Source organism: Schistocerca gregaria, chromosome 6 (genome assembly GCF_023897955.1).
Source record: "Schistocerca gregaria isolate iqSchGreg1 chromosome 6, iqSchGreg1.2, whole genome shotgun sequence".
Lineage (NCBI taxonomy): Eukaryota > Metazoa > Arthropoda > Insecta > Orthoptera > Acrididae > Schistocerca > Schistocerca gregaria.
Window position 1 is genome coordinate 294,744,738 of NC_064925.1, and position 1,153,433 is coordinate 295,898,170.

At 43.3% G+C, this 1,153,433-nt stretch overlaps 3 protein-coding genes, 2 non-coding genes and 2 pseudogenes across 6 annotated transcripts; 3 read left to right on the top strand and 4 right to left on the bottom strand.

Annotated features, from left to right (window-relative positions):
* Positions 1 to 14,623: 14,623 nt before the first annotated feature.
* Positions 14,624 to 35,685, top strand: LOC126278101 (uncharacterized). The gene is made up of 3 exons (XM_049977952.1): positions 14,624 to 14,817; positions 27,511 to 27,556; positions 29,191 to 35,685. Exon 3 carries the CDS (start codon positions 32,779 to 32,781, stop codon positions 33,730 to 33,732), a length of 954 nt encoding a protein of 317 aa, XP_049833909.1. The 5' UTR covers positions 14,624 to 14,817; positions 27,511 to 27,556; positions 29,191 to 32,778; the 3' UTR covers positions 33,733 to 35,685.
* An 88-nt stretch (positions 35,686 to 35,773) lies between these two features.
* On the bottom strand, positions 35,774 to 111,403 carry LOC126278100 (L-2-hydroxyglutarate dehydrogenase, mitochondrial). Its single transcript, XM_049977951.1, has 7 exons — positions 110,587 to 111,403; positions 99,737 to 100,151; positions 99,413 to 99,607; positions 81,686 to 81,847; positions 53,225 to 53,334; positions 52,649 to 52,828; positions 35,774 to 36,290 (listed from the first exon to the last, which is right to left on the bottom strand). Exons 1-7 carry the CDS (start codon positions 110,703 to 110,705, stop codon positions 36,092 to 36,094), a joined length of 1,380 nt encoding a protein of 459 aa, XP_049833908.1. The 5' UTR covers positions 110,706 to 111,403; the 3' UTR covers positions 35,774 to 36,091.
* A 127,772-nt stretch (positions 111,404 to 239,175) lies between these two features.
* Positions 239,176 to 951,355, top strand: LOC126278455 (E3 ubiquitin-protein ligase TRIM9). 2 transcript variants are annotated; one of them, XM_049978580.1, is made up of 10 exons: positions 239,176 to 240,051; positions 810,240 to 810,335; positions 812,173 to 812,406; positions 839,918 to 840,074; positions 867,196 to 867,228; positions 872,938 to 873,077; positions 889,908 to 890,046; positions 938,402 to 938,626; positions 946,314 to 946,486; positions 948,418 to 951,355. In XM_049978580.1, exons 1-10 carry the CDS (start codon positions 239,194 to 239,196, stop codon positions 948,535 to 948,537), a joined length of 2,175 nt encoding a protein of 724 aa, XP_049834537.1. In that variant the 5' UTR covers positions 239,176 to 239,193; the 3' UTR covers positions 948,538 to 951,355. The 2 variants fall into 2 exon arrangements, with proteins under 2 accessions (XP_049834537.1, XP_049834538.1); XM_049978581.1 differs by lacking the exon at positions 867,196 to 867,228 and having other exon boundaries at positions 239,178 to 240,051; positions 948,418 to 951,245.
* Positions 483,523 to 483,597, bottom strand: Trnas-cga (transfer RNA serine (anticodon CGA)). Its single transcript has one exon. It is a non-coding gene; the product is annotated as a tRNA-Ser (tRNA).
* Positions 656,472 to 656,590, bottom strand: LOC126279179 (5S ribosomal RNA; annotated as a pseudogene).
* LOC126279240 (5S ribosomal RNA) lies at positions 755,572 to 755,689 on the bottom strand (annotated as a pseudogene).
* Trnaa-cgc (transfer RNA alanine (anticodon CGC)) lies at positions 946,588 to 946,660 on the top strand. The gene has a single exon. It is a non-coding gene; the product is annotated as a tRNA-Ala (tRNA).
* Positions 951,356 to 1,153,433: the final 202,078 nt, after the last annotated feature.

The window sequence follows — 1,153,433 nt, forward strand, 5'->3', positions numbered from 1 at the left end:
ACAGCCCACACCATCTTCTAAAATTCTGGTGATCGGACATATCTTTGGCGGGAACGCTGGACGGTTCTCTGTTGCGTGAACAACCCCTCTTTCGCAAGTTGGTATCCACGAAGATAAACTTCTCCTGGTATCCACTCCTTCCGTTTAGGATGACGGCCGTTAGAAACTATTGTCTCTACATACTTGCTGCTTTCCGGGCACTATATCCTGCCGCACCGTACATTTAATGCATGCCTGCCAACTCTCGGCCAGAATAACGTTCCATCTTTGACTACGAGTCATGCACTGTACACAGTAATACTCCTCATTATGGTCACATCACAAATCTGATGCAATGGACAACTGACACCAGGGATAATGCTCCTGTGTGGTGAATGTGGTCGTCACATGATACACGTGTTATGAGGTAAGTTGTGTAGGCTATCATTATGTCTTTTGGAGGTCAACGGCATATGGTATCTGATGCAGGTTTTTTGTTTCTTTTCTAACAGAATGGAGTGTTTTACGATACTGATGTTACTGTAGTTTCATATTCTCATCGCAGCCTGTCCTGTGAACTAAGTTTAGTCCCCTTCTGCGTACTGATACTTTATCCTTAGGTGCTTTCCATCCGTTATGCACAGTGTCTCTGTCAGCGTCCATGAACTGCGGATATCGACAAAATAGCTGGAATCAGAAACCTATTCCTTGACTCCTCGCTGACTGCGCGAAGACATATGTTGGCCTGTTGCCAAGGTTAACGTAAGACCACAAAAGGAGACCACACCAGCAATCAGACAGTCAGTGTTCAGCTGATGAAGCAAATCATGAAAACTGGTACTCTTTTTCCTAATCTAATATGGGTGCAGCTGATGAAGCAAATCTCGAAAGCCAGTCTCCTTCCCCAATCTAATACAGCACGAAGACCTAGAATATTTCATAGCTGCAGTATCTTGAAACAGTTTTGTCTAACTCTCGATTTACCGTTCCATGAAACAAGAAAATTCTCAGCACTCCATTAACGTTTCCACACGACTACTTGTTTCGGGGCTGGGACATTGTTCCTGCAGGCCTCTAGCTTCCCGGAAAGTGCCCCGAAAACACACAACTCATGGTCACGTTGTCGGCACCGCAGTGCAACAAGTGGCCAGTATTTAACTTCTGCACGGAGCTAAATCCACAGTCGGGAGTTACGACCCAACAGGCGCACTAAATCATTCCCGCAGTTTCAGGAACAATGTGTGGCGTCAGTGACTGCCGTACGTTTTATATAGCAGACAAAGTTCTCCATTCCGGCGGGCAATTTGTTGTGAGTTGCATAAAACTACTAAAAAGGGAAGTGCGTGTCTCCAAACACCCAGAACCGTACGACAATGTGGTTAGAATACAAATCGCCCACTCGTGAACAGCGGCACGACCCACTCACACGCAAAACTGCGCCTCTGACCCGAGAGACATTTTAATGATCACCTGTTCAAGGTCTAAAATGGGAACTCTGGTAACGAAATAAAACCAAAATATCGATATAATAGGACTAAAACCACACATATTTTAATGTCGTGACATTTTCTGTATTGCGCTCTGCCTAAAACAATAGGCTGGTACATAAGTTCGTAGCCTTTTTCCATACGTTTAATAAACACAGCAGATAAATGTTACACCAGTAAAATATTTTCCTTCACTATTTACAACAGTTACTTGGGGTAGCTTCCGAATCCCGCAACTGGAGAAATCACATAGTTTTGAGGCGAAGAACTCATCGAACCATGTTCGAAGCGCATTTTACTCTGGAAAGGAAATTCCTTGAACGCTTTTCGATAGACAGCAGAAAAGGTGAAAATCTGAGGGAGTAAGATCAGGTGAATAAGATGATGGTTCAAATGGCTCTGAGCACTATGGGACTTAGCATCTGAGGTCATCAGTCCCCTAGAACTTAGAACTAATTAAACCAAACTACCTAAGGACATCACACACATCCATGCCCGATGCAGGATTCGAACCTGCGACCGTGGCGGTCGCGCGGTTCCCAACTGTAGCGCCTAGAACCGCTCGGTCACTCCGGCCGGCAGGAATGCTGCTCGAACGCGATTCACATTTTTTTCCGATACAGAAGGGTGACAGGTCTTTTGCCTTACGAATGCAACCCTTCTCTTCAAACTTTTTATACCTGGTACACGGTCCTGTCACGTTGATGTGTCCACTTGCAACAGCCATTGACAGACGGCTTACGGCAAGACTAGTATTCGACGGTATATAAAACGTATCAGGGGGACGTATCAAATATTCCAATCGTTGTCGTAATGAGGAAACAGAGTGATTTATCTGACGTCCAAAAGAGCATTATCATGAGCTTTCGGGACAAGCATTCGCGCAGTTCCGGACTGAAGCGCCTAGAACCGCTTGGCCACACGGCCGGCGAGTAAGATGAGCGCGGAATGACTTAGCAACCTAACTCCTGTACAGTGTTTTTTGTCTAGCAGAATGCAGGAGCGTGTTATCGCTGAGTAGCACCGCTTCAAACAGTTTTCATGGTGGTTGTTTGTGCTCTATTGCTGTTGGATACGCACCATCAAATCCATCTGAGAAGGAAAGGGGACATAAAAGTTATCTTCTTTCCACCAAACTTGACATCACTTATCCACTCAATGAATCAGGTGGCGATAAAATGGCTAAAGAGGCGGTACCGCAGAAAGTACGTCAGTTCAATTTCAGAAACGTCCCAAGAAGATTGTAGCGTGCTTGAAGGTATGAAATCCCTCAACGTCAAAGATGCTATCTATAAGATTGCTGAGACGTGGGAGGAACTCAACACCTGACATGCTGTGAAAATCTTGGCGTAAGCTTTAAGCACAAGCTTTGACTGAAAGTGACCAAATCAAAGGCGAGCAAAACAACGACATGCAGGAAATCGTTAAAGATCTACACGCTGTACAGTCGAATGTCCCTGCTAGTGGAGGTGAGGAGTGGATTGCCCAATGTGACAAAGACTTGTGAAACCAGCGAAGAGTTCAGTGACAACCAGACAACTGCCGCTGTTTTGAGGGGAAAAAATAGTGAATAAACTGTGAGCGAGGACTTGGACGGTGATTATGACAAGTCCAACTACCCAGACTTCACACACTGAGTCCAAAAATGATTTTAATATTGGCCTTCAGTACATCGAGCAGAACTCCACCGCAACACCTACGGACATTTTGTGGATCAGGAAATGGAGAGACACTGCAGCTAAGGCTAGAATTCCACCTGCTACATAAAACTCTGTAATTGACTTTCTTCCTAAGTAATTTTGCACTGGTGTATAGCCTACCTTCAATTCTTACAGTACTGTACATACATACTGTATGTACAGGGCATTACAACAAATACAAACTGTACAGTATTGCTCTTTGTGTTATAATAATAACAGATTTTGCGCGGTTTATTGCAATGCCTTTACTGGGGATAATACTATACATATGTACAGTAGTCATGTCATAGAGAATGTTCGTTTTAATATGAATCCGTACAATCACACGTTTTGCGTTTCGACTCATACTGCAGTCCCATGTGTGACGGATCACAGGGGTTGTGCTGCAGAAGAGTCTGACGCAGCTGGACGTTTTCGCTGCGAATTTTTCAAATGGGGATGAGCAGTCGCGGGACTAAGCGCACAGAAGCTTATTTCATGTTCAAAATATCGTGCAAGGTGTGACCAACCGATCCACGGCTGATTTTCCCTTTTTCCACTGTCGTCTCAATTATGATAAAGTTGTTCGTCGAGCACCACTTCTGTCGCGATTCCCTGTTCTTCATGTTGACAAGGTTGTCTCACACATAGCGTTGCATGTTGCGTATCCTGTATCGACGATGCAAGCGCCTTGTAGATCTAGCACCGTCATTCGGGAAAATACCAGACTTCTCCAGTAATACGGGACTAGAACTATTTAAGGAGAGCCATGCGGAAGAATCTGGTAGTTTCCATTTGAATACCGATCCGATAAGACGATATTTTATAAACATAATACGAACAACGAGTGCAAGTTAGTAATGTTTGAAGTGGTTACTGCGGATACAGAGGACGTGAAGAGTATAGAGACGTGTGCTTCGATGTCTAAAGTGTTATGGTCGATTGTTTACCATCTAATGAATTTATCAGAGCATGCCTATGAATGCCTAAAAATGAAAAGAAAACGGCTAAGGATGGAAAGAAAAACGTGCCACTTTTCGGATGACTACGCAAAAGAGTGGTCTTTTATCTAGAGAGGACGTTCAAAATGGTTCAAACGGCTCTGAGCACTATAGGACTTAACTTCGGAGGTCATCAGGCCCCTAGAACGTAGAACTACTTAAACATAACTAACCTAAGGACATCACCCACATCCATGCCCGAGGCAGGATTCGAACCTGCGACCGAAGCGCTCGCGCGGTTCGAAACTGTAGCGCCTAGAACCGCTCGGATACCGCGGCCGACAGGGAGGACGTGCGGATCAACAAGTGTTGTATGAGATTTGTCGTTGTTTCATCTCACTAACGCAAGGGAATAATGCAGACATGAGTCAGCACATTTCTACGAAGACTCATACAAATAGATTCGTGATAGCATCGACATCCAAGTCTATTTCTAGAATTCATGATTAAAGAAGATACCCAAGAAGTAATTCTCGTAGCTGCTGAAGAAGTAACAGCCCCTTATAAAGTGATCAAACCTCCTCAGTCCTTCAGTTCTCTTGACCACAATGTGCAGTCTGTGGAAGAAAAGTGAATTTTCTTTCTCAAGGAAACCAAAAATCCTGAATGCAAATGCTAACTGCTAAAATTATGCGAGTATTTGTTTTCTATTGGTGCAGAAAACACCACTGTAGAAAGAGTATTTTCGTTGATGTCGGCCCAGTGGAGTGACGAAAGAAATCGACTGGTGTCAGAGACTGTGGAGCCAATCTCACAGTGCCACTTTAACTACAAGCTGACTTGCATGGAGTTTTATAAATACGCAAAAGGAGAAAAGACTTGCTGAAAAAGGTGAAATCTTCCGAAAAATATGGTGCACCAACTACTTACGCCACAAGTTCCATGTAATTTTGTGTATAAATAAAAAGGAATTATATCAATTAAATTTTTTACTTCATTTCTACAGCCTCATCTCAGAGTGTCCAGACGAGATCCAAGTTACATATGGCAACCCTACGTGCACTTACACCAGCTCAACACACATTGTTGCAGCGTTGTTCTCCTCCAAACACTGAAAACAAATTACCGCGTGACACTTCTCTTCATTAGTTGGTTGCGTCGTTCTGTTTTGCCTGCTCTAGCGCTATGCAATAGTGAGAGGAATTCAATGTCTAGCAGGACTGCCGTCACTTACCTGAAAACAAACAATGAAATTAATTACGTAACCTTATTTTTTCGAGGTGGCAGTTAAAAATTTATGACTATCTTTCACATGTCAATATTAAAAAATGCTTGTATGTATGTATGTTCCACGTTTCCTCCTAAACCACTGGACCGATTTCAACCAAATGTGGTACACTTACTTCTTATTACATGGAAAGAAATACTTTAGGGGTAAGAACCAGCTACCTCCTACTGGGATAGGGGTGATAAAGTGGAGAGAAAAGGGAGTTGGAAGATATGGATAGACAGAGTGGGGGCAGGAGGAGAGGGTCAGTTACAGGGGCGGGGGGGGAGGGGAGAGGAGGAGATAGAGTGAGAAGAAGAACGGGAAAATGGACAGAAAGGGAAAAGGTAGCCTTATTGAGGGGAGATGAGGAGATGGAGACAGAGAGGGGAGGGGAAGATGGATAGAGAAAGAAAAGAGGAGGACATGGACAGAGAGAGGGAGGAGGAAGAGGTGGACAGAGAGAGGCACAAGAAAGAGATGAACAGAAAGGGGGGCACAAGAATGTTGACGAAGAGGGGGGCAGGAGAGTGAGGGAGGGAGGAGATGGACTAATAGAAGGTCGGAATAAATACGTACCTGGGTAATACCGGATACTCAGCTAGTTCCAAGTAATAAAATAAGAGCTCATACAGAAGGGCACTGACAATCTTTCACCCTACTTAGCATCAACGAATCGAATAGCAAGGGCAGCAACTGGGACTAAGTCACTACTTACCTCCGGTCACATACCATTTGCGGAGTACAACACAGATTTTGAATACACATTTGACCAATTTTATGGATTACGTCACTAACACTTCCATGACTTCACATTTTGGGGATCGTACTCTGTATGGTAGGGCTTGGAAAGCACGAGGGTGGATCAAATATAAAGTGGGATTTTTGTTTTAAACGTTTGTCTGTAAACGGTGAGCGGCGTGATCTCAGCTCTTCTTGCTTTTGTTTCCAGTTATTGTTCTCCACAGCCAGAACGTTGTCGTACCATTTCTTTAGTCAGAATCCCAATGTCAGAGAAAGAGGTCCCATCATGTGTTGCACATCGCGTTAGTCAAGTTTCTCACAACAGAGGCTGTAACACCATCCGAAATTTTGGAAAGACTTGCGGCGTAGTTCGGTGAAAACATTCTGAGAAAGTCTCAAGTGTACGCATGACACAAACAGTTTTTACCGGAACGAGAAACAGTTGACAATGCAGTTCATCAACGTCGCCCGACGATCAGTATGACTCAGGAGAATATTCACGTTGTTAGCCATCTTCCTGGATTTCGGAAAGTGTCTACAGTGTGGGTGTCTCGTCTTCTCACCGCAGGGCACAAATTTCATCGTCTCTGAGATGTGCAGACGGCTACTGACCACAACCACTTCTCAGAAGGGAAACATTCTTTTGCACAGGGTTGTGACCTGTGACGAAACGTGGGTGCACCACAACATCCCGGCATGGGAAAAAGTATCATGGAATGGCGCAGAAAGGACGAACATATACCCGTCAAATACAAAAACCATGCTGTCATGGACTGTGCGGCTGGTCCCGGCGGAGGTTCGAGTCCTCCCTAGGGCATGGGTGTGTGTGTTCAGCCTTAGGATAATTTAGGTTAAGTAGTGTGTAAGCTTAGGGACTAATTACCTTAGCAGCTATGTCCCATAAGATTTCACGCATATTTCAACATTTTTTTACAAAAACCATCTCTCCGAGTGGAAGGTTCTTGAAACAGTCTTCTTTTTTATTTTAAACGGGTTCTCGTCGATATTCTGCACCAACGTCGTGCTATGAACCCTGCATACTGTTGCTAACTTTTGGACCAAACAAAGTGTGTACATCATCAGAAACGGCGTGTTTTTCCGACCCGGAATGTGATCGTGTTTCATGACAATGCTCGACCCGAGGCACCTACCCGAACTCAACAAAACATCAGAAGTTTTCTGGACCACTCTAGAAAAACCTCCCTAAAGTCTGGATTTATCGCCCTTCGATTTGCATTTGTTTGGACCACTAAAGGAAGCAGTCGGAGAACACAGATTTGACGACGATGGTGCTGCCGAAGTGTTCGTGAGCAAATGCCTGCTGTCACAATCACGTTCATTTTACGATAACGGGATCAAACACCTGCCTATCCGTTGGAAAAAATGTATTTCCCACTCAGGAGACTCCGTATAAAAATACATAAATTCGTCTGTATGAGTTTTCCTGAAGCTTAAATCAACTTATAAAAAACAAAATCCAGTTTGTATTTGATTCGCCGTCGTCTTTGGCGACTCTCTCTGTCTCAAAATTAGTTTCCCTCCCCATTTCAATGCCTATGTTTATCTTACACGTTGCCAGTAACAAGTGCAGAGCCTGTTTCTTTAGTTCCGCCACCAGCTCGTGCTCTGTAAGAGGAAACGTCTGCGTTGCTACTGCTTCTCACGCCGCGGCATCCCTTCCGAAATACTGCCATCCAGTACGTGTCCGCAGGCCCTACTTTCCGTCCTACGGAAACCGATATGAGCCGCGCACTCGGTAAACACAGAGACGCGATCCGCTGGCAAAGCACGCCTTCCCGCAGGCCACCGCTGCTGCCGCCAAGTGGGGGCTGGTTAAAACTCTCTGTGTTAGTAAATAGATCGCCAGCTCCTTCATTCGACTTGTAAGGTCGACGCCCTATCGACTGGGGATGCGTCCATTAAATGCGCGGCATTTGTTCAGTTTTAATAGGGCCGAAGAAAGCCAGGGCAAGGTCGTAGCGCAGGAAAACATACAGTAATTCGTCTCGAACTACTTTCCGAGATGCGCTCTGTGTATCACATTCTACATTTGCGTCTATATTTTATGCGTCACTATAAAGTGTGTGCTGGCGGATACTTTCTCTATCAAACTTTGACTCCTTCAAAGTAATCCTCCTCAGATACAATACAGTTGCGCCAGCGTTTTTTCCAAACTAGGAAACATTTCTGGAACTCACTTTCCGTTATCAGTCCCTTCAACAACCCTGTTTTTATCTCATCAGTGGTGACAAAACGACGTTCTTTCGTGGTTCTCTTCAAACTAGACAGAAATCTCAGGGGCGCATGTCCGGCGAATACGGTGTCTGAGGCAACATAACGATTTTGTTTTTTACCAAAAAATCACAAACAAGCACTGAGGTGTGAGCGGGAGCATTGTGTAATTTCCATGATTAGTTTTTTAACAATTCTAGTCGTTTTCTTCGGACTGCTTCACGCAAACGGCGCATAACCTCTAGATAGTATTCCTCATTGACCGTTCCAGGCAGGAAATCATGATACACTAGCCCATTGTAGTCGAAGAAAGCAGTGAGAAGAATCTTCAGGTGTGATTGAACTTGTCGATTTTTTTTTTTTTTTTTTTTTTTCGTTCTTGGCTCTTCAGGCAGTTTCCACTGGGGCAGTTGGGCGTTGGTTTCGATGCCATAGCTGTATACTCATGTTTCGTCAACTGTTATAACCTTCTTCACAAGTTCTGGAGCACTGTCGACTTCAATCAGCAATTCCCGCGCGATGTCTAAGCGACGCCGTTTTCGGTCGAAATTCAACAATTCTGTAACAGACTTTGCTGCTACACATCTCATGCCCCAAACATCCGAAACAATTGCTTGGTACGAACCAAAGGATATGCAGACATCATCAGCATGGTGATTCGGTGATTTTTCAGAATCATTTTCTCTACTTCCTCCACAATGTCGTGAGTAATTAATGTGCTAGGGCGGTCGTCATCTTCAACGTCTTCTCGACGCTCTTTGAAAGGTTTATACCATCCGTAGACTCCTGTCTTACTCGTAGCAAACCGAGCGAGGTGGCGCAGTCGTTAGCATACTGGACTCGCATTCGGGAGGACGACGGTTCAATCCCGTCTCCAGCCATCCTGATTTAGGTTTTCCGTGATTTCCCTAAATCGTTTCAGGCAAATGCCGGGATGGTTCCTTTGAAAGGGCACGGCCGATTTCCTACCCAATCCTTCCCTAACCCGAGCTTGCGCTCCGTCTCTAATGACCTCGTTGTCGACGGGACGTTAACCACCACCACCACTCGTAGCAGACTCGCCGAAAGTCACACTCAACTTGCGGTGCTGCACTTTATTTCATTTTTTAAGTAATATTTAATGTAAATTCTTTGATCCGTCTTTTCCAAAAGTAAAAATTCGCTTAACATTCGGAAACACTTAAAACCTTTTCGACTGTTAACAATAAGCTAAATATTGAAAACTGCTGAAAAGCATACATCAGAAACATTTGTACCAACAAGATATAAAAAAATAGAGACTCGGATGTATAAAGCATGCGAAATTAAAAAATTCCCTTTACCTTTTGGTCACACCTCATATGTGCGTGCTCTTATTTTATACAGGGTGAACCTGAACTCCAGCGACCAAATACCAGAGGCTGCTCAGAGATATTTCCAGAATATTTTGGTACAAGGAACCAGCATTCTCCAGTGGCTCATTCCAGTGTGACAACGTAATTATGAATTATTCAGTTTGTTACTTCAATAATCTTTGTCACTGCGAAAATAGCTTCATAATATAGGAATAATCTATAATACGCAACCACTACAATGTACAAACGTACCATAACAACAAATGGAAAAGTACTGTGATGTCACTGCTGGACCATTACAGCACAATGCTGCAGTGATGTTCTTCTATTGCCCATGATGAATACGTGCATGAGGTGCATATTGGTCAACTATTATTAATCGGTTAACTTTTCAAACTGCTACTTATCACTGTTAACATACAACACTGACGAAAAAACAAACCCGAGAGAGAACCAGCCAGTACTGATTGCAAGATTGACGGCGAAGAGTTAGGTGTGCGTAACTGTGGTCAACAGTGAGTTAATGAATGGAACAAGTTCGCTTCCACGAAAGACGTGCAGAGCATACTGTCGACATTTGCTCTGTTGTACACATATTTTGAGTTAAGTACAAATATAAAATTAAATGAGAGTGAGAAATTCCGTAGAGTGCAATTACTCTGTAGCGGGCCACCAATGACCACATGTCCCTTACACCAAAATATTCGGAAAACATTCCTGAACAACCCCTGCGACTTTGGTCACTTGTATATGCAGTCTACACCCGAGTGATTTTTATTGAGCAGCAGGGTATCAAGAAACTGTTCAAATGGCTCTGAGCACTATGTGACTCAACATCTGTGGTCATAAGTCCCCTAGAACTTAGAACTACTTAAACCTAACTAACCTAAGGACATCACACACATCCATGCCCGAGGCAGGATTCGAACCTGCGACCGCAGCAGTCGCGCGGTTCCTGACTGAGCGCGTAGAACCGCTAGACTACCGCGGCCGGCTATCAAGAGACTGTGATCACTAGAGCCTGGATTTTTTGTGTAATCACATAATGTTCTTTCCCATCGTTACTACACATGTGAAAGTTGCAATTGTTTACGAGTTATGTTGTCAGTGTTGATATATTTCATTTTATCGTTATATATTTTTACATATTTCACTAAAATTACAAGTTTTTTTTAAAAAAAAAGTTTTAGCTACATGATACATAAAATTACTTGATATATCTGTTTTACCTTCTGCTTTAATGCGTCACACTTTCAGTAGGTCGCTCCCTTAGCAAAATATCAGAATCTGATCTACCACGAAAGCTGAAGACAGGGCGTAAATTATCTCTAAAAATAGTATTCTAGTGCAATAAAACGTAGTTAATGACATTTTGAGATGGATTGTGTGTGGCTGTGCGGTTCTAGGCGCTTCAGTCTGGAACCGCGCGACCGCTACGGTCGCAGTTTCGAATCCTGCCTCGGGCATGGATGTGTGTGGTGTCCTTAGGTTAGTTAGGTTTAAGTAGTTCTAAGTTCTAGGAGACTTATGACCTCAGATGTTAAGTCCCATAGTGCTCAGAGCCATTTGAACCATTTGATGGATTACGAAGGCCATTTTTCTGATAAATTTTCTAATATTAGGAATTTCGGTTCTCGAAAGCAAAGCAGATACAATAACAATACTGTATATGGCATAGTAGCAGCCTTATTGGTGTAGTAAAGGGTTTTGTTTACTGTCGAGATTGGCAGTGTGGCAAATGAAAGAGTAGTGGCCCGAAGTTTTTCGACTACTAGCGACTTCTACAGATTCTCGGGAGTGCTTACGCCAAGAAAAATCTTAAGAGTTCACGACTGTTTGTGAGTCCATGATGTTTCTTATTTAATCTAAATTTCTGAGTTGTAGAAGTACGAAACCAAAATTTGGTTGGAATAATTACACGTCTGTTTTTTGAAACTAATAAACAATATTTCATCCAAAACTATCTACATTGCTATTTATAGATTTCACCCACCTCTCCGGCTGGTTATGAATGCTACGCAAAAAAAAGAAAAAAACAGTTCCTCTTAAAGCAAACCAGTCAGCGAGCCATTTTCGTACATTTTAATACGAACTGAGGCGCTGGTCAGCGAAAGCGTGTCCCAGTGATGCAAATAGATGATAGTCGGCCAGAGCGAAGTCTGGAAAATATCCAGAATGAGATTTTCACTTTGCAGCGGAGTGTGCGCTGATATGAAACTTCCTGGCAGATTAAAACTGTGCGCCTGACCGAGACTCAAACTCGGGGCCTTTGCCTTTCGCGGGCAAAGTTAAAGTTTGGAAGGTAGGAGACGGATACTGGCAGAAGTAAAGCTGTGATTACCGGGCGTGAGTCGTGCTTCGTTAGCTCAGATGGTAGAGCACTTGCCCGCGAAGGGCAATGGTCCCGAGTTCGAGTCTCGGTCGGGCACACAGTTTTAATCTGCCAGGAAGTTTCATATCAGCGCACACTCCGCCGCAGACTGAAAATCTCATTCTGGAAACATCCCCCAGGCTGTGGCTAAGCCATGTCTCCGCAATATCCTTTCTTTCAGGAGTGCTAGTTCTGCAAGATTCGCAGGAGAGCTTCTGTAAATTTTGGAAGGTAGGAGACAGATACTGGCAGAAGTAAAGCTGTGAGTACCGGGCGTGAGTCGTGCTTCGGTAGCTCAGATGGTAGAGCACTTCCCCGCGAAAGGCAAAGGTCCCGAGTTCGAGTCTCGGTCGGGCACACAGTTTTAATCTGCCAGGAAGTCTGGAAAATACGTCGCATGCCCTAGTATTTCCGAGCTGAACACCTCGATCGTTTCCCTGAGCCGTTTAGCTATGTGTGATGGGGCATTATCATAGAGCAATACGAATCTGTGTTGACTTCTTCCATATTCCTGTCGTTTTTCACGTAATGCTCGATTTAAATTGATCATTTCCTGTACGAGCGTACGACATTGTGGGCCGGGAGTCCCCCATTCGGGGAAGTTAGGCCGCCGAGGACAAGTACTTACTGCATTCGACGCGTCGGAAATGGAGATGAAATGATGATGAGGACAACACTCAGTCCCTGAGGTGAGAAAATCTCCTGCCCCAGTCGGGAATCGAACCCGGGCTTCTTGGCGTGGCATTCCGCTGCGCACTCAGCTAACGGGGGCGGACTGCTGTTGGTAACGATCAGTGTTAGCGGTTTCACCAGGTTTTAGCAGCTCGTAGTAGATAAGACCCTTATCATCCCACCAAACACAGAGCACTGTGTTATTTCCAGAGCGATTTGGTCTTGCAGTGGATGTCGATGGTTTGCCTGGATTCGCCCTTGATTTACGATGCTAAGGATTCCCAAAATATATTCATTTGTCGTCACCCTTCGCTATTCGATGGAGAAACGACTTTTCTGTACTTGGTGAGCAGCATTTCACAAGCGATCTTTCGATTTAGTTGCTGTCTTTCATTTAGTTCATGCAGAACCCATTTTCCCACTTTCTGCATCTTCCCTATACCTTTCAATCGGAGAGAAACGGCTTTCTGCGTCACATTCAATTGCTCCTCGAGTTCTTGTTGAGTATCATCTTCATCCAATAAAGGCTGCAATTCGTTGTCTTCGAACTTTTTCGGAGGTTTCCCGCGCTCGTCGTTTCTCACGTCCGAATCACCATTTTTGAATTTTTCTGAATCACTCTTAACAATGTGTTTTCTCTAGAGCACGTTCGCCGAAAACTACGACAAGCATTCGATGCGATTCTGCAGTAGTTTTCTTCAAATGATAACAGAAAACCAATGCTATCCGCAAATCATAGTTCGTAGGCACAAAACTCGACATGTTTCCAGATTTGTAACAGATGCCGATGTTTGAAACTTGGGTTACTGCGTGTTGACCAGATGGCGCTACAGACGAGGTCTCACGGGCCCTACACTGACGGCTAGCACCATCTATAGCGATATTCCGGTTCATAATTCTACACTTGTTATATCTTACGATTCAATGAACGACATTTTCATTACTGATGGAGATATTGTTCTATGTCGGGCACGCAATGAAGTCCCTACTTCCACACAAAGAACAAGGAAGTGCTATCGTCTAATAATAAGAAGCAAATGTTTTCGACTCGGAAGAAAAAGACTCCAAAGTCCTCAAATGAATTTTTCCATTATATTTGATCGGCTAAAGAACAAATTTCAAATGACTGAATACTACACGTTCCTACAAAAATACTACGGACAATAGGTACCTGATGAATAGACATTGAGGAAAACACTACTTAGATTTTTGTTAAGAGGAGGCTCTGAAAAGTATATGCCACATTAAAGATACCAGCACATATGGATAGCCGTCGACGAAACAACGAACGTATGTGGACATTTCATTGGCAATCTCATCGTTGGCAAACTCGATGGAGAAGAACGTGCAAAGTAATTATTGATTTCCTGCAAAGTGTTGGAATGCATAAGGCAAAAAATGGTTCAAATGGCTCCGAGCACTATGGGACTTGACATCTGAGGTCATCAGTCCTCTAGAACTTTGAACTACTTAAACCTAACTAACCTGAGGACATCACACACACCCATGCCCGAGGCAGGATTCGAACCTGCGACCGTAGCGGTCGCGTGGTTTCAGACTGAAGCGCCTAGAACCGCTCGGCCACATGGCCAGCCGCATAAGGCAAAGGCGTGCATTCCGGGTATGGTAGGTAAGCGCCAATTACCCATACGAATTTTCGGTATTGAAAATAACTCAATTTTTTCTGTTATCAGTCCTCTGTGTTCTGGAAATATAAATGTTCCTTCCGCAACTCGTGTTTCTGCAATGGAAAAGCTGCAACACTTACCGCTGAGCTAAGAGCTGTTGTTGATGGTGGAGCGCATGTGTGTGTGCGTGCGCACAAGCGAGATTTTGAGCGACTCGGGTAAGCTGTGAGCCGTAAGGCTTCCGCTGCCCTGTTAGCTCACGTGTGGCATGCGCATGCAAACTCCGAGCCTTCCACTGCCCAGTCAGCCAGCTAACGCATCGCGACAGTTTTTTTTAAAGTGAAAGTCAAGTTATTGTTTGTGGACATTCAAAGTTCAGAAACTATATATATACATATATTTATATTGGCGAGTGAAACAGCAGTTTTAATTAGAACTGTTGCGTGAAGACGTTCGAAGTTTAGAACATAATATAAGTAAAATGTAAGTACGGTATTCGTTTATTTATTTTACGTTTCATTGTGGCGGTTTGTTGATTACGATACGATGAACAATTACAGTCTTAAATGTATGAGACTGATACGACAAAGTACTATTTACATATAGCTTCCGAGCATATGTTCTTTCGAGGATGGGAAGGAGTAATGGACTGGGTGTGTGGCTCGTAATTTGAAGACGCGGTTTCGAATCTTGGCATCAGGAAAAGTTTTATTTTTTTGCGGTCTCATACGTATATCACTGATATATAACACTGTGAAAGGGTCTCAAGGATCGTAAAAAATTCATTTATTAATTATGGTTTTTATTCTCTCTAATTACAGTATGGTAGAGGCGGAGTGTATAATACAACAGTTGTTGCTGAAGATGAACCTCCTACTAAACGGAAGCTTGTACATCCCTCCATTTTAAGAAGGTTCCTCTATTCTGATATTGTTGACAATGTAGTTGTGCAAATTGAAGAAAGGTTTGAATTATTGCATCAACTTGAATTCATATCTTTGTTGGTCCCAAAGACGTATGAAACGTACAGAAGAAATATCCCTACATCTGCATTTGAAAAATGAGACAGACTCCGAGAGATGTGTTTGATTTTGTTCGACTGACAAATGAACTATCCGTGTTATATGCATATGAAAACTTTAGTAATGATCACCCACATGAACTTATGAGATCACTAAAGGGCAGACAATTAGATACAGCTCTGCCTGAACTGTATATACTAGGTTTACTTTCTGTTACTGTCTCAAGCACAACTGCATCTGTAGAAAGATCTTTTTCTGCATTGAGAAAATTAAATTGTACCAAAGGTGCACACAGAGTCAACAGCGTCTTTCTAGTTTGGCACTTCTACCCATAGAAGCGGATGTTCTTCACAATCTAAGAAGTAGGCATACCTTCTATGATAATGTGATCACTGAGTTCACCAGACAAGAAAGAAGAATGGAATTTACATACAAATAAAAATTAATAATAATTTAGTTACGTAGATAATTGTAAAATCTAAGTTTATTAATCGAAATTTGTCAAGTGTTAAGTGTAATAGAATCTCATTTCCGATCCTTCCCGTACATTGACCTAAAGCTCAAAGTCGTTAAGTTTTGTGGGCTGAAGGACTTCATGAAGAAGTAGCCGTTGTTATGCATTCAGATGTTTTGCCTAGGTCCTGAACGCAGAAAATACCCTACGCTTGTTCTACCCACATTTGATTCGTTTCTCCGAACTGGCCCATGCAGTGCAACGTACCACAAAAGAAGTAAAAAAAAAATAGTTTCATGCACCAAGGAAAAAGCCATACATCATCATGTGCCGCTCGATGAAGAACTGCTGCTGAACCTAGCGTTGCTATCTGAGCCTGTTCTAACGAGGTGGGTTCCATGGATTGAAACTGTAGGTTTTTATAATGAACATTTTCAAACCATTGAAATCTGTGATTTGATTCAGTTCAGAGAAAATCTTTAATTCAATACGAGGAAAAAAGGAAGGAAGATTAATTTAATGTCATTAGAGTCGGAGCACTATAATCCAGATGGCATAAGGAGTTCCCCAACAGCTCGCAGCACTGTTGCCAACCTTCATTGTGAAGCAGTAAGGGTTGCAGTAGAAAACAGTAGGTAGCCGTCAATAGTGCTGTGACGACAGTGAGGCACTGCCATAGAGACGTTTACAAAATCGTGTTACGTTAGGGCGGTAATCATATTTCTTTGTCAAAGTTGATATGTCAAATAAATTTGATAGTGCAATAGGGAACTTTGTGAAATCTCGCCTTTTGTCAAAGAAATAGGATCAAATCCGGTACCCCGCACTAGCCATAACAATAAACAAACGTATATCTTCTGGTGTCTTCCCAGACTTCCTTAAACTGGCGCGCACAGTACCAATATATAAGATGGTTGGTTGTTTGGGGGAAGAGACCAAACAGTGAGGTCATCGGTCTCATCGGATTAGGAAAGGATGGGGAAGAAAGTCAGCCGTGCCCTTTCAAAGGAACCATCCCAGCATTTGCCTGCAGCGATTTAGGGAAATCACGGAAAACCTATATCAGGATGGCCGGACGTAGGATTGAGCCGTCGTCCTCCCGAATGCGATTCCAGTGTGTTACCACTGGGCCACCTAGCTCGGTCCAATATATATGAAGGGGGATCAAGTGTGTCCAGTGTCTAGCTTCAGACCAATCTCAGTGGTACCAGTACTAGCCAAAGTTACTGAGCCTGTGATGCACTGCCACTGCCCGGTACTGAATTACTTAGAGGAAAACAACTTATTCCAAAACACACAGCACGGATTCCGCAAAGTGAGATCAACAGTGACATCCACACTGGACTTCTTAAAAACGATTCGACAGTGCTTTGAAGACAGTGGGGGGAGGGGGGGAGGGAGGGAGGGAGGGAGGGAGGGAGGGAGGGAGGGAGGGAGGGAGGGAGGGAGGGAGGGAGGGAGGGAGGGAGGTAGGGAGGGAGGTAGGGAGGTAGGAGAGAGAGAGAGAGAGAGAGAGAGAGAGAGAGAGAGAGAGAGAGAGAGACTGGCACTCTGTGACCTCAGCAAAGCCTTTGACTGCATCTCACACGCAACACTAATAGCCAAGTTAAGATGCTATGGTGTTGTTCTATCAACACTCCAATCTTATTTGGAAAACTGAAAGCCGGTAGTATCAGTACACGGAGCAACTTCTCTTGAACAAAAACTGGAACATGGAGTGCCCCAAGGATCAGTCTTAGGACCTCTCCTATTCCTCATATATGTCAATTATATGAGCTGTAATAGTCAAATGTTGCAGTTTGCAGATGACACTACCCTTATTGACAAAGGTCATACAGCTGCAGAAGCTCTTGGTGCATCAAATTTGACGTTTGAAGAAATAAAAGAATGGTTCATCATAGATAAAATGAAGATCAATGATGAAAAAAAGCCAACATTTGATATGCAGTCTAATCAACATTGAAGAGCAAGAAAACATGGAGACTGTCAGACTACTGGGCTTCAAGATTGACGCAAACTCTCCATGAATGATCACACTGCATATGTATGCACCAAACTTTCTCGTGTGATATACCTTCTGAGGAAGCTGAAGAGGGTAATAACAGACCAGTTTCTCATTATAGTCTACCATGCACTCTTCCACAGCCACATTAGCTATGGACTGTTGTTGTGGGGACGTTCCTCAGGCTGCAAAGATGTGTTGCTATTACAAAAAAAAAGCCATCAGGACCATATCCTCTAGCAAAAGACTGGACCACTGTAAGCCTGTTTTCATCAGGCTAGGCATAATGACTGTTTTTAGCCAGTACGTGTTTTTCTGCCTCATTTATATAAAAGAAAACCAAAGGAATTGTAGCATAAGACAAGAAATACATAATCATGAGGAACATTGAAGTGCCAAGGTGTCGCCTATCAAGTACACAAGACAGCTATCCAACAGTCATGCTAAAAATGTACAATCAACTGCCTCCATCTACATCTACATCTGAAATCCCTGCCACCTGAATTATTTCAGGAAAAAATTGCTCAGGACTTGAAACAACATCCACTATATTCCCTGGAAGAGTTTCTCAACAGTGGCTCTAGTGAATGGACAAAATAATAAATATTGTTATGTTTTATATGTAATTTTGCCTAAATTTAATCTTCTTTTTATGTTCTCAGTTAACTGCAAATTTAATTTTGTTTTACTTAAAGAACATATTTTGCCGAAATGAAACTTTGTATGTGTGATCTACATGGTTTTGTAAACATTTTGCTTCATGGTATTTTCATTTGCTGCTACGAAACTTTCCTGTTTAGTTACATTTCATGTTCTCAGTGTTCTATGTGTTTTTGTGCACTACATAAATATTTTCTTTTATTTGTAATATAAATTTTGTATATGGTGTATAAATGTTAGTTGATAAACATTGTATTTGTGACGCACTGTGCCCAGCCATGGCTAGTTAACGACGAAGATAAAGCATTTGATCAAAAAATAATGTGACTGCTTAGAGCGCTGACATTGTGACAGGACAGCTTTTTGACGTCCGTAGTGTGTGTGTGTGTGTGTGTGTGTGTGTGTGTGTGTGTGTGTGTGTGTGTGTGTGTGTACAAAGACGATGCAAAATGCAAAATTTAGTTGATGCCCCCCCCCCCCCCTCTCCATCTGCCCCCTTCCCATCTGATCGTTGCTAGTGTTCGTGTGTGCCTTCGTGATAGTGGTTCAGTGTTTCTGTCGTTTGTGCTCAATCGTTCACGTGTGTCATTTCTGTCGTCTATGATCATCTCCGAGTGCTGACTTTTTTTTTTTTTTTTTTTAAATTCACTACGCCTGTGAACGGTTACATGTTTGTTACTTTGTTTGTCTACTGTCTTTTATCCACAGTTTTGTTTGGTTTTTCTGTGCCTTCGTGTGTCCTGTCCTGCTTGGAATATCTGTGGCCGAAGAGCGGCGTAGTTTGCCACTGCTGGCATATCTGTATCAAGTTTCAAAATAACAATAAAGAAAAAGAATCGGTATGTTTCTTCTACTCTTTCTATTCAAGGCATAACTTTAAGAGTAGCTCTTACATTTTTGGAAAACGCCACTTGACGTCCGATGTTCCAAAAAACATTGAGTGTCGTTACAAAATATCATCATTTAAAATTGATTATGTCTTTCAGCGTTCAGTCTGGAGCATAGCCCCCTTATAAAATTCCTCCATGATCCCCTATTCAGTGCTAACATTGGTGCCTGTTCTGGTGTTAAACCTATTACTTCAAAATCATTCCTAACCGAATCCAGGTACCTTCTCCTTGGTCTGCCCCGACTCCTCCTACCCTCTACTGCTGAACCCATGAGTCTCTTGGGTAACCTTGCTTCTCCCATGCGTGTAACATGACCCCACCATCTAAGCCTGTTTGCCCTGACTGCTACATCTATAGAGTTCATTCCCAGTTTTTCTTTGATTTCCTCATTGTGGACACCCTCCTGCCATTGTTCCCATCTGCTAGTACCTGCAATCATCCTAGCTACTTTCATATCCGTAACCTCAACCTTGTTGATAAGGTAACCTGAATCCATCCAGCTCTCGCTCCCATATGACAAAGTTCGTCGAAAGATTGAACGGTGCACAGATAACTTAGTCTTGGTAATGACTTCCTTCTTGCAGAAGAGAGTAGATGGTAGCCGAGTGCTCACTGCATTAGCTTTGCTACACCTCGCTTCCAGTTCTTTCACTATGTTGCCATCCTGTGAGAATATGCATCCTAAGTACTTGAAACTGTCCACCTGTTCTAACTTTGTTCCTCCTATTTGGCACTCAATCCGTTTATATTTCTTTCCCACTGACATTACTTTCGTTTTGGAGATGCTAATCTTCATACCATAGTCCTTACATTTCTGATCTAGCTCTGAAATATTACTTTGCAAACTTTCAATCGAATCTACCATCACAACTAAGTCATCCGCATATGCAAGACTGCATATTTTGTGTTCACATATCTTAATCTCACCCAGCCAGTCTATTGTTTTCAACATATGATCCATAAATAATATGAACAACAGTGGAGACAGGTTGCAGCCTTGTCTTACCCCTGAAACTACTCTGAACCATGAACTCAATTTACCGTCAACTCTAACTGCTGCCAGACTATCCATGTAGAGACATTTAATTGCTTGCAAAAGTTTGCCTCCTATTCCATAATCTCGTAGAACAAACAATAACTTCCTCCTAGGGACCCGGTCATATGCCTTTTCTAGATCTATAAAGCATAGATACAGTTCCCTGTTCCACTCATATCACTTCTCCATTATTTGCCGTAAAGTAAAGATCTGGTCCTGACAACCTCTAAGAGGCCTAAACCCACACTGATTTTCATCCAATTGGTCCTCAACTAATACTAGCACTTTCCTTTCAACAATACCTGAGAAGATTTTACCCACAACGGTGATTAAAGAGATACCTCTGTAGTTGTTACAATCTTTTCTGTTTCCATGTTTAAAGATTGGTGTGATTACTGCTTTTGTCCAGTCTGATGGAACCTGTCCCGACTCCCAGGCCATTTCAATTATCCTGTGTAGCCATTTAACACCTGACGTTCCACTGTATTTGATGAGTTCCAACTTAATTTCATCCACCCCAGCTGCTTTATTGCACTGATGCTATTTCCATCAACATTGCTATCCAATTCTACCTCGAAATCTGAAACATTGCTGATCGTATTTTCACCTACATTGAGCAACTGTTCAAAATATTCCCTCCATCTGCCCAAGGCATCCACAGGATTCACCAGCAGTTTTCCTGACCTGTCCAAAATACTTGTCATTTCCTTCTTACCTCCCTTTCAAAGACTGCTAATTACACTCCAGAATGGTTTTCCAGCAGCTTGAGCCATAGTCTCCAACCTGTTTCCAAAGTCTTCCCAAAATTTCTTCTTGGATGCTGCAATTATCTGTTTGGCTTTGTTTCTTTCTTCAACGTAACTTTCTCTGTATACCTGAGTTCTAGTATGTAGCCATTTTTGATACGCCTTCTTTTTCCTTTTACAGGCTGCCTTGACTGTGTCATTCCACCAAGCTGTTTGCTTCATCCTACATTTACACACTACTGTTCCCAGACATTCTTTAGCCACTTCTAGTACTCTGTCCATGTCCCTGTGCCTTGTCCATTCCTTTTCCAATAACTGTAATTGATTACATTCAACTAACTGGTACCTTTCTGAGATCGCTGTTATGTACTTGTGCCTGATTTCCTTATCCTGAAGTTGCTCCACTCTTACCCTCCTACATATGGACCTGACCTCCTGCACTTTCGGCCTCACAATCCCAATTTCACTGCAGATTAAATAATGATCAGTGTCATCGAAGAATCCCCTGAATACACGTGTGTCCCTCACAGCCTTCCTGAATTCCTGATCTGTTATTATATAGTCAATGACAGATCTGGTTCCCCTGCCTTCCCAAGTATACCGGTGAATGTTCTTATGTTTAAAAAAGGAGTTTGTGATTACTAAGTGCATATTGGCACAGAAATCCAAGACTTGTTTCCCGTTCCTGTTGGCCTCCATATCCTCTCCAAATTTACCCATAACCTTTTCATACCCTTCTGTTCGATTTCCAATCCTGGCATTAAAATCACCCATGAGCAGAACACTGTCCTTGTCCTTTACTCTAACAACTACATCACTGAGTGCCTCATAAAAACTATCCATCTTATCTTGATCTGTCCCTTCACAATGTGAATATACTGACACAATCCTAATTGTCTTGCCAGACATTGTCAAATCTATCCACATCAATCGTTCGTTTACATACCTTACTGCAACTACGCTGGGTTCCATTTCTTTCCTGATGTAAAGCCCTACACCCCATTGTGCTATTCCTGCTTTTACTCCTGACAGGTAGACCTTGTATTCTCCCATTTCCTCTTCTTTCTCACCCCTTACCCGAATGTCACTAACAGCTAAAACGTCCAGCCCCATCTTACTTGCAGCCTCTGCCAGCTCTACCTTCTTCCCAGGGTAGCCCCCATTGATATTAATAGCTCCCCATCTCATTACCATTTGTTTGCCAAGTCGTGTCTTAGGAGTCCCTGGTTTGTCAGTTAGAGGTGGGACTCCGTCACCTCCAAAGGTCCGAGGCATTTTGCTCTGATTGTTACCAGCATCATATTTAAAGTATCATGGAAGCAGGTTGCTAGCCTTACTTGCCCCGAGTCCCATTGAGTTTTACCCCTAACGGTTGAGGGACTAACCGGTGAATTTGGTGGTCTTTGCCGTATACACACAAAGGTGACCACGACTCAGAATATGCCCGAGATGCCCAGACTTATTCCAAAGCAACTGGTATCCCGACTGTTGGGACCACTTACTTGGCCACTCATACGTTGCCTGTGGTTCATGAACTAGGACATGACTACAGGAACCCACACCATGAATTATGGGAAATATTTGGCACATGTCCTTATACTTTAAATTTCTGTAATCCGTGACTGAGAAATATATTTTAATATAATTTTTGGTTCTGCCTCAGTGCCTTTAAATATGAGCTGTGCCTTCTGATAAATTTGTACATATTTCGTGCACTGATATTACATAAAAATTCAGGCTCTACTGATCACATGTTCATGAAATTTCTGAGTGGATTTTAGTGGCATATTAGGTGTCTTTCTTTGACTGTCAGCTAGTTGAGGTTTTGCAACATTTCTGTCACACTGGCTAACAGGTCAAACAATATTATGACACTTCCTAGTGATAAAATGTATGCCAGACTGGGACTCAAAAGACTAAACCTTGCTTTTTGTGACTAAATGCTTTTACCTACTGAACTATCCAGGCATGTGCAACTGTCTTCATAGTGACAGTTGTGTCACTACCTCTCCCCTATTTCCAAATTTTATAGGCTCTGACCTGCACACTTTTCTAGACTAGCACTTTGAGAAGAAAGAATGTAAAGGGGAAATAGCTTAGCCACAACCTAGGGCTTGCTTCCATAACTGATCTTTTCCTCTTCAGTAGAATGTGTGCTGTTTTGAATCATCACTGCAGAATATATGCTGCAGTGAGACTCAAATTCTGAACCTTACCTTTCATAGTCAATGCTTGGAAAAGTGGGGAAGTAGGTGCTAGCATAACTGAAGCTATGACAATGTATTGTGAGTTGTGCAAGGATAGGTGAATCAGAAAGAGCCTTGCCTGTTTAAGACAATTAAAATTCCGCTTCTACTTGCACTAATTAATATTCAATGTATTACATGGCAATTTCATTAATAGAAGAATAAGTGTGGGAATTGTTGATCACCATATTGATTTTGAAATTTAACCTTTTAAATAACTTGCATTACTTTCTGTTAAAATACTCTTTGGAGGTCCTGCACATTTTGAAAGGATATTGGACCATTCATTTAAGTATTTGCTGTATAGGCTGCCAGAACAAAATGGAAACATTATCAGCTCTGAAAGGACAGAAGGTGATGTAAGATAATAAGATCATCATTATTTGTAACTGAAAATGTGTGCTTAATTGGATTCATATCAAAAATTAGTAGTTACATATTTTTTTCCAGCAGTTTCTATCAGATATCACATACAAATTGTGGACTAAATGATCTGCACAATTGGCATGGTACCATTATTCACAGATGGTTCTTTTCAACCACCTTTCACCTTGTACATCATCAAAGAATTTTCCTAAGCAATAGGCACATGTTGGATCTTGAGCCATTTTATCACCATTGTGGACATACAGGTAGTTGACACACCACTGTTTGCGTTATCTGTAGTGAGTTCCCTTATTAATGGATTCTTATTGAACCTTCTGGGCTTTTGGGTCTGCCACGTTTGGATGCTACAGTTTTCAAAGTAGGGACTGGTGATATGTCTTCAACAGCGATACAACTTTTCCAAGTGCCTGGAACTTCGCGTTGGGCTTTATTCACAGGGATATGGTTGTTACAAGAAATGAAGTTGAATGCTGAATGGAATCAGATGAAGAGACATTCAAGTTACTTGTTTTTGAGGGAGGGATGGATCCTGACCTAGATGCACTGCTTCGGATGTAGCTGGAGAATCAGAATTTACAATTGTAGTAATTGGTTCAGCATACTGCAGAGCTGGGATACTTTCTTCCTCTCCTTTGATCGAATCAGGATCAAAATCCTGGAAAATTATTCATTTACATGATTTAGTTCCATAGCCTTGAACCCATTCATAGCTATCTGACCTGTCTGAACCTTCAAATATGCTCTACCAAACAGCTCAGAAAACTCACAATATGTTACCACATTTTTATTTTGCAGTTGCCAATCCCCAATTTCCTCACTGCAGTAATGTCTTAATGGCATGGGGCTGGAGCTTGTGAGTGATATGTTGTGGTAGGTAAATATGCTGACACGAGATTTATGAGCTCCATTCATCAGATTAAGATTTCTTGTAGGGCTGAAGCGGCCATCCAAAATGAGGAGAACTGAAGGTTATGCAATGAAAGTGAAGTGATCAAATTAGTCCAAAAAAGCTTCAGAACTAATCCACCCAGACTACTGGCATCAGGAAATATATCCTAAATAAGCCCGTCTTGCCAGATGATGACTGAAATCCTTGCATGGTAATATCATAAGAGGAAGGATAAAAATTCCACAGTTGTAATTAAGAAGCCCCTCTCAGGAGATGTCATTGACCCTATTTGTCACATATCATTCAAAGCAAGGATTATAGGTTGCTTGCCTTGGACTACAGATAATTCCACTTCGTCCCAGTTAAAAATATGTGAAGGAGGGCAGTTATGAGCTTCTAATGCTCCTTCTTAGAGATCAAAGAATTTCACTCCCTTTCTCCATTGAAGCCCTTGACAGCAGCAACAGATGTACCAGTCAGAGTACAAAGAAATAATTTGTGACCATGTCTTTGCATGAAGTGTTTGAATGTCTTTATCTGTGACTTCTTTCATGATAAAAAACAGACTTGAAATAATATTCAGTTCACCCAGCTGACATTCAAGCCTCTTAACATCATTCCTTGTGCAAACAAAATATTTCTTCTCCATCATTAGCAAATTTTCAATTAGATTTTTTTTTAGTTCATCTGGTAATACTGGTTTCCATCAAAGTTTAGACAGTACAGCTTCAGAGAGACAGTACAGCGTCAGTGGGTTAAGTGTGTGATCACACATAATCAAGTAGCTTTGCATCACTTACATCGAATCTCATGGAAGAGATGGAAAGAGGGAAGTGCATGATCACAATCTGGCAGCGTACCTTCCCTCATGCTTCTACACTTTGCTCCCTTCCCATCCACCCTGTTACACCCCGCAACACAAATTATCCCTTAGAGTTAGACGTGGTACACACATTTAACATTTGTTCCTAACCTACTTCATTTAACAGTAAACATTAATTTTATACTATTAAAATACTATTTTTAATAATATGTGATTTTTCCACCTCCTGCAATGTAGAAGCTATTAGTCCTAAAGAAAAAATGAATAGGACCTTTTTTGTAGTAATGAAATGTAGTTTAATGTTATATAGGGAAACATTATAGACATTGCAGTTGTTGACATTTCAAATGCCACTCCAGTCAGGATTTTTAGTATATTGCACACAACACTTCCTCCAACTACTGCACAAAAATTTCTCCTGCTTGGTCTTCATTGAGTGGTCTAACTCTTAATAGCACAAATTGCATTTCTTAATTAGGTAAGCTTTTATTAGATCACAAACAATGCCTCTGATCCCATTTCTGATAGCTTCTCTAGGAGTGTTATACAGACACAGTCAAATGCCTTTTAAAGATCAAACAATATGTCTAACACATTCCTTGTTCTTGATGGCAGTAATTACATCATCAATAAACTGAACAGCAGTTATCACACTTGATTTGTCTTTAATGAAACAACTGTTCCTCAAATATTAGATTATGTTTATTTAACATCTTGACCACTGTGATGTCAGACGCAGCCACTGCAGGCGCCTCTGCTGCATGGTCGCTGGCCTCATGGAAGTCAACGTGTTAAAAATGTGGCATTTCTATTGGATATTACCTTTTCTTTGCTCTTTTAGAAGAGGGAGCAAGATAGAGAGTGGTCTATAGTTATCTACTTTCAATATGTTTCCTTTCTTGAAAACTGGGGTTATTTGGGCTATTTTCAAAGGGTCAAGAAAACTTTGATGTTAAAGTGCTATTAATTGCAGTGGAAAGGGGTCCAGATATGTTTGCCGTATAATATAATTTTCTTATTTAGCCCATCATATTTCACAGAATTAAAGAGTTTTGTGATGCCTTTACTGTGGTTTTTGTATCATTGGTGAGGTAAAGAGAGTATTTATCTGTCTTTACATGTAGTTGATAGAAATTAGTTAGAAAAATATCTGTATTTGCACATGGAGGTCTATATATACAATACCCACAATTATAATATATTATCTTTCCCACCTATAGTTTATAACAGGCAGTTCAATGACACAACACTTACATTTATAGCACAGCAATTACTACAACTTTCTGCAAATACTGAAACACCACCACCAAGCTTGATCTTCCAGATGAAAGATGAGCAAGGATTCATTGTTAATGGGTGCATAGTGAGAATTTTTTTCTTCAGGACACCAGTGCTCAGTGATAACTAATACATCTGATTTATTAAAACCTGCTACGGTTTCCTAATCATTGTGCTTATTTTTTAGACTTCTAAAGTTCTGTTCAATAAACTTCAAATTGAATGTTTCTTTACCTGAAGTTTTCTTGTGTAGTATTTTGTAACACAGAGGTGTCACCATTGCATCAGCATGTAAATTATTAATTATGTCACTTGAAGTATTATTTTTAGACATATTACTCGTCTCTTGATCCCCTTTCCTTCTGCCTGCAACTTAAAAAAATGCGAACTGGCATGCAGCATTATTTTTTGCCTGTGCACAGTGTTTGACCCTATTTCTTCTAAAACGAATGTCTTCTATACTTTTTCTGGTACTGCTGTAAGTGATGGTGAATATGTAGCTTTTGTAGTTACTGCTCATGCCTGGTCTGGTATTTCTGATGTTGATGGCTGCTCAGTTGTTTGTTGAGACTGGAACTGATGCTGCTCCTGTTGGAAGTACACCTACTGCTTTTACCTGTTTTTGTTTCTGTTGTCATGTCAGCTGAGGTCGTATTTTCTATACCACTGCGAGGTTGTATTTTCTATACCACTGCTTTCAGAATGGTAGTTCACTAATACTGATGGCTGCTCTACTGTTTCAGGATACACCACTGGAAGGCTGGTTTGTACAGATTATTACCTTGCAGGGTGAGTTTTTCTAATGTTTCAGTGATTTTTCCACTGAGTAGTCTCTTGGAACTTTGTTCAGATGCATTCTACTATTCATATACTTTTGCATAATGTCCACACTAATAAAATGGGCATTTGAATACAATTTGCAGATCATATGGGACCATCTGTTTGCCTTTCTAATTTCAAACTTTACATAGGAAGTAGGAATGAGAATGTGTCTGCATGTATCCCTGTTACAATTACGATGTCCTTTCTTGAAGAATGAAGAACTTGCCTTAGGTTACAGACTGCAGTCACCAGTTCATTATTGTAGTCATTGTTTCCACCCCCAATCAACACAATAAACTGTCCTGCACAATGTTTTTGATAACTTCATGTATGGGTGCCCCAGGTTTAACACTGCCACATGAATTCACATTGAACTCATTATGCAAGAATCCTGCAAGACTGCATCGATAGCTGCCAGAATACACAGCTGTTTCTGTAGTTTACATTATTGAGAAGGTTCTTACTTGTGTTTAAAAATTTGTGCAAAATTCTTCACTTCACATTTTTCCACAGTTGTAGCATTTACACCTGTATGTAGGTTCCCACAACTGGTACTACTACTACAATTTAAGCTGTCTCTAAAATCAAGCATTTATAGACACTTCAGTGCAGAAATGTTTCCCACATTAACTGTATTTCTTCTCTAGTTCATCAAATCTACAGCTTAACATGCACATTTTACTTAAAAGCACCACAATTACGCCGTCTTTACAGTATTTTTCATTTTGTTTGTGAGCGAGCCGCCACTGATACATCATGAACAAATCAATATCTTCTAATTTGAAGTGCTAAAATGATACACAGTTCCGCACTTCACACAAATTATTCCTTTTACTGCATGCTTTTTCCAGTGGCAAAAATCTGAGTTACTTTTTTTTTGGCGGATCTTCCTAAAATGACATACTAGGTACACACACAATTTTTGTGTCGCACTTTTCTGTTTCACCTGTGCTTGTTTCAAAGACTTTTATGACAATATACATCACACACAGCTGGTCAGAATACAAACCAAAATATCTGCATAACTAACAGTTCTGGTCTTCTTTCATCTCATAAGCCACAGAACTGCATTTTATCGAAGAAACACACTGTATGTGGGACTGAGGCTTGCCAATACTTTACCAAGTCGAGTCACATCACTCGCCACCATGAAATTTAAAACAAGACCAAAAAGAATATTGATTGCTAATCCACACTGCTCATCTAGTGAGTATCTTTGTTTTGTGCAGAATAAAGGCAATTTTAAGTAGGCTTCATGTGTGTTTAGATTCATTTAATATAAACTCCTTATCACCCAGCTTTGTTCCATCATTTCTTAAATAGCAAATCTCAAATAATTCTTAGTTCCTTACAGGAAATGCTCTCTACCTTCAAATCAAGGCTCACCTATAACTAAATTACTTATAAACCTATCTTGCCATGTCACTGTTTGTTGCAAAAATTTTAAAAAAATGTAAATACACATATGTATTTTTTAGAATGTATGCAAGAAATTCTCTTGTGTAATATACCTCCTAAAGGTTAAAAAAGTGATTACAGACCACTTTCTGATGATTGTCTACTATGCTTTGTTCCATAGCCTCATTTTGTATGGATTACAGCTATGGGGTCATTCGGCAGGCTGCAAGGACATGCTGCTATTGCAAAAGAAGGCAATAAGAATTATTACATCGGGCAGCAGCCAGGGACACTGCAGACTGTTATTCAGAACATTGGGAATAATGACTGTTTATAGCCACTATGTATTATCATGTCTCATCCACATAAAGGAAAACCTAGACACCTACAGCAAGAGGCATAACAAATCAATAAACATAACACTCACAGCAAAGAAGACATACATTTACCAATCTGCCGACTGTCCTAAACAAGAGACAGTTTTCCAGTGATTGCTGTGAAGATGTTCAACAAACTACCTGTTGAATTGCAGACCCTGCTGCTGGACAACTTCAAGAAACAAATTGCTGAAGGCCCAGAACAATGCCCACTATACTCGGACCAAGAATTCTTTGACTGTGAAGAAATCGAATGGACACAGTGAACATAACATATCTATATACATTACCTGTATAAAGTTTAGATGTTATTCTGTAATTCATTATATTATAAATCACTTGATTGTAACTTTGACACAGTCTGTCCAGCCATGGATGGTGAATGACAAAGACCAGTTAATAAATTGTATGAACTGACAAATTCAGAAAAATAATCAATGCATCATCTGATACTGAGTAAAAAAAAATATTATTATTATTATTATTATTATTATTATTATTATCAATATATTGTTACCACATATGATACAGACAGTCTGTTAGAGCTTATCTGTTTAAATAGGGGCTGGTCCTTGTTGCATATGAAATGACTGTTTGATTTTGTACATTACAAATGGTTTTGTGAAAGCCTGTAACTTTGAAAAGAATAGGTTTGTTTATAAATAACTTTTCGTCTAATAGTCATGGTTTTCTTTTATTCATATTTTACATGACACTTTTTTTGGAAAATGATTTCCATTTTCAAGTGTGTTCTCTCTTTGTGCTATGCCATTTTTACTTAAAGATGGCATAGTACAAAGAGAAAAACCACTTGAAAATGGGAATCGTTTCCCAAAATGCATCGAGTAAAATATGAATAAAAGAAAAGCATGTTTGGTAGCAGAGAAATAAGTGTAATGGATGTTTCTTTTATTAATTTATGTACTCTGGATCTATATGTGATTGGTATATGACAAGTTAGTTGGCAACCATTCCCTAATATTTAATTGGTGAACGAGGAACAAATGTTTCACATGAAATTTTACCACATAAACCAACAATACATTTAATTTGCAGTTAGTGTCCTCATATTGAAAGGGAAAAAATGAACCATACATAGCTTTGAAGTTGTCTTGCTTCCACAATATTCCAACAATCAGCAGAAATTGCGAATGCATCTATTTACGAGTTCCATTATACCTCTGAATACCTCATTATCAGACGGAAAATTGTGTGATGTAGAAGTTTTCTAGCTTAGTAGACCTTCCTTGGTACCTGTGGTCTAGGGGTAGCGTCTTTGATTCATAATCAAAACGTCTTCGGTCCCGGGTTCTATCCCCGCCATTGCCTAAATTTTGATAAACAATCAGCACTGGCGGCCGAAGACTTCCGGCATAAGAAGTCAGCCTCATTCTGCCAACGGCCTTGTCAAAGAGGGCTGAGAAGCGGATAGCGGTTCAGGGCACTCTCTTGTCCTAGGGGTGGGAAATTGCCCCTAAAGGCGGAAGAATCAGCAATGATCAACGACATGAGGATGCAGAAGGCAATGGAAACCAGTAACGTGTATCCACAGGACATGTGGCCTGTAGTTGAAGAAGTTTCATGATGATCTCTCCATTGGCAAAAGATTCCGGAATAGTCCCCTATTCGGATCTCCAAGAGGGGACTGCCAACGGGGAGGTTACCATGAGAAAAAGATTGAATAATCAACAAAAGGATAATGTTCTACGAGTCGGGGTGTGGAATGTCAGAAGCTGTAACATAGTAGGGAAACTAGAAAATCTGAAATGGGAAATGCAAAGGCTCAATCTAGATATAGTAGGGGTCAGTGAAGTGAAGTGGAAGGAAGACAAGGATTTCTGGTCAGATGAGTATCGGGTAATATCAACAGCAGCAGAAAATGGTATAACAGGTGTAGGATTCGTTATCAATAGGAAGGTAGGGCAGAGGGTGTGTTACTGTGAACAGTTCAGTGACCGGGTTGTTCTAATCAGAATCGACAGCAGACCAACACCGACAATGATAGTTCAGGTATACATGCCGACGTCGCAAGCTGAAGATGAACAGATAGAGAAAGTGTATGAGGATATTGAAAGGGTAATGCAGTATGTAAAGGGGGACGAAAATCTAATAGTCATGCGCGACTGGAATGCAGTTGTAGGGGAAGGAATAGAAGAAAAGATTACAGTAGAATATGGGCTTGGGACAAGGAATTAAAGAGGAGAAAGACTAATTGAGTTCTGTAACAAGTTTCAGCTAGTAATAGCGAATACCCTGGGCGCAACCAGGAGCAGATATAGACTCAGATCACAATATGGTAGTGATGAAGAGTACGGAAGTTCTAAGGAATGATGAGATACGTTTGAAGTTCTCTAATGCTATAGATACAGCAATAAGGAATAGCACAGTAGGCAACACAGTTGAAGAGGAATGGACGTCTCTAAAAAGGGCCATCACAGAAATTGGGAAGGAAAACATAGGTACAAAGAAGGTAGCTGCGAAGAAACCATGGGTAACAAAAGAAATACTTCAGTTGATTGATGAAAGGAGGAAGTACAAACATGTTCCGGGAAAATCAGGAATACAGAAATACAAGACGCTGAGGAATGAAATAGATAGGAAGTGCAGGGAAGCTAAGACGAAATGGCTGCAGAAAAAATGTGAAGACATCGAAAAAGATATGATTCTCGGAAGGACAGACTCAGCATACAGGAAACTCAAAACAACCTTTGGTGACATTAAAAGCAACGGTGGTAACATTAAGAGTGCAACGGGAATTCCACTGTTAAATGCAGAGGAGAGAGCAGATAGCTGGAAAGAATACATTGAAAGCCTCTATGAGGGTGAAGATTTGTCTGATGTGATAGAAGAAGAAACAGGAAACGATTTAGAAGAGATAGGGGATCCAGTATTAGAATCTGAATTTAAAAGAGCTTTGGAGGACTTACGGTCAAATAAGGCAGAAGGGATAGATAACATTCCATCAGAATTACTAAAATCATTAGGGGAAGTGGCAACAAAACGACTATTCATGTTCGTGTGTAGAATATATGAGTCTGGCGACATACCATCTGACTATCGGAAAAGCATTATCCACACAATTCCGAAGACGGCATGAGCTGCGAGTGCGAGAATTATCGCACAATCAGCTTAACAGCTCATGCATCAAAGCTGCTTACAAGAATAATATACAGAAGAATGGAAAAGAAAATTGAGCTAGGTGACGATCAGTTTGGCTTTAGGAAAAGTAAAGGCACGAGAGAGGCAATTCTGACGTTATGGCTAATAATGGAAGCAAGGCTAAAGAAAAATCAAGACACATTCATAGGATTTGTCGACCTGGAAAAAGCATTTTACAATATAAAATGATGCAAGCTGTTCAAGATTCTGAAAAAAGTAGGGGTAAGCTATAGGGAGAGACGGGTCATATACAATATGTACAACAACCAAGAGGGAATAATAAGAGTGGACGATCAAGAACAAAGTGCTCGCATTAAGAAGGGTGTAAGACAAGGATGTAGCCTTTCGCCCCTACTCTTCAATCTATACATCGAGGAAGCAATGATGGAAATAAAAGAAAGGGTCAGGAGTGGAATTAAAATACAAGGCGAAAGGATATCAATGATACGATTCGCTGATGACATTGCTATCCTGAGTGAAAGTGAAGAAGAATTAAATTATCTGCTGAACGGAATGAACAGTCTAATGAGTACACAGTATGGTTTGAGAGTAAATCGGAGAAAGACGAAGGTAATGAGAAGTAGCAGAAATGAGAACAGCGAGAAACTTAACATCAGGATTGATGGTCACAAAGTCAATGAATTCTGCTACCTAGGCAGTAAAATAATCAATGACGGACGGAGCAAGGAGGACATCAAAAGCAGACTCGCTATGGCAAAAAAGGCATTTCTGGCCAAGAGAAGTCTACTAATATCAAATACTGGCCTTAATTTGAGGAAGAAATTTCTGAGGATGTACGTCTGGAGTACAGCATTGTATGATAGTGAAACATGGACTGTGGGAAAACTGGAACAGAAGAGAATCGAAGCATTTGAGATGTGGTGCTATAGACGAATGTTGAAAATTAGGTGGACTGATAAGGTAAGGAATGAGGAGGTTCTACGCAGAATCGGAGAGGAAAGGAATATGTGGAAAACACTGATAAGGAGAAGGGATAGGATGATAGGACATTTGCTAAGAAATGAGGGAATGACTTCCATGGTACTAGAGGGAGCTGTAGAGGGCAAAAAATATAGAGGAAGACAGAGATTGGAATACATCAAGCAAATAATTGAGGACATAGGTTGCAAGTGCTACTCTGAGATGAAGAGGTTAGCACAGGAAAGGAATTCGTGGTGGGCCGCATCAAACCAGTCAGTAGACAGATGACCAAAAAAAGTAGACCTTTATGTGCAACTCAGGCCTTTCTGGATGCATTTTTTCTTACATTGAGGTGATGAGTCGTGGGATACAGCCCAAAGCCCAATACTGTGCCAGACCACCATCTGTCCACTGTAGTGCACCAACTAGATGTGACATGGACTCAGCAAGTCACTGGAAGTCCCCTGCATAAATATCGAGCCAGGCTGCCTCTATATTTGTCCATAATTGTAAAACAGTTGCACGGTTTTGTGCATAAATTGTCCTCTCAATTGAGTCTCATAAATCTTCAATGGAATTCATACTGGACTATCTGTGTGGCCAAACCATTTGCTTGAACTGCCCAGAATGTTCTTCAAAGCAATCGCGACCAGATGTTGCCTGCTGATGTGACGCACGGTCATCCATAAAAATTCCATTGTTGTCTGGGAACCTGACGTCCACGACGCTACCATCAGCTCTTTCCAACTGAAATTTGGACTCGTCTGACCACACCATGGTTTTCCAGTCATCTACGGGCCAACCAATATAGTCACGAGCCCAGGACAGTAGCTGCAGGCAATGTTGTGCTCTCAGCAAAGGTACTTGCGTTAGTCATCTTCTGCCACAGCTTATTAATGCTAAATATTGCCGCACTGTCTAGTGGATACATTTGTCATATGTCCCACATTTATTCTGTAGTTATTTCACATAGTGCTGCTTGTCTGTTAGCCCTGGCAACTCTATGCAAACGACACTGATCTTGGTCATTAAGTGAAAGCTGTTGACCACAGTGTTGAGCATGGTGAGAGGTAACACCTGCAACGTGGTATTCTCAGCACACACTTGTGAGTGTGGATCACGGAATGTGGATCATGGAGTATTTCCACTGTGCGGCCATAACTTTTTGCATGAATCACCTGAATACAAATGACAGCTCCACCAATGCACTACCCTTTTATACCTTGTGTACACAATACTACCGCCATCTGTATCTATATCATATCCCACAAGTTTTATGCCCTAAGTGTGGAAAACAAGATGAATGCTTCAATTATAGCATTTATTCAAACTGCACATACACTTGTTTGCTTCTTCGGGCAACAAGCTCTCATCATCAATCTCATTTCAACAAATTATTGATGATACTCATACACACAACCTGAGCCATTTCACATTCATAACGTTTATGAGTAGCGATCAGTTACTTACGGACAATTTTTTGTCACAACAGATACCTGAATCCTAATCATGTAAGCAACTCAAGCTGAGCGAGTGAAATATGGAGATCACCTTTAACAAACAAATGATGTGAAGAGACTAATCCTTTCCCTACAGCAGCACTATTTTATCCAGTATTGGTAGTATCATTAAAAAATATGAAGGTAAATGCACTTTTCATCCTTTCATATGTGTCTGACCTTTCCTGGGCTCTGCAAAGGACAAAATGGCCTCATATGACACAGTATTCTTGGAATCTCTGAGTGTTTGGAAAATCTCAACATCGGTCAAAGTTTTTACACTATTTCGGACTGGGAGCAATGATAAAAAATAAAACACTGTTGACACCACATGTAGTTAGGGCAGAGAAAGTGTTTGCATTTTTGCAACTGATAATTTAAGTTAGAGAAAGGAATAATACAATGGCAAGGCATGGGATGTGTGCTGAGTATTCTACAATTGTATCAAATACAGAGTGTGATGTAACAGGAGGAATAAGGAGGTGACCACGTGCATTTAAAAATTTGATGGTCTATCCAATGGCCAAATTTAATCATGTGCTGTATCCAAGTGCCAGCACTAGGGGCTGTAGATTGGCACCTGCATACTTTGATTTATCATGATACTTTGCACCCATCTCAAGGACTGCAGCAACATCAGCTAATGATGTTGAGGGAGTACTCAATTAAAATTTTTTGAAGTTTCAGTGACTATCTGACACAGTGTCGGGACCCGCAGCAACAAGAATAATGTTCATCCAAAAATGCATAACTACAAATTTTAAACAAGGATATTTGCTTTAGTATAATTACTGTGTAGACTATCTAGTTATTAGCAATGTAGGATAACATAACACTCAAGAACAAATTTTTAATATCAAAATACTTTGAATAAACATGTGATTAAATGCATATGTCTCAATATGTAAAACATAGAGCAGTCAACAAATAAGTTCATGAGAGAGGCACTGTAGGTACGAAGTACATACTCGTCAATAGTGCTTAACAAATCAACAGCACAATTGCAACAAATGTAACACAGTCAGATGAATAAATATTGTAGTCTTCAACATATAAATATAAAAATACTTGCATACAATAATATTAACAAATAACCATTTGTGCAGGCTTAAAAAGACTGTACTAAAGGAAATGCTGCCCAGTGGTCATCACAGATCAAAAACAGCTTTGGCTTTGTCTGCTATCATCATGGCAATGGCTAGACTTGATGTAGCTCCAGGTGAAGGAGCATTCCGGCAATGGAGAATACGTTCACCAAACTCCCCTATTGCTCCAGTGTCAAAGACAAAGTCATCAACAAGCTGCCCTGAAGTATCCATGGCTTGAGCTCGAACTCCAGCAGGCCCTCTGAAAGACATGTACTTTCATTACTCAATGAACATATCATTTACTTCAAGATTACCATACAAAAAAGCAGGTTCAAATGAAATTACATATAATAAATTTATGTTGTAGCACAGGCATGTAAAAGCATGGAAAGCAGTAATGTTGACTGACTGACTAATCTTGCATTTCTTCAGATGGGGAAGGGAAGACAGAAGTTCAAATTTTGCATAGATCACAATTTAATCCAGACTTAAGAAAAATCGTAGAAAGGTAAGGAACTTTAGTAAGCTGAAAGAGCCAGAAGAGTGAGCATTTTAAAGGGGGGCATTGGGCAAAAATTAACTGAAACCAGGGAAAAGAATACAATAGATGACAAATGGGTAGGTTTGAGGGATGAAACAGTGAAGGCAACAGATAATCAAACATGCAAAAAGATGAGGCCCAGAAGATACACTGAATTTAATAGATAAACAAGTAAATATAAAAAATGTGGCAACTGAAAACAGACACCTAAAAAGTTAGAATGGCAGAAAGTGAAAACTGGCAAAGCAGGAATATGTAGAGGAGAAATGTGTAGAGAAGAAATGTGTAGAGAAGAAATGCAAAGTGTTGTATGGCCCTGAGAAAGGAACAGTGAGATCGTTAGCTCCCTTACCCTACTAATTAGAGACAAATATGGTGTATGCAGTGGAAAGTATGCACCAAAAGGTAAACTATAAAATGTAATACTCAGCCACCCTGTTACACTCTCTATTGCCTCACAGTCACACTTTCAGGTAGCAGACCAAAGTCAGTTTATGATTAAAATATACAGGCAGTAACAACACAGAAGCTAACATAATGTAACAGGGAACTATGCCCAGTTAATAAATGGGAAAATACAAGGTGAAGCAATCTCCTTGGAAAAACATTAAAACTGTCTACCTAATAAACTACTGAAACAATCAATTTTTGACAATATAATGCAATTGGATAGGTAAAAAAAATACTCACCAAGCAGCAGCAGGAGAACATGCACAAAAATGTTTAATTTATGCAAGCTTTTAAAGCCAATGGCTCCATCTTCTGGCAGAAGAGGAGAGAAGGAAAAGGACTTGAGAGGTTTAGGAAAAAGGATACAGTTGAGATAAGTCACCCAGAATCCTGGGCCAGAGGAGACTTACCAGACAGGATGAAAAGGAAAGAGTGATTGTTAGGAACTACACCAGATGATATTTGAAAACCTGAGATCTTAAAGATGGAAGAAAGGTACTTCCCAAGACAGAGATTACTGCTAAAACATCTCGCACGAGTTAATAAGAGTAAAAAGCTAAGAGCATTGTATGTAACGGTTGTGCACCATGGTCTACAGCATGATATTTGTATTGCTGGTATACACCCTCTGCCTATGCCCATTCATCCTGACTGATACCTGGGTGGTAGTCATGTCGATGTAAAAGGCTTTTAAGTGTTTACATAACAGCTGCTATATGACATGTCATTTCACAGGTGGGTCTCCCTTTGATGGTATTTGTTTTGACAGCTATAGGGCTGGTATAGGTGGTGGTAAGAGGGTGCATAGGCCAAGGCTTGCTGTGGGGATGGTCACAGGGGTAGGAGCAACTGGGTAGGGAGATGGGTACAGAAGGATAATGGGGTCTGATAAGGATATTGCGGAGATTGGCAGGGTGACATAAAGCTATTCTAGGTGTGATGGGCAAAATCTCAAGACGCAAAGGATCTCATTTCAGGCATAATTTTAGGAAGTCACGGCCTTGCTGAAATAGCTGGTTAATACATGCAAGAGCATGACAATACTGAGTGTCAAGAAGTGTCTCCCGAAGTTCTTTTTGAAGGGATCAGCAGTACCAGGATTGGATGTGATGGCCTGGGAAATGTGCTTTTGAACTGGGCTGGTGGGGTAATTATGTTCAGTGAAGGCTGAGGTGAAAATGGTGGCGTATTGCTGTAAAGAGTCTGCATCTGAACAAATAAGTTTGTCTCAAATGCCAAGGCCGTATGGGAGGGAATGTTTGACATGGAAAGGATGGCAATTGTCAAAACGTAAGTACTGTTGTTTGTTAGTAGGTTTAATGTGGACTGAAGTGTGTAGCTGGCCTTCGGTGAGGATAAGGTCAACACCAATAAAAGCGGCATGGAATTTGGAATAGGACCATGTGGAATTTAATAGGGAGAATGTATTTAGAGATTCCTGGAATTTTAACAGGTCAACCTCACCATGAATCCATATGGCAAAGACGTCACCAATGTATCTAAACCAAACTAGGGGCTGAAAGCTTATCGATCCCAAGAAAGCCCCCTTCAAGCGACCCATGAAAAGTTTGGCACAGCTGCTATATGACGTGTCATTTCACAGGTGGCTCTCCCTTTGATGGTATATGTTTTGACAGCTATAGGGCTGGTATAGGTGGTGGTAGGAGGATGCATAGGGCAAGGCTTGCAGTGGGGATGGTCACAGGGGTAGGAGCAACTTAGCTGCTACATCTCCTGCTTCATTACCCTGAATTCCCTCTTGCCCTGGTAATCAGCAGAATGATACCTCCTCCTACAGCCTCTGTAAGTGAAAAAGTATACCACTGATCAACTGCATATACTTTTTTGTTGGGTATGTGTGACAAATAGCCTGAAGGGCACTTAGGGAGTTGTTGCAGTTGTTGCATCCTGGTTTCCACCGCCATACCCCTGATCCATTTGTATGTCTGCCCCTCAAAGATGAAGTAATTGTTGGCAAATATAAAGTTGATTATGGTGAACATGAAGGAGGTCTTAGGTTTGGAATCAGTGAGCACTGACTGAGGAAATGTTTAGCAGCAGACAGACCATGAATGTGGGAGATGTTGGTACAGAGGGCGATGGCATCAATGGTGACAAGAAAGATTCATGGAGGGAAATTAACAGGCACAGATTTCAGATGATCTAGGAAATGGTTAGTATCTTTAATACAGGAAGGAGTCTTTGTACTATGCATTGTAGGTGTTAATCATCTAAGGCAGATATAAGTTTGAGGTGTGTCCTATGCTCTTTTTACATCCATCACAGTACCATATGGCTCCTACAACTGTGACCATCCCCACTGCAAGACTTGACCTATGCATCCTCCTACCACCACCCATACCAGCTCTATAACTGGCAAAACATATACTATCAAAGGGAGAACCACCTGTGAAATGACACATCATAAACTAGCTGTAATGTAAACACTGTTCAGCTTTTTAAATCAGCATGACTATCATACAGGTATGAGTTAGGATGAATGGGCATAGACAGAGGATGTATACTGGCCATACCAATATACTGTTGCAGAGTATGCTCTACAACATGACAGTCGCAACCCCGGTGCCCATCTCACCACACACACTATCTGGATTCTTCCCCCAGACACAAGTTTCTCCAAATTCCATAGGTGGGAACTAGTGTTACATCATATTCTTGGTTCTCACCACCCACATGGCCTTAATTTACATTAATTCCTCCGGTCTCAGCATTTCTTCACAGTAACTACTCCTTTCATCACTCCGTTTTAGCTTTCCACTTCTTTCATTCTCTGACCCACCTATTTTAAGCCATCCCCCCTCCCACCGCTGTCACATTCAATGCACTTTCCTTTTCACTCTTATGAACTCATGCACAATGTTTTAGCAGTAATCTCTGTCTTGTGTATTACCCTGTCTTCCACCTTTAAGCTCTCAGGTTTTCAAATCTCATCTGGTACAGTCCCCAAAAATCAGGCTTTCCTTTTCATCCCGTCTGGTAAGACTCCGATGATCTGGGATTCTGGGTGACTTTTCTGAACTGTATCCCTTTTCCTAAACCTCTCCAGTTCTTTCCTTCCACCCTTCTTCCTTCCCCTTCAACTATTATGCCGGAAGGAGGAGACTCGGGCTCCAAAAGCTTGCATAAGTTAAACCTTTTTGTGTGTATCTTTTCCTGCCACCACTTGGTGACTACATTTCTTTACATATCCAATCATATTATATAATAAACTATTGTGAAGTTCAGACATCAAACACCAACAACATTCAATTCATCATCTCCTAAAATAGATGGCAGGTCTGCTGGTAAGCTAGATGCAGCGCTTATAGTTTGATATACAGCACACACTGTTAAAATGTGATGTACAGACACCTACACACCACAAGCCAAAAGCTAGCGTATTCTGCCTCCTGCTGGAGGAGAAATCCATACGTCAGAGGACATTGCCCTATCTGGAGGACTGTTAACTGTACGTCCTCTCACTGCAGTGGCCAGAAAGAGGAACACCACAGACATGTTGTTTGTTTCACTGACCGCAGCATGTTGTTCCCCAACCCTAACTACTACTCCTCCCACAGACGCAGGATCCTATGCCTCAGGTGAAGTAACTGCACAGACATGGGCAGCATGCTCAGAAATTGTATTTTCCACACACGTATTCTTAGCTGCTACATCTGCTGCTTCATTACCCTGAATTCCCTCTTGCCCTGGTAATCAGCAGAATGATACCTCCTTCTACTGTCTCTGTAAGTGAAAAAGTATACTACTGATCAACTGCATATACACTTTTGCTGGGTACATGTGACAAGTAGCCTGAAAGGCACTTAGGGAGTTGTTGCAATTGAGGAATTTGGTAGCATGATAACACTGGATCTGCTACAATCCCCCACACCACAAAAAAGCACGTATATAATTATCATACACAGTGATTGCATGAGGCAAGCAAGCCTTGAGAACATATTTTGGAAATGACGCAACACAGGCAGTGGAATTCCCTGTCTTAGACCCAACAGTGCAAACCAGAATACATTCACAGTGCCCAGATAAAATTTTGTAAAACATTGATTTAAAAACATAGCCCTGTGTATAATTCCTTTTGTTTGCTGACATATCAAAAAAAACTCTGGGAATCTTTATTAACCAAGGAATTGAACAACTCCAACCTCGTAGTACAGAAACATGGTCCACATTAAGAGCTGCTAGATCCTGCCGCACACGAATCCCAAATGGCATCATTGCTCGTGGTCTGTGTCTGAATAGTTGGTCCATTAGAGGACAAACAATGGTATGGAATGCTGGTGGCTGTGGGGTTGATAGTAGGACACATATATAGTGCATCAGAAGCATTCTGCCACTGGAAGATGAACAGTGGCTCACCAGCCTCAACAAAAGAGGCTGAGAATCAGATTGGTTCTGTATGTTCCTCGCACAAACACCTCGTAATACTGGAGCAGACATGTTTGGTCTGCTTCCCATCATCCTTGGCTGACGCATTTCAAAATAATTCAATGTTTTAGGCCTGTAGCCTTTTATTCTTCAGATATGGTAACCATGTCAGCTTTCAATCAAATGTGAGACAAAGAAACTTTACCAAATTTTTAAAATCGAGAACACTATCCCTCATTTTAAGAATAGGCAGGTTAAGAGGGCAACAAGAACAGCTAACTCATTCTCCAAAACAATGACTTAACTGAAATCCAAATTAGTCAGTAATTCTTAAATATTCATATATTCTGAAATCACAATATTCAGTTTATGTTTGACTCAAATTTAGTCCACATACGAGGGTTTCAAAAAGATTAAAAAAAAACTATTTAAAATGTTTGATGGTCTGTATCTCAATCTCAATATATTTCAGTTAAGTCACATTTCTCTGAGGAAAATTTAAAACATAAGCTATCTGCTCACTCCTCCAAGCACCTTATCTAATTGCAGTGATGAATGAGGAGCAGAATATGGTAAAGTCATCCACAAACAATGAACATCAGATGGAAGACTTAACCATTGACATAATATCATTTATGGCAATAGTAAATAGACTCACACTTAAAACAGATCACTGAGGGACACCATTTTCTTGATCAAACTGCTCGGAAAGAGTAACACTGACATGATACCCAAGACATAATGTGGAAAGGAAGGACCGAATGAATATTGGTGGTCATTCACTGAAGTCACATTTGTGAAGCTGTCCTAGGTTGCGATGTTTCCAAGTAGTGTTGTAGGTACTCTCTAGTTGAAAAAAATATATATGAGGTACTGTCTGGGTAGGGAAGATAGTTATATTTCCACCTCCAGCAGGATGAGGTTGTCAAGAGTAGAACGATACCTCCACGTATGTCAACTAAGTAATTCCCATGATTCTGGGACCTAAGTCAGATTATGGTTGACCTTGTGTTCTAATGTCTTTCCTACGCAGCTTGTGAGGGTCACACTTATGTTACTATTGTGCAATGTGAGATCCTTTCCTGGTTTCAGAAGGGGTACTAAAATTGTCTTCTTCCATGATTCAGGATTATTACGAGTTAACCGAATTGATTAAAAATATACTTTTAATCCTGTGTCGGGTACTGTAATATGCTGTAGGGGATTTAAACCTGGTGCAAACTCCTAAGTTTTCGCATAGGAAAGGGACAGCTGTAGTCCTCGATTTTGTTGGAATGGAAATTCCAACCACTCCTCTCCATTAATTGCTGAAAGTGGCAGAAAGCTAGATCCTGGTTTTTGGTGGCAACGATCAAACTGAAGTACTCTGTCATTGTCTGTGCTGTTTCCAGATACAGACTGGAGACATCCTAGCTTCAGTATAGTACTTATAGGTGCTCACACAAATTCAGCAAATATCCTCTTTATGGTGTCCAATACCTTTGAAGAACTAGTGGAATGATTTATTAAGCCCAGAAATGCTCTTCATAGCCTCTTCTTGCTCTTTTTGACTGTCCTTCATGCTTTTTCCCTTGTAAATGAAAAGGCTGCAAGGTTGATAGCAGATGGGTGGCATTTGAAGTATTGCAAAGCCATCTGTCTAGCCCTAATTAAGGAGACACACTTGATATTCCACCATGGGATGTGTTGCCTCTGAAACTGGCCTGAGGACTTTGTGATAAATGCATCAGCGGCATGGTGGAATATACTGGTAATGTGATGCACTCAGTCTTGGATGCTGTATTGGTGTTCAAAAATAGCTAGCTGTTTCTGTAGCATCCACTCTGCTCTGCTAAGCATCTACTGTGGTGGATTTCTTTCAGGATCAGCTCTATCTGAGAGATGTAACAAGACAGGGATGTGGTCAGTCGAATGCAAGTCATCAAGCAATTACCACTGAGGAGCATCTATATGGGCTGTGGTGGAGAATAACCCCATAGCAGGATGATGTGTGCTATTAATAGAAATAAGAAGGCAAAATTCTTCTGACACAAGGAGGATTTCAAGAATTCAACCCCTGCCACACCCACACAGCACATTATGTGCATTAAAATCTCCTACAACCAAGAATGGTTGTGAAATCAGGTCAGAAAGAACCTCTATATTTGAAACTTCATTAGATGACAGATACACATTACATAGTATAACTTCAAATGAAATGTGCAGTGTGATAGCAACTGCCTGAATAGCTTTTGCAAGAAGAACAGAAGCGGAGTGGAGAGTGTCATCCACAAAGACAGACAGCCCACCTTTAGTACTGTCCTGACTGAGGTCATCTGTTCGATGGAGGCTGATCACTCAAGCACAGGGACATCAATATGTTTAAAATGTGTTTTCCTGTAGACACACACACACACACACACACACACACACACACACACACACACACACACAGGGATCTCCCCCATGCCAACAGCTTTGGTTCCTCCACTTGTTCTGAGCCCATTCATTTTCCACTGGAGCACAGGAGCCATCCATAAAGCAAAATGTAATAATTCTAGCATTACTTTTCGTCAATAGCAGTTGTCAATATCACTATTATTTTTTGTGAATTTTGGACAGGTCAATATTATGTCAGTTGCTTTTCTAAAAACTTCCATATAATTTTATACACAATATGTTATACTTTAAGCTAAAATTTTGAAAAGGAATTACTTTATTTTCGATGTTACAATCGATAAGTACTAGCTCTCAATGCACAGTTAAAATTATTTTTTTTACAAACATTTGAAATTATGAATTATTTGGCACACTTAAAATTTCTATTACTATTTACACAATTTAGTACTGTTTACTACATTTATTTCTGGGTTCATTTATGAAATAGTAAATGAACTTAACAGAAATTCATTTTTCAAGAAAAATTGTAATGCATTTTGTGTTGCTTCTGTAACAAGTGACGTTAAATAAAATATGGCGTTTCAGTCTTCGATCGGTCTTCTTTATTTTCAATTACCGGTTTGAGGCTAGCTGCCCATCTTCAGGTCATATATTGCAGTTACAGAGTAACTTGTCGGTACAGAACACTCAGTTCGCTGTCATAAGTAAAGTAAATTAATGGGATTACTTGTAACTGGGAGAACAAGAACTCTTCAGAAAATCTGCAAACTTTATTGCCTGTTAGCCAATAACTTGCTGTTTTGTGTGACATAAAATTAAACATAGGATACAGAAAAACCAGTACAGACAAGAGACAAGCAAGACAGTACACAATTCTTCAATCCTCAAGTCCAAGCAAATTTTTCTCCCTGATCTTGCTACAGGTTTACATGGCGTGCTTTCCCTTCTGTGAAAGAACTATTACTTCATCGAAGTTCGTCAAATGTTTTGCTACATGAAAATGCAAAATGTCGTCGTCTAATACTGATAAAGCTGTTAATACAAATAGTACCCAAGACTGCTGTGTTTACTCGATCTGATTACGTCTATTTTGTCACTGTGTGCTAGATAAAACAAAATAGGCCTTTCTAATATTACAACAATTGTACCACACACCACATGAGCGAGTCTGTTTTGGCAATAATGATCATTTTTATAGTATGACAATATAATTCACGAAGTGCCAATACAAAATACCTATTTGGCCTACTACAATGAAAAAGCTTTATGTTAGGAAATAGTTTCACATTCATTCATACGCTCCAGTTTCACATGCACGAGACCGAAAAGTAGTAGAACAAAATTTTTGTATAAATTTGGAATCGTCATATTCTGCCATAATTTGTGTGACGTCCCAATTTCTTCTCCTTCTTTGTTCTAACAAACAATCATGTCATCACTAATTCTGTAACTATTCCTACTACTGTCAAAAGTCATTCTCCGATTAACTTTACTAACCCTGCCACAATCACCGGTTTAGTTATCCAGCAATTACTCTCTGGTTAGGCCTTATTATGTGTTTGTACAATGCGTTTTCCGCGCTACTCCCAGAATGGAACTTAAGCAGCTGCCAGCCGGGGACTACAACTGGCCCTGTCTCATGTAGCGACCTGGAAAAAAAAATTTTGGCAGAATTTCACGTTCTTGGATACACCGTGAAGATAATACATAATCTGTCTTGCCTGTTATTCCTGTTGTTATTTATTTCCACTCTGGTAGTCTGAATCTATGGATTTCACTGGTAATTATAACAATGCTAAACATTTGCAATGCTAAACAAGCAGCAGTTGGCATTCACCAGTTCGGCTTTGTTCCGCTCAGCTTGTATATGCCCGTACCGTTTTGTCTGCATGAAAGTTCATTTCTAGATGCGCAGAGACACCACGTACACATGCAAGCATTCAAAAATCAGCTTCTAATTCATTCAGAAATCAACTTATACGGTGTTCAAAAATTTCCAAAAACCAGCAGAAGTGCGTTTCAAAATCATGTGAATAATCGATAGACCGACGTGTGCTGGATGCTGGGTGCATTGTGAAACAAGGGTTTTTTTTTTCCTCAAGAATATGAATTTGCCCCTCCCCCCACAATTGCCGCCCGATTCAGATATCCCAGTTTGCCAGCCCCTACTAGATCTGGGCCTGCTGCACTTGTGTGAATCTGGCATCTTGGGTACGCCAGTAAAATTTTTCCGGGTACCATGTGGCTGATTGCTGCTACTGCTGCTTACACAGCCAACAGCCACACTTATTTAGCCAGAAGTGGGAGAAGTTATTACTCATATGCGACTCAACTGCGCGTGTGCATGAGCCCATTCGTAACTGCTTAAATGAATCCAATGTAAACAGTTATGATGTCACGCTCAACGGAGGCAATTTGTTGTTATGAAGCATTGCATAGTCTTCCTAAAGCCTTTGGCACATTTTGCTGTTGGCAGACGCTTGTATGTGCACTGTGTTATTTTATATGATGTATTTCCTTTGCAATTTAAGTTCTATTTCCATTTTTTCTCTCGTTCATGTTTTAATGCTCCAGTATTACTCTGCAGTAGCAGGATACAGTAATATCCTTTGTTAGAGTATTGGTTATTAGCAGTGAAAATTACAAAAAATTAACTGAAAACTGAAACAACGAAAAATTCCCAGAATACTAAAAAATTCCCAGGTTCTTCCCAGTTTTCTCCCGGATGAAAAAATTTCCACGTTTTTCCTGGATCTCCCGGTTGTCCCGGATTGTATACACCCTGTCTATTATTCGTACCATATGATTGAACTTACTGATATATGATTATGAACTTTATTCATTTTGTTGTGACAAAACATTTCTACTGGTGTGTACCCAGTGTGGTTTGGTTCATGGCTCAGTCCCCACATCGTAAGCATAGGCCCTAATATTTTTAATTACTTTCTCCCTTGATGAGTCAACATATCCATTAATATTCTGGTCTATGTGGCTGATTGATTTTGTGCTATATTCCTACTTTTGATTGAGTTTATTCTTCTGGTCTGTAGCCATCATTGTGAGTTTTTTGAATTGGCTCACTCATCCTACACTTACACTCTAAATATTTTTTCTTCTCTTTTTATGATTTTGAAGGTGTGACTTTACAGACGTAAACTTGCAATTTGTAATTCCAGTAATTTACACTGCCTCTGCACTTATTTCTATAGTTTAGTGTTGTAATATTGTAGTTTTGACTTTGTATCAACTGTCCTGAGACAGAATGTTCCACAGATCCAAAAATCTGAATGCCATGTTCTCATATATGTATAGGTTATGACTTGTATAGTAGATATTTTTCTTACATTTTCTGTAATATGTGATGTATCAGATACTTCTATACAACTGTATTCTACTTTCTGGCATGATTTTGTTCACTGTTTGGCAAACTTTATAGTAGGCCACAAAATACTGTAAATACATTGTTTCCATATTATGTGAGGGGGATATTGTAACAGGATATCCCCCTCTACCATTACTGTTCCTCAACAGTAGTAGTTATTATTTTTAGAATTTTGATCAGGTCAATATTATCTCAGTTGCTTTTCTCAAAACTTTCATATGATTTTATACACAACATGTTATACTTCAAGCTAAAATTTATGAAAAGGAATTACTTTTTTTTAATGTTATAGTTGATAAGTACTAGCTCTCAATGAACAGTTAAAATTATTTTTTTAAAAAAATTGAAATTACGAGTTACTTGCCACACTTAGAATTTCTATTACTAATTATGCAATCTAGTACTGTTTATTACATTTACTTCTGGATTCATTTATGAAATAATAATAAAAATTAATAGAAATTCATTTGTTAAGAAAAATTGTAAACCCTTTGGATTATGGTTATTACAGCAGAGTGAAGTAGTAGTAAACACATCTCTGATGTTATCAGATGTATTTTTGTATTTTGGGTGAACAATGTAAGTTCAGTTTTGTTAATGTGAAATTCAAAAGGCTGTACGATATAATAAAATGTGACAAAATATATTAACGTAACAACAAAAATTCTGCAAAAACTATCTTCAGATTTATTTAGATAAATTCAACCATGAGGACCTAAAATGTGGGAATTTCAGCTTCAACAATCAGACACCTAGACAAGAATAACTGGAGCCAACTCTACACAAAAAGCTATGTAAACTAGAAAGTTTATTGTAATCTTCACTCCTCTCAAATTTTTCATAAAATACTTTGCTCATTGTGAACAATAACTGGAATTAAGAAAGGAAGGGGAAGATTACATATATCAACAGCCATTACATTGATATTGTTTTATTAGGCAACCAGTTTCAATGTTCCCAATCACATCATCTTCAGGCCTGCTGCATGAATGGCACCAGGTACCATTTGTATATGTTTTACACGTGGCACCAATACTCTTGGTTTCTTAGATATCTGAACTTCATGAGTATGTGTGCTCTTCACACACATGACAGGAGTGAGTAGGAGTTGTTGCCACATGTGTAAAGAGCACACAATGCTCAAGTAGTTCAGATATCTATGGAACTAGATACATATGCTGGTGCCTTATCTTATACATGCATGAGTGGTGCTTGGTGTCATACATGTGACAGGCCTGAAGGTGATGTGATTGAAAAATGAAAATTGGTTGCCTAATAAAACAATATATTAATATAATGGCTGTTGGTATATTATAATTACATTTCATTGACCAGTCACTGTCTCAAACTCCTGAACCCAGGACAAAATTGTATTTATTTATAAGGCAGGTTTAGGTCTTCCCCTATCTCTTCTGTGTGTAGAAGAAGCCATTTCACAAATGGTACAATGGAGAGGCCTGGTGAGTTCATTTAAGCAATTCTCAAAGGAAACAGTCATATTGTCATCTGGGTGTTTTTATATCTTATGGTCATCTTGCTTTGATTGAGCCTTCCTAACAGTATGCTTCATCTTAGTCTTCTCCTTCAGAGTTGGTAACCAAGGCACAATGTTCTTCTGCAGTTGCCTTCCAGTGTGATGTCTATGGCATGGGCTAAGTGTTGCTTATGACTGGAATTTGTGATGAGATGGCAACAGTTTCTTTCAAATTTCTTTCTCCAAGGTGCATTTGCAAGACCAGTTTTTTCTATCAGAAACCATTGTGACCTCTATGTGGAAACACTTTTTCAGGTTTATTTGTGAGAGGTGCAGTAAACAAAACTGTAGATGCTGGTTGTTGAAGATATTTGTACACTTTCTTCATTCCAGCATACAGTACATGCTTAGTCACCTCCAATTTCTCGATTTTCTTTTATTCCTTAAACATTGTACACTCTCTGCTCCAAGCTGTATGTGAACCTGAATAATTGACATATGACAAGACTTCAGATGAGGTACAAATAGCTCCTTCAACAATGTCAGCCATAGCAGTCTTACCACACATAGCTTGATTTTTATACCCCACAGTGGTTTGCCTGAATTTATGGTATGTGAAACACCTCATGGGGTTGGGGAAGTATGGTCTGACTTTTAGTCTTATGAAGCCTGCTTTAATGTAATCTGGCAAAATCAGCCAACTGGACAGCAATGTAAAAAATTCTGATTTTGACAGTGTTCCAATCTGATGATGCATTACTTTTCACACTTCAATGACCCCTTTGTTATCTGTCCGCTCCTCCTTAAGCTCTGTAGTGTCCATATGCAAGCTGTCACTGTATGTTACTACTGCCTGACTGTAACAAAGGATGCAGTGCAATGCACACTTACTTGAAAGTTTTGACTTGAGGAAGCAAGTGGCTTGCTGTGATATAGCTGTTTTGGCCAGTAATGTTCCATTATACAACCACTTAGTACCTTCAAGGGTTCCAGAAGGTAGTTACAGAAAAAGCACTTCACCCAGACAGAGCATTGTGTATCTGTGTAAGCCTTTGCCAAAGATGTGCAGCAGGATCCACAGAGGGTGCCCACTAGCAACTGTTCCACTCCACTGGCAAATAGCACTCCCGTAAGATTGGGGAATTTTTTTTATAGAGGTTTGTAATGTCCTCCTGATCGCCCTTGCCTGTGATACACAACATTCCACCACCACGCCGCACCGTGGTCACTGAAAAATGCCCATAGCTTACAACGACAGCAGAATGGCGGCACCTGCCACTTACTACTTCATTAGGAAATCCATACCCATTAAACGATTGCTGAGCTCCCTGAGGTGCTTGACATTTAGAACGACACAGGGGAGCATGTGTGGCTTTACCGGAATACTGAGGATAAGACGAGCATTGCCCCCCCCCCCCCCCCCCTCAAATCCAAAATCCTGAAAGGTGGAATTAAACAAATTTGAACACAATATTATGGAAAGATAAGAGGAAGTAAATGAAGATGGGATGGGAAATATGATACTGTAAGAAGAATTAGACAGGGCCCTGAAAGAATTAAGTCAAAATGAGGCCTCTGGAATAGATAACATTCCGCCAGAGTTGTTGAGATCCTTGAGAGGTCCATCCATTATAATAAAATTCCACTTGGTATACAAGATATACCAAATGAGGAAAATACTTCAAGAAGAATGTAACAGTTCCAAGAAAGGCAGGAGCTGATCAGTGTGAATATTACCAAAGTATCAGTTCAACGAGTCATGGTTAGAAAGCTTTTGACAATACTGATTTGACAAACTACAAGGAGTAAATTGTTATCTACAAACTGTAAAGCAACCAGGCTGAAGTCACAAGGCTCAGAGGACACGAAAGAGCCAGTAGTTGAGAGAAAATGGGACAGGGTTGTGATCTGTCCCAAGGATTATTCAATCTGTACCTTAAGCAAGCTGTGAAGAACATGAAGGAAAAATCTGGAAAGGGAATTAAAGCTCATGAAGAAGAAATAAAATCTTTGAAGTTGGCCAATGTTGGAGTAATTCTGTTGGAGACAGTAGTAAAGGACTTAGAAGAACTATTCAATGGAGTGGACAGTTTCTTGAAACGAGATTACAAGATCAACATCAACAAAAGTTGACTGAAGGGAAACTGGATGTAGTCAAGTTAAATCAGGTGATTCTGAGGGAATTAGATTAAGAAATGAGACACCAAAAGAGGTAGATGTGTTTTTATTATTTAGGATGAAAAATAAGTGATTATGTCCAAAGCAGAGGAGATATAAAATGTAGACTGCCAATAGCAAGGAGTGTATTATTGAAAAAGAGAAATTTCTTAACATCAAATACAAATATAAATGTTTGTAAATCTTTTTTAAATATTTGTGAAAATTTATGATTTTCACAACAACTGTTACTTTTTTATAAACAACCAGTTTCAGTCAGACAACTAAACATTCTCAGGTATAACACAACTTCAATTGCATGAAAGGTGACCTATCATGAGAACTCGTATATACATAAGACCCAACTGCATTAAAGCCACAGCATGTTGTAAAGCATCAAACACAACTAACGCAATAAGTTGATGTGGGCGAAGCACATGGACAGGATATGAAAAAATGTGCCTCGATTGTAGCCTTTTACAGGAGTGAAACATGGGTGATAAAACAATACAGACAAAAAAAGGGACGACACTTTTGAAACGTGGTGTTACAGAAGAATGCTGAAAGTTATACTGAATTGAATTGGTGGAGAAAATAAATTTATTTCAGAGCTCAGTTAAAAGAAGGGTCCAATCGATAGGACATATCCTGAAATGTCACAGAATTGTCGGTTTGGTAACATGCAGAACAGACTAGCATAGAGAGCTGTATCATACCAGTTTTTGGGCTCTAGACAACAACAACAACAACAACAACAACAACATTACCAACAACAACAACAACAACAACAAGTGCCACAGTGACATGAAAACTACTTGGGCACTTTCAAAAAGTGTTAAATGTTTACACACTTATGATTGTTAGAATCACAAGATCTGAGTTTAACATATTTTTCTGAACTGAATTTCCCATTTTATATAATCACCTATCTACTCTGATGAAACATGAAACGTGTATGGAGAGACTACACACGTTACTTCAAACATATCTACATTGTGATGAGAAACCAGAAAAAAGTGAATGCTACTGCCTAATAGAATGCAAAGTTATGGTTAAATTTTTAAGGTCAAGACACTTACAGAAATAATCAGTGTAACTACCTTACAGATGAGCAATATTATTTGCTTTAATGACTTTCTGTGATTTACTTTTAGTTGTAGCCCTCCTGTCAATACCCACAGTTCAGAAGATGAGATGGTATGACAACTGGATTTGCAGCAATTCTTAGATTCCATACATTCCAGGACAACCTATCAATTTGCATACTCACAGTGATATCCTTGACCAATCATAACACAAGCAGATGGTAGTCCGAAACACCTGGTTGGTGAATAAATGAATAAGTATGATGGGGGATGGGGGTAACTAAACAATAGGATTAAGATTCATTGCATAATGGAATATTTTCTCAGTGGGGGACTGCAGACTGGAATGAAATTTACACAAATTAGAACAGTTTGTCACAGAGAACTAAAATCTGGATTGCATTTCTATTTAAGTGGACGTTTGGGTTTGAATACTGATGCCATACACAATTTTCAACTGTATAGAGTTTTGTTTTAGTTTCATTTAGACAACTAGCAAGAAATGGACATGAAGTGATATCAGATTACTAACACTGCACACCACTGCTCAAAGCTCTGTTTTAAAATACATAAATCTCACTGTACAGTGACTGTATTGAGCTCTTTGTCTTCTCCTGCTTCTTCTTTTTTACTTTTATGATAATAGTCCATTCAGGACGATTTGTTTTATTTTAAAAGTTGAAAATTACTCAAGATTTTAACAAAATTCCAAAATTAGTCAATTTTTGTTTTCTAAGAATATATTTTAATACGACATACATACCTTTCAACATCAGAAAATTTAATTTCTGGTATGTACTTCTGCAGCTCTTTCACTTGGAGGAAAGGGAATGCCGACTTTAGCATCTCTTTGCTACCAAACCCAAGATATTTAAATGCCAGTTTTCGAAATCCGGGATATGCTAAAACCTCTTTTAACTCCTTCCAGTCAAAATCTTTCCACCTTGAAAAATAAATATGAATCATTTAAATGTTTAATGTAATTGTAACAATACTTTCCTTAGTTCTCTCTCTCTCTCTCTCTCTCTCTCTCTCTCTCACTCACACACACACACACACACACACATACACACACACACACACACTCCAATTACAGCAGCAATGAAATACATCATTGACACTAGTCTTAAAAAATGAAATAGCACTGATGAAGGTCTATCATTACCTGTGGGATGCATAACTCACCTTGAATCAATGCAATTTATCTCCCCGATATTAAATTTACCATATGCAACATCTCAGAATTAATCTAATGATCTTACGCCACTGAGGACACAAGTATAATATTTAATTATATCAAACATAGAATACTATTTCTATACTCTGACATATTGTGTACCTGTAGCCTTCCCGTTTAAATGCAAGGATAGCATTTGGTCCAAGCCATACACTGCCATCCATTCGGGGTGTAAAGTGGACTCCCAAAAATGGATACCTCGGATCTGGAACCTTCAGAAAAAAGGGAAAATCATTTCAACTGAATCACAGATAAACTATTGTGATCTACATCTACATCAATACTCCACAAACCACCGCATGTGCATGGCAGAGAGTAACCCATACCACTACTAGTCGTTTCTTTTCCCGTTCCACTTGCAAATAGAGTAATGGAAAAATAACTGCGTATATGGCTCTGTATGAGCCCTAATTTCTCATATCTTATCTTCATGGTCCTTACTCATAATGTATGTTGGCTGCAGCAGAATTGTTTGGCAGTCAGCTCCAAATGTCGGTTCTCTAAATTATCTCAATAGTGTTTCTTGAAAATAACATTGCCTTTCCTCTATGGATTCCCATCTGAGTTCCCAAAGCATCTCCGTATCACTTACATGTTGTCTAAACCTACCAGCAACAAATCTCACAGCCAGCCTCTGAATTTCTTTAATGTCTTCCTTCAATCCATCCTGGTATGGATCCCCACACTTGGGTAGTGCTCACGAATAGGTTGCACCAGTGTCCTACATGCGGTCTCCTTTACAGATGAACCACTCTTTTCTAAAATTCTCCCAATAAACCAAAGTCAACCATTCACCTTCCCTACCACAGTTCTCATATGCTGATTCCAGTTTATATAGCTTTGCAACATTATGCCCAGATATTTTAACACTTGACTGTGTCAACCAGGTCACTAGTAATACTGTATCTGAAAGCTGCAAGTTTGTTCTACCTACTCCTGCACATTAACTTATATTTATCCACATTTAGAAGTAGCTGTCATCACACCAACTTGATATTTTGTCTAAATTGTCTTGTATCTTCCTACAGTCACTCAGCTTCGACACCTTACCATACACCATAGCACCATCAGCAAACAACTGCAGATTGCTGCCCATCTTGTTTGCCAAATCATTTATGTATATAGGGAGCAATAGCAGTCCTATCACACTTCTCTAGGGCACTCCTGATGATACACTTGACTCTGATGAACACTTGCTGTCGAGGACAACATAATGGGTTCTATTGCTTAAGAAGTCTTTGAGCCACTCACATGACTGTGAACTTATTCCGTATGTTTGTACCTTTGTTAACAGCTTGCAATGATGCACCATGTTAAATGCCTTTCGGAAATCTAGAAATATGGCATCTGCCTGTTGCTCTTCACTCATAGTTCAGAGGATTTCACTTGAGAAAATTGCAAGTCGAGTACTGCAGAAGTGATGCTTTCTAAAGCTATGCTGATTTGTGGACATAAAGTTCTCAAACTCAAGGAAGTTTATTATATTCGAACTGAGGATATTTTCAAGGATTCTGCAGGAAACCAAAACCAGGGATACTCGTCTGTAATTTTGCTGGTCTATTCTTTTACTCTTCTTATACAATGGAATCACCTGCACTTTTTTCTAGTCGATTGGGACTTTGTGCTGGGTGAGAGATTCACAAAAATGCAGGCTAGGTTTGGGGCCAAGGCCATAGAGTATTCTTTGTAAAAGTGAATTGGGATTCCATCTGGACCTGGTGATCTATTAGCTTCAAATCTTTCAGTTGTTTCTCTATGCCAGGGATGCTTATTACTATGTCATCCATATGAGAATCTGTCTGATGATCATATGAAGTATGTTTGTATGATTTTCCTGCATGAATGATTTGTTGAAAGTGAAATTTGAAACTTCAGCTTTTGTTCTGTTGTCTTCAATTGCCACTCCAGACTGGACAACAAGGGACTGAATGAAAGCCTTAGACCCACCCAGTGATTTTACATAGGAACAGAATTTTCTCAGATTCTCTGCCAGATCTTTTGGTAAGGTGTGACGCTGGTAGTAGTTGTATGCTCCACGCAAAGATCTTTTCAAAGATGCACAAATCTCTACCAATCTTTGCTTGTCATCATTTATGCATTCTCTTTTTAACTGAGAGTGCAAACAGCCTCTGCTTCCTCAGCATCTTTCACATTTCATTATTAAACCATGGTGAGTCTTATTCATCCATTACCTGCTTTCTAGGCACATAACTCTCTAGACCATGATTTAAAATCTGCTTAAATTTAGCCCATAATTCTTCTATATCCATCTTACTGGAACTAAGTGATTTTAGTTCACTATCTAGCAGAAACACTCTCCTAGACCATTTGACTAATTTATTAACTTTTGTAATCATAGCTGCTATGATCATATCATGATTGCTAATCCTTGTTTCTATATTGACGTTGTTGATAAGGTCTGGAATATCTAAGATATTTCCATTGCACGTGGGCAGCCAAGCTAGCTGCTCAAGACAGTTTCCAGAAAAGTGTTCAAAAGTATTTTGTATGACTGTCTTGTCTGTACCCCCTGCAATGAATCCACAGACATCTCAGTCTATACTCGGTAGGTTAAAGTTGCCTCCAACAAGTATTGCATGATATGGGTATTTACGCACTACTGACCATAGACCTCCTTTCAATGATTCTAGAACTGTCCCAGTGGAGTCAGGTGGCCAGTAAAATCACCCAACAATTAACTTGGTTTCATTTACACCTATTATATGCAACCAAATAACTTCACTGCCACACTCAACTTCGACCTCAATAGAAAGAACATTTTTGTCAACTGTAATGAACACCCCCTGCTGATGTCTTTGCAATATACATTCCACGCCTCGCTAAGTATCTCAGAGCTTTTCGCTTCGGATTTCAGCCGGCTCTTGGTCCCAAGAATAATTTGAGTGCGAGAACTTTCCTCTAGGGCAGTAAATTTGGGAACTTTATTACACATACTTCAACAGTTTACTGGCACAGTTTTGACTGTTGAAGTGTCTATACTCTGAATGGAGTCTGGTCTGACTTCCCCTGCTGCGTATCAACTGGTGAGTGTTCATCAGAGCACCCTGAAGAACCCTCACATGCACTCCACAAGTACTCTGTGACCTGAGTAGTTGCTTCCTTTGTGTAGTGCATTCCTGACCTATCAAGGTGAATCCTATAAATCCCCAAACCATAACAGAGGTCTAGAAATCCACTGCCAAGACCAGCACAGAGTCAACGAAGCCTTTGGTTGAGACCCTCCACTCAGCTCCAATCAAAGGGTCCCAACCAATTCTGAGAACGCTGCTTCAAATTGCAAGCTCTGCTTGCACCCCACACACAAAGCCACCTCTGCCAGCAGCCTGTGTGAACTGAGGATGGCCTCAGAACCCATGTGACAGGTATCATTGGTGCCGATGTGAGTCACAAGTTGCAGACGACTGCACCCTGCATGCTCAATAACCGCAGGCAAGGCTACCTCCACATCTTGGATAAGGGCCCCCGGCAGACATACTGTGTGCCTGCGTGCACATTGGCTTTCTTTCCAGCAGCCCTAAATGCTATCTGCCTAAGAGACTCCATAACACGCCTAACATTGGAGCTCTCGATAGGCAATAACACCTCCCCCCCCCCCCCCCCTCCCTGCCCCAATGTGCCTGCTCAGACCCTGCTGAAGGAGCAGCCACCTGTCCACTCACAGGGTGAATCGGCAAGGCCAGGTGCCTAGTATCCACATCGATCCTCTGCCTCAATCAACACGAAAGCCTTACCATTGGCACTCACCCTGCTGTGAGAGAGGATCCACTGTATCAGGTACGCTAGGAGGTGCCTCAGAAGCAGAGCCCTTGGGCAAAACAAGCGACACCTGAATGTTCCATATGATGAGCTAGATTCTCCACCACCTCTACACAGCCCAAGGCAATCCTGAAATTGACTGACCATAGACAAAAGCGCATTCAGCTGTTCGCAAACTGCGGCTAGTTCCTCCTGTATCCGCACTCAACATGCACAGATCTTAACCATCCTGACAAGACTAACTGAAGGAGTATACTACAAAAGCAGACAACCTCCCAGATATGCAACTTGCTACCCTTCTGATGTGTCACCAAAGCACACTGATGTGTTAATGAGCTATGTAGCTGGCTGTCCAGTGCACAACTATTGCACTACAGACTGAATCAATTCACTCTTACAAAAACATGAGATTGAATCTCGACAGAAAAAGAAAGAAAAATTTTAATAAACATACTACAAGAAAAATAGAGAAAAAGATAAACTCTTAACTTGCCACTACTAATACTAAATATAAATATTATTCATGAAGAAAGAAAACTCAAGTTTCTTTAAAGAGAACGGAGCAATGGACAAAGACAGAGTTTGAAGTTGTCTAAATTTGAAGACCTTATTTCAATAGTGGTACACTAATTTTGTTCATTTCAAGACACTGAGGATAAAACGTAACTGACTGATGATATTGCAACAAGGTATGAACTGCAATATTTCAGGTATCTCAGTCAAAGGACTGCCATCAGTCAATTATGTTTAGGTATCAGTATCTCAAAAATGAATACAGCTGAAGGTATACCACTACAGAAGTAAGGTCTTGATTTCTTATTATGGAATACATTTTACAAACATGAGACAAAATTATAGAGTAAAAACAGGAAAATTCCACAATATATACATAAGGTCATACTATGGAAGTCATTAGATGCTTACAAAACAACTCTAGATCTGTGACATTTGGAACTAGTGATCATTTCTTTAGGCACAGAGTAAATCTTGATACAAAAAGGAACTCTGGATTTCATGTCTTGTTTCTCTCTAATTCTGGTAGGGTTTGGTAGTTGGGACTTATTAACAGCAGGATTTGTACACTGATAGTTTACATCCCCTTGAAGTGAAATACTAACTCCCATCTATTATAGTCTTGATATAAATGTTGTCATATTCTTAGAGACTGTTTCACTACATGAGCACACATCCATACTCAAAATGGTCCCATGATAGACTAATCACATGGTTTTCATATTTCTGGTGCCTTGGAATTACTGACTCTTCTCTACGGCAAAAGCAAAATGTACCTCCCATCGTGCAACATTGTCCTCAGCTGAAACGTGTCAACCTAGCTGTTCATTAGAGCCATGATTGTCCTTTAGTCAGGCACTGAGTTTAAATTTATCTAGATTCATCTCACATTATTGGATTCAGCTTCTTACAGATCCTGATAAGTTCGGCCCTACACTCACCCTCACCAGCATCATTATATTATAAGTTTATTTAAGACTCTTAAAGTTCAAAAAATATTAAAACCCCTCAGTGATAGGGAAAAAAGGACAAGCAGAATATAAAATGTAAACCAAGCATAATTTATCATCTGTGACTTAGTACTTCTTTCACATCTTTCAATGATTTGTTGACATGAAAATGCCGAGTTGCACTGTAGTGGATTGTATCTGCTACCTTTTGTGGATATGTGAAAGCTGTGATTTTTTTCTAATCACTGTGCACAGCCTTTTATTGATGGAATCTATAGTATATATTGGTTATAGAAGGGCATAACACTGCGGTAATTATTGCATTAAATTTGAATGGGATTCTGTCAGGTTCAGGGACCTTGTTCAGTTTTAGTTATTTCAGCTGTTTTGCAACAACACTGACTTTAATACCTATATCACTCATCTCTGCAGTTGTGTGACACACAAACCAGAGAAGTACTCACACACACTTGTAAGAATGATCTTCAGCTTTTTCTGTCATAGCTCTGCTATCCTCAGTTACAATTCCTGTATCATCCATATTGTGAGGTAACGGACAAATTGTGGCGTCCTGAAAATATTCTAAGTTCGGAATTGACATGGTCGCACGGGACACTCAGCACGTGGGCCGCTCGGCAGGCCAACTACGTGGTGCCGGACGTTGGCCGAAGCAAGAGGAGTCCAGCCCGATCGCACTGGAGGTCAAAGTGGCCGATTACTATTGATTGCGTCAGGCCATAAGTACTCCACAGTGACAAGAAAAAATGGTAGCAGCATGCTTATAAATATATTTATTCATCTATGTCTTTGTTTATATCTGATATATACTATTCATGAAGAAATTGGTTAAATATTTACTATGTTTTAGAAAGCTCAGAGACATTAGGCTACTGGCCTACCTTTTGTTGCTATTCCTTTGATATATGTTGTTTTAATTTGTTTAAAATAATGTGTGTTAGAGCCTGGTTATGGTCCACCCGTAGAAATATTTACTTAATTTGAAGCTATTTAAATGTAAATCCAGTATTTCACATGTGTTTCAATATGTTTGTGAGTGTATGTTGGCTTGTAGACGTGGAGCCAATCACAGTGCTCGTTACTAAGAGAGACGTATGGAGGTTGGGGAGAAGCATCATTTCCGGAGAGGACACGGGTAGTTCTGAAAAGGGCAGCTGCAAGGGAGAGTCACACAGGCCACGGGGAGTGCTGGATGTGAAGGTGCGCAGACGCACAGTTGCTGGAAAGACTTGAGGAGTGGAGCAGTTTGTGCGTGATCGTGATAGGTAGAAATACTTCGCAGTTCCGACTTGTGTACTTGTGAAATTTCCATGGCTTCTGCAGTGAAGACGTAGTAAGCGTTTGGAAGTTTAATCTCATGAGCTATGTTGTTGTTCATAACTAATTATGTGAAGTAGGAATCTACTGTTTCCCTGTTATTCAACTTATATTTTATTTAACTGCTAGACCATCGACACCAATAAGTGTTTTGCAGAAATATACTGCATTCTCAAAAGTACTTCTACTATTGTACTCATAATTTAAAGTCATTAAGATAGTACCTGCAGATTTTATTTAATTGCAATCTTTCATTTATAAATTTCCTTATTACATCCAAAACTTTGTTGTGAATGCTTCAACAGTTAACCAAGAGGATTTTAATACTCTCAAATGTGAAGGAGAATTTCTTTGGACCCCGCACTGATACTTCCAGCTATCCTACAGCTATCAATATCTGGGATGGAAGCAGAGTCGCTTAATATAAAAAATCTTGTATGCACCTCACACACAGTCATCTCTCTGGGTAGCAGACTGCGATGTGTAGTGCATATCTGACCCATTTAGGGGGTACCCTACAGTTCTCAAATCCATGGCTTAAGTCCAGGAAGCCACAGTCCAGCTTGTCACCGAACCTCCATAGTTTCTGGTTCAAGCCTTCCCCTCGACAGATTGTAAGCTTTGTTGAAACTCCATGAGCAAGACTGGTATTTTCAACCTTCTCTGCCAGTCACTGGAAAATCAAAGAATGACCTTAGAGCCAAGATGACAGGCATCATTGGTCTCATTATACCCTGTTCCTCAATGACAGCAAGAATTGTATCTTCAGCATGCTAAATGAGCCTCCAGTCTTACACATTGGTTGCACATGGTGTTCTTTTCCATCCTTTGCTGCCACTTCACTTAGGGATAACTATTCACCATTCATTTGAACTACTAATGATTAACAGACGCCTTCCCTTTTGTGTCTGCCCCCTTGACACACAATCAGCATATCTGCCAACAAATGAAGTGGTTTTTATTGACTCAGTATCAGTTTCAGTGGAAGACAGCACCTTAATCTTGTGTTGGTTGTAGCATCCTGAGCTCTCCCTGGTCCCTTTCTTCTCTGTACAGGAAGCCCCCTATCACTGACACACCACTCACAGTCAAGTGGACAAGTAATGACAGATCCCACATTTCCTGCAGAAGACACACGGTCCACATGAGAGGATAGTGCCTGGGGTACATTTGGTATCTCAGGTGCATGACTCTCACTAGCCCTTTCAACAAACCCTTTCACAGCAGCTCCCAGTTGTTTGACAACAGTGAGAGCAACTTTCAGCTGCTTATGAACAGCAACTGATTCGTCCTATGGTGGAGAACAGCAAACACAGTGAGACTGCACTGTGTTCGGTGTAATACATTACAGAACAGTAAATTAAAGTCCATGTAATGTAGGAAGGAAGCCCACCATTAGCCGCTGGCAGCCAATAGTATTCACTCTCTTTCCTTAGCGGCTAACAGTGAGTTACAGCAAGACAGCGAAAATCCCGCTCCTGCCTCAACTCTGTTGCCATACTTCACAACAATAGAATTATTCATTCAACTGTCAGTGTTTCTCATGTAGCAGTATAGCTGTGAATGTGTACCTGCAAATGATTTAGTACGATTAAAAAAAAGTCAGGTGATGGCAATGCACATGAAGTCAATGCACATGAAGTGCTTCACAAGCAGGCAAGGTGGATTATTTACCGCATTTATAACTTTCTCAAACATGAATTTGAAAGTAAGTCTACCTATGCCTGAAGACACAAGAACAGACTGCAGAGGCATGTGGTGTCAGCAAGAGCTGTACAAACCATAGAAAAAATTGATTTCATGTCACCGGGAAACAATCGAAATTGTAAGAAATCTGCAACACAAATGGACGGTTTTAAGAATGATGTTTTATAGTGCTCCATGCGAATGGTGAATGCCTGACATCACAAAAACTTGTTACGGTTATGCACGAGAAAGCTGGCTTCATAGGTAATCGCTCTGTAAATGTAAAAAATTTAGAAAAGATTGGTTCTAAATATGTTAGGATGAGAGTTTTCATTTCAAAGAAGTGACACACTTGCACCACGAGCTACATCCCATATAAAGATACACAAGAAGGAGATAGTTTAGCAGGGTACTACCTTGATGAAACATGGGTCAATCGGGATCATTCTAGGAAGATCTGTTGGAAAATGAGTGATGATACTGATGGTTTTAATGTTCTCATAGGAATAGTTTCTCAGATAATTATTCTGTATGCTGGCTCTTCTGGTTTTGTTCCTGACTATAAACTTGTATTTAGGTGTAAGAAAAACAGGAGTGACTACCATTTGGAAAACAACGTTGTCAATTTCATGACGTGGTTCAAAATTCTTGTCATACCTTGCTTTGAAGTGGGTCATTGACAGTTGTAATTCAACTGCTACAGAGAAACACCAAGTACAAACACCAGAATGTGGATTTTTTCCTTGGCTTAAAAAATAGAAATACTTCGCATAGTGTAAAACAGACTTGTGTGGTCATCTGCAGCTCATTAATTTATAAAATTCACGCGACAGAATGTACAAACTTGATGTCGTTGTAAGGGAATGGGGTCACACAGTTTTGCATTTACCCATGTGTCACTGTCAGTATAGCCCCATGGAATTGATTTGAGCAAAGGGTAAAGGCTATGTGGGAGAAAAAAATAAAACATTCAAGATAGCTGAAACGCCTGTGCATGAGGCGATGGACAACACACCCCTTCAGTGTGGGCACAGTCTATGCAACACGCTGAAAAGTTTCAGAAAGAATAATTTGATAGAGAAGTGATGATGGATATAAGCCTTGAACCTGTCGTCATAAATTTACAATCAGACAGTTCGGAAACAGAATCAAATACCAGTGATAATGGTATTGCGGTGTAGACTTTGGAACCAAGTAAAGTAATAATATTTTTTAGTTTTAAAATCTGGTGGTTTAAAAAATGTGTTTGTCAACACGTCACTTACATACATAGTAAACAGAGCATCCTAGCTTTATTTATTATGACTTTGCATCCTATGAACTATGCAGACTATAATTAAACATACTGTCCAAGGAGAAGTTGAGCATCTCCCAGCATGTTGTATGCTCTAATAACATGCGAGAATGTGGCTGGATAAAAAAGTCTAGTATTTCCACATGTAAACCACTGACATTTTCAAGGCACGAGCTGGAAAATGCCTTAAAATGACTGTAACTGTCAGTTGTCAAGATATCGATGGTTTTTTATGTTATTGGTTGGCATTCCATGGATATATTTGTAGCTGATGGTTAATTGTTTGCTTGTTCAATGTATTATAAATGCAATCTCTCACTGTAATGTCAAACGAGTTAGTTTACACTCAGAATGCCTGTTGACAGCGGTAAATATGATAACTTACTGACCAATTTTACAATAGCCTCTTCTACCAGTAAACTTACACACATTTTTAAAAATTCTACTGAATGCAAGCAGTTATCAAGCAAATATAATGATTTTGGTTTGTCCTTGAAGTTAATTTTGTTGTGTATTAAGTATTTACCTGTAATACAGTTCAAATCACAGTAAATGATAATTATTGCATACAGTTTCAATGATCTTGTTGCTCGACAATTGTCATTTTGAGGAAAATCGTACTTCATGTCTTCACAAAGCTGTGTCAGCTGTTCTCACCTCCCAACATTATGCAGACTAAATCTATGGAGCAGTGGATGCTACTACATCTTCAAGACACAAAGTAATATTTCTCTCATGATGATTAACTGAAATCGGCTTTAAGATTTATTATTCCCCTCATAGATTTGAATGTATAATGCAAAGGACCATAGCAGAATGAACCAGATTCTCGTCTGCAGAAGCACTGGCAACACGGACTTCGTTTGCCAGGTCTCTGCTGCCGCATGTGTGCAATTCTCATCCCTCCAAGCTTCCTTACAACTCTCCCTTTATGCACGAAAGTGCCATCATACGTGATGCGGGCTATATAACTTTAAACTACGCTTGTTGATTCTTCATTTATGGGTCTGGTTACCTTTTAGAACTGAAACACTTAACAGCCACAACATCTATTATGAGAACAGAAAACTGTAGCACAAATTTACTGTTTCTCTGAAACATTTTTCAGGTCATGTTCACGAACAAATTAGAAAACAGTATTAATTTACAATAAATATAGACAATATACACTCTTGTTAAAAGAGGACACGAATGTTATTTACAGTGACAATAAATCACAAATGCCAGTTTACTACAAAAGAGGTTATGCACAACTCAAATTACAAAAGTTCTAGAAAATGCACTTTTTCTCACATAAATATATGATGAAATTAGAGAATAATTGGTTTTGAATGAGCATTATGTGGCCAAAAGTTTATAAAAAGCACAAATTAAGTTTACAATTTAAGATATAGTGTCAGCATTCTGCACCACTCGCAGGAATTCTAAATAACACAATATATCATGATACACATGTGTATTAACACACCATGCACTTCATGAAAGAACTGTCCAACTGTCGTAGCCTTATTTGTTCATTTGTAAAATTATACTACGATTTTATAGGCAATTTGTGTCTACTGGGTAAACCTCTATACTCAAGACACCACAAAAAATTCAATATCTTACCAAATGAAGAGATTACAAGAATTTTTCTATAACTGGAGGCTTATAACTAATTTTTCTTCTCATACACTGAGTAGACTATACACAATTGTGGTACTTTTCCCCCATAATGCATCAATTAATACTATATTTAAGTGGTTTTAAGATTTCTTTTAAACACATATGCTATCCCAACCAGATTGTTTTGTAACACACATACTGCCTTTAATACTTCCTGTTCACATGGTTCCACAAATTTAAAATTAGCATGTAGTGGGAGGTGATCTGGTGTCTTCACATGTCAATCTTTAATACTAGTAAACTGGCCAACAGTAAACTAGTAACAACAAAGGGAGAGTGCCTGTATGTGCAAAAAATAAAAACTGGACCAGTGTGAGTAGGACTGGTGCTCCGAGGATCCTGTACAAACTTAATTAAGTATATTATTATAATAACAATAATAATAATAATAATAATAGTAAAAAATGAAATGATCGTATGGCATTGTTGGTCGGGAGGCTCCATTTGGGGTAGTTTGGCCACGTATTGCGAAAGGGACAGTAAACCTTAGGACCTGGTATAAATTTCAACTGGTTTCCTTTATCTGTTCCTGAGAGAAATGGGTCTTAACAGTCAGACAGACAGACAACCAGAGATCCTCTAAGAGTTCCATTTATATGAGACCTTAAAAATGGAGATATGTCTAAGGTCCTTAATACTGTTGAAGCATGACCCAGCCTTCAGCTGGAAAATTATTAGTTGGTTGGTTTTGGGGAAGGAGACCAGACAGCGAGGTCATCGGTCTCATCGGATTAGGGAAGGACGGGGTAGGAAGTCGGCCGTGCCCTTTGAATGGAACCATCCTGGCATTTGCCTGGAGAGATTTAGGGAAATCACAGAAAACCTAAATCAGGATGTCCGGACGCGTGATTGAACCGTCGTCCTCCCGAATGCGAGTCCAGTGTTTAACCACTGCGCCACCTCACTCGGTAAAATTATTAGTCTTTAACAAAAATAAGGAAAAGTGGAATAGAGCACTGCATTAACATATGCAGGTCAGTAGCCAAAAGTGTGGTAACATGCGGGTCACAATAACAGACAAGTCAGCAGATTGTGCAGCAAAGATACCTGTGCTCAGTAATAAACCGTGCTGTACTGCCGTAACAGTGTACCAAGAATGGTGGTGTCACCACACCATGACTAGTATCTTGTTTTGGCAATCTGACTAGGCATTATTGAAACAAATAGGGTCTGGCGGCACATAAATAAGTACGGATTTTAAGGCAGAGAACATTTGTCATCACTGGAAACCAGCAGTACCACCATAACACCAGAGTGACACTAGTCAGTGAGTCGACTGGGCTAAACCAGCAACAGCCATGGGCTTGAGTCTGGATTATGCCTGCCACCTGCACTTGGTGTCTCAGCACTACTGATGTGCTGTCTGTGCGTGCCACATGGTCCCTGAGTTCCTAGTGGGGCTTGGCACCACAATGCCAGCTGTCAGCTGACTACTGTCCGAGAGCACTGCCGTCTTCAGGTGGTGATGCAAGCAAAGTGAGGGACCACCGGGCCTACACAATGCTGAGGGAATCAGTGCATGTGAGTCTCCTCATGCTGCCAATGCAGCTGCATGCAAAGCCGAGAGGCCATCTACTGAGAGAGGTGCCACTGCAGCATGACATGACACATTGCTGATGTCAATATCTGTGGGCTACAGAGGTTGCCAGCCTCAGCAGTGCATGATGCCAGCCCAACAGCACCTGGTGGACACTGTTCCCCATTCATCAGCTCCAGGTCAGGTCAGAGAGGTGAGGCATCCAAGCCTACCTCATTACGACATGTACCAAAACAATAGTCCTTGGTGACTGTTAACAGTATTTGCCGTGGATGCCCTCCAATCTGTCACTACCATTCTGAAATTACCGATTAGTGTCAAGAGGGACGATGTCATTACAGTCAATAGTGGAGGGGTGCCACTCTGACAGCATATCATCAGAGCCACAGCCCACAGTATTGTCATTAGGGTGACTGACAACAGCTTTTGCTCTTGTCTGGTGATAGTTTAAGGGACACAGTTATACGAGGGTTACCTTTACAAGACCAGCTGACTTATTACAGTTTAAGTGGAATTCTAAAGATGAGTGTTTGTGCATAAGCATTGTACTCAGTGTAATTTGCTTGGCCACTCTGCCCCATGTGCTGACTTGGTTGCAGTGAATTGCTTTATGTTTAATCATTCTGATGCACAGGTAGACAGAGTGATGAGTCCAGGTGCTTCACAATTAGATATAAGAATAGGTTGATGAAGTACTCTGCAACACATGTTCTATCTAAATTATTTATGTTAACTATGCACAAAAAGGTAGATTGCCACTTACCGTAGAGAAGACATGTTAAGTTGCAGACAAATACAATTAAAAGACACTCATGTATAGCTTTCAGCCAAAGTGTTCAACAGTAAAACACACACACACACACACACACACACACACACACACACACACACCATTCAAACATGCAAACAAGCATGCACACCTCACGCACACAGAACTGTTAAGTCCAGTATCTCACTCGGGAATGCAGCTATCACATGGAATGCAAGCGGCAAGCACACTTGATAATGTGATTGTAAATAATGTATTAATGAAGAAGAATCGAGAAACATACAGATCACAAAATAGAACTGCCAATGTCTTAGATTCTTGGGGTGAATACGGCTACTGGGTCATTCCATGTCAATTCAACCAAGGGCTCCAGCTCATAATCTCAGATTTGACTGAAATTCAGTACACTAATTCTACCATGTGTGGAACACTCATGTACAAAGTATTAGTTTCCCCTGCTAATTAGTTCCAGAATTACGACTTACGAAAGAAGGTGGCCTGACCCACAAATTGCAACCTGCATCTGGCAATCTATCTTCAGATTCAACTTCAGGTCTTAATAACTTTGGAAGTATTCTACACAGTCCAGTGAAATTTTTACAACCCAGTAACATCCATTTAGAGAACACATTCCATGAATCAAAACACGAACAACATATTTCTGAGGGAAAATAAAAAATTCCAAAATGTGATTAAAAAATGTAATACGTTAAAAGGTACATATTGTAGGTACCCTCTATGCCAAATATAATTCACTCAAAAAGGGCATAAATTTTTCATGGTAAGCTTAATGTGGCCTAAACACAGACACGAAACTCATCATGCCCATATCAGTCAAAAAAACTGAGTTACATGCACACGAAAATATAAAAATCTCCAAAATTACCTGAAAAACATGGATTTTCGAAGTGTGGTAGCACAAAAGGGGCAAGTGGTATCCAAGCCAAATTTCACAAATTGCATAAGTAGACCATAATGATATATATCTCAAAATTTCAGCATGTTATTGCAAGGCATCTGTGTACAATGGAAGTAGACAGGTGTATTTGGTGATGTGGCCATTGTTCCACAACACAGTTTTGTAAAAACATATCTTAAACTGTTCTGCCTCTTCTTATCCTCTGCCATAACTGTTCAATCACTAAGCAACAACATATAGACAGATTAACACAACCCATCATTAATGTTCACTGCACCTTAACTGCTAAAATCCAGTCGATTGTGCTTTGAACAGAAGTTCTCCCACACTTTAGCTACTGTGCATTCTGTACATTGAGTGGCAAATTGCACCGTCTTCCTGACACTGTGGTATGAACTGGAACTGTCGTAAGAATATGTTCAAAAGGAATCCAACACCTGTCTGCCAAACGTAGCCAATGAAATGATCTTGCTGCTCCTGCTGGTGCCATGAAGTTCACAAATACATCACCTTCTGCTTCACAGCACTCTGCAACACACCCTAAGTACCATTTGTCATCATAAACAGCAATAACATAGCAACCAGGTTGTATGTTGCTGCTTTTTTTGCTTCTGAATCCTGAGTCAGACACATTGTGAAGACACATGTTGTGCATGAACATACAGTTATAACTGGACAGTCTGCTTATCTGCACATTGTCAAGAGTCTGCTGGAGAGAAGTGATGATTTCTCTTTGTGCCTGCAACAGTTTTAACGTGTTCTAGTCTGCTTTTTAGCAACTCTTTGACTGATTTCAACTCATCTTTCAAAACATAGAATGATTGTAAGACAGAGATATTTTTCTGTACCCAGGTAGATAATTGAAGAGGTGTTAGAATTTGACCTTCTGTAGGGTGCTGCAGACTAACTCGTGATGCCATGTGCTTAATGATAGCACCAATACCATCACACACATTTTTATCATGACTTGTTGCGAAAAAATTCCATTCTGTGTGAATCTGAAAATATGGTAATGCATGCATAAATTTTTGAGACTTTTACAGTTTTTGTACTGGCTACCTGCCCCATCACTGTAGTATTTTGCAAAATGTATGTGAGGCAACTTGTTATCCACATTTTAATATTTTTGTGGGATTTAAAATTTAAAAACCTCTCACACACTGGCCTGATTTAGCTTCACTGATCAGGATAGTAAAAACCATGAATATATTAAAGGAATTTTCATTCACAAAGCAAGCTTATCACATTCACACAGTTCAATACTGTTCTATCCTGATTAAATTGAACTTAACTTAAATTCCATAAGGCAGTGAAGCAATTTCGAAGTCTTGGTGCGACGAAAATTGTCAGTCAATCTCCTGAAAACATTTGTAATAATTATTAACTTTTTGTGATCACATGGGGAAGACCGGAGATCTGCTGGTAAGGCCGTGTTAGCCTATTTATTGAAAGTGATAAGCTGGATATCTTGAGCATACAAAACGGCAGGTTCATTCAGTGTAAATCAGACGTTCCCCACTGATCCCGTGCAACACAGCATAGTAAGCAGACACTGTCAATAACAATCAGTTAAATAATACGCAAACACACTTACTTTAGTTTAGTTCATGTATTAAATTCCTTCTCATACAGAATCTCATCAAGATGGCGACTAGCTCAACAATACATACATACACATCTTCGTTCTCTCCCGGCTAATTGGCAAGATCTGAATCCCTCTTTTCATAAGAGAAAACATAGATAGCAGAGAAGCTATTCCATGGAGTAAATGGACGCTCCAAGGGATAATAGGGCTTGAAACTACTCTGCATTGATAATCATCGTATATTAAAGTTTAGGAATCGGTAAGATAAGAAGAGATAGTTTGAGATATGTACTGAGTTATATAATTTATAAAAAAAATTCTGGAGAGTTGCTTGAATGTTGTCCCAATGATATCCTTGGATGGCATCTTGAACTATAAATGCACAATTTTCAGAAAAGTCTAATATTACTACAATGTCATCTTGTTTCAAATTATCCTTACAAAACTGGAGATAAACTTATTGTGCTGTTGCTGTGAAGCTGTGTGTGGTCAATTTGTAAGTTTTTTGGCAACATATTTCAACAAAATCTTCCACTGTACTTTGCTTTGTTTCAAGACTTGTGCGATCTATGTGTGTCCATTGTTTATAAGAAACTCAATTTCTTACCCTGAGCATGCTGAAGTTGTGGACTCACTCCTTGGGTTGCTTTTATTTTCCTACCTTGCTTTACCATGTATGTAGAAACATTGTATTCCTTTGCAGTGTAGTCAATAGACCAGCTGGAAGGTGCAAGGGTAGGAATAGCTACTTTTTTCTGGCGTGTGAATATGGCACATTTTTCTTTCAAATCATGCACAATTTTGTCCAAATCAGAGCATTTCTGCCATGATTTCAGTTCCTTTGGAGCAGATAGTTCTTCCTCTTCCACCATTAGTGTGTCAGCTATTTTGTGTTGTAATTCCATTTGAGCTTCTTGTAGTTTTCTTCTACCATAGCTGGGCCTGTCTCTTTTTCCCAACTTTGTGTGTCTTCATGGGAGACAAAACCAAGAGCAGTCACTGAAGTATTTAATTGCTCATCCACTGTGGTCGTAGATGGCTGATACTCTTTGTCACTGTCATGTAAATTATGAGAATATTCTTCATTTTTTAGCAGTGTAACACATGCGGAGCATAACTTTTGTCCTGGTTTCATGTTAAGTCACATGCACTGATCCACTTTCAATACTGCTCTTATATCAATTTCTCTGAGACTACACTTCACTGTCTTCTTATGAATCCGAAATAGATCAAAACAACTTCTTTGTAGAAAAGAATACTTATCCAGAAACACTTTCATATGATGATAACAAACACTAAAGTTTCCTGTAACTGTACTTTTTTGTGCTCACAGGATGTATCCCGGATCTCCATAGCAACAAATCCAGGTCTGATTCATCCAGATCATACAGTACAAAGCGAATGCCACATTTTGTTCCATATGTTGTTTTATGAAATTCAGATGCTTGTGCTCTACCAATACTGCAACTTGTTTGAACAAAAGCACCACTATTACACTCTTCTGCCTCCATACCAACTTTCCACAACAGTACTGACCAGTGTGAACTAGAATCTTAAAAACATGAGTAACCTGTAATTGCTGCTTGTTTCCTTTGTTGTTCCTGCCTAATAACGACTCATTCTGTCCCTGAAAACTACCATTGTTTAACTTTCTGTTGCCTAATGGTTCCCAACAATTGCTGCAGCTTTATCTGAAACAAGCTGTCTGCATCATCACTATTACTTGCTAAATCGTGTTAAAAGAAATGTAACCAAATGCATCTCTGTCAGCTTTAATTGTACACAAATGCCTTGCAATAACAAGTTGAAATTTTGCCACATATTATATTATGGTCTACGCATGCAGTGTTTGAAATTTGGCTTGGATATCACTTGTCCCTTTTGTGCTACCCCACTAAGAAAATCCATGTTTTTCAGGTAATTTTTCAAATTTTCTGTGTGTATTTAGGCCACATTAAGCTTACCACAAAAAAATTTATACCCTGTTTGAGTGAATTATATTTGGCATAGAGGGCACCTACAATATGTACCTTTTAACGTATTACATTTTTTTAATCACATTTTGGAATTTTCTATTTTCCCTCAGAAATATGTTGTTGGTGTTTTGATTCATAGAGTGTGTTCTCTAAGTGGATGTTACTGGATTGTAAAAATTTCACTGGACTGTGCAGAATAGTTCCAAAGTTATTAAGACCTGAAGTTGGGTCTGAAGATAGATTTCCAGATGCAGGTTGCAATTTCCGGGTCACACCACCTTCTTTTACAAGCCATAATTCTGGAACTAATTGGCAGGGGAACTTAAAATTTTGTACATGAGTGTTCCGCACTTAGTAGCATTGGTGTGCTAAATTTCAGCCAAATCTGAGACTATCAGCTGGAATATTCTCTCAAATTGGTTGAACTGACATGGAGTGACTCTACTGCTAATCTTGTTTTTTCCCTTCTCTGCTTGGGTGTCAGAGGATGTGGTAGTATTTGTGGAAGATCTCAAGTCATCGGCATTGGTTTTTTGAGGTAAGCAGATTGTAGTTTGTGAGGTTACATTTGACAGTAGAAGTTAAGTTGTTTGTCAGATGCACAGAAACATTACATAATAAAGACAGTTTTGATCAACTAAGACACAGGTTAAAACAATGGTACAGAAAGCAGAATTGTCGAGGATATAGGGGTGGTAATACAGATGGGGGACTCCGTGGATTATTAGGAAGTTGAATGTTCACACCTATGGTTTATCGCAGAAGAACAAGACACACAAAGCTGTGCTGCACGAGGCCCAGCACTGAGCACTCAATGCTTTTCTGAGATGTCTGGTATCAGAAATGTCTGTGAGAAATAGCTGTGTATTTTTACACAGTACAATCTAGCCACTGTTACAAATGTTGTTGTTGATGATGATGATGATGATGAGGAGGAGGAGGAGGAGGAGGAGGAGGACAACACAAACACCCAGTCCCCAAGCAGAGAAAATCCCCAATCCAGTCGGGAATCAAACCTGGGACACGGTGTTCAAAGGCAACAATGCCAGCCACTAGACCATGAGCTGCCGATGTATGTGCAGGGGTGCCTAAAGATTTCCATACTGGAATACAGTACTGGAGATCGAGAGGGGAGGGATTGAAGACTTGTATTTCTTTGAATATAAAGTGTTTTGAATGTAGATCAGTGGGTCATATGTAAATATAGTGCTACCAGCCATGAAAAATTGATGGGCTTAATAGAGGTGGCCAGAATGGTGGCAGGGGAGGTGTAGTTCACAGACAAGGATACAGGAATGGTAATAGAGGTGGTCCAAAGAGAAGTGAAGGTCTGTCAAACTTAGGATGGAACTCCAGGGTTGCCTACTTGAGTACACAGTAAAAATAAATACAGTGAGAATGAATGCAGAGGCAGAATATGCCATTATGAGTGTGACAGATGGTAGGAAATAAAAGGTTTTAGCCGCAGTGACGCGTGTGTCAGTGGCCTCAAGAGAGATAGTGGGAAAGAGGCAATGGAACCCACCATGCTATTTTATAATTTGCATGGGACAGGGGACAGTGATATACGACTGTTTCTACATAGATATTACGCAAGCCGCTGTATAGCACTTGTAATTTCCTCTCCTCCTCCACTAGCAAACAGAGACTACCTCTATGCTTCCATATGTGCCATAAGTTCTTGTATTTTATCTTCGTGGTCCTTACGTGCAATGTAAGTTGGTGGCAGCAGAATTGTTCAGCAGCCAGTTTCAAATACTGGTTCTCTAAATTTTCTCAATAGTGTTCTCAAAAAGAATTTTGCCTTTCCTCCAGGGATTCCCATTTGAGTTCCTGAAGCATCCCTGTAACACTTACTTGTTGTTGGAACCTACTGGTAACTAATCCAGCAGCCCACTTCTGAAATATGGATCCCAAATACTCAGGCAGTACTTAAGAATAGGTTCCACCAACATCCTACAAGCAGTATCCTTTACAGATGAACCATCGACCATGCACCTTCCTTACCACTCCTCACATGCTCATTCCATTTCTTATCGCTTAGAACTTTACACTCAGATATTTAAATGATGTGACTGCATTAAGAAGGACACTACGAATGCTGTATCTGAACAAGAAAGATTTGTTTTTCCTATTCATCCACATTATTTTGTTACTTTTCTACATTTAGAGATAGCTGTCAATCATCACATCAACTAGAAATTTTGACAAAGTCGTCTTGTATGCTCCTACAGGTATTCAACTTTGACACCTTATACACCACAGCATAATCAGCAACAATCACAGATTGCTGTCCATCCTGACTGCCAAAGTATTTATGAATACAGAGAACAACAGCGGTACTATCACACTTTCCTGAGGCAGTACTGATGATATCCTTGTCTCTGATGAAGACTCACCATGTGGGACAACATACAGTTCGCATAACTTAAAAAGTCTTTAAGCCACTCACTTATCTGTGAACCTATTCCATATGCCCATGCCTTCGTTAACAGCCTGAAATGGGGCACCTATCAAGTCTTTAATAGGTCCATTGTGGTCAGTAGTGGTGAGTTTTCTGTTCGAACCAACCACGTTTAAGAAATGAGTAGAATTGGTGTTACATGCAAATGAGAACTACAGCAATATCATAGCACTGGAGTTTGTGCATCACCATTAGGCCATAACTGACCTTGTGTAGCGAAACTTCATGGGAAGACATTGTGACTACGGGAAACTGTTGTCAATTTTGATCTGCCGAGAGCACTGTTTAATGTAGAAAACTATCCATTTAAAGCATTAGCTATGACATTACGGCTTAATTCACATGAAACAAATACTAACAAAGAGATAGACGGGCTGGCCAGTACTTATCTCAGCTCAGTAGAGCAGATAGATACACAAAAAATAGAACCGAAACTTCACGTTCCTAGCTTTCGGAACAAATGTTTCTTCATCAGGGAGGAAGGAACATTTGTTCGGAAAGCTAGGAACATGAAGTTTCGGTTCTATTTTTTGTGTATCTATCGGCTCTACTGAGCTGAGGTAAGTACTGACCAGCCCCTTTATCTCTTTGTTAGTATTTGTTTCAAATCTTTATATGACATTTTCCATTAATCATTTAGATCTCTTAATTGACATGACTGTGTCAGGAGGCATCGGGAAGACACTATGGGTGAATGTGGAGCCTGAATTACCAGTTGATATATTAAGTGGAACAGAAACACTTGAGGGTAGTGAAATATTGGATGCAGCATGTTGTTTGGTAAAATGTGATGTTGTACACATACAAGAGAGAGATGGCAAAGTAGTACCTATCAATGTGAATAAGTTTGGCATCGAGGAAGTTAACTTCTTAAAGGGAACATTTTTGGTTACATTAGAAATTCTGGATGATGAAGGTTGTCACAAAGGAGGTGTTAGCTATGATGAGGCATAGGACACTCCGAGGACTATATTTTGTGAAAAACTGAAGCATTTAAAGGGAATGGCTAGGGTGCAGATGGAGGATCTGTTGCTAGAATTGCAAGATTTCCCCCCAATAAGAACCACTACCTGATACACAAGTAACACAACACAAGATTCTGAGAGTAAATGAAGCACCAGTGTATTGGAGGCTGTACAGAATCCCACAATCACCGCAACCAGTTTTTGAGGAATTTATAAATCAACAGGCAGCTGATGTGATTGTAGAAGAAAGTACTAGTCCCCAGGGGGAAGGTGGTGGTGGTGGTGGTGGTGGTGGTGGTGGTGGTGGTGGTGCAGAAACTGTGACTGTGCTGTCAATACTTTCCTAGTATCAATGTGCATCAACAGGTTTGTCCGCGCTGACTAAGAAACAGACCGTGTTGATAACATCTGTGAATGGCACAAGCAGTAGTTGCTTGGTGACAGGCAGTGGAAGCAGTTTCATGAGTGAGTGACAAGAGGAAGGACCCACTGATTTGAAGTACAACATGCTTTCGATTGGAACCTGCTGTGCAAAGCGACAAAGCAGAAGTAGTGGTGGTCATCACAGTCATGAAGTGCAATTTGATTGATGTGGAAGGACCCTAGGTCAACCTGTTATGAGCTGATGGCAGCAGATGATATACTAAGTTCTGCATCTTTCACTGTCCAGTTGAAAACTGGTAACAAGGTTCGGAGGCTTTCCATGGTTCTTCATTGGTTTGTCCCTTTATTTTAGTTTAGTAACTGTCACAGTGTTTAGTGTTCAAAAATTTTATTTCAACAACCTGTACAAAATTGTATTGGTTTATGAGCAAGTGCAACACTGTGTAAGCGCACATAAATGTACTCGAACATTCCTTGCAAGTTAAAGGATAGTCAGTGTGTGTTAGTGGCAGAAAATTTCATTTGAACAGCCAGTATAATGCTGTATCTAATTTGAGGGCAACTGCCACAGTGAGTTTGCACACTTAACTGTATTTCAACATTTCTTGCAAATCAAAGAAAAGTTGTCGCTGTGAGTTAGTGGCTGAAAATTTCATTTAAATAGTCAGTATAAGGCTGTATCTATCCTGAGCATAACTGCCTCAGTGTATTAGCATACGTAAATATATCTGAACATTTCTTGAAAATGAAAGCAGCCAAAAATATAATTTGAACAGCCAGTATAAAAATGCCTGTTCTGAAAGTAACTGTAACAGTGAGTTAGCACATGTCAATGCATCTGACCATTTCTTTCAAGTTAAAGTATAAATGTCACAGTGTGTTAAAGGATGAAAAGTTCATTGGAACAGCTAGGATAAACTGTTTCTAACTGGTGGTAGTTGTCACTGGGTGTTAGCCCCCCACAAATGCATTTGAATTTGTATCTCTGGTTAGAGCATATGTGCTACTATCTGTTAGTAGTGGTTAATTCATTTGATAAAGACTGTACAAAACTGTTACTACATTGGTAGTAACTGTCCCAGGCTGCAGCATTCGTAAGTGGAGTTGAATTTTGCTTCTTTTCAAAGTATGTCATACACTGTTAACGATCGAACAGTTTGCATGGGCTGTTCACATTGGTTCGTTCTTTGAAGGCAACTGTTCCAAGTGAACTGCTACCTGCATGACTGTTTAAAGTCCAATACATTACCTTCATGGAAGAGTAATTGCTGCTGTGGGCCAGTGCCTGTAAATAGCATCTTGTGGGAAGCCTTAATATTTTAAAGTGTTTAATATTCAGCATATGTTGTTTAACAAAGAGTAATTGCTGTAGTGCGGCAGCGGCATAGTTCTTAGCTGAAAATGATAGTTTGTGGCCTAGTGCCTGTAAGTTTATTTATTATTTGGTATATGTTAATTTTAACAAAAGTAACTGCTGCAGAGGGGTAGTCTTTACAAATTTCACTTTGGGGGAAATTTTTTAAAATAACTGTTGCTCAGTGACAAATTCTTTGTAACTTTGTTTGTTAATAAATTATTGTTCTAAAAGTCCAGTGGCTTTCACTCTAGGACCCTGTGTCCTAGCTAACCAGCTCTAAGGTACTTCTGTCTTTTCACCCTGCATGCAAAGGTGGTATCACTTACCAACCAATGCTCAACTCTAATTTGGAATATATCTATCAGTTGAGTAGTGACAAGGATGCCCGTTTGTTGACTTGTAGGGTTAATGGCTTATCCATCAGATGCACTTCAATGAAAGTTTGTTCTGGCCTGCAGGCAGTGTATGTGGCTTCCTCCTCTTCTCCTCCGCATGCTACGTCCCACACACTGGTGCTGCATGCTGTAAACAGTAGTAACACAACTCCATGCCTGTAATTGGCAGTCCACAGTGTGGGAGACTTCAAATAACTGTGCAATATTCAAGACCTCTTCTAACGTAGGGTCCTCAAATTGAAAGGCACATTGCTGCACCTCCTTATCCTACACCTGAATGAATAATTGTGTCCCCTAGAGTTCATATAAGATTTAGTCATAAGGAACAGACACTTATGACTGAGACCATGAAGCTCAGCCACCTAAACTCGAAACGACTGCTGCAGCTGTTTGCGACATTGATAGAATTCAACATGTGCGGCAAACACTTGCATATGCCTGTGATGATAGGGAAACAGCAAACTACACATAGTGTCAAAAGAAAGTGACACTGGTTCTTGTAGAGGAGTAAATAATACATATGAGGGGGTCACCATAGTAAGAAAAGAGCTCTGGCAGCCTCCGTGTCAACCTCCTGGAATGGTACGTTACGTTATTGTGTGCTTGTGAATCTATATTTATTTCTTGAAGGATGCTCATGATTGCATAATATGGAGGATTTCCAGTGTTTTGCTTATGGATTTATGAATATCCCACAAGAAATAGAGATATATTAAGATGTACAAAACGTGAAATAATACGCGCACACTTGTAAGCCATGTGCAGTAGCAGTGTGTTGTCATCTGTGACAGTACGCCATGAAAGAGCAATAATGTGAACTTCCAATAGAGCCCAACATGGACGAGTGCCTATTCAAACCCTGCCATGTTACACTCAGAATCAGTCATCTGTTATTACTGCTTGCACACATTTGCCTTATCTTGTTGTGTTCAGTGTATGTTTGGTGATTGGCATACATGCATAAATGTCCAAGTTGTGAGACAAGTGATGAAACGTGTGGAATTTTTCTCTGCATGGGTTTCAATCTCTGGCTGGTCCTCCATCGCTTCTACGATGTCTGACTGTGCAACTGATGAGTTTTTATGTCGGCTCGTTAATCAGCAAGGGTGTTACAGCATCTCAGTCAACAGCAGGAGGGAGGTGTTCGCCACAGCACATCACAATCAAACCCAGGTACTGCAAACAATTGCCTCTCTTTTGGCCAGTTGGCCAGTCTGGGTCAATCTCACTCTACATCACCTGCCATGTCACCCCTTGCATCTCCTGTTTTGCCTGTTGCTACCTTGGTCATTTATCCCCCACTGTTTCTGGCTTACGAAGAGTCTGCTGAAAAATGGAAAGCTTACAAAATATGGTTGCACCAACATTTTCATGCATTTGAATTGACTGATGTTACCTTGTGCCATGCTTTCTTTTTGTCTTGGTTGTCACCCCACAGGTATCAACTCCTTCGCCAACTGGCCCCCTGTGTAGGGTCAGCGTTTACTCTGCTTTGATAACATATGTGCCCTCATTTCAAAATACTACTGTCAATGGACGCACATCATTGCTGCTGAAGTTGAGTGCTATCAGTCTCACAAGAAACCAGAACATTCCTATGAGACTTGAGCAGTCAAGCTTCATGGTTTAAGCCATCATTGCCACTTTGTCACTGATGTACATAAGGAGTTGTACGCCGACCAAATGGTTCACAATGCAATCATTTGGTTGGTCCCCAATTATGAGGGGACCCCTCAATGTGAAAACCTCTCCCTCTCGGGCATTCTGATTATTGCACAATCGTTTGAGGTTTCTAGGACTGCCGGTACTCAAATTGAATCATGATGTGAAGTTGCAGAAGCTCAACCCACTTCCCCCTACCGTTTTTCAGACAGTTTACAGGGGAATGATATGATGGCAGTAAGTCTGGTAATGAACAGCAACGTAACTGCTCCACGCTTCCCTCTTGTCCATCGTGTTTTGTCACTCATGATAGGTCAGACTGTTCTACGCAGTGGGCCGTTTGCCACCAGTGTGGCAAAATGGACCACATTGCTCCTATTGCAGTCACTGACATTGATGTCAATTTTGTACCAGCAATTTCCGTTGCAATCCAATACGCTTTTTATTGATGACAAGGTTTATCAGGTTTTACACATGCCAAGTCAACACTGGTGCTGCTGTGTCACTACTCAACTTGCAAATGTACATGGACTTGAGTCCTCTTCCTTTAGCCCAATTGTCATGTACATTAGCTACAATAAACAAAACATTCTGATATTAGGTAGTTTCTCAGTCCCAGTCATATAAATCAGTGGTTTGACCACTGACTATTCTGGTGGTGAACAGTGTATGCACCAAAAATTTGTTTGGTTCGGACGCCTTTAATCTTTTCGGGTTTACTATTTCCAATTACATTAATCTCATCACTCATCATGTGCCTTATACACATTACACTATGAATTTTCCGCCTTGTTTTTTGTGGGTTTCTGTTGTGCCAGTAATTTCAAAGCCAACATCATCATGAAGCCTTTGGCCAGAAACCGTTTCTTTTGGGTTCACCCAGTGCTGATAGCACTCTGTGACCAAGTCAAGGCAGAGCTCGACCACCTCACGACCTCCTGGGTCATCCTAACAATTGCATCCAGTGTTCGGGCTACACCCTTAGCCATTTTCGAGAAGCCACTAGGACGGCAACGCCTTTACGACAATTTCAAAGGTTCCCTCAATGCTCAGTCTATCATGGACACATGTCCCTTTTCGCAACCTTACAAACCTTTAGCTAAGCTCGCTTGGTGACCAGTATGTTTCAAGATCGACCTCTCAGATGTATATTTGCAGCTTCCCTTTGATACTTACTCTCAATGGCTCTTGGTCATTAATACAAGATTGCCTTGTATCAATAGCATTTGGCGTGGCCAGCAACCAAGCAATTTTACAACAGTTTCTCGAACAACTTACGAAGTCTGTGCCTGGCTGGCGTAAACGATCTTGATGATATTGTGGTCTCCGGCTCCTCCACTGCTTAACATTTCAACAACTTATGTATGCTCTTATTGGTGTTACAGGCCGCCAAGTTAAAATACAATTTGGAGAAGTGCCACTTGTTTCAGCCTTCTATTGTCTATCTCGAATTTGATATCTCTAGCGCTGATAACAGCCCTAAGTTTGTGTCGCAAGAGTTTGTCTTCTTCTCCAGCACCTGCAGAATTCACCACATTTTCACCCCGTCCTTCCACCCACAATACAACAGGTGAGGCTGAAAGGTTAGTTGTTAGAACATTCAAAATGCAAATGAAAAGTACATCAATTGGTCCCCGACCAACTTTGCCTTGCCAATTTCTGTCTTCCTATTGGTTCACGCCATTTGGCAACGACAATCCCACCAAACTTCTCCACGTGCATCAACCCCCAACATTCCTGCACCACCTGCGTGCCAGCCATGGACACCGACCCATGCAGCTGTTGCCCCATTTCCGGCCTGAAGTGGTTGTATGGGCATACGGATTTGGTTATTGCCAGTTTCCGCAACATCTGCAAGAACAAGGGCCTTTGTGCACGTCATTACAATCAGATGTGCCTGCACATGGCTGACTGGACAACACCGTCCAGAACACCGATGTCGTCACATCTGTCTGTGTCACTCGACATATCACCCATAGCCAGGTCCCTGCCACAACATACGAGCAGGACCCCATCACCGGTGGACAAAACTGGTGCAGCTTCTCCAATATTGCTACAAGCACTGATGCAGCCGTCATCCACAATGGAGCCATCTTCTCCACCTCAGACGTGAACTGTGGGGGCACCACCACAACCGGGCCATGGACACGTGGACACGAAGCTTGTGCCGATGTCATCCAACTTACTGTACAGGTTAACACAAGAAGGCAGACTGTGATGCTGTCCACACCCAAGTACTTCTGACTGTATGCTCCAGTATCAGCACAGCACCTCAGTAAGTGCCTCATGAAGGAAGACGCCATAGACATCTCATGACTCCTAGCTGTTCCCCAAGTGAAGACGAATGAAGTAATGCTCACACACTTGAAAGTACTGTACTTTAGCAGTGTGTTGTCATCAGTGAGAATGCGTCACGAAATAGCAATACTGTGAACTTCGACAGAGCCCGCCATGAGCAAATGTCTATGTAAATCCTGCCACACTAGGAACACACTCAGTTATCATGTTATTACTGTTTGCATGCATTTGCCTTGTCTTATTGTGTTCAGCATATGCAACAATCTAATAAAGTTGTACTAACATTCTTGGTTGTGTTGTGTATCCAAGTTTCAACACAATGACCTTCTAAATTTACTGAATGAACAAACTGACATCAAGCATAAAAAATATATTGGAAACTTTATTGATACTATAAAACAGGAAGATGGATAAAATAAACAAACCAGTCACACTAAGTAACACACATTCACCGTTTTAGTGTAAACACTGCACAACAAATATGTCAAACATATCATGGGGAATTTTCTGAAATACCAAGGGACAAGAATACAAATGGTAAAACACATCAAAAGTGTAAAATTCAATATGGTTTGTTTGAAGAAGATACAAATCCTGCCCTTTGTCAAAATCCAGATTACAGCAGAAAAAGGCTGGTTCCTCACATCAGACAATATAGAGCAAAGTTATGCCTACTGTTATGTTCAGATTTTAAAGCAGATGAGTTACAGTAAAAAAAAAAAAAATCATAGTTGTATGTGTGTAAATATCAGCTGATTAAGAACTTATAAGCAAATGCTTTTTGCTCCTTTTGCTGGTGTAAAACCTGAGTCTAGTGCTAATGTTAATACAACAATGATAGGCTATGTGCTATTAATCACTGGAAGCATAACATTTAGATACCTTTATGTACTTATGAAACAAAGAGAAACTATGTTTTAGAAGCTGAAGGGAATGATGACTAAAAAAGAGTATTGTTTCATGTATTTTGAGCATTTAGAATATATGATATTCTCAAAACATGGATAAATGCATAATATGTATAAAACTTACAGGATAAATGTTCCCATTCACTAGATGGCACTTATTTTTCTTCAGAAGTAGATATTCCCCTCTGAAAGGAATTATTCGTGGGTCTCCACTACAACCACTCATTTTTGCCAGTACATCAGAGTGCAGCCCAGAACACACAATAACATAAGCTGCATTCACTGCCTGAAATAAATACAACTATAAGTAAGATGTAAATGTTATGATATACTTTATAAGAAAGTGTTACTGAATTTTTTTAAAATCACAGATTACAGTTAGAGTGTATTTACAGCATTGGCAGTTCTTGAATTGTATGCTGAAGTTGGTAATTCAGTGATGCTCTTTTTTTTGTAGTCAATTCAATGATGCTTTTTGTAGTCAGTCAGGCAATAGAACGCTGCAGCCAATAATAATCTCTGAATCAAATGATCCCTTTTGGCAGAAGATGTGAACTGATTCCATTTTTTTGATGTAGAGAGAACCATAATTACTTTTACTGGTCTGGTTATTACAAATTTTAAAGTTGGTTACTGGTTTCTGTACTTATTTGCAAAGTGAAAAAAAATAAAATAAAATAAAAATTGATGTGCTGACTGACTGACTCGTAGCAAATCCCGAGATGTAGGTTATGTTGGAATGTAACAATCTACTTGTAGGTTGTAACTCTTCAGGCTTTCCCGGCGATCTAATGACATCTTGGGTTGTCGGGTGTTCTGCCAGATACCAGCGTCGTACTTGCACGATGCTGATATCCGGCAGAACACCTGACAGCCCAAGATGTTACTTGTAGGTTGGTAAAACCAATTAATCTAAGAAAAAAAAAGAAGAATATATACATTCATTACTGCAGTAATTGACTTGTACATCTCATCTCTGACTTTGTAGAAAACTGCTATAATGTGATTAAATTTAAACTTAACAAAACAAGATACCAGGTAACATTATTGACAAGCCACAGGAAATTATGAACGAGCATTCCGATTTGCTACCAGCAACAGAGTCAGGATTCACTATATTCATTTCCCATCATTCACACACGGTTGTTACTTACATCAGCAAACTATGCAACGCCCATTGATACTATTAGTGCACTTTTATCAAGATTTACAGAATACGTATACACATAGAAAAGTTTCCATCTAATATCAAAACATTTTCTCTCTTCCTCGTGCTTATTGGATACTCATTCCGTATCTCTCCTCCTCTTCTCAGAATCACCATCTCAATATCTAAATGGAAAATAACAACAGAAATATTCATGAAAAGTAATTTAAAAATCCTCCCCCCATGAACCATGGACCTCACCGTTGGTGGGGAGGCTTGCGTGCCTCAGCGATACAGATAGCTGTACCGTAAGTGCAACCACAATGGAGAGGTATCTGTTGAGAGGCCACACAAATGTGTGGTTCCTGAAGAGGGGTAGCAGCCTATTCAGTAGTGGCAGGGGCAACGGTTTGGATGATTGACTGATCTGGCCTTGTAACACTAACCAAAACGGCCTTGCTGTGCTGGTACTGCGAACCGCTGAAAGCAAGGGGAAACTAAGGCTGTAATTTTTCCCGAGGGCATGCAGCTTGGTGTCCTCTTGGGTAAAATATTCCAGAGGTAAAATAGTCCCCCATTCGGATCTCCAGGCAGGGACTACTCAAGAGGACATTGTTATCAGGAGAAAGAAAACTGGCGTTCTATGGATTGGAGCATGGAATGTCGGATCCCTTAATTGGGCAGGTAGGTTAGAAAATTCAAAAAGGGAAATGGATTTTAAAGGTAGATATAGTGGAAATTAGTGCAGTTCGGTGGCAGGAGGAACAGGACTTCTGGTCAGGTGAATACAGGGTTATAAATAAAAAATCAAATAGGGGTAATGCAGGAGTAGGTTTAATAATGAATAAAAAAATAGGAATGTGGATAAGCTACTACCAACAGCATAGTGAACGCATTACTGTGGCCAAGATAGATACGAAGCCTACGCCTACCACAGTAGTACAAGTTTATATGCCAACTAGCTCCTCAGATGATGAAGAAACTGATGAAATGTATGACGAGATGAAAGAAATTATTCAGATAGTGAAGGGAAACGAAAATTTAATAGTCATGGGTGACTGGAACTCGACAGTAGGAAAATGAAGAGAAGGAAACATAGTAGGTGAATATGGACTGGGGGAAGAAATGAAAGAGGAAGCCGTCTGGTAGAATTTTGCACAGAGCATAACTTAATCATACCTAACACTTGGTTCAAGAATCATAAAAGAAGGCTGTATACATGGAAGAACCCTGGAGATACTAAAAGGCATCAGATAGATTATATAATGGTAAGACAGAGATTTAGGAACCAGGTTTTAAATTGTAAGACATTTCCAGGGGCAGATGTGGGCTCTGACCTCAATCTATTGGTTATGAACTGTAGATTAAAATTGAAGAAACTGCAAAAAGGTGGAAATTTAAGGAGATGGGACCTGGATAAACTGACTAAACTGTACCGAGTTTCAGGTAGAGCCTAAGGGAACAACTGACAAGAATGGGGGAAAGAAAAATGCAGTAGTAGAAGAAGAAGAATGGATAGCTTTGAAGGATGAAGTAGTGAAGGCAACAGAGGATCAAGTAGGTAAAAAGATGAGGGCTAGTAGAAATCCTTGGGTGACAAAAGAAATATTGACATTAATTGAAGAAAGGAGAAAATATAAAAATGCAGTAAATGAAGAAGGCAAAAAGGAATACAAACGTCTCAAAAATGAGATGGACAGGAAGTGCAAAATGGCTAAGCAGGCATGGCTAGAGGACAAATGTTTAGGATGTAGAGGCTTATCTCACTAGGGGTAAGATAGATACTGCCTACAGTAAAATTAAAGAGACCTTTGGAGAAAAGAGAACCACTTGTATGAATATCAAGAGCTCAGATGGAAACCCAGTTCTAAGCAAAGAATGGAAAGCAGAAAGGTGGAAGGAGTATATAGAGGGTCTATACAAGGGTGATGTTCTTGAGGACAGTATTATAGAAATCGAAGAGAATGTAGATGAAGATGAAATAGGAAATATGTTACTGTGTGAAGAGTCTGAAAGAGCACTGAAAGACCTGAGTCGAAACAAGGCCCCGGGAGTAGACAACATTCCATTAGAATTACTGACGTCCTAGAGAGAGCCAGTCCTGACAAGACTCTACCATATGGTGAGCAAGATGTACGAGACAGGCAAAATACCCTCAGACTTCAAGAAGAATATAATAATTACAATCCCAAAGTAAGCAGGTGTTGACAGATGTGAAAATTACCGAACTGTCAGTTTAATAAGCCATTGCTGCAAAATACTAACACGAATTCTTTACAGATGAATGGAAAAACTGGTAGAAGCCGACCTCAGGGAAGATCAGTTTCGATTCCATAGAAATGTTAGAACTTGTGAGGCAATACTGACCCTACGACTTATCTTAGAAAATAGATTAAGGAAAGGAAAACCTACATTTCTAGCATTTGTAGACTTAGAGAAAGCTTTTGACAATGTTGGCTGGAATACTCTCTTTCAAAATTCTGAAGGTAGCAGGGGTAAAATTCAGGGAGTGAAAGGCTATTTACAATTTGTACAGAAACCAAATGGCAGTTATAAGAGTCGAGGGGCATGAAAGGGAAGCAGTGGTTGGGAAGGGAGTGAAACAGGGTTGTAACCTATCCCCGATGTTATTCCATCTGTATATTGAGCAAGCAGTAAAGGAAAAAAAAAAAGAAAAATTCGGGTCAGGAATTAAAATTCATGGAGAAGAAATAAAAACTTTGAGGTTTGCCGATGATATTGTAATTCTGTCAGAGACAGCAAAGGACCTGGAAGAGCGGCTGATTGGAATGGACGGTGTCTTGAAAGGAGGATATAAGATGAACATCAACATAAGCAAAACGAGGATAATGGAATGTAGTCAAATTAAATCGGGTGATGCTGCAGGAATAAGATTAGGAAATGAAAGGCTTAAAGTAGTAAAGGAGTTTTGCTATTTGGGGAGCAAAATAACTGATGATGGTCGAAGTAGAGAGGATATAAAACGTAGACTGGCAGTGGCAAGGAAAGCATTTCTGAAGAAGAGAAATTTGTTAACATCGAGTACACATTTAAGTGCCAGGAAGTTGTTTCTGAAAGTATTTGTATGGTGTGTAGCCATGTATGGAAGTGAAACGTGGACAATAAATAGTTAGAACAAGAAGAGAATAGAAGGTTTCGAAATGTGGTGCTGCAGAAGAATGCTGAAGATTACATAGGTAGATCACATAACTAATGAGGAAGTATTGAATAGAATTGGAGAGAAGAGGAGTTTGTGGCACAACTGACTAGAAGAAGGCATCAGTTGGTGGGGCATATTGTGAGGCATCAAGGGATCACCAATTTAGTACTGGAGGGCAGCATGGAGGGTAAAAATCGTAGAGGGAGACCAAGAGATGAATACACTAAGCAGATTCAGAAGGATGTAGGTTGCAGTAGTTACTGGGAGATGAAGCAGCTTGCACAGGATATAGTAGCACGGAGAGCTGCATCAAGCGAGTCTCTGGAATGAAGACCACAACAACAACAATAACAACAATTTAAAAATGACAGTCTGTGATGAAAACAAAGTTTCAGTGCTAATTAACAAAGGGTTTCTTTGCCTCTAGCTCTTTTGGCTTGCATAGGCACAAAGAAGGAGACTTTAAGCAAGTACATTACTTGCCATGAGTGTTGTTTATTTGGGGCACCTGTAACTTTGACTGCAATTGTCTTCATGTTTACATTTTTACATATATCCATTTCAAAATTTATCAGCTAATTTACAGAGAACAATGCAACAGGAAAACAAAGAATTTCAAAAACGACAAAGAATTCTAGAAATTTATGAACTACGTTTAACAGAGAATATTTTTCAGTTTCCTAGCCAGTGAAACAGCTTGTGGCCTGACGCCTGTAGGAAACATACTGGCCAGGAAAACATGGTCATTCACAGGATGACCACACAAGATGTCAACGAAAAGTCTGACATGGTTCACGGGTTCAAGTACACGGGTAGCACTGATAAACCACAGGAACTTGAGAGAACCTAAGACCAAAAGATAAAAGAACCCTCCCAACCTTACTAAAAACACAAGTAACAGAAAGACTGGCTTTCTATAGTAGAAAGGAGTAAAAAAAGAAAACCACATTCCCCTCATTTACATACATACATAGGTATATTGTACAGACCTGTGTTCACAATCATAGTTCTACGTGGAGTACTTATAATAGCAAATACTCTACTCGAATTTATACTGTGTAAATTTGGATGTTGTCAATGTTGTGCCCCCTTGTCACTAATACAGTTCTTATATGATCCAGATGGGCTGTCTAATTCTAATAGCAGGTCAGGTCACCTGGTAAGAGGTGAGAGGAAGCTAATTAGTCAGCAATATGCGAGAGGAGGTGAAGAATATCAGGGGATTCTGAGGAGATGAAGATATTAATCTCAACGGCAAAGAAGGTGGATGAGTCATTTTCTCCTGACAGTTATACCTCAACAGTAATAAAGGCGGAGAGAGTGGATCTCAGTACAGCAGATCCAGTGAAAGAGACAATCTATCAGGGAAAACAAAATCCACGCCATGTCAGACAAGCAGCTACAAGATGTGTGCCTGTCTGCATGTTGATGGTGGCTCCAAAAATCAATAGGGTTTGTTACCAGACTGGTAGGCTAAAGGCACCTGTTCCACTATTGGAGAGCCTGATAAAACCCATCTGGCAATTTTCTCAGAGATGTACCTGTCTTTAAGGGATTAACACCCGTTCCACCTCTTCACAATTTACTTGTAACCAGGATATGATGGTAAACACTGAATACGAAAGCATTCCAGGAGGCGAACAATCCTTAATCACAGGAAACAGTGATGCAACTGGACCATCAGATTCTGCAGAGCTCAGAACACCACATAAGGAAGAATCAGAACTTCCTAGAACTTCTCGCATAAGGCCTAAACAAAAACATTTGCTAGATACACTTTACTAAAGACCTGGAAACTTAAACAACTGATGGGGAACAAATTTCACAGCCAAAAGGAATCTAACAAAGTCCATAGCAAATTTTACATCCAATCCGAGCAAACATCACTTCTCTCATTGGGATCAGCAGACAACATCTGTACTATCATAAATGCACATGTATCTACCAAGAAAGGCAACAGAAAAATCCAGAAAAAGTAGAACAATTGTGAGAAACATTAGAAAAAGAGATGTCAAAAATACCAAAGCACCACATAAAACTACTCACAGGAGGCCTCAATGCGCAGACCAGCAAAAAGAGACATACAAGGCTAGTAGGAAATTTTCCTGCGCACAAACACGTCAATAACAATGGAAAATGGCTCATCAACTTCTGCAGACAATTTAACACTAATGTCATGCTTTTTCAGAAAATTAGCAAAGAGAAAGAAGACCTGGTCTTCTCCTAAAACAAAATTTGACTCATATCCGCTGAGTCACGTGGCAGTAACCAAACAAACCATAGAGAAAACCTGAATGTGTGGGTCAGAAAAGGACTAGGCAAAGACTCAGACCACTACTAGACAGAAATCAAAGCCAAATTTCTACAAAATGACTGAAACACGAAATTACAATAGTCCATGTAATTGACACAAAATTCACACAAAGAAGATGGGAAACTGGCCTGACATCAGAGAAGCAATGACAGACATGGTGACAGAATGATAACAACCACCAAGAAGAAGGAAACATAGATTGTGGAAGATTCAACAGGAAAACTCATTACCAACAACAAAGACAACTGCGAGTTACTAGCAAGTTCGAGAGTCTTCTAAACTGTGAGGAATGGACACACAACAACTAATTTTCAGTCACAAAAGGATAATCCACCTTCAGAACCACCATTCTGAATCACACTGGATAATACATTAGCCTATTGAAAAACAACAGTTGGCCAGTTGAAGCAGCAATATTAGATGAGACGTGGAAACTGGAAAGGAAGCAGGCAGCTGAAACCATTTATGAAACTATTAAAGACTGCTAGCAGAAGGGAAGAATACCAGATGAATGGAAACAAGTCTTAATCCATCCACTACATAAAAAAGGAGGCAGACAGATACTAATTACCAAGGCATATCTCTACTTCCAGTCACTGACAAAATTGTATCTAAAGAACTAATAAAAAATACAGAAAACCAAGCACAATACCCAATTGACAAGTACCAAGTGGGGTTCAGAAAAAGTAAATAATGCCCAGAGCAAATGTTTAACTTGAAAACAAGCCTCATGATCAGAAAAATATCAAACCTTAACACAGTCTTTACTTTCACTGACCTAAAAAAGCCTACAACCCCACAGACTGACAGTTGCCAATCAGCTGGAAGAAGCAAGCATCAGAAAACTCATCAGTGAGTGAGTTGAACAGACACTCACACACAAAAATTTAGATGTTAAATTCCTAGGAGAAGTTTCTGAATCCTTCAGAACTAGCACAGGAATTTGGCACGTTCTTGCTGATTCTCTTCAATCTGGTATTTGGCAAGATCATTTGAGTGTGAGATACAGAACTACAAGAGAAAAACACTGATGGAATTCATCTGAGACAGAGAAGAGGACGATTCAAGCTGAAATATCTCACTTTTTCTGGTGATGTTGCAATACTTTCTGAGGACAAAACAGATCATAATACAATGACAGAAACAGTTCACAAAATTGCAGGTAAAACTGGATTACAAATATCACATGAGAAAATACATTGAACATAAGCACAACAGAGAACAATATACAAAAACACAACACAAAACATCAAAAGAGCTATTAAGTTTAAGGATTTAGGAGAATGTATACAAACAAACAGATTAGATAACACCACTAATGTAGGAAAGACTCAAGAAAATTGAACTAGCAATGTCACCTAAAAACATTATAATAAAAGATCATTATTGCTCCATGCAGAAATTAAACATTCTGTAAACTTAATTAAATCAGAAGCACTGTACGGATCTGAATGGCTTACACTGAATAAAAGAAGTGAACAAATTCAACTCGAAAATGCAGAAAGAAAAACACAGAAAAAATTTTAGGACCACAAAAGAACAAAGATAACAACTGCACAAGAAGAGCAATGAAGATTTATACAAAAACACAGAAACAATCACATACACTATAAGGAAGAGGAGATTAAAGTTTTATGGCCATCTGCACAGAATAAATGACAACAGGCTAACCAAGAAAATTTTCAATTTCATTTCCAAATTAAAGAATTCCACTTTTTGGCTGGGAGAGACAATAACGGATCTGAGTAGAAATAACGTCAAGGAGGCACCATAGAGAGCAGGGAAAATTTCCAGCTTCTGATCAATACTAAAAAAATTTCCTATTCTAACAACAAGAACCACAACATGGGACAGTGGTGTCAAATGAACAGGAGAAGCTGATAAGGCAATGCACGAAGAAGTTCTGGAAGATAAGATGAAAAAGATTGTAACATAGTCTTAGGATCTAAGAGTTGTAGAATTGGCCAAACTCTGTAATAATAATAATAATAATAATAATAATAATAATAATAACAAAAGAAAATATTTCTTAAATCAATTGCATGCCACTTGCATTTCCCAAATTTTCACAAGAATATTTCTGAAATGCTCTATTCCTCTGAAATTCAGTTGCTTTTAAATTATGCTAAAGGGATGTACTAACCAATGATGGAAACACATTACTATTACTATACTAAAAATTTTATCTATTTGATTTTTATTATTATTATTATTATTATTATTATTATTATTAACATCTAGGGTTGTGCCTCTGCAGTTAACAACCATAGTTGTTAATTGGAGCTCACTCCATCCAAGGTTCACTACCTTCGAAAGTCAACCATGGAAAGGTCTTTTAGGAAAAACTTTCCACTGTCCTTCCAAGAAAGCTGGAGAAGGCTACATTGGATTCGGTGGGTAGCCACCTAGAAGGCTTCAATGAGTCAGAGCATTGGCAACCACCCATTCTTATGCCAGTTCATAAGAACAGGATCAAACAAGATCAGATCAACTACATTGCAACTCATAATATAAATTCTCTAATTAAAGCTGGAAAACTAAAAAATTTGACGCATGAATTAGATAAACAGAAAATTTTAGTAGCAGTACTCCATGAAATGAGAAATACTACAGAAGAACCATTCGAATCACAAGGTTACACAATTTACAATGGAATAAGGGTTATTAAAGAATGTCCCCAATTTGGAACTGTTTTTATAGTCAATGTGAAAATAACAGATTCGATTATAGATTTTCAAGCCATCTCCCCTAGAATTGCAACTTTGCGTTGAAAAGCATCCAACAAAATTTATACCATCATTAATGCCCATGCCCCTACTAATGAGAAGAATTCTCTAACAAAGACTAGGAACGAAGTAGAAAAGTTTTGGGATCTCCTTGACCAAACATTAAACCAAGTAAAAATTAACAATGTTAAGATCCTGTTAGGGGACTTCAATGCCCAACTCGGAAGAGAAAAGAAATACCAAGATATCATTGGGAACTGGGCTCCACATAAACAAACAAATAAGAATGGTCGAATACTTGTTGAACTCTGTAAGGAACACACACTGATCTCAAAGTAGACATACTTCAAAGGAGGCCAAAAAAACTTAAAACTTAGAAACATCCTGATTGGAGAAAAGAAGTATGGCAGCTGGATCGTGTATTTACGGACAAATTCTTACACAGAGAAATCTACAATGTTAAAGTATTAAGAGGGGTAGATACAGGTTCAGATCATTACATTGTCAAAATCAAAATTAAGTCCACACCACTAAAAAAGAAACCAAAGTGCAATGAACGAAAGAGGAACTTTGATCCCCACCAATTAATTAGAAATGATGTAGAGAAGTCACACAAAACATAAAACTGACAGATACTTTAGAAGAACTGGTCCAAATTCTGCTTGTTGCAGAAAATTTAGCCCCATTGAACCCACATAAAAAGACAAACTCAGAATGTGACAAAATTCAAAAAGAAAGACATCATGCATGGTTAAAATTTCAAACACACAAGACAGAAGAAAATGCAACCAAACTAAAAAATATCAGGAAAAAGTTCACACAAATTATCAGGCAAACCAAGAGACAATTACAGAAAGATCTAATCCATTCAATAGAAGAAAATTATCACAAAACCAATTCCAGAGACTTTTACAAAGTGTTAGGAAGACAATTACAAAAATTTGCCCCTCCCACATTAATGCTGAAAAGGGAAGAGGGAATAATGGCACACAATGACAAGTAAAATGTCAAAATCATAGAAAAAGCATTTAGTAAACGTCTGAATTGTGAAGAACCCCAGGAACTTTTAGCAATTAACACAGGCACACCCATCAAGACTCTACTCGATCTCATAAATCCTCCAACAATCCAAGAGGTGGAAACAGCACTCAGAGGGATGAAAAATTATAAAGCATGCAGAGAAGACCAAGTTTTTGCACAAATGTGGAAATATGCCAGTGATACAGTTCAAACATACTTACACATAGCCGTAACAAAAATCTGGATAGCAGAAAAGTTCCCCGAACATTGCACCACAGCCATAATCCACCCACTCCACAAAAAGGGAGATAAAAGCAACCCAGATAATTACAGAGGTATCTCTCTCTTAGACTGCACATACAAGATTTTCTCCAGAATCCTATACAAGAGGATCAAAGAACAACTAGAGGAAGAATTAGGTGAATACCAAGGAGGATTCAGACCTTGGAGATGCTGTGCAGAACAGATCATCACTTTAAAATTAGCCACAGCATATTACAAGAAATGAAATAAACCTCTTGTGATAACCTTTGTGGACTTTAAAAAAGCATATGACTGTATCTATAGATCTTCAATGTTAAAAATCTCAAGAAATTTTGGGATTCATACAAAATTAACCAGTTTGATAGAACGCACCTTAACCAACACTGTATAAAGTCAAGTTCAGGGGAGAACTCTCTCGTCATAAAAACAGGTTTAAGACAAGGACATTGCTTGACACCCCAGCTGTTCAACTGTGCTTTAGAATACATAATGAGGGAACGGTACAAGTCTAATCCAAAGAACATCCAAACTGAAAGACCCAAAGACAACATAAGTTTCAATTGTCTAGGATTTGCTGATGATCTTGCTCTCTTGTCCAACAGTATTCAGGAAACCAAACAACAAGTTATCTCACAACAGGAAATAGCACAGAAAATTGGTCTTGGAATATCCTTTGTAAAAACAGTCATCCTGTTAGCTGACCCACCACTCATAAACAAAAATGTCATGAGAAACCAAGAAATCAAAATTGTAGATAAATTTAAATATCTGAGAGAAATCGTAACATGTAACCTCAATGAAAAGCCAACATGGCATAACAGAATAAACAAATTGACTAGAGCAAAATATATCACCAAGTACCCCTACAACAAAAAGAGCCTGTCAATAGCAACAAAATTAAAACACTACAAAACAGCCGCTCAACCAAAAATAACATATGCAAGTGAAACCATCTTCAAAACAACTAACGCTGCACAAATAGACAAAATACTCAAAACAGAGAGAAGAATCATCAGAAAGTACATCAACAAATCATACCGAAAGAGTAGCTACAAATGAAACAGTCTACAAGGAAAAAGAACTGGTAATGAGTACATTTCATTTTTCGGACATCTGATCAGAACACCAGAGAACAGAATCACCAGGAGAATAATAGAAAAATTGTGGAATAGTAAGTGCAACATTAAGTGGATTACAGAAATCAAGATTACACTGGAAGACCTAAGAAACAAAAGTGACAAAATCAGGAAACTCACAGACAAACAAACCAAACTGCAAACAAGAATCAACAAACAGACAATAGGAAGGGTGATTTCTGATGAAAGAAGGATGAGATCCGAGAGAATGAAGTATTATTATTATTATTATTATTATTATTATTATTGCACACATCTGTGAAATACTATGTGGTGTATGATGGGTACCACTCATTTGCTCTACATGTCAATCCTTGTTTTAACGTTTAGACAGCTTGCAAACTGATCCCATTTCTCTAGATGGGGAAGCCAACCATTAACTGTTCCTGTTTGAGACTCATTTTGCCCTTTTATCAAATATTACATAGCGTAAGTAATTAAAATTGGGATATTTAATTTGAAGTCACATTACATAATACCGTAGTGTGTTGCACATAACATGACAGGTGACAGAAAGCGGCTCAGTAAAATAAATGACCAGACATTTGATTTGTTCGCAAATAAGTAACAGTCAGTGGATGAGTCATCCCAAGTGTAGTTTGCATTACAATTTTTGCATTTGCAATTGGTCTGTACTGATCCTTTTGCGTATTTGTTTCTTGTTTCAGTACATTCCCAATGAAAAACAATAATGCTAACTATGGAAAATGAAGAAACTTCACAAGCCAAGATAACTAAAAAAGCATTTTATTGGATAACTGATTTCAAGAGAGCTAAGCTGTCATCACTGACCTTATGTTTTAAAAAGTTTACAACATATTGTCCATCAATGTTACAAGTTGTTTCACTTTGCATATGCACTTCCCACTACTCGAAGATCACAACACATCAGCATGTCAAATATAAAAGTATTATGTACAAACATAAACATAACTATATTGTGTCGACTACACGTGTTCATGTTCACCCCCAGCTAGTATATCAGTTGTCAGCATGTGGTGAACACAAACACTTGCAACTGGTGCAATATAGTTATGTTTATGTCTGTACATAATATTTTATGTTTTACATGTGGACATGCAGTGATCTAGATGGTAATGGGAAGTATATATGCAATATGAAAGAAATTGCTACATTGATGGGCAGTATGTTCCCCAAGTGAAATTCCTTGATTTACAGACAAGTCTTAGAATTATTCCCTGACAAATTTTAAGATCTCAAGGATAAGTTGAGACATAAGTTGATAATCTATCTTTGCAGCTACGGTTCAAAGAAACAATAGCGCAATGAGGAAATATATAAAAAAAAAAACTTTCAAGCAGATGGGGTTTCCTGATGTGAGCAAAAATCTGAAGTACTAACATCAACATCATTTGTAATGAACTGTTTTTAGATGGAGAAAATAAGCCAAATGGTACAGATGTTTCCTTAAGATCACTGATACTATTTTATTTCAATAAAACAGAACACATTTGGTGACAAAAATACACATTTCCTTGGAGTTACAAAGTGATTTAAAATACCGCCACTGATTTCAAAAATAACCTCAGAAAAAGTAGGCCTCTTGAAACAACTGTATAAGGTTAGGAAGAATTGTGTAAACCAATGCTGCAGTTGACCACCAATAAAATGTTGGTTCTACTATGTTCATTATTGTTGGCTATTACCCACTGTGTTATATCTATTATTTTACAGGATTTTGTGATTTTTTGTTCTGAAAAATATATGAGTACATAGCGTACAAACTCTCAGCAACTGACAATTTTCTTCTTATTATTGTCCATACTTTCTAACATATAAACCACCTTTTAACTGACAAAATGTCTATAAAATGCCACACTCTACAACATACTTGTGGTGAGACAGTTGCAATTCCCGAAGTCCATCGCCCATGGCCTCTAGCCTGCTGAGGAACACTGCAGTCCTGGGCCCATTGATAAACTATGAAAATCTGCTGCATTACGCCACACACAAACACACCCGACCTGTGGGCAATTTGATGAGACTAGATCCAACGAGCAGGACCTACATATTAGTGGGAACCGAATGGCTTCAGATAGCCAGATCCAATCCATTTCAGATGCCCGCAGAAATGGCCTGTGGTTCTGGCCTGTCATGGAAATCCACTTGTGTGGCCAGCTATTCATGAGCCATGGATAGTATGTTGATGAAATGAGATGATGGTGATCAATCCATGCAACACATAACTTGTTCAAATACTCTGAGAATCAATAATAATGAGGATACATAGCAAATCACCTTAAAGATAATTGCTGAGCTGCAAATAGGCGCATAAAAAAAGACAATCACACTCTCTCAACTAAATTTTCAGCCACAGCTTTTGTCAGAAAATGAGAGAGAGAGAGAGAGAGAGAGAGAGAGAGAGAGAGAGAGAGAGAGCGGTCACATACACACACACATCACTCAGACAGAACTCAGGTACATGACTGCTGTCTCCGGCAGCTGCATCTACAGCCTCTGAGAATCAGATCCAAACAAACCACTCCTACCTCCCTGTCTCTCGTCAGCAGCTGATAGGCTAGCAGCAAGAAGTGGTGGCAGCACTGACTGCAAGCTGAGGGAGTGCTAGGAAGGGGAGAAGCAGTAGTAATGAAGGAGTAGGGAAGCAGCACACTCAGCCAACTGCAATGCATGACACCTCAGTAAACAAACCATTTCATCTATTGAGACAAAAATGAGATTTTTCCAGTCTCCCCCCCCCCCCCCCCCCCCCCAGTTATTTCCCTGATGTGTTAGAAATTCTATGATTTCCAGAACCCGTGGCAATCCTGGTTGTATACATTTTAAAGCATAAGATCTAATGATTACGGCATAGCTCTGTCAAAATCAGTCATCCAATAAAATGCTTGTTTAGTGGTCTTGGCTTTTGAAGTTCTCCTCTGCCATCATACATCGCAGATCGCTCCCAAACTGACAGTGCCTGGAATATATAGGGTATCCCACCTAACCTTTCACTGACAATATCTCTGGAACCACAACAGATCTTGACAAATGGCTTTCATGGGTATGAATGTACATTACATTCTCACAAAAGTAAATACTATGAGCCACACTAAACCATGTGCGAATATTGGTTTCAACACAAACTTCCTGTTTTTTTTTTTTTTTTTTTTTTTTTTTTTTTTTTTTTTTTAATTGACACTCCATATTACTCCACATGCAATCAATCAAAAGAGAAATCACAATAATAATGATGTTAGTTGCATTGCAATACATCAATTACACCCTGATAAATTGGAATGCAAAGTTGGCACATGAAATGTACTGCTGTTGCACTTCCTGCGTGGCAAGTGTGATCCACATGTTGCTCACCACTGCGCTGTGATTGACATACTATGATGCAACAAATGCTGCACTTACATATTGCTATGTACGCTGTTAGTAAACTGGGAAACATACAAATGTCAAGTCACCCAAAATGAAAACCAGGACACAGTTTACTCATACGTGCTTTATTGAAATTTTTGACAGTACTACAATCCACATAACAGTAATGAAATACTGATAACCACCAGCCAGAGTAAACAAAATTAATGACTGTCAAAGGGTCGCACAAAGGGACACAGGCTATTTGTACATCAATTACAGAATGGTACATGCCATGTAAGGGACATGTCAGTGAATATCTTTAATGACTGTGACACTACTGAATCATTGCAGGTGGTGCAATGCACACACAAACATACAGTAGTACCAACAAAACAAACATATGTCTTCTCCGTAATACACAAAAAGTATGTTGGTGTGCAAAAGGCTACAGCAGTTTGAAGAGATCGCCATTTGTTTGGCAACACTGCTGTGTGCACTTCATGGTGGATCCACTCACAGCTGTTGGAGTTTGTGGTGTTACTGCAGTGCATGCTGCGGTAATGTGGGCTTTCATGTTGGCCACTGTTGCTGGGACATGGAGATATACCACATCTTTCACATGTCCCTGGAGAAAGATGTCTACAGGGGTGAGGTCCAGCAACTGAGCTGGAAATCCCTGAATGGGACTGCCCCGTCTGATCCACTGATGTAGGAATTGTTAGTTTAGTGTCTGCAATGCCACAAAGCCATTATGTGAAAGGCATCCATCACTCTGATACTACATCATTTGACGCAAATGAAGGGGTATGTCTCTCATCAGTCCAGGTAAGGAACATCTCAGGAACTGCTCATACACTCATCCATTATAAGTGCAATCAATGAAATACTAGCCAATGATGTGGTGTTCTACAATACCACACCATGCTCTGACACTCCACTGACACTGATGTTCAACCCGGCGAATTGAGTGTGGGTTTTCTGGAGGCCAGTAGTGCATATTGTGTAAGTTGGCATTCCCATGGTTTGTAAGAGTGGCCTCATCAGTAAACAGAACTCTATGCATAAAGTAATGGCCTTGCCACAGAACCCACTGATAGTATTCCACCCGATTGTAAATGTCGTCATCATGGGGGCCCTGATGTAGCACCATATGTATGGTTGATATCTATGCCTGAGCAGAATACAGCATCACACTTGTTTGAATGATTCCCATCTGTCTCTCCATTTCACGAATAATTGCTGCCAAAACAGCTACCTCTGCTGCTTCATGTGTTACATCTCTACTCTGGATCCGTGTTCTTAGAGACAACCATTCAGTTGTGCGAAACCTTCTAACAATATTCATGAAGGTAAAGCAGATCGTATGACGCCTATTAGGGTACCACTGGGCATACACCTGTGCCACACATGTATAATTTTAGTGACATTCTCCAGATAGTAATACCATGTCAACCATTTCTTCATTTTTGCCATTTGTGAATATCATGTCGAATGCCTAGAATGAATGGTCAGGTAAATTAATATCATGGTTACAACAGTGACACCAATTACAGTGGTACAGTACACCACTGCCACATACCTGTGTGTACTTCTACACACAACAACCTGCTTCATAGTGAGCTATTCCCACATACAGCACCAATTGTGTCGCACTCCTCTACACAACTGCAGAGGCAAAGGGTTGACTGTGGCGGTGTAACGGGGTGGCGTACACCAACCGGTACTGTTGCATAATCTGTATATGGATAAATACAACGTGCTCGATGAACATCATTATGCACATATCAATGTTTGTGGGAGAAATCCCTATTATTACTTTTGTTCCTCATTATAAAAGTGGAAGTAAGAATACATACGTCAATCACATCTCAATTACAAGCAGCATGAGGATCACACTTGCATCACGGGAAGTGCAATAGCAGCCGGTTTCATTTATTTCATGCATCAACTTTATGTTCCAATTTCCCATGATGTAATTGAATGTTGTGATGTGATCAATGCTATTATTATTCTGATTTCTCTCGTTACTTATTGCATATGGAATAATATGTTGTGTTCATTAAAAAAAAAGTTTGTGTTGAAACCAATAGTTGCACACAGTCTAGAATGTCTCATAGTATTTACTTTCATGAGCCCCTGCTGTACATTCACACCCATGAAAGCCATTTCTCAATACCTTTTGAAGTTCCAGCATTAGTGGCAGTGAAAAGAGCAGGTGAGACAACTTGTAAAATGCTACCTACTACGAAAGCAACAGAAATAATATTTAGAAGGAATGAGTTTTGGTCATTGGAGAATGTGACTAATGAAATTGTTAACACTTTACTCTCATTTAACACAATCACAAAATGCTTTAAAATGTTAATTAGTATCAGCCTGTACTGGCCATTCTCATAACCATTTATTTTACATGTCTCATGATTGCCAGAGCAGATCAGAATTGGTTAATGTTTTGAAGTATGTTCTGATTGTGTCAAATTAAAATAAAGTGTTGACAAAATAGCATTTGATAGATACATTTTCTTCAACAATACAGTGACGTAATTAACAGAAGCCCAAAATGTTGTGTTCTGGTATTCTCCAGTACAAGGAATAGTGATTTTAGTGTGCCAACAGACAAATGCCGACTGGCTACATAAAATTCACTAACTATGCCTTGTTCTCATTTCTGCCTACCATCTTAAATGCAATTAACTATAGCAAGTGTTTATCAATAAGTAGAAACTTCATCTTACTAAATATCAAATACCTTACATTGTTTTCAGATGTGATATTCACAGGATATGTCATTGAACCCTTTGAAACAGGTTTCCTCTGTTCTTTAAATCCTGTAACTTTGAAATTGAGATATATTTTTCCTCCGGCATCCTCAAAGTCTTTGCCATAATGTTCTGTAACCAAACCCCAGTCAACGATTCCTGTATGTGGAGAGTGTATTGCTTTAACACCCTAAAACAAAAAAAATATATGCCAATACACTATCTATAACTGTGTTATTTATAACATATCTACACACATGTAACAGTCTTACTTGTATACAAATAATGATAGTTTTACTGTTGAAGATCGAGTACTTACATGGCAGTGAGGCTCGATTTCTTGGATCTCATGACCAGAAATCATTCTAATATCACGAACATTATTTTGCAGCCCTCTTTGATAAAGCTCTTCTAATGCTGGTATTTCAACTGGATCAGTGGCAACTATAATTTTACCACATTTCTTGTACGGAATATTCTTTTTATCAAAGTATTTGTATGACAAATAGCAACCTTGCACACACAATTTTGCCTTAAGTGACCCTGGCTTATAATATATACCAGCGTGAACGACACCACTGTTGTTACCACTTTGGTGAGCAGCAAGCTTATCTTCTTTCTCTAGGACTGCCATTTTGAAAACTGGATACCTCAGCTTAAGTTCTCGAGCTGTGGCCATTCCCACAACGCCGCCACCAATGATGACGATATCATAGATTTTATCATCGGGACAGCTGTATGACAGAATACCTTTTAATATAAACAAACTATAAAGACCACACAAACATATTTTTTTAGGTATCATGTTTAACAATATGGGTTATATATCATGGAAGAATTTTTTTCCCCAAGCTCGCCAAGCACTCTGTGTAGTGCAGTGGCTCCCAACCTTTCTGAGACAATTACCCCTCAGTGTAATCAGATGTTAGCTAGTAACCTCCTACTCCCACCACGACCCCCATCCCCCTTACCCCAACACCTACCATCATAGTGAATGTTTTGAATGAAAAATAAATTTCTTTGAACACTTTCATATTTAAAATGATGAAAGGTAAGTTGTCTTACTAAACCATTAACTAATGAGACAATAGGTACTGTTTATTTCTAACAATCTTTACTTATGAATTGGTGATGCAATTCCCAGGGCAGTGCAGATGCTATCTACAACTCCTCAAAAATGGAAAGCTATGCACACTGAGGGTAGATGCTTCTAACAGAACAAGTGGTAGACTTCAGTTTGTGGTGGAACACTGGGGGCATGCAATGAATCTCCAAAGGAGATTGCTTACAAGTCACTTGGGTAAGCCATTCTAGAATATTGCTCAGATGTGTGGGACTAGTACCAAATAAAATGAATGAGGGGTATTGAACTATACACAGGAGGACAGCATGAATGGTCACTGGTTTGTTTGACTCATGAGAGAGTGTCATACAGGAGCTGATGAAACTGAACTGGTACACTACTGAAGGCAGACAAACTATCACAAGAAAGATTACTAACAAAGTTTCAAGAATTGGTTTTAAATTGTAACTCTAGGAATATACTACAGCCCCATATGTATCGCTCACATAGGGATCGTGAGGACAAGATTAGAATAATCACAGCATGCACAGAAACATCCAATCAATTATTCTTCTGTGCACCATACATGAAAGGAACAGGAACAAACCCCAGTAACTGGTACAATGGGACATACTCTCCTTGGTTGTTTACAGTTTATGGATATAGATGTAGAAAATGCTACCTCTGCATCACTTTTCCCCCTACTGACATTTGTTTCATCCACATCTTGCATCCCATTTAAAGAGAACCAAACTAAAACATGTGCACAATAATTAGGCCTACTGTCTGTAAATCACTTAATTGCTATACTTCTTACTTGCGAATGGACAGAAATTGTAAGACTGAAAAGTTATGAAGAAATCGTCAAGTTTGGCATTCCACTGTTCCTAATGTAAAAGAGATAGACTCTTGTTTCTGGGTAACTTTGTGTGCTCTACACACAAATGTTGCAAGCAGAGTTCAAAAAGCAATGTATTTGGCATAATCTCAGTTCAAAGTGGGCAACAAATCATGTCACGAGAAATTTGCCCCATAGTTTAATGAGGCATAAGTAGTAGAGAAAGTGCACAATGGACCTGGTCTTTTGCCAAACTAGTGTCTGCCTGGGTGTTTAGCATATCACAAATTTTGGTCTGGCTTGTGTGTTTTATTACTGTGCTACCATTCTGTAAATTTTCAAAAAACATGAATGTATTAAAATATACCCGTGTTCAAAGTTATGTATCTCAAAATGGACACATACCACATTAAAATCATTAACACCATTCAACAAAGTACATTTCATTCTATTAGAAAAACTTATTTTCATTTTGGTGTCTCTTTGGGTAAGGTGCAAAAAATTTGCCTGAACTATTGACTTTTTTGGTAATTCGGAAAATCCTTGCGTTGGGCCATGCTGGCTATGCCACTACCATTCTCATGACTGGTGACCCCATCGCCAAGGGGTCATGCCCAATAGCTATGCAAGGTCATCCATGGGTGGCTTTCTTTACTGCAGGTTCCCATAAAAATGTTCTGACTCTTGCTTTCACATCCTCAGAAAGCACTTTCCCACATTTACCTTTGGGCTGTGCCAATATTCCCTGTTCAGCTTTTAACTTTCTAGCCTTCCTTATCATTCTTTCTGAAACACAAAATTCTTCCATAGTCTTTTTGATAGACCAGCTTTGGCAAACTAAGGTCAAAATTTGAATTTTCTCGTTATTATTTGATATATGTAATTTTTCTTTCAATTCTTGGATCAGCTCAATGTAATCTGAACAAGTCAAGCAATGCTTGCTTGTGGATGGTTGCTCCAATTCACTGGGATCAAGTCCTCCCACTTATGCAATTTTCTTAATAATTGCACCTTCAACTTGATGTATTTTGTGCTTTGCATATCCTTTTGTATCCCTTGCACCAATTCGAAGAAACTTTAATAGTGATATTCCAACAGATGTTAAGCTAGTACTCAAATTGTGACCAACATTAGTCTCATCATCTTCATCTGACTGATATGTAACGTCCACTTGTGAATATTTCAGTACATCAAATTCTTTTCTACAGGAGGGGCACATTTTTTGGGCTGGTTTAATATCAGACATGGTTATCCTTTTTAGTAGGTCAGCTATTTCTATGGTGATTGAGTGCAAGCTTTTTCGTGCTGTGAGGTATTTCTTGCCAAATGGGTTGCAGCATGATCTTTGCAAAAATTCAAAACTTTTTAGGAGTAAAGCTTTACGATGGAAGCATAGTTGAGTATTTTCAGTAGAGTGTAAACCACTCTGCCTAGTAAGTAATTCTTGTTCTTCTAAGGAAAGTTGCTTTACAACTTTCAGTCCTTTTAAGGCACTGTATGTTGTTAAATGGCATGGGGAATCAGTATTTCCAAAACTGCATACATTAACTTGATCTTGTTCTTCCATTTTAGCAACAACTTGATATGCTTCAGACACTAAAATCAAACTGTCAAGTCCTAAATAAAGAAAAGAAATAAAATTAATAAACAGTCAGCTTCCCAAAAATTATGTAGCACTCTCCAGTACAGTTAAATGGTTAAATTTAGCAATGAACCTGTCACAAACAGGTTTAAAATCACTGAATAAACAGGAAAAATGAATATTTAAACAATGAAGACATAATCAACAAAACTCCCAATTTTAGGTGACATTTTTGCACCTTACCCAAAGAGAGACCAAAATGAAAATAAGTTTTTCTAATGGAATGAAATGTGCTCCGCTGAATGGTGTTATGAATGTAATGTGGTAGGCATCCATTTGGAGATACATGACTTCGAACACGGATATATTTTGATACATTCATGTTTTATAGCAAATTTACAGGATGGTAGTACAGTAATTAAACACGCAAGCCAGGCCAGGATTTGTGATATACTAAGCACCCAGACAGACAGTAGTTTGGCAAAAGATCAGGTCCATAGCGCACTTTCTCCACTACTTATGCCTTGCTGAACTATGGGGCACATGTCTCGTGACGTGATTTGTTGCCCACTTTGAACTGAGATTATGCCAAATGCATTGCTTTCTGAATTCTATTTGCAACATTTGTGTACAGAGCACACAAAGTTGAACCACTATACCCAGCTCTTTTGCATCAGGAACAGTGGAATGCCAAACTTGATGATTTCTTTATGAATTTTCGGTCTCTGTAAAAGTGGTCTTCACGAAAATGGCTCTAGCACCTCAACCAAGTTAAAGGTGAGCCTGAAACTTTGCATAAGTATGGCCCTCAGGTACATCCTGTACAAATATCATCAAAATTGAAGACGGTCGAGCTGGGAGCCCTAGGACACTTCACGTGGAGTGACCCTTATGCAAGTTGATGGATAAATCTTCCACAGCACACAAGAATAAGAGAGAATATTTGTATAATAAAGAGTGCCCAGTCATGATGATTAAAATCCTTCTGGGTGTCATATCACATCATTGTGTAAAATATTTTAATCATAAACTTAAAACCAACATTATGATTGTATTACAAAACGCTTGCTCAGGGTAATACTGGTTTAGGTGGAGAAAAGGTGGCTCTATGTACTGCAGACAACTGGTGTCAATATGTCATACTTTTGAAAATTTATGAGCCCTAACATATAATAGACTAGTCATGATGGATAGGGGAAGGTAGGAAAGAAGCTACACATGGGTTAGCCATCTTGCCTGTGACTGGCGATAGTCTGTAAATATGCTCTTCACTTCTGGTGGACGCGTTTATCTCCTAGTGTGAGCAGAACTGCACTGACAAATCCTCTGTAACTGTTTGTTTAGAATGTCACATCCATGCCCAGTGAGGCTTCTGCTTTGTGACTCTTTGTGGCCTGTTGGACTGAGATAGCTGGCACCCAGGATTTGTAGGTGTCCTCTCTACTGATGTTGTCAGGCTGCTTAATAATTTCGATCACCTCTCAAATCTTGCACTGCCACATCCACACCTATTTCGCCAGCACACAGATGAGTGAAACTATTAAGCAGCCTGACAACATCACTAGAGAGAAAGGCTACAAACTTAAAGCAACCTGGGTGCCAGCAATCACACCATGAGCAGTCAAGGGGAAGTAGCCTCACTGGGCACAGACATGGCAGTCTAAACAAACAGCTATAGGGGAACTTTCACTGTTTTTACACACACACACACACACACACACACACACACACACACACAAAGAAAACATGCCCACCAGAAGCTATGTGCTGATCAGCAGCCTGTTTCACTGACAAACTGGCTAGCCCATGAATAGCTTCTTTCCTACCCTCCCCCTTTCTGGCATGTCTAGCCTATTATATTTTTGATTCAATAAAGTTTCAAAAATATGACATATTATCACCAATTGTCTGAAATAAATATAGCCATCTTTGCTCCACCAACATCAGTCTTGCCCTGAGGACGGCCATTGTAACACAGTCAAAATGTTGATTTTAAGTTAATAATTAAAATATTTTATGCAATGACGTGGTATTACACCCAGAAGAATTTTAATCTTCATGACACTGGCCACAGAAACCTATGTAGGTTTTGAACATGCTTATAAACAATGTAGGAGACGATGGATTGCTACATACCATAAAGAAGACTCTTCAAGTTGGAGACAGGCATGATTAAAAGACACTCACATGTAGCTTTCAGCCACAGCCTTCATCAACCGCATGCACACATGAGTGCCAACTCCAGTACCTTGGGCCTGAATGGTATTTTGGCCTAAGATGCTGGAGTTGGCAGTCATGTGTGTGTGAGGTGTGGTGTGCTTGCTTGCTTTTGTGTGTGTGTGTGTCCTCTCTTTACTGATGAAGGCTGTGGCTGAAAGCAACATGAGAGTGTCTTTTAATCACGCCTGTCTGCAACTTGATGCGTCTTCTTTACGGTAAGTAGCAATCTATGTTTTCCTACGTTGTTGATATTCCTACCTGGAGTTTCCATTATTTGATTTGAATGTTTTTACATTGAGAAGACAAGCTGCCCTAATAAAGGAGCTGCAATATAGGATAGACCACAAAGAAATGGGAAAACTATTTAGTTTACTGGAACTGCATAGGAAAAATTTAACGGCTTTTTTCAGTTAACACAACGTTAGTGTCAGTGTGGATGCAACAGTATAAACATTATTTTAACTCAAACCTTGCTGTAAAATGGACGAACGATTTTTGGGCAAATGTTTGAATGAAGTGTAAACATGACTTCCTAGAAATTACACAATGAGTTTTTGTCCAAATTTTAAGAGCGAAACAAAAAATGGAAAATCAGCAAATAGAGTATAAAACTAACCAGCCTGAGGCCTATGTTTGCAAAAAATATTTAATTGCTTGAAAGTAATCTAACTTAATTAATGAATTGAGGGAGAATTGAAATATTTCTTAAATAGCTTCTACTAACCGTGTAAATGAAGTGTTAAAAAGGTCATCTCTTCACAAACACTAGTTATTTTGTGCACAAGGAAAGTTACATTGGTGACGTATTTAGTTGCCAGATTGGCTTCCTTCAAAGAAAGTACTAAATTTAGCACTTTTTGAGAACAGCAGATATCACAAAGACAAATTAGGTATCAAAAAGTTTATCTTTCCATGGCAGAGGTATTTTGCACATAAAAAATTATATTGGTGTGATATTTAACTGTCAAAAATAGTTCCTACAAATAAAGTACTAAGTTAATAGTATTTTGAAAACAGCAGATGCTAGGAAAGGACGTGAGATGTCAATAAGATCATGCTTTGTGAACAAAACTTGAAAATAAGGGAAACAATGGTCAAAAATATTCTGAAATGACTTGTCTAAAAGTAAGAAGTAATAAGAAGGAAAACAGATTACAGAAATATGCTTGAAATCATAAAAAGTGTGTGAGGTGTATCAATTGTTTCTCTAAATACTTTTGGATTCAAGGAGACAAGTCACAGATGTGTTGTGTTGGAAGCATTTTGGTCAAGGCAGTGTGAAAAAGGGTTCACTGGAAGAAATCCAGAGAGGTTACAAGTAGACTGCACTTAGAAGGACAAGTTCTAGGTTTTACATTTACATTTCCAGTAATATATTTATGTCATATTTTGGTATGATTTACTCTACAATGTTGTGTTTTGAAAGGAAACAATCATATGCTGTATTTCATATTCTGTTACAGAATTTAGTGATTAACAAATACTCATCAGGACTCTTTCTGTCTGCACATACTGTGTCACTTGATTTAAAATCCTCATTGTGAAAGAGCTGGTGTAACTATTAGAACAGCTTGTCTGTGTTTCTAGTGATGTATTTGTGTTCCTTGTGATATACACAGGGAAGAAGTGGGGAGGGGGGGGGGGGAGTGGTAGGAGTGGAGCACTTCGACAATCATTCTTCTGTTTGCCATAAGATATATAGCTGTGGTGAACTGATTTATTAACCACTATAATGAATGATAGCTGGATGTTATTTGTGTTTGTGATGTTCTATTAATTTTCTTCAATCAGTGCAAATTACGGTCTTATATTATTATTACACAATTTACTACTTTGAAAAAATTGTGGCTAACCCATTCATAGTCCATCCAGTGCCACATATTTCACAATATGCAAGTACACAAACTGATTCTGAAGGATAGTGTCTAAGGTTACTGTAACTGGAGCCATATTTAAAAAGAAAATTTTTCTCACCACAGTAATGCAAATGTATTTTTAGTTTCTGAATATTCTTACTATCCTACTTTATGACTAAGGCTAGCGTGTCAAAAATGATTTACATGTGAAAAAGTTTCACTTCAGGTTTTTGAAAAGGACACAAACTCAATACAGAAATTAATTTTGTGAGACTGCAGAGAATGTTTATCTTTACGCTTTCCCTGTTAATAGTTTAAGATGATTGGATACACAATATTACACTTGGAGCTGATCTTTATTATGTATCTTGAACAAACTTTACACAGCATTAAACCCTAATCTTCCTTCCATGGAAAGTAATGAAGAGTAAATGTACTTGAGCAAATATGACAGCACTCCCAAGAAGTCTTTCTAACAGTAAGTCAGCAACTCTTGTTACAGAAAACCTTTACTGATGATGGTTCCATTGTCTCAGCAGAATATTTCACAAAATGGCAGGAAATAAATCTATGCTGAATATAGAATCAATTCTGACTAGAGTTCAAGATAGTGAGAGAGCCTTCCCAGCACAAAGTATGATCTAATGAGTATCTTTATCACTGATCAATAAGTTGTCTCCATTGTAATTTGGTGCTCTTATGAACATAAAAGATTTTTGATGCAGTAAGTAACTAATTTTTTAGGGTTTTTGTTCGAACACAAGGTAAATCACTTGCCAGGGAGCTTGTTCAAATATTGGTTTCCCTGTGGGTGGTATGGGTAACTTCTGGTTTTTTATTAGTACATTTGCAGCATTGTCAAACTTTATACAACTTAAGAGGCTCATTAACAGCTTTAGTTGGTTATTTATGTAGCTTAAAAACCGGAGTCTACATAGTAAGCTGCTAGCGTTACGGTATGTATTATTTGACTCCCCTCGCCAACTACCCCTTTAAGTTAAGTTTTACCACAGTAGAGAGCCAAATAATTGCATTTCCTGTTAAGAAGATATACCAATACAGGATGCCAGTGAAAAGCTTTTTTCCCCATTACTACATTATTTTCTTAAAAAGATCTCAGACAATGTAATTTTATTTATTTATTTATTTATTTTCGAAACTTCATTCCAGATTTCAAACATAAATTTATTTATGTTAGTGAGAAGAAGTTACTTATACATAAGTTCTGCAAATCATATTAGAACATGATTATTTGCATCTCATTTGTAAGTGCAACATGTAACGATTTGCTGTCCACAAGAGTACTGTATGTATGATACAATAACCAAGTTTCATTACATGGGGTCAAATAATCAGAAGTGTTCAATTCTTACTTATGCAGTTCCTAATAGAAAAATCCATACACATTTTGGATGAATATCCAAACCAATAGTATCAATTTCTTCCAGTTGTTAAATCTGAAGATTTGTATCATCTGCAGTAACATGATTCTTATTACCTATTTTTTTCTGTTTTGGGACAATTACTGCACTCACAAACAAAGTTGATACTTGGCACAATGGCTGATGGGAGTGATCACAAAGCCATTTACCGTAATTCCCATCAACCAACGTGCCAATTTTGCTTGCATGCATATTAGTGTCATCAATAATAAGCACTTTCATCTTTAACCCACACAGTAATTTATACAACATAATGTAACATTACTCATTAGAAATTATTAATTTTCCATCAACTATTTACACTCGCCAACGGGTTCTTCACTTTCACAAGATCTCTTTTTTACCTTTTAAATGTCTGTCAACCTGTCTTATTTGTTCACGATTGACTCATTATTTTAACAGCATTGTGTCAATTTTCTTCTGTATTGTACAGTAGTGACTGAACAGTTCCATACTTTGAAATCCTCTTGTTCCGTGCTCCTCATAATAGTATTTGAAATAATCTTTGTAGAACGTATTTTTTGACTCATCCAACATCAAAGTGACTCACATATTAACTGTAGGCTATATTCAGGATTTGAAATGAATAAATGAGTAATATATGACCCATTAGTATGTGTAATATTTACTGCTAGCTAGCACTGAAATTTTCACTTATTTCAGTCCATTACTTAGCATTTAAACTAGACATGATAAAACTTACAGGCAGATTAAATTGTGTGCCAGACCAGGACTTGGACACTCTGGCTTTTGCATGCAAGTGCTCCACTGACTGAGTTAGTCAAGCACAACTCAGGAGCTAGGCCTCCTGCTTACCTTGCAAGATTCACTCCCGGAATATGGGATATTGCGGAGACATGGCTTAGACATGTCGATCAGTGCACACTTTGCTGCATTTGAAAACTCATTCAGGAAACAATCTCCCAGAACACAACTCTGCAATATCCCTTCTTCCAGGAATGGCAATGCCACTAGGTACTTAAAAAGGCAGAGAACCCAGTGTTGCAGTCTGGTACGCAGTTTTAATCTGCTAGGAAATTTCATATCAGTGCACACTCCACTATAAGGTGAAAATTTATTCTGGGCATGATGTTTCCCAGATGGTGGTCACTGTAGCACCAGACATCACTTTTGTGGTGACCGGTAATTAAGGTACAATAAAAATTTGAAATACATCTAGTAAGTAATCCAAGATTATTAGAAGATGCAAATATGTGTAAGTATGTCTCTAAGTAACAAAACGTAAACATATTATCAAAATAAAACTACTGAGAAATAATGACAAAGAAGGAAAAATTTATTAATGGGCTATATGCAGAAGTAGTACTGATTTCATGGTAATTTCAGCATAATAGCTTTAATTGTGATTCTGGGAACTGTTTCTGTCATAAATGGGCTTGGGTATCAGTAGCTATAGCAATATTTAATTTGTTTGTTTATTTATCTGCCTAGTCATCATGTACAGTATCAAATCCTTTATGCAATCAGACATCTTATGCATATTGTGATAATGTATTTCTAACAGCTCTCCTTTGTATTGTGAAAGTACTCTGAGCCACCAGTTGCCTCAGAATATTATTCCATATTTTAGGAGTGAATCAAAATATGCATAACAAACACTTTCCAATATCCTCAACACCTAACAACAGTTACTAAAATGAGTTGATATGAATTAAATGCCTTCCTTATTTCTCATCACTCTGCATAAGTCGACAAATTTAGTCTCCTTGCTATGTGCCTCTATGTACCTTGAGATGGTTATTAATTGTGATTATTGGATAAGCAACATTTTTATTTTGTGAGTTATGGAGACTTCTTATTTTCAATGAGCTGAGTACAGAGAGACTAGTCACAGGTGTTAATGTGTCGGTGTGCGTTGTTCTTTGTATAATTTATCATGTCAATGGTAAGAATAACTTGTTACTTAAACCTTACAATTACTGGAGGGTGGCGAAGAACAAAGTGGCTTTGGGCACGTTCAACACAACACTATGATAGTTGCCTCTTTAACTGTTATGCGACTTATTATAACGGCAGTAGTTACTGATTACGAAATACCTGACAAGAGCATTCAGTGTTTCATGTCTAAAAACAGCACAAATTTGTTATCAAGATAATTAATCTATTGCTACAATAAAGTTTTATGATCCACTGTGTCTTTTCTTTACCTGGCAATTTTAACTGAGTGCCGACGATTTAAGCTAGGTGGTCTGTCGAAGCTTAATGCAAATAGGCACCGTGAACGTGAAGCAAACTGCAAGTTACGCCCACAACAAATGGATACCATTGTCCGAAGCCTTCGCAAAGCCACACTAATGTTATAGTTTATTCAGTGCAGCATTCCAGGGCGCGAAAAGACGCGTTAATTTGTGTTCCGTGCACCTTTACATAGCTAGTACTCTTATATTTACATTTAGCTGCCGGCGTTAACGCAGTTTACGCAATAGCTTTGGATCAGAATCAGACGAAGATGTTTCACAAACAACGCTCGAGTTCAGATTTCTGTTTCTACGAAAACGAGCTCTATGAGATAAAGCATAATCTTCAGAGTGCTTAGTCCATCTGCAGTGCCACTTACGTAACATTATATAATTTGTAGGAGAAACTATGATGCCAAACTGAATGTTACATTTTATTTCAAACAGTGGAAAAAAATTTTCAATATCTACAAGTTGTCAATACTGATCTTTCTCATACAACGCATTGACAACCGCCTTCGCTTTGGTACGTCGCTCCTCGCATATATTGCAACATTCCAGAGACTTTCGACTAGTGGTAGTGGGTCATGAGTCCATTGGACTCTCTTCAATACAGTTGTGTCGCACCACAGGTATGCTGTGTGTTAAGCCCGGTCCACATACACAATTATCTGTCTGCGCAGACATTGGCGCAGATGTCTGTACATGCAAAAGATCGCTGCAAATGTAGTGTGTTCACACGACACAAACCCCAATCAACTACTCGCCCGCCATCTGCCGGCGTAGAAAAGAAATATCAGTGGCAAACGACTACGCTCCCCGTAAACGTCAAAAATTTAATTCAGTTATTTTGAAATATAGAAATGGAGGAAGTTCTGCTGTGTTCTGTGTTCGCAACTTGTGTTGCAAAAAACATTCAGACCAACCGCAGGAAACAGAGAAAGTGGTCAAAATGGTGTAGACAGTGGCTGCTAAAGCGAAAGCAGTTTTCTCACGTACATTTACTGCGAGAGTTGCAGGGCGAACCCGTTTTGTTTTACATTACCTCGTGTTCCATTACCTGGCACATTGAACCAGCAATTTCATCTTCAATTGTACTCCTCCTTGGTCTTGGCGTTTCTTGACCACTAAGAAAGCCAATCACATCAAAATACCATAAAGTTGGCTGGTATACTTGATCTACTCTTACACCAGATCTTCTAGATTTCTGAACTTTGGATAACTCTTTTCGGTAAACAGTTCGCTGACAAGACTTCATTTACTTGACTTGCCTTCATGAACTCATCCTTCAGGACAGCGTAAATAGCTTCACATGTGTTGGGTATTGTTTAACTCAACGCTTGTTTCGATATTGCAGTTGAAAATTCCAAATCCTTGTAGCTCCTTACTGTTGCTATGAATCTTAATGTTACCACCAGCCGTTCATGTGGAGAAATTGCCCTTTTCATACAAGTATTTTTTCTCATAATATGAGGGGTTACCAGCTTTAAGAGATAATTATGTTTCGACATCCATCCGCAAATAATTTCGCCAGTTCGCAACGAATTTTTTTATTACCGTTTCTCTGTTAGCCGACACGTCAACTGCCCACGATTTTTCAATTAGAGCATTGTATGCTGCTGTCTTTTCGTCTCGGTCACTATATTCTTTACCTTTAATCTTCCACAAACATGTGTGGTTTCTATATATTTCAATGAATTCACTTACAAACTCTCGAAAACACTGACGAGTATCAGCCATTTTAATGCCCTATGCGCACCAATACAAACACTAGACTGAGCGAACAGCTGTTTCGCGCCAGATTTGCGGTGATCTCCTGTCCACACGCTCTAACTTGTCTGTGCAGATGTGGTTTGAACCTACAGATTTGAGAGGTTTCGCTCAAACCTCCAACTCCAACTTCCAGGTTTGCACACACCTCAGGTTGGTGCAAATCTTCTGTCCACACGCAACGATCTGTCTGCGCAGAAGTGATGTGCGCAGACATTTGCGCAGACAGATTGTTGCGTGTTGACTGTGTATATATCTAATTAATAACACAACAACCTCCACTGTTCATGGCTTAACATGACTGTGGAAAGCATAGGTTCAAGAACAATTGTTCAAATGGCTCTGAGCACTATGGAACTAAACATCTGAGGTCATCGGTCCCCTAGAACTTAGAACTACTTAAACCTAACTAGCGTAAGGACATCACACACATCCATGCACCAGGCAGGATACGAACCTGCGACCGTAGCAGTCGCGCAGTTCCAGACTGAAGCGCCTAGAACCACTTAGCCACACCGGCCGGCGGTTCAAGAACATAACAGACTTCTCATTTGGCAACTTCATCCCGCTACCCCCACCCCCCAATCTCTGTGACCCCTCTTTCCTTGTGCACTTTAACCCACATCAGCTGACGTGCTGATTGTGGCATGTGCTGAATAAAACTACTGTATTTGGCCATCCCTTTCAGCTACGCACCTCATCATGCAGTTTGCGTCACTTGGACCTTACACTGGCTCTTAGTCCAGCATAGAGAGAGTAAAATCATGTAGGCATAAATATATTAACCGAAATCTGTTGACATGAAGATGCTAGTAGACAATGAGAACAAATTCATAAGGAAAATCAAAACTCTGTTGCTCATATCATTCACCCAATCTCTTTGTGCTATAGGTTTGTGTGTGTCTAGTGTCTAATTTGTAGCTATTTATGGGAACAGAGTCAGCTCATATCTTTATTATCATTTTTTAAAAGTAAATCATCTTTATAAACAATTAGCATCAACAGTAAGATAACAACAATGTGATCTACAGATTTTAAAAATAACTAACAAATATTTCACATACAACTGATACTAAATAAAATTTATTCCCCACTAGTATTACATTCATGTAGGATATTTACAGAGCCCCTTACATGTTTCAAGTTAGAATTGTGTTACTTAGAGGTCTTTAATAACCCACTATCTTAGTAAGGAAAATTGCATTAACTTGAATACACTGATAATGTGCAATGTCTAACAAGCAAGGATCAAATAACGATACATGCTGTTCTCTAAATTTAAAGATTGTATACTGTTGTATATTATCCTTTAAATGAATAAGTGAAGTTGTCCACAACGAAATGCTGGTTTGGATCCTACAGTGCCTTACTCATGCTAAGCATGGTTCTATAGGATGCCACATGCCCTTGCATTCCTCTAACTTTTACAGTCTGTTATTGGGGTAACTACCATTTAATGCTATCTTTGAACATTGGTGAGACTATGCATTTTTTTCACATTTCCAGTGATGAAAGAAGCAATAACTGCTATAAAATCTATCATTTTCTAGTGTGACTGGTTATTAGGCAGTAGAGGAGAGTGGTAAAAACAAAAAACTATTTTTTATTATGAAAATGCCAGTTTTTAGCATAATTTAAATTTCTGCTGCAATTTTAAATGTCTATAGTTAACAGTCGAAAAGTTTCAACATTATCATATCACTATTATTTGCTTTATCATTTATGCAGTTAATTTGTTTAGTTAATTTCTGACTCATCCACAAGGAGACTTCACAAATGCCACAGCGAGACAAATATTTTAAAAAATCAATACAAATTCACATATTTTGCAAACTGGTCTATTTATTCAAATAAATTTTTACAATACTCAGAAAGGATTACTAGTGATCAGTGATTCATTTAATATCCCATTGATGAAAATTAACTTGAAATAAAAGACTGGAATTCTGTGATTTTGTTTTCCCACATGGTATTGGTGAAAGGAAAATCATTCTAGCATCATTGTTTTTCAATGTAGTAATGCTGGTACATCAGAAAAATACATTTTATTTAAAAGAAGTCAAAATTCACAGCTAAGAACTGATAATAAATACCATGGGACTGATGACCTCAGATGTTAAGCCCCATAGTACTTAGAGCCCTTTGAATAAATAATATACTTCTTTATTATGACCACATTTAAGTCCTAAGATCATCATCAAAAAGATTTTAGAACAGATTACATTGTGATTTAAAACCTGTGGTTTCAGTTGTCATAAAATACATCATCTGTGACTACTGTCAAGTAGTAAAACACGTTAAACTCTCCAAAATAAAGCGTATCAGACACTGCCTATCTTTCTTCTTATGATGTATTTTATGATAATTGACACCATAGCTTTTATATCACAATTTAAACAGTTTTAAATTGCTTATGATACCTGATGGTAGTTTGAGGACTGAAACTGGTTCAGATTCAGTTTTAGATCCATAGACCAAAAAAATGAAGTGATTCTCGTGGGTGTGGAACATGTCAGAAAATATAATATAAATACAAAAAACATTTGAATATAATACTTACTACCCTGATCATTTGTCAGGAGATTGTCGAAATAGGTTAATACAATGTGATACACTGGAACAGCTAATATTTACGAAATTAAAATGCTGTCAGAATGAAACACTGTTATGCACTATTAATAAATTTATCATACACAAAATACCTAATCTTGACTGTTGTGATCAAAGTGCTGTCAAAACAGAAATATATCAGATATTTTTACTAAAGCTAGCTTAACAGTCTCTGTTAAGATATTCATCTATGGAAGTCTTTCTAACTATGTTTAAACCTTGCTTTATCTGAAACCAAGATTTTAATGGTTGTTGGAAATTTATTGAAAATGGATGTCCCTGAATATTGGGCCCCTTTTTGGACCAAGGGAAGTGGTTTTAGGTCTTTATGTAGATTTTTCTTATTCTTAGTATTGATGCTATGTATTGAGCTATTGGTTGCAAATAGAAATGTATTAATTGCAACAAATTTCATGAAGGAATAAATATACTGAGAAGCAGTGGTTAGAATATAAAGTTCCTTGAACAAGTTTCTACATGATATTCTTGAATTTGCACTACAAATTACTCTTATCACACATTTTTGCACCCTAAAACTTCTGCTCGGTTTGATGAGTTGCCCCAGAATATAATCCCATATGACATACTAGAATGAAAGTAAGCAAAGTATACAAGTTTTTTTTTACATTTGTATCTCCTACATCTGACATCATTCTTATGGCAGACACAGACTCATTTACGTGCTTAAGCAACTCTGTGGTATGCCCTTCCTAACTGAATTTATTATCGAGTTGTAATCCCAGAAATTAAACACTCTCAACCTCTTCGATCTGCATGTCTTCATATGTTATACACGTGCTAGAAGGAAATGTTCAAAGACAGTGAATTAGCCTTAAACCACTTATTAGTGACAGTGAACATTTGATTAGCAGCCATTTCTAAATCTGTACTTGACTTGCTAGTTATTACAATGGTTGTATCATCCGCAAACAAAATAAACTTAGCATCTGGCAATATAACAGATGAAAGGTCATTAATGTACATAAGAAAAAGCAATGAACCCAAGGGTGAACCTTAAGGAACGCTACATGTAATTAATTCCCAGTCAGATGACGACTGACTGCTTACTGCAACAGGTATTCCGCAACAACACCCTTTCTTCCCTGTTAGATAGATAAGAATCAAACCATTTTGCGGTATTTCTTAAGAGAATGCTGTGGTTCACACAGTCATAGGCTTCTGGCAGGTCACAGAAAATGCCATTAACCTCTAATTTATTATCTAATAAATTAAGCACATTCTCACTGTAAGTGTAAATAGCTTTCTCTATATCAAACGCTTAAGAAATACAAACTGTAACTTGGACAATATATTATTTGCAGTCAGATTCTGATGGAGACACTTGTACACAACCTTTTCACATATTTTTGAGAAAGCTGGAAAAAGTGAAATTTGTCAATAGTTTGATGATATCTCTTTATCCCCCTTCTTGTAAAGAGGCTTATCTTCAGCATATTTTAGCCAGTCTACAAATGTTCTGTTGATAAGGGATTGATTACACAAATAATCTAAGATAGAACTCAACTCCCTTTCCTGTTGAGGTGAAGGCCATGCCTAGTATAGTCCCACCTGCTGATAGAGTCAACATGAAACACACTGATATGAGACCCCGTATCTGATTCAAGCAGCCATTCAATCTCTAAATTAATTCTCCAAACAGAAGAGTTCAAATGAGGGCAGTCAGCGTGTGTCAGAACAGACACAAGCCCAACACTAGTATGTCTCGTTGCTGAAGCTATCCTTAACAGGTCACTCTCAGTTGAATAATTAGGATTCCTATCTATGCTGTTACCCACCCCACCCACTATTCCCATGGTGTCCTTCTTTGTGAATTCTTTACAAAGTGAATCTACATCCTCTATACCTGACCCAGACTTGCACTATGTTTAAAAAAGGTTATTACCTGATAACCTGACCCTAGTTCATCCTGCAACACTTGGCTAACACTTCTGCTATGTGAAGTACCTAACAACAAAACTTTCTTCTTCATCACACCTTTTTCTGACTTCTTACTTTTTAAACACTTTTTTAAAGTTTGTTGTATCCTGTCTACTACATCTATTTGTGGCTCATCAGTTTCCAACTCTGACAACAGATTAAACCTGTTTTCCACATTCACAGCCACACTGTCTGAGTATGTCCTATACCTATTTCTTCTATAACCTGTTATCACTTCCCACCTCTCTTTTACATTATCCTCCCATAACATTTCCAGATCTAGTTTCGCCTTATCTAGTTCCGCCTGAGGGGGAACAATCTTCTCCTCTTTTGCACTATCTTCCCATCGCTACAGCAGATCCTACACAACTGGTGAGCCTTGTTCATTGCCCCAATTCCCACGCCGCTACAGTCATCCACATGGAAGAAACTACAACAACCCTCACACCACACCCCAGAACTAATAATTCTGTGGCAAGTCATACACTTCTCACTCGTGGCAATCAAATTTTATCTTTAGTTTAAGTTAAAGCAAGAACAACTTTGTAGACTACTCAGTTAATATATTAAATTTCTTAGAAAGTTTAGGCCTAAATTTTATATAATAATTCAAAACTTCTGGAGAAACAAAAACCATATAACATGTATTGTTTATGTGACTAAACAAAAAGTAAACAAGGAACTGAGCCTGCACTATATAAACTTTTCACTTATTTCAAAGCTTTTCACATTGACTATCTCGCATTACACAGACAATGTCATTAAATGAGAGGAAATATAATAAAATATTTCTTTTTATTTTGTTGTCATAACGTGGTGGGCTTTTCTCAAAGGAATTGATAATTTGGTTTTTGGTTTTGATTTTTAAATTTAAATCACACAGCTTTTTGGAAAATTGGTTGTTTAGTAAAAGTTAATCCTGAACAAAATTATTAATCAAGTTAATAACGGTACAACACTGATATTGAAACACATTACATATGAGTTGAAAAATGAAATAAGCTTTTGTTTTCTATTTTTCTTTGGCTAAACTTTTCTGCCCAAGCATGAGATCTCTAATTATAATTTGTATTTGCCAACACACGTACTAGATAATTATTTTTTACCGTTGAAATGGAAATGCAAATTTTAAAACTACATCTTCTGCTGCCTCGTTTGTCGTCTGTGGAAAAACTGCTTATTATAATTTACGTGGGTGAATTCTTCGCTTCTGCTAATTTTATAAATTAAAATTTTCACATAATGGCGTCTACGGGTGCAGTCGTGACTGCAATTACTTGAAATACAGGTATTTTAAAGGAAATGGACTTGAGATAGGTCTCACCTCTTACAAATAAAAATGAATATTAACATGAAACTAAAATATTATCAAGTTAAGATTACATTTGATCTTACATTCAACATCACTCGCCAATATGTCCGACTTCTCGCACTGAAGACAAGAGAGAGAGTGAACAGATAAAAGAAGATAACTGAACAGTCCTTTTTCATCTACATTGTCCATTATTCTCAGAGTGCAGCCTTTTTTTCTTTGCACTTGAAAGTCCTTAACAGAATTTTTTACAATAATAATAATAATGATAATAATACATGAGAAAAATTATCTATCACCTAAGCAGTCAATATTCGTGCACAATATAAAATTTAATATGGAGATAAAATCTCTCATCCATTTTTGTTAAATATCACGTAATATTTCCACTGTCGGTGGCACAGCTACTTTCTATAGAAACAAATGTTATAGTAAAGAAGTATTGATTATCACCTGACAGTGAATTATGACTTTTTTAATGTAAAAACGACTAACTATATGTCATCTGACTTTTCACTTCATCTTATGAAACCTTTTCAATCAAAACCATATCTATATAAAAGAAATTGTGTTTCCTTGAAGTTCCACAGGTATTTTAACAGAGGGTGAGTTCAGCTGATGAAAAGTCTACAGACTGAAATCCTGTGAGAGACGAGATTTCACTCTTTAGACATAAATGGTTTGGCATCTTATTTTCCCGACTGTATAAGTTTGGAATATCTTAAGTGCGTCAATATTATTTGCACTGGGCAATCAGACTTTGTTAATTAAGTGACAAGTGTGTTCTAAATACTTACTATAATTCATAGTTATATCGGTGAGAGGGACGCAATTGCTACTAAGTAGATTTCGCCCAAGCCAATTCTTTCTTTTCGCACAGTAAGACTTACACACACCTTGGCTGTAAAACCTGTCAGTAATATACCAAAGAATAACTGAACTATGGATGAAGGGCATCAGGCTGATTCTATATTTCTATATATCAGGAAATCATCTGACACAGTGCCCACTGCAGGCTGTTCACGAAGGTACAAGAGTTCTTGAATAATAGAAACCAGTTTGTCATACTCGATGGCAGGTATTCACCAGAGACAAAGCCACCGTCAGGAGTGCCTCTGCGAAGTGTGATAGGCCCGCTGTTGTTCCCTATATAGATAAATGATTTGGCAGACAGGGTGTGCAGCAATCTGCAGGTGTTTGCTTGTGATGCGATGGTTTATGGCGAGTTGTCGAAATTGTGTGACTGTAGGAAGATACAACTTAGAAAAAATTTGCAGTTGGTGTGATGAATGGCAGCTGGCTGTAAATGTGGAAAGATGTAAATTAATGGCGATGAGTAGGAAGAGTAAACCTGTAATTTCGGATACAGTACTATTAGTGTCCTGCTTAAGACAGTCACATCGTTTAAATATCTGGGTGTAACATTACAAAGCAATATGAGATGGAACGAGCATGTGTGAACTATATTTTTAAGTGAAACAAGAAAGGATACCAGGGAACCATCCACCAGGCACCGCATGGTGGCTTTTAGAGTATCTACATAGATGTAGATGAATTACAGAACATGACACGACTTCTGAAGCAAAATGAGTGATTATCCTCACTTTAAGAAACTTACATTATCACATGCATCTTACCAGATCGTGGCTAGGACGACAAAAAGTAAAGATGGCGGTTATAAGGGAATCATGTCAGACAAATGATGGATACTGCTTTACAAAGATAACTTAGTTACTAAACTTATTCCTCCAAACATTAAGTGTTATGTCTCTATGTTCATATACACTCATGGAAATGGAAAAAAGAACACATTGACACCGGTGTGTCAGACCCACCATACTTGCTCCGGACACTGCGAGAGGGCTGTACAAGCAATGATCACACACACGGCACAGCAGACACACCAGGAACCGCGGTGTTGGCCGTCGAATGGCGCTAGCTGCGCAGCATTTGTGCACCGTCGCCGTCAGTGTCAGCCAGTTTGCCGTGGCATACGGAGCTCCATCGCAGTCTTTAACACTGGTAGCATGCCGCGACAGCGTGGACGTGAACCGTATGCGCAGTTGACGGACTTTGAGCGAGGGCGTATAGTGGGCATGCGGGAGGCCGGGTGGACGTACCGCCGAATTGCTCAACACGTGGGGCGTGAGGTCTCCACAGTACATCGATGATGTCGCCAGTGGTCGGCGGAAGGTGCACGTGCCCGTCGACCTGGGACCGGACCGCAGCGACGCACGGATGCACGCCAAGACCGTAGTTTCCTACGCAGTGCCGTAGGGGACCGCACCGCCACTTCCCAGCAAATTAGGGACACTGGGGTATCGGCGAGGACCATTCGCAACCGTCTCCATGAAGCTGGGCTACGGTCCCGCACACCGTTAGGCCGTCTTCCGCTCACGCCCCAACATCGTGCAGCCCGCCTCCAGTGGTGTCGCGACAGGCGTGAATGGAGGGACGAATGGAGACGTGTCGTCTTCAGCGATGAGAGTCGCTTCTGGCTTGGTGCCAATGATGGTCGTATGCGTGTTTGGCGCCGTGCAGGTGAGCGCCACAATCAGGACTGCATACGACCGAGGCACACAGGGCCAACACCTGGCATCATGGTGTGGGGAGCGATCTCCTACACTGGCCGTACACCTCTGGTGATCGTCGAGGGGACACTGAATAGTGCTTGGTACATCCAAACCGTCATCGAACCCATCGTTCTACCATTCCTAGACCGGCAAGGGAACTTGCTGTTCCAACAGGACAATGCACGTCCGCATGTATCTCGTGCCACCCAACGTGCTCTAGAAGGTGTAAGTCAACTACCCTGGCCAGCAAGATCTCCGGATCTGTCCCCCATTGAGCATGTTTGGGACTGGATGAAGCGTCGTCTCACGCGGTCTGCACGTCCAGCACGAACGCTGGTCCAACTGAGGCGCCAGGTGGAAATGGCATGGCAAGCCGTTCCACAGGACTACATCCAGCATCTCTACGATCGTCTCCATGGGAGAATAGCAGCCTGCATTGCTGCGAAAGGTGGATATACACTGTACTAGTGCCGACATTGTGCATGCTCTGTTGCCTGTGTCTATGTGCCTGTGGTTCTGTCAGTGTGATCATGTGATGTATCTGACCCCAGGAATGTGTCAATAAAGTTTCCCCTTCCTGGGACAATGAATTCACGGTGTTCTTATTTCAATTTCCAGGAGTGTACATGAGCCTTTTCTTCAACATAAATAACACACTTCATAGGTAGTGTATCACACTTTCTCTTGAAAAAAAAACAAATGCAATGTCTTTGTCTGACCTTCGACATTTTCAATGATAAATGGGCAACCAGTAGCTGACATCTTTAGAATTGCCCCACATTTGGATTTCTTTTTCAGAACTTCTACCTTTAAATAGACCTAAGTATGTCTTCACTAGTTTTTCATCTTTTGCGTAATTTTCTTCATTGTGATTTTTCATCTTTCCTGGAGGTTCCTCTTACTCTAGAGTATCTGTGATAATGCAACTTTGACATTTATGTCTATTATTTGTTACATTATATCTGTTTTTGTCATATGGCTCCTTTTTGTCATTTAGGCTAGAGGCTAATAGTGCATATGACCAGGTAGAAGTAATCGTTGGTTCATTAAAACAGCTTCCCTCATGGCACAATGAGTGAAACTGCCAGTATTTGTTTTACTTTGGTTTCTAATCATTTTGAATCAGGAAAACGATAACGTTTCTTGTTAAAACGCGAATTTTCTTACACAACACCATGTAGTAATTTTGTAAGCGTGTGTATGAAAAACTGTAATAGGCACACTGAGACACTACCTTACTCTGCCCTAAGGGCTGTATTTTTAAGACAGTAAAAGCAATCTAACCATTATGTGTTATCATCATCGGACTACATAAATATATAGCTTGAAGTATTTGGATTGCAATCATATTTCGACTTCTGACTGATTTGTATTAATGCTGAGATATTTTAGTTTCAGATCTTCCACAAAAAGTTTACTTTTTGTGACTTAAAAGAGATGGTATAATTTTACTGAAAGGAATCAACACTAACCATTCTGATCAAGGTAACTATAGACCTACGTTCTTCCTCCTACTACCATTGAGGAATCAATATTGTAGAGATAATACATGCAGAGGATATTGAAGTGTCTTGATGTGACCTGTATCTCATGACACATCTCTCTGTGACCCATGACTCACTGTGATCCACTTTCCCCTATTTTTTTATCACAAGTATTATAGATCATTTTGAATGTGTTGCGTAAGTTGTAGATTTTGGTTTATAGGAACGTATCACATGTGAATTATTGTAGTTGTAATATGATTTGCAAATATGAACAACATATAAGTATTTATCTTTGCATCGTATACTAGGCCTTATAATATTAAATAAATTTGTATGTAGTTGCTTGCAGAGGTAAAAATTTTCAGATTATTTGTTCGACACACGTGAAAATACTTATACACGAAAGATAAAAAAGACCCACCATGAAGAAATTATCTGAATGAGGTGAAAATCAGTAGATGTAAGGTACATGTACAGACAAGCAAATTATTACAATTTCACTAATCTGCTAAAGACACTGCCTACGCTACACTTGTTCATCCTGTTTTAGAGTACAGTTGAGCAGTGTTGGATCCTCACTAGATAGGACTGATGGAGTACATCAAAAAAGTTCAGAGAAGGGCAGCACTTTTTGTATTATCACGAAATGGGGAGAGAGTGTCACGGAAACAATAAAGGATTTGGCATGGACATCATTAAAACAAAGGTGTTTTTCACTGTGGAGGAATCTTATCACTTAATTCCAATCACCAACTTTATCCTCCAATGCGAAAATATTTTGTTGACGTCTACCTATACAGGAAGAAACGATGATAAAATAAGGGAAGTCAGAGCTCGTACAGAAAGATACAGGTGTTCGTTCTTTCTGCAAACTATACAATATTCGAATGATAGAGAATTGTGAAGGTGGTTTGATGAACTCTCTGCCAGGCACTTAAATGTGATTTGCAGAGTACCCATTTAGATGAAAAGTTGAATGATTCATTTTTGAGAAAGAGCTTCACGAATTGAGAAGTCAGTGATACAGCAGTCGACCTCTGATCCTTATGCATACACTCTTCCTGAGGTAGATTCTGTCCAATTGGCACCTTTGATCGTCAAAATTACAATCTGGTTGGAGGACCCTGCATGTAATTCTCAAAACGTCCTCAACTGAAGAGAAATCCAGCAACATTTTTGGCCAAGATAGGGTTTGGCTAGCATGAAGACAAAAAGGAGAAACTCTCACCATGTGTGGGCAGGCATTATCTTGCTGTAATGTAACCTCAGGATAGCTTGCCATGAAAGACAACAAGCTGGGGCATAGAATATCGTTGATGTACCACTGTGCAGTAAGGATACCTCAGATGACAACCAAATGGGTTCTGCTATGAAAGCAAATGACACCCAAACCATCAGTCCTGGTCATAGGACAATATGGCTGGTGACAGTCACATTAGTATCCCACCACTGTCTGGGGCATCTTCAGACATGTCTTCAGCCTCATCTCGTTGACTGGAGCAGTAATGTCTTCAGTAATGGGTCCCTTTTCGAACTGAGCCTTGATGATCAGCAAACACATATCTTGAGAGGCCCCGGACAGTGGTGAGAAACCAACCTTTTCGAGAATTGCAACATCTCGTAAATAAACTTAATGATCTAACATATTATCAATTAAATCATAACGAATTTTATGTTATTGACGAAATGAGTAATATCACTAATGAACATAAAATGTGAATAAGAATTAATATATTCTTTTTAAAAAGTTGAATAATTTAAAATCCATTTTATATGGAGGTAAATTAAAGCTTTAATTACTATTTCATCAAAATACACTCCTGGAAATGGAAAAAAGAACACATTGACACCGGTGTGTCAGACCCACCATACTTGCTCCAGACACTGCGAGAGGGCTGTACAAGCAATGATCACACGCACGGCACAGCAGACACACCAGAAACCGCGGTGTTGGCCGTCGAATGGCGCTAGCTGCGCAGCATTTGTGCACCGCCGCCGTCAGTGTCAGCCAGTTTACCGTGGCATACGGAGCTCCATCGAAGTCTTTAACACTGGTAGCATGCCGCGACAGCGTGGACGTGAACCGTATGCGCAGTTGACGGACTTTGAGCGAGGGCGTATAGTGGGCATGCGAGAGGCCTGGTGGACGTACCGCCGAATTGCTCAACACGTGGGGCGTGAGGTCTCCACAGTACATCGATGTTGTCGCCAGTGGTCGGCGGAAGGTGCACGTGCCCGTCGACCTGGGACCGGACCGCAGCGACGCACGGATGCACGCCAAGACCGTAGTTTCCTACGCAGTGCCGTAGGGGACCGCACCGCCACTTCCCAGCAAATTAGGGACACTGGGGTATCGGCGAGGACCATTCGCAACCGTCTCCATGAAGCTGGGCTATGGTCCCGCACACCGTTAGGCCGTCTTCCGCTCACGCCCCAACATCGTGCAGCCCGCCTCCAGTGGTGTCGCGACAGGCGTGAATGGAGGGACGAATGGAGACGTGTCGTCTTCAGCGATGAGAGTCGCTTCTGGCTTGGTGCCAATGATGGTCGTATGCGTGTTTGGCGCCGTGCAGGTGAGCGCCACAATCAGGACTGCATACGACCGAGGCACACAGGGCCAACACCTGGCATCATGGTGTGGGGAGTGATCTCCTACACTGGCCGTACACCTCTGGTGATCGTCGAGGGGACACTGAATAGTGCTTGGTACATCCAAACCGTCATCGAACCCATCGTTCTACCATTCCTAGACCGGCAAGGGAACTTGCTGTTCCAACAGGACAATGCACGTCCGCATGTATCTCGTGCCACCCAACGTGCTCTAGAAGGTGTAAGTCAACTACCCTGGCCAGCAAGATCTCCGGATCTGTCCCCCATTGAGCATGTTTGGGACTGGATGAAGCGTCGTCTCACGCGGTCTGCACGTCCAGCACGAACGCTGGTCCAACTGAGGCGCCAGGTGGAAATGGCATGGCAAGCCGTTCCACAGGACTACATCCAGCATCTCTACGATCGTCTCCATGGGAGAATAGCAGCCTGCATTGCTGCGAAAGGTGGATATACACTGTACTAGTGCCGACATTGTGCATGCTCTGTTGCCTGTGTCTATGTGCCTGTGGTTCTGTCAGTGTGATCATGTGATGTATCTGACCCCAGGAATGTGTCAATAAAGTTTCCCCTTCCTGGGACAATGAATTCACGATGTTCTTATTTCAATTTCCAGGAGTGTACATGAGCCTTTTCTTCAACATAAATAACACACTTCATAGGTAGAGTATCATACTTTCTCTTGAAAAAAAAACAAATGCAATGTCTTTGTCTGACCTTCGACATTTTCAATGATAAATGGGCAACCAGTAGCTGACATCTTTAGAATTGCCCCACATTTGGATTTCTTTTTCTTTTTCAGAACTTCTACCTTTAAATAGACCTAAGTATGTCTTCACTAGTTTTTCATCTTTTGCGTAATTTTCTTCATTGTGATTTTTCATCTTTCCTGGAGGTTCCTCTTACTCTAGAGTATCTGTGATAATGCAACTTTGACATTTATGTCTATTATTTGTTACATTATATCTGTTTTTGTCATATGGCTCCTTTTTGTCATTTAGGCTAGAGGCTAATAGTGCATATGACCAGGTAGAAGTAATCGTTGGTTCATTAAAACAGCTTCCCTCATGGCACAATGAGTGAAACTGCCAGTATTTGTTTTACTTTGGTTTCTAATCATTTTGAATCAGGAAAACGATAACGTTTCTTGTTAAAACGCGAATTTTCTTACACAACACCATGTAGTAATTTTGTAAGCGTGTGTATGAAAAACTGTAATAGGCACACTGAGACACTACCTTACTCTGCCCTAAGGGCTGTATTTTTAAGACAGTAAAAGCAATCTAACCATTATGTGTTATCATCATCGGACTACATAAATATATAGCTTGAAGTATTTGGATTGCAATCATATTTCGACTTCTGACTGATTTGTATTAATGCTGAGATATTTTAGTTTCAGATCTTCCACAAAAAGTTTACTTTTTGTGACTTAAAAGAGATGGTATAATTTTACTGAAAGGAATCAACACTAACCATTCTGATCAAGGTAACTATAGACCTACGTTCTTCCTCCTACTACCATTGAGGAATCAATATTGTAGAGATAATACATGCAGAGGATATTGAAGTGTCTTGATGTGACCTGTATCTCATGACACATCTCTCTGTGACCCATGACTCACTGTGATCCACTTTCCCCTATTTTTTTATCACAAGTATTATAGATCATTTTGAATGTGTTGCGTAAGTTGTAGATTTTGGTTTATAGGAACGTATCACATGTGAATTATTGTAGTTGTAATATGATTTGCAAATATGAACAACATATAAGTATTTATCTTTGCATCGTATACTAGGCCTTATAATATTAAATAAATTTGTATGTAGTTGCTTGCAGAGGTAAAAATTTTCAGATTATTTGTTCGACACACGTGAAAATACTTATACACTAAAGATAAAAAAGACCCACCATGAAGAAATTATCTGAATGAGGTGAAAATCAGTAGATGTAAGGTACATGTACAGACAAGCAAATTATTACAATTTCACTAATCTGCTAAAGACACTGCCTACGCTACACTTGTTCATCCTGTTTTAGAGTACAGTTGAGCAGTGTTGGATCCTCACTAGATAGGACTGATGGAGTACATCAAAAAAGTTCAGAGAAGGGCAGCACTTTTTGTATTATCACGAAATGGGGAGAGAGTGTCACGGAAACAATAAAGGATTTGGCATGGACATCATTAAAACAAAGGTGTTTTTCACTGTGGAGGAATCTTATCACTTAATTCCAATCACCAACTTTATCCTCCAATGCGAAAATATTTTGTTGACGTCTACCTATACAGGAAGAAACGATGATAAAATAAGGGAAGTCAGAGCTCGTACAGAAAGATACAGGTGTTCGTTCTTTCTGCAAACTATACAATATTCGAATGATAGAGAATTGTGAAGGTGGTTTGATGAACTCTCTGCCAGGCACTTAAATGTGATTTGCAGAGTACCCATTTAGATGAAAAGTTGAATGATTCATTTTTGAGAAAGAGCTTCACGAATTGAGAAGTCAGTGATACAGCAGTCGACCTCTGATCCTTATGCATACACTCTTCCTGAGGTAGATTCTGTCCAATTGGCACCTTTGATCGTCAAAATTACAATCTGGTTGGAGGACCCTGCATGTAATTCTCAAAACGTCCTCAACTGAAGAGAAATCCAGCAACATTTTTGGCCAAGATAGGGTTTGGCTAGCATGAAGACAAAAAGGAGAAACTCTCACCATGTGTGGGCAGGCATTATCTTGCTGTAATGTAACCTCAGGATAGCTTGCCATGAAAGACAACAAGCTGGGGCATAGAATATCGTTGATGTACCACTGTGCAGTAAGGATACCTCAGATGACAACCAAATGGGTTCTGCTATGAAAGCAAATGACACCCAAACCATCAGTCCTGGTCATAGGACAATGTGGCTGGTGACAGTCACATTAGTATCCCACCACTGTCTGGGGCATCTTCAGACATGTCTTCAGCCTCATCTCGTTGACTGGAGCAGTAATGTCTTCAGTAATGGGTCCCTTTTCGAACTGAGCCTTGATGATCAGCAAACACATATCTTGAGAGGCCCCGGACAGTGGTGAGAAACCAACCTTTTCGAGAATTGCAACATCTCGTAAATAAACTTAATGATCTAACATATTATCAATTAAATCATAACGAATTTTATGTTATTGACGAAATGAGTAATATCACTAATGAACATAAAATGTGAATAAGAATTAATATATTCTTTTTAAAAAGTTGAATAATTTAAAATCCATTTTATATGGAGGTAAATTAAAGCTTTAATTACTATTTCATCAAAATACACTCCTGGAAATGGAAAAAAGAACACATTGACACCGGTGTGTCAGACCCACCATACTTGCTCCAGACACTGCGAGAGGGCTGTACAAGCAATGATCACACGCACGGCACAGCAGACACACCAGAAACCGCGGTGTTGGCCGTCGAATGGCGCTAGCTGCGCAGCATTTGTGCACCGCCGCCGTCAGTGTCAGCCAGTTTGCCGTGGCATACGGAGCTCCATCGCAGTCTTTAACACTGGTAGCATGCCGCGACAGCGTGGACGTGAACCGTATGCGCAGTTGACGGACTTTGAGCGAGGGCGTATAGTGGGCATGCGAGAGGCCTGGTGGACGTACCGCCGAATTGCTCAACACGTGGGGCGTGAGGTCTCCACAGTACATCGATGTTGTCGCCAGTGGTCGGCGGAAGGTGCACGTGCCCGTCGACCTGGGACCGGACCGCAGCGACGCACGGATGCACGCCAAGACCGTAGTTTCCTACGCAGTGCCGTAGGGGACCGCACCGCCACTTCCCAGCAAATTAGGGACACTGGGGTATCGGCGAGGACCATTCGCAACCGTCTCCATGAAGCTGGGCTACGGTCCCGCACACCGTTAGGCCGTCTTCCGCTCACGCCCCAACATCGTGCAGCCCGCCTCCAGTGGTGTCGCGACAGGCGTGAATGGAGGGACGAATGGAGACGTGTCGTCTTCAGCGATGAGAGTCGCTTCTGGCTTGGTGCCAATGATGGTCGTATGCGTGTTTGGCGCCGTGCAGGTGAGCGCCACAATCAGGACTGCATACGACCGAGGCACACAGGGCCAACACCTGGCATCATGGTGTGGGGAGTGATCTCCTACACTGGCCGTACACCTCTGGTGATCGTCGAGGGGACACTGAATAGTGCTTGGTACATCCAAACCGTCATCGAACCCATCGTTCTACCATTCCTAGACCGGCAAGGGAACTTGCTGTTCCAACAGGACAATGCACGTCCGCATGTATCTCGTGCCACCCAACGTGTTCTAGAAGGTGTAAGTCAACTACCCTGGCCAGCAAGATCTCCGGATCTGTCCCCCATTGAGCATGTTTGGGACTGGATGAAGCGTCGTCTCACGCGGTCTGCACGTCCAGCACGAACGCTGGTCCAACTGAGGCGCCAGGTGGAAATGGCATGGCAAGCCGTTCCACAGGACTACATCCAGCATCTCTACGATCGTCTCCATGGGAGAATAGCAGCCTGCATTGCTGCGAAAGGTGGATATACACTGTACTAGTGCCGACATTGTGCATGCTCTGTTGCCTGTGTCTATGTGCCTGTGGTTCTGTCAGTGTGATCCTGTAATGTATCTGACCCCAGGAATGTGTCAATAAAGTTTCCCCTTCCTGGGACAATGAATTCACGGTGTTCTTATTTCAATTTCCAGGAGTGTACATGAGCCTTTTCTTCAACATAAATAACACACTTCATAGGTAGTGTATCATACTTTCTCTTGAAAAAAAAACAAATGCAATGTCTTTGTCTGACCTTCGACATTTTCAATGATAAATGGGCAACCAGTAGCTGACATCTTTAGAATTGCCCCACATTTGGATTTCTTTTTCTTTTTCAGAACTTCTACCTTTAAATAGACCTAAGTATGTCTTCACTAGTTTTTCATCTTTTGCATAATTTTCTTCATTGTGATTTTTCATCTTTCCTGGAGGTTCCTCTTACTCTAGAGTATCTGTGATAATGCAACTTTGACATTTATGTCTATTATTTGTTACATTATATCTGTTTTTGTCATATGGCTCCTTTTTGTCATTTAGGCTAGAGGCTAATAGTGCATATGACCAGGTAGAAGAAATCGTTGGTTCATTAAAACAGCTTCCCTCATGGCACAATGAGTGAAACTGCCAGTATTTGTTTTACTTTGGTTTCTAATCATTTTGAATCAGGAAAACGATAACGTTTCATGTTAAAACGCGAATTTTCTTACACAACACCATGTAGTAATTTTGTAAGCGTGTGTATGAAAAACTGTAATAGGCACACTGAGACACTACCTTACTCTGCCCTAAGGGCTGTATTTTTAAGACAGTAAAAGCAATCTAACCATTATGTGTTATCATCATCGGACTACATAAATATATAGCTTGAAGTATTTGGATTGCAATCATATTTCGACTTCTGACTGATTTGTATTAATGCTGAGATATTTTAGTTTCAGATCTTCCACAAAAAGTTTACTTTTTGTGACTTAAAAGAGATGGTATAATTTTACTGAAAGGAATCAACACTAACCATTCTGATCAAGGTAACTATAGACCTACGTTCTTCCTCCTACTACCATTGAGGAATCAATATTGTAGAGATAATACATGCAGAGGATATTGAAGTGTCTTGATGTGACCTGTATCTCATGACACATCTCTCTGTGACCCATGACTCACTGTGATCCACTTTCCCCTATTTTTTTATCACAAGTATTATAGATCATTTTGAATGTGTTGCGTAAGTTGTAGATTTTGGTTTATAGGAACGTATCACATGTGAATTATTGTAGTTGTAATATGATTTGCAAATATGAACAACATATAAGTATTTATCTTTGCATCGTATACTAGGCCTTATAATATTAAATAAATTTGTATGTAGTTGCTTGCAGAGGTAAAAATTTTCAGATTATTTGTTCGACACACGTGAAAATACTTATACACTAAAGATAAAAAAGACCCACCATGAAGAAATTATCTGAATGAGGTGAAAATCAGTAGATGTAAGGTACATGTACAGACAAGCAAATTATTACAATTTCACTAATCTGCTAAAGACACTGCCTACGCTACACTTGTTCATCCTGTTTTAGAGTACAGTTGAGCAGTGTTGGATCCTCACTAGATAGGACTGATGGAGTACATCAAAAAAGTTCAGAGAAGGGCAGCACTTTTTGTATTATCACGAAATGGGGAGAGAGTGTCACGGAAACAATAAAGGATTTGGCATGGACATCATTAAAACAAAGGTGTTTTTCACTGTGGAGGAATCTTATCACTTAATTCCAATCACCAACTTTATCCTCCAATGCGAAAATATTTTGTTGACGTCTACCTATACAGGAAGAAACGATGATAAAATAAGGGAAGTCAGAGCTCGTACAGAAAGATACAGGTGTTCGTTCTTTCTGCAAACTATACAATATTCGAATGATAGAGAATTGTGAAGGTGGTTTGATGAACTCTCTGCCAGGCACTTAAATGTGATTTGCAGAGTACCCATTTAGATGAAAAGTTGAATGATTCATTTTTGAGAAAGAGCTTCACGAATTGAGAAGTCAGTGATACAGCAGTCGACCTCTGATCCTTATGCATACACTCTTCCTGAGGTAGATTCTGTCCAATTGGCACCTTTGATCGTCAAAATTACAATCTGGTTGGAGGACCCTGCATGTAATTCTCAAAACGTCCTCAACTGAAGAGAAATCCAGCAACATTTTTGGCCAAGATAGGGTTTGGCTAGCATGAAGACAAAAAGGAGAAACTCTCACCATGTGTGGGCAGGCATTATCTTGCTGTAATGTAACCTCAGGATAGCTTGCCATGAAAGACAACAAGCTGGGGCATAGAATATCGTTGATGTACCACTGTGCAGTAAGGATACCTCAGATGACAACCAAATGGGTTCTGCTATGAAAGCAAATGACACCCAAACCATCAGTCCTGGTCATAGGACAATATGGCTGGTGACAGTCACATTAGTATCCCACCACTGTCTGGGGCATCTTCAGACATGTCTTCAGCCTCATCTCGTTGACTGGAGCAGTAATGTCTTCAGTAATGGGTCCCTTTTCGAACTGAGCCTTGATGATCAGCAAACACATATCTTGAGAGGCCCCGGACAGTGGTGAGAAACCAACCTTTTCGAGAATTGCAACATCTCGTAAATAAACTTAATGATCTAACATATTATCAATTAAATCATAACGAATTTTATGTTATTGACGAAATGAGTAATATCACTAATGAACATAAAATGTGAATAAGAATTAATATATTCTTTTTAAAAAGTTGAATAATTTAAAATCCATTTTATATGGAGGTAAATTAAACCTTTAATTACTATTTCATCAAAATACACTCCTGGAAATGGAAAAAAGAACACATTGACACCGGTGTGTCAGACCCACCATACTTGCTCCAGACACTGCGAGAGGGCTGTACAAGCAATGATCACACGCACGGCACAGCAGACACACCAGAAACCGCGGTGTTGGCCGTCGAATGGCGCTAGCTGCGCAGCATTTGTGCACCGCCGCCGTCAGTGTCAGCCAGTTTACCGTGGCATACGGAGCTCCATCGAAGTCTTTAACACTGGTAGCATGCCGCGACAGCGTGGACGTGAACCGTATGCGCAGTTGACGGACTTTGAGCGAGGGCGTATAGTGGGCATGCGAGAGGCCTGGTGGACGTACCGCCGAATTGCTCAACACGTGGGGCGTGAGGTCTCCACAGTACATCGATGTTGTCGCCAGTGGTCGGCGGAAGGTGCACGTGCCCGTCGACCTGGGACCGGACCGCAGCGACGCACGGATGCACGCCAAGACCGTAGTTTCCTACGCAGTGCCGTAGGGGACCGCACCGCCACTTCCCAGCAAATTAGGGACACTGGGGTATCGGCGAGGACCATTCGCAACCGTCTCCATGAAGCTGGGCTACGGTCCCGCACACCGTTAGGCCGTCTTCCGCTCACGCCCCAACATCGTGCAGCCCGCCTCCAGTGGTGTCGCGACAGGCGTGAATGGAGGGACGAATGGAGACGTGTCGTCTTCAGCGATGAGAGTCGCTTCTGGCTTGGTGCCAATGATGGTCGTATGCGTGTTTGGCGCCGTGCAGGTGAGCGCCACAATCAGGACTGCATACGACCGAGGCACACAGGGCCAACACCTGGCATCATGGTGTGGGGAGCGATCTCCTACACTGGCCGTACACCTCTGGTGATCGTCGAGGGGACACTGAATAGTGCTTGGTACATCCAAACCGTCATCGAACCCATCGTTCTACCATTCCTAGACCGGCAAGGGAACTTGCTGTTCCAACAGGACAATGCACGTCCGCATGTATCTCGTGCCACCCAACGTGCTCTAGAAGGTGTAAGTCAACTACCCTGGCCAGCAAGATCTCCGGATCTGTCCCCCATTGAGCATGTTTGGGACTGGATGAAGCGTCGTCTCACGCGGTCTGCACGTCCAGCACGAACGCTGGTCCAACTGAGGCGCCAGGTGGAAATGGCATGGCAAGCCGTTCCACAGGACTACATCCAGCATCTCTACGATCGTCTCCATGGGAGAATAGCAGCCTGCATTGCTGCGAAAGGTGGATATACACTGTACTAGTGCCGACATTGTGCATGCTCTGTTGCCTGTGTCTATGTGCCTGTGGTTCTGTCAGTGTGATCATGTGATGTATCTGACCCCAGGAATGTGTCAATAAAGTTTCCCCTTCCTGGGACAATGAATTCACGGTGTTCTTATTTCAATTTCCAGGAGTGTACATGAGCCTTTTCTTCAACATAAATAACACACTTCATAGGTAGTGTATCATACTTTCTCTTGAAAAAAAACAAATGCAATGTCTTTGTCTGACCTTCGACATTTTCAATGATAAATGGGCAACCAGTAGCTGACATCTTTAGAATTGCCCCACATTTGGATTTCTTTTTCTTTTTCAGAACTTCTACCTTTAAATAGACCTAAGTATGTCTTCACTAGTTTTTCATCTTTTGCATAATTTTCTTCATTGTGATTTTTCATCTTTCCTGGAGGTTCCTCTTACTCTAGAGTATCTGTGATAATGCAACTTTGACATTTATGTCTATTATTTGTTACATTATATCTGTTTTTGTCATATGGCTCCTTTTTGTCATTTAGGCTAGAGGCTAATAGTGCATATGACCAGGTAGAAGAAATCGTTGGTTCATTAAAACAGCTTCCCTCATGGCACAATGAGTGAAACTGCCAGTATTTGTTTTACTTTGGTTTCTAATCATTTTGAATCAGGAAAACGATAACGTTTCATGTTAAAACGCGAATTTTCTTACACAACACCATGTAGTAATTTTGTAAGCGTGTGTATGAAAAACTGTAATAGGCACACTGAGACACTACCTTACTCTGCCCTAAGGGCTGTATTTTTAAGACAGTAAAAGCAATCTAACCATTATGTGTTATCATCATCGGACTACATAAATATATAGCTTGAAGTATTTGGATTGCAATCATATTTCGACTTCTGACTGATTTGTATTAATGCTGAGATATTTTAGTTTCAGATCTTCCACAAAAAGTTTACTTTTTGTGACTTAAAAGAGATGGTATAATTTTACTGAAAGGAATCAACACTAACCATTCTGATCAAGGTAACTATAGACCTACGTTCTTCCTCCTACTACCATTGAGGAATCAATATTGTAGAGATAATACATGCAGAGGATATTGAAGTGTCTTGATGTGACCTGTATCTCATGACACATCTCTCTGTGACCCATGACTCACTGTGATCCACTTTCCCCTATTTTTTTATCACAAGTATTATAGATCATTTTGAATGTGTTGCGTAAGTTGTAGATTTTGGTTTATAGGAACGTATCACATGTGAATTATTGTAGTTGTAATATGATTTGCAAATATGAACAACATATAAGTATTTATCTTTGCATCGTATACTAGGCCTTATAATATTAAATAAATTTGTATGTAGTTGCTTGCAGAGGTAAAAATTTTCAGATTATTTGTTCGACACACGTGAAAATACTTATACACTAAAGATAAAAAAGACCCACCATGAAGAAATTATCTGAATGAGGTGAAAATCAGTAGATGTAAGGTACATGTACAGACAAGCAAATTATTACAATTTCACTAATCTGCTAAAGACACTGCCTACGCTACACTTGTTCATCCTGTTTTAGAGTACAGTTGAGCAGTGTTGGATCCTCACTAGATAGGACTGATGGAGTACATCAAAAAAGTTCAGAGAAGGGCAGCACTTTTTGTATTATCACGAAATGGGGAGAGAGTGTCACGGAAACAATAAAGGATTTGGCATGGACATCATTAAAACAAAGGTGTTTTTCACTGTGGAGGAATCTTATCACTTAATTCCAATCACCAACTTTATCCTCCAATGCGAAAATATTTTGTTGACGTCTACCTATACAGGAAGAAACGATGATAAAATAAGGGAAGTCAGAGCTCGTACAGAAAGATACAGGTGTTCGTTCTTTCTGCAAACTATACAATATTCGAATGATAGAGAATTGTGAAGGTGGTTTGATGAACTCTCTGCCAGGCACTTAAATGTGATTTGCAGAGTACCCATTTAGATGAAAAGTTGAATGATTCATTTTTGAGAAAGAGCTTCACGAATTGAGAAGTCAGTGATACAGCAGTCGACCTCTGATCCTTATGCATACACTCTTCCTGAGGTAGATTCTGTCCAATTGGCACCTTTGATCGTCAAAATTACAATCTGGTTGGAGGACCCTGCATGTAATTCTCAAAACGTCCTCAACTGAAGAGAAATCCAGCAACATTTTTGGCCAAGATAGGGTTTGGCTAGCATGAAGACAAAAAGGAGAAACTCTCACCATGTGTGGGCAGGCATTATCTTGCTGTAATGTAACCTCAGGATAGCTTGCCATGAAAGACAACAAGCTGGGGCATAGAATATCGTTGATGTACCACTGTGCAGTAAGGATACCTCAGATGACAACCAAATGGGTTCTGCTATGAAAGCAAATGACACCCAAACCATCAGTCCTGGTCATAGGACAATATGGCTGGTGACAGTCACATTAGTATCCCACCACTGTCTGGGGCATCTTCAGACATGTCTTCAGCCTCATCTCGTTGACTGGAGCAGTAATGTCTTCAGTAATGGGTCCCTTTTCGAACTGAGCCTTGATGATCAGCAAACACATATCTTGAGAGGCCCCGGACAGTGGTGAGAAACCAACCTTTTCGAGAATTGCAACATCTCGTAAATAAACTTAATGATCTAACATATTATCAATTAAATCATAACGAATTTTATGTTATTGACGAAATGAGTAATATCACTAATGAACATAAAATGTGAATAAGAATTAATATATTCTTTTTAAAAAGTTGAATAATTTAAAATCCATTTTATATGGAGGTAAATTAAACCTTTAATTACTATTTCATCAAAATACACTCCTGGAAATGGAAAAAAGAACACATTGACACCGGTGTGTCAGACCCACCATACTTGCTCCAGGCACTGCGAGAGGGCTGTACAAGCAATGATCACACGCACGGCACAGCAGACACACCAGAAACCGCGGTGTTGGCCGTCGAATGGCGCTAGCTGCGCAGCATTTGTGCACCGCCGCCGTCAGTGTCAGCCAGTTTACCGTGGCATACGGAGCTCCATCGAAGTCTTTAACACTGGTAGCATGCCGCGACAGCGTGGACGTGAACCGTATGCGCAGTTGACGGACTTTGAGCGAGGGCGTATAGTGGGCATGCGAGAGGCCTGGTGGACGTACCGCCGAATTGCTCAACACGTGGGGCGTGAGGTCTCCACAGTACATCGATGTTGTCGCCAGTGGTCGGCGGAAGGTGCACGTGCCCGTCGACCTGGGACCGGACCGCAGCGACGCACGGATGCACGCCAAGACCGTAGTTTCCTACGCAGTGCCGTAGGGGACCGCACCGCCACTTCCCAGCAAATTAGGGACACTGGGGTATCGGCGAGGACCATTCGCAACCGTCTCCATGAAGCTGGGCTACGGTCCCGCACACCGTTAGGCCGTCTTCCGCTCACGCCCCAACATCGTGCAGCCCGCCTCCAGTGGTGTCGCGACAGGCGTGAATGGAGGGACGAATGGAGACGTGTCGTCTTCAGCGATGAGAGTCGCTTCTGGCTTGGTGCCAATGATGGTCGTATGCGTGTTTGGCGCCGTGCAGGTGAGCGCCACAATCAGGACTGCATACGACCGAGGCACACAGGGCCAACACCTGGCATCATGGTGTGGGGAGCGATCTCCTACACTGGCTGTACACCTCTGGTGATCGTCGAGGGGACACTGAATAGTGCTTGGTACATCCAAACCGTCATCGAACCCATCGTTCTACCATTCCTAGACCGGCAAGGGAACTTGCTGTTCCAACAGGACAATGCACGTCCGCATGTATCTCGTGCCACCCAACGTGCTCTAGAAGGTGTAAGTCAACTACCCTGGCCAGCAAGATCTCCGGATCTGTCCCCCATTGAGCATGTTTGGGACTGGATGAAGCGTCGTCTCACGCGGTCTGCACGTCCAGCACGAACGCTGGTCCAACTGAGGCGCCAGGTGGAAATGGCATGGCAAGCCGTTCCACAGGACTACATCCAGCATCTCTACGATCGTCTCCATGGGAGAATAGCAGCCTGCATTGCTGCGAAAGGTGGATATACACTGTACTAGTGCCGACATTGTGCATGCTCTGTTGCCTGTGTCTATGTGCCTGTGGTTCTGTCAGTGTGATCATGTGATGTATCTGACCCCAGGAATGTGTCAATAAAGTTTCCCCTTCCGTGGACAATGAATTCACGGTGTTCTTATTTCAATTTCCAGGAGTGTACATGAGCCTTTTCTTCAACATAAATAACACACTTCATAGGTAGTGTATCATACTTTCTCTTGAAAAAAAAAACAAATGCAATGTCTTTGTCTGACCTTCGACATTTTCAATGATAAATGGGCAACCAGTAGCTGACATCTTTAGAATTGCCCCACATTTGGATTTCTTTTTCAGAACTTCTACCTTTAAATAGACCTAAGTATGTCTTCACTAGTTTTTCATCTTTTGCATAATTTTCTTCATTGTGATTTTTCATCTTTCCTGGAGGTTCCTCTTACTCTAGAGTATCTGTGATAATGCAACTTTGACATTTATGTCTATTATTTGTTACATTATATCTGTTTTTGTCATATGGCTCCTTTTTGTCATTTAGGCTAGAGGCTAATAGTGCATATGACCAGGTAGAAGAAATCGTTGGTTCATTAAAACAGCTTCCCTCATGGCACAATGAGTGAAACTGCCAGTATTTGTTTTACTTTGGTTTCTAATCATTTTGAATCAGGAAAACGATAACGTTTCATGTTAAAACGCGAATTTTCTTACACAACACCATGTAGTAATTTTGTAAGCGTGTGTATGAAAAACTGTAATAGGCACACTGAGACACTACCTTACTCTGCCCTAAGGGCTGTATTTTTAAGACAGTAAAAGCAATCTAACCATTATGTGTTATCATCATCGGACTACATAAATATATAGCTTGAAGTATTTGGATTGCAATCATATTTCGACTTCTGACTGATTTGTATTAATGCTGAGATATTTTAGTTTCAGATCTTCCACAAAAAGTTTACTTTTTGTGACTTAAAAGAGATGGTATAATTTTACTGAAAGGAATCAACACTAACCATTCTGATCAAGGTAACTATAGACCTACGTTCTTCCTCCTACTACCATTGAGGAATCAATATTGTAGAGATAATACATGCAGAGGATATTGAAGTGTCTTGATGTGACCTGTATCTCATGACACATCTCTCTGTGACCCATGACTCACTGTGATCCACTTTCCCCTATTTTTTTATCACAAGTATTATAGATCATTTTGAATGTGTTGCGTAAGTTGTAGATTTTGGTTTATAGGAACGTATCACATGTGAATTATTGTAGTTGTAATATGATTTGCAAATATGAACAACATATAAGTATTTATCTTTGCATCGTATACTAGGCCTTATAATATTAAATAAATTTGTATGTAGTTGCTTGCAGAGGTAAAAATTTTCAGATTATTTGTTCGACACACGTGAAAATACTTATACACTAAAGATAAAAAAGACCCACCATGAAGAAATTATCTGAATGAGGTGAAAATCAGTAGATGTAAGGTACATGTACAGACAAGCAAATTATTACAATTTCACTAATCTGCTAAAGACACTGCCTACGCTACACTTGTTCATCCTGTTTTAGAGTACAGTTGAGCAGTGTTGGATCCTCACTAGATAGGACTGATGGAGTACATCAAAAAAGTTCAGAGAAGGGCAGCACTTTTTGTATTATCACGAAATGGGGAGAGAGTGTCACGGAAACAATAAAGGATTTGGCATGGACATCATTAAAACAAAGGTGTTTTTCACTGTGGAGGAATCTTATCACTTAATTCCAATCACCAACTTTATCCTCCAATGCGAAAATATTTTGTTGACGTCTACCTATACAGGAAGAAACGATGATAAAATAAGGGAAGTCAGAGCTCGTACAGAAAGATACAGGTGTTCGTTCTTTCTGCAAACTATACAATATTCGAATGATAGAGAATTGTGAAGGTGGTTTGATGAACTCTCTGCCAGGCACTTAAATGTGATTTGCAGAGTACCCATTTAGATGAAAAGTTGAATGATTCATTTTTGAGAAAGAGCTTCACGAATTGAGAAGTCAGTGATACAGCAGTCGACCTCTGATCCTTATGCATACACTCTTCCTGAGGTAGATTCTGTCCAATTGGCACCTTTGATCGTCAAAATTACAATCTGGTTGGAGGACCCTGCATGTAATTCTCAAAACGTCCTCAACTGAAGAGAAATCCAGCAACATTTTTGGCCAAGATAGGGTTTGGCTAGCATGAAGACAAAAAGGAGAAACTCTCACCATGTGTGGGCAGGCATTATCTTGCTGTAATGTAACCTCAGGATAGCTTGCCATGAAAGACAACAAGCTGGGGCATAGAATATCGTTGATGTACCACTGTGCAGTAAGGATACCTCAGATGACAACCAAATGGGTTCTGCTATGAAAGCAAATGACACCCAAACCATCAGTCCTGGTCATAGGACAATATGGCTGGTGACAGTCACATTAGTATCCCACCACTGTCTGGGGCATCTTCAGACATGTCTTCAGCCTCATCTCGTTGACTGGAGCAGTAATGTCTTCAGTAATGGGTCCCTTTTCGAACTGAGCCTTGATGATCAGCAAACACATATCTTGAGAGGCCCCGGACAGTGGTGAGAAACCAACCTTTTCGAGAATTGCAACATCTCGTAAATAAACTTAATGATCTAACATATTATCAATTAAATCATAACGAATTTTATGTTATTGACGAAATGAGTAATATCACTAATGAACATAAAATGTGAATAAGAATTAATATATTCTTTTTAAAAAGTTGAATAATTTAAAATCCATTTTATATGGAGGTAAATTAAAGCTTTAATTACTATTTCATCAAAATACACTCCTGGAAATGGAAAAAAGAACACATTGACACCGGTGTGTCAGACCCACCATACTTGCTCCAGACACTGCGAGAGGGCTGTACAAGCAATGATCACACGCACGGCACAGCAGACACACCAGAAACCGCGGTGTTGGCCGTCGAATGGCGCTAGCTGCGCAGCATTTGTGCACCGCCGCCGTCAGTGTCAGCCAGTTTGCCGTGGCATACGGAGCTCCATCGCAGTCTTTAACACTGGTAGCATGCCGCGACAGCGTGGACGTGAACCGTATGCGCAGTTGACGGACTTTGAGCGAGGGCGTATAGTGGGCATGCGGGAGGCCTGGTGGACGTACCGCCGAATTGCTCAACACGTGGGGCGTGAGGTCTCCACAGTACATCGATGTTGTCGCCAGTGGTCGGCGGAAGGTGCACGTGCCCGTCGACCTGGGACCGGACCGCAGCGACGCACGGATGCACGCCAAGACCGTAGTTTCCTACGCAGTGCCGTAGGGGACCGCACCGCCACTTCCCAGCAAATTAGGGACACTGGGGTATCGGCGAGGACCATTCGCAACCGTCTCCATGAAGCTGGGCTACGGTCCCGCACACCGTTAGGCCGTCTTCCGCTCACGCCCCAACATCGTGCAGCCCGCCTCCAGTGGTGTCGCGACAGGCGTGAATGGAGGGACGAATGGAGACGTGTCGTCTTCAGCGATGAGAGTCGCTTCTGGCTTGGTGCCAATGATGGTCGTATGCGTGTTTGGCGCCGTGCAGGTGAGCGCCACAATCAGGACTGCATACGACCGAGGCACACAGGGCCAACACCTGGCATCATGGTGTGGGGAGCGATCTCCTACACTGGCCGTACACCTCTGGTGATCGTCGAGGGGACACTGAATAGTGCTTGGTACATCCAAACCGTCATCGAACCCATCGTTCTACCATTCCTAGACCGGCAAGGGAACTTGCTGTTCCAACAGGACAATGCACGTCCGCATGTATCTCGTGCCACCCAACGTGCTCTAGAAGGTGTAAGTCAACTACCCTGGCCAGCAAGATCTCCGGATCTGTCCCCCATTGAGCATGTTTGGGACTGGATGAAGCGTCGTCTCACGCGGTCTGCACGTCCAGCACGAACGCTGGTCCAACTGAGGCGCCAGGTGGAAATGGCATGGCAAGCCGTTCCACAGGACTACATCCAGCATCTCTACGATCGTCTCCATGGGAGAATAGCAGCCTGCATTGCTGCGAAAGGTGGATATACACTGTACTAGTGCCGACATTGTGCATGCTCTGTTGCCTGTGTCTATGTGCCTGTGGTTCTGTCAGTGTGATCATGTGATGTATCTGACCCCAGGAATGTGTCAATAAAGTTTCCCCTTCCGTGGACAATGAATTCACGGTGTTCTTATTTCAATTTCCAGGAGTGTACATGAGCCTTTTCTTCAACATAAATAACACACTTCATAGGTAGTGTATCATACTTTCTCTTGAAAAAAAAAAACAAATGCAATGTCTTTGTCTGACCTTCGACATTTTCAATGATAAATGGGCAACCAGTAGCTGACATCTTTAGAATTGCCCCACATTTGGATTTCTTTTTCAGAACTTCTACCTTTAAATAGACCTAAGTATGTCTTCACTAGTTTTTCACCTTTTGCATAATTTTCTTCATTGTGATTTTTCATCTTTCCTGGAGGTTCCTCTTACTCTAGAGTATCTGTGATAATGCAACTTTGACATTTATGTCTATTATTTGTTACATTATATCTGTTTTTGTCATATGGCTCCTTTTTGTCATTTAGGCTAGAGGCTAATAGTGCATATGACCAGGTAGAAGAAATCGTTGGTTCATTAAAACAGCTTCCCTCATGGCACAATGAGTGAAACTGCCAGTATTTGTTTTACTTTGGTTTCTAATCATTTTGAATCAGGAAAACGATAACGTTTCATGTTAAAACGCGAATTTTCTTACACAACACCATGTAGTAATTTTGTAAGCGTGTGTATGAAAAACTGTAATAGGCACACTGAGACACTACCTTACTCTGCCCTAAGGGCTGTATTTTTAAGACAGTAAAAGCAATCTAACCATTATGTGTTATCATCATCGGACTACATAAATATATAGCTTGAAGTATTTGGATTGCAATCATATTTCGACTTCTGACTGATTTGTATTAATGCTGAGATATTTTAGTTTCAGATCTTCCACAAAAAGTTTACTTTTTGTGACTTAAAAGAGATGGTATAATTTTACTGAAAGGAATCAACACTAACCATTCTGATCAAGGTAACTATAGACCTACGTTCTTCCTCCTACTACCATTGAGGAATCAATATTGTAGAGATAATACATGCAGAGGATATTGAAGTGTCTTGATGTGACCTGTATCTCATGACACATCTCTCTGTGACCCATGACTCACTGTGATCCACTTTCCCCTATTTTTTTATCACAAGTATTATAGATCATTTTGAATGTGTTGCGTAAGTTGTAGATTTTGGTTTATAGGAACGTATCACATGTGAATTATTGTAGTTGTAATATGATTTGCAAATATGAACAACATATAAGTATTTATCTTTGCATCGTATACTAGGCCTTATAATATTAAATAAATTTGTATGTAGTTGCTTGCAGAGGTAAAAATTTTCAGATTATTTGTTCGACACACGTGAAAATACTTATACACTAAAGATAAAAAAGACCCACCATGAAGAAATTATCTGAATGAGGTGAAAATCAGTAGATGTAAGGTACATGTACAGACAAGCAAATTATTACAATTTCACTAATCTGCTAAAGACACTGCCTACGCTACACTTGTTCATCCTGTTTTAGAGTACAGTTGAGCAGTGTTGGATCCTCACTAGATAGGACTGATGGAGTACATCAAAAAAGTTCAGAGAAGGGCAGCACTTTTTGTATTATCACGAAATGGGGAGAGAGTGTCACGGAAACAATAAAGGATTTGGCATGGACATCATTAAAACAAAGGTGTTTTTCACTGTGGAGGAATCTTATCACTTAATTCCAATCACCAACTTTATCCTCCAATGCGAAAATATTTTGTTGACGTCTACCTATACAGGAAGAAACGATGATAAAATAAGGGAAGTCAGAGCTCGTACAGAAAGATACAGGTGTTCGTTCTTTCTGCAAACTATACAATATTCGAATGATAGAGAATTGTGAAGGTGGTTTGATGAACTCTCTGCCAGGCACTTAAATGTGATTTGCAGAGTACCCATTTAGATGAAAAGTTGAATGATTCATTTTTGAGAAAGAGCTTCACGAATTGAGAAGTCAGTGATACAGCAGTCGACCTCTGATCCTTATGCATACACTCTTCCTGAGGTAGATTCTGTCCAATTGGCACCTTTGATCGTCAAAATTACAATCTGGTTGGAGGACCCTGCATGTAATTCTCAAAACGTCCTCAACTGAAGAGAAATCCAGCAACATTTTTGGCCAAGATAGGGTTTGGCTAGCATGAAGACAAAAAGGAGAAACTCTCACCATGTGTGGGCAGGCATTATCTTGCTGTAATGTAACCTCAGGATAGCTTGCCATGAAAGACAACAAGCTGGGGCATAGAATATCGTTGATGTACCACTGTGCAGTAAGGATACCTCAGATGACAACCAAATGGGTTCTGCTATGAAAGCAAATGACACCCAAACCATCAGTCCTGGTCATAGGACAATATGGCTGGTGACAGTCACATTAGTATCCCACCACTGTCTGGGGCATCTTCAGACATGTCTTCAGCCTCATCTCGTTGACTGGAGCAGTAATGTCTTCAGTAATGGGTCCCTTTTCGAACTGAGCCTTGATGATCAGCAAACACATATCTTGAGAGGCCCCGGACAGTGGTGAGAAACCAACCTTTTCGAGAATTGCAACATCTCGTAAATAAACTTAATGATCTAACATATTATCAATTAAATCATAACGAATTTTATGTTATTGACGAAATGAGTAATATCACTAATGAACATAAAATGTGAATAAGAATTAATATATTCTTTTTAAAAAGTTGAATAATTTAAAATCCATTTTATATGGAGGTAAATTAAAGCTTTAATTACTATTTCATCAAAATACACTCCTGGAAATGGAAAAAAGAACACATTGACACCGGTGTGTCAGACCCACCATACTTGCTCCAGACACTGCGAGAGGGCTGTACAAGCAATGATCACACGCACGGCACAGCAGACACACCAGAAACCGCGGTGTTGGCCGTCGAATGGCGCTAGCTGCGCAGCATTTGTGCACCGCCGCCGTCAGTGTCAGCCAGTTTGCCGTGGCATACGGAGCTCCATCGCAGTCTTTAACACTGGTAGCATGCCGCGACAGCGTGGACGTGAACCGTATGCGCAGTTGACGGACTTTGAGCGAGGGCGTATAGTGGGCATGCGGGAGGCCTGGTGGACGTACCGCCGAATTGCTCAACACGTGGGGCGTGAGGTCTCCACAGTACATCGATGTTGTCGCCAGTGGTCGGCGGAAGGTGCACGTGCCCGTCGACCTGGGACCGGACCGCAGCGACGCACGGATGCACGCCAAGACCGTAGTTTCCTACGCAGTGCCGTAGGGGACCGCACCGCCACTTCCCAGCAAATTAGGGACACTGGGGTATCGGCGAGGACCATTCGCAACCGTCTCCATGAAGCTGGGCTACGGTCCCGCACACCGTTAGGCCGTCTTCCGCTCACGCCCCAACATCGTGCAGCCCGCCTCCAGTGGTGTCGCGACAGGCGTGAATGGAGGGACGAATGGAGACGTGTCGTCTTCAGCGATGAGAGTCGCTTCTGGCTTGGTGCCAATGATGGTCGTATGCGTGTTTGGCGCCGTGCAGGTGAGCGCCACAATCAGGACTGCATACGACCGAGGCACACAGGGCCAACACCTGGCATCATGGTGTGGGGAGCGATCTCCTACACTGGCCGTACACCTCTGGTGATCGTCGAGGGGACACTGAATAGTGCTTGGTACATCCAAACCGTCATCGAACCCATCGTTCTACCATTCCTAGACCGGCAAGGGAACTTGCTGTTCCAACAGGACAATGCACGTCCGCATGTATCTCGTGCCACCCAACGTGCTCTAGAAGGTGTAAGTCAACTACCCTGGCCAGCAAGATCTCCGGATCTGTCCCCCATTGAGCATGTTTGGGACTGGATGAAGCGTCGTCTCACGCGGTCTGCACGTCCAGCACGAACGCTGGTCCAACTGAGGCGCCAGGTGGAAATGGCATGGCAAGCCGTTCCACAGGACTACATCCAGCATCTCTACGATCGTCTCCATGGGAGAATAGCAGCCTGCATTGCTGCGAAAGGTGGATATACACTGTACTAGTGCCGACATTGTGCATGCTCTGTTGCCTGTGTCTATGTGCCTGTGGTTCTGTCAGTGTGATCATGTGATGTATCTGACCCCAGGAATGTGTCAATAAAGTTTCCCCTTTCTGGGACAATGAATTCATGGTGTTCTTATTTCAATTTCCAGGAGTGTATTATGACTTATTTGACGATGTTATAAGCTTTTCAGAGGCTATAAAGATTCGTTGTAAATTTGAGGTACTGGTTTATATGTGGTAGACAGAGCATAGCTCTTGCCCTATTGCACATACAAATAGGCAGATGGTCAGGAATCGTGGAACTAATCGACCAATGGTCCTGTCCTGATACAGTATGATATATACAGTTGTACTAGTCGTCTAGAAACTTAAACAATGTGCCAGGTCATTCTTGACAATTACAGAGATTGGAGCATCCTATAATGTAAAATAGTGTGAAATTTTTAAAATGCAGTATTGTGAATTAATACTGTCTGTTAATGTAGATGTTGAGAAAGTATCAAAACCTGCTGATGACATTAGTCAAGATTAACAATGAAATGTCGAAGGTAAGTTAAAAAGTGCAGTCATTTACTATGAAAACTTGCTCACTGAAACCAATGTGATTATATTTAAATCTTCAAGGTCAATTGCTTATGAAGCAGTTTTGATGAGTGAAGAAATTTACAAATGTATTATGGACACATTGGCTAAAAAGATGCTTGTGACTTATGATGAACTTGCTCATGTAAATGAAAACTGTTATGATGCACATTCTTGAAAATGCCAAAGACCATAGTTCATTATATGAATATGAACCATCTTTCTTTGGATTACAAAATTAAAGCTGTTAACATTTGAAAGGCGCACCCTACATTGAAATTACAAACGTTACCAAAAAGGATGCAGCCAGTTAAGGCAGAAGCAATATTTATCACAGTGAGAAAAAGAAAAAGGAGGTAATGAATTTGATAAGTACACAACAATCAATCCCTAGCCATATGATCGTTTTGTTGAAGCCAAGAGAGTGGACCTTAGCAGGAGCACAACAATTTACAGATTTAGAATTTAAAGCTTCTGACATCTGGGTTCATAAATTCAAAAATAACCATGGAATTTGTCAGCAAAAGGCGACAAAATTTGTTAAAAAAAAAGAAAAAATAAAGAAATACCTATAATCGAAGAAAAATTTGGCTTCTACAGACACATTTCAGACTTAGACATTCAAATTAGCATCGTACTTCAAAACAGATTTTGCTACCAACAGTGAGCAGACAGGTAGCTAAGTGCACAGTATTTGGAAATTCATTTTGTCTATATTTTTATGATTTCATAACAAAATACTTCAATTTCGATTGTTTTCTGTTTCCAGGATGTCAACATCAGTCTGTGGACAACAGGATTATGGCTGACAAAGGAAGCGAAACTACTTTTGACATGAGTATAGTGACACATACATATACCTCTGAATGTGCTCTCACACACTCTGGAGAAGTCCTACCTAAAGTATTTGTCTGTTACAAGCCGCAACCGCTAACATTGGACCTGAGATTAAAAAAAAAAATGTAAAAATATAAAAAGTCATAATAAGCCTCAAATTCTGGGAAGCTAATGGCAGTATCATGTATTGGCTTTCTCAACTGCTGTTTAAAGCGAGAAAAGAACAGTTTCTATTAATTATTGACTCTTGGGGTAGACAAGAAAAACCTTAATTATGGGACTAAATCCTTCAGAATGAGTAGATATCGTTAACATATTCAACTTATGAGCTCATCCTTCAAAAATCTGCAAGATGTCAAAATATGTTTTGTTTTCCGTTTTTATGATAATTATCATTCTGTTCCTTGTACATAAAATACTAAATTGGAAATAAAGATGCTTTTTTAAAAAGTGATATATAAAGAAAACCCTGACCAAAATTTTGTTACAGTGGTAATTAAAGATTTAATATTCCTCCATTAAAATGCATTTGAAATTACTAAATTTTTAAAAAGAAAATATTAATTTAACTGAAATTTTAAGTTATTTGAATTACAAATTTTAAGTTATTTGGCTACAACAGTCATTTCATAAATAAAATTGTTTATAATTTGTCTGATAATATTTTAGATCATTAGCTTTATTTAAAGTTGTTCTAATTTCTAAAGCAATTAACACATAATGAAAAGTTACTCTAAGGTAGTATCAGACCTGGATCTCCTATGTCACAAGCAGTACCACCACAGGCTCACCCATTACAATGTGCTCCTATACTGTATAATTTGAGTGGTATATGAGTTGTGTGTAACATTTAGTGCCCTTTTATTCGGAATCTTCCAGCTAGTGCGCCCTACGGCTTTTACACATGCTCATCCTTTAGGTATACTACTAATCAGTTAAGTTCCCTCCACAACAGAACTTTTGAGACCGTGAGATCCACTCATAAGACACTCCTACAGTGAGTCAACTTAAGGACATCCCTGACACCTGTCAGCGCTTTTGACAGCTTTCAACTGGAAAACACAAATGGCTCTAGGGGAGAAGAAAAGCCATCTATAGAGATAATAGTTATCATAGAGAAATTTACAAATTCGCTTTATCGACCTATGAAGCAGTTGTACTTACAGGTCTGTACATTATACATATTTCTTTGTGTGACTGCTTAATAATTCAAAAGTATTTTCACAAATACATGGAATTTTTTTCGATATTGCACTATAGAGTTAATTTTTTGTTGTCATTGCTAATAGGCAACTGGCAGAATGAATACCTAGGTAATGTCAAATTTGTCATGTAGTGTATAATAAATAAAAGAACCCAACAATAAAGTATTGTGATGCATTATTTTTACCTGGTAGCCAAATAAACTTTCTTTTCATTTACTTGCACTAATACTTACTACTGCTGAAGTTGATGATTTGTCTGGTATTTCACAAAATGAAGCTTTCTGTATGACATGAATGTATAGACAGCTTTTCCTGAAGCAATGAACAGACTACTGGCTTGCACATGCAGCTATCACACAGAACATGTCTACAGATTTGAGATTATAATGGATGAATCTGAGTGTGTATTGTGTGGAAATGAATGACTTATTATTTTTAAAACAGGGTTTCATGTTCCAGTATATAAGACAGCAGACACCATGAAGGTCGTTATTATTATGCACCTAACCCTTGAAAAGGCTGTGTAATATAGCATCATTTTACGCTATGTTGAGTTTGACTCATGTTCCGTATATAACAGTTGGGAAATTCTGTGCCAAAACGTAACTGATGACAGAATGTGAATCACAAAGTTTTTGACTGAATGTAAAAAAAGGCATTTGGCAATTATAAATAAGAACAGAATAGTAAATTTATCATCGATCCCATGAACATTTTTAATTTCTTACCCCCATTTTAGATAATAACTCAGGAAGTCTAAATTCAAAATACTTTCATGGTTTGGTCTCCTGATCCATAATGCTATATGAAATGTGAGATCAGGTTTAAGAAATCAAGTGTGTTTTTCTGTCCCCCGTGAGGATCTTGAGTACTGTTTGGCGCAGTCTATTGAAGTAAATAAATATAACTTAATGTTTTCTGTTTCCTTTGTCGTGGGATCTAGTTTTCTGTTCTGTGAAACCGTTCTGATCCAAAAGTGTGTACTATTTGCATTTCATAAGCTTTGGCGCTGTGAGTGTGTCACTTATTTGTCTCTGTCTAATAGTACTGAAGTGCACCATTCAGAAATTTCTTGTGTTCTATTACTACTACAAATTATGAGTTTTAATTGTGGTAAAAATGAACTGATCGTTCAACATTGTTGGCCAGGAGGCCCCATTCAGGGAAGTTCGGTCGCCAAGTGCAAGTCTTTTTCCAGTCGACACTACATTGGGCGACATGCGTGCTGATGACAAGGATGAAATGATGATGAGGATAACACAACACCCAGTCAAAGAGTGGAGACAATCTACAACCCAGCTAGGAATCGAACCTGGACCCACTGCATGAGAGGCAAGCACCTTACACTCAGCTAAGCAAGTGGACTTAATTGTGGTATTCCACAAGGACAAGCTGAACCAGTTGATAGCAAATTCCCAACTCTCTTGAAATCATCCACACTGGAATAGGCTTTTCTTAGCCACCTCTGTACTTGTTTACTGTAATGTCACCGCGTATTTCCGATAACGTCCATGGGAGACAAGTGCAGATATTTCAGATATGAACGTTCTAGGTTGAGAGGCTTGTGGTACTACTTCACTGGACTCCTTTTTCGCTTAATTGGGGTATTCGTAAGTTGGCAGTATTGTGGAATGTGCCCGACACAAGGCTTCAGTAGAACGATGACACTAGTCATACAAATATTCACAGGTTGTCAAGTGAAGATCAGTGGGAAACATGGAAATGGCAGATTCAACTTTGTTTAAAGGAACATTCTCTTTATTGAATTGTGGATGGTATACGTCAGTGTCCATCATTAGTGGAAGGAGAAGAATTGCATGACACATTTCGATGCTAACAAAAAACAACACATGGGCAGTTCATACTATTAGACCAGCACTTGAGGAGGTACCTGCTATTCATGAACAAAAGAAGACATATTCGGAGGAAGTCTGGCACTCCCTTGAATCAGTGTTTGAACGATTTTTGTTAGAGTGGTTACATAAACTGTTCCACTGATTTGTTTCAAACGACATCTGTAATAAAACACACATCATTACTTGTAAACATTTTCGATGATTTCTGCAGTGATCTGAGAAAATTTTATCCAAATGTAACCTTGCCCCTTTTGTTGCTTTTTCAAAGTATTTTCAAAATATTAGGTCCTGAATAGTGGTTTTACAGGCGATCTGGTGTTGTGTTTCTGAATCTGAGCAGACAACAAAGCTTCTGATTGAGAATTCGCTTTTGATTGAGAATTCACTAGCTATGCATAGAAAGACTCATTGTCTATGTAAACTCAAAATTGGATGAGCAACAATGAAAACAAAAGAAGTTCAGAACAGGTCAGGATATGTCAAACAAAAAATAAACTAGCTTGTGTCTACAAGATGCATTCATGTTATAATTTTTTTTATTTTTTTCCTCACTAGTTAATCAAGTGGAAACAATGAAACTTGTGTCACTTCTGGATGTAATCTCTTGGTAATGTACTCATTTTTAGGAATGTCACGGTATGATTCCATTGCCACTGCGAAAGCTTCTTTAGACGTCTGCTTTAACCACTGGAAAATAGCATCCACATCTCACCCATTGTCACAATCAGTGAAAAGGAATTACTAGTCATACTGTCATCATGCCTCAACATTCAACATTGCTGAAAACGTGCCATGTGTACAGCTTCTTCTCGTCTGTCATCATTCGTTGGACCCATCTGAAGGACACTTTTCGCCATTTCAAGTATGAGAGATGGTTCTCACTCTCGCCACTGCTGCTATATGTCTGTGACGCATACAGTGCTGCCATCTCTGTCAAGCTTTCACAACAGGTGCACGCGTATTTTAAAATAAACTACATGTTTCTAGCCTTTTGCAGACCTAAGTGGAAAAAAACGTAGATGTAATAACTTGAATGTACCTTGTACATTTCAACAAGATTGGACATAATAGTGCAGACTGCTGAAATTGCATGGCCACAGTAGAGATATAGGTGGCAGCTAGCAATAATAGTGCTAATTCCAGTTTAAAAGTGAACAGAAAATCAACTACATCTTTCACCACTGGTTTGTTAGTTCATACTAATTTTGGTACAACTGGAACTTGGATTTCTGACTCTGGCATGCCACATTACATTTCACAAAACGAATGGCATTTAGCTATGTGTGAAACGTCTATGATTCCATAATGTGTTGCAAATCAGACTGGCAGTATTAATAGTGAAGTATGCATAAACATCAAGTTGAGACCTGCTTTACTCAATAATGTCTGTTATGTACCTGATACCAAACACCAACTTTTCTCTATGTGTCAAGCTGCCCATCAAGGATATAATGTGACTTAGGACAACAAAGGTGTTATTCAGCTACAAAATAAGACAGTAAAAACAGGAAAATCTTTCAGTGTACCTTACGAACATGAGTCGTTTTTTTTATCAAGATTCAAAAATAAACATTATCTTAGAATCTTCAGAAGAAGTTACATTGTTGGCATGAGAGACTTGGTCATTTGATAAACAACATAAAAGAGATGTTCTCTCTAGCTGTGATATATCAGTTAAGCTTTGTTATACCAACCATTTTGTGATGGATGTTTTCTTGGCAAATCCTCCTATAAACCATTCAGTCCTCTCTGAGATCATCCACACGCTGTCTGTAAGTTGGTTGATGTTTATGATAATGGACGAATGTCTGTTGCAATGATTTTCGTTACTATATTATCTTTAAAAATGATTATTCTAGTTTTCCTCTGACATACTTCAGGAGAAAAATCTGAAGTACCTGATAATTTAAAACATCTTAGAAGTAGTTTGATGCTGCTGGTCATAAGATAAAAGTGTGTCTGTCTCACAGTGAAGGAGCATTTAATTGTAACATGATAGCTAGTGTGCTACAAGACCATCCTATTGAGTTTCCTTTTACATGTTTAGAAGTAGCAATTAGTGTTGCTGAACAAGCAAGTGGAGAGATAGTGGAATTAGTTCGCTCCATTTTATCATCTAGCAAGTTAGCTCAATCATTTTGGACTCATGCATGTGCTACATCCATTTTTGTACTGAACTGTACTGGGAAGTCAAGTGTCCAAGTCAAACACAATTCATGTTATGGACTGACAGAGTGCTCGACAGTATTAGCTGTTTATGCATTTTTGTTTCAAAATATTATATTTATTACCAAAGAAATTTTGTTTCAAGTTCAATGACAAATTTATACCTGGTCATTTTACTGTTTATGTGAATGACAAAGATGGTTGCAAAGTATGGATACTATCGAAACATCTTGCAATGAATTCATGGAGTGTTGATTTTGTTGTATTTTTTGCTTTTATATTGAGTAAAGCTATTAATTAAAGCAATCACTGTTGGAAGAAACAGTACAAAAAGGCACACATAATATTCAGAACAATGAAAAACATACATGGAAAATAAATGGCGAAGGGCATACGTAATAGTAGAGGCATAGATTCTCATTGCCAATACTCTCACTAGAATCAAAACAAAACAGAAAAAATTTGTACCACCAGTCCACATTTCTTAATCATTCTTGCGAAAGACTTAGTTAATGTGTCAGTGAGCATTTGCTATTTTGGGATTTGTTCTGCTATCACTGCGTCTATTTGTTCTGTAGCAGAATGTGTGTTTTAACTTTAAATGCGAACATTTTAGGTTAGGGTTTACCGTGACTGTTACTGACATTAAATGAAAGAACACGTTTACTGCTACCAGTCACTGTTTATTTATCTCTATGATGCATTTCCAAGGTTTAAACCTCCATCATCAGGTGGATTTATATTAGTATGCCATTCATGTGTGTGTTGTGTTATGACTCTTTGGAGGAGCTTGTAGCACTGTCTAGTGGAGAAAACAAAACACTATTTCAGAACATGGTTTTGGATTACTTTCGACAACAAATTAAATGTATATCTAACAGTAAACACAAAATAAGTAAAATAGAGTACCTCCGGTGGTCACAGGTTCCTTTCGCTGTTGTAACACATCACATGTATACTGTCATAATTTTATAAACAAATATGGCATCTGGAAACTATTGAGTGCAAGGACTGTATAGCAGAAGAGAAAACATTACTGCAAAGTACAGAGAATATACATCATAACAACATTATTACAGGATAAATTTTTAAAGGGATTTGGAGGTGCTTATTTTGAGGTGTCGAATACACTCGTTGGAATAAAAACTTTAGGTGTTATATAAATCCGATTTTGACAAGTTAAAATAGCTTAAACTTCATACTCATTCATACAATCAAGTGAAATATCAAAACAGCTTAAACTTCATACTTGTTTATACAATCAGGTGAAATGTTACAAACTTTAAGTACAATAATCGTATTGGCTACAGAGGTAAAAATATACATAAATAACAACTTTGATTTACATGGCTGCCAAGGAAGGGAAGGAAGCCAGTGTGCACTCTGTGTGCATACTGGGGGGCTGTCATTCCAGATGTGGAAAGGGTGCTTCTGGATGATATGAAGAGTACAGGGCGCAACCAACCGCAGGTGGTGGCTCATGTCGGCACCAATGATGTGTGTCACTTTGAATCGGAGGAGATTCTCTCTGGTTCTGGGTAGCTTGCAGATATTGTAAAAATTGCCAGTCTTGCTTGTGAGATTAAGGCAGAAATCACCATTTGCAGCATCGTCGATAGAGCTGATTGTGTGCCTAATGTTGGAACTCCCAACTACCAGCACACCCACCCTCTGTGAATGCCCACGCCTTGCAGGCCGAGAAGCTTCTCCTGGCACAAGTGGACGACTGCATCCTACTTAAGGACTTCGTTAGCCATAATAAAGCCCAAAATCTGTTAAAAAAAAATTGCCGACGCTCTTTGATTGGTCCCTCAGTAAGTCTTTTGCTGACTGCCAGACTTTGGAATGATCTCCCACTCAACGACAGATGAGGGGTCAGCCTCAGTGTAGGCATTACTCGGGGTGGCCACAGCAGTGAATCGATTGGGAGACAAATGGGACGTGCTCGACGTCCCTCGCATCCCTGCATCCAACCCCCCACAGTGACAGCCCTTGGCAGCACTCTCAAACTATGTGACGGAATCTAATACCGCCTGGAGCTTTGAGCAAAGGGCCACCAACTCAGCTCGCATCTGTACACAGCGATCACAGTTGCTATCCATGATAGAAATAGCCTCTGTTCGAAGCTCGTAAAAATATGTGACAAACGATCGATGTACTCGCCTTATTAGCAGCAGGAACTCGAGGTGCTCTCTCACTGACGGTCTAACCAATACTGAGCTATACAATCCAAAACAAAGAAAAGCCTGTACGCTATGAGGGATGGTACAGGTGTCGATAACAACGGTGGTATTGTACGCTTCACAGTTATTAAAATAAAAGGTTGCGCCCAGTAAGCACTAAGACACGCAATAAATTACAAAAATAATCTAGTAACTACACAGATAACTGAAAATATGTCGTTTCTGTTTGAAGATCGTAAAAATATATAACAAACAAACATTGTACTCGCCTTACTCTCACTGACAGCTTTGTCTTCTGCCTACTCTACGTCACTATATCCTGTGATAACTTGATTTTCTTCTTTAAAAAATTGCAACCTGAAGTCCTTAGCCCATTTCAAATATCTCATGATTCTTTATATGCCTGTCAGTGAGACGTTTCTGGATAATTGTGGAAGTGACTTACAACTGCAACTGCAAATGCAAGACCAGATATGGTTCCTAGCTGTAAACACATCAACCTACCTATAGCTTCCCTGTATGGAATATTTTCATAGCTTTTATCTCTTTACCTAACTTTGGGCTTGTATCATATGTAGGTACTTGATTGTTGTCCAAAGTTTTGACACTGGATTACAGTCCTTCATGTTGTATTTATTTAATACTTATTCTACACAATGAGACTGATCCATCGATAACAGCTCCGTTTTACGATCTCTTGTTATTCATATGCCCAAGAAATCTGTCGCTTCTCCCAGCTCTTTCAGTTAAAATTATTCTTTGAGCTTCTGTTTGAAGCTGTCCTTCTCTTGTGGGTTATAACTAATAGTTAACACGTCATTAACATTAATTGCAACAGGTAGTATTTTATTAAGTACAGCAAAAAACCAAACCAAAGCTGCAAATTTTAATTTTTTTATTCACTCGATGACTAGTTTCAGGCTGCAGCCCATTTTCAAATCATCGTAACATGGTCAAAAATGGAATTTCCAAAGACGTAAAAACCAAGTCAAAAATGTTCAATGAACAGTTGCAGTGCACACAGATGACTCCGTTACTTTTCTGATAAACATATGGATATGCTATACGTCTTGTAAAGTTTAAGATTGCTTTATTTAGCTCAATAGTCAAGTTGAGACTAACTTGTTTTAACCCACAAACTACTTTTTTAAGCCTCTCAGTGGATTTGTCATTAACAGTTCTAGTGTTAGAATCAATTTCTGGGCCTCTTTTAAATCATCTTGCAGGAATGCTGTAACAACGCCTAAGTGATTTACGCTTAGGTCTGAGCGAATTATAATGCACCACAGGGGCATACGTTCTTCATAGATTACACCTTGTGTCTGCACTCATGCTGTAACAACTAGCCGTGCTGATACGTGAAAGTATGTCCTTGCAGATTCCTTTTAGTCTTAAAAATTTGGTTTCTATTGGTTTTATATCTGAAGGAAAAATTGCCTTTCCCCACGTCTGATTATCAGCATGTGACTGCAATTCTCCTTTATTGTTTAAACTCATTTGTGTGATTCTTTGCTTTGTAATGTTTCTTCTAGTGATGATGCTCTGTCTCTGTAGAGTAGTAGATGACATAACCTTCTATTTTTATTGGTTTATGAATACATGAACATCTTTGACTTCGATATGAAGAAACAGAGTTTTCGTTTGCATCTGATGAAATTGAATCTGCTTTCATCAGGTAAAATACACCTTGAGGCATCATTATCCTCATCTGCAATGGGCTTTGATTCAACTGTTCCTATTTATCTTGCTTAACTGTGGGAATAATTATCAGCTCTCAAAACTTTTTAGACGCATTGTCATAATTCTTCTGAACAGTATTTTCTTTAAGCATCCCAACTCTTGCTTTTATTAATTTTTGTTGATAGGGCTGAAGCAGACGATGTGCTTCACTCTGTTCACAATATCTGGTGAGTATGCATTCAGTACTCTTCTTATACCATTTACATCTGCTTGCTTTAGGTATGTGAATGAAGGCCATACTGCCAAATATTTTTAAGTGCCGAAGGTTTGGTTTTCTTCCAGTAAATACCCCTTCTGGTGTCATACCCTTTAAAGGTTTGTAGGTGATCTATTAATGAGGTAAGCAGCTGTAGAGACTACTTCCCTCCAATATTCTTTTGGTAAGCCTACATCAAATAATAAGCAACTGGCTTTTTCTACTAATGTTCTATGATACCTTTCTCGTAATTTGGTCCACCATGAAGGTAATTGTTGTTTGGTAAATTATTCCTTTGTTCTGTAAGAAGTTTGCTTTTTCATAGTTCATGTATTCCTTTCCATTATCTGTGCACCAGACACCAATGTTGCAACCAGTTTGTTTTTCCACTAGCTTCTTAAAATTTCTAATGGCTAGTGGTACTTGAGTGTCACTTATCAGATACAAAAATATCTTCCTCCAATAATCATCTGTTAGATATAGGAAATACCTGGCACCTCCAGCTGATTTAACTTCTATTGGACAACACAAGTATGAATGTATTAATTCAAGGATATCGTGTGCTCTTAACTCAGAATGTTGGAAGGTTAATCATGTCTGTTTAGCGTCTAAGCATATAACACAAGGAGAATCGATAGTTATAACCAATGCCACTGGCCATACTTTCTGCAAAACTTCCATTTCATTAGTACTTAAATATCCTGATATCCTATGTGACAAGTTCATGTCATTTAATAGTGATACTGATTTGGATTTAATGAAACAATTATCTGATAGGTCCAAGTAGTACACACATTTATCTAATGTTTCTTTTACAAGTAGATTGATTTTGTTATTGTAAATGCAACAGCGTAATTTATAGAAGGTGATGATGTGTTCCTTTTCCACTATCTCAGTTACAGAAAGTAAATCCTTACTTATCTTTAGCACATAAGGAACATCAGTTACTCTAATTTTTGTATTCTTTCTACCAACTCGCTTGCTGTTGTGTGTGTCAGCTGTCCATTCAACGGCTAAATTCTCACTTTTTGCCATTGCACTTGTGTAGACAATATTGACCTACATGAATTCATTTCACAAGAAAGTTTAGACACATGTGCTGAAGCACCAGAATCAGTATATCGGTCATTATATCGTTTTACCTTCTGTATTGAAGACTGTATTGTAATTTGTAGTCCATTCTGATGACTCGCTACTTCCCTTGGTTTTACTGTGACAATTTCTTGTGATATGACTTTTTTTATTACAATGATAACATCTTGGTCACTTGGATCAATTGTTCGTAAAATTTCTGTTGTTTTTCTTGTTCATGTGAAGAGATGCATCACTAATTATGGAGTGGCAATGCTTATCATTCTTCACTTCTTGCAGTAATTTAGTTTTAATGGAGTATCCAGTTATTGGTATTGGAATTTTCTAGACTCACTCACTGGTTTGTAATCATCCAGTAATCCAGCCAATAAAATGCACCCTACCCACTCATCTTTCACTTCTAATTTCAAAGTATTTAACCTATTGAAAGTGAAAATTATCTTGGATAACCGTGCTGATGTACAATTCTCCAGTCAAGTTGTAAGGAGTGTAGTCCTCAAACCAGTTCTTCTGTCAAGTTCAGAGTCTTCATACACCTGTTTTAATTTGCCCCAGTCTTATTTTACGGTTGTTGTGTTCTTCAGTGCACGAATATTGTTGGATGAACTGAAAATATCATTTTTTCTCTAGCATTGCGCGCTTTTGATTCATCCTTTACTTCACCTGAGACACTCTCCCATAGCTTCTCATGTTGAAGATATGTTTTGATATCAAACTGCCACATATCCTAATTCTCTTTTCCTTTCAGTATCTCTGTAAACTGTAATTAATTCAGTGTCATAATTCCAGCTTCAAATAGATCCCTAAGGTTAGTTTTGTTTCATGAATTTTAGCAAACTGCATCTCGTATGTGCACTCGTATGTGCACCTGGTGTGTTTTTTGCTTTGGTATTCAGTAAGGTGATTAATTAAATCGAGAACAGTTTTAAGAAAAACGAAAGAAGCGTTTTGTTGTATAAAAACTTGCACACAATATGCAGGACAAACATATAACAAATTATAAAAAGTATACATGGAAAATAATCAACAAAAAGCATATATAACAGCAGTAGCTTTGATTCTCATTTCCAACAACTTTCAGTCAGAGGAGCGATACACATGCAGAATCTCAATTGAGCTGAAATTTTACCCCATACCTGTAGAAATAGAAAACGAAAGTAACTTGATTGGTAATTTTCGATAAAATGAATGAAAAAATACAACATATATCATATTGAGACTTAATCTAGAATATTCAGCTGAATTATGAAATCTCCCTCACATCAGTAAAATGCACCCACAAGTGAGGTTTAGTGATCATGAATTAAGTTATAGGGTCATCAGGACCGGTTGTACAATCTGAGGATAAATGCAGAAATATCTACCTGAAGAACGGGTAATCCATTCTATAATGCAGTGTGTGCACTGTATGACATCATTTTACTCCCTCGTTATTTATTCCTGTTACAGGATGCCTGCTGAGTTAAGTTGGCAACAACAGTGGAGCACATTTGGTATCTTCATGCACAACATTCATATTTTTTAGTTGTTGTCTGCAGAAATGTGAGTTTAGCATGAGTGAAACCTGCTCTAGATCTCCATTTTATTCCGAATAATTTGAAGCTGGGTGATGCTCTAAAGGAATTCAAGGGTATAGTACAAAACACAAAAACTGATGTGGTCTCAAACAATGATAAGATAAGTGCAAAACAATTAACAAAGCTTGAAAGGTGCTTGTGTACATAAGATAACGATTCATCTAGAAATTAATGAACGGATCAGGTGTTTGTTGTTTGATCAGTAAGACATCTATCTAATTTTAAGGAAAAAATCACAGGCAAAAACATAAAACACCCTGAATTCACTAAGAACTTCATGTAGATCGATAGAGAAGACCCAACAGAAGTAAGATTCCTTAAAAAAAAAGAAACATGTAAATATTATATCCAGAAAAGGTAGCAGAGACGATAGACTCATGGTAGTTCCCATGTGGAACTTAGGTTCCAAGCTGCATACATCAAAATATGTGATTCAATTTAGTTGTCAACAGAAGGATTCCACAGTCAGTTTGATACAGATGCAATGCTTCTATTTAAGGTAACAGTCCATTAAATGTAACTGTATGGTAGATGATGAATTGTTAGTTGTCAATTTATATAGAACCAATTTTCAAGTGTAGTCTGCTTTTTGATATAATGACTGCACATTCTTCATTGCATCTTTTTCTTGTTCTTTTCAGAGTCTCCAAAAAACTGTTACAACATAGACATCATGGATAGTAATTTGACTGACACTCCTGGGGTTTCTTGGTCACTGGCTGCCTTGTTGTTGTATTTCTATCTTAGAATGATTAATTCACTACAGCAGCAAAGGGTGTTCTACAGAAAGCACATTTTCTGAAATGTTGAACCAATTTGTGGACTGATTTATACAATTCTGAGGCTTATACAAGTCATGTTTCCATTATATGATGGTTATTAATATTTATATTGGAGGCACATATGGAGAAATAAGTTGCCAACTTCTACAAGGAATAACCATAGTACACTTTATATTGCTGCCATAAACAAGTACCTGTGGCATATGTCCAAACTGAAAGCAGCCAATTTTTTTTCAGCATAAACATACCTTTTCTCAAATGTGAAAGAATTAGCAGAGTTGCAGATGGTGGTGCTTCAAAATTAACATGACAAAAACCAGAGGGAGGAATAACTGCACCAGCTAAAAACAAAGAATAGATATCAAAACTAAGATTATAAAACGGAAAATTGAAACAAATATTTTCGGGATGTTAAGACATAAACATCTGTCTGTTTTATTTTCATTTAATTCGAACAGGGAATTGAACAAGTAAGAAATTGTCTCTTGCACATGTTGTCCATTGTTAAATACATCCTTTTAATAATCCTGCTGGCTGTTCTGTTGTCCTTACCAATGAAGTATCAAGTGGACAGAATGAAATCACCAGGGGAGACGTATCTGAGTGTCAGTAGTAGGTGGTTCATTTCTACAAAAGACTCATTTCTGAAAGAAAGAAAAGAATGACATGTGACAGTTAGTGTGACAGTTCAAGAGAAATTTAGAGACATAGCTTTCCAGCCAGTCCTTCAGATGTTATAGTTATGCAAAATCAATAACTATTGATTCTTGTTAACTCAATGACAAGTACCAATTCTCTTATAACACATATATAACTATTATTTTATGATAAACATGGATGTGCTTGCGCAGATAGTATTACCAATTAAGAAACACAACAGCTACATTCTACAGCTGAGCAATCATCATGTTTTTGTTCTTTTTTAAAAAGAAAAGAAAAACTTCTGACTTTCCTCTTAATTTTTTGTCTTAAACTTAGCATAAATAGTTTACATGTTTATGGAAATAACGCTGGGCGAAACACAACTTTATGCCTCTGAGGCATTAATAAGACTGTGGTACAAACATTTTCAATAAAAGATTGAAATTTTTTCTGACACAGCTGTGGTGTTTACACACAGGAGCATTCATAATGAGAGATAGAGAGAAAATTATTTTCTACTGAAAAATGTACATTGGCTGAATGACCTAAGGACAAAAGTGTTCGATCAAACTTTTGTAACATGAAAAATCATAATGCCTTTTAACAGTTTAGCACTGTCTTCTAAATAAAAGGAATTAATTATTTCTAATACTGCAACAGTTGTGACACATGCTAGTTAAATGAGACTATTTTTGGTTGAATTGCCACTTTTATGCATCTAGTTTATATGAGTAACACAACAGTTTATCATTCACGAAATACTGATATCAAATGCATAGTACTACAAATAGACATAATATATTAGGAAACGCAGAAATAGTCTTACCTGTCAGTCATATGGTCCAGTTTCTCACTTACAAGATCTTAAAGACAACGTACGGCCTCCTTTGACAGATGAAATCAAGATTTAAATTTGGGATCATTGTATTCCTCATAATGATTGAGATGCCTCACTTTCGTCTTGTTTTTCATACCAACAAACAATTCCGCCAAAATCTCGTCATCACTGTCTGATTCTGCAACTATTCTTGACATCGTCAGAACTTTTTTCCCAGGTAAACTCTCTAAAATGACCTTAACTCCCTGAGTAGGCTGTACCGAGATTAGACTCCAGTTAGGCGTTACTCCATGTTGGTACAGCACATTTCCTCGCTATTCCGAGAAAAGAGTTTAACTGCTTGTTAACTGGAGTTTGTATAGCTGGAAATCTGAAGAAATTTATTAGTTTGCCTGAAAAAGCAATTCATGAAAAGCCTGCGCCATCAAATTTCAACAAAGCTATAGAAAGTCGTGATTCTGATAAATGGCGTAATTTAATGAAAGGAGGAAGAAATTGATACCTGGGAGCTGGTAGAATTGTCTATTAAATGCAAACATATTACAAAGAATTGATGGCTACTTCGCGTCAAATATAAACCTGTTGGGTCGATTGATCAGTGCCATGCTTGGTTGGTTGTTTGCAATCTGTTTCAATGTGCAGTACTTGATTATGATAGAACTTTTAGCCCAGTTGCTTATTACGACGTTATTTATAATTTAATAGTGATCGTGGCTGAATAAAACTTCACACACACACACACACACACACATATATATATATATATATATATATATATATATATATATATATATATATATATATATATATATCAGTGTCCAAGTCGCCATGTAAAAATACAGTTTTAATGTCGAACTAACCAAGCCTTAAGTTTTCCTTGGCTACAATCACTATTAAGTTACAAATAGTGTCATACCTATCAACTGGATTAAAAGTTCCATCATAATGGAGTACTGTACACTGAAACAGATTGCAAACAACCAAGCAGCTATTACACTGATGAAGTAGCCATCAGTTCATAGTAACATGTTTGCATTTAAGAGGCAGTTCTACCAGCTACATGTTTATTATATGACTCAACTGGAGTGATGATGGTTAAGGTTATGCTTATCATCTGAAGAAATCATTATGTGGTCTTAAGCAATCACCTCATTACTGGAATAATAAGTTTGACTCATTCATGAAGACAGATGGATTTCTTTGTTTAACAGGAGACACTTTCAATGTCCATTCAACAGAACAAAAGAGAAAAATTGTTTATTGTTATTTACATTGATGGTGGTCTCATTGCAGGCTCAACTCAAAGTGCAGTAATATTGTTTTTTGATTTCTTAATGTCAGAATTCAAAATAACACTAGGCTCTTTAGCTACATTTATAGGGATGCAAAATATAATAGTAGGAATGTGGCTTTTTTTCACAGTGTGCATGCAAAGAGAAGATTCTGCATCAGTTTACATGGCTGATTATAAACCATTAAAGACTCCATGTGGTAATGAACAACTAGATAATAAATCAAGAAACACTTTCTGTAGTACCATTCAATATAGTTCAACTGTTAATTTATCTGACATGTTCTACTTGTTCAGGCGTCAATTATGGGGTTTCAAATGTTGTTTGATCGATAGGTAAACCTCTTCTTCAAATTGGAACACCATAAAATGGATTTTCAGATAGCTTTATGGTACTTTAGATTTCATCCTCTACTGCACTTTGTCTGGTGATATATTTTGTGCCTATGCTAAGGCGTCAATTTTATTTTTATTAAAAAAGGGAACCATTTTAAAAAGTTCAGAAAGATACATGGGAATGTTAAGGAAAATTAAGGGGTCACAAACTGTACTGCCAAATTTAATGGACTTAGAAGTTTACTTTTGCTATATATAATTAAGAAACTTATATATTCTTTCAAAGAGTACAGCTCATCTGATTTTGATGGTTTTACCAATAGAATACTAAGTATTTATGCACATCTAATAACCAGAGTCTTATTTGAAATATATAATGCATCACTAACACAAGGCAGTTTTTCAGAGAGACTGAAATATTCAATTGTCAAACTCCTATTTAAGAAAGGTGATAGAAAACTGCTGACCTGTTTCACTGCTGATATAATTTTAAAAATTTTTTGATAAAATGATGTGTTCTGGAATGCTATCTCACTGAACCACAATTACATCCACAATAAATGACATTTACATGATCACTCACCAAATTTGAGAAGCATTAAGTAATAAAATAGCGCCAGATGACATTTTCTGCCACCTATCTAAGATTAAAACTGAATAAACTGCAAAAAGGTGGGAATTTAAGGAGATGGGACCTGGATAAACTGAATAAACCAGAGGTCATGGAGAGTTTTTAGGGAGAACATAAGGGAACAATTGACAAGAATGGGGGAAAGAAATACAGTAGAAGAAGAATGGGTACCTTTGGGGGATGAAGTGGTGAAGGCAGCAGAGGATCAAGTAGGTAAAAAGACGAGGATTAGTAGAAATCCTTGGGTAACAGAAGAAATATTGAATTTAATTGATGATAGGAGAAAATATAAAAATGCAGTAAATGAAGTAAGCAAATAGGAATACAAACGTCTCAAAAATAAGATCAACAGGAAGTGCAAACTGGCTAAGCAGGGATGGATAGGGGCCAAATGTAAGGATGTAGAAGCTTATCTCACTAGGGGTAAGATAGATACTGCCTACAGGAAAATTAAAGAGGCTGTTGGAGAAAAGAGAGACACTTGTATGAATATCAAGATGGAAACCCAGTTCAGCAGAAAGGTGGAAGGAGTATATAGAGAGTCTATACAAGGGCGATGTTCTTGAGGACAATATTATGGAAATGGAAGAGGATGTAGATGAAGATGAAATGGGAGATACGATACTGCATGAAGAGTTTGACAAAGCACTGAAAGACCTGAGTCGCAACAAAGCTCCGGGAGTAGACAACATTCCATCAGAACTAATGACAGTCTTGGGAGAGCCAGTCCTGACAAAACTCTACCATCTGGTGAGCAAGATGTATGAGACAGGCGAAATATCCTCAGACTTCAAGAAGAATATAATAATTCCAATCCCCAAGAAAGCAGGTGTTGACAGATGTGAAAATTCCGAACTATCAGTTTAATAAGTCACGGCTGCAAAATACTAACGTGAATTCTTTACATTAAAAAATGGTTGAAGCTGACCTTGGGAAAGATCAGTTTGGATTCAGTAGAAATGTTAGAACATGTGAGGCAATACTGACCCTATGACTTATCTTAGAAAATAGATTAAGGAAAGGCAAACCTACATTTCTAGCATTTGTAGACTTAGAGAAATCTTTTGACAATGGTGACTGGAATACTCTCTTTCAAATTCTAAAGGTGGCAGGGGTAAAATACAGGGAGCGAAAGGGTATTTACAATTTGTAAAGAAACGTGATGGTAGTTATGAGAGTCGAGGGACATGAAAGGGAAGCAGTAGTTGGGATGGGAGTGAGACAGGGTTGTAGCCTATCCCTGATGTTATTCAATCTGTATATTGAGCAAGCAATAAAGGAAACAAAAGAAAAATTCGGAGTAGATATTAAAATCCATGGATAGAAATAAAAACTTTAAGGTTCGCCGATGACATTTTCATTCTCTCAGAGACAGCAAAGAACTTAGAAGAGAAGTTGAACGGAATGGATAGTGTCTTTAAAGGAGGATATAAGATGAACATCAACAAAAGGAAAACGAGGATAATGGAATATAGTCGAATTGGATGATGCTGAGGGAATTAGATTAGGAAATGAGACACTTAATGTAGTGAAGGAGTTCTGCTATTTGGGGAGCGAAATAACTGATGATTTTCGAAGTAGAGAGGATATAAAATGTAGACTGGCAAATGGCAAGGAAAGCATTTCTGAAGAAGAGAAATTTGTTAACATCGAGTATAGCTTTAAGTGTGAGGAAGTCGTTTCTGAAAGTATTTGTATGGAGTGTAGCCATGTATGGAAATATGTATAAATAGTTTGGACAAGAAGAGAATAGAAGCTTTTGAAATGTGATGCTACAGAAGAATGCTGAAGATTAGATAGGTAGATCACATAACTAATGAGGAAGTATTGAATAGGATTGGGGGAGAAGAGAAGTTTGTGGCACAACTTGAATAGAGGAAGGGATCGGTTGGTAGGACATGTTCTGAGGCATCAAGGGATCACCAATTTAGAATTGGAGGGCAGCCTAGAGGGTAAAAATCGTAGAGGGAGACCAAGAGATGAATACACTCAGCAGATTCAGAAGGATGTAGGTTGCAGTAGGTACTGGGAGATGAAGAAGCCTGCACAGGATAGAGTAGCATGGAGAGTTGCATCAAACCAGTCTCAGGACTGAAGACTACAACAACAACAACATCTAAGATATTTGACTATATGAATCACAGTATTTCCTTAGATAAATTGAAGTCTGATGGGATTGATGGTACATCTAAACAGTGGTGAATGTCATATCAAACTAAAAGGAAGCAGAAAGTTATACCAGTATACCAATATAGCCATGGGACATTATTCTGACTCAGGAGAAACCACATGTGGGGTTCCCCAGAGCTCAGTCTTAGGTTCACTATTGTTCCTCATTTATGTAAATGAACGTCTGCCTAATACACAACAAGCAGAATTAGTCCTTCTGGTAGAGATGGCTTCACTATAACCAGTCCAAGCACATATCTAGAATTGGAAGAAATGGGAAACAATATTATTAAAAGTATCATTGGGTGGTTTTCCTGTGAATGGTCTCACTCTTAATTTTAAAAAGACACAACATATGAGTACTACACCAGTGTAACACTTGGTGAGTATAAAATCAATAGGATCGAAACTTCCAAAATTTTATTTGTCCAGTAAACTGGGAAAAGCATATTTTAGAACTCCTAAAACAACATAATTCAGCCCCATTTGCATGTAGAACCATTGCGGATGTTGAGAAGAGACAAATTACTAAGTTTACATATTTTGCATATTTCCACTCAACAATGTCACACAGAATAAAGTTCTGAGGTACCTCATGTTTTAAAAAGAGCCTTCATAACTCAAAAACGTGCTGTAAATGTAACATGTAGTTCTCACCTATGATCATCTTGTAGACATCTATTTGAAGAGTTTGGCATTTTGACTATTGTTTCACAATATATTTACACCCTCATGAAGTTTGTCATAAAGAATCCTCTGCAGTTCAAAAGGAATGATGATGTACACAATTACAGTATCAGAAGGAAAATAACCAATTTTAGTTACTCCACATTGAGGTTGTCTTTAACACAAAAAGGGGTACATAATGCTGCATCAAAAATTTTTGATTTCTTACTGGGGATATAAAATGCCTGACAGACAGCAAAGTAAAATTTGAAAACAAATTGAAAAAGTTTCCCCTTGACAACTCCTACTATAATGAATAAGAATTTCTATTATAGTGCTGTGTAAATGTGGTCAACAGGAATTACTGACTCATATCTGAATGATTAAAACACTTAAAAATGTTCAGCATGTAGTCATATTTACAAATTAACTTGTCATGTGAATGTAAAATGACTCATTCGACATTATTATCATTTATTGTGTAAAATGATGCGTGGAACAGGAATCTAACCACCTCAGATGAACCCAAAAGATTTTTCTAATTATTCAGGCACACTGTCACCATATTATTCATTTTAATATATTTATCAAGAAGTATATTTTCTTTTGGCATTATGTTCAAAAAATCAGCATGTGATAGACTACTCCATTAACATGTTTTGACAGTGGGCAAAGTGTTTACTGTTTCAACTCCATTCTGTTTTTTTCACTTGATCACAAAGAGTTCACTGTGGGGAACATACATTCCACAGCAGGATTGACACAGAAATTGCTAGAAGAAACTCTATCAAATAAATCATGTTTTTCATGTTAATCTTTTCGCTATTGAACTAGGCAAACATTTTGTACCTCTTTTCTCGTACACTTTCATTGTCTCCTCCTTCCGTTTTTGTGGAGTTATGGGCAACTGAAAATTCATTAATCAATTCATCAACTGAAAATTTTGGTATAATAATTTAGACAACAGCATAACAGAACTAAATCTTCTTCCAATGCAGCTGCTCCATTTCAAAGATCGCTTTGTCAAATGCTTTTAAACGTTTGGAAACTGATAAATGTCGTTTTTAATATACTCTGTGCAAGAGTCGTAGAAGATGTCAGCATAATTATGAAATTCTTCTATAGAAATTTCACTCTCTGGTACCAGCTTCCTTAGATGATAATGTACAGCAAATGTGAGAAATCTTTCCGGCTTTCTATGTTGTTATTTGCCCAACGATGTGTTATTTCTTGATAGACTTCCACTGCCGTGATTTCGTGTTTCTCAACAATTTAGTTGCTGTGAGGTAAGGGGTTAGCTGTATGAGAAGAAAATACAGAGGAACAATAGGCAACAAGTTTTTAAAAAAAACGTGTTTAACGATAACAGGACACTTATAAAGGGAAATGAATCGGGATTTGAAAGTGGGAAATAGCTCTATAATTATTTCCAATGATGGTAACAGGGATAACCATCTCGTTTTCCTGTGCTTGAGTATGATTTTGTACTGAGCTTCAGTAAACTTACAGAACTGCGTGAGAGCTTCAGCCATTAATGCATGTATGTGGAAATGCTGATATACATTGTTTGCAGTTAACTGGCTGTCGGAGGATAAGCAATCTGAGCCAGTTTGAAAAGAACTGTGCACCACATCCGCTGGGCAGCAAACTACTGTAGATTATTCATGGTCTACGTTTGTAATTTATAGAATAAACTGTTTTTTTTTTCATTTTTCCTGTGTACCACCAAAATTGATTTTCCTAATTCTGCAGAAACTGCAGTGACTTTCCCTCAGGTTCATATTTCCTTGAAATCTCCAGCATGTAATGTTGAAGTAAATCTGAGATTTCCTCAGATAAATGAACAAATTTGAGCACTTTCACCATTACATAACTCTCAGGAGGAAAATACCTGACAAGGAGAGGAACTAACTTCAGATACAGATGATACGATGTGTCGTCCATTGCTTTTATACCCACATCTAAATGATTGTTCTGTAATTCACAATTAAGTGCCAGGCAGATGTTTCATCGGACCATCATCAAGATGTATCTGTACCCTTCGAATTTGAGAAAGTGCACGGGAAAAACAGACACTTAAATCCTTCTGTGAGAGCTCTGATTACTCCTGTTTCATAATGATGGTTCTTTCTCCCTAATTAAGTGGGTGCCAATAAAATATTTTCACACTCTGAGGAGAAATTTGGTGATTCAGATTTCATGGGAAAATCGTGCCACAGCGAAAAACTCCTTTGTTTTAATGATTGTCACAAGTCACATATCGTATCTGGGGCACTGTCTTCCCTGTTTCGTGGTAATACAAAATGAGGTGCCTTTCTTTGAACTTTTTGTGTGTCCTCCATCGATCCTATCTAATGTGGATCCCACACTGCACAGCAATACTCCAGAAGGTGGTGAACAAGCGTAATGTAAGCAGGCTCTTTTGTAGACCAGTTGCATTTTCCAAACGTTCTGCCATAAATCGAAGTTTTTGGTTTGCTTTCCGCATATCTCTGCGATATTCCCAATTAACGTATATGTTTAATTGTAATTCCTCAATATTTAGTTGAATCTGTAGTCTTTAGATCTGTGTGAAATTTAGCGGATTCCTTTTAGTACCCATGTGAATGACTTTTTTCGTTACTTAGAATCAGTTGCCACTTTTTGCACCTTACAGATAACTCGTCAAGATCATTCTGTTATTTGTTTTGATCGTCTGATGAGTTCACTCGATGGTAAATGACAGTATAATTTGCAAACAACCTACGAGAGCAGTTGAAATTGTCATATAAATCGTTAATATAGATCAGTAACAGTAGAGAGACTATAACACTTGCTTGGAGATATCACTTCTGATTTATTCGGTGACTGTTCGTCAGTTATTACGAACTGAGATGTTTCTGACAGAAAATCACGAATCCAGTTGCAAAACTGAGACCATACTCCACAGGCACGCAACTTTATTATAAGCCACTTTTGAGGAATAGTGTCAAAAATCTTCTGGGAGTCTAGAAACAGCGAACGTATTTGAGATCCCTGTCGATGGCACTCATTACTCTGTGAGAGTAAAGAGCTAGACGTCTTTCACAATAACGATATTTTCTGAAACGGTGTTGGATGTTTGTCAATAAATCCTTTTCTTTGAGGTAATTTATGATTTTCGTACACTGTATATGTTCCATCATTGATGTTAGTGATATGGGCCTGTAACTCAGCGTATTACACACATTTCCTCTCTTGTGTATTGGTGTGACCTGCACAAATTTCCAGTACTTACATATCGATCTTACGATGAGCGAGCAGTTGTATACTGTTGCTAAGCGTGCAGCTATTGTATCCTTGCACTCTTAAAGGAATCTGGCTGTTATACCAACCGGACACTTTGTGTTTATTAAGTGAGTTGAGCTGCTTCACTACATCAAGGATTTCTACTTCTAAGTTAGTGATGTAGGCAGAGGTTTTTGATCCCAATTTTGGATTGTTGACTGCATCTTCTTTGGTGATGGAGTTTCGGAAAACCATGTTTAATAACTCTATTTTAGTGGCAGTTTCATTAATATCCTCATTGTTACTGTGCAGTCAAGGTATTGATTGTATCTTGCCGTTAGTGCACTAACATAAGACCAGAATCTCAGCTAGGTTTCGAGACTGATTTTCGTTGTGGAAACTATTAAAAACATCTCCCAGTGAAGTTCCAGCGTCTTTAAAACTTCACCAATATTGGGGATTTTATGTTCTTTTGCATTTTGAATGCTTTTTAATTGCTTCTTCAACAGTATTTTGACCTATTTTGCGTACCATTTGTTATCAGTACCATCTCTCATTAATTTATTTTGTACATATCTCTCAACTACTGTCCATACTATTTCTTTGAATTCAATCTGTATCTTGTCTACACTTACATAGGCAGATATGTAGGAGTAGAGACTGTTTATTACGAAGGTCAAAAATGGCTCTGAGCACTATGAGACTTAACCTCTGAGGTCATCAGTCCCCTAGAACTTAGAACTACTTAAACCTAACTGACCTAAGGACATCACACATCCATACCAGAGGCAGGATTTGAACCCGCAACTGTAGCAGTCGCGCGGTTCCAGACTGTAGAGCCTAGAACCGCTTGGCCACAATGGCCGGCTAAAATCGTCGTATTTTGTGTTTATTTTGTAAATGAATCGAGCACATTTCAGTTCATGTATAACCTGCTGAGTTGGACATGTTGTAGCAACATCTGAAATGACTGCATTATATTTTGTGTTTGTTGGCAAGTGCTGTAGTGCGATCTATTGTTCTAAAGCTATGGCTGTGCGTTGTCTCACAAAATGCGATCAACCTTTCTTGTGCCGCCACCTACCTATCCATCTGAGTTGCTGTTTTTATGTTTACATAGCAGTCATTCAGACTTTTGCTTCCACTTTTGGTTTGAACACTCATGTAACATTTCTGCATCTTAGCATGATTCACAATGTCAGACCCTTACTATGTTCAGCGCTAAATTTTGATTAGCTCAACATGAAATTTACAATTTCTCCACTTCCAGTGATAAACGGAAAATCACTTTTTATATTGCTGTTAAAATTACACTTACGTTTTGGCATACTTACATAGTGATTGCATGGATTTGAAACTGTTATGTATCCACTTCAATGCTTTCAGACTGCTGATCACAATAGAAACAGAAATTCTTACAATCTAAACTGTCGAAAATTCAATGTAACGTAAGATGTCTCACCAGCAATTCGTCACTACCGGCACAATAACGTCACAGTGGAGTCAGGTAGTATGTCATCCCTCAGGGTTCATTATTGAGTCCTATAGACTTTTCATTATATGTCAATGATGTGTCATCAGTTTTGTCCTATTGCCAATACCACACGTACGCTTCTGACCTCCGCCTGTATCTAAGTGTAAACCCATTAAACCTGAAAACAATTATCGAGAATCTTATCAGACCTGTGTACACTATCAAAATGGAGGCAGGATATAGGGTTAAAGGTAAACCTAGTTAATGAACCCAAATTGTTGGGAATCCCTACCATCTTTAACTGTAAATGAGACAATTGTCAACTTATCTCATCAAGCAAAGAGTCTAGGAGTAATAATAGATGAAAGTCTAAACTAGACAGAGCACATATCTGCAATGTGCAGGAAGGCATCAGCATCTTCCTATACCCTACAAAAATATAAAGGCTTTTCCCTTCTGACCAGAAAAAGAAGCTTGTGCAAACATATGTACTTCGAATTATTGATTACAGCCATGTTATACTGCAAATCCTTTCTCAAGAAAGCTCATGGCACCTGTAACTTGTTATGAGGGCGTGTGTCGTTATATCTATGGTGTTTGACTCTTTGAATATATTTCAACATCATCTGCACAGCTATCCTTGCTGCGTGCTGACAAATGCAGAGATTTCCATACCTTTGCCCTTCTACTGACTCGTCTATGTACGCTGTACATCAATCTCTCGTCGACCTTAAAGCTGCAGCCTGAACAACATGGAAGAAAAGCCCATTCCTATCACAGCAAAAACCTTTCTGTCCCACTCTATCGGTCAGCCACTTTATCGAAGTCCTTCTCAGTAGCAGAAGCCTGACTCTGGAATAACCTTTCACATTATTTTAGAGAACTAAACATCATCTCCAGATTCAGAAGACAGTTAAAGGTGCATCTACCAAAGCAACAATAATGATTACCAATGTCCCTGTATGCACTCATTATCCTTGTACATCCATATCTTCCTAATTTCCCAGGATTCTTAACTTCCCTTTCTCCAGAAGTCGCTGTATCAGAAAACATCTATATACATCTGGCTCCATCAGTATTATTAGTATTGTCAGTATATTATTATTGTTGTTATTTATTACTACTGTCACTGCAGTGGCAGCAGCAGTAATACAAGTACTACATTGGTACATAATCGATAGTATTTACTCACACTGTTACTATAAAAACTCAAATCATTGTAATACTATTTGTCATATTGAATCTGTTATTTATTATGTAACTATGACATAAAAAAGGTATTGTATGTATGAAACCCTAGTCCAATATAAGAGAGAGCCTGATAGCCCTAATCTCATCAGGTTAAATAAATAAAGAAGGGAATTACCGACAGTGTAAAACATTGAGAACAAGTAAACAAATAAGTTGTGCAAGTAGTGCTTCCTATACTTGTGCAGTAAGCATCAAAGCAAACATCTGTTAGAGTAAAATACATTAGGTAAGTGGAGTCACAAAAAAGTGAAACATTTGAGCTCTTATATGAATTTGTGGTGTCTCATATTTTGGGCATGTACGAAAGAACAAACACCACACGCTTATATAATTGTTCTGCCTCCATGGGCTATGAATCTACAACATTCGGTGCAGATGCATACGTACATTCAACCTCCAGTGGGAATCTAAAATTAGCAAGCACAGAGGACCTGGATGGGGACAGAGGCAAAGGTGGGAGCGTGGATCATCTGAGGAGCGAACCAAGACAGGCGGCGCATTTGTGAGAAACGCTGTGTCCAGGTGGCGCCAGCAGTCAACGCAGCTGCCTAGTAAGCAGGAGATTCTGCTTGGAATCCCAATGCAGCACACATTTTCACCAGTCGTCACCAATTTCGCATAAAGTCTCGTTGCAACTGATGTCATCAGTTCCTTTCCTTTCCTTTCCATTATTCCCCCCTCCACCTTCAATTTACATAGCATTTAAGCGTCCCAAAAAGAACTTTCGGAGCAGCAGAACATTTTGGAAAAGAAGGGAAATGTCTCAAGAAAAAGGGAACGAATGAACATCCTAACTTAGCACCCATCAACTGATGGGAAAGCCCTTAGTCTACTTCATCTGCTGTGCCAGCCTCCCACCCTGGTGGTGTACAGCTCAAATCTGCAACTGTGCAGCTGCTCAGCTGCCATTACCTGTGTGGGCATCCTTCCTGCTCACTTCTGCTTGTGTGGGCAGACATTTCAGCTGTGAGAGATCTTATCCATGCTGGGTCCATCTTGTGTTTCTGCATGTCTAAGTGTGCCCTCTCCTGAGTAGTTAGTCATCTAGTTAGTTAGTTACGTGTTCCATTGTTCAATCTCTTGGTAACTGTTATGATGTGGGACATATCCAGTGCATAAAAAATAAGCACATGAATCAAGGTTTATTTTTAAAAGAGCTTAAAATTTTTATTACCTACCCCTCTCCCTTAAATGGCACAAAATGCACATATTATTGCCATAGATTTATTTATTCTTATTCAAGAATTCATCTGTGGTATAGAAGGAGTTGTCAAGTAGATGTGATTTCAATTTACTTTTAAAACTATTACTGCTGTCTGTCAGACAGTTTACTTCATTTGGTAATTTATCGAAACGTTTTACAGCAGAATGTCTTACTCCTTTCTGTGCCAAAGATAGGTTAAGTAAAGGATAATGTAAGACTTTCTTTCTTCTTGTATTGTTGTTGTTGTCTTCAGTCCTGAGACTGGTTTGATGCAGCTCTCCATGCTACTCTATCCTGTGCAAGCTGCTTCATCTCCCAGTACCTACTGCAACCTACATCCTTCTGAATCTGCTTAGTGTAGTCATCTCTTGGTCTCCCTCTACGATTTTTACCCTCCACACTAACCTCCAATGCTAAATTTGTGATCCCTTGATGCCTCAACACATGTCCTACCAACCAATCCATTCTTCTAGTCAAGTTGTGCCACAAACTTCTCTTCTCCCCAATCCTATTCAATACCTCCTCATTAGTTACGTGATCTACCCATCTAATCTTCAGCATTCTTCTGTAGCACCACATTTCGAAAGCTTCTATTCTCTTCTTGTCCAAACTAGTTATCGTCCATGTTTCACTTCCATACATGGCTACACTCCAAACAAATACTTTCATAAACGACTTCCTGATACATAAATCTATATTCGATGTTAACAAATTCTCTTCTTGAGAAACGCTTTCCTTGCCATTGCCAGTCTACATTTTATATCCTCTCTACTTCGACCATCATCAGTTATTTTACTTCCTAAATAGCAAAACTCCTTTACTACTTTAAGTGTCTCATTTCTTAATCTAATTCCCTCAGTATCACCCGATTTAATTTGACTACATTCCATTATCCTCGTTTTGCTTTTGTTGATGTTCATCTTATATCCTCTTTTCAAGACACTGTCCATTCCGTTCAACTGCTCTTCCAAGTCCTTTGCTGTCTCTGACAGAATTGCAATGTCATCGGCGAACCTCAAAGTTTTTATTTCTTCTCCATGAATTTTAATACCTACTCCAAATTTTCCTTTTGTTTCCTTTACTGCTTGCTCAATATACAGATTGAATAACATCGGGGAGAGGCTACAACCCTGTCTCACTCCTTTCCCAACCACTGCTTCCCTTTCATGCCCCTCGACTCTTATGACTGCCATCTGGTTTCTGTACAAACTGTAAATAGCCTTTCGCTCCTTTTATTTTCCCCCTGCCACCTTCAGAATTTGAAAGAGAGAAAGAGAGTATTCCAGTCAGCATTGTCAAAAGCTTTCTCTAAGTCTACAAATGCTAGAAACGTAGGTTTGCCTTTTCTTAATCTTTCTTCTAAGATAAGTCGTAAGGTCAGTATTGCCTCACGTGTTCCAACATTCCTACGGAATCCAAACTGATCCTCCCCGAGGTCCGCATCTACCAGTTTTTCCATTCGTCTGTAAAGAATTCACGTTAGTAATTTGCAGCTGTGGCTTATTAAACTGATAGTTCGGTAATTTTCACATCTGTCAGCACCTGCTTTCTTTGGGATTGGAATTATTATATTCTTCTTGAAGTCTGAGGGTATTTCACCTGTCTCATACATCTTGCTCACCAGCTGGTAGAGTTTTGTCATGACTGGCTCTCCCAAGGCCGTCAGTAGTTCTAATGGAATGTTGTCTACTCCAGGGGCCTTGTTTCGACTCAGGTCTTTCAGTACTCTGTCAAACTCTTCACGCAGTATCTTACCTCCCATTCCGTCTTCATGTACATCCTCTTCCATTTCCATAATATTGTACTCAGTACATCGCCATTGTATAAACCTTCTATGTCACTCTTACTTTTAAACCGGTCCTTGTTGTTGAGAACAAACTTCATTACTGAGTAAATGTACTGTGAGGCTGTTGTAAGAATTCCTAACCTTTCAAACAGATGCCTATAAGATGTGTGACTATGAGCCCCATAAATTATTCTAGTCACTTTTTTTTTGAGCAGTGAATACTTTTTGGCTAAATATTATTCTGTATGATATCAAAAAGTGAAACTATGCAAAGTATGTTAGCTTACTAATTTCTGTATCCTCAAAATTAGCTATTATTCTGAATGCAAAAGTTGCATAACCTAGTCATTTTATGAGATCCAAAATATGAATTTTGCAACTAAGATTCTCATTATATGTACCCTCAAAAACTTATTATGCTCTATCCTGACTATGACTTCTGTTGATGTGTTATATTTATCAAAGGAACTGTACTCCTTGCAGCAGAAAATTGAATGTACTGTGTTTTTTTCAAAGTTCAGAGCAAGCCCATTTGCAGAAAATCAATTACTAACTTTCCCAGAGACATTATTTGCATAATTTTCTATTGGAATTTCTTTTACTGGCTTACTAATGAAGCTTGTATCATCAGCAAACAGTCAGTTTAGCTTCTTGTTTCAGTTAAGAAGGGAGGTCATTCACACATATCAAGAACAGAAGGGAATCTATGTTCGAACCCTGTCGAACACCTAACGTAATTTCACCCCAGTTAGATAAAGTGGTAAACTTCCTTAAATCACTTAAACCATATAAAAAACTTTTTGCTTCCTGTTCTGAAGATATGGATTAAGCCATTCACAAGCTGTTCCATTTGTACCATAGAATTGTAATTTCTGTAACATAATGTCATGGTTCACACAATCAAATGCTTTGGATAAGTTACAGAAATTCCTGTTGGTCTCACTTTACTACTTAAAAACTCTATTATGTGAGCAGTGAAACTGTATATTGCTGTCTCAGTGGAACAACATTTTTGAAATCTGAACTGTGATTTACTAAGTATTGCATCACTACTGAGATGGCTAACCACTCTTGAGTACATTACTCTCTCCACGATTTTTGAAAATTCTGTAAGCAAGAATACTGGTCAGTAATTATTTATGTCTGTGACATTCTCTTTTTATAGAGAGGCCTGATAATAGAATATTTTCACCTTTCTGGGAAAATACCTTGAGTTGTTGATGCATTACATATGTGACTCAGAACATCAGCTGTAACTGCTACACATTGTTTTAATATCTTGTTATAGATGTCATCTACTCCATGAGAACATTTATTTTTCAAAGATTTAATGATTTTCCTTAGTTCACAAGAGGTTGGTAGGTGAAAATTAATATAAGATTTCTCAAGAATGGCTTTTCCATGTACTGCTTGGCTTTTTATTTTGAACTATTCTCACCAATTTTTTCATCTACACTTAAGAAATATTTGTTAAATACATTACTTATTTACTGTTGGTTAAAATAGCCTCTTTATCTTTAATAGTAATACTATTTACCCCAGTGGTTACTTTTCCTATCTCCCTTCTAACAACATTCCATACTGATTTGATTTTATTGCCTGATTTTCTGACAACTTTTCTCAGTATGTTACAATAATTTTTACTGTGTAAAATTACTTCTGGGTCTTTTCTAATTATTGCTGTCTCATACAGTTTTCTTTTTCTTTCTGAAGACACTTTAATACCTGTAGTAGTCCAAGGTTTCTTTGAATATTGTTTGGTGTTACAATGGGCAACAATGTTCAAAAATGGATATAAATTTATCAAGAAATTTGCTGCATTTATCATTGGCATTTGGCTCATTATATAAATATCCCCAATTAAGATTTATTAAACTTTCTCTGGAGTGCTCTACAGGTACAAGGTTGAGCAAACTTACACTTTTACTTAATGGCTTCTGAACTGTACACATTGCTAAGTTTTGTAAGTTAATCAATTGTGCATCACGGTCCTATAATCTATTTATCACAAGGAAAACATCCTTTTGTTGTACAAACAGGCATACATTATTTATTAGAGTGCTACTGTCTTGAGCTACACATATAGGGACACTGATCGCTGATTCTAAGTTATATGTCATTAAAACCGCTTCTAGTTCACTTTTCCTATAAGAATTGTTTAGGAAGTTACATTGAAATCACCACAGATTAATAAATTCTAGTTTTTTTCTGACAGACAGCATAATAGGGAATCATACTTCTTATGAATAGCTCCCAATCTCCTAATGGGGGCCTATACACTGTTGCTAACATAAGCACTACATTATCTACCTGTAGCTTACATGCACAAACTTCAAAGTGCTGATCGACACAAAGTTTGCTTACTTCTACAGCTTTGTGTTTATATCCTTGTTTTCTGTAAATGGTAACCCATCCTTTATCCATGCTAGATCTGCAAGTGTAAGATGCTAAATTATACTCATTTATACCGACACTTTCCAACCCCACAGTGACATGGCTTTCAGACAGACAAAGTATATCAATCTCATTCTTATTTCTGAGGTCATCTAAGCACACTAACAGCTCATCTACTTTATTTTTAATTCCCCTAATATTCTGATCAAGTAAGTTGATACTACCCTTAGCCTTATCCCTGTCTATTGTACATCAGGCTTCTTTTATTCTATTTTTCTTGATTTTTGTCTGTCTTGACTTTTGCTTTAACCTAAAAAACTTGTCTGTCTGGAACCATTAACCACAGGGATCATCCCTTGTGTGATTGTGCCCCCCTTAAAGTATTTGCTAAGAGAGAAGCTCAATTATCTTCCACATTCCTATTTAGGTGCAGGCCATGTGCAGTGTGTACCCATCTACCAATAGCAGCAACTCGAACAACACCTAGGTTGTCTAGACTGTGTAACGGCCACTCTGGGCTGTCGCTCTCTGCTAGAGTCAGCGACCCTGCCAAGTTGTTGCTGTCACCGTTTCAGTGGCTGTGCGACGCCACAAGCTGATGGGCCACCTGTTGGCGGACGCAGCACTTTGCAGGCCACACAGAGCTTAAGTTCTGCGGACGTTTGCGTCTTCGTGCATCGTCACGACTGCTATAGTTTACTGAAAAATAAATGAATGTTTTACCAATGATGTTTTCCTGGCGGTATGCCATATACTATCAGGCCCCTACTCACTGCTTCACCGGTACCCTGTATTTGACACGGTGCCCCACTGTATGCTGTTAATGGAGGTACGTGCATACCAGACAGGTTCTCAGATATGTGAGCGGTTCGAAGACTTCTGAAGTAATAGCACCCAGTATGTTGTCTTCAACAGAGACCGCTCATCAGAGACAAGGATATCGACAGGAATACCCCAGGGTAACGTGACAGGACTGCTATTAGTACACAAGGACCACAAAGATACGATAAATTATGGCTTATATGGAGGCATATAGAGTGTCGTCCTTCCTTTCGCTCTATTTGCAAGTGGAACAGGTAGGGATGAGAGTAGTAGTGGTAGAGGATACCCTCCCCCATGCACTGTACGGTGTTTTGCGGAGTATGTGTGTAGATGCAGGTGTACATGCCAAGGATGGTGAACTACTGGCCTAGTGACCTCTGTGGAGCCACTTCCATACGCACCATAGAGGTCCTCTATCACAACCCACCATGGTTTATTTCAGAGATTCGATTAAAGTTGTCTCTCCTCTAGGCTATCTTTTTGCGAAGTTTCATAAATTCTTATCTATGAGTGCTCTTCAAAAAGTAAGTTACACATTCCAGAATGAGATTTTCACTCTGCAGCGGAGTGTGCGCTGATATGAAACTTCCTGGCAGATTAAAACTGTGTGCTGGACCGAGACCCGAACTCGGGACCTTTGCCTTTCGCGGGCAAGTGTTCTACCAACTGTGCTACCCAAGCACGACTCACGCCCCGTCCTCACAGCTTTACTCCTGCCAGTACCTCGTCTCCTACCTTCCAAACTTTACAGAAGCTCTCCTGCAAACCTTCAGAACTAGCACTCCTGAAAGAAAGGATATTGCGGAGACATGGCTTAGCCACAGCCTGGGGGATGTTTCCAGAATGAGATTTTCTCTTTGCAGCGGAGTGTTCTGTAGATTCGCAGGAGAGCTTCTGTAAAGTTTGGAAGGTAGGAGTCGAGGTACTGGCAGGAGTAAAGCTGTGAGGGTGGGGCGTGAGTCGTGGTTGGGTAGCTCAGTTGATAGAGCACTTGCCCGTGAAAGGCAAAGGACCCGAGTTCGAGTCTCGGTCCAGCACACAGTTTTAATCTGCCAGGAAGTTTCAAGTTACACATTGTTAAGGTAGACCAAGTATCTTGTATTAAATGTTGCACTACTAAGTGTTACAGATAAAAGACACTGTTGTTTAACGTTAAGTCAGCAAGTCTCTATAAACTGCGATCGGAACTTAGTGCCAATAGTTCAATTCCTTGACGATAGAAATGCGGTCCTTTGTCGCGGAGTCATCTGAGGAGTGTTATGTGAGCATGCTCATAGTCAGAAAATCTGCGACGGCTTCGAATCAGTCTGTAGATTGCTTGGACATTGTCGTCTGTAGCCATTGTCGATGGCTTTCCTTCCTGATAGGCATCAACACATCTGTGAGGCCTTGATCAAATTGTCGGCACCATTTCACTACAACTGGACGCGACGTTGCATTTGGTCCACATACAGCCAGAATTTCTTGGTGAATACATGTGTAATTTAGACGTGTTGCCCGTAAGAATCGTACTATGATGCGACTGCTAATTATACAGGAGCAGAACTGCAGCTGTGGGAAACCGATAACATACACTGAGGTGACAAAAGTCGTGGGATACCTCCTAAAATGGTGTCGGACCGCCTTTTGCCCGGCGTAGTGAATCATCTCGACGTGGTACGAACTCAAGTAGTCGTTGGAAGTACACTACTAAAATATTGAGCCATGCTGCCCCTACAGCCGAACATAATTGCGAAAGTGTTGCAGGTGCAGAATTTTATACACGAACTGGCCTCTCGATTATGTCCCATAAATGTTCGATGAGATTCGTTACGGGGAATCTGGGTGACCAACGCATTCACTCGAATTCTCCAGAATGTTCTTCAAATCAATCACGAGCAATTCAGGCCCAGTGACATGGCGCACTGTCATCCATAAGAAATCTGTCATTGTTTAGAAACGTGAAGTCCACGAATGGTTGCAAACGGTCTCCAGGTAGCCGAACATAACCATTTCCAGTCAGTGATCGGTTCAGTTGGACCTGAGGGTCCGGTCCACACTATTATGGAGCCAGCACCAGCTTGCACAGTACTTCGTTGACAACGTGGGTCCATGGTTTCGTGGGTCTGCGCCACACTCGAACCCTGCTACCAGCTTTTAATAACTGAAATCGGGACTCGTCTGACGAAGGCACGGTTTTCCAGTCGTCTAGAATCGAACCGATGTGATGACGAGCCCAGAGAGGCGCTACAGGCGATATTGTGCTATTATCAAAGGTATTTGTGTCGGACGTCTGCTGCTAAAGCCCATTAGCGCTACATGTCGCCGCTCTGTCCTAACGGAAACCTTCGTCACACGACCCACATTGATTCCTGCGATTCTTTCACGAAATGTTGCTTGCCTGTTAACACTGATAACCCTACGGAAATGCCGCTGCTCCGGGTCGTTAAATGAAGGCCGTTCGCCACTACGTTTTCCGTGATGAGAAGTAACGCCTGAAAATTGGTATTCTCGGCACGCTCTTGACACTGTGGATCTCGGAATATTGGATTCCCTAACGATTTTCGAAACATAATAGACCATGCGTCTAGCTCCAACTACGTTCCGCTTGAAAAATCTGTAATTCCCGTCATGCGGCCATAATAACTTTAGAAACGTTTTCACGTGAATCACCTAAGTGCAAATGACAGCACCGTCAATGCACTGTCTTTTTATACCTTGTGTACCGCCATCTGTATATATACATATCGCTGTCCCTTGACTTTTGTCACCTCATTTTGTATTCTCTTCCGACAATGCGCCACACTTGTTTTGCAATGGTCGTAGCGTAAGACAACATGTGTAACTTACGTTTTGAGGTCCCCTTGTCTTATAGAGTCAGAACCAGTTTGTTATAAACTATGCGTGTCATAATACTGCATTTTTCTCAAGAAATTTTTACTTGAGCAAAATATCGTGCAAAACTTAAACTCCTTAGGGATAATAACCATGCAGTGTGTAGTCTTCTATGTACAGCTGTATCACTCAAGCATGAAGCACTTACAAAATTCTTGTTTGATAGCTACCAACCCACACACGCATATAACAACAAATTAATACCTGAGTTTTGTAAGTCTCATTGTATTTATGTCATGAACTTTCTGCAAAAACAACAAACGTTTTTTCACGAATATAATATACCCAGTATTTGTGATTATAGTTTCTTCGTCTAGCAATTAAACAATTGTATAACACACTGGTCTTTTCTTTTTTTTTTAAAAAAAAAAAAAAAGAGCAAACCTTGCTTGTCTGATTATATTTTCACGCTTCTTATTATTTGTTTATCTTTTTTAATTTATTTTTTACGATGAATACGACAAACAGTTTCAGAAGGATGTAGATTGCGGTAGGTACTGGGAGATGAAGAAGCTTGCACAGGATAGAGTAGCATGGAGAGCTGCATCAAACCAGTCTCTGGACTGAAGACCACAACAACAACAACGATACACTAAGCACAAGTAGCTGTCCTCTAACGAGACGTGAAAAAGCTCTAGGATGAGGAGCTGGTCGAGTTTTGTAGCGTCACAGTGAGGAATAACCCGTTCCACAGCATTCCGAAGCATGAACGACTGAACAAGACCTGTCAGATTTTTGGTTCGAGGGGAGGAACGTGGCCAATGATATGCAAGATTGCGTTCTACGTCACAAGCAGATCTTAGAAGATTATAGTATTTGCAGTTGAAGTGAGTATTTCGTGGGTTTTACATTATAACTAAAGTGTTATAAATATATGATCCATTTGGGAAACTCGAAAACGCGTCATTCTAAAACTACGTGTTGTAATAAAATGACAGGAAAATGTCATATTTGTGGTTGAATAATTTTCATGTTATAATTTGTGTGATATAAAAGCATGCAATTCCAAGCATTGGCATATTGAAGCTCTGTCGAAATTAATTGTCAGTAAAGGATGTACATGAAAGTTACAGATGTACATCATACCAGGCTACCATAGTGAAGTGAATAGAGGCATGGAGCTGTAAAGTCGAATGTAGGCAGTTTGCGTTTTTTCTCAGGAGTGAGTTTGTTCGAGTTTAGCATCATACCAGGGAACATAGGCAAACGAGTTGAAAGGTTTCTCTCTATGTCACTGCCATATTCAATCGTAATTAAGTTTTTATTTATTTATTAACCCAAAAAAATATCCATATTGTGAGATATAGAATTCTGTTATACATATTGTCTATGTTACACAATCAGCACACAGATACGTACATTAGCACATAGGCGCGCGCGCGCACACACACACACACACACACACACACACACACATACACAAACACATACTCTCGCACATGTGCACACTTTTACATGAAGTACAGAAAATTCAATGGTAATATTGCACCAACTCTTCCATCTGGTGAGCAAGATGTATGAAACATGCGAAATACCCTCAGACTTAAGGAGAATATAATAATTCCAATCCCAAAAAAAGCAGGTATTGACATATATGAAAATTACCGAACAATCAGTTTAATAAGTCACGGCTACAAAATACTAACGCGAATTCCTTACAGATGAATGGAAAAACTGGTAGAAGCCAACCTCGGGGAAGATCAGTTTGGATTCTGTAGAAATGTTAGAACGCGCGAGGCAATACTGACCCTACGACTTGACTTAAAAGATAGATTAAGGAATGGCAAACCTACGTTTCTAGCATTTGTAGACCTAGAAAAAGCTTTTGACAGTGTTGACTGGAATACTCCCTTTCAAATTCCGGAGGTAGCAGGGGGAAATACAGGGAGCGAAAGGCTATTTACAATTTGTACAGAAAGCAGATGGCAGTTATAAGAGTCGAGAAGCATGAAAGTGAAGCAGTGGTTGGGAAGGGAGTGAGACAGGGTTGTAGCCTCTCCCCTATGATATTCAATCTGTGTATTGAGCAAGCAGAAAAAGACACAAAAGAAAAATTCGGAGTAGGAATTAAAATACATGGAGAAGAAATAAAAACTTTGAGGTTCGCCGATGACATTGTAATTCCGTCAGAGACAGCAAAGGACTTGGAATAGCAGTTGAACGGAATGGACAGTGTCTTGAAAGGAGGATGTGAGATGAACATCAACAAAAGCAAAACGAGGATAATGGAATGTAGTCGCATTAAGTCAGGTGATGATGAGGAAATTAGATTAGGATATGAGACACTAAAGTAGTAAAGGAGTTTTGCTATTTGGGGAGCAAAATAACTGAGGATGGTCGAAGTAGAGAGGATATAAACAGTCAGTGGCAAGGAAAGCGTTTCTGAAGAAGAGAAATTTGTTAACATGGAGTATAGATTTAAGTATCAGGAAGTCGTTTCTGAAAGTATTTGTATGAAGTGTAGCCATTTATGGAAGTGAAACATGGACGATAAATAGTTTAGAGAAGAAGAGAATTGAAACTTTTGAAATGTGGTGCTACAGAAGAATGCTGAAGATTAGATGGGTAGATCACATAACTTATGAGGAGGTATTGAATAGAATTGGGGAGAATTTGGCACAACTTGACTAGAAGAAGGGACCGGTTGGTAGGACAAGTTCTGAGGCATCAAGGGATCACCAATTTAGTATTGGAGGGCAGCGTGGAGGGTAAAAATCGTAGAGGGAGACCAAGAGATGAATACACTAAGCAGATTCAGAAGGATGTAGGTTGCAGTAGGTACTGGAAGATGAAGAAGTTCGCACAGGATAGAGTAGCATGGAGAACTGCATCAAACCAGTCTCAGGACTGAAGACCACAACAACAACAACAAATGATTTATTGGGCTTTAGCAAACAAAAGAACTTGCACAACTTGCAGTAAGAGATTTTGTACCTTCTTATTTAAATTTTTGTATTTCACAAATCTAAAAATTTTTCTACTGAATAGGCGAACTTCTTCTTTTGCCTTTTCCTCCACACACACAGAGTCAGCATAGTAATGAACGGATTTGGCATGGTTAAATAAGAGGTAGTGGAAGCCCTTCCTGTTGCTACCCTGTACCCCAGATGGGATGCAATATGTGTTAGCTATATGTAAGTGTCTGAATGTAGAATTTTTTATGAACCATGTAATTGAGATGGGACCTGGGTACCAGCCCAGTATTCATATAGCCCGAAGTGGGAAACCGGCTAAATATCACATCCAGGCTTGCTGCCTAACCAACCCTCATCATTAATGAATGCATCAGGCGGATTCGATGTAGGGTCAAGGCAGCTACCTACAGCCAGGACACATTTTGCTCACATGCACAGTTACTGAATGATGAAATAAAAACAGTCTTAGGGTTTTACTAAAGATAGTGAGAATAATGAAATAATTTTTCACAAATGGCACATTATCGTAAAAGTGTTTTACAACGTTTGTAAAGGCAGCATTAAAAGCTGATGACCTTTCCAACTGGATATGTAACTTTCCTTTTTGCCTTGTATCTGGTTCATGGGTAATGAAATGTGTTTTGATGTATACTACAGACAGAGCGATATGGTTAGCACACTCACGAGAGAGGTAATATGCATGTTAATAGAGCTAATGTAGATTAGTTTTACACAGGTTAATTTTCCTAAACAAACTGTGAGGTCTGAGTGCCAGATACAACCGAGAACTGCATCTGGAGAGCGTTGCGGTCGCAAACCAGAGTAAGGAGCGTTATTCATGTGATGTGCCAGCTCGTTTTTAGGCATGCATCAACCATGATGGAAATCATCTATTGTACTTCACGATGAGACGCATGTCTTGCGTGAGGACAGCTAAACGAATGGTGAAAGCAAGCAGCAAACGTCAATAATTTAATCTTAACTGTGAAACATAATGAAGCAATACACAGCTGGTTTTTACATGACAGTTTGAATCATATGCAAACAAATAAAAAGCAGCACACAAAGGAATTAAAGACATTAGCTGTCAGTGAGCATTGATTTATATCAATGAGGTAAGTTGAAAATTTGCCCCACACTGATTTGAACCTGAGACTCTGGCATACTAGGCAGACACACAGATTACTACACCATCCAGACACAGTAGTCACAACAAGAGCATGGACTACGCTAGCATGCTTCCCGTCAGACCTAAAGTCTCAACTCCTATCACACACTTCTGATGTACTGCCCTTGCTCATTAGCCTCATTACTTGAGGGATCTCACAGATTCCCCTAAGTGTTCGATATTGTTGTGAATCTTCATTGAAGGAATCATAGGCCATCACCTTAATTATATATGTGGTGTCTGCTCTTTCAGATAGTTAAAGCGAAACGGAAAATGACCCCTTCGGTGCAGATGCACAACCTGCTTTAACTGTTACGGGAATCGGCTAGATGATGTGAGTAATGAGGCTAATAAGTAGGGACACTGCATCAGTAGTGTGTTGAATGAGTTGAGAGTTTGGATCTGACAGGTGTGTGCTAGAGTAGTCTGTGCAGTTGTGGTGACCACTTTGTCTGGATGGCGTACTGGGCAGTGAATCTGTCTTCGTGGGTTCGAACCACGGCCTGGCACAAAATTTCAGCTTGCACCATTGGTATAAATCGGTGCCCATTGATAGCTAATATCTTTAATTCCCTTTGTGTCTTGGTGTGTTTTTTTACATGCCCAAAAGAACAGACATCCACCCATATAGATAAAAAAGAAATTAACTTCACATCAATATACAGCAACTCTGATAATGAAATCGTTCAAGTTAAAACACTGCTGATGTTTATTACATGATATAAACGTCGGTGAATGTAATAGCCGATGATAATTTACAATAATGCATAAAATTCCTGCTGCATCTATCTTTAGGCGGGAGTCTTACGAAGTTTCCCTCCCCTCTGATCTCGAGCAGTGCAGTCCGAGCACAGCCCTGTGGCTTCATTTCAGTGGCAACATCTGAAAATTCGAATCACTTCCTGCGGTACCAACGTATCAGAAGGGTCTACCGTAGTAGAAGTGTCCCGTGAGGCGACTTCAAGCCAATCACGAACCGTAGTCGGTGGCAAGCGCAGGGGATACATGACCGCACCTTCCCAGTACAGAGCTTTACTCCAGTCATTTTCACATGAAATATTGACTTCACCTCTCTGAGCATGTCGTGAGAATCGTCTTCTCTGTGCTCATTCGATGCCTCATGACAAAAGAATAGACTCCCGCTATACTCACTGATTTAAACATGGGAAAAAGTCGGTCATAATCACGCCATCCCGTAGGAATTTGCGTTAAGACTCTTAGCTGCCTGCTAATTTAAATTATCGAAATATCGAATGTAGAACTGTTGCGGAGTTGTACCTTCCATTCGACGTTCTTATTTGTAAACTAACGGTATGTTGTCTGTGCTTATTTTAGTCGTTTGGGTTTAGGATTTCCCGTTGTATAAGGATTTTGAGCTGACTTGTTACTTGCCGAGTATCGCTCCATTTCGACGACACCACCCGGCTGAGTACCCCAGAACATTTCAAAATCGCTATTTTAGTTAATCACGTCCATGTCTCAAGGAATAAACTGACATAGCATCTTACTCAGAAGGTAATTGTCGACTCTCATTGACTGTCAATAACGATTTTCCTGCTAAACATCGGAAAAAGATATAACGTACTGCAAAAATACTGGGTGATCAAACAGTCAGTATAAATTTGAAAACTGAATAAATCACGGAATAATATAGATAGAGAGGTACAAATTAACAAACATGCTTGCAATGACTTGGGGTTTTATTAGAACCAAAAAAATACAAACGTTCAGAAAATGTCTGACAGAGGGTGCTTCATCGGTTCAGAATAGCAATAATTAGCATAACAAAGTAAGACAAAGCAAGATGATGTTCTTCACAGGAAATGCTCAATATTTCCACCATCATTCCTCAAAAATAGCTGTAGTCGAGGAATAATGTTGTGAACAGCACTGTGAAGCATGTCCGGAGTTATGGTGAGGCATTAGCGTCGGATGTTATCTCTCAGCATCTACATCTACATCTACATCTACATCCGTACTCCGCAAGCCACCTGACGGTGTGTGGCGGAGGGTACCCTGAGTACCTCTATCGGTTCTCCCTTCTATTCCAGTCTCGTATTGTACGTGGAAAGAAGGACTGTCGGTATGCTTCTGTGTGGGCTCTAATCTCTCTGATTTTATCCTCATGGTCTCTTCGCGAGATATACGTAGGAGGGAGCAATATACTGCTTGACTCTTCGGTGAAGGTATGTTCTCGAAACTTCAACAAAAGCCCGTACCGAGCTACTGAGCGTCTCTCCTGCAGAGTCTTCCACTGGAGTTTATCTATCATCTCCGTAACGCTTTCGCAATTACTAAATGATCCTGTAACGAAGCGCGCCGCTCTCCGTTGGATCCTCTCTATCTCTTCTATCAACCCTACCTGGTGCGGATCCCACACTGCTGAGCAGTATTCAAGCATTGGGCGAACAAGCGTACTGTAACCTACTTCCTTTGTTGTCGGATTGCATTTCCTTAGGATTCTTCCAATGAATCTCAGTCTGGCATCTGCTTTACCGACGATCAACTTTATATGACCATTCCATTTTAAATCACTCCTAATGCGTACTCCCAGATAATTTATGGAATTAACTGCTTCCAGTTGCTGACCTGCTATTTTGTAGCTAAATGATAAGGGACCTATCTTTCTATGTATTCGCATCACATTACACTTCGCTACATTGAGATTCAATTGCCATTCCGTGCACCATGCGTCAATTCGCTGCAGATCCTCCTGCATTTCAGTACAATTTTCCATTGTTGCAACCTCTCGATACACCACAGCATCATCTGCAAAAAGCCTCAGTGAACTTCCGATGTCATCCACCAGGTCATTTATGTATATTGTGAATAGCAACGGTCCTATGACACTCCCCTGCGGCACACCTGAAATCACTCTTACTTCGGAAGACTTCTCTCCATTGAGAATGACGTGCTGCGTTCTGTTATCTAGGAACTCCTCAATCCAATCACACAATTGATCTGATAGTCCGTATGCTCTTACTTTGTTCATTAAACGACTATGGGGAACAGTGTCAAACGCCTTGCGGAAGTCAAGAAACACGGCATCTACCTGTGAACCCGTGTCTAAGGCCCTCTGAGTCTCGTGGACGTATAGCGCGAGCTGGGTTTCACACGATCGTCTTTTTCGAAACCCATGCTGATTCCTACAGAGTAGATTTCTAGTCTCCAGAAAAGACATTATACTCGAACATAATACGTGTTCCAAAATTCTACAACTGATCGACGTTAGAGATATAGGTCTATAGTTCTGCACATCTGTTCGACGTCCCTTCTTGAGAACGGGGATGACCTGTGCCCTTTTCCAATCCTTTGGAACGCTTCGCTCTTCTAGAGACCTACGGTACACCGCTGCAAGAAGGGGGGCAAGTTCCTTCGCGTACTCTGTGTAAAATCGAACTGGTATCCCATCAGGACCAGCGGCCTTTCCTCTTTTGAGCGATTTTAATTGTTTCTCTATCCCTCTGTCGTCTACTTCGATATCTACCATTTTGTCAACTATGCGACAATCTAGAGAAGGAAGCACAGTGCAGTCTTCCTCTGTGAAACAGAGATGTCGGTCGATCATGATACACTTGCGACTTCAGGTAACCCCAAAGCTAATAATCGCACGGACTGAGGTCTGGGGACCTAGGAGGCCAAGCATGACGGAAGTGGGGGCTGAGCACACGATCATCAGCAAACGGCGAGCGCAAGAGATCTTTCACGCGTCTACGAATACTTTTTTTTTTTTTTTTTTGTTCTAATAAACCCCATGTCATTCCAAGCATGTGTGTCAATTTTTACCTCTCTATCCACATTATTCCGTGGTTTATTGTTTTCAAATTTATACTAACTTTTTGATCACCCGGTATATTCCAAAAGATGTTACAAGAAAATATTTAGCTATTTGTAAAGCCATTTTAACTAAAAAAGGTATGTTTAGAAAAACTATTAAACTGACTGGACATGGTTGTTAGCAAGAGGTTTCAGTTAAGGATAGAAACAAACAGAGAAAATAATGTGGTAGTGTAGCAACTTCGGGAGCTGGGGTCATACTGCGAACAGGAGGCTACGCATGGTGTGTGGATGAGTGGTCCAGTTCACACCTGGAGACGTCAGTGACAAAGTCATATCTGTAATAACATTTTTTTATCGTGTAAAGTGTATAGGGTCATGTTTTCAGAGTAGTGGCCAGAGGCCGGGTAAATTTGTGTGCCACGCAGAAGTGATGATGCTTTGTCAGCGAGTCTTGACGTCACCTCACAGGTCGGTACCATGACCACGTGCTGTACTGGTGGCAGTATAGGGACGAGAAGGTGCCACCTGCTAAACTTCCCACGATACAGTTCGGCTCCCACCACACCACTCTCGAAGGGAGCCTGTTGTGTGTTTAAGTGGAAACTGTCGACTGTGGTCCAGTATGTCGACTGTCATGACGACTAGGACCTGGTCATCCACTATAGAATGACCAAGGTATATAGATGCAGATCGGGGGAACAGCGCCTGGAATAGAGTATTCAATGGGAGTGAAAGAAGGACTACGAGGTGCATTCAAGCTCTAAGGCCTCCGATGTTTTTCTCCGGACTGGAAAGAGATAGAAACATGCACATTGTTTTAAAATGAGGCCGCATTCATTGTCAATACGTTCCAGAGATGGCAGCACCGTACGACAGATGGAATTTTACCGCCAGCGCCGAGAATGAGAACTGTTTTAAATACTTAACATGGCGACGTTTTCCTTACTTGAACAGCGTGCAATCATTCGTTTTCTGAATTTGCGTGTTGTGAAACCAATTTAAATTCATCGACAGTTCAAGGAGACATGCGGTGATGGAGTTATGGATGTGTCGAAAGTGCGTTCGTGGGTGCGACAGTTTAATGAAGGCAGAACACCGTGTGACAACAAACCGAAACAACCTCGGGCTCGCACAAGCCGGTCTGACGACATGATCGAGAAGGTGGAGAAAATTGTTTTGGGGGATCGCCGAATGACTGTTGAACAGATCGCCTCCAGAGTTGGCATTTCTGTGGGTTCTGTGCACACAATCCTGCATGACGACCTGAAAATGCGAAAAGTGTCATCCAGGTGGGTGCCACGAATGCCGACGGACGACCAAATGGCTGCCCTTGTGGCATGTTGTCAAGCAATGTTGACGCGCAACGACAGCATGAATGGGACTTTATTTTCGTCGGTTGTGACAATGGATGAGACGTGGATGCCGTTTTTCAATCCAGAAACAAAGCGCCAGTCAGCTCAATGGAAGCACACAGATTCACCGCCACCAAAAAAATTTCGGGTAACCATCAGTGCTGATAAAATGATGGTGTCCATGTTCTGGGACAGCGAGGGCGTAATCCTTACCCATTGCATTCCAAAGGGCACTGCGGTAACAGGTGCATCCTACGAAAATGTTTTGAAGAACAAATTCCTTCCTGCACTGCAACAAAAACGTCCGGGAAGGGCTGCGCGTGTGCTGTTTCACCAAGACAACGCACCCGCACATAGCTAATGTTACGCAACGGTTTCTTCGTGATAACAACTTTGAAGTGATTCCTCATGCTCCCTACTCACCTGACCTGGCTCCTAGTGACTTTTGGTTTTTTCCAACAAAGAAAGACACTCTCCGTGGCCGCACATTCACCAGCCGTGCTGCTATTGCCTCAGCGATTTTCCAGTGGTCAAAACAGACTCCTGAAGAAGCCTTCGCCACTGCCATGGAATCATGAAGTCAGCGTTGTGAAAAATGTGTAAGTCTGCAGGGCGATTACGTCGAGAAGAAACGCCAGTTTCATCGATTTCGGGTGAGTAGTTAATTAGAAAAAAAATCGGAGGCCTTGGAACTTGAATGCACCTCATATAATAAAAATAAAGAACGAACTGGAAACGCATGAAGCCTAGTGATACAGAAGGGTATTAAAAATTAAGAAGTCAGCATGTTGGTTCACTGCTTATTGCAGAACTGAAGTCTAGCTAAACATCTAGGATAGCAGAGTAGGTGTGTTACCCTGCTACATAGTTATGGCTCTATACGCTTGTGTTGGTGAAATGGCACACACTTACAGGTAATCCTGCTAACAAACTCGATTACTGCAGTAAGTTTACTTACTTGTCTGTACTCTTAGGTTCTTTGGTGACAAAAAATCGTTCAAATGGCTCTGAGCGCTATGGGACTTAACATCTGAGGTCATCAGTCCCCTATAACTTAGAACTACTTAAACCTAACTAACCCAAGGACATCACACACATCCATGTCTGAGGCAGGATTCGAACCTGCGATCGTTGCAATCGCACGGTTCCGGACTGAAGGGCCTAGAGCCGGCCGCGATGGTCTCGCGGTTCTAGGCGCGCAGTCCGGAACCGTGCGACTGCTACGGTCGCAGGTTCGACTCCTGCCTCGGGCATGGATGTGTGTGATGTCCTTAGGTTAGTTAGGTTTAAGTAGTTCTAAGTTCTAGGGGACTAATGACCACAGCAGTTGAGTCCCATTGTGCTCAGAGCCATTTGCACCATTTTTGAAGCGCCTAGAACCGTTCGGCCACTGCGGGGACAGGCACAGAACTACAGTCTCATAATCGACGTAGGCTGGAACTTAAATTGTAGCAACTATTTATTCACAACCGATACAAAACTGTTACTTGTTTGCGCTTGTTACTGTCCTTCAGAGTAGTCACCAGCGTTGTGTAGAACCCGTTGCCAGCGGTGTGGAAGGCGTAGTATATTGTTATCAGAGCTAATGCCCTGAAGTGGTTCCTTCATCTTCGGAATCAAATCAAAGTCACAAAGACTTAAGTCCTTGGAGTGTGGTGGATGGTACAATGCTTCCCAGTCCTATCGACTGAACAGAGCAGCCATAGCTTGCGTTGAATGCGCTCGCCCATTGTAGTGCAAAATGGTGGGCAGGTTGTGCAGAAACTGTCCCAAAGCTGGTCGTTTTTGGAGCATGACCTGTGACCAGCTTTGCGAAAGAACTGTTCCACAGATTGGACAGGCAGTAGACCGCTCCATTCGCACCATCAATAGAACAGGCTCTGCTAACAGTATACTACACCTTTCACATCGCTTGCAATGGTTTCTACACAATGCTAGTGACTACTCTGAAGGACAGTAACAGGTACAAACATGTAACTCTTTTGTATCGGTTGTTAATAAATAGTTGTCACTATTTAAGTTCCAACCCTAGTAAAATTGCTTTTCCTGGTAATCATATAGTTCGATAACGAACACAACATTCTAGCAGTGGAATAATGTTCGCCCTGGTGCAGTCTACATTGTTGCCAAATGTATTCAGGATTGCGGCTCTCCCTGAGTGGTCCCTGACCTCCTTTCCCTGGGGGGGCTAGATGTGGCAATGTCACTATTCCCACTCCCGCACATCCCCTGCTCCTCCTCCCCTCCACTCATTTCCCCCTCCCACCACTTCCCCCTTTCCCCACTTGCCCCTCCCCCCACTTACTCCCTTCCGCTATCCTCCCCCAGTTGTGAATTGGTTGGAATCGACTCACTCTGTGCTGAGCTACTGAAGAGGAGAGACATAAGGTACTGTCTTGGGTCCAAATGGTTCAAATGTCTCTGAGCACTATGGGACTTATCATCTATGGTCATCAGTCCCCTAGAACTTAGAACTACTTAAACCTAACTAACCTAATGACATCACACAACACCCAGTCAACAAGAGGCAGAGAAAATCCTTGACCCCGCCGGGAAACGAACCTGGGAACCCGGGCACGGGAAGCGAGAACGATTCTCTTGGGGATTGTGTTCATTTACTTATGTGTGTATTACCCTGCTAGAAGAAATTCCTAAATTTTGGCAGGAAAACTGAACTGACAGTTGTCCTACAGGCCTGGTGCTTGAGATTCAAATAAACACAACTTTTTAAAATTGTCGGCCCAATGCAAAAATGCTTTGTGAAAAAAAACTTGTCCACACATAGAAAAACACTCGAAAATCGACAACTGAGACAAAACCATAATACCTCCTATACATCGAAAAAACACCTTCTAAATGGTCTGATCATAGCTTACCAGATACCATGAAAAACTTTGAGCTGCACTTAGCACAGCTTTATCGAAACAATTCTTCTAGTAATACACAGCTTGGTACAGATATAAAAACTTCGCTTACACAGGTATAAAAGCACACACAGAAAAGCTGCTCGAAATTCTCACTTGTATCCTAAAGCAATATACAAAGTTAAAAACGAAACTAAATATCACAGAACTCGTCCTCTTGTTCTTACCACATGCACAGAAAAGTCATACTCATCTCTAAATTTCCGCCCATGTCTTCATGCACTACACAGTGTTAAAAACGAAACTAAATATCACTAAACTTTCCTTCTTCTTCCAATTGCGTGCACAACAAACCATACTTAATGTGATACACAGTGGTAAATATCCTGAAACCTTGGCTAAACTCACATACAGATCATATAAGGACTCGAAAACGTACAGCAAAAAATCGCAATTAACGAGCGAGCTGACAGACCATGCACTCAGCGTACAAGTCCTCCCTACCTCCGCTATGTGCCACAGCTATCGGTAGTTAACATGGCACACTGGCCAGTGCACACTGCTGCCACTGGCAGCGCCGCCACATTGCGGCTTGCGAAACTACTGTCACACATCAATGGAGGCCACTCAGAGCCAAATACCTACTCCACAGTAGACCGGTTTTTGTTGCCCTGCAAGAGCCATCCTGCCAGCCTGCCCATGTACTGTTCACTTCGTTCATTGTCCATAATCCCAGGGTTGTCATGCTAACAGTCCTGCAAGCCTCCCTGGAGATGGGATGTTTTCTGCAGATGTGCTTCTAGAAATGCCTCTCCTTTGTATGTTTGTGGGTGGAAAACAAGCGTATTTTACTGGAAATGTGGGACAATATAACAGGGCTACTTATCTTGTTGTCATAGATGATAGAGATCTACTGGCTCCTTCTAAGGAGGAGTATGCTCATAAAGACTTCCAGAGCACCCACTAAAAAGCAGAAGATCATCTTGATATACTAGGAAAACAGCGACTGTAACATTCTCAAAAAAAAAAAAAAATAACTGTCAAAGATGATACCAACTCCTTCCAGGAAGGGGTTCTCCCTCCCCTCCCTCCCTCACCTAACAAGGGAGTCTGGACCATCCCAGGAGAAGAAGACAATTACTTCTTCTGCGAGAATTTGCAATTTTGCCTAAAACATAGCAATTTATCTCGCTAGTGATTTACCAGCTTCTTCTGAGGAGACGACCCATCAGAAGCCAGCAGGTGTTTGTTGAAGATAATGAGAACACAGGCAGGTAGACCAGGGGACTTGCTCCAGCTTGCTGGTCAGAGTTCCCGCAATCCCATTCAATACCTTGAGGTTATATAAACCCTACCCCCTCCACAGTAACCTTCATTCTGCTGTAGTCTGCAGCTGTGGTTGTTTGCCTCTCTGTGATAACCATGAAGTGTCCCTCATCCACTGGTACTGCGAGCGCCAAAAGCCTGAGACTGGATGATGAAGAATGGCTGCATAAGTAATATTTCGTCTTCAGCAGTTCAGATTTGGTTAAAACTTTGCAGCTGTGTGTCTGTGTACAAGTTCCTCAGAAGCTATGCACTTGTAGGTAGGTATGGGGCTACTCTTTCTACACTTCAGTGATAGTATGCTGCCCTATATCTTTTGATTATGTATGTATTGTGTACACAAGTTCCTCAGCAGCTGTAAACTTGTTGATCAGTACGAGGCTATTCTTCCTTACTGATAGTTTGCTGTCCTGTCCAATGATAATATATATATATATATATATATATATATATATATATATATATATATATATGTGTGTGTGTGTGTGTGTGTGTGTGTGTGTGTGTGAGAGAGAGAGAGAGAGAGAGAGAGAGAGAGAGAGAGAGAGAGAGAGAGATCAGATTTCGTATTATATTTTTGTAGTTAATATTCAAATTCTATTGTATATTTTCACAACAAAAAATCTCTTTGTAGTTATTACAGTATTCATTCATCAGTTTCATGAGAAATTAATTCTAGAGTTGGAGGCTGAAAGACGGCTGGTTGATGAGAGTATTCTGTGAAGGCGACCCTACAACCTCACTTACATTCTTCACAGAAAAACATATGCAGCAGCATATTAATTCATATGTGTGTATGTTACGAGTGTTAACTATCACAAATCATATTTCAGGGATAATCCTAGGATTTGGTTGCTCAAAGAGCTCGAGAAACTTTCACAGGAGGTTGATAAGCTTTATGGCATCAAAATTCCAATCACCAACTCAAAGGAGAATAATGATCTGTACACAAGGGGTGTTGAGTGTCGTATTTGTGGCCGAAACTCCTCGCAGGGGCCGCTGTCATCTTGCAGGGAAGTTCCGTGGTGCTATCCATAACACATGGAGTCTGAAGTATCAATGAGAGATACCTGACTTTTTCCACAATATAAGCGGGTATGGTGCTCATGTTGTCATTGAGCATTTGGCTAAGTTCGTTATGGAGAAGGATCAGGTAAGTGTCCTGCCTGAATGTGTCGAGAAATATATCTCATTCGTAAAACGAATGGCTCCAAGAATTGTTCTCCTCTTCCTACACTCGCTATGGTTTATGCAGGCAATAGTCCAGAAACTTGTTGAAACTGTGCCTCAGAAGAATATGCACTTCATAAGAGGTGCACATTCCTATGACGCCAAGTTTCAGCTTGTGACAAGGAAGGGGGTATTCCCATATGCATATCTGGACTGTATGGAGAAACTCAATGGAACCAGACTACCCGACATATCTTCATGCTCCAGTAACCTTACAGGTGATGCCATAATAGATGCACAGTATGAGCATACTGTGAATGTTGGATAGGAGTTTAACATCCAAAATTTGGGAGAGTATGCAAGACTTTTAGGACACAGAATGGCGTTTGCTAGATGATGTTTTCGAGAAATTCTGGCAAGTCTGCATGATCACAAGTTATACAAATCCAGACCTTTATTACACAGCACCAGTGTTATCTTGGAACGCCATGCTCAATAAAACGTAAGTCAACATGCTTTTGACTGATACTGACAAGCTTCTTTTCTTTGAGCGATGGATCCCTGGGGGACTTGATGATACTGGTGTCCTGCATGTTGTGGAGACAGACGTTGCATATCCTAACAGTTTGAATGACGTGTAAAGCGAGTTTCCATTATGTGCAAGCAATTAGTTCCATGGAGCGGGACCTCCCAGGTTATGACAATGCTGGGGAATAAGCAGAGACATGTCATAGATATGTCATGCATTACATAAACCTCCAGCAACATCTCAGTTTAAGGACAGAGCTAACTGCAGTTAGCCACCTTGTCTTCCTCAAGCAGTCAGCCTGGTTGAAGGAATATGTTGATTTGAATAGCGAAAAGACGATATTTACAAAGAACGATTCCGAAAAAGACTTTTATAACTGATGAATAATGCAGTTTTCGGCAACACGATGGAAATGTGAGAAAATATCGGAAATTCTTATCAGGTCTTGCTGGTATGGGCTTTGGGGCATAAGGAAGTGTACTGCCAGACCAAATTTCAAACAGGTCTCTATCTTCAACGAGAACTTGTTTGCTGTGTAAAGTTTGAAGACTGCAGTAGAGTTCATGGAACCTGTCTACGTTGGGATGTGCATATTAGACCAGCTCAAATCCCACATGTACAGATTCCATTATGAGTTTGCAAACCTCATTTTGATGATCGTATGTTACTTTATATGGATGCAGATATAAGCTAATGACGTGCCGTGGTGAAGAATTCGAGACATCTTAATACAAAGTCGAAATCCTTATGCTATTTTCCCATGGAAAATAACGGTTGTCGGTTTAATGAAAGACAAGGCGAATGGGTCAGCGACTGTGGAGTTTGTGTGCCTAAGATCCAAGATATATGCATGTCACACATTGGAGAGTGCCACTGAGAGATGGGCAAGGGGTGTGCATCATGTGGCATCAAGAGTCCTCAAGGCTGAAAATTATTTGCAGTGTCTGTACAGAGGTGTTCGCGCTACTCCAGTACAGCTGCTGCACATTGTGCAGTGAACTAGTCGGTCACAGGTTCTAGGCGTCCGGCCATCCTGATTTAGGTTTTCTGTGATTTCCCTAAATCAGTCCAGGCAAATGCCGGGATGGTTCCTTTGAAAGGACATGTCTGACTTCCTTTCCCGTCCTTCCCTAATCCGATGAGACTGATAACCTCGGTGTTTGATCTCTTCCTGCGAACAATCAAATCTATTCCGTCAACATCTTATAACATGCTCTACGAAAAACATATATGGTTCCAAGCTCTTCTGCAATTCCTCTGTGTAAAAGTATCCTGAAATTACAGTAGAAATGTTTCCTTTAAGATATAAATTCTGGAATTTGTTCTCTGCACTCTGGGAACTGTGAATACCTTACCGTACCAGTTTGGGAGATAGGTCTTCTCAAATGCTGTCTGGTATTTTGAAATACACAGCACATCATCCACATTAAATTTCTGTTTACGTGGATCCAACATTTTAACATTGTGGTATATGTTATCCACGAGTCCATTATCATGAACATCCACTGGTCTCACTTTTATTATGCTTTGTTTGTTTTGGTTACACTATGCAAATACTTCTGGAAGAACATCCATGTATCTGTATGAATCACAAAGATTAAAATGCATCCACATTTGAGCTTTTATTATTTTGTTTGGACTTTCCATAACACTCGCCTTCGGTTGGGTGAATGTTGAGTAGTGATGCATTTCATACCGCTGCATCACGTCCTTAAAATAGCTATTGTTAAACTCTTCACTGTGATCGTTTTGGAGGTTGTCTGGGCATCGATTTAGCCCTGTCTGCAACCAATGATCAAACACCTCTGCAACATCTCTCCCATTTTTGTTTTTGTTTTAATGGGTAATGCCGAAGTGAATTTAGAATACACATTAATGACCATTAAAATATGTTTTTCATCCATTGCTTCCTACACTATACCTGTCTCTCTAAGCATGGATATTACTGAAACAACCTCATTCGATTGAGCAGTATGACCAGCAGCAGCTGACGCCATGGGCAGTCGTAGTCGATCTCTTAGCGCACTGGGCTCTTTGTATTACGTATACTGTGGAGATGGCTTGATGGCACTTTTATGCTGATTGTCAATATCGTCACCATCATATCAAGCACTAATATAGTTTTTATAATGGTTTGATATTTCGCCATACAACACTTTCTCACCAGTGAATTACAATATTTCACCAAACACCTCCAGATGTTTGGGTAAAGAATTTACAGGTTTTGTGGGACTTAGAAAAATGAGGTTCATTAGATCAGTTATTCTTTGAAACTCCTTATCATCTATTAGTACTGCTTTTTTAAACTTATAGGCTGTGTGCCCTACAGATATGGTTTTTCACCACTGCCACCAAATTTTTTGTCTAGTATTGTTTTGATAGTTAATGAAATAAGCAGTGGCATGATCATTGTGAGAGTTCATCGAGAGATACACTAACTGGCTTAAAGGTTTCTCTCAGTGTCTGCTCTCTATCCAATGTCCTAACCTTAGTAGTTGCAACTTCTCTCGAACAGCCTTTCATGCTGTAAGACCTTATACTTGGTTGACATTATACTCCTTCACAAGCTGCACATCCCATAGAATTCTCACAACCTTTACAGTTAATTTTTTTTGTTGTGTTAGCAGAAAGGCCAACACCTTGTTACGAGTGGAGGCCGAAATGCACGTGTTTTAGCTCACGCAGGATGGCGTGAGGAGGGAAGAACTATACTGACGTGAGGTCTGGAACATAACAAGGAATGAGAAAGCGGACGTAATTAGTTTGATACTTAACTTTAATCCATTAATGATGAACGTCGCTCTTGACGGTACGTGGGTCACAATATTATCTGTTCAGAATAAATTCTTGAAGTAATTATAGTAACTGAATATGGTGCCTTGCTAGGTCGTAGCAAATGACGCAGCTGAAGGCTATGCTAAACTGTCGTCTTTGTAAATGAGAGCTTATGTAGACAGTGAACCATCGCTAGCAGAGTCGGCTGTACAACTGGGGCGAGTGCTAGGGAGTCTCTCTACACTAGACCTGCCATGTGGCGGCGCTCGGTCTGCAATCACTGATAGTGGCGACACGCGGGTCCGACGTATATTAACGGACCGCGGGCGATTTAAAGGCTACCACCTAGCAAGTCTGGTGTCTGGCGGTGACACCACAGCATTTTTTTTTCCAAGCAGAGTAACCCTAGCAACAATTCATTGATCAGTCTCAGAAGCGCCTGCACATACGTTTCTAAATCCTTAGCTTTACATTAGAGAGGCTGAAATTTTCCATCTATGATAGACGCTGTCTACTCATCCTCCTGGGTGAAGTACATTGGATGTGTCCAAACTTGTTGATGGACCAGTGTATGCTAATGGAACCACCTCTTTTGCAGCTATACATATATAGAAACTACTGTAAGTTGTATCTATATCTAATGCCATTCAGTTTTCTTATTTTATCAATAACAAGAAATCTGTACTGTGTGTGATTCCAACAATCTTGTACGTGGGCTATAATGAAGTTTCATTATCCCTTCCCAACTGTTTCGAGATTCTGTAATATGTCTGACTCAAAATAGTAGGGTTGGAAATTAAATAGTGGAAACTATTTATTCACAACCAATAAAAAGAGTTATACGTTTGCACCTGTTACTGTCCTTCAAAGTAGTCACCAGCGTTGTGTAGAACCCGTTGCCAGTGATGTGGAAGGTGTAGTATACCATTAGTAGAGTCAGTTCTGTTGATGATGCAAATGGAGCGGTCTACTGCCTGTCGAATCTCTGGAACAGTTCTGAAGTGAATGCCACAAAGTAGTTCCTTCATCTTCAGTGTCAAATCAAAGTCACAAGTATGGTGGATGGTACACAACTTCCCAGTTGCATCGACCGAACAAAGCAGCCGCAGCTTGTGCTGTATTGTAGTGCAAAATGATGGGTGGGTTGTGAAGAAAGAGTCACCGCTTCTTTCGAAAAGGTGGTTGCAGCTGATGCTAAAAAAACGGACAAATACAACTTAGTCCTTGTGACTTTGATTTGATTCTGAAGATGAAGTAACTACTTCGTGGCATTCACTTCAGAACTGTTCCAGAGATTCGAAGGCTGTAGACAGCTCCATTCGCACCATCAACAGAACTGACTGTACTAATGGTATACTACACCTTCCACATCACTGGCAACGGGTTCTACACAACGCTGGTGACTACTTTGTACGACAGTAACAGGTACAAACATGTAACTCTTTTGTATCGGTTATGAATAAATGGTTGCCACTATTTAAGTTCCAACCATCGTACATCAACACCCATATGAAGAGCAAAACAGAAATATCACAGAATTTGATCCTGGTTTTCTGCAGCAACATTATCAAATATGAACAGAGTGTTTAGCTTTACTTTTTTTGGCAGGGCGATTTCATTGCTTTGACCGAATGTTGGTATGTTACAACATCGATACCTTGCAATACCTTTTGCAGCAACTGGTATATCGGCTGAGAGAGGATACACACACATGCTGAAAGTGGACAACATCTGGGTATGTTAGCAGTGACATGAGAGTATCTGTCATGCTGCAGCTGGATGGACCTACAATTATAGCCCGTATTATTGGGTAAGCGTATCATATTATTCTTCTTCTGGTCTTCTTCTGTACCATCAAAGGACCAGTTTCTTACAACAAAATCTTTGTGTCGAGGATGCTTCACCCACCCCACCATGATACTGACTACATCAGGTGGGTTTGCATATATATATATATATATATATCTGTGTGTGTGTGTGTGTGTGTGAAAGGTAGTCTGTCATCCAGATTAACAATGACTGAAGGCACTGACTGTGGTGATGAGATGATCCAGACAGCTTGGTGCTAGTGGGGTATTGTAGACATTGCAGTAAAACACTAGTAGCACTAACATTAATATAAAAGGTATGAACAAAATAAAGAATAGTTTTCAGTAATATATGTATTTTTACTCAACAGCCATTCACGGGATGCACTATATCAAAAAAGTCAATTGGTTCTTTTTTTTGTCTTCACATCTATATGGAATTTAGCATGTAAATCTTTCTTATACACAGAGAATTCAACATGTATTTCCTTCAAACTGATAGGTGTCCCTTTAGCTTCTTCTTTTATCATCCTGTTGATGTAGTGTTCTAAACTGTCTACATGCATACACAGAGTACTTGCGCCCCAACTTGCCCCCCTTCTTGCAGCGGTGTACCGTAGGTCTCTAGAAGAGCAGAGCGTTCCAAAGGATTGGAAAAGGGCACAGGTCATCAATGTTTTCAAGAAGGGATGTCGAACAGATGTGCAGAACTATAGACCTATATCTCTAACATCGATCAGTTGTAGCATTTTGGAACACATATAATGTTCGAATATAATGACTTTTCTGGAGACTAGAAATCTACTCTGTAGGAATCAGCATGGGTTTCGAAAAAGACTGTCATGTGAAACCCAGCTCGCGCTATTCGTCCACGGGCCTCAGAGGGCCATAGACACGAGTTCACAGGTAGATGCTGTGTTTCTTGACTTCTGCAAGGCGTTCGATACAGTTCCTCACAGTCCTTTAATGAGCAAAGTAAGAGCATATGGTCTATCAGACCAATTGTGTGATTGGATTGAGGAGTTCCTAGATCACAGAACGCAGCATGCCATTCTCAATGGAGAGAAGTCTTCCGTAGTAAGAGTGATTTCAGGTGTGCCACAGGGGAGTGTCATAGGACCATTGCTATTCACAATATACATAAATGACCTGGTGGATGACATCAGAAGTTCATTGAGGATTTTTGCAGATGATGCTGTGGTGTATCGAGAGGTTGTAACAATGGAAAATTGTTCCGAAATGCAGGAGGATCTGCAACGAATTGACGCATGGTGCAGGGAATGGCAATTGAATCTCAATGCAGACAAGTGTAATGTGCTGCGAATACATAGAAAGAAAGATCCCTTATTATTTAGCTACAATATAGCAGGTCAGCAACTGGAAGCACTTAATTCCACAAATTATCTGGGAGTACGCATTAGGGGTGATTTAAAATGGAATGATCATATAAAGTTGATCGTCGGTAAAGCAGATGCCAGACTGAGATTCATTGGAAGAATTCTAAGGAAATGCAATCCGAAAACAAAGGAAATAGGTTACAGTACGCTTGTTCGCCCACTGCTTGAATACTGCTCAGCAGTGTGGGATCCGTACCAGATAGCGTTGATAGAAGAGATAGAGAAGATCCAACAGAGAGAAGCGCGCTTCGTTACAGGATCATTTAGTAATCACGAAAGCGTTATGGAGATGACAGATAAACTCCAGTGGAAGACTCTGCAGGACAGACGCTCAGTAGCTCGGTACGGGCTTTTGTTGAAGTTTCGAGAACATACCTTCACTGAGGAGTCAAGCAGTATATTGCTCCCTCCTAGGTATATCACGCGAAGAGACCATGAGGATAAAATCAGATAGATTGGGTACTCAGGGTGCTGTCCGCCACATACCGTCAGGTGGCTTGCGGAGTATGGATGTAGATGTAGATGTAGATATACAGACATAGTTCACAATGTCTTGATACATGGTTTCAACACAAGACAGCCATCTATTCAGTCTTTCCAACACAAGACATAGCACTATATGTAGGCCAAACAAGTTTGCAAAGGTGGAGTGTTTCAGATGAATGGATTGACCTCCAGACCTCAGCATGACTCAGGCCATCACAGTGTATGTCCAGGGGTGAACAAGATGGATAATACTCAGAGGTCATCTGTTGATCGATGTTGGGTTACCCATTTCCAGCTCTGTAAACTGCACCTTAACTCTTCTCCATGCATTTTCAATCTCTAATACAACACACTATCCACTCTCCACTATCCACTGAGGATTCTAAACCAACTGCTAGCTATTAAATTATTTTGAAGTGAAAACCAGTAGAGCACTGGGTGGAAACAGCATCTTCTCATCCACAACATCAACATTCTGTCCTTGCACTAACACTGGAATATTCTGGGATGGTATGTATTACAGAGACCAGTACTGACATGCACCATGTGGTGTAGGATCCCCAGCACAATTCTTCTGATAGCTGGGAACTGTCTGGGTGTGTCCATTACATAAATCAATGAGTGGGTTGGTTTTCCTGCTCCAATATGCTGGTCAAATGTGCTATAGGATCCTATTGTGCTCCTGCTGCTGTTGCTTCTGGGAGACCAGAGGTCACTGCAGGTACTAACAAGCCAGTAGTGGCTGCTGCTGGCCCAGACATGCCAGCGATCACTGTAGGTCCTGAGAAGACAGAGACTGCTGCCAGTCTGGACATAGTGGAGGTCGCTGAGCAGAGAAGGAGAAACAATATCAACAGACAAAGTCAAGGTGTTAAACAAAGACATGGAACTAATTCACATGTGCTTACTTTTACACCATTTCTGCAAGGCAGTGGCAGATGACAATCTCAGTTACTGTTGATGGCTCATGGTTCAAAAATGGTTCAAATGGCTCTGAGCACTATAGGACTTAACATCTTAGGTTATCAGTCCCCTAGAACTTAGAACTACTTAAACCTAACTAACCTAAGGACATCACACACATCCATGCCCGAGGCAGGATTCAAACCTGCGACCATAGCAGTTGCGCGGCTCTGGACTGAGCGCCTAGAACTGCGAGAATGGCTCATGGTCCTTCCACTTACTAACTGAGGCTAGTGAAGTGCCACACTCGTCTTATATCCCAGACATTGTGATCACATGACTTCATGCAGCATTGCCATTAGTTTCTACCAGTTTTTCACTCATGACATCACAATTTTGAGCACCCTCTGGTGGTGTACTTATCAACTAGGCCAGCTGGTCTCGGGCTATGGAAGATGACAGACTGCTGCAGACCTGTCTGTATGGCTATAGGGGGAACCATTATTAGATCAGTTTATTACTAATGTTGGAGTGCTGTCAACTGCAAAAAAAAGTAGCACATAGGAATAATATCAAATACATGCTGGGTTGGAGGCAATTGCCTCTTGCATGGTGGAAGAGGAGGGTTGACTAGCTATCCCCAAGAAGGAGGAGAAGAGTTCGAGCACCAGCAACTGTCTGTATGAGTTGTTACATGCATCTCCACCACATCTGACTGCAACCCCATTATTCAGCTAGAAGTATTCTTTTTACACTTTTCCTAGCAATTCATAAGTTGGGGAGGTGAGAGGGAAGTGGGGAGAGGGAAGGAGCAGTAGTGGTTGTGATGTCTTAAGTGCATCATTGCCATGTCTATTGCTCACTGAGAGGAGGTGGGAGACCAACGAGGAATAGCTGCCGGGAATAAATTCGGCAACAATGCAGGCTGAGCCAGAACGAACTTTGCCCCACTACTCAGTCTTGAGTTAAATTTTTCGCAATTCCATATTTATTGAAGTTATTCAACGCTCGACGGAAGCTTGTGTACACAGGACGCACTTGTTGCCTGCAGTATACTAAATTCACCTGCATATAACACTACTTTACAGTCCACTGAATTCACTGTCAGCACAGCAATTGTAATATTCTACTAACACATACATCTATGTCTACATTCCACAAGCCACCTTATGGGTTGATGTAAGATGGCACCTTATGGCTTGATATAACGTGGCAAGCCTTATGGTGTTTGGCATAGATTACTTTGTGTACTAGTGTTACTTCTCACTTTTCTCTCCCAGTCACATTTGGTTTGCAGGAAGAACAATATTGCTGGTAAGCCTCTGTATAGGCTCGAATCCCTCTATTTTTATTTTCATTGTCTTTTTACGAGGTATATGTAGGAGTAAGCAATATATTGGCTGACTCTCCTAGCAATGTAGGCTCTCGGAACTTTAACAGTAAACCACACCGTGATTCAGAACCATCTCATGCAGCATCTGATACTGGATTTGGTTAAGTGTAACGCTTTCATACTTACTATATGAACCTGTAAAGAAATGTGCCTCTGTTCTTTGGATCTTCTCTGTTTCCTCTATCAAATCTGGCACGGATCCCAGACTGACGAGCAATATTGAAGTAATGGTCGAACGAGTGTTTTGTAAGCTATTTTCTTTGGTGCTGGACTATATTTACTGAGGATCCTCCAATGATTTTTGTACTGGCATCTGCCTTACACGAAATTAGTTTTATGTGTGTGTTCCACTTTAAATTGGCGCATATGAGTCGTTCTAGATCTTTTATGGAAGTAACTGTTTCCAGTGGGTGTTCTGCAATTCTGTAATTATACGACAAAGAGCCTTTCTCTCTGTTTATGCTTAATACGTTAGATTTGTTTATGTTGAGGGTCAATTGCTACTACCTGCACAAAGCGTCGATCATCTACACATCTTCCTGCATTTCTATCGTTGAGACTTCTCTGAACACAATTGCATCATCGGCGAAAAGTCTCACGGAACTTTCGACGTTATGTAGGAGGTAATTTATAGTTATACTGAGAGAAGTAATGGTCCTACGGGATTCCCATGAGGCACGTCCGGAATTACTTTTACATCTGAAGACTTCTGTCCATTGAGAATGAAGAGCTGTGTTCTGGTTGCTAGAAACACTTCGATCCAATCATGCAGTTGCTCTGATATTCCGTACACTCGCATTTTGTTGAATAGGTGGCAGTACGTAGCTGTGTCGAACATCTTCTGGAAGTCAGGGGACACGGCATTTACCTGGACCCCTGTATCTATTGCTTTTTGGGTCTCGTTGACGAACAGAACGCGCTGAGTTTCACGTTGTTTTGGAGCCAGTGTTGATTCCTATAGATGAGATTTTCGGTCTCCATAAAAAAACGTGCACATAAAACGTATTCAAAAATTCTACAACAGATCGACATCAGAGAGAGAGTCTACAGTTTTGTGCGCCCGTCATACAACCCTTTTCTGAAAACGGAAATGACCTGTGCTTTTTTCCAGTCATTAGGAACGCTGTGTTCCTCCAGGGACCTACGGTACACTGCTGCTAAAGAAGGTGCAAGCTCTTTCGCATCCTCTACGTAGAATCGAATCGATATCCCATCAGGCCCAGTGGCTTTTCCTCTGTTGATCGATTTCCCTGGCTTCTCCATCCATTTATCATTAATTTTGAGATCCGTCGTTTTGTCGCTCGTCCGGCTATTTAAATGTGGAACTACAGAGCGGTCTTCCTCTGTGAAACAGTTTTGGATAAAAAAACCTTTAGTGTTTCGGTCTTTTCTGTGTCATCTTCCCTTTCAAAGTCATTACATTTACAGGGTGTCTGGACAGATAGCTTCGATCCGTTTAGTAATTTAACGTAAGACCCAAACTTCTTGAGATTTTACGTCAAGTCGGTATACATAAATTTACTTTCGTATTCATTGAACGCTTCACTGGCAACACTCTTTTACGCGCTTTTGGCTTAGTTTAGTTTCTCATTGTCTGTGAGGCTTTGGTTACGTTTACATTTACAGTGAAGCTCTTTGTGCTTTCGTAGGAGCTTTCTAACATCGTTGTCTAACCAAGATAATTCTTTTCCATCCCTTCCAACTTTTGTTCGGCACATACCTGTCTAAAGCATGTTGTGCTATACTCTTTAACTGTGTCTATTGCTGCTCGACGCTGTAAGTACTGGAGATGAAATTTTCGTATTGACCTGTCAATTAATATGAAACATGCTTCTTGTCGCTCTTGCTAAACAGAAAGATATTATTCTTTGTATCCATATTTACAGTCATATTCAGTGATGCTATATCACAAGTTCAATATTTAGTGATAGGTTTCAAATCACAGTTCACCAAAATCAATACAGCAAACGAGTCCTGCTATTCACATTATAAATGTTAATAAAACACTAGCCATATGCAGGCTGTAATAAACATTACAGTGTACAATGAGTCACTGACTTTTCATTAATACAAATGCCAAATAATATTAATATGAACAAATCGTCAACTCACTTCCATCGACATGTTAGTTTGACAATAGCGGTATGCAGACTCCCATTAGATGTTGACTGTGTGGGACCGCAGCGGACAATTTATGCATAGGTCTTATCGTGTCGAATGCTAGCCGCAGACGCGTTATGCATAGAGATTACTCGTATGATTGCCAGGCAGAGACTGAGGATATTTGGGGGGGAGGGTTTCTTATATATTAATGTAATGATGATTTGTGATTTGAGAATTACATTATGGTTTATAAAACCGTAGGGCGAAAAAAACGCTCTAGGTTTCAACAAGAACTTGCTTTAATCAAAATATAGTAAGTTAATAATGTGAAAGTGGACTGTAGAACTGTTTTGCATACCTCCGCTGTGAATTACCGATTTAGAAGTAAAGCTGCCATGATTCAGAGTGTGTTAACTTCTACAAATGTTTAATTAATAACTAAACTGCATGATGAAGGGTGTCATTTGGTTCACAAAAATTAAGACAACAAAAGTGTTAAATTAAAGCCTGGACTCTAAGAGGCATAATGGTTCAAAAGCCAACAGTAATTCTGGGTGTGAGCGATCTTTAACTACGATTATCTTTCAAGTTCATTAGTTTTCAGAAAACTGAAACAGGTTATCGGAAAGAATGAAATAAGGACTTTCTAATGGATGGTGTCAATTCTCTCAGAACTACTAACTGTTTCAAACTAATTTTGTCGTTACACGCTTGTAGTGATGATTTCAGTTCTCCGTTACTATTCTTTAAAGTTGATTTCAATGAAACTAAGTATACCTTTCGATAGAAAACTCTCTCCTGGAGGATAATTTAATGGAAATATTGTATGCAAAACATTTTGGCAACTTCGAGTGTATGTTGCTTCCACACAGAACATTTTGTTAGACACAGTTGAAAAATAAAGAAAAAAGTTAATTATTCGACAATAGAACATAGCAGTTGGAAGAGATCCACTGCGACATGAGCAGTACTCAAAACAATGAGTAAACAAAGTTCATTTGATCAGTATAAATGAATAAAATCTCTTAGGCGCAAGATACCAAAGAATTTTAAACAGCTCCAACTAAACTACATCGTTTGGAAAAAATGAAACTTACTCAATAATTCAGCACTTCAAAATGGAATTGAAAGGCTACCTCAAAAAATCAGTTTGTTACAACAACTGTGTTGGGGTGGTAAAATCGAAGTTCATCTATTTTAACTCAGCACAAAAACAAACACCTATGTGCAGTAACAAATGGGTACTATTCGATAAAATATTCAAGAGACGGCACCGTTCCTAAAATCTAACAAAGTCATCAACATGAACCATAAATTCCAGAAAGACTTTACACGCTAATTCTACCATGTACTGGGAATGCTTGGCCGCTTCGCCATCAACAGTGTAATTCTGAAAGTCAAAGGTACAGCTACAATAAATATGGCATATTAAGTCCTCAGTCGCCTGTATAATAGTTCACCTGGGACTCAGTATACGACGGTTCGTTCCACTATTATTTGCAGGAAGTATTGTCAGTTAACTGGAGGTACCATATAATACTAAATAAGGCTTCATGATACTATTATATAATCTGTTGTATATAGGGTTTAAAACATCTACGTCTACATGACTGCCCTACAATTCACAGTTACGGGTCTGGACAAGGGTTAATCGAACCACTTTCACACACTTTATCTTCCCTTCCACTCTCTAACAGCTCGCGAGAAAAACCACCTAAGCTTTGATTTTTCTTACTATATTGCAAAGATTATTCCTCCCTGTGTAGGATGCCGTCAACAAAATATTTTCGCATTCGGAGGAGAACGTTGGAGATTGAAATTTGGGGGAAAAGATCTCGAAGCATCATTAAATATCTTTCTTTTAATGACTGCCACCTGAACTCGTGTATCATATTTGAAGCAGTCTGTCCACTATTTTGCAATAAAAATAAACCTTGAACCTTTTCGGTGTCCTCTGTCAATCCAACCTGGGAAGTATTTCATCTGCACAGCAGTACTCAAGCAGAGAATGAAGAACCGAAGTGTAGACAGTCTCTGTTGCACTTTCTAAATGTTCTGCAAAAAAACGCAGTCTATTGTTTGCTTCGCCCACAACATTAGCCATGTGATCGTTCCAGTTCAGGTTGTTCTTAATTGTAATTCCTAGGTATTCAGTCGAATTAACAGCTTTCACATGTGAGTGGTTTATCGTATAACCGAAATTAAGTGCTTCTATATTCCGACATAATTATCGTGAAGGAGTGTGACTATATGTTTAATGTTTATTTGAGCCTGCCGGTGTGGCCGAGCGGTTCTAGGCGCATCAGTCTGGAACTGCGCGACCGCCACGGTCGCAGGTTCGAATCCTGCCTCGGGCATGCATGTGCGTGATGTCCTTAGGTTGGTTATGTTTAAGTAGGTCTAACTTCTATGGGACTGATGACCTCAGATGTTAAGTCCCATAGTGCTCAGAGCCATTTGAACATTTTTTTTGTTTACTTGACACTACAATAGTGAAGCCATAGTCACAGTACATAAACCAGAATGAGATTTTCACTCTGCATCGGAGTGTGCGCTGATATGAAACTTCCTGGCAGATTAAAACTGTGTGCCCGACCGAGACTCCAACTCGGGACCTTTGGCTTTCGCGGGCAAGTGCTCTACCATCTGAGCTACCGAAGCACGACTCACGCCCGGTACTCACAGCTTTACTTCTGCCAGTATCTCGTCTCCTACCTTCCAAACTTTACAGAAGCTCTTCTGCGAACCTTGCAGAACTAGCACTCCTGAAAGAAAGGATATAGCGGAGACATGGCTTAGCCACAGCCTGGGGGATGTTTCCAGAATGAGATTTTCACTCTGCAGCGGAGTGTGCGCTGATATGAAACTTCCTGGCAGATTAAAACTGTGTGCCCGACCGAGACTCCAACTCGGGACCTTTGCCTTTCGCGGGCAAGTGCTCTACCATCTCAGCTACCGAAGCACGACTCACGCCCGGTACTCACAGCTTTACTTCTGCCATGTCTCCGCTATATCCTTTCTTTCAGGAGTGCTAGTTCTGCAAGGTTCGCAGAACAGCTTCTGTTAAGTTTCGAAGGTAGGAGACGAGATACTGGCAGAAGTAAAGCTGTGAGTACCGGGCGTGAGACGTGCTTCGGTAGCTCAGATGGTAGAGCACTTGCCCGCGAAAGGCAAAGGTCCCGAGTACGAATCTCGGTCGGGCACAAAGTTTTAATCTGCCAGGAAGTTTCACAGTACATAAAGTTTTTCTTTAAAAACAAAGGGGTTACTTTACCAGTTTCGATGAACTACGTCATTTTCAGATGTAAAACACCAATTGGAGGATATACAATGGAAATTGTGACCATACGTCTGACGACAATTACGAAAAATAATGACACCAGGTAACTGAGGCAGTGGTGGCACAATCAAGTCACTACATGTTATACCCATGCTTGCCCAACCGTTCATTCCATGTCATAATGTAGAATAGATAAAAATTTCACCAGGTTAAAAATTGACAAAGATTCTTGCAATGTGTCTTGCTGTGACACAACAATCATATGGCTGACATAAATTCACAAGTCGTAAGTGTATCAAGCACAGGAAGCTCCCATATGCAACGCAGCACATAATCTTACTATTTTCCGAAAAAAGAATCTCAAATCACGCTGTACTCTCAGGTCCTACATGAGAATGCAGCGTGTTTTGAGATTCTTTTTTCGGAACATAGTAAAATTATGTGCTGCATTCCATATATAAACTTGCTATGCTTGATACACTCACGACTCGTGTCATACCAGGATACAACACGCTGTACTCTCATGTGGAGCCGATGTAACTACGCATGCGTCACCAGTTTAGGCAGCAACACATGATGTCAAACCATCTACACAGACAAGTTCACATCCATTACAATGCCCTAGCACCGAATCAGTGCTGGGTATGATGTTACGCTATCCGTTACAGCCAAAAAAACAAACAAGACATTTGTCATAATGCGCTGTGGTTATACTATATGATCAACCATTCTCCCATTGGTGCTTACTGTCCACTTCTATCCACTGGTTCCACTCATGAATCAATTTTGCATCATGTCCAGTACGAGCCAAAACGTCATGACATGACAAATCCATTTCCCGGCGATTGTCCCGCTTGAACTCGCTGGTATGCTGATACTACAACACTGGGCGACAATAACAGTACCAATACTTTACGTTTTCACTTCCCCTGACTGCTGATCATTGGACGAACTTGGCAAAACACTCACTTCTCCGGGGTCGGTATTGCTTGTCGCCGTCGAGGTATCCTGTAAGCTACCGATTCTCTAGAACTCGTGACAAATGAAGAACACCTCAGCGAAGTTGGCCAATATTGACTGGAAAGCGGCGTGACTTACCTGGGGTTCTCAAGCCCTGGCTGGTCAGCTGCGCCAGTCCTCTATAACAGTAACGACCACCGTAATGTAACGTTCTGTGCCACGGAGCGATCTCAGCTCAACGGCACGGATCGGGAGGTTGTTCGAAACCAAAATAAAAAAAATAGTTGATGAAAGACATTTTTATTTGTACCAGCCGCGGGGGTTAGCCGAGCGGACTGAGGCGCTGCAGTCATGGACTGTGCGGCTGGTTCCGGCGGATGATCGAGTCCTCCCTCGGGCATGGGTGTGTGTGTTTGTCCTTAGGATAATTTAGGTTAAGTAGTGTGTAAGCTTAGGGACTGATGACCTTAGCAAGTCCCGTAAGACTCCACTCACATTTGAACATTTGTACCTATAGAGTACTCTAACGAAACGTTTACAAAGTGATATTGCATATCGGGCATACAACAAGGATCAGTAGCCACATAGGAACCAGGGGTCGCAAAGGCCTTCCGAGGCTACTAAATGGGGTTGCAGTTACTTATTCACATTCTACAAATGGACGCTCACTACAGGAGGTGCCCAAAAGTTTTTCCCAGGTGCATCAGGGCACGGCTGACATCGACGCTGCATTGAACGGCATATCCTATCAAAGACATCTGGTGCATCTCGAAAACATCCTGTGCCGCAGCAAACCTGTCCACTAGGTCCTCCGGCAATGTAACAGGTGTTTCATACACAAGGCCCTTCGAATACCCTCACAAGAAAAAGTCGATTGGGGACAGTACTTGTGATGGTGTGGCCATGCGACTGGGCCACCGTGACCAATCTAGTCTGGGAAATGTTCCCTGCAGGCGTGCCCTCACTTGTCTGCTGAAATGTGTGGGGGCTCTGTCATGCTGAAATCGAATGCTGCGACGAAGAAGCAGGGGAATTCCATTCAGAATGGCCGGCAGAACGTCTCGCAAGGACACCAGATACTTGCGACCATCAAGTCTGTCAGGGAGAATGTACGGCCCAATTAAACAGTCTCCGATGTTGGAGTCCCACACGTTAAGGGTAAATCTGCATTGTGAGGCATCCGTGGTTGGAGCATGTGCGTTCATATCCGTCCAAGTATGCAGGTTGTGAATGTTCATCACACTCACGAGTGAGAATGCAGCCTCATCGGTGAAATGATACGTTGGAAATGAAACAGATACACTCCTTCGACGTATATAAAGTGCCGGAGGGAGGTTTGGGGGATATCAGTGGAGCGGGATACACCTCGTGTACTTGTTGACAGCATACGCTGCAACTTTTTGATCACGGTGTCTTCCGCCGTATCTATCCAGGTTGTTCGTTGGCAACCAGTATTTGGCTTGTGCACATGGAACGAGCTGGTTTCGCACAATGGGCGATGCAAGGTGATGAATAACATGTGGCATAGCACCTTTCTTTCGGAGTATTTCGCACGATACGATCAGACGGCTTCACCTCCATTGCAGTTGGTCACCCCACACATCAAATGCACTTCACGCTGTACCTGTAGCTGGCCATGTTACTCCCAACGCTTCCGTGGCCTAAGTGGCGATAGCCTCCTTGCACTTCGCCTCCCGAGATCGTACTGCCTTCTCGTGACGTTTGCGATTCACGGTTCCTATGTCATTACTGATCCTTTATGTACGCCCGATGTGCCATGTCAGCTTACAAAAGCTGTTTGGATCACGCCGTATAATAACAAGACCGCTTGGTTTTTATATTTTTTAATTTACCAGACCAGTATAGATCACATGTTCAGCTTTAGAGGTCTTATGCTTTACTTTTAAGCCTTTATAGAATTTTTAAGATCTTCCCTCCCCCTATTTTTTTCTTTTCCTCGCCAACCCCGTTTTTCTCCTCCTCATCGGCCCGGGTTTCCCCCGCCCCCAGCTGCGGCCGTGCCACTTCTACAGTGCTGTTTTAAGTGAATGTACAGTTTTGTGCGTCCCCTGTCAGAGTTGCAAGCAGCCAACATATTGTTGCTAGTTGTGTTTTTTTATCGAGTGCGAATAGGAGCGAGACTGTCACCGTGTTTTTTTAATTATGCCTGTCTACTTACTGCGTGTCTTCATCCGCATCGTCAACGCCGTGTTTTTGTATTTTAAATTCCACAACTTCCTGCCATTTTACAGTTTTTTTACTATGTCACAGTTTTATCGCCTGTTTTTATTGTTTGTTTATATTCTCATCATGTTTTTAAGTTTTCTGTAGGCTGTAGAGCGGCCTATTACGCTGCTGCCTGCCCCTCCACCCCTCCTCTCCTCGGTGAGAGGGGGGCGGGAGGGGGGGGGGGATGGAAATGCAATAAAGAAAAAAATTTCAGATCTTCTATTGCTTTTGTATACTTTTTAGCACACTCTCGTATGATTATAAATGAGGCAGATCATGCTTTTCAAATGCCACTGACATATTTTGTAGCCAAAGATCACGAAGATCCGAAAAAATAACTCATTCACAATGTGTGGATGCAGTGAGTGGATGTTGATAATAAATAGTCCTTTGCGTGATACGTTTGGGTCACCTACTGCATCTGAATTACACGTGGCTTACCGGAATTTTGGTCCTGCTGTTACGCAAAAACTTCTTTTTTAAGGTCCTGATATGTTTCAGCACTTTCGTGCTATCATCAGTGGGTACTTTAATCTAGCTAATATTTTCTATACTATTAGATTCTGCAGGACCACCTTCAAATAACTACTGCCGCATTTATTTTCTAAAAAAAGGAAGAAAGATTAAAGTTTAACGTCCATTCGACACCATGGGCAGTACAAAGTCTCCTTTTCGAAGCAACCATCCCGGAATTTATCTGGAATGATTTAAGGAAATCGTGGAAAACCTAAATCTGGATGACTGGAAGGGGATTTGAATCGTCGCCGTCCCAAATGCGACTCCGGTGTGATGACCAGTGCGCCACCTCGACGGTATTATTTTTTTGAGTATCATCATTCGTACGTTGATCTGTTGAGGAAATACACGTAAAAACAAGATACATGGTTTCGAAGCACTACATTCGCAAGTTACTACAGCCAAACCTCGATATAACGAATTTCATGGGACCATGAAAATTAAATTGTTGTTCAAATGGTTCAAAGCACTATGGGACTTAACTTCTGAGGTCATCAGTCCCCTAAAACTTCGAAGTACTCAAACCTAACTAACCTAAGGACATCACACACATCCATGCCCGAGGCAGGATTCGAACCTGCCACCGTAGCGGGCGCGTGGTTCCAGACTGTAGCGTAGTATTCAACTACTGAAGCATCTGTGGTTTTACCATTAACTGCTGAATAAATCCCCAGATCCCTTTGAATATCATCCTGAGTCATTTCATCCACCACAACATTCTCACCAACATTTTCACTTTCGGAAATTCTTTCATTTTTCCAGCAGTTCACAATCACATTCGGCTGTACACTATTCCAGGAACTAGCAATCATGTCACAAGCCTGCTTCACGTTGAAACTGTAGCGATTGCTCATCTTTCTTTCAGTGTTTGCGATCACATGTTGAACTAAGCGCGAACGGTACTCATATATAATGGCTGAAGAACTGAAGTACAGTTCCAGGGGGGGGGGGGGGGGGGGGGGGGAGTAGCACAGTTCAACGTTCTTCAACGGCGGCATGTTGTTGCGTGTACTACAATTATCCACCAACAACCAACAATACAATTTTCTTATTCTTTATTGACATCTATTTATCAAGCGAAAGCAGCCACTCACTAAAAGAGTAGACGACATCCATGCTTTTCAATTTGCCTTGTAATTGACTGCAATAAAAGAAATCACATTTATAATACGGCTGTAGTAAAACATTGCAGCTGAAGCTATACTGTACGGAATTAACTTTTAAAACAAAGGAAGGGAAAATAAAATGTATGTACCCTGTTACCTGGTAAACGTCTTTGAAGCACCGTGGGTTTGTTGATCGTGCGACCACAAGTGTTATCAATTTATGTGCCCCTGACGCGCTGCGGCAGAGAAGAACAGTTGGGCGTATTTTAGACTGCTTCCCTCTCTTACACTTTTCTCATCTAGAGGCAATCGTCTTCTCTGGCATCAGTTGATAAAACAATCGCGTCTCATAAGCGTTGCACAAGTTTTTAGGACTGTATTTTTCGAATAGTTTACACATGGTGCTTTTCCTCCAAAATTCTGCCTCACCTAAAGGTGCTGATTTTTCTTCTCCTGAAATCACTTTAAAAATGATCTCTTGTCTATTCTTAAATCTTTGCAACCATCCGTTACTTGCCTTAAAATTAGAATCGCCAAACACCTTAACGAAATCTAAGGCTTTTTGTACTTATGTATTTTTTTTTTTTTGTTCTAATAAAATCCCATGTCATTCCAAGCATGTGTGGCAATTTGTACCTCTCTATCTACATTATTCCGTGATTTAGTCAGTTTTCAAATTTATACTGACTTTTTGATCACCCGGTACTTTACATCGGTACATACAATACAAGCCTTTTGCTCCCATTATTAGATGTAAGCTGAGTAGCTACACGGTTATACGAACAGCGCTGAAATTAGTTTTTCTTCTTTCTGCTTTTTTTAAACTGCACATATTTTCAAAGTAAGTAATTCGTTTGCCAACGACATAATGATGCTCACTCGTTACACACAGGCATTGTCGGACCAGTAATGTGCGCGGGAAAACTACAACGATCGTCACACGAGAAAAACTAGTTTACGAAGGCAGTTGGTTGTCGTAGCGTGGTGCCTTATAAGAGAATCAGAAACGCGGGCTGCGTATACGCGATGTAGGTACTGCTAGGGTCGTTAAACCGGAACGGAAACCGGTTGTTTTCTTCCCTTATCGGAGGGAACGCCGACTGGTGCCTTAACTGCTACGTCTGTCGCCTGTCGTCGCAGAGCTGTGTCTGGGCGTTACACCAGTCGTGTTTCCCGCGCAACCACAATTCACCGCCTCCCGTTGCACCTTCATCTATGGCATTACACAGCCTTTGTCGCTTTATTGATTAGCGACACATTTTGTGTGTCGGTTTATTTATAATAGCTAATTCCTAATGAAAACAGTGACATTCTAAAAGTAATGCGAAATCTACGTCTACATCTACATTTATACTCCGCAAGCCACCCACCGGTGTGTGACGGAGGGCACTTTGCGTGCCACTGTCATTACCTCCCTTTCCTGTTACGGTTGTGTATGGTTTGGGGGAAGAACGACTGCCGGAAAGCCTCCGTGCGCGCTCGAATCTCTCTGATTTTACATTCGTGATCTCCTCGGGAGCTATAAGTAGTGGGAAGCAATATATTCGATACCTCATCCAAAAACGCACCCTCTCGAAACCTGGGCAGCAAGCTACATCGCGATGCAGAGCGCCTCTCTTGCAGAGTCTGCCACTTACGTTTGCTAAACATCTCCGTAACACTATCACACTTACCAAATAACCCTGTGACGAAACGCGCCGCTCTTCTTTCGATATTCTCTGTTTCCTCCGTCAACCCGACCTGGTACGGATCCCACACTGATGAGCAATACTCAAGTATAGATCGAACGAGTGTTTTGTAAGCCACCTCCTTTGTTGATGGACTACATTTTCTAAGGACTCTCCCAATGAATCTAAACCTGGTACCCGCCTTACCAACAATTAATTTTATGTGATCATTCCATTTCAAATCGTTCCGCACGCATACTCCCAGATATTTAACAGAAGTAACTGCTACCAGTGTTTGTTCCGCTATCATATAATCATACAATAAAGAATCCTTCTTTCTATGTATTCGCAATACGTCACATTTGTCTATGTTAAGCGTCAGTTGTCACTCCCTGCACCAAGTGCCTATCCGCTGCAGGTCTTCCTGCATTTCGCTGCCATTTTCTAATACTGCAACTTTCCTGTATACTACAGCATCATCCGCGAAAAGCCGCATGGAACTACCGACACTATCAACTAGGTCATTTAATATATTGTGAAAAGCAATGGTCCCATAACACTCCCCTGTGGCACGCCGGAGGTTACTTTAACATCTGTAGACGTCTCTCCATTGAGAACAGCATGCTGCGTTCTGTTTGCTAAAAACTCTTCAATCCAGCCACACAGCTGGTCTGATATTCCGTAGGCTCTTACTTTGTTTATCAGGCGACAGTGCGGAATTGTATCGAACGCCTTCCGGAATCAAGGAAAATAGCATCTACCTAGGAGCCTGTATCTAATATTTTCTGGGTCTCGTGAACAAATAAAGCGAGTTGTGTCTCACACGATCGCTGTTTCCGGAATCCATGTCGATTCCTACAGAGTAGATTCTGGGCTTCCAGAAATGACATGATACGCGAGCAAAAAACATATTGTAAAATTCTACAACACATCGATGTCAGCGATATAGGCCTATAGTTTTGCGCATCTGCTCGACGACCCTTCTTGAAAACTGGGACTACCTGTGCTCTTTTCCAATCATTCTGAACCTTCCGTTCCTCTAGTGACTTGCGGTACACGGCTGTTAGAAGGGGGGCAAGTTCTTTCGCGTACTATGTGTAGAATCCAATTGGTATCCCGTCAGGTCCAGTGGACTTTCCTCTGTTGAGTGATTTCAGTTGCTTTTCTATTCCTTGGACACTTATTTCGATGTCAGCCATTTTTTCGTTCGTGCGGTGATTTAGAGAAGGAACTGTAGTGCGGTCTTCCTCTGTGAAACAACTTTGAAAAAAGGTGTTTAGTATTTTAGTTTTACACGTGTCATCCTCTGTTTCAGTGCCATCATCATCCCAGAGTGTCTGAATATGCTGTTTCGATCCACTTACTGATTTAACGTAAGACCAGAACTTTCAAGGATTTTCTGTCAAGTTGGTACATAGATTTTTACTTTTGAATTCACTGAACTCTTCACGCATAGCCCTCCTTACGCTAACTTTGACATCGTTTAGCTTCAGTTTGTCTGTTTTGACTGCGTTTAAACTTGCAGTCGTATAAAACCCTTCAAGGAACGAAGAAGTGAACGGCACTTTGAGAAATGGATAAAAGTGAGGAAAACGTGTTACAAAGAAGGACTTGAAAAATTGTTTACAAGTTGCCTTGAAAAGAAGACAATTTCTCAAAGTAGGAACTCTATGGTTCAAATGGCTCTGAGCATTATGGGATTTAACTGCTGAGGTCATCAGCCCCCTAGAACTTAGAACTACTTAAACCTAACTAACCTAAGGACATTACGCACATCCATGCCCGCGGAAGGATTCGAACCTGTGACTGTAGCAGTCGTGTAGTTCCAGACTGAAGCGCCTAGAACGGCTCTGCCACTCCGGCTGGCAACGAACTCTGTATCGATATTTCGGCAGATAAACTTTTAGCCATCCTCAGGGTGCGACTTTTGCAAGAATTATGGTACTGTACACTCTGGAGTAAACGCACATGTGTGAAAGATAATTCTGTTTGTAAGAAAAGCATCAGTCATAGGTAAAACTTTACGCCTCTAACAGTAAAGCACATGGAGTTGGAGTTGTAAAACTACCGTCGGCTACCATTTTCCCTCATAAGAAAGAGTAAATTACAGTAGTTTTCCTTGTAGCCTTGGTCAGTTACGATCGTAACCGCGTTACCTGTACGTTAGGTGTCTTGCATACATATCGGACGTTACCTCACTTTCGATCGCTTTGTCTGCTTATGCGAACAGTGTAGTACCACGTTCCCCTAGATACTCGAAGCACTGAACCGTCTCGAAACTGAGTAAGGATATACATAGGGCCACGTAACTTACAGAACAGGTTTGTTCTACATAGTTATCCTCCTATTTGTAGGCTTAAAAACAAACGGTGTTTAGAGCAAAATTGAAATTGTCAATGTTTAATTCAGGTTTTATTCGAAAATTGTTGATTTTTAACGAGAAACAGAGGGATGTTGTACGGATAAAAATACCGGTTTATCATACAGCGGGAGGAAACTTAATTTCCTCAAAAAAAGGTAAAATTTAAAAGAAACGCAAAAAGAAAACTATCAAAAATCGCTTCAATACTTCATTGAGCTCGTATAAAACTCATCTTTGTTATTCATAATCAACTTTCGCACTTATAAATAATAACAGGATACTCTTAGCTTTGATCATGATGAAGAAGATTCTTATGGAGTACAAAACAGCTAAAAAATAAATACATGTCGTGTGACTAGGGCTTCTCGCCGGGTAGACAGTTCGCCGGGTGCAAGTCTTTCGATTTGACGCCACTTTGGCGACTTGCGCATCAATGGGGATGGAATGATGATGATTAGGAAAACACAACACCCGGTCCCTGAGCGGAAAAAATCTCCAACCCAGCCAGTATTCGAACCTGGGTCCTGAGGATTGACATTCTGTCGCGCTGATCACTCAGCTACGAGGGGGCGGAAAGCTATAATACTGATGAAGATTTTTTATGTTCGTGCACGTAAAATGTACTTACATCAAAAGTAATTATTTTGTTTACATTAAAGCACAGAAGTAGCGCGATCAATTAATTTTTATTATTTATAAAAAGCAATTTATATAATGTAAGCATATAAAATACACAGTGGTCTAACAATGAACGATGTGCAGTTCTAGTTAAGTGCAAAACAAACAAACAGAAAAACAAGAAACAGAGGGAAGTCGTCGGCTTCCAGTTTCCCCTCTCACACTCTCATTTATGTTTCTACCGAACCGTAGTCTTGGTAGAGCGTTACCCTACGTGGAGGTATAGTAAGGGCAGATGCCGCTGCGGCCTTACACGGTACATTCCTCTGAAGCCGGCGCCCCATGTTAGTTGCCATAAAACGTTAGCAGTCTACTGCATACAATTGCTTCTTGTTCGTAATTTATGTCGTGTGCACGGAACAGTTGGTTTAAAGAGAAAACGTCACGGCGGTTTAGTGAATAACACAGTGTCAGGAAGGCATCCTGTAATACGGCTATTTTTGCCTCGTCGGTGTAACTAAGCCTCGAATAAGACGAAAAGGCAAATTAGTAATCCAGCATTTTTCTTACTACGGACTGAGGAAACTGATGTTCGGTCTATGTTCTCTTCCCGAAGATGCTTGAAACGTCCCCTTAGAAAAATAGTACATTTGTAATTATGAAAAATTTATTCAAATCTGTATTGGCCACTGCCCAAAGCAATTTGTAAAATTTTTTGTGGGGAGCATGGGGGCTATGTAAGTAGTCTGACTAGGTTTTCTTATTGGTAACGCCACGTAGCGCTCTGTATGAAAATCACTGGCTGTACTGTGTGCAGTCTGTGGCTAGCTTGCATTGTTGTCTGCCATTGTAGTGTTGGGCAGCTGAATGTTAACAGCGCGTAGCGTTGCGCAGTTGGAGGTGAGCCGCCAGCAGTGGTGGATGTGTGGAGAGAGATAGCGGAGTTTTGAAATTTGTAAGACGGGATGCCATGAACTGCTATATACATTATGACTTTTGAACACTATTGAGGTAAATACATTGTTTATTCTCTATCAAAATCTTTCATTTGCTAACTATGCCTATCAGTAGTTAGTGCCTTCAATAGTTTGAATCTTTTATTTAGCTGGCAGTAGTGGCGCTCGCTGTATAGCAGTAGTTCGAGTAACGAAGATTTTTGTGAGGTAAGTGATTTGTGAAAGGTATAGGGCCATTCTTTTGTAGGGATTATTCAAAGTCAGATTGCTTTGCGCTAAAAAATATTGTGTCAGCTTAAGCACAGTCTTGCACAATTTTTCTAAGGGGACGTTTCATGCTAAGAACATATTTAGATATGTTTGTATGGTTTCCAGTAACTCCCTCTCTGAGAGAGTTTTTCTAGTTGGATAGATAGGACATCTAAAGTAAAATCGCATAAATAATATAGTAAAAGTAATCTGCACTACTAAAGCTCATATGTAGAAAAAAATTGCTTGATCGAGTTCTCTTACGTTTGAAATACACTGAGGCGACAAAAGTCATGGGACAATGCATACGTAATATCGTGTCGAACCTCGTTTTGCCCAGCGTAGTGCAGCAACGCGACGTGGCACGGACTCATCACTTCGTTTGAAGCCCCCTGCAGAGATATTGAGCCATGCTGCCTCTATAGCGGTCCATAATTGCCAAAGTGTTGCCAGTGCGGAATTTTGTACACAAACTAAGCTCTCGATTATGTCCAATAAATGTTCGATGGGATTCATATCGGGCCATCTGGGTGTCCAAATCATACGCTGAAGTCCAGAACATTCTTCAAACCTACCGCAGTTGGGGCCCAGTGACATGCGGAATCGTTGCTTGCGAACATGAAGTTTATGAATGGCTGCAAATGGTCTCCAAGTATCCGAAATAGCCATTTCCAGTCAATGATGGAATCACTTGGACCAGAGGACCCAGACTCTTCCGTGTAAACACAGCCCACACCATTATGCCGCCACTACCAGCTTGCAAAGAGCCTTGTTGCTAACTTGGTCCATGGCTTCGTGGGGTCTGCACCACGCTCGAACCCTACCACGAGCTCTTACCACCTGAAATCGGGACTTATCTGACCAGGCCACAGTTTTCCAGTCGTCAAGGATTCAACAGATATGGCCACAAGCCCAGGAAAGGTTATGCAGGCGATGTCGTACTCTTAACAAAGGAGCTTGCGTCGATCGTTTGTTCTCATAACCCATTAACGCCAAGTTTCGCAGCACTGTCCAAATCGATAAGTTCATCGTACGTTCCATATTGATTTCTGCGATTGTTTCACGTAGTGTTGCTTGTATGTTAGCTCTGAAACTCTACACTTACGCCGCTGCTCTCGGTCGTTAAGTGAAGACCGTCAATCTCTGCTTTGACCGTGGTGAGAGGTAATGTCTGATATCTGGTATTCTCGACACGATCTTGACACCATGGATCTCTGAATACTGAATTCCCCAACGATTTCCGAAATGGAATGTCTCACGCGTCTAGCTCGAACCATCATTTTCGTAGTGCGGCCACAATCAGTAGAGATGACAGCTCCGCCAATGTTCTGCCCTTTCATTGTGTACACAATACTATCAACATTCGTATATGTGCAAATGACCTTTGTCATCTCAGTGTATGTTTACAATTTAGATTATAATCAGAATTGTTATCAGACACATAAATGATGCAAGCTGACTTTTTTACCAAAACAGTTCCACCAGTTAAAATGTTTGGATCAGCTAACATGGCGGAAGTAGGCTTGTAGTTTGTGATGGTATGACAATTTCCCTTATTAAAGGTCCATGGAAAAACAAAGCAATTGCCGAGTCAACGAATGCAGAGTGCTTACGAAGAGTTGCGTTGATTATTATGGATGGCATAAATTGGAATGCCATGCAGTGAAGACCTAGAACACTATCTCCTTTGAGACCTCAGACGCGGAATGAAGGGTTTCCATGATTTGTTGACCTGGAAACCCTCGTCTCGATTGAACAAGTTGTCTGTTAAATTTATTTCCGACTGGGATGCAGTGCTCGAGGAAGCTGTGAAAATAAAATCAGCAGACAATCTGCTCTACCGAGACGAGAGTTTCCAGCTCGACAAATCATGGAAACTCCTCATTTCACGCCTGCGCTCTCAAAGTGTTGCTCTAGGTCTTCACTGCCTGGCACTCCAGCATATGCCGTCGTCATTAATCAACCAAACACTTCGTAAGCACTGTGAAAAGTGGTATGACTGACGCCCTTTTTACCAACAGTGATAGCTTTGATCCTAGCGCATTTACTCTAGGATGTAAAGTGCTATAAATTTTGCAAGCCACTCATCTAGAGAATGGGAGAAAGTTTGTCAGTCGAATTATCAGTACAACGTGTAATAATACTATCACGGATACACTCCCGAAAAATGATGGAATATTCTATCCGCAGGGGAAAACTTCAAGACACAAGTCTTATAATTGCTCTGCTTCAACAGAAAATGGATACTCAACACGTACAAGAACAATAGATCTTTTCCCAAACTGTCTCTAATGTTCAATATTGCACTAAAATCATTGCCAACTGCATAAAAGTATCACTAGATTTTAGGTAGGAAAAGGAAGAAGCTGACTAGTGTAGTCTATACAGCACAAATTACCACCTAATCTTTTTAAAACTTTAATACGTTTCATGCCCCAACGCCCCAAACCCGCCCACGCACCAACCATGGACCTAGACGAGTGAGGGTGGCTTCTGTGCTTCTGCGATGCCGACAATCATAACGTAAATGCAACCACAACGGAACTTTACCCTTATTACGCATGGTATTTTGCGAACCATTGATGAAGGTGAACAGGCAGGTTCCATATTTGTAGATTTTCGGAAAGCGTTTGACACAGTGACATACTGCTTACAGTTAACAAAAGCCCAGGCATACAGAACAAGCTCTCTGACACGTGATTGGCTAGACGTCTTTTTGAGTAACAGAACCTTGTATATTTTCCACATTGCCTTGACAACCATGAAACAACCTGGTGAGCAAGATTTATGAGACAGGGTGCATAGCCTAAGTTTCAAGAAGACTGTAATAATTCCAATTCCGAAGATGGAAGGCGCTGATAGATTTGAATTTCACCGAACCACCAGTTTAATAAGTCGTGGTTGCAAAATACTGACAGAAATCAAGAATGGAAAATCTTGTAGAAGCCAGATCATTTGGGGTTCCCGAGAAACGTGGGAACAGCTGATGCAATTCCAGCCCAAACACTTATCTTAGAAAGTAGGTTAATGAAAAGTAAACTAGCGTTTTTATAAGAGGCGCTACAGAGTTTTTTTCTATAACCATACAGTCCAGAATCAATATGCCAATCAGGCAAAATCGCCTGAGCGTTGAGGTCACCATCCCACCGACTAACTATGCTGAAGATACTCGTTTGGTAATACACCGTGTGAAGAAGTCCGTAACTACTTGCTCCTCGTTCGGCAGGAATCTTCGACTCTTCACGGCCCTCTTTAAGGGACCGAAAGCGTGACAAAGACACGGGAAGAGATCAGGGCTATATGGCGCGTGCTCGAGGGTCTCCCACTGAAGTAGGCTAACTTTCGCGTTACATTTGCGATATGGGGACGTGTGTTATATCAGTTTCGCTACGCGTTTCGCCTTAACTGCAAGCCGTAATTTCTTCAGCGTCGTGCAATACTGTTGCCCATCGATGGAGACAGCATGCTGGTTGAAGCTGGCTTCTCTGATCCCCTGATCGACCCGCGTCTAGAGTCGAATCGCGACCATCATGGAACAAGGCGTACCATTCCACAACACTGGTTTTCGACCGACATGTTGCCCCACACACATTCTTCATTCTCCGGTGGATGTCTACCGGTGTTCGTCCTTTGAGAGCCAAGAAAAGAATAACAGCACGTTGGTCCTGTTTTGATGCATTTAATAATAACTTCGCCATAATTTACGTATTCGCACTTGCTCGGCATTTACCGGGCACAAGCGTACCACTGTAATCTCTTGCCTATGTTGCGTATACGCTGCAGCGACGCCTGCGCGCGGAAATTTTTTGACGGCCCCTTATATAATAGGATATGCACATTCACAGAAATATTTTGACAGTTGCTTGAAATATGGTCTTCGAAATTATGAAGCTAGTAGGGGCAAAATACAGGAAGTGACACAACATGCTCAGAAACCACACTGCAATTATAACCGAAGGAGGGCACGAAAAGAAAGTTTATATTTAGTGTGATGAGCTGCAGCTTGTTATAAATGTGGAAAAATGTAAGTTAAGACAGATGAGTCGGAAAAGTAACTGTGTAATGTTCGAAGACGGCATTACTGCTGTGAAGATTGACACAGTCGGGTCGAATGGTTATCTCAGCGCATCGTTGCAAGGCGACATGAAATGGAAGAGCACGTAAAGTTGGTTGTAGAGCAGGAGAACTGTTGACTTCGGATTACTGTGAGAATTACAGGCAACTGTAGCTTACTTGTAACGAGGGTCGTGTACGGAACACTTCGACGCTTTCTCGAATATACCCCTTCAGTGTTTTGGATCCCAACAGCTCCTGTCAATGGAAGACGTCGATGTCATTCGCAGGTGTGATGCTAGATTTGTTACAAACAAGTTTGATCGACGCGCGAATATTACAGAAATGCTCTGTGAACCGAAATGGAATTTTCTGCAGGAAAGAAGTCGTTCTATTGAGAATATTCAGAGCATCGGTATTTCGAGTAAGATTCACGAAGACAAGGATTATCAAGGCTCGCTGCGCCAGCTAGCCGCACGGTCTACAGCGCCCTGTCACGGTCCGTGCGGCTCCCCCCCCCCCCCCCCCCCTCCCTCCGTCGGAGCGGAGATTCGAGTCCTCCCTCGGGCATGGCTGTGTGTGTTGTCCTTAGCGCAAGTTAGATTAAGTAGTGCGTAAGCTTAGCGACTGATGACCTCAGCAGTTTGGTCCCATAAGACCTTACCACAATTTTCCAAATTTCCTAATCAAAGCTCGTACGGCAGCAAACAGCCGCTTCTCACTTGTTTCATTTGTGAGTAGAACAGGAAACGAAATGGCTGACAGTGACACAAGGTAACCTCTGCTATGCGCCGTACATTGGCATGTGGAGTATGTATGTAAATGTAGATGATCGATCTGGGCTTGTAACACTTGCTATGTTGGTGTTGCACACGGCTGAAAACAAAGGGTCGCTACATTTGCCCATTGCATGAAGCTCTACTGTATGGTTAACGGTCGTGGAAAGCTGAAGACCGCAACTACAGCACACTTTCTCTACCCCTACAGTTATAGCTTTCTGTCCGATTTATGATCCATAATTTCTGTGACGACGTATGTTAAAAGTGGGTGAAACATGGTAATCCGATGTTTTTACAGAGAATCAGCGTCAGCAGAGGTAAAACATTTAAGGTACAACTTTGAGAATGTTGCTCATAAATTCGGTGGTCATATCATAGTATCAGAGGAAAATTTCAACTCGTCGTCTATAGACTTAGAATCACAAGTGATTAGACGGGTAGGTCGAATAGGGATTCATGTGTAATTGTTTTAATTTCCTTATAAAATATTTACATTGAGCAGTTAATTAGAGAACAGACTTGTGAAGGTAACCTCTCAGATGTCTTAGTTACAAACAGGCTCGAGCTTTTCGACTCCATTAACACAGAACAAGGAATCAGTGATCATAATGCGTTTGTAGCATCACTGATGCAAATATGAATGGGCAGAAAAGCAGAAACATTTTTTTTTTTGCTTAACGAGTACGACAACGGTAAAAAAACAAACATTTATTACTGAGACTAAAAAGGTTGTTTAACAGTAATGTACAGCACGCTATAGACATATATGCCCCGAGCAAAGCTATGCATGAAGGGTATGATCCGAAGCAGTTTGACAGCCATGTTAGAATGCTGTTCCGAAAGTAATGAGAGCTTCACTCCAGATTTAGACACAGGTAAAGCCTGATAGACAAACCGAAATTTCAGAGAAAACCTCAGTTCACTTGATCGTTAGTTCCCCAATCATACTGTAATCACCAGTGGAGACTTCAATCATACAACAGTTAATTGGGAAAAGTACAGCTTTCTTAGTGGTGGGCATGATAAGACATCCTGTGAAGCTTTGCTAAATTCTTTCTCTGAAAACTACCTGGAACTGATAGTCAGGAACACAACTCACGATGGAAATGTATTGCATCTAATAGCAACAAATAGACCTGATCTGTTTGAGGATGTCCACATCGAAACTGGTATCAGTGACCATGACGCGGTTGTGGCAACAATGATAAACAAAGTGCAAAGGACAAGAAGCAGAAAGATGTATATGTTCTGTAAACTAGATAAAAATCAGTAACGTCATATCTCAATGGGGGAACTTGAAACTTTCAGTACAGGTCAGGAGCATGTAGAGGAACTCTTGCTCAAGTCTAAAAGAATAGTTGACCACGCACTGGATAGGTATGTATCCAGTTGAGCAGTTTATAATGCGAGGGAATCTCCATAATATGCACTCTAAAGAAACAAAGATTATTTCATAATAGGTGTAAAATAAAGCGTAGGGCTATAGAAGATAGAGAGATGTCGAATCAAACGAGTGTGGCTGTCAAGAGAGCAATGAGTGATGCCTTCAATGGATACCGTAGCAGACTGTTATCAAGTGACATTTCACAAAATCCAACGAAATTCTGGTCGTATGTAAAGACTGTTAGTGGCATCAAAGTTAGTGCTCAGTCTATAGCGTCTGCAACAGCAACTGAAACTGAGGATAGCAAACCAAAAGCTTAAATGTTGACACCGTGTTCAAACGCTCCTTTACAAAGGAAAACCCGGGAGAATTGCCCAAGTTTAATCGTTCTACCACTGAAAAGATGAATTAAATAAGTATTAGTGTCAATGGTGTTGCGAAACAGCTGAAATTGTTAAAACTGAACAAAGTTCCACGCCCCGATGGAATCCCTGTTAGATTCTATAGTGAATTTACTTCTCACTACAATCTGTCGTAGCTCTCACGAACAAAAATCCATGCCCAGTTCTTGGAAAAAGCACAGATTACACCCGTCTACGAGAAGGATAGTACAAGTGATCCACAAAACTACCTTCTAGTATCCTTGAAACCAGTTTGTTATAGAATCTGAGCTCGAACATAATAAGGTATCTTCAACAGAATGACCTATGACCTTCTCAGTGCCAACCAGCACGGTTTTCGAAAATCATGGGTCATGTGAAACACAACTCGCACTTTTCACACATGGCATATTGAAAACTTTGGATCAAGGCAGCCAGCCGCTGTGGTCGAGAGGTTCTAGACGCTTCAGTCCGGAACCACGCGGCTGCTACGGTCGCAGGTTCGAATCCTGCCTCGGGCATGGATGTTTGTGATGTCCTTAGGTTAGTTAGGTTTACGTAGTTCTAAGTCTAGGGGACTGATGACCTCAGATGTTAAGTCCCATAGTGCTTAGGGGCATTTGAACCACTTTTTGGATCAAGGCAACCAGCAGATGCAGTGTTCCTTGATTTCCGAAAAGCATTTGATTCAGTACCGCACCTATGCTTTTTGTCAAAAGTAAGGGGTATCAAGTGAAATTTGTGACTAGATTGAGGACTTTTTGGTAAGGAGGTCACAGCATGTTATCTTGGATGGAGAGTCACGGTCAGTTGTAGAAGCAGCTTCGGGTGTGCCCCAGGGTAGTGTGTTGGGACCCTCGCTTTTTATGCTGTGTATTAATGACCTTGCAGACAATATTAATAGTAAAATCAGGCATTCCGCTGATAGTGCAGTTGTCTATAATGATGTACTTTGTGAGAGAAGCTGCATAAAAATTCAGGCAGATCTTCATAAGAATTCAAAATGGTGCAAAGATTGGCAACTTTCTCTAAATGTTCAGGAACGTAAAATTGTGAACTTCACGAAACGATAAAACGTTGTATCCTATGAATATATTACTATTGAATCACTGTTGGAGTCGACCAACTTATTCAAATATCTGGGTGCATCTCTTTGTAGGGATATGAAATGGAATGATCACAAAATTTCAGTCGTAGGTAAAGCAGGTGGCAGACTTCGGTTTATTAGTAGAATAGTGGGGAAGTGCAATCAGTTTACTAAAGATATTGTTTACGAATCACTCGTGCGATCAGTTCTAGAATATTCATCATGTGTGTGTGTGATCCATACCAGATAGGACTGACAGAGGATATTAAATGTATATAGAGAAGGACAGCATGAATGGTAACAGGTTTGTTCAAACCACGAGAGAGTGTCACAGAGATACTGAAGAAATTAAGATGGTAGACTCTTGAAGACAGGCGCAAACTATCCCCAGAAAGCCTATTAACAAAGTTTCAAAAACCTGCTTCAAATGATTACTCTAGGGATATACTACAAACCCCTATGCATCGCTCACAAAGGGATCGTGAGGATAAGATTAGAATAATTACTGCACGTACGGAGGAATTCAGACTGTCTTTCTTCCCGCGCTCCATACGTGAATGGAATGGGAAGAAACCCTAATAACTGGCGTAACGGAACGTATCCTCTGGCATGCACCTCAAGGTGGTTTGCAGAGTGTGGATGTGGGCGTATATATGGAGTATACGAATGATATTTATCTTCTTTTAACTGCAGTCTACCGAAAGTCGCTGGAGGAACGAGGAGTTCCGAGTGGTTGGAAAAATGAGCACATTCCCATTTTCAGTAGGACTCGTAAAACAGACGCACCAAACTATAGGTCTATACAGCTGATGTCATGATTGCAATTTATATTTCTGGAGACCGCAATTCTCCTTTGGAGGGATCGACACATGTTCCGCAAGCAACAGTGAAAGTCAGCTCACAGTTCGTCCACGAGATTCAAAACGCAGTAGATACCGGCGTCCAGTTTGATGTCGCGTTCCTTGACTTTCGCAAGACGTTCGCTACACTTCTGTACTGTTGCCCAAGGAACAAAACAAGGGTAGGGAATATCAGACCAGCTACATCACTGTACTGAAGAGTTCCTAGCAGACAGAACAATTCTTAACACAGAGAAATCTTCACAAGTGAATATAACTTCGGGCGTACCCGAAGGGAGAGTTACAGTACAATTACTCTTAGCCCGCTCGGTTAGCCGATCGGTGTAAAGCACGGCTTTCCGGAGTGGGAAGGAGCGCCTGGTCCCCGGCACGAATCCGCCCGGCGGACTTGTGTCGAGGTCCGGTCAGCCGGCCAGTCTGTGGATGGTTTTTAGGCGGTTTTCCATCTGCCTAGGCGAATGCGGGCTGTTACCCTTATTCTGCCTCAGCTACACTACGTCGGCGATTGCTGCGCAAACAAGTTCTCCACGTACGCGTACATTACAATTACTCTACCACGCAAACTTAGGAGTTACACTGGTCTGGTGTGAGACGTTCCCTTGGGGGGGTGGGGGGGGGGGGGGGGGGAATCTACCGGGGAGCGAATCGCACAATAACACTGGGCTCGGTGTGGCCCGGCGGAGGGGTGAAGTCTTTACAACTAACTGCTCTCTCTGTAGAAACGGAAGAGCTCTAGCGACTGTTCTCTGCAACAGTCGTGAAGCAATTTCCCCTCTCCCTCTTACTCAAAACATTCCAAAAAACAGCCGTCCCCCCCTCCCCCGATGTTCTTGAATAAATATATCATGGCCCAGCAGTGGTTACTGTGCCAATCATATTTTCTCGACAGGGCACCCGATTTTCCTCAACCACTCACAGCAGTGCAGTACACATTCTGTTCTCCGAGAAAACAGCACACAATGCCTGGAGGTCCTGCAGCCATCCCCTGGCGCATTTCAACCACAGTAGCCAGTCCCTTTTACATGTAAATTCCAGTTAGGTTCCCTAAGTCTGTTGCCAACCAACCTGAGTTCGTGTTAATGAAATGTTACACAGTTGAAGTTCCTGTTTATATGTTTGTCCTCTCTTGACCTTGATAGTAGTTAATAAATCCCTTTGTGATACTGTAGGCCCTTGTTATTAATTTTTCAATGACATCCATTCTCATTCTCTACGATGTCATTTATTGTTGTGGGCTTGAAGTAATTAAATTAATTTTATGTCCAGTACTCCAAATCAGGGGTGATACACAGAGAGGCCACTGCTTAATGTCAGATTTCCTTGCGCTATCGATAATTGTGACACCTCTTGGGTATGGTGGAGACGACCTTTTAGTCATTTGGCATACGGAGAACTGCCACCACGATAGGCTAGTTTGCACTGCGGTAGTCGTCGTGGGGTTGTAGATCACTGCGGCTGGGGTGGGGACGGAGCCTCTCCGCCGTTTCCGGGTCCCCAGTTAATACAATGCAATACAATTACTCTTCACAATATATGTACACCGTACAATCGCATTAATGTGACAACCTGTCAAAAACATGAACAAACATCTTTTACAGCGGGGACTGCTGCGAGGCGTGCAAGAAGAGAGTCAGCGAGGTTTTGAAAGGCACCGACAGGGATGAGGCGCCACGGCCAGCTGTGCTAGGTCCCTCGTCTGAGGATTCATAGCGCGGACAGTCCACAGATCCTCGATTACGTTTAAATTACAGGAGTTTTGCGATCAGGGTAGTACGGTAAACTCGCCCTGATGTTCTTCGAATCACAATCACAGACGTACACCACGAGCTGTGTGACACATTGTATAGCCCTGCTGGTGGATGCCATCGTGCCAAGGAAAAACAGACTGCATCTGGGGGTGGACACGGCCAACAGCGACAGAAACTTACTTGCGTTGATCCATTATGCCATCCAGAATGACGAGATCACCCAGGAAGTGTCACGAAAACATTCCCCAGACCATAACGCTCCCTCCTCTGGTCTGGACCCTTCCGATGATTGTTGTTTTCAGGCGTTTCAAAATTTCAAAAGTGCCGAAGTGATAAGGAATACCACTCAACCCATGATAAGAAGATTGCAGCACTGCATTGAGACCAATGGTTATCACTTCGAACACCTTCTGTAAATGGACGCTCATGCTAACTTTGTGACCTTCGTTGACCTTCAAAGACCTTACTGTTACACATCATTAGATTTGTCTCGATAGCCGCTATCAGAAAATAAGAACCAAACTACAGCATACCATTTAAAAAGAAAACAAAGTTGACCTTCATATCTCTGACGCGACGGCCGGCCGCTCTAGCCGATGGGTTCTAGGCGGTTCAGTCCGCAACCGCGCTGCTGCTACGGTCGCAGGTTCGAATCCTGCCTCGGGCATGGATGTGTGTGATGTCCTTAAGTTAATTAGGTTTAAGTAGTTCTAAGTCTAGGAGACTGATGACCTCATATGTTAAGTTCCATATTGCTTAGCGCCACTTGAATCATTTTTTTCTGACGCGACCCCACCTAGCAACAAAGAAACCAACGTCATATTATTGTCCCCGTTGTCCCATGCAACATTTGTTCCACAAACTTTTCAGCTCCTATCATACTTTCGGAGTAATTCTTGGTGGCAATAGTTAGTGACTCACTCTGTATATCTGCACAACAGGCGGAATAGTTTTGTCGTTGCTGGCTCTCCGAAGACTATTAGTAGTTTTGACGGAATGTTGTGTACCCCGGAGGCCTGGTTTCGACTTAGGTCTTTCAGTGCTCTGTCAAAGACTCCTCTCAGTATCATTTCTCCAATTTCATCATCTATGTCCTTCTCTCTTTGTATGACAGTGTCTTCAATTTCATCTCCCTCGTGTAGATACTCTGTATACTGCTTGCACCTATCAGCTTAGTACCGGTTTTCAGTCTATGCTCTTGATATTCATGTATCTGTTTCTCTTTCTTCAAACGCCTGTTTAATTTTCCTGTAGGTGGTAGAGATCTTTCCCCTAGTGAAATATTCTTCTAAATCCTTACATTTCTCCTCCAGCTTTTCCTACTTAGCCTTGAACTTCCTGTCAATCTAATTTTTTGGATGCTTGTATTCTCTTTCGCCTGCTTCCTTTGTTACGTTTTTATGTCTTCTCTTTTCACCTGAAACAGTGAGTTTATCAGGTGTTATTCAAGGATTTCTACTAGGTCTTGTCTTTTCACCTGTTCGATCCTCTGCTGTTTTCACTGTTTCCTCTCTCAAAGCTACCCATTCCTCTTCTACTGTATTCCTTTCACCTGTTCTAGTCATATGTTGCCTAATGACCCGCTGAAACTCTCAACAACCTTTCGTTCTTTCACCTTATCCAGATCCGTTCTCCTTAACTTCTTACTTTATTGCAAGTTCTTCAGTTTTAACCTACAGTTCTAACCAATAAATTGTGGTCAGAGTCCACATCTGCTACTGGAAATGTATTACAGTTTCAAATCTGATTCCGATACCTCTGTCTTACCATTATATAATCAGTCTGAAACCTCGCCCTGTCTACAGGTGTCTTCCACGTGTACAACCTTCTATCACGATTCTTAAACGAAGTGATTAAATTATGCCCTGTATTTTTAGAAATTCTACCCGGTGACTTCCTCCTTCATTCGCTCTTTTCTTCCTCTTATTATCGAATTCCAGTCCCCTATCACAATTAAATTTTTGTCTCTCTTACTTATCTGCATAATTTCTTTTATCTCATCGAACATTTCTTCAATCTCTCCATCATCTGCGTGGTGGGTGTGGACTTTGTCTTGGCTACGATAATGCGTTCACTATGCTTTTCATAGTAGCTTACATGCATTCCTATTTTCTTATTCATTATTAAACCTATTCTTACATTATCCCTATTTGACTTTGTATTTACAACGTCGTACTCACCTGGCCAGAAGTCCTCTTCCTCCTGCCACGGAACCTCACTAATTCCCACTATATCTAACTTCAACCTATCCATTTTCTAACTTACTTGTCCGATTAAGTGATCTAACATTCTAAGCTCCGATCCGCTGAACGCCACTTTTGTTTCTGCTGTTGACACCCTCCTGAGTAGTTCCCGTCCGGAGATTCGAATGGGGACCATTTTCCCTCCGGAACATTTTACCCAAGAGGTTACTGTCTTCATTTAACCATAAAGCAGAGTTGAGTTCCGTCGGGAAAAATTCGGGCTGTAGTTTCCTCTTGCTTTCAGACGTTCGCACTACCAGCACAGCAAGGCGGTTTTGATTGATGTTACGAGGCTATATCAGTCAACCATCAAGACTGTTGGCCCTGAATCTACTGAAAAGACTGCTGCTCCTCTTCAGGAATCACACGTTTGTCTGACATCTCAACAGATACCCTTCTTTTGCGGCTGCACCTGCGTTACGGCTATCTGTGCAGCTGAAGCATTGATACCACCACGCCAACATGAAGGTCTGTGATTCATGTGGCGGTATACGTGATGTATACGTTTCAGTTTTACTGACTTGGATGCATGACACAGTGTATGTGTGTATTCGATGAACTATGTACGGAAGACATACTTCATACATTCCTTTCACAAGTTGTAACCTGTACCACATTGTGTCACCTGTTAAGGCTAGTATTTGAAGGAAAAAAGAATGTTGCTATTGGTATCTTTCGTAATCAGTATTATAATCTTATGAAATAGTGTCAATAATAATGGTCTTTTAGAGGTAATTTAGTTTCGTGACCGAAATACAGCGAAACCGTTTTTTTTTTAACCTGCCATGAAAATATATTTTATCCCTCAGGGGATAATTACCCCCTGGTTAGGAACGCCTGATTTAGAACTTAACAGTTTCATTGCTTACACACAAAATTAAGACAAAACTTGACTGTTCACAATGATATGAGGCGTAATAAAGAATCTACGTTAAAAACAATAAGAACATTCGAAGGGATATGGTGTTTGCAGAAGCTTCTGACACTATTTCAAACCTTGGGCTAAACCCATTATGAACTTGAAATTGTGTATATCTGAGTAGAAATGTATATATTTGTTGTGAGTCATTGTCCAGTATTTTCTCCTGTCATCAAATGACGAATAAATAGTTGAAATTTACACGTACGAATGGCAATGACATTATGCTATATATGCTTTTACTGATCAAATACGAAATGCACTGAATAACCAAACATCACCCACTGAGATATTTTGTGATCTCTCAAAGGCGTTTGACTGTGTGAATCATGAAATTCTTCTAGATAAGCTTTAGTATTGTGGTAGCAGTGGGACAGTGCACAAATGCTTTAATTCATATTTAACTGGAAGAAAGCAAAAGGTTGAAATTAACAGTACACATAGTCTGCAAAAGACAGCACAGTCCTCTAACTGAAGAGGTATCAAGAATTATGTCCCACAGAATTCAGTCTTTTGTCACTTATACTTGTTAATATATATTAATGAATTGCCACTCTGTATTCATGAAGATGCAACGCTACTTCGTTTTGATGATGATGCAAGTATAGTAATCACACACAACAAACAAGAATGAGCTGAGGAAATTGTAAATAAAGTCTTTTACAAAATTATTAAGAGGTTCTCTGCAAATGGACTCTCATTAAACTTTGAGAAAAATCAGTTTATACAATTATCTATAGTAAATGCCATAACACAATTGACAAATACAGACTATGAAGAGAAGTATGTTGCTAAGGCAGAATATTCAAAATTTCTGGGTGTGTGCATTGACGCTAAATTGAATTGGAAGAAAAACATTAATAATTTGCTGAAATGGTTAGGTTCAGCTACTTATGTTATTAGGGTTATGTCAAATTTTGGTGATAAACGTGTCGGTAAATTAGCTACTTTGCCTACTTTCATTCACTGCTTTCATATGGCATCGTATTTTGGGGTAATTCATTATTATGAGAAAAAATATTCATTGGACAAAACCGCATAGTCATAATAGTAGCTGATGGTCAGGCTAGGTCGCCTTGCAGAGATTTATTTAAGGCGCTCAGGATATTCACAGTTTATTCGCAATACATATATGCACTTTTGAAATCTGTTATTAATAACCCATCCCAATTCAAATATAACAGCGGAAAGCTTGTCTTCAGTCCAGAGACTGGTTTGATGCAGCTTTCCATGCTACTCTATCCTGTGCAAGCTTCTTCATCTCCCAGTACGTACTGCAACCTACATCCTTCTGAATCTAGTGTATTCATCTCTTGGTCTCCCTCTACGATTTTTACCCTCCACGCTGCCCTCCAATACTAAATTGGTGATCCCTTGATGCCTCAGAAAATGTCCGACCAACCGATCCCTTCTTCTAGTCAAGTTGTGCCACAAATTTGTTTCCAATTCTATTCAGAACCTCCTCATTAGTTATGTGATCTGTCCATCTAATCTTCAGCATTCTTCTGTAGCACCACGATTCGAAAGCTTCTATTCTCTTCTTGTCTAAGCTATTTATCGTCCACGTTTCACTTCCATACATGGCTACACTCCATATAAATACTTTCAGAAACGACTTCCTGACAATTAAACCTATACTCGATGTTAACAAAATTCTCTTCTTCAGAAACGCTTTCCTTGCCATTGCCAGTCTACATTTTATATCCTCTCTACTTCGACCCTCATCATTTATTTTACTCCCCATGAAGCATTTTTTTCCCTTTATTGTTATTTCAACACCTTGTACAAAAGGTGGGCCGGCAGCGGCAATAGTACGCAGCTCTTCGGCCACAGCCAGTACAAATAGAGACAATGAAGACACAGAAAAACAGATCATAACGGTGGACAAAAAAACAGTAGACACATGCGTAAAAAAAACACGGAGCCGTTCACAGGTGTAGTAAAAAGTTAAAAAAACGGTCAGCACTGTACACGAACACTGAAGACTTAGATAACACACGTGAACGATGGAGCATGGTGCGGTGAAAACACTTAAGCACTAACAAGACGGCACACACGCAGAACCGATGGCAATTATCTCCGGCGCGCAAAGGATATAAAATCTGTTAAATCTGAGCTCAAGAGGGTAATCAATAAGCCAAAAATTGGTTACTTTAGGACACTTCTCAGAGACATTCATTGGACTGATGTTTACAGTGCTCATGGCATGAACGAAAAATATAACACTTTTGCTAATAAAGGCGTTATCTTATTCAAACTCTGTTTTTCCCCAAAACTTACCAAGGTTAGAGCAAAGTCTACAAAGAAGCCATGAATTACTCATGGAATAGGGGTATCTTGTAAAACAAAAAGGAAACTGTATCTTTCAATCCGAAACAGTTCCGATGTTGATACTATAGCACATTACAAGAAATACTGCAAAATATTGAAGACAGTAATACGGACGTCAAAGCAAATATATTACAAGGAAAAGATATCAGATAACAAAATAAAGACAATATGGGATATAGTGAAGGAGGAGACCGGTAGAACCAGACATGGAGAGGAACAAATAGCATTAAGCGTAAATGATACATTGGTGACAGATGTGTGTAGTGTTGCAGAACTTTTTAACAAACATTTTATAACTGTTACTGAAAAGATAGGTTTGTCAGGTTCGGCGGATGCTGCTATGGAATACCTCAGACCAGACATTTCTATTAACTTCCATAATTTGAATTTGACCCTCACTACCCCAACAGAAATAATGTCCATCATAAAATCTTTAAAATCAAAAACATCTAGTGGGTATGATGAAATATCAACAAAGTTAATTAAAGAATGTGATTCCGATCTGAGTAACATATTAAGCTATCTGTGTAACCAATCGTTTATCAGTGGAATATTTCTTAAATTGTTGAAATATGCTGAAGATAAGCCCCTGTTTAAGAAAGGAGATAAAGAAATAGCATCAAATTTCAGTTAAATTTCCCTGTAGCCAGCATTCTCAAAAATTTTAGAAAAAGTAATGTACAGTCGGCTTTATAACAATCTTATCTCACATAACATACTGTCAACATCACAGTTTGGACTTCTAAAAGGTTCTGATATTGAGAAGGCTATCTACACTTATAGTGAAAATGTGCTTAATTCATTAGACAAAAAATTGCAGGCAACTGGTATATTTTGTGATTTGTCAAAGGCATTTGACTGTGTAAATCACAATATCCTTTTCAATAAATTAGAATATTATTTTGTAACAGGAAGTGCTGCAAAATGGTTCAAATCTTATATCTTTGGCAGGAAACAGAGGGTGTTATTAGGAAAGAGACATGTATCAAGCTATCAGGTAGCATCCAACTGGGAACTAATTACATATGGGGTCCCACAAGGTTCCATTTTGGGGCCCTTACTTTTTCTTGTGTATATCAATGACCTTTCATCAGTAACATTACCAGATGCCAAGTTCGCTTTGTTTGCCGATGATACAAACATTTTATAGTAGTTGTATTACATGTTTATTATCTTATAAATAGATAAAAAACTTTTTATTTCAAATTCAGTGCACTAGTATTTGTAAAATGACTCTTTCATATAGTGTTCATTAAAAAATGACGATCATTGCACTTGGGACCTGTGGATTGGTACATTAGCTTATTTGTGTTAGTTGTAAATATTTGTCATGTATTGTTATTTTCTGACGTGTTCCACATCCTGGAGGACCTCCTGACTATGGATCAATTGGAGTAAAAGAAAAAGATAGCAAAACTCATTTACTACTTTAAGCGTCTCCTTTGGTAATCTAATTCCCGCAGCGTCACCCGATTTATTTCATTTTGTGTAAAGAAAACTGATGTTAAAATGACACGTTCCATATCATAAGGAAATGTCGTATTCATGATCTGTGGAACATGTATTAATGTATGTGTGTGTATGTATGTAGAATATGTTGTAATTATGGCTGTATCCCATCGAGTTAATGAAGAGGTGGTAGTTGCGTCAACACTGAACAGATGGCGGAGAGGTGGAAAGGAGGATCGAGTTCGCGTAGCGGACGGTAGATGGCAGCAGCACGGCCGCGGCGCGGACGGAGCCGCCGGCAGCGTGGCGGCGAGCGGCCGGCAGTCAGTAGTGTACGAGCGGCCCGCGATGGAGGAGGAGCTGCGGTGCCCCGCGTGCAAGCAGCTCTTCTGCAACCCGGTGCTGCTGCCGTGCTACCACGCGCTGTGCCTCAACTGCGCCGTGCACCTGCAGCAGCCGGCGTCTCTGGGGGGAGGGGGCGTCGCCGCCGGCGGGGTCGCGGCCGCGGGGCCCGTCGTCGCGGTCGGACAGGCGCCGCCGTCGTCGTCCGCGTCGACGGCGTCCTCGTCGGGGGGCACGGCGGCGGGCGACGAGGCGGGGGCGGCGGCCGGATGCGACTACCAGGAGGTGGACAAGCTGTCCATCCTGAGCGAGACGGACAGCGGCGTCGTGTGCACCAGCCGGCCCAACAGCTACGTGGGCACGCCCAACCTGCTGTCGGCGGGCGGCGCGCCGTGTGTGCTGACGCTGTCGTGCCCGGCGCCGGCGTGCCGCAAGCCCGTCTACTTCGACGAGGGCGGCGCGCACAACCTGCCCAAGTACCGCGCCATGCAGGCCATCGTGGACAAGGTGCTGGAGACGCGGCACGTGGCGGCGCGCTGCCAGCTGTGCGAGACGGAGCCGGCGGCGCCCGCGGCCGTGCTGTGCGAGCAGTGCGAGGTGCTGTACTGCGAGCAGTGCCGCGACGCCTGCCACCCGGCGCGCGGACCGCTCGCGCGACACACGCTGCTCGAGCCGGCCGCCGGCCGCGCCGCGCTCAGGGCCCGGCACCGCGCGCGCGACGCGCTCTGCGCGCAACACGACGACGAGCCGCTCTCGCTCTACTGCCTCGTCTGCAAGGCCGCCGTCTGCGCCTCCTGCGTGCACGACTCGCGACACGCCAGCCACGACGTCCAGCCCATCAACACCATGTGCAAGGCCCAGAAGGTGAGTCTCCCGCGGTGCGAATCTCCCCCATCCCTAGTGGTTACCACCTGCCAGTGGCAGCCAACAAGTGCTTCGCATTCTACGCTCCTTCGCTTCTACGTCTCTATCAGTGACAGTGAACGTGATCCATCCGTGGCTAGAGTGCTCCTACTGCCCCTTTAAATCTTGCTTTTTGTGAGAAACTGATTTCTACCGTAGCCCGAGGTCGACGATAGGCTGAAACGCGTCAATTTAAATGAAACTTACTTCGGACCTTCCTCGCCCTCCCCCTCCTGTTCCCTGAAGAGTGATTGTTTGAAGTGTGGAAGTGGAAAAAATTACCAGTGTCATCTCACATTTTTCAGGACAACTGAACGGGAATACTGAGAAATCCCACATGTACAAGAACCTAAACTTTCGAGGAGATACAAAAAACATTTCAATTCTTAAAGTTACGCTACTTTCAAATGCTGTTTTATTCCTGTCTCTGAATGTCAATTCGACGATGACTGGTTTCAGTCCGTAATTACCATCATCAGATCTTTCTTACACCATGTCCTAAAGTGATACGGCCATGATGGCATCATCAAAACATATAAATATACACTACCTTGCCGAAAACTGACATTCTGAGCCTGTGGCTGTGTACAAAAATGCGCTTTCACTCTTACAGAGAAGATAGCGGCAACCTCCACGTTTTATAATGCTATTTATTTATTTAAATAGCGCTGTTACCGGTTTCGAGCCGACAGCTTCATCATCAGACGGCTTATTAAGATATATGTTTGTTACTTTACATTATCCTAAGGATAATGCCCGTGGGAGGACTCGAACCTCCGCCGGGACCAGCCGCACACTAAGTCTCCAGCGCCCGAGACCGCTCGGCTAATACCGCGTGGCAATACCATTATAAAAGTTGACTGGTTGCTGTTATCTTCTCTGCAAGATTCAACCTCTATCCTAAAATTATGTTGAAATTCCGTTTCTATCCTCATTTTTCGGTAAAACGAATGTAAACGGAAGAATGCCAATGAACTCTAGATACGCGTGATACGCTTTCTCGACGTTAATTTAAAATTTATTTAGTGGAAACGTGGGCGTTCTCGATATTTTGTAATAGAGAAATATAAATCTAACCATAACTCACGCTTTGCTCCTAATGCGGACAAAAATAAAATAAATTAACCTATGTCTCTTTCCCATTCTCTTTTGGGTTATACTCGACATGTAGTTCATTCTTTCAGACATCTTGGCTTATTGTGAATGTCAGTGTAGAAGTTCTGGATGATTTCATCTTTTAGTAGGAATGCTAGAAATAGCCTTAGGCCAAGCATTTTCATTTCATTCATAGCCGGGGATCGAATTTTCCCTCCGTTTAAAACAGTGCCGACAACATTTTGAGGAAGCCATGTACATGTGGGTATTTCTCTTCCTTTCAAGCGATACAGTGGTTCCATCACAACACAGAAAATGCCAGAACATAATTGGGGTTTCTCTCTTTCACGATCGGGCTGTACGTTTAAAGTACAAAATCATACGTAACGCAGTTTTGTTAAGAGATGGGCTTGTGAGCTTCCTCACTATTCATGTTCGGTTAAAAACAGTGTACTTTATTTCGTTCATTTAGGCCTGAAGCACAGAACGATCGACTGTGACGTTCTGATAAAGAAGGTCCAGAATACGTGCAATGTTATTATCAGTATTTATTTCACGACACCTCTGTTTCGGCTTTCACTACCATTTTCAAGCAACCAGCAAATACAATGTTCCTGAGATAATTTGCGTAGGCTACGTAATACGCCTTGTACGTTTGATGATTACATATTGGCACTTAATGTCTGGGTGAAACTGACGTCCATATTACATAGACAGTAAATTGTCACGTAAGTGCCATTGCTGAATTGTTGGTGCATTACGTAATTGCAATATTACTTATCGTTGAATATTTAATAAGAACGCCAGGTTCGCCTAGACGTTAAGTACCAGTGTGTTATCAATCAAATGTACTAGAAATATGTACGTACATTATTTCACCAACACTGTATTCAAAGGTTACTTGAAAATGGCAATGAAAGCCGAAACATCTCTGTATGAAACAAATACCGATAATTACAATGCAGCTATTCCGGACCTTCTTTATAACAATGTAACTCCATCTGTACATAACTGGTATGCATAAAAAAATTGCGTAGGTTTTCTGATTCTACAGACTTACGCTACAGTCCGCACCACCGCAAAAGAAGACACAAGTTAGAAAATAAATACTTTATTAAGAACATTGGAATTTCCATAACTGGAATTTGATTGTTTCTGTGCGCCAGTGAGGAAGTTTTTACAAGTTAATTTTTGCAAAGACGAAAACGCCAACCAGCCACTGTTAAAAATGATATTTATTTACACATACTGCGCCGTTACCGATTTCGAACCGACAGGTTCATCTGCGGACGGCTGTTTATGTTTATATTACGTTCGCTGTTGTTTACATTAGTTGTTGGCTGTTTTTTTAACAACTAATGTAAACAACAAGAAATGTGATATACACGGAAACTACCGCCCGAAGATGAAACTCTCGGCTCGAAACCGACAACACGCTATTTGTATAAATAAATGTCATTTTTAACAGTGGCTGGTTGGTGTTTTCTTTTTTCCAAGAGTCAGTTTCTGTTCGCACACAGCCCCAAAAATATCAGTTTTCGAGAAAATAACAAAAAGAAAGCTTTTGTTGTAAGTACCATTAATACTCAGGTACTACGTTTTATTTGTGATAATACAAATACGTAAATACAGCATTCAGTTTTAACGAGTAGGACTGTAGTAAACAAAAATCACTTCACACACCTTTTAAATTTTGGAACTCCAGAGAGAAGTCCCGCTTGGATAATGGCCATGCACTATCTACTATAACGCTTGTTTGAACTACTTTTTCCCTGGTTTCGCACCTGGGTTGGGTCTAGGGACATGTAACAGCGTAGCAAGAACACAATATCACTGAAAACTTGTTTCTGAAGAAGAACAGGCACTTGGAACTTTTCCGATTACCACTCTTCACTTATCTGTGCTACCAGACGACTGATAAAAATGAGACATAAATGATTACGTTGTAAGCGAAAATTAAAATAATATCTGAAAAAATCTCACAAAGATGCACGTGCGTGCTTATAATTAAATGAATAATCAGAGAGTGAGCGTTCAACATGTCAGTTGGTTTTACAGTCAGACACACACACAAGGATTACACCATACTACTAGACATGAAATATTTTTAACGATATCACGTGAATGAGGCTAATGAAATACTACAAATATTACTTAAATTATTACTGCAATCCATATTGCAATACGGCGTACAGAGAAGACATCAGCCATAAACAGATCCAGCCTCCCTAACCGTCCAACACAAAATTTATCTCTTCTCAGATGAAATTTGCTTTTGTATTTGTGAGGGATAAAAGGAGGCTGTTGACATATTTGGATTATTACGGTCGATGCAACAGCGATTTTTACTGTGGCAAGATCCGTAGATTGTTCCCCCCTTTCTGCCGACACCCTCGCCCTCCCCCCCCCCCCCCCTCCTGCATTTTTTTAGGGAGTAAAGGACAACTCTGAGACTTTATTATCTAATACAGGCAAAGTTTTCTCAAATAACGGCGCAGTTTTAGTTTTACGAACGAGGCAAGTGCCTCATTTATGGCGTGAACTAGACATCAGGCGACCCTTCAGATTAGTCTTTTGCTACAAACCTAACCTTTATTCCACCTTCAGATTTATTGGCTTCACTAACTTACAACCAAATTGTCGGTTAGAGCGCGACTGAAGTGTCCACCCTCAAAGTACTGATTAGAGGGACAGATTGATCGTAACGTATCCCGAGTTCTGCGATATGTAACAATTTGGTTGTGCCGGCGAAGACAACGAATATGTTTGCCAAATAGACATAGTGTTAACATGCAAAGTAACCCGAGGTCTACTTTACACTCGCACTGACTGCACTTTCCTTCATAAATAAGTAAAACTGCAATGATGAATCCGAAATCTGTATTGTATATGCAAAAACAAATACCTAATGATTATCTGGGTGCATACCACGTAAATAAAGGATATTTCACAATTTAAAGTAAAGGGTTCCTAAGGTTGTAAAGTTTTCAGAGGGAACCCATGTCAGAAGATGTGCCATTCGGATGTAAAATAAGTTTAAAGATCGGATCAGTTTCAAATCTCCCGACTCGCGGTAAGCATACAGGGAAGACATGATCTCTGAGCTGTGTGGTATACAGCAGCCCATGGCATGGGCAATGTTTAGAGTACTCGTTGTCGGGTTGTCTTCTAAGAGACGATGGACGCCCTCTTATAAAGTCGAGAGTGCTGCGCGTCAGCCCATCAAGTTTCCGACGTACACGTTTCTCGCAGCCGTTGTAGGCAGGCGAAAATGGTACGTGCTGTCATAATGACGACAAGACGGCGCCCTCTTCTAAGCTTGTGTGTCTAGTGCGAAGAGGGAAATTTGAAAGATTTCCTTCTTCAAATTTATTTGCCATCCAATCGGTAAATTCCCGAACATGGATTTCCTCTCAAGACCAAATCCTCTCTACAACTTTGGAGTCCTGTAATGGGAGATGTGTAACAACCTGTATATCGTAAATTAGCTGCTATTAAAAATGCAAGCAGTGAGCAGTATATAACTCCTCAATAAATATCACGTTTCAGACTTTGTCTTGGTTGTGACAGTCGCCTCGCAGCAAGTGCCTGTATACTGTCCATTTCAAGTACCATGATTCTGTCGGTGACAGTGAACGTGATGTGAATCCGTGTTGTGTTTGTAGCAACCATCGCTCGCTGCAAACTAACTTTAATTTTACTGTGGCAGGAAGTTTTAGGAAGGGATTTACTCTACATCATGCATTACCGTGCCGCTCACTGACTTGTACAGAGATTCTATGTCTTGTCGACATTCGTGTGAGTTGTTTTCGTCTTCTGAAAGTGGAAAACACATTTCACTCGTTTCGGTTCGAGACTGATGGTGCACCGCTCGAAATCATGGTTGTGGTGAATGATTTACAGTACAGCCCGAGGTATATGTTGGAGTTGAGGTGACGGTTTGCTTATGAATTGTTGAAGCCAACAAATGTGAATTCGAATAAAGGTTGTAGTAACATTGTTATATAGCTTAGTGCAATCAGTGTTCGCTCACTAGTAATAGCCATTTTTATTATAAATATGTGAACTGGAAGAGAAATTCAGAAACACTGTATTGCACAGTAAACAAGTGTACAGTAAGCTTTTGGTAGACGTTATGTACATACACTCCTCGCCATTAAAATTGATACACCACGAAGATGACGTGCTAGAGACACGAAATGTAACCAACAGGAAGAAGATGCTGTGATATGCAAATGATTAGCTTTTCAGAGCATTCACACAAGGTTGGTGAACAGTGCTAGAGACACGAAATGTAACCAACAGGAAGAAGATGCTGTGATATGCAAATGATTAGCTTTACAGAGCATTCACACAAGGTTGGCGCCGGTGGCGACACCTACAACGTGCTGACATGAGGAAAGTTTCCAACCTGTTTCTCATACACAAACAGCAATTGACCGGCATTGCCTGGTGAAACGTTGTTGTGATGCCTCGTGTAAGGAGGAGATATGCGTACCAACACGTTTCCGACGTTGATAAAGGTCGGATTGCAGCCTATCGGGATTGCGGTTTATGGTATCGCGACATTGCTGCTCGCGTTGGTCGAGATCCAAAGACTGTTAGCAGAATATGGAATCGGTGGGTAATACGGAACTCCGTGCTGGATCCCAACGGCCTCGTATCTCTAGGAGTCGAGATGACAGGCATCGTACCCGCATGGCTGTAACGGATCATGCAGCCACGTCTCGATCCCTGAGTCAACAGATGGAGACGTTTGCAAGACAACAACCATCTGCACGAACAGTTCGACGACGTTTGCAACAGCATGGACTATCAGCTCGGAGACCATGGCTGCGGTTACCCTTGACGCTGCATCACAGACAGGAGCGCCTGCGATGGTGTACTCAACGACGAACCTGGGTGCACGAATGATAAAACGTCATTTATTAGGGTGAAACCAGGTTCTGTTAGAGCATCATGATGGTCGCGTCCGTGTTTGGTGACATCGCGGTGAACGCACATTGGAAGCGTGTATTCGTCATCGCCATACTGGCGTATCACCCGACGTGGTGATATGGGGTGCCATTGGTTACACGTCTCGGTCACGTCTTGTTCGCATTGACGGCACTTTGAACAGTGGACGTTACATTTCAGATGTGTTACAACCCATGGCTCTATCCTTCATTGGATCCCTGCGAAACCCTACATTTCAGCAGGATATTGCACGACCGCATGTCAGGTCCTGTACAGGCCTTTCTGGATAGAGAAAATGTTCGACTACTGCCCTGGCCAGCACATTCTCCAGATCTCCCACCAATTGAAAACGTTTGGTCAATGGTTGCCGAGCAACTGGCTCGTCACAATACGCCAGTAACTACTCTTGATGAACTGTGGTATCGTGCTGAAGCTGCAGGGGCAGCTGTACCTGTACACGCCATCCAACCTCTGTTCGACTCAATGCCCAGGCGTATCAAGGCCGTTATTACGGCTAGAGGTGGTTGTTCTGGGTACTGATTTCTCAGCATCTATGCACCCAAATTGCGCGAAAATGTAATCACATGTCAGTTCTAGTATAATATATTTGTCCAATTAATACCCGTTTATCATCTACATTTGTTCTTGGTGTAGCAATTTTAATGGCCAGTCGTGTACATCTAAATTAAACGCCGTCCTAACGGGTCTCGGAAGGCCCAACGGTACTGTCGGACCTCCGCATCATCCACAGCCGGTAGGCATCACAGGTTGCTGATATAAAGGGGTGTGTGGTCAGCACGCAGCTCTCCTGGTCGTTCTCAGGTTTCTTGACCGGAGCCGCTACTTCTCAGTCAAGCTGCTCCTCAGTTATTGGGCTCACAAGGGCTGAGTTCACCTCTGTTGTCAACGGCGGACGGCACACCCTGACGGTTACCCATCTAAATACTGTCCAAGCCTAACAGTGATGTGATAGGAACCAGTGCTACCACTGCGGCATGGCCGTTGCCATTAGCATATGCAAAGACGGGATGTCAAATCTTATCCGGTTTTTAATTATCTGTAGTGACTTTCACGTTTCAAACTCCACTGTCAAATGAAACTCGCCTCTCAGAAAGCACTTTAAGTATGATGTTTCTGCCAATTAGAATGAACGTGGCTGAAATGGATCAAATGGCACTGAGCACTATGGGACTTAACTGCTGAGGTCATCAGTCCCCTAGAACTTAGACCAACTTAAACCTAACGAACCTAAGGACATCCCACACATCCATGCCCGAGGCAGGATTCGAACCTGCGATAGTAGCGGTCGCGCTTTTCAAGACTAAAGCGCCTAGAACCGCTCGGCCACCCCGGCCGGCCGTGGTTGAAATAATGGCCACTTCTGTGTGCTGCATATTCTCTGACGACGCGTAGTTCCAGTTTTCGAGGATGGGTATTACTTCGAATATTGCTTGGGTGGGTAGTGTGTTCCGTTTCGTGACGCCAATTGAAATAATATTGGAACAAGTTTTTTATTGATTATTCATTGTCGTAATTCTCGTGTAAGTAATGCTCTGTCTTTATCTACTTCCTATTGCTTGTCGACATTTTGATTACTTATTCTCATGCTCTTCTAAAAGTGTAAAGCATGTATTTATTCAGGTCTGCAATTTAATTTTGTCGCTATAGTAGACGCAAGCCATGACGCATTTGAAACCCTTATCGGCATTGGCGGTCTGTTTAACTCGATGATACACGTTCTTTCTGAACATGCAGGTGTTGGCGTTTAGGTCTAAGATTGAATGCGCGAGTAACGTCTGTCTCCGCCTCCTCCCGGCGCAACTCTCCCTTCCACGCCCCCCCCCCCCCCTCTCTCTCTCTCTCTGCCTTCCTACCCATTCGTGAGCAAATTATAAAAACAGCGATTAATTATAGCGTAGTATCTGCTCACCACTATCACTTCAGTATATATGAAAAACTAAATGGGTTGTTTCTGTTGCGATTCGTAATTAATGTTAAACGCTATGTCCTCGACATGCATAGTCGGTTAACCGATCCACACATCGAAAGCATATTTTTATTGTTGTACGTCCTGTTCCTAATAAGGGTGAGAGAGATCTAGCAGTAGATCGGACTGAACAAAGTAAGGGACAAAATTGGTCCTGACACTGAAGAAATCATCGCAGCACCAGGTTTATGTTCTTGTAGGAAACCACGGAGGATGTATAAAGATCCCTGGATGAAAATCATAATTTCAGTTCTTCCGAATACGTATCCAATGTCTGCTCCACTCTTAAAGGTGATGTAGCCATGAGTTAGTTCTCAGCATGAAGAAAGACAATGTACCATCTAGTATAGCCCTGTGGTGTTCAAAACGATACTTTGCGTCGATGGGCGATCTCATTCCCTTCTACCTTTTGCGCTTTACCCATAAATTCACGCGGTCACACATCTGCACATGGTGACGTAACTGTCTTGAAAGTACCGAAAAGTCTATGCCTGTGGGTACTTTTCATTGTACTTTATTTTAAATGTCCTTTACGCAGCAAATATCGTAGCGAGTCACTGTTTAAAGCTGCGTTTCCAGACTTATTTTCGGAAATTAAACTGCGAATTACGTCGCCGTTGCTCGTCTTTAAACTTTCTCTTATTGTGCAGAACGACTCAAATACATGCAAACAGATCTCAAAACTAACTTTTGGCCTGCAAAGTTTTTCTTCCGTTATCGGTTTAGAGTAACAGTTTTTTGAGATTTTTTTTGGGAGGCAGCGTTATCTTGCACATGCTGAAAAGAAATCCTGTAGGATGAACTGCTGACGACTTGCATGCGTGAAAGAACTGCGAGCTTAGAGATATCTGTAGGAAATAAGCTGATCAGAACTAAGAACACGAACTCCCACCTTGTAGACTCTGAAAGCCTGTTTTGTGCGAATTACAACTTTTGCGTTCTGATGTTTTTTTGAGAAGTGCTTCGGAACGAGACTGCAGAATCACGCTGACGAAAGTTTGCTGTAGAACTAAAGAAAACGTTTAATGCCTGTATGTGGTAGCCTACAACAGTACAACGCTGCTACAGGTAGAAGGGTGGATTCACCCACGCAGAAAGATATTGTGACAAAATTCTTTTATTAAATATAGCAGGCTGTGATTAACAGCACTACAACAGTTTTTTGACTGTGGACTAGCATTCGGGAGGATGACTGTTCAAACCTCCGGTTCTCGGCCATTCAGATTTAGGTTTTTCGTGATTTCCCTAAATCGCTCCAGCAATTGCCGGGATGGTTCCTTCCCCATCCTTGACACAATTCGAACTTGTACTTCGTCTCTAATGACTTCGATATTGACTGGATTTAAACCGTATCTTCCTTACAGCTTTTTGACTTCCGCAAGGGATTTGATAAATTTCCACTTTGTCGATCAGTAAAAGCTAAACTTTACGGTGTATATGTATGTGGACAAATGAAGAAGAAACGCCAATGGGAAAAGCAGTGTTGTACATGTACCAGAAAGGTGACGACTGGACAGTTATTACTAGAGATCTATAAAAATGAATTTATTAAAGCAACGGCAAATCCATGCAACTAACAGTGAACGACGCTGTTATTGGCAGAGAAACATTTGGAAAAGCACAGGACACTGCAAATGGTTAGCACTCTGGATAAATAATAATAATAATAATAATAATAATAATAAGCGTGAGTCAGAGATGTCAGTCGTTAATAGCTGCCTGAAGTTAGAGTGATGCATTTCACAGCAGTTTTGTAGAACTGCGACTTCTGAGCTCTCAGCTGCTTGCAGTACGATGGACTGCCAGGAGCAAATATAGATTTATGCGGTAAACCATAGAAGTGTGGCTAACTGGTGCGGATAAAACCAAAACCGCCACGGAGGCCGATAAATTGACACTAGAATGTTGGTCGACACATTACCCATGGACTATACAAACAGTGCTGTGAGGCCTTTATTTACGTAGGTTACTCCAGCCTGAAAGGGATTCTCCCTGTAGAATTTTTTAGACGAAATTTCTCATTATACGGGATGGTTTTTTCCATCATGTACAAACTCTAGGGACTGATCGATGACAGGTCACTGGATAAAAAAGGTCCAACGAACTTATTTCCGGGAATGGATAGTTTCCACGCCAGAGACCATATTTATTCAGTTATGAAGTGAGTCGTGGAGCGATTTATCGTCTGCTGCGGGAACTATGTACAACTCCGAGAAGGCGTCTTCGTCAGATAGTTAAGCATTTGTACTGAATATGTCTCATTTTTACTGTAATTGATGCATAGTGCAAAATATGTCTGTAGTGGGCGTAATTTGTGAGGAAGATTTTGTTCCTATATTCGTTTCACAAGCTATAACCTCCATCACACTGTGACAGACGTTAATGCTAGCAGATATTTGAAAAAAAAATTAATTGTTGGTAACTTATGTAAGCAAAGCCAATGGTCTTGCCGCAGTGGTAATACCGCCAGATTACCGAAGTTAAGCGCTGTTGAGCGTGGCTTGCTCTTGGATGGGTGACCAATCAGATATGCCGAACGATGTTGGCAAGCGGGATTTACTCAGCCATTGTGAGGCCAAGTGAGGAGTTCCTTGACTAAGAAGTAGTAGCGGCTCGGGTCAGGAAAACTGACAACGGCTGGTAGAGCGCTGTGCTGACCACGTGCCCCTCCAACGTCTCCAAGCGGCTGAAAGTGACACGGTGGTCAGTCGGTATCGTTGGGTCTTCCAGGGCTGTTCATACGGAATTTAGACAGTAATTAACTTGCGTAATCAGTATTACACTCTTACGAAATAGTGGCCATAACAATGATCTCATAAGAACAGTTTAGTTTCGTGACCAAAGCGCTATTAAACTGTTTTGTTTTAATCCTTCAGGAAAGAACATTTTATCTCTCAGGGGGTAATTACTACCAGGTTGGGAACTACTGCTGTAATACGTCACAGCTGAGCACATTGTGTGCAAACACAGTGATGGCCAACGACCATGTTCTTTTGGCTATCTATAAGAATGGTTTTTTTTTTTAATGCACACATATCTTTCAGTATGCCAACATACACTTCACTAGTGAGATTGGCACCTTAGTGCGTAATTCCAAAAACTGGCGTCAAAGTAAACTTAATCCGATCGTTCAGGTTATGGTATCAGATCTCCCATAAACTCTTTTACTACATATCTGCTCATTATTTTCCTTATGCATATCATTCTATGATTTACGTTCGTGATATCGAATGCCTGTACATTTCCCGTACAACGAAGCCTTGTGGTGGTAACACACAATTCCGTGCTGTTGAGACACTACCACTCTTTTGAGAACGCCATCTTATTAATTATAATTTTCATTTTGTCTTCACCTACGTTAATATTTTGTAAATTTTCTAAATATGTAGGATTGTGGATACTTGCCACTTCCCGTTACAATCTCGAGTGTAGCGTAAGAATAATGGCCGCTCTAGTTCGTGTCTACAATCTGTAAAGAACGTTAGTGGCCCGTACCAGAGCAGTGTGTAACAGCAACATCTCTGGTACTCTCTGATTAATAACGGCCACGGACAGTTCATAGATGGTTAAGCTAATCATTCTTCCCTATTTCGAGTATAGGTTTTAAGGACAATCTGTTTCCTAGATGAACTGTCGTCCCCTGACATCCCACGATGTCTTCAGCTGGCTTCACTCACAGCTGAACATATCTGATCGTTCGTTTCCCGTCAGTTCCAGCCGCGTTTCCATTCTATTGTGTGTTCCTGTGCGCTCGATCCAGCCTCCATCATTTTCACTAAAAAATAAACAGGAACGCTTAAAGAGGAGTTGTGTGGAGGGCAGGGGGTGCGTCAGCGATACCCTGGCACAGCAGCCCATGCTGCGTAAACAATCGCGTGGCCCCAAGTATCACTCGCGGTCGCTTATCGAATCCAGCTCAGCTGCACGGAAAACGCAGTGGTCTGTGTCCGGGAACGCCCATCATATTGTGTCTCCCCTCAACGTCCCACACTCTCTCCTCCCGCTCAGAACTGCCCCCCCCCCCCCCCCCCCGTTTTCCTCTTGGCCTAATCCGTTCACGAGGTGTTGGTTTCGTGTAGCAGATACTGTTATAAAATGCCTTCTGAAACGACTCGTTTGTAGTTGTCAAAGGGAAGCGGCGTTGCTATCACACCTACAACTACGTCTACTTCCATATTTCACACTTTCATAAAACGGGACGAAATTCAGTGACTGAACTCTTCAGGGTTTTCTGCCATAGCCTTTTTCGCCCTTGGGGTTGTCACGCAAATGATAGTTGCAGATTGCTTGACAGTGACATCTATATTAATACTTCACAATCCAGTACACAGTGCGTGCCAATGCGTACATCGTATCAGGTACTTGAAGAACTACAGCAACCAGCCACTTGATTATACAGCTTTATTTATGCCAAGATGCGTTTCGGTCTTTTACCTATCTTCAGTTTACGTAATATAATGCATGGTTTTTGCAAATGAGGACGAACTGCAGGATATCTGAGAGATCCTATGGACATGTTTTCCAATTGCATGGGAGGTACACTCACGTGAACGAGGAGATAAAAGACCTTTGACAGTGACTAAGGTATCAGCAACAGACTGTTGGTCCGCCAGCTGCCACTATCCGTATAACTTACAATACGTAATGTCTTTTTAGCTATGTCTTTTTAGCTATGGACTTCTCTCTACGGCTACGGTTTGGTCACTGGTTCGTCGCAGAGGCCACCACGGCTCTGGAATTACTTTCATTACCTTTAAGACCGATGGTGTCGTCAAACTTCACAACACTCACCTGTGATCTGCGGAGAGTCCCCATGGTATAAACGTATCGAACCATCAATATCAATCCATCCTCAATTTGTGGAAGGTGATTTTTGGGACTGTCTTGTGGGACCAGTCATCCTTCCAGTACAGCTTACAGGCGAGACATATCTGCATATTCTTCTTCCCCTGCTGAAAGACGTGCCTGCGGTACGAAGAGTAATGTGGTTAACTACATGAAGGAACTTCTGCTCACAGCTCTCTTGAGTGTGGAGCTAAAATACTAGCCGGCTGCTGTGACCGAACGGTTCTAGGCGCTCAGTCTGGAACCGCGCGACCGCTACACTCGCAGATTCGAATCCTGCCTCGGGCATGGATATGTGTGATGTCCTTAGGTTTGTTAGGTTTAAGTGGTTCTAAGTTCTAGGGAACTGACGACCTCAGATGTTAAGTCCCATAGTGCTCAGAGCCATTTGAACTAAAATACTAGTACAGAAAGAACATAATCACTTGCCTGGTATGTTCTCATGTGTGTTTTTAATTACTGAAATGTACGCCGTCAAAGATCTTTTATCTCCACCCTCAAATAGGTGTACCTCCGTTGGAACACATTTCCGTGTGACCTCTTTTGGTTCTCACAAATCGATTCTTGTAGTTTGTCCGCATTTAGTAAACTGATATTGTATTTATATCTTCATCAATACTATGTTTCTGTCGAATACGTTTTGAATGCTGCAGCTTTCATCTGCGGGCCGCTGTGGCCGAGCGGTTCTAGGCGCCTCAGTCCGGAACCGCGCTGCTTCTACGATCGTAGGTTCGAATCCTGCCTCGGGCATGGATGTGTGTTATGTCCTTAGGTTAGTTACGTTTAAGTAGTTCTAAGTCTAGGGGACTGATGACGTCAGATGTGAACTCCCATAGTGGTTAGAACCATTTGACTGCCTTGTCCAAAATAAGAATTCGTTGACCACCCACCTTTCTCGAGTTGTGTGTTTACGTTAGATTAATAGTTCAACGCACTTATTGTTATTCTGTAAGCTGTAGCTCCTTTATCGGTGTTTATATGCATATCAACACACTTTTAGCCACGCTGACGCACCTCAGCATTCGCTATATGTTTGTGTACAGCAAAAAATACATCTGAAATAAAGTTGGAACTTACTTGTACACTCACAAGCTACTTCTGAGGTCAGTTACTCTTATCGAGTTGGCACTGCCTCCCTTAAAAGTTGACGCGTGCCCCTGTGTGACTGAAAACATGAATGTAATCATATTCCATGCTTAATACACACTGAGGTGACTAAAATCATGGGATAGCGATACGCACATATACAAATTGCGTAGTGTCACGGGCAAAAGGTATAAAAGGGCAAAGCACTGGCGGAGCTGTCGTTTGTATATAGGTGATTCGTGTGAAAAGGTTTTCGAACTGATTATGGCCGCACGACGGGAATTAACATACTTCGAATGCGGAATCGTTGCCGCACGACGGGAATTAATATACTTCGAATGCGGAATCGTTTTTGGAGCTAGACGCATGGGACATTCCTTTTCGAAAATGGTTAGGGAATTCAGTATCCCGAAATCCATAGTGTCGATAGTGTGCCGTAAATATCAAATTTCAGGCATTACCTCTCATTGCACACAACAAAGTGGCCGACGGCCTCCACTTAACGACGGAGAGTAGTCGCGGATGCGTAGTGTTGTCTGTGCTAACATACAAGCAACAATGCGTGAAATAACCGCAGAAATCAATGTGGGATGTACGACGGACGTATCTGGCAGGACAGTACGGCGAAATTCGGCGTTAATCGGCTGTGGCAGCAGACGACCAACGCGATGCATTTCCTAACAGCACGACATCGCCTCCAGTGCCTCTCCTGGACTCGAGACCATGTCAGGTGGATCCTAGACGACTCGAAAACCACAGCCTGGCCAGATGAGTTCAGATTACAGTAGGTAAGAGGTGGTGGTAGGGCTCGAGTCTGGCGTAGACCCCACGAAGCCGTCGATCCAAGTTGTCAACGAGGCCCTGTGGAAGCTGGTGGTGGCTCCGTAATGGTGTGGGCTATGTTTGCATGGACTGGACTGGGTCCTCTGGTCTAACTGAACCGATCATTGACCGCAGGTGGTACTGTTCAGTTACTTGGAGACCATTTGCAATCACACAACGACGGAATTTTTATGGATCACCATGCGCCACTTCATTGGGCCCCAATTGTTCGCGATTGGCTCGATGAAGTCGTAACGCAGAAGTTAGGCTGTAAAGTGGGAGAGACTCGACCTCCCGCTCTATAGTCTTGATCACTCCCCATACGATTACCACGCCTTCGGTCCCTTAAAGAAGGCCTTGAAGGATTGACAATTCCTATCACACGAGGATGTGCAGCAGGCAGTTATTGACTTTTTATGCAGCAGGTCATGGTGTTTTACCAAACGGATAACCTCAACCTGGTAGTCGATGGGATTGTTGCCTCAATGGTCAGGGCGATTTCGCCTGATTTTCATACCGATTCTGGGTTATCGGCCCCTATATGTAGTAACGCAGGAATCTTGATTTTGTGAGGACTGGAAGATAATGGTTCTAGAACACATGAGTCTTGCTTTCTCAATAACGACTTCAATTTGTTGCGAGTTATATCACTGGTTGTTAATGATGATTCCTAGATAGGTGTATATGTTCACTTGCTCAGTAAGTTTACCTCTAATGTTTCAATGTCAGCTTGGTATGTCTTTCTTGCTGGTGACCATTAATTTGTTTTATTTATGTTGATTCCTAGGCAATAACGCTCATTGTTGTAGTTGATTCGGGACACAAGATGGTGAAGAATATTTAAGCTGTCAGCAAATATTACAGTAGCCGGCTGATGTGGCCGAGCGGTTCTAGGCGCTTCAGTCTGGAACCGCGCGACCGCTACGGTCGCAGGTTCGAATCCTGCCTTGGGCATGGGTGTGTGTGATGTCCTTAGGTTAGTTAGGTTTAAGTAGTTCTAAGTTCTGGGGGACTGATGACCTCGGATGTTAAGTTCCATAGTGCTCACAGCCATTTGAACCATTTGAACCAATATTACAGTATCATCAGTGTTGCAAAAATAGTTCAGCTTCTCTCCGTTCAAGACTATTCCTTCTTCGATATTTTTAAGGGCTTCTTTTCTTTAAATATATATTCGAAATAAAGATTACATAGCAATCTCAAAAAATAGCCATGTTTCAAATGGCTCTGAGCACTATGGGACTCAACATCTTAGGTCATCAGTCCCCTAGAACTTAGAACTACTTAAACCTAACTAACCTAAGGACATCACACACACCCATGCCCGAGGCAGGATTCGAACCTGCGACCGTAGCAACCCCGCGGTTCCGGACTGCAGCGCCAGAACCGCACGGCCACCGCTGCCGGCAGCCATGTTTCACTCCTTTCCTTCTAGTACACTTTTATCCAAAGGCTTTGTATTCCCTCTAATGGGGAATGACAATCGCTAAAACACCGAAAACACGTCCAGGAGGAACAGAGTTCAAATCCCATTCCTATATCGGTATTCCGTGTTTCTATGTGAAACACTTCATGCAGCTCCCGGAGTGCTTTCGTGCGCGAGGCCATTCCCTAGCTTTTGACCGACTGACAGACTGCTCCGTCTCTATAGTGACCTCAATGCGGGCATTACGTTAATATCAAGCCTGCGTCCCATCTTTCGAATCGAAATATCGTATCGCCAGAGATGAAATATTGCAATGGTTCTTTGTGTCCCGCAGAACTTGAGCGGTAATATTAACGACTCTGGCATCGACAGTGCACTGTTACTCAAGCATGTTAAGGATTTCAGATATAAACGTGAGTGAACGCGATCATTTATACTTAAAAAGGGCATTTAAAGTGCTTTCCGGTTCTTTGAGGCACACCGGAAGCATCGTCGATAACTGCTGACGCATTTATCTTTGACTTCACCGTTTGTAGTAGAGTTTATGATTGTGAGCTTGCCTCCAATATAAGAACCTTACATGTTATTACTAGCTTGTACCTTGTGGAGACTACTGAAAGGGAATATGTTAAAGATGAATGACACTGCAGTAGATTTTCTCTTCCTGAAAAGAAGAGTTGTAGAGCGGTTGTAAAGAACAGTCCTTTGCTCATTTGTGAGCTGGGACGAGCATAAATAAGACTGTATGATGAATACCACCTCTGAATATGCAGAGGCAAGCGTAGATAAAGCAGATTTTTTTCGTACGTAAATAAAATAGAAATCAGTGGGACTGTACTCAGCTAATCCCCTTATCAAGAAAAGAGTGCAACGGTGTTGTCGTCACAAATCTTTGACGAACATTGTTAAATCCTAGGGAACTAATTCAGTCATCAATTATACGTGCCTCATTCGTGTTTCTAGTTCTGTCGAAAGCGGCGTAGAATTTATTTTTTTGAACTTAGAAAGGGACAGTAGAAAGAATCAAATGTGTGATTGGAAGATTATGAAGTCATACCACATTACGAATCAGAACTCACCACTGTATTAAGCAGCACTGCAGAAACTGTGGTTTCACCGTCAGACAACAGACGTAAATATAAAATGAATACACGCGCAAGTACTCTGTCCGATCGAAAGTATTAAGTAATTATGACATTAATATGAGGTGTGTCAGTTTTCACCTGTATGACCGCTTGAAGTATGCTGGGGACACTTTCAGTACAGTGTCTGCCTGTATACCATTTTTCCTAAAGAGCCTAAACGAGAGCAAGTAATTGATATCGGATACCAGGGTCTGGAATGAAGTTGGGACTTTGTACAGTCAATCATCGTCTCCGAACAGTTCCTCTACTGTTCGCTGTATGCTGTGAAATGTTGTAATTACAAATGACTGTTTTAAGGGGTGCGACTACCGTAAATGTGAGATTTTTCAAATTTATTTGACTTAAGCACAGTAGTCACGTCATGGTCGCAGTAAATTACAGAAATTTTAAATGACTTAGTTTCGGTGAAGCTGTCACCATTATCGAATGTAACAAGTATAAGTAATAGCACACTTATTTCATTCTTGTTACATTTGATAATGGTGACTGAGTTTCGCCGAAACTATTTTATGTAAACTTTCTATAATTTACATTGACTAAGGCTTGACTACTGTACTGAAGTCAATTAAGTATGAAAAAAGCTATAAAATGTGTTCTTATTCTTACATATATAGTGTTTTCTTAAGTGCAGTAAGTGGACCGCATCCTAACCACAGGAAATTTTTGCGTTGTTGTATACGTGAATGAAAAAGGACCAGGGGTGACTAACATTGGTACTGAAACTACCGCCATGCAATTTACCGTGATTTTCAGAGTACACAGGTTGTATCAAAATGTATGTTACAAGGCTTGGTGGTTGGTACTCAGGCAACATGTGAGCATATTGTACTAACAAACTAATGTTTGAAAACGCTTCGTTCTCGTGCTAGAGTCTCTGAAATGTAGAGACGAAGGCCAGCAGTTTCGATCACACAAGTTAGGCAAGGAGTAAAAGAAGCAATGCACACACATAAAAAAATGTTTTGCATCACCCCAGTTCCCAGAACTCCTGAAGATAGACGTTGACTGTGGATATTTTATCACAGACATAGCCCCTTTGACTGTTCAGAGATGTCATTAAACCCGCCCAAAGATGTAAACACCATGCATGAGCAGTGCCTATTAGACGGAGCGGGTCCGACAGCCGATCAGTTCCACTCATTCCACCGCGAAGGAGGTACACGGCTCGTGTTGTCTGTAGTTCAACCACGCTTAAATGATCAATAGCGCGGTTCGATCGAGTCTGCATTGTTTCTTCTAGCCTGGACGTGCTCAAAACAAGTGTACAGGCGTCTCGGCGTGAACAAAAGCGGTGTTTTTCGGACATGGAGGAGATACAGAGAGGAAGTAACTGTCGATGCAATGCCTTGTTCAGGCCGCCCAAGGGCCACTACTGTAGTGGATGACCGCTACCTACGGATTATGGCTTGGAGGAACCCTGACAGCAACGCCACCATGTTGAATAAATGCTTTTCGTGCAGCCACCGGGCGTCGTGTTTCGACTCAAACTGTTGGCAAGAGGTTGCATGATGCACCACATCACTCCCGACGTCCATGGTAAGGTCCATATGCCTGCAACCAGACAATCATCCCTGGTCAGGCTGGTGCATGCAGCAAGGTGCATGTTCCCCGCTGTTTTGAGGTGGCATTATGTGGGGCCAACTTACGCCGCTGGTGGTCATGGCTGTACGATACGTGAATACCATCCTCCGACCGATAGTGCAACCATATCGGCAGCATATTGGCGAGGCATTCGTCTTCATGGACGACAATTTGCGCCCCCATCGTGCACATCTTGAGAATGACTTCCTTCAGGATAACGACTAGAGTGGCCAGCATGTTCTCCAGACATGAACCTTATCGAACATGCCTTGGATAGACTAAAAAAGGGCTGTTTATCAAAGACGTCATCCACCGACCACTCTGAGGTTCAAAAATGGCTCTGAGCACTATGGGACTTAACTTCTGAGGTCATCAGTCCCCGAGAACTTAGAACTACTTAAACCTAACTAACCTAAGGACACCACACACATCCATGCCCGAGGCAGAATTCGAACCTGCGACAGTAGCGGTCGCGCGGTTCCAGAATGTAGCGCCTGGAACCGCTCGACCACCCAGGCCAGCCCACTCTGAGGGATCTACCCCAAATCGCCGTTGAGGAGTGGGATAATCTGGACCAACAATGCTGGATGAACTTGTGGATAGTATGCCACGACGAATACATGCATACATCAATGTAAGAGGACATGCTACTGGGTATTAGAGGTACCGGTGTGTACAGCAGTCAGGACCACCTCCTCTGAAAGTCTCGCTGTATGGTGGTACAACATGCAATGTATGCTTTTCATGAGCAATACAAATGGCGGAAATAATGTTCATGTTGATCTGTATTACAATTTTCTGTACAAGTTCCGGAACTCTCGGAAGCGAGGTGATGCGATACTTTTTTTATGTGTGTACATTACTGTCAAGAAACACAAGTTTCATTCACTTTCAGAAGTTGCTCAATATGCCCGCCAAAAGCTTCCATACATTATAGGCGTCGCCTTATGATGCTTTTTAGAACTCATGGAAAGATTCCCGGCATAATAGAATGATCCCAGCAGCTTCTTGAATCCGTGCCACAAGACCTTGTGTTGACTCTAAGGTGTCCCGTACGCCAGGGTTTCCTTGTACCCCCCAGAAATGAAAATCCGGTTGTGTCAGGTCCGGTGAGCAAGGGCCTCTTCCTCCATTCCATCTGTTGCCGAAGGTGCCATTGAAGTTGCCCTATCCCACGCTGTAGCAGTGTGCTGGAGCGCCATACTGGTGGAACAGCATGGCACGACGGATGTCAGAGGACCCCTAGTCCAACCACCCGGGTAAGACCTCTCGCAGAAATACAGTTTAATTGGGACCATCTTCACACATGGGCCTGAGGTAGGAACTTATGACTCAGAACGATCGCAATTTATATTGTCTCCTTTACGCATTGCCTACATTGAATGATCCAACCTGCCTACGTCCCCCTCCATATTTCAGAGACGTTAGCATACAAACGAAACATTTTCGAACACAATTTTATTAGGAAAATGTGCTCAAATCTCTCAACGATGACGCCTTGTAACATAGTTTGATGTACCCTGTATACAGGGTGTTACAAAAAGGTACGGCCAAACTTTCAGGAAACATTCCTCACACACAAATAAAGAAAAGCTGTTATGTGGACATGTGTCCGGAAACGCTTAATTTCCATGTTAGAGCTCATTTTAGTTTCGTCAGTATGTACTGTACTTCCTCGATTCACCGCCAGTTGGCCCAATTGAAGGAAGGTAATGTTGACTTCGGTGCTTGTGTTGACATGAGACTCATTGCTCTACAGTACTAGCATCAAGGACATCAGTACGTAGCATCAACAGGTTAGTGTTCATCACGAACGTGGTTTTGCAGTCAGTGCAATGTTTACAAATGCGGAGTAGCAAATGCCCATTCGATGTATAGATTAGCACGGGGCAATAGCCATGGCGCGGTACGTTTGTATCGAGACAGATTTCCAGAACGAAGGTGTCCCGCAGGAAGACGTTCGAAGCAATTGATCTGCGTCTTAGGGAGCACGGAACATTCCAGCCTATGAATCGCGACTGGGGAAGAGCTAGAACGACGAGGACACCTGCAATGGACGAGGCAATTCTTCGTGCAGTTTACGATAACCCTAATGTCGGTGTGAGAGAAGTTGCTGCTGTACAAGGTAACGTTGATCACGTCACTGTATGGAGAGAACCAGTTGTACGGGAGAACCAGTTGTTTCCGTACCATGTACAGCGTGTGCAGGCACTATCAGCAGCTGATTGGCCTCCACGAGTATACTTCTGCGAATGGTTCATCCAACATTGTGTCAACCTCATTTCAATGCAAATGTTCTCTTTACGGATGAGACTTCATTCCAACGTGATCAAATTGTAAATTTTCACAATCAACATGTGTGGGCTGATGAGAATCCGCACGCAATTGTGCAATCACGTCATCAACACAGATTTTCTCTTGATTGGGCCCCATGTTCTTCCACCTACGCTCAATGGAGCACGTTATGATGATTTCATACGGGATACTCTACCTGTGCTGCTAGAACATGTGCCTTTACAAGTACGACACAACATGTGGTTCATGCACGACGAAGCTCCTGCACATTTCAGTCGAAGTGTTCGTACGATTCTCAACAACAGATTCGGTGACCGATGGATTGGTAGAGGCGGACCAATTCCATGGCCTCCACGCTCTCCTCACCTCAACCCTCTTGACTTTCATTTATGGGGGCATTTGGAAGCTCTTGTCTACGCAACCCCGGTACGAAATGTAGAGACTCTTCGTGCTCGTATTGTGGACGGCTGTGATACAATACGCCATTCTCCAGGGCTGCATCAGGGATTTCATGCGACGGATGGTGGATGCATGTATCCTCGCTAACGGAGGACATTTCGAACATTTCCTGTAACAAAGTGTTTGAAGTCACGCTGGTACGTTCTGTTGCTGTGTGTTTCCATTCCATGATTAATGTGATTTGAAGAGAAGTAAAAAAAATGAGCTCTAACATGGAAAGTAAGCGTTTCCGGCCACATGTCCACATAACATATTTTCTTTCTTTGTGTGTGAAGAATGTTTCCTGAAAGTTTGGCCGTACCTTTTTGTAACACCCTGTATAACGGTGTAGAGGTGGGTTCTTAAACAAGCCCTGTGGAGGCCTGTTGGCAGGTGTAATACAATCAGAGCGCGCTCGCAGGTAGTCCCACGCTACGACGAGGCCTTCCTACGGCGGCGGGTATGTAGGACACGCCTGGCGATAAGCGTAATGAGGGGTTGGCGCGCAAAGCAGCTGTCCTTGTGCGCCGCCGAGACCGTAGCAGCGTGATAGCAGCTGCCGGCACATGCCGACTCGACAGAGGTCTGCCACAGGTGCCAGGTCCTACGGGTAGAGGAAACCAGGCTGTTTCTGGATGTCTAGATTGTCTAAAAGCTTTCGATTTAGTAACATAGTACTTTTTTAAGTAATACAACTCAGTACGTAGTGTTCATCAGAGACATAGGTAATGTCAGGTGTGCCACAGGGAGGGATGACAGGACCTCTTTTGCTCTCTCTCTCTCTCTCTCTCTCTCTCTCTCTCTCTCTCTCTCTCTCTCTCTCTCTCTACATTGGTGTGCAAAACTAAAGGACGAAATCTGCTATATCGGAGATGTATGAAAAAGGAAACGGCAACCGCTCGGGCACGCATACAGTCTACATGACCCCTTCACGCTTTAACATCGCGAACTTCCGTGTCGCAGTCACGAGTGTACACTAAGCGGCTATACCGGCGCTGGCTGAGCCGCCGCTTTCGAGGTACCTATTCGCGTCCGCACAACACCCTTGTGTAGAATAACGTCAGGAATGAAGTGGGAAACAAAAAATATCTCACCAATGAAATGTTTTGAAATAAAGCAAAACGTGTATTGTGTAAATACGGCTTTTATTACAATCATAAAAGAGGTAATAATCTATTTTATTGGAATAATATTATGTAACATATAAACTTTTGACCGTTTAGGTAAGTCTTAAGACACATTCAATCCCTGCCTTTGATTGTCATTATCAATTCAGCTTGGTACTACAATCTTACATATATTTTTTTGAATATCAAAACACGTTTTCTGCAAAACATGGAAAAGGAACAAGTACATACTCCTTCTAATGGCAAATAGAATGAGACTTTAACTCTGCAGCGGATTGTGCGCTGATATGAAACTTCCTGGCAGATTAAAACTGGGTGCCACACCGAGACACGAACTTGGGACCTTTGCCTTTTGTCGGGCAAGTGTTCTACCAACTGAGCTACCCAAGCATGACTCACGACCCGTCATCACAACTTCAATTCCGCCAGTACCCCATCTCCTACCTTCCAAACTTCACAGAAGCTCTTCTGCGAACCTTGCAGAATTAACGCTCCTGGAAGAAAGGATATTGCGGAGACATGGCTTAGCCACAGCCTGTGGGATGTTTGCAGAATGAGATTTCACTCTGCAGCGGAGTGTGCGCTGATATGAAACTTCCTGGCAGATTAAAACTGTGTGCCGGAACGAGATACGAACTCGGCAGAGGTCCCGAGTTCGTGTCTCGGTCCAGCACAGTTTTAATCTGCCAGGAAGTTAAATATGTCATACTTTTCGTGCCGCGATATTTGATGGAGATGCGGTTGTCAATCTGAGTCCCAACTATTTGGTTTGTGTATTTAACTCTTATTCGGCAGCAGACTGCTTGCTGTTGCATTAATATGCGCATCAAGAGGCAGAACTACAACCCACACTTTGCAGTGCGGCAGTTTATGCTGCACCGAAAGCACGCTAGCTAGCAATGGTGTGGGACTCCACGTTGCCCTCGCATTGCGGATGGCGTTTCTTTCTCCAGCTGTAGTTTGTGCGGCCCATTAAAGATGCGCTGAAGCTTCGTTGTGTCCGCACACAACAGCAACTGCGAGGTTTCTCGCACTGCCCTCTACGTTTGTGGGAGAGCATCTTGTAACAGTGATGCTCCGAGCCGTTGTGGTCCGTCGCACAGCTGGCGCCGCGAGTAATTGCTTTAACACGACACGCCACGCTGCACGGAAGCTGCTTGACCAAGCTTAACCGGTGTAAGCGATACCGCGACACGTCACCGGTCGACCCTAGGGGTGCTTCCGTCAGCTGGTCGAGATATAGGCTGTGTGTGTGTGTGTGTGTGTGTGTGTGTGTGTGTGTGTGTGTGTGTGTGTGTGTTCGCTGGGTGGGTGGGTGGTTGTCTGTGTGTTTACATTACAAAAACGGAAGATAGGTCATTATAGACGGAGCAAAGGTCTTGCTAGACATGACTGGGCTGAGAAAGATACGAAAGAAAATCGGTCGTGTCGGTTTCAAAGGGTCCATCCAGGGCATTTGCATGGAAACCACGGAAAATCTAAACCTGGGTGACCGGATAGGGAACTCCCACACGAAAGGGATTCTTATGTCTTAACCTGTGCAGACAGCATGTAAGGTGCCAGGATTTGGGCACTCACACGTTAGCTTACCAACATTAATATTGACAATAAAGGGACTGGCAAGAACATCAGATCATGACTTTATTGAATTATGATGAATATGAGGCCCTCTCGAGTAGTATTCCCTGCATGTCTGCATGATTAAGTCACTAACTTAAAGCGTTGGTGAAAAGTGTCGGAAGCTGAGAATTGTGGAATACGAAGTCTGCAGCTGGCTGTAGCTCGCCGGGCCGCCGGGACAATACGGCGCTTTTGGGGATGGCCCGGCAACCGGAGCCACCTGTGATGGGCAACAAGTGGCGAAGACGGGAATTTCGTTTGCCTAGGGGCGATATGACCTACCCGATCATTGGGTAGAATCTCAGAAATGGCGTTGGAGGGATTTCGGCTATGTTAGAGCGTTCGACATTGGTCGAAACTGAGTATTCTTCGCCGCGTTTTCGTAGGCGTGGAAGACGGGAGAATCGCGGAAAGAGAGAACTTCGGCTTCAGCCATCGAGCGACACGGACTTGGCGTCTTGGCCATCGTGTTCGAAGGGAGATATACGGTCTGCGTCGCAGCATTGCACCAACGCGTGTTCCATATAGAATTTTGCGCTTAGAGCTCTTAACCACTTCCAACAACTTTTATGTAGTATATTTATCTTGTAGTTATCCTTGCGTGGTACCGAGTATTCATCAACGTAGCTCCAGGTAATTGGGCGCGTAATTGCAAATTAGTCGATGTGCCATTCTCAGGAGTGTGTGGGTGGTCAAAGAAAATTCACATTTTTGTAATTTCTGGCAATTATGGGAAACATCAAAATTAAATGCCAGTATTACACTCGAACTGTCGACTTCATTATAGCTAGCATTTAACTTGTCCCTGCAAGCTTTACATGTACACTAGTTACAGCACAGCTTGCCCATACGGGAAAGAAAGAAGGTTTGCGATCTTCTACGTCTGCGAACGCGATTCAAAATCATGTCGCGAATAGAACATACAATGAGAGTTTCGAATCAGTGTTTAGAAATTCGTAGTGGCAGCTCTGAAAACAATCCGACGTCTCCGCTCCTGGATGGAAACATCTGCAAGATTAGCTAAAAAGATACATCTTTTATATAACATTAAAGATGCAGACGTGTTGGGAAGCAGTCAAGATGCAAGCGGGTAATGATTGACCAAAGATTCGCAGCTAACGAGTTCCTGTTTTATTTTTATGATTTCACATCTCAAAGTGTAAAAACGAAACCCTCATGGGATTACTTGGTTGTCCGTCTGTTTTTGTCTGATTGCCAAGAACCCTTTTTCCCAGGAACGGAAAGCCGTATCAAGTGGAAATTTATGTCACATACAAAGGTCCATGTTATGTTCCCGTGCCGATGTGAACGTTTAAGCATCTACGTCAGTGCAGCCAAAAGACACGGCCGTTAATGTCACATTTTGATCCCTGCAAACTTACCCATAAAAACCTGTATGGTGCTACTTCCTGGTGACCTAGAATCACGAAATTTGCCAGGAATCATTGTTTCACAATACACGCTAGAGAAAAAATCCGCAAATTGTTAATTTGTAATTATCGCACGAAAAAATATTTTTTGTTATGTGTTGTCCGACGGTCTGCCCGTCTGTTAAGACCCCTATTCTGTGAAACGGACAGACGTATCAAGTGTAAATTTACGTCACATACTGAGGTGCATGATCCCTTGGCGATGTGAAGATTTAAGCATCTACGTCAATGCAATCAAAAGATACAGCCATATATGCCATATGTTTTGATATCTTGCCAATATCGATGTCGATAACAGGTAAAAATAGTCGAAATTCTTGATTCCCGGGATGGATAAACTATATATAATAGATAATTAAGTTTGTACGGAACTCTCGGTGCAGAAGTCCTATTAGCACGTATCCGGATTTTTTTTAAATGGTGACTTTATTGATGGTGGCAGCTGTTTAAGGCGTTAATACATGCAGGTTAGGTAAATGTTATGTTTCAGCATGGTTCACTTCTTCGTTGGTAAGGATGATCGGCTTAGGTTTTACATTTATTTGTTTTCGTTTATGGAAGGTTATCTATATTTCTTTGTCTGGTGGAAATTCACATCGCGGTATTTACCTTACAATTGAGCGAAATCGCTAGCGAAAATCTCCGTCGGGATGGATGTTTGCTGGCTATTGATTTGCTTCATTGGTTTGCGCCTACTTAAGATAATTATTTAACTAGCCTACGTATCATTTGTTGCGAAGAATTATTCCTGTGCTAGATCGTGTAGATATTCACACGCGAGAAGGGTGGGGACTTTATTTACTATTTAGCTATGCTAACTAATTGTATTAACGTCGATGTACTACATTACATTGTCCGAAATCTATGCGTATTCTATGGCATTATACTATGTAAATAGGGAGTGGAGGGAGAGGGGGGGGGGGGGGCGTGCAAGCCCTCTCAGGTTGGTGGCGTAGTGCCCTCATACTGAACGGAGATTGTATCGAAAAATAGGGTTTTGTAGCCAATAGAGTGGGGAATAATATGGCGTATTGAAATCCTGAGTAAAACCAACCTCCTTTCAGAAAAGGAGGTGTTGCATTGTGTGAGGTACACATGTTGTGCTGCGGGGTGATCGATATGGTTGAAAATGAACACACTTCGTCCGGCACGATCGCAGTGTAGACACTTTTATTTTCCAAAATGATCGGTTTCAACAGTCATATGCTGCCATCATCTGATCTTGTGGAACTGCTGTAAAACTGCTACGTTACATGGCAGTTATATGCAAAGTTCTGTTAAGATCAGATGATGGCAGCATAAAACTGTCGAAAGCGGTCATCTTGGAACAATAAAAGTATCTACACTGCTCTCGTGGCGTACTAAATGTGTTCACTACTACTACTTACTGATCGCCCCATGTACCTTCTATACTTTAACCAGTGTCAGTTTTCTCTGTTAATTATAATACATGTTTACAAGAGCGTATAAATCATGATTTGTTTCTAGAATTATCTTTCAGTCTGCAGTGAAGTGCAACCTGGTTTGAAACTTTCTGGCAGATTAAAAATATTGGTCGACCTCTACTCGAACATGGGGTCTTGCATAAGCGGGGACCCATAATTTAACATGGATCCCGAGCCACATCTCGTATTTTTTCACATCAGCAACCAGGGCCGGTGGTCAAAGAAGTGATAAGAGAGACATAAAAATCCCAGGACCTAGAATCGATCCCGAGATCTTAGATCCATAGTCTGTCGCTTTATCGCTGAGCCATGAAGCGACATAACTTCTAATAAAACTTGATCACTACGCTATGCTCCATGCTCCACCGAGATACCCGACTTCCTGCACTACTTCTACGTGTGAAACCCCTCTAAGCTGCGTAAACGAACGAACTCAAATATCGTTACTAGCGAGATACCGACAGCAGCGTCCGAGCATAGCCAGCTAACAAAAGGTCATTTCTGATCGGTTTGCACTGATGTCATTGCATCTTCATTGATTTTATTCCCGTTGTGTCGATTCATTTTATTTCAGCACTTTTAAGTGGCGGATTCGATGGAAGGGAGTACTAATCCACAAGAGGATATTTTAAATTGTTGCTTATTATACAGGATGCTCTAAAGTTCCCATTACGGACTCCTATGACTGAGTAGATGATATTTTGAATTGGAACTCATGTTCGGAAACGTACCATTTCCATGGTACGAAAACATGTTGGTAACAATATGTTGGAGGTGGTATGGATATAGTTGCTTGTCATCCACGACATACCAGTCGGTGCTGGGAGCAGCATCCATTGTACACACAACTGTTCTTGTACTCGTTGACAAGTTGTCTTCAACGCGATGCAGTACGGCCTCTTCCAGTTCGGATGTGCGGCGTCTACTTGGGGCACGAGAGTCACACCTGCCGACGGTGAAGATACCCCTTTTACGAAGCCGTTGCGTACTTTTGACGAAAAACGTATGCGATGAAGTCGAACTTTGTGGACAACAAGCTTGTTGAAGGCGATGAGCAGCGTAGGCTTCGCCAATCGGAAGGATCATATCGGAGTGTTATGCAAACTTGTATGTTTTTCTAACACTCACAGACACATGAATAAGGATCGAACCAAGTCAGAGAGGTAGGATAGAGGATAGACGTCAAATGACATCAGCCGACCTGACGTTACCATTCCCCCCTTACCACAATGAGTACCCTGTTGCATATTACCCAACAAACATGTTTTCAAACGGCTGCAGCACGGGAACAGTACGTTTTGGGACATGGATTACAATACAACATATTGTTACTTAGTGCCCTCTACAAGTCTTAAAAGTTTGTAGGGGGAACTTTAGACCACTCTGTATGCCATGTTAAATTCGTAGACAAGAACATGAATAGAATAAGACAAGACCATTTGTACAGAAGTCAGTACTTTCTAGTGTTACATGTGGAATTACTCGTTACAAGCTTACTGTGCATTCGAATACGAAATACAGGATGTTCAATAAGTAACTATGCAGTTCGCAACTAGCCGTATCAAAGTCATCGAAGTTAAAAGAGATGCTGGAAGTGATCCCCTTCAACTTGAAGACACAGTTGCACACATTTCTGCATGTCGTTGAGGAAGTTGTGCAGAACATCGGGACTGATGTTTCGAATGTGATGTGTCAGTGCAGCTTGGAGTTCTTGTATGGTGTGCAAATTGCCTTCGTAGTCCTTTCCCTTCAACGTACCCCTGAGAAAGTAATCCGGTGGAGGCAGGACGGGTCAAAGCGGAGGTTCAAATGGCTCTGAGCACTATGGGACTTAACAGCTATGGTCATCAGTCCCCTAGAACTTAGAACTACTTAAACCTAACTAACCTAAGGACATCACACAACACCCAGCCATCACGAGGTAGAGAAAATCCCTGACCCCGCCGGGAATTGAACCCGGGAACCTGGGCGTGGGAAGCGAGAACACTACCGCACGACCACGAGATGCGGGCTCAAAGCGGACGCCAGAATCCTCGAGAGATGATGCGGTGACCGAAGATGTCCTTTAAGAAGTTCATTGCCTTATGGTCGGTATGTGCCGTCGCCCCATCCTATTGGAACCAGACATTCTCAATTTCGTCCTCATTCAGTTCACCCACGAAGGACTCCAGAATGCAGGTGCAGTACTCTGCATTTATGGTGTCCTGAAAGAAGACCGGTTCAGTGATGCGTTTACGAGTCACAGCGCACCAAACACCAAACTCTTGATCATGCAGTGGGGACACCTTACATTCATGCTGATTCTCCGTAGTCCACACAAGACTATTCTGGCAATTCACGTAGCCAGAAAGGTGAAACCACGCCTCATCTTTGAAAAACGTTGTGTCAAGAATCCCCTCACCATTGTCCTGCAGGAAGGACAGAGACCTGTTGCAAAACTTCACACGTGCTGGGCGACTGCGGTCAGCTCATGCACGACCGACATTTTATATGGATACATGTACAGCGTCGTCTAAAGAATCTTGTGAGTGGAACCCACAGATACGTGAGCCTGCTGATTTAGTCAACCGATTTCTTTGCACTTTGCAGCATCATGTCTTGCACTTCCGTCACCTTCTCTTCAGATGTGGATGACCTGCCTGATTTTGGAGCTTTATTAACGCTTCCGGTCTTTCGAAATATGATGATGAGGTTCCGTACAACATTGCGGTTGGCCATTTTCATTCCTGGGAATTTTGGTGCAAATACAGTTTCTACTGCCGAGGTAAACTTGTCTCCATTGCGCCGGCCCCTGTTGTCGAACGGTTCTAGGCGCTTCAGTCCGGAACCGCGCAACCGCCAAGTTCGCAGATTCGAATCCTGCCTCGAGCATGGATGTACGTGATGTCCTTAGGTTAGTTAGGTTTAAGTAGTTCTTAGTTCTAGGGGACTGATGACCTCAGATGTTAAGTCCCATAGTGCTCAGACCCATTTGAACCATTGTCTCCATTGCGAAACAAATTCCCCACAAGAAACACTATTTGTTCAATCGTCAGCATGACGATCTGGGTCACAATGATGTCACACAAGACGTTGGTCCTCAGTCAATGGTGAAATATGGTTCAAATATGGAAAAGTTGTATTAATAATTGACAATCATATCATTCGTTACTGAGCACACCACAAGAAGGCACTGCATAGTTACTTTCCGAACACCCGGTAGAAAACGTAATCAGACTAATCCTTACTAAGCTAAGGTTTGCACTTTCTCCCGCCGACTCTTCAAGTTGATGCAGGAAGAAACTTCGCACACGCATCTGAGGCGATTACGTGAGCCGGAGAAGTATGCATGCGGAGTTAAAGAACCCCGTTATGTGCCTTCCAGATGCTTTGAGCGGCCGGTAATGGACCAGACGCAGAGCGAAGCAGCACGCAAGGGCATACATCTTCCTAAACCATAAATTTGGGCGCCGCGACCCCGCCCTCGCAGAGGAAGTACTGAAGCGCTTGTTACACGAGCCATTGCTCTCGCGGGCCTGACAGATTAATGACGGCACCAGTTCGCTCTGCTGCGCGCGGCCGGAAACGAAACCAGCTGCACCCTTCAAATGAGACTTGACACACACTCCTTCATACCCGTCCACATTGCACCCTTGTGACATAGCCACGCCGTTCGTAACGTGTATTGGCAGCGATGCCTCAGTTCTGCAACTTTAGACTTTTCTTACTGTGCTGTGAAAGGCCGTGATCTTATTTAACGATGCGTTGGCAGTCCATACGTGACATACGAAACGAACATGATCTGCTTCTATTGAAAGAAATACACTGTAAGGCAAAAATAAACTACTCGACAAGAAGGAATTATCTGAATGGGACAGAGATCGGTAGATGTGATGTACATGCACAGACAAATAAAAGATTACAACTACAGAAAATTTGGATGATTTATTCAAGAGAAAGAACTTCACAAATTGGTCCACCAGTTGCCCTTACGCAAGTAATTATTTGGATTGGCATTGTGGATGGAGTTGTAGGATGTGTTCCTGAAGGTTATCGTGCCTGACTCTGTCCAATTGGCACGTCAGATCATCAAAATCCCGAGCTGGTTGGAGGACCCCTCCTATAATGCTCCAAACGTTCTCAACTGGGGAGAGCTCCGGCGACCTTCCTAGGTAGGGTCTGGCAAGCAAAAAGACAAGCAGGGTCTGGGCGAACATTATCTTGCTGAAATAAAGGCCCAGGAAGGCTTTCCCTGAAGGGTAACAAAATGGGGCAAAGAATATCTTCGACGTACCGCTGAGCTGTAATGGTGCCGCGTATGCCAACGAGAGGGGCCCTGCAACGTTGTTACGCCGAATCGCGGGAGACAGTGAAGGTGGTACACACCGCTGTCTGGGGAGTCTCAAGACACATCTTCGCTGGACATCGGGGCTCATTTCGAAGCGGGACTAATCACTGAAGACAACCCTTCTTCAGTCAATGAAATTCCAGGCCGAACACGTGCTTTTAAAGAGTGTTTGTTACATAAAGGAAAACATGGTCACTGGGGAGCTGCAGTAAGACTTCAACGACCGATTTCGTCCCAGATCAGCGTAGCTGCACATACTGGCTAACTATGGTGAACCATAAATGCGTAAACATATATTGCATAGGTAGTCGTGTAAGTGATATAGTTTAAGAAGTTCACAAAATAGAACAGAAAAATCGAGATACATTCATAATCTGCAGCATACATGCAGTTACTATGTGTTTGGCGACACACAAAAACTGCCATATAACAGGATATCCCTCCTAAGAGTCATCAGACTCATTTTCTATGGTGTTCCAGAAGATAACTGCAATTTAATTTTTTCAAGGTGTAGCTGGAGCCAGCCCAAACAAATACTGGTTAGCATGTCTTTCATGCGACGCCCTGTGTCAACAGAAAACATTGGTTTGCTTCCCATTACAAATAAAATGATTTTTAAATCGGAATTATGTAGAGTGGTCCCACATTAGTCTAGTTCGATATTCGTTTTGTTGATATGTAATAAATGCATAAATAAATAACAGGGATCGTAGAACCCTAAGAATAACCAGTCGCCCGGCAGCAACTGAGCAGCAGTGCTGCAAGGAGGTAGCAGTTAGCGCGGGCCAGGACCGCGTTGTCGATGCTGGAGTAGTGGCTATTCTTGGTGTTTTACTGTCGGGAGACAAACCGACGCTTTCCGTTGACACTAGGCAACACATGAAACATGTGATGAGCAGTATTTATTGGCGCAACGAGAGCGAAAATGTGCCTGCTGACCCCTGGGTTCCACACACAGGGTGGTCAGGAAGAGTCTGGAATGCTTGTAATAGTGTTGCAGGGTAGGTTACGCTGAGAAAAAAATGTGTGAGGAAAAAATCTATATGTTGTGCCGTTTCCGAGTTAATTAGCGTTGAAGTTAACCAATGAGGCCGTTCGCTCTAGTATTAAAGCGCACGATTAGTGTCACTTGTTCTCGTAGCGTAGATGGCAGCGCATGAAACTGCTGAGCCATTGGTTCGGGTTCACTCCTTAACACAACCTACTCTGCAAACAGCCTTACAAGCTTGTCAGACTGTTTCTGATCACCCTGTATACTGATTAGTGGTAAGAAGTTGTTATGGAGCGAGTTCTAGTGCGAATCAGTGCATAAAGCGAAAAGAATATTGGACGCCTGGAGCAATTTCGAACAATTTTCTCACACATATGACTGCCTATCTCGGAAAAAAGGTGATGCTGGATTAAGACACTCACAGCATATTTAGAACCGGGAACGCGGTGTGTGTGTGTGTGTGTGTGTGTGTGTGTGTAGAAGGGGGGGGGGGGGGGGGCGTGACATGTAACATTAATGGAAAAACAACTATTTCACTGTCGAATCGACATTTTTCTGGGTTGCTTGGCTTACTGGTGACAGTCCCACTGACGTTTTAAGCGTGGGAGCTTCAGTAGGTTTGAGAAGGTAGTGACATGTAAACAAGCGAAGTTTATTTTACGCTATAGACAACATGCAGAGTATTGGAATCGGAAAAATTAGTAACCGAGCAACACCTAAGACTTAAGTAATAGTAACAATACTGCACATATAGAAAAAAGAACTTTGGCAGACAAAACTAATTGTGAAAATGGAATTAAGTATTCGGATAGTATGGTTAAAATACCTCGTTGTGTTTCATAGAAGGCGTAGTTTTCTAAAAACCATAGTTGGTGTATATATCTGTAAATATGATATTACAGTAATAAGGATGCCCTGGTGATCCCACTCCCTAAGAGCCTAGAATTTGTCGATTCGAGTCAGGAGAAAGTCAGTCGAGCGAGGTATCGCGGTGCCTACATCACTGTACGTATTTTCGCTAAGAGTAGCCTTCGGAAACATGTCTGACCGACCTGATTAAGGTGCTCTGTGATTTCCCTAAATAACTGTATATGGATGCCGTGAACAGTCCATCCAGCATACTGGTGCCGATTCTGTAGCCCATCCTTGTTTAGTCGGTCTCCAGTGACCGCGACATCGACGAAACATTACCCTCTTTCCCGGAAACCATTTTCTGCCATGAGAAATTCGCCAATGACTGATCAAGCTGTCATTTTAACGGAGCGCTATACGGAGACCTATATCATCGGAATACCCGGCGTGCCTCGTAACTGTACGATTCGGTTACCACACACCGATAATGCCCTCTGTTTTATTTTCCTGTGAAATTCTGTGCTCTTTCCTCAGTGTGCTGACACACTGTTTACGCCCACCATCACTATCAGGCCCGGATACATAATCATGCGGTACCACCACTAGACTGGCAGTTCTAGCCGGTACACAACGTAGCTGTTCTAGTTATTCATTAGTGGATCACAGATTATTGCACCTGAAAGTAATGGCTCTTCGGTCGGCTTATCGTGATTATTTTTATCTCGTTACTAGCTGTACCCGGCCACGCGTTGGTGTGGCTCAGTATGGTTCAATGGAAAACAAAGAGACATGTTTATAATATGTATGGGAATTAGATGTATGTTCTTCTCCCCCCTGTCCCTCCCCATTTACTCTCCCGCCTCTTCTCAATTTCTTCCTTCTTCCCCATCTCCTCGGACACCCTCTCCCCTTTCATCTCCTCCTATTGGCTCTGTATGTCAGTTTTCTCACACCCCTCTGTCCATCCTCTCCCCCCCCCCCCCTCCCTCTTTGGTCTTGAGCCTTGTTTGTTATTGTTGCAAATTCAGATTGTATGGTAGCATTCCGATCGTAAAGCTATAAGTCAAAAATATAAATTTCCTGTTTGCTGTGAAAACCGTCCGTGACGAAGAAAATAAAACAGCACATTGTTGTGTATACAATTCGTGTTTATATATATATATATATATATATATATATATATATATATATATATATATATATATATATAACGAGAAACTCTACATATGGAAGAAAGAATTTGTGTAATGGTTTAAATGTCCGGCTATCGTAGTCGAAACTGCCTGCGACAAAGGAAACAAAACCACACCTTTTTACAACAGAGTATTTTCTTTAACAGAAAATCTGTACATTATGGTTAAGAACCTATACAGTCCTCTTTGTTTGAATGTTTAAGAAAATACAGTTTACAATAAGAAGTAAATCATTCAATAACTTGTCGAGACTTTTCCTTATAGAGTTTCACTATTAGTTATGTTACGTATATATTTGTATATTATTCGAATTTAAAACCATATGTTCTACATTCGTCCCCTCGTTTATTTGAGTAACACGTAAAAATTTGAACTAAATCGATCAAGTACTTTTTGAGATTTTTGATGGGATGAATGTAGAACATATTGTTTTAAATGTGCATAATATACAAATATAAATTTAATATATCTAATTGTGAAACGCTGTATGGAAAAATCTCGATAGGTTATTTACAAACGTATCCAGGCTGAATTTCTATATATATATATAGGTTTCAGGAGGACACACCGAACTACTTGATAGTACATGCGAAACTGTCTTGAATTCATTCACCGTGAGATGGGTTTTCCTTTGTCAGTACTGTACCTGATGTGACGTTTCATGCTTTCTCGACGGATCTGTTGCAAATATGCTTCTCGGGTTTGCCGCCGGATCGTATTGTGTAAATCGCAAAATATTTCATCGATGCAACAGCTCGACATCAGGTAGAGGTAGCTGCTGCTGTCAGTGTTACAGGGCGTGACTGATGATAATCGCGAGGCGGCATCGAAATTTGATGCCGGGAACAGGCAATACGCGTGCGCGGGAAGACGCTCGTAGTTGGAGAAGAGCGGCGCTCCTGGTGCCCCCTGCTGGGAGCTGTACTTGTTTACTGTAATGTCTCTGCATGTTTACGATGAGCTTGGCTAGTTCTGCGAATAATGAAAAGGATATCCAAGTATCTGCTGTCCGGTTGTGGTAAAATTGATCTTCTGGGACATCCTTCCACCCAGCAGAATTGAATGGTGGCTTAATGTTTAACGTCTTGTCGGCGTCAAGGTCATCGGCGACGTAACAACAGCCCGGTTGGTTAAGATCTGCTGCCGCCTTTAAATTTAAGCAACAGTGTCATTCCCCTGACTTTATTTTAGTACATCTAAATCAGAAAGAAGACACGAAAACTAACACGAATGAAGTCCCTACTCCACTGTACGAGCTAAAAGAAACTAACATCCAGGCACCTGAAATGAGATTTCTTAGAGCTGTGAAAGGCTGTACCAGAGTCGTCAGATTAAGAAACAGTGCCATTAGGAGGGAGTTACACATACACTGCCCATCACGTTAATGTGACCACCTGTCAGCAGCCTGAATAATCATCTTTTGCTGCCCAGACCGCAAGCCTCCTAACACAGTTCCCCGATCCTTGCTTCGCCATTTTGAGTGGATACGACACGATAACTTCCTGGATCATCGTATGATTGTATGATGAGAGCAAGAATTCAGCACTACTGCATTTGTGGAAAGAAGAAAAGCCCAGGGCGACGAAGGACATAGCGGACTGCTACCAAGTGGAGGAGGCGAGTGAAGTACTGATCTTATGTCTTCAACGTTGGCAGTAACAATGTCACATCGTTTCCTGAAGTGCGTCATAAACTGCGCTTCCGTCCGTAGAAATTGCAGGTCGTATGGAAACTAAACGAACAAGATGAAGGCCGCGCGGGCTTAGCCGAGCGGTCTGAGGCGCTGCAGTCATGGACTGTGCGGCTGGTCCCGGCGGAGGTTCGAGTCCTCCCTCGGGCACGGGTGTGTGTGTTTCTCCTTAGGATAATTTAGGTTAAGTAGTGTGTAAGCTTGGGGACTAATGACCTTAGCAGTTAAGTCCCATACGATTTCACACACACATTTGAACAAGATGAAGTTGCCCAAAGTACCTTCGCCTTGCGCTCTCTGAAACTTCTAGCAGCTGGCACGAAGAAGCGTGAGAACTTAGTGAGGTCTGATGAGAAGCATTTTCATCAAGACGTATTAATATGTAATCGCATATACATTTCTTTGTTTTTAGTGTGCGTTTCAATAAATTTGTCAGTCTTTTTCGAAGTTCTCTCTTTTTTCTATCCTACTACTACCTAAGTACCCGGCGCTGCCCAGATATGTTTTTATGTATGTATGTATTTATTCCAATAGGTGACCACCTTCGCCGTTTCAGTGGTTCTCGTTTCCAGCCTCAGCTCTACAACAATGTGCCCTTTGTCAAAACTGCTTATATCAGCGGATTTCAATTTCAGCAGTTGCGGCCCATATCTTTGCTATAATGACTGCCCATTCGTCTCTCTACCGCTTACATTCTTTCCTTACTGCGTCACGTGCCCACAACACCACCAAGAGGCATTGAACCTCGTAGTGGGCAGTGGTTCAAATGGCTCGGAGCACTATGGGACTTAACATCTGAGGTCATCAGTCCCCCTAGAACTTAGAACTACTTAAGCCTAACAAACCTAAGGACATCACACACATCCTTGCCCGAGGCAGCATTCGAACCTGCGACCGAAGCGGTCGCGCGGTTCCAGACTGTAGCGCCTAGAACCGCTCGGCCACACCGGCCAGCGTGGGCATTGCTCATAATGTTAGGCTCATCAGTGTATTTGAACACATAGCTCATCTGTATCTCTAGCGTATTTCACCCTGCGATTTCATTTTCCGGCTGCTCAGCGTTCATGACGTCATATCTACTAAACTATGTGTCTTACAGTGATATAAGGTTGCGGGTATCTTCAGTGGTATATGTGAATACTGTTTGCAAATTATACCAAGAATACAGGTAATAATAAATACGTAAAAAATTAAAACGTCTATCCTGATGCGGCAGTTTCACTTCATGAACAGAGAAAAGGAATTAAGTGATGAAGTTTTTTACTTTCATCATTTGGTGGGAGTTGTTGGCAGGTAAAGGTTTCGCAAAGGTTTGAAACCGTGTAAAGTTTGTTACAAATCAGTAAGTGCTCTCATTCTCAAATACTGGATGAATAAATTTTCGCTATTTTCACGCCCTGGGCTGCACCACTTTTTCTCTCCTTTGATAGGTAGGTGGTTTCTAATCCCATAGTTGGTTGGAATACGTCTGGTGGTTTAGGCGGAGATGTGGATCATACAAATGTGTACATTGGTATATACGTACATCCATTTTTATAACATCTATGTATTCATTCTGCCTTGAACCTGTCTCTATCGTAGCCGGCCGCGGTGGTCTCGCGGTTCTGGGCGCTCAGTCCGGAACCGCGCGACTGCTACGGTCGCAGGTTCGAATCCTGCGTCGGGCATGGATGTGTGTGATGTCCTTAGGTTAGTTAGGTTTAAGTAGTTCTAAGTTCTAGGGGGCTGATGACCACATATGTTAAGTCCCATAGTGCTCAGAGCCATTTGAACCTTTTTTTTTTGTTCTGTATCGTAGTGTAAAAGAAGAAGATTCTAGTGTAGGCCCAGAAAAAGTAGGCTAGGTTGTTCGGTGTGTTCTTTTAGGTGGAAAATAAAAAATGCAGTGCATAGTGGAGTTATTGTTTACTGTTGTGCATTATTCTTGTCCACTGCAATCCTATCCACACACCGGCGTTACTGTCTAATAACTTATTGGTAGGTTCTTCGTGCCCATAGATACGGAATGTCCGTTCCAGTAGTTATCTGTTTTAGAAAGATATTTTATAAAAATTTATCTACCTTTTCAGGCTCCCGGTTTTATATTTGTGATTACGCTCCACTCAATGTTTACTTTTTGACTAGTGCGGTTTACTCTGTGTAAGGCAAGTGCCTTTAATAAGTCACTTAAGTCAATAGTTACTTAGCATGGGTTGGATACGCTCGGGTCACAACTTTATGTAATACATGTTATTGTTATTTTACGGAAATTCTGAAGATGCGCCACGGCCGCGAAACGTGTCAGTTGTGATGTTAATACCTGCAACAGAGACTGCCTTTTAAAAATGAAATGTGTGTGAAATCTAATGGGACTCAACTGCTAAGATCATCAGTCCCTAAGCTTCCACACTACTTAACCTAAATTATCCTAAGGACATACTCACACACCCATGACCGATGGAAGACTCGAACCTCCGCCGGGACCAGCCGCAGAATCCATGACTGCAGCGCTTTCGACCGTTCGGCTAATCCTGCGCGGCAGACTGCCTTTTAATTGGGTAAAAAAAAAGAAAAAAAAACCTCCACTACTGCATTATTGCGGAAAATCAGGCCTGGTTAACTATATTTGAAACACACTCTTATTCGCGTATATTTTATTTACTTCTGCCGTTGTAAAGCTCTTGATTCTGGGGTGTTGGAACCACTCTTTGCCCTGCGCGGCGGGAAGTAGTACCCACTTCACTAATCTGAGAACGTATACTCGGAATTTTGGACACAACTCTTTCTTGTAGCATCTCCCACTGGGGAGTGGTGAACGTCTTTACGGCGCTCCCACGAAGTCTGAACAAATCACCAACAAATGGCGCTGACTGGTAAACAGTGAACCGAGAGAAGAGAAGACAAATGTATTACTGTATCCGACCTCCTTAAGCTTTTCGGTATCCTTCCCACTAATCTCTTTTGTATTTCACGCGAGAAATGCCGCTGCAGGCTGGCGCTCAGTACTGCACGTAGCGGGGCGATCTCATTGTCTGCTCGATCGCATCGCAGCGCGCAGCGGAGGTCGCTGCGGCTGCAGCAACCGGTTTTGTCTCGAACCGGCCTCGCGGGCTCGTCCCAGGATGCCGGGCCTGTGCTGCTCGGTTAACGACACAATGGCGCGTCCGGTCGGCCAGCACGAGTCGCTCGCGAGTACTACATCCCGGGCTGCCCGCTCATTGACTGCCGTGGGCGTCCGAGGGGATTCCCCGCCGTGTTCACTGGCGAGATAACGCTCGCACAGCGGCGAAAGTCTCTGTCTTGGGTTTCCTTTTTGTCTCACTTTTTCGAGGTTTACTATTCCCGTAGCAATGCCTGTGAGCGTACTTTGGTATTCTAGTGAGTACTAGTCTTTTTCTCGCGGCTGCGCCTACCTATGCACTCGACGCATACAGTGTGTTTCAAAGCTCGAGGGAAGACTTCAGGAATGGATTCCTCATGTAAGAAGAAGAAAAGTAGTCTGGTAAACATGGGGTGTAGAATGCATATCTTATGTATGAGACAGGCGAAATACCCTCAGACTTCAAGAAGAATATAATAATTCCAATCCCAAAGAAAGCAGGTGTTGACAGATGTGAAAATTACCGCACTATCAGTTTAATAAGTCACAGCTGCAAAATACTAACGCGAATTCCTTACAGACGAATGGGAAAACTGAAAGAAGCCGACCTCGGGGAAGATCAGTTTGGATTCCGTAGAAATATTGAAACACATAAGGCAACACTGGCCTTACGACTTATCTTAGAAGACAGATTAAGGAAAGGGAAACCTACGTTTCTAGCATTTGAAGAGTTAGAGAAAGCTTTTGACAATATTGACTGGAATACTCTTTCAAATTCTGAAGGTGGTAGAGGTAAAATACAGGGAGCGAAAGGCTATTTACAATTTGTACAGAAATCAGATGGCAGTTATAAGAGTCGAGGGGGCATGAAAGGGAAGAAGTGGTTGGGAAGGGAGTGAGACAGGGTTGTAGCCTATCCCCGATGTTATTCATCAATCTGTATATTGAGCAAGCAATAAAGGAAACAAAAGAAAAGTTCAGTAGGTATTAAAATCCATGGAGAAGAAATAAAAACTTTGAGGTTCGCCGATGACTTTGTAATTCTGTCAGAGACAGCAAAGGACTTGGAAGAGCAGTTGAACGGAATGGACAGTGTCTTGAAAGGAGGGTATAAGATGAACATCAACAAAAGTAAAACGAGGATAATGGAATGTAGTCGAATTAAGTCGGGTGATGCTGAGGGAATTAGATTTGAGAATGAGACACTTAAAGTAGTAAATGAGTTTTGCTATTTGGGGAGCAAAATAACTGACGATGGTCGAAGTAGAGAGGATATAAAATGTAGACTGGCAATGGCAAGGAAAGCGTTTCTGAAGAAGAGAAATTTGTTAGCATCGAGTATAGATTTAAGTGTCGGGAAGTCGTTTCTGAAAGTATTTGTATGGAGTGTAGCCATGTATGGAAGTGAAACATGGATGATAAATAGTTCGGACAAGAAGAGAATAGAAGCTGTCGAAATGTGGTGCTACAGAAGAATGCTGAAGATTAGATGGGTAGATTACATAACTAATGAGGATGTATTGAATAGAATTTGGGAGAAGAGGAGTTTGTGGCACAACTTGACAAGAAGAAGGGACCGGTTGGTAGGACATGTTCTGTGGCATCAAGGGATCATAAATTTAGCATTGGAGGGCAGCGTGGAGGGTAAAAATCGTAGAGGGAGACCAAGAGATGAATACACTAAGCAGATTCAGAAGGATGTAGGTTGTAGTAAGTACTGGGAGATTAATAAGCTTGCCCAGTATAGAGTAGTATGGAGAACTGCATCAAACCAGTCTCAGGACTGAAGACCACAACAACTGCAAGAGCTTTGAGCGCTTGTTCAATGGAAGACATGTGTTTCACAGTAGCGAAAATCAATAAGTGCTCATAGCTCTTAAGATATACACTACAGACTCCGAGTTTACAAGGCTTTTTCTTTGTTTTGGTCCTTACTACCACCTTTGAAAGTATGAAAAGTGAAGAGATTGCAGTGAGGGAGATTTGTTTCTCAGTATCCTGATGATGTAATCCTGCGTTTTGGAACCAATGTTTACTAGACTTTATTGTCATTGTCATCTGAGGCATCCCTTCTTGAAGCTTTGCCATTGAGTTTTGAAACATTCTATTACTAAGCACACCTTCTACTCCTTCTCTCTGTGCCCGTCTCTTCCTACCTATGTCTGTCCACCTCATAATCCTATCTGCCTATCTCGCCCACTGTTTCTGTCTCATCATCTCCTTCTATCCCTCCGTTTGGTCATTTTCTCCACCCCTCTAACCGACCATAACTTCCTCCTTTGCTTTCTACGACCATATCCTCGTTCTCCTCTATCTATCCACCTGTCCTCTTCCTTTTCCACCTGCTCACTATCCCGCTACATGCTACACATGGCTCATGTATCTCCATCTCGTCCTCTCTCTTTGCCCATTTCCTCCTCCTCCTCGCTCTATCTATCCACCTCAACCTGTTACCGGCCATGCACATCAGCACATGTATCCTCTGCAGTACTGTTCAATAAAGTAGGTCAATGCTACTCCCACAACACGTCTGTCATGCAGGGCAAGGACCCATCAGGGGCTTGAAAATCATTTATTGTCCTTTTGGAGCTTGGAGTTATGAAGCACACATTGCTCATACTCGTAAGGCCTGCTCCTTCTGTGCCAGTTTTGGTTGAAATCTATCCAGGGGTTGGGAAGGAGATCCCAGACGTGCATACATACAATCTGCCTTGCACATATACAACGAAAGACTAAGCATCACTCAGGACTTAATGCTCGATTTAAGCAACGTAACAACACTGTGGATCCACTTGTCACAAGGCAGACACTTCCGTCAGAACTGATCACTTACGAGTTGATAATAGCTACATTATCTCTGGATGGCATGCTTTGTAGAACATAAATGGCTGTTGATATGAACTTGGCGAGTATCAGCTTCCTCTGCTTGGGACTCTGTGCGACAGCCTGTATGTTGTGTACGAATAGGTGTGGTCACACCCTCTGGCAGCCTAGTTACCCAGACTTCCGCGTCCTCTGCTGCAGCCATTGTGGCAGCGCGGGTGACACAACGGCTCGTAAGGTGTGGCGCCACGTCGCTGCGATAGCAGCACTCTATATGTAAACGTAGCGTGCCCTAGGCACGCCCAGCTGTACTGGGTCAACTCCTGGGCTGCCACTTCCTTATGGCGCGGCTGTAGACGATGAGTTTCATTTTCAGAACATTACCTGTGTATCACTGGCACTTCTTGTTATAGTGTAGGGATTACTGTAGCAGTGGGGAACAAAGAAACATTTTTCATTTTAGGCTAGCTGAGAAACGGCGTTGCTAAGGTATTAATTTGTTCCAATCTTTTATTAGTCCATTTCCTCCTTTCACCTGTCTCTGTCATCTCCTCCTTCACTTACTCCTTCTCCATCTCCTCCTCCCGATCCTTCATTCCCCTGTCCATCTCCTACTGCCTGTCTCTCTTTTCAACTGCTCTTGCTCCCCCTCTCTCTGTGCATCTTCCCCTCCCCTCTCTGTCCATCTACTCCTTCCCCATTTGTCCATCTCCTCTCCTTTTAATTCCACCTCACTCTCCCACCTCTCTGTCTCCTCCTACCCCTATTTGTCCATCTCCTCCTCCCCCTCTCCATGTTCATCTCGCTCTCTTTCCTTTCTCCGTCCATCTTCTCCTTTCCCATCACTCTGTTCACCTAATCTTACCTTACCGGATGCCGTGTTTCCGTAGGAGTCTACAGATCTTTGCGGATACTGGGCCAGCATAAGCTAATTAAGCGATACTTGGTTTCTCTTTCTCAGTCTCAGCATGTTTCAGAGTCGGTTTTGGTTTTGACTGCAATGCCTGCTCCGTCTGAAGAACTGAGTGCCCATTCCTCCAGAATACTATTCGCTGCTTTTGTAATTGCTCAGCTAGTTCCTCCTAGCTCAGAAGTATTAGTTTTCTGTGGATCAGAGTATTTAGCCTCGAATTTCTTCGTGTCGGATGGTGATGGTTCGAGGCTGGGAGATAGAGGTCAGCGTGCGTTAGTATTCTATACAGACTGTTACCCAGGGGTAGGTCTTAACTAAGACGTCGAGGAAAGGTGATATGCGGTACCAACAATAGTGCGCAGTCTGGATGGAGTGCAGGCAGCGAGTACACATGACAGCAAAACTCTGCAGCATTTCAGACAGACATTTGGGTCGGGCATCGAACTGTTGTATTATTATTCCGACTTCGTAACGTCCCGGACTCGTTGGTACTTCCTCCGCTTCCTGAACTCTGTCTACTGCGGACTTACAGGAACGTATATTCTTTTCCTTATGGTTCGGTGTACTCGCCGGAGCAAGAGAAGGTAAACAGTTCCTACCTACGCCACGTAGGGTAGAAAAAGGTCCATGCTTATTTTCGGTTCAAAATGGACATCTGAAAATGCAGTTTGGCGATACTGTATCACATGCAGTACAACAAATGTACTGATTAAGTACTATACGAACGAAAAATGCCCCTATCACAGCACAAAAAAGGCGAATAAACTCTTGTTTAAAACACGGAAACAATAACTGGGCCCCGTACCTGAAAAAACACCATTAGGAAAAACAACCGGTGGTGGAGGAAAGAGAGAGAATATAAAATAAAGGATGGGAATTTCAAGAAAAACATTTCTGATAAAGAGAAATTTTTAAACATCTTGTGGTATTTTCCAAAGATCGTGATGCCACGTGAAAGTTGACAACGTGCATTGATACCACAGACATTAGCGATGTCTCGCTTCAATCCACAGCGACGAATGGGAGACACTCCAGAAGACACGTCTTCTCTTTCAGCGCAGCAGCGCCCTCACACGGAAGTCAATATAGAGCCGAGCATGGACTGACTCAGCTCGTGAACTCCGCTGAAGCAGTCAGCGTCAACTAGTTAGGAGGCCAATGCTGTCCAAGTCTCAGATGAAACTGTACTGTTGTAAATGTTGAACTTGTACTTCGAGAAAAGAGTTTGTGATTGTGCACATCGAGTGATGCCTTGCTATTCAAAGATAATTGTTAGTATTCGGCTCATTCATGTGGCAATGTACTGTATAAAGTTGAGTAAATCTTTTTACCATTCTTGAAATAAAGTTAATATATAGTCGGTCATATATTGCAGTTCCAGTCAGTCGTCTCCCTGCGCAATCAAAAAATCCACAGCTATGACCAGACACTTGTAGTTTTTCAAAGTCATGACAGACAGAATATAAATTTAAGTGGTAGGAAGTGTTTTCTGTAGGTGTTTCTGTGGAATGTAGGGTTGTACAGAAGTGAAGTGTGCACAATAAGAAATTCAGAGAAGAAGAAAAAAATGTTCAGATGTGTTTGAAATCTTATGGGACTTAACTGCTAAGGTCATCAGTCCCTAAGCTTACACATTACTTAACCTAAATTATCCTAAAGACGAACACACACACACCCATGCCCGAGGGAGGACTCGAACTTCTGCCGGGACCAGCCGCACAGACAGAAAAGAGAATCCAGGTTTGTGAAATGTGGTGTTACAGAAGAAGTCCGAAGCCTAGTTAGGTATATCGACTATCTAGTGAGGAAGTAATGATGGATTTTCTCTGCCTCGTGATGGCTGGGTGTTGTGTGATGTCCTTAGGTTAGTTAGGTTAAAGTAGTTCTAAGTTCTAGGGGACTGATGACCTTAGATGTTAAGTCCCATAGTGCTCAGAGCCATTTGAACCATTTTTGAAGTAATGATCCGAATTGGGGGGAAAAGGAGATTAATGGCACAACTTGACTGAAAGAGTAGTTTGGTTGGTTGGACATAATCTGAGGCATCAAGGAATTGTCAGTTTGGTACTGAAGTGACGTCTAGGTGTGTGTGTGTGTCTTCAAATGGTTCAAATGGCTTAGCACTATGGGACTTAACATCTGAGGTCATCATCAGTCCTCTAGACTTAGAACTACTTAAACCTAAGGACATCACACCTATCCATGCCCGAGGCAGGATTCGAAACTGCGATCGTAGCGGGCGCGCGGTTCCAGACTGTAGCGCCTAGAACCGCTCGGCCACCCCGGCCGGCGCAGACGTGGACATGAATACAGTAAGCAAAAGTGCAAATGGTTGTTGGTTGCAGTAGTTATGCAGAGATGAAGACGCATGCAGAGGATATTTCAAAATGGGGCACTGCATGAAAACAACAACATGAGGAAGTGTTGCTACAGGTGTGTAACTCGGGGTCGTGTCCGCTCTGTAATGTAGTTGACGCCTCGCATTCTGAATAAGGGGCACAGATAGTGGTTGTTGTCGGGCGCTGGTGGCTGAAAGTGCGGCCCCGACGCCAGGGCGGTGGATTCTCACGTCCGCGGCTGCCTGAGCAGCTGCGGTCAGAGCTCGGGACTCCACGCCGACCGCGGCAGGGCCGGCACCGGCACGTAGCGGAGGAGCGCGACCGGTTCTGCCGGGAAGCGAACAAAGCGGGCAGCGGCGTGGCCAGCTGCCATCAGCCGGCGGCCGCTACACAGCTGCGCCCACCCCAAACACGTGGACTGCCGCCGTCTCACGCTGCAACCTGTAGTATCGCCCGTACACTGTATGTACAGGGTGAGCCGAAGTTCGCGCATTCAGACGCAACAGCGCGATTCCTTACTGGCAGCACAAGACCGTCTACCAAAACTTCTTTCTTTTGTGTCCGACAGTGATTCGGTTTCCCCGCCTACCACGGACGTGAAAATATCATACTAGCGCTGCGAGCGGCGTTTGTGGGCCGCAGTCGTAATGGGGGCCACCACCGAGAAATGCACGTCACGCGGCTACGCCACACGTCGGCGTCTGTTTACTGCTGAGCTCGTTGCTCGCTGTACTACGTAGCTGTTCGTACGCCACTGCACAGCCAAGTTGACTTAATTTGTTTCCCGTGTCGAGTGATTATTGATTTGGGACTGTTGTATTGTTACGCCGACTTCGCTACGTCCCGGACTTGCTGGTTCTTCGTCCACTTCGCGAACTCAGTCTATTACGGACTTACAGGAACGTGTATTCCTTTGGTTCAAATGGCTCTAAACACTATGGGACTTAACATCTGAACTAACCTAAGGACATCACACACATCCATGCCCGAGGCAAGATTCGAACGTGTGACCGTAGCAGCCGCGTGGTTCCGGACTGAAGCGTCTAGGACCGCTCGTCCACAGCGGCCGGTATTCGTTTCGTCCTGGTTCGGTGTACTCACCGGAGCAAGTGACGATAAACAATTCCTATCTACGCCACGTACGATAGAAAAAGGCCGGCGCTTATTTTCGTTCCAAAATGGACGTCAGAAATTGTATTTTGGAGACATGCAATACAACAAGTGTCGTGATTAAGTACTACACCAACGGAAAGATGCTTCTATCGGACCACAGAAAAGGCTAATGTACTCTTGTAAAAGACTCCGACTGAAAAGTAGTGTACCAGTTGTCTCATTCTGCCTTCCTCACCATCTTTAAAAATGTTCGCAAATATATTGCCATGAGAACATACTCGCGCTCTTTTTAACATGCAACAAGTTCCCCAGACTGTATCTCGCTTACATCCACTAGTCCATCGCTGCAAGCCGCTCGTACTCATCTACTTTCAATTGCACATTCTCACTTGCTCGTCCAGCCCAACTCATTGTCATTATCTCTTTGTGTCTCTGTAAGTGTCAGGGTCTCCTGTCCCACAGCCCTAGTCGCCTTCAGTCTGTTTTGGATGGATTGGATTGGGTGTTAACCAGGACACCCAGAAACGACGGAGAGGCTCCGTCCCCGCCGCAGCCGCAGTGGTCCACAACCCCACGACGACTACCGCAGTACACTTCACTCCTCCGCCGCCCCCACACCGAACCCAGGGTTATTGTGCTGTTCGGCCCCCTGTGGACCCCCCCCCCCCCCCCCCTCTGGGAACGTCTCATTCCAGACGAGTGTAACCCCTATGTTTGCGTGGTAGAGTAATGATTGTGTACGCGTACGTGGAGAAGTTGTTTGCGCAACAATCGCCGACATAGTGTAAATGAGGCAGAATAAGGGGAACCAGCCCGCATTCGCCGAGGCAGATGGAAAACCGCCTAAAACCATCCACAGACTGGCCTGGCCGGTTCACCGGACCTCGAAACAAATACGCCGGGCGGATTCGTCCCGGGGACCAGGCGCTCCTTCCCGCCCGGAAAGCCGTGCGTTTGACCACACGGCCAACCGGGCTTGCGTCAGTCTGTCTAACTAATACTGTCTCCTTTCACTACCACTGTTTGTTTCTTGCTCTCTCTTACTGCTAATATCTCATTCGTTCCTTCCCACTGCTGCTCTCTCTTCTTACTGTCACGGTCATAGACTCTGTCGCTTATTATCACTGGTTCCCACCCACTTACCACTTTCTCCTTATCTTCACTCCTGTCCCACTAGCACTGTCTCGTTCACTCTTTTCCTAGCACTGCTTCACACTGTCAACTATATTCCACTGCCACTGTGTACCTCTCTTTCCCTCACATTGTCATTATCTTCTTCGCTCTTTCTATACCACAATCAGTGTCTACTAACGTCCAGCATTTATTACATTTCCCTCTGTTCCCCACTTCACTGTCTCCTCTCCTAGCATGAAAAGCGGCCAATATGTTCGCATGCCAAAATCTTTGGAGGAAATTTGTAAGATACAAAGGAAAGTAGAAAGAGGCAGCTGGTACTCCACTTTTCAGCCAGAATATTTTAATAAACGGAAAGATATTCGCATTTTAGTGCAGAAATAGTAGCATGTTTCCACTGGTTCCCTTATTTTCCCTGCTGCAGCAGATGTGTCACTCATATGAAAAGAACCTTACGCGCAAGTAAAATTTTTGTAGTGTGCTTATGTGAAATTGAAATAATGCATATTTGTCCGTGCTAAGTCACTTTATAAACTAAGTTTTCGCCTGAAACAGGAATTTACTTCATTTTTTACGTGTACAAGTAGCGTAATTTTGAACCTCTGTATGTCGGAAGCGGATAAAGATATCAAGAAAATTTTCAAGGTTGTTCGAGACCGGCATTTTAGGAATACATCGCAAAAAATACAGCAGTTTTCTGTCCATAGCCGTTTTGGAATCCGAGGCCTCTTCATCTCAGAATAACCGCTCCAACCTATATCCATTTGAACCTGCTTACTGCATTCACCTCTTGATCTCCCTCTTCAGTTTTCAGTTCCCAATGCTAAATTGACGCTTCCCTGGTGTTTCAGTAATGTCCCATCAACCGATCCCTGTTAGTCAAACTGTGCCACAAATGTCTTCTCTCTCCAGTTCGATTTAATTTTTAACTACTGCTACTAACTACTCCGTCCGAGCAGGTCTTGGAAGTCCCTAACAGTACTGACCGATCGCCGTGTCATCCTCAGACTTCACTGAATGTGGATTTGGAGGGGCGTGTGGTCAAAACGTCGCTTTCCCGGCCGTTGTAAGTTTTCGTGACCGGAGCCGCCGCTACTCAGTCAAGTAGCTCCTTAGTTTGTCTTACAAGGCTGAGAGCACCCCGCCCGCCAACAGCGCTCGGCAAACTGGACCGTCACACATCCAAGTGTTAACCAAGCCCAATATACTTAATTTTGGTGATCTGACGGGGACCGCCGTTACCACTGCGACAAGGCCGTTGGCAACTCGATTTCGTACCTCCTCATGAATCACATAATATACAAATCGAATCTTTAGCATTCTTCTCTAACACAGTCCTTCCATGTCCTCTATTCTCTTCTTGTCTTAATTGTTCATCAGCCTCGTTCACTTCCATACAAGGTTACTCTTCAGACGAATACTTTCAGAAAAGACTCCCTAACACCTATATTTACATTTTGTATTAAAAAACTCCTCTTTTCTTGTCATTTATATCCTCTCTACCTCGAGCGTCATCAGTTATTTTACTGTCCAAATAGCAAAACCCATCTACTACTTTTAATGTCTTGTTTCCTAATCTAATTCTCTCAATATCGCCTCATATCATTCAACTTAAATTCCATTACCCTTGTTTTTCTTTGGCTGATGTTCATCTTATATCCTCCCTTCTACGCACCATTCATTCCGTTCAGCTATTCTTCCAAGTCCTTTGCTGTCTGTGACAGAATTACAGCGTCATTGGTAAACTTCAAGATTTTTATTTTTTCTCCCTGAACTGTAATTATTTCTCCAGATTTTTCCTTGATTTCCTTTACTGCTTGCTCAACGTACAGACTGAATAACAGCTGCAGAGCGCTACTACTCTGTCTCACTACCTTCTTAGCTGCTGCTTCCCTTTCATGCCCCTCCATTCATAACTGTCATCTCGTTTCAGTACAAGTTGTATGTAATCTTTCGTTCCTTGTATATTACTCCCCCTATCTTCAGAATTTCCAAGAATATTCCAGTGGATATCGTCAAAAGCTTTCTCCAAACTCACACTCAAACAGGCATTAAAGGGCCGTCGATTTGTCTCGGACGAAGCGGTGAAAGAAGCGGTACATTTATGGTTCGCAGCTCAACCGAGAACCTTCTTTTATGTGGGCATCATTACAGTCGACATCGTCAAAAGCTTTCTCCAAATCTACAAAAGTACCAATATAGAAGTGAAAGTACTATCGTTTTGATTGCTCAGCTTTTGTATTTTTGCTTGAACTGTTTACTGTTTTCTTCCAATCACTGCATCCGTTCATACTTTCCTGTCCATAGTCAGCATTGTCTTCCTTCTTGTTGAGTTACACCCTCCCTCCTCCCCCGCGCGCAAAAAGAGAGAAGTAGGGGAGCACCGTACTTACCCCATGATGGAATCAAAGATTCCATATAACTCATGTTGTAGTGCCCACGGCGTCCACAGATCATATTGACACCAATGATGAAACGTCACTCGTAGAGTTATATCTGTATGGTCTAATTCTTCGACGACAGTTACTTTGCTGAAAATGAAAATGGCTCATATTGTCGAAAACTCAGATTTTCTTAGAGAATTAACGCGAAAAGTACACAGAGAGCAGTTATCACAGCTACCCGCCACGAAAGACTTCTCGGTTTTGACAAAATAGCGTTAAACTATTTCTTGTGAATTTTTTCGTATTTTACAAACATTTTTAATTCATACGTTAGTTGGTAACTGCAGTGGTTACATTATGAGCGGAAACCGTACTGCGATAAACATCGAAATGGGCCAAAGAGCGCTGTCGATAGAGTGATACCAACAGTATGTGTAACTGTCCGTCCTGTGCAGGCTGTCCGTGATAAATTGTTATTACAACATGAGAGATAAATTATTACTACACGCAAAAGACAGTCTAACAATTATTTTTGCGTTTCTGTAGCCACATATATCATTTAATGGGATGGAATATGCATTACAACCCACTGTGACGTTCAGAGCAATCTTTCATTTCATGATTGGTTTACTTTTAATACACCGTTAATGTACCTGATCAGTCCCAGTAGACGTCGGAACAGTTACCAAATAAGGGTGCAAAAGACCAGAATCATGACTGAACTCGATGGAATGACGGTTTGTAAATTGTTGATGACAGCATATGTGACGGTGAACTTCACTGAACCGCAACGGAAAAAATTTGCACTGCAATTGACTATCCATCAACAATTAGCTATCAGTTTCAGCCCGATTTAGGTTGTAGATCTTTTTCACACGCTCAGCAATGAAAATGGTGGTACACAGGCGTCAAAAATAACACATTAACCGACGTGATCTACATTTTCTTGTGTCTCTTCTCCCCGAGACTTAAACGCTTATATTTGTACCCTTTCTCCAAGTAATTGCTCTTATACTTAAGCTTCACGCCGATTAAAATTGTATGCCGGAACAAGATTCAAACCTGGGACTTATGGCTTTCGCGGGAAAGTGGTCGACCGACTGAGCTACTCATGACCTAGTCTCCTAGCTTTGCTTCCGCCAGCATATGATTTCGTACCTTTCAAACTTTACAGAAGTTCTGCTGCATATCTCGCGGGAGAGATTCCTGCAAGAAAGGATTCTCAGAAGATGTGGATTAGCCACAGTCTGGAGGACTTTTTTCCAGAATGAAATTATCATCCTGTAGCTGAGTGTGCTTTGATTTGAGTCGACGAAGTACTACCGTGGGGAGTATTTGCCCACCAAAAGCAAAGATCCCATGTTCGGGTCCAGTTTTGGCAGACAGTTGGTTAATAACTTAGCTTTTTATGCCTATTGAAAAATCAATCGTCAATAATTTGTTCGGTGTAATTCAGAAAATTTTGATGAGCTGCAACCAATGATTTTTGTACTTTGTTTATAAAAGTGTATTTCATCACATGCTTTTGTCAGTGAGACTTTCTAAAATTGCGTTTCTTCTTTACAGGTTAGTGGCACAAGGAATTCTTTGAAACACATCACTCCAGCAGACAAAAGGCTGTAAGTTTCCAACAACTAGTTATTATAGGTGTCTAGTTACTACCGTTCTAACCCATTTTGCTAAAACCCTTTTCCTTTGACTGTGAATCTTTCTTATGTCTGATACATCTTCATACTTCATTCACTTTGACTTGCGTAACCACAGAGAACAGCAGAATTAAGGAGACTTGTAGGTTTCTGTAAGTGATTCTGTGCATACATTTATTTTCCTGGTAACACTTTAATGCAAGTGAGCTGTTATTGTTGTGTTTAGATGTTTGAGGCAGTGTCTTCAATATTACCAAGCTTTCTTCATAATTTGAATATAAACTGAGTACCACACTATTTCACTCCTCACAACAAATTACAGAAATAACGATTTGATAGAGGACGGGGAAATAAGTATTATTATTATTATTATTGGTAGTGGTAGTAGTAGTAGTAGTTGTTGTTGATGTTGTTATTGTTGTTGTTGTAGTGTGCTAATAATGATTCACAATTTGTTCTAGAGTTGAAGAAAAATTGTGATAACGTTATAAAAAGATTTTTTAGAGATGTTAAGACCAGTAGGTTAACCGTAACGTGTTGTTAAATTCCGAAATTTATATTTATTTACACTAACAAAGGTGGCAGTAAAGCCTCTCAAGACAGGTGAACATCCTTATTTAATTCCTCCTCTTTTGATACTTAAATCGCAATGGAAAAACATCATCTGTACTTGAATGGTATTCTGAAATCGATGGTGTTTTGTCAGTCACATGGTATTGTCTGGAGTCGAGAATAAGTTGCTTTTAAGAAAACATTGTAGAAAAATTCAGTACGCTTGTACTTCTGTAGTTCACGATTTAAAACTTCTGTCACTTTATTTTTAAAAACTGGGTATCAGTTTAGTTACACGCCATGCCCCGTACGTTGAACCAAAATAGAACATTGACAATTACAGGGATCTGACAAGGCTGACTGAGCCAAAATAGTTTGAAATGTATGTAAGTTCCGAATACGAGATTTCTAGGCAATAGAACAGTGGTTCTCCCCTTTTGAGACTATTACGCCTTAGTGCAGTCAGATATTATCTAGTATCCTTTCCTCTCCAACATCATTAATATTAACGCCTAGTTAAACTATAGAATGAAAAAGAATTTTCTTTGAATGCTTTCATTTTCAGAATGACGAAAGGTAAATGACATTCAATTTTCAAGTGTTTTAATAAACAACAAACTAATGAGTCAATGAGAGAACTTACACTGCTTATTGCTAACAAGCATTTTTTATGGAATGATGAAACTATCAATGCATCGTGAGTGATATCTGAAACTCCTTCTCAGGAAAGAAAGGTAACTGTCCACATTGAGGGTAAACATTTGTTACAAAACATGCTTCCTCGTAGCACACTGAGTAAGCTGGCGCAGTGGTTAGCAGACTCTCGTTTGGGAGAAGGACGGGTCAAATCGGTGTTCAGGCAAATACCAATATGATTCCTTTGAAAGGGCACAACCGATTTCCTTTCCCATCCATGAAACAATCCCGGCTTCTGAACCGTCTCTAATGACTTCGAAGTCAATCTTAATCTTAGTTCTTTCCTTCCCTAGCGACCCTTGCTTCACTCACAACTCGCAACATTTAAAGTCAACCAAGTTAAAAAGTGTGCACTCTGCTTACTGTTTGTAAATCACATTATTGCTGGACTCAGTACCTCTGAACTGACAGAAATTGGAAGACTTAATGCTGCCAACACTTTGTGCCTGACTACTGCCATTAAGAATAATAAAAATGCTATTGAGGCTCTACAGTAATATTGTAGCCATTGCACAGTTACTGTTGCTTTGCACTGTCAGTTAGTTCGATCATCTGTTACGAAATGAAAAATGAACCGCCGGCCGCGGTTGCCGAGCGGTTCTAGGCGCTTCAGTCCGGAACAGCGCGACTGCATGGTCGAATCCTGCCTCGGGCATGGATGTGTGTGATGCCCTTAGGTTAGTTAGGTTTAAATAGTTCTAAATTGTAGGGGACTGATGACGTCAGATGTTAAGTCCAATAGTGCTCAGAGCCATTTGAACCATTTGAAAAATGAAGCAATTTCTGGTCCATTGGGAGGACCACCAGTACCTGCAACTCGGAGAAGGCATTTTCAGTAGATATTTAAACATATTTGACGTATATGTCTTAATTTTACAGTCATAGATGCGTGGTACAAGGGGTGCGTATGTTCCGTGGACTATTTGAGGATGGTGTCCTTCATACCTTTGGTTTTACATTGTGTCATGCATTAATGAAAGTATTTAAAAAATTAATTATTTGTAATTTATGATGTCAATATTACAGTGTTATGAAATTTACTGTACAGTTACATTGTGACCACTTGTCAAAGGCCTCAATAACCACCCTTTTCAGTGCCAACCGTTGCGAGACGTGCAGGAAGACAGTCAATGAGGTTATGGAAGGTACCGACAGGGATGTAGAGCCATGCCGACTGCAGTGCTATGTCCAGCTGAGCTAGGTTTTGTCGGTTGAGTGTCCATGTTGCGCACATTCTGGTCGTGGCCAGACAGATTCTCGATTGGGATAAAATTCGGGGAGTCTGGTAGTCATGGAAGTTCGTTAAACTGATCTTGGTGCTTTTCAAGCCGCACACGTACACCGTCAACTGTATGGCATGTTGCATTGTCCTGCTGATAGATGCCATCATATCGAGGAGAGACAAACTGCATGTAGGGATGGACGTGGTACCCAATGAAAGCTGCATATTTATGTTGATCTACTTTGCGTTCCGTACTGACGACGTCACCCAGCGAATGACACGATAACATTTCCCAGACCATAAAGCTCCCACCTCCGGCCTGGATCCTTTGCTTTCAGGTATTTCACGCCATACGCATCAACGCCTATCTGCCGAGGTAGCAACGTGATTCATCTGAAAAAGCCACCTGTAGTCACTCACTGGCGTCTAGTTTCGATATTAGCCCGCAAATTCCAGCCTTTGAACAGCAATCAGCATGAGTGCACGAACCAGGCGCCTGCTGCGGAGGCAGGCATGTAGCAACGTTGACTGAATGGTAGTTGAGGACAGACTGTCAGTAGCCCCTTGGTTCATCTGGGCTATCAGCTGTTGAACAGTTGTAAGTCTGTTCCGCAGCCGTAGTACACCGGCTGCTCATCTATGGCCCGTAGTGCATCTCACAAGGAGACGGCACGATTGTGGGGTCAAGGATTTGTCCTGAATTTCGTGTGGTGAAAGAGGGCCCCTAACACCTCACGTGGGCAAAATATTAGGACGCACTATTCGGAAAACTTTGAGAAAAATCAATACAAAGTATCTTAGGTGCCTTATGAGTATAAAATGTTAGCCCACTGCCGAGCCGCCGTCTGGCCTACATGGTTAGCGGTCGGACCCTTACGCCAGAGGGCTCGGGTTCGATTCCTCCTCCGGCACCTTTTTTTTTCTTCTGTTGCTTGCAAAATTGCAGCGCATTGTTACAGGAGAATCGTGAAATTAATTCCCGGAAAGACTGTATAAAAATTCATTCTATAATTCACCATTAGTTATCGTCACCAATGTTCCGAGACATGATTCAATATGCCTGATTTGCCTCAAAATTATCAGAAACTCAAAACATTTTCGTAAGTATTAATGGGGCATATTTTTGTACAGATTTATTGCAAACGCTCTGCGATTGTAAAAAATCCGCTTTTATATGTTGCGCAAGATGTCGCAAAAATTATTGCTTTGTTTGTTTTTACGATAATTACCACTACGGTTCTTGTTTATACACTACTGGAAATTGAAATAAGAACACCGTGAATTCATTGTCCCAGGAAGGGGAAACTTTATTGACACATTCCTGGGGTCAGATACATCACATGATCACACTGACAGAACCACAGGCACATAGACACAGGCAACAGAGCATGCACAATGTCGGCACTAGTACAGTGTATATCCACCTTTCGCAGCAATGCAGGCTGCTATTCTCCCATGGAGACGATCGTAGAGATTCTGGATGTAGTCCTGTGGAACGGCTTGCCATGTCATTTCCACCTGGCGCCTCAGTTGGACCATCCAGTCCCAAACATGCTCAATGGGGGACAGATCCGGAGATCTTGCTGGCCAGGGTAGTTGACTTAAACCTTCTAGAGCACGTTGGGTGGCACGGGATACATGAGGACGTGCATTGTCCTGTTGGAACAGCAAGTTCCCTTGCCGGTCTAGGAATGGTAGAACGATGGGTTCGATGACGTTTTGGATGTACCGTGCACTATTCAGTGTCCCCCTCGACGATCACCAGAGGTGTACGGCCAGTATAGGAGATCGCTCCCCACACCATGATGCCGGGTGTTGGCCCTGTGTGCCTTGGTCGTATGCAGTCCGTGGCGCTCACCTGCACGGCGCCAAACACGCATACGACCATCATTGGCACCAAGGCAGAAGCGACTCTCATCGCTGAAGACGACACGTCTCCATTCGTCCCTCCATTCACGCCTGTCGCGACACCACTGGAGGCGGCCTGCACGATGTTGGGGCGTGAGCGGAAGACGGCCTAACGGTGTGCGGGACCGTAGCCCAGCTTCATGGAGACGGTTGCGAATGGTCCTCGCCGATACCCCAGGAGCAACAGTGTCCCTAATTTGCTGGGAAGTGGCGGTGCGGTCCCCTACGGCACTGCGTAGGATCGTACGGTCTTGGCGTGCATCCGTGCGTCGCTGCGGTCCGGTCCCAGGTCGACGGGCACGTGCACCTTCCGCCGACCACTGGCGACAACATCGATGTACTGTGGAGACCTTACGCCCCACGTGTTGAGCAAAACGGCGGTACGTCCACCCGGCCTCCCGCATGCCCACTATACGCTCTCGCTCGAAGTCCGTCAACTGCACATACGGTTCACGTCCACGCTGTCGCGGCATGCTACCAGTGTTAAAGACTGCGATGGAGCTCCGTATGACACGGCAAACTGGCTTACACTGACGGCGGCGGTGCACAAATGCTGCGCAGCTAGCGCCATTCGACGGCCAACACCGCGGTTCCTGGTGTGTCCGCTGTGCCGTGCGTGTGTTCATTGCTTGTACAGCCCTCTCGCAGTGTCCGGAGCAAGTATGGTGGGTCTGACACACCGGTGTCAATGTGTTCTTTTTTCCATTTCCAGGAGTGTAGTTATAATATGTATAAAAATTGAATGTTTCCCAATCGAATTTGTTATTCTGATTGAAAACCCAATGATTCTCCTTATATACTTTACAATGAAAAATGGAAAACCCACCGCCGTGAATTGTGTTGTTGGACAAAAAGAAAATAATTTTTATTCAATAATGTAACTAATTTGTTAAAGATAATGTAGGTTTGGGAAACTTTCTGAATAATTGGTGGAATAACAAAAGAAAATAAAACAGAAGAAAAAAAGTGCCAGAGGAGGAATAGAACCAGAGACATCTGACTTTTTTTTTTGTAATCTCATTTTGTTCGGGTGTTTCTTTTTTTTTGTATCTGCTCGGGGCGGACGTCGGAAGACACCCGATTCGGTGTGTGGTTGATCCATTAACTAAGTTTTTTTATTACAGAGGGCAGCTAACACTCTGACCGAACACGATGACTTACGGTGCCGGCTGATATAAGAGTCCGAACCCAGACGGCGGCTCGGCAATGGACAAACATTTTATACTCATAAGGCACCTAAGAAACTTTGGATCGATTTTTTCCGGCATTTTCCGGGTAGTGCGTCCTAATATTTTACCCACGTGAGGTGTCAGGGGTCCTCTTTCACCACACAAAATTTCGGACAAATCCCCGACCCCACGCTCGTGCCGTCTCCTTGTCAGGTGCGTTGGCGATGGTTTTGGATAGCGACACTTTACCAAGCGCTGTATATATTTCATCTTGGGGTTGAAGCTCTTTTTTCCGTGTTTGCTTTAACAATACGAATATTTTTGGAAATGATCCGCCTTTAGCAAAACATTTTCTTTTTTTAAACCCAAACGTGTTTCGCTGCAGTTGCAGCATCTTCAGTGAGCTTTTATTTTTCGTCTATTGAAGATAGAGAATGTTCTTTACTGTTTGTGTACATGTAACTATTAGTTTTTAAGTCGTAATTACAGATATTTGAAAAACACATAAATTATCAATTCATACCTTTTTACCACATGGTGTCGTTTTTCTGATGTGTTGTGTTTCTACAGTGACTGTTTTGTTTCACAGTTTGTCATCTGCAACCACGTACACCTTAAAGTAGATAAATAGTTTAAACCAAAATTATGATCTGAAAATTGTTATTTCTATGCCTGAAATTAATTAATTCTCTCTCTCTCTCTCTCTCTCTCTCTCTCTCTCTCTCTCTCTCTCTCTCTGTGTGTGTGTGTATGTGTGTGTGTGTGTGTGTGTGTGTGTGTGTGTGTGTGAGTCTATTTACATAATGCTTCACTTACATTTTCTTTTTCGTCATCTTCATCACTGTCAAACACTATATACTGAGTTGCCACTGTCACTGTTTAACTGTTTCCCAGCTGACAGTGATGAAGATGAGCAAAATGAAAATGTAACAATGTAACATTAGGTAAAGTGACACACACACACACACACACACACACACACACACATAGAATTTATTGATTTCAGGAATAGAAATTGTTGTGGTTGGCAGGACAGCCAACACCGTGTTACTAAAGGAGGCCGAAATGCACGCGTTTTAGCTCACGCAGGCTGGCGTGAGGTCTGGAACATGGCAAGGGAATTAGAATTAAGAAAAACGGACATAGCTGGTGGAATACTTAACTTCAATTCTTTAATGACGAACGTCGCTCGTGACAGTACATGATTCACAATATCAATTGTAACTGAATATGGCGCCTTTCTAGGTCGTAGCAAATGATGTAGTTGAAGGCTATGCTAACTATCGTTTCGGCAAATGAGAGCGTAGAAGTCAGTGAACCAACGCTAGCAAAGTCGGCTGTACAACTGGGGCAAGTGCTATGAAGTGTCTCTAGACCTGCCGTGAGGCGGCGTTCGGTCTGCAATCACTGATAGTGTCGCCACGCGGATCTGACGTATACTACCGGACCGTGGCCGATTTAAAGGCTACCACCTAGCAAGTGTGGTGTCTGGCGGTGACACCACAGAAATAACAATTTTCAAATCGTAATTTTGGCTTAAACAGTTTATCTACCCTAAGGTGTAAGTGGTCGAAGATGACAAAGTGTAGAACAAAACAGTCACTGTAGAAACACAACACATCAGAAAAACCACACCTTGTAGTAAAAAGGTATGAATTCATAATTTATGTATTTTTTCAAATATCTGTATTATTACTTAAAAACTAATAGTTACATTTATACAAACAGTAAAGAACATTCCTTATCTTTAACAGATGAAAAAAATGGCTCTTGGCTCTGAGCACTATGGGACTTAGCATCTATGGTCATCAGTCCCCTAGAACTTAGAACTACTTAAACCTAACTAACCTAAGGACATCACACAACAGCCAGTCATCACGAGGCAGAGAAAATCCCTGACCCCGCCGGGAATCGAACCCGGGAACCCGGGCGTGGGAAGCGAGAACGCTACCGCACGACCACGAGCTGCGGACTAATAGATGAAAGCCCACTGAAGATGCTACAAGTGCAGTGAAACATGTTTGGGTTAAAAACAAAATTGTGTTTTGCTAAAGGCGGACCCTGTCTAAAAAAATAAGTGCTGTATATACTTTATCCATGGTGGCCCACAAACAGTTTACAAAGTTAGCCGTCTCGGAAACGCTTCCACCAATGGCCCGAAAGTCAATTCTCAGTCCCTCTGGACGCCAAAGAAATCGCTCTATCTCCGCATAACGACAAAGACCGCACTGTTTTCAGCGTCCCGCTGACACGCTTTATATACCCTCCAGCGCTCGTGCTGCCACCTACCATCTGTGAGCAGTTATTGCACATTGACTTTGAACATTGGCGGTGTTCACATTGTGACTAGACCTATAGTAATGAACTTTTAATGATCATGCCGTTTCGTTAGCGAAACACACTCAAACCTTTCCGCTTTTACCATTCATAAACTTTAATTTGATCTCTCAGGGGGTAATTACTCCCAGTTTGCGAACCACTGCCATAGATATTCAAAATACGTAGAAACAGTCGACTGTGAATATAAGTTTTTCGCTTTTAGTCAAGATACAAACTATTTAGCAAAAAACTCTATGGAAATGTAACTTAAGACTATTAACAGTTGATGCAAGAAGGGAATAGAACCTTCTAACATGTGGTGCTACAAGAGGATGCTGAAATTTAGACGGGTAGTTTGAATAACCTATTAGGAGATACTGAATCGAAATGGAGAAAAAAGTAATTTCTAGCGCAACTTCTCTGAAAGAAGGGTGCGATTGATAGGACACATCCAGAGGCACCAACGAACGGTTCATTTGGTAATGGAGTGAAGTGGTTGAGGGAGGGGGTTCGTTAAATTGTTGAGGGAGACAGGACTTACTGTAGTAATGTAGAGACGAAGAGACAGGATAGATACAACACCCGATTCTCACGCGCCTCCCGCAGTGAGAGAGAGAAAGACAGAAGGGAGAGAGAGAGAGAGTAGTAGAAAGTCAGTTGATTTGTGCCAACCAATCCTGCAGACGAAGTAAAGTATTTATTTGCCCCTTTAACCCGTACCGGTATCGTGATTGAAAGCCAGAAATATGCCGTGCAATGAAATAAAAGACCGCCAGCTTTATGGCTGGCCGTCCAATACGGACGTATTATATTCCGGGTAGCAATCACGCCCCGCTGCCATAACTGTATATCGCCCGGGACACAATAGTCCTGACCTGACCTCGGCTCTGCGGCGACCCCTCGAGTGCTGGCTGCAAGCCACTGGTGGGTGGCGATACGGCCACATGGGTCGTGAAAACGACCGTGGACGTGGAGCTGAACGAGTTTTGTGACGTCGCAGAGTGTAATTTCACGATACGGAGCATTTCCAAACATGAAAGGCAGAATAAGACGCATCAGTTTTTTGCTCTGGAACGTAGTCAGCGATCTGCAGGATCGCTTCCTACGTCACAAAAAGAACTTACGAGGTGCCATACTCGATGACGTTGTTTGCAATTTGAAGCCCGTATGTAGTGGAATTTATATTGTGTCTAAGGTCCTACGAGTTATGTTATTTCCAAGCAGTGGGATATTGGGGATATCTCGATAACGTGTTGCTTTTCGTACGATTTGTGACAGTAAAATTACGGGAATGACGCATCGATAGTAAATGGTCACTCATGTTGTATTTTATATGCTATGAAAGTACGCCGTTTGCGGGCACCTACGCATTGGAGATTTACCAAAAGTGCATCATTGTTGGTACTATTTTTTGTAATTAAATGGCAGGTATTGACACGCCTGTGGTTAAAGCCTTTAGGACATACACTGTCCAATCACATTACTGTGAGCGCCTGTCAGAAACCTGAATAACCAGCTTTTGCAGCACAGAGCGTTGCAAGACGTGCAGGATCAGAGAAAAAAATGAGATTCTGGAAGGTACCGACAGGGATGTGGAGCCATACTGGCTCCAGCGCCATGAGCAGCTGCGCTAGCAACACTGTGGAATTTATAACCTCCTAGCTCCAACGGGAGCAGAGACATAGGCATAAACATGTTTGTCCAGTCCCTAAAGTAGAGGGTACCGTTCACAACACGCTCGTTGTTTAGGAACAACATTGGTCTTCCAAATCAGCCTGCTCTGCAGGGCAGCCTACATGTCAGGGGCAAGAAACAGTTTTTTTGGGCCCTGACATGTAGGCTGCCCTGCATGTTAAGCATTTTGTGTTAATGTAGTATCGGCCTATTTTATAGATCTGCTTTGAATGGTGTCCTGTATGTCAGTGGCAAATAAATGGTTTTTAGGGGGCTGGTGTGTGGCCTGCCATGCATGACAGGTATGTTGCAGGAGTTGATGGTGACATGCTTAACTGAAATGTATTGAAGGTGGTGGTGGTGGTTAGTGTTTAACGTCCCGTCGACAACGAGGTCATTAGAGACGGAGCGGAAGCTCGGGTTAGGGAAGGATTGGGAAGGAAATCGGCCATACCCTTTCAAAGGAACCATCCAGGCATTTGCCTGAAACGATTTAGGGAAATCACAGAAAACCTAAATCAGAATGGCCGGAGATGGGATTGAACCGTCGTCCTCCCGAATGCGAGAAATGTATTGAAGTGCTCATGTACTGATGAGTATGGTTGGTGACTGTTTGAGATCGATAGATGAGGGGATGGACAGAGTGTGGGGAAGAGGAGATACATGAGTCAGGTGGACGGTGTAGAGGGATAGTGGGCAAGTGGGAAAAGAAGGATATGATGAGAGGGGTGGGAAGGTAGATATGGTCAGAGAGAGGGGTTGGAGGAAAAGGATAAAGAGTTGGGGAGGAGATGGGGAGAGAGAGAGAGAGAGAGAGAGAGAGAGAGAGAGAGAGAGGAGGGGGGGGGGTAGGTAGGAGGATGAGGTGGGCACAGAGAGGAGATGCAGGAGGAGATGGTTACACATGCGAAGCTGTGGGGAAAGAGATAGTAGCAAATAAAAACTGTTTCACATACAACTATTTGTCAAATTTCGTGAACGGTTCACATACAAAAGATTGTTCGAAATTTCTCGAAATTAGAGATAAGGACCAATCTGTAACTGCTTGGAAGAAAATGTAACAGCCGATATTGCTTTCAATGCTATTTATTCCTGATGACTGCTTTCAACTGCAAAAACTGTCATCTTCTAATCTGTGAAGTGATACATTTACTTAGAGTGTTGTACAGTCATTATTTATATTTGCCATTACAAATGAGGAAATGGGATTTCTCAGTTTTCATACCTTTAAGAAACTTTTCGTGGCACGCCCTGCTCCATTACGGATCTAATACACATGGCCTGTAGACATTACAGTAGAGAGTATGTAGCACAGTCTGCTCAGGTTGCCACAGATAGAAACAAGTTTAACAAATAAAGACAATTCAGTTAAACAGCACCTTGTGCAACTAGGGATGTCTAACATATAACATTCCACTGACTCATGTTGAATGTTATTTTGCGTAACAGTGCACATTTGTGCAAGTTTTTGCGTTTACATGACGAGTTAAATACATCATGGATCCGTATTGTTTGAAGCTCACAGTTCAAAAGAGTTGAAGATGCAACTGCTTTTCAACAGAGGTGAACTATGTACCTTAAAGACTGCGGCTCCATTATGTAAATAAGTCTTCATGTAAACGTAAACAAGTGTACAAAAGTGCACTACTACGCAGTTCTGTATGTAACAAGCGTCACTGAAATGTTGTGTACGTGGACATCCCTAGTTGCAAGAGGTGTTTTCTGACTGTATTGTTTTTATTTTTTACAAACCTGTGTGGAATGTGCTACGCACTAATCACTGTAATGTTAACGTGGCTTTGTGATACAGTCATACTGGAACCGAACTATTTGCAATGGCATATATAAAGAACGGCTTTACTTTACGTAAATGCATCACTTTACAGATCAGAAGACGACAGTGTTGTAGCCTGTCATCAGGAATAATCAGTATTGAATGCGATCTTGGCTATTAAATTTTCTTCCAAAAAAGTTTTGTGTGTCTATGTTGAAGGCACCGTGAGACCGGAGGCCTATAATTGAATACTCAGCCGGGCGCTCGCACAACTGGTCCCACTTAATACAGTTCCCAGTGTGAGGAAGGGTTTTTGATAGGCGACTGCGTGTTCAGGGTGGACGGAACGGCGACAAAAAAAGTCGTCAAGAAAAATGAGAAGGCGGCCGGCTCTCACCTGTGAGTCGCTTCCGCATAAAAGAGCACGCACCGATTTGTATCTATTGTGTGCCAAAGCCTCTCGCGCCCGGCTCGTCTGAAAGGGAATAAAAAGCCAGGCCCTTTATGCCGGATAGGCCCGACTGCCGTTCAGGGACTGATTGTTCGGCCCTCGCCCCAGTAGCGTTCCCAGGTGAGGGGGGAAGTCTGATTTCTGGACGATGATTACTTTTCTCAGTGCCTCTTGTCTACTGGTCTGACGCGATGTAGGTTTCAGGCAAGCAGACACTCTGTAAAAAGTGAAAGTTATACGTGAAGGATGCTTGAAAGACTGTTTCTCTGCCCATTTCTTCCTATGTATATAATAATATAATGTCCGCTTCATAGCTTCTGCGTGCTCAGAGAAGTTACGGGACCGCAGCCAGCTAAAGTGCTCAACCTCAGTCGATATTCTGACAGGTGAATGTGTACTAGTATACCTGTATAGCTCTCCAACTGAGATCAGTTATACAGTTCCGAGTGCGCCTGTTTAGTTAGCTGAATAAATGCGTATATAAAGTAAACCACTGGACCGATTTGAACCAAACTTGGAATACATGTCCCTTACCCCAAGGTAAAAACCGCAGTGGGGTACGAACCTCATCATAGTTCAGCAGATACAACCTCATAAACAATGGGATGGGTGAAAAACTGGCGCATCATGCGTGACGTTTAAATTTAGTACTTCAGTGCTACTAACTCTGTTCGCAACATATTTCGTAGACAGTAGTCACTTATGCCGCTGAATGTACCTGCCCAATTTTATCATTGTACGACACTATAGTTAAAGAGATAGCAGGCCGGTGTGGCCGAGCGGTTCTAGGCACTTCAGTCTGGAACCGCGCGACCGCTACGGTCACTGGTTCGAATTCTGCCTCGGGCATGGATGTGTGTGATGTCCTTCGGTTAGCTAGGTTTAACTAGTTCTAAGTTCCAGGGGACTGATGACCTCCCATAGTGCTTAGAGCCATTTGAACAATTTGAACCTATTGCTTGGCAGCGATTTTGGCAGTTTTCAACTGCGAAGCGCAAATGGCTGTGGGTGGAAAGAATAGCCGTCTATATACCCTATGAGATCAAAAGTATCCGGACACCCCTAAAACATACATTTTTCATATTAGGTACATTATGCTTCCACCTACTGCCAGGTACTCATTAGACATCGAGAGAGAGCACAATGGGGCGCTCCGCGGAACTCACGGACTTCAGGTGATTGGATGTCAATTGTGTCATACGTCTGTACGCGAGATTTTCACACTCCTAAACATCCCTAAGTCCACTGTTTCCTATGAGACAAAGCACAAACGTGAAGCACAAAAGCGTACAAGCTGACCTCGTCTGTTGACTGACGGTCGTGCGGTAGCGTTCTCACTTCCCGCCGCCGGGTTCCCGGGTACGATTCCCGGCGGGGTCAAGGATTTTCTCTGCCTCGTGGTGACTGGGTGTTGTGTGATGTCCTTAGGTTAGTTAGGTTTAAGTAGTCCTAAGTTATAGGGGACTGATGAGCATAGATGTTAAGTACCATAGTGCTCAGAGCCATTTGAACCGTTTTTTGTTGACTGACAGTGACCGCCGACAGTAGAAGAGGGTCGTAATGTTAATAGGCAGACATCTATCCAGACCATCACACAGGAATTCCAAACTGCATCAGTATCCACTGCAAGTACACTACTGGCCATTAAAATCGCTACACCAAGAAGAAATGCAGATGATAAACGGGTATTCATTGGACAAATATGTTATACTAGAACTGACATGTGATTACATTTTCACGCAATTTGGGTGCATAGATCCTGAGAAATCAGTACCCGGAACAACCACCTCTGGCCGTAATAAAGGCCTTGATACGCCTGGGCATTGAGTCAAACAGAGCTTGGATGGCGTGTACAGGTACAGCTGCCCATGCAGCTTCAACACGATACAGCAGTTCATCAGGAGTAGTGACTGGCGTATTGTGACAAGCCACTTGCTTGGCCATCATTGACCAGACGTTTTCAGTTGGTGAGAGATCTGGAGAATGTGCTGGCTAGGGCAGCAGTCGAACATTTTCTGTATCCGGAAAAGCCCGTACAGGACCTACAACATGCGGTCGTGAATTATCCTGCTGAAACGTAGGGTTTCTCAGGGATCAAATGAAGGGTAGAGCCACGGGTCGTAACACATCTGAAATGTAACGTCCAATGTTAAAATCGCCGTCAATGCAAACAAGAGGTGACCGAGACGTGTAACCAATGGCACCCCATACCATCACGCCGGGTGATACGCCAGTATGGCGATGCCGGATACACGCTTCCAATATGGGTTCACCGCGATCTCGTCAAACACGGATGCGACCATCAAGAGACTGTAAACAGAACTTGAATTCATCCGAAAAAATGACGTTTTGCCATTCGTGCACCCAGGTTCGTCGTTGAGTATACCATCGCAGGAGCTCCTGTCTGTGATGCAGCGTCAAGGTTAACCGCAGCCATGGTCTCTGAGCTGATAGTTCATGCTGCTGCAAACATCGTCGAACTGTTCGTGCAGATGGTTGTTGTCTTGCAAAGGTCTCCATCTGTTGACTCAGGGATGGAGACGCGACTGCACTATCCGTTACAGTCATGCGGAAAAGATGCCTGTCATCTCGACTGAAAGTGATACGAGGCCGTTGGAATCCAGCACGGCGTTCCGTATTACCGTCCTGAACCCACGGATTCCATATTCTGCTAACAGTCATTGGATCTCGACCAACGCGAGCAGCAATGTCACGATACGATAAACCGCAATCGCGATAGGCTACTATCCGACGTTTATGAAAGTCGGAAACGTGATGGTACGCATTTCTCCTCCTTACACGAGGCATCACAACAACGTTTCACCAGGCAACGTCAGTCGACTGCTGTTTGTGTATGAGAAATCGGTTGGAAACTTTTCTCCTGTCAGAACGTTGTAGGTGTCACTACAGGCGCCAACCTTGTGTGAATCCTCTGAAAAGCTAATCATTTGCATATCACAGCATTTTATTTCTGTCGGTTAAATTTCGCGTCTGTAGCACGTCATCTTCGTGGTGTAGCACTATGAGACTTAACTCTTGAAGTCATCAGTCCGCTAGAACTTAGAACTACTTAAACCTAACTAACCTAAGTACATCACACACATCCATGCCCGAAACAGGATTCGAACCTGCGACCGTAGCGATTCCAGACTGTAGCGCCTAGATCCGATTTACATGGAGGTGTCCCAATACAGAAGCGGTACGTCATGAGCTTTGGTCTACTCTTTTTTTCAATTTATTGGCTTTCGAGCCCTGTCCAGTTAGCCATCTGAGTAGTAGGGTCAATTATGACCATAAGAATGTAAAGGCAATACAACACTCAGTCCCCGAGCGGAGAAAATCTTCGAACCGAACCGGAATCGAACCCAGGCCCCTTCGCTTAGCAATTCGTCGTACGAACCTAAAAGCTATCGAGGTGGAGAGTTGTACTCTTAGGCAGTATCCTTAGCAGTTGGTCGTACTAGAGCGAACAACGTAGTGTTAAAACAGAGAATTTTCCGCTTTATAGTGGTCGTCAAACTGCCGCTCGCAGGTCGCGTGTAGCCCCAATAGAGTTCTCGTTCGTCTCGCTGTTCTCAGCTGTATTTTATAATTATACACGTCAGCCGGATCCAAAAAGGTCGACTAACGTTAAGAGCTACTGTGTAGTTTTATACAGAACAAACGTAAGTACTTGCACAGAGAGCAATATTTGAGGATGTGCTTAATTTTAATTGATACTGGTGGATTTGGCCGTGAGCTAACAAAAGTACGTTGCTCACCTCTCCGACAGAGGGCTAATGGGTGTATGAGAGGAAATGTTTTGTTGCTTGTCTTTCAGTACTGATAACTCATGGGCGTGCACGACTGGTACTGATCAGCTGCTGTGGAATAAATTTTTACCTGGATTCGAGAATGTGGATTACAGAGATGGTCATCTCCAACTGCGGGACTTGTTTGTAGCAAAGGACACGATGTTTCATCAAGGCTGATGTAATATCGAAAAGAATAGAAGAAAAATGACATTAAAAACAATGAGTAAATATTTGTAATCGTGTCTCATAATTTACACTGAGGTGAGATAAATCATGGGATAGCGATATGCACGGGTACATGTGGCGGTAGTATCGTGTACACGATGTATAAAATGGCAGTGCATTGACGGAGCTGTCATTTGCACTCAGTTGATTCATGCGAAAAGGTTTCCGACGTGATTATGGCCTCACAACGGTAATTAACAAGCTTTGAATTCGGAAAGGTAGTTGGTGCTACACGCATGGGAAATTCCATTTTGGTAGTCGCTGGGGACTTCAATATTCCGAGATCCACAGTGTCAAACATGTGCCGAGTATTGCAATTTCACCATGGGCAAAGCAGTGGCCGACGACCTCAACTTAACGACCGAGAACAGCGGCGTTCGAGTACAGTTGTCAGTGGTACCCCAGAAATCAATGTGGGACGTACAACAAACGTAACCGTTAGATCACTGCGGCGAAATGCGGGATTAATGGGCTATGGCACCAGACGATTGACGCGAGTGCCTTTGCTAACAGCACGGTACTGCCTGAAGCGCATCTCCTGGGCCCTTGAGCATATTGGTTGCACGTTGGATGACCGGGAAACCGTGGCCTGGTCTGACGAGTCCCGATTTCGACTGTTAGGAGGTGGTGGTAGGACTCGAATGCGGCGCGCACCCAACGAAGCCATAGACCGAAATTGTCAACAAGACACTGTGCAAGTTGGGAGTGGGACCATAATGGTGCGGGCTGTGTGTACATGGTATGCAAGGGGTCTCCTGGTCCAGCTGAACCCACCGTTGATTGGAAATCGAGAGGTCTGTTCGTGCACAATATCTGGCCTCGGCAGCACTTCCGCAGTGACGGTCCGCTATAGAGGCAGCACAGCTCAGTATTTCTGCAGCGGACTTCAATGACAAGTTCCGTCCAGGCCACATCGAGTTGCTGCACTGCGCCGGACGGAAAGGGGTTGCTTCAAATGGCTCTGAGCACTATGGGACTTAACATCTGTGGTCAGCAGTCCCCTAGAACTTAGAACTACTTAAACCTAACTAACCTAAGAACATCACACAACACCCAGTCATCACGAGGCAGAGGAAATCCCTGACCCCGCCGGGAATCGAACCCGGGAAGCCGGGCGTGGGAAGCCAGAACGCTACCACACGACCACGAGCTGCGGACATCGAAAAGGGGGTCGGACACAATATTGGGAGATATCGCATGACTTTCGTTACCTGGGTGTTTATCGCATTCAAATATAAGTAGAACTGATGTTATTACATTATTAATAATCTGCTCGCATAAAAAACAGGATAACATTTCGTCAGACGATTACGTTGTGACAGCTCTGGGGTCGCTGAGGGTGGCAGCAGTCTGAAACAGCGAACAGCCGACACGATGTGTTCCGAACCGAGACGAGTCTTTATGAACATTTCACATACACTCTTCACACCTTGGGGTCCGGCGGCCGACGATCACGCCCTCACTATAGCGAGTCTGTTGCGAGTTCATAAAATACTGATTTATGGAGATTGCCAATTAGCAGTAAGATTGGCATATATGCAGCCCGAAGTGTTTTCCCATAATGTCAGCGGGTCTTGAGCAAAATAGTAATACGACAGCTGCGTTAGAAAATGAAACAAAAAGGCCTAAGGACATGGGAGAGAAGGTACACACGGAGAGAGAAAACAGGGGGTGCATGGAGAGTGGAGGGGTGACGGTGACCCTAAAAATCCGGTATCTATAGCAGCGCCGCGGCATGTGCGTGCGTTTGGCGGCGGCGTCTGCGACAAAGGACTGCGAGGACTAAGCGGGGTGCGTAAATCTCCCACCCCCACCCCCACCGCGCGCCCCTCCCACGCAGGCTGACAGCACGGCGCCGCACGCAATGCGAGGAGCGCGTGTGCGTGCATACATTGCGTATGCAAATGGCGGGCTAGACGACGGCGCCCTTATCTGGCCGCGTCGCTTACGCCTTCATTAGTTCTACTTTAAGCTCTCGGTGGCCCGGGAGTCGGCGATAGCGGGACGCGACAGCCCTCGGGGGTCAGCTCGCCGCCGAACCCTTCCACTTGAGGGGTTTCTTCCCTGTCTTGAGAACTCTCCAGGTTTCTCCCTCTCTAAAGGACACACTCGGCGGAGGGTTGAAACTGTTGGATGATCTTCGCTAGCGACACCAGTCGAGTACCTTTACATTTAGTACTCTTTGCAGGGATGACAAAATCTTCTCTTCCTCCGTGTTTGGGAGCTTTTGAGACGTCGTGCCAACACCCATTCGCTGTCGCGGCCGGAATGCACTCTCTCGTAACACTTTGAGTCCCAACAATATGAACTTTTTCACGAAATTAATCTCTATAATCATAGCAACAAAGGCAAGAAAAAATTGGCAAAAATTAAACTATCAGTTATTTAAAGGGGTTAGTTTCATTTTGTAAGCACCGGAAATACAGTTTTCAACCACCCATCATTTCATGTGATACACAATGTGATCAAAAGTATCCGGACACCCCCAAAAACACGTTTTTCATATTAGGTGCATTGTGCTGCCACCTACTGACAGGTACTCCATATCAGCGACCTCAGTAGCCATTAGACGTAGTGAGAGAACAGAATGGGGCGCTTCCCATGAACTGACTGACATAGAACGTGCTCAGGTGATTGGGTGTCACTTGTGTCATACGTCTGTCCACATCCCTAGGTCTACTGTTTCCGATGTGGTAGTGAAGTACAAACGTGAATGGACACGTACAGCACGAAAGCGCACGGGCCGACCTCATCTGTTGACTGAAAGAGACCGCCGACAGTTGAAGAGGGTCGTAATGTGTAATAGGCAGACCATCACACAGGAATTCGAAACTGCGTCAGGATCCATTGGAGTCACTGACAGTTAGGCTGGAGGTGAGAAACCTTGGATTTCATGGTCGAGCGCCTGCTCATAAGCCACGCATCACGCCAGTAAATGCTAAACGTCACCTCGCTTGTTGTAAAGAGCGTAAAAATTGGACGATTGAACTGCGGAAAAACGTTGTGTGGACTGACGAATCACGTTACACAATGTGGCGATCCGATCGCAGGGTGTGGGTATGGCGAATGCCCGGTGAACGTCGTCTGCCAACGTGTGTAGTGCCAACAGTAAAAGTCGGTGGTGTTAAGGTGAGGTCGTGTGTTTCAGGGAGGGGGGGGGGGGCATGCACCCCTTGTTGTTTTGCATGGCACTATCACAGCACAGGCCTGTATTGATGTTGGTTCGTGGCGGAGTGGTTACACGACAAAACATCTCTGTAATGGACTGGCCTGCACACCGTCCTGACCTGAATCCTATCGAACACCTTTGGGATGTTTTGGAACGCTAGCTTCGTGCCAGGCCTCACCGACCGACATCGATACCTCTCCTCAGTGCAGCACTCCGCGAAGAATGGGCTGCCATTCCCCAAGAAACCTTCCAGCACCTGATTGAACGTATGTCTGCGAGATTGGAAGCTGTCATCAAGGCTAAGGATGGGCCAACACCATATTGAATTCCAGCGTTACCGATGCAGGGCGCCACGACCTTGTAAGTCATTATCAGCGAGGTGTCCGGATACTTTTGACACATAGTGTATATTTGAATGAAAAATCCGCATTTTTCATAGAGAAAATCCCACATCTCGAAACCTTCATGAACTCCAAACATCTAAAAAAATTATAGTCCTAAATACCAAGCAAGAACGGAAACAAATTTTAATAAATTTTGTGTCAAAACTACAAATTGCCACGATAATTTCATTTCGAAACCACCCGTAAAAGCAGTAGTACAACGTCAAATTTACGTTACAATAACGTTCGATACACTTAAAAGAGTCCTTCAATAAGTAGTGCAACACTTCCTATTCTCGGCCAATTTCGGTTGGAAAAAATGCGGAATTTGTTGGGGGATATTCCCGCTTCAGCGCCTATAGTCTCATGAAGTTCCGATAGGTGGTGTCGCTCTACGTAGCCTTCAAAATGGTGTTCCAAATAGACAGCTTTGGGAGAAAACCAGAGCAACACAGGTAATCATAGGCGCTTGCAGAATGTCTACGGAGACCTGACAGTGGGCGGGATCTTTGCCTTTCACGGGCAAGAGCTGCACCAACTGAGCTACCCAAGCACGATTCACGACCCAACATACAGCTTTAATTCCGTCTCCTGCCTTCCAAACATAACAGAAACTCGGTTCACAGGAGAGCTTCTGTGAAGTTTGGAAGGTAGGAGACGAGGTACTGGAGGAATTGAAACTCTGGGGACAGCCCTTAAGTCGTGCTTGCCTAGTTCAGTTGGTGGAGCACTTTCCAGCAAAAGGCAAAGGTCCCGAGTTAGAGTCTCGGTCCGCCACACAGTTTTAATCTGGACTTTGTGAATCAGCATCAGAAATCAGCAAAGGAGTTGCAAAAACTTGCTAAAAATCTCAGGTTTCTTTGTGTTAAAGATTCTGAGGTGTCATCAATATTGCATTTTAAATTGAAGGTATTGGGCATACGTATTACCATTAAGGAGATATATTCTCCTCAAATAATAGATATTGTGGCCTGTATTGTTCTGTATCTCTGAAGCGGAATGAGCAAGTGGTCAACGAATGTTAAGCCCTAATCTCCTTTATTACAATGAGAGCTTACAGTAGAAGATGCTGCGAAGATTCCACTGCAGCACTGAACTATTGCAGTTGCAGAGAGGTGGTAGAATGATGGGAGAGAAACGTTCCAGAGTGTTTGAGTGAGACTCTGTCGTTAACTACCGTGCTTTATCGACGGACTGGCGCCAGTCGCTGCGTCGTTAACGCTGCCATAAAGTCTGTCGCTATGCCACGAAACTGCACGTCTCTATACGACGTGACACTGATGGCCGATCGACGGCGTCTTAACATTTACCGCTATAAGATGATCGTCACTTTGCCCTCTCAGCTGTAAAACAGTTTCTCCCGCATAAGGCAGCCAATTATAAAATCTCCCCCTTCCGTGTAATGGTAAAGATAAACCTTCCTCTGTTGTTAATGCTTGGAATCCGTTAGTGGGCGTACTCAGAACGACTTAGTAACGAGGGAAGGTGATGTGCTTCCTGGAGTGCTTGCAATGCACGATACGGTCAATGCATAGGTCATGCGGTGTAGGTACGAAACTGAGACACAATTTTTTAAGCACATGTTTATTAGGTCGCTTTCTTGTCTGTTTGTTCGATACAGATTTTGCGACTGATTTTAAATTAACTTTTCGATGAGCTACAGACTTGAAAATTTTAGCTCAGATCTGGATGACAGTGCAATATTAACTCGCTTTCTTGTCTGGTGTGTGGTGGAGGACACTTTCTGTACCACTGCTATTTCTCCCTTTTCCTGTTCCACTTGCAAAGTTTTCGTAGTAAGAAGGCTTGCTGGTAGCTCTACGTGTGAGTTCGATTCTCTCTGTTACCTTCGAGATCTTTTCGTGAGATAGTCGTAGGAGGAAGTAGTGCATTGGTTGTAGACTCGGGTGAACAGAAACTGAAATAATCCTGGAATCGACCACACGTCCCTATTGTAATGTCATGAAAATGTTTGACATCGATTGAAAAATTTGACACACAGAAGACTAAAACCCAGAAAGTTATTATTTAAATAAAAATCTTTATGATATAACTCGTCTTTAAAACTAACTAAAAAGTAAAAAATAATTTCTCCTAGCCCCATACAGAATCCTAATACCACGCAGAGAGTCCTGAAAACTTGTGCTTTTGACTTATTAATAGCTGTGAAAATTGTTGTTGAATTTAAAATGAAAAATATTGGCCGCATGCAAACGCAGTTTATGCATAAATACTTCACCTCCATAATATTATCTATTTAATGCGCCTCACGTTAGCATTAGAAGTCGCTTCTGAGGAATGGTGTTAAAATCATTTGACATAACTTGTCAATAGCACTAACTGCTTCGTGAAAATAAAGAGCTGATTGTGCTTCACAAGAACGATACCTTCCGAACCTGTGTTGTGTGTTTGTCAATACATCCTTTTCTTCCAGGTAATTCATAATGTTGGAATACAGTGTTATGTCCCAAAATGCTAATGTGGATCGATGTTGTTGATATTAGTCTGTAACTCAGTGGATTACTTATATTTCCTTTTTCGAGTATACGTATTGGTGTGCAGCTTTAGCTACTAGGTACGAATATTTCGACGAGCGAGCGGCTGTATATTAATTCTAAATATGGAGCTTCTGTATCAGCATACTTCGAAAGGAACGTAACTCGTATGCTGTCTGGGCCGGAGGCCCTTTATTAAGCGATTTGAGGTGCTTCGTTGCTCGGAGGATACGTGCTTCTAAGTTACTCACGTTGGCAGCAGTTCTTGATTCGAATTCTGGAATATTTATTTAGTCTTCTCTGGTGAAGGAATTTCTGAAAGACGTGTTTAGTAACTCTGCTATAGCGGCACTGCCATTAGTAATATTACCATTGCCATCGCGCAGTGAAGGTATTGATTGCGTCTTGCTGCTTTGGGTTTTCTGCCATATTTCGAGACAGAGTTTCGATTTGGAGACTGTTAAAAGCATTTCGTACTGAAGGTCGTGCTAGTAAACATCGTCAGTCTTGTGCATTTTGAGTTGAAGTTTGTCTCGCTTTCTTCTTTGCTTCTGAAACAGTGTTCTGACATGTTTCGTGTACCATGGGTCTATCATTAGCGTATCTTATTAATCTGTTCTCGCATTTTGGTGAAAGGCAGACATCCAACGTATCCGTGTACCTAATTCCTGTAGCCGAGCGAGCGTAATTGTTGTTTCTTGGAGATCCCTACTGGCAACCACATGAGTAGACAATTTGCAAACAGGATCAAAGATAACTTTTAGTTTCGAAGCGTAAACTGAAATTAACGCCCAAGTTCTGCTTCAGTTCCCATAGAAGCGCTCTCGAAGCGAACTCATTACAACTGTCATTGTTTTGGACCAAACTGCTCAGGTCGTCGGTCCCTAAGCTTACACACTTCTTAATCTAACTTTAACTTACGCTAAGAACAACACACACACACACACACACACACACACACACACAAACACGCGCGCGTGCCTGAGAGAGGACTCCAACCTCCGACTTGGGGAGCCGCGCGGACCGTGACAAGGTCCCCAGACCGCGCGGTTGACATTGTTTGTTCTTGAATGTGTTGAGACAGCAACCAACCACAAACTTATTTTCAGTTCCTTCATTCAAAAGGTACCGTTACCGGTTTCGAATCATTACGATTCACCTTCAAACGGTTTTCATGCTTTCATTGCAAATGCGGTGCGTTTTTTCACAGATTAAATGTCGTAAAATGTCGGTTTGGAGTGTTTGTTTTCATAGTTTTCGATCTTAAGTGTCCAGTGAGGAAAATTTACGTGTGCAACGATAAGAATGCAGTGGGAATGTACGAAAACTATGAAAACAAACACTCCAAACCGACATTTCTCGACAATTAAACTGTAAAAAAACGTACCATATGTTGTAATGAAAACATGAAAACCGCCTGAAGTTGAATCGTAATGATTTGAAACCGGTAACGGTACCTTTTGAATAAAGGAACTGTAAATAAATTTGTGGCTGGTTGCTGTCTCAACACCATCAGCATTTGTCTTCAAATAACAGCCACGGTCTCCAACCATGTCATCATATGACAAAATTGTTTTGTTTGTTCTTCTTGTTGACTTTCGTGCATCCACACACACAGCTACTAGTCACTCCACAACAGTATCACGGTGTCCATTCATATCAGCCATCGCTTTACAAGTGAAACACTGCAATACGGAAACAAAACAATACAATACTGACGGTTGTGTCTTGGTCAGCTTCAAAGCAGGGATGCCAGTGACACAAATTTTGGTTTCCCCAACTGTGCAAAGTCAAGAGGCGTACGGGGAGTTGTCGGACGCCGCCTGCATTTAACGAGTAGCGGGGGAATTGTAGGTGAGGCGCGCAACCACGTGATCCCAGTGCAGCGCGACTGCGTCTGCACGCAGCGGCAGCAGTAGCAGGAGCGGAGGTGACCCGCTGGAGAGTGCTCGCAGATCCCCTGCTGCTTAGGCAGGATCGCAGACACCACTCCGGGCACAATGCGGCCGGGCCCGCGCAGGTGATTACCGTTTTATGGGACCGCCCCTTTGTTTCGGCCGCCTTTGTTCTTCCGGCCCGGGGCAGGGACCTCCGCGCTCTGCCTACCGAGAAGGGTGACCGCGGACGCGGGGAGCTCCTGCAGGGGCCGCGACCCTGGATTCTGCAGTCCGGTCGCTCAGCGGAACTCCTCTTGCGGCGCCACGCTCTCGCAGGGTGACGATGTCACGCCAATACACTACTAGCCATTAAAATTGCCACACCAAGAAGAAATACAGATGATAAACAGGTATTCATTCGACAAATATTTTATACTAGAACTGACAGGTGATTGCATTTTCACGCAATTTCGGTGCATAGATCCTAAGAAATCACTAACCTGAACAACCACCTCTGGCTTTAATAATGCCCTTCATACGCCTGGGCATTGAGTCTAACAGAGCTTGGATGGCGTGTACATGTACAGCTGCCCACGCAGCTTCAACACGATACCACAGTTCGTCAAGAGTAGTGACTGGCGTATTGTGACGAGCCAGTTTCTCGGCCACCATTGACCATACGTTTCCAATTGGTGAGAGATCTGGAGGATGTGCTGGTCAGGGCAGCAGTCGAACATTTTCTGTATCCAGAAAGGCCCGTACAGGACCTGCAACATGCGGTCGTGCATTATCCTGCTGAAATGTAGGGTTTCGCAGGGTAGAGCCACGGGTCGTAACACATCTGAAATGTAACGTCCACTGTTCAAGGCGCCGTCAGTGCGAACAAGAGGTGACCGAGACGGGTAACCAATGGCACCCCGTACCATAACGCCGGGTGATAACGCAAGTATGGAGATGACGAAGACACGCTTCCAATGTGCGTTCACCGCGATGTCGCCAAACACGGATGCAACCATCATGATGTTGTAAACAGAACCTGGATTCACACGAAAAAATGACGTTTTGCCATTTGTGCACCCAGGTTCGTCATTGAGTACACCATCGCAGGCACTCCTGTCTGTGATGCAGCGTCTAGGGTAACCGCAGCCATGGTCTCCGAGCTCATAGTTCATGCTGCTGCAAACGTCGTCGAACTGTTCGTCCAGATGGTTGTTGACTCAAGGATCGTGACATGGCTGCACGATCCGTTACAGCCACGCGAATAAGGTGCCTGTCATCTCGACTGCTAGTGATATGAGGCCGTTGGGATCCAGCACGGCGTTCCGTATTACCCTCCTGAACCCACCGATTCAATATACTACTAACTGTCATTGGATCTAGACCAACGCGAGCAGCAATGTCACGATACGATAAACCGCAATCGCGATAGGCTACAATCCGACGTTTATCAAAGTCAGAACGTGATGGTACGCATCTCTCCACCTTACACGAGTCATCACAACAACGTTCCACCAGGCAACGCCGGTGAACTGCTGTTTGTGTATGAGAAATCGGTTGGAAACTTTCCTCATGTCAGCGCATTGTAGGTGTCACCACCGGCGCCAACCTTGTGTGAATGCTCTGAAAAGCTAACCATTTGCATATCACAGCATCTTCTTCCTGTCGGTTAAATTTCGCGCCTGTAGCACGTCATCTTCGTGGTGTAGCAATTTTAATGGCCAGTAGTGTATAAGAAAGAAAGCACGTAGAAATAAGTAGAGCAAGCAGTCGAAGCCAAAATATAGTTGATACACTTTATTAATTATTTGCTAAGGAAATCTGCACATTAAGTCTATGTAAACTAACCTGACGAAACAGAGGAGACCGGAGCACTTCTAAGTACGGGCACGTTTACACAGAGCATTTTCCTCGGGAACCATTCTTGCTAGAGTGCTACCGACAGTGCCATCTACTGAGGGCCCTCACAAACATCACGCAGTCAGTCGAGTGAACATATTTATGTGTTTGTACAAGGCGAGAAAATTTTATTGCTCAGATATCGAAGTCGTTACGGAGCATACCTCGTAGAACTGAAAATACACAAATACATGTTTGTTCACAAAAGATTATTCGTCTTTACAAGGTGGATTTCTATAATCGGAAAGCCTGAACGCTACTGCTGCAGTTTAGAAACAAATTCAAACATGTCGATGGGACACGTTTACGCACTTTTATGCACTATTTGGCACTGGCATATGAACTAATGCTCCAGTCGAGGAAACTAAGACAACAGCAGTTGGAAATGCAATCCAGAAAATGGAAGGTAGAAATAACTAAACAAATTTAAACCTGATGACTCTGAAGTAGAAAGAATTAAATATCTCATAGCAAGAACTGATAAGGATAAGAAATTCGTGAAAGCAAGAAAAAGAAAGAATGTGGATAGATCTACTTCTGGTATCATTCGTGGTTGCCAAAATGCAGGTTTTCACATAGTAGCTCACAACGTTGTACTGCATTCTCCCATTCTCTTAGTGTAAAGTCGCCTATCATCTTCTATCTCCTCCTTCCTCTCGATTATCTCTTACAGGCTAGTTCTTCCAAAGCGTCTGATAGCAAGCTCTCCCCTCTCAAGCAACGTCCCATCCAGCTCATGTTGCTTTCTCTTATAACCTGCAGCAGTCTGATGATGTAAATGAAAAAAGCCTTTGTATTTATTGCTTGGAAATATGCTGTCAATAAAAAGAAACCATGAATGGGTCGAGTGCCTTAGATGTAAAAGCTGGGCTCACGAAGATTGTGCCACAGAAAACACATTTTTGTGCGCATAAATTGCAATTCGGACAATGATAATGAATTAATTAACATTCAAACTTCTATCTAGGCCATATTGTTCTAAAAGGTGAAAGTTCGCCAAAAAGTTTGTCTACTGCCAGTAAAATTTTGAACTTTACCACGTTAATTAGAGTAAGTAAAACTGTAATTCTGTTTGATATCGAAGAGAGACATTTTGAGTAATTGTGGTATTATGATTTTGTTACTCATTATTGTTTCGCATGACATACGCAAGAGTGCCCCCGTAGATGTGTTGCAAACTTCCCCCATACCCGGCACGTTGACCCCATATAAAATAACAAGGCGGGAAAAAAAGTGGTCCGTATGAGAGGATACGATTGAACATGAACGCCTGCACATAACCATGCCGCAACAGGTTGGAGCAACTGTCCTACAGTCGGTCGAACCTTGGAGCATATTTCCACAATCTCCATGTCTGACAGACTTGTTAGCAGAGGTCAGTCTGGTAGCGGCTCTAGCTGGATCCCTGGACCACTGGACCTGTCAGTGTGCGATTACCTCGCGTGGGGAGCCTTCAAGTCTAAAGTGTATAGCAACAACTCTTGAAACGTCCCCTTAGAAAAATTATACATAACTGTGCTTAAACTGACACACAATACTTTTAGCGCAACGCAATCTGACTTTCAAAAAACCCTACAAAAGAATGGCCCGGACTAACATTAACCTATACCTTTCACAAATCACTTACCTCACCAAAAATCTTCGTTACTTGAACTACTGCAATACAGCGAGCGCCACTACTGCCAGCTAAATAAAAGATTCCAACTACGGAAGGCACTAACTACTGATAGGCATAGTTAGCGAATGAAAGATTTTAATAGAGAACAAACAATGTATTTACCTTAATAGTCATAATATATATATATCAGTTCATGACATCCATTCATACAAATTTCAAAACCCCGCCATCTCTCTCCCCACATCCACCACTGCTGGCGCCTCACCTCCAACTGCGCAACGCTACGCGCTGTTCACATCCATCTGCCCAACGCTACAATGGCGAGTATTACAACAATGCCAACCAGCCACTGACTGCACACAGCACAGCCAGTGATTTTCATACAGAGCGCTGCGTGGAGTTACCAATAAGAAAACCTAAACAGCCTACTTACACTCTCGTAGTCGTAAAGAGTTTCAGCAGCACGTTTCGGATGAGACTGCAGTAGTTACCGCAGTGCAACTTCCATCCGCCATCAGCAGCTTGCTAACTGGGCCCAAAAGTGCCAAGAGATCTGCTGTATTCAGGTTATTACTGTATTTCCTTTCCTCTACTGTGTTTCTTTGCACTCTGGATCCCCATTGTTCCGACCACTTTTTTGCCCCACCCTGAATTTTGCACTCTTAAATGTAATGTTGAGTTATAAGGACAAATACCAAATTATACTTTAATAACCATGTTATAAGACTAAACTATTTCAAACACGATAAACCTAATAAAAGAATTAAAAAATGCCTAAATGAAGTCCGCGTAGATGTGCCTCGGTCTCTTCTACTAATAACCTCCCTCAAATCTAAATATCTGAAGCCATATATATACACAGTAAATTTAACAATATTTAATTGGCCACACTGCTGATAAAATATTCATATATTTTTTAAAAACTGACATATTGCCGAATGGAAACAAGCGACCTTAATAAATATTTGAAAATAATTTATTACATCACCATCTTTCTTTACTGTGTGACAATATGATGTGCATTCATTGACACATTTTAAACTTCATGGTGTTCAAACGGCCTAATTGTAATTTTTCTATACGTTGACGATACTTTTTAGTGTACGAATCACATCTGAAGATGGCAACTTGGAGACGAAGCCATTAATTTGAATATTAGAGATTTTAAAACAATCATGCCGTAATATATTACAATAAAAATATTCATGACTTATGCTTACACTTAGTGGCAAGCTGTATGTTATAAACGACATATCCGGCTTCTAACAAGACAACACAAGACACAAGTAAAAAATGAATGTTAGTATATTTGACTTTAATAATGTAGTACAAACTTCTTTTCACAGTGTAAAGTGCACAACATAGTTGAATGTTGTCCACTGAATGTCATTTATTGAGGTAAAATGTTTATAAAAAATATATAAAGCATACACATCACATTATAATCTTCTTTTAAGAGAAACAGTAATACTTATAAAGTTTTTTAAGTAAACCAGAAGAACGACAACCATTCACAAGACCATTTACTTTAACAAACTAGTCGCACGCACCTTCATCCGGTTCGTTCTTCCAGTAGCCATTGCTGAAATGTGCGAAACGCCGTTATGTATTTGGATCACTGGAGGTAGTGTTTGAATTGATATTCCCGGCCTTCTGTTTTCCTCTTCTCTTACATCACTTCCTCAGTTATTGTCCTTCCTGTAATAATATTTCGTCTTTCAAAGTAATACGAAGCATTATTGGACCGAATAATAAGCAAAGTAATATGATATCGACTGCATGTTTCTCGTAGGCCTATGAAATGAAGTCGCCATGACTTTACACATGAACTACTACTTATCTAATCACAGTTTTGAGGCACTAAACCCACGATTCACTTCATTCTCTTTGGTTGTTGTAGTTGTAGTCTTCAGTCCTGAGACTGGTTTGATGCTGCTCTCCATGCTATTCTATCCTGTGCAAGCTTCTTCATCTCCCAGTACCTACTGCAACCTACATCCTTCTGAATCTGCTTACTGTATTCATCTCTTGGTCTCCCTCTACGATTTTTACCCTCCACGCTGCCCTCCAATACTAAATTGGTGATCCCTTGATGTCTCAGAACATGTCCTACCAACCGATCTCTTCTTCTGGTCAAGTTGTGCCACAAACTTCTCCCCAATCCTATTCAATATTTCCTCATTAGTTATGTGATCTACCTGTCTAATCTTCAGCATTCTTCTGTAGCACCACATTTCGAAAGCTTCTATTCTCTTCTTGTCCAAACTATTTATCGTCCATGTTTCACTTCCATACATGGTTACACTCCACACAAATACTTTCAGAAATGACTTCCTGACACTTAAACCTATACTCGATGTTAACAAATTTCTCTTCTTCAGAAACGCTTTCCTTGCCATTGCCAGTCTACATTTTATATCCTCTCTACTTCGACCATCATCAGTTATTTTGCTCCCCAAATAGCAAAACTCCTTTTCTACTTTAAGTGTCTCATTTCCTAATCTAATTCCTTCAGCATCACCCGACTTAATTCGACTACATTCCATTATCCTCGTTTTGCTTTTGTTGATGTTCATTTTATATCCTCCTTTCAAGACACTATCCATTCCGTTCAACTGCTCTTCCAAGTCCTTTGCTGTCTCTGACAGAATTACGATGTCATCGGCGAACCTCAAAGTTTTTATTTCTTCTCCGTGGATTTTAATACCTACTGAACTTTTCTTTTGTTTCCTTTATTGCTTACTCAATATACAGATTGATGAATAAAATCTGGGAGAGGCTACAACCCTGTCTCACTCCCTTCCCAACCACTGCTTCCCTTTCATGCCCCTCGACTCTTATAACTGCCAACTGGTTTCTGTACAAATTGTAAATAGACTTTCGCTCCCTGTATTTTACCCCTGCCACCTTCAGAATTTGAAAGAGAGTATTCCAGTCAACATTGTCAAAAGCTTTCTCTAAGCCTACAAATGCTAGAAACGTAGGTTTGCTTTTTCTTAATCTTTCTTCTAAAGTCTTAGGGTCAGTATTGCCTCACGTGTTCCAACATTTCTACGGAAGCCAAACTGATCTTCCCCGAGGTCGCCTTCTACTAGTTTTTCCATTCGTCTGTAAAGAATTCGTGTTAGTATTTTGCGGCTGTGACTTATTAAATTGATAGTTCGGTAATTTTCAAATCTGTCAACACCTGCTTTCATTGGGATTGGAATTATTATATTCTTCTTGAAGTCTGAGGGTATTTCGCCTGTCTCATACATCTTGATCACCAGATGGTAGAGTTTTGTCAGGACTGGCTCTCCCGAGGCCGTCAGTAGTTCCAATGGAATGTTCTCTACTCCGGGGGCCTTGTTTCGACTCAGGTCTTTCAGTGCTCTGTCAAACTCTACACGCAGTGTCGTATCTCCCATTTCATCTTCATCTACATCCTCTTCCAATTCCATAATATTGCCCCCTTAGTACATCACCCTTGTATAGACCCTCTATATACTCCTTCCACCTTTCTGCTTTCTCTTCTTTGCTTAGAACTGGGTTTCCATCTGAGCTCTTGATGTTCATACAAGTGGTTCTCTTATCTCCAAAGGTCTCTTTAATTTTCCTGTAGGCAGTATCTATCTTACCCCTATTGAGATAAGCCTCTACATCCTTACATTTGTCCTCTAGCCATCCCTGCTTAGCCATTTGGCACTTCCTGTCGATCTCATTTTTGAGACGTCTGTATTCCTTTTTGCCTGCTTCATTTACTGCAATTTTATATTTTCCCCTTTCATCAATTAAATTCAATATTTCTTCTGTTACCCAAGGATTTCTACTAGCCCTTGTCTTTTTACCTACTTGATCCTGTGCTGCCGTCACTACTTCATCCCTCAAAGCTTCCCATTCTTCTTCTACTGTATTTCTTTCCCCCATTCCTGTCAATTGCTTCCTTATGCTCTCCCTGAAACTCTGTACAACCTCTGGTTCTTTTAGTTTATCCATGTCCCATCTCCTTAAATTTCCACGTTTTTGCAGTTTCTTCAGTTTTAATCTACAGGTGATAACCAATAGATTGTGGTCAAAGTCCACATCTGCCCCTGGAAATATCTTACAATTTAAAACCTGGTTCCTAAATCTCTGTCTTACCATTATATAATCTATCTGGAACCTGTCAGTAACTCCAGACTTCTTCCATGTATACAGCCTTCTTTTATGATTCTTGAACCAAGTGTTACCTATGATTAAGTTGTGCTCTGTGAAAAATTCTACCAGGCGGCTTCTTCTTTCATTTCTTTTCCCCAGTCCATATTCACCTACTACGTTTCCTTCTCTCCCTTTTCCTACTACCGAATTCCAGTCACCCATGACTATTAAATTTTCATCTCCCTTCACTATCTGAATAATTTCTTTTATTTGATCATACATTTCTTCAATTTCTTCGTTATCTGCAGAGCTAGTTGGCATTTAAACTTGTACTACTGTAGTCGGTGTGGGCTTCATATCTATCTTGGCCACAATAATGCGTTCACTATGCTGTTTGTAGTAGATTACCCGCATTCCTATTTTCCTATTCATTATTAAACCTACTCCTGCATTACCCCTATTTGATTTTGTGTTTGTAACTCTGTAGTCACCTCACCAAAAGTCTTGTTCCTCCTGCCACCGAACTTCACTAATTCCCACTATATCTAACTTTAACCTATCCATTTCCCTTTTTAAATTTTCTAACCTACCTGCCCGATTAAGGGATCTGACATTCCACGCTCCGATCCGTAGAACGCCAGTTTTCTTTCTCCTGATAACGACATCCTCTTGAGCAGTCCCCGCCCGGAGATCCGAATGGGGGACTATTTTACCTCCGGAATATTTTACCCAAGAGGACGCCATCATCATTTAATCATAAAGCTGCATGCCCTCGGGAAAGATTACGGCCGTAGTTTCCCCTTGCTTTCAGCCGTTCGTAGTACCAGCACAGCAAGGCCGTTTTCGTAATTGTTACAAGGCCAGATCAGTCGATCATCCAGACTGTTGCCCCTGCAACTACTGAAAAGGCTGCTGCCCCTCTTCAGGAACCACACGTTTGTCTGGCCTCTCAACAGATACCCCTCCGTTGTGGTTGCACCTACGGTACGGCTATCTGTATCGCTGAGGCACGCAAGCCTCCCCACCAACGGCAAGGTCCATGGTTCATAGGGGAGGTTCTCTTTGGTATGATTGAGATATTGAGCTGTTAACAACATTACAGCATTGTTGTAGAAGGAAATGTAGATAAATGAATAATTTTAATCTTTCCATCATGAAGTCATGCGTGGCTAGTCGTAGACTGTTATTGGTCGCTCCTGCCGCACATCCTTTTGCTCTGGCAATGACAAATAGTGGGTTTTGTCTTTCTGCTAAGTTTGTCTGATGAGATAAAGTCGACGACAGCGCGAAACTCTGAGCACTTTGCGAACGAACGTAATTTCACCCGTTGTATCGTTTATGATATAAGGGGTCACTAGAGATTGCACACTGGTCACTCTGGAACGCTGTATCTGATGAAGAAATGTCATCTGACCTACAGCCTAGGCAACTCTGCGTAACGTTCCACTGTCGCTTCTCACCGCTAGCATTTCTCTCTCTCGCTCGTCTAACCGTCCAGTACCATTCTAAATATAAGAAGACTAGCTGAGTAAGCGGCGTTTCTCGGGTGTGAATTTCTTACAGCATTCTGTTATTCCATCTCCTCCCTCCCCCTCTCCCCGTCCATTATTCTCTTCCCTTTCTCCATCAATTTAGTCCTCTCCCTATCTCATTTCATTTCTTCCTTGCCCTCTCTCTACCCATCTCTTCTTCCCTTCTCCCCCCCCCCCCCCTGTCTCTGACCATCCCCTTCTCCTTTATTTCCCTGTCCATTTCCTCTCTCTCTCCTCCTCTGTTGGTTCTCCTCCCTCTCTCTCTGTACACAATCTCCTCCCCCTACCTGTGTCCATCTCCTCCTTCCCCTCACTATTTGTCCACTTCCTCCTGCCTCTTCTCTCTCCACGTTATCACGCTCACCTCAATAGGAGCCTGGTGGTTCTTACCCCCACAGTATTTGTTTCCAGTTGAACTAATATGTGTACAAAATTTGGTTAAATCATTCCAGGATTGTAGCATGGGCTTTTTAACCGTGGGTCTGCCCACGAATGCAGATGTCAAACATATTTTACATATATCTAAAATATTTCACACATATTTTTACACATATTTGACTTATAAATCCAGCTAATTTCGTCCTACAGATTCAGTTTCTTGCAGCTCAGTGTTCATGAGGTCGTATTCCCTAAACTATTTACCGTACAATGATATAATTTTACTGGCTCGTTGAGTGATATATGTGAATACTGCCTGAAAAGTGCATCGTGAATACTGTAAGTAGTAAAGACGTAACAAATTAAAACATCATGCTACATACGCTAGTTTTAGGGAATGAACATCGAAAATGTAGCAAGAGAACATTTTTCTTTCCTTCATCACCTTGTGGGGGTCGTCAGCGAAAGAAAGTTTTGTGGAAGGATGAAATTATGTGTAAAGTTTTTTGCAAGTCACTAAGAGCCAAATACCGGATGGCTTAAATATGAGTATTTGTCCGTCGTGGTCTTGATAGGGACGTGGTTCTTATCCCAACATGAATTCTTTCCAGACAGTAAATGATGTGCGTGCCGAGTTCGTTGAAACTGGTTCAGTGGTTCAGGAGGAGATGGAGAACATACAAACATACTTACATACACAAAGGGTGAGAATTATTGAATTATATGAAATAAAATCGTCATAACTTCTGAATGGTTTGCGCTAGGACATTCAAACTGCGCGGTTGGCCACGGGGCAAGATGGGAATTAGTATGGTTTGGTTTAGCGACGAAGCTCACTTTCATTTGGATGCGTTCGTCAATAAGCTAAATTGGTGAAATGGGGGACTGAGAATCCGCATTTCGCGATCGAGAAGTCTCTTCACCTTCAGCGGATGATTATGTGATGTGAAACGTCCAGTCGCGGAATAATCTGTGGGATATTCCTTGATGGCACGGTGCCTAGAACAGTACGTGAAGCATTTGGAAGATTATTTTATCACCATTATCCAAAGTGACCCTGATTTCGACAAGATGTGGTTTATGCAAGACGCAACTCCACCCAGTCGAAACAGGAGAGTGTTTGGTGATCTGGAGGAACACATTGGGGACGGCATTCTGGCTCTCTAGTAGCCAGAGGCCACTGGCATGGGCCTAGATTGGCCGCCATAATCTGCGGATATGAACACATGAAACTCTTTTTTGTGGGGCTATGTTAAGGACAAGGTGCACAGCAATAACCCCAAAACGATTGCTGAGCTGAAAACAGTCATTCAGCAGGTCATCTATATCATCGAATTTTCGGCACTTCAGCGGATCATGCGGAATTTCGCTATTCCTCTTGGCCACATCATCGCAAATGATGGTAGGCATATCGAACATGTCATAACCTAAATCCGAATATGTGTAGTAACGTTTACATGTTGAATAAAATGTGTGCACGTCGTAGTTTGTAACTAATTTACGTTTTTTTCGTATAGTTCAATAATTGTCATCCTGTAAATACGTACATCCGTTTATATAACATGAGTGGATGTTTTCACTTGGTGAGACGAGTACACCAGTGAACTATAGTTCTGCTCTGGACTCTCCTTTTATTCCATAAAAGAATTTTCAATTCGGTGTGCCGATTTCTTTTCAGTAATCGATTTCCCTGACATTAAGAGCCTTTTTCAGTTTGGAACTGCAACGAGACGATAACAGGAGGACATATAATTAAAACATATGATGCGAATAAGTGCAATTTACTTTCAACGTATACCGTGCAAAACTTCCCGCATTGCTACAGAAACGGACACGGTAGCGCTCATACAGTATATAACATTCCGTTACCTGCATGCAGCAAACTTTTTTGCGCGGGTGATCAGGGAGAGAGAAATTGTGCACTCGGCATCTATCTTCCTCTTGCGCTGTCTGCATCTTTCACCGGAGGATGCCTGAGATGTGGATTCCAGGAGTTCAGTAGTCGGCTTTTACCCACCACATCCTGTAGCTTTAAACCGCAGAGCGGCGCTGCGGTCGCGTCGAATTACAGTCGAGTTTTCCCGGGGGTAAGGGATAGAGAGAGAGAGAGAGAGAGAGAGAGAGAGAGAGAGAGAGAGAGAGAGAGAGAGAAGTGGAGGGAAAGAGAGAAAACGCCCGTCGACATTTAAAGGGCGTCGGAGATTGCAGCTGACGCCCTTACAGTCTGCGGGCTTCGCTCACAGGGCCGGATTTTTTCGTTTTTGCCTCCTGTAAACGTAGCCAGACCAAACAACCCGAGGTAGCACCGGCCGCCAGGTGAGAGCAGCCGTCCGAGCTAGCTTACGCCTTAAGCGCCACCCTCGTTGAATGTTCTCGAGTCCGCGACTTGATTTTCGGTCTCGTCATCTGCAGTTACCTTTGGGGACGCCCATTAATTACGTGAGCTCAAAAAATGGGAGGGAGAAGAGGTACGGCAAAATCTCACAAAATCTCATTAAAGATGAGGGGACGTTATGAAAATCTCCCGTCAGTGGATATACATTATTATAGCGGTCAATATTTTGCTTTGGATAGTAAATCGTGAGCGTAGACAATATTAAAGTGCCCAACAGTGTTTATGACCTCTGTGAGCTGAATGATTTAAGCGTGTCTATACCCGGAATTTCCCGATCTGAAACAAATGCCACAAAATGTGTCAGATTTCATACTGGTAGCTTCCTGCCGCGTCGATCGAAATCACTGCGTGTCAGCCAGTGAGGGAATCACTCGTGATATTCTGCAACGCATATAAAGTCGATATTTTGTGTTAAGAATAAATTTGTGTCAAAACTATTACAGTATGTGTGTTAAGCATGCCGACAAGTCGAAACAAAAGCACAGCCAAGAAGTTAATCGTTTGTGGAAGGAAGCTAAGCTGAAGTTAACCAACGATATTCTCTTAGTGATCGCATAAATCAAGAGATTGAAGAACTAGGTAATCGTATGGTTCAAAAGAAGGTACGAACAATGCTGTCTTTCATTTGCAAAGTAAGTAAAGGTACAATGACATTTCCTTTCGCTCCCCTAACACAAACGTAATGAATAAAAGGTCATTTTTCCAGGGATCTGCGAGGTGGTTAGTACTACTTCGCGGAGTTTTTGTCCGACAATCTGTATGTTTGTCTGTCCGTTCGAATACTACTCAGGATTCCCAAGGTTAAAGAAAATTTGTAAAAATGCTGTTTAATACACAGTCTAAATCAATGTACTACTTTTTTCCGTGAAATTAGAGGTGAAAATGATAACTACGATGAAGATGCACTGTAACGAGTTTAATGAAATTAATTCTCTTGAATGCTGCCAAATTGCCGAGAATATTCAGAAAAGTCTATTATTATAACTGATAACATATTCTTTCATAACATTAATTTCAGCAGCCTAGCAGTATTTTTAGTGGTATGAAGCAAATGCATGAAGATATCAGTTAAGTTTAATTATTTAAAAACTTTAGGGTAAGCCCCACGTGATGGGGAGGTGGGAGTCCCACAGCAACTTACCAAGGGGGAGGAGGATCCTTTAACGGACGACCCTTTTTCTTTCGCTCCCCTAACAAAAACGTAATCGAGAATAGTTCCCTCACTTCTTCCATAGATTGATCAATGTAAATGCTTTGTGACTCATAGAATTTACGCTCTACGTCCATAGCCATACTCTGCACCCGCCTTATGGTATGAGGTGCAGGATATTTCTGATACCACTATATTTTACCCCTTTCTTGTTGCATACACGAACGGCACGTGAAAAACAATGATTGTTGGTAAATATCCGCATGACCTCTAATTAAAGGCGTTGGCGCAATAACCAAATATATCCACTTTAGGCCGAAAATATAATTTTACTATCATTCCACAGTTTGAAAATTTCTCAATCTATGGTGTAAGGAAGAGACCTGTCTGTGGGGATAAATAACGAATAACATAGGGAATGTACTTATTGACGTCAGCTGTTTTGTTAAGAACAAGACCTGTCCAGGGCTTGCCTTGGCATTGCTCCAAACAGTTGTCAGATTCTGGCACGTTAAGTACATCCAACAAGTTCACTTTGGTTGATGTTAGACAAGAATTATTCTTAGACTTCCCGTCCCACTGCTAAAGCTGTGCCGGCCGGTGTGGCCGAGCGGTTCTAGGCGCTTCAGTCTGGAACCGCGCGACCGCTACGGTCGCAGGTTCGAATCCTGCCTCGGGCATGGATGTGTGTGATGTCCTTAGGTTAGTTAGCTTTAAGTAGTTCTAAGTTCTAGGGGACTGATGATCTCAGATGTTAAGTCCCATAGTGCTCAGAGCCATTTGAACCATTTATTTCTAAAGCTGTTTCCGACTAACATGACGAATGCTGATAATGAGGAGTTAACTGTTTCAAGGTACAAGTTCTTTGAATACCCCACTCAATGAAAGCTGTGGTGTATCATTATCACCGCTTGTGTATCAAGAGTTCGTCATTCAGAGAACCTCAACTACACTGACTTCTCCCGAGAATAAAATTTTATAAAGTGCCTTTGGTGGGTAAAGTTGCGAAATACAAAGATTTCATGAAGCTTCCCAAGTATGGGTCAGAATCGGACACTGAATTTTATAAGAAGTTGGTCTGTGACAGAATTTTTACGTGTGCTACATACAGTTAATGAGAAGTGGAATTAACTTCTGTACGAATGTAGTGTGTGGATATTAAGTTGGGAATGTGGGTCTCACGGGGAGAGTGCAAGGGATAAGTCCCTGCAGTCGCACTATCCTCTGTGCCCCTCGGTAGCTCAGATGGATGCCGGTACGGTAGCTCAGCGTGTTCGGTCAGAGGGCTGCTCGTCCTCTGTAATAAAAAGGAATCAATAATCAACTTGAACGGATGTCTTGTGACGTCCGCCCAGACCAAACAAACGAACACTACTGGAAAAAAAGGATGGATAGAGCGTCTGCCATGTAAGCAGGAGATCCCGGGTTCAAGTCCCGGTCGGGCCACACATTTTCAACTGTCCCCGTCGGCAGCGTAGGGTCTTGATTTAATTATCATTTATTATGATACCCTTTTATAAATTCTCAAACTCCACATAACATTAAATAACATGTAAAGATGCACAGTGGTAGTAGTGTTTCCATAAGTTTCTGTTTATTTATTTGACATCATATTAAAAACAAAGTTGTTTGGCGCAAGAGGGAGACAAGTCCATGTTTCTAAAATACATTAAATATCATAATGAATCTTTATTTGCTTATGTAAAAAGATACTGCAGTGTGATGGTGACCTAAATAAAGATTTGGAAAAGAAAAGACCGATTGAAACTTTTTTTTTCAAAACGGAAATTTTTTGTTTTAAACAAAATTACGTAAACGTAACGATTGGTTATTGCACTAATGGCTTCCATTTCTTCAATTTTCTTGTCATGACCTTTACGCGAAGCACACGTGGGAGAAAATAATGTGTTGCCGGGTTCTTCTTGGAAAGCACGTCCTCTAAATCTCAGCAGTAAGCCCGTGAAGCACAAACGCCTCTCTTTTAGCGTCTGCCACTGAAGTTTGTTGAGCATCCTCCCAGCGAGTAAACGATCTCGTGACCAACATTCTGCGTACTAATTTCCGTGTTGTGTTCCTTTCGGTCACACTGAAGAGTCGCATAACCTAAGTAATACAGAATACTAGAGGAAAAATACACACGTGCTGTTTGCGTTTAACTCAGTCTAAGGTGCCGGCGTAAATACGTGAAGCTAGAACGCTGCAATTTAAGTCCTGTGTGCATCACTGGCTGAGTACAGGACTACTTGTCGCGGAAAGCATCGCTCTGATTTAGCGATATTCTCTTTACAGAATTATAGTCATCTGGACGCAGTAGCTCTTAATTCTTTACGTGGGTACTAAGAAAAATTGGACTCAAGTTCTGCCTTATGCAAGATACTGTTTGTTTAGTTTTGCTTTATTCAAAAATCTTTCATCACTTTCTATATTATCTTCTGTGGGTTTACGCAGTAATTCTGTCTGAAAGTTATTATCACGTGGTAATACCTTACACACGTTATGCTAATTTCATTTTAACGCTATTTACGTGTACAAAGAGCAATAATTAGGGCACGAGAAATCTGCTGGTATCAAACATAGGCCTTAATTCGAGGAATAAATTTTTGAGGTTGTGCGTTTGGAGCACTGCATTGTGTGTTTGGAGCACAGCATTGTATGGTAGTGGGTTATGGACATTGGGAAATCCGAAACAAAAGAGAATCGAAGCGTTTGAGATGTGGTGCTTCAGAACAATGTTGAAAATTAGATGGACTGGTAAGCCGGCCTAGGTGCCGAGCGGTTCTAGACGCTGCAGTCTGGAACCGCGCGACGGCTGCGGTCGCAGGTTCGAATCCTGCCTCGGGCATGGACGTGTGTGATGTCCTTAGGTAAGTTAAGTCTAATTAGTTCTACGTTCTAGGGGACCTATGACCTAAAGTGCTCAGAGCCATTTGATTTGAACCAAGATGGACAGGTAAGATAAAGAATGAGGAGGTTCCCCGCAGAATCGGTGAAGAGAGGAACATTTGGAAAACACTAACAAGAAGAAGGTACAGAATGATAGAACATCGGGGAATAAACTGTATTGTTCTAGATGGTGCTGTGGAGGTACAAAAACTGTAGGGGGAGAGGAGGTTTGAATACACCCAACAAAGAATTGGGGACGTAGGGCATAAGTCCTATTCTGAAATGAGGACTTTAGCGGAGCAGAGAAATTTATGGCCGGCCACATCAAACTAGAAAAAAGACTCATACTTTAAAAACGGAAAAAAATCCGATAATATTTCACCTGCTTCTGCTTTCCGGTAAATCTGCAAGTTCGGTCCTTACTTTTGAGCCATATCTCTATTATCATACTTTCCGTTCTCAGTACGCCAAATACTGCTGTCTTGGACTAAACTTGTCAGTTTCTCACAGTCCTTGTTTCGTATGTAAGAATGTCGATCACTTCGACTGAAGAAAACAGTCTGATCTGAATATCACCGGTTATCGTGCGATGTTTGTACGTACAGGTATTTGTGACACTGCGCACGTGCAGGCATAGTGATTTGGAAAAAACTGCGCCTTTGGCCCATGTCGTACGACGACGGAATCCACCGATGTCGGTGCCATTGTGCCTTCGCCGCGGCATTCTAGCGTCGAACACGGGACGTCTTCAAATATGAGAACCCATCCCGTCAGCTTCATTCTCACTGCATTCCTCTTGATGCAAAATACAACTGGTAATAAAGAAGCAAAACAAAAATAAAGAATTAAGCTGAGACAATCAAATTTTACAGGGCGGGGAAAATAAGAGGGTTGGAACTTTAATAGTGGCAACTATTTATTTAGAGCTCGTACAAAATAGATACGTGTTTTAAAGTTTTGCTGACCTTCCAAGTAGTCACCAGCATTGTGTATAACCCGTTGCCAGCTATGTGGAAGTCGTAGGATACACTTAGCAGTGCCGGTTGTGTTGACAGTTCGAGCGGCGTGGTATATTGCCCGACGAATTTGTAGCAGTTCTGAAGGGAATGCCGTGAAGTATTCCCTTCAGTTTAGAAATCGAGGGGCTAAGTCAGGGTAGTGCAGTAGGTGGTATAACACTTAGCAGCCCCATCAGTCAGACAAATCAATAACAGCTTGCACTGTACGTGCTTGAGCATTGTCCTGAAAAATGAAGGTCAGGTCCTGCAGAAAGTGTTATGACTTCTGTCTCTAAGCTGGTAGTAGGTTGTGTTCCAAAAATGTGTGTTGCAAAAATGGACAGCTGAGAGACAGAAGTGATGACACTTTCTGCAGGACCTGACCATTATTTTGCTGGACAATGCTCAAGCACGTACAGTGCAAGCTGTTATTGATTTCTGTGACTGATGGGGTTACTAAGTGCTGTACCACCTACTGCACTCCTCTGACTTAAGCCCTCGTAAGTTCCTCGATGTCCACACTGAATACTTCACGGCATTCGCTTCAGAACTGCTAGAAATTCCTCGGGCAATAGATCGCGCCGCTCGAACTGTCAACACAACTGGCGCTGCTAAGAGTATCCTACGAAATCCACATCGCTGGCAACGGGTTATACACAATGCTGATGACTACTTTGAAGGTCAGTAAAACTTTGAAACACGTATCTATTTTGTACGAGCTGTAAATAAATTGTCGCCACTATCAAAGTTCCCACCCTCGTAAAAGTGGCCTAGAGATCAGAGTTCCAGGGTACACAGAAACACAGCGGCGGAAAGGAAATACAGTACTAACCTGACTATAGCATATGTTGAAACTGATGACCATTCATCTCTTGGCACTTCTGGACACTGTTTAGGAAACTGCAGAAGGCGGATCGAAGCTGGACTGTAGGAATACTGCATTCTCATCCGAAATGTTCTGTTGTAGTTCCTGAAGACTATGAGGGTTGTTGCGGTACACCCTAGACTTCAGTGCTTTGTACACAGAGTAATCGCACCCTGACAGATCAAGTGACCTATCTGGCCAGCAGGGGCCGCGATCAGACTGACCTCTGCTGAGGTATGGGAATTGTGTAAGTGTGTTCCGAGGTTCGGCAGACTGTGTGGGAAGTTGCTCAACCATGTTGGAAGTAATTGCAGGTCTCTTCCTCCTCCGTTAATTCTGCATATATTCAAATCTTATCGTATCCATTCGGCCGGGCCACTTTTATTTGCCCCACCCTGTATTGGAAAGGAAAAGGTATTCCCTAAACATTTTTAGGTGGACGCATGAATGGTTAACTCACTGTCCATGGCGACGCATTCCAGCACCCTTTTCCAGTTAGTTAGAATTCCGTTAAACATTTCTATGTCGACAGATCGATAAAATTCTACCCATTATTTCAGAACTTCGATGATTTCAGTAATCCGTAACAGTGCAATAACTACTACTAGCGTAACAGGAAGAAACTACCAGATATCGAGCAACAACAGCTCCCAATACGTCCTCTCCGCCTATGCGTGTCAGCTTGCAAGTGGAGAGTGCACCGTGCCTATAGACGGCCCTGCCGGCTGGAAGCCTGGCCCCTGCACGCCTCTCCGACTTCAAAGGCGCCGCTGCCCCCTCCGGGAGACAAGAACTCCCTCTAGGGGCTCTAAATCTCCATTTTGAGCACGATACTGGGTCTGTTGTACGCAGCATACACGTGACGAAAATATACTCGAAGACAAAAAGAAAAAGAACTACAAACCACGAAAGAATAATCCGGATGGGGCGGAAATCGGTAGATGTGATGTACGTATACAGAAAAACAAATGATTACAGATTCAGTAAAATTAGATTATTTAATCAAGGGAAAGAGGTTCAGAAATTGAGCAAGACGATATCACATTGGTCCAACCTTAGTACTTATGCAAGCAGATATTTGGCTTGGCATTGATTGATAGAGTTGTTCTCCTGTGAGATATCGTGCCAAAATTTTGACGTACTGACAGAAACTGAAAACGATAACAGTCTGGATAAACCAGGTCCAAATTGAGGTAAAAAATGTCAAAATCTCGCCGACAGACATCGGAGATCGAAACGTCTTCAAACATAAGGTATACAGCTGGGAAATTTCGTCAGAAGACAAATCCAATGTATCTAAGCAGGAAGTGGTCGGATGAGCGTCCAGCCAAGCATAGCGAGCTGATGAAACAGTTCTGGAAGAACAAGAGAAATAACAGCCACGGGTCATTATTTGCTTTATGTGATCCTCTGTGGGTCCAAACAATGTAAATAAATAAAGCCAACATGCGCTATTTGAAGTCAGTCAAAAATGGTCCAAATGGCTCTGAGCACTATGAGACTTAACTTCTGAGGTCATCAGTCCCCTAGAACTTAGAACTACTTAAACCTAATTAACCTAAGGACGTCACACACATGCATGCCCGAGGCAGGGTTCGAACCTGCGACCGTAGCGGTCGCGCGGTTCCAGACTGTAGCGCCTAGAACCACTCGACAACCCCGGCCGGCGAAGTCAGTCACATTCAAGTTAGGCGACATAGCAGACGACGTCATTGACCATAAGTAAAATGGCAGTTGGGTTTTCACTTTAAACATGACGGACGTATTGCCAATCTATGGAATTTAAACTTGTTGAATGAAATCCAAAGAAGCCGCTCCAGATGTAGGTTTTCTGGATGTAAAGGTTTCAAATTTCCGTGGTACATTAAATGTAAAATAGGAACTCTTCGTTGCATTTCCACAATAAAATAGCAGATGGACCATATACACAGGGAACCTGAAAAGTAAGGTACGCCTGTCGTCCCACGCTAAGGCCATTGCACAAGAGTGGCACGTTGTCAGAGGACTGTGCAAGTTCTGGGTGTCCTGTACACACAGTTCTGCTGCGGTATGGATGACAGGTGTATCGCAATGTAGGAGTGAAATGGCCCGACAGCTGGAAAAGTACTACAAAGTTAAAGAACGCGGAATAGTAAGAGTCCTGTTATCAAAACGTTTAACTTGCACAGGATCCACTGTTGAACTGTGGCGCTGTCTGGATGTAATGCAGTGTTGTGTGCAGGCGTGGTGAAATGATAACAACAGTTTGACCAAGGCCGCAGAGACGCGGACGATAGTGAAGGTCATCGACCATAGCCGACTATGTGCAGGCAATCGAGGTACTGATTCGCTGCAATCCTAGATTGTCCGACGGTGGGGACGGTTACAGAGTGGTTCTCGAATAGCTCCTGACACTAGCCGGTACGGCGCTACTCGGAGCCGTGCCCCAGATGTAGGCCGTGTTGAGCGCGTCGCTCGGACACTTAAGCGGCGCCTTCGCCTCCACCGCCTTGACAGAAGCGCCCCCCCCCCCCCACCTCCCCCGCGCCAACGTCTGTCACCGCCGCCACGCGACTCCCGGCAGACAAGTGACGGCTGTTCGCCTCTCGGGCTGTCAGCCGCGCTGTCGCATCTCCCCCGGTTCTATTCCCAGACACACGCCACGGCGACAGCTGAGCGCCGCTTTCACCGGCCTGCCAGCTCCGGGGCCGCGTGCGTTACTGGAGGTCTCTGCCGTCACCGGCCGAAGCTGTACGCAACGAGTATATGCTAAACGGCTTCCCAACCACATCTACAAAACACGGTGAGAGAACCTTTCGAAAACGTACTTCGTCGAAGTCGAAGCAATAATTCAGTTTCACTACATTGTTCGTGGAAAGAAAGATTGTCGGTACGTCTCTGTGTGGGCTCTAATCTCTCTGATTTTATCCTCATGGTCTCTTCGCGAGATATACGTAGGAGGGAACAATATACTGCTTGACTCCTCGGTGAAGGTATGTTCTCGAAACTTCAACAAAAGCCCGTACCGAGCTACTGAGCGTCTCTCCTGCAGAGTATTCCAATGGAGTTTATCTATCATCTCCGTAACGCTTTCACAATTATTAAATGATCCTGTAACGAAGCGCGCTGCTGTCCGTTGGATCTTCTCCATCGCTTCTATCAACCCTATCTGGTACGGATCCCACACTGATGAGCAGTATTCAAGCAGTGGGCGAACAAGTGTACTGTAACCTAATTCCCTTGTTTTCGGATTGCATTTCCTTAGGATTGATCCAATGAATCTGTCTGGCAACCACTTTACCGACGATCAACTTTATATGATCATTCCACTTTAAATCACTCGTAATGCCTACTCCCAGATAATTTATGGAATTAACTGCTTCCAGTTGCTGACCTGCTATATTGTAGCTAAATGATAAAGGATCTTTGCGTTGAAATGCCTCTGAGCACTATGGGACTTAACATCTGAGATCACCCTGGAACTTAGACCTACTTAAATCTAACTAATCTAAGGACATCACACACATCGATGCCCGAGACAGGATTCGAACCTGCCACCGTAGCGGTCGCGCGGTAAAGGATCTTTCTTTCTGTGTATTCGCAGCACATTACACTTGTCTACATTGAGATTCAATTGCCATTTCCGGCACCATGCGTCAATTCGTTGCAGATCCTCACTGAAGCGCCAACGAAACTGATACAGGCATGCGTATTCAAATACAGAGATAAGTAAACAGGCAGAATACGGCGATGCGGTCGGCAACGCCGATGTAACGCAGCAAGTGTCTGGCGCAGTTGTTAGATCGGTTGCTGCAGCTACAAATGCAGGTTATCATGATGTAAGTGAGTTCGAAAGTGGTGTTACATTCGGCGCACAAGCGATGGAAGAAAGCACCTCCGAGGTAGCGATGAAGTGGAGATTTTCCCGTACAACCATTTCACGAGTGTACCGTGAATATCAGGAATCCGATAAATCATCAAATCTCCGACATCGCTCCGGCCGGAAAAAGATCCTGCAAGAACCGGACCAATGACGACTGAAGAGAATCGTTCAACGTGACGTAACTGCAATTCTTCCGCAAATTGCTTCAGATTTCAATGCTGGGCCCTCAACAAGTGTCAGCGTGCGAATCATTCAACAAAACATCATCGATATGGGTTTCCGGACCCGAAGGCCCACTCGTGTACACTGGGTGACTGCACGGCACAAAGCTTTACCGTCTGGTGGGCCTGTCAACATCGACATTCGACTATCGGTGACCGGAAACGTGTTACCTGGTCGGACGAGTCCCGTTTCAAACTGAATCGAGCGGACGGACATGTACAGGTATGGAGTCAATCTCATGAATCGATGGACCCTGCATGAAGCTGGTGAAGGCTCTGTAATGGTGTGGGGCGTGTGCAGTTGGTGTCGTATGGGACTCGTGATACGTCTCTGGCAGGTGCAACGTTCGTAAGAATACTGTCTGATCGCCTGCCTCCATTCATGTTCACTGTGCATACTGACGGACTTGGGCAATTCCAGCAGGACAATGCGACACCCCAAATGTCTAAAATTGCGGCAGAGTGGCTCCAGGAACACTCTTCTGAGTTTAAACTCTTCCGATGGCCACCAAACTCCCCAGGCATGAATATGCCTTACAACGTGCTTTCCAGGAGAGATCTCTACCAGCTCGTTCTCTTACGGATTCATAGACAGCCCTGCAGGATTCATGGTGTCAATTCCTTCCAGCACCTAAAATTTCCGCTAAAGATTTTGCCTTCTCGTTATTTTCAGTAAACCTGCGATATCAGTTCATAGATTCCGAACTATATCCCGATTATGATATTTTTATCTCTCAGGATGCCACAAACAGTTCATTTGATTAAACTTACCAGTTTCTTACAATCCATGTTTCGTGCCGCGTCGGCCAATATGATTGAAGAAATCAGTGTGATCTGAATTTCATCGACTGTCGTCCGAAATGTGTACGTTCGGGCGATGCGATCGGCTGCATTGTGACGCGCACTTAGTGGCGTAGTAATTTGAAAACATCGGGCGCGTTCGGCCGGTGTCGGTCGTCGGTGAAATCCACAGATATCGGTAGTCCCGTGACCGTAGCCAGGCCAGACAAGCCTGTATTACGAATTCGGCTGTTAGCTTCCGTAAGGCCGTCAGCGGAGAATACCAGCCCCCAGTCCGTACCGTCTCCGGCACACGGAGATTTGTAAGGCGCCTACGCGGCACGGGCATCTCCCTAAAAAGAAGTATCGGGGCCACGCTGCAGGCATCGCGGGGCGCCGTCACGATCGGGTCGGACGCGAATTACGGGGCGAATCTGCGCGGCGTGGTTTTTGTGGCCGGTGGGCGCGCTATTTGCAGCGCGCGCACGTTCGCGCCGGCTCCGCGAATGCGGCGCTGGCGCGTGGGCCGCCTGCTAACGGCGTACGTGTGCTCGCCGCGTGACGGATGGCGGACGCCCGTAAGCTATGCGGGCGCCAGATGATGATGTGTAGGGGGCGCGACCTGCCGTCTCCTCGCCCGGTTACGCCCGTCTTGCGCCGCCTGCGTCCGACGTCCCGCGAAGCTCCATCTGTCTCGGCCGCCCGCCTACCGCCAAAAACCTTGTCTGTCTTCAGGCCCAATTGCTCGCTGTCACTTGACATGCGTAGCGCGTTCCACAGATGACTGGAATGCGACGGAGGTGTCATGGAAACCCCATACGGTAGTATATTCACTTTGAAGAAAGACTCACCAAGAAGAAATTATCCGCATGGAAAGAATGTCGATAGATTTGATGTGCATGTGCGGACAAACAAATGATTAAAATTTCAGAAAAATTGGATGATTTATTCGAGGGGAAGAGGTTCTACATCTACATCTGCATTTATACTCCGCAAGCTACCCAACGGCGTGCGGTGGAGGGCACTTTACGTGCCAGTGTCATTACCTCCCTTTCCTGTTCCAGTCGCGTATGTTTCGCGGGAAGAACGACTGCCGGAAAGCCTCCGTGCGCTCTCGAATCCCTCTAATTTTACATTCGTGATCTCCTCGGGAGGTATAAGTAGGGGGAAGCAATATATTCGATACCTCATCTCCGTAACGCTATCACGCGTACCAAATAACCCTGTGACGAAACTCGCCGCTCTTCTTAGGATCTTCATTATCTCCTATGTCAACCCGACCTGGTACGGATCACACACTGATGAGCAGTACTCAAGTATAGGTCGAACGAGTGTTTTGTAAGCCACCTCCTTTGTCGATGGACTACATTTTCTAAGGACTCTCCCAATGAATCTCAACCTGGCACCCGACTTACCAACAATTAATTTTATATGATCATTCCACTTCAAATCGTTCCGCACGCATACTCCCAGATGTTTTACAGAAGAAACTGCTACCAGTGTTTGATCCGCTATCATATAATCATACAATAAAGGATACTTCTTTCTATGTATTCGCAATACATTACATTTGGCTATGTTAAGGGTCAGATGCCACTCCCTGCACCAAGTGCCTATCCGCTGCAGATCTTCCTGCATTTCGCTGCAATTTTCTAATGCTGCAACTTCTCTGTATACTACAGCATGTAACTTCCAACACTATCTAATAGGTCATTTATATATACTGTGAAAAGCAATGGTCCCATAACACTCCCCTGTGGCACGCCAGAGGTTACTTTAACGTCTGTAGACGTCTCCCCATTGAGAACAACATGCTGTGTTCTGTTTGCTAATAGGTTCTGTTTGCTAATAGGTTCCCAAATTAAGCAACTTAATAACATGTTGGCCCACCTCTGGCCCTTATGCAAGCAGTTATTCAGCTTGGCATTGGTTGATAGACTTTTTGGTGTGCTCCTGAGAGATATTGTCCCAAATTCTGTCCAACTGACGCGTTAGATCATCAATAGCCCAAGCTGGTTGCCCAAAGTGCTGCAGCCGTTCTCACTTGGCGGAGATATCCAGTGGCCTTGCTGCTGAAGATGGAGTTTGGCAAGCATAAGACAAGCAGTAGAAACTCTCGCAGTGTACGAGCGTGCATTATCTTGCTGAAATGTAACCTGAGGATGGCTTGCCATGAACGGCAGCAAACCGGGCCGTATTGTCGACTCACTGTTGTGTGTAAGGGTGCTGCGGATGACAACCAAATTGGTTCTGCTATGAAAACAAATAGGACGCTAGACCATCACTCCTGATTATGGGGCTTGCGGTAAGTGATTGTCAGATTAGTATCCCAATGCTATCTGGGGCGTTTCCACATACGTAATCGCTGGCGGTCAGGGGTCACTTCGAAGTGGTATGCATCAATGAAGACAATTCTATTCCAGTCAATGAGATTCCTGGCTGACGACGTGTCTGGAGACGCCCCAGAAAACGGTGGGACACCCAACTGACTGTCGCTCGCCGTAAGGCCCGATTCATTTTCGTAACTACTACAAACTCACAATGTCGAATTTAATAACTAATTGTATGCATTTAGGAATATGTATGGGGGCTACGAGAAATGATTTCTTAGTTTTTAGTGCGATCTAAAAAGTGTTATATTAAAATCCACCAGAAAAATTCTCCAGTGGCAGCAAAAAAAACAGAGAAGCGAATACGCTGCTGTTCATTAAAAGATTGAAAAGTGGGATACCAGCTGTTTCATTCTGCCTTCCTCGCCACCTTTAAGAATTTTCTCAAAAATCTTAGTATGAGAACATATTCGCGCCTTTTTTAACATACAATTCAGCCCTCACTCCCACAAGCTCCCCTAACTGTCACTCTCTCACATCCACTAGTCCATCGCTGTTAGGTCGCTCATACCATACACCTGCCTAAACAGCCCAACTCATTGTCATTATCCCTTTGTGTTTCTCTGACTGTCACTGTCCCCTGCCACACAGCCACAGTATCCTTCATTCTGTCCTCCTCCTACTGTCTCCCCACACTCTCACCGTGTCCCTCTTGCTCTCTCTTACTGCTACTATCCCATTCATTCCATCCCACTGCTGCTTTCTCTCTCTTCCTCATTGTCACTTTCATAGACTCAAGTCTCTCAATATACTGCCTGTCGCTCACTTCCGCTTTCTCCTTCTCTTTATTCCTCTCCCATTGGTACTGCTCCTTCACTCTTATCATAGCAGTGTTCTGTCACTGTCAAGTATGTTCCACTCCCACTGTGTCGCTCTATTTTTCTAACTCTCCTCCGCTCTTTCTATATTACAACAACTATCTACCATCTTCCAGTATTCATTACTTTGCAGTCTCTTATAATATATTATAAATGTGAGAGATGATTGTTACTCCATCACACTGAAACGGCTGGACGTATTTGGATGAAATCTGGAATGGATATAGTTGATACCCTTTATTAACTTACAGGTTACCTTATATATACCTACCTATCACAGTGAAAAAACGTGTAGCCCACAACGCCGGTACTTCATTTATCCAGTATTTGAGAAGAAGAGCAGTTAGTGATATGCAACATATACCACTGGACGTACCTGCAACATTATACCATTGACCGACACACAATTCAGGAAATACGACGTCATAAACAGTAACCTGCGTGAAAATTAAAGTGCAGGATGCAATTCGATAGAGAAACAGGTGAAATACGTGAAACATATGTACAAACATGTATGAAATATGTTAAATACATGTGAAATATATTAGAAACGTGAGCACATGGGCAATCGTAAACCCCTGGAATGATTTCAATCAATTTTGGTACATATATTAGTTACGATTCGAAAAGAAATACTTTGGGGGTAGGAATGTCGTCAGACATCACACAAAATGGTAAGGACAGGTGGGCTACAGCGTGGTGTGGCAACTGTCGCCGTAGGAAAGCTGGACAGGACCAGAAATGATTAACGAACAAGTTAACACAGTAAACACAAGATTTATTTAACTTGTACTTCTCTTAGCGTATGAATACTCATTACAAATAATCCAGCAAGAAACAGACTCCAGCTCCCAATGCCAACAAGGAAGAGGCCCGCTGCACTAAGCACAAACGATAGTGTCGTAGCCAAGAGACTCCAAGAGTGAGTCAGGGTGTCTGGCTGCCACTGGCTGTCCTATATTGTGGCAGCAAAGGGCGCTCGTATTCCAAATCTGCAGGTGGCATGGCTCAGCGGGCATGCTCCATTGGGTCCACCGGATCCTGCATCAGTGCTGTCAGCGTCCGACGAAAATTTGCAATTCAGTTGCTGTGACGTTCGTTGGTTTGTATCGATCGTGGTCTCACAAAACTATCAGCCTCCTACTGGTGTCGTGGTGATGATGTGGAGAGGAAGTAGACAGGAAAGGTTCAAATGGCTCTGAGCACTATGGGACTTAACATCAGAGGTCATCAGTCCCCTAGAACTTAGAACTACTTAATCTAACTAACCTAAGCACATAACACACATCCATGCCCGAGGCAGGATTCGAACCTGCGACCGTAGCGGTCGCGCGGTTCCAGACTGAAGCGCCTAGAACCGCACGGCCACCGCGGTCGGCGACAGGAAAGGAAGAGATGGACAGAGAGGGGGGAGGAGGAGATGGACAGAGAGAGGGTAGGAGGAGATGGGCAGAGAGAGAGGAGGAGGGTAGAGAGAGAGGTGGAACAGATGGGTAGAGAGGAGATTTGGAGATGGGAAGAAGGAGGGGAGGAGGAAATGGGCAGAGAGAGAGGGAGAGGAAATTGAAAGAGAGAGGGGGAGGGGGAATGGACAAAGGGAAGAGGATCATGGGGACAGCGAGAGGGTAGAGAAGGAAATGGACAGAGAGAGGAGTGAGGAGGAGTTGAACAACAAGAGAGGGAAGATGAGTTGGACACAACGGGAGGAAGAGGAGATCGTAGATAGGTAGAGTGGGTGGAAGAGATGAACAGAAAGGGGGAAAGGAAGAGATGGAGAGGGGGAAAGTTGGACTGACACAAGATTGGAATAAATACATAACCGGGAATTTTTTTAAATGATTGTTTAAACTCACTTGCTATGGCGGGGCGCAACTAGTGTTTGCATAAAACTGAGCCGTAAGGAGGGACAGTGAACCACTTTGAAGATGTTTCCACGAGGTGCCCGCGGTCGGCTGCAGCTGTGACTGCGCGATCGCGGTAATTTTTGCACCAGCTGACAGGTCACGGAGCGAAGCGAGACCCTTGCGTGGCCGGCGGCAGGCTCTGTGACGGTGGGTCCTCGGTGACGGACGCCATGAAAATAGCGCCGGCAGACCCTCGTGGGCAGGGAGGAGCGAGGGGGGCAAGGCGGCGCCCTCTGGAGATATATGGCCCGGCTGCCAGCCACTAATAACGCCCTGAGTGGCCGAGCGCGCCTGGAATGTTATCTCGCGTCACGCTGCGTCACACTCCAGGCCGACCCACTGAGACCGATTGTGCCGCAAGCGCCTTTGTGCTGAAACTTGCCAAGGAGGGAAACAGAATTAGCTGATTAGATCTACTGCATGTTGCCAACGTAGGAGCTGCAAGAGGGTGTTCAGATACCATGTTCATTAGGAATTTTGGTATCGGTACGAATATCTAAAATTCTTGGGGCGTTTCGCCTGTTCTCCGGTTTTTATGTTCTTCGGGAGCAGGTATTTAATCGACCGAATGTCTTGAGGAAACCTGAGTGCATCCAGATACAGTAACCTACTCAGGGAGAAGCCACGCAAAAACGGAGCTGTTTAACTGAAATCCTCATAATGTTTACCATTCTAATAACTGTTAATAACCCCTCACTTATCTCTCTGCAATCTGACTAGTCACAAGAAATCGTAACTGACAATGTGGGAAATAATATTGATTGAAGTGAAAGAGAAATCTCACGGCCATTGAGTAAATAAACTGTCCCTTCCTGGTAATGATGTTAAATGATAAATAAGCCAGACCTGCTCAACTTGAACTTCAACAATAGTTAGACCCGCAGTAAATACTATCTACTCCATACATATGAAGCGCCCATCCCTAAAGGCACCACCATAAACTGCAAAATACTGCGAGGCCCTCAATAAACCGAAAGCATTTATTCGAAGAATTTGGCCGCATTATTGGAGCATACCCTCCTTCAGTGTGTCAAAACCAACGACACACGTGCGCAGCGACCTTTACATCTACGTCTACATCTACATACATACTCCGCAATCCACCATACGGTGCGTGGCGGAGGGTACCTCGTACCACAACTAGCATCTTCTCTCCCTGTTCCACTCCCAAACAGAACTAGGGAAAAATGACTGCCTATATGCCTTTGTACGAGCCCTAATCTCTCTTATCTTATCTTTGTGATCTTTCCGCGAAATATAAGTTGGCGGCAGTAAAACTGTACTGCACTCAGCCTCAAATGCTGGTTCTCTAAATTTCCTCAGTAGCGATTCACGAAAAGAGCGCCTCCTTTCCTCCAGAGACCCCCACCCGAGTTCCTGAAGCATTTCCGTAACACTCGCGCGATGATCAAACCTACCCATAACAAATCTAGCAGCCCGCCTCTGAATTGCTTCTATGTCCTCCCGCAATCCGACCTGATAGGGATCCCAAACGCTCGAGCAGTACTCAAGAATAGGTCGTATTAGTGTTTTATAAGTGGTATCCTTTACAGATGAACCAAAATTATACCAATTATCCGAAGACAACTATCCGCCTTCCCCACAACTGCCATTACATGCTTGTCCCAATTCATATCGCTCTGCAATGTTACGCTCAAATATTTAATCGACGTGACTGTGTCAAGCGTTACACTACTAATGGAGTATTCAAGCATTACGAGATTCTTTTTCCTGTTCATCTGCATTAATTTACATTTATCTATATTTAGAGTTAGCTGCCATTATTTACACCAATCAAAAATCCTTCCCAAGTCATCTTGTATCCTCTTACAGTCACTCAACGACGACACCTTCCCGTACACCACAGCATCATCAGAAGACAGCCGTACATTGCTGTCCACCCTATCCAAAAGATCATTTATGAAGATAGAAAACAACAGCGGACCTACCACACAATCGTACTCCTAAGTATCATACAGTCACGTAAACTACTAGGTAGCAGTTTCAATCAAATCTGACCAGGCGCTGAATAGTCTTTAGAACAGCGAGTCATATATAAAGTCGGTCTCGACACGGAATCTTTGGCACACGCCGCATTGTCGCCCGCCGTCAGCTCTGCAGCCACCGTTTGCGAGACTTGATAGCGGCGCCCAGTGATACATATCGTCCTTTCTGAGCATGTTTTCCACACCATTAACCAAAGACTTTCCCCAATTTTGCATCACGGTTGCACCCTAAGTTGTCTCTTTATCAAACAACGAGCAGGTCGCGTGTTTGCTTACGAAGTAAATTGCCACTGCCGTTATAATCGATCCCTTATGTTCTACCGATACCTCAACAATATCTGAACAAGATTACCGATCGCAAACTATTTAGTGGTTACTTATCGAATTTATATTCTATCTTAACAAATCCCTCTTAATCTCAGGAATGCCTTTCTTGCTATAATCAGTCTATATTTTGTGTCTTCTCTACTTCGGCGGTCGTCAGTAAGTAAGACAGTAGGCGCCTCTTCAGCCCCAGCCACTTCCCCACCCCAACCCCCTCCTCGAAGAAAAGCTAGTTTTTCACGCATTTCAATATTTACAACGTCATTTCTCCTTAACTATGTGTGGTTCAAAAATGGTTAAAATGGCTCTGAGCACTATGGGATTTAACATCTATGGTCATCAGTCCCCTAGAACTTAGAACTACTTAAACCTAACTAACCAAACTGAACTCGTATTCGGGAGGACGACCGTTCAATCCCGTCTCCAGCCATCCTGATTTAGGTTATCCGTGATTTCCCTAAATCGTTTCAGGCAAATGCCGGGATGGTTCCTTTGAAAGGGCACGGCCGATTTCCTTCCCAATCCTTCCGTAACCCGAGCTTGCGCTCCGTCTCTAATGACCTCGTTGTCGACGGGACGTTAAACACTAACCACCACCACCACCACCACCACCACCACCACCACCTAACTATCCTAAGAACATCACAGACATCCATGCGCGAGGCAGGATTCGAATCTGCGACCGTAGCAGTCCCGCGGCGGTTCCGGACTGAGCGCCTAGAACCGCTAGACCACCGCGGCCGGGAACTATGTGTGGTACAATGAAATAATTTTGCATGTACATTGAGTGCTGTATGTCGATACTCGCTGAAAATGTTCTGTGAATGGAGTTAGTAGTAATGATGTAATAAATTAAAGTGTTATACCGTATGTTGAAGTTTTATTACATGAATTGAGAAAAATTTACTAACCAGTAAACTATTTTCCTTTCGTTATCTAAATAACGTGGAGTGTGAACGAGAGAAAGTGCATGTGTGTGGAGAGTTTGTTGGAAGTCACTAAGTACGCTCATCCTGAAATACTGAATGAATGTAGTCTGGGTAACTTTCACGCCGTGAGTTAATGTTACATCGACACATACTCAGTTTACAGCTTTAATACTTGAATTATAGTTTTAAAACTTCGACGCAAGATTATACCCCTTAATGAACAGATTATGACATCTTTTTAATTCTGTTAGTTTTTTTATTTAATCGTATGGCTAAGGTCCTCCCGTCGGGCAGACCGTTCGCCGGGCGCCGCTCTTTCAATTGACGCCACTTCGGCGACCTGCAGTCGATGAGGGTGATAGGATGACGATGAGGACAGCACAAGAAACAGTCTCTGGGCGGAGAAAATTCCCCGACCCCGCCGGGAACCGAACCAGCGCCCAGGGGATTGACAATCCGTCACGCTGACAATTCAGCTACCGGGGTCGGATAATTCTGTCAGTAACTGTATGAAATATTAAATATAAACTTTGTGTCGTCCCTGGAAGCCGTTAGATATGCACACTGCAAACAGTACTTGTTTAGCTTTATAGTTGTGTGATAATACACATATCTTAATCTAATTCTATCCGTATCACCTCCTTTCAAGACACTATGCGTTCTGTTTTGCTACTCTTGTAAGTTCTTTGTCGTCTCTGACAGAATTATAATGTTACAAGGAAACCTCAAAGTTTTTATTTCTTCTCCTTGAACTTAAATCCCTTTCAAAAATTTTCCGTGCTTTGCCTTACTGCTTGCCAGTGTACTGATTGAATACCTTCGGGGCAGGCTGTAACCCTCTATCACTCGTTTCTCAGGTGCTTCCGTTTCGTGTCATTTGAAGGCATGTTTCTAAAATATATAAATATTCTTCATTAATGTGAATAAAATAATCTCTAAAGAAAGATTGTGCCCATGTTTGTCTCGAGGACCTCTCAGAGGTAAAAGAAAGTGGGACCGTGTCGCGCACCAGGAGGCGTTTGTCACGAATAACGAGACGCCACAGTCCTCATGTCACAGCGGACACGTCTAGAAATGGGAGACGCTAGATTCACCTAGCTGACACTTCTCTGTGACGTCACTACCACGTGTACGTGCCCAGTTTCGACCTTAGGAGACTTCATTTTAACTGACCTGTTTATTCAATTCCCTGTCGTATCGAGTCTGAGTGCGTCAGTCTCCCGTAGCACGAAGCTCACATCTGGTATACTTGCTGTTGTAATTTAATGATTCTTAGAAGTTCTGGTTGCTCTTTTCAGTACTAGTACTAGATTACTTCCAAACACGAAAGTGTGGCCAACCATGGTTTCTTCATTCTAGAAATGCTGTCTGCTAATGCAAAATCATTGTGTGTGAGTCATTAGTATTAATAAATGGAAACGTAATTCTAGGTTGCGCACCAGTGGATACATCACATCTTGCGTCATCTTATTCGATCCCTCCAGTTTATTGGCTTCATTGTAACTGACCTTTTTATTCAATTGCTGCCTATATAAATAACGTCACGTCGTCTACTGATTTTTAGAAAATTAAACGTGCTTTCACACTAGAGTAATACAAGCAGTACTGCCATAACACTCTCCTGGAGTCATAAAAAATTTGGTAAACAAGGAATATCGTTGTGACTGAGATAGCCATTCTTGCACAATTAAAGCAGCAATTTGGGTCTTTAGTTGGTACATTCATTGCAGTTCTGGAAGCTATTTGCTACTTAGTCTTTCTTTGAATGTAAGAAACTACCAACTCCACATTCGTTATTTTAATATACAGTATATTACGAAAAGTACTTAGCAATGATCTACGCTACTAGCAAAAGTGTGCTGGTTGTGTGAAGTATGTTCTAATCTATGCGAAATATTAGAATACACTGCGAGGAAAATAACCTACTCCCAGCTACAAAAATCAGCAACGTGAACAAACATTTCGTTCGCATATGTACTTCAATTAATGTTCTTGTTTGGAAAAGAAGTCTCCTAAAATAACTAGCCTGTACATTTTCTTTTATACTTCATAGACGACAGAGTTTAAGTTCCTTTTAATTCTTGTTCAAATGCGTGTTTCATGATTAATTTGTAAATCATTGACAATATCTCACACCTTGCAGAGAGCGCTCATATACACTACGTGATCAAAAGTATCCGGACACCTGACTGAAAACGACTCACAAGTTTGTTGCGCCCTCCATCGGTAATGCTGGAATCCAATATGGTGTTGGCCCACCCTTAGTCTAGATGATAGCTTCCACTCTCACAGGCATAAGTTCAGTCAGATGCTGGAAGGTTTCTTGGGGAAATCGCAGCCCATTCTTCACGGAGTACCGCACTGAGGAGAGGTATCAATGTCGGTCGGTGAGGCCTGGTACGAAGTCTGAATTCCAAAACATGCCAAAGGTGTTCTGTTGGATTCAGATCAGGACTATGTGCAGGCCAGTCCATTAGAGGGATGTTACCGTCGTGTAACCACTCCGCCACACGCCGTGTATTATGAACAGGTGCTGGATCGTGTTGAAAGATGTAATCACCATCCCCGAATTGCACTTCTATAGTGGGAAGCAAGAAGGTGATTAAAACGTCAATATAGGCCTGTGCTGTGATAGTGCCACGCAAAACCGGGTGCAAGCCCCCTCCATGAAAAACACCACACCATAACACCAACGCCTCCGAATTTTACTGTTGGCACTACACACCCTGGTAGATGAAGTTCACCGAGCAGTCGCCATACCCACACCCTGCCACCGGATCGCCACATTGTGTAACGTGATTCGTCACTCCAGACAACGTTTTTCGACTGTTAAATCGTCCAATGTTTACGCTCCTTACACCAAGCGAGGCGTCGTTTGACATTTACTGGCGTGATGTGTGGCTTATGAGCAGCCGCTCGACCATGAAATCCAAATTTTCTCACCTTCCGCCTAACTGTCATAGTTCTTGCAGTAGATGCTGATGCACTTTGGAATTTCTGAGTGATGGCCTGGATAGATGTTTGCCTGTTACACATTACAGCCCTCTTCAAATGTCGGCGGTCTCTACCAGTCAACAGACGAGGTCGCCCTGTACGCTTTTGTGCTGTACGTGTCACCCCACGTTTGCGCTTCACTATCACATCGGGGAAAGTGGACCTAGGGATGCTTAGGGGTGTGGAAATCTCGCGTACAGACGTATGCCACAAACGACACACCATCACCTGACCACGTTCGAAGCCGTGAGTTCCGCGGAGCGCCCCATTCTGCACTCTCACTATGTCTAATGACTACAGAGGTCGCTGATATGTGTACCTGGCAGTAAGTGGCAGCGCAACGCACCCAATATGAAAAAAGTGTGTTTTTGGGATGTCTGTATACTTTTGATCACGTAGTGTACTTACATAACATCGAATATTAAAGATGATACTTTTCTTAAATTAATAAGAATATCCCACCGTCTTTTAGAAAAGCGAAGGAAATAAGGAGCAGGACTCGAACCAGCGAATAAACTTCATTCTGCTCCATAACCCGACATCTTTACCACTACGCCATTGTGGACACAAGCAATACTCGACAGTGTTTCCTTCTTACAGCTTCTGAAGATTTTAACTGCTGGTATGCTTTTACCTCACATTTACGTAATTATAACAAATCGTACCAACAACGATGCACTTTCAAGAGATCCTTAATATTTTTCGCAGGACATACGCCATGATTAAAAACCTATTAAATACGAGATTCAGCTAAGTGACGAATTCCAGAACGGCTTTTCGAATTTCTCAGAACGCGTAACGACCTCGAACGTCGACGGACATCCCCGATGGTCGAAACTGGGCATGTACACGACGTAGTGATGTCGCGGAGAAATGTTATGGAGGTGAATCTAGCGCCTCCCTCTAGAACTAGGTTACCTGTTGAACGGCGCCTCACGAGGGGCTGTGAGGACGAAGTCAGCCAAGCTGAAGGGAAGGCAGGCAGGCCACCTTTCCCTGCCGGTATCCCACGGAGCACGGACAGGGGTACCCCTGTACCCTTCTGGACGGCCGCATCCCAGAAAAAAAAGTCCGGCTCTTGCAGGCACCAGGCACCAGGTCATCGGTGGTCGGGGTTGCCACATCGCGCGGGACTCTAGCACTTCGGCTTCCACTCTTGCGTAACGGTGACGTCTGCAGGGCGGGCGGGATGTGATTGCTCTACAAATGCTATTCCGCGGCTACAAGGGTCACCCTTTAAGCTATTGCGAACCACCACCAGATACCGCTACTAAGATGTGTCATTATGTTTCTTCTAAAAAACGTCATGCGTTATTGTTACAACAACTTGTCGAATGGTTTATTTACGGAGAGCGTTTAAAGAAACTGTTGTTGAAAAATGGTTAATTGTTTACCATAATACTGAAGACCTAACTCATCAAAAACGCCTCGATGTTTGCATTTCGCGCTAAAGCAATTGATAAAGGGTTCATAGAACCACTTCCATACCTTTCCGCCACAGTTTCACTCTCTAATAGTAAGTGGAAAAAACGAACATCTAAGTGATGAACGTATCATGTCTGGGGTTCACAAAGAATTAAGACATTATGTTCGCTTTTGACTATAGAAGGTTTTCATTTTCACGACTGCAGTTTCGGTCTTAAGACCGTTATAGCATACTGTGCTTCACCACGGGGCAAATATTAAAATCCTCCGACATACGCATATGGAATCGTCGTATCTGAACCTTAAAACAATGTTGACATCGTTAACACGAATCCCAATGAGCCACTGTTCTTATACACTGTTTACATATGAACTAAAACAGTTGGCTCGAAAACAGTTGAGGTCATCAGTCCCCTAGAACTTAGAACTACTTAAACCTAACTAACCTAAGGACATCACACGCATCCATGCCCGAGGGGGGATTAGTTGGCTCGTAGACACATTCAGGGGTACATGTGTACATGTCGGAGGATTTTAAAGTTTGACATGTGCTGAAGAACAGTCGTATGCAGTACACCATTTTACAGCGGTCTTAAGGCCGAAGTCGCAATTGTGAAAATAAAAACTTTCTCATTCAAGTACCAATATAGTCTTTTTAACACCTAAATCGTTACATATGAGCTCTGGCTTATATTATATTTGCTAATGAGTTTCTGCTTCAGCACGAGGGAGTAAAACAAAAATTTGTGCATTGGGAGATGAAAGTTGGTGATGGAAATTTCATGAAAAGGCCTCGCAGGAACAAAAAACGTCTTTGTTTTAATGGTTGTTAGCCCAACTTGCGTGTGATATCGAAGACACTCCCTTCTCTATAACTTGGTATTACAAAACGAGCTGCCCTTCTTTGAAATTAGACGCTGTTCTCCATCAGCCCCATGTGGCAGGGATCCCCTACTGCACAACCCTTCTACAGAAGAGAACGGACAAGCTTAGCGTAGGCAGTCTCTTTAGTAGACCTGTTGCATCTGCCAATACAACGCTGTTTTTGGTTCTTTTTCCCCACAATGTTTTCTGTGGAATGTCTCATATTTAAGCTGTTCTTAATTGTGTTCCGTTGCTATTTCGTTAGATTGACAACCTTGACATTGTGTGATTTATCGTGTAGCCGAAATTTAACGGGATCCTTTTAGTACTCACCTTGTTGTCGTAGCTTTGCTAGCATTGTCAGCGAAACATTTGAATGTATAGTTTTTCACAGTGAAGATATAGGGGAACAATTAAAAGTAAGCGAAACATACTGCATACACGGCCACAAAAGCGCACTCTCAGACGCTCAATCTTCCACATAGGATGAAGTAATAATTACCGTAACATTCCCAAGTGATAAATGTTCAAGGAAAATAATATTTCTAGATGAAGTCCTTTGAGGCTGTAGATGGAAAACTGTGAAAGGAAAACAACTTGAAAGCAAAACATAGAAAACCAAAAAAACCACAGCATATTGTGACAAGGTACATATATAAAAAAACGCAGTCTCTTTTCAAATCCGCTAGCAGTTTCTTACAAACTAAAATTTACGTTTGTGCAGAAAGTAAAGAGAAACTTGTTCTTGAACAGGAAGAGAATAAAAAAACCTTTAATGATGGCGCATCTTGGCAGGAATATGTCTGTCTAAAAAAAAGAAAAATTTGTTTGCTCAAGGACGGTCCCATCCAAAGACAAGTTTAATTAATGTTTAACTGCCCGTATTCACTTTATTTATAGTCAAACGAGTTATTTTTATTCCCATACGCAAATCAAATGAATGAGCAGGTGTTTTCTTCCTTCCAAAACCATATTTTTGAGGTGGCAGGGTCGTAGAGTGAAGAATTTTTCAGAACCTGTTTCAGTATAAGTGAAAGTGCTCACATTTTAAAGCGGAATGTTTTGAGAAATAAAATTATTTGCACCAAAAATAGTTTTTCGTAATTTATTTTAGTAAATACTTAAAAGATGGCCCTGCTCGTACTACTACTTCTGTTGTGTCTGCCCGCATCTCGCGGTCGTGCGGTAGCGTTCTCGCTTTCCACGCCCGGGTTCCCGGGTTCGATTCCCGGCGGGGTCAGGGATTTTCTCTGCCTCTTGATGGCTGGGTGTTGTGTGATGTCCTTATGTTAGTTAGGTTTAAGTAGTTCTAAGTTCTAGGGGACTGATGACCTTAGATGTTAAGTCCCATAGTGCTCAGAGCCATCTGTTGTGTCTCTTACGTCGAAATCCAGTAAACAGCGACTTGCGGTAATGACAGGCGAGTTATTTCTAACATTCAGCGTACTAAATTCGGTAAAATGCATACGTCAGAGACTAACGTTGCTTGATGTGACAGCGATTGGGCCTACGATGAAGAAACTACTGTGTAGTGTAAGCGCTCCTTTTCTCCGTGTGTTCGAAAAAGAGACGTACGCTGCATTCACACGCGGTGCCCTCAATTTCGTGCAACTATGATGTTCGATTTATCGTGACAGTTGTTCGGTGTGTTAAGTGATCAACCGCTGGAAACAAGTCTTTACGTTAAGGATGGTCTGCGACCTGGAATGTATTTGATACACATGCACTTAATTACGCATATCGTCGTATCTTAAAGTAGACCGAAAGGAGCTACTACGGATATAATGAAATTCAATGATTTTACTGATGTAACAAAGAAAGCGTATTACTGCTCTGCGAGCACATCAGGGATGTCAGACCCAACGTCAAGAAAATGATCATTTTGTTTGAGCAACATTCTTCCTGTTTTATAGTTATTCTTCGATTTTAAGAGAATGGCTAATCAGTCAGTGCTCAGTTGGAATTTTTCTGTTTTATCTTCACCTCATGGCGCATTGGTTTCCTTCTACTCAATATGAGGTCTCTTGCCGTCGCTCTCGACCCTCACACGTTCTTTTAGTTGCTCTGTTCCGAGAATTCTATCGCAGCAAGTAAACATGGCAGCACCCTTCCTTCATACACCTGACCGATGTTGCTGGAAGTATTTGTCGCGTGCGATAAGAAAGCAAACACATACAGAATTGTAGCACTGTCCTGTCTCTCGGTGGCCCTCGGCACTGTGTTGGCACTGCTGTTAACATTTTCCAGTTATTGGATGCGTACCTGTGTTATCGTCCACTCTCGATGTTGACACGAGATAAAACGCGGAGGCGCCAGGCCGAACGACAATTGACGGCCGTGGATTGCGCTCCGGGCTCCCGTATCCCACTATATCGTGCTTCCAGAAACTCACGATTCCCACCTGTTTGTCTGTGTAAGGTGCGTCTCGTGCATTTACTAAATGTTTGTCATTTCGGTACTCTAGCCCAGAAGTTTCCAACTAATACCAGTCTTGTCTTGTTCAGAAGTTTTCAAGTAATACCAGTCACGTCTTGTTGCAGGTGTCTGAATTGATTAAAAATGTAAAATCAGATATGGCTGCGTGTGCCGGCCGCGGTGGTCTCGCGGTTCTAGGCGCGAGGTCCGGAACCGTTCGACTGCTACGGTCGCAGGTTCGAATCCTGCCTCGGGCATGGATGTGTGTGATGTCCTTAGGTTAGTTAGGTTTAAGTAGTTCTAAGTTCTAGGGGAATGATGACCACAGCAGTTGAGTCCCATAGTGCTCAGAGCCATTTGAACCATTTTTTTATGGCTGCGTGTTCCGAGTAGGAAACTTACTTATTTTACTGCACGCGTTCAGTTCCAGAGGACCGCGCGCAGGTGCAAGATACCCTCTCCCAGTGGATTCTGTTTTGTGCCTGTCGCTAATCACCCTCTGATCTGCAGCAGGTCTTCATGGATTCCATATCTCCGCCTTTTCTTTGTTCTTTTGATGCAGGGAGTGAAATCCATGGATTTCAAGGACCATCGGTGTTTATCCATCCGAGTGACATCTCCTGCCCATATTAGCACTTCGCTTCTCATCAGGTCTACAATGTTTGGTCCAGTGTAGACCTCATCCAGCTGACAGTTATGCCGAATGCCCTTAGTCCAGTGATCTCACCAAGTATCGGATCATACTTCTTCCATAAGACTCTTCGTTCGAAAAAGAGAAGATTATTTACGTCTTCTTTCCGGACACTCCAAGCTTCGCAACCATGCAGTCCTACGGGTTGGATCAGTGTTTACTACAATTAGAGTTTCAAATTCCTTAAGAGACTGCTCGATTTAAAAAGCCGAGTCAGCCTGAGGTATGGTCCGTTTGTGGGTTGGATCGTCGCTTTGATTTCTGCCTCACAGGATGCGTCCTCTGCATAGATTACCCGCAGATATTTAAAATTATGAACCCTTTTGTATGATCGGATTCTGACTAGCAGGGGCTGAAATGGGTTTCTTGAATACGCTTGAGCCCTTCTTATCACCAGATACTCGGTCTTCCATTGATTCACAAGGAGACTGATAGTGATCACTGCCGCCCGCCGCTGTGACCGAGCGGTTCTAGGCGCTTCAGTCCGGAACCGCGCTGCTGCTAAGGTAGCAGTTTCGAACCCTGCCTCGGGCAGATGTGTGCGATGTCCTTAGGTTAATTCGGTTTAAGTAGTTCTAAGTCTAGGGTACTGATGACCTCAGATGTTGAGTCCCATAGTGCTCACAGCCATTTGAATCATTTTCTGATCACTACCGCCTCCATGCTGTCGCTCATTCGCATCAGTTCTTACTCACATGTGGACAACAGTGTTATATCGTCGGCAAATGCAAGTTGTGTGATTTTATTACCTTTTACTTCGATCCCCTAGAAGTTCTTATGGGAAGCTCCCCTCATTATCGTTTCGAGCGCAGGCTGAACATTATCGGTGACACACAGTATCTCCTTGTCTCAACCCTATTTTTATGTAATAAATTTCAGAGTAGTAAACGCACGCTCTTATTATTTAAAACTCATGTAATTTACAGATAAGTGCTAAACTGATATTCAGGTAGTGTGTCCCGTATTTTCATGATAGATTGCTCATCTGGCTCACAAAGTTGCGTGTTTGCAATGGGCTACAAATCATCGACGAATCACGTTTTGCCTATATTCAAATGGCGCACGTCGTCGAGAGCACCGGAAGCCAAATGAAGCAGTTCATCCTGAATGTGTGCAAGGTCAGGTTCAAGCCGAAGGTGGATCTGTGACATTTTGGTGGTGTTTTTCTTAACACAGCCCACGGCGTTGCCGCTGTGGTAACCCCGGTTCCCTACAGATCTCCGACGTTAAGCGCTGTCGAAAATTTGAAAATTTGTGGTAAGGTATTATGGGACCAAACTGCTAAGGTCATTGGTCCCTAAGCTTACACACTATTTAATGTAACTTATGCTAAGGACGACACACACACACACACACACACACACACACACACACACACACACACACACACACACACACACATATCCATGCCCGAGGGAGGACTCGAACCTCCGACGGGGGAAGCTGCGCGGGCCGTGAAAGACGCCTTAAACCGCGCGGCAGCGCTGTCGGGCTGGGATACCTCTTTCATGGGTGACAATCCGGTCTGCCGAGCGATGTTCGCACGCGGCGTGCACTCAACCCTTGTGAGGCAAACTGAGGAGCTACTTCACTGAGGAGTAGCTGCTACGGTCTCGTAAACTGACATACGGCCGGGAGGGAGGTGTGTTGACCACATGCCGCTCTATATCCGCATCTAGTGACGCCTGTGGGCTGAAGATGACACGGCTGACACGGCGGCTGGTCGGTACCGTTGTGCCTTGCTGGCCTGTTAGGGTGGAGTTTAGTTTATATTTTAGATTTTTCTCATCATGAACTGCGCCCACTCTCTGAAGTGGACACTAACATTAACGTATATTTAAACATTCTGAATGATCAAGTGTTGCCTTTCAGTCACTTGCATGACGAGTATGCTATTGATACCCCTGTATTTCAAGATGGCGATACCAAAGTTCATCGGGATGGAGGTACCTATATGTGACAGGTTTTCTGAAAACTCTGCCACCTGTTACATCTCGGCTGGCCAGCGAAATTAGCTGATATGAACCCCCATAGAAAATCTGTGGGACATATTGGAACAGCTGATAAAACACCGACATCAGCATTCCCGCAATTTGTTGGAACAGCGCAATTAGATCCTCAGCGAGTGGCTTACCTGGATGCGACGTACCTGCAAGGACTTGTGGATTCACTTCCTAACTTAATCCAGGCGGTTATCAAGTCCAGGAGCGGAATTACATGGTATTAAACGATGCTTGTAACTCTTTCTGTAGAGGTGACTAATTTGTTGTCCGGTGAGCCTATGATTACTTGTAGAACTAGCAATAAGTGCTCAAGTCAATGATGATTCAAGTACCAGTACTAGTACGTTATTCCAGTGGCGAGTCTTATTGAACTGATAATTAACAGATTACGTACTGTAGGTGGATCATTAAGGCCAATGTTCGAACTTTATGGACACTCGTACAGCATGCGGTGCCGAACGAATACAGTTTTCAGTGATTAATTTACGTCATTCATATAATTGCTTCCCGCTCCGAACCCGAGAGCCAATTTGTTTGTTTATTACTAGCCTGGTAGTGGAGAGCAAACAAGCTGAAGCGAAACGAACAGTTTGTGTAGCTCCCAGTGAGGAACAGGGAACATTAGGCGCCCACTGCACCAACGTCGATTAAACAGCAGGATAAAAGCTTAATCGCGATTGAGTTGTCTCTGCACTGTACCAACGTTAAATGCCAGTTAGCGAAAGTAGCTTACCGGGAATTTGACCGCGGTTAATTCCGTTTGTTACAAAGGGAAATGCCCATTATCCATGCAAAGATAATGATAAGCGCTAACAATAGTACTTACCTCTAACTTCCTTGATACTTAAGCGCGCTCTTCAGGTTGTTATCGTTATCTTGGTATTGCTGTTGCGCTGCGGAGGGCGGGGAAGGTTTGCCGAATTTCACAAAATTTAAAAGTGATATGCTTTTAGAGCTAGCTGGATGTAATGCGAAAATTTTTGAATGGAGAAAAAATGGACAGAGGCCAGTGTGAGAGAGAAACTGAAAGCATGATCTGATATAGCAACACAGTTTAATTCGACTCCAGGCCACACAGCAACAATGCATATGGCCATAATGTAATTGAAAGTATGTTCTTGAGCGAGACTGAGCTACCACGATAAATAGGAAATTCCACCCTCTCGTTGATATAACCTAATAACCAGCACACTATTTATTCTGAAAGACGAAATCTCTCTCCAAATTCCCTGTCCACGCACTCTTCGAAAGGATTTCCCTTTCCACCACTAGACTAACACAGTGGGGGCGACGATTTTCATGGTCAAGATATATTTCTTCTTCTTCTTCTACGTGACATAAAACATCAAAACGCGCCGCCACCTTCACCCAGTACATGTTCACTTCAATTACGATTACATCTACATCTACATCCATGCTCCGCAAGCCACCTGACGGTGTGTGGCGGAGGGTACCCTGAGTACCTCTATCTGTTCTCCCTTCTATTCCAGTCTCGTATTGTTCGTGGAAGGAAGGATTGTCGGTATGCCTCTGTGTGCGCTCTAATCTCTCTGATTTTATCCTCATGGTTTCTTCGCGAGATATATGTAGGAGGGAGCAATATACTGCTCGACTCCTCGGTGAAGGTATGTTCTCGAATCTTCAACAAAAGGCCTTACCGAGCTACTGAGCGTCTCTCTTGCAGAGTCTTCCACTGGAGTCTATCTATCATCTCCGTAACGCTTTCGCAGTTACTAAACGATCCTGTAACGAATCGCGCCGCTCTCCATTGGATTCTCTCGATCTCCTCTATCCAGTCCATTCGGTACGGATCCCACACTGGTGAGCAGTATTCAGTCAGTGGGCGAACAAGTGTACTGTAGCCTACTTCCTTTGTTTTCGGATTGTATTACCTTAGGACTCTTCCAATGAATCTCAACCTGGAATCTGCCCTACCGACGATCAACTTTCTATGATCATTCCATTTAAAATCACTCCTAACGCGTACTCCCAGATAATTTATGGAAATAGCTGCTTCCAGTTGCTGACCTGCTATATATTACTTCGAGAAGAACGAGCCTCTGAACTAGATCAGTTTTAATTGCGGTCAACTCGCACGTTTAACTTTGATCGAGGTTGGTTCAATCGAATTTTGCATTAGCCAGGGGTAAATTAACGACTTAACTGCGGTTAACTTCTTATCACAGTTTGTGCAGCCGGCCCTCGGACACTTCTTTTCAAACGCACAGCCCCTCCCCCTCCTCCACCCCACCCCCTCGCCGCGCCTCGTCAGTGTGCCACCATTATCCCAACGCGACAATACTCCAATGGTATGGCGGTGACAGATTTAAATGCGAGGTGCTACTGAAACTCCACAAGAGTTCATCACGACTACCTCATTCCTTGCGTTAACATAGCGATGTGACAGTATCCACTTTTTAAAAAAAAATGGTTTCTGGTTTTTATTTCTTTTTGTCGTACTCTGTTCCTGACACGATTTCGTCTTTTAACGAAACGTGGGTGAGAAGTTGTGTGTACAAGCTGCCAAACTTTTGTTGCCCATCTTCGTCTGGTGACCTCGCTATTTTCTATTCGTATGGTGCCGTTGGAGAATGATCCTGGGATCTGCTTGGTGGACGTGAATAATCACCTAAGCACACCCAAGCTGCTGGCATACCGGGCCAGCGACGGTTAACACAGCGCTCCCCTGATAGGGCGTATCGGTGTGGCCCAACACACGCAATGCGCTAAGTATCACATTACGCCAGAAGTTGAAGGTGGTTGCGCGTCAAAACATTTTTCATACATCCCTCATTTCCGCAAACCTGATGTCAGTACGCAAGTAGTTAACTTTGTTTTAAATGTCCTTACGTAGAGGAAAGTTAAATCATGTTCATGTAATACCAAAGCAGCTGCTAACGTACGGATGTATGTGATACGATTACTCGTTGGAAAGTGGAACTTTCCACACTGTCGTAATTAGCAGAAACTTTGTACTAGGAAATAATGGTGTACTGTTTCTACGAAATAGTGTTCTTACATAATTTTGGAGTCTCCCAAAATATAAAGGTGCTGCCGCAATGTACATTTCGCTTGTGCCGCGCCGCGCGGGATTAGCCGAGCGGTCTTAGGCGCTGCAGTCATGGACTGTGCGGTTGGGCCCGGCGGAGATTCGAGTCCTCCCTCGGGCATTGGTGTGTGTGTTTGTCCTTAGGAAAATATAGGTTAAGTAGTGTGTACGCTTAGGGCATGATGATCTTAGCAGTCAAGTCCCATAAGATTTCACACACATTTGAATTATTTTTGATTGTGCCACGGGATATTTAACTTATTATTTGATTCTAAAGGTATGAAGTTATTTCTCACATTCAATGCATATCGCCGATGACAAATTTTTTTATACATAAGGATAGCAATCAAAGAGGCGAGTATTTTACTATATCCTTTAAAATCTATTTCAGTCTCTCACACGGATGGCGTACTTACTCGTAGTCTGTTAATTATCATTAATAGTGTTGGGTTAACGGAAGTACTTTCGTGACGCAGGTAGTAATATATATATATATATATATATATATATATATATATATATATATATATATATATATATATACTCCTGGAAAAAAGAACACATTGACACCGGTGTGTCAGACCCACCATATGTTGTGGCGAATATGTCGCATATTTGACAGTTGTGCGTAACATTACCAGTACTGATTCATGGGACAGTTGTCCGATGGCTTCACATAAGCTAAGATGTAGAAAGATTTTTAAGCAGGAAACCAAACAACTAGGTAAATAAGTACTGTAAATTATTCATAGTTTGTGTTTTTGTGGCTAAAGTAAAATATGAATCCAGTATTGCGAAAAAGGTGCGTAACAGTAAAAACTACTGTGTGGTGGCGAAACAAGATGTAAACTCTACTGTCATTACAGACAGCTGACGAGGAAACGCATCCCGGTCGTGTAAGCGATGTAGACCGTTATCGGTTTGTTTGGTGGCTGCAGGGAGCGCGTTACAGTCCGCAGCTGTGAAGATGACGTGCGTAGAAGCAAACACCAATATGGAAGCATGTCGTCATAAACATGCCGATTCAACCCCGGAATAGACAACGAAGATTAATGGCCGGTATTAATTCATCGGTAGTCTCGGGAAACGGGCGTTCGGAGCGACAGCGTATTTTGTGCGTGTGTGAGAGAGTTAGTGTGTGTGTGTGTGTGTGTGTGTGGGTGGGTGGGTGGGTGGGTGGGTGGGTGGGTGGGTGGGTGGGTGGGTGGGTGGGTGGGTGGGTGGGTGCGTGGGTGGGTGTGTGGGTGCATGTGGGCGGGGAAAGGCCTGCTATCTGGTGTGGACAAGTGAAAACTCGGAGCTGGTTGGACAGGAAACAAGGGACATCGAAATACCAAAAGAAGAGTAGATATGTGTGGTCTCTATACTGAACTTGTATTTACAACGTTAGCAAAACAAAGAAATATATATAAAATGAACATGTGAAATTATATATAGTACACAAGTTTTAAAACGGCTCAGACTACACTCGGATGTTGATGGATTCGAGCCAGCGTAGTGCCTCGTGGGATGCTTGATGGAGCTTCTCAATGTCACCAGGGAAGCGTCTGATTGGACAGTCATTCACAATGTGGCACATTGTTTGGATGTCACCACAGTCACACACACTGTCACTTGAAAAGCCCCAGTTGTGCATGTTGTATTTGCACCTATCCTCTTCAGGCCGATATCTGCTTAACTGCACCCACACTTCACTTGGTTGGTGGAAGCCTGGAACTGGAACTGTTGGATTGTCTACGTGTTCGTGGTTTCGGGTTCTTGTAGCTTGTCACTCACGTTTCCACTCTGGGTCCTGGTCGAATCCTGTGGATAGCATTTGGGCTCCCATTTTATACTCTGGTCTTCTTGTCTGAGACGTTTCCTGGGCAGTGATAACAAATCGTCATGAAGAGGGATCGAGTTGTTTTCAGAAACTTGCTGACAGAGGTTGTAAAAAGCAGCCTTCCGACGGAGGTCTGGTGAACAGATGTTTGAAAGCACTGGTAGCCAGCAAGTAGGTGTAGACCGGACTGTACCACTAATTACTTTCATAACTGAGTTCAGTTGGACGTCTACTTTCACTATGCGGGCGCTTCGGAGCCAGGCTGGTGCACAGTATTCTGCTGCAGAGTTTACCAGTACAAGGGATGCTCCTCGGAGGATTGATGTGGTTGCTACCCATGTACTGGTGCCTGCCAGCTTCCTGACAAGATTCACTCGTGTTTGTATCTTCTTGGCCAAGTTGGAAAGGTGTTTTTTGTATGTTAAAGTTCTGTCCAGAGTGCCGGCTGTTATGGCCGAGCGGTTCTAGGCGCTTCAGTCCGGAACCGCGCCGCTGCTACGGTCGCAGGTTCGAATCCTGCCTCGGGCATGGATGTGTGTGATGTCCTTAGGTTAGTTAGGTTTAAGTAGTTCTAAGTCTAGGGGACTGATGACCTTAGATGTTAAGTTGCATAGAGCTCAGAGCCATTTGAACTATTCTGTCCAGAGTGACTCCCAGGTATTTTGGGCTTTCGTTGTATCTGACTGTGCCAAGAGGGCCGAACTGTGGATTGATCTTTGCTGATGAAAGGCGATTAGAGAGGTGGAACAGGCTTACCTCGGTTTTAGAAACATTTGGTCAGACTAGGCCGACCGGAAACTTGACAAAGAGCATGTCTGCCTTCACGTTTCCAGGCAGTCCAAAATCGGGCCACTGTCACATCCGAATGAAGCACAAACCTTGATATTTGCGCGTTTCGACCAGCCAGCCAAATGTAGTCCCTCCCCCCCCCCCCCCTCCCCGTGAGGCCCCTTTCAGACCGTCAGATGTTGATAACGCTGGGATCTCCGTGTCCTTCAAAATGATCACTCAACACCTGACGCCGTTCACACCCTCTTACATACGCTATCAAATGGTTCAAATGGCTCTGAGCACTATGGGACTTAACATCTGAGGTCATCATTCCCCTAGAACTTAGAACTACTTAAACCTAAGGACATCCCAGACATTCATGTCCGGGGCAGAATTCGAACCTGCGACCGTTGCAGTTGCGCGATTCCGGACTGAAGCGCCTAGAACTGCTCGGCCACAGCGGCCGACATACCCTATCAGTCCTGGTATCAGCAGTAAACACTGACAACATAGTGGAGTATGGTGGCCGTTCTACTTGGCACAGAACCTGCAACTATGAGCATTTACATTCCCGCTATTGGTATGTACCTGTGCGAAGTTGCCTTAACATCCAACCGTGTTTCCTCAGCGCTTCCGTTTTGTCAGGCAGTGTAGTTTAAATCGCAGTTCACTCGACTTCGTGCTATTGGGAAGTTCTGAAGGCATGAGGAAGCTACCCGTTACGCGGCGCCTACGTTTGTGTAGCGCAGACTGTGGCAGTTTTGGGCGACTTCCTTTGCGGCTCGTGCGGCACACGTGGAGACGCGTACGCAGGCACGCACCGCACGCAGAGGGCCCTCAAGCCGGCAGGTGTAGGAGGAGGCGCTCTCACAGCCCCACGCTTACCGTACTCCTCATTAGCCGCGGCTGTCCCCCGGTGTCAGCTTCCCAGCAGGCGCGTCCGGCTCCAGACGGAAACGGGGAGAAGCGACCATTCTCACCACAGTCTTATTCTCTGCCACAGTGGAGGGTTCCCACGCTGAAATGCCGCTCCACGGCCGGAGGTGTTCTTCGTTTTATTATATTATCCTGCCCTATATCGAGCCTACCAGACGAGCGCTCGCAATAGCAGGCACACCTGGGGGAAGTTTGCGGGATTTATATGTATACTAAAACATGACTCTACGAGCTGGTTCTAGGGTCACGCTTGTCACCACAAGCAATAGATAGAGGCCAGTGCTTTCAGGAAGTTCTGCTCGGTTATCATGGGTACACCGAAAACTGAATCTCCCTCGTAAATATTCCCAGTTGCTAGTACTTTCGTCCCGCCCTTAAATTGTTTGGGATGAGCTGAAAAGAACCAAGTACTACAATAATTCACCCTGTCTTCGTGGGTACCAAGAGAGGGACACAAAAAGTGATAAAATGAAATCTCTTACAAAGACGGTATCCAAAGTTAAAAATCTTGGAACACCTTCTAGGCCCTTCCAAATTGTATGAGGGATCAGTCACCATTATCATTCACCTCTTCACTGGAAAAAATTATAAGAGAATAGAAGATACAAGATGAAAAACAAAAAGTTAGAGAATGCAGAGGAAAGATTAGAACTTCTGCAGGAAATAGCTGAGAAGACAGGCCTACAAATATCGTTTCAAAAGGCGGAACACGCGATAAATGAAAGTAATTCAACAAGAATTTCAAAAACGAAGTATTGCAACGTCAAGAAAACAGACAACTTTAAACGTGTGGGTGAAAATATAAACACAAAAAGTGAAAAAGAAGCAATTAAAATCAGGACTGAGAGAATGAAAAGTGCATCATGAAAGTCAGAAATGTATACAATAAGAATGTTTCTTCTTAAGATTTTAAATTGCGGTATTATAATGCAGTTGTAAATCGCGAAGTTCTCTATGGGTCGGAATGACCACTTTATGATGATTTTAAAGGGTATTAGAAGATTTGGAAACGATAGAAAGAAGAATACTGAGAAAAATATTAGGTACAGTCAAGAACAAAGATAGTAATTGGGGTTTATGACCAAATTAGAATATGTACTGCTTCTGTCCTAAAACAAGATGAGATGATGTAGAGACATGGACAACTAGAGGGAATGGAGGAAGACGTATTACCGAAGAAGGTCCACACGCTCCACTAAAACAGGTAAACAAAACAAAATGGATAAGGAGGACTTCGAAGAAATGTAGACTGAGTAGGAGTTGTTACCGAAGACAGACAAATTATAACTAGGAGTCAACGAATTCAAAGATTTTCAGGAAGCCAAAACAAACAGAAAAACAACTGGTGTTAAGGACAGATGAGAGTAAAAGAGCTCTTTGTGAGAAAAAGAAAGGGTTTTGAGGGAGCATAAAGGAAAAGAGAAATAAATAATTATATTTACGTGGTCCTTAGTTGGCCTATAACGATATATAAAAAAGAAAGAAATCTCGCCATTTCCTTGCACAGATGAGTGTCAAACTGCTAAAATGCTAGGTGGAGACGCCACCCTTTGGCATAGGATAACAATTTTGACTATGACATTTGATGGGGTTGTTTATGGGCAGGGTTCCCCCATCGTATATTGATACTGCAACAGCTCTTCAAAGTTTGTGGTAGTAATAAAGAAACACTATCATCCGCATATCGAGGATGGTTTTATGACGTTTAGCTGTTACCCAATAAGTATCGTTATTCTAAGAAACTGGCGCCAAGTCTCGTTTGTATGTCTATGTGACTGGGTGACTAATGATACGTACTGAATCATTTCGGAAGGAAAATATTATGGCGCAACTTGACTAAAAGAAGAGATAGATTACTCGAATACATCCGGAAACATCAAGGAATATTTAATTTGGTAACGAGCGGATGTGTGGGAGATATAAATAGGATAGTGAGTCCAATGATTGATTGTGGTAAGTACTTTAAAGCTAATACTGATTGCAGTAAAGCCGGCCGCGGTGGTCTCGCGGTTCTAGGCGCGCAGTCCGGAACCGTGCGACTGCTACGGTCGCAGGTTCGAATCCTGCCTCGGGCATGGATGTGTGTGATGTCCTTAGGTTAGTTAGGTTTAAGTAGTTCTAAGTTCTAGGGGACTAATGACCACAGCAGTTGAGTCCCATAGTGCTCAGAGCCATTTGAACCATTTGATTGCAGTAAACAAAGAGAGATTGAAAGAGTAGGGTGGACAGCTGCATCAGACCGGTCGTTAGGCTCAAAACTACATCAATAAGAAATGGGAATTACGCTTAGCCGTTGGTGAAGGACAAGTTAGTATATCATATAAACCGACTTACACTTTAATTTCACTTACGCCTACAGCCAGGACAGAAACTCTGCTCTGTTGATTACCGTCTATTCTCCATGTCAAGGACTAATATTGTGCGGAACTCGTGAAACTGATATATGAAAGCCTTCAGTTCCATTAGTCGTCTGTTCACTTCGCTTGTGCGAACGAAGTTATGGCCATCAGTTTACAATAGTTATTATTTTATGAGCCGACGGCAAAGGTAACATAATAAGTCGAGTTTGACGCATTAACACGAGTTTCGCTTCAGAAGTTAACTGATGCGCCATTCAGAGCCAAAATTACTGCCTGAGTACTTCACAAAAATTTAAAAATATGTAAAGCTGTCATGAGTCAGAAGGTTGCTTCGAACACAAAAGTGTTTTGCTAAGCATGGCCCCACTGGAAGTGGTATGCCATTCGCTTCTTCATATTTTTGAACTGATCTACAGTTGTACCATCAGAATTCTTTATTCACTAGCAACCAAAACCCGAAGTGATACCCGATGGCTTCCCACACCATGAAGGCAGAAGTAACGTCGCTTTATCTCTCTAAAATACTGGAAGAATGGAACCTCTCACCAGATAGCCGCCATACTGCAAAAGCTGACTAATTTCTCAGATTTGGAGTATGCATATAAAATAAAATGTAATATACATCTGAGTTTTTATATAGGACAGGCTGGGAGACCTTTTAAGACCCACCTTCGTGAGCACTTGCTGTACAAAGACGGCGAGAATTCATACAAGTCAAATTTTGCAGAACATCTCAAAATAGGGAAACACACTCTTCTTCTTCCTCAATCCTCGCTTAAGATGGAAATTTTGCATATAACTGACAAGGGATACAAGATGAACCTTTGAGAAAAATTTTAAATATATAAACATTACCACGTTAATTAAAAAGATTTGTTGAATGATCAATTTGCATTAAAAAAACACACTATTTTGATATCGTCTCTTATCAAATATGAAAATTAGCCCATCCTTTTTATGTGCTATAAATATGTGCCATGTTTTTTTTCAAATGTATTATGTATAACTACCTATATACCATGGTTATATTTTTATACGCATTTATATTGTTTCCTTGCTGTTAGCACAGCAGCTTGAAATATACATTAATGTGACTCAGTTACTGTGAATAGTCAATTTGAGTTTATACTAATCATATACAAGATATATGTTTCTGCACATTACGGCATTGCGTTTCTATGAAGACGATATTGACATCTAAAGCAGTGCTAAGATGTTCAAATGTGTGTGAATTCCTAAGGGACCAAACTGCTGAGGTCATCGGTTCCTAGACTTACACACTACTTACACTAATTTAAACTGACTTATGTTAAGAGCACACACACACCCATGCCCGAAGGAGGATTTGAACCTCCGGCGGGAGGAGCCGCGCAATCCGTGACATGGAGCCTCAAACGACAGTGCTAAGTAAGTTTCTGTAATGTACTTATTAAACTTCACATAAATGAATAATAGGCAAGATAAAAAGATTTATAATATCCCTAATTTTGTAGACTTCTGAAGATGGCAAATCAATTTGTCGAAAACGGTAAGGCGTAATAAAAAGATATTTGCAAATGACTACATTTTATTCTGAATAATTTTATTTATAACCAACAGTTGTTACTAGAGGGCCGTTGTCGGGTGGTGTAGACTGCTAAAGAAGCCAGTATTCTTCTTCCAACAGTCTGGCACCGTCCTTGCGTCAGCTACGTCAGCAAGCGGCCGAGAACAAATATTTGTTATGAGGACCACTCATAAAGAGCAGAGCACGGCCCTCTGTTTGGTCCGCCACTCACCTTAACGTGACGTCATTTGACAAACAGACGCCAGGCGGGAGCCGAGACAGTGCTGCTTTTCTGTCCAGAGGCATAAAAGCTTCTGTTCAAGTCGTGCCATCTCCGAATCATACCTTGAACGTTGAGAAAATTTTGTACACGGATACTGCCGCGGAAAACTCTGAGACCAGAACTTGGCTCTAGAGGAAGTGATATCTTGGTAAAAGTTCTTGAGTATGGAAAGAAATCATTGTGCTTTTTTTTTAACAAAACACATAATTGTAGTAGTGAAGTGAAGTATCAACCAGCCATGCCGTCAGAAAATTATGTGGCTGTCTATGGATCACGTACCCATGTTTATACCCCTTTTGTACCCTATTCTTTAGTATTTCTTCCTGCACATAAGATCTAAACCTGCCCCCTTCTCCCTGACTCTCTGCGGTCCTATAGACTTCAGCACTGTCATTATGAAAAATATTGATACCAAAATGCTTTTCAGCCTGAAACGAACCTTTCGTCCTTGCTTCGTGTCTTACGTGGCTTCACACAAAAGCCCAGTCGCGGTCACAATACACGTAGTGCTGGCGATGTGTAGCGTGCGAGGTAAATTACGTAACGTACGCCACCGCAGATGTAATTGGAAACGTTTATCGGCGGATCCGGATTAACTGCCTGTTACACTATCGTATCAGTCTAGATCAGGGACGACAGCCTCGTTTTGATCCACGAGACTACTCCAGCGTCAATAATCAGAGCCCTGTAGTAATCCAACTACTGTGGTCTGCAAAACTCAAAGATGAATGATGATGTGTCAGTGCCAAGTAGCATATCTCGATAAAATTTGGACCGTACACCGAAAGAACTGCTACAGCATAGTACAGAAGGTGAAAGAAATACGCATTGAGACTAGGAGAAATTATACTTTTATTCAAAGACAATTAGACTCACAATGGCCCCCTAGATACTACGGGACATAGTTATTAATTGGGTGTGGTATTACCCGAATGGCAATGCATGCCCTGCTATGTGCTCTCATGCTAGTCACATAGTTGCTAAGGAGTTCTTGTGGTAAGGCCTTCCATTCCTCAACCAAAGGACAAGCCGTTCATTCATTGAATAACCTTCCGATCTAACAGCTCCTTCACCTGCGCTGTTTGATGGGGTCACACATTGTCACCTATGAAAGTGAAGTTACAGACGAATGCACAGTTGAAAAGGACGAACATGGGATACGTGTACAGTGTCACAATAACACTGACCTGCGAGTTTACCGTGTTCAAAATCTTGGAGGTCAGTGCACCCATCCAACATTATCGCTCCTCACATCGTAACATCTGGACCACCAAAAGGTTCATTTGCGAGAGTATGTTCCTGGATGCATATGTGTTCCTACCTCTCGCCACGTGACGATACGTTCAGAATCATGTTCGACACGATTGTTTTGGTTGTCCAGGTGTTATGGATTGGCGAGATACGGTCCAAGTTTCGTCGAGCTAGGTTACTAGGTAGCGACACATCGTGCGAAAGTTACTTTCGTCCTCAAGTTTAGCACACCACTGTACTTTCGGACCACTGGACTGTAATACGTACACCGCTAACAGTTCTATACATCGCCTCCAGCTGGCCAGTATCAACTCTCGCCCATAATCACCACAGCAACAAAACAGGAATACAGTTCAATGTCAATCGGGAAAGACACCCAAGAACATAAATGTACAAATGCGCACAGAAACAAAATTTAATTTTTAACGTGGATGAACCGCAGCCAAATGGTTCAAATAGCTCTAAGCACTATGGGTCTTAATATCTGAGGTCATCAGTCCCCAAGAACTTAGAAGTACTTAAACCGAACTAACCTAAGGATATCATACACATCCCTGCCCGAGGCAGGATTCGAACCTGCCACCGTAGCGGTCGGGCGGTTCCAGACAGAAGCGCCTAGAACCGCTCGGCCACACCGGCCGGCAAACAGCAGCCAAGTCCGTCACTTTTACCCTGCACCATCTTCGCCTAGCTAACTTCCTCACGGTTTGCCCTGAGGTCTCTTTTTACTAAACACATCCGAGAGAAACAGCAAACTGCCCAGGCATAATTCAAAAAAATGGTTCAAATAGCTCTGAGCACTATGGGACTTAACATCTGAGGTCATCAGTCCCCTAAAACTTAGAACTACTTAAACCTAACTAACCTAAAGACATCACACACATCCATGCCCGAGGCAGGTTTCGAACCTGCCACCGTAGCGGTTCCAGACTGAAGCGCCTAGAACAGCTCGGCTATCCTAGTCGGCTATCACACTATCTGTAATGGAATTTTTGAAAGTTGTTTTCTTTTATGAATGTATGTGGAACTTTCATTTTTACCTTATAACGTGTTCAAAGCTATTGCAGTTTTTATTTATTTGTACTACAGATGGAAAAAAAATACGGTTTAAGAATTAACCGGGACAGGTACGCGAGTTTCTTTTATGAAAAGATGCCTTCCCCTCTGCTGGCGTATGCAAGTGCACGCTATTGGCACAATGTCAGTACTACAGTGTCATTCCATCCAAGTAGCGCCATAAAGATAATAACTACTACTGAAAAGACGTTTTTTTCTGATATGGGTTATATGGCAACAATGCACTTTATTCACACAGCTGCCGACACACAGATCGCTCATGTTCAACAAGTTTAGACTGGTACGATCTGTTGAGTAAATAAAAATAATTAAAAAATAAGGCTGATTAATTAACATTATAGGAGTTGTTACGCGTTGTGCCTATAGACAAATATTCTCTGTTCGTCTAAATTGAACGAAAGTGTAAACAAATGTACGAGCTGCCGCAGGTCGTCGGCTCCATTTCTCAAGACCATTTGAAGTCATTTCAGCAAATTAAAGATGATAAAAAAATTACTTTAGGTCCAGCATCGATGAAAGCTGACTGTTAAATTTAGCTGTCTGGTCAATAGAATGCGATACCTCTTCTAGACTCTACTTCAACATAATAATCAACAAGTTTGCTTCGCGCAAAGCAAGGAAATGCAAAATACAATTATAATAAAAAGATAATTCCTGGTAAGCGACATTTTCTCCAATTTTAATTGTAGCCCTGTTGCTAATTTCTAATTAATAATATATGCACTATTAATAATTTATGGTGATCAAATAAGATCTTTATTATACGTCATACTAAATTCAATGGGCGATAACGGCCATAAAGAATAGCATATATTTTTGTATCTTTTTTAAAACTTGACACAATTCGTAATTTGTTTACCAGAATGATACACTTATTTCGTTGCGTGAAATGTTTTCAATATAGTTCGTTTAAGGACTGCATCCGTAGTCAAATAGTTTGCGTCACAGCCTACAATGCAGAATGACCCTGTTTCGATTCCTGTACCTCGTCTGATTTTTCTGAGATAGGGAGACCAAATGAGCGGCTTGATTAAAGAAGCAGCCGCATCATCGATACTCATGTACTGAAAGTAACGGTCACAGGGACTGGCGACATGCTGATCTCATGTCCCACAATCATTGATCGCTCCTCGTAGTGCTTGTAAACAGAAGTCGACTGGTCTGAACAAGCGTAATCCAAGAGTGGCGTTTACGTTCAGTTCGATTAAGTAATGTTTTTCAACAATTCTACATTTTTATTGCCCACCTCCGTAGCCGAATGGTCGGCACAGCTGACTGCAGTGCGAAGGAGTCGGGTTCGATTCCCGGCACTTTTTCTTGCTGGGAGGGATGGAATGGGTGCACTCGTCCCGTGATGCCAATCTGGAGTTATTTGACAGAGTAGTACCGGCTCCATGTTACTGACAATGACTGGTAGAGCAGGGGCCAGATACAACATCCAATGACGCCACTGGTAGAGAATGACAGGGTGGTCAGCCAGTAACTGTAGACCCACCAGGGCCTATGTCAGACTTTACGTTATGTTTATACTCGTATTTGTTGTGATCTTTTTTCTGTAGCTTCGCTTGCATATGTGTTTGACACATGTGTTGAACACATGTTCTGCAACACCTTTTTTGTAGTGGTCTTTTTTCTGTAGCTTCGGCTTCGCTTGCATATGTGTTTCACACATGTGTTGAACACACGTTCTGCAACACCTTCCCTGTGTCCACTATTTCTTCTCTCTGTCTGTCCACCTCATCCTCCCACCTCCGCCAGCCTCTGTATATCTCCTCCTTCCCCCTCTCCATCTCTTCATCTCCTTCTCAGCCTCTCTGCCTTCCTTTTCCCCCTGTCATTTACCACTCTGCAGCTTCCACCTGCCTCATGAATCTCCCACTCCTTCCCTCTCTCTGTCCATTTCCCCCTTCCCCTCACTCTTTTCACCCCCTCCTCTATCATCTCAAACTGTCCCCAGCCATGCTCATTAGCACGTGTAGCTCTGGCAGTATAGTCCAATAATGCAGGGTAATACTACTCCCACAACACGCCTGTCATACAGGGCAGGATATGCATCAGGGGCTTAAAAATCAGTTATTTGGTCCTGACGTCACCAGTCTGCATGCAAAGCAGTTTGATTTGGCAGGCCAATACTGTTCTCACACAACATATTTGTCATTCAGGGCAGCCTAAATGCGAGGGGCTGGAAAAAAAATGTTTTTACCAATCTCCTCTTCTGTTGCAGACAGGACATTATAAACCCCTCAGCGTTAACACTTGTGGGACCTGCTCTCTCTGTGCCAAAAACGCTTTAAATCGATTCTCGTGTGTGGGAGGAGACCTCAGACATACACCCATAAATCTGCTTTATTTAGATGATTAATCCTAGTTGAAAAATTATAAAACGAGTTAAATACGCGCAAAAATATATTCTACAAGGTAGTTTTTAGGGGGTGGTGGTGAGGACATAGACCTTTGATCGTTCTGCCAACTGTGAAGGATCGCCTCAGTATGGTACTGACGCCGGCCGATGTGGCCGTGCGGTTCTAGGCGCTTCAGTCTGCAACCGCGTGACCGCTACGGTCGCAGGTTCGAATTCTGCCTCGGGCATGGATGTGTGTGATGTCTTTAGGTTAGTTAGGTTTAAGTAGTCCTAAGTTCTAGGGGACTGATGACCACAGAAGCTGAGTCCCATAGTGCTCAGAGCCGTTTGAATCATTTTATGGTACTGACGGTATTATCGCGACACCTCATGGGCGAAACTAATTTTCAGTCCGGGGTGCTTGGTGAATTCCATAGTTCGTCCTGTGGACACAAGTGAGCCTTACCTGTATGCCAGTTGGGGGTTAAATCAAATGTGACCGATGAGATAGGTAACGGTGTGCACTGTGAGTTTCGGAGCGAGAGCGGCGCGTCATCCACAGGGAGCTTGCTCGGCGCGGCCGCGGGGCAGTAATTGCGGCGCGACGCCCTTTGTGGCGGCGCCAGGACAAAGGGCGACGCCGCAAGCCCCGGGGCGGCGCCAGCCAACCGCTGCGAGGGGCAGACTCGCTGCCCAAGTAGCAGCCGAGACACCTTCTGCACTCTGCAACATTGCTTCAGCCTCCAGACCACGACCGTCGTGTGCTTTGCTGTTTCGTGGACCGAGTTTCACTGTTATGGAAGAAATTTCTACCGACAGTTTGTGCTCGCTACGTCGTATACATCATATAAGGACATTATACGTATATTATGCTATGAAACCAAGACGCTGCTGTCTTATATGTTTATTACAATAGGCCTATTTCAGCGTGTTTTCAGGTTATTTATGAAAACACATAATCTGGTACAATATTTCAGATTTTGAAATAGACAATTAACGTATTGTGGAATAGATGATGCTTTGCTATGTACGTCAGATGTCTTTGATGTCCATATTACACTACCGACTATTAAAATTGCTACACCAAGAAGAAATGCAGATGAAAAACGGGTATTTATTGGACAAACATATTATACTACAACTAACACGTGATTACATTTTCACGCAATTTGGGTACATAGATCCTGAGAATTCAGTACGCAGAACAACCACCCCTGGCCGTAATAACGGCCTTGATACGCCTGGGCATTGACTCAAATAGAGCTTGGATGGCGTGCACAGGTACAGCTGCCCATGCAGCTTGAACACAATACCACAGTTCATCAAGAGTAGTGACTGGCTATTGTGACGAGCTAGTTGCTCGGCCGCCATTGATCAGACTTCTTCAATTGGTGAGAGATATGAAGAATCTGCTAGCCACGGCAGCACTCGAACATTTTCTGTATCCAGAAAGTCCCATGCAGGACATACAACATGCGGTCGTGCATTATCCTGCTGAAATGTAGGGTTTCGCAGGGATCGAATGAAGGGTAGAGCCACGGGTCGTAACACATCTGAAATGGAACGTCCACTGTTCAAAGTGACGTCAATGCGAACAAGAGGTGACCGATGCACCCCATACCATCACGCCGGGTGACACGCCAGTATGGCCATGACAAATACACGCTTCCAATGTGCGTTCACCGCGATGTCTCCAAACACGGATGCGACCATCATGATACTGTAAACAGAACCTGGATTCATCCGAAAAAATGACGTTTTGCCATTCGTGCACCGAGGCTCGTCGTTGAGTACAGCATCGCAGGCGCTCCTGTCTGTGATGCAGTGTCAAGAGTAACCACAGACATGGTCTCCGAGCTGATTGTCCATGCTGCTGCAAACGTCGTCGAACTGTTCGTGCAGATGGTTGTTGTCTTGCAAACTTCCTCATCTGTTGACTCAGGGATCGAGACGTGACTGCACGATCCGTTACAGCCTGCCATCTCGACTGCTAGTGATACGAGGCCATTGCTATCCAGCACGGCGTTCCGTATTAGCCTCCTAAACCCACCGATTTCATAGTCTGCTAACAGTCATTGGATCTCGACCACGGCGTTCCATATTACCCTCCTGAACCCACCGATTTCATATTCTGCTAACAGTCATTGGATCTCGACCAACGCGAGCAGCAATATCGCGATACGATAAACCGTAGTCGCAATGGGCTACAATCCGACCTTTATCAAAGCCGGAAACGTGATGGTACGCATTTCTCCTCGTTACACGAGGCATCACAACAACGTTTCACCAGGCAACGCCGGTCAACTGCTGTTTGTGTATGAGAAATCGGTTGGAGACATTCCTCATGTCAGCACGTTGTAGGTGTCACCACCGGCGCCAACCTTGTGTGAATGCTCTGAAAAGCTAGTCATTTGCATATCACAGCATCTTCTTCCTGTCGGTTAAATTTCGTGTCAGTAGCGCGTCATCTTCGTGGTATCGTAATTTTAATGGCCAGTAGTGTATATCGCCGTCTTAGTTGCTGTCACTACTGTATAAGTTCGCTCCTTTATTGTTAGCGGACCTGTAGTAGGTGTTAACCTTTAGTTGGGGTAGTTATTTCTAAAGTTGTCAAATTGTGTAGGTTTATTTCATGATGCCGTTAGTTGACAGCTGTATTGACAGTGGAGTCAGCGAAGCTGTACGTTTACAGGCGGCTTGTTTCTACATAAATTTGGAGGTCATATCTTTGTTCTTACCAGGCATATTATATTGCTTATGTGATTTTCTTTTATATGGTTCTACGCTCATGTCTAATCTAATCCTGGGTTCGATTCCCGGTGGGGTCAGGGATTTTCTCTGCCTCTTGATGATGGGTGTTGTGTGATGTCCTTAGGTTAGTTAGGTTTAAGTAGTGTTAAGTTCTAGGGGACTGATGACCACAGAAGCTGAGTCCCATAGTGCTCAGAGCCGTTTGAATAATTACATAGAAAATTTTATTGAAATATTCCTCCCAAACACAAGTAGAAAAACAAAACCTACAAACATTTCAGTGATCATGTTAGCATCAAATTAGACATGACCACTAGAAAGCATACGTTTGAGAACTGACTACTCAGCCAGTAGCTCGGACTCGAGCCTTACTACCACCTCATGTCCACTTCTTGTATTTTTCTCTTGTTCGGTTTTAGGAAACCAAACGAAATGCACGTTTGACGGCGCCGTCTCTGGAGGATCACTTGATGAATTTACGCCCAAAACTGTCCAATTTGGTAACTTCAGTGCTAATTAACTTGTATACGGCGCAGCGTATCGAATTTTTTCTTAGTATTTATTTCTCAGCACAAGCTACCCTGCGACGCCCTTACAAGCTTTCCACACTCTTTCTGTCCATTCTGTATATATGTGTATACTTGAAAGGGAGCAATAGGCTAAAATTGGCCAATAATGCAGAATAAAGCGCACGCTCGCCGGAAAGACACGAATACCACACTGATGCTTTGCCTAAGTATCGGTGCTTGTATACAGACATCGGATTCGCCCTACGTTGCATATACGCAACGCCCTCAAAGGGAAACATTTTGGTCGCCCGTCATACAACACCAGCAGAACAAAGTGTTCCTTTGATTATGTGTAGTAGTTGCATGCGTGTACCCTTATTGGTTTTGACTATAGAAGACATTGACCACGTCGGACTCCCGTAATGAAATCACACCTGCATAACTGGAGTGGGAAATGATGACGTATAGATAGATTCATGTGACTGGCCGTGCTTTGTGTAGTACGCTCTAATCTCTGCCGCGCACCTCGTACCATGGTGGACAGCGTGAAAGGCCGGAGTCCTTTCTCCTTTTTTTTTCGAGTAGGAGTGGGGGAGGGGGTGAATGGGGTTTGAGGGCGGGCCCCCCGTCAGAGCAAGAGACGCCTGTTTACCCCCGCGGACAACCCCAGGTCCGCAGTTTTATCAGGCCTGCCGGGTTGCTTTTGTGCCTGTCCACTGGGCTCGGATCCTGTCGGAGGGGACTTAACTGTGTGTGTGTGTGGGGGGGGGGGGGGGGGGGGGGGACCCGTGATGGCCCACGACAGACTGGCGCCAAGGCAGAACGAGAGTGGGGGGAGGGGGATCTGAGACACACACACAGGAATTGCTGTGTGCTTGCTGGGGGTGGACTGACCCTCACCCGCCAGCCAACCCCCCCCCCCCTCTTTTCCTTTTCCCTTGCCAATACAGGCACACGTAGTTCCCCCACCAACACTAACTGCCTTCATGTTCTAAACACCCTGCCGTCACCCCTCCACCACCTCACCACATTCTCACCCACACAGCCAAACTCTCCCCCCCCCCCCCCCCCCACACTCCCCACCCCACCCATCGCGCCGCCCACGCGCAGTTCGGATACGCCGGCTGCGCAAACTAGATTGCGTTGCTCCCTCGCATTTCAATCATAAATACTTCACGCTTATTTCTTTTGCGCTGCACATCGCTCTCGTTCTATTTCCATTATTCTTTTATCCTTTCGGTTTCCGCGCTTTTTCGCTTTTACTCTCTGGATCAGCAGCCAAAGCGGGGGCGTAATACCGGTTGCGAGAGGGGAGTGCTCCGCAGCACTTCAGCGTTTGACAGAGCAGATGAAGGGGCCGGAACGAGCCTGCAGGTCTGCTGGTGGGCGTAAAATTTAATTGTAATAAATACTGACTAATTTTTTCGGCCTGCAGTAGCCTAGTGGGAATCAGCTATTGCCGTTTATATTGTAAAATCATCACTGTACCGCGCATTTTACGGATGATGATAACCTCCCTTTTTTGGAAACTGTGTTTTTCCCACACTACCAGAGACTTGTAGCTCCCGCCAGTTGGTGGGAGCAGGTCTTGTTTCTCACTCTACACATCGGCCACGTGACTTTATATGATCTATTTTTATTTTCAAAATAAAACAAATCGATTTCCTGCCCTACTTGAGTCAGTTAATCGATCTGCGGACATGAAAACCTTTAATTGTTCTAACTTCTGTCATCCCTTAAAATGGCTCATATTCGGCTGCCACACGACGCGTTCTACTTACCTGCATAACTGGAATGGGAAATGATGACGTATAGGTAGATTAATGTGAATGGCCATGCTTTGTGATACGCTGTAATCTCTGCCGCGTTCACCGGACCACTGTGGACAGCGTAAGGTAAATGCTGGGATGGTTCCTTTCTAAAAGGCACGGTCAGTTGCCTTTCCGATCCTTCCTCAGCCCAACCCCGTGCTCCGTCTGTAATGACCTCGTCATCGACGGGGCGCTAAGTCCTAGTGTTCCTTCCTACCGTTTCTCGAACGTAGACACGACATTTAATAGAACCGAATAGAACTACACGATACCCAAAATGAAATTGATGTGGAAAATGCATCATACGCTTTAAAATAGACAATACAACTTAAACACATGCTCCATAGGTGAATGAGGGAAGCTGGGTTGCCTGTCTTAAAGCGTATGTAACATTATCCAGCCCACTTTTATTTTGCCCACCTTGTATGGGAAATAAGTATGGTAACAGCATAGGTCATACACATGAAGCACAGGTTTTGGTTATTAGAACTGAAAAGCAGAGCCGTTTAGAGAACATACTTTTACACAAGTGACATACACAAAGGTACCGACTGGCCGCCGTGTCATCCTCAGCCCACAGGCGTCACTGGATGCGGATATGGAGGGGCATGTGGTCAGCACGCCGCTCTCCCGGCCGTATGAGTTTCCGACACCGGAGCCGCTGCTTCTCAATAAAATAGCTCCTCAGTTTGCCTCACAAGGGCTGAGTGCACCCCGCTTGCCAACAGCGCTCGGCAGACCGGATGGTTACCCATCCAAGTGCTAGCCCAGCGCGACAGCGCTGAACTTCGGTGGTCTGACGGGAACCGGTGTTACCACTGCGGCAGTTAAACACTTTCAGTTAGTTGTCTGAATTGTTTGGAAGAGTATCTGCCGAAACCAGGGAAGGGTGCGATGTTGGATGTTGGGATCTGAAGCGAATTCGACGTTCCGACTCATCCCAAAGGTGTCCCATTGCGTCCACGTTAGGCTTCTGGGAAAGTCAGTTTATTTCAGGCACATTACTGTCCACAAACCACTGCCTCACGGATGTTACTTTATCACAGGGTGCATTGTCATGCTGATAAAAAAGTCGTCGTCTTTGAACTGTATCTGTACTGTAGCCTGCACACAATGCAGTAAAATGTATTCATATCTTTCCATATTTAAACTGTAACACGTAGCGTGCTGAAGCAGTATTCTATTTCTTGTTAAGGTAGGCCGTGAGTGAAATTTGAGAACAATTAGATGGCGAATTAATAGAAAAATTTACATTTCAAATATGTTTGTACTAAATAGGAGAACATCTGTCAGTGAAGTCGGTGGTAGCTCTTAACCACACGTTAGGAATTATCTATCAAATGGGTGCCTACGTTTACTTGTGCTGTTTTATTTTATTAGAAGACTGTATGACAAACCAGGCACTGGGCGGGTATTAATTTTGCCAATTTGCTACTAGTAACAAAACAAAAAATCAAGTGCGTATGTAAAGTAATACTGAAAAAAAAAAAAAAAACAATTTCCACGTATTCGTGAGAACACTTTTGAAATTACGAAACAGTTTCTGTACGCTTGGGGCACCTGCTTCTCGTATCTGCAACGCTTATTTCGTAAACGTCTCTATGGCCATGCTTCTTCGTAGCTCTAAAGACTGTTGTTATGTTCGCCGAAGCCATTTGTACTTGGATGCTGTCAAAAGCACTGTCAGGTGTGAGGGATTTCTGTACGCTGACTCGACTCGATCTGTGTGTCGTACATTGATATACATATGTGTAGGTACATTCAGCGGCAGATGTGAATACTGTCAGCGAAATGTGTTGCGAATAGAGGTAGTACCAAAGAAGTGATAAATTTAAGCGTCTTGCAAGATGCGGCAGTTTTTTATGCGTCTTAATGTTTATGACGTCAATCTTTTGATGTATGTCATAGAATGATATAATTTGGGAGACGCATTTAGAGGCATACGTAATACTGGTTGCGAAATTAATTGCGAATAGAGTTAGTAGCACAGAAGTAATAAATTTAAAAGTCATGCATGATGCGGCAGTTTGTCACGCATCTCATTGTTTATGATGTCACATTCCTTGAACATCTTACCCCCACAGTGATTGCTGCCTGACAGTAAAGGATATGTGTATCAAGTTTGGTTGAAATTGGTGCAGTGGTTTATGAGCAGATGTGGAACATACACACATACATACATACATGCATGTTTACACAGGGTGACAATTATTAAACTATGTGAGATAAAATCGTCATAACTTCTGAACGTTTTTCGTTAGGACGTTCAAACTGCACGGTTGGCTGCGAGGTATGAGGTGAATTAGTTTGTGCTATATGGTTTCGTTTAGAGACGAAGCCGATTTTGATTTGGTTGGTATCATCAATACGCAGAATTGGAGAATTTGGGGAACAGAGGATCCAAATTTCGCGATCGAGAAGTCTCTCCTTCTTCATCGGATGACTATGTGGTGTGCAAAGTCCAGTCACGGAATAATCGGTGAGATATTCCATGATATACACGGTGACCACCGAACGGTACATGAAGGTTTTCGAAGATGATTTCAGCCCCATTATCCAAAGTAGCCCCGATTTCGATTTCCAACAGTTCAGCTGATCACGCGGAATTTCGGTATTCGTCTGCGCCACTTCATCGCCAAGGATGGCAGGCATATCGAACACGTCATAACCTAAATCCGAAAATCTGTAGTGACGTTTACATATTGAATAAAGTGTGTGCACGCCGTAGTTTGTAACTAATTCACGATTTTTTTCATGCAGTTCACCCTGTAGTATGTAGGCTATAATATTTCCATCCTTGCGATTTGTCGCTACTAATTGCGATACACACTGTAACGAGTTCACCACCCTGCCGGAGAAAATGTAATTTCGATGTATTGCTCACGCGCTGCCTGCGACAGAAATATCTTTGCTGCTATAGAGTCGCAGCTCAGAGCAGTCTCGGCAAAAGTTGCAGTCGAAAAATGGTTCAAATGGCTCTGAGCACTACGGGACTTAACAACTATGGTCATCAGTCCCCTAGAACTTAGAACTACTTAAACCTAACTAACCTAAGGACATCACACATCACCCAGTCATCACGAGGCAGAGAAAATCCCTGACCCCGCCGGAAATCGAACCCGGGAACCCGGGCGTGGGAAGCGAGAACGCTACCGCACGACCACGAGCTGCCGACAGTTGCAGTCGCTCGCTGCTACAGTGTAGTTGTAGTCTGTAGCTTCGTGTGGGTTGCGTATCTTTTGTGCAACGAATCTGATTTCCTCACTACTATTCCTGGCGCATTCCTCACGTAATTTGTTTTAGTTTCATTGCATTGGACGGCAACGGCTGTAATCTGTTCAGTAAGCTATTCAATAGAGGTGTCACGTTTTTCATTAATGTGTTTGAAATTTTCATTGGTTTGTTTCATCGACCTGTCGTGTTTTTCATCCGACCGTTTGAAATTTTCATTAAGTTGTAGCAATACTGCCATAACTTGATCAGCGTCAAAACTAACGACTCTGTTTTTTATGCTGTGTGGTAGTGTATATGTATTTGATACTTGTTCTGTAACCATTTGGTCATTGATTCATGAAAAGGTTTGCTGATTGGTGATGCACTGTTGGTCACTACATCGGAACCATATAAGTCTGACGTATGTTGAGTAAATTGCTCGTTTTCATTAGTAACCTTTAGCTGCTCACTGTGTAAATTCTGCACATCCGATGTGTGAAACTGGGCAGCGTTCGTCGTAGTGGAGCGCGCCGCGTTATCAATTATTGTTACACTAACTGTGGACATAATTAAATCTGCTCATCGTTTTAATTTGAAATGTTACTGGTTGTTGACAACACTGACTGTCTAAGGTTGAAGAGTTAGAACTGTGTGACTGAATATCTGTAGTATTATCAGTTAAACTACTCAAATCGTCGTTTTCATTCATTGCGCTTCGCCATAAACTGTTTGCAGTTTTTCGCGGATTTTCGTAAGTCAACGGTGTACACAAAATCAAACAAAGACAAAGCGGAGACAAGGTGGTGCAAATACAATGACAACAAAGAGCAATAAATTACCGATGATCTGTGAAAAATATGACAAATTAGCAACTGCGTTACGCCAAATTCAAACTACTCTAACACTGGATAAGTAAGAGCAGATATATAGCTGACTATTTATCAAAAAATTCTCAAAATTTACGATCCTGGACGGATATCGCCAAGTGTAACCTTCCCGTCTAAATGATAATTTTTTTGTTAATATATTAACTCATAAAAACAAAATTTATTTGACGTAAGCGGCGCTACGCCATGATCCTGTGAAATCAATCTGAAAAGTTCTTACCTCATGATGGTGTCGCCGGATAACGCGGTCTATACAGGGTGTTACAAAAAGGTACGGCCAAACTTTCAGGAAACATTCCTCACACACAAAGAAAGACAATATGTTATGTGGACATGTGTCCAGAAACGCTTAATTTCCATGTTAGAGCTCAGTTTATTACTTCTCTTCAAATCACATTAGTCATGGAATGGAAACACACAACAACAGAACGTACCATGGTGACTTTAATGTTCAAAATGTCCTCCGTTAGCGAGGATACATGCATCCACCCTCCGTCGCATGTAATCCCTGATGCAGCCCTGTAGAATGGCGTATTGTATCACAGCCGTCCACAATACGAGCACAAAAAGTCTGTACATTTGGTACCGGGATTGCGTAGACAAGAGCTTTCAAATGCCCCCATAAATGAAAGTCAAGAGGGTTGAGGTGAGGAGAGCGTGGAGCCCATGGAATTGGTCCATCGGTGACCGAATCTGTTGTTGAGAAGCCTACGAAACTTCGATTGAAATGTGCAGGAGCGCCGGCCGCGGTGGTCTCGCGGTTCTAGGCGCTCAGTCCGGAACCGTGAGACTGCTACGGTCGCAGGTTCGAATCCTGCCTCGGGCATGGCTGTGTGTGATGTCCTTAGGTTAGTTAGGTTTAAGTAGTTCTAAGTTCTAGGGGACTGATGACCACAGCAGTTGAGTCCCATAGTGCTCAGAGCCATTTTGTGCAGGAGCTCCATCGTGCATGAACCACATGTTGTGTCGTACTTCTAAAGGCACATGTTCTAGAAGCACAGGTAGAGTATCCCGTATGAAATCATGATAACCTGCTCCATTAAGCGTACATACTGACGAAACTAAAATGAGCTCTAACATGGAAATTAAGCATTTCCGGACACATGTCCACATAACATCTTTTCTTTATTTATGTGTGAGGAATGTATCCTGAAGGTTTGGCCGTACATTTTTGTAGCACCCTGTATATCTACTCGAAAATGGCACAGCTTACTGCAAGGTTCGCCTATCTACTAATACTGGACAACATTTGTCTGAGATCTGAATTGTTAGAAAAAACTGACTATTCTCATTGACACTGCTGCACAGCTTGTCGTGAGATTACTAAAAAAAAAAAATCTGAAATATTTAAATTTAAGTAAATTACTGGATCGGGACTGGTAATGACTTAAGGCAAAATTATTCCTTCTTTTTTGTAGACTGGTAAAAATTGTACTCTGAAAATCGTTTACATTATTGATAAAGATCTGCAATCCACTATGTGAAAAATTGAATATTACAAATCTGGGTCAACTGGTGCTGACGAATCACAAAAAGATTGAAACAAATTAATATTAACATCTCAGACAAGTGACTCAGCTACGCGCATGCCAAAAAAAATAATAAAATTTACCTTTACAAGCGACAGACTACAACTGCACTGTAGCAGCAAGCGACGGCAACTGCTGCCGAGACTGCTTTGACCTGCAATTCTATTGCAGCAAAGATATTTCCTTCGCAGGCAGCGCGTGAGCAATACACCGAAATTACATTTGCTCCAGCATATGGTGAACCCCTTAGAACATTGTATACAAATTTTGCACTTGGCGCACCAAGCCGCTAGTTATGTCGTGCTGACAAGCAGGAAAACTCACAAGGGAACCTCCCCATCGCACCTCCCTCAGAGTTAGTTATAAGTTGGCACAGTGGATAGGCCTTGTAAAACTGAACACAGATGAATCGAGAAAACAGGAAGAAGTTGTGTGGAACGGTGAAAAAAATAAGCAAAATATACAAACAGAGTAGTCCATGCGCAACATCAAGGAGAGTGTGCTCTCTAGCAGTGCCGCGGTCCCGTGGTTAGCGTGAGCAGCTGCGGAATGAGAGGTCCTTGTTTCACGTCTCCCTAGAGTGAAAAATTTATTTTTTTATTTTCAGACAATTATTACCTGTCCGTCCGATGCGAGGTAACTGCGCCGTAGTATGGGGACGCTACACCTAAACGAACATCGAAACACACGACGTCAGTCGACTACAGCGCACGGAAGAGAGAGTATTTCTGCTAACGAGGCTCCCTGGCTGGCTGTTGACTGTTCGCTACTTTGGACGAGAGTGCATTAAATACGTGAGATGCATTCCGTGGGCAATATGAATCCAGCAAATATAGCTCGCGACTTCAATAACAAGGTCAATGAATATTTTCCGAACCCATACTACGGCGCAGTTACCTCGCATCGGACGGACAGATAATAATTTTCTGAAAGTAAAAAAAAATGAACCTTTCACTCGAAAGGAGACATGAACCGAGGACCTCCAGCTCCGCAGCTGCTCACGCTAACCACGGGACCACGGCGCTCCTGAGCTAGTACTGTTCTTGATGTTGCCTATCTTGCACAGACTTCTCAGTTTGTATATTTTGCTTATTTTTGTCATAGTTCCAAAAAACTTCTTCCTGTTTTCTCGATTGATCTGTGTTCAGTTTTTCAAGGCCTATCCAATGTGCCAACTTATAACTAAATCTGAGGGGGGTGCAATGGGGAGGTTCCCTTGTGAGAGACAAGGTTTCCAGACAATATAGCGCAACGAAGCTACAGAAGGCCCGCAGCAGTAACAAAATTATAATTTTTTTCCCTCTAACCGATGGATCTGAAAAGTTGTGCGAGCCAGGATCATGAACTCTAAATCACTGAGAGGCTTAAGGGTAGAAACACACGATACTGCGCTGTGCGTGTCTGCCGGACATGTTCCGATAAGCGAGAGGCTATTTTCACAGCATGGCACTCGCCAGCCACAGAGTATCAGAGCAGTTCCGTGTTTGACACCCCGCTGGAAGTGCGGTCCTTCCGCGTCGCACGCAGAGACCGCCATGAATCACGGCGTTTTTGATTTAGTGCCGCCCTGCGACGGATACACGGTGGGCTGTGCCGCTGTCCGGGAAAACGAGGCGACAACCGCGCAATAACGCTGCGGTCTGCCGTGACAAACAGCCAATACTGCCGACAGCCAATCAGCGGCGCAGCTGCGCCGGCCGGCAGTTACGCGACGCGTCGGCTGAAGCCATCGCACTCCCGGACCCTGTTCCTACACTCCGTTTATCGTTAAATTTAGCACGGAACTAAACAGTGCGCCGTGTATTCCACAGAACGCCAAACTGTAGCTGAAGACCTCAGATGTTAAGTCCCATAATGCTCAGAACCATTTGAACCTCTCTCCTCAGCCATACCCATCCCATCGTACAGCCCATAGGGTACGTTCTGATACTACCCACACAATATACCAGTCGCACAGAGCACCCCAAATGTCTCGGTTTAACAATCCTTCTGACTCAGACCATACCACTATGGGTGCTAGATAGTTTCTGCCCCCGCAGCACTTCTTCCAGGCAGTAAGTAGTATGTGTACCGAATTGGTTTGAATAGATCCACTGGTTTAGGAGGAGATGTGGGAATCACTCACACACACACACACACACACACACACACACACACACACACACACACAGGACGCCCATTTCCGTATATGTATATGATTTTCATTTTGAGAAAAATAGTGGTCCTGTGGCACTCTCTAGGGGTGTGCCTGATGTTGCTTTTGCACCCGAACACGTGTCTTCGTTAAGAACGACATGTTGTGTTTTAAGTGCTAGAATTTCTGCAATCCAATCACAAGAATGATCCTGCATTCATATGCCTGTACTTTGATTATTAGGCAACAATGCTTAACAGAACGGCATCCAACACCTTCCTGAAGTCGGGGCACACAACATCAGCCTGAGCCTCATGAATGAACAGAGCGAAGCGAGCTGATGTGCCCTTACGGTGTCCGCGGTTCTTTCGTTGCCTATTACTAATGGCAATTCGTTATCATTGTTTGTAGCCAGTCAGGTGAAAATTTGGTCAATGAGAATCTCACAGTCTTATAATATAGGTTACCACAAATATACAGCTTTTCCGAATACGTCACGATATCCGAGTTTGTGGTTAGGCTGGAACCTAACATGTCAACGTAAAAAGCTACAAGTGAAACAAAATACCAGTTTGGTTTAGGAGTCACAGCAAAATTACAAACGAGCAGAGTGAACAGCTACCCAAATCCGACTCGTGAATCGTCGTCTTTACATCCAGTTATCGTCTCGCGAATCGTTACCAACAGCATAACTCGACGCAAAATATGCGGCACTGTAAGACCGTTTTTACCGCGAGATGCTTTTCACGCGATCCTTGTTTACGGTACCCGTGTCGATTTCTGCTGAGGTGACTTTCGGTCTGCATAAACGTATTAGTACGTGAGCATAATACACGTTCTAAAACGTTGTACAACAGACTGTTGTCAGCGGGTAGGTTTATTGCTGTGGCGCGTCTGATCCGAGGCTGGTAGGTCCGGAATAACAGCTTGATATCCGCGAATGGAACGACCACCTTCCGCAGTTATTTCCTGTCGCCTGGAGACGTCGCTGCGCTCATCTTTGTTCTCCGCTGGAGTATTTCCGCGCACAGAGGCGGAGACGCGGTCTCGGCGACGTAGCGCCGACAGCAGCACAAGTGCGACCCAGATAATGTACTCAGGTGCCCGGTCGCACCTGGCGCCCCCTGCTCCTATAGAATTATTGCGTAACTAAGTTGTGCGCTCCGCTCGCTCCATAATTAAAGTTGCCGTGCGTCGTAAACGAAATTTATGCGACCCCGTTTATGGACGCTATCCCGCGCGCTCTCTCTCGTATTGCGACGGGAAATCCTTTCAAGCCTGTTTATTTTTTCGTAACGTAGTCTGTACGCACGTACCTCCTCCCACTGCAGCTGTTATATTTAGGTGTCATTACCGTGGGCTGCGTCTGTTGGGCTTTCTCGAAGTGAAGCGAAACTAAGAACAGAATAGAATTGAATCGAGCGAAGATTGCTGCCATCAGCTTCACAAAACTTGGTATCCTACTGCGGAGGAAGTATGAGTTGCGATGTAACTCCTATTCATGCTACTTTGGTGCGAGGCCAGAATTTCGTCAGTATGGGCTGCAATATGAGTTCCACACGTACCTTTTCGTTTACAACTTGATGAAATTCTTAGAGAAATCTTCGGTCGAACACTTGTGTCGTTGTACGACATTTCGGCAGAATCGTTGCTAGTATAGATAAAACAAAGTAGAAATAATAAGTAATGACTCAAAATCAGTGACTGTACGTCTCTTATTTCATTTAATCGTATGCATAAACTAAACTCCGCCTGAACAGGCTGTGAACGCCCAAAGGTACCGAAGGATGAGGATATGGAGGATATGGAGGGGTATGTGGTCAGCACACCGCTCTCCCAGTCGTATGTCAGTATACGAGTACGAGACCGGAGCCGCTACTTCTCAATCAAGTAGCTCCTCAGTTTACCTCACAAGGGCAGAGTTGCACCCCGCTTGCCAACAGCGCTCAGCAGACCGGATGGTCATCCATCCAAGTGATCTGACGGGAACGGGTGTTATCACAGCGGCAAGGCCGTTCGCTAATCATATGCATAGGTTGACTAAAAATATGGAAACCGCGATACATGAACGCCTGAACCTGTAGATTGCGCTGTATTATTTGACCACGAGCACCCGGCGATGACCGCTTATGTATTTATTCCAACCTCTATTCCTATCTCCTCCTCCGCCTTCTCTCAGTCTATCTCCTCCTCTTTCTTTTATCTATCTATCTCCTGCTCTCTAATCTCCCTGTTCACCTCCTCCTCTTTCCTTTCTGTTCATTTCTCCTTCCCCTCTCTCTGTCCATCTCCTCCCTCTCTCTGTCCTCTCCACTTCTCTCTCCACGTTATCGTCTGTACATCAATAGAACGTTGCTGGTTCTTACTCCGACAGTATTTCTTTTACCAAGTTTGACTGAAATCGATGCAGGGGCTTAAGAGAACATTTTCACGCGAGTTTTTGACACCGTACGCACATGTCACATATATTTCACGTATATTTAACATATTTCACACATATTTGTACACATAGTTCACATGTATCTAGCGAATTTAGCCCTGGGGTTTTATTTTCAGCATCTCAAGGTTTATGACCTTGTATCTTCTGATCCATGTATAATTATGTAGGTACATTCATCGGTATATGAAGATACTGCCTGAAAAATGTGTTGCGAATACAGTTTGTAGTAAAGAGTGAATAAATTATAATGTCATGCCCAATACATCAGTTTTACTGCAGAAGCAGAGAAAACTCTTTGATACGTAGGTGGTTCTTTCCCCCACAATGATTCTTTCCAGATAATAAATGTGCACCAAGTTTGGTGAAATCGGTGCAGCAGTTTAGGAAGAGATGTCGGACATAGATACAAACATACATACATACATATGTATACTGTTTGGATACAGGGAAAACAGAACGCGGGCGGAAATGGGTTTTGAGTGATTGTGACGGAGTCATTGAAGAGAACTGTGACGAAATATGGCTGGTCGAGCTGGATTTACAAAGCCACTCAGCTACAAACTCTGGTAACAGGAAACCATGGTCCCGAAGCCACGAAAACTGGGTTATGGGGCAATGGAAGAAAGTAATTTGGTCGGAAGTGTTTTGTTTCACACAGTTACCAACTTCTGACAGAGTTTACGTTCCAAGAGTTAAATTTGATAGGGGCTACGGTATTGATTTGGGTAGCCGTATCCTGATTTTCATGGATCCCATGGGTACTCTGCAAGGTCACATTATGACAAAAATTATGTGAGCGTTTTGGCTGACCAGATCCATCCGATTGAACAATGTTTGCTCCTCATTGGTGATGCTACCTTCCAAGACGACAGGCTTCTGTTCACACATCTCACCACCATTGTCATCAAACCTTAATATTATTGAGCCTTTGTGGTCTACGTTGGAGAAGGGTGCGTGATCGCTACCCACTTCCATCATCATTGCTTGTCACGATTTGCAGGAATAACGGTATAATATTCATTTGTAAACCACATAGGACGGGTATTCGTCCATTCTGAGGAGCTCCTTTGAATGCCAGAGGGCGTCCTTCACCGTATTAGACGGGGTTCGTCCACGAGGCACAGAGAGCTGTGAGCGGTAGATACAGGGTTCCAAGTAACTACCGGTTCCTTGACTTCCGAAAGTCATTCGATACAGTTCCGCACTGCCACCTAATGAACAAAATACGAGCATTTGGAATATCAGATGATGATGGATCTAAGCACTATGGGACTTAACATCTCAGGTCATCAGTCCCCTAGAACTTAGAACTACTTAAACCCAACTAACCTAAGGACATCACACACATCCATGCCTGAGGCAGGATTCGGACCTGCGACTGTAGCAGCAGCGCGATTCCGGACTGAAGCGCCTAGAACCGCTCGACCACAACGGCCTGTAGGAATATCAGACCAGCTGCGTGACTGGAGTGAAGAGTTTCTGGCAAACAGAACATAGCATGTCATTCTGAACAGATAGAGCATCATGGAAGTGTTTCAGAACCATTACTTTTCATAATATGTATAAATGACGTAGTAGATAATGTCCGAACTTCCGTGAGGCTTTTCGGAGATGACACTGTTGTAAACAGAGGAGTCGTAACGCTATAAAATTGTAACGAAATGCAGAAGGACATGCAGAGAATCGACGCATGGTGGAGGTAGTGCCGATTAACCCTCAACATAAACAAATGTATTGTATTGCAGTAAATAGGCAGAAAGATCCTTCGTTGTATGATTGCAAAACTGCAGAGCACTCACTGCAACCAGTTACTTCCATTAAATATTTAGGAGCATGCGCCTGGAGCGATTTGAAGAGGAATGACCCCGCCAAATTAATCGCGAGTGAGGCAGATGCCGCAGTAGATTGACTGGAAAATTTCTGAGGAAATGTAGTCCGTCAACAAAGGAAGTAGCTTACAAAACAACGGTTTGGACAGTACTTGAATACTGCTCGTCATTATGGGATCCGTACCACATAGGACTCATAGAGGAAAGAGGGAAGATACAAAGAAGAGCAGCACGTTTCGTTAAAAGTTCATTTTGAAAGCACGAAAGCGTCACGGAGATGCTTACCCAGCTCCAGAGTAAACACTGCAAGATAGGTGTTCTGTATCACTTTATGGTCTACTGTTAAAATCCTGAGAAAATTTCTAGAAGAGTCAACAAATTTATCGCTTCCTCCGACGTATATCTCACAGAAAGACGACGGGGATAAAATGAGATTCCAGCCTCCACGGAGGCTTACCCACAGTCGTTCTTACCGCGAACTGGAGCAGGAAAAGACTGGTACACAAAGTACCCTCAGTCACACTCCGTAGGATGGCTTACGGAGTATAGATGTAAATTTAATGCGTTGTGTTTTTGATGTATACATATTTTTGTCCACCGCTTCTAGATGCCACGATATGTAACATACCTGGTGAAACCAAACACGTCACAGCGTCTCATCAAAAACTCACTGCCTGAAAATGCCGCTAGAAAACATGGAGTTGAAACTGAAACCGATGTCAGAAGAGTGAAATTCTGCTCAAGCGCGGTCGGTGGCAGCCATTTGCGCGACCAAGTGGTGAGGACACGAAGCCACGCTGGAGGGTCGTGGGGGAGGGCTGTTAGCGGTAATATCCCCAGGGAGCTGGCTCTACAAATCCACCACAAGAACGCTACTTCCGCGCATATCCCTGGCGCGCTCACGCCTCGACCCTCCAGGAGCACGGCCGTGCAGCTACGCGTGTTTGTACCCATCCTCTCAAGGGACGTGGACGACGGACTGGTGACGTCACAGCACGGAACACGGAGCCAACGAGATATACAGGCCCTGCAGTGTGTCTTGTGTCACAGCAACTTACACTACAGATCTTACGAGTAGCAGCTGCCGTCTCTGGTGGGGAGCGAGTTACTCTTTCAGATGAATTCAGTAATCCTTACTGCACGTTTTGAATACATGCAAGCTCTCGATAACACATGACAAAGTTAAGACCTTTGGTGGGTACCTTTTCACTGAGATATTGATTTCCCCTGGATCCTGAACAGAGCTGAGCGTTCATGAACAGACAAGGCGACTAATGTGACGTCACAAGTTCGTTGCGGGGCCCGTATTTGTCGCGGGCCTTGGTGGAATTCCAAGTTCCACTACTCTGAAGAGTGGGAAATGAGGAGGTCTGTGCCTCGTGGAGAGTATCGTGCCCAATGAGAAGTGACATCATTTTACATCACAGGTGAAACTCACGAGTCATCATACTGTATTGAATTAAATTACGTGTTAGGAGTGTTCTTCATCACGTCGTACGTGGTACGAATGTAAGCTGTTTCAGAACGTCGATAAACTGAGAATCTGTCTAAAATGCGTCTTTTTAGCTATGATTCATCGTAAAATGACAGGAAACGACATATCGGAAGTTTAATACTTGCTGTATTTGATGTTTTTACTGTTATAACTTGTGCGCTATGAAAGTACTCCGTTTCGATAGTATGGCATAATGATGATGAGTCACTTTCATGCAATTTTTTCTAGTTAAATATAAAATAATGACATTTGTAGACACAGTCTTTATACAGTGTGTACCATACACGGAAGGCCGGCCGGAGTGGCCGAGCGGTTCTAGGCGCTACACTCTGGAACAACGCGACCTCTACGGTCGCAGGTTCGAATCTTGCTTCGGGCATGGATGTGTGTGATGTCCTTAGGTTAGATAGGTTTCAGCAGTTCTAAGTTCTAGGGGACTGATGACCTCAGAAGTTAAGTCCCATAGTGCTCAGAGCAATTTGAACAATTTTTTTTTTTTTGTAACGGGTATAAGTACAGATATTTCTATTGGTGACTGAGGGAGGTCTGCTCAACAGCGGCAGTATTTACATCATTTGCAGACTAATAATTACAGCTATTATTAGTCGTATGTTTCTGGCTGGTTAGCACCTCTAAGTATTTGTGGAAAAAGCAAGCCATTAATGATTATTTTCCCATGGGCAGCATGGCAAGTGTTGAAGTTGGACTAAAACGGTTAGGCTATACTGACAGGCGGAGCTACGACCATGCAGAAATCACCATGTCGTAAAGTTTATGAGGTGTTTGTGCGAAGGCTGCTTCAAGAAGAGAAGAAACGACCAACACAACGATGTATGTACATACACTCCTGGAAATGGAAAAAAGAACACATTGACACCGGTGTGTCAGACCCACCATACTTGCTCCGGACACTGCGAGAGGGCTGTACAAGCAATGACCACAGGCACGGCACAGCGGACACACCAGGAACCGCGGTGTTGGCCGTCGAATGGCGCTAGCTGCGCAGCATTTGTGCACCGCCTCCGTCAGTGTCAGCCAGTTTGCCGTGGCATACGGAGCTCCATCGCAGTCTTTAACACTGGTAGCATGCCGCGACAGCGTGGACGTGAACCGTATGTGCAGTTGACGGACTTTGAGCGAGGGCGTATAGTGGGCATGCGGGAGGCCGGGTGGACGTACGGCCGAATTGCTCAACAAGTGGGGCGTGAGGTCTCCACAGTACATCGATGTTGTCGCCAGTGGTCGGCGGAAGGTGCACGTGCCCGTCGACCTGGGACCGGACCGCAGCGACGCACGGATGCACGCCAAGACCGTAGGATCCTACGCAGTGCCGTAGGGGACTGCACCGCCACTTCCCAGCAAATTAGGGACACTGTTGCTCCTGGGGTATCGGCGAGGACCATACGCAACCGTCTCCATGAAGCTCGGCTCTGGTCCCGCACACCGTTAGGCCGTCTTCCGCTCACGCCCCAACATCTTGCAGCCCGCCTCCAGTGGTGTCGCGACAGGCGTGAATGGAGGGACGAATGGAGACGTGTCGTCTTCAGCGATGAGAGTCGCTTCTGCCTTGGTGCCAATGATGGTCGTATGCGTGTTTGGCGCCGTGCAGGTGAGCGCCACAATCAGGACTGCATATGACCGAGGCATACATGGCCAACACCCGGCATCATGGTGTGGGGAGCGATCTCCTACACTGGCCGTACACCTCTGGTGATCGTCGAGGGGACACTGAATAGCGCACGGTACATCCAAACCGTCATCGAACCCATCGTTCTACCATTCCTAGACCGGCAAGGGAACTTACTGTTCCAACATGACAATGCACGTCCACATGTATCCCGTGCCACCCAACGTGCTCTATAAGGTGCAAGTCAATTACCCTGGCCAGCAAGATCTCCGGGTCTGTCCCCCATTGAGCATGTTTGGGACTTGATGAAGCGTCGTCTCACGCAGTCTGCACGTCCAGCACGAACGCTGGTCCAACTGAGGCGCCAGGTGGAAATGGCATGGCAAGCCGTTCCACAGGACTACATCCAGCATCCATGGGAGAATAGCAGCCTGCATTGCTGCGAAAGGTGGATATATACTGTACTAGTGCCGACATTGTGCATGCTCTGTTGCCTGTGTCTATGTGCCTGTGGTTCTGTCAGTGTGATCATGTGATGTATCTGACCCCAGAAATGTGTCAATAAAGTTTCCCCTTCCTGGGACAATGAATTCACAGTGTTCTTATTTCAATTTCCAGGAGTGTATTAAGGTGCCAAATATAAATATATTTGCACTCATACCCATTACAGCCTGTATTGGATTTAAAACCGCAAATGGGACGAAGATTCAATTGAACTAATGAATAACCGTAACTAATATGTATGTCAAATCACTGTACAGCACTATTCGCTGTTCAAACCGTCGAGGAGTCCAGAATCTTCTTCGCGATTTTCTCCGCTTTTTTCGACAATCGCCAACACACTTAATGCAACTACTTCCCGGGCTTCCGTTTCCGTTAAGAAACAGTGCGATTTTCGTGTCAGATGCCGTAGACTGCGTATAACGTTGTAATTTCCCGCATACAATCATGTGACACAAGTGTCCCACTTGAAGAGCCACCACCTTCAAAAGCAAAGATGGGATGGAGTAGCGTTTTCACTCCCTACCCATTTCGGTAACCACAGATATGATAAAAGTCACAAACCACTGAGGCAGAAAGAAAATTGAAATGTGTTAAAATGTTACAATTGGCGTACCTGCTATTTCATACAGTCTTTGATTTCTTGTACGTGTTTATATTGGACTTCGTTCCCAATTTCCGGCGAACGGGAGAGCTCTGGTGAGAAGATTCAATTAGGTATGGAAATTGCGCAGTTAGCTGTGTTTAGGGCCCTCCCGTCGCGGAGAGACTGTCGGATTTCAATTTTAACTGTATAACGTTAAAAAAACTGAACCAAAAAGAGAAACAGCCGCCAAGTGTGACACGTGGTGCCTTGCGCGGAGGACTGACTCGCTCGGTGGCAGTATGTACCGCTCGCCCTACGGTCCACTGCAAACATCACAGCCCCTAATGAGCGTGACGGATTTTCTGGCCGCTGAAAGGAACATTAGCAGCAGTGAATGGTCCGTAATTGCCTTTCGGTCGACTGCAAAATATTCTTTTCGGGCGAAGTGACGCGTGACTGAATTTTCGATTTGATTTTGATTTTTTCATGTTTTTTTCTAAAAAAGAAATCCTGATCGTCTGCAGTGACACGCCAGTTGTGGTTCCATCAAAATAATTAGCGATTTCTTTTCAAACACGGTGACAACGGAGAACAAAGAATGCTATGAGATTGGTTCAGGCAGATTTGAAAACGTCAGTTTTGTTAAAGGGTATATGATTTCTGCGTGTTTGGTTTTGCTCCTCGTATGAGGAAACTTCTGTGTATTAATATTGTTTCATGCCTAAACTTCAAGCGACATCTGTAAGATGTTTGTTTTACAGTTGACAGAGACGTGCAAATATAGAATCATCATTCTGCGTCTATACTACCTGCACTGTGAAATCAGCATCTCATTCCTATCATCGACGTGCAACATTTGTCACAAAGTTAACTTTCATATTTTCGCTCTTGACATCCTAAAAGCATTTGACCAAAGACCACACAAACACTTATTAATGAAACTACGATAACGTAGGTATGAAACAAAATTTGCGAATGGATTGAGGATTTCTGCGAAGGAAGGACACAAAGGACGCAGCATAATATCTTGGACGAAGAGGCAGCGACAGAAGTAGGAGTATCTTCAGTTTTTCCGCAAGGGAGTGTTTAGAAATCCGCGTTCTACATCTACACTTATACTCCGCAAGCCACCCAACGGTGTGTGGCGTAGGGCACTAAACATGCCACTGTCATTACCTCCCCTTCCTGTTCCAGTCGCGTATGGTTCGCGGGAAGAACGACTGCCGGAAAGCCTCCTTGCGCGCTCGAATGTGTCTAATTTTACATTCGTTATCTTCTCGGGAGGTATAAGTAGGGGGAAGCAATATATTCGCTACCTTAGCCAGAAACGCACCCTCTAGAAACCTGGACAGCAAGCTACACCGCGATGCAGAGCGCCTCTCTTGCAGAGTCTGCCAGTTGAGTTTGCTAAATATTTCCGTAACGCTATCAAGCTTACCAAATAAACCTGTGACGAAACGCGCCGCTCTTCTTTGGATCTTCTCTATCTCCTCTGTCAACCCGACCTGGTATGGATCCCACATTGATGAGCAATACTGAAGAGCCAAAGAAACTGGTACTACTGCGTAATATCGTGTAGCGGCCCTCGCGAGCACGCTGAAGTGCCACAACACGACATAGTATGGACTCGACTAATGTAGTGCTGGATGAAATTGACACTATGAATCCTTCTGGGCTGTCCATAAATCCATAAGAGTACGAGGGGGTGGAGATCTCTTCTGAACAATAGGTTGCAAGGCATTCCAGGTATGCTAATTAATGTTCAATTCTGGGGAGTTTGGTGGCCAGCAGAAGTGTTTAAACTCAGATGAGTGTTCCTGGAGTGACTCTGCGGAAATTTTAGACGTGCGGGGTGTCACAGTGTCCTGCTGGAATTGCCCAAGTCCGTCAGTATGCGCAATGGACATGAATGGATGCAGGCGATCAGACGGAATGCTTACATATGTTTCACCTGTCAAAGTCGTATTTAGGCGTATCAGGGGCCCGATATCACACCAACTGCACACGCCCCACACCATTACAGAGCCTCCACCAGATTAAACAGCCCCTGCTGTCTTGCAGTGTCCATGTATTCATGAGATTGTTTCCATACCTGTACACGGCCGTCCTTTCGATTCAGTTAGAAACGAGACTCGTCCGACCAGGCAACATGTTTCCGGTCATCGACAGTCGAATGTCGGTGTTGACGGGGCCCAGGGGACGGTAAAGGTTTGTGTCGTGAAGTTATCAGGGGACACGAGTGGGCCTTCGGGTCCGAAAATCCATACCGATGACGTTTCGTTGAATGGTTCGCACGTTGACACTTGTTGATGGCCCAGCATTGAAATCCGCAGCAATTTGCGGAAGGGTTGAACATCTGTTGCGTTGAACGATTCTGTTCAGTCGTCCTTGTCCTCGTTCTTGCAGGATCTCCTCCCGGCCGCAACGATGTCATATATTTGATGTTCTACCGGATTCCTGACGTTTAAGGTACACTCATGAAATAGTCGTACGGGAAAATCTTCACTTCATCGCTACCTCGTAGATGCTGTTTCCCATCACTCGTGCGCCGCCGGTCGCGGTGGCCGAGCGGTTCTAGGCGCTTCAGTCTGGAACCGCGGTGCTGCTGCGGTCGCGGGTTCGAATCCTGCCTCTGGCGTGGGGGTGTGTGATGTTCATAGATTAGTTAGGTTTAAGTAGTTCTAAGTTCTAGGGGACTAATGACCTCAGATGTTAAATCCCATAGTGCTCAGAGCTATTTGAACCATTTGAACCTGCAGAGTTCAAGCCATTATATAGGTGAAGAATGGACACAGCTAACTTTTAATGTCGGACTAATAGGTGTCCGGATACTTTTGATCAGAGAGTGTAATTTCAGCCGCAACAAAAGTAGATGGCAGACTTTCCCTAATTGGTAGGAAATGCGTGCGTGTTAGAAATTTATTCTGTAATAAATCTAAAGTGTTCACTGAGAAAAATTTACGCGAGCAACGATTGAATGCAGTGGGAATGTATTCTCATCAGTTGGACGAAAGTTATGAAAACAAACACTCCAAACCAACATTTCACGACAATTAATTTGTAAAAAAGCGCACCACATGTTGTAATGAAAGCATGAAAACCGTCTGAAGGTGAATCACAACGATTCGAAACAGGTAACGGTACCCTTTGAATAAAGTAACTAAAAATAAAGTGGTTGCCGGCTGCTGTCTCAACACCATCAAAGTTTCTTTTCAAATAACAGCCACGGTCTCCAACCATGTCATCGAATGACAAAATAGCAGTATTTACTGTTCCTCCGGAAACACCCTCTGTGCCTCTCAGATCGACCACGAAGCCAAAATTAGAGAAATTTGGGGTCATTAAGAAGTGAACCGGCACTTTTTTCTTCCCACGTACTGTCCATGAGTGGAATAGGAAACGGTAGAGTCCGGAAGTGAGCAGAGGAGATTTGTAGATATGAGAAGAGGGTCCCTTTTGTGTGAGTCAGTCAGTGCGTGTTGTGAGGTGTGTTGTGCGAATCAAACGGACAGCCGATTTCACCGACGTCTTCTGAACTAAAATATTACATATTTAGAATATTTTTGACTTACACAGCGACCTCATTGATCTAGTGTCTGTATTGCTGACTTGTATTATGACTTCGTTCAGCTTACCGAGCGAGTAGTTAGCACATTGGGCTCGTATTCTGGAGGACGTTATTTCAGATTCCATCAGCCCATTCAGATTGTAGTTTCTCGTGATTTCCCTAAACTGCTTAAGGTCAATGTCGCGATGATTCCTTTGTAAAGGCACGACTGATACCGATCCCCCACCCTTAAAACATTGCGTATTTGTCCATCGTCTCTAATAGCCTCGTTGTCGATGGATAGTTAAACTCGGATCTTCCTTTCTTACTTCTTGATTGGTCTTTATTTCTCGTATGTACGACATGTACCGTGTTTTACGGACTATAAGACTCAATTTTTTCTTCGAAAAATTGACTCCAAAATTCAGGTGCGTCTTATACACAGAATTAATATAAAAACGTCCAGTATTTGATTTAAAATTCCGTCAGTCTTAAAAATGACCATATATTCGATGCCGCGGGGTATCTAACTTTATCTGACAACATTGTATTCAACTGGCAGCAGCAGTGCACCGATGCAACAAACATCGCCAACGCAGAACACTGTCTAGCCTATGATGCGTCATTGCAAACTACGATGGGTGTTAACTTGAATAGAAAGTTATTTGTGTCATCCGTAACAGCGCAACATTTTTGTAAGTAACTGGTTTCGTAATGAAAAAAAAAGAAGCAGAAGGTCTTCATATTGTGCGGCTATAAATTGAAAGTATTGGCATCTTCTGTGGAAATAGAGCAGGTGGGCGACATTTCGGCCCTCCACCGGAAAAAAAACCATTCGTGATTTGCGGGCTAGTAAAGAAGAACTGAAAAAACTGAGGAATACTAAATGTGCAAATAGACAACTGAATGCAAAATGGTCCAAAACTAGATGATGACGTATTGAAATGGATTCAAGAACACCATAAAACTGTCACTGCAATTGATACAAAAGTGATTCAAATACACGGTAGTGAGAGCTATCGTTACAGTGGAACTACATAGACTTCAAGGGTGGAGTTGGTTGGTGCTACAGGTTTATGAAGCGTCATGGACTTAGCATGCGAGTCAAAACCAAAATATCTCAGAAAATGACTCAAGAGTATGAAGAGAAAATATTATCTTTCAAATGCCTCTGAGCAGTATGCGACTTAACTTCTGAGGTCATCAGACGCCTGGAACTTAGAACTAATTAAACCGAACTAACCTATGGACATCGCACACATCCATGCCCGAGGCAGGATTCGAACCTGCGAACGGAGCGGCCGCTCGGCTCCAGACTGTAGCGCCTAGAACCGCACGGCCACTCCGGCCGGCTTATCTTTCCATTGCTTCATTATTTAGCACCGAAAGAAAGTGTGGAACTAAGCCAAAGAGCGAATATTGACGATACTCCTCTGACACTTGATGTGCCCGAGTAACGGGACTGTTGCCATGAGTGCTGCTAAAACTGTAACTACAAAAACAAATGGACATGAAAGAATGCACTGTTGTCCTTTCATGTTGTTCTTACGGTACTAAACTTAACGATGATCTTTTCCAAGCTCAAAACAAAGCTAAAACCTTCTAAATTACGGCCAGGAGGTGTTTTTCACGTACACAGCAAGGACTGGGTGGAAGAGACTGGTATGAAATTATAGGTTAACAGAGTGTACGAGAGAAGGAAAGGTGCTTTACTGAAGAAGAAATTATGGATTAACAGTGTATACGAGAAAAGGAAAGGTGCTTTATTGAAGAAGAGCTCTCCTTCTCTTCTTCTGCTAGATGAGTTTAGTAGTCATTTGCAAAATTCTGTGAAAGATAAATTGAGCCAGGGAAATATAGTGCATGCTGTTACTCCGAGAGGACGTACTTCATAATTGCAACCCCTTGATGTCTCGACAAATAAACCATTTAAAGTATTTATGAGAGAGGAATGGAACAAATGGATGATGGATGAAACCCAACATGAATTCACGCCGAAGGGAGCTTTAAAACGACCTACAGCCAAAGAGGTGTGTCAGTGGTTAAAACAGTCGTGGTCTAGAGTGAGAGAAGACATTATTGTTCAATCTTTCAAGCCGGCCGTGGTGGTCTAGCGGTTCTAGGCGCTCAGTCCGGAACTGCGCGACTGCTACGGTCGCAGGTTCGAATCCTGCCTCGGTCATGGATGTGTGTGATGTCCTTAGGTTAGAAAAGATAAGCCGGCCGGAGTGGCCTTGCGGTTCTAGGCGCTACAGTCTGGAGCCGAGCGACCGTTCCGGTCGCAGGTTCGAATCCTGCCTCGGGCATGGATGTGTGTCATGTCCTTAGGTTAGTTAGGTTTAAGTGGTTCTAAGTTCTAGGGGACCGATGACTACAGATGTTAAGTCCCATAGTGCTCAGAACCATTTGAACCACTTCTTTTTTTTAAATCTTTCAATGCGGCACAAGCAACGCTCTTGATGGCAGTGAAGACCTTCTTATATACGAAGAGGACGACGATGACGAGTAAGAAGAAGAAGGAGAAGGAGGAAGTTCAGATGACGATTTTTAGGTATTAGAAAGGTCAGTTCGGTATTATGAACTACGCACTTCCTTTAGTCTGGCTTTGCAATTTAATAATAAAAATGATAAAAATGTTACTTAAAAAAATTAAGGTGCGTCTTATAGTCCGTAAAACACGGTAGGTATATTTTTTAGCAGTTTGTGGGGAGCAATGGTAGAGCGCGTGATTGTTGGTAGCGATCGTTACCGCAGAAACGGTTTAAGTATGCATTCATATGTGCGGAGCTACGAACTCACTCGACGTGGTGTATTCCCATGTCTACTCGGGACGTGCATATCGTACTGTTCTACTGGAGATTTGGAAGATGCCTGTAATCGTGCGGCTGGATAAGTTGTGCGTTTTTTCCATGGTGCTGGGCAACTTGGAGCGAAGAAACGGAATGGAGACTGTAACAGCGTGTAAAGGTTTGTCCAAGCACTTAGTTATTGATAAGAATTTGGAAGAAAGAATGTTATTATTTCTTGTATATCTGCAGATGGTTCTTATGAGAACTGTTAGTGATTTCTGTCGTAAATATGTGTTCACTTGGTGTCTCTTCCCTTATTTGTTTGCTTAAGTATTGTCTACCCAACGAAATAATGTTACTAGGACTGTTCAATTCTATGTCTCATATAGGGCTATTACAAGTGATTGAAGCGATTTCATAAATTCACTGTAGATCCATTCATTGGCATATGGTCACGACACACTACAGATACGTAGAAAAACTCATAAAGTATTGTTCGGCTGAAGCCGCACTTCAGGTTTCTGCCTCCAGAGCTCTCGAGAGCGCAGTGAGACAAAATGGCGACAGGAGTCGAGAAAGCGTATGTCGTGCTTGAAATGCACTCACATCAGTCAGTCTTAACAGTGCAACGACACTTCAGGACGAAGTTCAACAAAGATCCACCAACTGCTAACTCCAGTCGGCGATGGTATGCGCACTTTAAAGCTTCTGGATGCCTTTGTAAGGGGAAATGAACGGGTCGGCCTGCAGTGAGCGAAGAAACGGTTGAACGCGTGCGGACAAGTTTCACGCGTAGCCCGCGGAAGTCGACGAATAAAGCAAGCAGGGAGCCAAACGTACCACAGCCGACGGTTTGGAAAATCTTACGGAAAAGGCTAAAGCAGAAGCCTTACCGTTTACAATGCTACAAGCTCTGACACCCGATGACAAAGTCAAACTCTTTGAATTTTCGGCGCGGTTGCAACAGCTCATGGAAGAGGATGCGTTCAGTGCGAAACTTGTTTTCAGTGATGAAGCAACATTTTCTCTTAATGGTGAAGTAAACAGACACAATGTGCGAATCTAGGCGATAGAGAATCCTCACGCATTCGTGCAGCAAATTCGCAATTAACCTAAAGTTAATGTGTTTTGTGCAATCTCACGGTTTAAAGTTTACGGCCCCTTTTTCTTCTGCGAAAAAATCGTTACAGGACACGTGTATCTGGAAATGCTGGAAAATTGGCTCATGCCACAACTGGAAACCGACAGCGCCGACAGGAGATTGGAAAACCGATGGATCGGTCGTTGTGGAGATCATGATCAGCAATTCATGTCATGGCCTCCACGCTCTCCCGACTTAACCCCATGTGATTTCTTTCTGTGGGGTTATGTGAAAGATTCAGTGTTTAAACCTCCTCTACCAAGAAACGTGCCAGAACTGCGAGCTCGCATCAACGATGCTTTCGAACTCATTGATGGGGACATGCTGCGCCGAGTGTGGGAGGAACTTGATTATCTGCTTGATGTCTGCCGAATCACTAAAGGGGCTCATATTGAACATTTGTGAATGCCTAAAAAAACTTTTTGAGTTTTTGTATGTGTGTGCAAAGCATTGTGAAAATATCCCAAATAATAAAGTTATTGTAGAGCTGTGAAATCGTGTCAATCATTTGTAATATCCCTGTATATATAAGGGCGATTCACAAAGGTATGCAAATATTTTAATATGTTATTCTACTAGTAAAATTAAAGAAAAAAGTTCATATACACACACGTCAGCAAATGGTTAGTGACGGAGTTACAGCTAATAAAAGATTTTGACTGAAATTTAGCAACTTCGCTAATATGAAGCCATCGCAAAACTGTACGAGTTATAGTTACTAACAGTTTCCATTTATTTTGTTGTTATTGATCTGGTGAATCTAGTAAAACATGTTCCAGACGTGTATTTGCAGTAATTTTCCAGAACATCCAGAGAAGCAAAGACGTAATGTCGTAACAAATTTTAATTTACTAACTGCTTGGCCCAATTTGTTTTTTAAATTCCAGACAATTACACGAAGTTTCCAACAGAAGTTGTAGAGAATTTAATTCTGGAAAACTGATGGTAATAATGTTAACTGAAACTGTATGAATGTGTCAGATAATCTACTTTTATTAGTACCATAGCACACTTGAATTCATGTTAAACCGGAAAAATCTCAGTGTTAAGGAAGTTGTACAGTGTACATACAATTTCACAATACATTTACAGTAAATGTTCAAAAATGTCTCCACCGAGTTCAATGCATTTAGCTGCACGTGTACGAACAGATGTTGTTGCTCGTTTTAGTTTCACAGGGTTGTTCTCAATTTCGTCTATTGCATTCATAATGCGAAGAAGTAATGCAAGAATCACGAGTGCTATGGTATTAATAAGAGTAGATTATCTGACACATTCCTAAAATTTGAGCTAACGTTATTACCATTATTTTTCCAAAATTAAATACTATATAACTTCTGTTGAAAACTTTGTGCAATTGTCTGAAATTTAAAAACCAAATTCGGCGGCCATGTAGTTAGTAAACTAAAAATTTTACTAAATTACATCTTTGCTTCTCTGGATGTTTAGATTCACCAGACCAATAACAACAAAATAATGGAAATCGTGCTTTACTTTAACTAGCACAGTTTTGCGATGGCTTCATATTAGTGAAGTTGCTAAATTTCAGGCAAAATCTTTTATTAGCTGTAGCTGCGTTACTAAACATTTGCTAACCTGTGTTTATATGAACTTTTTTCTTTAATTTTACTTGTAGAATAACATATTAAAATATTGGCATATCTTGTAGAATCATCCCGTATATTTTTGTGTGTTATTGCGCATACATGAAGTGTTCTTTTTTTGTTCGCGACGTGAAACATTTTTGAAGGTTGGTATCGTTGCTAATGAGGAAGAAGGTTGCAGAAAGTTGAATATGGATGTAATAGTTGTCAGAAAGCGGGTAGAAAATTCTCTGTATCCAGATGATTGGTTTTTCGTATAGACGTTATTTAGATGGAATGAGGGAAGAGTAATTGAAAATGGTTGTGCGGAATCAAAGTGATGTTTATCTGCTGGGGCGCTGTTCTACTATTTTATTTGTTAACACACACGCACAGAGAGAAAGAGAGAGAGAGAGAAAGAGAGAGAGAGAGAGAGAGAGAGAGAGAGAGAGAGAGAGAGAGAAGAGTTCTCTCAAGAAAGATCTGCTGTTCATGTGAGAGCAGTAGAGTTTTTCAACAGCAACTAGCTTACGAAATACGAAAACTACGAAATAGCCAAATGGCGACTTGAAGGTGTGTCGATATTTTATAAGTGAAATGACAGTGCGACCCTTAACCTATAACCATACGAGAGGAAACGCAGATTTCGTCCTGAAAAACTGACAAGTTTAATACTAAAATATTAATAAAATTATGACGTGAACTGTTTTCTTATGTATTAATTACCACGTATAACCACGGAACTACATATACCAGATCAGATCCACTAAATACGCCGTAATGTAGAAAGCGAAACGCGCCAGGAACATAAATAATTACACAAAGGGATTGGGTAGAAGTCACGATCGGAAATCTTTCATGTTATTGTACTGAAACAAGAAGGTACGTGAAAGGCAAACAGGGACATGGAACGGGCCTCTAGCTCTGGCTTAAACTTTATTTAACAAAAAAAGTTACTTGCCAGAATTTAATAACACAGAAACGAAGGTTCTTACATACGTTTCACGCATTTCAGACCAACTGTGTATGTTGATCATTCTCAATTCATCTAGGCTGCCAGGAATGTGCATCTCCGCCGACTACTTCCTTGTTGATCTTGCTGGTGAAAGAAGCTTTCAGTGACTTCATTACCATTTTCATACTTCTTTGGTCTACCACTGCGAGGCGCACCTGTTACAGACCCAGTTTCAAAGGCCTTTCTTTCCAGTTTCCCTTGGAGCTTCTTTCTGGAAACGATTAAAAAAAAAGGATTTATATGATTTTATCATATGTCTACTCTTTCGTTCCTTGTCATGTAACCATAAGCTAAGAAGATTTCCTTCAATTGCAAATCTGCTTGTATCTGCCATCATAAAAAAACAAAGAAAGAAGAACGATCAGATGCCCCAGCAGTCGCCAGAACCACAAGCAGAACAACACGATCACATGCCGTATTTTCATGGAGTGCCGCCTGCATTGTTGTAATTTGAGTGACCTCTACAAGACTGATGTACTACCGGTGCGGAATATTATTTTCAACCTAGAATACATATACAAATGCAACTAAACGCGAAACTAAACTGACGGAAAAAAATCGCCACACCAAGAAGGTGTCGCGCGACAAAACCGAAAGTTGGTAGCCGTGCTTCTACATCTGAAAGATGATGTCTATTGAAGTTTCGCAACAGTCACCTAAACTGGCGGTAGCAGCGTCACCACGAGGATGCAGATCAGGTTTGCTTTAATTGCACGCTGTTGCGCTCATGAGCATCAGTTACCTTTGGGACTGGACGTGGTGAGCTGATGTTAAGTCAAACTTGCCTTTTAGGCGACGAAGACGCCATTATTAGCACCTCACTGAATTTCAACGAGGTCGTGTAACAGGGCTACGAGAAGATGGACGTACCTTCTGTGATGTTGCAGGAAGGCATGACAGGGATGTAGCCGCTGTGTATGATTGCTGGCAGCGGTGACTAGGAGAATGTCTGGTCGCAAGAAGACCGGGCTACAGACGGCAACGTGGCATTACCGCGAGGGAAGACGATCGCGTTTGGCGTATGGCTCTGGCGCATCTTACTGTATCTGCAGCAGCAGCTTGAGCAGCAATTGGCACCACAGTGACACAAACAACCATGACAAATCGGTTACTCGAACGAATACTCCAAAGCAGAAGCTGTGTAGCATGCATTCCACTGACCCCAAAGCGCCGCCATTTGCCATTTCTGTGGTGACAAGTGAGAGCTCATTGAAGGGTGGAGCGGAGGTCTGTTGTGGTTTTTGATGAAATTTGGTTCTTCCTCGGTGCCAGTGATAGTCGTGTCTCGGTTAGAAGGAGGCCACACTGGGCCAATACCTGCAATTGTGGTCTGGAGCACGCTTTCGTATGACGGCAGGATTCTTCTCGTGGTTTGTACGCCAGTCCAGTGATTCGACCTGTTATGGTGCCATTCATGAACAGCATTTCCAGGACTTTGGTTTCCAACAGGACAACGCTCGCCCACATACCGCTCTACAGAGTGTCGACATGTTGCCTTGGCCTATTCGATCACCATATGTGTCTCCAATTGAGCACGTACAGGACATCATCGGATGACAACTCCAGCGTCATCCACAACGTCGTTAATCGCCCCTGCATTTACCAACCTTTTCAAAATTTCATTACTCTGTATTCTTTTTTCTTTTTTTTTTTGTCCTTGTATACATTATGTTACATGAGTACTTTAGATCGTCATTTCTGGCCGACTCTGTGTACTGCACCAAAGAAAAGATATTTGAATGTACAAAACGAATGTTTATAACCTCGCTGCGCATAATGGCCACGCAAAGAAACTCGCTGTAGGCATGCAGGTACGCATGACACGTTGACTTGTACGTGTTGTAGATCCGGTAATAGGGACGCGCCTAGTGAAGCATTACTTTGTTTGAAGCTTTCCTTCTTTTAAGGAAATGCTGCTGGTGTTGGAAGCAGTGAGATTTTATGGTCCAGTGTCGCCGGCGCGGTGACCGGGAGCTGACCCGGTATCTAGTAGGTGGCGGCACAATAGCCCGGGATGCGAGCTGCACGATAAGGGCGACAATGGGCTTTCATGCTGCTCGGGGTCGCGTCAACACTGTACCGCGGACAATACGGGGCGGTAGCTAGCTAGCTGGGTGTTCCGACGGCGGCGTGAGGCGACCTTAAAAGGCACGGACAGTGCCGCTGGGAACAGGCCAGTCGTGACTGTGGCCTGGGCGATCTGTTATCAAGGCCGCGCCGGGTCGGCACATAACTCTGGCTGGCGACTATCGCACCAATTATGAGGCGATTAACCTCGCCGCGGGAGGGACCCCGGCGGCGCTAGATGGCCCGTGACAGCGTGCGGGGGCGGTGGTGGGGGCGGTCTGTGTGCCTCCCCCCTCCCCTCCCCCGTCTGCCACCAGCGGTCTGAGCGCGCCGGACCCTTCTGCTCTTCGTCTTTCGTCCCCGGCTCTTATCTCGCCTCGCACCCCCCCCCCCCCCTCCACCTCCACCCCCCTCCCCTTTCTGCTGCTACTTCAGTGAGGAGGTCGGGTTAACTTTGGGCGGTCAGGCGAGGTTCCAGATACGGCGTCTGAAGTGGCAAGCTTCTCTTGTTCTCGTTTGTGTTTGGAGAGGTCTAGAAGCGAGTGTTTACGTCTCCCGTGTTTGTTGGCGCCCGCGTGTCTTCGGATTGCTTTTGGTCTGAAAATGTTTACCTTTCCGGCTTGAGTGCACTTTTTAAGTACTGAGCCATTCCGTTCTACTGAGGCACGTTGTCCCACGGAGACGGCAGTGAGGATAAATCGTCCCACTTGGTACGCGAGCACATTATTAATCTAAATGATATTCAATGTAATACACGGAGGCGGTAAAAGACATGGGATAGCAGTATGGGCATATACACACGGCGGTAATATCGCGTACACAAGGTACTCTGCATTGGTGGAGCTCGTGTGGATAGGTTTCCGACCTGACTATGGCCGCACGACGGAGACTAAAAACTCTGATAGCGGAATGGTAGTTTGAGGTAAACGCATGCGACATTCCATTTAGAAAGTCGTTAAGAAATTCAGTATTCCGAGATCCAAAGCGTGAAGAGTTTGCTGAGAATACAACATTTCAAGCATTACCTCTTACTACGGACAACTTAAAGACTGAGAACAGCGGCGTTTGCGTGGGGTTGTCAGTGCCAACACACAAGCAGCTCTATGTGAAACAGCCGCAGAAATCAATGTTGGATGTACGACGAACGTATCTGTTCGGACAGCAGGGCGAAATCTGGTGTTACTGGGCTGTGGCAGCAGACAGCCGATGTGAATGCCTTTGCTAATAGCTGGACATCGCCTCTAGCTCGTGACGATCTCAGTTGAACCCTAGACGACTGGAAAACCGTGGTCTGGTCTGATGAGCCCAGAGTTCAGTTGATAACATCTGATGGTAGGGTTAGAGTGTGACACAGACACCACGAAGCCATGGACCCATGTACTCAATAAGGCACTGTGCAAGCTGGTGGTGGCTCCATAATGGTGGGGGTTATGTTTACATGGAATGGAGTGATTCCTCTGGTTCAACTGAACCGTTCATTGACTGGAAATGGTTATGATCGGCTACTTGTAGACCATTTGTTGGCATTCATGGACTTCATCTTTCCAAACAACAATAGAATTTACAAGCATTATAGTGCACCATGTCACCGGGACACAATTCCTTGCGACTGGTTTGAAGAACATTCTGGACAATTCCAGCGATTGATTTGGTCACTGGGATTGCCCGATATGAATACCATCGAACATTTATGGGGCATAATCTAGAGAACAGTTTTTGCCGAGAATCCACCACCGTCAACCCTTTCGCAGTTGTGGATTGCTGTAGAGGCAGCATGTCTCATATTTCTGCAGGGAATTTCAACGGCAGTACGGATAACGGGTACATAACAGCGTGGGAGTGAAATGGCGCAGCAACTGGAAGTTGAAGTGCACGGACAGTATGATTCTTGTGCCCAGGCCTGGATTTTGCTGATTGGGAAGGAAGGCAATCGCCATCGACACCGACCGCAAAAGATAATGTCCAGGGAAACGAGGAAGACCATCTTCCGGAAGAGAGGTTGTCCAACGATGAGGACGTTCACACACGGTTCTCGAATGGCTTCGGGACTAAGGGGCGGATTTCTATCGTCGAGAAACTAAACGATTGGTAGAACGTTCCGCAGGTTTTCTACATCTACATACATACTTCGCAGGCTTAGCGTAGGGTAGCATGTCGCACAACTTGTCGTTTTCTTTGGTGTTTCACTCACAGATAGACCGAGGGAAAAACGACTGTCTCTATACCTTCGCATGAGCCCTAAATGGTTCAAATGGCTCTGAGCGCTATGGGACTTAACATCTGTGGTCATCAGTCCCCTAGAACTTAGCACTACTTAAACCCAACTAACCTAAGGACATCACACACATCCATGCCCGAGGCAGGATTCAACCTGCGACCGTAGCGATCGCGCGGCACCGGACTGTAGCGCCTAAATCCGCTCGGCCACTCCGGCCGGCGCATGAGCCCTAATTTCTCATATATTAGCCTATTGATCCCTACACGAAATTTATGTTGGTGGCAGGAGGATCGCTCTGCAGTCAGCTTCAAATTACGGTTCTCTAAACATCCTCAGTAGCGTTCTTCGAAATTAATGTCTTCTTCCCTCCAGGGATTCCCACTTGAGCCCCCGAAGCATATCCGTAGCATTTGGATGCTGATCGAACCTACCGATAACAAATCTAGCAGCTCACCTCTGAATTGATTCGATGTCTTGTTTCAGTCCGACCTAGTGCAGATCCCAAACACTATAGCAGTATTAAAGAATAGGTGGCACTTGCGTCCCATATGCGGTCTGCTCTGCAGATGACCCACACTTCCCTAAAATTCTCCCAATAGACCGAAGTCGATTGGTTTTCCCTACCACAGTGTTCACATGCGCGTTCCATTTCATATTACTTCTCAACCTTACGCCCAGACATTGAAAAGACGTGACTGTGTCAAGCAAGGCACTACTAATGCAGTATCCGAACATTACGGGTTTGTTTATCGTACTCACCCGCGTTAACTTACATTTTTCTACATTGAGAGCCATCTGCCATTCATCACATCTACATACGAGTAGATACTCCGCAAGCCACGGTGTGGGGCGTGGCGGAAGGCACACTGTGCCACTGCTACTCATTTCCTTTCCTGTTCGACTCGTAAGTAGAGTGAGGGAAAAACGACTGTCTATACGCCTCCGTATGAGCCCTAATTTCTCGTCTCTTATTTTCGTAGTCCTTTCGCACAGTGTATGTTGGCTGCAGTAAAATCATTTGGCATTTAGTTTCAAATGTCAGTTCTCTAAATTTTCTGAGTTTCTAAAGCGTCTCCGTCACACTTACGTGTTGTTAGAACCTATCGGTAGCAAATCTAGCAGCCTGCTTCTGAAGTGCTCCGATGTCCTCCTTTAGTCCGACCTGGTACACTCCAGCAGTCCCATCAGCGTCCTGTGTGCGGTCTCCTTCACAGATGAACCACACTTTCCCAACATTCTCCCAATAAACCGAAGTCAACCATTGGTTTTCCCTACCACGGTGTTCACCTATTCACATGCTCGTTCCCTTTCATATCGCTAAGCAACGTCACACCCAGATATTTAAACGACGTCACTGTCTCAAGCAGTATGCTACTACTTCTGCACCCGAACATTACAGGTTTGTATTTCCAACTAATCCGCAGTAACTTCCATTTTTCCATATTTGGAGCTACCTGCCATTCATCACACCAACTAGAAATTTTGTCTAAGTCATCTTGGTGACTATGTTGAAAAACGGTGTCGTTTGTGTCACCGTGAAGTGTAATGCAGCATTCAATAAAAGTTTCTTGGCCGGAATGCAGCATTAAATAAAAGTTTCTTGGCGTACCATAATAATGTGTAACTTTCTTTTTGGAGTCCCCTCGTAGGAAATTTCATTTCCTCACCTCTAGGTGCTGAAGTATTTTTTTTTAGACGTGGAATGTGCTCCAGCAGCGCCAGGCGCAAACGGCAGTAACTACGTAAAAAATCCAAGCATCAAAGTGATAACCAAAGGCAAACATTTGCTTGCCTTTTCTCATTGTAGTTCTAATGGAGTTACTCACGCCGGGTGGGTTCTGAAGAACGCCATTCTCGCTAGGCAAGCCATTCTCTCACATAACTCTCGCTTTGAACTTGGCGGAGACTGCCATACCTTAGTTCATTCCATCGATTAACTGTGCTACCATTTTAAAGCAGTAAGGTAAACTAGGAGAAATTTGGAAAAAGAATTACAGGTCAAAGGACAAGAAATTAAAACTTAACAGTTTATCGGTGGCATTGCAATTTCTTCACACACGACAAAGGACTTAGAAGATTTATTAAACGGAATGCTTAGCGTCTTGCAAAGACGTTATCAAATGATCGTAAGTAAAAGCAGAACATGACTAACGAAGTGTAGTCGAATGAAGTCAGGAGATGTTGGCGGTAGTACAGTAGGCAACGAAACGCTGAAAATACTAGACGTTGCTATTTGAGCAGCAAAATAACTTACGATGGCAGACACATTGGCTATTGCAAGAAAAATCTGGCCACTTAGCGGAGGGCGCAGGAGTCTCGGTACTGCCAGGAATTTTGCTTCTATGGGAGGACTGGCGGGTGCACTCAGCATCGCGATGCAAACTGAGGAATTTCTTGAGTGAGAATTAGCGACTCCAACGACCACGAGAGTAATACGAATCCGAATGAGGTACCATTGGAAGCGGAGGACGCTTCGGTCGATCGGTCCCAACTGGCCCGTATGGACCAGAACGCGGAGCTTCGATTTTGCTTTTTAATGTAAATGTAAGTGATGTTAAGCCCTTTCTGAAATAGTGTATCACAATGTGGAAGCGAAACATGAACAGTAAACAGTAAAGAGAAGAAGGCAACGGAAGCTTGTGAAATGTGATCCAACAGAAGAAGCGTTAAGATTAAAACGGTAGATGGAATAGTGTGTGTGTGTGTGTGTGTGTGTGTGTGTTTGTGGGTGGGGGGGGGGGGGGGGGGGAGGGAGAGAGGAGAGGAGGACCAGGGCTTCAGTAAAGTAACGTAAATGGGTTGCAGTCATTATTAATATAAAGAGACTTGCATAGGATGGAAAGCAGATGGCCGTCGAGAGATGAATCAATTGTCTTAATAGACAAGACTGCGGCAACAGCTATTTTCATAATTACGCGACCCGGATAATCTGCTGTGGATGCATTTACGTGTGACTGTTGTTTTGTCAGGAATAAAGATGCCGTGAAGAAATATCTTGCGCTTTGATTACGTAAATATGAGTAATGGCGGTAGTTGCGGTAATGCAGAAATGAATCGATCACAAACAGCACCTATTCAATCAATATTCATTGCGTTGTGGAAAAGACACGGTTTTAGATCGTTCACCGAAACCTAAATATTGACCTGATCCACATTTCGCTGTTCTGTTCTAACGCATGATTTTCACCTGCCAGTCGTGTATAAGGTTTCTTGGACCTTCTATAGCAACGAGAAATCAATTAGTGATATATTCTACATGGACGTCAGAAGTGAGAAATTGCTCAATGGTAACTTAAGCTAAGTTGCAGTAGTGATATATGAATGTCACTATTTTCACTAACAAATTTACGGCCGCGAACTGAGATAAGCCTGTGAAGCAAGTTCATTTCAACGATATGTGAGTCACAGTTAAGGGCTTAACAAGTTTTCGTTTCCTCCAGTTTTCTGTCATTCTTTGCCTCGTTTATCATGTACCTTCTACAGAATAATGTCACCCGTCTCACTTTACATTCCTCCACAAACTGCTATTATCTTTCTTCTAAACGAATAAGTTACCTTTAATTGCTGTGCTATTGTATTTTCTAACTTGTTAACGACTCGTTCTCTGTCGCTTCTGTATTTACATTCAAGTATATGGACCAAGCTGTAACGCATGATTCAAGCTTGAGGCTAATTTGTACTCTTAGGTGTACCGAATAACTTAATATTATATATTATGGCTATATTTATACTCTTTCGGCCATAGACTTCTCGCTGAAGTTCGTATATATATATATATATATATATATATATATATATATATATATAGTAGTTCTTGTTATATAGACAGGCTCTTTGAATTAATGTATTATTTATCTTTAAAAGATTTTGCCCAAAGAACCTCGGTTATTTTTAATAGAATTTCGATCTGTAGTGCTACCTCTATGTGCCTACGAGGCATAAGTCGTAAAATGAACATTGGAAAATAAGTTTCTTGTAAACGGTGCTATTTTCCGCTTGTGTTTCACCAGTTTGTATTCACTCACTTCGCAGTGTTCATTCTTATTAAAATTTTCTTTTTTTCTGTTTTAGGTGCGTATTCGCAGATGGTGCGAGAATCCTTTGCAAAACCGTTAAATATGCGCCAGTAATATGTAAGTACGCACAAGGTTATTACAGTTTTGAGTTATCATAATTGTATTACCAATGTGTCTAACGTTAAGCTGTTTCCTTCGAAGCTCGCACGGAAAAAATAGCTGCTCGTTTTTACCACGCGCTTTTCGGGACTGGAATAAAAGAGAATTATTGCGAAGGCGGTTCAATGAACCCTCTACGAGGCACTTAAGTGTTTTGCAGACTATCCATGCATATGTAGATAATGCGTTCGATTTTGTACGTCACATAGCCATGTCCAATATACACCAAGTTTACTCGTACAACGACAGTATCACATATTCAAGTCACGTAGATTTTCGCAAATTTGTGATAGGTTTTTGCCTACGTACTTGAACAACACCGGCTATGTTTACGTTATCTCGTTAACGCAGTAAAACATGCAGATTATGAATACAAACAATGTCGTGTACAGAAACAAAACTTAATAAAGTAAAGTTGCTTTGAGGCTTTGTCTCTCTGCTGTGGAATAGATAGGCACCGTTAAGATGTACTTCCACGGCAATTAGTAAATTCGGCAATGATCAGGGAACTTCGTCTACCGTTGCCAGGAGTGGCTGAATGCTTCGCTATGTCCCACGCTCAACTGCAGGAGTAGGGAGTCCGTTGATTGTTTCCGTAGTTGACACATCAGGCGTCACGTGGGTAAGATCTTCTTGCTTTCCACATTCAGGGTGAAAGGGGTGGCGGTTCCGTTCTTCCAAGTCGAAACAGATTTTTGTAGAATAATCAGTTAAATGTGGCGTGCATCACAAAACCATACCTTAAATAGATCAGAAAGCGGTCGTTCTAGACTGGCAGGAGCGTTGTCTCATATCATTCCAGTGTGTGGAATCATGTCGTTTGCAAAGAATAAATTGGTGGCGCTCCATTCTACCTGCTGTCGATTTTATTAACGCACCATGTACAACGGAGCTCCAGCAATGACCGTGTTGACGGGGCATTCATTACGTACTTTTTCCACTTTTTCAGGACCCTATCAAATAAGTTAAAAGGAAAAGACTTTCAAAAACAATTTCTTAAGGACAACAGATATTCCGAAGTAATTTAGACGCACATTAAGAAATATGTGACATTAGCTGTTAGAGTGACGACGAGACGTCCGTATTTTTACATTCCCAGGTTATTCTTAGTTGAGTCGACCTCTTTAGCGGATCGACCGTGCCTGGTGGTTTGCAGTGTGTGGCACCAGCGTGATTTGACCAGTAACGCGACCGGTAATAGCGTGTGGCCAGGAGAGGAGTTGCTGAAGGAGGCAGCTGCCTTTGGGCAGACGGGTAGCGGTGCGGTTCCCTTTGTAACTCGCTGCGACGCCGCACCGCCAGGAAATTAGAGACTTGCCTCTTAATCAGGAGGGGAACTTCCACAACGTCACAAAAAAATACGCCGCGGGGCTTCGCGCAGGGCGAGTGGGGCGGCTGCGGCTGCCGTGTGTGCAAACACACCCGAAAACGTCCGCAAACAGCTTTTCGTAGCGCCCGCGCCCGCCGGCTGAAGGCGCGTTTTTTTCGACTTCACTCTCATGGCTCCCGTCTCGCCAGCAACACGCATGCACGCACACACACACACACACACACACACACACACGTTTTCTCTCTCTCTCTCTCTCTCTCTCTCTCTCTCTTTCTCTCTCTCTCCCTCTCGACCGCAGCCATGTCTCTTTCGCTCTCACTGTGTCGCGTTCTCTTGTTCTCTGTCTTTCTCGTTCTACATATACACCTCTATCATTCTCAGCCTTATTTTCTTACTCCTCATTCTTGCCTCCCTTCAATCATTCACTAGCCGTATTTCTTCTACTACCACTCTCTTCCGTATCCGTGTACCTGAATCATTCCTTTTCTCATCATCATATCTATTCGCTCCCTTCCTCCTTCCTTCTCTCTCTCTTTCTCCTCCTCTCTCTCTCTCTCTCTCTCTCTCTCTCTCTCTCTCTCTCTCTCTAGTTCTTTACCTCTTTCCATCTGTAGCTGCAAACCTTTATACAATACAGACATTATCGATTTTCTTCATGATTTGGTCCGTCTATGCAACAATATGACTGTTTTCTGCCACAGGGGTCCAGCTTCTTTCCATTTAGAACTAGCTTTTCCTGGCCACATGTTGCTGTGGTTCAATCTGCTTGAATGTCAAAGAAAGGCAACAGAAAGCACACGTTTCTAACGTCTGTCGGAATTGGATATACGTCCTAATCTCCTCCTTCCATCTGTCTCTGACCATCTCCTCCTCCTTCCATCTCTCTCTCTCTTTCTTTTCCTCTCTCTCTCTCTCTCTCTCTCTCTCTCTCTCTCTCTCGCTCTCCCTTTCTCTTCCTCTCACTCTCTCCATCACCTTCTCCCCCATTTTCTGTTCACGTTCTTCTTCCCCTGTCTCTCCATCTCCTCCTGCCCCCTTTCCCTGTCTATCTGTCCATCCCCTCCTTGCTGCTTTTTTTTCGGTCATCAGTCTATAGACTGGTTTGATGTGGCCCACCACGAATTCCTTTCCTTTGCTAACCTCTTCATCTCAGAGTAGCACTTGCAACCTACGTCCTCAATTATTTGCTTGATGTATTCCAATCTCTGTCTTCCTCTACAGTTTTTGCCCTCTGCAGCTCCCTCTAGTACCATGGAAGTCATTCCCTCATGTCTTAGCAGATGTCCTATCATCCTGTCCCTTCTCCTTATCAGTGTTTTCCACATATTCCTTTCCTCTCCGATTCTGCGTAGAACCTCCCCATTCCTTACCTTATCAGTGCACCTAATTTTCAACATTTGTCTATAGCACCACATCTCAAATGCTTCGATTCTCTTCTGTTCCGGTTTTCCCACGTCCATGTTTCACTACCATACAATGCTGTACATCCCCAGAAATTTCTTCCTCAAATTAAGGCCGGTATTTGATATTAGTAGACTTCTCTTGGCCAAAAATGCCTTTTTTGTCATAGCGAGTCTGCTTTTGATGTCCTCCTTGCTCCATCCGTCATTGGTTATTTTTCTGCCTAGGTAGCAGAATTCCTTAACTTCATCGACTTCGTGACCATCAATCCTGATGTTAAGTTTCTCGCTGTTCTCATTTCTACTACTTCTCATTACCTTCGTTTTTCTCCGATTTACTCTCAAACCATACTGTGTACTCATGAGACTGTTCATTCCGTTCAGCAGATCATTTAATTCTTCTTCACTTTCACTCAGGGTAGCAATGTCATCAGCGAATCGTATCATTGATATCCTTTCACCCTGTATTTTAATTCCACTCCTGAACCTTTCTTTTATTTCCATCATTGCTTCCTCGATGTACAGATTGAAAAGTAGGGGCGAAAGGCTACAGCCTTGTCTTACTCCCTTCTTAATACGAGCACTTCGTTCTTGATCGTCCACTCTTATTATTCTCTCTTGGTTGTTGTACATATTGTATATGACCCGTCTCTCCCTATAGCTTACCCCTACTTTTTTCAGAATCTTGAACAGCTTGCACCATTTTATATTGTCGAACGCTTTTTCCAGGTCGACAAATCCTATGAACGTGTCTTGATTTTTCTTTAGCCTTGCTTCCATTATTAGACGTAACGTCAGAATTGCCTCTCTCGTGCCTTTGCTTTTCCTAAAGCCAAACTGATCGTCACCTAGCGCATTCGCAATTTTCTTTTCCATTCTTCTGTATATTATTCTTGTAAGCAGCTTCGATGCATGAGCTGTTAAGCTGATTGTGCGATAATTCTCGCACTTGGCAGCTCTTGCCGTCTTCGGAATTGTGTGGATGATGCTTTTCCGAAAGTCAGATGGTATGCCGCCAGAATTCTACACACCAACGTGAATAGTCGTTGTGTTGCCACTTCCCATAATGATTTTAGAAATTCTGATGGAATGTTATCTATCCCTTCTGCCTTATTTGACCGTAACTCCTCCAAAGCTCTTTTAAATTCCGATTCTAATGCTGGATCCCGTATCTCTTCTAAATCGACTCCTGTTTCTTCTTCTATCACAGCAGACAAATCTTTCCCCTCATAGAGACTTTCAATGTATTCTTTCCACCTATCTGCTCTCTCCTCTGCATTTAACAGTGGAATTCCCGTTGCATTCTTAATGTTACCTCCGTTGCTTTTAATGTCACGAAAGATTGTTTTGAATTTCCTGTATGCTGAGTCTGTCCTTCCGACAATCATATCTTTTTCGATGTCTTCACATTTTTCCTGCAGCCATTTCGTTTTAGCTTACCTGCACTTCTTATTTGTTTCATTCCTCAGCGACTTGTATTTCTGTATTCCTGATTTTCCCGGAACATGTTTGTACTTCCTCCTTTCATCAATCAACTGAAGTATTTCTTCGCAGCTACCTTCTTTGTACCTATGTTTTCCTTCCCAACTTCTGTGATGGCCCTTTTTAGAGACGTCCATTCCTCTTCAACTGTGTTGCCTATGCGTTATTCCTTATTGCTGTATCTATAGCGTTAGAGAACTTCAAACGTATCTCGTCATTCCTTAGAACTTACGTATCCCACTTCTTAGCGTATTGATTCTTCCTAACTAATGTCTTGAACTTCAGCCTACTCTTCATCACTACTATATTGTGATCTGAGTCTATTTCTGCTCCTGGGTACGCCTTACAATCCAGTATCTGATTCCGGAATCTCTGTCTGACCATGATGTAATCTAATTGAAATCTTCCCTTATCTCCCGGCCTTTTCCAAGTATACCTCCTCCTCTTGTGATTCTTGAACAGGGTATTCGCTATTACTAGCTGAAACTTGTTACAGAACTCAATTAGTCTTTCTCCTCTTTCATTCCTTGTCCCAAGCCCATATTCTACTGTAACCTTTTCTTCTACTCCTTCCCCTACAACTGCATTCCAGTCGCGCATGACTATTAGATTTTCGTCCCCCTTTACATACTGCATTACCCTTTCAATATCCTCATACACTTTCTCTATCTGTTTATCTTCAGCTTGCGACGTCGGCATGTATACCTGAACTATCGTTGTCGGTGTTGGCCTGCTGTCGATTCTGATTAGAACAACCCGGTCACTGAACTGTTCACAGTAACACACCCTCTGCCCTACCTTCCTATTCATAACGAATCCTACACCTGTTATACCATTTTCTGCTGCTGTTGATATTACCCGATACTCATCTGACCAGAAATCCTTGTCTTCCTTCCACTTCACTGACCCCTACTATATCTAGATTGAGCCTTTGCATTTCCCTTTTCAGATTTTCCAGTTTCCCTACCACGTTCAAGCTTCTGACATTCCACGCCCCGACTCGTAGAACATTATCCTTTCGCTGATTATTCAATCTTTTTCTCATGGTAACCTCCCCCTTGGCAGTCCCCTCCCGGAAATCCGAATGGGGGACCATTCCGAAATCTTTTGCCAATGGAGAGATCATCATGACACATCTTCAACTACAGTCCACATGTACTGTGGATACACGTTACGTGTCTTTAATGCAGTGGTTTCCATTGCCTTCTGCATCCTCATGTCGTTAATCATTGCTGATTCTTCCGCCTTTAGCGGCTATTTCCCACCCCTAGGACAAGAGAGTGCCCTGAACCTATATCCGCTCCTCCGCCCTCTTTGACAAGGCCGTTGGCAGGAATGAGGCTGACTTCTTATGCTGGAAGTCTTCGGCCGCCAATGCTGATTATCTATCAAAATTTAGGCAATGGCGGGGATCGAACCAGTTTTTGATTATGAATCAAAGACGCTATCCCTAGACCACTTGCTTTCCAATTCCATTTACTTCCAATCCTCTGTCCATCTCCTTCCCCCACCTCCTGAGTCCATCTCCCCTAGCCCCCAACCCCTCTGACCTTGAACCTCGTTTATTGTTATTGCGTACAGAGATTTTGTAGTATTATTCTAATCATAACCCAAAAACTGTAAATGGTACTTTCCTAATTGCTAACGACGTATATATATATTAAAATGCTTTGAAGTGCCAAAGAAACTAGTATAAGCATGCGTATTCGAATATAGAGATATGAAAACAGGCAGAATACAGAGTTGCGGTCGGCAACGCCTATGTAAGACAGCAAGTGTCTGGCGCTGGCAAAGATCTTGCAAGAACAGGATCAACAACGACTGAAGAGAGTCGTTCAACGTGACAGATTTCAATGCTGGGTCATCAACAAGTGTCAGCGTGCGAACTATTCAACGAAACATCACCGATATCGTCTTTCGGAGCGGAAGGCCCACTGATGTACCCCTGATGACTGCATGACACACAGCTTAACGCCTCGCCTGGGCTCATCAACACCGATATTGGACTGTTGATTACTGGAAACGTGTTACTTGGTCGGACGAGTCTCGTTTCACATTATATCGAGTGGATGGACGTGTACGGGTATGAAGACAACCTCATGAGTCCATGGGCCCTGCATGTCAGCAGGGGACTGTTGATGCTAGTGGAGGCTCTGTAATAGTGTGAGGCGTGTGCTTTTGGAGTGATAAAGGACCCCTGAAACGTCTAGATACGATTCTGACAGGTGGCACGTACGTGTATACTGTCTCATCACCTGCATCCATTCATGTCCATAGTGCATTCCGACGGACTTGGGCAATTCCAGCAGAGCAATGCGACACTTCACACGTCCAGAATTGCTACAGAGTGGCTTTCCTGATCTTAAACACTTCCACTGTCCACAAACTCCCCAGATACGAACATATGTGGGGTGCCTTGCAACGTGCTTTTCAGAAGACATCGTCACCCCCTCGTACTCTTACGGATTTATGGACAGGCCTGCATGATTCATGGTGTCAGTTCCCTTCAGCACTACTCCATACATTAGTCGAGTCCATGCCACGTCGTGTTGTAGCACGTGTGTGTGCTCGCACTGGCCCTACACGGTATTCGGCAGGTGTACCAATTTCTTTGGCTCTTCAGCGTTTATAGCCTATACCTGTCCGAATGTTCATTAGAGTATTGTGTAAATCAGTAAAGTAAATCGGTCAAGAACTTTTCGAGCGTTATGGTAATAGCATTACTCGCTTGAGGTATATAGAAACACACCCGTATTCAAGTGTAATACTGTCCCAAAATTTCAAAGCAGTCAGTGAAAACTTCCCGAGATACGCGGTGTTGAAGAAACGAACCTTTACATTTTTATTTATATAGATTACAATTTATTTATAATTAGGAACAATAGAGTTCATAGCCAAAAGCAATGAATATTACATTCATTTACTACAAAGACTCAACCAGAAAATAAAAAAAAAACGCGTCTGGCTCCACAGCCTTTCATTTTGAGCCACTTCGGTGAGTTGCGTGTCCTCAAAACCAATGACCCCTGGTTTTCCCTAGAGGGTCACCCAGCCAAGTACTGGCCAGGCACATTTTTGCTTACCTTCGGTGATCGCAGGACGGGTTGAACTGGTTTCTCCAAAGTTGCAAGGCTGTTGGCTCAACCACGAATTCAAAACACAACTAAACAAAAGGGAAATAAACAGGGGACATAAGTAGCACATAATTCCAGAAACAGCTCACGCTGCAGTAAACACAGAGACGGACAGAAACACCATAAAAAAATAGTGCGGTTTAACAAAAATACAGAAATCAACACACAGAATGGAAAATATTCTTAAGAAACAAGGATTACTTATAGCATACAGCAAGAGGAAAACAATCCGGTCACATTAAAAAAAATGTTCAAATGTGCGTGAAATCTTATGGGCTTAACTGCTAAGGTCATCAGTCCCTAAGCTTACACACCACGTAACCTAAATTATCCTAAGGACAAACACACACACCCATGCCCGAGGGAGGATTCGAACCTCCGCCTGGACCAGCCGCACAGTCCATGACTGGGTCACATTTACAAACACCAACAGAAAAACCAGATAAATCCCGAGGAACGAGTATATGGCAGTTAGAGCGTGAATATCGCAAATCAGTGTATCTGAGAATGATAGGCAGTAGTTTTGAGACTAGATACAAAGAATACATAAGAAACTGGAAGTATGGCACTTGATAAAACAGGAGTTTATATCATCTAATAGTGAACAAGATATGAAAACTATCTGACTGAACAACAACAACTGCAGAAAACTTTTAACATTATAAAAAACTTTCGCATAATGAAGAGTCGTTGCAATGAATAAGACAGTAATAAATGAACAAATGAGCAACAACTCATTTATCACGTTAAACATTAAAACGTTAACGAACAGAGATTTAGAACAGAACCGGACTGAATAATACTTAACACTCTCACCATAGACACTTAAAAAAATCCCTTACTCAAAGAATTTCCCTTTTCCCAGGAGAGACCTTACCACACACAGTAACATACGCACACACATGACACACAAACTAATATTAACCCACACACATACGGAAAATACACAGATAGCGACTGTTGGCAAGGCAACACTAAATATAGTAAATACACGCAATCAGCACACAATGAAAGTTAAGTGTTTATTGGAAATGTGATCGAAAACCGAAAGTCGGGCATCAGGCCAAATAACAACGCCAGGGGCGACGCATAAGGAGTAATGAGAACATAAAATTGTAAATAGTACCAAACAGGAATATAACCTTACGCAACTTGCGCTTCTAAAAGTTGTTTCTCGCCTGACTATAAGCGAACAATAGAAACCTGTAATATAGTCACTTCTCTGGAATCAGTATACAATGCAGTTATTATAAACGCCAAGCAAACGCGTATTATAGGCCACTGAAGATGCTTAAAAAAAAGCGAAACGCTTATGACACAAAAAAGTCCAGGTGCGAGTCGGACTCGCGCTCGAAGGTTCCGAACAAACTTAATTACATATGTAGACAATTCATCCATCCCAGGAGTCGAGAATCACTACGATTTTTGTCTGTTATCAAATGGTTCAGATGTCTCTAAGCAATATGGGACTTGGCATCTGAGGTCATCAGTCCCCTAGAACTTAGAACTACTTAAACCTAACTAACCTAAGGACACCACACACATCCATGCCCGAGGCAGGATTCGAACCTGCGACCGTAGCAACAGCGCGGTTCCGGACTGAAGCACCTAGAACCGCTCGGCCTGCTTGTTACCGACACTGATGCTGGCAACATATCTGCCGTGGGAATGATGAGATTTTAACAGAACATTTTAAATTTACGTTTGAAGTCGGATAACAAATGACAAATTAAATATTTTCTTTGTGATATAATAACAATAACAATAAAAAAATTAACAATTTATTTTTACTTTTTTTTACCTCTACTGCGAAACCTCGCTTCCAGCCAAATTTTATGATTTCAGGTCAACGGGAAGTACCCTATATGTACTGATCAGTGACATTGCGAGGATCAAAGTATGCTACATAAATGACCTATCTTTCGAGTGCACTGACTTAGAAGCTTCAGTTTCTTACACCGTCAGGGGTCCACATACCTTGGTATGTGGCAAAAATTTCTACTTCCGCCTGTTCTTGAGAAAAAGTGATTTAAACAGTCGGACAGACATGCACACAGACGAACAACGAAGTAATCCGATGAGGGTTCCATTTTTACCGACTGAGGTAAGGGACCCTAAAAACAATCTCTCATTTAGTTGCATAGACGGAAATAATTTCGAAGCAACTAATGAACGACGGGAAACATAGAAGTAGACGATTGTCTGTTTCTTGTCCTCCTCCATTAGCACACTGGGCGAGGGAAAAATGAGTTGCCTACTTTCCTATGTTCTCGCCCTCATCTCTTACATCCTGTTCTCCTGATCCCTATGTCAGATATACGTTGGTGCTAACATAATGATCGCACAGTCTTCTTCGAATACAGGCTCTCTATATTTACCCAAAAGTTTTCCCGAGAACTGCTTCGTCTCTCTTCCAAGAATTTCTATTTAAGTACTCCGAGCGCATCTGTTATATGTTAATATGGGCTGTATCGACCAAGCAGCTCGTCTCTCAATGCTTCTGCATCTACACACGTACCCCGCGAGCCACGGTATGGTGAGGAAGGTTCCCGCCACCGCTACTATAAACGGCCGACACGAAAATGGGTACTTCGAGGACATGTCACCTTCCTACAGCACTGCCAGTTCGTGGTAGTTTCAGATGTCAGTAAAAATTCCGGAAAAAATCAGTCATATTTCTTTTTAGTCTACAATATGATGGAGTAGTTTCCAAAAGAAAATTGTTGCCAGTTGCCACGAAAAAAACATAAAAACTAACGTTACAATAAAATTTGTAGAAAAATATCTTTTACTTCAACGTGTGGAGAAAACAGGACCACTGACATATTTCTACTGAAAATAATAAATGAACAGTTTATAGAAGCATGTGATACATATTTTATTGTGAAAACATAAAAATATTCGGAGTTAAAAAATAAAATACCTTAAGAGGTATGAAACTGTTCCGCCTGTGCAACAAAATATGTCGTCAGTGATGAATTTGCGTTCTGTTGAACCTTGTAGAAACTTCCAGTGAGAAAGTTGTTAAGAAATCGAATAAATTAATTTTGGTTATATATGAGACATCGCCGGCCGGTGTGGCCGAGCGGTACTAGGCGCTACAGTCTGGAACCGCGCGACCGCTACCGCCGCAGGTTATAATCCTGCCTCGGGTATGGATGTCATTTGAATGTTCCCATTTAAGGTTTCAAAGTCCCTCCGCCCCACCCCCCTCCCCAGTCTTGGGAGATGGGGCAAGGAAGATCAAAATTGCTATCTCCTGACAGTATTTTTTAAAAAAAAATATCGAACACGTATTTTCAGTTTTTTGTTTTGTTTTTGTGTTTGCGAAGTTCCTGAAGATTCAAATATTTCACGTTGCGATTGACAGTGGTAAATATGGGATTTAATAGTATGACTGGCAATCACTGATAGACATTGGAGGAACTGTGTAATGCATAAAAGTCATGTACTTAGATTCCATAAGGGAACAAGTGCCGTCTCTCACGGTCTCTTACGGACCCCTGTTATACTGGGGATATTAAGGTCTGGGAAGACCACTGTAGGAGAATCGAGACATGTATGGTGTTCATTTCAATGACTCAATTTCTAACACGGACCTTTTGGCCGACTGCAGCTGGAGCTGAGGATGGGTCAAAAAAAAAAGTCTACCGCTTCAAACTGAAACAAGTATTTTAGTTCTGAATAAAAGGCGTTTTTTGTATTGTTTGATCTAGGTTATAACATTTTTTTTATTCTTTAGTAATAACAGAGTAAAAAACCGAAATATCATCTAGCCACTGCAAAAGTCCTAAAATTTTTCGTTTTCAATTAAACGTTTTTCAAAAAGGAAGTGATTTTATTCGTAAAATTTGAATTGTCTTGGGTAATTTCTCGCTATCGTCGCCGGACATCCGCTGTATTGCAGAATGGCACCAAGAAATAGAATAAAAATAGAAATACCTTGTCTGCTGCCTGTGCCCACATAAAACACCTTTATCTGTATATAATCCTTGAAAACGGGCAAATTAAAACAAATAGTAGAGTTCGCCAACATCAGTTTTTTCTCTTTAGCACTGTCTATTTGTAATGCCCAAACAGTGTTATGATCCCAAATTACAACAGGATTTTTGAGCAGAGTTTCAAAAAATTTCAATCGATAGGAGAATACTGGTGATTTTTTTTAGTATTCAACCACCTATCACTTTTCGAGAAAAGCAGCGAGCTGTAGACAGACGGTTTCCTTCTATTTGAAACGTAATTTAATATTTTGATTCTATATATCTTGAAACTGAGAAATTCGAAATTTTTGAATCTTTGTTCGATTTATACGTTTTTTTGTAGGAAATAATAGGAATATTGTTGGTATGGTCTTCAGTCGAGAGACTGGTTTGATGCAGCTCCCCATGCTACTCTATCATGTGCAGGCTTCTTCATCTCCCAGTACCTACTGCAACCTACATCCTTCTGAATCTGTTTAGTGTACTCATCTCTTGGTCTCCCTCTACGATTTTTACCCTCCACACTGTCCTCCAATACTAAATTGGTGATCCCTTGATGCCTCAGAACATGCCCTACCAACCGATTCATCCTTCTATTCAAGTTGTGCCACAAATTTCTCTTCTCTCCAATTCTATTCAACACCTCCTCATTAATTATGTGAACTACCTGTCTAATCTTCAGCATTCTTCTGTAGGACTACATTTCGAAAGCTTCTATTCTCTTCTTGTTCAAACTATTTATCGTCCCCGTTTCACTTCCATACATGGCTACACTCCATACAAATACTTTCAGAAACGACTTTCTGACACTTATATCTGTACTCGATGTTAACAAATTTCTCTTCTTCAGAAACACTTTCCTTGCCATTTCAAGTCTATATCCTCTCTACTTCGATCATCATTAGTCATTTTTCTCGCCAAATAGCAAAACTCCCTTACTGCTTTAAACCCCTCATTTCCTAAACTAATTCCCGCAGTATCACCCGATTTAATCGACTACATTCCATTATCCTCGTTTTGCTTCTGTTGATGTTCATCTTATATCCTCCTTTCAAGACACTGTCCATTCCATTTAGCTGGTCTTCCAGGTCCTTTGGTAGGAATAAGAAGCCGAAAATCGGTTGTTTTAAAAACCGGTTGTTCCGAGGGGCTTGAACAGTCCGGTTATTGGTTGTTTCAGGATAACCGCCATTCCTAGTTAAGTGTCACTTGAAAAGCGTCGTCTTCCTCCGCTGGAAACTGCAGGAGCACGAGGAGGCTGGCGCTTGCAGTAGCTTCCTTGGCTTGCCTATTGGCAGTCCAACACGGTGCGGCTCGCACTACACGGAGCAGCCTGTGACGCGGTCCCGCCCACAGCTTCCGGTAGCGGACGCAGGTGCCTCCAGGAAGTGAAAGTGAATGCCCTGACGCTGTTCGGGCTTCTGTGCTCCGCAGATGCGCCAGCTGCACCGTCAATGAACTGCTGCTGTCCGGTTTCCTTGTACCAGACTGGTCCCAGGCACAAATGTTGTGCCCACGGGTTTCGGCCGATGTCGTAGAACGAACGAACGAGGGACAGTATTACTACGCCACCTTCCTGGGAGGGAGTGTATGCCGGGCATGGTACCACTGTATTGCTCGACGTCAGAACCGATGTCTTGCTGCAGTCACACAGATGAGTAGGAAGGTTTGAGATCCGGGCTGTTGGACGGATGCGGAGGAAGAGCCCAATAAAGTTTTATGAGTTCCTCTCGGGTGGGCAGATTTTCGTGAGGCCTTGCGTTTTCACGGAGAGGGAGAAGTTCGTCGGCATTTTTGTGGCGACGAACAACTGAAGTCGTGTCTTCAGTTTCCTAAGGGTTGTGCAATACACTTCCGAGGTGATCGTTGCTCTGTGAGGGTGGACGTGTAACAGAGAAATTCTTTCAGAGCCCCATAAGACCGTTGACATGTTTTAGGGTGGGGCTCTGAACTTTTTCTTCGGAGGAGATGTGGTGTAGTGCCAGTTCATGGATTGCCGTTTTGTTTCCAGTTCGAAGTGATGAACCCTTGTTTCATCGCACGTCACGGTTAGCCTCGTAGCGAGCAAGGAATTCCGCACAATAGTCCTTCGCTGCTCTTTATGGTCTGCTGTTAGGCGGCGAGGAACTCAGCTGTCACACACATTTCAGTACCTCAACTGGTGGACGAGTGTGTCAGCAGTACCAACATAGACGTCAAGTTCAGCAGCAATATGTTTGATTTTAAGTTGTCAATTACCTCGACTGAGAGTGTCCGCACGTTCCAACATTGCAGAGGTGATAGGGCAAAATTGCGCGACCTTGTTGTGATGGTGACAGACCCTCGCCCAACGTCTCGCCGTGCTTTTGTTCATTGCCAGTTTTCCGTATATATTCTGCAAGCGCTTTTAAATGTGTGCGATACTCTGGTTTTCCGCCAAAATAAACTCCAAGGCAGCTCTCTGCTTGGATGCACCTCCGCTACAGATGCCATTTTGAAGGCTGCGTACAGTGTCGCCACGATTCGGAAGTTCAGGGGCTCAAGCGGGAATATTCTACTGTGCCCCTCACCCAATTCTCAATTTTTTCACTCCACCCACGCCCTCCTTCCTTGCAGAATCTTTTTGTCAACGTCGTTACGAAAATGATAAATATTCTTCATCTGTAGTTTTCACACTGGATACATTGAGAACAATACGAACGTGCTGAGTACTCGTAGGTAATATCTACATCTACATGACTACTCTGCAATTCACATTTAAGTGCTTGGCAGAGGGTTCATCGAACCACAATCATACTATCTCTCTACTATTCCACTCCCGAACAGCGAGCGGGAAAAACGAACACCTAAACCTTTCTGTTCGAGCTCTGATTTCTCTTATTTTATTTTGATGATCATTCCTACCTATGTAGGTTGGGCTCAACAAAATATTTTCGCATTCGGAAGAGAAAGTTGGTGACTGAAATTTCGTAAAAAGGTCTCGCCGCGACGAAAAACGTCTATGCTGTAATGACTTCCATCCCAACTCGTGTATCATATCTGCCACACTCTCTCCCCTATAACGCGATAATACAAAACGAGCTGCCCTTCTTTGCACCCTCTCGATGTCCTCCGTCAATCCCACCTGGTAAGGATCCCACACCGCGCAGCAGTATTCTGACAGAGGACGAACGAGTGTAGTGTAAGCTGTCTCTTTAGTGGACTTGTTGCATCTTCTAAGTGTCCTGCCAATGAAACGCAACCTTTGGCTCACCTTCCCGACAATATTATCTATGTGGTCCTTCCAACTAAAGTTGTTTGTAATTTTAACACCCAGGTACTTAGTTGAATTGACAGCCTTGAGAATTGTACTATTTATCGAGTAATCGAATTCCAACGGATTTCTTTTGGAACTCATGTGGATCATCTCACACTTTTCGTTATTTAGCGTCAACTGCCACCTGACACACCATACAGCAATCTTTTCTAAATCGCTTTGCAGCTGATACTGGTCTTCGGATGACCTTACTAGACGGTAAATTACAGCATCATCTGCGAACAACCTAAGAGAACTGCTCAGATTGTCACCCAGGTCATTTATATAGATCAGGAACAGTAGAGGTCCCAGGACGCTTCCCTGGGGAACACCTGATATCACTTCAGTTTTACTCGACGATTTGCCGTCTATTACTACGAACTGCGACCTTCCTGACAGGAAATCACGAATCCAGTCGCACAACTGAGACGATACCCCATAGCTCCGCAGCTTGATTAGAAGTCGCTTGTGAGGAATTTTCCTCCAGGCTTTGTAAATGGATTTATATAAGCTGTCGACATCTTTGCTGGTGATATCTCCCGTGAGTCTTCCTTTCAATTGATTATGTGAAATTATGGAATATATGAATATTATTATTGAATATTTGTTCCAGAGACATACATTATACATTAGTGTCGGTGGTCTCTCACATCAGACTTTTTCCTGTCTCTGAATTTTGTGAGCGCCTATTTCTGAAGGTTGTGGTAGTCTTGAGTCTCGAGCACATCTGTGTCTTCAATTGAGGCAGTTTTAATAAAAGTTCAACTCTTAATTTTGCACACGTCGCGCTACACCACGTTCTTAAAACTTTTTGAAATCTGAAAGCGTGATCTTTCTGAAGTAGCATTTTTACTTCGCACTCTACTGACAGTAACTTCTGTCGCGGCGGAGAACATGTTCATATGAATCGATCTGCCGTAGTCTGAAACATGAGTCCACAAAACACCGCTCCGAGGAGGCTGGGACGGCTCGGGGCTACTAGCTGCTGGTAATTATAGATTCGTTTGAGCACTTACCAGACAGCACCAGACAACAGGCTGTACTGCGCATGCGCAGCTACGATGACGTTGGCAGCCCGTACTTGGTGCTTGCTCTGCTCATACACTTTCGTCGCATTTCTGGTGGAATTTCGTGTGAGGTGGGGCATCACGTGACCACGTGCAGCCCTGCGGCATGTTGTTGAGAGGACATACAGAGTTGTACTTAGAGCAATTGTTTTATCACATCCCACACAGATAATGGACGCAAATAAGGAAGCAGTTCTTGGCAAAATATCATTTCAAAATTAGACTCCACGGCTCGAAGTACCATAAAATTTTGCTAAGGGGTGACTGACAGATTTTTTTTTCTGTTACTTCGTACTCTGCAATATTGTTATGTAGCATTTCCAAGAGGTTTACATCTACACAGCACTGCAAAAAGCTAATAGGATGGAATACAAATTTCTTGCAAAAAAAATATAAAGAATGATACAGTTTCTTGTGTAGCTTACACATGAATAAAGGACAATAAATTTCATGACTATTTCAAAATGTGGAAAAAATGAACATGGTTGTCTGTGAGGCAAAGAAACTGTACAACTGACAGTTTATATTCTACTCTAGGAACAAATAAGAAGCCATGTGGGGTCTTAAAACGATAAAACACGGTATGCTGCCAGTCTACAATTTAGCATAGAATGGCATTCTATGAATTTAAGACGTAAACAAAAATTAAGAAATAACTTCAGGCCTAGAGGAAGTACTAGACAAGTGCCTTGTGATCGGCAGAAGGCAGATTTGTAAAATTCTGCTACAGCTGTCATTATATTTAAAACAATATATTTAGTTCAAAACTACTGACCAAATTTGCCAGCTGCAAGCCAATGTTCACGTATGTTCGTACGTATATAGCATTAATAGATATTACAGTGTCATAAAAGGAACAGGACATCAGAGACTACTCCAGCACATCGGAATTTCATAAATCATGCTAAAATGCTTCATTCCGCTGTAATTGCACATTTCTATGTCCAGATGCACTCTGAAGTACATGATATTCAGTTTTTCGTGTGGTTTTCGTGATACCAGTTTCCTTGGAGGGCCAGTACTGTATTCTCATGTTAGGTTCTTTCTTATGGTATAACGTCATTCGTCCCAGAAAATGAAAATTTGCGCTTGAAATTGAACGAGGTTGAAAGTAGCCAATAGTGAGGAATGAAACACTTCGTTTCAAATAGTGTAACTGCCTCAGCGGAAAAAAATTCAGACAGAAATAGCTTCATTAAGACATTAATGGTTGATTGCTAATAACGTGGAAATAATAGAAAATTGAAACTACTAACTTATTTTGGTCTTTCATGGTTACGAGAATGTAGATTAATTCACTTTATGGCTCCCGGCCACAGAAATCTGTTTTGATTTCATTTGACGTAGGAGCTGTAAACGAAGAGACCAGCAATATTACGAAGACACGAAACATATACACGGGTCACGTGGGGAAGGAACCCCCCACCCCTCCATAACTCAGCTTGCTCTGCGCATGCGCGAATGTGGCAGCTTGGGCACGCCAGAAAAATTTTTCCGGGTAGCTTCTGGCTACTTGCTGCTACTGCTCATTCAGCAAACAGACACGCTTCAAGTAGCCAGAAGCGGGAGGAAGCCACTGCTAATACGCGAATTCAGCTCTGCGTATGCGAATGAGGCCGCTGGCGACTGCTCGTACGAACCTATAAACTGTTCCGGAGGCACGGGTCATGTCACGTGTTAATTCTACCTGGTCGGGGGGATCGTGGGTCCTGCGCCAGTTACACGGCAGAAGGCTGACGACGGAAAGCTCACAGCGGGGTGCGGCAGGTAGGGTGTGGCGTGACAGCACAGCTTGCCGAGGCAAGCACTGAGTATTGCCGCTGCGCCGTGGCCGGCGTGCGTGGGAGAACGAGCTCCACCAGCGCCAGCGGCAACTCCGGTCTTAGTCACGGCTGGGAATACCGCTTCCAGGTCTCCGCTCTCTGTCTCTCCAGTTCCTCACTGGCAGCGGGACGCGGCCTGGAGGCCCTCCTCCAGTCTTCCAGCCGCTCAAGGACAAAGAAAGCTGCCGGCCGCTGCCCGTCTTCCCGGTCCCGGTCCCGCTACAGTTCGGAGATTACGATCTCGGCCACGAGCTGGCGGCGGCCATCACGACTCCACTATTCGCTCCGTTATATCCTCCGCAAAGCTTCAACTCAGCGACTTCCTGCTGTCCGGGATCTGAACTACCGGCGGGCGGTAGGGACAGGCTAAACTGTGACTTTCCGATATCATTAATTTCTGTGAATGTTTTCAGTAACTGCAACTTTTAGTTGCGATTTGTCACAGTTTAAATTACAGTTCACCAATTCACTTTGCGCACTCTACCAACGTTAAAACACGACTTCTGCGATTTCTAGGACTTCTACGATTTATCACCGTGCATGTGACACAGTAAAGAAATGTCGTGTGACTAGCGCCTCCCGTCGGGTAGACCGTCCGACAGGTGCAAGTCTTTCGATTTGACGCCACTTTGGTGACTTGCGCGTCGATGGGAATGAGACGATGATGATTGGGGCAACACAACACCCAGTCCCTGGGCGGAGAAAATCTCCGACGCAGCCGGAAATCGAATCCGGTCCCTTAGGATTGACATTCTGTTGCTCTGACCACTCAGCTACCGGGGGCGGACATGTTACACAGTGATTAGTTGCAACTACCAACAGCCATTGACAAGTACGCTGAGGTGACAAAAGTCATAGGATTTCTGATTGGTGTGGCCGGCCGGTGTGACCGTGCGGTTCTAGACACTTCAATCTGGAACCGCGTGACAGCTATGGTCGCAGGTTCGAATCCTGCCTTGGGTATGGATGTGTGTGATGTCCTTAGGTTAGTTAGGTTTTAGTAGTTCTAAGTTCTAGGGGATAGATTACCACAGGTGTTAAGTCCCGTAGTGGTCAGAGCCATTTTTGTGATTGGTGTAAAGAATGGCAGCTAACTCTAGATATAGATAAATGTAAATTAATGCAGATGAATAGGAAAAAGAATCACGTAATGCTTGAATACTCCATTAGTAGTGTAGCGCTTGACACAGTCACGTCGATTAAATATTTGGGCGTAACATTGCAGAGCGATATGAAGTGGGACAAGTATGTAATGGCAGTTGTGGGGAAGGCGGATAGTCGTCTTCGGTTCATTGGTAGAATTTTGGGAAGATGTGGTTCATCTGTAAAGGAGACCACTTATAAAACACTAATACGACCTATTCTTGAGTACTGCTCGAGCGTTTGGGATCCCTATCAGGTCGGATTGAGGGAAGACATAGAAGCAATTCAGAAGCGGGCTGCTGGATTTGTTACTGGTAGGTATGATCATCACGCGAGTGTCACGGAAATGCTTCAGGAACTCGGGTGGGAGTCTCTGGAGGAAAGGAGGCGTTCTTTCCGTGAACCGCTACTGAGCAAATTTAGAGAACCAGCGCTTGAGGCTGACTGCAGTACAATTTTACTGCCGCCAACTTATATTTAGTGGAAAGACCACAACGATAAGATAAGAGAGATTAGGGCTCGTACAGAGGCATATAGGCAGTCATTTTTCTCTCGTTCTGTTTGGGAGTGGAACAGGGAGAGAAGATGCTAGTTGTGGTACGAGGTACCCTCCGCCACGCACCGTATGGTGGATTGTGGAGTATGTATGTAGATGTAGATGCTATATGCACATATACAGATGGCGGCAGTATCTCGTACACAAGGTGTAAAAGTGCACTGCATCAGTGGAGCTGTCATTCGTAATCAGGTGATTCATGTGGAAAGGATTACCACGTGATTATGGCCGACCGACGGGAATTAACAGACTGTGAACGAGAAATGGTATTTGGAGCTAGATGCATGGAACATTTCCTTTCGGAAATCGTTAAGGAAGTCAATATTCCGAGAACCACAAATCATGAGTGTCCCGAGAATACCAAATCTGAGGTATTAGTTTTCACCACGGACAACAAAGTGGCTGATGGAATAACATAACCACCTAGAAGAGCAGGGTTTGCGTAGAATTGTCAGTGATAACAGACAAGCAAAATCGCGTGAAATAACGACAGCAATCGATGTGGGACGTACGACGAACGTATCCGTTAGGACATTGAGGCGAAATTTTGCATTAATGGACTTTGTTAGCAGATGACCAGCCCAAGTGGCTTTGGTAACCGCACGGCAAGGCCTGCGGCGCCGTCCCTGGTCTTGTGACCATATCTATTGGGTCCTAGACGACTGGAAAACCGTGGCCTTGACAGATGAGTCCTGGTCTAGGTTGGTAACAGCTGATGGTACCATTAGAGTGTGGCGCAGACCCCACGAAGTAGTGGACACAAGTTGTCAACAAGGCACTGTACAAGCTGGTGGTGGCTCTATAATGATGTGGGCTGTTTTACATGGAATTGACTTGGTCCTCTGGTCCAACTGAACCGATCATTAACTGGAAATTGTTATGTTTGGCTACTTGGAGACCATTTGAAGTTATTCATAGACTTCACGTTCCAAAACAACGAAGGATTTTTTATGGATAACACTACGGCATGTCACCGGGCTATAGCTGTTTGCGATTAGTTTGAAGGTGATTGTGTACAGTTCGAGCGAATGATTTGACCACTGATTTATGGATAGCACTACGCCATGTCACCGGGCTATAGCTGTTTGCGATTAGTTTGAAGGAGATTGTGTACAGTTCGAGCGAATGATTCGACCACTGAGATCGCCCGTCATGAATCCCATCGAACATTTGCGGGACGTAATCGAGTTGTCAGTTCGTGGACGAAATCCTGCACCGACAGCACTTTTGGCAGTTATGGACGACTATAGAGACAGACTGGCGCAATATTTCTGTAAGGGACTTCCAACGACTTGTTGAGTCCACGCCACATCTAGGTAGAGCACTTGCCCGTGAAACTCTTGAGTCCCAATCCAGCACACAGTTTTAATCTGCCAGGAAGTTCAGATGCGAAATACGTTGTTGTTGTGGTCTTCAGTCCCGAGACTGGTTTGATGCAGTTCTCCATGCTACTCTATCCTGTGCAAGCTTCTTCATCTACCAGTACTTGCTGCAACCTACGTCCTCCTGAATTTGCTTAGTGTATTCATCTCTTGGTCGCCCTCTATGCTAAATTGGTGATCCCTTGATGCCTCAGAACATGTCCTACCAACCGGTCCCTTCTTCTTGTCAAGTTGTGCCACAAACTCCTCTTCTCTCCAATTCTATTCAATGCCTCCTCATTAGTTATGTGATCTACCCATCTAATCTTCAACATTCTTCTGTAGCACCACATTTCGAAAGCTTCTATTCTCTTCTTGTCTAAACTATTTATCGTACATGTTTCACTTCCATACATGGCTACACTCCATACAAATACTTTCAGAAACGACTTCCTGACTCTTAAATCTATACGCGATGTTAGCAAATTTCTCTTCTTCAGAAACGCTTTTCTTGCCATTGCCAGTCTACATTTTATATCCTCTCTACTTCGACCATTGTCAGTTACTTTGCTCCCCAAATAGCAAAACTCCTTTACTACTTTAAGTTCTCATTTCCTAATCTAATTCCCGCAGCATCACCCGACTTAATTCGCCTACATTCCATTATCCTTGGTTTGCTTTTGTTGATATTCATCTTATATCCTCCCTTCAAGACACTGTCCATTCCGTTCAACTGCTCTTCCAAGTCCTTTGCTGTCTCTGACAGAATTACGATGTCATCGGCGAACCTCAAAGTTTTTATTTCTTCTCCGTGGATTTTAATACCTACTCCGAATTTTTCTTTTGTTTCCTTTACTGCTTGCTCAATATACAGATTGCATAACATCGGGGAGAGGCTACAACCCTGTCTCACTCCCTTCCCAACCGCTGCTTCCCTTTCATGTCCCTCGACTCTTATAACTACCATCTGGTTTCTGTACAAATTGTAAATAGCCTTTCGCTCCCTGTATTTTACCCCTGCCACCTTTAGAATTTGAAAGAGAGTATTCCAGTCAACATTGTCAAGAGCTTTCTGTAAGTCTACAAATGCTAGAAACCTAGGTTTGCCTTTCTTTATTCTTTCTTCTAAGATAAGTCTTAAGGTCAGTATTGCCTCACGTGTTCCAATATTTGTACGGAATCCAAACTGATCTTCCCCAAGGTTGGCTTCTACTAGTTTTTCCATTCGTCTGTAAAGAATTCGCGTTAGTATTTTGCAGCTATGACGTATTAAACTGATTGTTCGGTAATTTTCACATCTGTCAACACCTGCTTTCTTTGGGATTGCAATTATTATTTCTTCTTGAAGTCTGAGGGTATTTCGCCTGTCTCATACATCTTTCTCACCAGATCGTAGAGTTTTGTCAGGAGTGGCTCTCCCAAGGCTGTCAGTAGTTCTAATGGAATGTTGTCTACTCCTGGGGCCTTGTTTCGACTAAGGTCTTCAGTGCTCTGTCAAACTCTTCACGCAGTATTGTATCTCCCATTTCATCTTCATCCACATTCTCTTCCATTTCCATAATATTGTCCTCAAGTACATCGCCCTTGCATAGACCCTCTATATACTCCTTCCACCTTTCTGCTTTCCCTTCTTTGCTTAGAACTGGGCTTCCATCTGAGCTCTTGATATTCATACAAGTGGTTCTCTTTTCTCCAAAGGTCTGTTTAATTTTCCTGTAGGCAGTATCTATCTTACCCCTGGTGAGATAATCCTCTACATCCTCATATTTATCCTCTAGCCATCCCTGCTTAAGGGATCTGACATTCCACGCCCGATCCGCAGATCGCCAGTTTTCTTTCTCCTGATAATGACGTCCTCTTGAGTAGTCCCCGCCCGGAGATCCGAATAGGGGACTATTTTACCTCCTGAACGTTTTACCCAAGAGGACGCCATCATTTAACTATACAGTAAAGCTGCATGCCCTCGGGAAAAATTACGGCTGTAGTTTCCCCTTGCTTTCAGCCGTTCACAGTACCAACACAGCAAGGCCGTTTTGGTTAATGTTACAAGGCCAGATCAGTCAATCATCCAGACTGTTGCCCCTGCAACTACTGAAAAGGCTGCTGCCCCTCTTCAGGAAATACACTACGAGTTAATAATGAAAGTTCCATTCTCCTCGTGTTTAAGCCGCCTCATACTTCTGTTTTTCTGCAAGGTAGATACTGATAAATACTTGGTTATGCGTTTTAATGTTCATGTTATGCAAGTGAAATGAGTAGTAGGTACAGATCTTTCAGTTTAAAGTTGACATCGGCAATAGTTTATGGGCAATATTTGAAGATACACACAAAAGTTTACCTGTGGATTGTAGTGTTGAAAAAAAATCCAGCTTGTGAATAGACTACTATTCAACCTTTGGTAAAAGTGACATAGCGCACTGAATCCCCCCCCCCCCCCCTCCTCGCTCCCTCCTCCCCCCCACTTTTTTTTGCTTGTTTATGTATGATACGTTTGCATTATTTGATAAATATATTATGTCGCTAATGTACAAAACTACGTAAGATGTGAGACGAGGCGTAATAAAAGTTGATTTGGCTTCCCAGTGCTGAACAAATGTTTTGTAGAATATTTCACAAAATCTGTTTCACAAATTAATACAGAAGGTTGTAAGTTAAGGAAATAATCAAGAATGTGATAAGACTTTATTGCACTAAAATGTGGTCATGAGTGGCCCTACGTTCTGTCAGTAGAATGGAGAATTGTGGTGTCCTACTGCAATAGACGAAAGGTCCAGCCAAGGACAAAGCTATCGTTTAAACTTTAGCGCTCTACATGGTTTAAAGTGGATTACAGTATTTCAGTTTCCAACGACGCGGATGAAGTGCAGGTGCCGATAGAAATTTTCTTATCCATGTATACCTTTATTTGTAACGCCACAGAATGCTATTGTAGCAGGAACTGCTGTTTCGAGAGAACAGAAGTTGGGTGCTTAAACCGCGTACGGAGTGGACAAAATGAAATTGGGTACAAAAATATTTCATGGACCTTAAGGTGGATTATAATTCACTCAGGTGCGGAGCGTGTCAGTTGGGTTTCCTATCTTACGGTGCATGAAATATTTTCCAGGTCAAGATGCCTTTCTACAGAAGCGAACCTCAGTATAGCTTTGACTTCTAGACCACGCTAGACGACAAGATAGCGTCTTTGGAGATGGGAACGTGTCAGCAACTCAGAGACTGTGCGCTGAAAAGAGTGGTCACCAACGCTCTCTGACGGAATTAGACATGCGCCGCTTTTGAGGACCACCCACTCGTGGGCGGAGAGACATTATCCACTGCCTGGAGGTGGAGAGGGTCTTTTCCGCCGCTTCTTCTGAGGCTCCACGCCGAACGCCTTCCCGAAAAGCGGGCATGGGACGCGGCTTCCGTGAAGGCAGGCGTGACCTCAGGACCGGAGTGGGTGGGGCAATGCGAGCGGGCTAACACACACAATGGACGCACTCACGGACGCGTCTTGGCGAGGCGGCGGTCAGTGGGTGTGCCTCTGTTGGCAGCTGTCGCGGCGTGCGCTGGCGGGATTATTGGGAACTGAGCTTCGCGCGTAAGCGGATCGTTGTCGCAATCTAGCGAGGCGGTGCTCTCTCTACCAATCGGAGCACTTGTTGACCTGAAAGCTCTCCAAGGCCACTCTGTGGCTCGTTCAGAATACAGATCCAAAGGACTATATGCGGTGGCGCGTCTCTTTCGTCTTCCTGATAATATCGATGTCGCTTTCTACATCTAAATCTACATCCATACTCCACAAGCCACCTGACGGTGTGTGGCAGAGGGTACCTTGAGTACCTCTATCGGTTCCCTCTCCTATTCCAGTCTGGTATTGTTCGTGGAAAGAAGGATTGTCGGTATGCCTCTGTGTGGGCTCTAATCTCTCTGCTTTTATCCTCATGGTCTCTTCGCGAGATATACGTAGGAGGGAGAAATATACTGCTTGACTCCTCGGAGAAAGGTATGTTCTCGAAACTTCAACAAAAGCCCGTACCGAGCTACTGAGCGTCTCTCCTGCAGGATCTTCCACTGGAGTTTATCTATCATCTCCGTAACGCTTTCGCGATTACTAAATGATCCTGTAACGAAGTGTGCTGCTCTCCGTTTAATCTTCTCCATCTCTTCTATCAACCATATCTCTTACGGATCCCACATTGCTGAGCAGTATTCGAGCAGTGGGCGAACAAGCGTAGTGTAACCTACTTCCTTTGTTTTCGGATTGCATTTCCTTAGAATTCTTCCAATGAATCTCAGTCTGACATCTGCTTTACCAACGATCAACTTTATATGATCATTCCATTTTAAATCACTCCTAATGCGTACTCCCAGATAATTTGTGGAATTAAGTACTTCCAGTTGCTGACCTGCTATATTGTAGCTAAATGATAAGGGATCTTTCTTTCTATGTATCTGCAGCACATTACACTTGTCTACATTGAGATTCAATTGCCATTCCCTGCACCATGCGTCAATTCGTTGCAGATACTCCTGCATTTCAGAACAATTTTCCAATGTTACAACTTCTCGATATACCACAGCATCATCCGCAAAAAGCCTAAGTGAACTTCCGATGTCATCCACAAGGTCATTTATGTATATTGTGAATAGCAACGGTCCTACGACACTCCCCTGAAGGACTCACCAAGGTAACTTCAGTGTAATTACTGTCTTTGAATGAATGTCTCTTCTCTTCGCCTCATTGCGTATTTCTTTCAGTCATCTTCTACACTATACTGTAGCAGTTCTTCTTGTGTATGATTCAAGTTTCGTCGAGCTATGCTACTTGGCAGTGACACACGATGAGAAAGTTACTGTCATCCTTGCATTTTGCACAACAGTGCAGATTCTGCAGTAGCTGTTTGATGAAGAACTGTATTAATATTCAAATGTTTATGATTAGTCGTAGATGACGTCTACGGAAATCTCGAACCTTTTAATGAGAATTGAGACTTGCTTTGGAAGGGTATTAAATGGTGCGTGGCATATTGTACTAGTCGTAACCGTAAACTTTTAAGAGTTCTAAACGTGCTGAACAGCGCTGTATTTGAGATAGCATCTTACAAAATGCATATTAACTATTAAAAATAGCAGTTCTTTCAAATACAGATTGTGAGCTCAAATCTTAAATTGTCTTCTATAGAGAGAGAGAGAGAGAGAGAGAGAGAGAGAGAGAGAGAGAGAGAGAGAGAGAGAGAGAGAGTTGTAACTGTTAAGGAATATGTGGTAGGTGGTAGCCTTTAAATCGGCCGCAGTCCGTTGGTACACGGCGGATCCGCGTGTCGCCACTATCAGTGACTGCAGACCGAGCGCCACCACACGGCAGGTCTAGTCTAGAGAGACTCCCTAGCACTCGCCCCAGTTGTACAGCCGACTTTGCTAGCGATGGTTCACTGTCAGCATACGCTCTCAATTGCAGAGACGACAGTTTAGCATAGCCTTCAGCTACGTTATTTGCTACGACCTAGCAAGGCGCTATATTCAGTTACTGGAAGTCATACCTTCAAGAATGTATTCTGAACAGATAATACTGTGAATCATGTACCGTCAAGAGCGACGTTCATCATTAATGGATTAAAATTAAGTATCAAACTAATTATATCAGCTTTCTGAATTCTCATTCCTTGTCATGTTCCAGATCTCACGTCAGTATAGTTCTTCCCTCTTCACGCCAGCCTGCATGAGATGAAACGCGTGCATTTCGGCCTCCACTCGTAACACGGTGTTGGGTCTTCTGCCAACACACAAGAATAAAAGCAAACTGCACTTACATTCGTACTTTCGTTTCTGCAAGTGTGTCTCAGGATAGATTTGGTAGATAAAATTTGTATACCCAAGTGATAGTACGGGACAGTTTTTATGCAAGAACTATTCCTCATTTAGTTGTTACAGTCAGATGTAATTAATTTAACTCACTTAAGCAGCATAACACAGTTAAGTTTATTAACCCTGTTGATATTTGTAGTGCAGTTAGTTTTTTTGCAGCTGTGTTCAGATGAAGAACATTGAACGGGGTAGGACAGGACAACTTAACACTTTCAAAAATTCGTACAAACGAAACGGTACAAGGTATTGGCTTGAAACCTTATCATATCAGTAGAGCTTCTCTGGAAATTATTTTACAGTTTGCAGGGAGTCTATATGTGCTCCACCAACCACTGCAGGACGAGCAGGCTTAAGTTGACTTCCGCAAAACGAGGCACATATGTTAGGAAAACTGGATAATGTTGCCGACCTACGGTCGGAAATGTACTGCAGCTATCTGAACGTTAGCCTCAGTTAGAATTGATAATAGCAGTATACAAGATGTCGGGCGTGGTCTTCTAGCAGTAAAGAGTGCTCCAGGTAACCGAGAGGTTGCGGATCGAATCCGGTCGGACTACGGAAATTTTCAAGCTGTTTGATTTAGCTTTCATCTCAGAACGATGTGAACAGTCATCAGGAACGACATGTGGTTCAGGTTTCACGTTAAACCATAGGCCCCCTTTCGGCTGTTGGATAATTGAGGTAGTTTAGGATCACGCAAGTCGCGGAGGTCACAAACGGCGGCTATTGTACTAAATATTTTACCATGAATGACGACACTAGTGAAACCACAAATGATGGGGACTCCACTTTCCTGGTCATACGGCCATGCTGTAAAATGACCTTTTTGGCACTTCTTGTATCGTACCCTGATGAGCTGTCTAAGGTGCTGCAGTTGTTTTTATCCAGAAACCAAATTTGGAAATTCGCCAATTATTAAATGTGTAGACCTTAGGTCTCAGAAAACTGGAAGTAATTTTAGGACACAAGGTTAAGTAACACTGGTACACAGAGTAACATTGCCACACACTTTGAAATGCCTTTCGCAGTATAGATGTAGATGTAAGTCCAGAAGTAGTGAAACAAGAACTCAGAGAGTGTTTATTTACTGGAAAGCGTCTATCTTGTGTGTGTGTGTGTGCGTGCGTGTGTGTGTGTGTGTGTTTTCTATAGTGAGGAAGGTGTTGGCAAGAAAAAGTTTATAAAAGATGTAAAGGTTTTTTAAAAACACTAAGCGCATTCACCTTAAGTACTGGATGAATAGAGTCTCGGTAATTTGCGCGCCATGAGTTGCGATATGCATAGTTTCTAACTTTAACACTTGGGTTAATGGGACTTAACAGATGAGGTCATCAGTCCCCTAGACTTAGAACTACTTAAATCTAACTAACCTAAGGACATCACACACATCCATGCCCGAGGCAGGATTCGTACCTGCGACCGTAGCAGCAGCGCGGTTCCGGACTAAAGCGCCTAGAACCGCTCGGCCACACCGGCAAGCCCTTGACGTAAGATCACACATTTTAACGAGTAGATTATGATAGCATTTAAATTTTTAAAATCGGTCAGTGATTACACGACGTACTGGAAATCAAATTTTCGTTGTCCCTGGAAGGCACTACACAGGCAACCTACATCTGGCACCGTGTTATCGGTTTAGACGTTCAGTAATATAGATGCAGCAGTACAATTTGGGTTTTCCCCTGTGTTGTGACTGTGCCATGGCTCTTCCCGTTTACGTAAGCCCCCACGGTTAACTATCGTATCGGTTATTTTGATTCACACCTATATAGGGATCGCGTACTATGCTTCCAAGGATATCAGAAAGGTCACCTCTTCCTTGACTTTCACTTGTCTGAACAACTGGTGGGAAAATTCGGTGTATCACCACAAATGTACTGTTCATCCGCATCATTATACCGAGCTGCAATAGCGCTAACCCGTTTGTTAGTCGTTGCGAGTGCTGTCTGCTGGCGGAGTGCAAAGACTCGCCTGGAAGCTGAGAAGAATTGCAGCAGCGGCAAGGCGTGGCTGGCGTGAAAACGCGACTGCGGTGTAGCGTTACCGCAGGGTTGGGTAGGGGGCAAGGAACACGCTCCTCTCTGAAAAACCTGCCCTTCACACGCCAACGGGAGCACGGCGCCACGGCCTTAGTAGCTTCTTACGCTCTAGTAGATGATGAACAAGGCGCCAGTTGTTTCCGATGCAGCAACCTACACGAGGGGACCTGGAAAAGTAAGTTACATATCATTACTGCAGGCCAAGTAACTTTTATTGAATGCTGCATTATACTTCAGAGTGACAGATACATGACGCAGTTTTTCAGTCCAGTCATCACGTCTCTGTAAACAACGTTCGGAACGCCCTACCAATCCCCGAATTCCACGACAAAACAATGCCCTCTTTGGTCACGGAATCAGTCGAGATCGGCTGTGGGAACGTCTTCATAGTTAGATAATCTCTTTTCCCCAGAGTTTCCTTCAGCTTCCCCAAAAGTTGGAAACAACATGCAACAAGATCTGGACTTCCCAATCAGCGTCACACACGTCTGAGCGGCCTTGTTCAAATTGTTGGCACCATTTCATTACGCCTGGACGGACATTACATTTGGTCCATATATTGCCAGAATTCTTCAGTGAATCTGTGTGTAGTTTAGATCGTCCTTTCTCAAGAATCGTATTGCACCCCTCGGGTAGCTGTGCGTGTTAAAGCACTGTTTCCGGGACGGGGAGCATAAGCACATTTTTAGCAAACATAGTAACACCGTACCTGGCAACTACGAATTTTGAAACAAATGTAGTTGTGGGAACTTTTCCAAATGCGGTATCTCGTAAACGACTCGGACTAGACTCTTGCAACAGACATCACTAACATTGTAATTTATCCTAGTTTTAGTCTGTTAATGTTAATACGCATTGTCCCATTTTTAAAAGTGTATGTTTGGACCAAAAATACACTTTCTACGTATCGTTACAATCTGTGTACTGACTAACAGCACGAGCCCCGAGCTCCCAGTCCATTCTGTGAAAACCGAACACAATTGCATTTTTCATTTCGGTACTCCTCCTGTCTTCTCCATTTCATTATCAACTTAATCTCCCTTCCTCTCCTTTACTTTCTTTTCCCCACCCGTTCTTCAGCTATTCAATATTTAACTCTTCACCTCTCACAGTACTCCTTCATCCCATTGACAAATTAGATAAATACATATGAACAAGAAAAGTATGATGGTGTAAATATGACAAACACAGATCAAAACAACATTTTTAGATAAAGTGAAATCCTACACTAGCTGTGAAGTTGCCCCCCCCCCCCCCCCAGGAGAACTTACAAGAACATTAATTGTGCTATATTTTGTCGTATTTCACGTCAAGAAATTTGTAGCGCTGCGAATGAACTTGGAAAACACCTGGAAAATATCCGAAGCTTCCAGAAGCAAGCGGTAAACAGACAAAAACGCTTTTAATCAATATCAGTAATAATATCTTTTGTGACGAACAGTATTTGACCTAAAAGCAAACCAAACTTGTAAATGTTTCATTTCAGACCATGGACGTAGTTTTAAGTCAGTGAAATGAAACATGTGTAGTAATATAAACACCTATTAATGGACATTAATGGGGGTGAGTCCATCCTTTGCCATATTGTCTCTGTTGTTGACATTTTCATTGAGGTGTCTGGAGGAATAACAGCCCATTCTTCCTCAAGAACCGACACCGGAGGAGGTAATCAGTATGGACGCTGGAGCAAATTCAACGTTCTGACATATCCTAAGTGTGTTCCATCGGGTTCAGGTCGGAACCATGGGCAGACGAGCCCATTTCATGAATGTTATTGTCCAAAAACCATTACCTCACAGACGTTTCTTTATGACGGAGTGTATTCTCATGCTGAATTCGAGCAGTGACCATCTCTGTACTATTCCTGTACTTTAACCAGTAAACTTTGCTATAGAACGCGTTCATATCCTTCTACATTAAGGTTTCTGTAAACGTAATAAGGGCATCACACCATAACCATGAAAAATACCCCTATGCTGTAACAAAACCTCCTCCGTACTTCAGCTTGGGATTACACAGGACCGAGCGTGGTGGCGCAGTGGTTAGCACACTGGACTCGCCTTCGGAAGGACGATGGTTCAATACCGCGTCCGGCCATCCTGATTTAGGTTTTCCGTGATTTCCCTAAATTGCTCCAGGCAAATGCCGGGGTGGTTCCTTTGAAAAGGCACGGCCGACTTCCTTCCGCGTCCTTCCCTAATCCGATGACACCGATGACCTCGCTGTTTGGTCTCTTCCCCCAAACAACCCAACCCATTACACAGGATAGGGTAAAACATTCCTCAGACATGCGCTAAACCCAAACTTAAACTCATCTTTTCAAATCATTCGTTTCCAGCCATCCAATGTCCAATGGAATAGCTCTTCACACCAGCTAAAGCGTCACTTAACGTTTACTACACAAATGTGTGCCATTTTAGTAGCTGTTTGAAAATTCATCTTAACTCATTACGCACGGTCACTGGTGTAACTGGACTGTCGATAGCACTTTGGAGCTCACTACTAATTTCTTTCGTTGATTTCGTGCGATTTTCTACAACCGCCCTCAGCAATGCTTGCGAATCCCTGTCCGTCAGTAGCCTACATGAGGTCTTCTTGGGCTTGATTTAACTATGGCTGTTCCTTCACTTTTTCACTTCACATTCGCAACAGTAACAATGGACTAGGGCAAATTCAGGAGGACTGAAATGTCGCTGTTGTATTTGTTACTCAGATGACATCCAATGACTAGTCCTCGCTCACTTAGCTTTCCTGATTGACCCGTTCTGCTGTTATTGCGTCTCTGCTGACAACACTCCACGCCTGCTGTTATACTGATGGGCTTGCTTCTCGTGACACCTGGTGCTCAGTTCCGCATTACATGGGAGTAGGGTGCTTTTAAAAATTGTAGTTCCAACCATGGCCACACGAATCAGTAATCTCAGTCACCGTTACACTACAACGTATCTGCGATTCATTCGAATTAGATGCTGATGCAGTTGGGAGTGGTGCTGCGAAATGTGACGCCAGGCCTCTCGGGAAGGCGGCGACCCTCGCAGCACATTAGTGAAACGGTACACGCTAGTTGGCCCGGTCAGATTATATTGCAGCGGCGCGGTCCTTGAGGCGCGGGTAGCGGCGTGTGTAGGCGACGTACCAGACGGAGACCCACTTTGAGCTCGCGGATCGCCCACTCGCTGGGAATCGCCGCGCTACGCTAAACCGCAGTACACAGCTTTCTCTCGCCTGCCAAACCGCTAGGCGCCCACGCTGCCTGCTGCCTGCACCACCAGACCCTACACCTGACGTAACGCAATTACACGGGACCGTGTAACATCTGTCTGTTCGCACACATTCTGCGGACGAGCTCTCGTGTCGAAACCACCATAGTTATTTAAAATGCAACTCGTGTCTTGGTTTCCACCGGCTTTCTGTTATGTGGAGCCTTATCACATGATTTTATCGGATCATTTGGGCATTCTATACGACGATACACACGTTTGGAACCTTTTTCTGAGATTTTCACAGCTCTGTTCAGTTTCCCGCTGCGTGTCTTCCCTTTCTCAATACTACCCGACTACCGCCTTCTGTGTTCCGGTTAAGCAATGACGTTGTTGATTTTTAACCTGTGCCTGACTTTTTCCTTTTTCCGATATCGTTGCCTCTCTCCTCTGCTCACAAGACTCGCTCTGACGAAACGCTTATTTAGAGCTTTATCCGCACTAAAATTTTTTGCAAACTTACTACACGAAACATTTCTCCAGGGGTCGATCAACTGCCATAGCTTTATTTACTTTGGACGCGGTTAAGCATTCAATTTTGTACTAAAAATTTTTCAATATCGTTTTAGTTGCGAATGCGAACTTTAAGGAAAGGAAATGCAAATTTTCCTTTCCGCAACACCTGTGTTGGCGAGAAGCACCAATAAAAGTGCTGCATCACCCCAACTTGTCGTGCTGGTGTGTTGCTATTCTGACTGTTCCTGTAGCGATCGGAAAGTTAGTAAACACAAACACAGTTACAATGAGCGCCACCTACGGGCAGAACACCGCGCTCTATATTGCACTGCAGCACTTCAGTTCAAAGTAAAGCACCAATACGGATGTATTACAGACGTCTGTGGAACAGTGAAGGAACATCCATTATGCCAGAAAGGAGAGTCGCAACCAGTGATCGGGCCCGCATCACGGCATTACGTGTACGAGGCTTTTCAACTTGAGAAGTTGCTCGCCGCGTCCACTTTAATCAAAGTGAAGTGACGCGGAGATGGAATTTGTTCCTGTTGACAACTAGTGTTAAGAACTTACACCGCAAAGGCCGTCCACATTCGTCTGGTGTACAGAATGGTCGATATCTAGGACTTTGTCAGCGGAACTCTGGGCCGAGTGCTCCGGAACTGAATTCGGCGTTGATGGGGGCTACACTACGTCATGTATCACATTAGACTGGTAAGGGACAATTGCATGATGCAAATCAACTTTCGAGACAACCATAGGGAGAATCACGTTGTACACCACAACACCATGGATTCCGCTGCAGATGGACAATAAATCATGCAGAATGGACGTCCAGGGTTGGCGTCGGATGGTATTTACGCACGAAACTGGGATCTGTTTGTGCCCTGATAATCGGCGACAATGTGTTTGGAGACAACCTGGCAACATCGAACACCTCCAGCATTGTGTCCCACATTTGCAACAAGATGGTGGTGGAGTGGTGTCCTGGGGTGGCACTTTTATGGAGCCACCGTACACCTCCCGTGGTTGTTGAGAGCAATTTCCCTGCTCTATGGTCCGCAGCTCGCTGTCTCGCGGTCGCGTTCTCGCTTCCCGAGCACGGGACCCCGGGTTCGATTCCCGGCGGGGTCAGGAATTTTCACCTGCATCGAGATGAATGGGTGTTTGCGTTGTCCTCATGATTTCATCATCATACATGCGAGTGGCGAAATTGGGCTGAGTAAAGGTTGGGCATTGGTACGGGCGCTGATAACCGCGCAGTTGAGCGCCCCACAATCCGAACACCACCACCATCACCATCATCATCCCTGCTCTATGGTACACGGACGAGTTTCTGCAACAAATAATGGGACGGTATTGCAAACATGGTGACATTTCATGCTGGACGTGCTGTTCTCCAGAATATATTTCTTCAACGTGCGAGAGTCCCAGAATTGTTCAGAATGTTCCACAGACAAATCGCCAACACTTATGGTCAGGTGACAGTGCATTTCTATCCATAAATATTCCATCGTTGTTGGGGAATATGAAGTCCATGAATGTCTGTAGATGGTCTCCAACCAGCCAACCATAACATTTCCAATCAATTATCGGTTCATTTGAACCAGTGGATCCAGCCCATTCCTTGCAAACACAGCTTACACCATTATGGAGCTACCACTGGCTTGCACAGTACCTTGCTGACTACTTGGGTCCATGGCATCGTGGGGTCTGCGCCACACACGAACCGTGCCATCAGCACTTACGAACTGAAGTCGGTGCTCATCTAACCAGGCCACCGTTTTACAATCCTCTATGTTCCAACCAATATGATCACGAGCCCAGGAGAGGCGTTGCAAGTGATGTCGTGTTGTTACCAAAGCCACTTGCGTCGGTCGTCTGCTACCAAAGTCCATTAACGCCACATTTCGCCGCAGTGCCCTAACGGATACGTTCGTCATACGTCCCACATTGATTTCTGCGGTTATTTCACGCATTGTTGCTTGTTTGTTAGTGTGGTGTCACCGCCAGATACCACACTGCTAGGTGGTAGCCTTAAAATCGACCGCGGTCCGTTAGTAAGTCGGATCCGCGTGTCGCCACAATCAGCGATTGCAGACCGAGCACCGCCACACGGCAGGTCTAGTCTAGAGAGACTCCCTAGCACTCGCCCCAGTTGTACAGCCGACTTTGCTAGCGATGGTTCACTGTCTACATACGCTTTCATTTGCTGAGACGACAGTTTAGCATAGCCTTCAGCTACGTTATTTGCTACAACCTAGCAAGGCGCCATATTCAGTTACTATTCTGAACAGATAATATTGTCAATCATGTACCGTCAAGAGCGACGTTCATCATTAATGGATTAAAGTTAAGTATCAAACTACTTCCGTCCACTTTCTGAATTATAATTCCTTGTCATGTTCCAGACTTCACGTCAGTATAGTCCTTCCCTCCTAGCGCCTGCATTTCGGCCTCCACTAGTAACACGATGTTGGCTCTTCTGCCAACACAACAGTTAGCGCTGATAATTCTACGCAAACGCACTGCTCTCGATCGTTAAGTGAAGGCCGTCGGCAGCTGTGTTGTTCACAGTGAGCGGTAATGCCTAAAATTTGGTATTTTCGGTACACTGTTGACTTTATGGACTTCGGGATATAGAATTTAGTAGATCCAGCTACCATTCCGCCTTCAAGATCTGTTAACACCCATCTTGCGGCCATAATCACGTCTGACACCTTTTCACATGATCACCTGAGTACAAATGCATCTTCGTTAATACCCTGCATGCGCGACACTACCACTATCTGTATGTGTGCATATCGTCATCAAATGGCTTCTGCCTCCTCTGCGTAGATCAGTATAAAGCTGTTGTGGAAGAGCTCGGAATCCCAAGAGGAGAAAGTGGTTGGACAATCGGCGCCTGCCTGAAGAAGACATTTGACGGGGTCGTGGATTGGGATAGACAAACACGTAATCAGAAACTAACATCAAACAATGAGTGAAACAAATGGTAAAATTCATTTATATAGTAATTGCTATGAGATGTCTTCAATAAATAATGCATTACACTTTTTTTCTGAAAGCAGGTTGGTTTTATTCATGATTCCAGTACACCATATTTGTTCCTGCTCTCTTGGCCACAAAACTATTTTCCAACATGATCTCTGTTCAATGCCACGTCCTTACGCTAACTTACTGGGAGGGTCTGTGTGCCGCATGGTCGGAGTCGGAGCCAACATCTTGTACATCAGTAACCACCCCGTCATCCTTCATTGACCAGACAGTTGGAAATCGGAAGGTGTGAGATTCGGGCTGTAGGGTGGATAACGAAGAACAATCCAGTGAAGTTTTCCGAGCTATTCTCTGTTGCGCAGACATCTGTAAGGCCTTGCATAGTGATGGACAAGTGGGAGTTCGTTTGCATTTTTGTGACGACGAACACGCTGAAGTCATGTCTTGGGGATAGCACAGACGTTTCCGAGTTGATCGGTGCAGCATGAGAGAAGACATCAAAGAGAATAATCCATTCAGTGTCGCACAATGCTGACGCTATGACTTCGCCGGCCGAGGTGCACCTTTGCACTTTTTCTTCGGAGGAGAGATGGTGTGGCAGCATTCCATGAATTTCCGTTTTCTTTCCGGTTCGAAGTGACGAACCCGTATTTCATCGCATGTACAGATGTTAGACAAAAAATTGTGATGCTCTTCCTCGTAATGAGCAAGCAATTCCGCACTGATGGCCCTTCGTTGTTCTCTATGGTCTTTGTTAGGCGACGAGAAACCCAGCAGACACACACCTGTGAGTACCCCAACTTGTATGCGAGTGTGTCTGCACTACCAACAGGGACGTCAAGTTGAGTAGTGAGATGTTTGAGGGTAATTTATCGATTACCTCGACTGAGTGTGTCCGCACGTTCCCACCTTGCAGGAGTCAGAGCTATGAGTAGTCTTCCTACATGCAGGAGAGCGGACAAACTTGCACACCATTGTGATTATGACAGACGCCTCACCCAGTGACTCACAGTGCTTTTGTTCACTGCCAGTCATCCATTCTGCAAGCGCCTATAAATGTCTGCGATGGTCTGGTTTTCCGCCTAAAGAAACTCAGTGACAGTTGTGTGTTTGGATGCGCCTCGTTACAGACGTCATTTTGGAGGCTACGTATAGCATCGCCACCTATCATAACTTCATGAAACTACAAGGGGCTGAAGCGAGAATATACCACATTGTCCCACCTCAAACTCCGCAATTTTTTTACCTGAAATTGGCCTACATTTGTTGCATAACTTATTGAACGCCCCTCGTAACGCAGAATTTCAGAACCGTCCTCTTTCTCTATCACTTTTTTCCGAGTGAAAGCCATTAACTTATAGTTATTTTAGTTAATGTCGTAGTTAGAAGCAATAGTACGGCACAAATATTTCCCACATTAGCATTTTCCAACTTGAGGGAGAATGGGACATACTGGCTTATTGACAAGTACCTCCGGGGCACAGAAGCTACTGCGCAAAAGATTCAAGACATACAGGAAACAAACACACATCACTGGATGGAGCATCTCTCCAAGGTCTTAACTCACGTTACAGGTTCTCACTGAGGGCACCATTTGTGACGCACCGATGTCAATATGTACTGCATTCGGTGGCAACAAGAATTGTCAGGAAGGGCTTGACAGCAGTCCGCTTAGCAAATCTGTTCTTTTGGTTGCCTGTCTGCAAGCGCTTTCTAATTCAATACAATGTGGTGCAGAGTGGAGCGGGGGTGGTTAACAATGAAACTTGAAAATAGCGCAACCTAAATGTGGGAGCTGTAATTATAAGAATTCTGCAAGCCATTAGCCGGCTTACCTCTGCTAGTGTGACACTGATACATAGGAGTAACGTGCAACACGTCCCCAATGGTTCTATGACAGCCACTCGTGGGTCACATACCTCCCAATGGCAGTGAGAGGGTTAAAGACTGTGTCGCTGCCAGAAATTAAACACCGACTGCAAACTTCCGTTAGGAGACGGATTGGAAACCTAGTTTTCGAAACCGTATTTACTTTACGAAGAGCATCCCAGCCCATTTTTACACTTCTGTTTAATGTGCACTCTTGGTGCTCTGAAAGTGTACGTCGGAAGGTAAACAGAATATAGCGTTTGTATCCTAGGAAAGCCTTTAGCGGAACGGTCGAAAAAGTCTCCTCTGTGCGCTTCCTTGAGAACTAAGATCTCTCTCCGTCTTGGGTAACTGCCTGCGACCTTTCTGTAAAGCTGAGTTATGAAAACGGCCAGCGTGTCGTCACTGGCTGAAGTGTACGCAAAAGCTGTATTTTCTCTTAGTTTTATCCATCATAAACTATGTTGTTGGAAGACTGCAACAGCGTGGTATAGATTAAAAGAATAAAAGCACTTCACCAGCTATAAGACACGATCAAAAAGTTTACGTTTGAGAGCTTTGCTACAGCGTACATCCATAGCGCCACTTCTATGTGGGTATATGAGCACCGACATGTAGGCAAGGGATTAGGATAACATTCGTGTCTTTGTGACTTGCATGCGGTCAAAGTGGAAACGTGAACTATGGCACGTTATTTCCAAATGCGTCCAAACAGGACCAACGTGATGTTTCCTGGGCTGCCGAACACACAATGTTAAATTTTTAAATTGGGTCAATAATTATATGAGTACTGAAAATCAAATTTTTGTTTGCACTAAATGTCCTTAGATGGGCAACGTGCTACTAGAACCAGGTGACTGCTTAGACATTTAGTAATATACAGCAGGTTCTCTAAAACATGTACTCGATAATAGGGCATTGTTTACCAGTTTGGCTACAAATCCACCCTCTGAGATTATCCATACCCATCCTGCTTTCCTGGGGGAGGATGACTTTCTGCGAGATACTACACCATGGTACACGTGTCCAAGAATGGTTTGACGGACTTCATCAGTGTAGAGGAGGTAGCTGGTCTCTGAATTTTCCGGGTCTTAACCCAACTGAACATATCTGGGATCGCATCGATCCTTCTGTTAACTGTATCATCGCAAACAGCAGTGAACACCATTTCAGACACCGTGACTGTGGATATTCGTGGAAAGGAAGTCTAGAAGTTCGATAGCCCTTCGACGTCAGAGTGATTAGAGAAGGAGAACGATGTCGGAAAGTTTTTGATTGCATTGGCTGGTTTACCCAGCCGAGGGATCGTAGACCCCAGTAAGTGACATAAATAACAACTTGATACTTTTACCCATTCCAGTGGAAAAGGGTTTCTAACAGTCGTATCGACAGATAGGCAGGCAATGAAGTAACCCTACAAGGATTTCGATTTTACTGTTTGAGTTACGGTACACTAAAAACAAAATAAACTGTTTAATTACCGTGACATTAATATTAGTGAATAGTTCATTGCTTTAGAATTATGTCCGAGAAACTGATATTCAGAAAAATGGAAGTATTGAATGGCATACGTAGGAAAGTCTGAGAAGTAAATGTCTCACGCAAGTGATTAAAAAAATATAATAGCAACAGACTCTCACAACTTCGATAACCTTATAATTTACACTATACAAAATTCAGCCGGCCGCGGTGGTCTAACGGTTCTAGGCGCTCAGTCCGGATACGCGCGACCGCTGCGGTCGCAGGTTCGAATCCTGCCTCGGGCATGGATGTGTGTAATGTCCTTAGGTTAGTTAGGTTTAAGTAGTTCTAAGTTCTAGGGGACTGATGGCCACAGATGTTAAGTCCCATAGTGCTCAGAGCCATTTGAACCATACAAAATTCAAGTGCGCACTCAGAATCATCACTATTTAAATAAGGACTACGATTGTGAACACTGGTCTGCAAAGTGTGGCTGTACGAGCGAGTAAATGAGTCACTTCTGCCTGCATTCGGGAATTCAGTTTTTTTATGATTTTAGTGACGATCATTTTTTTTTTTTTGCCTTTCTGTGAGGTGCTGGTTCTGTTTATGGGTTCACGAACGTGTCGAATCTCTTGTCGACAGTAGGTAGGGTCAGCCTGTGAATGTACGTCTTTACCTCAATGGAATGCTAGCGGCCGGGCTACAAGCTCGTTCACGTAGAGTTGCGCTGTACCAAAACTACGATTCGGTCGTTTTGATAGAATGGATAAATGACGTGGTAAATGGTTGGTTTGTGGGTAGTATTAGTAGCTTTGGTAGGGAAATAAACGTAAATGAATGTGTGAGAGAGAAACTAGCAGCAGAGACTTCTCTTTGTTTAGCAAATAATTAGCACTGCACATTATTCACTGTTACTCCACTGTGTATTTTATATCCTTACAAAATGTACATTACATTTTAAAAGGAATAAAAAAATTGTTGATCGCATAGCTTCTGCGCTTTTATGTAACCAAAGCAATTAATTCTGTCGCGAGTACAATTTACCTGCACAAACATGTAACAACCTGTATTATTATTCGTTTTCACAATCGGTGGAACGTTCTTTATTATGATCAAAGGCAAGAGTTTCCTGTTATTATTGATTATTGTTTATGAACAACAGAAGCATGTTTTATATAACCTCGATGAAGTGTTGAATCGAGGTTTGGTGGTACATCCCTTGTTTTATTTTTCATTTATTTTTTTAACGAAATTGTGCTTTATAGCGCTACATGATAAATCGATAAATCTATTTTTTTACAACAATATCCCTGTGTTTCAGCTTAAAAATCAACAGTTTTCGAATAAAACCGGAATTCAGTATTGTATTTACAATTCTGTAGTAAAGTAACAGGTGGAAGATAACTATGTAGAACAAGAATGTTCTGTGGGTTAGGCTGCCCTTTGTATATCCTCACGCAGTTTCTAGATGGTTCACTGCTTCTGTTTTCTACTAGAATCTAGTATGACACTGATCCCATTGCACGGTCCTGCCTTGGGCATGGATGTGTATGATGTCCTTAGGTTAGTTAGGTTTAAGTAGTTCTAAGTTATAGGGGACTGATGACCTCAGATGTTAAGTCTCATAGTGCTCAAAGCCATTTTTGAACGCAATCAACGATATTTAAAACGGGTAACGCCCGATAGATATGCAACAAACCTATCGTACATCTAAGGCGGATAGGACCTTACCTGACAAAGTTACTGGGAGGACAACTGTAGTCTACGCTTACTTGTGGTAACGTACGGTATCTTACGGCTATACATCCACGTAGACAGGCGCCCACACAGGCAACTGAAAGTTATCGTGTGCCAGATGCTTCTAAGCTCCAGAACTTAATCATTTTCGATGTTCTTAGTTCTCATGTTACTTTTTTCTCCGAAAGTTAGCTGTGGGAAGGGAGGTTGGGGAGGGGGGTTGTTATTAGCCACTTGACCCTTGCCTCTCGCTGCCGCTGGATGCACACCTGGTTGGATTGGAGCATGTGGTGATAGCGGTGAGGCCCAGAGTATCACTGTGTATGGGGATCCAGGCAGCTTTTGTACGAGTACGAGGCGGTCTGTAGCCACAAAATTTTCAGGTTCTCGTACGACGGCGAGCTGGAGCACTTGCGGCTCGGGTTTACAGTAGGCAGCGGCCGGCAGTGCGTGTTTACTCACAGCTGGCGGCTACGGCCGTGTTTGCCCGCGTCGCGCTCCTACCACCACACCTCGCAGAAGCGGGCAGTGTCTCTGGAGGCCCGGGCCGGCCGAGAACAGCCGCGGCGTGCTTACACAGCGGCCCCCGACCTAAATTCACACTGCATTCTCGCTCCCACGGCGCACGCCGTTATAACAGACGGATGTGCAGTGTCAACCCGGTACGCTCTCCGCTATAGCGACGGTCAAAAGTTACATTACGGAGCCTGCATTACGATGAGCAATCATAAGGTCTTAACTGTTGTCACCTTAAAAAAAAAAAAAACTGCAGCCATTCTATTTATTATCGTATCAGGAACATACGTATTATACACAGTTACGACTATATTACTTCTATAATGGCATGGCACCTGTTCTTTCAGACATGCATGCCGAGACAAGACACCCCAGACAGGCGAATAGCGAAATTATGTATGACCCGCTGAAGTGTCGGAACATTGATGCTGTCGATGACCACCTGAATGGCTGTTTTCAGCTCAGCAGTGGTTTTGGGGTTATTGCTCTATATCTTGTCTTTAATAGAGCCTCACAAAAAGGAGTCGCATGTGTCCAAATGGTTCAAATGGCTCTGAGCACTATGGGACTTAACATCTGAGGTCATCAGTCACCTAGAACTTAGAACTACTTAAACCTAACTAACCTAAGGCCATCACACACATCCATGCCAGACCAGGATTCGAACCTGAGACCGTAGCAGCGGCGCGGTTCCAGACTAAAGCGCCTAGAACCTCTCGGCCACTGCGGCCGGCCGCATATGTCCAGATCCCGACAATATGGTGGACAATCGAGGCCCATGCCACTGGCCTCTCGGTACCCCACAGCCAGAATGTGGACCCCAAAGTGCTCCTCCAAGAAATCACTCTCCTGCTTCATGGGATCGAGCTCCGTCCTGCATGAACCGCATCTTGCGAAAATCAGGGTCACTTTGGATAATGGGGATGAAACCATCTTCCAAAACTTAAAAGTACCGTTCAGTAGCCACCATGCCATCAAGGACTATCGCACCGATTATTCAGTGACTGGACGTTAGGCACCACACAGTCACCCATTGAGAATGAAGAGACTTCTCGTTCGCGAAATGCTGATTCTCAGTCCCCCCAAATGCACCAGTTTTGCTTGTTGACGAACCCATCCAAATGAAAGTGGGCTTCGTCGCTAAACCAGGACATATTTACATATCAATTCCCATCATTTCCCGCGGCCAGCGGTGCAGTTTGAACGTCCTAACGCAAACCGTTCAGAAGTTATGACGATTTTATTTCATACAGTTCAATAATTGTCAACCTCTATATTCCCCTTCACTATCTGCACTATCTACACTTCACTACCTACAGTCTGCCAACGCTGGGGTAACTTTACAAGTCCTCATCTACCGAAATCACCTGATTTTGAGGAACAGCACTCGTCGAGCCATATTCGGAGCGCATTTTCAACCGGAAAGGAAGTTCCTTGAAAATTGTTCGATAACGAGCGGAAAATGTGGAAATCTCAGAGCGTAAGATCAAGAGAATAAGCTGGGTTAGGAATGAGTTCCCAACCCAACTCCTGTAGTGTTTTTTGGAAGTGTAGCAAAATTGTTCAAATGGCTCTGAGCACTATGGGACTTAACTTCTGAGGTCATCAGTCCCCTAGAACTTACAACTAGTTAAACCTAACTAACCTAAGGACATCACACACATCCATGCCCGAGGCAGGATTCGAACCTGCGACCGTAGCGGTCGCGCGGTTCCAGATTTTAGCGCCTAGAACTGCTCGGCCGCTTCGGCCGGCGGAGGTCTAGCAGCATGAGGTCGGGCGTAATTGTGCAATACCATCACTACTCTAGTCTTCCACCTCGCTGTTCTTAGAATGCGTGTGCAAGACGCCTCAGTTGTCGACAATAAATGTCAGCAGTGGTGGTTATACCTTGAGGAAGGATTTCATAGTAGACCACATCGTCGCTTTTCCAGAAGATGATAAAATTATCTTTTGTGGGTGCGCGCCGATCATTGTACGGGGAGTAAGTGCTTTGTTTTGGCTCAGATATTTCTTACTTTTCCTTGTGTTAGCGTAAAAACACAATTTCTCGCTACCAGAAATGATACAGTATAGAGTAGTCGGTGTTATTCACGAGCCAGTTGATGACGAGTAATCATAGACGCACATGAGTCCACCCCCAGATTTTTGTGATTTTAGCTTAGAGCATGAGGTACCCATACACCTGATTTTTGATTCTTCCCAATTGCATGCAAGTATCGCACGATGGTGAATGATCGCAGCTCACCACGTTCGCCAGTTATCGAGTACACTGACATGGATCATTGTGGATTAATGCGTTTAAACAATCTTCATCAAACCCAGAAGGTCTTCCTGAATGTGGAGTGTCATTAATGTCAAAAGGATCCTCCTAAAAACGAGGAAACCATTTTCCTGCCCTGCTCTGTACATTGGCATTACCCCATACACGGAACAAATGTTTCTGGCTGCCTCTGCTGCTATCAGCCCTCTGTTAAAATGAAAGGGATGCTATGTCGGAAATGTCCCGATTTCTCCACGTGGCAGTCAATTTTCTAGAGTCCATAACTCCACTCACTATCTCCAGGTGACAGAACGACAATATGTAAATCGAAATAGCAACAGTGAACTACAAATAAAAAGCTATAATCGATAAATAAACCCATAGCAACAGGCATACCAATATGTGAAACAAAAACCCTACGAATTTATTGCCTACCTAATATATGCTCCTGATGACATATTGATGTTTCAGGGCAGATGCGCAGTGAGGTCCGACCTTTTGCGGGAATACAGCAGGGCTGCGAGGGAAGAGGAATAGTGGACAGAGTACATTATTCTGTAGAGTTTGACTTAAGGACGTTTGGGTCGGATGAGCGCGTGCTCAGAGACCCGAAGCACTTACGGCGACCGCTCGCGTAAAGTGGGAAATCCGATGGAATCTCGTTCCAGCACAAAGTTTAATTTGTCGCCAATAAATTATTTCGATACCCCATTGCAACAAAATCGGAATTTCTTTCGTCGATCTACTGACGAAGTTCATCTTCTGCACAGGAGACTAGACTCGATCGGAATTGAGGCATATGATGAACAGTCTGGTCTTCTCCGAAGTCACACTGAATATCATCTTGATCACTGCATCCCCATCTTGCCAAATTAACCTTTGATCTGCCAGCTCCAGATCTCAGCCTGATCTAGGACTTGTAAGTCATCAGTTTCTCATCATAGCCAGGAGGCACAGTTTCTGGCTCCGTCTTCCAGCCAGGGGGAAGGTAGGCCGTAGCTCCCATAGTTGAAAACTAGTATGTGTCCTCTCCTGCACTACTTTGTTTCTTTCTTCATTCACAGCTATTTCTATTCAACAAGAAGGCAGTGCTAATCCTGCGAGGTGGTAAAGTCGATCGACAGAAGCGAATTTCAAGCAGCCTGTTATGATTCTGCTTGTGTCTTTGAGAGCTATGTCCACTTGTTTTGCGTTTGTTGGATTATACCAAAACGGGCAGAATAGCTGGGCGCCATTGCGTCTCGAAACACGTCTTCCCTGGTCATCGGTGTGCAAATCGAGACGGCCTCATCATTGACGACAACTCTATACCAGGCAATCAGATTCTAGGCCGAAGAAGTGAATGGAGACAATCCGGCCAGGGATGGGATAACAATCTGACTGTCACCCATATAGTTGAATACTGACCATTCCTCCTTGGACACCGTGTATAAGAAATAAGAGTGGACCCAGGACTGATCTGTGGGGGACTCCCTTTATGATTTCTCCCCTGTCACGAAAATCTTTCTTTCCTATCAACGTTGCTGGAACTATTCGGGACATTCCATTTGTTAAGAATGATTGAAATCTGTTGTGTGTAAAGCCGTAAATTCCATAAGTTAAAGTTTTTTTAAGAGTGTAACATGATCTACGCGATCCAACGACTTATCATAGGCCACAAAAAATACCGTTGGTAATATTGTATTTAAAACTCGTGACATCTGGTGAGTGAGCAGCTATTTTCTATCTTTATTCTTCTAGAAGACTTAGGATTGTGAAATCAGATGAATCTTTTTGAAACTATGTATTTACAATAACGCAAGATTTTCATGCGATACACAGTCATTATGCAGAATACGATGCGAATTTAAACAAAAAAATAATTCATGTCCCATTTTCGGCTGTTATTCTAATGGACCTGGTGCTATATTTAATCACAAGTGTATTATTAGCAGGTAGAAGTGTGAAAACATGAAAATGTTTATACAGATAAAAGCTCACAACACGCAAGAGGCACATGGAGAGCGTGTTCACGTTCTGTTTTCACATAGGTGACAAAATCAGCTTCAATTACCCCCTCCCCCCTGCCACCCAACCCCCTCGACGACATTAGCGCACAGTGTTTTGATGCCATCTGCGCTCCGCTGTAATACTCGTATTTCCATCGCACGTTCCAATTCAAACATTCGGCAGAGGCGCATATGAAAAGCCGGCCGAGCGCTACGAAATTAGCATCGATTCGCCTCTCGAACTGTTGACAGTGGTGATAATCGGGCGGCATTATCGGGGGTCCGAATGGCTCTCAGAAAACAAGGCTATTGTATAGCAGAGTGGCCCGCCCTTTCTGCCAACCGCCTTTTGTGCGCATGCGCGCGAGTCGATACTCGCATCAGGCCCCCGTACGAGTAAACACGGAGCCCACTTGGCTTTGTTTGTCCTGATGAAGTCCGTCAAAAAGTTCTCCAGAGACTAGCGCCGGCTGTTCGCCTCGGTTCGATAGGCGGCGCCCGTAATACAATTTCCCACTGACGTCACCATAAGACCATGTGTCGTGTATAGAAAATCGGTAGCCACATTAAGCGACGGAGAGACCGTGACGGCATAGCGAAATCAGATTAGTTACCCTGCTATCAGCCACGCACCATAATATTACACTGTATTTACTCTCCTTTTAATGCATCGAATATTTAGAGTGTTAAGTGGGTTCCTGACAGAATCTATGCAGAATTTACAGCTCTCATTGTAGCCGTAGTATTCCATACGTAAGTCTGAACAACAAGCTGTTTCCAGTGGCTGGAAGAAAGCACAGTTCACACCCACCTACAAGACGGGTAGTAGAAATGATCCACAAAACTATCATTGATATCAATCCCTCTAAATAAAAGGCATAAAGAAATACCTGTTTCAGCATTTTTGGAAATTTAACATTATGGGAGTGAAATAGTGGTTGAAAGTTTTTTAGAAAATATATCATTATTCAAGAACTACGAAAGTATCTTTAAAGCTACGTCTGTGAATATCTGTATTTGACTTCTCTGCTAAAAAAAAATAAAAAAACCTGTTTCAGTGGTTTTGAGAACTGAACCCGTAACGAGGTGGATTGGGGATGAGATTTTATGAAAGCATTTTAAATCTATGAAAATTTAAATTTGGCCTCTCAGTTAGAAATAATACGTGTTTCATTGTTTTTCGAAATTAAACCCCTATAGGGGTGAAATACGAGGTGAAACGTTTTACGAAAATATTTCATTGCGAAAACATTTTTAAACCTAAATATTTGAAAACTGATGTTCTGCTTCTCAGTTAGAGATGACAAAATACTTGAGTCACTGTTTTTGGGAATTCAGCCCCTAAGGGGATGAAATAGGGCAGACTGATTCACTGACTCATCATCGCCCAGCCCAAACCGCTAAGGACAGAAAATTGAAATTTGGAGAGCGTGTGGATCTTGTGGTGTTAGCATTGTTTAAGAAGCGGTTGTCTGAAATTCCATTCCTAAAGGAGTTGATCGAAAGGCTTTTTGAAAGGGTGTCGATATTGAGGGAACTTTGAAGCTAGAACTACGAAAACTTGTATTTGGTTTCTCAATCAGGAAATTAAAAGATATGTGTTTCAACGTTTTTGGAAATTTAAAATGGTTCAAATGGCTCTGAGAACTATGGGACTTAAAATCTGAGGTCATCAGTCCCCTAGAACTTAGAACTACTTAAGCCTAACTAACCTAAGGACATCACACACATCCATCCCCGAGGTAGGATTCGAACCTGCGACCGTAGCAGTCGCTCGGTTGCGGACTAAAGCCCCTAGATCCGCTCGGCCACTGCGGCCGGCCTGGAAATTGAACTACTAGGAGATAAACAGTGGGTAAAAGTTCTTTCGAAAATAAATAATTACTAAATAACTACTAAAGAATTTTAAGGCGACATCTATGACAATTGCTGTTTGACTTCTCAGTTAGTTTCAGTGTTTCTGGAAATGCAGTCCCTAAGGGAGTGCAATAGGGGATGATAATTTTTAAGAAAATATCTCGTTAGGTTAAAAAGATTTAAAGCTAAATTTATGAAAATGGATATTTCACTTCTTTGTTAGACATGAAGAAATATTTGTTTGGGGATGCAAGTTGCTATGGAAATATCTCCTCAAGAACGCAATAGGCATCATTAACAAATCTTTCGACTCTAGCTACCAGAATCGCTTTTTGATCAGATGTACATTGGGAAAAGACCATGCTTAAATGGCCTTCATTAGCGTGAAAAGATTATAAGGTGTTGTTGTTTGTGAACAACATAAAAATTCGATTAAATGGAAACAAAAAAAAATATCTGCAGGTCATATAGTCAACACGAGAGAATTAGCGGCCGCGCTGTGCTAGTCTCTCATAGAATCCTAGAACACATCGCGAACTCGGACATAGGAGTTACTCTCCTCTGTTCTGAGGCTCTGTACAGCTGTATCATGATACAGTATGGAGAGCTTGATATTCCACTTCTCCAAACGTGTGAGAGCATTAAGTGCCACAACTAAATATGAACGTTACGTCGTGATGTGTGCAATGGAGAGTCTTGCTTGAGAGAGAATGTTTGTTGGCTGGTTACATGTTTAGGACTTTGCCTAATGCGTATTGACAATGGGATCATGTCTTTCCGAAATATGTTGTGTTTTTAAATTAAATAAATTACGTATTTGACAACTAATGTTAATAATTTTCGTACTGTTTGTGATATACGTGAAGCGGAACGTCCTCCGTGTAAATCAGCATGGATTCCGAAAACAATCATGCGAAACCGTAACTGCGCTGTTCTTACATGACGTCTTGAAAGCCAACTAGGTAGAAGCATTAGTTGTTGAAGGAAGGTTAGAGTTTATCGTCCCTTCGACAACGCACTAGTTAGAGACGGAGTACAAGCTTGAATGAGGAAAGAAATAAGCCGAGCCATCTTCAAAGGAACCATCCTGCCATTTGCCTGGAGTTATTTAGGGAAATCTCCGAAAACCTAAATCTGAGTGGCCGTAAGCGAATTTGAACTGTCAACCTCCAGAATGCGAGTCCAGTGTGCTAACTACTGCAAGTAGTAGTACACGGACTTACGAAAAACATTTGACTCATTGCCACGATAACTTTTATTAACCAAAATATGACTATATGGCGAATTAAACAGAATCTGTAACTGAACTGACGATTCCTTGGTAAGGAGGAAGCAGCATGTTATTTCAGATAGTCAGTCATCACCAGATGTAGAAGTACCACTAGGAGTGTTCCGGGAAGTGTGTTAGCTCCTCTATTGCTCATGTTCTACATTAAACGATGTGGCATAAAATGTTAATAATGAGGTCAGAAATTTTGCATTTGGCGCAGTTACCTGTAATCAAGTACTGTCTAAGAAAAGTTGCACATACATCCCTTCAGATTTTGGTAAGATTTCAAAGTGGTCCAATATGTATTAAATGTTCAGCATTGTAAACTTGTGCACTTCATAAAATGCATAAAATTACTAGCTTATGATTACAGTATAAATGAGTCACAGTTGGAATTAGCTGTATCATGAAAATACCGGCGTATAGCAATTTGTGCGGATACTAAATGGAACACTAACATAGGCTCAGTCGTAGAAATGTAAGTGGCCAACTTCAGCTTATTGGTAGGATATGAGGTATGCCGGTAGGAGCACCGCGAGGGCGGTGTGGTGTGGGGCGTGCCCATGGTTTTAATGGTCTAAAACGAGTTCTTCATTTATTAATATAAACACACTCTGAACATTACACTTCATTGTAAGAACAATTTCACCGAACACAATAATAAAACAGTTTAATTTACTGATACATTTCATCACATTGAGGGAGGTGGGCAGTGGTTATCACACTGGATTCACATTCGGGAGGACGACTGTTGAAACCCACGTCCGGCCATCCTGATTTAGGTTCCCCGTGATTTCCCTACACCGCTTCAGGCAAATGCTGGGATGATTACTTTGAAAGGGCACCATTGATTTCCATCTCCATCCTTCCCTAATCCAATCTTGTGCTCCATCTCTAATGACTTCGTTGTCGATGTGACTTTTAAACACTAATCTCCTTCTCCTCCTCCTCCTCCTCCTCTTCAACAACATCTGATTTGTCAATAACAGAACAGAGGCTTCACTTTACAACTGGTGGTAAAAAAATATTTTACTGCAATCTTTCAGGCATATTATTAAAAAAAACACTGATCCAGATACAAGCTACTAGATAAATAGCCAACATTGCTGGAGTATGTATTTATTCCAGCCTTCTATTAGTCCACCTCCTCCTTCTCCCTCTCTCTTTCCATCTTGTTCTTCACCTCCCCTCCACCCCCTTCTCTGTCCACTTCCTCTCTCTGTCCACCTCCTCCCCCTCCCACACTTGATCAATTTCCTCCTATCCCCTGTCAGTCTGCACCTGATCCTCTCTGTCAGTCGGTTCCTCCCCTCTCTATCACCCCTTTGTCCTCCTGTCTCTGTCCCCACTCTCTCACTCTATCTCCTCCTCCACATCTCTGTGTCCGTCTTCTCCACACACTCTCTTCGTCCATCTTCTCCATTCCTTCTCTCTGTCCACCCACTCTGTCAGTAACCTTCTCCCCATCACTGTCAATCTGTTCATCCCCTCTCTCTGTCAGACTGTTCTTTCCCCTCTGTCTCCCCTCTCTCAGACAATCTCGTTCGCCCTCCGCCCTCCTCGCTGTCTCTGTCTATTTCCTATGTGTCCAGCTCTCTGTCCATATCCTAAACTCCCCTCTCTCTGTCTGTCTCCTCCTTCCCCCTGTCTGTCTATCATTCTCCTTCTATGTTATCACACTCACCCCTATAGGAAGCTAGTGATTCTTACCCCACAGTATTTCTTTCCATATCATAACTAATTTGTGTATCAAATTTGGTTAAAATTGTTCCAGGGGTTTAGGATGAGCTTTTACCCGTGGCTTTACCGACATACACACTTCTAATATATTTTACATATTTGTAACATATTTCAAATATATTTGTACACATATTTCTCCTGTATCTCTAGCTAATTTTCACCTGTAGCGCCGGCCGCGGTGGTCTCGCGGTTCTAGGCGCGCAGTCCGGAACCGTGCGACTGCTACGGTCGCAGGTTCGAATCCTGCCTCGGGCATGGATGTGTGTGATGTCCTTAGGTTAGTTAGGTTTAAGTAGTTCTAAGTTCTAGGGAACTAATAACCACAGCAGTTGAGTCCCATAGTGCTCAGAGCCATTTGAACCATTTCACCTGTAGCATCATAACACTCGCTCCCATAGGGGTAATCGGACGAAGCCTACTCCTCAGCTATTTCGTTAGGAAACATTGCAACTTCCTTTGTACAGCCTGGATCTTTCACCGTTAATTTTCATATCTTTGGCGATCTGAAGAAAGATATTCGTAGAAGACGGTTTCAGTCGAGCGAGGAAGTTCTGGAGTGTGTGTGGTTGTGGATTCGTCAGCAGCCTACCTCCTCCTACGAAACACCAACCGATCGCCTCGTCTCCCAGAGGGATAAATATCTTAACGCGTGTGGTGATTACTTTGAATGGAACATTTCCACGGTCCCTTTGTGGCGGGTGTTCGGTTTTGGTTTGACTGTCTCTGATAGGTAGGTCTCGTTCGGTTGCAGTGGAGTGGGGTTGATAATTGAGCGCATACTGGGTTAGCGTGCGTGGGTGATGATGACCGCGCTGTGGTGGGACGGTGCGCCCGCACTTTTATCGGACTGAAGCATCGCGTTCACTGCCGCACCGAGCACGAGCACTCACGCAGCCCTTTGTGGCGTCCGCGATCCAGCTAGGCCGCATCCCGAGGACAAAGGGATCCGGGAAACGGGCGCAAGCACGGCTGGGTCTGGCTGGCTCTCCAGACCGCCGTGGAGGGGCTGGATGGCGGGGGAGCTGGGAGAGGGAGGAGGGGGGGGAGGGACGAGCCGATTAAGTCCCGTGGGAACCGCTGCCCAGCGGCCACCAGCTCGCGCCGAGACCTCGGCCGTGTACTTGGTCCGGCGTACTCACGCCTCGCTGGCGAAGGAAACACAATCTTATAGATAGTCGCTGTCGCAAAATTAGACGCCTGATGGTCACATTGTGCATCAAAACTGGAAACACTTAGCGAGCCCCAAGAAAATGCAAATCTTGTATTTTTCAGTTATTCTGTCTCTTCAATAGTCCCCTATCTCGAAAAGGATTGGATCCTGTACTACCTCCTTACTCTTCGCCGTAAAGGTGTGGGGTACCCTTCGTTGATGTCCCATGTACGCAAGAAACGTCCGACCGATCCAAATTAGTTTTATTGAACACTTTATATGAATCTGTGGATTGATCGTTAACCCTTTCGTGAGCCGTGGGAATCATGCTTGCCACTAGAATGAACTCGCTCCTAGTCCCGTGAGATTCACAGTTCCCTCCTCTGTACGATGCTACCACCTAGTGAACAGTATAGGGTACTACTTCCAATCGGAAGTACCTTCGCGCAGAGGCATTTTATAGCTGAGTGTTGCTCTGTAGAGGAGCCTTTCAGTGCTGTTTGCATTTTTTTCCCTCAAAGCTATAGTATAAGGTAAATACTTCTGATTTACCTCAAGTTATGAAGGAAAAATTTGAACGAGGAGAATTCCAGTTTGAAACAAAAGGAGCCATTTCTGCAGTAAAATGGATGGATAACCGTCCAGTCACTTTCCTGTCTTCAATTCATGACCCATGAGAAACAGCCAGAGTAAAAAGGAAAAACAAGGATGGTACTAGTACAGAGATTTCTTGTCCTGAAGTTGTTGCATAATACAACAAAATAATGGGTGGTGTCGATAAGACTGATCAATTACGAGAAAGGTATGCTATTGGCAGACGTTATGTAAAATGGTGGTACAGAATATTTTATTTCCTGGTGGACGTTGCTGCAGTGAACAGTTTTATCCTGTGCAAAATAAGTAAAAGAGAAAGTGACAGCATGATCAGCTCACATGCGGGATCGCTGGCTTCTCATTCCACAAAATGTGTGGACAAATACCTGTCTTTCTGGCAAAAAGGGGTAAAGTACCTGAAGATTTTCGTCATGTGGCTGTAGGGGAGCATCAACCCATTTTAGTAGAAACCTACTGGACCTACCGTCATTGTAGTACCAAAGCTGCGGAAAAGAGCACTCGCTGTGTTTGTATATATTGTCAAATAGCACTTTGCATAGAGCCATGTTTCAGAAAATTTCATGGCAAGTAATTGTGGACAATGTAACAAGAGAAGAAAATTTATCAAATAAATATGACATATATTTAAAAAGTTGTTTTTGTCATTTAACTCCAAGGAAGGGCAGTGGGAAGAATACTTCCCACCTCGTTGTGTGACCTCACTTTCACAGTTGTAGCAAATTTGATATTCTGTATGATAAATACACCTATCTGTTAACTACTATCTGCTCTCCATTCATTAAAAAAACTGCTCAATAATTTTGCCCACGAAAGGGTTAAAGGCTACCGCCGATCTAGTGTCTCATGATCTCGAACTCGATTATAAGAATATTACGTGAAACCTCCTGGCAGATTAAAACTGTGTGCCTTACCGAGACTCCAACCTGGGACCGTTTCCTTTCGTGGGCAAGCGCTCTACCATCTGAGCTACGTAAGCACGACTCAAGACCCGTCCTCACTGCTTTAATTCCGCCAGTACCTCGTCCGAGAGCTTCTGTGAAGTTTGGAAGATAGGAGACGAGGTACTGGCGGAATAAAAGCTGTGAGGACGGATCGTGAGTCGTGCTTGGGTAGCTCAGATGATAGAGCAGTTGCACGCGAAAGGCAAAGGTCCCGAGTTCGAGTCTCGTTCCACTACACAGTTTTAATCTGCCAGGAAGTCTTATATCAGTGCACACTCCGCTTCAGACTGAAAATTTAATTCTGAGAATATTACTTATTTAAGATTTTTGTCTGACTTTTTTTTGGGTGAACTGGATGTTTCATTAGTTTGCGTGCAGGCGCGACATTGTTATCCCGTCGTCCGATATTTGACAGAAAACTTTTCAGTCAGTGCAGATGCCAGTTAGATTTACTGACAGAATTCTCAAGAAGCGTAGTTCATTCGTAAAGGAGGTAGGTTACAAAATCCTCGTCAGACCTATTTTTGAATATTGCTCGTTCGTGTGGGATCTTTATCAAATAGAATTGATAGAGGAAATAGAGAAGATCGAGAGAAGTGACAGCGTTTCATTACAGGTTCATGAAGTAAACGTGAAAGTGCAATGCAGATACTGGGGCAACTGCAGTAGCAGACGCAAGAAGGTGTGCTTCACTGTCGAAATTCCTAGAGCGTCCGTTACCAGAGGACTCAACCGACACATTACATCCTCCTACGTTTCTTCTTCTTCTTCCTCCTCCACGTTTGCCCGTCCTTTTGGATCTCCATCTCTACGCGGCACAATCTGGTATTTGGTCAGGGTGGAGACCTGCTTTCTTAAAGTCTATGTGGAGGGTATCTAGCCAACGTTGTCTCGGTCACCCAAGAGGTTGTTTGCCATAGATTTCCAACAAAAGCCCGCATTTTGTTACTATTTCTTGAACTGCTCGTAGTACGTTTCCACACCATCGCAGACGGATTTCCAACATCTTCCCAACGATGGGTACGCCACCGTACTCTCAGCGGTTGTCATAAATTACGATTACGATTTATCAGGGCACATATGCACCGAACTATTTTGGCTTCCACTACAGCAAGTCTTTGTTCTGCTTCTTTTGTTGTAGGTCAGATTGTTGTACAATTCGGTGCAACTGTGCGGACTGAAGGGCGGTGTATTTTTTTGCTTTCCACCTCCTACTTATGTCTCACTAAAAGAGTTTGGAAGTGAGAGAGTTTCGAGCTCACACGGGGGCTTGCCAACAGTCATTCTTCCAGTGGACCGTTCGTAACTGGAACAGGAGAAGGGGGGGGGAGGGGGGGGTGAAGTGACATAAGTAAACGTAGTACCGTACACCGCACACCATAACGCAGCTTGTGGAGTACAGATGTTGACTGCTATGAAAATGGTTTGAGACTGGTAGGTCGTCGTTCAGACTGACGACAGATGTTGAAATACCCAGCAGCGAACTCTCAGAATATGAGATACTACGAGAGCGAAGTCGAGATGTTAGCAGATTCCACTTCTTGAAGCTCTCGTCTTGATTAGTTTAGACGTCTGTCGTCTGTAACGTTTACATCTTTTCAGACAACTGTAATAAACAAGCTGTTTTCATAACAAACTTATTATAAAAGCTCAGATGACAGCCATAAAACACAAACGTGCTGCAAACCAGAGACGTGTACAGGCTTAAGAGTCGTATGGAAGAGTACGCCGTTACAGAAGAATACTTCTGTAGTAATGAATTACGTTTACCACTGGCACATCGTCGTATTCTGCGACCTTAATTACGTCCCAATACCGGGCCTATAAACCAGTCACGAGTAGTTTCTTGAGGTTTTGCTGTTCCATCGGTCAGCCAGAGATTTCCAGGCACACGAAATTGGCTTTAGTTGCCAGTCCGTGTACAAAGTTGCTAACTTAAGCATAACCCCCACTGGATATAACAGCTGTGTGTTAGAGGGATAACTCAAACATCATAAGCGGTAGTGTCATTGAGAGCTGCTGAACTCTAGTCACTTGTGTACATCATGAACGGAAGAAACAGACTTACCATACATCCATGACACGCGTGCGATTTAAAGATAGGTATTGGTCCAACACGTCTCAGAAGAAGACGGAATCGGTTGCCAAAATCGCCGTGAACACGAAGTTTTCTTCTTCAGCAGTGTAGCAACTTACATCGGATTGAAAGGAAACATATCAGAGTGTTTCAAACTAATCATTTGCTTGAATATTGCCTGTAGGTTTAATAAGCAAAGCATTAAAGTCAGTTACACGAAAGTGTCATGCAGAACTTATCGACAAAGCAAATTCAGCGAGAGAAATGTTGAAGTATAGTTGTTTTGAAAACAGAAGACTCCTTGCCAATCTTACACCATCCTCATAAACAACGAGATGTTTTAAATCGGAGCGTAAATTTTAGATGTCGTAAAGAGTGCTCAATTTTTTGCACTGTAAATTCCCTTGATGTCGTTCCCAAAACAGTTGCATAGAATATCCTTTTGTTTCTTGCGGAGGAAAGCAATAATTGCAGCTGAGCGAGGCAGAGGTGTTTAATTGTGCTGTTATAATTGGCTTACGAAAATGTGCCTGCACGAAAACATGGCTGCAAGTGGTTGACAAAATTAACACGTCTAGCTGCAGTGAGATACGAAACAAGCTCAATTTCCCGTGCTTTGAGCGTAATCGCAGTTATGGCTGATATATGTCGCAGCTACAGCCGAAATCAAAGACCGCGCATTGCACTCCACGGATAATAGTTCTCGTGCTGTAATTACGGCTTACGACAATCCCTTTTACTGCGACCACGTCGTTTGCCGATGCGTCTGTTTATTGGCATTTGGCGTATCCCTACAGCAGGCGAATGTTACGTAGAGGCGTTATGCAACGGTCGCAGATGACACAAGCTTTGCTGTTTGCAGAAGGATTTGCACGAATCGACAGGAAACTGGGTCGTACGTGACGAGTGTTATCTCAGTTTTGGTACGTAATGCCCTTCGTTGCACCTGCTCTTCTATACGAGGACTGTTATTACCTCGATCGATCCACATGCGTTCTCACTTAACATATGTGTATATTTCCCTGATTCTCAGCAACAAAGATAGCTGGGATTACTATCGACATAGTGAGGTTTCGAGCTCAAAATTCCGTAATCCGTTATTTTTATCCCAGACTGATTTTGGCCACGGTTTGGATCTCACGCTGTACTGAGGACATAAGTCTACAGATATACGAGAAATGCTATCCATACGTGCACGTCATTTATCCGCCTTTCCCGTGTTCGATTCCCGGCGGGGTCAGGGATTTTCTCTGCCTCGTGATGACTGGGTGTTGTGTGATGTCCTTAGGTTAAAAAAAAAAAAAAAAGGTTCAAATGGCTCTGAGCACTGTGGGACTTAACAGCTGAGGTCATCAGTCCCCTAGAACGTAGAATTACTTAAACCTAATTAACCTGAGGACATCACACACATCCATGACCGAGGCAGGATTCGAACCTGCGACCGTAGCGGTCGCGCGGTTCCAGACTGAGGCGCCTAGAGCCGCTCGGCCGCACCGGCCAGCATGTCATTTTCCATAGCCTAGGTTTTTTTAATCTACTATTCCCTTTTTCTTTCCTGGTAACCATACTCCCTAAGCTACGTAAAAAAGTAATACTAATATCTTATCTTCTTTATGAGATCAACGTTTCATTCATTATAGACGGATGCTGACTGTTTTTCAGACTATCAAATAGGAAGTTTCACCACACGAAACGGAAACCAAACACCATCACTATCGTCCTGAGGGCAGCTGGTTGTGTGTGCGGAATTACGTTATGAAATATTATATGTGTATTGTTTGTAGTGTGTGCATTGATTTCGAGTGAGAAATGAATTAACAATGTTAACACTAGCCTTTTACATTGTTAAGTATCTCCTTTGCGAAACTATTTTACACTAGGGATAAATCATATGAGGTAGCACTTGTTTTAAGCAGACTGCCTATGCATTCGGGAGAACGGAGGCTCCAATCTTCAATGGCAATCCTCATTTAGGTTTCCCGTGGTTTCTCTAAATTACTTCAGGCAAATGCCGGGATGGTTCCTACCCTAATGCCACAGCCGACTACCTATCCTATCATTGTGAAACTAGACCTGCAATTACGTAAATGCCGGTATAGAAGAATTTCATTATTTTTGTTGTTCTTGAATTTTAGTAACACAACACGTGCAGAATCGTTGTAAAACTGATCTATGAATGGATAAAACTACTAGTAGTACTTTAAACCGTTCGGCCATCGAAGCTCTGGCCGTAGGCTTGCAACTAGCCTAAATTTTTGACTGGTGAAGTTTGATCTTTTAATTTAAAGTCCATAAATTATACTAATGTAGAAGTCGATCGTGACCACATCCTAATGCAGCATTGTCAGTCATATTCTTAGTACGTTCCATAAATTAGAACTGCCTGGTCGTCATTACTGAAACAGACTTTGCGAAACTTTTTTGCAGAGCATTTTTACAACACTGGGAATTCAAATGAATTCGTGTTACGAGTTATCATATTTTACTTACTATTAAACGTTAACGTTTTTGTGAGGTGACTTTCTACAGCCTTCAAATACTTACAGAGCTGCACTTTTAACAACCAGCTGTACAAATAAACCTTTATTCTTTACCTATTTCGATCATTCAGATCATTATCACTGGAAGGAACGACAAATACATTAGATGGAGCAGCAGTTCATTTTTCTCTTAGATATTTCGATAGTCCTCAACGTTACACTCATCGTGCATGTCAGCTGGGATCAGCCTCCATGAGAGTCCCTTCACACTTCGTCATATGTTATTTTAAGGCCAATTTGCTGCTATTTAAGGTCATGATACAGAATAGATGGCCATGTGCAATCATTGTGACATTGGAGACTTTCGGATCATCCAAGAGAAAGATGAACTGCTTTTCCAGCTAACGTATTTACCTTTTTTTCCTGCGATGATGGTTTGAATGACCAAAACCGACAGAGAATGATGTTTTGTTTATGCAGCTGATGATTAAAACTACAGTTGTTTAAATGTCAAACGATAGTTACACATCATTACTACTGTTATCTTCTTGGACCTCAGGCGCATCTATGAAACTAAATGAAAGACTGTTTGTTTTTACGTACGTGTGTTTCGCTTCTTTTTATTTACGAAGTATCCTGAGTTGCCTTTGATACATCTGCTTTCCAAACGTCTGGGTCCTTGCTGTGGTGACACTACCCAGTAATAAGGAATGCAACGAACGTATGGAACCAGTAAGAGGCAAGGAGAATATAGGTCCCTCAGCTGTAGATGGGACAGTTGAGTGGATCTGTAAACGAAAGCGAATACAACTTGCTACTTTGACTCATTCTAGAATACTCGTATACCCCTGTGTTTGGAGTGCTTGTCGTGGTGGTGGTTAGTGTTTAACGTCCCGTCGACAACGAGGTCATTAGAGACGGAGCTCAAGCTCGGGTTAGGGAAGGATTGGGAAGGAAATCGGCCGCGCCCTTTCAAAGGAACCATCCCGGCGTTTGCCTGAAACGATTTAGGGAAATCACGGAAAACCTAAATCAGGATGGCCGGAGACGGGATTGAACTGTCGTCCTCCCGAATGCGAGTCCAGTGTGCTAACCACTGCGCCACCTCGCTCGGTGAGTGCTTGTCGTCTAGGCGTGACAGCAGATATGGAAGTAATTCAGAAAAGCTTTGATACGAACGTAACACTTCGGAGTATCGCTTAGGGAGGTGCAACAGATATGCTCAGGGTACTTAAATGGTGATCTGCGGATAAAAGACGACGTCTTTTCGGAGAATCATTGTTGTGTAATCTTAGAGAACTGCCGATGTAAAAGCTCCGTCGTATACCTCACTGTGGAATCATGAGAATAAGAAAAAGAGGCATACGGAAAGTAATTTGAATGGATGATAGTGATAAGAAGAAACCCGCCAGGATAGCAGAGAGCGCTAATGCGCTGCTTCCTGGACTCGGGTAGGCGCGCCGGCCCCGGATCGTATCCGCCCGGCGGATTAACGACGAGGGGTGGTATGCCGGCCAGCCTGGATGTGGTTTTTAGGCGGTTTCCCACATCCCGCTAGGCGAATACCGGGCTGGTCCCCAAGTATCGCCTCAGTTACACAACTCACAGACATTTGAAAACGTTCGCACTATTTCACGACTTACACTAGACGCAGACAGCTGGGGTACACTGCTTCCGTCCTGGGGCGTTCGGGGTGGCGGCAGGAAATGCATCCGGCCACCCTCTGCAATTAATACTTCCAAATCCGTCTTAACAAAGCCGACCCCGTGTTGGAGCGGGACAAAGGCCCGAGAAAGAAAGAAAGAAAGAAAGAAATAGTGATAAGAAGAACATTCTGCCTTGTGCAATACAGTGGCTACACGCATATAACCTGGATCTGGAACAGGTACTTCTCACAGTTACGACCAGGCGGGCAATGGCAGAAAACAGCTTTCGGAAACGTACTGCATAGATGGAAACATTTCATGAAATGTGGACGGCCATTAGAATAACGCGACGTGTATATTTTACCATCAGGAGTTTAACAAACGGCAAAATGCTTCTATCGGAGCACAAAAAAGGTGAATGTGTTCCTGTTTGTTTAAAGATTGAGTGAAAAGTGGGTTACCAAATGCCTCATAGTACCTTCCTCAGAAACCTTAAAAATTTTAGCATGCGAACATAATCGCACTCTCTTTTCACATGCAACTCGTCTCTCACTTCCACAAGCTGCACAACTCTACCTCCCTCCACCCACAAGTCGACTGTCGTAAGTCGCTCATACCCACTTTCCCATTCGCATTCGCTCATTTATCCCAACTCATTGTTATTATTTCTTTGTGTGTGTCACCGTCTTCTGTCGCTCAGCCACAGACTCCTTCGTTCTGTCCTGCTACTACTGTCTTCTCTCACTGCCTCCCTCTTGATTTATTTTACTGCCGCTGTCCTTTACATTGCTTCCCACTGCTAATGTCTCTTCTCACTGACACTGTCTCCTTCTTCTTCGTTGTTATTGTTATAGAGTGTCTCTCATTAGCACTCGCTCTCACCCACTTCACTTTCTTCTTCTCCTTATTCCTGTCCCACTGACACTTAATCCATCATTATTTCCCTAGCACCCTTGTGTCACTATGTCCAGCTGCCAATGTCTCCTTTGCTCTTCCTGCACCACAACCATTATCTGCTGTATTCATTTATATATTATTTTTCCATATCTTTCCCGCTGCCACTGTCTCCTCCTCTCTCAGCATCAGAAAGCACCAATGTGTTCACCTGCCAAAATTTTTCTAGAATATTTTAAAGTTGCTGTGTAATGTAGAATGAGACAGCTGGTACCCCAGTGGTACTCCTCTGTTCAATTAAATGATAATTAAATCAAGACCCTAAGCTGTCGACAGGCGTTGATATACATCAACGGGGACAGTTGAAAATGTGTGCCCCGACCGGGACTCGAACCCGGGATGTCCTGCTCTCATAACAGTCGCTCTATCCATCTGAGAAACCGAGGGCACAGAGGATAGTGCGACTGCAGGGATCTATCCCTTGCAGGCTTCCCGTGAGACCCTCATTCCCAACTTAATGTCCACACACTACATTCGTAGTACCCCTGCCACGAAAGTAGTGTGTGGACATTAAGTTGGGAATGAGAGACTCACGGGGAGCCTGCAAGGGATAGATCCCTGCAGTCGCACTATCCTCTGTGCCCTCGGTTTCTCAGATGGATAGAGCGACTGTTATGAGAGCAGGACATCCCGGGTTCGAGTCCCGGTCGGGGCACACATTTTCAACTGTCCCCGTTGATGTATACCAACGCCTGTCGACAGCTCAGGATCTTGATTTTATTATCATTTCATTCTAAGGGAGCTGCATGGTCACCGATGGTATATTTTCAATTAGTCTTTTAATACAGGAGCGTATTTTAATAGTTTACTTATGTGCAATTGAAATATCGCAAAATTAATTTTGCACCTCAGACTTGATATAACGTGCACAACAATTTTGTGTATGCTTCAGTTCTACAACACTGGTTCTCAGAAATCTTCTGATGATGATAGAGACGCTTTACAGCATTTTTCTCCGTGGTAAGTGACTTTATAAACTGTATTTTCGACTCATACCGGATTTAACGTATACATGCGACGTAACTGTGAGCCCCCTGTATTTCGGAAACGGATAAACATATCAAGAAAATTTCCCAAGCTCGAGATCTCAGGAATATATAATAAGAATTTCAGCCATTTAATGTACATAGCAGTCTTGGAATCGGACACTGTTTTGTGATGTTTCTCGATTATAGATGAGAATTTTGAAAACTAGAAGTTGGTACTCCTAGATAAATGTCTCGAGAATACAGCAGGAAAATTTGAGCAGTTTTCTGGCAATAGTTATTGAGATATCCTATGCTGACGGGGAAATAAATGGTGAAAAATGTTTTTTTTTTCGGGTGTTCTCCGGAACCGGTCATGAAATAAGTGGTGTCTCCATACCCCTGGAGGTCCACCGTAGATCCATTTGCCTAAGCAGAAGGAAGTGTATAATATTCGAATTTCGACCCTGTACTGTAGGCTAATGACACTAAGACAATCCTTCTGTTGGAAATCAAGTGCTCCCTAGGCCAAGAACTATTCAATATACCTCACCCTAATTTTCTATCACCAACGAAGCATGAGGTATGAGTCCCGGAAGAATCTAGTTCTCGTGCAAGGCGTTTGGAAAATACAAGGTAGCGCATGCTGTCGTGTGCTTACCGACGTTAATGAGAAAGCTGGGCGGCCCGCATGTTGAAGAATATTAACGCCGCCCGTCAAGGACAGTAGCGCACGCCCGCATGCGGGGTGCCCTAGCTGGCAGCTGGTGCCTTGGCTATAATTACCTCTCACCTTTTCCTGCTCTTCACTACGTGGCAGAAAGAAAGCCTGTGTAGCTCACCGCCTACTGGGTGCCCTATCTAGTAGTCAGATCAGAACGCATTTTTCGTCTCTGTCAAACACAAATGTGCATGTGGTATCTTGCTTACACCGAAGCGAACTCAAGCCATTGAGTTGAAACCTTTCCTTCTTCAGCACCTGGAGCTTTTGTGGACTCGCTCGAGGTCCCACTGGATGCGAGACGAATTACGCGGCGAACGGCTTCGCGGATTGGATTGTAGGCGGTTATCGTCGGATCTGCATTAGTTCTCTGCACTGCTACACATGGAAAATCTATCTAAATAAGGGTCACCAGCCTCAGTTTGACCCGAGAGACATGGATAAACTCCTCATTACTTCCAAAGCCAATAACGCTCAGCAGCGGCCAAACTACTATCAGGAAGATTCCGAGATCAGACCAGTGGACTGGAACGCCGCTAACAGTTCATACACCGCCTCCAAAATTGTTTCAGTCAGTTCCTGCCGATATCTCCCCAACGAACAAGAATTTAGCTCACGACCAAAACGGAAAGAAACACAAAACACCACACTCGAACTTCCGCTGAAACAATAAAATTCATTGACTTCAGCAAGTCTGTCTCGATCACTAAATACTAAACATAGTCCCCAAACTACACTGCAAAGCACAATTAAAGGATTACTTTTCCGAAACCACGTAGCAATATCCAACTGTCTCTCTTGTATAGGTTTTCACTTTTCTACCGTTAAGCGTGACTGTGTAGTGATATGAGGAAAAGCGCGAGATAGCGAATGCGATCTTATATAGATTTTTAGAATGTTTGCGTTTTATGTATTTTAATTGCCGGCCGCTTTGGCCTAGAGGTTTTAGGCTCTTCAGTCTGGAACCGCGCTGCTGCTACGGTCATAGGTTCGAATCCTCCCTGGGTCATGGAAGTGTGTGATGTCCTTAAGTTAGTTAGGTTTAAGGGGGCTGATGACCTCAGGTGTTAAGACCCATAGTGCTTAGAGGCATTTGAATCATTTTGTATTTTAATTCTACTCATCTCATGCGGTAATTCTAAGGGAGCTCATGATTAAGATGATGAGCGCTCTAAACATAGAAGAGTTGGACAAAAATGTGGAAACCCATTAGAAGGGCATGTTTGAACATAAATGCAGATGCTAGCTCAGCGTGCAAGTTGCACTGTTGTATCTGACTAAGAACGGTGCCTGTTCAGTGTTGTCAATATGTTGTAAGTATCAGTCACGGTCAGAACAGAGTTATATGTAGTTGCGAGTGCATTATTTTGGACGTAAGTGAATGTGAATTTGAGCAAATTGTTGGTTCTCGTATGGTGAGTGCCTCCGTAACCAAAGGTTCCGAAGTGTTTGGTGCTTCAAGAGGCACCATAACGAAGATTTGTGCTGCTTACAGGGAAAGCGGAAAAATATCTTCAACATTTCGCGGCCCTGTCAGCAACTGTATAAACATTAATTTTAATTTTAATAATGAACAGCCTCAGTTGCACCGTTTACCTAGGTTTCAGCGGGATAACCCAACATTCTTCCGAATAGCAGTATCTATCGTTTGGCCATAGTGGACATCGTCAAGCTAAAACTACAGATCCATAAATTATCGTCAGACTATAAAACTTATCTGGCACTGCCTCGGCCCCACTTCGCGACTGCGATGAGGCAGCCACGAGTGCTGTACTGGAGCTGACGCAGTTCGATAATTTATGGATTTGCAGTTTTAGCGGTTCTAGGCGCTAGTCTGGAACCGCGCGACCGCTACGGTCGCAGGTTCGAATCCTGCCTCGGGCATGGATGTGTGTGATGTCCTTAGGTTAGTTAGGTTTAATTAGTTCTAAGTTCTAGGGGATTGTAGTTTTAGCTTGGTAGATACTGTTATTCTGAAGAAGGTCGGGTTATCCCGACTGAAACCTAGGTAAATTCTAGGTAAACGGTGCAACTGAGGCCGTTCAGTATTAAAATCAAAAGCGGAAAAACATCGTCCACCAAGTCATAACTCGGACGATGTGTGTGTTGAGTGGCGGTGAAGGATGGTCATTGAAGAGGAGCTTCTCCTTTCAAAACCGCACAGGACCTGTACTTATCCACTTAGAGTGGACTGAAAGCAGTTTTGAATGCAAACGTATTTCCGACACCATGTTAGGGATGGTAATGTGTTGTGTGTTTGGTGTTTCCATGTTTTTGTCCATTCCCTGTGCAACAACAACACAGTTCTGGCTCACTGCGAGACTGCCTCGCGCAGCATGTTTCGCAGTGGGGACCACGTTTACACTACGGGAGAGTTGCCTCGCGAAACTGTCTGTTTCGCGTCGAGTAAACGCAGCTTAACGCTTGTATGCAGACGAGATTTCAGTCAGTGTTACGATGTACGTGAGCGCACGCCACTAATCTGAACATCTGGTTGCCCGGCTGGCGTGTGATGGCTGCGCTGGGGAAAGACGGCATTGCATAAGGAATGAGATAGGCAGGCTCTGCCCGGCGCGGCGTGACCCGTGGCCCGCTGGAACGGCGACTTCGTGCGGCCCCGCCTCGAGTCGGTCGTGATCGTTCCCAGGGAAAGTGGGGAGCCCGCTGATTGGCTGTCGGGACGTCGGTGATGCAACGCGGCTAACGGCGTCAATTCGTCTATAGCCCGAGGCGTCGGATATTTATCGCTCCGCCTGGCTCTCTCTATAAACAGTGACATCGGGGAGTATTTGTGGTCGCTGCACTGTCCCCGTTTCCTCCAGGTCCGCCCACAAGGGCGATTTCCACACTCGTCTCTGCGGAGTAACTCCGTGGTGCGGTGGTCGCTTAAGAGGAGATAAGTCATCTGCAGAGAAAGCGATATAGTAATTGGTGTAATGATGCATTTGTCACTTCATTTGCGGTTATGTGTAGATGCAGCTCGAGCAATGATGCTGAAATGATAGCGGGATATCGCTTTAGAACTTCGCCAGTCTTTACTGTCTCCACTACTTCAAGCGCGAAACGACTGTACGTCCGGTGAAAAACGATTAACAAGAATAGGGACCGAAATATTTCGTCATATTTAAAGAATTCCGTGTTAAACGTCGGACGGACATTCGTCTTTTACGGTGGATGATGAGGTCCCATACTCCGAGGGGCGTAGGGAACGATGCGGGAAACCCATACCGCCGTACTAGGCAAGGTCCTAGTGGATATGACTTGCCATTGCCTCCCTCCGACCGTAATGAATGACGATGATGACACAACAACACCCACTCATCTCGAGGTAGAGAAAGTCCCTGATGCCGCTGGGAATTGAACCCGGAACCCTCTGCGCGGGAAGCTAGAACGCTACCGCAAGACCACAAGTTGCGGGCTAGTGTACGGTACAGTGATTTTGAATTCATGCTAAAATTTCCTCTTGTTGGTAATTTCTGTACATTGGAATTGAAATATAATGCATGGTTGCCTTTTCGAGCGAGAAATCTGGCCTTGTTTTTGGCAAAGTCTCTTTCAGCACTAAATGTTAGACACATTGTTCGGTATTGTCCATTTTATTCATTTCGTCATTCAAATTCGTGTCTAAATGGCTGCGTACTCGTCACGATGTTCTGAATTTCTGATATGTTGCGGACAGAGATTCAAATATCAATTTGACTGTCCCCGGCGGAGCAGTGGACGAGGTCGCCAACATCTAATTCCAGAGACACTACCGACGTCGGCGTTTCACCAGCTCGACATTTCGGAGTGCGGTGTGTCTCCTCAGAACGCAGAACAGCGGATGCGTCTCCCCCGAGGGACCAGTGAGAACAGCGTGGCCAACCACAGGGCCCTGCTCGGCTGCTACCGTCGCAGGTTAGAGTCCTGCTTCGGGCATGGATGTGTGGGATGTCCTTAGATTAGTTAGGTTTAAGTAGTTCTAAGTCTAGAGATCTGACAACCCCAGATTTTAAGTCCCATAGTGCTTAGAGCCATTTCCTGATTCTCCCTGCTCGGCGTGCAGCCGTCTCCTCTAGTCAGCTGCAGCACCGAGACTCCGAGGCAGTGGAGGAGGAACACGGCCATCGGGTTTTTGTAAATTTATGTATATGTGTTACGTGAAATGAAGAACTCAAATATACCTCTCTCAGGCAGTTAGATGCAACTTTCAAAAACATTACAGAAAATCGACTTTGAAGTTTCCCAACAATGTTTAATACTCTAAACTAAGGTGGTGGGCATCCGACAAGCAGCATGGCTCTGTGGCAGAGTGCTCGCGTACCTTGAGGGGAGACCTGGGTTCGAATACTGGCGGAATCAAATTTTTAAATACAGATGCATGTTCTATGCGCTTTTACATTAGGCGTAAACAGAAAAGGAGAGATACATTACTTTGCATGTTTTCAAAATTGTACATTCTTGATTAATAATTTTTTTTATAAAAGATCGGTCATTAAGAGTTTTTTTTGTATTGAAAACTGGATTTTTGTTTCCAATATATCATCTTGAGACAAAGAAATTATCCGAATGGGACGGAAATCGGAGTATGTGATGTACATGTACAGACAAACAAATGATTACACATTCAGGCTAATTGAACGATTTTATCAAGAGAATCCTGCCCCGGGCATGGATGTGTGTGATGTCCTCAGGTTAGTTAGGTTCAATTAGTTCTAAGTTCTAGAGAACTGATGACCTCAGACGTTAAGTCCCATAGTGCTCAGAGCCATTTGAACAATTTTTTTTTTTTTGTAATTCTGTGCGTCTAATCGATTACTTCACAAATACCTCAAAACGGATGCGTGTTGAGTTCGTCATGATTAAAAAAAATTGTCTGTCTTTACACGTATATCATTGATATACAGTTATGTATGACTCGAATTGTTCGCCAGATCTCAGCAGCAGAACCTACAATCCACCGTTAAGATGAAATGAAATGTTGTTACATGAAAACTGTGACTTCAGCCATTAAGTTTGTCTTTTGAGGGCAGTGTATGAAAGAAAACTTACGCGGAGTTTGGATGAAAAGATCAGGAAGACCGAACAAGACTGTTTTTTTTTTCTTTTTTTCGGATGGCTTAGTTGGTAAAAGCGTTGCCTCCAAAGGGTAAGATCCGTGTTGAAGTCCCGATCCGGCAGAGTGTATTAACATGCCAGGAAGTTATATTTCAGCGTGCAGACAGAGAATGTTCGCTATGCACGGCTGGCGTGTATCTGTTAGCGCCCTCGGTTAGTTTAGAAATCAGCGCGTCTATGCGGAACTGAACTTCTTGCCCCGTAAACGGGGTCAACTGAGTAAAGAGGACATCGTCTTATGAACTTTGTCGCGGCTTGTTGTTTCAGGCGATGAGGGGAGAAGTACGGTGCCGCCCGCACGCACACACACACACACACACACACACACACACACACACACACACACACACGAGAGAGAGAGAGAGAGAGAGAGAGAGAGAGAGAGAGAGAGAGAGAGAAAGAGAGAGAGAGAGAGAGAGAGGAGGAGGAAGAGATTTGTTTGTAAAATACGTGAAATTGACTAGCAGCACTGTGAATTTCGGTAGATTTGCGCACACCTGGGTAAGATGCGGAAAAGCACAACCGAATAATCATTGCATATTAACTCTCTCTTGCACTCTGCAGAAGTGATTTATTAACCACACTACGCAGAAAATTAATCACCGCCAGGATACACCAAGCTAATATCGTTTCAAACGCTCCCTAGTGTTGATAATCCTTCAATTCGGGGATGAAAATACTCCACATGGCTCTTCGGGTATGCCGTATTCAACTGAAGTCACTCCTTGGTGAATAGATCTTGCACAGCTATCAAATTGATGGATGTTCATTGCTACGTTTCAACGTTGTGACAAATACGGCGACCGAGCGAGGAGGCGCATTGGTTAGCACACCGTACTCGCATTCGGGAGGACGACGGTTCAAATCCGCGTACGGCCATCACGATCTAGCTTTTCCGTGATTTGCCTAAATCACTTCAGGCAAATATCGAGACCGTTCTTTTAGAAGCGCACGGCCGATTTCCTTCCTCATGCTTCTCTAATACAGTGCGAGTGATGGCTTAGTTGTTTGTCCCCAATCCCCCTCCTCCTCTCAAACCAACCAACCAAAAAAAAAATACTGTCCCACATTTTCTACGTGTTAATGGTCGATTTTAGAGGGGCCGGTCGAGGTGACATAGCGTGCCATAGTGTTAATCAGCCCAGGAACGTATGTGTGCAACCTTCTCAACAGTTGTGTTGTCATCTTGGAAGACGGAAATGTCTACAAGGTATTCATTTTGAATATGTGAAAGGAAGAGCAATATTGCTCACCGAGAATGTTGAAATAAACATTTTGGTTCATATTCACGGTGAGCTAAGTGGGTGAGCCCATGTCACGGCCGGCCAGGGTGGCCGAGCGGTTCTAGGCGCTACAGTCTGGAACCGCGCGACCGCTACGGTCGAAGGTTCGAATCTTGCCTCGGGCATGGGTGTGTGTAATGTCCTTAGATTAGTTAGGTTTAAGTAGTTCTAAGTTCTAGGGAACTGATGACGTCAGAAGTTAAGTCCTGTAGTGCTCAGAGCCATTTGAACCATATGAACCCATGTCATGGAACGATAAATACCCCGAAAACATCACAGTTAAAAGCCTAACTGGGCTATGGGAGCAATGGAAGCTTTGCGTAATTTGGAAAGACGCAACGTTGCGACTCGTCGAACAGCACTACAGCCCCCTCCGCCCCTATTGCCTACCGTTGGGTTTGTGCGTTGTTTCAAGACGTACCACTCTAAGTGCTGCTGAGGTCAATGGTGTTTTTATGGGAACTCGACTCCAAATGTGCACTGCATGCAGTTCCGAACGGACTCTATGGTGAGGAGGCGCCGTGATTAAGACACTGAGTAGGGTTTTGACTGTTCAAATATCGGATCGGCCAATCTAATTAGGCATTACCTGGTTTCTCTATCTCGAACCTAAGGAGCGCTGCGGTCGTATATCACTTTTGTGACCATGCGCCGTGTTATCATTTCTAAGCGCTTACCAACCTTGCTGGAAAACGTGTCAATGGTAGTTTCCACGTTTTTAGTACGTCCTTTATAAAACCCCAGTTCTTTTCAGCCAAATACCATGCGAGGGATTTGGAACCCTTCTGCAGAGCCTGGGCTCATGCTGGGATGAGCGGATTTTCGCAGGTGTTTGTTGTCAGACCGATCCCTAGCTTAACCCGAGTGTGACAGTTTGGTTGTGAGTTCACGACACCGACGGCCATGAAAAGCAGAATTCCACCCGAAGTTTTCAAAGCTTCGCAGAAATACCAACGCATTCCATCTACACAGAAGGACCACTCTGCATGACTGTCGAGGTAGTAGGCTGACACTGTGCTAGCTGAGAATACTTTGAAGGGAATTTTCGGTTCTGACATTTGGTTTAAAACCTAGAGAGACGTCCTGAAAACCTTGGTCGTTGGAGTTAACATCATTTTTATTCATACGACAATACGCCTCACACAAAAGGAAATTCTAATTTAATTTAAATGATATCTGAGATTCAAGGTCCAAAGATGCGTGGTTGTCGGAAGCAAAAGTCGCTTCAACAGCCACCGCAGCGACGACAGAAAATCACCTTAAAGTCTCTGTAGCGCCTTCAAAAATGTCACAAATCTGGTGTTAATTTTAGTTAAAGCACAAGTGATTTTTCCTAAGCTGATGATATTGTCCCGACCTGGAAACAGTTTCCAACTTATCACGTTATTTCCCGAAAACTATTAGACTCATTTAAATACTTTTCGTTTTCATATATTTCCAAAATACATCTTCGGTAAAAGAATCTTTCCAGAGTTACGTTAGCATTCCGTTTATGTAAAAAAAAATAAAAAAATTGGAAAATGACACTGTTTTTGAGATTTTGTCAATATTTAACTTATAACATGTAGTTCCCACAAAAATTACTGTAATAAATTCTAAAATTCACGTACAGTATTGCTTCAGAATTATTGCATCTTTGGGAGAATCAGCTACGACAAAATTATTCCATTTGGTGTACATAACATACGAGACAGACGAAATAGCCTCAAACTTCAGGAAGTATGTAATAATTTCAATCCGAAACAAGGCAAGTGCTTATAGGAAGAATCAATTCATTAAGTCATGGTTGCAAAATATTGACAGAATTATTCACAGCATAATAGAGAAAGTGGTACAAGCTTATCTCTAGGAAGATCTGCATGGGTTCCGGAGAAATGTAGGATCATGAAGGTCAGCTGTGGCGAAAGGCAGCAGAGAAGGGAAGCGGCCGAGGTCGCCCACAGCTGGGGGCAGTTCACTGCTGGTTGTTAGAGGCCTTCGTAGACGATCAAACAATTTATCAGGCTACAGGTATCGAATTATTTGCCAGTCTCCTGGTCTATTTGTGTGTGTGTGTGTGTGTGTGTGTGTGTGTGTTTTTTTCAAACGTCGACTGCGTTTGACAGGTTTGTGAGAAATATTACTTGATGTCTCTATTTGACAAAAGAATTTGATCTTTATGCTTGCGTTTGTCAGACAACAGCTAGTTGCTTGCCGCACTATTATCTGCAACTTTGAGGTATCTGTCTGTGGTGTCGTTCGTCAGAGATCTCATGCGTAAGTCGGTACCTCACTAGAGCACCGTAATTAAAGACAATCGCAGCGACGAATCGGAGACATCGGAAAGACACACCCTCTAGTATTTCCGTACGCCGTCGCTGCTGGAAAGTCAGCGACTACTTCTAACAATCGCTAAGACAACAGTATCGTCTTAGCACAGATCCGGCTGCGTGCGAAAAGAAAAATTATTCAGTATTTCATTGGACTATGTGGTGACACTATCATTCTTCAATGAAAGAAATCCTAAATGTTGTAAGTGCCAGCGACAGTATCAAATACATGTCATCTATGTGTACAATAATTGTTTACAAAGTTAAGTATTTACCATGTTCAATTTTCAACAAAAAATGGTTCAAATTGCTCGGAGCACTATGGAACTTAACATCTGAGGTCATCAGTCCCCTAGAACTTAGAACTACTTAAACCTAACTAACCTAAGGATATCACACACATTCATGCCCGAGGCAGGATTCGAACCTGCGACCGTAGCGGTCGCGCGGTTCCAGAGTGAAGCGCCTAGAACCGCTCGGCCACACCGGCCTGCCAAGTTTCAACAAATTACTGTTACTTCGTGGGTGTGTTGTTGTATCTGGTCGACCTGCTCCTGAACTAGGCTTGCTACAATACATCACACTGGGAACTGGAGCAGATTTCGAAAATTTAAACTTTTACCTGGCAATGCTCCTCGTCTCCTCGTACACTGCTCATTCGTATACAAAATAATTCGCGAAACGATACGCACCGCATGACAGCTGCTTAAAAAGTGAGTTTAAATTTGTCAGGCTTGATTGGTACTCCAGTAGACCTGTTTGATTAACCCGTGGATAGAAAACTACGAATTAGACAAACGACCAGACCTTCAGCTCATTTTCTGCAGCCAGCAGCTCAGCTGCACCGCACACCGTGTCCATGCATCCCGGATGGACTCGTTCGACGCAGCTTGCTACCAGCTACGCGCTACCCACTTTGGAGTATAGCTCGAATGAAATAATTGTCGTTCTTCCTATGTATTTTGTAAAAAATTGTCATATGAGTCAGTGGTTCTGTGAAAATACTGGTTAATTCTTACAATGAAGTAGAAATAGCAACCAGTATTCAGGATGAGATTTTCACTCTGCAGCGAAGTGTGCGCTGATATGAAACTTCCTGGCAGATTAAAACTGTGTGCCGGACCGAGACTCGAACTCGGGACCTTTGCCTTTCGCGGGCAAGTGCTCTACCAACTGAGCTACCCGAGCACGACTCACGCCCCGGAGACGGAGACGAGGTACTGGCAGAAGTAAGGCTGTGAGGACGGGGCGTGAGTCGTGCTTGGGTAGCTCAGTTGCGAGAGCACTTGCCCGCGAAAGGCAAAGGTCCCGAGTTCGAGTCTCGGTCCGGCACACAGTTTTAATCTGCCAGGAAGTTTCAGCAACCAGTATTAATAACGCCATTTATCAGGAACAAATAACACCGTTACCTGTTTCGAACCAACTGGTTTACCGTCAGACGACCGTTCACATTTAAAATTCCATTATGCTGTACATTTGATAGTCACTGATCCTGGTGAAGGTTCCTCGTGGTGGTGGTGGTGGTGGTGGTGGCGGTGGCGTTGGCGTTGGCGGCGACAGCGGCGGCTGTGCTCTACAGCAAAAACATACGGAGAGGGGAAAAAAAATAGCAAGAATTACTAAGTTATTTCATTCTGCAGTCTGATTAAATTTACTGGAAAGTTGACGCCTGTAACTTGCCGTTATGGTGTTGATACATCGGCTGTCGCGTAGTTAGAGGCGACATGCGGACACGGCGGGTCACCCCACAAGTGCTGAAGCGCTTTTCACGTAACGCCGAGTAATGCTGGAAGCGGCTCCCGTCAGGTGTGGTGAGAACACGAGTAACCACCCACAGCTGATTTCAAGTGACCAGTGACTGAACTGCGGTAGACGCCCTCGTTATGCAACCCGTAATTTACGCCCATGTCTTAACTTAACCAAAACCTCGTCATGTGCAATGTATCCGAGAAAACAGCGGTCAACTATCCGCTGCAAAACTATTAGGTACGCTCTCTTTGTTCGTGGCTAATGTTTCAAGCAGATCTCCACGAGAAAATAACAAAAAAATTCAGTTTCGGCACTAAAAGCAAACTACAATTTTTAGCTTTCATTGGTTTCCTCAAACAGCTCTCATACTGCCTAAACGAGCTGATGCGACATCAACTGATGAGCAGTCCTGGTTGGCACTGGGTTACAGGATATAGACGACACATACGAAGAAAGATCATGGAAACGAAAATAAAGGAGGAAAATAAAAAAATCAATCCGGTGATGAAGGTGATGTGACAAAAGGTAAAATTTGAAAAATGTTATATTTAAGACATTTAATTGAAAATAATGTTAATAGCCAGAGTAAAAAATGGTGCAAATGGCTCGGAGCACTATGGGACTTAATATCTGAGGTCATCAGTCCCCTAGAACTTAGAACTACTTAAACCTAACTAACCTAAGGACATCACACACGTCCATGCCCGAGATAGGATTCGAACATGCGACCGTAGCGGTGTCGCGGTTCCAGACTAGCCAGAGTAAATTTGATAAAAATTTACAAATGAAGAATTTATGTCACCTGTCGATAATCGAACCCACAACCATCTGTATCATAACCACTGCTCTACTGTACTAGTTTCACTTTTGGTGTTAAATCAATTCCCCAATAGCCGGCCACATACAGTGTCGTATGAAGCTTATCTACCGTAGGCCAGTATCTCTGATGATGATAATTGAAAATGTGACGCCAAATGGCGTCTCGTACTAAAGGATATAGTGGTGTTTGGCTAACGCTATGTACGAAACGTGTGTATTTCGTTACTATCATTTTGCAGTGGTTATTATGTCTGATGATAATCGAGATAAAAGGGCCAAATCCACAACCCTGAATCCCAACACATCAAGAACAAAAGCCAGACAAGAAATATGAAGTGAAATGGTCATTTGTTGTGGTAGTTTCGCAAAGGTGTGGCGTAACGTTGAACTGATTGGAGGAAGACAGCTCCAACGCGTGAGATGTCAACTATAAAACCGAGCGATATGGCGCAGTGGTTAGCACACAGTATTCGTATTCGAGAGGATGACGGTTCAACTCCGCGTCCTGCCATCTTGATTTAGGTTTTCCGTGATTTCCCTTGAAAGGGCACGACCGACTTTTTCCCCGTCTTTCTCTAATCTGGTGAGACCGATGATCTCGCAGTTTGGTCTCTTCCCCAAAGCCGGCCGCTGTGGCCGTGCGGTTCCAGGCGCTTCAGTCTGGAACCGCGTGACTGCTACGGTCGCAGGTTCGAGTCCTGCCTCGGGCATGGATGTGTGTAATGTCCTTAGGTTAATTAGGTTTAATTAGCTCTAAGTTCTAGGCGACTGATGACCTCAGAAGTTAAGTCGCATAGTGCTCAGAGCCATTTCAGCCATTCTTCACCCAAACAACCCCAACCTCAACTATAAAGGAACTTTAACGAGACTGTAGCTGTAGCCCAGAGTAGACAGCGCACACTGTAGACGGCGGCCAGCTGCGCCGACGCCGTCCTTCCGGGAAGCGCGGACACGGTGTGTGGCGGAGCCGAGCTGCCGGCAGCAGTGAATGAGCTAACGAGCGGTGGACCCGGCCTTGGCCGCTTCCCTTCTGCCGCCTGCCGCCGGTGACCTTCGCAGCTGCCTCGTTGCCCTCCTGCAGTGCCAGGTGGTTGGTGCACACACCTCCACGCTGTATTGTTATTAAACCAAGCGTCAGAGCCATGTAGACGGCTGGGCGATTTGTACTCTACAGATTCAGACCATTGCGGCTCTATTTTAAGATCTGGAGAAGGCGTATGACAGCGTTCGGAAGGCGAAACTAGCTGTCAAACTACACGCTTTGAACATCCTTCCAGATTATTGTTTCGCCGATTCTTTCTCTAAATCCGTGGCCAGCATTCTAGCATCAAGATTATCGTAGGAGATAGCACATGGATGGGTGTTGTCCCATGTACTGTTCATCCTCCAACCTGATCCTACTACCTCATGTTATGCTTACCCAGTTGGCGGACGACTCGGTCCTCTTGACAAGCTGGCCGGTGTGGCCGAACGGTTTTAGTCGCTTCAGTCTGGAACCGCGCGACCGCTACGGTCGCAGGTTCGAATCCTTCCTCGGCCATCGATGTGTGTGATGTCCTTAGGTTGGTTAAGTTTAAGTAGTTTTAAGTTCTAAGGGACTGATGACCTCAGATGTTACGTCCCATAGTTAAAAAATGGTTCAAATGGCTCTGAGCACTATAGGGCTTAACATCTGTGGTCATCAGTCCACTAGAACGTAGAACTACATAAACCTAACTAGCCTAAGGACAGCACTCACATCCATACCCTAGGCAGGACTCGAACCTGCGACTGTAGCGGTCACGCGGTTGCAGACTGAAGCGCCTAGAACCGCACGGCCACACCGGCCGGCAGTCCCATAGTGCTCGGAGCCATTTGAACCATTTGAACCTCTTGACAAGAAGTTGGCGTGTCAGTGCAGTCGCTTACCGGATGCAGCAGAAACTCGCACTAATTGAACAGTGGACACACACCATCCAGATCCGCTTCAATGCAGAGAAGACCCGGACGGTGGTGTTTACACGTCGTCGACCCGAACTCAGGGAGAGGCTGATCCTCAATAACACGGTGGCCAAGTGGACAGGTCGTGTCTACTACTTGGGAATACGATTTGATAATAAGCTTTTATTTAAACCCCACATTCGGGGCGAAAGATTATACATATAGGCTTTATACTCTCCTGGCTAGCACCTAAATGAATGTCCGCACCAAGCTCCGAATCTACTAAGCAACGTTTCTACCCGCTCTCTTCTAGGGATGCTCTACGTGGGGAATGGCGAGTGTATCAAACGTCGAACTTCTCCAACTGCTGCATGTTTCTCTCTCATCTTGAAAGCACCATCGTCACCTCGAACGTAACATGGCAAACATCCACTATGAGACCGCTGAGCGGACGAGAAGACTATTGGATAATGTCGACGCCATTATATCAACTACACGACTTTCGACGACAGAGTGACCATCGCAAGAGAGAGCTGGCACTGCGACAAAGTCCCCCGAGCAATAAATAACTGAAGCACCCATGTAACGCCAGCGTCAAGCATTGACAACACCGTAGAAGGACCCATAGAGCCCACAACCCTTTTCAAGCATAATAAAGAGAAATGGACTCTTTCGCAAACCAAACAGGAAGTCCTGCTGCAATGATGATAGTACTTCTGCATACAATTAAAAAAAGAGAGGGAGGAGAAAGAGAGAGAGGAAAGAGAGGGAGAGATTGTGAGACGGTTTGAATGAGACTGGCCACTGGTGACTTTTGTTTCTCGAACATTAGGGCGTGGTCCAAGTTATGTATCTGTGCCTACACGTGTTTCCATGACCCTTAATGTTACATATTGCCGACAACATATTCCGACACAATTGCCCGCCAATGTTGCAGCCAGATGAATTTCAGCCACATGTACGTCACCATTACTGGCTAGTATTCTTCCCTCCCTGCCCCCAGTGTTTGCGGCAATACGTTTCCGGACCAGAAATGCAGAAATGTATGCCAGGGGCCACGCTACTGCCACACAATCGGCGAACGCGAGCCACTGGAAATGAGTACCGATTTATTGCTTTTAAGTGCGCACACACGATGCGTTTTTTGAGTTCAGTTTCGCGGATGCGCATAAATTTCCAACAGCGCAGTAACAAAGCGCATTTGTGCACGCGTAGTTTCCTGGAAATGTTGGCCGTGCATAGTGCTTAATGCGTATTGCTTCCCAACTTCGGTATGAATCTTAGCGCTTTCTCTACACAGAAATGTCGAAGAAATAATTTTTTGTTAGTTAATTAAGATCATTTTTAATTACACTATGGGTCACTTATTCTGTTCCAGAACGTTACCAGGGCTTCGCAACAAGGTTTCGAATGTTTTATAAAAGCAGTTTGTCCGAGAATTACTAAAAACAGACACCAATACAGAACTGCGTATATCAATTACAAAACAACCTTCGACCATCCTTCGGTTTGTAGTTACTGCTCACTCGTAAGGAACTTAAAGGTGTCTCTTTAAAGTTCAGTGTTCATCAGTAAATTTCATGGCAGTACAAGTATGCAATGCTGAAAGATTTAATTGAGTATAATTTGGAAGAAGTACATAATTTTTATTTCCATTTTTGTTTTTGTTCACCAGCAGGCAGCACTGCTTACAGTATCGGTTCCTGCTTAAGGAACGTCTTGAGGTAGTTCAAAATTTACGGCGTCAAATGTAAACCATGTGAATGAAGAGCCTCCAGCGCTTTAATTCTGCATATGCAACTTTTTTGCCTCGCGTGTGGCGTAGGTTCGAAGACTTCGGAATATTTTGTGAGATTCATTAAGCGTGACTCTAAGCTCATCGGCAACAGCTTGCTAACTCGTTTTTCACACTACGATCTTTGTATACAGTAATGTCGCCGTCCCATGGTTATGGTCGTAGATGAATCGTATTTATAAATGTCAGAGTTGTCTTGTTTGCTCACTTCTCCATTGCTGTAGACAAAAAACTGCTGACAACAAACAACTACAAAACATGTCGCAATATTTTTATAATTTTTGGTGGTATTAACTACCTACGTTTATACATAAGGTGCACTTTCAAGATTTACAAGTTAGGTAAACTAATATTAATGTGATCAGCATATGTACTAGATGGTTATACTTAAAGTGCAGCTGCACTTAAGGTCCAGTGTGGGCTGTAATTATCTTATGGCAGTGAAACTTGGTGGATAATGCGTTAATGTGGAACCAATTTACGCAAGTAAAACATTAATTCCAATTTTGGTCAGAAGATGGAAATCTGACGCTGCCCGGCATCTCGTCGACGTCTCTGGTGCTATTAATGGTTCAAATGGCTCTGAGCACTATGGGACTTAACATCTGAGGTCATCAGTCCCCTAGAACTTAGAACTACTTAAACGTAACCAACATAAGGACATCACACACATCCACGCCCGAGGCAGGATTCGAACCTGCGACCGTAGCGGTCGCGCGGTTCCAGACTGTAGCGCCAGAACCACTCGGCCACCCCGGCCGGCCTGCTATTAATGAAAAAATTATGTAAGCGGCGGTTAATAATGAAACCAATATTATGCCTATCTGACTTATTTGGCGTTTACTGCCCAAGTCATATTCCTACCCCATGAGATAAGGAAATATTTCCGTACATATCACGGCGCCGGATTTGCACCTGGTGGCCGAAGATGGAAATAATTTTTCCCGGCGTAAATAGATTCAGCAATAACCATTAGCATATTTGCCAAGTTTCGGTGTCGTAAGACAACTGAAGCCCACACAGGACATCTGTAGGTAGCTGCACTTTAATTGTAATCACCCAGTACATGGTGACACACGCAGGTGTAACTATTAGAGGCGAAATGTAACTATACGTACGTGTGCAAACTTTGGAGCAAAGGAAAAACGATGTTGTTTTCGCCGAGACACGCGACTACATCGCTATCGGTGAGAAGCTAAGAAACAAAGGTGACATCGAGAGGGAACCATTTGCAGACTAGGGAAGAGATGGATATTGCTCTGCAACACGAAATATCCTCCACCCTTGATGGACAACACCGGCAGCGCATCGGCAGTACGTCGAAAGCTACCTGCAGTATTGGCAGTGCTGTCCGGGCATACCGCAAAATTGCCAAGCCACAACGCAACGGCAGTCCGGAACCGCGCTGCTGCTACGGTCACAAGTTCGAATCCTGCTTCTGGCATGGATTTGCGTGATGTCCTTAGGTTTAAGTAATTCTAAGTCTAGGGGACTGATGACCTCAGGTGTTGAGTCCCATAGTGCTCAGAGCCATTTGAACCATTTTGAACCACAACGCAGCAATATTGACGGGAACACTTAGCGGTCAATTACTGTCGTAACATAGGGTTAATCTAAACAGTGCACCTTAATGCTGAATACAACATCAGAGGTTACAAACACTCTGATAGCTGTCTCATTCTTGAACAAGCTCAGCAAGCCGAAATGTGTGTAAGTATCCGCGCCAACGGTCGTATCGCGATTTTGCCTTTTTTTCAAATGGTGCAAGGTGTCGAATGCAGAGAGCCCAATGAGACGTTTAACACACAGAGTGCTCGGAGGGTGAGATATAGTCTGTTCACGACAAGGGGAATGAATCCTGTGGGGGTGCCCCGCGGGACGAGTGGGGTGGGCGAGTGGGGGGGGGGGGGGGGGGGGAGTGGAGGAGCGACAACAACAAAGCACTGTTCCGTCAAGCAGCGCTGGCAGTGCCATCTATTGGCAGCGGTACCACTTGTCAATTGCTATGTCAGCGAAAGTAAAAACTAAGGATGGAGGAACAAAAATTTACAGGATTCGTGAAATTAAAATCTATAGTTTCATGTTAAATAATGGTGCTTGTTGATACCAGTCCCGTATCGGATTTCATAGACAATCCTAAATTAAAAAGAATCCATAGTAAAACTTATTACATTGTGGTCATAACTGCAGTTGTTATTGCGGCTTTAGTCTTGTAATGAACGACTGCGTACCAGGGTAAAGGACCGCAGGTTGTTATAATACCTGCGACCCTAAGATGCACATATATCGTTTCAAGAAGTCTCCTTGTTAGGGAAACTGTACCAGGGATTGCTGTAGCTCCACAATATCCTTTCTTCCAGAAGTGTTATTACGCGCAAGTTTCGCAGGGTAACTGCTGTGAAGTTTGGAAGGTAGGAGATCAGGTATTGGTGGAAGTAAGGCTGTGAGGACCGGACGTGATTCGTGCTTGGGTAGCTCAGTTGGGAATCACGCATTGGTTACCTCTTGAATATTCATATTATCGAAACTAGGGTTACTAACTTTTTTTGTCAAAATAAAGAAGAATTCAACCCGACAAAATTTATAGGCCTAACACAACTTATTTAAATCTTAAAACAGGTTTATTGCGTGGACCAACCAAAAAACTTCTTCACAACAATTATAAGATGAAGGTATGCAGAATTTTTTACTTAAAAATATATTTGTTTACACTTTTGGCAGCAGTCTGAAGTTTACGATCGTTCTTCACAAACTGGACAAATTCTTCACATGTGTAATAAAAATTAACATTTATTTGTAGTTCATCTTTCAGTAAGTCTAGACTGCAATGGCCCCTACCGTCAGACCATTTGCTGTTCATCAAAGAAAAAATTCTTTCAATGTGATCATTTGATGCAGGTATACTGAGAACAAAGCCAACCCCTTTTCAACTGTGCTACTGTCGGTGGCAGTTTTTGTATTATATTTTTCAAATAACAAAACTCATTGTACAGGTTATCCTCATTTATGTCTAGCTGAATGAGTAAGCATGTTCTGAAAATCATTAAAATTAACCGAATTCCTTAGGGACAGTGGGAGCAATGACTGAATTATAGCATTGTCAGAAATGCAATTTAAATATGAATGGTATCATAAAATACTAAAAGATTATTTTGAATTCTGTTCTGATTGACAGGATCTAATCAGCTTAAAATCTTGTGTGTACTGGTTCCAAAAATCGAGATATCTTTTCTTTGCAAAATTTTCTTTGACAAAGAAAAAAATATTTTGAGGTTTACAAAATAATAATTCCAATGTAAGAAAAAAACTGAAGATATGCTTCGAGAATTAACATTTTGCTTGGGTCATCATCACTAAAATACAATTTCAAAGCTTTAGGTGTTTCATTTGTGCTTTGAAAATGACTTATTATTGGCTCCCAGTTCTTTATTACCTATCAACAGCTGGTGTGTGGAACAGCCACCTAGTAAGCTCGTGCCTTAAAATTTCACACCCATCAGTACCAACAAAATTTAAAAAAAGATCTTAATTATTTCCTGCGGTTTGTTGACACTGAAAAGTGTCCATAAATATTAACAACTGTCATTTCTACGTCTACATCTATGACACCACAAGCTTATTTAGTGTCATTATGGATTACATGATTTGCGCAGTTTGCTTTAAATATTTTGTTATTTTTCTCACTCAGCAGTTTCATCACGTATTTATTTTTGCCATGATTGACACTAGCATTATCGGCACTATAAGACGAAATATTATTTGCATTTAATGAATGATATTCAAGACTTGTTTTCTATCAAAGCATTAATAACACTAGCACTGTCATCTGCTCGTTCTACGAAGTCTGCTATTTTATTTCTGATGCCAACACACGGTTCAATGTACCTGATCAACAAGAAACATTTTCCTGTTCTTGAAATTCGGAACATCAGAAGAAAAGGTGCTTCACTTCTCTGCGTCATTAAGCACACCTAAGAAATCGCTTAAACTTCTAGGCGCTTATACGTTTTTTGCAACAGACTTTGCTTTCGTCCTACCACAATGTATTTTTTTTACCACATCGGAATCCATAAAAACGTTCTTTGCAAGTTTATTTCCATAGTCCACGCTAATATAACTTAAGTTCTGTTTCACTGTACGTTACACAAACGATAACACACACACACTGCAACGTTGTCGGATTCGCCACTACTGAGACTATCACTTAGGCACTGAAAATAGCTGGATATCTTAGATGTGTTACGTCTTCCATCTCTGATTTTGTGTCCTTTGGTGTTGGCGTGCTGCTGGCAGTCTGTATTACCATCATGTGCTACGCTGAATGCATTCTTGCAAAGGGTGCAACACGGTTTAGAATTGTCTGCTTTTACAGGATCAACCCAAAAATGAGTTTCTTCCCAGTTCTTCTGTACGTACAAAAGTACTTTCTTTTTATGCGGAGTTTTGGATTCTTCCATTTCGCGTAACTCGGATTACGGGGATCGACAAAGAAACAAGATAATCGCAACGTGAATCGCGACACCGTGTAATGTTTTGTGTTCCCTACATATCGATGTAGTAACTGTGTCGATAATACTATGCCTTATTGATTAATCGATGTTGTAACAATCGTGCAGCAACGAGATTTGAAAACTGTGCTGCAGGTTTAAATCTTAATCGGTGTCATTTTCTCAAATACGGAAGGCTGTTTCCCGTATAAAATACAAACGGGAGAGGGCAGTAGGCTTAAAAATTCAGAAGAATACCGGAGTTGCCATATAATAGGGAGAGTTGGCAAACCTGTTTCGAAACTGACTGACGATCCTGCTGACACATAACTATCTCGCGAACATTTCATGAATTTAACAGTAACATCTGGTATTAACGGAGCCAGCTGTTTGAAATACGCTTAGCTATTACAAGGCAATTTTCTCGCTAGTTTTCTAGCCTGAACGTTTTCTCTAATAGCCTGTAATTATATTTCACTCTGAACGGAGTGTATGATTTCCAGGGATATGACAGCCACTACGTCCTGTCACAACAGCAAACGAGCAACCGTGGTTGCCACTGCAACGCTGGATGAAATAGTTGGTATCAGCAAAGCGAGCCATACGAAGGTAGAGCTCGTCGTCATTGAAACTTCTCACATCGTGCTCTGTAAACAGAAGCTTCACCGAAGATCTGCATTTTATAAAATCTTTTTTTAAGTTATGTGAAGAATGTCACTTAAGCTTAACTCTATGAAAGCCAATATCAGAAACACAGCTTCTCTATGATCAAATTCTAATTGCAAATTTAAATCGTGAATCTAAAGAGCTAAGCGCCTCAAACTCACTGGAGCAAGATCAGACTGAAGGTATAAGTGGCTGCAATCATCAGTTATTCTCTTTTGTATTGAGGCTAAAACCTAGTTTTGCCCTGAGTACTACACCAGTTATTCAAAAGGAATCACTTGAGTTATTATTAGAGCAAAAATTACTTACAAATTAAATAAAGATGATCGTTTGCAGATTTGAATACCATTCTTCCCAAATACAAGTCTGCCCTCTAGGCATTGCGCCACTAATCACCGACATGATAAAAAAGGTATGCCATGACTTATATTGATCTTAAATCGAGATAGTATATCTGATTATTATTTCTGTTTGTATTAGCTCTAAATTTGTCTCCCAACTTCGTGGACTGGAAATATCGATAGTTACCGACACAGGAGAACAAAAATTGTTTGAGATTTATTGTAGCCAAACAAGAGCATTATAGCGTTTTATAACTAAGACACACCCAGTAATGTTAGTGGTCGCAGAAATATGTTGGGTAATGATGAGGCACTGAGCCTGTTAGTATGTAAGTTGCTATGAAAAATCTAGTTTTATGTGACAGTGTGATTGCGTACCACGAACATCATATTTGTTGTTGATATAAAGCATTAATAATAATATTAGACAATGTAGTGTGGTATTCTGGCTGAATCACGAAGTAAGAAATTAATTTTGAGACATTATAAATTATAAGTTCTCGTATTGGAAGTCAGATCTGCAAGTGGAGAGACCTGTAGAAACTGAATAAAAATCCCTAACCATTCTTTTCCACCAACCTGTCATCTTCTAAAGTTGTCTCCCCAGCGCAGAAGACAGCTCGTCGGTCGTGGTATCTTCTTCGGCAGATGCTGCTATGATGTCATCTCGAACATGAACCTGTGCTTGTGCTTTTTTTTGTGGGATGCCACTTGCCCAGGTTAGTCTCCGCGTCGACAGAGAGCAAGGTCTGTAGTGCTAACAATGATGGTAGGCGACACCTCTCATTAATGTATCCTGTTTGTTTATATTTTAAAATATCACTTTTTACACTGTCTTCTACAACACTCGACATAGCTTTCTTAATAGTACGATAACTTTTCTGACTACTTCCGATATAGAGTACGACATGTCCGTCCGAAACAGAGATACACGTCCGGCTCTGAAGAACACCCGAAACAGAGTGAGTAGCGCAGTCAAAGTACGTCGTCTCCCAGGCGCGCCAAAGCGACTCGGAGATGTCTGAAGCACTTCGGTTGCATTATCGTTACTCTTATGTTTCTCAAAACTAGAGAAATTTAATAAACAAAAACGGTAGATTCGTAGGGTAACCGTTAGAGATTGTCATACTGAAAACTGGGTAAAATACAATGAAAAGTATATAAATAATTAATAAGAGAAGTTAGGCGTTTTGGCGCCTAACACACGAATGTGCCGACCAATCAGAAGCAAGTTCAGTACAACTGGCGGACTCTCCCACGGCATTAGTACACACTGTACCATCTGTCGCTTGTACCTCACTCCACTTTTGTACCATATGCTACTTCACGTGTATCGAGCCGCATCAAGGCGAGCTTCTAGCAGGATAAAATACTGGCGGCCACAGCCGGGAATATCACAACATACTATTACAAAAAAAGTTGGTAGAGTCCTTGCCCAGGAAAGGCAAAAGTCCCGAGTTCGAGTCTCCGTCTGGCAAACAATTTTAATCTGCCAGGAAGTTTTATATCGCTACATGCAGTGAAAATTCATTGCGTAAAATGCTTTTTTTCTTAGTTATGTAAATTGATGATTTATCTGCTATAATGGTTCTTTATTTACGTCACCATTACGGCACTCCAACCCCAGTTCTCGATACCAGTAATATCGTACTACTTTTCTGCGAAGTAACGGACATATTTTTGTTACAATATTCACAGTTGGTTTTATTAATGTATAGGAACTCTGATGTATCGATATATTACAGTGATATGGCTCTTGTGTGTATTCATTTCTGTGAGACTGTCATAATCTTTGACTCACTTGTAACCGTTTTGGCGCGAATGCGCACAGAGCAGTCTTTGTTCCACTTTGCAGAAGTTGTTATTTCGCTTTGTAAAAAATGGCTCAAATGGCTCTGAGCACTATGCGACTTAACTTCTGAGGTTATCAGTCCCCTAGAAATTAGAACTAGTTAAACCTAACTTACGTAAGGACATTACACACATTCATGCCCGAGGCAGGATCGTAGCTGTCGCTCGGTTCCAGACTGTAGCGCCCAGAACCTCACGGCCACTCCAGCCGGCCTCGCTTTATAAAAGAACAGACAAGTCTTGTGTTTGGTTAAAGTGGAAATTACATATATGAAGATTGATACAAAACTCTTTTCTTAGTGATGTGACAATTAAGAAGAAGTATATGTGAATTCCTGAATGAGATTTTCACTCTGCAGCGGAGTGTGCGCTGATATGAAACTTCCTGGTAGATTAAAACTGTGTGCCCGACCGAGACTCGAACTCGGGACCTTTGCCTTTCGCGAGCACTTGCCCGTGAAAGGCAAAGGTCCCGAGTTCTAGTCTTGATCGGGCACACAGTTTTAATCTGCCAGGAAGTTCTATACGTGAATTTACAAGAAGTTTAATGAAAATGTGGATCGTGAACACCAAGTCAAAAATTATTTCTACTATACCACTGTTCTGATCTGGGATTGTCTGATCATTAAGAATTTCCTGAAAAACGCATATGGTAAGTCTTCAGATATTATTTCTACTATACCACTGTTCTGATCTGGGATTGTCTGATCATTAAGAATTTCCTGAAAAACGCATATGGTAAGTCTTCAGATATTGCTAACATATAGATCTGGACCTTCTAGCAGTCAAAGTGGAATAACCCCAGAATCAACAAGATGAGCCATAACAACTTCGACGAAATCTATGTGGGAATCCATTCAAGATAAGTGCCAAAATTAATGATTTTTGTTACAGTGATTTCATTATTTCCATTCTGACGATACTATCTGCAGTCAATAACTTTGTTGTCGCCCGATAAAGCGAACTTATGCTGCCTGACAAGGAGACGGCACGAGCGTGGGGTCGGGGATTTGTCCGAAATTTTCTTCTGTTTCATTTTCTTTTGTTATTCCATCAATTATTCAGAAAGTTTCCCAAACCTTCATTATATTTAAAAAATTAGTTACATTATTGAATAAAAATTATTTTCTTTTTGTCCAACAACACAATTCAAGGCGGTGGGTTTTCCATTTTTCACTGTAAAGTATATAAGGAAAATCATTGGTAATCAGAAAAACAAATTCGATTGGGAAACATTCAATTTTTATACATATAATAACTATAAACAAGAACCGTAGTGGTAATTATCGTAAAAACAAACAAAGCAATAATTTTTGCGACATCATGCGCATCATATAAAAGCAGATTTCTTACAAAAATATGCCCCGTTAACATTTACGAAAATATTTTGAGTTTCTGATAATTCTGAGGCAAACCAGGCATATTGAATCATGTCTCGGAATATTGATGACGATAACTGATGATGAATTACAGAATGAATTTTTATACAGTTTTCCCGGGAATTAATTTCACGATTCTCATGTAACAATGCGCTGCAATTTTGCAAGCAAAGAAAAAAAAAGTGCCGGAGGAGGAATCGAACGCGAGCCTTCTGGCGTGAGGGTCCGACCGCTAACCATGTAGGCCAGACGGCAGGTCGGCAGTGAACTAACATTTTATACTCATAAGGCACCCAAGAAACTTTGGATCGATTTTTCTCGGGATTTTCCGAGTAGTGCGTCGTAATATTTTAATCACGTGAGGTGTTAGGGGTCCTCTTTCACCAACAAAATTTCGGACAAATCCCGGACCCCAAGGCCGTGCCGTCTCCTTGTGAGCAACATTATCAATCTGATTTCCTACGTACTTTACAAGTGGTGGTATTGTTAGACTGTATCCCATAATATTGTTCAGTTGTGTATTGTAGTTTTGTACGGCTTCTGCTTGAGTAAATAAAAATCTCCTCTCCACTAGACATAAAGCAACAGACGTTGTTAATACTCCACAAGAAATGGCGTTGCAAGCAGTGAGAATACACTACTAGAAATGTTTACCGCCAGTGTGGACATGGAACTTCCGCAGGGAAGATGTTTTCAGTGGGACCGTGGGAGCGCGGACCAACCGCCTATCTACGCAGTGCGCGTCCTCGGCAATGAAGACGCACCACTGATGTGTGCGGGGCTGTGGGCAGCTGGAAGTTCCGGGCGAGACGAGGGCACGCGAGCGCTCTGCTCCGGCCGCGGTGCCCCCCGCGGCTCAGTTTAGGGTCCTCCGCTGCCGCTCCACGCCCCTGCCGTTAATTTCCCGGCCAGGCAGCGGCGACTCTCGCAGTGCGCCTAGCAGGGTTCCACGTTGCCAAAATAAACCGCCTCCTCATGAATACTGCCACGCACGCCTCGCCAGCCACTCTGTTAACCTCTGCGTCCGACACTTAATAGCGTCGCGTGTCTGCTGCGCCACTCGGTCTCCCTCTCGGCCTTCGTTTCATCCCGTGCCTTCTGACGCACAACGTCTTACTTTTTTTCTCTTTAATATCAGTAAAGCTCGTTCCACGACTGTAGTAAATCACAGCGACTTATACGTAAACTTCGCATGTAGCGTCCCAGGGACACACAGGCAAGTGGGCTGAAGTCCAACGTAGTATTTTGTAACAAACGCGGATACGAAGGAAGGAAGGCTAGGATTCAACGTCACGTCGACATCGGCATAGTTAGAGATGGAACACGATTTCCGACTGCTGCAAGGATTGGAAAAGAAATAAACCGTGCCTTATCTGCCTGCGGTGATAGGGGATATCACAGCAAACGTAAGTTGCTATGAAAAACCTAGTTTTATGTGACAGTGTGATTGCTGGAAGCTGATACGAACCGGCGTCCTCCCGAACGCTAGTTCATTCAGCTAACCACTGCGCCACCTCGCTCGGTACGGAGGTGAAATAGCAACAGGAGTAGTCATTAAGTTTTACGTATCACCTCGAAAAACTAAAATTATGTAAGTAATTTGTTGTTTGTTTGTGGATAGAAGCCTGCAGTTCTGGTACACAATGGAAGCCCTGCTCCATAAAGCTGCTGAAAAAGCAGAAACAATGTACTTCAGTTCACTGACGATGTGGAATATCATGCGGTGACTACTTTTCGGCAAAAATGGAAATGTCGCAGCTTTGTCAGGCTAACCCAGATGACTTCTTTACCTGTCTGGATCGATGTGTGTAAAGAGGCACTTACGCATTTCATTTTTTAACGCCAAGCTATCTCAGACAACAGCTTACAGATCATCACCGTCTCGTACTCGGTAATATTAGTTTCATTTTTTTAAAAATTAATTCCTGTGTTTCACCTTACTTATCATTATTGTTCGGTAAAATATAAGGACCAAAACATAGACATACCAGGTGTAGTATATGGCATAGAGAGGGTAAATACTTTGGAAATACACGGTCCAGTCACATTAATGTGAACATCAGTCAAAAGCCTGCAGACATCCAGAAAGAGTGTCAGTGAGATTCTGGAAGGTATGGATAGGCGTGTGGAGCCATGCTAACTCCAGTGCAGCGGCCAGCTGCGTTAGGTTTCCCATTTGAGCACCCACGACGCGTACAGCCCGATCGCGGTGGTCCCACAGATTCTCGATTGAGTTTGATGTGGGGAGCTTGGTATACTCACCCCAGCACCCTTCTAGCCACACACACACGCCGTGAACTGCGTGACACGTTGCACTGTCCTGCTGGTAAATGACATAGTGCAAAATGCATGTAAGGGTGGATATAGTCCCCAAGGATAGATGCATACTTGTGTTGATCTGTTGTGCTTTCTAGAATGACGAGGTCATCCAGTCAATCCCACGAAAACTTTCCCCAGACCATAGCGCTCCGTCTTCCTGCCTGGACTCTTACAATTACTATTGCAGGGCACGTTAACGCCAACGACCATCTGTCTGGTGGAAAATAAACCATCATACATCTGCAAATGCAACCTGTTGCCACTCGGTGGACATCCAATTGCGGTATCGCCATGTAAATTTCAGTTTTCGTCGCCGATAACCAGCAGCCAAAAATGGTTCACATGGCTCTGAGCACTATGGGACTTAACATCTTAAGATATCAGTCCCCTAGAACTCAGAACTACTTAAACCTGACTAACATAAGGACATTACACACATCCATGCCCGAGACAGGATTCGAACCTGCGACCTTAGCGGTTGCGCCGTTCAAGACTGAAGCGCCTAGAACCGCTCGTCCACAACGGCCGGCAAACAGCAGCCATTATAGGTGCATGAATCAAGCACCTCCTTCAGAGGCCCATAGGCAGAAACGTTCACTGAACGGGCATTGTGGAGGCATTGTTGGTAGCCTCTTGGTTCATCTAGGTGATCGGTTGCCTAACAGTTGCACGTCTATTCGTCCGTACACATCTCCGTAGCCGTCGTTTATCCCTGCCATCTATGGCCCGTGATGAATCAAAGTTGCCTCGGCGTCGGTTTTGGACAGCGCCATTTAGCCGTGCACGGGACGCTTTAACCACGGGGGCACACGTACAGTTTACAAACTCAGCTGTCTCGGGGATGCTACCACCCTTGGTCCTGAAGACAAATTCGTGCCCTTTTTGGGGGACAGATAAATCGCTGCATTATGACAATGACCGCACTGTTTTCCGCGTCCTTCCAGACACTCTTTGCATATCGAACGTTGACGTCCAATGTAGGCGGTGGTCATATTAATGCGATTGGTCGGTGTATTACCTCAGCTGCTAACAGCTGTTCCACATAAATTCCATTAATAATGTCGTATGAATCTTTATAAGCCGGCCGAAGTGGCCGAGCGGTTCTAGGCGCTACAGACGGGAACCGCTTTACCGCTACGGTCGCAGGTTCGAATCCTGCCTCGGGCATGGATGTGTGTGATGTTCTTAGGTTAGTTAGGTTTACTTAGTTCGAAGTTCTAGGGGACTGATGAGCACAGCAGTTAAGTCCCATAGTGCTCAAAGCCATATGAACCTTTTTTTTTTTTTAATCTTTATAAGGTTAGATATTTTTGGTTCAATCAGATGTTAAGTGAACTGGAAAATTCATTGCGACCCTTCCAACCGTCATAAAAAGTGCGCTGCATAATTTCTGAGCTGTTACTAGAACTGGCGAATGTAGCGGGTGATCAAAAATTCATTATAAATGTGAAAACTTAATAAACCATGGAATAATGTAGATAGAGAGGTAAAAATTGACACACATGCTTGGAATGACATGAGGTTTTATTAGAACAAAAAAAAGCAAAGTATTGCTAGACGCGTAAAAGATCTCTTGCGCGCGTCGTTTAGTGACGATTGTGTGCTCAGCCGCCACTTTCGTCATGCTTGGCTTCTCAGGTCCCCAGACCTCAGTCCGTGCGATTATTGGCTTTGGGGTTACCTAAAGTCGCAAGTGTATCGTGATCGAGCGAAATCTCTAGGGATGCTGAAAGACAACATCCGACGCCAATGCTCTGGACATGCCGTACATCGCTGTTCATAACATTATTCCTCGACTATAGCTATTTTTGAGGAATGATGGTGGACATATTGAGCATTTCCTGTGAAGAACATCATCTTTGCTCTTTCTTACTTTGTTATGCTAATTATTGCTATTCTGATCAGATGAAGCGCCATCTGTCGGACATTTTTTGAACTTTTGTATTTTTTTGGTTCTAATAAAACCTCATGTCATTCCAAGCATGTGTGTCAATTTGGACCTCGCTATCTACATTATTCCGTGATTTATTCAGTTTTCAAATTTATACTGACTTTTTGATCACCCGGTATACTGTGTACATTCTGAATTCAAAAGATGCTCTCCACACCTCCTCTACTTTCTTCTTTATCTTTCTACTCCATCTTTTATAGAGAACGGAACAATTATACACCCACGCTACAAACGTAGAGTTCAGATAATAGATAGGCCGTAACATCAGAATACTGGAGCCACAGCAGTCAAAACAGGCTAGTGTTTTCATGGCTGTGGCCTGTCGCGAAGAGAAAATCAAAGTGAGCCGCTTTGCTACAGTTTGTGTGAGCTATGACACGAAGCGGGCCGCCTGACCTGGCAAGAGGAGGGAGCTGCTAACCGCTTTGCCTTTGCGAGAGGAACGAGGAATAAAGACGCGACCCGTTGTTTCGGCGCCGAGGCGCTAACTTAATCCCCGCGACGTTAAACACGCACCGGCTGACGTTAACTCAATCGGCCCGCCGACAAACTCGCTGCTTGCTAACTCGGTTTATGGAGCCGGAAAACTTGGACGGAAAATTATGGCCCCGCGATGACGAAGAGCGACGCAGACGTCTTAGCTTCCCTTTGTAGACCCACGGACAAACACTTCTCGAACCTAGGCAGGTAAGATGTGTGTCTCATTCAGCGGAAGACTTGGGCACTAGTGCGGAAAAGTGCAGCTCTCCGCATGCACTGTCGCTACAGCACCGGAAGGACGCTGGCGACCTTGAAGCGATCTTTGTCAAGGTCGTAAGCCACCGGCGCCTGCTAAAACGCTGTTGCGGATCAGCTTCTGCGTGTAGGGTGCGAGAGCACCTTAAGCCGTCCTCACACAGTACGTGAAAGTGAACGTGGGACAGTGAAGAGATACGTGACGTCACAACGTGGAATTCGAGGCCTACGAGAAAGACAGGCCGCGGCGCGTACGTCAGGAAGGTAGTCCTGCACTCACTCGTTCGCTCAAACAGCAGACAAACTACGTTTCTGCACGTGTTAACGCCTAACTGGGCGTGTCCGTGCAAATGAAAACATGTCGGCGAAGCTACTCCGAATGGTGGTCTCTTGGTTAGTGGTGTGGTACAGTGTCGAACGCCTTCCGTCAATCTGGTAAGACGGAATCTTCCTGTTGAGACGATGCACCGTGTAAATTGTAACCAAGAGTGGCCCTGTTACGCATCTTTTTATAACTACTGACGTTAATTGTTTATTCCGAAGGCTCACACCAACAGATGTTCACAGCAGGAATGCTCTACAATGGCGCAATTATTCATTGACTCACCTTCTGTAATTCAATACTTTCGTTATGGACGATCAATATGTTGGATAAATTGGCTCGATTTCCCTCTGTTTCTACAGGAAGCAAATATACACAATAATTTGTATCTATTTTATTTTATTCTCTTAATTATCTCTATAAAATTACTTGTCATTTACATTTTAACGCTTTCTTAAGGAACCGGGTGGTAGTGCATATGTTATGTGTTCTTTTTTTATTACGAGCTAAGGGTATTAATATCAGAGGAAACACTGAATATTAATTTTGCGACTTAACACTGATAGCTTTTAGTGCTTGTGAGTACACCGTACCTCATGTGAATCCACTGTCATCATTTAATACTTGGTGGGTCCTCCACATGTCTTAATCACCGCTTTGCATCGTGTACGCAGTGAGAGAATTAACTTTTTAATGTTTTCCTGACTCACTTCTTGTACACACACACACACACACACACACACACACACACACACACACAAGAATCAGCATAATACGTGGCTTCTTTTTCTTGCGATAACATTTTTCATAACCTTCGAGCAGTTCTTAACAGAATTGAGATCGTGGTTGATTACAGGCCATTCTAACGTTTTAACGGCATTTTGTCTAAGGAAACTTTTTATCTGAAATGTAGAAATATTTAGCAATTAAGTTAGAACATCATCTGTTTCACGGTTGATACAAACATTGATCACAGGACTGACCACCAAAGCTCAGTGATGAGGGGTAGGATTATGCTGGAAAATGCAACTGGAAACGAATCAAAACTGGTCTCCTATTGTGGTCATGAGCTTCGTTTCGAAGATGCTGATGTATGCATTTGCGTTCTGTGCCATTTATGAGATCCAGAGGACGTATCTCGTGGGTAGAAATGCGCCTCCAGACCATCTGTCGTTTTGGATGTTTGACTGTATTATACAGGATGGCAAAAATTCTTCCCATACCCTGCGACACACGAACACTTTGTCACTGGAGCCATGCAGATTAAATTTAGACTCATTTCAAGAAATTACCTCTGTTCCAAATTTCCAACATCCATGTCACATGTGCTTTTGCCCATTTAAACCGCTGTTGTCGCATTGTTTTTTGTTAGTAAAGGCCTTTTCAACGTCGATTGAGTCCAGCTTCAGCAGACTGTTTCCACCAGCTCTCCCGATTATTGAGACGCCACAGTTTTCTTCCCAGTTCTCGGTTCACTTCAGATGATGACAGGCTACGATACATGTGAGAAATTATATTCAAAAACATATCTTGTTTGACAGTAAACGCCGTTTCCAAATGTTCAAACGTGCATGAAATCTTATGGGACTTAATTGCTAAGGTCATCAGTCCCTAACCTTACACACTACTTAGGGACGTGTGGCCGAGCGGTTGTAGGCGCTTCAGTGTGGAACCGCGCGACCGCTACGGTCGCAGGTTCGAATCCTGCCTCGGTCATGGACGTGTGTGATGTCCTTAGGTTAGTTAGGTTTAAGTAGTTCTAAGTTCTAGGGGACTGATGACCTCAGATGTTGAGTCCCATAGTGATCCGAGCCATTTTTATACACTACTTAACCTAAATTATCCTAAGGTCAAACACACACACTCATGCCCGAGGGAGAACTCGAACCTCCGCCGGGACCAGCCGCACAGTCCATGACTGCAGCGCCTTTGACCGCTCGGCTAATCCCGCGCGGCAACGCCCTTTCCCACTTCCTTTCTCACGATCAACATTCCCTTTCTCCCCGTATTTTTCAGTAACCTCGAAATTGCAGACTGATGAAAACCTATCTTATAGGATACCTCTCTTGTGCTGAGACCAGCTGACATTTGTCGTTAATTCGAATGACCTGTCCATCTTTCCACTTCAGTGCGTCAACACAAAATTAGTGTATGAACCCAGCTTCATTGTAGATAACAACAGTGGCAACAAGGAGTTGGATATTGTTGGAAAAATGTGATAGAAAGTGAAACAATAAAGGCAAGAAACGTAATATTTAGCCGCGCGGAGTAGTCGTGCTGTGTAGGTGCCTTGCCACGGTTCGCGTAGCTCCCCCCGTCGGTGGTTCGAATTCTCCCTGGGGCATGGGTGTGTGTGTTGTCCTTAGCATGAGTTCGTTTAAGTTAGATTAAGTAGTGCGTAAGCCTAGGCACCGATGACCTCAGCAGTTTGGTCCCATAGAACATACCACAAATTTCCAATTTTCCCTAATATTTAATAACAATGGACTGTCATCAACTGAAGTAGACAGCCGCCAAAGACAAGATTGTGAAGTGCTAGTCGGTGATGCAATAAATAATTCCAGCAGTGCACTTTATGGGCGGTTTCTGCTTGGCGCTGTTTGGTGGTAACTGAGAGAGCGGGCCAGCACACGGTTGGCGGTTACACTGCGCAGGGCCTCGGCAGCCACCGGCGAACAGCGGCTTGTGGAGCAGTCGGCTAGCGCCCACACTGCCCGCCTTGCCGAATGAGTTATGTGAGGAGGGCGTGGGTTTCAAGGTGAGCATTCGCCCTCCTGACAGACATTTCCCTAAGTCTGTAACGCCGCTGTCCGACAGCGCCACCTTACAGCGTTATGAGCGGGAAAGTCTTCCTTTTTCTATATGCGAAATACTCCACAGTCTTGTTTTACCTGTTTTAAATATTGTGCAGCCCGAATGCTCAGCCGTGCGCTGTTTGAATATTAGATAATTCGCTTTGCAGAAAAAACCTGAATGCTGTTTCTAACGTAGAAATTGTGCACGACAGAAACTATGCATATTTTACGCCAAAGGACCCTTGTCTAACGGTACAGCGCCTCAAGGGAAAGGAGCTTAGTATATCTAAGGAACGATACCGCAGAAATAAAGTCGAAACTGAAGCACTCGCACGTAATTGCTTCTGCTGTCAAATCTCAGCTTTACTAGGAAGCGATTTTTTTTTTCGGAGAAAACTCTCAACGCAGCGTACATCGTCTTTATCAATAATACTTCTCCAGTTTGTACAAAACCATGCACTCAGTGTATCACAATGTAGTTTTGTTGTGAAATATTTCTGCGTTAACGCTGTAACAGTGATAAAATTTTGCTGTAGTATGTTCACGATGCGCCTGCATTAAATTCATAACTGTGTTACACTATACTGGATGACTAAAAGCTAGCTATCTACCCCGGCTTCGTAAGCGTTGGACTGAGTATCTGCAGCCGGCACACTTGCTTATAAAACGTAGTGAAATACGCAAGCCTTCCTCGTAGATCGATCTGCCTATTAGTGAAAACCGTATCAAAATCTGTATAGTAGTTCCTGAGATTAGTCGTAACATTGAGACAGATAATCGCGGTGCCAGACATTAGTTTATGATATATATAGATTAAGGTATATTTGTAATAACATACTCGTACATATTCGTTTTCTAGAATCCTCGTAAGTTTTGAATTGCTACGATGCAGGCTAAGTCAAGAATACAATTCAATAAAATATCAGACAGGCCGTATTAAAACCTATTAATTTTATCTAATGAAATTTATTCGCAATGTCTGACATTAGGTGAATTAGGATGAAGACTTTACCTATTGATGGCACATGAAAAATTGTGCCGGATCGGGGCTCGAATACGAATTTCCCGCTTGTTGCCTCAGCAGCTTCGGCTATCCGAACACGCTTTCAGGATCAACCCAAACTTCCATGTTACACAGTCTACGCCCCCATCGCTCGCAACTTTACCGGGATCCCCGCCACAGGGTTTCAAGGAGACAAAAGTATTCAACTTTAGAATTACGATCGTCATTTTACCTGTAGGGGCTTTAAATACTAATTTTTAACAATACGGACAAATTTTATAGGATTAGTACAGATGTAAGACTGTTTCCAATATCCGTTTCTTCAGACATTATGAAAAATAACTGTAAATTATTGTGACCCAATTCCTGTTGTTTAGTAACATGTAGCCGGCCGGAGTGGCCGAGCGGTTCTAGGCGCTTCAGTCTGAAACGGTCGCAGGTTCGAATCCTGCCTAGGGCATGGATGTGTGTGATGTCCTTAGGTTAGTTAGGTTTAAGTAGTTCTAAGTTCTAGGATACTGATGACCTCAGAAGTTAAGTCTCATAGTGCTCAGAGCCATTTGCGCCAGTGGTGGTTTCCCGGTGACTTCCACAGATGATAATGAAATGATAATAACACAACGCCCAGACCCTGAGTCGAGAAAATCTCTGACCCAACCGGGAATAGAACCTGGGCCCCTTGGCGTGACACACCGCCGCGCTGACCACTCAGCTATCGGGGCGGACTATAATCAAGATGACAGGTCGTAAACAATATCCTCCAACGGCAGTAGTTTCGCAGATATGGACGCCTATAGAGGCAGATGGCGCAATATTTCCTCAGGGGACTTCCAACGGCTTGTTGAGTCTATGCCACGCCGAGAAAAAATAGGTCAGACACGATATTAGGAGGTATCCCAGTGTACATCTGTTGTGGTGCCGTATTCCTAATTTTCGAATAGATTTCACGGTCTGAGGTAGGTTGGGAACCTCTGAACTAGCAAGAGAGAATGTCCAGTTTGCTGTGTTAAAACCGCGAGAGTGGTGGCATCGATCCGTCTGGCTCGCTGACAGGAATAACGCGCAGGTAGCGAACTGAGTGGCACGGCGAAGAGAGAGAGAGAGAGAGAGAGAGAGAGAGAGAGAGAGAGAGACAGACAGACAGACAGAGAGAGGGAGAGAGAGAGACAGAGAGGGAGGGGGAGTGAGAGAAAGGCGACCACGAGGCGCCTATACATAGCGCGGCTATCACTAAAATTATCTCAAAGGCTGAGTTCGGCGACCTGCGTGTAGCGGACAGCGGGGACAGGTCGCCGCGCTGCCGTTATATACGGCCTGCTTGAACAGCTGCTAAAGCCGCGAACCACAACAGACATAATTCACGCTGCTGCTGTCCCTCCTCACAGGCAAATCCGCGGTTTTTTTCCCGTCGCGGCCGTTTATTTCTGCCGCGTCCCGCCTCATTTGTCTGTCCTCTTTTTGTCTCTCCACGGCCGCCGGCACTGTCTGAAGTCTGCGGCTCCTCCCTCGCCTTGTTTTCTCAGAGGGAGATCACACGGCGGCTAGCGACTACCCCTGGGGACTAATGACGTCTTCTGTGCTGCTGTTGTCACTCGCATCTTCTTTGGCAACTATAAGGTTCCGGTCTACAAGTGAGAATGTGTGTGTATCTCTCGCTGAAGGCGTTATCAAAATGGTTCAAATGGCTCTGAGCACTATGGGACTTAACTTCTGAGGTCATCAGTATCCTAGAACTTAGAACTACTTAAACCTAACTAACCTAAGGACATCACACACATCCATGCCCGAGGCAGGATTCGAACCTGCAACCGAAGCGGTCGCGCGCTTCCGGACTGTAGCTCAGTCAAGTATGGATACTTTATGATGATGATGATGATGATGATGATGATGAGGTCTCATACTCGGAGAAGCGTAGGGGACGATACGGGAAACCCGCACCGCTGACTAGGGAAGGTCCTAGCGGAGGTGGTTTGCTATTGCCTTCCTGCGACCGTAATGTGGATGAATGATGATGACGAAGACGACACAACAACACCCAGTCATCTCGAGGCAGGGAAAATCCCTGACCCCGCCGGGAATCCAACCCGGGACCCCGTGCGCGGGAAGCGAGAACGCTACCACAAGACCACGAGCTGCGGACATTACTGAAAAGTACGTTAGTTAAGTGAAGGGGCATGCTTAGAACGATTTTTCGATTTAAAACCAGCTCGTGTTGAATTTATGAAGGAAAAAGGAGTGCAGGCACACCTTTCATTTTTAATGGACTCGGCTGCACACTGCCAATAGTAAGACATTGCAAGGTGAGAAGCAACGTATTTTTGATTTGGTGGGAATGCATTAAAAAAAATAATAGCGTGTTGATGAAGGGACAAATTCTGACAACGATGTCATACACTTCCCGAGCTCAGTGGTGTTAAAGGAAACGTAATGTTTGAAGAATTCGTTGTGCCCTTGAAAGATCACCTAAAACCTTTGAGGACACTGCCCATCTTACATATGTCTTTGAGCTGTTTTCGTGACTGAGCGGTTCTAGGCGCTACAGTCTGGAACCGCATGACCTCTACGGTCGCAGGTTCGAATCCTGCCCCGGGCATGGATCTGTGTGATGTCCTTAGGTTAGTTAGGTTTAAGTAGTTCTAAGTTCTAGGGGACTGATGACCTCTGATGTTAAGTCCCATAGTGCTCAGAGCCATTTGAACCATTTTTTTGAGCTGTTTTCGATATTGTTGCCAGTTTCGGTTGAAAGTGTCCCGGTGCATATACAGATTTAACTGACTGATCTACAGTGTAATTCCCATTTTGAAGACGGTCGTCTTCATGCCAAACTTGTCCAAGGCATTTACATTCTTTTCTTCATGTAGACTTTCCACATCTGTAGAATGAGGTTGCAAAAATGCTACAGTTTGTCGACCAACATACATGTGTGTGAAAGACCTTTTCTGTTATTATGACGCTAAATAAGTCATGATTATGTGACAACCTGAGTGCAAAAATCTTTGATATTTTCAGTGTCTGTGTGTATGCTGACAGTTTGTACCAGGTGAAAATTTTGTTATGCCTGTAGCACGCCAGAAATAATTAAATAATACTGAAGTTTATTACGGTGTTGTTGAGAAATTCAAGGTATGAAACCAAGTCAATGCAATGTGACTACACTGCCCTTTAAATAGCGGCGCGTTCGCTGTTTCCCCATCTTTCCCCTCCTAAGGCAGGGACAGCAGGCCGTGGCGGTGGGGGAAATGTGAAGTGAGACTGGGTGTTATGACAGTCGTGCCAAGGCACGGCTCACGAGGCGAATATTTGGCCCTGCACTCTACACTGATGAGCCAAAACATTATGACCATTTGCTTAATAGCCTGTTTATCCATATCTGCAAAGAAATACTTCGCTGATTCTTCGTATCAGGACCCGACAATTTGTAGGTAGATTTGTCGAGGTGTGTGGCATTAGATGTCTATGCGTAGATTGTGTAATTCGCGTAAATAATGGGCCGCTGATCTACACTCCTGGAAATGGAAAAAAGAACACATTGACACCAGTGTGTCAGACCCACCATACTTGCTCCGGACACTGCGAGAGGGCTGTACAAGCAATGATCACACGCATGGCACAGCGGACACACCAGGAACCGCGGTGTTGGCCGTCGAATGGCGCTAGCTGCGTAGCATTTGTGCACCGCCGCCGTCAGTGTCAGCCAGTTTGCCGTGGCATACGGAGCTCCATCGCAGTCTTTAACACTGGTAGCATGCCGCGACAGCGTGGACGTGAACCGTATGTGCAGTTGACGGACTTTGAGCGAGGTCGTATAGTGGGCATACGGGAGGCCGGGTGGACGTACCGCCGAATTGTTCAACACGTGGGGCGTAAGGTCTCCACAGTACATCGATGTTGCCGCCAGTGGTCGGCGGAAGGTGCACGTGCCCGTCGACCTGGGACCGGACCGCAGCGACGCACGGATGCACGCCAAGACTGTAGGATCTTACGCAGTGCCGTAGGGGAACGCACCGCCACTTCCCAGCAAATTAGGGACACTGTTGCTCCTGGGGTATCGGCGAGGAACATTCGCCACCGTCTCCATGAAGCTGGGCTACGGTCCCGCACACCGTTAGGCCGTCTTCCGCTCATGCCCCAACATCGTGCAGCCCGCCTCCAGTGGTGTCGCGACAGGCGTGAATGGAGGAACGAATGGAGACGTGTCGTCTTCAGCGATGAGAGTCGCTTCTGCCTTGGTGCCAATGATGGTCGTATGCGTGTTTGGCGCCGTGCAGGTGAGCGCCACAATCAGGACTGCATACGACCGAGGCAGACAGGGCCAACACCCGGCATCATGGTGTGGGGAGCGATCTCCTACACTGGCCGTACACCTCTGGTGATCGTCGAGGGGACACTGAATAGTGCACGGTACATCCAAGCCGTTATCGAACCCATCGTTCTACCATTCCTAGACCGGCAAGGGAACTTGCTGTTCCAACAGGACAAAGCACGTCCGCATGTATCCCGTGCCACCCAACGTGCTCTAGAAGGTGTAAGTCAACTACCCTGGCCAGCAAGGTCTCCGGATCTATCCCCCATTGAGCATGTTTGGGACTGGATGAAGCGTCGTCTCACGCGGTCTGCACGTCCAGCACGAACGCTGGTCCAACTGAGGCGCCAGGTGGAAATGGCATGGCAAGCCGTTCCACAGGACTACATCCAGCATCTCTACGATCGTCTCCATGGGAGAATAGCAGCCTGCATTGCTGCGAAAGGTGGATATACACTGTACTAGTGCCGACATTGTGCATGCTCTGTTGCCTGTGTCTATGTGCCTGTGGTTCTGTCAGTGTGATCATGTGATGTATCTGACCCCAGGAATGTGTCAATAAAGTTTCCCCTTCCTGGGACAATGAATTCACGGTGTTCTTATTTCAATTTCCAGGAGCGTATGTACGCGGTGACGGAGCCCGATAGCGAGCCAGATGGCTTCCGTACAAATTATATCAGGAGAACTTTGCTGCCGAGACATCAGCGTGAGTTCGCTATAATGCTCGTCAAGCCACTGTAGCATGTTTCTGGTTCTGAAACACGGAAAATTACGCTGCTGGAAGATGACATCGCCATATCGAAAGACTTCAAGCATGAAGAGATACAGTTGGTTCTAAACTGTCAGCGTGTCTTCGATTACTATCACAGGACCCATGCAAGCACAGACGAATGTCTCCCATAGCATAATACTTCTCGCACCTGCCGGCGTCCGTGGCGCTGCACTTTCTGAGCCGCCGTTCATCTCGATGACGGCGGTTGTGGAGGTGAACGTGGACCTAGTGTAGCAAAAAGGTAATTCATCCAAAGAGCCGAGATGTTTCCATTGATCGAAGGTCAAATTCCGATGCACCCGTGCCCACTACAATCAAAATTGACGATGTCATTAGATCAACCTGTGAACACGTAGAGGTGGTCTGCTGTGGAGCTCCATGTTCAACAATGTACGATGAACGGTGTTCCCCGAAACACTTTTGCATCCACCAGCATTACGCTCTTTCCGCAGAGATCCCATAGGCCACCATCTATCCTACTTTACAGAGCAGAAAACCCTCCGAACCCTTCTAGGCGCTCAGTCCGGAACCGCGCGACCGCTACGGTCGCAGGTTCGAATCCTGCCTCGGGCATGGATGTGTGTGATGTCCTTAGGTTAGTTAGGTTTAAGTAGTTCTAAGTTCTAGGGGACTTATGACCACAGATGTTGAGTCCCATAGTGCTCAGAGCCATTTGAACCATTTTGAACCTCCGAACCCACGATCTGTGAAGAGTCGTGGACGTCCAATCATGTAACGACTAGTGGTATTTTCACTGTCCTTCTGTCTCTTACCGTAGATGCTCACGACAACAGAACGTGAAAATTCGACTAGTTTCGCCGTTTTCGAGATATTCGTTCACAGGCTTGCATAATAATAATCTACCATTTGTGAAAGTCGCTTATCTTAATGGATTTCCCCGTTTGCAGCCCATTTCTTCGCTAAGGTGATCTCCCGTCCGTATCTACACCACTTACAAACTTTTCTTATTGCATCACGTGCCCATAACGCTCCCAGGCGACATCCAACATCACTGTAAGCAGTGACAATAACGTTTTGGCTTAACAGTATAAAGCAGCATGAACAGAAACAAATATATAAACAAACAGTTTGGTTTGGTTTTCAGTGTTTAGCATAGGAAATGCATACACTAGCGTACAAACTTAAGCGTAGTTGGGGAAGAGAGCAGCCTTGTAAATGACCGGCAAGATTTTTCAGCAAACTAAAACTGTGCCATCTTTATAGAAAAATAGTACTCTCTGCATCCGAGAATATAAGATTACGATTAACGTCTCGACAACGCCTAAGTCATCTCCATCAACATCTACACTCCGCAACCCACTTAATGGCGTTTAGCTGAGGCTGCTTCTATGAACTACTCTGTCCACTCTCGGAGAGACGCGGAAAACAGTGCAGTCGATGTCGTGATGTAGAAACGGAACAACTTATCTGACGTCCAGAGGGGCATGATCATTGGATTTCGGACCATGGGTGTAAGCATTTCCTAAGCAGCTAAGTTTGTCCCGCTATGGTTGAATTACACCGTGCACGGCAAAATGGCGGCATCTATGGTGCACCACGGCGTGAACGGTGGCTGCGGAGACGTGTACGGGCGAATAGACGAGCAACTGTTGAGCAACTGACCGCCCAGATAAATCGAGGGGCTATCAATGGTATCTCCACAACGACCATTCAGGGAATGTTGCCCCGTACGGACCTCCATAACAGGGACCTGGTTCATGCTGTTCATTGGCCTTTTCAGGTGTTCACGTTTCATGTTCCATCGGACTGATGGCCGTTGCAGCGTACGTTCCTGCAACAATCGACGGAAGGGCTCCGGCCGGCGGAGGGACCGTTATGGTCTGGGGAATGCGTTCATGGCATGGCATTACCTGGGTGATCTCGTATGGAGGGTGCAATGGATCAACAAAGGTATGTTTCTATCCTTGGGGACCACGCCGATTAGTGCTATGTGCGTGGTTCGAACAGGACCAGGATGAATCGAATGGTCCCCTCTGGCCAGCAGACTCCCCGGATTTAAACTCAATCGAGAATCTGTGGGATCACTTTGATCGGGCAGTTCGTGCCATGGATCTTCAACAGAGAAACTTAGCGCTGCTGGCCACAGCACTGGAGTCAGCATGGCTCCACATCCCTGTCGGTACCTTCCAGCTCCTCAAGGTCTCTTTTCTTGCACGTCAGCACTGCAAAAGGTTGTCATTCAGGCTTATTGACGGGTGATCATATTAGTGCGACTGGACCGTGTACAAGTACCTCTTATCAGTTTTACCTTCCCTGTTCAAGTGGCAAATGTAGCGTGTGAAGAACGACTGTCGGTATGTGTCCGTATGAACTCTAATTCCTATTGTAATAACCCATGTTGATAAGGGTCTTGGCCTGATGGGTAATATCTGAGAATCGATCGAACGAGGTCTGTAAGACTTCTTTCGTGGATGACTTGCATTTCTTTTAACAATCCCACAATTAATCTCAGGCTAGCATCGGCTACACCTTCTATTTTTTTATTGCCATACCACATTAGGTAGCCCCAGACTAAACTCATAGGTATTTTATGTTTTTTTCCTTTTTCCAGTACTTTTTCGCCAGTTGCCTAATCGATCCGTAATTGGACGTCATTCACCTACTTACAACAATAAGTAACATTTATATCCGTTCAAAGTCAGCAGCCAGTCCGTGCGTCAATCGTGGATCCTCTGTAAGTCTTCCTGCATGTATTATAGGTATAATCTCCTCATGTTGACACCTTGCCATATTAGAATTAAGTCATTAGCGACTTGGCACAAGTTTTCACTGGAGAAGACTGGGACGGGAAATCAGCCGTGGCCTCTTCACGAGAAACATCGTAGAATTCACCTGAGATTGTGTACGGAGACCACGGAAGGCACAGCTCTTGGTGGCCCGGCGGAGTTTTGAACATGAGCTTCCAAGAGAGCATCCAACTACTGTGACAACTCGCTCCATCCCTTAATTAAGGAAAAATAACAACAAACCAATAAATAGGCTCAAATGTTCTGTTCCGTTTCCCTGTAGATCAATAAAATTAGGGATTCTCTTCAGGATGCTGAGATTTACCAAACCACTGTGCGTCGATGTGAGCATACGAATACGATAAAGGGTTGTCAAAGATGCATTTCGGGAGCAACAGTAAGAAATGCAAGACAACAGACTCTACATTTCACCGTTTCTGCGTCATCAGTGTCCTTGGCGACGACAAAATTAAATCTCTCACGAATGCCGCCTCCACCACACATTCCTTGGTCTGCCGCCAGCCGGCGCCAAAGCTATTGTTACTTCAAATGCCGGAATACAGGAGCTACGGTTCAGGACATCTATTTGGATATGTAAGTAACGTGACTGTATAAAAGTCAATATAAATAAGCGACTCTATGACAATGCTTCTAGTAAAATTCTGAAATGAGGAACACAGGGTCTGCGATGATAGTTCACAGAATGGGCCTCAGGCGCCGTGGTTGGGGCAGCTGTACGGTTGATGTTAACAAATTTTCTGACGATTATAACATGTAACAATAAATGGAATAAACACATGTGAAGCATCATATGAAACGAATAAAAGCTGCTTTTACTGCCGGCCGTTGTGGCCGAGCGGTTCAGTCCGGACCCGCGCGACCGCTATGGTCGCAGGTTCGAATCCTGCCTCCGGCATGGAAGTGTGTGATGTCCTTAGTTTAGCTAGGTTTAGATAGTTCTAAGTTCTAGTGGACTGATGACGTCATACGTTAAGTCCCATAGTGCTCAGAGCCATTTGAACCATTTTGAACCTGCTTTTACTCTCCGTAAAAGATGGATTATGATAGAACAAAACTAGTAGATTTGCAGACAATTTTTACAGTACCATGTTTTTTTTATTTGCAAAAAAAAGTACACGCCATTCTTACACATGATTCGCCTTGAACGTGATATGCTTTGAAACCCTCAGGCATGCAGTGGGTTACATCGCAGTGTGTTCATCACCAGGACATTACATTTTTGGCATGTTTTCCCTTGTTACTCTTACTAACTGGAGGAAGTAGTTTGGACGCAGAGCAGCAACATGCCAAGAGCTGTATTCGAGTACACATATTCAGAATTCGGACACTGTTTGGTACCACAACGCATAGATCCCTCCTTGTGCTGTCTGCGCTGCTACACTGATAAGACAAAATATTGCCCACAGCGACGTTGGACGACGCCTGGTGGCGTTGTAGCCAGGTGACGCCGTAATGAAAGTATGTAAGCGGAGGAGATACCGACGGGGACCACACTAGCGGACCTTTGGGTGCAAATGGAGAAATCCATTGAAATAAGCAACTCTGCAAAAGGACAGTTATTTTAACGCAGAGCCTGTGAACGAGCATCTCTAAAACGGCGAAACTGGTCGAATTTTCACGTGCTACTGTTGTAAGAATATACAGAAAGAAGTAGGACAGTGAAACTACCACTAGGCGCTCAATGGTTAGACGACCACGACTCTTCACGAAACATAGGGTTCGGAGGCTTGTCTGTTTGTAAGATAGATGGTGATCTGACGAAAGAGCACAATGTTGGAGCACCCACGAGTGTTTCGGAGCACACCGTTCACCGTACACACACGGAGCTCCGCAGCAGACCACCTCTGTGTGTTCACATGTTGACCTAATGACGTCGTCAGTTACGATTGCAGTCAGTTCGGAACTATCACCTCTTTGGGTGAATCACATTTTTGCTACACTAGGTCGATGGTCGTCTCCACAAACAGCGTCATCGAGGTGAACGACGGTTCAGAGCGTCCAGCGGGCCGCGGACGCAGGCAGTTCGGAGCAGTACTATACTATGAAAACACTCTCCTGCCCTTGCATGGGGCCTGTGGTAGTAATCTAAGACACGCTGACAGTTGTGAATCACCTGTATCCCTTCATGCTTGATGTCTTCCGATATAGTAATCTCATCTGAAGCAATATAATTGTCCGTGTCTCGGAGCCAAAGCCACGCTACAGTGGTTTGAGGATCATTGTAGTGTATTCACGTTGATGTCTCGGCGACCAAATTCTCCTAATGTAAATTCTATGGAACCCATCTGGGTCGATATTGGGCGCCCTCCCTGCATACGCAAATCTGCGGCCCGTTATTTATGCGAATTATATAACCTAAGCATAGTCATCTAATGCCACATACCTCCACAAACCTACCAACAAACTGTCGCATCCCTGACATGTAGAACCAGTGACGTATTTCGTCCCAAAGGCGGACAAACAAGCAATTAAGCAGGTGGCCAAAATGTTTTGGCTCATCAGTGTACGTACTCATGGTTACCAATTCCATTGTTACTGATATTTGTCTTTGTCTCTTTTTCAGGTGAGTGTCTGCACGCCGCGCTAAACTCTGTTCTAGAAGCAATAATGATATGTAAGTACTCATACTGATAAAGGAGTTTCTGTATATCAAAATTGTCTTGTTGGTGTGTTTCATTTTGCCCTGTTTTATAACTGTTAGGAGATACACAAAATCAATGAAAAGACTGTGCACTTTTAATTCAAGTGTTCCACTTCTGTTTTCGTATCCCTGTATGCATTATATTGTGGACAGGGACTCGAACCCGAATTCCCCGCTTTAGGCGAGCGGTTGCCTTATAGCTTTGGCTACCTGATCGCTCTCCACGTCCAACCCAAATTCTCAAATTGTCGCACACTACGTACATAGCATCCCCTGTCCATTACCTTCATTGCTCGCAGCTTCAGGCTGATTTACGCAAGAGATCGGAAGAAGAGTGCACCTGCACTGATTCATTATTGATTGCTCCAAGGCAATTCGGGTGTGTCCCTAGGAACAAACACTACACATATAAATATATGAGCCTTGACGTCAATTAACAATAATTCGGTGCACATGCAATCTTCGTTCGACGTCCTGCGGGAATCATAGTGAAGGTACGAGTAATGAGGGTAATGGACAGGGGATGCTACGACGCTACGTATGTAGTGTGCGACAAGTTGGGTATTCGGGTTGGACGGGAAGGTGCTCGGATGGCTGAAGCTTCTGAGGCGGCCACTGGCCTAAAGCGGGAAATCCGGGTTCGACTTCCAGACCGGGACAAATTTTCAAGTGTCGGCACTGAAATTACTTGAATGTCCGATTGCTTTTAATGTCGGAATTTCAATTTCATCGCCTCCTTTTACGTTCCATACTTCATTTCGTGTGACCATCGATTCTTTTATGGACACTATCTGAACACGATATAAGTTTCCAATGGGCTGCATGTGACAATTAGGCATTTCTCCGGAGATAACATTGTCTGTTGTACACTATATTAACAAATGTACTGTAGAGTCTCACTGCCCTCCACATTACGTATGCGCTGCTGCCTGGTAAAGGCTTTTTTCTTGGAGGTCACCAACTTCACACACTGTCGACCACGCAAGTACATTACGTCAGAAGAACTCCACTCGACGGCAAGGCGTACCGCAGCGGTGTTTGTACAGGTCGGCCATTACGGCGAGTCACGCAAGTCTCTTCCCACTCATGGCAGGTGGCAGGTTCCTGCAACCGTCCTCCGTCTCCATTCTGCGGTTTGCTCCCAGTGGGCGGACGAGACGTTACTCGGAGCAATGAACCCTGGGCTTCTTGCACTGTGACACAGTTTCTGCGCGGGAAATCACTGTGCGTGAAGTCACGTGCTTTGTCATATACACAAGCTGCTTTTTCACAACGGAAAATAGTTTTCTGTTGACTGTGTTAAAAGTTCTTGGGCACTGGTACGGCATCGCAGCTCGAGGCTTTTGGAAGAAGGGCTCGAGGGAACATTTATAAAACCATCACACCTCTGCTTTATGTGGATGTAAAACTGTTGTGTGACTAGGGCCTCGCGTCGGATAGACCGTTCGCCGGGTGCAAGTAGTTCGATTAGACGCTACTTCGGCTACTTGCGTATCGATGGGGATGAAATGATGATGATTACGACAACACAACACCCAGTCCCTGAGCGAAGAAAATCTCCGACCCAGTCGGGAATCGAACCCGGGCCCTTAGGATTGACATTCCGTCTCGCCGGCCACACAGCTACCGGGGGGAGGACTTCATGTGGATGAGGCCTTCGCAGTGTGGCCGCATGGAGTGAAGAAACCGAAGAATTTCCACAGGCGTGACAACAGCATCCACCCTTAATGGGATTTCACAGTGGAAAGAGAGGACAGGTGTGCCGTTCTTTGTTGTCCTATTCTTAGGACAGCCCAACTGAAAATTAAGTGTACATAAACCAAGAAATACCGAGTACATTCGTATTCCGAACACCACCCTGGGGAAAACACGGCAGTTCTCAGAACGCTGGCAAAAAGGACATATTGGATCAGTTACGAAGCCAATTTACAAGGGGCATTCAATAAGTAACGTAATACATTCTTTGTACGAAAGCGGGTTGCTTTTATTCAAGATTCCAATACAGAATATTATCCTCCAGTCTTTTAACTACTAACCCGTATTTTTCAACATAATCTCCGTTCAGTACCACGGCGTTACGCCGCTTGTTTGGGAGGACCTGTATGCCCGTGTAGTCACCACTCTACTGGTCGATGTCGCAGCCAATGTCTTGCTGCTTCAGTAACCTCATCCACATACTGGTTCCGGTGGAGTGCATCTTTAATTGGCCAGTAAACGGAAGTCGGTAGGTGCGAGATCCGGGCTGTAGGATGCCTGAGGAAGAACAGTCTAATCCTCTCGGGTGCGCAGACTTGTATGAGGCCTTGCATAGTCATGGAGAAGTAGAAGTTCGTTTGCATTTTTGTGGCGACAAACACTCCAAAGTTGATTCTATAGTTTCCTGGGGGTAGCACAGTACACTTCATACTTGATCGTTGCACCATGAAGAAGACCATCAAACAAAAATGGTTCAAATGGCTCTGAGCACTATGGGACTTAACATCTATGGTCATCAGTCCCCTAGAACTTATAACTACTTAAACCTAACTAACCTAAGGACATTAGACACATCCATTCCCGAGGCAGGATTTGAACATGCGACCGTAGCAGTCGCGCGGTTCCGGACTGAAGTGTCTAGAACCGCTCGGCTGCCGCGGCCGGCACCTTGAAACAGAATAAACCCTTCGGGGTCCCAGACGACCGTCGCCGTGACTTTGCGACTGAGGATGCGGTTTTGAACTTTTCCTTCGAGGAAAGGTAAGATTTGGCACCACTTTGTTTCCGTTTTCAAATGATGTACCTATGTTTCATCGCCTGTGTCGATGTTTCACAAAAAATTGTCATAGTCAGCCTCCTAACGCACAAGTAATTCCGCGCAGATGGTCGTTCGTTGCACTTAAAGTACGTTCTTCCGTTAGGGATCCAGCGGGAACACACCTTTGAGTATCCCAACTGATGGACAAGTGTGTCAGCACTGCCAACAGAGACACTCAGTTGTGCAGTGAGATGTTTGTGATTGTTCGATCACCTCGAATGAGAGTGTCCGCACGTTCCGGCGTTTCAGGAATGACAGATGTCGGGGGGCGGGAGGGGGGGGGCGGCGGTGGCACGCGGGATATCGGACAGGTTTGCGCGATCTCGTTGCGACGTAGGCAGACGCCTCGCCCAACGTCTCGCGGTGCTTTTGTTCACTGCCAGATGTCCGTAAACATTCCGCAAGCGCCTTTATATGTCTGCGATGCTCTTGCTTTCCGCCAAAAGAAACTCAGTGACAACAACGTGCTTGGAACGCATCTCCGTTACAGAAGCCATTTTGAAGGTTGTGTACTCATATAGCTCCGGTACTTATCGGAACTTTGCGAAACGCTGAAGTGAGAATATTCTACGATATTCCACATCAAATTCCGCATTTTTCAACCGAAATTGGCCAGGGAAGAAATGTTTTGCATTATTTATTAAACGCCCCTCGTACTTTTGGAAATGAAATTAGGAATGATTCAACTAAGATACCAAATGGCTACTGTACAAAGTCAGTAGTCAGGGCTATAAGCGTTGAGATGTGGCTCACAAGAAAGAAGATGATGGAGCACAACGACAATTGATGTCCTTTTCTTCCGTAGGTAAAAAGCGTGACTGATCCCAAAGGGAAGACCTTCTGGCTTTTATATTTTTATATTCTCTCTCTCTCTCTCTCTCTCTCTCTCTCTCTCTCTCTCTCTCTCTCTCTCTCTCTCTCTCCGTACAAGACCGTGTAGTTAAGAAAGTCTAAGCCTCAAGCAACCATGTAAATCGGCTGTAGCTGAACGTGGTGGAACATTTGGTCACGATACAGACTTTGCTAATGTTCGTGTTTTAGCAAAAGCATCATCCCATTGTGAACAGAAGTCCGAGAGGCAGTCGACATTACTAAACGCCGGTAGAGTTTCAGTCGTGCCGAGCCGCGCGGTCTTAGGCGCCTTGAACGGTCCGTGCGGCTCCGCCCGTCGCAGGTTCGAGTCCTCCCTCGGGCATGGGTACTTGTGTTGTTCTTAGCATAAGTTAGTTTAAGTAGTGTATAAGTCTAGGGACCGATGACCTCAGCAGCTTGGTCCCTTAGGAATTCACACACATTTGAACATTTCACTCGTGCCGACGGCTTTAGTTGCGGCGTCTTTGGTTGCCAGCTGTAATACTAGGGCGACAGCATAGCTGCATGTCCTCGCTGCACTTTCCCATCGCTTTCATCCATTTGCAGAACCAGCATAAGCAAGGCCATATTGGTCAGTGTTACAAGGCCAAATCAGTCAGTCATCCAGACCGCTGCCGCAGCAGCAATCGGAAAGACTCCTGCTTCTCTTCAGGGACAACATGTTTGTGAAGCCTCTCCGCAGACACCACTCCGACGTTGTTGCACCTACGATACGGCTATCTGTGTCGCAGAGTCACACACGTGATCTCAGCTCGGCAAGGTCGATAGTTCTTGTAAGCTGTGGTTATTGCCGTCGATGTCGAAGCACTTCTTCGCGCACTCGGACTGAAGTACAGCACATTCACAAGACAGTATGTATTATCAACAGGCGGCAGATCACCTACAAATCAATTGATACAGCTTCTGTTAGTTGGACCTGATGTTGAGGATCGATGTTCACACGATACAAAATGTGGTTATGATTAACGTTTTGATACTTGAGCCAGTGTAGATGGAAAACTATTTACATTGTGGGTACCCATCGGTATAGTAATGATGTTCCGACTGTGGGCTGCGGGATTTGCGTTTTTAGTACTGTTAGCGTCATGACTTGCCATTACACGCCGGTACTCATAGGATGGCGTAGCGTTGAAACGTAAGCATTAATATGCATTACAGTTGCAGAAAGTCAACACGGATCTGCACAAGGTGAGCACGGCTTTACTCGTAAGGCTGTTTGTATCGTGCTGGTGCACTTCTCGAGAATCGATGGACGTAGGTCCTTTCCGCACCGGAATTTAAGAACATGATTTGGAAGTTCGAATTAACTGGCGGTTTGGGAATTGCTCCTGGGAGAGACCGACGGCCATTTGCGTCACAAATTGTTGAGAAGTTATTACTGCTGTGGCTAGGAACGCTCGACCCATTGTACGATCTTCAAGCACCGCACGAGCTGTGCCACAACAGCTGAACATTCCACAGTCCACCCTTCAAAGAGTGCTGCGAATTGCGAAGTGGTATAGTGCGGTTTTAGGCTGTCGTGGATGTAGATGGTCGTCACACCGAGCGACGTTTCTAACCTGGAACGTAAACGTGGTACGTTGCTAACAAATATTACCATCTCACGTAGAAATTACAATCAGTTTCTTTTGAATGTTTATTCGTTACTTCTCTTCCGCATGCCTCAAAAACGTTTCCACAATGTTTCACTATCCTTCGATCACTCTGTTTCTACATCCACATCTACTCCGCAAATAACCCAAGGTGTGTGGCGAAGGGTACTTCTGGTGCCACCAACTGATCCCCCGCCCCTGTACCACTCGCAAATGGCGCTTGCGAATAATTATTGTCTGTAAACCTGTGTATCAGCTCTCATTTCTCGAATCTTTTCATCGCGGTCATTCGAAATATATGTGGGAGGAAGTAACATGTTGTCCAACTCTTCCGAGAAACTAATCTCAAAAAGTTTCAGCAGTAAACTTGTCTGTGATGCACAACGCCACTGGAGTTTGTTGAGCACCTACGTTACGCTCTTGCGCAAGCTATACGATCCCTTCGCGAAACGCACCAATCGTCGTGCGTATTCTCTATCTCTTTCATGAGTCCTACGTGGTAAGGATCCCAGACTGATGAAAATATCCAAGAATCGGTCGAACAAGCGCCTCATAAGCCACTTCTTTCGTCGATGAATCACATTTCATTAAGATGCTTCCTACAGACTTCAATCTGGCGTCTGCTTTTCCTGCGACTTGTTTTATGTGGTCATTCCACTTAACGTCGCTCTTGGTAGCTCCTCCTAGGTATTTTAAGGTGGTTACTATTTCCAACAATTTGTCATCAATAGTGCAGTTACACAGTAGTGTATTTCGTTCGCTGTGTACGCGCAATAGGTTACATTTATTTCCTTAAGCTCAACTGTCAGAGCCTGCACAACCCATCAATATTCTGTAGGTCATTTAGACACAGGTTAGCTCTTGTGATTATGGCATTACGCTGTATGTTGGAGGATGACGCTGAAACCATTATCAGTACATCTACTCTCTCCCAGATGAAGCCACTGATGACAGTTCGACTAAAGCAGAAATATTAAACAGCGTTTTCCGAAACTCCTTCACCAAAGAAGGCGAAGTAAATATTCCTGAATTCCATTCAAGGACAGCTGCGAAGATGAGAAACATAGAAGTAGATACCCTCGATGAAGCAAAGTATCTTAAATCACTTAATAAAGGTAGGGCCTCCGGTCCAGATTGTGTATCAGTCAGGTTCCTTTCAGAGTATGCTGATACAGTACCTCCATATTTAGCAATTATATAAAACCGCTCGCTCACAGAAAGATCCGCACCTAAAAACTGGAAAATTGCTTAAGTCACACCAATACCCTAAAAGGGAAATAGGAGTAATCCGCTGAGTTACAGGCTCATATCACTAACATCGATTTGCAGTAGGGTTTTGGAACATATACTATGGTCGAACATTATGAATTACCTCGAAGAAAATAATTTATTGACACATAGTCAGCAAAGATTCAGAAAATACTCTTGATTTAATGAGTACTATCGACAGGGGATGTCAAATTGATTCCATATTTTTAGGCTTCCAGAAGGCTTTCGATACCGTTTCTCACAAGCGTCTTCTAACCAAAATGCGCGCCTATGGAATATCGCCTCAGTTGTGCGACTGGATTCGTGATTTCCTGTCAAAAAGGTTACAGTTGGTAGTAATAGACGGAAAGTCATTAGGTAAAACAGAATTAATATCCCGTTCCCCGAGGAAGTGTTATGGGCCCTCTATTGTTCCTTATCTATATAACGACATAGGAGACAATCTGAGTAGCCGTCTTAGATTGTTTGCAGATGATACTGTCATTTACCCTCTTGTAAAGTCATCAAAACGACGTGCATAACGATTTAGATAAGATATCTGTGTGGTGCGAAAAGTGGCAGTTGACCCTGGATAAAGATAAGTGTGAAGTTATTCACATGAGTGCTAAAAGGAATCCGCTAAATTTCTATTACGCGATAAGTCACACAAATCTGGAGGCAGTAAATTCAGCTAAATACTTATAGATTACAATTACAAATAACTTAATTGGAACGATCACATAGATAATGTTGTGGGTAGAGCAAACCAAAGACTGCGATTTATTGGCAGAACGCTTAGAAGGTGCAACAGGTCTACTAAAGGGACTACTTACACCACGCTTGTCCGTCCTATTCTGGAGTATTACTGTGCGGTGTGGGATCTGCATCAGATGGAACTGACGAATGACATCGAAAAAGTACATAGAAGGGCAGCTCGTTTTGTATTATCATGAAATGGGAAGAGATAGTGTCACAGACATGATGCGTGAATTGGAGTGACAATCACTAAAACAAAGGCGTTTTTCGTTGCGACCGGATCTTCTCATGAAATTTCAATTGCCAGTTTTTTCCTCCGATTGCGAAAACATTCTGTTGGCACCCACTTATATAGGGAGAAATTATCATCACGATAAAATAAGAGAAATCAGGGCTCGAATGGAAAAATTTATGTGCTCGTTTTTTTTCTGTGAGCTGTTCGAGAGTGGAACGGTAGAAAGACAGTTTGAAGGTGGTTCATTGGACCCTCTGCCAGGCTCTTTATTGTGAATAGCAGAGGAACCACGTAGATGTAGAAGGCATAAGCCGTCATCGGATCAAAATCGACGTCGTCTTTCTAGTGTACTATTTTTTTCCGGAAGTGTAGTTAACGGTAGAATAAACCGTATAAAAACTGATTAGATTGCATATTTGTGCCCAGATATATCGCTAATGGAAAGTAAAATACATGTTTATGAACGACAGTAACTGTAAGAGTAAATGAAATCTCGTCTCGTGTGAAACTGTTCCACGTATGGCACTCGTTTACCATCTTGAGACGTCGGCAAACGCTGTGGCGCACGGTGCTGGAGACGAGGAGAGTATTGGATTCGGAGATTGACGCAAGGGCCGTTATCGAATTCCGCGCGCTGTCAGCCTGGAGCACTGCGAGAGGCGCCGGTGTCTCCCCTCTGGTAAGGCGAGAGGCAGCGGCCGCTACGCCCGGCGCCCGGAGTCGTCTGTCGCAGGAGCGGTGTCTCGCCGACACGGCTACGATAAACAGAGCGCCGGCGAACTCCTTGAGAGTTGCCTTGCAACCGTGCGCGACGCACCGACGGAACGGAGACGTCCCAAGATCTCCACAGCCCTTTGACAATGGCGGCATGCAGTCGTCCTCGATTTGCCAGTCGTAGGCAGTGATGGAATTCCACTATCGTTTCACTGAGCGTACACTACTGGCCATTAAAATTGCTACACCAAGAAGAAATGCAGATACTAAACGGGTATTCATTGGACAAATATATTATACTACAACTCACATGTGATTACATTTTCACGCAATTTGGGTGCATAGATCCTGAGAAATCAGTACCCAGAACAACCATCTCTGGCCGTAATAACGGCCTTGATACGCCTGGACATTGAGTCAAACAGATCTTGGAGGGCGTAGACAGGTACAGCTGCCCATACGATACCACAGTTCATCAAGAGAAGTGACTGGCGTATTGTGACGAGGCAGTTGCTCGGCCACCATTGACCAGATGTTTTCAATTGGTGAGAGATCTGGAGAATATGCTGGCCAGGGCAGTAGTCGAACATTTTCTGTATGCAGAAAAGCCCGTACAGGACTTGCAACATGCGCTCGTGCATTATCCTGCCGAAATGTAGTGTTTCGCAGGTATCGAATGAAGGGTAGAGCCATGGATCGTAACACATCTGAAACGTAACATCCATTGTTCAAAGTGCCGTCAATGCGAACAAAAGGTGACCGAGGCGTGTAACCAATGGCACCCCACACCATAACGCCGGGTGATACGCTAGTTTGGAGATGACGAATACACGCTTCAAATGTGCGTTCACCGCGATGTCGCCAAACACGGATGCGACCATCATGATGCTGTAAACAGAACCTGGATACATTCGAAAAAATGACGTTTTCCATTCATGCACCCAGCTTCGTCGTTGAGCACATCATCGCAGGCGCTCCTGTCTCTGATGCAGCGTCAAGTTTAACCGCAGCCATGGTCTCCGAGCTGATAGTCCATGCTGCTGCAACCGTCTTCGAGCTGTTCGTGCAGATGGTTGTTGTCTTGCAAACGTCCCCATCTGTTGACTCAGGGATCGAGACGTGGCTGCACGATCCATTACAGCCATCCGGATAAGATGCCTGTCATCTCGACTGCTAGTTATACGAGGCCGTTGGGATCCAGCACGGCGTTGCGTATTACCCTCCTGAACCCACCGATTCCATATTCTGCTAACAGTCATTGGATCTCGACCAACGCGAGCAGCAATGTCGTGATACCATAAACCGCAATCGCTATAGGCCATAGTCTGACCTTGATCAAAGTCGGATACGTGATGGTACGCCGGTCAACTGCTGCTTGTGTATGAGAAATTGTTTGGAAACTTTCCTCACGTCAGCACGTTGCAGGGATCGCCACCGGCGCCAGCGTTGTGTGAATGCTCTGAAAAGCTAATCATTTGCATATCACAGCATCTTCTTCCTGTCGGTTAAATTTCGCGTGTGTAGCACGTCATCTTCGTGGTGTAGCAATTTTAATAGCCGACAGTGTACCTTACGTCATCAGCCCCTTACTCAATTCACATTTATCGTGAATCGCTCGCACTGAAAAACAGCTTCTCGTGATTGAATGAGGTCCACGTTGCTGCAGTATTTGAGAGCCAGCAGAAAAAGGTCCTACCGGAGTACATAAAAGAGGCGAACATGCTCCTGTTTGTCAGAAGACTGACTGAAAACTGGGGATGCCAGATGCCGCATTCTACTTATCTCAGCACCTCTAAAATTATTCCCAAAAAATTCACTCTCCTTTTAACATGCAACTCATATCTCACTCCCACAAGCTACCGTAACTGTAACTCGCTCACGTCCACTAATCCGTCGCTGTAAGTCTCTCCTACCCATCCACTACCACTCACCAGCCCAGCACATTTTCATTATCTCTTTGTGTAGCTGTATCACTATCCCCTGTCTCACAGCTACAGTCCCCTTCGTTCTGTCCTACTAAAAACTGTGACTGTCTTGCTCTTGCTCTCTCTTACTCCTACTATCTTATTCATTCATTGATTCCCACTGTTGCTGTCTCTACTCATCTCTGTCTTCCTCGTTGCCAATCTCATTTGGTCTCTCTCTTACCATCACTGGCTCTCAACCACTTCCATTTGCCCTACTCATTATTCCTCTCCCCCCACTGGCACTCTCTCCTTTATTCTTTATCTAGCGCTGTTCTGTCACTGTCAACTATGTTCCGCTACCCCTGTGTCCCTCCCTTTCTCTCCCACTGCCATTTCCTCCTTCTCTCTTTGTATACCACAACCACTGCTGCTACCTTTCAGTATTTGTTACTTTTTCGTCTCTTTCCCACTGCCGCTATCTTCTCTCTCAACATAAAAAAGCGTGGATATCTTTCGCATGCCAAAATCTTTGCGAAAATTTCTAAAAGTGTTGAGGAAGGTAGAATGAGTCAGGTGGTACTCTATTTTTCAGTCGATCTTTCAATAAACAGGAGAAAATTAGCCATTTCCGTGCTCCGATAGTAGCATTTTGCCGCTGGTTTACTTCTTTTCCCTGCTACAGCAGGACAGCATGTCACACATATGAAAAGAATTTTATGGATCAGTAAAATTTTGATATTTTACTTACGTGAAATGGAAATAACGCAAAACTATATAATTTCACGTCTCAGACCGGATTTTATTTGCACAGATATTTGCATATGCTTTTGTGCTACAAGAGTGTGGCGCTGCCAGAATGATGATAACGCAGAGTCTTTGCAGAATATTTGTCCGTGCTACTTTTTCGCCTCACACCGAATTTTACATGCTTATTTCACGTGTACAAGTATTGCAACTTTGGACCACTGTATCTCGGAAACGGATAAAGATGTCAAGAAAATGTGGGAGATACAGATTTCACGAAAACATCGTAAAAAATTCAGTCGTTTGCTAAGCGTAGCCGTCCCTGATTCTGCTGCCCGGATTTGGTACCAAAAAACCATTTTTATGGATTTTCTCAAGAATCTCCCATGAACTAAATGATACCTTCATAAACCCCAAAAGACATACAGTAGACCACATCTAATTCAAAAAGTACCAACAGACTTGCTCTGTTTGCCTAAGCTGGAGGAAGAGTCTAATGTTAAAACTTTGATGCTGTACTGTAAGGTAGTTACAGTAAGACGATCCTTCTGTTGAATATACTAATGGTCCCTAGCCCATGGACTATTCAAAACACTTGACCGTACCTATCACCAACAGAAATCGAGATATGAGTCCTGGAAAAATCCCATTTTTATGCGTTGCATTTTAGAACGTATTAGGTAGCGCATGCTATTCCATGTGTATCGATGGCGAAAGAACGAATGCGCAGTATTATAGACTTGTATCATTGGTCTGTTGCAGATTCGCAGAGCAATTTCTAACCTCTAGTACACTGTGTGAAAAAAGTCACATGTTTTGAGGTATGGCAGCACTCATCTAAAAAATAAAACTCTGGGCAATAAACGTGGGTGCGGAATCGTACGCTGTGCCGAGACAGATTTTATTCCTGGCGTATAGGCCACTTCAGCGCAGTAACTAGGGTAGCACATTTTACTAACCTCTGTAAACAACAGATCTGTGTTTGAGCTGTCAGTTGTGAGCAGTGGTAAGTAGTGAACGTGTTGCCGTACTGTGTCAACGTTGTTCCATCATAAATCACAATGGCGTAACATTTCTGAATAAATGCTCAAGACGTTCTCGAGGACGTCCTGAAGAGGAGAAACGTGTGTGCAAAACTTGTCCCGCACATCTTGACCCCGCAAAGAAACGCAACGATGCATGGACGCATGCCCCGACTTGACTGAAATACAGAACGCGGACCACTCTTTTCTGGAAAAAGTCGTCAAGGATGACGAGACTTGGTGTCGTCACTATTAACTTACCAAAAAATGACAAAGTGCAGACATTGACAGCAATCTATCAGTGCTGGTTGGAAGCTCAGGGGCCGTAATCCCGGCTGTTGCACTTTTGCCCTTGGAAATGTACGCTTCGTTAATGCCGTGAAAACAGTTCGTTGCCTGCCTCTAATTATTTCTTGTTACATCTTTACTACTCCACGCTTCCTTCCTTTGTTCTCTTCCCCTCCATCAACGAACTAGAAGCTCTCTGCGAAGTTCCAGCAGTCGCTACTGCCTTCCGTCTCGGAGGTTTAATGAGCTCCTCTTTAACTACCTCAGTCCGTCGATCCGCGAAATGAAATTTGCGACGACTGCGTACAAAGGAGCTACTGCAGATAAATACACCTTTGTCTACAACCAGTCGCATTAATTTTGTTAAATCTTTCGAAGTATTATAGTTCCACCATCAGAGGGGCACTTATAAAATTCATGTGTTTAATTTGTGTGTGTGTGTGTGTGTGTGTGTGTGTGTGTGTGTGTACAGTGGATGAAACGACTTTCGGTTACTAATAATAGACTCATTCAAAAGCGTGTTTACCTGGCTCCTAAACACAAAGATTATTTAACGGACGGAAAACGTTTTTGCATGGAACACATGCAGCTATCACTGTATTACTTTCAACACATTCAGGGAGTTGGAAATTGAGACGTTCTCATATTGCGGCATCGAATTTTGTATTCCTGTGTAGTTGTCCACCATCCAGTGCTGGAAGCAGTGTTGGACTGTGGTTCAAATTGTTCGGTTCTGGACCAGACTGGAATTTCTGCAAGTACAAGGATAGAGTACTCAATTATACGTCGAACTAGTGACGACCTGTTTGTAATATGTTGTGGTATGCACAAACCTTCCTCAGAAATTAGTCTATCTGTTGATAAAAACCGTATCAAAATTACTACAATGGTACCTGAGATTAACCTTCACATACAAAGAAACGTGCCAGGGGACTTAAATTCTAGTCAAGCTTCACTGCTCTGTGGAGTTCCGGCGGCTGCACACTGCTTTTCCCGCCAGATACCGTCACCTGTCTAGCTGATCAGCTCGCACCTCCCATAATTCCCACGAGATGTCACTCCAAGCGCAAATTAAATAAGGAACAGATAAAAATACATGTATCACATGCGTGTCATTATTGTAAACAGAAGGCTACATACACAGACCTTCGTCGTACAACAGCCTGTCTATCAGTGAAAACCTTTTGAAATTCCGTGCAATTGTTCCTAAGATTAGCCATAACAAGCAGACGAAAATACACGGCGGGAGATTTTACTTTATTATATGTACAGATGAGGCACCTCCCGTTGGAACGACTGAGAAGTGTTTGGTCGAGCAATGTCATATTGCAGTGTGACACTTGCGTTTAAAATCCCGTTCTTCCCTTTTGCGAACGTTCAGTTGCAGTTTCGTGTGTCGCAATTGAGACCTGTTATTGCAGTGGTCGGTTACCTAGCATCCACTGCGGCATCTACTTCAGAAGATCCCTTTGTTAACAGACGACAGCTTTATTCCCCATGTATATTTTGACAACTTTCGAAAACTTATCCATGAAACGCTGCATTTTCGTGCAAATGACAGCGAATTTGTACTCATCTCTGCGCTATGTGGGACCAGAAACATCTCAGATTTAATATTGGTGCTGACGGACGTAATTGTCACAGCCGCCAATTCCTACCAATCCCGTAGTGTTCGGAAAACATAGGTGGAAAAGTCACTGACAACCAGCGTTTAAATCATGCCTGGAGATGTGCTCAGAGAGACGAGTGGTTAAGGCGATCGTTCCCAAAAGGCTAGAAATTGGGTATTAAGTCCAAGTATTACCCCAGTTTCCTTGTTCACGACGTTTTCATCACATTGGGGTTCAACATTTGGGAACAGTTTTAGCTGATATCATTTTATGTCTAGAATAATTTTCACTTGGCTTATGACGGATCGGCGCTAAATAAGTAACGCAACAAATTTTTTTCTGAAAGCAGTTTGGTTCTACTGACTGCAGTACACAATATTATTCCTCGCTGTTTTGGGTACAAACACTATTTCTCAACATAATCTCCGTTCAATGCCACCTTTCTGGCAGGGCCTGTATGCCCACGTGATACAACTTCACTGGTTGACGTCACAGCCAACGTCTTGCTGCAACAGTAACTTCCCCATCATCCACGTACTACTTGGTACAGAGAGCATCCTTCATTGGGCTAAACAGATGGTAGTCGGAATGAGAGTGTCGGCGCGTTCCAACACTGCAGCTGTCACAGTTGCGTGCGGCCTACCGAGACGCGAGGGATCGGACAGGTTTGCGCTACCTTGTTGCGATGATGGCAAACTCTTTTCCCAATGTCTCACCGTGCTTTTTTTTACTGCCAGGTCTCCGTAAACCTTTTGCAAGCGCCTAAAAATATCTGCGAAACTTTGGATCACCGCCAAAAGAAACCTAATGACAGCTCTTTTCTGCATGAAACGCACTTCGGTTACAGATGCCAGTCTGAAGGCTTCGTATAGCACCGGAACTTATCGGAACTTCATGAAACTACAGGAGTTGAAGCGGGAATCTTCCACGATGTCCCAAAGTAAATTTCGCCTTTATTCAACTGAAATTGGTCGAGAAAAAGAAGTGTTGCACTACAATGAATGTCGCTCGTAAACTACTAAACCGACTTTTCGGCTGTATTCTAACAGCCTTTCTCTGGCCAGACTGATGTCACAGGAGGAAAGGTGTCCCTGTTTATTGTAGACAGTGGGTGACAAAACCTCATATTTGTGGAACTTACATTCTAGGATCAATAAAGTTCCACAAATACGACGTGCCGTACTGAAACTGCTTGTTTTCAGTTTCCTCCTGTAAAAGAAGCCGTGCCGTGAGGAATGCCTTTGTAATACTGTTGAAACGTCGGTTTAACAGTGTTTTATTTTAAAGATTTTTATGCAGTGACACGCTACAACACAAAGGAATTACTTTAGAAAATATTTTAGATTCGATGTTCTAGTCAATAGGTATTGGTTCTGAATGTACAGTTGAAATATTTTTTTAGAAATATTTGAAATTATGAATTATTTGCACACTTAAAAATTCTATTTTTAATTACGCTATTCTGTACTGTTTATTATGTTTCTTTCTGGACTCATTTATGAAATAATAATCAAAATTATTAGGAATTCATTTGTTAAGAAAAATTGTAAACACTTTGAAATATTGTTATTTCCACAGAGTGTGAGAGTCGTAAGCTTGCCTCTGGTGCGATCGGATGTATTTTAGTATAATAGGTACGAGCAATGTAATTTCGACTTTATTAATATCAAAAAGTAAGATACTGTACGATATACTAAAATGAGAGAAAATCAATGGAAAATACATTTACGTAAAAAATTCTGCAACAACAATCTTCCAATTTTTTTAGTCGAAACCAACCGGCAGGATCTGATGTTAGATTTTCATTTTCAAGAATCAGACCCCTAGAGAAGAAGCCATCTCAACATGACACGCTAAGTAAACTGGGAAGTTTATTGTAATCTTCGCTCCTCTCAAATCTTCATAAAAGACTTTGCTTATTTATTACTTGGACAGGGTATTGTGTAATGTGGACAATAGATAGAAGAAGGAAGTAGGGGGGAGATTACAACACCAGGAACATTTTAATCATCATGTACACTACAGCGCCAAAGAAACTGGAATAGGAATGCGTGTTCAAATACAGAGATATGTAAACAAGCAGAATACGGCACTGCGTTCGGCAACGCTTATGTAAGACAGAAAGTGTTGGGTGTAATTGCTAGATCAGTTATTGCTGCTTCAATAGCAGGTTATGAAGATATGAGTTTGAACGTGGTGTTACAGTCGGAGTACGAGCGATGGGATAGAACCTCCCTGAGGTAGTGATGTATTGGGAATTTTTTCGTACGACCATTTCACGTGTTTACCCTGAATATCAGAAACCCGCTGCGGCCGGAAAAGATCCTGCAAGACTGGGACCAACGACGACTGAAGGGATCGTTCAACATGACACAAGTGCAACCCTTCCGCAAATTGCTGCAGATTTCAGTGCTGGGGTATCAACAATGTCAGGGTACGAACAACTCAACGAAATATCGTCGATATGGGCTTTTGGACCCGAAGTCCGACTCATGTACCCTTGATAACTGCACGGCCGGTGTGGCTGAAAGGTTCTAGGCCCTTCAGTCTGGAAGCACGCGATCGCTACGGCGCAGGTTCGAATCCTGCCTCGGTCATGGGATGTGTTAGGTTTAAGTAGTTCTAAGTTCTAGGGGACTGATGACCTCAGATATTAAGTCCCATAGCGCTCAGTGCCATTTGAACCATTTGTTTTTTGGCTGAACGACACAAAGCTTTACTCTTCGCCTGGGCCCGTCAACACCGACACTGGACTGTTGATGGAGACAACCGCATGAATCCATGGGTCCTTCATGTCAGAAGGGGACTGTTCAAGCTGGCGGAGGCTCTGTAATTGTGTGGGGTGTGTGCAGTTGGAGTGATAGGGGACCCCTGATAAGTCTAAATACGACTCTGACAGGTGACACATACATAAGCATCCTGTCTGATCGCCTGCATCCATTAACGTCCATTGTGCATTCATACGGACTTGGGCAGTTCCGGCAGGACAGTGAGATTCCTCGCACGTCCAGAATTGCTACAGAGTGGCTCCAGGAACACTCTTCTGAGTTCAAACACTTCCGTTGGCAACCAAACTCCCCAGACATGAATATTATTGAGCGTCTCTGGGAGGCCTCGCAACGTGCTGTTCAGGTGAGATGTTGACCCCTTCGTAATCTTACTGATTTATGAACAGCCCTGCAGGACTCATGGTGTCGATTCCCTCCAGCACTACTTCAGACGTTAGTCAAGTCGGTGCACGTCGTACTGCGCCACTTCCGCGTGCTCGTGGGGGACGTACACGATAATAGGCAAGTGTACTTGTTTCTTTGGCTCTTTAAAGTATTTGAAAGAGATTTATGCGATGACGCGGTCCAGTACCCAGGAGCATTATAATCATCATGTAACAACTAATTAACTGACGAGTCCTCGGTACGCTGTTGCTCGTGGCAATTGCCTTGTGATACACTACTGGCTATTAAAATTGCTACACCACGAAGATGACGTGCTACAGACGCGAAATTTATAACGACCGGAAGAAGATGCTGTGATATGCAAATAATTAGCTTTTCAGAGCATTCACACAAGGTTAGCGCCGGTGGCGACACCTACAACGTGCTGACGTGGGGAAAGTTTCCAACCGATTTCTCACACACAAACAGCAGTTGACCGGCGTTGTCTGGTAAAACGCTGTTGTGATGCCTCGTGTAAGTAGGAGAAATGCGTACCATCACGTTTACGACTTGGATAAAGGTCGGATTGTAGCCTATCGCGATTGCGGTGTATCGTATCGCGACATTGCTGCTCGTGTTGGTCGAGATCCAATGACTGTTAGCAGAATATGGAATCGGTGGGTTCAGGAGGATAATACGGAACGCCGTGCTGGATCCCAACGGCCTCGTATCACTAGCAGTCGAGATGATAGGCATCTTATCCGAATGGCTGTAACGGATCGTGCAGCCACGTCTCGATCCCTGATACAACAGATGGGGACGTTTGCAAGACAACAACCATCTGCATTAACAGTTCGACGACGTTTGCAGCAGCATGGACTATCAGCTCGGAGACCATGGCTGCGGTTGCCCTAGACGCTGCATCACAGACAGGAGCGCCTGCGATGGTGTACTCAACGACCGAACCTGAGTGCACGAATGGTAAAACGTCATTTTTTTTTTCGAATGAATCCAGGTTATGTTTACAGCATCATGATGGTCGCATCCCTGTTTGGTGACATTACGGTGAACGCACGCTGGACGCGTGTGTTCGTCATCGCCATACTAGCGTATTACCTGTCGTGATGGTATGGGGTGCCATTGATTACACATATCGGTCACCTCTTGTTCGCATTAGCGGCATTTTGAACGGTGAACGTTACATTTCAGATGTGTTACGACCCGTGGCTCTACCCTTCATTCGATCTCTGCGAAACCCTATATTTCAGCAGAATAATGCACGACCGCATGTTGCAGGTCCTGTACGGGCCTTTCTGGATACAGAAAATCTTCGAGTACTGCCCTGGCCAGCACATTCTCCAAATCTCTCACCAATTGAAAACGTCTGGACAATGGTGGCCGAGCAACTAGCTCGTCACAATACGCCAGTCACTACTCTTGATGAACTGTGGTATCGTGTTGAAGCCGCATGAGCAGCTGTAGCTGTACAGACCATCCAAGCTCTGTTTGACTCAATGCCCAGGCGTATCAAAGCCGTTATTACGGCCAGAGGTGGTTCTGGGTACTGATTTCTCAGGATCTATGTACCCAAATTGCGTGAAAATGTAATCACATGGCAGTTCTAGTATAATATATTTGTCGAATAAATAACCGTTTATCATCTGCATTTCTTCTTGGTGTAGCAACTTTAATGGCCAGTAGTGCAGTTAAAACTGCCAGCCTGAATACGGGGTTGTCCCGCGATACACGGAGGCGGAGCACATAGGCGTGGTTCCTCGGCGTGGCGCGGCGTGGCGCTGGCAGCGGTGAGCTATGGCCGGCGGCGACGCTTCAGACGTCCGCTAGACGGCCCGTAGCTCACACGGTGTCACCCGCCCCCGGCCGTCGCTGTGCGTCACGCGCACGCTTCGGCTACGACGGCACACGCCTGCCTGTCTCCCGCGTTACGTCACGCCACGCAGCTACAGACAGCGCAGGAGAAGAGCTGCAGCAAGTGCTCCTAGCTGTGGCGTCACAATTCAACACTGCGCTCTCCACACACATGGTTCAATCGGCTGCAACTATCTTTAGTTCTATACATTGTTTTCTTTAGCACTGGTAATTTTTCAAGGTCACATTAGTTTTGAGACGAATGCTGTGGTGTGCAAGTAAGCTAAAGTGAAATCATGGTTGAGTAACAAATACTGAAAAGCCGCAGATTCAATATGTCTAGCCCGAACTCACATAGTTCAAATTCAAATGGCTGTGAGCACTATGGGATTTAACTTCAAAGGTCATCACACACATCCATGCTCGAGGCAGGATTCGAACCTGCGACAGTAGCGATCGCGCGGTTCCAGACTGTAGCGCCTAGAACCACTCGTCCACTACGGCCGGCGAACTTACATAGTGATCACTTGAACTTCAGCTATACGCGCTATTTAGACTGACATTACTAACTTCGTGGGGTAGTTTTCGATCCGAAGAACGAAAACTACCAGAAACTTATTTACTTCCAAGTTTCTCTAAACTGTTGTAAAAGAGTTTTCTTTTGGGCCGGGCCCGCAGATCATATTAGTCATAATATGAAGTTTTATAATGAATAATTCCAGGTGAGCTGCAAATAGTTTAATTAGTATTGTCTCGTCTTACCACAAGCTTACTTCGGCTATAGCACCATTCTCAAATAAACGTTTAGTTGGAACAGACGCCAATAGCGCGTCAGTAACTAAATTATCGCCCGCCCGGTTGGCCGTGCGGTCTGACGCACGCCTTTCCGGGTGGGAAGGTTTTTAGGCTGTTTTCCACCTGCCTCGGCGAGTGCGGGCTGGTTCACCTTATTCTGCCTCAGCTACACTATGTCGGCGATTGCTGCGCGAACATGTTCTCCACGTACGCGTACACCACCATTGCTCTACCACGCAAAAATAGGGGTTACACTCGTCTGGTGTGAGACGTTCCGTGGGGGGTCCACCGGGGGCCGAACCGCACAATAACCCTGGGTTCGGTGTGGGGCGGCGGAGGGGTGAAGTGGACCGCGGTAGTCGTCGTTGGGGTTGTGAACCACTGCGGCTGCGGCGGGGACGGAGCCTCTCCGTCGTTTCTAGGTCCCCGGTTAACATACAATACAGTACAACTAATCTATCGACTGGTTATATATAGCCAGATAGTTGCAAGTCACATAACTTCTATTTGTATACAAATTTTTCGTGGAATACTTGTGACAGCTAGGATAACAGTTTACTCTCCATTATGCTTCGTGTTTAAACTTAAACAAGAAAATTTAATCTTTACTGATAAACAAAACATGATATTACCAAAAACTTAGTCTCTTGCATTAATATTGGCCTCTTAAAGAGAGTTTTTTTGAATAAGCTAAAAAAACAAAAAAATCTATTTCAGCAATGTTCAGAAACAGGTTTCGGGATCAAATAATAATCAGTTAAATAAACTATAAAGAAAAAATGGATAATACTTTCAATTAACTGACAATAGATGCATCAATGAATCAACTAAGCACTTATTTTCGTAGATCACAGTTAAGACACACCTTTTGTAAGTGGAAACTATTTCACATGCGTATTTTTAACACTTAGAACATGTATTACTAGTTTTCTTATCTGTAAAAGGTGGACATAAGTTATATCTTTACGTTATGTCTTTTACGTTATATCTTTTACTTTATTAGCTGACTCGGTTCCGCTTAAACTTGCACTGCCGTTTAATCGTCCTTGTTACCATTTTAAACATTTTTGCTAAGAGCTTTGCCCGTTGCCGTCTTCAAGTCCACAGTAAAATTTCTGGAAATCATTTCCCACTCTTTGATATTTGCTTTCATCAATACCATGCCGAGATGTTTCATAAAATTTCTATATACCATTCCATGGTTTTCTTCGCGACCATTTTCTTCTTCTGCCTCTTCAGCGTCTTCTATTTCACTGCTAGTTTTATGAGCAGATTCTTCTCTCTCATTGTCACTGAACTCGCCTGGATCCGCAAGACAGTTGTATGCGATGAGCCAGCAGCCTTCTCTAATAAATATTTACGCTAAAATTTGATCATTGTTCAAACGTCGATCCATTCTGTCTAAAACAATTTTAAAAACCCTGATGAAAAATAAGAAAAGTTACGTTTATAGCTTTGTGGTGTAGACTTTTATCTCAAGTAATACGTATCTGCGGCAATAATGGTTGTGGTTAGCATGCGTCTCCACACTGCAAACGCGCAACCGGCACTGCCAGCCTGAGTGGCCGTGCGGTTCTAGGCGCTGCAGTCTGAAACCGAGCGACCACTACGATCATGGATTCGAATCCTGCCTCGAGCATGGACGTGTGTGATGTCCTTAGGTTGGTTAGGTTTAAGTAGTTCCAAGTTCTAGGCGACTGATGACCTCAGAAGTTAAGTCGCATAGTGCTCAGAGCCATTTGAACCATTTTGAACAACCGACACTTTCATAGAAGCGAAGTGGAACGTTGCGATCGGAACAGAACTGCAAGCAAAGAATAACGCGAGGGGTAATAAATTACCTTATGAATGTAGTAGCAGTTAAGTACGACTTCTGTATAGCCGTCTATGATTGAGACACTACATGTCACTGGTATAGAACAAAATTTAGTAATAATAATAATAATGTCACCCCTGTGGTCGCAAATACATTCCTGGAAATTGAAATAAGAACACCGTGAATTCATTGTCCCAGGAAGGGGAAACTTTATTGATTCATTCCTGGGGTCAGATACATCACATGATCACAATGACAGAACCACAGGCACATAGACACAGGCAACAGAGCATGCACAATGTCGGCACTAGTACAGTGTATATCCACCTTTCGCAGCAATGCAGGCTTCTATTCTCCCATGGAGACGATCGTAGAGATGCTGGATGTAGTCCTGTGGAACGGCTTGCCATGCCATTTCCACCTGGCGCCTCAGTTGGACCAGCGTTCGTGCTGGACGTGCAGACCGCGTGAGACGACGCTTCATCCAGTCCCAAACATGCTCAATGGGGGACAGATCCGGAGATCTTGCTGGCCAGGGTAGTTGACTTACACCTTCTAGAGCACGTTGGGTGGCAGGGGATACATGCGGACGTGCATTGTCCTGTTGGAACAGCAAGTTCCCTTGCCGGTCTAGGAATGGTAGAACGGTGGGTTCGATGACGGTTTGGATGTACCGTGCACTATTCAGTGTCCCCTCGACGATCACCAGAGGTGTACGGCCAGTGTAGGAGATCGCTCCCCACACCATGATGCCGGGTGTTGGCCATGTGTGCCTCGGTCATATGCAGTCCTGATTGTGGCGCTCACCTGCACGGTGCCAAACACGCATACGACCATCATTGGCACCAAGGCAGATGCGACTCTCATCGCTGAAGACGACACGTCTCCATTCGTCTCTCCATTCACGCCTGTCGCGACACCACTGGAGGCGGGCTGCACGATGTTGGGGCGTGAGCGGAAGACGGCCTAATGGTGTGCGGGACCGTAGCCCAGCTTCATGGAGACGGTTGCGAATGGTCCTCGCCGATACCCCAGGAGCAACAGTTTCCCTAATTTGCTGGGAAGTGGCGGTGCGGTCCCCTACGGCACTGCGTAGGATCCTACGGTCTTGGCGTGCATCCGTGCGTCGCTGCGGTCCGGTCCCAGGTCGACGAGCACGTGCACCTTCCACCGACCACTGGCGACAACATCGATGTACTGTGGAGACCTCACGCCGCACGTGTTGAGCAATTCGGCGGTACGTCCACCCGGCCTCCCGCATGCCCACTATACGCCCTCGCTCAAAGTCCGTCAACTGCACATACGGTTCACGTCCACACTGTCGTGGCATGCTACCAGTGTTAAAGACTGCGATGGAGCTCCGTATGCCACGGCAAACTGGCTGACACTGCCGGCGGCGGTGCACAAATGCTGCGCAGCTAGCGCCATTCGACGGCCAACACCGCGGTTCCTGGTGTGTCCGCTGTGCCGTGCGTGTGATCATTGCTTGTACAGCCCTCTCGCAGTGTCCGGAGCAAGTATGGTGGGTCTGACACACTGGTGTCAATGTGTTCTTTTTTCCATTTCCAGGAGTGTATATAAGACCATTCAGGAGAGACGCTTGAAATATGTGGCCATATTTTATAGAATGGACAAAAATAGATTCATCAAAAGATTTCGCTACATTATTAGTTAAAAAAAGACCCAATTTGGCTGATTACAATTAATAAGGAGAGTTTTACAAGACATTAACATCACAGAAGAAAACATAATAAATCATCTAGCTTTTGGAACTCTAGTAAAGTGGCGGAGATTCTCCGACAAGCTTAAAAAGGAGACTGCAAGAAATGGTCAGAATAATGAAAAAAATTGCAGTAAATTTATGAAGAAGTTTTAGGGAGGATGAGAAGGCATAATCCATCGATCCTAACTAACAAGCTTCGGCGTGTTCCTGAAGTGGTCAAAGCGAAAAGGAAGTAAGAAAGGAAACTATTAATCAACACATCACTAAAGCGATTATTTCATAAGCAATTTAAATGCCGCGATTTTACTGAAAACACAAAAACTGTCAGTGTTTGTTTTTGACCAGTCGGTATAGAACGGGTAGGTTCTACGTGGTCAGGGAAACGGCAGAGTGATTTAGCCACTGATGTCGGTGACGCGTAAATTGCCAGCCAGAAGCGATTGGTCCGTTGAAACCTACGTCTCCGGCAGTCCATCCTGGGAAGGTTGCGCCCTCGCGTGGAATGCGCGGCCGGCGAGGCAGCTGCGGACAATGGCGGCCCAACAGGACCGGTCCAGGAATGCAGCCCTGTGGTCGATCGCGCGCCACACGTCGCCTACGCCGGTCCACCTGTCCGCGGCCAGATTCTCCTCCAAATATAGGATCGCCGTACACAACGCAGCCCGCGACGGCAAGCTATTCGTTTGTTCCTAACGCTGCGTTTTCCACACTAGTTGCGACGTATTCCAACCAGACCCAGTTATCGACTGGTGCATCTGTTAGCCTGTGATTAGGGAGACAAATTATTTCGCAGTGTGTTGTAACGGGTCCTTGTTGAATATGAATGGTTGATGAATATACACTGACGGAAACAAGAAAAGAAAGTTGGTAGGTGTGTTTATACACCTGAAAAATGTTGTCTATTCGAATTTCGCATCGGTCACATAAAACAGGCGCGAGTAGTGTCACTATGAGGATGTGATGCAAATGAGGCTTGCTTTAAATACACGCTGTAACGGTCGTGAGCGTTTGTTACCTTTGAGACTGGACGTGGAGTGTTGACGTTACAGAACGCAGCATGTCATTTTCAATGGAGAGAAGTCTTCCGAAGTAAGAGTGATTTCAGATGTGCCGCAGGGGAGTGTCGTAGGACAGTTGCTGTTCACAATATACATAAATCACCTTGTGGATGACATCGGAAGTTCATTGAGGCTTTTGGCGGATGATGCTGTGCTATATCGAGAGGTTGTAACAATGGAAAATTGTACTGAAATGCAGGAGGATCTGCAGCGAATTGACGCATGGTGCAGGGAATGGCAATTGAATCTCAATGTAGACAGGTGTAATGTGCTGCGAATACATAGAAAGAAAGATCTCTTATCATTTAGCTACAATATAGCAGGTTAGCAGCTGGAAGCAGTTAATTCCATAAATTATCTGGGAGTACGCATTAGGACTGATTTAAAATGGAATGATCATATAAAGTTCATCGTCATTGAAGCCCATGCCAGACTGAGATCCATTGGAACAATCCTAAGGAAATGCAATCCGAAAACGTAGATTACACTACGCTTGTTCGCCCACTGCTTGAATACTGCTCAGCAGTGTGGGATCCGTACCAGATTGGGTTGATCGAAGAGATAGAGAAGATCCAACGGAGAGCAGCGCGCTTCGTTACAGGATCATTTAGTAATCGCGAAAGCGTTACGGAGATGATAGATAAACTCCAGTGGAAGACTGTACAGGAGAGACGCTCAGTAGCTCGGTACGGGCTTTTGTTGAAGTTTCGAGAACATACCTGCACCGAAGAGTCAAGCAGTATATTGCTCCCTCCTACGTATATCTCGCGAAGAGACCATGAGGATAAAATCAGAGAGATTAGAGCCCACACAGAGGCATACCGACAACCCATCTTTCCACGAACAATACGTGACAGCAATAGAAGGGAGAACTGATAGAGGTACTCAAGGAACCCTCCGCCACACAACGTCAGGTGGCTTGCGGAATATGGATGTACATGTAAACGTTACTCAATAATGCCATTAAGATTACAAAGGCGCCATTATCAGGTCACGTAGTACACTACTGGCCATTAAAATTGCTACCCCATGAAGATGACGTGCTACAGACGCGAAATTTAACCAACCGGAGAAGATGCTGTGATATGCAAATGATTAGCTTTTCAGAGTATTCTCACAAGGTTGGCGCAGTTGGCAACACCTACAACGTGCTGACATGAGGAAAGTTTTCAACCGATTCCTCATACACAAACAGCACCTAACCGGCGTTGCCTGGTAAAACGTTGTTGTGATGCCTCGTGTAACGAGGAGAAATGCGTACCATCACGTTTACGACTTGGATAAAGGTCGGATTGTAGCCTATCGCGATTGCGGTGTATCGTATCGCGACATTGCTGCTCGTGTTGGTCGAGATCCAATGACTGTTAGCAGAATATTGAATCGATGGGTTCAGGAGGATAATACGGAACGCCATGCTGGATCCCAACGGCCTCGTATCACTAGCAGTCGAGATGATAGGCATCTTATCCGCATGACTGTAACGGATCGTGCAGCCACGTCTCGATCCCTGATACAACAGATGGGGACGTTTGCAAGACAACAACCATCTGCATTAACAATTCGACGACGTTTGCAGCAGCATGGACTATCAGCTCGGAGACCATGGCTGCGGTCACCCTTGACGCTGCATCACAGACAGGAGCGCCTGCGATGGTGTACTCAACGACGAACCTGGGTGCACGAATTACAGAACGTAATTTTTCCGGATGAATCCAGGTTCTGTTTACAGTATCATGATGGTCGCATCCGTGTTTGGCGACATCGTGGTGAACGGACATTGGAAGCGTGTATTCGTCATCGCCATACTGGCGTATCAACCTGCGTGAGGGTATAGGGTGCCATTGGTTACACGTCTCGGTCACCTCTTGTTCGCATTGACGGCACTTTGAACAGTGGATGTTTCGTTTCAGATATGTTACGATCCATGGCTATACCCTTCATTCGATCCCTGCGAAACCCTACATTTCAGCAGGATAATGCACGACCGCATGTTGCAGGTCCTGTACAGGCCTTTCTGGATAGAGTAAATGTTCGACTACTGCCCTGGCCAGCACATTCTCCAGATCTCTCACCAACTGAAAACGTCTGGTCAATGGCGGCCGAGCAATTGGCTCGTCACAATACTCCAGTCACTACTATTGATGAACTGTGGTATCGTGTAGAAGCTGCATGGGCAGCTGTACCTGTACACGCCATCCGAACTCTGTTTGATTCAATGCCTAGGCCTATCAAGGCAGTTATTACGGCCAGAAGTGGTTTTTGTGAGTACTGATTTCTCAGGATCTATGTACCCAAATTGCGTGAAAATGTAATCAGATGTGAGTTGTAGTATAATATATTTGTCGAATGAAAACCCGTTTATCATCTGCATTTCTTCTTGGTGTAGTAATTTTAATGTCCAGTAGTATAGGTATACAAGAAGCGGTGGATATTCCTTGTGCAAAACCGCAGAAAGACTGGGCAGGAATGTAGCCACTGCACACGCTTACAGGCGGCGGTGGTCACGAGAATGTACAGTCGCAGGCAGAGCAGGCACCGGACGGCCAAACGGTCGATGACTCAGATCCAGGCGCCCTGTAACGTGCACTATACCGATCCCGAACCACCGCCATTTATGATTTCAGTGGTGTCAAGCGAGAGTTTATTGGGGGGCAGAGTTGAGGGCTGTTGTGTTTTATTATGAAAACGCGTTCTCCCTAGGTGCCAGTGATGGCTGTGTATTGGTTAGGAGGAGGCCATCTGAGGGCCTGCGACCAACGTGTCTGCCTGCTGGACACACTGGACCACCACCTGGAGTAACGGTCTGGAGTTAGATTTCGTATGACTGCTGGAACACCCTCGTGGTTGTACCACGCACGCTGACTTCAAAATTGTACGTCACTCTAGTTATTCGACCTGTTGTGCCTCTATTCACGAACAGCACTGGACGGAGCGCTTTCCAACAGGATAACGCTCGCCCACATATTGCTACTGTAACCCAACATGGTCTACAGAGGGTCGACATGTTGCCTTGGTCTTCTCGATCAACAGATCTGTCTCCGATAAAGCACATACGGGACGCGTTCGGAGAACACCAGCATTAACCGTTCCTGTATTGACCGCCCAAGTGCAACACGTATGGACCTCCACCCCACAAACCGATATCCGACGTCTGTACAACACAGTCCATGCAAGCAATGCACCCTTACATTCAACAGTCTGGCAGGTACACTACTTATTAATATACAAACATTTCACATTTGCAGTGGCTTTCTATCGCTTAGAATCAGTGGTTCCCAACAGGTGGTCCGCGGACCCCTGGGGGTCCGCCAGCCCTGCCAGATGCTATTAGAATAAAAAATGTATTAAACATGTTTCGTATGATAACAGATTTTTTGTTTTGCACGAGCAGAGCTTTAGCGAACGCTAACATCTGCGTCTAGCGTCTTCCTAGAGCCAACTGACACCAGCACACTTTAGCGCAAAACTAGAATTAGTGTTTTCTTATTTTTCACACATGTCTACTCAATGCAGTTTCAAGTGTAGTACACTTGAAAGACCAATAAACTCAATTTTTAATCTTTCCTGTCATTTTCAGTTCATACTCAATTTTTATTTTTTAAGGAGTTTGTTATACTAAACACCTAGATTTGAAGACAAGATTTTGAGCAATAATAAAAAATTTAACAATAACAATGATGGCTAAATTGAAAAAGTTTTAAGCTCAATATTTTTTTAGTAATTGATATGTCAATATTTTTCTAAGTACCAAAAATAGAAAACAATAAAAAGACTCTTAATTTGGCTTTCTTAGGTACTTGATACTGTGATATGACAAGATACCAATCATACTCGATGAGGGGGTCCTCGAGAAAATTTATGTGGGAACCCCTGGCTTGGATTAAACCTTGATCTTGCAGTGCTGATTCCTTGAATACTTTATCTAAAAAAATATATTCCCAAATTTTATTACTCTACATTAGTAATTTTGTGGTGTTCCGATTTTTTCCGTCAGTGTATTTTATGGTATTCCGACCGAATCCTTTCCCATAAACTGCGTCGGATACTTGATATTATATCATCATAATCATTAACTCTGTCTTTCAGATTAATAAATTTTAACTTTGACGTCGAATGGACTCACACATCGGAGCCTTCGTCGTAATCATACAAAATATCAGACATCTATTTCGAAGAAATAGTTATTATCGCTGTAGTTCGTTAATTTCTTAAGTATCGGCAGGTTCGCCTCATTTGAGAAACAATAAGGTAAAGAAAGGAAGATGTTTTTTCGGCGATCTCTTTCAGAAATCGTAAAATTCAATATCTGATTCATCTTTATTCAGGCAATCAGCGATACTGTTTAAACAGACAATCAAGTAACAGACAATTAAGTAAATTCGTCATATACGTCAAGATTCCACAATAAATACAACTGAAATTTCTTCCTCTTGGTAAAGAAGGTAGTATCATTCAATTAATATGGGTTATTTTTCATGAAACTCTTTCACAACAATAGAAAAAGAAGGCCACGCAATAAAACTTTGCCGGCCGCGGTGGTCTCGCGGTTCTAGGCGCGCAGTCCGGAACCGTGCGACTGCTACGGTCGCAGGTTCGAATCCTGCCTCGGGCATGGATGTGTGTGATGTCCTTAGGTTAGTTAGGTTTAAGTAGTTCTAAGTTCTAGGGGACTAATGACCACAACAGTTGAGTCCTATAGTGCTCAGAGCCATTTGAACCATTTGAATAAAACTTCTTCACTCATTCGGTAAAAGCCGATTTCATCACAGAATGCCCCAGAGGAGACTTACTGCATTTTTAAACACATGTACGACATATATTAGGTTTATTTTTTTCATTACTAGCCTTTCCCCGCAGCTTCGCCTGCATATGTGTTCGTCACATGTATTGAACACACCTCCTCTTCCTCCTCCTCCTCCTCCTTCTTCTTCTTCTCCTCCTCCTCCTCCTCTGTGTGTTCACCTCTTCCTTCCTCTGTCTGTGTCTATTTGTCTTTGTTCATTTCCTCCCTCTCTCTGACCATATCTTCCTTCGCCATCCCCCTAATACTGTTCAGCCCTCCACTATCAATCTCAGCCTGTCTCCAGCCCTGCACATTGGCACTTGTAAGCCCTGCAATGCAGCTCATTGAAGCAGGCCGATACTACTCCAACAACATACTTGTCTTACAGGGCAGCCTACATGTTGGGGCCCAGAAAACAGTTTCTTGCCCTCACATGTGGGCTGCCGTGTAAAGTTGTTTGATTTAGCAGGCTAGTAGTGTTCCTACACAACATACCTTTCATGCAAGGTAGCCTGTATGCCAGGAGCTTAAAAAAAACACGTTTCTGCCAGTATCTCTGCTCCTTTTGGACCTAGGAAGTTATAAACTCCACAGTGCTGACACTCATGAGGCCTGCTGTTTGTGTACCAACCGGGGGGGAGGGGGGGAGGGGTGGAGAGGAGAGCCTGGACATATGCACAAGAGATGAGGTTAACTGTCAGGCTTCTTGTTGTGGTGGACGACCATCAGCTTTAAGAGTTTTCAAATCATAATATTTCATGAACCTTAACATAGGCAACTTAATACACACCATTTGCTCTCAATGTGGATGATGTAAGCTCAGTTACCTATCTTAATGTGCATGAAAAAATTTCTGCGCTTGTTTTATTTCGCCCAGCCTGTATATCTATAGGCCTACAGCATGATCCAGATCATCTGCTTTCTTCATTCAGGTTACAGAGAGCAGGTTAAAAGAAGCATGTAATAAAAGGTGAAGAGTAGCCAATTTCAAATATTATTTTAATGAATAAAATTCGTTTGTAACTAAGAAATGAAGAAAAAGAAACTAAAACCACATGAAACACTGTGTTCAGGAAAAAGTAAGAAAATAGTGAATAAATAGTGAAAAGAGTAAAGAGGCGTCAGGAAAATTAAACGAAGAAAGGAATGTAAGGGGCATGCTTAGTAGGGAGAATGAGAGGTGTGATACATTTGAGATAAATAATGCGGTACCAGAAGGAGCAGAGCGGGTTTTTTTTCAGTGGACGGTAAGAATTGGATTTTGTTGCACAGATTCTAGAGGTCGCTGGGTGAAATAGGGCTGCAGAAACTGAGTGATCTGTATAGGGAGGAAGGAACACTAAACGGACGGAAACGTACAAATTAGACGAATAATGTGAAAAAAGATCACAACAAAAATATGATATACTTCATCAGTGACTGTGATGTCCTGGTTTCTTGTTTTATGCTCTTTCCATTTATTTCTGTACTTGTTGCTGTAAAACGGATACCAGCAAAAAGACATATTAAAAATACAGACATGGGATTTCTGTGAGCAGTAGTTAGGTACGCGTTACGTACTAGGAGAGGAAATGTAGATATCACGAAAGAATAAAGTACATTTAATCTGAATGAAGGAAATAAAGTAGAGTACAGAAATAAATGGGAAGAGTACGTAGCAAAAATAAAAGAAACCAGAACACCAAAGGTACTGCTGAAGTTCAGGCCAAAATATAGAAGGTGGAATATCGGACAGAGCAAAATACCAGAAGGTGGTACAAAGAAGAACTGGATGAATCCTTGATGCCCGGGTTCCCGGGTTCGATTCCCGGTGGGGTCAGGGATTTTCTCTGCCTCGTGATGACTGGGTGTTGTGTGATGTCCTTAGGTTAGTTAGGTTTAAGTAGTTCTAAGTTCTAGGGGACTGATGACCATGGATGTTAAGTCCCATAGTGCTCAGAGCCATTTCGACAATCCTTGATGAAGATATTTATGAAAACTGTTTCTTGTATGCATTTACATTGTCGCACAGACTGAGAATTTGAATGTCGTCATATGAGAACTTAAAGCAAATTAGTCGTACCTAAAGTAACAAAAAATGAAGGCTTCGGGGTTAACTCAAAACCATAATGGCAAACCGTTTGTATCCATTTACAGTTTCATGCCACTGTCGAGTACAAGATAAACAGGAGACACAGTCGTGTTTGAAATTCTTCAGACGGCCGTTTTCTCCGCGAGACTCGCAAAGACAAGAATCTCTGCGTCCACCGTGCACGGTGTAATGGGAGAATGAGGAATAATGTCTGGCCGCAGGTTTTCTGTTTGTGGCGAAGCGAGAATGCTTGTTGCGGCAGCGACGCGCTGGAATGTGTGGGACTCTTTGGTTGCAACTTTTACAACGCTCATAGCGGGAGATATCCACTCGTAATGCCTCTTTTCCAAGTAAAAACATCCGTGACGAAAAAACATTATCGTCACTGCTGTCTGATACGTGTGAGACTGCGCTCACAGTGGCACCGCCATCGGTGGATTCCGCCGACGACCGACGTCGGCCGAAGGCGGCCGATCTTTTTAAACAAGTACGCCACTATGTGAGCGGTCACATCGCAGCCGACCTCATCGCTCGGAAGTATAGACAGTGAAATTCAAATCAGTTTGTTTGATGATGGAACACACAACCGGTTTATAGCTCGGAGTCCGTGGACCTAAATCGCAACTTTATTGGATACCTCATTTTAGTAAATTGTACATCGGAAATTTAAAGCGTAAATTATAGCCTCAAAAAATAATTGGTTCACGAGAGAAAGATGGCGTATCTTATTCTTCAAGTTACTGTAGTGCTTTATTTTTGGATTTTGGTTGGTGGGCATTAGCTGTCTACAAATTATTATTCCTGTTTATTGGTCTTTTTATGCCAGCAAGATTGTTCTTCTGTTGCGTGAAGTCATTTGCAAATGTTGTGTATGTGTTTCCAGTTTTCAGTCCTTTGGGTTTTCAAAGTATTTTATTTTTGTTTTTCAGACGATCACTGAATGACGGTCACTGAAGGTGAAACGAAGTATTGCTGAATGTAGATGAAGTTACGCAAGTGTTTGTAATCTCACTTTTCAATGTCCTACTAACCATCTTCAGTATGTAATAGTACCGTCTCTTCCTCTCATTTATATTCATCAAACGGGTTATACCAGTACTGAGAAAAGAGTGTACAGTACTCGCCACGTTCTTTTCGAGACAGATGTAGTTCATTTACATCCATTCGGCGTCATTTTAATAGCGAAAGCCACAATGCAGCACTCGATTCTAACCACGGACGCGTCGTGGAATCCATCTCGCCAAAGCAGTTTAAAATATGTTCCAAACACTTTGATAAAACATATTTTAACCTAAGATAAACTCCCTGATTACGCACTGTGACCAATCTGTCGGCCGATGCTATCAGGCCGCCTCTGGCGACTCAAGGGCTAACTCTGCTATCTTAGTGAAGACGGGCGTATGAAACCGTAGAACTTGAGATAATTTATTACTGTAGTTAAGACAGCAACACGCTGCTAATTGGCAGGATGAAGAGAAACAACCTGACCACAAGGTCAGAGAAGGGTAATGGACATCAAGAAAGAGGAAAATTTTCCAGATAGCCGTAGATGGGAAATGCAAAGGTGTGGAGCTACGGTCGCAGAAAGACAGCCAGTCAGTGACAAGGTCGCGGAACCGTGTGAATTTAAACCGACTTGTACCAGCTAATGCCTTTTGGAATAAGAGGAGTAGTTGCTAATGAAGTTAGCGTGAAGAAAATGATTTCCACGGAATGGTCAAAGCTAGGCAAACTTTAAATTCTTATCTGTGGCCGGTTACGTTAGTCGCGAATTTTTTATGTTCTTTGTTTACTCTGTAGCGCTAAACTAGTAAATCAAGTACGTTAAAATTATCGCAGTGTCGTTAATTTCTTACGATAATAAGCTGCACTGCAGAAACAGAACTGCAGTAAGATAGTCAACATGTGGTACTGTAACCTGCAATATTCCTTATAATAATGATATCGAAAGGCCACATGAGTTGATTTTTGTTAATGAACAGAGAGCACGAACGAACTTTTATTAAAATAAGTACAACAGCTCAATAAGCGTAAACTAAGACAGTGGCGAAAAAGAACCACAGATAAAATTTTAACATCTCGTTTTTTTATAGAAATTCCTCAAAATTCGCACCCCATATGTCACTACAAAGTTGATATCGTCAAAGAAATGTTTGGTTCACCCTCTCGTAAACAACCATCATAGCATCACACAGCGACGGAATAGTCGGCCAAAACTACTCTGCTATTCTCAGACAAACGCTTTCGTCTACTAGACATACAGAAATTAAAAAAAAAAAAAATACGGGAACCCCGTGAGAATTGCATGCTTAAACATATACACTATCGGCCATTAAAATTGCTACACTACGAAGATGACGTGCTACAGACGTCTTTTCACAGCAGATAATGATAAAAATTGCTTTTTAGAAAAAGCACTTTTAAGTTTAAAAACAATGAATTTCTGACAGTGAATTCTTCTTACTGTTGTGGTCAGTCGAAACTACAATCGTCCCGCCACAACTGTGGGTTATGTGATTGCTCGGTGAGGCGGCACATTAAACTAGAATACATGAAGTATTAGTTCACATTATTACATAAATGAATAAACGGTTTACTTATCTTTGACACACCTCTTTGCCACAGGTAATTTACAATCGCCATGGATTAGCAAAGCACCACTTGATACACTAATTAACAAACAGTTCTCTTGAGGTACACTTTTCCAGATTTAAATGAAAAGGGCTAGGTTATGAAAAGTAGTCTGTGTTCTTCCTCAACACCAGCTATGTAAGTAAACAATTCTCCACTTCAAGATGACGGTGTGGACGATCGAAACACACAGTGGCATAAATTATCTCTGTTACTTTTTTCTTTAGCTTGCAGTAGCGGTTATTGACTTCGTTTCCACGTATGTAATAGCGGGATTGCGATTGATGGTCTGTAATTTCATTATATCTGTTTCGAAGCTTGTTTGGAACTATTAAATTGTACTAATACGGCATGGAAGAAAAGCAGGTGGTGATGAATCAGAAAGAATTCATGGTTGAGGACAGTAAATATGACTAAGCATGATTTTGCAAAATCTATTCATTGCGACTGTCAAGCGCAACGAGGCATTTATGAGGCGATCGATGATTACCATCTGCGGCACACAAAACTCTTTGCCAGTTTGCTCTCCGTTATTACTTTACGCTTACGTAGACTCCGAATAGGCAGCAGTGGTAAGGTTGGCCCTTCTACGCAAAAGGTATCGTAGAAGTAACAATACAGTTACTTCCACACTCTTTTTACTTCGTAGGCGATAAACAGTTTCTGGTGGCGGGCCGTCGTGACATCAAAGGCTCTGCCCACGTGCGAAGTCCAGTCCTCTCGTGCGCCTTTAACTTCAGACATCCTCGTTACGCCTGTGCTAAATAAAATTCGCATCACTGACATTAACAGCCTGCAGCCCCGGCGCCAGGCAGCTACGAGTCGTAACTTTCTCGTGTGGCAGAGATTAATGACTGTTTCTCGCCCGGTACGCGAAATTCAAAAGGAGTACTCTCTCTCTCTCTCTCTCTCTCTCTCTCTCTCTCTCTCTCTCTCTCTCTCTCTCTCTCTGTGTGTGTGTGTGTGTGTGTGTGTGTGTGTGTGTGTGTGTGTGTGTGTGGGCGCGCTCGTGCTCGCGTGTGTGTTTCTGTGATATATGCCATTTGGGAGTAGTCACCACTTTCTTTTAAGTCATCCAAGGAGAACTTTTCTGCCTTCATTACTTGATCAACTAAACAATTCATTACACTACATGCACTACAAAACATGATTTAGCAATTAATTATGTCATCCGAATTCGCCGGCCGCTTTGGCCGAGCGGTACTAGGCGCTTCAGTCCCGAACCGCGCTGCTGCTACGGTCGCAGGTTCGAATCCCTCCTCGGACATGAATGTGTGTAATGTCCTTAGGTTAGTTAGGTTTATGTAGTTCCAAGTCTAGGGGACTGTTGACCTCATATGTTAAGTCCTATAGTGCTTAGAGCCATTTGAACCATCCGCATTCAGAAGTCTAACTAGGATGATTTTAAGTATTTATAACTTGGTGCTAAACAAAGCTAAAATATGGCTCTGAGCACTATGAGACTTAACATCTGATGTCATCAGTCCCCTAGACTTAGAACTATTGAAACCTAACTAACCTAAGGACATCACACACATCCATGCCCGAGGCAGGATTCGAATCTGCGACCGTAGCAGTAGCACGGTTCCGGACTGAAGCGCCTAGAACCACTCGGTCACCGCGGCCGACCTACAGAAAGCTATAGCGGCTTAATAGGTCGCGTTACAAAGTTTTAGTTCCGAGGTGATCAGTTCACATGCGCGCGCACTCAAGTACTGTCCTCACACTCAACTGTCACTCAGAACTCAATATTCGCTCTGTCGAGACGCGATTGCTGTATTCACACTTAAAGAATGGAAATATAGCTCCAATCAATTCTGATAGGTTTAGTATATGAATGGGAAACCAAATATGTTTGAATTAACAGATTACCTGAAATAACTGTCCACATTTGCAACCCACAAGCACCACATAAATTAATTAATGGCTAAGCCCTTTGTTGTTACGACGCCAATATTTAAAATGCGCCGACCGTGTCTGTCCGTTGGAAGTAATGACCCGTTCCGGACACGGCAATAGGTTCCAGCCTGAATACGCTTCAGTGTGTGCTGTAAAAATCGACTCCACCTGTGTATTGCACGACACTGATTTTGCATACAAAACAGTTACGGGAGCTATTCAACACAGCTCTGCACTTCCGCATAACAAACAATATACGAACTTACAGAATAACGGACCAGTTTTGTAAAAAAATACAGAAGTTTCCGGGAAACAGAACACAAAACGTCGCTCTTAACGGGGCACAATCATCAGACATAGGAGGGGCGTATGTAAAGTCAGTGCAAAAATAAAAACTATTTACGTATTTGGGGTAACACTTTTTTATTTTTCGACATAGTCTCCTTTTAGACTTATACACTTCGTCCAACGCTGTTCTAATTTGTTGATCCCTTCTGAATAATAGGAATTGTCCAAGTATATAAAATAGCCTTTTTTGGTGCAGATTCTCCCTTGATGACCCATTGTTTAGATTGTTGTTTGGTCTCAAGAGTATAGTAATGCATCCATGTTTCATCCAAAGTGACGAAACGACGGTTAAAGTCCTGCGGATTCTTCCTGAACAGCTGCAAACCATCCTTGCAACACTTCACACGATTCCGACTTTGGTTAAGCGTGAGCAATTGCGGAACCCATGTTGTGGATAGATTTCTCATGTTCAAATGTTTGTGCAAAATATTATGTACACTTTCATTCGAGATGCCCACAGCACTAGCAATCTCACGCACCTTAACTCTTGTGTCATCCATCATTTTATCAATGATTTCTGGAGTTATAACCTACACAGGGCGTCCAGAATGTTCAGTGTCACTTTACCCATATGACCACACCGAAAATTTTGAGGCGTTTTGCCTTTCATAAAGTAATGTTTAATCACCACACGAAATTCTTTTTCGTCCATTTTTTGATAATCATTCGACTTCCTTGATTCACACGAATGCCAAACACAAAGAAATAGATCAATATGGCTGAAACTTGGTGTGGGTTCTTTCCAAAGATGCTACTAACTAAACATAACCTTGATACGCGCCGGTGGTGCCATCTCTCGGACATTGAACGGACTTTTAAAACGCCCCTCGTAAAAATGATTTCACGGGTGTTCCCAACGACCGTTATTAAGCTTCGTGAATGGAGTAGGAAAAGGTAAAATGTTGGATACCTAAATTGTCGTCTGCCACACGCTACGAAGATCAGCTCGCTGAGTAAATGCAGGGTGTACAGAAATTAATTAATGATTTTGTTAGAATAATTATTGTATTCTTACTATTTATGGAGGCATATTTTTATCACAAATGTATTTAAGATGAGCATCATTCACATCTCGACACAACTTCCATCTGCTACTTGTGGCACGAAAGCCATTCCGGAGCATTTGTGGTGTTATAGCTGCAGCGGCTTGTCTGGTTCGGTCTCGGAGCTCCGCCAGTGAGTTGAAATACGTCCCTTGATGAAACACTAGACGAAGAAGTCCATGGGTGTGAGGTCAAGAGAACGCGCCGCCCACATTATCGGTCGTGCGCCTCCAATCAATCTTCCAGGAAACACATCATTCAAAAACGTACGCACATTTGTGTCATAATAGCATGTGGTGCTCCCTGTTGTTGGAATGCACACGTTCATCCTACACAAGTTGTAGGAGAAGCATATCCAGATACATTTGCGCATTGATAGACTATTCAGCGAAGTAGAATGAGTTGTAGATTTGCTCAAAGGATATTCCAATTAACACATTAACTTTGGGGGAGTTTCGATGGTATTTCAGGTTCTCCAATGATGGGGCGTAAACCTAGATGATGTAGTTTTTTCGGTTAAGCTTTCCACAATTGTGGAAGGTTACCTAGTCGCTGAATAGGATCTGGTTGAGGATGTTGCGATTTTCATCTGGTTCAAGCAGATCCTGGTACGTGTTCATAGGCTCCGCCAAATCCTCGTCATGTAAATGGTAGAATTGCATATGGTAAGGCGTTGTTTCAAGCGTCTATCGCAACGCTTTATACACTATCGAGCGCGGAATGTCCACTTCCGCAGACTATCTCCGCCCTGATTTTGGACTGCGTTCAATAGGTGTTATAATCTCTTCAATTCGGTCAGCAGAGGCTGATACACCGGGCTCGTTCTTCGGTGCACAAGTGCGCTTAAACCTGTTCACTATTTATTGAATTGCCTTATCTGCAGGACCAGGTCTATGCAGTCGGCGATCAAATGTCGTCCGACATTCACCACACGACAACGCGTGTAACCTCCACGTCGCAATCGCTATCCTCTCCTGCACAGTTAACATCATCCTTGCTCATGTACCTGTAACAACAGAACGCGTATAAGACAATCCATCGCTTCCAGCAACAACTGCATTTCCATATACAATGCAATGCGCTAGGGTATACTTCTTATTCCTAAGACACCGTTTAATTTCTGGACACGATGTGTGAAAATATAAAGGTGTGAAGTGATTGATTATTATTCGAAGTGTTTTACCAAGTCACAAACAGTAATAATAAATAAAAGAAAATGGCAGGTATTCGGATAGGCTGTAGCGGGTTTGAAAATCAAGTAAAATTGCTTAACGGTAGAATATCAGTAAGATTCTATAGGAATTATGCAGAAGAACTTGCTTCCATTCTAGCAGTAGCTTATCATAAGTTGTTGGAGCAATGAAGGTTGCTAGCCATTGGACAGAAGCACAGATCATTCCCTTTTCCACGAAGTGTCCACTTAAACATAGGTTTACGTTGCCGACATCAGTTGGTCGTAGAGTAGCGGAAATTATTTTCCGCTGACACGTTTTGGAGAACGAAAATCCCTTCTATAAAAGTCTACATCGATTCTACTGATATCTTGCGAAACTGAACTAGCTCCGTTCGTCCACGAGATGCAGAGGGGCTTAGAGTAAGGCGCCCAGGTACAATCCGTGTTCTTCGACGTCCTGAAGTCATTCAGTGTATTTTGACTGCGGCCTTTAGTGAGCAAAATATGTGACTATCGAGTATGGATCAGACTCCTGCCTGAATTCAGAACTTTATTACGAAAGGGTTAGTTGCTACTCATTATATTGTGGAGATGGTGAGTCACAGGCACAACATACAGACTGTCGGAAAGTGAGCTTTCGGCGAACAAAGCCTTTCTCGAAAATAGACAACACACACACACACACACACACACACACACACACACACACACACACACACACACACACTCGCGCGCGCGCGCAAATCGACTCACACACACATGACAATAGTCTCTGGCAGCTGAAGCCAGGCTGCAAGAAGCGAAGCGCATGATGTGCGAGGCAACAGGGTGGTGAGGTTACAGAGGAGGCTAGGGAGCGACTGGGAGGGATAATAGGTAGGAGTGGATGATGGTAAAGTGCTGCTTGTGGGAGTATACAGGGACGAGGTGGAGAGATGGTGCGACAGCTAGTTGCAACATAAAGCTTTATTACAGTCAGGAGGTTCGACGGAAGGCGGGGCAGAGTGGGGGAGGGGGGGGGGGGGGTAGCGGAAAAGGAGAGAAGTAAAAAGCCTGGGTGCATGAAACAGAGGGCTCTGTAGTGCTGAAATGGGAGCAAGGAAGGTGCTAGACGGGTGAGGACAATGACTAACGAAGGTTGAGGCCAGGAGGGTTTCAGGAACGTAGTAAATATTGCAGGGAGATTTCCTACCTTCGCAGCTAAGGAAAACTGGTTTCCCGGGAAAGATCCATATGGCACAAGCTGTGAAGACGTCATTGAAATAAAGAACGTCGTGTTGGGTGGTGTGCTCAGCAACAGGGTAGTCCATCTGTTTCTTAGGCACAGTTCGTTGGTGGCCATTCGTGAGGACAGATAGCATGTTGTTTGTCATGCCCATATAGAAAGCAGCACAGTGGTTTCACAGGTAGCCCTGCCTTTGATGAGATAGGTGATGTTTGTGACTGGAGTATGGTCTTGGTGAGAAGATGTACGGCACAGGTCTTGCATCTAGCTCTATTACAGGTATATGAGTCAAGCAGGGATTGGGAGCAGGGGCTGTGTAGTGAAGGACGAGGATACTGTGCAGGTTCGGTGGGCGGCGGAATACCACTGTGGGACGGGTGGGAAGGATAGTGGGTAGGACAGATCTGTTTTGAGGGCACGACGATAAGTCGTAGAAACCCTTTTTGTTGTGCCTATCTGCGACTCAGCATCGCCGATGTATGGTAGTAGCGCTTATATTTTGCACAATATTGTTACATTCCATCCTGGTTTTTCCATTGTTTGAATTCAGAACTTCAGAGTAGAACACAACACGTCGTTTTTAACGAAACAAAATCGAGATGTAGAGGTAATTTCAGTAGTATCGCAAGGAAATGTTATAGAACCGTTACGTTTTACAGCATTCATTAATGGTCTAGCGGATAACGTCGAAGGCGAGTGTGACTATTCGCGGACGATCCAATGTTTGTAGCGCAAATGCCGGTCTTTTGTTTGAACTTGGTGACTCATGAGGTACGGTTTTCTCCTGCCTATCGTGTTTCCCTCAGGAAGTTACTCACCTGCTTTTCTGCACTCCCTGGACCGTAAAGGTGCCGGATTTCTTCTCTAGACTGGTGCTTCGTCGCCTAATTGATTTAATGACAAAGGGACAATGGAGAAGGTACAGAATATGATACGCAATAAATATGAGAAAAATTGTCGTATACACTAGAGCGCCAAGGAAACTGGTATAGTCATGCATATTAAAATACAGAGATATATAAACAGGCAGTGTACGGCACCGTGGCCAGCAATGCCTATATAAAACAACTAGTGCTGGCGCGGTTGTTAGATCGGTTACTATTGCTAAAATGGCAGGTTATGATGATCTAAATGAGTTTGAACGTGGTGTTTAAGTCGGGGTACGAGTGATGGGAGCCAGCGTCTTCAAGGCAGCGATGAAGTGGGGATTTTTCCGTACTACCATTTCACGAGTGTACCGTGAATATCAGGAATCCGGTAAAACATCAAATCTCCGACATCACTGCGGCCAGAAAAAGATCCTGCAAGAACGGAGCCAGATTGAAGAGAATCGTTTAAAGTGACAGAAGTGTAACTCTTCCATAAATTGCCCCATATTTCAATGCTGGCCATCAACAAATGTCAGCGTGTGAACCATTCAACGAAACATCAGCGATATCTGCTTCCGGAGCCGAAGGCCCACTAATGTACCTTTGGTGACTGTATGACACAAAGCTTCACGCCTCGCCTGGTCCCGTCAACACCAAAATTGGACTGTTGATGACTGGAAACATGTTGCCTGGTCGGACGAATCTCGTTCGAAATTGTATCGAGCTGATGGACATGTACGGGTATGTAGACAACCTCATGAACCCATGGACCCTGCATGTCTTCAAGGGACTGTTCAAGCTGGTGAAGGCTCTGTAATGGTGCGGGACGTGTGCAGTTGGAGTGATATGGGACTCCTGATACGTCTTCATACGACTGTGACAGGTGACAAGTACGTAAGCATCCTGTCTGACCACTTGCTTCCATTCATGTCCATTGTGCATTCCGACGAACTTGAGCAATTTAGCAGGACAATGCGACGCCCCACAGGTCCAGAATTACTACAGAGTGGCTCCAGGAACACTCTTCTGAGTTGAAACTTTTGCGCTGGCCGTCAAACTCACCAGATATGAACATTATTGAGAATATCTGGGAGGCTTTGCAGCATGCTATTCAGAAGACATATCCAACCCCTCGTACTCTTGCAGATTTATGGAGAGCCCTGCAGGATTCATGGTGTCAATTTCCTGTAGCATTACTTCAGACATTAGTCCATGACACGTCGTGTTGTGGCACTTCGGCGTGCTCGCTGGTGCCCTACAGGATATTAACCTGCTGTACCAGTTTCTTTGTCTCTTCAGTATATATATTGCAGTAAAACACACGAATGTAAGGTATCACTGTCTTAAGTTTTTTGTATGCACTTTATCTGAGTGAGTTGGCACGAAGCCACCTTGTTGTAGGACAAGGAATGAACACATCAAAACACACTGCAGTTAAATGAGATTGCGTCCTCTCCCTAGAGAGCGAGGAATGATTGAACGAGAGAATGATAGGATGCTAGCCTTGAGATAAATGATAAATATATCGGAAAAAGGAATAGGGGCCGAACGACAAAGCTTGCGTCATTACGATTCGTGAGGTCCCGATGCCGGGTGTTCGCTGTGTAATTGCTCGGTAGCAGCCAACGTGGCTGCTGCAATATTCCGATCGCAAATCATGCTGATCTACTCAGACCGCCCTAAGGAACAGCCAGGTGTTACGTGCTGAGAGACAACGCTTGAATAACAAGAAGAGGGCCGGCCGCGGTGGTCTCGCGGTTCTAGGCGCGCAGTCCGGAACCGTGCGACTGCTACGGTCGCAGGTTCGAATCCTGCCTCGGGCATGGATGTGTGTGATGTCCTTAGGTTAGTTAGGTTTAATTAGTTCTAAGTTCTAGGGGACTAATGACCACAGCAGTTGAGTCCCATAGTGCTCAGAGCCATTTTTGAACAAGAAGGGGATAACTTACGCGTTGCTACTTCCCGTGAAGTGAAGCCGTCCAACATCAGCAATCGAATGGCCCTCGAGCGTATTATTTGTAAACTTGGGAGCCGCACAGCAGTGTATGTTCACGTTTCACAAATAGACCCCAGCAGCCAACATGGCAGAGGGAGGGGACGAACATTTGGTGCAGATTCGCCCCGGAGGGCGGCTCGGTCTCTTTGCCTCTCAGGTTGGGACACTAGTTTGGCGCGAATTCTCTTAACGAGGAATAAGTGGCAAGCCTACGCCACTGCGTTGCTTCACCTTACATTCAAACGTTACGGACAGAAACTGTTAAGGTAATTTACGGTTCTGAGCTTTTTCTGCATTAACTGGATGGAGATGGTGAAAACTTTGAAGGTCGTCCATATTAGCAGACCTTCGTCGACAATCTTTGGATCGGGAAAATTACTGTAATTGCATAAAACGACCGATTTAGTTTTATGACTTGCTAATCAAAGGACGTTCGTTCTCAAGTTATTACCAATGAGTTAGAAATTTTGTAGGCGGTTCGAATCTGTGGTTGGAATTATCAAATTAACTTTATTTAGCACTCTTTCTTTGTGATACCAACACCCTTGCCGCAGTTGTAACGCTGGTTCTCATCAGATCACCGAAGTTACGCACTGTCGGGCTTGGCTAGCACTTAAAAGGGTGACCGTCAAGTCTCCTGAGCGTTGTTGGCATGCGGGGTGCACTCAGCCCTTGTGAGGCATGTTGAGAAGAGACTTGACTGAGACGTAGCAGCTCAGGACTCGTAAACTAACCTACAGTCGGGAGAGCGGCGTGCTGATCACATGTGCCTTCATGTCCACATCCGTCTTTCTTTGTGATGGGGACTAGTCATGACACCTATTGTGGCCACGCCCTGTGCATTCTGTGCCGTCAAAAAGTCCTTGCGTTAGAACAGGAAGGTTGCAATGCCAAAGCTCTGTAGTCAAATGCAGCGAGACCTGCGGTGTATGAAGATTGATGCTGGGCTTGGATATGGACTCTGAACATAAATAAACGTAACATGCTGCGTGTAAACAGGACAAGAGACGCATTGCTGTACTGTTACACTATTGGTTAGAAACCTCTGTTTTGGAGAAGGCGTAGCCAAGATCTATAACTCCAGATGTAGAGTGGCAAGGTTCTGGGTTCTGTGCATACGGCCCCTGCGCACACGAAGATTAGATTAACAAGTAAATGTTTCTCATACGAATGTCTGGAGACGGTTGCGAGAGCAACTGATGTACCCTTCTACATCGACTGTACCCTTCTACATCGACTGTACCCTTCTACAATGGGCGCGCGGAGTGGCCGCGCGGTTTGAGGCGCCATGCCACGGACTGCGCGGCCCCTCCCGCCAGAGGTTCGAGTACTTCCTCGGGCATGGGTGTGTGTGTGTGTTGTTCTTAGCATAAGTTAGCGTAAGTTAGTTTCAGTAGTGTGTAAGCAGTTTGGTCCCTTAAGAATTCACACACATCTGAACATCTTCTACAACGACTGTACTTCACTCCGGTGAGCCACACCTCTTGCCGAAGACACTCATATTGCCCAAATGAATCGGGCGAAATTAACACTCATATTTACGCGTTCTCAAAAAATGTTGCTACTTTCATCTGTCATGTGCTGAACATCCACATGCATCTCAACCCTTGGTACAATCCACAGACTTGCCACGACACTTGCAGTCGGAAAAAAGGCGAAAAAGAAGAAGAAGAATAAAGAAAACTGCACTGACCCACCACACGTCGACGAAACTGCATCCATGCAGTCGTCGAGTCATCTTATTCATCCACAGACAGCCCTAGTAGGCGCTGTTGCTTCCTCCTCAGTCACCAAACAGCGTGGCAACGGGCTCGAAGATTCCATGCTGACACCACTCTGAAGGGTGGAGTTGTACTCGGAGGGGTGAATGGTGCTGGTGAAGCAATGGAAAGACTGTTGATGACAAAGAAAGCGTTATCCACTCTTGCTATGTCCCTGTCGTGGTTCTGCGAGGCAAAACACGCCTCACTCTGTTGACCGAGGCCGCCACTGACGTGTGGGCGGCGGCTTCCGTTCGGCTGTGACAAAGCTGCGTAGGCGCCCTGCATTGCTGTCGGCAGGCCCGCAAGCTGCCAGCGACCTCTATACGCCACGGTCGCGACGCCAGCCGTGTTCTCCTCTTCGGCGATGGCGGATGGAATCCCCCCACGGTTCCGCACGCTTTCTCTGCAGCGGTGCGCAGGCCGCTGTGCACGGGATTCGACCCACTACTCTCTGGCAGAAGTCCGACGACAGCTGGTGCTGTGGTACTAAGTCCTGGAGGGGAGGATGATGAGGGGGTGGAGTGGGGGGGGGGGGGACGACGACTACAAGGTTACGATCGGCACCAGGTGCGGGCAGCAACGGCGGGATTGGCTTTTCGAAACCATGTACATGGTGACTTAAGTCAAGGTCCAAGGAATCACACGCTCCAGCAATTAACCCTGGTGGCCCCTTGTTTGCGAGTAATCGACGAAACAAAATATCGGAATTTCGCTCTACGACCTTATATATCGAAGCAATTCAAGGACTGCTTGTATAGTGTAAGGGTTAAAATACTAATGTCACGTAAAAAATTGTTGGTTAGAATCTTGTCAGGTACAACGGAATCTTTTTATTTTTAAATCTTTATCAAAATGACTTTGATCATTATTTTTATTCAATTAAATCGTTCAAATGTAGTTTTTCCTATTCCTTTGTCATATCATATTACTTATCGTATGAAATACATCTTATACTCTCATTTTTCTTCGTATCAGTCTTTTTCCATTTGGAATCTTTGTTCGTGTGATTTTGATTACCGTCATGTACTAACTCCGATTTAATTTCTTCCATTTTATCATCTTGCATTTTCGTCCGCGTTGTTGCTTTCATTGCGAGCCACTGTGGCTGAGCGGTTCTAGGCGCTTCAGTCTGGAACCACGCGACTACTACGGGCGCAGATTCGAATCCTGCCTCGGGCATGGATGTGTGTGATATCCTTAGGTTAGTTAGGTTTAAGTAGTTGTAATAGTTCTAAGTCTAGGGGATTGATGACCTCAGATGTTAAGTCCCATACTGCTCAGAGTCATTTGAACCATTTTTGTTGCTTTCATTATTTCTCTTGCTCATTTTGCTTGAATTCGATTTTAGCTATAATCCGCGTTTTCGTATAAATCATCAGCATTTTTTTCAATGTGCAGTAAGAATTTACGTTTTAAATGTTTGTATGGTGACTGTCATCCAAAACGATGTAAATCATGTAATGAATAATACATTATTAACGGCCCTGCACCGTCAATATAAATGGATCATTGCGCTTTTGATTTTTAACTGACAGATCAGCATTTTCACATATTTAAACATTATCGTAGGTTAATAAAAATAATTAAATTCACGTGCACACAGATTCCAAGAAGAAAAAGAATTGTTATTGTTGTTGTGGTCTTCAGTCCTGAGACTGGTTTGACGCAGCTCTCCATGCTACTCTATCCTGTGCAAGCTTCCTCATCTCGCAGTACCTACTGCAACCTACATCCTTCTGAATTTGTTTAGTGTATTCATCTCTTGGTCCCCTCTACGATTTTTACACTCCACGCTGCCTTCCAATACCGAATTGGTGATCCCTTGATGCCTCATAATATGCCCTTCCAACCGATCCCTTCTTCTAGTCAAGTTGTGCCACAAATTCTCCCCAATTCTATTCAATACCTCCTCATTAGTTATGTGACCTACCCATCTAATCTTCAGCATTCTTCTGCAGCAGTTGCAGTGTTACGTGACTTTATGCTTAATTACAGACTTACTATTTTATCAGTTGATTGGTTTTCACCACGTAACGCAATCTGTTTACGTGCTTCTTCGTTGCTGAGCGATGTATCACTTTTCGTTCTGACGCCGGAACTCTTTCTTTCCTATATATTTACTACTTTTTATGTATATAAATGATGAACTGCTGGTTTTGCCGTTTAACAACTTTTTAATTACTGTGGAAGCGTTACAGGCATCGGGTCCCACCTAATGTGTTACCCGCCTAAACGTTTTACATGAACCTTTCAAGACTCGATCGATCTGTTTTCAAAGAGAAAGCAGAATATCCCTTGCTTTGACGTTGCCCAACAACGACCTAGGAAGCTCGACGCCGTCGCGGCCCAGGCTCTTCCATGGCTCGCGGTAGTTTGCAGCATTCGTTTTATTCCTTGCGCACTTGCCGCTACGTCGAACTTTCGTGGTGATCGTTGGGCAACGTCTTCCACGTTATCTGCAACATAAATAAACTTTCTTCTCACAGTATTTCTGAAAACCCAAAAACAAACTTAAAGAACATAAAAATAATAACTGTTCTTACAATTATTCGTATAAGTCTTGGTCGATTTAATGAGGGGTGGGACAGGCCTAAGCATCGTGACACCACACACATCACATTTCGAAAGCCTCTATTCTCTTCTTGTCTAAACTATTTATCGTCCACGTTTCACTTCCGTACGTTTCTACAATCCATACAAATACTTTCAGAAACGACTTCCTGACATTTAAATCTATGCTCGATGTAAACAACGTGCAAACTTATTAATTGTATAAAAATAGTGAAGAAAGTAGTTTCGATATACGTTTAAAAATAAAAAATTTCAATCTACCTCGCGAAATTCGAACCGAGAACCTTCTGTATGCATTGTTAGTACCTTAGCCATTACCCTAGTCATAGAGTTAACAAATTGTCACTATTTTTAAAACTATACACTATCACGGGAGGTCCTGAAATTTTATTTCGTTCATTACTCGCAAACGAGAGCCCACCACAGTGAATGGCTGCAGAGTGTGGTTGCTTGCACCATGACTTACATCGCCGTATAAATGATTACAAAAAATCCATTCCATCGCTGCGGACCTCCGCTCTTAAGTCCCACGAGGATCTTGGTGGCAACAGAGTCAGCCCGGTCTCTAACGAGGGAAACTCCCCATCGCAGCTCCCTCAGATTTAGTGCTAATATGGCCCAGTGGACAGACCGTCAAAACCTGAACACAGATTAAGCATCAAAACAGGAAGAGCGTGTACTGGGCTGTGACGAAAGAAGCAAAATCGAAACAGTGAACGACCCGAGCTCAGGATCTCCAACATCCAACACAGTTGTATAGCCATGCCCTCGTGGTTATTTGGTCGCAAGGTTACCACTGACACCTCTGACCTCGACCCTCGTCGCCATGGCAAACCGTCAAGAATAATTCTCTCTGGCGTGTTTTGTCAGATTTCGTTTGTTTCAGGGCTCATTATCTCGTACTATTTGTCACTCATCTGATCCATACACCTGAAAGCCTGCGCTCACTTCTAGTTATGATGCAACATGTAATTCAAATTATTAATACTTTCTGATCTGACATTTAATTAAAACTATTAACAAATGGCTCTGAGCACTATGGGACTTCTAACTGAGGTCATCAGTGCCCTAGAACTTAGAACTACTTAAACCTAACTAACTTAAGGACATCACACACATCCATGCCCGAGGCAGGATTCGAACCTGCGACCGTAGCGGTTGCGCAGTTCCAGACTGACGCGCCTAGAACTGCTCGGCCACACCGGCCGAAAAAAATTATTAACATTTTATACGGTCATAGGTTTCATTCGGAGACACGACAGTCTCTCTCTCTCTCTCTCTCTCTCTTTGTGTGTGTGGGAAAAGGGGGCAGTGTGGTGTAAGAGGAGCGTGGCGGCGCCACGTGGAGTTTGGGGGCGGCAGCCGCCGCGCTGTCAAAACATATCAAGTGGCGGCGGCCGGCCGGCAGATGGGCCCCGGCGTGTCCGCCCGCCCAGCTTCTCCGTCCAAACAGAAACACGCCGCGCGGCGCTACGCCCAGAAACCGCTACACCGGCGGTTCTCCCCCCCTCACACCGTCCCCTCTTCCCACCCCATACATATTCATGCTGCTTGCAGCGAGATAGCAGCACGCCACCTCTGCCTGCGGCTACAGTTGCAGGGAAACGTCAGCTTTACGTTGACCACCTGTGTCAGTATCTTCAACACCTCACACAAAGTTTTTGAACATTATGACTATCTGCACACACTAAATACGCAGGGTGCGGAAGCCCAAACTGAAGGTGGAGCTTTCTTGGCAAAGAAGCTGAAGAACGAAGGGTCAAATCCCGTAGCCATCCTACCGTATACAAGATGCTTTTAAGAATCTATGCCACATATTCCTACTGAACGTATTGTTGGTCAACATTGGAAGAAAACTTCTTATAATTACAATGACGCGCCAAAGAATCTGATATAGGTATGCCTATTCAAATACACGCAGAGTACGGCGCTGCGGTCAGCAACGCCTATGTAAGACAGCAAGTGTCTGGCGCAGCTCCAACATCGGTTACTGCTGCTACAATGGCAGGTTATCAAAATGTAAGTGAGTTTGAACATTGTGTTAAAGTCGACGCACGAGCGATGGCACACATTTCGCAGGCAGCGATGAAGGGAAATTTTCTCATATGACCATTTCACGAGTGTACCGTGAATATCAGGAGTCCAGTAAAACATCAAATCTCCGACATCGCTGCGGGCGGAAAAAGATCCTGCAAGAACGGGACCAAGGTCGACTGAAGAGTACCGTTAGACTGACAGAAGTGCTATCCCTCCGCAAATTGCTGCGATTTCACTGCTGGTCCGTCAACAAGTGTCAGCGTGCGAACCGTTCATGGAAACATCATCGATGTGGGCTTTCGGTTTCGAAGGCCCACTCGTGCACCCTTGATGACTGCAAGACAAAAAGCTTTACGTCTCGCCTGGGCCCGTGAACCCCGACATTGGAGCCGGCCGGGGTGGCCGAGCGGTTCTAGGCGCTTCAATCCGGGACCCCGCTGCTGCTACGGTCGCAGGTTCGAATCCTGCCTCGGGCATGGATGTGTGTGATGTCCTGAGATTAGTTAGGTTTAAGTAGTTCTAAGTCCTAGGGGACTTATGACCTCAGAAGTTAAGTCCCATAATGCTCAGAGCCATTTTTGGACCCGACATTTGGCTGTTAATGACGGGAAACTTGTAGCCTGGTCAGACGAGTCTCCTTTCAAATTTCTCTATCGGATGGACGTGTACCTGTATGGAGACATCCTCATGAATCCACGGACTCTGCAAGTCAGCAGGGGACTGTTGAAGCCGGTGGAGGCCCTGTAATGGTGTGGGGCGTATGAAGTCTAGATTGGACTCTGACAGGTGACACGTACGAAGGCATCCTGTCGGATACCTGCATCCATTCATGTCCATTGTGCATTCCGACGAACTTAGGCAATTCCAAGAGGATTATGCGACACCCCACAGGTCCGGAATTGGTACAGAGTCGCTCCAGGAACACTCTTCTGATTTTTAACACTACTGGTGGTCACCAAACTCCTCAGACATGAACGTTGTTGAGCACATCTGGGATGCCTTGTAACGTGCTGTTCAGAAGAGATATCCCCCCTCTCGTACTCTAACAGATTTAAGGACATCCCTGTATAGGATTCATGGTGTCAGTTCCCTCCATCACTTCTTCAGACATTAGTCGAGTCCATGCCACGTCGTGTTACGTTAATTCCGCGTGTTCGCGGGGGCCGTACACGATATTAGGCTGGCTCTTCAGTGTACACACTGACGGAGAACTGCAACACCAAAAATAGTTAATGAAGTATCAGGAATACATTTGTGTAGCAACATATGTAATTGATTAACATTCCAAGATCACAGGTTAATCTAAGCGCGAGATCAGCCACTGCAAATGTGAAATGTTGGTACATTAGTAACTGGTGAAATCGCCAGTATGTTGAATACAAGAATGGAAACGTGCATGCATTGTGTCGTACAGGAAACGGATGTCGGTTTTTGGGACGATATACGCTGTCTGTTGGACGGTTGATGCTGTTTCTGTATGACGCTGGAGTTTTCATACGATGATGTCTCGTATGTGCTCCACTGGAGACAGATCTGGTGATCGATCATTCTGTAGGCATGAGGGGTTTCATAAGCGGTATGTGGACGAGCGTCATCCTGTTGGAAAACACCCCTTGGAATGCTGTGCATGAATGGCAGCACGGTGGCCCTATTCACAAGATTGCCTTACAGATTTGAAGTCAGGGTCCATGGTACAACCACGAGAGTGCTCCTGCTGTATTATGAAATCGCACTCCAGACCATAACTCCAGGTGAGGTCCAGTGTCTAACACGCAGACAGGTTAGTTACAGGTCCTCAACTGTCCTCCTTCTAACCAACACATGGCCATCACTGGCACCGAGGCAGAACTAGCGTTCATCACGAAACAAAACAGACCTCCACTCTGTCCTCCAATGAGCTCTTGCTTGATGCCAGCGAAGTCGTAAATCACGGTGTTTCGGGTTCAATGGAATGCACGCTACAGTGCGTCTGCCTCGCAGCTGTCCTTGAAGTAATCGACTTACAACAGTTCTTTGTGTCACTGTTGTGCCAGCTGCTGCTCAAATTGCTGTTGCAAATGCAGTACGATGCGCCAGAGCCATACGCCGAAAACAATGGTCTGCCCTTTCAGTAGATTATTATTGAGAAGGTGGTTCGATGAAAACTCTGACAGGCACTTAAGTGTTGTTTGCAGAGTACCGATGTATATGTACGTACCACGTGGGCGTCCGGAGCCCGGTACATTCACGTGACCTCCACTGCAAGCAATAATATACAGTGGATAAATTCCTGCCACGTCTTTATGCACTATCGCAGAAGGAGCTTCTCGTTGCTGTATTACACGACTTCTTCACACTTAGTGAGGGGTTGGTAGTGGCGTCTTTGTCGTCTTAAGGGTATTCTTGACTTAAGCTCACGACTATTACTACGTCTGTTTAAAACAAACCTAATGTGCAACCTTATAGTGGAGCTACTGGGTTGAAATTTGAATAGACGTCATCTTTCAGATGTGGAAACGCGCCTGCAAGCTTTTGTTTATGTCGCTGAACTCCTTGGTGTCGCGATTTTTTCCCCCGTCAGTGTAAGTCCTGAAATCAATGCCAGTTGGAATTTGGGCTAGTGAGGAACAGCGGTTCATTCATAGCAGTCACGATACCAACACTTCGCCATTATTCCCGCAGTCAGGTGTTAAATCGTAGCATACAGGATCGCGGATATCCGTGTCGGTGTAAAGTTTCTACGCGCTAAGTAATTTTTACTGCGGACAGCCACGTTCGGATAGTTCTGTGCAGACAAAAAAAAATGTAAATATGGTATGGTTAGGGCCTCCCGTTGGGTAGACCGTTCGCCGTGTCCAAGTCTTTAGATATGACTCCACTTCGGCGACTTGTGCGTCGATGGGGATGAAATGGTGATGATTAGGACAACACAACACCCAGTCCCTGAGCGGAGAAAATCTCCGACCCAGCCGGGAATCGAACCCGGGCGCTTAGGATTGACATTCTTTCGCGCTGACCACTTTTTTTTTACCCACCCAGCTACCGGGGGCGGACATCTGTGCCAATGACCACAAGAGATGGTAACATTTACGCGGAAGCATCGGAACCATCTGGGAGTCGTAGAGTGTGTGTGTATGTGAGGCGCGTGCGCAACAGACAGCAGATGGGCGGGAGCAGAGGCCGGGATACGGCGGCTGGCAGGCTGCGCGCTGCAGTATTCGCTTCCGGCCTCTCCGCAGGTCACCGGCCGCGCATCCGACACAAGCCAGCCGCGTCAGTCCACAAGGCAGACAGCGCGGGTCAGCAACAGGTCTCTCTGCCTCACCGCATCTGCCTCAGTGACCACTCCTGGCCTCGTCTCACATTTCCGCCCATTTTCCGTATCTTATCCAACACCAACAAAACCTACCCTCTATGGTTGATTCTTTGAAAACTCGAACTCCCGTATATACAGGGTGTTTCAAAATTAGACTACTTTCAGAGGTGATAATGTGGACCAAGACAAGAAAAAATGTCTGGGAAACATGGGCATTAAAATGCCTACCTTAAGACCTATGGGCACTGATTCAATAGAGGAGATGTGTTTCACAATAGGAGATGAACAAGTGCTTGTAGCTCCTCAGGTAGGCATTTAGAGCCCATGTTTATTGGACATTTTCTCCGTTTTGATCCGTACTACCACCTCTGAAAGTTGCATACCCTACAATCTTAGCAAAAGTAGCACCAGTACATGTATTCTAGTAATAAAGGTATCAGAATGGTTTACACTTGTAACTTTGACTCGTTCGTATAGGGACCCTACCTCAAATTGATACATTAATCCTTCTACTATTTTGTTGTTGTTGTGGTCTTTAGTCCTGGGACTGGTTTGACGCAGCTCTCCATGCCACTCTATCCTGTGCAAGCTGCTTCATCTCCCAGTACGTACTGCAGCCTACATCCATCTGAATCTGCTTAGTGTATTCATCTCTTGGACTGTCTCCACGATTTTTACCCTCCACGCTGCCCTCCAATTCTAAATTGCTGATCCCTTGATGCCTTCTTCTAGTCAAGTTTTGCCACAAACTCCTCCTCTCCTCAATTATATTCAATACCTCTTCATTAGTTATGTGGTCGACCTATCTAATCTTTAGTATTCTTCTATAGCACCACATTTCGAAAGCTTCTATTCTCATCTTGTCCAAACTATTTATCGTCCATGTTTCACTTCCATGCAGCGCTACACTCCATACAATTACTTTCAGAAACGACTTCCTGACACTTCAATCTATACTCGATGTTAACAAATTTCTCTTCTTCAGAAACATTTTCCTTGCCATTGCCAGTCTACATTTTATATCCTCTTAACTTCGACCATCATCAGTTATTTTGCCCCCCAAATAGCAAAACTCCTTTACTACTTTAAGTGTCTCAGTTCCTAATCTAATTCCCTCAGCATAAACCGATTTAATTCGACTACATTCCATTATCCTCCTTCTACATCATCCTAGAAAGTTTGTAAGATTATCACGAAATCACCATGAATATACATATATTTACAGGCGCTAGTGCTATAACTTTGACGCTCTGCATCGTCGTTGAATGACGTTTCCGGGCATGAGTTTCTATTCAGTATATTATATATTAACTCCGCTCTAGAAGTCCTAAAGCGTGTAACGCTAATATCCGTACACCCTATATACGAACAGGAATTAGTGCCCACAATGTCACCATAGCGACTAAAATTGGCACAGTTAATAAAATCTATCAAGAACGCTAGATAAAGCAGATAAGTTGTTGTTAGCATCCCACTTGGACAGTGAACTGACATAATTTAGTCCCAATACGATGGACGTAGAAGAATTATGTGCACCGAGTTGAAACGGGTTGTATATTGTGCTGTGGAGCAGTAAGTGCTGAATAAGTGAATTAAGGACGGAGAAGACCCACCCTGGAAACTCGGAAAATGCTGAGGAAGCAAAGACTGTTGCACTATCGGTTCAAAAGAGGACCCGCAAATGACAACAGGCAAAACTTAGTACAGATTCGAGTGTCTGTAAAAAGATCGATGTAGGAAAGATAGCACTACCACCGTGATACCTTAGCAAAAGATCTTACCGAGAAGCCTAGAAAATTCAGGTCCTACGTAAAATCGCTGAGCCGATCTAGCGCTTCTATCCAGTCACTCGTTGACCAGCCTTGCGTGGCAGCAGAAGATAGCAAAAGGAAAGCCGAATTTTTATATTTCGCGTGTAAGAAATCCACTGCGCAGGAGAACCATACACACATACCGTTGTCTGACCATCGCACGGATTCCCGTACAGATTACATAGTAACAGGGATTCCTGGCGTAGAGAAACAACTGAAAGAGTCGAGAACCAGTAAGTCGTTAGATCCGTTTCGAATCCAAATTTAGTTTTACCAAGAGTTCTGTACACCGTTGGCCTCTTACTTATCTTGCATTTATCGTGAATCTCTCGCCCAGCACAAAATCTCAAGCTACTGCAAAAAGCAGCAGGGAACTGCTGTATATACGACGGTCACTCCAAAAGAAATGCACACTATTTTTTTTTTCAAATCCATCTTTTATTCTACATGTTTGAAAGTTTTACAGTGTGTAAATACATCCTTTAGGAACAATATTTTCATTTCTCCACATAATTTCATCCCTCTTAACTGTCTTTCGCCATCTTGGAACCAGCGCCTGTATACCCGCACGGTAAAATTCTGGACCAACCTGTTGGAGCCCCTGTTTGGGAGCGTGCGCGAGGGAGTCATCATCTTCAAACCTTGTTCCACAAAGAGAGTCTTTCAGTTTCCGAAAGAGATGATAGTCACATGGAGCCAGGTCAGAACTGTAAGGCGGGTGTTTCACTGTTGTCCATCCGAGTTTTGTGATCGCTTCCATGGTTTTTTGACTGACATGTAGCCGTGCATTGCCATGCAATAGCAAAACATCCTGCTTTTGCCGATGTGGCCAACACGACTCAGTCGAGCTTGAAGTTTCTTCAGTGTCGTCACATATGCATCAGAATTCATGGTGGTTCCACTTGGCCCGACGTCAACAAGCAAGAGTCCTTCGGAATCGAAGAACATTGTAGCCATAACTTTTCCAGCAGAAGATGTGGTTTTGTATTTTTTTTTTTTTTCGTGGGTGAATTTGCATGATGCCACTCCATTGATTGCCTCTTCGTCTCTGGTGAAAAATGATGGAGCCATGTTTCAACACCTGTCACAATTCTTCCAAGAAATTCATTTCCACCATTCCCGAACTGTTCCAAAGTTCGCTGCATGCCGTTTTTCTTGTTTCTTTGTGAGCCACTGTCAACATCCTGGGAACCCACCTGGCACAAACCTTTTTTAACTCCAACACTTTCAGTATTCTGCAAACACTTCCTTCCCCTATCCCAACAACGTAACAATTCATTCACTGTGATGCGTCTGTCAGCAGTTACCAGTTCGTTAACTTTCTGCACGTTGTCTAGAGTGTGTGCGATCCTCAATATTGCCGTGCCCGTTTTCATCACGTAACCTGCTTGCCCACCGACTAACTGTACTGAGATCGACAGCAGCATCTCCATACACCTTTTTCAACCTCTTGTGGATGTTTCCCACTGTCTCGTTTTCACAGCACAGGAATTCTATGACAGCACGTTTCTTCTGACGAACGTTAAGTGTAGCAGCCATCTTGAAGACATTCTGTGACGGCGTCACTCACGGGAACAGGTTGAACTAAGTTTGAAAACAATCTGGAAGGATGTATCTACACACTGTAAGAGTTTCACACATGCAGAATGAAAACCTTATTTTTACAAAAATAGCGTGCATTTCTTTTGGAGTGACCCTCGTAAGAAGGGTAGATGCGCAAAATTATAGACCAATATTCTTGACATCGGAGTGCTGCATAATTCTTGAACTTATTCTCAGTTCAGACATACTAAATTTGCTTGATACAGAGTCCGGATTTAGAAATGAGCTACAAAATTCTCCCAATAAACCGAAGTCGTCTATTCCTCTTCTCTATGCCATTGCTTACACGCTGGTTCAGTTTCATGTCGCTGTGCAACGTTACGCTTAGACATTTAACCGACGGGGCTGTGTCAAACAGCACACTGTCAAAGATGTATTGGAACATTACGGGTTTGTTATTCCTACTCATCCGCATTAACTTACTCGTTTTCGTACATTTAAAACCAGCTGCCATTCATCGTAACAACTAGAAATTTGGTCTCAGTTGTCTTGCATGCTTCTTCAGAAACTCAACGACGACATCTTCCCGTACACCAGAGCGTCATCAGTAAACAGACGCAGATTGCTGTTCAGCGTATCCGACAGATCATGTATGTATACAGAAAACAACAGTAGTGTCTCACACTTCCCTGGGATGCTCTTGTCTCTGACGAACACTTGCTCTGGAGGACAACGCACTGGGTTCTGTTAACGTAAGAAGTCCTCGAGCGACTAACATGTCTAGGAACCTACTCCGTATGCTCGTGCCTTCGTAATAGTTCGCAATGGTGGACCATGTCAAATGCTTTTCCGAAATCTAGGAATATGGAATCTGTCTGTTACCCTTCATCCATAGTTCGGAGGATATCTGTGATTTCTAAAACCGATATCCGGGCGTCTCCAGACATATCTTCGGCCTGCAGTCTCATTGACTGGAATAGGATTGTCTTCAGTGATGAGTCCTGCTTCCAACTGAACCCTGATGGTCAGCGAACACGTGTCTGGTGAACCGTGGACAGCAGTGGAATGCCAAACTGAGTGACAGTCTGGGATGCATTTTTTTCCCCTTCATCCGCGGCAACCTTATGGCACGGCGGTACGTCCACGATATTGTGCGTCCCACTTTGTTACCCTTCATGGCAAACCATCCTTGGCTTACATTTCAGCAAGATAAAGCCCGGCCACACAAGGTGAGAGTTTCTACTGTTCGTCTTCATGCTGCTTACCAAACACTAACTGGGTCAGAAAGGTTGCAGGATCTCTCCCCAACAGAGAACGTTTCGAACGTTGTGGGCAGAGCCCTTCAATAATCTCGGGAGTTTGACGATGTAACGCGCCATTTGAATAGAATTTGTCCCGATATCTTTCAAGAGGACATCCGAAAACTCTGTCAATCAGTGCCATGCCGAATGACTGCTTGCCAAAGAGTCAGTAATGGACCAAACCTTATTGATTTGCTCAATTTGTGAAGCTACTCCCTCCCCTCCATGTCGGTGCTTATCAACTAGTATCGGTGTCGTGCTACGTCGCTTATAAGCTACAGCAACCCCATGAAACGGAAGCTTTCTGATCGCCCCTTAAAGTTATACCTTTATGGTTCTTGTACATATTTCACATTACACGCCTTTCCCTATAGCTTCTCTACTGAATTTCAGACGTGTTGCACCATTTCACCTCGATGAATGCTTTTGTCTCTTGATTTTTCGTAAGTATTACTTTCATTATCAAGGACAGCGCCAGAACAGCCTCTCTGGTGCCATTACCTTTCCTAAAACGAAACTGATCGTCATCTAACAGATCCCAATTTCATTAGCGCGTGTTTTACACGGCGTATTGTGTGCTAACACGCAATCCGTTGGATGGTCCCGCCGTGGCCGCCCTCTCGCCGCTGCACGCACCGCGGTGTCAGCGTTCTGCTCGGAGGGTTCTGCTTTGGGACGCAAGACTGCGGGCTCAACTGAGCGTGGGGAAACGAGTTGACGCCCGGCGACCAGAACGTAATACGCCGGCGCGACCGCGGCCGCGTCGCGTGTCCCGCCGAGGACGAGTCGCGTGGGACTGCCGAAACGTGAGACGCGGCCGCAGGCCGATCTCTCCGGAATACAAGCCGTCTCAGATTGTGCCCGGAACTGGGGCATCTTTAACGAGATAATCATGTCGCGCCTCGTATCTGCCTTTAGGTGCGGTACCTTTTCATGGACTGTAGGTCAATGCCCGAGAACCCTACAGAAAAGCTGAAAAATCTGTATTGTAATACACATATCTACGTCTACATACACACTCCGTAACCAGTGTACAGCGTATACTGTACTACTACACATTTCCTGTTGACTTACGAATAGAGCGAGGGAAAAGCGATTGTTTAAATGCCTCCGTACAAGTCCTAGTGCCTCTTACCTTAGTGGTCCTTAAGTCGCAGCAATAGAATCGTTTTGAAGTCAGCTTCAAATGCCGGTCTTCTAAGTTTTTTCAATATGTTCCTCAGAAAGAGCGTCGCCTTTTCTCCAGGGATTCACATTTGGATTCCTAAGGCATCTCCGTAATACTTGGGTGTTGTTCGAATCTACCGGTAACAAATCTACACTACTGGCCATTATAATTGCTACACCAAGAATAAATAGAGACGATAAACGGGTATTCATTGGACAGATATATTATACTACAAATGATATGTGATTACATTTTCACGCAGTTTGGGTGCATAGATCCTGAGAAATCAGTACCCAGAACAAACACCTCTGGCCGCAATAACGGCCTTGATAGGCCTGGGCATTGAGTCAAACAGAGTTTGGACGGCGAATACAGGTACAGCTGCCCATGCAGCTTCAACACAATACCACAGTTCATCGAGAGTAGTGACTGGTGTATTGTGACGAGCCAATTGCTCGGCCACCGTTGACCAAACGTTTTCAATTGGTGAGAGATTTGGAGAATGTGCTGGCCAGGGCACCACTCGAAGATTTTCTGTATCCAGAAAGGCCCGTACAGGACCTGCAACATGCGGACGTGCATTATTCTGCTGAAATGTAGGGTTTCGCAGGGATCGAATGAAGGGTAGAGCTATTACGAGTAGTATGTCTTTAGGTTGGTTAGTACCTCCAAGTATGCGTGGCACAAATAAGTCATTAACGTTAATTTACCCTGGGCAACAGGTCAGATGTTGAGGTGTGGGTACATGAACGCAGAACCGATAATCTTGTGTAACAGGCATAGCCCACTGCAGGCCGCAGTTATGACCTTTTGGAAAAAATCAGGCAGTAAATTATGTGATAAGTTTGCGGAAAGATTATTAGACACAAGAAAGAAAACAACTAACACGCTGAAGTTGGAACATATTAAGGTACCAGTGATCACAATATCTACGTCGATACACCTAACAGCCTGCACATGTGTTAAAAACGCCTAAGAGAATTCATTTCAGAATACATTAACGTGGGCAGACGCCTGTTAAAGGTCGGGAGGAACTAGTAAAAATAATGAACCTGAAACTTTCCTTTCGTACTTTGCTTGAAGCTTCCGTAGCGTTGCACTAAGACTCATTTACAGTCGCACGTAGAAGACATCAAGTCTTAAGGCATTTTAACACAGACAATGGAAACTGCACATTGTCGTCAATAAAGTCCAGCAAAGTTGCCCAGGAGCATTTTCGGTTAAATGAATTACAGCCACTTCGCAGCAAAATTGCTGGCCACTGTTGCTGAGCAGTGTTTGCGACAATACATTGTCAGGCCAGAAGTGTTTCACGGGCCGCAGTATTGCCGTGAAATAGATGAAAGCGAGCTGCTGGAAGCGAGTACAGCATTTCTGCATTTGCATTCCAGAAGAGAAAAAGTTAACGAGATAAGGAGAAATCGGGCTTTGCGGATGCGTAATGTTTTGAGCAAGGGAATTGCTTCCGACACTTTAACTCTTCGACTGATACTGGATGGACACTCCATCCAGAATACTTAAACACGACATCGTAAAAGAAATTGGTCCGTGAACTCATCTACTGCACGTGGGTTCAATCCACGAGAATATCAGATTTATGGCGGAAATTGAGAAGTGCAGCTGTCTGCCGTTTCTGGACGTCCCGGTCAGTTGGAAAATGCGTGGAACATTGGGGAATTCTGTTTACCATAAGCCCACACATACAGACCCGTATTTGCTAGCGTCTAGCTACCACCACCCATCACAAACTACGGGCGTTCTTCGAAGGCTGGCGCACCGGGCACATATTGTGCATAATGGAGACCACTGAATCAATTTCAGCTCATCCCGTGTGCCGACGACGTCCCGTCCGAGTCCATGTCAACGTCCCGTGTGAGGACGGCTTTAGAACGACCCGCTATTACACACCAGAACGAGACGTGTTCGCCGCTAGCTAGTCCGTGCTTCCCCCTTTGAATCTGATGGCTTTCCCCTGTAACATCTCCGACAGTGTGCGTGGTGGCGTCCTCGAAGAGCAGCAAGATGCAAGCTATAATCAAACTCAATCAGAGGTGTACGACTCATTCCGATTTTCAATTTAAGTTGCTCCTCCCCGGCAGGCAGTCAACGCGGCGGCGTCAGCGCTGCCTCCATTCTTCACGCAGGGGGTGGTCGAGCACGCCGAAGAAACCGCTCTGGTGATTGAGTTTTCGCCGAGGAAAGTGTAAGGGGTGTATTGGTGGCGCGGGTGTTAGAGAGAGCTGCGGCGAAAGCGACGAAGGGGGTGCGCCGTGCGCCGTGCGACGCGCGGCCGTAACAAGTGGAATCCAATCAGCGCTCTCCGAATGCCACACCGGGGTTCCCCCGGCGCCCATTTACTCGCGAGGCGAGAAGATTTTGATTGGTTAACCGAGGGTGCCAAAGCGTGTGAATCGCCAGCGGCTTAATTGCGAGAGAGAGACGGGTAAGAGAGATTCGTGGGCGAGACAGAGAGAGAGAGAGCGACAGAGATAGGTGCCTAGAGAGAGGGGGGAGGGGGAAGAGGGGTCTGAATTGGACGTGAGGTGGTCCACGTGGCGTTAATTCATCAGGAGCTCGTTAGGGGCGCGCGCGTCGAATGCAAATCATTAATTACGGGGCCGCCGCGGTTTCAGAATTTCTCGCCTCGGCCGACCACATGGCTCGCGACCCGAACTGCTACGGAAGGCAACGAAGGTCGGCTGTGGTATTTGACGGGTAACGGGGCATGGGAAATTGTTGTTGGGGTGACAATGCGAACCATTTCAGTATTCAAGGCACAATTTGTTGAAGATTATCAGAAAATTAGTGTTACTCGCACAGTTAAGTGAGAGCGTACTGACCACCGGCTAGTGTGCAGCGTTTCCTCTGTTTAACTAGCTGCAAGGTTTTATATCCGGTGTTGATAGTTTCGTGTTTTCCGCGGACAGCGACGAGAATATGATCTACCAGAAAAGCTCAGGTAAAAGATTATTTAGTTCGAACGTATTTGCGCTCTTTTAACACAGAACATTCTAAATGCTTTTGTCCAGTCCATTTTTGTAGTAAAGCTTTTATACCTAGCATTTCCCTCTCACCGCCACTGTCTACATATGTTTCTCTCTCTTTGATTTACAGCACATCCCACTGCCACTGTTTCCCACTTTCACTGTCGCATTTTTGGCTATCTATCCCATTGCCATTTTTTCCGCCATATCTTTACAGCTCAAAAATTCTGTAAGTCCAACTTCTTTTTTCCCCTGTATCGACGTGTTTAGAATTTTCGTACGTTAAAGTTAAAGTTCGGCGTTAAAGTTCACAAGTCCTGGAGGGTCCAGACCCCCGATACCAATGTACGGTCTCCACTCACCTGTGTTTTCCGTTTCCACTACCTCCTCTCTATTTCCACTTGTTCCTCTTTCTCTTTTAGAGACATTGTCTCTCACTAACAATGAATATCCTCCTCCGGTTACTCCCACTATTGTCTTCATCCATCTCTGTTTCTGTTTCACTACCACTTTCTCTCTCGCACCGTTTCTGTCTCCTCTCGCCGGCCGCGGTGGTCTCGCGGTTCTAGGCGCGCAGTCAGGAACCGTGCGACTGCTACGGTCGCAGGTTCGAATCCTGCCTCGGGCATGGATGTGTGTGATGTCCTTAGGTTAGTTAGGTTTAAGTAGTTCTAAGTTCTAGGGGACTGGTGACCACAGATGTAAAGTCCCATAGTGCTCAGAGCCATTTGAACCATTTTTGAACCGAATGTTACGTATATATTTTACTTGTGTAAGTACGTTGGCTTTGAACCTCTAGATCTCGGTAACTGATAATGATATCGACAAAGTTTCAACGTCTCTGAGAACGTGTTGTAAAACTTTCGATCATTGGCCATGAATAAAAATGATACGTGTGACCACATCCAAAAATCACGGTTTCTCGGGGTTTCAACAGCCTATGAACAAATGGTTCAAATGGCTCTGAGCGCTATGGGACTTAACTTCTGAGGTCATCAGTCCCCTAGAACTTAGAACTACTTAAATCTAACTAACCTAAGGACATCACACACACCCATACCCGAGGCAGGATTATAACCTGCGACCGTAGGAACAAATTGTGTTTTTATAAGCCACCCAAGGACTACTGTAGACCACAACTAATACAAAAGAACCAACTGATTTGGTCAGTTCTCCTGGACTGGAGGAAGTGTGCAATGTTTAAATTTTGACCCTTTTCTTTAGGATAGCTACAGTATTGTCATTCTTGCGACAGGCATGGAAATGGTCTCTAGGTCAAGTACTGTCCAAAACAGATAACTCTTAATCAATAGAACGTAAGATATGACCCCCTAATAAATAGCATTCTCGCCCGCGGTTTTCTGGAACATATCAGTACTCTGAACGAACCGATGAAATACCGAAAATAAAATTTTCTTTATCCCTGGTAGCAGTTACATAGGCAACCTGCAACTATAACTGGAAGACCGCTTCAGCTATTTGGTGCCATATGATTTTTATCCGTTCATTCATTTTACGTAAGACCAAAATGTGTTAGATTTTTTCCGTCAGATTACTCGGGAAAATAAGTTTCCTTGATTGAAATTCTACAGCCTATTTTAAAAGTTCGTGGACGTACCAGAGTACGGCTTCAGTATGTAACACAGTGGCGCCTTTCAATCCAAAGGGAGGCCGGACGTAGGGGGACACACGTGTCCGTATGACCTTCCGGGCTCTACGGGGAGGACTCATTAAAAAATTGAGTCTGTCGCCCTGTTTGTAGGCATCTGCCGGCACGCCGCAGGGAGAACGGGGATCTCTCTCAGAGGCGCATCTGTAATAGGCGAGATTAAAGGGAGGGAGGTGTAAACGGCGACCGGAATAGACACTTCCGCAGCCGACGCCGCGCACTCAAAACAAGCGCTGTTGACGGAAGCCCGCGCCGCTGTTCGCGCTTCTGATTTATTTGTATATGCCCATTTCGGAAGGAATGTACCTTCTGCCCTGCGATAAACCGTGCTGGTGGCTCTTCTTTCAATACGGACGAGTGGAAGCGGAAATGCACACTCGGGTGCAATACACTGTCTCACAGAATTATTCGGTCTTTGGTTTACGATAACGTATCGTTCTTTAAGCATTAAAAGAAATTGAAGTATCTGTGCAACCTTTAAAAGGTATATAGCAGCGAAGCACAGCAGAACGATGAAAAAAGTCGTCCTGTACGTGGACACTGAAAGACTGGACAGCCATCTTAGCCTCGAAGCCCGTGGCAAAGAAGTGCAACTATTTTATGCTATTTGGTATTTTAAATCGTAGTTATTGACGACTTAACCAACAAAATTCTGTTTTAAAAAGTTTGGATTCTGGAACATGCAACCCGCACGCAGTTTCAAATGTATCGTAAAATGTAACGTTCGGAAACAACCTTTTACTGGGTAAAATTTGTTATACGTTATTCGCAATAGAAATTGTTTGTTAAGACGCCAATAACAACGTATTAAAACACTAAGTAATATAAAACGGTTACATATATTTGTGACGTGCTCCCGGACTGTCTTGGAAACCATCCATATGCCCATTTTGCGTAAGTCTGTCAGATCATCATGGTCCGACGTGGTGACGCAAACAGTAATGACGTTAGAGAAGAAAACATAGATTGCGACTGTCACAGGGGTAGTGCTGCAATTAGTATGAAGTTATAGTTTCCTTCGCTCAGTTGTTCTTATCCGAGAACTCTTGTCTCATCTGGAACTGAACCATGTAACTAAGAGAGAGATCAAGTGACATTCTTTAAGTTTAGTTTTAATAATGTATATAAAAAGCCAAATAAACCATTGAAGGTCGTTTGAATTCACTCAGGTGAAAGACAAAAACAAATAGTACTCCTAAAGTACCAACATGTAACTTTCTACAATTATCAAGAAGCAAGATTTTAAGTTTTTAAGACGAAAACGCCCAAGTTGGAAAGAAGAAAAACCATTACTCAAGAAAACAATTAGAACTTTCCTTTAAAATATATTTTAGCTTAGAGAAACAAGGATTAATTTTAAGAATATTAACGGCGAGGAACGGTAATCTAAGAGGAACAGGGTTTGTACGGATATTTAACCCTTTAATGCTTGAACAAATTTCTAAATGAAAGATGAAAAAAAAAGACTCTTGGTTCTTTAGAGATACCCGAAACACAAAGGAGACTGCAGCATTTGTCAGAAGCCTTGGTAGCTTCACGCAGAATCAGCATCTGCCGGCACTAACACTCATAAACTGTTAACCTTCCAGTCATTCGCACAGCATTGGTATGAAGCGAATTCGCGATACTCGGCCATAAGGGGTTATATATGTTTCACATTATCAAGAAAATTGTTTATTAAACAGGCCATTGAAGTCCATTTAAGTTAACCCACCTTTTTCTACTTCTTCTAAATTCTATTAAAACCTTTCTGAAAACAGGCGAAAAATCAAATATAATAAAAAATAAAATGCCAATGTCTGTATCCAAAAGCTTCGGATTCGATTCTGGGTCAGGAATAGGATTTACCTGTCATTTATTACTTTCATCTCTGACAATGTTTGTTACTATCAAAAATGACCAGTAGCTTCGTGCTTTGGAGCCTAAATTACAGTGTAGGTCCCGCCATAACTATCTGCGTACAGAGTTGACAATCACACTGACAAAATATCTGTATACGTAACGTGTAGCCACCTTTATCTTTGACGATGACTTTTCTTATGTTCAAGCAGAACTCGTTGGATAATGCGGATCAAGTCTTAATTTACAGAGCGCTGATTAGAAAATCTGTAAACAAAAGAATCAAGGTGTTAATAAAAAACGAAAAATTTGGCAAAGACTATAGAAACAAATAACACATTACAATGCAAATGAATGTTGCAGTTTCTTTTGAATAGGCCAGTATTGTCAACAAGAACTGTCTCATGGTGGAATACGCGAGGGGCTTTTCGAAAGTAAGTTTCGTCATTGTTTTTGATAGAAAAGATGGTACACTATGTGACACAAACAAACGTCATCAATCCATACCCGTTGCTAGTTCAACAAAAACGGAAGTGGTACCAGTGGAGGAGGAATGATGCGTGCGCAGAGCACCGAAGGAGAGATAGTAGCAGCAGACCGGCATGCCCGAGGTTATTCGAGTCCACATCACGATGGCAGACGGACGTGTACTGACAACGTGGTCCCCGCCGGAAGTGCGTGCTGTTATCCGGAATGAACGGGCAAGTGGGACTAGTGTGTCCGCTATCCATGAACGCCCACAGATCGTTTATGGCGAAGATGTCGTGTCTCGTCAAATGGTTGGTCGATGGTGTTGCATGATCAGAGGAGGAACGCGTCAGACCTGGCACCTACACTGCGTATTGGCCGTGCTCTAGCGCATCACATGCTCCATGTATTGAGTTACCGGAAAGTATCTGCTAGATGGGTGCCGAAAACCTGACCACGGATCACAAAAGTGGTTCAAAAATGATTCAAATGGCTCTAAGCACTATGGGACTTAGCATCTGAGATATTCAGTCCCCTACACTTAGAACTACTTAAACCTAACTAACCTAAGGACATCACACACATCCTTGCCCGTGGCACGATTCGAACCTGTGACCGTAGCAGCCGCGTAGTTTCGGACTGAAGCGCCTAGAGCCGCTTGACCACAGCGGCCAGCCACAAAAGTGGAAGAGTGGGAATCAGCCTCGATCACTTGATGCGGTAGGTGCGAGCGGGAAATAAATTCCTGTTGAGAATTATGACAGGCAATGTGACATGGGAGCATCACTTTTTTCACGAGAAGCCATGGCGGCCTCAGTGACCTGGAAGAATCCCATATCACCAGTGAGGAAAAAATTCAAAGTTTCACCCTCTGCAGGAAAGGTTATGGCCACAGTGTTCTGCAATGCGAAAGGTGTGATTCTCCTCGATTTCCTCCAGTAAGAGACTCATCAATGCAGTACGCTACTGCGACACCCTCACCAAACTCAGGTCTGCCATTCGAGGAAAGACACCAGGTCTCTTGAGAGGAAGCATTGTGCTCTTGGACGACAGCGCAAAACCACACAAAGCAAGCCTCACTCACGATTAGACTCGTTGCTTCGGATGCGAGAAATATGATCACGCCGCGTACAACCCCGATCTTGCTCCATCAGATTTCTACCTTTTCCCTGCATTGAAAGCTCCACTCTCGGGATGTGACTTCCAAACCAATGCTGGGATAAAGCAGGCTTTCCGGCAGTTCCTTGCATCGCAAGGTACCAAGTTTTACTAGAGTGGTTTCTTCAAAATGACTGCACGCTGCGACGTATCTCTCAGTGTCTGTGGCGACTGTGTCGACAAATAGTGCAAAATGTACTGTTCATAACTGCACTGTGTATATGTTTTTGGAAATAAAGAGTCTGTGTGACAAACAATGATGGAGCTTAATTTCGTAACATCCCCCGGATGTATGTGGATAGTAGAGGTAGAACTTCGAGACACTTGAACAAAGGCCTACATGAAGTTTACGAACTCAAACCACAGTTAGCGTGATCACCCTTTTCTGGGCTAAGAATATTCTTGGCGATGGCACAAAATTGCCCCAAAATATAACACGCAGAAACGAATTTTTAAAATTTGTGTCAATGCTCACAATACGCAAATATCACCCGTTGGACTATCATGGCCTAGAAGCCGTATGCTCTGTTATCAGCATTTACGATTACAGTAGAACCCAATTTGTTATAAGAAATTATAAATGACTTTGTATTATCCGTGTTAAGTACACTGGCGTGGAATTTTATGATGACTGCTTTTGATTAGTGAAATCGATTCTGATACTAAATGAGATTATCGTTCAACCGGCGGCGTATCTTGTTGAAGGAAGATTAGGTTCAAATGGCTCTGAACACTACGGGACTTAACATCTGAGGTCATCAGTCCCCTAGAACTTAGAAGTACTTAAACCTAACTAACCTAAGGACATCATACATATCCATACCCGAGGCAGGATTCGAACCTGCGACCGTAGTGGTCGCGCGGTTCCCGACTGAAGCGCCTAGAACCACTCGGCCACCCTGCCTGGCAGAAGATTAGGTTTTATCATCCCGTCGACGACGGTGCCATTGTGTCATTAGATATGGAGCACATCTTCGCCTCCTTTTCAAAGGAACCATCCCGGCATTTGCCTTAAACGATCTGGACGTAAATTTGGATCGGCAGACGTGGATTTGAACCACCGTCCTCGCAGATACGAGTTAATTGTCTTACGTAAACTAGTCGAACATACACGTACACTACGTTCCTAAATAAAGCTTCCTCGTGGTGCACGTGATAAATGGTGGCCAGGTTTCATCATCGTAACGTACACTCCGAACGCATTACTATGTATCAAGATCAGAAACATGTCTCGTAATTTCTGTCAAGCCATTGAAAACACCGAAAGGACAGAGCTAACGGGACTGTACTGAAAACGCGCACGTCTCGGAGAATGCCAGGCCGACAGCTGGGAATAATGCCCTTTTCCGGGCTGTGTAGCTTTCATTTGCCGTCGCTTCCGGAGCGCCATTCTGCTGTAGCGGCGTGGTTTGCGTGTTGCAGTTCACGACCACACACGATCGCATACAACGGAAGCGAGACAGGTGCTGGAAGCCCTTTTCTGACTCCACGTGGCGCTCATGTCGCATCCTGTGTTATTCCAGGAGGTGTAGTTAAATATTGAGCGTGTATTTCTCTTCTGATGCACTGGGGAGAAGATTTTATTTCGCATGAGGTACAGTGTGACAGCGTTGTTCCAAATTTCTTCTTGGAGTGCACAATGATACTAGCGCAGTAATTATTCTCTTGCAAAACGGTTACTTTCTGTGATGAATTCTTCTCGGGTTATCAGCCGAGTGGTGGCGTCGCCTTGTCAATTAGTTTCGTACCCATCATCTTCTGACGAAGACGGCGCCACCACTCGGCTGATGACCCGAGAAGAATTCATCAGTGGAACACGCCGAGAAAGACTGCAATCGCATATAGCTACTTTCTCTCTCTACGTCTAAAGAGTTCTTGCAATCTTGTAAAACCGAGTGTTAATTTGAACAAGGCATTGATTCACTTGGAATGGTGATATAGTAGCTGAAATGCCCTTGAATGAAGAAAAATCACCACACGTTCATAGGATTTGTCGATTTGGAAAAAGTGTTCGACAGTGTAAAATAGCACAAGATGTTCGATATTCTGACAGAGAAATAGGAGTAAGGTATAGGGAAAGGTTTGTAACATATGAGGGTCGGTCAAAAACTTTCCGTTTCAGGGCGTCGTTGCTTGCAGCATACCGGGTGATCAAAAAGTCGGTATAAATTTGAAAACTTAATAAACCACAGAATAATGTAGATAGAGAGGTAAAAATTGACACACATGCTTGGAATGACAGGGGTTTTTATTAGAACAACAAAAAAAGTTCACAGAATGTCCGACAGATGGCGCTGGATAGCAAAACGTCAGTGACTGCGCATGACAATCGTGTATAAAAGGAGCTGTAATGAAAGAGATAATCAAATGCGCCAGCAGTCGCAGCATCTTTACGTTACCTGAAAAGGCGCTTTTAGTGAAGCTGTATTATCAGAATGGGGAATGTGCTAGTTCAGCATTACGATCCTATCGCCATAGGAAGGGGGTTCGAACGGGTAAAGGTCCCTTGACAAATGCAGCTGTGGCGACAATGATTTCGAAGTTCGAAGCCAAGGGTTGTTTAGACGATAGACCCTGTAGTGGCAGACCGAGCACAAGGCGTAATGCTGCTGGGACAGTTCAGGAAGAAATGGAGACTGTGGCGGGTTCGATCTATGCACGGGGACGTCAGCGCTCGTGCAGTCGCACGTCGCACCGGCATATCATACACTACTGTTTGGTTGGCACTTAGGCGTACCCTAAGATGCTATCGGTACAAAATCCATCGGCATCATAAACTGTTACCTGGCGATTTAGTGAAGCGGAGGAAATTTGCGGTGTGGGCGTTTCAAAAGATGGCGGAAGATGACGATTGGTTGAGTAACATGCTATGGACCGACGAAGCTCATTTCACGCTCCGAGGGTCTGTCAACGCCCACAGCTGCAGAATTTGGGCTACCGTACATCCTAGAACTTTCTTGGAAACTCCATTGCCCGACGAGAAAGTCACGGTATGGGTTGGATTTACCACATCGTTATCGGACCATTTTTCTTCGAGGAAATGCGTGATTCTGGTTTTGTAACTACTACCGTGACGGGTGAGAGGTACGCCGATATGTCACAGAATCGCATTATACCCAGCCTGGCTGATAAACACCTGCTGGAACGTACGATGTTTATGCAGGATGGTGCTCCACCCCATATTGCAAGACGCGTGGAAGATCTCTTGCGCGCGTCGTTTGGTGATGATCGTGTGCTCAGCCGCCTCTTTCATCATGCTTGGCCTCCCAGGTCCCCAGACCTCAGTCCGTGCGATTATTGGCTTTGGGGTTACCTGAAGTCGCAATTTTATCGTGATCGACCGACATCTCTAGGGATGCTGAAAGACAACATCCGACGCCAATGCCTCACCAGAATTCCGGACATGCTTTGCAGTGCTGTTCACATTATTCCTCGATTACAGCTATTGTTGAGGAATGATGGTGGACATATTGAGCATATCCTGTAAAGAACAATATCTTTGCTTTGTCTTACTTTTTTATGCTAATTATTGTTATTCTGATCAGGTGAAGCGCCATCTGCCGGACATTTTTTGAACTTTTGTATTTTTTTTTTGGTTCTATTAAAACCCCATGTCAGTCCAAGCGTGTGTGTCAGTTTGTATCTCTCTATCTACATTATTCCGTGATTTATTCAGTTTTCACATTTATACTGACTTTTTGATCACCCGGCATATGCAACTGTTGTGTGCATAGTTCCGCGTAGTCAGCGCGTACACAACTTTCCCACTAGAGAGCGCCCCGCTAAGCACAACAGCGCAGTTGCAGCGCTCGTCCGTCTCCGCACTACGAGATGACGCTGTCTCAGAGACGGACCAAATTCTGCTTCCGCCGATCCGCGTATTAACATGTCATGCAGCCAATGAGATTGCTGCTAACGTAGAAACTTTTCACCTCGCGGATCACACTCGCGCAGTGATACCTGAACGCCCGAGATATTATAACGAGTGTACAGACCTCCGATTAGTCAGTCTACATTAGTCTGTAGTCAAGTTTCAGTCTGCGCCTAATAAGATTATCATATTCCTGTACATAGCCATGAAAAGAAATGTATAGAAACTTTGTCAAGTATCAGAGAGATGTGAGAATAAGATCAACGTACCAAGACCAAAGGAATTTCAGATTGTCAATTGTAAATAGCATACAGAATCAAGTTAAGTAAGGTTTATGATTTTTATTATTTTAATAAATATGTGTGAAAATTAATCAGGTTCTGTTTAAAGTTGGTCACCGTCAATCTGCTACTCTAAGCGTGTAAGTGGCATTTCTATCGTCAGACCTAACGGCAGAAGATATACACGCCACGATAAGACCACGAGACATATTGCTGGCACTCGCCTACTTCGTTAGAGCGACAAGTCAAATAATCTGATGGTGTGGGTACCAAAGGTCTTACCACAGCAACGTAGCGCGACTCCGATGCGGGAATATAAGCACCTCCATGTAGGCAGGGATTAGTGTGGTACTCGCATCTTTCCGATGTACCTGCAGTAACTGCAGAAATCTTAATTATGGGGACATTATTACCAAACGCATCCAAACACGACCAACGCGCTGATATTTTTTCTTGGCTCCCGAAAGACGAAAACCATTGTTGCGGAGTGGTGCGATAAGGGGTGCTGCTTTTTCGTGATAACGCACATCCCCATACCGCAAATGTAACGCAGATTTAGCGCCAACTCAAGTGGTACACACTTGTGCACCCGTCGATGAGTCCTGATCTCTCCCCACGAGTCTGTAACCCCTTCAGTCCCTCGAAAAAGGACTTGAAGAGTCGAGGATTCCTTTCGGACGAGAATATACAGCAGGTGGTTACGGACTTTTTCGCCCTGCTGGTCACAATGTTCTATCAAATAGCTATTTTCAAGCTGGTGCGTCGGTCGGATGATTGCCTCAATGCTTCCGGCGGTATGTCTGATTGGCACACCGATCATAGACCGTACGAGCTTCAAACGGAAACCTTATATATCTTACGGAAGTCATCTTTCACATTTTTGCGATTAAATATTGGTAAGTTTGTTGAGTTTTGTAACTGGGTCGCACAAAACACGGCTCTTGCCATAGAGCATCGGCCGAACGATATACAGTCATGTGTCTGGCGATTCAGTCGCGCCACTCAGTCGTGCGAAAGTCGCACACTGCAGCGTGTAAACGTCACAGTTGAATCGCCGCGACTGAGTCGCCAGTGTGAAAGCAGTCGACTATTGCCGCTGGAGAGCGTTGCGGACGCAAATCACGACGAGGATCACATCCCGTGTGATGTACCAGCTCGTTTCACTGCATGCGCCGTGCACGATGGAAACGACAGCTCCCTTGTTTCATAATGAGAAACATCTCGCATGTGACAATGGCATTACGGTAGCCGAATGTCACAGAGTGATGCCTGGCATGACGGTTAGTGTTCAGCCTTCACCAGTACGAGTGTCCACAACACCTCCTGAAGATGCTGAGCTCCTTATTAAATAATGAGAAATTTCATATCAACTTAGATAGAGATAAGAGTAGTGTTAGGACAGTTGAGGCAGGAGTCCGCCAGGGATCTGTTCTGGGACCCATCCTGTACAGTATTTTTACGAACGACACGCCAAAGTGGGACAGCACTCATCTTGTATTCTTCGTGGACGGCACGGCTGTCTATGCGAGTCGACCGAACTCCAGTTACATGGTCCTCATTATTCAAACGCACCTCGACCAGAACTCTCTCTGGTGCAATTCTGGAAGCTAAAAGCCATTCCGACTAATTGCAATGCCATAAGCTTCACAACCAGATGAAGACCTCTCAACCGTCAAATCCCTATCGACGGACGGGAACTCCCCTGGTGTGGAAGGATTAAATACTTCGGTCCAAAAATCGACAGCAAGCTCTTGTGGAATGCACACTTATCCGACGCAACTGGGGTGGACTGTACCAGTTACACCCGCTCTCAGGATTATAATTGATGCACTCTGGTTCGTCCCGACCAGATGTGAGGAAAGGCAGATCAGCAAATCGTAAGTAATAACATTTTTTAGAAAAAACCGCGAAGTTAACTGTTTGATAATCTGTAACTAACAAAACTGTATCATTATGGATCCGACTGATGATGCCTGAAAACAGTAGAAGGCGAAACGCGTATGGATTAAATAAAATAACTAGCAGCAGGAAAAGACAGTTTGATTTGCAAAACAAGTTTGGTTCAATGGTTCTAAGCACTATGGGACTTAACGTCTGAGGTCATCAGTCCCCTAGACTTAGAACTACTTAAACCTAACCAAGCTAAGCACATCAAACACATCCATGCCCGAGGCAGGATTCGATCCTGCGACCGCAGCAGCCGCTTGATTCCCGACTAAAGCGCCTAGAACCGACCGGCCACAGCGGCCGGGTTTTAAATCTCTCCAACTCTCTCTCTCTCTCTCTCTCTCTCTCTCTCTCTCTCTCTCTCTCTCTCACACACACACACACACACACACACACACACACACACCAGAAACAAAACCATGTATCAGAACCCAAACTCCGACCGGTCCTTCAAAACCAAATGGACAAGAATCTAGATACTACATGCGATAGGGCACTGTTCCGAAGAGGGTGCAGTCTTCGTGAGTGTTTGGTAATCTACGGCAGCGAGAGAGTTACTTCCGCGTTCGGCACGCTGGCTGACGGCGCTGAGCGAGTAGACGGGGGCCGGCGGCGCGTAGACAGTGGCCGTAGGTGTCCGCTATATCCGTCCCAGGGGTCCTAAATCCGGCGGCAAACAAGCTGCCCTGCCTCTGCGGCTGCCCTGGCCGCGCCGGCAGACGGGCCCACGTGCGTCATCAGGTGTGCCTCCGCCTCCCACACGCCTGGCAGAAGACACGGGCCGCCGCCGCCGCCGCCGCAGCTGGTCCCAGTTGTCTCCGCCAGCCAGAATAGACGGGCCGGACACCCCGCTGACCAGAGCTCTGCAGGCGCGTGCCCGGTCCGCGTGGTGTTCACGCGGTTGCACTCTGCGAGAGAGAGGGCACGTGGACTTCGCACAGCTTGGCGGAAGTTGCCGAAGGGGAGCGACACTGCCGCACCTAATGACACGGCTGCCTTGCGCGTAGCTACGCGGAACTGACGCTGATGCTCAAAGGCTCGCGGAAATGCAGTGCGTGTAGGACACGTTGTTCTCCCTCTACTCGCACTGCGTCGCGATCAAGGCCCAACAATCCTTTAAGTGGGCACTTCACTCCGGAACCACGCTGCTGCTGCGGTCGCAGGTTCGAATCCTGCCTCGGAATGGATGTGTGTGATGCCCATAGGTTAGTTAGGTTTAAGTAGCTCTAAGTCTAGGGGACTGATGACCTCAGATGTTAAGTCCCATAGAGCTTAGAGCGATTTTCTACTCTGGACAGCGGACAGTTTGAAAGGCACCTCAGCAGTCATTATGGTGCTAAACGTACCCGTCTTTGGTTTATAACACCCCATCCTTTTTGTGTTGTCACAAACATGTTTCATCTAAGTACTCAGGGTGTTAGGAAATTCTAGTTGCAAACTTGTATGACTTGTAGAGGGAAGTGAGTACATAATATTTTGAATAGGAACCCCTGTCCGGAAACGGTATCAGTTCAGATGTGCAATGTGTCCACGTCTGCTGAGGAAAAGAGAAAAGTCTCAGACTCTCTTGTCCTGATGTGCAATAGGGTAGGCAAGAAGACGTGTACTACGTCAGACGGTCGCCTGATACGTCACTTATCGTCTGCCTTGCTATTAGACTCCTGTAAAGACAGAGGAAGATCTGCTGGAAAATGTTCTAGCCTCTGCACTAGGAACTGAAGACTCAGCAGGCGAGGTGGAGATTGTGTACCAGAACATGGTTCGCAGATACTACGTCTCTAACAACGCCGATGGTCGCCACAGCGATCTGCTGCTCTACTGCATCACCACTGTTCTTTACGTACACTGTGCTGGGTTCCTTTCTGTTTTGGAATAATGTGAACACGTAATATTTAGGTGTTAATACAAACAAATGTTTGTAAGTCATAAATGGATGGTTCGCTATGTTTCCTTTGGAATTGTTTTCTAATAACTGTACTGCATCACGCATAATTCCGTTCCTCAAGCAGAAGCGGACGAGCTAGACATATAAATTGAAACTGTCATAGACCGGAAACGGTACTTTTCCGGACATGGGTTCCTATTCAAAATATTATGCACTCACTTCCCTCTACAGTTCATAGATGTTTCTCTCAGGAATTTCCGAACACACCGTACAACAACACTACACGATACAACTGAAACATCGCTTTTTCGAAACCTCTTACAGTCTCTCTTTGCGATGCATAATTTTGAAATTTGGTTCAGTAGCCTACAGCCTTCCTCTGTAGTGATGCAAAAGCATGGCGCCCTTCGATGTCACTGTCGGACTCCGTGATGTCTCAGACAGCAAGGCGTCGACTTATGCGGAAAGAGGACTCAGCTCTGTAGCTCATGTCAGGTATAATGTGTGTTAATTGGCACCAAATTTCAATATTCTGTTCACCAACAATGCAGATGTTTCACGCCATAGGTAGTTCATCACACCCCGTCTCACGCGGTGCCATCCACACACCTTTCTTGACCACTTTAAAAAGTTATATGGCAGATACTTTGTAACGCTCATTAAAAAATAAAACTTTACTATAACGTTGAATGAATGTCTGAGCTGTGGAATGGATACAAAACTCGAATTGTCGTGTAGAGTGTTTGCAACTCCAAGTGGTGTGCTTACTCTATGTTACTGTTAGCAAAACTTTTTACGAAATGATTAGGCAATGCAGCTCCCAGTACCAATAAAGAAAACAGTCACTGCAAAATACATTCAGCCACTTATCCTCTGGGCCTGTTCAAAAATGACAACTTTGCTCGTTGTGCATATAACAAATGGCTCTGAGCACGATGGGCCTTAACATCTGAGGTCATCAGTCCTCTACATATAACAAGTAAATTAAATTGTATTACGTCTAAAATAGCAACGGAGGAACGCGATATATTGTGATCTCTCACAAAAAAATATAAATATGCTAGTGCTGGCTCAGCAATGTCCAGTGTTGGCTGTAATACTTTAAAATGCTCATGAAGTTGTTTTCTGCTGGTAAGTGAAAACATCTGCGAAAAATCCAACTTCTTTGAAAAACATGTGAACTGGACAGGGAGTCGCTACTGATTGTGGTGACTTACTAACACTGCTTTTCTTTTAGCAAAATTATGTTGCAGGTTAAGTTCATCTTTTCAAAAACATCAAACAACTGAAGTTACATTACTCACAATTGATTCACAAAAAATGAGACTTAAAAATGGTTCAAATGGCTCTGAGCACTTTGGGACTCAACTTCTGAGGTCATTAGTCCCCTAGAACTTAGAACTAGTTAAACCTAGCTAACCTAAGGACATCACAAACATCCATGCCCGAGGCAGGATTCGAACCTGCGACCGTACGAGTCGCGCGGTTCCGGACTGAGCGCCTAGAACTGCTAGACCACCGCGGCTGGCAAATGAGACTTAAACAGCAAGTATTATCTAACCTCACTAGTCCAACGAAAATGAAAATCATCAGATTACATGTAGCTCTGTCACCAAATCTTAGAACCATTACAAAAGTGAAACATCCAACTAGCATGTTTATCAAATCAGTTTACGTACATTCTAGGGGTTACTCAACAATTACAAAGTATCAGTCAACTCATCTATACTAACGCGCTGGCAAAACAAAAATCATAATTATTTAACATCTTTACCTTGCTTGCATGAAGACTTCTATTTCAATGTTCAACAATATTGACATACCTACGCCGCGCGGGATTAGCCGAGCGGCCTGGGGCGCTGCAGCCATGGACTGTGCGGCTGGTCCCGGCGGAGGTTCGAGTCCTCCCTCGGGCATGGGTGTCTGTGTTTCTCCTTAGGATAATTTAGGTTAAGTAGTGTGTAAGCTTAGGGACTGATGACCATAGAAGTTAAGTCCCATGAGATTTCACACATATTTGAACAATTTTTTGACATACCTACATTAATCTAACACTTGGTCGCTCCACACAGCACACCACAAAAACTGCCTACTCAATTGTCTTTCGCTCACAGAAGCTACCTACAACTGTGCGCTCTTACTCCAGCACTACAATCTCAGACCAGAAATAGTACATTCGGCACTGAGGACGTGCACAGTCAGGAATTTGCAATATCAAGCCTATCCGAGACATACATCTTTTGTAGTATACTAGTTTCATTTTAATTTATATTAATATTCTTATCATATTCTGGTGCCACATACAAGTGTGCCCAAGCAGACTTCTTTCAACTTCAACACACAATCAGCCTCGCAGCTGTTCTATCTCCTCAGCCTGAGATTCAGGTTTGTCGAAGGGGCTGGTAACACCCAGGGGCTAGAGCAGCCGAGAGACTGAATGGGTGTCGGGGTCTCTTGATAGCTACGCTTAGATACACACGCACACACATATATATTCTTTCGTTAGTGCCTTTATCCCGCGGTTTCGAAGGGTCAGCGGATTTAGCAGGTTAATGTTAAGGAGTGGCCGAACGCCCTTCCTGCCGCCGCCCTGTACCCCTTGGGACGGAATTAGTGCACCGCGGTTGTCTGCGTCTAGTGTAATCCATGTAAAAGTGTGAACGTGTTCAGATGCCTGCGACACATGTAACTGAGGTGGGACGTGGGGACCAGCCCGGTATTCATCTAGCGGGATGTGGAAAACTGCCTAAAATCCACATCGAGGCTGGGCAGCACACCGGCCCTCGTCGTTAATCCGCCGATCGGTTTCGATTCGGGGTCGGCGCCTCTACCCTAGTGCATCAAGCAGCGCATTAGCGCTCTCGACTAACCTGGCGGGTTTTATATATAACATTTATTGCTTCCAAAAGATAGAAACACAATTCCAGCGTTCCTGGAAAGAGAACAGTTCAAGTTTTTATCCATTCAATGTGAGCACCATGTGTTACATGACAAATATCGAAAATGTGGCACATTACCTGTCACACACGATGTAGCTAGTCTCTCGTTATGAAATTCAGAGTTTCAACAATGCGATGTCGTAGGCTTCCAATGGTGTCAGGCATAGTGGTGATAAAAATGCTTTCCTTAACGTAACCCCACAGACAGAAGTAGGGAGGCCACTGGCGATGAAGAACATCTTCCGCTCCTCCTCCTCCAATCCAGCGTCCTAAAATAGTGTCATTCAGGTAAGGCTGGATGTGCTTAGAGAAATTCTTTAAGCACGTCCTGGAATGATGTCCTTCAGATAATTCAGGTAATGCAACAATCCGTCGATAACTCCGTCCAGCTAACCTCAGATTCACAGCTCGATTTCGTTTAAATGACTAGAACTATTGAAGATGAGTACGTAGTCTTTAGTGAGACATGGTTGTACCTTGAAATGAATGTTACAAACAGTTTTAATCTCTAAACTCAGCGCCGTTACCACTTGCAGAGTCAAAACAGAGGGTGCACAGACAGTCCTCATAACCGCCATTGATCGCCGATGATCGTAACAGATAAATCACAATCGCTAATGCTCCTCCGTATGCATATATTATGCCCTGATGCCACTGAACACAATCCTTGTGGCTGTTGCATTATTTTCAGCAGTGTATATAGCTTTCACTGCCTCGTGTAGCACTGAAACCATTGTCGATCGTAAGGAGACTCACTCGAGGAGACTTGGTAATAAGTCAGAATGGGTAATGATACCTCTTGTGGTATCGCAAGTAGGAATATACGAATATAATTTAAAAAATGTCATCAGGCGGCCACTGTGTTTTGTAGAGAGCACTCAGAGTCAGTGTGAGTTCTGCTTTTCCAGCACTCAGCTTGATAGGCTGTGCAGCCTTGGGACGGCGGGTAGTTGGCAGCCCTGGCAGAAACTCGGCAGTGGTTCCTGGAGCCGCCCGCTGTTTGCTTTGTGGGCGGGGCAGTGTCTGCGACAACACGGGTCGCGTTGCGGGTACGTCCGCTAAGCAGACAGCGGAACAGTTTGCCACAGCCGGACCGCTACGGACTGTGCTTTGAACGTCGACCCAGCGCCCAGGCATCGCGTCAAGTTTGTTATAGCCTCCTCTCACGGGACGTGAAAACGTTGGTGGACGAGGAGCTGGTGACGTCACAGCGTGGGGTTCAATGTTCCACTACGTGGCGATGCGTGAAATAGAAAATCTGCCATGTCATATTTTTTCCTCGAGGAGGAAAACGTGGCCGAGGATATACCACATCTCTCATACGTCACAAGCAAATCTTAGGAAACACCATTCTGGACTTAGTCATACGGAGTCGAATCCTGTATTTGGATATTTATATATTATAACATAACATGCTGTGAATGTAAACTGTTTCAGTGTACCGGCACATTGAGAATCTCTAGAAAACTCGTTGTTTTTGGTACTGTTTGTTGTAGCGAAATGACAATAAACTACATATCAGTGACTGAAGGCACCTCGTATTTGATCTTTTACGTGTTGTACACTGAAGCGCCAAAGAAACTGGTATAGGCATGCGTATTCAAATATAAAGATATGTAAATAGGCGCTGCGGTCATCAACGCCTATATAAGAAAAGGGTCTGGCGCAGTTGTTAGATCGGTTACTGATGCTATAATGGCAGGTCAACAAGATTTAAGGGAGTTTGAACGCGGTGTTGTAGTCGGCGCACGAGAGATGGGACAGCATCTCCGAGGCAGCGATGACGTTGGGATTCTCCCGTACGACCATTTCACGAGTGTACCGTGAATATGACGAATCCTGTAAAACATAAAATCTCCGACATCGCTGCGGTCGACTGAAAAGAATATTTCAACGTGACAGATCGATAGAGACTTCAATGCTGGGGCATCAACAAGTGTCAGCGTGCGAACCATTCAACGAAACATCACCAAATTGGCCATGAGCACTATTGGACTCAACTGCTGTGGTCATCAGTCCCCTAGAACTTAGAACTACTTAAAGCTAACTAACCTAAGGACATCACACACATCCATACCCGAGGCAGGACTCGAACCTGCAAACGTAGCGGTCTCGCGGTTGCGGACTGTACCACCTAGAACCGCACGGCCACTCCGGCCGGCGAAACATCATCGATATGGTCTTTCGGAGTCGAAGGTTCACCCGTGTCCCCTTGATGACTGTACGATACAAAGCTTTACGTCTCGGCAGGACCTGTCAACACCGACATTGGACTGCTGATGACTGGAAATATGTTGCCTTCTCGGACGAGTGTCGGTTCAAATTGTATTGTGCGGATGGACCCTGCATGTCAGCAGGGGATTGTTCAAGCTGGAGGAGGCTCTGTTGTAATGTTGTGGGGCGTGCCCCAGGCAGAGAAAATCCCCAACCCGCCCGGGAATCGAATCCGGGACCCCGTGATCCTGCAACTTTTTTTTTTTCATTTTCTTCGTTGCGTTTGGTCTGGGTGGACGTCACAACACATCCGTTCAAGTTGACCGTTGAATCCTTGACTCAATTTTTTTTATTACAGAGAGCACGCAGCCCTCTGACCGTACACGCTGAGCTACCGTGTTGGCGGATTTTGTTCGTCGTTGATCATTGTGTTTGGTCGTTGCGGACGTCACATGACATCCGTTCAAGTTCGGTAGTTTATCCTTCCACTCTGCTTTTTAATTACAGAGTCCAACCGGCTCTCTGACCGAACACGCTGAGCTACCGTGCCGGCTAGCCGCGCGGTTAGAGACGCCATGTTATTAATTGTGCAGCCCCTCACGCCGGAGGTTCCAGTCCTCCCTCGGGCATGGATGTGTGTGTGTTGTCCTTAACATGGGTTAGTTTAAGTAGTGAGTAGGTCTAGGGACCGATGACCTCTGCAGTTTCTTCCCTTAAGAATCCACACACACACACACACACACACACACACACACACACACACACACACACAACATGCATTTAAGGTATACTGGGGCAGGATGTAGTGCCCTTAAAGCACCTCCAATGTAATGAGAACAGTTACTATGAGCAACTTTGTTGTTATGCGAAGTACACTTTGTATGTCCGTAATACAATAAATATGCATTTCCGACCGTTGGTTCCTTATCTCAGTATAATCGGTTATGGACCAATTGTCACCTGTTTGATCCAAAAGGTTTGAGACACCCGCAATGGTTGTGTAGATTGTAGCTATTGTCAGATGCTTAGATACGTCAATTTAAGTAGTGTAATATGTCGTTTTATCATCGACGTTGAAAGCAGAATCTCTGTCACATAAGACGATTTTCTCGGACATTGTTTTAATTGTGATTTGACTGCTATCATAAATTTTGTATAAGCTGTGTATGAAATTTTTATGGTCTTTCTTTTTCTTTCCAGGTGAGTGGCTGCTGACGTCAGTATGATGCTCTCGCAGAAAAGAAAAACGTCCGTAAGTTGCAGGCCTAGAAATAAAACATTCTTCGCTGTATTGACCTGTTCTACTTTCGTCTTATGAATAACTTCTTTTGCAAGGGTAGACAATGACTGTTTAGAGATGATAGCAACAGTTGCAAATTTACAAGTGATTATGTGTTACAGTCGTAAATGACGAAAAATCTTTGATTCATAGGATCACAAATTGAGCTAAAACACAATGTTTTTATTGCTTCTTTCTTTGTCAATAAATGGCGATTCAACAAAATTTCATTAGATCGAGAAATGTGGGGGGAACATTTGCGCGTGCACAAGCCAGGAGTAAAGAGCGGCATGACTTGCCCACCTTCTATACGGCATTCTTTCTTCAGCCATGGATCGCTCTCTCCGCTTAGCCGTCCGACTTCCCGTGGCACGAGACTGTACACTCTTCGCTGTCGACACCGCGTGGTAAGCTAATTCTTATACCATTGCTCGTACGTCGCGATGAGATGGATCGTTTCTACCGTATCTTCCCAGCACTGACTGAAACAAACCTGGCCTTATGATTTGTCATTTCTTCAGTTTCTCGTTAAATTGTTAATTTTTTTGTCCCTATATTGTGTACAATATGTCCAGGAGGAACAAACAGGAAAACAATAGTTGTTGACTTGTACGTAGCAACAAGCACACATCGGAATGTTTCTCCTCATTTACGCTGCCCAGTCACATGAATGTGATCCCCGGGAAGAACCCTGAAAATGGTCCCCAAGGACAGGTGCATACTTGTGTTGATCCATTATGCCTTCCAGAGTGACAAGATCACCCAGGGAATGCCCTCCAGCCTGGACTCTTCCGATGATTTTTGCACGGTGTTAGCTTTCAGACTTTCCACGCCGAACACGCCATCGGTGAGCTTTCCGATGGAGCATAAAACGTAATTCATCTGAAAAGGCCACCTGACGCGTCTCAGTTGACGTCCAGTTGTGGCATAGGCGTGTAAATTCCAGTTTTCGTCGCTGACGGTCAGCAGGCGCATGTTGCGGAGGCCCTTATGCGGCATGTTCGCTGTACGGTCGTCAGACACTGTTGGTAGTCCCTTTGTTCATTTCGGTGGTCAGTTACTCAACAGTTGCACGTCCGTTGACCCGTACACCTCTCCGCGGCCGGCCTTTGTTGCCGAGCGGTTCTAGGTGCTTCAGTCCGGAACCACGTGGCTGCTACGGTCGCAGGTTCGAATCCTGCGTCGGGCATGGATGTGTGTGATGTCCTTAGGTTAGTTAGGTTTAAGTAGTTCTAAGCTTAGGGGACTGACGACCTCAGATGATAAGTCCCAGAGGCGTTTGAATCGTGTCTCCGCAGCCATGGCTCAACCCCGTCATCAATGGCCCGACGTGCGCCGCAGTTGCCTCGTTGCCGGTTTTGGATAGCGACGTTTTGCATGGGCTGTATACTTCAACCACTGCGGCATACGAACAGTTTGGGAACTGTCATTTTTATCCCAAAAATCTCATCAAAATAAAGATGGCATGCTAGACTGCATTCTGCCTCAGAATACTAATTGTTCTAAGATGGGATAAATCACAAATTCTGCAACGGGAGTGGAAATGATAACGTTTAGTTTCTACTTAAGCCTCCTGCAGCCGATTCTGCACGTTGTTACCTTATTTTTCCCTTTATGATGAAACCAGACACAGAGGTCGCTGCAGGAGAGCGATATGTTGAGTGATGGTTGACCGCGTTACAGTGCAACACAATGCGATGAAGTATGTCGCACAGCACACAGGAAGAATAATCTGACTTCGTGTTACATGTTCTAAGAGAAAGAATGTAAATGTACAGTGATAGAACACTGACGGTGCCTAACCGTCACATCGCCAAAGTTTCGTTTCCCAGCGGCACTTCACTACTGGAACATGTGCTAAGCTCATATAGACAGTTAATGATATACAAGGTACATATTCCAATAACTAGTAAGTCATTTTAACTAAAGAGCGTGATCATTATTCATAATTAACTGCCGAACGGTGTAGCCGCTCTTTCTTAGGTGCCTTGTAACGGTTCGCGCGGCTACCCCGTGGGAGGTTAGAGTACTCCCTCGGGCATGGGTGTGTGTGTGTGTGTGTGTGTGTTGTCCTTAGCATAAGTTAGATTAAGTAGTGCGTAAGCTTAGGGACCGTTGACCTCAGCAATTTGGTCCCATAAGATCTTACCACAAATTTCCAAATTTCCATAATTAACTTAAAGCTACAAATATGGCGATCTTACACGCATCTAGGTAGAAGAAAGAGTGTGAAGTAAGTAGGGCTATATGTAAATTCTTTTGTTTCATGCAAAACAACAACGATATTAATCCATCGGCTCTAACACATCGAGTTGAAGGATATCTCTGCATGCTGCTTAATCAAACAACAAAATTTAATTTTGTACAAAACTTAGCAGTTTCGAAAATATTTCCAACTTTGGCCGAAAACTAATGATGATGTTCTTTAGGACGTCAGATAAATCGTTCCGTTTCCGCATTACGACAACAACTGCACTGTTTCCGTGTCCCTCTAACACGATTACAAACTCTCCATTGCTAGTGCTGCCATCTGACGTCTGTAGGTGTTTACTGCACGATTGCCCGTTGACGTCGAACAGTGGTGATGGTCACAGAAATGTGACTGGGTGCTGTATAAGTCGTCCTGTATTTACCTTTGCACCTTGGATAAGGGTATAACGTCAACATCATCAGCCCAAGTGTATGGCTGCCAAAATTTAAAACTTTTTTTTTTAAGTTTACAGATTTCAAATATTTTTGTATAGGTGTGTCTACTGACTAACTAGTAACTCTTTATGTAAAAATGTGCTTACTTCTCTCTCTCTCTCTCTCTCTCTCTCTCTCTCTCTCTCTCTCTGGAACACATTTAATGCACAATACTTTCTGCGTTTTTCAGTGTATTGTCAGATATACGAGATATATACAACAAGAGTTACTAAACAGTAAGCATGCGTTCTATCAAAGTATCGACTGAAAAATATGTGTTTTAAACACATCCAGCTCTAGGCATTATTGTACACATCACATTACAGATGTTTATACAGTTACAAATAAATATTAGAATATCGCACTGTCAGCTTGCAACAATATCTATTTCGTGCAACGTGCTGGAAACTCTGCTAAACACTTTACGATCAGGAATTCGACGTTTTGGAAAGCGCCGACGGTGTTCTTAAGATAGCAGCAGGGCCACTACCGCAGTAGACGCCGTAAACATACACCATATCTGCATATTCTTCTTTGATGATCACAAGTGTGGCATTTTAGTCAGCGCGTGTACAAATACAGTTGACAGGTGCTTCTTTCTGATACAGTCTTAGGCCCTCGCATTTTATTCACAACACACCATGGATATCTGCGCATTCAGAGGGCTAGTTTAATGCCAGGAAGACTTCCAGAGAGAAGAGGTTGAAATCAAGGAGGTAGGTTGGACTGGAATGGAACGGCAAAGAGGTTGGGTGAGTAAGACACACACGTGCGCGCCACTAGCCCAAAAACAAATACACATAAGTGTTCTATCTAGAAAACTATTTGTAATAGGACATATATTCATATGCAGTCTTTCTGTCATCCCAGTCAGTCCTGGCGATTCTCCTGGGATATTCTGTATTTAATCGTACAGTAAGATATGTTGTCGCTTTCTGTACACGTATAATTTTAGTTTCGTATTTGTACATCTGAAGATGGCCTGTGGCCGTTGAAACCAATTATAAACCATGTTATGTCGCAGCTTGACTGTAATAAATAAACATGCTGTAACCTCCCCACAAAATACCGAGTGTAACTTCCCAACAAAATAAAATAATATGAATAATATTCTCATTTAGTGTAACCTCAAAACATAAAAATTCCTAAACAGTAAAAAAATATAATTATGTCGTTCACATTCAGTATAACCTACCAACAGGAAAATTGCGTAACGTATCAATAATAAAATGTGACTGATCTCTCAATAAAAAAATGTGGGTCACTTATAACCTTTCAATAATTGACAGTCAATTTAACCTGGTAAAGTTTTGGACGTCAGCAATCCTGCGTCATGGCCCTGATACATGATTCTGAATAAACTGAAAAATCTTACCTTAATTAGATCGCCGGATAACGCGTATATATCTGCTCCTATAAGAAATTTTCCTGGCGCAGCTAAGTGCAATGCTGGCCGATAGATTCGTCTTATATAAAAGGAAAGAACTGATTTTTCTTTTCAATAATCGGGATGGCCAAGGATTGGAGAAATTAGTGAGTTCTTTAAATTGAGATGAATGTCAAAAGTTACTTTTTATGAGAAAGATTATTATTATTAACAGATTTTTTTAAAAACATTTACATGGGACTTGATGTAACAATACTACATACGCATGAGGCTGCTTTTACCTTATCCTACAACGCTCAGGCTCCGCCATCGCTGCACACGACCGGCCCAGCCAACACGATACACCAGGCACGACTGCTCGCTAGTAACAACTTACTCCTACTGCTACACAAGTTCCTACTGCAGTCAACACTGCTCTTTGGTCTCAGATTCTCTTATAGCTTGCATGTCGCAGGCAGCGCGTGAGCAATACATCGAAATTACATCAGCTCGAGTGCGCTAGCAACAAATTCTTTAATCATGGACCTCTTACAATGCACATATTTCTTTTTCGCCTTATGTGACTCCAGATCGTTCTTTCTTTCGCCGTGCTAATTGAACAAGTAACCTGTACGCTTTTCGTGGTGCTGGAGTGTTTACATTGCTGGAGTCGGTTTTTGTATGACGGTCGCGCATAGCGGCCAGCAGTACGGGTGGGAGGATTAGGAAATGTATGTCAAACACGGTGGCCTGGCTGTGTGGCTGCGCCGTACTTAACACAGGCTGTAACCGAAATGAAATCGATGGCCGCTGTTTGCGCTGGCAGCTGGCGAGCGGGTTGGTTTATTTATGGAGATGTGAAAGCAGGACAAAGCGAGGAGAGAGAGAGAGAGAGAGAGAGAGAGAGAGAGAGAGAGAAGCAGAGAGGGTGATTTGTAAACGGCGTTCAAAAGCGCGGTTGAAAGCGTGTACGTTTCTACACCCCATTAACGCAAACAGTGGATGAACAATGGCAGTAAGAGTATGCGAGGTGCGATACAACGCAGATAACTTTAATGCGCGTTGCTTGACAACAGGTGTAAAACGGTTTTGGTGTTTGTAACGAAAGGGTAGCGTGCGAAATGCAGGGAAACCTTCAGAGGATCGTTGATTGGTGCAGCGATTAGCAGTCAATCCTGAACGTACACAAATCTAAAGCGCTGTGCATCAGAGGGTTGCCCCAGAAGTACCCAACGTAACAAACAAAACACAAAAAGTTTGGGAGAAACACCATTATTTCTCTACATAGTCACCCATCAGGTCGATATACTTTTCGCAACGATGGTCAGTAACTACGACACGCCGGTTATAGTGAGAACTGTCTAGTTCCAAAACTAATCATCAACAGCAGACTACACCACTCCGTTTTTGGCAAGCATTTTAGCTTCAAGACATTTTTTTTTCAATTATGGAAGCAGAATGTAACCAGAGGGGTATAAATCTGGCGAATAACATACACGAAGAAGCAGTTCGAACTTTAAACCGTGGAGTTAGGCCATGGCAACAATGGATGTGTGGACTGGTTCATTGTTGTGAAGGAAAAAAATCTTTCTTCTTCGTAAATACGGGCGTTTCCACTTGACGTCGTCTCTCAGACACCGCAGTTAGTTCGCATACATCTCGTTATTGATTGCTTTTCCTTCTTGTAGAAACTCAACGAAAATTAGACATACGCATCGCAAAGAACTGACGCCATGACCCCCACCTGTAGATGGAATTGTCTCGCCTTCTTTCGAGCTGATTCTTCACATTCAGCCCACTAGTTTTAACTGCACCGTCGTCTCAGGCGTGAAACGATAGAACCACGTTCCATCCATGGTTATAAATCGACCTACAAACTCAGCATCATTTTTCAGCTGAAAAATTCGCGCGACGCTGCTTTTATTCCGTTATGAATAAATGTGGCATCCATTGTGCACATTTTTCTCATGTCCAAATTTTGAGTCAGTATGCGATCTACAGAAGTTTTTGAAAACCCTACGATGTCTACTAGCTCGTGCATTTTCAGCCGACGGTCATGCGACACCATTTTGTGGAATCTTTTCGCAGTCTCTGGAATTGTCGCCTCGTTTCGTCGACCACTACGATGTTCGTCTTGGCAGCTCGTACATTCTCGCTTAAACACTGACGTCCAACTCTTCACTCTTGTAAACGAAGGAGCAGAGATCTTCAGTACAGAATGTAGGTCAGCTTTGATATTAGTTGGACTAAAACCTTTCAATGAATGTATTTTATCATATAAGCATGACCAGTTTTATCCATGTTTACAAATTCGCTGATAGCGTTCCTTACTGATGACTGCCAAGCAAATAGTAAACAATGTAGCATCGCCGCACTTAAGACTTAAGTTTTATAAGGTTGCTACTTTCTAGCCTAGTCATTTGCTTGAGAGAACAATCAGGTGGGGTACGCCTGGGACAGCCTTTGTAAATCGGCGAAGAGATCCATCACTGTTCGAATACTCTGTTGATGATAAGATCACTAGAAAGAGTAGCAAGCGTGAAATTCCTGGGAGGAACTTGATATGCAAATGATTACATAAAGCTAGCCGCCACCGTTGCCGAGATCGTTGCCACACGCCAGTGCTGGCGCTCAACTCGCAGGTAGGCCAGTTCTGATCGTTGTGGTGAATGAAATTTTCGCTGCCAGTATTTGGCAGGCATGAGGAAGTGAGGAGGTGCCGTAAGGTTCCTGTTAACCAGTCTTTGCGCCAATGTCCTGGATTAAATTCAAACCACGTTGTATGTCATTACTGACTGGAAGATCCCGTGAGCAGGTTCAGCCGCCTAATTGGTGTTGTTTGCATCATAGTTGTCATAACCAGATCAGTTTCTTGTTGTTGTGGTCGCCGTTTGTTTGTTTGTGTGTGTGTGTGTGTGTGTGTGTGTGTGTGTGTGTGTGTGTGTGTGTGTGTGTGTGTGTGTGTAATTTTTATAGTAATTTGTGTGCGTTTTTATGCTTCGTCAAGTGTTAAATGCTGATTCTGCATTTTAACATTTGAAGATGCCATAATGTCTGCAGTACATTAGGATTTGTTTTTATATAACAGATCTGATGGTGGTCATTGTCGACCGAAACCGGTAACCTGTTAACAAATAGTTTGTGACCATAGACGTAAATTAAAGGAAACTTATATCATGTAATTGTTCCTGTTTCGCTAATTCCATGATCCTCTCATTCCTTTACCTGTCCATCTAGTCAAAGTGCAGTTGGAGCTGTGTATGTGCCCCGAGATCACTATGGTAGCTGTGAAGGTCCTACAGCAATCTTGAAAAGTGGGTGCCAGCGGGGCTCAGGTGATGCCACGATAGGCCTAGCAAGCCAACAGTGAACAGGCACGGTACTTTCAAAAATGCAACGAGCCGCAGAAAGAAAAAAATAAGAAGGAACTCTAATTTGACGAATCTGAATACCATTTTTGTGTTGAACTGCAGCTTGTGTCAGCGCTTTGGGAGGTACACCTGCCGCACGTCAGTGTCTGGGCAGGGCACCGGATGCTGTGCTATCTCCGCTCGTTACTCGGCCACGGCAGATAAGGAGCTGGGCTGAGCTGGCTTTTTAACGGCCGGCTGGCGCGCCGCTCGGATTACGGAAGCGGCTCCGAGCCGACGGATTCTGAGAACGGCGCCGCCGAAGCTGAAGCTGGCTACTTTCTTCCTAAAAGCCTGCCCTACTGCTTCCCAGGGCACCAAAAACTACCTCGCCTCGTATCTGCTGGTCTACTACTCGTCTAGCGAGCATCTTAAATGTTACTTCCTAACATTAATACTCGTACAGCGTCAACAAATTTGTTTTAGAGTTGATTTCACGCAGCAACTGTATAAATCAATAGTCGGCAAACTTTTTTGGTCAAGAGCCAATACTGACATGGTGGGGCGGAACTTCTGGTCACGTATACAGGGTGAGTCACCTAACATTACCGCCGAATATATTTCGTAAACCACATCAAATACTGACGAATCGATTACACAGACCGAACGCGAGGAGAGGGGCTAGTGTAATTGGTTAATACAAACCATAAAAAAATGCACGGAAGTATGTTTTTGAACACAAACCTACGTTTTTTTTTAAAATGGAACCCCGTTAGTTTTGTTAGCACATCTGAATATATAAACAAATACGTAATCATTGCCGTTTGTTGCATTGCAAAATGTTAATAACATCCGGAGATATTGTAACCTAAAGTTGACGCTTGAGTATCACTCCTCCGCTGTTCGATCGTGTGTATCGAAGAGCACCGAGCTACGTAGGGATCCAAAGGTAACGGTGATGGACTTTAGGTACAGAAGAGACTGGAACAGCACTTTACGTCGACATGCTAACACCTTTTTATAGGTCTTCTTCACTGACGCACATGTACATTACCAAGAGGGGTGAGGTACACGTACACACGTGGTTTCCGTTTTCGATTACGGAGTGGAATAATGTCCCGACTTGTCAGGTCATTAGATGTTCAATGTGGTGCCCATCATTTGCTGCACACAATTGTAATCTCTGGCGTAATGAATGTCGTACACGCCGCAGTACATCTGGTGTAATGTCGCCGCAGGCTGCCACAGTACGTTGTTTCATATCCTCTGGGGTTGTAGGCACATCACGGTACACATTCTCCTTTAACGTACCGCACAGAAAGAAGCCAAGAGGTGTAAGATCAGGAGAACGGGCTGGCCAATTTATGCGTCCTCCACGTCCTATGAAACTCCCGTCGAACATCCTGTCAAGGGTCAGCCTAGTGATGTAAAGAAGAAGTGATGTAAAGAAGAAATTGCAGTCCAGGATCTAAGTTCAAGTTAATTTCGGTTACACGACAAATGTCAAATTGTCTAAATTGAGCTAAATACCTAAGGTTCACAATTAAGACCAACTTAAATTAGGAGGATCACATAGATAGTGTTGTGGAGATGTCGAACCAAAGACTGCGTTCTATGTTAGGACTCTCAGAAGATGTAACGTATCTGCTAAAGAGACTGCGTCACTAGGCTTGTCTGTCCTCTGCTAGAGTATAGTTGTGCGGTATCAGATCCCTACCAGAAAGCGTTGATGGGAAACATCGAAAATGTTCAAAGAAGTGCAATTATTTTTGCATTATCGCGAAATACGGAATAGAGTTTCACGGGTATGACACGCGAATTGCAATGGCAGTCATAAAAATAACGGCTTTTTTCGTTGTGGCGATGTCTTTTCAAAAACAAAAAAAAGTCATTCATCAGCTTTCCCATTTGAATGCGTGAACATTTTGCTGACGCTCGTATAAATTGGGAGAAATGGACATCGTAGTAAATTACGAGACACCAGAGTTCGCTCTGAAAGATTTAAGTGTCCGTTTTTCCAGCGCGGTCTTCGGGATTAGAGCGGTAGAGGAACAGTGTGAATGTGGTACGATGAAACTTCTGTCTGCCACTTAAGTGTGAATTACAGAGCGTTCATGTAGATAAGGATGTGGAAGTTTTTAAATAGTCTGGCTTGGAATGAGCCACCTCTGTTAGGGTCTGAAATAAAAAGGCCATGGAAGTTTTAATTTGCCGGGGTAAAAATCATGACTGGGGTCCTAGGATACGTATGTGATTCCTATAACAAGTTTCAACTCCAAATAATACTCACTATTAAAATGAAGAACAGCGCTAGCCCAAATCCACTTAGCAATTAATAAAGAAAAGAAGCTGAACACTCTGCAATTGATTGGAAATAAAATCCACTACGCAACACAGTTAAAGGATCACTTTTTCAAAACGACTTAATTGTCCCCCATTGCGACTTAAGAGTATGAATTTGGCTCAAAGGTCTATACCACTTTCTTCTGTAATGATACAATCGTGTGGGGCCCTGCGATGTGACACTTGGGCTTGGTGATGCTTCAAACAGCAAGTTGTCGACATATGCGAAGAAAAGGCCACATCTTAGAAGTTCATATGAGGCGTCAGGTAGGTTAATAATGTCGCATTAGCACGAAGATCCACCACGATTCTACCCATCGCCCCTGCACACGTGCCACATGATGGGGAAGGTCGTCAAACCCTCTTCATTCGACGTATGTGTGTCGGAGGTCAGAACCGCGACACCCGGTTTTCTTATGGGATTTCAGACATATCGCCGGTCAGAATCGACATGAGAAGGCCTCAGTGGGTGGCATAAATGGATTCGATGAAACCGTCCCTTACCTTGGGACGTCGATTCCCAGACATTTCGCAGTCGAAAAAGGCAGTTCACAAATTGATGAGCAACAGGACGATGTTCTTGGCAGTCTTCGACGCTGCTGACATCCTGCAGACGACTCAAAGCTTCTCTTGGGATATCGTGGGCCAGCAATCCTACTGAATGTCATTATACTCCTTTGGACCGCAATCAGATTGCAGTTTTTGCTCTGGTGCGCAGGATGGACTGACTAGGCTGCATTCTAAACCGTTCGACGAAATTATAACGCAATCTGAAGTGCAAAGTGTGCTTATGCTTCTTCAGCCCACCTGTTTCACACCCCCCTACAGCGCTATGATGAAGGAGTGCGACATCGACACATGCATGAATAAAATGACAAAAGGTTACTCTAAGACCCCATAGTTCGGCAACACCCTAAGTACCACCTCTCTGCCTTTGTTCAGCACTTCAAAAAGTTACCTTTACAGAGGCAAGCTGTTAATAGTTCTAAGTACTTGCAGAGAGGCAACCCCTTGACACTGACGCAATTGCAGCATGGTAGTCTGCCTGCAGGCGCTGAGGACTCTCGTCGTAGTTTGTCCCTGACCAGATCAGATAGGTGGCACCGAGGGTTTTGCCGAACTGGTGGGGATCATGGCGGGATCCTTTGCCGGTTTACTCACTCATGTGTCGAGGCCGCACCCCTCTGTGATCACGCCACAGGAGGGCGCAAAGGAGGAGAACTGAAAATGCTGTAAGCTCCCTTTACTGATTCAGATCGGGTTCAGATTTCTTTGAATGGTTTTGAATGCTCCCTATTGGTCCCACCCAGTACACCAGATCAAAAACTGCATTCAAGCTGCACTCCAAAGGCGTCTGACAATGTCCAGTGGTGTTGCTGGCCCACGTAGTATTAGACAACGTTGCAATCTTCCTAGAGGTTGTCAAGCACCTTGTCCTTTTGTTCATCATACTGCGAATTCTCGTTTTTGACGGCGAAATTCTCGGGAATCAGCGCTTCATCAGAAGCGGTGGTTTCATTGACGCCCTTTGAGCCACTCCCTAAAGCCTCTTTGTGTCGATTCTGAGCGTCGATGTGTTTAATTCTTTTCCTCGGCCATCCTTAAGAATACCGAATATTTCAATGCTGCGCGTCACGCTGTTGCGGAGGGATCAAATAAAGGGGTGAAATGTGGGCAAGTGAGGTGTGACGACCTTACCATCGTACGGCACGTCCACGGTGGCGTTTGGAAAAATTTTGGTGAAATTAGGTGCCAGTGAGAAATCTTTCCCTACCTTGCACCTCACTTGAACTTCTGAGCTCTGACCTTTCGTAAGTGTCGACACTTTGCAGTTTGATGCCGAGCCCGAGGGTGACGTCACAGGACAGCAGTGTTTTGCCCAATTACAGAGGAGGTTGGCCAAATTTAAAACTTCAGCATGGCAATGGGGGACAATTAGGCCGTTTCGAAAAAGTGACCCTTTAATTGAGCGGTTTCACTTTCCGTTCGAACCGCGGAGAACAAATGTAATGATACGTTTTTCAAAGAACGTTACAGGCACTGTGCCTCGTAGAACTGAAGTTCCCAACAATCTTTGGATCAGTGACAGTAATAATAGCAGCAGCCTTATTCGGGCTCAATCATAAATGCGTGAGTCCAATACGGACATAAAACTGCCACTCACGTAAGAATTTTTCTCGTTTCGGTACGGCAGCATCGAGTAGCAGTCTGAGTGCTATTAGGTGACTACTACGGCTTCACCTCATACTCATCCTTCTAGTGAGAACTCCAACCTGGTGTGGCGGCTATGAAGCTCTTTCACGACAATATGAAACAGATTCTTATCACAAATATTAATCAAAGGTTTCTTTTCCCCCCAATGCCGCTCTTCTTCCAATACTCAGGAGCAAATTGCATTTAATACTTTTCGTCACTTGTATCTCAGATTAAAATTTAACTGTGAATAAAAATACGTATGTAACTGGACCGTTAAAAGTTGAATGATATAGAATTCCGTTTTTAAATATATAAATCTTGGATTTTTTACATACTTAAAATTGTATTTTTGCGTGTGGTGTCGACCTCATGAAAGACGCATTTCCACTTTACTTACGGAAATTCGGAACATACTCACGTCGGAATTTTCTGTTTCCGGGCTTCTAGACACTGTTGTGTTCATTGCGATGTGAACAAGATATAACTGAAAATAAATAAAAAGGTCATAGCTACACACACAAACACACACACACACACACACACACACACACACACACACACACACACAGAGAGAGAGATAAGAGAGAGAGAGAGAGAGAGAGAGAGAGAGAGAGAGAGAGAGAGAGAGTGGAAGAAAACCAAAAATCAGCACACTGAAGATTGACATTTCTTCCACACAAAATTAAGACAGCAGGCGCTAAGTGCGCGAACGGTTCTTCCGTCAAAACTGTCACAGTAATTCTGTTGACCATCTTAACTGATGACCAGATTACCATTGAAATGTTCACATGACAGAGTACTCACACAAGGGAGTCTCAAAAAGCAGGAAAAATGGAAATTTCGATGTGAAAATCAGCTGAATTTTCGTAAGTGAAGTGGAAGTGCGTCTTTCAATCTGTGACTATGGGCGTCCCAGCCCAGTGGTACGGTTCAACGTCCCTAAACGTTATGACAAAAGTTGTTTTACCGGTTCATAACGACGCTGCTTAACGCTCAGAGTGATCTTATTCAACCCCACGCTGGTGTACGTACTTATTGACTTGCCTTCATGTTCTCGTGGTCAGTGACAATGTGGGCAGTCGGCGCGCACAGCCGGAAGTGCAGTCGAGCAGTGTGGGAGATTAGCCGTAATGAATGGGATGGAACGCGTTTGACGGAGGAGATTAAGAGGCTGGAGACGGTGTTTCTCTTACACCGACAGCTCCCTGCAGACACGGCGCTAACGCGCTGTCAGAAAGCACAATAAGGCAGCGGCGTCGACCGGCTGTACAAATAGTGCGGGAGCGTTCGCGGTGCTAGGTTGTTTTCAGAAGGCGAAGGGAACGAGCGGAGCTGACGGCACGGGCAGGCGGTGGATTACTGCCCACACGCCGGGATGAACAGCCATCCGGGCGAGAAGCGAACGGCTCTCTCTGTATGTGAGTGCGTGTGTGTGTGATGGGAAAAGGGATAGGGGTGATTTGCTGGTCCGAGGCGGAAGGCAGGCATCTACCGCGAACGAAGGAGATTCCGGCCGTGTATTTCACAGGATTAGAACTCGTCGAGAGCGAGAGGTGGAACAGAACGAGCCAAGATAAGGCAGTAGTCCTTTCTCTCTGCGTTGAATAAGCGCATGATACGAAAGAGGCAGTCAGTAAGACCTACTTACAGTATTTGTGCGCTGTCGTTGCCAGAAAGGAACAAGATTCTGTTCCTTTAATATCGGAATAACTTTTCACTTGTATACTGTAATGTAATCAAGCCAATGATACGTTAGGAATCGTACGAGACAGCGGTTATCAATTACTTTCTTTAACTGAAGAATAGTACATACACTCCTGGAAATTGAAATAAGAACACCGTGAATTCATTGTCCCAGGAAGGGGAAACTTTATTGACACATTCCTGGGGTCAGATACATAACATGATCACACTAACAGAACCACAGGCACATAGACACAGGCAACAGAGCATGCACAATGTCGGCACTAGTGCAGTGTATATCCATCTTTCGCAGCATTGCAGGCTGCTATTCTCCCATCGAGACGATCGTAGAGATGCTGGATGTAGTCCTGTGGAACGGCTTGCCATGCCATTTCCACCTGGCGCCTCAGTTGGACCAGCGTTCGTGCTGGACGTGCAGACCGCGTGAGACGACGCTTCCTCCAGTCCCAAACATGCTCAATGGGGGACAGATCCGGAGATCTTGCTGACCAGGGTAGTTGACTTACACCTTCTAGAGCACGTTGGGTGGCACGGGATACATGCGTACGTGCATTGTCCTGTTGGAACAGCAAGTTCCCTTGCCGGTCTAGGAATGGTAGAATGATGGGTTCGATGACGGTTTGGATGTACCGTGTACTATTCAGTGTCCCCTCGACGATCACCAGAGGTGTACGGGCAGTGTAGAAGATCGCTCCCCACACCACGATGCCGGGTGTTGGCCCTGTGTGCCTCGGTCGTATGCAGTCCTGATTGTGGCGCTCACCTGCACGGCGCCAAACACGCATACGACCATCATTGGCACCAAGGCAGAAGCGACTCTCATCGCTGAAGACGACACGTCTCCATTCGTCCCTCCATTCACGCCTGTTGCGACACCACTGGAGGCGGGCTGCACGATGTTGGGGCGTGAGCGGAAGACGGCCTAACGGTGTGCGGGACCGTAGCCCAGCTTCATGGAGACGGTTGCGAATGGTCCTCGCCGATACCCCAGGAGCAACAGTGTCCCTAATTTGCTGGTAAATGGCGGTGCGGTCCCCTACGGCACTGCGTAGGATCCTACGGTCTTGGCGTGCATCCGTGCGTCGCTGCGGTCCGGTCCCAGGTCGACGGGCACGTGCACCTTCCACCGACCACTGGCGACAACATCGATGTACTGTGGAGACCTCACGCCCCACGTGTTGAGCAATTCGGCGGTACGTCCACCCGACCTCCCGCATGCCCACTATACGCCCTCTCTCAAAGTCCGTCAACTGCACATACGGTTCACGTCCACGCTGTCGCGGCATGCTACCAGTGTTAAAGACTGCGATGGAGCTCCGTATGCCACGGCAAACTGTCTGACACTGACGGCGGCGGTGCACAAATGCTGCGCAGTTAGCGCCATTCGACGGCCAACACCGCGGTTCCTGGTGTGTCCGCTGTGCCGTGCGTGTGATCGTTGCTTGTACAGCCCTCTCGCAGTGTCCGGAGCAAGTATGGTGGGTCTGACACACCGGTGTCAATGTGTTCTTTTTTCCATTTCCAGGAGTGTATAAAAAAATTGTGTCCATAAAAATCAATTGAGGAGCTGAAAACCGTAAGATCCAACAGCACGTCACCATCGATGGAGATGTTCCTGACATCTGTTAATCATGTAGTGAACCAGCTTAATCTACATCTGTAGCTGCACTCAATGTATATGAAAATTCACGAAAAGCTGTGTTGCCAATTTGTCGGACACTCATTTCCATATGGTCTCAAAACAACATGCGTAATTTAGTTGCTCTGCACTGTCCAATTGTTATATAGGGTTGACAAGATAACTTAGTGTGTACATAACGTACGAGCAGTAATAATTCAGAATCTGAGGTGTACCAACACTTTTATCTGAACCTGAAGCCACAGAAACTGTTCAATGAGAAATGGTGATACCGAGGACCGTGAAGTGCTGGAATAGGTCATAACTGTGTGTGTGGTGCATTCCTTTCTTTATGTTCGGATTCTATTTTCACAATAATTACAAACTTTAAACCTGTAAAAGACACTAATGTTGCTAGCCTACATATAGGAGTTTTGTGAATTAACATTAATAATAAATGTAATATTAAATATTAATTATTGTTTCATAACATAAAGTGCTTGTATTAGTTTTTCGTAGGAAGTATAGAATGTTAGTACGTCGTTAAAAAACAAGTCAGACCTATGAGACTTGTGGTTTGTCGGTAAATTTGGTTTTAACAAACATATAATTTGCTTAAAACTTTGTTGGTATGCTTTGCGCCCTTGTGGTCTCAGTGCCTCAGTTATTCAACGTATAAATATTTATGTTCCTTATAGTTAAAAACATGTTGAAGTATTAACATAATATTTTGAAAATTCAGTTCTTTTAATTTTGCTACATACGAGCCAGTGATTGTCTCTGGCAGAGATGTGCTTGTATAGTATCTCTGCGCTTCCGTTGTGGGGAGACTTGGCGGGAAGTGGTGGTGAATGGAATTGGAGTAGTTTTGTGAGAGTGCAAAAGCACATGTATTATTTGATTTGTCTGTTCAAATTGTGCCTTTACAAAGTGAGAAATATTGCAGAGAACAAAGGTTTAAAAGTTCAGATACTTTTTTTGCTTTAGTACTTAAAGAATTATCTGATTTTTCACAATCCTTTCATGAGTTAATTTTCTCCATGCTAGAAGAACACCTGCGGATATTATCGTGCCTCCAAAAAAGAAAACGAAGCCAATAGCAAATTAATCCTCTTCGTAAAACTTTATATTTTAATACTAGCTGAGTACCAGGCATTGCCCTGGCACGTACTTACTTCAGTTTTGTTAATTCATTTGCTCTAGCACTTCTCTTCGTCCATCTCCTTCTCCCCTTCTCTCTGTCCACCTCTTCCACCCCCACTCTCTCTCCGTCTCCTTCATCCCACTCTCTCTCCATCTTCTTCTCTCCCTTCTCTCTGTCCACCTCTTCCACCTCGCCTCCCCCCTATATGTCCATCTCCACCTGTCCCTCCTCTCGCTCTGCCCATCCTCTCCTCTTCTCTTTCCCTGTCAATCCCCTCCTCTTTCCTCTCTGTGTCCATCTCCTCTCGAAGAACTTTTCTCATTTCACTGTTTTATAGGGTTTTTTAGAGAGAAAAAATTTCGTTACGTTTGAAATTATGTGTAAACTTTGTTGAAAGTCTCTAAGTGCCCTAATTCTTTAATAGTGAATAAATAAAATCTGGAAAAGCTTTGTGTAGCTACACTTCTTTTTCTCCTCCGCCCGTACAGGGACTCTTTCCAGACGGTGAGTGATATGAGTACCAAGCTTGGTTGAAATGCGCATAAATGAAAAAATGGTTCAAATGGCTCTGAGCGCTATGGGACTTAACTTCTGAGGTCATCAGTCCCCTAGAACTGAGAACTACTTAAACCTAACCAACCTAAGGACATCAAACACATCCATGCCCGAGGGAGGATTCGAACCTGCGACCGTAGCGGCCGCGCGGTTCCAGACAGTAGCGCCTAGAACCGCTCGGCCACCCTGGCCGGCTGCGCATAAATAAAGAATTGTGATGTTTTGTTGTTTAGACGTTACGTAACTCCTGAAGCCGTAAGAATATCCCTTTAAAGAGATCCATTACACGCAAGTGTGGATAAGAGATCATGTGGATGCACTTGATTTAACAATTTGTCTACTAACATACAGCTTATACGTAAAGAGGTATAAGTTCTTTTTATTTCCTGTCTAAAAAGAAATATATTTGGGATTGAGCAATGATTATTCGACTTGATTCGTGCAGAGAGAGAGAGAGAGAGAGAGAGAGAGAGAGAGAGAGAGAGAGAGAGAGCGGGTGTAGTGAAGGTGCGTGAAGACATGACGATGTATTACGACTATCAGTGAAGCGTGACACGTAATTCCACACGCCGGAGGGTAACTGCAGATAATTTCCAATTACATCACACGCGACTCGTCATGAAACCTAGCCCTTGGCCTTGCACGCAGTCGTTCGAATTCGCTACAGCTGTGCACTGGCCGCTTGTCTTGGGCCGCCTTAAGGCTGATGGCACCGCTACAGCCGCGTTAACGCGCCTTGTAGCGGGTGTGCTGATGCGAAGCGGTCGCTGGGACCGTAGCGCGACCAAACAGAATCGCAAATTGCCTCTCATTCGAGACTCTGTAGCGCGTGGGTCGCAGGTGCCCCTCCTTAAACGATGGCTCGTTTTGCCCCGTTTTGCCCCGTTCACTACAGCCACGCTAGGCAAAGACCTTACATAGTTTTCCAAGTCGGCGCTTCGCAGTCGTAATTTGTGTAATGAAAGCTTTGTGTCGTTATATCATCAGCTGCACGTCTTAATAAAGGTTATACAACAGCAGATGGTATAGCTGTTTAAATATGTCTTTCATGGAAGTTACATATGTTGTACCGAATCCATAACCATTTCACCTGGTACCCACAGACCCGGAGAGATTAACACCTTTTTTATGAATAAAAGTCTGTTGATTGCCTTTTTTTTACACATCTAATACGTGTTTTGCTGCGAAAGATCCATCGTCAGGATTTTGCTATGCAAAACCTATTGGTCCTACAGAAAAAATAAACGTAACCTTTCTGTAGAAAAATTTAATATAGGTACATTTTGCACAGGGACACGTTTTTGCTAGTATTTTCCAATTTAGTTTTCGAATTATTGAAGGAAAAAGTTTAAAAGTGACCTTCAAACGCGTTTTTTTGATAACTCGAAAACTATCGCCCTTAGCAAAAACGTTTCCCAATACAAAATTTAATGACATTAAATTTCCTACAAAAAGGTGCTCTTTATTTCTTCTGCAGGAATAATAGTTGGCGCTTAATGAGTGAGATAATATGAAAATGTCATGTGTGTTTCTGAAATCACTGCAGGTTGCATAAAGCCTATCGGTAGGTGCACCTCAGTCACCCGATATTGGCATAGAAGGAATAAAATATGTGCGTTGCACCGTCATTGCCATTTTCAACACTGTGGCCGACGACAAAACTGGAACCACATTCGGACGTGACTTGTAATAACATTGCCCACTCAAAACGTGGAAACTCTAGAATTTAAAAGTAAACGACGTGTATTTTAAATTAAGTGTTTATTTCATATAACGTAGAACTTTTTACCTGTTTATAACTTGTTTCCTATCTGAACGGGTCTAGTGCAACACGAAATTAATTATGATATTCCGTTAATAAGCCGTATTCCAGAATGATGCATTCCTTGGCAGGCGTATTATCTTCCCAGGCATGTACGCATTTAAGTCGAACACATTGAGACATTTGGAACAGGCCAGTAGGTGGCAACTTAAGGCACGGCCTTCTTCAGATAAAAATAAATAAATAAATAAATAAATTCTTTAACTGGAAGAATTATCGCTGTCAATGAACTTGAGTATACGAAAGGCAGAACTGTGATTTCAACTGTGTGCATGTAAGAGCTAAGAATCATAGTGGTATCTGATAGTAAATTTCTGAAGGATCGTGAAACTGTCGTTTTATAGTATTTTTCCAGTCAGTGTTAGTACATATACGTAATAATGAGTTTAAACATGGTCGTATTGGTTAGAGCATGCGGCCCTTATTAGAAGCGAATATGAAGAGCTACGAATGTGTGGTAAATTAATTAAGTTGCGACGACAATTTACTTGTAGAGAACAAACACATACTGAGCACCATAATATATCCTATTGTGAAGTCAGATTCCTTCTGCATTAGCTAGCTTGAAAGGTCTGTGTTGGATTCCTTTCATGCTAATTTCTTAAATCTGTTGTCATTTACAGCATGCATTCCACTTCTAAATTTACTATGGTGTTTCTGACTCTATCTGGGAGGAGACTGAGCTGTGGAACGTGTTACTTCTACACATAAACAAGAACGATCTGTCACACTACTGCACTTTAAAACACAGTTTATACTATGCAATTCATGTCACACAGTCTCAAGTGGACCCTACATCTGCCTTCTTTTATATAGTGTGTATGATAAGATACTGTCATCCCCCTTCCCTTCTGTGCGAAAGGATGAATGAGCAAATGTATTTCTAGCTGCATGCTTGATGGTAGCGGATAAGCCTGTCTGCTAGAGAGCAGTAGGACCAATGTCGGAACAGGTAGCCACATTTTCTAAAAGCAAAGAGGTTTCTATTCTTGGTATGGTCCTGTCCGTCCCTTGTCATGTTGGTATAGGAAGCTGCCTCTATGCTCAATTCCGATTGTATCTGTGAGGCACCCTCGGTAGGGGCCCACACCAGTCTGTCCGTGGCGAGCGTCTGAAGTGGTAAGATCTCCGGCTAAGCGCGTCCCTGCTGAGTCCGTAGGACAATGTATTTCTTAAGTTCAGCCGAACTGAAAATTTAATCACCTTTGTTTCAGTTTAGATCTAAAATATTTTGTTATCTTAAATTGGAATGCACTGTAATTCGAGTGTGAAACTCAGAATATCTTCCAGTAGTTGCTTTGTCACTACTTTGTGAGCAAAGTGGAACCACATGTTGATGATCCGTAACTCTAACTAAGATCATTAATCTTAAATGCGAATGTGCGTGAGAGTATAACGTCTTGTCTTGACAATATTTTTCAATATAGCAACATTTCTTTGTGTTCAACCCACGTGGGGTGTACTTTGTGAGACCAGTACCACGTGCTTACACAATTGTTTCACCCATCAGGTTAATAGTATGACGATAGTAACCAGTTCGAGGTTTTTCTTTTGTAAATTGCGTTTCGATGTAATTTATTTTAATCATCAAAATTATTGTGGAGTTACACTCTTTGTGGAAACCAAGTTGACCACGTGAAGCATGTGGTGTAATCCTCAAAGTAGCTCTCAGCTATTCTTTTCGAGAAGATTTCACAGACAATTAGTATGAATTTAGTATACCAGTATGTGGTAATTTCATGACGGACAGGATTGCGCTACGACCTTAACTTCTTTGGGTGAAAATTAAATCGGTTGGTTGTGGTTAATTTCCTCTTGTATATGTTTCAACGTTATTCGTGTGTTATTTTAGTGTTGTATGCAGTCTCCCAATCTTGGCTCCATATTTGATGCGTTCCGTAAGATTACAAACTCACATTTTCACTATCCTAAATAAGGCACTAGTTTAGTTATGAATCAAGTTTAATATGCTGAAATTTTAACGGAACAATGATCAATGTTAAACTAAATGTCCAAATATAAACTGATTTATTTCTTTAAAAAAAAACTCTCTCTCCCTCTCTCTCTCTCTCTCTCTCTCTCTCTCTCTCTCTATATATATATATATATATATATAATCACCGGTTCTCTAAGATGACTATTAAAAGATTATAATTAATGTTAGTTTGGTAAACTAGATTGGATACCTGGTGAAACAGTTGCTCAGTAATGCAAGGATAACTTCCCCAGATAGCTCACAGCTTTTAACCCGCGTTTATTATCTTGAATATCAGCACCGCAATCAGAGCAACTTAATGCATCAACTTTACAAGCTACATTACTATCCTTCCCGCCTTCTAGATCCAAGAACATAATCAAACACTTAATCACCGTTACGCTTTCATAAGTTACCTAAATTAGGCCCTCTGCCGTGAGAGTCTGCAGAACCACCTCAGAGTCGACATGCTCTCGAAATGCGCCGGAGGTGAAACTGTAGAGTCGGCGTGTCGTTAGGCACAGCTCAAACACCGTTGCAGTTGCCCGAAGGAAATTAAGAGGCGGCAGGCGAAGAGGCCCTTGAACCTCTTAGTGAACTTCAGTAATTTAGGTAATATCGAGATAATTACCACTCCGTACCTGTAATCTTCCCTCACCTCGCAGCGAAATCGTGAGCTGTTACGCTGTAAATATCTTAATGGAGCGCAGTATTTCATCACAAGCACCTTTCGGTTTCTGTTCAATAACGAGGTGTCGTAATTGTTCCGCTTTGCACTCTTTGTGCCGCTTGAGTTGGACTGCTGACTCTCCAGGCTTCTCGAGCTGCTGGCCGTCGAGCGAGACTTTTCGCAGAAACACTCTAAAGAGCTGATGGCCCTTTCATCTGCCTTGGCAACGCAGACACTTTTAGCGAGACCGTCTTCAAAACAATCTCGCAGCCTGTGCGTCAGGCATGGCTGTTCCGAGTGTCCGTATCCATGGCGCCGCTTTGTGTTTGCTTCTCGCCTCCGTCACAGACACGGTGGTTCGCTTACCTCTTTTCACCTTAAATATCTTTTATGGACATAAAGACGTCGATTGTCTGTTTTCACAAAAAAAAGTCTCCTGGCCATTATACCATATCTGGAGACTGAAAATCTGTTCCATAGGAATCTTACGAAAGTGATTTGCATTTGCGAACGGGGATTGACGTCAGCTGTTTGTGACAGGCGAAAATTTGAGCCGGAAAGAGATTCGAACACCAATTTCCTGCTTTTGGCGATCGGTTACCTTAAAAACGTCGGCTATAATATCACGCCTCCAGGACCGACGCATATTTCCCTCGTCTCGGTTGAACACGTTGTCTGCTGATCGTATTTCCGCAGCTTTCTGGACCATTGAATCCTAACAGGATGAGGCTGTGGCCAGTATCTTAGCTTTCCTGTAATCCACGGAATGACCAGTGGAAATACAATGTCCAACCACTGAACTTCATTGGGCTGTAGTTTCACACGATCGTTGTTTTCGGAACTCGTTTTTATTCGTACAGATAGATGATGCTTACAATGTGTGCATGCGTGTCTGAATGACAGTAGATGTTGATTTGTTGATTCGAGGGAGGGGACTAAACAGCGAGGTTCAAATGGCTCTGAGTACTATGGGACTTAACATCTGAGGTCATCAGTCTCCTAGAACTTAGAACTACATAAACCTAACTAATCTAAGGACATCACACACATCCATGCCCGAGGCAGGATTCGAACCTGCCACCGTAGAGGTCGCGCGGTTCCAGACTGTAGCGCCTAGAACCGCTCGGCCAACCTGGCCGGCACAGTCCTGATTGTTTCAGCTTAGAGAGAAGGAGTGGAAGAGTAAGAAGCGTCTGCAGCGCCATAGTTCTCAGACTTGTCATACTAGAAGAACTGCAGCGGGTAAGAAAGAAGGCAGGCGGGAAAGACTGGCGTAAAACTGGCGCCTTCATTGCCGAAGCATGCTAGCCGCAAAATTAGGTTCGCAGTCGCTCCTTTTCTCGTCTCTAAGTATTACCAGAGATTCTGCCACGGTGTGTGTGGAAATAGAATAGCGCCACTGGGTCGGCTGAGATGGTATACGACAGGTTCATCCTGAGCTACATGACCTGAATTCCTACTCATCTACGGCGGGCGTTCAATAAGTAATGCTACACTTTCCTTCATTAGCCAGTTTCGGTTGAAAAAATCCGTAATTTGTTGTGGGATATTGTGGTGCGTTCCAAGCACAGAGCTGTCATTAGGTCACTTATAGAATATCTACGGAAAATAGACAATAAACAAAAGCACGGTGAGTCGTTGGGTGGGGTGTCTGTCACCATTTCAAAAAGGTCTCGAAAAACTGTCCGATTTAACGCGTGCTGAGCGGCCGCAGGCAGCTGTGACTCCTGCAGTGTTGGAGCGTGCGGACACCCTCACTCGAAGTGATCCACGAATCACAGTCAGATACCTCGCTACTCAACTGGACGTCTTTGTTGGTAATGCTGTCACACCAGTTGAGATAGTCAAAGGTGTGTGCCCTTTGGAGCTCTGCCACCTAACTAAAGACCCAAAAGAGCATCTGTTTGGCCCAATAAAAGATGCACTCCGCGGGAAAGTGTAAGTGGATGGTTTAAATGGCTCTGAGCACTATGGGATTTAACATCTGTGGTCAGCAATCCCCTAGAACTTAGAACTAATTAAACCTAACTAACCTAAGGACATCACACACATCCATGCCCGAGGCAGGATTCGAACCTGCGACCGTAGCAGTCCCGTGTAAGTGGATGATGGGGAGGTTATTCATGCTGCAATACGCTGGCTGTCTCGTGGATGAGTAGAGTGCAATACGCTGGCTGTCTCGTGGATGAGTAGAGTAGTACCATGAGAGCGTACAGGCCCTGCCAGTAAGGTGGCGTAATGACGGTGCATTGTTGAATTATTTTTTATTTTTTTTTTTTTTTTTAGCCGAGAAAGTGGGGAGTAATATGGTCTATTGGAATCCTTAATAAAGTCAGGCTGCTTTAGGGGAAAATAAAAGTTGCGTTACTTACTGAACACGACTTTATCAAGTCTGTGTGTGTGTGTGTGTGTGTCGGTGGTGGTGCGAGTGCGACGGGAGTTGGGGTCGGTGACAGGGGGAGGATTGCGGCCCTCAAGAACACGATAATATTAACGCTGTGGACCGTGCAGTGATCCGGTGTACCTGAAACACGAGGTTAGCCAGCCACGCGGCGTGTTTAGCGCGTGTTTCCGGGCGAGCAGCCCCCGGTGAATACAATCAGCTCGCGGGCGCTTCCGATGCGGCGAGGGGCGCCGGCCGGCACGCATATTCGGCACGTCATTGCTCACTTCCACGCGGCCGCCCGCGTTCGCAAGCCCCGGCCCGCTGCGCGTTGTTTGGTCAATAAAACGAAACAGGATAACGTTAGGGAACAATAAAATTTACGGCGCACACGCGGGGGCCGGCGAGTGTTCTCCACGCGCTTTCGCGACTACGCGGGAGTGCTAGCGCAGTCGGGGCTCCCTTGTATCGCTTTTATTGCGGCCTTCCGTGCCGTAAAACGAGTAGCCGGCAGATCTCCGCGGCCGAATACCTGCATCAGGTCCCTCGTGCTCTCCGTAATGGGCCGTACGTGCGGCCAGTCGCCGCTCGCCGTTCCCAGAGCGGTTTAGAGCCGCTGCCGTTAACAGCGATCGTGTGAACACCAGCTGCGTCTTTCAGTAAAGCCCCGACTGCTGCGCTCTTGTTGGTATCGTCTCTGTTGACTTTCGGCTCTAAACAACAGTGTATCTGGCGATATATACGACTGGACCGGAGATTCGGGACAGTAAGGGCCCAATATATTTCCTCTCGGCAGAGCAACCAAACCGGAACCGAAGGTTGTGTTAGGCGTGTCCTTGGGTGGGTTGTGGCCATCGCTGCTATTCACGATGTACAAGGCGAAGCAGGACTCCGCCGACAAACTTTCGGAGATGGTACTACTCACCAAACAAGACAAAAGTAGCCAGTAAACATGGGCCGTAAAATGCGTATCTTAATACTGTGAACACTTGTACATTTTCGCTACTGTGAAACGCATCTCTTCTGCTGAAGAAGTGCTCATAGATTTTAAAGTATACATTTTAGAGCCCACGTTTATTGGGCATTTTATTCTTGTTTCCACCCATACTACATCCTAAAATATGGAAAGCAAAGAGCATACAGTAGACGAGATTTGTTTCACGGTACAGAAAACGAGGAACTGCTCATAGCTTTCAAGAGAAATGGTTTTTAGAGCACATATTTATGAGACTTTTTTCCCGTTTTGGTCCGCACTATCACCTCTGAAAGTGGGGGGAGGGTGGTCCACAGAACTCCTAAGCAACGTCAAGAAGTTGTGAACGTGATGGAACGTTCCCTTGCTCGGATAAAGCTTGAATCTATCATGGCATACCATCAATGAGATAATCAATCTATCCCTCATCCAAATTGTCCCGCTGTTCAATGGCGATTCTGCGTAGCTCGCGCAGAGTATGGCATTGTTGCAGACGTCGAAAACAGCTCGTTTTACTCAATCGCACACATTTTCGATTCGTTTCATCTCGGGTGAACAGACAGGCCGCTTCATTCTGGTGGTCCTAGTATGCTGAAGGAACGTGTTCACGAGAGCAGCACGATGAGTACGCGAGTTTTCATCCATTAAGATGAAATTGTCACCAAAATTTTGGCTACACAGTCACAGGTCACACTGTTGCTTACAGAACCTCGTCCCTGTACCGTATAGCTGCGAGTTCGCCCTCAACTACGAGAAGTGTGCGGTGGCCCCATGAAATGTCACCCTGAAACATCACTCCACCATCACCTCGTTGCACGTGTGGGACACAGTGATGCGGGCGTTCAATATTACGGGGTTGTCTCCTGACATGTTTTCTGCGATAATAAGGATACAAAACATATCCGAGTTTCGTCCGTAAACAACACCTGATGTGATAATCCTCGGGTGTCCATTCTGCATGATTTCTTGCCCATGGTGCGGTGGCGTGGTGTGGAGGTGTACGGTGTGTCATGATTGTTGGAAATGAAAATTCTCATCATGAAATCGTCCAGTAACAGTTTGGTGCAGGACATGGCGCCCTGTAGCCTATTCGAACGCTGCACTCATCCCACGGTTCCTTTGACTCCTAAATCATAGTTAGTCATCCTGTGCGCCTGTCGAATGTGGACAGCATGTGCTTTATAAGTCGTCAGCCGTACCTGTCAATTGGAACCGATTCAGTGTCCACAGCATATCACTCTGGATGGAAGGAAAATCTGAAGGATTTCTAGAGCAACACCAATTGTTGCACGACGACGGTTCTTTCTCAGAAAACACTATTCAAGCATGCGAAGAGGTCCTACGAGAAATATCAACAGCACGAAGAGAAAGCTGGTCCAAACTGGTAATGAATCTCGACATGAAGCAAAACAGCGGGAGAGCGGGGGAATTAGTGAAAAGTCTCTGCAATGATCCTACAGCTCCAACACCTGATCTAAATGGAGTAACTTCCTGCGGGATAGATCACCACCTTCTGTTAAATTAGAAAATACCATCTAAAAAAAAAAAGAGGGAAAATCCAATGTGATACGGGGTATGACGTGGACTCCTTCACCACGTCATTTAATATTGAAGAATTAAGAAGTACGATCCACTAAATGAAGGAATGCAAAGCTGCTGGCTTGGATGAAATCCGCACGGAACAAATGAAGCACGTACCTTCAAAAATTTATATAATAAAATGTATTCATTTTGAGTTGGACCTCACACCAAGTTTTCATGTGAGATCCAGCTCAAAATGAATACATTTTATAAAATAAATTTTCGAAGGTACTTCAATGTCCAGTTCCATTTCCGTTTCTTGTAATGCATAACTAAAACATTTATTTCAAATATTACGTCATAGCTCATGATACGAGATACATTCCATGTGTTTGTTCTATGTCATAGAACTGAATATTATAGCAACGCCTGCCGAAACCGATTTTTTGTAAATAAAGAAATATTTATGTGTTCTCAGCTTTAGAAAGTTTTTTACTAAGTAAAAGAGAGCACTGCTTCTAAATTCTCAGCATGAGAAAGTTAAATAAAAGCATTGGTAGTGGCCAGGCCGGAGGAAGGAGCGCGATAGTCTGGGGAATGTTTTCGTGGAATTGTATGGGTGATATTGTCATCATGGAAGTCACAATGGATCATCGCAAGGATGGTTGTTGGTTGGTTGATTTGGGGAAGGGGACCAAACAGCGATGTCGTCGGTCCCACCAGATTAGGGTAGGATGAGGAAGAAGTCGGCCGTGCCCTTTCTAAGGAACCATCACGGCATTTTCCTGAAGTGATATAGAGAAATCACGGAAAACCTAAATCAGGATGGCCGGACGCGGGTTTGAACCGTCGTCCTCCCGAATGTGAGTCTAGTGTGCTAACCACTGCGACATCTCGCTCGGTAACACAAGTAAGCAACTATCCTTGGGGACCATGTCCACGTTTACACGCAGTTTGTTTTCCTCGGCATTATTCCACCTACCAGCAGGACAATGCAATGTGTCTTATAGCGCGCAGTGTACGTGCGCGGTGGGAGAAGCACCAAGATGAATTTATCGAACGCCCTTTGCCACCAAACTCCCGTCTTTAAACCCGAGACTACCCTAGTCGGACTGTTCGCGCAGTGGACCCTCAACCAAGAAACCTGGCTCAGACAGGGATGGCACACTATGTGACCAAATGTATCCGGACACCTGGCTGAAAATGATTTACAAGGTCGTGGCAGACTCCAAAGGTAATGCTGGATTCCGTTATGATGTTAGCCCACCCTTAGTCTTAAAGACAGCTTCCACTCCCGCAGGCATACGTTCAATCAGGTGCTGGAAGGTTTCTTGGGGAATGGCAGCCCACTATTCACGGAGTACTGCACTGAGGAGAGGTATCGATGTCGGTTGGTGAGGTCTGGCACGAAGTCGGCGTTCCAAAACATCCCAAAGTGTTCTACAGGATTCAGGTCAGAACTCTGTGCAGGACAGTCCATTACAAGGACGTTATTGTCGTGTAACCGATCCGCCAGAGGCCGTGCATTATGAACAGGTGCTCGATCGTGTTGAAAGATGCAATCGCCATCCCCGAATTGCTCTTCAACAGTGAGAAGCAAGAAGGTGCTTAAAACATCAGTGTAGGCCTGTGCTGTGATAGTACCACGCAAAAAAGAAGTGGTGCAAGCCCTCTCCATGAAAAACACGACCACACCGTAACATCAACGCCACTGAATTTTAGTGTTGGCAATACACACGCTGGCTGATGACGTTCACCGGGTATTCGCCACACCCACACCCAGCCATCGGATCGCCACATTGTGTACCGTGATTCGTCACTAAATAACGTTTTTCCACTGTTCAATTGTCCAATATTTACGCTCCTTACACCAAGCGAGGCGTCGTTTGGCATTTACCGGCGTGATGTGTGTCTTATTAGCAGCCGCACGACAGTGAAACCCAAGTTTTCTTACCTCTCTCCTAACTGCCATAGTACTTGCAGTTGCCGGCCGCGGTGGTCTCGCGGTTCTAGGCGCGCAGTCTGGAACCGTGCGACTGCTACGGTCGCAGGTTCGAATCCTGCCTCGGGCATGGATGTGTGTGATGTCCTTAGGTTAGTTAGGTTTAAGTAGTTCTAAGTTCTAGGGGACTAATGACCACAGCAGTTGAGTCCCATAGTGCTCAGAGCCATTTGAACCATTTTGAGTACTTGCAGTGGATCCTGATGGGGTTTGTAATTCCTATGTGATGGTGTGGATAGATGTCTGCTTACGACTCTCTGTCGGCGGTCTCATCAGTTAACAGATGGGACTGGCCTGTACACTTCTGTGCTGTACGCGTCGCTTCACATTTCCACTTCACTGTCACATAGGAAACAGTGCACCTAGGGATGTTTAGGTGTGTGGAAATCTCGCGTACAGGCGTATGACACAAGTGACAGCCAATCACCTGACCACGTTTGAAGTTCGTGAGTTCCGCGGAGTGCTCCATTCTGCTCCCTCACGATGTCTACGACTACTGAGGTCGCTGATATGGAGTACCTGGCAGTAGGTGGCAGTACAGTGCACCTAATGTGAAAAATGTATATTTTTGGTAGTGTCCGGATACTTTTGATCACATAGTGTATCTCTTTTCCTGCGCGTCTCGTAGCTGTCCGCGCAGCAAAAGGTGGCTATTCAAGCTTGTGACAGGTGGTCACATTAATATGACTGGACAGCGTAATTCATCTACATCTACATCATACTCTGCAAGCCACCTAATGGTGTGTGGCGGAGGGTACTTTCGGTACCACTATCTGGCCCTTCCAACCCTGTTCCGCTCGCGAATAGTGCGTGGAAAGAATGATTTTCGTTAGGCCTCTGTAGTGGCTCTAATCTCTCAAATTTTCTCCAAAACTCGAAATATATGTGAGGGGCAGCAATATGTTTTCCAACTCCTCCTCAAAAGTGCTATCCCGAAATTTCAATAGCAAAACTCTCCGTTATGCACAACGCCTCTCTTGTAATTCATACGCGTTAAAATGGTCCCAGAATTCCGACCGAACGTTCGTCGTTCTATCTTCAGAGTAGCTACGAATACCGATGTCGTGAGATTAGAGGGAATCACTCCCTCTCACCTTCGCATGATCTGATCATAGTCCCTGGTTTTAACAGCGAAGTACACTCGTGCTCATAAATTAAGGATAATTGCAGAATGTGGTGCGACGCAACGTGGCACTACACACAACTGGCGCTAATAGCATAGGCACATAGGGAACACACACCACACAGATCTGTAAGTGTACAGTATTGGTGATAAGTTGCGAAAACCGTCCCGAAACACATGTGCTACAAAACGCCACTGTTTCCTGCGCATGTACCCCGACATCAATATGGGATATGATCACCATGCACACGTACACAGACCGCGCAACGGATTGGCATACTCTGGATCAGGTTGAGCAGCTGCTGGGGTGTAGCCTTTCACTCTTGCACCAGTGCCTGTCGGAACTCCTGAAGTGCCCTAGGGGTTTGAACACGTGCAGCGATACGTCGACCGAGAGCATCCCAGACGTGCTCGAAGGGGTTTAAGTCTGGAGAACACGCAGGCTACTCCATTCGCCTGATATCTTGTGTTTCAAGGTACTCCTCCACAATGGCAGCTCGGTGGGGCCGTGCGTTATCATCACTCAGGAGGAAGGTGGGACCCACTGCACCACTGAAAAGGCAGACATACTGGTGCAAAATTACGTCCCGATACATCTGAGCTGTTACTGTTCCTCTGTGAAAGACATGCAGGGGATGTACGTGAACAAATCGTAATCTCAACCCACACCATCAAACCACGACCTCCATACAGGCCCCTTTCAAGGACATTAAGGGGTTGGTATCTAGTTCCTGGTTCACGCCAGATGAAAACCCGGCGAGAATCACTGTTCAGACTATACCTGGACTCGTCCGTGAACATAACCTAGGACCAGTGCTCCAACGACCATGTACTGTGGTCTTGACACCAGGCTTTACGGGCTCTCCTGTGACCAGGAATGCAGCTTGCAGGTCACCGGGCGAATAAACCATGTCTGTTCAGTCGTCTGTAGTCTGTGTGTATGGAGACAACTGTTCCATTGGCTGCGGTAATGTCCCGAGCAAGGCTACCTGCAGTACTCCATGGCCGTCTGCGGGCACTGATGGTGAGATATCGGTCTTCTTGTGGTGTTGTACAATGTGGCCGTCTGTATTGTATAGCGCCTGGACACGTTTCTCGTCTGCTGGAATCGTTGACATAATCTTGAGATCACACATTTTGTGACACACGGAGGGCCCTTGTTACGACCTGCTGTGTTTGACCAGCCTCCAGTCGCCCTAGTATTCTAACCCTCATAACGCGATCAATATGCGTCCTTTGAGCCATTTTCAACACACGTTCACCATTAGCACGTCTGAAAACGTCTGCACACTTTCTCGCTGCACCGTATTCCGACATCCATCAACACACATCTGCGTATGTGGACTGCTTCCAGCGCCACCGTACCACGTCCGCAGGTCAAATGCACTGCATGGTCACACCACGAGGTGATTTAAACCCGCAAACCGCCCAACAGAGCGATGTTTCACCATGTATCAGCATTATCCTTAATTTATGAGCGTGAGTGTATATCAAAGTCCACTACACGGAGCAACAACGGATGTAAAACTTTCTGCGTATTCAGGTGGGTACGAGTATGACGCCTCCGGGATACGTCACCCCCGTACCGCCGACACAGCTACGGCATGCGGAGGGCCGGTGACGCAGTACGCGCGTTGTATTAACGCGGCGGCAGTTCTGCGGTCCTCCAAACGGATTAGCCCCCATTTGCGGGCGTCCGTAATTCGCATCCGATCAACGGAATCCGCTCAGCGAGGCCGTGGCCGCCGCTATCGCAGCCGTCCCACACGCGGCCGCTTCAGTCTGAATCAAAATAACGAACTGGCCGACAACAATTGGCCGCTTTGTGCTGCGCTGAATGCGTCTGTCCGGCCGGAAGGGGGGCTTCATTGGCGCCACTGCATTCCCAAATCCGCCGCCCACAGTGTCGAGTGGAAAGCGCGGTCGCGCGAGCAGGTGACTGACAAATGTGTCGTCATAATGGACAAGTGTGTCGTTTAGCGCTCTGGATGCCGTTATACAGTGCCACAACGCCAGCGCAGTTTTGTCTGCGGCCGAAAACTGTTATTTAGCGGATTCGCTGGGCTTTACACAGACTCGTTTACATTCTGATAACTGCTCTGGTATGTTGCTGTTGGCAACTCGTAGCGGAAGCAACAGAGGTAGTAGATTGCACACAAAATAACCTGTACAATACTTGCGCAGACTATAGACTGGGGAGAGGGCAACAGTAGTGGTGGGGTTCCGTTGTCTTTTTTTTTTTTTCGTATTTATGCAGGTGTGCAACCACAACCTGGTTGGGATTCCTGGTTTTTGGGTGAAGTGATAATTTGCTCTTTATTTGCTCGTAAGAAGGGCTGCAGGCTTTCTCAGTCATCAAGTCCTTCTGGAGATGGGTTCTGCTTTGTTACGTCACAAGCAGCCATGTTGTATGACGTTAAACATCGTATTTGGTGGTTTTTTTTTTCTCATAGAGTACGTGGTATGAATATAAGCTGTTTCAAAGAGTCAGCAAATGGAGGATCACTCGAAAACGCATCGTTTTAACTATGTTTTGTTGTAATAAAATGGCAGGAAGCTACACATCGGCAGGTAAAAGCTTCATGTAGTTGATGCTTTTACTGTTAAACTTCTGCTATGAAATTATACCGTTTCAGTGCTGCGGCAAAATCATTTATCAAAAGTGTGTCGTTTTTGGTACAATTTTCAAATAAGGGCATTTATAGTTACGCTCTGCCGGCTGTGGTGGCCGAGCGGTTCTAGGCGTTTCCGTCTGGAACCGCGCGACTGCTACGGTCACAGGTTCGAATCCTGCCTCGGGCATGGATGTGTGTGATGTCAAAAATGGTTCAAATGGCTCTGAGCACTATGGGACTTAACATCTGTGGTCATCAGTCCCCTAGAACTAATTAAACCTAACTAATCTAAGGACATCACACACATCCATGCCCGAGGCAGGATTCGAACCTGCGACCGTAGCTGTCGCTCGGCTCCAGACTGTAGCGCCCAGAACCCCACGGCCACTCCGACCGGCGTATGATGTCCTCAGGTTAGTTAGGTTTAAGTAGTTCTAAGTTCAAGGGGCTGATGACCTCAGATGTTAAGTCCCATAGTGCTCAGAGCCATTTGAGTTATGCTCTTGACACACAAATGGTGGTCTGCTCGGTATGCTGAAGCTGGGGCACACGTGGTAAGGTCGTGTGTTCCGTGCGAATATAAAGATAGTGGGTTCCGAAATTTTGTTTTCTAAAAGATTTTTAGCTTTCTTATTCACTGACTAGATGCATTATCTCAAAGCTCGATATTATTTAATATAAAGGTTTGGTGCAATTCTTGCTGCAAATGCGAACGGCTTGAATATTTTCCCAGTGGCTAGAAATCTGAACGTGACTGCCAGTATATGTCTAAAAGTAAACATAAGTTACACGCTGGAAGTTTTTGCTGTTATGAAACTTTTTGTACAATGTATCTTCCTATTTCGAGTTTATGGACTCCCTCATGTTTGTGTCTTACCAGGGAATATCTTTTTCAGTGATGGTGAGCTACTTCGAAAAACTCGTCTCTTCCATTCGAATGAATTACGAAACGAATCTCGATTTTAATACCTATGTGATGAAGTACTTTAATTGTGTGTCGATAGTCAATGCAATATCGACAATATGATTGTTATGCGCAAACTGTCATTAGACGCTATACCTTATCTATATCAAATTTAAAGCAGAAAATTGGATGAAAATTCAACTGAGTTAACGATTAAGTTTTAATGGTATATGTCTCAGATCGTTGTACAGTATTATGTAACGTTCCTCTACGATCAGTTCACTATTCGACTCATGAACGAGTCCAAAATCGGCTTCGCGAGTTTTCCGCTCTTCTTCAACAGAGTTAAAACAGCTATTATACGCGGGTCCATTTTCGCAAAGAAACTGTGTGGTTTGCGAGCAAAAGAAACCCGACAACGGCCGCAGGAGAGTCCTGAGAGCGCAAATCACATTAACCAGCTCGTTCCGATGATGATAATGACGACGATGATGATATTTGGTTGTGGGTCGCTCAACTGCGCTGTTATCAACGCCCGTACAAATTCCTAATCTTTTCACTGTCCATTTCCCCGAGTGGTGATCAAATGATGAGGACAACACAGACATTCAGCCCCGGGCGGAGAAAATGCATGAGCCAGTCTGGAATCGAACATGGGACCCCGTTATCCAGAGACAGCAACGCTAGCCACTACACGACGAACTGCGGACAGGTCGTTACGTGTGCCGACGGCTTAACAGTTGCTGTGGTCTTGAGGTCCAGACCATGTTATTCCAAAATTCTAAAGAGAGACTTATGGTTCGTGGAGTCTTAAGCTTCTTTTAAAACGTACAAAGCTATAAATTGCCTCCTTTTTATATATATTTTTATGTCTGAAAGGTAGTTTCATAGTGAAAACTATTCTTAACAAGATCTATTTGGTCTGAAACATGCATCACAGTAGCCAGTTTTGCTTTTATGTTGTTGTTATGCTCAGTACCTGATACGTTGGCATAGACTTTTCTACGGCAAGACACAGAATGTGTATAATAATAAATGCATATTAATTCAAACAGTGATCAGAAAATGCAACACTGTAATCAAATCCGAAATACAGTAAGCAAGAGAGACACTAACAAAAAATGGGTCAAATGGCTCCGAGCACTATGGGACTTAACAGTCCGCAGCTCGTGGTCGTGCGGTAGCGTTCTCGCTTCCCGCGCCCGGGTTCCCGGGTTCGATTCCCGGCGGGGTCAGGGATTTTCTCTGCCTCGTGATGACTAGGTGTTGTGTGATGTCCTTAGGTTAGTTAGGTTTAAGTAATTATAAGTTCTAGGGGACTGATGAGCATAGATGTTAAGTCCCATAGTGCTCAGAGCCATTTTTTACAACGTTTCCTCTCACTCTCACTAACTCCCTTTGTTCTCTCTTAGTGCTACTATCTCATTTATCCCTTTTATCCCTTCCCACTGCTGCTGCTTCTTCTGACTGCCGCCATCTCTCTCCTCGTCGCTGTCATTGTCATAGACTCTTCTTCGTTGACATTGTCATAGACTCTAGCTCTCATTATCACTGCTCTCACCCACTTCCATTTTCTCCTTCTCTTTATTCCTCACTTTCTCCTTTTTCTTATTCCTCTCCCACCAGTATTGTCTCCTTCAGTCTTTTCCTAGCAGTGTTCTGTCAGTCAACTATGTTCCCCAGCCACTGTGTCCTCTCTTATCACTCACACTGCTGTTGTCTCTTCCACTCTTTCTAAACCAGAACTCTGTCTGCTATCTTGCAGTCAGTATTCATTACTTTTCCATCTCTTTCCCACTGCCACTGTCTCCTTCTCTCGCAGCATAAAAAGGTACGAATACGTTCACATGGCAAAATTTTTGAGGAAATTTTTAAAGGTGCTGAGAAATGTACAATGAAACAGCTGACACCTAACTTCTCAGTCAGAGTCTTTCAAAACAGAAGCGTATCATCCTTTTTTGTGCTCTGATAGGAGTATTTTTCCGCTTGTTCCCTTTTTTTCTGCTACAGCACAGAGTGTCATTCATATGAAAAGCACTTTATGGGTCAATAAAATTTTGGTTATTTACTTATGTGAAATTGAAATAATGCAATACTAATTTTACGCCATAGACCGGATTTCACGCGCACAAAAATTTTGCAAATGCGGGAACCCGGGCGGGGGAAGCGAGAACGATACCGCACGACCACGAGCTGCGGACGAAACGTAGTACGACAGAACGATGGAGACTATGACCGTGAAACAGGCGACAGTGACAGAGGATCACGAAGAGGTAATGATAATGTGTTTGACTGAATGAATGAGTGAGAACGGGCAGGTGGGAGTGGATGGGTGTCAGCGACTTACAGCGACGGACTAACGGGTGTGGGCGAGTTACAGTTAGGGGAGCTTGTGGGAGTGAAATGTGAGATGTATGTTAAGAAGACCGCGAATATGTTGGTAAAGCATTTTTCCGCTGGTCAGAAAGAATGCTGAAATAAGGCAGAATTCTTTGTTGTATGTTCCTACTGTGTGACAGCGCAAATAATAATAACATATAACTCATTTGTACAGATCAAATAATTGGCTGAGCACGGTACTGTATCGAAGAGGTGATCGATGTAAAAAGGTAACGCAAATTTCGTGACAGGAATACTTCTGCTTCAACAGCGGGCTACTCAGTCCGACGTCACCGGGTTCCGTTAGCTAGAAGGCGTAGCCACTTAGTCGGGAATGTGAACAGAAGCAGCAGGAGGCGGCACCACTGTGGAGCCAAACGGCGAACAGGTGTTAAAGCGCTGGGCGCGGTCGCTAGCTGTCCAGAATGGAGCTCCTCTCCCAGAATGCAGCGCGGCGCAGGGACGCCGTGGCCGACCTTGAACCTGCCTGGACGCCGCCGAGCTGCTGCCCCCTCCCCCAGCGCGGGCGACCTTCCGAGCGACCAACTCCCTCCCCCACCGCCACCCCCGCCACGCCTACCTGGACCCGCTGCACCGGCCGCGATGCTGCAGCGCGCGCCAAAGCCTGCCAACGTACACGCACCAAAGTCACTGCTGTCGCTGTGTTAAATACTCCGCGGTAATCTTCTCTTTTCGGTTGTACTAACAACTGCTGCAACGGATAGGTATGTACATATACGGCTCGAAAGAATTAGGCGAACATGTGTATCAACGTCCGGTATAGCCTGAGATCTTTGCTTTCAGTGTATGACGCAACTGAAGTCATTTGCCTTCTGTCGGTCATGTTACGCATTACAGTATCAGATGAGCCATCAGAGGGAACTGAGTACCGCTGTCCCAGTGTCCTCTAGGGAGGCATACAGACGGCAGTTGCTGCAAGCGTAGTCTGTGTGACCCAAGAAGGATGTACTTTCCGTCATTTTGCTGCAGATGCCAATGTCTCTCTGTCCGACATCCGAAGGTTGTAGACATGCTACAGGGAGAGAGGTGAGTACAGATGGTGAGTTAGACAAGCTCTCCGATGCATTACAGCCCCACTTGAAGAGCGATATCTGGCCATCTCTGCGGTGCAACGCCGTGCAGCTAGCGCCAGAGCACTGCAAGACAATCTCAGAAGGGCCACTGAAGCCGCTATGTCCGATATGATTGTAAGGAACAGCTTACGAGAAGGGACCAGGTATCCTGTTCGGGAACACTACTTGACACGAAAAGAAGTCGCAGCCCTCCTCGAGCTCCGCCATTCCCATTACAACTGGCACCTTCGCCACTGGCGATATTTCTTGTTCACAGACGAGTTCAGATTTGCAGTGACGCAAGTTGGTGGCTGTGATCGTGTGTGGGGACGCCGTTGTGAGCGGTACCTGCCAAATCGACAGATTCGGCGACGGTTGTGTGGTGGTGTTGGGAGCCTTCGGTGTTGACAAGCGTACAGATCTTTTTATAGTCCATGGTCGCCTCATCACCAGGCAGTAAATCGAACGTACGCCGTTGGATCATATGGTGGTTGCTGCATACGGTGATGTCCCTGAATTCCTTCTCATGCTCGATAATGCCATGGCCAACGTTGCGGGCGTCACCAGGAATGTATTTCAAACCCGGGACGTAGAAGTAATGCAATAGCCAGCGGTGAGTCCCGACTGAAGAACTATTGAACATGTGTTGAACGTGCTTAAACAGCTGTGCTCGTGGTCATCCTGTTCCACCAAAAACTCTCCAAAAATCATCAAGGGCTCTCACTGAAAAATGGGAACGGATACCACAGAGTGATCTCCGTAGAATTACGCGGAGCCTGCCTGCCACGTAGGTGACAGTCGGTGATAAACGCTCATGTAGGACATACAGATTATTGAAGCTATCAAAGTCCAATGAAACCGCCCAGGAGATGGTACGAACGATTGTTTCTACTTTATTTCCGACACCTTTCGGAAATTTCAGTTCTTGTTATGTGAATGAATGGGGATATAATGATATTTTGTTGTGTACTTAATTTGTGAACGATAATGGTAAGTCTGTCGACTATCATTATTTCGTTTTAATTTTGTAATTGTGGCCTTCAGTCCGAAGATTGATTTCTTGCAGCTCTTCATGCTAATCCAACTTGTGCAAGCATCCTCATGTTTGAGTGACTCACGCAAGCTACATCCACTTGAACTTGCTTCCTCTATTCAGGCCATAGTGTATCTCTACAATTTTTACCCTCCCAAACTGACAATTCTTTAAAGTCTGAGGATGTGTGCTATCAACCGAGTCCTTCTTTTACTCTTCTTTTAGCTAATTTCTTTTTTCTACAATTCGATTCAGTACCTCCTCATTTTTTATTTTACCTACTCATCATATCTTCTGCTTTCTTCTGTAGCACCTCATTTCAAAATCTTCTCTCTCTTTTGTCTGAACTGCCTACACCTACATTTCACTTCCACAGAATGCGACACTAGACAAATTTCTTCAGAAGAAACTTCCTAACACTTAGAGTAGTATTAGACGTTAACAGATGTCATCGGCAAACCTCAAAGCTTTCATTTACTTTCCCGGAGCAACTGCTTTTCCAGAATTTTCTTTGGCTTGCGACACAGCTTGATCAACGTACGGACTGAATAACAGTGCCGATACGCGACACCCCCAACTATGGTTTCCGTATCATGTCCTTCAACTCCTATAACTGCAGTCCAGTTTCTGGACAAGTTGTAGGTAACTTTCCAATCCCTGTATTTTATTCCTCACACTTTCAAAATTTCCAAGAATGTAGTCCAGTCACTGTTATCAATAGGTTTTTCTAAAAAAATTTAAAACATACTGAGCGATCTTAAAATTTGTTAAAATTAAAATTTAAAACAGTCTTGATCGCAATTTTTATTTATTTATTGGAATGAGCGACCGGTTTCGACTCTTTCATAGAGTGATCTTCAGACTCTGTAAAGATATACTGCCAAAGTAGTGTAGACGTTATAATAAGCATAAAAAAGATATATAAAAATGAGATAAATAGCAATAAATTATACCCAGAGCGGTGGATGGACACTGCCAGACGAGTTTCGTCGACCATCGACGCTCGTGTAACTGCTGACTGCATAGAGGAACAGGTATTAATTAATAGGGCTGGACACACCCACCGTTCTGAGTATGACATCATATGAAGCCAATCAGAAAATACGTTCATGATTTGATAACTTAATACATAACTACGAAGGAACAGTTACAGTTATAATACATCATAATGTCAATTATTGATCATTATTCGTCAATGAATATGAATTATACTATTAAAATGGTTCATTGGTACGAAATAGAGTATGCTGCCCTCTAAACTCAGAACTAAAAATCTGCACCAAAGATTGTCGTTGCCCCAGCGTTTACGTGGATAATCGAGGGTTACTATGGAAATGGCGTCCTGTTCCGTTGTGGACGTGCTGTCAAAGACTGTACTATGGGGAGTTACGTCGTATGTTACGGTTATGTGCCATAGAAATACTGTTAATTTTGCTCTCTTCTGATGTCAGCTGTACTATGGCGGAACCACACTAATATTTCTGTTATAACAGAGGAACAATGTTACTAAAGTGCTGTTATTACAGTGCATATATAATTTAAATAACAACAAAATCTGATGTAACACTTCCCTAATCGAAACATAATCTACTGATAAGTGTTTCAGAAAAAGAAAAGAAAAAAAAACATTAACAATGTCACAACTGAGGTGAAATATGTTTTGGCGTTAAAACAAAACATAGAGTTTTGTACTTACAAAAAGACCACACATCCTTAATTATTTATTATTTTATGCAAGTACAGCAACTGAGCTCAAAACTGCAATGCGATAGGTCAGATATATTGTAATATTTTAACGTGCACTCGAGAATGGCTAGAAATCATGATTGTGTAAAACAAGAAAACAATTTACAGTCAAATGGCGAAGATTCCATTCAAAACATTCTACGTGACTGTGGTAAAATCATTAACATGATTTTATCATCGGTTGACAACATCTATGGCCGGCCGCGGTGGTCTCGCGGTTCTAGGCGCACAGTCCGGAACCGTGCGACTGCTACGGTCGCAGGTTCGAATCCTGCCTCGGGCATGGATGTGTGTGATGTCCTTAGGTTAGTCCTGTTTAAGTAGTTCTAAGTTCTAGGGTACTGATGACCACAGCTGTTAAGTCCCATAGTGCTCAGAGCCATTTGAACCATTTGATCTGTCCTATTTCCGCTGTTCTATATTCATTATTATATTTTTATGACACAGGATTAAATATAGGTAGATACGGTTAGAGATGGCGGAAACGGCCACAAAGCGGGGCTCATATGTTGTCATAATCATCTTGTGTTAAATATTGAACAAATGTTTATAGGAACACAAGCAAACCTCGGTTTGCGATACAAATATATCGTTACATGGGATTCACGAACTCGATCCGTATTTTTTTAACGTCCGTTTTTCATATTAACTGCAGCCAAATTTTTAATCGCGTAGAAAAAAAAGGTTCTATACTGGCGGGAACTGGAACTCTGGCAAATTACAGAAGCAACCTGCATATCGTACAACGATTGAGAACGGAAAACGTTTTCTTGTTAATTCAAGGAATAAAAAAGAAGGTAGCTGTGTTCTTTTTACCTGTTCTTCCATCAACAGCCTTAGGCGAGGCTACTAAGAATGTTGTTTGTAGCGTGCATTTTTTTGATTTGTGTGGGATGTGGATGAATGATAGAATATCCAAGCTCGTGTGTCAGTATTCGGTTTTATTTGAGCCAGACGCGTGGGGGAATTCGTACGCCGAAGTCGGCCGTTCATTAGAGCAAAATTTCCGCCTTCATACTTTGCCCGATACACTTTTACTGGGATTCCGCCTCTGCAAATAACGGCCCCACCCGGCGCACCACACAAACACGGACCCCGCCCCCTCGCCATTAAAGAGCAGTTAGCTGCTGATGAATAATACATACCTCCGGCAGTTGGCGGCTAATTGCGAGCTCCGTCTGCCGCCACTTTCTCCGGCGCCCGCTGCGAGGCGCCACGGTCGCCCATTTGACCCCCGGCGACCCGCGCCGCTCTTGCCAATTGGGAAGCCCTGCAGGACACCGCCCCCGGGACACGGCGGAGCCACGAGGCGGTCAGTCGGTCGGTCGGTGCCTACGTCCTGCGATTCAGAGGGACCACGCGCAGGCGGTCGGTGCCTAGATCCTGCGGCACAGCGCGCATTCTGCCGCGTCTCTCTGACCCCAGGAAATACCGACGGCCTAGCCGCAAGATGCGAGCTTTCCCCGCGGCCGCTTTCTGTTGGATACGAGAATACTGTCCCAGGAGTACACCACCAGCGTAGGGGCCCATTCACCCCGTTCTATTTGGCTAAATTCCGATTCTCACAGGTCGAGGCATTGGCGGTTAGGGACGGCGGCTAATCTGAAAGAACCGGTTTTCGATTGTATCGTTTTGTTCACGCCCGTTTAACCTGTCTGTTCAAACTGCTCAAAAGAACCGGTTACTTAAATAACCGATTTTCGTTTTTTCCCCTACTGTTTTCTATAATAAACGTAGAAGTATAATAAAGACTGAACATTTTGACTCTCAGTTTCAAGATACATAGAATCAAAATATCATAATGTGAACACGAAAACTGAGCCGCGCGGGATTTGCCGAGTGGTCTAGGGCGCTGCAATCATGGACTGTGCGGCTGGTCCCGGCGGAGGTTCGAGTCCTCCCTCGGACATGGGTATGTGTGTTTGTTCAAAAATGGTACAAATGGCTGTGAGCACTATGGGACTTAACATCTGTGGTCATCAGTCCCCTAGAACTTAGAACTATTGAAACCTAACTAACCTAAGGACATCGCACACATCCATGCCCGCGGCAGGATTCGAACCTGCGACCGTAGTGGTCACGCGGTTCCAGACTCAAGCGGCTAGAACCGCACGGCCACACCAGCCGACGTGTGTGTTTGTCCCTAGGATAATTTAAGTTAAGTAGTGTGTAAGCGTACGGACTAATGACCTTAGCAGTTAAGTCCCATAAGATTTCACACAGATTTGAACATTTTTGAACGAAAACCGAGGTACCGATTTGTAATATTAAGTATAGAAGAAGGCCAATGAAACTTATATAATTGGAAAGGTACTTTGCCATAGACGTGCACAAACAAAATTAGTGTTTACGTAGCTGTTAAGAAGGAAGTAGATGCTTTCATATTCATAACTCTGTTGATAGCTTTTGTGTCGAGCATTAAAAACTCCAGTAGGTGAATTTCGAAAATTGAAATGCTGCCAACTTCTGTCCCACGACCGAACAGGTGCTATGCTAGAAATGACACACGTAATTAATAACGTTTCATGAAATCTCAATCTGCAGATGTTCATGTTTACATGGTTCATTTGCAATAACACACGCATGCCAGGCAGTAACAATGCGACAACTGTTAGATCGATAATGTTGTCAGCAGTGGAAATCACAATATCTACGATTTCCGCCTTTCATTATTGCACGAAAACTGTATTTGTTTTAGGAAAGCGCTGGAAAGAGAACACTAATGGATCGGAGTGAAAGGCGCAGAGCGAGACAGAAACAATCAGCACGAAGAGACAGTAATCGGAATGTGGACTTTCATAATAATAATGCAACTGTTTTATTTAACAATACATTTAAATGTCCGCTGGAGGTAATTCTACATAATTTTGACAGAATTGCGGTCGATGAATTTACTGTACAGGTTTTGTAATGCAACACATTCTGCATCAGAGGTTACTCTACGTGACACAACGGCTTTCATATTACGTTGTCATAAGGGAAAAGTTATAATATGCCAGCGTTAACACAAAATTTGTTTCTCAGCGCACTTCTCCAATGGCGTGCTTCAAACGATCCAAGAACTCAACAGATATCGAAAAATTATTTCAATAACATGGGAATATTCCGATAATATAGAAATATTTCAGTAATAAAAAGACTCACGAAAGTAACAACATTTCATGATATCGCATTCTAGAGACGATCACATTTAAATTTCACAGATCGTTCGTTTGCAGTAACACACACATATAGGACAGCTATAATGCCACAACCGCTAAGTCACTGCTGTTGTCAGCAGTTGAAAACAAAACATCATAGTAACGAAGCTACTGAGTGCAATACAGACTGTACTTAACGTTGTTTGTTGCCGTCTTTTTTCCGCTTAGTTTTGTCTAAGAGTAAACGGAACTAACTTTCTACTCATTTTCCCCCCAATAGAAGTTATTGTATTGTATGTATGTATGTATTGTATGTTAACCGGGGACCTATAAACGACGGAGAGGCTCCGTCCCCGCAGTAACCGCAGTGGTCCACAACCCCACGACGACTACCGCAGTCCACTTCACCCCTCCGCCGCCCCACACCAAACCCAGGGTTATTGTGCGGTTCGGCCCCCGGTGGAAACCCCAGGGAACGTCTCACACCAGACGAGTGTAACCCCTATGTTTGCATGGTAGAGTAATAGTGGTGTACACGTACGTGGAAAACTTGTTTGGGCAGCAATCGCCGACATAGTGTAACTGAGGCGGAATAAGGGGAACTAGCCCGCATTCGCCGAGGCAGATGGAAAGCCGCCTAAAAACCATCAACAGACTGGCCGGTTCGCCGGACCTCGACACAAATCCGCCGGGCGGATTGGTGCCGGGGACCAGGCGCTCCTTCCCGTGCGTTAGGCCGCAAGGCCAACCGGGCGGGCCCATAAAAAACAAAATAGTAAGCTCCTGACTTTCAGTTTCTTCATTTTAAACACTTACAACTTCCCTTATTATCTTCGGTTACGCCACGAAGGAGGACACTAATGGGTCGGACTGGAAGACGAAGAGCTAGAGAATACAATTTTTTCGTTGACAAATCAATAGGAATATAGGAATAATGTCGACCTTGCTGAAGATTGCTTTGAAAGGTAGTGTTCAGACAAGAAATAAGAATCTGCATACGAATAAATTCCAATTATATATATAGGGTGTTACAAAAAGGTACGGCCAAACTTTCAGGAAACATTCCTCACACACAAATAAAGAAAAGATGTTATGTGGACGTGTGTCCGAAAAGTTTGGTAGAGGCGGACCAATTCCATGGCCTCCACGCTCTCCTGACCTCAACCCTCTTGACTTTCATTTATGGGGGCATTTGAAAGCTCTTGTCTACGCAACCCCGGTACCAAACGTAGAGACCTTTCCTGCTCGTATTGTGAACGGGTGTGATACAATATGCCATTCTCCAGGGCTGCATCAGCGCATCAGGGATTCCATGCGACGGCGGGTGGATGCATGTATCCTCGCTAACGGAGGACATTTTTAACGTTTCCTGTAACAAAGTGTTTGAAGTCACGCTGGTACGTTCTGTTGCTGTGTGTTTCCATTCCATGATTAATGTGATTTGAAGGGAAGTAATAAAATGAGCTCTAACACGGAAAGTAAGCGTTTCCGGACACATGTCCACATAACATATTTTCTTTCTTTGTGTGCAAGGAATGTTTCCTGAAAGTTTGGGCGTACCTTTTTGTAACACCCTGTATATATATTACTTTATAAATACAATTAATCGAATTTAGACTGCAGATGATAGCAGTAAAATTAAACAGGCAAATGAAAGGAAACTTAGACCATCCACCGCTCGCCGCTTTTCATCGGAATGTGATAGGTTGTTGAATACTACAAAAAATCACCAGTATTTTCCTGTTGATTCCAGTTCTACGAATCTCTTCTCAAAAATAATGTTGTAATCGGGTTCATACCTCTATTTGGATATTACCGATAGTCAGTTCTAAAGGGTGAAAACTGAGGTTGCAGAACTCTCTTTTTTGTGTTAATTTGTCCGTTTTCAAGGGCTACAAGCAGATAGAAACATAGTATGTAGGCACAGGCAGGAGATCGGCTACTTTCTATTCTTACTATATACTAAGAGTGAATTGTTGATTTTTTAATTTATTACCATTGCCAAATACGCATCGTCTTTTATTATTTAAAAAAAAGATCTTTAAAAGCAAATGATGCATTGTACTTCATTGCAACTTGATTACGTAAAAATATTTCGAGACTACGGTTGGTGTCACCGTGAAATACAACGGAGGTCCGGCGACGAAAGCGACAAACTTCTTTATGGACCAGATGGGGGCGCGTCTTGCGCACTGCACGCTCACGCCTACATTTAGCCACTGAATCACGGCGGTAGGGACATTATTGGCTCAGCCATGCTGCACAAGTCTTTTTCCATATCTTTGTTGCTCGTTTTTGTCGCCATTGTTATTAAAGTAGCACTGATCACTTTTCCCATTTTGTATAGTAAGGAGGTATTTTAACCAACGCAAATTTTACGAATAAAATTTACTTCTTTTTTTTTTACCTATTGGCTTATACAGCCGACCCACAGCGTGTCGCAGGTTTCAAGTCCGTTATTACATTTGCGGCTGTGAGACGGGCCGAGCAGCTATAGCTTCTTCTTAGTGTTTTTTCTTCTCTGTTAAAAGATGGCGCGACATGTTATACACTATTGTAATGGTGAGAAATCGATCTGTTTAGTGGTGTAATAACACACTCGAGTTTTTCGATATTTTGTGAGTTATAATCAATCGTTTTCAGGTTTCGTGAGATTCATCACAAACCCTCTTCCCCTCTGCCCCGCTTCCCCCCTCCCGGCAATTGTGTCAAGAAAACGCCATCCAGAAATTGTTGGAAGTGGGCAATGCAAGGAAGAAGAAAAGTGATACATGGTATGAACGTGAGAAATGTCTAGTATTTTTCTGATACACGGCACCAACAAAAACTTCAAAAACGCTATTATCTTCACTCCTCGTCACCTCAATAAATAGTGAGGATACATATATAAAGAACTGCTATCAGAAAATTTATGGTATTTTGAGAAAAATGTGTAACACAAAGATGCTGGTCTTCTAAAATTGAAATAGCAAATATAGGGTCGACTATGGGGAAAACCATTAACAACTCAGTGGGTTAAAAATGTTTGTTTAAAAACTAAGAGCCTGCCGGTGCGGCCTTGCGGTTCTAGGCGCTTCAGTCTGGAACCGCGTGACCGCTACGGTCGCAAGTTCGAATCCTGCTTCGGGCATGGATGTGTGTGATGTCCTTAGGTTAGTTAGGTTTAAGTAGTTCTAAGTTCTAGGGGACTGGTGACCACAGATGTTGAGTCCCATAGTGCTCAGAGCCATTTGAAAATTTTTTTGAATTTTAAACACTAAGAATTTTAGCACTGCTGCAATGGCTAATGCGTATTTCGATTTTTTTCCTCGATTATTAGAAAAAAGTGAAAAACACCTGCTGTAAAGGAGACCAAATAAATACCGAAATATACCGGTTACTCGGAATTAAAATACCGGTATCGGTTTAAGCTGGCCTGTTCCTCTCACTCGAACGTACGGGAAATGCGTTGTAACCGATTCCAAACTGTGTGATTTGCGAACCAGATACAGGCGACAACTGCCGCCGGAGCGCACTGCGATCGCTGATACCAAGTAGACTGCAGTGGTTCCCAAAGGGTGGTCCGCGGACCCCCAGGGGTCCCCGAGCTATGCCAGAGCACGCTCACCGAACGCACAAGCCGCGACGCTTCTGAACGTCCACGAACGCGATGAACTCGGTACGCTCAACGTTGACGTCCGGATGGACTCTTTTTTTTTTATTATTTAACTTACAGAGAAACCCACCGTCCAGTATCTATGGTGGGTTGTACTACTACTACAATATGTAGCGTTAGTGGCACTTAGGTCTGTTAGCCGGTGTGAGAACTTTTAGAGGGTCATATAAGTTCTCACACCGTTGCCCGTCCCTAGCGACATGGAGGTGGACCAGATTTCTAGCACGGTGTGCCACTAGTCTTCCTCTGTTTATTATTCTTTTTTTTTGTATGTATTGTTAATACAAAGAAACTCTAAAAAGAATTAAAAATGTTTGAAGTTTAAGAAATATATAAAATCGAAGAAAAATAAATTTACATAAGATAATTTGTATACTTAAAGATCTACTTCCTTAGCAGATAGGCAAAACAAGAATGACTAAAAACGAAAGCTGTGATTCCACAGTGAGCCACACCCACATGAGGGCTCGGCAAATCTTGGAGCCTGTCATAGTGGACGTGGCTTTTGTACCTTTAAACGTCTATATACGATCTTTACACTACTGCAAAAAAAGAAGGACAACAAGTAATACACTGCAGAGAATATAATAGTCTGGGTATAACTTGTTATTAATCATACAAGAAGACAAGAATAATGTATACTACCGTGTTCATGAGCAATTTATGCTAATTCTTAATCTAAGGAGTACATTAATATTAGTTACCAAAACATTACACATAGTTACCAATACAGTATATACTAACATTAGTTGTCAAAGCAGGAACAGTTTTAAGCAATACATAGTGGTTATACAATCATATGAATTATTTTAAAACACATCTACTTGTATGCATCCACACCCAAGTGTGAAGGCTCGGAATTGGCTTCGAGCCAGTCGCTCTTGGGATGGCAGAACCTTCATACCGTGTCCTCAGTTCCTATCGTCCACAACTGAATCTGAACCTGAGTCTGAATTTGAGTCTGTGTCAGTGTCACTCCATTGATTCTGCCTAACCTGTGCAGCCAGTCTGACCTGTGCATAAGACCGATCCTCCCTGAACTGTTCGTCGAGCACATTTGAAATGTCGTTGCTTAAATTATTCAGCCTCACCCACTCATCTTGCTGTCTTATTAAATTATACAAATCCTCGCTAACAGTTGGTTCTCGTGTCCTTGAAAGCCAGTGACAGTGCAGGACGACGTGTTCCGGAGTGCCGACTTGACCACACACACACATACACCTGGCTCTCGCAATCCGTCCGGATGGACAGTCCGTGGGTCAGCGGCGTAAAGTCATCCAAAGTTAGGGGGAAGAGAACGGGTCCGGTGTGGCCGAGAGGCCAACGTGGCTTGTCGCCAGTTATCTGTCACCAGTCTGGGCTGCGAGTACGAGGGTTCAGTCAGCCGCGCCCCCACCAGCAACCCAGCCTCTCGTAGGGTGCCCGGGGCTGCGACACGAGCCGCCTCTCCCACGCTCGGCGCCCACTGTGTTGTCGACCACATACACACACACACACACACACACGCGCGCGCGCAGCGTCATCGCCCCTGCTTTGTCACCGCCTCTGCCACACGCTGCACTCCTGCCTGCACTTGAGTTCATCACCATCGCCGGCGCATCAGAAGCCCCTTTACACCGACGCGAACACAAGCGAACGTGCAGTAACGAACGAGAATTCTCTCTGGTGTAGACGCGCTGGGCGCGCGTGTGTAAGCGGCGTTCGGTCGCGTTGCGTTCGCATTCGCATGTCTTTTCTCTTGTTCCGCTGGTTGTCGGTCTTCTAGCGAACCCTCAAAGCAAGTTCGTGACCTCTCCGCTTCGGAACTGGCAGTGCACAAAGCTGTCGTCAGACAGTTTGTATAGTTTTGTTGACACGAGTTACGTGAACAATGGAATCGTACGAAGACAATATAAAGTGACTGATAGAAGAATCCCAGAAGGAAAAGAAATTGCCGAAGCACTCAAAAGTCCTACTGGGGATGTGAGACAGACGATAAATTCATTAAATGATTTCTTTAGACGGGAACGGAGAGAATAAGGACAAATTTTGTAATTCTTTTTATTAAAAAGGGACAGCACAGTAAATTTCCTTGATAGTAAACAGGTACGAATATGTGTCTATTACGCTGATTACAAATAAAATTGTACGAAAGAGCACACCAGTCTTACTATTTTCGTTTGTGGCCTCTGTAATTCTGTAGCCGATGTGTCAGTACTATTTTGGAAATTTTTAATGATGAATGAAAGTGTTTTACCGGGATCACGCGATGTGTCCTGTAAGACACTATATAACAGATTTAATTAAATACTTTGTGTGATATTATAGATCGTATGTATTACATTTCACATTTCAGTAGTTATATTTTATTGATGTTATCTTCTTTGTATACCCTTTAAATAAAAGCCGGCCGGTGTGGCTGAGCGGTTCTGTGCGCTTCAGTCTGGAACCGCGCGACCGTTACGGTCGCAGGTTCGAATCCTGCTTCAGGCATGGATGTGTGAGATGTCCTTAGGTTAGTTAGGTTTAAGTAGTTCTAAGTTCTAGGGGACTGACGACCTCAGATGTTAACTCCCATAGTGCTCAGAGCCATTTGAACCATTTATGCCATGTGAAGTTGTCGCAGTAGATATTTTTTTCCACAGTGGATATGGTCTACGATCGAAACCAGTACTGGATAAATGTATTGTGAGACAGCACTGTTTGTATCATGAATTTCTCAAAGTGACACCTACAGTTACAGAAAGAGCCTCTAAAAGAAGTTTGTATGTAAAATTAACTCTGAGCTGAATACGCCTTTGTGGTGGCCTTGAGAGTGACGATATTTTACAACGAAGCGATTCCTGTCATTAAACGAGAGTCAAGGCGTACGTATCGAAACAGTTGAGATTAGCAAGCCTTCTGTGGTAAACGGACTGTACTTTGTGGGTGGGAGTTACGGTCATATTGCGCACGTATTGTTCGGCAAGTCCTACGCTGTCGTAAAGGGATTATTGCCTCCATTGTCGTTTGTGAAAATAGTTTCAGCGACTGAGCTCAGTTTGCGGTCGCGAGGAAAGTGCTTTGCTGCGTTTCCGCTCCCGGACCTCACGGCTGTGTGTCGGCACACCCACTCCCCACCTCACTGTCTCTCTCTCTCTCTCTCTCTCTCTCTCTCTCTCTCTCTCTCTCTCTCTCTCTCTCACACACACACACACACACGTATACGCGCGAGCCGCCAAAGAGTAATTGTTAAGGTACAGAGGCGGAATGCGAAGTGGTGTTATTCCCTTCATTTCGCGCTTTCGGTTTCATGCAAGCGGACGGGACAGAGAAGGTGAAATGCAAATGACGCTCACGAAATACTAGCCTGCCGCCCACGAACTGTTGTCTTCGACGCTCACCGTCTTTGCTGTGGAATACAACGAGACACTTGCCCATATCTAATCGAAATTTGGCGCGCGCAGCAAAATTATACACCCAGTCAGTCCAAAATTTTCAAGACTGGGTTATTAAAAAGTAGAGAAATGTTAATTTGGTGGTTTTAATCCCTGACGTGTTCTACATAGTATCCACCCTCCGAGCCCCCACCCAACCCCCTCATCAACCCCTCACTTGAGTACAATTATGTGAAAATATTAGGAAAAATCTTTCTATGGGCAAATGCCAGGATGGTTCCTATGAAAGGGCACGGCCGATTTCCTTCCCCATTCTTCCCTAACTCGAGTTTGCGCTCCGTTTCTAATGACCTCGTTGTCGACGGGACGTTAAACACTAACCTCCTCCTCCTCTTTCTATGGGGTGATGGTCAACTCGCGTGTCGCCCTGGCTTGAGAGTCGATCAGTGGCGGATGTAGTGTAAGGGCACAAGAGTATGTGAACACCATAACTTTTGAGATCTTGCGGATTTATTGGCTATTTTTCTTTGAATGCTGTTGAACATAATGTAGATGCACTAATCTAAAATACATGGCACTAAAACTATCGTATTGTGCTACATTGCTACTCCTTTAGACTCTGTGAATCTTGGCAAGAGGGTCACGAGCACTCCTTCAGTTGTGCTCATTTTAAGGAGCTTCTGCGCAAGCGCAACTGGCGCGATGTAATTCCCTTACAGGGCAAATACATACGCATTTGATACACAACGTGCACGCCTCATGCCGTGCACAACTAGTCCTTACCTCTCAACAAGTTTACATCAGTGCCGCTAGGTGACAGCACGTTGCACCAGACTTTTATCCCCATTTGCATGGCATAAACCCCGGGTTCACAGGTTCGATTCCTGGCGGGGTCAGGGAATTTCTCTGCCTCGTGATGGCTGGGTGTTGTGTGCTGTCCTTAGGTTAGTTAGGTTTAAGTAGTTCTAAGTTCTAGGGGACTGATGACCATAGATGTTAAGTCCCATAGTGCTCAGAGCCATTTGAACCATGGCATAAATCCCGACAGACGGTAGCACGCATCTCATATACGCTCACTATGCAGTAAAATTAGATCGGAAAGTGTGTATGTTGTAGGAGGGTTGCCCATAAAGTAATACACTGCACTTTGTTTTCTTCAACAATTCTTTATTGGTCATAATGAGAATTACATAAAACATACAATGGTGTTTTAGCTACACATCCTATTTTTGCACGTAATCTCCATCCCATTGTTAGTCTTCCTCCAGCGCGAAACAAGGGCATGTACGCCCTCTCGGTACCAATCCTTGTCCTGGAGGTGCTTCACTGTGTGTATCACCTCCTCATCGTCCTCAAAATATCTTCCACGAATGACGTACTTTAATGGCCCAAACAAGTGGAAACTCACTGCAACATGTCACGTGTGACAGCCATGGATGGTCTCCCCGACTGCTGCAAATCGTGGAGCTGCGCAGAACCGCCCTCTGATGACCTCACCCTCCGTGCCCAGCGACTAACTGTACTTCTGTAGACAGCACAGGCTCCATAGACTTGGCACGAGCGTTTGTGAAAAATCCCCACAGTTTCTTGCTATGCAGTGAGAAACTGAATGACGGCACGTCCAGAGACAGGTAGTGCTATTTTCCTTGTTTCTACAAGAAGTGGTTAGCAATCACAGTTTAGTCAGTAATCAACCGCCTTTAGTGAATTAGCAGTCTAGTTAAAAGCTGATTAACACTCTATAGTAAATTGATTTCTTAGGATGGCTAGGATGTGTGGCTGCTGTGTACGGACGCAGGAGGACCTGGCCACTCTTCGCGAACAGCTGAGCGTGTTGATGGCCGCGGTCAGCCGTCTTCAGGCTGCTGCCTCGGAGTGTAGCGGCAGTGGGGAGTCTGGTGCGTCGCATGGTGCACCCCAGGTGTTAGATGCTTCACCCACTGTCCCTGCTGTCGAGACATCTTCGCGGGTACCGGGCGCGGTTGGGCCACCCTCTCCCCAAGGGGAGTGGCGGGTTCAGCGGCGTTCGCGGCGCACGAGGCGGAGGGTCAATGTGGAGGCTGGCCGTGTGGCATCGCCCGCTCTGCCTGTGAGTGGACATGTGGCTGCTCCTTCAGCAAGGTCCGAGCAGGCACACGGGGGGAGGGGTTTATTAGTTATTGGGAGCTCCAACGTTAGGCGGGTGATGGAGCCCCTTAGGGAAATAGCGGAAAGGTCGGGGAAGAAGGCCAGTGTTCACTCTGTCTGCTTGCCGGGGGGTCTCATCCGAGATGTGGAGGAGGCCCTACCGGCGGCGATAGAGAGCACTGGGTGCACCCGACTGCAAATTGTTGCTCATGTCGGCACCAATGACTCTTGCCGTCTGGGTTCAGAGGTCATCCTCAGTTCGTACAGGCGGTTGGCGGAGTTGGTGAAGGTGGAAAGCCTCGCTCGCGGGGTGGAATCAGAGCTAACTATTTGTAGTATCGTTCCGAGAACCGATCGCGGTCCTCTGGTTTGGAGCCGAGTGGAAGGCTTAAACCAGAGGCTCAGACGATTCTGCGGAGAGCTGGGGTGCAAATTTCTCGACCTCCGCTATCGGGTGGAGAAATGTAGGGTCCCCCTGAATAGGTCAGGCGTGCACTACACACCGGAAGCGGCTACGAGGGTAGCGGAGTACGTGTGGAGTGCACATGGGGTTTTTTTAGGTTAGAGAATACCCTCCGTAGGCCCGACAAGACGCCTCCTGAGACGCGGCAAGGCAGGAGTAGGCAAAATGCAACAAGGAATAACAATATTAATGTGCTAATAGTAAACTGCAGGAGCGTCTATAGAAAGGTCCCAGAACTGCTCTCATTAATAAACGGTCACAACGCCCATATAGTACTAGGTACAGAAAGTTGGCTGAAACCAGACGTAAACAGTAATGAAATCCTAAACTCTGATTGGAATGTATACCGCAGAGATAGGCTGGACAGTGAAGGGGGAGGCGTGTTTATAGCGATAAGAAGTGCAATAGTATCGAAGGAAATTGACGGAGATTCGAATTGTGAAATGATTTGGGTGAAGGTCACGGTTAAAGCAGGCTCAGACATGGTAATTGGATGTCTCTATAGGCCCCCGGGCTCAGCAGCTGTTGTGGCTCAGCACCTGAAGAATAATTTGGAAAATATTTCGAGTAGATTTCCCCACCATGTTATAGTTCTGGGTGGAGATTTTAATTTGCCGGATATAGACTGGGAGACTCAAACGTTCATAACGGGTGGCAGGGACAAAGAATCCAGTGAAATATTTTTAAGTGCTTTATCTGAAAACTACCTTGAGCAGTTAAACAGAAAACCGACTCGTGGCGATAATATATTAGACCTTCTGGTGACAAACAGACCCGAACTATTTGAATCAGTTAATGCAGAACAGGGAATCAGCGATCATAAAGCGGTTACTGCGTCGATGATTTCAGCCGTAAATAGAAATATTAAAAAAGGTAGGAAGATTTTTCTGTTTAGCAAAAGTGACAAAAAGCAGATTACAGAGTACCTGACGGCTCAACACAAAAGTTTTGTCTCAAGTGCAGATAGTGTTGAGGATCAGTGGACAAAGTTCAAAACCATGGTACAATATGCGTTAGATGAGTATGTGCCAAGCAAGATCGTAAGAGATGGAAAATCGCCACCGTGGTACAACAACCGAGTTAGAAAACTGCTGCGGAAGCAAAGGGAACTTCACAGCAAACATAAACATAGCCAAAGCCTTGCAGACAAACAAAAATTACGCGAAGCGAAATGTAGTGTGAGGAGGGCTATGCGAGAGGCTTTCAATGAATTCGAAAGTAAAGTTCTATGTACTGACTTGGCAGAAAATCCTAAGAAATTTTGCTCCTATGTCAAAGCGGTACGTGGATCAAAACAAAATGTCCAGACACTCTGTGACCAAAATGGTACTGAAACAGAGGATGACAGACTAAAGGCCGAATTACTAAATGTCTTCTTCCAAAGCTGTTTCACAGAGGAAGACTGCACTGTGCTTCCTTCTCTAGATTGTCGCACAGTTGACAAAATGGTAGATATCGAAGTAGACGACAGAGGGATAGAGAAACAATTAAAATCGCTCAAAAGAGGAAAGGCCGCTGGTCCTGATGGGATACCAGTTCGATTTTACACAGAGTACGCGAAGGAACTTGCCCCCCTTCTTGCAGCGGTCTACCGTAGGTCTCTAGAAGAGCGAAGCGCTCCAAAGGATTGGAAAAGGGCACAGGTCATCCCCGTTCTCAAGAAGGGACGTCGAACAGATGTGCAGAACTATAGACCTATATCTCTAACGTCGATCAGTTGTAGAATTTTGGAACACGTATTATGTTCGAGTATAATGTCTTTTCTGGAGACTAGAAATCTACTCTGTAGGAATCAGCATGGGTTTCGAAAAAGACGATCGTGTGAAACCCAGCTCGCGCTATTCGTCCACGAGACTCAGAGGGCCTTAGACACGGGTTCACAGGTAGATGCCGTGTTTCTTGACTTCCGCAAGGCGTTTGACACAGTTCCCCACAGTCGTTTAATGAACAAAGTAAGAGCATACGGACTATCAGATCAATTGTGTGATTGGATTGAGGAGTTCCTAGATAACAGAACGCAGCACGTCATTCTCAATGGAGAGAAGTCTTCCGAAGTAAGAGTGATTTCAGGTGTGCCGCAGGGGAGTGTCATAGGACCGTTGCTATTCACAATATACATAAATGACCTGGTGGATGACATCGGAAGTTCACTGAGGCTTTTTGCAGATGATGCTGTGGTGTATCGAGAGGTTGCAACAATGGAAAATTGTACTGAAATGCAGGAGGATCTGCAGCGAATTGACGCATGGTGCACGGAATGGCAATTGAATCTCAATGTAGCGAAGTGTAATGTGATGCGAATACATAGAAAGGTAGGTCCCTTATCATTTAGCTACAAAATAGCAGGTCAGCAACTGGAAGCAGTTAATTCCATAAATTATCTGGGAGTACGCATTAGGAGTGATTTAAAATGGAATGATCATATAAAGTTGATCGTCGGTAAAGCAGATGCCAGACTGAGATTCATTGGAAGAATCCTAAGGAAATGCAATCCGACAACAAAGGAAGTAGGTTACAGTACGCTTGTTAGCCCAATGCTTGAATACTGCTTAGCAGTGTGGGATCCGCACCAGGTAGGGTTGATAGAAGAGATAGAGAAGATCCAACGGAGAGCAGCGCGCTTCGTTACAGGATCATTTAGTAATTGCGAAAGCGTTACGGAGATGATAGATAAACTCCAGTGGAAGACTCTGCAGGAGAGACGCTCAGTAGCTCGGTACGGGCTTTTGTTAAAGTTTCGAGAACATACCTTCACCGAAGAGTCAAGCAGTATATTGCTCCCTCCTACGTATATCTCGCGAAGAGACCATGAGGATAAAATCAGAGAGATTAGAGCCCACACAGAAGCATACCGACAATCCTTCTTTCCACGTACAATACGAGACTGGAATAGAAGGGGGAACCGATAGAGGTACTCAGGGTACCCTCCGCCACACACCGTCAGGTGGCTTGCGGAGTACGGATGTAGATGTAGATGTAGACGTCGCTTGTAATGTACCGGGTGATCAAAAAGTCAGTATAAATTTGAAAACTGAATAAATCACGGAATAATGTAGATAGAGAGGTACAAATTGACACACATTCTTGGAATGACTTGGGGTTTTATAAGAACAAAAGAAAAAATAAGAAAATTACATAAGTTCAAATATGTCCGACAGATGGCGCTTCATCTGATTAGAATAGCAATAGAATGAGATTTTCACTCTGCAGCGGAGTGTGCGCTGATATGAAACTTCCTGGCAGATTAAAACTTTGTGCCCAACCGAGACTCGAACTCGGGACCTTTGCCTTTCGCGGGCAAGTGCTCTACCAACTGCTTCGGTAGCTCAGTTGGTAGAGCACTTGCCCGCGAAAGGCAAAGGTCCCGAGTTCGAGTCTCGGTTGGGCACAAAGTTTTAATCTGCCAGGAAGTTTCAGAATAGCAATAATTAGAATAACAAAGTAAGACAAAGCAAAGATGATGTTTTTTACAGGAAATGCTCAATATGTCCACCATCATCTCTCAATAATACCTGTAGTCGAGGAATAATGTTGTGAACAGCACTGTAAAGCATGTCCGCAGTTATGGTGAGGCTTTGGCGTCGGATGTTGTCTTTCAGCATCCCTAGATATGTCGGTATATCACGATACACCTGCGACTTCAGGTAACCCTAAAGCCTATAACCACACAGACTGAGGTCTGGTGAACTGGGAAGCCAAGCATGACGAAAGTGGCGGCTGAGCACACGATCTTCACCAAACGACGCACTCAAGAGATCTTTCACACGTCTAGCAATACTGGGTGGTTCTAATAAAGCCACATGTTATTCCAAGCACGTCTGCCAATTTTTACCTCTCTATCTGCATTATTCCGTGGTTTATTAACTTTTCAAATTTATACTTACTTTTTGATCACCCGGTACATCACCTACAAATGCCATTTTGAAACTGCCTTGCGGTTAACTATCTGAAGGAAGCGACTGAATCTTCGCGCACTCACTCAGGAGACTTCAAATAATACATATGTAACGATTCGCATTCGTAGCATTGTTTTCAGCCGAGGAAAAAAAAAATGCTGTGCGTTACTTTCTGGGCAACCCTCGTAGTTATTCTGACACAGAAACCTATTGTGTAGGGTTTTGAGTGAGATATAGTATTTAAGTTATGGATTTCATCATACGATACTTAGTTTGAGGCGCCGAGAACCATAAAGCACATCGTCGTACATTGTGAGACGGTATCATTTATTTGTGCTTCAGACATCTGTTGAACTTATGTTGAGTCAGGTTTGCCTGTATTGTAGGCCCACGCATTATATATGAACATTCGCGAAAAGCTGTCTGACTGGTTTCTTTGATATTCACTTAAATGTGGGATCGACAACTGCGTGCTTTTGGCCCTTATGGTTCTGAGCGCCCCATTTTATTCGAGTCCAGCGACCATGTTAGAGTTGGTTGTTTACTGCGCAGGAACTGGCCTTCGTGAGCAGTGTCAACATGAGCTCTGTTGATGATGATGATTAGTTTACGGGACGCTCAACTGCGCGGTCACCAGCGCCCGTACAAAGTCCCAATTTTTACACAGTCCATTTTCTACTCAGTCCAATCTAGTCACGGTCAATAATGACGATGATGAAGATGAAGTGATGAGGACAACACAAACACCTAGTTCCCGAGCAGAGAAAATCCCCAACCCGGCCGCGAATCGAACCTGGGACTCCGTGATCCAGGATAGCAACACTAGCCATTAGACCAGCGGAGAGCTGCGTACATGAACTCTCTTGATCTTTTTTAACAGCTAACAGAAAAGAAAATTACCGTGAAAAGTTAGCCGCAAAGGAACTAGAGCATTTCAGACCAGATCGGTTGACTGAGAAAGTGACGACATCGAAGCAAGTCATAAGTATGCTGCTAGATTTGTTGGTGAAGGATTTGATCAACATTCGAGTGTTAAGGAGATACTTTCCGAACTGAAATAGGAATCCATGGAGGGAAAAATATGCTCTTTTCGCGAACTGAAATTGAGAGAATTTAGAGAACGGGCGTTTGGAGCCGATTCCAGAACGATGCCGTTGCCGCCAACATAGTCGTAGATTTTATGTATCGCGAAGATAGGAGAAATGAAGGCTCGTATGGAGTCATTTAGACCGATATTTTTCGCTCTCGCTCCAAAACTGAGTGGAATAGGGAAGGACGTTACTAGCTGTGGTACATGGTACGGCCCGCCATACACCATAAGATGGCTTGCGGCGTGAGTATGTAGATGTAGAATGTCAACCAGGATGTTTATTTCAACATTTCGGTGACCATGTTGCGTTCTGTCTTTTGCACCTTCATGTGAGTAATTGTGACGATTCGTATCTTCCAAGACCAATTACGCGGTCTTAAATCGCATAGACAATGTATAGGACTATCTGCAATAGCGAGGGAGCCGCAGCAATCCATATCCACACAGATCTGTAACTTTGCGGGGTCTGATTATTAATGAGTAGCTTTAGCTACTTATGGCATACACGAAGAATCTTGTAGAATCCTTTCCTTGTCTAACTGAAAACAATTACAAGAGCTGGAGATGGTGCTGCATGAAAATAGTGTTTTTTTTACTTGAAGTGATTAATTTGCTGTCCGGTGTGCTAACACCCCTCGTCCGAAGAGTTCAGAGTCCGATTTTGTTCATCACGTACAAGCAATGTCAGTGCAATAAACAACAATGGCACCTTGAACTCAAAAATTGTTCAAATGGTTCTGAGCACTATGGGACTTAAAATCTTAGGTCATTTGTCCCCTAGAACTTAGAACTACTTAAACCTAACTAACCTAAAGAAATCACACACATCCATGCCCGAGGCAGGATTCGAACCTGCGACCGTAGCAGTCGCGCGGTTCCCGACTGAAGCGCCTAGAACCGCTCTTCTTGAACTAACAACTGCAAACAACAGATGCACATCTGACCAATCAGCTGCGAGCAGGCAGTGTGAATTAGTGCATATGCGGGCGAAGTGTCTCAACGTTGTTGTGTCACAAAACGCAGGACTCTTTAATCAGGTGTTTAATTTGCTGAGCGCGAGGCGATTTTCTGGGCTTTCCTTTTTGGCAGCAGTCCCTCGTGCTAACGTGTGTATGCGAGTGAAATGACAAACGTGACATCAAGAAGAGGGGTTTATGATCAGACCAGAGTGTACAGCAGCCCGTTGCGAAGGACAGATGTGATATGATTTTACTGTTAGATGATTTTACTGTTGAAACGTTTATTTTTTGCACTGCAGTACATTACCCATAATTTAAACACAGGCCGTATTCAGTCTTACTCACATTGCTACTATCAATGCTCACTTTTCTTCCTCTACGTTTATACAACAAACTCCACAGAGAATGCAGATGTCGCAAAGTCTCAAGATACTAATAATATGGATGAATGCGTTTTCAAAAGAGGTCATTGTGTTGAGCTTGTGTGGCAATGTCTTAGGTGTTTACTGCGAATTAAAAAGAAAAAGGAAACAGCATCGACGTTAGCTAACTACTACACGTATTACCACATAAGCAGGCCTGGAGAAGCAAATAAAATTTGGGAAGAAGAATTTAAAACTTCGTGGTTTGTCGATGTCATTGTAATCCTGTCAAGGATGGCAAAGGACTTGTAAGATCTGCTAAACGGAATGAGTATTATCTTAAATAAAAGGTAAAAGGAGGCTAATAGACTATTGCCCAATTATGCTAGGAAATGCTGCGGGAATTATATTACGAAATGAGACATTGGTAGTAGTTCCGTTTCATATTTTTGGACAGCAAAATAAGTGACGATGGCCGAAACAGAATGATGCAGAATCTGAGTAACAAAAAAATTATTTCTGAAAAGAAGAAATTCGTCAACATGTAATGCAAAGTTAAATGATGAAAAGAATTCTTGAAAGTATTTGTTTGGAATTTAGCCTTGTACGGCAGAGAAACACGGACGGTGAAAAGTACACCATATTAGGCATGGCGCCCACGGCCTTGAATAGAAACTTTTGAAATTTAGTGATATAGAAGAATGCTGAAAATTAGATTAGTAGATCGAGTAGCTAATTAAGAGGTACAGGGGTGGATAAAAATATGGAAACACGAAAACACAACTCATTAACATAATAAAAAAAGGGAAAAGACCGTTCGAACAGGTCTTGAAGTCCCAAAGGTACCGACCGGCCCCCTAGTCATCCTCAGTCCTTAGGTGTCACTGGATGAGGATATGGAGGGCGATGTCGTCAGCACACCGCTCTCTCGTTGGCCTCACAAGGGCTGAGTGCACCCCGCTTACCAACAGCACTCGGCAGACCCGGATGGTAACCCATCCAGGTACTAGCCAAGCCCGTCAGAGCTTAGCTTCGGTGATCCGACGGGAACCGGTATTACCACTGCGGCAAAGCCGTGGGCACCATGCCTGAAATGGTGTAGGAAAACTGTTGGTATTCAAAACTGCTTCCAGTCGTCTCGGAAGTGGTAAATACAGCTACTGTATTGTTTTTAAGGGAATCATATATCCTTCTGCAAAACAGGGGTCTATAACATTGAGATCAGGTGACTGTGGTGGCCAGGGCAGATGTGACAGTTCATCCCCTTGCTAGCAAAACTAATACTGGGAGGTAGGAGCTTTGTGAACAGTCTTATGGGACACTGCATCACCCTTGGGGAACAAAATTTGGATCTTGCGATGGACGTCAACTTAAGAAATGGTCACATAATCCTTGGCACTACGCGACCTTGAAGACAAGCCAATGGGGACCATGTAATACCACGAAATAGGCACCAAAATAATATTTCACTCTTGGGACGTAAACTCAACCATAAGTTGGAATCAGTGTGAAACAGGACTCATTCGAACAAATGAGTTTCTTTCATTGCTTCATAGTTTAGGTTTTATCACCTCAGCGCCACTTTTTTCGTATTATGAGTATTTCCATCAGAGATGAGCGGATTTGGAATTCCAGCTCGGTCTGAAATTCCCTGATTATGGAGCTCTGCTCGTGATGATGGCGTCCGCGAGTGCTACTTTCAGTATCACAGTGACTTTAGCGTCCGACGCCGCTTTATTTTTTATCATAATCGTCTTCAACGACCGTCTTTCGCGGTCACTCAACACACAAGTTTCTTTCACGTTGTGACTCAGCGCATGATGTTATTCCCTTTCGCTGTACGCGGTATAAATCTTCGGTACGGTGTCTCTTGAAACACCTAACTGTTCGGCTACCTAGCTTACGGAAGCACCCACGGTCGGATTCACTGATCTCCGGCATTATGCCCTCACGACTGCACAGAACACCGTTCTGACAACAACAGACACTTGCAACGTATTGAAAATATCGTACAGGTGCCATCTGTGGTCAAATACAACAAAATGATTCAAATGTCTCTGAGCATTATGGGACATAACTGCTGAGTTCATCACTCCCTTAGAACTACTCAAAACCTAACTAACCGAAAGACATCATGCCCGAGGCAGGATTCGAACCTGCGACCGTAGCGGTCTCGCGGTTCCAGACTGTAGCGCCTAGAACCGTTTGGCCACTCCAGCCGGCCAAATACAATAACGCGACCTGCAGACTTGGTTAGCATCTGCGCTTATAATTAAGAATGCTTTTCTCGCGATATTTCCAAATCCGAACTGGGCAGAAGAAATCATTCAGACGCAATTAGACTAAATGAACACATATTTACCCACCAAGAACTAATGAATTTGAAAATAAATGTAAGTGTGCGTGTAATAAATTTATGGAGGAAGAAGAATGTGTGACTGTGTGACTACTGCAGGAAGTCTTAAGTGAATGTAGTTTAAAGTAGTTATGTAGGGATTTGGAGAACTGCACAGAACTCCATTCGTGACTGGTCCATCGGGACCTGTATCAAGCACTCCTCAAGAGCGACAAGCGGACACCAGCTGTCGGCAGCCAGTACGCGGTTAGTCTGACTGTGTGGAGGAGGGCCCTGCTTGGTGAGTGAGAAACATGAATACGGACGCCGAGCGAAGGGGACAACTTTCCGAGAAGCGTTCTGTGCCCGCCCGTCCAGCGCATGCACCCATCAGAGTAGAGGCGACTGTTTTTTGTGGCTGCGGCAGAGCATTACCATTTAAATGTACCGTTTAAACTTTAAAAGGCTGCGCCAGCGCGTCTGCACGGACAACGGTACAACTCTCGTGCGTTCTCCCTCCTAACTGATTCATGAAGAACGGCCGCCTCTGCCACAAGGCGACATTTTTATAACCCTGTCGGACCCCGTGCGCCGTAATTTTTAATTTTCCTGACGGTTCTTTGAACGCGTCTTTTTCATAGGGATTCTGTTACGTCTTTATTCCACACTTTCTTTCATACAATGGTTCCTTTATTTCTTTCAGTACAATACGAACTTTCCTCCTTTGACCTTCCTTACAGGCAGAATGCGCCGTTGTACGTTTAAGCGCTACTCCAGTGCACATCCGTTTCTCACATCCTGTTTATTTCCTTTCTACTCTTCTCTCTTTTTACAACAATAACTATTGATGCCCACTGTAAGACTAGCTGGTGTCGCTTAAGAGGCCTACCACTCAGCAAAACTTTAGTCATGATGCGTAGGTTCTTAGGTTACTTATACAGGGTGGTCACAAACAGTCTGAAAAGCTTATAAGGGTGTTCTGTCAGAGCGGCTGATGCATTTGGGAGAGCCAGCCATGGCAAAACAACTCGTATTTCACCTGGTGCGCAAGAAGTATGAGGCAGGCGAAATACTCTCATAACGAATGTAACAGTTCCAATTCCAAGGAAAGCAGCTGTGAATATTGCCGGACCATCAGTGTAATAAGTCATGATTCCAAAATACTGACACAAATCGTTTACAAAATAATGGAAAAACTGGTAGAAGCCAATCTCAGGGAAGATCAGTTTGCATTCCGGAGAAATGTAGGAACAAGCGAGGCAATACTGACGCTGCGACTTCCCGTAGAAGATGGATTAAGGAAACGCAAATCTACGTTTGTAACATTTTAGACGTAGAGAAATCTTTTCGCTGTGATGACTGGTATACAGTCTCGGAAATTCTGAAGGTAGCAGGGATAAAATAAAGGGAGAAAAGTGTCATGTAAAACTTCTGCGGAAATCGGGCGACAGTTATAAGAATCAAACATGCAAGGGAAGCAATGGTTGAGAGAGGAGTGGGACAGGATTGCCGTCTATCCCCGATGTTATTCAGTCATTAAATTGAGCAAACTGTAAAAGTAGGCAAAGAAAGATTTGGAGAAGGGGGGAGAAATAAAAACTCTGAGGGTTATCGATTAAATTGTAATTTAGTCGGAGTCAGCAAAGGACTTGAAAGAGCAGTTAAACGGAATCGACAATGTCTTGAAAGCAAAACAAGGATAATGGAATGTAGTTGAATGAAAGCAGGTGGTGGTGAGGGAATTAGATTAGGAAATGAGACACTAAAACTACAATGCTGTCCTAAATTAAAGCAACAAACGGAAATTTTGCAAGGTTCGTTTATTTTGACACAAAAAAAAATGGTTCAAATGGCTCTGAGCACTATGGGACTTAACATCTGTGGTCATCAGTCCCCTAGAACTTAGAACTACTTAAACCTAACTAACCTAAGGACATCACACACATCCATGCCCGAGGCAGGATTCGAACCTACGACTGTAGCAGTCACGCGGTTCCGGACTGAGCACGTTAATCGCGAGACCACCGCGGCCGGCTATTTTGCAACAACACATAATAAACAAGTGTTAGTAAAGTAGGAACAATGTAAAGAATAAAGAAAGTAAACAACTGCAAGATGCATAACGCAAACAAAAATGTTCTTCGTTTTTCTCAATTTTACGAATTTGAAAACACATTCCGACAACTGGTAATGTGTTCAGTATGGAGTGTGTCCACCCTTGGCAGTAATGAAGGCCTGACAACGACGGAACGTGCTATGAACGATGCCATCAATCTCATGCAGAGCCGTTTGCAAGTCTTGGAAAGTGTTCGGTGGATTCTGATGCGATGCAGCCCGTCTCTCTACTGCATCCCAGACATGGTCTAGGGGGTTCAAATCGGAAGAGCGAGCAGGCCACGCCAGAGGTGCAATATCTACCGTTCCCAAGAAAACGTCAACCACCTGAGCTCCATAAGGTCGAGCGTTATCGCCACCACTACGAAGTGTGCGCCCGCAGCAACCCGCAACAACCGCACATGAGGTCCCAGGATCTCGTCACGATACCTGACAGCAGTTAAACCTTGCAGATTCACCCGTACAAGTTCATACAGAGATGTTCGAGTGGTCAACAAAATCCGTGCCAACATCATTAGGTCCTCTTCGATATCGGTATCTCTCCACATTGTATAGGTCCCGAAACAGTGTTCCACTTTCCCTGCAGATGCGAATCTGCCGTGAATCACTCTCCAGACCAAACCGGAACTGATCTGTGAAAAGAACATTGGCCCTCTGTTCGACTTACAGGTGGTATGTTGCCGACTCCACTCTAGATGTTCCCTTCTGTGAAGACGTGTCAGAGATACTCTAAGTAGCCTGTTTACATGTTTGTATGTTGGCAGCGAGTTAGACTACATTAATACCACTGACATCGCTCTGCGCCCTCTGTAAGAGACTCTGTGGCTGGTCGGACTTGCAGTTGGGAGTGTATAATCTGCAGTGATATTAATGCAGTCTGAAGTGCTGCCAACATACAAACATATAAACAGGCTGATTACAGTACACACATAGCAGATCTCCGGCAATAAAGGACACACTACCGAAGCCTTCTGTACAGCGTTAGTCTCGATACAGCACGTCCAATGGATACTGCGATGTCAGATGCAGTTGCCGTGCAGTACTAAGGCGGCACCGTCGTGCCCTTAAGGTCAAATAACGATCCTCTCTCACGTGGCCGGCCCTGCTCTGATCTTCGGGATACAATTTCGGTCTGTATAAACTGTCACCCCATCCGAGAAGCAACAGGGAGAGTCACATTAAGCCATCGGGCCACATCAGTTTGCGACTGGCTGCTTCCATTCTGCCCATGGCTCTCCACTGCAGAGAGTCTGGTAAACGTCTTCACTATGCCATACTGCACCGTGTGTCACTGTGTACACAGCGACGGTGTGTCTGGCACTACCACGCAAACACTAACCCGTTTGATAGGTGCCCTGACGTTATCGTTGGCGTGGTTGTCCGTTGACCGGAATTCCATTGTGCTTGTAGAATACGGTCGTACTGACGTCTGTTGACAGTTTGTGTGATAATATCGTGAATTAGATATAGGATGGGGAAATAGCGGTTTGTTGCTTTCATTTCTGACACCAGTGTAATAGATGAGTTTTGCTATTTGGGCAGTAAAGTAACGGATGGTGGATGAAGCAGAGATGATACATATGATAAACTGGCAATGGCAAGAAAAGCCTTTCTGAAAAGAGAAATTTGTTAACATCGAATTTAGATTAAATGATAGGAAGTCTTTCTGAAGTTATTTGTCTGAAATTTAGCTTTGTACGGAAGCGAGACGTGGGCGATGAACAGTTGATTCTAGAAAATAATAGCTTTTGAAATGCGGTCCTACTGATGAATGGTGAAGATTAGATGGATAGATCATGTAACTAATGAAGAGGTGCTGAATTGGTAAGAAACAAAATTGTGACACAGTTTGACTAAAGGAAGGGATCGGATGATAGAACCCATTCTAAGACTTCAAGGGATTATCAAGTCAGTATTAGAGGGAAGTGAGGGAGGGGGGGGGGGGAGGTAAAAACTGTAGAGGGAGACCAAGAGATGAACACACCAAACAGGCTCAAATGAATGTGGGTTGAAGGGGGTGTTCTGAGACGAAGAGGCTCGCACGGAGTAGATCAGCGTGGAGAGCTGCATCGAACTAGTCTTCGGGCTGGAGGCCACAACAATATCATATATCTGATCTTGAGTGTCTGTTCCCTGAGATACCAATAGTCCAATTTTCACAAGCTTTCTTTGGTCAGACAAATCTAGTTTTCTCTCGGAATGTTTATATTTTCTTTCTTACATGTCAGCTGCGTGATTTGTCGCCGGCCGGTGTGGCCGAGCGGTTCTAGGCGCTTCAGTCCGAAACTGCGCTGTTGTTACGGTCACAGGTTCGAATCCTGCCTCGGACAGGGATGTGTGTGATGTCCTGAGATAAGTTACGTTTAGGTAGTCTTAAGTCTATGTGACTGATGACCTCAGATGTTAAGTCCCATAGTGCTTAGAGCCATTCGAACCGTTTTAGCTCGACAGTCATGAAATCTTGAATGAGACTCTGTGCTGGAGCAGACTCGACGATTATACTTTATATCCTATGATCGTCTAGGTCTTTAGATATGTTGGAAGAATAGCACGCCGTGACTAAGAGCCGGTGAGAGGACATTTTTTGCCATCAACCTCTTCTGCTCATGTACTGAAGATTTGTAGATTCAGTATCTGTACGTACCGCAGTTGTTATGCATAGAAATATCTGAGTAAACTGCTAATGGCCGAGAGAAGATAAGTGCTTTTGTGTGTTTGCTTATTGAGCACTGAGTGTTTTCCTGGAGGCAGGTCTCGTGTGTGTGCCCATTTCCGAGTTACCAGATAAGAAACGCCACTTGTTTGTTGCGTGACCATAATAAAATAGTGAAACTTATAAGATTACGTTTTGTGCTTCTTCAGAAGTGGGAAACTGACTTACTCATTCATCATAAAGCCGTTTTCGTGACAGAACGTCAGGAATCGCGATAATATCTTATATTACGGTAATCCATCACTTGGGGGTAGAAGTAAAATTACAAATTTGTTACGCTTTTCTGGTAAAAGAAGCAGTGATACTTCTTGATTAATAAAACCGTACAAAACTCGTGTCTGTCTGTTTGTCTTCAAACACGTTAATATCCGAAAACTACTACTAGACGGGTTTCTACGGGGTTTTCACTAGTAACTCCAGCTGGCTTGGGACAACGGATACACTTTATGTCATCAAAAACCGATCACAAAACGAAAGATCTCGTAACTTAAATATTTACTGAAATTTTCTTGTCTGAATGCGTTAATCTAAAAAACTACTAGCCGAGTTTTCGTAAGATTTTCACAGGTAACTTGAATATATCTTTGCACACCGTACAGGCTTTATTCCATAAAAATCGAATCACGAAAAACAAATATCCACACGTATTTGAAACCACTTGACCGATTACAACCAAACGTGGTACACGTATCACTTATTGACAGGGGTCTGCTGGGGCACATTTGTATGTGGCACCCGAATGTCATTTTACAAAATATGTATGTCTTTGATAGGCTTTTTATTGCTGCCTGTGTAAGACCGCAGACACAGAGGTACTGCTAGTGTTGAAGTAGGAGAGAGCTTGGCGCACAGTTGTTGGGAGCTGTCTGTGAGGAAAAGACGATGGAGTAGGCAGTTTATATGGTGTGCTGTGTGAAGCCACCAAGCGTTAGATTAATATAGGTATGTCCATATTGTTGAACTTGGAAGCAGAAGTCTTTAGGCAAGCAAGGTAAAGACGTTAAATAATTTCTGTTTTTACCAGCCTGTTAATATAGATGAGTTGGCTGATAATTTGTAATTGTTGAGTAACCTCAGAATGTACATAAATCGTTTTCATAAAAAGGCTAGTTGGATATTTCACTTTGTAATGTTTCTAAGATTTGAAACTTCATGATTTGCATTTGTGTTGGATTAATGAAGTTAGATAATACTTGCTGTTTAGATCTCATTGTTTGTGAATCAATTGTATGTGAGATGTTTTTGAAAAGACGAACTGAACTAGAAATATGATTTTGCTAAAAAAAAAAAAACTGGGTGATAGTAATTCACCATAACCAGTACGACCTCCATGTCCAGGTCATATATTTTTTAAAGAAGTTCGATTTCCTTACTTTTCTCTTTTATCGGCCAAAAGAATTTCATCTGCATTTCAAAGTACTATGGTCAGCACTGCACACTGCTGACCCTGTAGCTAGCATATTTATATTTTTGTGAGGGACCAGAATATATAGTGTTCCACCGTTGCTACTCTAGAGGTAGACCAAAGTTATCAGTTCTGAGTAGGGTCAGAAGATTCAGTGCCTAAGGGGCTGAATGTATTTTGCAGTGATTGTACTTCTTTATTGGTATTGGGAGTTGCATTGCCCAACCAGTTCGTGTAAAGTTTTGCTAACAAAAACACGGAGTAAGTACATGGTTCAGACATTCAACGCAATCTTAACTTTTCATTTTAAAAGAACGTGACATTATTGTCTGGGAAGAATCGATTTGGGGGTAAGAACCACATACCTATCAAACAGGTGGTATTGAAAACCAAATAAAGGTCACGAAGCGAGAATGCCCGGATTTAATTCATCCAGCATTTGAGAAGAAGAGCACTTAGGGACTTAAAACAGAATTTACACATAATTTCAAATCTTTACGAAACTTTTTCTCACTGACACTCCCCGTTCCCCACCTAATGATGAAAGAAAGAAAGGTTATTACATACTACATTTTCGCCGCTCATTTCGGCATGAGCCATGACGTCATGACATTTAAATTAGTTACGTCTTTGGTACTATCTATATTCGCAAGACAATTAGAAGACAGTATCTACATACACCGCAGAATGTGCTTACAAAATTATATCATTTTACGACACAGACAGAGGGAGGAGGAAAGATGGACAGATAACGGGAAGAGGAGGAGATGGACAGGAAGAGGGAGGAAGAGGAGATGGGCATAGAAAGGAAAGAGGAGATGGATAGAAAGAGGGTGTGGAGGAGATAGTCAGAGAGAGGATCGGGAAGAGATGGGCAGAGAATGAAGGTGGAAGAGGTGGGCAGAGAGAAGGGGGAGGAGGAGATGGACAGAGGAGATAGGCAGACACAGGGGTAAGGAGGAGATGGACTGCTAGAATTGAAATAAATAAATACCTGGGCAACGCCGGATAATCAGCTACTATTATCATAATGATTAAAAAGTAATACGATTCCGTGATGAAATGTAAGAATGTATGGAACCAAACGTCCCATTTATAACATCTACAGCGATACTCTGGAAACCAGTGTGAACTGCTTGGCAGAGCGTACTTTCAATTGTTACTGATATTGGACTCATTTCATTCCCATTCAAGTATGGCATGTGGGAAGAGCGACTGCTTAAACGCGTCTATTCCCTCTGTAATTAATCTAATCTTCGTCTTTGTGATTCCTATTGGAGTGATATATTGGGGATTGCAGTACATTGAGAGGGGGTGGGGGTGTACGTATGGTATGTATCCAAAAATGTAAACATGTATTTAAAAAGATCGTTACAGCCATAGGTACTAACCTACATATCTAAAATTTTGCGTATGCAAAGAAAAAGAATGATATGTTAATGGATGAATGTAGCAAAAGACCCAGAATTAATCTTTTGCCATAAATATTATTTTTATATTCTTTGACTTTTTATATAAAACCATAACTCGAAATCCAATCATGCAATGAATTTGAAAACTTTATTGCGGGGACCTAAGATTATGAGACCACTGAAGTACAATCACAAATTTATGGCAAACATTTTATTATTTACAGAGTTTTGAGTTTTGCACACTCAAAATAAAGTTTTTTTTTCTACATATAATCCTATAAATCAGAATGTGATCGAAGAATATTGTATTTTTTAATTCGAATGAGACGACAGCATGTTTCAAACAGCTCCCGAAAATGTCCTAGCATTAGCGAACATACTTTTAAAGAAAAGGCTTCTTATAATGGAAAAAATGCAAAATCAGTGTCCCAAATATTTTCTTTTGATACTTCTACAGGTAAAAAGCTTGACTAAATTTTAAAATCCTACGTACTGATATTCATCCTCCTCCCAGGTTTCTCTTCCCTCCCCTATCAATATGTGTGGCCTGTATTTGCAGGTAAGACACAACTCTGTCAATTTCCTTGACCCTGATCTCATCGCCGGCTGCAGTGACGGAGCGATTCTAGGCGCTTGTCCGGAACGCGTGACCGCTACGGTCGCAGGTTCGAATCCTGCCTCGGGCATGGATGTGTGTGATGTATTTAGGTTATTTAGGTTTAAGTAGTTCTAAGTTCTAGGGGACTGATGACCTGAGATGTTAAGTCCCATAGTGCTCAGAGCCATTTGAAGCTGCTCGCATCGATCGTGTAAAATGTTTTTGTCGTAAACACACCCGGGTCCCTACCAAATCTCTTCATCACTTCAATGCTGCCGTTATTTCCCTTATTAAAACATAACACTGCATCATAAACAAGTTTTTCAGAACATCACCTCTTTAGAATGCCCTTTTTAAGTTTCTAATCAAAATTAAATTACAGAGGATTTCATTTGCATTGTGTGTTTTCCCACGAAGATCCTCCCTTAGTATATGGAGGTTATTGTAAGAAACCTGAACGTGGGCGTAAATGCTTTCATAACAGGTTCTGGAAGTGAGTGTTTATGTGAATAGCTCTAATTTCTTCTCTTGTAATTATACCACTCGTCTTTCGGGCGTAGATAATACATTTGTGTTTGGACAGTGGAGAGTCTGTGAAAAAGTACTATCCGCACAGCACACTTGAAGCCTCTAAATTTCTTATGTTTTTCCAAATAGGTCTCCCATAAAATACCTGTAGAGAGTCCGTGTCTTTCAGAGTAAGCCTGCCTTTCCATGCTAGCGGTTTTCCATCCTTAGACACTTCACCGTTCTTCTCTTTCAGCAAGCGACGAAGCCGACCACGAAGCCTCTATTGGATGTGGCCAACACATTCCAACTTTTCTGTTGGGTTATTGTACTTTTTTAAAATCTGTTACAGCTCTGAAAGAAGAAGAGTCCCAATAACCAAGTCGTGGCTGCCAGTGCAGAGTTAAAAAAGAGTTTAATGTTTTGAAGGCATTGTTGATGCTGCTAACAAGATAAAAATCGCACACAACATAGATTAAACTCAGTAGATTAATAAAATGCTTTTGAAAAATCGATTTTTTGATCCAGATCTGTTACGTCCCTTCGTGGAGTTGGTTCCTGAAACTTAATACATAGACTTTCATGGAATAGTTTGCGTTTGTCTTCAAGCATTTGCCAGTTCACTTATTTCAGCACCCTCATGACGCTGTTCCATTGGTGAGACAAACTTCCGTCCATTGGTGCTGCCCGTCTCTTTGTGCGTTCAATATCTCCTGTTAGTTCTATATGGTATGGATCCCATACTCTAGGGTGGGTCGCACGAGTGTATTGTAAGCAATCTCCTTTGTGGAATTCCCTAGTGTTGTACCAATGAACCGAAGTCTACCACTTGCTCCACCCACGACTGAAACTATGTGATCATTATATTTCATATCTCTGAAATTGTTCCTGCCAGATATTTGTATTAGTTGGCCGATTCCATTGATTCGTTGATACTGTAGTCATAGGACACTACGATTTTTCGGTTTCTTAGGTACAAAAAATTACATTTCTGAACATCTAAACCACGTTGTCAGTTTTTGCACGACTTTGAAATCTTATCAGGGCCTGATAATTGTGTTTCATAGAGCTATGGAAATGTGCACAAAAAATCTTTGATCCAGGATGAGAATTATTACGGAGCGGAAAAAAGAGACTTGCCGCGATTGGAAATGTTTGTATTGAGTTGTTTATTTAGGCGTGTTGTATTGAAAACAAGTAAGAGGAAGGACTATAACTGGACTTCCATTCAGGAGAACGACGGTTCAAACCTGCGTCCGGCCATCTTGATTTAGGTTTTCCATGACTACCCTAACTCGCTTCAGGTAAATTCCGGGAGAGTTCCTTTGAAAGAACACCGCCGATTTCCTTCCCCATCCGTCCCTAATCCGATGGGACGGATGACCTTGCTGTTTGGTCCTCTCCCTCCAGTCAACCAACCAATCAACCAACCAACAACTAGAATACATACAGAAAAATTCCTTGTTAATTTTCTGCGACCCTTAGTATGTCTAATCCTCTCCACGATCTGAACCCTCTCTTCATCCTTTCCGACCCTACTTCCCTCTTCAATGTGTGTGTGTGTGTGTGTGTGTGTGTGTGTGTGTGTGTGTGTGTGTGAAAAAAGTGGAGGACAGGAGAGACGACGGTTGGGTGGGACAATGTGAAGGGACTTAAACACGTGAGATGATAAGCAAATATGGAGGCCGAAGACCGGCGTTCCATAAACGTATGGGGAACCGCCTAACCAAACAGAGGGTCGCCGAAGCCCGCGGAAGCGAGGGCGTGTGTCGCCCAAGGGTAAATACAGTCACTCAGGGGGAGGACCCCACGTAACTTGGTAGTCACTGCGCCGTCTGAGCCGGATAAAAGGACTGCCGAAATTTTTAATGAGTTTCTTTTGAAGTATAAATAACGTAAGAAACTGAGAAAGTAAAAGTCATAGAGGCCAATTATTCTGATACACAATATTGCATCTTCGCTCATTAGAGTTCCGCCGTAAGATTCTCGTTATAATGAGCTTAGCTGCAGTATTTCCGAAAGGACAAAGGATAGGGTGTCGTAATTATAAGACGTCCAGGGGCGCCGCAGTTTGTAGAGAAGCGTGTCCCGGGTCTTTCCTTTAATCTTTCTGGAGGAATTTGGCGTAGGAGGTCCTAACGAGCACTTACCTCTACGGAGAAATTTATGTAGTTTGCAGAAAAGAAACACGAGAAATAGTGGACATACTCGTATATTTAAGGTTGAATAACAAGTACACTTTTTTGTTGTACAGGTTTTTGTTGATTTCAAAACAGTTTTCGGCATATTGGGCCCTCTTCAGGAAACAACTAACTAGTATCCGAAAGGGGTACTAGTTCTTAGGTAGCCAAACATTATAAGCAAAGATACAATCTACTTGGATAGAGTGTTGTGCATTTGACTTGTTTCTTAGCGTTGAAATTACACTTTACATAATGGAAAATGGTCAGTTTAACAATTTCTGTCAATGACACTTCCTCAAAAAGCTAACCATTTAACCTGTAATATTGTGTAGTTTAATTATTGTGCTCATAATTTTTCGTTTGATACACAGTTCTCTATGCAAGTGGATTGCCCTTTGCTTATAATGTTTGGGTATTTAAGAGCTGCTGTCCCTCCCAGAAGCAAGTCAGACTCACAATTTACGCGCAATCCAAGAGCATGCGCTATCACAAAGTCATCTCTGGGATTGAGACGATGTGAAAAGCTGAGAGAATTCATGTCGCCCACAACTCACTCGTTTACTTCACGGAAAACATTTTTACACGGTAACGAATTACAAAATTTGCCAGAAAGGGAGTTTGCAACATGCTTAGCGCGGAAAAGACCGTAACTGCCTCGGCGTGTATAGAGAGCCAGAAATCTGCAACAATACGACTGTGTAAACAACGTTTCAAGACTTTTAATCCTCCGCGTACGTGTAGAGACTAATGGCTCCCGATATACGAAATCAGCCAACGTAGAGCTCTCCGCGCGATAAAAGTGGGGTGGCCAGATGAATACCTGCCTGTCTTAACGTTTGTCTTTGAATCTTATTTATAGTGATAGAGCAAGCGCTTTCAAAGGAAAGTACCAGCGTTTGAACATGGAACGCAAGTCTATCGGGAGGTATCAATACCGGAGGCATACACATTATTCAAGCTCTCAAAACCCAGTGGAAAGCACTCAGGACGACAGGGAGAATTATTTTCTCTACTTTGCTTTCGGAACCTGTCGGACCTCTCAGTTCTTATTATATAAGCGATTGAGGGTACAATGATGTTTTGTTTTGTACGTAATTTGTGAGATAAAGGCATAATTGATAACATACCCAGACCTCAATTATTGCTCGGTGGAGTATGGTAGACACCCCGTAATCCTTCCAACGATATATGGGTGAGTCACTAACTATTGCCACCTGCAATAACTCCGAAAGTATTATAGTAACTGAAAAGCTTGTGGGACAAATGTTACATGGGACAACGGGGGCCATAATATGATGTTGGTTTTTTGATGCTATGTGAGTTCGTTTCAGAGATATGGTCCACTTTTTTTTTAATGGGATGCTATATTTTGGTACTTATTTTCTGATAGCGGCTGTCGAGACGAATCCTATGATATGGAACATAAGCTCTTTGAAGGTCAACGAAGGTCAAGAAGGTGGTATGAACGTCCATTTATAGAAGGTGTTCGAAGTGATGGCCACTGGTATCAATGCGGTGCTGCAATCTTCTTATCATGAACTGAGTGGCATTCTTTATCACTTCGGTACTTATTCGGAAATTCCCACTGCAAACTTCTAGGACATGTAGGGGGGAGTGAGTACATAGTATTTTGAATAGGAACTCATGTCCGGAAACGAACAGTTTCCTTTCCACGACGGTTTGTTCAGATGTGAAACGCGTACACGTCTGCTGAGGGAAAGAGACAGGTCTCAGAGTTGCTTGTCCTGGTATGAAGTAGCGTAGACTTGGTGACGTGTATAATATTTGTAACAACGTCGATGTTTTAATCATCAGTACTGTTCTGTACGTACAGTGCGTAGTGTAGCAAGTACTAATACAAACAAATGTTTGAGTGATAAATGGATGTTTCGTTATGTTTCCTTTCGAATTGTTACCTAATAACTGCACTGCGTCGTGCCTAATGCAATTTCTCAAGCGGAAGTGGATGAGTTAAACATCTGAATTGAAACCGTCGTTCAACGGAAGCGATACGTTTCCGGTTATGATATTCTGTTCAAAATATTATTGACTCACTCCCCCCTACAAGTCCTAGAAGTTTGCAGTTGGAATTTCCGAACACCATATAAATGTTCCTATTAAGTAGTTTTCGAAAATTTTCAGACTCTGCAGGTGGGGCACATGGAAGTTAAATCTTTATTCCTACTGGATGTTTCTGGAGACTGGCTGGCTGGAATATGGGCGGAATTGTAGTTATTGTTCACATAGCTGGTTCTATTTTAATTTGCTTACTGTCCGCAGATTAATCAATTTTAATTATTAACGAAGAAAAGACACCATATATTCTCCAGCATCGCCCAGCTGCAGAACCCAGCTGGATCCGCGGCTGTTAGGCTGCTGCTTCAGCTGCGCCCTCGTCACGACCAGTTGTAGTTAGTTTCGACGCACCTCCGCCAGGCAACCGCTTGTATGAAACCAGCTCCGGTTGCTATCGGCTGGTACCCATTAATAAAATCCCTAAGATTTCATTAAGTGGTGTGGTCAGCTTTGGAGGTCACGCCACACACAGAGAAACACCTAGCCTTTGCTCCTCCCCGTCGACTCTCGCCGGATGCCAGACTTCCCGGCCACATGCCGCCGGTCCTCGGTGGACGGCGCGCTTTGAGGGCAGCTGGTCGCGACTTTGGCTAACGAGCGCGGCTAACGACTGCCGCACAAATAGTCCTCCCGGCTGCTGAGGGAACGCTGCCGGCACTGACGTCACGGGAGCGCCTTCTGAAGCAGCAAACTCGCCCTCGTGGTCGTATGATTTTGCCTGTTGAAATGTTGAAACAATAGCTTACGCAGCCCTCAGGAATCTCGTCTGACCTCTGTTAGACCCACGTTTCGCAAATCATACCACGTGGTTATAATTAAACTGAGGCTGTGCGAGTGTTGCTGTGCGGTTTGTAAACATCGCACGACGCCGAAACATCGTAGGTATGTTCGTTAATCGGTGCGCTCACGGATTATGCTGAAGAACATTAGTTCCACTTCCTGACACCAGGTGAAAATATGGCGCTGTATGCAGTCAGAATTTGATGTGTGAACAGGAAAATGAGAGGAACGATCAAACACATAACTATGACTCTGGCACGCTTATTACATGTGATCAGTACAGTATCCTGACTGAGCAAAATGCTGCATCTTGAAACCTTCCCGTCTGCTCTATATCTCTTTTGTTACGCAATAACCGTCTCCTCTATATCTCTTTTGTGACGCAACCTTTCCTTCTACAATAACCTATGAAACCTTCCCTTAGGATTTCTACCTCTTGCTTAATAATAACAAATGAAATCTTCCCTTTGAAATTAATTCTCTTTCTCAATATTCGCATAAAAATTTAAATCCTGCTTCTTAAAAGCTATTTTCTGATTATTTCGACGAAACACAGAATGTGTCGTCGTCGTGGCCCTCAGTCGTTATCTGCAATAACCCAAAACTATTCCTTACCTTTTTTTACTGTTACTGGATCGCCATCTGACTGCTACATCGAACTGCGACATGAATATACTTACTCTGTTTTACTATACTTTATTAGCTGCTGGTGGGCTGTCATAATAAGTGGCTGAATGTATTACCAAAGCTGAGGTTATTCTTTAATTAATGTGACTGACGTTACGTAATTCATAGTTAAACTTTTTCTTAACAACAATAAAGTTTTGCAAAGTTTTACGTTGATCGTTTTTGGGATGGACTATAATCAGTAATGCAATATTGCTGGCAAAAATTAATTATATTCTGAATGAAATGATTTTACAAATGTTCAAATGGGACTTACATTTTACAATAATCTTACAATTAGCATTGCGCAAACATACCTTCAGTAGTCTTGAGTTTCTCAAAAAATTAATTCAATAATATTTGTTCCCCTTATGATAATAGTTAGCTGATGTCTCTGTACATCCTTTTATAATCTACACTACTTTTATAATCATAGCTGGTGGCTGGCAGGCACACCGCTCCTCTTAACCTCTCGCTTCAGACCTGCAATCGACTCGCTTCACTTCTCGCTTACTACTGACTTCCAACGAAAGCTAAAGTGCGGTCTCTCCTGCCAACAATGCTTTCTGGTGCAGACAATCCCTGCTACCATTACAAAATGTATCAATGCGCGGTCTTTCCAGCTCTTTTCTTAAAATGTATCCATACGCTGTCTCTCTGGCCCTTTTAAAAATGATATCAATGTGCGGTCTCTCTTGCCAACAATACTTCTGTGCAGACATTCCGTGCTACCACTATTATTTCCAACGTGACAAATATTAATTAGTCCTACTTAATCCTATTAATAAAATATAAACATCTGTCATAAATTGTGGTTTGACGATAGACAATAGAAATATACACGTCTTACAATCTGTAACACGGCATGGTCAACAGTTACTCACAGCATATCCAGTGTGATCAGAGAGATATGTCGTCATATGCTAATTTTCAGACCAGGAATAGTTCGGATACATCCCTGATAGAAACGATCTTCCAGATATCTTCACAACCAGGAGTCACGTGGATTTCGGTAGCGAGAACAGGAAGGCCACACATCTCGAAATTGCCTAGAGAAGAAGCGGTCGTTACCGAAGGTTTCTCTCAACAAATATTTCACCTTGCAAGCGACATATGGTGTCACCCCATCTTGCATGAAAATAGCGGTGTGGACACAGTTGCGTTCTTGCAAAGCTGGAATCACGTGACGCACAAAGAGGTCAGTATAACGTACAGATAAGGTGTCATTTCTTCGTAGAAAAACTGGCCGAGAATGAAGCAGATAATGAAGGCACATCACACTGTCACATACGCATTCACGGTACCGTGCACAGTAAAACGTGCCTCGTCCGAGAATATTCCCAAGCCACATGTCATCCATTTCCATGCGTGGAAAAAAATGAAGGGCAAATGCACGGCATTGTAGCCTATGCTGGGACTTCATTTGGTGTACATTTTGAATCTTGTAGGGATAGTAGTGTAAAACGCGTCGAAAAATCTTTTTAACTGTTGTCAAGGTGAGAGGGAGTTGCTAGGAGACAGCTCGAGCACTGGCTACAGAATTTGGGAGATGGTCTGCACATTCCGCTGAAGATACAGCAGCTTCACCATCTGCCATGGGAATGGGCCACGTCCCTCTCCCTGCTGTACTACACGATTCACCAGTTTCTCCAAATTTCTTGATCATATTCTTTACCCTATTTGACATGGGCTCCCTTTGCAGCTGTTTTGTCGGCGATATTCGCGCAATGCAATGCTGCTATTTTCTCTCAATAGACATTGTGTTTCGTGCGGAAAACGTCAACCTTGTTAACCCTTTACACCAACTGTCGCTAAAAAAAAAAAAAAAAAAAAAAAAAAAAACAGAGCACACGTCGCCAAGTGACAAACAAAAAATTGACGTCAAAACACGAAGCATTTCACATTCTGACTGCATCACCTGGCAGCAGAACGTGGAACAACTACCTTTTTCAGGAAACTCTGCAAGAGCACCGCTTAATAAATATACCTACGCTGTTTCAGCGTCCTCTTAGCTATGCAGCCCACTTTTCGGCACTCCAAACATAGCCACCCAGTATGTACACTAGTGATCGAGAAAATTATGGCTACTTGCTTACTAGCGTCTTGGTCCACCTATGAAACGTAGTACAGCAGTTATTCGGCGTATTATGCAGTAGACTAGTTCTTGGAGTTATGACGCGCCAGATGTCTACCCACAGGCCACACAATTCTCGAAAATTGTGGGTTGTTGGTTCGAGGGCGCCTGACAGTGTCCTAAATGACTTTCATAGGGTTCATATCTGGCGAATTTTGAGGTCGAAATTTGAATGTGAGTTCACCATTATGCTCCTCAAACTACTGTTCTACAGTTCTGGCTTTGTACCGTGGACTATTATCCTACTGCAGGATGACACCTCCGTCGGCGAAAACATAAAGCACGAAGGGATTCAGGTGGACAGTAATAATATTCACGCAGTCCACAGCAGACTTTAAGAAAGGAATCAGGTGTCATTTCCTCCAAGTTTTTTTGGGGAATTAGAGGTTTTCATACAGTTGCTGAAATGCGCCAAAACCCTTTCACTCGCATGATCACAAAGTAGGTGTAATCCGCTGAATTACAGACCTATATCACTAACATCGATTTGCAACAGGGTTTTAGGACATATACTGTATTCGAACATTATGAAGTACCTCGGAGATAACGATTTATTGACATATAGTCAGCACGGATTCAGGAAATATCGTTCTTGTGAAACACAACTAGCTCTTCATACTGATGAAGTAATAAGTGATATCGGCAGGGGATGTCAAATGTTTCAAATGGCTCTGAACACTATGGGACTTAACATCTATGGTCATCAGTCCCCTAGAACTTAGAACTACTTAAACCTAACTAACCTAAGGACATCACACAACACCCAGACATCACGAGGCAGAGAAAATCCCTGTCCCCGCCGGGAATCGAACCCGGGAACCCGGGCGTGGGAAGCGAGAACGCTACCGCACGACCACGAGATGCGGGCGCAGGGGATGTCAATTTGATTCCATATTTTTAGATTTCCAGAAGGCTTTCGACACCGTTCCTCACAAGCGTCTTCTAATCAAACTGCGTGCCTACGGAGTATCGCCTCAGTTGTGCGACTGGATTCGTCATTTCCCGTCAGAAAGGTCACAGTTCAGAGTAATAGACGGAAAGTCATCGAGTAAAACAGAAGTAATATCCTGCGTTCCCCAAGGAAGTGTTATAGGCCCTCTATTGTTCCTGATCTATATTAACGACATAGGAGACAATCTGAGTAGCGTTCTAGATTGCTTGCAGATGATACTGTCACTTACCGTCTTGTAAAGTCATCAGATGATCAAAACGACGTGCAAAAAGGTTTAGATATCTGTATGGTGCGAAAAGTGGCAATTGAACCTGAATAAAGAAAAGCGTGAAGTTATTCAGATGAGTACTAAAAGAAATCAATTAAATCTGAAGGCTGTAAATTCAACTAAATACTTACGGATTACAATTACAAATAACCTTAATTGGAACAATCACATATATGTTGTGGGTAGAGCAAACCAAAGACTGCGCTTCATCGGAAGAACACTTATAAGGTGCAACAGGTCTACTAAAGAGACAGACTGCTTATACCACGCTTGTCCGCCCTATTCTGGAGTATTGCTGTGCGATATGGGATCCGCATCAGGTGGGACTGACGGATGACGCCGAAAAAGTACAAAGAAGGGCAGCTCGTTTTGTATTATCGCGAAATAGGGGAAATAGTGTCACAAACATGATACGTGAATTGGAGTGGCAATAATTAAAACAAAGGAGTTTTTCGTTGCGACAGGATCTTCTCATGAAATTTTAATCACCAGTTTTCTCCTCCGATTGCGAAGACATTCTGTCGGCACCCACCTACATAGGAAGAAACGATCATCACGATAAAACAAGAGAAATCAGGGCTCACACGGAAAAAAAATTAAGTGCTCGTTTCTCCCGCGTGCCGTTCGAGAGTGGAACGGTAGAGAGACAGCATGAAGGTGGTTCATTGAACCCTCTGCCAGGCACTTTATTGTGAATAGCAGAGTAATCACGTAGATGTAGACGTTTGATCTGCTCCTTTCCGATGTCATCTACCACTGCTGCCTTGGCCGACTTACAAATACGAATGGCTGTGTTCAGCTCTTACTTGCGAAAATACTGTAATTGTTAATCGCTGTCCAGTTCGTGTGCCCGTACAGTTTCATAATCTGCAATTCAATGCAACCACTGTCATATCCCGTAAGCGACATTTGGACTGCTGTATTTTATTCTGGCAGTATCTATGCTGTCACGTAACCGGCAGTCTGTGGTTCTGCACACGTTGGGCGCACGTCGACTTCCCTCTTGACGATTAGGGAACTCGCTGCACGCCGAATCATTAGGGGCTTCAGAAAGCCTCTCCTGTCGCACCCCCGCAGGCGAAGCCTCAGAACTGTGAGTGGGGGGAGGCGAGGCAGCGGGAGACGCCGTCGGCAAACACTGCACACTGCACGCTGCTCTCCTTCACCCCCAACACGACGACTCGAATCCACCGCTGACCCTTGCTTCACTTGTACATCGCTTTCTGCAGCAGCCGGGCGAATTTGCTCGAAGAATCCTTCGCGCTAATAGGTGAACGCAAAAACCTCATCTCCAGTATCTGCACTGCTGGCTATTAAAATTCGAACAGCATGATGGCTGCACGTATCAGACATCAAACTGGTAGGATGTGTGCTACTTGCTTGACTCTGCAAATGATTACCATTTGAGCGCAACCGCACAGTCTGGTAAGAGTAACGCTACAGGTACGATATTACAGTGCGTGTGTTATTCTGATTACGATGCAAAGTTCCTTTGAACATGCGTTCATTTCCAAAGGACCTTGCATGGTAGTCAGAATAACACAGGCACTGCAACATCGTAATTATTTGCCGACACCGGGCAAGAGACTTTCAAATACAATGTCTGCCCTGTACGGGAATAAATATAATATATTTAAGAGTACAGGTTGTAGATGAATGGTTGGTGACATCTGAAAGTTTAGGTCTGGGCGTGAGTCGTGCAAGGATAGCCAAATGATGATACGACAGCTCGCGATGAGAGGAAAATCCGCTTTCGAGTCCCGACCCGGCTCAAATTTTCATTATCGTCATTCACTTCCACATCTGATTGGTTGTCCTTTTTTGGAATTGCAAATTCATTTGATATAAATCCATCTACACTACTGGCCATCAAATTTGATACACCACGAAGATGACGTGCTATAGACTCGAAATTTAACCGACAGGAAGAAGATGCTGTGATATGCAAATGATTAGCTTTTCAAAGCATTCACACAAGGATTGTCACAGGGTATAGAGTGGTTTATCGCTACAAATCACGCGTTTCCAGTCATCCACTGACTATTGGCGTCGCTCTTTACATCATATCAAGCGTTGCGTAGCATTGAGAAAAGAAATGTGTTGGTTATCAGGTGCTGCTCCACCTGTGTACGCCATTCATTTCACCTGCTGACGTACAGTGACTGTGTCAGGTGCACTTCTGATAGTGCTTCCGAAATCACGAGTGGTTCACTCAGCTGATTTCATACAACCAACCTCCGTTATGTTCGACGGTCCTCATCCGTCAGTATATGAGGTGTGTCTGCTCTTGATATTGCTGTGGTTGCCCTTCCACTTCACAGTCACGTGACCAACAGTGAGCTTGGTCAGATTTAGAACGATTGAAATGTCCCTGATGGATTTGTTACTCAGGTGACAACTGATGCCTAGTTCACATCCTGAACGACCAGGTCTGCTGCTACTACTTAGCTACATCTACATCTACAATTACGTGATTACTCTGCTATTCACAATAAAGTGCCTGGCAGAGGGTTCAATGAACCACCTTCAAGCTGTCTCTCTACCGTTCCACTCTCGAGCGACACGCGGGAAAAACGAACACTTAAATTTTTCTGTGCGAGCCCTGATTTCTCTTATTTTATCGAGCTGATCATTTCTCCCTCTGTAGGTGGGTGCCAACAAAATGATTTCGCAATCGGAGGAGAGAACTGGTGATTGAAATTTCACGAGGAGTTCCCGTCACAACGAAAATCGCCTTTGTTTTAGTGATTGGCCCTCCAATTCACGTATCATATCTGTGACACTATCTCCCCTATTTCGCGGTAATACAAAACGAGCTGCCCTTCTTAGTACTTTTTCGATGTCATCCGTCAGTCCCACCTGATGCGGATTCCACACCGCACAGCAATACTTCAGAATAGGGCGGACAAGCGTGGTGTAAGCAGTCTCTTTGGTAGACCTGTTGCACCTTCTAAGTGTTCTGCTAATGAATCGCAGTCTTTAGTTTGCTCTACCCACAATATTCCCTATGTTATCGTTCCAATTTAGATTATTTGTAATTGTAATCCCAAAGTATTTAGCTGAATTTACAGCCATCAGATTTGTGTGACTTATCGCGTAATCAAAATTTAGTATTTTTTTTTTTTTTTTTTTTTTTTTTTTTTTTTAGTATTCTTGTGAATACCTTCACACTTCTCTGTATTCCGGGTCAATTGCCACTTTTCGCACCATACAGATATCATATCTAAATCATTTTGCAATTCGTTTTGATCATCTGATGACTTTACAAGACGATAAATGACAGCATCATCTGCAAACAATCTAAGACGGCTATTTAGATTGTCTCCTACGTGGTTAATATAGACCAGGAATAATAGAGGGCCTATAACACTTCCTTGGGGAACGCCGGATATTACTTCTGTTTTACTCGATGACTTTGCGTCTACTACTACGAACTGTGACCTTTCTGACAGGAAATCTCGAATTCAGTGGCATTACTCCGTAGGCACGCTGTTTGGTTAGAAGACGCTTTTGAGGAACGGTGTCGAAAACCTTCTGACATCACGGTAGTCCCCGCCTTCCGTTATGCTGAGGGGTCCACCTCTCGTGATATCTAGTTGTCAGTTCTATGCTACATAAGCCTTTCCGGATGTTTTTAATCAAACAGTGTACTGTCCTACTGTGCTGGATCGCACAGTGACATCACATCAGCGACCCTGGGTAGATTCGTCTGAGCCTATTCACCTAAGTAGATTGCTCGGCGACTCTTCTGAAAAGAATATTTGGTTATAGTGGGTTTGTTTCGGTGGCCAGCTCCCGCTGCAGCTGTTACAGTGTGCTGAAAAGTAACGCCTCCGATTTTTTGTGTGAAAAGAATATTTTTAAATAAGATAAACGCTATTAACATTCAACATCTTTATTCTTCATGTCTACGCCTTAATTTCTCAACATGCCATCCTGGCTACGAATGCATTTCTCTCAGCGAGAGACCAATTTGTTGATCTCTTCACTGTAAAATGTCTGATTCCGTTGTCGGAGCCACAACCTCTGTTCTGGTTGCACCGCTGCATCACTACCAAAGTGACGTCTTCGAAGTTGTTCTTCAAGTTTTGGAAACAGATGACAATCGGGTGAAACCAAGTGGGGACTTTATAGAGGACGATCGATGACAGTGCAGCCAAGGCGTCGGATTGTTTCAGATGTCGCAGCGCTATCGTGTGGTCTGGCACTTGCAAGCTGAAGGAGAGAGTGCTCCATGTGTGGGCGAACTCTTCGAATTCGAAAATGGGTTATAGCTGCTTTTTCTCATATAACGACATAGTTACATTATACACTGCAATTTTACCGCTACAGTTCGGAGCCCTCATGCGGAAGAGGGATCGAAATATATAGACATGAAGAATAACGGTGTAAAATATTAATAACTTTTGCGTTATGTAAAATGGTTTAAGAGTTCTAAAAGATTTGGAAGTATTATTTTTCAGCAAGCCGTCATAATACTTACATATGGGGAAGGTGTTATTGCGGTTAAATAACTTATACTGCCTGCCAGATAGTTTTGGAAGAGTCAGATTGGAGTACTAATAAATCGTAAAGTGAGAACCGTAAATAAGTCGTGTAAATAAAAAATGTAAATAAAGGAAGGTTTCATGGTATAGTTAGCTGGGCACCCTCAGTCGCATAACTGACATTTTTACTCTTGTATGCAAGCATCTATACCTCACCATCGCAAAGAAAGAGTGTTGTTCTGGCAATGAGTTGATTTGTTCTTTTTATGCTGGGGGAGAACTGCCATGTAGCCTACCCGATTCGTACAGCACCGAAGGGGATAGCGACAGTAAGCAATCCACCGATGTTCGGATTATTGTCAACGTGGGCTGACCAACTGATAATTAAAGTAAAAGGTCGCAATAAATAAGAGAAATATGTAGGCCTTATTTTCTTTCGCAAGTGTTATTACAAAAAATCTTGTTTGCACAAAAAGATTAACGTAAGACGAGTTTGGGTCATGCGTAAAAAGACGGAATCCGATCCTGTATTTGTTCTGCAAACACGGCTGCTTACGGAGAACCGAAAATCGAAAGGATGATTGCAGTAACCTGTAATTCAATGACAGCCATGGAAAGCATAGAGATTCATCGAATAAAATAACACCTTGGTGATGTCTGGCAGTACAGGGAACGTTCTGTCTTTCCTTGTCTCCCAGGCCTGAGCCCACTGGCAGCATCTGCCTAGGAGCACTGCGCGGTAACGAACCTCGCGCCTGGATGAGGTGAGGCAAATGCACGCACCCGCTGCACGCGCTTTCATTTTGCGAGGCTTCTGTTTTAAAACGATGTCGCTGGCGGCACCTGCGTCCCTGCTTGCTGTGCATTCCCTGCTTCCTCATTTCCTGTAGTCTGCTGCAGCTGATGCACACCGACGGCAGACGAGCGTCTGCTGCACTTACGTAATAAAAAGGCTTCTCACAATAAAACGTCCCAGGTTGCGCTCACAGCAGCTATTCTGAGTACCTCATGGTAAGAGATTTATATGTGGAGCAGCGCTTAGGCATAAGAACCAAGTCCGCAGCTCGTGGTCGTGCGGTAGCGTTGTCGCTTCCCGCCCCCGGGTTCCCGGGTTCGATTCCCGGCGGGGTCAGGGATTTTCTCTGCCTCATGGTTACTGGGTGTTGTGTGATGTCGTTAGGTTTAAGTAGCACTAAGTTCTAGGGGACTGATGACCATAGATGTTAAGTCCCATAGTGCTGAGAGCCATTTGAACCATTTTGAACAGGAACCATGGCTGGAAGACCAAGAACAAAATACACGGATTAAAGAGGGTGTAAGACGGGAGAGTATGGACTTGCGTAGTAGCTGTACCCAATAGCAGATACAGACTCAGTCACAATTTACACTGAGGTCACAAAAGTCAAGGGATACCTCTTAATATTGCGTCGGACATCCTTCCGCTCGGCGTAGTGCTGCAACTCGATGTGGAATGGATTCAACAAGTCGTTGCAAGTCCCCTGTAGAAATACAGAGCATGTTGCCTCTATAACTGTTCATAATTGCAAAAAGTGTTACCGTTGCAGGATTTTGTGCACAAACTCTTCTGTCACTTATGTCCCGTAAATGTTCGATAGGAATAATGCCGGGCGATCAGGGAAGGGGGAGTCAAACCACTCACTCAAATTGTCCAGAATGTTCTTCAAACTTCAAACTAGTCGAAAACAGTTGTGGCCCAGTGACATGTTTGGGAACATGATGTCCATGAATGCCTACAAATGGTCTCCAAGTAGCCGAACATAACCATTTCCAGTCAATGGTCAGTTCAGTTGGAATAGAGCACCCAGCCCATTCCGCGTAAATACAGCCCACACCATTATGGAGTCACCACAAGCTTTGCACAGGGCCTTGTTGACAACTTGGGTCCCTGGCTTCTTGGGGTCTGCGCCACAGTCGCATCCTACCATCAGCTCTTACCAAGTGAAATCTGGATTCAGTTGACCAGGCCAAGGTGTTACAATTGTCTAGGGTCCAAATGATATGGTCACAAGTCCAGGAGAGCTGTCGCAGGCGATGTCGTGCTCTTAGCAAAGATTCTCGCTTCGGTCGTCTTCGTAGCCAATTAATGCAAAATTTCGCCGCACTGTCCTAACGAATACGTTCGTCATGCGTCCCACATTGATTTCTGATGTTACTTGTCTGTTAGCATTGACATCCATACACAAACGCGGTTGCTTTCATTCGTTAAGTGAATGCCATTGGCCACTGCATTGAACTGGCTGAGAAATAATGCCTGAAAATTGATATTCTCAGCACAATCTTGACACTGTGTATCACAGAATACTGAATTCCCTAACGATGTTCGAACCGGAATTTTCAATCCTTCTAGCTTCCACTATCATTCGGCATTCAGAGTCTGTTAACTCCCGCCGTGCGGTCATAAGTTGAAAACTGCTCCACATGAATCACCTGAATACAAATGACAGCTCTGCCGATGAACTCTGCTTTTATATTTCGAGTACGCGGTACTGACGTCTACTGTATATGTGCATATTGCTATCCCACGACTTTTTGTCACCGCAGTGCATGTGCCCTGGTGGTTACGTAAAAGAACCTAGAAGGATTAATAAGGCTGGAAGCAAAACAACCAAGTGGATTTTTTAAGGGTGTAAGATGGGAGAGAATGGACTTGGTAGTAGGCGTACCCAGGAGCAGATATAGGATCAGATCGCAATTTAGAAATGAGAAGAGGCTGAAGTTACTAGAGTAGTCAAGAATAGTCAAGCACAAAGAAGTGGTATACGAATGTACTAAGGAATGAAGAGATACGCTTTCTCTTGGGCTACGGATACTGCGGCCATGAATGCAGTTCAGTGGAAGAGGAATGGACATTTCTAAAACGGGAAGCCAGAGAAATGGGAGAGAGAAACATATGTACAAGGCAGGTAAGTGTGAAGAAACCATGGGTAACAGAAGAAATACTTCTGTTGAACGACGAAAGAAGGATGTATCAAAATATTCAGAGACTTCACGAAAACCGAAATAAAAGTCACTGAGGAATGAAATAAATAGCAAGTTTAGGGAAGCTGTCGCGAAATGGCTCCATTAAAACATGAAGAAATCGAAAAAGAAATGATTGTCGAAAGGACTTACTTAGCATATAGAACAGTCATAACAACATTTGGGAAAATTAAAGGCAAGGGCGCTAACATTAAAGAGTACAATGGAAATTCCACCGTTCAATGCAGTGGAGGGAGCGGATAGGTGCAAAGAAGACACTGAAGGCCCCTCTGTGCGGGTGGGTGGGGGAGAATTGTCCGATCACGTGATAGAAGATCGAACAGGAGTCGGTAGGGAAGATGTAGGAATTCAGTATTACAGTCAGAATTTAAAAGAGATGTGGATGACTTAAGATCAAATAAGGCAGAAGGGACGGATAACATGCCACTGAAATTTCTAAAATTATTGGGAGAAGTGACAACAGAACTACTACTCACGTTGGTGCCTAGGATGTAAGAGATCGGCGATATAACATCAGACTTTCGGAAAAACATTATCCACACAATTCCCAAGACAACAAGGGCCGACAAAAAAAAAAAAAAAAAACCGGCTCTGTGCACTATGGGACTTAACTGCTGAGGTCATCAGTCCCCTAGAACTTAGAAATACTTAAACCTAACTAACCTAAGGACAATACTCACATCCATGCCCGAGGCAGGATTCGAACCTGCGACCGTAGTGGTCGCGCGGTTGCAGACTGTAACGCCTAGAACCGCTCGGCCACTCCAGTCGGCAAGGGTCGACAAGTGCGAGAATTATCACACAATGAGCTTAACAGATCATGTATCCAATCTGCTGACAAGAAAAATATACAGAAGAATGGAATAGAAAGTTGAAGATCTATTAGATGACAGTCAATTTGGGTTTAGGAAAGCTAAATGCACCTCAGATGCATTTCTGACGTTGCAGTTGAAAATGGAACCAAGACTGATGAAAAATAAAAACACGTTCATACGATTTGCCGACCTCGAAAATGTGTTAGACAATTGTAAAATGGTGCAGCATCGAAATTCTGAGAGAAACAGGGATAAGCCGTAGGGAAAGAAGGGAACAAGAAGAATAGAGGACAAAATCGAAGTTCCCGGATTAAAAAGGGTGTAAGATAGAGATATAATTTTCCATCCCCTATTGTTCAATCTATACATCGAAAGCAAAGATGGAAATAAAAGAAAGGTTCAAGAGTGAGATTAAAATTCAAGGAGAACAGATATCAATTGTAACATCCTCTCATGACGTTGATGCCCTCAGTTAAAGTGAAGGAGAATTACAGGATCTTTTGAAGGGAATGAACAGTCTAATGAGTATAGAGTAAAGATTGAGAGTAAATCGTAGGAAGACGTAAGTAATAAGAAGTAGCAGAAATGAGAACTGCGAGAATCTTCATGTCAGAATTAGTGATCACCAAGTAGACGAAGTTAAGGCATTCTATTATCTAGGCGGCTAAATAACCCATTACGGAGGGAGCAAGGAGGACATAAAAAGCTGACTAGCACTGGCAAAAAAGGATGTTGTTGTCCAAAAGAAATCTGCGAGTATCAGACATAGGTCTTAATTTGAGGAAGAAATTTCTGAGAATGCACGTTTGCAGCTCAGCAGTGTATCGTAGTGAATCATGGAATGTAGGAATACCGGAACAGAAGAGAATTGAAGCATTTGAGATGTGGTGCTACAGTAGAATGTAGATTTGTTTATTTATCGTATGGCATACATCGCTATTCTTATTCACTTTATACAAAATTTAATTACAAATTGACATTCAGACATTGAATATAATCGATATCCCGTCTGTTGCAGCTAGGAATTCGATGAAAGATCCCATGTAAGTTCCAACTGGGCATTCTTCTACTGTGTGCTGCATCCTTTGGTTTTCAACATGGCAACCACAATTTTGAGTTGGTATCCATCCCCATCTGAGGCCGTCAGTAATTCTTCAGCGGCTAGTGCGTATGCGGTTTAAAGTTGTCCACACGTTGCGTGACTGATTAAAGCCGGGCGGCTTCCCATTTATCCTGTATCTTTGGGATTTTGGTGGGCACTGTTCTCGCCAGTGTTGTTCCCAGAGATTGTGGATGTGAAAGCTGGAAGTCATCATCTCTTTATAAGTGAGTAGCAGTGGTAGTTTCAGTAGAATGTAGAAAATTAGGTGGACTGATAAAGTAACTGCCGGTCACGTTGGCAAAGCGGTTCCAGGCGCTTCAGTCCGGATCCGCCCGATTGCTACGGTCGCAGGTTCAAATCCTGCCTCGGGCATGGATGTGTGAAGTCCTTAGGTTAGTTAAGTTTAAGTACTTCTCAGTTCTAGGAGATTGATGACATCCGATGTTAAGTCCCATAGTGCTCAGAGCCATTTTTGATAAGGTAACGAATGAGGAGAATCTCCGCAGAATCGGCGTGGAAAGTTATATTTGCAAAACACTAAGAAGAAGAAGGGACAGGATCATAGGACATGTGTTACGACATGAGGGAATAAGTTCCATGGTACTGTAGGGAGCCGTAGTGAGTAAAAAATGTGGGAGCAAACAGAGACTGGAATACATCAGGAAATAATTGAATTTGCAAATGTTACTGTTAGATGAGATATTACACACAGCAGAGGTATTCTTGGCGGTTCTCATCAAACCAGACAGAGGGCTGATGGCTAAGAAAAAAGTTATCCTCATAACTTCTAAGAAAGCTGTCATTCATTATACCAAATAGACACACAGTCAAAGTCTTTATGCAATTCCTTTCGATCACCTAATGACGATATTTTGCTGCACACCATAGCAGTCGCCAGCAAACAGTCTAGTGTATAAAATTTCTGTCACTGAATGTTTGCCGTTCATACTGGGTGCACACAAGAATCGGACATTTTTACGGTTACAGCAGCGTTACTGATTTTCGACCTGGGTACGTTTTGGGTTCATTTTGCGTTCTTCAATGTTTTGACTGAGTTCGACTGCCAGAAGCATATCTGAAGATGAAATCTATAATTTCGAAATGAATCGTTAGAATGAAATGTCAGCAATAAGTTAGCTCAATTGTGTCTTCCTTCCACGACGATGAATCTCACTAAAACTATTGATGAAGTCAGCGCAACAGTGCAAGGCCCAAACAGCGCACTGGAAATTACTCCAGAAGTATCTGCGGGTACTTTGGAACGCGCCGCAAGAGGAGGGGACTGGGTGTTTCTGTGACTCGGAACTCACGGAAAACGGAGATCTCTTTCAGCTGCCCATGTTTGGCTTGTGCGAATACGCGAGACCGACGTTCCCCGTCTTTTGAGCGCGGGTCGTAGCCTCTCAGAGACGGCTTAGCTTCGGTCTCGCGGGCAGAGCTGAGTGACTCGTGTATTTTGGTAGCGTCCGCAAAAGAGCGCCCGGGCCCGCGCCGCGCTATGCACGTGCAGACACCCAGACACTGGCAGCTGCTTCCCTCTCAACCACAACAGCGAGGCAGCTAGCTAGGCCCTGCCGTTTATTTTCGCTGAAGAGTGACTCCGGCTGCAACAGCAGAAGGACGCGCACCACCTGTTTTCGCAAAAGCAGCCCTCCTCAGTTTATTGCCTCCGTCAGGGCGAACGGGCTTTTCTGTTGTTCGAGACGTTTTTATAGTCGGCGAGAAGTGAACACGGTTTACTGTTTCGTTCGCTAAACACGTGTTTTACCAGCTACGTCTACATGATGCGTTTCGGCAACATACTCATATCTGTGGAAGCATTTTACTAGTGACTCGTGTACAATGCGTCATTGGTGGCACTGTTGTGGTGAGGAAAACATATTTCGTTAAAGACATTACCATGATCAGCGAGCGTTTATCATTTTCCTTAGACCATAACATGATTATTAGTATCTTCTTTGTATACAGTGTGTATCACCAAGGTAAACTTATACCCCTTGAGACTTCCTGGCAGATTAAATATGTGTGCCAGACCGAGGCTCGAACTCGGGACCTTTGCCTTTCGAGCTGGCCGCGGTGGTCTCGCGGTTCTAGGCGCGCAGTCTGGAACCGTGCGAACTGTTACGGTCGCAGGTTCGAATCCTGCCTCGGGCATGGATGTGTGTGATGTCATTAGGTTAGTTAGGTTTAAGTAGTTCTAAGTTCTAGGGGACTAATGACCACAGCAGTTGAGTCCCATAGTGCTCAGAGCCATTTGAACCATTTTTTTGCCTTTCGCGGGCAAGTGCTCTACCATGTGAGGTACAAAACCACGACTCACGACCCGTCCTCACAGAATCAATTCCGCCCGTATCTCATCTCCTACCTTCCAAACTTCACACAAGCTCTCCTGCCAACCTTGCAGAACGAACACTCCAGGACGAAAGGATATTGCGGAGACATGGCTTTCCATACTGTGAGGACGGGTCGTGAGTCGTGCTTAGGTGGCTAAGCTGGTAGAGCGCTTGCCCACGAAAGGCAAAGGTTCCGAGTTCGAGTCTCGGTCCGGCATACAGATTTAATCTACCACGAAATTTGGTATAGCGCACACTGCGCTGCAGAGTGAAAATTTCATTCTGGAAACATCCCCCAGGCTGTGGGTAAGCCATGTCTCCATGTCTCCGCAGTATCCTTTCTTCCAGGAGTTCTATTTCTGCAAGGTTTGCAGGAGAGCTTCTGTGAAATTTAGAAGGTAGCATACAAGGTACTGTCGCAATTAGAGTTGTGAGGACGGGTCGTGAGTCCTGCTTGAGTAGTTCAGATGGTAGCGCACTTCCGCGTGAAAGTCAAAGGTCACGAGTTCGAGTCTCGATCCGACACACAATTTCAATCTGCTAGGAAGATTATCAGCGCACACTAAGCTGCAGAGCGAAAATTTCATTCTGGTCACACCCATTTATTTTGATAACGGTTCAAGATATCGAAACGAGGTTTTTCGCAAATGAGAGGAGAAAAAAGAACATGAATTTCATTCTGTGCATAAAACTTCCAACTATTGTATCAATCAAGATAATCTACATCTGCAAGCCACTGCACGGTGCGTTGCGGAGGGCACCACGACTAGTCATTTCCCTTCCTGTCCCGCTCGAAGACAGAACGAGGGGAAAACGAATTTTTATATGCCTCCCTATGAAACTTAATTTCTCATACCTTATCTTCGTGGCACCCTACGCGAAATGTATGTTGACGGCAGTAGGATCGCTCTGCAGTCAGCTACAAATGCCGGTTCTCTAAACTTTCTCAGTAGTTGATCATAGAATGTAAGGTTTGCCGCTTTACCTCCGAGGATGTCTCCCGCAGTCGGAGACGAAACGTCAGGAGAGAGTCTTATACTTCGACCACGGCCTATCAACCCGGAAGTTTTAAGTGAAGGTTTCTCAGTAGTGTTCTTCGAAATGAATGTCCAAATGGTTAAAATGGCTCTGAGCACTATGGGACAACTTATAAGATCAGTCCCCTAGAACTTAGAACTACTTAAACCTAACTAACCTAAGGACATCACACACATCCATGCCCGAGGCAGGATTCGAACGTGCGACCGTAGCGGTCGCGCGGCTCCAGACTGTAGTGCCTAGAACCGCTCGGCAACACCGGCCGGCGGAAAAGAATGTCTCCTTCCCTTCAGGATTCGTACTTGAGTTCCCGAAGTACTATATGCGTAACACTTGCATGCAGTACTCAAGAACATCCCGCATCAGTGTCCTACATGCGGTTTCGTTTACAGAAGAAACGCACATTGTCAAATTCTCCCAATAAATCGAAGTAGACCATTCATCTTCCACAAAGGCTCGTTCCGTTTCATATCGCTTCACATCGTTACGCGCAGATATTTAAACCACATGACTTTGTCAAGCAAGACACTAATAATGCTGTACTCGAACATTATGGGTTTGTTTTTCCTTCTCATCTGCAATAACTTACATTTATCTACATTAAGAGCAGCTGCCATTCGTTACAGCAACTAGAAATTTTGTGTAGACCACCTTGTATCAACCTACAGTCTATCTTCGACATCTCCCTGTACTTAGCAGCATCATCAGTGAACAACTGCAGAATGCTGCTAACCCTGTGTTCCAGGACATTTATATGTATAGAAAATAGTAACGCTCCTGTCACGCTTCCCTGGGGCATTTCTGATGTTACCCTGGTCTTCGATGAACACCCGCCGTCGAGGACAACATACTGGGTCCCGAGCCAGTCACATATCTCAGAGCCTTTTCCGTAGACACCTACCTTCGCTAACAGTTGCAGTGGGGCACCGTGTCGAACGCTTTTAGGAAATCTAGGAAAATGGAATCTGCCTGTTGCAAGAGCAACTACTCTGTGCAAGTACACTGTTTGACCAAAAAGTGAAGCACCCAGAGGACATGGTCAACGTCTGTAAGACCACACACTAACGGCTTACACTCGCAACGGATGGGCCATACTAAGAGAGCATTGCCTGTATTGTTTACCCCTCCACGGTAACGCTGTGCTCGCGCGCCTTGATGTGTTTACGCCTCGCCTCTCATTTCCATGAATTTAGCACAGACGTATCGATAATTGCTTCCTCATAGCAGTTAATGCATAGTAGCGTCTTCTACATCTACATAATCTACATCTACATTTATACTCCGCAAGCCACCCAACGGTGTGTGGCGGAGGGCACCTTCCGTGCCACTGTCATTACCTCCCTTTCCTGTTCGAGTCGCGTATTGTTCGCGGGAAGAACGACTGCCGGAAAGCTTCCGTGCGCGCTAGAATCTCTCTAATTTTACATTCGTGATCTCCCCGGGAGGTATAAGTAGGTGGAAGCAAAATATTCGATACCTCAACCATAAACGCACCTTCTCGAAACCTGGACAGTAAGCTACACCGCTATGCAGAGCGCCTCTCTTGCTGAGTTTGCCACTTGAGTTTGCTAAACATCTCCATAACGCTATCACGCATACCAAATAACCCTGTGACGAAACGCGCCCTTTTCATTGAATCTTCCCAATCTCCTCTGTCAACCCGACCTGATACGGATCCTACACTGATGAGCAATACTCAAGTATAGGTCGAACGAGTGTTTTGTAAGCCACCTCCTTTGTTGATGGACTACATTTTCTAAGGACTCTCCCAATGAATCTCAACCTGGCACCCTCCTTACCAACAATTTGTTTTATATGATATTTCCACTTCAAATCGTTCCGCACGCATACTCCCAGATATTTTACAGAGGTAACTGCTACCAGTGTTTGTTCCGCTGTCATATAATCAGACAATAAAGGATCCTTCCTTCCATGCATTCGCAATACTTTACATTTGTCTATGTTAAGTGTCAGTTGCCACTCCCTACACCAAGTGCCTATCCGCTGCAGATCTTCCTGCATTTCGATGCAATTTTCTAATGCTGCAACTTTTCTGTACACTGCAGCATCATCTTGCTGCCCCGATTTAATTTCCTCACAGCAGCCTTCCGTACTAAGGTTGTCGATTAACTGAATGCGCCCCCAGAGTCGCAGACAGTGACTTTATATGAATGTTGCGCCCCCTGGTGACGTGTATGCGTGACCCACTTTCTCCCCCCTCCCCTCCCATTGGAAACAATTTGAAAAAGCCGTCCCCATCATAGCTGCGAGCGGAGCGCGGTGTGCCATTTGCAGTCTACGAAGATGCTGTCGATACCACGCTTTCATATGCCGAAAACCTCGTTTCCTTATCTTTAGGTGATTCACCCAGTATAATGAAAGAATCTCGTTTATGAGGCGGTCACTGCTTAGTTTCGAAAAAACCGTTCCACAGCTGATAATCTGTTTACTATACGACAGATCTTTGAGAAATACTGGGAATCTAACAAAAACATCCGCTGTCTCTTCATTTACTTCCAGTGAGCCTACGACATCATCCACAGAAGTAGTCTCTACAACACATTACGAGAATTTAGTATACCCAGTAAAACCATTATTATACAACTGTGCATGGATGGCTCCCAAAGAGCAGTGAAGTTCAGAGGATCAATATCCCCCACCTTTCCGATTAAAACAGGCTTATGACAGGGAGACGGTATTTCATGTGTCCGCTTCAACCTTGGATCAGATAGTGGCTCGGGAGAGTAATTTACATTTATACAGTGGTCTCCGATTCGAACACAGTGAAGTAAAGCTCATGGCTTATGCAGATGATACAGTGTTGCTGAGTGAAACTGAAGAAGAACTGAAAGACATGTACTGATCTCTCAGACACAGTGTCAGCAAAATGGGGCTTTTGATCAACCAAGAGAAAACCGAATATATGGAAATAGCTCGAGTCATCAACCCAAATCCTTACTTTGAAATTGACCAGCATTCTAAATTCAGAAAATTTATCCAGTTTAAATACCTTGGATCACGTTTCAACAGTAAAAATATCATAACAATGGATATAAATGAATGAATAGCCTCAGGGTCAAGATATCTGTACTCGCCAAGCAATCCACTAAAAAGTAAAGCTTTGTCAATCACCACAAAGATGAAGATACACAACACTATCACTGCCCCGTAGTACTGTACGGTTCGGAAAAGTGGTCACTTGCAATGAATGAAAGAGAAAAACTGAATGTTTTCGAAAGAAAAGTAATGAGAAAAATCTGGGGACCAGTGTTGGAGAATGGTGTATGGAGAATTCGAAAGAAAAATGAAATTTATCAGTTAATGAAGCAACCCACTATCATCCAGAAATTAAAGAAGTAGGAGGTTGCAATGGGCTGGACATGTGGTTTGATTGGAAAACAACAGAATCACCAAGAAAGCATTTGAAAGAACTCTCCAGGCAACGAGACCATTGGGCCGACCGTACAAGGTGGAGAAAGGCTGCGAGAGATAGAAGATGGTGGGAGTAGATCGTTGATGCAGCGCGTGACCTACAGGGCCTGTGATCGCTGAGATACTTATACACTGCTTAATGCGCGTAGTATGTGTTAAGTTATACACCTTGAAAAGTGCTGCATTGGCACTGGCGACGCCTTTAGTGAAGGATGATTTTCCCATGGTCCTTTTTCTTCTTTTTTTTTTTTTTTTACTTTTTTCTGATCTCAGCTGTGAATCATTTTCCGGCGTGGCACATCAGAGGCTGTCCGACGGCCGGCGCGTCTCTCCCTCCCTCTTCCGGCTTAATTTCTGCCCCGGGCCCGCCCTGCCACGAGGAGCACTAGCGGAGCAGTGTTTCCCGTGGCGTTCCGTGCCGTGCTGGCTGGCAATTAACTTCCCCAATTCGTTCCGGTAGCGTCTGCGCGAGTTACGACGTGCCGGGCCGTGCCGTGAGTTATGATTCCATTTTTCATCTCCGTATCCTCTCTCTCTCTCTCTCTCTCTCTCTCTCTCTCTCTCTCCCAAAAAGAGGAAGAAGGAGGGAAAAAAAGGACCGGTGGAGGAATTTTGCCGTGCTGCCCCGCGGAAGTTGCGTGCTGTGCTCCGCCGAGAGGCAGTCGTCCGCCGGCGGGTATGAAAGTGACGTTAGCGCGCGTTTAAAATGCGCGCGGCGCTTCGTGGGGCATAACGTACGGCCCACCGGGCGCGACGCCGACTCGTCTTAAATTCTTCGTTGCGAGTAACGTCGTCGAGGCGCTGGGTGGAATTTACCGGCATCATTACTTACGCGAATGCACGGGGCGAATAATAAATACCAGGGCTATCCGGAAAGCAACTTGCATCGGCCTATAGCTAAAACACTGAAATAATTAAACGAAACTCATTAGAAAAATCTCACAACTACGTCGTGTTACTTCTATACATCACTACCATTAGAATCTAAGAATCTGTGTTACTAAGTGGATAAAACGGTCTCACAGTCACCTGATCCCATTGCAAGTCGCTTATCTGCCAGCTTCCAGTTCTAACAAAAGTTTGATTTCCAGCATCTCACGTAATTATTGACTAAATTTAATGTAAAATGTTTTCATAATCGACTCATTAAGAGGTATAATCTTACGTTAAAGGCTTAACGCAGTAAGTCGAGTATTAAGGTATACTAAAAATATTAAACTCCGCCCGAAGAGGCCATGAGAGCCCAACGGTACCGATCGGCCGCCGTGCCACCCTCAGTCCACAGGCGTCACTGGATGCGGATATGGAGGGGCATGCGGTCAGCAGACCGCTCTCCCAGCCGTATGTCAATTTACGAGGCTGGAGGCGCTACTTCTCAATCAACTGTCTCCTCAGTTTGCCTCACGAGAACTGAGTGCACGCCACTTGCTAACAGCGTTCGGCACACCGAATGGTGCCGGCCGTTGTGGCCGAGCGGTCCTAGGCGCTTCAGTCTGAAACCGCGCGACCGCTACGGTCGCAGGTTCGAATCGTGCCTCGGGCATCGGTGTGTGTGATGTTCTTGGGTTAGTTAGGTTTATGCAGTTCTAAGTTCCACCAGACTGATGACCTCACATATTAAATCCCATAGTGCTCAGAGCCATTTGAATACTGTATGGTCGCCCAATGCTAGCTCAGTCCGACAGCACTTAACTTCAGTGATCTGACGGCAGCCGGTGTTACCACTGCCACAAGGCCGTTGGCATTACGTTACACGGCTCAACAAAATTAAACAACCCCTGAATTCGTCTCCCATTGCGATGTATAATTTTGAAATTATATTCACATATATCAATGTACCTTCATCCGTCGTAGTGTAAAAGCATGGCGCCCTGCGATATCACCATCGGATGCGGCGGCACTTCAGACAACGAAGTCTTGACACGTGCGAAAAGAGGCCGCCTGTCAGAAGTTCATATAGCGTGTAAGTTCAGTTAATGATGTCACATTGACACCAAATTTCACCTCAGACGTGGGGAAGCTCGTTACACCCCTCTGAACCACATTACACCCCTTCTTTTGATGCCTCTGGGATGAAAGCCAGAAACACGAGGCCCAGTGTTGAAACCACAAGATTTTCTTGTGGGTGGCCGAGGAAAACAATTTACAGACCTCCACTCAGAATCGTCACGAAAAGGCCTCAGGGGGTGGAATAAAGAGCGTCAATGAAACCACACTTTTCCTAGCGTCGTTGATTCTCACACATTTCACGGTCGAAAATTACATTTGGCATTGAGATGACTAGCAGGAGAAAATTTTGTTGACAAATTTTGCCTCTGCTGCCATTCTGCGGACGTTTCAATCTATTTCAAGGGCATGGCGAGGCTACAACTTCATCGATTGTGCTCTAACCCTTTGCAGTGTAGTACGATAGCAGTTTCTGTTGTGGCGTAGAGGATGGGACAACTAGGAACCGTTCAGTATCGTTCGACGAAATTTGAACGTGACCCGAAGCGAAAAGCTTTTTTGTGCTTTATCATCCCTCCTTTCTCATGCCCTCTTGTGGCGTGATCACGTGCTGCTGGTTTTTCAGTTTTGTTGCACAGTGCTAAACGCTGTGTAAGGACTTGAGACAGCGTAACTCAGGGCGTGCAAATTACCCCAGATTATATTCATCTAGTGTTTCAGAATGAGAGAGCTTAGCAGCTGCCAACAAACTTAATACACAATTTCAAACCTTTTCGAAACTTTTTTCGCTGTCACCCCCGACAAAATAATCAACAGAAAAACAAGTTCATCGCTTAACATATTTTCGCTGTTTAGACAATAAAGTTCAGCGTCAGTTATGACTTCTTAATTTAGTCCTTCTTCAATATTAACTCTACTCGCAACTCATTTTATAGACAATATCTACATGTATCGCTCAATGTACCTGCAGTTTATATCATTGAACAATAGCACAATTGTATCATTGAACGATACATAGCTCAGGACATATGACGTCATATACATTGAGATGCGATATATCACTTAAGTACCTGCAAAATTGTACCGTTGTGCGATACATAGTTTAGTATTTATGACGTCAAAGACATTGTGGTGCCTGAAAATCTAGCTTTTCTAGAAAGGCCATATAACTACATCGTATTACATCTATGCAGCATTACCATTCAGACTTAAGAATTAATCGTATCTCTTAACGAGATGGCAATTACGATCTGCATAAAATTTTGGTGCCTGAGATACCGCCAGTCCGTGAAAGCTGTTCATCGCAGTCAAATGTTTGGAGACAAGTTACTTTCTCGTGTGCACGACGATATGAAAATCACTTCGAGCGAAGAATGAGGAGTAGGATGTTAAATACCTCCCATTTTAGTTGACTCTTGAATTGTGTTTGGCGAGCAGCGTGTGGCCAACCATTGTCTTTCAAAAACGCAACACTGTTAATCAAGCGATAGTGCCACTTGGTTCAGTGGATCTTCTCAGTACTATCAGCTTAGCTATACTAACACATTTGAAATTGTGTTAAAATATTGCGTGTTATATTCGTGCCAAATCATGTGCAGCATTTGTCCTATTGTGTCTAGATAACAGAGTAAAAGTCAATGACCAGTAAATAAAACAAATAAATACTGCTAATATCTAACAGTTTTTTTTTCAAAACTGATTGTTCTTCCATAAACAAATTATCTTTTTATTTCCAAACAACCTGCTACCAATAACTTTTTGGGTGGTGGATTTACTATCCTACTCAGCACAAGTTGGAAGAGATCAGTATCACTTGATATGTAACGCCTTGGAACTAAATAACGCACCAAGTGGACTAGTATCACGTAGCGAACGCTATGCTAGAAACACTGTCGAAAACGTAGTGAGGTCGCCGTAAGCGCACAAGACCAGTCCAGAGTGCTTGCCAAACAAGAGAAACCGTACAAGGCTCTGATAGGAAAGTACGCTCTTGTAATTTCAACAGCAAACCTTCCCGTGATGCACAACGTCTCTCTTGTAGCGTCTACCACTGGGGTTGGCTGACCATCTCCGTGATGCTTCCCCGATTATTAAACGAACCTGTAAAGAAATGTGCAGCTCTTCTTTGTATCTTCTGTGTTTCCTGTGTCAGTCCTATCTCGTACGGATCCCAAACTGATGAGGAATATTCAAATATTAAGGGGAGGTTTACTATTTTTGGCCCGAAAAAAGTATGTTCTTCGAGAATATTTTTCTCGGGATGTGTTATAGATATCTGCCAAATTTGGTCAAAATGTTTATTGATATTTCCTCTACAAACTGGAATTTTTTCGACCGGAAATGACGAAGAGCAAAGGCGGAAGTGCCGTCGGAACGAAACAAAATTTCGATGTAGATCTCCACGCGTGGTATGTCACAGGTTACCCGGCTCGTCTGAAATGAAAATTGAGTTGACGTTATCGAAGTATATACAGTAAGATTCTGTAGGAGTTGTACCGCGCTTAAGTTATTTGGAACATAGGAGACAAAATGGCGGCCATTGAAAAAATAGGGCTTTTTCATCACTTTTTCGACTTCGTCGGTCAAGTAAAAATATTTATCGTTGATGGATCGCAATAAAAGTGGTACAATTCATAGACAATTTAGTCAGCTTCGTCGGAAACAAAGAATCATGCCAATCAGTTCAGTAGATTTGAAGTTACCATACCACGAAATAAAAAAAAAGTCATTTCGAGAAAAACGCGTTTGTAGTTTTGACTACATATAAATGCAACATTATGCAACGTACGTTCAATCTGCTATTCCGGGTCCATAAACTAGTCCTTGCTCTTCCTCATAGAGGGCGTTCTGCTCCATCTGGCCATCCTGCGTTGCTCCAGAGCCACTCGTACGGCCGGTGACAAGAGGTTTTCAGCCGCTTGAATCGGTGGTTGTCCGAATGCCTGGCAAACTGCGTCGAATAGAGTCCCAGGGTGATGTCCAACGTTGTCATGGTCTTTAGAATTGCAGAATACCCTTCGTTGAAGCTGTTCACTGCCAGGAAAATCGCAATCTCCACAGTCTTCGTACCAGAATGCAAATGCTGGGGGCTAACTTCCGAACACACGCATTCACACTTTCATTTGAATTTGGTGTGTTTCCTCCCAAGCACTGGTACAATAACTCGTCCTCCGAAAGAAAAGAAAAAAAAACTGCTACGTGAAAAAGGCCGATTTCAGGCAGGTGCATTTTTTGTTCAACCGCGAATAACAAACATTTCCGTTCCGTATTCGGAAAAACCGTTTCAGGAGTGGATTCTAAACAATTTTATGGATCCAAAAATGCGATTTTAAAAAATCGATTTTTTGAACCAAAAGATAGTAAACCTCCCCTTAATCACACGATGGTTTGTAAGATGCAACCTCTGTGGGTGGACTCCACTTCTCGAGGATTCTTTCAGTGAAGCTCTGTCTGGCATCCGGTTCACCTGTGATTAGTTTTGTGTGGTCATTATACGCATATTCCCGCGTACGCATATTCCCCAGTGCGTTACACGCCTATTCCCGAGTACACATATTCCCGAGTATTATATGCATGTGACTGCTTCCAGCGCTTATTCTGAAATCGTGTAATCATGGATCTTTCTGCCTGTTTGTACGCCACATGCCACACTGGTTTGTGCTGAGTGTCAATGGCCAATAATGCATCAAGCATCGATCCTCTGCAGGACTTCGTGCATTTAGTTAAAGTTTTGCAGCGTTGCAACTTCCCTATATGCAGAAGCAACAACCACAAACAATGTTATGGTACTTCCAACCTTATACCATTTATATGTCGAAGGTAATGGTCATATAATACTTTGACCACGCACTGGGCACAGAGTTCAAGTAACGGAACACTTTTATGTTCTCGGGAAATTTCGGTTAAAAAATGCGTAACTTTTCTCGACACATCGTGGAATATTCTCACTTCAACCCCTATAGTTTCATGAAGTTCTGATAGGTAGTGGCGCTATACGTAGCCTTCAAAGTGGCACCTGTAGCGGAGATGCATTCTTAGCAGAAAACTCTCATTGAGTTTGTTTTGGGGGAAAAGTCGAACGTCACAGAGATTCGTAGGCGCATGCAGAATGTCTACGGAGAAATGGCGGTGAACAATAGCAGGTTGAGTCGTTTCGCGAAGCGTGTGGCATCATTACAACACGGTCACGCAAACCTGTTCGATCTCCAGCGTGCCAGCTGGCCGCACACAGCTGTGACTCCTATAGTGTTGGAACGTGCGGACACTCTCATTCGAGCTGATCGACGGATCAGAAACAAACACCTCTTTGAGCAACCGGGCTTCTCTTTTCGTAGTTCTGATACACTTATCCACCAGTTGACGTATTCAAAGGCGTGTGCTGTTTGTGTTCCTCACTGCCTAGCAGAAGACTTCCGAAAGTTTGGCCCAGTGAAGGATGCACTCCGCGGGAAGCACTATGTGGGTGATGGGGAGGTTACTGACGCAGTAAGACGTTGGCTCCGACGTTGACCAGTAGAGTGGCTTCATGCAGGCATGCAGGCATACAGGTTTTCTCAGTAAGCTGGCGTAAGGCCGGCATATTGAAGGGAGATTATGTTGAAAAACAGGTGTTTGTAGCCAAAAGAATTGGGGGAGTAATGTGGTGTATTGGAATCCTGAATAAAACCAACCTTCCTGCTGGCAAAAAAATGTTGCGTTGCTTATTGTTGTAAATATGTAGGCATGAAGAGATTAACAGAGGACTGAAAAAGCTGGAGAACCCCTCAACCAGTCGAAAGTCATATGACTTGTAATGTATGGGGCATACTGAAATGCGCGGATGTAGTATTTCCTCTGGCGTAGCTCACGTAAATGATTTAAAAAGTAGCAGATGCATTCCAGCTTGTGGACTGAATGACAGCTGAGTTGCTTCCTTTCCTCTCCGCACTGCACCCTTTCCTCTCTTATTCTAAACTTTTCTTCTACTCTGGCCCGTCATTACCCCATGGGCGCTTAGGTCACTCGCATCCGAATCGTGAGTCATGGCCCCACTGCTATTCACGCGTTTCCTTGACTACATTTGTGAGCTCTTGAAGTGGGTGGGTGCACGACGGGCCCCAGCAGAGAGGAGAAGTTACGTAATTACCGCGTGTGGTTCTTTTTCTGCTGCATTCAGTGGTGGCAGGAGCAGCGCCGGCTCAGGGCAGCCACCCTAACACTAATTAAGAAGCACGCCTGGAAATAGACGCGGCGGGGTGGGGTAGGGTATGAGGATAGCTAGAGGGCACTGCAGCCGGCGGCTATTGTACTGCCCTCTCGCGGCCTCTTGACTCGCGATGCTTCGTCAGGGCGGTGACCGGGGTTGCTCAGATGGCCCGAGAGCCACAGTCTCTCTCAGCTTTACCACCTCTACCGTTGGGCTTAGTGAACTACTGATAAAGTGCGGCCCTGGAGATCGTAAGGTCGCGGGATCGAATCTCGATCAGATGCATGAATTTTCCAGCATGCCTTTACGCTAGATATCACCTCTTACGAGAAGAACACGGCAAGTGCCATAACCTGATTTCCCAGAAACTTCGTTCCGTGGAAGAGGGGTCTAAATAAGCGGCCACGTGTCTCAGCTTATCTGTAGAAATTCTGCCGTTTGTGAGAAAAGGACGATCAAAGTTCTCGAGGTATTTCACGTACCTTTTCAACGAGTAACTAGCTCAACCGAAGCGATGGCAGAGCGGATAGCACCCCATCTTAGAAATCAGATTATTATATTTATCTTTGTTTTACATTAACTGCTCAGGTCCACGGAAGATTACAACACAAATGATTTCCAATGTATATTTAAATAATGTTGTGTCTGTTAATTGTATGTCTGGTGAATGAATCTAAAAAAAGAGAAAAACAATAAATGAATGAGAAAATTATTTGAAATTCTTTTCGCTGGAATTACTGTAGTGTGTCTTCGTTCATTATCAGTTGTAGGCGCCATTTTTCGGTAAAGTGATCCATTATGCGTGCTTTACCGCAAAATTATTGCCAAATCGTGAAATCTTCGGCAGTGTTAACGACGTGTTTTTTAGCGAGTGACATTCATAGGAAGAAATGCCACTGTCACAAATTTCGCCTTCTTGCGATGATCATGGTGTTCGAAATTTCTGTGTTTCAAATGTTTCTCACAGTCGATTCTGTCCAAGGTAATGCATCCATCAAAACTTTGTGGAGAATAAAGATAAGACTACACTATACGAATAAATGTAATAATTTATATAAGATTATGAGAATTTAAAAATATGATAACAATTGATATCATTTAACATCTATGCCAGTAACATTCATGCTCTGTGATCGATTATTATAGATGCCAATGATGAAATCCAAATCAGCATCGATGATTTGCCAGAAAAGTACATCCCTACTTGAGAAGCAGTAAACGGCCAATCAGCTGGCGTGTGGTGCAAGTGTTCGCGCGACTCGGGGCTTCCCCTGACAGGCGGCTGCGCTATAAAATAAAACCGAGTACCCTTTCCGCTTCCGCCATTCCACCCCTCTTTCCAGACCACACGGCTAGTGGCGTCGTCCCCGCGTCTGCACGTCGCGTCGCGTGCCCTGGAGCCGTAAACTTGCTATTTCCGTCTTTCACTCCCAGCTGAGACATAAAGAGCCAAATCGGTAGCCCGCGGAAAGCGAGCCCCTGTAAAGAGCCTTATCTGGGTCGTCCAGTTGCAGGCAGGCTGCGACGCGTTTCTCAGTTTTTGTGACGAGTTAGAAACAAGTTCTTTACGGTTCTTGTGTCCCACAGAACGGCGCTCTAAAAGAAGTATCAAGGTCACATCGCCTGTTAGTAGTGTTACAAGCACGTGGAAGGGTCAAACATTAATAAAAATTTGTAAAATAATGTCAAAAGTGTTAATATGCTCGTACATTCTTTTATCGCTCCGTTTCAGAGCAAGGTAATAATGAAAGTAACTACAAATGTAAACAAAAACTGCGAATGTCTTAATGATTTGAGTGTCTCAAGTGGAATGTGTGTAAAAACCACTGACTCCGAACTGATAAAGTTGGTACTGGCAGTACTTCTAATACTGCAGCTGCTGCCGCTAATAGTGATAATAATAATAAAAATAATAAAGACAATATAACAATAATGATAGTGGCAGATATAAAAAGAAATTGTAGATGTCAAAAAAAAGATGTTTTCTGGTGTTACAAGTTCTGGGCAAGGAAATTTAAGGACACTGGGAAATGAGCAACACCTGACCAAAACAAAACAAAAAAAGTAGTACAAGGGTAACCAATGCGTACAAGGACAATGACGATTCTTATTGTTACCCTTAGCAGATATGTCACTAACTACCTTGTTAACCTGGAGATGTTATTCAGTACTCTAACATAATTTGGGAGGTTACTCCAGAGTAGGGTTCCTGCTATTAAGAAGGACTTAGAGTAAGTGACTGAACAATGGACTGGGACGGGAAGGATTTTGCTCTGATGGGAACGGGATTTATGCCAGGTTGTTCAGGCATGAGCGTTAAAGTCGAGGAGAGCTGTGGCGGGACAGTGTTTCCTGAAAGACGGTGGAGAAGTCAGAGGGTATGGAAATATCAGCGTTTGCTTGCATGCAGTCAGGATATACGTTCAAAGAATCGAGCATCACAGATATAACGAACACAGGCATTCATAACTAGTTGTAGGAGCCGTGAACTTTCCTGAGAAAGGCCTTGCAGGTCACCATTGCCATAATCAATAATTGGAGGTATAATTGTTTCTACAGGTATATTTTTCAGGTCTAGACGGAAGAGCTTTTTATAGTTCTGTAGGGCACAGAGATACGCTGATGCATTCATGCATGTTGTAATTACCAGCTCCACCAATTTATATTTTCGTCTTATTACTCTTGAACTCTTTGCTGAAGAAGAGACGTTAATACATGTCTCATTTAGGGTTGAAGATGATGAGAATTCTCGATATTTCTGGCTAACGAGCCTAGAATGACCAACCAGTACCGCTGTGTTTTGGATGGGTTGAACTTTAACCGTTTATCCTGCACCCATTTTGAAGTGTACACAGGTTGTGATTTCAATTCTCCTTAGCTGTCTTCACATGTGACAGAACAGTCACAAATCGTCATGCGATACTTCGTTCATTAATTAGCTGAATTTTGTTAACTTCGTTAGAGGGAAATACATAATTTATGGCTTCATCTAGAATTTATCCTCCGTGAGGCAAGCAAGTGGATGTGCTGCGAAAAGCTTCATGGTCTTGGAGCTTTGAATAAGGGATGGTTTATACCCCGCAGTGAGCTGCTGGTGCAGAGCACTGCTCAGCCGAGAACTGTTCAGGTTCCACTGTCTGGGAGTCGGTACCGGTCTATTACAGCATAGTGATTGCACGACCCTGAGTATTGCTGGCGTGTCCAGGCTGCACATCCTGTACGCCTGTAGTTCCCCACCTGATCATTATTATTATCATCACTGTTTCGTAAAACTTTAATACTGATTACATACGTATGTTACCAGTAATTTTATTTCAGATACTAGCATAAATAAATGAGACGTTGTGTCTGAAGTTACAGTTGGTGAAACAAAAATATGAACAATATCTTCGGTGTTCCTCACATAGTGTACCTGCTGCTCATATACTTCATATCATCCACGTGCGACAGTAAAATTGATTCATATATGCCTTCTTCGAGTTATATGTAGTTCCCACAATGGACTAGAAACTGCTTCATTATTCCCTTCGCTACATTAACGATCTAACTGAAATCACAACACAGCTGTAATTATGTAATTGCTGCTACACTCCTGGAAATTGAAATAAGAACACCGTGAATTCATTGTCCCAGGAAGGGGAAACTTTATTGACACATTCCTGGGGTCAGATACATCACATGATCACACTGACAGAACCACAGGCACATAGACACAGGCAACTGAGCATGCACAATGTCGGCACTAGTACAGTGTATATCCACCTTTCGCAGAATTGCAGGCTGCTATTCTCCCATGGAGACGATCGTAGAGATGCTGGATGTAGTCCTGTGGAACGGCTTGCCATGCCATTTCCACCTGGCGCCTCAGTTGGACCAGCGTTCGTGCTGGACGTGCAGACCGCGTGAGACGACGCTTCATCAAGTCCCAAACATGCTCAATGGGGGACAGATCCGGAGATCTTGCTGGCCAGGGTAGTTGAATTAGACCTTGTAGAGCACGTTGGGTGGCACGGGATACATGCGGACGTGCATTGTCCTTTGGAACAGAAAGTTCCCTTGCCGGTCTAGGAATGGTAGAACGATGGGTTCGATGACGGTTTGGATGTACCGTGCACTATTCAGTGGCCCCTCGACGATCACTAGAGGTGTACGGCCAGTGTAGGAGATCGCTCTCCACACCATGATGCCGGGTGTTGGCCCTGTGTGCCTCGGTCGTATGCAGTCCTGATTGTGGCGTTCACCTGCACGGCGCCAAACACGCATACGACCATCATTGGCACCAAGGCAGAAGCGACTCTCATCGCTGAAGACAACACGTCTCCATTCGTCCCTCCATTCACGCCAGTCGCGACACCACTGGAGGCGGGCTGCACGATGTTGGGGCGTGAGCGGAAGACGGCCTAACGGTGTGCGGGACCGTAGCCCAGCTTCATGGGGACGGTTGCGAATGGTCCTCGCCGATACCCCAGGAGCAACAGTGTCCCTAATTTGCTGGGAATTGGCGGTGCGGTCCCCTACGGCACTGCGTAGGATCCTATGGTCTTGGCGTGCATCCGTGCGTCGCTGCGGTCCGGTCCCAGGTCGACGGGCACGTGCACCTTCCGCCGACCACTGGCGACAACATCGATGTACTGTGGAGACCTCACACCCCACGTGTTGAGCAATTCGGGGGTACGTCCACCCTGTCTCCCGCATGCCCACTATACGCCCTCGCTCAAAGTCCGTCAACTGTACATACGGTTCACGTCCACGCTGTCGCGGCATGCTACCAGTGTTAAAGACTGCGATGGAGCTCCGTATGCCACGGCAAACTGGCTGACACTGACGGCGGCGGTGCACAAATGCTGCGCAGCTAGCGCCATTCGACGGCCAACACCACGGTTCCTGGTGTGTCCGCTGTGCCGTGCGTGTGATCATTGCTTGTACAGCCCTCTCGCAGTGTCCGGAGCAAGTATGGTGGGTCTGACATACCGGTGTCAATGTGTTCTTTTTTCCATTTCCAGGAGTGTACATTGATGTGCGGCAGCGGTCAGACGCAAAGCACTGGCAACCTGAAGTCTTCCAGTTTCTGCTATTTCAGGAGTAAGGAGTCCAGGAATCTAGTGGTACACGAGCAGGAGGTACAATGTACACATTTTGACTTGGTTGATTTTAAAAAGGGTTTGCAAAATGCGAGTGATGTAAATGTCACAAGGGAGAAGAATGGTGTAGAAAAAGCACGTTTTGTAATAACTGTGTACCATCAATGTGGATAATTAGCTTTCTTTTCTGAGGAGGAGTTGTAGGTAGCACTCGCGAGGCAGTGAGAATTACTGAATCTTTCTATAAATATAAATAAAATGTTGTTAGAATTATGCGGTACCAGTGGTTTCAATTACTTATTATTTCGTGGTTTAATAAGACACCTGCGAAAACTCAATATCATTGATCTTCCATCATTTAAAAACAAAAGCGTTGAAAGAAAATTCTTTTTCATGCTAAAGTTTAGATTGGCGCTAATGTTGTTGATGGTGATGGTGGGGGCAGAGGTGTGTGTACTAGACAAAATCTGATTGCACTCAGTGGTAATAGTCTCAGGAAGTCTGGGTAACACTGCTGTAGGCTGATGCGAACACGCGACACGCCATTTTGCCGCCTCCAGTGTGGGAAAATTTCAGAGTCTTCATTCCAAATGTTTTCTGTTAATTAGATGGCTAATCAGTATCGGCGCTGTGGTGCTGGTGTCTGAACCAATGAGTGGCGAAGTAGTAAAGACTGTGTATCAACTCTTGGGGATCACGGGGTCCCTGGTTCGATTCCCGGATTTTCTCCGCCTGGGGACTGGATGTTTGTGTTGTCCTCATCATCTTATCATCATGCGGGCAGTTCCGAGACTGGAAATGGAAAGATCTGAAACTTGCTGATGTTCAGCGCCCCACAAACCAACATTATCATCATCAAATCCTGGTCAGTTAACTGACATACAGTTTTTGCATATTGAAGGAAATTCTTGCTCATCACTGTGGCAAAAATCGTTAACAATCCCTTCCGTGTTGTCGGCTTATGGGGTTGGAGAGGAACGTGGAGAAACGGGAGATGGTACAGCGACGCGTGCCCGTGAGATCACATCGAAAGAGGGGCAACCGGGCTCAGCCTGCTTAAAGCATTAGCGCTGCCTTTGTTGTAAGCAGCTCACAGTTTGCGAAGGTCTAACCTGCAACTTAAGTTGCTTCGTCAGTGGCTTCAGTTATTTGCACCTTCGATCCATTTTTAACCTAGTCTGCGAGTTGCACAGATCTGGAAAGCAGATCGCGGTTCCGTAGTAGAGTTCCATATAGTTTGACGTAATACCCAGTACATTCCGTACTTACATGACCTTCACTCAACCTATCAGTTATAGTACTTTTGCTCACTTCAGTATGTAATCCATTGTCGATTGAATTTTTTAAATTCATTCTGAGCGTACATATTTCTCGTTGCTCTTCAAATAACTGATTGCGATACAAAATCTTAGAAAACTAATAAATTAAAAGCCTTCGGTTTTATTCTCTTTTGTCCTACATCAAATTTTGTCAGGCGAATCTAATTAAAATACAAATATGAACGATTTCTTTTGCGTAACTGAAATGCGCTCTCACTGTAGTAATATTCCATTATAAAGCAGGTAGCCCCATTTGAAACCTTTTATATATGCGGTATGAAATTTACTTCATTTACATTAAAAATGGTAAATGAGAATTTCTCTCATTTTTGTTTACCACAATATCGAGATCACAGAGAATTTCAGTCACTATAACTAACAGTTTGTTTAATGTTATACAAGGCTTACATTGCCTTGTATAATATTTAGTTGTTAAGTGCGTAAGTGTGGTAGGCAGTTTGCACACTCAACAGCTGAGCCCCTGCATGTCAAGGTTACACACAGACAGAAGCCGGGTAGACTTCAAAGACTCTGAAAAGATTAAATAAAACAGAAAGTATACAATTCGTTTGAATGATATTACGACAGAAGGGTGGATTAAATCGTGCAGAAACCTACATTATGATGCTAATACAGAAACGAAGAAAAGAAAATGCCCAGAAATAGAAATAAAAGGTCTATGTGACGTAATAATAAAAGAATTCACAACAGCCTTGAAAAAAATCGAAAAGCAACAGATGGGACTAATGCAGGAAAATTTTTGCCACATCTTTAATTGTTACGTCTGTTTAACATGTGCTGGAAACAAAAAGATTTACCACGAAAATGGAAGAAAGCAAAAGTAATACCGATGTAAAGGAAATGAGAAGAAAAGGTACTTGGGAATTACAGAGGAACAAGTCTATTTGATACACCATATAAATTTTATGCAAGAACTGTAAACACAAGGCTAAAGACAATAGGAGAATGTTTGTTAGCGGAGAAACAGGTCGGATTTAGTAGAAACGGACGATCAGTGATTGATGTACTTTTTATTTTACGACAGGTTATTGAAAGGCGGAGACAGTTCAACAACGAGGTACATATTGAGTTTATAGATTTTGAGAAAGCTTTTGATAATGTGGTTAGATAAAAGTAATTAAGAATAATGGAGCACAGAGATTACACTTTACAGCTTACATCAGGTATCAAAAATCTGTATCAAGAAAGATCCGTAATCTTAGATATAGAAGGCATTATATAGACCCGATACAAATAGATGAAGCAGTTAGACAAGGTTGCAGTATATCCCCTGCGCTGTTCAGTATTTACATTGACAGTGCATTTGTCAGACGGAAATCTAGAATAAACTCAGGGGTTCATCTAGACGATTCGGTGAAGCTAAAATGACTCCTGTATGCCTTACATTGATTTTTTTCGAGAGAAGATGATTTACAAAAAAGTAATTTATGAACATAATAAAATATGTACAGAATACAATATGAACATATTATCTGTCAAAGACATTTTGTGGCAAGTATTCATTGAGAACTAACATAATTGTAATGAAAAAGGTATAGAATAGGTGAAATATTTTAACTATGTTGGTTGTAAAATATTGCATGAATGTAAATAAGCTACGATGGTTAAGTAGATTAGATCTAGAAGTAACTGTGGAACAGTCAATGGAACTTTATAGCGTAAAACACAGAAAGATACACGACTGAAATTTTCTAAAACATACGCATTGCTAATCCTTTAATATGGAAGTGAATCTTAGGTACAGAATAGAAGACAAGAAATACAAGAACAAAGGAGTGGAAATGAGATTTAATAGACTAGTGAACGGATGTAAAAGGACCAATGAAGATATTCAAAACGAATTAAAAATTAGGTGTGTGGAAGAAGATACGGATGAAAACAAGAGAAATGTAATAAACATCTACAAAGAATGAACACAGAGAGACTACCACATCAAATGAAGAATTTTAAAGCAAAAGGGAAAAGCGATCCTGGCTAACCGAGAAAAATATCGGAACCGTACGAGGCCGCAATTGGTCTAACCTGGAAATTGGAGAAGAAGAAGAACTGTAAGATATTTGTAGAATTATAGGGTGTCCGCCCGAGCAACGCCGCAAGTTCTGCACAATGTTTCGGCAAACAGATTTGTTGCCATCCTCTGGTGCTTCCTGATGACTGCTGCTTTGCTCGGGAAAGTGCCTCATATACGTTGGCCGTTACCTCCTCCATAACTTCGCTCTTATGGCCGTCGCGACAGCCGCAGTTGCCGCCATGGGTGATGGCCAGTGGTGTGGGTAGCGACGTCCGGCTGTGAACTGCGGTGCTCATTCTCGGTGCTATCGCCTTCTGATGTGGACTTCACGGTACGAGAACGCATCGCTCAGTGCAGTGTTCCACCCCCGACTGAGTTGTAGGCCACTATCTTTGATAATTAATCTATCTACGGCCCTAATTTCAATGGCCTCTTTAATCACGAAGATTCTTAGGCATCTTTCTCCTTCTGGAACTGCATGATTAATGTCCCATTAAAATTAGGGTCCAAAATGGTCTAATTAACAAAGATAGCTGCCTACAACCAAGTCTGGTGCGAAACTCTGCACTCAGCAAGAAAAAGCAAAGCTTTTCCGTACAGTGAAGTCCGCGGAGTGTGATAAAGATCGAGGGCGACAGTTCGCAGGCGCGCATTGCCACCAACACCTCACACTGCGGCGGTTGCACAAAAAACGACGCGAGCACAGTGGGGGAATTAATAACGACCAAGGTATGCAGAGAGAGTTAGCGGGAAAGGTGTATGCTTTAAGAGGCGATAGTATCAGAGATTCTGAACAAGAAACGTCAACTGAACGTATATGCTGTACTTAACAGTTTCCGAGGAAACCGACGGAAAAAGTTGGGGATCGGATAAACGCAGGTGAGAGAACATAAAACATTGTGATTTAATGGTTCCTTTAATGGTGTGAATTTCCTCATAAAAGATGCTCTTGTACACAGCTGCTGTATTGCTGGTCTCACCTCATTCGTATCGTCCTTTACTTGGGCAGTCGCATGTGAAATACGAGCGAGATGTTCCTCCCGTGTGTCCACTCTGCGCTTGAAGACTTCGCTCTCAAGTCAACCCCACGAACAGGAAGCCAATGGAGTAAAATCGGGTGACCTCGGTGGCCAATAAACGACTCCAAGGCGACCTGTCCCACGCCTACGATGTGTTTCAGTGACTTACTGCGTCACTGGCCATACGGAATATGCAGGAGCATCGTCGTTCTTTAAGCACATACGACGTCGTATTGCCAAAGGAATATCGTCCAAGTATTTTGGTAACATATTTTGGAAGGAAATCAAGAAAACGTACTCCGGTTACCTAAAACAACTGGACCGATCAGTTGGTCATTAATAGTACCGCAGCACACGTTCACTCAGAAATGTCATCGAATTATTTTTCACAGTAGCGTGCAGATTTTCATGTGCCCACAGGTGAGAGTTGCGCCTTTTATTGATGTCGTTGCGGGTAAATGTTGACTCGTCAACCGACAGACTACTTGGAATACAGCGTTCACTGGCAATGATCCACTGATAAAATTCCATTCCTTTAGCAACACTTCCTGCACACAGATGATACACATTTTGCCGGTGATACGGATTCAGACCCTGCTCGTGTACTGTACGCACCACTCGTGTTTGTGGAATACCAAGCAAATCCTCTAGAGCTGGTAGCTGGGCTGCATTCTACCATTTCAAGAATGTTCTCAACTTCACTAATTTCTTGCTGGACCTTGAATACAACGTGTACGCTGGGAAGCCTAGCGCGCTCACACACGCTATCCGGAACTCCACGAATAGAAAATCGTCGTTCTTATTTACGACCAGCGGCTCTGGAATTACTGTTGCAAAACCCGTAGAGAAGGATCATGTCACTACACTCGGCATGTGTGAAGACCTGCGGCGTTTTCACTACACGGACCTGTACATTAGCTGTACTCGTAACAACACTATTCAACATTGTAGTACTGAGACGTGAGTTGAACAAGGTGTGCAAAGCAGGACTCGTCACCGCGCGGAATTAGCCGAGAGGTCTGACGCGAAGCAGTCATGGACTGTGCGTCTGGTTCCGGCGGAGGTTCGAGTCCTCCCTCGGGCATGGGTGTGTGAGTTTGTCCTTAGGATAATTTAGGTTAAGTAGTGTGTAATCTTAGGGACTGATGACTTTAGCAGTTAAGTCCCATAAGATTTCACACACAATTGAATTTTTTTACAGGACTCGTCACCTCACCATGCACAAATGATGTTGAAATGGTCAGTAAAGATAACACTACGTGGCCTAATGTCACTTTGGTTCCATTCGTATGCGAGTGTTGGTGAAGAACTACATGTGATTGAAGCCTGTGATTTTCAAACAGTTGTACATCGGATACGGTTAAGGAAAGGGCATACGTTCATTTAAAGGCTTTTGTTCAGAATCACTATTACTATCGTGCCACAAAACATGTTCCTTTCCTCCTGAATCACCCTGTATGGGACGCCGAACCAAGGAGAGTAGCAGTCATTCGTAACCACCAGAAAATAGCAACAAATCTGTTCACCGAAAAGCTCGGCTGCACCGCGAAACGTACCGTAATAATCGATCGCAATTGCACTCGCCAGACTGTCAACACGTTTACAGCAAGCGAACTCCAGCTAGGTGACAACAAACTCGGAGGAATTCACAGTGCAGCGTCTACGTCCGTGTGAAACATAATATGAAATAAGATCAGTATTTAAATTGAGGCATACAGTTAGGACGTGTGTGTGTTATCGTTGTTTTTTTCGTCAAAGTACGTGAGTCAGAGTGCCTGTAGTGCCATACTCCGCATCTGGAAAAACTGCCTCTAGGCCACGTGTACTTTCTATATCAATCAGCCATCTGACAGCTCTACTGTCACAACCAGCTTTGCCAGTGGACAGATCGCCTGCAATAGCAGCGGCGGCTGACTGCATAGCACTGCTGTGTTGCGGGATTGTCTACCACACCACCCTATCGGGTGCGGCAGTAGGTAAACGCTCCACACACCGGAAGTTGTTTTCTATTGAAGACGTAAAGCAGTTTTTGTCTGTTCATGGAGAGGCCCGCCATTGATGAACTTGCTTTTCCTGATTGATTCAAACAGTCACCTTAGAAGTATCACAAAAAAATAGCTTTGTACGTAGGTGGAAGCAGAAGGCAAATATGCAAATGTTGTGACAGATTTAAAGCCTCTCTAATGGCACGTACCTCCTTCACAGTCATAAAATGAGCTGCGGCATTAAACGTATAATTCGCAAATAATTATTGATTTGTGTACTTTCTTCTTCTGCTTGTTCAGTCCTTGTTTGTGCTACATTTCAACTGGTATATTTTGTTGCACAGGCCACCGACTATTTTCGAACTGTAGAATTCCTTCCCGTATTCTCCTTTACTAAGAAAGTATCTTTTTATTTTACAAGTCGTATAACGTTGACAACTGGTTCAGGTTATATCCTATGCATTAATTTGTTAAAGATCATTCGAAATTTCTGTGACGGAGATTTAATTACTAGTGCCGTTTGGCGTCAGAGACTTACGTACTTATTAAGAATTGGAAAGAAAGATTCCAGAATCCGCCCAAAAATATAGTTAAACACAGTATTTCACAAAAATTGCTGGTGAGTTACAATTTGTGATATCCTAAATCGATTAAATAATGTCTTATCTACCGCTGTCCCCCTCAAATTCAGTTGGATAGTTATATGTGCGATGTATCGTGGGTGTGATACAAACGAAGTTGTGAGCCGGTAACAAGAAAGTATCAGATACTTCACGGGTCTCCTTAAGAAGTCCAAAATGGTCATCATAACTAGCGACGGACGCAAATTTATCCGAAGAAGGACAGAGTAGCTACGCAAACAGAACGTGCACATTATCAACTCCTTATTGATTTTGTGGCCACATATCCATGTTGCAGTTTGAATATCGCCAGGAATAGTGCACTATTTTTATTTTTTCACAAAACGTGGTCTATTTCGGCAGAGTATGTTGTGCCAAGTCTAAGGTGTTCAGCCTGACTGGGTTGCCTCCAAACACGTCTCCAAGGATTGTCTTGTTGAAGGCATATGCGACATTCGTCAGTGAAGAGAACCTGATGCCAATCCTGACAGGTCCATTCGGCATGTTATTAAGCCCATCTGTACCTCGCTGCATGGTGTCGTGGTTGCAAAGAGGACCTCGCCATGGACGTCGGGAGTGAAGTTGCGCATCATGCAGCCTACTGCGCGCCGTTTGTGTTATTACGCCGCGCGGGATTAGCCGAGCGGTCTCAGGCGCTGCAGTCATGGACTGTGCGGCTGGTCCCGGCGGAGGTTCGAGTCATCCCTCGGGAATGGCTGTGTGTGTGTTTGTCCTTAGGATAATTTAGGTTAAGTAGTGTGTAAGCTGAGGGACTGATGACCTTAGCAGTTAAGTCCCACACACAGTTAAGTCCCCCAAAATTTCACACACATTTGAACATTTTGTGTCGTTACACGACGTCCTCTGATTGCACGAAAAGCATTATTCAACATGGTGGCAGGGATCCTCCGTGCCATAATCCGTAGGTAGCGGTCATCCACTGCAATAAGAGCCCTTGGGCGGCCTGAACGTGGCCTGGCATTGACCGTTCCTGTCTCTCTGCATCTCCTCAATGTTCGAACAACATGGCATTGGTTCACTTGAGATGCGAGGACACTTCCTTTGTTGAGAACTTTTCCTGGCACAAAGTAACAATTCGGACGTGATTGAACCGCGGTACTGACCTTCTAGGCAGACTATTATTGCAGAACATACCCGTCATACGTTCTTTCATATCCGCCCATGCTGTAGTGGATTCACGAAAAGATATATTTTCCTCGTGGAATGACTTGAACTGATCGGCTGCTGGACCCTCTTCTTCTAATAGGCGCTGCTCATGCATAACTGTTTTCATCTTTGGGTGGGTTTAGTGACATGTCTGAATAGTCTAAAGGGACTGTGTTTGTGATACAATATCCACAGCCAACGTCTATCCTCAGACGTTCTAGGAACCGGGGAGGTGCAAAACGTTTTTGACGCGTCTACTAGATGCGTCGAATATGTAATCAACGCTACCAAACCCTGAGGCAGCCATCAACCAATAAACGTTACTCTATCAGTTTCAGTTTTGTGCAATTTTTTTATGTGTTTAATTAGTATATCGAAATAATGCCGACGTGTGTGCTTTCGTACGCTGATTTTTATTTTCTAGGACTGTTGAAAAATGGGGTTGATGTATCAAATAAATAAAAATTGTGTCAGCATTGACAGATGTAAATATTGTAGTCACAATGTAGTAATAAGGATATATGTTTCGGATGGTCAGTAACATGGAATACTGGTAGCCACTTGGCTGTTAGGAGCGTGGGGAAGGACTCCTTTTATCTCCTTCTTCCGCCCCCCCCCCTTTCCCCACTTTACTTCTCGCAGCCAGTCTTCCCAGCTGTCTACCATAAAAGCTCGGCTCTTTACCACCCGTTCTGTACTGGTGCCATGCACCAACAACACAAGAAACCAACAGGCAAGCGCAAGAATACCTCATTCAACTGCAAAAATGGCTCACCCAATGGAAAATAAAACCCAACGCAAGCAAAACGCAGCTAATCCTCATTAAACATAGACATGCTCGCACCCGTCAGCAAAACCCAGAAAACTGCAAATTACAACTATGGGGACAGACTATCAAGGCGACAGACAAGGCTAGATACCTGGGCATTACCCTAGACAAGTACATGTCATGGGAGCCACACACAAGAGACATCACAACAAGAGCGAAAACGAGAGGGAACCTACTTCGCCTACTCAGAGGCAGAACAAACGGAGCGAAAACAGATACAATTATCTACACATATAAAACGTTTATTCGCCCCATACTGGAATATGCTGCTCCAGTATGGATGACCAACAAAACAGCTACAGGGAAAATAATGGCGACAGAAAGAAAAATATTAAGGATAGCAGGCAACATGAATCCCAGGACAGGAAACGAATTAGTATACCAAAACGCAAAAGTAAAACCTGTAAAGAAAAGATGGCTGGAATTAACTGCCAAAATTGGCTCCAACAGACTACAGAATAAAACAGCAACAACAGAAATCCTGCTAAGAGACTACACAACACTGAACTATCCGAAAACAAAATATCCATACCCACCAATAACAATCAAAACTAGCATGAAGGCTACAGACATGAATGCAGCAGCCCACTTCACGAACAATGACATACAAGAGGACACGATAACACACCTGCAAGACGACGGACCAGAAGAATAAGATGAAACATAAATCAAGAACACAACACAATCTGAAGCAAAATCAAAGAAAACACTCTACAAAGAAACAGCATACAGAAGACTACACAGATCCTTGCTGAGGTTTTAGGGAGGTTTCCCTCAGCACTTGGGCAAATGCCAGGATCTCATCACCCTCCCACGCGACAAGCGATCAAATAAGAGTTGAAACTCGAAATATAATGAACAGAAAATATCATTCCCCATTCTTCCAAATAAAATGTGCCACCACAGCATAACTTAAGATAATATAAGGCACCAAAGAGCAATAGGCTCTCCATGTGCCCGCCTCACCCCTTCTGGGAGAGGAATGAAAGATGAAAAAAAAAAAAAAAATACGTAACTTTTGTATTCTTTTGTTTCAGGTAAGCCGACACAGGTAGTGAACTCGACACCTTACTACACCAGCGCCCAATGATGCAGCTCTCTTACGAATTCGGGTATAGCTGTGCAACACCCATCGCAGTAAGTAGTTGTTAGGTTATAAGTCCAATTATTCTGTTTCGACGTCTTCTGAGGACTAGGCAAAGTAACTGAAACATCTAGGGCCAAGTTCTTTCAGGTAGACTATCAGCCGGTACCGTGCATGGAAGCAAAGGAGTAAGTGACTAATGACGTCACACACAATGAGATGTGAATCAGCACGAAACAGAGTTCACTTGTTGCGAGAGAATTTCGAGAGTATGTGTGTTGACGGTAGGTGAGAAGTGCAGAAAGAATTATGCTCACTGGGATCCGCGGTGATGTTTTCCTGCAACATTTCTATGGAATCTCAAAAAAAGAAGTGGCGCTGCGTTAATTGAAAATAGACTTTTTTTGTAGGAGCTCCTGTTGTAGATAAGCTTGTAAATAAATGAATAAAACAACTTTTTGAAATTACAGATCTTCGCTATTAGTTCCATTGAATGTGCACCACGAGGTTTCGTGAGCGAACATTGCGTATCATGTCGCCTTGATAAAGATCCATCGTTGCTGAATATCTCTGCGTTCATCTAAATGTTTCAAAGAGGTTCGAAATTACCACCGTTTTGTTGGCGATAGAGTGCGGTACTTGTCTGGAAGTTCGTGAAAGTTTGCTTTCAACTTCGCAAGCGTTATTGCAGAACATACCCGTTTGCGTTCTTTCATATCCGCCCGTGCTGTAGTGGATTCACGAATAGATATATATTTTTATGCATGCCCAGAAGAAACTGATAGTAATTATATTCATTACATATGAGGGGAGGTCAAAAAGTTTCCGTTTGAGGGCTGCAGCGTGTATACAATCCACCGCGATGTGGATATGCAAGCAGCGGGATGTAGGCAAGAGGTTAGAGTGGAGCTCGATAGGAAACTTTTTGATCGCCAGGCCTATAGATAAGAATAAATGTAATCCAGCTTTTTCATCTCAATGTTTATTTTGTCTTCAGCCGTTCGTAGCAGGCATCATCAGTTTTGTTTCCGTATGCGTATTAGGTGAAATATTTTTGGTTGAAAACGTAATAAACAATGAACTGGAGAAGATAGATAATATGTATTCTCATCTAAGTAATAAACCTAAGTGAAACAGCAACTCAGGAAGAACACCGGCAAATATTAACAATATAAGGGATAGCAAGTTCCCTTTATCCAGGTAAAATAAAACGTAAATACCTTTTTGCTTCCAGATATTAATGTGTGCATATTTCGTGTCTCTTCTGCATGAACAGTAGTTGGAATAACATCGCGCCTTAATGTAACCTTTGCAATGTGTCACGAAAATAAAGCAAACAACAAAAAGAAACCTTAAGAAGACATAGAAGAACAAAATCCATTGCTGGAAAAGACGGATAATATGTATTCCTATCTAAGTGATAAACATAAGAGAAACAGCAGCTCAGGAAGAGCACCGGCAAATATTAACAATATAAGGGATAGCAAGTTCCCTTTATCCAGATGAAATAAAACATAAATACCTTTTTGCTTCCAGATATTAATGTCTGCATATTTCGTGTCTCTTCTGGGAGAACAGTACTTGGAATAATATCGTGCCTTAATGTAACCTTTACAATATGTAACGAAAATAAAGCTAACAACAAAAATAAACGTTAAGAAGATCTAGAGGCACAAAATCCATTACTATCGCGGGAGTGAGATCGGCAAGAATGGCTTAAATCCGATGTTAACAGACGACGCGAAGGCCTCTTGTTTCTGTGCAAGCGCAGTTTTTACCATATTGAAGGTTTTAGAAGTCCACTGCTTGCACAGCCAACTGATCACTGACGCTATTGTCCAGCTCGTGACGTGGCGGGCTGCTCATTAACTCACAAGCACGTTACGCGGGCTCACAACTAGTAGTCGAGTATGACTAAAAAGTCTCTGGTATAAACGGGCTTAAGACCAGTTCTAGCTGCTAGTGGCGATGGAAAGAAGATATCTTCAGCATTAACAACAGTAAGTTGTTTTACATTATCGACTTTCTTGTCTCGATCGAATACTCGAGACAAGTGAGTCTACTGCATCGCCCGTTGCGTTTTATTCCCATAATGAGTCTCGTCTGTTGGTCTTTTTGTGTGCACATCAATACAAAAATTGCGTATGGTGCGAGAGCTGTCTGCTTTGCAGTTTGGCATATGAACTGTGAAAGTCTGGTTATGAGGGACTATAGTTTTTACGAAAAAATCGAAATGTAAGACAAAATATAGGAAAAAACAAGAATAATAGGATGTATTGGGGACCAAAGGGGAATTCATAGTGGATATTCTAATCAAAGGTCGCGTGGTAAATGCTTTATACTCCTGAGAATGGAAAGAATACGAAAGGTGCCAACCAAACGTTTCAGAACACACACAATTACTTATTCAAAGATACATATACACGCAAACACATTCCTGTTGCTTCACCCTTTGTATCTTATTTCTTTTCTTTTCTGTTCTTTCTTTTTTTTCTAAGGGCCAAAAACATCGAAAATTACTTTTCTCGTCGAATAATTCTGACTTTTTGCTGTTGAAATATTTTCATTAAAACATGTATATCTATTTACGTTCTTATTTATGCATAGTGTAGGTCTTTTCTCCCTAAAACCTAAAGATGTCTTTATGATTTCAGGTATTTCGTCTTTCTTGCAAGAAAACCCTAATAGGAAAAATATCAGAATCTTGTGTAACATTCCACTGTGTCACGATAACAAAGCAAGGAACACCATAAATATTAAGGAGATTCTGTAACGTCCTTCGGATCTTCGGTCTTGGCTAACTCCCAGCGGTAAAGCAATGAGACTGTTATTTCTTATGTATCGACGTTACAAAACAGAACGTTGATGAACTGAACTCGCGACCTGTGCGAGATATTTACTTCACCAAATGTCGTATTTAAATCGTTTATAATCGATGGTTTATCAGTTGCTATTTAAATATGAATGATAAGTTCAAGTTAGTTCCAGCGACACCAAATTCCCTATAGACTGGTTGTAATCTCAAATCTATAATCAGTCGTAACAGTGTTATGAAGGTCAAGGAGTTTCTATATAAGCGCCGAGCGCTTCAGTCAAATAATACCGCAGCGCGTTATCTCTATAAATAATATTGTAAAACTTGAATGATAAATGCGTGAATTGACACGATATGCTGGTTTCTTACACAATATTAGTCACTTCCTAAAAGAGCTGTAAGGAGGAAGCTTCGTGTTGGAGGTACTATGAATTATATGCTTCGTAACTATCGCCAAGTTCTATAGTCCATTAGTTATTACGAATGAAACTGTCTATCTGTGTTTACTTCCTAAACAGTGTTAACTTCAGTCTAATAACTTCTGTCCAATATGTGCATGTTCTCTATCTGAATTCTAAATAACGTAATATTTGAAGTCAAAGTATCGTTTCACTGCGTCATAGTAGATCGCAATAATCAATTCTGAAAAAACAATCCAATTACGCCTATACATACGAACATTCAGAAGTATGACCTGCTTCGGCTAACTCTCGTAACATAGTGACAATGGATTGAATAATCCTTAGCCGTTACTCGCGATTCTCAAAGAGTACTCACACGGAGTATTCTTTGGGAACGTTGGTACTACTTTGCGAATTTTAATTATAAGAATTTTGCGATTTACTATGATTTTGAATGTTGAGTTTGATTTTACTGGAATCCTATCTTTCTTTCGAATGTTAATAAATTACAAAGTATTAGGTTCCTGATTCAGTTACTGGTTAATACCCAAATAATACTGTTAACTGGAAATTTGTTTGCTTGTTCACTTTTCATGGAATTTGGAACTCGTTTTGGGGAAATGTTTGAGAATTTTGGAGCTAATTTTTGATTTTCATTTCTCGTCCGAGGAAGTGGCATTACAACACGAAAGTATAAATCTATTTCTATAATACGAGTAAGCTCGGCAAGAATAGGTTAAATTTTGATGTCAGCAGACGCCTTCAAAGTGCCTTGTTTGTGCGCATGCCCAGTGTGTAGCATACTCCTAACTCCGCGCTCTGCACTGTCTATAGATCATTGACGTAATACACACACTCGTGTCGTGGTTCGTTGCTGAATTACTTGCAAGCACAAAATTTGCGCGCACTTTGAGTAATAGATTTTAACCAGAAAATCGCTGGTGTGTAACGGGCTACAAAGCAGCCAGCCACGTCCAGTTTGCGATGAAGCGCCTGGTGGGTTGTTACGCCTCGACCAGCTGCAGGTAGGGCCACAGTACTTTGAATGGTCCCCCACGGGATCCTGACCCTCCTCAACGGCGGCCGGGGTGCGGCGCCCCGCGGCGACGGCGACAGCTCGTATTTCACGGCGCCCCTCGTGACGTCATCAAGGACACCTCACCGCAGCGCCGACGTCACCGCCGCGGCCATTGTTCGCGCCCCGCGGTCTCAATATTTGATGCCGCCGGCGCCATCGCCCCTGCCGCACACGTGGCCTCAGTGTTCGCGTAGCGAATGGACAGGGACAAATGGCAGGACTCCTTTATTACTCCGGCCATAGCTCCACCGTGTCTGCGCAACAACAAAAGTCATCGACTCACTGCTGCAATCGCCTTTGTTTTAAACTGCATTATGCGTTTCAGTGGTTATGACGAAATGGATTCGCTAACTGCGAACACGTATTGACGTCAGCTGTACTTTATATTAAAGATACAACGAAATTTGTGCCGGACCGGGAATCGAACACGGATTTCCCGCTTATCGTGAGCTGTCGCTGCAACCACTTCGGCTAGCCGCGCACTTCTCTCAGGCCGACCCAAACACTCATGTCGTGGTGTCTGTATCCGCTATCCTGGCATTTTTTGATTCCCGCACAGGGAGAAACAAATTTTTATCATCGTCATTTTAGCCCGTCGAGATATGTATGCCAATGATTTACGTAATGTCTCCGTTCGTACAGTGTTTATACATCACATAATAATGTCCTTCAGGTGTGAATGCACATCATCATGCTGCATGCTGCCATACTGCGCCACAAATATTAGTCAGTTCACAATTCAATATAATTTATTGAAGGCCATATCCAAATCTCCATGTATACTCCGGGAGAGACTTATAAAACGCGTTGCGGGAGGTACTCCGAACCAATGTTCGCTTTGAGCAGACTCATAAAAACAATAAAAGCCAATTACATATAATTATAAAAAAATATTAACACACAAAATGTTACTTACTTAGCCTTACACAAATTAAAAAGAACCATCACATTTATTGAAGGCCAACTACTCGCTGTCACAATAATTTATTTTATAAATAATGTGTTTTAACTTCTCTTGCACGTATACGAAAAACATTTAAATGAGAAATATACTTTCAGGAAACGAACTTCTATACAATTGTAATGACTGTAAAATGTAAGTTTAAAAGCAGATATTTACGTGTCTTCACTAATTTATTGAGTCTTTTCTCTCATAAATTATTGCTTAATTTTTAAGAAGCAAAACCTTACATGCAGCAGATTCTCTCAATGAATGCAGCACTATCAGAGCAAGAAATGAAGCGCTAATAAATTAGTTGTATGAATGGGTTAGTGTTTTGAATAAACAGATCATAGGCATTTAAACTGAGCTAATTAATCGTCAATATGAAACAATAAAAATAAAAAACCCATAAAAGTCAAATTTTCCCATATATATATATATATATATATATATATATATATATATATATATATATATATATATACCGGGGGTTTTCTCAGCCATGGCATTGAGCTAGGGGGAAGTGACTGTCTATATTCTCTTCAGCCCGAGTACATATTACAAGTGCATATGAGATACATTTGTGTTAATTACTTTGTGTTAATGCTAGTTAACAATAACTACCCAGGAGAATTTTTTGAAACCGTAGTGAATTTTTTGTATATATGACAGCTCATGCCTTAAGCAGGTCAATTATACACACAACTATACATACAGCTTCATATGGCTTTATTAAAAAAAGAAACAGTCATAAACATTACACACATGTGCTGTAGTTTTCAAGATCTGTCAAAATAGCCGCTGGGTATCATGACTTTCACCAACTGTAAGTCGTCAACCAATTATAGATAATTCGTCAGAAGGTAAAACCTGTCCCTTGAACACTGTCTGTGGTTAGCGGCAGGCCGGAGTGGCCGTGCGGTTCTAGGCGCTACAGTCTGGAGCCGAGCGGCAACTATGGTCGTAGGTTCGAATCCTGCCTCGGGCATGGATGTGTGTGATATCCTTAGGTTGGTTAGGTTTAATTAGTTCCGAGTTCTAGGCGACTGATGACCTCAGAAGTTAAGTCGCATAGTGCTCAGAGCCATTTGAACCATTTTTGCGATTAGCGGATACCTAGTTTTCCACTCCCACCACATTTTTAGGCGTAGTACGCCTAATAGTGTAGCAAAATACTGATTCAACAAAACTTGTGCAATTCTTCTGCAGTAAAATGAAGTGATTTTCCCGTTTAATTGACGTGCGTAATATTGGTGAACTGAGACATATTCTAAAAACAATGAACCAAGACAGCATCTGGAAAAATATTCGAACTGCTTTTTTAGTTCATCTGTGGTTGCTGAGTGACTAGCAGCAATGTTAAATTGGATTTTACTGTAAGTGCTGCTCATCTGAAAACTAAAGAAGGCAAATAAGTTTTCTAAGTAAATCGTCTAGTGGATGACAGTAATTCTTTTAATAAAACACTTATTCTTTCTCAGTTGTATGCCTCCAGAACTCATATACTTCTCGCTTTTGAGCAAGAGCATAGTTTCCTCTTCCGATGCAATTTCTTTATTTTGGTCTCTTTGCACAAATTCGTCGTTTTCATCATGATAGTCATCAAAATCTGTTAGACTCATCTGGAACTGGAGAAATTTGTTGACCTACTCAAGGATCCCTTCATCACTCAAACCTGATAACGAAGTAAATAAAATAATCTTCCGCGTAAGACAATTATTACCTTATGATTCTCATTAGTTAGTAAAATCCTAAAGGTATTCCTATTAGATAACTGTTTCTGTTACATATCAATAAATTTAGAAAATAAAATAATCTTCCGCGTAAGACAATTATTACCTTATGATTCTCACTAGTAAGTAAAATCCTAAAGGTATTCCTATTCGACAACTGTTTCTGTTGCATATCAATAAATTTAGAACATCTGATATACAAGAGATTTAAAATAAGGAAGTGGTATATCTCCGTCTGCTTACAGGACTTGAAGGTAAACCGAAAAAGTAATTTCTTTAGTACAATATTTCTGTAAATTTTTTTGTTCCTTATGTAAGTGTGTGTGTGTGTGTGTGTGTGTGTGTGTGTGTGTGTGTGTGTGCGCACTCATCTATGTTTGTGCAGGTATCCATACACACTATTTATGAACGAATTATGTATCTTGCATTCTGGAAAGATTTTTGGATGGATGAATAAATAAACATTTAATGCGATGAAATGAGGCAGTGATCGATCCATGTTCTTCAAACAAACTCAAATCTGAGACAGTGCGCTCTTACACGTACATAACATATGATATTATAGAACATATTTATGTTAATTTAATTAGAAGGGCCCAGAAACATTTGGAAAACGTGAAGGTGAATATAAAATAATAATTTCAGGTAGTCAGTAACATTTTTAGAAGTTTCGCTAATTATGTAGCTGTGGGCTTATTGAAGTTAATACTAGTAACGAGTGGGACACGAAATGTATCACTTTGCCTTAGCATGCTTTTGCGTTTAGGGGTTATTAAAATATTGTTATATCTAAAATTTAGAGTAGTGTATACTTCTAAAGACGACAAATATATACACGGAGTGTTCAAAAGGTTTCTCCGCAGCGCCGTATGTTTGTTAACCATGCGTGCCGTATGGTTGTTCGCCTGCATGGGTTCCTTCCCTTCCAGTGGACTCTTCCAACATTCCATTATGTGAAAATTTGTAAGTAAAAATGAATATTCAACAAATTAATAACTTGTATTTCACTGAGTTTCATTTCGGTATATTAACTGTGGCATACGGCACGCGCGGCTAACGATCATACGACACTGTGGAGAGACTTTTTGAACACCCCATATATATATATATATATATATATATATATATATATATATATATATATATATATGAGGGAGATCCCGGTTTTGAGTCCCGGTCGGGGCACACATTTTCAACGGACTTATATCAACGCCTGTATGCAGTTGGGGGTATTCATTTAATTATAAAAAATAATATTTTTACATGTTCTATTGTACAATAGGATGACACTATGCACTTGTATACAGTAGCTGCACTGTGACAGGCATTTAGAAGAAGAAGTATCTTTGTTGCATCCCGATTTTAGTGCACGCTGATGCTTCACACATTGCTTTCTCTGTTGCAGTCGCGAGTACCTTGCTATTCAGCCTTCTGCTTTTTTCGGAAATGGGGCGAATGATTGACGTTCGCTGCAAAAGAATGTCTCGGGCTACCACACAAATTTGACAGAAGAAGAGCAGCTGCAGAACGTCATAGGGAGGGGTGGATGCACCGAAACCCTGTGGAGTCTTTCTTCGGAAAACAGATGTCGTGATGGAGTCGCATCATTTTCTCCCAATTCGTCTTCCAGTGAAATGGCAGAAATTCCAAACACCGCGATGTCTTCAGCAACGGACGAGGAAAATAGTTGGTCTTTGTTCACTTCGTTTGTTTTATGCACGACAAAACTGATGTCCAGAGCTGCAGTTGATGAAAATGCACAGACTGTGAACAAATCGTATGAATTTAGAAAAAAATTGAGAATCGTTTTTCGTGAAAAAAACTGAGGTAACTCTGCGAAAGTAACTGCACCGTTCCCGAATGGTGAGCAGTGTCTCATTTGCTCTGTAAATGTCAGCGTCTACGTATGAGTTGCCTAGTAATAAAAGTTTAATGAAGGCAGCCAAGATTGTTTCGACTACGCTGCAGAAGTTTCGCTGGGAAGCCCTTACACGTCCTCCGTACACTCCCAGTCCCTCCCCATGCGATTCCCATATTTTTGGAGCCCAGAAGAAAGAAAATTCTGACCGTCAATTTGCTTCAGACGAAGAGTTACACGCCTGGGTACTATCATTGCTCTGGAGGGAATCGCAACCATTTTTCGATGAAGGCATTCACCGTCTTACCTCTCAGTGGGATGAATGTATCTACAATTATGGCAATCCTTTCGAAATAATGAACAGCTTACTTTTTCCATATGTCTCGTTTTCATTTGACTCCTCCTAATAGGTGGTGCACAACTTGCACCAAGAGGTCATGTGACCCTCCATCGCTGAAGTAAATTGTGGCAGTGTGGGGCCAAAGAGGTACGCGGGTCCTGTCACAGCACGTGACACAACAGGTCTTACGAGTTGCGGCTACCGTTTCCAGTCGAGAGCTAGTTACTATTTGAGACCAATTTAATGCTTCGTAGTTACGCATTTAAATACACGAAAGCCCTCGATAACATATGACAAAGCTAAGCACATACTTCCTTTTCGAAAGTGCTTGTTTACAGGCCAAAGTTGTTTCAAACAATGATGTTATATCGATTTCTTCGGAAACTTACCGTCAGCTAAGCAGCAGTAAACTTCAGCAAGTTTTCCTTCTCTGTGCTTCTCTTTCAACAATCATTTGCTTGCAAGTCAATGGAATCGAACTGCAGTTAAACGGACACATTATAAACGTTCTGGAAAAGGAGCAGGTCTGTCTCAATTCTGTGTGTTCATTCTGTGTTAATACTGGCCAAGGGCAAGTGTATGGTATTTGTAATGGTGATTTGACTGAGTCTGCCGGCCGAAGTGACCGAGTGGTTCTAGGCGTTACATTCTGGAACCGCGCGACCGCTATGGTCGCGGGTTCGAATCCTGCCTCGGGCATGGATGTGTGTGATGTCCTTAGGTTACTTAGGTTTAAGTAGTTCTAAGTTCTAGGAACTGATGACCTCAGAAGTTAACTCCCATAGTGCACAGAGCCATTTTTTTTTTTTTTTTTTTTTTGACTGAGTTTGTACGCAACGTAATATGAGAACACATCCGTAGATCCTTGCGTCCAAACACATCCAGAGCCATTCCTCAGGACGCCAGCGCCGGGTGAAATTTAGAGATGGAACTATTGACGTGCTACAGTAAGTTATGTCGTTGCTCGAAAAATAGTAGCCGCGCGGGATTAGCCGAGCGGTCTGTTGCGCTGCAATCGTGGACTGTGCAGCTGGTCCCGGCAGAGGTTCGAATCCTTCCTCGGGCATGGGTGTGTGTGTGTTTGTCCTTAGGGTAATTTAGGTTAAGCAGTGTGTAAGCTTAGGGACTGATGACCTTAGCAGTTAAGTCCCATATGATTTCACACACATTTGAACATTTTTTGAAAAATAATACGAAAAGTGTCTAAGTGGCTCACAAAATGCTAATTATATTGCCGCAACTCCAATTTCAAGTTTAACGGATAATTCCAGTACCACCAGCAGTAGAGCAGATTCGTCTCTTGTTCTATACGTGTGGTGTGCGTACTGTAAGATCTTTGGTACACACACCATCAGATTATTTGACTTGTCGCTCTAACGATGTAGGCGATTGTCAGCAATGTCTTATCGTGGCGTGTTTATCTTCTGCCGTTAGGTCAGCCGATAGAAATGCCACTTCCACGCTTAGAGTAGCAGATTGACGGTGACCAACTTTAAACAGAACTTGATTAATTTTCACACACGTTTATTAAAATAATAAAAAGCATACATATTACGTAACTTGATTCCGGATGCTGTTTACAATTGACAATCTGAAGTTCCTTTGGTCTTGGTACGTTAATCGTATTCTCACATATCTTTGATACTTGACAAAGTGTCTGTACATTTATCTTCATGGCTATGTACAGGAATATGGTAATCTTATTAGGCGCAGACTGAAACTTGACTATAGACTGGTACATACTAATGCAGACTGGTACAGACAAATGAAGACTGACTAATCCGAGGACTGTATTAGATTAGATTAGATTAGATTAATACTTGTTCCATAGATCATGAATACGACACTTCGTTATGATGTGGAACGTGTCAGGTTAATGAAAGATGTCTGTACAAGATATTACATTACACAAAATATTGCATGACACTAATGCTTAAGTTAGTTTTTTTCCCTCCCTTGATTTATATCTAAAAATTCAGCCAATGAGTAGAAGGAGTTGTCATCTAGAAATTCTTTTAATTTATTTTTAAATGTTGGTTGACTATCTGTCAGGCTTTTGATGCTGTTTGGTAGGTGACCAAAGACTTTTGTGGCAGCATAATTTACCCCCTTCTGTGCCAAAGTCAGATTTAACCCTGCATAGTGCAGATCATCCTTTCTCCTGGTGTTATAGCTATGCACACTGCTATTACTTTTGAACTGGGCTGGATTATTAACAACAAATGTCATAAGTGAATATATATACTGTGAGGTTACTGTGAGGATCCCTAGATCCTTAAATAGATGTCTGCAAGATGACCGTGTACACTTGTTATAATACCTCACACGTTCAGGTATCACTGCGCGAGTGTGATCCGCGAGGAGAGAAGGTTCTACGTTAGCAGCAATCTCATTGGCTGCATTACATATTAATACCCGGATCGGTGGAAGCAGAATTTGGTCCGTCTCTATGGCAGCGCCATCTCGTAGTGCGGAGACGGACGAGCGCTGCGCCTGCGCTGTTGTGCTTAGCGGGGCGCGCTCTAGTCGGAAAGTCGTGTACGCGCTGACTACGCGGGACTATGCACACAACAATACGTTTTATTAAGCAAATTTTAGAGCCTTCTGCGGGCCCGGTAAAATGACGCGACGTTATTGTGGTTTGCTCGGTGCTTGGTAGACGACTGCGCTCTCCCATTGCACACGGCTGCCGCCAGGATCACGTGACGCGGGCCGCGTTGCGTGGCGGAACCACGTGGGGCGCACCTGGCCGACGCGCACACGCACCGGCAGACGCACACGCACACGCACTCATCCGTCACTCGGCGCCGCCAGCTGGCCCCGCCCATTGCTTGTACGCGCCGCGATACGCACAAAGGGAAACCCGCGCCGGAGTTACGACATCGCGATACGCACTGCGTCGACGAGGCTTTGTGGCGACTACATGAGCGATCAGTTTGTAGCTGCCAGCCAGCGGCGTCCGCCGGATTATTTACAACGCCGCCCTGGGGCCGACGCTGTAAAATGCCGGTTTTTATTACTTACGTGTTCACCGCAGCGAGTAAGAGGCAGTATTTGTAACCGCACCGGACGTGAAATTAGTCACCCGCCAGTAACATCACGCTAATACATTGTATAACCGACGACGAAGAAAATCCACTAGTTTTTAGGGTTCCGTACTTTAGCTGGTAAAAATGGAACCGTTATAGTATCAGTCTTTTATCTGCCTACCTAACTGTCTGTCTGTCTGTTCGAACGCTAAATACCTTTTTCTAAGGAACGGGTAGACATATCAAGGTGAATTTATATAACATACAAAGGCAAGTTTCTCATTTAATGCAGATACGGTCATTTATGTCACGTAACTCAACTAAATACTTAGGGATTACAATTAGCCGGCCGCGGTGGCCGAGCGGTTCTAGGCGCTTCAGTCCGGAACCGCGCGACTGCTACGGTCGCAGGTTCGAATCCTGCCTTGGGTATGGATATGTGTGATGTCCTTAGGTTAGTTAGGTTTAAGTAGTTCTAAATTCTAGGGGACTGATGACCTCAGATGTTAAGTCCCATAGTGCTCAGAGGCATTTGAACCATTTATCTGCTTCTAAGTTTCTCATGTTGGCATTTGTTCTCGATTCGAATTCTGGAATATTTACTTAATCTTATTTGGCGAAGAAATTTCAGAAGGCTGTGTTTATTAATTACGCTTTAGTGGTGTAATTGTCGGTAACATTACCAATGGTATAGCGCAGTGGAGGTACTGATTTTGTCTTTCTAGAGATGTACTTTACACATGACCAGAATCTCTTTGGATATTCTGTCAGATTTTGAGACAAGCTGCGTTGTGGAAGCTATTCAGCGCTTATCTCATCCATAAGACGTGGCAGTCACTGAGAAAATGTGCGTTTTACAGAACAAAAGGACGAGTTCCAAACACACATGAGCACCAAAGGGCTTCGCCAGCGCAGGGAGACGAACTCGACTATAAATAGACAGCAACACCACGCACGTCCTGGAACATTGAGCTTGTTAGCAACACAGTCTGGAAGGACAGCCTGCTCAGAAAATCCAAGAGTCCACGAGTTTATCAGACAGTTACAACTGTCCAGTCGCAAGCTTTTTTTCACAACAGACGTCTCTTAGTCCACATAGAAGGATACCGATCAGACTCTAAAATTCTACCGCTGGTCTATCGCAAAATGTCTCCTCTCATGCACACAATTTATATCAAGGACAGTCCCATAGCGCTGCAGGTGCAAATCACTTAATTCACGGATGATACGGCGTTCTTCTCAGCAGACAGAATGCACGAGAATGTGCCGGCTCCAACAACAACTTGGGATGACCAGCAAATGGTGCCGGAAACACAAATGAGAGTTGAACGCAGAGAAGACCATTGACGTCTAGTGCAGTAGATTAGGTTAGTGTTTAATGTCCCGTCGACAACGAGGTCATTAGTGACGGAGCGCAAGCTCGGGTTAGGGAAGGATTGGGAAGGAAATCGGCCGTGCCCTTTCAAAGGAACCATCCCGGCATTTGCCTGAAACGATTTAGGGAAATCACGGAAAACCTAAATCAGGATGGCTGGAGACGGGATTGAACCGTCGTCCTCCCGAATGCGAGTCCAGTGTGGTACCACTGCGCCACCTCGCTCGGTCTACTGCAGTAAAAGGAGACTAACATAACGAGACACGTTACGATTACATCATAACGAAATACCATGAAGTCCACCTGTTCGGTACCTGGAGGTGATTTTAGCACAACACTTGATCTTCCCGAGCAACGAATTAAGAGTGACAACCAAAATTCGTCTTTCTAAAAGTTTGTTTTTATCGAAAATACTATACAGCAGTTCCTCTTCGGACTTAACGAGTAAAATTCGAGTTCATAAAATACACAACAGATCATTGCAAGGGAGTTTGACAGGGAACCGATAACTGAGAATAGCCGACTTCGGGTCTCACATGAGCTTGCCGGACATAGAAGTACAGAAACTGCCAACAGATCTACACAGCAGGATTGACCTGGTCCGGGAACAGTCAGACAACTGTAGCAGATCGAAAGAACTATTCCACGGCCCTGAGATAGATAAACAGTTCCAAAGGCGTTAGTTTAGTGATAGTTGTTGGTACTGTCGGCTTTTGAAACAGTGTTCATAAGTAGGCAACTGAAATTAGGTTGGCACAACAACTTGATTAATAGAGACAAGAGCTTTCCTCTTACGAGAACAGGGCAAGTGGGGTAATCCCATTTCCCAGAAACTTCCCTCAGTGGAAGAGGTGTCAAAATATGCGAACACGTGTCTCTGCTTATAAATAGATGCCCGATCGATTCTGAGAAAACTACGGACAAAGCTTTCGAGGTGTCTTACGTGACTTTTAGCGCGTCAGTAGTTCAACGAAGTGATGGCACAATGACTAGCAGTATGGCTTCACACTTTTGAGACCCATGTTCGAGACCCGCTTATTACTTTTATTCTTGTTTTTCATTTATCTCCTCATGTCCGTAGATGATTGCTATACGAATGGTTTTCAGTGTATGTTCAAATAGGCCGGCCGGAGTGGCCGTGCGGTTCTAGGCGCTACAGTCTGGAACCGAGCAACCGCTACGGTCGCAGGTTCGAATCCTGTCTCGGGCATGGACGTGTGTGGTGTCCTTAGGTTAGTTAGGTTTAATTAGTTCTAAGTTCTAGGCGATTGATGACCGCAGAAGTTAAGTCCCATAGTGCTCAGAGTCATTTTAACTATATGTTAAAATAAAGTTTTACTTATTCGTCTACTAATTGCATGTCCGCTGAATTAATTTTTTAAAAACGAAAAGAAAACAGTAAATGTATGAGAAAATTATTTAAATTTTTTTTATATGATTCTTGTAGTTTATCTTGATTCACAATCAATTATAAGCGTCAGTTTTCGGAAAAGTGATCCGTTATGCATGGTTTTCTGGGAAATTATTGCCAGGGCGTGGAATCTTCAGCAACGGTAACGTAGTTCCCTCTCCGACTGAGATTCAGACGAAGGATTCCCACAGTAACAAACCTGCCTTCTATGTTTCGAATGATTCTACCATGGATATTAACCAAGGCAAAGAATATTCCTGAAGAATAAACGTAAGAATAAAATATAAACATCACTGTAAGAAGTGACATAAGAATGAAATATAAGAACACGAGAATTTAAAAAAAATTGTAGCTCCGGTAACACCACAGACATATATATATATTACACATATATTACACTTATTGTGAAACCAAGTTGTAATTTTACAATTAATGTAACGTGCTTGTATCCGCTAACTTGACAAGAAACATATGTGTAGGTTAACCTTCTACGGGCGTGGGTAGATAATTGAAAAATAAATAAAAGTTATAATCGGGTTTCGAACACGAGACGCTCGCGACGCTAGCCATTGTGCTACTATTTCGGCTGAACTTATCGCGCGCCAAAATGCATCTAAATTAGTCGAAGTACTCGATCGTTGTTTCCTCAACAACGGTCTATTATCTACGGATAAGTTCTCTTGTTTTCATTCCTCTTCCCCTGAGCGATTTTTTCTGGTAAATCGGATAACTTCACTTGGCACGATTTCCTCGTGAGTAGGACGTGGAATCCTACTCTATATCGCATCAAAATACAACGTTGTTTGGCGCGGTTGAACACAGAATTTGAGAATGGTATTCGAGTGCGATATTTGGTTGACGTTGGTGTCCTACCGCTGACGGCACGACCGGAGTCTTAGGGGAAAAACGTGTAATGTGGTGGGTGGCGCATGCACCATGTACAGTATGTAAACGGATACAGCACGACAGCTTCCAGCCTTGTTATCAGTTTTCAGCGGGGTTCAGCATCAGCAGAAGCGTCTCTCCTTGAGACAGTAGACAGATGAATCAGCGAAATATCGAGTCACGTTGACTTTATGATCCGGCTAGCAACAAACAGAAATACCCTTGAATTATATGATACAGCCCTTCCGGAACGTTCACATTTGCTCCTCACTTTATGCTTTGACAAGGACAGCGGTACTAAATGATGAGGCGACCTTTCCGGCATATTACTAGCTTTACGACTGAATGTTTTATTGCCCTCCCCTAATTTAGTAGAGGCGGTCGCGAGTTCTTAGCAGACTGCGGGCTGAAAGTTTTATTTGCGCCACGCCACGGCGGTCGCGGGACTTTGCCCTTGTTCGCCGCCCCCAGCGTTCCCCTGACGCGTCATCCGACGACAAACCCGGCCCGTACCTCATCCCCTAACCAAACTTAGTTTGCGAGTTTGTCTTGTTCCCGTCTGCGGCCCGGCCGCGCACTGTGCTACCGCTGGGGCAGGCCGCTGCTAAAAGCGCTGAGCGGGGGTGGGAGGCGCCGGGTCTGACACAGCAGGCAGACCTCCCGTGGGCGAGTCTGCCCTGTAGCCCCCAAGGCAGGTCCGCTCTAATCCGGGCGTCCTAGCGCCGCAATTAATTCACCGACGAGTGAGGCTCGTGCAAGGTCGCGGCTTGGAAAATTTATTTATAGTTGATGATGAGTCTTCCGGGATGTGCGGTCGTAGTCGAAGAGATTTTTCAGTTCCTGACGTTTCGTTGAGACCTACTCTGGAATCTTCAGGTGCTCCTGGAGATGCCGAGTGTTGCCGACTGACGAATCGAATGTCAAAGTGAGCGTGGTCGATTTTACACGTGATCAGCAGAGATAATCTTTGTCAGAGATAGAACTTAACTGTCTATTGACGCCAGTCAAGGATAAAATCTATCGATTCTGTAGAGCCACTGTCCATATATCGGGGTTCATGGCTTCTTCTTTTCTGTTAAAATTATCACTGTGCTTGTACAGGATGAGTCACTAGCTAATGCCACCAAGAATAACTCCGGAAGTATGATAGGAGCTGAAAAGTTTGTGGGACTAAAGTTGCATGCGTCAATGGGATCCATAGTATGATGTTGGTTTTTTGTTGCTAGGTGGGGTCGCTTCAGAGATATGAAGATAAACTTCATTTTTTAAAATGGAAAGCTATAGTTTGCTACTTATTTTCTGATAGCGGTTATCGAGACGAATCCAATGATGTGTAACGGTAAGATCTTTGAAGGTCAAAAAATGTTACAAAGGTGACATGAACGTCCATTTACGTAAGGTGTTCGTACTCTACATCTACGTGATTGCTCTACTAATCACAATAAAGTGCCTGGCAGTGGGTTCAATGAACCACATTCATGCTGTCTCTCTACCGTTCCACTCTCGAACTGCACGCGGGGAAAACGAGCACTTAAATTTTTCCGTGCCAGCCCTGATTTTTCTAATTTTATCGTGATGATCGTTTCTCCCTATGTAGGTGGGTGCCAACAGAATGTTTTCGCAATTGGAGGAGAAAACTGGTGATTGAATTTCACGAGAAGATCCATTCGCATAGAAAAACGCCTTTGTTTTAATGATTGCCACTCCAATTCACGTATCATGTCTGTGACACTATCTCCCCTGTTTCGCAATAATACAAAACGAGCTGCCCTTCTTTGTACTTTTTCGATGTCATCCGCCCGTCCCACCTGATGCGGATCCCACACCGCACTGCAGTACTCCAGAATAGGGCGGACAAGCGTAGTGTAAGCAGTCTCTTAGGTAGACCTGTTGCACCTTGTAAGTGTTCTGCCAATGGATCGCAGTCTTTGGTTAGCTCTACGCACATTATTATCTATATGATCGTTCCAATTCAGGTTATTTGTAATTGTGATCCCTAAGTATTTAGTTGAATTTACAGCCATCAGATTTGTGTGACTTATCGCGTAATCGAAATTAAGCTGATTTCTTTTAGTACTCATGTGAATAACTTCGCACATTTCTTTATTTAGGGTCAATTGCCACTTTTCGCACGATACAGATATCTTATCTAAATCATGACCATTCGTATGAATGCAGTGCTGCAATCTGCTTATGAACGATTGAGTGGTATTCCTTTTCACTTCGGCACTTATCGAGGCACATTCTCTGACAATTCTCTCTGGTACTACAAATAGTAAATATTCGCCGAATACGGCGTATCCATCTAGCGTGCCATTGACGTGTAAACACCATTCGGCAGTTTCGAAATACAACGCTAGTAGGTAAGACTAGTGTCGTCGAATCAAGCGAATGTGAGTGATGTATTCCTTCGAAGAACAAGTCGATAAGCTTCTCATTCGCACCTCCGTTCGAAAGGAGTCTGTAATTAATAACCGTCGAACTGGTGATCACACGCGGCCAGGATTTGTTATAAAAGATCAGAATTTATTATGAAAGAGTACACGATGTATATAAACTTAGTTCACTGGTCGCCAGTAAAGAATGTTCGTAAATGTGTTTTCACACCAACACTTACGCAACACACATTGATAAAGCGTCACTTAGGAGCACTCGCAGTATAATATATCTTAAGTGTTTAATCAACACCAGTTTCTGTTTTTACTCCTGCTTCCATAGGTCATTAATTAGAGTGAGTTCTAGCTAGTAAGTCCAGCTCTACTCACACTGGAAGAGCTAACACTTTCTCCTTCCACTTCACTTTGATGTATGTAATTATTAGCAAATAACTACTCGAGTTCTTAATAAAATTCTTCCTCTGAACACCGTCTTTAACGTTTAAGGTCAGACAAGCCATTCTAGCTCCGGCACGGATCTGCTCACTTGTCCTCTCGTAACGGACTGAAACAATGTCGATGCGACTCGACAATACTCCGGCCGCACCTGGGTCAAGCCCGCTTCAAAATTTGGAGCGAACAGAAACAGAAAAAGGTGCTTGTTCCGACTTTAGCCACGCGAAATCTTGTGTGGATTTCACTGGTGCGTGCCTTTCGTGACAGCTGTCGACAAACAGTGGACCGGACGACGACACATTCTTCAGACATCGCATGTGTGGTCTGTTTAATATATGGAGCGACTCCGCCAAGTTGTCAGGATAAAATAAGATATGTATCAATCCAGACGGTATGTTTCTGAGGTTTTTAACAGTTGTAATGACGGTTATCGATGGAAAATTAGACTATTACAGATATTATCGGAACCCGTTGGCTCCAATGTTGTAAATACCTGTCCTACCACCTTAATAGTATAGCAAACGAGTTAAAACATATCTGCGTCCGCTTATTTGCATGTTTTTAGTGGACTGTCATTTATGTACCGTGCAGCATTGCCACACGGTACACAATGCATTAGTGTACAGTATTCTGCAATAACGCCCTATGCCGACACCAGTCCACATAGTTTTGATGCACGAATATGGGGTAATCGAAGCTGCTATGTTGTCGATTGGTCAGCTATCTGAAGAGGCGCAGGAAGATCGGAATAGGGATAACTGACGTTGCCGGGAAGATTTACGAGCAAATATTCCAGTGCGAAAACGTCGCGTGTCGTATTCCATCGACTTTGGCATCTTGGTATCCACTCATCTCGACATTCCGTCTAATGACAGTTTAAGAAGATAGACGGTTGGCACCTGGGGTAAACGATTTTTTCGAAACATCTCCCAGTGGACGAGCCGACACGACCCTTCTGGTAGCGATAATAATGCCAGTGACTGCGGTTTCGATTGAAAAGTGTAAAAATCGAATAAAACCTTTCAGTACGGCTATTTTGACTTCTAATTCATCATCAGCAACCTAAAATAATTTACGTCCGAACTTTTACTCGAATCTGCTAAATTTATTATTTTTGATCCGTCGAATTCGTAATTGCGACCCCAAAATCTAAAAAGATCACGGTTTTGTAGAATTTTAAGTCCATTTTTCTATTATCTCCAGATTCTGAAGCGACCTGGCCCGGTTTGAGCCGCCGAAGGTTAGGTTGTTTGGGGGAAGAGACCAAACAGCGAGGTTGTCGGACTCATCGGATTAGGGAAGGATGGGGAAGGAAGTCGGCCGTGACCTTTCAAAGGATCCATCCCGGCATTTGCCTGAAGCGATTTAGGGAAATCACGGAAAACCTAAATCAGGATGGCCGGACGCGGGATTGAACCGTCGTCCTCCCGAATGAGAGTCCAGGGTGCTAACCATTGCGCCACCTCGCTCGGTTAGACGCCGAAGAAAAGTTGCCTAGTGTACGGAAGGTTTCCGAATGTCACACTCACCAGCTGGCTCATACCAACCAAAGAGCTGGACCGTAATACACAGTACTCTTAGGTTGCACAAGCGGTAACTGGGCTCGACAGTGTTCTTTCCCCAAGCAATTTTCGTTGCTGGCGTTTCAGACTATTTGAAAAAAGTAATACAAAATAAAGTAATGGCGAGCAAGATGCTGCGCGCACAAAACTGTCCTCCATTCCGACGTCCACCGGAGAGACTATAACGGTCCCAGAGGTGGAGCAGAGCGAGACACGTTAGCTTTCAGATTGGCCGCGGCGCTGCAGCAGTGGAGACGGCGGCACGTGCGATGGACACTCGGCTCGGCGCGGTGTGGAGGCGTGAGGAGAGAGAAAGACAGACAGAGGGGAGGGACGCTCTGGGGGAAGGAGAGAGCGAGCATCTGGCGGCGGTGTGGAGGTAGCGATGGGCGAAACGGCGGAAGCGCCCCGCTGCAGCCGCCCTTATTAAACTGGAAGCGCCTGGGCGTGCGGTCGTAGGAGCGACGCTACAATGGCGCGGGCAGATGGCGTGCGCCTCCGGCCGTGCCAACCCGGTAATGCATTCGCGCTGCCACCACCCTCTGTGCGTAGTCTGTACCGTCCCCTGGGCTTACACGCCACTACCTGCTACCGGCGCGTCGTCAGCGAGCAGGGGTGAGACAGCCCGCGCGTCCCAGACATCCGTGACCACCTCGGCGTCTTCCGCTACATACATTCCTCGTCCTCCTTCTCTTTTCGTTACGGCCTCAATAGGACCGCGGGTAGACACTTCGAGGGTTGCATTTTCTTCATCTGCTTGTTATTTCCGATACTGCAGCGCCTGTGTCATCTGAATTACGATGCAATTTCCTATGGCCGGCCGGAGTGGCTGTGAGGTTCTAGGCGCTACAGTCTGGAACCGCGAGACAGCTACGGTCGCAGGTTCGAATCCTGCCTCGGGCATTGATGTGTGTGATGTCCTTAGGTTAGTTAGGTTTAATTAGTTCGAAGTTCTAGGCGACTGATGACCTCAGAAGTTAAGTCGCATAGTGCTCAGAGCCATTTGATCCAAGCCAATTTCCTATGGACATGTGTTTTTGTTGTTGTGGTCTTCAGTCCTGAGACTGATTTGATGGAGCTCTCCATGCTACTCTATCCTGTGCAAGCTGCTTCATCTTCCAGTACGTACTGCAGCCTACATCCTTCTCAATCTGCTTAGTGCATTCATTTCTAGGTCTCCCTCTACGATTATTGCGCTCCACGCTGCCCTCCAGTACTAAATTGGTGATCTCTTGATGCCTCAGAACATGTCCTACCAACCGATCCCTTCTACTCAAGTTGTGCCACAAACTCCTCGTCTCCCCAATTCTATTCAATACCTCCTCATTAGTTATGTGATCTACCCATCTAATCTTCAGCATTCTTCTGTAGCACCACATTTCTAAAGCTTCTATTCTCCTCTTGTCCAAACTATTTATCGTCCATGTTTCACTTCCGTACATGGCTACACTCCATACAAATACTTTCAGAAAGGACATCCTGACACTTAAATCTATACTCAATGTTAACAAATTTTTCTTCTTCAGAAACGCTTTCCTTCCCAATGCCAGTCTACATTTTATATCCTCTCTACTTCGACCATCATCAGTTATTTTGCTCCCCAAATAACAAAACTAATTTACTACTTTAAGTGTCTCATTTCCTAATCTAGTTCCCTCAGCATCACCCGACTTAATTTTACTACATTCCATTATCCTCGTTTTGCTTTTGTTGATGTTCATCTTATACCCTCATTTCAATACACTGTCCATTCCGTTCAACTGCTCTCCCAAGTCCTTTGCTGTCTCTGACAGAACTACAATGTCATCGGCGAACCTCAAAGTTTTTACTTCGTCTCCATGAATTTTAATACCTACTCCAAATTTTTCTTTTGTTTACTTCACTGCTTGCTCAATATACAGATTGAATAACATTGGGGAGAGGCTACAACCCTGTCCCACTCCCTTCCCAAGCACTGCTTCCCTTTCGTGCCGCTCGACTCTGGTTACCGAACTATGAGTTTAATAAGTCAAGGCTACAAAATACTAACGTGAATTTTTTACAGACGAATGGAAATACTGGTAGAAGCCGACATCTGGTTCCTGTACAAATTGTAAATAGCCTTTCGCTCCCTGTATTTTACCCGTGCCACCTTCAGAATTTGAAAGAGAGTATTCCAGTCAATTTTGTCAAAAGCTTTCTCTAAGTCTACAAATACTATAAACGTAGGTTTGCCTTTTCTTAATCTTGCTTCTAAGAAAAGTCGTAGGGTCAGTATTGCCTCACGTCTTCTCACATTTTTGCGGAATACAAACTGATCTTCCCCAAGGTCGGCTTCTACCAGTATTTCCATTCGTCTGTAAAAAATTCACGTTAGTATTTTGTAGCCTTGACTTATTAAACTCATAGTTCGGTAATTTTCACATCTGTCAACACCTGCTTTTTTTTTTTTTTGATTGGAATTATTATACTCTTCTTGAAGTTTGGGGGTATTTCGCCTGCCTCATAAATCTTGCTCATCAGATGGTAGAGTTTTGTCAGGACTGGCTCTCCCAAGGCTGTCAGTAGTTCTAATGGAATGTCGTCTACTCCCGCGGTCCTGTTTCGACTCAGGTCTTTCAGTGCTCTGTCAAACTCATGGACATTTATGAATGTCTAAAAGAACAGGCACTGCAGCGACTACAACCGTTTATGAAATATATTAGAGCTGGAGAATGGAATGATGGCAATGAAACTTTGTGCCGGACCGGGACTCGAACCCAGGATTCCCGCTTGTCGCAAGTGGTAGACTTGTATCAGGCTACCCGGGCACGACTCACGACCAGACTTAAACTTTCAGTTGTCGTCAGCGATGTGTCTAGAAACTGTATTTGTACATCCATTATGTATATTCCCTTACAGCTTAGACATTTTGCTTGAATGGCATTTTCCCGGTGTCGGCAGATAAATGCATATACATAATGTATGTCTGAGTACAGGTTGTAGACGCGTGGTTGACGACATATGTTAGTTAGTTAGTTGGTTAGTTAGTTGGTTGCGTGTTCCATTGATCAACCGCACGGTACGGTAGCCGTTTTGATGTGGAACGCGTCAAATGGTTCAAAAGGCTCTGAGCACTATGGGACTTAACTTCTGAGGTCATCAGTCCCCTAGAACTTAGAACTACTTAAACATAACCATCACATCCATGCCCGAGGCAGGATTCGAACCTGCGACCGTAGCGGGCGCGCGGACCCAGACTGTAGCGGTTAGAACCACTCGGCCACCTCAGCCGGCTGGAACGTGTCAAGTGCACAAGAAATGCACGTATTAAACAAGATTTTTTAATATATATATATTACAATACACAGTTAAAGACTAATATTCCTATTATTTACCCCATTCCCTTAAATGGCACAAAATGCATATACTATATTTATAGATTTATGTATTCGGTACGGTCGCAGGTTCGAATCCTGCCTCGGGCATGGATGTGTGTGATGTCCTTAGGTTACTTAAGTTTAAGTAGTTCTAAGTTCTAGGGGAGTGATGACCTCAGACGTTAACTCCCATAATGCTCAGAGCCATTTGAACCATTTGATTTATTTATTAATATTCATATGGTATAGAAGGAGTTGTCAAGGAGACATGATTTCAATTTGTTTTTGAAGCTATTACTGCTGTCTGACAGACATATTATTTCATTTGGTAATTTGTCAAAATTGTTTATAGCAGCTTATTTTATCCCTATCTGTGCCAAAGGTAGGTTGAGTAAAGGACAGTGTAAGTCTTTCTTTTTTCTGATAGTATAATTACGAATGTCACTGCTGTTTTTAAACTGGCCCGTGTTGTTGAGAACAAATTTCATTAGTGAGTAAATGTACTCTGAGGCTGTTGTAAGAATTCCCAATCTTTTAAAAAAGATGCCTACAATATGTGCGTCTATGAACCTCACAAATTATTCTAACCTCTTTCATTTGAGCAGTGAATACTTTTTGTCTAAATGCTGAGTTATCCCAAAATATTATTCCGTATGACATCAGAGAATGAAAGTATATAAAGTATGTTAGCTTACTAATTTTTATATCCTCAAAATTGGCAATTATTCTGATTGCGAAAGTTGCTGAACCTAGTCGCTTTAGAAGATCAAAAATATGAATTTTCCAGTTAAGGTTCTCTTGGAAGTTTACATCGGCCGTGAGTCGGGCGCGGCTAGCCTGATGGTAAGGCGACCGCTCGTGATAAGGAAATTCGGTTTCGAGTCCCAGTCCGGCACAAATTTTCATTTTGCTATTCCGTTTTATAGCTGCTGGTTGTTCATATTTACAACTGCGAATACTTTTAATGTATCCTTATTTCCTCACTCTTCAGGGGCTGACAAACTATTAAATTGCTGAAGTTCGTAGCGTTTTTTGTTTCGCATGTCGGTATTCCGCTTGATAAGTGCTTGTCTATCGATTGTAGCTCTTCATTTGAAGTTCACTGTTACTATTTGAGTTTACATATTGTGATTTTGTCGTTTGGAGAGAATCAATGGAGCGATGGGCATTGGAAAATGGAGTGGAAAGTGGAGAAATCGGGACGTTTCCGATATATCTTCTATTTGAGTTCAGTAGAGGGCGGACAGCAGCGGAGGTAGCCAGAAACATTTGCACCCTATATGGGGATAATGCAAGAGAATTGCTTTCTCGTTTTAAATAGGATCGTTTGGACATTAGTTTCTCTCCACGTTCAGGAAGATCTTGGGGATCTGATGAATATCGCTTAAACAAATTAATCTACAATGATCCGCATCAGTGTACTTAAGAAGTAGCAAATGTGATGAAGTATGGTCATTCCACCATCGTCCGACATTTGCATGGAGTGGGTACCGCCTGCTCAAGTCAAATTACAAAAATCAGTGGATGGCCGTATATGCATCCCTCCTTTCTCGTCATCAATTAGTCCGTGAACAACACCGACCATTCATATTCTGTGTCGTAATTGATGACGAGAAGGGCTATCTTTATACTAATATAAAGAAAAGAAGGGAATGGTTGAGCCCAGGCAAAGCAGCAACTCCCTGTACAAAGACCTGGGCACATCCACAACACTTAATGTTAATCATCTGGCGGAACAGCGACGGTGCGGCTTACTACGAATTACTTTCACGATGTGTAACATCACTGCTGATATTTATTGTCAACAACCGAGATGGTTCAAAAAATGGTTCAAATGGCTCTGAGCACTATGGGACATAACTTCTGAGGTCATCAGTCTCCTAGAACTACTTAAACCTAACGACATCACACACACCCATGCCCGAGGCAGGATTCGAACCAGCGATCTTAGTGGTCGTGCGGTTCCAGACCGTAGCACCTAGAACCGTTCGGCCACTCCGGCCGGCATCGAGATGGTTCGCAGACGTAATCTAAGAACAACGACCAGGAAGACTGCGTGAAGCGATGCTACTCCATTATAATGCACGTCCACATTCTACTAGACTGACAAAAACACTGTACAGGAGTTGGGGTGGGATGTCATTCCGCACACACCTTATCTTTCGCTCTCAGATTTTCACCTTTTCCGCTATGTATTGAACAACCTTCAAGGAACTTCCTTTCCATATCAAAATGCCCTCCGCAAATTTCTACGCTCGCGGTACCGAAAGGTTGTACCGGCTTTGGCAGACTGTTGTAATAGTGAAGGAGAATATATTACTGATGACTAAAGTACTTGTTATGTGTATCTGTTGTGTTTATTGAACTTAACGGAAAAGCACCAGCCCAATACCAACCGCAGTCAAAAAGCAAGATGACAGAGGTCCCGTGATCACGGTTAGAAATAAAACGCGTTTAAAACGCAGGCCAGCAAACCGTTGTCAGCCAGCCGTGCATTTGACTCCGCGCATTGCAATGGCAGGAGATCTGGGGATGCAAAGGTGTTAACAGAAACATGAATTTGCACATGGCAGACTATATACATACGTTCCTAGAATGCGATTCTCATCCTGCAGCGGAGTGTGCGCTGATATGAAACTTCCTGGCAGATTAAAACTGTGTGCCCGACCGAGACTCGAACTCGGGACCTTTGCCTTTCGCGGGCAAGTGCTCTACCATCTGAACTACCGAAGCACGACTGACGCCCGGTACTCACAGCTTTACTTCTACCAGTATCTCGTCTCCTACCTTCCAAACTTTACACAACCTCTTCTGTGAACCTTGCCCGCGAAAGGCAAAGGTCCTGAGTTCGAGTCTCGGTCGGGCACACAGTTTTAATCTGGCAGGAAGTTTTATATACATACATTTTCTGGACAATCGCTGGTGAATGTCGTCATTGTCACATGTTCTCACTTTCGTCAACAAGTGGAAGTGTGAATACCTCGCAGATAGTCAGTTTGTCCATGTTTAAGGAAATGGAAAACATAAGAACAACACCAATTTTTTTGAAATAATAGATGCATATACTTCTGGAATTGTTAGGTGCAAAGCATCCCTTCTTGAAAGCAAAGTAACTGAGATTGCAGAATAAAAGTAGAAATTTACATTGTCTATTTTCGACCTTTATTTGTTTCGTTTTCTTGCTTTCACTTCCAATACCTGCGACATTTATATATAAAAATCATAAAATATATGCTAATTAACGCATGTAATTGTCATTTTTATGAAAAATTTGTATACTGCATACAAAAACCCTGTTTTCGTTGCAAACAAAAAATCTAATTACCGATCTTTTATAAAAGACTATTAATCGAGACTGTATAATTTAAGAAGAATAAATAGAATTTTTCTTGCTTTTTGTATTTTACGCTTCAGGAAAATGCTCACAGAACATGCACCTTTCTTTAAAAATTTGAATCCGCCTGGAATCGAACCCATGTCTCCCACGCAGTGTGGAAGCACTATCTCACAGAGCCGCACTACTAATCGTAACAAATCTATCTCATTTTAGCATATTAAATACAAATAGAACGAAGTCTATTTTCTTGAGAATTTTTGAGAGCTACGTCGAACTCCTTTGGGACAGGTGTACAGGGTGTTACAAAAAGGTACGGCCAAACTTGCAGGAAACATTCCTCACACACAAATAAAGAAAAGATGTTATGTGGATATGTGTCCGGAAACGCTTAATTTCCATGTTAGGGCTCATTTTAGATTCGTCAGTCTGTACTGTACTTCCTCGATTCACCTCCAGTTGGCCCAATCGAAGGAAGGTAATGTTGACATCGGTGCTTCTGTTGACACGTGACTCATTGCTCTACATTACTAGCATCAAGCACTTCAGTACGTAGCAGCAACAGGTTAGTGTTCACCACGAACGTGGTTTTGCAGTCAGTGCAATGTTTACAAATGCGGAGTTGGCAGATGCTCATTTGATGTATGGAATAGCACGGGACAATAGCCGTGGTGCGGTACGTTTTTATCGAGACAGATTTCCAGAACGAAGGTGTCCCGCAGGAAGACGTTCGAAGCAATTGATCGGCGTCTTAGGGAGCACGGAACATTCCAGCCTATGACTCGCGACTGGGGAAGACCTAGAACGACGAGGACACCTGCAGTGGACGAGGCACTTCTTCGTGCAGTTGACGATAACCCTAATGTCAACGTCAGAGAAGTTTCTGCTGTACAAGGTAACGTTGACCACGTCACTGTATGGAGAGTGCTACGGGAGAACCAGTAGAGTCCGTACCATGTACAGCGTGTGCAGGCACTATCAGCAGCTGATTGGCCTCCACGGGTACACTTCTGCGAATGGTTGATCCAACAATGTGTCAATCCTCATTTCAGTGCAAATGTTCTCTTTACGGATGAGGCTTCATTCCAACGTGATCAAATCGTAAATTTTCACAATCAACATGTGTGGGCTGACGAGAATCCCCACGCAATTGTGCAATCACGTCATCATCAAAGATTTTCTGTGAACGTTTGGGCAGGTAATGTTGGTGATGTCTTGATTGGGCCCCATGTTCTTCCACCTAAGCTCAATGGAGCACGTTATCATGATTTCATATGGGATAGTCAATCTTTGCTGCTAGAACATGTGCCTTTAAAAGTACGACACAACATGGGGTTCATGCACGATGGAGCTCCTGCACATTTCAGTCCAAGTGTTCGTACTCTTCTCAACAACAGATTTGGTGACAGATGGATTGGTAGAGACGGACGAAATCCATGGCCACCACGCTCTCCTGACCTCAACCCTCTTGATTTTCATTTATGGGGGCATTTGAAAGCTCTTGTCAACGCAGCCCCGGTACCAAATGTAGAGACTCTTCGTGCTCGTATTGTGGACGGCTGTGATACAATACGCCATTCTCCAGGGCTGGATCAGCGCATCAGGGATTCCATGCGGCGGAGGGTGGATGCATGTATCCTCGCTAACGGAGGACATTTTGAACGTTTCCTGTAACAAAGTGTTTGAAGTCACGCTGGTACGTTCTGTTGCTGTGTGTTTCCATTCCATGATTAATGTGATTTGAAGAGTAGAAATAAAATAAGCTGTAACATTGTAAGTAACTGTTGGTCACATGAGGAGGCACAATTTAATTCTATTTCTGGTAAGGTTCACCTTAAGTATAGAGTACCGTGTAGAATGCCTTGAAACTGTGTGTCGGTGCATAGAAACGCGCCACCAACTTAATACTGTATACTTATAGAATCCTGGTCATTTCGAGAAAACCGGGCGTGAGCCACGGTGAAATTTGTCAACTCCGTCGTTTCAGAGTGATAGAGGTCGGTGCAACAGAATTTACCTGATGTAACTCACGATTGCTTCAAATAATTTTTGTTTCCCCAGCTTTGTATGTATCGTCTTCTCCTTCTGTGTGATGCATGTTGCCTACATTTCAGGGTCCTCCATCAGCCTGCGTCTCTGAATGTTATTCGCACTATTTACGCCAGTATTTTGGATACTGATTACACTGATACCATTTAGATTTGTTTCCATGATATTGCTTACACATTTATTAATGACATTAATGCACTGTAAATGACACTTACTGTTACTTATGTTTTACATTACTGTGCTTTACTTCATCACACCCGGAAGGCATATTACAGCTCGTATCTACCTAGTTAGAATTTTCAGATCTTACGTTCCCTAAATGCAAATGTTTAACTAAGCTCCCCATAGCCTGCCAATTTTTCACAGTTTCAGTGAATCGCCCTATGCAGCTTTACAAACTTTTGATGTTGTAGATTTATCATTGTCGGTTGCAGGGTCAGAGTCTGGGGCGACAAGGAATAGTTAATTTGAACCGTTTTCAATTTTTACGTAATTTTATGTAGGATTCCCCTTATCTAACATGATCGTATATCCAACCAACTCGTATCAAAATACGCCGTCAGCGAGGAAGTGCAGCAAAATTAAAAGCCAATCAGAATATACTGGTGGACGTGTGCAGAAAGCACGCTCTGGGAGAATAGTGCGAGGAGACGTTTAATTTCTGCGCGTGCTGTGTTACTGTGGTCCCTTGGCAGCTTGCGTACTTCCCCCTCGCACAATTGGCAGGCGGCGTCGATTGTTCCCCTTGAATAGCGGCAGCTGGCCGGATTATCGCTGCCGGCGGGGGGATGGGTGGGGGGGGGGGTGGGGGGTGGCTAAGGAGTGGGGGAACCATGGGTGGGAGGGGGGGGGGACCGCCGAGGGAGGCCGCCAGGTATACAGGCTTTGTACTTTATACTGTACGTGACTAACAAGCTTTACTGCCGCCCTGTCAGGCATCGTACTGCCTGTTGTCTGTCCATTTGTGTAGTCGGCGAGGTGTGCCACGTACTGTTAGCAGTAGCTGCGCTTTGGTGTGCTGGGGGAAGAAACTTGTTCAGATCCGCGATGGCTGCCTCTACGTAAACACTGCTAGGCTGGCTCTGTTCGGAAAACATTGAGTGAATTGTGTAGTCACGTTCATGAAATACGAGGATGATGTAAACCACCTTATTCATTCTACATTCGTTGTATCACATATTGCTGAAGTTACGGGTGTATATTCGCATACCTTGAAACGCAGTGGAAGAGTGGTGTAAGAACAGCATTCACAAACATAGTGCTGATACATTTCCGAGTTGACGAGGAAGCTGGGTCGTTTAAAAATACGAACCGTTCCAGGAAGATTCTGTAACGGAAATCGACGATTCTGACAGACGCTTCGTTCCTTGCAAAACATGATAAATCCACATCAGAGTGGTGAACACCCATAGTTCAGAACAAGACTTCCACTTAAGTAAAACCACAGCAGCCCGCAACTTCGACTGCAACTTCCCTTTGAAACACTGTATGTTTCAGAAACGTTTATCCAGTTTCACGGTACCCTGACAGCTGGAAATGTCAGTCAGTTAGTCGCGAGCCATCTCAAAAATGCTCTCCACAGATAGGGACGAAACGTTCGGTTTCAATAAGACATTCGTTCGATCATGGTATAATAGCCCGGAATATTTTAATGTGACAATTGTGTTAGCCCAGCGTGACACATCTGCAAAACAATGGATTTAATGACGACAGTGTTTCTAATCGTGCCAGAATCATACCCTGTAACTGACAGGATATCACAAACATTAACAAAAACACTCCAGACAGATAGGTATTAAAGCGTTATCGTTTCTCCTAACAGTTAACGGCATCAGCTGATTATAAGCTACACAAATACGCAATAAATTTGGCGGGTCCAGTATGCAGCTAATTCACGTGCTTCTTTGGTGGCATCTGGGGAGAGCATGCGATTGGACGCAGCCTGCAGACAAGGAGATGGTTTATTGTCCTTTCTTCGTCACAGTTACATAACGTGTAGTCATAGCCAGTTCCCACTTTCTCAACTTGGTCTTAGCCTGCAGAGCGTCTTACATATGGATCAACTTTCCTCATGACACGAGGAGCGAGCTAACAGGGAAGTTACAGAATATGAGAACGAATCACAGCTGAGCGAGAGGATCACGTGATCACTCACAGACCGTCCCAACACCATCAAAATCAAATTTAAATAAGTCTTCGTAGATAATTTCGCTACCTTGTACATTATCGAGCTGTTGTTGTTGTTGTTGTTGTTGTTGTTGTAGGCTTCAGCCCGAAGACTGGTTTGATGCAGCTCTCACAATATAACTCTATCCTGTGCAAGTCCCTTCATCTCCAAACGACTACTGCAACCTACACCCTTCGAGTCTGCTTACTGTATTCATCTCTTGGTCTTCCTCCAATACTAAATATGTGATCCCTTAATGTCTCAGAATGTGTCCTGTCATCCGAGCCCTTCTTCTAGTCATGTTGCGCTACAATATTTGTTCATGAACTCCATTCAGTACCTCCTCATTAGTTACGTGATCTATCCAGTTAATCTTCAGCACTCATCTGTAGCACCACACTTCAAAAGCTTCTGTTCTCTTCTTGTCTAAACAGTTTATCTTCCACTTTTCAGTTCTACACATGGCAACACTCTAGACAAATACCTTCAGAAGAGACTTAAATATATATTTGATGTTAACAAATTTATCTTCTTTAGAAACGCTTTTCTTGCCCTTGCCAGTCTACTTCCTTTTATGTCCTATCTACCTCGGCCAACACCAGTTACGTTGCTACCCAAATAGCAAAACTCATCATACTACTTTTAGTGTCCCATTTCCTAATCTAATTCCCTCAACAGTACCTCACTTAATTCGACTACATTCCATTATCCTTCTTTGGCTTTTGTTGCTGTTTATCTCAGATCGTCCTTAGAAGGCACTATCCATTCCGTTCAACTGCTCTTCCAAGCCATTTGCTGTCTCTGTCAGAAATACAATGTCATCGGCGAACATCAAAGTTTTTAATTCTTTTTCCTGAACTCTATATTCTACTCCAAATTTTTCTTTTGTTTCCTTTAGTGCTTGATCAGTGTACAGATTGAATAACATCGGTACATCTTACCGTCTACTCTACGTTACTGCTCTCGACAACGGCTGTAGAGCATCACGAGATTTATCCGCTGACACCGAGCAAGCGACTTTCAATTGAAACTTATCACCTGTACGGGAATATACGTAACGGTCATACATTGTTGCTGACATACGGAAATTTGGGTCAAACCGTAGGTCGTGCTCGAATAGCTTAATGTAAGGCGACCGCTCGCGATAAGCGGGAAATTCTGGTTCGTTGTTCGACCCGACAAAAATTTTCATTAGAATTATATAGTAATGCCTTCAGCTGCTGACGGTCTTTGATATATATCAACGGGGACAGGTGGAAATGTGTGCCCCGACCGGGACTCGAACACGGGATCTCCTGATTACCTGGCAGACGCTGTATCCATATTTTTTTTTTCATTTTTCATTTTGTTCGTTGTTGATTGTTGTGTTTAGTCGTCACTTGATATCCGTTCAAGATCGTTGTTGATCCTTTCGCTCAGTTCTTTTTATTACAGAGGCCAGCCAGCTCTCTGACCGAACACGCTAAGCTACCGGCATCTGAGCCAGCGAGGGCACGGAGGATACTGTGACTGAAGGGACTATCTCGCGCACGCCTTCCGTGAGACCCACATTATCACTTTATATGCCCACACATTACATTCGTAGTGTCCCTATCCATTACGATTATTACTCGTGGAAGACATTCTTACCAAGTCCCGTAAGAGTCCGGGTAATATGTGTGCATCCGCACAGAAGAGGAAGGTCATGGCCGGTATTGCCAGAACTATATACTTACATGGATATGGTGTCTGTTCATTGCGACATTCACCGTATCCATATAGGTATAAACATTTTCATTGGGTTCGTTCTATTATGCACCTGATGATTGTCCATATTCGCAACTGCGAATACGTTTCATGTAGCCATACAATTTATTGATTAACTGCAGTGTCTTTGCCCATTCGGAAATTCGACCAGTGATCAGTTCGCAATCATTTTCCATAATGCACTTGATCTGTCGGGGTTAATAAAACAGTCTTGGATGGAAAAGATTGTTAAAATTCTGTTCTGGGACAACATTACGAAGGTGATGATAAAGCCGGCCGGGGTGACCAAGCGGTTCTAGACGCTGCAGTCTGGAACCGCGCGACCGCTACGGTCGCAGGTTCGAATACTGCGTCGGGCATGGACGTGTGTGCTGTCCTTAGGGTTCAAATGGCTCTGAGCACTATGGGACTTAATATTTTAGGTCATCAGTCCTCTAGAACTTAGAACTACTTAAACCTAACTAATCTAAGGACAGTACACAATACCCATTCATCACGAGGCAGAGAATGTCCTTAGGGAAGTTAGGTTTAAGTAGTTCTAAATTCTAGGGGACTGATGACCTCAGATGTTAAGTCCCATAGTGCTCAGAGCCATTTGAACCATTTTATTCAGTCACTGTTAAGAATAAGTAAAACAGTTATCTATTTCAGTAATTGTACAAAATCAACAGCTGTACGTGGGACTTTGTCTTCTTTTCAGTTGTCCCCACAGTCCATGATTTACTTCCGTACAGTGTTGCGATCCAGACGTACATTTCCAGAAATCTGTTCCTCAATTTGCCGCCCGTTTTGGCCGAGCGGTTCTAGGCGCTTCAGTCCGGAACCGCACTGCTACTACTGTTACAGGTTCGAATCTTGCCTCGGGCATGGATGTGTGTGATGTCCTTTTTTGTGATGATAATGTAACTTCACAGAGTTGGGTAAATCGAAACACCAGATTTACATATTTACATAATCGACCCAGGTAGAGAAGTGCTACTCTGGAAGTGATATTTGATCGGTTTGTCAAAATATATTCGGGCCTAATATGTAAGCTCGGCAACGAAATTGCATCCGGATTTCGAAATTAGACTTCCGTCTTCGGCAAACTGTGTGGCGTGTAAACATGGTGATAGAAGGAAGGCGTCTTTGGGTGCTCCGTTTGTAAGGATACTGCAGCGTATGTCAGTACTACTTTTCCCTCTCAGTTTCAGGCCACGATGGCCGAGCGGTTCTAGGCGCTTCAGTCCGCTGCCGCGCAACTGCTACGGTCGCAGGTGCGGATCCTTCCTCGGGCATGGATATGTGTGATGTCCTTAGGTTAGTTATGTTTAAGTAGTTCTAAGGGACTGATGACCTCAGATGTTAAGTCCCATAGTGTTCAGAGCCATTTGAACAATTTTTTTTCTCGGGAATGAACACGATGGTGCCGCCACCGTGGGGCGATTAGAACTCTGCTTTGCCGACTAATAAGTGTCAGTTAAATAAAAGTGGTTTATTCCACAAAACAAAAGGAAACACTGAATGTTGCTGGAGCGGGATTTCTGCTCTCACGGCGAATGCTTCGGGCCGGTGAGTAAGGGCCGCCCGGGTGGAGGGGAGGGCTTTATCGCAGTACGGCCGTGTGCAAAAGGGGAGGGGCGGGCGCGATGTCACCGGCAGACAACAAAAGCCGACCCCCGTCCCTCTCGCGTCGTGTCGGCGGCTGCGCGCGGTCGCGGCGGAAACGCTTTAAGTCCGCGGCAGGCGGCGGCGCTGTGTGTGTGCGTGGGTGTGAGAGTGTGCGTGGGCGTGTGCGAGCAGGGGACGCCTGGCGTCGCTGGCGTCTGCCTGCCTTAAAGGGGATGTGCCCGCCGCGCCGCGTAAATATCGCTAGAGGTGGACGACCGCGCTCTCTTCACTCCCACACTCTCCATACTCAGATCGAAACACTACTGCAAGTGCCTTCCGAGATGCCTTTCATAGTCATCGCAGAGTGCAGTTGAAACGTCCCCTTGGAAAAATTAATGAATGACTGTACTGATAAACCTCTTACATTATTTGCTTTTCAAACAGCTGAGCAAAACTGAACGTACTCAGACATTACTCTCTTTACTTATTCTGATCAACACTAAACTGACACACAATATTTTTAGCGCAACGCAATCTGACTTTCAATAATCCCTACAAAAGAATGGCCCTGACTAACAATAACCTATACCTTTCATGAATCACATACCTCACTAAAATCTTCGTTAATCAAACTACTGCAATACAGCGAGGGCCACTACTGACAGCTAAATAAAAGATTCAAACTACTGAAGTCACTAACTACTGATAGGCATAGTTAGCAAATGAAAGATTTTGATAAAGAACAAACAATGTATTTACCGTTATAGAGTTCAAAAGTCATAATATATATATATATATATATATATATATATATATATATATATATATATATATATATATATATATCAGTTGATGACATCCAGTCTTACAAATTTACTGTCTCTGATGGACACACGTCTAGATCATCTGCTCTCAAAATTCCGCCATCTCTCTCCCCACATCCACCACTGCTGGCGGCTCAGCTCCAACTGCGCAACGCTACGCGCTTTTAACAGCCAACTACCCAACACTACAATAGAGAATATTACAACAACGCTAACCAGCCACAGACTGCACACAGCACAGTCAATGATTTTCATATAGAGCGCTACATGGCGTTACCAACATAAAAACCTAAAAAGCCTACTTACACAGTGTATGACGAGCCTACACCTATGTGAGACTAGTGTAAAGTGGATGGCTCTACGTCTGTTACTAATGTACAACACGATATACCTTTTGTTCTTACAAAATTTTGTTACTCTGGCAACGCATATTTTCATAGATTGAGTTTTTTGTTTTATTTTGATGTTTTAAGGACTGATATTTCTAATGTCACGTTTATTTATCTTCCTTTATTTCTGAAAGCTAATCTCTGTATTCTCGAATTTCCCGGGTGAATCCCTGATAATCATATGTAACTAATTATGTTTCCACTTACCTCTTATCAGCAGATAATTTTAATGTTATCGACACACAAAACTGTTAAAAAACCATCACAAATTATTGTTTCTGTTACTGATTATTCAAACCCAACAAAAATAAGGGTTTTCATTCGAAATATTCTACAGATGTCCAATCTGTGGACAAATATCGATACGATGAACAGCAGTCAGCATAGGTGCAAGAACCAGGCACCTGCTGCCAAGGTCCAGACGCAGAAACGTTCGCTGAACGGTCGTGAGGGGACACTGTTGGTAGCCACTTGGTTCATATGGGTGATCAGCAGCCAATCAGTTGCACTTCCATTCGTCTCTGAGCCACTGTTCACCCGCGTCATCTATGGCCCGTGGTGCAACACTGCTGCCTCGATGCCGGTCTTGGACAGCACTATTTTGCCACGCTCAATACACTTTAACCACGGCGTCACGTTAACAGTTTACTAATAGCCACCGCGCGGAATTAGCCGAGCGGTATAAGGTGCTGCAGTCATGGACTGTGCAGCTGGTCCCGGCGGAGGTTTGAGTCCTCCCTCGGGCATGGGTATGTGCATTTGTCCTAAGGATAATTTAGGTTAAGTAGTGTGTAAGCTTAGGGACTGATGACCCTAGCAGTTAAGTCCCATAAGATTTCACACACATTTGAATATTTTCTTCGGCCTTGGCCCAAAAGCAAATGATCATGCTCTTTTGAATTTCAGATAAATCGCTCTGTTTCCTCATTATGACAATGGCTGCACTACTTTTCCCCAACCCCACTCCCTCCTTCCGACATGCTTCATATACCTCCACTGCTGGTGCTTCCCCCTGCCATCTGCGGGTGGTTACTACGCGTTGACGTCGAATAGAGGCGGCGGCCACACTAATGTTACTGAACCGTGCATTAATATGGAAATGAGTGCCAGTGTTTTAGCTCAACAAGCTTAAATGACGTCCTCCTTAAGATAAAATCTGTAGTGTTGAACGAAGTATTCACAAAAAGAACATTTTCGCGTGTACCAAAATGCTAGATTTTTACCAAAAATTAAAAATCTCAAGTGATTAGGATTGACAAAATCCTGTTGGATGGGAACAAAAACTATTTGAAAACATGCAAAATTGTTACTCACCAAAAAGTGTACAACCAGCATTAAACTCGAAAAAAGGTCACTATTCTGTCTCGCAAAAGTGTATAAACATCATAGCAATTCTCATCGCGCTCGGTAGCGCTAAAGTTACAATTTAGTATAATCGTAGGTAAGCATCACTATGATTGTGAAGTGTAAAGTCTGTAGCCACTGATTACCGAGGGAGGGAGTGAACGTCTCCTCATTTGCTCCCACTAGCTTTTAATATCACCTTTTCCCTGAGTTTGAAAAACCGTCATTTAACTCCCTGTATCTCCGTACTGCGAAGTGTCAAGCAATCGGCCGAAGACTATGATTACTCGATGTTAACTGTAATAGGTAATCTGTACGCATCACATGTCTTGCTGTGCTCTTTTATTTGAAGCCTAAAGACAAAGATTTTCTTATTATTTCAGTCTTTTTTAACGTACATTTGAATTCCTAGGACGTGGAAAATGTATATAAATAAACGGCGCCATTGTTTCTGTTGTGAAATATTATGAATATAATTGAATAATACGAAGAAATTAAATCCAAGACTAATCTGGAAGTTCTGGGTGAGGCTGAATTCTCTTATTTCTCATTTCACCTAGGCACTTCAGTCCGAAACCACGCGGGTGCTACGGTCGCAGGTTCGATTCCTGCCTCGGGTATTGATGTGTGTGATGTCCTTAGCTTAGTTCTAAGTCTAGGGGACTGATGACCTCAGATGTTAGGTGTCATAGTGCTTAGAGCCATTTGAACCATTTGAACTCATAAGACCTAAACGTATAGCTGTTACAGGAATACACAGCATGGAAGTGGAAGCAAACTCAATCGACCGTGTCGCGGATGCACACGGCCGAAAGCGTTATTTCATCCATTGCAGCAGATCACTTCGTCTCAGTACCGTGGTACGCGTGCTGACTGCGTAGCCGTTCCGGCCCATTCCAACCATATTTCAATTGATCTTAAAAAAATTAGATCTCACTTTTTCATACTGATGAAACATATACACTCCTGGAAATGGAAAAAAGAACGCATTGACACCGGTGTGTCAGACCCACCATACTTGCTCCGGACACTGCGAGAGGGCTGTACAAGCAATGATTACACGCACGGCACAGCGGACACACCAGGAACCGCGGTGTTGGCCGTCGAATGGCGCTAGCTGCGCAGCATTTGTGCACCGCCGCCGTCAGTGTCAGCCAGTTTGCCGTGGCATACGGAGCTCCATCGCAGTCTTTAACACTGGTAGCATGCCGCGACAGCGTGGACGTGAACCGTATGTGCAGTTGACGGACTTTGAGCGAGGGAGTATAGTGGGCATGCTGGAGGCCAGGTGGACGTACCGCCGAATTGCTCAACACGTGGGGCTGAGGTCTCCACAGTACATCGATGTTGTCGCCAGTGGTCGGCGGAAGGTGCACGTGCCCGTCGACCTGGGACCGGACCGCCAAGACCGTAGGATCCTATGCAGTGCCGTAGGGGACCGCACCGCCACTTCCCAGCAAATTAGGGACACTGTTGCTCCTGGGGTATCGGCGAGGACCATTCGCAACCGTCTCCATGAAGCTGGGCTACGGTCCCGCACACCGTTAGGCCGTCTTCCACTCACGCCCCAACATCGTGCAGCCCGCCTCCAATGGTGTCGCGACAGGCGTGAATGGAGGGACGAATGGAGACGTGTCGTCTTCAGCGATGAGAGTCGCTTCTGCCTTGGTGCCAATGATGGTCGTATGCGTGTTTGGCGCCGTGCAGGTGAGCGCCACAATCAGGACTGCATACATCTGAGGCACACAGGGCCAACACCCGGCATCATGGTGTGGGGAACGATCTCCTACACTGGCCGTACACCTCTGGTGATCGTCGAGGGGACAGTGAATAGTGCACGGTACATCCAAACCGTCATCGAACCCATCGTTCTACCATTCCTAGACCGGCAAGGGAACTTGCTTTTCCAACAGGACAATGCACGTCCGCATGTATCCCGTGCCACCCAACGTGCTCTAGAAGGTGTAAGTCAACTACCCTGGCCAGCAAGATCTCCGGATCTGTCCCCCATTGAGCATGTTTGGGACTGCATGAAGCGTCGTCTCACGCGGTCTGCACGTCCAGCACGAACGCTGGTCCAACTGAGGCACCAGGTGGAAATGGCATGGCAAGCCGTTCCACAGGACTACATCCAGCATCTCTACGATCGTCTCCGTGGGAGAATAGCAGCCTGCATTGCTGCGAAAGGTGGATATACACTGTACTAGTGCCGACATTGTGCATGCTCTGTTGCCTGTGTCTATGTGCCTGTGGTTCTGTCAGTGTGATCATGTGATGTATCTGACCCCAGGAATGTGTCAATAAAGTTTCCCCTTCCTGGGACAATGAATTCACGGGTGTTCTTATTTCAATTTCCAGGAGTGTAGTTGTAAAATTTGGAAAAGACATTAACATTTAAATACGACGGACGGTCGTATTACGATTCCCTTCAAAATGACGTCTGGAACGAAGGTGAGTTCCAAGCAGGGAGCCGTCACTGAGTTTCTTTTGGAGGAAAACCAGAGTATCGAAGATATCGTAGGAGTTCGCAAAATGTCTACGGAGACATAGCAGCGAACAAAAGCATCGTGAATCATAGGGCGAGGTGTCTGTCGTCATCATAACAATGTCGCCCAAACCTTCTCGGTCTCCCGCGTGCCGGCCGACCGCACGCAGCTCTCTCTCCAGCAATGTAGAAACGTGCGGACACTCTCGATCGAGGGATCGATGGCTCACAACGTCACCTCGCTTCTGAACTACTCGGCTCAATTGGAAGTGCTGTCATACTTGTCCACCAGTTGGTGTACTAAAAGGGGTGCGCCCGCTGGGTTTCTCGCCGCGTAACATAAGACAATAAAGATCAACGAACGACCATTTGTGCGGAATTGCTTGTGCTTCATGAGGCTGTTCGGGACAATTTTCTGTCGAACACCGCCATAAGGGATGACATATGGTATGATCACTTCGGACCAGAAACAAAACGGCAATCCATGGAGTGGCCCAACACCGCCCCTCCTGCGAAGAAAAAGTATGGTGAAGTCATGGCGACGGACGTCTGGGACTGTGAAGGGGCTGTTATGTTTGATGCAACAATGGACTCTGAAAAGTCTGCTGTGCTACTTTCAGGAAACTGAAAAAAAAGACTTCGGCACGCTCGTTGCCAGAAAAATACAAACTAACTTCTCCATGACAACGCAAGGCCTCACCAATGTACACGCACGCGAGAGGAGCTCACAAATCGTCGTTAGACTGTTCTGTCTCATCCACCCTACAACACGGATCTCGCACCTTCCATCTGTTTGGTACAATGAAGGCTGCACTGTGCAGAAAGCAGTACCTGGATGATGGGGAGGTTATTGATGCAACAAGACGTTGGTTCTGATGTTGACCGATAGAGTGGAATCGTGTAGGCATACAGGGCGTCCCAGTAACCTGGCGTGAGACCGTCGCACTGAACGGAGATTGTGTTAAGAACTATGGTTTTGTAGCCATGAGAGTGGGGAGTAATATGATGTATTGGAATCCTGAATGAAACCAACCTGCTCTCAGAAAAAAATTTTGGCATTGTTTATTGAATGCCCCACCTAGGTACGTAAACACACACACACACACACACACACACACACACACACACACACACACACACACACACTCCGTCTTCAGGCCACGAGTGGTCTTCCGGGACCATCCTCGGTGGGGAATGCGGATAGGAGGGGCGTGGGGTCAGCAACACCGCTCTCCCGGTCGTTATGATGGTATTCTTGACCGAAGACGTTACTATTCGGTCGAGTAGCTCCTCAGTTAAGGAATTCTGCTACCTAGGCAGTAAAATAACCAATGACAGACGGAGCAAGGAGGACATCAAAAGCAGACTAGCTATGGTAGAAAAGGCATTTCTGGCCAAGAGAAGTCTGATATCAAATACCGGCCTCAATTTGTGGAAGAAATTTCTGAGGATGTACGTCTGGAGTACAGCATTGTATGGTAGTGAAACATGGACTGTGGGAAAACCGGAACAGAAGAGAATCGAAGCATTTGAGATGTGGTGCTATAGACGAATGTTGAAAATTAGGTGGACTGATAAGGTAAGGAATGAGGAGGTTCTACGCAGAATCGGAGAGGAAAGGAATATGTGGAAAACACTGATAAGGAGAAGGGACAGGATGATAGGACATCTGCTAAGACTTGAGGGAATGACTTCCATGGTACTAGCTGTAGAGGGCAAAAACTGTAGAGGAAGTCAGAGGTTGGATTACGTCAAGCAAATAATTGAGGACGTAGGTTGCAAGTGCTACTCTGAGATGAAGAGGTTAGCACAGGAAAGTAATTCGTGGCGGGGCGCATCAAACCAGTCAGTAGACTGATGACAAAAAAAAAAAAGCTCCTCAGTTAGCATCACGAGGCTGAGTGCACACCGAAAAATGGCAACAGCGCATGGCGGCCTGGATGGTCACCCATCCAAGTGCCGACGACGCCCTACAGCGCTTAACTTCGGTGATCTCACGGGAACCGGTGTATCCACTGCGGCAGGGCCGTTGCCTGGTACATAAACTCAATTAAAACTTAATTTTTGTAGGAAAAGGAAAGGATAGCGTAAGCGGACGCTTGTGCAGACGCTTGTTACAGTCACATAAGATCAACAGCTGCACATAGGAAGCAGCTATCACACTCCTTGAAGGATAAGTGCGAAGCCAGCTACGGCGTAGCACTTAATTTATACACCTATACGAGTACTTTGCTTACTCCAGCTGCGGGCAGAAAAAACGCTGAAAGGAAAGGGAACTCCCATTAGTGGCCGGAGCTAGTCACAATATGTGTAGACTTGGAACCGAAAGAGCAGAAGTGTGAAAAAGCAGTCGTTGAGAGATATGACAGTCGCAGAGAGACAAGAATGGAACTGCGCGCCTGCGCGGACGGCCGAAACTGCGCCTTCCCGCTAAAAGTCCCCGCTTTTTGTATACAGGCCGACGCTGGCAGCTCTCTATCTCGCATAAAGTAAATAGCCGCTCGGATTCCTGGGCCGGGCGACAAATCATACGCCCGCTCGGCCCGACAGTCGAATGCGGGGCTCTCCGAGGGAAGAGAGAGATATTCAGATCCTTTTCTGCCGCGCTCTGCCGGCGGGGTAACAGAGCCGGCACAAAAATGGCTGAAAAAAGTGTGCGTAGGAGCGCGGGCGAGGCCGCTGGGCTGAAAATCTCGGGCAATCGTCGCGGCGCGGGCCCTTATTTTTCCCTCAGTGGCCCTCGCGGGGCGCGACAAAAGGAGGAAGACGTCGCGTTCCTCTTCTCTGTTCCTCCGCTTCCTCAGAGCGGCGCCTCCCTCACTCGTCCCTCTCCCCCGCCGCCCGCTGACGTTTTTCGGATCTGTTGTGTCGCGCTCGCCTCTCGCTCTCCAATACCGCCCCGGAGGCTCGCTCTCGGCCGCCAGCCCGTTGCTGCCGCCGCTGCTGCTGGCATGCTGCATCCCGTAATGTAATTCCGGGAATGGTCCCTGATGTAATTTGTCCCCCATCCTCCCCTGAACTGCCGCCGCCTGTGGGTGGATTTCAGCTCGCAGATCCCCGAACGGTTTGCCTTCCGAATGAAGCGGGAATTCCGTCCCTCTTCGCGGGAGCTGCTGCTGCTAAAGGCATTGGGCTTTCTCAGCGAGACGCTGTTGTTGATTGGGCCGAGGAAAACGAAAGAAAAGTTGCCTCTCGGGACTGTTAACCGTTGAGCAGTCAGGGTAACACTCATTTCTTGCGTGCGCTTTGCAGCTGCTCTTAAACGCTTCTGTGGTTCTTCGTTTATACGCCGCTGATTGTTAACCGTTCCAGACTCTCTGGCTACAATTGTGTACATTAACTTTTTCTGCCGGCCGGTGTGGCCGTGCGGTACTAGGAGCTACAGTCTGGAACCACGAGACCGCTACGGTCGCAGGTTCGAATCCTGCCTCGGGCATGGATGTGTGTGAGTTCCTTAGGTTATTTAGGTTTATGTAGTTTTAAGTTCTAGGGGACTTATGACCTCAGAAGATGAGTCCCACAGTGCTCAGAGCCATTTCAACCTTTTTTTTTTTTTTTTTACTGTGTCTTAGCTGCAACAGAAGTATTTTTTCCCAATGGAAATCTGAAGTGAATGTTCAACATTTTCAGCGTGAGCAGTAGTGCCAACTATTAGACACCACTATGAAAATGTCAGCAGGTCAACATAGCAGTGCGCAGCAGCTCGTGACCACCTGAAAACGCGGATGTGCTTGTGTGGTGTGCGTACTGTAAGACCTTCGGTACACACACCATCAGATTATTTGACTGGTCGCTCTAATGAAGTAGGCGAATGTCAGCAATATGTCTCGTGGTCTTATCGTGGCGTGTTTATCTTCTGCCGTTAGGTCAGACGATAGAAAAGCCACTTGCACGCTTAGAGTAGCAGATTGACGGCGACCAACTTTAAACAGAACTTGATTAATTTTCACACACATTTATAAAAATAATAAAAAAATAGACATTTCGTAACTTGATTCTGGATGCTGTTTACAACTGACAATCTGAAGTGCCTTTGGTCTTGGTATGTTAATCTTATTCTCACATATCTCTGATACTTGACAAAATGTCTATACATTTCTCTTCATGGCTATGTACAGGAATATGATAATCTTATTAGGCGCAGACTGAAACTTGACTACAGACTGGTGCAGACTGACTAATCGGAGGTCTGTACACTCGTTATAATACCTCGAGCATTCAGGTATCACTGCGCGAGTGTGATCCGCGAGGAGGAAATGTTCTACGTTAGCAGCAATCTCATTGGCTGCGTTACATATTAATACGGGGATCGGCCGAAGCAGAATTTGGTCCGTCTCTAAGACAGCGCCATCTCGTAGTGCGGAGACGGACAAGCGCTGCGCCTGCGCTGTTGTGATTAGCGGGGCGCGCTCTATTGGGAAAGTTGTGTACACGCCGACTACGTGGAACTATGTACACAACATCTTGCTTCGCTATATGCCACAGCATTATTGAATATTGTTGTTGTTATTTTCCATGGTAATTATTATATGATCATTTTACTATTTATTACAAAAGAAATACTCCGAAAGTAGTTATTTTAGTTCATAAAATGAAGCTAAGTCTATAAAGTATGTTTTGAAAACGGATACACATAATGAGATTTTCACTCTGCAGCGTAGTGTGCGCTGATATGAAACTTCCTGGCAGATCAAAACTGCGTGCCGGACCGGGAATGGGTCCCGAGTTCGAGTCTCGTTCCGGCACACAGTTTTGATCTGCCAGGAAGTTTCATTTATACACATGTTTGTATAAATGTAGCATCTAAAACCATTAAAAAAATAACCCAAGAACATTACCACATAAATAAAAATTTTCCTTCCTCCAGAAAAATGTCATATTTGAGAGAATTAAAGCTACAACACCATGCAGGCGGCACACAACAAACGCCAAACTGTCGTGCAGGGTGAAATGTCTCTGGTACCAGGGGTGGTGGGGTAAATTTTCATTACTGTAGTAGTCGATACCGATGTGTAGAAGATTACAGCGTCAACTACTTGTTCTTTTCCGAAGTTGCAGTGATTTCCTTTGCCAGTAGTCACTTCAGTGTGACGTGATTTTACATTATTACGGCTTCTTTCTTGCTAGCGGTCTCTGACACTGCACATGGGACTTTGCGTTGTGTATTTAGTAGCCAAGTCTTCATTTGCTATTCATGTTATGCACCCTGACTTTTAGAATACTGTTTTAAAATTGATAAGGACAGTTTAGGAAGTGATGTTGGATTAGACAGCTACAACGAAATTGAAACTGAGCATATTTCAGAATATGTACATCTACCTATATGCATCTACATATGTACTCCGCAAGCCAGCAAGCGGTGTGTGGCGGAGGATAATAGGCATGATGCGAATGTGAAGACGAATTTGTTTTGCCAGCTGTGAAATCCTTGAATGAAACAAGTGATCGGAGTGATGAAGACAGAGTCGTAGAGACTGAATCTTTAGCTAAATATTCTGCTAGACACATATTTAGCTCAAACAAATATCGCTGGTCATCGAAACCTCTTCCAACGACGGCCAATGGCATTATTATTATTTTTTTTTTTTGATGTTGGACATACGTGGGGTGAATACATTTGTACCTCAAAATTTCTGCAAAGACGATACTCGGGCGCGCCGCTTTAAGTTTTTGAAGAAGCTTGCAAACTCGTTGGTGACACCACAGATAAAAAGCGCGTCGATAACTGTAACATATCCCATGAACTTCGTGTTTCCGTTCACCTTGTTTTGGGTGCAGTAGAAGTCGTTGTAGAACGACTGGAAAAAGGCAAAGCATGCTCCAGCTCTGGCCTAAAAAAGAAGAGAAAGACGTCTTACATTTGTCATTGTTGCAAGAAGCCAGTCTAGCTTGATTTCTCTACAGAAATTTCCAGCAAGTGCAAAGAAAACTTCTGAGAAGAAAACTAGATTGACTTTTATTTTTTTACGTTACATGCCAGTTTTTTGTGTTTTTATTGTTACATGTAAAATTAACAATGAAACATACCAAAAAAGTAAAATTCACAGTGCAGAATATTTGAGTTTGCGAAGCATTAACATTATCAGGTAATATAATGTTCATTTTGTGTAATTATTTGTTTAAATGCGCTTGTTTTGTAAAAATAAACTTTAAAATTTATTTGAATGTATTTTTGTGTGGTGTTCATGTAACCCTTTACATACGAGTGTGCGTCAAATGAAAACCTTAAATATTTTTAAAAATATTATTTATTGTGCCGAAATAGTACAAAGCTGTATCAGTTTTCAACATAATCTCCCCCACGCTCAATGCAAGTCCTCCAGCGCTTACAAAGTGCATAAATTCCTTTAGAAAAAAATTATTTTGATAGTCCGCGCAACCACTCATGCACCGCGTGGAGTACCTCTTCATCAGAACGGAACTTCTTTCCTCCCATTGCGTCTTTGAATGGTCCAAACGTATGGAAATCACTTGGGGGCAAGGTCTGGTGAGTATGGTGAATGAGGAAGACACTCAAAATGCAGGTCTGTGATTGTTGCAACTGTTGTACGGGCAGTGTGGGGCCTTGCATTGTCATGTTGCAAAAAGACACCTGCTGACAGGAATCCACGTCGCTTTGATTTGAATGCAGGTCGCAGATGATTTTTTAGGAGATCTGTGTATGATGCACTGGTGACAGTGGTTCCTCTAGGCATGTAATACTCCAAAATAAAGCCTTTTGCGTCCCAAAAGAGAGTCAGCATAACCTTCCCTGCTGATGGTTCTGTTCGAAACTTATTTGGTTTTGGTGATGAGGAATGTGCGCTATTCATTGGTTGCTCTCTTCGTTCCCGGTTGGCGGAAGTGAACCCAGGTTTCGTGTCCAGTAACGATTCTTGCTTGGAAGCCATCACCTTCTCGTTCAAAGCGCCGAAGAAGTTCTTCACAAGTATCAACACGTCGTTCTCTCATTTCGGAAGTCAGCTGCTGTGGCACCGATCTTGCAGACACTTTGTGAAACTGGAGCACATCATGCACAATGTGATGTGCTGACCCATGACTAATCTGTAAACATGCTGCAACTTCATTCAGTGTCACTCGGCGGTTTTCTTTCACTATGGCTTCAACTGCTGCAATGTTCTGTGGAGTCACAACTCTTTGTGCCTGACCTGTACGAGGAGCATCTTCCACTGAAGTCACGCCATTTGCGAACTTCCTACTCCATTCGTTGACATGCTGCTGTGACAAAAATGCATCACCGTACTGAACCTTCATTCGTCGATAAATTTCAATAGGTTTCATACCTTCACTACGCAAAATCCGCATAAAAGAACGTGCACGGGGGCTTAATTTAAAATGCAACAATTTTAGTAGTTGTGTGTCCGGTTACGAAATCTTGTAGCTGGTTGGCCCTGAGTAGTATTAGCTGCAATCTGACTGCATAAAATAAAAATAAAGAATGACAAGAAATTTCCATTAACACAATTGATTAATTAAGACCCCTGGAATTATAAAAGCTACGAAACAACAAAGCACAAGTGTAGCTGTTCTGTGTGTGGTAGTGTGACTCATCGTACATGTATCTGGCACGGTTCTTCCTCAATACGACAAGATATTTTAAACACCATTTACAATGAACTAATTGAAAAACCAGTAATAGTATAATTGCAACATAGAAACCAGAATTACAAGTCTAATACATGAACACGAGGCGGATGCTTTGTTGACTGAGCCTGTGACCAAGAGGCATTGTCATTAAAGAAATGTGAAACAATTTTTTTTCTTTTACCTCAGTATGTATTGACGAAAACTACACTGTGATCATTGCAACATCTTCCATCTAAACATTACACCAATCGAGCAGCATCTACTCTCTCGCCGAACAGAACAACAACTGCACTCGACACCCTCTCAACAAGTACTGCCCACGGCAACCTCTGAACTACTACTGCACCAGTGGAGGCGGCGGAATAATACTCTTTGGCGCAATCTCTGGCGCTGTGACTCAGTGTAGCCACCTTTCAAACGCTGTTCTTCTCTGGTGCAAGTCGCAAGTGCGGCGGCCATCTTTATACGGATACTGCGACGCTATGTGTGCATCTGCACTATAATGCCACCTACAGGCCATTCTGTACGCTGTTTGTAGCACGCTTACCAAGTTACAGGAAACGGCGCGAAATTTCGATTTGTTATTACAAATTTAAGGTTTTCATTTGACTCACCCTCCTAAAAAACTGAACTGTCTTACTGAAACTGCTGAATCCAATTTTTATGCGCATTTAAACGTAGCGATCTGTTAGACCGCACATTGGACAGAGTGTGACAAAAAATGACCTGGGGAAGCTAAGGGCTAAGTATGTCGAATCCTACTCAATCTGTAATAGAGATCGACGGTAACCTTTCAGACTGTTTTATACTGTACGAAACAGGAGCCAACACGATCTTCATTTTACAGCCTGCTACGCTGCAGAGTCCCGTTACGCGTTTACCACGGAACACGTAATAAACCTGCCGTGACGTACCGCAGAGGCGCCTGTGGGGCGACGGCGATAATATCCCGTTACGCGGTATTGCGCGGTCGTCCCGCGGCCATTAAGGCCGGAACTCTTTGCGGTGCCCGGCGACGCACGCCGTTCCGATGTGCGGTTTTGCGGCGGTAATAATCCGCCGATATCACGGGCCGTAATTCGGGCGCCCTTGCGCCACTGGCGTAGGCAAAGCCGGTGTCTAATAGCCGGCCGTCACAACTTTGATTACACTTGTTTAATTAATTAGGAGGGCTCCGCGCAGTGGGGGCGCACCGCATTGTTAGAAAGAGGAAGAGTGGCTCGCCGCGCCGGCAACTCGAGACGGGGAGTTTGGAGACGCTTTGAAACCGCCGTACGGGGGGGAATCCGCTGCAAGTTGCTGTACGTTATTTTAAGCGTCGCTGTCAAAAGCGATCAGAGTGAGGGAAACACGTGGGATGATGCGATCTGTGACGTCTTTAATTTGTAATCCGACGTGGAACGCTTCTATGGCCAGGTAGTTAGCAGTTTTACCTCTACAGGTCTCCTCCAATCCTTGGATCCAAGAAAGATCTGGCATGGAACAATAGAATCCTTAGATTATACAGACTTTGGCACGGAAGTCTGGTGTACCATTGGGAAACAGCGAGGAGCGTTCAATAAGTGATGTGCTACATTTTTTCCTCGGACAGTTTGGGTTGAAAAAATGCGAAATTTGTTATGGGGCGTCGTGGAATATTTCTGCTTCAGCCTCTGTAGTTTTTCATGAAGCTGCGAGAGCTGGCGACGCTTTACGAACCCTTACTAATGGCGTCTGTAACGGAAGTGCGTTGCAAGCAGAGAGCTGTCTTTAAGTTTCTTTTGGCCAGAAAATCGTAGCTTCACAGATATTCATAGGCGCTTGCAGAACGTCTACGGAGTCTTGGTTCAAATGGCCCTGAGCACTATGGGACTTAACATCGGAGGTCATCAATCCCCTAGAACTTAGAACTACTTAAACCTAACTAACCTACGGACAAACTGCCTATTGGCTTCTGTCTCGGGTTCTCGCCCGACCTTCATCTAATGATTTCTCTGACGTTGCGCCAGCACGAGTGGCTGGCATTGTCAAAGCTTCAACCTCCATTGCCGGTGGTGAAACTTCGACAATGTCAGCCACTCGTGCTGGCGAAACGTCAGAAAAATCATTAGATGAACGTCGGCCGAAGAACCCGAGAGAGAAGCCAATAGGCAGTTTGTCAACAAGTGGCCACGAAAGCCTTAACAATTTTTTATTAACCTAAGGACATCACACACATCCACACTGAAGCGCCTAGAACCATTCGGCCACCGCGGTCGGCTCTACGGAGTCTTGTCGGTGACCAAAAGAACGGTGAGTCGTTGGGCGAGACGTCTGACACCATCGCAACGAGGTCGTAGAAATCTGTCAATTCATCGGCGTTCCGGCCGGCCGTACACAGCTGTGACTCTTACAATACTAGAACGTGCGGACTCACTTATTCGAGGTGACCGACGATCACAATCAAACACCTCTCTGCTCAACTGGACCTCTCAGTTGGTCGTGCTGACAAACGTCCATCAGTTGAGGTACTCAAAGGTGTGCATCCGGTGGGTTTCTCGCCATATAACACAAGACCGTGAAGAGGTTCCATCTGTTTGGCCCAATGAAGGGTGCTCTCTGCGGGAAGCAGTACGTGGATGATGGGGACGTTATTGATGCAGCAAGACGTATGTTCGAACGTCACTAGTACAGTGGTACCTTACGAGCATACATGGTGCACGCGTTCTGTCCGTGTGTAAAATTGGAAATTTCACCGAGAGCGGATTGGGATGGCCCGGAGACTTGGCCCAGCATTTCAGAAACTGCACGACTTGTCGGGTGCTTGAGGAATACTGTGGGGATTGTTGTCTTCAACATGTGCCGATCCAATCTGAAACCACGTCCAGACACCGTGGTGTTGGGCGACCAGCTCTCATAACAGATGTTGGACGTCATAGGCTGGGTAAACAGGACAGGCGGTGAACTGTGGGGGAACTAACATCAGACTTTAATGCTGGACAGAGTACAAGTGTGTCTGAACACACAGTCAACTGGACTCTTCTAACGATTGGCCTTCGGAGCCAACGACCCATGAACCGATGTTAACACCACGACATCAGCAGCTACGACTGAAGTTGGGACGAGATCATTGGCACTGGACATTGGCCTTATGGCACAGCGCACCATGGTTTAATGAATCCCGATACGTTCTTCATCATACCAATGGGAGAGCTCGAATTCGTCATCTTCCAGGGTAACAGCTCCTTGACACCTGCACTGCGGGCCGGCGATAAGCTGTCGGCGGCTCCATGGCTCCAGTGAAGCTCGTGTAAGGCATCATGACAGCCAAGGAGTATCGTACACTGGTTCCAGACCACGCACACCCCTTCATGACGATCATGTTTCCCGACGGCAGCGGCATTTTTCAACAAGATAATCCTTCACGGCACAAGGCCAGGAGTGTGACAAAGTGGTTCGAGAAACACAGTGGTGAGTTCCAGTTAATGTGCTGGTTCCCCAACTCGCCAGATTTGAACCCGATCGAACACGCCTGGGATGTGACTGAACGTGGCGTCAGAACTCATCGGCCCCTTCCCGGTATTTGCGGGAATTAGGTGACCTGTATGTGCAGAGGGGGTGCTAACTCCCTCCAGCTACCTACCAAAGCCTTCAAGTCCACGACGCGTCGCCTCTGTTATCAGCCCCGCTGTTAGGTAGGTGCGCAGCCGTGTTCAAGGCGGCCACTTTAAATTTCTGCAGGTTAGGAATGTCCCTCGCTGGGTCAACTGTATGAAATTGCTGTGCTCCGTCAAATTTGCGCCCATTGAAAAGTCTGTGGATTTTGCGCCCAGTATTCCTGGAACTAAAGAAATTTAGGTACGTACGTACGCTAAATACCTAGCAATTACTACCACGAACAACTTAAATTGGAACGATCACGTAGATATGTTGTGGGAAAGGCAAACCAAAAACTGCGTTTTATTTTCAGAATACTTATAAGCCGCAAAGGCTCTACTAAAGAGACTGCCTACACTAAGCTTGTTCGTCCTCTGCTAGAGTACTGCTGTGTGGCATGGTACTCTTACCAGATAGGATTGACGGAAGGCATCGAAAAAATCCAAAAAAGGCAGCTCATTTTGTATTACCGCGAAATAGGAGAGAAAGTATCACTTATATGATAATCGAGTCGGGTTGGCAACGAAATTTCAACGATCAGCTTTCTCCTCTAAATGTGAAAATATTTTATTGTCGTCAGCCGACATCAGGCGAAATGATCATTGTAATAAAATAAGAGGAATCAGAGCTCGTACAGCCGGCCGCTGTGGCCGAGCGGCTCTAGGCGCTTCAGTCCGAACCGCGCAGCTGCTACGGCCGCAGGTTCGAATCCTGCCTCGGGCATGGATGTGTGTGATGTGCTTAGGTTAGGTTTAAGTAGTTCTAAGTGTAGGGGACAGATGACCACAGATGTTGTTCCATAGTGCTTCGAGCCATTTGAACCATTTGAAGAGCTCGTACAGAATCATTTGACTGTTCATTTTCCCCGTGCGCTGTTAGAGAGTGGAACGGTAGAGAAATAGTCTGAAAATTGTTTGAATAAACCTCTTGCAGGCTGTTAAATGTCAATTGCAGAGTAGCAAAGTAGATGTAGATAGTGATTTTTCCCTCGCTCAACGTGCGAATGGATTAGGACAGAAAATCGACAATATTTGTATGAAGTATACTCTGCCATGCACTGTAAAGTGGTTTGTAACTTATGTATACGAGATGATTCCATGATGATGTTACAAACTTTCAGGGATGATGGAGAAGGGTAAATATATCAATTTGAGGAAAGGGCTTCTGGTCCGGGAAACGACTGAGTCAAAAGTTATAAGCGAAAATCGTTCCGGTACATGTGGCAGTGCACCACTTGTACTGCAAGCTCTTTGTTTTCCATATTTTGGGAAGAGGTATTGTGGACGAAAACAAAGATAAAAGTGCAGTAAACCTGAGCTATAGACTATGAGCATTTTCTCGTCACTGCTGCTATGTAACACATCTCTTCCACTGACCAAGTGCTCACAGGTCTTAAGCCATGCGATTTAAAGCCCATGTTTATTAGAGAATGTTTCCTTGTTTTGGTCCATACTACTTCCCCCCAAATTTGGAACGCAAAGAACCTGCAGTAGAAGAGTTCGGCAGTCGGAGGCATAAAAAAAAAAAAAAGAAGTACAAATTGCTCCGAGCACTATGGGACTTAACATCTGTGGTCATCAGTCCCCTAGAACTTAGAACTACTTAAACCTAACTAACCTAAGGACATCACGCACATCCATGCCCGAGAGAGGATTCGAACCTGCGACCGTAGTAGTCGCGTGGTTCCGAACTGAGCGCCGAGAACCGCTAGACCACCGCGGCCGGCTCAGAGGTATCAGGACGATGTTCGGTTATAACTTCTGATTCGGTCGTTTCTGGACCAGGGTCCCTTACCTGAGATTGATACATTTTCACTTCTCCATCGTTCCTGAAAGTTTCTGACATAATCACAAAATCACCATGTATAGATGTAGGATCGACAACCGAAACTACAACAGCACTGTGTACTCTGCACCGCAAATTCTGTTCAGGCGTGCCGATGAGCTATGTAAGTTTTAAATGTAAGTGTACTTATGGGACCTACTAGAGCAAGTAGAAGCTTTCCGTGGAAACTTCCACTGGTGGCTCTCTGATATTCTTGCAATAAGTTCTCTTTCTTTTCAGTTCCCGTGTCGCCGAGAATCCATCTGGTCGGTTACACAGCGCCGCGCTGTAAAGTAATTTTAAGAGCAGTAACACAACCGGAGCACCGAAAGGCTCGTCTGGTGCTGGCAAACCGCAGTTTACGCTCGCAGCGGTCATCATTCCACCAAAAGAGGCGCATTAAGCGGCCTCGAGGACTCGTTTCCGCGAGATTATACGGCCGCCGCTGTCACCCAAAGCTGCGTCAGGACCAGACTCCATTGCTTTATGCCCATCGAGTTTCATGGAGAGTGTAAAGCTTAGGCCCCCAGCTGCGGCCTGGCAGTAAACTTTCTGGACAGCTGTTGGACAATGGAATGCCTTTTTCTTTTTCTATTGCAACACCTATTCTTGCAAGGCAAAATGGTCGTTGATCTTTCACGTCTAAGTTTGTTTGTCTTTATTTATCTTTTGGACTTCATAAGAGAGTATAAAACAGAGTAAAACTCGCGAAAATAAAAAGTGATGTGATTGATTGCCGACTTCCTTCTGTTGTTGACAGTCGCCTGCCGATGTACGCACTTCCGGCATTTTAGGTGCTCTCGCTTCACCACGTAGCATGACCCTGCAGTCTTCGCCCACCGTAGCTGCAGGGAGAGTTCTTCGTAATCAGGCGCGTCTCGTTCGATGGCAAAAATTCTTTTTGTCGGAAACGGCAAACAGCAAAAATCTCACTAAGAACTAAGCTTCACAGTAGAGTTGTAGTCTACCAAAACTCCGATTTGGGATTTTTGGTATAGTACATAAATCACGTAGTAAATAGTAGCATTATCGGTGGAATTGGTAGCATTTGTAGGGAAAGAGACGTCAATGAATGTGAGGAACTGGGAGCCGATGACATCTCTTTTTTTTTCACGTAGTGAGAACCTCATATCATTCAGGGCTAAATTGTGTATTTTATATCTTTAGAGAACATGAATGGAAATTTGAGGTAATAAAAACTACTTGAGCTCGTAACTATTGCAGTTTTATATGACCAGAGCAATTACTTATGTACAGTTTACATGCACAACGCAAAAAAAAACTATGTTCTTTTTGTTGTTGTTTTGAACTAAACAAAAATTTCTACATCATGACCAAAGACAGGAGTTTCCTGTTACTGATAAATACGAAAGTTATTTATGAATAATAGAAACATGTTTTATATATTCTCGACGAGATATTGTAGCCAAATTTAATATATTTTAGTTTTGTGAATTTTATCTCAGCGCTATATGAGAAATCTGTGGTTAATTTCTTTTAATTTTTGTCACAACATCCCTTTGTTTCAAATTACAAATCAATAATTTTCGAATGATACCTGAATTAGACATTGACAATTTCTATTTTGCTCTAAATACCGTTTGTTTTTAAGTTACATACAGGAGGATAACTACGTAGAAAAAATTGTTTCCTACATTAGCGGCGCTTCAAAGTTGATCAAACATGTAAACAAAGCGGTCGATATGAGGTAATTCCCAATACATATGGAACACACGTAACGCACAGGTAACGCAGGTACAATCTCAACTGACCAAGTCTGTTAGGAAAACTATAATACTTTACACTTACTCATGACTGTCTACGGCCAATTACGGTAGTTGTAGGGCTCTGCTCGAGAGTGTTGCAGGAACCGCTACCTGTTCTAGTCGATCAATCATATGAACGGAGGAGGGGGAGGGGATACAGCTACAAGCAATCCCCAAGCGTCCACTACTTCGGAAAGATGCAGAATAAACAGAGGGAAACTATTTTTAAGTATTATTTTTGTAAATGTTATGAGGGGTCAGATACATATTTTCCGTAAGACACATTATTTTCTTAAATTTTATTTTATACTAACTTAGCGTCCACTGGTTTGCTCGAGTTTGCGTAGTAATTACGTTAAAGATACTTTTATAAACATATATTAGGCCCACTGAGAAATTGATCATTTGTTTCTTTTCCTATGCCGGTCGCAGGTTCGAATCCTGCCTCGGACATGGATGTGTGTGATGTCCTTAGGTTAGTTAGGTTTAAGTAGTTCTAAGTTGTAGGGGACTGATGATCTCAGATGTTAATTCCCATAGTGCTCAGAGCCATTTGAACCATTTTTTTCCTATGAAACTCTGACAAAACCGAATTGTCGTAGTGACTGCTAAATAGCTTTCTTTGACTTAGTTCACAAATATCACACATATCGCTTGTAGTGAGGCCGTGATTTCGATGTGCACAGTTTCTTGCAAATTACATTGTCTGTAATATCTTGTGTAATGGCTTATTCGCAGACGATGTGATCCGGGTACTGCTTGCTTCACATTCACAAGAGTCCGTGGTGCGCTAAATGCTGTAGTGGTAACACCGGCTCCTGTCAGATCACCGAAGTTAAGCGCTAGACACTTGGATGGGTGACCATGGTCTGCCGAGCGCTAATGGCAAGCGGGATGTACTCAGCCCTTGTGAGGCAAACTGCGGAGCTACTTGATTGAGAAGCAGCGGCTCCGCGTCTCGTAAACTGACATACGGGCGGGAGAGCTGTCCGTCTCTTATCTGCATCTAGTGACGCCTATGGGGTGAGGATGACATGGCGGCTGCTCGATATCGTTGGGCCTTCATGGCCTGTTCGAGCAATTTAGTTTTTTAGCTAGGATAAGGATCACGTCCCGACAGACAGAGTATAGCTCTCTCGATTGGAAGGAAGTATGTCATTCTTGTTGTTTCTTATCATTGAATAACATACTGTGTACTTTCTTTTTGTCCCATTCATTTTGAGTCATCATATATACTGAAGAGCCAAAGAAACTGGTACACCTGCCTGATATCGTGTAGCGCACCCCCACCCCCCCCCCCTCCCCAAACTCGCGCAAGTGCCGCAACGGGACGTGGTATGGCAACAACTGATGTCTGAAGTAATGTTATAGGGAACTGAAACCATGAATCGTGCAGGGCTGTCGATATATCCGTTAAGAGTACGAACCGGTGGAGATGTCTTCTCAACAACACGTTGCAAGGTATCCCAGATATACTCAATAATGTTCATGTCTGGGAAGTATGGTGGCCAACACAAGTGTTTAAACTCAGAAGAGTGTTCCTGGAGCCACTCACTAGCAATTTTGGGCGTGTGGGGTGTCCCATTGTCCTGCTGGAATTTCCCAAGTCCGTCGGAATGTACATGGACATGAATCGATGCAGGCGTTCAGACAGGATGCTTACGTACATGCATCCTGTCAGAGGCGTATCTGTGCATATCACTGGGCCAATATCACTCGAAGTACATACGCCACACATCATTACAGACCTTCCACCGGCCTGAACAGTGCCCTGCTGGCATGCAGGGTCCATGGATTCGTGAGTTGTCTCCATATCCATAAACGTCTATTCACTCGATGCAATTTGAAACGGGACTCGTCTGACCAGGCAACATGTTTCCAGCCATCAACAGTCCAGTGTCGGTGCTGAGGGGCCCACGCGAAGCGTGAAGTTTCGTGTCGTGCAGTCATCAAGGGTTACGCTATTGGGCGTTGGGCTCCGAAAGCCCATATCAATGATTTATCGTTCAATGGTTCGCACGCTCACCCTTGTTGATGACCCAGCATTGAAATTTGCAGCAGTTTGCATAAGGGTCGCACTTCTCTCATACTGAAAGATTCTCTTCATTCGTCGTTGGACCCGTTTTTGCAGGATCTTTTTCCGGCAGCAGCGATGCTATATTTGATGTTTTACTGTATTTATGATATTCACGGCACACTTGTGAAATGTTCGTACGGGAAAATCCCCACTTCGACGCTAGCTGGGAGTTGCTGTGTCCCATCGCTCGTGTGCCGACTATAGCATCGCGTTCAGACTTAGTTAAATCTTGATAACCTGCCATTGTAGCAGCAGTAACCGATCTAACAACTGAGCTTGATACTTGTTGTCTTATATAGACGTTGCCGACCGCAGCGCCGTATTCTGCCTCTTTACATATCTCTGCAATTGAATACGCACGCCTATACCAGTTTCTATGGCACTTCAGAGTAGATATGCAACACAGAAAATAAAATTCTTGTTCCCTCAAACCATCACAGAGGCAACCCGCAAGTGGCGCTGGGTGACCGGGTGAGCGTCTCATAGTAACAGTAATGTAGATGTAATGGCGGGCAGATGGACTGCGTGTGACATAGTGGACTGGTGCAGTCTCTGGGTTTGGGGCGGCCATTGTGGCGGGGTTAAAAGTGCGGTCGGCTCTGTGGCGCCCGATTCACGCGCAGACAATGAGCGGCAGCGGAGGCACGCAAAGCGGCCGGTGCATCCATTAGAGACGCCGACAATGCTGGCACGGAGCGGCTGTCCACAGGACTGCAGCGCGGCGATGGCGCGTGCCGCCGTAATCCGATGCGCGCCTGTCCGACGGGCTTCCGATTGGCGCGCGTCCGTCCGCCACCGGATGACGTAATTGGAGCACAACGCCTCCCGCAGCTGTCGCGCTGCAGTGTCCGCTGGTCGGCGCGCTAATGCCTTTGTAATGACAGCCCTTTCCGGGATGAACGCCGCGCGCTGATTCCAGCTTGTACCTGCCCGTCATGTCACCTTCTCACTCTCTGCATCCTAAGAGCTGGAATACTCGTGAGAATTACTTATGAAGAAACAGTCACGATCGCAAGGTATCATTTATTTAAAATGACCGATTTCGGCGCTTACAGTAGGCCATCTTCAGACTGACAGCACTGTAAAGATCTTAAAAGTACACGGATTTTATAGTCAGTCTTGCACAAAATGTACGAAGATTAAATTAACAAGACGCGATGTTTTATCCGTTTGCAGGAGCTGGCGACTTGCTGAGCACCGAGCGAGGTGGCGCAGTGGTTAACACACTGGACTCGCATTCGGGAGGACGATGGTTCAATCCCGTCTCCAGCCATCCTGATTTAGGTTTTCCGTGATTTCCCTAAATCGTTTCAGGCAAATGCCGGGATGGTTCCTTTGAAAGGGCACGGCCGATTTCCTTCCCCATCCTTCCCCAACCCGAGCTTGCGCTCCGTCTCTAATGACCTCGTCGTCGACGGGAAGTTAAACAACACTAACCTAACCTTGCTGAGCAGCTGCATGATGTTAAGACGGTCTGCTGCTAGTGCCTGTACTGCTATGCTATAAATAGCGTTCGATGCCTCGTCAATTTTTCTGCATTGCGTTAGCTACAGCCAGTGGGGTCTTACTTTACATAAAAATATTTATGACGTGCGAATGAAGTATAAAAGTAACAGCACAGTTATACATATTTCATTATGCAAGTTCTACTGTTTAGAGAAATAGTGAAGGTCCTTAATAACATTTACTTAACTTTAAGTAAATTTTAAATACAAGTTCTCCGATACAAAATGTTGTGCAAACGTCGAACGCCAGCTGATGGTGCCTGTTGGGGCTTCAAGGCGACGCCGTTACCATGGAAACGACTATGTGTTGGCCGTTGCCTGTCAAAGACCACGCTCTAGCACGCTGTCGCCTAGGCGACGTTGAATAGTGCCTATTGCCACCCGAAGATGTGTGTAGATTACGCTGTTCCCCTGGAGACGTTGTCCAGGTAGCCTTTACTTTGACTGAATTGGCGATTTGCACGAAATTTTCAGCATTGTACTTAGAGAAGACCGTAATTTATAAGAGATTGGGAGAATTAAACATTTGCAGTAAATATAATCTGTGAGTAAATCAGTGTAGAGTGAAGACAAAAAATATTTCTAGATTATTAATTAAAATTTATAATAAGAGCTATGAACGTATTACAGTCATAAAATAAATACAACGGCGTTTATAAAAGGTGTTTTTTTCTGTTACATACAGAACCAGTATTCGTAAACGATTTAGAAAATAAAATATAAAAACAGTGACGGAATCAATTGGTCACATTATTTCTTTAAAAAGATCGAAAAAGGCCGTTTCCTGAAAATCTAATTGTCCATTTAAAAGAAATGAATTATTTTTTTTCCGCGAATAAAAATTTGAAGGTGCTCTAGTGCGTTCAAAAGATTAACCCCTTCGGCTCGTGTGTACGGGTTGCGAGGCAGTTGGTGTTGTCACATTCTGTATGTACTTCATTTATAATGTGTGTCCAGACATCCATTTATTTCTTGAGACTCCTGAGATATGTTCCATAAAAACTTACGTCCAGTCTGTCCGATGCCTGCAGTCTACATATACCAGAGCGATAACTAATTATTACAAGTAAGATCGCTGACACTCCCAACCGTGCTGTTTAAAAATACACCTGAGTCTTTTGCTGTCAGACAGTTTGTTTCTCTCAGACAGTACTCGTAGAATTGTTTGCGCTTGGGGTGAATTCTAGCTGATAGTTACTGCCTGATAGTTCTTTGCTAATACTTTCTGCAAGTGTCTGGAGATACTTGTTGGTGCAGTAGCTGACTTTTGGGTGGAGAGTGTCTGTGAGAGCTGAGGGATCATTCACCACGAAATTTGTCTGTCGTAGTTCTGTACGTGGAGGAAGAGAAAAAAAGTAAACGATCGTGTCCTTGTTGGATAAGAGAGTGGATTAGGTGGCGAGATGATTTTGGAGCAAGCAAGTATATCACTGTAGAGTTTGTGATGGAAAATCGATAGCAAAATTGAAATTTCACGAGAATGACAGCAGACGAGAGGAAAGAAACACTGTTTATAAATGCGTCCAAAATTGCCAGTCTAGACACTGTTACACGTAAATCCGTTAGTGTTAAAGACAGACTGCTTGTGAAACCCATATTTCTAGCATCAGTCACGTTTATTCTCTTTAATATTTAGTAAAGTGAGAATTAAAATGAAATACCATTAAATCAGTTTCATCTTGATACCCACAGACGGTCAAAAGCCAATTAGAGGGGATAGATGGTAGATGAAAGATTTCCGGACGTAAATTTCTTTGAGTGTTTTTACTTTCATTGACTTAACTACCCACTCGTAAATCCCTGAAGGTCTCTTCTTCATCATCCAATATAACAATATAAATAAATACCACGTCATAACAAATTATGCATACACCTGTATTACGTGAAGTTAAATGTCAGTTGTCCGGGTTCCAAAATGATTTCTTTCAAACATATCTTCACTTTTTCCTCTATATTAATTAATCTCTGTTATAAAACGGCTTTGCTTGATCCCTTGACTTGTGAATATTGTGGTAAATTTTATCTGTGGACGTATTACGAACTGTAGTCATTTCAGCCAACGCACTTTGCTTTTTATCTTTGTTCCTGTAGTTTAGTAACTGTACATTCCATAACTCTGCACTTTCCACATACAAACTAATTAAATGCACAACTTTGTTCTGAGTCCACTTCCTGGCAGCTTACTGCATTACTTTTTTTGTCGACACATCAGTGACATTCACCTACAGTGCGTATCCATTGCGACAATATTCTCATCTGTCCCTACAATGTCGATAAACGTTTTTTAGAGCGTCTCGTTGCAGTTTTGATGTGGCACAGCGGGTAGTGCGAGAACTTCTATATTTAAATGAGTGTGGCTGTACTTAAAAAAAAATACAACCTGACTTCAAATAATTAAAACAAAAGAATGGCCCTGCCAGAGCGGCCTATATGCCTATATAGAATTTGCCACAGTTACAAGTGATTTCGTATATTCCTGTCTTTACTATTGCGCAAAAGGTGTCCAGTATTGTTGTAGATATAAAACGATTTTTTAAAGGTCGTAGATTTGATCTTTCTGGCCACATTCTGGAATTTTCCTATATATGCAACCGCAGTCAATTTACTGAGATCCTAGGAGGAGGGAGAGGATCGATAACACAATATAGAAGGGATTTTTTCTACCCGAGGACTGGGAGATTGTGCCGTCCTCATCATTTCATCAGTATCATCATCATCATTATCATCATCATTCGTGACAGTCGCTAATTTAGATTGTATAAAAACTGGACTGTGTGAAAATTGGGGCTATGTACGGGCGCTGATGACCGCGCAGTTGAGCGCCCCACAAGCCAAACATCATCCACGCCATCCAGGGCACTTATCCTAACATTTACACTGCGATAAATTTCTTCAAATTCACGACGCCTTTTGTCGGGTGCAATATGTACGTGTCTCTTCTGCAAATAAAGACATGTGTTTACTGTGCTGCAATTCTGGCCTGTTCTCATTTAACTTTCGGAAGGCCACACGTCTTCCATCCACTACGTCCAACTTGAACATTTTTTAATGCAATATAATGTCCACAAACGCAGTAGTGTGACCATTGTGGTCTCACTAAAATTTATTTTCCTCAATTTATATATCTTCTCTGAAGAATTGTTTTAATTTGTAATGTAGTTCACCATCTCAATATGTGATACATTTTAACTAAGCTAAATAATTTTTACTTCACTGAAATAATTCTCTCTTTAGTTTTATATCGAACGTTATTACTTGTCATCTTTGACAGCCAATTGAGAGACTCTTTCCTTACACCTGGTTCAAAATCTTTGGTCTCACAAAACTGACAGCACATATGTTTATCTTCACACCTGATGATGGTCTAATAGTAGGAAACCGATTAGGCAAGAAATAATGAACATGGTAGAATGTTATGCAAGTGTAGTATGTTTTTCATTCACAATGTATAAAATACTGTACAGTGAAATAACCGAACAACTAGTTAAAGCAAAGATGCCTCCATAATGTCTTCGGTTTCCCCACATAAGGAGAAATGCATCAGAATTTCACTAGCAAATTTTGAATCGTGTTATTGTTTGCTCCGTCGTTTGAAAAAAAAAAGAATGTTTCCAAAACATATGACGGTGATACGTTTTCCAGAACAATTAAACCAGTCTTCTGTGAACACTGAAATCCCTCTCAACTTTTTATTTTCTAACACAACTTTCGTTTTATTGTTAATGTTTAATTTGCTGGAATTTAATTCTTCCGTATGTGCAGAACGCTCGAGCAATCGAAGCGGGGGTTTGTCAACTGGAAATAAACTTTGCTGCATGTGAAATCAGAAAATACGTTTTCCCTGCCGTTTCGCGTTTTCATTAAAGAATTAAATTCGTCCCGTCAGCCGCCAGGGACAATTTCCGCCGTGGCCGGATAGAACCCTTCCCGGAGCGCGTGATTAAAATGTTTAAATGAATAATTGGATTTCGATTAATTTTTGGACATGAAACGTGTATTAAATACTCACTGTTTGTGGTCATGCCATTGCTCCAAACAGAAGTAGCTCATACGTCGCTAATACGGGAACTGATGTAATTCGACCAACACAGCGCGTCTCGGTTTTGTAAAGTGAATGTTTGGAATTATTTTTCTTTTACATGATCTCATTTACAATGCTATTCGCTTCATCGACAGATAATGTATTTTTTTCTGAAAACACTCCGTTAGAATAGGCGTTTGTATGTTTGTCGCGGTCTCCACTTACAAATGCTTTCAGTTTCTCGTATATGAACTTCATTATGGTAAAATTGCATGTATTCATTTGCATGTCGTCCTTTTGACGCACACCTTTTTCCCTGTGCTTATCGTTTCCCACTACTAAGAGTGGAGAGGGCTGTTCGAGTTGCGGCACGTTAAAGAGTCGCAGTTCTATTCTGCCAAGCAGACAAATGGGATACCGCTGTTGAGAATAAATGAGAGGGGTTTCCAGCTGCGGCATGTTCCTTACAATCTAGGGAAACTTCACTAAAACTTAGTCAGAATCAGGGAACTGGAAACATATTAATATATTTCTAGCACACCATCCTAAGGGTTTAAATATTTTGAAGCGATGTGTTGTGACATCAAAGCACATGTTGTTTTCATCATCTGAAATGAATGTTACGACTGCGGGAAATGCACGTTGTGCACTAGAAAGAGACAATAATTAATTTCGCTACTGGCTTCTTCTTCTTCTCCTTCTTCTTCTCTTGGTCTTCCAGAACTAGGGTAGGACAAATCAGCTTCAGTAACTCATTACTACTGCTTTTAATTTACAACCGCCTGTATTTTTCGGTTGATTACAACTGCTTCATCTGTTGGTCGTTTTCATTTGAATAAGTAGTGACTCCATTGTAATTTTTTATCTGATTTTGACACCGCTTTTGTCTTTATGGGGTGTACACCAAAGGAAACTTCTCAGACAGTATGTTTGCTGTTTGAATTTGGAACTTGTCTTTCTCTCTGTCTGTCCTTCTACGGTTGTGATTCTTGATAATTAGAACAGCAGCTGCTATAATAAAGGAAAAGTTTACGCTGTTTGGTGTGAATATTATTGAACATCATTACAGTTACCATTGGTCGAAATGAGGTAGTCACTGAAATATTTCTTTATTTTCGCATCTAATTTGGAGTCACTTCTGTGTTATGGTCATGTAAAGCGTGCCAAATAATCGTTCTTGCTGGGTACGGCGCTTTAAGAATAGCTTTGTAAGCCTTCTGTACTCTTAACTTGAATAGGAGGATAATATGACCCGGAGTTAATTTTGTAAATAAACTAACACTTCATTACGTGATTGCTTGCCGCCAACTGTAGCTATAATTGATGAAAGAAAAAGAAATTGTGTCTCAGATTTGCAATTACGCCAAAATTTTGAAATATAGTGGATAATAGCAAAGATTTTTTGTGTTTTGAGTGACATTATGCATAACATCGGAAACAACCAAAGGCTTGTGCACCATTTTTACTTGATGAAGCAATCAAATGCACGAAGAGAGAGAAAGAGAGAGAGAGAGAGAGAGAGAGAGAGGTAATGAAATAACGAAAGATATAAGCGATAAACTAAAATTCAGTAATAAACGTTTATAAAATCTGTATTATTTTCAACTTGGTAGACATTGTAAGAAATATAAAGTAAAGCTGGCCTCAACCCAATACTTGGTTCTTTACAAGGCGCGGCCCTATTTGGAGCCGGTAACCTTTTGGTCCGACCTTTGAACTAATTAATCACACCATATTTAAGGGGATCTGAGTTTGATGTAGATTGCGAATACGACCAAAAGTCACTTGCCTTTTTCGCGTACCCATATCTTTGCCAGAAGGGAGGAAAGCGGCAAAAAACCAAAATAATTCTTGGACCAGCAGGAAGATTGAAAAGTTGTACTTTGTTCCTACCGGGAAGCATGGACATCCTAACCACACATTTTTGCAGGCGAATTTTCATATCATTGATAAGATGAAGGCTACGTTATAATCAGACTGAGAATTCCGTGGTCCGACCGGGGTTAGATCGCAGTGGACGACCGGGGTTAGATCGCAGTGGACTGAAGTCATGACGCCTGTTCTTCTGGCAACCTGCGCTACACTCGCTCCTTGAGGCGCAGTGGCTGGCAGCTCATGGCGCGACGAAGGCTCTCCATATCGTCGAAGTGTGAGAATGTGCTGTTAATGCTGCTCATAAGGAGATTGATGCGTTTGCTCCCCGTAGCAACCGTGGCCCTGAGGACATACTAATTCCCAAAAACTACCAGTAGTCGGCTTGCCGTTACGAAAAATGTGCAAGGTCAGGCGCTTGTCGGTAGAATAGTGAATACACTTTCAAAAGAGAACGGGAATTTTGTAATTTCGCGTGCTGTTTCAGTACAATTCACGCTGTTTCATCATTGGTGTGTTGGTAAACATGTCTGTAAAGTACGTGTACAGTATTAGCCGCATCTGACCATTAGTCTGTTTTCAACAGTGTCACCTATTATTTATGTAACTTTTTGAAAGTGGATAAGAGAATTTCATCAAACTTAATTATAGGCCTAAGCACGGAATAAAATGAAATAAAATTTTGGAAATGTAAAATATTGGTTTTCGTTAGTTTTCTTAGAGGAAAACAAGCAATTACGAATAGTACAAGCGTTTAAGAATGCCGTAATGCCGTAATAACGTTGAGGACGCCGAGCGCTCTGGTTACCGCAGCAATCATGGACCAATGAAATCGTGGAAAAAATGGAAAAATGATAATGAACGATTGCCGAATCATAATCAGAGATGTATCTGACGTTGCTGGCAGTCCTGAAGAGCAGCCGAGATGTCAGGCGTTATGAACATTTGTCACCCCACATCTCATCGCTAACGAACAAACCGACAAGAAAGCTAGCTCATTTTGTACTGTCATCCAGTTCTGAAATATGTTTAAAATGTCAAGTCTCTGGCTCAGTGATCATACAGGATGCTTATGAACGTGTCACCTTGAAACGTCCTCTTAGAAAAATTTTACAAGACTGTACTTAAACTGGCACACAATATTTTTTAGCGCAACGCAATCTGACTTTCAAAAATCCCTACAAAAGAATGGCCCTGACTAACATTAACCTATACGTTTCACATATCACTTACCTCACAAAAATCTTGGTTACTCGAACTACTGCAATGTGACGAACACCACTACTGCCAGCTAAATAAAAGATTCAAACTACGGAAGGCACTAACTACTGATAGGTATAGTTAGCAAATGAAAGATTTTAATAGAGAACAAACAATGTATTTACCTTAACAGTCATAATATATATATATATCAGTTCATGACATCCATTCTTACAAATTTCAAAACTTCGCCATCTCTCTCCCCACATACACCACTGCTGGCGGCTCACCTCCAACTGCGCAACGCTACGCGCTGTTAGCATCCAGCTGCCGCTGCCCAACACTACAATGCCAGACAACAATGCAAACCAGCCACAGACTGCACACGGCACAGCCAGTGATTTTCATACAGAGCGCTACGTGGCGGCGGCGTTACCAATAAAAAACCTAAACAGCCTACTTACAACCTGTCAGCATCGTATCCAGGTGTATCACGGGTCCCACATCACTCCAACTGCACACGCCTCAAACCATTACAGAGCCTCCACCAGCTTGAACAGCCCCCTGCTGACATCCAGGATCCATGGATTGATGAAGTTGTCTCCATAGCCGTTCACGTCCATCTGCTCAATACAATTTGAAACGAGACTCGTCCGACAAGACAACATGTTTCCCATTCATCAACAGTCTATTGCCGGTATTGACGGGCGCAGGCGAGGCGTAAAGCTTTGTGTCATGTAGTCATCAACTGTATGCAAGTGGACCTTGGGGTCAGAAAGCCCATATCGATGCCGGCCGCGGTGGCCGAGCGGTTCTATGCGCTTCAGTACGGAACTGCGTGCCCGCTACGGTCGCAGGTTCGAAACCTCGGGCATGGATGTGCGTGATGTCCTTAGGTTAGTTAGGTGTAAGTAGTTCTAAGTTGTATGGTACTGATGACCTCCGATGTTAAGTCCCATAGTGCTCAGTCATTTGAACCATTTTGAACCCATATCGAAGGTGTTACGTTGAAGGGTTCGCACACTGACACTTGTTGATGGCCCAGTATTGTAATCTACAGCAATTTGCGGGGGAGGGGGGGGGGGGGGGTTGCACTTCTGTCACGTTGGACGATTCTCTTTAGTCGTCGTGGATCCCGTTCTTGTTGCATCTTCCTCCGGCCGCAGCGATGTCGGAGATTTGATTCTTTTACCGGTTTTCTGATATTCACGGTGCAGTCGTGAAATGATCGTATGGGAAAATCCCCACTTCATACTGCGCCGACTATGACGCCACGTTCAAACCCACTTAAATCTTGATAACCTACAATTTTAGCAGCAGTAACCGATCTAACAACTGCGCCAGGCACTTATTGTCTTGTATAGGCGTTACAGACCGCAGCGCCGTATTCTGCCTGTTTACATATTTCTGTATTTGCATATGCATGTTTATACATTTCCTTCGGAGCTTCAGTGTATATGTAAAAAGAAAATCGAAGTCTACCTCTTCGTAAGGTACCCCTTAATGAAAAGGAAGTCAGGCGTGTAGAGCGGACCTTACATGCGAAGAACCTGCTGAAACATAGCGCGGGACACAGTGGCAGCGAACATTCCGGCGACAGTCTGGTTTCGCCTCCCCCGGTTGCACAGCCCTCCGACACGGAATCAACCCCTACGGAGTCCTCAGAGCGGGACTAATGTCGGGACAGCAGTAAACCGCGCTGCGGAAACCGCGCGACATGGTCGCCGCGTCCGCAGGGGTGCCAACCCCACAGCATTCCTCCACCCGACAGGCAGCCCAGTGACTGACAGCAGGATGGCGGCGCGCAACGTTAAACAGACGCGCTCCGCGAATTCGGCTGCGCGCTGCTCCCCAGTGGGAGCGAGTGCGTGTGTGCGCCGACTAATAACAATAAAGGGGGAGGCAGGGGGGCGGGCGGCCAGAGGGAGAGTTTTAAGTGGGTTATTAGCCGGCCTGACAGCGCGCCAAATGAGAACGCGCACCCTCTGCGATGCGTCCCATTCCAACAGCGCCGCACGCGGATCGTTCCGCCCCGAGCACGCATGGACTGGACTGGAATAACGACTCGCGCTTACGGCAGTTTATGAACGCTTCCAGCCTTTGTCTTCCTTCTTCATTCGTTCTGTGTCATTAGATACATATTGTTTGTGGGTTTTCATGAAGTGGTGCAATACATTCGAAATTTTTAGAAAGATTGGTGCAGAGAGGAAGACGGGTAATATAGAGAGTGTATAGGAACCAATAAGGAACAGTAAGAATGGAAGACCAGAAAGTAGGCGTATATAAGAGAGGAAGACAGGTCATACACTGTGTGTATAGGAACCAATATGGAACACTAAGAATGAAAGACCAGGAACGAAGTGCTCAGATTGAAAAGGGTTCAGGGGACGGAAGTGCTTTTCCCCATATTGTTCAATCTATACATCGAAGAATCAATGACGGAAATAAAAGACAGGTGCAGGTGTGCAATTAAAATTCAGTGTGAAAGTGTATCAACGGTAAGATTCGCTGATGACATGTTATCCTGTCTCGTCCGAAACGTGAGAGTTGCTTGGGACTGGCCGACCGGGTTCAGAGAAAGGGAAGTAGTCGGTTGGGATAAGTGAGGGGGAGACTTGACCTGGCTATGTTAGAATTCTCTTATTACAAAAGTAACGATTGGACTTAGTACTGAATGACGAACACTAGGAGTATTTTACAACTTTTGACTTTATTCAGAGAATATCGTCAACCTAGTACGCATTTGCTCTAAATGAGTTTTATGCGTGAAGAACCAAGTCTTTACACAGAGACCGTGAGTAACTAGCACTGTTACGTTCATTAAAAGAACCTGTCTGTACTAATTGCGTGTGCACCCATGACACGCAGGAGTCGTCAGAAACTGTGCTAGAACTCCATCTACTGTTCCAAACTACTGCAGATAAATTTTCTCAGCTCTGCTCGGCTAGCAGCTTCAGTTGTTTCAGCCAGTACTGCTTTTTCTCCACTTCCACCAGGACCTGCCTTACCTCTCTGTGGTCTACTCTTGTCTACTCTAACTGCCTTGATATCTCTTCGGGGCGTCTGCTTCCGAGTCTGTACCAATTTCTCCTTTGACCCCACCAGTTTCTGAAGTGACATAATGTTAAAGAGCCCTCACCTTCCCATTAGCTCTGATTATTCTTTGTTTTTCAGAGGATGAGTGGAAGGAGGGAGGCATCTGTGTAAATTCACGTTCTGGACCTGCTATAGGCTCTTCATGACGTCTATGTGCCCTTTCCAGAGACCCTTCCCCTTATCTCTATCTTGCTCTAGTTCTGAAATGATATTTACGTCTTACGGTATAACCTCTGCGGCGCCATCCGCTGATTATAATTCCTTCTACGTGACTTAGAGCGTTTGACATTTTATGTAAGCTTGGTCTCATGCTCTGTCCTCAATACTGTCTGCCTGAGTCGTAACTTTTCCCTTTCTACGCACATGAAGCTTTCTCCTGCTGTTAACTCTTAAGACTGGGCTGTCATTTTGGTGAATACAAGACAATCGTAAGTGAAAGCGAGAAATAATTGCAGAACGTTGTGGGTGAAATGAACACTATTGAATACAGATTGATAAGAAATGAGGAGGTTCTCTACAGAACTGGCGACGGTAGAAATACGTGGAAACCGTTTACAAGAAAAATGGACGGGATGGTAGCACATCTGTTAATACTTCAGGGAATAGCTTACATGGTACCTGAGGGAGCTCGCGAAACGCATGTAATCAAGTCTCGGCCCGGCACAAATTTTCATGTGTCGATTATCTAATGCAACTAATGCCTGAAAGATTCTGCAATTACAAATAAATTTCATAAATTTAGCACAGCTGCAAGACCGTCACCAGTGACTGTTTCTTCAGCTATTGTTAAGAATAAGTAAACAGTTATCTATTTTAGTAATTGTGCAGAATCAACAGGTGTACGAGGGACTTCTCGGACGCCCTGTACACATTCACCCTTCGATGCAGCTCATTTTTTGCGAACTGTGGATGAGCCGGCGGAGACCTTGTATGTAGGTCTGACTTTTGGACGCTCAGGGAAAAGTACCATCGCGAAAATTGCTTTGTAGTATCTCTTCAAATGGGTGCCACGCAATATTTTCTCCACCAGAGGCAACAGGAAGAAGTCACTAGGAGCCAGGGTCAGGAGATTACGAGGTGTGTGCAAAATCTGGGATCCCAAAGAAGCTCTTCCTGCATCGTGGCCTGGGCGTTGTCATGGACTGGAAACAGCCCCTTGGAGAACTTCCCGCAGTGCTTTATGTTGGCAGCCTTCGCAAATTCGTCAGTTGGTTGCAACAGTATGCTATTGGGACGGTTTGAGCCTTATGAACATAACGTTTGAGCACTGCACTACGACACTTCGCAGCACCTTGTAAATTGACGGATAGGTCTTCACCTGTCTTCGGCGGTGACGAGTCCTTCGTCTCAGGCTCATACAGATGCACCCAGCACTTGACTACGAAGACTAGGCACTGGTCACGAAGGCATTTTCCGCTTTCGCTCTCTGGGCGAAGTAACGACTTTGCATTGGAATGTGGCTGTACCTAGTAACGTGACAAGTTAGTTCCCGCTACGGCTGAGACTACTGGGAGAGTGCACTAACCTCGGTCGAAAAGTAAGGTAACCAAAGTCTCGTGATCACGGTTAAAAGAAGGATGCATTTAAATTGTCTCTGCGATGCACCAACGTTAATCGCCAGTCAGCAAACAGTCACGAGCCAACCGTGTATGTGACCAGGATTAACTCCACGTATTGCAATGGAAGGATCCCTGGAGGTGCAAGGATGTTGACAGAGATATGAATTTGCACATGACCGCCTATATGCAGAAGTTCTCTAGACAATCGGTAGTGAACGACGTCATTGTCACATGCTCTCAAGTTCGTCAACATGCAGAAATGTGTTTATACCTCGCCACTCGCCTGTTGCTTTATGTTTGGAAAAATAGAAAACAATAGAACAACACCAAATTTTTCGAGTATGAGGTGGATATGCTTCTGCAATTGCTCAGAGCGAATGCATTAATTCTTCAGAATAAAAGGACGGACGCCTGCAATATAGAATAAAAAATGTACACTGCCTCGTTTCAGTCATAATTTTTTTCTTTTTTTCAGCTCAATTTGAATAACTACATCATTTAAATATAAAATTCATCAAATGTATGCTAATTAAGCTCTGTAATTGTCATTTTTATGAAAAATCCAAGTCTTATTTCTAATTATACACTGCTCACAAAATTCCAGTTTTTGTCACAAACATAAATTCTTAGTTACCAGTCTTTTATAAAATATCGTTAATCACGATTCTATGATTAAAAAATGCAAATTCATTTTTTATCTTTTTGTAATTTACACCTCGCACCAATGTCATTGAACTTGCACCTTTGTTTAAAAATTTTGAACCCATCTGGAATCGAACACAGAGTTCCCATACAGCCACAGTGCTTGTCGAAAAAAATCTTATTGTAGCTTATTACACATGGTCAGAAAGCTTAGAAGTCTATTTTCTCGTGAACTTTTGAGAGTAATATCGAATTGCTTTGGGAAAGGTATATATGAATTATGAAATGCGCTTACCAAAAATATAAAAAAATTACATATATCCGAGTGTCGTGTGGTCCCCTTGTTACAAAAAAATAGGACATGTGGTCACATTGGAGGCAAAGTTTAATTCTACTCCTGGTAAGTTTGATTTATAAATTAATAAACATTCTGGTTTCATAATGAGTATAGAATACCGTATATGATGCCTTGGATCTGTCTCAGTACATCGAAGCACTTTGCAGTCTTAACCCTGTGGTGCATGAAAAAAAAAAAGTTCAAATGTGTGTCAAATCTTATGGGACTTAACTGTTAAGGGCATCAGCCCCCAAGCTTACAGACTACTTAACCTAAATTATCCTAAGGACAAACACACACACCCATGACCGAGGGAGGACTCGAACCTCCGCCCGGACCAGCAGCACAGTCCATGACTGCAGCGCCTAAGACCGCCCGGATAATCCCGCACGGCTGTGATGCATGAATTTCGCTGCAGTGGACAACTTATAATGGTCAGTTTTCTGGCGTTTTCAATCAGCCATGAGGCAGGAAATGCATGCAGGACACACCACCAGTAGGGACTGCCGACTGTGTGCATTTGCATCCTCGGACTGACCGCAAATGCCAAAGAAGTGACCATTAACAGCTGTCGACTGTAGAGGACGCTATGCGCCACAGGGTTAATACCATGCATTCGTAATATCCAGGTCATCTTTAGAAAACTGGGCCTGAACCTAGGTCAAGATTATCCACTGTCAGCTTCCTCATTTAACTTTGATTGAGGTCGGTTCAGTTTTGAATCTGTCGCAGTACATCGAAACGCGTTGACTTCTTAATACTTTCATTTATAAAACCCTGGTCGTCTCTAGAAAACTGGGCGTGAGCAAAGGTGGTCAACTCCCTTGTTTAACTTTGATCGAGGACGGTGCACCAGAATTTTGCGTGAAGTAAGGTTAAAAGCCAACGTTATAGCTGTTATAGCTGTTAACTTTTAATTGAGATTGGTGCAATGAGCTGTACAGTATGGTTTGCCGAGCTATTCTGTAGATGATGGGTATTGTGACATGAAATGGTCTGTCAGTGGCACTTACCGGCAGTTGTTACCTCCTGCGCTACAGCGGCAGCGCGAAGTGGGTCTCCTCGTCATCGTGCTCGCAGGTAGCCGGCAGCAAGGCGTGCTGTCTTATCACGGGACAATTCAATTACTGCAGCAGCTAGCGGGGGCTGCCGGCCGTAGTTACGAGGGCCGCCGCCGGGACGTGCTAAGGGGTGATTATTAATTACGGCACGGCACGGGCCACGCCGCCGGCTGCGACGTTGCCAAGCTGCCGTCTATTCCACATACCCGCACTCCACTCCCCTCTGCTCTCGTCAGCCGAAATTCGCCCACGTTCGTGCATCGGTACAGGAGCAAACGGCACCTCAGTCACTTCGCAGATATTGCAGCTCACCATGCATCAACAAATAAGGAGCAAACATGAAACAGTCTCTCGAAAAGGTAAGTCTTCCGGTCCATATTGTATACCAGTCCGACTCCTTTCAGAGTGCTGATACAATAGCTCCATGCCCAGTGAACATATACGAGGGTTGCCCAGAAAGTAATGCACCGCATTTTTTTCTTCGACTATTCTTTATTGAACATAATGAGGATTAAGCTCACGAAAGAATGGTCTTTTATCTACACACCTTGTTTTTCCACTTAATCTCCATCCCGTTCCATGGCCTTTCTCCAGCGCGGGAGGACGACGGTTCAATCCCGCGTCCGACCATCCTGAATTAGGTTTTCCGTGATTTCCCTAAATCGCTCCGTGCAAATGCCGGGATGGTTCCTTTCAAAGGGCACGGCCGACATCCTCCCCCGTCCTTCCCTAATCCGATGAGACTGATGACCTCGCTGTCTGGTCTCCTTCCCCCAAACAACCAACCAGTCAACCTTACTCCAGCGCGAAACAACTGTGTGTATGCCCTGTCGGTACCTGTCCCTGTTCTAGTGGCGGAGCCAGTGCTTCACTGTGTGAATCACCTCCCCATCGTCCTCAAAATATCTTCCACGAATGGCATCCTTTAATGGCCCAAGCAAGTGGGCTAGGTCAGGGCTGTAGGATGGGTGGAGTAACACTGTCCAACCCTGTTTTGCGATGTGTTCGGCAGTCCTCAGACTTGTGTGGGGCCGAGCGCTATCGTGTTGCAGAAAAAATTTCCTGCGTGGTTGTGGCGCCGAAGTCGCCGGAAGCGCGTCTTGGGTCTTGTTAATGTGTTGACATATGCTTCTGAATTAATGGTGCCGCCTCTTGGCACCACATCAACGAGAATCACACCTTCGCCGTCCCAGAACACGGTGATCATGACCTTAACGGCGGAAGCAGTTGCTTTGAATTTTTTCTTCTGTGGGGAGTGGGAATGGCGCCATTCCATCATTATCGTTTTGTTTCGAGCTCAATATGGTGGACGCAGATTTCATCACATGTCACAATCCGCTACAAGAAGGCCTTCCCCTCAGCTTCAAAACGTTGCAAGAAATCAAGGCAAATGTATTTTCTGTGCGATTTGTGATACACCGTTCGACACCGCGCTACTCATATTGTACACACTGTTGAATATCTAAGTGTGGATAATTGTATCCACACTTGCTTTGCTGATTGACAAATGCAGCGGCAATTGCCGAGTCGTAATGCGTCTGTTCTCACGAATGAGAACATCAGCTCACTCCATGTCGAGTGTGACAGCCGTGGATGGTCTCCCCGACCGCTGCAGATCGCAGAGCTCCGCCGAACCGCCTTCTGATGACCTCACCCTCCATGCCCAGCGACCAACTGTACTTCTGTAGACAGCAGATGCGCCATAGACTTTGCACAAGGGTTTGTGAATATTTCACACAATTTTTTTCTCTGCAGTGAGAAATTCAATGACGGCACGTTGCTTGTAAGGCAACGGCTTTGTCGCAGTGGATACGCCGGTTACCGTCAGATCACCAAAGTTAAGCGCTGTCGGGCGTGGCCGGCACTTGGATGGGTGACCATCTGGGTCGCCATGCGCTGTTGCCATTTTCCGGGGTGCGCTCAGCGTCGTGATGCCAATTGAGAAGCAACTCGACTGACTAGTAGCGGCTCCGGTCAAAGAAAACCATCAAACGATCGTGAGAGCGGTGTGCTGACCACACGCCCCTCCTATCCGCATTCTCAACCGAGGATGAAACGGCGGTCGGATTGTCCCAATGGGCCACCTGTGGCCTGAAGACGGAGTGCTTTTTTAAGTTGCTTATAACGTATCCGCAGACGCCATTTAGAAACTGTCCTGCAGCTACACTATCGGTCGGAAGTGACGGAAACTTGACGCGCTCCCTCAGGAGACTTCAAACGTTGTTTTCGCCAGAGGAAAAAATAAAAAATTAAAAAATGCGGTCCATTACTTTCTGGGCAACCCTCGTACAACTGCTCGCTCGTTGAATGATCCGAACCCAAAGACTGGGAAGTTGCACAAGTCACATCAACATCTAAAACAGGAGTAATCTGCTGAATTCCACACCCTGTAGGATTTTTATGAACATATACTGTTTTCGAACATTATGAGTTATCTCGAAGAAGACGCTTTATTGGCTAACAGCCAACACGGCTCTGGCTCTGAGGACTATGTTACTTAACAGCTGACGTCATCAGTCCCCTAGAACTTAGAACTAGTTAAACCTAACTAACCTAAGAACATCACACACACCCATGCGCGAGGCAGGATTCGAACCTGCGAACGTAGCGGTCGCGCAGTTCCAGACTGACGCGCCTAGAACCGCTCGGCCACTTTGGCCGGCAACAGCCAACAGGGATTGAGAGAATATCGTTTTTATGAGACATAACTAGCTGTCTATTCTCATGAGACAGTGAGTGCTACTGGCAGAGGATGTCAAACTGATGCCATGTTTTTAAATTTTCAAAAGGCTTTTGACATCGTTCCTCCCAAGCGATTCTAATCAAATGCGTACGTACGGATGGGCGTCTTAGTTATGCCACTGGATCAGTGATTTTCTCTCACAAAGGTAACGGTTCGTGCTAACTGACGGAAATTCATTGAGTAAAACGAAAGTAGTATCTAGCGTTCCCAAAGAATGTGCTATAACTCGTGTGTTGTTCCTGATCTGTACAAACGATTTAGGAGGTAATCTGAGCAGCCCTCTTAGGTACTTAGCTCATGATGGTGTCATTTAATGTCTAGTAAAGACATCAGAATATCTTAACAAACTGCAAAATGACATAGACAAGGTATCTCTAAGGTGAGAAAAGTGATAATTATCTCAAAATAAGGAAAATTGTGAGGTCATTCACATGAATGCTACAAGGAATCCTCTAAATTTCCATTGCAGGATGAAACAAACAATTACATTGTTAGGGATTACAATTACGAATAACTTAAATTGGAACGACGACGTAGATAATGCTGTGGGGAGCAAACCAAAGACTGCAGTTTATAGGCAGAACATTTGGAAAATGCCAAAGGTCTGCTACAGAGACTGCTTGCACTCTGCTTGTCTGCCCTCTTCCTGAGTAGTACTATGGGTCCGTGGAAACGGCATCAGAGAGGATTGACAAAGGACATCGAAAAAGTTCAAAGAAAGGCAGATAGCTTGTATTATCACGAAATAGGGGAGAGAGAGTCACGGATGTGATACGCGAATTGGGGTGGCAATCATTGAAACAAACGCGATTTTCGTTGCACCAGGACCTTCTCATGAAATTTCAATCACCAGCTTTGTCCTTGGAATGTGAAAATATTTTCTTGGCGCCCACTTGCATAGGGAGGAAGCATCATTATAATAAAATGAAAGAAATCAGAGCTCGCAAGGAAAAAATTAAGTTTTCGTTTTTCCTGTGCTTTCTTCGAGAGTGGAACGTTGGAAATAGCGTGAAGGAGATACGATTAACCCATCCTTACTGTCACTGAGGATAGCAATGTCATCGGCGGATCTTACCGCTGATAGTTTTTCACCCTCAAGTTTAATCCCACTCTTCAACATTACAAAAAAGCAAAGACTTAATCATATCAGCGGTATTTTCGTCGTCGTTCTAAAGTCAGGGATGCCTTTATGTCCAGGCCAAGAGTCCAACAAAAGCAATGAATTATTATCTGCAAATTGTAAGAAATCGTTTCGGATGTCCTTTTTTCACATTTATGGTGCTAGTTTGCGCTGATGTTCCTGAATACAGAGATAAAGTTGTGGAAACAGTAATCCACTGATACTTATCACTGGCATTTTTCTATACGAATGCCTCAAAACATTCATCGACTGCACAAGTGATTCTGTCTTTTTTTTCGCTCAGGCGATAACAAGAAGCTTTAAAAAAATGGCTCTGAGCACTATGGGACTTAACAGCTGAGGTCATCAGTCCCCTAGAACTTAGAACTATTTAAACCTAACTAAGCTAAGGACATCACACACATCCATGCTTAAGGCAGGATTCGAACCTGCGACCGTAGCGGTCGCGCAATTCCAGACTTCAGCGCCTAGAACCGCTCGGCCACCCCGGCCGCCCAAGAAGCTTCATCTTCGCGTCAACTACGGATTTCTCTATAGTATTACTTGTTAATGACATCTTTATACACTTACTTGAGGTAAACTGCGGAATTTTGCGAATGACTTTTCCGTATAATTTCCTGATCTATTGAACCATATCGAAAAAAAACGTGTAAATCAGTAATGTTCATCTCACTTGCAGTTCAGAGTTACGAATTCGTCTATACACGGTGCACCCTTTCCTTCAACATGCCAGTGCGAGACACACACGAGCGCTGCGACATCTACAGCAATCTGACGCCTTGGGTTCACTGCTATCGATCATCTTCCATAGAGTCCCGACTTAGCCCCATCTGGTTTTTATTTGTCTCCATATCTTTAAATAACACCTTAGAGGACTTGATAGTGATGACGCGGTGCAAGCAGAGGTGAAGTAGTGACTCCGCCGACAAAGTCAAACATTCTATAGTGACGAGACCAAGATACTGGTCTTCCATTGTGAAAATTTGTTTCTTATCAGGGAGGCTATCTTGAGAAATAAATATGTAGACATAAAGAATGAAGATATAGAAAGTTAGTAACGTTTGGTTTATTTGAAATGCTTTAGGAGTTTTCACATTAAAAATTCGGAGATATTACACTACTGGCCATTAAAATTGCTATACCAAGTAGAAATGCAGATGATTACGGGCATTCATTGGACAAATATATTGTTCTAGAACTGACATGTGATTACATTTTCACGCAATTTGGGAGCATAGATCCTGAGAAATCAGTATCCAGAACAACCACCTCTGGCCGTAATAACGGCCTTGATACGCCTGGGCATTGAGTCAAACAGAGCTTGGATGGAGTGTACAGGTACAGCTGCCCAAGCAGCTTCAACACGATACCACACTTCATCAAGAGTAGTGACTGGCGTATTGTGACGAACCAGTTGCTCGACCACTATTGACCAGACGTTTTCAATTTTGAGGGATCTGGAGCATGTGCTGGCCAGGGCAGCAGCAGAACATTTTCTGTATCCAGAAAGGCCCGTACAGGACATGCAACATGCGGTCGTGCATTATCCTGCTGAAATGTAGGGTTTCGCAGGGAACGATTGAAGGGTATAGCCATGGGTCGTAACAGATCTGAAATGTACCGTCCACTGTTCAAAGTGCCGTCAATGCGAATGAGAGGTGACCGAGACGTGTAACCAATGGTACCCCATACCATAACGCCGGGTGATACACCAGTATGGCGATGACGAATACACGCTTCCAATGTGCGTTCACCGCGATGTCGCCAAACACGGATGCGACCATCATGATGCTGTAAACAGAACCTGGATTCATCCGAAAAAATGACATTTTGCCATTCGTGCACCCAGGTTTGTCGTTGAGTACACCATCGCAGGAGCTCCTGTCTGTGATGCAGCGTCAAGGGTAACCGCAGCCATGGTCTCCGAGCTGATAGTTCATGCTGCTGCAAACGTCGTCGAACTGTTCGTGGAGATGGTTGTTGTCTTGCAAACGTCCCCATTTGTTGACCCAGAGATCGAGACGTGGCTCCACGATCCGTTACAGATATACGGATAAGATGCCTGTCATCTCGACTGCTAGTGATACGAGGCCGTTGGGATCCAGCACGGCGTTCCGTATTACCCTCCTGAACCCACCGATTCCATATTCTGCTAACAGTCATTGGATCTCGACGAAGGCGAACAGAAATGTCGCGATACGATGAAGCGTAAACGCGATAGGCTAGAATCCGACCTTTATCAAAGTCGGAAACGTGATGGTACGCATTTGTCCTCCTTACACGAGGCATCACAACAACGTTTCACCAGGCAACGCCAGTCAAATGCTGTTTGTGTATGAGAAATTGGTTGGAAACTTTTCTCATGTCAGCATATTGTAGATGTCTCCACCGTCGCCAACCTTGTGTGAATGCTCTGTAAAGCTAATCATTTGTATATCACAGCATCTTCTTCCTGTCGGTTAAATTTCGCGTCTGTAGCCCGTCATCGTCGTGGTGTAGCAATTTTAATGGCCATTTGTGTAGTATTCAGAATACCCTCTACAAGTGACCTGGAAAATAGTTAATGCAGCTTAAGATAAGCCGGCCGCCTTACATTACCCGCATTTAGGCTAGGTTATGTAAGTTGGGTGCTTGAAATATTTTATGTCAGTTTTATTTTTATGACTATGCGCAAGCTTCGTCGCCGGACTGACTTGTTTGGCAGAATACGCGGTGCTCTACTTGAACGGCAGGTTGCGGGATTAGAGTAGGAGTTCGCGGCATTCTTCCTCGACCTCTCTGAGTTCCGGAGTTCATGTCTGCCCTCCGTCGCGCCTCAGCTCGTGGAGAGCCCGGCAGTTCTTTCCGATCAGAGCCCACCGGCGTGTGCGGAAGGAGTTCGCACCGTGAGGCGACGGGCCGCAGATAATGGCTACACTCTGTGAATCCGGCCATTAATCATTTCGCGGGCGCCAGCGATGGCTGCAGTTCGGCGGAAAAGATGCGCCTAATCCAGCGAGGGTCGGCGCGGAGTCTTTTGCGAGCATTATGCGCTGTAGATAAGAGGGGAGGGGGTGGCGGGGGGGGGGGGGCTCCTTTCAAGGCCGCCCCTACCCTCCCGTCTCTGCGCCAATCTAGATGGATGCCCGCCCCTGCTGGTCCGGGATTACACCCTGTCTAATCAATTACGGTAACCGGCCCTCAGATGGGCTATCCTGCACCCCCTCTCCCTCTCTGTGCCGTCATACCAGGGCCAAAGCGCTCCTTCCTCACACCCGTCAATACTCGTGGACGGCGGCGGCTGCCCTTCGGGTCTGCTGATTGCCTATGGTTGAAGACGTCGTAAGAAAGGCAGCTTGGTCGTTAGGTACGAACCAGATACCTCTAAGATCTCTGCACTTTCCTCACGGAACTTTGTACTTTACATTGAAAACTGACTTCGCAGCGAGATCTTTAAAGAGTTTCGCAAGTTTCCAGGCGTGGGCATCGCGTTTTAAATCGATCAACGAAACTTCTCGTTGCCATTACAACGTTCTTCGCCGTGATGCATTTGATTTGATACGTCACCTTTTTTTCCGGTGCATTAGAAACAGAACGCCTATTACCTGCTAATACAGTGCAACACTCATTACGCTAGTTAAACCAGATTTACAATGAATATGTACGGTGGATCAACGACTGTGGATGGTGCTCCACAAAGACTGAGTGTGGTTTTCAGGCGATTTTCCACACTCTTTTAGCCAAATTCTGGGCTGGTTTCCAATTTCCGCCTGGTTTAATACGGTACATCAACAGTTAAAACACCATCACACATAGAATGAAGTTCACACGTTTCACGGACAGGTGCCGCACATGTCCCCCGTCCCTTAGGTAGCTGTCGGCTGTGGTGGCAGGAAGGGCATCCGACGAAAAAAAAAATTGCCAAAGCCGGAGTACATCTACATCTACCTGATTACTTTGCAATTCATAATTAAGGCCTGTCAGAGGGAACATCGAACCACCTTCAGGCTATTTCTCTAGCTCTCCACTCTCGAACAGCGAGCGGGAAAAACTAACACTTTAATCTTTCTCTCTTATTTTATTATGTCCTGTCGCATGCATCATCATCTGCACCATCATCATCTCCTTCCTCTTAACTAGTGTGGCTTCCGTCCCTCTTTCTCTGCTTATGAGCAACTCCGAACATGACCCACCTCTTATCCCCACAGTAAATCCGCTATCTTTGTCTCCCTTGGCCTGATGAAAGCCGACGACCACTCATGGCATTCAGGTCTCCTTTTCAAGCACCACACGTATGAATTTCCCATCAATCGTATCCGTCTTATTGCATCCTTCCTCTCCAGTCGCCCGTCCTATGGCCTTGTTAACAACACCAATTCCCATACCTTCCACACCAACTGCAGGAGTGCCTCAAGGTTCCGTTCTCTCCCCCCTCCTTTACCTCATATACGCTGCTGATATGTCAAACCACCTCCTCCCATCCACCTCCTTCAGTATACTGATGAGACCGCTTTCCTCGTTCTCTGTCCTACCCTCCAGAAATCCCAACGATCCCTCCAAATCCCCGTCAATCAGTTTACCTTCTAGTGTAGCCAATGGCTGTTTAAGATCAACCCCTCCAAAACCCGGGCAATAATTACACGACGCACTATCCGTACTTTCCATCTCCATTACTTCTGCCTCACCCCTTATGACCGTCCCATTCAGCTAACGAACACACTAAAGTGCCTTGGACTAACCTTTGACCGGCAACTAACATCGAAACCCCTACTAACCATCCGACAGAAAGGCCACAGTAGATTATAAAAACTAAAAATACTAACTGCCCGAACATGGGGACTACACCCCTCCACTGTTCTTCACATGTACAAATCCCTAATTCACACAATGTTATGTAAATGTTGCAGGGATATTCGCACCTCCCAAGTTCTCTAGATCCACGATTACCATGCACTCCGCCACGTTTTCTACATCCGTTTTCCTTCCCCCACAAGGATCCTTTACCAACTCATGACATTCCCGCCTCTCCTCACTCACACTGAATAGCTCCAAACAATCTATACCATCCGCAAAGTCGACTCCAATAATCCTATCGTTTCCTCTCTGTTTTCCCAATCCTCTTACGCTCCAAGCCTTTACCAACACATTCCACCAACCCTCCACCTACACACTCAACATATGCTCTCCTAAAGAAGCTTCAACCATCTTCCCCTCCTCTAACGTGAACTCTGTCCCGACATTTATCCATCCTACCAGCTATAGGTCCACCTCATTGAATCCACCTTAGCTTAGTAGGACTTCCTCTCTTACCCCTCCCCACTCATCCTTACCCCCTTTCTTCCCTTCTGATCTTCTTTCCAAACCCCCTTTTCCCAACAGATATTAGTGTCACCAATTCTACTGTGTACTCCACCCCCTCTTCTGTCCCAACATCCTTCCAATTTCTAGAGACAGAAAAGTGCTTCTTTTACATATCCGTGTTTCTGCAACGCGCTATAAACTTTTTAAATTTGCGCATTTTGTCTATGATTTTACTTTTTATTATTGCTGATTTCAACTGCCAGTGCAAAAAGTCATTCGTCCTATATCTAAATCTTCCATTTTATTTTTTACCCTTAAAAAGTTTTAAGTTTAGTGAAAATATCTCCGCTGACTGTTTCTTGTTTTTTCATATAATTTATCATTCTGCTGCCCATTGGCTGAAGAGCGGATTTCGTGTACCACTGACAGCCCAAAACTACTCCCCCCCCCTCTCCCCCCCCCCCCCCCCCCCCCCCCCACCGAATATGAGGCGAAGGGCATGAAATAACAACAAAGAAAACAATGGTTATGATGATCATTCCTTTCTGTGTAGATGGGCCCCAGCAGAATATTTTCACGCTCTGAGGAGAAAGCAGGTGATTGAAATGTCATTAGAAGATCCTGCCGCAACGAAAAACGCATTTGTTTTAATGATTACCACTCCAATTCAAGTATCATATCCGCGGTGCTCTCTCATCTATTTCGCGATAGTACAAGAAGAGCTGCCCTTCTTTGAACTTTTTCGATGTCCTCTGTCGGTCCTGTCGGATGCGGACCCCACACCGCACAGCAGTGCTTCAGAAGAAGGAAGACAAGTGCGGTGTGAGCAGTCTCTTTAGTAGAACTGTTGCATTTTTTAAGGGTTCCACCAATAAATCGTAGTCTTTGATTTTCTTTACCCACAACATTATCTATGCGATCGTTCCAGTTTAAATTGTTCTTAATTGTAATCTCTAAGTATTTAGTTGAATTATAATATTTAGATTCGTGTGATTTTAAGTGTAACCGAATTATGCGAATTCCTTTTGGTACTCATGTGGATGACTTCACACTTTTCATTCTTTAGCGTCAGCTGGCACTTTTCGCACCACACAGATATCTTGTCTAAACGTCTTTCAAAATTGTTATGGTAATCTGATTACTTTATAAGTCGTCAAATGGCAGCATCACCTGTAAATAATGTAAAGAGTGCTACTCAGATTCTCTTCTAAACCGCTTATATAGATCAGGAGTAGCCGCGCGGTCAAGGGTGCCTTGCCACGGTTCGCGCGGCTGCCCCTGGCGGAGGTTCGAGTCCTCCCTCGGGCATGGGTGTGTGTGCTGCACTTATTGTAAGTTAGTTTAAGTTAGATTAAGTAGTGTGTAAGCCTAGGGACCGGTGACCTCAGCAGTTCGGTCCCGTAGGAACTTACCACAAATTTCCACTTAACACCTATTTCCTTTCTTGAGCAGTATTGTGACCTGTGAAACTTAGTTACAGGTTGTATACGATTTCTTAGTATGGATCTACTATATCAGCATATTCTGAGTGGAAGCTGAGTGGTATACAATCAGGAGCGGAGATCTTACCTTTATTAAGTGATTAAAGCTGCTTCGCTGCACCGAGGATATCAACGTGTAACAAATAGCTACTCATGTTGGGAGTTATTTAGCCTACTTAACCATCTTATTTGGCGAAGGAATTTCGCAAAACGGTATTTAGTAGTACTGTTTTAGTGGCACTGTCATTAGTAAAATCACCAGTATTGTCACGCAGTGAAGGTATTTTTTGAGTCTTTCCGCTGTTGGTCTTTAGACACGTCCAGAATCTCAAGACCGATATTCGTCGTGGAAAGGATTAAAAGCATCTCGTGTTGAAGATAGCGCTACATTTAGATCTTCTCTAAAATTTCGCCAATTTTGAGGATTTTGCTTTATTTTTAAATTAACGTTCTTTTTTCGTTGCTTCTGCAACAGTGTTCCAACCTGTTTAGTGTATAGCGGAGGGCGACACATTTATGTTTCCGGTAAATAGAACGAGAAAAGTTGAAAAAGACGGTCTCTATCTTCGTCTTCTCCTTGTATTTAACGTGACGGATAGCGGCCAGCGTGGAGATTGAGACTGATTAATAAAAATAAAAACGGAGAATTGCTTATTTGCTTTATGCTGGTCCATTTTGGGAAAGATCGATAGGCACCTACGGAAATATGGGATCCCGTAAATTTAGCTTCAGTCAACAAATATAAAAAGACCTCTTTGTAATGTTGAATGATTATAGCACTCCGAAGGCCGGGCGTGCACCGCATTTCCCGCCAATATGGCATGTCTTACATGAGGTAGACTATCACGGAAGTTTACGAGATATGCAAGGGACATTAGCGGCACGTCCGCCTTAAACAACAAAGCAAATCTGCTGTCACCGGGCATATCCATGAAGACGAGTATGAATGAGATTAGTTTCGCGGAACCAACCCCAAGTTTCTGGGACAGCCTAATTAAAGGGTTTAGAATAGTTTACTTGGTAGCCGCTGCACAACAACACGGAGGCATGATGTTCCGGTAGCTGGAGCCATTTCTTGCCACGGTTATGTTGTGCGTAGCAACTGCACGCGGCCAAAACTGCTAACGACCCTCTAATTACAAGGCTACCTCTTCACTATCAGATGGGCCGAGCTGTTTCCCCACCTACTTGTCTGCTACGCCTTCCCTCTTTACACAGTATCCTCCCTCTCTCGGAACTGCTCCTGGCTTATCTGTATTGTAGCAACTGCCTTTTGTTCTGGCTTTTTTTCCTGGATCACACTCCTTCCACCATTCCTGCCTACACTTTCTCCCGCTGCATGTAGCACAGAAGGTAAGAACTTGTGGGGAAAATGCCTCGAAGTCATTTTTCTGTGAGCAGTTCCTCTTTAACACTTACTGAATTTGCCAGCACGGGTATAAAAATTCCACGCGAATAAAATGCTTTTTATTACTTTTTTCGGTGGGCGTTTTGTAACGTGCAGGTGCTAAACTCGGTACAGCGATATGAGCGAAATCGGGACTGGATCCTCACATGAGATCAACAAGTGTTGGAAAATTAAATTTCCTGGCAGGGTAAGTGGCTAGAAGCTCTGGAGATCTGATGCTAGAAAATGATGTTGAAGATTAGCTGGAGAGATAGAGTTAGTAGTGAGGAAGTACTGGGAAGAACACGGGAAACCACATCTGCGTGGATGCACATCCAAACAAGAAGAGACAAACTCGTAGGACGAATTTTAATACACGATACATCACTGGAGTAATAGCAGAAGGAGCTGTCGAGGGAAGAAATTTCCTGGGACTAACAGTGAAGTCATACATGATACAGATTAAGACGGATGTGGGGTGCGATACGAATGCGGAAATGAAAAGTAAGGCAGACAGTAGAGTGTAATGACATACTGCAGCAAACGAACTATCTTATTATCCGCAATTTAGCTGTGAAATTTGGATTTTGATCATCACCTGTTGTGTTTTCCGTCGTTCCTTAAATTCTTCTGAGTTCTTCGAGTGTTATCTGTCTGTCCAACTACATGGAAGGGTATTTGTGTAGTGTCATACGCGTTTCGCTTCTTTTTATTTATGAAGCGTCTTCGGTGACATGTAATACATGTGTGTTTTATATATACAGCGTGTTAGAAGTATAAACGCAGATATTTTTATTGGTAACTGAGGACGATGTACCGGACAACATCACATCAGTACTTAATTCATTTGCAGTCTACGAGTTACAGCTATTAAGAGTAGTATGTTTTTAGGTGGATAGTACCTCCAAGTACTTGTGGCAAGGGCAGGCCACTAATGCTTATTTTTCTCCTGGTCAGCGGGTTAGTTGTTAAAGTGCGGACACACAGACACAAAACGCTTAGTCTATACAGATAGGTGTAATACACTTACTAGTGCAGTGACGATCGTGTTGAAAACATTTGGTAGTAAATTATGTGCCGTGTTTGCGAGAAAACTGTTAGACGCAGAGATAGGACAACTTACACGCTGAACTAGGTACTTATTAAGGTACTAACGATCACAGTATCCACAAATCTACACTAACATCCAATATATTAATTGCTTTGTATAGTGATTCCCAATAAGTTTCTATAATTCTATGTAAAAGTGATTTTTTCTTTCTCTTAGATAACATACTACTTTTTGGAGAGGAAGTCTCGTAAAGTTCTGCTTACTGTTTTGTGACCTTACTATGCTAGATCTGTCGTCCTCGAGTAGTAGTTACTTGCCCTGCGTACACCAGAATGCCAAATTTTCGCCGCTTTCGATCACATTTCTTCGGTAGAACACTTCTCTTTCACGCTTTCACAGTGTGTTAGTCGTATGTGTTTACTGCATATTATGTTTCGAGCCGTCGCTGTGTGTTCGTCTTTTATTTGAGTTGTGTTGTCTGTGTAAAGTTAGATATGGGTTTGCTTCTTAAGTGATGTGGGATCTGCTCTGGGGAAAAAGGAGAAATTTGAGTGGACGGAATCTTTGTTTTTGTTTCAGTGGCTAACACGATTAGTGAGTTGTTGCTTACAAGGGGTGAAAGGGGGGGGGGACAAAATAGTGAAACACCACAAACACAACACATTGCTAAGACTAATACGGTATAGAAAAACCGTTGGCATTCAAAATAGCTACCACACGTCTCGGACAAATACAGTTTTTGCGTGGTTTTCAAGGGTATCTTATGCTATATTTTCCGCATAGAAGTGGCAAGTGCATAATTGAGGTGAATAGCTGTCACGTATCTTTCGCTCTAAAGTAAACCGCAGACTTATATCATTGCATCACTGTGCAGCATGTAGATCAAGAAATCAACGTCATAAATGTTGAGCTGCATGAAAATGAAACTTTAGGATAAATTTCGCTTGAGATACAGGTGAAATACGTATACAAATATGTGAGAGATATGTTAAATACATGTGCGTACGCGGGGAAGCCACGGGAAGAAAGCTGATTTTGAACCGCTGGAATGATTTCATCCTAATTTGATTCACAAGTTAGTAACGATCTGGAAAGAAATACTTTCGTAGTAAGAACTGGAACGTCCCCTTAGAAAAATTGTACATGACTGTGCTTAAACTGACACACAATATTTTTTTAGCGCAACTCAATCTGAATTTCAGTAATCCCTACAAGAGAATGGCCCTGACAAAATTAACCTATACGTTTCACAAATCACTTACCTCACAGAAATCTTGGTAACTTGAACTACTGCAACACAGCGAGCGCCACTACTGCCAGCTAAATAAAAGATTCGAACTACTGAAGGCACTAACTACTGATAGGCATAGTTAGCAAATGAAAGACTTTGATAGAGAACATACAATGTATTTACCTTAATAGTGTTCAAAAGTCATAAATATATATCAGTTCATGACATCCAGTCTTACAAATTTCAAAACTCCGCCATTTCTCTCCCCACATCCACCACTGCTGGCGGCTCACCTCCAACTGCGCAACGCTACGTGCTGTTAACATCCAGCTGCCCAACACTACAATGGCGAGTAATACAACAATGCCAACCAGCCATTGACTGCACACAGCACAGCCAGTGATTTTCATACAGAGCGCTATGTGGCGTTACCAATATAAAAAACCTAAACAGCCTACTTACATAGCCCCCATGCTCCCCATAAAAAGTTTTACAAATTTGTTTGGGCAGTGGCCAATACAGATTTGAAAACATTTTTCATAATCTTAATTAAAATAACAAAGAAATCAAATGCACGCACTTATTGATACAATGTTGGTCAAAATCTAAAATTTTCACAGTCCATAAAGGCAGTCCTGATCATTCATTTCTCTCAAAGTCTGAGCAGTAAAAGACAATGCACACGGAAGTAGTGGAATTCCATGTAGTCTTGAAGAAGTAGTGTGTTCCTTCCAACGGAAAGACAGCGCTGACTCTTGACTTGCAGACAGATAATGGGCCACAACAGAGCAAACCCACAGCAGAGTCAGTCGAAGTTTTGAAGAATATTGGTAGGTAGGTCATCACAGAGCAGAACCACTGTAGTCCTCGTAGAAATTATGGTATTGGTGGGCCACCAGAGGTGCAGACCCATTGCAATCCTTGTAGAAATAATGGTATTGGTGGGCCATCGAAGGTGCAGACCCACTTCAGTCCTTGTAGAGACGGCCAGCAGCCATCTGTTGCGACTGTGCAGGTGCACAATCACCATCGAAGAGTCTTGTACTATATAGCAAGTCCATAAACCACCACTTGTGCACTCACAAAAATGTCCTTAGAACCAGCAATGCTGTTATCCAGTCCCTTGCTGAATTATCAACACACGTGCAAACACTAAGAGTCCCAACTTCTCACATATTGGGCATTTACTATGACCAAGAGAAATGTGTGCAGTGAAATGTAACTTACAAGTTACTTAATTTGATGAACTGATGTCAATTACAATTTTATAACATGAGAATACAATTACAAAGGTACAGAAAACATCATTAAAACATAATAATAATACAGATAACATTTGTAGTAATACGGGCTTTACAAAAGAATATAAATAAACATATACACCAGTGTTACAGGAATTATGACATACGTAAATACATAAAAGGTCTCAATAACTTTCGAAACATCAACTTCACACACGAGCATTAAAATAAAACAGAACAGAATAAAAAATGTCTAAACATATTTACAAAGTAAATAACATAGTATTTGAAAAATTCTACAACATAAATCTTATTAGCTAAACACATAAAGACAGGAAAAACATAAATATAGAAGAGTACACAAACACATAGCAGAATAACACAAGAGGAAATGGCAGGGTTTGTTTTCAGTGTAACATTTGGTACTGTAGTCCAACCCAAAACTTCATTCCATAGATCTTTCGTCTTATTTCAACATTTGTTTCCGCCAAAAAAAACCTATCCAAGCATGCTTTCTGTATTTATATGTTCACATATTTCTTACCGCATTATTTATTTTCCATTATCTTACCTCATCATTTATTTGCAAGAAAATCCTACCTAAATCTGTTGTCCATAAACCATATTTTTTGGTCATATCCTCTTTCAAAATACTTTTTTGGCCAAACCATTTTCTTATAGCTTCTCAATGCATTTCTTCCAATTCATCGCAACTCGTTCTCATATATAGTCTACCCCCTCCTAATCTAACTTAAATCTACTGAGCTCAGATGCTAAACTAAGGGACAAGGCAAGGCAGCAACACAAAATAATTAATACAAACAGCAATGAAACAAAATGGACATTGGCAAAGCAAGCAGCATAAATTAGCAAAGCAAATGCAATATTACAACTAATATAAGGCAATGCGCAGCAAAAAAGAAAAAATAATTAGTAGTAAAACTGGCTTAACAGAGTAATACAAAGTGAAATTTAGTAGTACTATGCCTGGGAAACAGCAACAGCAAATGCAATAACTTATATCTAAACATGACAAAGCTCAAGCAGAAAAATATTACACTTAAGATGGTCATGTCTAATACCTATGTCACATCTTAATACTAGAGTGATGCATCACCTTAACTTACACTACTAAAAAGTTACCAGTCATTGACAAAAATTATGTATGCAATTCCTATCTTTTTGTGCTCCCTCATTTTTTTGGAAGTAGATCATAAAATTACTGTTTACAGGATCTGTAAGCATAAAATATCTATATTAGTACATCTATTAAATTTTATTTTAACCAATGCTGCAGTGCAGCTAGAAACTAGATATTAAACGAAATGAGCAATCTCTCAACTAGAAAGACAATAGATGTAAAAAAAAATTTCTCATCATTTCATTAGGCATTTTACTAAATGACATAAATAGAGAGCTCCACAGTATAATCATATGTTTTCAAATTTGAGCGTGTCGTATTTGCGATGCTTTCTACAAAGAAAATGTCAATAGCGAGGATAATGGCCTCCTTTTTTTTCTGCACCTGTGCCTCTGAAAGGCACACACTAATGGCTTTTTTTTCCAGGTGACTGTTGCACAGCTGGGTGCCCACGACGCATAACGTGCAGGTGGTCACTTAACTTTCTTACTGAAACATTTACCACCCCAGTTTGCACTAGAGTGACAGTCTCATGTAAAAAAATTTCACAGGTCGAGAATTTGCGTTACAAATGTGTAGAAACAAAATCCTATAAATATAACAGTGTCCAAAAAATTTTCGTCGGCGTTGTGATACATTTACGCATATACATACATTTCATAATTCTGAAAATACGATTCTCGGTTTCCAACATCCTTTTTCACAAACCAGAATCCGTAACCACTACTCATTATTCCTTGCTTTATTACACATATACATATTCGTAGACACTTCTTCAATATTTCATCATAATAAATACGTAGCATAATCAAATTCCTCATATAGCATCAGCTTATTGATCATAAACATACTGCAACAGCGTAATACACATCGTCATCATAACATCATAAAACCTCAGCCAAAACACAAAATCGTCGTAGCTTCCTCCAATAATTTCAAAACCTAAAAAAAATTCTCTGCTCATTTCAATAGTGTCATCTACCTCAAACGTACTTTAAAAATCATGATCTCATACCAAATACGTCATTCAAAGCTCTTATAGTATCACAGTGGTTCCGAAAAAATACGAACATTTCACAAAGTACAGACAAAATACAATTTCATAAGTGTGAAGTTATCCAACTGTGTAATTAAGTAAACATCTGTCACTGATGTAGTAAAATAAATATTTGTCTCTCTCAGTTAAATGATCAGATAACTGTGTAATTTATGTGTTAGAGATATATGGTACCGATGTGTAAAGTTGCATAAGCAAATACCACATTAGCTAGGGCTCCTTATGCTTGCCAAACACATGCAGCACAGTCAATGATTTTCATACAGAGCGCTACCTGGCGTTACCAATATAAAAAACCTAAACAGCCTACTTACAGAACCACCGGCCTCCTCTTGGGGTGAGCGTGTTACTGTGGAGAGAGAAGGTTGCAAGAGGTGGTGACCAGAGGAAGATCAGGAGGTGGACATAGGAGGAGAAGGAGATGGACTGAGGGCGAGGAGCAGATGGACAAAGAGAGCGGGGACGGAGAGAGAGGCAGAGAGAGAGGCAGGAGGGATGGGAAAAACCGAAACATCAATAGCCGAAGTTATAATATTTTTCGTTTTTTGATAACCTATAGGTTAATTTTCCATAATCACCGTACATTCGTTGTATTAAAGAATGGCACCAATCCTAGTCTGGAAATATTTTTAGGAAGTGATATACCAAAGAAGTTCACTGCTTGATTTGTTTAAAGGATTAAAGATTTCCATTAAACAACAAAAGAGGAAGAAAATTATAGTAAGAGCCATAAATTAAAAATTTGACTGGTTCAAATGGTTCGTATGGCTCTGAGCACTATGCGAATTAACTTCTGAGCTCAACAGTCGCCTAGAACTTAGAACTAACTAAACCTAACTAACTTAAGGACATCACACACATCTATACCCGAGGCAGGATTCGAACTAGCGACCGTAGCGGTCGCTTTGTTCCAGACTGTAGCGCCTAGAACCGCACGGCCACTGTGGCCGGCAAAAATTTGAAAATCCATTCATAGTATAAAATAAAAAGCAGCTGATCTGCTGCAATTGTCCAAATATATCTGCCTTTATCTGCTAGCTGCCCTTAAAAAAAGGACAAATTACCAAATTAACACGAAAAACAGAGTGGCTTGACCTCAGTTTTCACCCTTTAGCAGTGATGATTCGTAATGCCCAACTAGTGGTTCGATCCTCGATTACTACATGATTTTTGAGGAGAGTTACAAAAATTAGAATCAATAGGAGCTTACTAGCACTACTTCGTAATATTCAGCCATTTATCACTAATCGAGAAAAGCAGCGAACGGTGGTTCAAATGGCTCTGAGTACTATGGAAGTTAACATCTGAGGTCATCAATCCCCTAGAACTTAGAACTACTTAAACCTAACTAACCTAAGGACATCAGACACATGCATGCCCGAGGCAGGATTCGAACCTGCGACCGTAGAAGTCGCGCGGTTCCAGAATGAAGCGCCTAGAACCGCTCAGCCGCAACGGCCGGCCAGCGAACAGTGGACGGACTAAGTTTTATTTGCCTACTTAATGTAATATTTTCATTGCGTGTCTCGTGAACCTCAGAGAGCCAAAATTTTTCAATCTTTCCCAGATTTCTAAGTTAATTGCGGGGCATAATGAGAATAAAGAACCGAAAATAGGTTATTTTAGAAACCGACCACATTGAGCGATTTTAATAATTGGGTCAAACTGGCGTGAAAAAAAAAAGACGATATAGCACAAACCCGCATGTTTAATCGATAACCGCCATCCCTAATGGGGAGATAATGGAGGTGGTTGGAGGGGGAGGTCGAGGTGATGGAAAGAGGAAGGCAGTGTAGGAGATGTACCGGGTGATCAAAAAGTCAGTATAAATTTGAAAACTGAATAAATCACGGAATAATGTAGATACAGAGGTACAAATTGACACACATGCTTGGAATGACATGGCGTTTTATTAGAAGCAAAAAAAATAGAAAAGTTTAAAAATGTCCGACAGATGGCGCTTCATTTGATCAGAGTAGCAATAATTAGCATAACAAAGTAAGACAAAGCAAAGATTATGTACTGGACAGGAAATGCTCAATATGTCCACCATCATTCCTCAACAATAGCTGTAGTCGAGGAATGATGTTGTGAACAGCACTGTAAAGCATGTCGTAGTTATGGTGGGGCATTGGCGTCGGATGTTGTCTTTCAGCATCGGTAGAGATGTCGGTCGATCACGATACACTTGCGACTTCAGGTAACCCCAAAGCCAATAATTGCACGGACTGAGGTCTGGGGACCTGGGAGGACAAGCATGACGAAAGTCTCGGCTGAGCACACGATCATTACCAAACGACGCGCGCAAGAGATCTTTGACGCGTCTAGCAATATGGGGTGGAGCGCCATCCTGCATAAACATCCTACGTTCTAGCAGGTGTTTGTGAGCCAGGCTGGGGATGATGCGATTCTGTATCATATCGGCGTACCTCTCACACGTCACGGTAGCAGTTACTGACGTTCTGCTGTCCAGCGCCATCTGTCGGACATTTTGTGAAATTTTTTTTTAGTTCTAATAAAACCCCATGTCATTCCAAGCATGTGAGTCAATTTTTACCTCTCTATCTACATTATTCCGTGGTTTATTAAGTTTTCATATTTATACTGACTTTTTAATCACCCTGTATATAGAGGGGTTTCGGAGGAGATGGACAGAGAGTGGGGAAAGAGGAGGTGTACTAATAGAAGATTAGAATAAATATATAACCGGGCAACGCCGGGCACTTAGCTGGTGTTAAAATGTAAACGTCTGTACTCAAATGTTTTGCAGTGGAGTCCTTCTCGGACGAGCGCCTGCCTGGAGCCACTGCGGGTAGTATACCGCGGGAAGAGAACGGAAGAAGAAGGAAAAGAAGAAGAGGAAGATGCGGCACCAGCAGACAGGAAAGGTGTCCCTAATGCGAGCAAAGACGCTTTCATGGAGGCGTCAGCAGGTCGCCGAGGTATTAGCAACAGCCCGAGAGCGCCAGCCAGCTAGCCAGCGGGGCTTTTTTGTTTGCGGGCCGGCAGTAGAGAGAGAGATGAATGGTGCGGCGGCACGCGAATTCGCGCTTAGAGCGGGATTTGGCCGCGCGGTCCGCCCCGGGGACGCAAAGCCCGCTTAGCGGCACTCCGGGGGATCGGCGGGGGGCCTTAACGAGAGGCGACGTCGCAGAAAACAAGCCGGCCGGGCCGGGGCGGTGGCCTTCTTAAGGAGCTCCCGCGGGAACCGCCACGCAAATGTCGCGGCTCCGGCTCCGCTACCTGCTGGCTCTCCCCCGCTCAGCTCTCGGGTTTCTTAACGGCCGGATCTGATAAGTTCCTCGTTATTCCGGCGTCGCGTGTTTACTGCCCGGCGGTGCGTGCGCGTCTGTATTAGGCGCGTCAGATGCGTGTGCGTCGTTCTCGTGTTGCACTCTCTGCAGGCGGGAGGGAGATAAAAGAGTTTAACGCTTCGTCGGCGCCGTAGGTGGTCTGCTGTTACGTTTATAAATTTACTTATTTGCCAAATATAATTCGGGTTTTAGAGCGACCGTGTTTGCTAAACCAAATGAAAATCATCTTGCCGATAAAGGCGCTCAGTTATTGAATTGTATGTGGATGTACTCTCTTTTCTCTGTTTAAGAAATTAATTAAAAAATGACATTTATGCAGGTTTTCTTTTTTACCAACATGACAGAGTAAAAAGACGGTTCGAGAATTGTTGTGATGACTACGACGGTTAACGTTTTTGTATTAACCAACAACAACTAAATGACTATCAAAGAGAGCATAAAGTTCCAGAAAGTCACCATACACAAAATTTTTCCCTGGCGTAATGCATACCTAAATCCACATCTGCATTATTAATCTAAAATTTTCCCACTATTCCACTCTCGAAAAGCATGCGAAAAAACGGAGACTTAAATCTGATTTCTTTTGTTTTATTGTGATGTTCATTTCTTCCCGTGTAGGTGGGCGCCAACGAAATATTTTATTATTGTGTAGAGAAAGTTGACGATTGAAATTTCGTGAAAAAAATCTCGCGACAAAGACAAATGCCTTTGGTTTAATAATTGCCACACCAATTCGCGTATCATATCTACATCTACATCTACATTTATACTCCGCAAGCCACCCAACTGTGTGTGGTGGAGGGCACTTTACGTGACACTGTCATTACCTCACTTTCCTGTTCCAGTCGCGTATGGTTCGCGGGAAGAACGACTGCCGGAAAGCCTCCTTGCGCGCTCGAATCTCTCTAATTTTACATTCGTGATCTCCTCGGGAGGTATAAGTAGGGGGAAGGAATATATTCGATACCTCATCCAGAAACGCACCCTCTCGAAACCAGAACAGCAAGCTACACCGCGATGCAGAACGCCTCTCTTGCAGAGTGTGCCACTTGAGCTTGCTAAACATCTCCGTAACCGTATCACGCTTACCAAACAACCCTGTGACGAAACGCGCCGCTCTTCTTTGGATCTGCTCTACCTGCTCTGTGAACTCGACCTGATACGGATCCCACAGTGATGATCAATACTCAAGTATAGGTCGAACGAGTGTTTTGTAAGCCACCTCCTTTGTTGATGGACTACATTTTCTAAGAAATCTCAACCTGGCACCCGCCTTACCAACAATTAATTTTATATGGTCATTCCACTTCAAATCGTTCCGTACGCATACTCCCAGATATTTTACAGAAGTAACTGCTACCAGTGTTTGTTCCGCTATCATATAATCATACAATAAAGGATCCTTCTTTCTATGTATTCGCAATACATTACATTTGTCTATGTTAATGGTCAGTTGCCTCTCCGTGGCACTCTATTCCTTATTTTGAGATAACACAAAACGAGATGCACTTCTGTGGAGTTTTTAGAGGCTCTCCGTCAGTCCTATCTGATCCAGATCCCAAACGGGACAGCAGTACTCAAGAAGAGGACGGACTAGGTAGTGTAGGCAGTCTCTTTACTAGATCTGTTGCTTTTTTCTATGTGTTCTGCCAATAAATAGCAGTCTTCGGTTCACTTTCCACACAACAGTATCTATGTGAGTCTTTTTAAGTTATTTGTGATTCTAATCGCGAAGTTATTACCTGAACTGACTTCGCTTAGATTTGTGTGACTTATCGTGCACCGAACTTTAGCCTGTTCCATTTAGTACTCATGTGGATGTCTTCATGCTTTTCATTATTTACAGTCAACTGCAACATTTCGCGCAATACAGATATCTTGTCTAAATCATTTTGCTATTAGTGTTCATCATGAGATGACTTTACAAGACGAAAGGTGGTACAATCATCTGCAAACAATTTAAGAGGGCTGCTCAGGTTGTCTCCTAAATCGTTCATATAGATCAGGAACAGCAGAGATCCTATAATACCTTCTCGGGTAACGCAAGATTTTACTTCTGTTTTAGTCGATGCATTTCCGTCAGTTTATACGAACTGCTACCTCTCTAACAGGAAATGACGATTCCATTCGCTAAACTGAGACGATGTTTCATAGGCACTTGTGAGGAACGGTCTCTAAATCTGTCTTGAAATCTAGAAATAATTAGCTACTTGTGTTTCACAAGAACGATTATTTGTGAACCCGTGCTGAGTATGTGTCAATAGATCGTATTCTTGGTTATATTTGAACACAGTATATGTTCCAGAGTCCTCCTGCAAACCGACGTTAGTGATGTGGATCTATAATTCAATAGATTACCCCTACATGTTAACTGAACTATCCGTCGCTTCTTGGTAGAACAACATTATAATAAATAAAATGCACTAGTTTGGTTTTGTTCTACAGTCTTACTTTTATTGTGTTAACCGGTTTTCGGCATACAAGGCCGTCATCTGGCATTTACTGAGTATTGTCATCAAAGAAGTTTCAATGTTTGTAAACAACATTGAGATATTGAAGCAGAAACACACTGTAAGTAACATCTTTGACAGTGTGGTGCTAATGCAATGTAAAAAAAAAAAAAAAATATTTGAACAGTAAATAAATAAATATTAAAAATGGAGTAGACAGGAAAAAACTTGGAATTTGTTACGTTTCGTGGGTTACCACTTTCACCGACCCTTTCAGTTATTAATACAGTTAACCATTCCCGTGAATTGTACTTGCAGGAAAGCAAATCCATTTTTCCTACCTTCAGTTTTCTGACTGGTTATTTCTAAAGATTTATAAATTATCCATGTGAACGGTTTGTTACCGATATGATGTAACTCAAGTGACACTATACAGTGTGTTGTCGTTCAGTGACGAACTGTCAGCAGCGTTAAGGATGAACGAAATAAATTAAAGAAACAAATTAATTTTTGGATTCATAATACATTATGTAGGGAATATAAATCCACGGTAGCTCGTATGTCATCTCTCCAGAATATTGTACTCACATCATGATACTGTTAAACGATCATCACCAAAGGACTGTAGGCTGGCTGTGGGAGGGGAAAGTCAAGAAATTATTTAAGATGTGTGTGTGTGTGTGTGTGTGTGTGTGTGTGTGTGTGTGTGTGTGTGTGTGTGTGTGTGTGTGTGTGTCTTGATGAGTTTTTGGTTGAAGGAGGCGGAGGTGCTATTTTGACTCTTGCATATAATTGTTAATTCACTTAAATGTTTGTATGTTTAGGGAGATTTCAGTACCATTTTAGTTGCTGCGACGAATGCATCGTCAGAACCGTGTTAATATATTTGTCTTTTTGTCTTGCAGACGGAGCTGTCGCAAAACCTGCAGCAGCTGTCTGAGAAAGCCCGTTCTACCACGGAGTTCATACAGCGGCTCAAGGGCATGAGCGATAAAGTGAACGTGAGTACTCACACTTAACATGCCTCTCATACGATGTACATTCCACTTGTTGAATAGAGGCTCAAATACACTGATGCGCCAAAACATAATAGCCATTTACTCAACAGTGTGTTTGTCCGTTCTTGGAGCACAGTACAGTAGCTATTTTGCGTAGTATTTGTTCGACAGATCCTTGGCATACGGCACCACATTTGTAAGCACAGGCTACGCAGTTTCAGTAAACTATCGGTTGATGATTTGTGGGAACGGAGGTGGAACACTATAGTGACCCAGACATAGTCCAGCATGTTCAGATCAGGCGAATCTGGTGGCCAACACATCAAGTGAGTTCACTGTCACGTTCCTCAAACCACTGTGGCAGGATTCTGGACTTGTGATCCGGACAGTTATCCTGCTGGAAAATGTCAACCCTTTTAGGGAAGGCATCAAGCATTATCGGATACAGGTGGTCCCTAATAATGTTCAATTTGTCCAAAGATGTCCTGGTGTCGTAGATTACTACCACAGGTACCATGGGAGCCCAGAGGGCTATCCCCCTTCACATAATACTTCCCTACCGATCTACTTTTGTGACGTGACTCGTGTTTGAAGTAGCTGTTCGAGTCGACGACAGTCTATCACAGCTTACCTGGACCCAACCATCTATCTGGTGTAATAAGAAAAGTGATTCATTCGACCAGGTGACACGTTTCCATTGATCCATGGTCCAATTTCGCGGATCCCATGTCCATTGCAATCATCTTTGCTATATCACTGGGTCAGCATGAGAAAAGGGGGGTCGTCTACTGCAGACCCCACGTTCAAAATCGGGTCCGATCTCTGTGTTTCGGAACAACCGTGCGTGCACCAGTACTAAACTGTGCTATCATACCTGCCACTGATCACTGCCTATCCTGCTATACCTAGGAGGCAACCTCTACGTTCTGTGATGAGGCGTGGACCGCCAATATCTTGTCACCTGCCCATGGTTTCACTGTCTTTAAACCAGTTTCAACATATGCTCACGACAGTGGCACTTGAGGAGCCAACCAGGATCGTCGTTTCGGAGATGGCCAGTTCCAAGTGTCGAGCCATAACAATCTATCTTGTGTTAAAGTCGCTTATGTCAGTGGATTCTCCTACTCGAGGCCCGTACCGTCGCTAGAATGGTTTTAATCCGTCCACGTTCGATTTTGTGACAGTTGTGCGAGTGACACTTGTGTGGAGATGCAATGTGTTGAGATTTCTGCAGAGTCCAAGATACTACAGGTGGTTTTTCGCTTTCATATTCGTTGGACGTATTTACTCACAACCAAACTGTGACATTTCAACTAACCTAGACCTCTGTCTAAGCTACACATCAGTGTGTTCCGACAACGAGGATTATTGGCTACACCTACTAAAAACCGAACTGTCACATTCTGACCAAACCTAGACCTCTCAGTAAACTGCAATCAGTCTGTCACCACAACCAGGTTTTTTCTTTCACATTCAGTGGCTTCACCAACTAGTAGACTACCTGCATTAAGCCGCTTATCCCAGCAGGAATGTCTGTCCATAGAAATGCCATTCCATAGAAGTAAATTTTCCAAACCCTCTGCTCCGCAAATATGTTTTCATTTCCATTCCCTACTGTGTCACGTGCCCGTAACACCACTATCTGGCGTCATATCTTGCCATGAGAAGTAGTAATTATGTCTTCGCCCAGTGTTGTACGTAATAATAATAGTATAATTTAAAAAAGCTTATGTACTTGGAGAAAGACCGCCAACAGGCGACTTGCTTTCTAGTTTGCCTTCGCTGGATTGTGCGTTATAGTCCATACCGAGAAAAGGCGTTGACTGTGTGTGCCTACCAGGAGAACTGCGCGGAGTTCGAGGCGACGGTGTCCGCGCAGTGCGACGCGCTCATCGAGGCGATCGAGGCGCGGCGCGCTCAGCTGCTGGAGTTCGTGAGGCAGCAGCGGGAGCTGAAGCTGCGGGCGCTGCGCGACCAGGTGTCGGCCTGCACGTGCCGCCTCCAGGGCACCACCGGCCTCCTCCAGTTCTGCATAGAGGCCCTCAAGGAGACCGACTCCGCGGCGTTCCTGCAGGTCAGCATACTGCCAAACTTACTCTGTCTATGTAAAAGTAATGCCTTTATGCTTACGTCTAGATATCATAAACTTTTTTTAATTTGCTAATGCACGATGGCCCTTATTGGTAATATACTGCTGGTAACTGATTTTTCCATCCTGCAGAAGGTAGTTTGCAGAACTGTCTGTTGCTGAGCTGTCTGTTGCCTAACCATCAGTTGCTAAACTGTCTGTTTCTCAACTGCCTGTTTCTCAACCATTTGTTACTCAACTGTCTGTTGCTCAACTGTCTGTTGCCCAACCGTCTGTTGCCCAACCGTCTGTTGCTCAACCGTCTGTTGCTCAACCGTCTGTTGCTCAAACGTCTGTTGCTCAACTGTCTGTTGCCCGCATCTCGTGGTGGTGCAGTAGCGTTCTCGCTTCTCACGCCCAGGTTCCCGGGTTCGATTCCCGGTGGGGTCAGGGATTTTCTCTGCCTCGTGATGGCTGGGTGTTGTGTGATGTCCTTAGGTTAGGTAGGTTTAAGTAGTTCTTAGTTTTAGGGGACTGTTGACCTAAGATGTTAAGTCCCATAGTGCTTAGAGCCATTTGAACCATTTTCAACTGTCTGTTGCTCAACAGTCTGTTGATCAACAGTCTGTTGATCAACAGTCTGTTGATCAACAGTCTGTTGATCAACTGACTGTTGATCAGTCACTTGTTGATGAGGCATCTGTTTGTTGATCAATCATCTGTTGATCAGTCATCTATTGATCAATCATCTGTTAATCAAAGTCTATTGGTCAGTTAAATGTTACACAATTGGTCATTGTGCAGACATCCATTTCTCATGCAACTACGAGTTTGTTGTGAAACTGCCAGTAGTAGAACTGACTGCCTATTGTCTGTTGGACTACTGTGTGATTGTTGAGTAAGTCTGTTGAGAAACTGAATTCCTGATGCACAACTGTCTAGTCTGAAACCATTTGCCTTATTGTGCAACTATTTTGGGATATTTTTGTCATTCTTTTAGTTGTTTCAGCACATGACAAGGTAGTCATACATTGGTGTGTATAATACTATAAAATAATCAGGGTATATAGTAGTAATAAAATATCAAATAATGTCAGCTATGATAGAGGAGGTTAAATTGTTTGAAAATACTTGAAGAGCTATAAAACTAATGATTTTGAAAGTATGAGTGCTATGCCCACATTTTCTTCTTAACAACTGCCTGCATCTGTCAGACAACTTCCCACATCTGTTGCATGACTGTCCACATATATTATAACTGTTGTACCATTGTCAAATCTGTGGACTACTTTCTCCCTACCGAACTGGACATGTCAGTGCAGAAAGTAGGATAACGATGTTTGTCTACCATAACTGCTACACACGATTGGTCCTACGAAATTAATAGATAACCAAGTGTAGTGTGGTGGATGTGACACCAGACTCGCATACGGCGATACTGACGTTCAAGTCTTTGTCTAGTCATTCATATTTATGGTTTCCATAGTTTCTGCAATTACCACATGGCCAATTTCCACGATCGGTGCTTTGAAAGGGACACAGACGATTTACAACTCTTACCCTTTAACATTCCGAGCTCCTGCACCGGATTCACTAATGAGCTCATCATACACTCCTGGAAATGGAAAAAAGAACACATTGACACCGGTGTGTCAGACCCACCATACTTGCTCCGGACACTCCGAGAGGGCTGTACAAGCAATGATCACACGCACGGCACAGCGGACACACCAGGAACCGCGGTGTTGGCCGTCGAATGACGCTAGCTGCGCAGCATTTGTACACCGCCGCCGTCAGTGTCAGCCAGTTTGCCGTGGCATACGGAGCTCCATCGCAGTCTTTAACACTGGTAGCATGCCGCGACAGCGTGGACGTGAACCGTATGTGCAGTTGACGGACTTTGAGCGAGGGCGTATAGTGGGTATGCGGGAGGCCGGGTGGACGTACCGTCGAATTGTTCAACACGTGGGGCGTGAGCTCTCCACAGTACGTCGATGTTGTCGCCAGTGGTCGGCGGAAGGTGCACGTGCCCGTCGACCTGGGACCGGACCGCAGCGACGCACGGATGCACGGCAAGACCGTAAGATCCTACGCAGTGCCATAGGGGACCGCACCGCCACTTCCCAGCAAATTAGGGACACTGTTGCTCCTGGGGTATCGGCGAGGACCATTCGCAACCGTCTCCATGAAGCTGGGCTACGGTCCCGCACACCGTTAGGCCGTCTTCCGCTCACGCCCCAACATCGTGCAGCCCGCCTCCAGTGGTGTCGCGACAGGCGTGAATGGAGGGACGAATGGAGACGTGTCGTCTTCAGCGATGAGAGTCGCTTCTGCCTTGGTGCCAATGATGGTCGTATGCGTGTTTGGCGCCGTGCAGGTGAGCGCCACAATCAGGACTGCATACGACCGAGGCACACAGGGCCAACACCCGGCATCATGGTGTGGGGAGCGATCTCCTACACTGGCCGTACACCTCTGGTGATCGTCGAGGGGACACTGAATAGTGCACGGTACATCCAAACGGCCATCGAACCCATCGTTCTACCATTCCTAGACCGGCAAGGGAACTTGCTGTTCCAACAGGACAATGCACGTCCGCATGTATCCCGGGCCACCCAACGTGCTCTAGAAGGTGTAAGTCAACTACCCTGGCCAGCAAGATCTCCGGATCTGTCCCCCATTGAGCATGTTTGGGACTGGATGAAGCGTCGTCTCACGCGGTCTGCACGTCCAGCACGAACGCTGGTCCAACTGAGGCGCCAGGTGGAAATGGCATGGCAATCCGTTCCACAGGACTACATCCAGCATCTCTACGATCGTCTCCATGGGAGAATAGCAGCCTGCATTGCTGCGAAAGGTGGATACACACTGTACTAGTGCCGACATTGTGCATGCTCTGTTGCCTGTGTCTATGTGCCTGTGGTTCTGTCAGTGTGATCATGTGATGTATCTGACCCCAGGAATGTGTCAATAAAGTTTCCCCTTCCTGGGACAATGAATTCACGGTGTTCTTATTTCAATTTCCAGGAGTGTATTATTGTTACCATGCATCGTAGGGCTGTGTCTGTAATAGAGTTGAGTTGATAGGACAAGATTTTACCTGGATGCCTGCAAGGAATCAGAGCTTGCAGTACGAGTTGTAACTTGCTGTCAGTTTTTCGTGAGAGTTACTTAAGACGTTTTATCACCTCCAAAATATCTAACTGCCACTATGACACACTGTGTATTCACTGTCAAAGGAAACAGGTTTTTTCTGATGATGGCTGATTTTGCGGTGAATTTGATTGTAGAAGTCTGCATATTCATCTTTCAGGATACATGTCGTTCTAGAAATTACTGCCAAACAATGGTTTCCTCCTCCGAGCAAAGAGGAAACAGTCACGGTGCGCATCATCAGGAGGTAAAATTTGGTAGCGCGAAGTGGCTTCGTCTGTAACGGTGCCGTGTGCAGAATGAGCTGGGGCACTGTCGATGGCGTCGTAAATTGTGGATGGTCCTTCTTCGGTGGTAGTGGGTCCACATCTTTCCACTGCTTGCTTCGTTGATTTGGGGTCGTAGCGATACATCTAGCACTCGTCAATGATGATTTTGTTCCTAAAGAAGTTATCTCTACTGGCTTGAAAAAACTGCAACATTTCCGATGTTACCACGATTCAGCAGATTTTTTCAGTGGGTGTTGGCTGTCACGGAACACAGTGATGTTCGACGTTCATCATGTTCAAAAAGTCGCGCAAGATATTGAAAACTGATCCATGAATGAATTTCATTTTTGGCTCGTTTTTGATGCTGATCTTCTACCACCATGCCTCCATTTCTCTTGCGATTCTTGTTTCTTCACAGAGAGATGGTCGGCCACTTTATTCTTCGTTATTCGGACTTTTATGACGACACTGGAAACGTCTGCATCACCTTAACACTATATCATATTATGCTAAATTGTTGCTGTCCACTTCGACCAACTCGTTATGAATTATTCGTGATGAATAAATCCTCTCCAGGTATACAATTCAAATCATTTATTTAGATAAAGTAACCCGCGGTCCAGGATGTAAATCCCATCTTCATGCGCTACAAAACAGATGAGAAACTAAGAGAAATACAATTACTAAAATTAATTTAAAAGGATTCATAAAATGTGAATATCCTGTCATATCTTGATAGCGCACGAGAAAATCGCACCAGTCATGAAAAAAAAATCCACAAAATTTATCGAGTAGCATACGAGATCCAGTGCAGGTGAGGCATGGAAAGGTTTTTTGAGACAAGCAGTACCACACTGGGCGAATGTGGCCTAACTGAAAAAAATCATGAATGTATCAATAAACAAACATGCGTTGCCAGCCTAATGTAACCTAAAAATCAACTTTGAACGACCAGACATGTGGCATAGGCCTAGTAAAGTAAAATGAAGGCATAAACCACATAGAATGCCAATTTGTAAACCTCAAACGTAGCTTACCAAGTATGTACCCAGCCCGTCAAATGTTGCAGACGTGCAGTGCGACCTGTCAACTGACTGACATATGAACTGCAATGAGTCGCTTCAGTATACTAACATGGTACGTTACTTACGTGGTTCACAAATTGGCATTCTGCAGCATTCATGCCTTCTTTTCCTTTCTTAAGCCTATGCCTCATGTCTGGTCGTTCAAAGTTGGTTTGTAGGTTACATTAAGCTGGCGATGAGTGTTTAGCTGTTGATACATTGGTGCTTTTTCCGGGTAGGTCAAGTTTACTCGTTGTGGTACCCGTTAGCCCAAAGAAACTTTTCATGCCTCACCCGCACAGGATCTCGCATCTTGCTTTACAAATTTAAATTTACTGGATGTTTCACATGAGCGGTTCGTTTTCAGACACCCAATCAAGGTATATAACCTGACATTAACATTTAAATGGACCCTTTTCATGTTGATAAATTATATGCCGTATCCCTCAGAGTTTTTTATAGCCTGAAACCTTGCACGTGTGTACGATTTTATCCTAATACAGAATTTGTCAAGCTCAACTACGGCAGATCTATTCATCATGAAAAATTGTAGCAATTGTTGTGGATGCCCTGAAAAGAATATATTATCCAGAATGAGATTTTTCACTCTGCAGCGGAGTGTGCGCTGATATGAAACTTCCTGGCAGATTAAAACTGTGTGCCCGACCGAGACTCGAACTCGGGACCTTTGCCTTTCGCGGGCAAGTGCTCTACCAACTGAGCTACCGAAGCACGACTCACGTCCGGTACTCACAGCTTTACTTCTGCCAGTATCCGTCTCCTACCTTCCAAACTTTACAGAAGCTCTTCTGCGAACCTTGCAGAACTAGCACTCCTGAAAGAAAGGATATTGCGGAGACATGGCTTAGCCACAGCCTGGGGGATGTTTCCAGAATGAGATTTTTCACTCTGCAGCGGAGTGTGCGCTGATATGAAACTTCCTGGCAGATTAAAACTGTGTGCCCGACCGAGACTCGAACTCGGGACCTTTGCCTTTCGCGGGCAAGTGCTCTACCAACTGAGCTACCGAAGCACGACTCACGTCCGGTACTCACAGCTTTACTTCTGCCAGTATCCGTCTCCTACCTTCCAAACTTTACAGAAGCTCTTCTGCGAACCTTGCAGAACTAGCACTCCTGAAAGAAAGGATATTGCGGAGACATGGCTTAGCCACAGCCTGGGGGATGTTTCCAGAATGAGATTTTTCACTCTGCAGCGGAGTGTGCGCTGATATGAAACTTCCTGGCAGATTAAAACTGTGTGCCCGACCGAGACTCGAACTCGGGACCTTTGCCTTTCGCGGGCAAGTGCTCTACCAACTGAGCTACCGAAGCACGACTCACGTCCGGTACTCACAGCTTTACTTCTGCCAGTATCCGTCTCCTACCTTCCAAACTTTACAGAAGCTCTTCTGCGAACCTTGCAGAACTAGCACTCCTGAAAGAAAGGATATTGCGGAGACATGGCTTAGCCACAGCCTGGGGGATGTTTCCAGAATGAGATTTTTCACTCTGCAGCGGAGTGTGCGCTGATATGAAACTTCCTGGCAGATTAAAACTGTGTGCCCGACCGAGACTCGAACTCGGGACCTTTGCCTTTCGCGGGCAAGTGCTCTACCAACTGAGCTACCGAAGCACGACTCACGTCCGGTACTCACAGCTTTACTTCTGCCAGTATCCGTCTCCTACCTTCCAAACTTTACAGAAGCTCTTCTGCGAACCTTGCAGAACTAGCACTCCTGAAAGAAAGGATATTGCGGAGACATGGCTTAGCCACAGCCTGGGGGATGTTTCCAGAATGAGATTTTTCACTCTGCAGCGGAGTGTGCGCTGATATGAAACTTCCTGGCAGATTAAAACTGTGTGCCCGACCGAGACTCGAACTCGGGACCTTTGCCTTTCGCGGGCAAGTGCTCTACCAACTGAGCTACCGAAGCACGACTCACGTCCGGTACTCACAGCTTTACTTCTGCCAGTATCCGTCTCCTACCTTCCAAACTTTACAGAAGCTCTTCTGCGAACCTTGCAGAACTAGCACTCCTGAAAGAAAGGATATTGCGGAGACATGGCTTAGCCACAGCCTGGGGGATGTTTCCAGAATGAGATTTTTCACTCTGCAGCGGAGTGTGCGCTGATATGAAACTTCCTGGCAGATTAAAACTGTGTGCCCGACCGAGACTCGAACTCGGGACCTTTGCCTTTCGCGGGCAAGTGCTCTACCAACTGAGCTACCGAAGCACGACTCACGTCCGGTACTCACAGCTTTACTTCTGCCAGTATCCGTCTCCTACCTTCCAAACTTTACAGAAGCTCTTCTGCGAACCTTGCAGAACTAGCACTCCTGAAAGAAAGGATATTGCGGAGACATGGCTTAGCCACAGCCTGGGGGATGTTTCCAGAATGAGATTTTTCACTCTGCAGCGGAGTGTGCGCTGATATGAAACTTCCTGGCAGATTAAAACTGTGTGCCCGACCGAGACTCGAACTCGGGACCTTTGCCTTTCGCGGGCAAGTGCTCTACCAACTGAGCTACCGAAGCACGACTCACGTCCGGTACTCACAGCTTTACTTCTGCCAGTATCCGTCTCCTACCTTCCAAACTTTACAGAAGCTCTTCTGCGAACCTTGCAGAACTAGCACTCCTGAAAGAAAGGATATTGCGGAGACATGGCTTAGCCACAGCCTGGGGGATGTTTCCAGAATGAGATTTTTCACTCTGCAGCGGAGTGTGCGCTGATATGAAACTTCCTGGCAGATTAAAACTGTGTGCCCGACCGAGACTCGAACTCGGGACCTTTGCCTTTCGCGGGCAAGTGCTCTACCAACTGAGCTACCGAAGCACGACTCACGTCCGGTACTCACAGCTTTACTTCTGCCAGTATCCGTCTCCTACCTTCCAAACTTTACAGAAGCTCTTCTGCGAACCTTGCAGAACTAGCACTCCTGAAAGAAAGGATATTGCGGAGACATGGCTTAGCCACAGCCTGGGGGATGTTTCCAGAATGAGATTTTTCACTCTGCAGCGGAGTGTGCGCTGATATGAAACTTCCTGGCAGATTAAAACTGTGTGCCCGACCGAGACTCGAACTCGGGACCTTTGCCTTTCGCGGGCAAGTGCTCTACCAACTGAGCTACCGAAGCACGACTCACGTCCGGTACTCACAGCTTTACTTCTGCCAGTATCCGTCTCCTACCTTCCAAACTTTACAGAAGCTCTTCTGCGAACCTTGCAGAACTAGCACTCCTGAAAGAAAGGATATTGCGGAGACATGGCTTAGCCACAGCCTGGGGGATGTTTCCAGAATGAGATTTTTCACTCTGCAGCGGAGTGTGCGCTGATATGAAACTTCCTGGCAGATTAAAACTGTGTGCCCGACCGAGACTCGAACTCGGGACCTTTGCCTTTCGCGGGCAAGTGCTCTACCAACTGAGCTACCGAAGCACGACTCACGTCCGGTACTCACAGCTTTACTTCTGCCAGTATCCGTCTCCTACCTTCCAAACTTTACAGAAGCTCTTCTGCGAACCTTGCAGAACTAGCACTCCTGAAAGAAAGGATATTGCGGAGACATGGCTTAGCCACAGCCTGGGGGATGTTTCCAGAATGAGATTTTTCACTCTGCAGCGGAGTGTGCGCTGATATGAAACTTCCTGGCAGATTAAAACTGTGTGCCCGACCGAGACTCGAACTCGGGACCTTTGCCTTTCGCGGGCAAGTGCTCTACCAACTGAGCTACCGAAGCACGACTCACGTCCGGTACTCACAGCTTTACTTCTGCCAGTATCCGTCTCCTACCTTCCAAACTTTACAGAAGCTCTTCTGCGAACCTTGCAGAACTAGCACTCCTGAAAGAAAGGATATTGCGGAGACATGGCTTAGCCACAGCCTGGGGGATGTTTCCAGAATGAGATTTTTCACTCTGCAGCGGAGTGTGCGCTGATATGAAACTTCCTGGCAGATTAAAACTGTGTGCCCGACCGAGACTCGAACTCGGGACCTTTGCCTTTCGCGGGCAAGTGCTCTACCAACTGAGCTACCGAAGCACGACTCACGTCCGGTACTCACAGCTTTACTTCTGCCAGTATCCGTCTCCTACCTTCCAAACTTTACAGAAGCTCTTCTGCGAACCTTGCAGAACTAGCACTCCTGAAAGAAAGGATATTGCGGAGACATGGCTTAGCCACAGCCTGGGGGATGTTTCCAGAATGAGATTTTTCACTCTGCAGCGGAGTGTGCGCTGATATGAAACTTCCTGGCAGATTAAAACTGTGTGCCCGACCGAGACTCGAACTCGGGACCTTTGCCTTTCGCGGGCAAGTGCTCTACCAACTGAGCTACCGAAGCACGACTCACGTCCGGTACTCACAGCTTTACTTCTGCCAGTATCCGTCTCCTACCTTCCAAACTTTACAGAAGCTCTTCTGGGAACCTTGCAGAACTAGCACTCCTGAAAGAAAGGATATTGCGGAGACATGGCTTAGCCACAGCCTGGGGGATGTTTCCAGAATGAGATTTTTCACTCTGCAGCGGAGTGTGCGCTGATATGAAACTTCCTGGCAGATTAAAACTGTGTGCCCGACCGAGACTCGAACTCGGGACCTTTGCCTTTCGCGGGCAAGTGCTCTACCAACTGAGCTACCGAAGCACGACTCACGTCCGGTACTCACAGCTTTACTTCTGCCAGTATCCGTCTCCTACCTTCCAAACTTTACAGAAGCTCTTCTGCGAACCTTGCAGAACTAGCACTCCTGAAAGAAAGGATATTGCGGAGACATGGCTTAGCCACAGCCTGGGGGATGTTTCCAGAATGAGATTTTTCACTCTGCAGCGGAGTGTGCGCTGATATGAAACTTCCTGGCAGATTAAAACTGTGTGCCCGACCGAGACTCGAACTCGGGACCTTTGCCTTTCGCGGGCAAGTGCTCTACCAACTGAGCTACCGAAGCACGACTCACGTCCGGTACTCACAGCTTTACTTCTGCCAGTATCCGTCTCCTACCTTCCAAACTTTACAGAAGCTCTTCTGCGAACCTTGCAGAACTAGCACTCCTGAAAGAAAGGATATTGCGGAGACATGGCTTAGCCACAGCCTGGGGGATGTTTCCAGAATGAGATTTTTCACTCTGCAGCGGAGTGTGCGCTGATATGAAACTTCCTGGCAGATTAAAACTGTGTGCCCGACCGAGACTCGAACTCGGGACCTTTGCCTTTCGCGGGCAAGTGCTCTACCAACTGAGCTACCGAAGCACGACTCACGTCCGGTACTCACAGCTTTACTTCTGCCAGTATCCGTCTCCTACCTTCCAAACTTTACAGAAGCTCTTCTGCGAACCTTGCAGAACTAGCACTCCTGAAAGAAAGGATATTGCGGAGACATGGCTTAGCCACAGCCTGGGGGATGTTTCCAGAATGAGATTTTTCACTCTGCAGCGGAGTGTGCGCTGATATGAAACTTCCTGGCAGATTAAAACTGTGTGCCCGACCGAGACTCGAACTCGGGACCTTTGCCTTTCGCGGGCAAGTGCTCTACCAACTGAGCTACCGAAGCACGACTCACGTCCGGTACTCACAGCTTTACTTCTGCCAGTATCCGTCTCCTACCTTCCAAACTTTACAGAAGCTCTTCTGCGAACCTTGCAGAACTAGCACTCCTGAAAGAAAGGATATTGCGGAGACATGGCTTAGCCACAGCCTGGGGGATGTTTCCAGAATGAGATTTTTCACTCTGCAGCGGAGTGTGCGCTGATATGAAACTTCCTGGCAGATTAAAACTGTGTGCCCGACCGAGACTCGAACTCGGGACCTTTGCCTTTCGCGGGCAAGTGCTCTACCAACTGAGCTACCGAAGCACGACTCACGTCCGGTACTCACAGCTTTACTTCTGCCAGTATCCGTCTCCTACCTTCCAAACTTTACAGAAGCTCTTCTGCGAACCTTGCAGAACTAGCACTCCTGAAAGAAAGGATATTGCGGAGACATGGCTTAGCCACAGCCTGGGGGATGTTTCCAGAATGAGATTTTTCACTCTGCAGCGGAGTGTGCGCTGATATGAAACTTCCTGGCAGATTAAAACTGTGTGCCCGACCGAGACTCGAACTCGGGACCTTTGCCTTTCGCGGGCAAGTGCTCTACCAACTGAGCTACCGAAGCACGACTCACGTCCGGTACTCACAGCTTTACTTCTGCCAGTATCCGTCTCCTACCTTCCAAACTTTACAGAAGCTCTTCTGCGAACCTTGCAGAACTAGCACTCCTGAAAGAAAGGATATTGCGGAGACATGGCTTAGCCACAGCCTGGGGGATGTTTCCAGAATGAGATTTTTCACTCTGCAGCGGAGTGTGCGCTGATATGAAACTTCCTGGCAGATTAAAACTGTGTGCCCGACCGAGACTCGAACTCGGGACCTTTGCCTTTCGCGGGCAAGTGCTCTACCAACTGAGCTACCGAAGCACGACTCACGTCCGGTACTCACAGCTTTACTTCTGCCAGTATCCGTCTCCTACCTTCCAAACTTTACAGAAGCTCTTCTGCGAACCTTGCAGAACTAGCACTCCTGAAAGAAAGGATATTGCGGAGACATGGCTTAGCCACAGCCTGGGGGATGTTTCCAGAATGAGATTTTTCACTCTGCAGCGGAGTGTGCGCTGATATGAAACTTCCTGGCAGATTAAAACTGTGTGCCCGACCGAGACTCGAACTCGGGACCTTTGCCTTTCGCGGGCAAGTGCTCTACCAACTGAGCTACCGAAGCACGACTCACGTCCGGTACTCACAGCTTTACTTCTGCCAGTATCCGTCTCCTACCTTCCAAACTTTACAGAAGCTCTTCTGCGAACCTTGCAGAACTAGCACTCCTGAAAGAAAGGATATTGCGGAGACATGGCTTAGCCACAGCCTGGGGGATGTTTCCAGAATGAGATTTTTCACTCTGCAGCGGAGTGTGCGCTGATATGAAACTTCCTGGCAGATTAAAACTGTGTGCCCGACCGAGACTCGAACTCGGGACCTTTGCCTTTCGCGGGCAAGTGCTCTACCAACTGAGCTACCGAAGCACGACTCACGTCCGGTACTCACAGCTTTACTTCTGCCAGTATCCGTCTCCTACCTTCCAAACTTTACAGAAGCTCTTCTGCGAACCTTGCAGAACTAGCACTCCTGAAAGAAAGGATATTGCGGAGACATGGCTTAGCCACAGCCTGGGGGATGTTTCCAGAATGAGATTTTTCACTCTGCAGCGGAGTGTGCGCTGATATGAAACTTCCTGGCAGATTAAAACTGTGTGCCCGACCGAGACTCGAACTCGGGACCTTTGCCTTTCGCGGGCAAGTGCTCTACCAACTGAGCTACCGAAGCACGACTCACGTCCGGTACTCACAGCTTTACTTCTGCCAGTATCCGTCTCCTACCTTCCAAACTTTACAGAAGCTCTTCTGCGAACCTTGCAGAACTAGCACTCCTGAAAGAAAGGATATTGCGGAGACATGGCTTAGCCACAGCCTGGGGGATGTTTCCAGAATGAGATTTTTCACTCTGCAGCGGAGTGTGCGCTGATATGAAACTTCCTGGCAGATTAAAACTGTGTGCCCGACCGAGACTCGAACTCGGGACCTTTGCCTTTCGCGGGCAAGTGCTCTACCAACTGAGCTACCGAAGCACGACTCACGTCCGGTACTCACAGCTTTACTTCTGCCAGTATCCGTCTCCTACCTTCCAAACTTTACAGAAGCTCTTCTGCGAACCTTGCAGAACTAGCACTCCTGAAAGAAAGGATATTGCGGAGACATGGCTTAGCCACAGCCTGGGGGATGTTTCCAGAATGAGATTTTTCACTCTGCAGCGGAGTGTGCGCTGATATGAAACTTCCTGGCAGATTAAAACTGTGTGCCCGACCGAGACTCGAACTCGGGACCTTTGCCTTTCGCGGGCAAGTGCTCTACCAACTGAGCTACCGAAGCACGACTCACGTCCGGTACTCACAGCTTTACTTCTGCCAGTATCCGTCTCCTACCTTCCAAACTTTACAGAAGCTCTTCTGCGAACCTTGCAGAACTAGCACTCCTGAAAGAAAGGATATTGCGGAGACATGGCTTAGCCACAGCCTGGGGGATGTTTCCAGAATGAGATTTTTCACTCTGCAGCGGAGTGTGCGCTGATATGAAACTTCCTGGCAGATTAAAACTGTGTGCCCGACCGAGACTCGAACTCGGGACCTTTGCCTTTCGCGGGCAAGTGCTCTACCAACTGAGCTACCGAAGCACGACTCACGTCCGGTACTCACAGCTTTACTTCTGCCAGTATCCGTCTCCTACCTTCCAAACTTTACAGAAGCTCTTCTGCGAACCTTGCAGAACTAGCACTCCTGAAAGAAAGGATATTGCGGAGACATGGCTTAGCCACAGCCTGGGGGATGTTTCCAGAATGAGATTTTTCACTCTGCAGCGGAGTGTGCGCTGATATGAAACTTCCTGGCAGATTAAAACTGTGTGCCCGACCGAGACTCGAACTCGGGACCTTTGCCTTTCGCGGGCAAGTGCTCTACCAACTGAGCTACCGAAGCACGACTCACGTCCGGTACTCACAGCTTTACTTCTGCCAGTATCCGTCTCCTACCTTCCAAACTTTACAGAAGCTCTTCTGCGAACCTTGCAGAACTAGCACTCCTGAAAGAAAGGATATTGCGGAGACATGGCTTAGCCACAGCCTGGGGGATGTTTCCAGAATGAGATTTTTCACTCTGCAGCGGAGTGTGCGCTGATATGAAACTTCCTGGCAGATTAAAACTGTGTGCCCGACCGAGACTCGAACTCGGGACCTTTGCCTTTCGCGGGCAAGTGCTCTACCAACTGAGCTACCGAAGCACGACTCACGTCCGGTACTCACAGCTTTACTTCTGCCAGTATCCGTCTCCTACCTTCCAAACTTTACAGAAGCTCTTCTGCGAACCTTGCAGAACTAGCACTCCTGAAAGAAAGGATATTGCGGAGACATGGCTTAGCCACAGCCTGGGGGATGTTTCCAGAATGAGATTTTTCACTCTGCAGCGGAGTGTGCGCTGATATGAAACTTCCTGGCAGATTAAAACTGTGTGCCCGACCGAGACTCGAACTCGGGACCTTTGCCTTTCGCGGGCAAGTGCTCTACCAACTGAGCTACCGAAGCACGACTCACGTCCGGTACTCACAGCTTTACTTCTGCCAGTATCCGTCTCCTACCTTCCAAACTTTACAGAAGCTCTTCTGCGAACCTTGCAGAACTAGCACTCCTGAAAGAAAGGATATTGCGGAGACATGGCTTAGCCACAGCCTGGGGGATGTTTCCAGAATGAGATTTTTCACTCTGCAGCGGAGTGTGCGCTGATATGAAACTTCCTGGCAGATTAAAACTGTGTGCCCGACCGAGACTCGAACTCGGGACCTTTGCCTTTCGCGGGCAAGTGCTCTACCAACTGAGCTACCGAAGCACGACTCACGTCCGGTACTCACAGCTTTACTTCTGCCAGTATCCGTCTCCTACCTTCCAAACTTTACAGAAGCTCTTCTGCGAACCTTGCAGAACTAGCACTCCTGAAAGAAAGGATATTGCGGAGACATGGCTTAGCCACAGCCTGGGGGATGTTTCCAGAATGAGATTTTTCACTCTGCAGCGGAGTGTGCGCTGATATGAAACTTCCTGGCAGATTAAAACTGTGTGCCCGACCGAGACTCGAACTCGGGACCTTTGCCTTTCGCGGGCAAGTGCTCTACCAACTGAGCTACCGAAGCACGACTCACGTCCGGTACTCACAGCTTTACTTCTGCCAGTATCCGTCTCCTACCTTCCAAACTTTACAGAAGCTCTTCTGCGAACCTTGCAGAACTAGCACTCCTGAAAGAAAGGATATTGCGGAGACATGGCTTAGCCACAGCCTGGGGGATGTTTCCAGAATGAGATTTTTCACTCTGCAGCGGAGTGTGCGCTGATATGAAACTTCCTGGCAGATTAAAACTGTGTGCCCGACCGAGACTCGAACTCGGGACCTTTGCCTTTCGCGGGCAAGTGCTCTACCAACTGAGCTACCGAAGCACGACTCACGTCCGGTACTCACAGCTTTACTTCTGCCAGTATCCGTCTCCTACCTTCCAAACTTTACAGAAGCTCTTCTGCGAACCTTGCAGAACTAGCACTCCTGAAAGAAAGGATATTGCGGAGACATGGCTTAGCCACAGCCTGGGGGATGTTTCCAGAATGAGATTTTTCACTCTGCAGCGGAGTGTGCGCTGATATGAAACTTCCTGGCAGATTAAAACTGTGTGCCCGACCGAGACTCGAACTCGGGACCTTTGCCTTTCGCGGGCAAGTGCTCTACCAACTGAGCTACCGAAGCACGACTCACGTCCGGTACTCACAGCTTTACTTCTGCCAGTATCCGTCTCCTACCTTCCAAACTTTACAGAAGCTCTTCTGCGAACCTTGCAGAACTAGCACTCCTGAAAGAAAGGATATTGCGGAGACATGGCTTAGCCACAGCCTGGGGGATGTTTCCAGAATGAGATTTTTCACTCTGCAGCGGAGTGTGCGCTGATATGAAACTTCCTGGCAGATTAAAACTGTGTGCCCGACCGAGACTCGAACTCGGGACCTTTGCCTTTCGCGGGCAAGTGCTCTACCAACTGAGCTACCGAAGCACGACTCACGTCCGGTACTCACAGCTTTACTTCTGCCAGTATCCGTCTCCTACCTTCCAAACTTTACAGAAGCTCTTCTGCGAACCTTGCAGAACTAGCACTCCTGAAAGAAAGGATATTGCGGAGACATGGCTTAGCCACAGCCTGGGGGATGTTTCCAGAATGAGATTTTTCACTCTGCAGCGGAGTGTGCGCTGATATGAAACTTCCTGGCAGATTAAAACTGTGTGCCCGACCGAGACTCGAACTCGGGACCTTTGCCTTTCGCGGGCAAGTGCTCTACCAACTGAGCTACCGAAGCACGACTCACGTCCGGTACTCACAGCTTTACTTCTGCCAGTATCCGTCTCCTACCTTCCAAACTTTACAGAAGCTCTTCTGCGAACCTTGCAGAACTAGCACTCCTGAAAGAAAGGATATTGCGGAGACATGGCTTAGCCACAGCCTGGGGGATGTTTCCAGAATGAGATTTTTCACTCTGCAGCGGAGTGTGCGCTGATATGAAACTTCCTGGCAGATTAAAACTGTGTGCCCGACCGAGACTCGAACTCGGGACCTTTGCCTTTCGCGGGCAAGTGCTCTACCAACTGAGCTACCGAAGCACGACTCACGTCCGGTACTCACAGCTTTACTTCTGCCAGTATCCGTCTCCTACCTTCCAAACTTTACAGAAGCTCTTCTGCGAACCTTGCAGAACTAGCACTCCTGAAAGAAAGGATATTGCGGAGACATGGCTTAGCCACAGCCTGGGGGATGTTTCCAGAATGAGATTTTTCACTCTGCAGCGGAGTGTGCGCTGATATGAAACTTCCTGGCAGATTAAAACTGTGTGCCCGACCGAGACTCGAACTCGGGACCTTTGCCTTTCGCGGGCAAGTGCTCTACCAACTGAGCTACCGAAGCACGACTCACGTCCGGTACTCACAGCTTTACTTCTGCCAGTATCCGTCTCCTACCTTCCAAACTTTACAGAAGCTCTTCTGCGAACCTTGCAGAACTAGCACTCCTGAAAGAAAGGATATTGTGGCAGAAGTAAAGCTGTGAGTACCGGACGTGAGTCGTGCTTCGGTAGCTCAGTTGGTAGAGCACTTGCCCGCGAAAGGCAAAGGTCCCGAGTTCGAGTCTCGGTCGGGCACACAGTTTTAATCTGCCAGGAAGTTTCATATCAGCGCACACTCCGCTGCAGAGTGAAAAATCTCATTCTGGAAACATCCCCCAGGCTGTGGCTAAGCCATGTCTCCGCAATATCCTTTCTTTCAGGAGTGCTAGTTCTGCAAGGTTCGCAGAAGAGCTTCTGTAAAGTTTGGAAGGTAGGAGACGGATACTGGCAGAAGTAAAGCTGTGAGTACCGGACGTGAGTCGTGCTTCGGTAGCTCAGTTGGTAGAGCACTTGCCCGCGAAAGGCAAAGGTCCCGAGTTCGAGTCTCGGTCGGGCACACAGTTTTAATCTGCCAGGAAGTTTCATATCAGCGCACACTCCGCTGCAGAGTGAAAAATCTCATTCTGGAAACATCCCCCAGGCTGTGGCTAAGCCATGTCTCCGCAATATCCTTTCTTTCAGGAGTGCTAGTTCTGCAAGGTTCGCAGAAGAGCTTCTGTAAAGTTTGGAAGGTAGGAGACGGATACTGGCAGAAGTAAAGCTGTGAGTACCGGACGTGAGTCGTGCTTCGGTAGCTCAGTTGGTAGAGCACTTGCCCGCGAAAGGCAAAGGTCCCGAGTTCGAGTCTCGGTCGGGCACACAGTTTTAATCTGCCAGGAAGTTTCATATCAGCGCACACTCCGCTGCAGAGTGAAAAATCTCATTCTGGAAACATCCCCCAGGCTGTGGCTAAGCCATGTCTCCGCAATATCCTTTCTTTCAGGAGTGCTAGTTCTGCAAGGTTCGCAGAAGAGCTTCTGTAAAGTTTGGAAGGTAGGAGACGGATACTGGCAGAAGTAAAGCTGTGAGTACCGGACGTGAGTCGTGCTTCGGTAGCTCAGTTGGTAGAGCACTTGCCCGCGAAAGGCAAAGGTCCCGAGTTCGAGTCTCGGTCGGGCACACAGTTTTAATCTGCCAGGAAGTTTCATATCAGCGCACACTCCGCTGCAGAGTGAAAAATCTCATTCTGGAAACATCCCCCAGGCTGTGGCTAAGCCATGTCTCCGCAATATCCTTTCTTTCAGGAGTGCTAGTTCTGCAAGGTTCGCAGAAGAGCTTCTGTAAAGTTTGGAAGGTAGGAGACGGATACTGGCAGAAGTAAAGCTGTGAGTACCGGACGTGAGTCGTGCTTCGGTAGCTCAGTTGGTAGAGCACTTGCCCGCGAAAGGCAAAGGTCCCGAGTTCGAGTCTCGGTCGGGCACACAGTTTTAATCTGCCAGGAAGTTTCATATCAGCGCACACTCCGCTGCAGAGTGAAAAATCTCATTCTGGAAACATCCCCCAGGCTGTGGCTAAGCCATGTCTCCGCAATATCCTTTCTTTCAGGAGTGCTAGTTCTGCAAGGTTCGCAGAAGAGCTTCTGTAAAGTTTGGAAGGTAGGAGACGGATACTGGCAGAAGTAAAGCTGTGAGTACCGGACGTGAGTCGTGCTTCGGTAGCTCAGTTGGTAGAGCACTTGCCCGCGAAAGGCAAAGGTCCCGAGTTCGAGTCTCGGTCGGGCACACAGTTTTAATCTGCCAGGAAGTTTCATATCAGCGCACACTCCGCTGCAGAGTGAAAAATCTCATTCTGGAAACATCCCCCAGGCTGTGGCTAAGCCATGTCTCCGCAATATCCTTTCTTTCAGGAGTGCTAGTTCTGCAAGGTTCGCAGAAGAGCTTCTGTAAAGTTTGGAAGGTAGGAGACGGATACTGGCAGAAGTAAAGCTGTGAGTACCGGACGTGAGTCGTGCTTCGGTAGCTCAGTTGGTAGAGCACTTGCCCGCGAAAGGCAAAGGTCCCGAGTTCGAGTCTCGGTCGGGCACACAGTTTTAATCTGCCAGGAAGTTTCATATCAGCGCACACTCCGCTGCAGAGTGAAAAATCTCATTCTGGAAACATCCCCCAGGCTGTGGCTAAGCCATGTCTCCGCAATATCCTTTCTTTCAGGAGTGCTAGTTCTGCAAGGTTCGCAGAAGAGCTTCTGTAAAGTTTGGAAGGTAGGAGACGGATACTGGCAGAAGTAAAGCTGTGAGTACCGGACGTGAGTCGTGCTTCGGTAGCTCAGTTGGTAGAGCACTTGCCCGCGAAAGGCAAAGGTCCCGAGTTCGAGTCTCGGTCGGGCACACAGTTTTAATCTGCCAGGAAGTTTCATATCAGCGCACACTCCGCTGCAGAGTGAAAAATCTCATTCTGGAAACATCCCCCAGGCTGTGGCTAAGCCATGTCTCCGCAATATCCTTTCTTTCAGGAGTGCTAGTTCTGCAAGGTTCGCAGAAGAGCTTCTGTAAAGTTTGGAAGGTAGGAGACGGATACTGGCAGAAGTAAAGCTGTGAGTACCGGACGTGAGTCGTGCTTCGGTAGCTCAGTTGGTAGAGCACTTGCCCGCGAAAGGCAAAGGTCCCGAGTTCGAGTCTCGGTCGGGCACACAGTTTTAATCTGCCAGGAAGTTTCATATCAGCGCACACTCCGCTGCAGAGTGAAAAATCTCATTCTGGAAACATCCCCCAGGCTGTGGCTAAGCCATGTCTCCGCAATATCCTTTCTTTCAGGAGTGCTAGTTCTGCAAGGTTCGCAGAAGAGCTTCTGTAAAGTTTGGAAGGTAGGAGACGGATACTGGCAGAAGTAAAGCTGTGAGTACCGGACGTGAGTCGTGCTTCGGTAGCTCAGTTGGTAGAGCACTTGCCCGCGAAAGGCAAAGGTCCCGAGTTCGAGTCTCGGTCGGGCACACAGTTTTAATCTGCCAGGAAGTTTCATATCAGCGCACACTCCGCTGCAGAGTGAAAAATCTCATTCTGGAAACATCCCCCAGGCTGTGGCTAAGCCATGTCTCCGCAATATCCTTTCTTTCAGGAGTGCTAGTTCTGCAAGGTTCGCAGAAGAGCTTCTGTAAAGTTTGGAAGGTAGGAGACGGATACTGGCAGAAGTAAAGCTGTGAGTACCGGACGTGAGTCGTGCTTCGGTAGCTCAGTTGGTAGAGCACTTGCCCGCGAAAGGCAAAGGTCCCGAGTTCGAGTCTCGGTCGGGCACACAGTTTTAATCTGCCAGGAAGTTTCATATCAGCGCACACTCCGCTGCAGAGTGAAAAATCTCATTCTGGAAACATCCCCCAGGCTGTGGCTAAGCCATGTCTCCGCAATATCCTTTCTTTCAGGAGTGCTAGTTCTGCAAGGTTCGCAGAAGAGCTTCTGTAAAGTTTGGAAGGTAGGAGACGGATACTGGCAGAAGTAAAGCTGTGAGTACCGGACGTGAGTCGTGCTTCGGTAGCTCAGTTGGTAGAGCACTTGCCCGCGAAAGGCAAAGGTCCCGAGTTCGAGTCTCGGTCGGGCACACAGTTTTAATCTGCCAGGAAGTTTCATATCAGCGCACACTCCGCTGCAGAGTGAAAAATCTCATTCTGGAAACATCCCCCAGGCTGTGGCTAAGCCATGTCTCCGCAATATCCTTTCTTTCAGGAGTGCTAGTTCTGCAAGGTTCGCAGAAGAGCTTCTGTAAAGTTTGGAAGGTAGGAGACGGATACTGGCAGAAGTAAAGCTGTGAGTACCGGACGTGAGTCGTGCTTCGGTAGCTCAGTTGGTAGAGCACTTGCCCGCGAAAGGCAAAGGTCCCGAGTTCGAGTCTCGGTCGGGCACACAGTTTTAATCTGCCAGGAAGTTTCATATCAGCGCACACTCCGCTGCAGAGTGAAAAATCTCATTCTGGAAACATCCCCCAGGCTGTGGCTAAGCCATGTCTCCGCAATATCCTTTCTTTCAGGAGTGCTAGTTCTGCAAGGTTCGCAGAAGAGCTTCTGTAAAGTTTGGAAGGTAGGAGACGGATACTGGCAGAAGTAAAGCTGTGAGTACCGGACGTGAGTCGTGCTTCGGTAGCTCAGTTGGTAGAGCACTTGCCCGCGAAAGGCAAAGGTCCCGAGTTCGAGTCTCGGTCGGGCACACAGTTTTAATCTGCCAGGAAGTTTCATATCAGCGCACACTCCGCTGCAGAGTGAAAAATCTCATTCTGGAAACATCCCCCAGGCTGTGGCTAAGCCATGTCTCCGCAATATCCTTTCTTTCAGGAGTGCTAGTTCTGCAAGGTTCGCAGAAGAGCTTCTGTAAAGTTTGGAAGGTAGGAGACGGATACTGGCAGAAGTAAAGCTGTGAGTACCGGACGTGAGTCGTGCTTCGGTAGCTCAGTTGGTAGAGCACTTGCCCGCGAAAGGCAAAGGTCCCGAGTTCGAGTCTCGGTCGGGCACACAGTTTTAATCTGCCAGGAAGTTTCATATCAGCGCACACTCCGCTGCAGAGTGAAAAATCTCATTCTGGAAACATCCCCCAGGCTGTGGCTAAGCCATGTCTCCGCAATATCCTTTCTTTCAGGAGTGCTAGTTCTGCAAGGTTCGCAGAAGAGCTTCTGTAAAGTTTGGAAGGTAGGAGACGGATACTGGCAGAAGTAAAGCTGTGAGTACCGGACGTGAGTCGTGCTTCGGTAGCTCAGTTGGTAGAGCACTTGCCCGCGAAAGGCAAAGGTCCCGAGTTCGAGTCTCGGTCGGGCACACAGTTTTAATCTGCCAGGAAGTTTCATATCAGCGCACACTCCGCTGCAGAGTGAAAAATCTCATTCTGGAAACATCCCCCAGGCTGTGGCTAAGCCATGTCTCCGCAATATCCTTTCTTTCAGGAGTGCTAGTTCTGCAAGGTTCGCAGAAGAGCTTCTGTAAAGTTTGGAAGGTAGGAGACGGATACTGGCAGAAGTAAAGCTGTGAGTACCGGACGTGAGTCGTGCTTCGGTAGCTCAGTTGGTAGAGCACTTGCCCGCGAAAGGCAAAGGTCCCGAGTTCGAGTCTCGGTCGGGCACACAGTTTTAATCTGCCAGGAAGTTTCATATCAGCGCACACTCCGCTGCAGAGTGAAAAATCTCATTCTGGAAACATCCCCCAGGCTGTGGCTAAGCCATGTCTCCGCAATATCCTTTCTTTCAGGAGTGCTAGTTCTGCAAGGTTCGCAGAAGAGCTTCTGTAAAGTTTGGAAGGTAGGAGACGGATACTGGCAGAAGTAAAGCTGTGAGTACCGGACGTGAGTCGTGCTTCGGTAGCTCAGTTGGTAGAGCACTTGCCCGCGAAAGGCAAAGGTCCCGAGTTCGAGTCTCGGTCGGGCACACAGTTTTAATCTGCCAGGAAGTTTCATATCAGCGCACACTCCGCTGCAGAGTGAAAAATCTCATTCTGGAAACATCCCCCAGGCTGTGGCTAAGCCATGTCTCCGCAATATCCTTTCTTTCAGGAGTGCTAGTTCTGCAAGGTTCGCAGAAGAGCTTCTGTAAAGTTTGGAAGGTAGGAGACGGATACTGGCAGAAGTAAAGCTGTGAGTACCGGACGTGAGTCGTGCTTCGGTAGCTCAGTTGGTAGAGCACTTGCCCGCGAAAGGCAAAGGTCCCGAGTTCGAGTCTCGGTCGGGCACACAGTTTTAATCTGCCAGGAAGTTTCATATCAGCGCACACTCCGCTGCAGAGTGAAAAATCTCATTCTGGAAACATCCCCCAGGCTGTGGCTAAGCCATGTCTCCGCAATATCCTTTCTTTCAGGAGTGCTAGTTCTGCAAGGTTCGCAGAAGAGCTTCTGTAAAGTTTGGAAGGTAGGAGACGGATACTGGCAGAAGTAAAGCTGTGAGTACCGGACGTGAGTCGTGCTTCGGTAGCTCAGTTGGTAGAGCACTTGCCCGCGAAAGGCAAAGGTCCCGAGTTCGAGTCTCGGTCGGGCACACAGTTTTAATCTGCCAGGAAGTTTCATATCAGCGCACACTCCGCTGCAGAGTGAAAAATCTCATTCTGGAAACATCCCCCAGGCTGTGGCTAAGCCATGTCTCCGCAATATCCTTTCTTTCAGGAGTGCTAGTTCTGCAAGGTTCGCAGAAGAGCTTCTGTAAAGTTTGGAAGGTAGGAGACGGATACTGGCAGAAGTAAAGCTGTGAGTACCGGACGTGAGTCGTGCTTCGGTAGCTCAGTTGGTAGAGCACTTGCCCGCGAAAGGCAAAGGTCCCGAGTTCGAGTCTCGGTCGGGCACACAGTTTTAATCTGCCAGGAAGTTTCATATCAGCGCACACTCCGCTGCAGAGTGAAAAATCTCATTCTGGAAACATCCCCCAGGCTGTGGCTAAGCCATGTCTCCGCAATATCCTTTCTTTCAGGAGTGCTAGTTCTGCAAGGTTCGCAGAAGAGCTTCTGTAAAGTTTGGAAGGTAGGAGACGGATACTGGCAGAAGTAAAGCTGTGAGTACCGGACGTGAGTCGTGCTTCGGTAGCTCAGTTGGTAGAGCACTTGCCCGCGAAAGGCAAAGGTCCCGAGTTCGAGTCTCGGTCGGGCACACAGTTTTAATCTGCCAGGAAGTTTCATATCAGCGCACACTCCGCTGCAGAGTGAAAAATCTCATTCTGGAAACATCCCCCAGGCTGTGGCTAAGCCATGTCTCCGCAATATCCTTTCTTTCAGGAGTGCTAGTTCTGCAAGGTTCGCAGAAGAGCTTCTGTAAAGTTTGGAAGGTAGGAGACGGATACTGGCAGAAGTAAAGCTGTGAGTACCGGACGTGAGTCGTGCTTCGGTAGCTCAGTTGGTAGAGCACTTGCCCGCGAAAGGCAAAGGTCCCGAGTTCGAGTCTCGGTCGGGCACACAGTTTTAATCTGCCAGGAAGTTTCATATCAGCGCACACTCCGCTGCAGAGTGAAAAATCTCATTCTGGAAACATCCCCCAGGCTGTGGCTAAGCCATGTCTCCGCAATATCCTTTCTTTCAGGAGTGCTAGTTCTGCAAGGTTCGCAGAAGAGCTTCTGTAAAGTTTGGAAGGTAGGAGACGGATACTGGCAGAAGTAAAGCTGTGAGTACCGGACGTGAGTCGTGCTTCGGTAGCTCAGTTGGTAGAGCACTTGCCCGCGAAAGGCAAAGGTCCCGAGTTCGAGTCTCGGTCGGGCACACAGTTTTAATCTGCCAGGAAGTTTCATATCAGCGCACACTCCGCTGCAGAGTGAAAAATCTCATTCTGGAAACATCCCCCAGGCTGTGGCTAAGCCATGTCTCCGCAATATCCTTTCTTTCAGGAGTGCTAGTTCTGCAAGGTTCGCAGAAGAGCTTCTGTAAAGTTTGGAAGGTAGGAGACGGATACTGGCAGAAGTAAAGCTGTGAGTACCGGACGTGAGTCGTGCTTCGGTAGCTCAGTTGGTAGAGCACTTGCCCGCGAAAGGCAAAGGCCCCGAGTTCGAGTCTCGGTCGGGCACACAGTTTTAATCTGCCAGGAAGTTTCATATCAGCGCACACTCCGCTGCAGAGTGAAAAATCTCATTCTGGAAACATCCCCCAGGCTGTGGCTAAGCCATGTCTCCGCAATATCCTTTCTTTCAGGAGTGCTAGTTCTGCAAGGTTCGCAGAAGAGCTTCTGTAAAGTTTGGAAGGTAGGAGACGGATACTGGCAGAAGTAAAGCTGTGAGTACCGGACGTGAGTCGTGCTTCGGTAGCTCAGTTGGTAGAGCACTTGCCCGCGAAAGGCAAAGGTCCCGAGTTCGAGTCTCGGTCGGGCACACAGTTTTAATCTGCCAGGAAGTTTCATATCAGCGCACACTCCGCTGCAGAGTGAAAAATCTCATTCTGGAAACATCCCCCAGGCTGTGGCTAAGCCATGTCTCCGCAATATCCTTTCTTTCAGGAGTGCTAGTTCTGCAAGGTTCGCAGAAGAGCTTCTGTAAAGTTTGGAAGGTAGGAGACGGATACTGGCAGAAGTAAAGCTGTGAGTACCGGACGTGAGTCGTGCTTCGGTAGCTCAGTTGGTAGAGCACTTGCCCGCGAAAGGCAAAGGTCCCGAGTTCGAGTCTCGGTCGGGCACACAGTTTTAATCTGCCAGGAAGTTTCATATCAGCGCACACTCCGCTGCAGAGTGAAAAATCTCATTCTGGAAACATCCCCCAGGCTGTGGCTAAGCCATGTCTCCGCAATATCCTTTCTTTCAGGAGTGCTAGTTCTGCAAGGTTCGCAGAAGAGCTTCTGTAAAGTTTGGAAGGTAGGAGACGGATACTGGCAGAAGTAAAGCTGTGAGTACCGGACGTGAGTCGTGCTTCGGTAGCTCAGTTGGTAGAGCACTTGCCCGCGAAAGGCAAAGGTCCCGAGTTCGAGTCTCGGTCGGGCACACAGTTTTAATCTGCCAGGAAGTTTCATATCAGCGCACACTCCGCTGCAGAGTGAAAAATCTCATTCTGGAAACATCCCCCAGGCTGTGGCTAAGCCATGTCTCCGCAATATCCTTTCTTTCAGGAGTGCTAGTTCTGCAAGGTTCGCAGAAGAGCTTCTGTAAAGTTTGGAAGGTAGGAGACGGATACTGGCAGAAGTAAAGCTGTGAGTACCGGACGTGAGTCGTGCTTCGGTAGCTCAGTTGGTAGAGCACTTGCCCGCGAAAGGCAAAGGTCCCGAGTTCGAGTCTCGGTCGGGCACACAGTTTTAATCTGCCAGGAAGTTTCATATCAGCGCACACTCCGCTGCAGAGTGAAAAATCTCATTCTGGAAACATCCCCCAGGCTGTGGCTAAGCCATGTCTCCGCAATATCCTTTCTTTCAGGAGTGCTAGTTCTGCAAGGTTCGCAGAAGAGCTTCTGTAAAGTTTGGAAGGTAGGAGACGGATACTGGCAGAAGTAAAGCTGTGAGTACCGGACGTGAGTCGTGCTTCGGTAGCTCAGTTGGTAGAGCACTTGCCCGCGAAAGGCAAAGGTCCCGAGTTCGAGTCTCGGTCGGGCACACAGTTTTAATCTGCCAGGAAGTTTCATATCAGCGCACACTCCGCTGCAGAGTGAAAAATCTCATTCTGGAAACATCCCCCAGGCTGTGGCTAAGCCATGTCTCCGCAATATCCTTTCTTTCAGGAGTGCTAGTTCTGCAAGGTTTGCAGAAGAGCTTCTGTAAAGTTTGGAAGGTAGGAGACGGATACTGGCAGAAGTAAAGCTGTGAGTACCGGACGTGAGTCGTGCTTCGGTAGCTCAGTTGGTAGAGCACTTGCCCGCGAAAGGCAAAGGTCCCGAGTTCGAGTCTCGGTCGGGCACACAGTTTTAATCTGCCAGGAAGTTTCATATCAGCGCACACTCCGCTGCAGAGTGAAAAATCTCATTCTGGAAACATCCCCCAGGCTGTGGCTAAGCCATGTCTCCGCAATATCCTTTCTTTCAGGAGTGCTAGTTCTGCAAGGTTCGCAGAAGAGCTTCTGTAAAGTTTGGAAGGTAGGAGACGGATACTGGCAGAAGTAAAGCTGTGAGTACCGGACGTGAGTCGTGCTTCGGTAGCTCAGTTGGTAGAGCACTTGCCCGCGAAAGGCAAAGGTCCCGAGTTCGAGTCTCGGTCGGGCACACAGTTTTAATCTGCCAGGAAGTTTCATATCAGCGCACACTCCGCTGCAGAGTGAAAAATCTCATTCTGGAAACATCCCCCAGGCTGTGGCTAAGCCATGTCTCCGCAATATCCTTTCTTTCAGGAGTGCTAGTTCTGCAAGGTTCGCAGAAGAGCTTCTGTAAAGTTTGGAAGGTAGGAGACGGATACTGGCAGAAGTAAAGCTGTGAGTACCGGACGTGAGTCGTGCTTCGGTAGCTCAGTTGGTAGAGCACTTGCCCGCGAAAGGCAAAGGTCCCGAGTTCGAGTCTCGGTCGGGCACACAGTTTTAATCTGCCAGGAAGTTTCATATCAGCGCACACTCCGCTGCAGAGTGAAAAATCTCATTCTGGAAACATCCCCCAGGCTGTGGCTAAGCCATGTCTCCGCAATATCCTTTCTTTCAGGAGTGCTAGTTCTGCAAGGTTCGCAGAAGAGCTTCTGTAAAGTTTGGAAGGTAGGAGACGGATACTGGCAGAAGTAAAGCTGTGAGTACCGGACGTGAGTCGTGCTTCGGTAGCTCAGTTGGTAGAGCACTTGCCCGCGAAAGGCAAAGGTCCCGAGTTCGAGTCTCGGTCGGGCACACAGTTTTAATCTGCCAGGAAGTTTCATATCAGCGCACACTCCGCTGCAGAGTGAAAAATCTCATTCTGGAAACATCCCCCAGGCTGTGGCTAAGCCATGTCTCCGCAATATCCTTTCTTTCAGGAGTGCTAGTTCTGCAAGGTTCGCAGAAGAGCTTCTGTAAAGTTTGGAAGGTAGGAGACGGATACTGGCAGAAGTAAAGCTGTGAGTACCGGACGTGAGTCGTGCTTCGGTAGCTCAGTTGGTAGAGCACTTGCCCGCGAAAGGCAAAGGTCCCGAGTTCGAGTCTCGGTCGGGCACACAGTTTTAATCTGCCAGGAAGTTTCATATCAGCGCACACTCCGCTGCAGAGTGAAAAATCTCATTCTGGAAACATCCCCCAGGCTGTGGCTAAGCCATGTCTCCGCAATATCCTTTCTTTCAGGAGTGCTAGTTCTGCAAGGTTCGCAGAAGAGCTTCTGTAAAGTTTGGAAGGTAGGAGACGGATACTGGCAGAAGTAAAGCTGTGAGTACCGGACGTGAGTCGTGCTTCGGTAGCTCAGTTGGTAGAGCACTTGCCCGCGAAAGGCAAAGGTCCCGAGTTCGAGTCTCGGTCGGGCACACAGTTTTAATCTGCCAGGAAGTTTCAGAATATATTATGTTAGCATAAACTGTTGCAGCGTTTTCCCCTCCAAATGCAGAAAACAAATTACCACACAGTACTCAACTATATCATCGGGCACTGGGCTGTACAGTTTTGTTTTGATTCCTCTACCGGCGTGGGGCGTGTGGACTGCAGGCATGAAATTGAATATATATATATATATATATATATATATATATATATATATATATATATATATATATATATATATAGGGAGAGAGAGAGGAATGCATAAGTTTATTTTTTCGAAGAGATTGTTAAAATTTTATGTCTATGCTTCGTATTCCGACCACACCAATGAAATGTTACCAATATAGCATCGTCAGGCCTGGTGGTCTAGTACTCGTATTTAAGCTCGTGTCTGGAAACCGTGAGGTCGCGGGATCGAATCTCGGTGGGATCATGAATTTTTCTGTCTGCGGTTTGACCCAGCTTTCACCTCCCAATGATATGGTAGATCGCAAGGAACAATACGTGGTTCAGATTCAACGTTAAACTGTAAGCCTCCTTTCTATCGTTGGATAACTGGGGTATCTTAGGGACACGCAAGTCACGGATGTGGCGTCCAACTGAAAGACTTGCACCAGGCCATCGAGCCACACCAAAATATCATTGTTTCAGGGATGCATTTACTTAGGTGTCTCTCTCCACAGGTGGGCTCGATGCTGATCAACCGCGTGGCGAACGTGGACATCACGTGGCACAAGGACGTGGTCGCGTCGCCCCGCCTCAGCCACGAGTTCGACCTCACGCTGGACGACAAGTCTGTGCTGCGAGCCATCGAGCAGCTCAACTTCATCCAGATGAAGCGTAAGTTTCCGCTGCCGACTTCCACCCAAACAGTGCGACGAGTGGCTGGTCAGTGGGACGGAGCGTCCAGTACCGAAGCATACTTAGTGAAACTTCATGGCAGGTTTAAAACTGTACGCTGGAGTTGGATCCGCATCAGGATTCCTCTGTTTTCAGGGAAATACCCCTAACTACCGCTTTGTCCAGGCGCCAGTACTTTCCAGACTGCACACATGCTCTTTGAGACTGAACTCTAATCTGTCAGGAAATTTCACAAAAGCATACGTTCTTCTCCAGAGGGAACAATTCGTGAAGAGTATTTGAAAACCCTGAAAGACTTTAGCAAGACATCCTACAAAATTAACTCTTGTCATGGTGACTTAACGACGGAGCAAGGTGTAGTTAATAAATACCAGCAATCTCCTATTAAAAAATGGAACTCTCACGTATAAAAAAATCGTAAAATGTGTGATTACTTAGAAAATCAATTAATGTGTTATATATTTAACGTTATGCATGTAAACCGTCCATGAAGACACAATACTCTGATTATATTTATTTTATTAACCCCGAGTTATTCACCAATAATCATACATGCATAAAGGAGAGGTCCGAAACTATGTTTTAAGAAGGTTAAAGGTCGTTAAGTACTCTCATTACCAAACACTGGATGACTGTACTCTCGTAAAGAACGCTTCGTTTTAAGAAAAGTTCGTTTCACGTATCTCAGTGTTTATGACATCATATCTCCTGAAAAATGTGTTGTACATTGATATAAATTGACAAGTACACTGCGGTAACAAGAGTCATAAGATACTCTTAATATCGTGGTGGACATTCTTTTGCCCAGCAGTGCAGCAACTCGACATGGCGTGGACTCAACAAATCGTTGGAAGTCCTCTGCAGAAATACCGAGCCATGCTGCCTCTGTAGCCACTCATAATTGTGAGAGTGTTGCCGGTGAAGGGTTCTATGCACTAACTGACCTTTCGATTATTTTACATAAATACTAGACAGGAGTCATGTCGGCCGATTTGAGTGCCCAGATCCAGGAAGTTGTCCAAAAAGTTCTTCAAAATAAATCCGAATAGTTCTGGTCTGGTGACATGGCACAATGTCATTCAATAAAAATTCTATTGTTGTTTGGGGACATGAAGCCCATGAATGGCTGCAAATTGTCTCCAGGTAGCTGAGAATAACCATTTTGAGTCAATGATCGGTTCAGTTGGACTGGAGGACACTATCCATTCCATGTAAACGTGGCCCACGCCGTTATGAAGCCACTACCAGCTTGCACAGACAACTTGGGCAACTCGGACCCTACCATCAGCTCTTAGCAACTGAAATCTTCACTCATCTCACCACGCCACGGATTACAGTTGTCTCGGATCCAACCGATATAGTGACGAACACAAGAGAGATGCTGCAGGCGGTGTGTCTGTCGTCTGCTGCCGTAGCCCATAAAACGCCATATTTCGCTGCACTGCCCTAACGGACACGTTCGTCGTAGTCCCACATTGATTCCTGCGGTTGTTTCACGCAGTGTTGCTTGTATGTTAGCACCAACGAGCCTACGCGAACACTGCTGCTCTCGGTCGTTAAGTGAAGACTATCGGCCATAGTGTTGTCCATGGTGAGAGGTAATTTCTGAAATGTGGTATTCTCAGCACGTTCTTGACGCTGTGGATCTCGGAATATTAAATTGCTTAGCGATTTCCGAAATGTAATGTCTCATGCGTCCATCGCAAACTATCATTCCGCGTCAAGGGTTTAATTTCCTCGTGTGGCCATAATCGTATCGGACATCTTTTCGCATGAATAACCTGAGTACAAATAACAGCTCCGCCAATGCATTATCAACTGGATACTATATATCGTGGCAGCCGGCCACGGGCGTAAACAAACGAGGACTGCGGCCGTAGAGCACATGGCGTCCAGTCTACACCCGTGTGTCGAGCTTCAGTTAAAGAAGATGTGTAGCATGGTGATAGTGATTGGCGAAACTAGTGAAGAGATCTATCGTTACAAAGTGCGTAACAGGTATCAGAAATGATATAAATTACAATCACAGTTTACTATAGAAAAACGATGTAATTCAATTTATACAACCTTTACATGCTGCAGGAAACATTTTAAAGAATTATTTTAGCCACTTTCACGATCATTCTCGGCCGTGTTGGTACTTGAAGACTCATTATCTGCTGTGTCCGTGTGGGATCAGCCCTCATGTCTGTATTAGATGAGTCCTCATTGGAGTCATTAGCACGAATAGTAATGTCGTCAATTCCAATCTCTACTACGCCACTGCGCCTCCTGTAAACATGCTCCACCTTTTGCACATTCCTGCAGTACCCTTCCCCGTTGTTTGCAGTGACAGAAATGAACGCATCGTCCGTCAGTTTTTTGAGATTGGCTGCAGACAATGTGGCAGAGACGTTGTGATCCATCACGTACTGTTTAATTTTCGCTCATGCAAGTTCAACTGAGTTCAGGTCGCAGTTGTACGGCGGTAGGCGAACCACGGTCTTTTCACTCGGTTTATTCGCCTGCACAAGAGCATACAGCTCAGCCTTTGTCATGCTGTCATTCCATTTAACTTTCCTTTTTCGCAATCATTCTACCATCACCACCCTTGGATAGCATACTGAATTTGTTGTTTCGTCCACCTGCCTACAATGATACGACGCATTGTCCATAACAGTGACAGAATTTGCGGAAGATTTGGGAGTAACATCTCCGGCAACCACTTCTCGAAATTCTCCGAGTTTGGTGTATCGTGCAGACGGTGAGCCATCAGGAGTCTTTTGTTCTATCCGGAGACTCCCACTCGGCATGTAAGGGTGCGCGGTAATCTACTATCCGTATTGTGCTCTTGTCTTCACGGACAGCTGCGTCCGTATCTCGGCATCTGCAGGCACCGACGGCCACCGAAACGAGCATCAACAAAGTAATATGTGTCGCTGATGGTATCTGGGTCTCACGTCCTTTCTGTTGCTAACCTGAACAGAGATGGGTGAAACCACAATCGTGAACATATCAACGACATGTATTGTGTGGCGGAGCAGGTGCAAGTGCCTATGGAAGAGTCAATGGAGAGGCTTACGACCACTTTAACTCGTAAGAATAAATTCGAAAATTACGATTGTGGTTCTGCATCAGCTGTAGAGTATTTCAGAACAAATGGAAATTTGAGCTGTACCGGGACTGGAATCAGGATTTTCCGTTTGTTGCGAGTGGTCACCTTCGGCTGTCCTAGCAAATCTCCATTTATCCTGGTGTCTAGTCTCACTCGTACTTACACTATACTACCGTGCGTCCCCCAACGGTAAGACACGGTTTTCTGTCGTCATTACCTTGCTGTGGCATGCGACACTGCAGTACACTATCTGATACACTGCGTCGACAGTTAACAGCCGCTTTTAATTACGAAAAACTCATAAAATGTGGCTGTGGTTCCGCATCAGCTGCAGAATATTTCAGAACAAATGAAATATGTTCCCGTCTAGGACTCGGACCAGTATTTCCCGCTTGTCGCGAGCGGTCGCTTTAAGCACTTCGGCTACCCGAACACGCTTGTAGTAGCGGCCCTTGTCTGCATTTACCATGGTGTCTACACTCCCTTTCGCTTGCTCTACAGTACCAGGTTTCCCACAATGACGAGACACTGTTTTCTCTCGTCATTGCCTTGCTATGGTACGAAATACTGCAGTGCAATGTCTGAGAAACTGCGTTCATGATGGGCAGCCCCATTCAATTAAGAATGATGCGGCACCATAACTGCAATTGCCGAGCTCACTCTTAGTTGAAAGAGGCTGTTGATCAACAACACAGCGTCTTGGACAATGCGCTACTGTATTTCACGCCACAGCAAGGCAATAACGGTAGAAAACTGTCTCAGCCTGTACGAGAATCAAGGTAATATGGTGCAAGCGTAAGGAAGAGTAGACAACAGGACACATGGAGATTTTGACCGCTCCTGGAAGCGTACTCGAAGTGGTATTGAACAGATGCCATGTGACGTCCGCCCAGACCAAACGCAACGAACAATATCAAACAAAATGGAAAAAAAATGTTGTTAAGGCTGCCGCTGGCGATAAGTAGGAATTCCGGGTTCGAGTCCCAGTCCGGCATCAATTTTCATTTGTTCTGAAATATCTACAGGTGATGCGGAAAGATAATCGCATTTTGTGAGTTCATCGTTCATCTTCCAGGCAATATCTCAAGACGCTGGACTGCAAAATTTAACTCGTTATTGACACCTACGGGATCATCTTGACCTGGTGCAACGTGCATTTTTCATGGCAATTGGAAGGATTTCCCCGACTGTTCACATTTGGCGTTTCTTTCGTTTCCATGAGTTTTGGAATATATTCAGTTTTCCAACCTTATGAAGTAAAATGAAGAAAAAGATCTATTAACATATAACCAACATGGGTGCAGAAAATATCGTTCTTCTGAAATACAACTGGCACTTCATTCACACGAAGTAATGAGTGCCGTCGACAGGGGGCCTCAAGTGCATTCCAGATTTATTGACTTCCAGAACTCTTCTGACACCTTGCCTCACAAGCGATGTGTAATTAAATTGAGTGTCTACGGAATATTGTTTCGTTTCGGTTACACGATAAATAACAGATTTATAGGAGGAAGATTCAACTATATACCTAGGTAACACAGTTACGAACAACCTAAACTTCAACTATCACACGGAAAACGTTGTCGACAAAGGGAACAAAATATTGCATTTTACTGGCAGTATATGTGGGAAATTCAAAAAATCTAGTTAATACGATACCTACAATAGGCATAGTCCGTCCTCTTCTGGATTATTCTGTCTGGTATGGGATCAAACAGGGATGACGAAGGACATTGAAAAAGCTCAAAGAAGGACAGCGCGCTCTGTATTATCGTGAAATAATAGTTATGTTAAGTGAAATGGGGAGGCTATCAATAAAACAAAGGCGTTTTTCATTGCTGTAAGATGTTTTCACGAAATTTCAGTCGGCAACTTTCTCCTTCGCATGCGAAAATATTTTGCTGGCTACCGCCCACTTGGGGAGAAATATGTTTCTTTTTTTTCAGTTTATGAGCGAGCACAAATATTTTTATCAGATACGTTTCGGTCTTCGCTAACCATCTTCAGATCTATTTAAAACTTGTGCTAATATAATATAACGAGAATCAAAAAATTAAAAAAAGCCAAACAAACAGCTAAGCGCTGTCGAAGATAATTAAAAATATGGTGCGTAATAGCTTGCAGTGACGGCGTAGTCATTATGTGAATTGTGGTAGTGTTTATAGCAACATAATCTACTGTACTAAATTTTGCTATAAGAACGGAATCAAACGCAGAAGAGTGTTAAATATAGCTTTTGGTGCGTCTTCCTGGGTTTTAGGTGTGTTATAAGAGTTTCAAAGAATCCCACGAGGACGTTGAAGATGACGTAAACCCTGGTCGCCCCAGCAAATTATTAACCATTGAAATCGTGGAAATGGTTATGAGCGCTCACCATATCACAATAAGCGTTAATGCTGGCATATAAATGAGCTTATGCTAAGAAATTTTTTGTCGGACGTTTTGGGTATGAAACGCCTGACAGCAAAACTTATTCTAACGTTTTCGAATACCTAACAAAACGTGACGGAATCAAAGTCGCTCAGAAGTCGCTAGATGAAATAAACAACCATGCAGAACTACTGGAATTTGTATAACAGGCGATGAAACACAGGTTTACGGATACGACGTTGAAACTAAGGGTCAATCGTCCTGATGGAAGAAGTCTGGATTGCCAAGACGTAAAAACGCTCGAAGAGAGGGGTGAAATGTGAAGGTTATACTCACTAAGTTCTCGATTTTAACGACGTAGTACACTTTGAGTTCTTGCCAAAACATCAGTCAGTAAGGACTAATACGTAAAATTCAAATACCTAGAAATTGTGTCGAAGCAATTCCTGACCCTTGTACCACAATAACGCACCTGTCCACATTTCTTTGCCTGATCGCGAAATTTTGGTTGAAAACAGTACTGTTGCCGCAGCCTCCAAATTCACGAGACATGGCCCTGTGTGACATTCTTCTGTTCTTAAAAATGAAGAAAACCTGAAAGGACTGCCGTTTCACAAGTGAGGATTAGATTAAAAACACATAGCTGAGAGCTAGAACCAGTCTGTCTCAAAGATCGAAGACCAAATGCGGTTCAGGGAATCGGAAAAAGACAGAAGTATATAATACATCGATGGTAGGCAATGAAAACGTCGTACCTATATTTTGATAAATTTTACAGGAGAAGCAAAAATCATTCTTAAAGAAATATACAAAGTGAAATAGATAAAGTTGCTATATTTTCAGGTATATAGAGGAACCCTAGTGATTTATTCGTTAGAGAAATCCTTGAACTTTAAAATCTCCCTTTGATAATGGAGTTATTGCTTACTGGAATGACGAGGTTTTCCACACAGATGAAGTTTCGAGGTCTTCATGGTCTACCATCGATATAGTGTTTTAGGGGTGTAAGTGTAGATATAGTGATAATTGGTACTTTAATATGTAACCAAATGGTTCAAATAGCTCTTTGCACTATGGGACTTGACAGCTGAGGTCGTCAGTCCCCTAATCTAAGGATATCACACATATCCATGCCCGAGGCAGGATTTGAACCTGCGACCATAGCGATCGCGTGGTTCCAGACTGAAGCACCTAGAACCGCTTGGCCACACCGACCGGCAATATGTAACCACTCCGGTGTATTAGTTATTTCCTCCGTGCGACTAACAGTCTTCCAGCAGGAACATTACATAATTTACTATCTGATCTTTTGTACACGGTCGTAACTGCAGCACTAAGTGGATTATGCTTGTCAGTATGGACTAACGCATCTACACTTCAACACCTGACCTGCTGCCCAGTGGACAATAAACGTTAATTCCTTGCTCTTATCACATGTACTTGGAGGTAGTAACCAACCTAAAAAATACTAAATCTAATAGCTGTAATTAGTAGTCTAAAAGTCAAGTAAGAACTGATGTGTAGTTCAGTGCGCTGTTCCCAGTCACTACTAAAAATATCTGCACCTATACCACAAGCAGCATGTATAATGGGGACTATTCTGAATGGTACAGTGTTGATGAAGACGAATAAATAAAATTATTTGAAAAAACAAAAATTTATATTATTTTTTGAACATGTCTCGTAGAGCATACCTAACTTACTTGTGGAACTGAATGCCACCTCCTGTCGTCCATCGATTACTGCATGGGGAAGCAACTCTACATCTAACAATGTTCGTCCAAAGAAGCACACATTCAGTAGAAAGTAGTGAGGAGGAAAACTAAAATCAAGTCTGAAGACTCCTCGCTAACACGGCGGCTCCAGAAAAGGCTGTCACGGTTTTTTAAGCAAAAAGTGTTTTGAATAGTCTGTACAGTGTAGTACTGAGCTCACTGACAGACCACTGTTAGTGACCCACACACTGTGGGCAAATACATATCGCAGGCCTGAGATGGCAGAAAAAGATTCATTGACATCAGAACACTCCAACGATGTCTTAGTTTCTCTCCACGCCGCTTCCCGCTTCTCATCACTCCTACAGCAGACTGTCTCTCTCCGCCCCAAACGCACGTGCTCACACACACACACACACACACACACACACACACACACACACACACACTCATTCTCCATTCTGGTTACCAATGCGCTGGTGCAGCGTCTCGGCCGTCCACAAAAAAGAAAGCGAAACAGCCCTTTGTGTAGTCCTGACGAGACGCCTTATTGTGAAGGCAGCTGGCTTCAGCTTGAATTGTGTTGTATCTCTATCACATTGACATCTAATTTACATTGCGCTCCGTGCCCGCGCTCTTCGTTCTGCTTTGTGTGTTGTCCACTGCGGTGCTTTGGGGGGACGGGGACCAGGGAAGCACATGTCTTCCTGCGCACCAATGGAGCTTTTGGTGCCAGTTTCGTAACGTCTTTATACGCATAGATACACATACGTAGAGGGCGCAAGTGCTTTTCATCAGCTCAAGGGTGTTGGCCGAATACTAATCATATTGATACCTTCAGCAGTATACCACTTTGCTGTGTTGCACTTTATATCAGCCGCTACGTGCTAGGTGGTTCCTGACAAAGAGAAGTGATCAGCTATTCATTACTGTTTGAGATATACGTACCAGCCTCATGAGTAATTCATCAACTTTGTGAAATAGTGATAAACGCCCGTAAGACCATACGAATAAGATTACTACCTTCGAAGAAAACCACATTTGGTGTGTACGCCGCTGTTAAATATGCTGTGATACTGTAAGCAGCAACGATCGCAAAATACACTACTGGCTATTAAAATTGGTACACCAAGAAGAAATGCAGATGATAAACAGATATTCGTTGAACAAATATATTATACTAGAACTGACATATGATTACATTTTCACGTGATTTTGGTGCATAGATCCTGAGAAATCAGTACCCAGAACAACCACCTCTGGCCGTAATAACGGCCTTGACACGCCTGGGCATTGAGTCAAACAGAGCTTGGATGGCGTGTACATTTACAGCTGCCCATGCAGTTTCAACACGATACCACAGTTCATCAAGAGTAGGGACTAGCATATTGTGACCAGCCAGTTGCTCGGCCACCATTGACCAGACATTTGTAATTGGTGAGAGATCTGGAGAATGTGCTGGCCAGGGCAGCAGTCGAAGATTTTCTGTATCCAGAAAGGCCCGCACAGGACCTGCAACGTGCGGTCGTGCATTATTCTGCTGAAATGTAGTGTTTCGCACCGATCGAATGAAGGGTAGAGCCACATCTGAAATGTGACGTCCCCTGTTCAAAGTGCCGTCAGTGTGAACAAGAGGTGAACGAGACGTGTAACCAATGGCACCCCATACCGTCACGCCGGATGATACGCCAGTATGGCGATGACGAATACACGCTTCCAATGTGCGTTCACCGCGATGTCACCAAACACGGCTGCGACCATTATGATGCTGTAAACAGAACCTAGATTCATCCGAAAAAATGACGTTTGGCCATTTATACACCTAGGTTCGTCGTTGAGTACACCATCGCAGGCGCTCCTGTCTGTGATGCAGCGTCAACGGTAACCACAGCCATGGTCTCCGAGCTGATAGTCTATGCTGCTGCAAACGTCGTCGAACTGTTCGTGCAGATTGTTGTTGTCTTGCAAACGTCCCCATCTGTTGACTCAGGAGTGGAGACGTGTCTACACGAACGTTACAGCCATGCGGATAAGATGCCTGTCATCTCGACTGCTAGTGATGCGAGGCCGTTTGGATCTAGCACGGCGTTCCGTATTACCCTCCTGAACCCACCGATTTCATATTCTGCTAACAGTCATTGGATCTCGACCAACGCGAGCAGCAATGTCACGATACGATAAACCGTAATCGCGATAGGCTGCAATCCGACCTTTATCAAAGTCGGAAACGTGATGGGATGCCGGCCGCGGTGGTCTAGCGGTTCAGGTGCTCAGTCCGGAACCGCGCGGCTGCTACGGTCGCAGGTTCGAATCCTGCCTCGGGCTTGGATGTGTGTGATGTCATTAGGTTGGTTAGGTTTAATTAGTTCTAAGTTGTAGGGGACTGATGACCACAGATGTTAAGTCCCATAGTGCTCAGATCCATTTTTTCGTGATGGGATGCATTCCTACTCCTTACACGAGGCATCACAACAACGTTTCACCAGGCAACATATCAGCAGAAATATAAACTCAGTGTCCACGTTTTCAGTCAACAGGGGACAGCAGAAAAAGCGTGATGTGGAACTCTCAATGTATAAGAGGTAGTCGAATGACAACCTAACACCCGCTACAAGGAGACCATGGGATGATTCCATTGAAAAATAATCGCCACACTCCTTAAGACATTTATCCCACTGGCAAACTGGACGGTCCTGTTTCGTGCAATGCGGTCGGCCGCTGACAGATCCATAACACGACCCACTTTCGCACATACTAGTCGGAATGAAACCGACGTCCACGCACTTCTTTTTGCAGGCCATCAAAGATGTGAACATCATACTGCGAAAGATCAAGGTTGTACGGAGGATGTAGCAGTGTTTCCCAACCATATCGCCGAAGAGTAGCCTTCCTCCGATTGGCAGTGTCGGGGTGGGCCTTATCGTCCATCAGCATAATTCCTCTGATAGTCGAGTTCCTCCGGCGAGGAACCACTATCAATGTGCAGCGCTATGAAGACACTTTGCAGGAGATGCGGCGCGCGATTAAACAACAACGCCTAGGAATACTGCCTGACAGAATCATCCTGTTACACGATAACGCTTGTCCACACACTGGCAATAGGACATAGACTACGCTTCAGCGTTTTGCTTGCGAAACACTGCTACATCTTCCATACATCCCAGATCTTTCACGATGTGATTTTTGAATCTGTGGCGACCTGAAGAAAGACGTAAATGAACGTCAGTTTCAGTTGGACGAAAAAGTGCAAAGGTGGATACAATTGTGGATGTGTCAGCGGCCGACAGCGCTCTACGAAACAGGAATTGATCGTCTCGACTCCCAGTGTGATGAATGTCTTAACACGTGTGGTGATTACTTTTGAATGAAACCATTCGATGGTCCCGTTATGGCGGACGTTCTGTTCTCTTTTAAATACCACTTATAAAAAATGCCAACGTCACATTCTCTCTCTCTCGCGAGCGACGGTTCGTAGAAGTGATCACCTCATTGTTCCAAATCAAGTCAGTGACTGTACCTACCATCGATAGCTGACCAGACTCCTTTGACAGCATAAAATATTAAAATGTTAATGTAGATAATACCACATAGAAATACGAGGCCTGTTCGTCTATTAAGGTCCGATTGGTCGCGAAATGCAAACCACAGTCAAAATCTAATGAAGGTTTGCACAGATATGTTGGACAGTGACTATAGTACGCCCAACATGCTTGTGAGGTCATTGACCCCAGTGGTATTACGAGTGTTAAACGATTGAAACCAAGCTGATGGTCTGTTGAGACGAAAACAGTATTTCAAAGCTCATGTTGTTCATCTCCGTCACGCCTACTGTTGCGGTAGGCGATAGTGAATATGTCTCAGCTTGCTCCCCTCTCACAGGCGCGAACCAGCAGTACTAACAATGAAACTACCATGTCGTGTTTGCTGCACATTAAGTTAACAGAATATAATAAGATTAAGTTCCAGCGCGAGACATTATGACCGTAAAAATTATGGTCATTCTCCCCTGAAGAGCCCTAATATTAGTATGGTATCTGTAATCCGTGTCAAACAGGCATGGCAACGGTCATCGAACGAATTGAGAGAGGCGCTGATATGGTGGTAACAGATTGGCGTAACCCACAAGAAAGGATAACAGAAATTTTCTGGGACACAATGTAAATTATTGGAAGAAAGGCAATAGTGTTTTCTCCATACCCTTTAGAGAACCGATATTCAAAGAAACTGTGCGACCCCTCCACTGTCACCATCGTAAACGACACTAAGATAAAAGAAATAAGGGGACGTGTAGAGGTAGCGTGTACAAGGATTGGACAAAAATGTGGGAACATGGCCAGATATGCATGCTTGGTCATAAATGCAGGTGCTAGACAGGCCTGCAAGTTTTGCTCATGTATCTCACCACGAACGGAGCTCGAAAATATGTCCTCAATATGTTTGCAAGCGTCAGTTGTGGTTAGAACAGTGTCCTGTGCAGTTGTGAGTGAATTATGTCGGAGCTAAGTCGGTTCGGAACGAGGGCAAATTGTTGCTGTTCGTATGGTGAGTGTTTCCGTAACCAAAGTAGCCGAAATGTTTGGAGTTTGAAGGGGCACCGTATCGAAGATTTATACCTCATAAAGAGAAAGCCGAAAAACATCATCCGCCAAAGCACAATGCGTACGGAAGTGCGACAGACGGTCACAGAAGAGGATTGTGACGAAAACTAAGAGGACGACGCTGCAAAAGTCCCTGCAGAACTGAATATGGCGACCGCGACTTCTGTCAGTATCAAAACAACACGAAGGGAGCTCCATAAGCAGAAAATTGCAAAGCGAACTGGAATTCCACAACCACAAATCAGTGATGTAAATGCTCGTAACATAAAAACGTGGCACAGAAGCCATAAAACTTGGACTTTGGACCAATTGAAGTAACCGATTGGGTCGAATGGTTCGTGTTTCGTACTGTTTTCAACTTATGATCTACATCTACATTTATACTCCGAAAGCCACCCAACGGTGTGTGGCGGAGGGAACTTTACGTGCCACTGTCATTACTTCCCTTTCCTGTTCCAGTCGCGTATGGTTCGCGGCAAGAAAAACTGCCGGAAAGCCTCCGTGCGCGCTCGAATCACTCTTCTTTTACATTCGTGATCTCCTCGGGAGCTATAAGTAGGGGGAAGCAATACATTCGATACCTCATCCAGAAACGCACCCTCTCGAAACCTGGATAGAAATCTACACCGCGATGCAGAGCGCCTCGCTTACCAATAATCCTGTGACGAAACGCGCCGATCTTCCTTTGATCTTCTCTATCTCCTCCGTCAACCCGGTCTGGTACGGATCCCACACTGATGAGCAATACTCAAATATAGGTCGAACGAGTGTTTTGTAAGCCACCTCCTTTGTTGATGGACTACGTTTTCTAAGGAATCTCAACCTGGCACCCGCCTTACCAACAATTAATTTTATATGGTCATTCCATTTCAAATCGTTCCGTACGCATACTCCCCGATATTTTACAGAAGTAACTGCTACCAGTGTTTGTTCCGCTATCATATAACCATACAATAAAGGAACCTTCTTTCTATGTATTCGCAATACATTACATTTGTCTATGTTAAGGGTCAGTTGCCGCTCCGTGGCACTCTCCCAATGAATCTCAACCTGGCACGCGCCTTACCAACAATTAATTTTACATGATCATTCCACTTAAAATCGATACGCACGCATACTCCCAGATATTTTACAGAAGTAACTGCTACCAATGTTTGTTCCGCTATCATATAATCATAAAATAAAGGATAATGGTCATGTTAAGCCTCAAGACTCCGGGGGTATTTCATGGACCCCATAGTTACTCTGCAAGATGGCATTACTGCCAAATATTATGTGACGATACTGGCTGATCAGGTCCATCCCATGATACAGTGTTTGCTTCCCAATGATGATGATGATGATGATGATATGTGTTCCAAGTCGACAAGGTCCCTGGTTACACAGCTAGTATCATCCAGGCCTGGTGTGAGCACGAGGATGAACTACCGCATCCCACTGTCGACAACAGTCACCAGACTCAAGATTATTCAGACTTTGTGGTTTACTCTTGGAGAGAAGGGTGCGTCAGCGCTCTCCACATCGTAATCTAATCTGGCCACTGTTTTGCAGGATTTATGGCATAAGATTCTCTTGAATCCCACACAGGACCTGCATTTATCCATTCAGAGACGACTGGGTGCTGTTTTGAATGCCAACGGGTTTTCTGCACCGTATTAGGGAGAATAATGCGTTGTGTTTGTCGTGGTTCCATATTTTCGTCCAACCTCTGTAGACAGTTATTTTCCCTCGCTCAGTACGCGTATAGAATGGGAAAGAAAACTGATAATACTGGTACGATGTAACCTTCGCCATGCACTGCACAGTTGGTTGCGGAGCGTATATTTAAGTGAAGATGGAGCCCAGGATCCATCTTGTAGCCCACGTTCCTTGTTAAAAACGTGCCTCGCAGTACCCGCCTAATTTCACCATGTTCCTCGACGGTCACGTTGTTCAATGAAGTGAGAGAAACAGCAATAATAAAAGCGGCCTCTTTTGCGCCTCGGGAGCAATTGGCCGACACCCCAGAGTGCGCCGTTGTTCACGCGAAATGTACACCATTAGGAGGCACTCCTTACTGCGGGACAAATGCCCCGCGGGCTGGCATTTGCATAGTGCCCGGCTGGGTGCAGTTTTACGCCTCACTTGAGACAAAATCGATTACGCCCTTATTGCCCATATAAATTACCTTCATTACCTGGGCAAACTCCCTCCTCCCCTCCCCACCCCCGCAGGCAGCCGGGCGTGGAGAATATTGCTCCAGTGTCATGAATATTGCATCCCGAATGTCTTCCCGTGCCGATTTGTCAGGCCACCAACGGAAAATGGATTTCCTTAACGGGGCCGGCGCTCGGTCGTGCAAGGAATTAAAATTTAATAGTTGCGAGAGAACCGTTACACGGTTTCATTATGTCTGACGTAAGGTGAACGTTCTTTCGCTGGGCAGCGTGAAAGGGGATGCGTCATTATCACTACACGCCCACTCCCAAGTAAAAGTGTGCCGTAGCAGGCTACCTAAGTCATTTACTGCACATGACCGCTTGATACTTTTTTCAACGACGTTAGTAACAGCAGTCGACACATATTCCAGAGTATTATTTAAATTACAGCAAGTTCCCGACTAAGCTGCTTGCAATATATCCGACAGAGTTCGGCGATTTTTGAGAATAAAATGAGAAAACCCAAACCTGGTACCACTTTTTGAAAGGAACATTAGGAACTGTTATTTAACAGAGAACACAATTTGAAGCGTATGATGTGGAATGAAAGAACTGCAAGAGTGGCAGAGAGGAAACTGGCAACGCCACATTGTTTAGGCTTAGTCTCTCTCTCTCTCTCTCTCTCTCTTTCTCTCGATGGTACAGTGGTTAAAAGTTTTTCGTTTAGTTTTTCCATGGTATCCCGAAATCGATAAGCAAATTCCAACACGGTTTCTTTGAAAACGGAAAGGTCGCTTTCCAACTGCATCCTTGCCCCTGTCGCTAATGACCACATCCTCGACGGGACGTGCAGCTCTAATGATGAAAGATGTGACATATTGCCCTGCTGATAAATTGACTGATTTCTTTTATTTTTATATTTGTTTTTCAAAACAATCACACAGGTATTTCACAGTGCGGTTAGCAGTTTCGACCACCCAGATTGGCATTTCTTCCTATGACAGTAACATACGTAGCAAGGGAAGAATGAGTGCTGTAATGCCTCTTTGGGGGTTGAAATTAATCTGGTGTTGTCTTTACGGTAACTATGGGAGAAATAAATAGGAAAATGCAGAATATTTCTAGATATTCCACTGAATTCTGGTTCTCCGAACTTTGTAAGAAGTGTTTCGTGGGATGATTGGCGTCTATCTTCAAGGGCCTGCCAATATAGTTTTTCCAATATTTCCGTGACCCTATTCTGCGAGTCACACATTTCGTATCGTCTTTATTTGTACTGTACATGTTCAACGTCCCAAGTTAGTCCTGTGCGGCATTGGTCCCAAACACGTGAGAAATATTCTAAAATGGAACGTACGAGTCATTTGTAAGCAGAGTCCTTCGAAAGTCGACCACTTGCCTCACCCACAGCCAGTTCTTGCCGCTCCAAACTAAACCTCAGAATTAGTGGCCACAAAGTAGAGGAGGTTAAGAATCCTTATACTTTGGAAGCAAACCAACACGTGGCGGACGAGGGAAGGAAGACGCAAAAACGAGATTAGCACGGACAAAACGGGCATTCATGGCCGGAAGTCTACTAGTGTCAAATATGGGTTGTAACTTGAGAAAGAAGCGTCTGAGAATGTATGTTTGGAGCACAGGATTTACTGTACTAAATTATGGACTGTAGGGAAACCAGGAAAGAAGAGAATCTCAGTCTGAGACGCCATGCTGGATAAAGATATTGGATATTAGGTGGACTGATTAGATAAGAAATGAGGAGATTCTCCGCAGAATCGGCGATGAAAGCAACATTTGGCGAACACTGACAAGAGCAAGGGATGGGATGATTGAACATGTCTTATCACATCAGGGAGTAACTTCCCATGTACAAGAGGGAGCTGTAGAAGGTAAAATCTGTGAGGGAGGACAAAAATTGAAACATGTCCAACAAATAATTGGGGATTTAGGTTGCATGTGCTAGCCTGAGGTGAAGTGGTTGCCACAGGAGAGGAATTTGTGGTGGGTCACCTCAAACTGTCTTAAAGAATTATTACTACACAGAAAACAAAAGGTACAGATTGTTAGGCTCGGTTCTCACAGTGGTAATAGGATAATGCGATAGAACATGTTGCAATAAATGTTGCGAAACGCGACTGTTATTCGTGGGACACTCATGTTCCTTCAGGACTGACATGACAAGTAACAACACACTGCAGGCAGCAATAGCCTCGTGTGTGGCGTGTTGCTGCCAGACTCGACACGGACAATTTGCAAATATTTACCTTATTAACTCGAGACTGGAAAGACATATGACTCTCCTTCCGCCGGCCGATGTGACCGGGAGGTTCTAGGAGCTTCAGTCTGGAACCGCTCGCTCGCTATGGTCGGAGATTCGAATCCTGCCTCGGGCATGGATGTATGTGATGTCCTTAGGTTCAAAAATGGTTCAAATGGCTCTGAGCACTATGGGACTCAACTGCTGTGGTCATTAGTCCCCTAGAACTTAGAACTACTTAAACCTAACTAACCTAAGGACATCACACACATCCATGCCCGAGGCAGGATTCGAACCTGCGACCGTAGCAGTCGCACGGTTCCGGACTGCGCGCCTAGAACCGCAAGACCACCGCGGCCGGCTGTCCTTAGGTTAGTTAGGTTTACGTAGTTCTAAGTTCTAGGGGACTGATGACCACAGATGTTAAGTCCCATAGTGCTCAGAGCCATTCTGCTTCCAGCGTTGAAAACAATTTCGATGTTCTAGATAGATAATTTTGATACACTGCAGTGTACGACCTTAAACGCACCAAACGTAAACTGAGCAGCGATTACATTTTTTGTTGCAAGCAAAAAACAATATTGGCTGTGTTGTACTAAGATTCGAATTAACTATGAGAAACAGAAAAAAGAAAACAAATTCATTTCCAAGCCGTGATATCACACTGGAAGACGCAAAAAAAGTGTAGTTTAATTTCCTCAAAATCGAATGAGAAAAACTGGCTGGTTTGTGGAGAACATGCATGAATGCTAAAAGAGTGATTTTTAATTTTTTGTGCAAAAATTAAAAGTTTTACTGAGAAGGTAGCAACAGAGGTGGAAGTAGCATTGCTTCATGTATACTAAACATTTTTGTAGCCGCATTAGATGACTACATGTAGCAACCAGCCCTCCGTGTTGCGCTAGGCGATATGACAGGAAGTCGTGTCGGTGTTGTGTCGCTGTTGTTCCAGTGTGAACCAGTTAGGTCGCTGCCACTGAGTTTCTATCCACCCCACCGGTGAGGGTTGTTTCTGCGCCGTATACGATTGCGTCGCGTGTTTTTGGTCATCAGTCTTCCGAATGGTTTGATGCGGCCCGCCACGAATTCCTCTCCTGTGTTAACCTCTTCATCTCAGAGTAGCACTTGCAACCTACGTCCTCAGTTATTTGCTGGACGAAGTCCAATCTCTGTCTTCCTCTTCAATTTTTGCCCTCTACAGCTCCCTGTGGTACCATGTAAGTCATTCCCTCATGTCTTAACATATGTCCTGTCATCCTGCCCTTCTCCTTATCAGTGTTTTCCACATATTCCTTTTCTCTCTCGCTCTGTGCAGAACCTCCTCATTCCTTATCATATCAGTCCACCTAATTTTCAACATTCGTCTGTAGCACCACATCTCAAATGCTACGATTCTCTCGTTCCGGTTTTCCCTCAGTCCATGTTTCACAACCATACAGTCCTGTACTCCAGACGTACGTTCTCTGAAGTTTCTTCTTCAAATTAGGGCCTATGTTAGATGTAATTTTTTTTTCACTTTCACTCAGGATAGCAATGTCATGAGCGAATCGAATCACTGATATCCTTTCACCTTGAATTTCAATTCTTCTCCTGAACATTTCTTTTATTAGCGTCACTGCTTCTTCGATATACAGAATGAACAACAGTGGGGGAAGACTACATCCCTGTCTTGCACCCTTTTTAATCCGAGTACTTCCTTCTTGTCCGTCCACTCTTATTAATCCCTCTTGGCTATTGTACGCATTGTATATTACCCGTCGCTCCCTATTGTTTACCCCTATTTTCCTCAGAATTTCGATCATCTTGCGCTTTTTACATTGTTGAAGACTTTTTCCAGGTCGACAAATCCTATGAACGAGTCTTTATTTTCTTTCGTCTAGTTTCCGTTATCAAGATCATTGTCTCTCTCGTGTCTTTACTTTTCCTAAAGCCGAACTGCTCGTCATCTAACATATGCTCAATTTTCTTTTCCATTCTTCTGTATACTATTCTTGTCAGCAACTTGAATGCATGAGCTGTTAAGCTGATTGAGCGATAATTCTCGCACTTTTCAGCTCTTGCAACCTTCGGAATTGTGTGAATGATATTTTTCCGAAAGTCGGATGCCATGTCGCAGACTCATACTTTCTACACACCAACGTGGATAGTCGTTTTGTTGCCACTTCCCCCAATGATTTTTGAAAATTTGATTGAATGTTATCCATCCCTTCTGCCTTGTTTGATCTTAAGTCCTCCAAACGTCTTTTAAATTCTAACTCTAGTACTAGAGCCCCTATCTCTTCTAAATCGACTCCTCTTTCCTCTTCTATAAGCTTAGAGAATCTGTATTCGAGGAAGACTGTGGGAGCGTTATGTTGTCATCATTGTATATCTCACGCGGTGATCATACGACTAAGATAAGAGATATCTGTACACGTATTGAGCCATATAGACAGGCAATTTTGCCTTACGCAGTACACGAACGGCATAGGGAATCAAATCGCTGATATTGGTACGACGTACCCTCCTCCGTCATTGTAGATACAGTGGCTTGTGGAACATATATCTGTATTTTCAAGGAGAATGTAAAAGATAGAAAAAATATACCTCCATGCGTTTTCAAATAAATTCTTTTTCGCAATAATACACTACCTGCAACCTTTTTAAAGCTGCTGTAACTGTCAGCGGAGACGTATTTAGAACAAATCGAAGACCTGACGTCGCACGTCGTTTTACGTTTGTCGAATTGTGTGTGATATTGACAATTGGTAAAAACTGAACCTGCTGATACCAACAGCGTTCTTTGGCCACTGGGTTACTATCATGACTTAATATCTCTTAACTTCGCCGATTCAACCTGACGTGGACTTTTGTCTACGCTACGGATCAGTCTGCGACCACAACCTACATCTCAAAAATTAATATGGAAATGAAATAAATATTGTCGTCATTGTGTCTCTGTTTGCAAACGTATTTCGTCACAGACCACTACGGCGCTACGTCGACAGTTGCATTATTTTCTACGGTACGGTAAAAATTTTATAAGATCAGGCAAAGATGCGGGCAATGAAGGCAGTAAATCAGATTAGTCAATTACGGTTAAAAAATTTCGTTATTATCACGCCATTTATTACACGATCACCAGTAATTTAAAAATTTACGACGTCTGAAACTGCCTGTATGTTACGCCTTTCGAGAAATTCATTCACACTGAAACGTTAACTCAGCCACAAATCCTACAACGATTAGTAAATCTAATATCGAACTTTCCACATCAAAAAACTCTTAACGTGACTTATGTGCCATTAAGGTCCGCCTCGCCAACATTTTTCCACCGGAGCGACATATTCGGCGCATAATGTCCCTCGCATTCTTTCACTCGTGTCAGCTCTGTTTGCTAATTATGGTACATTCAGTGTAGCAATTTTTAACTTGAGCGGGCGCTTGTTCAAAATGGTTCAAGTGGCTCTGAGCACTATGGGACTTAACATCCTCTAGAACTTAGGACTACTTAAACCTAACTAACCTAAGGACATCACACACGTCCATGCCAGAGGCAGGATTAGAACCTGCGACCGTAGCGGTCGCGCGGTTTCAGCATGTAGCTCCTCGACCACAACGGTTTGGCGGGTTCTCGTGTCGCCTGGGTCTCAAAGCAGCCTTTGGTGCCGTGGCACACATATCGGTGCGACCTCACCTCGTGGATGCTACCAACCAACTGCAATTGCCGAATGTAGCTCAGTCAGGTCTTACACTTAGCGTATACACAGCGGCAACGCCCGTAAAACACCACGAAACGTTGTCGACAGGCAAAGGTTATTTTGCACCACTGGGCAGAGCTTGATCAGGCGTAGCTGGATGTTTACGATACATAAAAATTGATACAACTACAGGAAATAATGAGCTTCATAAGAAAATACAAAAATTATAGTGGTCAATGACGTGTGAGGTAGTAAGATTCTCATAACTGCATTTTCGCTCGAAGGTGCTTCAGCGGTGGGGAAGACTGAGCGTTTTGAAGAATGTATAGCTGGAACAATTGCTCTGTTCACTGTGTTTGGCGTTCTGACTTCCACCTATTTTTACATAAAAATGGTAGCTGGAAACTACTTCGTTCGAAAGAAGAGATTGTTGAAGTAGTTGATGGACATTTTTACAGACGAGTAAAATGTTCTCGGGTTTCCAACCGCGTCAATTGCTTAAAAATACACGTGCTTTTGGCCAAGCACTCCTTGGCCATTGTCAAGAGATATGACGGTCATATCATTTGACAATTGCCAAGGAGTGCTTGGTCGAAACCTCGTGTATTTTTAAGCAACTAACACGGTTGTAAACACGAGAAAATTTTATTCAATGTTATCGCCGCGAGACTCTGCATTCATACATTTTCACAGACGTTCCAGAATTGCATATCAGACGTGGAACTTAAGGAATTGTCAAAACTGGAGTCATCTGAACCTACCGATACCATATGTCCCTTGACGTGATGCTGATTTAGCACGCAAGGTTGTACGAGTTCAAGCGCAGACAGAATTTGAAAAAGTTGACGATATATTTTGCGTTAACACTATTTTATGAAACATGGGATTTGTTGAAACACTGATCTGTGCAGCAGCCCTAGGTATAGCTTAGGCTGAAAGGTGACAGTTCGCTTGTGAGTTGGTGATGCGGTATCGAAGGCTTCAGTTAATGTGAAAATTGGTAAAAGTGTCCCAGAGGTAGTCTTGATCGTTCCTGTAAGCATAATCTAGTCAAGTTAGAGAGCAGTAATCTAGTTTCAGAAAAAAGCAGCAAGGGCGTGAGGCATAAGCAAATTTAGCGAGTTAAACGCGTGGGCAGGACAGTTTATACCGGTGCTTCGAGCAGGAACGCCGGGAACGCACACGCAACCCGCACCTGCGGACACGAGGCACGGCGACGCATTCCGTTCCGGCGCTTAACGGCTGCCTGGCACGCGCCGGGGCGCAAACATGGCTCCCTGAGCCAGGCGGCCGCGTCTGTCACCTGTAGTCGTGCGGAGGCGGCGTGGCTGCCGCAACTTCGTGAGAAACACTGTCTGACCTGAAGTACCCGCACACCCGTATGTAATACGAGACTGACTGCTAGGTGTCACGAGAGGCAAACCAGCCATTATAAAAGGTGGTGGGGAGAACTATATTGCCAGTAGGGAAGCAGTAACAGTGGAAAAGGTCAGTCACTATAGCTCTGTGACTTCTAAGGGGGACTAGTCACTGAGTGACTTTTCAAACCTTCTAAAGCTACCGAAGTCGACTGTTATTGATGTGATTATGAAGCGTAAACGCGAAGGAACAACCACAGCTAAACAAAGACCTGGCAGACATCTACTGAAGGATAGGGACCGTCGAGCATTGCGGATGGTGGTTGTAAAAAAAAAAGCCTCATGAAATCAGCAGAACAATTCACTCTTGAGTTCCAAACTACTACCAGCAGTCCATCCAATACAATGACTACCCGTAGGGATTAAAAGAAATGGGGCGAAATGATCAGCCAGCAACTCATATACCACACCTTTGTGTCATCATCATCATCATCAGTCAATTCAATCTTTAAATGATGTGGCCTCTTCGAGTCGTGGATTCAGGTAGGCTTTCAGCAGTCTTCTCCAAGTGGAACGGTCTTGGGCAGTTCTGTGCCAGGTGTTAGCAGCGATCTTCTTGATGTCTTTGTCCAATCTGTCTGGTGGTCTTTCTCTAGGCCTCCGGTGCTCTCTCGGACTCCACTCCAGTACTAGCTTCGTCCATCTGTTGTCTTTTCTTCTTGCGACGTGGCCAGCCCACTGCCATTTCAAGTAACCTACTGTCTCTAAGATGTCGTTAACCTTCGTCAAAGACCGGATGTCATCTGCCCTTTTCCTGTCCTTTCTTGTATAGCCCAGCATTGACCACTCCATGGCTCTCTGTGCTGTCCTAAGTTTCCCTTTTGTAAATGTGTTCAGTGTCCATGTCACGCAGCCATACGTCATCACAGGGAGAACGCATTGATCAAATACTGCTTTTTCATTTTTACTGGCATTTTTGATCTGAATATTGTTGAATTCTTCCCAAATGCATGCCCGCTAAGCTTGGTGGGTCGATAGATTTCTGGCCTTATGTCTCCCTTCATATTTATAATCTGGCCAAGGTAGACATATTCACTGACCTCTTCTAATAGACTGTCCTTGAGTTTCACGTCTCCAGCTGGGACCCATTTGTTGGACATTACTTTTGTTTCAGAAAGGTTCATGTTCAAGCCAACCATCTGACATTCCGATGCAAGATCTGTAACTAAGTTTTGGATCTCTGCGAAGTCTTTGGCTAGTAAGGCAATATCATCAGCAAATCTCAAGTTGGTAAGCCTTATTCCATTAATTCTAATTCCCGTGCCTTCCCAGCTCACCTTTGTGTAGTCACTGCTAATCTACTCTTGAGCTTGTGTAGAGGGCGATGACGCTGAACAGTAGGTGAAGAGCGATGACGCTGAACAGTAGGTGACTGCAATCGAATAATGTAGCATGATGAACGACGCTGTTTCCTGTGGCATTCCGCTGGAAGGGTTAGGTTTGGCGAATGCCTGGGGAACGCTGCACCTCATCATGTAGTGCCGACAGTAACGTACGGAGGAGATGATGGTATGTATGGACGCGTTTTTTGTGGTTGGAGGTGTGGTGTCCTTGATGCGCTCAAGAAAACACGTGGAAGAATACGAACACATTTTTCACCATGGTGTACTTCATACAGTAGAGGAAGAGTTCGCGTTGCAAGAAGCCGTATCGTCATAGACTTCATGAAGTTAATATAGAAAGCAATTAAAGTAAATAGCTGTAAGTGGCATTGTGACGTAGAGCGAAATCATGATAAAATAGTACCACACATATCGGGTCATCGCTTGCATGCTGTGGTTGCAACACTGTGCAAACAGCTAAGGAGGCTTAGGGGCTACACGTAATTGGCCGACTACAGTTTGCCAAGACATAATACAAAGTTAGAAATGTAATCTTAGACTACGTCTGCGTACATATAAAGTGAATTCATTAAAATGCAATTAAAAGGCACCTAGAGTTATAGCGTGGGTCAAAAGAGAAGTATTAGTTTAAATTGTAAAGGGTAGCTGAAAATAAGTGTATGCGCCATAAGCATTACAATCAAGTTAACAGACTGCAGCTTGTCGAACGATAAAAAAGTCGCCGACGCAGTAGGCATACCAAAATCAGATCCGAGAAACTGCTGCTGGCACAGAGCCAACGCATAATTAAAATAGACAGAGTGAGTAATGAAATTAATAAAAGCTCCACGGCTGAAAAAAGTATGACACTGAGCTTTCGTTAAAATGTATCGTAAGAGGGAGCGCTCAAAAGCAGATTGTGACATGTACAATACATAAATAACCGAACTAAATGCAGCATATCAGACCAGGATAAAAAGAATGCAAGTACAACAGATTCGCAGAAACCAAGACAAGAAAATGTGTGCAGTAGAGGGAGCAGCATATCTGTACCAGGTTATAAAACCTGCAACAGATTCTCATATAACGAAAAATAGGCACTGGTCGTGAATTCATTCTGTTCATTAAGAAGTTTAGAAGGGCGGCGTTTCCTACTCCCATAAATTTGTATCTCCTCCTTTGGAAAAGTTTACTTAACTCTTAAATTTATCAGTATAGGGGACATTTTCGTCACGAGAGAGAGGAAAGTGCCTTTCACAGGCGAGATCCTTTTTAATTCCAAACTTGTGGGTAACAGCCCCAGAGGAAGAAAATGTAACTTTCTGAGGAGAAAAAACAGTTCTGTTTCAGTAACGAAATTAAATTTTTAAAAAGATCATTACTGTTGTCACTATTTCATGAAAATCAAATCCTGATTACATACGTTACCAATAATTCCTTTTTTTCATTGTGTAACAAAATATGGTTGAGGTTACAGTTCGTGAAAGAAATGCACGGATGTCTTCCTTTTGTAGTCCACCCACTACACACATACTTCGTACCATGCATGTATGGCAGTAAAAGCGAGAAACACTGAAGAGCCACCTGCCTGATATCGTGTAGGGCCCTCGAAAGCATTCTGAAACGCCACAACACGACGTGGCATGGACTCTACTAATGTCTGAGGTAGTGCTGGAAGGAACTGACGCATGAATCCCTGTCCATAAATCCGTAAGAGTACGATCTCTTCTGAAAAGCACTGTTGCAAGGGATCCCAGATGTACTCAATAATGTTCATGTCTGGAAAGCCTGGTGGCCAGCGGAAGTGTTTAAACTCAGAAGAGTGTTCCTGGAGCCACTCTGTAGCAATTCTGGTCGTGTGAGGTGTCGCATTCTCCTACTGGAACTGCGTAAGTCCGTCGAATGCACAGTGAACATCAATGGATGCAGGTGATCGAACAGTGTGCTTACGTACGTGTCACCTGTCAGAGCCGTATCTGGACGTAAGAATGGACCCATATCACTCCAACTGCACACGCCCCACACCATTACAGAGCCTCCACCAGCTTGAACAGTCCCCTGCTGACATGCAGGGTCCACGGATTCATAAGGTCGACTCCATACCCGTACACGTCTGTCAGCTCTATACAATTTGAAACTGGACTCGTCCGACCAGGTAACATGTTTCCAGTCACTAACAGTCCAATGTTGGTGTTGACGTGCCCAGGCGAGACGTAAATATTTGTGTCGTGCAGTCATCAACGGCACACGAGTGGGCTTTCGGCTCAGAAATCCCATATCGATGATGCTTTGTTGAATGTTTCGCACGCTGACACTTGTTAGTGACCCAGCGTTGAAATCTGCAGGAATTTGCCGAAGGGCTGCACTTCTGTCACACTGAACGATTCTCTTCATGTCGAAGATTTGATTTTTTGCCTTATTCCTGATATCCAAGGTACACTCGTGATGTAATCATAAGGGAAAATCCACACTTCATCTCTAACTCGGAGATGTTGTGTCCCATCGCTCGTGCACCGTCTATAACACCACGTTGAAACTCACGTAAATCTTGATAACCTGCCGTTGTAGCAGTAGTAACCGATCTAATAACTGCGCCAGACACTTGTCTTATACAAGCGTTGCCGACCGCAGCGCCATATTCTACCTGTTTACTTATCTCTGTATTTGAATACACATGGCTATAACACTTTCTTTGGCGTTTCAGTGTATACACAGCCTGTTTCACAATTCATGTTGCGTACTTATAGAGGCTGTATAGGGGAATCAGTAGATCAAGTTTTACATAGGAACGCAAGACCGGAAACGTCATCAAGCTGAAGAGCATCAAAGTTACAGGCGCCGGAGCCTGTTAATGTATTTATATGTGAAAGGTGAATCGGTGATGCTACAAACTTTCCAGTATGATGGAGAATGAAAAAATGTATCAATTTGAGGTAAGGGTTTCTGGTTCGGAAACGAGCGTCTCGTAAGTTACAAGCGAAAATTATTCTGTTACCTCTGACAGATGAATATATGTACCGATACTATTATTGCTAAAAGTGTAAGGTATTCAACTTCCACAAGTGGTGGTATGGACCAAGACAAGCAAAGACTCTTAAGATGCATACCTGAGGAGCTATGACTACTTGTTCATCTTCGCTGCTGTGAAACAAGCTTCTCAATTGAATACTTGCTCGTAGCTCTTACGATACGCATTGTAGAGTCTGTATTTTGGAGACATTTTATCTTTTCTTGGTCCTTACTACTACCTGTGCAAGTTGCCTATCCTATAGTCCTAGCAAAAACAGTACCTGTACTTGTATTCCACTATCAGACATATCAGAACGGATGTCGGTTACAACTTTCGACCCGTTCGTTTCCAGTACAGGAACCCTTACTTCAAATTGATGCACTTATCCTTCATTATCACTGAATCACTCTGTACATACACACTAATTTACAGGCGCTGGAGCCTATAGCTTTGACTTTCTATAGCCTGCTTGGATGACGTTCCCGTATATGAGTCCTTATGTAAAACTTGATCTATTAAGTCCCTTCTATAACCTCTACAAGTGTGTAACATGAATTGTGAAACACGCTGGACATCACAAACGCTTAAATATCTACTGAAAAATCTTTCTCCTCATTGTTGGTAGTTTCCGCAATACACTAGGAATTGATTTGTTGTTCACTTTGCAACAACAAAAGAACTAATTGTTAACACAACGCAACAGTAACTATGAGATGGATACTACACTGCTGAGGAGACTACACATTATTATTATTATTATTATGAATGGCTGTCGTAATTTCTTTCAGTTCGGTAGTAAAGAGTTGATCAGTGAAGCGATTACACAGTACACACAGCAGACCTAAGTATGGTGGACTTATTTTAATTTAGTTGGTTTTAAAGGGGGAAGCAGGGTGTAGGCGAAGCACGAGCCACCATGGAGATGAGTGGTGCAGAAAATCATGTTATGTTACAAGTGTCTACCCCAACTATGACTAGTTAACTTTCTTTGTTGAGCAGGAATTAAAGTTAGCACTGGCAATGCGCTCAAAATTGCTTTAAAATTCTAATAAAAAAGAAGGTTATTAGAAAGGAGCAGTAGCAATTTTCTCACTGGCTTATTAGTTCGTGGTGTAATACAATGCCCAAAAAATAAATATCATTTGACTCCAGTTATTTTAAAAATGGAAGTATTCAAAGGAAATTCTTTTTCATTGTGTAGTGTGGTTAGGTACAAATAGTCAAGATTTTGGGGGTAATATCGAATATCTGATTGCACTCCGGAGTAATGATTTCACAAAAGTTGGAACAACTGGTCTATACCAACACTAATGTCATATAAACTACAGCCAGTCACTCGTTGCATTTGAAGCGCAAAGCGATGATTTTATGATTGAAGTTGATCTGCTACGCAGTTTCTTTCTAGTTCTTTGCTACGCATGATGACCTCTATCACACCTGTCGCTTAACTGCCCCCTTTCTATAATGTGTGTTTGTTTTCTTCTCTTCTGGGCCGCAGCTGCCGCGGAAGGAGAAGAGAGGCTTCCTGCAGGTAAACTAATGTTCTCTTGTCTGCACTAACACGTAGTTGTAGTCTGTAGTGTACAAGTATTAAGTGTGAGTGCATATTATACAGATGAAAGATACTTTTCTTCTAGGAGTAACTGGGTATCATATTTGGCATTCAGCATGTCTTGAAATTTTTATTGATATTATTTATTTATTTATCTATCGAAATAAAATGTATGATTCAGTTTTTCACTCACTGCTAATGACGTTGTGTTGGAACATGCTTTCAGTAGAGTTTGGAAAACGGAGTATATTAGCAACATAAAATGTTTAACGTAACTGTAAATTCGCACTGTTAAATTTCTAATTTTCTAATTAGGAATGTCGTTGACTCAGTCCACTCTAGGATCTTACTCTAACGAACCAATAGCCCCTCAATGGTATGCCCTGTCCATTTGTGTGACGACTGAGATGTGTCAAAGAATAGCACTCCGTCTACAGGCCACAAGTGGTCCATCGGGACCATCTGACCGCCGTGTCATCCTCAGATGAGGATGCAGATAGGAGGGGCGTGTGGTCAGCACACCGCTCTCCCGGTTGTTATGATGGTTTTCTTTGACCGGAACCGCTACTATTCGGTCGAGTAGCTCTTCAATTGACATCACGAGGCTGAGTGCAGCCCGAAAAATGGCAACAGCGCATGGAGGGCCGGATGGTAACCCATCCAAGTGCCGGCCACGCCCGACAGCGCTTAAATTCGGTGATCTGACGGGAACCGGTATATCCATTGCAGTAAGGCCATTGCCCTGTCAAAAAATAGGGAAAGGCCAAAATCAGTATTGCTATGTGACACATTTTACCGCACATTACTTGTGAGCAATTTGATTTTATAATCTTTTTAAATCTGTCACATCAATGGGTTTAAGGTGTCGTATTATACGTACGCCAGCTACTCACAGATTCATTCTGTTATGGTTCTCGTCGTAAACTCTGAATCCGGCTGATATCTTTGATTATGATAAATGCCACATTTAAAAGTGGCATGGGTTCCAGATCACTTTGAAGATCTCCACACAAATGGTATTTTCAGAGTAGGTCGTCTAGTAGCAGGAAGCAGTACTGTTGTACTAAGTCCGACATTACGATTGGTATTGGAGAGGGGGCGGGGGGGAGGAGGTCGGGGAGTTACGCCCTTGGCCCATTACTGCTGCAAGGTAGATAACTTTTTGTGGTCCTCTGTCTTATACTTACATTACAAAGGCAACATCGTGAAGCAATACTAGTCGAAAGCCCATTAAGGAGCTATTTTGTGTAGCACAAACTGTGGCCATATCAGTTTTGTTTCCAAAAAACGATGATATATCACCACAGCTGTTACAGAAATGATTGATGACGCATTAACAGCTTCTGAAATTAAGTAAAAACTTGGTATAGCATGTTTTTAATGATACGAACAAAGCATGTGATTCAATTTCATCGCACACCTTACTAGCAAAATTGGAAGTTCTATGACGTACGTAATAACGCACTGGCAGTAATGGCATAATACACTGCTCAGTCACGTTAACTAAAGCACTAGTCAAAAGCCTGAATAGACGCCTTTTATAGTGCGTATCACTGCGAGGAGCGCCGGAAGAGAGCAGTGAGGCTATGGAAGGCACCGACAGGGATGCGGAGCCATGCTGACAGCAAAAAAAGGTTCAAATGGCTCTGAGCACGATGGGACTTAACATCTATGGTCATCAGTCCCCTAGAACGTAGAACTACTTAAACTTAAGGACAGCACACAACACCCAGTCGTCACGAGGCAGTGCTGACAGCAGTGCCGTGGTCAGTTGAGCTACGTTTCTCGACTGAGGATAAATGGCGCGCAGAGCCCGGTCGAGGTGGCCCCACAGATTCTCGACTGCGCTTAAATCCGGGGAGTTTGGTGGCCAGGGAGTACAGTGAACTCACGTACATTGCGAGGTGTGTGACGCGTTGCGTTGTCCTATGGGTGGATGGCATCGTGCCGCGGAAAAACAAACTGCATGTGGCGGTGGACATTGTCTCCAAGGATACGTGCATACTTGTATTGATCCACTTCGCCCTCGAGAAGCACAAGATTACCCAGGGAATGCCCTCTGGCCTGGATATTTCCGACGACTGTTGCAGGGCCGTACATCTGTGAAAATTTGATTCGTCTGAAAAGCCCACCTCTCGCCGTTCAGTGGACGTCCAGTAGCGGTAATTGTGAGCAACTTCCAGCCTTCGTCGCCAAGGAACAGCAGTCAGCATGGGCGCATGAACCAGGCGCCTACTGCAGATGCCCATACGCAGCAACGTTCACTAAACGGTCGTTGAGGAGACACTATTGATGGCTCCTTGGTTCATCTGGGCGGTCAGTTGGTCAACAACTGCACGTCTTTTCGCCCGTACACATTTCTACTGCCGTCATTCACCCTACTGTTACCTATGGCCCATGTTCCATCACAGCTCCATCGGTGCCGATTTTGCATAGCGCCATTTTTTCATGCGTGGAACTCTTTTACCTTGGCGATACGCGATCAGTTTAGTAACTTAGCCGTTTCGAAATTTTTTCCAACCTTGGCCCGAAAACTAATGATCATGCTCTTTTGGACGTCAGATAAATCGCTTCATTTCCGTAATGCGACAACGAGTGCACTGTTTTCCGCGCTCCAGACACGCTTTATATACTCTCCACTGATAGGGCTGCCACCTGTCATATGTGAGTGATTATTGCACGTTGACGTTGAACGTAATCGGTTGTCGCATTCGTATGATTGGGCCTAGTATTTAGGTAGCAGAAGACAGTTTGAAAGTTCCTGGCAGATTAAAACTACGTGCCGGACCGAGAGTAGAACTCGGAACCTTTGCCTTTGGTGGGCAAGTGCTCTACCAACTGAGCTACCCAAGCACGACTCGTGCCCCGTCCTCACAGCCCCACTTCTGCCAATACCTCGTCTCCTACCTCCGAAACTTACAGAAGCTGTCCTGCGAACCTGTGGTAGAGCACGTGCCCGCGAAAGGCAAAGGTCCCGAGTTCGAGTCTCGGTCCGGCACACAGTTTTAATCTGCCAGGAAGTTTCATATCAGCGCACACTCCTGTGCAGAGTGAAAATCTCATCCTAGAAGACAGTTTGTCTCATCAAAAATAGGCATACCCACAATTTGAACATAGAACTTGGATACCACAGATTAATATTTTCGAACCCTGCCTCTTTTATTACTGTGATTAAAGATTCATCCGATTACGTGGCTCAATCGTTTTGCTCTCCTCTAACAAAATAGCACGTGATAGTAAAAAGCATCTTTTGGCGTATTTATTGTTTGATTTCAAGCACTTTTTATTTAGTGTTGTAGCTTTTCATCGGCGTGGGTATCAGCCCCAATAGGAGCGCAGATGAAAGTGCTTTGGTGGTGTTACCAAAATCTTGACCCTATGACTTGTACGGGAGCGCAGAACATTCAGTTCAATGATGTATCGCCGCACTCGCTCTTATAAAAACATACAGAGATGAGGAGCAGCTTCTGACTGGTGCTAATGACCTCCCCAAGACATCGACAAGAGGTCAACGACCGTGAAGGCGAGAAAGCTAGCGGTCGTATACAGAGCCGGCAGTCTTCCGGTGATTCCGGCCGGCGCCGCCAGGGTCGCAGCTGTGGCGTCGGCTCATCGCTTGTAAGGCGATATGTATCGGTCGGGGATTAGCACCGGAGATGCAGACGTAAGCAACGTGACCCTCCTTCAAAGGCTTCACTGCTGAAGGCTATTTGATCACAAGACACACACACGCACAAAGAGAGTAAATGAAAGAGGGAGAGAGAGAGAAAGATAGAGAGAGAGAGAGAGAGGGGGGGGGGGGGGGGAGGGACGATATCATCGATAAGCTTTATTCTGGGTATTACGAGACACGAAAAACCGATGATGTTGCACATCATTTTAATATTAGGGCATTTCAAGATTTGTATGGGACTAAGAAGAAACTACTGTTATGAAAAAAAGGCTCAGCAATATGGAAGAAACGGACATCCATCATACTTGAAGTAGTGGATCTGTACCTTTCAGTAAATGGGGAGCATTCAGTTAAGGGCTATTCGAATAGTAGGATCAGCAAAACAACGAATATATCACGCAGATAATGTTTAGCTTCTTCCAAGGGGACAATAACCGGCATCATTATATCTCTTACCTCTTTGTTCGTTACGAGGATATGAACAATTGTACATCTTTTTCAAGCAGCACCCTATCTTTTTTAGTTAGTATCCATTTTTCCGCCTCAGCACATGTTCAACAACGTATTACATATTCACAACATTCTACATTATAAGAAACAGAAACGACGATCTTTAATACTACTTTGTCGTACTGTAAACCACTGCGAACACGAAATGGTTGAAAGGTGCTGAAAAGTGGTGATGATAGACAGTGGTACAGTGGTCCAAGCGATGGATGAAAGAATTCATCCCTGCTTTCAGTGTTGCTTGGTGAAGTGAATTATGTAGAAACAATCACGATACTTCCCTCCATCTTCTCTGGAGTCTTTGAAATATCACATCCCTAAGGAAAAAAGCCGAAAGGAGTTGCGTCAGGAGTCTAAAGTAACAAGGCCAATTACTGTTCCTCTACGACCAACCAGACTGCCAGGTTACCTTCGGCTCAATAAACGCCATACACAGAATTCATTATGTCCTGGGCATCCACCGTTTTGGTACCACATAAGCATTCTTGATCTTAGCGGCTTTTCATCCAGAAGACGAGGAAGAATTAACTTGAGAAAGTTAGCATGTGCCCCGCCGTTCAGGTTACCATAGGTGAAATAAGGGTTGATAATAGCAGTACCGTACTGATCATCTCATTTGAGACATTATCTCGCCATTGACTTTGATGTTCCACCTCTTAAAACAAAGTATGTTTTCACTCGACCAGTATTGTACGTTCTTTGTTTGTACCTGTTCTTTGTTTCGGAAGGAACATTCATTGCTGAAAACATCGGAGACGGTGTTCTGGTTAGTGCGGATTTGCTTCTGTGTCCACTGGAGGAACTATATATGGTTCTGGAAACGGCTCCCATGCAGTTGCATAGTACAAGGTCCAGTCACGTTAATAGCACCCCTCTCAAAAGCCCATTCTGCTATTACTTCTCAACTGAGGATAGAATAGATCGTGCTTGGTTTGAGACTAGCGGATCCGCCTCTCGTGGCATCTACTGATAACGAGTAAGGTGGCTTTGTGGTTAGCGCAGTGGATTCGAATCTGGGAGGACTACGGTTCAAACCCGCGTCCGGCCATCCTGATTTAGGTTTGCCGTGATTTCCCTAAATCGTTTCAGGCAAATACCGGGATGGTTCCTTTGAAAGGCCACGGCCGATTACCTTCCTCTAACCCAGTGTGACCGATGACCTCGCTGTCTGGTCCTCTCCCCTGAAGCAACCAACCAACATCTAATGGTAAATTCTCCATTACGTAGCTCTGATAGTTGTGATCAGATGAAGAGGAACAGAACGCTTCCTGACAGCCTAGAAAATTTCACCTTATTTGGTTCTATGCATGCAGCGTGCCCGTAGCTTATTTAAATATGAAGTATGAAGCACACTTCCCGTTTGGTCTCAGTCCCGTTTTGTGCTTGATTGTTAACAAGAGAAACTATTACAATTGTGTAGCGTAAATCGGTAACAGTATACCACTTGTGTGTTTCCGGTGTACACTGTGAGTGTTGAAGTTGACTTATTCTTGTGTTGGTTTCGGCAGCTCCCGCGGCGCCCATCATCATCCCCGAGGAGTGCAGCGCCGAGAACAACAGCGTGACGGTGGCGTGGCAGCCGCCGCCCACCTCCTTCGTCGAGGGCTACGTCCTCGAGCTGGACGACGGCAGCGGCGGCGAGTTCAGGGTGAGTGCCGCCTAGCTGTGCCGTCACGCCCAGGTTGCCGCGCGGGCACCGTGTCATCCCCTGCCAAATAGGGGCATTAGGGTGCGGTGTGGAAGGACTTAGCATCAACACATCTCAGCCGTTGTCAGCTCCAGAGTCCCTGCTTCCCGTTGAAGTAGCTCCTCCATTGGTTTCACAAGATTGAATACATACCGTTCCCATCCTCCGAAAAAAAAAAGGAAATCAGGTGCACTGACCACTAAGCACTCTAATCTTTGGTTTCTTGTACTTTAAATTATATTAAGTGAATTTCAGTAAATGTGCAAGATCCGCTCCTGAACTAAACCTCAATATTTCTTTCTCTTTACGAGTCCGTAGTTGGTGAAGCAGGAGCATTGGGCTAAACTCAGGGTGTTTTTTCACGCGAGACAGCAAGGAAAGAATTAATCGCTCTCGGTTTTTTTTATTTTATTTGCTGGGATTACAAGTGACCTACCATCTTGTTAGTAAGACAGGCCGTATCTTCACAATATGAAATGTGAATGTTATTCTTCTCATGTAAAAGTGGATGCATGTGTGTTTGTTCCATATTTCCTCTTAAACCACTGGTTCGAGTTCAACCAAACTTGGTACACATCTCACTTACTGTCTGGGAACAGCCACTGTGGGAGTAAGAACCACCTACCTCTCAAAGATGTGGGGATGACAGTGGAAAATAGGCTTAGATGACGACTCGTAAATAACCACACTATATTCACCCACTATTTGGGAATGAGAGCACTTGGTAACTTTCAAGAAATTTTATGCATAATTTCAAACGTATACGAGAATTTTCCTCGCTAATGCCCACCACAAAATGAGGAAACGAAAAAAGTTAATCGCTTATTACATTATCGCTGTTCATGCATCAGGCACGACCTACCAACTTGTTGCTTCTTTAGTAATAACTCTGTTAGCAATATATTTTGCTGACCATATTCGCATGTACCGCTTAATGTACCTGCAAAATTATATTGTTATGCGACACATAGTCCAAGAGGTATGACGTCATAAACATTGATCTGCCTGAAAATAAAACTGCAGGGCAAAATTCGCTAGAAATACTGATAAAAAATGTGAAATATTATTTGTGTAATTTGTTAAATATTTATGAAATACGCGTGACACGTGCGTACCCGGGCATACCACGACCAAACTCTCCTCCTAAACCCTAGGATCTATTTCCGTTAAACTCGGTAGTCATATTTCTCACTATTTGGAAAGAAATACTATGGCAGTAAGAATTGGTAAAATGCTATTGGTGTGGGAGCTATAACGTGGAGGTAAAAGGGAGATGCAGAGATGGATGGACAGAGAGGGGAAAGGAGAAAATGGACACAGGTAGAAGAGAGGAGGCGGTGGACAAATAGAAAGGAGGGGAAAATAGACACAGAAAGGGAAGCTTAGGTGATGGATGAGAGAGGGTAGGAGGATATGGTGGAAGTAGAGGGGAGGAGAAGCAGATGGATATAGGCGCACAAAGGGGAAAGAATGGAAGGGGAGGGGCAGATGGACAGGGGGAGTGGGAAGGAGGAGATCGGCTGATGGAATAATTACATACCTAGGCAACTCTGGATAATCAGCTAGTATTTTAATAATAGTAATCTTTAATAACTCCTAGACTACCCCTGCGACTTATTATGTTCAAACTGGCTTCTTGTTGTTAATATTTGAGACAGAAAAAGTAGCTGTTACACGCCTGTCCGTCGGGTACCCCGGCGTCTATAACAGCTCTGCTAGATACACTCTCATGCAATGGGCGGTTCGTTATACACAACCAGCGCCATACAGAGATAAACGACGCGACCATTCTCCTTCGCCACTTGCCGACTGTGCAATGGCCTCCCTATGCTTCGCAGAACCACTCTGATAGCAAATTGCCCACCTTACGTAGCTTCCAGATATAATGCGAAAAATGGTAAATAAATGATGCCTGAAATAAGATGTAACTTCACTAATGATTTTCGAGAGGATGTCTAATTAAACACTTTTCAGCCGTCAAATTGCCAACCTTATTTTATTTGGCAACCAGTTTCAGCGTTTTGCTACACCATCTTCAGGCCCCTGACCGACGTGTAGGAAGAATCTACCTCGGTTGTGATCAAAACAGGGACCAGCAACATTGGTATTTGTCGATACTTGCTACAGTGATCACTTCAACCATCACTTGCCGACGGCGGTGTATTTGCAATTCATGTCTAAAAGCAATAAAATGTGCCAGGTACTGCGAGTCCCTCGGAAAAGTGGAAGGACGTATTTGACAAGTCCTTATATGGAGTACCCACTCCTTAAGCAAGATCCTGTCAGACCAAACACGAGCGCTGCGAAATCTGCTACCATCCGACGCCTTGGGTTCACTGTCATCGATCATCTACCATTCAGTCCCGACTTGGGCCCATCTGATTTTCATCTGTTTCCAAAACGTAAGGTACAACTTCGAGGACTTCAATTTGGTAGTGAAGAGGTGCAAGCAGAGGTGAAGTTGTGGCTCCGTCAACAAACTGGTCTCTCATTGCAGGAAATGCGTTCGTCGCCAGGGTGACTATGTTGAGCAATAAATATGTGGACATGAAGAATAAAAATGTAGAATGTTAATAACAGTTGTTTTGTTTAAAAAGCTTGAAGACCTTTCACATAAAAAATTAGGAGGCGTTACTTTTCAGCAGGCTTCGTATAACAACACGCTTGTTTGCAGCTTCATCAAATGAGAGCTGACAGTAGTATTCGTTTACTTAAACAGAATCAGAAATTCTTTGGGTATTTCCATGATGATGTTACGTTTGTGCCTGAGCGATTGCGCTCAGGGACACGTGTTAAATTTCTTATGCGGCAATTTTCCCAACGGGTACCTTATTCGACCTGGACGTATTCAGTCTTTCACGATAAAATATGCCGACACTTTAATGGGTGAAAGCTGACGGGACAATGAAGCCGGAGCGAGACGCCATCTCATTACGCACTCTACCGGCACGAAGTTCCGCTGCACTATTCATATGCAAGAGGCGGGCGGATAGCTGGCCTTCAAGAAAGAAGACGCAGCGGCGCGGAATTGATCGCAAGGTGCGTAGCCTTAGCGTGTAATCAAAGCCGTGATCAATAGAAATGACAGGGCTCCGATAATAGGAAACCAGCGTGAATACCGTTAAAGATTTCATCTGCTTTCTGCGTGAAGGGAGTCCCGCAGTGTAGAGCGGTACCGTGTAGAATAACCAAGGCTTCGTGGGATGGTCCCCACTTATTGTTGGACGATGTAAGCTGTTCTAGTGCGGTATGGAGGAGACGTTCGTAGCTATAAATGAGCGCCAGGTCTGACTTTAAGGAAGGTGCCACAAAGAACCGACTCATAATGCAGCGCAGGCAGAATTATATTCCGGTCTATTATCGCCATCCAAAGTGAGCGGTACAAAGTGAACATTGGGGGTGTCGAGATAGTATTCAAAACTTCTAATCACCACCAAAAGCACAATGATGCGGCATAAATTTCACTGAGACCAAGAAACTGGGCAAACGTATCAGACTGGTAGTATGGTATGGTATGGTATGGTATGGTATGGTAGTATGTTTTATCGGGAGAATTATGGGAAAGTGTAGCTCATCCATGAAAGATACAGTGTATAGAACGCTAGTGCAACCCATGCTCGAATACTGATAGTGTTTGGGATCCCCACCAAGCCGGATTAACGGAGGATATCTAAGCAATTCAGAGGCAGGCTGCTGAATTTGTTGCCGGTAGGTTCGGTCAGCACGAGGTGCTAGCCTCATGAACTCAAAGGGGAATCCCCGGAGGGAGGGCGATGCTCTTTCCGCAAAGCACGGCCGCAGACGTTCAGAGAACCAGCATCTGAGGACGACTGCAGAACGATTCTTCTGCCACCAACATACATTTCACGTAAGGACCATGAAGATGAGATACGAGAAATTAGAGCTCATAGAGAGGCTTTTCCACGGCCGTTTTTTCCTCCCTCCATTTGCGAGTAGAATATAGAGGAAATAACAAGCGGTGGCACAAGGTACCTACGCCATCCACTGTACGGTGGTTTGCGGAGTATATACGTTGATATAGATGTGGATGACTTTCAAAATATGACATGGCTTCTAGTTCTCAAGGTATACATAAGTAGCCGGCCGTTGTAACCGAGCGGTTCTAGGCACTTCAGTCCGGAACTGCGCTGCTGCTACGGTCGCAGGTTCCAATCCTGCCTCGGGCATGGATGTGATGTCCTTAGATTAGTTAGGTTTATGTAGTTCTAAGTCTAGCGGACTGATGACGTCAGATGTTAAGTCCCATAGTGCTTGAATCATTTGAACCATTTGTAGTCACAAGTGGAATTTGTGTCTTAAAGAAGTCCAGTAAAGCTCACGTATTTGGACCTCCATTTTTACTGTTGTCAGTTTGATGGTACTGTAATAGTTTGAGCCACAATTTAGTCGTATCCCGTTAATATCGAAGGAGTGACAAAGACGAAAATCCTTTCTTCAATAAAAATGGATTATTGTTTAGGTTTTTATGTGTACTTAATCCTAATCCCATAACGAGTAAGTCGTGTAATCCACCAATTTTATGTTGTTTATGCCTAGTAACACAAAATGGATTTTTATCCAGTTTACTGATAGACAAGCCCAAATAGCCGAACAAGTTGAAGTGCCCTCTTCCGTGACACAGCACTAAATAGAATCCGCCCAGCAGATTAACAATGAGGTTTGGTGTGGAGGCCACACTGGATTTAATTTTTAGGCTGTTTTCCATATGCAACTAGGTGAATACAGAGCTCCTACTCACGTCTCGCCTCAGATAGTCAATATGCAAACATTTAGAGAAACGGAATCATACTTGAAGAAGAGATTTTCGCTACACGTAGGCTCATGGGGTATACGCACAAATTCCGTCCCCAGGGAGAGGCAATGGAGAATGGGGGAGGTTGTTGGTGATGGTGTCAGGAAGGGCATGCAACAACCAACTTACCATTTAAGATGCTAAAACCATATACCAATAGCCGATCCCGTAGAACAACTGGCCAGGGCAAAGAAGAAGCTAATTTACGATACATATATACTTTCAACTAAGAATATTAATTGTGAATTGTATTTTAGGACGGGAAATCAGTATTGGTCCAGAATAACCGAGCCTGAAAGAAAATCTTTAAAGTGTATATAGAAGAAAATTTTGGGCAATAAGTTCATGGATCCAAAAAAGATATGTTACTGCCCTTGTACGTTAAGAAGGGCCTAATGAAACAGTACATACAAGCCTATCTGAAGATGTAAAATGTTTCCCCTCACCCAACAGACAGCGCTTTTTTTTACTTGACATTTTAAAAATGACGTTCGATTCTTACCGTGAGTCAAAAATTGCTATGCACGGAGGCTTGGGTATCATTCAGTGAGGTGGATACGGAATTCTTAGACAGCAGGAAGCACCCATATAAAATTATTATGCTGCTGTTACAGCCAATATGCAGTTTGACGACTTAGCCTACTTTGGTGAGCTTCAAGATTTACGTTTTCAACACTCACCTTGATTATTTACTATGAAAATTTAGGTGAGTTCAGCGAAGTAGAAGACGAGGCTAGATTTTATAGTGGTGGATATGCGAGTGTCAGTATGAAGGCCGCCGGAATAGTGCGATGGTAGATTGATGCTGTTTGAAAATGAATTTTCGCTTTTCTGCGGAGGTGTGTGCATTCACCGAAACCTACAACAGGCAATTCAAGGGGAAGAAGCTATATTAGTTCTATAAGGGAAAGGCGGAAACGAAATATAATTCAATGGGCAAACAATTCACACCTAATAAGCATGAATTTTTTATGTTTATTTGGTAAAAAAACTGAAGAAGTGAAAATAGTATTATTTTACACTACAATTACGTTTCTTTTTGTAATTTTCTAGTTAATGACGAAATCACATTGTCAGAGAATCCACCTTGATAAAAAAAAAAAAAAAAGAACAGAGTTCAGATAGGGATTCACTGATGAAAAAAACTGTACAAGTAAGCTATTACCTAACAAAAAGTATATGTTCAAATGGGACTTAGCTGCTAAGGTCATCAGTCCCTACGCTTACACACTACTTAACTTAAATTATTCTAAGGACAAACACACACACCAGTGCCCGTGGGAGGACTCGAACCTCCGCCGGGATCAGCCGCACAGTCCATGACTGCAGCGCCCCCTAGACCGCTCGGCTAATCTCGCGCGGCAAGTATATGTTGTCAGAGGCCAATGTAACTGACGAAAATGACGCTGTGGACACTGTGTCATAAAGTGAACTGTGGTGCGTCTCCAAAACACGACATGTGTCTGTCACACAGAGGACTTCTTGAAGGATAACTGGGAGCAATTTGAAGCAGAAGTGGTGACTCCAGTTTCCAAAATTGAACTTAAACGGCTGATGAAGTGATACGCTAACCGTCACACTTCCGTTGCTACCAATCAGTGACACCTAACGAACAGAATGAAACTGCAGTCATTCACCCAATACCAACAAAAGCACCTCCGAGGAGTTTGATATGCTTTCACCGCAGGCTATGAGACCGATGGTCACCCCAGATCGGACACTTAATTCCACTTAGCTGCGGCTGTAAAACTGAATACATATAGACGAACGTAAACACAATTACTGCGTTCAGAATGAGATTTTCTTTCTGCAGTGGAGTGTGCGCTGATATAAAACTTCCTGGCAGATTAAAACTGTGTACCTGACCGAGACTCGAACTCGGGACCTTTGCCTTTCGCAAAGGTCCAGAGTTCGAGTCTCGGTCGGGCACACAGTTGTAATCTGCCAGGAAGTTTCATATCAGCGCACACTCCGCTGCAGAAAGAAAATCTCATTCTGGAAACATCCACCAGGCTGTGGCTAATCCATGTCTCCGCAATATCCTTTCTTTCAGGAGCGCTAGTTCTGCAGGGTTCGCAGGAGAGCTTCTGTAAAGTTTGGAAAGTAGGAGGCGAGGTACTGGCAGAAGTAAAGCTGTGATGACGGGGTGTGAGTCGTGCTTGGGTAGCTCAGTTGGTACAGTGCTTGCCCGCGAAAGGCAAAGGTTCCGAGTTCGAGTATCGGTCCGGCTCACAGTTTTAATCTGCCAGGAAGTTTCAATTACTGCGTTGCCGAATCACCAGGTTTAAAAGTTATCTGGAATATTTGGTCCATTTTGAAACAGATAGCACCCAGTTGCATAATTTTTACTCCAATATCGCTCACCCAAATACATTGCCCCTCTCTATTTATGTATATAAGCCTTTCTTCTTTTAGATAATTATTTTCGAGGTGGTATTTTGAACCGAAAGTTCCACCGTCAGGGTTTTCAATATTCGCTTGAGGCTTTTCGTCATGGCCTGGTGAAGCAGTCATGCTGAGGAAGAGTCTCAAGTGAATACAGGACATGCTGACTACGAAACTTTCGTTCCGTCATACACATTGGAAGTAAAAGTCTAAAAAACCGAAATACTGACAATCCACTGACATTCAGTCGTAAATGTATATCTTGGTCGTTCCCGTTGATACCCAACCGGGTTTGTTTTCCTTTGAAGACTGCCAGTGGTTTGGCATTGCCTGGTCGCGTTACAGGCTCCGCACAGCAGTGGGGCTGCCGCTTCACTGTCCCCGAGCCTGCAGATTTTGCCTTGCGGGTTTTCTTCGCTAGGGCAGTTCTCTCCTCTACGCCTATAGAGTCTAACCAGCCGCGATTTTCAAACACCCAAGAGTTTCGAACGTCAATATCGGTTTAGGAATGAAAAAAATCGAGAAGAAATGTATAATGAAGGGATAAACAATGCGGTAGAGAAATACAGGAACAGGTGGAAAGAGCATGTGAGCCGAATGCCAGAAGGAAGATTGACGAAACGATTATGGAGATATAGTGTGAGCAACAAGAAACTCTGGTAGGACCAAAGTGGGGTGGGCTCAACAGTAACCTTTGAAGAGGAAACTGGCATACAGCGTAGTCCCTGGAATTGGAGTTCATGATGGTGGTTGTGGTGCTGGTGTTGATGATGGTGATTAAGAAATCTTATACCTTTCACTCTCTGTGTGTGGATTCTCTGAATACTATATACTTAAAAAAAGAAAGAAATACCACTTTGCACTGCTTTAGGATTATAGATACACTGTTCAGTCACATTAACGTGAGCACTTGCCAAAAGCCTGAATAACCATCTCTTGCACTGCGGACTGATGCGAGATGAGCAGGAAGAGAGTCAGTGACTTTCCAGAAGGCACCAACAGGGATGTGGAGCCTTGCCACCTCCAGTGCGGTGCCAGAACCGCTAGGTTTCTCGGTTGGGGATCCTTGGCGCGAAGAGCCCGACTGAGGTGATCCCATAGACGTTCGACTCTAAGTCTGGGGAGTTTTTTATACAGGGGAGAACGGTAAACTCATCCTGGTGCTCTTCTAACCACACGTGTACACTGCGAGCTGTGTGATACGAATGGTTCAAATGGGTCTGAGCACTATGGGACTCAATTGCTGTGGTCATCAGTCCCCTAGAACTTAGAACTACTTTAACCTAACTAACCTAAGGACATCACACACAGCCATGCCCGAGGCAGGATTCGAACCTGCGACCGTAGCAGTCGCACTGAGTGATACGTTGTTGGGGTTGGGTTGTTTGGGGAAGGAGACAAAACAGCGAGGTCATCGGTCTCATCGTACACTCCTGGAAATAGAAAAAAGAACACATTGACACCGGTGTGTCAGACCCACCATACTTGCTCCGGACACTACGAGAGGGCTGTACAAGCAATGATCACACGCACGGCACAGCGGACACACCAGGAACCGCGGTGTTGGCCGTCGAATGGCGCTAGCTGCGCAGCATTTGTACACCGCCGCCGTCAGTGTCAGCCAGTTTGCCGTGGCATACGGAGCTCCATCGCAGTCTTTAACACTGGTAGCATGCTGCGACAGCGTGGACGTGAACCGAATGTGCAGTTGACGGACTTTGAGCGAGGGCGTATAGTGGGCATGCGGGAGGCTGTGTGGACGTACCGCCGAATTGCTCAACACGTGGGGCGTGAGGTCTCCACAGTACATCGATGTTGTCGCCAGTGGTCGGCGGAAGGTGCACGTGCCCGTCGACCTGGGACCGGACCGCAGCGACGCACGGATGCACGCCAAGACCGTAGGATCATACGCAGTGCCGTAGGGGACCGCACCGCCACTTCCCAGCAAATTAGGGACACTGTTGCTCCTGGAGTATCGGCGAGGACCATTCGTAACCGTCTCCATGAAGCTGGGCTACGGTCCCGCACACCGTTAGGCCGTCTTCCGCTCACGCCCCAACATCGTGCAGCCCGCCTCCAGTGGTGTCGCGACAGGCGTGAATGGAGGGACGAATGGAGACGCGTCGTCTTCAGCGATGAGAGTCGCTTCTGCCTTGGTGCCAATGATGGTCGTATGCGTGTTTGGCGCCGTGCAGGTGAGCGCCACAATCAGGACTGCATACTACCGAGGCACACAGGGCCAACACCCGGCATCATGGTGTGGGGAGCGATCTCCTACACTGGCCGTACACCTCTGGTGATCGTCGAGGGGACACTGAATAGTGCACGGTACATCCAAACCGTCATCGAACCCATCGTTCTACCATTCCTCGACCGGCAAGGGAACTTGCTGTTCCAACAGGACAATGCACATCCGCATGTATCCCGTACCACCCAACGTGCTCTAGAAGGTGTAAGTCAACTACCCTTGGCCAGCAAGATCTCCGGATCTGTCCCCCATTGAGCATGTTTGGGACTGGATGAAGCGTCGTCTCACGCGGTCTGCACGTCCAGCACGAACGCTGGTCCAACTGAGGTGCCAGGTGGAAATGGCATGGCAAGCAGTTCCACAGGACTACATCCAGCATCTCTACGATCGTCTCCATGGGAGAATAGCAGCCTGCATTGCTGCGAAAGGTGGATATACACTGTACTAGGGCCGACATTGTGCATGCTCTGTTGCCTGTGTCTATGTGCCTGTGGTTCTGTCAGTGTGATCATGTGATGTATCTGACCCCAGGAATGTGTCAATAAAGTTTCCCCTTCCTGGAACGGTGTTCTTATTTCAATTTCCAGGAGTGTATTAGGGAAGGATGGGGAAGGTAGTCGGCCGTGCCCTTTCAAAGGAACCATCCCAGCATTTGCCTGGAGCGATTTAGCGAAATCACGGAAAACCTAAGTGAGGATGGCCGGACGCGAGATTGAACCGTCGTCCTTCCGTGTGCGAGTCCAGTGTCTAACCACTGCGCCACTTCGCTCGGTTGTGATACGTTGTATTGTCCTGCTGGTATATGGTAATATCTCAGGGAAAAACTAGCTGCATATAAGGCGTGAACACAGTCCCCAAGTATAGATGCAATCTTCCAGAATGACGAGATAACCCAGGGAATGCCACGAAATCATTCCAGAGACCATAACGCTCTCTCCTCCAACCTGTACCCTTCCGAAGACTGCCGCTTCATCTGGAAAAGTCACCTGTCGCCACTCAGTGAATGTCCAGTGAATTGGCGTGTAAATTCCGGCCTTCGTCGCCGATGGACAGCAGTCAGCATGGGTGCATGAAACAGGCGCCCGATGCAGAGGCCCATATGTAGCAGTGTTCGCTGACTGGTCGTTGAGGAGACACTGTTAGTAGCTACTTGGTTGATGCGAGCGGTCATGCACCTCTATTCGCCCGTATACATCTCAGCAGCTGTCGTTCACCCCCGTCATCTGTGATCCTTGGTGCACCCCAGTTGCGTCGGCGTCGGTTCTGGATGACGCCATTTTGGCCATTCGCAGTATACTTCCACCTGGGCGGCACACAGATAGTTTACAGATTTAGCCGTTTCGAAAATGTTTCAACCCTTGGTCCGAAAGCCAACGACCATGCCCTTTTCGAAGTTAGATAACCTCGCATTTTCCGCATTACAACTGGACCTGCATTGTTTTCCTTTTCCGCGTTCTCCCCTCCCCCGACAAGCTTTACACACCTTTCACTTCTACTGCTGCCACCCGCCGTCTGCAAGTGGTAATTGCACGTCGACGTTGAATATAGGCGGTGGTCACATTAAAGTTACTGGGCCGTGTTATTTCTCCGTGGGGACGGCGGAGTGGCCGAGCGGTTCTAGGCGCTACAGTATGGAACCGCGCAACCGCTACGGTCGCCGGTTCGAATCCTGCCTCGGGCATGGATGTGTGGCATGTCCTTAGGTTAGTTAGGTTTAAGTAGTTCTAATTTCTAGGGGACTGATGACCTCATAAATTAAGTCCCATAGTGCTCAGAACCATTTGAACCATTTTTTTTCTCCGTGGGGAACTTACGATTGCACGGTTACATTATTTAATGATTCGCAACAGGGTGCTGGTAGTGCAGATGGGTGTTACTCATGGTGTTCACGCCTTATGATCAATGTCTACAGATCTTTGTAACGCTCCGTTAGCGACATTTTGAATACATCATAAGTAACAGTTCTGCTTTCACATTAGACTCGTCGGGACTGTTACATTCCCCGCCACAGTAACATCTCAATTGAGTCCCGAGCGTCGTGCTATGCCGTTAGGAATCCGCCCAGTCATGGCATCTGCTGGTGGAGGACACAGCCACACCGGAAGACGGGAAGGAAAGACGCCCGCATGCCGTCACTGGCGACGCTATCTGATGTCGGCCCGCATGCTGCCTAGAAACTGGACTCTGACCTGGCTTATTCTGATGCTTACGACAGGGTCAGTACCTGTCAATCAGTTCGGGGGAAGGCTGTTGGAGTAAGGATAGTTCTTCATTGGACGATTTCCGGCGGCATCTTCTTTGTGGCAAACGGGTTTTATCTAGGTTATGTTGGAAAAAGAATGTCTCCTTCAGAAGGGCAGTATAACTAGAAAGAGCGTGATTTTGGTAAAATATCGTTTCATGTTTACTTGCGATGTAAAGTCAACTACTTGCTGAGACTCCACGCTGTCGTTGAAGTCGGTGAATGTACAGAATCATACGGCAAACGTGCATGTTGAACCCACAACTGTGTCATCTCTGTAACAGATATACGAATTTTAGGTGAACTTTGAGAGGAGGAATGTAGCTTGATAGCCACGCGTTATTCTTCGGTCCCATTGGGCTTCCATGTATTTGATCCAGTGCCCCTGACGCTTTGTTATCCTTGTGGAATGGAAGTTTTCCTTCTGCATTAGCAAATACGCTTCAAAAGGTAAATTAGCGCCATCATAGGCGGCTTACGGGTGTTTAGAACCGGCCAATGTGACCGAGCGGTTCTAGGTGCTCCAGTCCGGAATCGCGCTGCTGCTACGGTCGCAGGTTCGAATCCCACGTGAGCTTATTACTTTGTTTCTAATACAATTATTCACCGTATTTTTTCATCACACCTTGTTTGTTACAGAAAGGAGTTTTACTCAACACTCCAGATACTCATGCACATAACAACGATGTCCTTTGTCAACTTGATACGGACGTATTCCCATAGCTGTCATACACACCACAGTTTGATATCAATTTGAATATATTTATTCGCGCCAAATACCATCTTCCTAAACACCAAAAAGGTTCAAATGGCTCTAAGCACTATGGGGTTTAACATCTGAGGTCATCAGTCCCCTAGACTTAGTACTTACACCTAAGGACATCACATACATCCACACCCGAGGCAGGATTCGAACCTGGGACCATAGCAGCAGCGCGGTTCCGGACTGAAGCGCCTAGAACCGCTCGGCCACCACCGTCGTCAGCAAGTATCTGTACATAGCTAGCGTAAGATAGACTTGGTGGAGGAAGATGATTGCTACGTGTACAACCTGTAGGCCTGAACGCAGCGTATTGTAATGAGAGGCGTCCGGGGTCATGCGGGACCAACACCTGCCAGTTGTTACGAGCACGGAGGGTCGAGCTGAGCCGTACCGACGCTCACAATGTATTAACCACGTCTATCGCCGCCGGCCGCTTTAAGTAACAGCCTCTCATTGTTTGTTATTCTACCCGTCCGGGCGGACAATAACCGCTGCCCGTTGTTGTACGCGAGGCGAGATAACACCGTTGTCTAAACGTAAATGGGGAGTAAAAGGTTAATTCGTCGCTCTTTCTTTTGGGGCTGAGCGGTGCCGCAGGCCCTGCGAGCGGGATCGTTAATACCAGCCAGCCAGCCAGCCCAGATTAAGTTGCTCCGGCGAGAGGTTGGGCCGAGGCGACGGAGCGGCGAAGGAGCGGAGGAAAGGCAGCGAGAGGAGGTGGAGCCGTGTTGTACCGCGTCTAGTGGGCGCCGGAGAACCAGAGCCTCGTCTCGCTGTGTGAGGGCGCAGGTGCTGTTTCCCTGCTGCGGAAATGCCTCGCTGGAGACCCGCCACAGCTATACCTTCAAGAGCGCTCCCTCCCTTTCCCAGCTCTTTCGTTTAAACCCCCGGAAGACACACTGCAGGTGTAGTGGCGGTAAGGTAGCAGCAGCGATTCCTTGTCGAGATTTGCCACTGCTGTCTTTGCCACTGCTGCTGCTGTTGCAATTACTTTAGCGTGAAGTAATACTGGCAACGCGCCATGTTTGCATGTAACGGCAGGCTCTTGCTTATCCGGCTTCTGGATTCTGCGTACATGGATCTACGAATTTGAGAAAAATATATGAAGTATTGCGTAATAACATTAATTGAATTTTCTGTCAGTATTCGTCAGTATAAGCCAACGGCCTTGCCGCAGTGGTCACACCGGTTCCCGTCGGATCACCGAAGTTAGGCGCTGTCGAGCTGGGCTAGCACTTGGATGGGTCACCGTCCGGTCTGTTGGCAAGCCGTGTGCACTCAGCCCTGTGAGACAAACTGAGGAGCTACTTGACTGACAAGCAGCGGCTCCGGTCAGGAAAACTGACAACGGCCGGTAGAGCGCTGTGCTGACCACGTGCCCCTCCGTATCCGCATCCAGTGACGCCCCTGGGCTGAGAGGATGACACGGCGGCCGGTTGGTACCGTTGGGCCTTCCAAGGCCTGTTCGGATGGAGATTTCGTCAGAATATGACAATAGTATTGAGTAGGAGACACTAATGTTCTGAAAAACTATGTACCGAGTTCCTCAAAAGTTACGGTACCACTCTAGTATGTTAAAGCACACAAACTAATTAAGGTACTCATACCATGTTTGGCTTGTGTTACGTAGTATCTCACAAAGTTCTTACGCAATTTATCAATTACAACATATCACGTTTGGTGACACGCATAACATCCAGTCTGCTGTATCCACACTCGGCGCAAAATATCCCCATCAAATGTGGTAATGGCACCAACGGTTCCGTTCTTTAAATCACTAATGTGGTTGACGGGCTTTTGGAAGACTCTATCCTTGACGTATCCCCTTAGATAGAAGTCCATCAGTGTAATGTCAAGACGACCTAAGAGGCCAGGGAATTGGACAACCCCTGCCAATCCACCGATCTGGAAACATCTGATGTAGAACACCTCGCACAATCTTAGCCCAATATGGCGGTGCACCATCTTGTTGGAAAGCGACTGTGTCTTGCCGGTCAGCCAGTTGTTGTAACGCAAAACAAGGTAATTGTTAGAATTAACTGTTTTATTGGAGAAAAAATAATTCCACAATGGGATCAGCCGTCAAACATCACCACATATTCACTTCCGGGCTGTCACGTACATCTTCCGTCACAGTATGCAGGTGTGTTATGCCCCAGAGGCGAACATTGTGTTCGTATACCTTACCACACAAGTGAAATGTTGCTTCACCAGAAAATGCCAAGTTGTTTAGAAAATTTCTATCCTCCGTTATACGGCGAACTGCATAAGCTGTGGCTTATCGTCTGGTTTCAATGAGTGCAAATGTTGCCGTCGGTGTGAAACGCGTGCCAGGGAAACAGTGCATTGTCGCCTTGGGGATTCGCGGCTGTTGCGACGCCCTCCGAAGAGACTTCTGCGATGAACTTCGCAAGGCCAACCGTGAGGCTTCAATTGTTCCGCGTCGTCCAGTATGATGTTTCACATCAACGTTTCCTGTGTGCATAAAGTTCCTGTACGACCGGCGTATCGAACAAACTATACTGTATCTGGAAGTTCCTTTGAACCTGCGGGTTATACGTTTGTGAGTATTACAGCGCCGTCTATCACAAAGTGAAAAAAGTGGTCCAACTAAAACATTTATATTACTTTACGTACTATACGAATATGTAATAAAAATGGGGGTTCCTATAAAAAAAAAAACGCAGTTGATATCCGTTTGACCTATGCCAGCACCATCTAGCGGGCCAACCATAGCGCCATCTGGTTTTCCCATGTAAGCTAGACAAGTTTCGTTCTTTGAAGTTTTTTGGTGTGACGCTTATTTCGTGAGATACTTTTCCCGGTCACGGTCAATGGACCACCCTGTATATAGATGTTATTTGCTCACGAACTATTTAAAAGACGCCAATGTTCAGCTTGGACCTTAAAGTTTTGTGGAGATTGTACTTCGTTGGAACAACACGAGTTCGAAAAATGGGACTTATGTGTGTTTTTACTTTGCATTAAAAGCTGACCTTTTTAAACGACGCCTTTCTTCATCTTTCAATTTTAATTTACTGCGGATGTCTTTTCATTACGGATCGGCCCAGTTGGAAACCTGGATAGTAACTATATGTTTTTAATTTATATTACAATCTTATCCTTGTACTTTACACTCTTATCATTGTTCTGTTATGAAAATTACGCCAATGTTAACTTGGCTCTTTTGTAACTGCTGCTGGATGTATAGTGCTCGGCTTTTAGTGTTTCAATTTTTCATTAAGAACTTATGTTTGTACATCGATCTCTCTTTGATATTCTATTGCAGAAGCTGTAGTTATTTAACATGGCACTTTCGTACCTACTGTTGGCTGTATGAAGTACAGAGGTGTCCAGAAAAATGTAGACATTCTTTGATAGTCAGTATAGTGGAGCAAAATGACATAACATCACAGTTCTTGCACGGAGGGAAGATTATTTCATATGTTCAGAGTGACCCCCATTAGCAGCCAAACAACGTCAATTGCGCTGAACTGTTGACCGAACTATGTCTGTCAGTGTTACCGGTGTGATAGCTGCACAGGACGCCTCCATGGTTTCTCGTAGCTCGAACAGTGTAGCTGGAGTCTGTTGATAAACTTCATTTTTCAAGGTCCTCATAGACAGAAGTGGAGAGGTGTAAGGTCTGGAGACCGTGGTGGGTACTCAGCAGCCCGTCTTCGACCTATCCATCATCCAGGTAGATTTTCATCCAAGAAGGCTCTGACACCTCTGGGGTAGTGAGGGGGAGCCACATCTTGCTGCAGGTAAAATTTTTCATTTCATAACACCTCACGGATAGTAGATAAAATCGATGCTTGCAGCGTATGAAGATACACCTCATCGGTTACGGTACCTTCAACGAAGAATGGGCCGATCAAACTGCAGGATGACACATCACACCACACATTAACACCCGGTAGGTAACATGTTTGTCCATTTTTGCCCAGTGGGCTACGCTACTGCGCAAAAATTGCAACGATATGTCATTTTATTCCAAAGATGTTAAATATCAAAGGGTGTCTATATTTTTCTAGACCACTCTGTATTTGATAACGTGAACATCCGCAAATGTGAAACATATTTACACCTTCAGTTGCTAGTGATTTTCTGAATTTATTCCATGAGCGGTTTCGAACCTTAAAGCTTCATCTTCAGGTGCCACCACGTAAAACACATGTTGCGGTCGGACCAGTCAGTCACTGGGAATCACACCCCCGTCAAACGCATGGGAACATGTCGTGCTGTCCAGACGACTGCTGTCGTAATTGGTCCTCCACATTTAAAAAATATATGAACCCTAATTTGTTGATTGTAGCGATTTGTGTATGTGTCCGCAGGAAGTGTACTGCGGCAAGGAGACGATATGCACCGTGGACGGTCTGCACTTCAACTCCATGTACAACGCGCGCGTCAAGGCCTTCAACAGCACCGGCGAGGGAGACTACAGCGAGCTGATCGGCCTCCAGACGGCGGAAGGTGAGTCCCACCCTTCACTAGTTGCTTCCACCAGACCAAGTATGGGTCCGTTTCCAGGTTCTGGGTCCCCGGCATAAACCACGAACAGACTGTGAGTTTGTAGCCGGCCGCGGTGGTCTCGCGGTTCTAGGCGCGCAGTCCGGAACCGTGCGACTGCTCCTAGAACCACTCGGCCACCTCATCCGGCTGGAACGTGTCAAGTGCACAAGAAATACACATATTAAACAAGATTTTTTAATATATATATTACAATACACAGTTAAAGATTAATATTTCTATTATTTACCCCATTCCCTTAAATGGCACAAAATGCACACTATTGGTAGGTAAGTCAGTGACTAGAGTTGCATTTCTCTGTGACTGGTAGAACGACACCAGAATGTGTTAACGTTGTTCGTGTTTAGAGTTGTTGCATGACCTCGTAGGGTATATAAGGAGTTTGAACAGCGTCAGATGTTAAGTGACCACTGGGAAGGAAACGAATGAAATGTAGCTTTATTATCAATTAGACTGATCGCGATTTTTATTTTTTTAAATTGCAGTAACTCCAGTTACAATCAAAAAAGGAACGAACACGCTTTTCGGATATTGAGTCTTAAGTTTCTGTTGTTTATTCCGTTTTTTCTTCTCATTATTAATTCGTAGGCTTGTTTTTTTCTACGATAGGAGTTCCTCCAAACTATATGTGTAATGTATTACAAATATCACTTACACGTGAGGCTTAGCGTTCTCAATTCCCAGGCTGAAATAAATTTGCTTTCTACGAGGTCTACAGTTTTTTCAAGATCTGATCGGTCGCGAAATTAAAATCACAGTGAAAACCCGCTGGAGCTTTGGACAGGTGTTTTGCACTGTATCTCTAGCATGCCCATCCATCTCGTAACGTCGCTTTTCTAAGTCCTAAACGCACAGTGAGCACATGAAGAGGCGCAGAACGATAGGTCTCCTGCCAAGTGGTAAAACGACCGTGTGAGGGGGAGTATTCACATCTACATGACTACTCTGCAATTCACATTTAAGTGCTTGGCAGAGGGTTCATCGAACCACAATCATACTATCTCTCTACTATTCCACTCCCGAACAGCGAGCGGGAAAAACGAACACCTAAACCTTTCTGTTCGAGCTCTGATTTCTCTTATTTTATTTTGATGATCATTCATACCTATGTAGGTTGGGCTCAACAAAATATTTTCGCATTCGGAAGAGAAAGTTGGTGACTGAAATTTCGTAAAAAGGTCTCGCCGCGACGAAAAACGTCTATGTTGTAATGACTTCCATCCCAACTCGTGTATCATATCTGCCACACTCTCTCCCCTATAACGTGATAATACAAAACGAGCTGCCCTTTTTTGCACCCTTTCGATGTCATCCGTCAATCCCACCTGGTAAGGATCCCACACCGCGCAGCAATATTCTAACAGAGGACGAACGACTGTAGTGTAAGCTGTCTCTTTAGTGGACTTGTTGCATCTTCTAAGTGTCCTGCCAATGAAACGCAACCTTTGGCTCGCCTTCCCGACAGTATTATCTATGTGGTCCTTCCAACTGAAGTTGTTCGTATATTCAATTTAAAATATGTACCATCAGTACTGCTGCCGACAAAAATATTTTCAGTAACAAGACATAAAGAGCATGTTAATGAGAGTGACATCGGTTTTACAATTCGCCATTTTGTTGTTCGCATTTTTCTAGGCTGTCTCCACATAATGTAGCTAATATATACTAGGTTCAAGTGAATCAGGCTTTTTAAATTTTTAAAATGAACATATCTATGGTGAATTAATTTATTTAATGTTACAGAAACAACCAATGCCAACATAAACAGTCACTAAAAGATTTTTGTGCTTATTTAAAAAAAACCTTGTTAATAGTGTTTGTGGATATTAACACGTTCGAATGACCTGCGTGTTGCCGAACACCACAGAGTTCCTTGTCGGCCGTATTTTGTTTTTCTATTCTTCCTTGTATTAAGATTAGTAAATAATTCCTGTGCATTATGGATGCATAAGAACAATGCAGCTGTTGAAATTTAAGGCAATTTATAAAGAAGTAGCCGCAACCACTTCCTTTCGTAGGCGTTAATTTCTACTTGATGACATTTCAGTATGGCTGGCACTTCATCTTCAGATGTTTGCATTTATTTACGTGTTGTTAGCATTATTTATTTAGCAACAGGTTTGCAGAATTTTGCAACGGAAGTTTTGAAGACAGTTGTAAATCGTCGTAAGCAACAAACAGCGTTCACGACGCTTAAATAAATGTAAATAGCTGAAGATCGAGTGAAAATAAAATGAATCTACTTTGAGGCATAATTTGTCAGCGTGACGTGTCGAAAAACGGGTGACATTCATTTAGATACGTTAAGCTTTACATACACTATGTGATCAAAAGTATCTGGACACCTGGCTGAAAATGACTTACCAGTTCGTGGCACACTCCATCGGTAATGGTGGAAATTAGTATGGTGCTGGCCCATCCTTAGCCTTGATGACAGCTTCCACTCTCGCAGGCATACATTCAATCAGATACTGGAAGGTTTCTTGCAGAATGGCAGGCCTTTCCTCACGGAGTGCTGCACTGAGGAGAGGTATTGATGTCGGTCGGTGAAGCCTGGCACGAAGTCGACGTTCCAAAACATCCCAAAGGTATTTTATAGGATTCCGGTTAGGACTCTGTGTAGGCCAGTCCATTACAGGGATATTATTGTCGTGTAGCCACGCCGCCACAGGCAGTGCATTAGTAACAGGTGCTCGATCGTGTTGAAAGATGCAGTCGCCATCCCCGAATTGTTCATTAACAGTGGCAAGCAAGAAGGTGCATAAAACATCAACGTAGACCAGTGCTGTGATAGTGCCACACATAACAACAAGGGGTGCACCCTCCCCCCCCCCCTTCCATGAAAAACACAACCACACCATAACACCACCACCTCTGATATTTACTGTTGGCACTACACTTGCTGGCAGACGACGTTCACCGAGAATTCACCACAACCACATCCTGCCATCGGATCATCTCATTGTGTACCGTGATTCGTCACTCCACACAACGTTTTTCCACTGTTAAATTTTCCAATTTTCACGGCCCTTACACCAAACGAGGCGTCATTTGGTATTTACTGGTGTGATGTGTGGCTTACGAGCAGCCACTCGACCATGAAATTCTAGTTTTCTCATCTCCCGCCTGACTGTCATAGTACTTGCAGTGGATCGTGATGCACTTTTGGAATTCCTGTGTGATGGTCTGGATAGATGTCTCCCAATCACACATTACGACCCTCTTCAACTGTCGGCGGTCTCTGTCGATCAGCAGACGAGGTCGGCCTGTAAGCTTGTGTGCTGTACGTGTCCTTTAACGTTTCCACCTCACCTGACCACATTCGAAGTTCGTGAGTTCCGCGGAGAACCCCATTCTGTTCCCACACGATGTCTAATGTCTACTGAGGTCGCTGATACGGAGTATCTGACAGTAGGTGGCAGCATAATGCACCTAATATGAAAAAGTATGTTTCTGGGGGGTGACCGAATACTTTTGATCACATAGTGCATTAATGTCATGGACGCCACAGTCTTGACTTGATGCGCTAGGGGCACTGCTGTCGCGTCTCGTGGCGAGATGACTCACGAGCTTAATCAAGTATCTGAATCAGCACCGCCGTCATCAAAGGTTGGCCATGGTTGAGTTAGTGGATTTACCTGCTAATTCGTGTGTTACATAGGATGTTCGGAAATTCACGTTACAAACTTTTAGGACTTCTAGGACAGTGAGTACATAATTTTTTGAATAGGAACTCATGTCCGAAAACGTATCGTTCCGTGCTACAGCCTTTTGAAAACATGTATGCTGGGTAGGTATGAAGCAGGGTAGTCGTTGTGAGGGGTGCGTACGTCGGATTGCCTGATGTCATCTGACGTCCACGCTATCTGTCTGACCTGGTTACAGCCTCATTTGACGGTTCTGTGAGTTGTTTGACCAGCATGGTTGAGTACACGTTTGTAGAGGGCACTGACATGATCCTTGTGAATGGCGAAGCTCACGGTAATGTAAGAGCTGTACGTTGCAGTTATCAGGATCGTTCTCTCCAAGGTCTGACTCCACCACATACCCTTTTCGCCGCTATTACGGAACAACCTCGAGAAAGGGTACCTTCAACGTCAGCAGGCGTGACAGTGGTGCTATGAGGTGACGCCGCGCACCCGAACTGGAAGAGGCCACACTGTATCTCGGTGAAGAGAAGACCTCAACGAGTTCACGAGCTATTTCTTTGGTTATTAATGAATGGAATTGTAAAAAAAGTAATGTACTAGGTCACCCCTAAACAATTACTTGTTAAAGTGGTAGTGTTACCAACATGTTTTCGAATGGTTATAGCAGTTCAAATATTACACTTCTGGCCATTAAAATTGCTACACCACGAAGACGAAGTGCTGCAGACGCGAAATTTAACCGACAGGAAGAAGAAGCTGTGACATGCAAATGATTAGCTTTTCAGTGCTATCACACAAGATTGGCGCCAGTGGCGACACCTAAAACGCGCTGACATGAGGAAAGTTTCCAACCGATTACTCATACACAAACAGCAGGTGACCGGCGGTGCCTGCTGAAACGTTGTTGTGATGCCTCGTATAAGGAGGATGAATGCGAACCATCACGTTTCCGACTTTGATAAAGGTCGGAATGTATCCTATCGTGATTGCGGTTTATCGTATCGCGACGTTTCTGCTCGCGTTGGTCGAGATCCAATGACTCTTAGTAAAGTATCGAATCTATGGGTTCAGGAGGGTAATACGGAACGCCGTGCTGGGTCACAACGGCCTCGTATCACTAACAGTCGAGATGACATGCATCTTCCCCGCATGGCCATAACGGATCGTGCAGCCACGTCTCGATCCCTGAGTCAACAGATGGGGACGTTTCCAAGACAACAACCATTTGCACGAACAGTTTGGCGATGTTTGCAGCGGCATGGACTATCAGCTCGGAGACCACGGCTGCGGTTACCCTTAACGCTGCATCACAGACAGGAGCGCCTGCGATGGTGTACTCAACGACGACCCTGGGTGCACGAATGGCAAAACGTCATTTTTTTCGGATGAATCCAGGCTCTGTTTACAGCATTATGATGGTCGCATCCGTGTTTGGCGACATCGCGGTGAACGCACATTGGAAGCGTGTATTCGTCATCGCCATACTGGCGTATCACCCGGCGTGATGGTATGGGGTGCCATTGGTCACACGTCTCGTTCACCTCTTGTTCGTATTGATGGCACTTTGAACAGGGGACGTCACATTTCAGATGCGTTAAGACCCGTGGCTCTACCCTTCATTCGATCCCTGCGAAACCTTTCATATCAGCAGGATAATGCACGACCGCATGTTGCAGGTCCTGTGCGGGCCTTTCTGGATACAGAAAATCTTCGACTGTTGCCCTGGACAGCACATTCTCCAGATCTCTCACCAATTAAAAATGTCTAGTCAATGGTGGCCGAGCAACTGGATCGTCACAATACGCCAGTCACTACTCTTGATGAACTGTGGTATCGTGTTGAAGCTGCATGGGCAGCTGTACTTGTACACGCCATTCAAGCTCCGTTTGACTCAATGCCCAGGCGTATCATGGCCGTTATTACGGCCAGAGGGGATTGCTCTGGGTACTGGTGTCTGCGGATCGATGTAGTCAAATTGCGTGAAAATGTAATCACAAGTCAGTTCTAGTATAATATATTTGTCCAATGAATACCCGTTTATCATATGCATTTCTTCTTGGTGTAGCTATTTTAATGGCCATTAGTGTATCTACTCACACCCTTCCACAAGTTCTAGAAGTTTGTAATGGGGATTTCAGAACATCCTGTATTTGTTTTTAATCTGAAGTCCACATTTTGTTCTACACGTACGTCTGAACATTGAATAAAAAAATCAACGTGATGAAACCGCTGCGTGCTGCCAGTGGCGATCTGTAGTTTCCGACCTCTGCGCTCGTCCAGCTGTCGCGGCTGTGGACGTGGCGACACGGGCAGATTTGTCGGTCCCCCGCGGTGATTTCCAGCAGGGCAGTCACTGCGGCGAATTTACACGCGGCAGATAGGCGGCGTGACAAACTGCACGGCCGGACCGCTCGCCTCCCCAGCGGCTGCCCGCCGGCAGATCGATGCACCTGGCGTGACGGCGCTGCCTCCCCTTCAGAACGGGCCCACGCACGTGCCACTGCTCTTACATTAGCGCCCGCCGCACCCCTGCATTAACTCTAACGGGAAACGGCAGACCTTTTCATCTGCGCTCGACAGTGCGCGAGCGGAAAGTGATGATTCGTAAAAGTCTGACAGTCGTAGCCTCATTATGTCTCATAGAAGGTGATAAGGAAGTGTTTCAAACACATGAAATGGCAGGTGACGCTGTAGAGAGACACACTCGAAGTTGTAGTGCGAGGTAAACAATTTGCAGTCTCGGCGAAACGGTAATGTCGGTGTTTGAGTCCCCGCTTCTCCAGGGTAAAGTTGCAGGACAGTAAGCGACCTTGAAATTTAAGTTAAAACTGAACAATAAGAGATAAATATTTGCTTGAAATGACTGACATTATTCATACAAAATTAACAACCAGAGAGATCTCTGAAATCTCTGATGAAATTACAAAATAATGCTAACACTGTGGGATCGTACCAAATTATGTGGAACACTATACAGAGAAAACATAACAAGATCTCCTCACCTAGGCAGCCTGTGAATTCAGAGTTAACGACACCAGTGGTCGCACACGTTATAACCAATTAAGCAGCTGTGTGGGAAAGCAAGTAGTAGTGAGCCGCTCAGAATATCGATAGCCCTGACGCAATTGTGACAGATTTTTCCAAAATCAGCTAGTGTGCGCAATCAGCACCAGAGAGTGACCGGGACATAAATCGCCGGAATCTTCGTTCCAAACCCTCAACTGCTAACTTAAAAACGTGTTCATGGAGTTTGCCGCCGGCCCAAGTGGCCGAGCAGTTGTAGGCGCTACAGTCTGGAACCGCGCGACCGCTGCGGTAGCAGGTTCGAATCGTGCCTCGGCCATGGATGTGTGTGATGTCCTTAGGTTAGTTAGGTTTAAGTAGTTCTAAGTTCTATGGGACTGATGACCTAAGATGTTAACTCCCATAGTGCTCAGAGCCATTTGAACCATTTTGAAAAACGGGGTGGGGGGAATGCAGCAAAAAACCCCACTCTAGGCATACAAAACGGACATTTACAAACAGGAGTTGGGTCTTGCCCTAGAGCAGTGAGTCCCCGGTAGTTTGGCCTCTTCACACAAAGCACGATGGAGGGAGAGGGATGGGGACGACTCATTTGACTATGACACACTAAAATTTTGGAGTAAAGAAACTGACTTTCCCACTCAGCTCGGTCAGTTCTACGACGTCCCCTCCTTCCATGTTCGTGTACAAAAGGCAAAAAAGGCATACACAATTATACTGTGAAGACGTCAGTGGCGGCACGACGTCCTCTGCCCTAAGCAAGGGCAGGAGCCAGCTCTGCCAACAAAAGAACAGAGCAGGTCACGGGTCTACTTCCACGAATACTGCTCAACTCCCAGTGGACGTTCGCCCCTCCTGACGTGATTCACTGATGGCCTAATGCTGACAAACAGGGGCTTGAGACCAAACCTTCTCAGCGAGAATAAAACAAAGTTTTACCGCCAGGTGCACAAGTCCAGTACTCACAATTGGATAACCACAAAATAAGAGGAGAAAAATGAAACAATAACAAGAAGCGATTTTTGTCAGTCAGGTCACAATGTCTGTAATCTTGGTACGAATTGAAAACACTGTGCCACAGTGCTGTAGCGAACCCCTAGAGGGGTCACAAGAGGATTGTGGAACTTGTTGATAAAGAAGAGTAAGGCCGAGGCTTTTTCCTTTTGGTTCCTCTTCATTCATTCACGTGCTTCCCAAGATATTAGCAGTGGCATTATTTTTTCTTACTCTTCTGTTAGGCCAAGGCAGCTGTGGGTAAATTGCCACTCCTTCGTCTTTCGCTTGCAAAAAATAAGGGTTATGAAAGATAAACAAGTCACAATACACTCTAAGACATACATAAATAAATAAATAAAATAAAAAAGTATGCCCCATCAGACCTTGTCTGTACATTAAAACACTGGAGGAACTTTGTTGGCAGGATTCGCTTCCAACCCCCAAACAGAGAATACATTGTAGTTCGACTTCTTTCGCAGAAGTGACGCAATTCTTCGGTGTTCGGTGGTAACGAATGCAGATGACAGCAACAAGCACCCCGCCTCTAGCCGGCGTCAGAGGCTACCGCCGCGGGCACAAGCTGGTCGGGGAGCAGACGGCAGACAGCCGAGATTTCCAATTTAAATTCAATCTGCCGCGTGACATAATTGACACCAGTTATCGCTCCGTCTGGCCCGGGCCGGGGGTGGCGACACCAAACACCGCTGACTCACCCCTCACCCCCCCCCCCCCCCAATCCCGCATCCGAAACTCTCGAACAGTAACCGCCCTCCCTGTTACTGCGCCCTCTCATCTGCATGTCGAGTTCTTTGTCTGGGTAATTTTGTTGCCTCACTTACAGGAGCGAGGCGCCGGCAAGGCGTGAATACTATTGTGTATTTCAAACACTCCTGACACTCGTCGTTAGAAGAGTGGGACGCCAGAAAAGACCGACGTAAACTACTACCAAGAAAAGTGCATTAGCTTTAAATTCTGCTTTGCGTTTAGATGAGACACAGGCTCTTCTCACCGTCTTTGATGTTGAGGAGAGAGTTCCGACTTTAATGCATATTCACTTGACGCAAAGTTAACCTGTAAACTCTGAAGTTTTAAAAGGATTCTACAGATATGCCTGTATTGTTGGGAAAACAGCGGGTAGTTACCCAGCCCTCAACAGGGCGTTAGTGCTTTCAGTTAGACGAACTTCACGAACTTCGTAGCGTGAAATGCAACGGTGTTAACGTGTATCGACAAGCCTGTCCATCTTCGAGGATAATTCTCTTTTGATTCACAGGAGAGTGTGTATTTCTATATAAACATTGTACTGAAATTCCCGTTAAAACTTCTAGAGGAGAGGCCGAGCGGTTCTAGGCGCTACAGTCTGGAACCGCGCGACCGCTACGGTCGCAGGTTCGAATCCTGCCTCGGGCATGGATGTGTGTGATGTCCTTAGGTTAGTTAGGTTTAAGTAGTTCTAAGTTCTAGGGGACTGATGACCTCAGAATTTAAGTCCCATAGTGCTCAGAGCCATTTGAACCATTTTTTTGTCCTGTACATACAGTGTGCTGGCTTCCCTTTTGTCTTGGATCAATGTAAACACGTAATGTTTAAGTATTACTACAAAAAATGCGCCTAAGTGATAAATGGATGTTTCGTTATGTTCCCTTTCAAATTGTTACCTAGTAACTGTACTGCGCCACGCCTAATCCAATTCCTCACGCAGAAGTGGATGAGCTAAACATCTGAATTGAAACGTCATCGGACGGAATCGGTGAGTTTCCAGGCATTGGTTCCTATTCACCAATATTATATCCTCACTCCCCTCTACAAGTCCTAGAAGTTTGCAACGGCAATATCCGAACATAGTGTATAAAAATTCAAGTCACTTACTCGCTTCTGTGTGTAATGTCAGAAGCTGCTCATCCAAGGTTGACTAACAGATATAGTGACTCACGAGGAAGGTTATTGTATGTAATTTGTAAACATCTTATAGAAATTATGTGAACTGTGAGGTGGATTAAAAGTTCAGATGTGGAAACGATGCTGCTGCCACCTGGCGAACATTCACCATAACGCGACAGAGCATCAGTCTCTTGAGGGATCAGAAAGAGCAAACTAATTCGCATCTGGTCTGATGGTCTAGCGGCAGAGCATTTGGCTAGAAAGTGATCCAGTAACGAAAAGATGAGTACCTCATCAGCAGGTCGTGATATGAGACTTACAATTTGCAGTAATCAAATATTTCATCCAACAGTTTCCCTGCAATAATTTGAGAACAGTTGCATGGTGAGAAACCATGCGAATCCAAAAAAAAGTGGCGCTTTACTTTTGTGCTACAAGTAAAACGTATACCGAAAAAGTACTTCAACAGCTTTGCTTTGTTTGCGTATAGTACCTCAGCAACGCAATATATGACTCAAATTCCAGCTTTCTGTTTCCTTGAATCGAACCTAGATGTGGACAGGATTCTTTGCATGGCACGCCAAAAAAGTCTGCCGTAAAGAGTCCACAACAAAGAATTTCGGACGTGACTCTCAACAATGCAACACTAAGGTTCACAAGAGGGGAGCACTGCATCAAAAGCTAATCATGTACGTCACGTGAGTTTCTTCTTATTTTTTCTTTTATTTGTGCCACCTCAGCCAGACTACGGTATACATTGAGTCACTGACGCACACAAATAAATTCCTAACTGGCATAGATTCGCATACAATATTTACATAGGTTCTTTACGCATTACTTACAACACGATGTGCTTTCATCACCGGCACGGATGTCACTCCAAATCCCAATTCCGTATGAAACACACCAACATTCATGCTTTCAGAAAATTTTCTTGGCGTGTGCTGGCCACACGCATAAATCGTAAACGAAAGTGATGATGTTCACTTACTTAACGTTGCTTTCTGAATTTTATTCTTGACCCCAAACAAAATACGCTAAGCCAGTCAAGTGATCTGGCCTTAGATACTGATTGCTATCCATGCAAAGCCACGCCCGGTCGCTAGTTCCTATAATATGTTTGAAACGATCAGTGTATCTATTAGTGAAATCCAGATCAAAATCCCTATTGCACTTCCTGAGTTTGGTGTCCACATACACATGGAGCTGAAGAGGCGACGTGAATTTACTTATTACCTGTCTCCCTCGAACATATTACTTAATGCTTCACTGCGTATAAAGCGGGAGGATACGGGACGAACTTTACTGAAAGAAAAGATCGTTTGGTAGGAGACATCATGATCCATCAAGGCATCACCAGTTTAGAATTGGAGGGAAGTGGCGAGGGTAAAAGTCATTGCAGAGGGAGACAAGAGAGGAATGTAGTATGCATATTTAAGAGTTAGTAGCTTGCAGTTGTTATTCGGAGATGAAGATGTTTGCGCAGGATAGAGTGACATGGAGAGCTGCATCAAACCATGAAATATGTATGTAGATTGATCGACGTCTTGGTAGATATATATTGAGATACATCTACCACAAATATAGTTGTTGTTGTTGTTGTTGTGGTCTTCAGTCCTGAGACTGGGTGGGTGGATGCAGGTCTCCATACTACTCTATCCTGTGCAAGCTTCTTCATCTCCTAGTACCTACTGCAACCTACATCCTTCTGAATCTGCTTAGTGTCTTCATCTCTTGGTCTCCCTCTACGATTTTTACCCTCGACGCTGTCCTCCAGTGCTAAATTTGTGATCCCTTGACGCCTCAAAACATGTCCTACTAATCGGTCCATTCTTCTTGTCAAGTTGTGCCACAGACTCCTCTTCTCCCCAATTCTATTCAATACCTCCTCATTAGTTATGTGATCTACCCATTTAATCTTCAGCATTTTTCTGTAGCACCACATTTAGAAAGCTTCTATTCTCTTCTTGTCCAAACTATTTATTGTCCATGTTTCACTTCCATACCTACACTCCATACAAATACTTTCAGAAACGACTTCCTTACACTTAATTCTATACTCGATGTTAACAAATTTATCTTCTTCAGAAAAGCTTTCCTTGCCATTTCCAGTCTACATTTTATATCCTCTCTACTTCGACCATCATGTTATTTTGCTCCCCAAATAGCAAAACTCATTTACTACTTTAAGTGTTTCATTTCCTAGTCTAATTCCCTCAGCATGACCCGACTTAATTCGACTACATTCCATTATCCTTGTTTTGCTTTTGTTGATGTTCATCTTATATCCTCCTTTCAAGACACTGTCCATTCCATTCAACTGCTCTTCCAAGTCCTTTGCTGTCTCTGACAGAATTACAATGTCATCGACGAACCTCAACATTTTTATTTCTTCTCCATGGATTTTAATACCTACTCCGAATTTTTCTTTTGTTTCCTTTACTGCTTGCTCAATATACAGATTGAATAACATCGGGGAGAGGCTACAACCGTGTCTCACTCCGTTCCCAACCACTGCTTCCCTTTCATGCCCCTCGACTCTTATAACTGCCATCTGGTTTCTGTACAAATTGTAAATAGCCTTTCGCTCCCTGTATTTTACCCCTGCCACCTTTAGAATTTGAATGAGAGTATTCCAGTCAACATGGTCAAAAGCTTTCTCTAAGTCTACAAATGCTAGAAACGTAGGTTTGCCTTTCCTTAATCTTTCTTCAAAGATAAGTCGTAAGGTCAATATACTGACAAAAATAGTTTGGTTATATAAATAACTAGACTTCTCCGATGTACGTAAACGGCATAACACTTTAGTAGCTGTGAACTGTTGCCATTATCTATGATGCTTGATACAAACCGTGATCCACCGGCTCCAGACAGAATAATTGCTTCACTGTATGGTGCAAAGTTTTGTTTCTGATTGTTGTCTCTTAGAACTATCCAAGTTTAGCCATTTCCCAGAATCGTATTCCACCGTTATTCAGGGTTTTATTGTGCCCCAGTTTGTCGCTGCGTGCGTAAACGCGGGGTTTATGGCGGAATAATTCATATTGTCGGAAGGTTTGCCCCGTTGTAAAAACATTACGATCCCCCGCCAGCCGCGGCCAGGCGGCGTACACGCTGCAAGGCGACCACGCACGATCCCGTCGTAAAATGGCGAATCGCCTCCGTCCGTTCGCCGAGAAAATCTGGGACCGCTGGCGAGAAACGGCCGTTAAGCTGAAAGATCTTTATTGAAATCTACATTTTATGCGAGAGGAGAATGTATTAAAGAGGGACAATTGCGGAACTGACAAAACATAGTGTGCTTATATCCGAACAAAAACGTGGTCCGCGAAACAGGGAGCGTGGTATCTCATAAGAGGCACCAGAACGAGACAAATTTGAATGGCACAGAAATACGTACAGGCGTTTCGACATCTACATGTACATGATTATCCAGCAATTCACAATTAGATGCGTGGCGGAGGGTTCATCGGACCACCTTCAACGTCTCCTTCAAGAGCTGCGTGCGGAAAAAACGAACACGTAAATCTTTTTGTGCGAGCGCTGATTTCTCATGTTTTATTACGATGTTCATTTCTCCCTACGTAGGTGCCCGCCACCACAATATTTTTGCATTCGGAAAAGGTAGTTGGAGACTGAAATTTCACGAAAGCATCTCTCCGCAACGAAAAACGTCTTTCTTTTTATGATTACCATCCCAATTCTCGTATCACATGTGCAACATTGTTTCCCCCACACTCATATCGTTCGGACCCTCTCCCCTATTTCGCAATTATATAAAATGAGCTGCCCTCATCGGACGACTTTACACGACGATAAATGACAACGTCATCTATAGACAATGCAAGGGGGCTGCTCATATTGTCTCCTAAACCGTTTATCGGGAACAGAGAGCCTGCTACACTTTGTTGGGGAACCACAGATATTATTTCTGTTTTACTCGATGAAACTGCGTGAGTTTTTACTTTTCTGACAGGAAAACACGAATCCAGTTGCACAACTGTTACAATACTTTGTAGGCCCCCTCTTGGCGAACAGTGCCAAAGGCCTTCTGCAAACCTAATAATTTGGAATCAATTTCATATCCCCTGTCGACAGCATTGATTACTTTGTGAGAATATAGAGTTATTTTTGTTGGACACGAACGATATTTTCCGAAATCGTTGTAGCTATTTGTCAATAAATCGTTTTCTTCGGGATCATTCACAATGTTCGGAATCAGTATATGTTCCAAAATCCTAATGGAAACTGACGTTTGTTATAGGGACCTGTAATTCAGTGGATTACTCCTATTTACTTTCTTGAGTATTGGTGAAACTTGTGCAATTTTCCCGTCTTTAGGTGCGGACCTTTCGATAAGCGAGCGACTGTGTACTATTACGAAGTGGGGACGTTTTATATCAGCGTCCTATGAAAGGAACCTATTTCGCATACAAACTGTTCCAGAGGCTTTGTTTTTATTAGGTGATTTAATAAGCTGCTTCGTTTCACCGAGTTACCCATGTTGACAGTTGTTCTCGATTCGAATTCTGGAATATTAACTGCAACGCGGGATTAGCCGAGCGGTCTAGGGGTGCTGCAGTCATGGACTGTGCGGCTGATCCCGGCGGAGGTCGAGTCCTCCCTCGGGCATGAGTGTGTGTGTGTGTTTGTCCTTAGGATAATTTAGGTTAAGTAGTGTGTAAGTTTAGGGACTGGTTACCTTAGCAGTCAAGTCCTATAAGATTTCACACGCATTTTGGAATGTTAACTTCGTCTTCTTTGGTGAAAGAACTTCCGAAAATCGTATTTACTAACTCTGCTTTAGTGGCACTGTCGCCAATAACATTGCCATTGCCATCGTGCAGTGATGGTGTTGTTTTCGTCTTGCTGCTTGTGTACTTTACATACAACCAGAATCTCTCCTGCCAGATTTAGAGTCTCTGAGTTTGGTTGTGTAAATTATTGAAAGTATCTCGCATAGAAGATCGTGCTAAATTTGAGCTTCTGTAAACCTTCGCCAGTCTTGTGGATTTTTTTTTTTTTTTTTTAATTCTACATCCTGCTTTCGTTGCTTCTGATAGAGCGTTTTGATCTGTTTTGTGTACCGGGGGGGGGGGGGGGGATCAATACCAATTCTTATTAATTTATTTGATATATATCTCTCTACTACTGCCGATACTATTTCTTTGAATTTAAGCCACATCTGGTCTACGCTTACAAAGTAAGCTTAGAAGTTTTATCAACAAAGAATTACCGCCGAGAACCGGGCCTACGTCTCTACTTTTTTCTCTCCGACTATGTCTTGCACCCAACGTTGTCAATTATTTGCTGGGTATATTCCAATCTCTGTCTTCCCCTACAGTATTTTGCGACCTACAGCTCCCTCGAGTTGCGTGGAAGTTATTGCTTGGTGTTCTAACGCATGTCCTACCGTTCTGTCACTTCTTCTTATCAATGTTTTGCGAATGTTCCTTTCCTTGCCGATTCTGCGGAGTACCTTCTCATTTCTTATCTTACCAGTCCACCTAATCTTCAGTATCCTCCCATAACACCACATCTCTAAACGCTTCGATTTTATCATAGTCGAAGTTTCACTACACTATACTTCAAACATACATTCTAAGAAATTCTTCCTCAAATTAAGGCCGATCTTTGGTGCTAGGAGACTTCTGAAGGCCAGGAATGTCCTCTTTGCCGTGATAGTCTGCTTGCTTAGTTCATCACGTGACATTTTGCTTCCAGTATAGCAAAATTCCTTCACTGCTTGGTGATATTTTGCATCAAATGCAGCAGAATTTCCTTCACTACTTCTGCCTCTTGGCTCCCAATGTTGATAAGTCTATTTCTAGTGTCATTTCTGCTTTTCTTCATTACTTTACTCTTTCTTCAGTTAACCCTCAATTCATACTGTGTGCTCATTAGACTTTTCATTCCATTTAAAACTTTCTGCAATTATTCCTCACATTCATCGATGATAGTAAACCTTTCTCTCTGAATTTTAATGCGTATCCTGAAGTTTTCTTTTATTTCCGTCATTGCTTTTTAGGTGTATACATTGAACAGTAAGGGTGAAAGACTACATTCCTGTCTTATACTCTCCATAATTCGTTCTTTTCATTCCTCGTCTTCTACTGTTATTTCTCTTCCTTGGTTCTTGTATAAATTATACAGGGTTATTCCGTGATGATGTAACAGACTTTCAGGGATGGTGAAGAAGGCTAAATGTGTCAATTTGATGTAAGGATGCCTGATCCGTAAACCACGGAGTCGAAGGCTGTGAGCGAATGTCGTTCTGATACTCTGACGTTGAAATACATGTACCGGTACCGTTGTCGCTAAGTTTGTGTGATAGACAACTTTCAGAGGAGGTAGTGCGGACCAAAATAATAAAAAAAGGTGTATTAAACATGACCTTTAAAATGCGTATCTTAAGAGCTATGAGAACTTGTTTTTCTTCACCGTTGTGAAACACATCTCCGCTACTGAACAAGTGGCGATATGTCTTAAGGTATGCATTAGAACCAATGTTTACTATATCTTTTGTTTTCTTACTTAAATCCGTACTATCACTTCTGACAGTTTCGTAAACTACAACCTTAGTAACTATAGTACTGGTTCATGTATACTACTGTCACAGGTATCAGAACGATTTTCGATTATAACTTTCGACTTGGTAGTTTCTGAACCTCTGATTGATCAATTGCCATTCTCAGTCATCCTTCAGAGTTTGTAACTTAGTAATTGAATCGCCCTTATATTAAACGTCTTTCCATATAGCTTGCATCTATTTTCTCGCGAATTACGAACATCTTGCTCATTTTACACTGTTGTACGATTGTTTTAGGTCGACGAATCCTATTAAGTAGTTTTGATTTTTTGAAAATCTTGTATCCATTATCAAGCGAAACGTCAAAACTGACTGACTGGCGCCCTTATTTTTCGTAACCTCAGTCTAACCGCTATCTAACACCTTCTCAGCTCTTCCCCAGTCTTCTGTATCTGTCTCTAAGGGAAGGAAAAGCTTCGTCAAAAAAATTAGCGTGAAATAATTATGAAGTACCAGAGGCTCGAGAATTGTACTTGAACGAGTAAAAGACCTGAAGACGTCGTCAGTGTTGAGGGATTTAAATATCTTCTGAGAAAATCATATTAATGACCAGTAAAGGAAAACAGTGTAAATGTTCTTAATAAAGTACATAAAAACTGATAAAGCTGATGAATTGTAACAGTTGTATAAAGTTGTACACCACAGCGGATTAGGACAAGCAGTTAATAAAGCCTGTGCTTGGAACGTTGGAAGTTCGCTGACTATTTCATGATGCCTACTAGAGGTGGAAAAAACAAACTAATTCTAATAAAACATTCTACATAATATGTATCCAGTTTCAATGGGTTACAGATATACAACTGGTAGAATCTGACCCTAAGAAATACAAAAGGTGTCAAGTAAAGGCAAATGATCAAGCGCAATGTTAATAAGTTGAACTCCGTAAATTCCACCTTCAACTTCTATGTGCTTGCGAATTATCTTGCATCATCACGTGTAGCTCTTAAATAACGTCGGCTTGGTGTTCGTTTATGACGTCGTCTGGGCGGGTTATTTGAGGGAAGCACTGTTCCTATTACAGACGATCAATTCGTCTTTTGCGTTTCCTTTTTATTTGTATGCTTCACCTTTCACCCATCTCCACAAGCAAGAATCCGAAGGGGTAAGGCAAAGGGACAATTTTGAAAAAAAAAGAGGTAAGACTATTGTATATACAGTAAGGAGTGAAAGTGGCTTCATCATTCACTAGAAGCAGCGTTTACATTACAAAACCTGTACAAAAACATCGTATCAGAAAACTCAGCAGTATCAAATGTGTGTGGGACGCTTAGATTGTAGAGTAGCCAATAAATCACAACTGTTGTTCAGAATTCAGTTATGTGAACTCGAGCACAGCTTTATAACTTGAACTTCTAAGTAAAAATGACAAGCGATAAGTAAAGCCATAGCAACTGAAGTACGAACGCTTATCTCTGTAATCACATATACCGCTGTACTGAATAAAAAATGTTACAAATGCTATACGGAATGTTTTATTCTAGTTAGTCTATGTTGCCACCTCCTGAGTTCTTTACTACTCCTGTTGAAACACTCTGCGTATAGAAAAATTTGTAAAGGTGATAAATTTAAATACACCGCCTGACAAAAAAAGTGTAGCCGCCCAGAGGACACGATCGGCTTTCTTCGCACACGCGCACACCATTGGCTGGTTGTAAATGATTAGAGTTGCAGTTCTCTGTGACAGGTACAACGGCCACCAGAGTATATTAGTGTTGCTCGCGTTTAGTGTTGCCAGGCCTAGTAAGGTATATCACGAGGATGAACAGCGTCAGATTTTGTGGTCACTGTCAAGAACAGCGAACTGCCGCTTACTCGTGTGAGCATTATCGGCCCCTGGCAAGGTTTGAAAGGGGCTTCATTGAGTGGCTCTATTTGGTAGGCTGGTCAAATGATGTAATATGCATATCTGTGGAGTATTCCTATTTGATAGTGGTCTAGTGTTGGACTGCATGGGAACGTGAGGGAAGGCGTACATGACGTCAAGTTTCTGGTCGACCACGTCTCACTGCCAGCAAGGAGGATCGCTGTCCTGTGCATGAAGCACATCGTGACCCGTTCACATCTGCGCCTGCTGACTGAGGACAAGTAATGGAATTCCTGTAACATTCTAAGTCCTATGTGGAGGTTGCCCTAACACCACAACACAAACTGTCATGTTTGGAATGGTGCCAATGAGCGAGGCAGCGCAGTTGTTGACACACTGGACTCGCATTCACGAGGAAAATGATTCAATCCCACGTTCGGCCATCCTGATTTATGTTTTCCGTGATTTCCCTAAATCGCTTCAGGCAAATACCGGAATGGTTCCTTTCACAGGGCACGGCCGACTTCCTTCCCCATGCTTCCCTAATCAGACGAGACCGATGACCTCTCTGTTTGGTCTATTCCCCCAAATAAATCCAATCCAACACGAGCTTTTGCTCCGTCTCTGATGATCTTAGTGTCAACAAGACGTCAGACATTAATCTCCTCCTCCTTCTGGAATGGTGCCATGTCCGAGAAGCATGGAATGCCGATGAGTGGCGCACATTGTGCTGAGCGATGAATCTAGGTTCAGCAGTAAACCTATGACAGTCCCTGGAGAGCATGGGGGCTGCAGAGAGATTCCATTATTTTCAATGTTTTCGTCACGAACGCAGAGTTACTCTTGGCATCATGGAACATAGAGGCATCAGTTTGACTTCAGGTCACAGCTGATCGTGACAGGGAACTCGGACAGCACAACGATAACGGTCGCAGGTTCGAATCCTGCCTCGGGCATGGATGTGTGTGATGTCCTTAGGTTAGTTAGGTTTAAGTAGTTCTAAGTTCTAAGGGACTGATGACCACAGCAGTTGAGTCCCATAGTGCTGAGAGCCATTTTTTGAGCACAACGATACATCACTGACATCCGGTGTCCTCATATGTTTAAATATGATGCAACAGTATCATGGTTCCGTTATTCAACAGAATAACGCTCGTCCACACATCATACGTGTCCCTGTGTGCGATGTTGTAATGCACCGGTTGCCAATGAGATCCTCAGATATGTTCACGACAGAACATGTATGGCACCAGCTCGGATGTCGACACTCTCCCAGAGACGGTATCCAGGACATCAAAAACCAGTTACGACAATTGTAGACCAACTTGCCTCACGGAGAGGATACAAGGGTCTTATGGCTCCCCTTCCAACCTAACCAGTACATGCATCCTGGCCAGGAAAGGTGCAACATCATAGTGATAAGTCAGGTCGTACTGCCAAGTTCTTTGTAAATTTGACTCGATTTTGTAATCAAAGAAATAACATCACGTATCCTGTCAGCTCGTGGCGGGTTAGATGAAGTGACGAATAAGGCAAGAGCTTCGAAATGGCAGTTGTCATTCCATGTGGTTGAAGGTGACTGTTGTGAAAATAATCTGTCATTCAATACTATTCCACGTCTGTCTACATCTACATCACATTCCGAAAGCCACCCAACAGTGGGTACTTCTTCCCCGTCCCACACACGAATGGCTCATGGGAATAATGATTGCTGAGTAGCTCTAATTTCACTTTTTAATCGCGGTCATTTGGCTAGATATTTGTGGGAGAATGTAATATGTTGTCCGACACTTCCCGAAAGTGCTGTCTCGAAGTTTCAATAGTAAACCTCTTTGCGGTGAACAACGCTTCTCTTGTTGGGTCTGCAACTGAAGTTTGTTGAGCATTTCGGTAACGCTGTCTCGCCGACTTAACCATCCCGTGACGGAATGCGTCGCTATTCGTTGGATCGTCTCTGTATCTTCTATACGTCCTACCTTGTAAGGTTCCCAGATTGATCAACAATACTCAAGAACCGGTCGCACAAGCGCTGTATAAGCCACTTTCTTCTTGGATGAGTTACATTTCCGTAAGATTCTTTCTATGAATTTCAATTCGGCATTTGCTCTTCCTGCAATTCATTTTATGTGATCACTCCACTTAAGGTCGCTCTGGATAGTTATTCCTAGATAATTTGCCGTAGATAATGATTCCAGTAATTCGGCCAGCCGCTGTGGTCGACTGGTTCTAGGCGCTTCTGTCCGAAATCGCGCTGCTGCTACGGTCGCAGGTTCGAATCCTACCTTGGCATGGATGTGTGTGACGTCCTTAGGTTAGTTAGATTGAAGTAGTTCTAAATATAGGGGACTGATGATCTCAGATGTTAAGTCCCATAGTGCTTAAAGCCATTTTAACCAGTAATTTGTCATCAACGGTGTAGTTGTGCAGTAAAGGATTGCTTTTCCTACGTATGCACAATGAATTACATTTATTTACGTCCAGGGTCAACTGCAAGAGCCTACATTATTCGTCAATCCTATGTGAGCCATTCTGTAGCGTTGCTACTTTCATACAGACAACTGCATCATCTACGGACAGTCTTAAAGAGGTTCCGATGCTTTCTACAAGATCATTTATATACGTTGTAAACAGTAACGGTCCTATCATAGTTCGTTGGGGTACTGCAGAAATTATTTTTATATCTCTCGATTTTGTTACGTTAAGTGTTGAGTTAACACACTCTGCAATTCAGCTGTCACACAAGGAACTCTTTATGCTGTTGGATGTATACTTCGAGTGACACCAGGAGAAAAAGAATTGAGGATATGTTGTAAGGGAAATCGTAGGGTCAGTAAGTATAGTGGAAGCGCAGTTTAGAAACGGAAACAATAGTGGTCTATTATGAATGAAACAAACACAACACTAGTACAATAATCTGCAATATTTATTACTTGTTTCAAGAGACGATTCTTAGCTATTACGCAATCATCAGCTGGAAAGAAGTATCTGGTGATGGTGCAACAAGTTTGTGAAGCAAATAATAAATATTGTAGAATGTGACACCAATACTGTCTCTGTTTCATTCATACTGTATAAAATATTCTGCCAAGAATCGGCGGTATAGTCAATCCATGCAAATAGGGGTCTGTACAGGAACCAAAAAATTGGATAAAGAAATATGCCTCTGTAAGAAAAAGGCGGTTAAACATCATTCCGTGCGGATGCACCCATCGTCATCCGATATCAGCGTGATACCGCGAGCAGTGACGGTTGCGGACAAGAGACGCTACTCATGTAATTTGGGTTGGAAGTGAAGCGTGCTCGGATAGCCGAAACGCTTAGAAACATACCGGTCGCGTAAAGCGGGAAATCCGGGTTGGAGAACGATCCAGCACAAATTTTCAATTGTCATCACTGACATTATTTCTACGCCCGATTGCGGCTAATGCTGCAATTTCAGTTTTGTCACAAAAAGGCGAGTTGCGTTCCCTTGCCAAGCGGTGATGACGGAGGACGGCGCCCGCCGCTGGTAGCAGTTCCCGCCCTGTGACGCCGCACTCGCTCGCTGCTCCACTCGTGGAGACGGCTGCGGATGCGACGCCGGGAGCCCCTCGCCTGCGGCGGGTAGGCAACCCTTCTGGCGCGGCAGCAGCCACAGAGACGCGACGAGGGAGCGGGCGCGCGGGCGACACGGCCGTGCAGTGCGTAGTGCGTGCGGCGCGTGCACGGCCGGCCGCCTGTCATGATCAATAACGCCGGCTGCGGCGCGACCCTCGTTCTCGTTCGTCCGCATTCCAGGCGCCCACTGCCGCGAGCGCGCCTCTGCCTGCGGGGGAGCCGCCCGCCAGCGACGCTTCTGTGGTCCGCCGCCTCCTCGCTCCTTCTGCGCTGCGTACGGGAGCGCAGCGAACTAAACTTCTCGCATGCGACCCAGGATTGTCGCGTACAGGAGAGCAGCAGACTAGACTCCTCGCTGGCAACTCAGCAGTCACACACTGAGGAGCAGAAAAATAAACTTTTTACGTGCAACAAGCCTGCATCAGGTTGACAGTTGTGATTCCTGAAGTTTTCCCTGTGTATTGAATGATTGATGAGATTTCGGGATTGCAGCCGGCTCATGTTGACTTCTTGCCTCGATATTTGGGCTGGCAGTCGTCCAGCCATCTTCAGGTGAGTGTCGGTCACTGGAGACTGAAAGTTTTTTTTTTCTTTATTGTATTTCAATTCCCCATCGGGGCGGGGTGGCAGCAGCATATGCGCTGCTCTTCAGCCGAAAGAAAGAACAAACAATAGCAGACATTTAAAAATAACAAAGGAGAGAGTATGGTGAACATGATATAAAAAAGGGGGAACATCATGGAAGGCAGTAGACAAAAAACGGGGTGACTGTAAAATGGAGATAAAAAACTGTTTAAAAGTAGCACACACAAAAAGCCACACACTGCGACAAGTAAAAGAACACAAGGCACAGTATGACTGGAGCATAAAAGGTATCGACGGATCGTCTAGCACATGACAAACACTGACAGCGACCCTCAAGGCAGCACACAATTAAAATCACACTTCTTGACGCACAGGAGAAACAGCACTAAACACAACGCTGACGTGGCACACTGACGATGATCAAAACGGAGGATCTGCCATGCGCAAGGACATGAGGGAGACTGGAAGAATGGAGGGCGGGAGGGGAACAGAGGGGGGAGATGGGCTTGGAACACGCTGTAGAGGGCCCGGTAGAGAGAGATGTGGGAAGGAAAGAGGCAAGTATGGGGTACAGCGTCTCAGGAGTGGGGAGGGGGGGGGGGAGAAGGAGGAAAATCCGCTCTGGGAGAAGGAGGGGAGAGGAAAAAGGGGGCCCTGGGGAGGGGGGCAACAAGGCCAGGTTATAGTTGGAAGGAATGGTGGATGTCACAGTGAAGTTCGTCATCCAGGAGGGGGAGGTGCTGCAAATTGCACTGATGAAGGAGATGGAGGGTGTGGAGGTGGAGGGAGGAAAGGATACAGCGATAGAGGCGCGGCAATGGGTGGGGGTGGAGAGGAAGGAGGAAATCAGAGGGTGGGGGGATCAAGCCTGCGGACAAAGTAAAGGATGCGGAGATGTTGGAGGAACAGGAGGAGGTGGGAGAAGGAGATCAGTTCATACAGGAGCCGTGTGCGGGAAGGAAGGCGGATACAGAAGGCAAGGTGGAGCGCATGGCGTTCAAGGATTTGGAGGGCTTTGTAAAAGCGGGTGGCGGCAGGATCCAGGCAACGCTGGCGTAACAGATGATAGGACGGATGAGGGATTTGTAGGTGTGGAGGAAGGTAGAAGGATACAATCCCCATGTCCGGTCAGACAGGAGTTTCAGAAGGTGGAGGCGAGAAAGGGCTTTCTGCTGGACGGTCTGGAGATGTGGGGTCCAGGTGAGGTGTCGGTCGAGAGTGAGGCCAAGGTATTTCAGGGTGAGGGTGAGCTGGATGGGATGACCATAAAGGGTGAGGTAGTGAAAGGAGCGAGTGGTGCGGCCTATGATGATTGCCTGGGTTTTGGAGGGGTTGAGACGGAGGAACCACTGGTTACACCAAGTGGTGAACTGGTTAAGGTGGGTTTGGAGGGTACGTTGGGACCGTTGAAGGGTAGGATAGAGAGCCAGGACGGCGGTGTCATCAGCATACTGGAGAAGGTGGACTGGTGGGAGTGGCTTGGGCATATCAGCCATATACAAGAGATAAAGGAGACGGGAGAGGATAGAACCCTTGGGGCCGCCAGCAGTGGGATAAAATATATGGGAGTTGGTGTTGTGGAAGGTGACATAGGAAGGACGGTGCGAGAGGAAGGAAGCAACCAGATGGACAAAACTGATAGGCAGGGCGTAGGTTTGGAGTTTAAAGAGGAGACCGGGATGCCATACACGGTCATAGGCGTTTTGGAGGTCAAGGGAAACAAAAATAGCGGAACGACGGGAGTTGAGCTGGAGGGACAGAAGGTGAACGAGGTTGAGGAGAGTCGGAAGCCACACTGGGTAAGGGGGAGGAGGTGGTGTTGAGCAAGATGCTGATGGATGTGGTGGGAGAGGATGGATTCAAATACCTTACTGAAGACGGAAGTGAGGCAGATGGGACGATAGGAAGAGGCGGCAGAAGGGGGTTTGTTGGGTTTGAGGAATAAGAGGACGCGGGAGGTCTTCCACAGGTCAGGTTAGAAGCCAGTAGAGAGGATGACATTGAGACTGCAAGTTCCCGGAGTCAGCTATATAGCAAAAAATTGGCGAGAAAACGCATGCGCATTGGCCTCCATCACAGAAGCGTCCTCTATCGAAATCCGCGCCCTCTGAAGCTACTGTACTATCTGTGGTGTGCAGGCGCATGCGTGAAGGTAAAAACTACATGTCCGCTCTCTGTCGGAATGAGTGCCCGCGTCGCTAAAAGCAGACGTCAGATGTCGCCAGACGTGTCACTATGAATAAAATGTCTTCTCTCAGAGGAAATTCCTTGCCAGTGTGGCAAAGCTTACATCGGTCAGACGACACGCACAGTACATGAAAGGTGCGTCGAACACGAACGCCACACTCGCTTTTCGCAGTCCAGTAAGTCGGCCGTAGCTGAGCTCTGTATTGCCACAGGACACGCTATGGATTCTTCTGCCACGAAAATCTGGGCAACAGCGATGAATTTCTGGGATTCAGTAATTAAAGAAACTGTGGAGATACGTCTAGCGCAAAACCTTATAAATCGTGATGGCTGTTTTCAACTGGACAAGGCTTGGGACCCGGTGATCTCTCTAATTTCCTATGAGAGAAGACGTTTTATTCATAATGACACATCTGGAGACATCTGACGTCTGTTTTTAGCGACGCGGGCGCGCATTCCACAGAGGGTGGACATGTAGTTACCACCTTTACGCATGTGCCTGCTCGTCACAGATAGAACAGTAGCTGCAGAGGGCGCGGATTGCGATAGAGGACGCTCCTGCGATGGAGGCCAATGCGCATGCGTTTTCGCGCCAATTTTTTGCTATAAAGCTGTCTCCGGGAACTTGCAGCCTCCAGTGGTGAACACTACCTAAGGATGGCTGGATGATTGCCAGCCGAAATATCAGGGCAAGAAGTCAATATGATCCGGCTGCAATCCCGAAATCTCATCGAGCAGTTGTTATCCTTCTTGGCTGCGTCAAGAGATTACCTCTCTATCCTAAATGATTTCTGTCTTTCCTTAGTTGTTTCTATCTTGTTATTACAATTATCTTCATCTGCGCAAGTGAATGTAAGATTGTTTGTTTTATGCCATATGCGTTTCGATTTTTATTTACGACGCATCCTCAATGGCCTGAAATACATATATGCTATTTGTAAATAATAAATGTGATATGCACAAGCGCCACGAAGTTCCACAATGAAAACAGACGTTACAATACATGCAGAGACAGACAGAACAGAAACAATCAAAGCAGGGCCGGCCACGGCGTGCGAAACCACACGCATCCCAGGAGTGCCGGCCGCATGCTGCCTCAGCCTCGGTCTATCTCGGTAGTTCTCGGAAGTATTCGATGTAGCGCGAAATCTCACTAAGTATGGGGACATGTAATTTTTCTGTCGGAACAACTCTCTTCAGTTCGGCAGAATAATGGTGTCAGTGCTGCTTACCTTTCACTACTTGTTCGTGTCCGCCCCGATAGCTGTGTGGTCAGCGTGACGGATTGCCGTTCTATGGGCTCGGGTTCGATTCCCGGCTGGATCGGAGATTTTCTCCATTCAGAGACTGGGTGTTGTGTTGTCTTCATCAATATTTCATCCTCATCCGGCACGCACGTCGCCCAATGTGGCGTCGAATGCAACAAGACCTACACCAAGGCGGCCGGACCTGCCCCGCGAGGGGCCTCCCGGCCAATGACGCCAAACGCTCATTTACATTTACTGCTTGTTCGTGGTATGAAGTACGTTCACAGGTCAAGTGGCTGTTTACACAAAAAGAGACAGCGATCTACCGTCACGTGCCTTTAAAACCGAATGGGAATGAAAGCAGAGAGGGATGAGAATTATCAGTACCTACTGTTCCATCGCGTTAACAGACTTGTACAGAACATCACAATACTATGTAGAAAGAATTTAAAGATTTAGTTGAGAATGAAAGAGTAAAAAATTACGACAATCTACATTTGGGATTTACCATTCTATACATCAACAAGCTCTTTATACTAGATTTGCGGGACTGTAAAGAATTTTGTGGGAAGAATTATAAAATTTCTGATGTCACATGCGTTATTCCATTCCAGTTGCAACAGTTTTCGACGGAACTGAATAAACAACAGGGAGATTTTACGTATTCTTGTAAACTATGTTGGTTAAGTCAGTGACATGACAGGACGATATTTCGATTTAAAACCCACTGTTGTCAAATTTATGAAGGAAAAAGGAGAGTAGGAACGAAAATTAGAACATTCGGATGGTGTGCAGACGTTACAGTGTAAGTGCATTCGACTGTACACTGCCCACAGGATGCTAAACAACTTATTTCTAATATGACTGAGACACATTTAAAAAGAAAATTGATTTGTAGAAGGGACAAATTCTGGCAAACAGTCTAGTTCCATAAGCTGACTTATATTAAAGAAAATACGAGGTTTCGTCTATTTTTCGTGGTTCTCAAAGAATTACAAGGATAGTCGTGTAAACGTTTGGAAAACACTACCCAACTTACATTCAGTTTCGAGCTGAATTCGAGACCGTTTGCCGTTTCAATTGAAAGTGCAGATGCACAAGTCCAAATGTAACTGATTGATATACAGTGCAAGCCTTCTTTTAGAGACAAATCATTTTAGGTTGCAATTGTCCAGTACGTCTACATTGTTCTTCTCAGGTAGAGTTTTCTCTTCTCCATAACGAAGTTTCGGAAGTGCTACAATACTTCGATCAATGTATGTGTGCGAAAGCCTTCTTTCGGTTTTGAAACTAAATAAGTCACCTGGGTGCGAAAACCTGTGAAACTATTTTTGTCTGTCCGCATGCCAACAGTTTGTCCCAGAAGAAATGATACTGTGTCTTCAGCATGGAAAAAAGTCCTAATCAATACTCAGCATTTCTTTTGTTTCTGATTTATGTTGTCGAGAAATGTTGTTGTGAAATACCAAGTTGAATGCAGTGTGACTGCTCTGCCATTTAAATGTGGCGGATTCACAGTTTCCTCCTCCCCACGCTCGGACAGCGTGCTGTGGTGGAGGGGGAAGTGTGCAGTTAGGCTGAGAACTGTGGCATTCGTGCCAGGGCACGACTCGCGAGCCGAATTCGTGGTCGCTCCTGTTCGGCAGCGTATGTCACGACTGTTCTAAAGTAGCTGATTTTACGTTTCTTGGCACTATGAGATACCATAGAACCGTTGTAACCTTTTGATAGAAGGATGAGCTCCTCTAAACGCTATTTACATTCTCTTTGACGGCTAAATTGTCTCGAGATATTACACTTCCAAGTTAGGAAGTGTGTAATGACCTAGCTTGAAGTTTCTTGGTCGCCCTTCGCTGTTCACTGGCGTTTATTCTGGTATGATTTTCACTTACTTTAATAGTGTACTTCCGGAATTTTTGCCCTTCTTTTGTCTAGCCTTAATGGCGCTATACAGCTCTGCTTGTCCGCAGACCACATTATCATCAGCAAAAATCTAGGTTTTTTGCGTTGTGCTTGCGACTTGTTGGTCTTTTTTGTATCGCAGCTGAGACTGTAAAAAAGAGCAGTTTTATTTAAAATACACGAGTGAAATTTCAACACATAGACCAGTTAAAGTGCTTCTGCAGCCAAACACCAACTGCAGAACGTTTCTTAGTACCGAATGTAGGAAACATTAAAACAGGGTGGTAAGAAACACTGTAAAAATGTGTAAGAGTGTTGTAGGGTAGGTTGTGCCGAGAAATAATTATAAAGCAAAAATTTCCATACGTTGCACCGCTTCCGAGTTACGTAGCAGTGGTGTTAGCGACTGAGGTCGTTGCGCGTGTAGATTCAAGCAGTTGAAGCCTAAAAACCGGTAATGTACAAACGTCTGTGGGGCTGTAAGTAACCAATTGTTGACATGTCCACTTCTTCGGAAGTGACGATTTTAAGTCAGGTGAGCGGAACGTAGGTTTCTTCAGTTTGAAGAAATTAAACGAAGTACTCGTTTGTTGACACCGTCTCTGACAGGCTGCTTGAATTTGCGCTTGTGACGATCTGATTGGCTAATGCCAAATAGGCGCAACGTATTGAAATTTAGCACAATCGCCGCTGCAATATTGACCTTACCAACAATCCAAACCAGCCCTCTCTTGCTGCCTCCCCAACGACTCCCTCTTCGTCCATGCTACCCACTAATGCTCTATACTTGTAACGACACCCTCCGACCGTCATAAACGCCTAATATTTACCCATCCTACAACAGACCAGTTTTCTCAGGGCAAGTCCTCCTACTTTTAGTGGTAGTAAAGTGCTTCATTTTCATGATTAAAATTTTTGTACAGTGTTTTAATGTTTGAAAAGTTTTTTTAATGTTTTTGTTTTACCTTCTAGTTTGCCTGTTTTAAATTTAGAAAACGAAGAAAAGCAGGTTTCTTCAGTATAGAACATTCACGAAATTTACACCCACAAATTTGTTGTAGATATATCACCTTTAAATTTATAATTTTTCTTGATGAACTATGACAGCTGATTTTATCTTAATTTTTTTAATTGTCTTGATCGCAGTAATAAAATAGTTTACTATCTGTTAATTGCTAGTTTCGGTTGCGGGACAAGTCTCTTCAGATCTGTAAAAATAACAATAAACAGAAAATTTCCTGTAAGTTAAAACGAAATTAACGATATTTAAGAATATATATTACTTTGAAAATGTAACAGTCTCAATGGAGAATCAGTGTTTATGTGCACGTAGGCTACAACATCATCATGGGTAAATGTATCTCGGAGTGATGTAAAAAAATGAGAAATGCCTATCAATTTAAGTGAACACCTAAAATACTTAAGACGTTCATTGTTTAAAAGGTGTTAGAGCGTGAAAATAGTAAAAGACCACCATGTTCACTGAAGAGGCAAGCACTGAATACACCATTTGTCATATAAAGAAGGTTATTAAGTGCAATTCCGAACCTATGGAAGGGATCGGAAAATTATGTTTCCCTAAAAGTGAAAAATTTAACGGGATGAAATACAAATTATTTATAAAAGCATTAAAAGAAGAACAAATTTATATACAGTAAAAACGTCCCACCTAAATTTATGTATTACTATGATCATGACATTTAAAAAAAACTTTAATAAATGTATTAGATTGCTTATTTCCGTCACGTGACGATATAAGGTCTTCCAAAGATCGGTTGTATTCGAGATACACTTGACAATGTCCCATGTGCCGGAACTTCCAATTGTGCATTGAAAAATGAAACATTTCCGTCAACGGCGGAAAAGACGGCGTCTTTCAAAATTTCATTTGACTGTGGACGCCAAGCACGAGGCGTCACTGGATGTGTGCTAGCGATGTACCGTAACAGCGGTAGCAGTACTGTCAGAGCGGCTGCCGTGGCATCGCGGCGTACTGCAGGGCGGTGGCCGTGACGCGGCCGGCGCGGCGGTAAGATAAGGGAGACTGTGTGGGTGGTGGGTGGGCGGTCGCCCGCTGCGGTTTAAAAACGGGGCGAGCCGCGGTGTGTGGCGCGGCGGCGGCGGCGAGGGCAGCGGCGCGTGCCGGCCGGCCGGCTGGCTGCCGCCGTATCGATCTGGCGCCACTCTGCCTGTGCGGCGCCTCCGCCTCCACAGAGGTGCGAGGCCGCCAGCTTCCTGCGGGGCCGTCTGGCTGGACGACCACCAGTAGCACTCTGGCGCACCGTATGCATTCGTTACTGAGCAGCAAGTGTCCCACGAGACACCAAGTACCGTTTTGTTACTGCCTGTAACGTTTTGTTACTCGCGTGTCTTCTCGTGTCATGCAGTTAGAGGTCGACTCAGCATTTTTACTATTCTACAAGTTCGTTATCCTCGACCGACTCGGAGTAACGCCAACTTTCCGTGACTCAGCTGCCTTCTTTCCCTGCATCTGCGCGCCAATTTATTTATTTATAAGCTATTCCCCGCCACACGTTGTTATGGCTCAGTCAGGTGGAATGAAAAAGAAATAAAAGAGGAAGCACATATTTCTAATATGTATGGGAATTGCTTATAAGTTCTAATCTTCTTCTCCCCCATCTCTCTGCCCATCTCGTCCTCCTCTTCCCTTTGTCCATCTCATCCTCCCTCCTCTCCCTCTGTCCTTCATCCACCCCTCTCTTCTGTCAATCTGCTCTCTTCTCTCTGGCCATCTGCTCCTGCTCCTCCTCCTCTCTCTCTCCCTCCCTCCCTCCCTCCCTCTCTCTCTCTCTCTAACTCACTCACTCTCTCTCCTTTTTGTTTCCATCACCTCCTCTTCCCTTTCTATGCCTCCCTTCTCCTACCCCTCTCTCTAACCATCTCCTCCTTTCCATCTCCTCGCATTCCTCTCTCAATATCCACTTCCCTCCCTCCCTCTGACCTTGAGTCTTGTACATTTTTATTGCATATTCAGCTTTACTGTATGGTTAAATGATGATGGCGTCATCTTGGGTAAAATATTCCGGAGGTAAAATAGTCCCCCATTCGGATCTCCAGGTGGGGACTACTCAAGAGGATGTTGTTATTAGGAGAAGGATAATGGAATGTAGTCGAATTAAGTCGGGTGATGCTGAGGGAATTAAATTAGGAAATGAGACACTTAAAGAAGTAAAAGAGTTTTGCTATTTGGGGAGCAAAATAACTGATTATGCTTGAAGTAGAGAGCATATAAAATGTAGATTGGCAAAGGAAGGAAAGCGTTCCTGAAGAAGAGAAATTTGTTAACATCGAGTATAGATTTAAGTGTCAGGAAGTCGTTTCTGAAAGTATTTGCATGGAGTGTTGCCATGTATGCAAGTGAAACGTGGACGATAAATAGTTTGGACAAGAAGAGAATAGAAGCTTTCGAAATGTGGTGCTACAGAAGAATGCTGAAGATTAGATTGGTAGATCACATAACTAATGAAGAAGTATTGAATAGAATTGGGGAGGAGTTTGTGGCACAACTTGACTAGAAGAAGGGATCGGTTGGTAGGACATGTGTTGAGGCATCAAGGGATCACCAATTTAGTATTTGGAGGGCAGCGTGGAGGGTAAAAATCGTAGAGAGAGACCAAGAGAAGAATACAGTAAGCAGATTCAGAAGGATGTAGGTTGTAGTAAGTACTGGGATATGAAGAAGCTTGTACAGGATAGAGTAGCAGCTGCATCAAGCCAGTCTCAGGGCTGAGGACCACAACAACAACATTCATAATCTGTAGTAGTATTCTAATCATAATATTCTTCTTTGCTAACGATGCTTCACTAATATATATATCCCTCCCAATGTTTATTAGAGCATTATGTAGCACTTCAAAGTAAACTGTTCAAGAACTTTTCGAGATGTTTTTAATATCTCCACTCTGTAGATTAGATACTTATTTATGAATATTCTACATTAAAAATAACTGTACGGAAACACACGGGTATTCGAATGCAACTTTGTGTCATAATTTCGAAGCAATCGGTGAAGAACATTCAGAGATTTAAGATTTTGAATAAATGAACATTTACATTTTTATGTAGATTTTCCCAGTACGTATCACATATACATTTATGTATTATATGTGGCGCTCTAGTGGGTTATAAATGCATGTAGCTATTTGAATGAACGTTGTGTCAAAGTTTCCAAGCTATCGGTGAACAACTTACGGCGTTTTACTATTTTGCACAAACGAACTTTTATGTCTTTATATGTGTAGATTGCTGTTTTACCGGACTCCATTGTCTTGTGAGTCTATGACGGGTTGTTAAATTCTGTACATTCTATATTTCTTTCAGTATGACACTGAATGTACAGGGTGTACCTGAGGAATGGTCAATTTGTAGGGATATGACTGGAACGAGAATTCGAAGCAGAAAAGTCTAGTAAACATGAGATCTGAAATTCTTATCTTAAGAACTATCATTCGTTCCTCTTCGCTACTGTGAAACACATCTCTTCCACTGAGCAAGTGTTCATAGCTCTCAAGTATCCTGTTTAGAGGACATGTTTTCTAGACTTCGTTGCTTCGAAAGATCGTTCCTGTCACATCCATGAATACTGACCTTTTCTTCTGGAACACCTTGTATGATATTAAGCACCAACATCGAAATTTTACAACTTTACCGACAGAAAAATGAACAAATAAAAGGAAACAAGGAGAGAAGTGAAAGAAAAATCGATCACCACGTGACCAAATGTCCCTATTGCGTTACAATGGTAAATACAAATATTGCGATTGCTCAACATTACCGACCATGCACTTCTCCACATCTCCATACATTAAACTACAGCAGAATGATCCTGCATGGCTCGGCAGCACTAGAGTACTATCAATTGACATATTGTTTTGTAAGGCGGGCAACCACATCCAAACCTCGGCATTTTTCAAAAAAAAAAAAAAAAAAGAAAAAACTCCGCACTGGCTGTATCAATGATTTTTATTAAATGTCCGACTGGTTTCGCACCACAGGCAATATACGTTGTTTATAATATAATAATAATTGCCCTGTAGCCACTCCCCGCCCATTCATGTCCAATATACCGTCATCTGGTGAAAGCGGTAGTTAAAATTTAAAAATATTTTTTAAATGATGGGAGCGGCAATGACCGTGCAAGTTGAGAGGCGTCGCGCGGCAGCGGACACGGCCTGACTGACTGGCAGGTGCAGCGACTTAAACCTAATAATTCTTAGCAACGTTCTGAAGTTGCTCTTCGGTTTCTGTCACGGATCGAAATTGATGACATGCGGTAGGTGAGTGTTCTATGGAGGCTCATTTTGCACTGTACACTGCATTGAATACGCAGAACTGCCGAATTTGGGGTAATCCTAAGTCGCGTGTTGCGCATGAAGAGCTACTGCACTCTCCGTATATGACTGTGTGCTGTGAATTCACGAACACCTTTATTCTTGGTCCGTTCTTTGAACAGAATGCACCCAGATGGCCTGTCAGGTATATCGCGATGTGTGCACGATATCGAGACCATCTTGTAAAAATGGTTCAAACGGCTCTGAGCACTATGGGACACCTGAGGTCATCTGTCCCCTAGAACTTAGAACTACTTAAACCTAACTAACCTAGAGACATCACACACATCCATGCCCGAGGCAGGAGTCGAACCCGCGACCGTAGCGGTCGCGCTCTTTCAGACTGAAGCGCCTAGAACTGCTCGGCCTGTCCCATTCGGACAGTGGGAGATTCACTTACAGAAACCTTCCACGAATGTATTATATCTTGAGGTTTTCCAGGTGCATGGACTCCAAGATCACTTGACTTGAATCGATTAGACTTTTTACTCTGGGGATTTCTAAAAGTAGGCTTTTGCCAAGGACATTTTCGGTTTCTACATAATCCGTAGGCCAGTGTACAGATACACGTTTCTGAGTGCTCAGATTCCAGCAGAACTCCTGCGAGCCAGTGTTGATCAGTTGGTTTTGCGAATACAGCATCTCGTCAACGTCTCCAGCGCTCGTAAGTAGTGGTTAAGAATAAAACAAAACATTACGCCTCTCTCACTTATTTTACCTTTTCTGTGCACATCTTGTTTGTAATCAGTTACGTATGGAAGCCCTACCTCGCGTCTCTCTTGCTTCCACAGAGCCAGATTTGCACCTGGTGGCCAAAATTGAAACTAATGTTTTTCCAGCGTAAATCAGTTCGTCCTTACAGCTTTAGCATATCTAGCAACTAGCGGTGCCATACGATAACTACAGCCCACAATGGACATGTGTGAGTAGCTGCCAGGTACTTACGAATAACACTGTACTGCACAGAGTTCGCGACGGGAGCGTGTGTGGCAGGTGTTGGCGCTGTTGCTCTTACCGACGCTGTGGGGGTGGCCGTGGATGTGGCAGGCACGCAAATTGCGCGGGCCGTCCCTAATGGCGTGCTAATTGTGCCCACCAGCGCCGGCGACGGCGGCGACAGCGCTGAGTTACGGGCCACCACTCTGACAACCCTCCCCTCCCCTCCTCTCCTAGCCTCACCTCTGGACACGTGGCGGCTGACGCTGCCACCTCCCGCGTCCCGTCTGCTTCGTCTCATTTCCCACACACTTAATCTGGGTTCACACAAGCAAGTTAAGTGACGCCTTAGCCAGTGGCATGCTGTAGTGGCGCCACAGTTGCAGATATGGACACCCAGGTTTCAGTGGCGTCATTCAAGAGGTGCAACTTTTTTCGTGCCACAAAAGGTTCAATTTGGTTGTAGTTTGTGTCGCAACTAGACTTCCCCCACCACTAAAAAGCGTCTTTCAACTGCTCTCTGATGGCTATACTTCGAAAAAACGGCATTATTTGGTAGTTATCGTGAATAATTGCTGCTGTTCTCCATTCGATTTCAGTGTGGTGTCATTCACACAGTAAAAAAATATCGAAACCGTAGTCTACAGGTACACTTTTGCAGCTTCAGAACTACAAGAACGACAACCTATAGCAGCAATTGTCTTTGTATGAGTGTGTGTGTGTGTGTGTGTACAAGCACGCACTTCTTACAACACAGGCACTGCAATATCGTATTTATGCGCCGATACCAGGCAGTGACTTTCAATTAAAATGTCCTGTCCTCCCCCATACGGGAATTACATAACATGTACAAGTGCACGTCGTAAAGCATGAACGACGACGTAGGAAAGTTTGGCTCTGGCCGTCATTCGTGCACGGATAGCATAAGCGGTTATGGCGACTGCTCGCGTAAAGCGGGAAATCTGGATTCCAGTCACGGTAGGGGACGAATTTTCATTGTCGTCAGTCCGTTACACATGTGATGGCTGCCCGTATTTGCAACTGCGAATGCATTTCATGTATAAACTTCGTACTTTGAGAGGCCAAGCGGTGTATAAATTGTGGATTGTATGCGCGAAACAGCCCCCGAGTGTGTAGTGGCTGCTGTGAAACTAAAAATTAGAGGTATCGTACGCGAATTACCTACATTAACGAATTAAAAAATTCTGAAATCTTGTGTATATGTCTGCTATTGGTTGGTTTGCCTTACCAGACAGCATTTTCGCCTTCAACTGTATTTATTATGTAAATGTGTTTGTTACCTATTTTATTGCTGCATGACATCTGTTTTCGGATCAAAACATTTACGTTCTTCTTTCCTTGTATCTAAGTCTTGTAGCAGCCCTAATGTCATAATCTGTATTATATCATTAATATCCGCTTATATGAATTCAGCTGCCGCCATGCTGGAAACTTTGCAAGCACGCAGAATTTGTCGCGTCCTGCGTGAAGGATAGTCAAGGTGCCTCTACAGAATGCCACGAGCTATGGCGTCATTTCAGCTACATGTGTGAACTGACGTTACACTCGAGTTAATCCAAATTATTCCACCCCAAATAGAATTCGTTATCATCGGGTACGCCTAGAACGCAACTCTTTCACCCGTTAGGCAACCGTCGCTACCTCTCCTTAAAATTATTAAATGTGTAATAATAATAATTTCACGTGGCTCAATGGCCCGTTGCAGGCCTTTCAATTGGACGTCAATTCGACAACTTCCGTTTCTCTGACCTACCCCAGTAATGTAACCAGGGAATGGGACTTATTGTTTAACAAGGAATCCGAACCACGTCTCGTTCCTGCCGACTCCTCACATTTGTGAGAGGTGAAGGCTTGGCTAAAGGCATACGGAAAATTTCAGCAATCCGACGGGGATTCAATCTCGCTACATCTCGGTATCTAGGCACGTACTTTACTGCTGAATAAGGCTATCTTTACGACAATAATAGCTTGCGAAACCAGGTTTCGAAAGTACGCTAATGTGCTTTGCTCATGCGCGGAACTTTGTTGCTGAAATCGCTGCTGAAACTAAAGACTTCCGGCCTATTACAAATTTAGCGACACGAAAATAGTATTTACGAGTGGTTTGGGATTAGGTGAAATACGAAGTGGGAAACGGAGCAAACTATTCGCTACATGGACATTGTTGTTCTGCGTAAGTGTTCATGGGATTTCGATGATACTGACTACAACAAGAAGCAACGACGTATTGATGCACTTCAGGCAGTCCTACGCGGCTTGAACATGGATGGATTCACGATAACTGAGCTGGAGAGAAAAATTAATTACACTGGGAAAGTGTAGAACGGACATTATCTACTGTAGATATGCAGTTGAACCCCCACTTGCCAATATCTGCACTGTGATCTATAGCTAAGTGATATCGCCGTCTTTACGGTCATATACGAGACCAGTTTCGTGAAACTGGTTTCACGAAATGAGATTCGCCACCTGGTGCCATCGTGTAAACTAGCCTTTACTTTCGTTGAGACTGTGGTGACAGAACCCCTTTCACAGTTCTGTTGCTGTGATGGGTGGAACTGCTGAGGCGTAAAGTAATTGCACGAAGTAACAGGCGTGGGATGGCTTTATGTGCACGATATTATGCTGGTCAACTGTAGCCTATGGATGTGTGTTATGGTGACAATGAGGAAGGACGTAGAACGTGAAAAACAAACCGCTTTATTCGGATGTTTATCAGATTGCGCTGTTATAAAGGCTGTTTCAAAATAAATATACGTTTTTTAAGGCTTTGTAGTATCTATGAAATTCATCCAACAATTATAAAGAATACATCGAATGAAAGAAGAGCAACTAAAAAAGTTTTTCTTACACAGTCTAGAGGCGGGTTCTTTCCAAACCTTGACCAGTGTGTCTAGAGTAACTGTTGTGACAACACATACACATGGCCCGTGTGAACCCCAAAGGTAAAAGTCTCATGGCATCAAATCGTGTGTGACATGGAGGTTGTGATAAAAAACTAATAATAAAAAGGAAAAAAAAGAAAAGAACCCCTGTTACCCGGCCCCTTGGTAGGCAATTCAGCGGCCGGGTACAACGTCGTTTAACAAATCGTGCACTATGTTATGCTAGTCAGGCGGCACACCACCTTGTTGCCTAACGAAGTTCTGCGGTTCAGCTTCTTCTAGTTGAGGATAGAGACATAGTTTTAGATCATCAAGATAAGAAACACCGATTATAGTTGCTTCACCGAAAAAAGTGGCCATAAACGTTTCGCCAGGATATGGCCCAAAGACATTTTATTTAGGAAAGCCTCGTTACAACGATACCATCTCGTGGGGCACTGCTGACCGCCATATGCACACATTGAGTGCCCGCATTTCCAGTCATGTGAAATATCGATTCATTACTGAAGACGACAGGGTTCAGAAAATCTTCATCGTCATGCAGAAACGTTTCGTTTGCAAAGCCGGCACGTAAACCGTAGTCTGTGGGCTTTAGAGCTTGTAAGAAGAGCAAACAATAAGGATGTCGTTATAAGTGTCTCCATAAAAATCTCCACAAAGACGTTTCTGCAATTTCTAACTCACGACTAGACTTCCGAACCGATTTCTTGGGGCAACGCGTAAATAAAAGAACTCACTCGCTCAGCACGTTCTTCAGTCACTCTTGGTCGTTTCATACTCTTCCCTTCGCGCACTGCTATACAAAGATAACCGATTGAGTTGCTCTTCCATTTTATGTATTATTTACATTTGTAAGTTGGACGCAATAAATGCTAAAAAGCCTTAAATCCGTATATTCATTTTGAAACACCCTGTACATAGGTGAAACCCTTGAAAAGTTTAGTGAAATTCAAAAGACCTGTAGATGATAGACGCTGGGTGTAGGGATTGGTAGTTTTTGTTCAACATAAAGAAGTGTGATGTATTCGCCATGGCGTAAAGATCCGTTACTACATGACTACACAATGGATAGCCATTTTTTTCAAAACTTCACGTGTGCACAATGTGCTGCTTGCGTGCAGTCTGAGGCTCCACCAGCTACTCGGTACATCTCGGTTTTCCTCGGTCTCTCGGTATGGGGCGACATTTCATTTAGCAGTACGATGAGACACTGTTCATAGGTCCACTGACTATTTTCGCAAAAAGGGGTAACCTCGCTATCTGCCGTCGCAGACTTTTGAAAAGCAATCGCAATCATAGACGAGAAGAATGAGGAGTCTCAACAACTATTATGTAGTCGCATAATCGAAGGGTACCGCAAATATTCTGTGAGACGGCATAACAACACCACGCAGAGGGAATTTAAAAATTTTGTTGAAAATTCCTGGCAGATTAAAACTGTGTGCTGGACCGAGACTCGAACTCGGGACCTTTGCCTTTCGCGGGCAAGTGCTCTACCAACTGAGCAACCCAAGCACGACTCACGCCCCGTCCCCACAGCTTTACTTCTGCCAGTACCTCGTCTCCTTCCGTCCAAACTTAACAAATTTAGTTGACGATGAAAGAGCTAAGGATGGACAGACGATTTGTACGGGCTTCATTGTTCTCTACATCAAGGAGCCCTTCGTATTAAACATGTGGGCACAAAACACGTGATGGGACTGGTGGTGCAAACAGCAAATTTTCTGAAGTCACAAGCGTTATTATTTTTCCGTGTGCAACAGTTTTGGATGGGACTGAATGAAGAATATGGAGACTATATATTACTGAAAAAATGTTAGTTAAGCCAAACAACAGACCTGGATCGAATTTTTGTTTTAAGAAACGTTACTGTAGAATTCTTGAAGGAAAAAGGAACATTCCAAGGCGAGAAGCAACTTATTTCTGATTGCATGGTGAAAGTGAATGTATTTAAAAAGTAAATCGCATTGTGGAAGGGACCACTGACAAGGAACATCGTCAATTTCCTAAGCTTCTGGCTTGAAAGGGAAAGCGTATTTTGAACAATGCATTGTAGAATTGAAAGAATTACGGAAACAGCTTTCTAAAAGATGGAGGACACTGCCAAATTTGAATATGTATTTGAGGTCATTCGCCATTTCAGCTGAAAGCGCCGTGTGCATCTTCAGATGGAACTACTCGATCTAGAATGTAGTTCCCGTTTTAAAGACAAATTCTGTTACGTTAAAGCTGTCCAGTAGTTCTACGTTGTTTTCCTTGTGAAGATTTCCCACATCTCCATACTGAGGTTGCGAAAGCAATGTTAATGTTTAGATCAACATATGTGAGTGAAAGACTTTTTTCGGTTATGAAACAAGATAAGTCACTACTGCATGCCAACTTGAGATACGAAAATCTGGAAAACTGTGTCTGTCTGAATGCCTACTGTTTGCGCCAGATATAATTTTTATTATGTCTTCAAGGTGCTAAAATAATTCGGTAATACTAGAAATTTGTTTTCTTGTGATCTATGTTGTTGATAAATAAGAAATCTAGCCTCATGCCGCCTATAGAACTTTCGCGGTGTCCCCCTACCCCCGCTTCCTCCTCTTCCTGCCCCCCCCCCTCTCCCCCCACCATCACCCTTGTCATACCGCGTGGTTCTAGCGCTGCAGTCCGGAACCGCGGGACTGCTACGGTCGCAGGTTCGAATCCTGCCTCGGGCATGGATGTGTGTGATGTCCTTAGGTTAGTTAGGTTTAAGTAGTTCTAAGTTCTAGGGGACTGATGACCTAAGATGTTAAGTCCCATAGTGCTCAGAGTCATTTGAACCTTGTCATACAGGATGGCGTGGTAAAGAGGGAAGCGTGCACTCGTGGGAGAGAGATTCACACACATGCAAGAGCACTGCACGCGAGCAAAGTTCTTGGCCATTACACGACTGCCAGACAGTCATTGAAAGTAGTCACGTCAATTATATCTAGGTATAGGCGTACGGAGCGATTTAAAGTGGAATGACCGCGCAAGTGTAATTGTACCAAAGCAAGTGTTGGGATGGTTGTGAAACTGGAATGAGATTTTCACTCTGCAGCGGAGTGTGCGCTGATATTAAACTTCCTGGCAGATTAAAACTGTGTGCCGGACTGAGACTCGAGAGATCCCGAGTTCATGTCCCGTCCGGCACACAGTTTTAATCTGTCAGGAAGTTTCAGTTATGAGACTAATTGACAGTGTAGTCCACCATGCAACGAGGTAGCTTTTAACACTCCCGTTAGACCGAGGATTGATAGAGGAAATAGAGGATACCTAGCAGAACAGCGCATTCGGTCAAACACAAGTTTAGAATGAGCAAAAGACACTATGGTAAGAAAGGTAAGGTTCTATGGGGCCAAACTGCTGAAGTAATCGGTCAGACACTGTGGCTTCATGACTATGTTTAATGTGTTTTATATTGTTCCTTGTAATGTGTTTTTCAGACGTAATGAGGGTTTGAGTTTCAGTTTTGCTCATGGATCGTTTTTACGCATAACACTACTCTCATATTGACGATCTGTAAGTAGTGTGACTGAGGAATTACCTGACAGAATTGAAGCTGTTGACAGCTGTCATCCTCTCATCTGATCTTGGGTTGTGGCTGGTTATTCAGTATTTCTTGTAAGGGCGGCCCTACTTAGTATGGCAGGAAACCAGTATATGAGCCGCCGAGATAACACACAGAATTCATTGTGTCCCTGTCGTGGGATCTTAAACGAAAACAATAAACGACGACAATAAATAAAGACAATTAATAGTCGCGTTGGTGGCGAGGTTCCTGCGCGGCTGTGGAATATCTCTGCAGCATTATGAGACATTACATGCCACTCCGTCTCAGCTTGACGCATTTCAAGTCCAGCAGAGACACGTGGCGCGTCATACGAGATCTCGTGTAAAAACACACCTCTCCGGCGCAGCGCAACGCAAGTTTGTATCCAGGTGCGGGATGTGACGTCCCGCCGTGATGGATAGGCCGAGCTCCAATTAGCGGCGGGTAATCTCCCCGGGATATCCATCATGGCGCTGACGCGGCGCCGTCTCCGGGCCTGGGAGGCCTCCGCTTCCTACAGGTTTCCTCCTGGCCGTCAAAGTGATTACCTAACCAGACGGGAGGGCGGGCAGCGACAGCTTAAAACTGTATTTCCTGTTGGTACCGCGCTCCTTGTTAATCACGAAGCTAACAGCTTCACTTCCTATAGTTTCCCTTCTGGTTGCCATAGTGGTTACTTAACGTAATTGGAAAATGTTCGGCGCTCACTCAGATTATCTTCTTTGCCTTAATGTTATGCTACAAATTTTATAATGGACAATAACGTATTGTGTGCGTTTGGTATTACAAATAATTATACAAGGTGGACCCGAACTCCACAGGCAATATTTTGAATCTTGTTCAGGGATGTTTGCTTAGTATTTTGGTGTAAGACACGCGTGATATCTGGTGGCTCGTTACAGAGTAATCCCATTTCACTTGAGTTCTTACTCTCATTTATCCTTATATTTGCATTGAACTGAAAATATGAGGGCAGTTCAATATGTAAGGCGACATATGTTTTCCTGAAAGCGGGTTGGTACACTACTGGCCATTAAAATTGCTACACCATGAAGATGTTCTACAGTCGCGAAATTTAACCGACAAGAAGAAGATGCTGTGATATGCAAATCATTAGCTTTTCAGAGCATTCACACAAGGTTGGCGCCGGTGGCAAAACCTACAACGTGCTGACATGAGGAATGTTTCCCACTGATTTCCCAAACGCAAACAGCAGTTGACCAGCATTGCCTGGTGAAACGTTGCTGTGATGCCTCGTGTAAGCAGGAGCAATGCGTACCATCACGTTTCCGACTTCGATAAAGGTCGGATTGTAGCCTATCGCAGTTGCGGTTTATCGCATCGCGACGTTGCTGCTCGCGTTGGTCGAGATCCAATGACTGTTAGCAGAATATGGAATCGGTGGGTTCAGGAGGGTAATACGGAACGCCGTGCTGGATCCCAACGGCCTCGTATCACTAGCAGTCGAGATGGCAGGCATCGTATCCGCATGGCTGTAACGGATCGCGCAGCTACGTCTCGATCCCTGAGTCAACGTATGGGGACGTTAGCAAGACAACAAACATCTGCACGAACAGTTCGACGACGTTTGTACGGATTATCAGCTCGGAGACCATGGCTGCGGTTACCCTTTACGCTGCATCACAGACAGGAGCGCCTGCGATGGTGTACTCAACGGTCAACCTGGGTGCAGGAATGGCAAAACGCCATTTTTTCGGATAAATGCAGCTTCTGTTTAGAGCATCATGATTGTCGCATCCGTGTTTGGCGAAATCACGGTGAACGCACATTGGAAGCGTGTATTCGTCATCGCCATACTGGCGTATCACCCGGCGTGATGGTATGCGGTGCCATTGGTTACACGTCTAGTTCACCTCTTGTTCGCATTGGCGGCAATTTCAACAGTGGACGCTACATTTTAGATGTGTTACGACCCGTGGCTCTACCTCTCATTAGATCTCTGTGAAACACTACATTTCAGCAGGATAATGTACGACCGCATGTTGCGGGTCCTGTACGGGCCTTTCTGGATACAGAATGTTCGACTGCTGCCCTGGACAGCACATTCTCCATATCTCTCACCAAGTGAAAACGTCTGGTCAATGGTGGCCGAGCGACTGGCTCGTCACAATACGCCAGCCACTACTCTTGATGAACTGTGGTATCGTGTTGAAGCTGCATGGGCAGCTGTACCTGCAGACGCCATTCAAGCTCTGTTTGACTCAATGCACAGGCGTATCAAGGCCGTTATTACGGCCAGAGGTGGTTGTTCTGGGTACTGATTTCTCAGGATCTATGCACCCAAATTGAGCGTAAGTGTAATCACATGTCAGTTCTAGTATAATATATTTGTCTAATGAATACTCGTTTGTCATCTGCATTTCTTCTTAGTGTAGCAGTTTTAATGGCCAGTAGTGTATTATTCATGATTTCAATACGCCATATCATTACCCACTATCTTTTGCTAAAAAAACAGTTTTTCAACTAAATTTCCGTTCAATGCGACGGCTTTAATGCCACCTTACTGAGAGGGCCTGTATGTCCTTATGGGCCGACCGGAGTGGCCTTGCGGTTCTTGGCGCTTCAGTCTAGAACCGCGTGACCGTTACGGTCGCAGGTTTGAATCTTGCCTCGGGCATGCATGTGTGTGATGTCCTTAGGTTAGTTAGGTTTAAGTAGTTCTAAGTTCTAGGGGACTGATGACCACATATGTTTAGTCTCGTAGTGCTCAGAGCCATTTGAACAATTTGTCCTTATGGTACGACTCTACTGGTCGACGTGGGAGCCAAAGTCTTGCTGTATCAATAACCTCCATATCATACACGTACTGCTTCCTGCGGAATGCATCCTTCAGTGTACCAAACAAATGGAAATCAGAAGGCGCGAGATCCGGACTGTATAGTGGATGAGGAACAACTGCCCAATGACATTTTGAGAAATTGTTCTCAGGAGTGTAGATATGAGTGAGGCCTTACGTTGTCATGGAGAAGAAGAAGTTCTCTTGCATGAGTTGACCACATCGAATGAGACTATCCGCACGTTCCGACATTGCAAGAATGACAGGTGTGTGCGGCCGGCCGCCGCGCGGCGGATCGGACCATTTTCGCGACCTTCTTGCGATGATGACAGAAGCGTTGCTCAACGACTCAGCATGCTTTTGTTCGCTGCCAGATCTCCGTAGACATTCTACAAGTGCCTATGAATATCTGTGTTGCCCAAAGAACGCTCTCTGCTTGGAACGTACCTCCATCTCAGATGCCATTTTGAAGTCTACGTACAGCACCGCTACCTATCGCAACTTCATAAAGTTATAGGATCTTAAGCGGGAATATTCCACGAAGTGCCACAGTAAATTCCGCATTTTTTCAAACGAAACTGACAGAGAAAAAAAAGTGTTGCATTAATTACTGAACGCCCCTCGTATACGCACGACAGCTTGTCGATGTACATGCTGTGGCCCTTGTTCTGTTCACTCACACTTGTTGCTGTTGACAATACTAATAGCAAATGGTTCAAATGGATCTAAGCACTATGGGACTTAAAATCTCAGGTCGTAAGTCCTCTAGACTTAGAACTACTTAAACCTAACTAACCTAAGGACAACACACACATCCATGCCCCAAGCAGGATTTGAACCTGCGACCATAGCAGCAGCGCGGGTTCCGGACTGAAGTGCCTAGAACCGCTCGGCCACAGTGGCCAGCAGTAGTAATACCCACATTACTCTTCACCCTCAAGCGTGAGTTGATTACTGCCGCATTCTGTCTCGGAATTGTTTTCCCATCAGTGTTAGGCATACGTTAACTGTGATATACTGTGGCATAGACAGGTTTTATGATGAAGAGATGTCCGATTCGCTACTCGTGTATGATTTCACTGAATGCTGTGGAAGAGCAGCAGGACAGCACTACGGTAGCCGTTTCTGGAGCAGCAACTACCACTTGTCGTTGCATTACTCTGTGTTCCCTGTGTCCGCTTTGGTGTTCGCTTATCACAAGCTTTTGCAGAGCTATTTCACCGCAAGTAAGACAATTTGGTAAGAAAGCGAAAAAATCATATTTAACTTTCACTCCGTATGGAAATAACGGCGACCCCGTGTCTCTTATATCAAAATAATCGGAAAGTCTTCCTGAACAATATCCGAGATTTTTTGGTCGATTCCGGGTTCGCTCTGTTTCATGTGTATAGTATTTGATACAATATGCTCTATTTTGGAACATATGGCAAATACATTAATGTCTTCTGATTATTTCAGGCTTTGAATAGATTCTTCACGACGCTCCTGACGTATTAGATTTGTCAGTGTCAAGCCATCGGCGATTTTCTTCAGTGTTATAGACAGGAGATTAGATTTCAGTAGACTGTTACAAATTTTAGTTGGCTGAATTCAGCCATGGAGGCGTCACGAAGTCACGGAACTTCCATATGTTGCCAGAGATTATGTCAATGTCTGTAACTAAGAACGTTGGTAGCGATGCTGGTTTCGTCAGATGGTGGAAGACGTAGTAGATTTCTCTTTTGCGTTTCACTATCAAGTGCCCGTTTCCATGCACCACTAAGGGTGTAGCCACGGTCTCGGTTAAAGCTGTTGTTACACTTTACGATTTCAACGTCTTCTTAGATGGCAGAATCCCTGTAGGTGGAAGCGCGGGACAATATTTTCGTTTTATCAAACAAGTTGTTCAGTACCTGGCATTGCTTGGGTATGCATTTATTACAATCTTCTATTAATCCATTGCCCCCTTTTCTCCACTCTCTATCCATCTAGTCCTCTCCCCCTACCCCACTCACTGTCCAAATTCTCCTGCCCCTCTCTCCGTCAATCTGTCCCTTCCCCCTCTCTCTGTCCATCTGCTCCTTCACCCCCCCCCCCCATCAGTCTGCCATCTCCTCCTTCTCCCTCTCTCTCCACGTTATCACTCCCACCACAATAGGTGGTTGCTGGTTCTTACCTTCACAGTACTTCATTCCAGATAGTAAGTGGTGTATGTACTAAGTTTGGTTGAAGTCTATCCAGGGGCTTAGGAGAAGCCTTTTATCTGTTACTTTGCCCGCGTTCGCACGTGTCACACATAGTTAACATATTTCACACATGTTTGTGCAGATATTTCACCTGTATCTCTAAAGAATTTAGCCCTGCAGATGCGTCATCACGCAGCTCAATGTTTATGACGTCATATTGCAGTGCGGGAGTAGTAAATTGAAACGTCATGTGCCTGACAATGATACATTTTTCTCAGTAGATTCAACGACATAAGTGAATACTGTCTGCAAAATATGTTGCGAACACAGGTACTAGTAAAGAAGTAATAAATTTAAACGTCATGGACGATGCGGGAATTTTTCATGTGTCTTAGTATTTATGACGTCGTATTTCCTTCACTAAATGGCATACAATGATGTGGGTCTGCAGGTACATTTAGAGATATATGCTAATACTGTCTGCAAGATGTGCCGCAAATACAGTTAGTAGAAAGGGAGTAGTAAATTAAAACGTCGTAACTGACGCCGCAGTTTTACTGCATGAACAATGAAAGTGTAGTAAGCGATATTTTTTTTTTCATCTTTTTGTGGGGTTTGTGAGCGAGAACATGTTTCTTAAAACTTTGAAATTATGTGTAGAGTTTGTTGCAAGTCCCAAGTGCTCTTTATTGTCAAATACTGAATGACTAAAGTAAGTCATTTGCGCATCTTGGGCTACACAGCTTTTTCACCTCAGCCCACCCCTTTGACCTTCACACTGATTGTTTCAAGATAGTAAGTGATCTGTGCGCGAACTTCCGTTAGAAATTGGTCCATTGGTTTAGGAGGTGATGTGAATCAGTCATACATAGGTATACAAGGTGGGCAGTAAGAGCCTGTAGAGGTAGGAAGTGTGTTGAGGGTAGTTTGCGCTGAGAAATAATTGTTAAGAAAAAAATCGATATGTTGTGCAGTTTCTGAGTTAATTACAATTGAAGTTAGCCTAACAGGCAGGTGAACGCGAAAATTCGAGGGACTTGTCAGAGATGGTATCACCAAAGGTATTCCTCATTTGGTTTGTTAAAACCGAACAAGGGATCGATACAAAAATAAGACATGGGGAGGCAGTAAGGATCGAACTCGAGCCATAGGCTGAGTATTCACGCTGTCACCTACGCTACTATACGAGGGCTGTTCGGAAACTAAGGTCCGATAGGTCGCAAAATGGAAACTACAATGACAATCTGATGAAGCTTTGCACAGAATAACTGCTGGAGCTCATCCAGTATCATCCTGCAGGGATCTTCACTGCAGCCTCAGAATATTTATATATATTCACTTATGAAATTTGTTATTAACAATCCGAACGAATTCAAAAGTAATAGGAGTGTACATCGCTACAACACTAGAAGAAAGGATGATCTTCACTACTCAAGGTTAAATCTAACTTTGGCTCAGAAAGGGGTAAATTATGCTGCCACAGAAGTCTTTGGTCACTTACCTAATAGCATCAAAAGTCTGAAAGATAGCCATATAGCATTTAAAAGGAAATTAAGACTTTCTTAATGGCAATTCCTTCTACTCATTAAATGAATTTTTGGATACAGTAAGTGGGTAATTTACCCACCCTCACCCAAAAAAATTACAGATATTAAGTGTCATGTAATATTTTGTGTAATGTAATATCTTGGGTGGACACCTTTTATTAACCTGACACGTTCCACATCATTGCGAAGTATCGTATTCATGATCTATGGAACAAGTACTAATCTAATCTAATCCAAACAGATGTGTTGAACAATGTCTGTAATATGCACATCGGTTGCGCCACGTCGCTCTTTTTAGTTCTGAGCACACAGTGAGCAAGTAAAAATGCCTAAGACAATACTCTCTTCCGTCAAGTATGGGTGCCCGCTGCGAGGTTTCCCCTGCTTTCATGCACGCCACATAACATATCTGTCATGCCTTTCACTCTTCATGACAATTCTCGGCCGCAGACTGAAGGAGCAATGTGGACGCTCTTGTGACGATTTCGATGGGAAGCGTTTGATGATATGCCATACAGCCAGAATTTGACTACTTCAGATGTTCATCTCTGTTCACATGAACAGCATACAACATTTTGGCACAGAGCTGTAGACCAGCGTAAAGAAGTGTCGGAAAGCACTGGCAGCTCCCTTCTTTGACGAGGTATAGGAAAGTTGGTGCAACGCTACGACAAATTTCTTAAAAGACATCATAGTCGCCGCTGACTGTATCAAATATTTATTGTTATTATTGCTTTTTCGGCCTTATGGCCATTTTCAAGTAACACTGCAAAGTTAAATTCTGTAAGAATATTGAACTATCTGACATCAGTACATGTCTGACAGAATGTAACTTTGCAGTGTTACTTGAAAATGGCCATAAGGCCGAAATTGCAATAGTAACAATAAATATGTTATACAGTCAACGGCGACTATGATGTCTTTTAAGAAATATTATGTGACTGTGAATCCCAACCATAAGAAACTACGACAAATGTCAAAGTCGGAGTGACGACTATGTAGAAAAAGTAGCTGGAAGGTGCAGCTGACTGTTGCAAATAAAGCATTTTTTATTTTCACTGTGGTTTGCATTTCGGGACCGATCGGACCTGACTTTCCGAATAACCCTCGTAACAACTGATACTAATTGTATCTGGCGATCCTCTTGAATATGCACGCTCAAACGCCTGATTGGGAAACTTCAATGATAATCGACTCGGAAATTGTGCAACATATCTATATTTTTTTTTCTAGACAACTGTTTCTTAGCACAACCTACACTGCAACACCCTTACGAGCTTTTCAGACAGATTCTGACCACCCTGTATACGAGTACGTTGATCCATTTTTATAATATGTATGGATGCATCAATCTGGCCCTGAGAGTAAGCTTAAGGAACAGGCAGTGGAAGTTAGTTTTGTTCCTGCTGTTATCTTTATGATTGCTATAATTTTAAAATTGTGCCTGATTCTTCACAACCAACTTCATGATTTTCTCTATCACATTCCTGTCTTTCGCTCCGACCGTAGTGACGTTGTTCTTGCTCCACTGCCGTGCTGGCTGACATGTCCCCGTGCTCGTGTGTTGTGCAGTGGCGTGGTTCACACTGGACGCGTGCGCGCTTCCCCCGGAGCTGCGGCTGTCGGAGGACAACTGCACCGTCACCTGCGACGGCTACGAGCACCGCGTCGCGCTGGCTGGCGTCGGCTTCTCGCGCGGCGTCCACTACTGGGAGTTCACCGTCGACCGCTACGACTCCGACACAGACCCCAGCTTCGGCGTCGCCCGCATCGACGTCTGCAGGGACCAGATGCTCGGTGAGTCCCACTCATTTACTACTTCACTGAGTATCATGAAGTGTGTCCGCTGCTCGTGGTCGTGCGGTAGCGTTCTCACTTCCCACGCCATGGTTCCCGGGTTCGATTCCCGGTGGGGTCAGGGATTTTCTCTGCCTCGTGATGACTGGCTGTTGTGTGATGTCCTTAGGTTAGTTAGGTTTCAGTAGTTCTAAGTTCTAGGGCACTGATGACCATAGGTGTTAAGTCCCATAGTGCTCAGAGCCATTTGAACCATTTGAGCCATCATGAAGTGAGGAACCAAAACAACCAACTAGAAGAATACCATTCAGGTTTTCGTAAACATCGCGGCACATCTGCCATAACAGAGGTAACTGATGTCCTGAAGCTTGCCATGGATGTACGAGAGACCTCCTAGTCTTCAGCAAAGTTTTTGACATTATGTGCTTCCATATTTCACTTGCCAAACTTGTCAGCCCAGATTTCTCGCGTAGTGCAGTGCAACGGTTTCGCTTATACCCGACGTCTCGCCAGTAATGCCCCACGTCACAATGGAGGCAGGTAGTACCAGGCGTCCTCAAGATCCTATACTCCTCTCATTGTATGCAAATACCACATATACGCTGATGACCTCCAGCTATTTCTAAGTGCAAAAACAATAAACCTGAACACAGATATCGAGACTCTCAACACCAATCTGTGTGCACTATCAAAATAGGCACAGAATTTAGGGTTAAAGCTCAACCCGTACGAAACCCAAGCGGTACTCATTGGTCATTATAGGCCATGGTCTCCGAGATGATAGTCCATGCTGCTGTAAATGTCGTCGAACTGTTCGTGCAGATGGTTGTCTTGCAAACGTCCCCATCTGTTGACTCAGGGATCCAGATGTGGCTGCATGATCCGTTACAGCCATGCGGATAAGATGCCTGTCATGTCGACTGCTAGTGATACGAGGCCGTTGGGATGCGACACGGCGTTCCGTATTACCCTCCTGAACCTACCGATTCCATATTCTGCTACCAGTCATTTGATCTCGACCAACGCGAGCAGCAATGTCGCTATACGATAAACCGCAATCGCGATAGGCTACAATCCGATCTTTATCAAAGTCGGAAACGTGATGGTACGCATTTCTCCTCCTTACACGAAGCATCACAATAATGTTTCACCAGGCAACGCCGATCAACTGCTGTTTGTGTACGAGATACTTTCCTCATTTCAGCACGTTGTAGGTATCGCCACGGCGCCAACCTTGTGCGAATGCTCTGAAAAGCTATCACAGCATCTTCTTCCTGTTGGTTACATTTCGCGTCTGTAGCACGTCATCTTCGTGGTGTAGCAATTTTAATGGCCAGTAGTGCATAAAACACTTATGCAGTATTCCGTACAGTTGACTCTGAAGATGGCGCGACGATTCACAACCGAAATACCAAAAGAGGAGAAAGAGCGGCTTGCTTGCATTCCCAGAACTTCATGGATCAATAAATAACAATAGTGTACAAATTACTCTTTGAGTAAAACACATTCCAATACGCTCAAAACGGGTGTACCACTTCCCACGAGTATCAGTAATGATTAATGATGGTCTGGCAGCAATACGAGTAATACGAGTGACAATAACTCGAAGAATGAATAAGAAAATGGAAGTGTGGTTGGTCTACTACGAACAGTATAATAAACTTGTTATCGTAGCCAAACCAGACACGAATGTAACCCCACAATTTAAATAAAAATGTGATGTTTTGTCGCCAAAGGCTGCTGATATTATTTATTTAACAACCAGTTTCGGTCCGAGGATCTCATTCACTTCATAAGAAATTTACATCATACTGGGAGACATAAAATGAGTGGCATCAAAATAATAAAGTCCTTGAATTCGTAACGGTTGTTAAGCGGTAATATAAATTACACAGTCAGTCATAAAAATGTGCCATTCAGCGCACTGATTAACATTATATAAAGAGTCAGCATTAACGGTAGGTAGGCATTATACATACTGTAATACTAATTCATGGCTTATTATTTGATGCATTTGATCGTGAGGCCGAGCGAATGTCGTGAGTTCTGTATAGCTTCCAGCACGAAGTTGTAATAGCGAATAGGTAATTGAAGAGGAGCCTGGTGGAGGTAAAAGAAAGTAACCTGATGTTTCAGTATGAACCGACATGAATATAATTAATTCAACGAGTAACTCCAAAAAAAGTAAATACACTTGGCTTTTACGTTCCGTCGAAAAGTCCGTTCATTATTTCTGGAAACTCTTTGCATTATGGTTTTCAAAACCAGTGCACTCACGTAATGAAGTACAGACTCATATGGGACCCTTGACTTTGAAAGTTTTGTTAATCCATTTGTAGTCTATAGTTGTGATGTCCATAAAATCATTCTCCGCGAACGGCAAATGAGATGAGCGGCAGGTCGTTCACCCTTCATTGAATCCCAATTATGCTACCAGTAAAACAGTAATGTATAATGTATTGCCTATCAGCCAGGCGCAGCGTACAGCAGTGAACACAATAATTTGCCGTGACGCTTCAACGAGAGAGCTTTCTGAACAAATGTGGTATCGAATAATTTGTGGTTATTTTTGTAAAGGTCAATGCAGCCTCTGGCGTCAGAATACAACCGACACGCTACGACGAGAAATACGAAAAGCAGCGAGGCTAGATGGAATAAAGTATGAATATGTTCCGTCACAATGCGAGAAAAACATCTGTCAGCGCCCACGTGAAGCTGATAAACTTAATTTCAGTAACTAATACTAATCAATTAGTCATCCTCTCACACAGACAACACAACAACACTTCGTCAGGCTACTGCAGTGTCACAACTACTTGGCACTAATTGTGGCTGCAATATGAAACACTTAACACACTCACAAAGTGTTACGAATGCTGCAGGCTTTTAACGATCATTACCTGGAGTCAGCGGCCTATATATTCCAGGTTTAATATAGTTAGTCTTTTAGGTGCTCGTAACGTACAGATTCATGTAAGGTACCAATTAGTAACAATTAGATCGCTACACATGCGGCCCAAGGTGTCTTCTCGCAACTTCAGTTGCCCCGTGAACAAAGAAGTTTGACGACCACTGTCCATGACATTACCCCTATTACTGTGCAATAATTGTGATTACTTTAATTTTTCCCTCTAGTCGATAGTTTTTATCTTTGCTGACTGAGCTGAAAGTAAAAGAATGATTGTAGTCTATGTAAAACGATTTTCTAGAATGTGTGTTTTCTAATGCTTGATCTGAAAAATAAAAAATGACACGAATCAAATATATAAAAATTCCACAGCCTGGCGTTAGTAGTGCTCCTGAAGACAGGCCCGTTTTAAAAAGGCACATCACTGCATTTTTTTATTAATTTCAAGGAAACACTGTAACTATTAACTTTGAAGTATTAGTATGGCCGTCAGTAGATTATTTTCTTATTTCATTGTTTAGCTGCATTGGGTGCACCGAACAGCGTCTCTGAGATGTTTCGATTACTTACACTTATATTTTAAAGTCTTTTGGGTTTAAATTAAAATGTCATTGCTATACTGCTCTCCAAACGTAACTCACAGTTTTTAAATTTAAAATCAGAAAGATTCCTTATCTAAGTGGAAGTAGCAGACATGTAACTTACCATTTCCTTTTCCTTCACAGTCATGTGACAGTGATCCAAGCAATTAGTCCGCGTCATACGTAAATGATAGGGTCAAGTAACCTTGCAGTTACAATTCTTTGTACGCTAGGGGCCACTGCATTCGCGTAACGTGACCCTGCTATGTAGGTAGTCCAGCTTTTGTTTGACTCATGACCCATATTACTGCTCGGTATCCGGTGACAGGATTCGAAAGTTTTCGTGACGCTTGCCACCGTACTTGCACATCTGTGCCAACTGCCACTGCGCTAGCCATTACGTGGTGAACTGTTTGACCTTGAGCTGTGACATTAATTTACTTTCATTTCGTATTCACAGTTACAAATAAATAAAACATGCGAATATGGACGTCACTATATCTCCCTTTCACGGAACTTCGTTACTTCCTTGCCTAATTTCTATCACATCAAGTGGTCAGATTTTAGCAGTAGCTGCAAATGTTATCAGCACTGCGGGAGATTTCCCTCGCAACATTCCACTGAACAAGCTACAGTGATACTGGCTTATGGCGGAAAAACTAGGACCGTAATACTGAATTTACGTGATTTCGCCTAATTCAACAGTGTACTTAACCATGGTCTCAACTTTCTGTTTTTCAGATGAAAATAATGTTAGAAATGCTCCAAAAACTGAGTGTTTTAAGGCATAATTTGTAGGTGTCCCGTATCAGGGAAAGGATTGGTAGCGCTTTTGGACTGTTACCGAAGCGAAATAGGAATTTCAGAATTGTATGTTTATATATACCAAACTACAGAATGATTTGTGGCCTTTCGCTCCGTGCCCGCAGGCACTGTGGGCGTGGTAATTATGTCCCTGTAATTAAATGAGCAATTAAACATTTTCCGTTTGTTTACGACTCGTTAATTACACTACATATAAAATCACATTTTCATTGTACAGTCTTTTTCTCCAAGGTGTCTGTCTTCTGGAGCATTATTCTCATTTCCAATGCATTTAGGAGGTCGCTAGAAACAGAAAACTTTCTGATGTATTTCAGTGGTAGTCCTCTAACCTTAATATTGAATGGATGGTACCAAAGTTACATTTATTGTTATGTGAGATTAGCATTATCAAACTAATGAAATTATTTAATAACGCTCCACTATTCCAATATACAAATAAAAAACTTAACGTGAAATGTCACTTCAGTTGAACTGCACAAAGAACTCAACGTCAGTCAAGCTAAGTACTGCAATTCTTTCCTTGCAATAAGTACTACGAAACAGTTTGAAACTTCCGCAGACTATTCGCCGTTTAATTGTAAGTGACCCTATGGAACAGTCACCAGGTGTTGTTACGCCACTTTAAGTACGCCCAACTGAAATATTGATATACTCATGGGCGTCCACAGAAAGTGTTTCAGCGGGACAGGAGAGGGAGGCATGGCAGGGGGAGGGGTCAAGGGGCAAGGCTGTAAAACGAGAATTTTTCATATAAATGAGTTGGTCAGTTTCGAGATATGACATGCCATAAGAACTAAAATGTATTTTAGCAAATGTGCTTTTTTCCTTTGAACACTCGAGCGATGTTTATTCTTCTTAACGATTCACAGTACCAGACCGTCCACCGTGTCCAATAGCAAAGTCTGACTTGCACAATGTTCCTGCACATTCTACAGTTTCTCGTCTGCTAATGGGAAATGGAAGTGAAGTCCCATGCTTCTTGACAGAACGTAGGGGAACGATGCAGCAGATCCGCACCGCCGTACTAGGCAAGGTCCTAGTGGAGGTGGTTTACCGTTGCCTTCCTCCAACCGTAATGGGGATGAATGATGATGATGAAGACGACACAACACCCAGTCATCTCGGGGCAGGTGAAAATCCCTCACCCCGCAGGGTATCGAATCCGGCACCCCGTTCTCGGGAAGCGAGAACGCTACTCCGAGACAATGAGCTGCGGACCCACTTCTAATAGTAAAAGTAATTTCAATAATGAAACAGTGAATGTAAATCGGGGCTACCAACAATGAAATATATTAACACGAATGCGGATTAGTGACATCGTGCACTGTGATCCATAAAAATTCCATCGCTGTTTGAGAACATAAAGTCCACGAATAGCTACCTATGTTCTCCAAGTAGCAGAACATAACCATTTCCAGTCAATGACCGGTTCAGTTCGACCAGAGGACCCAGTCTATTCCATGTAAACATTGCCCACACCATTATGAAGCCACCACCAGTGACTTGTGGACAACTTGGGTACATGACTTCGTGGGGCCTGCATTACACTCGAATCCTACCATTAGGTCTTATCAACTGAAATCGGTTTTCATCTGATCATGTCACGGTTTTACAGTCGTACGTGCAAAATGCCATGGCCGCTACATGTGCAGTCAGTTGGGGAAGTGGGGTTAGAGCGGCAGTGGTGGGGGTTGCTCAGAACGCTGGAGGGTAAATGCCGTTCTAAACTGAAGCCAACACTCACATTTTTCGTAAATATTAAGTAGGGCCCCTCCATGCCCACACTTGCATGGTGACCATTCAGAAAGATGTCACCTCTTCTTTGGTTAGCACCACAAAAGAATTCCGCCGAAAATGCAGCGATTTATTTTCGCCTGGTTTGTTAACGAATTGAAACTTTCTGAGACGAGTCACGAGTGGGGATTTTTGAGTAAAACCTACACCTTCCTCTTGTTGCCATATTAAAATTTGCTTCTTTGCTAAAATACAGCGGAGTTTACACAGTCTCACCTTCTATCACGTTGTGCAGACGCAACTGTGAGAGAATTCTGAAACGATAGTTTATTAACTTTATTAAGTGAGGAACTGAGGAAAAGTAAGGTCGGAATCTTATGGAAAGGCACATACTAGATATGAAACAAACGTGTATTGACTTCACTAATGTTGTTCCAAAGCCGACTGCATTTCTCGTTTCACCTGTTATCGATGGCCCTTAAAAACAATATTTTTTCGTCGGAAAATTCTCCAGTTAGTGGAATAACACGGTATATAATGAAGTTTTACATAATAACCGTATGGTAGAATATTTTCTCTTTGCGTGATATCATTTGCTAAAATCTTATTTCGATATCTCGAACCGTTTATGAAATATGAGGAATTTCACTCTGTCTTTATCGTTAGAGTGGTGCGATCGCAAATGAGTGCGCTATGTCAGATCAATTTTCTCAAGACTGGTGACATATAGAGACCTCCAACCAACTCTAAAGAAAAAATTCAGTATGTTAGCTAAGTTTCATTCACAGCAACATGTTATACAATATGCACCCATTTTTCATTGCAGTTTTTTTCAATTTTCTGTAAATTTTTTTGACAAAGACTGAAGGGCATGCGCGTCGATTCTGCCATCGCTGACCGGCCGAAAGGTGAAAGCGCTTGGCGGTTTCCCCTTCTGAACACGCGAATGAACTCGCTCAGGTCTTTGGATGACAACTGGAAACTGTATATCGGCCACCCTATCCTGCTCGACCTAACAAATGACAGCTCCACCAAAGCACCGCCCTTTCATACCTTGTGTACACGATACTACCACCATGTTTATATGTGCATACTATCCAGTGGCTTTTGTCCCCTCAGTGTATGTGCACAGTGCGCAGAATATTGATAATCTAACGTCAAGTAGCATAAAATACTTTAACCAAGCGGAATCGCAAAAAAGTGGGACACTTAAGCGTCCCAAAAAACGCTTTTGGGACAACGAGACACTTCCGAAGAAAAAAAGGGGCTGTCCTGGGAAAATTGGAACAAATGGACACCATATTTTAAGAAATGTATGATTAATTATAAAAGTCCCTAAGTTGACCTAAATTGTCCTACTCCTTACATTATAAATTGTTTATATGAAATTAAATTAATTAATAAGTTATATCTGATTATTACACTCCTGATCTCTAATGCACACTGGTATCAGCAGACTTAAAAGCTGCATCGAGAGTGTCAGAGCTGAAATGCTTCAATCATCTGCATTCTGTGTCACTGCTTCCCTGCCAGCAAATATTCCTAAGCTACATTATCAAATCCTCTGTAATATCAAATACATAATAATGTAACAATCATTACTGGTACCTAGTAACGGTTTGTTGTACGTGTTTTGCAGGTAAGGACGACAAGGGGTGGAGCATGTATATCGACCGTCAGCGGTCGTGGTTCATGCACGACAGCGTTCACGAACAGAGGTGCGAGGGTGGGATTCAAGTTGGCTCCACCGTGGGTGTGCTGCTAGACCTGGAGCGGCACACCCTCAGCTTCTACGTCAATGAGGAACCACAGGTACGTACTGGGGCTCTCAGCTCTGAGTGTGAGGCACACTAGCAAATTTTGTTGACCTCAAAGTGGAATTTCCAGAGTTTCAATATACCGTTGGTAAACCGAGCGAGGTGGCGCAGTGGTTAGCGCACTGGACTCGCATTCGGGAGGACGACGGTTCAATCCCGTCTCCAGCCATCCTGATTTAGGTTTTCCGTGATTTCCCTAAATCGTTTCAGGCAAATGCCGGGATGGTTCCTTTGAAAGGGCACGGCCGATTTCCTTCCCAATCCTTCCCTAATCCGAGCTTGCGCTCCGTCTTTAATGACCTTGTTGTCGACGGGACGTTAAACACTAACCACCCCCACCACCATTGGTAAATGATTATCAGTTTTGGGGAAGGTTACTGTATAAATTAATTCACTCACTTCCTTGCTTAACATCTACATCTACACACATACTCCGCAAGCCACCTGACGGTGTATGGCGGAGGGTACTTTGAGTACCTCTATCCGTTCGCCCTTCTATTCCAGTCTCGTATTGTTCTTGGAAAGAAACGTTGTCGATATATCTCTGTGTGGGCTCTAATCTCTCTGATTTTATCATCATGGTCTCTTCGCGAGATATACTTAGGAGGGAGCAATATACCGCTTGACTCCTCGGAGAAGGTATGTTCTGGAAACTTCAACAAAAGCCAGTACCGAGCTACTGAACGTTTCTCTTGTAGGATCTTCCACTGGAGTTTATCTATCATCTCCGTAACGCTTTCACGGTTACTAAATGATCCTGTAACGAAGCGCACTGCTCTCCGTTGGATCTTTTCTATCTCTTCTATCAACCCTATCTGGTACGGATACCACACAAGTGAGCAATATTCAAACAATGGGCGAACAAGTGTACTGTAACCTACTTCCTTTGTTTTAGAATTACATTTCCTTAGAATTCTTCCAATGAATCTCAGTCTGGCATCGCTTTACCGACGATTAATTTTATATGGTCATTCCATTTAAAATCACTTCTATTGCCTGCTCCCAGATAATTTATGGAATTAACTGCTTCCAGCTGATGACCTGCTATATTGCAGCTAAATGATAAAAGATCTTTCTTTCTATGTATTCGCAGCACATTACACTTGTCTACATTGAGATTCAATTGCCATTCCCTGCACCATGCGTCAACTCGCTGCAGATCCTCCTGCATTTCGGTACAATTTTCCATTATTGCAACCTCTCGATACACTACAGCATCATCCCCAAAAAGCCTCAATAAACTTCCGATGTTATCCACAAGGTCATTTATATGTATTATTAATGGCAACAGTCCTTCGACACTCCCCTGCAGCACACCTTAAATCACTCTTACTTCGGAAGACTTCTCTCCAATGAGAATGACATGCTGCGTCCTGTTATCTAGGAACTCTTCTATGCAGTCACACAATTGGTCTGATAGTCCATATGCTCTTACTTTGTTCATTAAACGACTGTGGAGAATTGTATCGAACGCCTTGGGGAAGTCAAGAAACACGGCATCTGCCTGGGAACCCATGTCTATGGCCCTCTGAGTCTCGTGGACGAATAGCGGGAGCTGGGTTTTATACGATCGTCTTTTTCGAAACCCATGCTGATTCCTAAAGAGTAGATTTCTAAAACTGACAACATTCATGAACAAAGTTGGTAAATTGGTAAATCGTGACGCCCAGACAGAGCTTTGGTTTATTACTTATTTTTTCATTCACAGAATGTTTTACAATGACATTAGACACGTCGTTTTAGTACAGCATTAAAACATAGCTGTCAGTTACCAAAATATGCAACTGCTTGGTTACTTATCATTCTGGATTATTCTGATAGGTTCATGCCACTCACCAACTCTACGTTTACTATTATATTTTAGCCAGCATGTGCCTGTTTTTGATGATACGAAAGTATTAAGACCAGTTTGCTGTTGTGTTGCAGGGGCCCATAGCGTTCCATGGCCTCTATGGTGTCTTCTACCCAGCCGTGAGCCTCAACCGTGGAGTGGCAGTCACCCTCCACACGGCCCTGGATCCACCATCTGACTCGGATGAGAGCTGAGGACAGCTGTTCCCGGGTCTCCCGGAGGCACCAGTAGCAGAGGTGGCCAGCAGTGCAGTTCTTTCTCCTGACGACACCGAAGTGCCGGAACGCCACCCATCCACTGACACTGACCTCTGAACAGTGGTTCCTTTCTAGATTATAACAGACACTCTCCGATGATGCGACATGTTTCACTTCCTCACTACCGAGAGCATTCCAGATATCACTGTAGACTCTTTAGATCCAAGCAAATTGCTTGGTTCCATTTTAGATGCTTCGAGATTTCATATTCCAACCCATTTTTATTTCATAATCTTATGACGAGTCGACATATCAACAAAGACATGTTCCACTATTACATTCTTCAAAGAACATTCAGTCAAGCAGACATTAATCCTATTTTTCTTTACCCTTATGTAGATTCATGAAAGACATGTGAATGATTAAACGAATGGATAAGATAAAACATTATGTGCACAGGATTAATATGTGTACACACACTTTTTCCTGCCCAAAGTTATCATCACATTGAATGTTATAAACATTCAGAAATGACTACATGACTGACAGAGCAATGATGTTTGTAGATACACACTGAGATACTGTTGAGCATTTCCACAATAAATATTGTCTATTTTAGCAACCAGGTTCTGTAGCAATGAAAACAGGTAACTAATGATAACAGAACCTTGCTGGTCTGAGACTATGAAGGACTACCACACAAGTTCTCTGAATGAAGTGGAGATGAAGGTTACATAAACGAGGAAATTATATTCATCCACATAGAAAGAGATGGACCTTAATGAAGGATCTCCCACTGCCCCTTATCCTGCCCTTTCTTCCTGTCTTTAGGAGGGAAATACAGTCTAGTAAACAAGTGGGTGATACATTCTATGAAAGGTAGTTGAGAAAAATTAGCTCAGAACTGGGGCCTGATAATTAGATTTTCCTGTTATAAAATTACCTACACTTTGTAATTATTGTAATAGAATTTATGGATGTTGCACTATCGTCCAAAAGAAATAATATCCAGATGCCATAATTATGTTATTGTATGTAAATATTTATCAAATGGTACTTAAAACAGATACATAATTTTCATTATATCTAAAATCCACACCTGTCATAAGTTATTGGTAGTGATAAACAAAGCAATCGTATTGATGTATTTGTCATAGTTCCAATGTGTGGATTATTTGATTTGTATTTACTAGTGGGTGAAATATGTAGTTTATTTTATGGGAGAAAATAGACTTGAAATTAACTTTTTCAAGTGTGATATTTGTTTATGAAAGAAGACACAAACTTTCTTAAAATTAAAAGTAATTTTTTAAAGTATATCAGCTCAGAATTTTTTTTTTAGGGAACATAATGGTCCGACATGCTTCAAAGATTGAATTTGGGGATTGGGTATCACCTACTGCTATATACTAAAATGGTTCATTGTCAGGCATACTTTAAACCCCTTTTTGCTATTTGTATTTCAAGGCAACATGAAGCAATGACTGCTGTTAGATAATACATAAATGTGATGACTGATTTATTTGACTGAATTCAATTTAAATTTTTAAATTCATAATCAAAAGCTACATAGACTCTTGATGTTATGAATAACTTATATGCTCACTAAAGCCATCACCAAAGACTGATATTCAGAAGAAAGCTAAAACTGCCTAGACTAAGAAAATGCTAACACCACTGGTTTTATAAGTTTTATGACTAGTAATAAAATACCATCCACTTCAAAACTTCCAGAAATTGTCCTTAAATGTTTTAAAGAAGTATAAGTGTCATTTATATTTGGTGGATTTTTTATTCTAAAAAAACTTCTATTTGGTATTGTCACTGCCAGAAAAATAGTTTTTAAAATGATCAATATGATGAAAATTAATGTACATCATAGCTGTATATAGAACTGCATTATAGCCTATACAGATGCAACTGCATTGCTGTGGCTATTAAAAGTTTTTGATACTTTTATTCTATTGAATTTGAATTGTATTTGGTGTTAAGGGATGAGTTATTATCCCATTTTCCATGATACTTTAAGATGAATTGCATTACTCACAATGAGATTCACAGAGGTAGAATAAAACTGGAAACTTTTATGAGATTCAGATATGTTTGTAAGGTGAAATTTTGTCGATACACAGAAATTTACAATTCTGCCATTGCAAAGTTCATGACTAACTCTTGGATGTGCTAGTATAAAGTTATATTAGATGTATCCATGTCTTTAGAAAACAGTTTGTCTGTACAGTAAAATGTAACTATGTGCTTGATATACCTGCAGAACATGCTGCCAAAGATTATTCCTTCACAAATTAACTTATAATATTTTTCTCCCACTGAATAAACTATAATGTAATTTAGCGACTACCACACAATCTGTTCACACTTCATTGTTTAGTATATATATCTGTTTGAACAACATGTTTCCACAGTAAATTTAGTGAATGTTTCTTGTTATAATTGCAGTTCTTGTCTGTTACAGTGAATCAGTTAATATTAATTTTATGTGGTACATAACCTGCCATGATATACATTCTTTTACATAGTCTTCAGTCTATAGAGTTGAAGAAACAGTGGTCCTCGTGTTTAACTTACTTGAAGTGTTACTAATATTTTATAAGCACAAAATTTGTATCCCTTGTAAATTTGTATATTGAAAGTTATTGCTAATAAAATAGTTAAAATGCAACTGAATATTGTTTTGCAAGTCCCAGAAATCATGTAAGTTGTAAATTTCAAATATTTGTAAAAATGTTCACTTCTATTTATATATTTCATGAACGAGGTGTGGAGGATAATGGAAAATAAACTATTCCACACCATTGCTAAATAGTGTAACTATTTACTTCAGATGGTCCTAAACAAATATAGTGACAGGTACTCTGAAAATATAAACTTCATAATGTGAGTGGGTTACCTCAGTATGGTCTAGATAATGTTAACACGTACAAATACAGAATCATATTTTATTATATGATCACCTTTGATTAAGTGTATTATTATAATATGTATAATTTGGGTATTCATCCTGTTGCCTCATCCAGAAATATGATTAGCTGATTGATTTACCTTTCACAAAGAGATTACCCTGATACAAATTTGTTGATGAATAGAGACCAACATTCATTCTAGATTGCAGCAGGTAAATTAGGTAGAATGATTCTTTCAGCAAGATGTGGGTGACACTCTTCTACCAATGAGACAACAGCTGGTTCTACAGGTCTAGTGACCCTAGGTGGGATACTAGATCTTTCTTATCAGAACTAGAGAGAAGAAATGTAGGTAGCTGAGAACTTCTGTGCTGCAGGAAGTTTCATATTTAAGCATAATCCATGCCCATTCTTCAAAATTCATAGGAACTAAATAATATGCATATTTTACAACAGAATCTACTATAAGGAAATGAAGTAAATATTATCTTTGTGTCTATTCATTACAGAAAATATTCTACTACACTCATATTTCTCAAAGTGTTTATGAAGATGGTGTTTGAGATGACTTTCATTCTGCAAACTGTTAGTCAAGTAAACACATTATAATTATTTGTGGTAGTGAGTTAGAAAGTTTCTGTGTCAGTGTCATTATACAGACTTATGTTACACTGTATCTAAGGTCCTTCATCACTTTGTTCCTGCAGAAATCTGTGGAAATCTGCATACTTACATTAATAGAGTATGAGATCACTGCAAGCACTGAAAAAGTATATTTTATTAGGTTTATTCAGTTTCATACATATTTATTATTTGGATCTTTTTTTGGTTTGCAGTCAATTTTTACATGATAACTTAAGAAGGTATTAAGAGGCCCTGGTTGTATATAATTATGTATCAGAAGATAGGCAGATGAGTTTAACATAGAAGATCTAGAAATTTTAAAAGTTTTGATTGATAAAAGAGCATGTGCCTGATCTGAAACTCTAAAAGTGAATTTTTTCAGAGTCTTTTGATGACACAAGGAGACAGTAGAAGTACCACAGTATGGTACTGCTCCAGGTGATTTTTTGTAGCAAGTGTTTGCAATAAATAAGGCCACCATCTCTTTTAGTGTTAATGTAGACAAAACGGGAAAGTGTGATTGTTTCCATGACTGACATATATGAAACTAATCTGTTGGTATTAGTGATGTTATCTCCTTATCTGGAGACTCATACAACTAAGTGAGTCCAATATTATTAGGTATGAATCTTAATGACAGGGACAAATAGAGCATGGCTGCATGCTCATTTAAATATATGAGTTGATAAGTCACAAATATTCATTAATAATTCATTCATAATAATTAAATTATGATATAATACTTACTTTACAGTCTGTATTTTCTTCCCTCTGAACTGATTGCTAGTTCTGTGTTGCACAAAGAATGGTGCACCTGCATGGGCACTTCCTTGTGATAGTTCTTGAAATGTATAAGCAAGGCAATATAGTTCTCTCAACTCCCATTTGGTCTTTTGTGACATCACACAAAGCTCATGTGAAACACTGGTTGGATTCAGCATGTTTTCTCTTCTGCTACCTCCAAATGCAGCAAGAAGTAGTGAGTTTAGTGACAGATGATTGAATCATGCTTAATGTGTCTGAATTATAGTTTTTCCAGCCATTTCACTAACTGTGTGATTATAATAGCCAGGTTACAATAAGTGTTTAAAATGGATGTGCTTCAATGGATTTGGCTGTTATTTCTAATCCTTTGAAGTGGTTTTCATAAGCACCTTTAATAAATCTTTGCACTCATACATTAAGTGCTGTAAAGTGATACAATGGGTTAAAAAATATGGTGCAAGGCTGAAATCATATGTGATACTCCAACGAAGAGGAGAAAGGGAAACTTCACAGAAACATGTGTGAAGGATGACTACAAAAGGATTTACTTTGAGATATTAGATACTAGAATCATGCAGTTAAATGTCAGATTTGATTTGCTGTGTGACTGAAAGCTTATTAAAATGTTTGACTCAAAGAAGATGTCAGTTCTTCCAGAGGCGTTTCCTGAGAAGGTCTTGGAAGACTTAAAGAGAATATAGGGTCCATAGGAAGCTTTTAGATATTTTTAGATAAGAGTTTGAAGTGAGTGCTATGACCACTTCACAACAATTGGAGCCATGTGTGTGAAGAGAATTCAGAGTTTCATGTATAAAAATGAACTTCACACTAGACTTCCAGAACTCTATAAGGTCTGTGAACTTATTTTAACCATACTGGTAACTTCACCATCAGTAGAATGACCACCTTCCACAATGAAAAGAATTAAGACATGCTTTAGGAATGTACAAGTACATAGTCATCTGGTTCCACTCTCAGTCATGTACAAAGAATTAGTTGGTGCAGGTGAAAGTTTGAAACTCCAAATGAGTTTCAAACTTACTGCAGCGTTACTGAAAAATTCTGCAAAGGGGGACTGCAGTGTGGAGCACCACTACAGAGAAAACCATGGTGAGTGTGCAATTAAGACATACATGCAACTGATAAGATGGATATTGCCTGCCTTACCAACACATCCAGGATAGGCCACTGGTTAGTGAGAGTATCCAAGATAGATGATCTTCTCAACTGAGCATGTACTCAAGCATCACAGGTATACAGTGTAGGTATGAAATGACACAAGGAATTCACTTCAGTGATTTGTAAGAACTGCTTCAGAGCAGGCTTGTGCTTGCCCTAATTCAAACTCATTGTCTGTCTTTGAACCATTTGTGTTTCCACTGGCAAGTTTCTTAATGTCTCAAAGTAAGATTGAAATGAGTCAAGGGTAGTTCTCCTGCAAATTGCTTAGATATTTTAGTTCAGCAGACTCCATGAAAGTACCAAGCATCTTGACAATACTAACAAAATACGGTCATCTCATGGGTCAACCGAAGCGTCCGATCCTACCCGTCGGCTTTGACCCGTGACGTAAGGCTGTTGTGGTGTGTGACGTCACGACGGCACGGAATTTAATTTGAGAGAGTGGCGTGTTTGTAGGTGTCGTTTTGATGCGATCGGTGGTGCTCTCTGGTGGAGTATTAGGTGATGTTTTTGGTTTAGTTTGCGAGTGTGGCGTCGTGTGTGAATTTTGGTAAATTGCTTTTGTTATGTCTTTGGTACGTATGGATATGACTGACAGGGTCAACAGTTTTCGGTTGTCGGCTATAATGGGGGACAGTACCTGTCTGTAATAAAATTCCTTCAACTATTCGGATTTTTGGATGAAGTCGTGAAGTGTTGAGTATGTCGTGCAGAAATGAGGCTTACTTAAAGTTCCGGCATCTCGGACCAGGGACGGCTGTATGTGGAGATGTCGTAAGAATAACAGGTCAAGGGAAGTGTTCGATCCCAATTTATGGGGTCGGGAGCTGCTGTTGAGCTATATAGATCAAGGGAAGTGTCCGAATCCAGATGATATTGTGTTTAGTGGTATTTGGTGAGTTTTGTGATACGGTATTTTTCGTCGTTTTGCGTGGTTTCGTATGGCGGTGGGTGTCTAAATTTGTTTATATTTAGTTTGTTCCCATCCAAAAAACCCTATTTCGTCCTCATAATGTGTATGTAACGACTTTGTATGCGCCATATTGGAATCGTGGTTTATGGTCGTTTCCGCCATATTTGTAACGTCATGGGTCAAAGTAGACGGGCGGGATCGGACGCTTCCGTATTTACCATCTCATTTACGGATGAGTTTCACTTTCCAATTATCAAATTATCCCTTCTTACACAAGATTCGGCCCAATAATCGTTCCTGCATGAACGTAGTTCTAGGCAATTAAGACATATAGTGCAGAACTGTCCAGTGATTTACTTCATTCGCAGTAACATGTTTACCCACTATTTATGGCGTAGTGCACCAAACAGAAAGCCAGGTAGCCAAAGTTCCATGGTCTCAGTTAAAAGTAAACCGCGTTTAAACTGTCTGCATGGTGCACGAACGTCAGTCGCCAGTCAGCAAAACGTCTTAAGCCAACCGTATATTTGACGCAGTTAACTCTATACTCTGGAATGTAAAGCGACCTGGAGATGCAAAGATGTTAGTAGAGATATGAATTTTCACACAAACGCCTATATGCATTAGTTTTCTAGACGATCGCTGGTGAGTAATGTCATCATCACGTGCTACCACTTCTGCCAACCTCCCTACTACTCAGTTCGTTTTTGCTGGACGAAATAGAAAACAAAAGAACAACACAAAATATTTAAAAGTTTGAAATAGATATGCTTGTCGTGTTGGTTAGTGTAAATGCAATAGTTCCTGAAAATAGAATGACTGATGGCTGCAGTATAAAAGAGGAAGTATACAGTGTCTCGTTTCAGAATTATTTTTTCGTTTTTTTTCTACACAGTTCGAATGCTTACGTTATTGAAACAATATAAAATTCACGAAATGTATGCTAATTAACATACCTGTCACTTATATCAAAAATGCATGTCTTTTAGTTTATAACTGTATGTTGCAAACAAAAATCCTTATTACTGATCTCTTATAAAATATTGCGAATCCAGTTTGTATAATTTAAAAAAAAATACGAAATAAAAATTTTACATTTGTTTGTATTTTACATGTCACGTAAATGTTTATAGAACTGTTTAAAAATTTGAATCAAGCACTAGGCGAACCCAGACCCTCCACACAGCTAGCAAGCAAGCTGCCACAGTACCATCCTCCTTGCGGAGTGCAACAATATGGATTAAAAGCTAATTGTATCAAAGTCGGCTACCTTATTTTAGTACATTAAACGTGGTCGAAAATCACAGAAAGCGATTTTCTTGAGAATTTTTGAGGGTTGCAACGAACTGCCAGGGGAGATGTATATTCCAAAATTCGATTTTTGCGTGGGCCCCTTGCTAAAGAAAAACAGGCAATACGTGGAAGCACAATTTAGTTTTACTCCTGGTAAGCGTGATTCAGAATTTAATAAACTTTCTGGGTTCGTATTACATAAAGGGTTAGGGATATGAAACCATGAGTGTCTCAGTACATTGAAACACGTTCCTATCTTAAAACCGTGTGCTTATAAAACCCCGGTCATCTCTAGAAAACCAGGCGTGAGCAATAGTCAAATTTAACCGCCGTGAACTCCCTCACTTACGTTTGATCTGGGTCGGCGCACCATAGTTTTTTGTTGAACGTGATTAAATGCCGACTTTGACACAAGCACTCGGCTGTTAGTGTGAGTTTACCACGAATAGTGGCTCATAATTTCCTTAGAGTTGCGAAGCGATGGTATCGAGAACAGCTCACTAGGCGAAATACTCGTTACCTCTTCTTAAGAGAGCATACTGCGAAGTTAGGTGTGCCGTAGACGGTACAAAACTGGTGTCACTTAGTCACATGACCCTCCACCGCTGACTAGTCATGTGTGTCTTGAGTCAGCCGGTTGTATGGACTCAATACAGTCAGATAGTTCAATGCGGAGACGCGACAGAATGGAAGAGGGATCTATCGTGTTTGGAAATTCCCGTGATCACACTGTGAATGAAGTTGTCCAATTTTTGTTGCGTCAACAAATCGTGTCTACATCCCCCCCCCCCCCCCCCAATGGTGTACCACTTGTACCTATGTAATACAGCGTAGCAACATACATAAGGTAATCAAAAGAAATATGTAATGAGACGAACAGAAGTGATACTTTTATTCAAAGACAAGAAACAAACTGATGTCCCCTGGACATTAGAAAAAGGCGGACCATGCTTCGCAATAGGGTAATCACCACAGACGGCAACGATGCTATGCAACATGTTCCCCTGCTGGCCACAATGTTGATAAAGGGATCTTGCGGAAGAGCGTTCCATTCTTCCATCAACACGGTTAATAACTGTCGGAAGGTAGTTGGAGCATGTGGACGTGCTGCAATATAGCTCCAAATTATCCCATACGTGCTCAATGCCATCTAAATCTGAGGAAAGGACAGGCCAATCATAATGGTTCAAATGGCTCTAAGCAGTATGGGACGTAACACCTGAGGTTACCAGTCCCCTAGACTTAGAACTACTTAAACCTAACTAACCTAAGAACATCACACACATCCATGGCCGAGGCAGGATTCTAACCTGCGAATGTAGCAGCAGTGCGGTTCCGGACTGAAGTGCCTAGAACCGCTCGGCCACAACGACCGACACAGGCCAATCCATTCGCCGAATATCCTCTTCTTTCAAGAGCTCCTCCACCTGCGAAATTAGATGCAGTAGTGCATTTTCATCCGTGAAAGTGATGTCAGGGCAGAAAGAACGCCGGATAAGACACACATGGGGAAGGAGTTCAGTTTCACGATCACGTTGACCGGTAAGTGGATTGTGTTCAAAGATCAGGGGTCAGCACGCCCATGCAACGTTTCGCCAATGCATTTCAAAACACCTGGACCACCAAACACCAAAACAGTTACGATAGACCTTCGTATGGTGATAACTGGGAACACATAATGCAGCCAGGAACTTTGTCAAACAGTTGGTGTATGACCAGACGTTTCTTGAATTCAAAGAAATAGCACTGATGGAAGTTGAGAGATTCAAACCAGATAAATTAATAAGTGATGGAGCAGACGCCCCTCCCCCCCCCTCCTCATGGTTCGCAATACAGATCAGGACGTAGTTGTAGAAGCAACGTAGCAAGCATGCCATATATAAAAGAACTTCAAATATTCAGGTTTGGCAGTGGTTTACAGAAGTTCGAAATATAGCGCAGACGTAAATTCGAGATGCTTTTAATGGTCTCCAAAGTGAAACTCTGTCACGAAATCTGGCAGAAAATCCGAAGAGATTCTGGTTGTCCATATATTTCACCAGTGGCAACAGACTCTTATCGCTGATATCGTTTGCAGTAAGATTTTTAGAACATATACTGTGTTCCAACATTATGAAATATCTCAAAGAAGACGATCTGTTTACGTACAGTAAGCATGGATGCAGAAAAAGTCGTTCTTGTGAAACACAGTTGACCCTTTACACACACGAACTAATGAGTACTATCGACAGGGGATTTCATTAATTTAGTATTTCTAGATTTCCAAAACGCTGTGGACACTGTTCCTCACAAGTGGTTTCTAATCAAATGGCGTGCCTATGGAGCATCGTCTTAGTTTTGCGATTGGATTCGTCATTTACTGTGAGAAAGAGAGTAGTTCGCAGCAACTGATGGGAAATGGTCCTGTGAAGGAGAAATGATATTTAGCGTTCCACAAGGAAGACCCTAGGCAATTAAATGGGGTTTCAAGAAGTTCACCCTTTCAAGACCTGGCTGTTTTCGTCAAAAAAGTTGTGTTAGTGTGATAATTTATTTTTAAAATGGCCTTCTTCGAATCAAGTACAAAATTTAGAACGCTAGAAGAACAATTTATACTAGGATGACAAACGAGGTGTCACAAAACTTATTTTATCAAGTGCTAGTTATTTTGCGCATAGGAAGCTACAATGGTGCGATGTTTAACTCCTACAATGGTTTCCTTCCAGTCAAGCACTAAATTTAGGACATTTCGGGAGCAGAAGACGCTAGGAAATCAAATAAGGTGTCAGCATCATCATGGTTTTCGACCATAAGTTAAAAGTAAAATAAAAGAAAAAAGTAACAAAACTTAGTCATGAAATGATTTGTCTAAACATAAAGACAAAATAGATTAGAGAAACATTTGACGTGATTAGAAAGATGTTCGAAATTATCTTCAGCAAATGTCAAATGTTTCTCCAATCTACTATATTGCTTGTTGACAACCGACACAAAACGATGAAAGGAAAAAATTTCTCACTTACTACATTTTCATTGTTCATACCGTGAAATTGCCGCATGGGGCATGACATTTTCATTTATTACTTCTTTACTACTAAATTTGCTACACTTTTACATAGTGTATTCAGATTACCACTAAATGTATCTGCAAAATTATACCATTTTACGACATATAGTTCAAGAGGCATGACGTCAAACTGTACAACACACAGTTCAGGAGCTATGACGTCATATGCATTGAGACGCCTGAAAAATCACGCATTACGTCTTTACTATAGATTCTATTCGCAACACATTTCGCAGACAATATCCACATATACCTCTAGATGTACGTGAAAAATTGTATCATTGTACATACCATAGATCAGGAGATACGACGTCATAAACATTGTGACGTGTGAAAATAAAACTACAGGGTGAAATTCACTAGAGAAAGAGGTTATACAAGCCGCGTGGAGTGGCCGCGCGGTTAGAGGCGCCATGTCACTCACTGCACGGTCCCTCCCATCGGAGGTTAGAGTCCTCCCTCGGGCATGGGTGTGTGTGTTGTCCTTAGCATAAGTTAGTTTAAGTAGTGTGCAAGTCTAGGGACCGATGACCTAAGCAGTTTGGTCCCTTAGGAATACACACACACACACACACACACACATTTGGACAGGGTATACAAATAGGTCAGAAATATATTTAATATATTTGAAATCTATTTGCCATGTGTCTATGTGGGCAAGCACGAAAAGAGGGTCATCCTAAACTCCTTGGATGATTTCAACTGAATTTGGTACACTTGTTAGTTACGATCTGGAGAGGTATACTGTTGGGTAAGAATGACCAGTCTCCTATTGGAGGGAGAGTAATAATGTGGAGAGAGAAGAGGGGGGAGGAGGAGATTTACAGACAGCGAGGAGGTGGACACAGATACCGAGGAAGAGGAGATGAGCAGAGAGAGGGGAGAGGGAAATGGACAGCGACAGGGAAGTGGAGGAGAGGACAGAGGAAGGAAAGAGGAGAAGATAGGAAGGAAGAGGGGGATGGGAGGGTGTACAGAGAAGGGGAGAGGAGGAGATGGACAGTGAAGGGGGAGGTGGAGATGGCCAAAAAGGGGGGAGGGAGGAGGTGAAATTTTAGGGGAGAGCAGGTGATGGACAGATGGGGTAGGAGCAGTTGGGAATGGGGGGATTAGCAGATGGATAGAGAGAGTGAGGAGGAGGAGAAAATGAAAAAGAAAGAAGCAGTAGGAGATGGGCACAGAGTGGGGGAGGAGGGGATGGAGGGGGTGGGCAGGAAGAGAGATGGAGGAGATGGATAGAGAGGGGTTGAAAGAGGAGATGGACAGAGAGGGGATGTAGGTGGTAATGGAATAATAGAAGACTGGAATAAATATATACAACGCCAGGCACTCAACTAGTAGCTCATAAAGTTATCAAACGGCCGAGCGCTTAACAAGTGTTAGTTGGCTTTGAGTCTATCTAGACTAAGATAATAGATTCACTATATTCTTCATGTGGCAATTGTAGTATAGTTGATAGAGCACTAGACTCTAGGCCTGGACATCCTGGGTTTGACCTCAGATGGGGAGGGGGGGGGGGGGGGCGGTAGGTGGATATTTCCTCGCTCCAGTGCCTCAACGACGGCCCTACGTCCACTCAACATGCTCTCATATGTGTACTGGGGACCTTCCCCAGGGTTAAAAGGATCGCCACCTGTCCCCTCCGAGCGCCATGCCAAATAAAGACTGCAACCTATTTTACCTATGGTCAGACCAATAGCCCGATCCTAGGCTTGTGCCACAGGCTCTACCTTTACTTTTCACTTACGCTGTTCACAGCAGTAACTCATATCCCATGTACTAATTCATTGTTAGGCCTAACCCTGCTTAATACCTCTTTCATTTTATACTGATAACGTTGTAGTTACCTGTCCAGAAGTCCTATTCTTTCTTGCATAGCACTTGACATTAGTACAACTTTAAATGCCAACTAGATCCGCAGATGATATCGAGGTGAAAGAATGTATGAAGAGACAAAGGGAATTTTTCATATAGTTAAGAGAAACGAAAATTTAATTGTGATGGGCGACTGGAATCAGATTGCAGGAAAAGGAAGTTGAGGTAAATTACGAGGAGAACGCGGATGGGCGGAAAAATGAATGAAAAAGGGAGCCACCTCATAGAGCTTTGCGCAGAGTACAATTTAATCATCTTGGTTTAATAATCATGAAAGAATGTTGTGTACGTCGAAGAGACCCGACGACAGCGGAAGTTTTCGTATTGACTGAATAATGGTGAGACCGATATTTAGAAACTGTATGAGGTTTCCAGGGGCAGATGTAGACGCAGGTCGTTATTTATTGTTTACAAAATCCACATTAAAACTAAACAAAAATTGCAGAAATGTTGGAACTTAAGCAGATGGGTCCCAGATGAACTGAAAGAACCAGAGTTTGGTTCAAATGGCTCTGAGCACTATGAGACTCAACTGCTGTGGTCATTAGTCCCCTAGAACTTAGAACTACTTAAACCTAACTAACCTAAGGACATCACACACATCCATGCCCGAGGCAGGATTCGAACCTGCGACCGTAGCAGTCGCACGGTTCCGGACTGCGCGCCTAGAACCGCGAGACCACCGCGGCCGGCAGAACCAGAGTTTGTTGAGATTTTAAGAGAGAGAGAGAGAGAGAGAGAGAGAGAGAGAGAGAGAGAGAGAGAGAGAGCATTACGAACGTTGGACTGAAAAAGGGAAAGCAATACAACAGATAGTGAATGAGTAGCTTTGATAGAAGCAGCAGATAATCAAATAGGCAAAAAGGTAAGGCCCAGTAGGAAACCTTTGATAGCACACAAAATATTGAGTGTAATTGACGAAAACAGAAAATATGAAACTGCAATAAAATGATGTTGGCGAAAGAGTGTACAGGTGTCTAAAAAATGAGACTGAGAATGAATGCAAAATGGTAAACCAAGAACGACAAGCCTGTAGAGGCATGTGTGAGTAGGGGAATGATGGATGCAGCTGTAGGAAAATCACAGAGGCGTTTAGAGGAAAGAGAAGGATGCGTACGAATAATAAGAACTCAGATGGCCAACCCAAGCTTAGTCAAAAGGGAAAGCTTCATGTTGGAAGCATTAAGAAATCGACCTGTACAAGGTTAACGTACTTGAAAACAATATTATGAAAGAACATGAAGATGTAGATGAGGATGAGATCAAAGATTGGATAGTGGGAAATGTATTTTAAAGAGTACTGAAAGGCTTAAGTAGAAAGAGGGCCCTGACGCCGGCGACATTCCCTCAGAATTAGTGATCCTTGGGACGTCTATGTATTCATTGCCGGTCGTACTGGAGGACAGTCTTGTAAGGTAGTTTTGAGGACGTTTTTTGAATACTGTCATGAACAGCTTGTGCAACAACTCACAACCATCGAAAATATTTTAGACCTTGTATCTACAAACAGGCCTGACCTTATCGAAGATGTCAGTGTAGAGACGGGGATTAGTAATCATGATGTCATCGTACCTATGATGGTTAATAAATCCGCCAGACAGAGCAGGAGAATATTTTGCTAGAAAGAGCGGTTGTTAGCATGCTACTTAGACAAAGAATGGACAAAAATGGTTCAAATGGCTCTGAGCAATAGGGGACTTAACTTTTCAGGTCATCATTCCCCTAGAACTTAGAACTATTTAAACGTAACTAACTTAAGGACATCACACACATCCATACCCTAGGTAGGATTAGAACCTGCGACCGTAGCGGTGGCGCGGTTCCAGACTGTAGCGCCTAGAACTGCTCGTTCACTCCGGCATTGTTTAGTTTCAGTATGATGGATATATAGAAATTACGGGTAAAGTTTAAACTGATTGAGAATCGCGCTTTGAAGCAGTATGTGCCGAGTAAGTGGATTAAGACTGGACAAGAACCAATGTGATTTAACAACAAAAATTCGGAAAACGCTGTGGAGGCGGTGACTATATTACTCTCGGTTTAAAAAAGACCGTGCAATTGACGACCGGCAAATTTAGCAGAAATCAATGCGTCTGTAAAAAGATCACGAAGCATACAGCAACTTCCATATTACCAAAACAACTTGCCAAAGATCGAAATAAATTCAGGTCCTACGTACAATCGCTAAACGGGTCAAAGGCTTTTATTCCGTTATTCGCTGACCAGTCTATAATGGCAGCAGCAGACAGCAAAAGGAAATCTGAAGCTCATAACATACTTACAAACACAATTATAGTACATTCTTCGAAAAAATTAAAGTAAAACCATTGTGCATAAGAAATCATCCACGCAAGAGGATCGTACAAGCATACCTTCATTGGACGTCTCACAGACTCCCATAAGTAGAACACAGTTATAGACATATCTGACACAGAGAAGGCGTCATGTTACGGACTGCGCGGCCCCTCCCGTCGGATGTGCGAGTCCTCCCTCGGGCATGGGTGTATGTGTCGTTCTTAGCATAAGTTAGTTTAAGTAGTGTGTAAGACTAGGGACCGATGACCTCAGCAGTTTAGCCCCTTAGGAATTCACACAGATTTGAATATTTTTGACATAGAGAGGCAGCTGAAAGAGCTGAAAAGAAAATAAGTCGTCAGGTTGGATGAAATCCCAATTCGGTTTTACTGAGCTTGCATTTATTGCTAATCTCTCTCCCAGTGCAAAGTCTCAAGCGACTGGAAAAAGTGCAGGTGAATACTGTACACCAGAAGGGCTAAATACCGGAACTTCAAGATTACAAACCAATATCCTGAAGATCCGTTTGCTACAAAATTCTTGCACATATTCTGAATTCGAGTACAAGACATTTCCTTGAGACGGAAAAGATTCTGTCCCCAAATCAGAACTGATGTAGAAAGCATTGCTCGTGCGAAACTCAGTTTGCTCTTTTGTCATGTGATATCCTGCGAACCACAAATTAAGGGCAGGCAGTACGATGTTATTAGGCTTCCGAAAAGCGTTCAACACGGTGCCTCACTGTTGAAGCGCCAAAGAAACTGGTAGAGCCATCCGTATTCAAATTCACAGATATGTAAACAGTTTGGTCGGCAAGGCCCATATAAGATAAGTGTCGGACGCAGTTGTTAGATCATTTGTTGCTGCTACAATGGCAGTTTATCAAGATTTAAGTGAGTTTGAATGTGGTGGTATATTCGGCGCTCGAGCGATGGAACACTGCATCTCTGAGGTAGCGAAGAAGTGGGGACTGTCCCATACGACCATTTCAGCAGTGTTTCGTGAATATCAGGAACCCGATAAAACAAATCTCAGACATCGCTGCGGCCGAAAAAACGTCCTGGAAAAACGGGACCAACGATGAGTGAAGAGAATCTTTCAACGCGACAGAACTGCGACCCTTCCTCAAATTGCATCAGATTTTAATGCTGGGCCATTAACAACTGTCAGCGCGCGAACCATTCAGCGGAACATCATCAATATGAGCTTTCGGAGTCGCAGGCCCACTCGTGTACCATTTAGGGCTGCACGACACAAAGTTTTAAGCCTCGCCTGGGCCCATGAAGACATTGGACTGTTGATGACTGGAAACATTTTGCCTAGTCGGACGAGTCTCGTTTCAAATTGTACCGAGTGGATGGACGTGTACGGTGATGGAGACAATCTCACGAATCCATGAACGCTGTTTGTCAATAGGAGACTGTTCTAGCTGGTGGAGGCTTTGTAGTGGTGTGGCGTGTGAAGCTGACGTCATATGGGACCTCTGATGCGTCTAGATACGACTCTGACAGGTGACACGTATGTAAGCATCTTGTCTGATCGCCTGCATCCATTGATGTTCATTGTACATTTCGACGGACTTGGGCAATTCCAGCAGGACAACGCGACACCCCACGAATCCAGAATTGCTACAGAGTGGCTCCAGGAGCACTCTTTGGAGTTTAAACATCTCCGCTGGTGACGAGACTCCCCAGACATGAACATTATTGTGCATATCTGGGAAGCCTTGCAACGTGCTGTTCAGAAGAGGTCTCTGCCCCCTCGTACTCTTGAGGATTTATGGACAGCCCTGCAGAATTCATGGTGTCAGTTCCCTCCAAAACTGTTTCAGACATTAGTCGAGTGCATGCCACTTCGTGTGGCCGCACTTCTGCGTTCTCGCGGGGACCCTACACAATATTAGGCAGGTGTGAAAGTTTCTTTTGATCTTCAGTGTATGTGAGTCGCTCGAATACTTCTTAATTAGTGGAACCCATTACGTTTTCCTTGAGGACGAATTTTCTTCAGAAACAGGGATACTGCCCGAGGGGCACAGGTCGCTGTGAGGCCGGCACACACGCGGTTGACATCGGCTGCTGACGCTACCAACTCCGGCTCCACCACGGCGGGCACCAGAAGATAGCGCGCCCGCGCCATGAAACGTGTCCGAGCGGGCACATCTGACGAGCAACGGGTCTATTCCCGCTGAAGGAAACCGCGCCTCGAAGAAGACGAATCGGTGGGAGTGGTAACAGCCAAGCCGCCGCCCGCTACCCAGCTGCACCCAGGCGCCGCACAGCAACCGCTGTGCACCCCAGAGAGCTGGCTGCAGTAGTCGTTATCGAAAAACTGTGGGTCTTGACTTATTGAAGTTGCATTTCCTTAATTTGCTACCGTTTACTGTGTCTTTAGTTGTAAACCACAGCTCGTAACCAATAAATTATTGTAGGTTTAAAATCTGGTTTCGAAAACTTTGTTCCAAAAATATATTATTCTTTCATGATTCTTAGCCGGCCGCGGTGGTCTCGCGGTCCTAGGCTCGCAGTCCGGAACCGTGCGACTGCTACGGTCGCAGGTTCCAATCCTGCCTCGGGCATGGATGTGTGTGATGTCCTTAGGTTAGTTAGCTTTAAGTAGTTCTAAGTTCTATGGGACTAATGACCACAGCAGTTGAGTCCCATAGTGCTCAGAGCCATTTGAACCAACATATACATAAACAAACCAAACAGGAAGGGACACGAGGTGAACACACTGTAGTTACGACTTCAAATCCGTGTTTTCGGTAAAATGTCTACAGCTAGTGACAGAAGAAAAAAAAAAGAACATGTAAATGTGCTTATGTTCCATAATCTAAGTTTTAGTTCAACCTCCAGCATGTGACCAGGTGAGGGGAAACGCTGATGTCCACCCAAAACTCGATTCACTGTAAGTAATCAGTTATTCACGTAAAAAAAGATGTGAACTGTTTTATAATCTGCAAGTGTCACATATCAAAACAAAAGTGAATCATTCTAGATTCCACCTAAGATGCCTTAAAGTAAAAGGCGAAACGCGTCTTGAACCAATAAAGTACACTGGATAAAGAAAAAAAACATAACTTTTGTTACTTCCAAAGGAAATAATAGCTGTAGATACTTAGCAAATTACATCTTATGACATACCAGTAAATTAGCCTTGGTTTAACTTCTCATTCCACATGCTATTAAATGCCGTTTAAAAAAAATTCATCTATCCCTTCCGAAAAACTGTAGTTTCTTTCATATCTCGGTAGATAAACAAATTTAGTATATTTATCATGTGAAGAAATACATGACTTTTACAAGTTATCGTTTGCAAAAAAAAAAAAAAAAAACGCTTTTCGATTTCTTGAACCGTTTACGAAATTTGCAATTGATACAACCACATGGCTTACGACAAGCAGGACGAAGTGATCACGTCGCGAGCGACCCGCGCGCGGTCACCGCACAGCCCATCCGCCGACATATCATTCAATATCTCGAGAACGGTGATAGCTATCGTTCTGCTCTCGGCTTCAAAAACAATTTCGATATGTTGACTAAATTTCATACGCAATAATGTATTACCTAAAATGAACTGTACGCAAAGTCCATGCAATGCGATTTTACCTCTGTACACTCATTAAAATTTGGTGTAAAGGTTTACGTAAATGCGATACAGCAAGTATCCACGACGAATAACGAAAAGAAATTATCGAGAGAAGATATCAGGCTGTAACATGCCCAAGAATCAATTTTTTCTACCGAATAGTTTCCTTGGAATCGGATGATAAGTATTTCATAGCTGCCGCCGCGTCCGCGCCAGCGGTGCGGCGAAAGTTCGTGTGGCCCGGGGTTCCGTACATGACGTCACGCTCAGCGCGTTCTGTGATTGGCGGCGCGCATCTCGAGCGCGGCACGCGGCAGCGGAAGCTTTTCGACATGGTCAAAAGCGCGACCCAGAGCCTGCCGTACCGTTCCGCTGACGCCGTTTCCATGGCAACCGCGTTTCCGGACACATGTCAACAAAACATATTTTCTTTCTTTGTGTGTGAGGAATGTTTCCTGAAAGTTTGGCCGTACCTTTTTGAAACACCCTGTATACTGTACTTAACTTGTGTTGCAGGTTTCTTCATATGCTGCATACATATAATTAAAAACAGATATCTAGAGAGGCATTATTTAGGCCATATTTGACTACGCGCATTGTTAGGGTTGCTTCCTATCAGCTGAAGGCTATGCTACATTCCTACTTGTCACAAGCCGCGGAGCGGCGGAAGCGGAGCTAGTCGCCACTCGCTGGTCCCACGACACTAATACGGACCGCGGTCGATGTCTGCATCCGCTAGCAAGTGTGGTATCGAACGTTGATACCACACATTTTGCATAAGGACCATGAAAATAAGACGAACTAGGGCTTGTACGAAGGCATATACGCACTCGTCTTTCCCTCGCTCTATTTGTGAGTTGTGCAGGAAAGTAAATGTGCAGCAGTGGTATCAAATATTCTCCACTGTGCGCCTTATAGAGGATCTGCGGAATGTTTATGTAGGTATAGAGCCAGCCATGACAATACGAAGGCATAGACGCACTCGTCTTTCCCTCGCTCTAATTGTGAGTTGTGCAGGAAAGGAAATGTGTAGCAGTGGTATCAAATATTCTCCACTGGGCACCTTATAGAGGATCTGCGGAATGTTTATGTAGGTATAGAGCCAGCCATGACAATACGAAGGCATAGACGCACTCGTCTTTCCCTCGCTCTAATTGTGAGTTGTGCAGGAAAGGAAATGTGTAGCAGTGGTATCAAATAGTCTCCACTGTGCGCCTTATAGAGGATCTGCGGAATGTTTATGTAGGTATAGAGCCAGCCATGACAATACGAAGGCATATACGCACTCGTCTTTCCCTCGCTCTAATTGTGAGTTGTGCAGGAAGGGAAATGTGTAGCAGTGGCATCAAATATTCTCCACTGTGCGCCTTATAGAGGCTCTGCGGAATGTTTATGAAGGTATAGAGCCAGCCATGACAATCCTATCCAACCTGGTATGTAAGATACGTGAGTCAGGCAAAATACCCTCACACTCCAAGATGAATGCAGTAAGGCCGGTTTCAAGAAGGCTTGTGCTGCCAGGTGTGAATTTTACCGAACATATCAGTTTAATCAGCTATGTTTGCAAAATAATGTCACAAAGTAGCTAGAAAAGAATGGAAAAGCTGGTAGCAGCCGACTTTGTGAAAAATCAGATTCGGTTTCAGAGAAATGTAGCAATACACGAAGAAAAACTGAACCTACGACTTATCTTAGCAGATATAATGGGCGGTCACGTAGTTTTCCTTCGAAGGTCGTATGTCGGCTTTCGGCCGTGGTCGCGTGCGGACCGGCTCCGCGCGCCGGACAGCGCACCGTAGTTTGTTTAGTTCCGCGTCGCGGTATTTCGTTTTGTGTAGCGTCCATTTCTATTGCACCTCATGGCGCACTGTTACCGCCGAGCGACAGTTAAAGTAACATTCCAAGCCGAACATGCTAGACCACGCGCTTTTGAAATTGAGCAATTCATTCGCGAAGAGCTACGTCTGGACCCTCAGGAAGTGATAGGTATTCATTTCTCTATCACTAGCAGCATCGTCTATATTAAGATGACGACGGAGGAAGCGTGTGCTAACGTAGTTCGACAACACGCACGCGGACTCAAGTTCAAACATTCTGACGGGCATATTGGAGAGGTGACGGTCGATCACGCTGGTTTCGGACTTCGAACAATCCGGGTTTTTGAGCTCCCTTTCGAAGTGCCGCAAGATGTGGTCGTCGAAGCTTTCCGACCCTATGGCAATGTTGTGGGGCACATCGCGGAGAAATGGCAGACATTCACGACATACAACGTGTTGAATGGTGTCCGCCAAATCAAAATCGAACTCTCCAAACATGTACCATCCTATCTGCTGATAGGTGGCGTGCGAGCCATCGTTATGTATGATGGCCAGCCGCGGACGTGTGCCGGTTGCGGACAGGAGGGCCATGTTCGGTCAGAATGTCTCCGCCGACGTTTGCTCCAGGTCCCGACCAGTGACTCAGCTCCCAAAGTGACGGCCGCTTTTTTACCAGATAGCTACGCCACAGCCGTACGCAGCCCCGATGCGTCACTTCAGGAAGCACCTCTTCTCCACCCGGCACTCCCCACTGGAAATGACGGTGCTGCCATGGCCTCACCGGCACCATCTCCTCTGACGGCTACGACACCACCAACTCTCCAGAGCTCGATGGACATCGACGCGAATGCGGTGCCTACCTCTGCCTTTCTTCAGACTGGCGCGACCTCGGACATCGAACATCCACATTCTGATTCAGAACAGCACCTCCGAAAGCAACGGTCGCCCAGAAAACGGAAGAAGAGGAGTCAAACGCCATCTGACGACACACTTCTTCATGTGGCATCACAGGCAGTGGAGCTGATACACGACAGTGATCTCCCTTCGAGCGTTCTGACGACAGGAGAGGCTGCTCCTGATGTCCCATCTGAAGAACGATCTCACACGAATATGACGGATTCCAAGGAGGGTGCCTCCCTGGACCCCACTACAGCAGCGACGCTACAACTCGCCCTCGAGGAGTGTGACAGTCGCTCACCGTCTGTTCCAGTCTCCTGGGCTGATGATATCGACGAAGGAGCAGTTCGAGATGGTGGTCCTCCCATCAGGCAGTGCCCCATGGAGGTGCCTGACCCACCTTCCAGCCAGTGATTACGACAACGGTGACTACGTCAGATGTTACACGCCAGCCAGACATCTCTGCCGGAACATCTGTGCCAATGGTGGGAGCACGCCCCCAACATTACCGCATAGCGACGATGAATCTGGCCACCATTCGGGCCCCCCATAAACTGGCAATGTTCCGTGAGACCATTTATGCTGCTGATGTCGACATTGCCCTCCTCCAAGAAGTGTTTGTCGCCGATTTCCATGCCCCCACTGGCTACGTGGCACACATCTCCCATGCTTCTGACAACGGTAGTGGAGTTGCCATCCTCCTCCGTTCTGGACTCCCTGCTGAAGATGTAGTGTACCTTGCTAATGCTAGGGGTATGGCTCTCACGCTGTTCGGCGTCCGTATCCTCAATGTATATGCGCCGTCCGGCTCCAGTCGACGTCGTGATCGACACACTTTCTTTGCTGACGAGGTAACGCCGCTGTTTGAGGGTCCCCTAGATGATATGGTCCTCGGTGGCGATTTCAACTCCACGCAAAGGCCTGAAGATCAATTACCGCATCATTCCCCTTGTGCGGCCCTCTCCGTCATCATCGACAGACTCCAGCTTGTTGACACATGGACAAAGGTGCATGGCACCCGTGCAGGTTTCACATATTATACGGCGCATTCATCTAGTCGTCTCGATCGTATATACCTCACACGTTCCCTTGCTGCCGACACTCGACATGCCGAAGTATGGCCTCTGGCTTTCTCTGACCATGACGCCTACATCTGCGATGTCGTCCTCGCCCGCCAACAAGTGTGGCACAGCCGCGGCTTGTGGAAATTCAACGTTTCCCACCTGACTGTCCCTGACTGCCGACGAATCGTTGAGGATGCGTGGGCCCTCTGTCATCGTCGTCGCCCAGCCTACGCATCCACCTTATCGTGGTGGGTATCATGCGCGAAACCAGCTCTGCGCAGGGCGCTGATAGGATATGGCAAAGACTTCAAAGCCTGGCAAGCGAGCACCATGGACTTTTATTATGCAGTCCTTCGTGACTGCACTTCGATGGCCTTCTCTCCTGATCGTCAGATGATAGTGCATCGTGCTAAAGCGCAGATCACTTCCCTCACGCGACGGCGCTTAGAAGGGACTCTTGTCAGATCCTGCACCCGTGACCATATGCCTCATGAAACGCCATCGATGTACCACCTTCTCAGGGAACGCCGACGTCGTCGTCGAACCCTCATCCACGATCTCACAGATGCGGAAGGACGACGACACACTACGCAATGCGACATTGGTCACGCTTTCTATTCTCATTTCCGTCAACTGTTCGCTGCCGTCCCTCATCCCCCGACCTTAATTGAGGAGGTGGCAGCAATGACTGTCAACACCATGCCAGAGGATGTGGCTCAAGAACTTCAGGAACAAGTGACCTCTGATGAAGTCCTAGATGCAATCAAGGTGGGGGCTGCCAACAAGTCCCCTGGACCTGACGGCCTCCCCCTCGACTTTTACAAGTATTTTAGCTACCTTTTGTTACCTGCTTGGACGTCCATCTGTCGTGAATTGATGTCACCCACAACGATGATCCCAGCCACCTTCCTTGATGGGGTCATCATCCTGGTCCCTAAGCCACATGGGCGATCACGGATCTGTGATTACCGGCCCATCACTCTACTCAACAGTGACATGAAAATTTTCACCCGTTTGTTGGCCTCACGCCTCAAGAAGGCAGCAAGATCCGTAACCTCCCTTGATCAGACTTCGTTGGGCGGTGACAACAACATCCATACGGCCCTTTGCCGTTATAGGGACATGATTGCGCTCGCGCGCTCGCGACATTTACCTGGCGCATTGGCATCGCTTGACTTCCGTCAAGCTTTCGACCGTGTCGACCATACTTTTCGGAAATCGGTCCTCCAACACATGGGTTTTCCGGTTCGTACAATCACCGTGGTAATGCGGCTCTTGAGCGGCGCAACTTCAAGAATACTCTGTAATGGTCGCCTCACCGCGCCTCTAGCGATCGAGCGCTCTGTCCGACAGGGATGCCCACTTTCCACGATACTGTATGCTTTGGCATTAGAGCCCCTCCTACAGGGGCTTCGCCAACGCCTGGTGGGCCTGACATTGCATGGGCACCGCTTCTGTTGTACAGCCTATGCTGACGATCTAGTCCTCTACCTCCGCAATGAAGACGATGTTCGCGCTGCTCTGACTTGGGTGACGACTTATGGGGAGGCATCGGGCAGTTCTCTTAACATTTCCAAATCGAAGGTTCTGCTCATTGGTGAGGGTCTACCAGAAAGATCTGTCGCTCCTCTAAGTGTGGCCACCAGCGTCCGCTGTTTGGGCATTGATTTTATGAATGACCTCCGTCGCTCAGCGGCAACCAACGGTCGACGTCTCCTACAAACGATCAGGGCTGGCCTTGTGGAACACCGGCTTCGATCCCTCGACATTATACAGCGCGCGCAATACGTGAATGTTTATCACGCCTCACGCATCCCCCATGTGGCACAAGTGTTCCCGGTTCCGATTACCCTCGCACGTCGTATGTTGATGGCGATGGGATCCTTTGTCTGTGCCGGGATGTTATTTAAAGTTCAATATTCCTCCCTTGCCCTCTCGCGGGAGCGTGGTGGAGTGGGCTTATTCCATGTGCCAGACAGAGTTACCGCACTTTTTGTTAGCTCCCAACTGAAAGTCTGGCGTCGCTGCCCGACGAGCCTGACCGGACTGCTTTTGCGTGAATACGCACCAGTCTCCATGTCAGCCCCGGTCATGTTATCCGACATTCCACCCCCCTTTTATCACTTTCGGTACTTCTTCTTTGAAATCAGTTACATTCTGCACTCCTTACCCCTTCTCCGTATACTCCAGACAAAGACTGTATACGACACCTTACAAATGTGTCAAACCCCCAACCCCATTGAACACAAGTTTCCCCAGATCATATGGCGCCGTGTGTGGAAAGCAGTGCATGCTGGTTACCTCGACACCAGCGTTCAGTCCACCTGGTATATCACCGTCAATGGCAAACAGGTCAACCAGTCTCGTTTGCACCGCATCCGCCTTGCCGACACACCACTCTGTGTTCACTGTGGTGTAGAGGACACGGACGCTCATCGGTTCTCATGTGGTCCGTCTGCTGACGTCTGGAGGCTCGCGCAGCGTATCCTGGCTTTCCTCACCCGACAGCCGCCTGCTCAGATTATTTTCCTGACGCTTCTATTCCCGGATGTGATTCATTACCTCCCAACAAAAACTAATGCCGTGAATTGGATACGCGGTCATACAGTCCGCTACCTTTTTGGGCCCGATGAGAAATCAGAACTAGGTTATTGGACGTACCTTAACGATCGACATTGTGCACTTGTTCGCAACCCCAGATACAAGCAGTTCTTTTCCAATTTTCTACGGAGCGCCTTTCATGACCCGCCTTCCAGCTGGAACGTCCAAGCCATGAGATGCTGATGCTTTTTTGCCGATATGATGTTCTGAACGTACTACACACGGAATCCCCACTAAAATTTGTGAGTTGTGCAGGAAAGTAAATGTGCAGCAGTGGTATCAAATATTCTCCACTGTGCGCCTTATAGAGGATCTGCGGAATGTTTATGTAGGTATAGAGCCAGCCATGACAATACGAAGGCATAGACGCACTCGTCTTTCCCTCGCTCTAATTGTGAGTTGTGCAGGAAAGGAAATGTGTAGCAGTGGTATCAAATATTCTCCACTGGGCACCTTATAGAGGATCTGCGGAATGTTTATGTAGGTATAGAGCCAGCCATGACAATACGAAGGCATAGACGCACTCGTCTTTCCCTCGCTCTAATTGTGAGTTGTGCAGGAAAGGAAATGTGTAGCAGTGGTATCAAATAGTCTCCACTGTGCGCCTTATAGAGGATCTGCGGAATGTTTATGTAGGTATAGAGCCAGCCATGACAATACGAAGGCATATACGCACTCGTCTTTCCCTCGCTCTAATTGTGAGTTGTGCAGGAAGGGAAATGTGTAGCAGTGGCATCAAATATTCTCCACTGTGCGCCTTATAGAGGCTCTGCGGAATGTTTATGAAGGTATAGAGCCAGCCATGACAATCCTATCCAACCTGGTATGTAAGATACGTGAGTCAGGCAAAATACCCTCACACTCCAAGATGAATGCAGTAAGGCCGGTTTCAAGAAGGCTTGTGCTGCCAGGTGTGAATTTTACCGAACATATCAGTTTAATCAGCTATGTTTGCAAAATAATGTCACAAAGTAGCTAGAAAAGAATGGAAAAGCTGGTAGCAGCCGACTTTGTGAAAAATCAGATTCGGTTTCAGAGAAATGTAGCAATACACGAAGAAAAACTGAACCTACGACTTATCTTAGCAGATATAATGGGCGGTCACGTAGTTTTCCTTCGAAGGTCGTACAGTTGAGAATCGGTATGAGCATTAAGAATTGAGACAATCATCCAGCCAACGCACTAGGTTGAAGAAACCCGTTTGATAAAACACTGTGTCCTGTTGTGTGAAGGAGTCTGTAGCTACCTGCTGCACATCATGGCCCAATAGGAATCGTCGACCATTCAAGGCGTTTTTTAAGGTACTGAAGGCATGATAACCACATGAGGAGAGATGATAACTGTAGGACAGTTGCTCAAATGTCTCCTACTTGTGTTGGCGTATTCTATTCGCTACGACGTTTGCGATGTGGGGACATGGGTTGTCATGAAGCAGCAGCGCCCCTTGTTGCAGCTTTCCCAAGTGGCGGCAGTAGACAGCCGTACAGCCCCATACACATTCACCATTCTCTGATGAATGTCGCCCGGTGTTTGCCGCGCAGGATTAGCCGAACGATCTAGGCCCTGCAGTCATGGACTGTGCAGCTGGTTCCGGCGGAGGTTCGAGCCCTCCCTCGGGCATGGGTATGTGTGTTTGTCCTTAGGATAATTTAGGTTAAGTAGTGTGTAAGCTTAGGGACTGAGAACCTTAGCAGTTAAGTCCAATAATGTTTCACACACATTTGAACATTTTTTTCTCCCGGTGTTTGTTATTCTGCAGCCAAGAAAAAAAATAACAGCATGTTGGTTCCGTTTAGAAGCATTTGATAATAACGTCACTATAGTTCAGACATCTGTAATTACCGCACTCGCGTAAGAAATACACGAATAGCACACTAATTTTTTGTCAACCGGTGCTTATTCCGCCCACCGGAATCACGCTACATTACATATACGGTGCAACAACGTCCTCAAATGGAAATTTTTTGATCACCGCTTATATGTTGAAGTCCGACAAACCTACTTTTATATCATTTCAAAATTTAGCTTAAGTTATTGATAATGTCGACTGAAACACGTAGGAAATCTGAAGCTAGCAGGACCAAAGTACAGAGAGCGAAAAGTTACTTGTAGAGAAACCAGATTACAGTTATAGCAGTCGAAGGACATGAAATGGAAGTATCTGTTGAGAAAGGACTGACACAGGGGTTTAGCGTCTCGCCGATTTTATTTAACCTGCTCATTGAATAACCAGTAAAGGAGAAGGAGGAGAAATTTTGTAAGGTAATTAAAGTTCAGGGAGAAGAATTAAAAAGTTAGGAATTTGCTGATGATTGTAATTCTGTCAGAGACGGCAAAGGACATGAAAGAACAGCAGAATGGAAATAAGTACGATTAATAGAAGAGATAGAGAGAATAGAACAAGGAGTGGGTGGTTTCTTCAGGGGTTCATTAGTAAACACAAGCGCGTTACGGTAATGTTCGCCAAATGCCACTCACAGACGATATATGAGAGGTGTTGTGTTTAATGGAGAAGAAGTCTGTTTAAAATAGGATGGCGTATGTTTCAAGAAGTATCAGAAACGGATTCCTTACTCCGACATACACCGATGAGCCGAGCATTAAGACCACTGGCCGTCTTAAGGCACCTGGTTATCTTATAGGAACGTAACGTAGTAAGGAAAGTACATAAGCGGAGCAGAGACGAATGAGGAATCACTCTAGCGATGATACGGGCTACAAATGGGGTAATCCACTGACAGGATAGGCGCCCGGGAAAAAGCAATTTGGAAACGGTGATGGTAGTTGGCTGTTCGCTTGCTATTATCGTGAGCATATATGGAAAGTAGTTGAAGGACGGTGAAACCACGTTTCTCTTTGCAAGGGGTCCTATGAAGAAGTTAGGACGGAGGGTGGGGAGGGGGAGCGGTAAGGGGGGGGGGGGGATAAGGTCATAACTAAAATAAAAACAATGCCTGGTTTAATGGAAAAAGTGGATGTATTCAAAGATAATATGTTCATAATATTCAGCCGAGATATTCCTTCACTAACTTTTAGCATCATTAAAGAAAAGGACATTAGTAAAGAGCTTAGCTAAAGTGCACAGAAACTGCACAACTCGATGCAGATTTACTGCAATTATACAAATGGCGGTGCTGTACTAGATGGGGAAAGGGCAGACACATACAACAATTAGCCGCAATCCCATTACTTGGTATTACTCTTGCATATCTAGATTTCTGCTATAAATAATCATATCAGTGCATTTGAGTTACAGTCCAACAAACTCGCGGCATTACATGTCACCTCACGATCTTACTGGTGTATAGCTATGTGTACACCATTAAGATCATATGGTGACATGTACTACCTCGAATTTGTTGGATTAAATTCATTGAAGATTTAAGAGTAATGAAAACTAAAGGGATTGCGACGTATTGCTATATGTCTCTCCTTCCTTACTGTCTACGGTCACTGTGCACAACAGTTCCTTATGGATTCAAAGTTGGTCTAGATGGAGAATGTTGAAGGGAATTCGCTTAAGCGAGAGAGAGAGAGGGAGGGGGTGGGGTAGGGAGAGAGCTTATGTCCTATGAATACACGCTGTTCCTTCAAACCAGCACGTTAACACTTTGCCGACACCGCAATGGTGTCGTGAGCATAGTATCGTGCACTGGCCGGTGACAGCACTTTAGTGTCTTATTCATTCTGTTGGTGTTTTGTTTAGGTAACAATAAGTTACACACTTCAACAAGTTTTTTGTTTTTATAAATACTTGTGCACTTCCATCATGGCAGACGAAACAGACGATACGATTATTTACATGAATGCGCGATCGTCTTGTCTGACGTTCCGGAGGACTTGCACTATTGGGAAGAAGAAACTGGATATAAAAAAAAATGAAAGTGAAGCAGAATCATCGGAATATAGTTAAATACGTCCAAGAGGAATTCGGCGAACGCTACGGTTGCCAACTGATTCGGATGAATCAGACGAAGAAGGTGGACTATGATTTACTGAGAACCAATAATAAATTTGAAGGATCTCCAAGTCCACACATATTTCCCAAAGATACACAGACCGTCGTGGTTATCGTAGAATTATATATTGGGAACGATCTATTTGAATATATTAGCAACGAAACCAACAAGTATTACAGTCAAAATTGCAACAGAAGGAAACTGGATAAAAAAATGCCAAATTTGTCGTCGTTACGGGACCCGAACTTAGAAAATGGTTTGGACTTACTGTCCTTATGGGAACTGTAAAAAAAAGCAAGGATCGATGATAACTGGTCAACGAATCCGTTGACAGACACACCAATATTTCGCAAAACGATGTCCCGCAACCGATTCAGACAAATATAATCATTTTTACATTTTTCCGACAACAAAAATAAACCACATAATGCCGACCAGCTTTTCAAAGTGCAATTCGTAATTGATTATTTTTCCAAAAAAGTTTAAAGAAACGTTTTTTCTAAGTCAAAACATCTCAACTGATGAAGGAATGATACCGTGGCGGGACAGTCAAATTTTTAAGTTTACAATCAGTCGAAAATTACGAAATATGGCATACTCATTCGGATGCTGTGTGATTCGAGTACGGGATGCATTTCCTCATTCAAGATATATTCCGGTGCTGGCTAATCTTTAGCAAAAACAGTGATGGAACCATTGACACCTTCTTATGGAAAAGGGCATCACCTCTACATGGATAATTATTATAACAATATAGAACTTGCAGAGAAGTTACCTGAAAAGAAAATTCGAGTTTGTGGAACGATACGGCAAAATAGAGGATTCCTGGAAAAATTAAAGAGCGCACAATTCATCGGATTTGAAGCTTGTTGTCAACGGAAAGGTGACAAGCGGCCAGCGACAAACCAAGTAATCTGAGTTAGCGCTGGCGGCGCCAAGTGAATAAATTTGTACGAGACGTGCGGACGGCAAAGTGTTAAGGGACTCTCGAAAAGTGTCAGTATTGTTAAGATTTTTTAAAATTAAATGTTAGATAGTGACAGATGGACAGTTAAATACTTCATCTGAAATTATTTAAAGAAGACAATCATGAGTTGATGTATTTATGGTGTTGTAGTGGGAAGAGTTATGAAGTGAGCTTTAGTTTCTGCGCTGGTTCGTGTTCTTCTACTTTCAGTTTTCTTTATTCTTCACTCTCCGAAAACATTCTGGGACTTTCTCCTTAATTTAGTAAACGTATGTTTCTTAATATATGATGTTATGTAGCTATGAGTGTGCTCTCTCGCAAGAGTGAGTTGCAATTGTCCATAATTTACAAACGAAGCATAAATTACGCTAATACGAATAAATATTCAAAACACGTCGATCATCCAAAAAACAAGCTGCCATTCGAATAAAAACATAGTAAGCCGTAGACACATCTGAAAAATAATTAAATAGAAACTTAGTTTCAGCCATCTAGAAAGAATAAAAGGAATTTACGAGCTATTTATTTTAGGAGATTTCTTTTCGAAACAAGAAAATCTTCTATTAGAGTACCGAAATGCATTCTGGTACGAATATAACAATGTTCCTTGTGTTGTTTTTCTCGTTGTTCCAATTACTTTCAAATGCAAAGGAGAAGTTTATTTTCCTCGCAGTGGGGGATGTCACTCATTTGAGTTGGTGTAACTCCTGCGCTACGATATTTGCGATATATAACATATTTTACACAACCAGCTGTAAGGTACTTTTCGTAATAAATCTGCGCACTTTTTGAAGTACCGATGTGAATAAAGAGTGTGAAGTTGGCAGATTCTGACTTTCAAAGAAAGAAAACACAGGAATAGTTTCCGAAATTCCAGTGAAGTTTTTAGTTGAATATATAATGAACTGCTGCTTTAACTCGTGTGCAAGAACATCCACCACTGCCATAACGATGCTCCGTATTTACAGTGCCAGAAGAGTGTTACGGTAACACCACATTTGTTATTCTGGTGTACAAAGCACTTAAGTAGACGGTATTATGTTATGCATGTGGTCAACAAATGAATAAACGGGTAAAATGAAACGAAACCAACAGATACGTCCGTTGGAGATGCAGAAGGACGGCATAGGTTATCTACAGTCAGAAAGATTCCCAACAATTAGAAATAAAATTATATTTATTAAAATGAAGAAATACTCATCTTAAATGATGCTTCTTCGTGTGAAATGTCCAGCACAATTAGACATTTGAAATTCGGTTCTTTAAAAAAGACCTTGAAGGGTCAATGGTTCCTGCAGGACGAGGATGTGGAGTAGGTAGTTAGGGATTTCTTCAGCTAGCAAGAACACGGTGTTTAATCAAACGGGCATCTTCAGTCTGGTGCGTCGATGGGACGATTGCATCAATGCTCACAACTGTTTTGGCTGATCGGCAGACCGATTCTGGATTGTACGCCCTTCGGACGGAAACTCTTTGATAGTTCCTTATACGTTTCCATTTATCAATACTAAGAGGTACACAATGATTGCGCATTTGCCGACAAAATTTTTAAAACGAACATAATCTGATGAGCCGCACGATACTTTCATGTTTGTAAATAATTCGATCCCGAAAACAGTAACCAGACACACCATTTCCAAGAATCATGAAGTCACGACATCAAACATACCAGATGCGACGAGCTACATTACTTTCATAAGATACTTACAGTTTAATATAAATTGGTAAACTGCTATTATGAAAACGTTCCCTAGGTGATACGTTTCTGCCAACACCTTATGAGATGTTCAACTGGTTCTTACATCTCAGAACTCGACAGGTCCACAAAAGTCGATTGACATCCCCCGTCACTGCGGTGAGCCTCTCTTCCTAAAAGTGACTGGAGCTGTTTTTTTTTTTTTTTTCCCGCTCCTGAAGGGAGACGGATGGGCCGCTGGAGAGCTTTTGCTCTATTGGGGACATAGATTTGGGTTCTTTACATTCATTGTTTCTTTTATTTATTTAGAATGAACTTAAAACTAACTTATTAACTACATATAATTTTTCTAAGCTAGCTTTTAAATTTTGAGAGTTTACTATTGGGTCCTTATATACTAACAATTATACATGATTTTTATATATTAATGGTTAATGCTACTTTTTAAGTTACAGGAGTTACGTTAGTTACATTTGTGGTGTATGACTAGTATCTTTCATATCACCGGTTCACCGGTTCCAGGGCGACAGTGGTGGAGGAGGGTTCTTGCTGTATGGTTCGCTCTTTATTGGGGCAGTTTTAAGGAGGGGGACGGTCGGGATTTAGTGCTTGGAGGTGGGAAGGGGTGGGAGTGCCGTTGTTCATAAAGTGTAGCAGTCTTGTGTGTTCGTGTTGGTGTATTATCTCTGGAAAGGTGTGGAGGGTGTTGTTTAAGATTGTTCTGGGAGGGTAAGTGTATTTGTGTTTTTGTTTGTTTATGTGTCGGGGTCTGTGGGTGTATAGTGCGTGTAGGTCGGGTCGGGAGGTGAGCGTGTTTTTGCCGTATCTGGCTCTTAGGCTGGCTAGCCTAGATTGGAGGGGAACTAATTTCGCTTCTTCATATGCCTCTTCTCTGGGGGTGGTGGGGGGGAGCCGGAGGATGCTGCGTATAATCCGTCTCTCCGTGCGGTAGAGCCGTTCAGCTTGAGCTTTGGAGATGCAGGCAAGGGGGGCTGCGGCGTATTCGAGAAGTGGGCGGACAAATGTTTTGTAGGTGTGAATGGCAGTCTTGTCGCTACAGCCGGAGAACTTTCCTTGAACACGTCTGACGAGGGTTTGGCGTTGGCGGACTGTGTTGAGGGTCTCTTTAATGTGGTTGCTAAAGTTCAGATATTTGTCAAAGTGGACGCCTAGGTATTTGGCATGGGAGGAAAGGGTGAGTGGGGTGCCCCACAGCATGAGGGAGATATGGTTAGGGTTTTGGTTCGGTTTGTTGGGGATGTTGCGGTGCTTGAAAAGGATGAGTTGGGTTTTGGAGGGGTTGGGTTTAATGCGCCATTGTTGCATCCAGTCTTCTAGTTTCCTGAGGAAAGTCGCTGTCTGGTTGTTGATAGTGTTTGTCGAGGGTTCAGAGTTCCAGTATGCTGTGTCGTCTGCGTAAAGTTGGAGTTGTTCTGTTGGTCTTGTCGGGGTGGGGACGTCGGTAGTGTATAGGGAGTAGAGTAGGGGCGATATGATCCCACCCTGGTCTACTCCAGCTTCAGGGGAGAAGGAGGAGGAGGAGGTGTGGTTGATGTGGATTTGGCAGCGTCTGTCTTGCAGCAGGGTTTTTATTAGTCGTACTGTCTGGGGTGGGAAACCAGTTTTTAGGAGTTTGTATAGAAGTCCGTCATGCCAAATTTTGTCAAATGCGCGCTCGATGTCCAATAAGACTGCGAGCGTGCACTGTCCAATGTTTTGGTGTCTGGTGATGTCAGAGGTGAGTCTTAGGAGAGGATCGTTGGATGAGTGGAGTTTGCGGAAGCCGGATTGGAGATGTGGGATGAGTTGTAGTTTGTCAGTGTAGTGACTCAGTCTGTCTGTGACTATTCTCTCGAAGGTCTTGCGTAGGACATCAAGAAGGGATATGGGGCGGTAAGATTTGGGATCTGCTTTTGGTTTGCCTGGTTTGGGGATCATGATGATTTTGGCGGATTTCCATGCTGTGGGGATGGTGTTGTGGGTGAGGCAGAAGTTGAAGAGGAGAGTGAGAAGGGGGATGATTGTGTTGAGGGGGCAGTTTCGAAGGTGAAGGCGCTGTATGCCATTTTCGCCGGGGGCTGAGTTTCTGCCCGAGAAGATGGCATTTTCTACTTCTTTTTCTGTTATTTCCCTTTGCAATTGCGTGTCTTCCTCTGTAGGGGCTGTGGGGAAGACAAGTAGTAGGGGGAGCTCTGTAGCGACTGTTTGGTGGAAGGTGTTGCTGAAGAGGGGGTCCTGTGGAAATCGGTGGGTTTCTTCTAGGACAGTTTTGAAGGCCTCTGCAATTTGGAGTGGGTCAGTTGTAGGGGAGTTGTCTATGTCTAGTTTGTAGGTTCTGTCTGTGTTTTGGCCTGAGAGTGTCTTGAATTTCTTCCAGAATTTACGTCCTTGTCTGTAGTCCAGTTTGGAGCGGCGACAGTACGGCCTTTTATGTCTCCGGACGTGCCACCCCCTGCTGAGCTCCCGCTGCCAGCTTACGTGTACGGGCAAGGGTCAAAGCCTACCTGCTGTGACGTAGCAAACTGACCACGTTTCTTGCCGATATAACTTTCACATTCTGGTTCAGTCCTAACCGTCGGAAAAGCGATAGTCGCTGTGTTCCTACATCCCCACATGGAAAAAGAATGACCTGTTGAAAACCTGAAGAGTTCCGGCATTTGGAGTAGATTAAGATCATTCCAAATGTCTCCACAGAGTTCCATCGAGTGGAGACATGTGAAACTATTGATGATGATCTTTCTGTCGAAGGGGACGTTAAGTCCGGCGGTCCTCATGGTTCTGTTCGAAGCGAGTAGGCTATGTGCCGGTTTCAGTTACACACTAACATTCATACATAGCAACACAGATACATACTAAACTGTTCAATCACTCATAAAAAGTCGGAGGGTGGCAACGGCAAACCACCTCCATCAGGACATTGACCAGGAAGGCAATGTAATGTAGAATTTATTTAGCTTTGTTTGTCCCATGGAAAGCTGTCACATATCAGTCTTATACTTAGCTATTTCTTAATCTTTGCCTTATAGAATCTATAGAATAATCAGAAATGCAATGTAATAATGTCACTTACACGTGACATTTCGCCAGCAGTGTGTCATATCTTGCCCATAAAATCACAATGGGAGGCGCAAATGACGTGTCATCAGTTTTGTCCTACCGCGAATACCACATGAATTCCGATGATCTCCAGTTGTATCTAAGTGCAAAACCAATAATCCTGATGATAGCTATCGAGAATTTTAATACCGACATGTGTGCAGTACCAAAATGGACACAGTCAATATAGTTAAAAGCTAAGCCCATCCCAAATCAAAGCGGTACTGATTGGTCATTCTACGCTTATTAGCTCGAAATATGCGGTATACCTACCTCTTTAACCTTAAATGGGACAAATATCAACTTCTCTCCCTCAGCAAACGGTGTAGGAGAAGTAATAGACGAAATCACTGCCTTGTGCAAGAAGACATCGGCGACTCTCCAAGCCTCAAAAAAAATTAAACGTTCTTCCCTCTTGACCTGAAAAAGAAGCTTGTACAAACTTTTATGGTTCCAATTACTGATTGCAGCGATGTTATCCATACTCAGGAAAGAACGCGGCACCTTCATATCACAGCTAATCTGGCTGCGAGGGTCGAGCTCATGGATTTCCACGCCCTCAGTCATCTCCACTGCCTTATCAATGAAGTGCCTCTCATGTATCCCCTCGACCTTAAGATTACGTTGCATTTACACTCAACTAATACCTCTTGATTTATTCTTAATTTTAACATTAACATTTTTCATCTCTGCAAAATGGAGATACTCTGTAGGTGCGTTAGTTTAAGATCTTTGGTCCAAAAAAATTTCACTGCACCACATAATTATCTTTTTACCTGATGATGGCGTAACAGCCCAAAACCGTGTTTCTCGAAAATAAATAATAAACATTGTACAATAATACACGAGTGTTCTGTGTGTCATTCATAATGTATGATATTTTCTATAAAAAAATCAGAAGAACTGTCAATCACTGTATTAAAATTGTAAACTAACCGAAATGTTGCACAACGTGGGGAGAGATCGAAGTCATGCTGCGTGGAACATTTTCACATGTAACCAACTGGATACTATTTGCTATTCATATCCTCATGCAACTATTTTTAATAATCATGTGTACGACTTATGTGATAAGGTGCTGGCAGCGTATAATCTACATCTGAAACTTCGTTTTTTAAATGTGTGTCTCTGTACTTAAATTGCTCCATGACTGAGAAGATGAAACTTCTACGTTATTTGATTCTGAAACAGCTGAGTACAACTAAAAGCACACTGCTCACTTTCTCTTTACTTTTTCTTATTATGTCAACACTGACCCACAATATTCTAGAGCAGCGCTATCTGACTGCTCAAAAAAATTACAACCTAACCTCAAGTAATTAATTTAAAAGAATGGCCGTGACTAAAAAGAAATCTTAACAATAACCAATACATTTCATTAAGCGCTTACTTTACAAAAATCTCCATTACGCTAACTACTGAAATACAGCGAGCGTAAATACTACCAGCCAAATAAAAGATTCTAACTACTAAAGCCACTATCTACTGATGGTTATTTGTTTAGTAAAGTAAAGATTTTTTAGCAAACCAAATAATGTATTTTTTACCTTAATAATGTGAAATCCAGTTCAGACCTGAATATAAATCGTCATTGTCTGTTCTACAAGATTATGGAATGTGAGGCAAGCTTTTGCAAGCAAATTAAAGGTATTTACATGGATAGTCAGGCAGGAGTTAGAGTTGGCGGTAAATTGAGTTCATGGTTCAGAGTAGTTTCAGGGGTAAGACAAGGCTGCAACCTGTCTCCACTGTTTTTCATATTATTTATGGATCATATGTTGAAAACAATAGACTGGCTGGGTGATATTAAGATATGTGAACACAAAATAAGCAGTCTCGCATATGCGAATGACTTAGTTGTGATGGCAGATGCGATTTAAAGTTTGCAAAGTAATATTTCAGAGCTACATCAGAAATGTAAGGACTATGGTATGAAGATTAACATCTCCAAAACGAAAGTAATGTCAGTGGGAAAGAGATATAAACGGATTGATTGCCAAATTGGAGGAACAAAGTTAGAACAGGTGGGCGGTTTCAAGTACTTAGGATGCATATTCTCACAGGATGGCAACATAGTGAAAGAACTGGAAGCGAGGTGTAGCAAAGGTAATGCAGTGAGCGCTCAGCTACGATCTATTCTCTTCTGCAAGAAGGAAGTCAGTACCAAGACTAAGTTATCTGTGCACCGTTCAATCTTTCGACCAACTTTGTCGTATGGGAGCGAAAGCTGGATGGATTCAGGTTACCTTATCAGTAAGGTTGAAGTTACGGATATGAAAGTAGCTAGGACGATTGCAAGTACTAGTAGATGGGAACAAAGGCAGGAGAGTGTCCACAATGAAGAAATCAAAGAAAAACTGGGAATGAACTCTGTAGACGTAGCAGTCAGGGCGAACAGGCTTAGATGGTGGGGGAATGTTACACGCATGGGAGAAGCAAGGTTACCCAAGAGACTCATGGGTTCAGCAGTAGTGGGTACTAGGGTTCGGGGTTGACCAAGGAGAAGGTATATGGATTCGGTTAAGAATGATTTTGAAGTAAAGGGCTTAACAGGCACCAATGTTAGCACTGAATAGGGGATCATGGAGGAATTTTATAAGGGGGACTATGCTCCAGACTGAACGCTGAAAGGCATAATCAGTCTTAAATGATGGTGATGATATCCAGTACAAAGATATATAGTCATGAATAATTTTCAATCTCCAAGTCGGATACTTCCAGATCGTTAGCCTACGTTCACCTCCAACTGCCCAACAGTACTTCCATCACTGCTGGCGATTAACTTCCAGCTGCCCAACACTACTGGCGATTAACTTCCAACAACGAGTCCAACCAGTCACAGAGTCTCTTACAAAGAAAGCGCAGTCAGAGATCCCATGCAATGCGCTACACAGCGCTGCCAACACAGAAGCAGCCCACTTACACATTAAACGCCAATAAAAGGTAAATAAATGAGTAAATAAAATGCAAGTAAAGCATTGCAGGCAAAATATAATTTTTCTAACTGTTAGAGCAGTATTCGACGCCGTGTAGTGACAAGTCTACTTCTGGACACGAGCAGCAACTTGTATTTGCTATGGCTATACACTTGTTCTGCCACTGGCTTGTTTCAGAAGCCGGGACTATAATCCCGTTACCCCTCCGTATTCAAAAAAGGCCACAGCCTAATTTTTTTGCAAACAACACTGTTGCGGGAAGGACTCCCAAGTTTTTAGCAAACATTCTCGCTAATCGATACTGAAGGAGACGGATTTTTTGACAGCATCCTCCTTTCATTTCCAAGTCGATTAGGCGGATGGCGCTCCGGTCCTCCCTACAGAGGAGAGCTGTCTTATTATTACCAAAAGAGCGAGGAACTTTTTAATAAGAGTACACGGCGAGTAAACCAGAAGGAAAAGTTGGTCCTTTATTAAATTCCAGAGGCGGGCTGGGCAGGGCACGGCCGCACCTGGACAGGGAAGCCTGGAGAAATGCCGCAGAGCCCCTGGGCCGCCCCTTTGTGCCTGCTGACCGGGTCGGCGCACCCTGGATACCGGAAATTGTTCTCAATTATTCAGGGCCCAAAATGGCGGAGGCGGCCAAGATAAACTCCGCGGAAGAGGCCCGTAGCGGTAGCGCTTCCGGTCGGCTTGGAGTGCTCTTAAGATTTCAGATGCCCCTCATCCAGCGCTGCCTCGTTCCGTCTCATGGACACACGCTACGGCTGCTGCCCACGGTCGAAGCAGCGTGAATGCTGCGTTGCCAGCACCAGACAGTATCAGCACCCTAGGCATTGCAGCTCACCCTGTAGTTGGTAGAAAGTTGCATTTACACCTCCAAAGTCAACTGTTGTCTTTTCTATTAAGTGGGCAACTTTGCTTCCCTGTTATTCCTCAAAGATCGAGGCTCTTCTGAGAAAAAATTACAAAAAAATTGCGATTCAAAGTATTGGTCATCGCTACATAATACTTTCAGTTATCTTTCGGACAGCATACGAATCCCACGATGGAAGAACAGTATGTCTTTTGAGGAGATCCATGAATCTATCGAATTTTTCACTTGTTCTCATGACTTTAGGTGCTGGTGAGCAGAGTCGTGTGTCAGCGGGAACAGTGTCTGAAGAATACGGCTGGTGGGCTAGAACTTCCAGTTTCAACGTTCCCAAAAACGTTTTGACGTGTTTCGCAACGTATGGTCTAGCCCTGTCAAGCTGCGAAGTCACTTCCCTATGACTGTATTGCGGCCGTTTGTCTTTCCAGTGCTTGGCTCAACAGCATCAACTGCTTTTCATAAGGAACTCATGTTACCATCGGTTTCGGTAGCTTCGAAAACCTCTCTTACACCGTCATGTCGGTCTTCGGCGTGAAAATCGACCTTCTTGAAGCGCTGAAATACGTTCTTTCACTAAAAGGTGCCTCACTGTACGTCTTAACCAGAATTTTATGGGCATCAACCACAGATTTCTTCATGTCAAAGCAGAAAATTAAAATGTTTCGCACATGACGAAAACTGGCCTCGTAAGCTGACATATTCAATAGAAAATAGTTTTATGATGCAATCACAAATCGACCAATTTTTGATGCCGTTATGTTCACAAATGCCTAAGCTTATTATATGACACTTGAGACCTCTAACCTGCACCGCCAAGTCAGTACCAAGACTAAGTTATCTGTGCACCGTTCAATCTTTCGGCCAACTTTGTTGTATGGGAACGAAAGCTGGGTGGATTCAGGTTACCTTATCAACAAGGTTGAGGTTACGGATACGAAAGTAGATAGGATAATTGCAGATACTAGTAGATGGGAACAATGGCAGGAGGGTGTCCACAATGAGGAAATCAAAGAAAAACTGGGAATGAACTCTATAGATGTAGCAGTCAGGGCAAAGAGGCTCAGATGGTGGGGTCATGTTACACGCATGGGAGAAGCAAGGTTACCCAAGAGACTCATGGGTTCAGCAGTAGAGGGTAGGAAGAGTAGGGGCAGACCAATAAGAAGGTACCTGGATTCGGTTAAGAATGATTTTGAAGTAATGGGTTTAACATCAGAAGAGGCACCAATGTTAGCACTGAATAGGGGATCATGGAGGAATTTTATAAGGGGGCTATGCTCCAGACTGAACGCTGAAAGGCATAATCAGTCTTAAATGATGATGATGATGATGATGCAACAGTAAGCTACACCTTACAGCTACTTCTCTCCATAACCGCCGCTCCGGCTTAGACGTTTGTCGTAGCGCTGTACCAACATTCCATAACCGTCGTCATAGAAAGCAGCCGCCTGTGCTTTCCGTCAGTTCTCTACGCTCATATATAGCTCGTTGCCTGTGCCGAAATGTTGTTTTCATCGCCACCGGCTCATGTGGGTGGACATGAAAATCAGGACGAGCCAATGACTGGCTGTACTATGCTGTGGCGGATCAAACACTTCCCATCGAGAATGCTCCAGGACCATCTTCATTGCCCTTTGAAAGTGCGGCAGAGAATCGTCATGAAAAACTATACGACTGACAGATATGTTATGTGGGCTGCACGACATTGGGCAAAATCTCTCACCAGGCCATCATACATGGCGGGAGACACTATTTTCTAGGCGCATTTACGTATTCACTTGTCAATCAGGACTGAAAAGAGGATCGTGCCACGATTGAAATGCATACTAGAGACACTACACAAATCATCTGCACAAAACTTCACAGGATTTTCACAGCGGTTTCCATTTCGCGACCGACCGGAACTTCCTTTTCGAATAGCCCTCGTACATCCACGTGCTTGCAAAGGGAAGGGGGAAGATTTAAAGAACAAAAAATGAAGCAAATAAGTGTTTTGACGTCTCATCGACATTGTTGTCATTAGAGATGGAACACAAGCATGGATTGCTTTATTAACAAAGGTGAAGGACATCAGCCATGCCCTCCAAGCGAACCATCTCAGTATTTGCCTGGAGCGATTTAGCAGTATCACAAAAATCCTGAATCTGGATGGCCGGTGTAGCGTGAAATAATTAAAAAAATTAATGCCCTTTACGTTGGTGTGGTTTGTTATGACTCTCAGCACAGCATGAAAAATACTTGGTGGATATTATTTTTCCTTTAAACACGTTGAAGGTTAAAATGCAAATGTTAAATTTAATGACTTCACTTTTAAATAAACTTCGAGGAGAATTACTTTCGATATTCCTGTTAAATGTTCTTTCAGAGCTGTGGTGTCATTACGTAATACGCAATCGTTTTTTCACACCAGGGGCAACAAATTTTTTGAAACGTGAGCTCTACTATTCATCTCAGGTATCTGGTTCGATGGATATGAAGAAAATACATATTTTACTTGGTTACGCTCATTGAATATCATGTAAGATTTCCCCGTTGTAGCTGCTTCTACATAACGTACTCTGCAGACGCAGTCCGGTACGAGTGAAAGTTGAAGCAAAATCTGAAAATTCTTACTGCTGTTATTCAGTACTTCACTTCTCTGTAGCAAAACGTGGTTCTCTGGGCCATATTTCACAAAATTTATTCAATTAGCAATGGGAATAGATCACTAATCTTAATATCGTACCCTCACGACAAGAAGCTACTTTTACACAAACAAAAGAATCTTGTTTTGAATTTTACAGTTATAAATGTATTTTACAACACAAACAAAGAAATTATTAATTGTTGCAGACCTTGAGGGACATACATCGAGCAAAATGTTAGTGTCTCCGTTCAGGTCAGCGATACTAGAAAGAGATATGAAACATTTCATCAAACAAAAGATTTGCCATCTGCTTTTTGTAATGCCTGTATCTTTACCTGAGAGATCTCACACTCACGCTACTCAATATTACACTACTGGCTATTAAAATTGGCACACCAAGAAGAAATGCAGATTATAAACGTGTATTGGTTGGACAAATATATTATACCAGAACTGACATGTTATTACATTTTCACGCAATTTGGGTGCACAGATCCTGAGAAATCAGTACCCAGAACAATCACCTCTGGCCGTTATAACGGCCTTGACACGCCTGGGCATTGATTCCAATAAAGCTTGGATGGCGTGTACAGGTACAGCTGCCCATGCAGCTTCAACACGATACCACAGTTCATCAAGAGTAGAGACTGGCGTACCGTGACCAGCCAGTTGCTCGGCCATTATTGACCAGACTTTTTCAGTTGGCGAGAGATCTGGAGAGTGTGCCGGCCAGGGCAGCAGCAGAACATTTTCTGAATCCAGAAAGGCCCGCACAGGACCTGCAACATGCGGTAGTGCATTATCTTGCTGAAATGTAGGGTTTCGCAGGGATCGAATGAAGGGTAGAGCCACGGGTCGTAACACATCTGAAATGTAACGTCCACTGTTCAAAGCGCCGCCAATTCGAACAAGAGGTGACCGAGACGTGTAACCAATGGCACCCCATATCATCACGCCGGGTGATACGCCAGTATGGCGATGACGAATACACGCTTCCAATGTGCGTTCACCGCGATGTCCCCAAACACGGATGCGACCACCAAGATGCTGTAAACAGCACCTGGATTCATCCGAAGAAATTACGTTTTGCCATTTGCGCACCCAGGTTCGTCATTGAGTACACCATCGCAGGCGATCCTGTCTGTGATGCAGCATCAAGGGTAACCGCAGCCATGGTCTCCGAGCTGATAGTCCATGCTGCTGCAAACGTCGTCGAAGTGTTCGTGTAGATGGTTGTCGTCTTGCAAACGTCCCCATCAGTTGACTTAGGGATCGAGACGTGGCTGCACCATCCGTTACAGCCATGCGGATAAGATGCCTGTCACCTCGACTTAGTGATACGACGCCGTTGAGATCCAGCACGGCGTTCCGTATTACCCTCCTGAACCCATCGATTCCATATTCTGCCAACAGTAAGTGGTTCTCGAACAACGCGAACAGCAATGTCACGATACGATAAATCGCAGACGCGATGGGCTACAATCCGACCTTTATCAAAGTCGGAAACGTGATGGTACGCATTTCTCCTCCTTACACGAGGCATCACAACAATGTTTCACCAGGCAACGCCGATCAACTGATGTTTGTCTATGAGAAATCGGTTGGAAACTTTCCCCATGTCAGCACGTTGTATGTGTCTCCAACCTTGTGTGAATGCTCTGGAAAAGCTAATCATTTGCATATCACAGCATCTTCTTCCTGTCGGTTAAATTTCGCGTCTGTAGCGCGTCATCTTCGTGGTGTAGCAATTTTAATGGCCTGCAGTGTACATCTTTGGCTCAGTTCACCTTGCGAATTAGACATGAGTATTTTTACCGTTCATTTAACGTTTTTACTAAAGTCAGTTCTAGGTTACGGTACAATGCCGCCTGGAAGATTAAAGCAGTGAAAATAACGTGTTGTGGCTTAAACGTTCCAAGTATCGTCGAGTTAGTTACACATAGTTACATAACTGAGAATTGATAACTTTTGAACTTTCTACAATAGAAAATTCGTTTATATTGATACGATAAATACATAAGTAATTGCCCTCAGGTATGTGTGGTACATAATTTGCTACTGTAGAAGAGTTACGATGTTGTCAATGAAATATGGTGTAAACTATTATGTAGTGTGTGCCAGAATGGATATAGTCCTGAAAAGACTCTGGATGCTTCTCGGGATATAAGTAAATTAGAGTTCCCCCATTTGGGCTACAAAGCATTTGAAAACCAGGGATGGAAAACCCTCCTGGAGCCCTCAGACTACAGCATCCTACTTGTTTAACGTGTTGTGACTTGTATGTCTATGTGTCAGATTACCTTAATATTGAAATCACATATACTATAACAAAAAATTATAAACATGGTTTTAGAGACACCAGTTATGGTTGAAAGCTTTTGAAAACATTTACGCAGATGTTTTGAAAATACACGTAAAATTTCAGTGTTCTTCAACGATTTGGAAAGACTACATATAATGGAAAAATGTCCAGATTTCGTACTGTTCTTGGGACTCTTTTTTTAAGTTGTTGTTGTTGTTGTTGCTGTTGTGGTCTTCAATCCTGAGACTGCTTTGATGCAGCTCTCCATGCTACTCTATACTGTGCAAGCCTCTTCATCTCCCAGTGCCTACTACAGACTACATCCTTCTGAAGCTGCTTAGTGTATTAATCTCTTGGTCTCCCTCTACGATTTTTACCCTCCACGCTGCCCTCCAATACTAAATTGGCAATCCCTCGATGTCTCAGAACATGTCCTACCAACCGAGCCCTTCTTCTGGTCAAGTTCTGCCACAAACTTCTCTTATCCCCATTCCTATTCAATACTTCCTCATTAGTTATGTGATCTACCCATCCAATCTTCAGCATTCTTCTGTAGCACCACATTTCGAAAGCTTCTATTTCTTCTTGTCCAAACTATTTATCGTCCATGTTTCACTTCCATACATGGCTACACTCCATACAAATACTTTCAGAAACGACTTCCTGACGTTTAAATCTATACTCGATGTTAACAATATTTTCTTCTTCAGAAACGCTTTCCTTGCCATTGCCAGTCTACATTTTATATCCTCTCTACTTCGACCACCATCACCAGTTATTTTGCTCCCCAAATAGCAAAACTCCTTTACTACTTTAAGTGTTTCATTTCTTAATCTAATTCCCTCAGCATCACCCCACTTAATTCGACTACATTCCATTATCCTCGTTTTGCTTTTGTTGATGTTCATCTTATATCTTCCTTTTAAGACACTGTCCATCCCGTTCAACTGCTCTTCCAAGTCCTTTGCTGTCTCTGACAGAATTACAATGTCATCGGCGAACCTCATAGTTTTTCTTTCTTCTCCAAGGATTTTAATACCTACTCGGAACTTTTCTTTCGTTTCCTTTATTGCTTGCTCAATATACAGATTGAATTACATCGGGGATAGGCTACAACCCTGCCTCACTCCCTTCCTAACCACTGCTTCCTTTTCATATCCCTCGACTCTTATAACTGCCATCTGCTTTCTGTACAAATTGTAAATAGCCTTTCGCTCCCTGTATTTTACCCCTGCCACCTTCAGAATTTGAAAGAGAGTATTCCAGTCAACATTGTCAAATGCTTTCTCTAAGTCTACAAATGCTAGAGACGTATGTTTGCCTTTCCTTAATCTTTCTTCTAAGATAAGTTGTGGGGTCAGTATTGCCTCAAGTCTTCCAACATTTCTATGTAATCCAAACTGATCTTCCTCGAGGTCGGCTTCTATCAGTTTTTCCATTCGTCTGTAAAGAATTCGCGTTAGTATTTTGCAGCTGTGACTTATAGTTCGGTAATTTTCACATCTGTCAACACGTGCTTTCTTTGGGATTGGAATTATTATATTCTACTGCTTACAGCATTTTCAAAAATATTCGATAAAGTAATGTACTCAAGAGTGGTTAGACATCTCAACAGTAATGGGATACTTGGTAAATCACAGTTCTGATCTCAAAAATGCTGTACCAGTGAGACATCAACATACAATTTCACTGTCCATATAAAAAAAGTTTTTAAATAGTAAAATTTGACCAATAGAAATTTTCTGTGACTTGTACAAAGCATTTGATTGTGTGAACCATGACATTATGTAACAATAATTACAATTCTATGGTTTACATGTATTAGTGGTTTAAGTCATACCTACAGAGCAGGAAGCTAAACATTTCCTTATATAGGCCAAGTGATTTAAATAAGTTTGACACTTCATCTTACTGGGGTGAAATTACATTAGGTGTTCCACAAAGTTCAATCATGGGTCCTGTTCTGTTATTGATGTATGTGAATGTTCTCCCTTCCTATCTGAAACAGGATGCTGAACTGACACTGTTTGCTGATGATACAAGCATCATTATTAATCCAGTGAAAGAAACTCCAAATGAAAATGATACAAATAAGGTCTTTCGAAAAATCATTAATTGGTTTTTTGCAAATGGGCTTGCTCTGAACTTTGGAAAAACACAGTACATCCAATTTTCTGCTGCGAAAAGTATAGTTGCTTCAATAAATATAACACATCAACAGAAGTCAGTAGACAGGGTAGAGCATACTAAGTTTTGCGTGTACATATAGATGAGATTCTTAATTGGAAAATTCATATTTTGGATCTTCTAAAGCCACTAGTTTCAGCAACTTTTGCAAGCAGAATAATCGCAAATTTTGAGGATATAGAAATTAGTAAGCTAACATACTTCGCAGACTCTCACTCTCTGATGTCATAGTCCGCAGCTAGTGGTCGTGCTGTAGCGTTCTCGCTTCCCACCCCCGGGTTCCCGGGTTCGATTCCCGGCGGGGTTAGGGATTTTCTCTGCCTCGTGATGACTGAGTGTTGTGTGACGTCCTTAAGTTAGTTCGGTTTAAGTAGTTCTAAGTTCTATGGGACTGATGACCATAGATGTTAAGTCCCATAGTGCTCAGAGCCATTTGAACCATTTCTGATGTTATACGGAATAATATTTTAGGATAACTCAACATTTACACAAAAAGTATTCACTGCTCAAAAGAAACTGGTTAGAATTATGTGTAGGGTTCATATTCACACATCTTTCAGGCATCTTTTTAAAAGATTAGGAATTCTTACAACAGTCCCACAGTACATTTACTCACTAATGAAGTTTGTTCTCAACAACATGGACCAGTTTAAAAACAATAATGACATTCATGATTATAATACCAGATAAAAGAAAGATTTAGACTATCCTTTACTCAACCTATCTTTGGCACAGAAAGGAGTAAAATTTGCTGCTATAAAAATGTTCGCCAAATTACCAGATGAAATAAAATGTCTGACAGACAGCAGTAATATCTTCAAAAATAAATTGAAATCATATCTCCTTGGCAACTCTTTGTATACTATAGATGAATTCTTGAATATGTATAAATAAATCTATAAATATAGTATATGGATTTTGTGTCTTCTAAGGGAATGGGGTAAATAATAGAGATATTAATCTTTAACTCTGTATTGTAAATATATACGTGCATTGCTTGTGCACTTGACACATTCCACGTCATAACGGCTACCGTACCGTGCGGTTGATCAATGTAACACGCAAACAACTAACTAAATGGGTTTTGTAGTATCACTATTTATGTGCGTGCTGTGTTTAAGTACTGCATAGTCCACGTTCCGTTCGGAATTTTCCTGTTCATTTCGGCTGATCATAGTCTCGACACCCTTTTGCACAACGATTTTTCTCTTGAATCAGTATTCCTGGAGATGCACGTCCCTGTCTGTTTACTTACATTTTGCTTCGTCGGCTTGCGTCGTGCTCGCTGTTTCCGAGAGACCGTCTGGAATGTCAATTCAGCGCTGCAAAGACACAGTGTGTTCCATGGTTTCCGACGCCGCATATACTTTTCCACACGAAAATCCTCATCTCTCAGACCCGAAATATCTTATTATTTGTTTCAATAGGTATTATCTGAGCGTCTTTCTGTTGAAAAGAAAGAAAAGCACTAACTTCCCAAATGATTACTTCTGCATGACAAATTGACTTATTACTTAGTATAGGCACGTTATTTACTTTATTTTTCCTTAACTGAAATCGTTATCATTTCACAGATCGTTATGGGAGGGTGATGTGTCGGTTCAGTGACCCTGAGGTGCTAGATAGTGGCCAGACGGAGTGGAATCGTTCCTTCTTTGGAATCACCCGTTCTTACGGCTCAACACACCCCACCTTATTAATCTTCACTAAGAAGGGAAGACAGTAATCATAGTAAATATAAGATCTACAGTTCGTTCACAACATATAATTTCTTTCCTGAAGTACTACTCGCAGAGAAATAACTCGAAGCAAACTCCATCTGTCAAACAAACTTTTACGGTTTTAATTCACCACTTGCAGTATTTAATTTCACTGGGAGGGAGAGAGTCTCACCCTAGCTGTCCGAAAAGTGAGGATATGTTGTGTAAAAGCACGCCACCGATGCAGGAGCTGAAGAACTAGGTTCATATCAAAATAAAATGGAGGTCACTGCAAATATAAGCTGAAAGTTTAAAGTTAACTACGATCATTTTTTGTGAGGGACTATCTTGTTTTCTGGACGCTATCCATCAACCTGTGTGAACGTTCGTGTTTCCTAATAAATGTGAATTATTACAACAAGAAGCGAATACGATTTGTGATGCTTGTATTTTCCTTGAAACGCAGTCTGAGACTCTTATGCAGCAGAAGTATCCTATTTAGTTTTCACTTCTCTTTCAAAATTTGTTAAATATCATGTTTCCGATTGTGATACTTTCAGTGTAGAATTAAAAAACTGGAAAATTATTTATCGAACCTGCCTCTTGAAGCTGTAACCTGTGCATGCTTTGGTTCTAATATGTCTTCTGGATCACAATTTAAGATAGCTACTGCTTTTAAGACAGGATCTTCAGACGCAGGCGTAATTATAGTCTTGGGGGCCCCGGTGTAAGTACTTAAAATGAGGCCACCTCCCCTTCTGCATGCGTCCTTCGTGCCCACACGGTTCACACCGTTTCTCAGCACTGTAGCATACTCAGTGCACAAAAAAAAGAAAAGAAAAAATCTGTAGATATTCTCATCTAGTTAGAAATAGAAGTTTTCCTTTTGATAATCCTCTTGCCTCTGCTGCACTCTAAGGACAAGACGTAAATTACGACTCGATTTTTCTTTTCTGACCCATTGTCTGATCAATGCTTCGTCCATCCTTGGCCAAAACTGTTCACATATTGTTCCTCTAGTTCTATAGATTCAATAAGCTGCTATTCGATATTGTTATTTGACCTTCAGAAGTCGTAATGAATATCAAATCATAGCCTCAGAATAGTTTCGGCAGATTGACTTATCACTGTTTATTGTAAATAGGGAAACACTTGTCTTGCCTAGTCGATTTTCCTGTTTTTTCCACTTATGCTTCCGATTTTAGTTTTTCCTTTTTTATCTTCTTTCTGTCTTTCCTTGGAGAGTCAGGGGTGCCTTATTCACGGGGCATTATCCCGGACGCCACAGCTCTGTTACGATCCTGCTGTTGTATCTAGATTGTTACCTTGATTGTGTGGTGACTACACTAAGATGGCAAAAGTAGTGGGATAGCGATATACACGTATATAGGTGGCGGTAGTATCGCGTACACTATGTATGAAAGTGCAGTGCATTTGCGGTGCTGTCATTTGTACTCAGAAAATTTACGTGAAAATGTTTCCGACCTGATTATTGCCGCACGACGGGAATTACCGGATTTCGACAACGAATGTGATATTCAGTTTCGGAAATCATCAGGGAATTCAATATTTAGAGTTCCACGGTGTCAAGAGTGTGCCGAGAACACCAAATTTCAGGCATTACATCTCACACGGGCAACGCAGTGGCCGATGGGCTACACTTAATGACCGGGAGCAGCGGCTTTTGCGTATAGTTGTCAGCGATAACTGATACCCAGTATTGCATGAAATAATCGTGGAAATCATTGTGGGCGTACGACGAACGTATCCGATAGCACACTGTGGCGAAATTTGGCGTTAATAGGCTCCGGAAGCAGACAACCGACGCGAATGCCTTTGCTAACAGCAGTAAATCGCCTGCACTGCCTCTCCTGGGCTCGTGACAATATCGGTTGGATCCTAGTCGACTGGAAAACCGTGATCTGGTCATACGAGTCCCAATTTCAGTTGGTAAGAGCTGATGGTAGTGCTCGAGTGTTTCGCAGACCCCATGGAGCCACGGACCCAAGGTATTTTGCAAGTTGGTGGTGGCTCCGTAATGGTGTAGACTGTGTCTACAAGGAATGGACTGTGCCGTCTGGTCCAAATGAACCTATCACTGATCGAAAACAGTTCTGTTCGGCTACTTGGAGACCATTTCCAGCCTTTCACTGACTTCATGTTCCCAAGAAAGATGGAATTTTTATGGATGACAGTGCGCCATGTCACATGGTCAAAGCTGCACGCAATTGGTTTGAAGAACGTTCTGTCCACAGCTCGTGGTCGTGCGGTAGCGTTCTCACTTCCCACGCCAGGGTTTCCGGGTTCGATTCCCGGCGGGGTCAGAGATTTTCTCTACCTCGTGATGACTGGGTGTTGTGTGATGTCCTTAGGTTAGTTAGGTTTAAGTAGTTCTAAGTTCTAGGGGACTGATGACCATAGATTTAAATCGCATAGTGCTCAGAGCCGAGCCAGAACGTTCTGGATATTTCGAGCGAGTGATTTGGCGACCCAGATCGCCCAACATGAATCCCATCGAACATTTGTGTGACAGCCAACAGTTTCGCAATTATAGACGCCCCTAGAGGGAGCGTAGTTCAATATTTCTGGAGGCGACTTCCACGACGAGTCACTGGACTACGCAGAGCAAAAGGAGATTCGACTAAATATTAGGAGATATCCCATGAAATTTAACACCACAGTGTATTTTCAACATATCCTCTTGGAGGAAGCAATATATCGCGGTGTGTTGCAGTTCTCAACAATAGAGAGGTCTCTGCAGCGGCTCTCACCGTTGCTCAGCGACAATTTGAGGAGAGGCGACACGCGAGGAAAATGAATATGTCCATTCTCAGTCATCAAGATCTTAGGAATACTGTGAATTTCAGAAAGAGCATGGAGTAAAGATAGCAGTCAAAAGGTAAGGCTTAAGGCATCAACTAACCTCTGAGTTCTGCCAATCTGTGGCATCCAAAACACAGGCGTCAAACTGATTACATCTGCCGGCCGTTTCGGCCGAGCGGTTCTAGGCGCTTCAGTCCGGAACCGCGTGACGGCTACGGTCGCAGGTTCGAATCCTGCGTCGGGCATGGATGTGTGTGATGTCCTTAGGTTAGTTAGGTTTAAGTAGCTGTAAGTTCTAGGGGTCTGATGACCTCACATGTTAAGTCCCATAGTGCTCAGAGCCATTTGAACCATTTTTTGATTACATCTTCCTACGGATTAATAACAAATAAATAGGTTGCACATATTCATAGGGAGTGATTTTTCATTGATGAATACGAAAATCTAATGTAGCCAAATTCGATTGCTACGTTTACTTCATTTCACAATGAGTGGTTTCAACAGAATCTTGCCGTAATCATTTGACCGTCGAAAAATTATTATTAACTTTTGTACATGTATGTATGAATGTGAATAAGAATTTTACGAAGATCCTATGATGACAGCAAGGCTCTGTCGAAACGTGTGACTGTGAAATAAAATAAAAATACCAAACCTTCTCTGCTGCAGAAGATTTTTCTGTCCGGAATAACGTAAAGTTTCAAAGGCATATATACTTAAGAAATATGGAGATCTTCGATTTTGAATTTATATTCAGGATTAATTGATTGGGAAAGCACTCCTTTAGGATGTTTATTAAGGATTGTCTGAGGCAGTTTGTGTTGGAGTAATATGAATTTTAAAATTCTTGTCATTACAGGAAAATCGGAAAACCAAAATTGCACATTCTCACACGCGATTTCCGTGACAAGTGGTCTCTATACAGGGTGAGTCCGGAGGAACGGTGCATACATTGAGGGGTGATAGTCTTGGTGATTCTGAACAAAAACTTAAATGTACGTATGCCCTTTTGTCAACTGTATCTGTCATTCAGCAGTTTGAAAATCACGCCTGTCAGTTGCATGTCCTTCTTCACCAGCACTTACATGCAAATACTACCAAAACGAAATTACGCTACGTGGTGTTGTCCTTACTGATCATAGGTAATTTTTCTTAAACCAAACTTTTTTTACACACATATATATTGACTTAGTCGCCTAGCTGCTTCCAGCAGTAGATTTTATATGTATTTGCAACAATTGACTTGTACACCAGTTGATCTAATGCTGCTCCAGTTACGGATATGTTGATGAAAACAACAGCCAAGGCATTTCTTACTACATGGAACTTATCACTCGTATTTTACATGCGTGTGCTCAAGTAAAGAACTGTACAAATGGGATCAGATCAGTAACACAAGAGGTGCAAAATGCATCTCAGTTGACGGTGGACTTTTTGAACATCTTTTGTGAGGAAATGCACACAATTAAAGAAAACATCACATCACTATGTTTCATTTACTACCATCTACATTTGTGTTTACTTTTACTAGTTTCATTAGAAACTGACGAAATGCAACAGTGCAAAACATATGTTCGTATGGCGTCTTTCATTCAGAATCACTCAAACTCAAGGCGTGTAACTTTCCTCTTACCCATATTGTATTAATCATATAGAGACTGTTCAATATATCGAGTGTGTCACCGTGGTGTCTTGAAACATGTGTTTCCAAATACATAGAAAGACAAATAATACATTTTCTAACGATAATAGACGAATTTGAATTTTAAAGCCGTATTTATCTCAGAACAACAACTTGCTTTCGAAATCGGAGGTGCCTTATCAACAAAATGAAATGCGATTTGAAATTGTGGTTTCTCCATGAGTATGATTGCTTAAGATGGGACAACTTTCATCTCTGTACCAGTGCCGTTGGTATTCTTAATTCTAGTACACTGTGACCAGATTTTCTTAGCTTACTGTCTTCCTAATACTGAAGCGGTGGAGAACGGTGGACTTCGGGCTCCTACTATTTTCAGACTTCTTGCTACCAACTTTGACGATCAAGTGATGCTGTACGCAATAGACCCGACTCTACAGCAGTCTTTGTTTAATGCTATTTTTCATTTATGTGTTACATAATTTAGAGGTAGCTGTGAGTATTACTTGTACATGACATCGTAGCCCATTGTATGCCCCTTACTTGACACAACAGATATTTCTGTTGGTGACTTACAGACGAATGATGTATTGTTGGTAATATCGCTAGCAATTTTAGTATGAAATCGGCCAGACTATGACTGACCAAGCCATTTGAACCAGTATTTAGAATGCCACTGTCGCCACTGTGTCAGAAACTTCCGTTATCGAAAATTATTTGCTATGTTTAACAAAACAACTAATATACTTAAAAAGGGGGGTTCAAATGTGTTAACATTGTTTTGAAAGGCTTTTAGTTGGAAAATATATCCTACTCACCAAGAAAAGACTTAAATTATCTGGTAATTCCACAATTCTGGGAATATCTTACATCGGTTCAAAATTAGCCTAAAAAATTTCCTCACTTTTTTCAGTACACATTCTGGTCTCAGTTTTTAAAATGTCCCAAACAGTTTTTCTGTTATTGCTGAAATAATTTATCTTGAAAATACGTATATATTGGTAAAACACTGTAGATGTTTTCGGAAGAAGAGTGATTCAAATTCCCGTATCCGGCCTCCCAAATTTAGGTTTTCTGTGAGTTATCTAAATTGTTTAAGGAGAATGCAAGGATAGTTCTTTTGAGAGGGCACAGCCTATTCCCTTCGCTGTCCTTCCCCAATTAGAGTTTGTTCTCGAACTCTAATAACCTCGCTATCGGCGTGAAATACATAATTCTGATTTATGATGACTTTGGTTAGAATTTTACAATATAATTTGAAATGTGATTTAAGCACCTTGGGTGCTTAAAAATGAGTTAAACATGGGTTCGCCTTTTTGAAAGTACGCAATTATTATTTTGCATTAATACCCAAATATTTTACCACAGTTGTGGCATCCTCTATGGAGCTTTTATTTTATTTTTCATAAATAAATACATACCGATTTTATTTAGGATAAGAACTATGGTACATCGAATTTTGTCGATCTTTAAATAACATAAGCACTGTACCTTTTATTTGCATTTTGCGTGTCCTGCGACCAAAAACAGAAATAAAAAACAGGTCAATCGTCTGCAAACATAAACGATGTTAGGGCATCAACTGCAGTGAATATTCGTTGAGAAACTCTTTCTTTAAAATACATATTCCAGTAATATTGTGGAATATGTCCTTTTCTATCTTTATCATTGCTGTTACTGGTTTTTATTTCTCTGTCAGACGTGTTTTCTGTTGTTATTTCTTTAGAATGAACTACGGACATCGCTAAGAATTGTTATGCGGCTTTTGTATGGAGACCTATTCAACGTGGTTTGTTAAACATATAGTATGTTTCGCATTGTAGAAGCGTTTACTCACGTTTTCTTGTGTTCACTGGTGGATTCTGCGTCTTGTTATGGAGCTGTGGCTTGGACACGCCTTTCAATGCATAATTTAAGTTTTTCATATCTTTGACAGTCGTTTGTTTCACTGTTTTATTTTCGACTGAGGGCCACGTAATTTGAATATGTTCGAGAGAGAGACAGAGAAACAGAGCTAAAGAGAGAAAGCGACAGAGAGAGAAGAGAGAGAGAGAGAGAGAGAGAGAGAGAGAGAGAGAGAGAGAGAGAGAATCGTCTTAATGTGTGACGTTTGATAGTTCGTTTAGTGTGTTGAATAATGTCTTGTTGCAGAGTACTATTTAGTCATTAAAGAATTTTTTTCCCCCGTGTAGTGTGTTTTTGGATGTGGTACTTTCCTTCTATTGTTAAGAATGGTGCACATGGTGACTGTGTTTTAGGATCTGAAGGTCTGTTTCTGTGCCACTGGAATGGTTGTAGTTTTTAATGGTGGGCTGCAGATGTGGAGTACTTGCTGACACTTTTCAGTGCTCGTAAATACACTCCTGGAAATTGAAATAAGAACACCGTGAATTCATTGTCCCAGGAAGGGGAAACTTTACTGACACATTCCTGGGGTCAGGTACATCACATGATCACACTGACAGAATCACAGGCACATAGCCACAGACAACAGACCATGCACAATGTCGGCATTAGTACAGTGTATATCCACCTTTCGCAGCAATGCAGGCTGCTATTCTCCCATGGAGACGATCGTAGAGATGCTGGATGTAGTCCTGTGGAACGGCTTGCCATGCCATTTCCACCTGGCGCCTCAGTTGGACCAGCGTTCGTGCTGGACGTGCAGACCGCGTGAGACGACGCTTCATCCAGTCCCAAACATGCTCAATGGGGGACAGATCCGGAGATCTTGCTGGCCAGGGTAGTTGACTTACACCTTCTAGAGCACGTTGGGTGGTACGGGATACACGCGGACGTGCATTGTCCTGTTGGAACAGCAAGTTCCCTTGCCGGTCTAGGAATGGTAGAACGATGGGTTCGATGACGGTTTGGATGTACCATGCACTATTCAGTGTCCCATCGACGATCACCAGAGGTGTACGGCCAGTGTAGGAGATCGCTCCCCACACCATGATGCCGGGTGTTGGCCCTGTGTGCCTCGGTCGTATGCAGTCCTGATTGTGGCGCTCACCTGCACGGCGCCAAACACGCATACGACCATCATTGGCACCAAGGCAGAAGCGACTCTCATTGCTGAAGACGACACGTCTCCATTCGTCCCTCCATTCACGCCTGTCGCGACACCACTGGAGGCGAGCTGCACGATGTTGGGGCGTGAGCGGAAGACGGTCTAACGGTGTGCGGGACCGTATCCCAGCTTCATGAAGACGGTTGCGAATGGTCCTCGCCGATACCCCAGGAGCAACAGTGTCCCTAATTTGCTGGGAAGTGGCGGTGCGGTCCCCTACGGAACTGCGTAGGATCCTACGGTCTTGGCGTGCATCCGTGCGTCGCTGCGGTCCGGTCCCAGGTCGACGGGCACGTGCACCTTCCGCCGACCATTGGCGACAACATCGATGTACTGTGGAGATCTCACGCCCCACGTGTTGAGCAATTCGGCGGTACGTCCACCTGGCCTCCCGCATGCCCACTATACGCCCTCGCTCAAAGTCCGTCAACTGCACATACGGTTCACGTCCACGCTGTCGCGGCATGCTACCAGTGTTAAAGACTGCGATGGAGCTCCGTATGCTATGGTAAACTGGCTGACACTGACGGCGGCGGTGCACAAATGCTGCGCAGCTAGCGCCATTCGACGGCCAACACCACGGTTCCTGGTGTGTCCGCTGTGCCGTGCGTGTGATCATTGCTTGTACAGCCCTCTCGCAGTGTCCGGAGCAAGTGTGGTGGGTCTGACACACCGGTGTCAATGTGTTCTTTTTTCCATTTCCAGGAGTGTGTTATGAGTGTCATATCATGAAATTTGTGCACGCTGTTCGGTGTATAATGACTGAAGCGAAGTCTTCCCAGATTAGGTGGTATATACCTGTTTTCTTCTGTCCGTGGTAATGTTGACTTTATTTAATCCTTTCTGGAATGTAAGTGGCCTACTGTTTGTTCTGTATGCCACATTTACCTTGTCTTCTTATCCCAGTTTGTTGTTTTATTCTCAAATGTTAATCGAAGCCGCTTTTTCCTGTTGAGTGTGGTTATTTATATTGTGTTCTTTGTGTGTTCTCTATTGTGTGGTTGTTATTGGTGTGTTGTGTTGTAATACTGTTGTGTGTGTTCAGTGTCATCTGTGTTTTTATTTTATGCTTCAGTTTGTCTACAGTGTTTACTTTGTAATCATTTCCTGTGGTAATCTGATTAAGTTTAGTTCTTGTGTGTGGCTGTCTTTGTCTACTAGAATTCCGTTCAGTCTCGGTAGGAGGTGTCTGGGACTGGCCTGTTTGTGGTCTGCCAGGCGATTTGATCTGTTATGAAAAATAGCACTGGTCGATAAAGGTTTTTTGTATATTGAGAACAGGTGTTTGACGTTTCTGTTTTCTGTTGTGATTTCTCGGAAATTCATTTATTTATTTATTTTTGTTTCGGTTTCAAGGATGAAGTGGATTTTTGGATGGACAGTACTGACATCTATGTGTAACTGTAGTATCTGGTCTACCAAGCAAATTATGCCACCCATATAGTAGTACGAGTGTACTGTATTAGTTTCTACTGTTTAAGATTATATTATTTCTTGAAAGATTTTATTTCCTAGTTGATTAAGAACGATGTCAGCTAGTATTCCACTTTTGGGTGATCCCTTGGGGAGTCTTTGCTACTGGATATAGAATTTATTTTAAATTTAAAATAATTTTGTCCTGTGATTTCTTTCTAAATAGTTGAGACTTCTTGTGTCTGTGTTTGTGGGATAATGTTGTGTCTGTCTTAATTGTCTTTCAATCATTTTGACTGTTTCTACAGTTGGTGTGTGGGTATACACAGTAGTTAGTGTAGCTGTGTTTCCACACTGTTGCATTCTTTCTGTCTAATCCCCATCTTTTGTCACAGTCAATAATATTGGTTCCTGTACCTTGCATACAACTGCAGGAGTGCCCGAAGGCTCCGTCACACCATTTCTCCTATATCTCCTCTAGAGTGCTGATATGCTCAAACCACCTCTACCAGCCCAACTCCTTCCATATGTCTATGATACTACTTTTCTTTCCATCTACCCTACGCTCCAAAACCCCAACGATTTATCCAGAGATACTTCAATCAGTTTACCTCCTAGTGTAACCAATGGCTTCTCAAGATCAATCCCTCCAAAACCTAGGCAAAAATTACAGGACGAATCTCTTGAACCTTGTATCTCCATGACTTTAACCTTATTATTTACGGCTGTTCTATCAGATAACTAATACTCTAAAGTATCTTGGATGGAACTTCGACTGGCAACTAACATGAAAACCTCACCTGTTAACCGTCCACCAGAAACCCCACAATAGGCTAAAACGTCTAACAGGATAAGCTTGGGGACTTCACCACTATGCTATTCTTCATACCTGCATCATCCTGATCTGACCCATCATCTGGTACGAAAATGCTACATTGTTCTTTGCCCCAGCGAAGTTCCATAAGTCTCTCCAAATTCTTGAATGTCAAGAACTTCGTCTCACTTTCTTCATCCATTTACCTTCCTGCACATGGATCCTCTATCACCTCATCAAATTCTCACTGCTCCTCACCTCCACTGAACACTTCCACATCTCCTACACTCTCCACAATACCAACCATATTGTGTCCCCTCTAATCATAAACCCTGATATACTGCCTTGCCTCTACAAACAAGTCCCACCATCCCTAAACCTCCACACGCTCCATATCCTCTCCCAATGCAGCTTCAACCAACTCCCTTTCCCAGACAACAGAGATCCACTTGGACATATCCCTCCTACTAACTTTAACTTTTCCCCACCTGTTTCCCTCCACATTAGGGCTCCTCTCTACCATTCCCTCTCCACCATCTCCATCCCTTTCCTCTTGTTACGACTAGCCTATGCACAAACCAAACACCTACTCATCCTCTGTCTCTCCCATGTCTTTTCCACCTTCTGTCTTCCTACTATATCCAACACCTATTTTTATCCCCATTATCTCCATATTTTTCCTACCTAAAAGACTCCTACCTTTCTACCTGCACACCTCAACAATATGAAACATATTCCATCCCCAAAAGCACTTCTCTTCTAGTGCAGGTTCTTCGGTTTGTAACTGAAAGGGCAGTGCTACAGCTCTTGTTCTTTGAAGAATTTCACAATGCTATGATGTGTTTTTCATATTACAGGGTTTTCTTCGTCCATCTCTGTTGCACAAGGAGTAGTAGGAGTCAATAGTTGTTCTCTTCCGTCCTCAAGTGATTTCATCCCTTTTTCACCCAAAACGACCGTTTTCCTCTTTCCGTGCTGATCACTGCCACGACACACAATGCAGCGGCTGCAGCAGCAGCGAGAAATGCAGTTTTCCTTTTGGCACTCGACTCCATGATAGCTTGCTCTTTGTGCGGGCGGTACTGGTGTACACTTTGTGACGCCTCTAACCACAAGCGATTCTATCCATTCGCTGTAGCACACGCTTTGCTGCGAGCTTTATGGGGCGTGTAAATGGGCAGATAAAGGGAATACAACCGAGGCAACACTAGGCGACAAGTTGCCTCAAGTCGCGTACTATATTTCGCATACTGTCAGTGTGCGACATTGAGATCTTGCTTCAAAGTTACTGTTGCCCAGAAAATGTGTTACCTTGTGTCACATGCTGCAAGTTGCCTTTGTTCGTAGCATGTGCTTCAGTCAGTTACACAGAAGAACCGTTGGAATAGTGTCCCATTTTTCTTTCTTTTTTTTTTTAAAGAAATTTCCACCAATTGACTCTTAATTGTTCATTTAATGTACACAACCGTGATTTCGACTTTTTAGCCGTTCTCAAGTGCATATTGAAACTTTAAAATATTTCATCGTCGAAAATACCTTTTTCTGGGTTAATCAGTTGTCGTACTACAAGATACGAGTACATATCCAAGATACAAAGCATAGCTGATGTTGTGCCACATGCGATATCATTAGCATTCCGTGAGGTGTATTTAACAGCTAAAGAAAAAGTGGGGAACACTTTATTAACACATCATTATTTTTTAAACTACTGACCTCACCGAAGTGGATGACATGCTGTAGGGGAAAAATTCACACGATACGATAGTGCGATAGTGAAACAGCAGTAGATAATAATATGAGGCTTTAGGGGGGAGAACCCTCACCTGAAACATGTCTAGGAAACAATAATGTGTCACTGCACGTATTAGTGGCGGATGATGCACTTCTATTACAGATACACAGTGTGAAACCCTTTTCAGGCCACTACGAAAGAGGTTCTTGTAGGAAAGAAAACAATTACAGACCCTCAAGCACTAGTTAGGTAGTGGAGAACAGTTTTGGGTTGTTGGCATCAGTGTTTCGTGTACAGAGAAAACCGCTGTAACGAGCTGGAGAAAACTCAGAAATTGTTACAACATGCATTTTCTTTCACAACTTCTTGAGAAAAAATCCACCTCGATACCATTTTACTCGCCTAAAGGAGCATCTGACACAGACACAAGAGATGGAAATGTTCGGGAATCTTGGAGATCCGTAATACAGAAACTTTGCAACGCAGACCACGGAGGTCAGCATCAGAACCAAAAGAAGTACTGGATGAGTTTTCAAGGTACTTTACGTCAAATGAAGAGCATGTGGCTTGGCAAGATCACTACTGACATGTGCATAGCAAGAGCAAATACGAATCCTTATAATGCAAGAAAACGGAAATTCTAAACTGAGCTACAAATATATGTGTATCTATGAATAAGAAACATCCTGTTTTTGTGAATCACAAAAGTGCATTAAATGTGATTTCCGTAATTCCAACATTGTGTTGGTATCGGTATCAGCAACTCAAAATATTTGTAATTTATTTATTAAGGTTTCCGTCAGAATTGTAAATAATACTTTTACTTGTGTTTAGTTTCGAACTTTTCGTTGATTATCAAACCATTACCAATATTAACTATGCATGAAACACAAACATTTTGTGTGCACAGATTAAAGCAGTGCAAAAACCTTTGTGACACATATATATGCAGTTGAAATGTTTCACTGTGCATAATATATTTGCTTTTACGTCAGATCAATATAAGAAATGTTGATACATTCAAGATTCGACAGGTGTCTTTAGTTGTTTGGACATAAAAATATGACAGGTGCTTTCATTTGTTTATTGTGTGTTTTTGTTGTCTGTCCCTCAGAGATCATAATGCTACAACTAAATGCATAGATTCTGTGTTGGCAAAGGTGTCAGGTGTTATCAGACTGTTTTATAAATTATTGACATGTCTTAAGCTAACAGTTTTACTGAATCATGAACTATTTATAGTAAGAGCAAAAAGTAATTGTTTTTAAATTCTGACTATTCGTTCATCAATTTGTCCGGCTACTTAAATTTTCTTTTATGTATTTTCCGCTCTGCAAGTATGTCTAACTCCATTCCTTAAGGTTCCACGTGTAAAATTTTCGTAGTACTGTCAGTACCACCCATGGTATGTTTCGTGCATCTCGAATAATGTCAGAAAGCAGTCTTGTTGCTTGGACTGATAAGCTCCTTCAATCTAGTTACAAAATTCCGACCAGTTTGGCCTATATAAAACGATGACGTGTTGCACATTATAACGTATACACATCAGATGCAAAATTCGTTTCTTTTTACAATGTTTTTCTTAGTTTAAACCTTGATTGATCTGCAGTTCGAAGTTCTATTTGTACTGTTTAGATAGGACCTGTGCTAATTTTTCAGTAATACAGCCATAATATTTCAATGTAATAAACAATTGTATGTTTTTAGAATTTGTGTAACTAAACTTTTCTTACTTGTATTTCATGTTTTGTTAGTAACATTGTATCTTATAATATAGGTAACGGTTTGAGAAAGAACGAAAAGTTCGAAACAACTCACTAATAAAAATGTTATTTTCAAGTCTGACAGAAACAGTAACTAAAAATTTAAAAAATGTAGTTTCGTTTTAATTTTCCACAATCCACGTGAATTAAGATAATCTCCGATTAAAAAGTTGTTTCGTCAATCATTCACTCCATGTTGCAAGCAACAGGCCACACAAATCAGATGGCTGTCGCAAAGCTGATGATAAGCGGCAATACGTCTTCTCTCATTGACAGGCTCGCAACGAATTGCATAGAGTTGCAGTCACGAATGATGGCCAATTGCGTATACTGTAGTTGGAAACACGAATGATGGCGGTCAAGTTTAGGCCTGTTCTGTGCATCTATGTCTCGCATTCTCCGACAGCCAATGAGCTTTCACTATTGTTCTCAGCACTCTGCTATGAATGTCGTAGCCAGTGCGAGCATTAAATGTGATCCTAGCGAGTTATTCAGTGAATTTTTTATTCTATTTGCCGCGCGTTGTCGTGGTTGATGATAGTGATGGGCAAAAAATTCTGCACAATCAAGCAAGAAACATAATTTGCTGCATACATGCTTGTTTCAAGCGTAGATAACGTGTATGCGCTTACTGCATCCGTCACTTGGAAGCGGCAACATGCAGTTCCCGTACGTGTCTCCAGCTCTGCGAACCGCCATCGTTCCTGGACCGGTGTATAGCGCCGCATCCTACCAAACTGGTGCGTTGCCTTACATCGTCCTGGTCGATCTGCTCCTTGCAGTATGCGACCTAGGCGTATGCAACGGTTTTGTCCAACCGTAACCCAGGTGGAATTGCGTCTTTCAAGTTCCAACGTCAAGGTATCGTTAGCGAGTTCAGTCAATCTGCTCAACACAGTGTAACTGTGCACGAAAAGGCACTTGGAAAATAGGTACTTAGACAACTGGACGGTTGTGACTTCTGTACTGGCGTTCACCCAAAAAGTTATCTCAAAGTAAAATTATCAAATTACGAAATAGCAAATCCTCTACAACAGCATAAATTTTATTTATTTGTTTATTTATCTAACCTGATGTGATTAAAGCCATCAGCCCTATCTTTCATCGGAATAGTCTTTCACAAATTCAGTACATTTTTACATAAAAGTTACCTATGAAATAACAAGCTTAGTGTGGCAAATAGTATTAAAATCATGAACGATGGCGTGAGCGTGTTGCTCTGATGGGAGCGGGTGTTTCTGCCGTGTTGTTCAGACAAGAGCCTTAAGGTAGAGGAGAGGAACAGTTTTCGTTGGTAAGACCGTAAAGAAGAGAGAGGGTATTGAAATCTCTACACTTATCTGCACACAGCCAAGATAGCTGTGCGTATGACGATGAAATGTGATCAAAGAATCGAACGTCACGCGTATAACAGACACAGGTATCCATAAACAGTTCCAGGCACCGTGAGCTTTCCTGAGAAAGGCCTTGCAGGTTTACATCGTTGTAAGCAGTAATTGGAAACGTAAGTGTTTTGTAAGTGGGCTGCTTCTGTGTTGGCAGCGCTGTGTAGAGCTTTGCATTGAATCTCTGACTGCACTTTCTTTGTAAGGGACTCTGTGGCTGGTTGGACTCGTTGTGGGAAGTTAATTGCCAGTTGTGTTGTGCAGTTGGATGTTAGTCGCCAGCAGTGATTGAAGTAATGTTGGGAAGTTAGAGGTGAACAGCCAGCAGTGATAGATGTTAGATGTGAGAAGCTAGCACTGATGGAAGGTAGAGGTCTGAAGTGTTAGCGTAGGCTAACGATGTGTACACGTTCGACTTGGAGATTAGTATTATTCATGATTATATATATCTATACTATATCTCTGTACTATATATTAAATTAAAAATACATTCTTTGGTTTGCAACAAAATCTGTCCTTTGCTAACCTGATGCCTATTAGCAGTTAGTGGCTTTAGTAGTTAGAATCTTTTATTTAGCTGGCAATATTGACGCTAGCTGTATTGCAGTGGTTTGCGTATTGAAGATTTTTGTGAGGTAAGTGCTTAATGAAATGTATATGAAATGTATAGGTTATTCTTAGGATTTCTTTTTAGTCAGGGCCATTCTTTTGAATTAATTATTTGAATTCAGGTTATATATATTTTTAGGAGTCAGATTGCGTTGAGCTAGGATGTTGTGGGTCTAGTCATTCAGCAATTTAAGTACAGACTTACACATGAAAATAAAGAAGTTTCAGTTTGTACATGTTTATTTCTCAGACCAGAAGGGAAGAGCTACTTACATTTTTCTAGGGCACGGACAGATGCTGATGTCTTCTTGTACACTGCACTTGCGTGCTCAGTCTAATGTATATGTTCATCTATTATTATACTCTTTGTTGAAGGAGAGAAGCTGATATTTGTCCCATTAATGTTATAGATAGTACAGATTCCCGATATTTCGGGCTAATGAGCCTAGAATGACTAACCAGTACTGCTTGGATCTTGGATTGGATGACCTTGAACCCTGTATCTTGCCTTCGTTCTGACAGTGCATGCTGTTCGGCACCGAAATTCTCGATAGCTTTCTTCAAGTTCATTGGTATTGCGCTTAGATACAGCTACAGGTCGTCAGCGTAGGTGTGGAATTTTCAGGAGGACAAAACTGACGGCACATCATTTACGTACGGTGAAAAGAGTATAGGACTTAATACCAAACCTGGTGGACCAATGGTACTACGTGCCTCTATTGTCTGTTTCATGCCGGACATGACGCATAACTGGTGAAAAGCCAGGTATAAGCCTAACTATTCCATTGCACTTGGAGAGAAATGTATGCTGTTTTGCAAGTAAATGTCGAAGCCTAAAGAGTCAAAGGCTTGGCTGAATACGAAATGCTAGGAAAGAGAGAGAGAGAGCGAAGGAGAGAGAGAGATAAAGAAAGAGAGAGAGAGAGAGAGAGAGGGAGGGGGGGGGGAGTCTGTTACTTCAGCCTACAGCAAGCTGAGGTGCAGTCTGTGTGTTGTAATGCAGCCGCGACGGCCAATATCGCACTTCTGGCCGGAGGGCATGCAGTATGTGTGCCTGTGTTTGCTCGAGTGCACACCGCTGACATGTCGCAGACAGGATTTTGTGGCGGTGGAACCTCCTGCCGCGTTTTGCTTAGGCACCGAGAGTGGGAGTTAGTACACACACACACACATACAGACAGACAGGATCGTGACAAAGCGCTTGTCAGCGCAGCTCGTAAGCCGGCGCACAATATCGTGCACCGCTTCGTGCTGTCTCTCTACCTCTCTCTCTCTCTCTCCTGTCGACGTGTCTGTCCAGGTATGCAGTGCATTGCGCCATTTACTGCCGCGAAAAAAAAAAAAAAGGCAAGGGAGAAGGGCCACGGCTACACAAAGGACCAGGGCACGCAGCCTGTATGCATCCTCGCTCTGTTCAACTTCCTACTTTTCCATTTTTATGGCTGACAAGGGAACATTCCCAGGTGTAAATAAACGATCTTGATGAAACTTCGCAGGTATGTAGACGGATCAAAATAATGTAATATGAATTTTTTCGTTTTTCCCCAGTTTCACTTTCAATGGGTAAAAAGACATTCGAGATATTCAGTTTATAGCGAATAACTTGGAAACAGCGAAATAATAATAAAAATAATAAAATGTCTTTCATATAAAAGTTGCAACTTAATTAATGTTCTTGAAAACTTTATAATCAACTCTTATAACAGTACGAAATTTTGCAGAGTACCCCACCACCATTAGTTAACTTTGAAAAATAAAATCTTTTTTTACAACATGAAGCTTTCACGCCATATCCAGCCATGTGTAAGAAAGCTGGGTTTTGAAATACAATTTTCAGAAATTAAGCTGCACACAATGTACTATCAGAGCATTTTCGACATACCTAATTAAAATATCTAAATATTCATTGTTATTCTAATTGTTTATTTTACTTATATTTGTTTTATAATTTACATTAATGTTTGTTTTTTGTTCTTTAGTTTATCGTTTCACGTTGTGTATTTAGTTAACTGAAAGTAATAAATAAGTCATTATTACTGTATAATTATTTGTAACACAAAATCTTTACAGTCGTGATAATCTCTAAATAAATGCTTAAAACATAACTTTTATATCATGCACATAAAATGGACGAAGTTTCTTCACGTAATACACACGATGGACAACATAATATAAAATAAAATTCACCAGGATTTAGAATTGTTGATGGTGATCGTCTAAATATCTTGATTTGTATCAGGTATATTTCAGCTCGTTGGAAAACCTTGGAGAGAGGAACTGATTATATAATACTGACTGGTGCTCGATTACATTGTTTCTCAAGCTGAGACTGATATCATTATCATTCAGCAGCATGATCTAGATCTGAAAATCCCCTCACAAAATCCTTTCAACACTGAAACCCGTATGCGTCCCACGGCTGAACTTGTCGTTTCAAACATACTGGAACACATATTGGGATCACCAGACAAAGGGCTTCCTTCTCTTCTGGTATGGTCTCAAAACGGTTTTCTCGCACTGACCACCCAAAGAATCTAACAATAACACAGATTTTTCTTCCAGACTGGGAAAGAGAACTTTACCTAATATCTTTTGACGTGATCAGTCATTAGTTTACCACATTTCGATGCAGCCGCAAAAAAGTTTGGGTTTTCAAAAACACATTCTCGAATTCTCGGTCTAAGCTCTCCATTAAGCTTGTCTTTCAGTTATGAAAAGTGTACTGCTCAGTGCGAAAAAACCGTTTTGAGCGTCGAACCTGAGGACAAGAAATTTGTACATCTGATGGTTCCCAAAGGCTCGACAGAACAAGTACAGCCGTTGGACTATACATCTTTCGATTTTGGAAGAACTTTACAAGAGGATTTTCTGACCTACTTCTGCTGAATGCTTACAATGTTAGTCTCCACTTGAGAAAGACTATAATCAAGCTGCAGTCACTCGTATATAATCAGTCTTCTTCGCCAAGGTTTTCTAATGTACTGATACATACCAAGATATTTAGAGGATCACCCGCCACATCTTGAATTCCTGCTGATTTTAGTTTTATATTGTGCTGTCTATCACGTGTTTCGTACGAAGAAATTTCGTTCGTTTTATGTGCATGATGTAAAATACACGCTATGTTTTAAGCGTTTCTAGATTATGATTATTGTAATGAGTTCATATGATTAAGAGGATATAATCTCACCTCTAACTTATATGTTAGCATCGTTGTTCTTGTCTGAATACGATTTTGACATATTTTTCAATACTTGGTTATCAGTGGTCAACGTGGTCGAAGAATGATGATCTGAATGTGTACAGCCTATCCCACTTGATCCTTATGTCATCATTTGTGCTATTTTATGATTTAATTAGGATTAGATGACGTATTTATGATTGTGTGTATGTGTATGTATGTCGTCTGCATAGAAACAGGTGCGGAGGTCATATGTAGTTCATATGCAGTCACTAATAATCTTTGACCAGTCTCTTGCTTGTCTACAGTAAATCAAAAAAGGCAGCTATTCCAAAGTAGTGGAGAGCCTGGAATGTGGCTGAGCAGTGTAGCAAGAGGATGCACGCACCACTGAGCTGATGGAGGGCTCCTTTGGGGGCTGCCATATTCTGACACTCTGGCACTGGTTTCTGATCTGGACAATTGACTTTGTTCTGTGCTCCGAGTATTTTTCTGCAGATTTCTATGAAACATTAAGGTTTTATTTACAAATAACGTTTCTTGTTTGCAGCATAACAACTATGTCAAGTAAATCTGGGACTGTCAAGATCCTTTGTGTCAGACCAATGGCCCACCTTTGTTACACGGGATTAGAAAATAATGTAATTGCGTGTGTTAGATGAAGGTGAAATACTATCGTGTGTTAATTGTAAAGCTGAGATTATTTAAGAAATCTGTGTGCAGGTTTCTGATTACATCAAGCACTTACTAAAAACTGAGTAAATCTATGTGGAATATTTGTCACACGGAGCTGTATGGACACAGCAGACCAAAAGTGCTTGAACCATTCTTAATGTCAGGATTGCGTGTGTGCTATACATATTTGCATGTGAAAATAAATTATTACACATTTTCAGTAATTTAAATATTCTAATATAATGGAATTATGGGTAAAACTCAATGGGATTCGAAGCAAGTAAGGCTAGCAACCTGCTTCCCTGGTACTTTAAATATGATGCTGGCAACAATCAGAGCAAAATGCCTCGGACCTTTGGAGGTGACGGAGTCCCACCTCTAACTGACAAACCAGGGACTAATAAGATGCGGCTTGGCAAACAAATGGTAATGAGATGGGGAGCTATTAATATCAATGGGGGCTACTCTGGGAAGAAGGTAGAGCTGGCAGAGGCTGCAAGTAAGATGGGGCTCGACTATTTAGCTGTTAGTGACATTCGGGTAAGGGGTGAGAAAGAAGAGGAAGTGGGAGAATACAAGGTCTACCTGTCAGGAGTAAAAGCAGGAATAGCACAATGGGGTGTAGGGCTTTACATCAGGAAAGAAATGGAACTCAGCGCTGTTGCAGTAAGGTATGTAAAAGAACGACTGATGTGGATAGGTTTGACAGTGTCTACCAAGAAAATTATGATAGTGTCAGTATATTCGCATTGTGAAGGGACAGATCAAGATAAGATAGATAGTTTTTATGAGGCACTCAGTGGTGTAGTTGTTAGAGTAAAGGACAAGGACAGTGTCCTGCTCATGGGTGATTTTAACGCCAGGATTGGAAATGGAACAGAAGGACATGAAAAGGTTGTGGGTATATTTGGAGAGGATACGGAGGGCAACAGGAACGGGAAACAATTCTTGGATTTCTGTGCCAGTATGAGCTTAGTAATCACAAACTCCTTTTTTAAACATAAGAACATTCACCGGTATACTTGGGAAGGCAGGGGAACCAGATCTGTCATTGACTATATAATAACAGATCAGGAATTCAGGAAGGCTGTGAGGGACACACGTGTATTCAGGGGATTCTTCGATGACACTGATCATTATTTAATCTGCAGTGAAATTGGGATTGTGAGGCCGAAATTGCAGGAGGTCAGGTCCATATGTAGGAGGATAAGATTGGAGAAACTTCAGGATAAGGAAATCTGGCACAAATACATAACAGCGATCTCAGAAAGGTACTAGTTAGTTGAATGTAGTCAATTACAGTTATTGGAAAAGGAATGGACAAGGTACAGGGACACAGTACTAGAAGTGGCTTAAGTATGTCTTGGAACAGTAGTGTGTAAAAGTAGGATGAAACAAACAGCTTGGTGGAATGACACAGTCAAGGCAGCCTGTAAAAGGAAAAAGAAGGCGTATCAAAAATGGCTACAAACTAGAACTCAGGTAGACAGAGAAAGTTATGTTGAAGAAAGAAACAAAGCCAAACAGATAATTGCAGCATCCAAAAAGAAATCTTGGGAAGATTTTGGAAACAAATTGGAGACTATGGGTCAAGCTGCTGGAAAACCATTCTGGACTGTAATTAGTAGTCTTCGAAAGGGAGGTAAGAAGGGAATGACAAGTACTTTGGACAGGCCAGGAAAACTGCTGGTGAACCCTGTGGATGCCTTGGGTAGATGGAGGGAATATTTTGAACAGTTGCTCTATGTAGGTGAAAATACGATCAGTAATGTTTCAGATTTCGAGGTAGAATGGGATAGGAATGATGATGGAAATAGGATCACATTTGAGGAAGTGGAGAAAATGGTCAATAGATTGCAGTGCAATAAAGCAGCTGGGGTGGATGAAATTAAGTCGGGACTCATCAAATACAGTGGAATGTCAGGTCTTAAATGGCTACACACGATAATTGAAATGGCATGGGAGTCGGGACATGTTCCATCAGACTGGACAAAATCGGTAATCACACCAATCTTTAAACATGGAAACAGAAACGATTGTAACAACTACAGAGGTATCTCTTTAATCAGCGTTATGTGTAAAATCTTCTCAGGTATTGTTGAAAGGAAAGTGCGAGTATTAGTTGAGGACCAATTGGATGAAAATCAGTGTGGGTTTCGGCCTCTTAGAAGTTGTCATGACCATATCTTTTGCCTACGGCAAATAATGGAGAAGTGTTATGAGTGGAACAGGGAATTGTATCTTTGGTTTATAGATGTAGAAAAGGCATATGACCGGGTTTCTAGGAGGAAGTTATAATCTGTTCTACGAGATTATGGAATAGGAGGCAAACTTTTGCAAGCAATTAAAGGTCTTTACATGGATAGTCAGGCAGCCGTTAGAGTTGATGGTAAATTGAGTTCATGGTTCAGAGTAGTTTCAGGGGTAAGACAAGGCTGCAACTTGTCTCCACTGTTGTTCATATTATTTTTGGATCATATGTTGAAAACAATAGACTGGCTGGGTCAGATCAAGATACCTGAACACAAAATAAGCAGTCCTGCATATGCGGATGACTTAGTTGTGATGGCAGATTCGATTGAAAGTTTGCAAAGTAATATTTCAGAGCTAGATCAGAAATGTAAGGAGTATGGTATGAAGATTAGCATCTCCAAAACGAAAGTAATGTCAGTGGGAAAGAAATATAAACGGATTGATTGCCAAATAGGAGGAACAAGGTTAGAACAGGTGGACAGTTTCAAGTACTTAGGATGCATATTCTCACAGGATGACAGCATAGTGAAAGAACTGGAAGCGAGGTGTAGCAAAGTTAATGCAATGAGCTCTCAGCTACGATCTACTCTCTTCTGCAAGGAGAAAGTCAGTACCAAGACTAAGTTATCTGTGAACCGTTCAATCTTTCGACCAACTTTGTTGTATGGGAGCGAAAGCTGGATGGATTCAGGTTACCTTATCAACAAGGTTGAGGTTACGGATATGAAAGTAGCTATGATGATTGCAGGTTCTAGTAGATGGGAACAATGACAGGAGGGTGTCCACAATGAGGAAATAAAAGAAAAACTGGGAATGAACACTATAGATGTAGCAGTCAGGATGAACAGGCTTAGATGGTGGGGTTATGTTACACGCATGGGAGAAGCAAGGTTACCGAAGAGACTCATGGGTTCAGCAGTAGAGTGTAGGAGGAGTCGGGACAGACCAAGGAAAAGGTACCTACATTCAGTTAAGAATGATTTTTAAGTAATAGGCTTAACACCAGAAGAGGCACCAATGTTAGCACTGAATAGGGGATTATGGAGGAATTTTATAAGGGGGCTATGCTCCAGACTGAACGCTGAAAGGCATCATCAGTGTTAAATGTTGTTGTTTTTGATGATGATGATGATGGTGATGATGGAATTAAAAATTGCTTTGTTTTCAGCACACACATGGTGGCTTCCGCATGGGCAATCACACAAGATAATGGCTTCACTAAGAAAATTCGTGTGAGCTGTTGGCACTGCCACGTACACAAGGCATAAAGGAGCTATCATTTATAGTCAGGAGATTCACACAGTAAGATTTTCCACATGATTATGACCACACGACATGAGTTAATAGACTTTGAACACGGAATGGTGATTGGAGCTAGATGCATGGGTCATTCAAGTAACAACGTGTGAAGCTTTTAATTTTGTACACCGTGACCAAAATAAAGGTGAGTAAATAAGTCATTTGCCCTGTGGCTCCGCGAGGGCCTCATTGCACTGGGATGCGCATGATCGCTCCGGAGATTAAAATTTATTTTGTCACGAAAAACATCGTGTGTTGAGCGAGTGTGATCATGACACATAATGGTGAGTGCAAAAAACTAGATAGAAAATAGCGCCGGGGGTACTGAGCATAAATAATTTACAATGATGATTATATAGCTAGGCAATTGGCGTGTGTGTTAGGAATGAAACAAACTGAAGAGAATCAGTTAAGGTAAGTAATTCAATATTTTGGTGAAATCCTTAGCAGTTAAATAAATATTTGCAGATTAATTTATTTTTATTTAATATGTCTTCAGATGAGCTTTGCATGCACGATACTGAAGTATAGTTTTCTTCTTAGTTATTCAATGTGAATGATATTGTTTCGGTGCTCCAGTATGAACAATGAGTGTATGTGTTTGAATTAGTAGGTTAATACATCACATAGGTATGAAGGACATCCCAAACCAGTCCCCAGTTGTCCACTGTAGAGTTTGATTTTACGAGAACGTAGCACACTAGTGTGGTTACAATTGAAATTTAATGTTAACGAACAATAGTGCCTGCTGGGTATCTGTAAATAACGTATGAAATATATTGTTTTAGGCATGTGCGAACTCTGAGAATAATAAATGTAAATCAATGAGCTTGGACGAATGTCGTTGTCAGTTGTAGTTACTAGCCATTTTTTCCCGCCATGCAGTCAAGTTTTCCTTATTGATCCGTAAGCTAATGATATGCAACAGCGACATGAAAACAGTAGTATGACGAATTCGCGGAGTCCAAATTTTGTGCTGTGCTTTGATTAGAGCTGAGTCGATGCGGCAATGTCTCGGAGACAGTTTGTCGCACCACCGATTCCGTTGCTCAAATCAATATTAAGATTACAAGCCAGAATTCATAGGCATTATTAACAGAAAATCTGTAGTTCTCAGCGACGTTAAGTGCGAGACATCGGTAGATACATAACTTCTGGTACCACTAGTATGAATATTACTCACTCATTAAGTCACAAATCTTATGGTTGTCTTGTCAGATATGCAAGAGGGTCACGGGAGTGCACTCTCGTGATAATAATGAGTTACTTATTATTTCCAGATTACAAAATATATGTATGTGAAATGGTACAACTGAAAAACAAAAAATGCAAGAATGTAAAACATATAACAATAATTTAGGTCATAAAAAATGGCCGGCCTCGGTGGCCGAGCGGTTCTAGGCGCTTCAGTCCTGAACCGCGCTACTGCTACGGTCGCAGGTTCGAATCCTGCCTCGGGCATGGATGTGTGTGATGTCCTTACGTTAGTTAGGTTTAAGTAGTTCTAAGTGCTAGGGGCCTGATGACCTCAGATGTTAAGTGCCATAGTGCTCAGAGCCATTTTTTTTTTAGATAAAACGAAAGTAAATAAAATAAACAACTAGAATAATAGCCAACGTTTGGATCTTTTATTAGATATGCAAAAGTGCATATTCCAGTAAGTGTAGGCCTGTAGCATTCCAACTAGCACACTATGTACAGCTTATTTTCCAAAAAGTCCGGCCCCGGTAGCTGAGTGATCAGCGTGACGGAATGTCAATCCTAAGGTCCCGGGTTCGATTCCCGGCTGGGTCGGAGATTTTCTCCGCTCAGGGACTGGGTGTTGTGTTGTCCTAATCATCATCATTTCATCCCCATCGACGCGCAGGTCGCCGAATTGGCGTCAACTCGAATGACCTGCACCAGGCGAACGGTCTACCCGACGGGAGGCTCTAGCCACACGACATTTCATTTTATTTTCATTTTCCAAAAACATTATTTCAGAAACGAGCTTTATAACGCGTGGATGGATGTGGTGTGAAATTTTATTTAATTCACATTGTAACAGACATTGTTATTTCCAAACTTAATTACTGATGATGGGATGTTTTGAAAAATTTCAAATTAATGCAAACTTTAATTATAGGGTTTTCAAGAATATTAATTACATAGAAACTTTTATGTGAAACGCTTTTTTATCTATCGTGGTTTCGAAGGTATTCCCTCTGAACTTAATGTGCAAAGTTACCTTTTGGGGTGTGTTTTACCCCCTTCAGAGTGAAATTTGGCAAAAATGAGAAAATATGTACTGCATTATTCCTGCGAAGTTTCATAAAGATCGTTAGTTTACACCAGACAATGCTCCCTTGTGATTCATGTGCAAGGTCGATTTCATGTGTGCTAGTCCATCCTCCTCACCCATTTGAAGTACAGATAATCTGGTAGTAATACTCTGGTATAGATCTGGCCAAGATTTGCGCTCCCAGAGAGCACTCGAGCTGCTGGAGCGCAAACCAAGTCTGCTCAGCGCTCCAGCTTCCCCCACCACTCCGCTAGTCTGAGCGTGTGCGCGAGTGAGTTGGCTATATGCCGAATTCTGCTCATTCAGGAAACTTAGTAGGACGTGTCTGCAACACAGAGCAACTACTGCCAATATGCGAGTATTGCTGAATACTTTTATAATGTGGATTTATCACTAGTATTTACTTTCCACATTTTATTTTTCTGTCAAAGCAATAACTTTACTACTTAATTGAATAAGCACCTTCGACAGTGCCGGTACAGTAAGCAGAACTACAAAAAGCTCTACATACAGGCATTCTACATTAAGTCGTTAGATTTATAAATTAAATACATTTAGATTTTAGAATGTGGAATATATCTGGAACTGTGGTTTGTATTACCAACATATGGTGTTATACAGGTTAATATCTTTTAAACGCAAAAGTTGGTGGGACTTTTTAAATTTCACATAAAACAAAAGTTCACGCACGAACGTCAACCAAACATTAAAATAACTTTAGCGACCTAGCGAAGTCGAGGATATTGCTGTGGGATTACATTTTATGAGTCTTGGAAATTCTTGTATTGGGCAAACAGATCACTGAGTAGTGTGGTACACTGTTCGTCTATCAGCTTAAGTTAGAGGTAACGAAGAGTCAGCGGTCAAAAGTGACAACAGTCTGCCAAAGAAATCGAAATAAGTCTTCAACTCGCGAAGTCCTGGAATCTATTTGAAAACATGACGAAATGGAATTTCCTGGCAGATTAAAACTGTATGCCGGAGCGAGATTCGAACTAGGGACCACAGTTTTAATCTGCCGGGAAGTTTCATATCAGCGCACACTCCTTTGCAGAGCCAAAATTTCATTCTGGAGACATTCCCCAGGCTGTGGCTAACCTTTTTACGGCAATATCCTTTCTTGCAGGAGTTCTAGTTCTGCAAGGTTTGCAAGAAAGCTTCTGTGAAGTTTGGAAGGTAGGAGACGATGTATGGGCAGAACTGAAGCTGTGAGGAGGGGGTGTGAGTCCTACTTGGGTAGCTCAGTTGGTAGAGCACGTACCAGCAAAAAGCAAAGATCCCGAGTCCGGGGCCGGCAGACATTTTTAATCTGTCAGGAAGTTTCATATCAGCGCACACTACACTGTAGAGTGAAAATTTCACTCTGGACACGACGAAATGTTTGAAGCATTGAAACATAGTCAGTAATGTCTGGTCCACCAATGAGTCCATTTCTTGGGTAACGACCGTCTTGTCCCCTATATCTGCTAGAAAATGATTCTCCCCTTGCATCAGACGCTTAGTGAATTCAAATAATTTATGATATAGACGAGACAAAATTTTGTCACTGCTCTATTTACCCTCAACTCAACTTTTCTACTATGAGTGTCTTCATTTCAGTCAATATTCTCTGTCGCTCATCAGAAGACAATTTTTTTCTTTGTTGGATTTCGATTCCCCCCCCCCCTCTCCCCAGAGTTAAAAAACAAAACTAGCAGATATAAGAAAAAGAAAAGCAGGCGATAATACAGGGATTGGAAAAAAGATGCGAAGAAACTATAAAAACAAACGGTCTGTGACTCTCATTATAACACATAGTAAATAGACAGGCACAATTAAAAAACACAGCGACAATCTGGTTTCTGTTCGCACGAGATAAAAACCACAACTAACGACAGTATGGTGGCTATTTGCAACACTGACAGGGGATGTACAACACTGAACACTCACTTAAAACAGCACTATAAAGGCGACATGGCGCCAGATGGGGGAGGGGGAGCAGAACCCAGACCGATGAGGGGGAAAGGGGGGGGCAGGAGAGGAAAAGAAAAAAGGGGGAAGGCTATAGAGGGAGGGGACAAAGAAGAAAGGAGGGCTGGGCAGATGCAAGGATTGGGGAAGGCAGGGAGGGGAGAGCAAAAGGACTCGGGTGGTCAGAGAGAGAGGGTAGGTGAAGAAAAAACAGGATGGGAGGAGGGGGAGAGAGAGCCCAGGAAAAGGACAAAGGAAGGGAGGGTTAGGTGAGGATCAGAGTTGATAGGAGGGATAAATGGAGAGAAAGAGGGCATCATGTGGGAGGGGGAGTTGACTGAAGCCACCTTGGGAAAGGAGATGAAGGGTGTAGAGGTGGAGGTTAGGGGGGACACAACAGTGAAGGTGCAGCAGAGGGTGGGAGTTGGAGAGGAGAGGAGCATCTAGGGGATGAGGGAGATCAAGTCAGCGGGAGGTGCAGAGGACATGGATATGTTCGAGGAAAAGGAGCAGATGGCGGAAAGGAATCAGGTCATAGAGGATCCACATGGGGAATGGGAGGCGTGTATCAAAGGCAAGGTGGAGTGCATGGCGCTCAAAGATCTGGAGGGACTTACAGAATTTAGGGGGGGGGGGGGGGAGGTATACAGGTGTGACTGGCATAACAGAGGATGGGATGGAGGATGGTAGAGAGGTTCAACACCCATGTCTAGCCAGAGAGGAGTTTAAGGTGTTGGATGCAGTTGTGGGCTTTGGATTGGATAGAGTGGAGATGAGGGATCCAGGTGAGGTGACGGTCAATGGTGAGGACAAGGTAGGTGAGGGTGAGGGAGAGGCGGACAGGATGCGTGCAGATGGTAAGGGAAAAATCAAGGAGCCAGAAGGGGTGGGTGGTATGACCTATGATGATTGCCTGGGTCTTGGAAGGATTAATTTTCAGGAGACACTGGCTACACTATGTGGCAAAAAGGTCAAGGTGATTCTGGTGAAGGCGTTGGGACCGTTGAATGGTAGGAGAGCGAGGGCAAGGAAGGCAGTGTCATCAGTATACTGCAGGAGGTTTACAAGAGGGGTGGGAGTGGGGGGTTGAGGCATATCTGCCGTGTACAGGAGGTAGAGGAGAGGGGAGAGGACACAGCCCTGGGACACAGCCATGGAGGTGTAGAAGGTGTGGGAATCGGCACTATGGATGGTAACATAGGAGGGGCAGCAGGAGAGGAAGGAGGCAATCAGACGGACATAGTTGATAGTAAGGGCGACCAGGATGCCAGGCACGGTTGTAGGCCTCTCTTGCTAACTCTCGTAGTATTTGCTGCAAGATCATGCTCCTTGCCAGCTCTCTGAGAACTTTCGTTTCCAAATGATACTGAGATACAGCGATCATCCTGCAGAAATCACCCACCTTTGAGAACAGAAGAGTTAAACAACTGTTTAACTGGATTAAGGGAAGGCCAGTGCGTTTATCGCCAGGCTGGAAACCAATTCCCGTCCCGTGGAAACCGGAAAACCGTCACTTCTGTTCACAGTAGTGAGCACCGCTAGGCGACGGCCGCAGCCAGTAGCTGAAAAGTTACATGGTGACAAAAACAAAGTTATGCAACATCCTTGGTGAAATGTTCCATTCAGCCGTCCTGCACAAAATTAGCTCCAATCCTGTTAACGACAGGAAATTTAGCTGAAAGTAAAATATTATTCGTAAGAGATCAATCCGTGTTTATATAATGTGCTATAGGCGTCAAATAATGAAACTGACTGCTCAAATCAGTCTCCATATCAACAGTTACAGAATGACTTACGCAATAACAGAATGCAATATGCTGTTTTGAAGTGAGTCGTCCTGTTCCCTGACATGCCTGCTAACAGTAGGGGATGTGGCATTACACCTGTAATGCTAGATCTATAGGTCCATGCGTAACATGCAATTAACATGTCTTAAAACTATAACAGAAAAATGGCTCTGAGCACCATGGGACTTAACAGCGGAGGTCATCAGTCCCATAGAACTTAGAAATACTTAAACCTAACTAACCGAAGGACATCACACACAACCATGCCCGAGGCAGGATTAGAAGCTGCGACTGTAGAGGTCGTGCAGTTCCAGACTAAAGCGCCTAGAACCGCTCGGCCTCTCTGGCCGGCAAATCTATCACAATTTCCACTGAATTGCTTTAATGAGCTGTAATTGTATGGCATGTGTGACTGTGTAATGTCTTGTGTAATGATTTAGATTATTCATTTATGATAGGCTATTTGTTTGTGTATTTGTGTATAGTAAAGAGCTGAGTACAGGAGGAGATAAGCAAATAGATTGCACGCGCGCGTGCTTATGTATGTATGTGTGTGTGTGTGTGTGTGTGTGTGTGTGTGTGTGCGTGTTTGTGTGTGTGCTGTGAGAATGTGTTGTCTCAATGGAGTGTTTGTCTTCAACAGTATGGGACTTCTATTAGAAGGGATAGTGTAGCAATGTTGTTGTGTTCTACGGTCACAGGTTCGAATCCTGTCTCGGGCATGGATGTGTGTGATGTCGTTAGGTTAGTTAGGTTTAAGTAGTTCTACGTTCTAGGGGACTGATGACCACAGATGTTAAGTCCCATAGTGCTCAGAGCAATTTGAACCATTTTTGTTGTTGTTGTGTTGGTGCCTTGATTTTCATTCTGTGAGAAGTAAAATTTGCACCAACTGTGGAATGTTTGACGGCGATGACCAGACCCACATGTGTAAGACATGACAGTAAAAAAGAAAAGTAAACTGAACAGGCACAGAATTGTCTTCCCTTTCTCTTCTGTCTTCTCTGGTAACGAACGGTAGAAGCGTGGAGGTTCAAAGATTTACTTGAGTTCGCTGTACTAGTACAGCAACCTCGGCACAAATTTGTAACCTTTCGGAAGGTAATGGAACACGTCAGGATTTAGCCAGCCTCACACTTTATTCCAGTTATGCACTTTTACTGAATCGGTAAAATTATAGGAACATTTTATTCTCTAAAATGTAATACATATGTGTTGTAGGGATTAATTCTCAGGGATCATATGTAATGAATGCTGAGATTTCCCATTCCTAATGCTAATGTATCTTGCTATACTTAATCTCTGTGTAGTCAGAGGGCAGAACAGCAGAGCGGTGGCTGGTAGATGCCGTCAGGACAGGGCTGGAGGCCAGATCAGCGCGCAGGTAACCGATCGCCAACAAGTCATTGCACGAACTCCGGGCGCCTTGGTAAGATAAGGCAGCTTTGTAATCTGGGAAAGGGAAATCTTCACCATTAGGGCCAGCTTTGTAGCTTGCTCGTGACTTGCTTGGGCCAAACGAAGGCCACTTGGAGTACAGGTGGGAAAGTAAGACTGAGCTAAGATTGGTCAGCGTTGTCAAACTACGCGAATGGTGGCTTACCATTCCTCGGTATTCGCAGCTTCACAAAGAAGATCCGATTATATAGCGCAGTGGGTCTGCCATATTTGAGACAATATTTCCTACTGGCGGAGCTACAGTCTTTCGGCACTTTTTGGGAGCATCACAAGGATCAGGAGGGCAGATGTGAAGAGTGCTAGCTTTTAGACACAGTTGGAACGGAGTTTTCTTTAGAGCACATTGAGAAAGGGTCATGTTGAGAGATAGTCAGGAGCGAGCCTTTTTTGCACACACCTGAGGCAGGAATAGCTGAGGGCAAAAGCTGATGTGTCACATATTTTGTCGACCACTTCACTTCTCCTTACCATGCTCCGTTTAACTTGTGCAAGTTTACCTATTGGAAGGGGATCGTGGAAGACTGACAGAAGAAAGTTTGTGTGGCATTATTCTGATGATCATATGTTGGGGTGTTACTCAAATGAATTGGTTGTCAGGCACACTTCGTCATTCAAAACAGTCAGGTACAGAAGTAAATATAAACTGCAATAAGAATAATGAATTTCAGTTTATGGGACTAATATTTATATACTTGCTGTGGATAACAGACACATAAACTCTTTCTCTTATTTTTCTGTTCCTTCATGCTCTGAAGCATCAGGGTAATCAATAAAGTCGTTAATTGATTAAAGCTTCATAACTGTCCATCGTAATTATGTGTGGAGGATGTAATCTGAGGATTTCCTGTAAACATAAATAGTCATTACACCAGTATGATGATTAAGTGTACGTTTTAGAACATCATGAATTAAGGTTTTCGATTTTTGGGATTTAGGAACACACCATCAGATGAGAGTGCCCTTGGGGGTTGTGGGTTGACGGAGAGTAAAAGGCATATGTTCAGGAGGGGTAGATTCGGGAAAGAAGGATAAGCTGGGTGTTGTGTCCCCGTATTGGGTGACTTTTTGGATTTGGGGAGACAGAGATGTAGGTGTAGCTCTCGATCCGTAACGTGGGCCAGAATGACACCTCATTAACGGCCTTGAAAGATAGAACACGGTGGTACAGCCTGCGACTTTTTGCGTCAGCGACCAAGGCGTATCATTCTGAAATGTTCGTTATCTCTAACGCTGCTGTGGATGTGTATTAACATCCTGGTACACTGTTCCCCAGGTGCTGTGGACGTGTATACGCGAACCGTTTGGGTATTGCTACGGTGCTATTGACGTCTGTATGCGTTATGAGCCACCGACTTCTCACCGCTGTGGACGAGTTACTACCATATTTCGGTGAGTACAAGTATTTCGAGTATTTATCATACAATATATGTGCTTCATAGCCTGCTACCATTTGCCAGAATTCGTTTCGGTATTTTGAATCGTTTATGAGGTGCGCCAACTGTTATGACCACAAGAGTCTTGATGCACAAGGACGTGAATGGGTGCGCCCTGTGCGACGTTCATCAGGATAGAAAACCCAGCAACTACAGAATGAAATGAGATATCTTTCTCCTCTCAATCTTAAAATAAAATTCCCGTATCTTATCTGCCTTTCATTCGCTGAAATGTATCAGGATAGAAAACCCAGCAACTACAGAATGAAATGAGATATCTTTCTCCTCTCAATCTTAAAATAAAATTCCCGTATCTTATCTGCCTTTCATTCGCTGAAATGTATGATTGATTAACCATACGCAAAGTTTACGCAAAGGGTTTGTACCTCTGCAAACTCTTTCAAATTGCGTGCAGCGTTCTACTTCAGTTGGTGCGCAGTAAGTATGGCAGATAATGGACAGAAATTCAGTTGTTTATTGACTGGAGATATCACTCTGTAAGTTAGCCTAAAATCAAAATTTTTTCATCCAGTAGTTTTCGAAAAATCGGATGATCAGTATTTCATATCGGCTGGAGCGGCTGTGAGCACCTGCTGGTGCATTCGATTGCTGTGCAGTGGCAGCGGTGAGAGGCAGTTCTGTCGAGGGATGTTCATAAAACATCGATATAGTTTTCAAAAAAGATGTGGATATATTTCGGCGACGCCTTTCCACTCAACACGTTGATATATCGATATCAAAATGGCAACATCGAGTGCTTATACTTTAATTTTATAGTATATTTTATCATAATTTTCGCTACATATTTAAAGTTGTTGTCGCGCGGTGTGGCCGTGCGCTTTGAGGCGTCATATCATGTATTTCGCAGCCCCTCTCGCCGGAGGTTCGATTCCTACCTAAGGCATGGTTTTATTTGTTGTGCTTAGCGTTAGATAGTTTAAGTTAATTAGTTACTTTAAGTAGTGTGTAAGTCTAGGGTCCGATGACCTCAGCAGTTTGGTCCCTTAGGAATTCACACACATTTGAACATTTGCTAATGAGGTTCAGATCGCTTCCACAGTGTGACGGCTACAGCAGCAAAAGCGGCCTCTACGGCCAGTCACTCTTCCCTGTGTTGTGTCCCTTGCTGATGAACGCCCCGGCCATCCACTACGGAGTGAGCTGCACCGACAGGAGGCGTTCTATCTGGTCAGGCCTTAAGCTGTCCTTTGTTGGACACGAGTACTAGGTCGGAACCGTGCTGCTGTCGTGACAGCTTATTGCGTTGTTCCGAGCGGCCCCAGCGTCAGACTGTGAGCGACAGCAGGATCTGGAAACCCCAGGATCGAACAATAGAGCCGCCACAAGCTGGCGTCTTGTCCAGTCCCTAGCCGACAGCTGCGTCAATATTGGCGGCGGGCGAAATTAAGCGCGCATCAAAACACGAATGTCGGGGCGCTCAGCTGCCCTCGTGCCGCGCCCCCAGCTGTCAGCGGGCTTCGTGTGCGCTGCTACTGTTCCCGCTGCCTATGTCAATCGCCTGGGACCGCCCATCCGACTTGCTTTTAGGAGGCAAAGAATCCAACACAAAGTCTGAGTGGGTAACAGTGCACCTTCTATAAACCAGGCTAGTGCCAAGATGCTCGACTCTACATTAACATCCACTTCTTTACACTGGAGACTGTATAATTACTGGATTTCAGATACTTTGCATATGAGATATTTGTCATAAAAGAAAAGGACAGCCAACGAGCTGTAGTTCGTAAGCATGCTAAGCATCACAGCACGAGAGTAAAGAGACGATTTTTTTTAATTGTGCTACTATACGAAGACGCCAGTCCAGCATTTAAATACTATAAATAAACACTATGACCCACTGTGCGCAGAAATTTAAAGTCATTGTCACAGTGCTTGATAGCAAGAAGCTGCAAAACAGAAGAACGAATAATCTATCATTTGTTAAGAAATATTATAGAGACCTTATATCCCTTGTACTTTTGGTCGCCGACATATTAAGACGTACTACATAGCATTGCTACAAGTTGTGTTTTTATTTTGTGTAAGACTATGTGAAACGACTAAGAAACGTTTCGGTAACTCGGTGAAGATATAGTGTACTTACGCACTCGCAAGGACATTTAATTTTAAGAATGAACAGACTGACAGAGCAGCGATTATTGGACTGTACCATGTGCAAAAGAAATATCAGATGTAAGTCATCAGTTTATTGTCTATTTGTCAATGTCTCGAAGTTTAAAGCCAATTTGATCAAAATATAATATTTTACGATGCAGTAATTTTCTTATTATTCTTTTCAAGAATGGGGACAGTACGTTTCCTATGCCTACAAATTGTTACACTCAAGTATTTCTATAAGTCGTCTAATTCAAATCGTGATTCATTGGTATTGTATGTGTAAGATACTACTTTTTGTTTTCTAAACATTTAAAGCAAACTGCCAGAATTTGCATTACTTTGAAATCTTATCAAGATCCCACTGAATATCTGTACAGCTTTTCTGACAGTATTTCTTTATAGGTAATCGCATCATCTACGAAAAGTCTAACATTGCTACTAATATTGTCTTACGACGTACCAAGCGAGGCGGCGCAGTGGTTAGCACAATGGACTCGCATTCGGGAGAACGACGGTTCAATCCCGTCTCCAGCCATCCTGATTTAGGTTTTCCGTGATTTCCCTAAATCGTTTCAGGCAAATGCCGGGATGGTTCCTCTGAAAGGGCACGGCCGATTTCCTTCCCAATCCTTCCCTATCCCGAGCTTGCGCTCCGTCTCTAATGACCTCGTTGTCGACGGGACATTAAACACTACCCACCACCACCACCATCTTACGACGTGTACAGCAACGGTCTCAGTACACTGCCTTCAGGTATACCTGAAGCTGCTCCTGCTCCTGCCGATCACTATGCGTCCAAGATGACATTGAGGAACCTATGGTTTGTTGTTGTTGTGTTCTTCAATCGGGAGACTGGTTTGATGCAGCTCTCCATGCTACTCTATCCTGTCCGAGCTTCCTCATCTTCCAATACCTACTACAACCTACATCCTTCTGAATCTGTTGAGAGTATTCATCTCTTGGTCTCCCTCTATGATTTTTACCCTCCACGCTGCCCTCCAGTAGTAAACTGGTGATCCCTTGATGCCTCAGAATATGTCCGACGAACCGATCCCTTCTTCTGGTCTATTTGTGCAACAAATTTCTCTTCTTCCCAATTCTATTCAGTACCTCCACATTAGTTATGTGATCTACCCATCTTATCTTCAGCATTCTTCTGTAGCACCACCTTTCGAAAGCTTCTATTCTCTTCTTGTCTAAACTATTTATCGTCCACGTTTCACTTCCATTCATGGCTACACTCCATACAAATACTTGCAGAAACGATTTCCTGACACTTAAATCTATACTCGATGTTAACGAATTTCTCTTCTTCAGAAACGCTTTCCTTGCCATTGCCAGTCTACATTTTATATCCTCTCTACTTCGACCATCATCAGTTATTTTGCTCCCCAAATAGCAAAACTCCTTTACTACTTTAAGTGTCTCATTTCCTAATCTAATTCCCTCAGCATTACCCGACTTTATTCGACTACATTCCATTATCCTCGTTTTGCTTTTGTTGATGTTTATCTTATATCCTCCTTTCTAGACACTGTCCATTCCGTTCAACTGCTCTTCCAAGTCCTTTGCTGTCTCTGACCGAATTACAATGTCATCGGCGAACCTAAAAGTTTTTATTTCTCCTCCATGGATTTTAATACCTACTCCGAATTTTTCTTTTGTTTCCTTTACTCCTTGCTTAATATACAGATTGAAAAACATCGGGGATAGCATACAACCCTATCTCATCCCCTTCCCAACCACTGCTTCCCTTGCATGGCCCTCGACTCTTATAATTGCCTTCTGGTTTCTGTACAGATTGTAAATAGCCTTTTGCTCCCCGTATTTTACCCCTGCTACCTTCAGAATTTTGACAGAGTGTATTCCAGTCAACATTGTCAAAAGCTTTCTCTAAGTCTACAAGTACTAGAAACGTAGGTTCGCTTTTCCTTAATCTATTTTCTAAGATACGTCGTAGGGTCAGTATGCCTCCCGTGTTCCAACATTTCTACGGAACCCAAACTAATCTTCCCCGCGGATGGCTTCTACCAGTTTTTCCATTCGTCTGTAAAGAATTCGTATTTTGCTGCCGTGGTTTATTACACTGATAGTTCGGTAATTTTCACATCTGTCAACACCTGCTTTCTTTAGGATTGGAATTATTATATTCTTCTTGATGTCTGAGGGTATTTCGACTGTCTCATACATCTTGCTCACCAGATGGATGAGTTTTGTCAGGGCTGGCACTCCCAAGGCTATCAGTAGTTCTAATGGAATGTTGTCTACTCCCGGGGCCTTGTTTCGACTTAGGTCTTTATGTGCACTGACAAACTCTTCACGCGGTATCATATCTCCCATTTCATCTTCACCTACATCCTCTTCCAGTTCCATAATACTGTCCTCAAGAACATCGCCCTTGTATGGACCCTCTGTATACTTCTTCCATCTTTCTGCTTTCCTTTCTTTCCTTAGAACTGGGTGTCCATCTGAGCCCTTTATATTCATACAAGTGGTTCCCTTTCCTCCAATGGTCTTTTTAATTTTCCTGTAGGCAGTATCTACCTTACCCCTAGTGATATACGCCTCTACATCCTTACATTTGTCCTCTAGCCGTCCCTGGTCAGCCATTTTTGCACTTCCTGTCGATCTCATTTTAGAGACGTTTGTATTTCTTTTTGCCTGCTTCATTTACTGCATTTTTATAGTTTCTCCTTTCATCATTTAAATTCAATATTTCTTCTGTTACCCAAGGATTTCTACTAGCCCTCGTCTTTTTACCTACTTGATCCTCTGCTGCCTTCACTATTTCATTCCTCAAAACTACCCATTCTTCTTCTACTGTATTTCTTTCCCCCATTCTTGTCAATCTTTCGCTAATGCTCTCCCTGAAACTCTATAAAACCTCTGGTTCTGTCAATTTACCCAGGTCTCATCTCCTTAAATTCCCACCTTTTAGAAGTTGCTTCAGTTTTAATCTATAGGTCATAACAAATAGATTGTGGACAGAGTCTACATCTGCCACTGGAAATGTCTTACAATTTTAAAACTGGTTCCTAAATCTTTGTCTGACATTTATATAATATATCTGAAACCTTCCAGTATTCCAGGCTTCTTCCGTCTATACAACCTTCTTCCATGGTTCTTGCACCAAGTGTTAGCTATGATCCAGTTATGTTCTGTGCAAAATTCTACCAGGCGCCTTCCTTTTTCATTCCTTACCCCCATTCCATATTTACCTACTACGTTTCCTCCTTCCTTTTCCTACTGTCGAAATCCAGTCACCCATGACTATTAAATTTTCGTCTCCCTTCACTGTCTGAATAATTTCTTATATCTTATCATATATTTCATCAATTTCTTCATCATCTGCAGAGCTAGTTGGCATATAAACTTATACTACTGTAGTAGGCGTGGGCTTCGTGTCTATCGTGGCCACAATAATGCGTTCACTATGGTGTTTGTATTAGCTTACCCGCATTCCTATTTTGTTTATTCATAATTAAACCAACTCCTGCATTACTCCTATTTGATTTTGTATTTATAACCGTGTATTCACCTGACCAGTAGTCTTGCTCCTCCTGGCACCGAATTTCACTAATTCCCACTATATCTAACTGTAACCTATCCATTTCCATTTTTAAATTTTCTGTCCTACCTGCCCGATTAAGAGATCTGGCATTCCACGCTCCGTGGACGCCAGTTTTCTTTCTCCTGATAACAACGTCTTCGTGAGTAGTCCCCGCCCGGAGATCCAGATGAGGGACTATTTTACCTCCGGAATATTTTACCCAAGAGGACTCCATCATCATTTAACCATACAGTAAGTCTGTATGCCCTCGGGAAAAATTACGGCCGTAGTTTCCCGTTGCTTTCAGCCGTTCGCAGTACCAGCACAGCAAGGCTGTTTTCGTTAATGTTACAAGGCCAGATCAGTCAATCATCCAGACTGTCGCCCCTGCAACTACTGAAAAGACTGCTGCCTCTCTTCAGGAACCACATGTTTGTCTGGCCTCTCAACACCTACGGTACGGCTACCTGTATCGCCGAGGCATACAAGCCTCCCCACTAACGGCAAGGCACTCCTAATCGGTTGCCCTGGTACTGCGACTGGCCTTCCAAACTTTGTACAGTTCACAAATGCAACTTAAACTGGATCCTAGGTGCAATCAAATAAAGGCACTGAAAAAGTAACACAATCTGCGGAATTCACCTCTCAGATTGTGAGCTGCTTAGAGCAACAGCCACAGTATCCATAAAATACCGACACTTACTCCATCGATTCAGCGTAAACTGCCAGGCTGCGACCAGCTGCCTCCCTCACTGGATGACCGTTGGGCTACGCCTCCTCGCATCGACTCCATTACTGACTAACTTTCCTCTGTACTCACTGGAATCTTCTGCCTGGAGGAGACAATTTACAACTTTCTCACGGTGATGACCAAGAATTCCTCTGCACACGCTGAAACGCCAGGGAAGCCTGCCAAAAATTCTCCATTATCGCTTACAGTATGCCCATTAACTGCCCATAGGTTGGTACGCTGCATATCCTGTGTCGCCACTCATTGGTTTAGATATTTACACTAAGGCGCCTCTGCCGATGACCTTTCTGATTGGATATCCGTACCGTAACGTTCTAGAATCTGAACACGGCACAACGTCGTTGTCGTGTATTTCCAACCGTCGACGGGAAATGCAGGTTCGTCACAGCAGAAATGGTCAGGGGACCTATGGTCGCCCAGCTATCTTCTAAGACCGTGCCGGATCACGGACACCAGAAATCGCCTAAGATGTTACTACAGCATTTCTGTGAACCAGCACTCCAGTAGGGGAAAGCTTAAGCCATCCCGTATTCATAATGCTGTGACCACCCAGAACCTTCATTGTAGCCTTACAGGCCCGCATCAGCGAAGCGAAAGTAACGAATGTTGCACCAGAAGCCATTAACGATGTATTTACCTCCAGCATAGTCAAAAATCTTAAACCGTCAGTCTTATTCAGTTTCGTAAAGCGATACATGGAATGATACTGCCTTAACTTCATTTTCGAACACCGAGACTTGGCTTCCAGAATCGATTATACACCGACCACATTTTCTCCCATGTTCACACTAATTATTGGGTTTGCAATGTTCTCGGTTCTACCGTAAAATTCCTTGGTTTACGCTGCCAACGCTTCTTGCGATTTGTCGCAGTTTACAAACAGGGCTCTCAATAGACTTATGGTTACCAACTACAATGTCGTAGCCTCTGTTGATAGTCAACTTCTTGGAGTATCCCCTTCATTCCTCTGACGTATATTGTGTTAGGCCTGCAATAATCTTCGCGAGATATACTGATACTGAAAGACCTTCAACCTCCAGATCAGTGATGTGTTACTTGGTGACCAACACAAAGTCCCATGAGGGTCAGGTTGTGGTTACTTGGGTGTTGCCATCGGGAATGGCAAGCAGCGTGTTCAAGAGAAATACTGGAACGTCTAACACATATCAATTTAATTGAGTGCTATCACTGATGTCTTGTATATAAATTATTAATAGTGCTATAAACATGAACACCATTGATTCTAATGAGCAACTGAATATAGAGCTGTAAAATGATGGTGTTTATAGAGACTGGGGGGAGGTAATCACATAAACCTCTGTTTGTTGTGATTTAGCTGGGACAGCTTTTTTTTTTAGTGATCATGGTCGTTGTTCCAATTTGTCTGCTTAACAATTTGTTGCAGCCAGTTAACTGCACTATAGAGTGTCGGAAATACGTTATTGCATCTTAGCTAATGCTAGTTACATAATAAGAGCTAATGAAGCTCTCTCTCTCTCTCACACACAGTTGACATTTTGCTTAATGCGTAAATTAATGCATAACTTGTGCTGATGAAGTAACATGTGTTCATGTACTTGGCTAGCTTACAGTGTTGATTGTTTCTTTCTGCCTGCTTTTGGCTTTAATTTCTTCCCCTTTTTGCTCTGTGGCATATCGATTTCTAAACCATATGTGGCTTGTTAGTGTTTTGAATTATAATACTATAATACTTATAAACCATGAAGTAGAAAAATAATAAAACAGGCTAAGAAAAAACTGGAAGGAAAGGCGGGGAAGTATTTTTTTGAGCACGAAGAAAATTATGAAGAAAGTCAAACTTAGACCGGTATAACAAAGGAAGTTGATGAAGGGGACAGAAAAAGAAAACTTTAAGAAGGAATAATGATGGGGTAAAAGGATTGCAATAAAGAGAAATGAAATAGAGGAAAGAGCAGAAATAGGAAGAAGAGAGAGGGAAGTGAATAGGAAAAGAGGTTTGGGTTACGGAATACAGTGGAATAGAGGAGAAGAGGAGGAAACCATAAGAGGGCAGACAAGGGAGTGGAAGAAGCAGGAAGACAGAGAAGAGCAAGAAGAAGAAGACTAAGAAGAGAAAGCAATAGGAATAAGGTGGAGGAAGAGTAGTAACGAGAAGTAAAACAAGCTAGGAGGTAGAAGATGAAGGAAGGAAATGGAGACTAGGATTTAGTGTCCCATCAATACTGATGTGATTACAGATGCAGCAGAAGATGAGATTCTGAGAAAAATGGGAAACGGCACCGACTGTGCCCCTAATTTACACAAAGAAATTTAGGGATTATTGAAATGGCCTGGGAGTCGGGACAGGTTCCACACACTGGACAAAAGCAGTAATCACATCAATCTTTAAACATGGAAACAGAAAAGATTGTAACAACTACAGAGGTATCTCTTTAATCAGCGTTGTGGGTAAAATCTTCTCAGGTATTGTTGAAAGGAAAGTGTGAGTAATAGTTGAGGACCAATTGGACAAAATTCTGTGTGGGTTTAGGCCTCTTAGAGGTTGTCAGGACCAGATCTTTAGCTTACGGCAAATAATGGAGAAGTGTTATGAGTGGAGCAGGGAATTGTATCTATGCTTTATAGATCTAGAAAAGGCATACAACCGGGTTCCTAGGAGGAAGTTATTGTCTGTTCTAAGAGATTATGGAATACAAGGCAAACTGTTGTAAGCAATTAAAGGTCTTTACATGGGCAGTCAGGCAGCAGTTAGAGTTGATGGTAAATTGAGTTCATGGTTCAAAGTAGTTTCAGGGGTAAGACAAGGCTACAACCTGTCTCCACTGTTGTTCATATTATTTATGGATCATATGTTGAAAACAATAGACTGGCTGGGTGAGATTAAGATATGTGAACACAAAATAAGCAGTCTCGCATAAGCGGATGACTTAGTTGTGATGGCAGATTCGATTGAAAGTTTGCAAAGCAATATTTCAGAGCTAGATCAGAAATGTAAGGAGTATGGTATGAAGATTAGCATTTCCAAAACGAAAGTAATGTCAGTGGGAAAGAGATATAAACGGACTGAGTGCCAAATAGGAGGAACAAAGTTAGAACAGGTGGACGGTTTCAAGTACTTAGGATGCATATTCTCACAGGATGGCCGGCCGCGGTGGTCTCGCGGTTCTAGTCGCTCAGTCCGGAACCGCGCGACTGCTACGGTCGCAGGTTCGAATCCTGCCTCGGGCATGGATGTGAGTGATGTCCTTAGGTTAGTTAGGTTTAATTAGTTCTAAGATCTAGGCGACTGATGACCACAGGTGTTAAGTCGCATAGTGCTCAGAGCCGTTTGAACCATCACAGGATGGCAAAGTAGTGAAAGAACTGGAAGCAAGGTGTTGCAAAGCCAATGCAGTGAGCGCTCAGCTACGATCTACTCTCTTCTGCAAGAAAGAAGTCAGTACTAAGACTAAGTTATCTGTGCACCGTTCAATCTTTCGACCAACTTTGTCGTATGGGAGCGAAAGCTGGATGGATTCAGGTTACCTTATCAATAAGGTTGAAGTTACGGATATGAAAGTAGCTATGATGATTGCAGGTTCTAGTAGATGGGGACAATGACAGGAGGGTGTCCACAATGAGGAAATCAAAGAAAAACTGGGAATGAACACTATAGATGTAGCAGTCAGGATGAGCAGGCTTAGATGGTGGGGTTATGTTACACGCATGGTAGAAGCAAGGTTACCCAAGAGACTCATGGGTTCAGCAGTAGAGTGTAGGAGGAGTCGGGGCAGACCAAGGAGAAGATACCTACATTCGGTTAAGAATGATTTTGAAATAATAGGCTTAACATCAGAAGAGGTACCAATGTTAGCACTGAATAGGGGATCATGGTGGAATTTTATAAGGGGGTCTATGCTCCAGACTGAACGCTGAAAGGCATAATCAGTCTTAAATGATGATGATGTAAAACCTAAATCTGGAATTTGAACTACATGCATCCGAATGCGAGTCCAGTCTGCTAAACACTGTATCACTTTGCTACATAGTACCGAAGAAAGTAGACGAAGTGATTAAGAAAGAGGAAGACTAACTAGAATGAAAGGATAAGTAGGAAGGGAAACGGGAAACAAAGAAGCAGAAATGAATAAGTAGCAAGGAGAAGAGGGCAGAGGAGTTAAGTGAGAAATGCGAGGGAGACGGTGTATTCGCCTCTGCGCTCTCGCCGCTTTCCGTGTGGCAGTAAGGGGTTAGGACGGAGAGGGCGAGACAATCGCAGAGCCGGCAGGCGTCCTGCGTCTCGGCGCTGTGCTGTGCGCACGTCTCGCCGTTTATTGCCGGCGGCCGGTCACGTGCCGCCGCAAATATTTGCCGCCCCGATGTGGGTGTGGGGGTGGAGGGGCGGAGCCAGGTTTTATGGTCGCCGCGGAAGACGGCTGCGGCGCCTGGCGTGCAGCTGGCAGCCGGTCGGCGTCTGCAGAGGCGGCGGAGAGGCTTCCCGTGTTGGCGCACTCGGCAGCACCGGACCGTAACCTCTCGCGAGGGAGCTCCACCGTAGAGGCAGTGTTACGTGACTGCGCTGCAATGACTAGAGCACGGAAGCTAGCTGATCTTTGGGAACTAGTTCATTAGTGCCTAGTGTTTTTGCGATCCATTCATTTTTACTCCTTCACAGTTGCTGATTTTATTTAGTTTAGTAGGCTTTAACAATAGCCAAACGAAAAACACCAACAAGAGCGTACCAAGGACCTGACCTATGGGCGTGTACTACTCGTATTACAACAGGCCATCAAAAAGTTTCTGTTCGAATCCTATATTGTGAACATTGGGGCAATCAGCCCACTGACGCACCACGTTGAAGATATCCGTTTCTGAAATACAGTATCCTGCTGTGTGGAAGAGTTCCTAATTTTCTGCAACATAACTTCGTCCGACTGGAGTCATCAACCTTTTAAGGCCTTTTCTTAAGAGACCGAGGGCACGATAATAGCATGGGAAGAAATCGGGGCTATAGGGTGCGCGCTCGAGTGTCTCCCACTTAAGTTGACGAAACTTCTACATCAGGACATTTGCGATATGTGGACGTGGATTATTGTGAAGCACCAGCGTACCTGGTCGCAGTTTCCCCTGACGTTTCGCCCCAATCGCACATCGTAATTTCTCCAGTTCTGCGCAGTACCGTTTCTCAGTGATGGAGGTACTGTAGCGGATGAGGGTGGCCTCCACGACCGATTGGCGTCTAACGACCACCACGGAACTTGGCGCACCATTCTACAACAGTGCTTTTCGGTAGAGATGCTGCCCTATGCATTTCCTTCGTACTACGATGGATGTCTACCGGTGTACGTCCCTCAGCACAGCAGCGAAGAAAGGAATGACAGCACCTTGGTCCTGTTTGGACGCATTTGGTAATAACGTGGCCATAGTTCACGTTTTCGCATTTACTGTACACACGTCTGGAATGCCACCCTAAATCCTTTCTTTCATGTTGATGCTTATATACACTCCTGGAAATGGAAAAAAGAACACATTGACACCGGTGTGTCAGACCCACCATACTTGCTCCGGACACTGCGACAGGGCTGTACAAGCAATGATCACACGCACGGCACAGCGGACACACCAGGAACCGCGGTGTTGGCCGTCAAATGGCGCTAGCTGCGCAGCATTTGTGCACCGCCGCCGTCAGTGTCAGCCAGTTTGCCGTGGCATACGGAGCTCCATCGCAGTCTTTAACACTGGTAGTATGCCGCGACAGCGTGGACGTGAACCATATGTGCAGTTGACGGACTTTGAGCGAGGGCGTATAGTGGGCATGAGGGAGGCCGGGTGGACGTACCGCCGAATTGCTCAACACGTGGGGCGTGAGGTCTCCACAGTACATCGATGTTGTCGCCAGTGGTCGGCGGAAGGTGCACGTGCCCGTCGACCTGGGACCGGACCGCAGCGACGCACGGATGCACGCCAAGACCGTAGGATCCTACGCAGTGCCGTAGGGGACCGCACCGCCACTTCCCAGCAAATTAGGGACACTATTGCTCCTGGGGTATCGGCGAGGACCATTCGCAACCGTCTCCATGAAGCTGGGCTACGTTCCCGCACACCGTTAGGCTGTCTTCCGCTCACGCCCCAACATCGTGCAGCCCGCCTCCAGTGGTGTCGCGACAGGCGTGAATGGAGGGACGAATGGAGACGTGTCGTCTTCAGCGATGAGATTCGCTTCTGCCTTGGTGGCAATGATGGTCGTATGCGTGTTTGGCGCCGTGCAGGTGAGCGCCACAATCAGGACTGCTTACGACCAAGGCACACAGGGCCAACACCCGGCATCATGGTGTGGGGAGCGATCTCCTACACTGGCCGTACACCTCTGGTGATCGTCGAGGGGACACTGAATAGTGCACGGTACATCCAAACCGTCATCGAACCCATCGTTCTACCATTCCTAGACCGGCAAGGGAACTTGCTGTTCCAACAGGAGAATGCACGACCACATGTATCCCGTGCCACCCAACGTGCTCTAGAAGGTGTAAGTCAATTACCCTGGCCAGGAAGATCTCCGGATCTGTCCCCCATTGAGCATGTTTGGGAGTGGATGAAGCGTCGTCTCACGCGGTCTGCACGTCCAGCACGAACGTTGGTCAAACTGAGGCGCCAGGTGGAAATGGCATAGCAAGCCGTTCCACAGGACTACATCCAGCATCTCTACGATCGTCTCCATGGGAGAATAGCAGCCTGCATTGCTGCGAAAGGTGGATATACACTGTACTAGTGCCGACATTGTGCATGCTCTGTTGCCTGTGTCTATGTGCTTGTGGTTCTGTCAGTGTGATCATGTGATGTATCTGACCCCAGGAATGTGTCAATAAAGTTTCCCCTTCCTGGGACAATGAATTCACGGTGTTCTTATTTCAATTTCCAGGAGTGTACCTACATCAGATTCGCTCTGCATTGCATGTAAGGAAACGTTTTCATCACACCCTATAGTTTTACGTCGAATGGCGAAATAATTTTGAGATTCACAACATGTTTTGAGATATACTCAGTATCCACTAACAGTTCTATTTTACTTCAGTCTGATTACATAGACTAGCACGCCAAAAAGTGTGTTCTAGTGAATTGGGAATCCTTATTGTAATTTTAGTAACAGTAAACCCCCTACCCCGATTCTTTAAGGTATCAAACTCGCATATATATTCCACGATGAGACAAACTTTTAAAAGAATTGTATAATCGTTCATTCAACGAATACTGGTTACCATATTTCAGAAAAGATAGTTCAGTTTTGTAACTACGTCGCAAAATTCTACAGGGTAATTCAAAAAGCAATTTACAAATTAATATGGGACTTTGGCCTGGAAACAAGGATCATCAATGACATAGGAATCGAGGGGTCGCAAAATCCACGAGAGTGGGCTACGGTCACGAGAGGGCGCTACGGTAACGAGAGAGTGTTGCTATACAAACACGGGTGGAGCGCACAGAAACTGTCGCGATTCACGCCTTGGAAGCGGTGGCTAGCTGCACGCACCGTGTAACGGCTGAGATGCAATGGACGAGAAGCTATGCGATTGTGTGGTGAGAAATAACCTGATAAAAAGGTGCCACACATCATTCGCCGATTGTGCGGAAACGGCTCGTTACTGTCTACCATTACGGCAAGTAAGTCCTCTGATGCGTTGATTCACAGCATGAACTTGCATTTTCTAAACCCCAAGTGAGACTCGTTCACACGGACTGTTTCTACCTTCTTCAAGCATACAACATAGCAGTTCCTCTTGTATTTTCCCTAAAAGCGAGAGTCAGGGAGAAAAAAGTATTTGCTTTGCAAAGCATTTTCTAGCAGACCTTACCACAGCAGATGCAGAAACGTTACTACCTAGGATCTCTTGTGATCTCACAACAGAACTGATAACCGTGGAGAATGGCATCAGTTTGCACAGGCACTCAGACAGACCGTCCGAAGGGCGTCGTAAAGTAATTTACAATACCCTTTCCTGGAACCTGGGACTTGTTTACAGTGGCTCCTGGGTCAGTTCGAAGAAGCGCCGGTTCGGGTAACGCGCCTCTGCAAGGCGGCCGGCCTGATCCTTGGCGTGCCCCGACTCATAAAAAGGCGCGCCTCGGACTGTGCTGGTAATGGCCGGCGCTGAGCACACAAAAGGCGTCCGCCTTCAGTTTCCATTTGTGTTTCTTTTGCGGCTGGAATTAGTTTCGCCGCGCGACTTCGCGTGCTGTAGAACTTTATTCGAGTTTCTTAAAAGCTTCCCAAGCTACTTGCGTGCTGCCGACTGACGAGCTGAAGGTTAACAAACGATACGTTTTAATCTCCCTTAACCTTATTCTTTCGTAGCAGAAAAGCGAGACCTCTCCTACTGAAGGGGCTGCTGGTAGGAAGTGAAATGTAGAGAGATGTGAAGGCAAGCAGAGGAGGGAAGCCCTGCGTGTCGTGACGTTCACCATCCTGTGAGCAAATACGGTGGAAAGAAGCGCCGATGAATCTCTTTGAGCGAATATGTAATCAGGAATCTCACTGCTTGCCGTGGCAGGAAAGTGGTTTGAGGCAATATTCACCAGAGGCATTTAGAAACGTGCAAAGAAAAGAGATCCCATCACAAAAATACAAGCCGGATTCCGTAAGGAACACGCTACGATAGATGCCACTTTGCGTCTCTCTAACAACGTCAGCAAAGGCCTCAACTTACGTGATATCACGTCGGTGACGCTATTAGACACAGAAAGGGCATTTGGCAAAGTGTGGCAAGTCGGTCTCTGCTACATTTTGTCACAAGTGGCAATGGCACAAGATTTAATAAAACGCATCGAATACGTCTGTGTAAACGGTAAAACCCCTAAAATCTTATACTCAGAGGCAGGAGTGCACAAGTAGCAATCATATCGTCAGTACGCTAATCACTTTATACCGAGGTGAGTCAGGGGATAGCGATATGCACAAAGACAAATAGCATTACTATCGCGTAAACAAGATATAAAAAGGCAGTGTATTGGCACAGCAGCCATTATGTACTTAGATGATTCATGTGAAAAGATTTCCGATGTGATTCTGGCCACACGACGGGAATTAACAGATCTGAACGCGAAGTGATACTTGGAACTATCCGCATGGGACATTCCATATCGGACTTCGTTAGGGAATTAAGAATTTCGAGAGTGTGCCGAGAATACCTAATTTAAGACATCACCTCTCACCTCAGAGACAAAGCACTGCCCGACATACCGAGCGAGGTGGTTCAGTGGTTAGCACACTGGACTCGCATTCGGGAGGACGACGGTTCAATCCCGTCTCCAGCCATCCTGATATAGGTTTTCCGTGATTTCCCTAAATCGTTTCAGGCAAATGCCGGGATGGTTCCTCTGAAAGGGCACGGCCGATTTCCTTCCCAATCCTTCCCTATCCCGAGCTTGCGCTCCGTCTCTAATGACCTCGTTGTCGCCGGGACGTTAAACAGTAACCACCACCACCTCTGCCCGACAGCCTTCGCTTGACGACCGAGAGCTGCGGCGTTTCAGTAGAGTTGTCAGTGCAAACAAAAGTGCAAAATAGCGTAGAATAGCCACAGAAAACAATGTGAGACGTACGATGAAAGTATCCACTAACACACAATCGTGAAATCTGGGATAAATGGGCTATGGCAGCATTCGATCGTTGCACATTTTGAATCTACGTATTATAAGCTATCACACCAAATAATTTGATGTAAAACAGAAAATAATACACACGTCAAAAAAAGTTTTGCATCACCTGAGCCGGCCGGAGTGGCCGAGCGGTTCTAGGCGCTGCAGTCTGGAACCGCGTGACCGCTCCGGTCGCAGGTTTGACTCCTGCCTCGGTCATGGATGTATGTGGTGTACTTAGGTTAGTTAGGTTCGAGTAGTTCTAAGTTCTAGGGGACTGATGACCTCAGAAGTTAAGTCCCATAGTGCTCAGAGCCATTTGAACCATTTTTTTCATCACCTTGGTTTCGGGAGTTTCTGAACCTGTACAGAAGATTGCAATAGAGATAAACACAAACATCATTTCCACCCTTTTTATAGTTCATGAAAACCACACATTGCATGTTGTACCAGCATACAGCGAGACCTTCAGAGGTGGTGGTCCGGATTGCTGTACACATCGCTACCTCCAACACTCAGTAGCACGTCCTCCTGCATTGATGCATGCCTGTTTTCGTCGTGGCATACTATCCACAACTTCATCAAGGCAGTGTTGGTCCAGATTGTTCCACTTCTCAACAGATATTTGGCGTGGATCCCTCAGAGTGGTTGGTGCGTCACGTCGTCCATAAATAGCCCTTTTGAATGTATCACAGGCATGTTAAATAGGATTCATGTCTGGAGAACATGTTGGCCACTCTAGTCGAGAGATGTCGTTATCCTGAAGGAAGTCATTCACAAGTGTGCACGATGGGGGCGCGAATTGTCGTACATGGAGAGGAACGCCATGCCAATATGCTGCTGATATGGATGCACTATCAGTCGGAGGATGACATTCATGTATCGTACAGCCTTCCATAACCACCAGCGGCATACGTCAACCCCACATAATGCCACCCCAAAACATCAGGGAATGTCCAACCTGCTCCAATCGCTGGATAGTGTGTCTAAGGCGTTCAGCCTGACCAGGTTGGCTCCACACTCGTCTCCCACGATTGTCTGGTTGAAGGCATATGCGACAGTAATAATTGAAGAGAACGTGTTGCCAATCCTGAGCAGTCCATTCGGCATGTTGTTGGACCCATCTGTACCGCGCTCCATGGTGTCGTGGTGACAAAGATGAACCTCACCATGGACGTCCGGAATGAAGTTGCGCATCATGCAGCCTGTTGAGCACACTTTGTGTCGTAACACGACGTCGCGTGGCTGCACGCAAAGCATTATTCAACATGGTGGCGTTGCTGTCAGGGCTCCTCGGAGCCATAATCCGTACGTAGCGGTCGTCCACTGCTGTAGTAGCCTCTGGCGGCCTGAGTGAGGCATGTCATCGACAGTTCTTGTCTCTCTGTATCTCCCACAAGTCTGAACAACATCGCTTAACTCCGAGACGCCTGAACACTTGTTGAGAGCCCTTCCTGGCACAAAGTAACAATGCGGATGCGATCGAACCGCGATATTGACCGTCTAGACATGGTTGAACTATAGACAATACGAGCCGTGTGCCTCCTTCCTGGTGGAATGACAAACTGATCGACTGTCGGACCCCCTCCGTCGAATAGACGCTGCTCATGCATGGTTGTTTACATCTTTGGGCGGGTTTAATGACATCTCTGAACAGTCAAAGCGACTGTGTCTGTGGTAGAACATCCACAATCACCGTCTATCTTCAGGAGTCATGGGAACCGGGCTGATGAAAAACTTTTTTTGATAGTGTACAATGGAACTACGAGCTATTTTCGTACCCAAGCTGGTCGTGTGGCCAGTGCCATCGCAACCTAACCCTGTCTTTGTTTGTCTCATTTACGGGCATATTTTCCATGAATCTTCACGTAGTACTATCTGAAACATTAACAGGCGGCCGCAACAGACTATTTTTAATCGGACTGTTGTATTAGGTCATGTATAACTGAACACAGACAGTTTAAGCAATATGATTTGGTCAATTCAAAATTGTCACAAGGGGATAGATCGGCGGATTATATATTTGTATATAAAAAGGTTCAGAAGTGAGATTTATCTATTGTTATTATAAGCGCATTTTTCCGTTGAGTAGTGTGGCCACTTTTCCCGACCGGACGCCATGTCGACATGTGTGAATCATAGAAGAAACTGTCAAAAAGAAAAAAATAACTAGGAACTACATTTGTAGGCCAAAAGACATCGTTTTAGTACTGATACTGTATGAAAATTATTACTCTCGTACAAGCGAGATAAAAAGGCGATATAAAGACAAAAAAGTTCTTGTTAAAAAATATAACGGAACAAGTTGCCTCAGTCAATCTTACCGACAAGAACGGCTATTTATATGTGAACTATTCTGACCACTTCTAGGCAGGCAGTAGCGCTCTTCAGGGCAAAAACATGGAATGGCCGCTTTTGCCGTCCTGGCCACTTTTCCTATCCTGTTCACTTTACCACACCTTTCCCTACAGATCTAATTGTTAACTGGTTACCTATATAAAATAATATGTCATATTAATCAATAAAAATAACCGTAATATGAGGCACGATCATAAGTGTTTAGTAAATGTTTTGAATGTCATTTCCCTTCTCCTCATTTCCTTGTATTACAACAGCCTTAATCTTATTTCGTATTACTTGCTACTGTCTCAATAATGCACATTCCCAAATCCATGTTACTTCCGTTTGCCATTTATAATACAGCAGCTTTTCGGTGCTATAAACACTGATGGAAAAAATCTCAGCATCAAGTATGAGTTATGTGACATAAACGAAAGTTAGTAGGCGTGTTTGTACTTTAGAAAGACGAAATTTACTCAAATTTCGCACCAATGATATAAGAGAGGCGCGTGTAGTTGATGTTAGTCAAGAATTCGTTTAAGGTAACAAAGACTCTATTATCAATAACATACTTAGTTTGAATGGGATTGTACAGCAGGGCTATGAGAAGCTGGATGGTCTTTCTGCGATGCAACAGAAATACTTGTAACACTCCACCTGTCACTTATCTGGTTTTGGCGTGTGTTCACCCCAGCTAATTGACTAACAGATCAACAGAGAGTGCAAAGCTGCCGCAATATCGGATAACGCAAAGAAAGTAATAAGGCCCTGTGACTACTGATTGAACTGCGGTGGCAGTGTTGACATTAATTGATTCCGAATTGATCCATTTTAATTAAAAATGGGTGCACATTGATGTTATATTTAGCTATTGAACACCAGATGCAAATATTAAACATAAAATTAATTAAGAAAGTGACTTGGTGTTTCAACTACTTGATTGAAAACAGATGCAGTCGATTAGCACAGATTTATTTTAACTCACGACCTTCAGTCATCACATTACATGACTCTCCTAACAGGCAGTGGGAATAAATTGCGTTTACGTGGAGTAAAGCGCGATAAATCAAAATTAATTCCTATCGACTGACCTAGGCATAATGCGAAGTCCGAGAAGAATTCTACAATACGCGACCCATGAAACTCTCGTGGAAATTTTGCCGACGTGATCCAACAAATTAATCAGTGGCCTAACTCAAGCCGGAGCGGGCGCAACATCACCGAATTCAGCGTGGGGGGAGTCGTCGTTGTGAGGACGTCGGCCGACCTCGTGGTGCTGCAAGGCTGCGCTCGTCTATTCACTCCTAGCTATTTTGCTCAGTACATAGCTGAACGAAAACTGTGTATCTCCAGACTCAATCTTTCCGTTTTCTAAGTCCTAAACTGCAGAGATACTCTCTCTCAGGCAAGCTGAGTAAAGAGCGCCACGTCCGCACTCTAGGGAAGCTGGGAATGGAAAATCTCTATGGAGACTTCTGCCAGTCCACTCTTCGCCTCGGTTTCCCTTCCAGCAAAATCATTTACGCCAATTGCAGTGCAAGTCGCGTTAATTATGCGTCGCTTCCCAGTGCCGACCAATGCCAGCTCTAGGAAGTGAACAAATTCCCAAAAAATTTCCTTTCCTCTCAACTTCTGCTATTTAGCTCCTCCCAGGCCACCCATCAACGTTAGCATCTGCATAAAACACCAATTTTTCCGAAATTCAGACTCCGAGGAGAGTACTTCATATTCCTTAGTCCTACGTTCCCATCAGAGGCCGGCGTATTTTATTCTGTCGCTCTTCACCTGATTTACTTCAAACTCTGTGGACTGTGAATTCAGCATGAAGTTGCTATAGTCACGAACACGCATATTTCGGCCTCTGTTGACCGCTCCACCATAGCTTTGCACGTCTTTCTTGCATGTTTCACTGAAAATGAGACAACGGACATTTATCAGCAGGCATACAAGTTCTCCATCTGCTTCCTGATACACCAGAATGGGGTCAACCACCCCCTCACTGTCACTCATCTTAAGGCAGCTGGAGGCTGCGACCCATTACCACTTTCGCAGTGTATGAGCCACCCTAAGCTGCTTATTGTCGTTTCCCTTCGCCGCTCCCCAGCCCGGCCGCGGTCAACTTTGAATACTTCCCTGGGATAAACTACCTCCAGTAAATCGACGCATTTCCACAAAGTTTTCATGTCGTGTAAATTACTTTAAAACCATCACCCAACATACTATACCCTCTACAATATGCATTGTGCCTTGTCAGTCATTTTTGCTCAGTCCTACTGTTCGCTCAACGTGGGTTCGGTGATCTTTAATGACTTCATTTAAGGGGCATAGTTCTTGCCATGTTACATACTTGGCAGGAATGCAGTCATTTTACATGATTGCTGACAGCAGTGGTCACGACGATCTACAGTCGTAAATTGAACTTACACATGGAGTTCAAGGCCTGGAACGCGAATTCGTATGACAGCAGGAACACTCTCGTGGTTATCCCATGCACCCTGACAGAAAATTTATACATCAGTCTGGTGATTCGACTTGATGAGCTGCCATTCATAAACAGCATTCCAGGAGGTGTTTTCCAACAGGATAACGTTCGCCCACATATCAGGGATGTAATGCAACATGCATACAGCGCGTGGACATGTTGCCTTGGCCTGCTCGATCACCTGATCTGTCTCCAATCAGGCACATGTGGGACGTCATCAGACAACTCCGCCCTCGTCCACGAATAACTTTAACCGTCCTCGTATTGACCGACCAAGTGCAACAAGCATGGAACTCCGTCCCAGAAACTGACATTCGGCACCTGTACAGCACAATGCATGCATGACTTCATGCTTGCATACAACATTCTGATTGATACACGGGTTATTAAAGTACCGGCATTTCATATTTGTAATGTGGAAACACAACTGCCCATTAACACTACTACTTAGGGACAATTAAACAAATAAACATGGCAGATACTGGTGAACGCTGAAGCACAGCAAAGTTAACTGGCACCGCCAGGTGTGATCCATACAGCCAATCGGCAACGCAGGGAAGCCGTATTGCACACTAAACCCAAACAAAGCCAGCCAAAAACCTTATACAGTCATCGATTTATGAAAAATCGACCACTTATATAACAGTCTTGGCATGTTACATGTACAGTGGCTGCAGATCGCCCAGAAGTTTCGTAGGTATTCAGGCCAGCAGTACCCCTCGTCGAAAGGACTGACACTCTTCATGACGAACTAAGCCACGATAACAGCACCGGTCATTTCACGATGCTCCCAACTAACAGCCACCTTACCCTTGCATTATCTGTCTCAGATAGCAGGAAACCGCTACTGCTCTTAGTACACGACCATACTACCGCAGAGGTTTTTGCCCTTGGAGCTTGCCTTGGTACTTCCTTCCCTCTCCCTTGAAACCACTACCCTTCGCTCGCTTTTCGTCCACTGTCTATCTCCTAGATGCGACCTTGTTAGTGGGTAATCCTACCCAGACGCACGGATAATATCACGGTCTTACATCCCGTGAAGATCTCGACTAGCAAATACGGAGTGGCAGTAGATCTTTTGTGGTGGTCACCACATCGATATGGGAGTAGGGGTACTCCACCCCTTTGAAGAAAAAGATACAATGCCTTATCTCTGGCATACATTAATCTGTGATCTTGCAACGGTAATCGCTTAAATACGAGGGGTTGCCCAGAAAGAAATGTCCCGAATTTTTTTTTCTCAGCCGAAAACAATGCTACGAAGGCGAAACGTTACGTATGTATTATTTGAAGTCTCCTGAGTGAGCGCGCGATGTTTCTGTCACTTCCGACAGATAGCGTAGCTGCAGGACAGTTTCAAAATGGCGTCTGTAGGAGATGTACGTTACAAGCAACATGCCGTCATTGACTTTCTCGCTGCAGAGAAAGAAACAGTGGAGAATATACACAAACGCTTGTGCAAAGTCTATGGCACATCTGCTGTCGACAGAAGTACAGTTAGTCGCTGGGCATAGAGGTGAGATCGTCAGAAAGCAGTCCACGATTTGCAACGGTCGGGGAGACCATCCACGGCTGTCACACCTGACACACCTGACTAGCTCCCCCGGACTTCCAATTTTTTATGCAATTAAAGAATGCCGTTCGTGGGAGACATTTTGAGGACGACGAGGAGGTGGTTCACACAGTGAAGGACTGGCTCAGCGATCAGGACAAGGATTGGTACCGACAGGACACCCTTGTTTCGCGCTATCGGAAGGCCACAGAACGCGATAAAGATTACGTGGAAAAATAGGGTGTGTAGATAAAACACCATTCTTTTGTGTGTGTAATTCTCATTATTTTCAATAAAGAATTGTTGAAGAAGAACAATTGGTGCATTGCTTTTTGGACAACCATCCGATGTTATTCCTAAAAATTTCATTACTCTACATTAACTATTTTTTGTGTAGAATTTTTTTCTGTTAGCGTGTGTCCGAGCGCAGTGCCGCTCAATCCAGTCTCCATACAAGGAATCCAGTCTCTATGTGATAACACAGTCAGCGACAACATCTAACCATAGCAAACGACGACACTATTTTCTTAGCACAGATCCACCGGTGTGAGAATAGAACAGTAATTCGCAACCTTATATCCAATTACAGACAACTGCACCTTGAAGTGAACCTATGATGCTACGATTAACAAAGTGCTAATGATGTAAGTGACAGCGTCAAATACATGTCATCTGTGAGGGCACTAATTGTTTCCAAAATAGACTAATTACCTTGTACAACTTTTAATAACTTACTAACAATTTGTGTGTATGTGTGTGTGTATTGTAGTATCTGTTCCACCTTCTCCTAAAGTACACTAGTTATAACAGAAGCTAAGTGGAAAATGATTTACGTTCGACCTTTCATATAACTGACGATACAGGATTGTAATCGAATACTGCGACCTCAGCGGCCACGAACAACTTGAGATTCACTGCGTCCATCACACAAGTGGACCACCAATACAACTTATTGGCATATCGACGTTTCATAGGTATCCTATACTTACTATCGAATGTGTCTGATCTCTTCCTGTTTACATTTATTTAAAATAATTGCTAAATTTCTCCAAAGTAGTGTTATACCTGTCTACCATGTAAAATAAGCTAATTATTTACGTAATACTGGGTTTTACTTTTTAATTTTCTGATAATTAGAAATGATCAATTGGTTAATGTCTTTAGTGGCACGTATCGGCGTTACAATTACGATATAGCAAAAACTTCTAACCACTGTGTCAGTGGTGATAAATATACTATTTCGGAATCATTAGAAAACGTTAGTAATGATACTCTCAGCTGGTTAGGAGTTAGTGTTATGCTTTCAGTGTCGGGACTAACGAACGCTGACACTGCAATAAACAAAAGATGCATCATTTCTCAATAAATTGTGCCATTAACTGATAGCTTAAACTAAGGAGACAGGTAATGGGATAGCGATATGCACACATACAAATGGCGATAGTACCGAGGACACAAGCTATAAAAAGACAGTGCATTGTAGGAGCTGTCACTTGTACTCAGAGAGCTGATGTGAAAATGTTTCCTATGTGATTTTGACCGCACAACGGGAATTAACAGACTTTGAACGCGCGGTGGTAGTTGGATCTAGACATGTGAGACGTTCCGTTTCGGAAATCGTTAGAGAATTCTGTGTTCTGAGAGCCAAAGTGTGAAGAGGGTGCCGAGAATTCCATATGTCAGACAATATCTGTTACCACGCGCATGGCACTGGCCGAGGGACCTCACTTAACGACCGAGAGCATCGGCGTTTGCATAGAGTTGTAAGTGCTAACAACAAGCAACACTGCGTGAAATAACCGCATAAATCAATGTGGGACATACGACGAACGGATGTTTTAGCACAGCCCGGCGAAATGCAGCGTTATTGGGCTATGGCGCCAGACGACCGAGGCGAATGCCTTTACTAACAGCACGACATCACCTTCATCGCTTCTCCTGGGATCGTGACCATGTATGTTGAACCCTAGACGACTGGAAAACAGTGGCACGATTTCAGTTTCTTAGAGTTAATGGCAGGATTCCACTGTGATGCAGACCCCAGAAAGCCATGGATCCAAGTTGTCCACAAGCACTGTGCAAGCTGGTGATAGCTCCATTATGGTGTGGACTGTCTTTGCATGAATGAACTGGTCTTCTGGCCCAACTTAGCCTATCATTGACTGAAAATGGTCATTTTCGGCTACTTGGAGATTATTTGCAGCTATTAATGGACTTCTTGTTCCCAAACAACTGTATCTTGGCACCGGGCTGTACCTGTTCGCGATTGATTTGAAGAATATTCTGAACACTTCAAGAGAATGATTCAGCCACCTGGTTCACCCGACCTGAATCCCACAGAATATTCGTGAGATAGTCGGTAGGTCAGTTGGTGCCCAACATCCTGCACCGTCAACACTTCTCCAATTATCAACGGCTACAGTTCGTAAAACCGCTGCATCTTTCTATCATTTAAAAATTAATACGATATTGCAGTGCTTATGTTGGTAAGAAGGACAAACGAATGGAAAAACTAGTAGAAGCCGACCTTGGGGAGGAACAGTTTGGATTCCGTAGAAATATTGGAACACGTGAGGCAATACTGACCCTACGACTTATCTTAGAAGGTAGATTACGGAAAGGCAAACCTACGTTTCTAGCATTTGTAGACTTAGAGAAAGCTTTTGACAATATTGACTGGAATACTCAAATTCTGAAGGTGGGAGGGGTAAAATATAGGGAGCGAAAGGCTATTTACAATTTGTGTAGAAACCAAATGGCAGTTATAAAAGTTGAGGGGCATGAAAGGGAAGCAGTGGTTGGGAAGGGAGTGAGATAGGGTTGTAGCCTCTCCCCGATGTTATTCAATCTGTATATTGAGCAAGCAGTGAAGGAAACAAAAGAAAAATTTGGAGTAGGTATCAAAATCCATGGAGAAGAAATAAAAACTTTGAGGTTCGCCGATGACATTGTAATTCTGTCAGAGACAGCAAAGGACTTGGAAGAGCAGTTGAACAGACTGGATAGTGTCTAGAAAGGAGGATATAAGATAAACATCAACAAAAAACAAATGTAGTCGAATTAAATCGGGTGATGCTACGGGAATTAGATTAGGAAATGTGACGCTTAAAGTAGTAAAGGAGTTTTGCTATTTGGGGAGCAAAATAACTGATGATGGTCGAAGTAGAGAGGATATAAAATGTAGACTGGCAATGGGAAGGAAAGCGTTTCTGAAGAAGAGAAATTTGTTAACATCGACTATAGATTTAAATGTCAGGAAGATGTTACTGAAAGTATTTGTATGGAGTGTAGCCGTGTATGGAAGTGAAACATGGACGATAAATAGTTTGGACAAGAAGAGAATAGAAGCTTTCGAAATGTGGTGCTACAGAAGAATGCTGAAGATTACACGGGTAGATCACATAACTAATGAGGAAGTATTGAATAGGATTGGGGAGAAGAGAAGTTTGTGGCACAACTTGACCAGAAGAAGGGATTGGTTGGTAGGACATGTTCTGAGGCATCAAGGGATCACCAATTTACTATTGGAGGGCAGCGTGGAGCGTAAAAATCATAGACTGAGGCCAAGTAATGAATAGACCAAGCAGATTCAGAAGGATGTAGGTTGCAGTAGGTACTGGGAGATGAAGAAGCTTGCACAGAATAGAGTAGCATGGAGAGCTGCATTCAACCAGTCTCAGGACTGAAGACCACAACAACAACAACAACAACAATACAGAGACTTGTAACCATCTATTTCATATTCTGATAAATATATATATTTTGCTATTATTAGAAAACTATAATAGTGATACTCTCACCGGTATCGAATAGTCTTATGTTTACAATGTCGAACTTGGCGAACGCTGACACTGTAATAAAGAACATTCGCATCAATTCTCAATAAATTCTCACCTTAACTGAAAGCTTATAGTGTGTGTAGTGACCCACAACGAGGTACTGTCCGTCCCGAAGATGGACTACTGCTCCATATATCAAGTAGGCGGTAGACATGATAGCTAATAGTCAGTATTAAATTATGAAATTACGTTTCATTTGGACATAAGAGCAGATCCAATTACTTAAGATGTTTTTTCGGGTTCCTCTTTCTGGAGGGAGCCAGTAGGGTGGATGAAATTTCCTCGACAAGCAACTTATTCTGTAACAACCCTTCTGTTTCCGGCTTCCCTCCCTCTATCTCATTCTTTCCTCCGCAAATACTTGGCCAGCCAAGAGAAAGGGGGGGGGGGGAGGGGTCGAGACACGGCCAGAACATTGCCGCTCTCCCTCAGGCCAGGGTCACCCCTCTAGGAGGGTTATCGGGTGAAGTGGTCATTTTCTTAATGCATTATACATTGCAGAGGCGTAATCGCACTTGAGGTCACTTAAATTTATGGTCTCGTCTGGAGTGGTTTGAGTGGTGGGGTGAGAAATAGTGGTTCATGGGGTGATGCCGAGGAGTTAAGCAGGGGGAGGGAGAAGCGCAGATACTGTGGTCTATAAATGGATGGCAGGTAGAGTGATTACGTTAAAAAATGGATGCATAGTCTGTTGTACATCTTATCGACTTCTTAAAAGCCTTCACTTTTCTGTCGCGTGGTAACACTGTTAAGCTTTCCTTCTGCTTGCCTGGCTGATGTCGACGGTAGCGGTTTTGCTGTATATCTTGACAGTTCTGTTCTGTTCAGAAAAAATTAATTGCGTAGTGCATTGTAGTGCATTGTAGGGTGTAACAGAAGGACCTTTTTCGTTAAACACATATCCACGATTCGTATGTGAATTCATAGCTATTAACTTCCACACGCAAAAAGAAATAATGCTAAATTTTAAAAAAAATAACTCGTATGCTTTTATTGATTTATAGTCCGCCTCGGTAGCTGAGTGGTCAGCGCGACAGACTGTCAATCCAAAGGGCCCGGGTTCGCTTCCCGGCTGGATCGGAGATTTTCTCCACCCAGGGACTGGGTGTTGTGTTGTCCTAATCATCATCATTTCATCCCCATCGACGAGCAAGTCGCCGAAGTGGCGTCAAATCGAAAGAGTTGCACCAGGCGAACGGTCTACCCGACGGGAGGCCCTCGTCACACGACACTTCATTTCATTTCATTGATTTATAAACCACGGGGATAGTTTCTAGTAGCGAAATTTAAATTGTCACGACGCATATAAATGTAATATAATACCGAAAGGCAGGTGGTAATGGAAATTTGACAATGTGCAGTTTCACAGGTGGCACGTATTTGGATATTTCGTTTTCAGAAATATATGCGGAATGGAAAACAAATATCCAGTAATGGGAGAAGAAACATTGTTGTGTGCCTGAAACGTTCTAAAGATAGGTTAACAGGCCGGCCACTGTGACCGAACGGTTCTAGGTGCTTCAGTCTGGAACCGAGCGACCACTACGGTCGCAGGTTCGAATGTTGCCTTGGGCATGGGTCTGTATGATGTCCTTAGGTCAGTTAGTTTTAAGTAGTTCTAAGTTCTAGGGGACTGATGACCTCAGAAGTTAAGTCCCATAGTGCTCAGAGCCATCTTTTAAGAAACTAGAGCGCTTCAACCAACAGAAGCTTAGATACTGTACAAAAATCAAATGAAATGACTTCGTACAAACACTACTGTTCTTGATATGACAAATATGTATAGTGTAGAAGCCAACGTTGTTGGTTCAAATGGCTCTGAGCACTATGGGACTTAACATCTGAGGTCATCAGTCCCCTAGACTTAGAACTACTTAAACCCAACTGACCTAAGGACATCACACACATCCATGCCCGAGGTAGGATTCGAACCTGGCGGTCGCGCGGTTCCAGACTGAAGTGCCTAGAACCGCTCGGCCACTGCGCCTGACAGCACTGTTGGTCAACAGCTCAGATGGGCTGAGCATGTCAAGCATATCAACATACTTCCTCTAGAAATTGTGTACAGTGAAGTGAATGCGGGTAGAAGACCCCGTGGTGCTCCTCTAATGCGTTATAAAGACCAATTCCAGAAGAACCTAGAGAATCTACATATTGACGCAAGTAATTGGTGAGAAACAGCAGAAGATTGTAAACATTGGGGCACAACTACTTCAGCTTCCATCTTACATCTTGAGCAGGAACGGCGGAGGCAGGTAAATGAAAAACATCAGAGATGCAGGCTTCACCAGTCCCGTCAAGCCCTGAACTTTCTGTTATGGACGTATGTGGCCGCATGTTTCGTGCCATGATTGGTCTACTAAGCCATCATAGGCATCTATAAGCCTGAACTGCGGTGTAATAACGGAAATGGAGGAGAAAAGTGAAAACTCGGATACGAATGTCATCCGATGGAACGTGTTAATAGAGATTTCCATTGTTTATGTGGCACACATCTCATCTAAGACGATTTCTTGCGAGAGTCACTGCATTATGTCTGGTGTGATATGTTCAGTTATGAGGTAGATTCTAACTATGAGCTCTGATAGTGAAGCTGGTACAAACAAGGTACATTTGACGATTCCCCAAAAGAAAAAGTAAGAAGTTGTCAGATATAGCGAACGTGGGCGCTATTAATATGCGCTCGTCGGCCCATTCACTTACGTGGATGCCACTCATTTAGGGATTCCCCGACGTCTTAATCAAACAGTCAAAACTTAATCTATTTCTCTTCAATATCACAGTCTGTTAAGTCATATGAATAAGTTTGTAAAACTTTTTAAAGTAGGATAGTCCCTTTTGTCATACCCTTGGGTACAAACGAAAGAAGCGAATGGAGGACAATGAAACATGAAAATAATCCTAATAAACACAGGTCCGGAAACCAGTGGTTTCCACGATACGACGTATGTACTGATGCAATAATGCCAATGTTACAACACTGTTAAAGTCTAAAGCTACATTTACTTCTAAACACTACAAGTGGGTCGTAAATTGCAGATTGGTAAACAGGGTGCGTTTGATTATAGAATCTTGGAAGACAGTAAATAGTGTTTCGATAACAAATGTATCGCTCATGGTATCCTCAATCCCATGGCCTCGGAGATCATTCAACTTGAAAAACCACTGGCCTTTTTTGTGCTTAAAAGTTTTGGTGTATTCCAACCCTGTTGATAGTACCGGACTCTGGGAACGCTTTGTGGATGGTTGTCAGTTCATTCGGAACGTGGCTGGGATTTTTGAATGTGCACAGATATTGATAAGCCGTGCTGGAGCCTGCCTTCACGTGAACGTTGGACGTGTGGAACCCTTTTTTGTAATGTGCTTGTCCTCAGGTCAAGTGCATGACGGCAGTTTGGATTTTCGAGGGCTCTCTTATGAGATGTTCATATTTTCAGTAGTAATACGTCGTATCGAGGAAACCATTGTTTTCAGGTCCTACGATTGCTACGAACGATACGTTCACTCTGTGCGAGACTAGTCTCGCGAAACGGTCGCGAGAGACTGTGTGCTGTCGCGCCGTTCTGTTGACCGAGAAATACTGCAGAAATGCTGGCCCTCAGTCTGGGTGAGACAGCCATGTCTATATGCTCTGTCGTAGCTCCGGCTCTTTTCTGTAAGTGACTGACATTTTTAGGCAAATGACTGTCGCTTAATTGAAGGTAACTGGGACAACATGACCACAGATTGTTTTGAACATACACTCCTGGTAATGGAAAAAAGAACACATTGACACCGGTGTGTCAGACCCACCATACTCGCTCCGGACACTGCGAGAGGGCTGTACAAGCAATGATCACACGCACGGCACAGCGGACACACCAGGAACAGCGGTGTTGGCCGTCGAATGGCGCTAGCTGCGCATCATTTGTGCACCGCCGCTGTCAGTGTCAGCCAGTTTGCCGTGGCATACGGAGCTCCATCGCAGTCTTTAACACTGGTAGCATGCCGCGACAGCGTGGACGTGAACCGTATGTGCAGTTGACGGACTTTGAGCGAGGGCGTATAGTGGGCATGCGGGAGGCCGGGTGGACGTACCGCCGAATTGCTCAACACGTGGGGCGTGAGGTCTCCACAGTACATCAATGTTGTCGCCAGTGGTCGGCGGAAGGTGCACGTGCCCGTCGACCTGCGACCGGATCGCAGCGACGCACGGATGCACGCCAAGACCGTAGGATTCTACGCAGTGCCGTAGGGGACCGCACCGCCACTTACCAGCAAATTAGGGACACTGTTGCTCCTGGGGTATCGGCAAGGACCATTCGCAACCGTCTCCATGAAGCTGGGTTACGGTCCCGCACACCGTTAGTCCGTCTTCCGCTCACGCCCCAACATCGTGCAGCTCTCCTCCAGTGGGACGAATGGAGACGTGTCGTCTTCAGCGATGAGAGTCGCTTCTGCCTTGGTGCCAATGATGGTTGTATGCGTGTCTGGCGCCGTGCAGGTGAGCGCCACAATCAGGACTGCATACGACCGAGGCAGACAGGGCCAACACCCGGCATCATGGTGTGGGGAGCGATCTCCTACACTGGGCGTACACCTCTGGTGATCGTCGAGGGGACACTGAATAGTGCACGGTACATCCAAGCCGTTATCGAACCCATCGTTCTACCATTCCTAGACCGGCAAGGGAACTTGCTGTTCCAACAGGACAAAGCACGTCCGCATGTATCCCGTACCACCCAACGTGCTCTAGAAGGTGTAAGTCAACTACCCTGGCCAGCAAGGTCTCCGGATCTATCCCCCATTGAGCATGTTTGGGACTGGATGAAGCGTCGTCTCACGCGGTCTGCACGTCCAGCACGAACGCTGGTCCAACTGAGGCGCCAGGTGGAAATGGCATGGCAAGCCGTTCCACAGGACTACATCCAGCATCTCTACGATCGTCTCCATGGGAGAATAGCAGCCTGCATTGCTGCGAAAGGTGGATATACACTGTACTAGTGCCGACATTGTGCATGTTCTGTTGCCTGTGTCTATGTGCCTGTGGTTCTGTCAGTGTGATCATGTGAGGTATCTGACCCCAGGAATGTGTCAATAAAGTTTCCCCTTCCTGGGACAATGAATTCACGGTGTTCTTATTTCAATTTCCAGGAGTGTATTATATCACTGATTGGTCTAAAAAATAGAGGTCGAAATTAAGGGAAAGACTCTCTGTGGCACAGCAATTCATACACATATTAACAATAACACTTCGAATTGACGAAGACTACAATGTCTCATCAGTAGCCTGAAATATTTAGTGAACACTTCGCCCCTCCCCCCCGCCCCCCCCCCCCCCCCCCCACACGCACACCTTTTTCTAGGACAGACTTTGTATACTATCTTACGTGAAAGTTTGAAAACGTTTTCGAAATCCGAATCGTGTAACCATATATACAGAAACGGAAGCAGAGGACGGCTCCTTTGATTACTATGAAGCCAAACACTGCGCTCGATGCAGTGTTGAAACCGTGTAAACGTGAAACGACAAGTGCTTTCTGCTACAGCTCGTAATGAACATTCTTACGTAGTGGAAATAATCTAACCGATTAAATTAAAACTTTTACGAAAGGAAACTCTAATTAAACAAATTGCGACAAATCTTTAGTTAAAAACCTACTACTTTATCTTTTAAGTTAATTACTGTCCACTTGTGCAAGCTATGAACTGTTACTACTTTTGGCTTCAGATGACAATTAAGCTGCTTTCTTTCGAAAATACCGCTTTTTCTTACAGAAATTATTTTTTAGTTCTTAATTTTTCTTTTTGGGTCTTTGAGCTGATAAATCAACTTCAATACCAACAGCTGTTATAGCATACTCTGTACACAGTCGTTTGTATCTGTGCTGGAATTTTAATTCATGTTTTCAGCCTGAAAGTAGCACGTAGGTATTATTTACTTGCATGTGTCCACGAACAGTCGTTAATGGCGATTGAAAGCCATCCGAAATCAATTCGAAATAAACTGGCATGCGCCGGTAGCCGAGGCGACCGCTTGCTACAAGCGGGAAATCTGGGTTCGAATCTCTGTCTGGCACGAATTTTCATGTTACTAATAGGCAGCACATTTACACCTAACACATCTGGTTCTATGATCTTCGCACTCATTCTAATTTTTAGAATTAACATAGGCGTTACTTTAAATGAAGACAGTAGGCTGTATTAAAATTTAGTTAATTCGTATGTTTTGAACTAGGCCCAGAACTACAAGTTCACTGTAACGTATTATATCATATGAGCCATATTCATTTAATAAATGACGATTTATAAGTGTCGCGAAGAAAACATTTGTCAAGTTTTCTCCTAACTGTGAGATTGTGTTTCAGCTTTTCCAAAATTGACTACTATAACTATTGGAGTGATCATCGTCGACATGTGAAGTGCAACCAGTAGATACGAAACAAATCTATTTTGTGGGCCATTTAGATTTCTCAGAATCGAATGAGAGGAATTATAAATAACAGCGAAGAAAACGCGCAAATGTGAAACCAAACGTTTTCAATATTTTAAGGCAGGGCAGGCAGGATAACTGTTCCGTAATAGCGGAGCTTGGTATAAAGGTTGTGTTCCCTGCTGCGGAAGACTGGGTACACAGCCCTGATCAGCTTTTGCCCCTACTCCGCATGACAGTAGAGGAGCGGATTGCGGTCTATTTGGGAACCAGAATGGAGGGATGTCAGGGACCAGGGCACCTGCGCGCCTGCAATGGCAATACTGAGGTGGAGAACTAGGCGCCGTATCGTAAGGAATTTCATGCAATGGATATGTCCGTAACATTCAATAACGTGGCTGCGAGAAACTACAGAAATCACTTCTTGTTACTATGTATCGTAGAGAACTGTACCACGTGAGCGCGTGTACGACCAAACAACGTCTCTTTGAAGAAAACAGTGCACGGGATTTTCTGTCCTTCCATTAGCGGGGAAATGCGGTTGTGATTATAAGAATACGCTTAGGGCATAACCGATCTTGGGACGAAAACTACGAGCTCACGGAGAATCGGACCAAATTTGCGATTCTTAAGACTTTCTTGGAGATAGAACTCAACATGTCGCTCTTGACGGAACGAAATCCACAGATGCAAATGTGATTTCCGAAGTACCGCAAGGAAGTGTGACAGGACCCTTACTGTTTACACTGTATATGTCTTACCCGGTAGTAAATATCGGAATCTGCTTAAGACTGCTCGCAGATGATGCAGTTGTCTATAAGAAAGTAACATCGCCAAAAGACAGTACAGATTTGCAAAATGAGCTACAGAGGGTTAATTAATGGTGCAGGCTCTGGCTCCTGCTTGAACATAAACAAATGTAACGAATTGTGCATACATAAGAAAAGAAATTCAATACTGTAAAACTACACTATTGATGATAAGCTGCTTCAAACAGTATCTACCGTAAAATGTCTAGAAGAAACCATCCAAAATCAGGTTAACTGGAATGACCACACAGAACAAATAATAGGGAATGTAGATACCAGACTGAGATGAATAGGAGGAATCTTAAGGAAACGTCAGTCATCCACGACAGAAGTGGTTTACAAGACGCATGTCCACCTGATTCTTGAGTACTGTTCATTAGTCTGGGACTCTTAGCAGGTAGCACCAATAGAAGAGAGAGAGAGAGAGAGAGAGAGAGAGAGAGACAGAGAGAGAGACAGAGAGAGAAATCCAATGAAGTGTGGCTCGTTTCGTCGCGGAGTCACTTAGTCTGGCGAGAGCGTTACAGATGTGCCAACAAACTCCAGACGTTACAAGAGAGGCATTGTGCGGAACGGAGACGTTTACTATTGAAAACACGAGAGAGTAATTTCCGAGAAGAGTCGGACAACATAAGACTTTTCCCCACAGTCATCTTGTGGAATGACCATGATGAAAAAATTCCTTAAATTACAGTTAATACAGAGGCTTTGCCGACAATAATTCTTCCCACGCGCCATTCGTTAGTGGAACAGGAGAGGGGGGAAGGAGGATTTAGTGGTACCAGAAGTACTCTCCGCCACACACCGTCAAGTGGCTTTCGGAGTACTGATGTAGATAAGTATTGCTATTGAAAAGTTCCTGCAAACAGAACACAGCATGTCATTCTTATCGCAGAGAACTGTTCAACTTGACAGCCGGTCCTTGAATTATGAGCGCTTTTTCATTTCCCCTGAATCTGCAGTACACATTGTGTCTGTCGCGTGTTTCGCCAGGCCACGGATCAGCGTGTCGAATGACAGACGTGGGAGCACTGCATCTTTACTAGTGTGAGAATGCACTACCCCTTGAGACGCCTTAGTCAGCTAAACGGAACGCGAGACAGTAGATTCACTTGTTTTGATTACTCCAAGGCACTCTTTTTTTACACTACGCAACAGAATTAAAGCATCAGTTTTTTTCGAAACCACTTAACTACCCCCCTCTGCGACAAGTGACCTTGAAATTTGGCTCAAAGGTGCGTATATTCTTCCTCTCTAATGGTGCAAAAGAGTGGCGCGTGACGTTCCATTGGCACCAAATTTCACCACAACTCTGCCAAACAACGCTGTCTACGTTTCACACCGATGGGAAGGTCGTCACACCTCCTCTTACTCACATTTCAGTCCTTATTTTGACACCTGTGCGATGGCGATCAGAGCCCGACTTACAGCGTTGAAATCAAGCAATTTTCTTATTAGTAGCCGAGAAAAACTTTTCAGACACTCCCCTACACAGGGGATGGCGTGAAGGTCGTCAGTGAAACCTCGGACTGAAGACGACAAGCCGGCTGTTGTGGCCGATCGGTTCTAGGCGCTTAAGCCTGGAACTGCGAGACCACTATGGTCGCAGGTTCGAATCCTGCCTCGGGCATGGATGTGTGTGGTCTCCTTAGCTTGGTTAGGTTTAAGTGGTTCTAAGTTCTAGGGAACTGATGACCTCAGATGTTAAGTCCCATAGTGCTCAGAGCCATTTGAAACATTTATAAAGACAACAACAAAACAGAGGCTATGTAAAAATCATTACCATTTGCTTATTTGCTTTGCGGCGTGTTTAGACACTATACCTCTCCGCTTTCCTCTTCATTATTTGGTACCCTACTACAACAACAACAAAACAGAGGCTATGTAAAAATCATTACCATTTGCTTATTTGAAGTGCGGCGTGTTTAGACACCATACCACTCCGCTTTCCTCTTCATTATTTGGTACCCTTACACAACAACAACAAAACATAGGCTATGTAAAAATCATTACCATTTGGTTATTTGTCTTGCAGCGTGATTAGACACTATACCTCTCCGCTTTCCTCTGCATTATTTGGTACCCTTCTACAACAACAACAACACAGAGGCTATGTAAAAATCATTACCATTTGGTAATTTGCCTTGCGGCGTGTTTAGACACTATACCTCTCCGCTTTCCTCTTCATTATTTGGCACCCTACTACAACAACAACAAAACAGAGGCTATGTAAAAATCATTACCATTTGCTTATTTGAAGTGCGGCGTGTTTAGACACCATACCACTCCGCTTTCCTCTTCATTATTTGGTACCCTTCCACAACAACAACAAAACATAGGCTATGTAAAAATCATTACCATTTGGTTATTTGTCTTGCAGCGTGATTAGACACTATACCTCTCCGCTTTCCTCTGCATTATTTGGTACCCTTCTACAACAACAACAACACAGAGGCTATGTAAAAATCATTACCATTTGCTTATTTGCCGTGCGGCGTGTTTACACACCATACCTCTCAGCTTTTCTCTTCATTATTTGGTACCCTATTACAACAACAACAAAACAAAGGTTATGTAAAAATCATTACCATTTGGTTATTTTCCGTGAATCGTGTTTAGACACCATACCTCTCCGCTTTCCTCTTCATTATTTGGTACCCTTCTACAAGAACAACAAAACAGAGGCTATGTAAAAATCATTACCATTTGGTTATTTGCCTTGCGGCGTGTTTAGACACCATAGCTCTCCGCTTTCCTCTTCATTATTTGGTACCCTACTTGCGGACTACTGCCGTCACCCAGCGTCTAGTATCATCTTCTACCCTCCCTTCTCCTCTTCGGAACAAAAACGTGGCTCTACCACATCTTTGTTACCCAGTTTTCTTCCAGTGTTCTTCACTGACGGCAACACTCTAGGAACTTCTCCAGCTCTTCTCATTACTTCATCACTACTGACGTTATCAGTCCAGCAGATCGTCTCCATTCTGCGTCAAATACACACTTCATAATCTTCAATTCTCCTCTAGTTCTGTATCCCCGACGTTCACGTTTATGCTCCGTACGAGGCAACGCTCCATACAAAGGCATTTCAATAGTCGCTTTCTTAATTTTGTGTTGAAACCACAAGTTGAGGGTATTTTGTGGTTTTCTTTAAGCCTATAACGAAACCTTCAAGTTTATTTTTATTTAGTTTCGTACCGTTTGCTAAACAGCTTCAAAAATGGTTCAAATGGCTCTGAGCGCTATGGGCCGTAACTTCTGAGATCATCAGTTCCCTAGAACTTAGAACTACTTAAAACTAACTCACCTAAGATCACACACATCCATGCCCGAGGCAGGATTCGAACCTGCCACCGTAGCGGTCGTGTGGTTCCAGACTGTAGCGCCTAGAACCACTCGACCACCCGGCCGGCTAAACAGGCTTCATTAAGATTATTTAACCCTTGAATCTGTGTATGTTTCTTCGTGAACAAGAAATAAGAACACCGTGAATTCATTGTCCCAGGAAGGGGAAACTTTATTGACACATTCCTGGGGTCAGATACATCACATGATCACACTGACAGAACCACAGGCACATAGACACAGGCAACAGAGCATGCACAATGTCGGCACTAGTACAGTGTATATCCACCTTTCGCAGCAATGCAGGCTGCTATCCTCCCATGGAGACGATCGTAGAGATGCTGGATGTAGTCCTGTGGAACGGCTTGCAATGCCATTTCCACCTGGCGCCTCAGTTGGACCAGCGTTCGTGCTGGACGTGCAGACCGCGTGAGACGACGATTCATCCACTCCCAAACATGCTCAATGGGGGACAGATTCGGAGATCTTGCTGGCCAGGGTAGTTGACTTATACCTTCTAGAGCACGTTGGGTGGCACGGGGTACATGCTGACGTGCATTGTCCTGTTGGAACAGCAAGTTCCCTTGCCGCTCTAGGAATGGTAGAACGGTGGGTTCGATGACGGTTTGGATGTACCGTGCACTGTTCAGTGTCCCCTCGACGATCACCAGAGGTGTACGGCCAGTGTAGGAGATCGCCCCCCACACCATGATGCCGGGTGTAGGCCCTGTGTGCCTCGGTCGCATGCAGTCCTGATTGTGGCGCTCACCTGCACGGCGCCAAACACGCATCCGACCATCATTGGCACCAAGGCAGAAGCGACTCTCATAGCTGAAGACGACACGTCTCCATTCGTCCCTCCATTCACGCCTGTCGCGACACCACTGGAGGAGAGCTGCACGATGTTGGGGCGTGAGCGGAAGCCGGCCTAACGGTGTGCGGGACCGTAGCCCAGCTTCATGGAGACAGTTGCGAATGGTCCTCGCCGATACCCCAGGAGCAACAGTGTCCCTAATTTGCTGGGAAGTGGCGGTGCGGCCCCCTACGGCACTGCGTAGGATCCTACGGTCTTGGCGTGCATCCGTGCGTCGCTGCGGTCCGGTCCCAGGTCAACGGGCACGTGCACCTTCCGCCGACCACTGGCGACAACATCGATGTACTGTGGAGACCTCACGCCCCACGTGTTGAGCAATTCGACGGTACGTCCACCCGGCCTCCCACATGCCCATTATACGCCCTCGCTCAAAGTCCGTCAACTGCACATACGGTTCACGTCCACGCTGACGCGGCATGCTACCAGTGTTAAAGACTGCGATGGAGCTCCGTATGCCACGGCAAACTGGCTGACACTGACGGCGGCGGTGCACAAATGCTGCGCAGCTAGCGCCATTCGACGGCCAACACCGCGGTTCCTGGTGTGTCCCCTGTGCCGTGCGTGTGATCATTGCTTGTACAGCCCTCTCGCAGTGTCCGGAGCAAGTATGGTGGGTCTGACACACCGGTGTCAATGTGTTCTTTTTTCCATTTCCAGGAGTGTAAATGATGAGGTAAGATGATGGAAAATATATAATGAGGTAAGAAATATGTGAACATATAAATACAGAAAGCATGCTTGGACAGGATTTTTTTTTTTGGCTGGAGCAAATGTTGAAATAAGAGGGACGATCTATGGAATGAAGTTGGGTTGGACTGCAGTACCAAATGTTGCACTGAAAACAAACCCTATCCTTTCCTTTTGTGTTATCCCACTATGTGTTTGTGTACCCTTGTGTATTTATTTTCTTCCTGCCTCTGTGTATTGTTTCGTAGAATTTTTTCTTGTCTAATACTAAGCTACATTCACTATGATGAGGAATACTGTTATCCTCAAATATAATTTGCATTAATAACATGTTATTTACTTTGTAAAGATGTTTACACATTATTTATTCTGTTTTGTTCTAATACTCATGTGTGAAGTTGATGTTTCAAAAGTTATTCTGATCTTTTATGTATGTACTTATGTCATAATTCTTGTAACACTGATGTACATGTTTATTTCTATTCTTTTGTAAAGCCTGTTTTACTACAAATGTTATCTGTATTGTTATGTTCTTTAATGATGCATTTTGTACTTTTGTAATTGTATTCTTATATTGTAAATTTATAATTGTATAGACACCAGTTCTTCAAATTAAGTATCATTTCACTGCACACGTTTCTGTTGGTCATAGTATATGCACAATATGTGACAAGTAGGTACTGATAGTGTTTGCACGTGTGTTAATAATTCAGCAAAGGGACTGGATGACAGCAATGCTGGTTCTAAGGACATTTCAAAAAAATTTTTTTTGTGAGTGCACAATTGGTGGTTTATGGACTTGCTATATTCTCTGTAAGACTCATGGATGGTGATTGTGCACCTGCACAGTCACAATAGATGGCTGCTGGCCATCTCTGCAAGGACTACAATGGGTCTGCATCTTTGATGGCCCACCAATACCATTATCTCTACAAGGACTGAAGTGGGTCTGCACCTTCGATGGCCCACCAATACCATTATTTCTACAAGGACTGCAGTGGGTTTGCACCTCTGGTGGCCCACCAATAACATAATCTCTACCAGGACTACAGTGGGTCTGGTCTGTGATGACCAACCTACCAATATTCTTCAAAACGTCGACTGACTCTGCTGTGGGTTTGCTCTGTTGTGGCCAATTACCTGTCAGCATGTCAAGAGTCAGCACTGTCTTTCCGTTTGAAGGACCACACTACTTCTTCAAGACTGCATGGAAATCCACTACTGCCGTGTGCATTTTCTTTTACTGCTCAAACTTTGCAAAAAAAAAAAGAACACTGTAATTTTACTGTGATGAATGATCAAGACTGTCTTTATGGGACATGAGAAAATTTTACCTTTTGACCAACATCATATTAATAAGTGTGTGCATTTGATATCTTTGTTATTGTAATTATGATTTTTTTTTCAAATCTGTATTGGCCACTGCCCAAAACAAATTGTAACATTTTTTGTGGGGAGCATGGGGGCTATGTCAGTAGGCTGTTTAGGTTTTTTTAATTGGTAACGACACATAGCGCTCTGTATGAAGGTCACTGGCTGTGCTGTATGCAGTCTGTGGCTGGTTGGCATTGTTGTAATACTCGCCATTGTAGCGTTGGGCAGCTGGATGTGAACAGCGCGTAGCGTTGCGCAGTTGGAGGTGAGCCACCAGCAGTGGTGGACGTGGGGAGAGAGATGGCGAAGTTTTGAAATTTGTAAGACTGAATGTCATGAACTGCTATATATATTATGACTATTAAGGTAAATACATTGTTTGTTCTCTATCAAAATCTTTCATTTGCTAACTATGCCTATCAGTAGTTAGTGCCTTCAGTAGTTTGAATCTTTTATTTAGTTGGCAGTAGTGGCGCTCGCTGTATTGCAGTAGTTCGAGTAACCAAGATTTTTGTGAGGTAAGTGATTTGTGAAACGTATAGGTTAATGTTAGTCAGTGCTATTTTTATAAGGATTTTTGAAAGTCAGATTGCGTTGCGCTAAAAAACTATTGTGTGTCAGTTTAAGCACAGTCCTGTATAATTTATCTAAGGGGACGTTTCATAATTTCAGTAATACGGATTTTATTTCATCATAAAATAGTAATCGGTGGTACCCTTAATTAGCTCTGTATGAACAGGAAAACGTCCCACATGTTCTAAACCGTGAAGTGAAATATTCTTGTGAATTACTGCTGAACACGTTCCGACACTCCACCCCTGTTCTCTATCGCCAGACATCAAGAAAACACCCTCTAAGTGCGTTAGCGTCTGTAGAATAAATGACTGGGTTAAGGAGTGGACCCTTATTCTATTACAGAGCACAACGGTATTTAGCTATACACAAATTGTTTTTAATTCAAGACTATTGTCACAGAAATACACAAATTTACATAGGTTGCAACATGACAATGTTAGAACAGTTGTCAAGATAACGCATTTGATCCTGTTTCATCGAAATAACTCTAAGCACAGCAATATCAAATTTTAACAAGAAGCTTCTTTACAAAATTATTCTTACTACTACATCGTGAAGTTGCTCAATATCATGACAAATCGTCCAATTTCGGTTCTAAGTTCGGTACTGTTTAGGATGACAATCAAGCCTACGGAGGTTGGTTAGTTTTGTGACAAGCTGAGTAAAAGATTACTCAACGTTGCTCGAGTTCACAGTGGATGCAATATGGTGAACCAACAAGCTTATCCCTCTGCTAGCGATATTTACCTTAGCTGCGATGAGCTGTCGCCTGCATGGCTGCTCTCGTCCTCTGAAAGTCTTACGCAAGCTAATGAAAAACCTTTAATGATTTTGTCATCAGAAATTCTCCTATGTTTCTCGTTAGTCAGAAAACATGCACGCATCTCTAGTCTTGAAATATGGCGCATGGCATATGGATGGATAGTGCAATGCCCTCTCAGTTTTCGCAAGAAAAATTAACTATGTTGCTGTTTCGTTTCTCCGCTGTTGTAGCTCAAAAACGCTACAGCTAATATCTAGCGGAGTGTCAGCCGACGTGAAAGCAGTGATCACTCAGAATTGCTCCTTTGTGTCGTATGCACCCTGTTCTGCGCTTGACGCTGGTTCTTTTCATGCTCCACATCACGGCTTTTTCCGACCAATAGGAGCATTACTTTTATTTTGTGGAAACTATTTCAGCCAATCGCAGAAGGTCCTACCATCAAACAAACTGCCTCAAAATTTAGGATTTTTACTCCTTCCTACTTCCTGTCAGCGAATCGGACGTTTTGTTCCCGCTCCAGATGCCTAAAAGTTACATGCGTACATCATGAGTGGACCATGCGCACTTCAAGTAATCGACTGAATCATCGGTTTGTTCGTATCCATCAGAAAATAATCCAATGCAGTTTTATTTCCATATACTCCAATGTCCCACTACTTGCCCTCCTGGATGAGTCACCTGACTCATTAGTTGTCCTGCGCCTTGGGTCGCTTTAAGAGCTTTCCGTTGCGCTTGGCCTGTGATGCCACCCCTCGCATCTGATCCCAAACGAAACGTTTCGTCCAGCAGCTTGTTTCATCGCTTGCTCGTTGACATGCAGGATTGAGATTCGGTGTATTAGTACTGTCGATTGAGTGTTATCCATTTGCATTGCATACTGTCCATTTTAATAGGCAAGTCCGCTCATTTTTGCCAAAGCATGTCAGGTGACATATTCACTTATCTGTTGTTGATGTTGTTGTGGTCTTTGGTCCTGAGACTAGTTTGATGCAGCTGTCCATGCTACTCTATCCTGTGCAAGCTTCTTCATCTCCCAGTACCTACTGCAGCCTACATCCTTCTGAATCTCCTTAGTGCAGTCATCTCTTGGTCTCCGTCTACGATTTTTACCCTAAACGCTGCGCTCCAGTACTAAATTGGTGATCCCTTGATGCCTCAGAACATGTCCTACCAACCGATCCCTTCTTCTAGTCAAGTTGTGCCACAAACTCCTCTTCTCCCCACTTCTATTCAATACTTCCTCATTAATTATGTGATATAACCATCTAATCTTGAGCATTCTTCTGTAGTACCACATTTCGAAACCTTCTGTTCTCTTCCTGTCCAAACTATTTATCGTCCATGTTTTACTTCCATACATGGCTACACTCCAAACAAATACTTTCAGAAACGACTTCCTGATACATAAATCTATATTCGATGTTAATAAATTTCTCTTCTTCAGAAACGCTTTCCTTGCCATTGCCAGTCTACATTTTATATCCTCTCTACTTCGACCATCATCAGTTACTTTGCTCCCCAAATAGAAAAACTCCTTCATTACTTTAAGTGTCTCATTTCCTAATCTAATTCCCTAAGCATCAGCCGACTTAATTCAACTAGATTCCATTAGCCTCGTTTTGCTTTTGTTAGTGTTCATCTTATAGCCTCCTTTCAAGACACTGTCCATTCCTTTAAACTGCTCTTCGAAGTCCTTTACTGTCATTGACAGAATTACAATGTCATCGGCGACCCTCAGAATCTTTCATTCTTCTCCATGGATTTTAATGCCTACTCCGAACTTTTCTTTTGTTTCCTTTACTGCTTTCTCAATATACAGACTGAATAGCATCAGGGAGAGGCTACAACCATGCCTCACTCCCTTCCCAACCAGTGCTTCCCTTTCTTGTCCCTCGACTTCTATAACTGCCATCTGCTTTCTATACAAATTGTAAATAGTCTTTCCCTCCCTGTATTTTACCCCTGCCACCTTCAGAATTTGAAAGAGAGTATTCCAGTCAATATTGCCAAAAGCTTTCTCTATGTCTACAAATGCTAGAAACATAGGTATGCCTTTCCTTAATCTTTGTTCTAAGATAAGTCGTACCATCAGTATTGCTCATGTGTTCCAACATTTCTGCGAATCCAAACTGATCTTCCCCGAGGTCGGCTTCTACTAGTTTTTCCGTTCGTCTGTAAAGAATTCGCGTTAGTATTTTGCAGCCATGGCTTATTAAACTGATAGTTCGGTAATTTTCACATCTGTCAACACCTGGATTGGAATTATTATATTCTTTTTGAAATCTGAGGATATTCATTCTGTCTCATATATCTTGCTAACCAGATGGTAGAGTTTGGTCAGGGCTGGCTCTCTAAAGGCTATCAGTAGCTCTAAATGAATGTTGTCTACTCCTGGGGCCTTATTCCGACTTAGGTCTTTCAGTGCTCTTCACGCAGTATCATATCTCCCATTTCATCTTCATCTACATCCTCTTCCATTTCCATAATACTGTCCTCAAGAACATCGCTCCTGTGTAGACCCTCTATATACTTCTTCCACCTTTCTGCTTTCCCTTCTTTGCTTAGAACTGGGTTTCCATTTGAGTTTTTGATATTCATGCAAATAGTTCTCTTTTCTCCTAAGGTCTCTTTATTTTTCCTGTAAGCAATATCTATCTTACCCCTCGTGAGATAGTCCTCTACCTTCTTATATTTGTCGTCTAGCCATCCCTGCTTAGCCATTTTGCACTTCCTGTCGATATCATTTTTGAGACGTTTGTATTCCTTTATGCCTGTTTCATTTACTGCATTTTTTATATTTTCTCCTTTTATCAATTAAATTCAGTATCTCTTCTGTCACTAAAGGATTTCTACTAGGCCTCGTCTATTTACCTACTGGATCCTCTGGTGCCTTCACTATTTCATCCCTCCATTTTTCTACAGTATTTCTTTCCCCCATTCCTGTCAATTGTTCCCTTACGCTATCCCTGAAACTCTCTACAACCTCTAATTCTTTCAGTTTATTCAGCTCCTATCTCCATAAATTCCCACCTTTTTGCAGTTTCTTCATTTTTAATCTACAGTTCATAACCAATAGATTGTGGTCAGTGCCCACATCTGCCCCTGGAAATGTCTTACAATTTAAAACCTTGTTCCTAAATCTCTGTCTAACCATTATATAATATATCTGAAACTTTTTAGTATCTCCAGGGTTCTTCCATGTAAACAACCTTCTTTCATGATTATTGATCCAAGTGTTAGCTATGATTAACTTATGCTCTGTGCAAAATTCTACCAGGCGGCTTCCTCTTTAATTTCTTAGCCCCAATCCATATTCACCTACTACGTTTCCTTCTCTCCCTCTTTCTACTCTCGAATTCCAGTCATCCATGACTATTAAATTTTCGTCTCCTTTCACTATCTGAATAATTTCTTTTATCTCATCATACATTATATCAATTTATTCATCATATGCAGGGCTAGTTGGCATATAAACTTGTACTACTGTGGTAGGCATGGGTTTCGTGTCTATCTTGGCTACAATAATGCGTACACTATGCTGTTTGTAGTAGCTTACCCGTACTCCTATTTTTTATTCATTATTAAACCTGCTCCTGCATTACCACTATTTGATTTTGTAATTATAACCCTGTATTCACCTGACCAAAAGTCTTGTTCCTCCTGCCACAGAACTTCACTAATTCTCACTATATCTAACTTTAACCTGCCCGATTAAGGGATCTGACATTTCACGCTCCAATCAGTAGAACGCCAGTTTTCTTTCTCCTGATAACGACGTTCTCTTGAGTATCCCCCGCCCGGAGATCCGAATGGGAGACAATTTACCTCCGGAATACTTACCCAAGAGGACACCATCATCAATTAATCATACAGTAAAGCTGCATGCCCTCGGGAAAAATTACAGCTGTAGTTTCCCCTTGCTTTCTGCCGTTCGCAGTACCACAACAGCAAGGCCGTTTTGGTTAGCGATACAAGGCCAGATCAGTCAATCATCCACACTGTTGCCCCTGCAACTACTGAAAAGGTTGCTGCCCCTCTTCAGGAACCACACGTTTGTCTGGCCTCTCAACAGATACCCCTCCGTTGTGGTTGTACCGACGGTACGGCTATCTATATCGTTGAGGCACGCAAGCCTCCCCACCAACGGCAAGGTGCATGGTTCATAGGGGGAAGACCTTCCTGTTATGATGTATAAAAACTCTCATGTAAGGTGTGAAATTGACATTCATTTAATCGGCCACTTTACATATCTTCCTCCTTCCATCTTAATTTTTGTGCTGGGTCAATCAGTGGTTGAGGAAATGACTGTAGTCAGCACAAAATTGTTTTAAACTGCTGACTGTAGCAATTGACATATTTACTGACCAGTTTTCTATTTTAGTATTTGGCATCATTAAAGAGTGGTTCACTCTAATCTCCTTATCATTATTTTATTGTGCAATTGATTACATATATTATTGAATTAACCACTAAAATAATGTTTTTTCAAAAATTAACATGTTCTATTATACATCTAATTTTATAATTTAATACAATTATTTAACTAATCAGAGGTCTTTTCTTTTTATTTTATGGTTGTCTATGTTTTAATATTAATTTAAAATCAAGACAATCAGAGTTTCTCTATAAATTTGTACCATTCCAGTATTTTTAAATTTGAGACGGATCCGTTTTTGACTTTAAGATTTATGTTATTGATGATGGAGATGTATTGATGTTAGGGAAATCTTCATTTAATATTGTCCCTTTTTCAATACTTATTGTCTAGTTCCAACGCTCTTTTCTTCATGTCAAATATAATTTGAGAAAGTTTCATTTCTCACAATAATTTCTTGATTTATGTTAAACTTAACTATGTCCTTCTCATAAATTTACAAGTATTATCCTATTCACAAACACATTTATATCTCCTAAAATCTTAAACTTATGCGTTATAAGCTGATAAAATATTTTAAATTATTGGTGACTTACAAACATATTAAATTTCTACCCTACTAATTACTTTGCAACTTATTAATTTAACATCATGGAATCGCCCTCACGAAATAAGCATCAAACGAAAAAACTGCGCTAGATAGCGCTCTGCCATAAGTCAAACGGATATCAACTGCGTTTTTTAAAATATGAACTCCCATTTTTTATGACACATTCGCGTAGTACGTAAAAAAACATGAATGTTGTAGTTGGACCACCTGTTTCGCTTTGTGACAGATGTCACTATAATGGTCACAAACGTATAAGTACGTGGTATGACGTAACATTCCGCCGTGCGGACGGTATTTGCTTCGTGATACATTACCCACGTTAAAATTGGCCGTTTACCAATTGCGGAAAAAGTCGATATCGTGTTGATGTATGGCTATTGTGATCAAAATGTCCAACGGGCGTGTGCTATGTATGCTGCTCGGCATCCTGGACGACATCGTCCAAGTGTCTGGAGCCGGCAGGAGTGGCCGAGCGGTTCTAGGCGGTTCAGTTCGGAACCGCGTTGGTGCTACGGTCGCAGGTTCGAAACCTGCCTCGGGCATGGATGTGTGTGATGTCCTTAGGATAGTTAGGTTTAAGTAGTTCTAAGTTCAAGGGGACTGATGACCTCAGAAGTTAAGTCCCATAGTGCTCAGAGCTATTTGAATCAAGTGTCTGGACCGTTCGCCGGATAGTTACGTTATATAAGGAAACAAAATGTGTTCAGCCACATGTGAAACATCAACCACGACCTGCAACAAATGATGATGCCCAAGTAGGTATTTTAGCTACTGTCGCTGCTAATCCGCACATAAGTAGCAGAAAAACTGCGCGAGAATGGGGATTCTCAAAAACGTCGGTGTTGAGGATGCTTCATCAACATCGATTGCACCCGTACCATATTTCTATGCACCAGGAATTGCATGGCGACGACTTTGAACGTCGTGTACAGTTCTACCACTGGGCACAAGAGAAATTACGGGATTTTTTTGCACGCGTTCTATTCACAACGAAGCGTCATTCACCAACAACGGTAACGTAAACCGCCTAGAACCGCTCGGCCACTCCTGCCGGCTCCAGACACTTGGACGATGTCGTCCAGGATGCCGAGCAGCATACATAGCACACGCCCGTTGGGCATTTTGATCACAATAGCCATACATCAACACGATATCGACTTTTTCCGCAATTGGTAAACGGCCCGTTTTAACATGGGTAATGTATCACGAAGCAAATACCGTCCGCACGGCGGTCCAACTACAACATATGACAGATTTTTTTGCACGCGTTCTATTCAACAACGAAGCGTCATTCACCAACAGCGGTAACGTAAACCGGCATATTATGCACTACTGGGCAACGGAAAATACACGATGGCTGCGACAAGTGGAACATCACTGTATGACAGAATAGCGATGTACTTCCAACATGATGGATGTCCGGCACATAGTTCGCGTGCGGTTGAAGCGGTGTTAAGTAGCATATTTCATGACAGGTGGATTGGTTGTCGAAGCACCATACCATGGCCCGCACGTTTACCGGATCTGACGCCCCCGAATTTCTTTCTGTGGGGAAAGTTGAAGAATATCTGCTATCGTGATCTACCGACAACACCTGACAACTTGCGTCAGCGCACAGTCAATACATGTGCGAACATTACGGAAGGCGAACTACTCGCTGTTGAGAGGAAAGTCGTTGCACGTATTGCCAAATGCATTGAGGTTGACGGACATAATTTTGAGCACTTATTGTATTAACGTGGTATGTATAGGTAATCACGCTATAACAGCATGCGTTTTCAGAAATGAAAAGTTCACAAAGGTACATGTATCACGTTGGAACAACCGAAATAAAATGTTCAAACGTACCAACTTTCTGTATTTTAATTTAAAAAACCTACTTGTTACCAACTGTTCGTCTAAAATTGTGTACCATATGGTTGTGAATATTACGGCGCCATCTGTCACAAAGCGACAAAAGTGGTCCAACTAAAACATTCATATTTCTTTACGTACTACACGAATGTGTAATAAAAAATAGGGGTTCCTATTTAGAAAATCCGCAGTTGATATCGGTTTGACCTATGGCAGCGCCATCTAGTGGGCCAAGCGTAGCGCCATCTGGTTTCCCCCTTCAAGCTAGATCAGTTTCGTTCTTTGTATGTCTTTCGTTTGGCGCTAATTTCTTGAGGTATTTGGCCCGGTAACGATCAATGGACCACCCTGTATATACGTACTATATTTTAACAAACTCATTGCATACTTGAATCTGAACCTCCCAAGTGAATGTTAACATTTGGTTTTCTTAACTTAACATGTTGAAAAATATTAAATACAAGGAAATGTTATTGATACGTTAAGATTAAAATTTTAAAAGCATTGTTAATAAAGATCTGTTTCTGACACACAAGATTCTTCAAAACGTAAATATTTTTAAACCACAATGAGCTTCATGTCTTAGTAAAAAATGTTTTTTCAGTTTAATCGATACTAGTCTGTCATAGACAGTCCTTTCTCCTACATCTTCGACGTGGTTCGTTGAAGTCGCCACTCTCCTTTTCATGCGCCTATATGTGTCTCTGCTGAACATGGAATGATGGCCAGCCGTGTGCCTCGACATGTCTCCACTGAGCATGGAGTAATGGTCGGTCATGCTCCTCAATGGGTGTCCACTGAGAATGGAATGACAGTCGGCCATGCGCGTTGACGTCTCTCTGCTGAGCGTGAAATGACGGTCAGCCATGTGCCTCGATGTGACTCCACAAAGCATGGAATGACGGTCGGCAGAGAGAAAGGTTGCTGAAGGTATGAGCATGTGGTGAATGCTTGGTTGCCTTTGTTCCATTCCATATGTGCCCATGGCGAAATTGTCTTAGAGATCTATTCTTGGCAGCATAAAAACTTACCTTCGTCATTCATTGAATCTTTATGCCGATTCATCCTTGGTCAATTCGTCCCATGCTTTCCATATGAGTAGTCATCTCCCATCTCTCCGTGCGACAGCCGAAAGTGTTGCAATTTGCCATAAGGAATTCTCTCTTCGAAATCTTCTGCATTGAATCTTGTGTTCTTGTTTCATCTTGCTGGATTCTCCCTTGTGTCTTCGTTCTTCTCTGGACTGGGAATTGGGACTGGCGAACTGTTTAACCTCGTTGTTGTTTAATCCGTTAGTATGGTGTTTTCTTTCAAATTGTTGTCTATCCTTTTTGCTCCAGGTTGTTCATCGAGATATATTCGACAGCCTTGCATCGCTTTCTTGCTTACTCCCATGAATGATAAGGGAATGTTTTGCAGTTGTTGAATTCCATGTGGTATGATATCAGTTTCAACCATTCTGAACCTTGAGTTACGGAAATGCGCCACTTCTTTTTTCGGTGAATTTAAGCAACCCCTTGTCCTTGATGTATAATGTCCTCCTGCATTCTAGTTCAGTGGACACCCATCATCTCTCTTTAGGCTGCTCTAAACAGTTTGCGGTAGAAGTGTTAAGTATCTAACAGTTTCACAAAACCGTTGTTATAACGATCGCATGTGGCTTTCACATGAATAAAACTCGTGTCACTGTACATATTGATCACGTTGTAGATCTCCAAACCTTTCCACTGGGACTGTTGCTTCTACCAAGGCACCTTCCTTCGTCATCTCATAAACTGACGTACCTGGCACTCACACTCAGTGCGCTTCCTCTCACGCCTAACGGTTATGCTCAGTTCTGCTGTCGATCGGGCTGCAATAATGCTGCATCATGCTTGATGACGTCATGTTTAATACAATATCGTCCTAACTTTTGTCTATCTTACTTTTCTTATATCCTCACACATTCTAATTTACATGTTACTATTACCTATCATAAACCTTACTCCCTCAAGATATGCTATAAGCTTTACAAACACTAAATTGTTAAGAAACTTTACAAAAGCCCTTATTTAAACTATAAAAATTTCCTATTACCCTTTTGTTACTTTACATCTTTTATCCCCATTCTACGTAAACATCTTATTAGTATAAAGATTATGGTTTCCTCAAATTCATCACGATGGATAGTAAGAGTGAAATTGATGGTGATGATGGTTAGTGTGTTAGTAAGATATTTTCCCGTATCTCTTCTATGTACAGGTACCTCACATTATCATGAAAATGGTTAGTATAACTTGAGCTTATTTCTCTCGGTTATATCCCTTTCTCCTTCTTCTAAACAGTAAACTTTTGTATTCCTTTCTTTCCCAATCATACTTATTGAAATCCTTTCTGGGGTAAACTTACATCCCTCTGTCTACCTCCTTCCAAGAAATAACATGTTTCTCAGCATAATAATTCAATTCTTTCTCTTAATTCATACCTCCTAATGCTGTTTTATATTTATTTCCTTCATATCTCCATTTTAATAACCACTTTTCGTACCTTCCACAAATCAAATATGCTTCTGATTTTCCCCAAAATATCTCCTCAACAATATGTTCACCATCCTCGACGGACCCAACCAAAAATGAGTAATTCCTTTTTATGTAATTATTTACTTCCTTCCTAGTTCTTGACTTCATATGTTCACAAAAATCAACTTCTTTTTTAACCTACACTACATTTTAAAAGAGAATCTACTACTATTTCGTCAAACTATTCACATGCTGATCTCTATCTTCCTCTTTGCTTTCTACTCTTTCCCTAGAACACATTTCGTTTGCAGAAGAGTTACTCTAGCTCTTATTTTATTGTTTTTCCTTCACAATTATCATTTTAACCTACTGTGAAAGTTGTCCTATCCATTTAACTGTGATAAATGCAGATTAAAAAGTTTTATTTGTGTGCACTTTCCTAGCTTTCCTATTCATTGACTTCTGGATGTGTAGTACAACTAAATTTTCTTGTGGAATTAATATTATTATTTCTTATTTTACGCTTCATACAATTTCAAATGACTCACATGGTTCAAGCACAATGATTTTCTTTTTTCGATTAATCAACTCGACTGCGTTGTCATGGATGACTTTACTTACTTCCATAGGTCCTTTGTGTACCAAAAGGAACATACTTTAACGTAGTAGCCTTCCTATTGCTCATTGCTAATGTTACTATATATTGATGTTCTCAGGGTACTGGTTGGAATTTAATTCGGACTTGGTGTATCAATACTGGTGTTGCCAATAGTGCATTATCCTCTTGGCATACCATTTCTCTCTCCATTTCGTATAAATGAACTACAACCATCACAATTTGGTCATCATCAATTTTTGTACTACTTTCTACTATATTAAATGTAATAACTCTTGTTCCTCATCATCGGTCAATTACCAGTGAATTGTCTAGCAGCAAGGTGGTGTTTGTGTCTGATCACCCCCTAAACCTACTTCAAAATTTCGTTGATCAAAGCTAAGTCTATTTACATGTTTAATTATAAAATCAAATTCATTCGGCGATTGAATCGCTTGTGACTAGTCTTTCTACCGTTCATCTCGTCAATTCTGTCTTTCATCCGGGTTTGGTGCTCTCAACTGGACTTCCTGTAGCGGTTCATTTCGCGTGTGTTGTCCTGCTGAAGACTGATTCTCCCAACCTTTCTCCTTTCTAGGCATCTCAGTTCCACCTGAATAGCTTGCGTTTCGTGGTGGAAAACCTCTAAACCTTCCTGATTCGTTTGCACGGTGATCATATTGCGAATTATAATTACCACCATAGTTTCTAGAACCAAAGCCATTATTGTAATCCTACAGATCACCAAAACGATAGTTATTGTTTGACTTTTGCGACTTTCCAAAACCATAGCTATTATTATCCCATGAATTACTGCTAAACACATTCCGACACCCCACCCTTTTTATCTATCGCCAGACATCATCAAAACACCCTCTGAGTGAGTTAGCGTCTATATAATAAATGACTGGGTTAAGGAGTGGACGCTTATTCTATTACAGAGCGCAACGGTATTTAGCTATACACAAACTGTTTTTAATTCAAGATTATAGTCGAATAAATACACAAATTTACATAGGTTGAAACATGACAATGTTAGAACAGTTGTCAAGATAACGCATTTCATCCTGTTTCATCGAAATAACTCTAAGCACAGCAATATCAAATTTTAGCAGAAAGGTTCTTTACAAAATTATTCTTACTACTACATCGTGAAGTTGGTCAATATCATGACAAATCGTTCAATTCCGGTTCTAAGTTCGGTACTATTTAGGATGCCAATCAAGCCTACGGAGGTTGGTTAGTTTTGTGACAAGCTGAGCAAAAGATTACTCAAGGTTGCTAGAGTTCACAGTGGATGCAAGCTGGTGAACCAATAAGCTTATGTCTCTGCAAACAGTATTTACCTTAGCTGCGATGAGCTGTCGCCTGCATGGCTGCTCTCGTACTCTGAAAGTCCTATAAAAATTAATCAAAACCTTTACTGATTTTATCAGCAGAAATTCTCCTAAGATTCCCGTTATGTGAGAAAACATGCACTCGTCCCTAGTGTTGAAATGTGGCGATGTGCATGTGGATGGATGGAGCATCATGAATATTACAGTTCCCTCTCAGTTCTCGAAAGAAAAATTAACTGCGTTACTGTTTCGTTTCTCCACTGTTGTAGCTACAGCTATCACCTGGGTGAATGTCAGCCGAAGTGAAAGCAGTGTTCACTCAAAATTCTCCCTTTGCATCATACAGAGGATGAGGCGCCCCGTTCTGCACTTGACGCTATTTCCAAGAAGAGTCCCCGAAATTTTCAGTCTTGTGTCTTTCGTAGTAAACATGTCCCTACTTGCTTCTTTTCATGCTCCACATCACGGCTTTTTCCGACCAATAGGGGCATTACTTTTATTTTGTGGAAACTATTTCAGCCAATCGCAGAAGGTCCTACCATCAAACAGCGTCAAAATTTCGGATTTTTACTCCTTCCTACTTCCTGTCAGCCAATCGGACGTTTTGTTCCCGCTCCAGGTGCCTAAAAGTTACATGCGTACATCATGAGTGTACCATGCGCACCTCAAGTAATCGACTGCATCATCGGTTTGTTCGTGTCCATCAGAAAATAATCCAATGCAGTTTTATTTCCATATACTCCAATGTCCCACTACTTGCCCTCCTGGATGAGTCACCTGACTCATTAGTTGTCCTGCGCCTTGGGTCGCTATAAGAGCTTTCCGTTGCACTTGGCCTGTGATGCCACCTCTCGCATCTGATCCCAAACGAAACGTTTCGTCCAGCAGCTTGTTTCATCTCTTGCTCGTTGACATGCAGGATTTAGATTCGGTGTATTAATAATGTAGATTGAGTGTTATCCGTTTGCACTGCATACTGACCATTTTAACAGCCAAATTTGCTCATTTTCTCCAAAGTATATCAGGTGACATACTGACCTTCCTGTTACGACGTATAAGAACTCACATGTAAGGGGCGAAATTGACATCAGTTAATTTGTCATCTTAAAACGTCATCATGTAACTGTTCTAAAAAATTGTTACAAAAATCGACAGGTCAAAGTACTGTTCTAGACCTAGCTACAAAGAGATACGATCTTTTTTAGATCACCACCGAAGGGAATGTGATTTATGAACGTGATTCTATTACAGGAACGACAGGCCAAAGACAAAAAAAATTCTCAGGCATTTTCGTAGGTGATCATCAATAGCGCTAATAAATGTTCTGAATTTCGTAATCCAGCTAGGTCATTGAACGTCAATCCAATGTGAGGCAAATGAGGAAATTCTCTTGAAACCCCATAAACTCAACAGGTATGTGGCTGAAACTCAGGCAGTTGATCGCTATTCAGAAAAATACTGTGTAAAATGATGAAAAATGACGCCCCACCATGTACAGTGGCACCGTTCGGGGAATCTTGTGAACATCATTTCTACATCCCACCACAAAAGAAAACTAAAAAACAAATATACCAGAAAGTCCTTGAATTGTAGAGATGTAAAAATAATGAATGTATTGAAACCTTCCATCGGTTCTTACGTGTTCAAAATGAATTGGAACATGAGGATACTGCACCAGGCATTACCGCACGTACTCGCAAAGGTGAGATGGCATACTGGAATAAACAGGAATGAACAGAGGTTCTGTAAAACAGTTAACACTGCCCAACACAAAAAGGGTATCAGGCTAGTCATCACATGGATACCTTGCGTAATTAGCCCCTTTTATTAAATCGAGAACCACTCATGCAGTGAATAGTAACTTAGTAACTCGTGACTGCAAATGAGCCCATAGCACTGCTGATTACAAATCAGACTACATACAAATATCAGTGGAAGATGTGTGTGTTCAGGATCCTATGGGATAACGTAAAATCAAACATTGTGGCATTCCTATAGGAAAATGCGCTTCTGTTATGGCACAGAGTAATATGGGTTCCTACTTATAAATTTTTTTAACGGAGTTCATCTATCGTGACAAAAGATAGACTGGTTACGCCGTGATTAACGACCGACCACGAAGCACGGTGATGCAAGATAGACAGGCAGTACAGTCTGCAAATCTGGAGTAGCTGAGAGACAGAGAGAGTGCACACGCTGAGGGAAAACATAAAAGAACAACGATTGAGCAAAATAGCACGCATGCTCGTTTGCCATGCGGGATGCCGCAATAAGCAATAGACGCGGCTAGGGAAAACCCTCACAGACCAGTTTAGCTAGCCGCTGAGAAAGAATTAAAGCAAGAGTAGCAGAATAACGAGGCCACATGCGGTCATCGCTAGTGAAGCGCACGTCACAGAACTACGGAGAGCTCCTTAATCACCAGAACCTCATCTTCCAGCAGGGGAGAACGGTTCACGTCAATGGGAACGATGGAGTTCGTGTCGAAGATATTCCGTTCCACGACCATGCGATTTTAGCCGGCCGCGGTGGTCTCGCGGTTCTAGGCGCTCAGTCCGGAACCGTGCGACTGCTACGGACGCAGGTTCGAATCTAGCCTCGGGCATGGATGTGTGTGATGTCCTTAGGTTAGTTAGAGGCAACTACGGCCAACAGTGCACCACCCTTTGCGAAGTTGTCAAAATAAACGATTCACTGAATAATCATGTTTTCTTAGCGCCGTCAGCGCTTACAGACGATTACTGACATGGTGCAGAGGCATCATCCGCTCGGCACTTCTCGAAATTGGCGCCAGAAGTGTTGACTTCGCTATTTTCATCTGGAGGTTGGGCATCGGAGATGCTCCCCCTTAGTGCTTGCAGTAGATTGCTGTAGCGAGAATCCAGGCTTCGCAACAGCAACTGTAATGTGGTTGCTATGTCACGGGTTGAATGTGTAGACTGCATATGTTGCCGTCATTATTTTAGTAATATATGGATATGGGGTGGGGAAAATAGTAATTCTAGATAACAGAATTAGTGAGTTGTGTTTATTAGCATGTGTCAAGATGGTTTAGGCCATATGAATCGTTGTGTCAGTGACTGGGTCACGAAAAAGTGTTAGCATTGAAGTGTGCGAAGAGCTTGATCTAGGGTGGTTCATAGGTCGGCCGGATCGTAATTCATTGTCATTTAGTTCTTATAGTATTAAGTTTTGTTGTCTGTTCTGGTGTAGTGTCACGTGTATCTGTTACGCATTGACGTTTAGAAGATAATAGTAAATTGCACAAGACTGCCAGACATAAGGTTGGTTTCTACCTGTGAGGCAATAGCCGAATTTACAGATCAAGTATCACATTTGCTAGAAGAGAATGCACAGCAGAGAGTGCGTCATTATGAATTAATGGCACAGAGGCTTTGCGAGCTGCACAAAATTCACAACCGGGTGCAGATGAAATAAAATATTCAGTGATGAAGTGTCACTTTGCAGTAGATTATTTTGTAGCTCACTTGATTACACCTTTCTCTGGGAAGACAACTGAGGATGTCACGGTATTTGTTACTGATGCCGTGGCCACAGCCGGAATTTGTAATTGGTCAGATGAGGTTATGTTACTGATGGCTACGAAGATGTACGCATGTGTCATGGAACACTTGGTAAAGCAACTTCATTTAAGAAATTGGCCGAAGGTTAGCGGCAGAGGTGATGTAAACAGAATAATACTAGGTTTCCTGGAGAACAATTGAGTGGGTTAACTCAGAAAGCAAATGAAACAGTAGAAATTTTTCGGACCGAATACGTAGGGTGAACGCTAAGACATATGAATGAAGGGTAAATCCAGACGCTAGTCGTGTTATCCTGCGGGAATCTGAGAACAGGGCTTTAGATGTGATTTTGAGGGGTATTCTTGCGGAATTTTCGTGACGAATCAAAATACGAGATCCGGGTGATTTAGCTGCAGCATTGAGTGTTGCCACTCATTTGCAGGAAGTAGATAGCGCGACGCGAGGATGTACAGAGAAATAGTTGTTTGTCACAGAGGCAACTTTCTACCGTTGTGGAAACAAGGGACATGTCAGAGCACAATGCAACCAGGTACAATGTCACGGGTGTGGGCCTTTTGGCCATAAAGCAAATGAATGACGGAGTAAAAAGTGGAATGGCTGAAACAAAAGGCAAGACGCGTTAAACTGCACCGGGAATGTTTCGTCCGTCGTAAAGCATTGCCAGTAAATAAAAACACAGCAGAATTTAAGGCAGAGACGGATTGTTGTTTGATGGGCATTATAAATAGTATGAAGTATAAGTTTTTGGTCGATACAGGCAAAAATATTTCTGTGGGTAATCAACACCTCATGGATAGGAGAAGATTGACGACTCCAAGGTATAATTAACTTGAAGTAGGAGACAATGATGTGGTGTCGTTAGGGACAACATGCCTCGTTTTTCATATTGGACGTACGAAATTCTGTGAGCGAATGGAAGTATTGCCATCTGTGGGACAAGGTTATTCTGTTATGCTTGGACTTGACTTTCTATATAGGCATCATGCTAAAATTAATCTTCCGCAGCCCACAGTGGAACTTGGTGGAAACTTGTTTCCAATGGCTACTACAGCTGTAAATATTACAATGTCGCAAGGTGCACCGTTAGTTGAGGTGTTACCAAATTAACTGCGTACACATGAATTAAGGATAGTTAAGCTTGACAAAGTACCTACTGGTACAGGGAACGTAGTTCGGGTATCGGTAGACGCCGGTGTTCCACGAGTCACTGCAGAACAATGAGACATTGAATTAAATGCATTGTTATATAAGGAGGTGTCTTGTGCTTATATCAGATGTTAATGGGGAACTGATGTTTCCAGTTAGCATGGATAATTTCGGGACAGATGAAGTGGATCTCTCGAAAGGTTCACTTGTAGCGAGCTTAGAGGCAATCGACGAAGAGGATATGGATGGATCACACGGTGATTGTGGCATCAAACAATCGGTTGAGCAGAAGTATTACGGAAGAAGATTATTCACTTGTAGGATGGAGAACAGGAAGGCATGGAAGCTTTATTGTTGCAGTCCATAGATTTATTTGATTCGAATGACCCACTACCAGCTATACCGATCACACAGCATCGTGTACCAACAGGGGACTATTCACCAGTGTATAAGAAGCCATGTAGGATTGTAAAGCATCTACAACCACTAGTAGATGAGTTCATTGACCAGCAGCTGCGTTAAGGTATAACATAACATGGTGATCGTGCTTGATGCAGCAATATTGTCGTGGTCACCGAAAAATCAGTTGATGGTACAAAAAAAAATATAGATTTTGTTACGCCTATCAGTTTTTAAATGCACGAACTACAACGGATGCACATCCAATTTCTAACATTACGAATATGATAGACAACCTAGAAATCGTAAGTATTTTTCAATGATGGACTTTCGAAGCGGTTACCACCATGCAGAAGTTTTTGGGGTGATAGACATAAGACTGCATTCACAGCCAATTCTTGACATTACCAATATCGCAGAATGCCGTTTGATTTGAAGAGTTCACTTTCTACTTTTCAAAGGTTGCTGAATGGTGTACTTCGTGGTTTAAAACCCAAAATTGGTTTGGTCTACCTAGATGATCTAATAGTACATTCAAAAACAGTTGAAGAACACATTAAAAGTTTAAATGAAGTGTTTAGTAGGTTACGAGCAGCACGCATTACTTTAAGTGTAAAGAAATGTCATTTTCCACAAGCACAAGTAACGTATCTAGGTCGTATTGTTACAATGGATGGAGTCAAAACAAACCCTAGACTTACATCAGTCGTACGTGATTTTCCAGCGCGAAAGATTACTAAGGAATTGTAATCTTACTTTGGTTAAGTAATTACTACCGTAAATTTGTAAAGGGCTTTGCTGAAATTGCACGACCATTAACCAGGTTGCTTAAGAAAGTAGTTGGTTTCCAAAGATCACCACAGTATCAAGAGGCTTTCGAGGAACTTAAGAAACTTTTAGTGTCAGATCCTGTGTAAGTGTTTCTTGATTTTGAACGTGAATTCATATTTACATGTGATGCATCTAATATTGTATTGGGTTGTGTATTAAGTCAAAATTTGGATGGTAATGAACACCCAGTGACGTATGCCTCCAGGCATTTAAATAAAACAGAGAAAAATTATTCCACAACACAATGGTCGGAAATTCAAATTCGTTACGGACATTGGTTCTTCCAGTTGGTTACTAGGGTTAAAGGATCCATCAAGTGGATTGGCGAGAAGGGCACTGAGATTAAGTGAATTCGACTATGAAATGATTCATAAATTGGGAGCTTCAAATAAAAATGCTTACATGTTAAGCAGAAGCGTTGCAGCCTTATAAGTAGTAGGTTCTGATTGGACAGGTTGGATTAAGGCACAAGTAGCTTACCGAGAGTGCGCATTGTTTCCCACACAGCCACAGTTTGAAATACGAGAAGGCTCGCTATGCACAACTACGAAGTGCAGACCATGTATTATCGTTCCTGCAGCACTGAGACAGGAAGTGTTATGTCAGGCTCATGACCATTGTTTTATATCGTCTCGAAGGTAAACGTACAACAGATCGACAAATCGTTGAAAGATTCTGTTAGAAGACATGTCGCAATGGTGTAGCGCAATACGTAAAAATACCGTGTTCTGTGCGTGCAACGATCGAATTTAAGTCACTAAAAGATTGAGTTACGACTACCTGAAGCAAATAGATCATTTTCTTTTTTAGGATTAGACATTCTGGGACCTTTTAACAAAACACTTCTTGGGAACAAATATGTTTTAACAATTTTGGACCATTTCTAACATTATTTGGTTATGGCAGCTATTCCTGATCAGAAGGCTAGTACAGTAGCACAAGAAATTGAGAACAGTTGGCTATTGAAGTACAGTATACCTGAAACTATTAATACCGATGAGGGAAAAATTTTGTATCTGAACTGCTGAAACAACTGTGACGGTTATAAAAAATTATTAAGATACATACCACTCCATTTCATCCTCAAGCAAACGGGCAAACTGAACGAGTTCACCACATGTTATCCAACATGTTGGGCTACTACGTTGACTCACAGAATTTCAATTGGATGGTTCAAATGGCTCTGAGCACTATGGGACTTAACTGCTGAGGTCATCAGTCCCCTAGAACTTAGAACTACTTAAACCGGACTAACCTAAAGACATCACACACATCCATGCCCGAGGCAGGATTCGAATCTGCGACCGTAGCAGTTCCGGACTGAAGCGCCTAGAACCGCTCGGCCACCACGGCCCGCTATGAATGAGTGCTTTGCAGGTTTTGATAAGATGCAAATAAATCAAATCCACTTATATTTTTCAGTAAAAAGACAATATTGAATGTTTTAATGTACTCTGTGTGAATAAGCACGAATTTGTTTGGTTTTTTTGTAAATTTGAGGGAGGGGTAGCAGGAGGCAGATGCCTAACAGTCGAAAGCCTCGTGACAACCACGATGTTGGCATGATAAAAGAAAATGATAGTCAGTGCATATGTCAAGACGAATAAATATGAAGAGAGTTCAAGGCAATTCATCAATACTGTCTTTTTTTAAAAGGCAAAAGAATGATGGTAAGTAGCCATTTCTTAAAAAATATGTACTAAATTTTACAATCACTATGTAGTAGAGCACTTAGTTTATAGAGTTTGCCAACTATTTTTAACCGGTTATATCATACGTCCTAACATGTTCAACACATTATTTTTCCTTGATTATTTCGAACAAAAAGATTTATTATAAACTATCAATTTATCCAAAATGGCGTCGCCCACGTTACTCAGTAAAAGAAAACTACGCAGCGTGAATATCTGGAGGGTATTCTTGCAAAATAATAGGTTTCCGTCTTTCTCCATACATTAAAAGCGTAGGTCTGTACTTTAAACTACGAAGTGCGTCGTTTTTACTTGCGGATTATTTTTATTCTTTTAAACTGTTTTTAATAATTCAACTAACACAGTATTTAAAAACGCAGAGTTCATTGTCTATTACTTTTATACTAGGTTACCGCAAAATACACTTTTATTCGGGCTTAAATTGGCACGCCTTAGGAATGTTCAGAGCCAAAAAGCATACTGAGGTGACAAAAGTTACTGGATAGCGTTACGCGCGTATATAGATGGCGGTAGGATCGCGTATACAAGGTATAAAAGGGCAGTACATTGGCGGAACTGCCATTTGTACTCATGTGATTCACGTGAACAGGTGGTATCCGACGTGATTACGGCTGCACGATGGGAATTAGCATATTTTGAGCACGGAATGGTAGTTGGGGCTAAACGAATGCGACATTCCATTTCGAAAATCATTAGGGAGTTCAGTATTCCGATAGCTACAGTGTCAAAGTGTACTGACAGTAACGTAATTCAGCCTTCGCTCCTGACCATCGACAACACAGTGGCCGACTGCCTCCACTTAACGATCGAGAGCAGCGGGATTTGCGTATAGTTGTTAGTGCTGACACACAAGCAGCGTTGCGTGAAATAACCGCAGGAATCAATGTAGAACGCACGATGAACGTATCAGCTACGACAGTGCGGCGAAGTTTAGCGTTAATGGGCTGTGGCAGCAGCCGGCCGACACGAGTTCCTTTGCTGACATCACGATGTCGCCTGCAGCACCTCCCCTTGACTCGTCATCATGTCGGTTTGACCCTAGACGACTGAATACCGTGGCCTGGTTAGATGAGACCCGATTTCAGTTGGTAATCGCTGACGGTAGGATTCGAGTGTGGCGCATACCCCCACGAAGCCATGGATCCAAGTTGTCAACAAAGCTCCGCTGAAGCTGATGGTGACCCCGTAATGGTGTGGGCTGTGTTTGTGTAGAACAGACTTGGAGACCATTTACAGCCATTCATAGCATTCATGTTTCCAAAAAACGATGGAACTTTTATGGATGACAAAGCGCCATGACACTGGGGCACAGTTGTCTGTGTCTGAGTTCGAGAACATTCTGGAGAATTCGAGTGAATGGTTTGGCTACCCAAATCGCCCGACATGAATTCAGTAGAAGATTTATGGGATGTGATAGAGACGTCAGTTCGTGTACAAAATCCTGCAATGGCAAAACCTTCGCAGTTATGGACTCCTACAGAGGCAGGATGACTCATTATTTCCGCAAGGGACTTCCAACGACTTGTTGAGTCCATACCACATCGAGACGCTACATTACGCCGAGAGAAAGGAGGTGCGACACGATATTAGGATGCGTCCAATGACTTTAGTCAATTCCGTGTACAGTGTCTGAAGCATCCAGATTGCTCCAAAAAAGTATTGTTAGGTCCTAATGTTTTTAAGGGAATTCCCATTTAGAATCTTCTGAAATGTCCCCCCCCCCTCCCCCAATTAACATAGTGCTGGTGACGCCCGTAGGTGACAGACACTATGTAAGTATAGAGTAGACAGTATGTATGGTTGTCCATCACAACGCTTTTATGATAGGACACCATTCATTCTCATGTCGCCAAAAGAAGCAACGAGGTTTCAGACTCGGATGTATGATAATCCCGGTCAGCACTGCAGTAATCTGACCCATGCACTTCGCTGTGTGGGCAGTATTTCAACCCTGGCAGCATCTTCGAGAATTTACATGTGGTAACTAACCCCGATCTAGTACCAGAACGGTGCCTACCATCACGTAAGGTTTGCCTTTCTATAGCTTTTTGGACTGCAGTGACAGCTGTCCGTTTGCTTGGCCGAAGGTTATATACGCCAAGTTCAAAGGCAGTGGCGCAACAGGCAGGTCTGTCAATGTTTTCGATAAATACACGCGGCATGGATGCTGGCAAAACAGAGTAAGTGTGTGTGTGTGTGTGTGTGTGTGTGTGTGTGTGTGTGTGTGCGAGGGAGAGAGACATGGGGGGAGAGAGAGAGAGCGAGAGATAGAAATCATTAGCTACCACCTGCTGCTATTACTGCAACAGCTACATCTACTTACTTTCATTGTGTTTCCCATATATTTGCAGCTGTCAGCAATATGTGGTTTGTAAAATGTAGTGAACTAATCTACCATGTGCCATTCACATGACCTAGACTTCAGTTGCGTTCGAGAGCGAAAACAACTTGAATCATGGAAGGAGAGAATCAGATGAAGTTAAATTCACCACATATCAGTCCCACTGAACACTTGTGGCACTTGATAGAGACCATACCTCATGCTGCAGTTTTCTGCGCTTCATAATTCTTAAATTTCATTCCTCCTCCTTCCCCTGTTACGCCCTCCCGCTCTATACCTGTTGCTCTCTTCTCTTTACCCTTTACGAGTCAGTGTTATCACAAACATTTCGTTACTGTTTTCCTCCCACAAGCACTTCCCTGGTCTCCTGGAGTACCTCATGGAATTTTTTCTCCATTTTTCTGTCTTAGGTACACTGCATTTGTGAAGCAATTAATCGGCTCACAGACAGGAGCAGACACACAAACACAGGTTTAGTTCTCTTATGTCAGACACCTTGTCCCAGAAATAAAGTAACTTGAATCCCATAGTTCGAATGAATATTTTAGAGAGGTTTTCCTTGAGTACAAGGCAAATATTGGAACAAAAAACCCCTTCTAAAAAAATTCTGAATAGGTACTCTTATCTGGCCTGTGACTAGCTCGCCTGGTAATTGACTGAAAATAACTGAACCCTACGATGGATTGGGTCTCGAACAACATGGTCTTGTTCGACCTGTTCACGTAGTTCTATAAGAGTTTTTGATTGACGAGTAGCATGAGTAACTTCTCGTACCATCGTATCCAACACGCGCTGAACTGGAGACAACTCAGGAAATCGTGATGGCCAAGGAAGTTGGTGCACGACTTCCTGACGACGTTTGAGTTTCACAGGAAGTGTGTGGGCGAGCATTACCCTATTGGAACAACACATCACCTTCCTATTGTAAGACCAGCAAAAGAACGGATCTAACAACAGTCTGCACATACCGAGCGCCGGTTAGCGAACCTCCAGAAACGCCAAATGTGGGGCTTATCGCACCCCAGACCATAAAGCCTTGTGAACGGCCAGAATGTCTTGGACGAATGCACTCTACGAGACAGCGCTCACCAGGTCTACGTCATACGCCAAAGGAGCATCACTAGCGTGTAAGCAACATGTGCTTTCAGCGCTGAAGACCACGGTGCGTCATTCCATCTTCCAAGTTATCCTATGACGGTACCAACTGAACCGTGCACATCGATGCGGTGGCATGAATGAAAGAAGGGCTGGAGGTGCTCATACCCGTAGTCCCATTGCTAATAACCGGTTCGACACAGTTCGTTTTGATACATCTGGGCTCACAAGCCCTCTTATCTGTGTTGTGGTAGCAGTTCAATCTGCCACTGCTGTCCTTACAAAACGACGATCATGGCGGGCATCTGTGCTGCACCGACATCCAGAACCTCGTCTACCAGAGTGAGAATATTCAGTTGAAGACGGATACCAGTATGGTTGCACAACTGACGCAGCACGTCTATCTTGTGTGGCAATTCTCGGCAACCCGCTACTTGGAAGGCTTCAATTCGACCCATTATAAACTCGCTCATTTGGCTATAGGAAGAAAGAGTGCGTCTCCGTTGCATGGGTTTCTGCTTGCTTCGGGTGTTTGCAATACACTGAGCTTCCTGGCTGTGAGCATTCCCTGTTCAAGGGTAATAATAGATGGGACTCTGGTAGCTATGCAGCTACACTGACTGTTGGCTGATGACGTTCAAACCGTTATGACTACATCTGATATCCACCAGGTGGCGTTAAGTGAGTAGCCTTTACTTGTGTGTGTGTGTTATCGTAAATGTAAACATGGGAATGTGAACTGACAACCCAAATGTGCTACTGAGGTCAAAGTCACATCACTTACACTAAATTGAAAAGATTCCTGTGTGTGTGGAAACACATCTCATTCATCAGCAAATAAATAAGAGAACCAATAATTTCACTCTCAATAGACTGGGTCAGTACGACTGTTTGAGAAAACGTTACTGGATATGTATATATAAAAACCAAAATGTAGTGTTGACCTGTATAAGAATGTATTTTGAAACACAGGAAAATTTCTGCACTGACATATGGCCTGGTAAAATAAAGAAACTAACAAGACCTACCTTGGAAAAAGGAAACGAAACAATCACGTATTATGAACCCCATCTGCAAAATAAAGTACTGGCAGGACACAGAAAGGCTCTGCAACACAGCAAGGCTCTACAACAGCTAAAAAAACTGCTAAAAACTAACTACAGTTTGTCCAAGTAAACTGGATTCATAATCTAATGTAGACAAAGAATGCCAATGAAGCAAATGACACAACCTTTAAGTTCTGAAATTTCAGTTATGAAGGATCCTAATAAGAAAACCAATTATAAACTCAAACTTCCATGATACAATAAATTAACTCAGAGGATCAATCAATAGAATAATAATAAAAAATTCGACTGTGACAAGAGTGAAGTGGATCAACAATACAAGTCTACAAAAATAAAAATAAAGTTTTTATCTCATAAAATAATACCTTGTTCCTCATTTCAAAACATTTTTTTATGTTTATATGGTATCCAACCATTGTTCTGAGTCATCCTTCCTCCTCGTAATAAATCTGCAACCCACATAGTTCCAAAAGTGTGTTCATGCATTACACTGTACACTAAACGAATCCCCGTCTGCTGTACACGGCACCTATCCACTACTAAGAACTAAGTTTTTAACTGCTCCATGTGAACACATTTACCAGTCAGTTGTACACATCAAAAGTAACATTGGCAATTACTGCACAAACAGCTCTGTCCATGACCATGCAACAAGAGATAGACTCAACTTACATTTACCAAGAAAAAATAAACATAAAACTCAAAACAGCATTTTCTACCAAGGAATAAAACTGTACAATAAATTATCAAAAGAGATTAAAGAAATTTCAAAAATACACTTATTTAAGAAGGCAGCTAAAAAGTACCTGTTATGCAATACATTTTATACATTGAAGGATTACTTAGATAAAGCAGAGTAGGGGTTTGATAAAAAAATGTTATACAAACAAATAATAATAATAATGATGATTATAAAACATCCAATATTCCACATAACACCTTCACTTTATTATTTTTCTTCTTTTTTCCTTTCTAGAGACACTCTCCCCTCAAGCTATGCATAGCACAATACTAACACCTCTTCCTCTTTCTGAGCTCAACATCTCACTCATTATGAAGGGATGCTGACTCAGTTTTTCAGGATAGCAAATGGGAACTTGCAGTACAGAAAATGGCCCAAGGATCACCTGTGTGTGTGTGTGTGTGTGTGTGTCTGTGTGTATGTAGTGAGTGAAGTGTTATGAAACAATGTGTGTATAGTGTGTGCTGTGACTGATAGTGAAATATGAGTGAATAGTGTGGCATTACATTATTTAAATGAGTTATTTGTAAATAAATTATTGTATACCAGGAGTAAAATCTAATGATTGTCTCTAACTAGAAGTCTGTAAATATATGTGTATACGAATTAGCTTATTGTAAATTGATCTAAGCTTGTAAATACTTTGACATGTCCTATATCCTTGTAAAAAGAGATCTACGGATGAATAAAACTACTACTACTACTACTACTACTACTATCCACTACTAACTGTCAAAGATTCTATGATTCCACAGTGCTGCTGTCGCAGACACAGATACTATTGTCAAAGAACTGTTTCTCCATCCACAATCCTTCAAATATATCGTTTTCGTTTACGAATATTAACACATATAATGACGTAATCAAAAATAGCCATCTTACATCTCCCCTCGCCCCAATAAGGAAGAATTTTATATATTTTTAGCTTACCATGGACGTAGAAGAATAGAAATTTTTTTTGAAAGCGATTATTAAATACCTAAAAATAAAATTTGCTATGACTGTGTGCTCAGGGATGTGAATGCACAATTGCATACTGAAAAATATTTGCAAATTCATTGCTTAATTAGTAAACAGTCCAAAATATGACAAATTATTACTCAATCTAGATCCTTTTAAAATTTACATCACATCTTCCATTAACACAGGGGCAACGTTGGATAAAGACCTAGTTGCATAATGTTCATTATTTGCCCAATGTCCATTATTTAGTGCATCATCTAAATGCAGTAAACTGTCTGAAGAATAATTGTCTATTGGAGGTGCCTTCACCTAGGAAGTCCACACATAGCATCTATGACGCAAAAATAAGACACTGGAAAAACTTTCACTGCAGACAGTACTCGAATCCATGGTTCTGGACCATAGTTGACGCAGAAGTATGTCCACTCTAGAATAATCTTGAATACTGCCAAAATACGCTGTATTTGTACCAAAGATATGCCAGTTCTTGTACATTCCTGCACATCCATTGATAGGCAAGGCAGCTCCAGGTGTACCACAGGGGCAGAATAGGGAATACTTAATGGTGTGGCAGGATAAGTCTCCTCACTGACTGAAGGGATAACTAGGCACTTGGACACAATTTCCTACATATAGTCACTTCTGCACTACACTGGTGTTTATGGCACAAAATCTACCTGATAGCTTCTAAATTGCAAAGTACAGCTCTCATCCCCAACTCATCACAAAGAGGAAACTGTAAAGTCTGATCAAATGATTGTCATATTAATTGTAGTTGCTAACACATAGTAGTGCAGAGTTTTCAACATCATTATTTGGTATTGTCCAATAATCAGAATAGCTTGGTGAATTGTCAGTGGTGTGCATCACCCTGACACGCACAGTCTACTGAGCATAAATAGAATAAAAATTGTGTTATATTAATATTAACACATATATGAAGAAGAAAACCAATGGAATCAAGTATATTTACACATCAATATTTCCATATAACAGCAGAAGAAGGAAAAACGAATCAACGGAATCCAATACGCCGCGCTGGATTAGCCGAGCGGTCTGCGGCGCTGAAGTCATGGACTGGGCGGCTGGTCCCGGCGGAGATTCGAGTCCTCTCTTGGGCATGGGTGTGTGTGTTTGTCCTTAGGATAATTAAGGTTAAGTAGTGTGTAAGCTTAGGGACTGATGGCCGTAGCAGTTAAGTCCAACAAGATTTCACACACATTTGAACATTTTTTTGAATTCAATACATATGTACAAAACAGTTGCTCATACATCATAAACCAAGAAACACGAAATTGTTAACCTAAACAGCTACACATATCTGCTAGCAAACCATAAGCACACTTTTAAATGAAAATGTTCAAATTTATCATCCTCTTAGTATGTTGACTCGTAAGTACACCTTTTTACCAGTAGAACAGATGGTGTGTACAAACAGTAGAGTGTGTCTTAAGTACCACAGGATTGAATTGTGAAATGTGAATACAAGTACTCAGACCTAAATCCTAGAGAAAAAAATAGAGTAACATAACAGGTAAATTGTTAATGGTAGGACACTTGGGAAAGGCTAAGGAAAAATTGTATGTCAATCATCTGTCAGCAGAAGTCAAATATTCTGTGTCAAGTATCTAAGTCTTCGAAGCTTTACATTTCTGTTTGACATTCAGATAAACATTACCAAAATGCATTGTCCACAGATCTATATATTAATCAAAATTTCATCGTAGCATCAAATAGTTTTTATAGACTCATAGACCACTTTTTTGTCACACATCACAAATAAACCTCTGTATTTTTATTTATAAATCATAAACCTATTTCATCACTTAACGTTTATTAACCTGTGTCTCACGATAGTAGCAAGCTTGCATTTCATCTGTCTAAATGACTTATCTTCAACCACTTCACAAGAATATAAGATACTCGTTTCCTTTCTCTTTTAACATAAATTCATTTCTTCTACCTGTTCCAAAATTAATTTCCCTTCCAATATCAAAAAATGCACTGCAGTATCTGCTACTTCATATACCTTTATGCTATCTTACTTTACCATGATGTCATAAAAAAGTTATATCTTTATCTATAACATTCTCTTTTTCACTCACTTAAGGGCAAGTTTTATGTTGCTGTCCTATGATAAATTTAAAAATTAATGCTTAATCTAGTTCATGGGGTACCCACATTCTTTCATTCATTCATACCAAGACAAGAAAACAAACTGTACTTGAAGCCCAATTCAACAGTAAATAAAGTAGAGAAAACTAAATGTACAGTATGTGAAACTCATACAGAGATGCTTTGCCACAATATATAAAACAAAAAATATCCAGAGAACTTGTGCGCTAATGAACATATTCACATTATTTACCATAGAAATAGTAATGAAAAAGAACACACATTGTCAAGCAAAGAAATCTGAAAAAGGTGAGAAAAGGTAAGAAAATAGGGTCATTATATTGTCCTTCCAAAACTGTACAATTTATCATATTAAACTACCTATTATTTCTGTATTGTGTGCTCTATGGAACTAGTCATTATCATTATGCTGCTATTTTTCCCCCTTTCTTATTCCCTAAAATGTTGTTATCATAGGAAAGTGTATTTTAAGATCTGCAGGATGTGAAATAGTGATTAACACCATGAGCCACATTACTATATGGAGTCACAGTAGGACCATAAACAATATTTCTAGAATAAATTCACTGTCTTCAAAAAAATCCAGAAAAGTATGTGTTTCAATCAAAGTAAATTTTTCAGATAGGAAAACTGTTAGCAAATTCCTCAAATCAGATACACTGAGATAAAAACTTCTGTATGGACACCAAATACCATTCATATCTGTAATGTAAGAACCATGAGTGGAAAAGCGTGCACAATAAAACACGTTGCTCTCTCCAACAAGCCAAAGAATTCATCAAACATTCACATACTGGTTTCCTATTCTCTCATTAAACACAGTCAGACTAATGTAATATTGTTACGGATGCATGCAAGCCAGAAGCAGAATGTCACTTCTCCTTACCTCATTAGCATTACAAGTGCAAATATGACCTTGTATAGTTGCATGAAAGTCTTCAAGCGTAACAGGCTACTACTAAACACATAAACTTCATAGCCGGCCGCGATAGCCAAGCGGTTCTAGGCGCTTCAGTCCGGAACGGCGCTACTGCTATGATCACAGGTTCGAATCCTGCCTCGGGCATGGATGTGTGTGATGTCCTTAGGTTAGTTAGGTTTAAGTAGTTCTAAGTTCTGGGGGACTGACGACTTCAGATGTTGAGTCCCATAGTGCTCAGAGCCATAGAGCTCAGAGCCACAAACTCCATAAAGTGTACTCTATAAATATCAACACTTCATCTCATCTCACTCAGCGCATCATAATTTCTCTGCTCTGTCCACACGCAAGTATCTGAAGACTACATCACAGGCAATGTCGTAGCTGTTCATTCATTGTATATCCTTTAGCCTTACACTACAAATATAAATGTTTCACAGGATTTCATCGTTTCACACTATATTCCACATCTACCTTAACATATTCTCAATATAAGTCAGTATAAGCTTCAATTGCAGGAATATTTCTCATATGTCACAAATGTACCAAAATGGTACTCTAGTTCTCATATTACACTTCCCGGTGCAATATAATCAAACGGTATAATTAGACATAAAGAAACAAAATCCATTCAAGTCACTACTTAACATATGAAACAATGCAAACTTCTCTGTTTTTTAGCGTGTGAAGTTTCTACCTCTATGGTATTTTCACGTGAGATTCGTTTGATCCTGAATGGTACTTCGTATAAAAAGAAGAATTTTTTGCTTAATGACTTAACTTTGCAGGAGATTTGATGTGCCCTAATTAGTACCTTCTGTAATATTTCAAACTTTCTTATTTTAACTTTACCATTGCACTGTTGTTGACGTTTTTCTGCTGCATCCTTAATGTGAGTGATAGCAATTTCAGGAATATCCTTGTGTCTTAATTTTCTCACATGAGGAAACTGTACTGATTCCCTTATTTTGTCAAAGGGTTCCTTGTTTTTCAGGATCAGATTGGATGGTAAAGACGTAGAGTCATGAGGTAAATCATTTAATATGATTTGAAAGGAGGTGATGTTATGTCCCAGATCTTATATTTTATATGGCAGTGCAATCGACAAAAGTTATTAATCTCTTCCATAATACTGTCAGATGGATTTGAGTGAGACGAGTATAAAGTTATAAACATTGGTTGTATCCTGCGAGCCTTTAATGTGTTAAAGAAGATTTTGGAACGGAATTGTACTTCATTGTCTGAGATGACTTCATTGACGTGACCTACCTGCTTTAAGAAATCTTTGTGAAAGCTTGTGACACAATCCTCACTGTGGCTTTGCGTAAAGATGTTAAACTTACGAATTTTGAAATAAGCTCCACTGCTACAAAGACATACATGTATCGGTTCCTTGATCTGACCAGGGGTCCAAGGATTTCAACTGCTGCAAAATCGGACGGTATAATGGGAACAAAGGTGCGGAGAAAGATGTGGTTGTAGGTTTGGCTTTTTGACAAGACATACAGACCGCTACAATTTTGCGTATTAGCTTCTCCCTATTGTTGAAATACCATAACTCTTTAATTTGTTAAAGGATTTTCGTGGTCTAAAATGAGCGTGGTTGAGGCGAGTTTACGAGATGAACTTGTTGATAACATCCTCAGGGATAAAGACTACCCAGTTTGCACCATTTACAGCGCTACGTTGAAAGAGAATGGCATTATGGCTAAATAGTAATGAGGAATTACAGCATTTTCCTTATTGTACCATTTTTCGATGATGTCACGCCAAATACTGCCTTTCATTTGTTCCTGTGCTAAGTGCAGCATGAACCTGTGATGAAATTTTCAAATGCTGCCTTTTTAAAATATAAGAAACTAAAGTTAACATCTAAAGTGTTGTCAAAACTTTCTTTAAAGCCAATAGGGGAGCGAGAGAGTGCGTCAGCAGTAATATACTCCTGAAGCGTCAATGCAAATTCAATGCCCAGCTTAGAATTTATTAAAAATTGTAGTGCTTTATGAGCTGTATAAATGTTTCTATGTTTGCCAAGAGGGCAAAAGCGGAATTTATTAAATTCCAACAGAATAACGAAAGCTTCTAGTTCTGTGATAGAATATTTTTTCAGCCTTGCTGACGACTATAAGTAATACTTTTCCACATTTTTGTACCATTTTCTTCAAATTCTTGGGTCAGATGAGCTTACAGACCAACTTTAGATGAGTCTATCGATAGGCAAAAGTCTTTGGTTAAGTCGTCGTTTGCTAAGATAGGATCAGAAAGAAGTGATTTCTTTCAATTTTTATATTCCAAATGAGCTTGTTTGGACCAAACCCTAGGCGTGTTTCTACTGGTGAGATTATCAAGAGTGGATTTCGTCAGTGATTTTAACTTAAAAATACGGCAGTAGAAATTTGCGGCTCCTAGAACACTTCTTGCTCGGTTTTTTGTAGCAGGAGGAGGCATTTATTTGATTGCGTCTAACTTATCAGGGTGTGGAGATATGCTGTCAGGCGAAGTAATGTGTCCCAGGAATTTGAAATTGTTTTGACGAAAATGTGATTCCTCTAAGTAAATTGTGAGGCCGTATTCTTGGAAGACGTTGGAAAGATCTGCCAGAGCTTGGCTGTGTGAAGAGCAGCAGGTGTCTCCTATAATACCGGGTGATCAAAAAGTCAGTATAAATTTGAAAACTGAATAAATCAAGGAATAATGTAGATAGAGAGGTACAAATTGACACACATGCTTGGAATGACATGGGGTTTTATTTGAACCAAATAAATACAAACGTTCAAAAAATGTCCGACAGTTGGCGCTTCATTTGAGCAGCATAGCAGTAATTAGCATAACAAAATAAGAACAGCAAAGATGATATTTTCAGAATGAGATTTTCAATCTGCAGCGGAGTGTGCGCTGATATGAAACTTCCTGGCAGACTAAAACTGTGTGCCTGACCGAGACTTGAACTCGGGACCTTTGCCTTTCGCGGGCAAGTGCTCTACCATCTGAGCTACCGAAGCACGACTGACGCCCGTTATTCACAGCTTTACTTCTGCCAGTATCCGTCTCCTACCTTCCAAACTTTACAGAAGCTCTCCTGCGGAACTTGCAGAAATAGCACTCCTGAAAGAAAGGATATTGCGGAGACATAGCTTAGCCACAGCCTGGGGGATGTTTCCAGAATGAGATTTTCACTCTGCAGCGGAGTGTGCGCTGATATGAAACTTCCTGGCAGATTAAAACTGTGTGCCCGACCGAGACTCGAAATCGGGACCTTTGCCTTTCGCGGGCAAGTGCTCTAGTAGCTGGTAGAGTACTTGCCCGCGAAAGGCAAAGGTCCCGAGTTCGAGTCTCGGTCGGGCACACAGTTTTAATCTGCCAGGAAGTTTCAAAGATGATGTTCTTTACAGGAAATACTCAATATGTCCACCATAATTCCTCAACAATGGCCGTATTCGAGGAATAATGTTGTGAACGGCACTGTAAAGCATGTCCGGAGTTATGGTGAGACATTGGTGTCGGATGTTGTCTTACAGCATCTCTAGAGATGTCGGTCGATCACAATACACTTGCGACTTCAGGTAACACCAAAGCTAATAATCGCACGGACTGAGGTCTGGGGACCTGGGAGGCCAAGCATGACACAAGTGGCGGCTGAGCACACGATCATCACCAAATGACGCGCGCAAGAGATCTTTCACGCATCTAGCAATATGGGATGTTTTTTTTTGTTCTAATAAAACCCCATGTCATTGCAAGCATGTGTGTAAATTTTTACCTCTCTATATGCATTAATCCGTGGTTTATTAAGTTTTCAAATTTGTACTGACTTTTTGATCACATGGTAATGTCATTAACATGTAGTTACGCTGTTTCTGAAATTCTCAGGGAGTATGCTACGAAACCCATGAATGAAGGCAGCTGAAGAGATAGTGAGTCCAAACGGCAATTTACTAAACTGATAACCTCTGCCTAAGTAGAGGAAAGCTGTGTATTGTCAGCAGTAAATGAAACTCTATCTGCCAAAACCTTCATCTCAGATCAATAGAGGATAAAACTTGTATGCCATAAAAGTTCAGCAAAAGCTCCTCTTAAGTCTGTGGTCTGACTATTTATATTTTAATGACAGATTTAATCTGCCTTGAATCAAGCATTAATCTAATAGATTTATATGAAGGTAGTATCTGCCCCCATTGATGACCATGCAGGTTCTATAGAATGAAATGATAATCAAATCGACACCCTAGCTGCAAACAGGCGTTAATATACATCATTGGGGACATATTGAAAATGTGTGCCCCTACCTGGACTCGAACCCGGGATCTTATGCTTACATAGCAGACACAGTATCCGTCTGAGCCACTGAGGGCACAGAAGATAATTCACGTGCAGGGAATTATCCCTTGCACGCTCCCCGTGAGATCCACATTCTCAACATGTCCACACCGCATCATTCACAGTGCGAATAATAGGTGTTTGCCCATCACACTCATTACTCGTGGCAGATTAATCTACCAAGTCCCATACAAGATGGGGCATAGCGTGTGTGTTCGCACAAAAAGGCCAAAGGACGGGTAGCAATATTTTAACTATATATGAAGGTAGTATCTTTTCCCGATAGAATAGATACCATTTATGATCATGCAGATTCTCTAAAATGAAATTCCCTCGGTGGCTCAGATAGATATAGCGTCTGTTTGTAGCTAGGGTATCGCTTTAATTATCACTTCATTCTAGAGAAGCTACATGGTCGTCAGTGGTATCTGTTCTTTCGGGAACAGTGTCCTGTCAATAAAACGCAGTCTTTAATTAGCCTTCCCCACAACATTTTCTATGTGTTCTTTCCAGTTTAAGTTGTTCGTAACTGTAATACCTAGGTATTTAGTGGAATTTACGAACCTTAAATTAGACTGATTTATCGTGTACCCGAAGTTTTACGAATTCCTTTTAACACTCAACTGCCAATTTTCGCACCATTCCGATATTTATTCTAAATCGTTTTGCAGTTTGTGTTGCTCTTCTGATGACTTTATTAGTCGATAAACGACAGCTTCATTTGCAAACAACCTAAGGCGGCTACTCAGATAGATAAGAAACAGAAAAGGGCCTATGACACTACCTTGGGGAAGGGCAGAAATCACTTCTGTTTTAGTCCATGATTTTCCGTCAGTTACTACGAACTGTGACCTTTCTGGCAGGAAATCACAAATTCAGTCACATAACTGCGACGATATTCCACAAGCACGCAATATCACTACAAGCCGCTTGTGTTGTACAGTATCAAAAGCGTTCCAGAAATCAAGAAATACGAAATCGATCCGAAATCCCTTCATGCGAATGAAGAACTAGTTGTGTACTTAGGCAAATGTTATTAGTTTAGTAAGTTGCCGTTTCGACTCACTATCTCTTCAGCTGCCTTCATTAATGGGTTTCATAGCATAATCCCTGAGAATTTGAGAAACAGCATAACTACACGTTGATGACATTATTATAGCAGACACCTGACTATTATCAAAACCCATGTGGGCTGTGTGTCATTAGACTGTTTACTTCGAGGTAATTCATACTGTTCGAACACAATATATGTTCCAAAATCCTGCTGCATATCGACGTTAATGATACGGGCCTGTAGTTAAGTGGGTTACTCCTACTATATTTCTTGAATATTGGTGTGACCTGTGCAACTCACCAGCTAATGCATCAGCATACTCTGAAAGGAACCTAATTGGTGTACAGTCTGGACCAGAAGATTTGCTTTTATTAAGTGATTTAAGTTGCTTCACTACTCCGAGGATATTATTTCTACGTTGCTCATGTTGGCAGATGTTCTTGTTTCGAATTCTGGAATATTTACTTGGTCCTCTTTTGTGAAGGCATTACGGAAGGCTTTGTTTAGTAACTCTGCTTTGGCAGCATTCTCTTCGATAGTATCTCCATTGCTATCGCGCAGAGAAAGCACTGATTGATTGTTTATTGCCGCTAACATACTTCACAAACGACCAGAATCCTTTGGATTTTCTGCCAGGTTTCGAGACAAAGTTTCGTTGTGGAAACTGTCATAGGCATCTCTTGTTGAAGTCCGTGCTAAATTTCGAGCTTCTGTAAAGGGTCGCCAATCTTGGGGATTTTGTGTCTGTTTAAATTTGGCGTGTTTAGTTCCTTGTTTCTGTAACAGTGTTCTAACCAGTTTTACGTACCAAGGAGGATTAGCTCCGTCGTTTGCTAATTTATTTGGTAAAAATCTCTCAATTGGGTCCGATACTATTACTTCTAATTTCAATAAAACGTTCAGTGTGAGTACGTGTCAAGGTTTTCAAACTTTCTACTTGGGCATTTACCGTGTTGACCTGTTCCTGTGGTTGTGTGGTGAGTTGTTGTACTTTTTCTACCATTTCATTAGGTCCAACGCTTGTAATTTTGCGAAGAGTCTCATCGTACTCACTCTGATTCTTGTCTTCAATTTTCTTGACATAACTCAGTTTTGAGCTCGCTTTTTATTTCTCCCCACAATGTTTCTAACTTCTCTTGGGATTGTTTCAGCCGTTCATTTAATGCATCAAACCGTTTATTAGTTTCTTCCCTAGATTCATCTAATTTCGCTCGAGCTGAACATCGACATCATACCTGGATTACCATGCGCATTTACTAAATTTGTGTTAGCATTTGTACCCGTAATGGCTTCCGATATACATCTCGGATCGATACTGCTAACGGTATTTGCATGGATACCGGAAGTTGGACATTACTTCATTCCTGACCGACTCAATCAATGTTTGTTACATCAGAAAAAATTGGTTCAAATGGCTCTGACCACTATGGGACTTAACATCTGAGGTCATCAGTCCCCTAGAACTTAGAACTACTTAAACCTAACCAAGCTAAGGACATCACACACATCCATGCTCGAGGCAGGATTCGAACCAGCGACCGTAGCGGCCGAAGGTTCCAGACTGAAGCGCCTAGAATCGCTCGGCCACAACCGCCGGCTTACATCAGAAAACTGGTTAGCATTACTTGTGATTGTACTGTCACGTGAATCCATTCTACTGTTATTATCTGATGTAGAAGTTATGTCGGAAATGGCAGATTGCTGGATGATATTGTTTCCGCGGTCGTAGCGTCACTTGTTGCGAAGCACGTTAGTTAAAGTTAACCTGCGTTTTTCGTTTCTAATATCAGTTGTTGAGGTTTAAAGATTACCAGAAAATACTGTTGCTCATAAAATGTATCCAAAAGAAATTTTACTATTACTACATGTGTGCAAAAATGAAACCGAATCTCAATAATGAGTTGGATTTTAATTACGCAACAAAAACTGACAATAAATTGCACCAGAAAGAGAGGCTACGCAAACACAAATATGTATCTAGGAAAGCACAAACTTCTCACCTTGACCAACAAAAGTAACTTTTCCAACAAAGTAGACATACATATTATACTAAGAGAATACATATAAAGTAAATCACAAGCTGAAAAGTAATTACACAAATGGTTAAACACTGTACTAACTACTAGTTGTTAGTGTTACTTGATACGAAAAAAATTATTTAATATTCTAATCGCTTCAAAGAAAACCACATGAAAGTATACTACGCCGGCTGTCGCCAAATGTGATTGAGTAGCCTTTACTTCTGTGTGTTTTATCGTAAATGCAAACCTGGAAAAGTGAAATGACAACCAAAATGTGCTATTGAGCTCAAAGCCACATCATTTACATGAAATTAAAAAGAATTCTATGTGTGTGAAAACGGATCTCATTCATAAGCAAATATAAAAAAAAACCAATAATTTCAAGCTCAGTAAACTTGACGGCGCGAACTATTTGAAAAGAAAAAAAAGAAAAACATGTAACTGTCATAAAAAAACTAACTATAATCTCAACCTGTATAAGAATGTAACCTGAAACACACGAAAACTCGTGCACTGACATATGGCCCTGATAAAATAAAGAAACTGATAGACCCTACATTGCGTAAAGAACGAATGACGAATCTCATCTGCCAAATTCAATATATCTACAGTCTCGACCCGTATAAGAATGTAACCTGAAACACATGAAAACTCATACACTGACATATGGCCCTGATAAAATAAAGAAACTGATAGACACTACATTGCGTAAAGGACGAATGACAAATCTCATCTGCCAAATTCAATAATGAAATACTGACAGAAACAGCACCACAGCAAGACTTCGCAAGCGTTAAAAAAATACTGCTAAAATCTAATTACAGTTTGTCCAGGAATATAAGGTTCGCAATCTTGACTCAGAGTGCCAATGGAACACGTGACTCAACCTTTAAGTTCTGAAATTTCAGTTAGAAGGGTCTTATATATACATATAATAGGATTTAATCTAGTAACTTCCGTCGTACAGTCAGCTAACTCAGAAGATCAACAGAATAATTATCAAAAAACCGACTGTGACGAGGATGAAGTGGACCAACAATACGATTCTACAAAAATAAAAATAAAGTTTTTACCTCATCAAAAATACCTTGTTCTGCATTTCAAAGTCCGTACGCTATCCAACCATTGTTCTGAGTCATCATACCTCCCAATTAGAAATCTGCAGCCCACATAGTTCCAAAAGTACGTCCGTGCATTACACTGTACACTCGACGAATTCGCGCCTGCTGCAAACCGCAGCTATCCACTACTGACTGTCAAAGATCGTAAATATCCACAGTGCCGCCATCGCTGACATAGATACTGTTGCGTAACAACTGTTTTCCTCGCCTCAATTCTTCAAATATGTCATTTTCGTTTACAAATATTAACACATCCAATAATATCATCAAAAATAGCCACCTTGCAGTGGCAAATGCCGTCATCGGATCAAAATCGACGTCGTCTTCCAAGCGCACTAATTTCTTTGCCATGCAGTGTATTTAGTTGCCATTGGCATTGCCGCAATGATAACACCGATTCCTGTCCCATCACCGAAGTTAAGCTCTGTCTGTCTTGGCTAACACTTGGATGGCTGGCTGTCCGGTCTGGAGAGCGCGGCTGGCCTGCGAGGTGCACTCAGCCCTTGTGAGGCCAGATGGGGAGCTGCTTGACTGAAAAGTGGCGCCTCCGGTCACGAAAACTGACAATGGCCAGGTGGGCGGGGTGGTTACCTTGCGCCCTTCCATATCCGAATTCAGTCACTCCTCTAGGCTGACGACGACACGGCGGTCGGTGGGTACTGTGGGGAATTCCGAGACATGTTAGGACCAAGTGCAGAGTTATAGTAGTATTTACAATTATTCCATCTGTGGATATAAGTGACCTGCATTCACTCATTCTCTTTAAAAGCGAGAGAAAACTTCTTTAGTTTCATTATGGGTTTCATCAAATGATTGTGCGATTTCCGAACTTCTGAGTCACTTGCACTCATAATTTATATTGTCCATATCAGACTACCATTTTTTCCTATTATTTAGAATATTTTAATATTCATTTGTCCCGTTCTCGACTATGTGTACTTACTGTACAGTACTATGTGTACAGAAAGCAGCATGTCATTCTCAAAGGTGGGAAGTCTTCCGAAGTAAGAGTGATTTCACGTGTGCCCCAGGGGAGTGTCGTATGACCGTTGCTATTCGCACTATATATAAATGACCTTGTGGATAACATCGGAAGTTCACTAAGGTTTTTTGCGGATGATGCTGCGGTGTATCGAGAGGTTGTAACAATGGAAAATTGTACTGAAATGCAGGAGGATTTGCAACTAATTGACACATGGTGCACGGAATGGCAATTGAATCTCAATGTAGACAAGTGTAATGTGCTGCGAGTACATAGAAAGAAAGATCCTTTATCATTTAGTCACAAAATATCAGGTCAGCAACTGGAAGCACTTAATTCCATAAATTATCTGGGAGTAGGCATTAGGAGTGATTTAAAACGGATGGTCATATAAAGTTGATCGTCGGTAAAGCAGTTGCCAGACAGATTCATTGGAAGAGTCCTAAGGAAATGCAATCCGAAAACAAAAGGAGTAGGTTTCAGTACACTTGTTCGCCCATTGCTTCAATATTGCTCACCAGTGTGGAATCCGTATCAGAAAGGGTTGATAGAGGAGATAGAGAAGATGCAACGGAGAGCGGCGAGCTTCGTTACATGATCATTTGGTAATCGCGAAAGCGTTACGGAGATGATAGATAAACTCCAGTGGAGGACTTTGCAGGAGAGACGCTCAGTACCTCGGTACGGGCTTTTGTTGAAGTTTCGAGAACATACCTTCAGCGAGGAGTCAAAAATGGTTCAAATGGCTCTGAGCACTATGCGAATTAACTTCTGAGGTCATCAGTCGCCTAGAACTTAGAACTAATTAAACCTAACCAACCTAAGGACATCACACACATCCATGCCCGAGGCAGGATTCGAACCTGCGACCGTAGCGGTCACGCGGTTCCAGACTGAAGCGCCTAGAACCGCACGGCCACGCTGGCCGGCTCAGCGAGGAGTCAAGCAGTATATTGCTCCCTCCTAAGTATATCTCGCGAAGAGACCATGATGATAAAATCAGAGAGATTAGAGCCCATACAGAGATATACCGACAATGTTTCTTTCCACGAACAATACGAGACTGGAATAGAAGGGGGAACCGATAGAGGTACTCAAAGTACCCTCCGCCACGCATCGCCAGGTGGTCTGCGGAGTATGGATGTAGATGTAGGTGTAGATGTTGATCTACTGTCCAAGATGCTACTCCAGGCGGGTGTAAAATGAATGTCTGCAACGGAAAATGATAAAGGCTAAAATGAAGATTTGGCCCTGCCTGACTACCCCCTGAAGCAGATCTTAGGATCTCTTAATGTACTTTAACATATAAATTACCACCTAAACGTAAATGAATGGTTAAGGCAACTAATACTACTAAATGGTAAACGTTATTTCTGCTTATATATTTATTATAGATTTTAAAAAAACCTTTATATTACGAAGTTTACAGTTCCGAAGTGAAATTACTGATCAATTACCCAGTTCTGCCGCTTATTATGAGTGCGCGATCTAATATGAATAACGCGAAATGGCTGACATCACCTGCTTACCAAACACTAGAAGACGTTACTTTCAAAGAAGATCTACGGTGGTGTGGAACCTCAGTGGAAATAAACTAACGTGAACACAGCTGTTTAGCTTTTATAGCCCTAATAAGTCGAAGCACTTCGCGATATCACCGTATGTACTGCATTCGGTGCGGGGAAGTGATGGTTCTCGTACTCGTCTGCGACGATGGAAGAACTCCAGCCACAAATAAATTATTTCAAACACTAGGACGGCAGAAGGCCGTCCTCTAATATACTCTAAGCATATAGTTCTACAGACGAGAAACGCGAACTCCCAGCCACAAGGACGGAGTTCAGATAACGTCTCAACGTAAATATTGGCAGAGGATGTGCTCTCAATTACTGAACACTGTGTGTCCAACGACGACTTCTAACCCGGAGATGAAGTCCAGACGAATAGGTTCGCAACAGTACAGTGCCTAACTGTTCTAACTATAAACTCTCCTGAGAGCAAAGGCAGCAAGTCCGTTTGTACCAACAAAACTGATAACGAGCGACCGTCACACACGGGCGCTCACAATGGAAGACCACGTCTCTCCAGCACTGGCTTCCCAGCAAGGATTGGCTCCCCACCATCGTAATTCCGAAAACGAATCATATTCCCCAAACCACGGAATATTCTCCCTCTCTACAGATTCTTCCAAACGCCGACCAACCATATTTTAGTCTTTTGTCGTCCAGAGGGGGAATTTTGCGAAGAAAAACGTATGAAATGGTACCCTTCTGAGTAAAAATCCTTGGAAATAACCCAGCCTGCGTGGTTTCCGAAGTGCCACTTCTGGCTGTTAAAACCATTCCTCATCGTCACGTTTGTCACAGTAGTGACGAGTGGCGCTGTTCCAGATGTTCGGTTTACGAACTGTTGTATCCTCTGCGCTTATGACATTGTCTGGCAGGCGGAAAACTTCGTTCGGTGCCGGTGGCTCGTACTGCATGTAAATCACCGTGACTGCGATCGGCAGCGCCTCCATCAACGAAGCCATTATCCATTCCATCCCATTTCGCGAGCGCCGGCTCATCCGCTGTCGGTAATGAACAACCTCTGGGCCATCGCTGAAGTCCCACCCCACCCACCCCTTGCTCCCGGCGATCTGCACGATAAGCACTTACGCACTCAGGCGGGGAACGTCGCTCGTCAGTGATAAGTGTGCCCGCTTACGCCTGTACCGTGGGCCGCTGTCTGCCACTCAGCTTCGTAGGTATAACTGTTTGCATGATTAACGCAAGTACTGGCGTTGATCATAGGACGTGGTACCTTGTTCCTTCAAAATTGACTCCATCCGAGAAGCCCTCGTAAAGCCCAACGGTACTCACAAACCGCCGTGTCATCCTCTGCCCGATAGCCGTCACCGGATGCGGATGTGGAGGGGCATAGGGTCACCACACCACTCTCTCGGCTGTTGTCACTGTTCGTAACAAGAAACGCTACTTCTAAATCGACTCGCTCCTCAAAAGGCCTCACAAGGGCTGAGTGCAACCCACTTGTCGACAGCGCTCGGAAGACTCGGACGGGAACCCACCCAGGTTCTAACCAGGCCCATCAGTGCTCAACTTCACTGCTCTGACGGGGACCGGTGTTACCACATCTACATCTACATCTACATTTATGCTCCGAAAGCTACCCAATGGTGTTTCGCGGAGGGCATTTTACGTGCCACTGCATTACCTCCCTTTCCTGTTCCAGTCGCGTATGGTTTGCGGGAAGAACGACTGCCGGAAAGCCTCCGTGCGCGCTCGAATCTAATTTTACATTCGTGATCTCCTCGGGAGGCATAAGTAAGGGGAAGCAATATATTCGATACCTCTAAACCTGGACGGCAAGCTGCACCGAGATGCAGAGCGCCTGACTCTTGCAGAGTCTGCCACTAGAGTCTGATAAGCATCTCCGTAACGCTATCACGCTTACCAAATAACCACTGTGGCAAAGCAGTTGGCTTTCAAAATCACGAGAAACAAAATTTAAACGAGCGTTTGTGCGTATGGTAAGCACACCGCGCGTCTGAAAAGTTCGGTGCAAAGACCAATATACACCATGTGATCAAAAGTGTCCGAACACCACCAAAAACATATGTTTTTGATATTGGGTGCATTGTGCTGCCACCCACTGCCAGGTACTCTATATCAGTGATTTCAGTAGTCATTAGACATTGCGAGAGACCAGAATGTGCCGCGAGGTGTGGCGGCGCGGTTGGAGGCGTTCTGTCACGGATTACGCTGCCCATCCCGCCGGAGGTTCGACTCCTCCCTCGGGCATGGGCGTATGTAGGTCTTAACATAAGATAGTTTAAGTAGTGTGTAAGTCAAGGGACTGATGACCTGAGCAGTTTGGTCCCTTATGAAGTCACACACATTTGAGAACTAAGAGGAGAATGGGGCGCTGCGCAGAACTCACGGACTTTGAACGTGTCAGGTGGTTGCGTGTCACTTATGTCACGCGTCTGCACGCGAGATTTCCGCAATCTTAAACATCCCTAAGTCCACTGTTTCAGATGTGGTAGTGAAGTGGAATCGTGAAGGGAAACGTACTGCACAAAAGCGTACAACCGAACCTCGTCTGTTGGCTGACAGAGACCGCCGGCAGTGGAAGAGGTTCGTAATGTGCTATAGGCAGACATATATCCAGACCATCACACAGGAATTCCAGACTGCATCAGGATCCACCGCAAGTACTATGAAAGTTAGGCGGGAGGTGAAGAAACTTGGATTTCATGATCGAGCGGCTGCTCATAAGGCACACATCACGCCGGTAAGTGCCAAACGGCGCCTCGCTTGGTGTAAGGAGCGTAAACGGTGGACGATTGAACAGTGGAAACACGTTATGTGGAGTGGGGAATCACGGTACATAATGTGTCGATCCGATTGCAGGGTGTGGGTATGGCACATGCTTGGTGAGCGTCATCTGCCAGCGGGTGTACTGCCAACAGTAAAATTCGGAGGCGGTACTGTTATGCTGTGGTCGTGTTTTTCGTAGAGAGGGCTTGCACCCCTTGTTGTTTTGCGTGCCACTATCACAGCACAGACCTGCAATGATGTATTAAGCACCTTCTCGCTTCCCACTGTTGAAGATCAATTCAGGGATGCCGATTACATCTTTCAAACACGATGGAGCACCTGTTTATAATGCACCACCTGTGAGGGAGTGGTTACATGACAATAACATCCCTGTTATGGAGTGGTCTACACAGAGCCCTGACATGAATCCTACAGAACACCTTTGGGATGTTTCGGAACGTCTTCTTCGTCCCAGACCTCACCGACCAACATCGATACCTCTCCTCAGTTCAGCACTCTGCGAAGAATGGGCTGCCATTCCCCAAGAAACCTTCCAGTACCTGACTAAACGATATTGGAAGCTGTTGTCAAGGATAAAGGTGGGCCAACAGCATATTGAATTCTAACATTACCGTCGGAGGGCGCCACGAAGTTGTAAGTCATTTTCTGCCAAGTGTCTGGATACTTCTGCTCACATAGTGTATGTTAAAAATGGCGCTGGGTAGGATGAAGTTCTTGTTTACACGCACTGAGAGACATGTCAGGAAGCGTCCCTTACGGTACAAGTCACGGAAGTGAAGCGGTGGTGCACCTTCTTGATGATTACAAAGTCTATGTCTATGCAGCGTTTCTATCTTCACGTTATAAAGTCTTTGTCCGCCTCTGGTAGCTCAGTGGTCAGCGCAACGGAATGTCATACCTAATGGCGCGGGTTCGATTCCCGGCTGCGTCGGAGATTTTATGCTCAGGGACTGGGTGTTGTGTTATCCTTACAATCATCATTTCATCCCCATTGACACGCAACTGGGCGAAGTTGGTGTCATCTCGAAATACTTGCACCATGGTAATGGTATACCCGACGGGATGCCATAGCCATACGGCATTTCCATGATGAAGTCTGTCAGGCATTCATGTATGTGAAGTCATTGTAACAATCAATTAAGTTTCCATGCTTCGACTGACTACAATGACGAAAAATATTTGCCTCTCCCTGTACAGGAATCATGAAATGTGCAACCATAAGGCTTGTACTCACCGTGAGATATGGAAACTTGTTTCGGTCCTGGAGGCGTGTTCGAGTAGCTGAAGTGGTTAAGGCCACTGTTCACTATAAGTGGGAAATCCGGTATCGAGTCTCGATCCGGCGAAGATTTTCATATGTCACTAACAGCTGACAACAATCTGGCTTCGCAAAATGCGAATCAATTTCGTTGCAGTGAAGAACGATACTACCAAGCTAACGGAGTTAGTGCGTGAATTTATGTCCTTGCAGAATGGTGCGTAAAATGGAGCAATGCATTAACATGAGGTTTTACTTCAAATGAGGAAAAACAAAGGCTGAGAGACGTGGAATGTTAGTACAAGTGTATGGTGTCGAGGTAGTGAGTAAAAAGAGCGTGTTTGAATGGATTAAATGTTTTAGGGGTGGAAAGGAAGGTGTCGAGGATGAGTCGCGTATGGGTCGATCTTCAAAAAGTACAGACCGGGAGAACACGAAAAGACTGCGAAGGGTGCTTGCGGATGATCGACGGCTGTCTTTGAGAATGATAGCAGAAGAGTTGAAGATAAGCAAAGACAGTGTAAGCATTTGAAAATGCGGAAGATTTAGGCATGGTTTGTAATGCGCACGCTGATAGACGATCAATAAAAACTCCGACGGAAGCATCTGGAGATCTCAACGACTTATCTAACCGGAATTCGCAGTTTTTGGAAACCATTTTGGTTAAGACTGGTGCTACCAATACGACACAGAGACCAAGCCACTGTCAGTGTCATGGTATTCGTCATCTTTCCCACCTCCCAAAAACATTCGGCTGACAAAACCCAAGATTAAGTCGATGTTGATCGTATTTTTCGGCAGCATCCAGCATGTATTTCCAGCCTAAGGCGAAGCTGAAAACACGTAAGTTTACGAGGGAATTTTAATTCGACTGCTGCGAAGTATTCAGTGAATTCGGGCAGAACTGAAACTGAGTGGATAATGGAATTTTCTCCACAACAAAGTCCGTCCACACACTGCAAACCGCTTGCTCAACTTTTTCGCTTAATGCTAGGTGACCGTTCGACACACTCCTCATTCTCCAGGTTTAGCGCCAGCAGTCTACATTTTGTTTCCCTGCCTTAAATTACCTCTGAAAGTCTGATTCTTCGCAGACGTCGCTCATGTTCAACAGCGCCTGTCCACAATGCTTCGAACGACTCCACAAGAAGCGTTTGCTGACAATTTCCAAAAGCTTTGCAGCCGATGTCAGAAGAGTGTTGTAACTAATGGTGATTACTTTAAAGGCTATTAAGCAAATTATGTTTATAGCTGGTCTTCCCCTTATTATCTGAGAGCATTCTCGGAATTTTTCAGACACAGTTTGTAGTAGGGACGATCAAAAAGTTTCCATTCGAAAGCCGTGCAGTCCAAAATCTTTATGCCAATAAGGCAAAATCAACGGAAGCATTGAACGAAAAATTCCACCGACGCATCAAGTTTATGCAACCTGTTTAATAAAACATTGTGCCCTGCTGTGTGAAAAAGTCCGCAACTTCTGCTGTACGTCCTCCTCCGTCGTCGTCGACCCTTCAACCCGTTTTTTAAGGGGCCGAAGGATTGATAATCGCATGGGGAGAGGACCAAAAGGTGGGTGCTCTAGTGTGTCTAACGTGAGTTTGCGTCAGCGTCTTCCCAACAACAAACTCGGCGTACTATTCCACTACAGTAATATTCTGTCGGTGTTTGCCTTTCGGCAGCCAAGAAAGGAATAATGGTAGTATGGTCATGTTTGGACGCATTTAGTGATTACGTCACCATAGTTCATATTTCCGCATTTACCACAGGCACGTCGGAAAGACACGAATGCCATTCTAATCCCTTGCTTACATACTGCTGCTCATACACCCGCATCGGGGACACTCTAAGTTGCATATACACAGCAGCAGCGCCCTCAAACGAAACTTTGTGATCGCCCCTTAAGGCTGTTATAGTGCAATTTCGTGAACATCGATCAATAAGCAATTTCAAGGAAGATAAGCTGAACGGAATAAATACTCTCTTGATAAAGGGTTGTGAGGTAAACATCAGCGAAAGTAAAATAAGGAAAATGCAGTGTAATAGTATTAAATCAGACACTGTGGAGAGAATTAGACTATAAAATGACACACTAAGAGTACCAGACAGATTTTGCTAATAGGGCGCAGAATAACTAGTAATAGCCTAACTGGAGAAGACATAAATTGCAGTCAGATGAGAGGAAGAAAAAAATTCTGATAGAAAGGACTTTGTTAACATCTAATGGGAATTTAAATGTTAGGAAGTTCTTCTGAACGTTCAAATGGCTCTGAGCACTATGGGACTTAACATCAGTCCCCTAGAACTTAGAACTACTTAAACCTAACTAACCTAAGGACATCATACACATCCATGCCCGAGGCAGGATTCGAACCTGCGACCGTAGCAGTCCCGCGGTTCCGGACTGAGCGCCTGAACCGCTAGACCACCGCGGCCGGCCTTCTGAACGTATTTGCCTGGAGTGTAACCTTGTACTGAACTGTAATGTGAACAATAAGCAATTCACTTTAGCATTAAAATTTGGTGTACAATGAGAGCCAGTTCAACGTGCCCCTCGAGCATGGGAATGGACAGATTTCCAACGAGTTCAGTTACTGAAAATATTCGAGCCGATTCATGTGGACGAAATGAATGGCAGTTATAAAACTTAGCTAGCTAGGTACATACGTTACATCTGTCTATCGAGGGTTAACTGCCAGACCCTGCAGGTCTTCTTTCATTTCGCTAAAATTCTCAATATACAACAGCGTCATCCGCTAACAGCCTCAAGAGTTTTCGACGGCACACCACCAAGTCATTTATACACTGCTGGAAAAGAGTACACTATTTTAGGGGTTTGCGATTCACTTAAGATTTATTGTAGCAACAATGCATAAGGAATACATGAAATAATCTCATTAACGGATCAATAGCATAAGCGGTTATGGGGAACCGAGTATTTACCTATACTGAAACAGCCATTACACGAAATAAGAAGTTTACTGTTATCAGTCACTGTTTGCTTATATCCACGAAGCGTTTCAAAGTTTTAAACCTCCATCATCGCGTAGATTTACATTTGTTAGTATGACGTGTATGTGTATGGGTTGGGTTAGGATTTTTTGGAGGAACTGGTTCCTTCCATTATCGCAACACTTCTCATGTATACTGTCATATTTTGTAAACAGTCCGTCCCATTATCTGACCCGTCAGCGCGGGGGCCCGGGTTCGATTCCCGGATAGGGTGGGAGATTTTCTCCCCTCCTCAGGGCCTGGGTGTTGTGCTGTCCGCATCATCATTTTATCTCCACTGTCGAGGCGCAAGTCGCCCAATGAGATTTCGCACTCAATAAGACTCGCTCTTTGCGGCCGAACTTCCCGCCTTAGAACTACCGGCCACTGCCGCTATACAGTCATTTTTTTCGTAAACAAATATGGCGTCTGGAGACTATTAGGTGCAAGGGTCATCTTTAATGTCAGTAGTGTACACGGGCGGTAATGCAGGCGCTGACTTTGGCATCAGATCTATCGTATAGATGGTGAATACTGTCCTGAAATACGTTATGCCACGCCTGCTAGACATGTTCGCGTATTTATGTAATTCTTAGTTGCCGAGTCTCGCGAGTGGCTTCTCGTCCCATCATATCTCACAATTGCTCGACTGGAGATCATGCTGACCAGTGAAGTTATTGCACGTGTTACACAGCATGTTCAGCTTCACGGGCAGTCAGTGGGCGAGCATTCTCCTGTTGGAACAATTACCACCTTCCTGTCACATGAAAGGCAAAACAACGTGGTCTAAGAACATTATGCATGTACCGAGCGATGGTTGGCGTTCCCTGCAGAAGCAACAAAGACGAAAGAGGGTTATAGCTTATCCCATGCCAGACCATAAGGTCTGGTGTGGGACCAGTGTGTCTTGGACGAATGGCTCTACAAGACGGCGCTCACCAGTTATACGTCGTAGGTGCAAACGAGCATCGCTTGCGTGCAGGCAGAATCTGCTTCGTTGTTGAAGACCACTAAACGCCATTCCATCTTCCAAGTGATCCTATGACTGCACCAGTACATGTCGATACTGTAGTGTAAGATGGCTTAGAGGTGTGTGTTCCCGTAGCCGCAATGCTAATAATTGATTCACGACGGTTCATGTTGACACGCCTGGGTTCACAAGCCTTCTTATCTGTGCTGTGGTAGATATATGATCTCCCACTGCAGCCCTTACAATATATGACCATGGCGGGTCTGTGTTGCCTGACCGTCCAGACCCGCGTATATAGCTGTGAGAAAGTTCACGTGCTCCTGGTACCAGTATCATTGGACAATTGACTCGGCAGGTCCAACATGTGTGGCAATTCTCCTGATGGACCATCCCGCCACTCATAAGGACACAATTTGGCCCCTTGTGAACTCGATTAGTGTCTCCGTGGTGTCAGTGGTCAAGTGGCCATTCCCACATTCATAGATGGTTCTGGAAGTCCATGCAAAGCAGGCGCCTGCAAGGATATTCGTATCTTAAGAACAGCAGTAGGATATCAGACATCTGTCGCAGCACTGATAAGATGTCTTGTGAGCCAAGATGTGTTAACACAGACTGTTGCGCACCGGTTATTAGCAGTAGGGTTACAGTCATGCCCAGTTCAAACCCGTCTTCCGTTCAAGCCACAGCATCAGCATATAAGGCTCGATTGGTGCCACCAGAGGATAACTTGGAAGACTAAATTTTGTGCAGTGGGCTTCAGCAATGAAGCAGATTCTGCCTGAACGCAAGTGATGCTCGTTTGCACTTATAATGTAGATCTGGTGAGCGCTGTTTCGTTGAGTGCATTCGGCAAAGACACACTGGTCCCACTCCAGGCTTTGTGGTGTGTGACGTGATAACCTACGACTGCCGTTCACCTTTGGTGTTTCCGGAGGGAACGCTAACCGACTCTCGGTATATGCAAAGTGCTGTTGGGCCCGTTCTTTTGACGTTCTTGCAGCTGGAAGGTGATGTGTTGTTCCAGCAAGATAATGCCCGCACCCTGCTCGTGAAACTCAACGTGCTCAGCAAGATGTGCAGCAACTTCTCTGGCCAGGACAATTTTCGGACTTATCTGTACTTGAGCACGTGTGGGATATGATGGGACGAGAAGTGACTCCTGTGACTTCGCAACCAACAACTCTTACAGAACTCCATGAACAAGTCTAGCAGGTGTGGCATAACGTATCCCAGGATGGTGTTCGCCATCTTTACGATCGACTGTATGGCAAAGTCAGCGCTTACGTTGCCGCCCGTGGAGACTACACCACGTACTAATATGGGTGTTTCTGCATAAGTCAATATGTGGTCCCCATGACCGCATGTTCTGTTAATCTGTGAATGTAATCATTTCTGTGGTTAACATACAATGTCGCAGTAGTAAGACTTGAGTGACTTGGAGACCTCTAAATGATGTGCTAACTCTTTACGGCAGTGTGTGTATCCGCATGTGTACCCACATACGTAACCATTTAGTGCGCCATAAGCTACTTTCGAGTGTGAAGCTCTCTCTCCGTTCAGAACGACCTGCATTTTTCTTTTTTCAAGGAATTCATCAATGCAGTCACAAAGCATGTCTGGAAATCCGTAGAACAGTCATTTGCTAGTTTCACGGAGGGGAACTGTATAGAATGCCTTCCGAAGTTCAAACGGCATCGGCCTTGGCGCTGGTGTCTACGGCCTACTCACTAGTGTGTTTCGTGGACGAACACAAAGGTCAAAGTTATCCAAGAAAGTGGCTACATATTTCAGAAAGCGATAGTAGGAGCTTTGGCGTTCCACATGGAGTCCAAAATAATGTGGAAGTTAACATTTGTAACACAGACAAAGGATTTCTCTGTGGTGTAACCCACGTAATGTGGCAGTAAATGTTCTTGGACAGAATGAGAACAGAAATATAAACACTTGTAGATCGAAACATCTGCTATAAGTTCTATGTGTTGATGGTAATAGCAAGTCATATACTACGAAGCACTTATCAATCGTTGTGGAGATATGCATCACATAACTGAAATTAAAATTTAAAATTGTATTCCCTTCGAAACTGGCGTCTATCATCGACACTCTGTTGAGGGTGGTTCAAAAAATGGCTCTGAGCACTATGGGACTTAAAATCTTAGGTCAGTCGCCTAGAACTTAGAACTACTGAAACCTAACTAACCTAAGGACATCACACACATCCATGTCCGAGGCAGGATTTGAACCTGCGACCGTAGCAGTCCCGCGGTTCCGGACTGCAACGCCTAGAACCGCACGGCCACCGCCCCCGGCTGTTGGGCGTGGTACCCATGTGTATGAATGCAGTCTTGCAAGCAAAAAGCCAAGGGAAACGCCTGCATATTATGACACTGCCTCCTTTCTGCTTCACTTTTGGTACTGCACATGATGTTTCGTGACGCTGTGCATGCACTTGCTACACCAAAACCCTTCCATCGGTTTGTCGCAGGGTGCGGCGTGACTCATAACTCCATATCACTCGTTTCCAGTCATCCACTGTACAGTGCCGTCGCTGTTTACACCACCTCAAGCGCCACTTAGTACTTACCACAGAGGTGTGCGGTTTATGAGGAGCTACTTGACCATTCTACTCAACTATTTCTAATTCCCTGCGCACAGTTCTTGTGCTAGTTGGAATGATGGTAGCACTTCACGATTGATTCCCGCCCCGGATCTCAAGGGAGTTGTTGAAACCACATCTGCAATGCTCGACGGTCCCTGTTCATCAGTACATGAGGTGTGCTTGGGCTTGGTTTAGTTGCGCTTGCTCCTTCTTGTTCCCACTGCACCAGCACGTCACCAACAGTCAACTTGGGCAGCTTTATAAGGGTTGAAATTTACCAGATGGATGTCGTACTTTGGTGACATTCTACGATTAGTCCACGTTCGTAGTCCCTGAGCTTTACTGGCCAAACCATTATGCTGTTACTTTTCATCAGACAGTGTATTTTCCATGTTTTCTTACATAACAAGAATGGCAGTTACTTCCTCTCCGCCATGCTGTAGTTCCCATTTATCCTCCTACAGCACTTTCTCTACTGCCATTCTGTAGTTCCCATTTAACCTCCTACAGGCTGTAGTAAGATAAAACTTGCCCGCCCGGTTTGCCGTGCGGTCTAACGCCCGAATTTCCGGGGTGGGAAGGAGTGCCTGGTCCCTGGTATGAATCTGCCCGGCGGACTTGTGTCGAAGTCCGGTGAGCCAGCCAGTCTGTGGATGGTTTTTAGGCGGTTTTCCATCTGCCTCGGCGAATGCGGGCTGGTTCATCTTATTCCGCCTCAGCTACACTATGTCAGTGATTGCTGCGCAAACAAAATCTCCACATACGCGTACACCACCATTACTCTACCACCCCAACATAGGGGTTACACTTGTCTGGTGTGAGACGTTGCCTGGAGCCCAATTCTGTATCGATCATACCGATCGGTGTAGTAGGTTAGACTCGGTAGTGACGTCATTTTCTGTTCTTTATAGAAATATCATATTCAGTAAGCTTTTGAGACTTGTTACCGAACGGTCCTCCCACCGATTTTACAATAATTGTACCGAGAGGTTTTGGATTTCAGTAGGGCCTTTCGATCGGTGAGCTGTGGTTTATGTACACCTATAGTTTGTTATTTTAAACATATTTAGGTGCTTTATCTTAGGATTTAGTGATTGTGTTACTAAAGAATCACCAGAGGACACATCCGGTTGGAAAGTGAGTTGATAATAGACTATTTTCCTTTGTTAGAAATATGGTTAAGTTAGGTTGTTACTGTAAATGATTACATAAAAAGCAAACAAAAAAAAACGTTTTCGGTCAATATTCTCTCAAAATACGTGTTATTTTTATGCAAATAAGAGTTTAAACATCATTAAATATCAAGAGATCGGTTCTGCCTCCGTATATTACATGAGTGTGAACTGTAGTTACTAGTGCCTTCGTGTACTGTTTCCCACAAATGTTAGTTAGTAATTATCGAAACGTGTTTACAACTTTCAAGTAACAATGGAAAGCAACTATGTGGAGCCTGATATTGGAAACCTTCCAAACTATCACGCATTTATGACTTACGCAGCACCATTGGGCAACAAAGTCAGCCTACGTTCCTCTGCACAATACTACAAGAATTGATGACTGCATGCCTGTTGTTAGGCGTGGCCAAGTGGTTAGCACGCGTGAATTCGATGCGAAAGGATGTGGTGTCGCGCATGGGTGGATGCAATTTTTTTTTTTCATCTTCATATATGCAACCCCATGAACCATGGACCTTGCCGTTGGTGGGGAGGCTTGCGTGCCTCAGCGATACAGATGGCCGTACCGTAGGTGCAACCACAACGGAGGGGTATCTGTTGAGAGGCCAGACAAACGTGTGGTTCCTGAAGAGGGGCAGCAGCCTTTTCAGTAGTTGCAGGGGCAACAGTCTGGATGATTGACTGATCTGGCCTTGCAACATTAACCAAAACGGCTTTGCTGTGCTGGTACTGCGAACGGCTGAAAGCAAGGGGAAACTACAGCCGTAATTTTTCCCGAGGACATGCAGCTTTACTGTATGATTAAATGATGATGGCATCCTCTTGGGTAAAATATTCCGGAGGTAAAATAGTCCCCCATTCGGATCTCCGGGCGGGGACTACTCAGGAGGATGTCGTTATCAGGAGAAAGAAAACTGGCGTTCTACGGATCGGAGCGTGGAATGTCAGATCCCTTAATCGGGCAGGTAGGTTAGAAAATTTAAAAAGGGAAATGGATAGGTTAAAGTTAGATATAGTGGGAATTAGTGAAGTTCGATGGCAGGAGGAACAAGACTTCTGGTCAGGTGAATACAGGGTTATAAATAAAAAATCAAATAGGGGTAATGCAGGAGTAGGTTTAATAATGAATAGGAAAATAGGAATGCGGGTAAGCTACTACAAACAGCATAGTGAACGCATTATTGTGGCCAAGATAGATACGAAGCCCACACCTACTACAGTAGTACAAGTTTATATGCCAACTAGCTCTGCAGATGATGAAGAAATTTAAGAAATGTACGATGAAATAAAAGAAATTGTTCAGATAGTGAAGGGAGACGAAACTTAATAGTAATGGGTGACTGGAATTCGAGTGTAGGAAAAGGGAGAGAAGGAAACATAGTAGGTGAATATGGATTGGGGCTAAGAAATGAAAGAGGAAGCCGCCTAGTAGAATTTTGCACAGAGCACAACTTAATCATAGCTAACACTTGGTTGAAGAATCACGAAAGAAGGTTGTATACGTGGAAGAACCCTGGAGATACTAAAAGGTATCAGATAGATTATATAATGGTAAGACAGAGATTTAGGAACCAGGTTTTAAGTTGTAAGACATTTCCAGGGGCAGATGTGGACTCTGACCACAATCTATTGGTTATGACCTGTAGATTAAAACTGAAGAAACTGCAAAATTGTGGGAAATTAAGGAGATGGGACCTGGATAAACTGAAAGAACCAGAGGTTGTACAGAGTTTCAGAGAGAGCATAAGGGAACAATTGACACGAATAGGGGAAAGAAATACAGTAGAAGAAGAATGGGTAGCTCTGAGGGATGTAGTAGTGAAGGCAGCAGAGGATAAAGTAGGTACAAAGACGAGGGCTGCTAGAAATCCTTGGGTAACAGAAGAAATATTGAATTTAATTGATGAAAGGAGAAAATATAAAAATGCAGTAAATGAAGCAGGCAAAAAGGAATACAAACGTCTCAAAAATGAGATCGACAGGAAGTGCAAAATGGCTAAACAGGGATGGCTAGAGGACAAATGTAAGGATGTAGAAGCTTATCTCACTAGGGGTAAGATAGATATTGCCTACAGGAAAATTAAAGAGACCTTTGGAGAGAAGAGAACCACGTGTATGAATATCAAGAGCTCAGATGGCAGCCCAGTTCTAAGCAAAGAAGGGAAGGCAAAAAGGTGGAAGGAGTATATAGAAGGTTTATACAAGAGCGATGTACTTGAGGACAATATTATGGAAATAGAAGAGGATGTAGATGAAGACGAAATGGGAGATACGATACTGCGTGAAGAGTTTGACAGAGCACTGAAAGACCTGAGTCGAAACAAGGCCCCCGGAGTAGACAACATTCCATTAGAACTACTGACGGCCTTGGGAGAGCCAGTAATGACAAAACTCTACCAGCTGGTGAGCAAGATGTATGAGACAGGCGAAATACCCTCAGACTTCAAGAAGAATATAATAATTCCAATCCCAAAGAAAGCAGGTGCTGACAGATGTGAAAATTACCGAACTATCAGTTTAATAAGCCACGGCTGCAAAATACTAACGCGAATTCTTTACAGACGAATGGAAAAACTGATAGATGCAGACCTCGGGGAAGATCAGTTTGGATTCCGTAGAAATGTTGGAACACGTGAGGCAATACTGACCTTACGACTTATCTTAGAAGAAAGATTAAGAAAAGGCAAACCTACGTTTCTAGCATTTGTAGACTTAGAGAAAGCTTTTGACAATGTTGACTGGAATACTCTTTTTCAAATTCTAAAGGTGGCAGGGGTAAAATACAGGGAGCGAAAGGCTATTTATAATTTGTACAGAAACCAGATGGCAGTAATAAGAGTCGAGGGGCATGAAAGGGAAGCAGTGGTTGGGAAAGGAGTGAGACAGGGTTGTAGCCTCTCCCCGATGTTATTCAATCTGTATATTGAGCAAGCAGTAAAGGAAACAAAAGAAAAATTTGGAGTAGGTATTAAAATTCATGGAGACGAAGTAAAAACTTTGAGGTTCGCCGATGACATTGTAATTCTGTCAGAGACGGCAAAGGACTTGGAAGAGCAGTTGAACGGAATGGACAGTGTCTTGAAAGGAGGATATAAGATGAACATTAACAAAAGCAAAACGAGGATAATGGAATGTAGTCAAATTAAATCGGGTGATGCTGAGGGAATTAGATTAGGAAATGAGGCACTTAAAGTAGTAAAGGTGTTTTGCTATTTAGGAAGTAAAATAACTGATGATGGTCGAAGTAGAGAGGATATAAAATGTAGACTGGCAATGGGAAGGAAAGCGTTTCTGAAGAAGAGAAATTTGTTAACATCGAATATAGATTTATGTATCAGGAAGTCCTTTCTGAAAGTATTTGTTTGGAGTGTAGCCATGTATGGAAGTGAAACATGGACGATAACTAGTTTGGACAAGAAGAGAATAGAAGCTTTCGAAATGTGGTGCTACAGAAGAATACTGAAGATAAGGTGGATAGATCACGTAACTAATGAGGAGGTATTGAATAGGATTGGGGAGAAGAGAAGTTTGTGGCACAACTTTACTAGAAGAAGGGATCGGTTGGTAGGACATGTTTTGAGGCATCAAGGGATCACAAATTTAGCATTGGAGGGCAGCGTGGAGGGTAAAAATCGTAGAGGGAGACCGAGAGATGAGTACACCAAGCAGATTCAGAAGGATGTAGGTTGCAGTAGGTACTGGGAGATGAAGCAGCTTGCACAGGATAGAGTAGCATGGAGAGCTGCATCAAACCAGTCTCAGGACTGAAGACAACAACAACAACAACATATGCAACACGTTCTGAGTCATTGTTATTCATGTAAGTTAAGATTTTTCTACAATATTCGTTATTACTTACATGTAAGAGTGCACCTCCTCAGCAACGATTTCGTGATTTCTGTGTGTTTAAAATACGAAATATAAAATTGTTGGATATGAAAATGCTGTGAGTGAAACAACCGACAGTGACCATTATATTTTTTCTTATCAGAAATAATTCACCATTTTTTTCGAATATGTAGCGATTTCCGAATATGCCGTTAGATAGCAATCTAAGAGCACAACTTAAAATACTGGGCATGTAACTACCAACAGTCATCTCCAAAATATTGCTTGTCACAATTATTTATCTGCGATCGTATCCTCAACCACAGTTGACAGAGATGAAAGATCTCTGTCGTAATATTTTTAGACTGTAGCACCATATACGAAACATTTTGATTCATGCAATGCATGTTATAAACTTCGACGAACTGCAGGAGATCTCGAAAACGCGTTTCTTTTTTTATTTTCAATTTTGCTTTTGAGACCCAAATCGTTGACGCATCATATAGGGAAGTGGGCTACTTAATCATTTGGATCTCTAGGAGCGTGTTATAACCACATTCTGTTTATCTTCTTATTCTTTGAAACTCTCAGAATCAATTTTTCGGGTGCTTTTATAGATGTATTAGTACAATGTGGTGCTACACACTATTCCTAACTCATTTTCCGGAAAGTAAAATCCAAAACACGGTGTCAGTGTGAATGAGAATAAGATGACATAATGCGGCATTTACGACAATCCGCAGAATACAGTCAAATACGTTATCGTTATTACGCATGCATGGAAACATGCGGTCAGAGAAACTGTAAAATTTTTTATGCATTTCAGCTGAGAATCATGGAAATGGATATACTGCCTCTGATACTGTTAAGAGGGATGAAAAGGCGATGAAGGCGGGCACGTCACCTCGATGGAATGCGGCGTCACGCGTTATGGCAACGCAAATGCAATTTTCAGTGCTTGGAAGAATAGCGCGCCTTTGTTGAGTGCTGGCCGCTTTGTGTTCGCGGCGCTGTGCGCGCTGCAATGCGCATGCGCGAATCTACGGCCACTTGCTTTTGGTTAGTTGGTTGTTTGGGGAAGGAGACCAGACAGCGAGATCATCGGTCTCATCGGATTAAAGAAGGACGGGGAAGGAAGTCGGCCGTGCCCTTTCACAGGAACCATCCCGGCATTGGCCTGGAGCGATTTAGGGAAATCGGGGAAAACCTAAATCAGGATGGCCGTATACGGGATTGAACCGTCGTCCTCCCGAATGCGAATCCAGTGTGCTAACCACTGCGCCACCTCGCTCGGTCCTATTGCTTTTGATTGGCTTGCACGACACGAACCGACACAGCGCTTTGGTTCTCTAGACCCGAGCCGTATCGCTACCGAAATGCATACTGAATAAGAGCAGGGACTCTAATTCGTGTACTAGACCGTTAGGTGCTATTGAGTACCGAAACGATCGGCACAATGGCGGAAAGATACAGAATAGGCACCCTGGAGAGGTCCAGCGGGGGCCGAACAGCACAATAACCCTGAAAGAGTGGTTGGGTGTGGGGCGCTGGAGGGGTGAAGTGGACTGCGGTAGTCGTCGTGGGGTTGTGGACCACTGCGGCTGCGTGGGGACGAGGCCTCTCTGTCGTTTACAGGCTCCAGGTTAACGTACAATACAATACAAAACCTCCCTCTGTCTTTAATTCTTTTTCACTTGAGATGTTTTTTAGTGTGAAACACAGCTATTTACACTGATAATCGGACAATGTAGATTATACGGTCCCGTAACGAAATGGGTACCTCAAATTTTATTTGTGCTGATGAGTACCTATAAATTACACTAAAATTCTCCATGTATGTCTAATTTGCAACCGTCCCACGTTCTCAGTATATTCATACAGTGAGTTTTGGCGTAAACACATGCAATACAAAGAGAAAACACGAACTTGGTGACGGGAGAATTTCTCTGGCGGTTGCATATTTCTTATCTGAGAAAAGGAAAGGAAGCGATAGTTAGGGAAAGACTAATCCCATGTGTCAGAAGTGTGGAACTACACTGCCTGAGGAAGGAGTTGAAAAACCCAGAAGATGGGCGTTCTGTTAGTAAAAGAGTGAATGGCCTTTCAGACCATGGTGCATAATCCCAGAAGGCTTTTGTACTCAAACAAATGTCACATATATTTAGAGGCTATGTAGGGCAGTTAATCCAACGGCAATAGAGAATTTTTTTAAACCTCATCAAGGAACAAGAGCGTCAGAAAGTTTATAGTGCCGGTAACATAAATGACAAATATAATGCCTTCATTAACACATTTCTCATGCTCTTTTTAAGTTGCTTTCCATTAGAACGTTCTAAACGGGGCACCAGCACTAAAAGGGCAGCCTGGGTGGCTGACTAGTGGGATCAGGATATCCTGTACAAGAAAGTGAGAATTATATAAAAATGTAAGAAGTAGTCACGATCAAGCTACAGTAGCCCATTAGAAACAGTACTGCAAGGTGCTTAAAATGTTATTAAGAAGGCAAAGAGTATGTGGTATGCAAATAGAATAGCTACTTCACAGTATAAAATTAAAACCATATGGTCAGTTGTGAAGAAAGAGTCTGATCAGCAACACAAGGTCGACGATGTAGAGTCAGTTCGCAGTAAAAATACTTCTGTTAGTGATAAATCAGATATATGTATAGTACTTAACAATCATTTTCTGAGCATTTCTGGTGAATTAAGTAAAAATTTAGTCTTTACAGGAAATCATATAACACTGTTGGCAAATGCCTTGATGTCTGAAATAATCCTCTGTGATAAAGACATGATGGATATTGAGTCAATAATTAAATTATGTTACTGAAGACTAAGGACTCTCATGGATGTAATGTAGTACCTAGTAAATTATTAAAGTATTGTGCTGCAGTTGTTAGCCCTTTATTTAGCCACATCTGTAACTTTTCGTTTAGGAATGGTCAGTTTCCTGGGCGTTTAAAGTCGCTAAATACAAATGGAGAAAGGGATAATGTAGAGAATTTTTGACCTATTTCTCTGCCATCAGTGTTTGCTGAAGTTATTGAAAAGGCTGTGCACGTAAGGATAATTGGTCATTTTATATCACACAATTTGCTATAAAATATGTAGTTCGGCATTAGATGTCGTTTAAACACTTAAAATGTTATATTCTCTTATCTCCGTGAGATAGTTGATGGATTAAACAAAAGGTTTCGAACGCTAGGAATTTTTTTTTATTTATCTAAGGCATTTGATTGTGTTGAGCCGGCTGCGATGGCCGCGCGGTTCTAGGCACTTCAGTCCGGAACCTCACGACTGCTACGGTCACAGGTTCGAATCCTGCCCCGGGCATGGATGTGTGTCATGTCCTTAGATTAGTTAGGTTTAACTAGTTATACGTTCTAGGGTACTGATGATCTCAGATGTTAAGTCCCATAGTGCTCAGAGCCATTTGAACCATGTGATTGCGTTGATCACTAAATATTGCTCCAGAAATTGGACCATTACGAAATATGGGGAGTACCTCAATTGGTTCACCTCTTTCTTTAGCAACAGACAGCAAAAGGTCATTATTCACAATGCTGAGGATGGCTGTGACGTGGGGCCTGAGTGGGGTACAGTAAAATAGGGGGTGCCCCAGGGATTGGTGTTGGGGTGAATGCTGTTCCTCATTTACATAAATGATATGCCCTCTAGTATTACGGGTATCTCTAAAATATTTCTGTTTGCTGATGTAGTGAAGGATGTCGCGTGCAACATTGACTCGGTTTCAAATGATGCAGTTCATGGCATAAGTGCTTTACATGTAGAAAATAAACTAACGCTAAATCGCGGTAAGACTCAATTTTTACAGTTACTAACGCACAATTCAACAAATCCTGACGCTTTAATTTCACAGAATGGGCATTGATTAGTGAAACTGAATAGTTCAGATTTCTAAGTATTCAGATAGATAGCAAACTGTCGTGAAATGCCGACGTTCAGGATCTTTTTCATAGACTTAATGCTGCCAGTTTTACTATTCGAACGGTATCTGAAGTAAGTGATCGTTCGATACGAAAATTAGTCTACTTTCCTTATTTTCCTTCGCTTATGCCGTATGGTATCATATTTTGGGGTAACTTTTCCCATTCTAAAACGATATTTTTGGCTGAGAAACGGGCGGTTTGGACAATAAGTGGTGTAAGCCCGCGAACCTCTTGTCGATCCCTGTTCACGAGTCTGGGTATTCTGAGACTGGCCTCTCAATAGATATGTTCTTTACTGTCATTTCTTGTTAACAATATCAGCTTATTCCCAAGAACAAGCAGCTTTCACTCAGTTATTAGTCGCAGGAAATAAAATCAGCATTTGGATCGGACTTCCTTAACTCTTGTACCGAAAGGTGTGCAGTATACTGCTGCATCCATTTTCAGTAAGAATTCAAAAATCTTAGAAGTAGTTCACGCGCTTTCAAATCGAAACTGAAGAGTTTTCTCATGGGTTCTCCTTCTGTTCCGTCGAGGAGTTCCTTGAAAAATTAAGCTGATTCTTGTTCTATAGTTAATTACGTTTATTTAAACTTATGGGTTGACAATTTTAGGGTTCATAAACATTCAATTTCAGAGAGTAAATAAATTTAAAAAATGTCGATTTAACTTCGTACATATACACATGATCGGAAGGTACGTAAATGATTAGAGATGCAACTCTGTGGGACAGCTAGAACAGTCAGCAGAGTGGATTAGTGTTGTTCGTGTTTAATGTTGTTACCAGGCGTGGTAGCGTATGTAAGAGGAGTGAACAGCATCAGATGCTGAGTGACCGCTGTGAAGGACACGGAGTTTCCGCATACTCGAGGGAGACAGCGTCACAGCACGTTACAGAGTTTGAAAGGGGACTCATTGTGGGTATCCATTTAACCGGCTGGACGAATAGTGCGGTATCCAGTATTGTGGGATATTCGACTGCAACATTCGCCCGGTGTTGGACTCTATGGGAATGTGATGGCATGCGTACTTATCGTCAATTTTCCGTTCGACAACGTGTGACCACGATGAGGGAGGATCGTCTTGTTGTGCACTAATACCGAGACACTCAGATCGGTACGAAACAATGTATATCGATAGAGTATCAACGAAACCACCGAATAATTTCGTGCTACGTGCTTTTGCCCAATAGAATATGCATAAAGGGTAATTAACAGTAAAAACACCAGAACTACGGAGCATAGGAAAACCGTATCTGTCAGTAGCTGTGTGAGAAATCTGTTCCGGGTAAGGTGGCAGGGCGTGCGGTCCTCACACCAATCGCCCGCGTCGAGTCTTCGAGCGGAGACAATTTATTCGCCTCTTTACGCGTGAAACTGTTATATGATAGAACGTTTTCCTGACACATAAAAGGACTTTTCGGAGTTTGTGGCAATGTTCTTTTTGGCAGTCTGCTTTTTCTTCGTTACTTGAACCTATGTACTTGTTACTGGTCTTACTATTTTGTTTATTACTACTACTATTAGTCCTATTATTATTATGATTACTTATTATCTGTGATGCAGTTGCATATCTCATACAACCTTTCACGCGTAATACCAGTTATAAAAAGAGGCGTCATTGCGGTTTGAACCCATAACACTTTGTACGACGGTCCAACGCTCTACCATGGAAACGATACGTAGTACTTAACTCCCAGTTATGGTCTTTTCTGTGCTCCGCAAATCTGGTGTTACTTTTAATTAACGTTTATGCCCGTTCTGCTGGACGACGGCACGTAGTACGAGAGAAATCAAAGTTTTGACTGATACTCTATTGGCATACGGCGTTTGGTACCGACATGAGTGTCTGGAACTTGAGGTTTGGGTGTAAGCACATCGTAGCCGCTTCACAGCTTCGCCTGCCATCCGAGACCAAACAAAGAATTCTCTACAGCATTCTGTGGCACGTCATACCATTGGCCAGAGCTTAGCAACAGTCGGGTTAGGGAATCAATGTCCCATGTGTAGACTGCCGTCAGCACAAACGGATGCATTTGGAGTGGTGCAATGAGTGGTAAGCGTGCACGGCTGGTGAATGGTGTCGCACTGTGTCCTGCAATGAAACAGTTCTGCGCTTCGCGGCGACTTGGCAGACGTCCTATTTTTTCAATGTTTTGGAGTGGCACACCAGTATTACTGCTGGCTTCGTGTTGTGCGGACACAAGTCACGGCTGCTAGTGATTTCCTGATATCACTATTGTACGTCACGGACATCCCCCGTCGCCATATGTTGCTTCTCATGTCCAGCATGAAACCTGTCTTTATTACTTGTCTGCGTGATGTTTAGGGTTTCACACGGCCAGAAAGTTACCCACATCCGTCCCCGATAAAACATGTGTGACGCAGCTCCGAAGAAAAATCCATACCAGTGCCAATATCCGTGATACTAAGGACCAGTTACAGTAGCTGTCTGCCACCTTGATCCAAGAGAAGATGAAACGGGTTTACGACCCCATTCCCAACAGAATCAGTACATACATCCCATCCAAAGGGGGTGCAACGTCGTACTGCGAAGTGGTCTCATTTTGCTACGTATTTTATAAATATGACTCGATTTTGTAATGACCGGAATAACATCAAATATCCTGTCAACCCGCGAAGCTTAACTTCGTTTCCTCTTCCCGACCCCCCCCCCCCCCCCCTCCCCCGTGAGTGCTTCAGTGTCCATGTCGGCAGTATATAAAGGCAATTATCGACTGTACTCTGAGTAAATCACCGCGTTCCGGCTGGTACGAAATGGAATGTTATGCATGTGGTGTACCAGAACGCGCCCTGGTGAGGAAGCCGCTATGTCGGGCGAGTACTTATCGCGGCTCGCATCACGCCAAGCCGGAGGGGTGCTGGAAAAACACTGGCCGGGATCGATGTCTGAGGCTACGAGCAGTTCCTCCCCTCGGCGGGGCGCCACAGTAAGGAGACCCCGAGCAGACGCGACCAAGCGGCGCTCGTCAAAGGCGGCTGAGGTTCTCTCTGCCCCGCAGCCACGGCCGCTTAAGGAGGCCCAAACCAACATGGATGCAAACAACTCAGTTCCTACTTATGCTTATGTATACGGTTCTGGCCATTCAAACCCATACACCATGAAGACACATGCGACATACTTTAAAGTTAGGTGTAAAAGCACATGCTCGAATATGCAAACGATCAGCAGTTCTCCGAGATCGTACAAAGTAATTACAACTAACACGACCTGTATTCTGTATGTAACGAAGGATTATGCACCGTGTTTCTTATTCAGAAAAGTAACTGTATGTTACATATTTGAGAGTGGACGGTGTCACGTCTCGTGTAACAGGGAGAAATATCTACCAGGATTTGTTGGAATTCAGTTATGGCAGTATCGTAGCCGATCTAGACTGGAGTTCCATGATACAGATGCTTGTATTGCTCCGGTGACTGTCATATAAATACGGAGTTGATACGTTCACGTAGGTCATACTAAACGCCACGCACGATCTCAGTGGTTTCACTAGACTAACGCCCGAGAGGAAGGACATACCGTTCACTTGGCCATGCTGGATGATACAGCCACACCGCGTAACTCTAATAATGAAAAGGGGCTTGTTTTCAGGAAGATGGACATATTTATTTATTTATTTGTCATCTACACTATTCAGTCACATTAATGTGACCACCGATCAAACGCCTGAATACTTCTACATCTAGATCACTCTGCAATTCACGATTAAGTGTCTGGAAGAGGTCTCATATAACTACCATTAAGCCATTAAGCGGCTTACGCGCCCAAAAATCAGAGTTACAAGTACGTCAAAGATACAAAGAATACACACAAGAATAATATCATTGCAATATAAACATATCGATGTATCAAAGTACCTCTACATTAATGAAATCAAGTCTGAATGTTGTCTCAGAAATATGTTAACTACTTTACGGAAACACAGTAGAATATTGCTGGTGTCGAGAGGTTGTGTTGAGCTGCCGTAATGGTTACGTAATTCAAGTACCATTACAAGGTCAAGTATGTTTTCTCAACCATTTACACTTCTAGTGGGCTCCTGAACAATGTGTTGAAAATAACTTTCTGAAAAGGCTTTCAGTACAATTTCAGTCGAAGTTTTGTGGCCTGTCACAGACATTAAACATGTATTGTCACCAATATTTTGTAGTTGAGTCGCCAAAAGGAAAAAAAGGAACCAAATATTATTTTATTCCGGTTGTCACGTGTAATATCTACCCATGCTAACTAAAGTAACTATCTACTTTAATTTCACTTGAAGCTAAACTGCTTCTGACAGCAATAAGCACAGACATAAACACTCCACCAGCAATTGTATTTAACCTGTTCTTTCTGAACACGGCTAGGTCCTTCGTAAAAATTTAGGCCCAATTTATTTCCAGCTTTAGCCAGCTTTTCGTACCCGTAGCGATTTGAGATTCAGATCTTTCTATTAGCGCTTGGAGCGGAGCTCTGGTTCTCTTCCAAAACAGCTACAACAGTCTAAAACTGTAATGTTGATTCTTTTTATGTCCATCCTCTTTCTGTGTTCATCCTGCACCCTTTGAAACTGAAGCACTTTCTGCGCTTTCCCGAGATCCTCTAACCTAAGAAACCGCCCAGTCCCCTCCACCCAAACTCTGCTATCCGTGTGCGGCTGCTTCCTGCTCGTAGTAGTGGACTCCTGACCTATTTTGCAGAACCCAGAAACCCACTACCTTATGGCGCAAGTCGAGGAATTTGCAAATCAACAACTTACACGGTCGTAGATGGAAGGTGCCATGAGGGATATTGTGATATTCCGACGCCATTGCTGTGGCCTGATGCGCTAGTTTTCTCCGGTGAGGATCCATGTCCGATGAGCTCGAATGAGTTGGTTCCATAGATTCACTAGTGTTTTTAAATCCAAGATGTATGAAGGTCAGGAGAGTACGGTAAATCAACCCTGGTGTTCTTCGAACCATGCACCTACACTGTGAGCTGTGCGACACGTTGCATTGTTCTGCTGGTAGATCTCATAGGGCCGAGGAAAAATAAACTGCATGTGGGAGTGGACATGGTCATCAAGAATAGATGCATGTCAGTGTTGATTTATTGTAACGTCCAGAATAACGAAATGTGGCCGAGCGTTTCTAGGCGCTTCAGTCTGGAACCGCGCGACCACTACGGTTGCAGGTTCGAACCCTGCCACGGGCAAGGATGTGTGTGATGTTCTTAAGTTAGTTAGGTTTAAGTAGTTCTAAGCTCTAGGGGACTCATAACCTCAGATGTTAAGTCCCATAGTGCTCAGAGCCATGTGACCCATTTGACGAAATAAACCAGAGAATGCCACGAAAACATTCCTCCCGCTTGGACCCATCGACGAGCAGCGCATTTTGCTTTCAGTTGTTTCACTCTGTACACGACAACGGCCATCTCTCTGATGGAAAATAAAACCCGTTTCATCTGAAAAGGCCACCTGTCGCCACTCATTGGACGTGCCGTTGCGGTAGCGGTGTGCAAATTTCAGACTCCGTCGCCAACGAGCAGCAACCAGCGTGGGGCCATGAACCAGGCGATTGGTGTGGAGGACCATACCAGCAATGTTGGTAACCCCTTGGTCCACCTCAGCAATCAGTTGCTCAGTAGTTCCACGTCTATTCGCCTCTACACATCTCTGCACCTGTCGTTCAGCCCTGTCATCTAAGACTTGTGGTGGACCACAGCTCTCACGTCTCTGGCTTTGGTTAGCACCATTTTGCCATGCAAGGTTTACTTTAACCACGGCCGCACGCAAACAGTTTTTAAACTTACCATTTTGGAAATGCTTCCATCCTTGACCTGAAAGCCAAGCACTTTTGGATGGCAGATAAATCGCTCCGTTTCTACATTAAGACATCAACACTGTTTCCCGAATCACTTCGACGCGTTTTATGTACCCTGATCTGCTAGTGCTGCCACCTCCCCGCTGTGAGTGATTATTGCACGTTGACGTCGAACGTAAGCAATGGTCACGTTAAGGTGACAGGACGATGTAGATAGAAGAACAGAATGAATATCAAAAAATGGTTCAAATGCCTCTATTCACTATGGGACTTAACATCTGAGGTCATCAGTCCTCTAGGCTTATAACTACTTAAACCTAGCAAACCTAAAGACATCACACACATCTATGCCCAAGGCAGAATTCGAACCTGCGACCGTAGCAGCAGCGCGGTTGCAGGCTGAAGCGCCTAGAACCGGTCGACCACAAAGAGACTCGTCTGCAGGAAGGCGGCTAATTTTTATTTATCTACTGTTTTCTTGTAATCTTTAATCTAGGTACAAGAACAGACTAAATTTTTCACACGAATTTGTATATAAGGTGACGCAGCTAAGACAGGCAACCTCACATTCATCCAGAATGAATAAACAGACTCTAAGAAAAAATTAAAAAAATAAAAATGGACGCACAGCGAAGGAATTTTCCGAACAAGTAATTTTCCAAACGAGATGGAAAGAGGTGGACATGTACAGACAAACGAATGATACAATTTCAGAGAAACTAGATGATTTATTCGAGGGAAAGAGGTTCACAAATTGAGCAAGTCTATACCTCATGTTGAATTTCATTTGGAGTTAGTAGCAGCACAGACCCGCCTAGTAAGGCATTTCATGCCTTCGGGAGGTATCGGTGTTTTCTAAAAGTCCTCTTGTTCTAATTTTCACCACAAATAGAAGTATGGAATGGTTAACTTTGGTGTGCGTGCAGACAATTTTGGGTTCCCTGAACGATCGTTCCAGTGGCCTCCAAATGTTCTCTTAAGAGGGTCTGTCAGTACATGTGCGGAATGGAAGGGACAGCCGTTATGTTGCTATGGTACTTGTTGCCTTATAGCCAGTGAGTGGGATGTCTTGCAATAACTGCTGCAGCAACATATATTAGAATCTCGAATACTTGAGCGTACTTAGTTTCCCATTAATAAAACGGAGGCCATTGACGAGGGTCCTGAAAAATATGTACTAAACGTTAATACACCAAGAACGTTGTTTTCATCAGATTTTTTGAGTCAGAGTGGATTTTCAACTGACAATTAGTACAAATTGAGAAGACTGACTTCCCTATGGTTGGTAAACGATGCTTATCCCTTAAAAGTTTGCTTAGATATACCGTATTACTGAGAACTGCGACCAATTTTGGAAGGCATTGCCATGAAGCTGGAAATGCAGCTTAATGTGGAGGGGATGAAATGCTATGGAATACAGAGTTCGCATAACACTAGCGTACTTTGGAGATACGTCTTGGTGACATTTTCATTGTGTGTTACTGCTGCTAAGCTGTTAGTTTCATTTACTTTATTAGTTGTTCCTCCTTTTCCTCGACGTATTTTATTTTGCGCACTTCTAGTTTGTAGAACATTTTTTATAATGTTTTCAAAGGGTACACGTGAGTAAATAAAATTTTTTGAAACATTGTTCATGGAAGTAATATCTGTCAAAAAACACTATCGATATTTAAAAAAAAAACAGTCTTGGGAGCATAAAATAAATTATTTCATTTTAAAATGAAAATATTTTGTTTTATGTGGCGAAGACAGTTTTTTAATAACGATTTCCAAATTGTGAGGTTTGGTACGATTTGCATACCTTTCAGCGTCCAACCGGCGCGTTGCTCTAATAGTTTGAGGACATTCACCGTAAACGATATTTACTTTTTCTACTGTCGTATGCATTGTGAATGTCTGAAGAGCTTCATCAGAAAGTTATATGACCGCTATAGCAGCAGAACACAGACTGATGGGTTTCAAACCGGTAAATCAAGAAACCATCCTTGAGTTACGTGCTTGCTTACATTTGGTATAATAGGACAGACGTTTGTGAAATCTCTGCTCCTGAGGGCGGGACAATAATTCGCGTTGCTGTTACCTTGATAGTATTTGATTAGGTTCCATATACGTTACATCGCTGACGTACTCTTACAAATTCATTCCAAAAGCCGCATAAAAAGGTTTATAATTCCATTAGCAAAAAAAAAAGTCAGTGTCGTAATTCGGCGACTATAGACGATAAAAATTCCTTGCAGAAATCAGGAAATTCGCCATATTGTCCATTATAGCTTGACGAAACCGAGCCTCCGTATACTTTTCATTCTGAATATATCTGATGTTGCCTGCCTGAGATGCCTCACATGTATGTAAAAATACACGAAAAATTTCATATCTGCTTGAAGGAAATAAAACATATTAATATCTACATGCTATCCATTGGCCATCTGGCGCACAGATACGTCATCATCCAGAAACCAGAAGGCTCATACTGCTGGTCTTCGGTAACGTACACCACCTACACAACACCGCACTACACAGCACTAAATTATACAGCACTACTGTTCAGGCATCAGAAGCAAAACAAAATTTCCACATTTTTATCGGGATTGTTAGCCCTGGCGCACTGAGACACAACTCAGGATTCAGAGGGGCTGTGCTGCCATACTAGCAAAGGTGTAGAGATTGGAGGACGGCTGTTACGGTCTCATGAAACCCTTCCTGGTCCTCTTCGAAGCTCATCTTCTCGCTGTTACAGGAAGGTCATTGTAGTTGGATGCCAGCTGTGGCGTATGTCGTCATAATATAAGGACTCTTCTTGGCTGTCTCTCGGCCACGTAAGCTCGTATTTTGACTGTGTTCCTTTGCTGGTGTATAACGTTTTGTCTAATGACACACTCACCAACGATATGGCATTGGATGCCGATTGATGCTCATTTTCAAGTGTGTGTTGACCGTTAACGTATTTGCAATAAGTATCTGGTGTATGGACCGCGTCCGCCCTGGGTCGGTAAGAAGTATAACATTCTTCATCTTTGTTTTATATTAGGAAGGTGAAAGCGGCAAGGGGATGGTGCTGAGTGTAAGGTACTCGACCGGAATAAATTTATTACAATTTGAAAGAAACACTTTACTTAAATGAGAAAAAAAATTAACAAGAATAAACTCCGAAACAAGTTCTAAACACATCAAATAAGAACAACACATACTACCAGAATTTATTAATATGTCTTTACAAATGACTATTCGTGTTACAAATTACTAAAAATACCAGCACAGAAATTAGTTGACATACATTTTAAGCAGAAAATGTCAGCCAGATTTACTATGGCAACCACAGGAAAGGTACTGTCGACAGAGGTTAATCGAATGAGCACAAAATTAAACAACAACTCTCAACAAGATTTAGTATTGTAACTTAAGAAAACTTACTGTTGGCAGAATTTAATAAAATGATCAAATGAGCACGACGTTAAACAGCAGCAGCCCACAAGGGAACCATTTTTAAAACAACCCATTGGCGTAATTAATTTTTAATTTGGAACTGAAAATTTAACTGCAAGGTAAATGTAATTGAGGGTGGGTAGTCCACAGAAATATGGACGTCATGTTAAATAATGAAAGGCAAAACAAACGGTACACGCCTTCAATCAAGCAACTTGTTAGAGAATAGGCAGTTAAATTGTAGAGTAGCGAAAACTCAATACTGCTAATCAAGCCATTAAATAGTACAGAATCCTGTCTGTAGCATGAGTCCGTTAGATGGTAACGGAAGCAGAACCAAAACAGAAATTTCGCTTAGACTAAACTGCTGGTCAGCATAACTAGTTTGTTAATTTAGCTCCATTAGCGTAGCGTATATATAACATAGAGCTTTTTCGTTGCAAGGGAACAATCTCTTCTGGTACAGGCGTTACTTATAATAGGCTAGCCACAGTTACGAGGCTTCTGTGTACACAAAGTCTAGCGACAGAACTATGACATCTCCTTCCAAGTAACACACAAAACACAGATGAACAAGCTTATAAGTTACAAACTGTACACACACGGGACAGACTGCCGTTGGCCCAGTTGTGGAATCCATGTGTACACAAAGTGAAGCGACAGAATTATAAAGTCTCCTTCCAGTAACACACAAGCCACCGATGAACAAGCTTATAAATTACAAATTATACATACACAGAACAGACTGCCGTGAGATTAAGAGACCATTCATCCTCACAGGGTGCGATAAACAAGTATAAATGAAGCTTTAACTACACAGGAGTGAGGCTTCACAAATTTTGAGCAAGGCCGTCTATCAAAACGAACTGAGCTCGCCAAGCGGCTCTAGCAGTACCACAAGCTCAGTTATAGACATTCGCTAGGAAATTACTTAATGACGAACCTCACTTAATTAGTTCACTGATTCTGCTCGACTTCTGACAAAATTTGGGTAACCAGGACGGGAGCACACTCATGAGAAGATCACATAACAAAAAACATCTGTAAAAACAAAAAAGGCCCCCTAACATCTGAACATCGACGTATAGTTCAACGGCGACTCAAAATAACAGAGCCTGCTAGCAGGCGAACCCATCCACAATAGAGCTGATGTTCAGCAACCAACAGGATGAAATCCACAGACAGCCCTTGTGACCAGTGATTGGAACGAACCCACAGGTAACAAACTTACCACCACAGATGACACAAGGTTCTTCCAGATATTCACACGCCGAGCCCAAGAAAAAGTCCAAACGTACGTCGGAACAAGATTCTCACCAGGAAATAGTCACTGGCCAAACATCAACAACCGGCGCCTCGGACCAGCACAGACTACCTTTTTAAACGTGTCTGCTGGGCAAGCTTACGGCCGGACACGATCTCGATAAAGGCGACAAGCAGCTCTTCAATTACCTTGGGATTCGCCATTCAGAATGATGTTGTGTATTCTGTAATCGTGTACTCAACCAAGTTGCTGTAACACTCACACACGCGCGAATGAGCCTCGAACCAGTTCAGAGAAATAGGACAGACATCAGATGACATCAGCCAATACGACGTAGCCACCCACCACATGACTGCTCTGATGCACACCTACCTAGTACAAATATTTTCAGATTGGCTGCACCACGGAAATGATACGGTGCTGGACGTTGGGTTCCTATTCAGCATATCATGTACTCACTCCCCTCTACAATTCCTAGACGTTTGTCACGGGAATTTCCGAACACAGTATTTTCTCAATCATTCTTTTCTTCCTACTTCAGAATTTTAATTTTCAATTCCAGCCTAACATTGTATGAATAAAGTACCTCTGTGAATATATTCCAGATTTGTTTCATTACTAATTGGATATCCTGGATTTCACTTAATGACGCTATAATTTCATATCGATGATTCAAAAAGTGGCATCAAAATTCATATTAATGCCATGGAAATTTGTGCTTAGCATGTACTATTCAAGTAAGCGTACTACTTAGGCAACAAAGTAATCTATGTATAAAGTACTAAGTAAGTACCGGTAACTATGAATCTTTTGAGGCACTTAAGGTTTTGTGTATTTCTTGTCAAATTTAGTTCTTGGGGTACGTAACGTTTTCAGAGTCATAGAATGAGTTATGTAATAAAATCTTACCCCTACTTAAGAAGATTTCTGCCTACGCACATGACTGTTTCCGCGAATTTCGAAATGGCTGGCTTGAAGGAACGAAGGACCTGCACTGCTACGCTTAACTCTGTTTTAATCTTCGCGAATCTGCAGTTGAAACCAGTAGCACGCTAAGGGAAGCTTTTGGCGAGGCAGATTTCAGTCAAACAAGAACATCTGAATAGTTTACGTGATGTGAGGATGGTCGGAAGTCTGTGGATAAAGAATGCCCTCGGTCCGTCCGTCATCATGCGCAGCTTCGCACGCGATCACGAAAGTGTTTAATGCGATCCATGTGCACATAAGGCAGACACTCCATTATGCTTGTGAAGTATATGTTGAACTGAGCAGGAGACGTATTGCAGCGAAGTATTTTACTCGTCGTTTAAATGCCTACCAAGGAAATCATTGGGATCAGGTGTGAACTGGACTGGAAAAAAGAGTTCGAGACGATCCAAAGGTCGTGTCTAAGATCGTAACTGCCGACGTATCGTGAACGAACAGTTATGACCCTGAAACAAACACCAATCTTCGCAGTGGATGGCAACATCCTCTCGTCAGCTAAAAAAAAGGTGCGCCAAATTCGAAGTAACATCCGTAATTTCTTCCACGTGGTCAAACACCTACAGAAAAATTCTACTGCGACATATTGGGGAGACTTAAGCATTTCTATTCTAAATAATTTTTCCGTGCAAGCGACTTATTATCTGCGTCCTCTCCCTATCCCCCCTTTCCCCATCTGTTTCCACTACTAACTGTGATACCCACTGTATACAATTCTTAGAGTTCTGACATTTTATTTTTTCCTCTTAGCTTGGCAACCAGTCGGTGGTTTGTGTCGCTTAGGCCTTAAAGCGGCCCTGGATATAGAGGCAAAGGGCCTGTCAGGTGTGACAATAAAGATTGGCTATTGCAAGATGACAGTGGGCTGGACTACACCCCGCTTATTGTGAGGGAATTCAAGTCCCTTGCGATTTCTTTCTCTTCCCGAAAGTAAGACTGAAGCTGAAAGGACGGCGTTTTGACTCCAAAGAAGAAATTCCAGTGGAACCACAACTAATTTTCAACACAATTCAGGCAGCAGATTTCCATCACTGCGTCCAACAGTGGGAAAATCGTTGGAAGCCTGCATACAAGCGGGAGGGGAATTCTTTGAGGTGACGGTGGAAATTAAGATGTTGGGTAAGTTTTAGAAATTTTGCGGGAAGACTCTTGGAAACCTTGGGTATCACTTCGAATGGAACAGATACCTCATTCTGCTCTGTCGATGACTGATTTAGTTCTATATCCTGAAACTACAGGTGGTAGGTATTTCACTTTGCGTCGCGAAGTTGTTATTGTTGTTTGTATATGCAAAGTGCCTCGTTCCGTTTTACTGTTAGAGTGATTTGTGAAGTATTCCAGTGTTCTTCATTCACTGAATATTATCGTATTTTTAATATGTGGATGGATAGATAGTAAATTTCTTTTCTGTCCTGTCTGCGATAGCCGTTCTCAATCCCAGTTGAGAAAGGTGGGGGAGGAGTAACACCTCTTTAAAAAAGCCTTGGTTCGCCTGGCCTGCGTGACTACTTCGCGGGTGGCCCTTGTCAGTTAACGGTGAAGGTTTCAACGACAGCGATGATGGAGTGGAGACCACCGGTATCGCGGAGCTGGCAGATGAAGCAAACCTGTGTTTTTGGCCCAATGCTAAACGGACGGAGGAGGTGCCTCCTTTTTGCGGATCTCAGTGGTCGTGGGGACGGATTAGGTCACACTAGACAGACTGGCTGTGAAGGTGCAACTCAATGGAATTTCGAGTCTGCGGCAGTCCCTTGCAGTCACGTTGTAGAACCTGCACATCTCACTTTATCTGAGCCGCAGAGTACAGCCCCGAGGTCATAGTGTGAGGGTCACTACCTTGCAATCTGAGATCCACCCAAAACAAAATCCAACTTGCGGCACAAGTCCAACAACGATGGATGATAATGGTGGATGCAAGTTGACGAGTGTAGCTGGAAGCCTCTGGTTTGGACATGTACGTTAGTAGCAGATTTGTAATGGTCGTCTTTCTGAGAGCTTGTTACTACTCAAGAATTCGGTCCTGCATCTGTGGGCAGGCCTTGTTGGGATCACCGCTGCATATACTGAATGTTGAAGGCCCTAGGAAATGTGTGCCAAGCACTGACACTGTCAGCTAGCTGGTGAGGCGCAACCAGCTGGTCACTCCTCATGTGGTCGAAAAACGAAGTTTACCGAAACTCTAATGATGGGAACGTAGAATGTTCGAATCTTATTTGATTCCAAACACAGACACAGACCTGAGAGAAGATCATTGCTTGTCACCGAGGACGTTGGTAGAATTAACACAGATATTGATGGCCGAAATGAAAGCAGACAGTGCAGCGAAGGTGAATTTGCAGAGCCCAGTTCAGGTTGCATGATCTTCTGGAGGGGATAAGATCTACATCTACGTCTACATACACACTCCGCAATCCACCATACGGTGCGTGGCGGAGGGTACCTCGCACCACAACTAGCATCTTCTGTCCCTGTTCCACTCCCAAACAGAAGGAGGGAAAAATGACTGCCTATATGCCTCTGTACGAGCCCTAATCTCTCTTATCTTATCTTTGTGGTCTTTCCGCGAAATGAAAGTTGGCGGCAGTAAAACTGTACTGCAGTCAGCCTCAAATGCTGGTTCTCTAAATTTCCTCAGAAGCGATTCACGAAAAGAACGCCTCCTTTCCTCTAGAGACTCCCACCCGTGTTCCTGAAGGATTTCCGTATCACTGGTGTGAAGATCAAACCTACCAGTAACAAATCTAGCAGCCCGCCTCTGAATTGCTTTTATGTCCTCCCTCAATCCGACCTGTCAGGGATCCCAAACGCTCGAGCAGTACTCAACAATAGAGCGTATTAGTGTTTTATAAGCGGTCTGGTTTACAGATGAACCACATCTTCCCAAAATTATACCAATGAACCGAAGACTATCCACCTTCCCCACATCTGCTATTACATGCTTGTCCCACCTCGTATCGCTCTGCAATGTTACGCCCAAATATTTAATCGACGTGACTGTGTCAAGCGCTACACTACTAATGGAGTATGCAAACATTACAGGATTCCTTTTTCTATTCATCTGCATTAATTTACATTTATCTATATTTAGAGTTAGCTGCCATTCTTTACACCAGTCACAAATCCTGTTCAAGTCAACTTGTATCCTCCTACAGTGACTCAACGACGACAACTTGAAACGTCTCTGTCGAGTCTTTTCATACATGTTTGCCTCATATGATTCAGTTACGTCTCATTTGATCCACTGCGTAATTGCGGTTTTGCTTATTAACTCTCCCAGAAAGACTGAGCAGTGGAACTGAAAGTAATTCACTATATATCCAACTTAAAATGCAAGCAAATGGTTCCTTGCACTAGTATTTCAATGTATTGCATTCTAATTTTATGTTCTACGTGAAATCATGAGCCATATTTATCGTGCCCCTCCGTTATGTTGCCTTATGTGTGGTTGAATGTGAGTTAATGGGTGTTTTACGTATCTTTTCGGGCTTATTTTGTGGTGAAAGCTAGTTGGTTGTCGTCTGCTGGGAGCAGAAGATGAGTGCCGTCGTCTGGCAGAGTTCACAGGCTCACCAACTTACAATTGCTTACCTGAGCAAAGAGGTTCATCCCTTTTGTCCCGAGATTTGTGTGTTTGTCACGTTGGTGGCGGAAACGATCCCTCTGGTCGCTTCCGTCTCAGCCAGGGGTAGCTAGGAGCTTTGTACAGAGCAGGCACTCTTCTCCAGGCTATTGGTGAGTACGGTTCGAAGCTCCTAAGTAAGGCTTCTAGTACTAATGACAAAGTAGGAGGTAGTGTTAATCGCGATTTTCCTATGTTAAATTCGTTAGAATATTTAAGTCGTTCAGCCTAACTGAAACCTTGCGACTGCTCGGACTGTGGTGCAATTGGTTAATAGGTAATGATCGTGTTTAAAAATAGTTGTGAAGGAAATTGACTTTGTTCCCTTGGGACATCGTCGTGTGGAGCATCCACTACTGAACATGATCAGGAACACCTAGTGAACTTATATCTCGTGCCAATGTGAGACTAATTATGTATTTTGCGTCAGTGCTTTTATTTTTTTCTATATTTCTGGTTTCTAGGTGATAGTATATGCTTGTGTTCGTATTGTACTACGGGTTTAGTAAACCATGTACGTTTCCGCTTCCTACCGCATACCGATAGGTTTTCCAGTTTCGTTGAAACATCGGATTTTCGTGAATTAAGGCGAACTTTTGTAATGGTTTCATTCTTAACTGACCACTTGTACCTTGAATCATCAGAAGGTTTCTGCCATGGTGATTTAGTTTTCCGTTGAAGTGACAAATTCATTTTATAGTCGTTCCCTAAGAAAAGAAACGCTTCTTTTATTTGTGGTTTCCACTCAAATTCTGCTTTGAAACCATAAATGTGTGACCCAATTCACCACGTGGTGAACTGCGTTCTTCGCACGTGGGCGCACGGCTTCTCATCTCTTGTTCTTACGCTGACAAAATCTTGCAACGGAAATAAACCTCTTTGCAAATCATTGCATGTTTGTAAAGGTGGTCGGTTATTCCTGTGCTCTCTGTCGTGTGAATCTAGATTAAATGATTGAGAGGATGTTTCCAGTTTCCCCTTCCTCACCTTTTCCATTAATAACAACAGTCAAAGTGTACAATATAATTTCACTTATTGAAAATAGATTAATGTAGTTCATTTTCAGGCACCAACTATGTGTACCCATAGGATGTGGACGCTATTTCAAAATCTTTATTAACGAATAAATATACCGTAAAGGATAATACTGTGTGTCCTGCTACTTCATTTGTTTCCGTTGAATTCCAAATTTTGAATCAATTCCAGTTCAGTCATTCTTGTATGTTAGGAATGGCTTGGGCTGGTGGCGCCGCTGTAAATTTTATTGTAAAAAAATTGTCTTTTGATGGTAGCTTAACAGCAGATATTTGCCAAGTGTGGATGCAATTTGGTATTTAATATGGTTCGATTCAGTCCGTTATCCTAGATAAGGTTACGATGTGTAGCTTACACCAACAAAAATAGCTCCCACTGTACACCAGCGAACTAGCGGTTTACATAAGTAGTTTACAACCTTCCCGTACACCACAGCATCATCAGCAAACAACCGCACATTGCTATCCACCCTATCCAAAAGATCATTTATGTAGGTAGAAAGCAACAACGGACCTACCACACTTCCCTGGGGCTCTCCAGATGATACCCTCACCTCCGATGAACACTCACCATCGAGGACAACGTACTGGGTTTTATTACTTAAGAAGTCTTCTAGCTACTCACATACTTGGGAACCAATCCCATATGCACGTACCTTAGATAGGAGTCTGCAGTGGGGCACCGAGTCAAACGCTTTCCGGAAGCCAAGGAATATGGCATCCGTCTGAAACCCTTCATCCATGGTTCGCAAGATATCATGTGAAAAAAGGGCGAGTTGCGTTTCACAGGAGCGATGCTTTCTAAAGCCATGCTCATGCATGGACAGCAATTTCTCTGTCTCAAGGAAATTCATTGTATTCGAACTGAGAATATATTCGAGAATCCTGCAACAAACCGGTGTTAGGGATAGTGGTCTGTAATTTTGAGGATCCGTCCTTCTACCCTTCTTATATACAGGCGGCACCTGCGCTTTTTTCCAGTCACAAGGGACTTTACGTTGGGCAAGAGATTCGCGATAAATGCAAGCTAAGTAAAGAGCCAATGCAGTAGAGTACTCTCTATAAAACCGAATTGGAATCCCATCAGGACCTAGCGATTTATTTATTTTCAACCCATTCAGTTGCTTCACAACCCCAGGGATGTCTATCACTATGTCCTCCATACGGGAATCTGTACGAGGCTCAAATGCCGGTATGTTTGTACGATCCTCCTGTGTGAAAGATTTCTCAAATGCTAAATTTAAAATTTCAGCTTTCGTTTTGCTGTCTACCGTTGCCAGGCCAGACTGATCAGTGAGTGACTGGATGGAAGCCTTCGACCCAGTTACCGATTTTACGTAAGACCAGAATTTCCTTAGGTTTTCAGCAAGATCTTTTGCTAAGGTATGACGGTGGTAGTGGTTGAATGCTTAGCGCATCGCTCTTTTTACAGAAGCACGAATCTCTACTAACTTTTGCCTCTTCTCATTCTGCAGATCTTTCTTGTACCGCGAGTGCAGCTGCCTTTGCTTCCTGAGCATTCTCCGAATTGTGCTGTTAAACCACGGCGGGTCTTTTCCGTCCGTAAAACACTTTTTCGGGACATTCTTGTCCAATGCGTGATTTACAATGTGTTTAAAATTTGTCCATAGTTCATCCGCGTCCATAGTACCGGAAGTATATGAAGTCGATTCGTTTACTAAGTGGGATGCTAACAACTGCTTATCTGCTCTTTCTAGTAAGAATACTCTCCTAGCCTTCCTGACCGACTTTTTAACTTTCGTAACCATAGTCGTAATGAAAACATCATGATCACTAATCCCTGTCTAAACACTGACACCGTCGATGAGGTCTGGTCTGTTCGTGGCTACCAGATCTAAAATATTTCCATTACGCGTTGGCTGTCGATTTCGCTGGTCAAGACAGTTTTCGGATAATGTGTTCAAAAGTAATTCACACGACGGCTTGTCTGTGCGGCCTGTAATGAATCCATAGACATCCCAGTCTATACTAGGTAGGTTGAAATCAGATCCGACTAATATAGCATGATCCGGGTACTTCTGCGATACAGAATGTAAACTCCCTTTGAATGATTCTAGAACTGTCACGGTGGAACCTGGTGGCCGATAATAACACCCCACAATTAACTTTATTTCCCCTAGCTCTGTTAAACGTGTCCAGATAACTTCACAATCACACTCTACTTCGACCTCAGTAGACACAACATTTTTGTCAACTGCAATGAAGACACCAACTCCAACGGTGTCTAATCTGTCTTTCCGATACACGTTCCAACCCTCACTAAATATTTCAGAACTTCCTATCTCAGGGTTCAGCCACGTCTCAGTTCCGAGAATAACTTGCGCGCCACATGCTGCCTGGAGGGCAGTAAATTCAGAAACTTTATTCCGACACCTCTGAAAATTTACTGCTAATATCTTGATGGCTGAAGTGTCTTTACACTGGGCGCGTCCTGATGTCCCTGCCTGCTCGTCGACAGGTGAGTGTCCATCAGGACACCTCGCACTACTGCCTAACCTAAAAAAAAAACCATGTGCACGCCATAAGTACTCTGCTGCCCGAGTACCCGCTTCCTTCGTGTAGTGCACCCCTGGCCTATCTAGGGGCGTCCTACAATTCCCCACCCAATACCGCTAGTCTAGAAATCCGCAGCCAAGACCGTCACAGAACCGACGAAGCCTCTGATTGAGACCCTCCACTCGGCTCCAAACCAAAGGACCCCGATCCACTCTGGGAACGATGCTGCAAATAGAGAGCTCTGCTTGCACCCCGCGTGCGAGTCCAGCGGTCTTCACCAAATCCGCCAGCCGCTTGTATGAACTGAGGATCGCCTCAGAACCCAAGCGACAGGCGTCATTGGTAGCGACGTGAGCAACTACCTGCAGACGACTGCACCCCTTACGCTCGATAGCCGCAGGCAAGGCCGCCTCCACATCTCGGATGAGGCCCCACGGCAGACAAACCGAGTGACGTTGGATTTCTTTCCATCCCGTACCCTATTTCCCTAAGGGGCTCCATCACCCGACTAACGCTGGAGCTCCCAATAACCAGCAAGCCTTTGCCCCATGTGCCTGCTCAGGCCCTGCTCAAGAAGCGGCCACCTGCCCACTGACAGGATGAACGGGCGAGGCGAGCCGGCCAACCTCCACATTGGCCCTCCGCCTCGAGCGACGTGAACGCGTTGCAGCCCGCCACTCACCCTGAGGTGAGGGCGGCCCCAACGCGCCAGATACACTAGAAGGTGCCTCGACGGCTGAGTCAGCGGACGCAGCAAGGAGTGTCTCAAGCGACGCGCCAGACCCTCCGCCGTCGCTGCACCGCGAGGCAGCAGCCAGAAGACGGCTAACCGTGGCCAACAGCAAGCTCAGCTGCTCGCGAACCGCGGCCAGTTCCTCCTGCGCCTGCACACAGCACCACACACCCTATCCATCCTACTGCTAATATCTAACGACTCCGCGAATTTATACTCTACGGCTATCAATAAGCAATATTACTCCTCTCAAATACGAGAATAGGAAAGGATTTTATGTAATTAAATAAGCAAGCGCACAAACATCCGGAAAGAAATTAAGAATCAAAACACAAAACAAATATGAGAGCTAAACATGCGACTCGCTACTGCACTGCTGCTGCACTGATACTTCACCAGTGGCTGCTCAAGGCTCAGGTAGATCGCCACATTCATGGTGTTGGATTCACTGTGAAGTCAACATTGGTGAATGACTATCAACCAACTCCATCTGTTGTCAGCGAATTACATCTCTCCGAATCCCTCTCTCCGAAGATAAATTTATCTCATCTCAGCATATGCTCCCACTTGGATGCTAAAGCAGTTCTATAAATTGCTGAGCGGAACCATCACCAAAGTACCACCTCGAGACAAGCTCTTACTACTTAGTGATTTCAACACCAGAATCGATACAGATCATCAACGCCTGGAGCAATCTGATGAGGAAGCAAGGACTTTGTAACTGCAATGCTAATGGTCCACTGCTCCTTGATTTGTGTGCTGAACATGAACTCTTTATTAGCAACACCCAGTTCAGCCTGCCTATAACAAGGCAGTAAAGGACTTTGCGTTGTCGCTGTTCGGGACTGTTCTTCTGTCCACGTAATTTACCCTGGACGGATTTACTGACTCATTAACTTGGGTCTGGGAAATGATGAGGAGGAACCTCAGGTTTTAGAAGAAGAAAATGTGCTGCTGAACTGCCACCAGCTGAAAGTGACAGTGGAGGTGCTAAATGTGTGCTAGTGCTGTAGAATGCATATCATTCCTCGTTCTTTGAATGGTGAAATTTATGAGTGCTATTATCTGTCACCTTATTTATGTCATTTAATTGTAAGCTAGCCATTTTTGTTACTGTTTTTGTGGAGTAAAAAAATCTGGAAAAAATTTCAATAAGATCAGCTTGATGCATCCTCACTCGATTCAGTGGCATCACCAGGCAATGTTGTAAATAAGATATTCTAGTACCCATCACCGCAAGAAATGTCGATGATTGCTGGACAGATCATAAGCTGCTACTATACTGGCTGGAGATCTCAGTCTGTCGCAAATCACAAAGATCCATCCACAATCTGCCCAGACGGAAATACAACATCTCTAAACTTCAAATAAATCCATTGCAACAGGTTTCAGAAACACAATCTCAAGCAAGCTCCCTAGCCATCCAGTCAGCACTAATACTGAAAACCAGGAATGGTCCACACTTTAGAAGATTAGCATTGAGTCACCTAAGGAAACAGTTTAGTGAAGAAAATAAGACAAGATTGGTGTCATGAATATAACGAAGAAATTATGCGTCTCATCAATGCTGAACAAGAAGCCCTTTATCCTTTCTGCATGATAGGTCGTGCCATGTGAAGAAATCACATTTTATGGAACTTAAAGGGAAACATCAGGCACAAATTAGGGAACTTAAGAATAATTGGTGACAACGAAAAGCTGAAGAATTGCAAAGATTATCTGCGTAGTGACCTGAAAACCTCTATGCAGGCATAAAGAAGATATACGGCCCAGTTCGATCATCATCAGGAGCAGTGAAGATTGCTAACATCTCAATCATTTTAAATGAGAACGAAAAAATAAAGGAACATTTATCTGTGCTTTTAAATCGTGCCTCCAGTGTTGCTGAGGACTTTCTTTGCAATGTTCCTTAGCAACTCCAGTGACCTTGGATGACACTTCCGTTCAAATACAGAGACTTTACCAAAACGCTCAATCAACTAAATAGGAAAGGCTCCTAGTCCCGATAACATTCCTCTATAACTGATCCAAAACGGATGTATTCCTTAGAAGACTAAACTTTTGAGGCTTAACTTCTCAATTTGGAAAACACTAGAAGTAATTGCTGACTTGAAAAGTGGTACCAAAAATTGTTCAAATGGCTCTGAGTACTATGGGACTTAACTTCTGAGGTCATCAGTCCCTTAGAACTTAGAACTACTTAGACCTAACTAACCTAAGGACATCACGAACATCCATGCCCGAGGCAGGATTCGAACCTGCGATCGTAGCGGAATCGCGATTCCAGACGGTAGCGCCTAGAACCACACGGCCGCTCCGGCCGGCAAAAATGGTACCATCATGACTATTTTCAAGAAAGGCGACCGTACTGTATGCGGGAACTACCATGTTATATTGTTGTTGTCAGTTACAGGTAAAATTCTCACAAGATGTCTATTAAATCGGCTCCAAATTATTTCAGAGGGGATTTTCCCTGAATGTTATTGTGGTTTCCTACCCCTTAGAGGCACAACAGGTATAACATTTGGTGATAGACAATACGAGGAAAAATGCAGAGAACAACAGAAGCCTCTATGTCTATTTTTCTATGACCTGGAAAAAGCGTTTGATTCCATTCCTGCCGGCCGGTGTGGCCGTGCGGTTCTAGGCGCTTCAGTCTGGACCCGCGTGACCGCTACGGTCGCAGGTACGAATCCTGCCTTGGGCATGGATGTGTTTGCTGTCCTTAGGTTAGTTTTAAGTAGTTCTAAGTTCTAGAGGACTGGTGACCTCAGATGTTAAGTCCTATAGTGCTCACAGCCATTTGAACCATTTATGATTCCGTACCTACATCTGCCATATGGAAGGTGATAAGATACTTTGGATTTCCTGAATACTATGTGAACCTGGTTTGCGCTCTACATGATGGCATATCCGGACAGTTTCTTCATAGTTACATTGCGTCGGGTTCGTTTCTAATCATTCATGGTTTGAAGAATGCTGTGTGCTTGTTCCAACACACTTTGCACTGTACATGGCTGCCAGGCTGTTTGAGTCATGTATAAACAACCAAGGCGTGGAGATTAAATTTCGTTTTGATGGAGGTTTCTTCGATCTGGCAAGACTTCATTCACAAAAATGTACCCAGGTTGCCCAGGTGCCAGACCTACAATTTATCAATGAAAATGTATCTCCTGCTCTAACACCAGTAGAATTACAACAGTGAGTCAAGTGTTTTAAAACTGCATGTGATCACTCTTGCCTTACTACCAATGCGAGGAAAACGAAGGTATTCGCACAGCCTGTCCCAGGATAAACCCTGCATGCGTTCGATATCTCTATCCCAGACACAGCACTGGAACAGGATGAGCACTTTTCATATCTTGGATGCATCTTCTCTAGATAGTGTACCTGCGAATAAAATGTTCATAAAAGAATTAGGTCTGTCCATGAAACTTTCTTACGTTCAATACACGGAATCATAAAGCTGCAAGCCAAGCTCATGGTGTAAAGCTGTTGTCATTTCCGCGCTCCTGTATGGCTGTGAAACCAGACACTCCATTGCCGGGATATCAAGGAACCTGAAAATTAAAAGTAAGGTCCATGTGAATCACATTGCAGTTGTCGAGAAAGGGCGTCTAAAAACATCGAGGTAACCACCATCGCTCATCAGCTGCGATGGTTAAGCCACGTTCATCACATGAGTGATACAAGTCGTCTCTGCCAAATTTTTTATGATGAACTCTGCTTTGGTGGAAGTCCTCATGGAGCCCTTCTCAGGCGCTTCGAGAACTAGATAAAAGACATAAAAGACTGGCATAAACATACAAACATGTAGAGAATTTGCTGTGAACCGCTTACCGCAGAGGAACACCGCAATCGCTGCTTTCAATTTGTTTGAAGGAGAACGCCGCAGACTCGAAGGGGCCAAGTGACAAACAAGAAAGCTCCGTCTGTTACAGTTCCGCCCTCCTCCAATCACTCAATGCGATTTCTGTGGAGGTACGTTTTATGATAGGACTTGTCATTTCTACCACCGGAAACACATTCGTAAGTTGAGTTGAAATGCTCGTTCTATGCAGGAAGAAGCTATGAATAATTCGAATGAGTTGCAGACGACGCAAACTCTAGTTTTAACAATCAATGTAGGCCTATTATTAAGGAAAAGAAACGTGTACTTCAAAATCAAAGATTATTATGTTTATTTGAAGTATTATTGCAGGTTATTTACTTGTAATTACTTTGGCTGTCCAACAGAGTGTCAATGTGCCTGAGAACTGCGCTAAGTTCTGCACTGCCAATAAGCCTTACTTTAAACAGCGTCTAGTGTCTGAGGAGGTCTGGCACTTAACGTTCATTTTCATCAATCTATGACATTTCCTCATAATGTGCACGGCTATTCTTATTTATTCTAAAAGAGTATATTCGTATTTTCTCTCACGGTACCAGAAAAGTAGTTTCGTTGTTTGCCGTGTACAAATAACAGTGTGCTTCCTTAATATAGTATGACGAATATCTTTTGTACTCGTTTCTTAGAGAGAAGCTGCAACCATTTCATTAAGGCCGTGAGCATGTAGATGAGCTGTGGCTGACTTTCAAGCGAGTATTTAATGAAAACTCAGTAAACAAGAAGTACTGAACAGATTAATTAAAGATGGCAGAGGCCCTCTTTTATGAACAAACATCATCGTAAAACTTCTTAAAAATGTCACCATGTACCCAGTACGTACAAAATAACACATTCACATCTTGCTATCGGGTCCAATATATATATAAAAAGAAACCATAGTTCACTTGCGAAGACTGCTGACAGAAAGCTTTTTGATAACATAGGGATATAAAAGAAGGGAGGTGAATCTTTGAGATTCGTATTATCAGGTAACAACTCAAAGGAAACTCAAGTAATATTTTCATCCCTCAGTCTGCGTGACACTGCAACCACAGAGATACCGTAAGTAATAATAGTGGTATTGCAAACATTGATATTGCTAAAACTCAACAAGGATCTTGTGTTCTACACAGAATGAGTAAGACGAATGTTGTTGTTGTCTTCAGTCCTGAGACTGGTTTGATGCAGCTCTCCATGCTACTCTATCCTGTGCAAGCTGCTTCATCTCCCAGTACCTACTGCAACCTACATCCTTCTGAATCTGCTTAGTGTACTCATCTCTCGGTCTCCCTCTACGATTTTTACCCTCCACGCTGCCCTCCAATGCTAAATTTGTGATCCCTTGATGCCTCAAAACATGTCCTACCAACCGATCCCTTCTTCTAGTCAAGTTGTGCCACAAACTTCTCTTCTCCCCAATCCTATTCAATACCTCCTCATTAGTTACGTGATCTATCCACCTTATCTTCAGTATTCTTCTGTAGCACCACATTTCGAAAGCTTCTATTCTCTTCTTGTCCAAACTAGTTATCATCCATGTTTCACTTCCATACATGGCTACACTCCAAACAAATACTTTCAGAAACGACTTCCTGATACATAAATCTATATTCGATGTTAATAAATTTCTCTTCTTCAGAAACGCTTTCCTTGCCATTGCCAGTCTACATTTTATATCCTCTCTACTTCGACCATCATCAGTTATTTTACTTCCTAAATAGCAAAACTCCTTTACTACTTTAAGTGTCTCATTTCCTAATCTAATTCCCTCAGCATCACCCGATTTAATTTGACTACATTCCATTATCCTCGTTTTGCTTTTGTTAATGTTCATCTTATATCCTCCTTTCAAGACACTGTCCATTCCGTTCAACTGCTCTTCCAAGTCCTTTGCCGTCTCTGACAGAATTACAATGTCATCGGCGAACCTCAAAGTTTTTACTTCGTCTCCATGAATTTTAATACCTACTCCAAATTTTTCTTTTGTTTCCTTTACTGCTTGCTCAATATACATATTAAATAACATCGGGGAGAGGCTACAACCCTGTCTCACTCCTTTCCCAACCACTGCTTCCCTTTCATGCCCCTCGATTCTTATTATTGCCATCTGGTTTCTGTACAAATTATAAATAGCCTTTCGCTCCCTGTATTTTACCCCTGCCACCTTTAGAATTTGAAAGAGAGTATTCCAGTCAACATTGTCAAAAGCTTTCTCTAAGTCTACTAATGCTAGAAACGTAGGTTTGCCTTTTCTTAATCTTTCTTCTAAGATAAGTCGTAAGGTCAGTATTGCCTCACGTGTTCCAACATTTCGACGGAATCCAAACTGATCCTCCCCGAGGTCTGCATCTACCAGTTTTTCCATTCGTCTGTAAAGAATTCGCGTTAGTATTTTGCAGCCGTGGCTTATTAAACTGATAGTTCGGTAATTTTCACATCTGTCAGCACCTGCTTTCTTTGGGATTGGAATTATTATATTCTTCTTGAAGTCTGAGGGTATTTCGCCTGTCTCATACATCTTGCTCACCAGCTGGTAGAGTTTTGTCATGACTGGCTCTCCCAAGGCCGTCAGTAGTTCTAATGGAATGTTGTCTACTCCGAGGGCCTTGTTTCGACTCAGGTCTTTCAGTGCTCTGTCAAACTCTTCGCGCAGTATCGTATCTCCCATTTCGTCTTCATCTACATCCTCTTCTATTTCCATAATATTGTCCTCAAGTACATCGCCCTTGTATAAACCTTCTAGATACTCCTTCCACCTTTCTGCCTTCCCTTCTTTGCTTAGAACTGGGCTGCCATCTGAGCTCTTGATATTCATACACGTGGTTCTCTTCTCTCCAAAGGTCTCTTTAATTTTCCTGTAGGCAGTATCTATCTTACCCCTAGTGAGATAAGCTTCTACATCCTTACATTTGTCCTCTAGCCATCCCTGTTTAGCCATTTTGCACTTCCTGTCAATCTCATTTTTGAGACGTTTGTATTCCTTTTTGCCTGCTTCATTTACTGCATTTTTATATTTTCTCCTTTCATCAAT

Coding starts and splice junctions, on each gene's coding strand:
- LOC126278100 (XM_049977951.1), bottom strand. CDS start 110,705: ATGGTATCCATTTGTTGTGGGCGTAACTTGCAGTTTGCTTCACGTTCA. Junction 100,152..110,586: donor CACTCAGTTAAAATTGCCAG/GTAAAGAAAAGA, acceptor TCTGTCATACAG/CTGTCCCGATGATAAAATCT. Junction 81,848..99,412: donor ATATCACATCTGAAAACAAT/GTAAGGTATTTG, acceptor TATTTATTTCAG/GCAGTGAATGCAGCTTATGT.
- LOC126278455 (XM_049978580.1), top strand. CDS start 239,194: ATGGAGGAGGAGCTGCGGTGCCCCGCGTGCAAGCAGCTCTTCTGCAAC. Junction 240,052..810,239: donor CCATGTGCAAGGCCCAGAAG/GTGAGTCTCCCG, acceptor TTTGTCTTGCAG/ACGGAGCTGTCGCAAAACCT. Junction 840,075..867,195: donor CAACTTCATCCAGATGAAGC/GTAAGTTTCCGC, acceptor TCTGGGCCGCAG/CTGCCGCGGAAGGAGAAGAG.
- LOC126278101 (XM_049977952.1), top strand. CDS start 32,779: ATGTACAACAACCAAGAGGGAATAATAAGAGTGGACGATCAAGAACAA.